Genomic DNA, 1,038,075 nt, shown 5'->3' with positions numbered 1-1,038,075 from the left:
ACAGAGCTGCCTTTGCTCATTGAGTACTGAGTGCAAATGACTTGGGATCTTTGCACAGCTTGCCAAAAGGCCCTGGACCTACCCGTGGTTTAGAACAACTAGTCAGGCCCTGGAGAATGTTCCTGCAGGCCCCAACTGTCAGATGCTCCAATTTTGAATCATCATATGTAACTTACCTGCACATTGCGCACATGTACCATAAAACCTAAAGTATAATAATAATAATAATAATAATAATAATAATAATAAAAAAGAAGATGAGATTTCTTCCCTGAAGCACTTTGTTACTGATTTCACTCAAACAGCTCTGATTCAAACCACTGCTTTCCCCTGTGCCACGGAAGGCTAAGGCTTTGTGATCCCCAAGTGTTGCACCTGTGGTCTAGCTTCTTCAGTATGAATATGCTTCCTGAATATTTTTTAACTGCATTGGCCTCAACAACCTCATCCACAGCAAGTTCCTTAATCAGAAAAAAAAAAAAAAAAAAGAGATGGGTGATGGGAGATGCTGTAAAAGCTGGCACTGTCACCAACACGTGTCTTGTCTTAGGCTTTCTCCTCTCTCTAAGGCCCAGGTCCATGCTGCCCTGTTACTCCTGGCTGCCCAGGACTGTGTACAGCAGTCCTCAGTTCCCATCTGCCAAAACCAGGCCCTCTGCTGCTCCCCTCCTCCCCAGTCAGAGCTTATTAATGCTAGCCTCATTCTATTCTGTTCTGCTCTCTGCTAAGGACAGGGTAAATTAACCCATGCTGAGGATGCATGGGGGCTCATTAAAAGAGCTCTGGGCTAGGATGGGGGGCCTGTGTCATGGGCTCCCCTCCTAGTAGCTGTGTGGCCTGGGTAAGCTGCTCCACCTTTCAGAATACCAGTTTATTTTACTATAAAACAGGGCATATAATGTCAATATTTAAGAAAATTGTGAGAATCAGAGAGACAACATGAATTTAAAAACATAATATTAACTGTTAGATGAATGTGAAGCTGACAATGAATTCGCGTTATTCCTCTCAAGTAGCATTGAAATTTTGGGGGAATGTTTTTAAATCAAGATTTTAAGAATTGCTACATAATAACTGTACATATTTCTGGTGTACATGTGACATTTCAATACGTGCATACAATGTGTAATGATCAAATTAGGGTAATTAAGGATATCCGTCATCTCAAATATGTATCATTTCTTTGTGTTGGAAACATTTAAAATTCTCTTTTCCAGCTATTTTGAAATATACAATGAATTGTTGTTAACCAAAGTCACCCTACCGTGCTATTCAACACCAGGACTTATTCCATCTAACTGTATTTTTGTAGCCATTAACCAACCTCTCTTTATTCACCCTTTCCCACCCTTCCAAGTCTCTGGTATCTATCGTTCTATTCTCTACCTCCATGAGATCACCTTCTTTAGTTCCCACAAATGAGTGAGAACATGCAGTATTTGTCTTCCTGTGCCTGGGTTATTTCACTTAATATAATAACCTCCAGTTTCATCCATGTCGATGCAAATGGCAGGATTTCATTCTTTTTAATGGCCAGATGGTATTCCATTGTGTACATGTACCACATTTTCTTTATCCATTCATCTGTTGATGGACACTTAAGTTGATTTCATATCTTGACTACTGTGGCTAGTGCTGAAATAAACATGGGTTTATACTACAAAGTATGTCAGTATACCTTCCCAATATACTGATTTTCTTTCTTTTGAATACATACCCAGCAGTGGGATTGACAGATTATATGTTAGATCTATTTTTAGTTGTTTGAGGAAGCTCCATACTGTTTTCTATAGTGGGCTGTACTATTTATAATCCCACCAACAGTGTGCTAGTAGTGCCCTTTCAAAGCATCCTTACCAGCATCAGTTATTTTTGTCTTTTTGATGACAGCCATTTTAATTGGGGTGAGATGATATTTCAGGGTGACTTTGATTTGCATTTCCCTCATGATTCGTGATGCTGAGCATTTTTAAATATACCTGTTGGCCATTTGAATGTCTTCTTTTGAGAAATACCTATTAAGATCCTTTGCCCATTTTCTAATCAGGTTTTTTGCTGTTGTTTGAGCTCCTTATATATTCTGGCTATTAATTCCTTGTCAGGTAGGTAGTTTACAAATATTTTCTCCCATTCTGCAGGCTGTCTCTTCACTCTGTTGATTGTTTCCTTTGCTATGCAAAAAGTTTTTAGCTTGATGTAGTCTCATTTGTCTATTTTTGCTTTTATTGCCTATGCTTTTGAGTTCTTACCCAAAGAGTCTTTGCCCAAACCAATGTCCGGAAGCATTTTCCCACCTTTTCCTTCTAGTAGTTTTATAGTTTTTCAGGTCTTGCATTTAAGTCTTTTATTTCAGGTCTTGCATTTAAGTCTGTTTTGAGTTGATTTTTGTATATGGTGAGACATTGGGGTCTAGTTCTACCTTTGGGCATATGGATATCCAGTTTTCCCAGCACGGTTTATTGATGACATTATCCTTTAGCCAATGAATGTTCTCTGAGCCTTTGTCAAAAATGAGTTGGTTGCAAATATGTAGATTTATTTCTGCGTTCTCTATTCTGTTCCATTGGTCTATTTGTCTGTTTTTATACCAGTAAGATGCTGCTTTGGTTACTATAGCTTTGTAGTATATTTTGAAGTCAGGTAGTGTGATGCCTCCAGCTTTGTTCCTTTTTTTTTTTTTTTTTTTTTGAGATGGAATTTGACTCTTGTTGCCCAGGCTGGAGTGCAATGGCATGATCTCAGCTCACTGCAACCTCCACCTCCTGGTTGAATGTCTCCTGCCTCAGCCTCCAAGTAGCTTGGATTAGAGGTGCACACCACCATGACCATCTAATTTTGTATTTTCAGTAGAGACGGGGTTTCACCATGTTGGCCATGCTGGTCTCAAACTCCTGACCTCAAGTGATCCACCTGCCCTGGCCTCCCAAAGTGCTGGGATTACAGGCATAAGCCACCATGCCCAGCTGCTTTGTTCCTTTTTCTTTGGTTATTCAGGCTCTTTTTAGGTTCCACACAAATTTTAGAGTTGTTTTTTCTATTTCTGTGAAGAATGCCATTGGTACTTTGATAGAGATTGCATTGAATCTGTAGATCACATTTGGTGATGAACATCTTAACAATATGAATTCTTTTAATCCATGAACACGAGATACCTTTTCATTTTTGTTGTGTCCTCTTCAATGTCTTTCACCAGTGTTTTATAGTTTTTATTGCAGAGATCTTTTTAAATCTTTAGTTAAATTTATTCCTAGGTATTTTATTTCTTTGTAGTTATTATACATGGGATTGTTTTGTTGATTTCTTTTCAATACTGTTCAGTTTCGGTGTATAGAAGTGCTACTGATTTTTATATATTGATTTTGTATCCTGCAACTTTTACTGAATTCATTTATTGGTTCTAATAGTTTTTTGATGGAGTCTTTGGATTTTTCTAAATATGAGATTATGTCATCTGTGAACAAAGCTAATTTGACTTTTTCCTTTCCAGTCTAGGTGCCCTTTATTTCTTTCTCCTGCCTAATTGCTCTATTTAATTTTTTCATTGACCCATTTGTTGTTCAGGACTTCCAGTACTATGTTTAATAAAAGTGGTAAAAGTGGCAACTTTGTCTCGTTCCAAATTTTAAAGGAAAGGCTTTCAGTCTTTGTCCATTCAGTGTGACATTAGCTGTGGGTCTGTCATATATGCCCTTTACTATTTTGAGGTATGTCCTCAAAGAAGCTTGTTGAGAATTTTTAATCATGAAGGGATGTTAAATTTTATCACATGCTTTTTTTTTAGCATCAGTTGAAATGGTCATATAATTTTTGTTCTTGATTTTGTTAATGTGATAGAGATCACGTTTGTTGTTTTGCATATGTTGAACCATCCTTGCATCCATGTGATGAATCCCACTTGATTATGGTGAATGATCTTTTTAATGTGTTGTTGAATTTGGTTTGCTTGTGTTTTGTTGAGGATTGTTGCATTTATTCTCATATGAGATATTAGCCTGTAGTTTTCTTTTTTTGGTTATGTCCTTGACTGGTTTTAGAATTAATATAATGCTGGTCTCACAGAAAGAGTTTGGAAGTGTGCCTTCGTCTTCAACTTTTTGTGATAGTTTGAGTGGGGTTGGTATTATTTCTTTTTTAAATGTTTGGTAAAATTCAGCATTAAAACCAGGTTCTGGGCTGCTCTTTGATGGGAGACTTTTCATTACTGCTTTAATATTGTTACCCATTATAGGTCTGTTCAGATTTTCTATTTTTTTCATGATTCAATTTGGGAGGTTGTATGTGCCCAAGAATATATCCATTTCTTCCAGGTTTTCAAATTGATTTGCATATAGTTGTTCCAAATAGTCTGTAATAATCCTTTGTATTTCTGTGATATCAGTTGTAGTGTCTCATTTTTCATCTTTAATTTTATTTATTTGGGTCTTTTTTTTCTTAGTCTAGCTAAAGGTTTGTCAATTCTGCTTATTTTTTTAAAAAACTAACTTTCTGTTTTATTGATCTTTTGTATTTTTTCATTTCAATTTTGTTTATTTCTGCTTTAATCTTTATTGTTATTTTTTCTACTAATTTGGGGTTTGGTTTGCTCTTGCTTTTCTAGTTCCTTGAGGTTTATTGTTAGGTTTTTAATTCGAAATCTTTATGCTTTTTTGATGTAGGCATTGCTGTAACTTCTGTATTAGAACTGATTTTGCTCTGTCCCATAGGTTTTGGTATGGTGTGTTTTTATTTTGTCTCAAGGAATTTTTTAATTTTTTATTTTATTTAATTTTTATTTTAATTTCTTCATTGACCCAATTGTTGTTTAGGAACATGTTGGTTGCTTTCCATGGATTTGTACACTTTCCAATGCTCTTTGGTTATTGATTTTTAGAAAACTAAAAATTCCATTGTGGTCAGAAAAGATACAGTGTTCTTTGTTGGCAGGTGATTTCTTTTAGCACTTTGAATATAGCATCCCATTTTCTCCTGGCCTGCATGGTTTCTGCTGAGAAATCTGCTGAAAGCCATATTGGAGCTCTGTTGAATGCGATATGTTTCTTTTATCTTGCTACTTTGAGTATTCTTTCTTTGTCTTTGATTTTTGTTAATTTGATTATAATGTGCCTTTGTGAATTCCTCTTTGGAATGAATTTAATTGGTGACCTCTGAGCTTCCTGTAATTGGATGCTGTCATTTCTCTCCAGATTTGGGAAAATTTCAGCCTTATTTCTTTAAATATGCATTCCATGCCTTTCTGTCTCTCATCTGCCTCAGGAATTACTTAAATCTACTTAAAGAAATTACTTCACATGATTACTTCACACGATGGTGACCTGTAATTATCATAGGCTTTTTCACTCTTCTTTCTTTTTTCCTTCTCTGATTGGGTTATTTCATAGGTTGTCTTCAAGCTTTCTGATTTCTTTCCTCTGTTTGATCAAGTCTACTGTTGAAGCTTTCTAATGAGTTTTTTTTGGTTCAGTTATTTTTTATTAGAATTTCTATTTAATTTTTTAAACTTGTTTCTATTTCTTTGTCAAATGTCTCACTTTGTTCCTGAATTGTTTTCCGAATTTTATTTAGTTTCTATCTATTTCTTTTTATGTTTGTCTGAACTTCTTTAAGAGCATTATTCTGAACTATCTGTCAGACTTTTTATAGGTCTTCAATGCTTCTCGGTTCATTGCTGGAGTTTTATTGGTTACTTTTGTTGGTGTCCTAGTTCCCTGAGTTTTCACAATCCTTGCATCTTTGCATTGACACCAGCACATTTGAGGATACAGTCATATCTTTCCATTTTTGCAGGTATTCTTTGGTGGGGTTGACCTTCACTTCTTAGTGTTGGTACTTAAACACTGGCCTGTTGTTGCTTCCTGTTCTGGGGAGGACTTACAATGAGCTCTGAAACTAAAACACTCACTAGAACTAACTAATTGCTTCGTCATTGTTTTTTGGTTTGGGGAAGACTTACAACAAATGCGAAAACTTAAACGCTGCTCCAGAAGTAAATTGTTGTCCTGTTGTTGTTTCCGAGTCTGGTGAAAACTTCTAGTGGGTACTGGATATTAAATGCTGCCCTGGAACTATATTACTGTCTTGCCGTTGTTTCCTAGTCTGGGGAAGACTTAAGTGAGCACCAGAACTTAATCCTGACCTTTTAGTTGTTCCTAGGCCAGAGAGGCTCCAGTAAGCACTGGAGCTTTGTGGAAAATCCTTCCAGGGATTCAGGCCTTCCTGTGAATCATGCCCCCTGTGGTGCCACGGTGTTGGCCAGTCTCTTCAACATGGTGTCACTGATCGGGGTGCTGATTAGCTGCCATGATTTCTGTGCCAGTCGCTGTGATCAGCCCCTTGCTCTTTGTCCTCAATTCACCTCAGGTGGCTCAGCTTACCAGGACTCCTAGTGTTTCCCATAGGAGAGGACCAGAATGGGCTTCCCGTGAAGACTCCCACACTGCTGGGGAGCTCATACATTCATCTTCAATTCCCTCCTCTCGTGTTGGAAACTGTGAGTCTAGGGAACTTCTCTGTGAGTGCATTGTGCCAGCTTGGGGAAGGGGTTTGCAGTTTGAAATGACAATTTATTTCACCAGTTTCAGATACTCATGATTCTGTGGGCCCAAAAGATTTCTCTGTTTCTCCCGCTGAATCCTTGTATATTCAGAATGATGTTCTTGTCTTCAAATCATTTCTGGTAATATTTTTGTAGGAGGAGTGATGCTGGGGGATCTTCTGTTATGTCATCTTCCTGATGTCACAACCTAAATCAGTATTGGAATTTTAATATGGTTTCCTTTGTATGTTATCTCAGAACACTTAAATGAATTTGTTTTAGCAACACACGCACAAAGGTACAAAGTAGGACTTCAGAAAAGCCCAGAGGATTAACCAACCATGGATACTCTCACTGGTGGGAGGAACATGTGATGTAATCACATAGTGGGAGAGAACCTATCTCCTAAGAGGTACATTGATAGCGTCCAGCAGAAGAGCTGCAGGAAATACATCAATGATCTTTGAGGCATTAATAATGTAGTGATGGTGTCCCAGTACTGCAAACTGGCCCAGCCAACAACAGGATCTGTTCTTCAGCACTCCTTTCCTACCCTCTCCCCATTCATTCCCCATCCACTCATTCATATGCTTTGAGATTCTTGAGATTTTTAGAGCTATATATACACACCCACTAAGAATGGGGGTTTTGTGACACTTTTATTCAATTTCCAGAAATGTTACATACATTGGAAAAAGTGTGCCATTTATAATCACAATTTTCTTCTAAAGATGATGAATTACTTTAAATAGAAGTTCTTTTGTCTGCTGGGTACCTGGTAGAAAGTTTGGGGTTTGGGGAAAGGAGCCATGGCAAGTGAATTGCTTTTTATATGTAAGGTGAAAGAATTTGGACACATGGAAGGGGATAAGAGTGGAGAACAGATAGAGAGAAGGGAGAAGCAGGGACAGATGAGACACCAGATTCTTCTTGGCTAAAGAGAATGAGAAATGTTGAGAGAAGTGTTGGGAGGTGGGGTGGCAACAAGACCAGAGCTAACAGGAAGGTCTTATATGAATTTGCAAGTTTGTTGTGCTATGCATGGGAGAAATGATACTTTGCCTAGATGAATGGCATTTTTGTGGAAACCAATGAGGAAACTGAGATGTTTGGATTGGAGGATGACAGGGCTAAGGAGACACAAGTAGAAACAAGTGCATAGGTGCAGGGGCCATGCAAATATGTACCTCAGGGATTAGCAAGTATAATATCTTAGGGAGGGCTTTAGATGTACATATGCTATAAACTGGGGGGAGGGTGGTATTAAACTACCTTTACCTAGACCTCTAAAGTGTAGAGTTAACTTTGAATGCACATAACAGAATAAAACAAAATAAATATTGCATAAACAAGCTTGAAGTTTATTTATTCATTCATTTTTAGATTTAAAAAGTGCAGAGGTGGACAGTTCAGAGCTGGTATGGCAGTCCCATGATGTCTTCAGGGACCTAAACTCCTAATTTCTTGTCCCACTCTTAGAGCTGACTTGCAACCTTAAGATGAGCTAAAGGCCTAAAATGACTGCTAGAGCTTGAGTCATCGTGTCTATGTTCCAGGAACTCACACCTTCACATATAGGATTTTCCCCCAAAAGTCTCCCCTGACACTTTGCTTACATTTCATTGGCCATGCCTAGTTGCAAGGGACGCTGAGAAATAGCACCATATGACCACTCTTAATTACAAGGGAAGATGTTGGCAAAGTGTTTAGCAAAAAATCAGGGTTATAAAAAAGGGAAACAGGGGATACTGGGAATAGATTGTCCACCACATATATCATGTATAAAGTATGTAAATGTTTTGTCTAAATTAAATATATTTGATCACTGTGTATTATAAGTTTTTGGAAGGTGAGAGGAAGCACACAGTTCTGCCTGTTTTCCCTAGTGGGGTTTTCTTTGAGTGCTGAACAGATAGATGTTCCCACTTTTGCCTCCAATCTGTCCTTGGGAGCTCATGAAAATAAGAGTTGACAAATATCCTCATGAAAATTGCTGAGACTCAGATGAGTCATGCTAACCTGTGGTTGGAGGGCTATTGTGAATAACAGGCTCCTGCCTTACTGGGGGTTTTCCACTACATTAAAAAAAAATTAGTTAAATCTCCTCTGGGGATATGGTCATAGATGAAGCCCAAGTAAAATCCAGTAAGCTTCAAATTAAACATGAACAAAGTGCCAAAAACAGCTTTATGTTTCAGATGTAGGATGCAGAACACTGCACTTGTATGGGATTCTTAAATGATATGGCCAAACTAGGGTGGTCGTGGTTGAATGATCTGAGAGATGAAGTGGCTAAACACATGGCAATGCTGAGAACTGACCTGTACTGCAGTGGACAGTGACTGTTTTACTGCATGGACAGGAGGGATCAACCCCTCAGCTGCCCCAAATGCACAATGTAAGCTCAGACCAGTTTGTTACTGGATTCTTTGAAGTTCCTGTATGAGGGCTAAAGGTCTCTCTTTCTGATATTCCATGTCATTGTACCGGGAGTTAGGGAACAAACAGAATAAGGGGACAGGGGAGAGGATCATAAAATTGCTTTACATGGTGCTCAGCCCAGAGCAAGAGCTCAAAATGTTGAATCCAAATCCACATCCAAACAGCTGCCAAACACTTTCCATGGAAGGGTTGGGTGATGGGAGGAAGTTGGAGTGGGGATGAATATCCTTTTACAGATTTGGGAAAATAGCCACTATAAATATATGCCTAAATGAACTTTTGTTAAGATAATATAGACTTTTAGAGAAAAAGAAAGGTCTAGGAGCACAATTAAAAAATAAAATTAAAGAAAAATACTAATCCAAATCTAAAACACGATAGGTCATATCATCCTATTGCTTATGACCTGTCAAAGCTCCCCCTTGCCCTCCAGATACAGAGCAAATTACTCAGAAGGATTCACAGAGCTGTTCAATATCTGGAGCCTGCTCTTCTCTCTGGGCATGTTTCTAATCATTCACATGTGTCCTATGTACGGTCACACTGAGTTACCTGGGATGCTCCCAGACAGGCCCAAATGTTCGTGCCTCAGTGCCTTTGCATGAGTTTTCACTGGCTGGGACTTCCTTCTCCTTATCTTCCAGGACAATGCCTCCTTTTCCTTAAGACTTCCTCTTCTTAGAAGCCTTCCCTGTCCCTTGCCAAGCACAAGTGTTTGCTCTGTCTGTACCACTCCCCAGGCACTTCATCATTAGGGTGGTCATCTGATTACTCTATTGGCTGTGGATTCCTGGAGAGCATGTTATAGAGTACCATCACCGTAGAATATGTAGCTGATTCATGGCAGATACTCACATGTTCATGGGGGGATAAGTGAGCAAAACGGATAAAAATGAGGCAATGTTAGATATTATGCCAAGTACAGTAAAATAGATGGGGATTTTTTTTAATGTTCTCAGGAGGATTATGTAAAGGAAGTGCATTAAAGACAGCAAATTTGGGTCTCAGAACTAAACCCTGATGCAAATGCCGAGGAATCAGGTCAGCAAAGGATGCACTGAGGGCAGAGCATCAAGTTAGGATTTGAGATGCAGTCCCGAAACTGGGCAGAGAGAAAACAGGAAATGAGAGTGTTATGTTGTCAGGCTGTAAAGTCTGAAGTCTTGCCATTTCCTCCTCTTCTGCTACAATTTTTGTAATAAGATGACAAAGTTCATTTCCCTAAAGACTGCAGGCCTGACCCAGGCCAGAGGTGTGGGGAAGCGCAGCACTGGTGTCACCTAACTGAGCTCAGACCCTCAAGCCAGAGCTGCTCTGAAGAGCAGCGGGGAAGGGGGCAGCCAGATGGATGTTCGCCTCCCAGAGAGAGAAGACACAGAGGGTCCTTGGTTTCTGCGCCTGCAGCAGCAGGTCCTCCTTCAACAGCTCAGAGATGCCCAAACTGCTCTTAGCTGGAACGAATTACTTCTTGCCAGGCTTGAAATTCGTTTCAGGTGGGAGGAGAACACTGCCGTAAGTGGAGATTGCAGAGTTGGCAAAGTGAAGTGAGGCTGTAGGACTGGGACCTGGCACCTGGTACCTTAAGGGACTGAAGCCTAGAGGGTCAGTCTGAATTGGCCTTCATTTTTATTTTCCACCCATGCCCCAAAGAGTGCTTTTAAAAGAGACTCTACCATGGCACACATTTACCTATGTAACAAACCTGCACGTCCCGCACATGTATCCCGGAACTTAAAATAAAATAAAATAAAATTTTAATAAAAAAATTAGGAAATATCATTATTTTAAAGAGATGTTACTGGTCCAAATAAATAGAAATGTAAATATGAAGTCAATTGCCAATTGTGCAGATGCAATCTTGTTTTCTTTTCCTTTTTTTTTGTTTTTTGAAATGGAGTTTTGCTTTTGTCGCCCAGGCTGGAGTGCAATGGCGCAATCTTGGCTCACTGCAACCTCTGCCTCTCGGGTTCAAGCAATTCTCCTGCCTCAGCCTCCCAAGTAGCTGGGATTACAGGCACCTGCCCCCATGCCTGGCTAATTTTTGTATTTTTAGTAGAGACAGGGTTTCACCATATTGGCCAAGGCTGGTCTCGAACTCCTGACCTCAGGTGATCCACCTGCTTCGGCCTCCCAAAGTGCTGGGATTACAGACGTGAGCCACCATGCCTGGCCCCAAACTTGTTTTCATTATTTGTCTGTAGTCTCTGGGAAAGGATTGAAGTAAGGCAGTTTTCCATGGAAGTTGCATAAGTTGGTCACCAGTCAATATTTCTAAAATGTATGGTTTTTAAAAGTAATTACATTTGTGAATTTCATGGGACCAAAAGTTCTGTCTTGTTTGTAACATTCAAGACAAGAAATGAACTCAATATCTTTAACGGAAGCAAAAATAAATAAATCTCTGTTCCCTTAAAAAAATAAAATAAAAGTGACTCTACCATTTTGCATTCCCTTTTATTATATAAAGTTTCGAGTATTTTTTTATGTCCAGGTCTCTCGGTTGAGACTACTTGAAACAGAAGAATCGCTCAGATGAGCCCGTCAACAAAAAAGAGAATAAAATGGTCATTGTTCTAAGCCTGTAAATGTTGGGGTCATTTGTATGTAACAGTAGATAATCAGAACAGGGTGTGAGATTGGAGGTTGGAGTATGGTCAGCCAGTCGGCCTCATGCAGATTGTTAAGGGCTTTGGCAGACCTGCGTTGCTTCTCGGTGCTTGTGTTTTGGGGAGCATTAGTGTTCTTCAATTTGGATCAAATCAGTCCAAAAGCAGTGGGCTTTTCTAGTGATCAGAGTAATTGCTGCATGTCCCAAAAGAACATGAACCCAGACTCAGAAAAGAAACACAGGAAATCTTCAACAACAAGGATCTTCACATTGGGGCAAAGGTTACATTTTTTGGCTTGCACTTTCCAAGTCTCCTAGTAATACTGATATCACTTGTTTTGGGGTGTGTGTTGTTACCGTGATGGGGCAGGGAAAGGAAAGTGAGGGCAGGGAGGTGAAGTTATCTATCTGGGGCTTGTTGAACATATCACAACTGGAGTGGGGACGGAGGTTGTAGAATCTTGTCAACATTTACTCTTTGGAGCAGGGTTTGGGATAAGCTATTATCTACCCTCAACCATGAGGTTGATAGAATCTCCCCAGAGCTGGCAAGTGAGACATCTATCTTGATTCCACCCGAACCGCCAGAAGTCAAGGAAGGGGCCAGGACTCCTGAATCAGGTTAGAAGCAGGTAACACAGGCAGAACAGTACAGAAAATGAGGACGAGGGGCTTGAAATGACTTGGCCAGGGTCAAAGCCCAGAATGAAAACCTGGTTACTAATTTCAAAGCCAGAATCCTTTCTGTTGTTTCTTTCCACATTCCTTCAAATGTGTATTTCCCATATCCTGCTTTCAAGGGACCATTATGATATTAGTCATTCACATTTTAATTGAATAAATGTTTTGCAGGAGGATGTAAATTTTTTTAAAAAGATTGTTGTTGAATAGGACACATAGGCCAAAATACAATCCAGATAAAATAACTTTGCTCTAATATATCTACATAATTATTTAATTCCATAATAAAAATCATTTATGTTATTTGTTTGGCTAAAACATGTCTCCTCTCTTCAACTTCCATATATGTAGGTAGCAATTCATAGGGCAAGGATGTTGCCATGGGGCAAAGATCCAGGTGAAGGTGGTTTCAGCTTCCACATTCCTTAGACAGGTCTGGATTTGGCTGAGACTTTGAGGCCAACTCAGACATTCCCAGGTGAGTTGCTCCAGGTTGATGGGAATGTGAGCTCCCTTTAAGTATATCAAATCTTGTATTCCAGGGCTTCTCCCAGAAAATGCGTTCCTCCCAGGTCCTCATCTATTTTATCCCAGAGAAAGAAAATATGTCAGCTATCCACAGCTAGAAAGGTCTGAAATTAGGGACTAGTCCATCTCAGGCCTTTGTGCTTGGGGTAAGCCCTGGTGCCATGAGCCCTCTGCACTGCCTGCTGGCTCAGTGTCTAGGCCTGACCCTTCAGCCCCCTGCCAATCTCTCCTGGTGCTCGCCTGATCTGATTCCCACCCAGTACTCTTACATACCAGGCCCCTATCTCCATTGACCTCTTGCCCCTTCCTAAGGAGCTAGAATGGCCTCAGTCCCCCATCCCACAGATGGCTGTGGAAATCTCACTGGAGAGGGGCACTAATCTCTCAAACCACATCCCGCTGTGCACCTGACTTTGCATGTTACCCTTTGCCTGCATCTCAGGTATGCCCTGCCTGCTGGACTGGGCCTTCAGGGTTATTGGTATCTGTCTAAAATAAATTCTCACTCTCTGTACCCTTTAGACTCTGAATGCTGGACCAAATATCCTCTCCATAAGGGCCAGTCTCAATAGCAGGGTTGAGGCCATCTCAACATCGTCCATCTTGGTTTTGCAATCATTTCCATCCTCACTGGTCTGCAAGGCTGGAGTCCAGTTGGCTTTGCAGCTGAGGCCATTTGAGTTAGAATGTCCCCAGCTTGAAGTCACTCTAGGATAGAACCAGAGTTTTGAATCATTCCAATGCCTCTTCCTACCTCCTGGAAAAAAATGCAAATGCTTGTGATGCCTGTATTAATGCCTAAAAAATTAGCTGATGTCTTGGGTATGACCTAGAGTCACTAGTACCTGTTCCACCTGCCCAGTTTGCTCTGACCCAGAGCGACTCTGCCTTCAGAACTCATCCCTGGGTCTTCTCCTGGAACCAGACTCTTGCAGGCCATTTGCTAGACCATCCACTCCCCTGGCATTCACTGCTTTGCTGGAATACACTCAGAAGTGGTTTAGCTCCTTCAGAACCACCACCTTCTCGCTGCCCTGTCTAGTGCCTCTGCTCTCCCAGAGTTCAAGTCAAAAGACAATGGGATCATCTAGCCAGGTGTTTCCTGTAACATGGCTCATAAGAAGTTGTCTCTCCATAAACCTAGCAGGTAAAGCAACCAGCCAGCACCTTGCTTCAAAAACCCTGATGAACGTTCCCTCCTGGAGGGGTCAGAAGACCTCATGGCTACAGGTCATGATATAAGAAATCTTAATTTCAGATTCAGAAGCTTTCCTTCCACTCTTTGAGAAATTGCTCAGACTCTAAAACAGATCTATTTAAAGCCTATTGTTTGGTAGGCTGCCTCAAGGTGCACATGTAGAACTGATTCATTCACACGGGCTTATACAGGCCACGCCAAGAACAAGACAGTAAGTGCATGGCACCCACAAATAATGTGCTTGAATTCCACCATGCAGGAAAATAGCTCATTCTCAGCCAACAAAAACAGAAACCTTTCATCCTGTCACTCTCAGCTCTGAAACTTAGGTCTTTTATGTCCATGGAGTCATAGGTCTTAAATTATATGATATGGATGGAAATAATCAGGTAGTGGCCTTTCCTCTCCATTTTCTCTCATATGTGAATTTTTAATATAAATATAAGGAAATAGTGCATTGATAAAAGTAAAAATGTTTCAGTGACCTATTACAACAATCATAAATGAAATTGTTAGAATTTTCTGTTCAATGCCAATATGTGGCTTTTACACTAAATCATACATATTTCTTTTTTTCTTTTTTCTTTTTTTTTTTTGAGATGGAGTCTTGCTCTGTCACCCAGGCTGGAGTGCAGTGGCATGATCTTGGCTCACTGCAACCTCTGCCTCTTGGTTCAAGCAATTCTCCTGCCTCAGCATCCCTAGTAGCTGGGATTACAGGCATGAGCCACCATGCCTGGCGAATTTTTGTATTTTTAGTAGACATGGGGTTTCGCCATGTTGGCCAGACTGGTCTCGAACTCCTGACCTCAGATGATCCTCCAGCCTTAGCCTCCCAAAGTGTTGGAATTACAGACATGGGCCACCGCCCTCAGCCATATTTCTCATTAATAGTAAAAGAAATTATAAAGTCAGCCTATTTTAAGTGGATCCACAGTCTTCATAGGGTTCTAGAAAACTCTTCATTAATTAATTCATTCAATGCATATCTATTAATCAGCTACTATTGATCACCTACAGTCAAGCACTGTTGTAGACATAGAGATTAAGAAAACTTGTAAAGATTCCTGCCCTCACTGTTGACTTGTGCCATATGGCAAATTAGTTTATTTCAATATTGTTAAATTGCTTTGCTTTTTGTTATTTTTCACCCACATGATCAGAGCTGGCACCCATATGCAAAGCCCTTTGTTGGGAAACTCACAAACCCCTTATTCCTGTAAAGTAGGAAGCTGCTTTTCTTTGTGTTACAGTGCCCTTTGAGGAGTAGCTGAGGCTGGGCTCTAGCACTTGTATATGTGTTGGTCCCTATTTTGACTTTAAGCATATTCCGTAGATAAAAGGAAACAACTTCTTGTATCAGGAAATTAATGACATGAGGCTTTTTTATCTGTTCCTAATTGATCACCTTATGTAAAGAATCTTAGGCTGGTTGTAGTGGTTCACACCCGTAATCCCAGCACTTTGGGAGGCAGAGGTGGGAGGATCGCTTGATCCCAGGAGTTTGAAACCAGTCTGGGCAGCATAGGGAGACTCTGTCTCTACAAAAAATTTAAAAATTAGCCAGGTGTGGTGGCATGTGCCTGTAAGTCCCAGTTACTTAGGAGGCTGAGGTGGAAGGATGGCTTGAGCCTGGGAGGTCAAGGCTGCAGGGAGCCGTAATCACACCATTGCACTCCAGCCTGGGTGACAGTGAGACCCTGTCTCAAAATAATCCAGAAAAGAATCTTGTATTTTATGGTGTCACAGACCCCTTTGAGAATCTGATGAAAGCTATGATCCCCTTTCTAGAAAAAAAAGCAGCTAATGCAAGCACACTAACGTTTACACATGAATTTAAAAAAATCATAGACCCCTGAAACTAACTTGTTTATTTTCATGGATCCCAGGCCCAAGGACCCCTGGTCTGGAAGCTCTTACTTTTCTCAAATTCTTACTCTGAATTCCACATATGTGAAATTTCTGTGAAATGAAGTTTTCCTCTTTAATTTTAGCCACTTAGATTGAGATATTGCGTGAAACCCTTGGGGACACCTGTTTTTGTATTATCATCATGATACAAGCTCTTCCCCTTGAGCAAGGTCATTGGAGTGAACATCAGTCCTTGTGCTGGGCTGCTGGCACGAGATGATGTGTGGGAAACCCCAGCCCAGGCCTGGTTTCCTCTCTTCAAGCCAGATACCATGTACCGGCTTTCATTTCTTCTTTCCAGTTGTGGGAATAAAACCAAAGTTCCCTTTTACATCCACTTTACATGTTTGAATATGCTCTTTTGTATAAGTTTGTGTTCCTCTTTTTAACTTTTGCAAAATCTGCTGACTACCATCTTGGCCATTCAGAGAAGAACAGGTGGATGGATGCTCACCAGTGTGGGCTGCCTCCATTTCCCCTGCCGAGGAGCAGTGATTCTAGACAGTAAAGTGGTGACATTAGTTACGAAATTCTTTGTTTATGAAATTCACTTGCTAATGTGGTAGCCTGTATAATCACCCCCAAGAGATGTTTATGTCCTAATCCTGGAATCTGTGAATATATTACTTTACATAACAAGAGATTGTGCAGCTGTTTAGAATAGTACAGATATTGAAATAAGGAGATTATCCTGGACTGTCTGGATAGGCCCTATATAATCATAAGGATCTATATAATCATAAGGCAGAAAATTCAAAGTAAGAGTAGGAGACCTGATCATGAAAACAGGGGTTGGAGCAATGAGAGGAAGTGAGTATGTGCTGGGAATGAAGGCAGCCTCTGAAAGCTGGAAAGGCAAGGAGACAGATTTTCTCCCAGAGCCTCCAAAAGGAGTACAGCTCTGTCCACGCTTTGATTTTAGCCAGCAAGTCCCATTTTGTGTTTCTAACCTCCAGAACTATAAGATAATAAGTTTGTGTTTCTTGAAGATACTAAGTTTGTTGTAATTTGTTACAGCAGCAATTGGAAACTGATACAGTTATTAACCATTCCATTCAAAAAGAACAGAGGGTTAAAGTAGAAGCAAGATCAAATTTCCCAAACTACTTTTGCTCTGTCCTCTGCAATATCTGCAAGGGAGGATAGGCTGGAGTTCATTTAGGTGTAAGTGGTTGTTTCTCTTCACTGACTGGCTCTAGATTGTTATGCTTTCATAGTTCTTGTGCGTGCTTTTTATATTCTGCCTGTCTCCTCCCTAACTGTCCTCTTGTAGATAACATGCATGCCTCCCTGCTCCCATTTGCTATCTTTAATCTGCTAAAGGCTGAAAACCAAAGAAATTATAATTGACTTTTAAAAAAAGAGAAAATAGGCTTTGAATGAAAGCTCAAGGGACTCTCCTATTAAGGAACCATATAACCTCTCGGGGTTTTACTGTGGCATCTATTTTGACCCTAAAGACCCTTTATTTATTTATTTCACCTACATTTCCTTTTTCATCTGTGTTCAGCATTGTTGGGCATTCTGGGTAAGCATTCCTACATAAATGGGATTGTCACTGTGTTATTAGATCTAAATCTTACAAGTTTTTTTTGTATCAATCAATAATTCAATAATGAGTAAAGTGCCATGTCATATGTAGGTGGAGAGAGAATTAATTAGAAGATTGCTTACCAGTCATACTGCTGTGTGCATCTTGATGCATTCTGAACCTCAGTTTCTCCCATTGTAAATGGGCTTTATAACATCTGCCCTCTCCTCTGCCTCACCTGATCCTTACAATGGCCAGATGAGATATTACACAAAAGTGCTTTGATTGTTAGCTGCAAAGCATAATAACACTTATTATAAAAAAAATCACAGTGAAATTTTTATTTATCTCTACCGTCCTTTGGATATACCAAGAAGTCTTTGGGTTTTTTGGTGGAAATTTCTTCACTCATTCTTTCCTCATCTGATTGTTCAGTTAACACCAGGAGAGCATGTCCCATATGGCAACTAGGGCTGGATGAGGGTACCAGATGCCCAGAAGATGGTGTGCTGTGATGAACAAAACTTGGGAATTATACATATCTAGGTCTGAATCCTGCCTCCACGCACTTGCAGTTTAAGCTGTCTGGTCTTAGTTTCCTTATCTACAAAATGATGCTAATGATACCTGCTAGGTGGGCCAGCTATAAAATATAACATATAAAATATATAATATGATATAAAATATAATATTCATTAACTATAAAATATATAGAGCTCCAGAGACATACTAGGCATTCAATATATGTTTAATAGGTATAATATTTGGGGGCTGTTAAATCAATATATTTTCACTTTTGGTGGTCCCTACTCTTTTTTTTTTGCTTTTTTTTTGTTTTTTTTTGAGATGGAGTTTCGTTCTTGTTGCCCAGGCTGGAGTGCAATGGCACAATCTCGGCTCACTGCAACCTCCGCCTCCCGGGTTCAAGCAATTCTCTTGCCTCAGCCTCCTGAGTAGCTGGGATTACACGCACGCGCCACCACGCCTGGCTAATTTTCATATTTTCAGTAGAGATGGGGTTTCATCATATTGGCCAGGCTGGTCTCTAACTCCTGACCTCAGGTGATCCACCCGCCTTGGTCTCCCAAAGTGCTGGGATTACAGACATGAGCCATGGCACCTTGCTGGTCCCTACTCTTAATTGTTCTGCAGCTTTCATGTTGATTGAAACTGGATTCAGCACATAACTCCTTCCATAGAGGCTTTGCCTTGGGCACCTAGGCCTGAAGATGCACTGGCCTAGGTAAGGGGAAGGGAATGACCTAAGAGGGTTTCAGGTCAAACAAAATGGGAGAGGGAAGCATGTCCCTTTTGAGGCAGCAAAGTGGAGGAAGAGAAGAGGATCAGAGACAGGTGAACACACAGTCAGAAATATATGACTCCACCTTTCAGCCCCAAACCAAGGCTCCCAGGTGTTAGAAGGATTGAGAGGGTAGCCAGGAGCAGAGGGATTTCCTGTTTGGGATCCTAAGAGTGATGCCTGCAGCAGAGTGAAAAGTGTGGTGTTTGGGACCCAGGGTGGGTTGCCCTAGGTGACAGAGCGAGACTCCATCTCAAAAAAAAAAAAAAATTGTGGAGTTTGGGACCCTGGGAGGGGTGTCTGCAGCAGAGTAGACAGTGTGGTACAGCAGATGTAGCAGGAAGCCTGGGTTAGCATTCCCAAGCCTTATACTTAGCCTGTAGAAGAAACAGAAGTTATTGAGGATGTGGCTGATGAGGTTTGCTATTCCAGGGGCAAAGAGATCCCATACCTATGGGGGGAGGGCAGAGTACCCAGGTCAGGGCAGCAGCAAGGACCTGGTTGGGCCAAAACTCGGGGGAGGGCTACGGGGCTGAGATGGAGCCCAGAGATCAACTGCAAATGCGCCAGCTACAGATTTCAGATCCAGAGGTCAGCATGGTATAGGGGCCATCCACGTGTAGTCCTTTCTAGGACACCAAAGGACTACAGGAATCAAATATGTAGAGTTAGAGTCCATTCCTCCTCACTTCCCTGAACTCCCCGATTTCCCCACACCCAGAGGTCATCTTGAAAAGGAAGGGGTAGGGAGATCTGGAAGATCAAGCATTGATGCACAAGCAGCCTGGCCACCCCCAAAAGAAGACTCCAACCCACAGAAACAGAGATATTACTAACCGGTGAGTTTGAAGTGTAGGAAGAACGGAAAATTCCTAATAAGGAAGCAACCTCTTATGAACCTGAGCAAGCAAGCTGGCAGCGTGTGCAGCCCAGTACACGTGGCAACAATGATAAGGATGGAGGGGCCCGGAGTGGGGGTGACCCAGCCCTTGCCTGCCAGTGGGATCTCTTAGTCAGGCTTGTGAGTGACCTCAGGCTGAAGGGCTAAGGGCCATGGCAGAAGCCTGACAGGAGAGGCAGGGAGCACAGAGCCAAGAGAGGCTAGCTTAGTTTAGGGAGTAGGGACGGCTTCCCAAGGGGGTTGGTGCAGTTAGTGGGACCAGGGAACATGCTCACCTTTTATAGGGAGTGAGGCTCTCCTGGGTCATGAAACTGAGCTACAGAAGCCTGGCACCTTTCTCAGGCTCTTCTGGTTGTAAGTTACAGAAAGCCATGGGAGCCAACTTGAGCAAATGCAATGGATGGGGCACTGCAGAGGCTCATGGAATCAGAGAACAGAGACTGCAGGACCTAGGGAAGGCACAGGACTGGACCGGGGGACACAGTAAAGAGCCCAGGAAGGGTGTCCTTTCTACTTTCATCTGAGACTCTACTTCATCTTCCCTTTGGCTTTGGACTGTCTTGCCTCGTTTTTTGTTGGGAAGGCCACCAACAGCTCCTGAGCTTACGTGTCTCAGAGCCAAGTTCCTCTCTGTCTCAGTTGAAATTTACCATGAAGGGACTGGTTTGCCTCCTGTACACCCATCAATTCCACCAGAAGCAAGGGAGGACAAGGGAACAAAACAGCTTTCAAAACAACATTGTGGATGGGAGAGAAGCGGGGAGGTACGAATAAGGGGTCTAGGCTTCACCCTAGGCTGCCAGGAAGGATCAGTCACTCTCCCCAGTAAATTAAGCAAAGTCCAGAAAGAAGAGAGAGTGATTTCAGGAAGCAGTAGGGGTGGACAGAAGAGGTACCCTCCTCCCCCTTGGACTTGGAAAAACAGAGCCAGCACTCTCCTGGCCATGAGTCAGAAAGTAGAGCTGTAGGGGGTGGCTGCAGAACCACAGGGTACATTTTCTTTTCACTCTTTCATTGTGTCACCTTAAAGAAATTAAGTAAAACTGCCAGTAAGGAAAAAAGAAAGCTAATGGTGGGGATATTGCTCAAAGGCAGAAAATTAGTTAAACATTACATTGGGGTTTTCACAACAGGTTGGTGTACTGATTTTCTCACAGCTCCTTAATGACTCTTGGAAAAAAAGATATAATTTTAATGTGGTCTTGATTGCTTTATTCTCAGGTCAGCCTGAGAATTTTCTCGTGATGTTAACTATTCATTTTTGTAAGAAGCCTGCATAAATAAAAGTACAAGTACCAGGTGTCCAGTGTGGCATTTCAGGAGCTTGGAGAAAGAGGATGGAGAAGGTGAGAGCTGGGGGAAAATTGAGAGGTGGCCAGAAAGAGAGGCTTTGGTCATTTCCAGAGTCATGGAGATGCAGAGAACTAGCTTTAGGCATTGCATGTAATTTAATGTTCTTCAATGTCCTGTAGCCTAAGACCACCTGGAACACACCTGTAGTCAACACAGTTAGGCTGATTAATGCCACAGCAAGGGAAACTGCACGCTGTGGGGAAGCTTGAGGCATCTCAAAAGGGTGGATTAAGGGAAGGGCACCCAATAAAGCTTTGGGGGCTGGAGTTAGTCACAGGATGATGTTGGCAGGATTTCATCAGATTCTGTAAACTGGGGAGTTTCTGGAAAAGTAAGTGGTCTTATCTTTGGGATTCACAAGTCTGTGTGGAGTTACTGACAGGTCAATTTCTCTGTGGTCTTATCTGGGAACAAATGGGCCTGAAAGAGCTGGTGTTTCAAGGTTTGAACTCAGATTGTCTGTGATGCCCACCACAGTGTAGTCGGGAGAAATTGGCCTGCTTTGAAAGTGAGGCTTATGTTTTGAAAATTGTGGTTTCTGTTTTAATTCTCAGTCCCTGTCATCTCTCTGCCAACATGAACCCCAGTCTGCCAGTCTACCTTTTTCATTTACTCATTATTTTTCTATCCCATCGCTATGGTTATTCTACTGACATGCTACATGTAACATAAAGAGCCCTACAGCTGCATAACCTCCTGAGAGAGGACTTCTATAGTTTGCAGTGGAGAACTGGAGATGGTGCTCATTCACAGATATCTAACACTCGGTAAGTCATCTTGTTTGACCACTCCCTCCTCACAGGTCTGTGCCTTAACTGTGCATGTGAAATATTATATATCTTAGATTTAAGAAACAATTTGGCTCAACAAATGACAGTATCAGGGAGCTATTATGAGTTCTAAGAACTATCATCCTCCTGCTATAGGTCCACACAAGACTTGAGCATGGCAGGCTGCCTCCTAGGGCTGGGTAGTCAAGAAGGGCTGATAGTGGGTGAGCTAGTCAAGAAGCGCAGCAAAATGATGGTGAAATACCACCTCATACTTACTAGGATGGCTACTATTAAAAAAGAACACACACACAGAAAATAACAGATGTGGGCAAGCATGTGGAGAGATTGGAACCCTTGGGCACTGTTGGTGGGAATGTAAAATGGTGCAGCTATTATGGAAGACAACATGCTGGAACTTCTAAAAAATAAAAATAGAATTACCATATGATGCAGTAATTCCACTCTGGGATATACCAGAATTGAAAGAATTGAAAGCAAGATCTTGAAGAGATATTTATATAACGATGTTCATAGCAGCATTATTTACCTTAGCCAAAAGGTACAAGCAAATCAAGTGTTCATTGATGCACGAATGAAAAAGCAAAATGTGGCATATCCATACAATGGAATATAATTCAGCTATAAGAAGGAATAAAATGCTGACATCTGTTATAACATGGCTGAACCTTGATGACATTATGCCAAGTGAAAGTAGCCAGACATAAAAGGCTACATCGTGTATGATTCCACTAACATGAAGTACTTAGAGCATTAAAATTCATAAGGACACAAAGTAGAATGGTGGTTTCCAGGGGCTTGGGGGCAAAGGGGAACAGAGAGTTATTGCTTAATGGTTATACAGAGTTTGGGGAAGATGAAAATGTTTTAGAGATATGTTGGTTATGGTTGCACAACAATGTGAGTGTACTTAATGCCACTAAACTCTACGTTTAAAATGGCTGAAATGTTACATTTTCTGTTACATATATTTCATCATAATTAGAACAATGTTTTTAAAGCTAAAAAAAAAAGTCTAGCAGTAGAAGAACCCACAGGTAGCACAAACCCAAGTCCTTGGAGGAGGCTAGACACTGTGACTAAGGAAGTCACATTCACATACCAGATCAAGGGGCAGGGAATGGGGGCCAACACTGAGGTCAGGAGCTGGTTGGTGTTAGAACAGATGATTCAAGGGATTAGCTAAAGGATTCTCTTTGTTGCCTGACTTCAGTGCACTGCAGGGGTGAGTCAGACTCAAGGATGCAAAATCAGAGCAGATAAGGGTTTTCCTTCTTCTTTTTCTCCCTCTCTTCAAGAATATTCAGTGGAGATTTCAAACAGCCTAGAATTCTCCAGTAAAGTGGTTCGGGGAATAGAATTATAGACTTCATCCTCTGAGCCCACTGAATTCTTCCCCATCATAAGCAGAGCCAGATACAAGTGAGCACATAACTTCTCATGCTAGTGAGAAGCTATCGATTATGGCTGGGACATATGGCAAAACCAGCATGTCTCTCTCTAATGCTAGTGTTGGGAGCTTTCAAATCTAGAAGGACCAGCTGTGGTATATAGACATCAGAAGGGGTGTGGCTAAGGTAGGGAGCCCCTATAGCAAGTAAAAGTTATAAATCTAGACAGGCAGTCAGAGTTAGGGGTGTTCCCAGGACAGTTATTAGATCTCCAGCAAGGAGCCACAGATCATGGGTCCAAGGAAGAGCCAGAGGGAGTGGAGTTTTAAAGAAGCTGGACTTTAGGTGCTGGTGTGTTTCATGCTCTGTATCTTTTCTCTCCTGTACCTCATCTTGGTTCTTTGAAGCCTTTCTGGGTTTAAGGGAATGTCTTCAGTTCAGGGAAATGCTAGGTCCACTTTCTGCACTCATTCTTGGGAGAGAAGAAAGAAAAACAACCCAATAAAGAGAGAATGACCTAAGAGATATCTCAAAAGACCAGGGACCAAAAGAGGAGATTCCCAAAAAAACATTCTGGGAAAGCAGAAATAGTCAACGCTTTGCCCTTCCATGGGAAGTTCCACTCTCTGAACATGTTGGTCACTGGTTTGCTTTCTTCTCAGGGGTGACACAAGGTATGCAGAAACCCTTGAGGTCCCCTGGAGGGCAGAGTGAACCATCAACAACAGGTAGTCAGAGCCCAGCCTTATGGTCTGGAATTAAGCATCTAGAAGGATAGGGATGACAGGGGGAGGGCAAGAACAGTTAGGACCTTGCTTCTGGAGTACCTAGAAAAACATGGAGAGATGGAAGCAAACCAAGGACTGGGACATGAGGGAAGACAAGTTAGAAGCCCACTTGCCAGGATGAATTTATCACATTAATATGGACTAACCAAGAAGCTGACAATGCTGTGTCCTTTTGGAGCAATTAAAGAAATTCCTGACTGACTCTAACTCAGGAGCATCTGAAAATGACCTGGTAAGGACATTATTAACAACTGAAAAATATCTACTGTAGATTGAATGCCATTCATGAGTTAGGCAGTTTTCATTTACTCTCCCATTTACTCTGGACGGTAAGGAAGGTGTGACTAGTCCATCTTACAGATGAGGAAAGTGAGGCTCAGAGAAATAAAATCGCTCATTAGCAAACAGTGGAAGCAGAGTGTAAGGGAAGTGCATCATCATTGTACATGCTTTCCCTTATGCTTGTGAATGTTTATGATCTGAACTTTATTGTCTCAAGTAAGGTTTCTTCTCTTCATCAACACCAGCTATCCATGGGAAAAGTTAAAATCCTACATTGCACCTCTGCCTTGGGAGCCAAATAAATGGGTCCATGTTCTTAATGACAGCTGCCCTTCCCTCCTCTTCTCTGTGAGTCTGTGGAGGTGTTTATGAATGATAGATCCCATGCTCTGCATTGTCAAGTTGACTCTGGTGTCTTTTAATTCTCCTCTCTGGAAGAAAAAAAAGGTTTTTTCCTAATAGAGCAACCACTTATCACTTGGAGTCTTTGAGAAGCAAAATGGTGGTCTTCAGATGGATCTACAAATTCCATTCACCCCCAAAAGGACCTATAAACGTAGCTGTCACAAGAGATTAGTCAAAAATGCATTTTTTTTTTCCTGACAAAATGAGTGAGAACAGTCTTTTGTTAGAATGACATCATAAAAAATTGAGTTTAAAAGTCTGATTCTTGTGTCTTAATACTGGGTGTGACAGGCGTATACATTCCTAAATTTGTTGAGACAATATTTGACAAAGGTTTACAATAATATTAAAGTAGTGACCTCCATGGGCAGGGAAAGGGGCCTAGAAGTCCCCTCTCTGGAAATAGTCATGAGTGGGCTGGATAATCATTGGATGGAGACTGGGAAAGGTGGGCTGGACCTGGAGTCAACACCTACCTGCACACAACAATCACCTGTGGTAATTTACAAACTGAGACACTCAGAGTGAAGCTCAAGAATCTCTATTTTTTAACAAGCACCTCAAGTTATATTCATGTTGCTATGCAAGCTCCAGTTCTCTGAGAATCATTGCCCTAGATCACTGTACTCCAAACTTCCCTGAAAGTAAGAATCATCTGGCAGCGCTTGTTAAATGTTCACTACACCAGGCCTCTCTCATGGACTTGGTGATGACTTGTGTAGAGTCCATGAATCAGTGGGGTTTGGGAACAACTGAACTAAAAGATTAACAGAATCCTTTATATCACTAAGATTTTGTAGCTCAGATGAAAGTTTCCATTTAATTTTAGTTCTGCTCACATATAGTGAGAGTAAAGACAGATAACTGAAACAACATGGGTGTCATAGTCTGTTTTCTGTTGCTATAGCAGAATACCTCAGACTGGGTAATGTATAAAGAAAAGAGATCTATTTGTCTCACTGTTCTGGAGGCTAGGAAGTCCAAAAGCACAGTGCTGGCAACCAGCGAGGATCTCTGTGTGTTATCCCATGGTGGAAGGGTGAAAGGGCAAGCAAGCACATGATACAGAGAAGAAAATGGGACTGAACTCTTGATAACTCACCCACTTCTACAATAATGACATTAGGCATTAATCCATTCACAAGGGAGGAGCCTCATGACCTAATCACCTCTTTTTTTTTTTTTTTGAGACAGTCTTGCTCTGTCTCCCAGGCTGCAGTGCAGTGGTGAGATGACAACTCACTGCAACCTCCGCCACCCAGGTTCAAGTGATTCTCCTGCCTCAGCCTCCTGAGTAGCTGGGATTACACGTGCACACCACCACACCTGGCTAATTTTTGTATTTTTAGTAAAGATGGGGTTTCATCATATTGGCCAGGCTGGTCTCTAACTCTTGACCTCAGGTGATCTGTCCACCTAGGTCTCCCAAAGTGCTGGGATTACAGGCGTGAGCCACCATGCCTGGCCCCTAATCACCTCTTAAAGATCCCACCTCTTACTACTGTCACAATGGCAATTAAATTTCAACATGAGTTTTGGAGGGAACATTCAAACCATAACAACGAGGGATTCTATGAAGCAGGGTAATAATGCTGTGCTTCTCCTTTGCATGTCCTCAACTCATTTATTTTTCTCTGTAGCACTTCACAAAATCAGAATTTCTACTTAGATTCTACCTTCTCAGCAGCTGCCTTCTTCTTTCTCTCTCATTATGTAGTCCCATGCCAGCAGAACTTAGGGGCAGAAAATGCATTGAAAGACATTTGAACACAGAATGTCTGGCTCACCTTGATGTGTTTTTCTTTTCTACAGGATCTTCACTTTGTCTTTTGAAACTCCGAGTTCTTGGGGAAACTTAGCTTCCTTGGTATCTTGCTGATGGCTTCAAATGGTTGTACTTATTCTTGTTGTGTTTTTATACCCATCTTTTATAGTTATTTTCAGTGGAAGGTCTGTCTGAAACCAACGACTCCATCATGGTCAGAAGTGGAAGTCTGCCTGTTTTGGTTTTTAATTGATTTAGTATAGTAGCCGTAGAGATTCATTAAAAATTTAAGATTAAAAGTAAGATTTGTTAATGTTTTTGTCTGCCTTCACATTTTTGAGATATGGTTACATACAGCAAAATGCACAGATCTTAAATGTGCAGTTAGATGAGTTTTGACAGATGTGTATACTCCTGTAAATGTGTCATTTTATTCTTAATTATATTTTATTTATATTACCTAACAACCAACACCAAAATAGCTTTGGCATAATAGTCAAAATTCATAGATCAAGCCACATTTTCATAAATTGAAGTTTCACAAGATTTACTTAGGCAACCGTGTGAATTACCATTTAAGTACAGCTCACCTCAGCACACAACCATGCCTGGCTCTTAAAAAATGAATGAATATCTTCTGGATTAAATTGTTGACTTTATTTTAAAAATTAAATTGCTCAAGTCTTTGCATTGAATAATAGCTCTAAGTTTGGCAATCTTGTTTGAGTCATTTTTTAAACCAATTTTCATCAAAAACATAAATCATTTTATTGTTCAAAGATAGAAAAATGTAGATAGGATTCCCCAAAATTTCCTCACCGGTAAGTTTATTCTAGATATAACCATTATCTACAGCTTGACATTTTATGCATAAAAAATTATTTAAATAAAATATTGTACATAAATTTGTATAAAGTGTTTTCTCTTAAAACTGACCAATAATCACTTGTCTTATGTCAACAATTATGCTTTCACACTTCCCTTTTAAATAGCTGCAGAGTTTATTGTATAGAATTTACTTAACAAACACTCTGTTGGAACTTTGGATTATTTCCATTAATTTACCATTAAAAACTACATTGTGCTATACATCTCCAAGTTGAAAAATTTTCCTAATTCACCACTTATTTTCTTAGGATAAGTTTATATCAGTGGAACTGCTTAGTCAATGATATGCAGATTTTCTAAAGACATTTTTTTCATACAGCAATGTTTCTCATGAGAAATTCTTCGCCAATTTGTACTTCATAGCTCATAGGAGAGATCTTAATTCCTCCCTTATTTCACTAACACAAGCAGAAAATGTCATGCCCTTGTTTTGATTTGTATTTCTTTTGTTACTATTGAGGTTGAGCCCTTTTTCTTATATTTATTTCCCTCCCATGTCTTATATTTTTCTTTTTTAAATGCCTATTTATAGCTTTCATCCTTTTTGGAATGCTTATGTTTTTCTTATTGATCTGTAGTAGCTTGTTATATGTTAACTGTTGGAATTTCATATGTGCTACAGATACTGTCCCCAGCTTGTCATTTGCCTCCTGGTTATGTTTGCTGATCCAGTGCAGAACCCCATCGGGTGCAGAGTAGGACGACATGAGAGAGCCAAGGCTGGAGAGTTAGGCACAGGCTAGGTCACCTAAGGACTAGCTGCTCATGCAAAGGAGCAAGGAGGTGCTACTGACGAGGGTAGGACTTTAAAATATCTAGGGAGTGAAGTCTTCAGGTTTTGCTGACTGGATAAGGGACGTGGGATCCAAGAAGGTGATGCAGGCAACACCAACTCTGGCTTTGGCCTTGAGGTGGACAGTGGTGTCTCGAATTATTAATAAATGGTCATCAGGTAGAAGCATGTTTTGGGAGGAAAATGATAAGCATTAGAGTTACAGTCTTTGCAGTTCCTGCAACAACCAGTATTTAGCTGTCAGAGCCTCACAGCTTAGTACAGTTCCTGGCACAATGGATTGCTTAGTAAAATTGAAATGAATTCATTATCGGCTTCCATCAAGAAAGATGATGATCTTCTCTTTGGTGACTGTTTGATCTCTGTGCCTAGTACTGGCAGCCTCACAATTAATTTAATGTAATTAATTTATTTTTTTGAGATGCAGTCTCACTCTGTCACCCAGGCCAGAGTGCAGTGGCGCGATCTCGGCTCACCGCAACCTCCGCCTCCTGGATTCAAGTGATTCTCCTGCCTCAGCCTCCCTGAGTAGCTGGGAAAACAGGCACCCACCACCATGCCCAGCTAATTTTTGTATTTTTAGTAGAGACGGGGTTTTGCCACATTGGCCAGGCTGGTCTTGAACCCCTGACCTCAGGTGATCCATCCGCCTTGGCCTCCCAAAGTGCCAGGATTACAGACATGAGCCACCACGCCCGGCCCACAATTAATTTTAATAATCTCACTTCTGCTTCCTAGGAACCCGAAGACAGTAAAGGTCATAAATGATGTACCTTTTACATCTGGCAGAGGGCCAGGACAGTTCTGGGGTTCATATTTCTCTCCTTCTCTACTCTGAGGTTTGTACAACCCCCCCCTAAGGTAAGTGTTTCTATAGTTCTCATGAAATTCCTGTTAGAATCCAACAAGTTGCATTTACCGCTTTTCAATCTTCAGCATCTTCTTTGTGGCTGGGGTAAAGAAGCTCACTGTGGACTCTCATTCAGTCTCGGGTGCATTGGGCAACCTCTGGGAAAAGCACTGCTCTGATGAACAGGGGAATGAACGACTGCTGCCACACAGGCAGGTTTGGGGAGCTGCAGGCCATCCTGTTGGGTGATGGTGTTCTAGCTCTGGGGGTAAACAAAGGCAAAGAGGTTCTCAGGTCGGGGTGGTGGGTGGATAGAGAGGGGAGTGTGAAAGAGAGAGACCTAAACAGAAAAGCTTGCCAGAAATTCAGAAAAAAAAACCACCTTTTAATTCTGTAGTTCCCAATATTCACAGCTGTTTATTATAAAGCTCACATTTGGGCTAATTCCACAAGTTATTAATCATCCACTGCTCGCTATATTGGACTTGTGGATCACATTAGAGCTCCACAAGCAATTAAAAGTCCTCCCTTGCTTGTGAAATGACCTAACTATAAATCTCAGGAGGGTCAGCCCTGTTCTCCACCTGAGATACCTGGAAGTCATGCTGACTTCCACTCATCCATCCCATGAACAGGTCGAAGGATTTGGCAACATGCTGAACAAACTTTGTCCTGGGTGCTCGGGAGGGGTTGGAGGTGGGGTGAGGCAGTACTATGGTCTCTTTCATAAGTAAACCTTTGTACTCTCTAATATTTTATACTATCTCTTCTCTTTCATTCACAGTTAAAATACTATGGGGAACCTACTTCGTGTCCTGCCATGCCAGGCATGGATGATTCCGAGATGAATAAAACACAGTCCTTGCCCTGGGGAAGCTAATGGTCAGGGGTAAGAAATAGGCACGTCAAAGCTTACAATTTAGTGTCATCGTTGCTGTACAGATGGCGGCACCAAGTCCTGCGTGGTCATGACAAAGGATGCAAGTAACTCTATGTGTTGGACCATAAGAAAAGACTTTGTAGAGAGAAGGTCTATGCAACTCAGCCTTTTACCAGTACAAGGGATTTCAGCAGGAGACAAATCTGGAGGGAGAAGCTGTGAAGCAGAGGGAACCACAGTGCATGCAGAGGCATGGACGATTCCCGAAGACAGTGGCTGCAGCAGAGGGTGTCTGGCAAGAGAGGATGGAGATGAGGCTGGAAAGCTACAGTGCAGGAAGAGGTTGTTGCCATGTGTGTATATTTTCTTCAGAAGAAAAGAAAAGCACTGCTTCTAGGGTGATATTATATTGTATGTAGAGAAAACTCTGGGGCACCATGCAGAAGTGGGATGTGGGATAGAAAACTTAGGCTGGAGAACTGGTGCTATTAACTGTAAATTCCATTTCATTATCAGCATCAAATATTTATGCAGTCTCTGGAGGGAAGGGAGTCCCACAGTCAGTGATGAGTGGAAGATACAGAGGCCAATAAAAAGGCATGGTCCTTGAGTCATTGTGTTTGCAATTTAAGATGCACACACTGGGATGAAACACAAGAGCATGAATAGTGAGACAGACGTAACACTTTTGCTAAACAACTCTTATCTACAAAGCTTTGCTATGCTTTTGTATTTTATTGGCATCTTAGCACATTGGCTTTCAAATGTTTTTGACCATAACCAAAAGTAAGAAATATATTTTCATGCCATGATCCAGAATCCATACAGAAATTTCACTGAGTACTATAGAGATACACTCCGATATTTTATAGGATATTACATTTTAATTTTTTTAAATGCTGGTTTCTGACCCTCTAAATTGATTCTGTGACCCACTGTTGGGTTATAACTGGTGGCTTGAAAATTCCGGCCTTCCCATGTCTTGGAGGGGGAAATGTTGGGGGAAATGGGACAGATGGGGAAGTGAAAGAGTGAGTGTGCCTGCAGTGAGGGAAGGGGCCGCATGAGCAAATGCCACATCAAATTCCCATGAACAAAGAGGGCACTAAATGAACAGGGCCCAGCCTGGGCCACATAGTGAGACTCCGCCTCTACAAAAAAAAAAAAAAAAAAAAATAGCTGGTATGGTGGCACACACCTGTAGTCCCAGCTACTCGGGAGGCTGAGTCAGGAGGATCCCTCAACTCCAGGCTTTTGAGGCTGCAGTAAGCCATGATGGTGCCAATGCACTCCAACTTGGGCAACGGACTGAGCCAAGGGTGCCTCACTAAGAAGGAGGATTTATTTTTCCCCACATTGGGAGACAATTTCCTGATATCTGATAAAACTCTAGAGTAGCATTTATAAAACTGTGTTGCAGCCAGGTGTGGTTGCTTACATCTGTAATCCCAGCACTTTGGGGGGTGCCGAAGTGGGTAGATCACGAGGTCAGGAGTTTGAGACCAGCCTGGCCAACATGGTGAAACGCTGTCTTACTAAAAAATAAAATAAAATACAAAATTAGCCGGGCTGGTGGTGCACACCTGTAATCCCAGCTACTCAGGAGGTTGAGGCAGGAGAATCACTTGAAATCGGGAGGTGGAAGTTGCAGTGAGCCGAGATTGCGCCATTCCACTCCAGCCTGGGCAAAAAGAGCAAAACTCCATCAAAAAAACAAAAACAAACAAAACAAAACAAAAAAACCGTGTTGCCTGGCAGATTTTGAGATAATAATAAATATTTCTTTAAAAATTTGTTGACTGGTAAAATAAATTTGGCAGATGCCAAAATATATATCCCCAGTGTGGATGGTCACAGTGCATAAAGAGCTGAAAATATTTGCAGTAATAAAATCATTTTATCCTTTAAAAAAAAAACAGGACTTAATTTATTTGACTACAGAGACTTTTCTGTTCTCTTTTCTAATCCCATGTCTTGGAGCACAGGTTGGGAAATGCAGGTGTAGATGGCACCATTGCAGAAGATAGGCTGAGGGTGAGGCTTACCGGCAGAGGGTTAGTGTCCCCGGGGACCTCCCCACTGTGCAAGGTTTAACCAGGCCAACTTTTTTCCACAAGGGGCCAGATAGTAAGTATTTTAGGCTTTTCTGTTGCAACTGCTCAACTCTGCCATTATAGTGTGTAAGCAGCCACAGACAATACATAAAGGAGTGAGCAGGCTGTGTTCCAATTCAAGTTTATGTAGGGACACTGGAATTTGAATTTCATATGATTTTCCTGTGTCAAAAAATCTTATTCTTTTTTTGATTTTTTTCAACCATATAAAAATGTAAAAACCATTCTTAGCTCCTAGGCTGTACAAAAACAGGCAGTGGGCTGGATTTGGCCCGTGGGCCATAGTTTGCCAACTGCTGGTCCAAATATTGAGATACTTGCCTCTTTGAAATGCAAAGGAGAGTGTAAGATAGGTAGAATGTCCCCTTTCCCTCCACAGCTACAAGACACTTTGGAAATAGCCCTGATCCTGGGGGAAAATTTTCACACAGGCCTTCTTTGGGCCCTAAGATTTCTGCTGTCCATTTTTGTTGTTGTTGTTGTTGAGACGGAGTCTTGCTCTGTCGCCCAGGCTGGAGTGGAGTGCAGTGGTGCCATCTTGGCTCACTGCAAGCTCCGCCTCCTGGGTTCACGCCATTCTCCTGCTTCAGCCTCCCGAGTAGCTGGGACCACAGGTGCCCACCACCAGGCCTGGCTAATTTGTCGTATTTTTAGTAGAGACGGGGTTTCACTGTGTTAGCCAGGATGGTCTCAGTCTCCTGACCTCGTGATCCACCCGCCTCGGCCTCCCAAAGTGCTGGGATTACAGGCGTGAGCCACCATGCCCGGTCTCTCCTGTCCATTTTAAACTTGCCACTCCTTCTCATACTGGTAAGGGACCACTTGGCTTAGCCTAGGAACCCTTTGGAAGCCTTCCTTGACCCCACAGCTGGCTGAGAGCTCATGTGTCCCCCTTCCATCCTATGTCTCTGGCTGCCCTTGCCCTGCACCCCATATCTGACAGCTGTTCTGGCCAGCAGCTGCTCAGGGGTCTTCCTGCTCAAAAATTTCCACCACAGCCAGACAGAAAATCATTTGAAGTCTCAAATTTTATCTTAAGAGAAATAAATTTTAATTCTGCATTCTACTCTATGATACTTACTCTAATATAAAAAATTAATATGTTTTCCTCAGAAAAGTATTCTAGTAAAATCAATGTTCCATGAAGAGCTGTTCTTACTTGGTTCAAATATCAACCACTGGCACAATGCCACTTAGCCTATTTCTGGAAGCACAGGCCTATGAGATAAATTTGAAAATCCTGGCGCTTAACGCCCAGCAAATCCAGTCCCAACCTATCTTTCCAGACTCTCTTCCAACAATGTTTCTTCTGCCTACAGATACCAGGGCAGGTGGCCCCCACTCCTGAAAGCCTCCATGATCTTTAAAGCTGATGTGATCTTTGTTGCCCATGGGATAATAACGTTTCTTTTCTTTCTTTCTTTCCTTTTCTTTCTTTCTTTCTTTCTTTCTTTTTCTCTCTCTCTCTCTCTCTCTTTCTTCCTTCCTTCCTTTTCTCTCTCTCTCTTTCTTTCCTTCTTTCTTTTTCTTTCTGTCTTTTTTTTTTTTTGACAGGTTCTCAGTCTGTAGCCCAGGCTGGAGTGCAGTGGCAGCAGCCTCAACCTCTTGGGCTTAGGTGATTCTCCCACCTCTGCCTCCTGAGTAGCTGGGACTACACAGGTGCATGCCACCACACCCAGCTAATTTTTGTATTTTTTTTTTTTTTGGTAGAGATGGGATTTTGCCATGTTGCCCAGTATTCTCCATGATATTTGACTCCTGCTGTATACTCCTTGGTGTAATCCCTTCGCCACAAGTGTGGACAGGACTTGGGACTTCCTTCTATCCTACAGAATATGGCAAAGGTGGCAGATGTCACTTCTAAGTTTAAGACTCCTTCACACTGTTAAACCTATCCTAGAGGTGCTCCTGGCTGGCTCAATGAAGTAAGCAGCCACACTGGGGAGTCTATGTGGCAAAGACTGTGGGTGGCCCCTAGTTGCTAAGGGCAGCCTGTGGCTGACAGCACAAAGCCCAGAACTCAGTCCCGCATCTCCTCGGTGATGAACTCTGTGGATAAACTGAGTGAACTTAGAAGGCGATCTCCCCCAGAGCCTCTAGGAAGAAATGTAGCCCAGCTGACACCTCCATCCCAGCCTTGTGAGACCTGAGGCAGGAAATCCTGCTAAGAGGTGCTTGGATTCCAGACTTGTGGAAACTGTGAGACAATAAATGTATGTTGTAAGCTGCTACATTTCTGGTGATTTGTTACGCTGTAGTAGAAAACTAAGGCTCTCCCTTCCCCCAGTGGACTGTGCCCTGACAACTGTGTTCTGTGTGAAGGGCATGCTCATTAAATACTCATCCCAGGAATTCTTAATGAATGAATGAAGCTTATAACACTCCACACCACATCACATACAATTCATGAAAACGTTGGAGGCAGAACTTCAGCATGAGCGAAGTATCTGTTTTTTAGTTTGTTTCTTTTCCCTCTTCTCCATCCTCATCCCCATGGAAATATAAACAACAAGGTTACAGAAATAAAAATAGAAAACCAAAACAGTAGAAAAAAAAATGGAACACCTATTTACTAACCCCCAGAGCTAGCCTAGTTGTTAATGATTAACCAAGTCACTTAAACCTGAGCTTCCTGGCAGCCTGGTGAGGAAGGAGAAATTTTATGCATTATGGTTCCCGACTGTGGGATTAGGAAGTCCAGAGTAGGTCTTTAGGGGGCACAATATTTTGCACTGGATCCGTTTTTTTCTTCTTTTTTTACTACTGCCCTTTGGAGCTTAGAACACGGTCTCTAAAAGTGAGCTTTCTGTAGGCAGGGCTGCCTTATGCTGTGGTATGAGAATCTCTGGAAGTTGATTGAAAAAGATTATGTATATGTTGAGAACTGCAGAACTCATAGTGACTCAGTACAAACCTCTGCACTAAGAGATGACCCAACTCTAGCCTGGCTTCTAGCGTCCCTGTCCATAGGATGACCTCAGCCCCTACTTAAATGCCTGCCTGAGGAAGCTAAAACCTGCCAGGAGAATTTACTATTTGTTCAAGCCAACACCTGATGTTAGGTTCCTGACTCTCTTTCCTTAGAGCATTTACAAGGAAGGGCTTAGACTTGCTCATTCTACACGTGCAACATGAAAAATATAGTTAATAATTGTGTATTGTATTCACAATTATTGCTGAATGAGTAGATTATAACTGCTCTGGGGTGGGGACTGATAAACAACTGTGTGAGATGATCAAACGTTATTTTGTTTCACTGTAGTAACCGTGTTACTATATAGTATCTCATAACATCATGTTGTGTACCTTAAATATACACAATAACATTTATTTAAAAATAAAAACAAAAAGGGCTTACATTTGTGAATATGCATCTCCTGTAACTCTGAACTATCCTTCTCAAGGACCCGAAAGCCATTACTGTGAAAAGTCATCATCAGGAAGGCTAGGGCCCCTGTCCCCCATCTCAGTAGGTGGGTAGAATCCTAACTTGGCAACTCACAAACACAGCTGGCCCAAAGGCATTAACACTGGCTAACCCTTCACAGTTTTTTGCCTCTCTGACTCTGTTGAGCCCCTGCTTACCCCCTCCCTACTCCCTCACTCCCTTTGCAATCCTAGTCACCTCTATGCAAATCGCAATGGAGTTCAGCTCTTTCTCCTCCCATCAGTAATTACTGAATAAAATCTGTTTTCACTCCTTTAACTAACATCTAGCTGGGTCTGTCTTTGACGATGTATATATGTCTATGCATTTGTATGTGAGATACGCATGTGATTTTAAAGGAGACCCAAGGAAGAGCTCCCAAACCCACCTGGGAGCCTGGAAAGGCTTTCTGAGGGTCCTAAGCCATGGACCTCATGTAGGTTTGTTACCAGAGAATCCAGGAGAAAAAAACACATAAATGCTGGTAGTCAAATTCCTTAAGGAAATAAACCCAGCTTTTTGTTTGAGTATTTGTTTTGTTTTTGTTTTGTTAAGCAGATCACCTTGATGGGACAATTTGGCCTATCCAGGCAGGATCAACAAGAGGAATTCAAGGAGAAAGCAAATTGTTTTGCAAATAGAGTAAGATATGTTTTGCATTTCCAAAGGCAATGCAAGAAGGAAGGACAAGCGGAGGTGGGAACAGGCTCAATCCAAGAAGAGGTGAGAAGAGCTAGGGAAGACAGAGAATCCAAAGAGGGCAAGAGGCAGTGTGTATCCTGGGACACCAGTGCCCCAGTCTCTAGCTATATTTTTGTCCCCACCAGGCCTGAAGCATGACTCAGCACTTAATTACATTCCCAGAGGAAAATCCACCTCACAAGCATGACTGGTGATTTCAGTGGAAGAGTCAGAAGAAGCTTTTACATCTCGCACAGTCCTCATCAATTCGTTCCTGATCTGTCCTTTTTTTTTTTTTCTTTTATTATTATTATTATTATTATTATTATACTTTAGGTTTTCTGGTACATGTGCGCAATGTCCTTTTATCCCAGTCCCCACTCAGAGCCTCTGCCTGCTGGAGAGAGGAGTGGGAGGAGAAGTGTTCTTCTTCAAGGCCAGCTTCACGGGCCCATAGCCTGTGAGGTTCCATAGGGCCCCAAGCTGAAAGAGCCCCACTTAAGATTTAACGCTGTGCTCATGCCCTCTTAAAATTATTGCTGAACTCTGCTCTGTAAGTGAAGTCCACGGGGCAGCAGCACATGCACAGGAGCATGGAGGAGGTGTAATATGCATGTCGGCTGCTCCTTGCTGCCCATTCCCATAGAACATTTGCAATGCCCCAGCAGCAGAGGATGGATGCTGGCGGTGAGAGGTGAAGCTGGCTGGGCTTCTGGGTGGGGTGGGGACTTGGAGAACTTTTCTGTCTAGCTAAAGGATTGTAAACGCACCAATCAGCACTCTGTGTCTAGCTAAAGGTTTGTAAACGGACCAATGAGCACTCTGTAAAACAGATCAATCAGCTCTCTGTAAAACGCACCAATCAGCAGGATGTGGGTGGGGCCAGATAAGGGAATAAAAGCAGTCCACCCAAGCCAGCAGCGGCAACCCGCTTGGGTCCCCTTCCACGCTGTGGAAGCTTTGTTCTTTCGCTCTTCGCCATAAATCATGCTGCTGCTCACTCTTTGGGTCCACAACACCTTTATGAGCTGTAACACTCACCACAAAGGTAAGCAGCTTCACTCCTGAAGCCATAGAGACCATGAACCCACCGGGGAGGACCAGACAACTCCAGACGCACTGCCTTTAAGAGCTGTAACACTCACGGCGAAGGTCTGCAGCTTCACTCCTGAAGTCAGTGAGACCAGGAACCCACCCAGAAGAACAAACAACTCCGGACGTGCCGCCTTTATGAACTGTAACACTCACTGCGAAGGTCTGCAGCTTCACTCCTGAAGACCGCAAGACCACGAACCCACCACAAGGAAAAAACTCTGGACATGTCCGAACATCAGAAGGAACAAACTCCAGACACACCATCTTTAAGAACTGTAACACTCACCATGAGGGTCCGTGGCTTCATTCTTGAAGTCAGCAAGACCAAGAACCCACCAATTCCGGACACAGTGGTTCAGTGGAGTGTGGAGGTTCAGCAAGACTCAAAGTGAGTATGTCACCAACAAACTGAGTTCTTTCCCAAGTTGATGTCGGTCTCAAAGAAAGAATATCCAACTGGAAAAGGCCGTCAGGTTTCATTCACTGGCCAGAGAATGAAGAACGTGAGCTCTTGCTCTAAATGCACCTTCTCCCTAAACAATAGAAGGTGTGGGGTTGTGAAGGACTGGGTACAGGGAGGGAGAGGCATTGTTAGCATGTGGAGGGTGGGACTCCAGACACACAAGCTCAAATTTATAAAAATTTCTTCATATATCACATGTACACAAAATGGAAGAGATTTTCTTTTAGGGGAGGGAATTTTAACATTATTATATGTTCATGACCCAAAGGCAACTAAGGGTCGTCTATTCCTGTTTGTGCCAGTTTGGGAGTGTTAGCTCCCTCTGGTATCTGGTCAGGGGTCAAGAAGCTCTGGCGCCATTTCAGGCCATTCGGTTTCTTTAAGCAGCTGTGCTTGTAAATTAAGGGACTAAGGAAAAACAGTAAGGAAAAAAAAAAACAAACTTTCCCAGTGATTTCATCAGAGCTGCCCTGGTAACAAGTACAAAGAGAATGCATTGGGTCTGTCAGTGAATAAGCAAGCCACTGACAGCCCCAAGAAACCACACTTTCCATTCAAACCAGTATTTGCTTCCAACACAGAAAAAAGGCAATGTTGCTCTAAGAAACAACCAAGAACCCTATCATATCCTTTCTAACTCGTGTGATATCAGAGCAAGATGAGACTAGGAGAAATGTCTTTCAGAAACCCCAGGGGATATTAGTGGGGATGGAGATGGGAGAGGGAGAGCTCTGAAAGGTCCCCTGAGTATAAGAGAATTTCAGCCTTTAAAATTAAATATCAAGGAACAGGGAGCCTCCAGCTGGCTAGAGGACTCTGAGTAGTAAACACCTGGGTTACAATTGTGTCGTGATCCCTAGAAAGAGGGGCAATATTATCAAAAATCAGTTCTTCTAGTTATAGGAACACTGGCTGCTGAAACAGATAACTCCTACACATAATAGAAGTTTATTTTTCACTGGGGTGGAGTCCCAAATAGGTGGTCCTGGTCATCAGCAGGTGTTGCTCTTCCAAGTGGTGATTAAAGAACCTGGACCGCTGCCTTCCTATGGCCCCACCACCCTTATTCCGTGGCTCTCCAAGTTGCTGTGGTCCTCTGCTGCAGTCTGTAGAAGGTGAAGAGCTTGGAAGATCTTGTGTAGGAGGTTCTTATAGGTCAGGCCTGGAAGTGGCCTGCGTCACTTCTGCTCACATCCTATGGGCTAGAACTCAGTCACATGACTACACCAATAGCAAAGGAGGCTGGGAAATGTAGTCTTTCTTGTGTAGCCCAGAAGAAGAGGAAATGGGATCAATGAATACCAGCCAGTGAAGAAGTAGGGAAGGCATCCCAACAGAGGGAACAGCATCAATAAAGTCATGAAGGGAAGAATGCTATGGTGTCAGCAGGGAATTAAAAGCTACTTTAGGGTTGTCAGAGTGTTCCGAAAACAGAGAAGTTACCAATGGAATGCCTTTAGTCTAGCAGTCGGGCCATCTCTCTTGTACAGGACTAGCCATGGTTGGAGCATTTTAATGTGAAGAGTGTGATGAATATTTGTATACTGGCCAGGGGAGTGGTGTGGGGCAACTGCCTTTCCTCTTCTCTTCCCTGCCTTCAAAGTATTAAGATAAGGCATAGAGTGGGTGCAGGGAAGAAGAGGCGTGGAGTAGGGTGATCAGGCTGTGTAGCCTGGTTAAGTTCTTAAGCTACAATGCTTAAGAACATCATCTTGTGCTTCTGGACAGCTTGCCATCGCTGTCAATCAGACAGAAACTTGGAGCTGACACTTCAGGTATCAAGAATTAGCATTTGGTTGGCAAGTTCTTTGTCTTCCTTTCCCCCAGGAGCTTCATGTGCACTATTGGTGACTGGACACAGAAAATGGAGGTAGGACTGGTTTTAACATGACTACCAGCAGGCATGTTACTAACCTAACTGTTCTCTCAGGTACACCCACCTCCTGCTAATGGCTTCTTCAGGCTCTTGCTGTGCTGTTTTATTTCTTCTTTCAAAATGCCTAGAGAAAGAGCCTTCCAGGGAAATAGTGACATCCTCTGGGAACATGATCCATGGCCAGTGTGAGGTGTATTATAAGGTAAAGGAAGCAGCCATCTGCATTAACTAAGTCTAGCCAAGGAAATTGTTTCTGTCTGCCTGTGCTTGACAAATCAATTGATCTATTACGCTGTTCCCTGGGTTTTCTGAGAGCAAGCTCTCAGCTTTTCTGCACAAATATATCCCAGTATTGAACTCAAGTAATAGACAGAAGGTTATCAGTGATTATAAGAGAAAAGAGCCTTTCTATAACATCACTTCTCAGCTCGAAATTGCTCTTATCTGAGCAGTTTTCCTGCCTCTTTACCCAAAGCATCCCTTGTTTAGGGATGCTGTCTCTCTTGTTCCTTGCAGGTTGCACAAAGTGAGCTGCTAAAGAACACTAGCTACAGCCACCACCTTCCTTCCAGACTGTTTTTTATTTCCCTGTGTCTCACTTCATGATGTTCATACAAGTCCTTCTCAATGTCCACTTCTGCCCCCGTCATACTGCAACCAAAATGTCCCAAAGCCACATGAACTGATGCTTCATGCACTTGTGGGAAGGGCTGGCTTCATAATTTGCAGAGCTCAGTGCCAGATGAAAATGTGAGAGCCCTTGTTCAAATAACAGGAAAAAATCCCATCCAGGGTACTAACTAAAATACAGATCTCATTTCTCTTTCTTCTGCGGTTTCTCTCTGGCCTTGTCGTGATGTTTGTTATCTATTTGTTTAATATTATTCTAAGGAAAGAAAAATTAAACCCTTAAATTATTAGCTTGAATTTTCTCATTCATATAGTATTGTGCAATATAATTTAAAATGCAATTATAAAGTTAAATGCAAATATGAGAGCACTTAACTCTTACATGGACTCACCAAAGCCACACAATTCCTATTTCCTATTTCATACCTTCATATATGTTTATTTGCTCCAAAAGAGTGAAAATGTTGCACAAAAACAAAACCCTCATTCTTTTTATTTCACTTCTTTATGTGCACACCTTCTACCAATACACTCTGCCTTTGGCTTACTGATGAGGAAGGAAGGACTGAAAGGAAAGATAGGAAATGGCCTATCTTTCCCTTTCCTTCTATGCCATCATTTTCAGTACATGGTTGGTGACTACGAGGAGCTAACAAAAATAAGAAAGGCTATGGAAGGATTCTTTGGTCATTCATGTTTTTCAGGATACCACTGCCTCCTTTCTGCATGTGAAGAAAGCGCTGGCTGGAACAGAAAGCACAGCCTTCAGGACTCCTCAGGCCCACCACTCACTCAACTGTAGACATAACACACTGACCTTGAACTCCCTTTGAGTCCTGCTGAACTCCAATGCATGTGGGCCAACCAGGATTCTATACTCATGGTGCATCTCAAAGGCAAAGGGGGTGGTGAGGACCAGGACCATGCACATGATAAAGGTCTGTTCTGCTCATCGCCCATGCTCTAGTGCCCCATTGGGCTTCATTTACAAAACACAAGCTCAAAGAAAAAAAATTAGAAATTTCAGGATGGCTACGGCATGGTACTAGACAAAGTATGGGGCCCTTCTGAGGCTGGCCCTGGGTGACTGCATAGGTCACTTGCCTGTGAAGCCAGCCCTGATGGTGGACCACTCCGAGACAGAAATAAACCACATTTGGATAGCCAATCCTGCAGGCCTGATTTTCTCCACCAGAATTTTGACAACAGTAGTCAGATAGGACACATATAGATCTACATTATCTGGGTGGATTTTGAATTATTGGCTCATAACCAGGAATGAAAATCATAACCAGTTATGATACTGCTAACTTAGATGCCATTGTATTCAACATTCCCTAAAGACCCATCCATGGAGTGTTGATACTAAGTCTGTCAAAGAACTGGTGAAAGCGTTAGTCTCTATTACCTGGAATATGGTCTGGTCTGTCCCAAACTATATTTTAGTCTCTAAAGCCTTACTCCTGTCTTGTTCCGCAGCAGTTACTGGCAGCTTAACCAGAAGGTTAATTCAGATCGATATGTTTCCCTTCTGTATTCCTTTTTGCATACTGGCTCATCTTCCAAGATCCATCACTCAAACCATGCTCTATCTATGGAAACTGAGTTTGAATGAAAGTATAAAATGGAATTAATTCCTGGAGAGAAGTTAGATTCTGGCAGGAGTGCTTTTCCATTTTTAGGCTGCTTGAGAATCACGTGTAAATTATTATTGGTATTCTAAATGACTCTGAATCACTTAAACAAAAGAAAAAAGGAAGAAAGAAAACATTACCACAAGAGTCAGGTCGCTCAGAATCGGAGGAAAAGCTACCAACCAGAATTTTTAAAGTGCAGGAGCAGAGCAGCTCCTGTGGATTTAAGAGGAAGAACTTGAGAACGGTCAGTTTTGACAGTGCCATTGCAATACCTGCTACACCATCTCTCCTTCTGGAATTAAAATTCCCTGGACAGAGAGAGAAAGAGAATTGATCTAGCTGGGTAGAGTGGTAGGCTTGGCTTGGAGATATCTCAGCTGGAGAGTGGCATATTTGATTTTCTCATGCTATGATTAATGGGGAAAGTTTAATCTCCCTGTTTTAGTCTGCTAGGACTGCTATCACAAAATGCACTGATGGCACATAGTCTAGGTGGCCTAAGCAATAGAAATTTGTTTCATTAATGGGTATTTATTTTCTCAATAGGCATGTGTTTTCTCAACAGATATTTACTTTCTCACAGTTCTAGAGGCTGAAAGTCCAAGATGAAAGTGTTGGGAGGTTGGTTTTCTCTTGAGGTCTCTCTTTTTGATTTGCAGACAGCCGCCTTCTTGCTGGCCTCACATAGTCTTTTCTTGCTGTGTACACATCCTTAGGGTCTCTTCCTTTTCGTACACGGACACTCATCATGTTGGATTAGGGGTCCAGCCTTATGACCTCATTTTACCCTAATTACTTCTTTAAAGGCTCTATCTCCAAATACACCCCATTGAGGATTAGGCCTTCAATATACCCATTGTGTGTACAATTCAGTGCAAAACACCTCCCAGGTAAAATGTAGTGTTGTCACCGAATGAAGGAGAAAGGCCTGCCAGGCAGGCAAGAGCAGCAGGTGCCCTCAACCTTGCTCCAAGGTGCTTGCCCCACCTGGGCTATTTTTTTTTAACGGATGTTATTTTTTAACTGATGTTATTTTTTTAAATGGCATAAATGTGTTAGGGGAGGGGGAGGAGATCTAGGAAACTAAAGGAGTGAAGGTTCTTTCCAGTTGACCTCAGATCCATTCATTTCCCCAAGCTTCCACTGCAATACTATGAGCTAAATGAAGGGAAAGGAGGTACTGAGCAAAGTGGGTAGGGAAAGGATGTGGGGGTGAGAGTATTCAGGATAACTTGGCTAGACTGTGAGCCACTTCAAGTGTTGGTCAGATTTCCTTAGAGAATCTTCAGGTTAGATAATACAGCGATACTTTTTTTGAGATTCACCAGACATAAAAACCAAATGAAGTCTTCCCTGTCTCTCTCTCCTTTGCTGACATAAATTAAATCTCTCCTGATGCCTCCCTCTTCTTCTCCTCTTTCTATACCTGGGCTTTTTCTAACTCTTAAGGCATCTAGAAAATTAGAGACTCATCACTAGCATATCAGCAATTAGGTTTGCATTATTCTCTATGTCTCTCCTATTATCCACAATTCATTATTTTCATCTATAAATGTATATTTATTGAACACCTCCTTTGTACCAGGCACTGTTCTAGGTAATTTGGATATGTCTGAGAATAAAACAGGTGAAGATGCCTGTGCCAGGAGGGTTTACTCTCTAGCAAAGAGATATAGAATATATCGCAACATAAATATAGGTAAATTACATATGGCCGGTGATGAGTGCCATGGTGGAAAAGTAGAACAGGATAAGGGGGATGGGGAGTGCTGGGGCCTGGCAATGTGTTGATTATATTAGAATGCTCAGGGTGGGTGGACCTCTTGGTGGGTATGATGTACTGGAGCACCTCCACTAACCCCTCCAGGTCCATTCTCCTGGGATGACGGTCTATACCGGCTGCACCATGAGCCCTCTTGTTCTGGGCCTCTGGTTTCCCATTGGGTTGAGCCAATGGATGACATTGGTAGAACTCTGAGTAGCACATTGAGGTCAGAGTATTAATTCTAGCAAAAGAGAGCTTCTGCCGTCAAGCTCCTTTCTTGTTAGGCCACAGGTTAGCAGTGGTTATAATCCTCACTGAAGGTTACAGCTCTTTCTGGGTTACAATAGCTGTTCCCTCCCCTTGGGTTCAAATTAATGCTCCCCACCGTTGCCAATTCCATGTGCTTCCCCACCTCTTCTTGGTTTCCATTAAGTCTTCCCATACCTTTGTAAAAAGTCCCTTTATTGCACTCTCCAATTACCTCATTTGGATGTACTATCGGTTTTCTGCTGGAAACTTGACTTACATAGTAATTAATATGGAGAGGAGTGGCCCCAGGGTACAGCCTCTCAAAATGAGATTCTGTGATTGGGTTGCCCATATTTAAGGAATGCACAGATAACCTTGGGAGGAGAGGGAAAGGGATAAGACACTGGTAATCCATTGCATGCAAAAGCGTATCTTTTTACCTAGTTCTTATTCTTTTTTTTTCCTTCCCCAAAATATAGTGAGAATCAATATGCTCAAGTGGCAGACTCACATTAGCTCCCTACCCTGCAGAATGAGGATTATATCCATAAGAGGAACCAAGTGGAAACCCCAAAATAATAAACTCAAAGCAAGATGGCATCTCTAGAGGAACTACACATATAAAGGCCACCATCAGAGTCTTGGGAGGCGCAGATTATTCCTATCACACTTCCATTTAACTAGTCTCTTTGGCCAGCACAAAAGCCAGATGAGTCTTAGAGAATAATTACGGATTGTCCCAGACTTAATCAGGTGGGCATGGCAATCACAGCTGAGGTTTGGGATGTGGTATCTTTATGGGAGCAAATTAATAACCATTCTTGGCACCTGGTTCTCAGCTATTGATTGGCAAAAGTTCTCAATAAACAGGTGGGAAAGGTGGCTGTCAGCCATCCTCCTTCCTTGGCCACATCGGTGCTTGTTCAATAAGCCAACATAGAGAGTGGCCACAGGGACAAATCAGTGGACTGATTTGGCTACAGCCACTACTGACTGCCCAGCGTTCCAACAGCAGAGGCCAACTTTGAGTCCCTAACAAAGCCCCATTCCATGAAATGGGCAGTGATTCATCCTCACAGGAATAGATGCATATCCTAGATACACATTTGCCTTTCTTTCTCAGAATTCTTCTGCCAGCATTCTCATCTGTGGACCTACAACTACTTTGTCCTTTGATATTGTATCTCACAAAATGTTACCACCATCTAAGATTCTTATTTGCTGGCAAAGATGTGGTGATGGGCTCTTGCCTTTGACATTTGCTACTCTCTCCAGTCACCCAGAAGCAGATGGCTTGGTAGATCAATGGAATGGCCTGATGACAATCCCTTACAAGAAAGTGTCTTAAATCAGCAGCCCATATCTGGTGCCATCTTCTCTGTAACCAGAATGCATGGGCCTAGGAGCCAAGGAAAATGAGAGTGGCTTTGGTAATGTTTGATTTTATCCCAAGAATCTCAAGATTTCTGCCGTAGGAAGGAATGTTCTACCAGTAGACAAAGTCAGTGTTCAATTAAACTGGGAGCTGAGCCTACTTCCCTGCCACTATGGGGCTCTTCTTGGCATCAAACTAACAAAGAAGGGAGTGGTAGTTACTCTACTGGCTGGGGTAACTGATGCAGTGAACTTGTCAAACCAACTTTATATAAAGTTCATAACCAACTAAATAAATGTTTAAACAAACTGAAGCCATCAATGTAACATAAAGGAGATGATTAAATGTAAATTTATCAACAAGAATTTCTTCAGAGAAGCAGAGGACAAAAGTCTCAATAGTTAGCAGGTCATTACCCTATTCCTACTCTTCCAAGAGAAGAGTCAGCCAAGATGTTCTCCCATCGTGGCACATTTCTTTTGGAATCAAGGCTTTTATAGCCATATCTGTAATTTGTTCTTTATTTCTATATAATTTTTATTCACAGCCACATCAGGGTTTGATGATTGGCCCATAAAATAAACACCATGCCAAGAACCTACAGGCTTTAGCCAAGACAAAACAGTTGCCAAAAATTCTTGTTTGGGAAGAAGGCAATTTTTTCCCTCTATTTGTAACAATATTTTACTGCTCTCTATTGCAGGATGTTTTAAGCACCATGATTCTGCAGTAACACTGCACTGACTTGACATTAGCAGAAACGATCACCAAATCCCCTGGCCTATTGGATGTGTCAGATACGGTGCCTGCCAGACATAGTGTGATTGAGCTTCAATAGTGTCAAGGTCATGGGGTCAGGAGCGGTGAAACAGTATCAGCAAAGCAACAGTATGATTTGGTAGCAGGGCTGTTGCTCATCATTGGAGGCAAACAGCTTAGCAAGGCAAAGACTTGGCTGTCCTTTGTCTGAGGGTACAGAAAGGTATCCAGAAATTCTCAAAGCTGCATTAGGAACGAACAGCAAGGGAAACTTGTGATCATACCAGCTAGGATAGACCTATGGCTGCAGTGGTTTCAATAGTCACCTGAGGGCTACTGTTAACTTTTAAGCTGCAGCTACCTGTTCAGCTCTGCCTTGCTTGGTTAGATCCTGTGAATTTAAATGGCCTTCACTGATTGTGTTCTTACTGCTTATGTCTTTTGGCAAAAGCAATATAGCCAGTTGGGTGGAGCTTGGGTTAAGCATATATATCCTAACTTTGGCATCTACTAGATATGGGACCTAAGGCAAGTTAGACAGTCATCCCACAATTCTCAGTTTTCTCATAAGAAAAATGGGAATCATACTGTCTACTTCATAAGGATGTTGTAAGGATTAAAGGAGACAATGTTCATTTCATAAAACACCTTAAATAGTATGTAGTGCCTATCAAGGCTCAATGAATGGTGATGATGATGATGGTGATAGGCAGTTTTGCCAGGGTACAGAGGAACATGAGATTCAAACAGCCTTGGGCCTTGTATCCATTTTGAGGCATTTTTAATTAACTGGGCTGGGAAAGAGCTACACTAAGAGACTCTAAGATGGTAAAAATGAAAAGTATACACTAGAAGGACTGCAAAGCATTTGTATGAGAGGAGAAAGAGATATAATACACAGCAAGAATACTCTTGGGGAAATAACCAAAATTAAAGAAACAGGCCAGGCGCGGCGGCTCATGCCTGTAATCCCAGCACTTTGGGAGGCCGAGGTGGGCAGATCATGAGGTCAGGAGATCGAGACCATCCTGGCCAACATGGTGAAACCCCTTCTCTACTAAAAATACAAAAATTAGCAGGGTGTGGTGGCACACACCTGCAGCCCCAGCTACTCAGGAGGCTGAGGCAGGAGAATCTCTTGAACACAAGAGACGGAGGCTGCAGTGAGCCAAGATCGTGCCACTGCACTCCAGCATGGATGACAGAATGAGACTCTGTCTCAAAAAAAAAAAAAAAGATTAAAGAAATAGAAGAGGAAGCATAAAAGGAGAGAGAGAAAGAGAGGGAGGGAGGAGTGGCTAGGAAGATAGTCTGAAGGGTACTTCCAGTTCCAAGGGAAAAGTGATTTAAAGAGAAGATGTTAATAGAGAGGTCATGCAGAATGAAGACTGAGAATATTGTTGGATTGGCAGGAAGGTCTCAGTCTCATCAAATGTACAGTTTCCATTAAGTCTCAGCATGGATTGGTCAGGATTCAATAAGAGAAGCAAATCCAATAGGGTATGTATTTTGATTATACATGTTCATTATAAGCATTAAATTGGCTTGCACATTGTGGGAATGGGTTTGGCAAGCTCAGAGTCCATAGGGCAGGTAGACAGGAAGGATGAACCACCAGCAGGCTGGAATCCCATAGGCACAGGGTGGAACTGCTATCCCCAGGCAGTCAGTCAAAAAGGCAGATCCAAGGGGAATGGAGGGCACCTGCAGGGCCAGCAGCTGGGTGCAGCCTCCAGCCCAGGAAAGACCTAAGCCCTCTTTTAAAGGGCTTCCAACTGACTGAGACAGGTCTGCTTTGAATAAGCTCCCTTCTGATAAACTTAAAGTCAACTGATTAGGTACTTTCTATTTGTAAAATCCCTTCACAGTAGCGTCTAGATTAGTGTTTGATTGCAGAGCTGGGACAACATGGAAAAACAACTGCTTCCTCCCTTCTGTCCTCCTACTCCATGAAAGAATATGCCTTGTAGCCTGCCCTGACTGCAACATACTAGAAAGGGAATTCTGGGGCTGTAGTCCAGCCCAGCCAAGTTAATACATCACAAAGGTATCACGCTGGTGCTGAGGGGGAGGCATGAAGAAAGCGTTTCTAAGAACTTTGGGAATACAGTGAGAGATATCTGCAAATATAAAGAGAAACAGCTATAAGAAATCTGTGCAAGGATGGTTCCAATAGAGAGTGAAGGAATTAAATTGAAGTTGAAGAGGACAAGAAGGCTTCAAGAGCTCAGTGTTGCCAAAGGAAGGACTCGGTGCTGGGAGAGGCAATCCACCATGGCCCCAAGCCTCCCTGTGCACTCCTACTGGGCATGCCAACAATGCAAGGGCCTGACCACTCATTACCTGGGCCATTTCTCAGAGCTGTGTTTACAGCAGGAAATCTTGAGAAATAGCATCTGCTATAGTTTGGATGTTTACCCCTTCAAACTTCATGTTGAAATTTGACCCCCAATACTGGAGGTGGGTCCTAGTGGGAGGTATTTGGGTCATGAGAGCAGATCTCTCATAAATGGCTTGGAGGCATTCTCATAGTAATGAGTGAGTTCTTGCTCTTGTTCCTGTGGAACTTCCCCCAAGAGCTGGTTGTTAAAAAGAGCACAGCACCCGCCTCCCCACTTGCTTCCTTTCTGGCCATGTGATCTCTGTACATGCTGGCTACCCTTCACATTCTACCATGAATGGAAGCTTCCTGAGGCCCTCCCCAGAAGCAGATGCTGGTGCCAGGCTTCTTGTACAGCCTGAAGAACTGTTAGCCAGATAAATCTATTTTTTAAAATAAATTACTTAGCCTCAGGCATTTCTTTATAGTAACACAAATGGACTAAGACAACATCTTACCCCAGACAAAGAACAGGCTTGCTTCCACTCACTATAAAAGCAATGCATCCTCTAATTTCAGTGTTCCCCTACTGTAATGCAACCCATGGCATATTCAGGCACCCCAAGGGCTCTCTCTGTCACTCTCACAGGACTTTGGGGAGTGGGTATGGGGAACCAACAGATACAAACCAACATGAAATTGTGGTTACTTCTTTTGCCATGAGTAATAAGTCCTTTGTCTCTGGCTCAGGAGTCTTATGTCTTCTACTAACATTGATAAAATAGTAACAGGCTAGCTTATTAGCTTCTAAGTAGGGTAAATTCCCAGACCCTTCACAATTCTTGACACTGAGGTAAAGATAAACACATTTTTAGGGGCTATTAAAAGCACTAGACTTTCAATCCACCAGAAAACCATTCACAACTAAATGTTTTTATTTAAGTAAACTCTAGCCTTCTTTAAAATATTGATTGATTGGTTCTTATAATCTGGAAGGCAAACTAAGCTTATCTCCGTCTAACCCCCAAGCTCTAGTTTCAAATGTATTATCTGGGCATTGGTGTAGTCTAGTGATTCGGTTATAGAATCATAAGACCTGAGCTTGAATGTAAGCTCTGAGACTTATTTTCCTCAAACATATGATAAGGACAGTAATACCTGATTCTTGTAGTGTTGCTTCATGGATGAAGTGAGATAGTATATATGATACCTAGGGTCTCAGATATAGCAGACACCTTGCAAATGTTGGTTTCCCTCTCTTTTCTCTCTTCCCATTCCTATCACATACACAGCCTTAGAATTGTTTTCTAGTTTTTCCACGTTTTATTTTGCATGTATTTTTACTCAAGCCACTGACATTCAGCAGAAAGTCTGCCCTTTAGATACTTTAAAGGAGATCTAATGATTAACTGATTTCCATATTCCTCTCTTAAGATTTCAGCTACTTAAATCCTACCTTTTCATTTCTAGTCTGTGTTTCCATCATAGTCTTTTAAAATGTGCTGCTTTCTGTGTAATAAGTGCCATCTGTAAGCACTTAACATTTTTAATACAAAGAGTGCTCAGATTTACTATCCCAGGTGAGCCTCCCACAGCTCCCCATATTCTGTATGGCGGCAGGAGCACAGTCTTCCCCTCTGAAGACCATCAAACTAAAATGCTGCAGCATCACTAATGGTCCTGTTGTCGGTAAGGGCAGAGCTGGAACATTAACCCTGGGGTCCTGACTCTGAGCCTCATTCTCCTCCCACTTTATCTTACTGCCTGCTCTGTCCACTCTTCCCTCTTCCTGTGCCTGTTTTCCTCACCTCTGGGCTTGTTTCTTCCAAGGTCTCCTTTTGACAATATTTTTGCAATGACTCTGTATTTGCCAGGGCTCTTTCCATTTTTCCATTTCAAGTGACAGAAATCCCACTCAAAAAAGATTTATCAGCTCATGTGCGGAGCAGTACGAGGCAGTGAGTGACGCCAGGTGAAGCTGGGGTTGAGGGCTCAAAGGTGTCATTAGGGTTTTTTTTTTCTCCTCTCCATTTCTCAGCCCTACTTCCTTCTGGTTTTTGGCTTCCTTCACTTCCTGCAGATGCATTTCCTTTTTGTGGTAGCAAGCGTGGCAGGCAACAGGTTCTATGTACATCTGCACTACTTGCTATTCAAGAGGAGAGAAAGTCATGTTCTTCATCTGTCTGTAGGAAATTCGCGCCATTTGGATTGTGTGCCATTCATGGGACCAATCACTGGCCGAGCTCAGCATCACATACCTGTTTCTTTAATGGGAAGGTGGGGTTCGGATTTGAACGGAAAAAGCATGCCTCAGAAAAAAGAGTTGAAGAAGGGGCCACCTGACCAGAGAAACGCAAAGCAAAGCAAAAACCCAGCATTGTGTCAATCAAACCTTGCATTCTAGACAGTAGCAAGTAATTCAAATTTAAATATTATAAAAAGTGATATATATTTTTTTCTGAATTTTTGCATGAATTTTGTCTTCGCAGTAAAGCTTATTCACTGAATTTCATGTGATTTAATTTAATGTCTGTGACAGCCTTTTCAGACAAACAAATTAAAATGCAGGAGAAAAAATGTTTGTCAGACCACACATCCTCATTTGGAGCTCAGAAAATGTAATCCTCGTAGGTAAGGACAGCAGAGTCTACGGGCAGGTGTGGTGTCTGTCGTGTCTCACCTGCCCACCTCCAGTGCTCCATTTCTTGGCGAGGAAGCCAGCCTGCTTGAGCACTCATTGAATATATATTTAATGGTGCGACATTTATGCGATGCCAAGGAGACTTTGAAATGACTAAATTTAAAATAGATCTTTCTACCTCAACCAAGAGAGAGAAAGCAAAAGGAAATGAAAGACACTCTGTGAGTTGAGAAGACACATTGCAAAAGAGCTAAAACCAAATATGCCTGCAGGTTTCCAAAGCAGGCTTTTGTTATTTTACTTTCTATCTCTTTTTCTCTCTCTTTCTTCCTTTCTACCCCAGATGTACCAGGCAAATTAGTAAACAATAATAGTAATGATGATTCTAATGATGATATTACTAAGGATAACAGCCCTTTATGGAACACTCATTACATGTCAAACACTTTGCCAACCTTTTTATATCAATGATCTAATTCAATCCTCACCACCAGGGAGTGAATTTTATTTGTATATTATGGGAGGAGGCTGAGGTTTAGGGACATTCACTAACTTATCCAAGTTTATTCAGTTGATAATACTTCTAGTGGCTTCCTATTGCTGCTGCACCACATTATCATGAATCTTATGGCTTAGAAAACACACATTTATTATCTTATGTTCAGAGGCCAGAAGTCCAAAATGGGTTTCACTGGACTAACATTAAGAGGTTAGCTATGTCCATTTCTGGAGGTGCTGGGAAGAATCCATTTCCTTACCTTTTCTAGCTTCAAGAAGATGCCCACATTCTTTGGCTTGTGGCCTCCTTCCACTCCTTCCATCATTAAAGCCAGCAATGTCAGGCTGAGTCCTTTTCACACTGCCTTCTCTCTGCTTCTCTGTCTTCTGTCTCCATCTTCTGCCCAAGCTTATTTCTCCACCTTCCACTTCTATCACAATGCAATCCTTGTGATTACATTGGGACTATTGGGATAACCCAGCATAATCTTTTCTTATTTTAAGGTCAGCTGATTAGCAACCTTAATTCCATCTGCACCATTAATGTTGTTTTCCCTATAGCCTAACTTAGCCAAAGGTTCCCAGGATTAGGACATGGGCATCTGTACTGGGCCATTATTCTGTCTACCACAAAACTGTCCTGGTTACCCTACTCCTGCCCTTTCTAGTTTCTGCCTAGTTCCTGATCCTTGGACTTGGCATTTGAACCCTTAACTCCAGCTTGGCCACTTAGTACTCTCTAAAGATGCTGGCTACACATGCAGCTCTGGCTCTTTAGGCTCCTGGTGCTTATGCTTCAGTTAAGATGGCTACACCCCAGACACTCATACACATATTCACAGATACACACAGACTTCCTCTAGGGAAACTTGGAACATCAAGAGCTTCTCTGAGTCTTCACTTGTTACACATTTGTTGAACCCCAACTGTATGTCAGAGATAAAAGATAGCTCTTGCCATTGAGATGCTCACAAAGGGAAGACACATAGGTAAACCAGTTATCACAGGACTTTGTGAGGATGCTGTGGGAGCAAAAAGGAGTGTATGTGTGCAGTGTTGGTGTAGGGGTATGTTAGAAAAGGATTCAAATGGAAGTTGGTGCCTCAGCAGAGTCCTAAGGCATGAATAGGAGTTATTCAGGCAGAGAAAAATGGGAACACACTCTAGGCAGAGGGAACAGCATGTGCATAAACATGAAGGGCAAGAGGGTACACAGCCATTTGGAGAATGCAACTTGTCTGGTATGGATGGGACATAGAATCCAACTGGAGAAGAGAACAACAAAGACATAATGAAAAAGCAGGTTTACTATTTAGGGCAAAGGCTGGAGCAGAGTATTAAAAGACCCCAAAATACAGTGGCCCAAATAAGATAGCTTTTTATTTCCCTCTCATGCAACCATCCAGCAGGCCAAGGTTGGCAGGTAGCTTTGCTGTATGATGATGTTTGGGAGCCATGTTGTTCCTCTACCTTTGCAGGTAGGGATGGGCCATGGCCATTTGTGTTCCAGCTTAAGGGCATATAAAGTGAAGAAGTCTGGGGCAAGCAATTTTCTTTTAAGCAAGTAAGGTGCAAACTTCATCACATAAGGCCACACTTTACCTTATGGGAAATGCAGTTGTTAGCTGGACAATGCCAAGAGAGAATCAAGAGTGGACTAGATATGGGGCCAACAAAGAGTCTGCCCCAGCATGAGAGGAAGGCAGGGCTGGATTAGGAGGACAATTAATGGCCATGTAACAGAATCTAACTTTTTCCTGAATCTGTCTCTTAATGGGACAGCATCATTAAGTGGTGACAGACTTAATTTCAAACATGCATATGCTAGCAAACAAGCAGGGACAGTATACGGGACAAAGGGCAAGACTAAGAAGCAGGAAATCCACCTAAGAAACATTTTGCAGTCATTCAGCCTCTGGAAAAAAAAATGATAGAAAGGAGTAATAAGATTGAGAACAATTTTGGGAATCTACAGGACTTGATGATTAGCTTACTGTGGGGATTAGGGTAGACAGAAGAAATATGGGTGATTCTAAAATGTCTGAGCAAAAGAGTGAATGGAGGTGGCATTCACCAAGATATCAAATATAAGTGGAGAAATAAGTTTGGGCAGAGGAGAAATATAACGAGGCAATTAGATTTACTCTTTGGAGCTCAAGAGAATCTTCTGCCCTGAGGATACAGATGTGACAGTGCCCGGTATGTGAGTTATCATTGGAAAGCTAAGAGCGAATGAGATTTCCTAAAGAGAGAGGACCAAGTGATCAAAGGCCCAGAGATGGAACTCTGTGGAACAGACATATGGAAGCCAGTGATATGGGGGAAAAGCACTCCATGCAAAAAATTAAGAATGTGCCTTAGAGCAATAGGAGGAAAACCAGGAGACAGCAGTTTGTGGAAGCAAATGTAAGAGAGAGTTTTAAAAATGAGCATGTGCTCAATTGTTAAATGTCAAATAAGTCAAGCAAAATAAGAACTGAAAACCCATCCATCATTTGGCAATAGGAGCTCATTGGTCAGCTTGGTGTGAGGAGTGCTGGGCAGAATGGGGAGAATTGAAAATTAGAATGGGAGAAGTGTGGAGGAAAGCATTGGAGAAAAATAAGAGCAGGGAGTAATTACTGAAGTAAAGTACTTTGGAAGAGGGAGAGAATGAAAGTTTAAGCCTAAGGGAGGAAATCAATTCAATGACAGGACACAGATCCAGAGCCATAAACAGAGCAGCACTTCTGCCTTCAGTTGAGAGACTTAGAGAAAATGCCAAGAAGGGGTCAAACACCAGCATAAGGGTGGAAGACAGTAAACCAAGGGCAGTGATGCCCATCAATGATCTAAGGGTTTACTTTGGTTGGAGAAGTCAGGACTGGATGCAGGACGTAAACCAAACCTAAAGGGTTAGCACATTTCCTGGGATTCACAAACATAAGTGCAAGTGAAGATTACAATATGAGTTGAGTCAGAGTATTAATTAATGTAATGAATTCCCTGCAGGTACAACCAGAATTATCTTAATAGCCATAAAAAGATACTTTGGAATGATGTCAGTTGGCTTCCTTTCATTCCTCCTTTTATCCCCCAAGTGTTTTCCCCAAAAGTGGATTCTGCACTAAATCATTTTAATGATGAGCCCTCTCTGACTTGCGTTTGTTCCGCTGCTGGTGGCCCTCTTATCTGATTTTTTAACTCACAGAGTTCCATGTAGTTGTTTACAGCATTTCCCTGGAGAGCTTGTAGGCATCTACATTCTAATTTCACCTTAGCAACTTCACTGTGTCTTTTTATTACATCAATAGTCTGTTCATTTCAGACTTTGTCTTTTGGTATCAAGTTGGTTAATATATGATTTTGAAAATGTAAATATGCATACCTGCAACAAAGTGCATCAGAGTTGAAAGAAGAAAGAAGCAGGTTGTGTTTGCCTAAAAGCTGTAAAACCAGGCAATATACCAAGCATTGAATCTCATTTGGTTCCTGCGCAAATCAGACTTGTTTCCTGCACACCCAAATGACGTACAGTATGAGAATTTCCTCCTAGTGCAGTGCTTGCTTCATCACAGATACTCAAATGCTGGTTTTCTCTCTTCCTTCACACGCCCTCACAGAGTTCACTATCAAGTAAGGGAGACAGGCATAATTAAATATGTATGCAAGAAAAGGAAGGGGACTTTAGAGATATGGAACTTCATTTGTGGAGGAAGAGAGACACGAAAAAGCAACATAGCCTTGAGGAAGAATGGATAGAAACAAGTTCACACTACAATATTTGCCAGGATCTTAGTAATAACTACATTTAGATTTTGGTAAATCACTTTTACAAAAGTTGCTTTGTCTTGAGAGAGAACTGAGGCTGACAGATTTCACAACATGGGCTATATTCTTTTCTGCACACTTGCTCTAACGTTTGTATTCTTCATTTTGCTGTTAATTCATCCAGTGAAGTTTTTATTTCAGACATCATATTTTTCGGTTCTAGAATTTTTATTTGATTCTTCTCACCATTTCTATTTCTCTGCCTAGACTTTCTATCTTGTCATTCATCGCTAACATATTTTTTTCACCACTGAGCATAATTATAAATAGCTGCTTCATAACATTTGTCTGCTAATTACAATATATAAATAATTTCAGGGTTGGTCTCAGTTGATATTTCTTCTCTCCTGAAAATGTGTTCCATCTTTTTGTTCACTTGTAACTTGGGTAATTTTGCATTGTATCCTGGACATTATGAATATAAAGTTATGAAGATTCTATGTTCCATTATTTAGCCTCAATTAGGAAAAAAATTAACTGCAAACTGTTTATTTTGGGTGGTTGCTTTTGGCTCGACTGAAATATTTTGTTATCATTTGAGCTTTTAGTCTACACTCTGCCTGTGTGGCTTAGGGGTCGGCCAGAGCTGAGAGCAGACAGAAGTTGGAAATCCTCCCTTGGACTCTTTCCTTTCCTGCATTCCCTTTCTCTTCCCAGCAGCCATGGTGGCCCTGGATTCAGCTTTCCCTTCCACAGGCCAGAGAGATTGTGATTTTTTTCCACCAATGTCCTGCCACCCTGCAGGCTGCTCTGACTACACTTGGGTGTAAGTGAAAAGCTGTCCCTATAACTTCCCTCCTCTGAGCATGGACCACCCCGCTCCTGGGTCTGCCTGCTCGTCTTACTCTCAAATGTCTTCAAGAAGCTGCTTGTATTATGTCCAAAGCTTACAACTGGTATGTCCAGGAGGCTCAGTCTGGTAGGATCTTACTCTGTCCTTACCAGCAGCAGAAGTAATCTGTGTTTGCTGATCAAAGATGGATTTGAGCTCCGGATCTGAACCAACAAACACACAGTGACCTATGAATTTTTTGGACAGGAACATTGAAGATGGCATGAGCTATCCAGTAGAGACACACATCCATATGCATATGCATTTTTATATATTTTTATGAAATGCATTACATGTCTTAAAAAGCCATTTATGTAGTATGTAGGTGTGAGTCTATGAAAGAATTAGAAATGAATGTATGCCTCCTTTCATTTTGTTGTTTAGTATTCCTTAGGAAGAAGCAATATTGAATAAAATTTTAACTAATTATCCAAGATTATCAGTGTGATATTGCAGTATGTGGGGAAAGGGTTTGGGTAGAAGGAGAACTTCGGCTCCAGCAGGGGCTCTGGATTGAATATGCAGGTCCTATCCCTTAAGACTCAGTAGATACTATGACCATTGTATTTTTCTATAATCACAGCCATACCCTCAGATGTAAGCAGAATGAGCAAAGCTCTTTGCCATTGCACTAAAAAAATCTATGTAATTACAATAACCCTGCCATTGAAAAAGCAAGCAATTATAAAGATATATTTTACTGCAACATTTACATTGCAGAATATTGGACAGAATCTAAATTTCCAACAACACAACAACAGGGAATTGGGTAAATGAATGATAACAAAGTCATACAATAAAATATTTTTCAGTTATAAAAATGATGCTGTAGAAGGGCAGGCAATAACCTGGAGAGGGAGTAAAGCATATTGTTAAGTGAAACAGCAAGTTATAAAACATGTACACTTGATTAAGTTCTTGCTGGGAAATATCCACTTATCATCTCTTCCCCTAGTCTGCCATTAATCATTTGCCTGTTCAAGGAGAGACACCAAACTGCTAGAACTGGTTATCTCAATATAGAAAGATGATGGGTCGTTTTAGGTTTTGTTTTTCTTTTGCTTATTTTTAACTCTGTAGTATTTTTCTATGTTGGACATCTCTTACTTTTAAAATAACAAAGATGTTATGTACTATCATGAGAGAAAGCGAGAGTAAAAACTAGCATGTGCTGGCATGCTAGGGAGAGTGTGTCTGTGAGATGGCAGAGAAAGCATTCATTCAGCACCAGGCTAGTGGCTCAGGCCTCTGTCACTCAAACACTGGTGAGAACTCTAGCTTTTTTTCTTTTTTTTTTTTTTTTTTAATGGAGTCTTGCACTGTCACCTGGGCTGGAGCGCAGTGGCACAATCATGGCTCACTGCAACCTCCGACTCCTGGGTTCAAGCGATCCTCCTGCCTCAGCCTCTTGAGTAGCTGGGATTACAGGTACCTGCCACCACGCCTGGGTAATTTTTTGTATTTTCAGTACGGACAGGGTTTCACTATGTTGGCTAGGCTGGTCTCAAACTCCTGACCTCGTGATCCACCCACCTTGGCCTCCCAAAGTGCTAGGATTACAAGCGTGAGCCACCGCGCCCAGCTCAAACTCTAGTTTTCAACACTTCTAAACTTCAGTAATTCAAGTCTTGGTTCTGGATTGAGGACCGGTTCTTTTGATTATGAGGTGTCTGCAAATGGCTTCTACCTGTAACTTGAAAGCAGAACATACCTATGTTGACCCCCCACCTTGGGGCCCACCTTCCTAAAACCGCATAGTTATGGTGTAAAAAGGTTTTTTCTTTTTGTGAGAAGTTGGACCCCAGATGATATACCAGGCAACATCTATCACTTTTATGACTGATGAAGACTGTTTTACAAAATATATACACATATGCTTGTAGCAAACTTCTACTCTAGAATGCATATACGAGCTAATTGCCAGACATCATTTATTAGTGTGCTTAGTAGTGGTTTTTTTCTTGACACTTAGTAGTGGCTTTTTTCTTGACACTTGGAAAAATTTTCCCAATTACATTACCTGCCCCTGGCCCCTGGCATATGTAATATAAAAATAAATGTATACTTTTGCATACTATAACTTATATTTAGGTAAAACTAATAATTGAGATTTTATTATTTTGAGAAATAATTTTTATGTTTATGGCTTTATTCCTTAATGTTAAAAACAATATATTCAAAATTACTTTAAAGTCAGTTTTCAAGTCTTTTCATTTATATATCTATTTCATTTATTCACTGTATCAGTCAGGATACTGGCAAAAATCAAAAGTTAACTAATCTAGTTCAATGAAAGAGTTTAATGAATGGATGATTTATTGAGATGCAGGTAGGGTTGAAGGAACCAAAAGGATGTGAAGACATCTAGGAACTAGCAATGTAGGAAGCTGTTAACAGGCTTAGACCCCGTAGGGGAGCCATATATGGCTTTCCTCTACCTTCCTAGGTTCTTTGGCTAGGCTATGAATTAAATTCATATAAGGCCAATTAACAGGAGAAGAAAACCATTTTAATTATGTACATATGCCTGGAGTTTCACAAAATATGAGACTGAAAGATGGGTCAGATGATTGAAGTTTCTGTAGCATCCTAAGCTACAGAAGGAATAGGGACATGGGGCTTCTGGGGCTTGGCAGCACACAGGGCAGGGGAGGGTGGGGAAGGAAATGTGTGGTGCGTAGAGGGTGTCTTGTTCTGCAGACGAAACCTCTCTCGGGTAATAACAGCCATCTCTGAGCAGCCCTCAGAGGAAGTGATGACAGTCTGTCTGGGCATGGTGTCAACCTCAAGTCTGTCCTGTGTTCCCCAGGGAGGGAGGTCATGACAACTGAAGTCCTTCTGAAGGAAGTTCAGAGAAAGCCCTTCCCTGTACTTGCTGTTCCTCAAGTGCCCCCAGTGGGAACTAATCAGCATACCAAGCAGCACATTTCAGGGTGATATTTCCTGAACTCCTTCAACCTAAAGGGAAAAAAGGAGGAAATAATATTCCCGGAACTCAGTGAGAGGTGGGGCCATGGAGGCGGGGCCACCACAGAAGCTGTAGCTGTGGAGGGCACAGCCATGTCAGAGCAACATGGAGGAGAGGAAATGGGAAGAGAAACCTCATGTGTCTCTCCTTCCACCTTCCAACCTCCAATGGCCTGTAGCCAGTGGAAAGCCACTCAGCAGGAGAGCTAAATAAGGAGCCCCAAGGGTCAGGACGGAAGTGGGCAGAGGAAGGTGGAGAGCAGAGAATGAATGGCGAGGGGAAAAATGAAAATAATCAGTTAATTCATTCAACAAATATTTTAAAAAGGATTGCTATGTTCCAGACACTGGGCTAAGTATACTTGACTCGACAGGCTTTGTTTGGGGTTTGTAAGTAGATCTATTGGGCACAGCCCTAGAGGCAAATTCTTTCTTCTTGAATATTATTTCTATTTACAGCATTTCAATAGCAATAGCTCTGTGCGGATTAGACTGCCAATGAAGTTCACTACCTTTTGCTTCTGCTTGCTGTTCTACATAATGGCACATTGTGAAAAGCCGTAAGTATAGAGCAGGCACGACTTCTTATAATTAAGTATACGGGTAAAAGCACAGTTGAATTTGGAATTTTGCATAAGGGAGTTTTCTAGGCTTTTTTTTTTTTTTTTTTTTTTTTTGGCTTTAAAGAAAAAGCACAAATAAAGAGGCAGAATACAGGAGAGGAGACAGGATTCCGGAACAAAAGCAAATAACCTAATGAGCTATTCAAAGGCAAATTCACAAACTGCACTTCTCGAAGCCTTAATAAGAAGGATGGAGGCCATCGAATCAGGTGAGGAGTTCATATTATTACCGAGAATGTGCTGTCTGGAGAAAGGCAATGGAGTATCATCAAAGAAGCAGCATTCTGGTTAAAAAAAAAAAAAAAAAAAAAAAAATTCTAGATCAGAAATCATAGAACACGTTTCTTTGTTCAGAGCTTCATAACCCAGTCTGTGGAGTGGACAATGAGTGTGTAGTTCCCTATTCTACCCTCTGGCAACTTTGAAGGCCGTTCCTTTTCTTTTTAAGTACTGCCCCATCCTCTCCCATCATAGAAGGCAAGCAGAAGAACTTCAAACAGTACAAGTGTATCTTACAGCACACGCTAGATTAGTTCCTTTACTACTTTATATAAACTGATATTTCTTAATGAATGGATAAGACTTGAGAATTGGAATATCCACCTCTGCTTGAGGTCCTGCTGCTCTGTAAACTGTGGACAAGTCACTTAACTCCTCATTTCCCTTGATTCATTCAGTCACTCAATTACCTCATCTGTGAAGTGAGGGTAGAGTGTAGGGATCAACTGGAACACAGAGGGGGCTTTAGGAAGCCAAGAATCACATCAACTTGTACAGAAAATAGTCTGTGTAGTCCGGACGCAGTAGCTCAAACCTGTAATCCTAGCACTCTGGGAGGCTGAGGTGGGTGGATCACCTGACGTCAGGAATTTGAGACCAGGCTGGCCAACATGGTAAAATTGCATCTCTACTAAAAATACAAAAATTAGCCGGGTGTGGTGGCAGGTGCCTATAATCTCAGCTACTTGGGAGGCTGAGGCAGGAGAATCACTTGAACCCAGGAGGTGGTGGTTGCAGTGAGCTGAGATTGTGCCACTTTACTCCAGCCTGGGCGATAGAGTGAAATTCCGTCTCCTCTCAACAACAACAACAACAATAAAAAAAAGAAAAGAAAAGAAAAGAAAATGGTCTCTGTGTGTATCTGCTTGTTGATGTGGATCAGCACATTTTACCAGATTCTCCAAGACTTTTGTGGCCCCTAAAAAGAATTATACAACTCAGAACCAAAATAGATTACTCAAATCCTATTTTAAACTAAAAAATTCTACAACTTTTGGTTTAGATTACAATTTTAGAACTGCCTCCCTCAAGTCCTTTTCTTGAACATCGAGTGATAGTGCCTTTGCCAACTCTGGGTTTAGGTTCCCATCCTCTTCCCAGTTTTAATGATCTATAAACAAATAAAGCAGTGTCTTAACGAAGAGATGTCATCAACTATATTCGAAGCATTCTAATTTAGAAGACCATTTTTTATGGTTTAATGAATATGCCCTATTTTATCTGTTTTAAAAATCATGGTTTAATATTTGTTTTTTTATAACATGCAAGGAACTACCTACAGCTTGAGAGAGTTAATACAGTTTCAGACCAGGAGAAGATCTTGCAGTAGTATTGGCCAAAAGACCTTTCTGAGATGATGGAAATGTTCCATGACTCTCTGCAGTCCAATATGGTGGCCATTAGCCACAGCTGGCCATTGGGCACTTAAAATGTGGCTAGTGCAACTGAGGAATTAAATTTCTAATTTTATTTAATATTAATTTTTAAAAATTAAATAGTCGCAGGTGGCAAATGACTATCACATTGGACAACATAGCCTTAGAGAATGTCCCACATGATCCATATTGGGCACAGGAAATCCCATAACACCTTCTAAAGCAGGCTTTCTCAACAATGGTGCTATTAACATTTTAGGCCAGATAATTCTTTGTTGAGCGGGGAGGATAGTCCTGTGTATTGTAAGCTATTTAGGGGAATTCAAACCTTTACCTACTAGATTTCAGTAGCGCCTTGGCCCCCTGTGCCCGCCCCCCCCCCCCCCCCAGTTGTGACAATGTTTGCAGACATTTCCAAACGTCTCCTGCAGGGCATAGGTGCCCCAAGTTGAAAGTAAGTTGTCCTTGAAATTACTCAGGGATTAGGCTCCCTGCCAGATACACTACTTTTATGTTGAGTTCTTGAAATTATTAGGAGGTTATTTCATCCATCTTGCTGCTCATAATTTCTTCTCCTTGCTAGTCTTTATACTTGGTAATTGTGGTAAGCTGCTGAGGAGGAAGGTGAAAATAAACAAGCTAGTTGAAATGTGTCAGTATCAACAGGAAACACATCCATAGTGGTTAAGAGTGTGAGCACTGAAACTACAGAGAATGGGTTCAGTTTCTGGCTCTGTCAAGAACTAGCTATGTGATCATTTGCAAGTTAATTCAGTTCTCTGTTTCTCAGTTTTCCTGTTTGTAAAATAGAAATGGTATAACCAGAGTTGTTTTAGGATTAAATGCAATAATGCCTATAAAATGCTTAGTTATTATTATTAGCAAAAATAATAACAGCAGCACCCTACTTTCTTGTCCTAATTGTTGTTAAATATAGTATCTCATGTGACCTTGCCAGTGATTTTTTTGTTTTTATTTTTTTGAGACAAGGTCTCAGTCTGTTCCTAGGGCTGGAGTGCAGTGGCTTGATCACAACTCACAGTACCCTTGACCTGCCAGGCTCCGGCGATCTTCCCACTTCAGCCTCCCGAGTAGTTGGGACTATAAGTGCATGTCTTCGTGCCCGGCTAATTTTTTGTATTCTTTTTTGTAGAGATGGGATTTCACCATGTTGCCCAGGCCGATCTCAAGCTCCTGGGCTTGAGCGATCTGCCTGCCTTGCTGTTCCAAAGTTCTGGGATTTACAGGAGTGAGCCACTGTGCCCAGCCCTCATAATTTTGTAGATATTGTTATTCGCATTTGATGAGTGAAAAATGTTGATGCTCATACCGCTTAAGTGATGTGGTCAAGGGCCAGCTTGGTGGGTAAGAATGTCAGTTCACCCAGTTCCAATTTGAATGTTCTTTCTGCCAGACAGAAAGACCTCTGCACTATCACGTGATTTTACCTTCTGTGTCTGTGACGTTCAGTCTGAGTCGTCCAGGTAGGGGGAGCCTATGTATTATAGGAAGATCCGAGGGTGCAAAGGGCTGAGAAGCCACCTACCAAGATCTCAGCCTGAAACACCAAAGCCAGGGGTTCTCAGAAGCCTGTGGAAAGCTGCTGTGAAGCTCCCTCTGCGCTGGGGGCTGGATAAAGCCACCAATGCAGGATAAAGTCCTCTGCTAGGTGCCTCACTGGGGTTGGCACGTGGGTCCTCCTGGGAATGGCATTCTGGGAAATGTAGTTCCTGCTTTGCTTCTGAGGTGCAGAGGAGACCTAGACTGGGCTGGTGGTGATGCTGAGTTGGCACCTGAAAACCCAGCACACGTCCAAGAGAGTCATTCCATCACCAGCAGATTAGAGGAGGCAGGGTGGTGTGTGGGAAAGGCCTTGGGTCCAAGTGCCTCCTGTGGCACCTACGTGCCCATTGGGCAAGTCACTTCACCCCTCAGGCACTTTGCCTATCAGGATCAAGTAATATAAGACACTGACTGATTCTCACATCGTCTGTAACACAGTGGGCACTCAGTTAAGGTTGTTCTTGCACCTCCAGCTACAAATAGACAAGTGTATTCTGAGGGCTGTTTTTCCGGAGAGCTCTTGAATATTTTGATACCAATGCTCTTAGAGCAGAGATTGCCAGTTGCCCCCATCCCACTCTTCTTTCCGCCATAGCAATAGAGGCCCCATGGCAGTTCTGAGGAAGTCACATTCTGGCCTCTTTTGAAGCTTGGTGCAGCCACATCCTCACCCGTGTCTGTAGCCAGAAGTGATGCATGCAATGTCCAGGCTTGCCTTTGAAAGGAAATGGATTTGTGCTGCCTCCCTGCTCCCTCTTTCTGCTTGCTGGGATGGGCCATACTGATGAGAGCAGGGCAGCCGAGCATCAAGTCAGAAGGAATTGGGCTCCTTGTCCCTCTGGGATTGCCGCACCAGCCAGGACAGCTTGAGCTCAGACTATCAGGTAAGTGAAAAACAAACTTATCTTGTCGCAGCCCCTGAGGTCTCTTTGTGATAACAGCTTGGCCTGTATTCTATCCATATATCATCAGATTCAAAAACTCCTACATAATTTCTCAATTATGATATTAAGGCAGCTTTCTGTAGGGGTGTGAAAGCTTGCTTGAGACAGATTTCAAGCCAGAATGGCCAATATCTCACTTAGCCAGCTAACTTTATTTTGAGAGACAGAGCCTGAAAATATTGGGTGAGCAAAACCAGTGCCGAAGTTAGGGAGAAGCATAAACGTCAGGCATGGACTCTGAAGGGAGCTGAGATCCCCCCCAGGGGAAGCAGGCAGCCCTCTAACGCTGCAAGGTACGCTGCTCACGGTGACAGGAAGGGTGATGAGAAATGCTTCAGATGTTTAAGTGACATCTGAATCCAGTGACATTTCCTGGCTTCCATGAGCACTGCTACTATTAAAAACAAACACATTTGATGGATGGAGCAATGCTTCCCGCAGCTGATGCCTGGGCGATCTGTGTTTATCAGAGCTGCACGCATGCTTCTACCAATAATCATAATTTAAAGATTCAAAGTGATAAAAGCATCACAATGAAATATCTGCCTGCATTCACTGCAGGGCTGGCTTCACAGACACAGAGAAATGGAAGGTATCGCCACAGTTGTGGGGATCTTGGCATACACATTTATGGTGCCATTTACTATGTCGTAACCTCCTCAATAGTATTGATGTCCTTTCCCTAGACCGTGAGTCCTCTGTGAATTACTCGCCTTTGCACCTTCTGCTCCTAGAATGATCAATAAATATCTAAATGAATGAGTCTAGTTCAACCTTCTCACTTGGCAGTGATTTGTTCAAAGTCAAAATTAATTAATTGCAGAAAAAAAATCTGACTGCTTTTTCTCTGGTAAGCTGAGAATGACGTTTTTCTCCAGGCCTAGATGACTTGGGCAAATCTCTTATTAGGATTCCTATAGCCCAGATCCACATAAGCACACAAACACAGAAAACCACATACCTATATACACAAACACGCACTTAGATACACACAAACACCCAAGCACATGAGTAAAAACAAAACCACACAGGCTTTTACACAAAACACACACGCGTAATCACATGGGTATACATGTGAATTTCAGATAACAAAATGAGCAGTTTTTTTAGTATAAATAAGCCCTAAATAGGCATGCATAAATACACATGGACATACTTATACTAAAAGAATGATTTGCTGAAATAATTTACCTGAAATTCAAATTAAATTGTGCACCCTGTATTTTTATTTGCCAAATCTGGCAACTGTAACACCAACACACATTTAGATTCACATGCACAGACCCATGCAGAAACACACAAGCACATACACCCAACTATACACACAAACACATACACACCCAAGACCTAGTTTCTATTAACAGATCCTGCCAAGACCAAACTGGCCATGAGAATCGTAGTTCTAGCTTTCCCCTGGAGAGCTGGGGAGATGCCAAGGTGAGAGGTAGTGATGAAGGGAATGGTGTGGCTTGGGAAGGAGGCGGGAGGATGAATCTCTGCTCACAGTGGTCCTGTGTGGTGGGGCAAAGGGGAGCCCCATTCTGCAGGCAGGGATGTGAGGAGTTGCTTTAGAGAAAGGACACCTCCCCCAAGACACACACAGACACATATACACACACACGCACAATCTTACTTCAGCATTTGGAATCACATCAGTCACCGTGAGCAATTTCTTCTGCATGATTTTGTAAATAGGTTCAAGCTCCAGAGAGAAGCTTTTCCCTCTAGAAATCTGAGATGCTGAGTTTACGAGTATCCTTGGCAATGAATGATGGGGTGGGCTTGGATGAAATTCTACCTCAGTTTAGGGGGCTACAAGAGCTGGTGGGGAATTCCTGACTCTACTTCCCTTGCTTCCCCTCACCCCATAACCCTTTTCCAAGACACAGCCACAAATATTGACTGAGTTCACCTCAGAACAGTCTCAATCTGCCTTTTGCTCTTCATTCCCATGGTTATGGTACTCCTTAGACCCCTGTGATCTTTCACCTGGGTGTTGACCTCAGCCTCTTCCCCCTCACTTCCAATCTGCCAACAAATTTATCTTCTGAGATGTTACCAGAATGAGGCATCCAGTGTACAGGTTTGATCACGGTCCTCTCTCTCTTAAAATCCTTTGATGGAGGTCAGTTTTCTCCACAATGAACATGAGCATGGCCTCTAAGACCCTTCAATATCAGAGCCCATTCCAACCTCAGTTCCCATCTTTTCACCCCAGACATTCTGTCTGGCCACAACAAAATGAATTCATTTTCCCACAAACATCCAGCCAATTACATGGCTTAGCCTCTCTCAGCGTTCTCTATGCATGGAGCATCCTTCACTGCCTCCCTTGCCTAGTGAATTAATTATCCTTCAGATCTACTTCAAATATCCTCTCCAATCCCATCCCACACTGCCTCCCAGTCCTGTGGAATTAATCACTCACTCCTCTGTGCACCCACAGCGTTTGCATACACTTCTTTCTCACTTACCATTATAGTTATTTATTGACATTTGCAAGCACCTCTCCCCCACAAGCTTGTGAGCTCGTCTGGGGCTGTGGTTAATTCTTATTCATATATGAACCACCAGTGTCCAAGATCGTGCCTGCCACAGAAGACGGTCTTAGGAAGGGATGTTGCTGGTAGAATTTTACTGGTAGCAATGTGCATTGGAGTTCATGGAAGAGGCTTTGGAATCAAAGAGACCAAGATTCAAATCCAGCAAACTCCATTTATGAGCTCCAAATTACATAATATCTTTATAGCAAGGCAGAATAATGCCCCGCCCCATCAAAGATGTCCATGTTCTAATTCTTGGAACCTATGAATATGTTGCATACATATCAGAGAGAAATTTTGATTGCAGATCAAATTAAGGTTGCTAATTGGCCGACCTTAAGGTAGGGGGAGTATCCCAGGTTATCTAGGTGGGCCCAAAGTCATCTCATATTTCCTTATAAGTGAGAGATGGAGACAGAATTGAGGATTAGAGTGATGTGATGTGAGACTCAACCCACCATTTCTGGTTTGAAGATGGAAGAGGTCACAAGCCAAGCAATGTGGGCCGCCTCTAGAAAGCTGGAAATGATACAGACACAGAATCTCTCCATAGAGCCTCCAGAAAGGGATGCAGCCCTGTCAACACCTTGATTTTAGTCTGGTGAGTTCCATTGCAGACTTTTGACCTCCAGAATTATAAATTAATGAATTTGTGTCTTAAGACATTATGTCAGAGGTAATTTGTTATAACAGTGATAGGAAATGTATACCAGCACTAAACCTGTCCCTTCTTTGGCAAGGAAGCCAATAATGGTCCCAGTTACCCAGGATGGTGGTGAGAACCATGTAAGCTAAGCATGTGGTGCCTTGGCACAGTGCTTTGCACAGGATAAAGGAAGTGGTCAAAGCAGCAGCTACAGTAGTAGTAGTTCTAGGAATAATAATATTATTGCCATTTAAGGTAGTCGGGGAGGTCAGTTGGGAGTTCAAAAAAATACCCTAGAAGAAGCAATCTGATTGAGTCTCGCAGGAGAGGGCAGTGGGTCCCAGGGAAGGCACGAAGGTGGCCATACTGACAAGGGGGATTCAGGAAAAGGAGGTGGGTGTCAACTGTTGAAGATACCCCCGCACTCTGTCACAGAGAAGCTGCACAAGCCTAGGTGAGTTAGGGAGCTTGGTCCCATCCCTTCCCTCCCCTTTGAAACATCCTGGCCAATCCTATACTGTTTTTTGTTTATTTGTTTTGTTTTATTTTTATTTTTAATTTTTATTTGAGATGGACTCTTGCTCTGTTGCCCTGGCTGGAGTACAATGGCATGATCTCGGCTCACTGCAACCTCTGCTTCCCGGATTCAAGTGATTCTCCTGCCTCAGCTTCCCAAGTGGCTGGTATTACAGGCGCCCACCACCATGCCCAGCTAATTTTTGTATTTTTAGTAGAGACAGGGTTTCACCATGTTGGCCAGGCTGGTCTCGGACTCCCGACCTCAGGTGATCCACCAGCCTGGTCTCCCAAAGTGCTGGGATTACAGATGTCAGCCACCAAGCCTGGCCTCCTGTACCCTGTACTGCTTTATAATGTTGGCTGGGACAAGTGGCCAGGGACAGAGTGGGGACAGGTCAGCATTCCGAGAGTCCTGAGGACAAGGCCTCTAGGCCCTTTTCCTTCCATTCTGAATGTCTCCTGGAGACTCCAGAGAAGCCCATCTTTACCAGTGTAGCTGAGACCTTTGGCTAAGCAAGAACTGCTTTTGAGGCTGGGAACCTGGGTTTAGACCAGGCGAATCTATTTACTAGCAGATGCCCCTGGACAAGGCAGCTTCTCAGAGCCTGGAAGACGATGGGACCAGATCTATGGTTTTCAATCTGTGTTTCTTAGGGGATTCCTCAGGGGCTGTCATTGTGGGGCCAGGTCCAAAGAGAGTCCTTGGGCTCCTGCTTGCCAATGTCACCCCAGCACCTCTGCGTTTGCCTTTTATGGAGAACAGAATTTCCCACGGGCTTTGGTTTGGGCATTGGGGGAGTTGTGGGAAAAAAAAAAACAACTTTGAAAACCACCAGAGAGATCATCATTTCCAGCTTAAAGTTCAATATTTGGCCCAAGCACACAATGAACATGGGTTATATGATGGGAGAGTCAGGAAGAATCTTTTGAGGGGTTGATTACCACTGCCTCATGTCAGAGAACAGAAGGTCTATTATTAGGAGAAAACAGACTTTCTTTTCAGCTGGCTTCTGTCTGGAGATCCCACCACCTGGTGGAGAATCCTCCCTAGAATGTGGACAGCTGTGTGTAGACCCACCTGCCGTGGGAGTAACAATGGCTCAGGTCAGTCCTCCTTCCCCACCATGTGGGAGAGCTGGCAGGTTACCAGTGCCTGGCCTCCCGCATCCAGCAGCTCCAGGCCTGGGTCCTGCCCAGGTGTGTTTCCCATTTAGAAAGTGAGATCTGGAGCCCTGATTCTCAGCCCTGACTGTACATCTTGATCACCCAGAGAGTTTAAAAAGTTCGATGCTCAGGTCTTCAAGTTTCAGACCTATAAAATCATTATCTCTGGGTGTGGGATAGGAGGGTGGGCCTATCCAGCAAGAGACTGCTGACTCCCCGAGTGGCCAAGCCTGCAGCCCAGGAGATGCCCTGGAAGCCTCTCTGCAATGGCAAAACATGAACTATATCACCACTCCCCTTCTCACTCCAAATTCTAGAATGACTATGGCTGTGATTTTGCAGGGTGTCGTCATCGGCTACACAACTCATCATAGCAGCCTGTAGCCCAACAGGTGAAAAGTCTCCCTTCATTTCTCAATGATTTTTCTCCTATGATCATTTTACTGGAGAAATTGTTCAGCTTGGTCTTTTGAGACAGCTCAGGATCTTACATATGATACTTTTCATGGCTGTCATAAAGATGAATGCCCTTGAAGCCTGCCTTTATTTGAGTGAGAGGTGCTGAGTACGTTGAATAACAATAAACCACATTACATATTGTTATTATTGCTCAGCAGGAAAAGAACTATCTGTACAGGGAAATAAGCCAAGTTTCATTAGTCAGCTCACCTATCATGCATTTGAAATAAACCTGGTGTGTATTCTTAATATGACATCTGAGATTAGAAGTCTGTGTCAAAGTCAAACACCAGGAGAAAACAAAGACAAACACAGCTCTCTGGAAGGCTCCATTCTCAGAGTTTGCCCAAACATTTGGATGACTTGGTTATTTTTTAGCTCATGGCTTTACAGATAAGCTAACTTTTAACCAGACAAAAGCACATCATATGTCAACCTTTGGACATGACTTTAGAGATGGGCAGGGGTGTTTATGTCCAGGTAGACTCTGCAGATACTCCTCAGCTGAGTTTTTAGTACACTGCTCAGCTCCTAGTGTCACAGTACCTTAGTCTTCTCAGCCATAGAAAGCTTTGTTAATTTGGTCTTGCTGTCTTTTCCCATCTTCTGTCTTGGCTCATTTGGAGGAGTTACTGAGCAATAGAGTGGATGAAAAGAGCAAGGAAAGGAGGCAATGAGGGAGGTGGAGGTGGAGGTTGAAGAGAAAGAACAATTGACAAGCCCCTGCTGTAGTTCACATTCATGCTTGGCAGATGTTAACCCCATTTGAAATCTCATAATAGCCCTGCAGGGTAGCCCCATTCTCACAAGCGGGCTCTTGCTGAACCCTAAGCTCCAGGAGCAAATCTGGTTTTGCTCATCAGTGTACGAGAGGTCCTCAAATAAAATTGTTTTGTTCAATGTTATTTTGTTATAACATTGATGAGAACAAAATGTGATTCTTGGCCAGGGCCACTGTCTGTGGAGTTGGCACATTCTCCCCGTGCCTGCGCGGATTTTCTCCAGGGCCTCAGGTTTCCTCCCGCATCCCAAAGATGTGCATGTCAGCTACTTTGACGTGTCTCTGTTGTCCCAGTCTGATGGAGTGTGGATGTGTGTGAATGCACCCTGTGATGGGATGGTGCCCTGTCCGGGGCGGGTTCCTGTCTGGTGCCCTGAGCTGCCAGGAGAGACTCCAGCCACCTGAGACCCGGAACTGGAATATGTGGGTAAATAATTATCTTACTTGTTTTTATGAACCTTTCTTAGATGTACATTTCGCTCACATTCATTTCAATGTTTAATATTAGAAGTGTTTTGAGTCCTTAATAAGAAGTTTGGGGATATTTTTGTGACCAGAAATATGCTGTAGGAACTTCACTTCTGTTTATCTAACTTAGGCTGTGCTAAAATTGATTTTGTTGTATGTTGTTTCTCTTAAAATCACAGTTTCCAAGAACCCATTGATGACATTAAGTGAGGACCTAGCCCATCAGGGGAGGTTGAATGACTTGCTGAGGGCAGTAGAGCCAGTGATGGAGCCAGGCTTTGACCCTCAGCCTGTCTGATGCTCAAAGCACTTTGCACATTGGTCCACAGTGACTGTGATCCAAACATCTGTGCTTCCCAGCCAGGACTTTGCACTGGACAGTCATGGGCACCTGTTTTGAGCTGTGGAGAATTAGGCCACAGGTGCTCCTTCTGAGCTGCAAGGCTTTACTCAGCTGAGTGTGTCTGTGTGCATTTTCAAGAGCCTGTCTTATTGTCGATGAGAATGGACAGGCTATGGCAGTGGAATGCCCTCCTTCTGCTTGCCTGCCCCCTTCACCAAGCACATATCTGTACTATAGTGGTATTTCCGCCACTGTAAGAGCATGTGACATCTCAGTACAAGTTGAATTGAATCTTGACTCCCAGTTTTTTGAGGCATTCCCAGCTGCTACCAAGTGGTGCAAGATGAAGGTGGGGCAGGCTCAGCAGTTGGGAAGATACTGCCAGAGAGGCTACCCTATCGCTTAGCATATGTTTGTATGTTTTATTACCTTTATTATCTCACAAGTAACCAGTGCAGATTGAGGGAAAGTTAGGAAATATAACTGAATTCAGAAATCATAAACAAATAGACAATTATGCAATATGTAGCCAAAGAAAGATTAAAAATATAGAAAGGAAGTCAATGCCAGCTCTTTACGTGGAGCTCTAGGCTACATTGAGTTAATTTTTAATGAAAAGAGAAAATCTAGAATAACTCAATAGTTCTCAGCTTTTTCCTCCATGATGTATGTATCTTTTTTTCATTAGTAAACTACGGTCCTGTCCTGAAACCCTAAAATAAAAATATAGTGACGAATTTTTTAATAAATAAATACATTGCCAACAATGCCACAATTTAGAGTAATCACACTAGAGATTTGGAGGAATATAATTTCAGGTGTGTGTGTGTATGTGTGCGGATGCATGCGCACGCATCTAATCTTACAAGTATGGCATAAAAGTACATACTGCATATTTTTAACTTAAATATTACTTTGTTGTAGAAATACAATTATGCAATCTTTACAAGTTTTTCTCTTTAAGAACATGACATGGGCAGCCTTCCCAATTATTTTTCTTCTTTTATGCCTCTCAGGAAAAAAAAATTAGTTTCTTTAGAAAAATCTAACACATTTCTGATTAAATTTAATCTTCAGAATTCTGTTTGTGTGGTTATTGTGTAGCTTTTCTCTTATATTGTCTAACAGGTCAATGATGGTGTAGTTGATTTGTAGGGAGGCTATATAACTTTTTTATTATTTATAACTATCTTACTGAACTCTCCTATGAGTTCTAATATTTTTTTCAGGCAATTCTCATATGTTTATATTTTCTGAAAATAGTGGTAAATTGCCTCTAATAGTTATAGGTCTTATTTAATTTTCTATTCAATGGCATATCTTAGCACTCTCAGAACAAGATTGCCTGATAGATGCAGGTGATGGTGGGCACGTGTATTTCGTGCTTGATTACTTGTCTCTACTGTTTTAGTGTTAAGCATAATGTCAAGTATTTGATCTAGGTATTTGTTTATCATATTAAGAAATAAATCTTCATGATCTTTGACAAGATTTTTTTATTTTAAAACTCAAGAATGAAAGCTGAATTTTATCAAATGCCTTTGGGCACCTAATAGGGTGATTTTATGTTTTTGCCCCCTCCATTATTCTGTTAATATGATAATTACAGTAATGATTTCTGATGAGAACATATTTTTCAGATAAATTCCAGAGTGGTATGGGGGATGATGAGTAGGTGAGAAGGAATCAGAGGGGAAGTGGGAGCTGGAATAAGGACTACATTTTTCCAGACAAAGGAAGGGTCATCTCTGGAGAGTACTGGCCTTAGAAGGTAATGAAGTTGGAGGAAGAATATCACCATGGTGTCAGAAACCCCTCAACAGGATTCCTCATGTGTGATATGTTTATATTTTTAGTAAAGTAACCATGTAAAATAAATTTCAGAACATTCAAAAAATAAATAAGGAAATTGATTTTTTTGTGGAAAAACGAGAAGAGGAAAAGGCTTACAGTTTGTTATGTGACTGGCCCTAGATGGCTGGTGAGAGGCAGTGAGGAGCGAGAAGCCCAAAGAAATAAGGCCTGGAATTTACAAGAACTGCTTCGTGTTGCTCCATACTCAGGACTGGAGTCCAGATTCCTGAGAAACAGGGAAGCCCTAATTGATGTGTGGGTTACAGAGAGATTTTCTAATGTTAAGCCGTCCTTGCATTTCACAGCTAATTTTGCTTGCTCATGGTATATTATTTCTATTATGACCCTGCTGGGTTCAGTTTGCTAATATTGTATTAACAATATTTATACCTATAATCCTAAGATTGATCTTAAGTTTTTATTTTTTGGCATTATTTTTTCTCAGGTTTTGGTATAGAGATTATATTTTCCTTATAAAAAGAATTTAGAGAGTTTAATTCTATTTTTTGAAATGATTTAAATAAAACTACACTATCTGTATTTTGAAGATTTGATAGAAATTTCCTATAAAATTGCAGGCATGGTGGCTCACGCCTATAATCCCAGCACTTTGGGAGGCCGAGGTGGACAGATCACCTGAGGTCAGGAGTTCAAGACCAGCCTGGCCAACATGATGAAACCCCGTTTCTACTAAAAATACAAAAAAATTAGCTGGGCGTGGTGGCTCATGCTTGTAATTCCAGCTACTTGAGAGGCTGAGGCAGGAGAATCGCTTGAACCCAGGAGGCGGAAGTTGCAGTGAGCAGAGATCATACCACTGCACTCCAGCGTGGGCAACAAGAGCAAGACTCTGTCTCAAAAAAAAAGAAAAAAAAATCCCTGTAAAATAAAATTATCTGGACTTTGGGATAGATGTAGTTCAATTATCTTTTTGTTTGTTTTTTCAGTTTCTCTACTGGTTACTGTTCTATGCAAGTTTGCTACCTCTTCTTGGAATCTATATTTTTCTAGAAAACAATTTAATTCATATTTTGAAATTCACTGGCATATCACTTTATCTAAATTCTTTTGCCGTGTTTTTAATCACATGCCGTGTCTGCAGTTAATGGTTTGTTTCTCATTCCTAATGTATTTGTTTATTTCTTTTTTTGAGGGAATGGAGATAGGAGGTAAAATTTCCAGATTTGTCCCCTTTAGAATCAGGGTATGGGAGTGGGAGGGATTAAGAGAAATGAGTAGTGGTTTTATCAATACAGTAGAAGCTCTCTTAATCCAATATCCACTGATTCACTGCATTTATCAAAGTTTTTCACTCACTGTAAAATGTACCACCTGACCTGATGTATCTAAAATGTTCATAATCATGACTTCAGTTTTTCATAGGTTCCTCTCCCTCTCTCCCCAGCCGAGTGGTGGGATTATACAACTGTTTATGCCAGTTGTGAATGTTATTGCAACTATATAATCTACTTACATATTATATTAACCAATGAATATGAATTTAGAAAAAGTTGTTTCCTAGAAAGCTAGGTTAAATATTTTGGAAAGTCTTCATTTTTTTTTTAAATTGCTTAAATATTGCTGTTGAGTTAGATGTGGAAGAGACAACTGTCAAAATCAGGAAAGCAGCCAGGTGCATACCTGTAATCCCAGCTACTCAGGATGCTAAGGATGGAAGATCACTTGAACTCAGGGGCTTGTGACCAGACTGGGCAATATAGTGAGACCCCATCTCAAAATAAATGAATGAATGAATGAATAAAATCTGGGGAAAAGCTTCAAGACACTAGGATTTAGTTTTCATATTACTTCTCAGGGGGTTGTTTATTTCTCTTCTCACTTTAAAGAAATTGAAAATAACAGTTATAGAAGATGCATTATGGGAATGGTTTATGTGAAAAAGATGATGGCACATTCCAATCAGTGGGCCCCATGCAAAGAAAAGACTCTGCCACAAAAGATTGAGGAATGACTGCACGTTTGTTTTCGGTTCAAATAAAGTATATGTTAACTTGTATGATTCCTGGCTTTCTTTGAATTTTCAGTTAACTTCTCCTAATTGTGGTAGGAAGAGTTTCTACTGGACATTAACTACTTTTGTTTGTTAATTCTTTGTGTTTACTGTCCTATGGTTTAATTTGTCATGTTTTTCTAGTGTCTGGAATTAAATGATTAATGTCATGGACATTTCTCATTTTTTTCTGTCCAGCGTCCTCTAAGTCTTTAGAAAACCGTTCTTTCCTCTGCCACCTGTGATTCCACTGGGCCCCCAGTAATGGGATCCTGGCTCACCTTGGATAGACCACCTAAGATAACTCATTCAGACATTCTCTCCTGGGAAGCTGAATCTGGTGTGGAGACATTCAGGGATGGATGGCAGTTGTAACTGCGTCATCCTAATTTCAGCATCTTGAAGGAAAGGTCCATGAGTTCCTAATGTTCAGTTCTGACTTCCCATTCTTTCCTCCTTTGATTCTGTGGCATATTCCAATGGAAGAATTGGAGACTCCCAGTGGACAGCTCATGGAGGGCTGGAGAATCCTTTTAATACATTCCAGGATCAGCTTTTTAGTTTTTTGGGTTTTTTTTTTTTTTTTGGCAGCTAAAGAAACTTAACAGAAGCACTACATTTATTTATTCTAAATCTTGCTTCTTTAATAATGTAAGTATTAAATGCTATGAATTTCCCCCAAGTACAATTTTCACTAGAATGTGGCATAATTATCATTAATATTGTCTAAGTAGCTTATAATTGCACTTTTGATTTATTCTTTGATTCCGGAGTTATTTAGGGAGAAATAGTTTTGGAATATTTAGGGAGAAATAGTTTGGAAAGAGTTCCTTCCAAACTCAAAAACATGAGGGTTTTTTTTCTGTTTACTATATATTTTTTTCATTTTCGTATATTCTGACTCTATCACCAGCACCTAGCATATTGCTTGGCAAATAAAAGGTTCTCATTAAATATTGAATGAATGAATGAATGAATGGAGGAATCAGAGAATGAGACCTATAGAATTTCTACCCTTGAATTTGTTTATGTCTTTTTAGTCAATTTTGACAAAGTTTTGTAAATATCTCGGGGTAATTTTTTAAAAGGTATTTTTTGTGGGGTAAACAGCTGTATATCTATTTGTTAAAACAAACATATGTTTCAGAGCCTCTAAATCTTTATGTATTTTTGTTTGAATTCCTGGTTCATAAGAAAACTGCATAAAACCTTCCATCAGGTTTTAAACATTGCCAAAAGTAGAGATGATTATTTCTCTGAGCTAGACTTTGAATCTTCTAAAAGCCATGAGATGGAGGCTTGATGGCCTGAAAGACATAGCCCAACCAACACAAAACAAGGATAAACAGGCTTTAGATGTTACCCAGATTGCTTTCATTCCTCTGCTAAAGAAGAACAATAACATTTTTTTTTCTGTTCCTGTCCAATCTCAAACTCCCATGTCAGTCTAATTTCCTCAAATAAAAGGGAAGCACATGAAGTTTGCCTTGTCACAAAGAGTCAAGGTTGATAGGCTTTACTAGGTGGCTGGTCCCCAGTGGGTGGTGTTACCTCCTCTCTTATTACTTCTGCTGGAGTGTAATTAGGGTGCCCAAGGATTACATCAAGTCACAATGCTATTAGATTTGAAATGCTAAGGGACCGTCTTTGTTTGTTTTTCTTTTTCCCTAATAGAAACATTAAACAGCAAGCAAGCATCATTTCCAGACAGAGAGAGTGCTCAGAGGAATCTTGCAAACATTACATGGTCTCCCTGGGAAGGAATATGGAGCTTGGAAAAACTGCCAGTTTATTATATTAATTCCATTTGTTTCCAATAAGAATGATGGTGTTTCACATGGCAATACTAAAGAGCCTCAGCCCATTAAAAGAGGTTTTCCAGGGGTTTTTCTACCACATATCACAACTGTGGTCTTTGCTTTTCTTGTCTTTCTGTTTTTGTTTATTTCTGGGCTAAGGCTGGAAGATCACTTGAGCCCAGGGCTATGTTATTTGACATGTAAAGGTGTATGACTGCTATATTTTCACTGTGAATTATATTCCTATCCACTAAAAATAAGAGCCTGTTTGTTCTTTTTAATGCTCTTGGCTTAAATTCTGCCTTGTCAGACAGTTTTGCCACCCTAAACTTTTTGTGTGTTTATGTTCACTTGGTAGACCTCTCCCTTCCTTTTTCACTTACAACTTTCTGATTGTTTGCTATTAGATGCATCTCTTGTTTAAAAAAATCTTCTTTTATTTGAGGATCTTTTACTTACAAGAATGTAGCTACTTATATTCATTTTTATCTCATTCATGTCCTCCCTAATAATGTAATATTTTTCTTTTTCTGCAGTAATATATGCTTTTCTACTCTTAATGTTGTATATTTGTGTTCTATCTCCTTTGTTTTATTAGTTAGCTTTGTCAAAATTGAATCTTCTTATTTTGGTTATTAACTGCTCTGTTTCTAATTTATGAATTTTAGTTTACTGTATACACATTCATTTTCTTGGGTCTGTCAATATTGGTAAAAGCATGGGTCATGTGTTTTTATTCTTTTTGAAATGTCTTTGATACAGTTTTGGGCATAGCCCATTAAAATGTGGATTCATTCTAGTCATTATAATCACTTTCTGAATCATCCTTAATTGCAGTTTTAATTTCTTCTTTGATTCCAGTGTTACTTAGCTGTGTGTTTTTCAGTTTCTAAGTAGATTAAAAAAAAAAAAAGAATTGGCAATTAGTTTGTAGTTTTATTGCATTTTAGTGAAAAATCTGGTTAATATAATATCTCTTTTGGAATTATTGAGATTCGCTTTTTAGTTTAAGATACTGATTTTTTGTAAATATACAGTGGATGGTTGTAATAAATGTAATCAACAATAGCTAGCTACCTAGCTAGAGATACAAGCTCATTAATTATACTAATTTTTACATTCTTAGTGAATTTCTCTGCTACTCTTTTGGGACAAGTATACTAAAGTTGACTATTGGATACATTTTTATCAATGTCTCCTCCTATTTTGAATATATTTTTCAATATTTTGATGCTTTGTGATTAGGTGAATAGACTCAATCATCATTCATGGCTGTTGTATCTTTACTGTAGATATTGTTCAAAATTTAAAGCAGCCCTCTGTCCCATTTAGTGACTGTCTTTATTTCAACTTTATTTGATATTACTATTGCCATCCCTACATTCTTTTTTTGCCCAGTGTGCCTGTATTCACCTCATTATTTTAAACCTTCTTACTTAATTTTAGTCAACTCTCTGGAAAACCACATTTAATTAATTTTTTTATTCAACTAAAGCTGAATGTTTCTTGTTTCTAATTCTTCTATTTAATACATTCATATCCACTTTAATAACTTTTTTCACATAAAAATATAAGATTTTTTATCATCTTATTTTGTACTTTTAAACTTTTTTCACCTTTTTCTTACATTTTAGTACATTGACCAGATTTTCCTATTTTTTTCTATTTCTTTAGAAATTAAATTTTTGTCTACCAATGATAATCCAGCTGACAATAAATTTCTTTTGAATACCTCCATAAACTATGGGAGAGTTAGCAGACTCGTGCTTTCTCCCTTCTTCTTCTCTTCCTGCCTACCATCTCCCCTTGGGTTTTACCAATAGACACTGGACTTTCCATCCAGATTAACAATAGTAATGGCTATTTGGTTAATTTAATGTCATGAACATTAACTTTAAAGGACTATTTTCAACATTTGCATTGTTTCACTCAAGCTAATATCAATTATTTAGAGTAATCCAAACCTTTGAATTTTTGTTTTATTGTTCATCACCATCAATTTCCTATCCAATCTCCAGACTCAACTTCTTGGTTTGGAGCAACTGTCCATCAATACTTCCACAAGTAATTTCTACTAAGGATAAGTGTCCCAACACGCTGCTTTTTGTCCTAGCATGTACGAGACACCCTTCTGATGTTCTTGTGCATCTTAAATATGACTTTATTGGATATGGAAGTCCCAGGCCATGCTATTTCCCCATCAAGTGCCATGGTTCTTCTCTGTTGACTTTTGATATTTGGTATTTTTCAAGAAGTCTGGGGCCTACTAAATTGTTTCTATATTTGAAAGACTTGTTTGTAATCCCTGAATGCCTGTAAAATTTTTCTCCATGTCTCTTGAGTTTATTCCACCACATAGGTTTGCATTTCTTTCTGGATATTTTGCCTGCTTCTGAAGATTGCTTGAAACAAAGCAATTTTTCATCTATGATTTGTTTAATCATTGCTTCTCCTTTGCTCTCTCTTGCTTCTGAAACTTCTCTTTCATGTGAAACACACACATACATAATTCTTTGGAACTACTTTTCATCTTTTTTTTTTTTTTTGAGACAGGTCTCGCTCTGTCACCCAGGCTGTAGTACAGTGGCATAATCTTGGCTCACTGCAACCACCGCTTCCCAGGCTCAAGTGATCCTCCCACCTCAGCCTCCCAAGTAGCTGGGACTACAGGCATGTGCCACCACACCTGGCTAATTTTTTTTTTTTTTTTTTTTTTTATGTGGAGATGGGCTTTTGCCATGTTGCCCAGTCTGGTCTCAAACTCCTGGACTCAAGCAATCCACCAGCTTCGGCCTCCCAAAGTGCTGGGATTACAGGCGTGAGCCTCTGCGCCCGGCCGTTACTTTTCATCTTTTTAAATGCATTCACATGTATTTCTTTCTTTAGCCTTTTTTGTCTGAGTTTTGGCAGACATAATATCATCTTCTTATCGACTCATGTAAGTGTCTGCTGAATGTTGCTTTCATTGCACGTCTAAAAAGAAAAAAATTGACTTACTTTGAAAAATATAAATAACAGATTAATTCATCTTTTTGGTAAAAGTTGAAGCAATTAAAATACAATGAAAACTGCCCTTAACATCTTCCCAACTCATTTCCCTTTCCCAAAGTAAAAAGATATATATCTCCATCTTTTTTTCTGTGTATTTATACCCCTATAGAAATGTATACTTTTGTTTTTTTTTCCATTATTTATGTGGAAATGTTCTATTCACACTGTTTTGCAACCTGCTTTTCTCATTCAACATTAGGTAGTGGAGGCCTTTCCACACTAGCTTAGGTTAGGGTTTCCTGGGAAACAGAAGCTGAGATAGATATTTGTGTGTAGGACGTTTATTGGTCACTGCTGTAAAGAGTAACGCCCCTGGGGGAGTAATGGGAGCAGGCTTGATCAGAAGGACAAGTTCAACAGCAAAGCAACCACAACAAAGACCTCAGCCATCTTATGGGGGGAGGCTTTGGGGCCCTTCAGGGCTGTTCCATATTGAGGCAAGGGGGCCTTTATTCCTATATAGCTTTGAAAATGGATATGAACTGCCCCTGGGGAGGGGCAGCTCCCCTTGGCCAAGGACGGTTCCTGGGAAGGGATTCAGCTTTGAGACATCAGTAGGCAACCCTCTGGGATGCTGAGGAAATAGTTTCTCCATCCTGAAGAGAGGATATAGACAGAGCATCCGGGCAGCCACCGCATGCTCCAACGCCTGTAGATCTGAAGGTGCAAAGTCCATGTGTGATGATTTTTAGACTGAGTGGAAGATTCAGAAAAAGAAAATTCTGTTCCAGTAGCTGCCTGTTGTGAGTAATGAATCAGATAAACATGATGTCCATTTGACTGTAACTTGTGTAATTTTTAAAAATGAACATTTTAACAAAACATCAAAAGATAGAAGAGCACAATAAACTCCCTGAAGTGAATTCCCATAATTTTATGTTGCCTCAGCATCCATGTTTGAAAATAAGTTGGACTTTATCATACCAGAAGCAGGGCTTAGTCACCCTCAACACAGTGTCCAGTTCTGCACCTCTTCCCAGTTTTTCAATCTGGTTGATCTAGATATCTGCCTTATACAACTGCCTCCTGGTGACCACTTACTTCCCCGTGGGACATATAGATGCCTGCTTGACTCACCCAACTGACTCCCACATCCCACAGGGACTGCATAGATGTGCCACAGTGACACCTTTGTTACAGTGTGCCTCCACAGAGCTGGGGCCAGCTAGTTATAACCCCATCAATCGGACTTCCCACAGGAAACGCACCTGGGTAATGCATGTTACCAGCTCCCCATTGGCCCTGTGAGGAGGGCTGCCCTTTTCTCTGGGATCTGTAAGTAATGCGCTGCTTCTGTTATTTCCTGTGGTTTATTGAGTGGCCTTCCCTCTGTTTCATGTCTCCCGTGACTGACACACCTGAACCTAACTTCTTTTTTTCTTTTTATTCTTTTATATATTTATTAGATACTGTTAATAGAAATTACACAATTTAGATAAGCAACAAAAAAAATGACACTATAATCCTACCCTTTAAAGATAACCACTGAGAATGGGGAAAAGGTGATAACAGTTTTAGTTAACATTTATTTGATTACTGTTGGATATTTTTCACATTTTATTTTCTATTTGTATTTCTACTTGTAAAATGCCTACTCATGTACTATGCCTATTTTTCCATTGGGCTTTTGATCATTTGTTTCTTTATTTGCAAGCACTTTATATTCATTAGGGGTATAAATCATTTGTTATATGAAGTTGCAAATAGGTTTCCCAATTACCTGGCTCTTCTCCAAATCTTCAGAGTGGCTAGTAAAATGAAAAATATGACAGCTGGGAGAGCACTCAGGACTGCTGCTTTAGGGACCAGAACATGCCACCTCTGAAACAATTCCTTCATTTATGATACTGAAGTTATTGTCAACCAGTCAATCTGCAAGTCGCTTTTACCAAATAAATTGTTTTGTGTAAATATTTGATATCATTAAAAAAATTTTTTTCTGCTCCCACTCCACCAGGAGATATCATTTAACAGATAATTTATACAACTGGAGCTTACTAGTGTGAGTTGCATCAGGGCTCTCTTAGAGAATGGCTATCTTGGAAGGAATAAGCCAGACAGAAGTCAGACAAGAGCCACAAAAACATCTGCCAGTATAAAGAAGTTTCCCATGAGTCATGGGTTGGACACTGAGGCATTAGGCCATCCACAGGTATCCTGCCAGAGGCACACTCTAAGCACTCCCAACTGTCAGGGCAGGGCTAGTGCTTACAGCTCGTCTTCAAAGGGAGACCTCAAGACCAAACAAAGAAAACTACAACACCTCCATATCACCAGCAGCCAGATTGAGTAATAATCAAGATTTTGCAATTTGCTTTATCTATTCCTTTTTTCTCTTGAGATATTTTAAAACAATACCAGCCATCATGTCATTTGTGATTTGGGGGTGTGTGTGTGTGTGTGTGTGTGTGTGTGTGGTGTGTTTTGAGATACAGTCTCACTCTGTCACCCAGGCTGGAGTGCGGTGGTGCGATCTCAGCTCACTGCAACCTCCGCCTCCTGGGCTCAAGTGATCCTCCCACCTTGGCGTCCCAAGTAGCTGGGACTATAGGTGCATGCCACCACACCTGACTAACTTTCTTATTTTTGTAGAGATGGGGTTTCACTATACGTCCCAGGCTGGTCTCGAGCTCCTGGAATCAAGTGATCCTCCCACCTTGGCCTCCCAAAATGCTGACATTACAGGCATGAGCCACCACACCCAGCCCACATTATGTCATTTTTATCCCTGGACTTTGAGGTATGCATGTCTAAGATTAGATGGACATTTTCTTGAATACACTATCACACCTAATAAAATTGACAAAAATTCCTTGGTATCACACAGTATTCAATTGTGTAATCAAGATTCTCTGAACATTTCTAAAAATGTCTTTTTGCCTTGGTTTGAATTAAGATTCAAACAAGTTCTTCACTTCCCATTTGGTAATTTTTTTCTCGTACGTCCCTTCTAATCTAGGGCAGCCCCCTTCTCTCCTTCCCTTTTGTTTTATACCAGTCGGTTGTCTTATAAAATGTCCTGTACTCAGTATTTGCATCCTGGTGGTGTCAATTAACTCGTCCTTCCTTCTCTCTTCACCCAGGTTTTCTACAAATGGTTACCTTTAAAGATTTGACTGGATTGTGTTTCACTTTTTTTGGCAAGGCTCAATCAGAAGCAGAACCGTGAGCTTCCTGCTGCATCCCATCTGGAGGCAGGTAATGTCTGGATGAACTGCCTTAAAGCCTCTTTCCTGATACTAAGACAATCACCACTAACAATAGTAATCACTTCAGTCTGAGCTCTCCCTTTACAAAACACTGGGATGCCTTTGACCGTCATTGTCTGAATCAGCTCATGCATTTAATAATCCACGAACCACGTTTTTCATATTCAAGTCATCTTTCTCTCATCATTTTGATTGCCTTTCAAAGGTATAATGTTCTCTCAAATTCTGTTATGCAGAAAACACATTTTTCAGAAATGTTGTTTGTATTTGGTTGTTAGTCTGTTGTGTAGGGAGATGTTTTCTTTGATTCCTTGTGTAAAGTTCTGTCTTTTGAAGTACTGAATCTTGTCAAATGTCTGGTGATTTTCCTTCATTTGCTTCCTCTTAGAGAAAGAAGCCTTTCTTTCTCAAGTATGAATAGCAATGGTGATTTCAGTCCAACATAGGGGACGCGCATTCCAAAGACAGCAGGTGTTACCGCACTGAACTGGGGTCTGCTTGCCTGGCACAGCAAAGCCAAATACTGACATCAGGATTGCAGCTTGAGAAAGTGAGGCGTTAATTGCAGGGCAGCTCATGCTCAAGACCCAACCTCTTCAATGGCTGACAAGGAAGGGTTTTTAAAGGTAGGGAGACAGAGGTTACAGGCAAAGCCATAAATCAATACACAAAGGCTATGCGTTGGTTTGAACTGAAAAAGCAGGACATCTTGAGGTGGGTAGGGGTACAGCTCATAGGTGGATTCAAAGAGTTTCTGATTTGGTTTAGGAGGTGAAGCTTTGTCTGAAAATTTGGGATCAGCAGAAAAGAATGTTAGCTTTAGCTTGTGGGCTTGACCTCCTGCAGGCCCCTCAGGAAGAAATTTTGAAGGGCGAACAGCAGTCAGAGTTCAGTTCCAGTTCCCCCTTATTGGAGGTCTGTGTGCCAGCAGATTCATTTGGTGGGGGTCTGGGTTTCTGAAAAACAACCCAGGGACATATGTTAAGATCCTATTCTTAGTTTTTATAGGGAGCAAAACATTTCCTGACTCTAACTTCCTTGGCTATTTTTGTTTGTTTGTTTGTTTGAGACAGAGTCCCACCCTGTTGCCCAGGCTGGTGTGCAGTGGTGCAGTCTCGGCTCACTGGAACACTGAACCAAGGTTCAGCTGATTCTCCCGCCTCAGTCTCCCAAGTAGCTGGGATTACAGGTGTGAGCCACATGCCTGGCTAATTTTTATATTTTTAGTAGAGGCAGGGTTTCACCATGTTGGCCAGGCTACTCTCGAACTCCTGACCTCAAGCGATCCACCCACCTCGGTCTCCCAAAATGCTGGGATTACAGGTGTGAGGCACAGTGCTATTATTTAAAATTAGTATTAAACAATAGCCCCCTGGCTATTGTTTAAAACTATTATTACCTTCTTGCTTATCAAGCTGCTCATTTACATCTCAGGGTTAGGTAGGTGCCTAGAATTTCCCTTGAAGGAACTCAAGATTTTCCTTTATTTCCATACTCGGCAGTGCCCACAGGCCCCTAAGAAGGGTTCCTGCTCCAGCTCACGGGGATGAGAGCTATAGTCAGGAGGTGAACGAACTGCATTCTTTATACTTCCAAGTGTTCATAGGCTGAGAGTTGCCTCTTTCTCTGTGCCCCAATGACTGTTCTCACTTTTGGCTCCTCTTGGCTAAGATAGTGGGTGCAGGGAGCTAGGGAATGGGGCGTAGCTGGGCTTGTCCTGTCCACCTTCTGGACTGTTTCTTAATTGTTTTATATCTTTGTCTTGGAAATTAGAGAGGGAAAGGAGTTAAATACTGAACAATATTGCCTAGGATAGGCCATAGGAGGTCTCAACTATATATCTGCCCCAATTCCCACACCACAGTAGTTCTTAAACTTTCTCATATGCAAATCATGTGTTGGAGCCTGCCTTTCTACTGTGAAACTGATTTTTAAATATTATAACTGTGTTTGTGAGCATTTAATGTGTCAAATTCTGTTTTAAGCACTTCACCTGCTTTACTAACTACATCGTGACAACCCTATGAGGTTGGTACTGTTATTATCCCTGTGGAAATCAACTAAGACAGTTCAAAGGAGAACAAACAGAGGCTTTTTGGGGCTTACTTACAGGAGGGAGTCAGCCCCCACCTCTTGTGTTTGGCAGTGACTCAAAGGCAGGCAAGGAAGTGGGAAAGCTTTAGAAAGGGAGGCTTCAGATATGCTCTGTTGGCATGGCAAAGCAGAGGTTGCTAACTAGAAGTGGGGCATCTTATGGGATTTGTTAAGGGAGCATATGTGGCTTTGGCTTTTTCTGGTTGGTTCTGGGTTGGAAGGAAGGGCAAAAAAGTAGGGAAGCTGGCAGTCATTGCCCACATCCTGACTGTTCTGGGCCTACTGCTGTAGAGATTGAGGATCAGAGCTCCATTGTCATATATGGTCTGGCCATTGTCCGTTTGTATAACATCCCTAAATTATAGCTAGGAAACGGAGGCACAAAGAGTTTAAGTAACTCGCCCAAGGTATTGTAGCCAGTAAGGGCGGAGTTGGCATTTAGACTCAGGCAAGTCATGCTTCAAACCTCCAGGCAAAACACCATAGCTTCTCCTGTTTGATCTGGTCCACACCCAGTGACACCCTGGCCAGGTGTGGGACCTAGAGCAACTGGCTTCACTCTCTGTGTCTCTGTTTCTTCATCAAGAAGGTAATTAGAAAAAAAAAAAAAAAAAAACCCAATTCCCTCACTGGGTTTTTATGAGAATTCAGTGAGATTACAGTTGTAAAGTGTCTGGCATAGGCTAGACCCGCTGAATATGTGATCTTGCTTTTGAGAGAACAGGATTGCACTTTGTAAATATAGGTTGCTTTTGAAAGTCCAGTTGATAATGGTTTACATCCCTAAATCTTTTTTTTGTTTGATTGCTTTTGATAAGGAGACTGGGAAATTTTATTGGGAACATATTTTAGGCAGCTTTTCTCTGAAAAGAATAAGGTGTTATGGCTATACCCGCCTCCTACTAATTATAATAAGATGTTTAAAAACTTACACATCATTTCTTCAAATCTTTTTCATTAAACTTGTTACAGATTGAAGCCATTTCTGCTATTTTTCTTATTTGGGCAGCCTCCATGGTGGCATCTGCTTTCTATTTACAGATACAAACCCACAGACTCTGCACTGGTCTGATTAATTAGAAATCACCATAGCAGGATTGACTCTCCTCCTACCCTCCCCAAACAGTGAATCGTTTTTTTATTTAGCTCAAGTTCCAAAATTAAAGCATTTGGCCCTTACAGTCAGCTTATTTCAGGCCCAATTAGAGGCTGATATTTTGCCTGACATATTCCTGGTTACTAAAGGGGCTGCCTGAGCTACTTTGGGGAGTGAGGGACCCAAACAAAATATAGCAGAACCACGGGCCAGTGGGAGAGTTGAAGTGCAGGCAACCTTGACTGACATTTACAAGGGACTAGCATTGAGCTCATAGGGATAGAAAGCATAGGAGAATGAAGGTTGGATGTTTGCATTTAATTGTTGCTCTCCTAGGGAGTTATTTGAGCAGAGACCTAGTTCTGGCTCTGCACACACCTGCTGTGTAACCTGTGGGTGGGTCACACCTCATAGAAACCAGTACACACCTTCCAGGTTGTTATGAGGTTTAAATGGAATATGAAGCACCTTGATAAACTCCACCCATCCCAAGAATGGCATGCTATTTTCCCAACAACCATCTTAGCCAATGGTACAAAGATTCTACAATTGTAATTCACCAGGCAAAGGCATAGATTTAGCTAAAGTTATTATCAAATGACGGATTTTATAAGAAAAAAAAGAAAAATGATATCAGGATTGATGTTCAGCTGCTTTCCACCAAGCCTCATCATCTCCATCAGTGAGCTGGACAGGCCAGATCCCAGCAGAGACAAGGAGTAGGAAAAGATGAAGAGACCTTGAATTTGTGCCTGCCTATATTCCTGACTTTAGACCACTTTCTGACACTGTCTCAGTGTCTCAGTTTTAAGTGAGCCCAATGAGTTTTAAAACCTTTACATTACAGAAGAACAAACAGAGGTTTGTAAAGGTTGAGTGAATTGCATTAAGTTTCAACTTCAACTCACAGCTAATTCCTCAAGCCCATGGGCTGTGACACACTGGCTTAGAGGGAAATGATCTGACAGACTAGCCCGAGCATCAGGATTGATAAAAGCAATCTTTTATGTTTTATTATCTGTGTTCCCAGGCTCTTCTATACCTTTTCTCTAATCCTCACCAAACCCTACAAGAAAAGTGGTTTCATTCTGGTTTTACAGGAGCAAGAACTGCAGCCAAGAGGGGTTAATTGACTTTCCAAATGTCACGCAACAATTAAATGCAAGACACAGAATTAGGAGACAAGTCTTGCTTCTGAAGTAACTGCATCTTCTTTCTACATCACATGAAACAGGAATGTCTGGAAAGTGATATTCACTCTGTTCTGTTCGAAGCCAAAGGAATTGAACTATTGGCTATAGCAGCTCTTTGTCCCAAGGAGAGGTGTGGGCAAAGGAGAGGGGCTGGCAGAAAGTTTTGTCTATATACCTTCATTTGGCCCTTGGATATATTACCATGTGTCATTTCTGCTTTGTCATTCTCTCTTGTTACTAACTTTTCACGTATTATTGCCCCTGGTGAACCTGTGAACACTTGAGCCCAGGAATGTTCTTTTACTTCCCTATAAACCCTAAATTCATGACAAAGTGTCTGCACATAAAAAGTTCTTGGGATAGCAATTCAGACGGCGCTGAAGAGGGCTACTCCTGGAGGCAGTCCAGAAGGCTGTCTCCCCACAGGGGGAATATCGGGGAGTAGGGGCTTTTTTCCAGCTCTAAGCATTAAGGACCCAGAAACTTGATCTAATCAACACAGACAGTGAGTGTGGCTTCATTTCTCAGAAGCTGAGTCACATTAACCATATTCACAAGGCTAATGCATTGATCCAAAAACACCAATTTATGGACTTAAATGAGAACTCAATGTTAAAGATATAAGAATACTTGATGCTTACTAAGACTTCTGTTCCCCAGATAGAACCGACATTAACTGGGGAAGTCCTTTGTATACTTCCTTGTCAACTCATTCTCATCCTAGTAGACTTAGTCTTACCTTGGATCTCTTGATACCTACTGACAAGTTATTTTCAAGCCTTGTTGACCAGAGAGTCATCTTTTTTTGTTGTTGTTTTTTCACCTTAGCTCTGTATATCTCCCATGGATCAATTAGGTGTTGATTTTATAGCTTAAATCTAAGAGTGATATCTTTTTCATTGACAAGTCATAGAAAGGAAGGGCATCAAACTGTAGGTTTAGGTACTTGTAACACTAAGTACTTGTCATGTGAATAAATGACTTGAGTTCTGTATAGGTGTTCACCCCCACCATTCCAATGCAACCCTTCTTGTCAAAACAGCCAGTGACCACCATACTGCTAAAACTATTGGTTAGCTATGAGTCATAATCTTACTTAACAGCATTTGACAGGTGATTTCTCTTTCTTGTCCTTAACATGGCTTCTTTATTTGGTTTCTATTTCAATTGTTAAGCCTCCTTGGCCTTTCTGCTGGTTCCTCCTCTTTTTTCCAATGACTTAACACTGATTACTCCATAGCTAAGTCTTTGGTTGTGTTCTCCTCTCCATCTAGTAGGATCTCATAGTCTTATGGCTTTAAATCTATATGCTGATGCTTCCACATTTGTATCTCCAACCTCAGTCTTTCTCTATACAATATGCTTATATTTCTGTCTAATAATTTGTTATTTCTACTTGGATGTCTGATGGACCACTCAAACCCAGCATATTCACAACTAAACTCATTATCTTGCCTTGCTCCAATCTATTCCTTTCACATTTTTAATAATATCAATTGATGACAACTCTCTTCTGCTTGTGTCGCCCACAAATTTTGGAGCCATCTTTGACTACTATCTTCTCTCATACTTCTCATTCAATGCATCAGAAATTTTCTTGACTATACCTGCAAAATATATCCAGATTCTACTGGTACCACTTTGATCTAAGCCATTATTATCTCTCACCTAGATTATTCCCAAAGCCTCCTAAGTCTTCTCTTACTTCTGATCTTGCCATCTACTTTTATTATTCTATTTGTAACATTGCACAAATATCACTTAAAAGCAATAGCCAAATGGTGTCATCCCTCTGGTCAAGACCCCAGTATATCTCCATCCCACTCAGAGTAAAAGCCAAAGTTCTAACAATGGTCCCGTATAACCTGCCCACAACCCTTATTCCCATTACCTTTTTGGAGTCATTTCCTACTACCCTCCTCTCGCCCTGCTCCAAACACGTTGATTTCCTTGCTTGACCCTGAACATGCCAGGGAATACTATCAAAGAGATTTTGCTGTGCTCATTTCCTCAACCTGGAATACTCTTCCTCCACAGATCTGCATGGCTAACTGTTTTACCTTCTTCAAGTTTTTGCTTAAAGGTCACCTTCTCAAAGAGGTCTCCCATGACCCCATTATTCTAAATTGCACCTCTTCCACTCTACACTCTTGATTGCTCATAGGTTGCTCTATTGTTTTCTACAGCTCAAATCAGCTTCTAATGTACAGAATAAGTACTTATTATGTTTATAGTTCATTATATCTCTGTTCCATTAACTAGAAACCCAAAATGAGTACCTTGCCTATAGGATTCCTTTCAAGTGATAACATCTCTATTCTAACATGACATATAGAGCAATAGATAGGAGACAATAGATAAGGAGAGATCATGTTCATGTACATATAGAGGGTGGGTAATTAAAAAATCTGAAAGGCAATGTATGAATTTAGTTCAGTTTTTAAAATGCATCTTCTTATCTCAAAAAGCTTAGAAAATGTATCCTTGGGAGCCAGTATGAAATGATGGAAAGAACAAGACTTTGAATCAAACCTGGATTTGAGGTCCAGCACTGCCATTTACTAGCTGCATGTTATGATGCCAGTTGCTAAACCTCAATTGTTCCATGTAAAACTGGCTGTCTCTATCTTGGCAGTTCCCAAACTATATTCAATGAAAACTGCACTTTGACAGGCATTCCTTGGAAAATAGAGTCCATAGATACCCAGATTTAGGAAAAGCTGGATTAAACAAAATTAAACAGGTTTCTTTTCTGCAGGATTTCTCAGAGCCTTTAATATGTTAATGTACATTATGAATATTAAATTTGGTAATAGTGTGCAGTATTTCCAGTACTTATATAACCATTAAATATTCCTATTCGTGGAATACTTTTAGCATTTCTTGGGGCACCAATTGAAAAACGCTTATCTCACAAGATAGTTATAAAAATTAAATGTGTTAATATATGCATAGTTAAGCATTGACTGAGTTGACCTAGGTTGTTTACATCCTGCACATTCCAGAGATTTTCAGGACTGGTGTTTGACCAGCTGTTGGGAGATAATTTCTCAGCCCTTGGAATATACTGCGTGATAAGCATGTCTTTGTATATCTAGGGCCTTGGGCCATGTTGTATCAATTTGAGGTCTGGAAGGGCTGGAGACTGAGAAGTAAGTTAGGGTCAGCTACATGGGTACTGCTTGCCTATGTGACTGACTTCTAACTAAAAGCATTTGACATCAAGGCTCAGGTGAATTTTGATGGCAGGCCATACTTTATATTCAGCAAAATTATCCTTTAGAAATAGGAAAAGGGGGAGGAGCCAAGATGGCCGAATAGAAACAGCTCCGGTCTACAGCTCCCAGCGTCAGCGACGCAGAAGACGGGTGATTTCTGCATTTCCATCTGAGGTACCGGGTTCATCTCACTAGGGAGTGCCAGACTGGGCTCAGGACAGTGGGTGCAAAGCACCGTGCGTGAGCTGAAGCAGGACGAGGCATTGCCTCACTCGGGAAGCGCCAGGGGTCAGGGAGTTCCCTTTCCTGGTCAAGGAAAAGGGTGACAGACGGCACCTGGAAAATCGGGTCACTCCCACCCAAATACTGCACTTTTCCAACGAGCTTGGGAAATGGTACACCAGGAGATTATATCCCGCACCTAGCTGGGAGGATCCTATGCCCACGGAGTCTTGCTGATTGCTAGCACAGTAGTCTGAGATCAAACAGCAAGGCGGCAGTGAGGCTGGGGGAGGGGTACCCGCCACTGCCCAGGCTCGCTTAGGTAAACAAAGCAGCTGGGAAGCTCGAACTGGGTGGAGCCCACCACAGCTCAAGGAGGCCTGTCTGCCTCTGTAGGCTCCACCTGTGGGGGCAGGGCACAGACAAACAAAAAGACAGCAGTAACCTCTGCAGACTTAAATGTCCCTGTCTGACAGCTTTGAAGAGAGCAGTGGTTCTCCTAGCATGCAGCTGGAGATCTGAGAACGGGCAGACTGCCTCCTCAAGTGGGTCCCTGACCCCTGACCCCCGAGCAGCCTAACTGGGAGGCACCCCCCAGTAGGGGCAGACTGACACCTCACACGGCCGGGTACTCCTCTGAGACAAAACTTCCAGAGGAACGATCAGACAGCAGCATTCGTGGTTCACGAAAATCCGCAGTTCTGCAGACACTGCTGCTGATACCCAGGCAAACAGGGTCTGGAGTGGACCTCTAGCAAATTCCAACAGACCTGCAGCTGAGGGTCCTGTCTGTTAGAAGGAAAACTAACAAACAGAAAGGACATCCACACCAAAAACCCATCTGTACATCACCATCATTAAAGACCAAAAGTAGATAAAACCACAAAGATGGGGAAAAAACAGAGCAGAAAAACTGGAAACTCTAAAAAGCAGAGCGCCTCTCCTCCTCCAAAGGAACGCAGTTCCTCACCAGCAACGGAACAAAGCTGGACGGAGAATGACTTTGACGAGTTGAGAGAAGAAGGCTTCAGACAATCAAACTACTCCGAGCTACAGGAGGAAATTCAAACCAAAGGCAAAGAAGAAGTTGAAAACTTTGAAAAAAATTTGGACGAATGTATAACTAGAATAACCAATACAGAGAAGTGCTTAAAGGAGCTGATGGAGCTGAAAGTCAAGGCTAGAGAACTACGTGAAGAATGCAGAAGTCTCAGGAGCTGATGCGATCAACTGGAAGAAAGGGTATCAGTGACGGAAGACGAAATGAATGAAATGAAGCGAGAAGGGAAGTTTAGAGAAAAAAGAATAAAAAGAAACGAACAAAGCCTCCAAGAAGTACGGGACTATGTGAAAAGACCAAATCTACGTCTGATTGGTGTACCTGAAAGTGACAGGGAGAATGGAACCAAGTTGGAAAACACTCTGCAGGATATTATCCAGGAGAACTTCCCCAATCTAGCAAGGCAGGCCAACATTCAGATTCAGGAAATACAGAGAATGCCACAAAGATACTCCTCGAGAAGAGCAACTCCAAGACACATAATTGTCAGATTCACCAAAGTTGAAATGAAGGAAAAAATGTTAAGAGCAGCCAGAGAGAAAGGTCGGGTTGCCCACAAAGGGAAGCCCATCAAACTAACAGCAGATCTCTCAGCAGAAACTCTACAAGCCAGAAGAGAGTAGAGGCCAATATTCAACATTCTTAAAGAAAAGAATTTTCAACCCAGAATTTCATATCCAGCCAAACTAAGCTTCATAAGTGAAGGAGAAATAAAATACTTTACAGACAAGCAAATGCTGAGAGATTTTGTCACCACCAGGCCTGCCCTAAAAGAGCTCCTGAAGGAAGCACTAAACATGGAAAGGAACAACCAGTACCAGCTGCTGCAAAATCATGCCAAAATGTAAAGACCATCAAGACTAGGAAGAAACTGCATCAACTAACGAGCAAAATAACCAGCTAACATCATAATGACAGGATCAAATTCACACATAACAGTATTAACTTAAAATGTAAATGGACTAAATGCTCCAATTAAAAGACACAGACTGGCAAATTGGATAAAGAGTCAAGACCCATCAGTGTGCTGTATTCAGGAAACCCATCTCACATTCAGAGACACACATAGGCTCAAAATAAAAGGATGGAGGAAGATCTACCAAGCAAATGGAAAACAAAAAAAGGCAGGGGTTGCAATCCTAGTCTCTCATAAAACAGACTTTAAACCAGCAAAGATCAAAAGAGACAAGGCCATTACATAATGGTAAAGGGATCCATTGAACAAGAAGAGCTAACTATCCTAAATATATATGCACCCAATACAGGAGCACCCAGATTCATAAAGCAAGTCCTCAGAGAGCTACAAAGAGACTTAGACTCCCACACAATAATAATGGGAGACTTTAACACCCCACTGTCAACATTAGACAAATCAATGAGACAGAAAGTTAACAAGGATATCCAGGAATTGAACTCAGCTCTGCACCAAGCGGACCTAATTGACATCTACAGAACTCTCTACCCCAAATCAACAGAATGTACATTTTTTTCAGCACCACACCACACCTATTCCAAAATTGACCACATAGTTGGAAGTAAAGCACTCCTCAGCAAATGTAAAAGAACAGAAATTATAACAAACTGTCTCTCAGACCACAGTGCAATCAAACTAGAACTCAGTATTAAGAAACTCACTCAAAACTGCTCAACTACACAGAAACTGAACAACCTGCTCCTGAATGACTACTGGGTACATAACGAAATGAAGGCAGAAATAAAGATGTTCTTTGAAACCAACGAGAACAAAGACACAACATACCAGAATCTCTGGGACACATTCAAAGCAGTGTGTAGAGGGAAATTTATAGCACTAAATGCCCACAAGAGAAAGCAGGAAAGATCCAAAATTGTCACTCTAACATCACAATTAAAAGAACTAGAAAAGCAAGAGCAAACACATTCAAAAGCTAGCAGAAGGCAAGAAATAACTAAAATTAGAGCAGAACTGAAGGAAATAGAGACAAAAAACCCTTCAAAAAAATGAATCCAGGAGGTGGTTTTTTGAAAGGATCAACAAAATTGATAGACCTCTAGCAAGACTAATAAAGAAAAAAAGAGAAGAATCAAATAGACGCAATAAAAAATGATAAAGGGGATATCACCACCAATCCCCCAGAAATACAAACTACCATCAGAGAATACTACAAACACCTCTCCGCAAATAAACTAGAAAATCTGGAGGAAATGGATAAATTCCTCGACACACACACTCTCCCAAGACTAAACCAGGAAGAAGTTGAATCTCTGAATAGACCAATAACAGGATCTGAAATTGTGGCAATAATCAATAGCTTACCAACCAAAAAGAGTCCAGGACCAGATGGATTCACAGCCGAATTCTACCAGAGGTACAAGGAGGAACTGGTACCATTCCTTCTGAAACTATTCCAATCAATAGAAAAAGAGGGAATCCTCCCTAACTCATTTTATGAGGCCAGCATCATCCTGATACCAAAGCTGGGCAGAGACACAACCAAAAAACAGAATTTTAGACCAATATCCTTGATGAACATTGATGCAAAAATCTTCAATAAAATACTGGCAAACAGAATCCAGCAGCACATCAAAAAGCTTATCCACCATGATCAAGTGGGCTTCATCCCTGGGATGCAAGGCTGGTTCAATATACGCAAATCAATAAATGTAATCCAGCATATAAACAGAACCAAAGACAAAAACCACATGATTATCTCAATAGATGCAGAAAAGGCCTTTGACAAAACTCAACAGCCCTTCATGCTAAAAACTCTCAATAAATTAGGTATTGATGGGACGTATCTCAAAACAATAAGAGCTATCTATGACAAACCCACAGCCAATATCATACTGAATGGGCAAAAACTGGAAGCATTCCCTTTGAAAACTGGCACAAGACAGGGATGCCCTCTCTCACCACTCCTATTCAGCATAGTGTTGGAAGTTCTGGCCAGGGCAATCAGGCAGGAGAAGGAAATAAAGGGTATTCAATTAGAAAAAGAGGAAGTCAAATTGTCCCTGTTTTCAGATGACATGATTGTATATCTAGAAAACCCCATTGTCTCAGCCCAAAATCTCCTTAAGCTGATAAGCAACTTCAGCAAAGTCTCAGGATATAAAATCAATGCACAAAAATCACAAACATTCTTGTACACCAATAACAGACAAACAGAGAGCCAAATCATGAGTGAACTCCCATTCACAATTGCTACAAAGAGAATAAAATACTTAGGAATCCAACTTACAAGGGACATGAAGGACCTCTTCAAGGAGAACTACAAACCACTGCTCAGTGAAATAAAAGAGGATACAAACAAATGGAAGAACATTCCATGCTCATAGATAGGAAGAATCAATATCATGAAAATGGCCATACTGCTCAAGGTAATTTATAGATTCAATGCCATCCCCATCAAGCTACCAATGACTTTCTTCACAGAATTGGAAAAAACTACTTTAAAGTTCAAATGGAACCAAAAAAGAGCCTGCATCGCCAAGTCAATCCTAAGCCAAAAGAACAAAGCTGGAGGCATCACGCTACCTGACTTCAAACTATACTACAAGGCTACAGTAACCAAAACAGCATGGTACTGGTACCAAAACAGAGATATAGACCAATGGAACAGAACAGAGCCCTCAGAAATAATGCTGCATATCTACAACTATCTGATCTTTGACAAACCTGAGAAAAACAAGCAATGGGGAAAGGATTCCCTATTTAATAACTGGTGCTGGGAAAACTGGCTAGCCATATGTAGAAAGCTGAAACTGGATCCCTTCCTTACACCTTATACAAAAATTAATTCAAGATGGATTAAAGACTTAAACATTAGACCTAAAACCATAAAAACCCTAGAAGAAAACCTAGGCATTACCATTCAGGACATAGGCATGGGCAAGGACTTCATGTCTAAAACACCAAAAGCAATGGCAACAAAAGCCAAAATTGACAAATGGGATCTAATTAAACTCAAGAGCTTCTGCACAGCAAAAGAAACTACCATCAGAGTGAACAGGCAACCTACAAAATGGGAGAAAATTTTCGCAACCTACTCATCTGACAAAGGGCTAATATCCAGAATCTACAATGAACTCAAACAAATTTACAAGAAAAAAACAAACAACCGCATCAAAAAGTGGGCAAAGGACATGAACAGACACTTCTCAAAAGAAGACATTTATGCAGCCAAAAGACACATGAAAAAATGCTCATCATCACTGGCCATCAGAGAAATGCAAATCAAAACCACAATGAGATACCATCTCACACCAGTTAGAATGGCAATCATTAAAAAGTCAGGAAACAACAGGTGCTGGAGAGGATGTGGAGAAATAGGAACACTTTTACACTGTTGGTGGGACTGTAAACTAGTTCAACCATTGTGGAAGTCAGCGTGGCGATTCCTCAGGGATCTAGAACTAGAAATACCATTTGACCCAGCCATCCCATTACTGGGTATATACCCAAAGGACTATAAATCATGCTGCTATAAAGACACATGCACACGTATGTTTATTGCGGCACTATTCACAATAGCAAAGACTTGGAACCAACCCAAATGTCCAACAATGATAGACTGGATTAAGAAAATGTGGCACATATACACCATGGAATACTATGCAGCCATAAAAAAATGATGAGTTCATGTCCTTTGTAGGGACATGGATGAAATTGGAAATCATCATTCTCAGTAAACTATCGCAAGGACAAAAAACCAAACACCGCATGTTCTCACTCATAGATGGGAATTGAACAATGAGAACACATGGACACAGGAAGAGGAACATCACACTCTGGGGACTGTTGTGGGGTGGGGGTAGCGGGGAGGGATAGCATTAGGAGATATACCTAATGCTAAATGACGAGTTAATGGGTGCAGCACACCAGCACGGCACATGTATACATATGTAACAAACCTGCACATTGTGCACATGTACCCTAAAACTTAAAGTATAATAATAATAAAAAAAAAGATAAAAAAAAAGAAATAGGAAAAACTCAGACATTTATAGATAAACAAAAATTGAGAGAGTTTGTTGCCAGTAGACCTTCCTTATAAGAAATGCTTAATGTAGTCCTTCAGGTTGAAATGAAAGAACTCTAGATAGTAACAGTACACAATAACTTGAATCACATGAAGAAATAATAAACACTGGTAAGATAGCTGCATAGGTAAATATATAAGTAAGTATTAATGAATTTTATATTTCTTAGCTCCTCTTTTTTCCTATCTCATTTAAAACACAATAATTATGGGTCTATATTTACTAGAGTAAATATAGTTTTTCTTCCCCCAAAATTTTTGTGTTAAAGTCCTAATCTCCAATATGATGGTGATTGAAAGTGGGGCCGTTAGGAGGTAATTGGGTTTTGATGATGTCAGGATTGTGGGCCCTCAGGATGGCATTAGTGTTCTCATAAGAAGGCCTCTTTCTTTCTAGCATGTGAGGATACAGTGAGAAGGCAGCTAGCTGTCTGTAAACCAGGAAGAGGCCCTCACCAGGAACCAAATCAGCTGGCAATCTAATCTGGGCCTCCCAAATTCTGGAATAGGATGAATTTTTGTTGTTTAAGGCACTTAGTCTATGCCATTCTATTATAGCAGCCTGAGTTGACTGAGACACTATTTATGCACACTCAACAGATGAGGATATAATTTGTGACAACAAAAACACAAAAGGAGAGGAGCTATATAGAAGTAAACTTACCAAAATTAACAAAATAGATTGTTATAGTTTATAACAAGATATAATTAACATTATATATTGTTATTATACATAATTAATATTATATATTGTTAATTATATAATTATAATCACTGGGGAAACCATTAAGAAAATAACTAAAACATATATAGTAAAATAAATAACAAGAGAATTAAAACAGTACACTAAAATATCTATTTGATACACCGTGGATGTAATGGAAGCAGTAATGGAGGAATTAAGGAATGGAAAGACAAGATATATAGAAAACAAACAGCAAAATGACAGATGTAAGTCCTTTCTTATCAGTAACTGCATTAAATGTAAATGAGTTCAACTTTTCAATCAAAACACAGAGATTAGGAGAATTGATTTTAAAAAAAAAACAACATGACCCAACTATATTAGGCCTATAAGAGACTCACTTTAGATTCAAAGATACAAATAGGTTGCAAGCAAAAAGATGAAAAAAGATATTTCATGCAAACAGTATCCCAAAATGAACTGAAGTGGCTCATCTACTACCAGACTCAACAGACATTAGGACAAATTGTTATGAAAGACAAATAAGGACATTATATGATAATGAAAGACCAACCCATCAAGAAAATATAACAATTGTAAATGTGTATACACCTAACAACAGAGCTTCAAAATACATGAAACAAAACTAACAGAATTGAAGGAAGAAATAATTCAGAAATAATAGTTGGAAAACTTTATACCCCACTTTCAATAGTGTATAGAACAACTAGATAGAAGATCAGCAAGAAAATAGAAAACCTAAACAACACTGTAAACCAGCTAGGCCTAGCAGACATCATAGAAAACTTTACATAACAACAGCAAAATACACGTTCTTCTCAACTGCGTATGGAATATTTTTCCAGGATAGACCATATGTTAGGCCACAAAGCAAGATTCAATAAATTTTAAAAGATTGAAGTATGTTCTCTGACCACAATAGAGTGAAATTAAAAATCAGTAACAAAAGAAAATTTGGAAAACTCACAAAGATGTAGAAAATGTAAAAGCACACACTTGAATAAATAGTAGGTCAAATAAGAACTCATAATAGAATTTAGAAAATACTCTGAGTTACAAAACAAAAATAAAACAAATCATAACTTATGAGATGCAGTAAAAGCAGTGCTCAGATGGAAATTCTATGAACAACTTTCTTAAGAAAGATCTCAAATCAATAACATAACTTTATCACTCCTTAAAGAAGAGAAAATGAAAAGCAAGCAGAAGGAATAATAAAGATTTGAGTGCAAATTAATGAAATCAGAAATAGAAAAACAATAGATAAAAATCAATGAAACAAAAAAATTGCTTCTTTGGAAAGAGCAACAAAATTGACAAACTTTTATCTAGATTTACCAAGAAAAAAAGAGAGAAGACTGAAATTACTAAAATCAGGAGAGAAATTAGATACTTTCTAGATAGTACTACCAACCTTACAGTACTAAAAAAGATTTCAAGAGAATACTATGAACAATTGCATGCCAACAAATTAGATAACGTAGATGAAATGGACAAATTCTTAGAGGCACATAAACTACCAAAGCTGACTCAAGAAGAAATATAAAATCTGAACAGACTTATAATAAGCAAAGCAATTGAATCAGCAATTAGAAAAAAAAAACTTTCAACAAAAAAAGTTCAAGATTAGATGACCTCATTGGTGAATTCTACCAAATATTTAAAGAATTAACACCAAAAATAGAAGAGAGAGGAACATTTCCTTGCTCATTCTATGGGGCCAGTATTACACTTATACCAAAAGACAAAGGCATTACAAGAAAAAGTAAAATTAGGACCAATATTCTTTATGAATATAAATGCAAAATCCCTAACAAAATACTAGGGACAAAATCTGGAATTGTATAAAAAGAATTATAAACCATGACCAAGTGGGAATTGTCCCAGAAATGCAAGGATGGTTGAGCACAGGAAAATCAATCAATGTAGTACACCATATTAATAGAATGAAGGGGGAAAAAAACACCATGATCATTCTAATACATGCAGAAAAAGCATTTGAGAAAATCCAAAATTCTTGCATAATAAAAACACCCAATAAATCAAAAAACAGAAAACTATTCAACCTGATAAAGGTCATCTGTGAAGAACTCACAGATAACATTATTCAGCATGATGCAAAAGTGAAAGCTTTCCTCTAAGATCAGAAACAAGACAAGGATGTCCACTTTTGCCACATTTATTCAATATTATGTTAGAAGTTCTAGCCAGGGCAATTAGCAAGTAAAAGAAATAAAAGGCATCTGGACTGGAAAGAAAGAAGTAAAATTATTTCTGTTGACAGATGACATGGTCTTATATATAAAAAACCCCAAAGAATCCATTTAAAAACCCCAAAACATTGTTGCTCATAAAGAGTTCATCAAGGCTACAGGATACGGCCAGGCGCAGTGGCTCACGCCTGTAACCTCAGCACTTTGGGAGGCTGAGGTGGGTGCATCACATGAGGACAGGAGTTCAAGACCAGCCTCGCCAACATAATGAAACCCCATCTCTACTAAAAATACAAAGATTAGTTGGGCATGGTGGTGGGCGCCTATAATCCCAGCTACTCAGGAGGCTAAAGCAGGAGAATCACTCTAACCTGGGAAGCGGAGGCTGGAATAAGCTGAGATCGTGCCATTGCACTCCAGCCTGGGTGACAAGAGTAAGGCTCCGTCTCAAAAAAAAAAAAAAATAAATAAATAAATAAAAGAAATAGTTTACAGGATACAAAATCAATATACAAAAATCAATTATGCTTCTATTATACAGTAGCAATGAACAATCTAAAGATGACATTAAGAAAACAATTCCATGTACAATAGCATCAGAAAGAATGCCTAGGAATAAATTTAACCAAAGAAGTACAAGACTTGTACGCTAAAACTGCAAAACATTGTTGAAAGAAATGAAAAAAAAGGCCTGAATATATTGGAAAAACATCCATATTCATGGATTGGAAGACTTAATATTGTTAAGAGGGCAACTATCCCAAGCAATTTACAAATTCATGCATCCTGACTTCAAAACTTACTAGAAAGCAACAGTTATCTAAAGAGTGTGTTACTGGCATTATAGACATGTAGAGTAATTGTGTATAATTGAGAGTCTAGAAATCAACTCACAGATCTGAGGTCTATTGATTTCCAACTAGGTGCCAAGATCACTCCATGGAGAAGGAATAGTATTTTCAACAAATAGTGTGGGGACAATTGTATATCCACGTGCAATAGAATGAATTTGGACCCCTGCCTCACAAGACGTTAAAAATCCACTTGAGCCCTGGTGTGATTCCGTCCTGCACGGCTGTTCTCTTGAGCAGTAGTTGTTTATCTCCGTCTGCCTTCTCTCCCACCTAAGTGCATTCCACTACTCAATGGAAGACTCAATGGACATGGACATGAGTCCCCTGAGGCCCCAGAACAATCTTTTCCGTTGTGAACTAAAGGCTGACAAAGATGATCACTTTCAAGTGGATAATGATGAAAATGAGCATCAGTTATCTATAAGAACGGCCAGTTTAGGTGCTGGTGCAAAGGATGAATTGCACATTGTTGAAGCAGAGGCAATGAATTACGAAGGCAGTCCAATTAAAGTCACACTGGCAACTTTGAAAATGTCTGTACAGCCAACGGTTTCCCTTGGGGGCTTTGAAATAACACCACCAGTGGTATTACGGTTGAAGTGTGGTTCAGGGCCAGTGCATATTAGTGGACAGCACTTAGTCACTGTGGAGGAAGAGTCAGAGGCAGAAGATGAAGAGCAGGAGGATGTGAAACTCTTAAGTATATCTGGAAAGTGATTTGCCCCTGGAGGTGGTAGCAAGGTTCCACAGAAAAAAGTAAAACTTGCTGCTGATGAAGATGATGATGATGATGATTTTGATGATGAGGAAACTGAAGAAAAAGCGCCCGTGAAGAAATCTATACAAGATACTCCAGCCAAAAATGCACAAAAGTCAAATCAAAATGGAAAAGACTCAAAACCATCAACACCAAGATCAAAAGGACAAGAATCCTTCAAAAAACAGGAAAAAATTCCTAAAACACCTAAGGACCTAGTTCTGTAGGAGACATTAAAGCAAAAATGCAAGCAAGTACACAAAAAGCATATTGAACAGTCCAGGGGACTACTAGTAAATTAAGCCCAAAGGTGGGGAGAGAGAAAAAGGAGAGACAAATATAGTTCACACTGAGTGTCATCAACAATCCAGACTAAAGTTTTCTATTTTAATCTCAATTCCCTATTCTGATTTGCCACTCATGCCTCTTCAGGCTGGAAACCATGTCACTCTTGGTTCCCTAAAGCACTTTCTTCTGACTGCTGTGATTCAATGAACCTTGCCCTTTGCTTTCTATTACTTGTGCATTTGCCTCACCTCTGACCATGTTTTAAATCACGTTTGTATCTCCTTAGCTGCTCAATAAATATTTGAATGAAAAAAAATTAACTTGAAATTGACTAAAGACTTAATATAAAAGCTAAAACTATAAAACTCTTAGAAGGAAATGTAGATGTAATTCTTTGTGATCTTGGATAGGGAACTTTTTAAAATATAACATCAAAAGCACAAAAAAATAGGTAAATTGGACTTCGTCAAAATTTTAAAAATTGCATCACCAAAGAATACTATCAATAAAGTTAAAAGACAATTCACAGATTAGAAAAAATATTTGCAAGTCATATATTTGACAGAGGGTCTAATAATAGACTATTTAAATCAATTTTGCAACTCAAAAACAAAAGACAGCAACCCAATTAAAAGTGGGCAAAGAACTTGAACAGATGTTTCTCCAAAGAAGATATACAAATGGCAAATGAGCACATGAAAAGATGCCCAGCATCATTAATCATTGGGGAAATGAAAATCAAAATTATAACGAGTTACCACTTCACTTCCACTGGGATGGCTATAATAAAGAAAAAAAAAAGGAAAATAAATTTTTGTGAGGATGTATACATTTGAACCTTTGTGTATTGCTGGTAGGAATGCAAAATGCTGCAGCTGCTGTGGAAGTCTGGAAGTTCCTCAAAAGGGTAAATGTAGAGTTACCATATGACCTAGCAATTCAATTCCACTCCTAGGTATCTACCAAGAGAACTAAAAAGAGATGTACACTAACACTACCTTTATAGTAGCATTACTCATCATAGCCAAAAGTAGAAACAACCCAATCCCCATCAACTGATGAATGGATAAAAAAAAAGTTAGTGCATTCATACAATGGCATATGAGTCAGTCATAAAAAGAATGAAGTAATTATAAATGCTACAACATGCATGAAGATTGAAAATATTATGTTAAAAAAGCCAGTCATAAAGGACACATATTGTATGATTCCATTTGTATGAAATGTCCTAAATAGGCAAATCCATAGTAACAGAAATTAGATAGTGATTGCCCAAGGCTAGGGAAAGAGTGGAATGTGGAGTGATTGCTTAATTGGTAAAGAGTTTCTTTTTGGGGGTGATGAAACATTCTGGAATTAGTGGTGGTGTTGGTTGCACAACATTGTGAATATACTAAAAACCACTTGTACAGTTTACAATTGTTAAAGTGGTGAGTTTTATGTTTTGTCATCTTTATCTCAATTTAAAAAATCCAAAATGAGGGTAAAAACCAAGAAAGCAGAAGCCATGGGATCCAAGAAACAGGAGATACATTGGAAAGAGTTAGGAGGAGAGTGAAGGAAGTTCCTAGAGGCCCACTGTACATGGAAGATAGAGCACAACCAGTTCAGTGGCTTCTGGGACAATATCTGTGAGAAGATGAAATTTTGCTCCTGATGTGTTCAAAAGTATTGAGAGGAGATTTTGAAGATTGTGGAAGAATCTGAGCAAATATAAAGGAAACTAAGTGTATTCATTTGGGTTTTCCAGAAAAACAGAACCAATAAGAGAGATGATGGATAGAAAGATACTCAAATAGACGATAGGTAGATATAGATAGATGATAGATAGATAGATGATAGATAGATAGATAGATAGATAAACGATAGATAGATGAGAGAGAAGAAGGAAAGAAGGAAGGAGGGAGGAAGAAAAGGAAAAAAGAAAGGAGAAAAGGAGAAAGATGAAAAGATAAAGAGATTTATTATAAGGAATTGACTCACACAGTTGCAAAGGCTAAGAAGTCCCAAGATCTGTATTCAGCAAGAGACCCAGGAGAGCTGATGGTAGAGTTCCAGACTGAGTCCAAAGGCCTGAGAATCAGGAGAGCTGATGGTGTAAGTTCCAGTCCAAGTTCAAGTCTGAGAGCAAAAGAAGACCAGTGTTCCAGCTCCAAGATAGAGCAAATTTTCCCTTTCTCAGCCTCTTTATTTTATTCACTTCCTCAATGGATTGGATGAGGCCCACCGCATCAGCAAGGGCACTCTGCTTTACTCAGTCCACAGGTTCAAATGTTAATCTCATTCAGAAAACCCCTCACAGAAATGGCTAGAATAATGTTTAACCACATAACCGGGTACCCATGGCCTTGTCAACATGACATATAAAATCAACTATCAAACTAAATCAGTTTAAAAAAAATCCAGTTATTAATTTCACAGAAAACAAATAGTTGTGCATATCCTATGTGGCTCAACTGAGAATAGCATTTATATTTGTATAGTTATAATATCAATATTAAATATTGAATTAATCAAAAACTTGACATAAGTATAACTGGAGTTTGAGGGGAAGAGAAATGGTTGTGTGTGTGTGTGTGTGTGTGTGTGTGTGTGTGAGAGAGAGAGAGAGAGAGGAGATGTGATAATGGTGGGGCAAAGAGTAAAAAAGAGCTAAATCCTTATCTTCCATAGTGGGAAGTCATTTTATGCTGCCTAATGCTGAAAATCACAAGTAGTGCTAAAAATCATATGTTATTTATTGATACGCAGGTGAAAAACAAGAGCAATAGTTTAAAAAGCTGCAAAGGTAGCCTTTTAGGAATGGAAACTTGAGGTTGTAGGTGGGGAGCAGGTTATTGTTTTGGTTCAGCTTGATTTTGGTAATAATTCTGGTAAAACAATCTGACTGTATAAGTATGCATGTATAACTTTGATTAAAATAAAAACTAAATTTTAAAAATGTATGGTATATGGAATTGGAGAAGATCAAATAACAATAGCCTACTTTTCCCTGCTAATTTATTGTACTGTATGGACTCCAAGTTTGATTAGGGGAGACAAATTCTTTCCGCATGTGATCACATAAGTATGTCATGTGTGTCTGAGTACATGTGTCTGCACGCATGTGTATGTGTGTTCCTGGGCATAATAAGATATGCTTATTCTTACACGTGCCAAAATGAAGAGAGATATATTCATACATATTGATGTAGACTGGCTTGTAAGCAGCAAGAGAGTAAATAATGTGATGCTTACAAGAAAAGATAAGCAACAACCGAAAGTAATGGAATTCATTAAGGAAACTATAAGCAGACATTAAGTTTTTAAAAATCTAACTAAACAGCTCTTCTTTAGAATGTGAAGGCATTGCTAGATGAAATAATTGAGGATATGGAAATGACTACTTTTTTTTTTGGCTTTGCACTCATTTTCTATAAATAGAGAAATATAATTATCATTGTCAAAAACAATTATTCATTATAAAACTTATAAACACAATTAACAACAAGTTCTTGTTAGTTTCTGAAACAAATCAATGAAAGAAACACTGAAGGAAATAAATATTTAAATGCCATCTGATATTTTTAAAAAGAAAATTTGCATTCAAAATATAAAAATTTGGTTGATTAAAAATTAGCAACTGTTTTAGAAGGATTTGTGTGGTAGCATAGCATTGGAGATGATTGCATCCTCCTAGGAAGAAATGAGTTTTGTTGAGATAGAATTCTGGAAGGGAAAGTATACAGCTGATTTTAACCCTGGACTCTTAACTCTCCCTGTCTACTAAGAACCACCTGGCACAATTCTCAGAGGAATAGTTTGGCTCAGACTGGATAGAGATAACCAAAGGACTCATTGAGAAAATCTAGACCAAAATGATTAATGAAAACATACGCGGTGGCTCACGCCTGTAATCGCAGCACTTTGGGAGGCCGAGGCGGGCTGATCACCTGAGGTCAGGAGTTCGAGACCAGCCTGACCAACACGGAGAAACCCCTTCTCTACTAAAAATCCAGAATTAGCCGGGCATGGTGGCACACACCTGTAATCCCAGCTACTCGGGAGGTTGAGGCAGGAGAATCACTTGAACCTGGAGGCGGAGTTTGCAGTGAGCCGAGATCGTGCCACTGCTCTCCAGCCTGGGCAACAATAGCAAAACCCTGTATCAAAAAAAAAAAAAAAAAAAAAAAAAGAAAAGAAAAGAAAACATATACGTATACAATAAATAAGAAAAAAATAGATATAAACTCTGGTGTTAATCCCTGGCTTATTCTGTCTGAGATTGTGTTGCAGCAGCAGTCCCTGACCTTTTTGGCACGAGGGACCCGTTTCGTGGAAGACAATTTTTTTCCACGTATGTGGGTAAGGGCATGAAACTGTCCCACCTCAGATCATCAGGCATTAGTTAAATTCTCATAAAGAGCACACAACCTAGATCCCTTGCATGCAGAGTTCACAATAGGGTTCATGCTCTTAAGAGAATTTATCTAATGCCTCTGCTGATCTGACAGGAGGCAGAGCTCAGGCTCTAATGCTCGCTCCCGCCACTCACCTCCTGCTGTGTGGCCAGGGTCCTAACAGGCTGTGGGCCAGTACCAGTCCGCAGCCCAGGGACTGGGGACTCCTGTATTATACCCATCCTTGGCCTGTTCTTTTCCCGGGTGTTACACATTTATTTCTCTTGACTTATAAAGGAGATGACCAATTGTTCACCCTTGTTAAAACTTGGTTAAGGCTGGGCACGGCAGCTCATGTCTGTAATCCCAGCACTTTGGGAGGCTGAGACGGGCAGATCACGAGGTCAGGAGATCGAGACCATCCTGGCTAATATGGTGAAACCCCGTCTCTACTAAAAATACAAAAAATTAGCCAGGCGTGGTGGCGGGCGCCTGTAGTCCCAGCTACTCAGGAGGCTGAGGCAGGAGAATGGCGTGAACTCGGGAGGCGGAGCTTGCAGTGAGCAGAGATCGCGCCACTGCACTCCAGCCTGGGTGACAGAGCAAGACTCCGTCTCAAAAAAACAAAAACAAACAAACAAAAAAAACCTTCGTTAAAAAGTCTTAGTACTTGGTTGTGTTTTCTACAAATACTGTGTTATTCTGAGTGTTTATCACTGATTTCTAGAATAGGCATTGTTTGCCTCCACTGTACTCGGCCAGCACTGGCTGTGGGTATAGGTTCTGTGAGTCTCTGTTCTGGCCATTCTGCCCTGTACTCTAAGCTCTGATGACTGCGTGCTTAGCATACTGTAGGCAAGTTTAAAATTCTTTTTGGAGGGAAAAATCATTTCTGACTTAAAGATAGAGCTGAAATCATTCCTCATTGTACTTAAACACAGGCACCAAGGTGTTTTCTCTGCAGCACCATTAGACGTCCCTCCAGGAGCAGAAATTGGGTGTGACACTGTTCAATATTTTCAAGTTTGGCATCATCTATCTCTCAGAAGAGGCTTGAAGAGGTAGTTTAACCTATTGTCTTTTTCCTCTTTCTAAGCTGGACTGCACTACTAAAAGCCACAAACTAAACAGAAGAATGAATATATCATGCTAGCAGTTGGCAATTTCTCCACGGTGGCATGCTCAGGTGTCCATCTGCATTTGTTTATCCTGTTCTCTCTTCCCATTTCTTCTGGTAACAAAACTCCCTTTGTAGTTGAAGAACCCATTCCGTGAGATTTGGAAGGGTCAGATTTTCTCATCTCCCTACCTACTGAGAAAGAGAAAACCTGTACATTAGGAGTTTGAGGGCTAAAAAAGTGGGGAAAGCCAGTATGGTTGGGGAATTCATTCTCAGGACTTTGCCCAAGCAAGTTACAGAAATAGCATCTCATTTGCTTTCAGGACATGTGTTAGCACATATGAAATGCTGATATGTCTTCATTTTAATGCCTCTTTACTACTTCCTATGTTTATGTTAGCCTACCCCAAGTGTTTTCAAACTTCTCTGATCATCAAAATCTCCGAAGGAGCTTGAAAGTGAAGATTGACAAAGTGAACCCAAATAGTTTGGAATCATATCTAGGAAATGGACTTTTTTCAGAAGCTGCCCAGGGAGTTCTTCATATGAACCAGCTTTGGAATTTACTCTTCTGCATACAATGTGGTGTCCATCCGTGAAATCATTAGCTAAATGATTATATCTCTGACTGCTGCAGAAAGGCAAATGCTTAACTGGCCACATATGATATTTCACAGCACCACGTGTTTCTGCTGAAAGGTCTGCCACTTTCAGCCCAGACCAAAGAGAGTAGAAGGAACTCCACTCCCTACTCCACAGAACAGGCTGAACCCAGGACCAACACTGATGTTACAGCATAAACAGGCTCCAATTAGAGCACAGAGGCAACATGCTGCCAAAAATAAATTAAAAAATTAATTAATAAATTAATAAATAAAACCCACTTGAGGATAAAAGTAATCAGTGGCCAATGTTTTGCAGGCTATATTTGAGGGAAGTAAAATCTCTGTATCCCTGAAAATGTGTATAATTAAAGTGAATAGTGAGTTAATTCATAAGCTGAGAATGAGGGACTCTGCTTCAAAACAGACATCTCAAGACAGATGAACCTGGAGCAAGAATAGAACAGGATGTACCCTAATGATCAGCAGATCTTAGACTAGCCAGAGAGATGAGGGAGCCAGACTAGACCAGAATGGAGAACCCTCTCATGGCCACATGGGGTGGCCAGCCTCTCAGATGGTACCCAATGATCTTGCCCCCTGTAATTTGCACCCTGGTATAGCCCCCTTCAATGTTATGCCTGGTTGCTTTGTGTGACCAATAGCAGATGGCCTAAGTAATAACACATCACTTCGGAGATTAGGTTGTAGAAGGGTGCAGCCTCTTTCTGGGGGCACTCTCTCATTTGCCTGTGTGCTGTCTCGGATCACCCGGCTCAGGGGAAGCCATTCTGTGAACGGTCCTATGGAGAGGCCAGCTTGGGGAGGAACTGATATCTTCTATCAGGAACCATGACAGTGAGCTTAGAAGTGGATCCTGCCCCCTCAGTGAATCCTGCGGCTCCAAGTGACAGCTTGACTGCAATGTCATCTGAGACCCTAAGCAAGAGCCACCTTGCTTGGCGATTCCTGGATCCCTGAACCCTCGGAAAGTGTAAGATAATAAATGATTATCATTTTCACCTGCTAAGTTTTACTGTCATTTACCACAAATAGATAACTAATACACCACACCAACTTCACCGTGAGAAAGTCTATACATTTATTATCAGAAATGACTGTCTCCAGAACTTGTAATATATTGATGCTTTAGTCAATTGAAGTATGTCATTTATATTCTGGGATGTTGGTCGGTAATTCTTAACCCATTTTTTGTCATCGTCAATTTTTTATTCTACAAACATTTGATCATCTGCAGTACCAGCTCCTGGTTTAGGCTTTATGAATATAGCAGTGAGCAACAGTGGCAAAGTCCCTATCTCATACAAGCTTCATACAAAGTAAATGAATACTTTAAAAGGCAATTGCATATTATGATAACACGCACAGAAAAAATAAACAGGTGACCTGAATGAGGGCAACTAGCTATAGGGCTGGAGTGAGAGGCGACTTCTCTTGATAGGGTGGTGGGGAAGGTCTCTCTGCAGAGTGGCATTGGCTGAGATTGAAGGGTGAAAAGAGCAGGCCATGGGAAGGGGCTAGGAAGGGAAGCCCAGGCAGAAAAAGTCAAGAACAAGGCCCTAAGCTGGCAAAGGGGACCAGAGAGGACCTCCTTCCTTAAAAAGCCAATGCGAACCCCGTGGCTCCCACCTAAGAGGTTCCCAAAATGTTGGTGCCCAGGTAAGTGCCCTTCCCTTCAGCAGGTGGCTAATTCTAGTTTCCTCTTCCCCTCAACACCCCTGGCCCTTTCTGAAGAGCAATAGGAAACATTCTCATAGATTATTTTATTGAAATATTGTTGTATGAGCTAGAAAAGAAATATGATTACTACTGGATAGTATTTGGGAATCCTTGACTTTAATGCTTGGCAGTTTTTAACAAGCAACTCTCATACTCTTAGCTTTCTCTTTACAGGTTTCTCTCAAACTTTGAGAGAACTGGATATTTTGGAGACAAGATCAAATGTATTTTGTCATATTTCCTCAATCCACACTCTTGCCCAGCCTCTGAGGAAGCAATCCCACGGTTTTCAGTCCTAGTCAATATCCCACATCTGCCGTGTGACTGAATTAAAGAGTTCACCAGGGTGGATACATGCCATTTTGGCTGTGTCTCTCATTCCCTCGCTGTCCTAATTCTCCCAGCAGCCCCATTTTGTGAGTCTTGTTATGCTTCTTAAGGAAGCTTGCTTAAACAGAGCTTCCCACCCCTACAAAATGCAGGTGCTGAGCTCTGAAGGGCACGAGACACCCTCTGATGCACTGGCTAGCTGTTCTGAGCACCCAGTGAATCGTTCCTTCTTACACAATCTGATTGTGTGACTCTGCTTATGTTTAGCATCAGTTAATTTGAAGGAAGATAATGTTTTGCATTTTGCAGTGTGACACTGTGTCAGAATCAGTCATCACTGTTAGCTTGATACCAATACTGTGCATATTGGGTGAGCTGGAGAAGGCATTGTGACCCCTGGAGAGAAGCTGGCCTGTGTACAGTCCTTCTGTTTCATGTGACAGTGCAATGTCACTGAAAATCTGGTTAATTTCTCTTCCCTGCCCCCTAGACTCTCTCCAACATAAATTATAATGATGCTCAAAGTGTCACCAGATTGGTAATTGAAAGAACACTTGGCATCTTCAAGAAGGGTTCAGATGGGGAGATAAATCTATCAGAACATTGCCGAGCAGCTCTTACCAGAAAGTTCCTTACTCCTGTCTGGACCAGTTACAAACTGACTTAATAGGTCATGATGTATGGTTTATACTCAGATGAAAAGACAGAGATTAATGAGTCAAACTAATTGCTGCCACAAATGAGGATGATATACAAGTTGGCAAGGAATTAGAGATACAGCAAGGAACACTAGTTGAGATAACCCTGGATTGGATTCCTTTAAAGGCTAATAGAGGACTGCAGTTTTCTGCTAGGTGTTGATAAATTGTATGCTATGATTTTTTCCTTTGTTCTTATTTCCATTCAGAACATCTCTAATACATTGAGTATCCCTCTTGATGAGGCCATAAGAGAAATACATTTACCATTTAGTATGAATTTGAGAAGTAATAAGCATTTCAATGTCAAAACACAATCTCAAGACCTGGGGAAGAAAAAGGTTTCTTAAATACAATATATTTTTTAAAATTAGCCAAGCATGGTGGCATGTGCCTGTAATCCCAGCACTTTGGGAGGCTGAGGCTGGAGGTTCAATGAGCCCAGGCCTTTAAATCCAGCCTGGGCAACATAGCAAGACCCTATCTCTTAAAAAATTCACTAGCCATAAAGGAAAACTGGACTACATTAAAATTAATAACTATTTCATAAGACATCATTAAGAGTGGAAAAGGTAGGTCACAGCATAGAACATATTTATAAGACCTATATCAAATAAAATATTCAAATTCAGAATATAAAGAATTTCTACAATTTAATTAGAAATGGGTAAATAATCCAATAGAAATATGGGGGAACCGTTGAATGGGCCCTCAAAAAACTGGTCTTCCAAATGGTCACTAGCTATATGAAAAGGTTCTGAAATTCAATAGTCAACAGAGAAATAATTTCAAACTGCAATGGTGATACCAGTATACATTCACCAGAATGGCGAAAATGACAAAGACAGACAAGACTCTGTTGTCAAGGACATGAAGCAATTGGAACACACATTGCTGGTGGGAGTGTAACCTGACATAATTATTTTGGAAAACTATTCTGCAGTACCTGTTAACACTGAATATTGACACACACTAGGAGCCAGCAATTGCACTCCTAGATATATAGTCAACAGAAATGTGTACCTATATTCACCAAGAATGTGTGCAAGAATTCAGAGCAGCAGAATTAGCAATAACCAAAAATAAAAACCCAAATATCCATGAACAGTAGGATGGATGATTAAATTGTGGTATGTGTTCACACAATGGAAACCCATCCAGCACTGAGAAAGAATCAACTACAACTATATGCAGCAACATGAATAAGTCTCAAAAATATAAAGTTGAGTGAAAGAAACCAAAGAAAGAAGAATACATACTGCGTGATTTCATTTGTAAAAGTTTGAAAAACGGACAAAACTAACCTAAGGAGTTAGTTAGAACAGGCAAGGCTAATTTATAGAGTTAAAAGGTTATGCTTGGAGGGTGATTAGGGGCTGGAAAAGGACCCCAGGGGCTCTTGGGGTGCTGGTAATGCTTTGTTTCTGGATCTGTGTACTGGTTACTCACTTGGTGAGAATTTGTCAAATATACAATTATGATTAGCATTCTTTTCTCGGTGAATTTTATACCTAAAAGTTTACATGGAAAGCTCTCCACTGATGAATGGCCAAAATGTGGCATACCTATACAATTAAATGTTACCCAGTGTTAAAAAGGAGTGAAATACTGATATCTACTACCACGTGGATGAACCTTAAAAGCACTGTGCTAAGTGAAAAAAGCCAGTCACAAAAGGCCACATATTGTGTGGTTCCATTTATATGAAATGCCCAGAATAGGCAAAATAATTCAGAAAGCAGACATGGTTGCCAGGGGCTAGAGGGAGGGAGAAATGGAAAGTGACCACTATGAATATAGGGTTTCTTTCTGGAGTGATGAAAATATTCTAGAATTAGACAGTGGTGTTGGTTGCATAACACCGTGAATACGCTAAAAACCACTGAAATGCACTTTCAAAGGGTCAGTCTTCCGGTGTGGGAATTAAAGTTCGATTAAAAAAAAAAACCTTCCTTAATGTTAGTATATTGTATGCAAAGGCCTACATTTCCACAACCATCAAGATGCATGGACTTTTTCATTTATTTATCAGCTGACAGGGGCTGGATCATCTGAACTATACATTCCACATTGGTTTGGGTACCCTGGATCAGGAATCCTCAAATTTTATATGCAGCACGACATTCTCCTTGAAAGCCTTGGGGACTACCAGTGAGCAAACAGTTTTAAACATTTCAACCAATACCAGTGGATAGGAGGAAGTAAAATTTCATGTAAATTAATGGGCTTAAAGCCCTGGTATTTCCAATAATTTGTTATTCATATGCCAATAAATACATGTCCGTTACAGAACACTTGCTTATAATTCGATTAGGAAAAACTAACACTTGCCTCATGAATGGGCATGAATCAAGGGTCTCAAAATTGTTCATACTCTTTGATTTAGTAATTCAACTTCTAGGATTCTATCCTAAAGAGATAATTAGCAATGCCATCCGGATTCATTTAAAAGGGTGTTAACCACAGGGTTGTCCTAGTGAAGCAAAAGGGCCCAAATGATAAACACAAAGAGGGATGGAGGCAGAGACTCCCAGCACACAACAGTGATTCTGGGCACGGAGGCCCTGCCCCCACACTTTCTGAAGAACTGAGAAGTGTCTGTAATGGATATTAGAATACCAAGCCAGATAGGCCCAAGGCCCTAATCCAAGTGCCCCACCAGATACATGAATTGCAAATTTCCTCTGTCTCATTCCTTTCCTCCTCTCCCCTCCATTCTTTCTATACTTACCCCAATTGCTCAGGGCCTGACCTTGGCTAAAATCCCTGGAGAGAAGACTGATTAGCTTTTAGTCTTGACCAATTAAAATCAGCTGGGGAGCTTTGAGCTGGAAACATCTCTAGAAGGGGCATGGGCTGAGTAATAAATGTTAAAAGTAGGACAATGAAAACAGCCAGAGTGTTCAAACAAGGACATCCTCACTCACTCGCACCAATGAACTCTTTGCCAAAATGTTTATCTCTGCCAAATTGTTTGATCTCTATCCTGTAGAAGTGTATAGAAGCTAAGTGAGAGGCAGGGAAAGGCAGAGAAACTGGGCCACCTTGGCTCTCCTTGATTAGCTTCCAATTTGTTAAAGAGGAACAGGGCAGAGCCAGAACAGGTGAGTTTCTTTTAGTGGTACTCCACGGAATTCTAACTTCTGTCTTAATGTAGGGGAAGATAGTCTCAGTATTTAGAAGCTATGTTCTTGTAACTTGTTCTACTTTCCAACTTAAAGTCAAAGAGACTGGGTCATCACAAGAAAATAATCCAAAGGGATTGTGTAATAACATTTTTAAAATCACTTAATTAAAACTCTTGTTATAAAAGTAGCACATACTTATTATTTTAAAAGTGACATTTACCCTGGCACCCTAACTCAGTCTCCAAAACAAATAGTCATAACTTCAGTGTTTTTGTATGTATGTAAAAGTATATATGTAGATATATCTAAGTACAATAAAGCAATTTTTCTCATACTTTAGTGCAGATCATGCAGTTATTCAACCGCCTTGCTAAAAATGCAGATGGGGCCAGGAATTCATGTTTTTAACAAAGATAATGATGAAGGGGGTCTGCACCAAGATGAGCCCCAATAATCACCATCTCCTAGGATTCATTCCCTGTGCTTCTCTTCCTGTATCAAACATGGTTGACTTTAGTAACCAACAGAATATTGCAGACACAATTAAGTACCACTTCTGTGGCTAGATCATCAATGTCATTAAAGCTTTCACCTTGGATTCTCTTGGGTTATCCCCTCTGGAGGAAGCCAGCTGCTGTGTCCTGAGGACACTCAAGGAGCCCTACAGAGAGGTCATCATGGCAAGGAACTGGGGTCTCCCACCAAGAACCAGTGTCAGCATGCCAGTCAGGTGATGAGTCACATGGGAAGCAGGTCCTCCATCCTCAGTCCAGCCTTCAGATGACTGCAGCCCCAGCTGACACCTTGAACGAGATCTCATGAGGGATCCTCAGACTGAACTACCTAGCTCAGCCTCTCCTGATTTCCTGGCTTATAGAAACTGTGTGAAATGATAAATGTTTATTATTTTAGGCCACTAATTTTGTGGTAATTTGTGGCAGAACAATAGGTAACTAATGAGGAACAATGCTGTAAAGTATATTATTGATCCCATTAACTACCTTTAAAAATAGTTACATATTTTACATAATATATTTTATGTCATAGGTGAGGTTTGGTGACAAGTTAATGCCTAACATAATCAAAGGCTAACATTTCTACAGATGTAACTTACTTCAATTCCAAATGTTAACAGTACTAAACAGTAACATCTTAAGAAGGGACTCGTTCCTGTTTTTATTTAACAATACTGTAGTCCTCTGGCTTAAATTAGATGTAAATCTCCTCATAACCCCTCAGAGGTTTTTCTTTTTTTTAATATCAGTGATAGGGCCAGTACATATACATAAATAATTCAGTATTTATTGCCAACCACCATGTTACAAAATTTACTTATCTACAATCTTTACTGTTCCTTCACTAGGTAAGAGTTATCACTCCCATCTTACAGATGAGAGGACTGAGGTTCGGGAAGAAGGATTAAACTTCTATACACCTTTCGGCTGGCAAGAGGAGGAGCCAGAGCTTATTATTTTCAAAATGTCAGACCAAGTTTTAGTTATTGGCATTGGATTTGCTAATGTGGCCACAGGCCCGAGTGGGAGTTGGGGTAGGTTATCCTGCTTTGGAATGTTCCTTATACAGACACCAATCAGACAGTGAACAGCTAATTGTGAGTGCTCCTTGTATGCCAGACACTATGCCATGTTCTAAGAAGATAGTGGTTAAAAAAAATGAACATGGGTTCTACCTCTACCCAGTGTATAAATTGGTAGGCTGCTTACTCAGCATTTATTCTTATTTTTTGGTGGAGGTCACTGAGGTTAAGAAGCCATTTAATAGCAGATGCCCAATATTTCCAAATAATGAATGTGATAAAGTGATATAAAGTGTTTTTTAATAGCACCAATGATACTCAGATCACATCTAGTCCAACTGTTTCATTTTATAGAAGAATCTGAGGTTCAGAAAGGGTAAATGACTAATGAAAAGGGAGTTGAACCTAAACCTGTGTGTAAGACCAAGTCCAGAGCTCCTCACACTCTAATCCAATAGCTTCCTGAATTTAAGGGGCTATGAGATAAAACCACCCCAACTACCTGACTCATTATGAACTGGAGCCTGGCTGACTTCTCAACTCCACCAGCTTCCATGCAGTGCTTCTCAATCCTGGCTACATATTTGAATCACCTAAGAAGCTTTAGAAAACTCCAAAGCCCGGCTGCACTGCCACCAATTAAATTAGAATCGCTAGAGGTGGGCTCAGGCAGCAGGATTGGTTAAAGCAGTCTAGGCGATTCCATAGTGCAGCCAAGCTTGAGAACTCCAGGTTGAGATTCTGGTGATAGAGTCTTTCAGGCTCTTCCAGGTTTTGCTATTTCACTTTTTACCATGCACTGGGTTGGCTAGTGCTCCCCAAAATTCATGTTCTTCCGAAACTCAGAATGTGACTTTATTTGGAAATAAGGTTGTTGTCAATGTAATTCATCAATTGAAGAGGAGATAATAATGGAGTAGGGTATGCCATTAATCTGACTGGTGTCCTTATAAGAAGAGGAGAAGAGACACAGAGAGACACAGCAGAGAGGTGAACGCCATGTGAGGTCACACACAGAGGGAGAGTGGCCACGTGATGATGGAGGCAGAGATGGAGTCATGCAGCTGCAAGCTGCAGAACACCAAGGAATGCCTGTAATGACCAAGGGCTGGGAAGCAGATCATGGCCCCGCTGACACCTTGATTTTGGACTTCTCAGCTCCACAACTGTCAGAGAATATTGAGTTGAGCCATACAGCTTGTGGTAGTTTGTTATGACAGTCCTAGGAAACTACACATCTCTCCACCAGCCGGGGGCTCCCCTATGCACTACTTCCCACTTGAATGGCATGAGTCCAGCAGACAAGCTTCAATACTCCTTCTAGTCCTACTGTGATCCCCTTCTCTCCCTTGTGTGCCTTATCTCTGGTCAATGGTGAATGTCCTGGTCTTCTTCCTCCCATTCATCTCCAGATTTCCCAGGCAGCAAACACAGCTAGTAGAGCTCCTCTTTACCTCAGAGTTCTTAAATTCCCTGGTTATGTATTTGGAGAACAATTTCCATGTTCTGCTGTTTGCTTTCCAATCTTTTCCTCCTTCATCTTGATCCAGGGAGGAAGGGGAGCGTAGTATCTAGAGCACAGACTTTAGAACCAGAGAGCATTAGCTCATCCCCTGGTTCTCACAGTTAGTGCCTATGTGGTCATGAACAAATTTTTAACCTCTCTAAGCCTCAGTTTTCTGATCTGTAAAATGGGGATAATACCTTCTACACAGAGTTGTCATTATAACGATGAAAGGAAGCCATGTCTGTATTTAGGATGGTGCCTTCAGCACACGGTAGAGATCAAGAACTCTCTAATTCTCAAACTGCTCTTTCCTATGAAGCCTAACTTCACATTCAGATTACCACTTTAAATGGTCTAATTTTCTATTCCATTGCTCCCATGACATCCATTTTTCCCTGGACAAGACTACAGCCCATTGGAATCTCTCTTGTCTATTGTTCTTTGACTTATTTGGAAGCAGAGATAAACCCATCCTTCCTTCTTTATAATGTCATGCAGTGATATGGGTCATTATTCCAGCCCTCCAAATATGCCATTTGCAGAAGCAGAATTATTGACTAGGGAGAAATTTTGTTTCATGAGGTAAGAGGAGTGAATGTGTGTATGTGTGTATACTTTGTTTTAGTGTGTATACTTTGTTTTAGAATTCATTTCTAAAAATCTATATGAAAAAAATCTATTGGGTCTATCCAGAGAGAAAATGTACAGCTAGAAGAAAAAAGAAATCTAATCTCTGGTTAGCGTGGGAATTGGGGGAGTTATATCCAGAACCTTCATGAAAAAGCCTAGCTTTTTATATAACATGAACAACAGCAACAACAAATAAATGGGAAAAAATAACAGACTTAAAATAAGAATGAACTTATTAAAGAGAAATTAAAAAGAAAAATTATTAAGACAATGATTGGGAGAGACACGATAAAATTTTAAGGATAGAAATTTTTAAAACTTAGAATAAAAAGTTCTTTTAACCCTAGAAGAAAACCTAGGCAATACTATTCAGGACATAGGCATGGGCAAAGACTTCATGACTAAAATACCAAAAGCAATTGCAACAAAATCGACAAATGGAATCTAATCAAACTAAAGAGCTTCTGCACAGCAAAATAAACTATCATCAGAGTGAACAGACAACCTAAAGAATGGGAGAAAATTTTTGCAATCTACCCATCTGACACAGGTCTAATATCCAGAATCTAAAAGGAACATAAACAAATTTACAAACAAACAAACAAACAACCCCATCAAAAAGTGGGTGAAGTATATTAACAGACACTTCTCAAAAGAAGACATTTATGTGGCCAACAAACATGAAAAAAAGCTCATCATCACTGGTCATTAGAGAAATGCAAATCAAAATCACCATGCCAAATACCATCTCACGCCAGTTAAAATGGCGATCATTAAAAAGTCAGGAAACAACAGATGCTGGAGAGCATGTGGAGAAATGGGAACACTTTTACACTATTGATGGGAGTGCAAATTAGTTCAACCATTGTGGAAGACAGTGTAGCAACTCCTCAAGGATCTAGAACCAGAAATACCATTTGACCCAGCAATCCCATTACTGGGTATATACCCAAAGGATTATAAATCATTCTACTATAAAGACAGATGCACAAGTATGTTTATTGCAGCAGTATTTACAATAGCAAAGACTTGGAACCAACCCAAATGCCCATCAATGATAGACTGGATAAAGAAAATGTGGCACATATACACCATGGAATACTATACAGCCATAAAAAAGAATGTGTTTGTGTCCTTTGCAGGGACATGGATGAAGCTGGAAGCCATCATTCTCAGCAAACACACACAGGAACAGAAAACCAAACACCGCATGTTCTCATTCATAAGTGAGAGATGAACAATGAGAACACATGGACACAGGGAGGGGAACATCATACACCAGGTCCTATCGGAGGATGGGGGGGCAAGAGGAGGGAGAGCATTAGGAATACCTAATGCATGTGGGGCTTAAAACCTAGATGAGGGTTGATGGGTGCAGCAAACCACCATGGCACACATATACCTATGTAACAAACCTGCACATTCTACATATGTATCCCAGAACTTATAGTAAAAAAAAAAAAAAAAAAGTTATTTTGAATCAATCAGTAAAATGATTAAAATAAAAATTCAAATAGATAAAAGGAAAGATTTAAATAAAAATTTAAACAATTAAAAATAAAACCTGAACCTCAAAAGCTAAAATGAAAACCAAAACAAACCTAAATTGATATACTGCGATGTAAGATAGAATGTTAAAGATGAAGGCATGAAAAAATAATTAAAAAGGAAGCTCTGGCTCTAAAACCCAGAAGGTTAATGATTGAATGGGCAAGCAGTTAAATAGTCTCTAAAGTTTCTAGACACTTTAGAAAGGCAAAAAAAGATTGCAAGAAACAAAAATCAAAAGGATAAGGAACACTAAAATGACCTAACAAAAAAGCATGTTAAAGTTGAGATGTTGTCTTAGTCTGTTTGTGATGCTATAACAAAATACCTTAGACTGAGTAATTTATAAAGACCAGAAATTTATTGCTTACAGTTTTGAAGACTAGTAAGTCCAAGGCAAGATCAAGGCACCAGCGTTAGGTGTCTTATAAGTGCCTCTTGCTGCATTCTCAATTGGCCAAATGTTCCCTGAAGCCTCTTTTATAAAGGCCTTAATCCCACTCATGAAGGAGGAGTCTTTATGGCGTCATCACCTCCTAAAGACCCCATCTCTTAATAGTATTACATTGGAGATTAAGTTTCAACATGAATTTTGGAGGGACACAAACACTCAAACCATAACAGTTATTAAAAACAATAATGTCAAGAAAGAAAAGCACAAGAAAATAAGTAAGTTGCTGTTTGTGGCGCAATGGACACTTCCATACTCAGGGGTCCTTCAGGGGCAAGAACTGAGTTCCTTGTAACTGAGCTTGGAGGTGAAAGCTGCAGCCTAGCTGCTTTTCCAGAATTTGAAGGGTTGGTCTCAAATGCAAAGAAACCAGGAGCTTCCTTCTTCTCTCTTCATTTCCCACCCCCCAAATATCTTCTTGTAAGACCCTGCCTTGCCATTTCCCTATAGGTCCCCCTTTCAATTAGAAGTCCGAGTAGATAAGGGAGCAGGGACCTGGTGGGTTCAAGTGAATGGGGAGAATGATATGTCAGTGTGGGGTTGTGGCAGAGAAAGCTCGCTTCCTCCCATGGCATATTTCCTGGAATGTCCCACAGGTGCTCACACTCCTATGTCCCACATAAATGCAACCATCTTCCTCCAAATCTGCTCCTTCCACCCCATCTCTGCCCACCCTGTGCTCATTTAGCCCTTTAATGTCTCCACCATCAACTTAATCAATCAAGCAGGCAACCTCAGAGTCACTTGGGACTGTTGAGTCAGAAAAAGGATGGTTAGTACTGGGTCCAGGTCGATGTCCAGAAGTAATTCTAGAATTAATTCCATACCACTGGTCCTGCCCCATGCTGCCTCACTTGGTATGACTCAGCAGACTTTTCTGGGCATGGTGTCATTTTAAGCAATGGAAATGGACTGGCTGGCTCCTCAATTGGTTGAAGTAAGTCTGGAGAGATCAGCTTTTATAGTTCCTGTCTTGCTTAGCATATGTTTTATTTATTTATTTATTTTGAGATGGAGTCTCTGTCACCCAGATTGGAATGCAGTGGCATGATCTCAGCTCACTGCAACCTCCACCTCCCAGGTTCAAGTGATTCAGCCTCCCGAGTAGCTGGGACTACAGGCATGCACCACCAAGCCTGGCTAATTTTTCGTATTTTTAGTAGAGACGGGGCTTCACCACATTGGCCAGGCTGGTCTCGAACTCCTGGCCTCAAATGATCTGTCCGTCTTGGCCTTCCAAACTGCTGGGATTACAGGCATGAGCTACCGTGCCCGGCGCATATGTTTTATTCAAAGGAAGACCAGAAGAGATCTGAGCGACCATATGGAAGGCTTTGGGGCCAAGAGGCTTTTTAATAATCTCTGTCAATCTCTCTCTGCCTTTATCCCTCCACAATGAAGCAGGGACTGCAAAAGCCACCTATGGCTTCTATTAATACAGGAGAATTCAACTCAAGGGACTGCAGGCCATGGCCCAAGCGCCTTTCCTCTCACTAATCTGATTAGACACTCAATCTTCTGTAGCTATGTGATTCAGGCCAACACTTAAACACATGGCATGTCTCGGCTCTTCAGAGATGCACTGGGGTTTTCTCTGTATGAAGGCACTTTGAGCTTAACATGCTGTGAACAGACAGTGTCTGGAGAGGATGACAGGAGTGGGAGAGGAAGATGCCGCTGCAGAGACTTCTAGCAACGAACTCCGACACGGACATCCCTGGGCAAATCACTGCCACTTGTTTGAAAAACAGCCTCAAGTGGATGTCATGCTGACGGTAATAAGATTTAAAATTAGTCTTAACGTGCCTTTATCAAAGGAGGCTTAATTGCAGGGTCTAATCAGTACACAAAATACTCTAACGACAGTTTTGCTGACAAAGTAATTCTAAACAAACCAGAGAATTTAGAAATGGGTAACATCTTTGTGGAATTACTCAGTTTTGGTGTCACTAAAGTCGGCTTCCCTTCAAGCCCATCTCCTCATGCTCTAGGTCTTCTGATTTAGAATTTATACATATAGAATTTCTAAGATTTCCTTGCCTGAGATCCAGGAACACTATCGTGTCTTAGTGTATCTTGTCTGGCCAGATACACTATTGCAGAAGAAGGAGCTCTGCTGTTTACCCGCTACGTGATCTTGGGCAAGTTATTTATCTTCTCTGAGACTCAGTTTTCTCACCTGTTAAATGAAGGAAATAATGCCTGCTTTGAAAAGTTGTTGAGAGGATTTAAATAAATGAGCTATGTGGATCCATTTTTATGTTGTTTCTCTCTCCAATCCCAGAAAGCTATGATGCTCTCAGACCTAGTGACCCTAGGGATGCTGTTACTAAGTGTTTTTTGTGATTTGCAAATAGGATTATTGCATATGTATCTCAGTGGTTCTCAACTTGAGGTGATTTTGCCCCCAAGGGACATTTGGCAATGTCTAGAGCCATTTTTGGTTGTCACAACTAGGGGGAGGGGGCAGGTTCTACTGGTATCTAGTGGGGAGAGGCCAGGGATGCTCCTAAACATCTCACAACACACAGGACAGCCCCACAACAAAGACTTATCTGGCCCTAACTGTCAATAATGCCCTGGCCCTAGAGGATGATATATATTAGCATTCATGGGTTCGCCTAAGGAGTATGCCTGGTAGATCTCCCTTTTGTTTAAAGAGGTTTTAAAGAGGGCTGAGGGAAAGTACTCCAATGGAATTGCAGTGAGTTCCAATTACTGAGCGTAAGGGAAGCAGATCTAAATCCAGCCTGACTTGGCCAGTATTTCTCTGTTCTTTGTTCTTCAAGTGGAGGTCTGTGAATGGTCTGCTAGCATCCTGCATCTTCTCATTTCCGTCTGACTCGAGGTATTTCCTGCAACTTTCCTCCATGTGATATATGGGATTTACTTAATTTTGCTGTCCTTCTCACCCATGAATGCTGAACGTTGAGAAATATACAGATATCTTGCGTGTGAAGTCAAGAGCAGCTAGACCTGCCAGGAGGCTTTTCCAGAGGTCACCGGGAATGGTCACAGGAAACAAGATACTGAGCTTCAGAAGAAGATGAATGGGATCACTGGAGGAGGCCCCAATGAAACCTGGCTACTTCGAGGGCAGGTGTATGATAGATTCACTCTCCCCAGCTGATTCCATCAACTGGTGATACAAGTACATATAAATATACAGTATATTCTCAGTTTGATTTGCCTGGAAGGAAAATATATTAAATATTAATGATAGTTATTTTCTTGATAGACATAACTTTTTCCCCTGGGTAGCTGTTTTTGAACTTTCTAAATTTTCTCTGAGTATTTTACATATTTAAAAAAATGGATTTTTTAAAAGAAGAATTAAAGAGTCGTTTCTGAAATGTCTGCCTGAACTTTATATTCTGAGGATTTCTTCTCCTCTGTAAATCGCAGGTTAGATGTTGGCAAGCTGCTGCTAAGAGATAAATTGCTCTCCCACCTCCCCAGCTGAGAGTCATGTCTGGGTAACAGCTGCTTCAATAATGACTTTATTTGGTGATGGATGTATTCTTGCTTTACAGATGCTGAGATGACTTGAGCCTAATGAAATTGCATGTATGATTGTTCATTTCTCCTCACTCCACTCACAGTAGGTGCCAGAGACAGAGGGCCTCAAGCCAGGGAAGGAGGATGTGACATTGCTTTCCTCTTCATAGAGGCGATGTCACCCTTGGGCACTTGCTCCTAGAGAGCTGCATGCAGCTGGCAACTGCACCAGCACAGCAATATCGCCCACAGCAGGCTCCGCTGAGGCCAAGCCCCACCCCGCCCAGGTTCCTACTCTCCCTTCTGCTTTGCATTTTGTGATGATGGCAAATCACTCTTTTCCAAATGAAAAAAGAAAAATGCAAGATCCATTCTTGAGAAGGAATGTTCTCACTTCTCAAAGAGCTACTGGTCTGTAATGCGAGAAACCTGGAAAGCCGTTTATTGGAAGAACTGTGGATGCTTCTTGTCGTGAAGGCATGACCCTATGGCGCTGAAAGGCATATATTTTGGAATAACAACTTCTAGGATATATTTTGGAATGTAACCCTCTCAAAGAACTACCTTGCAGCTCTCAAGGACCACCGTGATCTCAAGGAGAAGTTATCTAAGAGCAAATATAGAAGGGAGAGAAGGACCAGGAAGAGGCAAGTCGGCAGAACCCAGGATAAATCCACATTTGGGGGTTATACTGAGAACAGTGAGGAAGTTCTCTTACAACTTATGACCAGAACATCCACTAGAAAAATGTAGTGGCCTGTTTCCTCCATCCAAAAGAGAAATGGAAAGCCCCAAACTTGGGATCAAGAAAGTGAATAACATAATTATAAAAGGGTGAAAGTCTAACACAAACTGTCCTTTTGAGGACAGCAGAGCCCATGGAGTCAGAAAAAGCCTAACAGCCCCTGACTTAACCCCTTTCTTACTGTGTGACCTTGGAAAGTGACCTAAATGCTCTGAACTTTTGACCTTTTTATAGGTAAAGTAGGTAATAATACCAACCTCCTGGGGGTATTCAGAGAGAGAAATGATAAAATGCAAGAAAAGTATTTAGCACAATGCCTTGCACCAGGTTGTCAGGCAACAGTAGCTAACTCAGTATCGATGGCAGCCAAAACCACACAAGCACCACATACCCAATGTCCAGTAAAGGCACGTTGCAGGGATTTTGCCATTATTTCTGGTGCCATATAGAGTACCCCTTAGCTCCTGACCCTGGTACCATTTTTTGCTGGTTCTGCCTGACTCCTGCATGTTGACTCAGTTTCCATTTTTAGCTCTAGTCCTGCAGGTTGGACCACAGATGTTGGTTTTCTAGGTAATCCGGAATTGGGCCTATTTGCTTAACACCTAGCACTACGACACAGGAAGGTGAGGGTGAGATTTGGATAGTGGGATTTGAAAAATGAGACACTGTTAATTCATGAGAAAGAAGTATGAGGGTTTTAGTTAATTGTAAAATCCACATGGTCAGCAACAAATTTGGGAGGAGGGGTGAGTGTAATCTGATTCCAAAACTCAAGGGGGGGCCTCCAAGTGGGCATGTGCTTGATTTTGGGCAGTAGAAAGATCTAGCAATAAGTATTTAGTAGGCACTACTTATCAAGTATTCACTATATACTAGACAGTATTCGTTGAAATTTATAAACATGATTTAATATAATCCTTCAACCATTGTTAGAAAAGATTGTACAAAGTTTTACCAACCAGGAAATAACTTACCTGAAGTCAAACAGCAAGCAAGTATTGAATCTGGAATTTGACACAGGCCTTCAAAGCTAATATATATTTTTTTAACAACTGAAGAACTCTAACATTGGCCCCAAATTAGGCCTTTCCTCAACAATTAGTAATTATCACACACACATATTTTGTCTCTCCCTTCCTCTCAAACACTCAGAAGAGTTAGCTAGAAAAGCACTCATAGATTATTAATTTTTAGTGTCTCATTTTTTATGCCTCTCTTCTTAAAAACTATGTTTGGCATCAACAGATCTTGCTTAATCTCTTAGAGTTTTGGGGCAACATTGTTGCCTGATTCCAAAAACAAAATGAAATGGCATAATAAAATTAAAATGGTTGTGTTCTTCAGCTTTAAATGTGCAAAACTACTCTGCAAGTTAAGTAAAGCCTTTTGTTTGCTGGACTGTCAAGACGCATTTAGAAAACTAATGGGTTTCAAGTGATCTATTTTAACTGGAACATCATAGAACTAAAATTTATCTATTGAAGCTAAGCTGCAAACCATGTCACATAGGAAGGGTTGAAAAGAAATGGGAAAACAGAAAACTAAAAGGGACATAATAGTTGTTTTCAAATATTGAAAGGTTGTTGTGAAGAAGTCAAATTGAATGTATCCATGTGGTCTTAAGGAGTGCATAGGGGCTGTTAGATGGAAGTTACTAAATGTAATGAATGTTCTTATATTCTTGGGTATATTCAGATTATTCTGTGTTCAAAGGGGGCATTTTGGTGGCTAGTTGGGTTTTTGGCTCTATAGTTGTCCAGCAGAGGCTGGCTTGAGGATGGACTTCTTATACTTGGACAGTGGGTCAGATTAGTGACTACTAAGAGTCTATGATTTTACCCATTAAATTGTATCATCCAAATAGGCAGGTATACTCATTGCTGTTGGAGGCTTTTGCAAGAATCTGAGACAGACAGACTAGGAGTGAGGGTAGGGGTACCACTGCCCATGAGACTACAGGAAGGCCTGGTGAGAGAAGGAGTGAGATTAGAGAAGAAATGGGAGAGCTGAGGTCAGAGGTCAAGGGAAGTGAGTTGAGTGTCAACCATAGGTGATAGATAAATAGAAGCATGGTGCATTGGTAGAGGTTGGAATGAAGCAGGAAGTTAGAGTGCAGTGGGCAAGAAGGCAATGTAGGGGATCCAGCGGAAAAAGTTAGTCCAAGTCCTTAATCTGCTGACACTGGATTTAAAAATGCAAAATAAATTTTTCTTATTTCAAATGCAAGACATGCTCATTACAAAAATCTGAAATACAGACTTTCATTACACAAACAAGAAAATATAAATTCCCAGAGTTCTAGTCAATGAGAGAAAACTATTAAAAACACGTTAGTAGGGCCGAGCACAATGGCTTATGCCTGTAATCCCAGTACTTTGAGAGGCTGAGACAGGAGGATCACCTGAGGTCAGGAGTTGGAGACCAGCCTGGCCAAAATGGCAAAACCCTGTCCCTACTAAAAATACAAAAATTAGCTGGACATGGTGGTGGGCGCCTGTAATCCCAGCTTCTCAGGAGACTGAGGCAGGAGAATCACTTGAACCCCGGAGGCAGAGGTTGCAGTGAGCTGAGATCGCCCCACTGCACTCCAGCCTGCGTGACAGAGTGAGACTCTGTTTCAAAAACAAAACAAAACAAAACAAAAGCAAAAACTAAAAAACACGTTGGTATATATCCTTCTGAATGCTTTTCTAGGCATATATACAACACACACACTGACATTCTAAAAGAAAATCCATATACATTTTCATACAGTTTTATGAGCTATTTTTTTCAGTTAACATCTTATTAACATCTTTCCTTTCAGCGGGCCACTTCACATGATTATGAATGTTAGTCATGTGTGTCATGGTATAAATGGATGTCTCATAGTTTATTTTAGCCTGAGGTTTTACAATTTTATTTTAAACACTGGAATCCTTTCATGAAACAAAATCATACATAGGGGCATAGCAAATAAACAGATAAACAAAACAAACAGAGCAGCTCCATTTGATGAGTAAAATTGCAAAGTCAAGAGTCAGTCATATTTTGAAAACTTCGGCTATCTAATACCAAATTTTTTTCCAGAGAGATTGTGAGAACCTGTTTTATTACCCTTTCACCATCACTGAATATTTTTAAAATGTTCTCAAATTTTGTCTTATGATGTTAATGTGCCTTTTAATATTATTTGTGGCCTTAAACATTTTCTTTGTTTATTGATTTCTTTGCTTATTCATAGAGAATTTACTTACTGTTTTAAATCCACATTTATTTTGGATTATACTATGCTGAATTATTGTTTTTTTGATTTTTTAATACCACTTATACATTAAGAGAAATAATCTTTAATCATACAAAAATTTGCCAAGTTGAAAGGCCAAAAACATGTATCATTTTAATGTGTATTTCTTCAAGTTTTTTTGATGGTATTTTTTTTTCAATTATTCCCCTGGTCATTTATACTGATATTTTGTTAATTGCCTGTTTATTTCCTTTTCACATTTTTCATCGAAGCATTCATTTTTTCTTATTTATTTATTATTGAATTAATTTAATTTTCTTTATCTTTTTCCTCTTCTGTTGATAGAGAAGTCACACATTTTGTTTCTAATATTTTCAATAGTTATTCCCCAATTTTTAACATGTAGAGTTGATTTAAAGTCTAAAGATTTTCAGTATCTCTAAGCTTCTGAAAACTAAAAGGAGGTTAAAGTACTTTAGGTTACATTATATGCTTTCATTGTACATTACATTCTTCTGTATTTTAATTCCACATAGTTTTAAGACATCTTAAATTAGTTATTATTAGTTATAAGGTGTGTTAAAACTTAATACACTTTAAATTAGTTATTATTATTGTGTCTTTTACACAGCTATTTCTGGTTTAGATTTACTTTCAAAATTATCTTTCTTTCCCTTACTCTTAGAGATCGTCTGTGAGTGACAAATTCCCTTTAACCTTGTTGGAAATGTCTTTATTTTGTTTCCATTTTTGAGTGACAGTTTAACTGGGAATACAATTCTACTTAAAATTATCTTCTCTCAATGCTATGAAAGCATATCATCAGACCTCCATTCCAGAGCCTCTCCACGGGTGCTGCAGGGCATACCTCTCTCCTCATTGCAGTGCACTGCGGACTGGTCACTGGTATGCAGAAGAATTGATGGCCTTGTTGTCAGGGTGTCAGGGCAGGGCTTGGGCTGTGGGCCTTCGTGGTGAGCAGCTTTATCTGCTTACCTTCGTGTGTTGTACAGGCATCATAACTTTCAATGTACGCTGTGACATAAAAATACTCAGACAAACATAGAGCCAAATCATGAGTGAACTCCCATTCACAATTGCTACAAAGAGAATAAAATACTTAGGAATACAACTGACAAGGGATATGAAGGACCTCTTCAAGGAGAACTACAAACCACTGCTCCAGGAAATACAAGAGGACACAAACAAATGGAAAAATATTCCATGCTCATGGATAGGAAGAATCAATATCATGAAAATGGCCATACTGCCCAAAGTAATTTACAGATTCAAAGCTATCCGCATCAAGCTACCACTGACTTTCTTCACAGAATTAGAAAAAACTACTTTAAATTTCATATGAAACCAAAAAAGAGCCCAAATAGCCAAGACAATCCTAAGCAAAAAGAACAAAGCTGGAGGCATCATGCTACCTGACTTCAAACTATGCTACAAGGCTACAGTAACCAAAAGAGCATGGTACTGGTACCAAAACAGATATATAGACCAATGGAACAGAACAGAGGCCTCAGAAATAATGCCACACATCTACAACCGTCTGATCTTTGACAAACATGACAAAAACAAGCAATGGAGAAAGGATTCCCTATTTAATAAATAAAGTTGGGAAAACTGGCTAGCCATATAAAGAAAACCGAAACTGGGCCCCTTCCTTACACCTTATACAAAAATTAACTCAAGATGGATTAAATAAGTGTAAGATCTAAAACCATAAAAACCCTAGAAAAAACCTAGGCAATACCATTTAGGACATAGGCATGGGTAAAGACTTCGTGACTAAAACACCAAAAGCAATTGCAACAAAAGCCAAAATTGACAAATGGGATCTAATTAAACTAAAGAGCTTCTGCACAACAAAAGAAACTATCATCAGAGTGAAAAGGCAACCTACATAATGGGAGAAATTTTTTGCAGTCTATCCATCAGACAAAGGGCTAATATCCAGAATCTACAAAGAACTTAAACAAATTTACAAGAAAAGAACTACTCCATCAAAAAGTGGGAGAAGGATATGAACAGACACTTCTCAAAAGAAGACATTTATGTGGCCAACAAACATGAAAAAAAGCTCATCACCGCTGGTCATTAGAGAAATGCAAATCAAAACCACCATGCCACATACCATCTCATGCCAGTTAAAATGGCGATCATTAAAAAGTCAGGAAACAACAGATGCTGGAGAGCATGTGGAGAAACAGGAACACTTTTACACTGTTGGTGGGAGTGTAAATTAGTTCAACCATTGTGGAAGACAGTGTAGCAACTCCTCAAGGATCTAGAACCAGAAATATCATCTGACCCAGCAATCCCATTACTAGGTATATACCCAAAGGATTATAAATCATTCTACTTTAAAGACAGATGCACACATATGTTTATTGCAGCACTATTCACAATAGCAAAGACTTGGAATCAACCCAAATGCCCATCAGTGATAGACTGGATAAAGAAAATGTGGCACATATACACCATGGAAGACTATGCAGCCATAAGAAAGAATGCGTTTGTGTCCTTTGCAGGGATGTGGATGAAGCTGGAAAGCATCATTCTCAGCAAACTAACACAGGAACAGAAAATCAAACACCACATATTCTCAATAATAAGTGGGAGTTGAACTCAATAATAAGTGGGAAGAGAACACATGGACACAGGGAGTGGAACATTACACACCAGGGCCTGTCGGGGGAGGGATAGCATTAGGAGAAATACCTAATGTATATGATGGGTTGATGGGTACAGCAAACCACCATGGCACGTGTATACCTACGTCACAAACCTGCACATTCTGCACGTTTCCCAGAACTTAAAATATATTAAAAAAAATTACTCAGAGCTCTCTTCCATTGTTGCTACTGAAGTAGCAACATCTGTTAGTCTAACACTTCCTGTGAAGGTGATCGTCTTTCTCTCTAGGTATTTCACATTTTCTCTGTCTTCGGTGTTTTTCAGTGTCACTGTGATTTTTATCAATGCATATTTACTTATCTTGCTTGGGACTTTTTATATTTCCAAATCTAAGGATTTGTTTTACTGGAAAATCTTCAGCCATTATTCCTTGAAATACTGCATTTCCACCATTTGCTTTTCTTTCATTTCGGAACTTCTATTAGAGTTCTCACCTTCAGGCTGCCTAACGGTCAATTTTTTTTCTCAGTTCTTTGCATGGCCTTTTGGGTAATTTTTCTCAGATCTGTCTTTCAGCTCATTAATTCTCTCTTCAGTTGTGTCTAACTTACATTTAACGTGACACTGAGTTCATTTTTCCAATGACTATATTTTTCATGTTTTATTGCTTTTGTCATCTCTTTATTGTTCTGGGGATTTCAATTCTATTTAAAATATGTTTACCTTAGGCCAGATGTGGTGGCTCACACCTGTAATCCCAGCACTCTGGGAGGCCAAGGCAGGCAATTTATTTATTTTCATGTTTTTATTCTATTATGTCAAGTTTTGGGGTGTCTAATCTTACTCTTACTCATAGATTATGAGTCTTTTTTCTTCCACAGCCTAGTCAGAGAAGATTTCATGTTAGCTTCCTGTGCCAATGGTTAGGTTTTTTCCCCCCACATCTAACTTGCAAATGAGGGTGTAGCTGTCTTAAGATCCTGGCTTTTATGGGAAGACATCAGTTCTCTTCCTCATTAATATGCAAATGAGGCCTGGTCTCTAAATTCCCCACCTGGACACTAGAACTTACACCTCTCTCAAGACAACTAACACCCTGGGGAAGCCACAGCCTCAGCCACAAGTTTAGTGCTTTGGATTTCAGTTCTTTCCTCATCACTGACACCTGTGGATTTCCCTTTTTGTAATAGAAGATCAGGGAAATCATTTAAAATGATTTTTATTGTTTTAAATTTTTAGCCACATTTGAAATAATTGTTTTGGGGGAAGGATGTTTTGGGTATTGCTATGAAACCAGAAGTTCTTTATACTTACATTCTGTCTTATGGTGTAAAGATTTTCTTTGTGGCCATCTATATGAGGAACATTTTCCAAAGATATATTATGTATATTTTTTGTAGACTATGTATATCCAAACATCTTTATTTTCTCTCTCTCTCTTTTTTTTTTTTTTTTTTTTTGGATACAGGGTCTCACTTTGTTGCCCAGGCTGGAGTGCAGTCACTCGGTCATGTTTCTTTCACTGCAGGCTTAAACTCCTAGGCTCAAGCAATCCTCCTGCCTCAGCTAAGTAGCTAAGAGTAGCTAAGACTACAGGCATGCACCACCATGTCTGGCTTTTTAAATTTTTTGTAGAGAAGGGATCCAAAACATCTTTCAAATTCAGTTAATCATATATATGCCATTATTTGAAGTCTCTACCTAAGGAGTGGTGCTCATCACTTCTCTTCTATATATAATAGTTTTGGTTTATATATTTCAAGGTGATTTTATTTAGCATGTAGATATTGATGAATAAAATATTCTATTTTATTTAGCATATAGAGACATGAAAAAAAGTATCAACATGAAAGAGTACAGAGGGTCTGCAACTTACAATAGTTCACCTAGATTTTTCGACTTTGTGATGGTGTGAAACTGTTGCAATTTGAATGTACTTCAAATTTTGAATTTTGATCTTCTCCTGGGCTTGCAATATGCAGTATATGAGATATCCAACACCTTCTTATAAAATAGGCTTTGTGTTAGCTGATTTTGCCCAGTAGGCTAATGTGTTTTCAGCACATTTAAGGTAGGCTAGGCTGAGCTCAGATGTTCAGTAGGTAGGTATATTAAGTGCATTTTCGACTTAAGCTATTTTCAACTTAAAAAAGGTTTATTGGGATGCAACTCTGTTGCGAGTTGAGGACCATCTGTATTATAAAATAACTTTCTTTTTCCTATCTTTGTATTTTCAATTTTATTTTGCCTGATGTTTATTTGCTCCTTCCCCACCACCTCCTCTCTCCACTCATTGCACTGGGACTTTGCATTTGCTGGTATTTCTTGCTCAACTCTGTATTTGCAATTATTGTGTGTCATTTTGTCTTAGGCACATATCTTGTAACCAGCATTTGTCCAGATTTTGCTTTTTCAGCCAGTCTGAGAAAGATTTGGTCTTATTTCTATTTTTGTATTTATATATTGAACTTTGAAAATACAGTTGACCCTTGATCAACAAAGGTTTGAACTGTGCAAGTCCATTTTTACGTGGATTTCCTTCTGCCTCTATCACCCCTGAGACAGCAAGACCAACCCCTCCTCTTCAGCCTGCTCAACGTGAAGATGATGAGGATGAAGACCTTGTTAGTGATCCACTTCAACTTAATATTAATACATAGCAAATATATTTTCTCTTATGATTTTAATAGCATTTTCTTTTCTCTAGCTTTAAGAATACAGTATATGATACATATAATATACAAAATATGTATTAATTGATTGTTTATATTATCGGTAAAGCTTCTGATCAAAGGTAGGCTATTAGTAGTTACAGTTTTGGAAAGTCGAAAGTTATACTTGGGTTATTTGACTGTGCCGGCGGTTGATACCCCTAACTCCCATGTTGTTCAAGGGCTAACTGTATAGACTTCTATTTTGCTGTCTTTTGCAATGGTGATCAAGTTTCATCTCTTCTACAGCACCCTGTATATAATCTCTGTTGGATTCCATTTGCTTCCAGTAATTTGATTGATTGAATGATTGATATTCAGCCTTCTTTAAAAGTGAAGCATTTTTGACACATATTCAGCCTCCAGTCCCACCCTTCCCCGACTCCTCTTTTGTGCTGCTGCCTGTGTGACAGTCGTGATCTTAAAATGCAAATCTGGTCATGCCATTTACCCAGATAAAATATGTCAGTGGTTCTTGATCACATAAAGAATATATTTCCAACTTCTTGGCAAGACAGTCAAGATTCTTTACCTTTTTTCCCATCTTATCTTCTATTCTCTCTCCCATATTCCTTTCTGTTCTCCAGCCATGAAAGTTTCCTCTTTCTAATGCCTTAAGTGATTAGGGTATAATGATATTTTTATATGGGTTTATAGCACACACGCTACCTCCCCACTGGAATTTATTTTAAATTGTGGTTTTATTGCATTACCTCCAATCCTTAATTCAAGAAGTATATCAAAATTCTTAAATTTGCCACTCTTCCTTTCTCTTTCTCATTTTTCTTTACCATAAAACAGACTGAATTGGTTGAAAAACGGTCCTTCATATCTACAGGTTCTGCATCCTCAGATTTAACCAACTGAGATTGAAAATATTTGGGGAAATAAACAATAAAAAACACAATACAAACTCTAAATTTTGAAAATGATAGAGTCTAAGCTATTTGTATAGCATTAATATTGTATTAGGTATTATAAACAATCGAGATGATATAAAATATACGGGAGAATGTGCATAGGTTATATGCAAATATGATGCCATTTTATATAAGGGACTTGAGCATCCTGGGTTTTGGTATTCAAAGGCTCCTGGAACCAGTCCCCCATGGATCTTGAGGGATTGATTGCATATCATCTAGTTAAGCTATGCTAAAGATCCCACCCTCCAACCACCGTGGATAACAGAGGAAAGGAAGGAAAGGGAAGGGACGGGGAGGGCAGGGGATTTCCTTTTTGAGCACTGACAGTTTTCAGTCACCTCATGTATAATCCTCACAAGTAATAACATTTCCATTATATAAATGAGTAACAGGCACACAGTAAATGACTTGCCTCAAATTATCTTTCTGTTTGGAGAAGTCCACCAAATGCACACTATCTCATTATTTCATCTCATTATCATTTCCTAAACTCTTCTGTTCCTCCTCTCTTCCTGATTTTTGCTCACAGCCCTCTCTCTTACCTCTTCTAGGAGCTCAGGAGTCCTCTGCACTCCTCTCTCTCTCACCCCCATGCTAATGAGGTCTTCGCTTCCAGCTCTTTCTGCCTCTTTAATAACTTTACCCTCCTCCCCATTTCTATTACTACTACCAAAGTCTAGGCTCAAATAATGCCGGCTTGGGATTATTTCAAAAATCTCCTTGCTAATATTTCTGCTTCCAGTTTTCTCCCACTTCAAGCTTGCCTCCACAAGGCTGTTTTGTATCTGTGATATTTCTGAATGGCAAATCTGACATCACACCTCTTAATGCACTCTCTTTTGCCCACAAGTAAATGTCCTTGCCAACTCTGTCAGGATTTTCATGATTTGTGCTTTTCTTCCTCTGCAGTGTTATCACCCTTTGCTCTCTCATACGCATCTGGCACAGCAGCCACACTGAATGACCTACAGATTCCTGAGTCGTTCCAGATCAGCCGCCTCCATGCTTTGTTCACACTCTCTGCTCTACTTAGGTTTCTCTCTTACATGGTGAACATCCCTTTTTCTTTTTTTTTTTTAATACTCTTTTTTTTTCTTTTATTATTATTATTATTATTATTATTATACTTTAGGTTTTATGGTACATGTGCGCAATGTGCAGGTAAGTTACATATGTATACATGTGCCATGCTGGTGCGCTGCACCCACCAACTCGTCATCTAGCATTAGGTGTATCTCCCAATGCTATCCCTCCCCCCTCCCCCCACCCCACAACAGTCCCCAAAGTGTGATGTTCCCCTTCCTGTGTCCATCAATAGCAAAGACTTGGAACCAACCCAAATGTCCAACAATGATAGACTGGATTAAGAAAATGTGGCACATATACACCATGGAATACTATGCAGCCATAAAAAATGATGAGTTCATGTCCTTTGTAGGGACATGGATGAAATTGGAAATCATCATTCTCAGTAAACTATCGCAAGAACAAAAAACCAAACACCGCATATTCTCACTCATAGGTGGGAATTGAACAATGAGAACACATGAACATCCCTTTTTCAAGATCTTACTCAAGTTTCTACTCCTCTCTTGCTTTCCCTTATACCATTTTGGAAAGTGTTGGTCACAACCTCCTTTCTACTATTCTACCTTGTACATATTTATATAATGCTATTTACCACACTGTGCTGCAACTTTTCGGTTTTATATTTGACTAAGCTGCTTGTCATTTCCCTGATTTGATGAATTTTGTTCTCATTTTTACAAATCTCAATTTTACAAATTTTGTTCTTGTTGAGTTCCTAGGGCCTATCTCTAAGCACACTTTTGATTATTGAATGGATATTTCATTTTCCCTTAAAATGAAAGGATTGTGTTAATTGTATTTTCATAACTAAAACAAAATGGATGAATGGTATGCATGTCATTGGGGACACCCATTGCTTTGTTCATTGTAAAAGCAGGTGGACAGGACATGCTGTAGTCGATAACTGAAGGATGGCTTAGAATGGACTTGCAAATAGACTCAAGAAACATTCAGCCTTGCACTTTTTCTTTTGCAATTACTATTAGCTTTCCCTGCCCTTAAATGTTGTCACAGAGGTTTGAGAGGCCAATTAATTCTCCTTCCTCCTATGTGTTCTGAACAAGAGAGGAATTTAAACATCAGCAGATTCAAATTAAGTAATCAGTTTTTTTTTTTGAGTAAGACGAATGGGAGAATGCAATTTGGACTTCACGACAACATCAGTCTTCCTACTTTACTTCTGCCTTGGATTCGGCTGAGTTGCCCAGGCTTAGGAAACTGCAGGCAACAGGAGATGAGTTGGAGGCGGTAGGCTCATTGCATGGGAAAAAAAGCCTTGGGCAGCCTGGAGAGAGAAGGTGAGGTGGCCAAATATGGGCAACAATCCTTCCCCACATGGTCACAAAATGAAGGGAAACAGATGGCATACTCTTCAGATCTCACAGGTCCAAAGAAGGGTCTAGGGAGGAGCTGGAGAATGCTGCCGTTCATAGTCCTGAAAAGGTTTCTTTCTATTAAATGCACCAAAACTGGAGTGCCAGAAGAGAGAGGGGCTGGATCTCCCCAACCAAGGTCACAGGACAGATACATTTCTTAAACCCAGTGTCTCAGGACCTCAGAGATCCTGGTCCAGAAAGTTCCCTTTTTCATGGATTGGATCTTGTAACCCATAAGAAAAAAATAATATGACTTTTTTTGCTGTCTTTGACCTAACACTTACTATCATGATGATGGGTAGATTAATAACTGCTCCTGATAGCAAGTACATGTTAATAACATCGAAGCTTAATGATCAAGGAATTAACAGCTTGACACAGGTGTGAGTGCTCTGATGGGAAGAAGGAACCCCTGTGAATGGCTTTGGATTGCAAAGGACTTTTTTCCTGCAATGCATGCAGTGCTCTGGACCATATTATCTCAACCCAGGTCAATCTGTAATTGCACATCCTGATGATGGTAAAGAGCAATGACCTGGATGCTTCCACAGCTTGTGCTGTGAGGCCAGAGTGGCTTGTGCTGTGCCACGCTTAATACTGCATGCTTGGACCCTTCTGACATCCCTCCCAGTGCTGGGAGTTTACAGTCCTGATAATGCATCCAGTGCAAATGATTTAAGAAACATCCTTCGCTGGGCTCTGACCCATAATTTATTAACCCACAGATTTATTTAGTTCTGGCTTATTTCAGGTCTGTGGGTATGCATTCTTTTCATTGCTAAATGTGCTCCCTCAAAGTTGTGATGTCTTTAATTAGACCCATTCTATAAATTATATAATGGTAAGAAAGAAAAAAGAAAAGAGAAAGTCACGGTCAAGAGACAACAATGTAAAAGGAATAGATATTTTCATACAGTGGGTCTGATTTTCTCAGTGAGTCGAGATGGTCTTCTTAGAAGTAACACTCTCCACTGATGCTCAGAGCCTATGGTGACCTAGCAATGGTGGAGAGTTTCCCACAGCAGTGTTTTTCAAACCAATGTACATAAACATCACCCAGTTCAGCAGGTCTAGGGTGGAGCTGAAGAGCTGGCATCTCCAACAAGCTCCCAGGTGATGCTGATGACTGAGTAGCAAGAACCTAAGTTACTAAATCAAAACACCAGCTCCCCAAATCATCACAATCCATTTTATTCCACAGCATGTTTAAGGGAATGTTATTTTCAGGAAGATGTTTGGGATTAAAATAATTAAAAAAAAAACTGGAAATTCACACATTTATGTATCTCTTCTTTTCATTAAATATATATCTGTTTGGCAAAAAATGTTAGACTCTTTTGTACAAAAACAAAGCAAAAAAAAAAAAAAAACAAAACTGACCCAAAACTTTTGCAAACTGTAAATACCAGTAATAATTACAATGATGTAAACTTGGATGTCTGACAGCTTGACCATCCTGTGGAACTTGAGTTGCAGCAGGACCTCCCAGGAGAAGGTAACACCAAACGCTTGGATAGCAACAGCCCGTCCTAGAGGCATTTAGGCTTAGTCTATTAGAGATGGAGCGAGACTACTAATTTCACCATTTGTGCTTTCAGCTAAGAGGCTGGGAGCGTGGGTGGAAATGAAGAAGGCAGTTCTGGCCTGGGGCAGGGAGAGGAAACCCCAGACTAGCTGGTGAGGAGGGAAGATTTGTCACGATCACAGTGCAGACGCAAAGTGGGCGTGGGACCTGTGGACTGTTTGGGAAACTTATGCTAGGGAGGATCACGAGGAGGCTGCGGCGGCTGCTCTTGGGACCAAAGAGGAACAGAGCAAGGCAAAAGCAGGGAGAGAGGTGGGAGGAGATTTGAGCGCAGATCTTAATTCAAGTGTAACTGGTGGTGCGAGATGATTCTAGAGAGAGGGGAAAGGAGGATGTGGGGTTTGGTCTTCTCATCAAATAGCTAGGCCATTTCCTCCAGACAGGGGCCTTGGGGCACTCCCCTTGGTCTGGTGGCCAAGTTTTGGGGCAGTCTGGGGCTGCTGGCTTTCCTGCCCCAGGGAAGGAAGGGCATGCCTGTGGGGGGCTAGGATAGAAGGGCCCTTTGGCCTTCTTACTAGCAGTGGGCTTTGCTCTTGTCTCACCAGTGGACTGCAGCCATGGGAAGTGACCTGAAGCAGTGGAGCCGAGGAACAGAATCAGGGCAGTGAGCAAGATGCCAGCTAGGGGCTGAAAGTTGCCGGGGCTAGAGGTGATGCTGAAGGGAATGTGGACCCACAGCTTCCCTTTACCAAAGGAGGGTTCCAAGGCGTGGGCGTGTTTTCATTCCTCTCTCCTGTTAGCTAGGTGTTCCAGTTTTGGAAGGGGCATGTCTGGGCCCGGCCACTTCAGTTACAGTCATAGACGAAGTCATAGTTGCTGGGCTCCTTGGGAATCGGCGGAGGTGCGTCAGGGATCTGGATGTTTTCCAGGTCCAGGAGGCGGAGCTTGATTTCCATGCTGAGCAGGGTGTCCAGGTCATTCCGCGTCAGGTCGCTCATCATGTCCTTCCCGAGGAGCGCATTCAGTCCATCCGTCCAGATACAGTACTGGCAGGAAGGGAGGCAACAGCGATCATTACTGGTGGCAATTACGGAAGTATTAATAGTAAAAATAGCTAACAGTGAATACTCATCACTCAGTAGGCTGTGTGCTAAGTGCTGGGCCTACTTCGTCATTTCATATTCACGACATCTCAATATAAAGTTGATACTTCTGTTATCTCTGTTTTATAGGTGAAGGAACTGAGGTACGGAGAAGTTAAGTGACTCAGTATTTTGTAGACTGGGTGGGATTTGAACCCAGGCAATCTGACTCCAGTGCCTGTGCTCTTCTTTGCAAAGAATGCTTCTCTGTAACAGCTGAGGATTGGAGTTCTCCATGACTTGCAATGTAACACCTATGTGGGAGTCTACGACTTTTAGGTATTGGTGGAATCTACCGAACAGCCCTGGACTCAACATCAGGTGAAGCAGGTTTCTTTGCTGACTCCAGTCATGGCTCCTAGTCTAGTAGCTCATCTCGGCCTGTCCTGTCTGATCCTAGCATTCACAATGACAGCCCTGTCCCACCCTGGAGCCAATGGCCAATGGTAGTCCCACCTTGGTGTTTCTCAGCTAAAGGGCTAGGAAATAGCCTTCTGCTGCCCAGTGTCTGGCAGCCAAAATGGTTAAAATTATTGGGCAGTCTTAATGGGAGGAGGGTTGGCTGCCTGTCTGGGGACCTCTTTAGCCTTTGTCTCTAGTTCCTAAGGTTTCTTTTCACCAGGCCTCTGGGGCCTGATACCTGGAGACATTATCTGTTTTGGAAAGCCCTTCAGAGTACCCAACTAAGAGTCTGATTCTTCTCCTCTCATAGCCTTTTGTCTCTCCAGGAGACTATGATCTCTGTGAGGGAGAAGGAAGAACTGTGCCTTGTCTGAGGACCTGCTTTTCTCTTCTTAGCTTCCACTCCCAGAGGCTGGAGTTCTGTACTGACCTGGACGGAGAACCATGACACCTGGTGAAAGAGGCACCCCTGATGCCAGCATCTCGGAAAGCTGCTTGGTGTTCTGGATGCTGGGCTCCACTCATGCACTAGAGTTAGGTTTCTAATAGTCCTATATAGGATTCTATAACAGCAATTGTTCTCCTCTTTTGTTGAAGCGGTCTTCCTTCTACCACGCACTGCAGATTCCCAACTTTTCTGCCTCACTAGATCAAGCGGCAATTCCAGACCCTCTTTAACCTACTTTGGCACTGTGGTTATCTGGACTGTATTCCATGGTAGCAGATCTCAACATAAAAGTAACCAAAGTATACTCCAAGCACTATATAAATCTCCAGTCACCATGATGTGATGGAAATCTTCCATGATGCACATCAGCAGTCCTACTTTTTAAGCTGAGGAGATGCACAATGGGTGTATTATGAGATCTGTGTTTCAGGAGGGCAGCATTGATTTGGAGGGCTTTGGTTCTACCTTGGCTATGTGATCTCAGCCAAAGCATTTAACCCATGGAAACATCAATTTAGTGTTAAGGGATTTCTGGAAGAATTAGTGTCCTCATGATCTGATTCTGACCATGTCTAACCATCCATTTCTTCATAAATAACCTTGACAGAAGTAGACACCTAGCTCCTACCTTGGAGATCCTGATCATGTAGATCTAGGGTGAGGAGACTTTCCTTCCTAGAAGACTCTAATGAACATGCAGGTATGGGTGCCACTGAACTCTACATTCTCAAAGGCCAGCTTTCATGCTGTTTCGTGGTAAATCCCCAAGTCCTGGGGATTACTATTCTTTTCACACAGCCTTCCCAGGCCTTGCTGGCTTCCTAGTACAGATTATTTTAACCCACAGGAACATTTCTGCAGTGCGTTTCTTTTTAGAAACAACAGGAGCAGAAAATTTTATGTGAAAGTACATTGACCAATAAATAAAAACCCTGTAGTACTGATACTGAATTTGATTTGGAACTATCAGTATCAATTCATTATGTAGTTTATCTTAAAAGAAAACCTCCTAGCTCTGTCCCCAAAAAGGGCTAAAAAATAATGACCAACCAAGAACCACTGCACCGTGGTGTGCAATGACCATCAACACACCTCATGCTTAGATTCTGGTCACTAAATATCATTTCCCACTGCAAGTAATCAAGGCTCCACAGAGAAAAGGCAGAAAACATAAAGATAAACCTGGATCACTCCATCATACCAGAATGCCAGAAAGTTATCAAAGACATAAGGGGTCCTCCCAATAGGACTCAGATGCCAATCCAATGGTGTTCCTACTTGTTCCAGACAGGATAACTTAGAAACTAATAATGACAGTAACTGCAACATATTGAGACACAATTCTGTTTAAAAGCATGATTTCCTACTCAACCCCTGCCCCCAAATGCCTCATTGTTCTTCTTTGAAAGATGCTTACTATTTTGAAAACTAGTAAAGAGAATCAAGTATTTATCCTGCCTGCCATATGTAAGTTGTATAACTTTAGGATAACCAAATAGTTGATGAGGCCAGTTTCTCTTTATATATCCCTTTAATAAATAAAGAAGGAATAATAAAATTAGGATATCAACCTTTTGCAACCTCTAATGGTTCCAAGGATCCAGACAACGATCATCAGTGGCTGCTAATATCCAAGAAAGGGGAGCAAGAAGTCACCATGAAAGTACAAACACCACTGCTGCTGCTTAGAAAGGGAGCCTGAATTTGATTAATCCTTTAATTACAATTCATAGGACATACAGGGGACAGATGAATATATGAATTATATTGCAGGTTGCGGTGGGAAAAATAATACCCGCCTTCCAAAGACACCCACATCCTACTCCCTGGATCCTGTGAATATGTCAGGTTCCATGGAAAAGGGACTTAAGGTTGCTATCCGCTGACCTTAAAATAGAGATTATCTTGGATTATCCAAGCAGGCCCAATGTAATCCCAAAGGTCCTTAAAAGTGAGAGAAGGAAACAGAAGAAGGGTCAGAGTCAGAGAAGTAAGAGGTAGAGGGAGATCTGAGTACGAAAGAGGAGGCTGAAGTGAGGTGATGAAAAGGTTCAACCAGCCATTGCAACGGATGGAGGCCAAGGAGTGCAGGTGGACTCTTGAGTGAAAAAGACAAGGGAAAATTCTTCCCTAGAGCCTCCAGAAAGGAACACAGCCCTGCTGACACCTTGATTTTAGCCCACATTTGACTTCTGAAGTCCAGAATTGGGAGATAATAAATTTGTGTCCTTTAACACTAAGTTTGTGGCAGTTTGTTACAATAGCAACAGTAAGCTAATACATAAAGTTATAACCAGCACAGTCTAGACTATTAACATTACAGGTCTAATGACCTGTTTTTCCCAATAAATAAATTTCAAGGAAAAAAGGCACATGCTCATGATTGTGAGAGATAGAGAGGGAGAAAGAGAAACCTGTAGATTCAGAGAAACCTAGGAAACATGTCAACCAACTGCAATGCATGGATCTTTTTTGCATTCTGACTTGAACAAAGTATGAAAGAAAAAAACACACAAATGAGACAATTAGAGACATCTGAAAACTGACTGCACATGGTTTAATAAATAAATACCACATTATTAATTTATTTAAGTGTGATCAGGGTATTGCAGTTATGGTTTTTAAATTGAGTCATTATTGGGAAATGCATACAGGAATATTTATACATAAAATGATATCCAGATTTGCTTCAAAATAATCAGGAGTGGCAGCTGGGTGATGGTGGAAGAGTGGATGGGAGCACAGGTGAACCAGATTGGCCACGAGTTGGTGATTGTAGAAACTGAGTGATGGGCCTGCCAGGAATGTGTGAGCTCAGTGCCTGCTCTTTCTCTTCCTAGCTCCACAGTGCAGGGGTTAAGTGAGGGGCTTCTGGAGCAAGACTGCCAGTGTTTAAATCCCAGCTCCGTCTCTTACTACTTGTGTGACCCTGGACATGTTTCTTAAGTCTCTTGCCTCATTTCCCTCTTTTATTAAATGGGGATTCTTTTGGAGTTATATGAGGGTTAACCGGGGTGAAATATACATATAAAGCATTAATGGTGCCTGGCAGAGAGTAAGCCAGGGTCGTTATACTTACAGTTGACCCTTGAACGACATGGGTTTTAACTGTGTGGGTCACTTATACATAGATTTTTTTTTTCAATAAAACTTATACCAAGTGTGCCTGTCTCGCCTGCTTCCCCTTCCACCTCTTCCACCTCTCTAGCCTCTGCTACCCCTGAGACCTCAAGACCAACCCGTCCTCTTCCTTCTCCCTCATCCTACTCAATGTGAAGACAATGAGGATGAAGACCTTTATGATGATTCTCTTCCACTTAATGAATAGTAAACATATTTTCTCTTCCTTATGATTTTCTTAACATTTTCTTTTCCCTAGCTTACCTTATTGGAAGAATACAGTATAAAATCCACATAACATACAAAATGTGGTGAATCAACCGCTTATGCTATGGGGAAGGCTTCTTTCTGGTCAACAGTAGGCTACTGACAGTTAAGTTTTTGGGGAGTCAAAAGTTATGGGCAGATTTTCAACTGTGTGGGGGGGGTTGGTGCCCATAACCCCCATACTGTTCAAGGGCCAACTGTGTTAACCTTTCTATTGTTGAGGTATTCAGTTCTGGGAGGTCTCTCCATGCTCATTTGATAAATGAGAATGTCTGTAATAGAACTTTCTATTGTATGGAATAATTACGGAAATAAAATGAGGTAATAGAGAGGAAAGTGGTCTGAAGTAATTAAAAGTGTTCACAAGCATATGGCATTTTTCTCTTTATTGTATCTATAAGAAGTGGCAGATATGAATAAAAATCTGGCAGTCCCAGAGCATTTATCCTGATCTGGAATTAATGTACACCGGGGAAAACAGCCTTGCAGAGATTTAAATAACATCCAAAGTTCTACTATTTTAAGTAGTTTTGTATACAGCTCTCTACATCTTGAATATGGTGGCCTGTGTAGAACCACAATTTTATTTAAAAACAGAAACAGTAGAACACAGTATCTATTTTCAGAAAGATGAAGACAAAGTCTTACCCTTCAGCAAACTAAATGTCAAGTGACACAGAATTATATTTAAGCACCATTCTAAATGCAGGATTTGTGTCTAATCTTTCCTCTCTCTTTGGGATATACAATTTTATTCAAAAGCTTCAAACCAGTGAAAACCAGATACTGAATAACTTCTAAATGAGTTAACTGTCCTAGGGGAAATGGGGAACAAAAGTCAGATTCTATTAAAATGTTCTCTTCCTTTCTAAAGCTGTTTATGCAACCACACGCAAAACAAAAATTTGAATGGTATCATCTAAAAATAAAAGTTTCAAGCATGATGTTGAGTTCCAGTTTATAAAAGAAAGTTAAATCAGCCATAACTGCTACTTTATCTTACAAATGCATTTTCCTAGATTTATGCTAAATATTTTAAATATAGCTGACAGCGTGCTGCAAGAAGAGAAACAAATTATACATATAACAAGATGTCAGAAAGGAATAAAAGCATCTCGAAAATAAAATCCCAACAGCAGAGACAGCCCTAAACCTCTTAAAATAGCTTAAAGAAATTTGGTAGAAAACCTACTTCCTCAGATGTTTTAAAGAAGAGAGACCAGTTTATCTTGGGAAAATCCAGACCAAAAACGAAAAATTCAATGAAAACCAAAGCTGTAACCAGGGCCGCTTCTTTCTCTGGATTAACAAGTATACCTTTGCTGCATTTGAGGCCTTTTACATCCTTTTTCTTTACCATGAACTATCAATCAAGCTACTAAGAAGTTGAATGTGTTGCAATGGGCAGTTTGTCAAGAGGTTTCTATTCTACTCCAAGTCAGCAAGATGCCCCTTGGTTCATCATTTTTTCAGGCAGGTCTATTTTTCTTAAGTAAAACTTCTTTCTATATTTTTCTTGAGAAAAGATAACATTATCTCATAAATTATCACCCCCGAGACCCTTACCTCATGCTTGTCAGGAGCGATGAAGTTCAGTTGGCAGTTTGAGTCATACAAGATGGAGAAAGCGAGTTCAAGCACCTCCTACAAGAGATGAGAGAAAACAGCACCTTAAGGAAAATCGGCACATTTCATTTTGCAGTTGCAAATGGCTGCACATTGACCATGGAATCGGGCCAGCTTGCCTAGACAAGCGGGGCTGCAATGAGGCTGATGGAAGGAGGAACCATGCTCTTCAAGGTTCACGGCATGATTCCTTCTCTCCATTCAGGGCGGTCTGTGAACTATCTCATTTAATTCGCATGCAGCCCATGTAGCAAGTGTTTTCATCCCCTTTATGAGGCAGGGCTTAGAGAGGTTCAATGAGTGTCCAAGGTGACAGCACCGCCCGCCTCCTCGCCCACTACCCAAAACTGTGTTATTCTCCTTTCTTCAGCATCTCCCTTCCAGAGAGGCCACAAAAAAAACCCAGTAAACTCCCAATCAACAGCATTAAGGACTGCCCTTCCTTCTATCATCCTAAGACAGACAGACAGGCCCACAGAGGTATGAATTCCCTAAAATGTGGATGCTACGCCAGCTGTAAGGAGGCTGCTAGGTGAACCCATTATCTTTACATCTGTCCTTTGACCTTTGAGCTACTGTACAGCAAAGGCTACACAAAGCTTAGGTTTTACCCAGCAGAGACTGCAAGGTATAATAGAGAAGCATGGGCTCACTCATTGGTGATAACCTACAGAGTGCACGCAATGAGCCAGGCCCAGAAGTCTAGGAACCAAGTGACATTTTTCATTTCATTGCAGGTGAATGACCAATGGCCAAGGCACTCAGTGCCATGTCTAATATGTACATTAAACCACACTTCTCAAACTGTACATGCTGCACCAATACTGGGTAGGACGATCATTCTAGTGGTCTGAGCGGTCAGCAGAAGATGAGAGTCATCAGCTCATCTCAGCATCCTGAGGACTCCTAGTCTTGAAGAGAAGGGCCAAGTATATCCAAACCAATGCTCTGCACTGTTCTAGCATGGAGGTTCCAGTGTGCCTTCCTTCTCTGTGCTTCTATTAGGCACCAGTGACGACCATCCCTCTCCCCTCCTGTGATCTGTGAGCCACCCTGCTCAGTAATTGCCCATAAAACATTCTTTCTTAGGGAGCCAATCTCCTCACATCATTCTCTACCTTAATATCTGTTACAGGGCTTGTCTTTGGCCTGTGACTCACAGCAAAAATGCCCCAGAAAGATAAAAGGCAAAAAGATGAGGTCAGTGCCTACAGATTTCAGAATTTCAGATGGATTAAAGAATTATTCCAAAGTGGCTGCATCCCTGTCCCGACACAGTCCATCATCTAACTATTTCTGGCTCTCGTGGAGTTCTCAGTGTCTGGTTCACCTCCAACTGTCCCTCACTGAGAGGGGGCAGATCTTGTTCTGAGGATAGATCTACCAGCGTCTCACACTCAAAAGGTCTCCTCACCTTGACAGAAATAGAAACAAGCGAAGGAAAGAATGCTTAGTCGTGGAATGGGAGCTATTCTGCAAAAATGCTCTCCTTATTTTCTATTCTTCTTCTTTAGGCCCTGACTCAGGCCTACCCAGTAGAGATAATAATGTAAAAAGGAAGTGTGCCGAAACAAGCAAATAAACAAAAAACAATTTGCCATTAAGTATAGCATCTGTTTCCATAACCATCTCTCTTTGACCTTTTAATTTATAATTAAAATAGTCACAGACTTACTATTAGTACTATAAATTCATATCATCCTTTTAAAAAAAAATCAATATGAAAATATATATCAACAACCAGAGATGCTATGCCTGAGATAATTTCAAAAGAAAAATTCAAAAGAAAGCAAAAGCCAAATATTATTATCTGAAAGAACATTATGAGAAACTAACCTCTCCCTCTTTTGGGTAGTAAAGAAATCATAAATTAGCCACCAAGGGAAATGTATTTGGCCAACCATTCAGTAAGATAATTATAGGGAGCCAAAGTTAAGTGGGGAAAAGCACGAGACATGAACACCATGTACACACTGATCACAATTATGAACAATTCCTACTTGTGGACAGAGACTGGAAAGAAATATGGGAAATGAAAATAATTATGGTAAGGTGATAGGTCATAGGTCGTTATCTCTTCTTACAACTTTTTTTCAACAAAATGCTAAGCTATAATTTCAAAAATTCATAAAAATTGTTCTCAGATTCAGCATGTTCATTAAAACGATGATTTCTTTTCTAATCTTAGAGTCATTTATTAGGAAAACTCTCTGACTCATACTTGAGAGATTGGAGAAAGAAAAAGGAGGGAATGAGCTTTGCTTCTGAACAACCAGTCAGGATATTACAGTGGCGTGAGGGGGCCCTTGGAGGTAAACAGGAAAAGGTAAAGTTCATCCAGGCCCCTTTGGGTTGACCCTGGGTGACAAGCGCCTGACTGCTCAGGGAAATCACGTGGCTGATCACCCCTTGCTGACAAGAGCCGGTGTGAACAGCACTGCAGCCCAGATGTGCTCCGGACAGGGTGCTGAAGTCACTTGAGACCACAGTGTCAGCGTGGTTATTGCTGTGATACTTTCTCTTCTGCAGGGGGATGGAGAAGGAAGGAAAAGGAGGAAGCATGCAAACTTTGGGCTTTGCCCTTCTATGACATGTACCACTCACGACGTGAATGATCGGAACTGTCATGACCTAAATTCCTGATAAACATAGGCAGGAAATGGGAAATTCGTGAGAATGTCAATTCCCACTTTAATTTCACCAAAGCTGCCTGGGAGGGGGTGGGAGGAATTAATTCTCCGAGCTGCATGTCTGTGTTAAAGGGTGTTATCGCTTATAATGGGTTTTATTGATGTCTCTGGCTTGCTGTTGTTGAGTCATTGGTGAAGGTCAGTTCTTCAGCACTTGGAGCAGGGAGGCTGCAGAGCCAGGAGCAATGGCACCTCTCAGGCTAACACTCCAGAAACTGCCACCTGTCCACACTGTCCCTGAGGGAAAAGGCGCCAGGTGGTGGTGGAGTAGACTGTCACTGATCTGCGCCCCCCTCAGGGCCTACTTGCCTCCACACACCACAACACTCACTTAGACATCGAATGCTCAGGGGCTTTGTTGCTCATGACTGAAGCTCTTTTATTCCTCTGGATTTAATGCAGTGAAAAATTACATCTAGAAGCAGCTTCTCTCCATTCTCTGCTGCACTGATGCCTGCTTGCCACCTTGCCATGTGGAGGAAGCCTGAATTCTAGGGAGAGTGGAGGCAGAGGAAACTGAACATCCTTCCATCCCCTGAGGCCCCTGACCTTTGTATTCGACATTCTGGCCCTGGGACAGATGACAAGGCACGCTGTGTCAGCAGATGCTCAGGAAAATGGTTCCTGGGTTTGGGGACTGCCATCTTCCATGGGTCAAATGAGAAACTGACTGATAACAAGAGTAGAGTTTTATGCAACATATTTTCAGTGTGCAGTGTCGGCTGCCAATCCATACATTGTTTGATGGTAACTCACCACATATGGACATTTTGCTAGCATTTACTTAACTATGTTGGTTCTCTATCTATCCAGGTCATCATGAGGGTAAAACCTTTTGATAAAAGACACAGGATATAACTTGGCATGTGTGTGGGTGTTAAATTATGGTCACAGAAATAGCAGTAGATTTCAGAGCTATAGTGTATTGCTGCCCAGAGATCTATTGAATTTGAGTTTCTATTTTAGAAGGCAAAAAACACGCATTCATGTAGTACATAACAGAGATTACCTTCTTCAGGCAGTTACAACTCTCCAGCCCTAATGTATCTTAGCAGCGTAACCGGCCAAAAGTTCTCCAATCCATATTCTTCTCCCCATCCCCATCCATCCTATACTCTGAATTCAACGTTCCCAATTAGAGGATGCTTTTCACACGAGCAAAGGCCCTTGTGCCTTTTCAGACTTTTTCCTCCTCTTGGAAAGTCTTCTCCTCACTTCTCTGCCTGGCCAATTCCTTTGCAAAAGCTAGATCAGATGACATGTCCTGCATCACCTTTCTCAGTTCTCCCAGGCTCCCTCTGTGTTTAATTTTTTTTGGCATAGACATATTGAATTGTAATTGCATATTTAAATATAAATCTTATCTACGGATACCTAAGGCCAGGGGCCAGGTCATATTTATCTTTGGATTCCTGGCACCTAGGACAAAGGAGATGCTCAATACATTGCTGAATGAATGAATGAATGGATGATGAATGAAGTAAATGTGAATAAAGGACTTTTTGGCTAAGATCACGGTTTTCAAACTGATGTTAGAACATCAGCTTCAGTAGAATATGCTTCCTATTTCAGGTTTAAGCATCACACTGAAAAAACAAATGCTTAATTCTGGCAAATGGGAAGATGGAAGCTTCTCATACACCAAATATACTCCTACCTGAATCAATGGATCTTCACTCTGGTGATTTCATGTTGACTGTTGAACTAAAAGCCCCAAATCCAGTGAGACAAGCACCAAGAATGCCCACCTTAAAGCACACAGCCACAAATCAGCTTATTTTTATAAATTATAGTTTGAATTTAGAATCCTTAATCCTTGTAAATCAAAACCTTCCAACTGAATTTCCATCTACTCATGGCAATTCTTTTCAAGTCTCAATGAGAAATTTTCTGATCCCTGTGTGAAGAACCCATCATTTCTTGTCTCCATAAAAATGTGCCTGCTGCACTGAACTCTGTTAAAAATAGTAGACTCTAAGCTCCAGAAAGACAGGACCCCGGCTACCCCGTTTACATCCTATGCTATTTCAGGCACTCCCATGCTGACTGAGTGGATGACTGACTCCATGAACAAATGCCTCTGCAATAGACACCTCAAGGGAAAGGACCAATTTTCTTCTTTCTGTTCTCAGGGCCCTGCTGGGAACATCAGCAGAGACTGAATGGGTGAGAGGATGATCAGTTACCAACACTCTGCCATTAACAAAGTATCTCTTTTACAGATGCCAATGTCTCGGTTTGCCTTGCTCGGTGATTAAGTTAACCATGGGTCTCATGGCACAAAATGTCAAAAGCTGTTCCACGCTGGAAAAACTGTCCAAAGAGCCAGCAATTTGCCTTGGTTGTCATCCATCCACTGTGCACTGACAGACCTCTTATGAACACATTTTGGTCGATTCTCCTTTTAGGCTGCAGGTCCCCCTTTCCTACCCAGAAGTCCCAGAGGTAGACAGGAGGGCACCTCTGGAGTACGGGGAAAGGGGTATGGGTTGGGGGGTTCAGCAGGTAAAATTGTGGCTTTCCTTCTGCCTTTTGATGTTTTGCTTGATGACATGGTATATAGGAACACTATTAACATTGCAAGACAAGTAAATTCCATGTATATGCTAATTAAAGGGCCAGGCTGCTTGAAATTCTGCTAGTCTCATCCCTCATGGCAGACTGGAAGAGCCCAGGGTAGCTAGAAATATGGGCCAGTGAGTCCCAGGAAGTAGCCTCTATTTGCAGTCTTGTCTGTTTACAGTGGCGTACTCCATCCATTCTTCTCCAGCTGTCCATCCATCATCCATCCTATGTTTTATGAGTGTCATGACAATATGTGAAAAATAAAGGTTGCAAAACATCATTTACTCGATTTTACTTTTTTAGTCTCCTTTAAGGAGAGAGGAGTCTGAAACAAGAAGGCCAAATATACTACCTCACATGTTCAAAGGAAATCATCTCCACATCTCTTATACTGGTGACTCTCATTTTTTTCTTGGTTAGCCAGGCTAGAAATTTATCAATTTTATTCATCTTTTCAAAGTACCAGCTTTTGGTTTTGTTGATTTTCTCTACTGATTTCAGTTTCTACTCTACTGATTTCTAATCTACTGATTTCGATTTCTACTCTAAATTTTATATTTCTTTTCTTCTGCTTGCTTTAAGCTTAAATTGCTCTCCTTTCTTAGTGTCCTAAGGTGGAAGCTTTATTGATTTTAGTTCTTTCTTCTTTTCTAATGTAGTGATTCAATGCTATAAATTTCCCTCTAAGCACTGCCTTCACTGCATCCCACACATTTTGGTAAGCTGGATTTTCATTTTATTTAGTTTGAAACATTCTGTAATTTCTCTTGGGAATTCTTCCTGGAACTGTGGGTTATTTAGAAGTGTGTTGTTAAATTTCCAAACATTTGGGGGATTTTCCAGCTGTCTTTCTGCTGCTGATTTCTAGTTTAATTCCATTGTGATCTGAGAACATACTTTGTATAACTGCTATTCTTTAAATTTTTTAAGACACGTTTTATGGTCCAAAATGTGGTCTATCTTGGTGAATGTTTCCTTTGAGCTTGTGAAGGATGTGTATTCTGCCATTGCTGAGTGGATTATTCTATTAATGTCAATTAGATCAAGCTGATTTATGGTGCTGTTCAGGTCATCAATATTCTTGATCTTCTGCCTGCTTGGTCTATTGATTACTGACTGAGGGATGTTGAAGTCTCCAATATATTAATAATAATGAATTTGTCTATTTCTCCTTTCTGTCCTATCAGTTTCATGACGCATGTATTTTGATATCTTCATTTTCAGTTCAGACATGTTAAGGATTATTATGTCTTCTTGGACATCTGACTTTCCACATTCCATGGTGATGGTCTGCCTGCAACCTCAGTTCTAGGATAGGTCCAAGAAAACTTGTTGATTTCCACTTTGTTCTGCTGCTGCTTCTTCTTTTTTGAGACGGAGTTTCACTCTTGTTGCCCAGGCTGGAGTGCAGTGACATGATCTTGGCTCATCGCAACCTCCACCTCCCGGGTTCAAGTGATTCTCCTGCCTCAGCCTCCCAAGTAGCTGGGACTACAGGTGCCTGCCACCACGCCTGGCTAATTTTTTGTATTTTTAGTAGAGACGAGGTTTCACTATGTTGGCCACGCTGCTGGTCTCAAACTCCTGACCTTGTGATCCGCCCGCCTTGGCCTTCCAAAGTGCTGGGATTCCAGACGCGAGCCACCGCACCCTGCCCGCTTCTCCTTATTCTGAGGAAGGGAGCACAACTCTCAAGCTCTTTATATGTTGGGGCTGAAACAGGAAGTCCCTCCACACCTATTTTACATAATTCCCTCTGTCTTTATTTAGCACACTTGAATTCTGGCAGGTTGCTATTTTTCCAGGTACACCCCTCCTGGTCTTCTCTGGGTTGCAGACTCCCAGACCCCTATTATTGCCAATTTCTCCACACTGCTTCCAGCTCAGCCCCAAGTGTTACGTAACTGTGGGGACCTCCTTGGCTGAAGCTGAGCAGAGCCAGTGCTCTCCGAGATTGTGGAGAGAATACCTGACATGTGCAGCATATGGTAATTCCGGCTGGTGTTGAAGAAAGTCTGCTCCACAGGAGGCAAACCATGAAAACTGGAGATTTGCTGCTATAGCTAAGGATGCTTCTCTAATCTGCTGAGCTATAGAATCTCTGTCTCCCCATAGCGTGGAGAAGAGATAAATGGAAACCCCCGTTGGTGCTGTGTAACAGATAGGCCACAGATCCTGGCCTCTTGTGCATGCCCTGCCATCAGTATGCTTGCCAATCAAATGCATTACATGACAATGGTGTGATGGGCTCAACAAAGTAGGAGTTCCCATGGAGTTGAGGTGAGTTATAGAACTTAAGAAGGAAAGATCTTACAATCAGCCTCTTCAGCTGCATCCCCTGCCCTCTGCCTTCCTGAACAGTATTTTCATAGTACTTTTGTTTTTCTTTAACTATAGATAGGGCCATCCTGCAAAGAACTGGATTCCCTGTCTTATAACAATAGAAATTACACAGTGGAAACTATTTATTTTAACCCTGATTGGTAAATAGATTGTGTATCATTTTGGTGTCCCTCTTAGATACTGACACTGGAAATAAAGATGCAACCTATTGATCTATGTGACATTTTTGGTACCAGATTATCTGGGTGCTCCAGATAATCTGGATACTTTTGTTCATGAATGGTATAGCTCACAAGATTCTAAGAGGCATAAACAAAGCACTGGCTCCCTGACGGCCTCTCCAAGGGCAAATACTTCCAGCGGGCAAAAGAAATTCTTCTGTCTTTTCAAATAATATTCCCTCCTGTGCCCTCTGTAATGGAACGATAATGGAATGGTTGGAAAACTAGGAGGGGATGGTGAAAGGTATTGCAGGGCTTAAGTAATACACACCTCTGGGAAAATTTTCTCCTTTAGTCTGAGTTGGAGATATTTCACAGCCTACTTTCCACATTGCTGAAGGGTATCAGGCCTTTAAAGTTTTCTAAGATTATTTGAGTCAGCTGCTCTCTGCCTGTCCCAGGCTTCGCTGAGATCCCGGGGGAGGATATTAAGAGTATGATTACAGCAGGAGAAAATGAAAGATATTGGGGTGGAAGTTGGAGAAGGGAGAAATAAACACAAATGGGGGAGGTTAGGAGAGGCCCAGGGAATGGATGGATGAGCAGAGCGGGTTCGAGAGAGGACAAAGTGACAATAGTGAGGGCAATTCTTAGGGTTGGAAGTAGACAGGAAGTGAGAGAATGGAAGAGATGGTGAGCATCAGAAAAGGGGTGAGGAAGAGAAAGAATAAGCGTAAGCAATGTAAAAGGAATCGGGACAGGAAACAGAAGAGCTGAATAAGAGGTGTGTGTCTGAACACACGCACACACACAAACACTGCTATAAAGGAGGGCTAGGCTGGCTGCAGCTGCTGACTGCACTGGGCAAATAGAGCTATTTGCAATAATTTGGAAGTCATACCTTGTTTTGTTTAAGGGCACCTTTCTCTTTCATATGAGGGCAGTCCTTTCCCGTCACCACGGCTTTGATATCTGCCACCGGCACTGCAATTCATAAAAGAAAATGCAAGTAACTACACCATGTGAAAACTTTGATGTCAATAAAGAAACAGGACTAAGCACTGGGTCCGCTACTGTGGTTGCCATTCCCAGAAACTACTGCAAAAAGAGAAAAGAAGAGTGTTGAAAAGAGGAAGAGAAGCCAGGTAGTGTCCCAGGACTAGAAACTAAAATATATCCTAAATTCTGGTAAAAAGCATCCCTGGAGAGAAAGAGCTTGCTTGTAAGCAGAATTTGGTTCAGTGGAACAAAGACCTAAAAAAACACCCATCATAGTACTGTTTGAAGTGATGGCATTAGAAGCAGCAGTAGAAATAACAGTGATTGTAATAACAACAGTGATACTCACACTGACATTACAGAGGGCTCCTGTGTGACAAGAGTAATGCCAAGTGCTTTACATAAATCAGTATCTCTTGTTACAGCATTTGCATCTATTTAGTTTCTGAGTTTTTGGATGAGAGAAAGCAGCCCTATCTCAAAAAATTTATCCAACTCTAAACAGTTCTGAACTCTCACTCTCCAAAATCTCTTTCTCTGCCATCTCATTAATTCTGTAAAGCAGGTTTTATTATCCCTGTTTTACAGACAACAAAACTAAACTTAATTAAATAAAGGGAGAATTCCTTTCTGATACAGGATTCTGGAAATAATGAAGTTAGACAAAATGATGTTATCTCTTGTCTTACTCTGGAGTTGGAGGAAGATAAGAAAAGATATGGAAGGGTTTGTGCACTTAAAACTTTTGTTAAGATCAGGTAAAAGAGGCTGGGAACAGTGAGTGGCTCATGCCTGTAATTCTAGCACTTTGAGGGGCTGAGGCAGGAGGACTGCTTAAGGCCAGGCCTTTGAGACCAGCCTAGGCAACAGAGGGAGACCCTGTCTCTACAAAAAATGAAATGAAAATAAAAAATTAAAAACAAAAAGATCAACTGAAAGAAAGAAGGCAATAGGATGGTTTGGAACCTTAATTTAAAATAATGCAAAGTCATCTGCCCCTCTCCAATCCCTAACCCTCCAGCCCCATATGGGTTTATGAATCAAGGTATGCACACTGGCTAGTGTGGCTTTACAAAGAATTTGGGATGTGCGGGAATGCCAAGTAATCAATTCCTTAGACTCTCTTAATGATGAAGATGATGAGAGATTTCACAGTTAAAGCTCACATCCTTTCATTGGGAAACTGGGTTGTGAAGGTGACAGATAAGGATAAAATTACAGAATACCTAGAATATTAAAACAATAGACAGGAAGACCTCAAAAGCTAACATTTTCCAGGTACCCTAAAATTACTAAGAACTTGGTCCATATCTGCTGACACTCCTAGAATATTAAAACAATAGACAGGAAGGCCTCAAATGCTAACATTTTCCAGGTACCCTAAAATTACTAACAACTTTGTCCATATCCGTTGACACTCCTAGGCCTCTCTGTAACCCTAAGAGTGGGGTTGTGATGAGTCCTCCAGGAATCTCTGTAGGTTCCCCTGCCATATCTCACCACATCTTGCAACCTGATTCTGGACCCTTCTGGTAGACATTACTTGTAGTTATGAATAGCTGTCTCTCCTTTCCTTCTGGCCACAGAAAACTACACTTCCCAGTAACCTTTGCAGACAGGTCATGTGATTAATTTTAGCCAATGAAATGTGAAAGGAAATGCGTCTTTTCTAGGTGGAGGCCCTCCATTCTGTCTTCCCCTGCTGCAGAAACTGAAGGAGTGATCCGTTCCATCCAGATGTCACAGGAGAGGCCCAGGGAATGGATGGATGAGGGAGTGGAGGCTCCAGGGAATGGAGGCTCAGGGAGGACAAAGTGACGATAGTCAGAGGGCAATTCCTAGGGTTGGAAATAAACAGAAAGTGAGAGGATGGAAGACATGGTGCACACTGGTCTGTGTTCCTGAGTGACTATATGGAGCAGCCCTTTGCCAACCTGTGTATGTTGTATAACGTGAGTGAGAAATAACCTTTTGTTATGCAAGCCATGGAGATTTTGGGGTTGTTTATCCCTGCAGCACAAGGTAGCATTACAGCCCCTCCTGACTGATCTCAGACCCCTTTTCTGCCTCTTTGCCTGACCCCCTTGGGGTTGGCATCTTCCTGTGGGTGGTCCCTATGATTCCTGAACCTACCTTTGACCATGAACACTGACTTCAGTTCTCCTCAAATCCATTTTCATAACCAAGAACTGGCCTCCTTTCCCTCAGTAGCTGATCTGGCTGCCTAATCCCTATCCTAGGAAGGGACATTTGGATACTCTGGGAAGTTGGCTAACTTTCCAATGGAAAATCCACCATTGAAGTGAATGGGATATAGTCAACAAACTCATTCTAAAAAACGTTCTCAAGATTCAAACAGAGTTTGAGTCACGAGTGCCTTGTAGAAAGTTTTTTTGTTATAATATACACCATGGTCCATGAACTAGAGACAGTGTCCACAAGCTACATTTGGTAAGTTAGCCTTTAGCTTTGAAAACCCATTGTATGGAATGGGACAAGAGTAATACCACAGTCTGTCCTGGGGGTGGTCTTCAGAATCTCTAACAGAAAGGCTTCCAAGGAGAAGAGTCACTTTTTCACTAGGTTTTGTGGAAGTACATATATATTTTCTTATATGCATTGTCCCTTGTCCTAGAGACCAGCTGCTACATCATTCATAGGATTATGACTAAAAGGAAAACACAAAGTTCTAAAAATACAGTGTAGCTTTTAAAGGTTGCTTTTTGCATAGTTTGTCTTCTAGATGCACCAGAAGATTAGGCATTAGAAAGGCTCAAATGCTGGCCTCTCTATTCTCATGAGCAGAAACAGAGGGGTCAGACTCATATCTCCGGAATCTACACTCTAAGGAGGCTGCAGGGGGCTCTTGATGACTTCAAAGCCAGGCGAGCATTTTGATGAGGCCTTTTGTGTGGAAGCAAGATAAAGAAGTGGGGTCCAGATCTGTGAGAATCAGGATCACCAGTGAAGAACGAACTCTCCCACCACATTTACCCCCTGGGGCATGGCCTCATTTCTTTCAATGCTTTTTACAGTTTGAGCTGGGTTGAGACCATCTTAATTCAACACTCCTATTTTACAGATGGGAAGACTGATCCTAAAGGGAGGAAATCAATTATGCAATGACACACAGCTAGGTTAGTAGGTGAAAAGAGCTGGGTTTAGTGCTTCTTCTTCCACTCCATGTTCCCTTGCTAGGCCATGATTTCTCCCTTTGTAAGGGGCCAGCCCCCCAAATCATGCTGAGCACAGCCCCAAATGTGGTTATCACTTCGGACATTCAGGAAACTCTTTGAATGCTAATACCTTTGGAAGGAAGTTTAATTGTGATTTAAAACAAAAATACTACTGAAAAAGCAAATGTGGCCACCCATGATTAAAATAGTTTCAGCTTTCATCAGTGAGATCCAAGTTCAGGCAGAAACCATTCAAAGGAAGTAGCTAGTAAGCCTTGAGCTCTTGCTGTGTGCACAGCTCCATAGGAGAAGCTCCTGTGGGTAGAAATATGAGGAGGTACAGGCTGATCCCAGGATAGCTGCATGAAGAATCTGGTCTCTGCGGCCCAGCAGATCAGCCACATGGCATGGAATGGTGGGGAAGAGATGTGCCTTTGGAATTAGAGTGCCAGGGTTTGAATTCTACATCTACCAACCGCCTCTACTACTTTGGGCTTAAGTTTTGAGAGCCTCAACTTCCTTGTCTGCAATGTGTAACTCTAACATTATCTATCCCATATGGTTGCTCTGAGAGTTAAATCCTGATGCTGGAGCTGAGATCATTGTTGGCTTTTAATCTAGGCAGTACACAGTAGTGGGTGAAAATCTGGGCCATGGAGTTAGACAGTTACATTCAGATCTTTGCTCTACTATTTACTAATCTTATGACTTTGAATAAGTTACTTAATCTTTCTGTATCTCAGTTTCCTTTCTGTAAAATAAGGACAATATTATCTACCTCTTTAGGTTGTTGAGAATAATTTATGTAAAGCCCTTAGCACAGGGCCTAGCATATAGTAAGCACTCAATAAATGCCATTTGCAATTATTCCCATTATCAATAATCAGAGTTAATTCTGTAGATGGAGGGAACAGAATTATTCGCTGTGCTCTGGTGACCCAAATTGCCCATGGTGCCTCCCTGTGTCACCGCTCTCCGCATCCACTGGAGCAGGCTTCATCTCCACATGGGCAGGGTGAGCCAGCACTTTCCTCCCTGCCCCCTCTGATGTGGGAGTGAGGAATGCTGGCCTAGATTCTTTCAAAGGGAGGCAGTGAGGAACCCAGGGCATGGCTGGAAAGCAGCAGGGTCCTATGTTTATTGGGGGCTATGACAACCTGTAAGTCAGCTTGGGAGGGATATGGGGGGATGTAAGAAGATGTCGATTTTCAAAGGCCAAATTTCCTGACAAAGAAAAGGAATACAAAAAGAAAGATTTCCTAAAGCTTTGGAGAAGACAGCCAAGGAGGCACCCTCAATCCTCACGTGCACTATCTGTATTAAGAAAACTCCATTATACTATTTGATTTATCAATAGCTCTGTGTTCAGCACTGATTAACTCAAGGGGAACAAGACAATCTCTGCCTTGGTCTCGAGACAGGGCAATGGTATGTGGCAAGAGCAATGACACTGAACATTAATTAAAGGCACGTCTCATTTTTCCAGTGGAATGAGGTTTCTGACTTTTAAGGGTTCCAAAAGGTGGCTATTTTGCTCCAGGCAGAATGCAGAATTGGAATTAAATGCAAACCAAGGTGGCAGGCCTGCAGCAAGAAACTTCAGCTTATTAGGCCGGGCTTTTTTTTTTTGTCTCAGGCACAGTATAGCTTCATTTCAATTCATTACATGAGTATACCCATTTCTCTAGCACATATGCGCAGAAGGATACAATCTTACCAGTACACACATTCTCTTTCTCTCTCTCTCACACACACACTCTCCCACAAGGTGTGGATAAATACTTGTGCAGATAAACAGATCCACACAAGTATGCATTCTTAGTTCATCTTGCAATGGATATACTGTTTTTGGAGCAGCTCTTTGGAACTTCATTTCAGAGGAAAGCGGTTGCTAAGAGTTTTGGAGGCATGGTCAGGAGGGGCTGTCATAACCCCTTCAAGAACCAGCCTTGCTCAGTGGCCACTGCGAAAAGCTGTGTGGAGGTTTACAGCTCTGGCCTTGCTCTCCTGCACTCACCCTGGCAAGCTGGCTCTCCCTGGCATCAGCACCTGTAGTTCCAGGTTAGTTATTTTCACCCTGGAGTCTTGGGGGTGAGGGTCTTAGCAGAGCTGGGGGGCATCAGCTTGTGGGCAAGACCAGGAACTGCCCCTACACAAAGCTTTGTTGCTGGGGCTGCCAATTTCCTAGGTAGCTGGCCAATTAGCATGGGGGTGCTGTGCTAACACCTGGCAAACCTGTCGGTCAAGTGCCTGTCTTTGGTTTGAGAAGTGATTACATCCCTATAAACGTGGGGCTAAACACTATGTCCTGTTAGTGGGAGAGCAGATTCACTGGACCATATGGGGAGTCAAGCTGTGTTTGTTCTGTCCTGACCACTTTTCCCCTTGTGACAGGTTAAGAATGGGGCTGTGGGGGACCTCCTAGGGAGCTGCTGTTTGCTTCAACCAACAATAACCTCAACTCTTTCTGTTTAACCACTGCAGAGCAGTGATTCCACATCGCTGGGCTCTGGTCAGTTCCTAGTTCACAAGGGAGGTTACACCAGTGAGCTTTTCACCAGTTAATAGCAAATGCAGAAAAATGAGGATGCTGGTGTGAGTTTTTCAGAGGGCTAATTTAGTTTAGCAGAAGGGACTGTCTTTTATCTAAGATTAGGTCCTTCTTACTTTTTTTTTTCTTGTAATCGAGGGACCTTTCTTTTATGAAAGGGTTGTGACATTAAACTTTAGATTTTATTTTTTAATATCCTTTTTTTTGGCCCAAGTTAGAAGTTAGCAACATGCTATTAATTTACTTAAGCTTTTTTTTTTTTTTAAATTATTAGTGAAAGCCACATTTGGGGAATCACAGTTCTCAAACTTGTGCATGTCAGAACTGCCTGGAACATCTGTTAAAACAGAGATGGCTGGTCCCCACCCACTGAGTTTCTGATTTAGCAGGGCTGGGAATGGGGTCTGAGAATGTGCATTGCTAAGAAGTTCCTAGGTGAGACTGCTGCTGATGTTCCAGGGACCACGTTTAGAGAATCACTGGTCTAGCTTGGCCAAGGTGGGGTGGGGAAGGTTTGAACTGTGAAGGGAGGATCCTCATTTACAGGTAGAGGCCCAGGACACCCCTAACTCCTGCCTCAAAGCAGGGAGGCATAGACAGTGTCCCAGGCTCTCTGCAGCAGTGGATTTCAGATTTCTTTCTATAACCCCTGACTTAGGGAGCCAATAATGTGGGCTGGGAAGAAAGTTCTCCTATGAAAGAAAACGAGATCATTTTCTGAACTAAGTAACATTACAAAGACCAGACTGTCCCATTTTTAAGCTGGAGGAAGAGTGAATGTTCTAGGCTGTCTGCCTGAGATGTCAGGACAGAGTCTGAATGTGTCAAGAAATTTCCCACTCATGGGTTATTTTCACCTTCAATGGCCGTGAGCTGTAAGGAAGGTAATCCAGATTTGACTTCCATGGGCCCCAAGGTGACAGGATAGAAGGTGTGAGACTCTGGGTAAGGACGCTGTCTGGGACACACTTATCTGAACACTGCAAGGTCAAGGTGACTTTTAAAGGTTATTTAAAAGTGCTCTGAATGTTTTCTCCCTCTCGGATTTTTCTACTTGGGATATCCTCTGAGGCTACATTCATTTTATCTCATTTCTCCTCCAAATTAATTTATCCACCCTTGTGTATTTCAGTGTTTCTATAATACTTGTTTAATTTGTATTGTTAACACTGTCAACCTGGCACCTGGTTCCGTGTGGGGCTAAAAGAATCCTGCACATTACTGTCTCTTCAAAAGCATGTATGTTTAAACAGACAACATATAGAAAAAGCCAAAAAATATACAAGAGAAATATTCAGCAAACAGTAGAGGTAACTGATCATCATTTTCAAAGTATCTTTGAGGTAACCTAGCTATATTTGGCTCTGCCATTAACTCTGTGTCATAAGTATGTGATACACTAAATTGTGATGAATAAATGTTGTAGGGGTCAGGCATACAAGTTATGAAAATAAGAAATTATTTTGGGTTTTCAGAAAAAGACAACTGACAGAATCAGGTTTGTATTGTTTTTGCTCCTTGACACAGCACCTGGATAAATAATGTAAAAAGTGGACATTTGAACCCCAGGTTTACGTCTTTCAATTAAGATACTTTTGCATCCATTTTACATTCTCCCCTATTCAGTTCCATACCCCAAGTCCATCCAGGTCTTGTACTTGATGAGATGGCTCAGGCCAAGACTTACAACTAGATGAGATGTGTTCAAAGGGCTTACTTAGGCTGATAGTTTTGTTGCATGATATATTGTGACTAGGAAACAACCAACCGACCAACACTCAGGCCTCTGCCAAGGAGAGCTACTTACGTTTGTCCTGCAAGGAATCGTGGGGCACTTCTCCCTGAGGACTCTCTTCTAAGTCTCCGTAATGCAGGACTTTGTGATTTGGCGAAAGCCGACAATACCAAAACTTGTCTGAGAGAAAAAACACAAGTTTACAAGGTAAGTGATTCTGGTTTATAAAAATACTAGCCTGGTTATTTCTTAATACTTTTGCCTGGAGGAAACACGCAGTTCATTTGATTTTAAGTCTTGAGGAAGAATGAATTCTAGGACCCTGGGCAATAAGTTCCCTTTTGAGTTTGATATTTGGTTATCACCTGTCCTGCTTGATATACATTTGGTAACCATTAGTAAAGTCATCGAACCCTTCAAGCTCAATAGCAATAGATTTTACGAGGTGGTGGTTTCCAGAGGTTATGTTATCACTAATGATAACCACCATGGGAACGGCTCCTTATTCATTTACTGACAAAACAGGGAGGGAGATATAGAAAAAAACAGATTTCTCAGAATGTTTCTGCTTCCACTTTCCTCTCTGAGAATTTCAGACTGTTGAGACAGTTGTGTCCAAGGCCATATTTTAGCTGATACAACAAACCCCTACCCTAGGCTACCACACACACATTAATCATGAACGAATTGTTAGGACACTGGTAATACACATGGTGGGTGGGATTCATGAGGAAATCATCTAAATAATTCATGGATTTAGCCAAAGAATGGGGACATGCACAATCATTCTCCTCTCCAATTCCCAGAATTTACTTCTCTGGATAGGCATGACCAGGAGATTAGGGTCATTCTTATAAACAGCTTCTTCAACTTTACTGCCTCAGTCTCTCAAAAGTGAGAAGAAATTTTGAGTAAGCCTATGAGGCAGGAAGAAAGAGGCAAAGAGCACTTTTTATAGATTAGGGACTTGAACTGTGACAGCAATGCTTGCGCAGCTGTCTCCTCCAGGAAGCCGTGTTTATCCCTGCAGCCGAAGGGCCTCTCCCCATCCTCTGAGATGTTCTACAGTCTTCTTTGCACCACCAGTTTGGCTTGGACTGGCAATACTGGAGCCTAATGTTAACACCTTAGTATTTCCCATTATCTGCTACAGACCCTAGGTAAGTAACTTGCCCTTGAGGGTGTATTGTGAACAATTAATACTGATAGGAGAAGAGGACTCCAGCCCTGACAGTGTGGAAGAGTCACAGTCTCTCTGATGGCAGTCACTGTCTTCATAATTGCAACATCCCAATCTCTTGGCATAGTGTCTGACACATAAAAAGTTGCACAGCTGGCGTTGGCTAAGCTGATAAATGAAAGACCCAAAGGGACCTGATCAAAATGCCTAAGGCATCAAGTGTCAGTCACCTACAAGCCCCTTTGCGCCATTGTGTGGTTGGTACCCTTTGAGGCCTTGGCCAAGTTACCTCGTTATTGTGCCTGAAATATAATTTGTTTTGAAGCCACTCTAACTAAAAAGCTCTTCATTATATTTTAAGAAAAGTGGTTTTCTCTCTAAAATTGCTGTCACTGCAAACCCATGGTTTAATTATGATTCTGTTAATAGAAATAGAAGTTTTAAGAATGGAAGTAAAAGCCACACAATGAACAAAGAAAATGCCCAAATTTGATCCCCAAAAGGAGAGCATCTCTGTGATTCTTATCTTCCTCATCTTTAAATAGAGTTTGAGAATTCCGAAGCATAGTCAGAATATGGCAATCCATAGATTTAAAGGAATCTGAACTCTAGTGGAAAAAATTGAGTGGGAAAAGGGTCATTTAATAGCTAGGAAAACATTTGAAATTGCTAAATTTCAAAATTATGCTATGTATATACCAAACATGGGTCATTTTTCTGGGAGAGCATTTCAAAGGGAGAAAACAGTTATTCTCTGAGTAATTCACAGACATTTAAATTAGGCAAATGTGTACTTATGGGTTTTTCATGAGGAGAGCAAACTTGGGGATCTGACTTGTAACTCACAATAGGAATTGTGAATTCCAGAGCAGGAGGCAATGGCTTTCTGAACATCAGCAGTGCTCTTGGGGGCCTGTGGGGGCTGCCTCTCCCCACGGATCCTTTCCCCTGCCCTACGTGGCTGTGATGACCAGAAAGCCCACTGGAGAAATCTGCTATAAAGTTTTCCTTTCCTTGCTGCATCTAGGTGATATGTTTGGCTATGTGAGCGACTAAAGGGTGATAGAGGCTGGGAAGGAAGACAGTGAGAAGTGGTACTTGGACGTGCTGGGCTTATTGTGAGTTAGGCCTTGGCCTGTGCTTTACAGGAATCCCTTGCTTCTCAAGCTGGGGTAAGTAAACTCTAGGGGTCAGCAGTGGGACTTGAAGCCAAGCCAATGTGTCACAATCAAACAAGATCAATGACACTCAATTGATTTTGAGGGGAGGAATTAAGAAATTTAACTGATGCACAGTATAATACAAACATATATTATTGTAGAGTAAATTGCACAACTTAATATTCACGTGTAAGATATATTGATTTGTAAGACTTCAAAAATTTTGCTGCTCTACTTTCAGGATAAATTTGTTTATCCAATGAATACTTGCTGAGTGTCTGTCTACAATGTACACAGCACTCTACTACATGTAGTGAAACATCATTAGAATGGAAGGTAGACATGAAAGACAAGGCCAAGGAGCTCAAGGAAAACGAGCTCCCTCAGTTCTTCATGGCAGCTAAGAGAAAGATGTTTCCCATGTCTGGGAAGTAGGAACCAGGACAAATCAGCAACTGTGGCAATACTATGGAGAAAAACAGGAATGCAGAAATCTCTTGTGCAACATATTCTTACATACAGAAATGATTAGAGAACAGTGGCTATTTGTCAAGAGTTTCAAGAGGCAAAACAGCCATCTTCCTTGCAAAGCTGCTGTTGATGTTTGTTTAAAGAAAACCCAAAGGGTCTGTAGCAGACAGATTTTCCTCCTTTCCAAAGCTTAAATTCCCTTGACTTGTATGACACGACACCATCTTGCCTCGGTTTTCCTCCTACCTCTGCCGCTAATTCTCTTATCCTATACAAGTTTCTCTTCTTCTGTATACTACTAAAATGATAAAAAGCAAAAGGATTGGTACATCACAGATATAAGTGATGTGTTCCATTCCTCATCAATTAGAAAGTCTTGGATGGATGGCAAAATATTGGAAAAAGGGGCTGAAAACGCTGAGAAACTTGTCTTGACTCATAATCAAATGGGAGGCTACAGAGTCCTTAGCTTTGGAAGGCTTAGACGTTGTGTATTTGTCTTGAAGGGAGAGCCGCTACAAGGATAGCATCAGTACAGTGCGTCGACATGTTGGATGAGAGAGTTTCAGTGTCAGCCACCAGCAGCAGCCTGATTTGCAGTTTCTTTTACGGCAAGACAAATGTGTATTTTCCTTTCAAACCCCAGCATGATGTTATTTGTTCCTTTATCCCTCTGGGCAATGAAAGAGTGAATTGCGTCACTAAAAGCAATTAGCAGGAAGCAGTGAGAACATCATGAAAGATTGTTTACTAGCATTTAGGAGAAAACAAGAGTTAATATGGAGGTCTTCCAGTCAATTACTAATGAGAGTACGTTAATAGCCAGGCTTCATCTCCAAACCCAAAACAAAATATGGGGAGAATTTCGTGTTTCAATCTTTTTCTTGCGTGCATGTGCATGTGTGAAGGATAAGAGGGAAAAGCTGCTTTCAGAGTTCACAAGCCTGTTAAGAAGGGCTGATTAAAGCTTTTCCCAATGTCACATAGATTGTTATGGAGCTAATAACCACTGTCAACTGTAATTTTTGCAGTGCCCTCCAACAGAACTTCCTGCAATGATGGAAATTCTCTATATCTGTTTTATCCAATACTAAGAAAACAAATTATAAATTTTCTTTCATTTTAAATAACTTAAACAGCCATAGGTAGTTCTATCAGACAGTGTAGCCCACCATCTGTCTTCAATCATCCAGGCCCAAGACAAGCTTGGGGCTGGTCCCCGGGTCTCCAAGAGAGCCCAGCAAGCTGAACAATGGCAACCACTGGTAGGTGTGAAATGCCAGCCAGTTCAGTGAGACACAGGGCACAGCAAGAACCAAACCCCGAGACTGCCATGGAATCAGGACACATCTTTGTTTTGAGTGCAGAGCCCGCTGTCAGCAGCTGGGGGCTGACCCCGAGGGCCCTAAGAGTCCTGTGTTAGGGAGGAGAACAGGTTTTTCTAAAGGATGTCTTTAGAACACTTCCATTAGGATTCTGAATTTTCCCAAGGATAACCTAAAATGTGCCAAGCCTTCTGTGTGTTCAGAACAAGGTCAGCTTTCTGCCTAAGGTCCAAACTTTCCAAGTCACAAAACAAGAGGGACCCAGCAATGTGTTTAAAGGGAAATGTCATCTTTTGGGTGATGAGATCTAAGATTTTTTTGTTGGTACTAAAAAGGGAAAAAACTATCGATACAGAGACGAAGGGCATCAAATCTTCCTCACTTCACTGAGCTTTCTTTAAAAGGACAGATTTGTGTTTTGATTCTGAATTCTGCCTCCCTGGACACAGCTGCTCAGAGAAAATGACACCGGAGTCCCTAGGTACTTTCCAAGATGATTTGGTCTAACAGGTGCCTTGAAGTCACACATACCTGGGTGACACACCTGGCCCTGATGCTTATTAGCTTCGGGGCCTTGGCCTAATTATAAAAACCTCAGAAATCCCTGTTCTTCATATGTATAATGGTCATAATTATATGAGTAAAACACACATAAAGTATGGATCCTACATCTTCCAGAATTGTTTCTCAAAACACATTCGTGCTTTCCTGCTCTTCCAGTCAATGGTAGTCCCTCTCGTCCATACTACTGTCCCTCCATCTTTTGGGAACAATGATTATGTATTATTCTGACCTATTGGGAAGTGCCTTTTTTTCATGAAAATGAACTGGCTTTTCATAATTTGAAAATATGTATTTATTTATACCTGCCTTTTTGTAACAAAATATTAAAATAAAATTTCAACCAGGGATGGAGAAAGGAATGACCTGCTCCCCACAACAGGGCAATATGGTTACTGTGCCTGAACGCACCACTTGGCTCTAGGTCTTCTGACGGGGCCTCCAGAGCAATGTAAGATATACCAGCCTCGCTGGCAGGAGTGGTAGGAACGCATTTTGCCCAACATTGAGTTCCAAGATAAGCCTGTCATGTCAGCACTTAGGGAATGCTGGTCAATGAAACAGACACTATCCTTCACAGGAGGTTTCATGTTATCACTTCTTGAAATGATTTCCAATGTTAGCCCTGGACTCTTACCAAGGCCATTCAATGCAAGTGATTCTGAAAGACCTTCATCTCTAAAATACAAGAGAAGTAGGGGGCAGTTCTTGAGCCTACAGATTCTCATGAAGCAAACAGTGGCTGGTATCATTTGATCTGTGTCCTCTCCAAATCTCATGTGGAATTGTAGTCCCCAGTGTTGGAGGTGGGTCCTGGTGGGAGGTGACTGGATCATGGAGGCGGAGTGCTCATGAATGTTTTAGCACCATCCTCCCCTTGGTACTGTATAGTGATAAAGTCCTCTTGAGATCTGGTTGTTTAAGTGTGTGGCACCTCCTCCTCCCTCTCTTCCTCCTGCTGTGGCCATGTGAAGCTCCTCGCTGCCCCCGCCCCGCCTTCTACCATGATTGGATCATGATTGGGAGTTTTCCTGTGGCGTCCCCAGAAGCAGAAGCTGTGATGCTTCCTGTACAGCCTGCAGAACCGTGAACCAATTAAACCTCTTTCCTTTATAAATTAGTCAGTCTTAGGCATTTCTTTATAGTAATGCGAGAATGGACTAATACAGTGTCCCTAACACAGAGAGCTTCTGGGGTTTCATCTGAAATCTCTCCTGCAGGAGTCCAGGGAACACAGAAGCCAGGCAATTTCCATGCCAAGGATTCTGCGACCAGAGCTTATACTTCGTGGTCAATATGTATAAGCTTGGGGAGAGAGTGGAGTGATGCAGGTGTGTGGCCTCCAGTGCCACTCCACCTCCTGTGTTTAGAAATATATATTCTGGCCAGGCGCAGTGGTTCACGCCTGTAATCCCAGCACTTTGGGAGGTGAGGCAAGTGGATCACCTAAGGTCAGGAGTTCGAGACCAGCCTGGCCAACATGGTGAAACCCTGTCTCTACTAAAAATACAAAAAAATTACCCGGGCATGGTGGCGGGTGCCTGTAATCCCAGCGGAGGCTGATGCAGCAGAATTGCTTGAACCCAGGAGGCAGAGGTTGCAGTGAGCCGAGATCGTGCCATTGCACTCCAGCCTGGGTAACAGAGAGAGACTGTCTCAAAAAAAAAAAAAAAAAAAAAAAAAAAACCAACAACTATATTCTGAGGCTGTACGAGCTAAAATTAATAGCAAACATAATTAATGAATGTTTGATAATCTGCCAAGCATCAAAGTGCTATAGACGCATAATTTTACTTACCCCTTATGGCTATTTGATAGAGGAACTAACATCATCCCCATTTGAAAGAAGAAGAAAGAGAAGCACAAAGACATTGAGCAGATTGCCCGAGGTTACCCAGCTAGTGAGTAGGGAGCAGGGACTTCAGCCCAGCTTACTGTGTCTTTTGAGATATATTACCTCCCGGTTCTAATGTGGTTAGAATTCCCAGAAACCCAGATCTGTCAATATCTGCATCTGACTATTCCAGTGGCAGAGTTGCACATGAGATAGGCAGAAGGATCGGCAAGTATCAACTCAGGGACCTTCTAGCCAAACGTGGCACAGTTGAGCACTCTCTGTTTGTTCCTTCACTTTCTAGTTCTGTGGAACTGTAAGTTCTTTCAAATTTTCCCTTATAAAGTTAACTACTTAAATTCACTCATCTGTGTCCTACTCATTGTTAGACAAGTTTAGAGGGAGTATGGTGCTGGCTCCTGCACTGGGAGTGTCTGCTCTTTAACCTGTGATGGCACCTGGCAGGCTGTTGTCCATCCCAGTCTGAGATCTCATGTAGAAGCACATCTTTCTCGAAGGGATTAAAATGTCATGTTCTCATTAATCTGTGTAAATCTAAATGGAATGTTTTGATGGGGTGATAGGAAACCAATTTCAGCACAGTCTGCTTTGAATCCCTATTTTTAAGCACAGAGCCAGTCACCAGATTTCAAATCCATTTACCAAATACCAAAAAGCCTTCCTTTCTGCACTCAGAAGGATGATTTTGTATTAAACACAGATGGTCATGCTCCCTAGGGAGCTCAACTCATAAATTTATAATCTGGATGCTAATATTTTTTTGTTCAGGAGGTAGTTCATTTTTGGAAAATTGGAAAAATTTACAGATACGGGACTAACATTTTTTAAACAACAACAACAAAAAACCCCTGTAATTAATACATCTAGAAACAGGATTATTCTGATAGAACCTACCCATTTCAACCTAGTCAGGGAAGTCTCATGACACAGTAGACTAGAAGGTTAAATTGGTGCTAGGAGCTAGGTTGTGAGGGATTCTAGCTGGGCAGCAGTAGAGGCATTGGGTGTCTATTTGCCATTTCCCATTCCCAAAACTTCTGTGCCCTTTGCCCAATGTCAAGTAAGTAAAAATCTTATAAATCATCTTTATGGGGGCAATATATCCCAAACATTGATTTTTCCAAAGGCAATAAAGACATCAGGGCATACAACCGACTCTCTGACTAAATGAGCTCCTGGATCCCCTAATCCTGTCCTCCCACTTTACAGATGAGAACTTGGGGCCTTGAGAGGTCATGTGTCCTTCCTAAAGACACCTAGGTGGTTAATTAAAGAACTGAGAAGCCTAGCACCAAGTCCACTCACTCTGGCTCACTGCTTTTTTCCTACACAATCTTAAAGAACAGCAGTAGCTCCCTTTTTTTGTTGTTTCTTGTTGCTACATTCATAATCACCTCTCTTCCTCACGATAGCCCTGGGAGACAGGCATTGCTATCCCCATTTCAGATAGGGAAACTGCCCAAGGTCACACAGCTGGACAGGTATAGAGGCAAGACCGCACCCACATTGCCTGGTTCCAGGGCTATGTCCTTGCCACTGAGCCCTGTGGTCTTCTTGGAACACCATTTACTCTGACATGATGCCCGATGCAAGGAATGCAATGAGAGGAGGGCATGAACTCATCCTTCAGTGGCTGAATGGGAGGGAGGAGTTCCCTCTTCCACTGGTCTCAATAATAGGAGGCTTTCTCTGTAACTCAGCCCTTATTACTCTGCCCATTGTCCTCACCTGAGGCTCAGCTTGAAATTCACTCTAAGAGCTTCTCATTCTCTGTGAAGAAACTGCATTTTCATTCCTCCAGGAAGTTCTGCCTTTCGAAGTTCCTCAATGTGATGTTTAATGGTGACATGAGAAATACTTTCAATTTATCGAATATGCAGCACAGGACAGTTACAGTAAATGGCTGGGGGATGAGTTCAGCTGACAAACACAAAATGACTTTTGTCATTAGTGGGTGAGCTCTGTGGCTTAGCAGGGCATCCAGCAGGTTTCAAAATCTCTGCCAAAATTTCTCCTGGGCCATAACTGGTGTTCTTAGTATAGTTGCTAATGCCTGTGCTTGCTCCTGCCTCTTCTTCAATCTCTTTGCCTCTTCCCAAATCATACTTTTCAGTTTTATGCCCTGGCTGTTTGCTTCTAGGAGAGTGTGGTATGAAGACTCTAGCTGTGCAATCAGCAGCATGTCAAGAGATCAAGAAAACGGTCAAGGGTGCTTTACTTGTCCAGGAAAGAAACAGCTAGACATGTTTCCCACCTGTTGAGTCTAGTCTTTTGACATCCATTTGAATTTGACATTTTGAGGTTAGAATTTATAGAGACAATTCAGAAATCTGCCTTGAGAAATTATGTAAGTGATGCTACCCTATCTTAGTTCACTGTTACTTATATCCCCATATAAAATAATTCTGTCCTAAAAAAGAAACAGTGTGGGGGATTTGACAATAAGGGCCATCCATGCTGGAAGCTCCAAGATCAAACCCAACAGTGAGAGCCAGCTCTCCTGCAGCAAGGGGAGTCATTAAAAGGAAGGGTCCTGGAGCTATGGAGTTTGAATCCTTGCTCTTCTGTGACTTTGGGCCAGTTTCTTAGCCCTTTAGTGCCTCTATTTCCTAATCTGTACACTGGGCATAATCCTAGTAGTTACTTCTTAGGGTTATGGTGAGGATAAAATGCTTTATAAAGTAATGCATTGTAACAGGTATTGGCCAGAACATAGATCCTGAAGTCAGAAGACTAGAGTTTCAGAAGCACCTGGCACATGGTAGGCTCATATACATGTCAGCTATTGTTGACACCACCACTAGCAGTTTTGTGGCACTAAATAGCAAAGAATGGCTCTTCATTTCTGTGGCTCTTCTGGTAATTGTGGACTTTGATTCTCTCTGGGTGTGCATGGGAACCAGAAACGACCTGGACTGCTATTCCTGTCCTGAGTACAATGCTGCACGGCCTACCCTTAAACCAACACCATGCCCTTGTGATTCTCCAGGGAGCGGGCCACTGTTTACCCTATTCAAGTTTGGAGTGTCCCCAGAAACAATACCTTGCCTCCGCCGGGCATTGAGTTTCCTAAAGCAGGTCCCTTCCACAAGGCGGTTCAGGCGTTGCTGTTTGATCAGCTCTAAGATTTCTGGCTGAATCTTCTCCTTTAGTTCCCTGTTAGAGGAAAAACACATATTCCACAGCATGCCTTGAGAAACAGAGTGTGGCTTGGTGGGCATCATGGGCATATGGGCAGGGGAGAACAAGTGCATCTTTTCATGAGCATCTAATACCTCCAACTTGGTGCTTTAGAGAAGTGTTTATTAAGAGTCAGTGGCCAGGGGCATAAGTACAACACCACAATTGATTCTGTGACATTTACAGAATTCCACAAAAGTACCAGCCACTTCAGTGATGTTTTTCCAGAGCAAAGTGTCCTGAAAAATTTCTTCTTTTATTTTACAAAGCCGCAGATAAAAAGTTATGCAAAAATCCATTCAGCACTGCTAAGATTATCAATCCTTGGTCAACTTTTTTCCCCTGTACCAGGTAAACTCTGAGACTGTATTTGCAATCTGATTAAACAGGCATATTAGGCAACCACACGATTACTATTCTACAGCAAACACTGTATAGTGAGCAAACCACAGGACCACTTTTGCTTCCAATTCCATCATTCACAAATGGGGACAACAACACTGTCCCAGATTCTAGCCCATAGAGACTGAGATAATGATGGGAAAAATGAAAGATTATTTGCATCTTGTCTCAGGCTAATGCAATATAATTTAGTTTGAGATCCATTATGCTGCAAAGATATCATGATAGAGTGAAATGGTTTTCAAATTTTTTTTTAGAGCAGAAATTTTTATCATAGGAAATTTTATGTAGTGCCCTAGCATTTGAGTCTAGTAAAGCCAAAACTACTCTAGTTGAAGCTGGACACGGAGACCCAGAGCCCATTCCTCATAGCAGTGTAAGAAGTACTGGTCAGAACACAGATCTACAAGTCAGAAGACTAGAGTTTCAGTCTAGGCTCTGCCCATGACTAGCATTTCACGTAACTCATCTAAGTCTCAGTTTCTTCATCTATAAAATGGGAATAAGAATCTTTCCTGCTGTGACTCCCAAATGAGACAGAGTACAAGTCTTTATTAAGCACTGAGCAGGAATGTAAGGCACAACTGAATTTGCTTTGGTGACATTCTCTCCTTTCCTCAAGCCAAACAGTCCATAGGCCCACATTACCCTGTAGTCAAGGCTCACACATTCATCAGCTTCCACCTTAACTCTGGACTTGCCCTGACACTGAACTGCAGGCAACCTGTTCTCACAGGATGCTCCATTCCGAGGTAAGAAAGGTACTCATGCTTGTTGGGCACCTGCTATGAGCTGGGTAGTGCAATATGCAATTTTAGCTCACTTAATCTTCCTTCCCTCCTTCCTAAAAATAACAGCTTTTGGGGAAAGTATTAATGTCATCATTCCCATCATTCCCATCCTACAGAGGGGGAAACAACTCATGGAGGTTACGTGTAGAATATGGGCACAGACTCACGTTTTCCTTGTGCAAACTGCTTTGATTCACTCATTAGAAAAAAGAAAAAAGTTACATAAAAGGATAAGGCCATCTAACAGGGTATTCTAGTACTCCATTAATACATTTTTTTGAGGCTTAAGTGCCCTCAAACATTCTCTCATTTGATACTGTTCCAACTGAACATCTATAAAGCATAATATGGAAATTCAGTCCTAATAATAGTTTGGGACATTTGTAAAGCCTTCCCTGCACAGGTCTCTTAGGGTCTCATTTCAGGCTTTCAGATCACTAAACTATTTATTATCAGCGCTTAGCTCTACCTAAAATGGACTCAGTAAATTGCAGCTTTGAAGAACCTTGCGCCGAGTGGAAAAGAAAGTGGGTAACTGCCAGGGAGCTGCACACAGCAATAAATCACTGCTCCCAACTTCCAAGTCCAGGTAACCAGGTGCAGACAAAGGCATGGTACCAGAGGATGGAGAAAATCTGGGAGAAAGAGTTTTGGAATTTCATCAATTCTTAGGTTATAGATATATGTATTTAAATAATAGTTTCACTAAGCCTGGGTTGAGTTATTAAAATGGAGCGGAGAATGCAGTGATGAAGACCAAGAGAAGGAAACAACTGAAGGAATTCTGAGTAATCTTAATTGATGCTTTATGACTTTTTCGTGTTATGACCCAGATGTGCCTGTCACAACACATTTCATCATGGAACCATATTCTGAGGATGCACTATCAGAATAAGAGAATCTGCTGCTACAGGAGTTACTCCCTTTTTTTTTTTTTTTTTTTTTTTTGTTGTTGTTGTTGTTATAAGCCTTAAAGGACTCCAAAACATGACCAGGCAATGAAGGAAATGAGACAGCTCTTTCTTTCTTTCTATTGCACTACCCGGCTCATAGCAGGTGCCCACCAGCACTTTCTTTTTCAAAGCAATTTCTTCTTTCCTGGCAAATGGACTCAGTAGCCGTAAAATTCATACACATTAAGAAAACATAAGTAAGCCCTACAGTACATTTCTGTGGCTGATGTCTACCCTCTGGGGTAAGCCAGGTAATAACCCCATGGGCTATAACTGGGTTTTGAAATTCTGAGCTTGGGGTCAATCAGGCCAGGGTGATGGGTTTACTAGCTTTGCTTTGATAAATATCTTTTTCATTCTATCCAAAGGTCTTGCCAATAAATAAAAGGAGGAAGATTAAAGGAGAGAGGATTTAAAGAGTGTGTGAAGAGCAATTCAAAGTCTAGCACTGTTTCTGGAAAACAATTTGAAGTTCAGGCCCAGTGAGGCCACTGCCATACACAGAAGACAGACAGCACCATTAGACTGGTGAGATGATTCCTTCTTTGACTTGGGGTCTCCCCTACTGAGCAACTACCCACTGTCCATCTCTCTGCTGAACTCCAAGCTCATCTGTCTGACTGTCTAATTGGATGTCTCGTAGCTTCACATATCCAAAGCCGAACTCCTGATCCCCTGCTCCACTTGCTCTGTCCTTTAGTTGTTATGGCCCCAAACCATGAGTTCATCCTTGACTTCTCTCTTTCTTTTACACCCCTAGGTATTTCCTAATCAATCAGGAAATACCTTTGTCCTTTCTCTTCAAAATGGATCTCATTTTCAGTACACTATAATCATTTCTCATCACCTCTTGGTTGGGTTATTAAAATAGCTCTCCCATTTGACTTCCCTGCTTCCAAAAACTTGTTTTCTTAGTGTCTATTTCCAATACAGCATCAGAGGGATTATTTAAACACCTAAGTCACATCACATCATTCCTTTGCTCAAAACCCTCCAATGGCTCCCCAACAAGGCCTTGTGTAATGGGGCTCCCTGCACCTTTCTGGCCTCAACTTCCATTGCTCTCTTCCCCTCAGTTATTCTGCTCCAGCCACACTGGCCTCCTCTTTATTCACTAAACACCCAGACCTGCTCCAACCTCAGGGCCTTTGCCCTGGTGGTTCTCTCGGTCTGAAACACCCTTCTCCCAAATACCCACATGGCCTGCTGTCTTAGTCCCTTACAAGTCTGTACTCAACTGGCACCATCCTAATTAGAGAGAGCTACTCTAACCAACCTATTTAAAACTGCACTCTATTTCCCTTATCTTGCTTTGTGTCTCCACTGCATGTATCTCCTCTTAACACGCTGTCATCTTATTCACCATGTGTATTGCCTTTTTTCTCCCTACTAAAATATAATCACTGTGGGGGTAAGAAATATGTCTGTTCTCTTCACTGCTGAATTGCCAACACATAGAATAGTGTCTGGCACATGGCAGGCACTCATTAGATATTTGTCAGCTGTCTGAACACTGAACATTGTCTAACTGACCAGACTTTCCCCCTTGCATTGGTTATGAGAAAGCTTTCAGTGAAGCATGTGGCTGATCTTTAGTGAGGATGCAGATTTGCAGGGTAGGTATCAGCTTTATTCCTGGCTTTGTTTGTTTTTGCGTTTCTTTCCCACGGATTTCTACTGTCCTTTCTAAGACAAGGGAGAGGCATATATTAATACAAATACATGCACAGTGTCAGTTTTATCATTTACATATCAACAGTATCACAACTTGTTAAATTCTGGTTACGGGCTAATAAGACAGAACATTTCTTCAAGTGGATATTAGGTCCCAGGCATATGATAAGTGCTTTTCATGCATGACTTTGTCAAATCCTTATGACAATCCAATGATGTAGACATTTTTGATATCTTCATTTTTAGAGATGAGAAAAGCAGGCTTAGAATGGATTACATAACTTGCTTACAGAGCCACATTTGTAAATGACTCCAGATCAGTCTGATAGCAAATTGGGTCCCAGTTTTACACATTTTGCTTCCCTGCTTTCACTGATGTTTGTCTTTGCATCTCCCCTTCCTCTCCAACATAGTGTTAAATGATCGATTTTTGGACTATTCAAGCTTTTTATATCCATTAACTCCGATTAATTGGATGGACTTATCTTCCTTGGTAAATTGTACTAAATAGGACATAACAAATACCTCCTCTTTGAAACAATTAGTCAGGAGCTAAGAAATAAAACAGAACTTCTTCAACCCACTGAATGTATATTCCCCCAAAATATTTATTCACATGGAGTCTACATTTTTCTTCTCAGAAAACGACTATTTTATAACAACAGGGTGTATTGCTCAAGTGGTCTGCATGGAGCTGAGGTCTGAAAAGCTTGAACTGGATGGCCTTAAGGGTGATTTTCAGCTCGAAAATCCCAATATCCTAATCCTCAAGCTTGGGTTAGATCCATCTCCTCTGTGCTCCTCCTGTAACTAAGCACTGAGCCCAGTCTATGGTAAATCCTCCACCCCTAATCCTAGCCTGTGACAGAGGGAGACGAAGTGTCTCAGTGTCTCTGGGTCTCTGCCTGCCCCCAGCACCTTGAGCAGGGCTTGGCATGTAGGAGTTGTTCAATAGATGTTTGTGAAATGAACAAATGAATGAAAACAAGCATACATGGTCTACTCCTCTACTTCTTTCTCTTAGGTGACTTGGGTTTATTGTGTGAGCCATTCTGGCAGAAGTTAGACTTCATGTAACCCCATAATGAATTCCTGTCTAATAGATCACTCTAATAGGCAAAACATACCGCAGCTACCCTCTGCCGGTTTCAGAGACTGGGGTCATTATCAAACGGGTCCCTGGCCCACCTGCTTAAATGCTGTGGCTCCTAACCACTCTTTGTGAGTTTGCTGCAGCTACAGATATCAAGAACTCCAGTGGGCCATGGTACTTCTTGGTCCATGGCTGAGGGATGATGCAGAAGCTACATCCATGCAGGAGATTTCCTTCATATTTGGATAGTTTCAAAGATAAGAGCATCTTATAATAAAGGGGAAAGAAACTTCAGAATGTCACAAGCAAAGCCTTAGGAAGTGAAGGTATAAAGCCAAAGTAGGAGTAAAATGTTTGTACTTGCCATGAGGTTAACATTATTACTTGGAAAAAGTCAAGGTCAAACATAATTCATCAAACATAATTCAGAGTCACTTGGCTTTAACGGAAGTGATTCCGCAAGTCTCCCTTCAGGTTTTAAGACTTATTATCAAAAGCATAATAAAGTGTCCTACGTTTATATATCTGCTGAACCATGTTATGAAATCCAGTACACTGTAGGCCCTAGGATGTGGCAAGGAGCCATTGTCCCTCTTTGCAGGTGAGAAACTGCATCTCTGAGGAGCCACTCACTTATCCAAAGTGCATCCTGCTTGGTGTTTCTAGCTGTTACTGTCTTCTGGCTGAGGACCAGTGCAAAACCCCAGTGGTGCCTCTTGTCAAGGCTAGCTGGTGCTCATGCAGGTATGACTTAGGTTTTGCAATGATGAAGCCAAAGCACCTTGGAAGCATTTTCCCTGCCCCACTGACTAACTTCATGCCAACTAGTCTGCAGGGTTCTACTCCACAGTTTCTGACAGTGCTGCTTAAGATTGGAAAACAAATGTACGGTAGATGTTACTGCTTAGCTATTGTCCTTTTAGACCTGTGCACTTTTTAAACCTCATTTCAGTCTCTCACATTGCAAAGAAGCTCGGGCAGGGCAAACACAATATTAGCTGTGGGGTCAGTAGACTCGAGGCCCAGTCCCGGCTCTTCCACTTGTTAGCATGGTCTTCACCCCTCCAGACTAGCCTTTGCATAGGAATAAGACCTGCCTATCCTAGCTTTTGCATGGGAGTAAGGCCTGCCCATCTCACAGGGATGTAAAGAAATGAAATAGCATGAATGGTGCATTACAAATTGCCAAGCATTAAAAGTGTCAAATACTGGAGAGCAACAAACAAAAAGGGAAAGAATCAGAAACAGAAAGAGAGCAGGTGTGTGTGGTGGGGGAGCATTGCCTTCAGAATTAAAACTATGTTACAAGTTGGCTTCATGCAAAAGCTCAGAAGAAGCTGTGTCCAGTCTTCTGAGGACAAAATGAGAATAAATATCAAACATATATGCCTTTCCCTATTTTTTTCCTCTTTAAAATATAAGGGTAACAAAATTGACCCAGCTCTTAGAACAGAAGAAAGGAAGAGAAACAGAGCAGTTCTAAGAAAAGATGAAGCCAGCAAAATACCCCTCATATGTGTGAGTTTAGAACACTTTAAAGATTGGAATACATGAAATTTTGCAATGGTTGCAAGTGTCATTTCTTGCAAAGTCCTGTGAAGGGGGGCTTGCTGCCTCCCCACTGTAGGAATGTAGGTTCACAGTCATGAAGGCCATATAGCATGCTCCGATGCCAACCAGTGCCAACAGGGCAAAGAAGAGGTAGTTCACTCTCTTCCTCTCAAGCTCTCACTCCCACTCATTTAGATTCATGCTACTTTCATTTTCATAGTGCTTTAATGGATGGGCCTCACTCTGGCTGGCTCGCAAGGTCTTGCTATTCAAAGGGCACCCACATGAAATATAGTTTTACTGGTCAAAGAGAAAAAAAAATTGTTCCAAGTGTTGGAAAAGGTCCAAACTTTTAAGCTACAAATCCCTGGAGGACTTGTCACTAACGGGGCCAGCTCCTGGTTTAGATCCATTCTTCCAGCAACTGGCCTACTCCACTCAGCCCAGCCCTTCCTCAAGGAGCTGCTGAGACTCCCCTAACTAAATGGAGATACTTGGAATGTCTTCTGGGGGCCTTCCCTGAGGAGCTCACAACACAGCTCAGCTTCATGACAGGCAGTCATTCTAGAAATAGTGGGTTAGAGTCTTTTGGGAGATAGAGGTCAATATTGGGTAACTTACAAAATCGGGCGGGACTGGAAATCTTCCTGGTTCATCCTCTCGGACTGGCGGATTTTCAGGATCTCGGTGTAGCTCAGGTTCTGCAGTTTGCTCTTGAACTGGTCCAGGGAGCTAGGCTTGGTGGTAAGTGCTCTCATAACCTGCTCTTTCACCACCTGCATTACCTGAAGATGAAAGGAAGACCATCATTTTCCTGGGGTCTGACCTTTCCCATTCAGAAAAGTCCTTCCGAGTTAAGGGCTCCCTGCTTCCCTGGTGCCCTCTGCATGCATGCTCAGCATGAACCTTGAGCATGCTTTTCCAAAACAGTCAACTTCCATTATGCCCATCTTCCATTTTCTCTTGCATTGCAGGAACACAAGGAAGGAAATGGATTGATAACAGGGAACTGGTGGGGTGGGGAAGCTCGGGGTGGGAGGTGTACTCTACTTGCTTGACACATTATGTGACTGCTGCTGACTCAACACTGTAAACAATGCTAACTCAAGAGTCAGGAATGAACGAAGGCCAAGCAGCAGCTAGAGCCCTGCATAGTAATTATTTTTTTCCAGGAGAAAATCGCTGAGATACAATTAACTGTGGAAGTTTGGTTGGCGCTGGTTCAAATGAATGTGAACAGATACTCACACCCCCCTCTCCCAGACTGCTTTCCCCATGTAGTTAGGGCTTGAGTGTTCATACTAATTATGCATTTGGAAATGTACATGTGGTATTGCCTCTTTGAGCCTGGCGCTAAAAAAAGAGGTTTATTAAATTAGAACAGACATATCCCACTGGAAGCTTCAAGAAAAAAGAAGAATATTGTAATTTTCTGCCTCAGGACAGGGCTAGCCCACAAGGAGGCAATTAACCACTGCCTCTATTAATGTGGGTTCATCTTCATCAGGATGCATACAGCAGGAAAAGACCAGAAAAAACACAGAAGCATCTCAGAGTGGAATCTTGCTGCTTCTTTTTTCACTCTCCATTACAGGTGATAGCAACAAGTGATACCATTTATAGGTATCTATGTGACAGATACTATGGTAGGTGCTTTATCTATGTTTTCTTTCTTTATCCACTCAAACCTATGAGGTAGATATTACCATCAAGTCCACTTTACATATGAAGAAACTAAGGCTTTAAAACTTTAAGAAACTTCAAAATCATACCATTGGTCATTAAGTGGCTGAGCTGGGATTGGATATCAAGATTGTAAACACCCTACTATGCTGCCACCCATGCCACCATTCTTTGTGTCATTTGGGAACTTAAAAATAAGACAAACCACAGATGTACCCTGCTATATGCTGAATTCTGTGCTAGGCAGTTTGCTGTTTATCACCTTATTTAATCCCCCCTCCAATACAGTGGAGGAGGTGCTATTACCACTATGCGAAAGATAAGGAAACTGAGAAAGGATTGATGACTTGCCCCAAATCACATATATATAGTTGAATCCTAGGATCCCAAGCAACCCACAAGGATGGATTTGGCATAGATTTAATGTTGAACGAATATGCATATGATATATTTCTTGCCTTCCGTGAACTAATGGTCTCGTAAGAAAGGTGGACATGGCCAAGGATCATTACAATAGAAGTGCAGAAATGACAGAGATGACAGACTGATGGACTCTGTTGGCAGGTAGATAGGCTTTTCATTGAAGACATTTCATGGGAATGGAAATAGACGAATAATCTGGAACACCACTGTGTATTAGCTGCTTTGAACCTGGGTTGCATCTGAATTGGAACCAATTGCATAAGCATTGTTTCGTGCCCCCAGCATAATGTCATACAGGCAAATTTCCAGTTGATCTTTCACCAGATCTGCTGTTTTTTTTTTTTTTTTAACTTAGGCAAAATGCCAAATTTGGGATGCTTGACAAATTTGGAAATTGTGACCATCTTACATCATGCGGCATAAATGATTAAATTTGGTCAAGGTTGAACTATAATGCTTTATTTTACTGTATCATATGAGGGGTACCATAGGGGTGCTGCTTTGCCCACTTAGACTCAGAATTGAGCCAAGGAGATCATTACTGTTTCCCAATGATACCTGGCTTTCTTCTGGGAGGCTGGACATGACGAGAGACAAAGATATAGTGATAAGAATACCAAAAATGAAGACATGATTTTTAAATAGAATCAGATTAAAGCTAAGAGTTATGGAGTACCCTCCACTCCCTTCATTTTACAGATGAAGAAGATGATTCCCTCACGTCATGTGTTTCTTAAGGGGCTGTCACAGAGATGATGGTGTTTACACCACATCTGCCTAGACACAGCAGTGGGCCTCCTAAGTGGGCACGTGACCTGAACTGACCAATCAGCATCTTTCCCCAGACTTTTCTGCCGCGTCTTGAGGCAGACCTGAAGCATGCTCTCTTTCCCTCAAATTGAGAGCTGTAAGACTATGTCCCTTCATATATAGGAAAGGGGAAGACAATGAGACCAATGCCAGTAGAAGCACAAAGAAAATAGACGTGTGTGTGTGTGTGTGTGTGTGTGTGTGTGTGTGTGTGTGAGAGAGACAGAGAGAGTGTTAATGGTTAAGCCTTGTTCAGCTGTAAAGGTGATTCGAGCCCTGCATTTCGTTGTTTGGTTACAAGAACCTTTTTTTTTTTTTGTAAGGTGGCTTGGATGATGGTTTGTTCCTGTCACGTGCAACCAAAGAATCCCAACAAATACATATGGTGAAGTCCAAGAGGAGGACCAGCTGTGGGGCTGAGATTGTCCAGGGAAAGGGAGGAGTAGGAGAAGGAAGCTGGATGGAAATAGCAAAGTTAATTCAACAAGTGACTTTTAAAAATCGCCTGCATTTATAGGCTCATGGGTGCACCTCTGCAAGGAAATCATGATGATCCCTTATGGAATGTGGGGAACTCTTTCACTCCCACTTATAGATTAGGCTTAAAATCCACTCCTAGAGCCCCATTCCTCTAGCTTAAGACTTTGAACCTTGCTAGATGCAAGAATACATAAGTAGAGCAATCCTTTGAATTTTCCCCAAATCACTTATAATTCAGTTTGAAGAAAGTATAGAACTTTTCCTAAGACTAGGTTGATAGGGAGAAGGAAAAAGCAGGCACCTGGCCCCAGAGGAAGGGATATAAGCAGTGGGTATAAAGCACAGGACAGAGGTTGGTGGAGTCAAAGACTAGCTTCACCTACTTCACTTCACAGTTTTGTTGGCAACAGCCCTGAGAAGTTCTATGGTCACTCTGCATGTCAAGGAAAATAACCTCAGTGAAAGGTATAATTAATTTTTTTAAGAAGACAAAAGAGTTACATAAGTCAAACATTCCTCTGTGCCTTTGCAATTTAGCTACAAGGTTTACAACTGATAGCTTTATGTCTCTGTTAATGCTTCACATGTGCAAGACATTCACAAATCAAGACATTCACAACCAACATCCTTAACTCTATCTTCTTTAGAAAACATCACACCTTTTACCATTTGTTTGAAAAACCCACAGACGGTGTTGCAGAGACATCAGAAAATCAATGGAATTAAACTTTCAGTTACAGTACGTGCTTTGCCACAGACATCAAAGAAAGCATGCTCTTAGAATCTGCATTTGTTGTTGGTATTGCCCCATCATTTAATCGATGTCTGGACCATGTCAGTGGTGTGCTTCTGGAGTCTTCTTAGCCCATATTCTCTGTAATAATGTTACACATTACAAAAAAAGTGAGAGTACCACGAGACATTTGTACTTCAAATGGAGAAATCCTTTTGGCTCCTTGGAAGACCGGGTTAAAAGTACAAGCACAGGAGGTTCCTAAATGGAATCAAGCATTCTGGCAAAGTCCACCTATGTTCCCTGCTCTCATTGTTGGTCATGTAAATGTGCTCCTGCGTTTTATTGCAAGACCTACTGAGGCTCCACATGCTCCTCGTCTAATCATTTCTCCCATCCTGCCTTTAACCCACAACCTTCATCCAGCATCATTTATCCATTTCTTCAACAAATGTTTTGTGAGCACCTACTCAGTGCAAGGAATGATAAGACACTGGAGGCCTTGTGCCAGATGAGCTCTCGGCCTGGGACAGTGGAAAGACATATATTTGCCTCACCCAAGGGAAGACGCGATGTTACAGGGGAGCAAGGGGTCAGGTGTTCACTCCATGAACACTCATGGAGGCCCTCCCAAAGGGCTGAGGGCATAGCACCAGGACTTCAGCTGGGGCTGGTGGAAAGGCCACATGCAGACAGGCTGAGGTGCAGGGGCGGGGCCATTCTTGGTGACTGCAGCAGCCTGAGTGAAGGCTTGGAGGGGGAAGGAGAACATAGCCATGGGGAAGAGTGTTCAGCGGTCTTGTTTAGTTGGAGAAATGAGATGGAGCTGCAAGGTGTTGTTGAAAGGCAAGCTGAGTCAGATGGGGGATGGCTTTGATGGCTAAAATGAAAAATTTGGATGTTTTTGTTTCTGTAACCAAGGATATGTCACTAGAGGACTTTGGGGCCTGTGAAGGAATTTGATAATATAAAGTATGTTGGGACGCTTACAAAGTAGTCATTATTCCTGCTCTAGTTGAGGTAAGGAGGGGATGTTACAGAAGTCTGCATGGCTGAGACAACATTTTGCTTGGAGGATGAATGGGAGTTACTCAGGTGAAGAAGAGGGAGAAGGGAATTCTAAGCAGAAGGACCAGCATGAGCAAAGGCAAGCATGAAAGAAAACATGCTTTTGGAATCTACATTAGTAGCTTTTGGCAAACAGATAGGTACTAGCTGCAGTATGGCTTCTCAGCCTTTAGAACCCAACACGTGATTTTGAATCCAGCATGCATGTTTCCTGGGGCTTTGACCTTCCTCAAGATACTTAATCTCTCTCAGACTCATTTTTACTATCTTTACTCATTTTTTTTACCACTTCTAAACTAGGATTACTAATCATTTAGAATTCAAAAAGTTGTAAATTAGATAATGCCCCACATCCTTTATGGTACATACTGGATATCTAGCAAATGTAAGTTTCTCTTTCTAAGCCTTAGTTTGCTCATTGTAGAGTGCTAGTAATAATATGAAATTCACAGCGTTGTAAAATCTAAAGAAAATATTATAGCCAAAGTACCTAATATACTGAATAGAACATATTAGACACTCAACAAATGTCAGTTCCCTTACAGTCCCAGAAGGAAATTACATATGTAAGAAGCTTCTCCTATGAAAATATTTTGGAGAGGGTATTCCTGGGCCACACTTGCATCAGCTGGCAACTTGGTAGGAATGCAACTTTGTGGGCCCACCCTAGATCTACTGAATCAGAAATGCTAAAAGTGGCACCCAGCAATCTGTGTTAACAGCTCTCCAGGTGATTTTAATGCATGCTCAAGTATGAGAACCACCGATTTCAGCAAATATCCAGCACCCCTTCTGAGTCTTCCATATGGCATCTACATCTTCCAGCGAGTCTTGTCATATCACTAGCAAGCAGTGAAGCTAGTTATTGGTGTACATTTCATGCTGTCTAGATTGTAAGTCCCTGGAGGGCAGGAACTATTTCTTACTTGTATGATGGCCCATAGTACTTAATACAATGTATCCCAGAGTGTAATATGGTTGGTATGAGCAATGTCAAAGGCTTTTAGGCTCCCACCTTTGATCTGTAGATTGAAACAACAAGTAAGTCCTTAGCAGAATTCTGAGTCTGCCAACAAGGTTTATAAAGCACACTTTCACAAAGCCAAAGAACAAAGCCCGTGGCTGTGGGATGGCGTCTTAGGGCTCCAGAGGTCATTTTGGGCTTGCTTCCAGGGCAGAGTTGGAAGGGGATAGATCTACAGCCAAGTGGAGGGTTTCTGGAGAAGGTACAATGGTGTATGCTACTGGGCACTGCCACTAACGGGTGGTCAATACTTACAAAAAAAGTACAATCTACCCCCAACCAGTGGTGTCCATTAAATTGATTTATCTTCACAGTGATGAGAAAAGGCTGTCTTAGGAAAAACAGATGCCAATCCAGTCTAGCTAAAATTGACTCATGTGGGGGATACTTTATTGCTGGACCATTTTTCTTCCCAGGAATGTTCCTTACACACAACAAAAGGACTGAAGGCTCATAACAACCAAAGAATTGGAAAGATTCTGCCTGCAGAGGGGTCTGGGGGAAGAAGACCCCAAGTGCTCATGTGTGGGAAGGATAATTTCCCAGAGGCCAGGGATCACTTTGGGGCTACACTCTAAGGGTACAATATGGAGAAATGGCCTTGCCCAGAAAAAGTGTCAGAAGTGAGGGTACAAACTGATGGCTTACCTGGTAGGGACAATTATTGATCCTTCCCTGGCCTACCTCCATATGGAGGTCTTTAAAATTGGGTCAGCTTCTGGAAACTCAAAATAGTTTCACTTTATAGTTTTGCCAGATCAGGGAGTGGAGTACCTAGGCCAGGCCATGCATGCAGGACATTTTGCTGAGTGGTGTAGTGCATATTAAAACGAAGGAGAGAGAAAATAAAGGTGCTGTCTGGGCTGAAGGAGTAGCAGTTGAGGTTTCTGAATTTATTTTAGGACAGTGAGGCTTAGACAGGGGTTAGCAAACTTCTGTTAAGGGCAGATAGTAGTATTTTAGTCTTTGTGAACCATATAGCGTCTGCTGCAATTACTCAACCCTACCATGGCAACTTATATAATGACAGACAATATATAAGTGAATGGGCATGGCTGTGTTCTAATAAAACTTTATTTACAAAACACAGGTGGTGGGCTGGATCTGGCCTGCAGCAGTAGCTTGCCAATGCCTAGTGTAAAATAAAAACAACACCTGGCTTTATAGTTGGGCAGAAGTCATTTCAAAGTCTGCTTCTGTCACTTACAAGCTGGGCAAATCACTCAACTTCTCTGAACCTTGGTTTTCTTATCTATAAAGTAGGGGTAATAATCTTTAATTAGGATTAACAGATGTAGAACATTGCACCCAATATGTTATAAGGTTTCCTCTGAATCACAGTCCTAGACATCTTATCAAAAAAAAAAAAAAAATACCCTCGCAGCTTGCAAACAACTTATATATCTTCACAAGATGACTCTGGGTGTTTTATAATACATGCAGGGTGGTTCAAGATTATATTCAGGACAAATCGAACAGAATTGGTTCTGACAGATTAAAGAGAGGTGTTTTCATCGAACAGTATTCTCGACTCTGCCTGAATGGTTTCAGGGCTTGGAAGATGCTCTGGCCTGTCCTTGCTCTTTTCTGCCTCACCTCTCACTGTGGTTCCACCACTGCAGTCCCCTGGTGAAGGGCCTCCTTGTCTAGGGTCCTGTGGGGTCAGCCTTAATGTAAATGAAGAGAAACTGCTTTGAAATCACAGCTCAGCCAGTGTGCAACCTCTGGCTCCTCTCAATTTCATCATGTGTCCTCAATTATACCAGATGAATTCGAAACACTTTATTCATTAATAAATGCAAAAAAGCTTCTCTGCATTTCACAAAGGATGTGTGGTCTAATCTTGGCATCCAGTAATAAGAGAACTCGGCAAGTCATTGACTTCTCCTGCCTCTGTTTCTTCAGTGTGTCCCTAATGGCCCTCTGAGCTCTAAGCTCCTGTGAGCATCTGTCTGAAGGGGTGATGAGACCTAATTTAGAGCCAAAGCCAGTGCTGTGCTTAACATGGGCAGTGAGGTCCTTGGAAGTCTTCCTCCGTAGGATGGCATTTCACAACCCAACCAATGCAAAGCTTACGGGGCATCACATCAAAAACGAAGTTAAGTGCCATGAGAAAAATAATGGTCCACAGCCGACTGAAACTTTCTCCATTGGTTTTATTCTTCCTGAGTTATTCTTGAATGCAAACCACTGACAACCCAAGTCTTGTTCTCTGGGTGCCATATACCTGGATTTGTGACCATCCGTAACTCTGAGGGTGTCTTTGGTAAGTGATGGCAAGTGATGTAGCAATGATCGAAATAATGAAACTTCTTGAGCTTGGGAACCTGCATGTTGATGAAAGTCAGGAATTCTGCTCTGAGGATCAGAGTTTTCAGGAGTGGTAGCATGTTGACTTTCCCTCTTGAATATCTGTTCCTTCTACTTCATGTCATTCTCACTGACCTTTCCCTGGACCCTTGCCCCATTGCCTTTCCTGGTTTACCCAACAACCTTCTGGCTTCAACTCTGCCCCTTCCAGCTCCTCCTCATTCCAGCCAGCTTATTTCCAAAATGCAAAGCTGATCATATCATTCACCTGCTTAAACCCTGCAGGGGCCCAGCATTACCTCTTGGGTGAAGGCCAGCCTCTCCAATGCATTGCCGTCTACCTGCCCATCTCATAGAGACATCCTTACCTGGCTGAGCCCTTGCACCCCACGATCTTGTCTCACTAGGATCCTCTCAGTGCTTGAACTTCACTCCTGTGCCTTCGTGCCTTCATTCCTGCCCGTCCTCCTATCCATGGCTATTACCTTCCTTCTAGCCCCTGCTCATTTGTCAAGCCTAGGCCTAGATATTACCACCCTTGATCATTCTTCCTGACCTGCTGCACTTCAGCCAAAGTCAGGGTTCCTGTCCCCATTCTCCCATCACAGCCCCATCATAGCACTGACTGTACCATAATGTAATGACCTGTGCCCTCCTTTATTACTATCTCATCTCCAGAGCCTGCACAGTCCAGTCACAGAGTAATGATTGAGAAAATATCTGTTTAATTTATGAATAATGGGCTAACCAAATGACTACCAGAAAGAAATAGCCTCTAAAATCAGTAGTTCTCAACATTCACTGCATAATACAATTCACAAGATGTCTTTGCCTGGCCTCATCCCTTGAGATTCTGACCCTGGAATGGGTTCCGGACATGGGTCATGTTTTGCAAAGCTCTCCAGGGGAGGTGCATGCACAGCTAGGGTGGAGGAACACTGGTCCGAATTAGGCAGCACAAGAAGGTAGGAAGGAGGAATGACTGCAGTTCCAGAGAAAAGGGAGAAAGGGCCTGCACACTTCCCTCTGTGCTGCCCAATGTGACTTACAGATGCCAGCCAAAGAGCTGAGTCCTCTGCTTGTTACTGCCCACAGTTTTCCTAAAGCTTGATCTTCAACTGCTCCCGACAGCATGGATAGGATTGGTACTCTCACTGGGGACAGTCAGATTGGCGGACAGGGGACTGTGCCTGCTCTCAGCCTGCTTGGGCAGGTCCCTCAGACACCACCTGCTACTTGAGGCCAGACCACTCCCCCTGGGCTGCCTCAGTGAGAGGCATGTGGAGGGCATCAGGCTACCTGGATCAGGCACTGTGTAGGGACCTGCTTTAGCGAGGGCAGCCAACATCTTCCAAAGTAGCCCATACCTCCTTGGGCAGCAGTGATGGTCAGTGTTCCCAGAATCTCCATCAGAGCTGGGCAGCAATGAGTGCCCACCCTGAGCAGGCAGGCTTGTGGCTGGCAGTGTCCAGGCAGCGCCCGGGGAACCTGAGGACAGGCTGTGATGAAAGTATAAAAGGTGACTTTTCAAATGTGCCTCGAGAGCCAAACAGATTGCACTGAAGCAGTTGGGAAGGGAGCTGCTCCCAGTGCTGCCACTGCCTTGCTTGGGTTTGCAGCTTCTAATGAAACAGGAATGGATGGCAGGGGATAGCAGTGCTCAGGCAGCTTCAAGCATCCTGAGAATCTGATCATAATCCAAAATAGGAGTGTTGAGGGCCTTGGTGTTAGCCCCCTAAATAACTGGTTATGCAATGTCTTACCCAGCAGTTCAGCACAGGTGCTCACTGGGTGTTGTCCCACTCCAAAGACTCAGACACAGGCCATGAATAACTGCCCTGCATCTCATGAGAAAGCACTTTAATTTAAGGCTCAAGGCATCTTTATAACTGGTAAAAATAAATAAGCAAAAACATTAACCAGCAATTCATCTTAAACTCAATTAGTGCTCAGTTGAAGAACAATGTTTATGCAAGCAACATCCTTCTCACTTTCTTTAGCATCTGCAGGGAGCTGATCCAAAAGAGGAGACAGAAAAGGTGAGGTTTGGGGTCGCCGCTTTCTCTTTGCAGCCTGCTCTTGAGATGAGAGATCAAGAGGCAAACAGCCATGTGACAAAGCTGCTTTTCTCCATTTAAATAGAGAGTCAAATTGAAATACAGCAATTGGGCTAAATTTGCTGGTTAGCTAATCGAAGGACCTGGCTGCACAACAGGAAGCTATTTTCACCAGTGTCTAATGGAGCCCGCCTCAGGCAAAGCCCAAGCAAATCACATTAGTGGGTGGCATTTAATCCACAGCTTTAAATAAACATGTCAAGCAAGTCAGTTCCAAACATGTGACCTTGAGGAGACAGGGTGGGGGAAAAGCAGAAAGAAATAGAGTTGCTTTTCTGGAAAACTCTTTCACCAACAGGATTGGGAGAAAATGGCTATGAATTTTTAATAATCATGCTACTGTTGGTTTTTCTAATGCCTGTTCAAATTTATCCATACTTTGCCAAACATGGGGTGAAAACAAAGCCTTTTACAAATCCTTCTGTAGTTACAAGGAATGACCCTCCCATATGGAAGGTCTTCTAAACTACATGGAGTAACTCCTGGGGAGCTGCCTTCTTGCACCTAAGTTCTGCCTGTCCTTGGTGGGGAGGGGATGGTGAATTCACTTCCCTGGGAGCTCCCCAAAATCAGGGGAGGAATTCCATTGAAGAAGTACCTGAGACTGGATGGATTTCTCTTTTCCAAGTTACACAATCATGATGCCAAAACACAAGATGCTAGGAATGGTTAGCAAATCCTTATTGTCTTTGTTAATGAATAAATGATATCCACAGGCATCCCTTTCAACATTCAGGGCGTTTACCAACAAATCTGATACGCAATCACTGTCCCTTCTTCACTCAACTCATTGGTAAGGCCTGAAAAGAAGGAGTCAGTGGTCACTGTGGTGATCTCTCCTCAATGTCTATGAATATTGAGTTTTACCCAATTCATCTCTATGTTTCTGGTATTTAATACCTGTTTTATAAACATCTGTGGAGTGAACGAATGAATGAGCTAAACAGAAGATGGAGAAGAGGAATATCAGTGGATACAGATAAATTAGCCTTGAACTCCTCTAAGATTAGTCACTACAAAGAAATAAATGAAAAATCCATTGTCTCATATCAAGGGTAAAACCCGAAGCCCCACACACTTAGATCTGCCAGCATGTTTTGCATAAGCTGTTAAATAGTGACAAATGAAATGGGAAAACCTGCCCCTCTGGAAAGGAGATTTGATAAACTTTTCTTAAGCAGACTGCTCAGGCAAGACCACAGGGGAAATGAGGTAGGAAAAGCAAGTCTGGTTCCCATAAACCAGCTCTGCCATCAGGCAAGGCTGCTGAACTCAGAGGAAATCGAAGACCACTCCAGCAAATCACCCTGGGAGGAGAGTACAATCAACCAAAATGAAACTGTTCATGAACTTGCCTCAACAGACAGACCAGGCAGTGGAAGTGGCCACAAAGTTGAACTTCAGAGCCTACTCGTCAAGATTCTGTGATATATACAAGAAAATATTATGTTTTTACCCTTTTAGCACAGATCAAACTGTGTCATATTTTAAGTGGCCCATTCTTTGTTGAGAAATTGAAAACATCATTTTAGTTTTCAACTGAATTCAGCTGAATTATTAATGAGATATTGAAACAATACATATGTTTTGATTGTCTACATTTTTTCTAATAAGTTGTTGATGCCTGGTATTATGTTAGAAGCATTAGAAGTATACTCAGGCCTATATTCACTCAGCTAACATTTACCAAGATTAATATATGCTAATCGCTGGGTGAGGAGGTGCTGGGAGCAGAGAGAATAACCAGACCAAGTGTCCACCGCTGACAAACTCAAGCACTTAGGTGGGCCAGGTGCAGTGACTCATGTCTGTAATCCTTGCTACTCAGGAGGCTGGGGTGGGAGGATCGCTTGAGCCCAGGCTGCAAGTGAACTATGATGATACCACCACTGCACTCCAGCCTGGGTGACAGTGCAAGACCTCCAAAAAAAAAAAGGCACTTAGGAGAAAGTTGACGTGTAAACAAATTATAAGAGTAGATCTCAGTAAGTGCTATTATCAATACAATTTAGGGGCAGGAAAGCAAAGTGATTATTATGCACACCACTGTTTCTTTGCTTTTAGAAATATATGTCCATTCTTATCTTATTGCTTTAACAACCATATATCTCAGAGTGCAGTGAAATTACTTATTCACTACTCGTCTCCCCAGCAGGACCTTGAGCCCTTTAAAGGAAGAGACCGTGCTTCATTTGTCTTTTTATGACTACTGAATTTTAAAATCCCTCATACCTGGAAAATGTCCCCTTCGGTCCAGAAACTGAAGGTCAACTAGATTGTATTTCTAGAGTTATGTGCAAAAAAAAAAAAAAAAATTTCTGGCAAGTCTTCATGAAGGCCAGGGATGAATCCCTGTGATAGTTTTAAGCAGAGGGAAAGAGAGGGTTGAGAGAGGAGCAGTGATAGATTAAATCTTACTAACACACTGCTGTACCAATGTTCTGCTGTATTTCTCCCAAATGGTTGAAAATTGGGACACCCTCATAAATCCCTAGGCCTCTTCTCTTCTATGGCTGGTTATTATAGTGTCCCAGGGCAGAAGTGTGCTTTCCAAAGTAAAGTAATTGCAAGCCATTTATTATGTTTAAAGGGGAACCTGTCACCCACCACAGCTACAAAACTCAGACAATTAAAACAGCCCAGAGTGCCCTGACTCTGCAAAACCTGGACAGTTCCTCAGTCGTGTGAAGTCAATGAGCCCAAGCGAGAACTGAAAAGGTTCTTGTGTTTCTCCACTCCATCCCTCTTCCTTTCTGCTCCTCTGTTCTACATCTCACAGCTGTGAAGCCAGTTATTGCAATGGTTTCCAGAAATCTGCTGGGTCTGCCGTACTCTCACCCGAATGCAGTCCCTTTCCTTACTGATGAGTCCTTTGGAGGACACAGAATAGACAACAATTATGTGGCACATATCCCACCACTCCTCTCTCCCATGCCAATGGCAGACATCACTAATCTATCACGGCACTTCTTTTTTCTGCTGAACCTGGACTCTGTCTGAAAGTAGCCACCACCAATCCACTAAATTTGGCATTCACAATGGCACTATCCTCCATCTCCTATGTTGGTGGGCACTAGTTAATCTTACCTAACACATAGGACGGGTCAATAACTTTGGATCAGGTTTTCTTAGAAGTCCCAATAAGCACTAACTAGACTTCCCTGAGGACTAATCCAATTGTTTTTCTGGGCCTGAACTTGTGTTCAGTTTTATGTCCTTGTGAAAATTATTATTTGATCCAACAGCTAAACAGAATTTCTATATCACCTCTCATCTTGGCTACTGAAGTCAATACTAACACCTCTGACAATGATGTGCTGGTTGTTGTAAGGACATAGTTATGGGTCCTAGAACAGTGCCAAGCACTCAGCTCAGATGGAGCTTGTTGAATGTTGAATAAACTGAAATAGTGAACAAATTCTAGACCTACTGATGTTTAACACAACCACCTTTTTCCTTCTTTTCAAATTTCAATGATTTTGTAACTAGAAAAAAATTTCTGACTATAATCAATGTTTAAGGAACTTTCTTAGAATTATAATTTGGGTGAAATTACTGAGGATTTTTTAGAAGTAATGTTTATTTATAAATCAAAAATGTTCTTGCTACTTGTTTATTAAAAACAAACAAAATGATTTCCAAAAGGATATAATTTGTATTAGAGTTTTGTTAGCAAAGTCAGTACCATGTTAAGATTTGTTATTTTTTTTTTAAGGAAAGTGTGAAAGAAGGGAAAAAACGGCATACATTTTGTAAAGTGACAATCAAAGCCAGCTTCAAAAATAAATAAATTTTAAACTACATAGTGTAATGGCAGTTCTCAACTTCTTATTCAATAAGAGCGTACATCTTATGTTGGACCTCACCATGTATCTCATCTTGAATTAGAAAACGTATGTTTAAAAACCGTAAACAAATTCAATACCCACACTTTCTCCCACCTAATTAGGCACAGTATCAAGTGAGTTGGGTGCATATAAAGCACCTTCTATCTGCTAGAGGCAACAGAATGCTGACTATTAGCATTTCCTGGGTGTTTACTAAGCATGGGCACAGTGCTCTAAGCTTGGAATCTTTAAACTCATTATATCATCACAAGAATCCTACCAAATAGGGACTATCCTTTTTTTTCAGTTTCAGAAAACAAGTTTCAGGGCATTTACTCTGGTAAATGACAGAAGAGAGACTTGAATCCAAGTTCTGTAATTAGAAAGCATATGCTTTAAACTATTACAATGGAAACATAGAGCTGAAGTTGACTTCAGAATGTGAGAGTTGAATGAAAGATGTTTTTAACTTTAACCTACGATTAATGAATGCTATTGCACTAAGTTGGTGAAAAGATTAGTGAGTAATGCATAGCTCCTATTGAGTAGTAAGTAAGCACTCAAGTACTAAGTAAATAAGAAAGGTGTTTATTATAAATGAAATCCATCCACCATGAGAATTTTACTTCTGTTATTATTGTGATAAAGGAGTCTTGGAATTAGCATGGACATCTGACAGGTGAAAACTGGGAGCCAGGGAATTTGCTGGGGGTAGAAGGGACAAAGATGGTTTCTGCTTTGCAAAATGGTGTCTGCTGATGGGGTAGGCAGAACTGCCATCTCCTACAATGAATGCCCAAGGAACTGTAGAAGCTAAAAAGCGATCAAAGATTTTAGGAGCAAAAGGGGACATGTGCCATTGAACATGGCATGAACTTGATCATTTAAATTAATTGGTTGTTTTTGTGTGTGTGTGGGTTGGTAACTATGGGCTTGTATGTACAGGTACACAAAGATTGATTAAATGCTGAAAAAACTGTAATGCTGAAAATGTTACAAAGTATTTTTGCTTTATTTGCCTAAGTTTTGTTTTCTGATATCTCACATTGTAAGAGTGACTTTTCCTTATTTGCTTCCATTATATTAAAAAAATGGAAAGTCTTTTTCTTCAAGGATTTAATTCCAAACCTATGACCATATTGTCCCAAAGTACTGGTGAGGCCTCCAGAAGATCTCAGAAACAATCTTGGGAAGTAATAGAAAAATTCAATGCCAGCAATAAATAAATGAATGAATGACCAAATGAATAAACAGACAAATAAATGGGAGTGAGTTACAACTGAAGACCAAAAAGTGTCTCTCATCAATACTCCATTGCCCCTTCTTCTGCATAAGGCATTGCATAGACAGCAGGAAACTAGGGGTGAGGTGGGCATAGACAGCAGGAAAGTAGGGGTGAGGGAGGCACAGATTAGTATAGAACTCAACTCACACTCACAATATTATTAGCAATAATATAATAATAACTTTCGAATCCCGGAATTTTTGGCTAAGCTGGACTTTAGAGGTCAGGTTGATGCATCTGCCAAGATAGAATTAAGTAGCTTACTCAAAATCATACGCCGGATAGTGGCAGAGCAGGGATTTGAACCTAAAGCTCCCTATTCCCACCTGCTCCAGGCTGTCTGCTTTGCAGGCACTGGTGCCAAATGAACAGGCTCTAGTGCCACGTAATTCAAAGAAGGAAAGACCACTTCCATTTCAAGGTGGTTGGGAAACACTAAATGAACAAAGCAGGCTCTGATGGGTCCTGCAGGATGCGTATAATCTCAGTCTAAAAAGTGGAGTAAGGGGAGTGGTTAGAACTTTGCAGGTCAATGGAAAGGCAACTGCTCAAGATCAGTTTGGCTCTAGTGAAAGATGGAAGGAAAACAACAGGCACTGGAATCAGGCAGAACTGATTCCAAATCCTTGGCTTGCTCACTTGCCATCTGTGTGTCCTTGGGCAAATTCCTAAACCTCTCTAGGTCTCAGATTCCCAATAAATGGAGTGTACAGTGCAGACCTTACACTGTAGGGGAAGGGTTAAAAGAGAGAATGTTGGTCAACGAGCTTTGATAGGACCAGGTATAAACGATGGCTGGAAATGCAAGATCTTAGAGCAGACGAATGAAGCGATACAGTCAAAGATTAACAGTTAAGGAGGACACCTGGCGCCTCCCTGGCTTTGTGCCTTTCTTTTCCTACTGCTCCTGTGTAACCTTCAGCACATCCTTTCACCTCTCTGTATTTTTCCCCCAAAATGGGCTTGGACATCCTTATAACTTCTGACTTGAGTATTCTGAATAAGCTTGTGAGAAAATGCCTTCTAAACAAGGGGTTATTTATCTTTAGGAAATTGATGTTGCTACTGTCCCTGGTCAGGAGTTGCCAACGGAACTTACAGTATGAGAGAGAAAGGTGTTCTCTGCCAGGAACAACCACCCACATGGTGCTGTGGAGAAAGGGATCTATTCTGGAAAGGACAATAAAAAATATTTTGTGCTTGGTTTTGCCATGCTACTAAAAGGATGGCACCCCAAGCAGGGCTGAGACATTATCTCTACAACTTCAAGATCAATGCATCCTTTCCTCACTGCCCCACCTGAAGAATAAAAAATACAAAAGATACAATTTTAGAAAAGAAGTGGATGCCAAACCAACATGACACAGTAGGTGAATAAAACAAGAAAGAAAAACGAGACATAGGAAGGACGTAAGGCAAAATAAATACTATATGGGGCCATATTGAAACCTTTTCCAGTGTAAAGTACACTGGTAAATAAAAAGCAAGGCTGTAAATGCTTGCTCTTTTGGCATAAGGGCTTCCAAACGAACATCTCATGATACTTTACTGGTATAAAGTGCATTTTGTCTCAAGGTATGATTGGGAAGAAGATAAGCTCTTTAAGCAGGTTTATAAATGGTGAAACTCAAAGCACAGAGAAATGATGCTGTTATGTGAATACATCGGTAACATGCCTTAGACCTGATCCTGGGGTGTCTACCAAGAAGCCAGACCCAAAAGCATTGTCTATTGCAGAATCTGTCCCTTCCCCTAGTTAGGATCACCAACAGTCATGCTGACTTTCTCAAATGACCCTCCTTTCTCAAGAGCCCACCTCCCTTGCTCCCATCAGCCAACTCTCAGCTATTTGTCTTTAGCTAACTGGGTTTCTAAGGTGGCTCTGCAAACCGCCTACTCCCCACACATCATTAATCAGTGCCAAACTAAGCAGGCTCCAGGCTCAGCTGAGAATACAGCAGCTCGGCTCGTCACCCCAACACCTCATGAGCAAACATAAGTGATGACTGTTGGGTAAACACCATGCAGAGAACGTACGTCAGCTAAATGAGTATTGCTTTAGATGTTACACCGAGGAAGGCTGCATGACAAATATTGATATCCAAGTTGTTTCAGACATACAGTAATCTTCTAATGCGGTGAAGCTTGCTGGCATTTATTTAAAGTGTTAAATTGTGAGAAAGATGAAATCTGGGTCATTTAGTGAGTACATCCAGCAACTTCTGAGATACTGAATAGATGTACTGGAGCTGTAATAATTCCCACTCAAGAAAGGATACTATAGAGGGTTTGTCAGTGGTTATGTTAAAAAGAGTATGAGAGGCCCTGATTACAAGAAAAGGTGCTGCCATGCCCAAATCTCCTTAAGGAATGCCCATGCTTAGGATGGCACACCTACGGAAAGTCAGCCTAGAAAGGCAGCACAGTTAATTATCTCCAACATGAGTACTGACGGAGACTGTGTAAATCATAGGAGAAAGACAGGAGGGAGTTGCTGGGCCAAATCCAAATGGATTTATTTTTGAAATTACTAAAATATCCATAATAGTTAAAGCTGCTAAGGGCCAACCCCTTAGGATGTTTCAGGTATCTACTTACCTGTAGTAGAAAGGAGGAAAGAGATCAATGAAGTCAAGAGAAAACTGAAACTAAATGGGTCATATTCTTTCTCACTTTATTATTTTGATTTGTAAGGCATTTTAGCGATATAGAGTGGAAATAGCATGAGTATTGCAACAAAGATTTCTTCAGCAGGTTATTTATCACCTCTGAGCCTTAACTTCCTTCTCTGTAAACTGAAGATAACATCTGCCTCAAGCATAGTTATGAATATTAAATTAGATAACATAAGTGAAAGTGTTGAAAAGAATTTTTGGTGACAGTATATGCTCAATAAATATTAGTTTCCTCTGTTTTTCTGTATATGTATGGCATGTATCACTTCTACCTCCCACTATAAAGCTTATTTTGTGTATCTTTGTGAAGCTGTGAAAGTATCTCAAAGTCAAGATTTATCTGAGGATCCATCTCCAAAGCACTTATTAGCACACTGCTCGGGATGGGTATTGCTCTAAGTGACAACTCACTCCATCAGATAAGGAACGATGGAGCATGCACAACATGAAATTCTGGGTCTGCTGCTATGTTAATTAATTACACTGCATGTTATTTATAAATTCACACTGGCCACATTTATTAGACTGGGTTCCTCGAGGGAAACCTAGTACGTAGCAAGTACCCAGCAAATACTAAATAACAGAAAACTTTAATACATCTCTGTATCTGTTTGGGGACCCTGTTGATCTGAAAGGCTATTGTATTAGAGGAGAGGAATATCAACAAGGTTAGATGGGGGAATAGAATGTATTTAATAAGTTTGTTTCACAGGAAATTACATAGAGCTTGTAAAAAGACGAAAAATTTGGAGGTGAAAATTGCAGAATGTTTATATTTCTGTGATAGCAAAAGTGAGTTGAGTTCTGCACACAGAGTTTGACCAACTGAAGCTGAGGATACAGTGGAAGATCAAGTGTGTGTTCAACATTCTTACTGTCCTTACGGTAGAATCTTTGCCTTATGTAATGAATTGGGACAAGAAACGCCACATACGAGTCAACAAATAATAACAAAGCCTGAACATGTGTTCTATTAGCCCCACCTTGGAGGACAGTTTGGAGAGGAGTTTGTGAAACAGGCAAACCAGAAGGTCATGAGAAAAGGTTTTGAGTGATGTATACAAGAGTTAAAATGAGTCCCTATGCTATAGTTTCTGGGTACTGCAATAGTTTGCTGATCTACTGACTTGTGCTGATAACAAAGCATGTGGTCCTAGCTAGAATCCTCCAATCATACAGCAGTGGGGTAGGATCTTTGACAGTCTCTCAATATAGGACTTGGCAGTTCAGAGATTTGTTTGGAGTTTTAAAACTCCATGTCCCATTTAAAGCAAGGATTATTGCTTGAAAGTTCTACAAACAAACTGAAATTGTGCCATATTTTGTGAACATGCACATGCGTGTTTTTCCACCTCTGGAAAGTTTCTGGGGCTTTGACTGAAACTGGCCAGTGGCAGCTAGGTACAGGAAGCTATCTTGAAAGGAAAGGGTAAGGAAAGGGTAAGGAAAGGAAAACAGCTCACAAATAAAGAGCCCTGGCTTCACACGGATGATATGAAGCCCTGCTTACTTCCATGAATCCTGCCTCCTTGATATTGACCTGAGTGTCAGCTGAATGACAATTCATATGAATCAGCTCTCCCAAAGTATAATATTATTTCTTCATCAACTTAGTATTGTTTTGGCTAAAGAAATAAATTACTTGTATGTGTTAGGCCTAGATGACTGCAAACAAAATGTCCTTTGCTTTTTAAACTAGTACTATATTAGAAAGTTTAAGGCTTTTTGCATCTTAATTTGCTTATTTTGCTTATATGAAATAGAGATGATAAATTATGTAAAATAGATCATGCATATGAAAGCACTTTGTACAATGTAAGGTACTATATGAAATGAATGTACATTCTTTTTTTTTTTTTTTTTTTTTGAGACAGAGTCTCACTCTGTCACCAGGCTGGACTGCAGTGGCCTGATCTCGGCTCACTGCAACCTCCGCCTCCCGTGTTCAAGTGATTCTCCTGCCTCAGCCTCTTGAGCAGTTGGGACTACAGGTGTGGGCCACCACGCCCAGCTAATTTTTGTATTTTTAGTAGAGACGAGGTTTCACCATATTGGCCAGGATGGTCTCGATATTTTGACCTCATGATCTGCCTGCCTCGGCCTCCCAAAGTGCTGGGATTACAGGCGTGAGCCACCACGCCCGGCCGAAATGCATGTACATTCTTAACTCTCCATTGGTTTAGAATGATCAGGCACACGAGTAAACTGCCTTCTGGTATAAAATGCAAGATTTCAGAAATTCAGAAATTCGAATTGTGAAATCCATACAGCTTTCATTTAGCAAAGCAGTTTTTTGTTTGTTTGTTTGTTTTAAGAGATGGAGTCTCGCTCTGTTGCCCAGACTGGAGTGCAGTGGTACAATCATAGCTGACTGCAGCCTTGAACTCCTGGGTTGAAGCAATCCAGGTGTGCACCACCACATCCTGCTAATTAAAAAAAAATATATTAAGAGACAGGGGCTTGCTATGTTGCCCAGGCTGGTCTTGAACTCGTGGCTTCAAGTGAGCCAATCTTTCTGCCCAGCCCCCTGAGGAGCTGGGATTACAGGCTCAAGTCACTGTGCCTGGTGCTAACAAAGTGGTTTCTTAAACAATCAGCCCTATTAATAAAAGGCTAAGCTTACATGCATTTATTTTTGGTAATTTTTCTGTTTTGCTCAGAACACTACTCATAATATATGCATATTTGAAACAAAATTTCTCAGCCACATTTTTCAATACGTTTATTCTTTTATCTAAGATAGGAGGGGGAAAGAGTGATTTCATACTGTACAGGATTCTAGTCAGAAGAGAGAAAGCAAAGATCTCCAAAGCTGTGATCACATTCAGCCCCCATTCAGGCCTTAGAGATAGATCCACCACAAAGGGCTTTCCAGCCACACACATCTTTTCAGCTTGAAGTACAGAAAGAATTCATGAATGAATGGAGAAAGCCAAGAAGAATCAACAACTTGGTAAACCAGAAGGCTGGACTGCTGTCTTCCAATCTTCCTTTCTGAGGCAAAGTAAAAATAGCATGGGTTTGTGTTGGCAATCCAAGATATCAAAGCAGGAGAGATGCTAACAGCTGAGTCACAGCGAGTGACCTGATCAATAAGGAGGATGAATGCAGCCAGAAACCAGAGATGATGTGGCTTGACCCCCAGGCAGGAGGTGAGCATCGGAAAAGATGTAAGCATCAACGTGATGCCCAGTGTGAGACAGAAGTACTTATAAAGAACTTCCTTCCCCAAACAGCCACTGCCTAAATAAGGTTCTGGGCGGCTAACTGATGTGGTGGGGTCATCCTTGTGAGTGGAAAGAACAGACAGTGGTTTGGGAGCTGGTGAGCTCAGGGAGCAAATCTAAGCTTTTCCCTTTACTTTTATGAAGTTCAGTTTTGTCACCTTTAAAATGGATACAGCAATACCTCTCTCCCAGGGTTGCTGTAAGGATTCAGTGGAAGGCGGCACCTGGATGACTAGACCAGAACAGGTGTTCCATAAACATGGGAATTTCATCATCCCTACCTCCAATAGGCAGGAGGTTTAGTTTAAGTAATTCTTTTGGTGTTAACTTTCCTCTCTCGTCGTTTCCAGTCATAGCATCTTTGCACGAGCAGGGAGATTAGGGATCATCTAGGTCCAGCTTCTACCCAAGCTGGTGATAATCCCTGCCACACTCCTGAGATGCAGCCCTTCAGCCACCTGCTGGGACAGATTCTGTGATACGGAGCTTTAATTGTGAAAAACTGTGCCATAGTGGTTGAAATATGCCTACCTTATCAGGTTTATAAACTCAAATGATGTAACAGTGTTTTCCAAAATGTAAAACACTATATAAATGTAACATGAGCAGAGAGATGAAAATAAATCAGTTTATATTAAGTAGTCTAGTTTTTTAAGACAGTGCTTCCAAGCTCCCCCATTCCTTTCAGCAGTAGAATCCCTTTTCCAATAGATTTTACTTACATAGCGCCTAAAGTACAAAACCAAGAAGGCAACTCTTGTGTGGGCTAAATTGAGGAGGGGGCCTGTGCCCAGCCTTCCCTCTGGTTCCCCAGTTTCCACCCTCATTCCTCTTACACTGCCTATCAAACACTTGAGCTGCATCCCAGAGCTCCTTAGAGAAATAGCTGGAAACCTCCTGCTCTAAGGAGACAGAAAATTCTGACATCAGCCTCATATTTTCCTAGGCAAGGCAGAGACATCACAGAGGAAGGACTGGTTTACAGTGTTATTGGAGTGAAATGGCTCAATTTGGGTACAAGTGGTAATTAGCTTAATGAAGGCCAAAGCTGTAATTTCAACCAGCCTGGCTGTAATGCGATTTGAGATACTTTGCAAAAATTTAGGGGCAGAAAGGAAAATTCAGTGAAATCTGACTGATAGAAGCTGCAGGATGCAATTTGTTGAGACCTCTGATTAAAACTCAGAAAACGTTTTAGTGCAAATAATACTTGGTTGCTTTGAAAATGTGAATAACACGATTTAATTTATTAACAGGTAATTATTAATAGTTTCAAATCCTGCTGCTAGGTAGCAGTGTGACCTTGGGCAATAGTACTGAATAAGAAATAACTACCTTATTCACAAAAACAGGAATAATATCCTTTTGAGTGGAAAATTATTTCATAAAAAAGATACTTAAATCACTAACCACAGATGAAAGTTGTTGGATTTATCTACATTAAATTGTAAGGATTTTTATTCAAAAAAGAAATTATTGATAAATAATCAAATTATAAACGGAGTGAATTATTATAACCTCTGAAACTGACAAGGGCTTAACACCTAGAATATTAGAAAAATAGAGAATTGGATAAAGGATATAAAAATGCAATTTGCAGATGGAAAAATCCAAATGGGTAAAAAGTATGTGAAAAGATGCTCAAACTGACTAGTAATCCAAGGGATAAGAATTAAAACAATTAAATGTCACTCTCAGACATCAGAATAATGAAAATTCAAAAGGTGGTTCATACCATATGGGGATGTAAGGAGATGGGAACTCTCACTTGTTTTTATTAAGTAAAACAATCTGAAATTAAAGAGGCATACATCACATCTGGACCCCAGGATCCAACTCCTGGACACGTATCCCAGATATAACTCTCACAAAGTTCCCCAAGGGTCACAAATAAGGATGTTAGCTGCAGAATTCTTTGTGGTAGCAGGGAGTGTCTATCACTCCCTGCCTGGGTGATAGACACCCAGTTGAGTGTCTATCAACTGGGGAAGACATAAACAAAATGGAATAAATGCAGACAGTGAAATACTATGCAATACTATGCAAATGTGGGAAGTTTATACAACATAGATATATCTGAAAACATAATATTGAGTGAAAAAATAAGCATTCTTACTTTCCATATAGTCTGTATTATAGAGATTTATCATTTATGTAAATTAAAACAAACACACACAAGAATAATATATATTTTGTAAAGGCACTCATTTTAGTTCTAGCATATTAGGTGGTTCTCTGTGGAGGGAAGGAAATGGGTGTAGGGAATGGGGGGTGAAGAGGAACAATAACAAAATAAGAGGAGGGTCTTGCATGGCCTTAGGGTGACAATAAGCTATGAACTGAGCAGTATGCATAACTCAACTCCATATCTGAGGGCCAATTAATTCTTTAAACATTGTTGAGTTCTTGTACAGATTAAACCAGATCTGTGAGTCAAACTTCTGGCAATGTAGGAGGTGCTCAACACCTATTTGCTCCTCCTGTGGCTCTCAGAAAATGTAAAAGGGATGGGGTTTCCTTTTGCTTCTCTAATAATTTTATAAGTGAAAATATGAGTCTCAAGAGAATGAGGTAAGAAGAGTAGCACTCAGATATGAGTGTAGAAGGCTGGTTCTCCACCCTGGGTGCATATCACAGTCACCCAGGGGATTTACAAAATATTCAGATAATCAGGCCCAATCCACTCATTCCCTCCCCCAGTGACAACGTGTATTATCATCTGTAGGGGCAGGAGGAATAGGGGCCAGGGCCAGGGCCAGGGTCCACAGTACATTTTGAAAAGCATTAGCCTTGTGCCGGAGGGTCTGTCTGTCCGCTGTGCTCTCAGCCACTCATGTTCTTTGGATTGTTGCTTTTGAAACTTTCAAGGGCTTTTGCTAAATAAAGCGTCACCAAATTGCTCAAAAAGAAATACATTTCAAAATATATGATTAGTGTATACAGTATGGTATCCCATCTGCTCTTCCAAAATACTTGAGTTTTAGAAAATAATGTGTAGACAGGTCTATAAATTGCTACCTCCCACAAAACAAAGTAGACTCACTTTAAGGGGTAAGGAAAAATATTTTTTTTCTTTTGGTTTAACCATAGCAAGAGAGCTAATCTATAAGAGCAAGCAAGCATGCCTTCATTCATTCATTCATTCATTCAGTTAGTCAGCTGGCACCTGGGCTAAAATAAAGTATTTTATTCTAGGGATGGTTCAGCTAACTTATAGGAATTTAGCATCCATAATAAATAGAACTTGCACAAACGTAGCAACTTTTCTTCTCACAGCTCAATATTCAAGCAAGTAAACATGCACCTTGGGTTGCAAGATCCTAGAAGGCAGAGAATGTAACTCTGTTGAATGTCACTATGTGCTCCATGTTATCCAGCATTTGGTTAATAGTGACTAGGATAATCGTTCATGTCTATTACATTTCCCACAGCATATAGCATCGTGTGAGTCTCAGCCTTTTCTAACACTGCTCAGATGCTGGCTGAAGACTTTGGGACTTCAGGCTATCCCTGACAAATTCCTGAACCAATCTCTCTGGCAAGTGATTGAGGCTCAGAATGGCTCAGGAGAAGTAGCATAGTAAACTAGGAAGAATGTGGGCTTTGGGGTCACAGAACTCTGGATTTGAAACCTGGTTCTCTCACTTATGGGCTAAGTCTCTTCATCTGTAAAATGGGATAATGGCATCAACCTTGCTGGGTTGCTATGATAATTAGATAATGTACACTCAGTGCCTAGAACAGAGTAGGCCTGGCAACTGTAGAAGGGAGGCTGCTGCCAATCAAAGTGTGTTGCTGCACACCCAGTATCAAGTATCCTAAAAGAAGCTCTGATTCCCCATTGCTCATGAAACTCCAGTTTGTATTTCCAAGCTCTGTGATGGATGCTGGGCTCAGGGGGAAGAGTTTCTGCAATCCAAAGCTCCCATCAGAATGGGAGCCCTTCCTGAACCCCATTGCTAATGTGACTGCAACTGAAACAAACTGTCTAATCATTTCCATCTCCCTCCCTCTGATTCATTTAAGGAATTAATCAATGCCTTAATTATGTGGACCATTCAGAACTATAATGTGTCACAACTGGGAACGCCCTGTGAAATGCCAAAAGCCCCACCCCTTTTGACATCAACAGTGGCCTGGGTCAGGGATGCTTTGGTTCTTTCCTTTGGGCACTCTACTCTGGACTGACGTCCAATCACTTTCTTCTGCAAGGGCCAACCTCACACTTTATCCCTTCAGCCTGGCCACTAAGACCCAGCTCTTGCCTCTTCTACTCTGGCTAATATGCCCCTTGGCCAGGCCACCACACAGCCAAATATAGGGCTTACGAACTACCTGAAAAATATTTGCTGAAGAGAAGAGTCAATGAGTATGTGAAAATGAATGAATGAGTGAATGAAATGAGTTGCTTCTCATCTCTGAATGAGATTTGGATTAATTGTTTCATTGGACTGTTGCCCCATGCAAGCAACTATCATCTGGCAGTGCCTCTGGAGGAAGAGGCTGACCTCATATAGCTCTAAATATGAAGTCCAAACATATAGTTTATGTTTCCTAATTCAGCTGATTTGTGGATATTAAAAACAACTGCCACAATGTCCAAAACTAGATGGTTCTTTAAAGTTAATCACAACATGGTTTTTGGTTTATATTCTAAAACATAATCTCTCACCCAATACATTAATTTACATATCCACATAATGAAATTCATGCATATATATGTGCACATATTTTAATGAATCTAAATAGATCACTATAGTTTTATGCATGAAAGGCTTTTAAAAAAATCTGGCATAAAACATAGCCATATTAAATCCCTCTCCAACATGGTAATTTAAGAACAGAATTTTCCGTGTTGTTTTCTACTGCTGATTTCATTTTCTACTGTTAGACTGACCACCTTGTGTCTCCTGAAATGCCATCTTGCTTGAGAAGTCCTTCTTAAGTCTCCCACAAGTCACTCTCTTCTCTATGCACCCCAAATCCTTTTTATACATCTCTATGAGCAGTGTCAAGGTCTTCATCTATGGTCTGAATGTTTGTGTCTCCCCACCAAATTCATATGCTGAAATATAGTCCCCAGTGCAATAAAATATTAAGAGGTAGAGCCTTTGAAGGGAGAGGGTTAGGTCATGAGGATTCTGCTGTAATGAACAGGATTACTGAAGTTATAAAAGAGGTCCAAGGGAGCTTATTAGTCCCTTCCACCATGTGAGGATACAAGAAGGCATCATCTATGGAGCAGGAAGTGAGCCTTTGCCAGGCACCACATTTGCTGTGCCTTGATTTTGGACTTCCCAGCCTTCAGAACTGTAAGCAACAAATTTTTGTTGTTTACAAATTACCCCGTCTAAGGTACGCTGTGACAGTAGCCTGAATGGACCAACACAATGTCCTTGAGAAGCAGTGTGGCCTTGTGGTCAAGAGCAGGCAGGCCCACTGGACCAAATCTTCTGCCTTTGGAACCTGGCTCTACCACTTACTAGCTAGCTGATATAGGCAAGTTATTAAACCTCTCTTGGCCTTAGTTGCTTCAACTGTAAGATGAGGACAAAAACAGTATCTTAAGTCTTATGAAAATTATGACACCCATGAGCAGACATTTATGTCCTGGCACCAGAAACACAGCAGCAAACACAGTGACAACTCTTATTATGTTGATGTTATTATTATTGCTATTATTATGACTACTACTCCTTTCTCACCTAGTTTGTGATTTCCTTGACAGGTGGAAGAGGTTCTCTTTCTTGCACCTGGCTCAAGAGTCAAGTAAAATTGTGGTTATACTTGTAGGCATTCAATAACTATAATGCATTCTCTAGAACTCCTCATTTTCCACACAGAAAAGCTCCCAAAATGCTCTTCAGTGAAGAAAGTGCTAGGATAGGATTCCTTGCACAAACCTCTCAATTATGGCAGTCTTTTATTTTTCAAGGCTGTATATCTCCTGTGAAAGTTCTCTAAGGAAGGATCTCATCTGGGGCATTTGCTGGGCTTTAGAGATTGGACAGTGCCCAGGTAAAGTCAAATAATACCTAAGAGTGGTAAGACCCCTCTGCGTATGCCTGTGTGGCATTGTCAGATCTCTTTTCTTTTCTTGTGGAGCTTTCCCTATTCCCCATCAAACTCTTGAAATTCTAAATATTTGCTCCTTGCTAATTTTGTTTTTTTCTAGTCCCTTATGGAAATGAGGCAAATTTGGGGGAAACAAACTATGGTACCTGTTTGCAGTAAACCAGTTTAAAGCTCTAATAAAATCAATAGGTGGTCAGGTGTCTAGTTGTGCAACTGAAGTAATTTAACACAAAGGAGAGGAAGCAGATTGAATGATGCTATTTTTGAAAGCAAACCCACAGATTCATTAGCTCTTTTACTAAGACTATATTTTCTCTCAACCTCAAAATTCACAAAAGCTCATGAACTTCTATTTTATTTTATACTCTTAAACATTTTATCACTTTTTTCCCTTTTAAAGTCAGATATCACAGACTTGCAAAAAAAAAAAAAAAAACAACAACAACAACAGATAATTGAGTTCTTTTATCAGCCTCCTTCACCAGACACTTTAAAAGACATTTTATTTATTCTTGGCTTTTGGGAAAATTTCAGCCCACAGATTATTTGTCATTTTTTTATTTTGGCCAATTTGTCATTATAATTAGTTTTATTCTTGGATTGCGGGTTCTTTTCTTTCTGAAAATTAAGAAACCTTCCCAAAGATGACTTGACAGAGAAGGGAAAGGAAGAAAACAAGTTAAGACAAAGAAAAAAAATGACAAGCTCCATCTTATAAATGAATATGACTTAACAATTAACTTGCTGCTGCTGGGAGGGCATCAAAGGGGCATGGTGGCTGAGTTCCAGGCAATAGTAAGTGTTTCCTTGTGGATGCTACACTCAGTTGCCAGCATCGATCAAGGCCTAAGAACCTCCCTTGCATATTTGTCTTTCATGACAGCTTTTTAAATAATGGCTGAGTGTTAGCCTAAAACTTCGTTGTAATGGCATGCTTCCTATGGAAAGTGTTCAGAGTCTCTCAATGCACCTCCTGTCTTTTTTAAAGGTGACGATGAGTAGAAATGACCACCAGCAAAGTGGTCATGGAGGATGGGCACACCACTGGTCTCTAGGGATCTCATTGTCACAGCCCAGTCCCTTGTCTGGGAGGCTGTGTCTAGACTTTCCCACAAGCTGTCACTCCCTCTAGTAGGCTCTCTCAAGTTCCAGTACCTGTCTCCATGGAAGCCCTTTCTGTGGGCAGTGGAACTATTAGATGGGTTAGCTATCTCACTGGACTGTGAGGTCCTTGGTATTTTTTCTTTTCTAGCATCCCTCAGATGCCAATTAATTAATTAAAGAAAAGGAGGAAAAAGACCAAATTCACAGGACAGAACACAACCTTATAGAACTAATGGGTTTGTTAGCACAACAATGAGTGAAATTTCTTCTGAAATTGGACTCACGTCTTGCAGTCAAACAGTGTGTGTCAATGTTATATCTCAGGTAGGAGAGTAAAGGTCAAGAGGAAATTCAATTTCAGTTTAAGAAAACAGTTCCAAGGAAGCTATGATCATTGAAAACCTACAAGGAAGAAAATAATGATAAAAACCCTTGTATTGGTTGGCTCCACAGGATCAGAGGGCCTGGTATGTGGGCTTAAGATTATCTAGGCCTTCCCCAGAGGAAGAGGCTGGGTGAAGACTGTAGAATTTTCTAGGCACTTTCTGGAATTTAGAACTTAGTAACCGATTTTTAAAAATCTTCTCAAGAATGGCACATCCTAAATTAACTCTTTGGGATAAGGATCATGCCTTAATCCATTCAATCTCATTCAGGAAATTTCTACTTTGTACCATGTATTGGAAATTCAGAAAGGAACATAAATAATTCCAATATATTATGAGAACTATAATATACTATAGGTATTGGGCAGAAAAGTAGCACCAAAAAGATGTTTGAGATAGGTCACGAATGATAAGTAGGAATTTTCCAGGCAGAAGGGAAGAAGAGAGGTACATTCCAGGCAAAGCTGTAGAATAGCCTGGCACATCTAGAAAACTGAAAGTGGTTCTGTATGTGTGGAACACAAACAGTGAGGAAGCTTGGCTGGAGGAAAAGACTGGTGATGAGGCAATTATGGGCAATTATAGGAGCCTTGCACTCCAGGCCAAGGAGGCTGAACTCATTCTGCAGGAGCCACTAAAGGGTTGTGAACAAGGAGCGCTGAGGTCATGAGAACTGTGTATTAGAACAACTGCTCTTCTAAATACCACTTGTTTCAACCACACTCCACTTCCAAAGTCTAAATTTAGAACTTATAAAACATTTAGATTTTAGACTGTTGCCCAACTGCTTTGGCCTTGACTTTACGGTTTAGCTCGCCTTTCCTAGGAGAAATGCCTCTCGTTCCTCTTTGGGGGTGCACTGAAACTGGGTGTGGGAGGTTTGCAAATCCATGGGTGGGAGGCTGTGCCCACTCAGTATGCATCACCACCAGCTTACATGATATGTAGGTGCTTCCCAGCGAAGGCCCTCCTGCTGGCAGAGCATATCTCCTTGCTCTCATTCTGGAACCCCAAATACTGCAACAGTGTAAAAGAAAACCAATGCTGTACAAAAAAATAGAACCCCAGAGACCTCAGGATGAGTACGTCCTCTTGGCACTGCCTTTAAAAAACACACATAAACAAAGCCAAATGGAAACACTGAGTAAAAATGTGTTTTCTCCTGCTGAAGCAGCACATTTGGCAAACTTTTACTTAAAGGAAATATATTTGGTAAATATAATGCAAATATTTCATGACAAGAACAGTGTGCACTAAACTTATTATGTTATGGGGGAGGAGGAGTGTAGAATCATTTCATCTGATGGAGGCCATCAGAGAGCGGAGGGGAACAGCACCCCCACGGAGGGGGGTGGCACTGCCAACTGGAAGGCAGGTGGGCACAAGAGAGCTTGGTGGTCTGGGGGAATAACTGAAAACTGAAGAAAAACAATGCAACAGCTGTAGGAAAGGTTGTGTTTTCCGCCCTCACTTTGCATTCTATGGAGGAAAAAAAGCTGATGACTTTGAGGATAGAGAAGTGATTTCAATTCACAACAGTTTTACCCACTGTGGGAACATAGGGCAATGTCTGATCATCTCCAGTGGTGGTGGGAGTGCTACTGGCATCCAGCGCGCAGAGGCCAGGGATGCTGCTACACGTCGTACAATGCACAGGACAACCCCCCAGCCAGGAATTATCCAGCCCAGAATGCCCACAGTGCTGCGGCTGAGAAACCTTTGACTCCTTGTAAAGTTTCTGCCTGCATCCACCCTTGCATGCACCATTCCACTTCCCAAGGCTGCATCTGAAGACAACTGCCAGTAGATTTTTAAAAACACTATAATGTCTAAAAATAAAACCATTTTTATACTTCAAGGAACAAACAGAGCGATCATTTTTTCGTGACTCTCTGAGTGCTTGAACGCTTCCAGGGGAAGAGCAGCCCTGCAATCTATACATAGCTCCCAGCCCCTCAGATCCTCCCTGTGCCGTGTCTGGCCTTGGCCTCTCTGGGCTGGCTGCTGCACAATAGGTAAGATCTTAATTTATGAAAGGATGCTATTCCTGGCAGGAAATGACCAGGTACTTCCAGGAAAGCCTCCCTTCCTTATGAGCAGAGTCTCTCCTGTCCCATTATTCCTTGGGTCCCTATATCGCCCCCAACCCATTTCAATTTTCCTGGGGCCCCAGTGCAGGGCCTGAAAGCCCAGCAACTGTTTAGTCCTTTTCTTTTCACTTTGCCCCGACCCCTCCAATTCTAATTACAAAGACCGGCTGGAAAATGAATTTTTTAACTAGCAATTTTTAAAAAGGCAAAAGGTCCAAATGCCATTAAGGATCCAGAGCTCAGCCTGGCTATTACCTCCGACAAATCACCTACTCGTAATTTTCTTCCAACAAATGTCTGTGAGGGCTGCTAGGCTGCAGCAGAAATTTGTTTAATGACAGTCTCTGGAAGTTTAAACACTCTGAGCAATGATGATGGATGTTTCTATCCCCCAGCACCACCCCCTTGGCCTCTTTTTCAGTGCAGACCTAGCAGCGACACGCAGGACTGACTACAGATGACTGCCCAGGTCCAGAGGAATCAATCTCGATTTTACACGGGCTCTGTTCCTTCCCATTTCCCTCCAAGTCCCTTTCATCTTCATTCTTCCATCCCCAGAACCCAGCGCAGTCCCAGCTTGGCTACAACTGCAGGGTAATATTTTTACCTTCCTGCCCTCCTTTTCTTGAACGTGTTACATAAGGAAGATCCCAGCTGCCCAAGGCAAAGAGGTGGAGGAAGGGAAGATCTCCAAATTCCAGACTGAGAGTCCATCCTCATCTCTACTCTGCTTCATAAGTCTCAGGACAATTGCAGATAGTCCCTTTGTTTTACAGGTGAAGAACCAGGCTTGGGCCTGGAGTGACTCACTCAAGGTCACACATATAGTTAGTGACAAGGTTAGGACCCAGGCCTCACTAAACTCCCATCCCTCTGAAGAATTTGGCTTTGAATTTTTAAACCTAGGTGGGCATTTTTTTCTTTGTTCAGTATTGCAGCGTTAGGGCAAATTAGTTCTTTGTGCGACACCCCCTAGAGTCCCATGGGAGAAGTGACCCCCCCCAACTGAGGTTGGAGTCTCAGGTTTTACCTTTTCCAGCTTTGGGATCCACTCAGAATTGTACTTAAACCCATATGACTAAAGCTTCCCCTCTCCTCTTTTTCCCCTTAGTGTGAGGAGGAAGAAGATAGAAAGAAAATCCAGCTACTTAGTGTCTTACACTAACTCTAGGGGACAATTCATTCACATGTGCTCTTAATATATGGAGTTGCAAATAACATAAGATCTGATACTCTGATGTTTCCATTTAGTAACTCATTGCCGAAGCTCAGAGGCCTCTTTCAATTCCTATTTGATACTCATGATTTATATTTTTCTATATTTTTAATGCAACAGAATCCCATAATTTAGTATGTGTTCTGCTTTTTGCATTAATTTTTTCCTAATTCCATATGTGTTAGAGAAAAGTTAAAATCCCCATAACTTATTTTTAAAGCAAACAATAATTAGCCTGATAAGATTAGTTCCTATGGGAATTGTCTCTTGGTGATTAGCACCATTTAAAAAGATACCCAGCCTTTTGGTTTCAAAAAATATAACAAGACTAACACTTCTAGAGAACTTACCATGCATTAGGAACATTTTTAAATGCTTTATATGGTTTCATTCATTGAATTGTCTCAACAACCCTAGGAGTAGATAACTATTATTCCCATTTTACAGACGAGGAAACTGAGGCAACTTGCCTGGGGCCACACCAAGAACCTAGATCGTCTGGCTCCAGATTCCTTAATCACTCTGTTATCCCTGCCTCAAGAGACACTCCTTAGCAAATGAGTTTAATGAACAAGGAAGAATGCAAAAGATATATAGTATTGGAGATTTAGAAACAACTAGAGAAATCAAGATTGTTTCTTTAACCTAATGCTTCTCGAACTTGTTGGGCGACAGAACGTGTTATGCCTGTTAACAATACCTTGAACACTTATTCCATGGAATATAATTTACAATCTGCTGCTCAACAGCAAGCCCACATATAGAAATCCTAGTTTAAATTAGTGCTAGTACAATTCTAGAGTTTACCTAGGCTGATTCTCGCACTAACACCAAGAAGTAAGCTATAATCTTCCCTTGTGAAGAGTCAGAGTAGCAGAATTGAAAGCTTACAGTATACAAGGCAGCCCAGAACTGGGGACCACACAGTGGTTCCATACTCAGCCTTACTTTTGGGAGACAGTCCCAAACTATTTTGTTTTTGGTAAAACACATACCCCTCCCTATACATTTAGCAACACTCTAGAGATCCAAACTTGAAGGAACTAGTTCATACCAGAGTATGAATGAGTGACAGGGGCCCAAGGGCTATTTATATATTTAAATAAATTGGTTAATTCCAAGGACTGTCATTTTAACTACAGTAATGGGCTCAAGGGGAAGAGATTTGGGAGTTCAAATATCAGTAAATAGGTGATCGATCTCGCAACAGTTCTGGGAAGCCAGCCTTGGATTTAATCTTAATAACTCATGCCAGTCAATCTCTGATTGTTCAGAAATCCAAAATTTATCGCTTTGTGCTTTAGCATTGTCTTTGGGTGATAGTAAATCTCTGAAAATCCTGAAAGGCAAATGAGAGAAAAAGAAGATTCAAAACTTTTATTTATGTATGTATGTATTTATTTATTTATTTGCCACTTGTTAACCAAGAAGATAAACTCGTTTGATTCAAGTGAGGCTTCAGGATTAATGCCAGGATTCATAAGTGCATCTTCCCTCTGCATGAGAAAACAGAAAGCTGGCTGTCTCCTGCCACCTGTACTTCTATCCAAGAATAGGATTATTTTAAGATATTCTAAATCTCCTTCTGCCTCCTTTCCCACTGACTCAACAGGGCCTTGACGGCAATGCTTACCCTTCCCCATCCAATCAATAAGACTTTAAGCAAATCATTTAGTGTAACCAGTCAAAAAGAACCATCTGTAAATCAGGTGCAGAAGGCAATTACAACAGCCTCAGTGACACACAAATGGCATTCTGCATTTGAAAAGTGAAGTCTCTGATAAGAACAGTATATTACACCATCGTTTTTTTTCCTTCTATCCAAGAAGCACTGACAAGAAATGCATCAGGGGCAGCGACACCCTGCAACAGAGAGAGAACACCGATCCCTATTTTAGGCCCTGTTTGGTTCCCACTGCCTGGTTAATAATGCTCATCTTGAAGGAGCAGGCCAAGTAAACTCTCAGCCCCATTCCCAGGCTAGACTGTAACTATTACCTATAGTCTAAAGTGTAGTCAGTCATCCCACCCACCAGGGCTGTGGGAGAGGCCTCAGGGAATCAGACAGTCCTGTTGAGGAGCTAGGGGTCTTCTTCCACTAGATTAAATGTGAAAGGGAGCTTTTCTGAATGGTGAGAATGTACTAAAGTGTGGCATATGACACACAAAGAGCTGCACAGCACGTGCCCACAACCAGGGACCAGAAAGGAGGGACTGGTAGCAGCATGACCTCACTAGTCATGGGCAACCATCACCTATGGAAGTTTTATCTGGCCAGCCACTGAGCTACATGCTGCATCTGCCCTAATAGTGGAGATTACTAAGAAAGGGCAGTTGAGAGAGGTTAAGAATTTTACTCGGGGCACCTGGCTAGCAAGTAGCAGACTTTGCTAGAACCAAAGCTCATACTCTCTAGTACTGCCTCTAATGGGGTAACCTTGGTCTAAGCAGCTACAGATTGGGGTATGGACTCCTGCCAGGCTTACTTCCTGATGTCCAGGGGCTGGCTGCACCACCAGCACTGCACTGACTCTTTCATCCACATAGAAGTGGGGTCAAGCTCCACATGAAAGTGCAAGTGCTGCCACCTCCTCTTAGTTCCCTAGGGTCACTCCCCCGTTAAGTCTCCTGCCTCTCAAATCTGAGTTTTCTGATGGAGTGCACACCAAAGCATTGGTAAATACACATCAAGGCATTAGATGTGATGGAATGCACATCAAGGCACAAGTAAATACACAGCAAGGCATCAGATTGAAAATTTCTCTAAGTTGAGATTAAAATGATCATATAAATATCTCTTAATGGGGCAATATGCCACCCTCCAAACCTTTATTAAGCATGCTTTATGGTCTTCCAGCTCAGTGTTTAGTGTGGCCCAGCCCAGAATGGTCAGCACTCATATAATACTTGTTGAAAAAATAAGCAATGAATGGGTCAAGCAGCTGATGACTTTTATAGAGAGTATGTCTTAGAGTCACTGTAACAGAACAATGTGAAAATAGCTGGCGATGTAGACTGAAATATTATATGTTCAAGTCTATGATGGTCAAATCTATTGTACTGGCTTTCAAATGCACTTGAAAACCATTACTCCCAAGCGAGTCCCCTGGAAACAAGCCAGAGCTTGTCCGGTCAATGAGTTACTCCCAAAGTATAAGTAGAGGTTCATCAGCTTTGCATATCCCTTCGGGAGCAATTGAGAAAATGAATAGTCTGCTGCTCCATGAGATCCAAGTGGCCTAATGAAATAATGCATCTCCACAAGGCCCTAAATTATGTTGAGAGATTATGTTGGTCATTAGGTAGCATCCCTACTGTGAGGAGCACTGGTCAACCCAAATCAAAGAGAGTTGGGAAACACATCCAGTCACTGAGGAGTCATGAGCTCATTGCCTATATAAAATGCAACTGAACTGACTACCCCAGTGTACAGGTCTCCCCAGCCCATGGGCAAGCTACTATTTGCCAGGGAATACTTATGCCCTCTGGATGTGTCTAGAAATGGTTAGGTGCCTTTTTGGGCCCAATGTAGTTATGTTAACAAAATCAATAGCAAGCCAGTGTTCGGCTAATTCAAAAGCTGTATCTTGCTTCCAAATGGCAGATTCAGTGAATTTTAGTCCATGTTCATATACTGTAATATTTTTGGATGTGCCTTTTTAAGATAAAAAGAGTAGAAAGTCTAGCTCCATGCAATTCCCTCAAATGAAAACTACAGTTTCCTAACCTTTGAAGGTTCATTTCTCTTAGGCTGTCATTAAAATTACTTATGCTTTTAATTTGCTGAGTTGCATTTAGTGGGAAGCCTCCCAAGCCACATGCTGTGCTCTGTTACTCACTCCTGTATTCCAGGGGCATTGCTCCTCAAAAGAGTAGTCATAATTGAAATACCCTCTAAGATAGGATAAAATCATCTTCTACAGAACATGCTTAGGCACGTCATTTTTTAATGCTGTGTTTTTAGAAATAACCTCACTGATTTTTTAAAATAAGCTTGACTCTGCTTTCCTCCCTTAGTGAGAAAGTCTATCATTCCAAACATGTCATACTCACAATTTCAGCTGTTTTCCAATAAGGCAAGTGCAAAAATGGTCAAAGCATGTTTTCTAGGGTGAAAAAGACATGCTTCCTCTCTTTCTGCACAAAGAGGACATGCAGAAAAATTCAGTGAACATTTTCAGACTCAACTCTGAGGTGAGAACATGCGCACCTTGAGTCTCCTATCTCTTCCTCTATCAGTCCTCAAAAGGGGTCAGAATGGATAACAGTTTCTTCCTTTCCTATTGCACTTCATTCATTTCTGTCAATTTGATAGTTAAGAAATGTAGTCTAAAATAATACAGAATTTAATAAGATGAAAGCTTTGGTCACTATCATTCTTATTGGGCACCATGCTAGAACGAAAAGGATGGATACAAATGTGGAATAAAATGTGCTTCCTTTAGAACATTTAAGGCAGCTTTTCAGGATTTATCCCAGACAGTCAATCTCCCAGGACCAGTACTAGCTGCTTAAGATGTAATGGATGCTACCGGAATAGGGTCCTGTGGTGTAAGAACTTGTGGCCTTAAATAAAACTCTTCTTAAGACCTCAGTTTCAGGGCAGGCATGGTGGCTCACGCCTGTAATCCCAGCACTTTGGGAAGCCAAGGCAGGTGGATCACCTGAGGTCAAGAGTTCAAGACCAGCCTGGCCAACGTGGTGAAACCCTGTCTCTACTAAAAATACAAAAATTAGCTGGGCATGGTGGCGTGTGCCTGTAATCCCAGCTACTGGGGAGGTTGAGGCACAAGAATCTCTTGAACCCGGGAGGCGGAGGTTGCAGTGAGCCGAGATTGTGTCACTGCACTCCAGCTTGGCAACACAGCGAGACTCCATCTCAAAAAAACAGACCTCAGTTTCATCATCTCCCCAATCACCACACTAATATAGACTCTGCAGAGTTGCTGTAGGATTAAATTATAAGCACGTGGCCAGCTCCCAGTGGCACACCCAGCACATGGTGGAGTGCATGTCCTGAATACATGCAACCTGAACACAAATCCAATGCTTGAGCTGCGTAACCTTGGGCACACGTGGAGTTACCTCCACGAAAGGGAGACTGGTATTCCCTAGCTACACACTTCTCTTAATAATCATCTGTGTGTGTTAAACACTAATTGAGCAAATTTTACGTTCTAGGAACTTTTGTGTGTATCTTTCTCTTTTTAAGGATATGTAAGAAAATCAGAAAGCTCTGCATAATACATTGTTTCAGGTAACCAGATACTATACACAAGACTAAAGATTCAAGATACTAAAACACATGCTGAGGTGTAAGATGATCTGCTCTTTGGAGAGTTAACTTCATTCATTCACAGAACACTTAGTATAGCTGTGGAAAGAGGCAACCAAGGCACTACTAGAGACCGTTCAATAAGACATGGCTCCTGTCCACACATAGGGAAGGGTTCCCACATGGTACCTGGCTCAGTTTCCTTCATAAAAAGTATTAGTTTTCTGTTTTTTCTCTCTCTCAAGGAGTTCCCTGATTAACTGGGAGACAAATGAAAATCAATTCAGGATTGGGTGATAAAGTGACAAAAGAAAGCAATGTGCTAAATACCCTTCTGTCACTTCCAGTTTCATGAATGGAGAAAAAAAGTGTGTTAGATTTAGGAGTCTATCTACTTCTAATTAAGAATCTTGAAATGCATGGATGAAAAAAATCTCCTGAATTCAGACCCTGCTAAATGCAAGTCTTTGTACTTCAGAAAAGGATTGACTGTGGCTTACTCTTGAGGGGGCAAGGGCAGCAGTGAGAATGCAGTGCAAAGTAAGTGAAACAAACTAAGTGAACTAAGTGAAACAAAGCTGGAAGGTTCTATGGAGTCTTATGCTTCTGTAACTGAAGAAAAAGCAGGCTGAGAGGATCAGAGAGGAGACAGACACAGAGCAAAGATGAGATCTGATTTCATTCTTCTCTCTGTGCCTCTAATATCCATTAGACTCTTGAATGCTTCCAAGATGCGGGCTCCTTGTACCTCTTCAGCCTGCTGTGTCAGGCTGGCAATACCCTCTGTGTGCTCCATTCATCACTCAGTGTCCAAGCTCAGTGCCTGGGACAAGAGCTCCCTAGATGTTTGTTCAGGCAACAGATGAGTGGGAAATGCTTGCTCTCCATGTCTGAGATCCTCTGGGGTGCTGCAGAGACAGCGGGTGGATGCCTTCCCAGGGCTGGTGCTCCAGCCAGGGCTCAGAGATTATGTAGAGACTGACTCTGAAAAGTTGTGAAGCTATCACTTCTGTCCCATTCTCAATCACAATCCCACACTGCCATGATAGAGGGACAACGAGGTGTCCTTTTGGCCCAGTTAACTTCTGCTCAAAGCAGCTCAGAGCACGTGGGGCTAGACAATATCTTTATGCCACTCACACGTGCTTTGAGAAGACTATGAGACTCCAGGCTGCAGGCGAGGAATCACTGTATCCCAAGCTTGCTTAGATAGGACTCTTCACAATGTCACCAACTTTCTATAGCTAAAACAATACAGGAACAGAGTGTACAATGGCATTTTTAAGGATATTAATCCATATGGTCCAAGGTGCCCCAGATAGGAAGAACTAGTCGCTTTCTCTAAAAAGTCCAGGTCATTTTCTAGTTGAAGATCCGCAAGGCTTACATCTCCACTCTTATCTTGGAACTTGGTATGGGAAGATGAATAGTAGTTCCTGCTAAGCCTCTAAGGTGAGAAGTGAGCTGTGAAATCACAATTGCATAAGAAGCACTTTAAACGCTCTGTGTGAAATACTCTCTGCACTTGGATGCCCTAGAGTGACAGGTGTGGGGTGCTGGGAGGACAGAAGTCTAGGACCAGGGCAATAGGATGTGCGCAACGCTCTCCTGCTAAGAGGCTCCATCTCTGTGGGATGAAGGGCAACCTAGTGGGATTCTTCCAGACACATGACAACTCAGGGAGTTTTGGGGAATCTGGCAGAGCAGGCGGAAGTTGGAGAGGAGAATGCAGAGGCAGGTAGCACTGAGGCACCTGCCAGACAGGCAGCGGGCCTGAGCCTTCATGGCTGCAGGCTTGTGACTTCAGGTCTGTGATCTTCACTGTTCAAAAGAGGCAGGGCTCACCTCGGAGTATCAAGGGGCAGGACTTCAAGTTGCCCCTTCCATCTGAATGACAACAGCTCTGCTGTACAGCAATTATTTACTGAGTTTCTGCTAAGCCTTTTTTGTTTTGTTTTGAAGAAAGGGTTTGGTATGGAAAGGTCTGAAATGTGCTGATACAGCCTCTCCCAGCAGGATCCCAGCAGCTTTGGGTGGCTTCTGGGGTTGGAGAGACACCTCTGGGAATGAAGCCAAGAGGGCTGGGTTGAGGGTAAGTCACAGTTTTGGAGGGAATTTGCAAGGGAGAGTAAGTTCTTGCAGAGACTGGGCCATGATGGCAAGAAACGGACTGTGGAGAACTAGGGCAATGCTGATGACAAGTCACATTCCTGGCCAATTTAACTCAGCCCTTCCCCCAACCAAGACAATGAGAGAGGCTGCTGCAAAGCTTTCCTAAAAGGCTCAGGAAAGAGAGCGGCCTGCGTAGTGGCTCTGGGAAAGTGAGGCAAGGGCTGACAACATCTGCCTTTGCTTTGGCAGCTCTGCACGGAGGAAAGAGTGCTGGGCTTCGCAGCATCCACACTCTAGTCCCCTCTCCCTGCACATAGCTCAGAGACCAAACCTGCTGAGAGTACCTTCCCAGGGAAATGGGAACCCTCAGGCATGGCTAGGTAGGGCTCACAGCTGTGTACTTTTGGGCATTATAAAAGTTAATAACATTGGGACTGTTTCTGCTTTGGATGCAAATAATTGAAATGGAAATGAAAACATGCGCTTTTGATGATTAGAAGATGAAAAAAGAAACAATTAGCATGAAGGTTAATAATGGGCAAAATAGTTTTTTTCTCCTTGACAAGAAGTCAGATGATCACTAAACAAAATGTCCTTGAAAAACTCTTGGATTTTGTAATCCTCCTCTGGTGACACTAGAGAAAGCTTTAAATAGCTAAGGGACAGAGAAATTCTAAAGAAAAATGCACAGAAGGAGTTCAACTCCAGGTTACAGCCAATGACCCAGGTTGTCCCCAAGGTCTAAGCCGAGGAAGCTTGTTCTTCATTTCTCATCACTTGAGTGAGATGCCAAGGACACAGGAAAATTTTTCTTCTATCTGGGAGATTTGCTATTACTGTGAAGAATATTATCAGGATCACCGTGGTCTCCACCACTGCAAGTTTTTCCTGAGAGGCTGTTTGGGTATTGCCTTTGATATGGTTTGGCTGTGTCCTCACCCAAATCCCATCTCGAATTGTAGCTCCCATAATTCCCTCGTGCTGTGGGAGGGACCCAGTGGGAGATAATTGAATCATGGGGGCGGTTCCCCACATACTGCTCTCATGCCAGTGAATAAGTCTCACGAGATCAGATGGTTTTGTAAGGGGAAACCCCTTTTGCTTGGCTCTTACTCTTCTCATCTGCTGCCATGTGAGACGTGCCTTTCACCTTCTGCCATGATGGTGAGGCCTCCCCAGCCATGTGGAACTGTGAGTCCATTAAACCTCTTTCTTTTGTAAATTGCCCAGTCTTGCATATATCTTCATCAGTCACACGTAAAGGACTAATATAGCCTTGTCCCTTCTGAAAAAAAAGTACTAGTACTCTAGTGGCTTAATTGCAAAGTTGAGGAGAGCAGCTCTGTTTTTTGTTGACATCCTTATCTGATGATGCAACCTATCTGATATCTTGATCAAAGTGCATTAACGCACAAAAGGAGGCAAACAATTTAGTGAGCGGTTCTACTGAGGCTGTCTATTCAGGTGGGGCATTCTCCCAGCACAGGCACCCCCAGAATTCTCTCTCACCACTCAATGACACCACAACAGTGTTTTTCATTCAAAGGGGCACACACATTTTGAGGCTCTTAATGCTCTTACTATAAGGTGTACAGCTGAGGGTTTTGAAGGCCATTTCTAATAAGCTAAGACTACACTACTACTCCAAAAAGCCTAGGAAAATGGCTGGCCCCTCCAGTAAGAGAATAGGTGGTGGTATGCTAGACAAGAAAAAGTCAAAGCCATTTGGTCTTGAATGTTCATCTAACACTTACAAGCTGTGTGATTTTGGAAAGAAGTTAAGACTCCCTAAATCTAGTGATTTCATCTGTACCCTGGGCCTGCTGCAGTGCATACTGTTGGTTATTTACCTAAGATTGCCCCCTCCTCCTTCCTAAAAGGACCCTGTTTTACTCAGGTGTCCACTCACCCTCCAGGCAGCCCTAGCACCTGAGTGAATGCTGACCACCCCACCCCACCTCCAGAGGTAGCCCTGATTAGTCTGAGTGCAACTCCTTTTACTGTGACAGTATTTGGTTCAGAAATAGAAGTGGGCACAAATTCAAGCTAAGGACCAAGCAGAGGGTGGACTCAGTGTTTCTGTAATTATTTTCCATCCTTCAGGGATCACATTCTGAAGAGAGCCCTTTCTCTTCCATGGGATGATGTGGTATGCAAATGTCCCTCACTACTGCCACCCCCTTACTAGCCACTGAGCAATAAAGCCCCCACACAGAGGAGGGAAGAGCCCAGGGAATCATGGGGAAATGGGCTACCGCCCCTGGATTACGCTGGCCCTGAATTCTACCTTAGTCTGGCTTCTAGTTAAAGAGCCAATACATTTTCTTCTCTCGATTTTTTATTTTTATTTTTTAGAGATGGGGGTCTCGCTCTGTTGCCCAGACTGGAGTGCCATGGTGCAATCATGGCTCACTGCAGCCTCCACCTCCCAGTCTGAAGTGATCCTCCTGCCTCAGTCTTCCAAGTAGCTGGGACTACAGGTGTGCACCATCATGCCTGGCTAATTTTTGTATTTTTTGTAGAGATGGGGTCTATGTTACCTGGGATGGTCTCAAACTCCTGGCCTCAAGCCATTTTTCCTTCTTGGCTTCCGAAAGTGTTCAGATTACAGGTGTAAAAGCCACCGAATCTGGCCCATTTTCTTCTTAAAGACCATTAATGTTTGGTTTTCTGTTGCTTACAAATGAAAGCATATGAAAAGCTAAAGATATCTGTTAGGATTTTGGGGAAGATACATTAAAAAAAGAATGTGCTTAACACAGGATTAAGTATAGAGTAAGCACTGAAAATATGGTATTTCCTTTTATTGTAGTTTCTTTTTTGGGCCACACTGCCTCACCTCAATTAGGGAGTTCTCCCAGGGATTTACCTCAGTTTTATTCGGGCACAGGGACCTCACTGGCATTTTAAATGTTGGGAGGCTTTGTTTTATTTTTGGCAGTCTCTAGGGGCAGGGAAAAGAACTATATTCAACAAATCTTTAGCACCGGTTATGGTTTTAATTTTGCTCCCCCCAAAAGATATGCTGAAGTCCTCACACCAGTATCTCAGAATGTGACACTATTTGGAAACAGTGCCATTGCAGATGTAATTAGTTACGATGCAGTCATACTAGAGCAGAGTTGGCCCCTAGTCCAGTATAAGTGGTGTCCTTATAAGAAGATGGCAATATGAAGACAGTCACACAGGGAGAACGCCACGTGACAACAAAGGCAGAGACTGAAGTGATGCAGCTGCAAGCGAGGAAATGCCAAGGATGGCCAGCAATTCAACAGAAACCTGTGAAAGGCAAGGAGAGATTCCCCTGCAGATTTCAGACAGAGCAAGTCCCTGTGAGCCATACTCCAAAACTAGGAGACCATAACTTTCTCATAGCCTCCAAAACTATGAGACCATAATTTCCTGTTGTCTGAAGGCTCCTCATTGATAGTACTTTGTTACAGCAGCCCTAAGCAATGAACACAGTGCTTATTTAGAAATATGTAATGGAAGAAAATCAAGTGTAAACCAGACATTTAAAATCACTTGTCTCTTTAAAGGATTTCAGACTGTTATCAGATGTCCTCTACTGATAATAGTGTATGCTACTGCTAAAAGTCTAAGATTTCCTCTCTAAAAGCACCACAATACCCGTTGTTTAAAAATAATAATGGTTTGCTCAGTCTTTTTATTTGAATAAAATTAAATGCAGCAGTCAGAGGTATAAAACAAAAGTGGAGCTCCTACAGCTGAAGGAAGCTGGAGGGATTCAGACTTGCTGCCAACACTCTCTAGTGGCCCCTGAGGCCACCCATGGAACTGCCAGGTGCCACAGAACTCAGGCTGAGAAACACTGTTCTAGGAGCTGCAAATAATGTCTGCTTATGGTCACATCCAGGAGTACAGTAGGAGTTCTCTTAAAAGATGGCCACCATAACAGACTTGCCAGTTTATGAAACATCCTCCATCCTTTTTGTAAAATATACTGACTGTTGCCCAGGCTGACACTCCAAGCTCACAGTCAAGATGCTGGAATGCCCCTGGGTTTCTGCTCCCACCAGCTGAGATGTGAGATTTAGGGGTCTTTGTCTCCAAATGTATTTCTTCCAGTTATACTTGTCATTGTAATTATGTAATTTGATTGCATATTATATACACTGATGAAATATGAGTAGAACAAGCTCCAAGTTGAATGCTTTGAAAGACTGGAGAAAAACAAGTTGCTGAAACCAAGCCAAACCTGCTGTTGAACCACATGTGGGTGGGTCAACCACAAAAAACTGGAAGAGATTGTACTTAGATTACTTCAAAAGTGTCTTCAGAGCTTGTTCCACTTTAAGAAAACTGAAACTGGAAATCACAGATGATGTCTTTTTGGCATGGTTTATCTAAGAATGGTAATTAGAAACTCCAATCTGCAAATTTAAGAAAAAGCTTGTGTCTCACATTAAAAAGTTGGTGATTTAACATGCATTTGTATGTTTTAAGTTAAAATAAAATATTTAAGGTATGCATATATCATATTATGATTAACCATAACCATTGTCATCTACTTTTTAATTAACTAATCAGCTGTCAACTCCTGATGCATGAGCTAAGAGGGCCTTTACTACAGTTTCTTCATTTTGGATACTGTGTTCTTGGATGGGAAAATCCTATTTCTCTATTTTAGTTGTCATCAATGGCTACCTAGAATGTAAGGTCCATGAGAGAGATTTTTTGTCTGTTTTGTTCAGTGACGTCAATTTTCAAAAAATTCAATTGATTTAAACATCAAAGATTAGCTGGGCATGGTGGTGCATGCCTGTAGTCCTAAGTAATTGGGAGGCTGAGGTGGGAGGATTGGTTGAGCCAGGGAGTTCCAGGCTGCAGTGAGCTCTAATCGTACAACTGCACTCCAGCCTGGGTGACAGAGCAAGATCTTGTCTCTTAAAAACAAAGCTATAGACATTGCTAATTAAAAAAAAAATGAACATGTATTTACCTGCATAATTATTTAAGCTAATAAAAATAGAGACTAACCCCTAAAGTACTATGGACATAACTGTATTTCAACACATCTAAGAAATGAGCTTTTTTTAATCTCCTAGCCACAGCATACAAAGGCCAAAGACTTGGCCACTTACTGAAGACAGAGTCTAAGATCTGCTCCAAGACTTAACCTAGTCAGGCTGGGGGCTCAAGTACTCATAGAACAACTCTTCCTGCAGGCTCTGTGTGTTTCACTTCCTGCAAGAATAAGTCTACACAGAGTAGATCCTATTCCAACTTGGATATCTGTTTTGATTCAGCTCACTTAACCAAGAACTACATTTTTAAAATATTCTCAGAGATGAAGTGATGAACAGAATATATGAGAAGCACTGCTGTGGCTCTGGACCATGCCACACATAGACAAGGGTTCCCATGTTCAAAGTACAGATCAACCCTTTCCCTGGGATGGGTGGGGGGTGCCCCACTCTCAGAAAGCCAGGCCGAGAAGGAGAGAGCAGGAATTGCAAAATCCCACCCTCCTGCTTTTACTGCTCAGGGATCTGGGGGGCAGAGGGGCCAAGTGGCTGGCCTGAGGCATGCATGGAGTGGCATCTGACCCACAGTGAGAAAACAAATCTCCTGTTTTATTCTTCACCATACTGTATGCTCCTAGCAAAAGCAAACCAGTATGAATGAATTCATAACACACATCCTATCCTTACATGTGGCGTGTGCTCAATAAATACTGGTTGGTTTTATTGCCTGACTCCACAGGTGGCAACTGACAGGATTTGGGGTGTGGAAATGATCAAGACTTTGTAAATGGGAAGAATCTGGAGTGGCATATGTTGTTGCCATTCCCCTAACCCCATTAGCAGCTGGGTGAGTGAAGAGTAAATAGACAACCATCTCCTAGTTCTGAGGCTGCTTTCCCTGAAGCGACTTTCTAAATGAGAACCTTGCCTAAATTGGCAATTAACCCAAGCTTAACAAGGGCTTACAGTCACACTGGGGCAAACCTGGTGAAAGCAGCCTTAGAGAGAATAGGCAAGGAGAGCCTTCTACACTCACATTGTATGTGAGAAAGCAAGTGAGTAGTATTCAAGTCTTTCATTCCTAGGGGTGATTATCTCTACAGTGGGACTTAAGGAGAATGGGGAACTACCAAGGCTCCTCTGAGGCTGCCCTTTTGGGTTGCAGGTATTTGTATATTCTTTAGCCCTTAAAGGGTAATTTAGTGATTTAAAGCACAGGCTTGGGCAAGATACAATTGTAGTTTAGAATATTAGTTCTGATACTGGGCAAGATACTTACAAATTCTTAAAGCCTCAGTCTCTTTTTGGAGGGGGCATGTATCTACTTCAGAGTTTTGTTGTGAATATTGACTATAGTAATCAATGCAAATTGCCTAGCACATAGATGTTCACGAAATATTGACAACTAATTATCAGCAACAATAATAACGACAAATTGACAGTCTTAGGGAAATAAAAGAAACCCTCACCAAGTCAAACATTTGAGTGTCTAGCATGTGCAGGCTCTCTGCTAGGCACTGGGGGACTCTACAACAAGAGTTTCTTCATCAGCAGGGGAGACAAGCCATGTACACAATAAGCTCTTGCATTAACAGCGACAGTTATAAAGGAAGATTTATATAGTTAGGAAAGTTATAAATGCACAAGAGGCACAGATAGTGTGATAAGTGGTCTGGAGAAGGAAAAGACAACTTCTAGCTGGAAAATCTAGAGAAGGTTCATGAAGGAGATAGCATCGGCTCTCAGCTCTGCATTTTATGAAATATGCCTAAATAATGTAAACGAAATTCCAAATTTGTTTCCAATTATGTATTACATTCTTTGGATAAATACCATCACTTCTTATCCAGATTGGCTCTAAAAGAATAAATTGATTTCTGAAATTTCAGCTAAATAAAAAACATGTAGAATAAAAACCTAGCGCTCCAATCAATCACCTTCACTTACTATAAGTTATATTCAGAAGTCACAGATTTGCTTTTTATAAAGTGTTTGGTATTTGGCATCGTCTACGACAATGTGCCTTTCTGCTAGCACAGGTGTCAAGAACTGAGAACACTAACTTTGGAGTTCCTTAGATCAGCGTTTTTCAGAGTAAGCTCTGGGTTACACAGGTTCCATGATGTGTTGGGTGGGGCAGAAGAAAGAAAGGGAGTATGAGATAAAGGAAAGGATTCTATGATGTAACGTTTTGAGAAACTCGATCTCTTATCTACAAACATATTAACATCTACAAGTTAAATCTGTTCAACTTCTTAAACCTAGCATATCACAAACATCTGGTCATGTGAGGCCTTTTATCTCCTAGCATAACACCTATTAATTTCTCAGTTCCCTTTAGAAATTGTCACTTTGAGCAATTGGCATGGCACTGCTAAAGGGCCATTAGAATAGAATGCCAAACCTAATAATTTGGATCTCTAGGAAGAAGTTCCATGATTTCAGTCTTGTGACCAGTCCTGGGCAAATGGCCAAACATGTACTTTCAAAGGATTGAACTCATCTTCTCCATTTGGAAGATACTGTAGTCACTCTACAAAACATCCTGAGAGGGGGGCCTCATTCCTCTGGTTTCACAGATGAGCAAACTCATGTTCAGAGATGTAAATCAACTTGCCTCAGATCACACACCTGGGAAGTGGCAGGACTTGAATTCTGCTTCCTAAGCCTTTCTGCTTACTCCACCCCAGGTGCCTTGGATTTGAAATCGTGTTAGTAAGCTAGCATCACCTTAGCTTCGTGCTGAATGATTTCCAGGGAGCAAGAGTTTTAGAGGTAGAGGTTAACATTAATTTGTAATTTACATAAAACCAATGGACTATACAATCCTCATTTCACCAATGGCTATACACAGACAAATTTTTTTTTAAGGTACAATAGTTCAAAGCACTCCCCTGTCAGTCCAGACCTCCAGGTAGCTGGTTCACAACCTGGTGGACGTGGATCAAAGAATAGTAAAGGCCACTGGGAGGCACCCAACCCTGACTCACTAAGGAGGCATCTCCCTCTCTGCCACATCTAGAATGTCTTTCCTCTTCTATCAGGAAGCGCAGCTGCACATTACTTACTTCTAAGATCCCTCAGCTATATCTAGAAAAACAAAATGATTTACCAGAGCATGTCAACAATGCTTAAAATAGAAATACAAAGTAATTACAAGTGACAACCCTCAAATTGTACTGAGGCTTAAAAGCAACATTTTCTCTGTCTCAGGAGACAGGTGGGTGCTGCCACCCTCTGAGGAGGCTTATGACATGGATGGGGATTTCAGGAGGGAAATGAAGAGGACGTTTTCTTTGGCATAGACCACAGATTATCTTTAGTCATAAAAACCATAGATTTGCATGGAGAGGGAATAAATCTGGACAAATGGCATGGTTTACCTTTCTTTAAGAAAGCACTTGCTTTGATGGTGGGTTCACTGCGTTTTGGCTTGAAGGAATGATAACATGAGATCATACACAGCTTTGCATGCTAATTAGATTTAGTGCCCCAGCCAGGAAATTTTTTAGGCTCTGTAAAAAATCTACACTTATAATGAACACTTCCCAAGAAAATGAATACATAGTACAGAAAGGCCTTTCTCAGTAACTGATAAGATGCTCCCAGGAAAGAGAAGAAAATATGTCCAAGGATCTGGAAGGAAAAAGGCAGTCCTGACAGCACGCCACTGAGAGCTTCCAGAATTCTCATGCAGCAAAAATCACCGTGACCAGCCACCTTCAGATCACGGTCGCAGAAGGCTGGCATGTGGGACAGTGCAGCATGACACAGACTACCTGCGGAACCTGGGTCCTACCTCAGAGGTGCTCATGGTGAGGGCTACTGCCTCATTCCCTTTGAGCTCCAGTTCCCACATCTGTACACCGGGGACAACGCTGGCCACTGCAGCGGGTCGAGGCAGGTGAACATGCAAATGAGCAGGCGACACATTCATTAAAGTCCTTCCACTGTGTACGTTCAGTATCACTTATCTACTACGGTTACGCAGTTCTGTGACTGTCAACAATACCTTTTCTTTTATGTGTAAAAAATTCAGAGTAACATGGTGTTTATATAAATCCAGTCTTCCCTTTCCCCTACCTTTTGTAAGCTCTGCCTCAGCTAAGCTGCCACACTGATCCTAACACAAGGGCCACTGGCCTGTCCTTATCTCTGTGCTCTCTGTTGGCATTTTAGATCTTCAGTCATGAGCGGCTCTTTGTTCAACTGCTTGTATCACCAATTTCATTCATAGACAATTTGATTGGAGTTTTAGGGGATAAGGACTGTCCTGTTCCTATTTCTATCCCCAGAATCTGGCATAGAACCATGTACAACTGCTACGTAAGAAAGTTTGAATGAATGAATAACTGGAATATTTAATGCTTCGAATAAGTGAAGTGTATTATATGCCTCTAAATAGTTCATTCACTCCTTACTCAAGAAACATGTATATTACTTTCAGTTTTCAGAACACTTTGCACTTTTGTTTTCAATTGCAGAACATATTTTCACAACGAAAAAGAAATGAAACCTTAACCCCAGTTCTGAATAACAACACTCATCTTTTTCCTTGAGAGCTCCCTTCCTGGCTTTCCATGAAAGTCGTGCTAACGTCTGCTCTGAGGGTGGATATACACTAGACAGGGTCTGCACAATCCTTTAGGAAAATCACAACAATGGGGCCGGTTTCACATTTAAAAAATGATCAGGAAACATAAAAATGATCAAGAAAAGAACAGGGAGAGTAAGAGAGCAAGGTGGAGGTGGGGAGTACCACAGGTGGGGCATCTCTGCTCAGTGCCACCTGGTATTGCCACAAGCACACATGCAGCTCTTATGTGCTTCACAGTGATCTTAGAACGTTACATAGATTAACTATTCCTCATGGCAACTTTCCCTATTTTAAACATAAGGACATGAACATAGAAAGGCTAAGTAATTTGCTGCAGATGACTCAGCTAGTAAATGTCAGAGCAGGAATCTGAACTTGGCAATGTGGCTTCAGAATCCCTGCTTGCCACCTGACATTAGGCTGCTTCTTGGGCACGACAATCCTGAGAATCCAATTATCATCATCTGTATTTTTAAACTGGAGAAGTTGAGATTCAAAGAGACTCAAACTTGACCAAAGTCCACCAGCTCACACGAAGGAGTGCATGATTCAAACTAAAGTCTGCTTGATTTCAAAGCCCACATGATTTTCACTCTACTCCTGGGACCTCCCATATAATATTTTCTATCCTTCTCACAGACTTAGCAAAAGATGATTCATTATTTTCTCTGCTGAGCATCTTGCTAAGTTCTCCTGGTGAATATCAAGCTGTAATTTTACTCACGAAGCATGTCTCTGGTCTCTTCCCCAATGAGGAGATCAGATTCTCTGATGAACAGAGCTCCTTGAAGTCAATGGGACTTCACAAACATTGATTTGTTGCTTGCCGGAAGCCAGTTGTACAGAAAGTAATTGGGAAGCACAATGGAGTGGATGTAGCCCAGCCTGGGAAGCGTTCCCAGCCCTTACTGAAAACATAGGCCCTCATACATGGAGACAAGATTTGGGAGAAAAGGCCCAAGGCCCTAAAACACTAGTACACCTTCTTAATGTAGAATTAGAGCTAGAAGGGGCTGCCCCACCAGAAAAGCAAAGGAGCCTATGATAGCAGTGACTGGTTTCCTTGAAGTGGGAACAAAGGGTCCTGAATTCACTCTGGGAACCCAGAGCAATAGCAAGTGTATTTGTTGTCCTTTCCAACGCCTGCTGACTCACGGCAGCTTTGCTCTACTCTCTGGAGATAAGGCTAAAGAAAATGTCACGACAAGTCTGCGCTGGGTGTGGTACCATCATTACTTCATTATTCACAGGTGATTTCCTATTCCAGTTCTCAACATTGTTTTCTTCCTAATTTTCAATTACGACTGTTTAATTGCACAAGGTCCATTATTATCATACATTTTCTCCAAGCCTTTGTAGGATACAAAATAATTTTTTAAGTTACTATTGCTATCTTAGGTACCTTCTAGAATCCTCTGACTCACTTTTATATGGTTTCTTCCTTTACTACTTTCAAAAGGGTTTTGAAGGGGGCTTACAATACAAATGCACTAATAAGCCTAAAGAAAGAAGTTGGAGCAGAAAATGAACATTAGGGAGGGAAGGAGGGAGGTACAGGCATACCCCAAACCGGAGCCCAGCCTCAGTGACGGGCATTTAACTTAGCACGAAGCTTTCTGGGCATCCCTAGAACGATCATTTAGAATGTCATTACCTCAGTCAGCTTTATTAGAGTTATGGGCTGTTAGTTGCATAGTTGAAAAATAAGAATGCCTCTGTTTTTCCAATAGTGGCTCACTGTGTTTCCCTTAGCTCCCTGGATGGGGTTAAATCGGGCAAATTTCCCCAGTGAGATGACTCGCTGCGGCTCCATACCCCTCACATTCCCCTTAAGTCAGAGTCCATGCCTGCTAACATAATAGCCTGACATACTGCCCAGAGTCCTTGACGGTACTATTTTTAGCAACAGGGCCATGTGGCACACAGTCTAGAGTGACTGTATCTCACTCCATCCAATTTTCTTTTCAACTGGACCAACTTTAATTAAAAGGGGCGAACACATCCCCAGATCAGACAAATTCCCACTTTGGACTATAGAACCCAAGGAAGTGACATTTTTAAGAAATCCCTTTAGAATCCTGGAATGAAAGGCATTGGAGGTTATTGAAATGACTGATCTCCACCTGTCCCTGCCTCTCCTGCCAAAGGAGGATGGGACGTGGACAGTTGGCAGGCACAGCAGAGGTAGCCTGAGCTGGGAACAGGAACAGCAAAGCTGACAGCTGTGCTTTTCTGCACCAAGCACCCTGGGAAAAACCAACACTTGGGCAGCCCTGCTGCCATCTGTGGAGTTTCTACAGCAGACAGGTTATTTATAGAAACTTGTTTGTGCAAAGCCAATATTTACCTGTCGGGGCTGTCAAAATTTACATTTCATCTGTGCCATTAGCCTGCTGTTTCCCTGTCAATAATGGAAATTTCCATCACTAGAAAGGGAGACTGGGGGCAGCTGTGAGGACTACAGTCCCCTCCCAGTAAGTGAGAGAATGAGTGGTATTCATGGTTACAGGGTAAGTGCATCTGTCGCCCAAGTGGCCACTGGACCCTCATACTATGCTATGAAGACAAAGAGTTGTCAAGACCCAAAACTGGAATTCTCCCAACTGCTTCTTTGTAATTTAATCTTCAAAGCCACCCTTGGTTAAAATGAGAATGGCATTTTCCACAACCATCTCTGTGTTTGTGTTGCTCCATGCCTTCCAAAGGACTATTGTTATCTGTGGTAAGGATGAGGGGTTGGGGGCTCTCCCTAAAAACCCACTTTCTTCTAAAACCATCAAGATCCTCCATTTTTCACTGAAAATAGCCATCTCTTCTACTTCTCTGATTATCCTCTTCAGTCTTTTGGGAGTTCATCTTCTCCTGCCTGTCCCTTAAATGCAGATGCATAGTCCTGGTCCCTTCTTCTCTTCTCATTCCCCACCTTCTTCCTCGGTGAGATCATCTATTCAAATGACGTAACAATTTTATCTAATTCTTGTGACTCCAATTTCTCCAGCCCATCTCACTCACCTTTTCTCTCTAGGCTCTTCAGCAAAATTTAAAAACAATTACAATGCATTAATTTATTTTTTAATTGTAATTTATCTTTTTGTTTTTTTAAAAAAAATATTTTAGATTTGGGGGGTACACGTGCAGGTTTGCTACATGGATATACTGCATAATGCTGAGGTTTGGACTTCTACTGAACCCGTCACCCAAATAGTGAGCACAGTACCCAATAGGTAGTTTTTCCAACCTTGCCCCGTTCCCTCTCTGCTTTGGGAGTCCCCCATGTCTACTGTTTCCACTCTTATGTCCCTGTGTACCCAACGTTTAGCTCTCACTTATAAGGGTGAACATGCGGTATTTGATTTTGTTTCTGTATTAATTCACTTTCTAGCTTTGAGCAGGACAGTATCTCCGTTTGGATGTGCCCCAAGCACTTCACATCTAGTTCATCCACGGAGCTCATCTCTTCCATATTCCTGGTGTGCTCTTATTCTCACATTCTCTATCTCAATTGTAGGTACTATTACCCACCAATAAATCATCCCCAGTTTCTCATTCTCCAACTCACTTTCCATCACATCCTATCAACCACCCAAACCTGTTGATCCCACATCTTAAACACCTACTGACCACATTCCCAATCTGGGCCATGACGTTGATCAGGTGTTTATCTCCTGCTTGGATCAGGCGTTGGCCTCCTAATCTTTTCAATCCAAAGAGTTTTCTTTCCAAAGCACAGATATGATCATGTCTTTCCTTAGCCTAAAATATTTCTGTGGTCTTCAATAACCTTGGGTCAAAGTCTGAACTCCACAGCAATTTATACGAGGCCCTTCCTAAGCTGACCTGGCTCACCTCATCTGCCGCATTTCTTGCTCCTTTCCTCCTCAAACTCTGACCAGTGACCTAGAAGCATCCTTCTCTCTTCTGGCCTTCTACCCAAGAAGCCACTCCCTCTGCCTGGAATGTCCCATCACCTCCCCACAACCACCTAGGCCCTGGGGATTCTTTTCCTGGCTGACTCTCTGTCCTCCTTCAGGATGTAGCCCAGATTTATTTAATTGAATAATATGGCAAAATTAATGAAGGTCAAGTTCAAGTGACATAAGCTAGGCAAACACTTGTCTATCATAGACACAGTCAAGTGAGTTATTGTGCGTTCTTTGACTTATTATCCCCAATTCCTATGTCGGTTCCTAGCATGCAGTAGATGCTCAATAAGTGTAGTTTGAATAGATAAGTGGTGAAAAACATAACTAGGATCAAGAGGTACTTGATTTTATATAAAATATTTATTTTAGAGAAGTTTATAAATACTTGAGAGGACAAACACTTGGTTCTTAAAATCATTTAGAGGGGTAGACAATGGGCGGGGTGGGGAGGGCCACTGTGTCCTGCACTGGTGGGTTGGGTGAAGGACACTAAGGCAATGTGAGGGACCCAAGTTGACATCATCGTGCGCAGAAGACACCAGCCTCCTTCAACCAAAGTCCGGAGTAAGGAGAAGATTTCACATTGAGTTAGAATGTTATCTATGCACCAGGCACTTGGCATACATTGTCCTTTTATCCTTACAAAGGTTCTACAGAGCGTATCGTTTCGTCTCTCTTTTACAGATTAGGAAACTGAGGTTCAGAAAAATTAAATCAACCGTATAAAATCACACAGCTACTACCCCTCCACAGAGCAGTAACTTCCTCCATACCACAACAGTCTCTACCATTTATTGAACTCTTGACTGTGTGCCAGGTGCTATTTGAACCATTTTAGATTATCTCATTTTTTTCTTCACTATAATCCTACAATTATCTCCTTCCTATGAAGAAGGAAACTGAGGGCTAGGATATAAACCCAGTTCTCACTGTTCCTAAATCCATGCTCTTAACCACCATGCTATATATATCAAGATGCAAAAGGGCTTCGAACATGTTCTCACCATACGGCAGAGCCTCTAGGATATGCTCCCTATAGAAGGTACTGCTCACTCGCTCTTTTTGTTTGTTTTTGAAATGGAGTCTCGCTCTGTCACTCAGGCTGGAGTGCAATGGTATGATCTTGGCTCACTGCAACCTCTGTCTCCCAGGTTCAAGCGATTCTCCTGCCTCAGCTTCCTGAGTAGCTGGGATTATAGGCGCCTGCCACTATGCCCAGCTAATTTTTGTATTTTTAGTAGAGAAGGGGTTTCACCATGTTGGTCAGGCTGGTCTTGAACTCCTGACCTCAGGTGATCCATCCACCTCGGCCTCCTAAACTGCTGGCACTACAAGCATAAGCCACCATGCCTGGCCTGCTCACTCACTCTTCAAAGCTCTCATAACACTTTTTTACCCTATGGGAGAGGTACTTACTTCAATCTGCCTTGCGTGATGGGAGACCCTATCACTGAACTGGAAACTCCACCACTTCTTATTCCACTGTGTTTCCCCCACATTCCCTTCCCTTGTGCCTTGGCCACAAATGGAGGATATAAATATCTGTTGATTTTCAGGGAGACTCACACAAGAGCTGAAAAGACAGGTGGGACTTCATGGAATTTTCTCATCTGGTTCCTCTGATGACAGACCAGCTGAAGAGCCCCCTTCTCAATGTGCACGGCCACACCCTCTCTCAGTGGCAGACATCAGACCAGGTTCTCTTGCTCTGTCCTCTTCACTTGGTCTAGGCCAGGGTTCTTCAACCTTGGCACTACTGACATTGGGGCCAGATAATTCTATGTTGTGGGAGCCTGTCCTGTGCATTATAGGATGTTTAGCAGCATCTCTGGCCTCTATTCACTAGGTGTCAGTTGCCCCCCACCCCCAACCCAGATGTGACAAAACTATCTCCAGACATTGCCAAATCCCCTCATCCCCATGGCAAATCCCTCCTGTTCATTGTAGAATGTTTAGCAGCATCTCTGGCCTCTACTCACTAGATATCAGTGCCCTCCCCCATCACCCCACCCAGATGTGACAAACAAAACTATCTGCAGACATTGCCAAATCCCTCCTCCCGTTTGAGAACTACTGTGTGGCCTCATGCCAATCACACAGACAATGCAAACATCTTTCCGAAGCAAATCCCCAAAGTCCCATGGCTAAGCTGGTTCTGCAAAATTAGCTTCTCGGATTTAGGTTATGGCTCTTTCGGTTGGAGTTCCCTCGTTCTATATTCACCCCATGCTCCTATACATCTCATTTCCATTCTCCCCATCTCACTCACCACTTTTTTTCAGCATTTAAATCTAGAAGATACAGCTCTCTGTATATCCTAAACAGACACAGAAAACAAGAAACAATGTACTATGCAAGACCCACCATCAACAAGGTGCCAGGGACAGCTGGAGATGAACGACTCCTGACTGGGTGGATTGACTGGCATGCTCATTATTAACATCTGTGAGAGACAGAGGTGATGTTTCCTTCAGCCCCGTGAGCAAGACTCAGGAACTGAGCAGCCCACAGTAGCTTTTTATGTAACCAGCCCACCTTCTCTGCAGGAGATGAGCAGAGTTAAAAGATCTGTTTTCCTTCCTATTCCCTCCTGCAGTTCACTCTTCACAGTGGGTGACTGGGCAAAGGGTCACTCACCACCAAGCCACAGGTTCCTCCTATTTTCTCCTGGGCCCCTGGCCACTCCTATCTTCCGCTTCTGTCTTTGGTTCAACCCCTTGGGCTGTCTGTGTTTCATGGCGCCAGGCAATTTATCTCTCTTCTCCTTCCTAAGGTGAAGGTAACAATTATACATCTTTAATCAAGGCTGGGGACTGACTTAATATTTTTCTGATAGGAATACTGCTCTTCCTGCAGACCGAGTCATTTAGGTATTTCTCAAATGTTCACTGCACACAAAACATTGGGCTAACAGGGAAAGAGCCCTTACGAAGATCAAAGCAATGGCTCCTTCATCTCTATGAGGGCTCAGGGGTCTGGGCTGAACTGAGGACTGGCCCATGAAGACAAGCTGAGGATAGACTCCATGAAGCTGTTTACAGTGGGATTTCAGACCCAGCATGTTACGGAGTGTCTGAGAGGAAGGCCGAGAGGGCGTGTCTGCTTCTTGCCTCTCTGGAGCAGTAAATGACCCATCCATCTACCCAGTTACTGAAGCCAGACACCAGGAAGTCAATCATGATTCCCCCTCTCCACCACTACCCCTGCCCACACCTAATCAGTCCACAAGTCTTTCTGAGCTTATTTCTAAAACATCTCACAAGTACCTTCTTACCTTATTCCTACTGTTGCCACCTTTGTCCAGGCCACCTCCATTTACTGCTTGGACCTGTGTATCAGCCTCCTTCCTGGTCTCCCACTTCCATTCTTAAGCCACTCCAATCTATTCTGGACTCAGCAATAGAGATCATCTTAAAAGGGAGTCCAGATCAGTGCAAGGCATTGCTTAAGATGCTTCAAGGGCTTCTTAACTAGGTTAAAATCCTATCCCTTCACTTTGGTCTGCAAGAGTCTATCTGATTTAATCCCTGCCCACATCACCAACACTTGGCTCCAGTCAAAATGGTCTTGGTTTCAGTTCCTCAAAAAAGCCAAGCTCTCTCCTGTCTTTGCTCATCTGGACCCTCAGCCTGAAAGGTGCTTTCCTCCACACTTCACATACCTACCTCCTTCTCATCACGTAGGCACAGCCTAAATCAGTGGTTCTCAATCTAGGGTGGTCACTGGAACCACCTGGAGGGCTCATTAAACAGAGTCTGCTGGGGGAGTCTCTGATGAATCAGACTGAAGTGGGTCTGGGATAGGGTCTGATAATCTGCATTTCTAGCAGGTTCTCAGGCAATGCTGTTGGTGTTGGTCCAAGGACCACAGTCTTCTCTGGCCATGCCATTCAAAATATGGTGCCCACTCCTAGTAGATTCTGTCTCTGTCTCTTTTTGCTGACTTCACAGCACTTCTTACACTTGAGATCACGTTGCTTTGTTTACTCTTCTGGTTTGCTTTTACATGTCTTCTCTGCTAGAAACTTCCATGAGGTCAGAACCATGTTTCTCTGGCACAGAATTATGTCCCCAGTGACTGCTGCAGAGCCTGGCATACAGCAGGCACTCAATAGATGTTTACTGAAGAATGATTAAATGAAGGGGGGTTTAAAGGCCAAAGCAAGGGACTCTGAAGTCAAAGACCTCTATGTGGAAGTCAGGAAGTGGATTAGTGAAGGATCTGGCAAGGAAGCAGGAAGCAGGGAGGATGGTCTGGGCACCAGCAGGATGTCCCCAGACGGAAGGGGCATGACTGATGAACAGTTGCATCCCACGCAAACCCATGCCAGAGAGGTGTTCAGCATCTCTGAGGCCTGCATCCACTCCTTAGGGTAGCCACTGGGCTCAGTGTGGAACATGCATCCTGAGAAGCAGCTTCCAGAGGATCCAGGCAGATTTGAAAGGAATCAGTCAAAGAAGCCATCAGAGGCCCTTTAATTTAATGTTCTGGTTGGTAACCTCTTAGTGATCTTTATCTGTACCCAGGGGCCAAACAGCACGTGGCCACGGGAGGCGGGAGAGAGATGGAGCTGCTGATGGAAGCACTGGTGGCATTTTAATGAATGCCTCCAAGAGCAAGTGGGGCGGGGAGAGGAGCACAGTGAAAGAAGACACTAATGAATCTTATCCAGCTGTGCAGCTTTAAGTGATTAATGCCCAGCACAGAGCAAACATTTGATTAATAAGGCAGCACCTCCATGTCATCACTCTAACCTTCTAAGGCTTCCAGGTAGAAGTGGCTTTTATGAAAGGGACGGGATACATTCAAGTAAAGTTCAAAGAAAAAAGAAATCACTCTAGACTCAGTTATGAAAATGAATGGATGGGAAGCGGGAATTGTAATGATGCTTTTTCAAAAAAGGGGAAAAAAACTGAATACATTCTTTTCCATCAGAGTCTCAAGAGAGGTCCACTTACATAAGAGAAATTCTACTGGTTGTGGGAATAGCTGGGAAGGAAAAAAAATACGCAGAGAGCAGAGGAGGAAGAGAGCAGTATCATCTCCTGGAGGAGACAGACATCTTTGTTATTCCCAAAGCATTTCTTAGGTGACCCACTGGAGAGTGAAAGACTCTCAAGACATTTCAATATAATGAGGTCAGTGTGCCAAATAATGGAAGGCACTACTCTTTTTTTTTTTTTTTTTTTTTTTGAGATGGAGTCTCGCTCTGTCGCCCAGGCTAAAGTGCAGTGCTGTGATCTCGGCTCACGGCAAGCTCCCAGGTTCATGCCATTCTCCTGTCTCAGCCTCCCGAGTAGCTGGGACTGTAGGCGCCCGCCACCACGCCCGGCTAATTTTTTTGTATTTTTAGTAGAGATGGGGTTTCACCATGTTAGCCAGGATGATCTCGATCTCCTGACCTCGTGGATCCACCCGCCTCAGTCTCCCAAAATGCTGGGATTACAGGTGTGAGCCACCGCGCCTCTCTTGACATACTACTCTTGAAGGTACTACTCTCTTGACACAAAGATGGACATCACACAAGAGCCTCTAATTAGGTATGCAAATATTTTAGGTCTGCAGCTGAAGTCTAAAAGCCCCAATTTTTACAATCTGTCAGACATATGTGTTTATTATGCAAGTATGCTAAATTCAAAGTAATTAAACTAGAATAGAGAAGCAATATTTTAAAAGGTGATCTATTCCTATCATTTACAGAAAATGACTGTCAAAAATTTTGGTGCATATCCTTTTGAAAGTTTTTCTAAGCATGGTTGTAATATAATATTGTATATATTGTTTCTTAATCTTTTTAGTGTAACAATACTTTTTATATGTAAATAATGATGCTTATACACCATCATCTTTAAGGACAGCTCAGTTTTTTATTTATTTAACTGTTCCCCTACTGTTGAACATGTAACAATCTTAGCCATATAAAATGAACCCATTGAGAATCTGGCAACTTAAAGGTGTGTGTGTTTTGCACGTTGCCGAATGAATGAGTAGATTTCACTCTTCCCTGTTCCAGCTCTGGTACAGTATATGGGTATGTTTTGTGTGTGTGTGTGTGTGTGTGTGTGTGTATTAGTCATTTCAGTAGGAACTTTGGAAGAAGGGGAATTAAATCTTTCAATACAAAATTACTATCTTTATTCAGAAGCCAATTATCTTGTAGTAAAAATTAAAAAGCTGTTTTTTACTTTCAACTCCATGCCTACAACTTGGACCCTTGCTCTGATTCCTAGACAGGATTTCCAAATTCACTGTTGTTGCTCAGAAGAGCATCTACATACAAGTTCCTGAGGGGCAAGAGTTCTTCATGATCTGGACAGCAGACCCCACAGAGCAGGATCTCACAGAGCCTCAAGCACTCTCTTCATCTTCACAGCAAAGCTGCAGCCCAGGTGCACCTTCCTCATTCACAGGTGAGGAATTGGAGGTTTGGAAAGTAAGGGAATTAATGGAGGTCACAGAACCAGAAGTATCAGAATTAGGGTTCTGGCCAAATGTTTGGGTCACCTTCCAGTGCATCACAGATGTCCCTTGAGGCAGGGGTGTGGGGGAAGCAGGGACAGGAGGGGAGGTTTTGGAAGGCTGTTAGTCTGATTCCCACCCAGGGGCACTGCTGACAAATGAACGGTCAGTGTGATGGGAGACTGCAGTGGGTTTGGGTTTCTGCTAGCAGCAAGCAGGGTAATCTGTTCTTGGATACTCCCCCACAAGCACAGCATAGGAGTTCAAAAATGATAGCAACTCCTTTATTTGGTGCAGGAGAACAAGGCCAATCTCAGCTGGGGTGCCTGTCAAAGAGGACCTTCAGAAGCCTAGCAAAGGGTGCCTGCATTTTTTCTCAGAAGGTGAGTCCAAGGTTTTATTAATAGGCTGGGCAACTTCTGGCCTGATTTTACTGGATGCACATAACTTTTAAGATCTTTTAGGACAGTTTCTACAAGAAAATGGTCTCATTGGTCCACTGTCTTCGCAACTCATGAGACGTCTGCTCAAAATGCAGATTCTTAAACCCTGTCCTAATCACATTAAATTAGGAATTCTGGAGATGGTTCCCAATATTTGATGTTTTTACAAGCGTACCAGGTGAGACATGTTCCTGCAGCCCAAAAGCTTGAGAAGCATTCAGTGAGCCATTCATCCCACAACCTGTGACCCTGAAGTTGTAACAAAGCTAAATGCTCAAAGTATACCAAGATATCAGGAGGACTATCAGCTCCCAATTCTACAGCGTTTTATGGCACACAAAAGGGGCTCTCTCATGCCTCACACGTTGTATCTTATGAGCCTCAGAATAGCTCATCACCTCCCTCTACATGGCGGAAGGCATCAGACTCCAGGAGGTCAAGGGACTTTAGTCAAAGGTCAAGTAGCTCCTAACTGGTCACACTAGGAAATAAACCCTCCTCTCAGCTCAAATCTTCTTTTCCTATACTATCTGCTTCTATACTACATTTTCTCTACAGCTGCTTCTTTTTCTACCCTATCTCATCTCCCTTCAAACTCACCACTATACCCCTTGGCTCCCATTCGCCAAAAGATACAGAATCTATTTTCAAGCACAAATTCCGAAGTAAAGGTACTTGCATAAACCACACAGTGCACAGGTGTAAAACCTTCCTTTATGAAAACATCCACCAGACAAATTATTTAGACTTGTCATAGAAAAATGGTCCAATTCTGCATTATTTCAGTACAATAATCTGATTTCTGAATATCTTGGAGTATGTAAGTATCAAATAAATATGAGTGTTCTCTGTAACATCTTGGAAACACATATACATCTTTTTATTCATCCTAAATCTGTTAAAGGTAGGGTGCCAGGAAACTCACAGAGTCTTTTCCATATGTAAGGATCCAAATCACTTCCTGCTATCCCCTTCTACTTCCCCAGGGTCCCAAAGTCTACCCTATTCGTGCCCTTAATTCTTTACTCAGGCTGTTGCCTCATCTTTAAATTCCTTCCCTGACACCCTCTAGCCCATTCCTATCCAAAATGGGTGGTAAATTCTTGATATCTTTCAAAGTCCAGTTCAGATATCTCCATTCTTGTTCTTTGTAGGATCTCAGCTCCCTACTCACCCAAGAGGATAAACTGTTCTCACTTCTCTATTTCAGTATAATGCTAACTCAACAGGGCTACTGGATTCCATGTCTCTCTCCTCTGCTAGACCACTCTATGCTTTAGAAGATCCCTTTTTCATGTTTAGATCTCTGTCTCTTAGCACAGTGTCGTGATGCAAAGTAGGTGTCCATCTCAAATTTATTTATCTCAATACCTGTTCCCTTTCTGAAAGCCTTTTCTTGTCTAGGGTGTCCTGAAGGCTACATATATTTCTTGGAGGCTGAATAGGTGTACTTCTTGCTTCTGCTTTCTGCTTCCAGACCACTATCCTTTCCACTTGCTAACCTCCTGCCCAGTTCCTTTGAGGTGCCTGCCATGGGACTACAGCCTTCCTTATGTTATTTATTCTCCTTTTGGTCATGCCACAATCCATTGATAATTTTCTTATCCTTCTCTTGGTCAGGGCAGAATCTATAATTCCCTTCAAATTCTGCATTTGCCTTCTTGTCTTTTTTGAAATAAAATAATTAAGTCAGAAACTTTCAAAACAAGGCCTTGTTCTCTTCTACATCCAAGAAGTAATTTCAGACCCAAATGCCATCTGATCAATCATCATGTTATATGTTTGTAAAGGACAATTCCGAAATAGGCTAGACTGCATATAAAAAAAAGGTCACTTTATTCACCAAGTTTTATTTTATAGCTCAAAAATGCACCCGGGCGTACAAGAAAACTAATTAGACTTTAAGACTACCAAGTGATGCCATCTTGTGACAGCTTATAGTGACAAAGCTTTTTAGCAGTTGTGAAAAAGACTTTCATCAAAAATATGTTGTTCCTATATAAAAATCATCAATCGGGCAATTTTTTAAATGACTACTTTGAAATGGGAAGAGTGAGAAAGTGGAACTTAATGAGTAAATAATCAGTAGCCTACAGGTTTGATTACAACGCCAGAAAAAATGGCAAGAAATCATGAGCCAAGGAAAGCACATGTTGATTGCCCTTTCCCAATAACTACTCTTCTGGTAGCCTGTTTCCCTAGTCCAAAATGCTCAGTGGCGAGCAAAGAAAAATATCATTTCCAAGTTATGTTCCATGGTAATGTTGTCGATTTCCCACAAACTGTGATCTCCCCAAGAGATAGCCAAAGCTATTTAAGGGCTGTCAGCCTTGTTTCTGTGGAGAGGATGGCACCAGCTCTTTTCCAATGTAAATATGAAGTACTCTCCATGAAAACACTATTTGTGGAAGCATTCGACCAACTTAGTAATTCTGAAATACATTCAGGCAAAGACCCCAGTCGCTGAGTGGTGATTTCCTAATCTAGAAAGTAATGAACAAATGAAGGAGTATGGCTCCTGGAAACCTCGAGGTTGCCTTTGACAGGATTGAGGCAAAGCCCTTGCAGCTCTGCAGCCCCTACTGGACCACTGCTCCTCCTTTCTGCTTCCAGACCACCATCCTTTTTATTCCCTAACTCCCTGCCCAGTTCCTTTGAGGTGCCTGACATTATACTACCCACTATCCCTCTTTATGGTACTTATTCGCCACAATTCATTGACGATTTTCTTACTCTTCCTTCTCTTTATCATCATTCTTAGTAACTTCAATATCCTCACAGATGATCTATCCACAAAGTCCTCATGGTGCCCTGAGCTTCTGGTGCAATTTTCACTCTCCCTTCTCCAATCTTGCCCAGCTTATCATGAGAGCCACCATAAATACCAGTCCTACAAGTAGCTACATTTAGTGCTGAGTATCCCATTCTCCTGTCTGGAAGCAGTCCTGTCACACCTCTTATTCCTGGGCACCTCAGTCAGGAGCAGGAGCCCAAGACTCCATCAAGCTTATCCCATAACACCCAGGCTTTCACAGATCCACTGTGTCAAAGGCTCTGCTTACTCCCTAATTTAAGCTCCTATCTCCCCTCTTCTCTACTATCACCAAACCTTTGAAAGGTGCCTTGTGGACCTCAGGGTCTGTCATCAGTAAATTCTCATGTATCTTTTCCAGGCATTTGCTTCTCTTTCTTGCCCTGATAGAAACCTAGCTGACTCTCCATGCAACTGCTATTCTCTTGCAGCCTCCTAAGTTTTTTGTCCCACACCCTTGGTATTGCTGGTCTTGAAGGCCAGATAGGTGTACCTCTTGCTCCTCCTTTCTGCTTCCAGACCACCACCCTTTTTACTCCCTAACCCTCTGCCCAGTTCCTCTGAAGTGCCTGACATTATACTACCCACTATCCCTCTTTATGATACTTAACTCTCCACCTGGTCATGCCACAATTCATTGACGATTTTCTTACCCTTCCTTCTCTTTATCACCATTCTTAGTAACTTCAATATCCTCACAGATGATCTGCCCAATATCTAGCTTCTCAGTTTCACAGCCCTCCTCAACCCAAAGATCTTGTCCTTTATAATCTCCTAAAGCAGCTTTTGCTGTGACTGTAGCCTAAGCTTTGTCACTGACAATACAGAACCATTGCTGAAGTCGTAAGTTTACAAGCACCATCTCGTGTCTTTCCAATTCACTCTCTCTAGTATGCCCATTCTGTGGAGTCCTGATAAGATAAGTAAACAACAAGGAAGGTGCCCCAAGTGTGGAGAGAACAATTGTTCTGAGAGAAGGCTAACCACAAACAACCTGCTGACACAACATCCTGTTCCCAAATACCTCGCTTTGCATGTAGCCCCAGCAGCACAAGCTTATCTGTAGGTAGCCCCTCCAGCACCACCCTATAAAACTTCCCTCCAGATCCTGTCTCTTTGCAGACAGCTCCTTCTCTGCTGTGCTGCCCATTGCTTTCTTTAACTTACTACTGTCTTTGTAAATTATTTTACCACCCACAATGCTGGCTCCAATCAGTTGCAACCTGCAACACATTCCAAAAGTTCTCTGATCCTACTGTGACTTTTAACATTGCCACCTTTTCCTTGTCCATCACCCCATTCATGGCTTCACTTTCCTCATTACCTAACTTCTATTCCATTATAATTATAATCTCTCCTTTTGTATTCATGAATACATCCCCAGTACCTCTTCTCTCTATCATATTTGCTTAGCAAAACCAACCTTGCTTAAATCCTATTCTCTGCCTCCTCCACCCCCTTGAACAGCTGAACAGGCTGGAGAAAAGCATACAATGGTGCTGTCTGGTCTCATTTTAAATTTATGACCTTAACTAACAAGAGAGTTCTTAGTTCTGTTTGAAATCTGACTGTATTTTTCTAGCTGATTCACTCTTCCGACAACTATGTACAGCTTCTCCTCTATTCATAAACCTCCAGAGTCCTTCCCTCCCTCCTCATTTTTCATCAGATAACTTAGATCCTCATTTCACTAAGAAACTAAAAGCAATCATAAGAGAACTTCTGTAATCAGACGGTGAATCAGAGCTGAATCTGCTCTCACTGGGGGCACCAGTGACCTCCATGAGGTCAAATCTGATCACTTGCCATCGTCATTTTACAATAGAATTTGAAACAGCTGATAATGGCCTGTTCCTAAGGAGCCTTTCTTCTCTTGGCACTATAAAACACCACATTTGTTGTTGTTTGCATACTTCTTGCCTCCTAGCATCACCTCCTCAGTCTCCCTTGCCAGGTTTTTTTCATCTTCTTGACTAGATTGGAATGCCTTGAGTTTGGCCCTTGGACCCCTTCCCTGTCTTCACTCACTCCCTAGGTGATCTGATCTAGTATCAACTATGTGCGAACAACTACAAATTATATTTCTAGTCCCAACCTCTGCCTTGAACTCAGATGCATCTATTCCACTGCTTTCTCTATATCTGCACTTGGGTGTCTATCCGGGCATCTCACAGCCAACAGGTCCAAGCTCAACTCTTTCTTCCACTTGCTTGCCTGAATCTATGTTCCCCATCTCTATGAGGGATGCCATCAAAACCTAAAGTCATACTTCACTTCATCCAGTCTCTCTCACCACACTGCCCATCTGTCATATCCAGTTAGTGCAACCTGTCAGCTCTACCTTTCAAATAAATTCAGAGCATGCCCACTCCTTGTCATCTCCAACCCCTCCACCTTAGTCTACGCCACATCTGCCCTTGCCTGATCTGCAGCAGGGGCCTCCTCATCTGCTTCATGTCCCCTCATTCACCTGCAGTCTCAGTGGTCTTTTAAAATCTGGCAGATCATGTCACTCCGGTGCTCAAAACTCTCCAGTGGTTCCCTGTCTCACTCAAAATAAAAGCCAAAGTCCTGACCACAGCTTTCAAGGCCCTGAAAAATCTGGCCCCTGGCTAATGTTGAGGCTCATAAAATAATACCCCAAAGTATGGCTCTTTGACATCTGCGTACTTTGAACTAAAGAAGCAGCCCCAGAAACCAGGTCTCTTTGACCCTCTCCTGTCTCCATTTCTCACCCCTCTGCCTCTTCCTAAGTGAAGGGAGGGGCTTTCTCTGAAGTTCCCTTGTCTGACTGAGGGAATTTCCTCTAGAAGCAATGCAATTGTCTTGAGCTCCCTCTCTATAATCTCTTTTTAAAAAAATTCTCTAATTTTTTATTTTTTGAAACGGAGTCTCACTCACTCTGTCACCCAGGCTGGAGTGCAGTGGTGTGATCTCGGCTCACTGCAACCTCTGCCTCCCAGGTTCAAGCGATTCTCCTGTCTTAGCCTCCCGAGTAGCTGGGATTACAGGCACGTGTGACCATGTTTGCCTAATTTTTGTATTTTTAGTAGAGATAGGGTTTCACCATTTTGGCTAGGCTGGTCTTGAACTCCTGACCTCAAATGATCTGTCCACCTTGGCCTCCCAAAGCATATAATCTCATCAAACAAGGAGGATTAACTCCCAGGAAAGACCAGAGTTGACATTCACACTCGGCCTACAGGAACTTTGTCTCAGTCTATTGTCTGTTCCTCCTGTACACTCATCTCCCCTAAAAGCCATTTACTTTTCCTCTATCTGTGCCTACAGCCCCCAGTTCCCTCTTTCAAATGAAGAAGCGTACATGCATTTCTAAATCTCATTGAGTTATTGGGTACTCACTTCCCTGTGAGTACTGTGTGCCCCCACACAGGTAATAACAAAGGTAATAACTTTATTTGCCTTTTCTCCAGTTAATTGGTCTACTGTCAGTTGATGTCAGCAGACTCAATTATGGAAACTTCAGAGGGCAGAGAGGAAATTCCCTTTGCTCTAAGACTAGCTCTCTGAGTCCACTCATAGGCTTCTCCTTGTTCACTGCCCTCCAGGCACAATGACAGACTGGCTTCTTAAAATTTTATTTTATTTTATTTTTTGCCTTGCTTTTTAAATAAACACACCAAGCTTGCTGTCCACCTCAAGCCCTTTAAAGCCTGTTCTCTGTTTCTGAAATGCTCTTCCCCCAGCTGTAGTTCTGTAGCTCTCTCTTCACAGCTCAAGGGTTACCTCCTTGGAGAAACAACCTTCAGCAAGCATGACTGAAGAAGCAGCCCCCCTATCCCCCCCACTCACTCACTCCTTAAACCTTCTTTATTTTTTTTCTATGACACTGCTATGACCGGACAACATTATCCACCCATCTATCTATACTGTTAATACTTACATCTTATATTTTAAGAAATAACCATTCAACAAACTGAAAATAGTACTGTAAAAAGGCAGCTTGGAGATCCCTTGAATTAGACAAGACTTCGATGAAGATCAGTGTTACATAAATGACACACCTAGTCAAACCAAACCAATCCACTGGGCCCTATGCAAACCAGACACCGCCTCCTCCAGCATTCCAACATAAGCAACCACTTTTCTGCCGCACTTGGGGTTTCTCTTTGTTCAAATCCCCCTTCCCTCTGTCTCTGTACAGGGGAGCTATTTTCTTCTTCCTTCTTTCTTGCCTAACAAACTCTCGGCTCCTTAAAACCACCCCATGTGTGTCTGTGTAGTTTTATCTAAACTGGCGCAAGACCAAGCACCCTGGAGTTCCTCTAGTCATTGATGCCATATCAATAGCACAATACTCTGAAAACTCAGACAGGCTAGGAAAAAGTATTTTCCACTATTATAAGCTTCCTCTAGGTCAAGGATCAAATTTCTCCTTCCCATATACCTTCTCAGAGAGGCCTGTTACACAAAATTCCATTCTTCATCATGCAGGCATTAGCTCAGAAGATATGTACCCTGGGCCTGCCATCACCACGCACAGTATGAATAAGACAGAGACAGTCTTTGTGGAAATTACATACTAGAGGAAAAAAGAGAAAGAAAAGCAACCAAAGCTGTTTTAAAAGCTAATCTCTCTATTTTTCAGAAGTGATATTAACAATATTAGTAGCCATACTAGGAGCTCACGTTACATGGTATGAAAATTACAGAGTTTTAATCCATCAAACTACTTTAAGATGAGTGAAAGATAAAATAGAAAATAAAATGCTATTATTGCAATATCCTCTTCAGTTTCACAAAAGTACTTTTTCTGAAAACTTCACCATTAATTCAATGGAAACATATAACTGCTCAAAAATCTTTTTCTTTTTCTCAATAGTTTGATATTTATGAATACCTTGCCTATAAGAAACACAAATCATTAAATAGCTTTTAAGCATTTTTTTCATAAAGAACCCAAAATTTAAACATTCTACTTGAAAAAAATAGTTTAACATAGTGCTCTAATAAGATTGAAACAAAATACCCTCTTGCCCCTCTGTCCCACGGAACAGTACTTTCTACCCTGACCTTTATGTGGCCAGGCATGTAAATAGTATTATCCCAGAGCAAATCCTCAGTTTCAACTACCTGCTTTGCATTAGCAGAGAAGCAAAATATCCTGACTCAGCAAGAAAAGCCTTCATACCTCAAAAATTGTGTGACTTAATTAAATTAGGCTTCCTAAATGGAAATGATCTTTTAATCTATACTTGCAAAAATGCTGCTCTTTGGTGAAATGCTTTTTAAATTATTCCTAAAATAACCACACTGTACTAGAAAATTTTTGGCTGTAGCTTAGGGAAGCTTCCAGCTCTAACTGGCCTCGTGACCTAGTGTCGGTTCCAAGCAGACCAGTATTTCCACAGTGCCCATTTTGGGGGCCCCTGAAGAGCCAAGCTGCTTGAACTGAAATCACAGGGGAAGTTTAAAGAATACTGATTCTCAGGCCTCAGCCTCGGTGACTTGATCCAGAAATGAAGGCCGGTATGTCCAGCTGAGGAGTTTGAAGTGTATCTAGAAAACAATTTGGAGCCATTAAAAACTTTGAGGCAGGGGAGTGCATCAGGAGATTGACATGAAAATGAAGTATGGAAGATGGATTAGCGTGGGAGCCAAACCCAAGAAGCAGAGAGCACTGAGGAAGTTCCTGTAGTGACCCTGGGTCACTACAGAAAAATACCAGGGAAAGATGAGTGATGTGGGAAGAAGGTAAGCATGAGAGTCAGGGCATTTTTTTAGGAGGAAGAATGTAGAGTTTGGTGACTAATTGGATGTGGTAGGTGTTGAGTAAACAGAAGGAGTTGAAAGCGCCTTCCAAGCTCTGGCTTGAGTTATGCATCTAAGGGAATTAATGGTGGTGGAGTAGGGGTGGGAAGAAAAGCACAACAAAGGAGAATCTAAAATTCATGAGCTCCTTAGGTGCTTTGAAGTCTTCCTTCCTTCTGCAAAAAGGAAAGCTTAGCATTGTCTGCAGTTAGCATCAATAAACAAAGATCTTAAATAAAAGCTTTGGGTATGTGTGTGACTCAGTAAGACGTAGAATCACAAATCACTGTTCTCCCCACTATTAGAAAAGTATTACAGAAAATTGGAAAAGTATTACAGAAAATTGGAAAAGTATTACGGAAAATTGGAAAAGTGAGAAAATTGGAAAAGTGAGAAAAGATATATTTTAGAGAATGTTCACGCAGTATTGTTTCTAATAGTGTACAACTGAGAACAACCTATGTGTCAACTCTAGAAGACTGGTTAAATAAATCCTGATAGAGTTACACTTGAGTGTCATGTAGTAATTAGTAATGGCATCTTTGAGCTGGGTGTGGTGGCTCATGCCTGTAATCCCAGCACTTTGGGAGGCCGAGGTGGGCAGACCACGAGGTCATCGAGACCATCCTGGCCAACACAGTGAAACCCTGTCTCTACTAAAAATATAAAAATTAGCTGGGCATGGTGGCGTGCGCCTGCACTCCTAGCTATTCAGGAGGCTGAGGCAGGAGAATCGCTTGAACCCGGGAGGAAGAGGTTGCAGTGAGCCGAGATTGCGCCACTGGCACTCCAGCCTGGTGACAGTGTGAGACTCCATCTCAAATAAATAAATAAATAAATAAATAAAGGCATCTTTGAACTGCATGTCTTGATGTGAAAAGAGGTGAGGAAAAGGGACCACAGAAAAGTTGGGATAGTGTGATACTCCTCTCATACAAACACAAAAAATGTCTAAGAGATAAATACCAAAATACCTGCAGTTTTTCTTCGGGTGGATGGATTAGAGGCATTTTTCCTTTTAGGATGCCTACTTTTTCTAATTTTCACCTGTAAGATTGAATTAGTTCTATATAAAACATATGTCTTAATAGGAACAAAAAGCACCACTGAAATTTCATAACAGTGTTGATTTGTCACCTTATGTCTATACCCAATGTGTCTTCAATTAGTTATGCAGAACACCTGTGTCCCAGACTCCTGAGAGAGTCAACTTTGAAGGACATCTTAAATAACCTGCCCTTCTGCCCTGCCCCTGGGTACTGTGTGTTAAGTCCTTGATTACTGAAAAGCTATAAACCTGACTGGTTACTTTAACTCTTTCCCCTCACCTTGAACTGTCCCAGAGTCATGCTTTAATGTGATATCTGAAATTGACACAAAGCAATTAGATAACCTAACTTTAGATCCCATGAAAACTAATATTTGTATCTGTTGTCTTGTAGTACAGTTATTTGTGTAGGTTCTTTATATATCCTATTAAATTGAGAGATCCAGGAAGGCAGAATTTATGTCTGATTAAGGCTTGCATAGTTTTTGTATATTTGGCATTTAATATTCATAAAGAGAATTATTGATGAATTATTGTATAAGACTCAGTGAAATACAAATATTCCTTGACTTATAATGAGATTATGTCCCAATAAACCCATCATAAGTGGAAAATATTTTAAGTTGAAAATTCACGTAATGCTGAACATCATAGCTTAGCATAGCCTACCTTAAACATGCTCAGAACACCTACATTAGCCTACAGGTAAGCAAAATCATCTAACATAAAGTATATTTTATAATAAAGGGTTAAATATTTCATGTAATTTATTAAATACTATACTGAAAGTAAAAACCAGAATGGTTGTATGGGTACTCAAAGTATGGTTTCCACTGAATGTGTGTCGCTCTCACATCATCATGAAGTTGAAAATCTTAAGTGGAACCATTGTAATTTGGAAACTTAAGTCTGTACATTAGGTTTAGAATTTAGTAGTAGATGTTTCTTTCCTTAAGAATGAAGGGCCTTCCTTTTTTAACTAATTAGAATTATGTAAGCCATTCTTTTCTTTTTTTGTTTTTTTCTACTCTGGCTTTTAAATTCTCAATCCCACTATCTACAATACCCTACAGTTAACCTACTTCCTTCTTCCTTCACATGGTCTAGAGCTTTTATGAACCAAATGAACCTGCGCATACACAATGCATACGTGAGTTACCACAAAGCCATTTTGGAAGTCGAAGGAATACACATATAAACAGCTTAGTCATAAGATGTTTAATAATAAACAAACCAAGGTTAAAAGCAAACTTGAAATGAAAAATACTGAGTTTCCATCACAGCCTAGTACATGTTCTCCAACTGGCCTTGCTTCCCTCTGACCTCTTGGCCACTATCACCCCCAGCATCCCACATCCAGGATGGGCTCTGGCCATCTTCCCATTCCTTGAATACCTCTGTCTCTGGGATTCCAGGAGCTTTCCTGTCCTGAAACACTTTTTCCCAAGCTCTTGATGTGGCCACTCTTCCTCAGCATCCCGGTTTCTTCCACAGGCCTTGCCCAACCATCCTTTCCCCATGAGTTCCCTCCCTAAGATCCGGTTCTCCCCATTCTTAATGTATTCATGGCATCATGGCTGGGGTGGCCTGGCTGCCTCCCCTGCTGCCTCCCTGAGGACAGTCCCCTTGTCTTTCCTCCTCACTACTGCAGCCCAGTGTCTAGAAGAGGGAGGGCCTGGCTTATCATAGGCACCGAATAAATATTTGTTCCAGCAGAGAATGAATGAATAATTAAAGGCACTTTTCCCCTAGGTTATACAGAAGAAACCTTGTTCTTTCTCCCAGAAGATTGTTTTCGGACTCGGCTATGGGAGAAGAGAGGGAGGCACTGGAGAAAATGGCTCAATAAGGGGAATGGCCGAGATGCTCAACCTGGTTTCCCTCAGAGTTGCCCTTTCGTGGGTTTTATATGTAGGGTTCTACTCTGTTTATAATAAGGATTTGGCAGCTACAATAAAATGTGAAAAGCAATGATCAACATAACTGATATGCCTGCAAAAGAATCCTGTCTCTAGTCAGTACTGAAAATTTAAATCAAGTTTCTATAAAAAACCTAATCCCAATCATTACATGTTGCAGTCCATAAAGAAGACAGTGGAAAGGTACAAATGGGGAAAAAAACCCATTCCAAACACATCATTTCCCTGCATTACCTAGCAGATCATTAACACTGCTTGGAAGCATCACATCTGCCTGTATGATATGACCTTAATTGGAAGCAAGCATACCTCCCCACATAAGGATATATATGTCGGATATAATGCTTACATTTTGATGTCTTGATCCCCCATCCTGCCTGTGTTCATATTTCATTTTTTCCCCTTACCAAAAGCCTTCAAAGCAAAACTCTGAAGGAAAAATGAATACACTTCATTTATTTTTAAACTCTGCCAAATCATCTCAGACAGGCAATGGAAAGGAAAAGAGGAAAATGCTTGGTGTAATAGAGCCATATTTTTACTGCAGCTCCTCCATTTAATTCTCAGGACCTCTGGCTGCCTTCCTTTCAGAATGCAACCCCATTCAAGTCTTACATTATCTTGCCTACTTTCAGCCATTCATTATTGCAGAAGTCACGTGACAATGGCATTCTGCCAATATGAGTTTAATGTCACTTTTATATGACCTAACTGTATACCTTGGTCGTATTCCCATTTGCGAAATGGGAATCAGACCTGAATCTATGGGTCAGCGTGAAGGTTATTTATATTTGGAATCCTTTGTGTAACACTGAAAATTAAGAGCACGGGTTTTTAAGTGAGACTCCTAAAAACTTGGCCTGTATCTACTGCTCCCCAAATAATGCTGTTTCACATGACAAGATTACACTTCTTCTCGAAGCAGAAGCAGCAATGAAGAGAAAACACCAATCTATGGTTCCACAACAAAGGGCTCTTTCCTTTCTCAATCAATAATTCTGACAAATCTGTTCTCTACAACTTTACACGTAAGTGATAAATGATTTGAGAAATGTGTTGATATTAATATGAACTGTCTTCTTTTTCCTCCATGTATGATTAGCATCAATGAATTGAATTAATGTGCCACTTGACAGTTTTGAACAAAGAAGTGGTAAAAAGACACCACCAGAGCCTGCAGAGAAACAATGAAAAAGAAACTTTGACCATAAGACAAATTGTTCTTCAGAAAGGACCAGAATAGAAACAACAGTTCAAATTAGGGCCAGTTTGTTTAAGAGATGCATTAACCATCTGGAAAACATGATAAGCAGCATGTTGATTAAATCAGTAGGCTGCTCCAAAGAGGCTGGCTCACTGGCCACTGGAGAACAAATTTCAGGTATACGGGATGTTTAGAAATAGACATGGAGAATAAGAAAGCAACAGTGCCAAGGTATAACGTGCTTGGTTGTAATTTATACACTGACATAGCTGCAGTTAGAATAAAGCAGCAGCTAGTCTTTTCACAAGTGTTCACTGGAGGACATTAATAACAAACGCCTCTGGTCTCTATTCTTTTTAGAAATGTATATTTAGTTTACAAGAGCTTCTCTCTTAACATATTGCCTCTTTTCTCTAAAATATATAGAAATATATGCTCTAGGCCAATCGATTTGAAGCTTGAATGCTTTTTTCACATTCAGTACTAAAAATTGGAATCAAGTTTCTATAAAAAACTGAATCCCAATCACTATGTATTCCATAAAAATGACAAAGGAAGGGTACAAATGGGACAAAAACCCATGCTTGAGATGCTTGTTAAAAAAGAATACCTATTTCTGGGCCACACTCCTGAGGTAGGGCCCAGTGATATGTCTTTAATTAACAAGTGCCCCAGCTAACCCAGCGTGGCATCAGTGCTCGTCCTTGGCTTTTGGGTTGGTCAGTTCAGGAGTTTGTTAAATTGCCACTAGGGGGAGTGTTGGCCAAACTTTGCACTTCTGGCAAAGGGAGGGTGCTGCTGACCACTTCCAGAAAGAAGCTCAGATTCAGGGAGAGAAAGGACAGAGAAAGGAAAGAACAAGAGAAATCCGTGTCCCTGGATAGGTAATACCCAAAGGAGTTTGTGGTAGGGATTCAGGCACCTGGTGATGAACAGCTGACATCTTAGAGATTAATGATAAAAGACCCAATGATGGAAACACGAAATAAAAAAGAATTCAGGCTTTGGAAAGAGAACACATCCTAGCTAATATCTTCTCCCTCCACCTCTCATTCATGCCCCTTTCAGGGAAATGGAAAGTAAACAAACTAACCAGAGAACATCAGGATTTGGTGGCATCCTCAGTCTCAATATATTATGCAGGCATGATTTTTGTATCTGCTTTGCCTGTTATTATAACCCTTCCATTATTTTTATATTAAATTTTTGTTTTAGTAAGTTTATTATTTAATTATAGAAATATTACCTTCTAATTGAATAATATTAGGAAGAAATATAAAAATAAAAGGAAGAAGTTAAAAATCACTTGTAATCCTTACACTCCAATAATGAGTGTTAACATTGTGGTGCAGAGTCTTCCAGAATTATCTTTAAGTTTATAATTCCATGCTTTTTTTTCTAGATGAAATCATTCTATTGGTTTTATTTCTCTCTACAACCATTAATATCATCAGCTCACTCCAATGACATGAGTCTTCCTAAGGTCTCTCTTAAAATATCAAAGAATATTTATTCCGCACTTCTGATTTTCTTAGGATAAAGTCTTTGACTTGGAATAGAAGGATAAATATCACAGAAAATTTTAAGTTCTTAATACATATTGCCATTTTCAGAAAGACTGTACTAATCTATACTTCAACTGTCAAAGTATGATACTTTGCTTTATTAGCAATGTATATATTTTATCCCAAATATATTATTCACAGATAGCCTATAGTTATTTTGTTTGTGCAGGCATGCGTGTCTGGGTGTACTAATTGAGCTTTGTAAAGCACACTGGCATATTGCCACCCATTAAATTCATTAATAATATTTTAATCAGCTCTATGTCTCTATGTCATTTTCAATTAATTTTGTTAATTCTTACATTTTCTCTACATTTTATTTGATAGATTGTCAATGTCAATTGTCAATTATTTCTATTAAATAATTGCCTTAATAGAAATAGTTCTTAGATTCACTTATTGATTCTATTATTTATTTTCTAGTTTATTGCCTTTCATTATCTTTCCTTTTGTATTCTTTGGGTGCCTTTGTTGTTATTTTCTAAAATGAGTTATATCCTGAGTTGATTTGTTTTCATTCTTTCTATATAAATAATTTAAAAATAATAATTTTGGTGCTACAAATACACTAGTTGAGGGCAGCTTTGGCTATATCCCATAAGTTTTGGCATGTGATGTTCTGTCATCATTTTTGTAATCTTTAGTAGTAGTTTAGATTTCCTCTTTGGTTCAGTGGTTATTTAAAAGCCTTTGAGAATTTATTGAGGATCTTTAGCCATGTAAGTGATGCATTTTTGAAAAAGTTGCGTGGATACTGAAAAATAAGGCATAATCTCAGTGGAGGGTATCAATTCAGTATGTACCTACCTATTAGTTGACATGTTAATTATACTATTAAAGTACTCTATATATTATATTTTAACATAATACAGTTACAATGTAAAGACATTATAAAGTAAAGGTATCAATTCAATATCTACCTATTAGTTGACACATATAATATTGAAGTATTCTACATATTATATTTTAACATAATACAGTAATAGTGTAATGAATGTCAGTCCAGCTATATTTTTGTTCATTTCTTCTTGCATTTCTAGCTTTTTCTCATATTTGGGTGATAATGATATGTGGTGAATTCAATATTCATGATATTGTATATTGTTTTTCAGCCCAATTTAAGATCTGCATCATTTCACAGGAAGTTTAACTCAGTATGTTTACAGCCACAATTGCTTCCCCCGACTTGCATCACTTCTCTAGTTTTATGCCTTAAGTTGGTGCACATCAGAATTGATTGAGGAAGCTGCTGGTGGTATATGTGTGTAGTATGTGGTGGGGGTGTGGGGTGGGGCGTGTGTGTGCTGTTTAAAAACACACTTGCTTAAGCCTCACTTGAAATTCTGGCTTAGAAAGTCTGGGATGATCCTGGGGCTGGGTCTTAATTTTTAAAAGACTCAAAAGATGACTATATCCAGTAAAGGATGGAAATCACTGCTTTAAATATTTCCAAAACAAACTCTAAATAAATCATATTTCTTTAATAATTAAAGTCAAGAGTAAAACATTCCCTTTATGAACCCCTTTAGTCGCTTCCCTGTTGTTCATATTATTGTAAGGGGTTTTATTTTTAATATTTTAACAAGATTTATATTTCTCAAGAATTCACTTTGATGGTTAAATAAAATTATTATAAAAGTCAAAATATACCGATAGTAAAAATATGTACTAAAGAATACTATACTAAAAATAAAACTCTTCTTCTGGATTCTCCAGTCTCATTCTCCAGCATTATTCACTCTTCATAGCATTGTATTCATTTTTCAGGCTTTCCTTATATATGTAAACACACACAAAAACACACACACAAATACATTCATACACTTAATACACACACATACACACACACACACACACACCCCCCCCCCAGGGATCATACGCTGTATGCTGTCCTAATACCTTCTTTGTTCCATGAATTATTTCTTGGTAATCTTCCTCTGTCAAATACACACACATGCACTGCATTCTATACAATAAAATCATATTACACAATTTATCCAGATGCAGCTGGGCAGCAGACATGATAACCTGATTGGGAAAACCATGCCAGTGTGGAGTGTGCTTTTTCCAAATGTGGTAGCCACAAAACAGTGGACTGCAACTTAGTCCACTGGAGGCTTCCCACTCTGTGGTTAACTAGCTAATGTTGCTTACAATCTTATAAGCTTTTCACTGTTTTCTAAGATCCCTGAGAGCAAAAGCTGGATTGTATTCTTTTTGAATTCCTTCCATGTCCCTGGCACATTACTAGGCATGTAGTATTCACTTGATAAAGGTTTTGTTGAATCACTGAATACTGGTGACAAGTGACAAAATGACCACACTTTTACCACTCTTCTGAAATAAGAGCACAATAGCTTCCTGTCTTCTCTTTTCCTCAATGCAAGAACAAAAAACAAAACCTGAGTTACTTAGGTATGTGATTGTGCAATGTCAGAGCTGGCCACTCAATCTGAAACTCCTGCTTCTCCAGAGTGGGATTAGGAAGAAACACGGCATTCAGAAGAACATGGACGCACAGGATAAGGCTGCTCACATGAGGGAGACATGAGGGGAGAGGCCAGGAGCCTTGCCATTCCAGCTACCTGGTACCTGACAGAGCTGGACATCAGAATGGACACACCATCCTCACTGCCATTGCCAAGGAGATGGGCCCACCCTTGGGAGATGTTCTCCCTGCAGCTGTGGAAACCCAGGTATGGAGGCCTCACTGGTGAAGTTGTGTGTATGAATCATTACAACTTGAAGGGAGCCTGGAAAGGACTACCTGGAGAAGTCTTCTTTAGCAAAGAACAAAAGGTCTAGAAATACTGAGTTTCACCAAACATTAAGAGGATAATTATCTACAAGTACTTAACAGGCCTTACCACCAAAGTGAGGCATGAACTGTTCAAGGTGCTTTGTGGAGGTGAGAGAAAGTTATGGCAGGTGGTGATAATTAAATTAAATTGAGAAAAATTACATTTCAGTTGGGCATCCAGGGAAGCCTCCCTTTGAGAGAGGTCTATTAAACAACTGTCCCAAAGGATACACTTAAGTCATTTAAAGTCAAACTGAGCTTGTTATTTGAAGACATAAGAAAATAAATCATTTTAAATGGGGGAACAGGAGGAGTTAAGAGAGGAAGTAGCTGACTTAATTCGTTACATTTTTTCCTGTTGGTTTGAAGGGTTGTAAACATTACACTTCCATCTCTCCCTGAGAAGGAAAGATCATCCAGATTCCAGTGATTCAGAAAAGCAGTATTACCAAGAGATCTAAGCCTGGCGTTATTTACTCACTAAATTTACTCTTTGAACTGTGTTTGGTCAGCTGTGCTTGGCCTCTGTGACTAGCGGTATTTGTCCAGAGGCTAATTAGCTCAAAGGGTAAAAAGATCAGTGAGTTAATCCATAATCTCGAGTGACTGATGAAACCTAACTGCCAACTGGTGTCGGAGCGGATCCTTTTTTAAAAAAGGGATTAATAGGACATGCTAGCTATTCTCAAATATTAACTTTTCCAAGAATAAGACAGGATAAAACAAGAGAAAAGACAAGCAGAGATTTTTTTAAACCTCTCCAACATTTGTAAGGTAATTTCACAAATAAAACTTCTAGAATTCCAGGGGAGCATGCGGGCTTTCTTTCTTGCTGTGTGATTCATGGGTCTGGGGTGCTCTCAGGCAGTGGTTGCTTTCTGGCCCCCCAACAATGGCAATCAATGTTTCATTGTCCAGCACTTATTATGTGCCGAGCACCAAGAGTTTTACATGTTATTAATTCACTTGGTCCTCCAAGTAATCTAAGAAGCAGGTATTATTATTCTATTTTACAAGAGACACCATTTGGGCCAGAGGTCAAACAGCTAATGGGACTTAAACCCAAGAGCTCTGGCTCCAGTCTTTGACCTTAATTGTTCTTAGGGGAAGGAGATAACAATTAGTATCCTGATGACCTATGCCATGTGGCAATTTCAAAACACAGCTAGAAGAACCAGAAGTCCCTGGGCTTTGGAAAGTTCATGGAAAGAATCTGTGCTTTTGAGTGCACTCTATCAGTTTGCTAGGGCTGCCATGACGAAGTATGGCACACTGAGTGGTTTAAACAACAGAAATTCATTGTCTCACAGTTCTGGAGGCTGGAAGTCTGCATCAGCAGGGTCGGTTCCTCTTGAAGGCTGTAAGGGGCTCTGTTCCAGGCCTTTCTCCTTGGCCTGTAGATGACTGTCTCCTCCCTGTGTCTCTTTACATCATCTTCCTTCTATGCATGTCTGTCTCTGCATCCAATATTCCCTTTTTATAAGGACACTAGTCACACTGGATTAGGGTCCATCCGATGTCCTCATTTTAACTTGATTACTTCTGTAAAGACCCTATCTCCAAATAAGGGAACTTTCTGAGGTTAGGACTTCAATCTATATATCTATATGTATATGTATATGTATATCTATATCTATTGTTTTTTGAAACAGAGTTTCATTCTTGTTGCCTAGGCTGGATGGACTACAATGGCGCAACCTCGGCTCACTGCAACTTCTACCTCCCGGTTTCAAGCGATTCTCCTGCCTCAGCCTCCTGAGCAGCTGGGATTACAGGCGCCCACCACCACACCAAGCTAATTTTTGTATTTTTAGTGGAGACGGGGTTTTGCCATGTTGACCAGGCTGGTCTCGAACTCCTGACCTCAGGTGATCTACCTACCTCGGCCTCCCAAAGTGCTGGGATTACAGGCGTAAGCCACCCATGCCAGGCCAGGACTCTGGTATATATTTTTGAGGAGGACATATTTCAAACTATAACATGCATCAAGGTTTCTAAGCAGGCTTAAATGTCCACTTGAGTGGTACTGAGAGGTGACAGCGTGCTGGCAGTCCTCACAGCCCTCACTCGCTCTCGGTTCCTCCTCTGCCTGAGCTACCATTCTGGTGGCACTTGAGGAGCCCTTCAGCCCACCGCTGCAGTGGGAGCCCCTTTCTGGGCTGGCCAAGGCCGGAGCCCACTCCCTCAGCTTGCAGGGAGGTGTGGAGGGAGAGGCGCGAGCGGGAACCGGGGTTGTGTGCGGCGCTTGTGGGCCAGCTGGAGTTCCGGGTGGGCGTGAGCTTGATGGGCCCCGCACTTGGAGCAGCCGGCCGGCCCTGCCGGCCCCAGGCAATGAGGGACTTAGCACCCGGGCCAGCAGCTGCGGAGGGTGTACTGGGTCCCCCAGCAGTGCCAGCCCACTGGCGCTGCACTCGATTTCTCAGCAGGCCTCAGCTGCCTTCCCGCGGGGCAGGCCTCGGGACTGCAGCCCGCCATGCCTGAGCCTTCCCCTGCCTCCGTGGGTTCCTGCGCAGCCCGAGCCTCCCCAGCGAGCGCTGCCCCCTGCTCCACGGCGCCCAGTCCCATCGACCACCCAAGGGCTGAGGAGTGCCAGCTCAGGGCGCAGGACTGGCAGGCAGCTCCACCTGCAGCCCCGGTGCGGGATCCACTAGGTGAAGCCAGCTGGGCTCCTGAGTCTGGTGAGGACATGGAGAGTCTTTATATCTAGCATAGGGATTGTAAACACACCAATCGGCACTCTGTATCTAGCTCAAGGTTTGTAAACACACCAATCAGCACCCTGTGTTTAGCTCAGGGTTTGTGAATGCACCAATCACACTCTGTAGCTAGCTGCTCTGGTGGGGCCTTGGAGAACCTTTATGTCTAGCTCAGGGATTGTAAATACACCAATTGGCACTCTGTATCTAGCTCAAGGTTTGTAAACAAACCAATCAGCACCCTGTGTTTGTGAGTGCACCAATCAACACTCTGTAGCTAGCTGCTCCGGTGGGGCCTCGGAGAACCTTATGTCTAGCTCAGGGATTGTAAAGGCACCAAACAGCGCCCTGTCAAAACAGGCCACTCGGCTCTACCAATCAGCAGGATGTGGGTGGGGCCAGATAAGAGAATAAAAGCAGGCTGCCCGAGCCAGCAGTGGCAACCCGCTCGGGTCCCCTTCCACATTGTGGAAGCTTTGTTCTTTCGCTCTTCGCAATAAATCTTGCTACTGCTCACTGTTTGAGTCCACGCTGCTTTTATGAGCTGTAACACTCACCGCGAAGATCTGCAGCTTCACTCCTGAACCCAGCAAGACCACGAACCCACCGGGAGGAACAAACAACTCCAGACGCACTGCCTTAAGAGCTGTAACACTCACCGCGAAGGTCTGCAGCTTCACTCCTGAGCCAGCCAGACTACGAACCCACCAGAAGGAAGAAACTCCAAACACATCCGAACATCAGAAGGAACAAACTCCAGACGCGCCACCTTAAGAGCTATAACACTCACCGCGAGGGTCCGCGGCTTCATTCTTGAAGTCAGTGAGACCAAGCAAGAACCCACCAATTCCGGACACAGTACAACCCAATTGGTGAAGCCAGAGCATGGTGCAGGCTCCCATCCATCCTACAAGTACATCCTGATAAAGGCCAGCCTTCTGCTTCCTGGAGCGAGACTGCTGTTCTTTTTCTCCCCTAGCTGGCTAATCAGAAGTGCCAGTACAGGGAAAATTTTTCTGATCTATATAACTGAGGCCTGACATTTAGGAGACTGTGCTTTGACAATGTCCCATTAGGGCCCTATGTCTCTATCAGCTACCCTCTAAGTTGCAGAACAATAGCCTGAGTGAGGGCTGAGATGCCCACATAGGCCTCAATTTGCTCCATGAGAAGGAAACAAGTTCCAGTCCATCATTAGGATGGTCTTGAACTATGGAAGCCACATTCGTGATCCTGTCTTCTAAGGCAGTGATCTCCCCATTCCCTATTTTAAAAACTACATGTATCGCTCAGACATTTTTAAGTCAACAGATGAAATTTTTCATCATGCCAGGCATGGTGGCTAACACCTGTAATCCCAGCACTTTGGGAGGCCAAGGTAGGCAGATCACTTGACGTCAGGAGCTCGAGGCCAGCATGGGCAACATGGTGAAACCCCGTCTCTACTAAAAAAATACAAAAATTATCCAGGCATGGTGACACATGCCTGTAATCCCAGCTACTTGGGTGGTTCAGACAGGAGAATTGCTTGAACCCGGGAGGCAGAGGTTGCAGTGAGCTGAGATCGCACCACTGCACTCCAGCCTGGGTGACAGAGCGAGTCTCAAAAACAAAACAAAACAAAACAGAAAATTTTCATCAAAGTTGAAATAGTTTCAAAGAATATAATTTTCAGTGTACTACAATATTGACATTTAAAAGATAAAACTGTCTGGGAGCCATGGCTCATGTCTATAATCCCAGCACTCTGGGAGGCCGAGGCGGGCGGATCACCTGAGGTCAGGAGTTCAAGACCAGCCTGACCAACATGGTGAAACCGCGTCTCTATTAAAAATAGAAAAATTAGCCGGGCGTGGGTGGTGCATGCCTGTAATCCCAGCTACTTGGGAGGCTAAGGCAGGAGAATTGCTTGAACCCAGGAGGTGGAGGTTGCAGTGAGCCGAGATCGTACCACTGCACCCCAGCCTGGGCAATAGAGTGACACTTGCCTGAAAAAAAAAAAAAAAGATAAAATTGTATGTCATCTTTTCAATATATAGTTGAATATACATACAATAGTGATTTGAGATCCATATGACTCACGTAAAAACACACGAATAATCTCTTCTCGAATAGTTGGAAATTGTTATCATTATTTTCCTCCTTGAATAGGGGTCAATAGGATTTATGTAAAAGCCCAAATACTAAGTATTTTAGGCTTTCTAGGCAGTCTCTGTCATAGCTACTTAACTGTGCCACTGTAGTATGAAGGAAGCCACAGACATTACACAGAAAAATGGGCACAGATGTGTCCCAATAAAATGTATTTACAAGTCCAGGCAGTGGTCCATATTTGGCCCACAGGCCATCATCCACTAATGCCTGACCTAGAACCCAAACTCCCATTTTACTTCCCATTTTCCCCACTCTACCTCAATTCTACTTATACAGAATTTTATCATAATGGAATTTTATGCTTAAAAGTATTTTATTAATCATCCTATCATACTTCTCTGAAACAAAAACACATACACACTGAAATCTAACTTAAAAAATACTTCCTGTGAACAGAAGGCTCTAATAAAACTTTTCTTCTTGATTGAGCTTCACAGCATAATTATGATTAGTATAAACTAATTAAAACAAGACTTTATTACAAATTTTGATACATAATTTCCAAACCCAAGAGAAGTATCCCATTGGTAACGCATCTCTTAACGTGATAGGGACCCACTTATGGTTCCTTATTTAAAAGATAAGTCACAAGTCCTTTTGTTTGGCTCTCAGAGAAGGTTTATATACTTTGAGCAGCACATCATAGTAAGACCTGATGGAGGTGAGCAGGGGCCTTTCTTTTATCAAGAGGGAGAACAGTGGTTGGGAAACGTTGGTGTGAAAGCCACAGGTGCAGTTGCAAGATGATCAGTTTTAATGTACGTGTGGAAGCTGAGAATCTGAAAATGGATTATTGTAAGGCTAATTATCCATGCCTTCCTTTCCCTTGAAAAGTCTTCACACCGTTCAGGAGAATGAACACCCAGGTTGAAGATTACTTTTCCAGTGTATTAGCTATAGATCTACGTACAGCTGGTGTTGAAATGGAGGCACCTGACCTCAGTAAAAACGTGGGCTTGGGAATCAAGACACACTTGGATTTGAACTTCACTCTGCCACTTACTAACCGGATAATAAGCTAACCCTCTCTGTGTCTGTTTCCTTATCTATAAAAGGGGATAAAATGCCTTTTAACACTGCTTTTAACACGCTACTGAAACTGTTAGGAAAAGGACAGAGACTGAGAATTGGAGTCTCCCTGAGTCTGGCCCTCTATCCTTTGAGCATAGGAGGATGTACTCTTCCATAAAACTTGTTGCTTGACAGAGCATGCCATGTGGTAATTTTAAAATAATCACTACACTGAAAATTTTTTAAAAGGTTTAAGAAATCCCACTAAAGGAATATGCAAAATGCCTGGCACACAGAGAGTACAGCTCTTAAAACCATCAGTGCAAGTGTTTCTGACATTGGTCTGGCCTTGAAGCAAGTAATGGGGAGTCAGAGTGGTAGACAGAAACAGATCACCACACACAGTGGATAGGATTATTGTATATTTACCTACAGTGTTCAAATTTGGGGATAAGAGACTTTCATATCCATTGCCATTTATACTTCTACCCAAGTCACATGGAATTGCAACAGTTCTAGATCACCTTAGTTGCAAATTCTTTCTCCCTTAACAGTTCTAACAGTTCAGAAACTTTTGATAAAGTAGAAAAAATTTGGTCCGCCCAGGTTTCTCCTTGTAGGTTGCTTTGTGAAACTAGGATAGCGTACACCTCTTGAATTTGTTTTTACAGTTCAGTTTCTCTTAGATGTTTAGAGGGGAAGGAGGGCGGAAGGCAAAGACAGCTGTTGGACAATTTGTTTTCACCGATTACTTTCAAGTAGTTTTCAAACAACTCTTACAAGGGCCCAGTTTTTGAAAGTGGGTAAATTTTCGTTAGGTAAACAGGCATGGAAATGAATGCATAGGTGAATGCACAGATGACTTAGTGAATATATAAATAAATGTGGTTTGTTGAAATTTTTTCTTATTGTAGCTTCCATATTCTAGGGAATTCCAACTCTGAGGCTAATGATTGCCTGAAAAATAAATCTCCATGCAGGTTAATCCATATATACTCACAGCTGGGAATCCCAAGGCCTAGAACAGTACCTGATACAGGGTTGGCATTCAGCAAACATTGATTGTTGAATAAATTGAGCAACAAAATATGAACTTTGTCTCTTGTTAACAGTGGATATTAGCAAGTCAATGAATGTTTCTGAACCTCACTTTCTTTACCTGTAATAAGGTAACTGCATGCTACTACTCTCCCCTCACTCCCTGTTGGCTCATGGAGCCCAGAGGTAGAGCCCCAGGAAGCCACACCAGGGGACCTAAGTTGTCACCAGATGAAATCTATTTGACATCCTAGGATTCAGGTTACTTCAAGATCTAGGATGCTATAAGTTTACAGTAAATAGATGTCCAGATGTGAGAGAGAAAGAAATCACCCCTTCTCCTCTCTTGATAGAATACATCATGGGTATGAAATGCATGGACGGCGGGAGTGGAGGGGGTGTGGAGAAGAAAGTCATCAAGAAGTGGCTGGGAACCTGCATGTGAAAGAACCAAAAATGTACATGTTTCTCAAAGCTTTCATTATGCCTTCAAGAAGAAGAAAGAGTTGGGGTAGGATGGCTAAAGCTCAGCTATCCAGAAAGTTTTATGGGCCATCTGCCGAGACCAAGAACATCTTGACTTACAAATGTAAAAGCCACTGATTATTTATGGCAGGTCACAGCCTTCTTGAATGCCGCCAGGCATCTCCCTAGAAGCACAATATCATTTGAAGTTGACTGGCTTCCAAAACCAGGAAACTACACATCACTGTAGCTCCACATTCTGGAGCTTTTGCTACCCTAGAAATAGGTTTCCAATTATTCTTCCTCAATAAACAAGGATGAGTTGTTAGGAGATATTAGATTTGAAGCATAATAGTAAGCCCTTATTCTACAATCCACAGAGTACATGGGATATATTAATAAATGTGCTCTCTAAATATTTCTATGTACCAGGTAGCATCAATAAAATCTATATTTTTATCCAGGAGAAAAAATACTAAAGATTGAAGAGGCAACATGGCGAAACCTAAATCTTATTTGGTGGCTATGCTGAAACTTGACCCAGGCCCTGGCTTGTAAGTGTAGTGCCTTTCTCTCTGGGTGGCCTTTAATGCTAGAGGGTTGGGGTAGTGTCTGAGGATTATTTAGGAGAATAATCTGAAAGTAGAGAGAAACTTCCATGGCAAAAGAGCAGAACTAGACATTCTGTGAGACATGAAAAATAAATGGCTTCTATCCAAGGGATGGAATCAGACTATTTTCCCCTCACATACATATTATAATTTACTAATCACTCACACATACATCATTTATATTTTCATTTGTTAACAGCCTCATGGGAAATGTACCTTTTTCCCTTTCTACAGATGAGGAAGCTAAGGTTTAGAGAGATTAAGGAGTCCCTCTACCCAGTTCTCAGAAAATTTTAGAGGGGACAGACGCATGGCTCATAAGGTGGTCTTTGCAAAGCTTCTTATGCCTACTTTGCCCAGATATTTGACCCTGGCTCAGGGAATCTAGGACGCGGCTTTTATCCCTTGTCCCCCATCAATCTCTAAAGCTAAAAGGTGTGGCTCTACTACTGCCCTCATGGTACTAGAAAGAGTGCCCTGGAACCTTTAGCATTAAGTAGTCTAGGTCTAGGGACAGTACCAATGTTGGTGGTTTTCAAACCAGCTCCTGCTTTGATATCCCTCTTTGTATATGACAAAGTTTCTGAAATGCAGACTTCAAATTGCTGGCTCATCAGGCAAGGAGGGGGCTCCATCTCACCTGCTGGGACCTGTGGCCTAGATGACTCTAGTTAGAACTGAGTTGCCCAGAGCAGCCCTGACTTGGGCTACCAGTGTGAAGGCCTGAGTTCCATTAGCTGATGGGTGTTTCTTTCCAACCAGGCAAGTGGATGTCAGAACTGCCCCAGATGCTATCTTAAATATTCAGCTGCAAGAATTCCAACCAAGTTGGAAAGAAACTTTATTTCATTATACTTCCAGGTCTGGGAATGATGCCAGTGAACAACTCTCCTTGACAGGTCTCTCATCACTTACAGCTCAACGGAAAAGAGAAGTGAGCTCCCAAAGCGCAAGGCTGCAGCCCTCCTTGTCAGATGGCAACACCTCCACGTAACAGCTGAGCAAGAGGATGAGTAAAGAGCTGTCTGCCTTATCACCAAAACCCTGCATACTGATGATAATTCCCTGTATGCTTCTTTTCAAACTCTTGCACAAGGCACTGAGCTGAGGCAAGGACATAAGAGAAGGATGAAAAATCAGTTTCAGCTGAAGACAATTCTGATATCTCACTAGTGGTTGACTTAGTGCTGTGTTAAGAAGGATTCTGGAAGCTCGATCTGGATACACCTGGAAAGACTGTTATTTTCAATGGAACATGGGCGCCAGAAGACAGACAGATAGATAGTTCAGAAGTTTGACACATATATGACATAGGAAGTCACCAAGTCTAAACTTCAGTTTACCCATGTAAAGTTGCTGAGAAGCACGAAGGTTAAATAACTGGCAAAACTTAGACGCTAAGCTAGAAACCACACTTTAAAGCATTGGATTCTAGATTACTGCTTGTCATCATATGAATAATTTTCTAGTCCTGTATTTCTAGAATATCACAGATTGCTTGAAATGAGCTAGCAAATTAGTAGACTTCCAAATCCTGTGGTAATCCAAAGATACTTATTGTAATGATAATTTTATGTATGTAATGTTCAGCTATTTCCCAGCATCTCTGCACTCACTGAAATCCCAAATCACTAATTTCCATTCATGACTGAGAGTATTAGGCCTTGGCTTGGCTGAAAATCAGCAGATACGCAAAGCAATTCATCTTGCTCTGAGATTCAACCCTGCCTATGGTTTAATCTATTTGTTCCACCAGTGTTGCTTCACTACAAAATGTTAAGTAATATTATCAAAAGAAAGAAGTTGTAAAGGACCCACACAATTTACTCCAACCGACATTCACAAGGCATTCTTGGGAATTCTGTCCAAAATGCAGGAAATGGGGACCATTGGGTCAGAAGGCATTCCTGAAAGGAAAGATGGTATTCAATCACATGGATTTTTTTTCCTACTGTTTTGCAGAATTCTTAATAGAGCTAAAGGAAAGTTTAAGAGGACTGAGCTTACAGTGAGCTTTGGGAAATGGAGGCCAAAGCTCACTCTAAGCTCAGTCCTCTTAAACTTTTCCAAAGCTCACTCATTTCACCCATTTGATTTGGGGGAAATCATCAACTGGGGACATCATTAGGAGACTAAGACTAGATGCCTCTAGGAAGGCTTTGCAGGATGGTTTTGATCTAGTTATTGAAGAGATTGGTTACTTTTTCATGGTGAGTTTTACATTAAAATAAATCTTTTGGGGGGTGAAGATATAGGATAATATCTGGTATTGAAGGCACGGATTTGAAGACCAAATTAACTGAAAGAACTATGTAGTCAATATTTTCTCACTAAACAAAATGTGTAGAATTGAATAAGATGATAGCAATTAAATCACTCCTTAGCCTGAATTTATACTTGTCTTCATGAAGAATTATCTGCTTGTAACAGAGTTACCTTCTCAGTTATGGTTTGTTTATAATTAAAATTAAACCCACGTTCCATACTGAGTTGAGAGAGGGGCCACAGAGCACAGTAAATAGCAGGGCCAAGATAAGTACGGATGAAGAAAGAAATGCCACAGATGGATGAGTGCTGACTTTCTGCAAGAGGAAACAGCATACTATTTTAATTCCCCCTTGCCAAACAGTGTAATGGAGAAACTAAGATTTAGCTGTCCATCTTGAGTTCACTATGAGCAATGGTGAAAGCAAAAGTTAACATGTTTGTGAATACTAACATTCTGTTTCTCTGTTACCACAGCAGGTGGTCCAGGTACCTTGTGGAGGTAAAAGAGATAAAAGTGCCGTGGCATGATGATGAAGTGAGAGAAGTTACTGGCCTAGTGTGAGAGGAATGTTCTGAGATCCTAGCGCCACACCATCCAGTAGAGTAGCCACTAAACACGTGGCTAGGGAAGCCTTGGTGAGTGAGTGTGGTGAGTGTGACTGTGCAGCTGAATTGTAAATTTTATTTAATTTTAGCTCATTTAAATTTAAAAACCAATACTCAATTCAGTTATTGGAAAACTTTGATGTATGTTTGGAACAACTTGTGCACATGAATCTACTTTTTTAACTATGAATTTTATGAGATCTAAATACAGATTTCCTGTGAAAATCCAGTATCCAAATCGAGTTGTGTTGTAAATGTAAAACACATGTCATATTTCAAAGACTTAACATGAAAAATTCAATGTAAATATTTTGTTAATAGTTTTGTAGATACATGTTGAAATAATAATTTAGACATAGCAGGTAAAATAATACATATCATTAAAATTAACTGGCCTGTTTCTTGTTACTTTTTTCAGGTGAACTACTAGAAAAATTAAAATTATATACATAACTTGCATCATATTTCCATTGGACAGCATTGATGTAAAATGAGATCTGCTATATTGTCCCTGTAGTACATTTTTAGTAGACTTGTTAAAATGTCTTCTACACATTTACATACCTCGTATAATACTAGAAAGTGCATAATACTAGGCAAGCATAGCCAAAAACCCATGTTTAAAAACCTGTTACCGTGACCCCTACAGATTCCTTTCCACTTAGCATTGCAATCTTGCTTATTTTTTTATGTCAGATAAGACATCTAGATAAAATGAATAGCTTTTATTCTTCCTTCTAGCAGCCTAACCCCTTCCTTCTCCTTTTTTACTGTTACATCTTCATTGTGAATCCATTTATAAAACAGATAGAAGGGGAGATGCAGTGGCTGAACCAAGAGTGGAGGATTCACACACCCATCTAGCTCCACATTGCCCTAGCAGCCATCAGTTCTCCCTCAAACTCTGAGGAACACAGTTTCTATTTCTGAGCTGGGCCCGCCTCCCCTGCTCACAAGGTCTTGAGAAAGCATGGTAGCCCTGGTGATTCCTACAGCCATTGCAGTTCATGGGCACCCCCAAACTGGCTGCCTGGTTGTTCCTAGTTGTTCATCACCCTCACCATTGCTTTGGCCACTGCAAATCATTCCTGGCAAATGCAAGCAAAGGGCAGCCATGGGACACTGGTGACCTGTCACCTCTCCCAGATGGTCCAGAAGGAACTGGTCTCCTAGGTAAATTGACCCAAATCATACCAGGCAAATAAATGCTACAGGAATGAGATGGTGCATCACACAGTAACATAAAGAGGCAACCAATGGGGCATTTTGTGATGAGCTTTTTACTTAGCTCAAACTTCCCAAATGGCATTATTAATAATTCACCCAACCACCCCAAAATGTCTTTTCAATTTGACTTTAATTATTGTGATGATTGTTTAATTCAACTACCTGTGGTCTGACTCCACTTGACAGACTGACAGGCTGATGAAACCATCTTCCCCTATCTACTCACTCTCCTTCCACATATGAACGCAGCAACAAGTACATCGACATGCATGAAACACCAAGCACTTGTCAGTTCCTAGCTGGATAAACACCGGCAAGGTCCTTAATATTTTGGCGACTAAATTTCCTCATCTAAAACAGGCAAAAAAATTAGTCCCATTAGGGCTGCTGGAAGATTCAATGAATTATTATATCTACATATAAAATGTATCGAGCAGTGCCTGGCACACAGTAAATGCTCAGAACAGATTGAGATGGGGCTGCAGCATTTAGCGGACCCATCTGAAAAGAAGGAGACAATGAACTTCAGGGTATGATACATTCTTGGCTATTCCCCCAGGACAGGGATCTTGCTTTAACCTAAAATGCCTGATTATCAAAGTGTTATGTGTTTGTGCATGAATACATTTTTAGGCGGGGGAAGCAGAGAGGAGGTTCATAGCTTTCACATTCTTAAAGAGTTCCATGATCCAATAATAGCTTAAGAACTACTGTTTTAGATTTTTTTTTTTTGTAAACATTTTTTACTGCTTCCATAAAAAGCTGGTTTCTTCTCTCATTCTTACCAACAGGTGCCAGCACTTCGCTCATGTAAAGTGACACTACTGGGGGAAAGAAGGGGCCAAGGTGAAATGGACATTGACTCTAAAGAGCTGACTGTCACTTAATGCACATCCTCTAGAAACCAGACTTCCTCAAAATCGAGCATCGAGGTGTACTGAGGAGTGTGGTGCAGCAGGCAGAGTTAACATGCACACAAGCTCTTCCAGTCAGGCAGAATTCTCAATGTATCCAGCCATCTGGAGCCTCATGGGATCAGAGAGCAGCCTATATCTCTAGAAAGGCCTTCAGCTAACAAACAGGTCACTGACCTTGTCAAGTGACCAGGTGTCCCTGATGCATTGTCACCCGCAGTTAGGAAATTCTCCCTCTCCTGCAATGTCAGCCCTACTTCTTTAACAGAGTAGAAGGTCTCTCCCAGACACCCAGTCGCCCTCACCCTGCCTTGAGTCTTCTATAGGCGAAAGCTTCCTAGCTCTTCTGTTTCTTTAACCACTCATCACAGGTCCCATTTAGGATACAGTATATTCTATTCTAGAGCCACGTGAAGACCCACAACATTCTCCTGTGCAAAAGGACATTTTTTAAAAAGGGCAACCCAATAAGATTTCTTTTGATTATTTCATGTGCATTTCTTCATAAACCAGATAATAATGCTTCATTCTCTTTTCCTCTCTCCATTATTTGAAGTCAAGTGGACTGTAAATAGAAGACATCAAGTGTGCTATGACACTTTCAGGCACATAAGACAGGAAATCACATTTTTAAAAAAGTAACATGATGAATCCTCAAAATCAGGAGACAATCAGGGGAAAAGATCTTAGGCAGAGACAGAAGCCCCAACTTCAAACCCCACTCTCCGCATCCAAGCCAATGGCATTACCTTTCCTCTCCCCGTTCAGAATGATTATAACTCGTCTGGAATCCTGCTCTGTGCTTGGGTTGCATCTTGCCACATACATTTTTAAGTTTGCAGCTAGAAGGGTCCCTACAGGCAAAGAGTTTCTCGTTCCCCACGCTGCCCCTCCATTGCCTGCTTATAGTACTGCTTTCTTGTTCTTCCTGTTTCTACCCAATGAAATTGAAAATTTCATCACCAGTGTCAGAAAATTAAACCCCAGGGAGCAGAGCAATAGCTCAGAGCATCCCTTTCCTGGCAGAGAGCCAATCCTCGAATATAACTTTGCAAACCCTCCCTGGTTTTTCAGGGGTTTGAAAGGATGCAAAATAGAGTCATTTTGAAGCATGCTTTTTGACTGCTAAAATCTTTCCAACTGCACTTCACTTTATCTTTGCAATTAATTAAAAAACATATTTCAATTTGGAGACAGGTTTCACAAAAGGAAAGGACATGACCTAGCTCAGTTACACATTTTCCAAGCAGAGAACAGTGGCACACGGAGAAGAGATGCTTCGTTCCATGGCTAGGGGTCTGAAGAAGTGTTTGACAGACCATTGTAATAACATCTCTCTTCACAATGCAAACACCAGCAACACAATCAAGCGGCTCCGGGCTCCGTGCCTGCACCTTTTTCTCTCTTCCTAGCAATACACAGGGTTGACTCTTATTATTAATGTAGCTTTAAAAGCATTTTCTCTTGAAATGCATCAACACCCAGGGAAATAAAGCAGAACTCTGCTCCTTACACTAATCCTAACAAGACAACCAATGTCCAAGTATAATGTACAGTCAGCTACAGATCGGATCAGACCCAAGCAAAGCATGCAGTCTTTTGAATTCAGAGTCTCCTACATCATGGGAACCCTTGAATGCCCGCTCCTCCATGTGCTTGTTCCAATTCAGTTTTCTCGGCAGACAATAGGACAAAGCTACATTTAGCTCAGGCTGATAATACCGGTGGACAGATGTGTGAGATGGAGGTTTACTCACCAAGCTCCTGTAAGTCCATCTTTCCCAACCACAAATACTGATTCTAAGCTGCTGCCACCACAAAGCGACTTAGAGTCGTCCCCCTGAAGAACAATGTGCTGGAATACCACCAGATGGTTCCTGACTAAGCTTGTTCATGAAACAGGTTTCCAGTTGAGCCATGTGAACAGAGACCCGCTGCACACCTTTGAATGGTATACACTCCAAGTCCAGAGGAATAAGCATGTAGCTTTGCTTATGTTTATGGAGCTGGAGCCCAGGGATGCTCCGATTGGCAGGAGTCGAGGAAAGATCAGCCAATCAAAGGGCGCCTCCATTTCAGGGAAACTCCTGCTCATTTATTTAGCATCTTCAGAGATCATCGGCTTTTCCAGGAAGAGCTTTTCTCTTAGAGTATCACAAGAGAAAAATAATAACTTCGTTTCTGTTTTAGTGTCCTATGCTCTTTTGTCAATAAACACATAGCTCCCCTTCTTGGTACTTCTCAATATCCCCCACTTTTTCTTATAAAGAACTAAAAAACAAATAAGGACAAGAAGAAAAAGAAAAAGCTGGTGATGGGCTGGAGATAGTTCATATTCATCAGCCTCCACCTTGTTGGGAGGAAGCGGGGAGTGCCTGGGCTCAATAATTACTGATTCTGTTGCCATAGAAACAGACTGGCTGCAGCGAGTTGGATTCGTGTAGAACATCTGCTGCCAGACCCATAATCAACTGCAATCTCATCTCTTCCCCTCTCTCTACTTTTATTTGATTGTGAGTTTGCTTTCTCCTACTTTCTCTTCACATACAGTTTTTGTCCAGAAATGTCATAGAACCACCTCGGGATACCTTGTCATGTACACACAATGCATGCGCACCAGGGGTGCTCACATACCCAGGAATGCAAGTATTCGAGAGCATCCCAGCAGGGGTCCCACTGGGAGGATCTATACTCTAATTCCTACCCAGGATGTAAACAAACATAAACAGCCTCTACCCCTAATTAAAATTACTGCAACTTTAAACCTAGAGAATTAGAGGGGTATCTTTAAAAATATTTGTTGCCTAACAGCCCTGAAAGCTCCGCAAATAAAAGTTAAAGTTTGCAATGGTATTCCTCAGAGGGCACTGCGGTGGTTCCTAGTAAACCTTTGGAATGAAGCGATTACACTGGCGGCTTGTGGAAGATTTTGTAAGTACGGAGTGTTCAGGCCTGGCTCTTTTCTGCATTAGCACCTCATCAAGGCGCCCTGAACACTAGGGATCTCCCTGGATTTTCTCAGCCCATTTTCATCCCCTCAGACTCCTCCCCTGCTTGCTCCAAATTCCCCGGGTTGCATGACTAGAATTAATGTCACCAACTCTGAATGTGCTGCCATCTCTCTCCTTAGCAGCAGGGGTCGCCACTGAGCAGTGAATGGCTGCACATCCTGGTCAGACTCGAGGGGGCTCATAAGGTGGCAATCTCACTCAGGGGTCTGCAGAAGCCCTCAGTTCCACAGAGATTGATGGAAAATGGTAAGTGTCACAGAAGGCACCAATTTGGGCTTATGTTAGAGAGAAAGGAATTACTCTGTCCTATCGTCATCTGCCTTGGCATTATAACAACTTCAAGGAGAACCTTCTCTTCCTTAAAGGTCTGTGCAAGCCTGGGACCCTCAGCCCATAATGACCCAGATGAGGCTTCTGAGGAGGCTGGGACCTGCTCTTTGTGTGTTTCTGATTCTTGAAGCCAAGCTGAACTATCCATCTACCACACATCCACTGTCCAAACAGGAACAGTCACCCTCGGCCTCCTTTCTTCCTAAATGAAGCTCAGTATAAACCCCATATCCATCCAACTACAAATGCTCAGCTATAGCCCACTGGTGTTTTGTTTTGTTTTGTTTTGTTTTGACAGTCTTGCTGGAGTGCAATGGTGCGATCTTGGCTCACTGCAACCTCTTCCTCCCAGGTTCAAGCAATTCTCCTGCCTCAGCCTCCTGAGTAGCTGAGATTACAGGCATGTGCCATCATGCCTGGCTAATTTTTGTATATTTAGTAGAGATGGGGTTTCACCATGCTGGAGAAGAGGCTGGTCTCGAACTCTGACCTCAGGTGATCCATCCACCTTGGCCTCCCAAAGTGCTGGGATTACAGGCGGGAGCCACGACGCCTGGCCACCCATTGGTCTTGATGTTGGATTTGCACCTTCAAGAATATGAATCCTGGTTTTCCATTTTGTCTCTTTATGCCACTAAGTGTAGGAAGAAAGTCTCACCCAGGTACAGCACCCAATGCCAACACTGTCAATCTTTCTCAGCTCTGCCCAGACAACCTTCACCCTCAGGATGGTGGATGGCTCAGGTTTTCTCTACTACCTTTCTGGAACATCTCCTCTAAACTGTCCTGCCTAGTTTCCTCTGCCATGGGGACACCCACCCTTTGCCTTCCCATCCTCTTGAAGGCTGTCCAAATCCCCACTGTTTATGCCAAAACCATCATTCCATCCAAGTCTTCCTCAATCAAAATTTAGCAAGTATCTATATGCCAGGCACTTGTGCTAGTGATACAACAAACTGACAAGGTTTCTGCCTTACAACCTGCAGACTCTAGTAGAGGAGGCAAAAATATTAAGCATAACTGTGATATGGAGTATAAAAACAGGGCTATGAACTCTGTGTTCTCTTAGCGCAAATAATCACTTAGTGAGATCAGGAAAAGAATTTCAGAGAAAGTGACATCAAACCACGGTCTAAAGGAAGAGTAAAAGTTAATAAATCGAGAGTGAAGGGAAGAGTGACCCAAACAGAACACATGTGTGCTAGGAGGCAACACAGCATCTTTGAAAATCTGAAAGAAGCCAAATGTGAATGGATCACAGTGAGAATGACTGGGAGGACGGTGTAAGACCAGACCAGCAGATGCTTAGAGACCAAGTTAAGGAGTCTGGTTCTTATCCTATGAGCAATGACAACCCATTGCAGTGCTCCATTAAACGACTCCTTGCCCATCCTAACACACCAACATAACCCAAGATATATATTCCTCAGCTGATCTGAATGACAGATTAACAGAATACCAACCTGATTGAAACAATCTATTTCAAGACATCCGTGATTTGTTGGGTTGATCTAGCTAACATTTACTGAGCAATTAATAATCCAGGAATTAATCCAGCAATTAATAATTAATTCAGCTATTAATAATCCAGGAATTAACCCAGCAATTAATAATCCAGTGCATTCTAAGCACTTTATCTAGATTAACCAATTTAATTCTCCCAAAAGCCCTGCGAGATGTTATTACACTATTTGTACAAATGAAGAAATTGAGGCATAAGGAGGTTAAGCAACTTGACTGAAATAACAACAACAACAACAAAAAGTAGCAGAGCCAGGATTTGAATCAAGGGATTCAAGCTCTAGATTCTTTAAGTGTGATCCACAAGGATCACCTACATTAGAAATTCTCATTAAATGCAGATTCCTGGGGTCCAAGTGCATCTCTCCCCAACCAGAATTTCAGGGGGTAGAGTCACAAATATTTTCCCAAGCACTCCAGGAATTCTTACGCACACCACAGTTTAGGAATCACTGCTAACAGATGTTTTCGTAAAGGAGGAGAGGACTACCCCAAAATTAATCTTCCATGTATAAAATGGAAAAAGGCATTTTTTTGGAGAACGGGACAGAGGGTCTCACTATTTCAAGCCATTACAAAAGACCATCTACATGAGAGTAAGATCATCTTTCTTTTGAATGACTGCAAATTCTGGTTGTATCATATAATCCAAAGTTAAAGTGGAGGGTGGGTAGACAGCAAAGTCTGGTGCTTGGTAGTTATCCTAGTAAGGAGGTTTATGAAGAGAGAGCATGCAAGTTCGTAAAGACCACATTCACTAGGTAATACAGATGCTATTAGATCCGTCAGCAATAAGGTAGGAAGACTATGTATTACCATTGTTGACACTATGTGAAATGTCATTAAGTTTTTTAAGGTAATTTTTATCCTGAAAAACTCATTTTTAAGACAAAATTGCAAGGTAAACAGATACTTTTATTTTAGCCTTCAATCCTTCTCCCCCTCGTCTATTTGAAAGCTAGCAAATAAGCTCTTTCGTTCACCTAGCTAGTCATGGTTTTAGTTCTAGAAAATAAGCAGCTTCATCGATACTTTTAGAGGGGCCGCTTCACAAAAAAATAGCTACAGCATCTTCGAGGAAACTTCCAAAGAATGTTTCCATGGGATCTTGTCCAGTGGTTTTGTTATGGAGATCCCAGACTGGGTGCTCTATTTAGTTAACCTGGACTTTCTGGCGATTTTTTCGCCTTCTAGACTGTGATGAAGAAAGTACATACAGGCTTACAGAGCTGCTGGTGAGCCTCAAAAAGAGGGAAACCTAGATTTTGTTAGCATCATATTTGGATGACTGCTTGTCAAGTTCCCAAGAACTGGCATGAAGTTGTTCTGCATACACCTAATGGACTTGTACTCCACAGGCTCCACATGGATGACAGGTAGCCTATCATCCAGCTTCTGAACACATTCAGATTTACTATGTGCTGTCCACAGAAAGGAGATGGGAATCACAGTATCAAATACTTAGAAAATTCAGGGGGTGGAGTGGGAATCACTGCTGGGCATCTGAATAAAGGTCAGAAGAAATCCCTTTCTATTTCGCTCACACGTTACAACCTGTACTCTTTGTACTGCTTGGAGCAGGCACTGTCAGTACCATTTATCCCATATTGTCTTGGGGCAGATTCAATCTCATGAAATTTTATTCCTTTCCATAAGCATGATTTATTAAATGTACTATTACTAAATCTGATGTAATTCTTATACATTTGTAATACTTTTTAAATAAATCCACAAATCAAAAAAGAATGTTAGGCAGTATGCGTGTATTTTTGAATAAAAAATATAGTGACTATTATAGAATAATTTCTAAACTGGCTGTCCAGATTCTCCTTAGTTCACCTATAGGTCTTAACTGAAATGAGCACCATTTATATTGAGCCTTTAAAAGGCAGAGGAAGGGATTCCATTTACCGGGCACTAAGAGAGGTGGCACTTATACCCATTCCTTTCATTTTCCAGCTCCTGGTCCCAAACTGGATGCTTCCACTGAGTATCTATTTCATCAGGATTCATGTTCCTTGCTGGCAATGAAGGTGATGGTAATGGTCTCTACAGTTTACAACATGGCTGTGCTGCTACCCAGTTTTGTTTGATTAATTCATTCTTATGAGGGAGGTCATCAGGGTACTTAGCCTCATGAAAATTCCAAACAGTTAGGGTGTATATGCAGTAGGCTCTTCTCCACCTACATCTCAGTCCTCTTATGGAATGCCCTCATACACACACGTGCACATGCATGAGCCCACACACATAAAACACACTGATATCGCTTCCATAACAGCAACAGGCCCAGTGCAGACTGAATCAGACCGTATCTCCCAAGGATGTGAGATCAGAAGTGCGGACTCTTCCCCAATGGGTCAGAGGCGTAGCCACTACTGGCTCAGTGAAACTACTTTATTTCATTCAAGAGACTTTGGAGAGATATTTCTCTAGTGTTTGGGCTGACCAGTATATAGTTATCTCTGATCATTTTACATCGTGCATTTTTAAGACTAAAACATATGCAAAACCTGAACTGAACATAGTCAGAAGACCTTTTACAACTGTTTTTATCCTCAAAGGGAGATATCAATAATATTCCATAGAAACATTCCCATACATAGGCACCTGCATCTCTTTTCCTCACTTTCATCGAGAGATGATCTTGAGCAGAATGTGCAAACCCTGCCACACTGTCACTTTATCTTTTGGTCCCAGGATGCTGAGCTCTCTGTGATAAGCCTGGACATCTGTGGAAGCTTAGGAGAGTAACAGAAAATGCAGATGCAATGCTTACCATGGGCCTGTGCTATAAAAGGCCCCATTTCCAAATGGAGAAACGAAGGCCCAAGACATTCAGATAATATGTCTCCAGTTGCCATCTAGTAAAGTGGGACACTCAGGATTCAAACTCAGGTGTCCATCTGTGGAGCACCCTGAGCAGCATACCCCATTGTGGCCTCACAGCTCCCCAAGCAAGCAGCTGGAGCAGGTGGGATTGTTTCCAAGCATCCTAAGGTTGAGTTAAAAAATATGAGTCATTAATATGAATTTTATTTCCCTGGGTTTTGCTATTTTTTATTACCCACAAAATGCCTAACATATAAGTGATACCTACAAACAGTAAGAAATAACACCAGGATCCACAAAATGCATACCCATCTATAAACAGATCCCCAACGCATGCATTTCTTCCTGCCTCTTCCAGAGCACCAGGCTTGGAGAGGTGACCATGATTTGCATTCATAGGACTGGAGAGTCAAGGTCTGGAAGTTCCTGCGGCATCACAGACCTAATAAGTGAATGGGCTGACGCAGAAGAGCATGGGCCTGAAGAACAAGGGCCAACATGATGCATCTCTGATCATTCTGAAAGCCTTCAAAGGGATAGTTGGTGAAATTCTGTGTTTATCACTTGCCAATTTGAATTTTCCAAATATACCATGGAAATGAATTCCAGAATTGCAGGCTGATGAAAAATCAAGCCAGAAGGAAAAATGAAAATGCCAAAATTCTCAGCTCAGTCTTGCCAAGCACATCCACTGGCAATATGGTGACAAAAAGCGACTGAGCCAATGGTAGGATATCCTTTAGATGGTGCAAAATGAGAAACAGCTTCTTCGCCATAGGAAAAGGAAAGCTTCATCACATCCTCCTTGGTTTTCAGATCTAATGAATAAGTAAACCTCTTCCAATTCCAAAACACACCCATTTCACATGCAAATAATTCTACCTTTTGAGAAAAAAACTAGTTTCTGATATTCCCATTAGAGGACAAATTTCATTGCAGTGTGTAGAGATTAAACCCATGGCTCACCATGTTTTTTCAAATGGTTAACCATTTCATGCCCTTACTTTTTCTGCTCTTTCTTCTCACACATTCACAGATATTTTATCAAACGAAAAGGCTCACAGATAACCTATGTATTCCGGTCTCCTGTGACAACAGGGATTATACTACAACAGAAAAGAGTGCATCAGGGATGCAGGGAAGAATATAGGGTCTGATGAGCAAGACAGAAACCAACAAGGTCAAGAACACAAGCAGACTCAGCTTACCCTGGCAAGCAAGGAAGAAGAAGAAGAAACTAGAGATGAAGGCAGTCAGTTCCAGGGAGGTCGTGTTCTGAAGGGGATGGACAAAGCAGAGAAGCTTAAAGGGGGATCCAAGAGGTCTGTACAGGGCCAGATATGGAACCACAGGGGGAGGGTACCCATAGGCCCAATGAGTCACCATATGAAATTCTAGGGTGAGTCCTGTTTAAACCCAGTTGTTTTAACTTTGGATCTTGGTAGTAAGTAGGCTTTATCAGAAACCAGTCACACAATGAATATCAGCAACAACACATAACCTCTCTAAACAAACCAACTAAGTGTGTGCCTGGTCTTAGCGAACCAGCACTGCCATCACAAAAACAGGATTGCTGTTCTTAAACCCATCTTTCAATAGCAACAGCATGTGAGAGCCAGATCGCTTCAAACTGTTCTCTATCTATGAATACTTCCAATCAAAGGAAGCTTTGAAATGTGAACCATGACCCCTAAGCAAATGATATTTGACAGGTTATTCTCAATCTTCACCAAGAATAAGCTCTATAACCTAATTTGTGGAGAAATTAAATTTAGAAAAAAATATAATTTTATTTTATTGTCCAGTACTCGCCTGCAACTTGAAGCTACTAATTGCAGAAAAGAGTTAATTTGATATTAAAAATAAAAATTGGCCCTGAAGGGCAATAACCAATCCATGTATATACAATGTAAAAATGTATCCCTATCCCCACCAAGTCATCTCAAGCTAAATTTAGAACATCGTTTCCAAAATGCAATGCCTACAATTCTCTCCACACAATGAAAAGCATGAGAACGATGAAGCAAATCTTTCAAACAATCACATACACTGAACCTTGAATAAGTGCCCTTGCTTATGTTTTGTGAGAGTCTATTGTGTTGGACCTCTCAGCTATTCTGAACATACATTGAGAAAACATATTTCACACACAAAAAAATCCCAGTTGGGAAGTGAGGAGTTGGTGCATTTATTCAAGTAATATTTAGGAAGTGCCTGAGATAATGCAATTTAACATGTTGCCCTGTGTTTCCTTCAAGTCTTGGGAACCCAAGAATACAGCCTTAATATCTTGAAAATAATAAAGTTCCATTTATTACATTTTCTGTTCATGAATTTCATTATATTTAATATCTTTTCCAAGCAGACTCTATTCTGCTCACCTGGAGAGCTTCTATTCATATGGTGCTCTCTTAAATAAAGTTCTTCCTCTATGTAATTTTTCCTTTGCATTCTTTCCATACAATATATGTGCTATGGCTATTGCACACTTAGCTCTTTTCACAGCTCTCGCCAATACTGGGAACGCTTTAGGGCTGGATTTACTAATACAACACCAGGAATACCATCTCTAGATGTATCTGATAACTTAGCCAAGAAGACAAAATCCTACTGCAAACCTTAAACTTAAAGAGGTTATACAAAAGCCTTCTTCTGAGTACTTCTGTCATTCTATCCAGCATCGTAGGTACAGCCATGGGATAAGGATATCTGAAAACATCTCAATGACTCACCCCTGTTGTCTCCTATTCCTTCCTCCTGCCACTCCTGCAATCTCAGTCTGAGAGGGACTAGGGTGCTCTGAGAAGCACTGAACACTACCCCTTTCAGAAATCCATTTTACAAGCAATCTAGGTGCTGTCTGCAATGTGGCTTACTTTTTTAAGGGTATCACATCTGCTTAGAACTTCCTTCCAGTTAATGAGTCTTTCTTGAATCAAGCCTGAGAGGGCTTTTGATCTCAGTAGCAATCAACTTCAGGCTAAGATGCTGGGCACTAGCTGGGCTGGCAAAGCTGGCCCAAACCCAGGCTCTGTTTCAAGGAAGAACAAACAAACTTAGCCTGAATTTATAACATGGAATGTCAAGATAAAGAAATTCCTCCTAGACTGACACCACTGATCAGACCACACCTGGAGCTTGTGCCAGTTCCACATCCACAAAATTTAAAGTGTTTCTTTAAAAAAATGATTGTAAGATAATACATGTTAGGTAGCAAAGATGGGGAACATTAAAGACATAGTAAAAAAGAAAAATATAATTAATCACACTATGCAGAAGAAACCATTTTTCTTTCAAACCCACAACCCAACATCATAGAAGCCATTGTTAAAATCATTCAACCTGGCTGGGTGCCGTGGCTCACGCCTGCAATCCCAGCACTTTGGGAGATCGCAGTGGGCAGATCATGAGGTCAGGAGATCAAGACCATCCTGGCCAACATTGTGAAACCCCGTCTCCACTAGAAGTACAAAAATTAGCTGGGCATGGTGGTGCGCACCTGTAGACCCAGCTACTTGGGAGGCTGAGGCAAGAGAATCGCTCGGACCCAGGAGGTGGAGGTTGCAGTGAGCCAAGATCACGCCACTGCACTCTAGCCTGGTAACAGAGTGAGACTTTGTCTCAAAAAAAAAAAAAAAAAAAAAAAAATCATTCAATCCTTTTTAGTTTGTAGTTTTATTTAGTTGAGATATAATTTTCCATGCTGCTCTACTCACATTTAATATAGTACAAAACGTGTTTCTGATATTTAGATACTATTCATGAATATCATTCTGAATGAGTAAAATAATTTTAACAGATAAATAAATGTATCCATAAATTAATTTATCAATCCCCACTGTTGAATAGTTGAGCTATTTTCAATTTCTCACTCATAAGTAACAATGAAATGAACATCTATATGCACATCTTTGCTTTCCCCCCTTGAATGACTATGATTCCAAATAGCTGTATATACAAATGAGATAATCTACAAATGAGATGATCAATGTTGGTGAATTTCCAACATTGAGCCAAAGGATGATGAGCCAAAGGAACCTTGTCTACTCCCCATGCAGAGGGGTATAATTGACCTCACAAACAGCTGGAAGCCAGGGCTCTCCAGCCTCAGCCCAGCGTGGTTTGGGAAGGGAAGTCTTTGCCATCATCTCAGCCCTGTCTGTGTGGGAGCACATTCCAGCATGAAAAATCAATTGGCTTTTGTCAGACAATAAATATCACCAAAAGAAAATCCAAAGACGTTTTTAAGACAGAAAAAAATATTCCCTTTCCTTTTCTTTTGGAAATAGCTTAATTTTTTTTCGTCTTGGTCTTAAAAGAAATCACCACTCGAACAATCACTCTTTTTCCTGTCATAACCACACAATGCCCTTCAATGCCAAATTGAGTCCATAAGACTCAGTTTGTTCTGTAGATTGCATAGTTTGTTCTAGAGTGTGCTTTTTCCTTTTAAGACCTTATCAGCTGATTTAAAAATAAACATTATTAGCTATTTTTTTCAACAATAGGATAAAAATTCAATTTAAGTAACATTTGTTAAGCCCATATATATTTATTTCTTTCTTTTTGGTAGGCACTCTGGGATAGAAAGGTGAGTAAGAATCAGTCATGGTTCTTGGGGTAGAGTCAAGAAACAGAGAGAGTAGATATGATTTTCAAGCCTTTGGAATTCTGCAGCATTGCCTCAAGGTAGCCATGAGGTGGGACAGAGAATGAATGGGAACCCATTTAAATCAAAGATAATTGGCTAAAATAAGTTTCCAAACTTAGCGTATGGCTGAGTAAGTTAAGTGCTACAAGAGAGGGGAAGAAAAGTGAACATAAGAGGGAAAACTCCTCCTGTCCCCATGGAGGGGCTCTGCAGGGCCCATGAGTAGGGCCTTGAAGGACAGGCAGATTTCTCACCAGAAAGAGTGAAGGTTCCTCCTTGCTGAGGGAACACAGTCAGGGACAGATACTGGGAAATGCAAGGCATGCTGGGCACTCAGTATGACTAATGATGGGTTAGTAGGAGGTGTGCTGCTAGACATAATAGGCATGTTGTTTGGAAGAGTGGTTTAGGACAGAATGTGGAGTTTTGCTATCCTGCTGGAAGAAGAGAGAGCCAAAGGTTTTTTAAGACAGATGTCTTATGAGAAGAGCTGTGTCCTAGAAAGGTGTTTCTGGCAGCTAGGGGAAAGAGAACTTAGGCTTGGGTCAAGTCCAGATTTAGGAAGACCAATTAAAAGACAAACACATCGTCTACACAAGAGATGATGGTGGCAGGAAGGCAGGATACAGAACAAATTGAGTCCATAAGTGAAAGGCACAGGGTGGCTAAGCTATGACAGGAGAAAGTGATTCTTGAGAGGAATGATTTAAGACCAGAAAAAAAAATTAAGCTATTTCCAGGAGAGAAGGAAAATGATTTTGTTTTTTTCTGTCTTAACAACACCTTTAGATTTTCTTTTGGTGGTATTTACGGCCTGACAAAAGCCAATTGATTTTTCATGCTGGCATGTGTTCCTGCACAGAGACCGGGGCTGAGATAATGGTGCAGGAAAGTGGAGTCACAGCGTTAAAAGGCAGGTGGCCCTTCTCATAGAGTGGTGAATCAGTAGGACTTGGGGACCTACTAGAGAGAAAAGGTGGGGAAGCCAGAGATCTCTCCTGGATTTCAAGTCCGAGATATGGTGTGGGTTGCGATGTCACTCCTGGAGTTAGAGCCCACAGAAGCAGCAGCGGCAAGGGAGCCATGAGAATGGAGAGTTTAGTTTTGGACATCCCGAGTTTGAGGAGTCTGCAGACCATCCACAGGGGTGGAGCTCAGAAGATGGTGAGGGTGGAATTCTGTCTGCCTCAGGTGCTGGTTGAAGGTGGGGAGGAGGCGATGGTAGGAGAGGAAAAGAGGAGGGCCTCAGGGAACGCCTGTGCTAAAGGGGTCAGTGCCATGGGAATGAGGAATGGAGAGGATGCCAGGAAGCACAGGAGGAAACACAAGTCAGTGCCTCAGAGCCAGGGAATAGGATGAACAAGAACAATCAGAAGGTGACCTTGAGCTAAATGAAGCAATTGCAGCAGGTGGGTGTGAGTGAACATCAGACCACGTCGAGGTGAGGAGGTGGGAAAGTGGAGATGTCATTCTCTCTTGGAAAATCTGGCAGTGCAGAGACGGACAGAGATTGGATAAGAACTTGAAAGAGGAACAGGGTTGGAAAATATTGTTTAAGGACAGGAATGATTTTGGTATATTTTTAGGCTGAAGAAAAGAGATGGGGGTGGGGGAGGATGCGAATAGCATGAAGGTGTAAGGGATAAAAGATGTATTTTTATAAATTTTTTGATATCTCTCTTCTTCATCAGAGCAGGGATTCATAACAATGTGACTTCTTTCCAGTCTTAAATTTAGAACAACTCAACGACTCCTCTCAATTCCCACTTGCCTCTTAGAAATCATGTCTTTTGTGGCTACAGAGGTTTTCAAGTATTCAAAATATATATTAATGCACTTTGGAGTCATATTTCTTTTCTTGAGCTCAGTTATATTTTTAGTTACCCTTTAATTTTTTTTTCTAAAAATATTGCTAGTAACTGGAACAATAATAGTTATTTTATTTCTTCCACATAAATTCAATGTGCCATTTGTACACATATCTTAGGTGCACTGTATACATATATAAATATATATATGTCTGTATCTATATCTGTTTATCTATATCTATCTTGCATGTATGTTCATTTCCAAAGTCACAGTAAAAAAAATTTTTAAGGAGAGAGTGGCCCACAGGGTCAAGGGCTGCAAAGGTGGCAAACAAGATTGAGATTTAAAACTGTCCATCGGAGGTCATTCTTTGTCAAAATCAGTGACTTTTGTGGCTAAAGAGGTTTTCAAGGACTGACACTATATTTTAGTGTTTTTTAGAGTCCTATTTCTCTTCTTTTGCTCAGTTATATTCTCGGTGTGGGCAGAAGGCAGGCTGCAGTGGATTAATACATGAAAAGGTGAGCTGGGAAACTGAGGCAATGACTTCAGAAACCGAGCTGGAGGGGCACAGGTGAATAGGGGGTTAAGAAAATCATTTATTTATTATTAAAAATGTGGGAGATTTGTGTGTGTTTATATTCTGGTGAGAAGACAGCATGTGAGAGGAAGAGACTGATGATGCAAAGATTAGAAATGATAATAGAGCCCCAGAGCAGGTGAGAGGGGATGAAATTCAAAGCACAGAAGGAGGCCATCCCCGGGGCCACAGGGTTGTCTAGGAGGGAGGGTGGTGAGTGCAGGATAGGAGAAAAGCCCCGGTCATGCAGGAGGTCACAGGCAGAGCTGGACTAGAATCCATGCCTCTCCATGCCTCATCTGGAGCGCCATGTGTGCTGTGTGATCTTCGTGTCATTTCCCTCACGGGAATGGCCCCAAATGCTTTTCATTGATTAAGATGAGCAGAACAGAACTACAAATTTTGCAATTCAGAAATGGTCCAATATTGGCCATTTCATGTGGTTCCACCTAATCTTGGTTCATTTAACCCTCAAAACAACTCCATGACGATCAGTCTCTAGACAGGGCAGGGCAATTAACCTGCTCAAGCTCACCCAGCAAGGAAATGAAGGAGCTATGGTGTGAACCCCACTCCTTGGGTCCAGGGCCAATGCTCCTGACTTAGACTTTACTACAACTTATTGTGGTGAGTTAAATGATCACAGAATAAGAGAACCTGAAAGAGAAATAGGTACAGTGAATAACTCAGTAAATGCTTATGGGTAAATGCCACTGATTCCATGTAATGTACAACAATTTTTGGTTGAGCCATTTGAAATTGCTGTATTTGTCGGACAAAAACAGTCCAGTACTGGCAGTTGCATATGGCTCCATGTCATCTTTGTGTGTGTGTGTGTGTGTGAATCTGCAAATCTCTCTCTTGATTTCTCAGCCATGCAGGGGAGCAAAGGCTGAGGCTGCATCTGTGGCAGCTTCAGGTCTCCATTATCAGCCTAAAAGCTTTTATAACTTGAAAATTTAACAAATAAAAAATTCTGGTAAACTGCATCCAAAAAACATTGATTATCTTTTACTCACAGCCTTTTTTTTCTGGTACATGCACAAGCAAATTTTTATTCATCTGACTCCCTGACCGACCAGCATCTGCTCAGCTGAGGCTTGGAAGCAAATGTCCAGGCTTGCCCAGTGCCAAAACCACAATAAAACAAGCCAAGAACCTTTTTCAAACACACGTTGGGGCAAAAGTGTTTCCATTTTATATATACTTGTTGTGACAATACATGCATTTTAATAGGAAAAGCATCTCTGTGTGATGTGTGGGTCTTACCCTTTTCTACTTCTGCTTTAAGAACACATAGTGGCCAGGGAGCTTTCGGACAGAATCCTGTGCTCTGTGATTCACAAAATGGAAATCTGGCATTATATGCCAATGACATTTACTTCTGTGGCAGCTCAAGCGGCAAAAAGCCATATGCCATACACCTCGGATCCAGCCAAGCCACGCAAACAAATATGTGAAAGAGAAAGGAGAATAGAACCAGAAGAGTTCTGGGGAGCTGATTGTCTCCAGCACTTAAAACTCTCACTGTGGCAAGAACTGGGTCTTCCCACTCTTATGACGTTCTAAGGGGGATGCATTTTTTTCCCCCAATTTAAGATAACTTCGGGAGGTAAAGGTAAAATACCAAAGATAATTTTTGTGAACGGCATGATGTGTTCACACATGTGATTCAACATTCCTGCTGCACAAGCACGTATTTCTTGGGCATGCTTGGGTAAGTACCAGTCCCCTACATGGGATAGAAGGTTGACAGTCATATTTGTCCTTTGCACTGGAAGGTCTCTCGGCAGCCATCCTGGGAAAGAATAAGCGCCATTACTGATGTTATTTTTCCCACTGGCCTGGAAACAAGGCTAGTGGGAAAAACAGTGCTCCTGGAATGGCCAGGATATGTGGGTTAAGCAGGCCTAAGAGCAATATAATAAATGAGTGAAGGTGAAAACGAAACAGAGGGATATATATATATGTAAATAAACATATATACACACATACATGTATGCACACATACATACACACACACACGATTTTTAACGAGGAGCTCCAACCAATCTTCTTGGAAAAAGAACAATTTAGTTTCTTTTGCAAAAGTTCAATGTCTTTGAAGCTTTCTATTCACCTTATATAAAGCTACATAGGCAGAAAAATAATGACAACTGCCATTTTTATTAAGAAACAGATGGCAAAATCATTTCATAACTTCCTCAGAGTATTAGCATCTGAAGAGATTCTGGTGGAGGGGTCTAGAAGTGTTTCTGAATAAGGCCTGTTGGCATTTGAGGCAAGAAAATTCTTTATTGTGTGGAATTCCAAAATACTCATGGCCTTCAGAATTGAACAACAGTGGCCACCCCACATTAAGAAAGTGTATATGAATTCAGCTTACTGGTCAGGTGGATCATTTTTAATGATCATTGAATTAAACATTTCTGGCCATTAATTAATTCAACACTCAACACAAAGTATTTGAGCAGATACTACTTAAAAGCACCTGGAGGCTATTAAGACATAAAATTTAGCTCTTGCTTCCAATGATATATTGACTTTATTTGGGAAGACAGACTTAAAAATAAACAACTACTATACAGCTAGAAGATATTTTCCAAAAAATTTTGAATTCCATGCTGTGGGAGTAGATGTATAAAATTTCATTCTGAATAAATAAAAGGGAGATGGTAACTATCTTGCTAAGGTGGCACTTGTGCAAAATCCTAAAGGATAAGTGAAATTTCAACAGGCAGATGCGGGAAGATGTTTCTGGTAGAGGGAATGAGATATGAAAATGCAATTGCACGTACAAGAAATGGTGGGCAGTTCAGGTAGAGCCTAGGGTAGGTGCAGGGTGAAGATACGGAGATAAAGCAGAAAAAGTATTTTAGGTGAATTAAAGATAAATCTGAACATCTTGCTGAGGCCATAAAATTTAATGAGTCAGGCAATGAACAGCCACAGAAGTTTTAAAAGCAAGAATGATATGGTCAGATCTGTGTTGGAGGAGATTCGGAAAATGGAAAGGTATCCAAGCTGGGAGATAAGTTGGTGTAACAGTTGCTGTCTTAGTCAGCTATTGTCATGTTAATGCTGTGTAAGAAACAACTCCAACAGGTAAGAAGTTATTCTCACATTCACAGATCTACAGGTCAGCTGAGGTGGCTCTTTCAAGCTCTGTGGGCTGACTGGAAAAACTGCGCTCCATATATCTCATTTTGGGACCTACACTGAAGGAGCAGTGGCTACCAAGGTATGTAGTTCTCATGATGATGGTAGAAGTGCAAAAGCCCAGCTCAATCACTTGAGCAACAGTCAAGCTTCTGCTTGTTTCACATCCATGCACATCTCACTGGCCCAAGCAAGTTCACTTGGCCAAAACAAAAGTCAAAGGGTGAAGGAAATACACTTCACCCATCATGAGGTCATGGCAAGGATTTGGAAGTATGCTACTACCACGAAGCAGTGCAGAACAGTGACCAGCCATTCAATCTATCACATTGGGGTGAGAGAAGAGGAAGACAGAAACTGAGGCAATGATGAAAAGGTAAAGGACCATGTGGTGATTATACTGACTTTGGCCACTAATCAGTTTCACAAAGAGGAACTAGCCCATAAATTTCTAAGTAGAAACTTACTAGACTGCCAGCTCTACGACAGCAGGAACCATCCTGTCTTGCTCACCTCTGTACTCCCAGTGTCTACCACAAGCACTGTGTTGTAGACACAAATAAATATCTGTTGAAAGAATGAATAGCATTTGAAGAGTAAGTTGGATAATGACCCTATTAACCAAGATGTGGAATGCTGATGTGGCTGTGCTGTATGCATGATGGTGGTGAGACAGTAACTTTGAGTACCTTCTAGATCCCAGGCATGGTGCTAGATACTTAGAATACAGAAAGAGCAAGGCTCTGCTCTTAGGAAGCCAGACAGACAATTGCAGTTCACTGACATAAGTTCTAGGGTATAGGTATTCCTAGGGACAAAGCAAGAGGGACAACGCAGGGGCATCTGAGTGAGTTGTTGCCAAAAGTGATAGCTGCAGGCTTGAGCACTTTCCTGAGGAAGGTGGTGGTCCGATTGATACCTGAGCTGCTTACCTGCTTACCTGCCTAAATGACTTCCTCCTACACAGTTGGCCTGAGCATCTATTATTTTTAACTTTACCAGAATAGGAAGAAAACACATAGAAACCAGAAAATAAAGGGAAGAAGGAGGCAGGCAGAAGAAGAAATTCAGTTTGGAATTATCATCTCTCAAATTCAAGTTCTAATGTTCATTTTTCTCCCTGTAATAATTGCCAAAAAGGGGCTGGAATGCTGGGAGTGGTAGCTCACACCTTTAATCCCAGGTACTCGGGAGGCTGGGGTGGGAGGATTGTGTGAGGCCAGGAGTTTGGGATGAGCATGGGCAACATAATGAGACAACGTCTCAAATACAAGAAAGAAAAGAAAAGAAAAGAGAAAAGAAGGAGGGAACCACTGCCAAATGTAGCCTTACTTTGATACCCTCTTCTGGCCTCTCAACCTCTGTCCTCGCTTCGGACCTGTCTGACTTAATGACTTGGCTCTATGGTGACAGAGCAGGAGGGTCAGTGTGTGGGCTGAACAAGGAAGATCAGTGTTTAGCTCCTACTTGGAAAAATGAAGGCAGATAATCTTGACCCATAAGTCACTGTTGCTCAGATAAAAGAGCACAATTCTGAAAAATTTGCACAGACATATAAGCAATGTAAATTAGAGGTTGAATATGCATATGAAGTTGAATATGCATGTTTTATGATTTAGTCATTAAATATATATTTTAACTACCAAGCACCTAGATCTGGTATTCTGCAGAAAACATTCGGAAATCTCACTTAGGATCTCCTAACTTCTTCTAGCTCTTGTTTTGGAGTCTTTGCAAATAGCTTCCGATCCCACTCTCTCATTCTGACTGCTTGGTTTATCTTGTCTAGGGCCCCTTGTTGCCCTCAATCCTCCATTCATCACAACATCTGGCACCCTCAGTTGGCAACAGGGGACACCTATATGACAGCACCTATGTGCTCTTCTGTTCTGCCTTAGGAGACTCATTTCTTTTTAGAAATGTGTTCTCTACCTCCCATGTAACATCATTTACTTTGCAATTACAAGATAAATATTTTCTTTTAAATCAATGAGGACTTGTATTTCATGAGAGATTCCCACCTAATGGTACCCTTCTTAGCTATCCAACTCTGGTTCCTACCTGCCCTTTAATTTAAAATGCCTAAATCTCATCATGCCTTACATAAAATGTAGGTAATTTCCTTTTAACTGGACATATACTAATAAAATGGTTTCTGTGCCATTATCAAACCTTTCATATAATCCACAATGGAATCTGGAATTCAGGTCATAGAAACCAGTTAACAACTGGTTTCTACACAGCCCCAATGTATAGTTAACAAAATGAAAGAAGTTTCAGAAGTCACTGAACAGAGTTATGGAAAGCAGTTAACTTAAAGTCATCATTATTCTCATGCTCGGGGATGGTCAGAAATTGAACCAAGGGACTGATATATCTCACTACTGTCCAGCAGAAGAACCAATCAATTATTTTCTCCTCCTAATTGGCAAATCTCAAGTTAGCACGTGCTACACATGCAAAGAAACATACACTGGCTCTAGAAAGACTTCAGAAATGAGACGCACCTCATGCAAAATCTTGAACACAAAGGAATACCCAAGAAGTATATTTACTACTGTCAGGCTTATTCAAAATGGTAAGATTCACTCGTGGTCAAGACCATTTTTATAAATGCTCCTGTTATAGAAAATGTCCAGAAAGCAAAACATATTAAAAATGTGTTCAGCTAAAGATAGCAGTCAACCTTTAAACAGGTTTTAAATAGTTTAACCATTTTTATAAAAATTACATGGGCCAGGCGCGGTGGCTCATGCCTATAATCCCAGCACTTTGGGAGGCTGAGATGGGTGGATCATGAGGTCAGGAGAGTGAGACCATTCTGGCCAACAAGGTGAAACCCCGTCTCTACTAAAAATACAAAAATTAGCTGGGCATGGTGGTGCGTGCCTGTAATCCCAGCTACTCAGGAGACTGAGGCAGGAAAATCGCTTGAACCACGGAGTTAGACGTTGCGGTGAGCTGAGATCGCACCATCGCACTCCAGCCTGGTGACAGAGCAAGGCTCTGTCTCCAAAAAAAAAAAAAAAAAAAGAAAAGAAAAGAAAAAAAGAAAATTACATGAACAGTCAACAAAATCCAACTCTTTCTGGATGACTCAGATTCCTCGCATGCTCCTTCCTTATAAAGAGATGCTGCCAGGGCTGTAAATACAGGGGGTAGAGGGTTGGGAAATGCAGGGTACAGCGCACAAACCCAGGACAGTCCCTGAAAATTGGTCACCCTCTGAGGTCTTCTCTATGTTCTTCATAAAAGCGGCCATGGACCCCATGCAGCTGAGACCACCACGGCAGCACACTTAGAAGTAAAGCCACTACTGGCTGGGCACGGTGGCTCACACCTGTAATCCCAGCACTTCGGGAGGCCAAGGCCGGTGAATCACCTGAGGTCAGGAGTTCAAGACTAGCCTGGCCAACATGGTGAAACCCCATCTGTACCAAAATTACAAAAATTAACCAGGCCTCATGGCGGGCGCCTGTAATCTCAGCTACTTGGGAGGCTGAGGCAGGAGAATCACTTGAATTCGGGATGCAGAGGTCGCAGTGAGCCGAGACTGTGCCACGGCACTCCAGCCTGGGCGACAAGAGCGAGACTCTGTCTCAAAAAAAAAAAAAAAAAAAAGAGTCACTACTAAGTTAATCACTAAACTTGAGGGAGCAGCTTGTCCACCTTTCCTGAAGATGTTTGCTGTCAGTGTTGCCATGAGCATCCTTTTCCTTTTCAGAGGCATTTGGAATTCCATGTCACCCAGGCTTCTCCCAGCTCTCCATTACTGTGGACTGGTGTTGGCTCCAGGCCAGTGCTGAGCCTGCCAGTTTATCTGCCTGATGCCATCAGGGTGCACAGCCATCCTAGCTGTTGGTAATTACCTATTCCCATCTCACAGATGAGGAATCTGAAGCCAATAGAACCACGTCCCTTGCACAAGGTTACCCAGCTGGAAGGGAGGCCCTTGGCATTTTTATGTACTGTCTCCAGCCCCCTGCCTCACCTGCAGTACATTTGTTTGTGGGTGGGCTGGAGAGGAGTGACCACAGTGGTCAAAATCCCCTCTGTGGCCAAACTAAAGTTCAATGCACCCCCATACAGAGGTATAAAGCAATCTGTATTTATGGATATTTGAACAAACTATCTGGGGAAATCAAGGCAGCTCAATTACACTGCATGATCAAGTGCAAATTACTGACACTTTAGGTTTTGCCTGTTGAGATTAGCACCTCCTATTTGTATAGGACAATTTGCAAAGCAAACCTAATGAGAGCTTAATCCCCACAGTGACTCTGGGAAGTATTATTTATTACTATTGCCACTACCAGTTTACAGGTGAGAAGGGACTTGGTGGTTAAAGGACAAGCTCAAGGTCACACTGCTGTGAGGGGCCAAATGGGACTGCCACCAGATCCCTCCTGCTAATTCAGCCTTGGTTCTTGCCTTTGCACCATGCATTCTTGATGAGGGAGCGGGGACATCATCCTTAGGGAGGGCACAACAATGGTTCTTGGAGGAGTAAATCTTACTCTTTTTACATAAAAGGCACAGGTATACATACATACACAAAGAGATATACAATATATCTGTAATTACAATTTCAGGGGGAGGGTGATTGGGGAAAAATACCTATAAAAACTCTCTAGCGGGGTGATAATGCAAAAGAGAAGGAGAAATATTGCTGTATACCACAGTGCTTTCCTGACTGGGCCAGGGTCACGTTACCTGTTATTAATACATATCTGTTTATGTATGATATTGGGGTCTATTTGAACATATACTTATTGAAAAAGATAAGTTACCGAAGTCACTTTCCCAGTCTTTCTGCTGTCTCTGGATAGTATAATTGACACTGATGAGGACTGGGAGGACATATCTTGATTGCTGTCCAACAGAAAGTGGCAAACTCCATGGAAATAGGTAACACTATCTTACGCGAATAGCTTAAACGCAGACACACATATGAAACTCTTTGCTACCTATTCAACAGGGAATATCAAAGAAATAATAATTAAATCTATTCATATAATGCATTTGCTTCTAGAGGAGGTTCCACTGCCTGTGTGGCAAGCCTAAGACCTTTGTGAAACATCAGAAGCCTTTTGAAAAAAAATGCTTGTTAATGGCCTAGACAGTTGAAAAATGAAAAACCTCATTGAACGACATTAGGGCTCTTTAAACGACTTCTCCTCTACTCAAATATTCATGTTTCAATTAAAACATACACCTACTTTATTAGCCACACCAGGCCCAGTTCAGATCAATAACAGCAGCACTAGATGGAATTCTAATGAAGATAAACAACGCTGAGTCCTCCCAGCTTCCCCTGGGCATGGATGCACAAAGCTTCCTTTCACAGCTTGCTCCAAGATATTTTACAGTCACCTGCCTCATGCAAATGAGGAGACTCATGTTTATTCATGATGAGACTTACAGACCACCTTTCATTCCCTAGGCCAGCTCAGCTAACCAACAGAGCGCCGTCTGCACCACTATGAAGTCGAACTGCCCTAGTAAGGAGACTCCTGAATATATAATTGTCCCCTGAAAAGCATGCACAGAAAGTCAGTAAGCTGCAAACAGTTTGAGAAGCAAACACATTTCCCTTTTTTATTCATGTGTTAGCTGCCTTTAAGGTTTTAAACACAATCCCTTTTCTATCCCACACTATAATCCACTAGATGTGACTAGCTGGTGGTTATTTCCTACGAATAATCTTCATAGGGGATTTCTCAGGATGTTTCCTTCTGTCCTGCTCTCCCGTTCTTCCTAATTGAGATTTTCTCCCATTGACTCGGATGAAGCTCACAGCGTGGCCAGGGGCAGCTGCAGCTTTGTTTAATGGGCCTGGGTTCTCCCTATGCACAGTCTCTGCTATTTTAAGGGATGGTTTTTCATTTGCAAGCCTGAGATTCTAAGCTCTATTGTGTGCGCTTAGTTTATTATGCTGCTAGATAAAGTTTCAAATAGTGCTTTTACCCTAGAGTGACTTCATTTTTCAAATTAGTTTCTTCCATTTTGGTAATCTGAAAGTGAGGCACAATCATCTGATCTTGGCTTATAATGTCGATTTTGATAGCGTCTAAAGTAACGCCAATGCTAGGAACAAATATTTTGACGATTTCTAAAAGGGTCAATCATCAGCGAAGAGATCTGGGCAACTAGTAATTGTTGGGGAGGACTTAATTCTCACCAGCTATTAAAAACATGAAAATCATGGGACCTGCTGATTTTTAGGTTGCTACCGTGTGTTTCACATGGGAAACTAAGGTACCTAATAAAGTTGTTTGGAGGAAGACACTTCCAAAATCCATGAAAATTTCAGCTTAAAGCCTGTTTTTGTCAAAATTACATGGGTTACTAAGTCAGCTCAGAATTTACTGTGAAATTCATAGCTTCACTTTTTTTTTTTTTAACATAGGCAAAAAATGTCTGTTTGTGAAAAGGGCAATTTACTCATTTTTCATAGACAGGCTTTATCTTACTCAGTACAAAAGAACACTCCACAACTACATATGCCATTTTTACTTCCTCAGAGCATTTTTACACTAATTACTTCAATTTATTATCACCCCACCAAAAGACAGGGTGATGTATCCTTTCAAAAACTATTATTATTTTTAGATTCTCAGACATAGAGCTCTGGAATAGCAGATCCAGGATGAAAACCTGGGTCACACAGGTCAACAAGCATCCTACTCCATCAATGCACAAAATTTACAGTAGCTTGTGATAAGTATCACATGTGTTAATGATGGAGATTCTATTAACATAAATCACCTTTAATGATCAAATCTACCTTAATGAAAATACTCATTCATAGCTTTCCCCCTCTGATGATTTAATTAATCTGGTGCAGTTGGCCGGTGGGATAACAGGGTTTTCAAAAGCCCCCAGGTGATTCTAACGTACAGCTAAAGCTGAGGAACACTACTACACACAGACATATACTTTAAAGTGTATACTCTCATTAGATTTTTTTTTTTTTACAGTGGAGTAGTTAGCCACACATGCTTTAAATGAGATTCCCATACCTAAAATATCCAAGTTACTTGTGTCCCCTTTCTTATCCCGCTCAAAAATGAGGATTTCAATGAAATGATTATGGGGCTACTTGTGTGCTGAGGTATCCAGCTGCAGTTCAGCTCTTCTCTAATGCCCATAAAAATGAATAATGCATGCTCTAAAATATTGGTAATGATAGAACACAAACTCAATGGCCTGAATCAATGGATTATTCTGCAGAGTGCTATATTGAGAAACTGAAAGAAAGTACTTTTCAAAGCATAAATATTTTAATCACTCTCCAATTCTACTTCTCTTATATAAATAAAAAACATTCCATCTGCTGCTTCCCAAGCCCGGAAGAGCAGACGACAGCTGCTTTTCCAAACACCCTCTTCCAGCAGTGGCATTAACTACCAAGCACTAGATATCTATAAACTGGTGTCCCAAGGAAGGCGGGCTGCAGCAGCTATTCCTGCCTCTGACAGAATCCAGCATAGTTTGTTGGGCAAATCAAAATTTTAAATTGAGGGGCACTCCTTCTCCAGTGAGGAGCTAAAGAAGACAGACAGCTAAGCCCTGCTCACAGAGCCCTGGGTCTCAGGGTTGACAAATAAATCCACCTTCCATGCTCTGTTTACAGTGGCAAGAACCTGAGATAGTGTCCAAGAAAGTTGAAGAGAAATTATGTTTAATGTTGGGCTTTTTAAAGATACTTCTGAATTTGAATTTGGACAGTCAGAGAATAAGAAAAAAACATTAAATCTACCAGTAACTCACAACCCACATTTGTTCCTAAATTCAATCTCCTCTGCTACCAGGTTAATAACAAGAAGAAAAGTGAACTGATTTAACTTTCAGTTCTTCTCTCTTCTCCAATTTATTATCAGGTAAAGCAGAACAGTGGCTGATAGATGGGCAGCAGAAAAAAATCAGAAAGGCAGTCTTCAAAATGAACTAGAAGCTGTCACAAAGAGGCTTCCTTTTTAAAAAGGCTAGTGGAGGCAGAACAGGGCCATAAAGGAAAGGGACATAATTATATCTGTATCTGAGCTGCCACTAGCAGAACTCTGTGACAGGTATTATGTCTACTAGCAAAAAGAAAAGCAAACAAAAGGCTCGTCTGTCCGTGTTTCATTAATTTAAACTGATCTACACATCTAAAAGCCTAATATAGCTGCAAATCAAATACACACTGGAAACAGGCAGAATAACAGCTTCCCATTGGTGTCTGCGTTCCAATCCTCAGAACTTGAGAATACGTTACCTTCTGCAGCACAGGGGAATTGGGGTTGCAGATAGAACTAAGGTTATTATCAGCCAACTTTAAGATGGGAAGATGATGCCGGATTATCCAGGTCGCCCAGTGTAATCACAAGGTTCTTAAAGGTAGAAGACCAAGGCAGAAGAGGGATCAGGGTGATGGGATGGCATCTGAGAAGGACTCAAGCTGTCTTTGCTGGCTTTGAAGACGGACAACAAGGACATAAGCCAAGGAATGCAGGTGACCACCAGAAAGTGAAAAAGGCAAGGAAACAAATTCTCTCCTAGAGCCTCTGGAAAGAAACACAGCTCTGCTGCCGCCTTGATTTTGTCCCAGTGAAATCCATTGCTGGCTTCTGAACTATGAACTGTAAGATATATTTGCATTGTCTAAGCTACTAAATTTGTGGTAATTTGTTGTATCAGCAATAGAAAAGTGATATACGCATGACAAAAATGAAAATACCTGATATATTTTTCTGGTTACATAAGTAAGGCATGCATAGTACTGAAAAAAAGAAAAAAAAAGCAAACACGATGAAAGTATTTAATGTAGAAAATTAAAATTCCTTGTCCTTCCCATCCTGGATTTTCCTCTGATAACTGCTCTTGCCTGATGGCTATTTGGATGTGAGGCAGGACCCTCTGGCCCTCAGGCCTGGAGCTGCCTGTCCTGAGCCATAAACTGTCATCCCTACTTGGCAGTAGAGGTGTGACCCCCAGCATTAGTCTGTGATCTGTAAATAATGCAAAAAGATGGCATTAGAGCTACAGTAAGAAACTGCACCCAAAACCTGGCCCTTAGGTCTTGCTGAAGAGATTTCACAGCCATATAGGCTAATTATGATAAAAGTTTCACAGTGACACTCTGGGGGGCTTGCTGTCACCTGGCAGGGCCCTGAACAGGCAGGATGTCTGCCACCAATCTGAGCACATGGCCATGATAAGCCACAGGGACCCTAGAGCTATGGTCACCTCCCTCCACCAGCTGTGCCCACCTCCTCCAGCCTGGGGCCTCTGGCTTCCTTTGCTAACAAGGAACTCTTGGTGCTTCATGTTACAAACTGTAACTTCTATAGGATTTAAGTGTCTGAATGCTCATCCCCAGAGTCAGTCCTCTGCAGAACTTTCATAATATTTTCTACACAGCTTATCTGTGCCTAGATCAACAACAATAATATCTGAAACATTATTATTTGCAAATATTATTCTGCAAAAATGCAGAATTTATAATTCAGGAAAAGCAGGATAAATGAGATCTCTCAGAGAGCAGACATCTGATACCCAAATCCATAACAGCTGGTGAGGTCTCCTTCTCCTGGAGAAACAGGTGTCCCCAGCTCACAAAGCTGAGGACTGGATGGCTTTCACACAGCGGCACATGAAAGAACTGAAATGATCCAGGGCAAAGTGGCCTTAGTCCCTTAGCCAATTTCAAAGACTACTGATTTAACTCTCTTTTTTGGTTTGATTGAACAAAGGCCTCCCTGCTCCACCTTCCCTCTTTCCCAGGGATGATTTGCACCTGAAATGCAAAGTCTCTCATAATCAAGTGAAGTACACTTAGGAGGCTGCAGTTATAATCATAAGGAAATTAATGGGCTTCTTTTCTCCACTTTCCTTCTTGAATCATGCCTGTCCTCCGGCATAGCTGCTAAGACACACAACAGCTCTGGATTGCAGCTTCTAGACCGGTGCTCTCCACAGAAGGGCATTACTGGGGTCTATTTCAATGAATTCAATCAATGACCAAGATGCAAAGGACAGATCGCTGGGATGACAGAGATGATATGGCAGGTGAGATCTCTGTGCTGAGGAAGAAACTCAGGTTAGGACCTGACTGAAACATAGGTCCTTTTCCTGATTTTCTTTCTTTTCAATTGGTGTTGGTTCAAGATGCCACAAACAAGAAATATAGTGGGAAACAAGGATGAGATGTATATCCAGGGAGAAGGTGACAGGGAGGCAATGACCAACAAGTATATTAAGTGCAGGTGAAATTCAGATATTATGTTATGCACCAAGCACACCCATGAAAGCCCCACAGTATGACTGAGGGCCAGATCCTTCGACTCTTACAGTCACAGCCCTTAGTGCTGGGTAAGAGTAGTCATGGGTGATGGGCCTGACCACAGTCAGAGCCGTATATAGCAGCAAATTAAAAGTACTAAAGGCTGCAATAGTTATTATTGCTAATCAGGCCTTTATCTAAGGACAAAGATTTTGCTTCTCTATGAAAGCACGGATAGCGCTTCTGCTCTCTTTAAGTTGGCCAATGCCCTTCCCTCTGCTCATTATTCACACACAAATAGAAATATGAAAGTCACACTCTTGTGAGACATTATGATATAGAAAACCAAAGGACATCTCAGTTCAAAGGATCAAATGCTTACTGTAAACCAAGAAATGTTGCATATAACCTTAATGACTCAGTTCTTGGAAAGGGATCTTTCATTTTAATAAAAATTCTTTTTGACGTAGCACGAGGCAGATGATCACAACACATCCATAATCCACAAAGAAACCACTGGACTAGGCGGAGCAGTATTCCTGATCTCATTTGCTCTGTACCAGTCTCCTGGACAGGTGGCGGGAAGGCCCCTTCCCCGGCAGATCTTGCAATATTGACAAGGCGTCCCAAACTAATGCTATGAGAGGAAATGTTCACCTTGACAATGTGTCTCAAGAAAAACTCTCTGCTGGTGGCTCCGACTTAGACAAAGGAACAAAGCTGCTCCAAGCTTACCCTCAGAGGGATGAGGTCATCCCCAGCATACAGATTCACGTCTACACAGGGATGTTTGTCTTTCTCCGTTCTTGAAGCAACTATCATTGCAATCTTCCTCATTTCCCCACCTTGCCAATTGCCTTCTGCACACAGCCGAGGGACCATGTAGCAGGCCCCTTTAGCGTCACGGGAATCCCCTGCCTCTATCCGAGATCCACATTACCTTGTTGAAGTCTTCAGAAGTTGCCCTCATTTCCTTCCATGTCTTGTTCAGGAGCTGGATACAGATGCAGAAAAACTCCTCAAAGGATCTGTCGTGGGTGAAGAACATCGGGTGGAAGTCATTGCAGGTCTCACTAGCTGGAGGAAAGAGATGGAAAATAAGGGAAGAAGTTTTAAAACAGTGCAGCACGAGAACATAACCACAGGTATGTGCCCCAAAGGGAGACAAGCGGAGGTATCTTTGGTTCAGGCAATAATGGTGAAAAACTATTTTTGAAAAAGCAACCAAAGGATGGCCCCCATACAACTTGGAAGTTTAAGGCCAGATAGTCAGACCTAGCCTTAGGCACATATTTTGACTCATAAAAGTCAGTCCCTAACCCATGCCAGGACATGACCCTCTGGGCTTTGTTCCAAAACTGCTGTGTTGATTATAAGCCCTATATCTGCCTTCTTGACCTTACACAGATTATTCAAACTGCCCTCTCAGGCACAGCTCCTCTGTCACCCTCAATTTCCTCTTTATCAGAATAACTGGCAGAAGATAGGTTTTCCTGAATATACGATTAATTGCAACTTTGAAAATAGCATCCATGATTATTTCTCGAGGGGGCTCTTTTCTCTCTTACGACAGTAAGCAGGGGACATTTGAGATCATTAAGCATCTGATGCCATTAACCATTTGTTTTACACTTCAAGGCACAGATGGCTAGAAGTCAAAGCAACCTGAATGGCTTTGAAGGCGGCAACTGGTCCAGTCCTGGGCAAAACCATAAAATCAGCCAAAACTGCCTTCAAGGCCCCATTGTAGAGCTTCCTTGGGTCACTTTAGGTCTGGACCCTACTCTCCTCCTCCTCCTCCTCCTCAGACCAGCACCCCAGCCCCTCCCATCATTCCATCTGTCAAGCTTACATTTTTATAGCCCTTTTGTACATTATACCTCAGTTGATCTTTACAGTTCCTCTTACCACTCATATCTTATGGATGAGGATACTGTGGAGCCCAAGGAACTGAGGTTTGTGACTCCCAGAACCAATACCCTAAGGTTTTTTAAAAATAAATATATATGCAGTTACATACAGTGAAAGTTTTTCTACTTTATTTGGTATCTCTTTTTTTAAAAAAAATATTACTTTAAGTTCTGGGATACAAGTGCAGAATGTGCAGGTTTGTTACATAGGTATATATATGGTTTGCATGAGAACTGGACAACTTTCAGGCTTTTAAACAGCAGCACATCAACCCATCATCTATGTTTTAAGCCCCGCATGCATTAGCTATTTGTCCTAATGCTCTCTATCCCCCAGTCCCCCCACTCCCCAACTGGCCCCGGTGTGTGTTGTTCCCCTCCCTGTGTCCCTGTGTTCTCGTTGTTTAACTCCCACTTATGAGTGGGAACGTAAGGTGTTTCATTTGCTGTTGGAATCTCTTTTAAGGTCAATTCATCCTCAAGGCTCAGAATGGTAGGGTTTCAGGCCCTGGAAGTCCAGGACAGGATGGAGGGAAGGGTGGGAGCAGGCTTACAGCAGAGAGCTTCTGTTCTCGGGGAGAGCCCTGGTGCCTGCCATGAGGATGAGCAGCGAATCTACTTAGAATCCTATAGAGCAGGCCCCCAGTGAACAAACCCTGATCAAGCCTCATGGAAACACACTCAAGGGTACACGGCTACCAAGCTATTACATACCAACCTCTTCTCTCTTCAACCTTCATGAATACAGTGAATTTCAGACTTCTCAATAGTTTAAAACAACAGCAAAGTGGTGTTTATTTGCACAGCTCACCATTTCTAAAGGGCACAACCCGATTTGAAAATATGGTAATGCTGCTTTCTTCTGGATAAAGTAAGGGCATGGGCCAGGAGCAATGCACAGTACTGTAGGAAGAGTCCGGGGGTTGAGGGGTGGGGACAGAAGATTTGGGTTCAAATGCAGCCCAGGCCAATCAAGAGCAAGTCATTTTACCTTTCTGAGCTTCAATTTTCTTAACTAAAAAAATGGAGGGCTGGGCACAGTGGCTCACACCTGTAATCCCAGCACTTTGGGAGGCCAAGGCAGGTGGATCATCTGAGGTCAGAAGTTTGAGAGACCAGCCTAGCCAACATGCTGAAATCCTGTGTCTACTAAAAACACAAAAATTAGCTGGGCATGGTGGCATGCCCCTGTAGTCCCAGCTACTCTGGAGGCTTAGACAGCAGAATTGCTTGAATCCAGGAGGTGGAGGTTGCAGTGAACCAAGATCATACCACTGCACTCCAGCCTGGGCGACAAGAGCGAAACTCCATCTCCCAAAACACAGGAAAAAAAAAAAGAAAATAGGAAATGAAGTCACCTCTGCCTTCTCCCTAGGCTTCAAAGCAGATCAAATAAGCCAACTGAGGGCAAAGTGCTTTGGACAGGATACAAGTTAACACCGATATGGAGGGAAGTGGTGGTGATGACAATAAATATTGCACCTGCCTACTGTTTCCAGGAACGTGAGTTTTTCTGTTATTTTTCCCCACTAATTCTTAGTCCAGCCTGTTCACATTTCCGCAGTTAGAAGCAAGAACATGTAAGTGATCCCACTCCAGCCTGTGTTAGTAACAGAGAGATGGCAAATGTGAAGTTTTGACTTGTGATACAAAGCTATTTAAGAAACTCAGAAGATCAACACTGGCAGACTGCGGTTTGCTGCCCTGGGCAATGAGCGGTTGGTCTCCCTTTTATAAGCACCAAAGCCAATGAAATTTACAAATCTTCAGCTGTACCTTAAAACACTATTGCCATCTAAGAATTTGTTATTAATCACATTATCACAGTATCATTTTTGGATCTAGTGTGATTATTTCTGTACTTTATGCCCTAAAGTTTATGTGATGAGTGGAGCTAAGAAAGCCAGAAAAAACTGAGACTTGCAAGCCCTGCTCTTGCTTGGGTAAAGAGGGAGGGAAGTGACATCATTAGTAATTAACTAGATAATTCGTTGGGTACATATGATGACATGCCAACAGCTCTACAAGCACTATTCTTGTAACAACCCTGGAAGGTAGGCCTTATGGACATCCTCATTTTATCTATGAGAAAGGTAAAACTTGGATAAATAACACCTTCCATCATGAACTTTTTTTAGTTGGCCCCAAATGAGCATCTGAAACCCACAGTCAGCTGACCCAGCAGCAGGCTTCCTCCCTTAGTTGACATCAAGAGCTCATTGCATTTCTTTGTGGTTACTGCTTTGAACATTAATTCCTCCACCCACTCTCTTAGGTCTCCTGTACTCCTCCTTCAACATAAACCCAGATCATGACCTGCAGTCCAACGTGGATCACAGCAAGTGCATAGCCAGTGCCTGCTGACTGAGAACACTCGGCCATGAGATAGCAGTACCAAGGCCAGCACCGCCAGCAGCCATGCACTGGGCACTGGATGACGGACTTCATAGTCACTTATTATGTCAGGCACAAAAGGAAGATATTACTAACTTCTTTTTAAGATTATAAATTGGAGATTGAGAAAAGCTCGGTGACTTCTCCAAGGTCACATGGTTTGCAAGTGGTGGTGCTAGAATTCAAGGTCGAGTTGGCTCCAAAGCCCATCATTATTCTGCTTCACTCGCTTTCCTCATTCTGTTTCTCAATTAACTCTGCCTCCAATGCACCTCCGCCAACACAAATCTGAAACAATTGTTTTTCTATCCACAGAAAATATTTATGACGTAAAATCTTACAAGAGGCACAGCTTCACCTATTAATGCTGATGTATATTTACTGTGTAAGATTCCTGCGCTTTCCTCCTACTACTTGTGGCTTACGTGGAGTTAGGTTGGAATCACCAGGGTTACGCTCCCCTTCTGGACCTTACTCCTCCTTTCCTGGGTCTGGGCAAAGCTGCACTCTCGACAACCTTGTTGAGCAGCCAAGAAATCATCTACCTGGTTCCTAGCTTCTGCTGAACCAACCCTTTTTTCTTCCTCAAGATATTTTATCTTTCTCAGCTTCTCTAACATATCAAGGTTTCCCCAGGTACTCAGGCACTAGGGAAAGGTCACACTGGATGAATGTATTTGATTTATTTCAAAAAGCTCACCAGCTGGGTTTCATGTTAATAGAACCTGAGTTTTGTTCACGACAACAATGTGCCTCGCTAAAAAAGTACAATTTGCGCCTCCCTTGTGATTAAGAGTCGTCATATGACCCAATCCCAAATAATAGATAAGTGAAAACTGCTGGGCACTGTTCCCAGGAAAGACCTTTAAAAGGGGAAAGACTTGGTTGACTTGTGGCCTTTTGTCTCTGCCTCCCCACTTCAACTTCTTCATGTCTGGAACACAGGAGTGATGACTGGAGCTTCTGCAGCCATTTTGTCAGCATAAAAATGAGGGCTATACCCTAGACAGTTAGTAGGAGCTCCTGATGACACTGTGGAGTCACCACAGCAAATGGAATTGGAATTCTTTTGAACGTAATTCTTCGTACACAATTTGTTGGTATGGTAATTTGTTTAAGCCATGTGAAATTACTAATATATAAAAAAAACCCAAGCAAGCACATTGACAATAGCATAAGAAAACATGTGCTCAAGATCACTGGAGGTCAGAGAAAACACAGGAATGAGGAGACAGGATAGTGCAGTGGTGAGAGTGAGACAGACTTGCATTCGAATAATTAAATGTGATGCCCCCTAGCGTGCCATAAAACTTTAGACAAATAAACCCCCCTGAAGCTGTTTCCTCATCTGTGAATATATAACTACATAAAGTCCGTAAGCATCAAGTTAGATTATGTACATAAAGTGTGCAGTAAAGTGCCTAGCACATGGCATAGAATTAGTAAACGGTGGCTATTAGTTACTATTTTTTTTTTTTTTTTTTGAGACAGAGTTTTGCTCCTGTTGCCCAGGCTGGAGAGCAATGGCGTGATCTCAGCTCACTGCAACCTCCATCTCCTGGGTTCAAGCGATTCTCCTGCCTCAGCCTCCCAAGTAGCTGGGATTATAGGCCTGTGCCACCACACCTGGCTAATTGTGTATTTTTAGTAGAGACGGGGTTTCTCCACGCTGGTCAGGCTGGTCTTGAACTCCTGACCTCAGGTGATCCGCCCGCCTCACCCTCCCAAAGTGCTGGGATTACAGGTGTGAACCACTGTGCCTGGCCTGGTTACTATTTTTAATCAAGCACACGGCATAGGCTTAGTAAATGGTGGCTATTAGTTACTATTTTTTTTTTTTTTTTATGAAGTCTTGCTCTGTCACCCAGGCTGGGGTGCAAAGGCGCAATCGTGGCTCACTGCAACCTCTTCCTCCTGGGTTCCAGCGATTCTCCTGCCTCAGCCTCCTGAATAGCTGGGACTACAGGTGCATGACACCACACCTGGCTAATTTTTGTGTTTTTAGTAGAGATGGGGTTTTGCCATGTTGGCCAGGCTGGTCTCAAACTCCTGACCTCAGGTGATCTGCCCGCCTCGACCTCGCAAAGTGCTGTGATTACAGGCATGAGCCATCATGCACAGCTGGTTACTATTTGTAATCAAGTACATGGCATAGGCTTAGCAAATGGTGGCTATTAGTTACTGTTTTTAATCATCATTCTCAGCACATTATATAGTTTCTTAAAGACTCCAACAATTCTAGGAGATGAGGAAGGAAAGAGGAATCTGGTGAATGGCCTTTAGGGTCCCATAGATAAGGAGCGGGTAGAGTCAACCAATCATTCTTGATGATATGTCAAAAACCTACTGAAGTATTCAGACTTCAAAGCTGAAATTTCACATGAGGAGGTAACTATGTGTGGGGTAATCTTCTAAGAGCTTTTCCTGTCTGAACTCTTTGAATGTGTAATAACGACAAAGGTCCTATTATTATCATCCCTGTTTCACAGATGAGAAAATTGAGGAACTGTGAAGATGAGTAACTAGCACCAGCAGTGCCAGAAATCAAACCTAGCATTCTATCTCCAGCACTGGTGTTTCTGACCTCCACATGAAGGGGTTGGCCTGCCATCATTCTAAGATTCTTGAATACTCCTCCTTTGCAGGGAGATACAGGCAAATAACAAAGTAAGAATAACTTGGTCCTCGAAAGGTAACAAAAGAAACAGTGAAAAGGCTTTTGTGTATTTGGATACAAACTTCATCATTTCACTGTGAGGATCAAATGGGAACAGTGACTAAGACAGCAAGCTCAATGCAAGTGTGGGCCAACAGGGTGGCCATGTTCACCATTTATCAAGTGGAGCCTCTCCCAGGCTACACATTTATACACGAGAGCTTGTCACCTTGCAGAGATAGCCTAAGTCTAAGAATAGAGTTCTTAGGTTTAAATAAACAAAGAAAACCAGGAAGGGTGAGGTTTATTATTGTTTTTAAAGGAAAACAATACTTATTGAGAAAAAAGAATTAGCAGACAATATTTTATAAATGAAATTGAGAGACACTTTCAATGGGACAAAAATAGTAAGACGTTTAAAAACGAAATTGTTTTAATCACACTATTTTTAACACAATGAGATTTTACTTTATTTTAAAAACCCAACACAATGGTTTTTTAAGTCTGGAATATTAAGATATTTTCAGGACTGAGGGTACAATTTGCTGATATCTCATTCACTTATCAGCAAGCCAGCTTTGAAAGCAACTATAACCTGAACATACATATTTTTTTCTTCTTCTTCTTCTTCTTATTATTATTATTATACTTTAGGCTTTATGGTACATGTGCACAATGTGCAGGTCAGTTACATATGTATACATGTGCCATGCTGGTGCGCTGCACCCACCAACTCGTCATCTAGCATTAGGTATATCTCCCAATGCTATCCCTCCCCCCTCCCCCCACCCCACAACAGTCCCCGAAGTGTGATGTTCCCCTTCCTGTGTCCATGTGTTCTCATTGTTCAATTCCCACCTATGAGTGAGAATATGCGGTGTTTGGTTTTTTGTTCTTGCGATAGTTTACTGAGAATGATGATTTCCAATTTCATCCATGTCCCTACAAAGGATGTGAACTCATCATTTTTTATGGCTGCATAGTATTCCATGGTGTATATGTGCCACATTTTCTTAATCCAGTCTATCATTGTTGGACATTTGGGTTGGTTCCAAGTCTTTGCTATTGTGAATAATGCCGCAATAAACATACGTGTGCATGAACATACATATTTTTAAAAATAAAAATAAAATGCTGTACACTTATGTACCACTTTGCCTGTCAAAGTAGATATGTTCCTATTTTTCACTGGGTAATGTGTAGTGAGGCAGGTATTGTCACTGGCTCTCAGAGAACAGGGATTACTGCAATGTAGCAAACAAGCAATGAAAAACGAGTGTAGGGAATGGTTCTAGAGCTGACCATAACCTTGCAAAGGTCATTGCAGCTCCCTAGGCTCCAGATTTCCTACCTGTAAATGAGTTGGGCTAATTGATTTGTAAGACCCCTGCCAAGTCCAAAATTCCAGCTGTCTCCATACACATATATATCAGATAATACATCTTCAACTCCCCAAAGCCCATCCAAAATTGTAGAATTAAGAGAGTCTGCCTGCACTGAACTTTAGTTCCCAAACTACTATTTCCTTTATTGACAGGATGACTACACATTTAATTTAGAGTGTGAAGACATTAGAGTGGTATTTGATAGGTTTAGCAAATGTTTGATGAGCAAGGATTTATTCTTTCTTTCATAAGAAAATCGTCAATTGTTTTTACACTTTCTCAACTTGTTAATCCTACCTAATGCAGACCATTTCATAAGGAAATTACTTGACTAATGACAGAATGATAAGATGACAGGAAAATGCATACCATTTTTCCTCTCACAGGAATTTTCTAAAGACAAATACACATTTTGAGATGCTGAAAAGCTCTGTTCCATCCTTTCTATGACCTTGGTGATGCTAAGAGAGACTCTGAACCCATTCACAAATAACAGAGATCTGGGAAGCACTGGGCAAATATGAGTATTTTTTACCATGACTTTATGAGCTATTGCAACAGCCTTTGGAAATGGTGCACTTTGAAAAAAACACATGCACTTGCCTAACATAATGGATGTTTTGTTGTAAAATTATGAATTACAGGAAAAATGGAATATATCATACACACACAAAGGCATTTAACACAGAAAACCTGCTACAGCAGTCATTAAAATCTGCCTGGTGATCCACAGCACAGAAACTTACATTAGAACTATTTGTGGTTTTAGGTTCAGTCTGGATAATATATTTATGAATTCTCTGATGCAGATGTATATTTATTCCTTTGTATAAAAATAATCTTACCGTACTTAGAAAACTTTGAGTTTTCTATTTTTAAACCTGCTATTCCTTAACGGTTTGATTTTGGAAGGTGGTACTGCGTGGGGAGATGCTAAAAGTTCAGAACCTTTTGTAGGTGGGAGAGGTGAAAAGAGGAGAGTGGGGTCAAGAACTTGAAGTTCCTTCACTGCCTATGAGTTTAGCCTAGATAGAAGCTACCACCCCTGCTATTTCAGGACAGGGGATCAGAGGCTTTAAACCTTCGCAGCTCTTCTCAGCTCCTGAAGTCTGGTTTAATAGAACTCTGGATAGTCTTTTGTATCCTAAAAACAGTATAAAATTTATACTGAAAAATAGCATGAAATTTATTCAATGCTTCATTGTTCACCTTCCCTTGGGCCTTTTTTGAGGACATGGAGAGAGGAAAAAAAAATACCGACCAGTGTTAAGGCTGAAAATCAGCCTCATAGCACCAAAAGACAGCCAATTCAGCAAAAGTAATCATAGGCCACATCCCAGGCACACAGTTAATAAAAGAGCAGAGCTTCTGCAGTCAGGCTGGCCTGCATGCAAATGCTGACATCACTACTTAATAGCAATGTGACATTGATCACCTTAAAATTCCTCCAGGCCTCTATATCCCCATTAAAAAAAAAAGAAAAAAAGAAAAACCAATGGTTTCTATCTTATCAGATTGCTGTTAAGATTAAATGTAGAGTGATTCATGTATTAACCGAGATAAAGAACTCAATACATGTCAGTCGTTACTAGTTTTCATAACAAAGTAATTATTATCGTACCTAGCTAAAATGCCAAATTTGGAAAACTTTTGGGACCAAATATAAAGACTTGTAAAATGATAGCAATGAAGACAGTGTGGTATTGGTGTATGGATGGAAAAACCGAACAACAGAACAGAATAGGGAGTCCAGAGACCCATACATACAGTCACTGGATTTATGACAAAAATGACACTGCAGTGGAAAGGAATTTCAGTTGGTTGAACTGGGCCAGTTGTATATGCATCTGGAAGAAATGAATTATGACTCCCTACCTCATACCATCTGCAAAGATCAATTCTGCATGGATTATAGATCTCAATGCAAAAGGAAAAACAATAAAGTTGTTTTCATGTAACATAAGAATATATTCATGACTTTAAGGTGGGCAAAAGTTTCTTAAACAAAACAGAAATATCATTAATCATAAGAAAAATGTTTGATTCTATTATATTAAACTCAAGAACTTGTTTGTCAAAATATACAATGAAAATGGCAACTTTAGAATAGAGAAAAAACTTCAACATTATCTAATAAAGAACTGATATCTATGATATATAACTACTCCTATAAGTCACTAAGAAAAAGACAGACAACCCAGTAGAAGAATGGGCAAAATGTAAATAGGCACTTCACAAAATAGGACATCTAAGTGGCCAATGAACACATGAAAAGGGGCTAAGCTTTTTAAGTCACAGAAAAAAATATGCAGCTTTAAACAACAATGAGCTACTTTCAAACATCCATCAGAAAGGCTAAAATAAAAGACAGAAAACACGAAGTGTTGATAAGAATGTGGAACAAATGGAATCATCATCCACTGTTGATGGGAGTGTAAAATTGTTCAACCACTTTGTAAAACAGTTTAGCAGTATTTACTAAAGCTAAAATATTCTTACTTTATAATACAGCAATTCTAGCCAAAGATATAAACCCAACAGAAATGCATACATATGCATTCCAAGAGAAATGTATATGAATGTTCACAGCGGCACTATTTGTTACAGCCAAAAACTTGAAACAATCTAAATGTCCATCCAGCAGATTGGATAAATAAATTATGGTTTATTCATACAGCAGCATACTTACTACAAAGGAATTATTTTTAAAAATGCTACACACAATATGAGTGTATTCAAATAACTTTCACAATAACATGAATGAACTGAAACAAATATAATGTGGAACAAAAAGAGCCCACATAAAAGAGACCATAGGATATGATCCTATTTATTTAAAGCTCAAAACAGGCAAAATTCACTGACGATAATGCAAACAGGGTATTGGTTCTTTTGGAAGGGAGAAGAAACTGAGAGTGGGAAGATGGCCCAAGAGGGCCTCAGGGTTGTTTAATATCTTTTCTTAATCTAGATAGTAGTCACATGGGCAGTTGGTGGTTTGGAAATTCATTGAGTTGCGTGTGTTCTTTGGGTTTGAACACCTCTATGTAAGTTACACTTTTTATGAAAAGTTAACTTAAAAAGGTAGAATATGAGCTTTCCAGGAGCAGATATCCTGTCTATCCAGTAGACAGGATAAAACCATAACATTTCATACATATGATTTCAGTGGGCTTTTCAGAATGAGTGTGTATATCCTGCCCATCACCTCTAGAAATAGGGATTGCCATTTTATGTAACTAGGCTTACTGGCTGGGTGAAAAAGTACGTAACTGGTTTATGCAGGCATCCTGGACCAATCACCTAACTGCTATCAGCTTCTGAAGTTGGGCAGGGGGTACCTCTCCATACCTGGACTTTAGTTTAATTTCATCTGTTGGATGGATAAATGAGTATATGCATGCATTTTATGGGTTTTTTTTTTTTTGAGATGGAGTCTTGCTCTGTCACCCAGGCTGGAGTACAGTGGCACTATCTCGGCTCACTGCAACCTCCGCATCCTGGGTTCAAGTGCTGGGATTACAGGCACGTGCCACCAAGCCTGGCTAATTTTTGTATTTTTTTAGTAGAGACAGGGTTTCACCATGTTGGCCAGGCTGGTCTTGAACTCCTGACCTCAATGATCTGCCCGCCTCAGCCTCTCAAAGTTCTGGGATTACAGGCATGAGCCACCGGCCTATGCACGCATTTTCTTTCGTGAATGGAGATCCCAGTCTTATTGAAGGGTACTGCAGATGTCAATGCAAAAACTATAATAGACTTGACTAGTTGTGTATGAACTCTAAGAAGTGTTGCACATTTCTTTCAAATCATCTCCCTCTCTTTTTCCTTCCCTCCCTTCCTTCATCCATTTATGGGTGCTTCCTTTCTCCCTCCCTCCCTCCTTTTTCCCTTCCTTCTCTCCATCCATTCATGTGCACATTATTCCAGCTGTTGGTCGGTCCATCCATCCATCTAACTAGCAAGATGGTTATGAGCATGGCCCTGGAGCCAGTGTGTCTGATTTTGGATCCTGGCACTGCCACTTATTATCTGTGTGACCTTGAGCTCATGAGCAAGGACAGATGGGTAAAAGGCAAGGCTGAGGAAACCGGCAGGCATCAGTTCACACAACGCTTTGTAGACCGCATTAGGGAGGTGAACTTCAATGGGAAGCCATTAAAGGGGTTAAAATAGGAGTGTGATAAAGTGACAACTTTCCATCTCTTTTCTTACTCTTATTTTGGTCTCTGTTTAATGAAATTAAAATTCAGGTGATTTGAGGATTCTTGTTATTCTGGAATCCAGTGAACTGATATTTCAGCATATTATGGATGAGTGATGAACCAGGTAAATACCTTAGCACAAAGTGGACAGCAGTGTCATTCTGGAGTTAGGACTGCAGCTAGAATTCTCCCTCTGCCACTTAACTGTGTGATCCCAACCAAGTCTGTTCATGTCCCTGAGCCTCTTTTACTATGATGAGAATAACAAAAACTCATATCTTGTAGAATCGACTGAAGATATAGTGGAAAGATTCCCATAAAATGCTTAGTCCAGCACCTGACATTTGGTAAGCACTTCATAAATATTAGTCATAAAATGTTACACAGAATACAAATATGATTTTTTTTTTCAAAAAAGTCCTTGATTTAAGGTTTAACTTGTGATGAAATCTTATTTACTTAGCTTCACATTAGAAAGGTACCCTGATCTCCTAGAAAGTTATAGAGCAGCATTCCCAAGGTCATCTTGTGAGATGTTGAACTGAAAGGCAAAATATGCAGAAATTCCAGCAAATTAAGATTTCTGGTAAGTGCATGCTAAGTAACCCCTGGGAATTTGCTTATAATTGAAAAATCGTCTTGCTGATAGGCTCTCTGTGTTTGCTCTTTTCCTTTGTCCTCCAGTTGAAAACAATCAAGATGTGCACAGAAACAGAACCTGGATCATTTACCCTTCATCTGTTGGCAAAATAATCATTTACTGGAGCTGCTTTTAGGTCTAAGAAGTGCTCTTTCTTGGCCCAAAGAGAAAAAATAACAGTAAAAAACAACAACAACGAAAAAATTTTTTGGAGAGGAGTGTCAAGTTTGTGATGTGAATTAGCAACACAAAACTGAGTATGAAACACACTGATGGGGCATAGGGAGATGTGGCTAATTCTATGCATCAACTTGACTAGGCCAACGGGTGCCTAGATTAAACATTATTTCTGAGTGTGTTTGTGAGGGTATTTCCAGTTGAGATGAACATCTGAATAAGTGGACTCAATGAAGTAGATAGCTCTTCCCAAGGTGTGTGGGTAACGCCCAACCCTTGAGGGTCTGAATAGAACAAAAAGGTGGAGGAAAGAGGAACTTAGCCCTTTTTCTTGCCTCACTGCTTGAGCTGGGACATCTCGTCTCATTTTCCCCTGCCTGTGGACTGGGAGTTACACGATCAGTTCCCCTGGTTCTCAAGTCCTTGGACTTGGACTGAATTACACCACCAGCAATTCTGGGTCTCCAGCTTTCAGACGGCAGTTTGTAGAACTTCTCAGCCTTCATAATTACATGAGATTATTGCCCATGATAAATCTTATATATATACACTTACATACATATATATCATATATATTCTATATATACATGAGATTTATAAGGAATTCTGTCTCTCCAAATATATATATTATATATACTATCTATCTATCCATCTATCTATCTATCTATCTATCTATTTTTTCTATTGGTTCTGTTTCTCTGGATAACCCTAATACAAGAAGGAAGAGCAGAAGATGAAGAAAATTCTAGTTGTGTGGTAAACAGTTCAAGGCAAGGCAAAGGAAAATATATGCAAGAAGTGATTTCTGCATACCCTTGTTAAAACTTTCTTTACGAGGAAAATTATTCAGAGAAGTGGCACATTAAGAGACTGTCATATGGCAAATTTACTGTGGATGTAAGTAATTGCCTGTCCAACCATGTGAGATGGGCACCCGAGGATTATGTTGGGATACAGGCAGATTAATGAGCAGCTGGGATGTCCCTCACTGAAGACCCAGTAAGAACTGTGTCTGTCTTGCAGAGCCATGGCGTGACTTTAGATTACACCTTAACCTGGGGCTCAGAGCATTAGCCAGGTCTAGGGAGCTGGCAAAATGGGCTAAAAATAAGCAATTCTGTATTGGATAAATGTGAATTTAAGGATAAATGCCAAGGATTGCTCATTGCACAGGTTCTTTCTTGTCTTTGGTGCTCTGTAACTGACTCCCCTTCAAGTCATTACCTTGTAGTGATTACCTGTAGCTATTAGAAAAAAATGCAAATACCTTAGCAAGGCATTCAACACTCATCTAAACTTGAGCTCACTCCACTACTTCTTGTTTTTCTCTATGAATGCACCCTAAATTCAACCATAATTTATACCTCTGTGTCATACAAGCCACCCCTGATTGCGTTTCCACACGCTTAGCTCGTGGTTTTCCCTCTACTTGGAACTCACTGAGTCAACCTCCAAAGCCCAGACCTCTGCTAATGGCACTTCACTTCTAAAGCTCTGTCCCACTTCTTTATGCTTCCATAGGTCTTTCATTTCCTCCTTCTATTTGGATTCCCACGCCTGATTAGAAACCTAGGGATAGTGGGGATGCTGGCTTTGTCATGTCTGCATCCTTCAGGGCTCTCACATGGCTAGCCTTCCAGAAACACATGACTGCACTCCCTTCCTTGGTTTCCTGCCTCCTCATGCCTCCAGCTACACGCTTTTCTTCTATGTGGCTTTCATTATGTTCCACTTCAGGCATAGATCGTGGAGTATCCCCTAACATACATCACAGCCCTCCTGCAGCTGGGCCAGCACAGACACACAGCGCTCTGGAAGGCTCCCCACAAGCTTCACCCACTGCCTTAAAATAGTCCATCCTTCAAAATGACCCATTCTTCCTCCCTCTCTCCCCCAACTTTCTGAAACTGAGTGTAGGTGTTCTCTTAAAAGAGAACAATGAATAACATCACAAAGAAGCAAATTCATTGCACAAATTCAACAGAAAACAAAAGCAAATCTGATTACGTTTTTAAAATACAGAGACATAGCCCTCCTCTGTACAATTGCCAACACCTAGTCCCCAGCAAGGGGATTCCCTTCACCACGCACCACCTGCCCCATTTACAGGAACCTTCTTTGAGCAGGGGTACTGGGCTTAGTGCTCATCTCAGCCTCTGTCATGATGAACATATCGCCTCAAGGACTGCATAACATTGTCAACTATGTGTTAATCCTGGACAAAAGCATTTAAGGGAGACACAGGGGATATTAAGGGAACGATCCATTGATAATCATGCTTTTGCCAATGTGAGATTCGAAAGGATAGAGAGGCATACTAGTAAACAAAAATAGAGTTAAATATTTTAATATTTTTGCCTATTTACCGTTTGGTTCAGTCCCTTAAACAAGTGAGTGTGGCAAGGACCATAGCTCTTTGCTACCCAAGCTCGTGTGGGAAAGGTCATGAGTGGAACACAGAGAGGCGCTCTTAGCACATGAACGCAACCCGAGACCCCAAGAAGCATATCCTCAAGCACTGTGATAACAATTTAGGAAAAGGTCAGGCTTCACACAGGCACTTAACTGAGATTTACCAAAAAAAAGGAATGCTAAAGGATAAGGCATTAAATATCAAACCAGTAACAGCTGGCTGGAAAACTTGAAAAGGACATAATCTGAATAACATGACACTTGGGGGATCTGCTTCGGCAAATTAGGAGAGCAGCCTAGAAAGGTGAGTTGTTTATCTTAGAATATTGCAATGACTATACTCTGAGAACTGTCTTTTTTCTTTTTTAACAAGCATTTTCTCATTTAATCTTCATAACAGTTCCACAAAGTTAGTGCAGCTATTATCATCCCCATTGTACAGATGAGAAAACAGAGGCACAGAGGAGTAAAGGATCTTGCCCAGACTCACAGAACTAACAAGAGGGAGAGCCAGGGTTTAACACCAGTTTGGGTACAGAATTCCCTGTATTTTGCTGCTCACTGGAGAAGAATTTCCTTTCATGGAAAATTTTTAAGGCAGAAAGTTAATACTTTCTAGAAAGCTTATTTGCCGTGATTTTAGAAAACAGTTGATTCCACTTCTTTTTTTCTCTGACCTACCATTTTTATGGAGACTTGATCTTGCCAACTATCATAATTTTTGGGGCACGCAATCCTTACAGTTGATAAAACAGCACAGAATTTTCCAATTTATCCATGGCAGACATGTATTCCCATAGAAATTTTATTGTTTTAATATTACTGGGGAGAAAAGTAGACAATTCACAGACTTTTCATTTCAAGGACTACTTGTTCATAGGTTTTATAAATCCTGCTCTTTAAAAAAAAAATTATTTGAGAGAAAGTCTTGTGGTCTTTCTAGGATGGACAGCAGTGGCATGATCACAGCTCACTGCATCCTTGAACTCCTGGGCTCAAGTGACCCTCCTGCCTCAGCCTCCCAAGTACCTAGGACTATAAGCATGTGCCACTACACCTAGCCGATTCTTTATTTTTTGTAGAGAAAAGGTCTTGTTGTGTTGCAAGACCTTTTCTTGCAATCAGGCTGTAAATTCTGATTTTAGTAAACAAGATACCAAATCCATCTCCTTTAATACAAGGCTAATATCCTGAATTAAGAATTAAGAAATTCAAGCTAATCAGACCAATTTATTTCTTGCCATGCATTTATATAGTGCTTAATATATAACAGCACTGTTCTCAGTGTTTTACAATTATCAAATTATTTAGTTGTCCTATGACCCCCCCATAAGACAGGTTTGGGTCTTATTTCCATTTCATAGGTGAGAAAAATGAGTCACAGAGAGGCTAAGTGACTTGCCCGAGTCACACAGCCAGAGAGAGGCAGAGCCAGACGTACGTGCAGGAGGCAAACAGGTTTCAGAGGTTGTGATCTTAACCAGATCTGTGCATAACCAGTGTACTCAGAGGTCTCCTTGGCCCAGAAGCTAAATAAATACATAATTGCTGCCATTATGCAGTAGGAGATGTGAATTTGCCCACAGTTCACATAAAAAGACCACAGGCCTCTTTGATCCTGACTGATCACATACATATCAAAGATTACCCCAGGTGTCTCAGATTTTAGAATCTCTCATCAGTAAGTAGCCAAATTATATCAGTTTGAATCATTACAAACAATTCCATGCACACTGATTTCTTTAAAAAAAATCACGAAGATTATGAAGATTATGTAAGGACTGGATTTCTTCACTTCACAGAAAGAGCCTCAAAACCAAACCAAAACAACCAAACACAACAGATGTTTTGGTGGTATTTTGGGAAATAAATTTGAGTATAACACAGCATACTCACTAGGGTGTGCTCTCAGAATGTATTGCACTGTCTTGAACATACAGGCATCCTGTAAGGGAATCTGGTTTTGCAGTTAATAAAAATTATTTGCACCATAAAAATGCCCTAATAAAATTAGGTTTAAACTCTTGTTATTGGTATAAGGAGTCTACTTTTTCATTCTCCACAGCATCATAAGCTAATTGGTATTCCTACAAATAAAACATTCTTTTTTTATTCCTGGGCCACTGGGATGGAGGCATGTATAGATTCTGCCTTAGAAATTTATGTCTGTGAAGAATTAGAGTCTTAAATTAATGGGTGAAGATCTTTTTTAAAACCTTAGTTTCCTCCTAAGTTGTCTGTAATACTCAATGTCTGCTACTTTTTTTCTTCAGTCTTACTGACTTATAATGATAATCAACCCCCGAAGGTTCTATAAGATCCCTGCAAGTCTTTTCAGGTGGCTGTAATCCAATCACAGACATTGCCTCCAGGAGAATTTGCCCTAAACCCAATTCAGTGAGGGCTACTTTCATCTCCAGCTTCTTGGCCGCCATCTTTCTCTCTCTCTCTCTCTTTTTAAAAATCTTCACTAAGGAGAGACCATTTTAGATAAGAAAACAACTTAATGAAAACCTAAGGATGAGACTAAACATAAGATGCTTTTAAAGGAAGAAAAATACTGATGAAATTGTTCAGAACTTCCTCCTATGTGAAATACAAGTTGATTTTAAAGGAAGAAAAATACTGATGAAATTGTTCAGAACTTCCTCCTATGTGAAATACAAGTTGATACTCTCAGGCATTTTTGTTCCTATTCCTTGCAGATATTTTATTTCATTTCTTAGTCATTCAGTTTTGTTACTAATACTTGAAACTGTTTTTTTCCTCTCCCCTGACAAATGCATTCTGAAACTTTCATTTTATAAACACTTGCCAATTCTCTAAAACCAGAGAGCATTTTTACTATTCTATTCTCCAACACATTGCAGTGACCCAGGATATCTTACATGGTTAATATAACGTACAATAAGATATCCAATATGACAACACGGTTCTTAGTAAGAAAGACATTCTATCGAGTGTGTATATATTCTTGTGGATTCCTTATGAATGGCTTCAAAATTATTTGATAGTCATTACAATCTCACAGGGGAAAAAAGCATCAGCTCACTAATACTGGAGAAGAGATACCTGGATAATTGTTCTTCTTCCCAATCTCATTGCTCTTTCTCGTCTCCATCATAGATTTGTTTTTTGTTTTTTTTTGTTTTCCTTCTGCCCAAAGTTCTTTTCTCACCATTCTTTTCTTCTCACTCTTCACTCCTGCCCTAGGAGGACTAATCTGGTCCTGTAGCTTCTACATTCATAGATGAGATGCCAAATCTCTATTTTGAACCAAGATAGTTTCCTGAGCTCCAGACAACTCCTTATTGGACACGCCCATCTTAGCCACGTCTCTTAGCCACCTCAAAGTCAAAATTGACAAAACGTTAACTCCTAATCTTTATGGCTTATCCAAACTTACTAGGTTCTCCATCTCAGCTATTTTTGCTCAGTTGACTCTTCTCTCAATCACCATCTCACAAATATATTATATTTACTCCTTTCCTTTCCCACTGCCACTGACCTCGGTTCAGGTGCTCATCACTGCTCTTCCAGATTAAGACAAAAGGCTACAATGGTCTCCCAGTCTCGGGACAGATCCATTTCCCTCACTGTCTTCCATGAGGAGCTCATCAAAACCTAACTATAGCCACATTTATAGCCTCTGCTTAAAATCCTTCAGATAAAGTAACGCCTCTTCACAGCATGGACCCTGACTCGCCCTGAATGAGATGGTCTCTGGGTCAGCTTGAAAAAATGTTTCCAGAATGCATTTGCCAGGGGAAAAGAAGAAAACAACTGCAAAATTTTGAGAAAATAAGACAATAACGAAAAACATAAATAAACTGTCTGGAAGACTTCTAGACTTAATACATGCTTTTCCCTCTGCCTTAATCACCCTTCCTCATCTCATTTCACTCCTCAGTGGTAACTCCTGCAGGTCTTTCAGAATCCAGAGCAGTTGTTCCCACTTCCGAGGGATCCTTTTACGCCCATTCTCTATAGGCTGAACATTCTAAGTGTCTCCATCTGACCCTCTGCCAATTTTCCAATGCTCTGTTTGCTTTTTTGTCTCCTTGTGGAAATTCTAACACCCTTGAGGCTTAGGACTATGCCTTCTCTGTCTTTATATATTCAGTACTTAGGGCCTCAAAAAATGTTTGTGGAATGCATGCTTACACGCGAAGCAGGCCTTATCCAATGGAGCCAAGTTCTTGAAGTCACCACACTCAAAAATTCTTCTTCTCCTCACATTGAAATATTGCACTGAAATATTACATTCTTGATAGTGACAGTTAATCATTAAACATCCTTCCCCACTGGCAAAACAAAACATGACCATAGGAGAAGGCTCCGTGGAGACCATGCCCACACATTTCAGTGCCTGGGCTAAAATAAGCACGTAAGCGTGTAGGACTGATCATCATATTGCACCAGGAAGTGCGCCCTTCCAGATTTAAAAATATACTTGTTTGGCTTGATTCAGGCTGCTCCTCATTCCAGGCCTGCGTGAGTCATTGGAGAAACATCCTATTAGAGTGCACCCCTACTGATTGGCTTCCTTTGTATGTTCACGGTGACTCAGAAGAGATGACTCACAGTTCACGCTTATGACAAAAAGAACTTGCTCTCCCTTCCTTTTCATTACCCATGTTTTGCAGGCTTTATTGGCACCTTTGAAAAACATCTAAGGGAGCAAGGGAAAGGAAAACACAGGGGGCAGCCTGAGAATTGGCATTACTTATTTTTAACAAGCAACCCTACTTAAAGCACCTTTTATCAGAGCAGCACAGATATACTTTGGAGGCCTAATACGTCCAATGCTCACATTATTCCTGGAAGGTCAGTAACTGGATGCTATTGCTCCGCCCTGTCAGTTGATGGGAAGGAGGGATGCTCAAAGGACATAAAGATACTTCACAATGTCCCTCTGCAGGGCTGGCACCCAACGCTGGGCTCTCAGAGCCACTGTTGATAAAATGGCTGGTTAGATCATGCTCTCTTGGTTATAACACCCAAAGCCTTGGCGAAGGAGAGAGACATTCTCCAAAATAATCAGTGGTCAAGCAGTGAGCATGAAGCAAAGTGAGAGGACAATCCAACCACGACAATCTTCTGGATGCCTCAAGATGCTCATGACCTCCCACTGGAAGAAACTGTTGGGTTCTGTGCCAGTTACAAACAACAGAGGTTAGTTTTCCTTTCATTCCACTTCAGAAAACATTTCTGAGTACTTATCCACGGAGATGGATCAGGCATAGACTCTGACCAGGAGAGCAACAAGATAAAGTGCAGTGAGTTATACACCACAAAGTAAGGACAGGTCAAGTGTCTGGAGAGTCCAGGGGAAGAGTTGGCTTTATTTTTTAGAGAAACTGGCATTTGAATTGCACCTAAGGATGGGTGGAATCTAAATCATACTTCTACACTTCATCTTAGCCAAAACGCTGAGAAGCGATAAAATCATATTTCTGAATGTGTTTTTCCTTCAGAATAATTTACTAGTCAGGCTCATCTCAAATTCCATTTACATTCAGACTCCACATGCCATAATCGCTGTCTCCTGGAAGCCATTGAAATGCATGCATATACGTCTGCCTGCAAAGGAGACACTTCTGTGTGCAGTTCTATCAGGGGTGGGTTTATGGTGCCCAAATAAACGGAGCAGGAGCAGCGCAGACGGGCTAAGTCCAAATTGCTCCCCCTTCCAGGGGATCCTTGTGCAGTGAGCTCTGCCTATGCTTTAATAAAAGGGGATAAAAATACTTGCCACCTACTTACCTCCGAGACACACTGCAAGGCTGGATCGTGTTCACAGCAGTGTGAATTTTTCAGGAGATAAGTGCTCTATGAAAACAAAGCTTTATTATCATAAATGTTGAGCGAAAATGAAGCAAAACCAATGTCTAGGCCATGTGTTTAGTGTAAAAAAAAAAAAAAACAAAAAACACCACCAAACAGACACTGGATTATAACTTTCCAGCAAGCTGGCATTCCAATGTCAAGGCCTGAATGTCCCTTCTCAGGGAGTAGGGCTACAAGGGTCCTGGTACACTGAATATCTGACGAAATGAGGCAAATGCAGTGTTTTGATGACAGATGTTTCTGATAAGAATACAGAATTTGGAAAACAAATTGCAAGGCAAATCTGTCCCATGATGTGAGACCAGGGACATGAATACTGGAGACCAAGATCGTCAGAATTGATCCCTAAAGAACTGCGAAGAGGACATGTGGAAGACACTAAGAGAAAGACTATTCATTCCCCAAGGCAGAAAGGAGTGGGTGGTTCAGAATCTTCAGGGGTGCGGAATAAAGACAACAGAAGATAAAGGGAAGAAGCGAACAGTTAGCTAGTAACTCTCTGAATTAGGTTTAAGATAAGAGAGACAGTGCTGTACAAAAAAAAAATTAGAGCATTAGCGGACTTACACTGTATTCCCATGTACAAATTAGATATACATTTAGGAGATGAATTACTCCTAATTCCTCACAACTTCACACAGTTCAGAGATCAGAGGGAAAAAAATGTGTAATAACATGAGTTAAATTGTGACCTCCCACCCCCAAATTCCTATGTTGAAGTCCTAACCCCAGTACCTCAGAATGTGACTGTATCTGGAGAAATGGTCTCTAAAGAGTGAAGTTAAAATGACAACAGGGTGGGCTCTAATCCAATAGGACTGGTGCCCTTATAAGAAGAGGATATTACGGACAGGTAGAGCCAAGATGGCCGAATAGGAACAGCTCCGGTCTACAGCTCCCAACCTGAGCGACGCAGAAGACGGGTGATTTCTGCATTTCCATCTGAGGTACTGGGTTTATCTCACTAGGGAGTGCCAGACAGTGGGTGCAGGACAGTGGGGGCAGTGCACTGTGCACGAGCCGAAGCAGGACGAGGCATTGCCTCACTCAGGAAGCGCAAGGGGTCAGGGAGTTCCCTTTCCTAGTCAAAGAAAGGGGTGACAGATGGCACCTGGAAAATTGGGTCACTCCCACCCTAATACTGCGCTTTTCCAAAGGGCTTAAAAAACGGCACACCAGGAGACTATATCCTGCACCTGGCTCGGAGGGTCCTACGCCCACAGAGTCTCGCTGACTGCTAGCACAGCAGTCTGAGATCAAACTGCAAGGCGGCAGTGAGGCTGGGGGAGGGGCGCCTGCCATAGCCCAGGCTAGATTAGGTAAACAAAGCATCCGGGAAGCTCGAACGGAGACCTGCCTGCCTCTGTAGGCTCCACCTGTGGGGGCAGGGCACAGACAAACAAAAAGACAGCAGTAACCTCTGCAGACTTAAATGTCCTGGTCTGACAGCTTTGAAGAGAGTAGTGGTTCTCCCAGCACGCAGCCGGAGATCTGAGAACGGGCAGACTACCTCCTCAAGTGGGTCCTTGACCCCCGAGCAGCCTAACTGGGAAGCACCCCCCAGTAGGGGCAGACTGACACCTCACACGGCGGGGTACTCCTCTGAGACAAAACTTCCAGAGGAACAATCAGGCAGCAGCATTTGCAATTCACCAAGATCCGCTGTTCTACAGCCACCACTGCTGATACCCAGGCAAACAGGGTCTGAAGTGGACCTCTAGCAAACTCCAACAGACCTGCAGCTCAGGGTCCTGTCTGTCAGAAGGAAAACTAACAAACAGAAAGGACATCCACAGCAAAAACCCTTCTGTACGTTACCATCATCAAAGACCAAAAGTAGATAAAACCACAAAGATGGGGAAAAACAGAGCAGAAAAACTGGAAACTCTAAAAAGCAGAGCACCTCTCCACCTCCAAAGGAATGCAGCTCCTCACCAGCAATGGAACAAAGCTGGACGGAAAATGACTTTGACGAGCTGAGACACGAAGGCTTCAGATGATCAAACTACTCCGAGCTACAGGAGGAAATTCAAACCAATAGCAAAGAAGTTAAAAACCTTGAAAAAAAATTCGATGAATGGATAACTAGAATAACCAATGCAGAGGAGTCCTTAAAGAAGCTGATGGAGCTGAAAGCCAAGGCTCGAGAACTACGTGAAGAATGCAGAAGCCTCAGGAGCCAATGCAATCAACTGGAAGAAAGGGTATCAGTGATGGAAGACAAAATGAACGAAATGAAGTCAGAAGGGAAGTTTAGAGAAAAAACAATAAAAAGAAATGAACAAAGCCTCCAAGAAATATGGGATTATGTAAAAAGACCAAATCTACATCTGATTGGTGTACCTGAAAATGACGGGGAGAATGGAACCAAGTTGGAAAACACTCTGCAGGATATTATCCAGGAGAACTTCCCCAATCTAGCAAGGCAGGCCAACATTCAGATTCAGGAAATACAGAGAACGCCACAAAGATACTCCTCAAGAAGAGCAACTCCAAGACACATAATTGTCAGATTCACCAAAGTTGAAATGAAGGAAAAAATGTTAAGGGCAGCCAGAGAGAAAGGTCGGGTTGCCCACAAAGGGAAGCCCATCAGACTAACAGCAGATCTCTCAGCAGAAACTCTACAAGCCAGAAGAGAGTAGGGGCCAATATTCAACATTCTTAAAGAAAAGAATTTTCAACCCAGAATTTCATACCCAGCCAAACTAAGCTTCATAAGTGAAGGAGAAATAAAATCCTTTACAGACAAGTAAATGCTGAGAGATTTTGTCACCACCAGGCCTGCCCTAAAAGAGCTCCTGAAGGAAGCACTAAACATGGAAAGGAACAACTGGTACAAGCCACTGCAAAAACATGCCAAAGTGTAGACCATCGAGGCTAGGAAGAAACTGCATCAACTAACAAGCAAAATAACCAGCTAACATCATAATGACAGGACCAAATACACACATAACAATATTAACTTTAAATGTAAATAGGCTAAATGCTCCAATTAAAAGACACAGTCTGGCAAATTGGATAAAGAGTCAAGACCCATCAGTGTGCTGTATTCAGGAAACCCATCTCACGTGCAGAGACACACATTGGCTCAAAATAAAGGGATGGAGGAAGATCTACCAAGCAAATGGAAAACAAAAACAGGCAAGGGTTGCAATCCTAGTCTCTGATAAAACAGACTTTAAACCAGCAAAGATCAAAAGAGACAAAGAAGGCCATTACATAATGGTAAAGGGATCCATTCAACGAGAAGAGCTAACTATCCTAAATATATATGCACCCAATACAGGAGCACCCAGATTCATAAAGCAAGTCCTTACTGACTTACAAAGAGACTTAGACTCCCAGTAAATAATAATGGGAGACTTCAACACCCCACTGTCAACATCAGACAGATCAACAAGACAGAAAGTTAACAAGGATATCCAGGAATTGAACTCAGCTCTGCACCAAGTGGACCTAATAGACATCTACAGAACTCTCCACCCCAAATCAACAGAATATACATTATTTTCAGCACCTCACCACACCTATTCCGAAATTGACCACATAGTTGGAAGTAAAGCTCTCCTCAGCAAATGTAAAAGAACAGAAATTATAACAAACTGTCTCTCAGACCACAGTGCAATCAAACTAGAACTCAGGACTAAGAAACTCATTCAAAACTGCTCAACTACATGGAAACTGAACAACCTGCTCCTGAATGACTACTGGGTACCTAATGAAATGAAGGCAGAAATAAAGATGTTCTTTGAAACCAATGAGAACAAAGACACAACATACCAGAATCTGTGGGACACATTCAAAGCAGTGTGTAGAGGGAAATTTATAGCACTAAATGCCCACAAGAGAAAGCAGGAAAGATTCAAAATTGACACCCTAACGTCACAATTAAAAGAACTAGAAAAGCAAGAGCAAACACATTCAAAAGCTAGCAGAAGGCAAGAAATAACTAAAATCAGAGCAGAACTGAAGGAAATAGAGACACAAAAAACCCTTCAAAAAATTAATGAATCCAGGAGCTGGTTTTTTGAAAGGATCAACAAAATCGATAGACCGCTAGCAAGACTGATAAAGAAGAAAAGAGAGAAGAATCATATAGACACAATAAAAAATGATAAAGGGGATATCACAACCGATCCTACAGAAATACAAACTACCATCAGAGAATACTACAAACACCTCTACGTAAATAAACTAGAAAATCTAGAAGAAATGGATAAATTCCTCAACACATACACCCTCCCAAGACTAAACCAGGAAGAAGTTGAATCTCTGAATAGACCAATAACAGGCTCTGAAATTGTGGCAATAATCAATAGCTTACCAACCAAAAAAAGTCCAGGACCAGATGGATTCACAGCCGAATTCTACCAGAGGTACAAGGAGGAGCTGGTACCATTGCTTCTGAAACTATTCCAATCAATAGAAAAAGATGGAATCCTCCCTAACTCATTTTATGAGGCCAGCATCATCCTGATACCAAAGCCTGGCAGAGACACAACCAAAAAAGAGAATTTTAGACCAATATCCTTGATGAACATTGATGCAAAAATCCTCAATAAAATACTGGCAAACCGAATCCAGCAGCACATCAAAAAGCTTATCCACCATGATCAAGTGGGCTTCATCCCTGGGATGCAAGGCTGGTTCAACATACACAAATCAATAAATGTAATGCAGCATATAAACAGAACCAAAGACAAAAACCACATGATTATCTCAATAAATGCGGAAAAGGCCTTTGACAAAATTCAACAACCCTTCATGCTAAAAACTCTCAATAAATTAGGTATTGATGGGACATATCTCAAAATAATAAGAGCTATCTATGACAAACCCACAGCCAATATCATACTGAATGGGCAAAAACTGGAAGCATTCCCTTTGAAAACTGGCACAAGACAGGGATGCCCTCTCTCACCACTCCTATTCAACATAGTGTTGGAAGTTCTGGCCAGGGCAATCAGGCAGGAGAAGGAAATAAAGGGCATTCAATTAGGGAAAGAGGAAGTCAAATTGTCCCTGTTTGCAGATGACATGATTGTATATCTAGAAAACCCCATTGTCTCAGCCCAAAATCTCCTTAAGCTGATAAGCAACTTCAGTAAAGTCTCAGGATACAAAATCAATGTATAAAAATCACAAGCATTCTTATACACCAATAACAGACAAACAGAGAGCCAAATCATGAGTGAACTCCCATTCACAATTGCTTCAAAGAGAATAAAATACCTAGGAATCCAACTTACAAGGGACGTGAAGGACCTCTTCAAGGAGAACTAAACCACTGCTCAATGAAATAAAAGAGGACACAAACAAACGGAAGAACATTCCTTGCTCATGAGTACGAAGAATGAATATCGTGAAAATGGCCATACTGCCCAAAGTAATTTATAGATTCAATGCCATCCCCATCAAGCTACCAATGACTTTCTTCACAGAATTGGAAAAAACTACTTTAAAGTTCATATGGAACCAAAAAGAGCCCGCATTGCCAAGTCAATCCTAAGCCAAAAGAACAAAGCCGGAGGCATCACACTACCTGACTTCAAACTATACTACAAGGCTACAGTAACCAAAACAGCATGGTACTGGTACCAAAACAGAGATATAGATCAATGGAACAGAACAGAGCCCTCAGAAATAATGCCACATATCTACAACCATCTGATCTTTGACAAACCTGAGAAAAACAAGCAATGGGGAAAGGATTCCCTATTTAATAAATGGTGCTGGGAAAACTGGCTAGCCATATGTAGAAAGCTGAAACTGGATCCCTTCCTTACACCTTATACAAAAATTAATTCAAGATGGATTAAAGACTTACATGTTAGACCTAAAACCATAAAAACCCTAGAAGAAAACCTAGGCAATACCGTTCACGACATAGGCATGGGCAAGGACTTCATGTCTAAAACACCAAAGGCAATGGCAACAAAAGCCAAAATTGACAAATGGGATCTAATTAAACTAAAGAGCTTCTGCACAGCAAAAGAAACTACCATCAGAGTGAACAGGCAACCTACAAAATGGGAGAAAATTTTCACAACCTACTCATCTGACAAAGGGCTAATATCCAGAATCTACAATGAACTCAAACAAATTTACAAGAAAAAAACAACCCCATCAACAAGTGGGCGAAGGATACGAACAGACACTTCTCAAAAGAATTTATGCAGCCAAAAAACACATGAAAAAACGCTCATCATCACTGGCCATCAGAGAAATGCAAATCAAAATCACAATGAGATACCATCTCACACCAGTTAGAATGGCGATCATTAAAAAGTCAGGAAACAACAGGTGCTGGAGAGGATGTGGAGAAATAGGAACACTTTTACACTGTTGGTGGGACTGTAAACTAGTTCAACCATTGTGGAAGTCAGTGTGGCGATTCCTCAGGGATCTAGAACTAGAAATACTATTTGACCCAGCCATCCCATTACTGGGTATACACCCAAAGGATTATAAATCATGCTGCTATAAAGACACATGCACACATATGTTTATTGCGGCACTATTCACAATAGCAAAGACTTGGAACCAACCCAAATGTCCAACAACGATAGACTGGATTAAGAAAATGTGACATATACACCATGGAATACTATGCTGCTATAAAAAATTATGAGTTCATGTCCTTTGTAGGGACATGGATGAAACTGGAAACCATCATTCTCAGCAAACTATCGCAAGGACAAAAAACCAAACACCGCATGTTCTCACTCATAGGTGGGAACTGAACAATGAGAACACATGGACACAGGAAGGAGAACATGACATGCCGGGAACTGTTGTGGGGTGGGGGTAGTGGGGAGGGATAGCATTAGGAGATAAACCTAATGCTAAATGACGAGTTAATGGGTGCATCACACCAACGTGGCACATGTATACATATGTAACAAACCTGCACATTGTGCACATGTACCCTAAAACTTAAAAGTATAATAATAATGATAATAATAATAATAATAAAGTAGGCTCACATTTACATTAAAATCATGTCACCTGCACCATCGACAGAATCTTAAACATAGAAATAAAGGAATTCGTTTTCATCATTAAAAAAAAAGAGGATATTACGATACAGACATGAACAGAGGGAGGCCCATTTGAAGACACACGAGAACATGGTCACCTGCAAGCCAAGGAGACAGGCCCCAGGAACAAACGAACTCCTTGATCTCAGACTCTGGCCTCCATAATCATGATTTCTTAAAAAAAATTATATTGTTTAAACCACTCAGTCTGTGGTACAGTTGACCTTTCAACAACATGGAGGTTAGGGGAACCAACCCTTTGCACAGTCAAAAACCTGTGTGTAAGTTTTGACTCCCCGAAAACTCTACTAATATCCTACCGTTGGCTAGATGCCTATCAGATAGCAAAAACAGTTGATTAACACATATTTTGCATGTTATATGTATTATATATTGTATTCTTACAATAAAAATTAGCCAGATAAAAGCCTTACTGGTCCTTATGACCCCCTAATCTAGAAGCTGAATTAGGGATGTTGTTTGGGGGCAAGTAGACCATTTCCGTTTCTTTGATTTTGAACTTATGGTGTTCTGGGTGGCAGGGGCATTGTCCAATATGGAAAGAACTTTAAAAAGCAGTCCCTTACTGGCAAGGTACTTCCTGACTTCAGGGACAAATATCCATGGGACCAATCCAGAAAAAGGGTTCTTTTTGTCCAGAGCTCCTTCTTGTACAACCAGAAGACTGGAAGCTGGTGTTTATCTCCTTCCTTCAGGGGTTGGAAGTGAGCAGCTTTATAGATAAAGGCAGCCCTGATCGTAAACCCAAATGCATTTGCCCAGAACCAGCAGAGTTAACCTAGTCCTTCCAGCCTTAAATCCTAGTGCTTGCTTCTCTTTCTTACCAATAAATGTCCTTGGTGGCATTTTCCATTCCCCCAAGATAGGGAACTTTTGTCTTCATTAAAAACCTGTTCAGGCAGATATCCTTTCCTGTTAATGATTTTCTTAATGGTGGTTTGGAACTCATCTGCTTCCTCTTGTTGGCAGAAGCTATTTCTCCTATTAGCTAGACAATTTTAAAGATAAATCTCTTTCTAAAATTATCAAACCATCCTTTGCTGGCATTAAATTCTCCAGATTTTGATCTTTAATCTTCCTTTTGCTTTAAGTTGTCACAGAATGACTTCTTTTTTGGTTGGATCATATTCAAGTCTATAGCTATGCTTTTCTAATAGCAATTCCTTATCCACATAAAAGCTGCATTTTCAGTATGAGATTAAAACGTATTTCATAAAAAGTGAAAGATTTTTGTACCTGCTGGCATAACTGCAGAAACAGCTTCATGAATTTCCTATTCTTTTTTACAATGGTCCTTATGCTGGATTAATCTATCTTGAAATGTCAGGCAACTGCAGCTGCAGACCTCAATATTTGGTACATATCAAGCAATTCAACTTTTTCTTATAATATCATGACTTTGCTTCTTGGAAGCACTTCCAGCATGATTAGTGGCACTTCTTATGGGTCCATGATGTTATTCAAGGTATAAAGGATTACACTAAACTTGATGAGAAATAAAAGAGAACTATGAGAGATCATTTTTCACTGCAATACGCAATTTACCAGAGAGAAAACTTTATCTGGAGATGATTACCATCACATGGTGTTTTAAGCAGATACTTGCAACATTTGAGCTCACTGCAACACCAAAAGGAGATGGCTATGAAACCATTAGTCATACAGTATGTACTACAGTTAATTTTATGCAGTTATGATTTAACACTGCACCTTTGCATTTGTTGACATTTCTCTTGACTGTGAATGGTGCCACGTATGGTCTGTAAATGTTTGTGTAAGTTTTGATACATTTAAACTTTCTGTAATGGTTTTGTGTATATTTTATGATAGTAAATGATAAAATAGAATAGTTATCTACATATGTTCCATGCATCATGGCATACCTAATTTTTTGGATATTTCTAGGCTACGCAGTTTGTTGGAGTCTTTTCAAATTGTTGCAAATCTCTAAAAAATTTTCCAACCTATTTATTGAAAAAAAATCCATGCATAACTGGACCCATGTAATTCAAACCCATGTTGCTCAAGGGTCAACGGCACTTTGTCATGGCAGCCCTAGCAAACTCATGTGTATAAAAAGTACCTTTGAAGATGCTTAATATCATACAAATGTCAGGATTGTTACTAATTTATTTATTTATTTGTTTTAAGACAGGGTCTCACTCTGTCACCCAGGCTGGAGTGCAATAGTGCAATCTTGGCTTACCGCAGCCTTGAACTCCTGGCTCAAGCAATCCTCCCACCTCTGGCTACTGAGTAGTTGGGATTGCAGGTAAGTGCCACCGCATCTAGTCAATTTTTAAAATTTTTTATTTTGTAGAGGTGGGGTCTTACTATGTTGCCCAAGGTGGTCTCAAACTCCTAACCTCAAGTAATCCTCCCAACTCAGATTCCCAAAGTGCTGGGATTACAGGCATGAGCCACCATGCCCGGCCTGGGATTGTTATAGGAGATTACTTCCAGGAAATGATGGGAAATCAGGAGGAAGTCCACCAATGGGGGCCACACATGTAGGTGCTGGAATTTCATCTTCTTTTTAAAATGGATGCAAGATATTGCAGTTGGAGGAAAGCTATGTTAAGGATCTAGTGACCCAAAAGTGATAGCACCAGGATTTGGCTCCCAAGGCAGGAAAATATTCAAAAGAACTTCTCAGCAAATTTTATGTGGAAGAGAAGATAAAAGAAACAAAGGTCACTCTGAAGCTTGAGTTCATAGAAATCACAGGAGAATGAAGTGGCCAGTGTAAATGAGGAGCCAGACATAGGAAAGAAGTGGAGAAATAATGAGAAGGAAAGAGAAATACCATGGGGTTACTACAGAATAAAAGATATTCTTCTAATGAAATAATAAATGAGGAGTTTAAAGTTAATTTGTGGAATTTTCCACATCCACTAGTTAAACTCACAGCCAATCAAATGGTGACTTTCCTATATAAAAGACTAGAATATGCCCTTTAATGTTTTAATGAAAGAAAATCTGAGATGAAGAAGTTCCTCAAGTGAATATGTTCAATGCCAACAGTTCCTGTGCATTATGTGGAAGAGCCACACATGTTGTTCTGTTATTTTCAATAACCTTTCATTTATTACAGGCTGACACTGATGCTTGCATTTCCTTCCCCAAGTCAAGCCAAAAAGTGATGGGCCATTCTTTTAGTGAGTTCCAGCCAACTCTGTCCGCTAACCCCTATGACAGAGGAGATGGGAAAATAATTGAGCTGCCACCTAGGAAGGCACAAACATTTCCTGTGGTGAGGACTTAGCAAGCAGTGCCAGGAATGGGACCATCGGAAGGCCTGAGCACACTGGACACAGGTTTTCTGCCCCTAGCAAGGGACTGAACAACAAAGACAAGTGAAGCAAACTCTGTTCTAAAGAAAATTCAGACAGAGTAGAAGAGAGGAAGGGGCTAGTATCAGGTGAGCTGGGGGTCAACAGAAGTTTTGTATCAGAACTCACAGAATTGCTCACTAGCCCAACTCCCTCACCAATCCAAAACATAAGCTTTGTGTTTTGATTCATGACATCACTTCATTTTGTCTGAATGAATGATACTAAGACGCACACACAGATATGTGAATGTAAATGACTTCAAGATATTGTTAATCTGGGCAGCTGACACCCCTAAAATTTTAGTACTAAATAAAAGAACTATGGAAGTTATGGCAAAGGTAGCACATTGGAAAGACAGCCTGGAGACTGCAATCAAGAGTGAAGCAAATGTTTTCAGGGATCATGGTGCCAACTTAACACAGATACCATGTTTGAGTGGACGCACCTGCCTTGCCCATCATCCCCTATATCTTAAAAAGATATATTCCTTAGCTGTCTCTGTGGCTCTGTGCTTTTCAATCAGGAAACGACGTACAGATCCTGTCACTGAAAGCTAAACAAAACAAGCATTGGTCCTGATCCCCTTGGCAACAACTTCCCAGAGCCTCCAGCTCCACCTTCATCCTCGCCCTCCCCATCCCATTGGTTCCCATGTCTCCCTTGCTCAAGGTGTTCCTGAATTTTCTCCTGCCCACTTGGCTCCAACCTAAGGGGGAACAACCTGAACTCAGCCCCACCTTCATCCTGTCCCTGGATGCTTTAGGTTGCTGGCCTGCCCGTGCAAGCTCATGACCCCTGGAGCTTCACCCAGGGGGCACCCTAGTTTCCCAGAACTGTTTCTCTTATTTTAATAGAAGCCTTGTGGAAGCAAGAAATGAACTCCACACCAGTGACCCAAAGGATGCTCAAGGTATTTTGGGACAGATTTTTTGATCTTCCTTCTTACCATAAAAGTCATTGCTTTTTTTGAATTTTCTAATCATCACCTACATCTTGGATTTTCAGTAGCAGAGCCTGGAAATGAAAAGGTATGACAAGCTTCCTTTTTGCTTAGAGATTTTTCTTCTAATATTACTCTTCCAAACTTAGTGTATTAGTTTGTTCAGACTTCAATAAAACAATACCATAGACTAAGTGACTTAAAAAACAGGAATTTCTTTGTTTTTACAGTTCTGGAGGCTGGAAGTTCTTGATCAGGGTGCAAGCATGGTTGGGTTCTGGTGAGGGCCTTCTTCCTGGCTTGCAGATGGAAGCCTTCTTGCTGTTTCCTCACATGGTAGAAAGAGAGAGGTGGCAAGCTCCCTGGTGTCTCTTCTGATAAGGGCACTAATCCCATTATGAGGGCCCCACCCTTGTGAACTCCTCTAAACCTAATTACCTCCTAATGGCCCAATCTCCAAATACCTTCACATTGCCAGTTAGAACTTCAAAATATACATTTGGAGGGAGGACACACTTAAGTTAGTAGCACTTGGGAACTCTGAGATTCATGCTTTTTCTTGAAAGAATTAGAAAAAGTTTTATGAAGTTTAGAAAATGAGACACTGCTCCAATTTTTTTAAAAAAAATGATTTAGTTTGCAAGGACAACCACATGGATGCAAACAGGCTCACAAAATGAATGGCCTTTTACATTATATACTTACCAAGGGGCAGAATGTACAGATTATGACATGCCATGGTTTGAGGTCAACTGGTTTTCTTTGTTTCAAAATGCTGACATTCCTTCCATAATAATAAGAGCTGCTTTGACGCCTAGAAGCCTCTTGGGCACTCTGACTGCAGGCCATGAGGAGGGGGAGATACAAGGGCAGGTTCTCTTCTAGCAGGCTCCTGCTCGTGGGCAGGGCACACAGCAAACTGTGTCTTTGTTCCTTTCCCCACAAAACTGGAGAACAGATCTATCATTCCAGTTTGTCTTAATACTGACTCAACAATGAGGGGAACTGAAATGCTCAGAGGGCAGTTTGGACTTTTCCAATTACAGCATCAGAAGGAAGCACTATATGAGCACACAAACCCTTAAACATTGTCCTTATGGAAACAGGGAAGCAGAAGCTGTTGCAGTCTGCACCTTCTCCTTACGGGAAAATTTTCCTTTTTAGCCTGAGGCCAGCTGACTCTATTTCAGCCTGTGTCTAATTCCTCTTCCTAGCTATCAACAATCAATACTTACAATTCACACGATTTATTTAGATACATAAAATTGTTGGATTTATTTGTTGACATGAATTAATCTCTCTCTACATGAGCAACATCATGTTGATTGAAGATAAATTACAGGTGCTGATCCAGAATAATTAAAAAGTGCAAAGATGTAAACTTCTTAAATTTTACTCAGATTTTTAAAATGTTATCACAGAAAGTTCTACTGGACAGTATTGTAATGTAACATTACATCATATTACAGTATATCACAATGTTGTCCAGTAGGCTTTCCTGTGATGACGTAAATGTTTGTGTTTGTGTTTGTGTGTGTGTATGCATGTGTGTGTGCTGAGCACTTGAAATAGGGCCAGTGTGACTAAGGAATTAAATTGAATTTTAAAATTTTACTTATTTCTACTTAATTCAAATTTAAATAGCTACCTGTGGCTAGTGGCTAATATACTGGACAGTAGTTTTAGAGAGACAGGTGTTCAACTTAGACACCTACCACTAGACAAAAACCATCCTCAAAGCACAAAACTAAATAAAGCCAAACAAATAGTTTGGGATCATTTTCCTTATTACCCCCAGGGGTAATGGTTATATGCTGACTTTGTTAAGGACAAAAGTAGCTGTGATATTGTACAAACAGTTCTTGCATAATAGGTCTTCCAATGCAAGACCAACAGAAGAGAACTCCCATGTAAAGGACTTAGCATCATTATGACAAAAACATTAACTGATACAGGAATGGCAAAAATGTAAACATAGGAGCACCCAGCTGCTATCAGCATGTGCGTGATGTGACACGCAGAACTCTGTGGATGCCAAATCCCCACTCCTTCCCAGTGTATGGCTTTGTTTATAGTGGAACAAAAACAGCCAGTCACAAACCTAAAGTAGTATATGTTTCACACACAATGTTACTGCCTGTTAGTGTATTTCTCCATCAGTGAAGGAGGAACAGGGCATTATGTAGCTGCCTCATCAGCTATATCCTGGTGGGTATAAGCAGCAGATGTGCCTCCCTTATTCCTGTATCATTAGCGTTCTAGTACTCTAAAAGTCATACGGGGCTGGGCGTGGCAGCTCACTCCTGTAATCCCAGCACTTTGGGAGGCCGAGGTGCACAGATCACCTGAGGTCAGGAGTTTAGACCAGCCTATCCAACAAAGGTAAAACCCCGTCTCTACTAAAAATACAAAAAAAAATTAGCCGGGCGTGGTGGCACATGCCTGTAATTCCAGCTGCTCAGGAGGCAGAGGCAGAAGGATCGCTTGAACCCAGGAGGCAGAGGTTGCGGTGAGCCGAGATCATGCCACTGCATTCCAGCCTGGGCAACAGAGTGAGACTCTGTCTCAAAAAAATATAATAATAAAATAAATAAAAGCTGTATGGGAGTAGGAAGTTGAGATCAGAGAAAAGAGGGGCATATACAATAGGTAATGTCAATACTCTCTACAGGAAAGAGGGAAAAACGACTCTCAGGTTACATTGTTGCAATGACCTTGGCTGTCCCTGTAATGTCCTTAGGGGAAAGGAATAACACAAAGATTAATGTGATCATTTGTCATTTTATAGCCATAACCTGAAGAACATAAAGCCTTATTCATCAGAGACAGACTAGAGGACCCTGAAATATACAAGGTCTATTTCAAACTGGAAGGTCTTGGCCCACCTCGCTGATCTACTGTGGCCCTGAGTTGGGATTGCAGCAGTGGTCTATGTGTGCCAAAGGAAAGACATACACGTTTATCAGGAGTGAGTGTTTTTGTATTTTTTCTCACTAGTCCAACATCTCCCAGAAATTCTCAGCCAGAGTGAGGAAGTGGGGAGCAAGGAAGCAGGGAGACACTGTTTGAAAAGTATCACCAGAGACAAAAAGGATGAGTTTATCACATATGTGTAAAATAAATGCATAAATTTAAATTGAAGTCACAGCCCCTGAAATACTGGCAGAAGAAAGGAGAATGAAGATATGAGGATCAAGCTGTGCTCGGTGGTGACCTTGCCAACAAGAACACGAGTTAACGTGGCAGAAAAGCAACCCCCCTGCCCCAGGAACACTGGCTGTGAGCCCTGCAACAGCACCCTTTCTCATTCACTGAGTTGCACCAAAGTGGACACAGGTTTTCTTGATTTTATTTTCTATGTTGATGAAACATTTGTCGCTAATTACACTTCCAGAAGTAGAGAGATTCATCATTTACGTTTCATGATATATGTAATTGTTTTAGTGTATTCTTGACAGCCTTATTTTGTTAAAGAGAGTTACATGGCCGGGCATGGTGGCTCACACCCGTAATCCCAGCACTTTGGGAGGCTGAGGCAGGTGGATCATTTGAGCTCAGGAGTTTGATACCAACCTGGGCACATGGGAAAACCCTGTCTCTACAAAAAAAAAAAAAATACAAAAACCATCCCACGACTGCACTCCAACTCCAACCTTGGCTGTTTGAGTGAGACTGTGTTTTTCTGACTTTTGAAAAAAAAGAAGAGAGAAAGAAAGAGTGAGTGTTACATATGCACTGGAATTTGAGTTTCATAATTTTACATTTCACTGTAAAGGAATATTCAGAGCCATGCTTTTTTTTTAAAACCCAGTTTGTATGGGGCACATTGTAGTGATGAATTAAATATTTCCATATTAACCCTATTGCTGCTGGTAGGCACTGATTTCTCTTAGTTGAATTCTGATTTCTTTCTTTTCTGTGCTAATCTGCAGGAGCCCATCAGCCCAAAACAGAGCTGCTCAACTGCCCTGTGAGTGATGCTGAGAGGTGACAGCGTGCTGGCAGTCCTCACAGCCCTCGCTCGCTCTGGGTGCCTCCTCTGCCTGGGTTCCCACTTTGGCGGCACTTGAGGAGCCCTTCAGCCCACCGCAGCAATATGGGAGCCCCTTTCTGGGCTGGCCAAGGCCAGAGCCGGCTCCCTCAGCTTGCAGGGAGGTGTGGAGGGAGAGGCGCGAGCGGGAACCGGGGCTGCGTGCAGCGCTTGCGGTCCAGCTGGAGTTCCAGATGGGCATGGGCTTGGCGGGCCCCGCACTCAGAGCAGCCGGCTGGCCCTGCCGGCCCCGGGCAGTGAAGGGCTTAGCACCAGGGCCAGCGGCTGTGGAGGGTGTACCGGGTCCCCCAGCAGTGCCGGCCCACCGGCGCTGCGCTGGATTTTTCGCCGGGCCTTAGCTGCCTTCCCATGGGGCAGGGCTTGGGACCTGCAGCCCGCCATGCCTGAGCCTCCCACCCCCTCCGTGGGCTCCTTTGCCGCCCGAGCCTCCCCAACGAGCGCCTCCCCCTGCTCCATGGTGCCCAGTCCCATCGACCGCGCAAGGGCTGAGGAGTGTGAGCGCATGGCGCAGGACTGGCAGGCAGCTCCACCTGCAGTCCTCATGCGGGATCCACTGGGTGAAGCCAGCTGGGCTCCTGAGTCTGATGGGGAGGTGGAGAACCTTTGTATCTAGCTCAGGGATTGTAAACGCACCAATCAGCGCCCTGTCAAAACAGGCCACTCAGCTCTACCAATCAGCAGGATGTGGGTGGGGCCAGATAAGAGAATAAAAGCAGGCTGCCCGAGCCAGCAGTGGCAACCCGCTCGGGTCCCCTTCCACATTGTGGAAGCTTTGTTCTTTCGCTCTTCGCAATAAATCTTGCTACTGCTCACTGTTTGGGTCCACGCTGCTTTTATGAGCTGTAACACTCGCCGTGAAGGTCTGCAGCTTCACTCCTGAGCCAGCGAGACCATGAACCCACCTGAAGGAAGAAACTCCGAACACATCTGAACATCAGAAGGGACAAACTCCAGATGCGCCACCTTAAGAGCTGTAACACTCACCGCGAGGGTCCGCGGCTTCATTCTTGAAGTCAGTGAGACCAAGAACCCACCAATTCCAGACACAATGCCACAGATACAGCTGAATGTCTTTGGGCCTGGTCAGCTGTAATTCTAGGTAGGGACTGGGAATATGTATGGAAAAGATGCAGGCTCTATCAGAAGACAGTAGAAATGGATCATTAGTGACGAGACGTTCACTTCCAAAATCGGAGACATCCTGAACATCCTGAGAACATCGTTCTTTATGTTCTAATGCCCATGAGTCTCATTTCCAACTGTAAAGCCTTTGCACTGGCTGTTCCCTTGGCCTGGAATATTCATTAACTGCTCATGGCTGCTTTCTTTGTAACATTCAAGTCTCAGCTTCAATGTAACCTCTTCAGAGAAGCTCTCCTGGGCCACTCACAATCTAAAGTAGCCCCCACACTCTGGAATATCACTTGGATTCAGTTCTGCGCATCACATTTTCTGATACATGATATTTTCTTCTTTGTATGTATGTTTATTTGTTCATTGCCTATCTCCATGCACTTGAAGCAAGCCCCATTTGAGCTGTATACGTAGTTCATTATCATGTTCACATTGCTGGGAACAGTGCCAGTCACCTAAAAAATGGCTGCATACATATCTGGTGCCCTCACAGTGTTCGCTGTGGCAGGTTCAGGAGGCCTGCTCTCCACAGACAATGCTGGGAGCCTCCTATCACTCCAGTCCCTTCTCCCTTCCAATTACCACTAAACAAAGAAACAACGGCAGCAAGAGTGGGCAACAGAACTGTCTTCTCTCAGCTAAAAGCCATAAGAAAGCCTAAGTCTAAGATCATCTGATGGATGATCCTGTACTGTGTTAACTGAGTCCAGCAGTTCTCGTCCCTGTGCCCCAAGCATCTTATTAAAGGCTGCCAGGCAGCTGTACTCAGTTGCATATTAAAAATCACCTGTATTTAAGAATTAGTGGTGCCCCAGAAAGCAGAGGAGTGGCTGCCAGGGCCAGGTGTTGGGGGAAAGGATGGCAAAGTGGCCACACAGGAGGTTTTGGAGTGATGCAAATGGTCAGATCTTGACTGTGGAGTCGGCCGTATGAATGGATGCCTATGTGCATGTCAAAATGCAGAGAACTGTACTCAAAAGGGGAAATTCTATTATGTGTAAATTATATCTCAATAAACTTCATTACAATGATATACTGATGTCTGGGCCTATCCCAGACGAATTAAATCAGAAAATCAGAGCGTGAGCCAGAACATGAACATTATCTGAAAGGTTCCCAGTGAATCTAATGTGCAGGCAGGATGGAGACCAACGAGAGTTTCGACCTTGTGGCAGCAAGGCAGTCACACAGAGCAGGGAGCCCAGCACACAAGGAACTGGGGCCAAAGGCCGGCTTTTCTGCCTGCTTTAGATCAAGAACTCAGGGGTCCTTTGCTGCCTGCTTTACATCAAGAACTCGGGGGTCCTCAGGTTCATGAGCCAAGTTCCTCTGTCTCTTTATAATGGTGATGCCATCTCCATTCCCCAAGACTTGAAATAATGAAGTAGTTTTTTTTTATACATGTCAGACAGACTCAACGAGGAGGAGGGTGAAGCATGAGATGTTTATTTATAAGGGAAAAGCTCTAGAGCCCACTCATTTTAAAAATTACAACAAACAGGTTTGTTTTTATTTTTGTACAAAACAAAATACAGCAAAAAGGCTATGCTCAGGCCAGGTGTGAAAATGCTCAATGAGGGATGGATTGACAACTCTGTCACAGCCAGAGGGTAAGGGTCCTTACTAGTCAGCAGGGATGATGATTGTAATGGCCACTCCTCTCTTTCAGATCACATGGAAGACTCAGAGCAGCCAACCTACATGAAAGTCATCTGTAAACTGTATCCCATTAAAATAGCTAATGTGAGTGCACACTTCCTGCACTAAGCACTTCACATGTGTTATATACTAATCCTCACAACATTCTAGGTCTGCACTATTATTGTCTTCAGTTAAAAATGAGGCAGCTGTGGCTTTCCCACCATCTCCACATTACCAAATCCAGGGGTGCCTGGTAAGTCACCATCTCACTCGCTCATCACAGTGTTTGAGGTGGTGATCACCCCGCCCCATGTGGATGGCACTCTCTCTCAGCTCTCCCTATGATGGGTGCCTGCTTCACTATCTCCCCCTCCTATTCTTAATGTCCAAACCTGGAGGTCAGTCCGCTGGTCTTTGCTCCAACACCTGTTCTCACTCTCTGGGTGATGAACTCTTATCCAGTCTCCTGGCTCCTCCCTCTTTCTGCAGAGAGATGCGTGGTTCCAACTATCTGCATTCTCATGTCTCACAGAAATCTCAAATGTAACATCCAAGCCTGGATGTTTGTTTGGCTTCCATCCTCAAGTCCTCCCCTTCCCTAGTCTTCCCTTCTTTAATAAAGTATGAATTAGAGAAGTAATGTTAGCAGCTATGTGCTGTCACTTGCTGTGGCTGCTGTGGGCTATTTTTTTTTTTTTTTTAATTTCCACGCTAGGTTTTGCCTATGTTTTGCTTAAAGTGGCTATACAGCTAAGCTCTGGGATGGAGGTAATATTACTACGCCGGCATGAAGCTATGAACGCTTTACTAGCATGGTCAATAGAGGCCCTTAGAAAGAGTAACTAGTTTTACACACAGATGCATACTACCAGTAAAGACTGAATCCAGACCACCTGGAGTAGAAATCAATGACCAAATGCAATGTGGTATTGCGGGTGGAATCCTGGAATACAAAAAGGACATCAGATAAAAACTAAGGATATCTGAATAATGTATGGACTTTAGCTACTATTACTATTACTAGTGGTAATGAATATAATACACTGCTGTAAGATGTTAATAACAGGAGAAATGATGCAGGGGACATGGGAACTCAGTGTGCTCTCTTTGTGTTTTTCTTGAACTGGACTGAAAAACAAACTTTCACTAAAAAAACTTTTAGTGGTATAAGATTCTGAGGATTTGCATTATCTGCTTGTTGCCCAGAACTTATATGGCATGTTATTATTATTTTAAAAAACTTCCCTTTTTCTCCCAAATCACAATAGTTCGAAAACTTTCTAAAAATGCTTTTTTTCCTTTGCTCACTTCTTTTGCTCAGCAGCAACTTCTCTTTCCTCTTTTCTCTACTAAATTTTAGCAGAGAGGAAGTAAAAATACCACTTATTTGAACTTGGGAGGAAGAAGAGGTTTTTTAAAAAAATATATATTTATGCAGTGCCTCATTCCACAAAGGAATTAAGAGAAAAGGAAAATAGTTAAATACATCTTCCTTTTCCTAGATTCCCTAAAATAGTCTAGGATTATGAAACAGTCTGTATTTCTATGATGGAAAGTATCTTCATGCAATGCTTCAGAGTTAACAAAGCATTTCCCCACAGCTTACCACACATTATCTAGATAACAACCACTATGAGGTTTAGAATTATCCCTATCTCATAGGCTCTGAGAGGCGAGCGATAGCCTTCCTAGGTAGGCAGAGCTGTCTGCTTCCTGCAAATCCCGTGACCGCTCCTCCACCCAGCTGGCCCTTGAGCCCAGGCTGTCTCACGGGAGGCAGGCTTGAATGGATTAAGCCCACAGAAGCAACTTGCCAAAATCTAAATCAATCCTAAGTTTATAATCACCATGTCCACCTTTACCTACACACAATCTTCCTGCTTCCTGAATATAAATAAGCCAAGAAAGAGTCAGCTGATCTTTCACTGTTGCCTATAACAAATATTTTTCTTGACTCCTTTTAAAATTATAGAGAATATGTATAACTATCCAGTAATTATTATACACAATTTCAATAGACTAACTCAGGGCTGGCCTCTGAAAGAGAGGAACTGCTTTTCTACACATATAAGTAAGTCAGAACATCTCAGATGACACTGCCAGAAACATCAAGCATCATTTTTCTCATAAGGAATCCCAAGATATTAGTCCTCAGTAACGAGAAAAAAAGCCTAGGCCTCTTCCCAGTGGTCTTCCTGTAAAAGAATGACAGTGTGGAACTCACCCACTTGGAGCTACTTTTCAGGCTTTGAGTTGGCCAAAGAAAAGAACCCCAGTATGCTTTCTTTCTTTAGACCAGCAGTTTACATTTTATATTTTGATATTTTGAAATCATTGGTGAATCAAACAGGGGAATGAGAATGATGAAAACAAAACAAAACAAAAAGAAATCAAAGTATGAGACAAACCAAAGAATGAAGGAAATGTCTGCCGTTAATCTTAATTCTCTGAAACTCATGGAGGGATCAAGGGGAAGGCCACAATGTGTATCTTGCATCAGATTTTCTTAGGTCAAGAAGGGGCATCTTTGAAAGATCAAGGGAGTTTCTGGAGCAAAATAACAGCTAACACAAATTCACCTTCTGATTTTTTTTTAAGGGAACCTGGGAATGCTAAGTGATTCCAGTACAAAGAACAAAGGGGTTTTCAAATCCTTTTCAAGCTTGTGAAAGGCACTGGGAGACGCTGGAACAAATCACTATGTGCTTGCTAATGAAATAGAAATTTTCCTTCTATGTTTACAAGCCAGATTCACTGATAAGAAAATTATGATTTAGGATGATAATTCTCCAAATATTACACTTTTTAGAAAGATGTCATAGTTGGTCTTAGGTAGTTACTGTTGTTGCTTATTTAATTTGCAAAGGAGAAAGAGAAAGAGCTGAACAAAAATAAATGTCTACAGGCATAGAGCTATCTATGGCTGGCTCACCTTTCTGTCCCCACCCTATAGCGCTTTGTCTGTAATACATGTTTGTTGAATATAAATGACCTGGCATTTCATTTTATAGGGCAATTTAACAGAATAGCTTGTTAAATCAGAAATAGCTCATTAATCAGTGTTCCTTCCTGTCTCCGTCTTTCCTTCTCTCTCTATAGCTGGTGTTTGCTTTAAAACACCTAAGCAAGACAGCTGGGCTGACCACAACATTGGATTCAGGTTCAAAACTGGACAGACATGACACCTTGGCCCCAGTTAAGGCTGGGCTCATTTCGGCTTATAAGCACGAGAGATATGTAAGGGAGGACTCATGCTCAGCAGGGCAGGTGCAGCTACTCCAGCGTCACCTGTTCCCCATAGAACCAATACATTAACATTCCAGATCTTTTTGAGTAAGGAAATTCTGGCTGCAACAGTTACCACCTCTTTTCCTGACTGGGTCATTGGGCTTATTCTAGTTAAATGCCATAAAGCGTAACCATGGCTTGTCACTACAAACGTGTCTGAATTGTAGCTAAACAGACTGTGTATGCATTGGAAAGGCTTTTCCCTAAATAAAGTATATAATTTTTAGTACATAAATGAAGTTATCTCTTTGTCAGCAAGAGATCTTTGTGCATTCAGTTGAGCCTATCAGATAAGTATCTCCAGGAAAGAATTCATACAGTACAGACTAGTTTTCTCTTTCCCAATCTTCCTAGTAAAAAAAATTGTGATAGCTTTTTTTTTGAAAAAATGTATTTTAAAATTCAAAAAACCCTGCTTTCTTTGATTAGAATATGTCAGTACCTTAAATATTTACAATCATGGTTTATTTGAAAAATCATTCCACTCTTATCATAAATCATTGGTTTGACTTGAATATGTCAGTACCTTAAATATTTACAATCATGGTTTATCTGAAAAATCATTCCACTCTTATCATAAATCATTGGTTTGCCTTGTAGAACTAAATCTTCACATCTTGAAATTTATAACAAAACAGTATTGATTTAAGCTAGGGTTTCTCAACATCAGTACTATTAGTGTCTGGGGCTGGTTAGTTCTTTGTTGAGAGGGAGGCTTGTCCTGTGCATTGAAGGCTGTTTAGCAGCATCCCTGGCCTCTCCCCACTGAATGCCAGTAGCACCCCCACAAGTTGGGACAACCAAAAATGTCTCCAGACACTGCCAAATGTGCCCTGGGGCACAAAACCAACACTTACTGAGAGTCACTAATTTACACAGTAAAATCTAGCATAAAACTCTATTTTATCAATTACATACTTATAAAATAAATTCCCTTAAATTATAAAAAATAAAACAACCAGTTACATTATATAACTGATTCCAATTCTTTCATAAGACAGCAAATGAAAGAAGATTCCTGTACATTTGCATAATCATTATGACTATTCTGTGACTTTAAATGCTGAACAAGACTCTGACTCCGTGGTACTAGAGAGTAGAAGCCTCTGTTTTGAGATCTGTTCCCCATCTGGCCCACAGGCAAGTCTAAAGCGAAAACATGGATTGTTTATTTTATTCATGGCAAATAAACCAAACAAGTAAACAATGTATATTTGAGCGTTCTCATGGAAAGACTTAGCCTGAACACTTGTTTAAACACGTTTCATGAGACAATCTTCAGAGTGATTCCTTTAACATTTTCAAGATGTTTTCTTATGTATTACCTTAGCTCAAAATCACATAGCCAATGTCCTTTAAAAGACTTAAAAACAGGGCCTAGGTACCTGCAGTAACCTGTTTGGATAGTTAAAGTTCAGTTGACTCAGAATATCCTGTATTTGCTGAAAGGGGTTGAATTAGATTTCTTGATGTGAGCAGCTTTTTATCTCTTTCACAGACATGAAAACGGAATGGAAATGGCTATTCCCAATGAGTTTAGGGGAAGTGATGTGGTGAGGGAGACCCAATGGGAAAGCAAGCCCTTGCTTTCTTTTTGATTCATAACTTGGTAGAATTTATAATTATTTAATTTCTTTTTAACTTGTTTTCTCTGTCTTCCCACTGGAATGGGAAGATCATGTTTTAAGAGCGACCACCCTGTTACGTTTGTCTTGTTAAGGGATAAACATTAAGCGCCTAATGTACCACCTTGGACTCAGGACACAGCTGGCTCTGAGGCAGGTGTGGGGACAGGGTCACTGCCTGAAGCCCGAGCAGGGACAGTGCCGCTTTGGGACTCCCAGGCCCTTTCCCCAAAGGGCCCCCGGTTCAGCTCTTGGGCCGGGATTCTTCTCTGACCATATCAGCTCCCAAGGAAAAGCTATTCTGCTGCAGAAAGGATTCTGCTTGGTGACCCTTTGAAACCAATTAAAACGATGTGATGCGTCCAGCTCTCTTCTCCTTTTGCATTTCAGCTTTTCCCTTCCAAAGGAAACCATGGGCAAAAATGTGAAAGGGGCAGAGCTGCTCTGCCCCAAATGTGGCTTCTTCTTGGGAGTCTGCTGTATCCTTCTCTCTAGGACAACTAGATAAACCAGAGGCTCAGGTCAGAAGCCTTTTTTTTGTCATATTTGTTCATGGGATTCAAAGAAAGCTGCCGTCTGTAGGCTTTCTTCAGGAGGAGAGGGGTGCATTACAGATTTCCTATGAAGGTGGAAGACTTCCAGAGGCAAATGATATCCAGGTGTTTGAGAGCTGTAAAACTGATTGGCAGAAATAAAAATTTACTTCCCAGTTTTTTTGTTTGTTTGTATTTTTTTTTTTTTTTTTGAGATGGAGTTTTATTCTTGTTGCCCAGGCTGGAGTGCAATGGCATGATCTCGGCTCACCACAACCTCCGACTCCCAGGTTCAAGCGATTATCCTGCCTCAGCCTCCCAAGTAGCTGGGATTACAGGCATGCGTGATCATACCCGGCTAATTTTTTTGTATTGTTAGTAGAGACAGGGTTTCTCCATGTTGGTCAGGCTGGTCTCAAACTCCCGACCTCAGGTGATCTGCCCACCTCAGCCTCTGAAAGTGCTGGGATTACAGGTGTGAGCCACTGTGCCCAGCCTTTTTTGTTTTTTGAGCGAGTCTTGCCCTGTTGCCCAGGTTAGAGTGCAGTGGTGCAACCTTGGCTCACTGCAAACTCTGCCTCCCAGGCTCAAGCAACTCTGGTGCCCCAACCTCCCAAGTAGCTGGGACAACACACCACCACACACAGCTGATTTTTCATATTTCTAGTAGAGATGGGGTTTTGCCATGTTTTCCAGGCTGATCTTGAACTCCTGAGCTCAGGTAATCTGCCCACCTTGGCCTCCCCAAGTGCTGGGATTCCTTGGCCTCCCAAAGTGCTGGGATTACAGGTGTGAGCCACCATGCCTGGCCCCCAGTTCTATTTCTTAACAATGCAAATCATAGCCTTGAAAGAAAACCAAGAATTAACCGTTCCTCTGCTGTGGTGCACAAGCCTTACAACAACTCTGCAAAAGAGTGCATGCAAATCTGGGGACCTAAAAAACAGCATGGGGACTATTGTCAATAGTATTGTATTGTATTCTGGAAATTTGCTAAGACAGTAGATTTTAGGTGCTCTGAACACACACACACACACACACACACACACACACACAAAAGGTAACTATGTGAAATAAGCCAAACTGGCTTGACTGTAGAAATCATTTAGCTATGTATATGTATTTCAAAACATCATGTGGTACACCTTAAATACATACAATTACAAAAAAAAAAGCAAAACCCTATTTGATAGATGTAGAAGCCAAGTTCAAAGGTTGTTTGTTTTTTTAATCGCAACCTTTTCTGCACTTCAGTGAAAGACATGTCAAACATTTGTTGCTAATATTTAGTCTGCTCCAACCAAGGTTAATGACCATCCAAGGAGATAATTTAACCACAGAAGATAACAAATATGGAAGGCATCATGGTTTATTCTAAGGGCTTCAGACAGGATGCCCTGCTGTAAACTATGGTATTTCCCATAAAAATTCTTTCTTTGACATGTTCAGCTTCCTTCCTTTTTGGGTAAATGCATAGTAATTGATCTGAGCCATTCTGTGAAACAAATGACTGGATATTGTTTTCGTTCAGAATAGATATAAGTAGCATCAAAACTTTGGAAAGAACTGCAGTGCTAGAAGAAATGAGAAGTGATAAAAAATGAACCGTGTCTACTTGGCCTCTTATGCATGCTGGGTGAGATATGATAATAAGAGCTTTGCAAATGTACACTGGGTTACTTTAGCTCTGAAGAATATTTTACTCAAGAAAAAAAGGTTTTAAACTATTCAATAAATGGGCTGCTTCTTTAGTGACTCTTCCTAATTTGGATAATTTTTGTAAGACTAATAAATCTGAACCTGAGTTTGACCAGATATTAAAAGACTGGCTTAAATTATGAGACAGTATGAATTCTTTCACTTTCCAAGTTCTTTCTGTGAAATATTAATCACAGAATCTCACTTGATGAATTCTGAGGATTAAATGTTTCACTTGCTATATTTCCTGAAACCTTGTTTTTATTTACCCTTATACTTAAAGGTTTTTTTTTTCTCTCTTTCTACCAAACTCACATGAACTGTGGAAAGCATTTACTAACTACATAATTGGGTGTAACACTGTTCTATAAATTACAACTAGTTAGCTACTTTAAATGAATCCTTTCCTCAAGGAATTTTGCTATTAAAATCTGGCTTTATAATTTATGAACCTTAAATGGTTTGTCTTCTGTGCAGGTTTTTATAAAAGCTAATCCGCAAAAATGTGAAAGGTGCAGAGCTGCTCTGCCCCAAATGTGGCTTCTTCTTGGGAGCCTGCTGTATCCTTCTCTCTAGGACAACTGGTTAAACCAGAGGCTCAGGTCAGAAGACTTTTTTTGTCATATTCGTTCATGGGATTCAAAGAAAGCTGCCCTCTGTAGGGCAGAGGTCATTAAAGAGCAGAGGTTCTCAGACCTTTCATTCCCTTATGATCCATGTCTTTCTTTTCCTTTAGCATCTCTTTTTCTTCCTTTTAATTCTGAGATCTCCAAGATGCTTTCACTTCGCTCAATCCCAGTTGCCTGGGCTCTTGGGGAGCAATGCTCACACCAGTGAATTTCTGTCTGTTGAAACCCCACAGAAGGGCAGAAGCACCTTTCCCTGCTAGCCCAGCAGTGTTCTCCTCTCATCAGGAGAATATGACTGCCTACTCCAGACAGGCCAAGTTCATCCGATCTCTGCTTTTGTTGTCAAGTTATTCCTGTTGTCATTTGTTGACATTTACTCAAAGCTATTTCATTTCATGCAAAGCCATGTTAGTTTAAAGAACTGCTATCTCCAGCCATCAAGAACAGTGCTTTGTATGTATTAGAGAAATAAAAAACATTTAAAAATTCGAATTTTTATATCTATTCTATCAGAGCTCTCATCAAACCCTTAAGGCCCTCTTTCTCAGGCTGCAACCCACCATATCCAATATTTGCCTTCATATCTAAGTCTACTAAGATTCAATGAATGTATACCCTGGGATGACTCTGGAAGTTATAGAAGACGCAATTGTTTAATAAGTCAATATAGACCTATGAATGTGATGTTTCACCTGCTACACAGCTCCTTATCCAAATCTCAAACCTCTTGTATAACTCATCTTTCTTGAGAGAGAGGTCACTGAATGGGGAATCAAAGTAGTCACGGTACCAGCTGGAATTAGCAAAGGCAGCAGAATTATCAGATAAACGGGCAAGAGGTGCAACCTGAATTGCTGCAGGGTAGGGATAAGGTTAGGGCCAACCTTAGCCTGGGAGGAAGCCCAAAGGCCCAGTCTCCATTCAGCACCAAGGAGAGCACCAATCCCAGGTCGTGTTTGTCTGAGGCTCCCTAATGATGCAATCTGTCTCTTCCATAAAGAAAGCCTGATAGCAGTGTCTGTGATTTACAGAATGGTCAGCAGATGTCTTGGGGTTGGGTGGGTGTCAGGCAGAAAGAATCCAGTTCTCTGCTTTTATATCCCTGAAAGTACTTTTGTCAGAATATTCCTCTAAGAATCTGCATTCATTTCCAGACATGGACAAAACACATTTTAAAAAGTCTTTAGGTTATTTATTTTGTGAGAAGTTAGTACATATGCACATGGCCAAAAATCAAAAGACAAAAAGGAAACTCTAACTTGAATCACAGCAACGTCCATGAAAGACTGCCATGTAATTTTGGTTACACAAGAGAAGTTCCCCACAACTTTGCAGGGCATTTTCATTTGTTAAAACACACACACACACACACACAGAAAACAACAACAACAAAAGACTATTGTCTGGTTTCCTAACAATTCCAAACATTGGTCCTGATTTATCTTCTAGAGTTATATGCAGTAAGTCAAATATCTTTTCACTTGATGATTATTGAAATACTTGAAGAGAGTTCATGTGTTTCCTCTTAAGCTTCCCTACTCAAGGCTAATCATACCCCATTTCATCGACTTGCTTCCAGACATAATTGCCTTCTTCTGGATGTGCTCTTGTGCCCCAGAATGATTCCTAATATTCCAGATATGATCTGAGGCAAGTATATTTATCAAGGGACTATTAACTCCCTCCTTGGATCTGGAAACTGTATTTTTGTGAGTGTAGCTGGATACTGCACTGGTTTTACTTAGCAGTCATTTACCATGGCTTAAATTGACAGGGTTGTCAACAAAAATGCTTAAGTCCTTTCTCCTCAGGTTATTGATCAAAGTCTCCTCAGTTCCACATGTATGCAATGTGCAATTGATTCTTTAAGTCTATAGAATTTGATATGTCTTATTTGATATAAGTCTACAGAATTATATCAAATTAAACAAATCCTGATATTTGTCCCATGGTTTCAGTCTACTAGAATATTAAAAAATGTTTAATTATGAAATAAGCACTCCTCTTGGTTTGGGTATTCTGAAAAGTCTGAATGTATAGTCTGCATTCCTTTATTCAGATTATGGATTCAAATTTTTAAAAAATACGCAGTTAAGACAGACTCATGCTTCCTCCAGGGAAATGATTCTCAGAAATCTGTAAACATGTCCTTAAGCTAAATCCTAGATACACCATATTTAGGATACCTGTGTAATTTAATATTTATGACATAAACAAATTATTTTCGGTAGAAATTAAATTTAGTATACCTAAAATGGCTTCAAGTATTTGTTACTTTCTCTTTTAACCATCAAAACCTAGTCTTTTCCAAAATCCATTTAAAAATGTCAGTGGCAACAGTTTCAGAATCTACTTTTAAAGACTGTGATAAAGATGACATTCACCCTCAGCCCCTTAGCATACACTAACGGCCTACCAAGAAGATGCATAAGACATGGCCTGTATTTTCAAAGATCTTGGAAGAATGGGAGATTGGTTATGAGCATAAGAACGGCACTGTAAGGAAGAAGGTGGTGTGTGTTATCATAAAGAAATACACAGTTTCAAGGGGCCATTTTGCTTTGGGGTTAGTAATAATAGGTGAAATGTACTAATGTTTTATTAAATATTTTAAGGAATCGAGAAAAATGTGAAAATTTTTATCATTTTGTATAATCACAATTCAAGGTAAATTTAAGAACTTCTGTTTATTCATACTACACTCAATGTATATGAGAGATCTGTCTAACTCATGCAGTATTTTAGAGAATCTTTGGGTTTCAAAGTTGGCAGCCATTTTATCCAACCCCTTGTAGATAGCATGCATGCCTACAGTAATTCAGAGGAAGGCACTACTATGTAGCAATCTCTAGTTTCTGGCACCTCTCCCAACTTCACTGAAAACCTGCTACAAAAATTTCATTTTCCATTGGCTGTAAATGTGAAACAGACAAGCTTCTTTGATTCAAACATCTTTCCAACCATTCATGCACATATTAGCATATGTATTGCATTTCTTGTCCTAGCAGGAATGCTACCGCTCAAAGCTCAAAAACAATAGCACTGAGCATATTCCATCACCCAGGGAACAGATTTCTAAGAAGCTTATCATTTAGCTTTCCCACTACATCCACGTCTCCCTTCAGCCCTGTCAAAAAGCGGTTGTGACTCATACTGCAACATAAACACTGGACATTAAAATGAATGTGTGCACATGGCTTCTGTGACCAGTGGATGCAGATACAGAAATGACAACAAGAAACAAAGAGCTGAGACATCTATAGAAAAGACACCGTCCAAACTAGAAGCAGCAGAATATACTGTGAAGAACATAGGCTTTAAAGATTTGGGTGAATGCCATCTCTAACAACTTAGGAGTCCTGTGGATTTGGGCAGGCTGATTTCCTTTTGTGAACCTCAATTGCTTCATTTTTGGCAATTGAGACTACAGCAGGAGACAAACAAAGACTCCTGGGTCCATATTAGCAAACTTCAGACTTTCAAGTATGTGTAAATCTAGAATCAAAATTGTAGCAGTCAAGCTACCTAACTCCTTCCACGCTCACCTGCCCAAATATCCTCCCAAGAGCCAATGAAATGTGGTCACTTTTTGCAGGATCTGCCCCAATCAGCTTGAGTCAATGTTCAACAGGATGTTAGCTCCAGCCCTCCTGTGGGTGGAAATCTCTCATTGGTTTTATTTTGTCTCCCTGAATTCTGAGGGTAAAAGGCTTCTAGGCAACACACGTGCTCACCACATCTGTGTAAAGTCTTGGGTTCTGCAGTACCCACAACCGGACCACTGCATCCAAGTTGAGCGGTACCAATTCTAGTGGGCACCATCATCCTCACTGTCCCTGTCAGCCACGCACCCTGGAGTCACACCATCCAGGTACAGTGGGCAGCCACAATCTTTCTAAGGGAGACTGTCCTATCTGTAGTCTCAACTGTAAGGGCAGCCCTAAATTTTCATGTTTTATTCCATATAATTCATTAAGATTTAGCATTCAACTTAACCTTAATTAGGAACCAATTAATCACAAGACATTCAGAAACATTTGGTGCTTTAGGAAGAACAAGAGAAATGTAAAGGCAGAATCCTACCCAGAAAGAATTTACAATTTACAATGGTCTGGCTTTCCTCAATAATATTTCAAGAAGATTTTAGTTCTAGTAAAATTTGTTGAGTCATTCTTACACTTTGGGGGAAAGGTGACTTATAAACACAAGCTATTTTTATTGACTATAGATTCCTAGCCAGTTCTTTACAAGGTTGTGTACCCAAGAGGGAAGAAATGCAGTGATTAAAAGGCAACAACAGTTGCAGTTTCTTTTAAGTGACTTTCTTGGCAGGGGCACCAGGTAGGGTCAGCTTTTCACATGTCAGTTTACAATGAGATAAATAATTCTTGGAGCATCATCCTTTAGAATTCCTACTGCAACCTCTTGGCTTAGAAAAAGCAGAGCTCCTAGGAACAAGCTTAAAGCAGATCATGCTCCATTAGGATGCAGTGTTGGTGTTTGTCAGAAAACAGGACAGGATATCCCTACCACAAACTGAATTTATTTAATCCATCAGTTTTTGAAGAGGAAAAGGATGACATGGAAAATTAAAGAAGTATAGTCTTCCTCTGGTTGTTTCCAAGCAAACAGATTTGACTTGAAAAGCAGGCTGAAAGGCACCAAGGGCAGGATCCCTTTGAACGCTTAGAGGAAAGGTGCCCTGGCACCAACAGATGGAAACGTCTATCATCCAAACAGCCTATTTCATCCTTGTGTGAGTGTGCATGTGACGGTGGGGAGGGCAGGGGTGCCCATTGGGGGATTTGGGAGTCAGAGTCCTGAGTTCCAGCTCTGATTTGGTCCCCTTTCAGCTGGGGCATCTTGTGCCAGTTACTGCACCTCTGAATAGGTTCTCTCATCTGTCAAATGGAAATGAAGATAGTATCTATTTCATAGGATGGCTTCAGTATTAAATAATTAATGTAAAAATTCTTATCAAAAATGTCCAATACACGATAAGTACTCAAAAATATCTGTATTATATTTTTAGTAGGTTAGGTATAATATAGAAAATATGAGGAAGAGGGTGCTTAACACATGATTGTTAAATAAATGAAAACAAACATGTAACAAGACAGAAATAAATTCTAATCATTTTGTGGGAAATTATATTACCAATGGCAGGTTTTATATTATTTTTTCCTTTAATACCTTTGTGGTGGGCTTTACACCCTGACTCTGATATAAGATGTTAAAATCAATGATATTGTGGTACACAGTTGTCATGTGTTTTGAAAAAAAAATTAAGAACCATTTAGGAATATGTCTAACTTTATAGGATTAAAGAGAATGAAGTGTTAGAAGACTGACTCCTTTAGTGATTTCCAGAAGGCACAGCCTGCCCTTTGTGGGGTAGATGTGTCCTGCCACCTGTCACTCCAGGTAGAAAACGGGAAAATGATTTTGAAGTGACATCAAGTACTCCTTAAGACATCAGGTTCTCATGAAATAATCTACACAAGCTTCTTTCATGAGCTTTATTCTTTACAAGGCCTTCATTACTCCTTCATTCAGATGTCCCCAAGATACAGAAGCTTTATCCACTTCGGTAACACCACCTTAGCCCAGCAAATTCAGAGCATCATTGGTAGAGGAGAAGCTAGTTTGTCCTTTTCAACGCAGATGTGTGCATGTGCACACACACACACGCACATGCCCACCACGAATTGACCTCTGGGTTGATTAGTGAGAACACTTCTCTTCACATTTCCAAGCTTCATCTAAAAATTGGGTTTAGAGGGGAGTACTGGCAGTTCAGTTAGTTAATGGTCTCTACTTTCAGACCAGAAAACATTTTCTGTTACATTTGTGCATTGCCATAATATTACCAACTTCCTATTGTGTCAGCTAACACCATTTGAAAATTCTTATACCATTACCACCATTTAATAAAGAGCAAGATGTTATTAACCCTAAAGAACTTGGCGGGACTTGGTTACAGAAAAAGGTTATTCCTTCAGTGCTACGAAGAGCACTGAAAGTTACAAGGGCAACTTTACACAGGCACACACATGTGTGCACAGAGTAAGTGCATGCATGTACACTCACACACAGTGTACATTACATGACTGCTACTGAACAGTGAAACTCCACTCCAGGCTAGCAAGGTCTTCAGTCTAGAGTTCCTCGGACTCCATCAATGCTAAGGTCCCTTCTCCTTCTCACTGTTTTTGATTCTGTGGGCTGGTTTCATATAAATGTTAAGTCATCTTCTCTGGGATGTTTCACTCAAGTCACAGCAACAGAGGTGCAAAATTTAAAAAATCCCACCCTCATAGGAGAGATTTTTTAGCTAGCTTATGATATTTTCACTGTAGATTTTTAAATTCACTTAAAAAACCTAAAAGGCAAGAGGCCATGCACCAACCTCTCTCTCTCCTACTCTCTTCACCTAACCTGTCCCTTCACTTTCCTGCTGCACTGGGGTGGGGGACATGCCAACCAGAAGTGGGCAGAGAAGAGAGTGAGGAAAAGGAGGGAATCTGTCCAGGCTTTCATCAGACTGACTGGAGGTACTGACGTGAAATGATTCTGTGTCTGCATGAGAGTAAATGCACACCTTTTGAAGGTTCCATGAGGGCTCCATTCCTTCTGTGGGAGTGTCATATGACCTTTCCTCCAGAGAATCTCAATGCAGGAAGCCCTGGGGATACTCCAGGACCAAGAAAGCCTAGAAGACACTTCCAGGAAACCAACTGGCCCTGATTCCACATGGCCTATATCCTCATCTGAGAGTACTTGGTTAAAGGACTCCTCAAAGATTGTGAAATGTTCCGAAAATCTTTAGTTAGCAGTCTGATATCATCCATACCCAAAAAGGATTTCTCAAGAGATTTCTGGAACCCATAGTGGGTTTCTTCCTTTCATGGGGACACCCAAGAAATGACCAAGGGGGATGCTGGGGAAGGGTCTGTACCCATTAGGCACAGTATCGCCATACGAGGCATCCCATTGGCTCAGGATGTCCCACTCGGGCCACCTGAGGCAAGGAAAGGTCTCCCTGTGGTTAGAGTCTCAGATGAGAGTTTCATGCTGGAATATTTTCCAATGCTCAGTGAACTACCCTGAGATGGCTCCTTCATATTCACTCCAATATATTTCCCATATTGATGAGTATTTTAAATAAACCCAAGGGAGCCAGTTCTGATCCACCAGGGAAAATATCACTCCAGTGGGGGCTTTTACACACAGATGCTCTGTGGAACAGGGTTCCAGCAAGTCACAACCCTTTGCAGTGCTTGTCAAGAGTGGAAGATTAAAATTATTTTAAGGCAGGAATGCAAGCTTAGGGCCAATGTATAAGCTTTTTATGGGAACATCATAAAAATCAGATAAGTCATCCTTGCTGAAAACTAATATTATGTGCGTCAATCTTCTAAGTATAGCGTAGTAGAAACTATTTTATGGACTATTGTTATATTTTTCCTCTTTCATTGTGTGACAGAAGCCATTTCTGTGTTTCACTGCTTTTCAGTATGAACTGCCATCAATAATATCTCATAGAGCCAAAAATGATTCACTATTATGTTCAAATCATTTGAAATTATTTTTGGCTGGGAAGGAGATTCAGACTTTAATGGCCACTTAAGGAAATGTGGCTTTGAAGTCATGTGCAGGAGGCCCCAGACAGCACAGGTGAATTCTAAGGAGGTTTCTTTTTTCTTTATTATTGTCTTCCTCTCTCAAATGTTCCCACCAGAGACCTCATGGCACCAGAGCAATAATGGTAACAATGCCTTTCATTTTCTCATTAGATCCCAATGACTCCAAATTACCCCTCAGAGCTGGAAATGCGAAAAGGGAAAGGAATGATAAATAAATGACTTGCCCAGGGGCAGGCACAGAACTACACATGGGCCACCTGTTGGCGTTTAGTTCTGACAATATCACTTTTAGAGGTTTCTGTGATACCACCTCAGGAAGAGGATGGAAACAAGATACCTACAAGGAAATATGTGGATTGGGCACCTACTATGGATTAGGCCCTTTGTTAGGGACTTTCATATCTGTGATCACATTGACCTTCATAACAGTCCCATGAGGTAAGAATTATTACCCATGCTTTCACAAAGAGAACCTAAATTAAGTAACTTGTCAGGTGTCACAGAACCAGCAAGAGGCAAAGTGAAAGTTTAATCACGTAATTCCAGCCTTGGCGCTGAGAAAATGAAGACTTGTCTTTTAATGAGGCATAGTTCTTTTCTTTTCAGTTGGAAATGGGTATACGGAATTTTAAACAATTGACCAAACATATACACCATGGAATACTACACAGCCATATAAAAGAATGAAAGCATGTCCTTTGCAGCAACATGGATGCAGCTGGAGGCCGGTATCCTGAGTGAATTAACCCAGGAACAGAAAACTAAATACTGCATATTCTCACTTATAAGTGGGAGCTAAACGCGGGTACACAAGGACACAAAGAGGAGAATAACAGACACTGAGAACCACTAGGAGGGAAGACAGGGTGGCAAGGGTTGAGATCTAACTATCAGGCACTATGCCAACTACCTGGGTGACACTGGTACACCAAGTCCCAGTGAAATGCAATTTACCCATGTAACAAATCTGCACATGTACCCTCTGAACCTAAAAGTCAAAAAATAAATAAAATAAAAAACAACGAAAAACCCAAGTGACCAAAACATAAAAACTTTAGTCAATAATTCCTTTGAGTTTTACTGCCCATAAAATATTAGATCATTGGCTTTTTCAAAATTTGATTTACACTATAAACTAAGTAAATAAATTAATTTGTCAAAAATTTGGGGTAACGTCCCAAGTCACTGGATTCTGGCCCAATTTGGTGATGGGCTGGGGAGGAGGGAGGCACAGAGGGGAGAGGGGAGGACAGAGACACAGAAGGTTTCTGTCCACAGAGGCTCCTACACTAAGATTCTGGTTTCCAAGTACACATCTGAATGACTATTTCTGCCAATGACTACTCTCGATTTCCCAAATTTTGTTATCATCTATATTTTGGTTTTGCAAAGATGATACCTGTCACAACCTTAGGTTTGCTTTGGCATAAACTGTTTTACCTTCATTTGTCACTGACAGAACAGAGTGCTCAGAGAACCAGAAACAGATTAATGGGGATGGGGGGGGGGTCATTTTACATGGAAATCTAGCAGAATAGAAAAGGTAGTTTTCTTTAGTGTTGAAGGTACAAGGGATCTGAAAGGAACAGACATAACTGGTCCTAGAGACCAGTTGGTCTTCACCTACTGTATAAAACTAAGGGTTTCTACATAGAGTTAGCCTTCCTTCAAAGCACTGGATACAGCCACAAAGTAGAGATCTCCTTAATGCAAAAGGCATGTTCTAGAGAGAAGCTTTATTGAAACAAAGAATACAACAGGCCTAACGAATAGTGGAACAAAGTGACTAGGGTTGCCCCCAGAATTCAATCCCACGGTGGTAGCACTTACTGACCCAACCTCTTTCCTCCCTCACTCCCACCCATCCTTTTTTCCGTCCACAATGCTTTTGTGGCCACCATATACAAGACAGACATTGAGGTGGACTAGTGGAGAAGAGTGATAAATCAACCAGTGGTCTTCAAGGAGGGGACACGTAAGCAGCCAATAAAAGAATCAAGTCATTTAGCAATGGGGTACCTTAAGGAGACTATGCTGTCTGCTGCCTTTTATAACGAGCATGGATTATTTAAAAATAAAAAAGAGCAATAAACAAATTATATTAAAATAAATACACTGAATGGCATCAATACTCATGGGGTTTTCTCTAACTCAGATATTTAGATTAATTGCTAACCTAAAAGGTTTCCGCATTTTAATATTTTTCATTCAGGATTTTATCCTTTTCATTCCTAATATTCTGTGACCCCAAATGTGCTTCATTTAACAAAAATGGAGGGTCACACTGAAAGGCAACTCGTGACTTTGGACACAAATAAACGCTGGCTGGGTTATATTTCATTCTATGAGCAGTGTTCAGCATTCAACCTGCAGCATCCTAGTTGACACAGCAGCATCCTGTAATTACCCCTAAAGGCCATTTGATTTGATAATATATTCACCACCATGTATAATTTACATAATGTTTTACAATTATCCATTAATATGCAAATGTTAGGCTAAAGATTATGTGGCCTAGAAATGCAATGCAAGTATTTCTCTGACAATCACGCTCTGTGTGTATATAGATATCTAACCTGATAGGCCTTTCAATGTCAGTGAAGGAATGACTCATGGTGATTAAGAAGAAATGAGAATGAGCCCAGCATTCTAAATTTGCAATTCACTTACCACAGTACATAAAGCCATGTTAAGTTCAATAAATGCTATGAGGATGAACATTTTTCTCTCTAAATTTCTTACGTGGATCTCTGGGGTGTCAAAAAGCCTGTCAAAACCAGCACCAAAGGTGGGAAGTGGTTTAGACATGTGCATCCTTTAGACATGTAACTACCATGAAAATAACTCACCAAGTGTATATTATGACACACTAATCAGATAAACTGGGCTGTGAAATTAAATCCTCTTTCTCCTTTCCCCAACAATAATCCATCTACAAAGGGAAAAGGAAATGAAAGTGGGGAAAGGGATAAATACTTATGTCACTTTAGCATCACTGTTGATGTGTTAAATGTACAAAAGCCAGGAAATTCAGTTACCGTTCCCATAGCAACTGCAGCTTGCCTCCTGGACCTGGTAAATTAAGTTATGAAAATTAATCCCACTTAGAACATGAGGAAACACTGCCCCTAAGCAAGGGAAACCACAGTTAGGTCGAACTTTATATTAACTGAGTAGCAAGCTCTCCTCAAGATGAGGTCCAGAGGAAAAGACAGTTGCATGAGCAGCTCACTGCAGGCTACTTTCCAGGAAAAGAAAGGTTTCCTTCAACTGGTATGACCTGACCAGCTGACAGCCCAATAAGTGGGAGCCTAGACATTCCGGAGGCATCAGAGAGAGAATAACAGACACAGCTCCCCTACACATGCAGGCCCAGGATGAGAATTTATTTAATCCTCCCGGTAAGAAAATAAGCTACCACACATGTGGTGTACCTTACTACTACTTGTGAATGCCAATTCTCTTAGGATTCAATGAAAAGACCAGCAGAGAAATGGGGACAGAAATCTGAAACTTATGTGAAAGTCAAAGCTTCAAGTCTTATGCAATTGTCATTCAAATGGATGCTCACACCTGGACCAAGTCTGACTGTATTACCTGAGGAGGGCTGTAGGTTGTATTTTAAATCAATAAGCAGCTTTTGGTGACTAGCTAAATCCTGGTGAAAATTCACCGAATTAAGATTTCTTTACTATGCTGGTACTTATTTTCAGGTTCAGTAAGGGATCTAAATCTTCAAAATAAAAACTAATAAAAGGTCCTACAGTCAGTACTAAACAAAGTTAAAAAAATTATATGATAGGCATATGCTTTCCTTCCCTAATGAATACAACAAATTAGTTTTGGAACTAAACTGTAAACATTACCTATAGTATCAGCAATAGATATGGAAGTCAAATGACATATTATTTAATAGTAAGTGTTATCAAGCCATGATCACAGTCTTTCTCTTCATCACAGCTTCTACCATCATCCTGGGCTGCTTTTAAATCCACTTATATGACCCTCGGCCTCATCTCCAATGACCCTTCTCCTGATTCACCTCCGCTATCTCCCTCCGCAGTCACCCTTGAGCTGAGAGTATTGAGAAAACGCACGTTCACCAGAATCAGCGTATTCCAACACTCAAGTTTTTGAAGACTGCCTCCTCTCCCACCTCCTTAAGTAGTAAGTACCACTGCTGTAGTTCTTCAACCGGGTCAAAACCGCAAGTTCAACCAGCCCCCTCCTCCCACCACCACCACTTTCTCCCGTGCAGATTCCATGGTCCATCATTACCATCATGCTCTTTCTGCCAAATTGCCTAAATTCCTAAATTCTTTCATCCTTGGATCTTCTGCCATATCCACTTGTCATAGTCCTAACCATAGAGGAGCTCCACGGGCTTCTTTCTCTGGGCCTACATGGAGCAGTTGAAGTGTCTGTGAGAACACAATCCCACCAGATGGCCTCACTACAGTCAGGATCCGAACCATCATCTGGGCCCTTGACACTGCCTGGGCATTTTCTCGTGTTCCTCTAGACATACTGCTCTCACGTGCTGTACAGTATCATTTCATAAATTGTCTACTGTCTTTAAACCTTGCTCATTGACTCCCCTCATGTTAGGAGGGTGATGCTGCATCCTTCATAGAGAAAATTGAACCATTGGTATGGAGCTTGTGTCCCAGGGAGCTCCTGCCCTGGAATCTGCATATCCTCTGCGACGCAGTAGAAACCGCAGGGACTATGTATGAGGGCTGGAGCATCAGATCATCAGGTTCCAATCCTGGGTCCAAGGTTTGACAGCCAGTGGGCCTTGGGCTAACTACTTCACCCCTCTGTGCCTCGGATTCCTCATCTATGAAGACACAAGGATGCTACCTGCCTCAGTGGTGTAGCTGTTACAGGAAATAATACAGGCAAAGCCTGCAGAACAGTGTTTGGCACACAATACGCACTCAGAAATGTTAGCCTTGATAATTATCACTGTTATTATGAATCTTGGCTCTCTCCTCTCTCATCCTTCTTACTTTCCCTATTAAAATCCTTCCTGCTTTTAAAAGCCAGTCTCCCCATAAGTACTCAGATCCTATCTCCTTCCCCATCTGCAGAGACTAGGCTCTATCAGTGTCTCCTCTCTCTCCTGCACGTCTCTCCTGCCTACAGTGGATCCTGTCTATCTGTATTCAGATATACTCAGCAGTATGCAGTACCTGTTTAACAGCTAGCTTTTGGTGGGGATGATGGGGTCTTAGTTGTGTTTGCCAGTTTCTGTAGTGTAAATATTCCCACCATAGCCAATTCTGAGCTGCCCACTGTTTAACGACTGGCTACCAAACTTGCTGAAAATAATTGGCTCTAGTCCATCGGTGATTTATGTTTGAGTGTCTCTCATCTTTACACAAACTCCCAAACACCACCATGAACAAAAACAAAATGAAAACCCAGCCAGGATTCTAACACAAACCTCCACCTCCCACCCCAAACAGCCATTGCCCTATCTCTTCATTCCCCTTCATGGCTACCCCCCTTTTTCTTTTTTGAGGTGGGCTCTTTCTATGTTGCCCAGGTTGGTCTTGAACTTCTGGGCTCAAGGGATCCTCGCACCTCAGCCTCCCAAGTAGCTGGGATTATAGGCATGCATCCACCTGTGGCTACCATCTTGAAAAGAGGTGTCTCCATCACCCCAGGCCTGACATCTACTCTGCCTTCCATCTCCTTCCATCCCTCCATGAGAACTGTGCTAGCTAAGGACTCCAATGTCCTCCAGGAAACAATTCAGTCCTCTTCTAACTTGACTCTTAGCAACATTCACTGGTGCCTCCATGTCTTCTGGTTCTGCCCTTCCCCCTCAAGTCACTCCCTCATGTGGTCACCCTCCTCTTCCTCTAGAAGCCCTTAAATGAAGGTCTTCCATGGGTTTAAATGCTGGACCTCTGTTCTTCCCACTCTAAATTCTCTTGAGACAATCTTAACTCATCTCATAACTTTAATACCAACCCACATGGAAAAAAGTGCCAGTTTATTTTCTCTGCATAGGTTTTCTTTTTGGGTTCTCTGTCTGAATGTATCTATTTTGAAAATGAAAACACTCGTGCTAGTGGACTGGAGGAACAAAACAAGCATAGAGACACTGCCTGCCCTAACAGCATTCACGCAATCTGGGAAAAAGAAACAATCTGAAAAGTTATGTCTGTGACTCACTGATATGGTTTGGCTGTGTCCCCACCCAGAAATCACTCTGAACTGTAATAATCCCCACATGTCAAAGGCAGGGCCAGGTGGAGATAACTGAATCATGGGGCAGCTCCCCTCATACTGTTCTCATGGTAGTGAATACGTCTCACAAGATCTGATGGTTTTATAAATGGGAGTTCCCCTGCACAAGCTCTCTTGCCTGCTGCCACGTAAGACGTGACTTTGTTCCTCATTCACCTTCAGCCATGATTGTGAGGCCTCCCCAGCCACGTGGAACTGTGAGTCAATTAGACCTCTTTCCTTTACAAATTACCCAGTCTCAGGCATGTCTCTATTAGCAGCGTGAGAACAGATGAATAAACTTGCCAGCCAGGTAAGTCACAACCACATGAGGAAGAGATGGAATGAAAACTGTAGGGCACTGGGTATGGCATGTCCATTAATGCAAGCACTTATGCCTGGGTGTACAGCCTTACTTCTCTGAATCTAGTATTTAGCCATTTGAGGGCAATGGCAAGAATGAGGCAAAACTGAATCTCTCTCAGCACGAAGTGATTCTCCAAGCACAGATGCAGGCCCCTTCCTGGCTGTGGCCACTGGGTTGTCCCTTGGTACCCAGTACCCAGGCCTTCTGGGGTCATTCTCCAAAGAAGACACTGTGGCTACAGGCCAGTAGGCCCCTGTGCCTCAAAGAGCCTCAAAGAGTTCTAGTGTTCTATACCACTGTAGGATGACTATAGTTAATAATAATATATAGTTTCAAATAGTTGGAAGGAGGATATCGAATGTTCCCAACACAAAGAAATGATAAATGACAGAGATGATGGATATGCTAATTATCCTGATTTGACCACTATACCTAGTATATATCAAAACATCACTGTGTTCCCCATGAATATGTACAATTATTATTTGCCAATTAAAAAATAAAATAAAAGAGCTATTGATAAAGAGAACATTGGACTCAAGAGCTCGCATCAGTTTTAGGGTAGAGCAAAATTAATTTTAAAAATCCAGAAACTGAGGGCACTATGTTTTGATCTGCTCTGATACTTGGAAATCCACTTGCATTAACCAGCTAAGAAAAACTAGTGGGTCACAATAACCTACAAGAAGATTTTTGACTGATTAGACAGCAATACCCATCAAAAGTTCTTAGGAGTAAATTCTCTATCTGGGAAACTTTTGGGGCAGGAAATATTTTTTACAGACTGAATTTATGAGACAAACTTTGTCAGAATTTAAAGAAGATTTCATAAAAATCGGGATCCACGTATTCTCCAGAAACTCATCCATTCATTTTTAGGTAAAGGTTTAAATTTATAGATGCCACTGATTACTGAGGGTGGCAGGCAACCCAGGCATTCGTCTACAGACGTGATGCTTTGAGAGTAAACATTCTGATCACATGGTGCTAAGGTGCCCCATCAATTGAAAAGAAGGTAAGAAATCAACATGGAAAAAAGTATCCAGTCCACACATATGTGCTGAGCATCTCACTACTTTTCAGGTCTGTGGGTCAGCAGGGTACAGCGATGAACAAAATATCTAAACATATGTGCAACAAAGAGCAACAGAAATGCAAAGTATTTTCTTTTTATACTTCATATTCTAATTATTGTATTATGTACAGATATTTATTTTCTTCCCATACTTCCTTTTCTAATTATTCTATTATGTACAGTTATCTGTTTCATTATCAGGAAAAGAAGCAGAGCCTTGTTTAAGGAAAAGATGTCGAGAGAGATAATTTCAGAAATGATTTCAGACATTTAAAACATTAAAACAACCTTGTTTCTAAGTTATCTCTATTAACTTTAGAATTACAAAATTAACAAACTAGAAATAGAAATTATTAGTCTGCAACAGCTTGAAACTCACATAATCTTTTTTTTGAAAAGACAGAATTTTCCTGTTATTAACACCATAAAGGTTAAAAAAAAAAAAAAAGCTTCTTTGAAAGAAGTCATGTGGCTAATAAATGTGTTCTTGAAGGCTCTTCTCAGACTGGAGTCACTGACAAATCTCAGAAGGATGAGTTGAAATATAAACTCTAGGCGAGCTATTCTCACTCATAAATAAAACAGTTCAAACTCTGCTTGGGGTTATGAGAATCCAAAATTCAGTATTATGGAGGTACTCAGAACATTTGCATTTGAACATTAGAGACCAAATACTGGGCTAAGAGAATGGAGAAGACCAACAGGTAACAGCAGGCACAGATGGCCTGGGCACAGGTCTACTGCTCTCGAGTGGAACTGACTGTGGGTCACGTGTTCCACTTTGATGCATGGGAAAGTTCACATGCCTCATCCCTTCCCCAGGCAGGCCCTAAATGAAGGCTGTGGTAACATGAGATGGGTTATGCAGTAAAGCAGTTCCCAGCTGTCCGGGTGAAACTCTATCCCAGTCTCCCTGTCTCAGGAAAGTACAGTATGTTAGCAAGTGAGAGTGACGTTAAAGAGATATTCTTGAACCTGCTCTAGGAAACCACCTGTAACCTTTGGCACTTTACCTATTCTTAGTAATAGAATATTTGTGACCACTAAGATGTGATGATGTCACAGTTGAGAGTGGCCAATGTATATGACACTTACTATCAACATTAATTCCCAGGACATACCCCCATCTCTTCTTATTGCAGTTGCTAGTATACCTATGAGGCCCGCTCTGTTAAGGCAGATGAATTTTAGCATATGCCTCAGTAAAACACAAATAAGAAAATCAATTTCATAAAAGAACAAAACATTTAAGATACAGGTAACTCAGAAATTAACATGCAATGTCTCAGACTTATATAACTGAGAGAGTAGAGAGAACTACAGTTGGTTCATTACCCAATATAATGATATAATGAAACTAAGGAGTGTTCACGCTGGTTTACAAAAGGGGAGATAGTGGTGCTCACTAAAGCACAGACAGCTTGAGGGATTCCTACAGAAATACCCTTTAGGAGGTCTGGGCCCCACAAGCAAACATTACATAGTAATGAGCCCGACTCCTAGGTCATGAGATGGTCCCCCAAATTATTGAAGGCTATAAATCTTAAATATAAAGGTGGCTAATACAAAATAATTATAAAACAGCAGTTTGAATTTAAGTGACAATTCTACATGTGAAATATAAAAGTGTTAATGACCTCATTTTGAAATGATTGGTCACATGTCTCCAAATGCCTCATCTCTCCATGTAAGAGTCAGGGTTCTATCCTGACAGTAGGACATTCCTTCATTCCTCTAAGATTGCAGCTGCTACTCCCTGGGAGCCTCCCAGTGGTGGGAACAGTTCCACTCCCATTCTAAACCACTAAGAGCTCCAATAAATGGTTACCATTTACTCCCAGGGTTGGCCAGTAAGCCCCTCCCCATTCCCCCAGTAAGTCTAACTAGAGGCGAAAGGAATACATTAAAAAAAATGAGCTTTATCTACACCTTACAAGTCTGGTCCTAAGACCTCTCTAAATAGATCTAAGCAATCTACTTAGAAGGAAAAGAATATGTTTCTTGATGAAAACCACTCAAATTAGTAAATTAATTCTTGGTCTGATAAAGTCAAAACAAATCCACTCCATCACTTCCCAACCCCTTCATGTATGAGGGCAGGGGAAAAATCTAGAACCAGAGTTACTAAAATCAGAAAAGTTCTAGCAGCTGCAAACATGAAATTAAGAAATTCCCTAGAAGAGAAATTCTCAAATTGTGCCTCACTGTAGCAAAGAAAAGTGAATGACTAATAGGTGCTAAAATTTCTAAAGTCTCACATCTCATAACATGCCCCAAATTTATAATTTATTTCATAACCAGCACTTTCAGCTCAATCTTTGGAAGAAATGTTTCAAATGGAACTGATCTCCGATTTTATACTAAAAGTTGATGAGAAAATGGGTCTCAGAATTAATAATAAACTTTGCTAGAATGTTCCTACTGACTTAGAAATTAAGAATTGGAAGAATTTTATAACTAAAATATTGTTATATTCTATTTTGATCCATCTTACCAGCATAAGTTGAAATTTTTCTTATGTGAAGTTACTCCAATTTCACCCTTTTTAACTTTGAGAACATAAGCTAATTTCTGTGCTCTCTCTGCATATTTATATCTAAATCCTAAATTTGCTTGAAAATGTGAATTTTATCAGTTGTCAGAGGCAACTCAACATAGGAGGGTGACGAGGGGAGAAAACAAAATTTTATTCAAATGAAACTTAAGCTGGCTCCCATCTGGCTAAACTTTAAGCTTCAAATAAATGCAATTTTCTTTTCTTCACCTCATCCAATAAGACACAGAAGATATTCCTCTAGGGGGTAAGGAGATAGCAATCAAAGAAGGCAAAAGAGGGAAAACTGCCACTGCATCCTCTTACATCCTCATCACCCTACGTTCCTGGCACCATTGGATGGCAGAGAAGCCCATGCTGCTTAAGTCTCTTCATTCTGTGGCTCTTCACAAGCCTTCCACATCTTGGGGAGTGTGATTAAACAGACGAGAAGAGGATATGAGAATATGAGAGGCTGGGAAAAATTCATATGAAGATGCAATTCTCTGGTATTCTTTCTTTCTTTTTCATCTATAGTAGAGGGCTAAGACCATAAAAAGTACTTCTTTATCAATTTAGTTCACTAAAAATATTGTACCCTTTCTTGATTTCCATTGGAATTTGTGAACCATGTGTGTGTGTTATACTTAAAACACATATTTAAGTATCAGCCTGGGATAATAGCTGTAAACTGGAAACCACGATCAGCAAATACACGGGTTTCCAGCCTCCTGTTCTCATCTGTGGTCCCATGTGTCTTGAGCAAGGCTTTCTTGTTTGGTCTGGCCATTCCTGGCTTCTGGTGAAAGATGATGTGATGGATTTCAGAATGATGGGTACCAGCTTTACTCTGTTGTCAGGGAGGGCTCCTGGCTCACCCTGTGGAACTAACCACACCTGGATTACTAAACTAAGTAGGGTAATCCAGTTAAGGGGGAGCATCTGTGATGTACTTTCTCTTCTGGGACATTCCTTTATATACAATTCACAAAGGGGAGGCATACTCTCATCGAGGAATCAGTGCATCATCCTAACAGTTAACTCAATGAGATTAGTGGAGATTTTTGTCAATGAGCCTAGATTTACTTTCACCACATTCCCCCACCAATTATCCTCCACCAACTGAGAACTACTAGTCAAAGAGGCAAAACTCATTGTCCAGAGAAAACTTTTAGGAGAACTGAAAATAGCCTGTATCCTGATTTTGATGGTGGTTACATGATGGTATACAGTTACCAAAACTAAAGAACTGTACATCAAAAAAAGGGTAAATTTTACTGTATAAATTATCCCTCGATGACTCTGACTTAAAAGGAGAACAAAAAAAAAAAAAACAAAGAAAACTGAATCTCAACTGGCATTAAACCAGTATATTGAGTGGAAGAAGAGAGACACAAAAAGCTACACATTGTAGAATTCCATTTACATGAATAGTAGGTAGAAAAGAAAGAGAATAAATTATTCATCCCTTCCACCTCCACCCCTACACATACAAACCTCATACTCTTCACCATGCCCACAATCTTAGGAAAAAAAAATGTATTTTTCCCAAAGCTGGCCTCACACTCTCAAAAAGAAACTAGCAAGAGATTTTATAACTGTGTTTCAGAGTCTTGAGTGGGACTATTGTTCAAGAACAGAATCAATTTTGGATGTTTTGATTCAAATCTCCTAAGGAGAATTCAACTCCAGAGAGAGCTCAATGGTGGTGTACACGTAGTCTCTACCTTCCCCACTCCCCAGATTTAATTAAGCTAAAAAATTTAAGTACATTCAACAAGGAAGACAACACAATTTGATAACATCTTCCTTTATTTGGTGTAACTTGAGAAAAACAAAATGCATGCTACCATATTTTCTCTACTAACAATAGCTAAAAAGATCATCCCCCAGGCTCTTTAATTTTGCTAGTAGATTAAAATAAGAAAAATTCCCTTCAGGCAAAACTAACTTTGTTAATGCTCCCATTTCAAACATTATCTTAGGTCAGACATTTCTTTGGAATATTATCCAGCTTTTAAATACACACAGACACACAGGCACGCATGCACACACGCACACAATATATATAATATTAGTATACTCAATTAAAAAGATTCAGGAGAGCTCTTCAGCTGGGAGCTGAGGCTCAAGAGTAAACAAGTTCTTCTTGAGAATGAGGAGGAGCATTCTTTATTTTAAATCTAAAAGTATTAACTCAAAAAGAATCTAAAACTTACGAAAATTAGATACTAACCCAACTACTCTATAGGCTTTTGGCATTCAAAAAACAAAGAGTGTTAAAGTGCATGAAGCACCAAAAAAGGGTCTCCTCTGAAAATAGGGCTTGGGCCCTGATATGGTTTGGCTGTATTCCCACCAAAATCTCATCTTGATTTGTAACCCCCACAATTCCCACGTGTTGTAGGAGGAGCCTGGTGGGAAGTAATTGAATCATGGGGGTGGGTCTTTCCTGTGCTGCTCTCATTATAGTAAATAAGTCTCATGAGATCTGCTGGTTTTAAAAATGGGAGTTCCCTGCACAAGCTCTCTTTGCCTGCTGCCATCCACGTACGATGTGACTGCCATGTGGAACTGTAAGTTCATTAAACCTCTTTCTTTTGTAAATTGCCCAGTCTCAGGGATGTCTTTATCAGCAGCGTGAAAACACACTAATACAGGCCCCTCAATACTTAACTTCTTATGAACTCAGAATGCAAATCAATATAGCTCCTCTATTTTAATATCTTTAAAGCAGTAAACTACGTAAGTAAAACCACCACTCCATACACATCCCAAATGAGGAATCATCCATTCCCCTTATTACTTAAAGAGTCAACCTTCACAGTTCCTACGTCAATAACATGCGTCACCATTAACTAGGAGGAGCCTGCAGTGAGGGGGTGCCACTGGTTTCTCTTCTTCATAAAACATAAGGCGAGTACCACTCACATGCAATTACAACAGAACCAACCATTTAGACACACAAAATACACATGGACAATACATATGTCAAAAATGTTTAACCTTTCTCATAAAATAGCCAAGAATAAGACAATATCTTGAACTCTCAAGTTGACAAAGAGGTTTCTTGGTTTTCTTTTATTGTTGCTATAATTTTATCATATCCCTGCTAAGGGGCCAGAAACATCAAAGGAAACTTTTCAGAGGGCAGTTAGGCAATATCTATCTAAGTAAATATACACACATGCCCACTGACTAGCAATTTCACTTCTAGGAATTTCTTCTAAGTAAAGCATTAAAAATGAATCCTTTGCATTAATTCTAGTGGTAGATATAGCCAGAGGTGTTTTTTACAGTAAAAATTTGGAAACAATCTCAATATATAGAAATAGACATCTTTTGAACATAAATTATGAGATAGATATATATATATACAATGGAATGCTATCTAGTCATTAAAGAATATCCCCTTGAAGGATATTTTAAGATATGGAAAGAAGTTATTGATGATAATTTTGAGGGAAGGAAAAAAGAAACCAGGATTCTGAACTTCAGAGGCAGTATGATCCCACATTTTTTATATATACATGTATATGCAAACATATGTATTTATGCAGATAATGTGAGGATACAAATATAGATATAGTAGAGGCTAAAAGGGAACACATCACTATGCCTACACTGTTATCCCATGGTGGCAGAATAGTAAGGGGCTTTAATTTTCTCCTTTAAATATCATTCCCATTTTCTAAAACTTCTACATTTTCAACAGCGGACAAGCATCTGGTTTTTATTGTTGTTTTGTGTGTGTGTGTGTGTGTATGTGTGTGTGCGTGTGTGTGTGCATGTTTTTTTTTCCCCCTTAGAGACAGGGTCTTGCTCTGTCATCCAGGATAGAGTACAGTGGCACTGTATCCTTCACGAGCATATCATAGTTCACTGTGATGCTTGAACTCCTGGGTCTGTGCTAGGACTACAAGCACATACCATCATGTCCAGGGAATTTTATTTTATTTTTTGTAGAGACAGGGTTTTGCTATGTTGCCCAGACTTGTCTTCTGGCCTCAAGAGACCCTCCAGCTTTGGCCTCCCAAAGTATTGGGATTACAGGAAAGAACCACTCTGCACCTGATCACTAAAATTTTTAATGTATTGATTTTATAATATTAAAATATATTTCTATGTATCTTATACAGTCCATATTTTGTGTGACTTTTTAGAAGGAGTAGGGAAATGGCAGAAAAAAATTCAAGAACAATTATGTGACTATTTTAAAAAATGAAAATACTGATCTTCTCAAAAGTTATAATACAGTATAATTAAATATATATTGTATAAATATATAGTATGCAAAAATATATATTTAAGTATATAAATATATTTATTTATCAATATAATACTATATATTTATGTATATATGTAAATACATTTATTCACATACATTTATATATTTTATATATGCATAAATTCATATATAGGGTATAAATATATAGTATAATTTAAATATAATAGAAAATATTTGGAAATAAAATCTATGCTATGTCACTTGTCTAAACAGTGGTAGAAATCAAAGGATTACTGTGGGTAAAACAGCTTTATTAATATTCTGTTTTGTTTCTATAGAACTACTCTTTGCTCAGTAGCTTAAAATGATGTCATAATATAAACAAATAAGACATGATTCACGATTCACTTTTCAGTTATCTTCACCAGATCAATAAACTCTCAGTGCCTGGAATGAGATCTGCGACATAGCTGACGTCCAGTAGGTATTTGCCTAGTAACTCTGTGGCCTGGGTTCTTAGGAGGGTGAGGGGATGAAGACAAGAATCCTGTTGTCTTTACTGTCCTATCTGAGCATCATGCTTGCAACACAGTAGGTGCCCCCACAGAAGTGCACTGAATTATACCTAGCCTGGATCCAGGGCCCCCAGAGTTTTGTGTGGTGGTGGCAATAACCCGGCTGTGAATGTGGGGTTAATATTAGACCAGAAGCAGCTAGGGAGAGAACGTACCAAAGAGCAGAGTCAGAAGTGAGGAGGTTTAGCTTGTTTAGGGAGTTGCAAATGGGCAAAATGCAAGCTGATTTTGGTCATTAGTTTTCTTTTGAATTGCATTACAAATTTAAGGCAAAAAACAGGCAGAAGCCAGATTACAGAGACTTTCAAGGCCCAAAGCAGTAAAGGTTTTTCCACAGACCTTGGCTTGAATGGGGGTGAATGACTATTCAATCATTTTCTTATTGGTCGGGACCCTGAAATTGCTCTCTCATGCCACACTTATTCCCATTCCCTGGATTGTGTGTGAAGATGTCCAGGAGAAATAAAAGGTGTGTAACATTTAGCCAGCCATTTCTGCCTGGGTTTTAGATACAGGGCTTTTACATAGATCGTAGTTGATGGCTTTCATTTGGAAATTTTTTTTTTTTTTTTTTGAGATGGAGTCTCGCTCTGTTGCCCAGGCTGGAGCGCAGTGGCACGATCTCTGCTCACTGCAAGCTCTGCCTCCTGGGTTCACGCCATTCTCCTGCCTCAGCCTCCCAGGTAGCTGGGACCACAGGCGCCCGCCACCACATCCGGCTAATTTTTTTTTTTTTTTTGTATTTTTAGTAGAGACGGGGTTTCACCATGTTAGCCAGGATGGTCTCGATCTCCTGACCTCGTGATCCACCCGCCTCGGCCTCCCAAAGTGCTGGGATTACAGGCGTGAGCCACCACGCCCAGCCTCATTAGGAAATATTTTAAACGGAACATTATCTTTCCGATAAAACACTGGCAAAACTGAGACAAATGAGAAACACAGAAGCTGTTTTAAGGCCTAGCTCCAAGAGGATGAGACCAAGGTTCTATTTGGCAGCTAAAAGGATGGACACTGTCCTTTTATTTAAAAGACATGTCTTGTGGCTCCTTCTTATGTGCATGTAGAAAATGTCACACATTTTTATTTTCTAATCTATCAAGAAGCCCTTCTAGGAGGGGGAGAAGCCTAGGGATATGGGGACATCACAAAGAGCCAGAAGTGGCACCAACAGAAAGGCTGTGAGCAGGAATTGGATGGTGACAGATGATGATCACCCTTCCTTGTATCACTGTGTGCCAGGCAACTCATCCCTTAAGATAAACCCTGACAGAAAATAATGAATTTGAATAAAAAAATGTGTAATGCATTCATTAATGTGAAAACAGACAATGCTCTGTTGAGTAAGTAATTTCAAGGTGAATTGCCTTATAATGGGGTGGGGGTTGAGGGGAACTTTTTAAACTCTTTCAGCTGTGACCTACAGTATGCAACACATTTTGTACTACATCCCAGTACACAGGCAGATGAATGTAAAACTGATTTAATGAAACACTTCCCTTTGCTACTTGTGAGGCACTCTAAAAATTATTTTATTCCATTTTGAAACCACTATCCAAAATTCACTAAAGTCATTTCGTTACCCCCTGATGAGTCACTATTCTCAATTACTTCAAGAGAGTAATCCATTTGACTGCCTCCTTCCAGTTATTTTTTTCCTATTTCTTGAGATAAAAAGCCTCCACAACCACATCTCATGAACTACTCAAAGCTAGAAATCAAAGGACTCAAGGTCATGACTAAAGAGGAATACTCAAAAATGACAGAAATTATAGTATTATCTTAAGCATAAATACAGACAACCACGTGGCATGGGATCCGATGAAATAAGAATAAAGGTTCAGGAAATGGTCTCTTTTGCCCATCTCACCAGCCACGATGACCAGTTTTAAGAGAAAAACAACACAGTCAACAGCCAGAAGGTTAGATTGATCTTGTTTGGCTGTTTAAACTTGTTTCCTTATCACCTGAAAACCCAAACCTCTAGTCAGCCATAATAGTTCAGTAAGTGTTATTGGCTATGATTCTAACTTTTCCTCAAGGTCAGGGGCAGCAAAGAATCTGGGGCTCCATCCCACATAAAGAGAATAAAGATCTTGAGTTCCATTGGTGAGAATCTAGCAGCAGTAAACCCATCTGCTGGTTTCTCACCTCCTTCCGACTGCCAGTGATGGTATCATCCTGAGGGTGCACAACCCCCCACCACAGACAGCCCCCAGAGGGCAAACTCCTGGCCAGCCGGGTTCCCAATGCTGCCTCCATCGGGATGATAGCGACAGGCAGTATCTGCTGAGCACAGGCTGTGTGTCTGGCACTGCGGCTAACAGCCTTCCCATTGCCTTCTACTATCTCATGTGACTGCCTGTGCTGACTGGGAGGTTTTACGGATTATTTACTGTCCCAATTATGCCCCCAGCAACAAAGAATTTAACTTTCTAACAAAACTGTCTTCTGTCCAGTTCAGTATGGTAGCCACTACCTGCCCCGCTCCAACCCGTGCAGCCTCTCCAAACTTTACATACATGTTGGATTAAAGGACAATCTTATACCAGAATTGGGATGGAACTGATACAAATTATGGGGCAGATGGAGCTGGCGGGAGAAAAGCTGCAAAGAAAGATATGCAAATATGCAATTCAATACAGTGTGAGATGTGCCTCAACAGGGGGAGGGGCAGGATCAAGCCCAGGTCTCAAGGAGCTGTGCCCTCAGGGAGAGAGGCTGAGAAGTGGGTCTGAATTGTACAAGCACAGGGATGGAAAGGACATTGTGGAATGAGGACCCAGTGTGGGCCATGGCCCAGGGTGAAGAGGAAGCACGTCACACTGAGATTTCTGGGGCGTGGTGGTGTTGCAAAGAAGTTTGGGCTTCAGTCTAAGAGATATCGTGGCCCAATGAGGAGTTTTAGACAGGTCTGACAATGCTGTAGGAAAAAATACACAGTTGCAGGATGAAGCAGGGGCGGATTGGAGGAGGCAAGTACGCAGGCCATACAATGGTGATCTGAATTAGGGTTATGGGAGTGCATATGTAGAAAAATCAGGAGATTTAAGAAATATGGGTACTGAATTAACAGGACGTGGCCACTGGCTGGCTGTGGATGTGAGGCAGTGACTGAAGATGACAGCAAGTTTCAGGTGCCAACAATGGGGTAAATGGTGACCCCAGGGGTCACGAGGAGTCACAGGTGGAGAGAGGAGCTAGTGCATTTTCACTTTTTCTTGATTGCAGGAGCCAGGCCTTCCAGTCTAACCCACTGTTAGGGGGAAATGAGCCAGAGCATACGAGCAAAGGGGAATGTACCTCCCTGCCTTCGTAAGTAAAGGGAAAGAAACCTACATAGGGAGCATGAATATTTATACATTTAGTTTGATATTTTCCTCTTTTATTTTTTATGTCATAAGTAACGTCTATTCATTATCAAAAACATAAAAAGTACAGAGAAGCAGAATCAGGATGACCTAGTCAGGAGGCCAAGCAGCCACAGTGCCGCAGGCCCATGATGCTTTCAGAAGCCCCTGAAAATATTTTAAGTTCAATTTAAGTCAGAAGGAAAATGTAAATAGAATAATGAATATATAATAACGAATCCGGCCATGATTATATTCATCTTTATAATAATGCAGTCATAAAATGTTAAGTTTTAATACTGTTTTATGAAGGAAGGGACCCACAAAGGCAAAAGTACCTAGGGCACATGAAAGTAATAATATGGATATAGTGTAGATGAAGAAAGAGCATCCATAAATCCCTATCTATAAATCTCTACCTATAAATCTCTATCATAAATATGCATAAATCTACCATGCCTACATCTGTCTCTCTCATGTCTATATCTATTAATAATCCATCTATCTTAATATCTCCCTATATATGGTCACCTCAAATTCCACCATCTCAGTTAGGTTTCTTCCTCTACCTCCAATTTTTTAATTAGTTCAAAAACTGCCTTTTATCTGAATCTACATGACTGCTCAGTGAAGTGCAAATGCTTCAGCCTTTCTAGGGGTTAATTTGGTAAATAAATAAAAAGCTTTAAGATTTCAGACCATTTGACACAGAACTTCTTCTAAGAATTAATTTACAGGAAATAATCCCATGGAATTACAAGGATGTTTATCACAGTGCTATTTCTCATGAAAAAGGGACATGTCCTTAAATATCCTGCAATGAGTCTAGTCAAATTAATTATAGTAGATACACACAATGAAACACTAAGCAGACATTAAATAATGATACAATTATATTTTTGTTATCGTGGATAGTTACAATATATTAAATAACAGAATATTTAAAAATACATACTTTAATCCTGTTTTAATGCCCAAAAAGTGTAGAAAGGTATATATGAATCCCTCTTGGTGGCAGAATAATAGATAATTATTGGTTCTGCTTCTCTGCATGTTTAAATTTTTTAGCATTGAGCATATACTACCTGTGAATTTAAAAATACTAAAAGTATGCACTATCTAATTCAGAATCTGTTGGTAGACACTTGGCTAAGGAAATTATTAAGATATGTGTAAAGACAGAGATACAGGTCTCCTTCTTCATCAAATTTTCCCTCTCTACCAAATCTTCCCCAGGAGCATATAAACATGCTGTTATTTCTCCCACCAATAAAAAAATCTCAATTGACTATAACTTCCCTTCCAGCTTCCACCTTATTTTCTGTATCACTGTGAAGCAAAGCCCCTTTAAATGGTCATCTATATCAGTACCTCTCAAACTATCTGCAGTGAAAACCAGTTTGTTTTCAATGTCTAACTTGTTGATTAGAAACAGACACTCTTGAAAAAGTATAATGAAAATTAACCACTAGAAAAATGATCATGGGCTTGAAGGCTGTGGTGATGTCAAATGGTGTAAAAGTTTCCAAAAGCCTCCTCTTCACTATCTCCTCACAGCCATCAGCGGCCCACACTGAGCAGCATGCATCTCTACTAATTGTCCCATTGCCTCTGCCCCTACTTGATCTTAACCCATCTAGTTGGGCTCTCTCCTCCCCTATTCCAGAGAAATCACTCTTGTTCAGGTCACCCTGACCTCCACCTTACTAAAAATCAATGGTCAGTTCTCAGTCCTCATTTAACCCCATCACCTGCATATGACACTGCAATCTCTCCTTCACCTTGAATTGAACTTTCTCTTGAGTTTCTTCCTATGCCCCTGGAGCCCCACTCAATTCCTTCCCCAGCCTCCTCTTCTCCCCAGCCTCTAAATCTTGGGGTGCTCTAGGGATCAATTCTAGGGCCTCTTCAATGCTTTCATTCAGTCTCATAGCTTTAGCTATTATCTATACACTGTTGATGCTCAAAGTTAAATCTCCAATTCAAAACCATCCCCTAAACTCCAGACACATATATCCAACTATGAAATCAACATCTCCAATTAGATGTCTAAACAGCATCTCAAAATTAACACAAACAAAACAGAACTCCTAATCTTCTATGCCCCTCCATGAATTTCAGAGTCATCACTGAAATTGCTTCTAGTCATCCCTGCTTCTAGTCATCCATCCTTCACTCCTCTTATTCCCCACTCCACATCCAATCATCCAGGAAAATCCTGTTGGCTCTACCTTTAACATAAATCCTGAATCCAACCTTTTTACAGTCCCGCCACTGCTAACACTCTGGTTCAGGACACCATCATCTCTCAACTTGCTTATTGTAGTGGGGCATATTAACTTGCTCTCCCACAGTCTAATCTCAATAGATGAGCCACACAATTCTTTGAAATTATAAATCACATAATGTCACATGTATGCTCAATCTGCCCAACGGCTTCTCTTTCTATGTAGAGTAAAAGCCAAATTGGTTACAAGGGCCTACAAGCACCTGAAGAATCTCTCACCCACTATCCCACTTTTTTTTTTTTTTGAGACAGAGTCTTGCTGTGTCACCCAGGCTGGAATGCAGCAGCGTGATCTCGGTTCACTGCAATCACTGCCTCCCGAGTTCAAGTGATTCTCCCGCCTCAGCGTCCCAAGTAGCTGGGACAACAGGCGCCTGCCACCATGCCTGGCTTTTTTTTTTTTTTTGTATTTTTAGTAGAGACAGGGTTTTACTATGTTGGCCAGGCTGGTCTTGAACTTCTGACCTCGTGATCCACCTTCCTCACCTTCTCAAAGTGCTGGAATTGCAGGTGTGAGCCACTGTGCCCAGCCACCCTCTACCCCACTCTTATACTATCTTTCCCTGGTTCTCTCTGCTTCAGGCCCACTGGCCTGTGTTCTTACTTTCTCATGGCAAACACTCCTGCCTCAGGGTCTTCACATTTGCTGTTCCCTCTTTCTGGAAAATTCTTTTCCAGACACTATCTTGGCCCACTTCCTCACTTCATTCATAATTTTGATCAATGTCACCTTCTCAATGAGGCAATCTCATGAGTCCTCCCTTTTCTGCTGCATTTTTCTCCATTTTTCACCATATGACATACTTATTTATCTGTTTATTATCTTTCTCCAACTAAAATATATGCTCTTTAAGGGAATGGATAGTAGTCAGATTATTTCACTGCTATAGCCCCAGTGCTAACATGTTAAGTGTATTTACTGAGCAAATGTTCATCCCGGTGCTCTTTACAAGAAAAAAAATTGCAAACAATATAAATACCTGTCAATGGGAGACATACTTTCATAAAATGAAATACCATTTATATCCATATCCACAAAATGACTCTATCTATAAAATGGAATACTATGCAATTATTAAAAGTTTGAATGAACTACAAACGAACATATTTTCTGAAAGATGTCTCTAACACATTAAGTGAAAAGAATCAGGATATAAAGTAATATGCATATTAGTTCATTTCTATAATAAAATCACATAGGAGAATTTGGTACAGTATATGTGATATGGTTTGGCTGTGTCCCCACCCAAATCTCATCTTGAATTTTAGCTTCCATAATTCCCATGTGTTGTGGGAGGGACCCAGTGGGAGATAACTGAATCATGGGAGCAATTTCCTCCTTACTGTTCTCATGGTAGTGAATAAGTAAGTCTCACGAGACAAGGGGAAACCCCTTTCACTTGGCTCTCATTCCCTCTTGGCCTGCTGCCATGTAAGACATGCCTTTTGCCTTCAGCCATGATTATGAGGTCTCCCCAGACAGGTGGAACTATGAGTCCATTAAACCTCTTTCTCTTTATAAATTACCCAGTCTCAGGTATGTCTTTATCAGCAGCATGAAAATGGACTAATACGATGTGCATTAAGGTAAACTCTTGATCTAAAACAAAAACAAAAAAAATGATGAAAACAATGAACCCTGCAAGGCCTTATATTTGAAGTTTCTTCTGATGATGGTAATGACACAGAAAACCAGCAGGATGAGTTCTCACCCGGGCAAGTCGACGGGAAAATAAGTCAGTGCATTTTGGTAGGATTCTTATGGACTCTGGTAAAAAGCAATTTCTCAAACAATTAAATTGCCAATAAAAGACAAAGAAACATGAGAGCTATGCTTCTTGGGGATAGGTATGACTTGCAGAAATGTTAATAGCATTTGCATTTAGGTTCATTTCTTCCTCCATGTGTCAGGTTTATTTAAACACTGTTGTTTCCACGTAAAGATGGGCCAGGCACCTGCCACAGTTCCTGAAAGCTGCACTGGCATTATAATGGAGTGGCCACCAAACCTAGCCCAGAGGATGCTTACATGGGAAAATAGAGGAGGAGAAATCAGTTGGGCAGAAAATAATGAAAACATAGGGATTTTTTTTTTTTTTTTTTTTACCACTTCCTATATCTGTTCTGGCAAAATTAATGTTTAATTCCTCTCAAAAGATTCTGATGGTTGATATTTCAAAGAAGAAAAACATGCAGAATGAGAAAAGCATATTTCACAGCCAGGTACGGTGGCTTATGTCTGTAATCCCAGCACTTTGGGAGGCCAGAGCAGTCGGCTTGCTTGAGTCCAGGAGTTCGAGACCAGCCTGGGTAACATGGTGAAACCCTGTCTCTACCAAAAAAAAATACAAAAATTAGCTGGGTGTGGTGGCATGTGTCTGCGGTTCCAGCTACTTGGGAGGCTGATATGGGAGGATCACTTGAACCTGGGAAGCAGAGGTTGCAGTGAGCTGTGACTGCGTTACTGCACTCCAGCCTGGGTGACCCTGTCTCAAACAAACAAACAAACAGAAAAGCCCATTTTGCTTAATTCTCTGTCCAAAAGCTGAGTCGTCATACTTGCATGGGAGAGGTAAGTCCTTTGGTCCATGCTTTGAGGTTGCCTATTCCCCAGGAGCCCTTTATAACAAGGCCTGTGGGCATTTCCATAATTCTCTTGTACAAAATGGAATAGCCAATTCAGGTTATACATATGTCACTCAAGAATAGGTGACAACAAAGTTCAAGTATAACTAATGTAGTGATTACAGTCAGCATATTGGTTACCTAACAAGGAGTACCACAGTAGCTTTAGAGCTGGTGGCCACCTGGACAATCCCAGCATTTCCCCACCTAGGAACATGAGGACCATACAGGAGACGCTTGTCTAGAGCTGCTTGGTAGTGGAGCCAGATCTAGAATCCAGGTCTTCTAATGCTTAATCTCTCTTAGGCACTGTGAGTGGCTCTTGCCACCCCAGAGTAATATCCACTTAGCCATGATCTGAATTCCCAGGGAAGGGTAGGTCCAAACTTGGGAGGGGGCCATTGGGCTGCCTAGGAATCAACTGCAGAGTCTAATAAGCTTGCTGATTTCTGGATTCCCCTGCAGGAATTTGCATTTCACAGAAGCTCCCCAAAGTGAATCTGATACACAGCCAAGTCAGGAATCACTGGACTAAGTTATACAAGACAGAAGAGCAAAGAAACCAGATTTCCATTTAAAAAAATGCAAGTCATTCTCCTTACTCACTCTATAAAAAAAAAAAAAAACATGGAAATATGTAATTATAAAGCTCAAAATAGCTTCTTCAGGGAAAAAAAAAATGTGATTCACACTTCCAAAGATGCTCAGGCCACAGCTGCAATCTGTTCTTGTGGCCAAAACCCTTGGGAAGCCAAATTAAGGGAAGCCACATTGGGCTTGTTTGCTGGGATCCAGAACTGTGTCCTGCTCCCTGCAGACAGGCCAGAAAGCCCTCTTTGGGAGGAAGAGAGCGAACTCACTCCAGAGAGACAGGCAGCCAGAAGACCTGCCAGCTGGAGCTGCCCCTGATAGCCTGGCTTCCTACAGCCACCATCTGAGGGGACCTGGCTCCCATCAAGTCCTGGTGGATAGGTGCACCTGCTGAGGAGGAGGCATCTTTGGAGAAGTGCTGTTTACTGGCCTCTCGGAGTCCTCACTGGAGTCCTGCCTAGAACAGAGATTGAACTCTGTGCTGGTTAAAGTCGAACCCATTTCCCATAGAGCGGGAGTGGGTAGAAAAAAGCAGCAAGCTGAGAGCTGTCTGGAGGCAGTTGGGGATATAATAAATTAGGAAGTCACACAGCTGTGTGTTCTGAAACACACGATTGAAAATAGATTATTTTTTTTTTCCTCTTGGGGGAACATACTGTAGTGTTGATATTTTCTAATTCAAATTTGGACTCAGTGGGCCTTCTCAACCAAATTACCCTGAGGAGGAGGGGGAGGGAGAGGGATGAAGAAGAGACCTTTAGTATAACTCATTCTCACTTATTTTAGAAGAAAACAAGAATGTCGTTTGAGAGGTTTCAGTGTAAAATGCAAAGTTTATTAAAAATTTAGCAATGTCTGAAGAATATTTTTGGAACTGACCCTGAAGCAAACAGAAAGCTACTCTATTCATGCAACAAATGCTTATTAAATGCAGACTACATGTAAAACACTGGGCTAGAAGTTAAGATGGAAGATGAATTCACTATGAGTCTAGTCCTCAAAGGGCTTACAGTCTGTAAGGAAGACAGGATATTTACAAAGAAAGTGAAAGCAAAAAACAAACAACCCCATCAAAAAGTGGGCAAAGGACATGAACAGACACTTCTCAAAAGAAGACATTTATGCAGCCAAAAAACACATGAAAAAATGCTCACCATCACTGGCCATCAGAGAAATGCAAATCAAAACCACAATGAGATACCATCTCACACCAGTTAGAATGGCAATCATTAAAAAGTCAGGAAACAACAGGTGCTGGAGAGGATGTGGAGAAATAGGAACACTTTTACACTGTTGGTGGGACTGGAAACTAGTTCAACCCTTGTGGAAGTCAGTGTGGCGATTCCTCAGGGATCTAGAACTAGAAATTCCATTTGACCCAGCCATCCCATTACTGGGTATATACCCAAAGGACTATAAATCATGCTGCTATAAAGACACATGCACACGTATGTTTATTGCGGCATTATTCACAATAGCAAAGACTTGGAACCAACCCAAATGTCCAACAATGATAGACTGGATTAAGAAAATGTGGCACATATACACCATGGAATACTATGCAGCCATAAAAAATGATGAGTTCACGTCCTTTGTAGGGACATGGATGAAATTGGAAATCATCATTCTCAGTAAACTATCGCAAGAACAAAAAACCAAACACCGCATATTCTCACTCATAGGTGAGAATTGAACAATGAGGACACATGGACACAGGAAGGGGAACATCACACTTCGGGGACTGTTGTGGGGTGGGGGGAGGGGGGAGGGATAGCATTGGGAGATATACCTAATGCTAGATGACGAGTTGGTGGGTGCAGCGCACCAGCATGGCACATGTATACATATGTAACTTACCTGCACGTTGCGCACATGTACCATAGAGCCTAAAGTATAATAATTATAATAATAATAATAATAATAATAATAATAAAAAAAAGAAAAAAAAAAAAGACAGACCAAAAAAAAAAAAAGAAAATTGAGTCTTTTCAATATTAAAAGAACTAAGGTTTTTCATACAGCTATGTCAATTTCTGCATTTGCCTTGAAGTCTTTTAATTGTCACTCTGGTTAAATGAATGATATAGTAACTTTTGATACTATTTACTCAAGTGTTTTAAACTTTCGTTATATTGACAAACATTTTCTAAAATCAAATTCAAAATTAAATCTTTTTGACCTTGAACCAATTTTGGGACATCCCACAGGGACCAAGAACTCTCAAAAGATCTATAAAAAATAACTATTAAAATAGGCTTATTTAATACATTAAATTACATGGAAAGTACTGTCAAATAAGAAATGATGTTTAACTTTCTTTGAATTATGTGAGCATATTCATATGTGTTCCAGAAATTGTATGAAATTCCTAAAAATATGATATGTCTTGGCATAATGCTATTAGTCATAATTTTGGTTATTATATTAAAATGGTGTATACTATAGAAATATAAAAAAAAAAAAAAAAAAAAAAAAAAAAGAAAGTGAAAGCAGTGGGTGATAGCATTGCACCATAGTTAACGGCAAACAGCACAGGAGAATCTCACGATAATTCACTCCATTTAATACCTGCATCACTGCAGTCTACTTAACCTCTCCCTTCATCTCAGGTTTCTTATTTGTAAATGGAGATGTTGCAGGGGTTAACAGAGGTAACATGTGCTTATTATTGACTCTGGGAATTCTCTGTTACATAGAAAGCATCCAATAAATGGCAGTGGTCTCCCTCTTTTTAAAAAAGCAAATTCGTTTTTTGTTTGTTTTTTTTTTTTTTTTGAGATGGAATCTCACTCTGTTGCCCAGGCTGGGGTGCAGTGGCATGATGTTGGCTCACTCCAACCTCTGCCTCCCGAATTCAGGCGATTCTCCAGCCTCAGCCTCCCAAGTAGTTGGGATTACAGGCTCCCACCAGCAGACCTGGCTAATTTTTGTATTTGAGTAGAGACGAGGGTTTCACTATGTCGGCCAGGCTGGTTTCAAACTCCTGACCTCAAGTAATCTGCCTGCCTCAGCCTCCCAAAGTGGTTGGATTACAGGTGTGAGCCATTGTGCCCAGCCAAAATCAGCAAGTGGTTTTTGATTGAAGTTCAAGTGCCCAAGGCTGGGAGACCTGATTGGCATCAACCTTCTAATCTACTCCAACCACCAGGTAAATCTTTACAACCAAAGGCTCCAGGTTAAGGATGAGAAATAAAAGCATTCTAGAGCTTTCTGTCCTCAGCTGCTCCCCTAACTACTGCAGACTCTCTGAGGGAAAAACTGACACTGTAGGAAGCCACAGTGTCTGCAAAAAGTGTGTTAAAGACTTTAGCTGTGGGTATGCTTCTATTTTTTTATTTTTTTTCCACTTGTTTGTTTCACTCATGTATATTTTGGTTTTGAAAACTTTACAGTTAGCATTTCGTCATCTTTTCAGTGCAATTTGACATCCTGATTTCTGTTGTTTTACTTTATTTTAGTGAGATTAGTTTATTTTACTATTAGAATCTTCTAGCATTCTGCTTATACTTTCCCTCCAATTTCATGCTGCCTTCCATACTAATATTCTACTTTTACAACTTATGAGGACTTTGAAGGGTATGGCCTGGTACATCATGATCCTACAAGAAATGCTGATGACGGTGATTACTGCTTTGGAAAAAAAAAATAACCCGTGGGTCCAAGCTTGAGATTTAGAAGAGACTGGCATCTCTGGAACTAGGAAAAGATGTTTTTTGCACTTTACACCTTTGGAATGAGACTAGTCACTTTGATACTCATTTTACTGATGAGACGTGATGATGCCATCCTGCAAATGGCCTCCGTCATTGATTGGAATCCTGTTACATTTGTGATTTTGTTTTATGATGTTTCTCCTGCTATAAGATGCTTGTATCCTGAATTTAAACTTCCTCATGTATATAACCACTGGGATTTTAGGAAAACGACATCCACTAGCATTGGAAAAGACCAGAAGGGAAAGTGGATGTAAGTTTCATCCAAGGAAGGTCCCTGACAGCAACACCGTTGACCTGCTTTGGGAAGAACTAGGCGGCAGTGAGTCTCTCTCAGATCTCTAAGGGCAAGCAGAGGTGCTCAGCCAGGCTCCGGACACCACTTCCAGATGGAGCCTCGCTCTGTGACAGCAGAGTCCCTTCCTCCTCCACAGCCCTCCCGGGCAAGCCTCCTGCCAGGCAGGGCTCCAGCAACTTTTGCTCTTTCAGACACAAGAGGCCAGAGTTAGAACTCATTTAAAATACTTCTATTTTGAATTTTTCTTCAAGTTATATTTTTTAAAACAATTTTTTTGGCTAAAAGAAACATTTTTGTAACAATACATGACTCTGTGTGTGCGTGTGTGTGTGTGTGTGTGTGTGTGTGTGAAGAGAAAGAGAGAAAAAGAGGGTGAATGATAAAACATATATGGCAAAATGTTGACATAACTATAGATGAACCTGGGTGAATGAGTTATTTTGGGCGGGTGCAGTGGCTCACACCTGTAATTCCAGCACTTTGGGAGGCTGAGGTGGGCGGATCACTCGAGGTCAGGAGTTTGAGACCAGCCTGGCCAGCATGGCGAAAACCTATCTCTACTAAAAATACAAAAATTAGCCCAGTGTGGTGGAGCATTCCTGTAATCCCAGGTACTCAGGAGGCTGAGGCAAGAGAATCGCTTGAACCCAGGAGGCGGAGGTTGCAGTGAGCCGAGATCGCACCACTGCACTCCAGCCTGGGCAATAGAGTGAGATCCTGTCTCCATAAAAAAAAAAAGAAGGAAATCTTTGAACTTTCTTGCCAAAAAAAAAATGTTTTAAAAATATATTTTTATTTACATTATTTTTCTATGGCTATTCTTTATATCAATTCTCTCTTACCAATTCTCATACCCTTATTCTTTCAAATGAAGTCTAGAGTCATTCTGTGAAGTTTCCACCCTAATTCCCAGTGGTAATTTGGAATGTGATATGAGCCTGTCCACTAATGTAGAGGAACTTGCATCTTTTTCACATTGTTTTCTAACCACGAAGAAAACATTTTGCTTCTCTATTTATTTGAAATGTCTATTGTATATCTTGGTAAAGTCTTACAATTTTCTTCACCTAAGTTTCCAAGATGTTTTCCATTGGGATTATTCCAAAGTAGTTTACATTTTCATTGCTACTGTTAAATAATCTTTCTTTCCATTTTATAATTATTGCTGACATATGGAAAATCTACTAAGTTTTGTTTATTCACTATCTAGCTACTCTTCTAAACCACATTAGCTTATCCTTTGCTTCTTCAGGGATAGAAAGTCTTATTACCTACAGTTTAAAATATTTGTTTCTATCGATGAACTCTACGTCTAATGTGTTTGTAAGTTTTCCAGATCAAGGAGAAATAGTAACGGTGAATAATATCAGCATGATATAGCATCCCAGTTTAGTCTCAGTTTTTGATGGGAAAGCTGTTTTGGTATCTTCATTTTAAGAATGATGCCAGCTTGTCACTTTCTGGCAGATTTTTTTTTTTTAATGATAAGAATGTGTCCTAGTCCATAATCTTTAATGAATGTATTAAATATTATGAAATACTATTTTAACATTATTGGGTTTAAATTGAAATTAGCATCTGGGTTTTCACATTGAGCTTACTCATGTGAGATGGAGCACTGACCTGTTTCATATTTTCAAGCTCCTCTTGCTTCCCTGAGACAAATGAATATTTGTGCCAAATTCAGTGTCCACTGCTGGCAAATGCAAAGGCTTTTGTAACATGTACTTTGCTAACATTCATCATCCATGTTTTCATTTTACTTTTTATTTGCCCTGGTTTTTACCATTTATCATTACTTTTTATTATCTTCAAGGTTTCCCAGAAACCACCCCAATTTTTAGGGGAAGTGAGGCCAGGAATGAAAGAAAAAGAGAAGAGTATGTATTAATAAACAGTAGAAAGCATAACAAAGAGACAAGATAAAGTGCTACAGGAGTTCTGAGGGGGCTGTAATGCCCTCCCACAGTGAGGGTGAGGTGAGGAATCAGAACGGTCACCCAAAACCGACACTTGAGATGAACCAGAAGTGTTTCTATAAGGCGTAAGAAGACAATGGGAGCCTGTGCCTTTCAACAGGTCTGCATCTCTCATTACCAGCTTGGGCAAATCTACCAGGCTCACCTCTTAGCCATGACCTCTAAGAGACAACAGGAATGGATGCTGATTAGGGCCAGCTATATCTTTTCAGAAATAATGTAAAAAGGAGTAAGTCCTTAAAAAGTCTACAATAAATATTATTTTCATCCATTTATAATTGAGATGTGCTTGTTATAGTCTCCTTCTCCTTTAAAACTGCCAAGTTTAGTTGCTCTCTGTAGCCACTTCCTATGGGGATGAACATTTTACTGCAATTTCAGAAGTATCTCCAAATACTGCCTTCTGAAACACAGACAAAGCACCACAGAACTTCAGATTCTTAGGATACCCACAAAATGCACAGAAACAGTTGGCTTTGCTGAAAGATGCATCTTGGTATCTCTAAGCTTGTGCATATTCAAGTTAATTTATTTCTTCCACAAATATGGCATTTTACAGTTAACAAAGCACTTTAACTAACATTGCCTCACCTGATTCTCAGATGAGAATGATGAGGATGATGACTGATGATGATGATGATATCCCCATGTTACAGATGGGGATAGTAAGGGGCAAGATGAAGGTTAACCATCATGGCAAAAGTCCTCATATCAACTACGCCTATCACAAGGGCTTCTGATTCTGAATGCAAGAAGTTTACATGAAGTTCTCTCCTGCCTTGGAGAATGCTATTATAAATCCCACTATTAGTTTTATAATTATTTAAAACAATCACCTTCAAATGACTTTTATGCTCTCTCCTATGATGATTTTAATTTAGACCAAAAGTGTCTGCAACTTCCTAATGTCAAAGTTAGGCTTTAGAACATTTGTTTGTTTTACTTTAAACTTAAGGTTGAAATAGAATATAAGAGTAGAATGTGAAAATTCAGGGCAGAATCAAGATCTGAGAGCATTCCACTTTGCATAAGCAAGAGTACAAGCTCGTATTTGGAGAAAAAAAAAAAAAGGTCCTTAGGAGATTTAATAGTTAAAAGCTAATTTTCTTGAGTTTTCTTTAGCCAGAATGTTTTCCCCAAGAATGAAAGTGATGGATGGTACTTCTCAAGGTACGAAAACACCAATGTCCCAAAGTTAAGTGTCTATTCTAATTGCTGCTGCACTCCAAACAGTGCTTCAGGTTGCTCATCTGTGTTATTTTTACTTGCTAAAGCAGAGGTGTCTGGGTGATGAATTATACAAGGTGCTCCACTCAGCACCACTGGTGTTTTATAATAAATATTGCCATGGAAAGACAAAGTAAGGAAATGGTGAACATTTTCATAGTGTGTAATGTAGGTTTCTTTCTTGCTTTCTTTTTTTAAAAAAATAGAGAAGTAGTTATTAAATTGTAATCTAATTACAAATGGTCAAACAGGTGAATTTGGCAAAACTGTTTCAAGGCTTCAATCACAAATGTATGTCCATTCCGTTCTTCAAAATACACCTGAAAATAACCCCCACACAAAAGTATAACTAAAGAAGTGGAAATATCCATTTGCTAAAAGGACAGTAATGCAGTGGAGCCCTAGCATCTTAGCGATGAAGGAAGAAATGCATTATAATCAAACCTCAATTTCCATTTTTCTGCAATCTTTGATATTGCTGCATTTAAAAAGATACTAGTGCATTTCCCCAATTCTCAATGAAGACAAAGTGACAGATGACTGTAATCTGGCTTCAATTTGTTATGGTTTTCTGCATCAGTAAGGACACTGCAGAAAAGACTGTAAAGAGACAGAGTTAAGGGTTTCAAGTAATTATTTCTCCCATCTTAACAGAACTCCAGTTTTCTTTAGATATCTAACATCCTGTGGTCATATAACATACTCAGGAGAGGTATGTTATTCTAATGGGTAATGGGTAACGGCTAATCCAACCTCTGGACAATCCCATTCCCTGTCCATGGCTGGGCTAGGCACAATCACAGGCCAAAATGTCAGCCAAGAAAACATGAGAGAAAGTGTGCTGAAAGTCTTCCAAAAACACTTCTACACACCTAAAAGAGATCCACCGGAAGAGATGGCCTCTTGTTCCTCTGACTATGTGAAGGTAGCCATCATCTTGCTACCAGACACAGAACAGAAAGATGAAAATAACTTGGGTCCCTAATTACATCACCGGACAGGTATGCTAACCAGCTCTAGGATCTATGCAACTCTGGACTTACGCAATACATGTTCTTGGCAGGACATTTTGAGTTGAGATTTCTACTATTTGTAGCTGAATTGTCCTAACTGCTGCATTATTAGGCCAGGACTGGGGTGAGCCTGTACACCATCATGCTCACAAGTTCTGTCACACCCAGAAAATATAATCTAATTCTAGCGTGTTATGCCCAAAACTGGGACATTTCTTTTCATTATTAAAATCCTTCTATTGGTTTCTACTGCCTGTAAGGTAAAGTCAAAACTCTCTGCATGGCAAATACTTGTGATCTGACAACTGCTTCTGCCAGCACCTCTGCCCTTTGCTTCCTCCCTCAAACCCTCTGCATTAACTACATGGAACTAGAATCCCTTGAACCTCCTGGTCTTCTGTAGCCTACCATTTCTCACTGCCTGGAATTTTCAACAGCCGCCTCCCACCATCCACACAGCCATACCTGCCTGATATCTCTTTGTCTTTGTGAACCCCACATGCAGGCATCTCTTCTTCTCTATCACACCTTGCAAGACTCTCCTTTCCCCAGCCCTGCCAGTTCTTCACAAACAGAAGGAATGAAGTATTGCCTCCCAGAGATATGAATGTGATTCAAATGTAATGTTACAAATGGAAAAATGTTTTATAATCATTTATTTGTGTGAAGGACCCTCCAGTTAGTGTGAGCTGCCTGAGGATGGAGAATGGGTTCTAAATCCATGTCCGCAGTGACCCTGATCCTCACTCATAGAGGAGCCCTACAGTTATTAAGTGAATAAATGAATGAGTGAGGAAAATAAAATATCTTAGCTCTACCTGACATTGGAATATAATTGGGTAAGGTTCTACCTATTCAAAAGAGAGTAATTGATCCATTTGTACCAGAAATCAAGTATTCCTGGCACTCATCAACAATGTATTTATTTACTTATATTTTTAGTTTTTTGAGGCAGAGTTTCATTCTTGTCACCCAGGCTGGAGTACAATGGGGCAATATTGACTCACTGCAACCTCTGCCTCCTGGGTTCCAGTGATTCTCCTGCCTCAGCTTCCTGAGTAGCTGGGAATACAGGCATGCACCACCATGCCTGGCTAATTTTGTATTTTTAGTAGAGATGGGGTTTCACCATGTTGGCCAGGCTGGTCTTGAACTCCTGACCTCAGGTGATCCACCCGCCTCAGCCTCTGAAAGTGCTGGGATTACAGGCGTGAGCCACCATGCCCAGCCAACAATTTATTATTTCTTTCAGGACAAGTGCTTTAATAACAATAAAAAACAGCTACCATTTCTTTTTCCCCAGCTAGGAGCTGGGCATCTTCTTAATGACTTCACATTGACAATAAGTGCATGTGTATTCATCTGTGCTATGCCTCCTGTCTTCTGTAAGGGCACCACTCCCTGCCCCCTCCACTCTCACTGATCCTGCACACACAAATATACCTCTCCTTTTGAAGACTTGCTCCTTTCTTGAAATAGTCTGTTTTCACGCTGCTGCTAAAGACATACCCAAGACTGGGTAATTTATAAAGAAAAAGAGGTTTAATGGACTCACAGTGCCACGTGGCTGGGGAGGCCTCACAATCATGGTGGAAGGCAAAAGGCAAGTCTTACATGGCGGCAGGCAAGACAAAATGAGAATGGAGCAAAAGGGGTTTCCCCTTATAAAACCATCAGATCTCATGAGACTTATTCAGTACCATGAGAACAGCACAGGTGAAACCACCCCTACGATTCAGTTATCTCCCACTGGGTCCCTCCCATAACACGTGGGAATTATGGTAGCTGCAATTCAAGATGAGATTTGGGTGGGGACACAGTCAAACCATATCATCCCTCAATCTTCAATCTTGTTCTTCTGACTGGGGCTGCCAATTATCCAATCCAGGCTATGGGGATATGTGACCACATCCAGGTCCCTAAGTATTCTTCTTTGTAATTTTTGAAATTGAAACTAAGAGAAAATATGTCTTGCTCACAAAAGAGCCCCATAAATAGAGCAGGTTAAAAAGAAAACTTTTAGCCAATATATAGAAGATAAAGAAACAACAGACGTTGTTCCAGGCCCTAGATCCAGCTGTCATTTATGCCACAGCACCCTCCTCACCTAACTTTCAGTTTACTCATGGAGAGTGAGGTTCTATCACTTGCAAAAAAATTACCCATATTCTTTTTTTTTTTTTTTTGAGACAGAGCCTTGCTCTGTCGCCCAGGCTGGAGTGCAGTGGCACAATCTCAGCTCACTGCAAGCTCCGCCTCCTGGGTTCATGCCATTCTCCTGCCTCAGCCTCCCAAGTAACTGGGACTACAGGCACCCGCCACTGTGCCTGGCAAATTTTGTATTTTTTGTAGAGATAGGTTTCACTGTGTTAGCCAGGATGGTCTCGATCTCCTGACCTTGTGATCTGCCCGCCTCGGCCTCCCAAAATGCCAGGATTACAGGCGTGAGCCACCACATCCAGTGCCAAAATTACTCACCTTCTAACTAGGACAACACCCATTATCTCATTTAAGGCTCCAACCGACTGTGCGCAGCATCTATTATCTTTATCTCATAAATAAGGAACCAGCGGCTCAGAATACAGAAGAAACATTCTCAAGGCATACAGCCAGTGACTGAGCTGTGATTCTAAGATGGGTCATTCAGATGCCCAAATGCAATCACTCTACTTTCTGGCCTCTTTCTACACTGTCTTTTTTTTTTTTTTTTTTTGGCTTCCTAAATTCCAGTTTGAGCTCAGTAAACTCAGACATTATGCAGTAGGTGTAAGTAAGTCTTCCCTTCACTAATAAATATAGATGCCATTGCTCTTGATTAACTCCTGAGAGTGTTACAGCCTTCAACTGAATAACCTTGACTAAGTGCTCTGAGAATGTAAATAGACATTATTTTGGACCACGCTATTAGAGGTAACATTTGCTTCTTGCAATGTCAATAATTGGGAAGCAGGAAAATAGTGTTGTTGTTTTTTTTAAAGCAACCTTAGAAAACTGAACATAAATATTTGATATCAGTAATTAATTGAACATTAATATGTTTGCTTTAGACACCAAAATATAATTGGTATTGCAGAAGTGGGTTTCCTCAAGAGACCAAAAATTAAAATCAAAAGAGAAACGCTTTCTAGAAAATTGGATCTTTCTACTTTTGTAAACATCCTTTCTCTCCAGCAGTTAGATTTTTAATTGAGTACTTCTTTGGTCTTAGCACTTGCTTATAGAACTAAAGTGACCATGGTCTTCAAGGTTAATTATTAACACAAATCTGAGAAGTGCTCAGAACCATGAACTTAGGAATGGAGAAAAACAGACATATACAAACCAATTGAAGATAGATTTGTGTGTAAATCTAATTTTCCTCAGAAGAAAAATAGGCATTTCTTTCAACATAAGGGTGTATTCAGATTAGCTTTGCATATTAGTAACTTATTTAATATGGCAATGGGCAAAAAGCAATCCATTAAAAACCAATTTTGCTCTTACCACAGGGTGTTTTATCATTTGATGTCTAGCATTCAATCAGAATGTAACAATCCTTTAATATTTTATGAGCAGAAAACAACTCATTTGGGCATGTAGGCTTCAGAAACATGAACGTTTTTTGTAAGCCTTGACAAATTTCCAGAATGGGCTTTGCAGATGATGGCAAGCGACAAGTCAAACTAAAAACTTAAACTTATGACTATCACAACATTGGGGAAATTATTTTTCAGGACAGATGATGGGCATGTGTTAAAAAACATAATGACAAAACTCATAGGAAAAGTATCAGTCCCAGCTCATTCTCCCACTTTCTGAAGTGTATAGGAAGTTTTCTGAACTCCTTCAGGGACAAGGACCACATCTGGTTCCTTTGTACCTGCAGTGTCCCTCATAGTCTGTGGAATGTTGTAAGTACTGGATAGATTTTCATTGAACAAATTAATATATGTGTTTGTCATCTTAGGTGAAGAGAGACTGCTTTGACAATGCCAGGCCTCAGCTGTCCAAGCCCAGTCTCAACGTAGAAACCAGGCCTGAGTGAGTTGTGGCAGAATGTTGGGAGTCTTCTCTCCATCAGAAGGTGGGAGATGGAATAGTCTTCAGTGCACGAAGAGCATCTGTGGCACCTCCAGGGACCCGCGAGGTGTTTGCCTTCATCTCCACTCTGTTATTTCAGCCCACAAATGGAGTTCTGCCCTGATCCTGGATTGACCACCAGGTCCTCGAAAGGCCAGGAGTGCCACTCTACACCTGCCAGAGGTCAAGCCCTATCCCCTATTCTGTCCCCACCCCATCCCCAAGCACAAAATGAACATTCACCTGTGGAAGACTACCTGCCCAGACTCTTGCCAGCTGAGGTCCCCTCTGCCCACTGGATGGGGACCCACTGACCCAGAGGCCAGCCCACATCAGGGTCATGTTTACCCTGCCTGCACCTGCTCTGGAATTCAGCCATCTCTTCCAAGCTATTTCCCCCAAGTTGAATACAAGCTGTTTCCATAGAGCTCTTCTCACTGAGATCACTGCAATTTCAGCCAGAAAATGAACACAACTACGCAAATCATCACCCAAAATACTACCAATCCATTTCTAGACATTCTGCTCTGGAAAGAACCTGGAGGTGTAGGAGCACAGTGCGGTTTTTGAGTAATTCACTCAGGGACACAAGGCCCTAAGTAGCAGAGTTGAACTCAGTTCCCCTCTATTCCCAGCAATCTCTACCTCCTACACCAGATCACTCTTATGTGTTTACTTTTAGCAGGACAGACATATGTCCCTTGGGCAAAGGAGAAGAGCAGATAGCTGGGCACGGCATGTCATAGAACACGAGTGAAGGTACACATGGAGAGTGGGCCTTCTGCTGCCATCAAGATGAGCATAAACAGCCAAAGGTTGTCATCAGAAAGGAGGGGACAATGAAGGGCAGTGCAGAGCAGTACCTTGGACACAGAAACACCTGCCTGGTAGAACACCACTACTCACTCCAGTTCCTGAAAATTAACTCCCAGATGGTCCAGACATGCTTTCCAGCCAGCAACTTTCACCAATTTCCCCCACGAAATTGAGATAAACATGAAACAGTCACAGTTATCACACGGAGGAATTCAGCAGGATTTGTTTGATTTAGGACTTACATCCTTAAGCTGAGTAAACAGTAAGCAATACTGCAGACTGACATCTCAGCGAGTTAGTGTAATTAGGGAGTAAGAAGGATAACTCAAGTCAAGGATCCACGTAGACAGAAATCTTCACATTTGGTGAGCTGTAAACCAGAGTAGATGAATGCAGAGATCTCTCAGGTTACACTGCTACTGTTCCAATGCAAAAATGCTCATGTTCCATGTCATCATCAGCTGCTTCCTCCCATGAGCCCATACTGGAAAATGATAAAGTTTTCCACTTGGCCAACCAGGCTCAATTTCTTAGTATTTTTCCTTACTAAGTATCAAATTTTCTAGTTTATTTCAGCAGCACCTATAGTCAGTTCTACACTGTAAATAAAACATAACTCTCTTTCCACTGTAATCATCAGATTCCTCCCATTAATCATTTCAGGCCATTATTTTAAGCTCTCGAGCAGGCAACTGAATATTTATGTTTTCACAGTAATACCAAACACCCCAACATTCTTCTGGTATAAACAGTTTTTTCTGGTGCTCATGTTATTAAGCCTGTGAGGAAAGATTTATATGTGTGCTGGCTTCTAGATGTTGGATGGAATGGAAGTAAACCACTTTAAGAAGGTTCAACATCGACAATGATAATGGGGACAGGTTAAATCACATCCACCTTCGTAGATTAAAGCCAAATTACGCCAATGAACGAAAGGCAAGAAAATTATCATCCTTTTTCTGTATGTACTCTCATAAATTTTGTGATATAAGAAAAAGAGCAATAAAAATATTGCTGACCACATTTTTCATTTTCAGCTACCCATTTTCTTTAATAATTTCTTCTTTCTTAGAGAAAGTATTCCAAACAACAGAAACACTGGGAGCAAGGGAATTTCATTAAGGTATTCAATTTTTCCTTATAGAGAAAAACTGCTTTGAAAGAAAGAAAAGAAAATGATCCACTGGTAGGTTATAAACTGGAATTTTAAAAAAGAAATCCATAGATTTTTTTTTTTCCTGAACAGAAGCAAGCCTGTTTTAATATGTACTCATTTTCATGATATTTGAAACTCAGCCACAATTATCTGCAAATTTCTCCATTCCCATAGGTTTTAATCACATTTACTTCCAGACCAGACATGAAAAAGTATGTATGCTGTAATCCTGAGCCAAATAATCATCAACCTGTCCATAGTGATGACTATAAGAAGCTGTCGGCGTCTTGGGATTTCTTCGTACAGGTAGGGGCACAACCCCGGAAGCTGGGACTCTGACATCTTCACACCCATGTAGGAAATAAGTATACTTACGCAACTCGCCCACTTTCAAGATCTCACATAGCATCTTGGTCAGCTCTATACTACTGCGGCCAAAGGGACATTCATGCTTGTCTTCTCGGCTACTGTTCTCAAGCACAATCTGTAATGGGAAAGGGAACAGATTAGAAAGGAAATTCAATTGTGGAAAACATCAAGAATATCAACTTCATTCCAATAGATGAATACATAGATCCACTTCAGATCCCTAAACGAAGACTCTTGGGGCCAGGACAAAATAGTACTCCAAGTATACAGGACTGAAAAGTCTCATTTTCCCCCCCCAAATCTTTGACAACCCTCTTCAACCCTGTAAGAGGATATTTTGCTTGTTGGTTCCCATTTACACAGAGAAGCCTGTGGAGAGTGTTTTGGAATAGTACAATAAAGACTTTTTTACTTCAGTGACCAAACAACTCTCTTGTCCTACCATTTCTGTCCTCTTTTTTTGGGAATAGTAACTCCTTCTGTGACTTCAATCTCAAACTTCAATAGGATATTTTCCAAGGAAGTCCATATTCTATTCTTACAAGATCTTACCCTCTGGCATCAGTTGAATAAATCATGCCTGGAAAATGTAACATGATGGACCAATCAGAGTCCTTCCCTGAGACTTCATACTAAGAGAAAAACTGGGGCCAGGTATGGTGATTCACGTCTGTAATCCCAGCACTGTGGGAGGCCAAGGCGGGCGGATCATTGGAGGTCAGGAGTTGGAGACCAGCCTGGCCAACATGGCAAAACCCCATCTCTACTAAAAATAAAAACAAAACTATCTGGGTGCGGTGGCAGGTGCCTTTAATTGCAGCTAGGGCGCAGGCTGAGGCAGGAGAATCACTTGAACCCGGGAAGCGGAGGTTGCAGTGAGCTGAGATAGTGCCACTGCACTCCAGCCTGAGTGACGGAGTGAGACTCCACCTCAAGAAAGAGAGAAAGAGAGAGAGAAAGAGAGAGAGAAAGAGAGAAAGAAAGGAAGAAAGAAAGAAAGAAAGAAAAGAAGGAAGGAAGGAAGAAAAGAAAGAAAGAAAGAAAGAGAGAGAGAGAGAGAGAAAGAATGAATGAATGAATGAATACTGGCTCAACTATGCTGACAGTGCCCCTGGGGTGTGCACTTAGGAGTTACCAGGATGTTGGCCCTTAGAAAAAAGAAAATAAAACTAAAATGCAAAGTAAAACAGAGACGAGAGACAGCAAGAGACTTAGAAGTGTTTGAGACTGGTTCCACCTATTCCTACTGGTCCCCCTGTTCCTACAGCACAACTACTTCCCTGTCTTTCCCCTTTGGTTGCTCAGTCCCTCCTCTGAAAATCTTTTTGTCCGTCTAATAAATCATCCTCTTTTCTTAAGCTAATTTGAGATGTTCCTATCACTCTCAACTAAGGGAATTACTCTACACACAGATTAAATAAAAGCAAAACAAAATAACAAAACTCTCAAGTTATGGAACTTTATCCATGTCTAAAGCTTCCTCTCCAAAACTCATCTCCAGTAAGAGTTGTCTGGGACTTCCTTAATAGCTACACCACTTTGAATGATCATCTCTCAGTAGCATCTACAATGATGCTGTGCAGTGACTCACTGTTCTGTCACCTCTACAGAATATGAACTCTTCAGTGGCAGGGACAGGTGTTTTATTCACTTCAACAGTATTAATTGAGCACCTATTATCTACCAGGAAGATGGCTGAGTCCCATAAAATAGACAAGGGCCCTGACCTCATTAAGCATTCATTCTAATTGAAGGACACAAAAACAAAAGAGGTAGTTACAGTTTATCGCAAGTGCTATGAAAATAAAAAATAACTTGTTGAGTGACAGAGAGTAACAGGGAATGCTTGGGGAGGGGAGTTTAGATAACCAGGTGATCAAAGAAGGTTCTCGGACTATTGAGAATCAAACGATGAGAAAGACCTTGCTATGTCAAGGTATGTGAGAAAGAACATTCCGGATAGAGATGAAGGTCAGAGCCCACTGAGGTGAGCTGGGCAGTGGGCTGGCCTCCCCAAAACATATGCACTCAGTCTGCCCAAGCACAGACAGTTTCATTTCACTCAGCCTTTTCCTTTTCAGGGAAACCATTCTGGTTCTAACCAGAAATTCCCATTCTGGAAAGCGGGAGGGGAGAATAAGTTCCATTAATCAGTGAATTTTATTTCCCCTCTAAATATTTTGTATCTGAGACAGCCAGATCAGAGAGCAAATCTGAAGCTCCTGATGATGGGAGAAATGAACTGAAAAAAAGAAACAGAACCAGAAGACAGAACATAAAGAGAAGACAGAAGACAGGTAGTTTTCATCAGCTCCCAGCTCCCAGCGAGCACATTCTCTTGTATTTCACATTAACGTTCTATTAACAATTCATGAGCACATTAATATTTAATGAGGCTGTGATCTGCATACACTGTAGGTAGAATTACTGCAGCCAATAAATGCTTGGGAAACATTTCCAAGGCGCAGTTTATTAGCAGGCACTAAATTAAGTAGTAATTTAAGTAATCAATATGTAAATCAGCTTGGAGAAATCCTGCTCTTTATTTTTTAATGCACCATCCATCTTATCATATTTACCCACCTAAAGAAAAATAAACCCGCCGCCTTCTTGACTGATCTCTGTTGTCAAGGCAGACACAAATATTTAAAGCTACTGTGTAACTTTTAAGATCAACCTTCTTACAAAAATATTGTAGAAAAGATTATAATTATGAATGCTACTAGTTAGATATTACTATAGTGAGAGATAATTCTTAAGCTGGATGATAGCTTTTATTTAACACATTGAGACATCTACATTCAATTTCGACATTCTGACATTAACCATGTCCATCAGAGACATTTTGAAAAGCTCCATTTGGACATATCAAAGCATACTTTTCATCTTTATTTTCCCCCTTACTCTTCAGTTTTAAGAGCAAATATGCTAGAACAGAAATCACAATGAAGTACTAAAAGGTGCTATTACCACTCATCTTAGAATATATCACACACCAAAATAAGTTCTTTCTGCATATTTTATTTAAAAAAACTGGATATCCGTGCAATGTGAAGTTATATTTTATAAAATGCTTCATCGTTTACCGAGTATATTTATACATTCTCTATCAATTGATTTCCAACAAGTCCATCCATTAATAAAGTAGGTATTATCAGTCTCTTAAGAATGCTGAAACAAAAGGCAGAGGTGACTTTCTAGCATCCCAGAGCTAGCCTGTGTCAGTCCTGGAGTTCAATTTTTTTTTTTTTTTTTTTTTTTTTTGAGATGTAGTTTCACTCTTGTTGCCCAGGCTGGAGTGCAGTGGCATAATCTCGGCTCGCTGCAACCTCCGCCCCACCAGGCTCAAGCAATTCTCCTGCCTCAGCCTCCCGAGTAGCTGGAATTACAAGAGCCCACCAACACGCCCAACTAATTTTTGTATTTTTGGTAGAGACGGGGTTTCACCATGTTGGCAGAGCTGGGTCTTGAACTCCAGACCTCAGGTGATCCCTCTCCAATGACCAAATCTCTTCCTGTCTTCTTATAGTTTACAAATGGGCTTCACATACATATTACCATGAAAATCAGTAGGTTTCATGTCTAAAGAAGCTAACGGGACTTTGATCAATTTCTTCTATCTCCTTGAAGTGGTCTATAAGCCCTGTTCCTCCTAGACAAAGCTATAAGGTTCTATGTCATCTCATTTATCCCCTGAAGATGACAATTCCTCATGGTGAGTGACCAAAGCTGCTGCAGTGTCCCCACAGACTTTACTTCCATAAATTCCAGGCTCTCCTCTGAATGCTCTGTGTTTCTTGTCGCTCTTCTCCAATTACGTAGATCAGGAACCTTTATGGCTTGGGCCTGACCATGAAGTGTTGAGTCCAAGGCCAGCCTCACTCAAGTATGAATCCCTTATCTGGCTCTCTTGTCCTGCTTGCCTCAGCATCACATGGCTCATTTATATTCACTTGCTTGTCTCTGACATACTCTCTCTTCCACTTTCTGTTTAAGCTCTCTCTTTTGGGTGAGAGCCCAATTCATTCTGTGCCTCCTGAAGCCAGCCCTGGAGCGCCTGATGGCTTCTTCCATGCCCTGTCACCTGTGGAGGCTTCTCTTCCACTGTGAACCTTTTCCATGTCACTTTGACTCTAACCTAGGGTCAGGTGAGGCATAGTGGCCTCCCCACAGGCCACACCAAGGACAGTATGTGTGAGGTGGTACTGTCTTGTCTGCAAAGAGAGGGGACACAAAGGAGCTATGAGAAGCACTGATAATGTGCAGACCTTGGACAAAGGTGCCGCCAACTAGGATGAACTTCCATGAGGCACTGCATCTCTCTGTGAGATACGAAGACCTTACATAAAACCCACTTCATGGGACTGTTGTGCATATCAAGTCACACAAAAAAGGCAAAGTCCCTAAAACTGCCTTCAGAGAGTTCGTGTTTTTATCTCTTTATTGTGTTCTCTCTTCCTGTTTCTGCATGGCCCATGGCCAACATTTCATGCAACACTTTTACCAGCAGCTAAACCAAAATCATGACTGCAGTGAGACTGGCTCTCTGATGACAGGCTTCTAGGGACTCATGAAAGTAAGCCAAAGGCCTTCTGGTTGTTTTAGCATGAGAGGCAGAGAGAGAGATAAAAGTAGGTCCTCACCTGCTTACACCAAGAATGCAAGATAAAAAGTCCCATGTGCTGGTGTTTAAGCAGGGCTCTCCCGCAGGAATGCAGGGTGACAACAGGTGAAGAACGAACAAGGACCCTGTTGTAACTAAGCGAGTTATAGAGAAACGCCACACTTTGAGACAAATTATGGAGTCCTTTATTAGCTGGTGACCGAGAGACAACTAGTGCTCAAAATCCTCTCAGCCCCGAAGAAGGGGCTACATTCTCTTTTATACTATGGTCTAAATAGGGGAGGGGGAGTTTAACTGAAGCAGTTTTACAGAAGCAGAACAGGGAAAAAGTTAAAAAATTAATTGGTTATAGAAGCAGTTACAAAAAATAAACAGTTCCAGGTGCAAGGGCTTAAACTATCACTAAGAAATAAATGCAGGGGCTTTTAGGTGCCTTCCACCGAGCACATTCCCAAGAGCTGCTGGTACACCCTGCCTCTATATCTTATCAGCAGGTGCATTCCTGGATGTGCTTGGAGTCAGCTTGCACTGGTTATTCCCTTAAGGGGGATAAAGGGGACTGCAAGTGAAGACACTAAAATGGAGTCTGTCCAGCTCTCTCTCCTAGGAGAGAGTCACTCAGGTTAAAACAAGGTAGGTTATCACAACCCCAGAAAACAAGTCAATGCATGACACGGTGTTTCTGGCAATAAAGTCCTCAAACTAAAGCGTTCCAGCTGCCATAGGGCAATTGTCCTCAGAATCCTTGTCAATGTCACAAATCTGTTTCCTGACCCACTGGAGATCTTCTCCCATGCTAAATCAATAAATAAGCAAGAAGCCTCATCAGTATCAATGAGATCTCCCCACACTCCAACACAGCATCAGTGTCCCCTTAGGAATAGTATCAGGCAACTCCCCAGAATTAAGTGTTAGTCCTTAGATCATATCCTAAGACCCAGACCTACTCCAGGGTCAAAGAGTAAGCCCAGTTTTGATTCCTCTTACGGAGACTCAGGAGTCACAGGGGAGTCACTTCTCCTACATTCCCCCTTGGTGCCAATGCTAATGATGATTGGTCCCAAGAAAACTGAAGACCATCACGAGAAAGAACCCTGAGCTGCCTCAAGGAGGCTGCACAAGAGGTTAATTGTGATCATGAATTTCAATCAAGTCCAGAGAATTAAACAAACATGTCCAAGCTCTAATAGGATGGTTTTAAATGAGCAGAGAGAGAAGAACACTAAAATTATAGAAAGTGTGCGAAGCAGACAAACAAAATGGAACAGATCAGAACCACAGGCTGCTAGTTCACCAGATCTACCTAGAAAGGAAGTGAGGCCTGGAAGTAAATAAACCCAAAAGAAAAAAGCTTTAGGGATGCCATCAAGATGGCAGCAAAAGGCAACAAACAGCTAACAGCTAACATTTATAGAAAGCATTTCTCTCTCAGGCCTTCTTTGAAGGGCTTTGTACAGATTGTCTCATTCCACACACGTGTACCAGCACATGACAAAATACTAAGCCATCTCACTGTACGGATGAGGAAACAGAGACAAAGAGATGTGTCACCGGTCCAAGGTCACATAGCACAGAAATAAACAGACCCAGCATGGAAGCCTAGATGGCCTAACCCCAAAGCATATATTCTTGGTTACCAATTCCTATTGAAAACAGAAAGGGTGAAATATTACAGTAATAAAGCTTTCAGCAGGAAAGGCCTTCACATGGTCACAAAGGAGTGATCAGCACTGTGGCTCTGGACAGAAACAAACTTCCTGGATCTATTTCTAACAGACAAAGTCTACTTCTTGGTGACTTTGTACATATCACTTACCCTCAGTTTTCTCCATAAAAATGAGTGAAGGAATACTTATCCATAAAGGGTTGTAAAGATTAAATGGGAAAGCAAAATGGAAGTAAAGATTTCCTTAGTGCCTGAAACACCTCAAACACTTGATGGAGACAACTGATACTACTATCACCATAATAATTACATAAATGCTTGTTCCAAGGTATTACTATTTGCATTTCTGAAATATTCTTATAGCTCTTGGGAAAAGCTGTTGAAAAAACATGACAGAAAACAAAACACGGTTGCTGTAGCAGTTATTAATCTTGCTTTTTTTGGTAAAGTAAGGACTTGGATGAAATAAATAATATTTCTGACTTACATGGGTTTCCTCAAGTTCTTTTAGCATCTCTTTAGAAAAGTGGTTCTACATCATTCTCAGCAAACTATCGCAAGGACAAAAAACCAAACACCGCATGTTCTCACTCACAGGTGGGAATTGAACAATGAGAACATTTGGACATAGGAAGGGGAACATCACACACAGGGGCCTGTTGTGGGGTGGGGGGAGGCGGGAGGGACAGCATTATGATACCTAACATTAGGATACCTAATGTTAAATGACGAGTTAATGGGTGCAGCACAACAACATGGCACATGTATACATATGTGACTAACCTGCACATTGTGCACATGTACCCTAAAACTTAAAGTATGATAAAAAAATTAAATAAATTAAAAAAAAGAGCAGAGAAGGCTGGGAGCAGTGGTTCACCCCTGTAATCCCAGCACTTTGGGAGGCCGAAGCGGGCAGATCACGAGGTCAGGAGATTGAGACCATCCTGGCTAACACGGTGAAACCCCGTCTCTACTAAAAATAAAAAATATATATATTAGCCAGGCATGGTGACAGGCACCTGTAGTCCCAGCTACTTGGGAGGCTGAGGCAGGAGAATGGCGTGAACCCGGGAGGCGGAGCTTGCAGTGAACCGAGATCGCGCCACTGCACTCCAGCCTGGGTGAGAGAGCGAGACTTCATCTCAAAAAAGAAAAAAAAAAAAACAGAGAAAGGACCAAACTAATGTTCGATAATTTTCTTCCAGTCAAGAGGTTCCTAATAATGCTGGACAACTTCCAGTTTGGAAATGACCACCTCCCCGGGTGTTGTCTAATCACATTGTCCAAATGCTACGACAACAACTTCTCAAGAAACATCCACAAACTCAGGTGATCTTATGCCTGAGTGAAGAATATAATTGTTACTGTAAAATATATTTGGTGTGTTAAAATGATATGGTACTGCAAAATAAAGCATTCTCAGAATGAAAAAAAAAAAAAGAAAAGTGGTTCTAACTTTAATGTGTGTCAGAATCACTTGGAGAACGTATTGAACACAGGCTGCTGGGAGGCTCCCCTAGGGTTTGATTGAGAAGGTCTGAGGGGAAACCCACAAAAATAAGTCAGTAAACCAAGTCCTAAAGTTTTCTGAGACAATGAGGGGATTGAGGGAGACAGAGTTAGAAAAGGATTTAAGAGAATATTTAAGAGTTATTTTCAGCAGCACGCTCTTAAGTATAAACTCCATCCCTTCACCTTCCCTGAGCTTTAATTGGTCATCTAGAGAGAGGCGGCCATCCATGGTATGTCCAGGCTGCGGAGACCTCAGGTCTTTGGACAGGGCCAGCGCTGCCAGGCAGCGGAGATGAGCTTTCAGAAGATTGGAAATGACCAAGTTAAGAATGTGAGTATAACTGATGACCAGGGAAAAGGACAAAAAACTTAAAGCAATATTTCCAAGAGCCAAATAACAATGTATCCCAGGAAAAGGAGAAAAAGAGTATAATGGGTCAGACTGGTGGAAAAAAAAAAGAAAAGAAAACGCACACAGGGAACTAAGATAAATAACAATCTGGACAAATGAGAGGAATGGTATAAAACCCAGCTAATGAGGTGAAATGCTTCCAGAATAAAATTAGGCAATTGCACATACAGAGGCATAATAAAGGCCATAAATATAAAATGGCAAGGAATTGACTGGGTAATGGTATAGTAATTAAAGCCTGGAGCTTCATAATAGACCTCAAATTGAACATTAATCAACCAAAAAGAAATGCTCCCTGCACTTTGATACAGTGCAACAAAAGCAGGACGCGTGGAACACACAGAGCAATCACAGCCACATTTTGCCGAAAGGCCCTCCCTTTGAGCTTCACCTCAGGTAGCACAAAGAGGGCAAAGGATTAAATAACAGCAGGATGACTTCTGTTTGTGCCTACACAGTAATCACAACATTACTGAGGGAAGCCAAGCTGACTATTCAAAGGCCAGGAGGTATCGGGGCAATCCCCCAGCTGACTCCCCCACCAAAGAAGCTAGGCTAAGATCTCCCCTTTTATGTGTTCCTGGGCCCAAGGATGGGTACAGGTGTACTGGGCACCTGTAGGCTTCACTCCAGGTTTATTTAAAGCAATAGTTCTCCAACTTGAGCTTCTATTAGAATCCTCTAAAAGCTTATTAAAATGCAGATTGCTGGACTCCTCCCCCAGAATTATGATCAGACATTCTGGGGTGTACTCACGAATCTGCCTTTCTAACAAGTTCCCAGTTAACACAGATCTGCCAGTTTTGGACCACACTGTGGGAACCACTGACTTACAGGTCTGTCACATCTACATTCCCAATTTCCATCATTAGCAAACCTTTTGTTTTTAAAGACATGCAAAGCAATGAAAGTAGACAAAAAAGAAATAAATCTGATTGGTTTTGGTTTGTTTTGTTTTTCTTGTGACTAATAAAAAAATCATTAATAAGAGTCAAAATCCATAGAGAGAGAAGGCAGAATGGTGGTTGCCAGGGGCTGAGAAGTGAGAATGGGGGGCCACTGCTTAGCGGGTATGGGGTTATTTTTGGCATGATGATGATGTCTTTGGATCCACATAGAGGTAGTGATTGCACAACACTGTGAATGTACTAAATGCCATTGAATAGTTTACTTTAAAATGGTTAATTTTATGGCATATGCATTTCATCTCAATTAACAAAAAAGAGTTAATACATATTAGATGAATACCATGTGCAAACTCGCAAGTGTTTAGCTCATTTGGTCCTCACAAGCCATTGAAGTGGGACTGCATTTTACAGATGAGGAAGCCATGCCTTAGAGCTTAAATAAGTTGCATGCTGTTTAGGAGGAACACTGCTATGGTTTGAATGATGGTGCCCCTTCCAAAGTTCATGTTGAAACTGAATCCCCAATGCAACAGTATTAAGGATGTGGCCTTTGGGAGGTGATTAAGTCATGAGGGCTTCTCTCTCGTAACTGGGATTAGCAGTCTTATAAAAGGGCTTGTGATTGAAAGGAGGCTCTCACTTGCCCTCTGTCCCTTCTACCATGAAAGGACATCATGCTCCTCTCCTCCAGAGGATGCAGCACCAAGGTACCATCTTGGAAATAAAGAGCACAGCCCTTACCAGACACCAAGCCTGCTGATGCCTTAATCTTGGACTTCCCAGTCCCCCAAACCATAAGAAATACATTTCTATTTATAACTTACCCAGTCTATGGTATTTTGTTATAGCAGCAAAAACAGACGAGACACTATAGGGGTTGATTCATAAATGGCTCAGGATGACAGTCCTACAGGACAGCCAAGGACAGGGCATTGGGTGTGCCCTGTCATACAGAGGGGAGCAAAGTGTGGCATTCCTACAAAGTCCTGTGGTATCATTGAGGCAGAATTCCTCTACTGCATACTCTTTAATGCAAACCACACACACTTCATTGTAATTTTTAATTACAATGTAATTAAATTACATTGTAATTACAATTACATTGTAATTCACATTGTAAATTATTTTGCAGACATATACAATCCCAGTACTTCTCAAACTTTAAAGTACTCACAGATCACCTGGAGACCTTGTTAAAATGAGGATTCTGACTCAGTAGATGTGGGTTGGGACCTGAGGTCCCACATTTCTAAGCTCCCAGATGATGCTGACGCTGCAAGTCCAGGGTCCATATTTTGAAAATCAAGGCACTGCTTCCCCAAACTATCAGCTGAATTCTAGCCCTAGTCCTTCCCAACATCCCTACAATGTATTACCCTTTGGCCAATTCATTCATTCCATGAATATTTTTAAGCAATTATTGCTGAGCAACTTGCTAGATATTAAAAATACATGTATGAACAAAAGTCCATTTTGAGGGTCTTGCAATCTGCTTGGAAGATACAAGGACATGGGATTTGTAAGATGGGCCAACTTCACTTCCTTTTATGTACCTCTATATTGTTTGCATTTTTCACAATGAAGTATCACTTTGTGCATTGAAGGTGTACATGAGATGCAATGGGCAGACAGGGCTTCACGGAGAGGGTGAGCCTTGAGTTCAACCTTGAAGAAGAAACTGATGTCGAACTCTCTCCTAAGGCATCTTTTTAACATTCCACACCAGAAGTGAGCTGTGGAATGCAAGAAAGACTAATTACAATGGGAAAATGGATGCTGAATAAAGGCAGAGAAGCCCCTGTGCATCTTGGGCAGTATTAAGCAATAAATCTCACGATCACATGGCAGAGTTTTGACTCGCTCATCATTACATTACTGAATACAAATGCCTCACATCTGCTTCACCGGAGTGCAAAGATACCAAGAGGTTTGGCTTTTGTCTGACAGTGACTGTTGGATGAAAAATTAAGCTTGACATTTCTCAACCCTGACTTCTTACTGAGAAATTGTCACCACTGTCTGAACAGCTACTGCTGTCTTAAAGCAAAGTTAACCTCCACATATATTGTCTGAAACATATTTGAATATAATTCACTTTACAAAACAAACACATTCCAGGAAAGCTAGTGATAAAATGAATCTCTCTAAGTCAGCTCCCACTCACCTCACTTTCTCACTTAGCACATTGATTTAGAAATTCACTCTGGTTTGGGAGAATGGACTTGAGAAGATGGAAAGGTGAGGAGAGAGAACTATTTCTTACTATCCTCTTCTGGACAAATAATAAATTGGCCATTTCAGGAACATATTATCAAACAGAAAATGTTAATTTTCTGATTATGCACATGACAAGTTAGCTACAATGAAAAAATTGACTGAAATCTAATTAAGAAATTAGGCCATAAGTTGTTTTACTTGAGGTTAAAAAAGCATGTGAAAAGGAAATCTTTTCTTCCTATTACATCTAGCTTTTTAAATGGAGTTCATCTCATCACATCTCATTCTGTGTATGAATCATAAATCTTGACTACTCCTGCTAGAGGAAGGATCTCCCTCTGGTACAGCTCTCCTACTAGGCTAGGCCCAGACATGGCTCCCTCCTAGGGAAACTGCCTCCCCGACACGCCTCCCTGACACTGCCCCTCCCACACCTGTCTCAATTTTCCCTCTCCTTCAGACCCAATCCAGATGTCACTTTCTCCATAAAACCTTATGCAATAAAACCTTATGTATGGTTTTCCTAAACAAGCCTTTGAAGTGTGGGCTTTGGCCCAGGGAGATTTGCTTCTGAGTTTTTTCATTAGCATGGCCACACCGTCCCTGGGGGCACACCAGGTACAGGCTTCATTGCAGAGACTTTCCAAGTGAGTTTTCTCCCAAGTGAGATAAACTTTTATCTGTATCTTTCTTACAATAATTCCCATTTTATGCCCCCAAATTATGGTAAAGTATATGTGTCTTACCTTCCCTGATAGAGTCAACCCCTTGAGGTTGGGAACCACTTCCTCACTTGTGAATCTCTGACATTGCAGCAGAGTTGCACATACAGTAGGTGCTCAGTAATGAAGCAGTTATTGAACAAGTGCATGGACAGTACGAGACATGACTCTGGCCTCTGGTGAGGCTGGCAGTGCCCACAGAGGGTTCAGTCAGCTTCTCCATCCCTTACATGAATACCAACTTGTCTGGATTTAGCATGAATGTTTCCATAACTTATTACATCTATATGTTCAAATGCATCTTAAGTGAGTCATCCCTGTCCTCCATATTCCCTATTCTATGTCATTTGTGGATTTAATCAGAAGCAAGGGTTTATGTGATGCACTGCGAACCTCTAACTTCCTTCTTCATCAGGAGGCGGCTCAGAACCCAGAGGCTACTCAGCAGTCAGGGCACTTATTCCCACAGAGAATTCAAGCTGGGGAGAAAACTCACTTAGAGACTCTCTGCATTGAAGCACGTGCCTGGTGTGCCCCCATGGACGATGTGGCCACGTGGATGAAAACACTCAGAAGCAAATCTCCCTGGGCCAAAGCCCACACTTCAAAGGCTTGTTTAGGAAAACCATACACTCAACCTTCTTTGTGTATTATGAAAATAAACATTTACAGAACACTGGAATGTGTGAAAAATGTCCTTCGTTGTGTGTTTATGGAAAACACTTGGCAAGTATTTGCTATAAATGCTTCCTGTAAATGTTGTGAGTGAGAAGCAGCAGGAAAATGTATGAGATGAGAGGGAGCCAACTCCCACAGCAAAAGAATGTCCCCTTCCCTTCCACACACCCCACGCGCTGCCTCCACTCTGCACCCCTCTGCCGCCCCCTTCCCCAAACGAGGCCCCAGGGATCTGGGAGCGTGAGGGTGGGGAACAGAGCAGGGACAATCTGTGAAGGGGGCTCCAGGCTCGGCATTCCATGTTGGAGTGCAGAAAAGAAAACTGACTCGTGTTTCCTAGGTGATGATGCCCCCTAATAGGATTTCCTTCCCCTTCATGCATATTGGTTAACAGTTCTGATTCCAAGTCCCCCATTCCAGCTGGAAACATGGCCTCAACACCCACCCGGTCTTCCCCACCTGAAGACTGGCCTGCCTCTCAGTTAACTCTTGGACGCTTTCAGGTGAAAAGTAAAAAGTGGAAAGCAAGAGACTCAAATATATTTCTTTAGAACTAGATGCACGGGACATTTCTCTTAATTCCTCAACAATGGACAAAGACCTCTAATGATATGAACTGAAAAGGGAAGAGAGTGTTGCAGGCCACAGCAATGAACGCTTGTGGTTTTTACCAGGAAGCAACCTTGACCGCCTCCAGATTGCCCTCTGGGATGAACCAGGTCCTCGCCTGCCACATGAGGTATGTAGTGGGTACTGCAGAGAGGCTGGCTGCTCTTGGTTCCCAAGCAGCCTCCGTGATAAACAGCCTGTGTTGAAATATCAGGGAGATTAATTACCTCGCAGATGTTACATGCCAAAAAGGCTACTTTTTTTCTTCATTTCAGAATTCTTTCCTTTTTTAAGAAATAAAAGGACACAAATCCAATGTGCTTAAGCCTGCCAAGGCAAAGAGGCCCAGCTGCCTGGCTGTATTTGTATCTGCGCAGGTGCCCAGGGAACACCAGCCTCACTCTCAGCCTTGTCTCCAGGTCCCCTACCTCTGCTCAGAGGTCCTCACATCTGCACCTGACTGGTGCTAATGACAAACATCCTTACACAGCAACTTTTATGCTGATTTGCAAAATGATTTATTTTAAGTACATTTCTAAAAACATAAACGTTAAGTCAAAAGGTCTCAGCATTTTTGCCACTTAAAGTATACCTACGTAACAAACCTGCATGTTCTGTACATGCAGAACATCCCAGAACTTAAAGTATAATTTTTATATATATATAAGTATTGATAAACCATAATCTAAAAATGATGTCATTTCACACTTCCCAAAGCAATGGAGGAGTTCCCTTTAAAATCATTTCACCGGCTCACCTAGACTTATCATGGGAAAGCAAAATCCATAGTCTCCTCTGATGGAAGAAGCAAGGGGCTATGGGGCCCCCCAGACTCTCCCAGTCAGCCCCATGATGTGGCTCTCCCCAGCCATGGACCAGGACAGCCACTCCCTAATCCTGAAAGAATCCAGGATTTCCTCTCCTCCAAGCAGCTGCACCCTTGCATGGCTGGGTATGATGGTGAGCGTAGGGGATTTTTTGGTAAGCTCTCTGGGGAAGAATTACTACATCAAATACATATTTATGAATTCAGAGAATTAAGAAAATTCTGAATTCAGAAAAGACTGTCAGTTACTTCACTATCCTACCCCCTTTACCACCACATTCCACCAGCATCAGCTGCCCCAGGACCATGTGGGCCTCTCTCTTCCTGTCCAGATCGTCTTTTGTTTGTACTTCAGCCGTTCTGACAGTAGGTTCCTTGGGGCTCTTGGTCCAGCTCTGTGTTCTCTGCAGGCTCCTGCCCTGAGAGAGTCAGTAAGAGAGTGTTTCTCACCTCAGGCCATGACTTGGCATTATGGACTGGACACATGACTCACCCACTGAAAAGATCAGCACACGTAAGTTAACCTCACCCATTCCACAGTCCCTCATACTGCTAAGAAGAGCAAATGGGATAATGCATGAGAAGGCAAAAGCACCATCAAGATCCAGTGGCTGGTGCTAGAGCAGGCTAACCAGCTGCTGCATCACTTTCAAAAGGCTTGCAGGCCATAGACTGTTGGGAGCTTGAAATCAGCCACAGCAGGAGTATTGATACCACAGAAACCAGCAAATGCTGCAATACTAATCAGATTTTTTTTTAAGAAAAACTTTTGTACTAGCATACTACCAAATTCAATGTAAAGTATTAAAAAGTCACCACCAGAGCTGTCTGGGTCCAAAGTCCCCATTTGCAACTTACTATCTATTGTAGCAATGGGCAAGTTATTTGACTTCTCTGAGCCTCAGCGCTCTCATCTGCAAAATGGGTACAATGATAGTGAGAATTCAATAAGGTAATGCATATAAAGTGTTCATAACCATAGCCTGGAAACATTCACTACTCAATATAGTTTAGCTTTCTTTTTGTTCCTACCATATGAAGAGTAGAGCCCCAAGCTGCCAAGCTATCAGCAGAACTGACCCTTCTGTTGAAAACTAACTAAATGTTGGTCTTCTTTGTCATTTGCTTATAGAGAACTCATGTCTGCTCATGGAACATATGCACATCTTCATGGCTTTCATAACTGAGACTTGTTGTAAGGCTTTATCCTGTGTAGCTCAAACTCTGCCCAATTTGATGGTCCCACCAGGTCAAGGAAAAAGAGATTCCTTCCAAGTTATGCTTCAGTTTTGATCTTCTGACACATATCACTTAAGGCCATAAAGGACTTCAGAGAGGGAAAAAAGAGGAACACAACGCTATTCAGAGATTCAACACACCCTATCTTTCATCATTCATTTAATTTAGATGGTCCAGTGACAGAAAGTAAGGGAATAGGGCAAAAGAGATGTTTCCTGCTCAAAAATTTCATGTTTGAGAGAGATAATAATCAAATAATAAAACATACGATTACATAATTTCAAACTAACTGCTATAAAGGGAGTGACATGGAAGCAAAACTAATGAAAGAGGAGCCTAAAGGGAGAGGTTCTGCAGGATTAATCCGGGAATAAGTGGGCAAGCAGGGAAGGGATGGAGAAAGCAGGAGCTGAGTCAGCAGAAAAAGCACATGCAAGGGCCCTGTGGCATAGGAGCATCACCAGTCAAGTACTGAAATATTGGCTAGGCTGGCCTTCCTGATCTTCGCAAATGCAAGTTTGCAGACAGGTGTGAATGACATTAACCAGAGTCTTAGATTTGAAAAGTCTCCAGGTATCAGGACCAGTGTCACAGAGCAGCATTTGATAAACCAACCAAAGAGAGGTTAGTTGTTAGGGTTGTTATATCCGTTATTAAAATTGTTTCAGTTGCTTTATAAAATACAAGAAAAATATTGTCTATTATTTATGATGTATGCCAAATTTTGGAACCTTGGGTTTTACCAGTGCAGGGAAAAAGTTGATAAAATTAAGGTCAATGTAAAAATAAAATTACCTGACAATGTCAACCACTACTGGGTGCACCAGGTGTACAGCATAGTTCCTAAGGGGGAAGCTATTTTTAACTAATACAAAGGGACATTTGGGAACATTACCACCTAAATTTTATTATACCAATACAAAATGCCTTCTGATTTGGTAGGCAGGTTGCTAATACTGGCTGGGCTCTGGTCACATGAATCCTATTCAAAAAGGGAAGTCAGCAGTGACTCACCCAAGCCCAAGCATCAGCATATCTGGGGCAAGGCCATTTTGGGGCATACCGATATAGTTTCTAATTTGGTTTTCATTCCAGGACGGACAAAGGCCAGAAAGGCAGCTGCATTCAGAGAGGTTAGAGTGTGTTCCAGATAGAGATCTACTTCTGTGGTTTCCATCCATGGGGTGAATCCTGCCAAAAGGTGGAACACCAGAACTCTCTGGGCAGAGTCTTGCCACTCACTCGATCCAGGCATGCATTTAACAAATATGTGCTGACCATCTTCTGTGTGCCTGGCACTGCTCTGGGCACTGGGGTACCGCAGTGACACCATGGATACTCTGTGCTTTTATGAGGTTTGCTGGCTAGTAAGGGTGAACAGGAAATAAAGAAAACAGTGAATATCGAGCACGTAAGAAATGTTAAATTTTGAGAGAAATAAAGGAGGTAAGGTAGACAGGGAGCAAGAGGATGAAGTCAGTACTTTATATCTGGAGGTGACAGAAAGCTGCTCAGAGACTAAAGGAAGTGAGGCAATGAGCCATGTGGCTACCCAGGAACAGATTCCTAGGAAAGAAAGCAAAAAGTAAAAGGCCCAGAGACCAGAGGTACCTGGTATGTTCAAGGCCAACAAGGGTGCTATGGATGGAATTGTGCCCTTCCAAAATTCACATGTTGAAGCCCTAACCCACTACATAGCATGTGACTATATTTGAAGGTAGGGCCTTTAAAGAGGCAATTAAAATCAAATGAGGCCATTAGGGTAGGGTCTGAATCCAGTATGACTGGTCTTTTTATAAGAAGCAGTGACAACAGGGTGTGAGTGCACAGAAGGATGGCCATGTGGAGAGGCAGCAAGAGGGCAGCCGTTTACAAGCCAAAAAGGGAGGCCTCAGAGACACCAATCCTGCCAGTAGCTAGATTTTAGACTTCCAGCCTTCAGAGCTGTGAGAAAATAGAGTTCTGTAGTTTAAGCCACCCAGTATGTGATATTTTGTTACGGCAGCCCTAGCTGATCTCTGTGGGTGGAGTTGAGGGAGGAAGGAGTAGGATAGAAGGACGTAAGGCTGGAAAGTAAGGCTGGAAAGCCAGAACACTGCAGATTCTTGAGAGCTGTGGCAAAGGTGCTGAACGTTTTTACTCCGAGTCACTGGAGGTTGTAGGCAGATGAGTGATGTGATCTGACCAATACTGGAAGAATCACTATGGCATCTTTCCTAACGTTCTGGCTACTGTGTTGAAGACAGAAAAGATGAGCAAGTGTGGGAGCAGGCAATACCAATCAGAGGCTGTTACACTATTACAGGAGATACAGGAGACAGGTTTGATGTACTGGATTACTATAATGGTGGCTGAAGTGGGGAAAGGAGGTAGGTTTCCGGAAAGCAGAGTCAATAGGATTTTGAAAGTAGAGTCAATAGGATTGAAAGTAGAGTAAACAGAATTTGCTGGGGTTAGTTTGTTGGTAACTGGGTCTTAATGGAATAAAGAGTAACTCATTGAGCCAGAGACTTTAGTCACTGGGTTGGCCTATCAAGGCAACCCATATTCAGCGCCATGAAACATTTAAATAGCAAAGTTCTGAGTAGGTTTAGCCATGCTGAACCCCTATGGAAGGCAGAGCCATTGCTAGAATGATATTTGTAGCAAAATATCAATGAGGAATTCAAGCAATGGAGAAAAATATACAAAATCAAGCATCAAAGCTTCCATTTTAGAAAACTAAAAAAAGAACAAATTAAATCTAAAGTAAGCTGAAGAAAAGAAGTAAAAAAAAAATAATGGAGCGGAAATCAGTGAAATTGAAAACTGGAAAGCAATATAGAAAAAAGTAAAATCAAAAGCTAGTTTTTTGAAAAGATCAATAAAAACAACAAATCTCTAGCCAGACTCAACAAGACGAAAAGAAAAATGACAAATTATTAGCATCAAAAATGAAAGAAGAGTCAACTTTATGGATCTCATGTATACAATAAAGGAATATTATGAACAAGTCTATGCTCAAAAATCTGATAATGTAGATGAAATGGACCAATTCTTTGAAAGACACAATCTACAAGAACCCACACAAGAAGAAATAGACAATCTGAATACACCTATATCTATTAAAGGAATTGAATAAATAATTAATGACCTTCCAAAATGGAAAGTATCAGGCCTGGATGGTTTCATTGGTGAATTCTACAAAATATTTAAACAAGAAAATGATACCAATTCTCTACAATCTGTTCCAGAAGGTAGAAGCAGAAGGAGTAGTTCTTAACTAATTCTATAAAACCAGTATTACCCTAATACCAAAACCAAAGGCATAAGAAAGAAAAAAAATGCGGATCTATATAGCTCTCATGAACATAAATGCAAATATCCTTCACAAAATTATCAAATAGAATCCAACAATCTATAAACAGAATTATGCACCACAACCGAGTAGGATTTGTTCCAGGTATGCAAGGCTCATTCAACATTAAAAAATCAGTTAATGTAAACCATTGTATCAACAGGCTAATGAAGAAAAGTTGTATAGTGGTATCAATAGATACAGAAAAAGCATTTGATAAAATCTAACACTCATTCATGAAAAAAAACTCTCAGCAAACTAAGAATAGAGCAGTTCCTCAGCTACATAAAGAACATCTACATAAAACTTTTCGCTAACATCATACTTAATGGTGAGAAACTTGACTCTGCCCTAGGATCAGGATCAAGGCTAAGATGGTCCCTCCTATCACCCCTATGTAACATCTTACTGTCAGTCCTAGCTAGTGCAATAAGAAAAAAAAAAAGGGTGTACAGACTGGGAAGGAGGAAACAAAACTGTCTTTGTTCACAGGGGACATGATTGTCTATGTAGAAAATTCCGAAGAATTAATACATAAAATCTTGGAACTAATAAACAATTACAGCAAGACTGCAAGATATTGGCTTATCAATTGTAACAAATGAGCCATTCTAATGTGAGATGTTAATAACAGAGAAAGCTGTGTGTGGGAGAAATGAGAGATGCGATATATACGAACCCTCTGTACTTTTGCTCAACTTTTTTATAAACCTAAAACTGTTCTAAAACACAATGTCTATTAATTAAAAAATTAAAAAGGCAGAGAGGTCTGCATTCTCTTGAGAAAAACAAAAGAGAGAGGAGTCCCAGAAACCTTTCCCCTTCAAAGAAATAAGAAGTGAGCTGCAGTTCTTTGAACTCTTGCATTACAACAGTTAAAGCAGAAAAGGGAGAAGAAATAGCGAAACCCCAGCACAGCAGCTGCTGAGCTCTGCACAGCTAAGGTAGAAAATGCACATTTAAAGGTGGAAGCTTGGTCAATTACAGCAGAAAGAAAGAGGGCTTGTCACAGAGCAGGTACTGTACTCAATAAATATTTAACTAGCTAAACAAGACATAAAAATGGATAATTTGGGCTGAATTTGGAGAACTGGGTTGGGGAAATAATGGAAAGATACTAACTGGATCTAAGATAGAGAAACGACAACAGTTACTGTGAGCTAAGTCTTGGCTGGTACCTCAGTGAGGGAGTCAGGCACATGTGAGCCTTCTGAAGTTTTTAACCTTTCATTTCACATTAGACTTGGGTTTACAATATGTCAACTACATATAGTTCACTACACAGCTTAGTTTCATTTTTTTTCAACAAATCCATCACTGTTTTAAAGTCCCACTGTGTTTTAAAATTAAAAAAAAAAAAGAAAAAAGAAAAACCAACAACAATAACAACAAAAAACCTTCGGAGAATGCTAAGTAAAAAACTCTGAAACCTCTTTCACCAAGGACTCTCCAAGATGGGCCGCTTTTGCATCAAAACCATGGAAAGGCAGCCTGGGTCACCCTAGAAAAGTACTACATGTGCCTCGGCAGTGACTTCCACGGGAACGAGTATGTGGGCAAGGAGATCACCATTATCTCTGGCAAGAAGCTCCGCAACAAGAGGGCAGGCTACATCCTGCGTCTGATGGAGGATATTTGGAGAGGCCCAGTGAGAGGCATCTCCATCAAGTTGTGGGAGGAAGAGAGAGAAAAAAGGAGAGATAATTATGTTCCTGAGGTCTCAGCCCTGGACCCGGAGATCACTAAAGTAGGTCCTGACACTAAGGAAACACTGAGACTTTGGGGCTCTCACAGACTGTCCAACCTGCGGGTCACTCAGCCTACAGTTGGGATAAATTTCAAAACACCACGTGGAGCTGTTTGGATTTTTCTGCAATGCTGTGGTATTTTCAGTTAACCTGAGACAACGGCAAACAAACAAGCAAGCATTCTGAACCTAATGCTCAGCTTGGAGTGGTACCAAGAGAGACAAGGAGATAACTACCAGCTTTCAGGTCTGCTTCAGATTTCAGACACCTCATCCAGCACCAGAAGAACACAGGTGAACATCCGAGGTGGTGTGAGCATACCACGCAGGCACTGCTACAGTCAGCTAATAGAGGTTTGTGGAATCTGCCCTCCCTCCCTGGGACAAGGGGTCTTCTGAGATAAAACCAAGCCCACATTTAACAATGATCTCATCCTCATGCTTGAAGCATTCCAATCAAATCACTGGCTTTGGAAGTCAGAAATTCTTCCTTCCAGCTCAATTAGTAAATCTAATCACATATTCACACTCTCAAGGGGTCCCGATTGTTTGGCAGTAACAGCTTGGTTATTCACAATCAACGAAATTAATGCCACTATTTTTAAAACATGAAAAAATCCTGCATATACAAACAAGCCTCCAAGCTGTGGACCTTGGTCAAAGAAAGAACAAAAATTAAAGCCAGGAAAAAAGTAAATGATTATGAGACAAAGAATCATTTCAAACTCAAACGTCCCAGCAAGGCTGTGCCTTTGGGGTCCTTGTTATTCTAAACTGAATCCTTTCTCCACATCACCTAGAAGAAAAATGTCACTCAGATAAAAAAAGGTTCCTTTACATGGAATTGTGTGTTTAACTGGCAACATATAATTTTATTTAAAAAAAATGAAGAGCAATTGCTGTTGAAGCCATTTCAGGGACGAGAGAAGGTGAGGCTCTGTCAGCACAACGGGAACAAAAAAATGTTGTGCACTAAGCGTTATTCCAATCATTTGCTTCATAGTTAAGTTTAATTGCACATTACACACTGTCCTGTAATTACGTCGCTTGGAGAACTGCCAAATTCCCCTTGAAATGTTAGAAGTCCCTTAGTTCATTTTAAAGTCTCGGCATCGCCTCCATCAGCACCCTGCCTTAATGCACAGAGGCTACTTGGTTCCTGCTCCCTTCAATGCAGACCGGTGTCCTGCAAGGGATCCACTCTGTGGTCTGACTCCTGGTACAGAGGGCTGATGATGCTCAGAGCTCCCAGAGCACTGGTCCAGTGCAGTCTGTTTATAATATACTCGTGTGACTTTTTTTCTTTAAAATTCACAACAGGAGAAACTGGGAAACATGCCTCTTCCTTTTCTTCAGTCTCAGGAGGTTGAGATTAAAGCTCTTCATTCTCAGCCAGGGAATAAACACCCAACCAAAGATGAAATGCCTGCTTTCTGGGAGTTTACAAGGATGAAAAGATAAACACCGAGCAAATACATATGAAACTCTCAGAAGACTGTACATCAATCAAGTACTACTTTAAGGAGTGGGAATGGGAACAATCAACTCAAATGGTTGAAGCACCTTCTATGTGCTGGTGGTGTGCTCAAAACTTCACAAATGTTATTACAGGCTATCATCATCAACGGGCGCTAACTCAAGTGCCTTCAAGTACCAGGCAGACAACTAGAAAGCATGAAGCAGTCAGCCATAATACAAGAAGGTGTCTGGGGCTCTAAGTTAATTGGGGAGGGAGGGTAAGCCCTGAAAAAAGGCCATCAAATTCTCTTCTTTTTAAAAACACTGGGTCAGTGAAGCAAAACACATCTGTAGGACTCATTTGAACTGTGACTACCACCTCCATATGAATCTATAAGCCTCTCAAAAGCACACAGTATGGACAATGGACACATATTATCTGGATTTAAAACTCAGCTCTGGTACTACCTTAGCTGTGTGACTTTGGACAAACCACTTAACCTCTCCATGTGTCAGTTTCCTCGTCTGTAAAATGCAAACTGTAACAGTGGCAACCTCAGAGGGGTGCTGCAAAAAATAAATGAAAATACTCAGCTTAGTTGTTCTAGTCAGCTCCAAACATGTGATTGCTGTGATCACTGATGTTTAGCTCCCTGACCGGAAAAGCTGAGAAGAGATTCCCCAAAATTATTCTGAACTTGAGGTGGGCCTTAAAGAGAAGAACAGAGAGATCTATAGATTGGAAGGAAAGGGCATAAGGTTTCTTTATCTTCCCATGTCTGGGAACATTGAAGGGAAATTACAAATAATGTACGTTAAGTACTCAGAACATAGTAAAGGCTCAAAAGATAGTAGCTTTTCTCACACTAGGTAATTTCAGAGCATTTTCTTGAGGTTTCTGCCTCAAAAAATCCAGGCCTCCCTGTCCCAACCATTAGTTAGGATCTAAATCATTATTTCTCCCAACTATTTTTTGTAAGTATGATGTACTATGCATGCATCATGAGGAGGAAAAACCCACTTAAATGTTTTAAAATAGTGTAAACTAAACATACTTTAAATTCTTCCTCTGTTTAAAAAACTGGCTATAATGAAACAATCTTGAGAAAACAATTCTTCAGTAGAAATAGCCATCTTTACTCATAGACTTACTTACTTGACATATTATAAATATTTGTCTTCTGATTTGGCATAATATTAGAAACATATATATGCTCTGTCTCACAACTGGAAGAAACTATTGTGATTTATCTTATTTTTAAAGGCATTTCTATTTTCCCCCCTCAGGAAATTCATTATCTTCTATAACAGTCAGCCAGTATGCAAAGATTTTCCAACTAGATGAAATGTTAATCATAAATTATGAGGGACACTGAAGCAAGAATTGCAAGGTACTGTCTCCAGATTGTATACATTAATTATGTGATTTTTTGGGTAAGCAATTATATCTCGATAAAACCAGAAAACAAAAAAGAATTGCCAGATATGTAAGGAACAAATAGTTTCCAAGATTTACTTTTAAATTTTTTCCTGGAAACCTCAAGATTATACAAATTCTGTTGGGTAACAGCTTTGTTGGGTAGGATTTTATCAACTCCTTGGGTAGCAGTTTAATTAAGAAAATATTTGGGGTCCAGGTTCCAAGATGGCCAAATAGGAACAGCTCCAGTCTACAGCTCCCAGCATGAGCGACGCAGAAGATGGGTGATTTCTGCATTTCCAACTGAGATACTGGGTTCATCTCACTGGGGATTGTTGGACAGTGGGTGCAGCACACCAAGTGTGAGCCAAAGCAGGGAGAGGCATCACCTCACCCGGGAAGCGCAAGGGGTCAGGGAATTCCCTTTCCTAGCCAAGGGAAGGGGTAACAAACGGCACCTGGGAAATTGGGTCACTCCCACCCTAATACTGTGCTTTTCCGACGGTCTTAGCAAACGGCACACCAGGAGATCATATCCCATGTCTGGCTCAGAGGGTCCCATGCTCACGGAGCCTCGCTCATTGCTAGCACAGCAGTCTGAGATCGAACTTCAACCCAGCAGCGAGGCTGGGGGAGGGGCGCCCGCCATTGCTGAGGCTTGAGTAGGTAAACTAAGTGGCTGGGAAGCTCGAACTGGGTGGAGCCCACCTCAGCTCAAGGAGGCCTGCCTGCCTCTGTAGACTCCACCTCTGGGGACAGGGCATAGCCGAACAAAAGGCAGCAGAAATCTCCGCAGACTTAAATGTCCCTGTCTGACAGCTTGGAAGAGAGTAGTGGTTCTCCCAGCATGCAGCTTGAGATCTGAGAATGGACAGACTGCCTCCTCAAGTGGGTCCCTGACCCCAAACTAGCCTAACTGGGAGGCACCCCCAAGTAGGGGCAGACTGACACCTCACACAGCCGGGTACCCCTCTGAGACGAAACTTCCAGAGGAACAATCAGGCAGCAACATCTGCTGTTCAGCAATATTCGCTGTTCTGCAGCCTCCGCTGCTGATACCCAGGCAAACAGGGTCTGGAGTGGACCTCCAGCAAACTCCAACAGACCTGCAGCTGAGGGTCCTGACTGTTAGAAGGAAAACTAACAAACAGAAAGGACATCCACACCAAAAACCCATCTATACGTCACCATCATCAAAGACCAAAGGTAGATAAAACCACAAAGATGGGGAAAAAACAGAGCAGAAAAACTGAAAATTCTAAAAATCAGAGCGCCTCTCCTCCACCAAAGGAACGCAGCTCCTCACCAGCAACGGAACAAAGCTGGACGAAGAATGACTTTGACGAGTGCAGAGAAGAAGGCTTCAGATGATCAGACTTCTCCGAGCTAAAGGAGGAAGTTCAAACCCATTGCAAAGAAGTTAAAAACCTTGAAAAAAAATTAGATGAATGGCTAACTAGAATAATCAACGAACAGAAGTCCTTAAAGGACCTGATGGAGCTCAAAACCATGGCACGAGAACTATGTGACGAATGCACAAGCTTCAGTAGCCAATTTGATCAGCTGGAAGAAAGGGTATCAGGGACGGAAGATCAAATGAATGAAATGAAGTGAGAAGAGAAGTTTGGAGAAAAAAAGAATAAAAAGAAATAAACAAAGCCTCCAAGAAATATGGGACTATGTGAAAAGACCAAATCTACATCTAATTGGTGTACCTGAAAGTGACGGGGAGAATGGAACCAAGTTGGAAAACACTCTGCAGGGTATTATCCAGGAGAATTTCCCCAACCTAGCAAGGCAGGCCAACATTCAAATTCAGGAAATACAGAGAATGCCACAAAGATACTCCTTGAGAAGAGCAACTCCAAGACACATAATTGTCAGATTCACCAAAGTTGAAATGAAGGAAAAAATGTTAAGGGCAGCCAGAGAGAAAGGTCGGGTTGCCCACAAAGGGAAGCCCATCAGACTAACAGCTGATCTCTTGGCAGAAACTCTATAAGCCAGAAGAGAGTGGGAGGCAATATTCAACATTTTAAAGAAAAGAATTTTCAACCCAGAATTTCATATCCAGCCTAACTAAGCTTCATAAGTGAAGGAGAAATAAAATCCTTTACAGATAAACAAATGCTGACAGATTTTGTCACCACCAGGCCTGCCCTAAAAGAGCTCCTGAAGGAAGCACTAAACACGGAAAGGAAAAACCGGGACCAGCCACTGCAAAAACATGCCAAATTGTAAAGACCATCGAGGCTAGGAAGAAACTGCATCAACTAACAAGCAAAACAACCAGCTAACATCATAATGACAGGATCAAATTCACACATAACAATATTAACCTTAAATGTTAATGGGCTAAATACTCCAATTAAAAGACACAGACTAGCAAATTGGATAAAGAGTCAAGACCCATCAGTGTGCTGTATTCAGGAAACCCATCTCATGTGCAAAGACACACATAGGCTCAAAATAAAGGGATGGAGGAAGATCTACCAAGCAAATGGAAAACAAAAAAAGGCAGGGGTTGCAATCCTGGTCTCTGATAAAACAGACTTTAAACCAACAAAGATCAAAAGAGACAAAGAAGGCCATTACATAATGGTAAAGGGATCAATTCAACAAGAAGAGCTAACTATCCTAAATATATATGCACCCAATATAGGAGCACCAAGATTCATAAAGCAAGTCCTTAGAGACCTACAAAGAGACTTAGACTCCCACACAATAATAATGGGGGACTTTAACACCCCACTGTCAACATTAGACAAATCAACGAGACAGAAAGTTAACAAGGATATCCAGGAACTGAACTCAGCTCTCCACCAAGCAGACCTAATAGACATCTACAGAACTCTCCACCCCAAATCAACAGAATATACATTCTTCTCAGCACCACACCACACTTATTCCAAAATTGACCACATAGTTGGAAGTAAAGCACTCCTCAGCAAATGTAAAAGAACAGAAATTATAACAAACTGCCTCTCAGATCACAGTGCAATCAAACTGGAACTCAGGATTAAGAAACCCACTCAAAACCGCTCAACTACATGGAAACTGAACAACCTGATCCTGAATGACTACTTGGTACATAATGAAATGAAGGCAGAAATAAAGATGTTCTTTGAAACCAACGAGAACAAAGCACAACATACCAGAATCTCTGGGACACATTCAAAGCAGTGTGTAGAGGGAAATTTATAGCACTAAATGCCCACAAGAGAAAGCAGGAAAGATCTAAAATTGACACCCTAACTTCACAATTAAAAGAACTAGAGAAGCAAGAGCAAACACATTCAAAAGCTAGCAGAAGGCAAGAAGTAACTAAGATCAGAGCAGAACTGAAGGAGATAGAGACACAAAAAACCCTTCAAAAAATCAATGAATCCAGGAGCTGGTTTTCTGAAAAGATCAACAAAATTGATAGACCTCTAGCAAGACTAATAAAGAAGAAAAGAGAGAAGAATCAAATAGATGCAATAAAAAATGATAAAGGGGATATCACCACCCATCCCACAGAAATACAAACTACCATCAGAGAACACTATAAACACCTCTATGGAAATAAACTAGAAAGTCTAGAAGAAGTGGATAAATTCCTTGACACGTACACCCTCTCAAGACTAAACCAGGAAGAAGCTGAATCTCTGAATAGACCAATAACAGGCTCTGAAATTGAGGCAATAATTAATAGCTTACCAACCAAAAAAAGTCCAGGACCAGACGGATTCACAGCTGAATTCTACCAGAGGTACAAAGAGGAGCTGGTACTATTCCTTCTGAAACTATTCCTGTCAATAGAAAAAGAGGGAATCCTCCCTATCTCATTTCATGAGGCCAGCATCATCCCGATACCAAAGCCTGGCAGAGACACAACAAAAAAAGAGAATTTTAGACCAATATCCCTGAACATTGATGCAAAAATCCTCAATAAAATACTGGCAAACCAAATTCAGCAGCACATCAAAAAACTTATCCACCATGATCAAGTGGGCTTCATCCCTGGGATGTAAGGCTGGTTCAATATATGCAAATCAATAAACATAATCCAGCATATAAACAGAACTAATGACAAAAACCACATGATTATCTCAACAGATGCAGAAAAGTTTGACAAAATTCAATAGCCCTTCATGCTAAAAACTCTCAATAAATTAGGTATTGATTGATGGGACGTATCTCAAAATAATAAGAGCTATCTACGACAAACCCACAGCCAATATCATACTGAATGGGCAAAAACTGGAAGCATTCCCTTTGAAAACTGGCACAAGACAGGGATGCCCTCTCTCACCACTCCTATTCAACATAGTGTTGGAAGTTCTGGCCAGGGCAATCAGGCAGGAGAAAGAAATAAAGGGTATTCAATTAGGAAAAGAGGAAGTCAAATTGTCCCTGTTTGCAGATGACATGACTGTATATCTAGTAAACCCCATCATCTCAGCCCAAAATCTCCTTAAGCTGATAGGCAACTTCAGCAAAGTCTCAGGATACAAAATCAATGTGCAAAAATCACAAGCATTCTTATACACCAATAACAGACAAACAGAGAGCCAAATCATGAATGAACTCCCATTCACAATTGCTTCAAAAAGAATAAAATACCTAGGAATCCAACTTACAAGGGATGTGAACAACCTCTTCAAGGAGAACTACAAACCACTGCTCAATGAAATAAAAGAGGATACAAACAAATGGAAGAACATTCCATGCTCATGGGTGGGAAGAATCAATATCGTGAAAATGGCCATACTGCCCAAGGTAATTTATAGATTCAATGCCATCCCCATCAAGCTACCAATGACTTTCTTCACAGAATTGGAAAAAACTACTTTAAAGTTCATATGGAACCAAAAAGAGCCCGCATTGCCAAGTCAATCCTAAGCCAAAAGAACAAAGCCGGAGGCATCACGCTACCTGACTTCAAACTATACTACAAGGCTGCAGTAACCAAAACAGCATGGTACTGGTACCAAAACACAGATATAGACCAATGGAACAGAACAGAGCCCTCAGAAATAATACTACACATCTACAACCATCTGATCTTTGACACACCTGACAAAAACAAGAAATGGGGAAAGGATTCCCTATTTAACAAATGTTGCTGGGAAAACTGGCTAGCCATATGTAGAAAGCTGAAACTGGATCCCTTCCTTACACCTTATACAAAAATTAATTCAAGATGGATTAAAGACTTACATGTTAGACCTAAAACCATAAAAACCCTAGAAGAAAACCTAGGCAATACCGTTCACGACATAGGCAGGGGCAAGGACTTCATGTCTAAAACACCAAAAGCAATGGCAACAAAAGCCAAAATTGACAAATGGGATCTAATTAAACTAAAGGGCTTCTGCACAGCAAAAGAAACCACCATCAGAGTGAACAGGCAACCTACAGAATGGGAGAAAATTTTTGCAATCTACTCATCGGACAAAGGGCTAATATCCAGAATCTACAAAGAACCCAAACAAATTTACAAGAAAAAATCAAACAACCCCATCAACAAGTGGGCAAAGGATATGAACAGACACTTCTCAAAAGAACACATTTATACAGCCAACAGACACATGAAAAAACACTCATCATCACTGGCCATCAGAGAAATGCAAATCAAACCCACAAAGAGATACCATCTCACACCAGTTAGAATGGCGATCATTAAAAAGTCAGGAAACAACAGGTGCTGGAGAGGATGTGGAGAAACAGGAACACTTTTACACTGTTGGTGGGACTGTAAACTGGTTCAACCATTGTGGAAGACAGTGTGGCGATTCCTCAAGAATCTAGAACTAGAAATACCATTTGACCCAGCCATCCCACTACAGGGTATATACCCAAAGGATTATAAATCACGCTGCTATAAAGACACATGCACACATATGTTTATTGTGGCACTATTCACAATAGGAGAGACTTAGAACCAAGCCAAATGTCCAACAATGATAAGATTGGATTAAGAAAATGTGGCACATATACACCATGGAATACTATGCAGCCATAAAAAATGATGAGGTCATGTCCTTTGTAGGGATATGGATGAAGCAGGAAACCATCATTCTCAGCAAACTACTGCAAGGATAAAAAACCAAACATCACATGTTCTCACTTATAGGTGGGAACTGAACAATGAGAACACTTGGACACAGGAAGGGGGACATCACACACTGGGGCCTGATGTGGGGTGGGAGGAGGGGGGAAGGGATAGCATTAGGAGATATACCTAATGTAAATGACTAGTTAATGGGTGCAGCACACCAACATGGCACATGTATACATATGTAACAAACCTGCACATTGTGCACATGTACCCTAGAACTTAAAGTATAATAAAAAATATATATATACGTATATATAAAAGTAAAGAAAATATTTTATTTATGACAGCACCATGCCGAATCAAACAGAGAAAAGGAGTCAGGCTTGTTCTATTCCTTACTGACTGCCCAACAGAACACTTCTCTAAGAAGCAGTGCCATTGTTTAAAATTAGGTCACTGGGAAAGGAGGCAAGCCTAAGTGATTCTGATATAAACAGTATAATAACTTACAAAATAATGAAATATTTACCCACTCAATATATTGTGAAAAACTGCAAAGAAGTATCAAGCAACGTTTTTATAACTTGATCGTTGTGCCCAGCATAAATCACATCTAAAAATCCCAAAGGAAACAAGGAATCTCTCAAGTAGAAAACGAATAAACAATTACTGTCTTCACTTGCTTGCTTTTCCATTTCAGGTATTTCAGAATCAGATCCTGCCTTTCTTCACCACCACAGCCACTGCGCATGGCTCCACGCAGGCACGTGGTAGGTGTTTGATGATATTTCATGAAAAAGTCAATGAATGAATGAATGAATATGAAAGTTAAAAGGATTTTTCTTCTTTTAGTTGGATACTTTTTAGCATCTAAGAAGATGGACTGTTTCTGTTTTCTATGTGTATTTTTTCCCTCTGAAAAAGATGTAATCAATGATAGAAACATCTCATTTGCATGCATTTGGATTTTATTGTTGGGCGTTAAATGTTTATATAACTTTTTTAGAGCCTGGGATTAATGCACAGTTTGCTTCTGTCTGACTGTAATGACAAGAGGGGTCAGATGACTGACAATAGGTTCTGAACATCTGAATACTTCTGCATGTTACTTCTCCTATCACTACTCTGAAACTAAAGACTATCTCTGAAACATGAAAAGCTTTGCAATGATACCTTCCCTGGGCTCACTTATTCCTTAAAATAGCGTCTTTGGGGTGTCAATCAAGTATCTTTAGAAATGGCTTTCTGACCATGCTAGATTTCAGGAGATCTTTAACTGAACATGACGACTTGTTTGGTAGTCCTGTGGACTTTCCATGTTTTCTAATCATTCTCTCTTTGACTCTGCCCCCTTTCCCTCCATTCCAAGAATGACAACACTGTTGCCCTCATCGTACTCCAAGCCCAGAGACAGGAGGCTACAGAACTGGAAGAAGCCTGAGATTTGGAGTCCAAATATGTAAGTTCAAATTCCACTTGTCTACTGGCTATTTGACAGACCAAACTCTCTGTACCTCTCTAAGTCCCAGCTCCTGAATTTATAAAATGGTGATAACAATGCTTGTTCCTAGGGATTACTTGAAGACTGAGCTCAACTATGCAGCCTGTCTTGCATGTTACCAAACCCACACTAGGTATTCATTTGCTCTGGCCAAATGGGAAGGTGAATATTACCATGAAGAATTACATTATCCTGAGACCACCCTATCTGCTAGTCATAGCCTTTTTCTTAAGTATTTCTTATTATTCCAGTTGCACCTTTGAGAGAGCCCTAGGTTTCCTTGTCATTGCTTCCTCCTTTGCGGTTGAATCTTGGCTCCCACATTGGCCAGCACAGGTCTTCAGCCAAACTAAAACCAGGTAATTTGGGTTTTTCAGTAGTTCCCAGTGAATAAAATTAAATACATCAAGAACATAAATTTGGCTGGGCTCGGTGACTCACACTTGTAATCCCAGCAATTTGGGAGGCCAACGCGGGCAGATCACCTGAGGTCAGGAGTTCAAGACCAGCCTGGCCAACATGGCGAAACCCCATCTCTACTAAAAATACAAAAATTAGCTGGGCGTGGTGGTGTGTGCCTGTAGCCCCAGCTACTTGGGAGGCTGAAGCATGAGAATCACTTGAACCCAGGACATGGAGACTGTGGTGAGCTGAAATTGCACCACTGCACTGCAGCCTGGGCAAAAGAGTGAGACTGTATCTTAAAAAAAAAAACATAAACTCTAAGTCTAAAGATTTTGTTTCCAATGGAGTCACTAAGCTTCCTTCTTCCAAAACACTGAGAATTGTCATTCCAGGGAGTAAGAAAAAAGCAAAACAAAACATCCACAACACGCTCAACTCTGTACCATTATCTTGTCTCTGAAAATAATGACAGCAGGATCACGGGCATGAGCCAAGAACCCTCCCTCCACTTGTCTCCTTATTGAGACAGCCTTGTACCATTCCTTTGGTCTGGAAAGCTGGGGAGTGAAGCATTTCTAGAAAAAGTAAAAGCAATTATACCCAGAGTAAGGAAGACTCGGAAGTCTGAAATCATGCTATGCCTCCAGATTTTACTCCATGCACAGTAGGATACTCAGATTTGCAATTCCTCCTCATGTTCTGTGCCCATCCAAGTTTGGGGTAATTCAGTTACACCCACTGCTTTCATCAGTACACAGTTACAAAACTTTATTCAAATATAACATGAGAAACCAGGCTGTCCTTCACAAAATTCACATATCAAAAATATACCTTTATAACTGTTAGGAGGAACAAAAGCCATGATTCTCCAACGGCAAAAAAGCATTTATCATGGTCAAGAGACCATTTAAACCAGAACTAAAAAAAACTCTTTACTCATGTGAATTACAAGAAATGATTAAAAGCCACTATGTGCTAGGCTCTGTGCCAGAGGCTAGAATATAAATGAACCTTGGTGCCTGCTCACAAGACATTTACAATCAATTAGGGGAAATAGAAAGTAAATACATTTAAGGTTGTACAATGTTCTAGGATTTAAATTGTGTGTCCACAGTGCAAAGAGAGTGGATGGAGTCATCCGGGTAGAGGGTCAGGAGACAGAACATGGCCTTTGCCATGAGGGCTGTCCAACAGGCAGATGATGTGGGACAGGCACTCAAGCAGAAGCAAGAATGGGAGCAAAGACACAGTGGTAGAGATTTGCCTGGCTAGTTTGGCCTACCATCATTTATATAGACAAAGGCTACTATGGTGGTGGGGGGATGGAAAGAGGGAAAGGGAAGTTGGTAGCAAGAGATAAAGCCACAGAGATAGGCTGTGGGCCAGGCGTGGTCCCTGAAAGCACTCGGAACTCTGTTTAGGAAGATCATCCTAGCAACTGGCACGGAAGATGGGTTTGAAGGTTCCAGACATCAGCAAGGAGGCCACTAAGATAATATTGTGACAATATAGAAGAATGAATTGGAGGGAATAAGAATGTTTAAGGAGTTAGAATATAGATTGTGATGTCTCTGTGGGTCTGAGCTCAGCCACCCAGATCTCACCGCCTACTGCATATGTCCTCCTAGACAGACGCCCCACATGCATGTAAGAGTCTGGATGGTCCAAATGCCTGCCCCTTCACAGACCTGCACTGTTTCCTTAATGGTGCCACTGTCTACCTCCCACTCAAGGCAGAAACCTCCCTCTTCCTTGGAGAAGGTCAAGTTGATTTTAGTTCCAAAGTAACTCATTCAAACTGCTCCATTTCATTGCCACTCCCACTCACCTAGTTCAAGTTATCTCCATTTCTCTATAATTTCCCACATTTTATTTTTGCCTCTGGTCTTGATTTCTCACATTGGTTTTCTAGTGGGACAGTGATTTGTCTAAACTTAATTCTCATCTTGATTTAAAACACTTCAGAAATTCTTCACTGCCTTTAGGTCCAACAGACCTCTTCAGATGGCTTAAGACGTCCCCCCCTGAAGTAGCACATTCGCCTCACAAGCCATGCCCCGTTTGCCAGTCCCTGCCCTGGCCATCCTATGCTAGTGTGCCTCCCCGAACAAAGCATGCACCGTTATACCTTTGCTCTCATGGTTCCATCCACATGAGGTAGTACTCTCCATCTCTTCCCTTCACCTGGTTAACTAGTACTATTCAACAGCTCTGAGCCTAGATGCCACTTCCTCCAGGAAGCTTTCCTGACCTGACCCTTACATCTGTGTTGGTGACTTTCCTCTGTGTTCCCAGCATACTCAATCAAGACACATGCCAAGTGACTTGGAAACTGCCTGGTATTTGTCTCCTCACCCCCCACCCCACCACCACCACCTCTACTTTTAATCTCTAGACAGTGAACTCCTCAATGTCAGGACCCATGAGCAACTTGTTTCCTTGAGGAATCCCCATCCTTTGGCTCATGGCTGGGCATTTGATGGTTACTTAGGAAATGTGCAGCCCGAGGGACTGAGACAAGCAAAGGTCCAGAGACAGAGTCCTGGGGGCCTATGCATTTCATGGGCAGGCGAAGGAGAAACCCGCCAGAGAGACTAAGAGCAATGGTCAGCAACAGAGCCAAGAGAGATCACTGGCTGCTGGGCAAGAGAGGACTGGTCACTAGAGAGTATCAGGTGTCAAGGGCAAGGCCAATGAGACAAAGGATGAGGAAAGTACTCTGCATTTGGCAATACAGCTTCCAGAAAGCAATGGAGAGAAGTCTTGGAGCAGGATGCCGAAAAGTGAGCGGCAGGCAAGTTGAACACAGGGCAAAAAACAACTTGGGAACACATGGCTAGAAAGTGGGTGAGGGACCATGATACCTGGGAGTGACAAGGGCAACGAGGGAATATTTGTGCATATATACATGTGTGTTTGCGTGTGTGTGTTACAATTTTTTTTTTTAATCTCAACTATAAATCTGACTGGCAAAGAGAGTGAATAGTGAGGCTATATTCAGGTACAGAATAAGCATTTATCAAATGAGAGATATAAACAATAAATGAAAAACTGCATTCACAGAGAAGATATACATCCTCAAAAAAGCAGATTTTTATCAAAATGTAAACTGAAAAGATTGAGCCTGTCTTTATGTTTTAGAAAAGACCACTGAGCTCATGAATCAAAATTTAATTAGCTGTCCAGATCACTATTTTCACTACCTACAGTACTATTGCCATATCATGGAGATATCTATTTTCAAAGTCACCCTAAAATTTCCTTGCAGAGATCTTTAGACTTTGTATATGCTCTACTAACCCCATGCATTCACATAAATAGCCTTAGCTTTCTATCTAGTAAATGCCCCAAAGTCAAATGGGACACAGAAAAAATTAGGGAAAGGACACTTTTGAGAAATCAATAAAGTCATCTGAGATACAGGAAAGTCTAACCAATAAAGAAAAGTGCATGTGGACCAAAAGCCACACCTTTCTTTACAAATAGGTTTTTTCTTTTAAGTCCTTATCAACTACAAAGTTTTGTCAGGCTGCCATGGTATTCATTTCACTTACAATGTTTAAAGAACACATTGAGGAAAACAGGCTTAAAACATCAAATTACTTTTCATGAGACATATGCTTCTTATGCAATTAACAATACATTCAGCATCAATAAGCTCCAATTTTAGAAACACTCATCCATGAACATTAATCAGTTGATGGTAAATTCAATTTCTACTTCGCTTCTACTTTTCACGCTCAACTCTCCACGGCTATACTACGTGGTATCTCAAAAATATTAATTTACTTACTACAAAAGCAGATTACATTCTTAGAAACCATCTGTGCAAAAAATGTATTCACATATAAGTCAAATCAAAGTTTTATGGAAAAACAATTTTCTTATGTGGGACTGTATTTCTGACCAAACACCTGATCCCAAACCTTTCAGAGAAATGACAATAAAATTCTCTATATAATCAGATTACAAATAATATTTCAGAATAGGTCAAAGCTTCCCAAACTCCATATATATAGAACAATACACAGATTTAAAACATATTGCCTAAAGAGAACTCAGTGATCTGGCATGGCCTTATTCAAGAAGGTCACTGCTGGGTGGTACAGTTTTTCACTGTGCCAACGGTCCCACAGATTACAGATTTTGGCCAGTAGCACACCACTAGGCATGGTGACAACCGAAGAAACATGCCCACACATTGCCAAATGCTCTCTAGGGGAATAAATACTGTCCCAACTAAGAACCGTCAAGTCTCTCTGGTTTACAGAGGAAACATGAGCCCAGACCAAAGGAACTGCCCACACTGACATCACTAGATGATGACAGTGCCAGGCTCGAACCCAGGTCTCCAGGGAGCCAGTGCTACAGAGAATCCAACAGAGAATGTGAGATTAATGGACATGCTCTTACAATATTTTAAGTTCAGCCTTACTCTTCCTGATTTAGGCGACTTGTTCATCAGACACTTTCTAAGCTTACATCTAGTCATCATTTCAACCACTCACCAATTCCCCTGCCCCATTGATTCATATCCTTCCCTGATCTCAATCTTGGATCTACCTCATCCTGACTGAATCTGGGTTCTTCATTCACCCTGAGGACAGGGGAGAGGTGTCAGCACAAATCCAGGGCTCCAACTGAGCAGCCCTGATAGATGAGAGCCTTCTCCGCCACTGTCACCTTAGGCTTCCATTCATTCATTCTCCATGCCAGCAATACCTAGTCAGCAGGTGGCATCTTCCATTTCACAGAGAAAATAGAGTCCCCCACTTCCTTCTGCTCTACCCACAAATTAATCTGCCTTTGTGACTAGAACTTGATGAGTCTGACGTGAAATGTAAGAAGGCATTTCTCTGCCTTCCCCATCTCTCCCATTTTTCTCTTTGTTTCTGTTTATCTTATTGTTTCTCCAGTGTCAGACTCAACAGCCTCTGAATTTGGAGTCATGCAAGTTTTTGGTAGGTAGTTCATTTTTGTTCCTTGTTATTTAAGAGTTTTTGTCATAATTCAATATTGGACTGTATGAAATGTTTTCCTAGTATCTACTGTATTTTTTAATGTCGTCAAAAGAAAAAAAAATTAAAAGTTAAAATCCCCATTTCAGTCCCCTGATTGATCTCACTTAATTCTGATTTTTTTTTTTTTTTAGTTTACTAAGAAAGCCAGATCATCTAAAGGTAATCCCTCCGTATTTGTAAGTTTGAAATTAACATTGAGTAGGAAACACACAATATCTGAAAAGGGGCTTCTTGCTTACCCGGATGTAGGCATCTTGGTGGTGCTTGGCAAAGTACAGCATGTTGTCCAGAGCCAACATCCCAGGTGGAGTCTGCGTGAAGTCCATGGCAGGGTTGACATGGTTCTGTGAGTAAAACAAAATCATGATAAGGTGAATTCTTCAGCAGATTTTACCAACCACCAGAGATCCGATTTCCCTCCTCAAGAGTGAAGTGCTACAAGGCAAGCTCCAAATAATCAAACATGATGACATTTTCTATCTCCATGTAAACCTACTGAGGTGGATGCAGGGATTTCTTTCTACTGCTCCTCAGGACAGCAAAACCAGATTTTATACCTGGGATTAGGAAACTGAGCTAAAGATTCAAATATAGGATTATTCTTAGACATGTGACATTATGAGAAAAAGAAAATGACGCAAAAATTATTTCTGGTGGCTGCACTAAAATGAAACCAACAGCATTTGGGTAGAAAAAAACTGGGATAAAGCCACACCTCTGGTATTTAATTCGGAAGCTGACTCCAAGGAAATCACGACCTACCCACACCTTGACTCCGCATCCTTATGTGGGAGGTTAAATACAGCCACATACATTGACGGGCTTTGTGAACTGTCCAGGGCTACACAGTCCACAGGCCTCTGAGCACAGACCCTGGATAAAGTTCAGATATCCACAGGGTCCTGACATCTGCCTGCTCTCAGGAAGTCTGAGAACCTTCCTGTCTGGTCTTTAGGGTCACCACACACAACACACAGAACCCCAAAGATGAAATAATAGCTGCAGATATGCAGAACTCAAACACCTCAGCAACACAAAAAACAATCCAATTTAAAAGTGGGCAAAGGACATGAATAGACATTTTTCAAAAGAAGACATACAAATGGCCAACAAGCATATGGAAGAATGCTCAACATCAGTAATCATCAGAGAAATGCAAATGAAAACTACAATGAGATACCATCTCACACCAGTCAGAATGGTTACTAGTACCAAGACAAAGAATAACAGATGGCAAGAAAATGGAAAAAAGAAAATGCTTATATACTATTGATGGGAATGTAAATTAGTACAACCTCTATGGAAAACACTGTGGAGATTTCTCAAGAACTAAAAATAGGACTACCATTAAATCTAGCAATTTCATTACTGGGTATCTACACAAAGGAAAAGAAATAATTGGCTGGGCATGGTGGCTCATGCCTGTAGTCCATTTTGGGAGGCTGAGGCAGGTGGATCATGAGGTCAGGAGTTTGAGACCAGCCTGGCCAACATGGTAAAACCCCGTCTCTACTAAAGATACAAAAAATTAGCTGGGTGTGGTGGTGCGCGCCTGTAATCCCAGCTACTCGAGAGGTGGAGGCAGGAGAATAGCTTGAACCTGGGAGGTGGAGGTTGCAGTGAGTCGAGATCGTGCCATTGCACTCCAGCCTGGGCAACAGCGCAAGACTCCGTCTCAAAAAAAAAAAAAAAAAGAAGAAATCATTATACCAAAAAGTCATCTGCACTCTTATGTTTATTGCAGTACTATTCACAATAGCAAAGATATAGAATCCACCTATGTGTCCACCAATGGATGACTGGATAAAGAAAATGTAGTACATATACATAATGGGATACTGTTTGGTCATAAAAAAAGAATGAAATCGTATCTTTTGTAGCAACATGGATGGAACTGGAAGCCATTATTTTAAGTGAAATAACTCAGAAACAGAAAGTCAAATGTCACATATTCTCACATAGAAGTGGGAGCTAAATGATTTGCACACATGGGCATACAGTGTGGAATGATAGACAATGCAAACTCAGAAGGCTGGGAATTGGTGGGATGATGAGAAATTGCTTACTGAGTACAATGAACTATGTAGGTGATGGATACACTAAAAGCCCTGACCTCACCACTATTCAGTGTATCCACGTAACAAAATTACACTTGTACCCCATAAATTTACCCAAATAAAAAATAGTTATAAATATGCCTAAGAGGAAAAGGCCTGGCTGATCTGAACTCTCCATCTACTTGAGATCACCCAGCAAAAACATCACAAGACTCTTACTAAGATTAGCAATCTACTCTTCACCATTAATTACTGAAAACAATGACCAAGAACTATCCTGAAAATGCAGATCTGCCAGTTTTTCCAAGATGGTGGCTAGGAGGCAGGACCAGCTTCAGCTTCCATTCGGAAGGATAGAGTAGCATATGGAGACTTACATCATGAACTTTTGTTCCAAGAACTACTGCAGGAACATACCAGGAAAGCCGAGATAATTCACAGACCCTCTGAAGGAACTGGATCACCACTGCAGGCTCCCTGGGAGGCAACCAGCACACTAAACAAAAACACAACCAAGGACCCACACAGAGTCCACTTCACTCCCCTGCTAACTCCACTGAAGCAGGTGCAGGTATCAATGGCTGCAAGACCTGAAGACCGATCATATCACAGGACTCTGCAGACACTTGCCAGTACCAGCACGGAGCTGCCAGTACCAGCACGGAGCTGGGTAGCTCTGCTGGGTGGCTAGACCCAGAAGAGCAAAAACAATCACTACAGCTTGGCTCTTAGGAAGCCACATTCCTAGGAGAAGGGGGAGAACACCATATCAAGGGAGCACCCTGTAAGACAAAAGAATCTGAACAGTAGTCCTTGAGTCTCAGATCTTCCCTCTGACTTAGTCTACCCAAATGAGAGGGAACCAGAAAAACAATTCTGGTAATATGACAAAACAAGGTTCTTTAATATCTCAAAAGATCATACCAGCTAACCAGCAATGGATCCAAACCAAGATTAAATATCTGAATTGCCAGAGTAAGAATTCTGAAAGTGGATTATTAAATTACTCAAGGAGGCAGCAGAGAAAGATGAGGTCCAATTTAAAGAAATAAAAAACAGGATACAGGATATGAAAGAAAAATTCTTCAGTGAAACAGACAGCATAAATAAAAAACAAACAGAACTTCTGGAAACCAAGGACACACTTAGAGAAATGCAAAATTCACTGGAAAGTAACAGCAGTAGAACTAACGAGCAAAATAAAGAACCTCAAAGCTCAAAGACAAGGCTTTCGAATTAAACCAATCCATCAAAGACAAAGAAAAAAGAATTTAAAAAATGAACAAAGCCTCCAAGAAGTATGGGACTATGTTAAACATCCAAACCTAAGAATAATTGGTGTTCCTAAGGAAAAAGAGAAATCCAAAAGTTTGGAAAACATATTTGTGGGAGGAATTGAGGAAAACTTCCTCAATTACCTTGCTAGAAATCTAGACAACCAAATACAAGAAGCTCAAAGAACACCTGGTAAATTCATCACAAAAACATCATCACCTACGCACATAGTCAACAGGTTATCTAAAGTTAAGACAAAAGAAAATCTGAAGAGCTGTGAGGCAAAAGTATCAGGTAACCTATAACGGAAAACCTATCAAATTAACAGCAGATTTCTCAGCAGAAAACTTACAAGCTAGAAGGGACTGAGGTCCTATTTTTAGCCTCCTTCAACAAAACAATTATTAGCCAAGAATTTTGTATACAGTGAAATTAAGCTTCATAAGTGAAGGAAAGATACAGTCTTTTCCAAACAAACAAATGCTGAGAGAATTCACCACTACCAAACCAGCATTACAAGAACTGCTAAAAGGAGCTCTAAATCTTGAAACAAATCCTCAAAAAAAAGAAAAAAATAGAACCTCCTTAAAGCATATATCTCAGAGGACCTTAAAGCATAAATCTCACAATACATACATGTTGTGTATATAACAATAACACAATGAAGAAAACACAAAGTATTCAGGCAACAAATAGCACAATGAATAGAATAGTACCTCACATCTCAATACTAGCATTGAATGTAAATGGCCTCAACGCTTCACTTAAAAGGTACAGAACGGCAGAAAGGATAAGAATTCACCAACCACGTTTCTGCTGCCTTCAAGAGACTCACCTAACACATAAGGACTCACATAAATTTAAGGTAAAAGGTAAAGGTTAAAAGATATTCCATGCAAATGGACAACAAAAGCAAGCAGGAGTAGCTATTCTTATATCAGACAAAAGTAACTTTAAAGCAACAGCAGTTTAAAAAGACAAAGAAGGACATTATATAATGGTAAAAGGACTAGTCTAACAGGGAAATATCACAATATTAAATATATATGCATCTAACACTGGATCTCCCAAATTTATAAAACAATTACTACTAGACCTAAGAAATGATATAGACGGCACGATAATAATAGTGGGGGACTTTAATACTCCACTGACAGCACTAGAAAGGTCATCAAGACAGAAAGTCAACAAAGAAACAATGGACTTCAACTATACCCTACAACAAATGGACTTAATGGATATTTACAGAACATTCTACCCAACAACTGCAGAATACACATTCTATTCATCAGCACATGGAATGCTCTCCAAGACAGATCATATGATAGGCCACAAAACAAGTCTCAGCAATTTTTTTTTTTTTTTTTTGAGGCAGAGTCTCGCTCTGTCACCAGGCTGGAGTACAGTGGCACAATCTCGCTCACTGCAACCTCCACCTCCCAGGTTCAAGCAATTCTCCTGCCTCAGCCTCCCGAGTAGCTGGGAATACAGCCGCGTGCCACCATGCCTGGCTACTTTTTGTATTTTTAGTAAAGACAAGGTTTTGCCACATTGACCAGGCTGGTTTTGAACTCCTGACCTCAGGTGATCCATCCATCTTGGCCTTCCAAAGTGCTGGGATTACAGGCATGAGCCACTGTGCCTGGCCCAAGTCTCAGTAAATTTAAGAAAACTGAAATTATATCAAGCACTCTCTCAAACCACAGTGGAATAAAATTGGAAATCAACTCCAACAGGAATCCACAAAACCATGCAAACACATGGAAATTAAATAACCTGCTCCTGAATGATCACTGGGTCAACAGAGAAATCAAGATGGAAATTAAGAAAACATTTGAACTGAATGATAATAGTGACACAACCTATCAAAACCTCTGGGATACAGCAATGGTTGTGCTAAGAGGAAAGTTCATAGGATTAAATGCCTACGTCAGAAGTCTGAAAGAGCACAAACAGACCATCTAAGGTCATACCTCATAGACCTGGAGAAACAAGAACAATCCAAACCCAAACCCAGCAGAAGAAAAGGAAATAACGAAGATCAGAGCAGAAATAAATGAAATTGAAACAAACAACAACAACAACAACAAAAATACAAAAGATAAATGAAACGAAACGCTGGTTCTTTGAAAAGATAAAAAAAAGAAGATAGACCATTAGTGAGATTAACCAAAAAAAGAAGAGAGAAGATCCAAATAAGCTCAATTGGAAACAAAACAGGAGATATTACAACTGATACTAGAGAAATATAAAAGATTATTCAAGGCTTCTATGAACACCTTTATGCATATAAACTAGAAAACCTAGAAGAGATGGATAAATTCCTGGAAATATGCAACTTTTCTAGATTAAACCAGGAAGATATAGAATATCTGAGCAGACTAATAACAGGCAGTGAGATTGAAATGGTAATAAAGAAAATTTTCAACCAAAAAAAGTCCAGGACCAGATGGATTCACAGCTGAATTCTATCAGACATTCAAGTAAGAATTAGTACGAATCTATTGACACTATTCCAAAAGATAGCAAAAGAGGGAAGCCTCCCTTAATCATTCTATGAAGCCAGTATCACCTTAATACCAAAAACCAGGGAAGGACATCATAAAAAAAGAAAACTACAGATCAGTATCACTGATGAACACAGATGCAAAAATCCTCAATAAAATACTAGTGAACCAAATCCAACAGCATATCAAAAAGATAATCCACCATGATCAAGTGGGTTTCATACCAGGAATGCTGGGATGGTTTAACATATGTAAGTCAATAAATGTGATACACCACATAAACAGAATCAAAAATGAAAATCATACGATCATCTCAACAGATGCAGAAAATGCATTTGACAGAATCCAACATCACTTTATGATTAAAACTCTCAGCAAAATCTGCATAGAAGGAATATACCTTAAGGTAATAAAAGCCATTTACAACAAACTCACGATCAACATTCTACTGAATGAGGAAAAGGTGGACGCATTCCCCCTGAGAACTAGAACAAGACAAGGATGCCCACTTTCACCACTATTCAACATAGTACTGGAAGTCCTAGCCAGAGCAATCAGACAAGAGAAATAAAGGGTATCCAAATCAGTAAAGAGGAAGTCAAATTGTCACTGTTTGCTGATGATATGATTGTATACCTAGAAAACCCTAAAGACTTATCCAATAAGCTCCTAAAACTGGCAAATAAATTCAGTAAAGTTTCAGGATACAAAATTAATGTACACAAATCAGTAGCTCTGCTATATACCAACAGCGACCAAGCTGAAAATCAAATCACTCAACCTTTTTCACAATAGCTGCAAAAAAATAAAATACTTAAAAATATACCTAACCAGGGAGGTGAAAGATCTCTACAAGGAAAACTACAAAACACTGCTGAAAGAAATCATAGACAACATAAACAAATGGAAACACATCCCATGCTCATGGATGGGTAGAATCAATATTGTGAAAACAACCATACTGTCAAAAGCAGTCTACAAATTCAATGCGATTCCTATCCAAATACCACCACTGCTCTTCACAGAACTAGAAAAAACAATCCTAAAATTCATATGGAACCAAAAAAGAGCCCACATAGCCAATGCAAGACTAAACAAAAAGAACAAATCTGGAGGTATCACATTACCCAACATCCAACTATACTATAAGGAGATAGTCATCAAAACAGCATGGAACGGGTTTAAAAATAGGCACATAGACCAATGGAACAGAACAGAGAACCCAGAAATAAAGCCAAATACTTACAGTCAACTGATCTTTGACAAAGCAAATAAAAAAATAAAGTGGGAAAAGGACACCCTATTCAACAAATGGTGTTAGGATAATTGGCAAGCCACATGTAGAAGAATGAAACTGGATCCTCATCTCTCAACTCACACAAAAATCAACTCAAGATGGATCAAAGACTTAAATCTAAGGTCGGGCGCAGTGGTTCATGTCTGTAATCCCAGCATTTTGGGAGGCCGAGGTGGACAGATCACAAGGTGAGGAGAGCAAACCATCCTGGCTAACACGATGAAACCCCATCTCTACTAAAAAAAAAAAAAAAAAAAAAAAATACAAAAAATTAGCCGGGCGTGGTGGCAGGCGCCTATAGTCCCAACTACTCGGGAGGCTGAGGCAGAAGAATGGTGTGAACCCGGGAGGCAGAGCTTATAGTGAGCTGAGATGGTGCCAGTGCACTCCAGCCTGGGGGACAGAGTGAGACTCCGTCTCAAAAAAAAAAAAAAGACTTAAATCTAAGACCTGAAACCATAAAGATGATAGAAGATGACACTGGAAAACCCCTCTAGCCATTGGCTTAGGCAAAGACTTAATGACCAAGAACCCAAAAGCAAATGCAACAAAAACAAAGATAAATAGATGGGACTTAATTAAACTAAAAAGCTTCTGCACAGAAAGAGAAATAATCAGCAGAGTTAACAGACAACCCACAGAATGGGAGAAAATCTTCACAATCTATACATCTGACAAAGGACTAATATTGAGAATTTACAAAGAACTCAAATAAATCAGCAAGAAAAAAACAATCCCACCAAAAAGTGGGCTAAGAACATGAACAGACAATTCTCAACAGAAGATACACAAATGGACAACAAGCATATGGAAAAAATGCTCAACATCAGTAGTGATCAGGGAAATGCAAATCAAAACCACAATGCAATACCACCTGACTCCTATAAGAATGGCTATAATCAAGAAATCAAAAAACAATAGATGTTGGCATAGACGCAGTGAAAAGGGAACACTTTTACACTGTTGGTGGAAGGTAAACTAGTACAACCACTATAGAAAACGGTGTGGAGGTTCCTTAAAGAACTAAAAGTAGATCTACCGTTTGATCCAGCAATCCCACTACTAGGTATTTACCCAGAGGAAAAGAAGTCATTATATGAAAATGATACTTGCACACGCATGTATACAGCAGTACAATTTGCAATTGCAAAAATATGGAACCAGCCTAAATGCCCATCAACCAATGAGTGGATAAAGAAAATGTGGCATATTTATATACACCATGGAATATTACTCAGCCATAAAAGAAAATGAAATAGTGGCATTCACAGCAACCTGGATGGAATTGGAGACTGTTAATTTAAGTGAAGTAACTCAGGAATGGAAAACCAAACATCGTATGTTCTCACTCATATGGGAGCTAAGGCATAAGAATGACACACTGGACTTTGGGGACTTGGGGGAAAGAATGGGGGTTGGTGAGGGATAAAAGACTACACATCGGGTACAGTGTACACTGCTCGGGTGACAGATGCACCAAAATCTCAGAAATCATCACTAAAGAACTTATTCATGTAACCAAACATCACCTGTTCTCCAAAACCCTACTGAAATAAAACAAAAAAAAAACCTGAAAATAAGAAAATTTAAAAATTTAGATCTAAATGGTGAATAATTTAAGACAAGTTTTTATTCCCCCAGGTTAAACAGATGAAAAAGAAAAGTTAAAGAGGTATGAAAGAAAACTGCTTTTGCCTCATGATCCAGATAATTTGTATGAAATGACATACTTTCATTTTGTCCCTGGATAAACAGCATGAATCTCTGTTTTTCCAGGGCAACTTTGGTTAAAGGCAATTTTTTTTCTAACTTTGGTGCTGGAAGGCCTTTCTGTTCACTTGTTCGAGGATCAAACAACCCACACTTTTCTACATTATTCAAGAGTACATCTAAACTGTGTTACCCATGCCGATCTGAGATTTTGTTATAAGCTAATAAGCAATATCTGAAACTATGAGAGAGTAGTGCTGCCTACTGGCCACAGTCCACAGTTTAAAGAGCATCGCTGTCCACAACTAGAGGTTGAATAAGTGCAATGATGTGAGTATTTTATTTTAGCATTTTATCCTGATTCATTTATTCCAATGTTGGAAAGTTTTTAAAATACTAGAGAACTGCTAATAATGATAAGAAGGATACATCTCAAAATAAATATGATTGTAACAAAAATAAAAACCATTCTGCATGTCAAATACAGTAGGGTCCAGTCTTAATTGGAAATAAATGACCAGAGATTAAGTCTAAAAAGTAACTTGCCATTAAATATTTTGTAATGTTTTTAGTTATTTAGTAAAGAATAGTAAAACTTCCTCCCCATTACACATAAATTGATTATTTTCACTTTGGTACATTGGATTCTCATGAACACAAGTAACATTTAAGAAGTTAACATTTGCTAAGTACATTCTGGGTGTTAGCACTATTTTGCACTTTACATGTATTAAATCTCACACCTGGTAGGTGCTATTCTTATCCCGGTTCTACTGATGAGGAAACTGCTGCTCAGATGAGTTCGGAAGCTTGCCCCAGACCTCACACCTGGCTGTGGCATCACAGGCAATGATTTCATTGGACAATATGTCTCAACCATCTTTTGTTCCTACTTTTTTCCTTACCACCAGTTTAGAAGTTGAATGCGTTTATTTTGGTACTGCTAGCATTTAGACTTTACACAGACTGAGAAAACTGTATTGAAGAAAAATGTAGGCTAATCAATATTAGCCACTGTGCAGCACAGGTCAGCTGACACAGGAGGGGAGCCAAATGTAAAAGAGAAACACATGATATTTAGTTCAGATCTATTTTTAGTGTTGCTATATGAGTTTCAAAAATAAATACATAAGAAATGAAATCTAGTGGGAAAAAATTAGTATCTCTGAACCTAATTCTAACAATTCCCCAAAGCTATATGTTAGTGAAGCTGATGGAGGAGAAGATCCCACGGCTCAAGAGTTACCAATCTTCTTTGAATTTTGCACCCAATATGCCCTTCAAGGCTCCTTTTATCAATCACACCCCTCAGCAGGCATTCATTTGCTATTTTCAAAAAATCCTTACAGTTAAAAAACAATGTAATTGAGTTTTAGGGTTCCTTTAAAGAACTACATGACTAATTAGCAAATAGTCTCAATAAAAGAATGACTGCTATGCACCAGGCATTGCGCAAAGTGTCTTGCATATGGAGCTGTTAATCCTCACAAAACTCCCACCAGGTAGATACTTTCATTATCCCCCAGAGGAAACTAAAGCACTGACAATTGGGTAGCTTGCCCAAAGTTTCAGAGCCAGTTATGTGGCAAAGCCAGACTGTGAACTCAGAGCATGGGCTTTTAATCAGGTTGATCAACAACCCAACATTGCTGGGAATTTCACAAAGATGTCCAATGCAGGTTCTTCTCAATCAACGTTATTCCCTCTGGCAGAGTGGGCCTGAGATCCATCTTTTTATTTATTTTTTATTTTATTTTTTTTTGCGACCAAGTCTCGCTCTGCCGCCCAGGCTGGAGTGCAGTGGTGCAATCTCGGCTCACCGCAACCTCTGCCTCCCAGGTTCAAGCGATTCTCTTGCCTCAGCCTCCTGAGTAGCTGGGATTACAGATGCCTGCCACCATGCCTGGCTAATTTTTGTATTTTTCGTAGAGACGAGGTTTTACCATGCTGGCCAGGCTGATTTCGAACTCCTGACCTCAAGTGATTTGCCAGCCTTGGCCTCCCAATGTGCTAGGATTACAGGTGTGAGCCACTGCAGCCAGTCGATCTATTTTTTTTTTTTTTTTTTTTTAGATGGAGTCTCATTCTGTCACCCAGGCTGGAGTGCAGTGGCATGATCTTGGCTCACTGCAGCCTCTGCCCCCTGGGTTCTAGCAATTCTCCTGTCTCAGCCTCCCAAGTAGCTGGGATTACAGGCATGCGTCACCATGCCTGGCTAAGTTTTGTATTTTTAGTAGAGACAGGGTTTCCTCATGTTGGCCAGGCTGGTCTCAAACTCCTGACCTCAGGTAATCCACCCGCCTTGGCCTCCCAAAGTGCTGGGATTACAGGAGTGAGCCACCGCGACTGGTCTATCTTTTTAGTAAAAGTTATAATTTCTCCACCCCCTCAGACATTATAACAGACCCATGTCTCTCTCATGTTCAATAAACCACATCCTAATTTTCTGCAGCAAATAGGCTCTTACTGAACAAAAGCCAATTAGAAAATTGCCTTTGATTTTCAATGACGTGCCCTAAATTATGGAGCATCACTACATTTTAGATAAAAATAAAAAATATTTTGGGGTACAGAGTGAACTATGTTCTCATTCTCTCTCTCTCACTCCAGGTATCATTTTCTCAGCTTTCTTTTTTTGGTTTTAATAGCCAGTGAAATAATTTTACAACCACAAATTTTAATAACAAGAAAAGGAAAAGAATTTCACGCCAAAACATTTAAAAGCTTTCTGTACTGTGACAAAAATACTCTGAGAGCCCAGCAAGCCCAGCAACTCCCCCACTCCTTTCTTATTTATGAGATGCTTTGGATACAGATTTATTTTCTTTTCTTGTTCTGTGTTATTTTTTTCCACCTGTCTTGAAATGGAAGCTGCAGGGGCTTTGATAAATGGCTTGAAATTTTCCCTTGTTTTACTGCAAAGCCTGTGTACCTCTGTATATCCTTCTGAAACGCCATTTGTTAGTTTCTGTTGAAATGCTGCTCTGTGAATCACAGCAGACAGCTCTCAGCCCCTAGAGAAAGGGGAGATGGCTGTGTCCCTTTCCAAAACACCAGAGTTTTTTTACTTTGGGAAAGTAGTACCAACCAGCTGAAAATATTAGGAGTTATTTTGCAGTCAGCACCCAAGGTGCCATTTGGGTATCTAGTCTGAGTATCTAGTTCCTGGAAATCAATTTCTTTTCTGTTACCTGCCTGTCAGTTTTTCAGCCGAATGATTTCAATCACACATCCAAGGGAAAGTATAAGCTCTAAGAAAGAAAATCTCTAAACCTGTTCTGTGCCCATATACCATGGCCATTGGAGAGCTAGAGTAAATCTTAAATATAATCTAGGCTGGTCCTTTTATTTTATAGACAAAAAAACTGAGCCACTGGTGGAGAGCAGCAGTGCTCAAACTTGAGCAGGCATCTGAATTTCTTGGAGGGCTTGTCAAAGCACTGATTGCTGGCCCCACCCCAAGTCTGATCCAGTAGGCCTGGGGTGAGGCCCAAGAATCTGCATCTCTAATAAATCCCCAGGTGATACAGATGTTGCTAGTTGAGGACTCTTTGAGACCCACTGGTAGAGAGGATAGCTCATCCCAAATGACACAGGTAATATCAGGAGATCTAGAATCCAGATCTACCATTCCTCAAATCCCCATGCAGCTTCTATATTATATCACGCTTTAATCCACTGGTTCTCAGGTGCATATGCATTTTAAATATACTTGCTGTTCCTTGTCTCTGTGCTCAGGACTCTCGTCAATAAAACAAACCCCTTTATTCAGAAACAGGAATTATAATTTAGAAGCTTCTCACTCCAATGGCTCAAATTTCTCACTAAAATAATATGTATTACCACCTCCGCAGGGAAGTAGCAAACTGTAATCAGGCAATATTTCTACTCTTGAATGCTTCCTGGTTGGGAAAACAGTACTGGCACTAGCCTGAATGATTTTTAAATGATATGTGTTTTTCAATTACCAGTGCCATGCTAGTCCTTTATTAGCGGGGATAATAAAGAGATGATGATAACAATGCTTGCCAGATGGCATATCATGGGGAAAGCCTTTGAGGATTCAGGAGTTAATATTTGTGTTATATGAGCGCCTACATTTGCTGAACAAATACAGCATTAAAAGCAACCTTTAAAACAAATCACATTGAGTGAATATTCATTTACTCTATGAAAAGCCCTATTTAAGGCTATTTCTTGAGGCTGGTGGTTCAAGGTCATGTTCCGTAAGGGGAAAAGAGGTCATCTAGGAACTCTGTCAAATGATACATGCCTCCCTCTCCTCACCTCTTCACCCAGGAGAAATGAGTATGTGGGTGTTTCAATAAGCTCCTGAGAACAGCAGTTCTCTGTCTTAGATGCACCTGAAAATCCCCTGGGGAGCTTTAAAAAAAATCCTGGTGTCCAGGTTCTAGCCCAAATCAGTTCAATGAGAAGCTCTGTGGTTGGGAGCCAGGTGGTTGGATTTTTAAAGCTCCCCAGAAAATTGATTCCAGTGTCCTTCCAAGGTTGAGAACCACTTTCCAAATCATTCTCAAGAACATCAGAATCTCCTAGAGGGCCTGTTAAACCCCAGGTTGCTGGGCCCCACCTCGAGAGCTCCAGATTCAGTAGGTCTGGAGTGGAGCCAAGAATGTGCATTCATACAAGTTCTTAGGTGCTGCCAATGGCTTCTGGACCATACTATGAGAACCACTGCTCCAAAGCCACATTAACCAAATGCAAGCGCATGTTAGGGAGCTATTCATAGCAGCCCATGGAGCTGGTGCCCTTGACTCCCCCTGTACCAGGTGTTGGATTGGGCAGTGACTCTTAGTGAAATGACTGCTTTAGATAGGACATACATTCTCTGAGTTGACATGGGCCCCACCACTCTCTCCTCACCTGGTTGCTTACACATTTGTATAATGAGGCTGTTGAAGGCCTCTGCCTGTGTAACCCCCAACATGGACCAGTGTCCCAAAGATCCTTACAAGTAGCCTCTAGGAATCTTGAGATTCTGCTGTTGGTCCCTCTCCATATGTAATAGGAATCTATTAATAAGAATCAATAGATTGGATGAAAACAGAGAAGACAGTCTATCAAACCTGACCTAAGAGAGAGACATGGCGAATACCCTAAGAGCAGAAAAATAACTGTGACAAGGTGTTGGCACTGATACTGATGGGCTTCACACCAGGCACTCCAAATGCAAAATTCCAATTATCTTCCCAACCACCCATCAAAACAAGTGACAAGGTACCTGTTATGGTTCTCATCCTACGGATGAGGTCAAAACTTGCAATTTGGGCAAGACAATGGCTAGTAAGTGGCAGAGTCACCACTTCAATTCTGTAGCTTTTTTCTCCTTTAGGTTCAAAAGGTCTTTGGTGACTAGGAATATGGGGTCCGTTAGCAAGAAGAAATTTAATCAGAGAAATGTAAAACTCTTTTTTTTTTTCATAAAAAAGAGTTTTAGAAATTCAAGCACATGTCTAGAGATTAAGGGAAATCTGGCTCATGAATAATTCATGATATCCCAGCTCCTCATCATTAAAATTTGATTCTTTAAGGTGAGGCACAAAGGTGCCTCATGAAAGAAACACCCAGGAAGATGCTAGGGATCTAGGCCAATAGACTCTAAGCCCCCTGGATTCCCCAGTGTACCTCCCTCTCTGATGTACATCCTCTTCTCTTTGCCTGGCCTCCTTAACACTTCCGCTCATCTCTCTCATTCCATTCACCCATCTGCTACCTCCCGGCCCCAACCTTGGCTCTGTTTCTCTGGGCTGGGCAACTCCACAACTGTACCCCTGGTGTGATACCCCAGGTTCAATGAAGCTCTAAGACCACCTCCAAGTGTCACTAAGGGAATCTCCTCCCTGAAAATGTTCTGAAACCAAGCAGAGTACATGACCGTTCAATTTATCAACTAAGAGTTGGAGTTGGCAACAAGTCCAAGAGGAGTCAAGTTCATGTGGCAGCCAGAAGGCTCTGCCATGTTGGGTTTTATTAATATTAGCAGAACAAGAACAGAAGAGGTTCTACTTGACTGGGCCCTGCCCAGGTCACATGTGGACACGATGCACAGTCTGCGGGCCACAATGCAACCCAGTTCCTGATACACAAGAAATCACGCACACAAGAGTGGCCAGAAAGAAGCAGATACGTCAGAAGAGAGAGGCATGTCAGAAAAGTTGGAAAAAACAAAACAAAACAAAACAAAACAAAACTAGTTAGTTAGCCCAGGAAAAAAAAAGAAAGATGTTTGAGGTGTGGTGATTAACCGAGATGGAAGTTGTAGGTTGGACTAACAACGTCTTCAGGCATCTGAAAGGGTACTGACAGTATTCTGTGCCACTACAGAAACAGGAATAGCAGAGAAGATTTTGTCCTGAGCAATACTGTAGTCAGGGCTGGCTGTATACAGCAGGGACACTGTCTAGGGAAGGGAAAGGCAAATAACCACTAGATGGCTTGCAACCCCTAGTTCCTTCTCATCACACAATTTTGGACGTCCACTACTATGCAAGGCACTGTGCAAGATAGAAATGATACATTTCATCTAAAGATGAGTTTAAAACAAAAATAGTACCTGCCTTCAAGGAACTTCTATTTCAGAAATGAGTTATTAAAAGTCTTAACAATACAGCAAGACATACACACACTCATAAATTACACAGGAAAACACAACGAAAGATCATACACCAACGATTCTGGATTTAAGGCAAACTTTCCTAGTTAAAAAATAATACTTTTTTAAATTTACTCTTAGAAAAGGCCGTGTACTGCCAGGTATGTAATTCGTGAAAATCTGAATTGACTCTCACCAGTTCATTATTTTGAAGAAGCAGAATTAAGACTTCCTGAATAAAAGAAAACACTGGAGCATATTTTATTTGGTATGTTGATTCAACAGTCAATACAAAGAATTACCATAAAAACTCAATTAAAAAATGCTTTGGGAATAAATTTCCTTTAAAAATGAAGCTAGTTATGATTTTTAAAAAAGTCTTTATGAATAACAAAGTAGTATTGTCAAGGTTTATAAAGATATCTGCAATTTTTCTACTCAGCTGAGTGCATGGGAGATTTGGAACAATCCAGATATCATGGCTCATTCTAGCAACAATGTCCTATTCTTTCTTCCCTTACTTCCCAGCTCCTCCTTGTACCACTCCTTTTATGACCCCCTTTCTCCCACCTCTCGTCACTCTAAAACAAGGGACAAATACATGTCATGTACAGTAGGCATCTCTGTCTCCCTTTTTCATTCATCCCCAGGGAGAGCACAGGCTATGATGTCCAACAAAGAACACAGCACATGTGCAAACATCACTCCAAGGTGGGTCTTGATAATCCATCATGAAGCCCATTTTCCTGGAGCCCAGCACAGCTTTCCAGGCAGCCTCTGGTGAGGAACGACCACCAGTATGGGAGGGGAAACCTCTCTGCCACGGTGAAGTGAGGAGCTGATCAAGCTGCAGCTGCTACACATGGACTCCCAGGAAGTCAAAGGCATGCAGAGATTTCTCCAGAACCTAGCACCATCTGGCCCTAGCATAGGGCTGCAGCACAGTTAGTAACTGCAAAAGCAGGGGAGGGACAAAAACCTTTCTCCCTGAAGATGTTCTTCAGTGCTTTATTTATAATAGCAGAAGGATGTAGATGGTGACGATGGTGATAACAACAGCTGCAACTGTGGGGGGTAGGAGCCGACACATACATAGCAGTCACTAGTGCCAAGTACTGCTCTAAGCCAGGGGTTAGCCAACTACAGCCCAGGAGCCAAATGGTTTTTGTACAGTTGAGAGTCTAAAATATTTTTTCTTTTACATTTTTAAATAGTTTTTTTAATCAAAAGAAAAAATCTGTGATGTGAAAATGACATGAAATTCAAATTTCAGGGTCCATAACAAAAGTCATATTGGAACTCAGTCATACTTATTGATTTGCATATTGTCTGTGGCTGCTTTCACACCAGGGAGCAGAATCCAGAAGCTGTGACAGAGCCTTGCATATGGCTCACAAAACTTAAAAATATTTACTACCTGGCCCTTTATAGGAAACATTTGCAGACTCTTGTTCTAAGTGTTTGATCCTCCCAGCGACCCATGAATTAATCAGAGAGTCAGTCCTTGTACAAAGTTAAAAACTCCTCAATCGAAAGTTCAAAATCTTAATTAACAAAGAAATGCTAATATTTTGCTCCCTGAACAACACAGTGGCCCCTTTGTAAATGTTTAACGTTTTGTTCCCCTGGATACTATAATGATTTTATAGACTCCCAAATGTTTCACTCAACAAATTCTCTGTCCTGCGAATGTTATGTTGAAAGGAATGTTTTCAGTAGCCTTAGCTCATGGCTAGAAGGTCCCCATTCCCCTGCCAGCTAGTATCACAGTGACTCAATGCCCAAATTTTGTGTCTTAGGGCCTCTTCTCCTCTTTTGTTTAAAGGCGAACCTCAGATGGGGCCTTTGATATATTCAGACGTAAAAGACGACATCTAATTTTGACATGCTAGGGATCTGAGCCATGGCTGGTAAACATAGCTTACCTCCCTTCAATGTACTTCTTATAAATGGCAATGTCTGAAGACTTTGGTCTCTTTTCTACAACAGGCTACGTGTAATTCTTTTTTTTTTTTTCTTTAACAGGCTACATATAACTCTTACACCTATTTTAACGATTAACAGATGGAGACAAACAGAGATTAAACATCTTACCCACATTCACACAATCAGTGTGTTGGGATTTGAACCCAACCGTCCAGAGTCCACGTACTTAACTACTACACTAAAAAAAAAAAAATTTTGTTAACTACATGATGGAAAATCGACTGTAGGGAACATTATGCAACATTTATGTGCATAGAGTATTTACTTATGATGAATGAAAAGGGTAGAAATATAAAATGCATGCTAGTTGTATTTTGTATACAATCTCTATAGTAGTATGTAGTCCTTGTCAATGTATATTTTACATAGAATATTTTCTATATATTCTTATTATATAAAGTATACATGGATTAGCAGTATCAAGACAAAGACTTAGCATAATTATGTATTTTTTGAATGCATTAAAATCTGGAAGGAAATTTGCCAAAGTAGTAGTAATAATGATTTGTAGTGGTGGGAAGATGGGTAATTTTTTTTCTATCTGCCCATATTTTTCTAACTTTTTCTAATAAAGATGCATCGATTTTCACTTATATTTGACTAGGGGTGTGCCCACTGTTCTCTAACAAGGAAATGAATTCATTTTGCAGGAGAACATGAGAAACCGTTTGGCTTCTCATCCTGGACCCTGCTCAAGTACTCGCTGAAGCGCCTCCCTGCAGGTCAGCATCCAGCTGTGCCAGAGGGACTCACGCTGGGCAGAAAGGCTCATGCCCACCTGCCCAAGTCAGTCCTCTGCAGTCAGTGTGAGCGGCCTGCATTCTGCCCACAGCATTTCAAACAGTGTGGGAAGACTAGGGTGTGGATAGAAGAGGCCAGGAAGAGGATCTGTCTGATTTGAATCCTCAGAGTCAGGGGCAACCTCAGGTCCTGAGGTCTCTCGGGCTTGGGCCCCTCCAGGGTGTTTGCCCAACTTTCCTTTCCTGCCAGGGAATAGCCCTCTGGGCTTTAAAAACCCCCATCCTTTATTGTGATCCTTGAAGCCTACACCTCCTGGAGCCTGACCGTTCACACCACGCTTCACAGTTCGCCATGGGGGACTGTATGAGGAAGGCTTCAGCACAGGTGAATCAATTCATCACCAACTGGGCAATTAGGCCGGCTCCAGGTGGTCCCCTGTAAATATTGAGAACTGGGTAATAGAATCCTGATGGGGCCTTCTAGCTCCCAAGCCTTCCGACCTGTAAATATTCAGGGTAAACATATTGGGTTCAACCACTGAAGTGACAATATCTGGCCATTTTTGACGTACAAAAATGTAATGTTATCATGATTCAACCTAATAGCTAAACAGACGCATTCGGCCCCTGTGATCCTGAAAGTTTCTGAAAGGAGATGGTTTTCTGGAGAACATATTGGAAACAATTCCAGCGGGAATCAGCCAGAGCTGAGGATAAAAAGACAAGAGAGATGGACATAGTTCTGGTTTAAAAATCAGCGTTGAAACTAAAATTTCAAATTAACTTTTTTCAAATGCATCGTGTGACACCCCACAATAAAGCTAGCAAATACCAAGGAGAAATTTTCCACTCTCTTTCTCTGTCAAGGGTCAGGAGCAGCAAAAATACAGTGACTTCTGCTTTAGTTTTGTTTTAGCCCATGGAAATCTGCCCACCTGCCAACAGAGCAACTGTGCCTTTCCCAGCCCTGAGAACAAGCTTTTGAGAATGAGGATTTGAGTCCACTGCCAACCAGAAAAGTAATAACCTTGATGGAGGATGAGAGTATTGGAAATGTTAGGTAAATAGCATGTGAATGTCACATTGCCCCTAACCTTAGCAAACAGATTAGATGGAGTAAAAAACTACTATGTTAAAAAGTAAAAAATAAAGCTTTGGTGTCCTTGTGAACCTCATGCAGTCATGGTTCCAGGTACAGTCTAACGTGACCTTGGAAATCAGAGGAAGCTGTGCCTGAAATCTGGATGGCAGGAGGTGGCTGTCCTCCTGCAAACCCAAAGCAGAGGCTGGGAAGGCCTGGCCCAAGAACGCTGCCCTGAGCTGCCAGGGCTGTGTGGGAGTGGTCTTCATTTGAAGCTGGGTGCAGAGAAAGTGACTGTCTGAGAAGACCTGGGTAAGAGGTCTGGATCTCCCAGATATGTTCTGGCACCTTGACCAATGTTTGGGCTTTTTTGTTTGGGCTTTTTTTTTTTTTTGGTGTTTTCCAAACCTCAACAGTAACAGCCACTTGGTTTATAGAATGTAGCAAGTGTGATCCCGTTTTTGTACAGCAATGATCAAATATACCTATGTGTGCATGTGTGTGGATGAGTGTGTGCGTGCATGTGCACACATATACACCCTATCATAAAAGCATTTAGAAATGGTGGGAAGCATACACTCAGATGGCTAACACACAGCACTGGAAAGAAGGGAGGCTGCAAAAGAGAGGGGTAGCTTCATTTAGTGAAGTTAAGGAGAAAAGGCTATGGTTTAAAAAAGAAGAAAATGAAAGGAATGGAATTTGTGATATAAACTTCTATGTAAATATATTAGAAAGCACCAGATTGTTAATCTACTTAGATGTGAGCATGTTCATGATGAATTGAGAAATAAAAAAGCAAGTTTCTGTATAATGTCTATAAGCTGGTTGTGTTGGAGCAAAATCCAAACAAATGGTAGTTACCTCTGCATATGTCTCCAAGGGGTATCTGCCGGAGTGGACACCTATAAGGGACACACGTGGGGAAGGATCCATCAGGCTGCTCAGAGAAGGAGTGAGGGGCAGGAAAAGCTAGAACCAATTTCTGAAAGTCTATTTTTTGATAGTAATTATACTAACCTCAACCTCCTCCAACAAGTGGTCACTTCAGGAATTATACCTCACAGAAAAATGACTTTAAGAATAGACTTACGGGTTACTTCCAAGATGGCCAAATAGGAACAGCTCCGGTCTACAGCTCCCAGTGATACTGACGTAGAAGACGGGTGATTTCTACATTTCCAACTGAGGTACCTGGTTCATCTCACTGGGACTGGTTGAACAGTGGGTGCAGCCTATGGAGGGTGAGCCAAAGCAGGGTGGGGCATCACCTCACCCAGGAAGCGCAAGTGGTCCGGGGATTTCCCTTTCCCAGCCAAGGGAAGCTGTGAGTGACTCTACCTGGAGGAACAGTACACTCCTGCCAAAATACTGTGCTTTTCCCACAGTCTTCACTATCGGCAGACCAGGAGATTCCCTCCCGTGCCTGGCTCGGCAGGTCCCACGCCCACAGAGCATTAGGATGCTAGCACAGCAATCTGAGATCAACCTGGGATGCTGGAGCCTGGCAGGGGGAGGGGTGTCTGCCACTGCTGAGGCTTGAGTAGGCGGTTCTGTGCTCACAGTGTAAACAAAGCAGCAGGGAAGCTCAAACTGGGGAGAGCCCACCACAGCTCAGCAAGGCCTACTGCCTCTCTAGATGCCACCTGTGGGGGCAGGGCATATCTGAACAAAAGGCAGCAGACATCTTCTGCAGACTTAAACGTCTCTACCAGACAGCTCTGAAGAGAGCAGCGGTTCTCCCAGCACAGGGTTCAAGATCTGATAACAAACAGACTGTTTCCTCAAGTGGGTCCCTGACCCCTGAGTAGCCTGACTAGGAGACACCTCCCAGTAGGAGCAGACAGACACCTCATACAGGTGGGTGCCCCTCTGGGACAAAGCTTCTAGAGGAAGGATCAGGCAGCAATATTTGCTGTTCTGCAGCCTCCAGGGGTGTTACCCAGGCAAAAAGGGTCTGGAGTGGACCTCCAGCAAACCGCAACAGACCTGAAGCTGAGGGGCCTGTCTGTTAGAAGGAAAACTAACAAACAGAAACGAATAGGATCAACATCAACAAAAAGGACATCCACACCAAAACCTCATCTGTAGGTCACCAACATCAAAGGCCAAAGTTAGACAAAACCACAAAGATGGGGAGAAACCACAACAGAAAGGCTGAAAATTCCAAAAACCAGAGCACCTTCTCCTCCAATGGATCGCAGCTCCTCGCCAGCAAGGGAACAAAACTGGATGGAGAATGAGTTTGACGAGCTGACAGAAGTAGGCTTCAGAAGGTCGGTAATAACAAACTTCTCCGAGCTAAGGGAGCATGTTCTAACCCATCACAAGGAAGCTAAAACCCTGAAAAAAGGTTAGATGAACAGCACACAGTGTAGAGAAGAGCTTAAACGACCTGATGGAGCTGAAAACCACAGTACGAGAACTGCGTAAAGCATACACAAGCTTCAATAGCCAATTTGATCAAGCGCAAGAAAGGATATCAGTGATTGAAGATCAAATTAATGAAAAAAAGCGAGAAGACAAGATCAGAGAAAAGAGTGAAAAGAAACGAACAAAGCCTCTAAGAAATATGGGACTATGTGAAAGACCAAATCTACATTTGATTGGTGCACCTGCAAGTGACAGGGAGAATGGAACAAAGTTGGAAAACACTCTGCAGGATATTACCCAGGAGGGCTTCCCCAACCTAGCAAGGCAGGCCAACATTCAAATTCAGGAAATACAGAGAATACCACAAAGATACTCCTTGAGAAGAGCAACCCCAAGACACATAATTGTCAGATTTACCAAGGTTGAAATGAAGGAAAAAATGTTAAGGGCAGCCAGAGAAAAAGGTCAAATTACCCACAAAGGGAAGCCCATCAGACTAACAGCAGATCTTTCTGCAGAAACCCTACAAGCCAGAAGAGAGTAGGGGCCAATATTCAACATTCTTAAAGAATTTTCAACCCAGAATTTCATATAGAGCCAAACTAAGCTTCATAAGTGAAGGAGAAATAAAATCCTTTGCAGACAAGCAAATGCTGAGAGATTTTGTCACCGCCAGGACTGCCTTACAAGAGCTCCTAAAGGAAGCAATAAACATGGCTAGGAACAACTGGCATGAGCCACTGCAAAAACATGCCAAATTGTAAAGACCATTGATGCTAGGAAGAAACTGCATCAATTAATGGGCAAAATAACCAGCTAGTATCATAATGACAGGATCAAATTCACACATAACAATATTAACCTTAAATGTAAATGGGCTAAATGCCCGAATTAAAAGACACAGACTGGCAAACTGGATAAAGAGTCAAGACCTATTGGTGTGCTGTATTCAGGAGACCCATCTCATGTGCAAAGACACATATAGGCTTAAAATAAAGGGATGGAGGAAGAAGCAAATGGAAAGAAAAAAAAAAGCAGGGGTTGCAATCCTGGTCTCTGATAAAACAGACTTTAAGCCAACAAAGGTCAAAAGAGACAAAGAAGGCCATTACATAATGGTAAAGGGATCAATTCAACAAGAAGAGCTAACTATCCTAAATATATATGCACCCAATACAGGAGCATCCAGATTCATAAAGCAAGTTCTTAGAGACCTACAAAGAGACTCAGACTCCCACTGAATAATAATGGGAGACTTTAACACCACACTGTCAATATTACACAGATCAACGAGACAGAAAATTAACAAGGATATCCAGGAATTGAACTCAGCTCTGGACCAAGCAGGCCTAATAGACATCTACAGAACTCTCCGCCCCAAATTAACAGAATGTACATTCTTCTCAGCACGACATCGCACTTATTCCAAAATTGACCACATAATTGGAAGTAAAACACTCCTCAGCAAATGTAAAAGAACAGAAATCACAAGAGACTGTCTCTCACACCACAGTGCAATCAAATTAGAACTCAGGATTAAGAAACTCACTCAAAACTGCACAACTACATGGAAACTGAACAACCTGCTCCTAATGACTACTAGAGACATAACAAAATGAAAGTAGAAATAAAGATGTTCTTTGAAACCAATGAGAACAAAGACACAACGTACCAGAATCTCTGGGACACATTTAAAGCAGTATGTAGAAGAAAATTTATAGCACTAAATGCCCACAAGAGAAAGCAGGAAAGATCTAAAATCAACACCCTAACATCACAATTAAAAGAACTAGAGAAGAGCAAAAACAAAAGCTAGCAGAAGACAAGAAATAACTAAGGTCAGAGCAGAACTGAAGGAGATAGAGACACAAAAAACCCTTCAAAAAAATCAATGAATCCAGGAGCTGGTTTTCTGAAAAGATCAACAAAATAGATAGACCGCTAGCAAGACTAATAAAGAAGAAAAGAGAGAAAAATCAAGTAGACACAATAAAAAATGATAAAGGGATATCACCACCAATCTCACAGAAATACAAACTACCATCAGAGAATATTATAAACACCTCTACACAAATAAACTAGAAAGTCTAGAAGAAATGGATAAATTCCTCGACACATACGCCTTCCCAAGACTAAACCAGGAAGTAGTTGAATCTCTGAATAGACCAATAACAGGTTCTGAAATTTAGGCAGTAATAGCCTACCAACCAAAAAAAGTCCAGGACCAGAAAGATTCATAGCTGAATTCTACCAGAGGTACAAAGAGGAGCTGGTACCATTTCTTCTGAAACTATTCCAATCAATAGAAAAAGAGGGAATCCTCCCTAACTCATTTTATGAGGCCAGCATCATCCCGATACCAAAGCCTGGCAGAGACAAAACAAAAAAAGAGAATTTTAGGCCAATATCCCTGATGAACATCAATGTGAAAATCCTCAATAAAATACTGGCAAACCAAATCCAGCAGCATATCAAAAAGTTTATCCACCACGAGCAAGTCTGCTTCATCCCTGGGATGCAAGGCTGGTTCAACATAAGCAAATCAATAAACATAATCCATCACACAAACAGAACCAACGACAAAACCCATGATTATCTCAATAGATGGCAGAAAAGGCCTTTGACAAAAGTCAACAGCCTTTCACGCTAAAAACTCTCAATAAACTAGGTATTGATGGAATGTATCCCAAAATAATAAGAGCCATTTATGACAAATCCACAGCCAATATCATACTGAATGGGCAAAAATGGGAAGCATTCCCTTTGAAAACTGGCACAAGAAAAGGATGCCCTCTCTCACCACTCCTATTCAACATAGTGTTGGAAGTTCTGGCCAGGGCAATCAGGCAGGAGAAAGAAATAAAGGCTATTCAATTAGGAAAAGAGGCAGTCAAATTGTCTCTGTTTGCAGATGACATGATTGTATATCCAGAAAACCCCATCGTATCAGCCCAAAAATCTCCTTAAGCTGATAAGCAACTTCAGTAAAGTCTCAGGATACGAAAACAATGTGCAAAAATCACAAGCATTCCTATGTACCAAGAATAGAGAGCCAAATCATGAGTGAACTCCCATTCATAATTACTATAAGGAGAATAAAATACCTAGGAATCCAACTTACAAGGGATGTGAAGGACTTCTTCAAGGATAACTACAAACTACTGCTCAACAAAATAAAAGAGGACAGAAGTGGAAGAACATTCCATGCTCATGGACAGGAAGAATCAATATCGTGAAAATGGCCACACTGCCCAAGGTAATTTATAGATTCAGCGCCATCCCCATCAAGCTACCAATGACTTTCTTCACAAAATTGGAAAAAACTACTTTAAAGTTCATATGGAACCAAAAAAGAGCCTGCATTGCCAAGTCAATCCTAAGCCAAAAGAACAAAGCTGGAGGCATCACATTACCAGACTTCAAACTATACTATAAGGCTACAGTAACCAAAACAGCATGGTACTGGTACCAAAACAGAGATATGGAACAGAGACCAATGGAACAGAACAGAGCCCTCAGAAATAATACCACACATCTACAACCATCTGATCTTTGACAAACCTGACAAAAACAAAAAATGGGGAAAGGATTCCCTATTTAATAAATGGTGCTGGGAAAACTGGCTAGCCATATATAGAAAACTGAAACTGGATCCCTTCCTTACACCTTATACAAAAATTAACTCAAGATGGATTAAAGACTTAAATGTAAGACTTAACACCATACAAACCCTACAAGAAAACTTAGGCAATACCATTCAGGACATAGGCACTGGCAAAGACTTCATGACTAAAAACACCAAAAGCAATGGCAACAAAAGCCAAAATAGACAAATGGGATCTAATTAAACTAAAGAGCTTCTGCACAGCCAGAGTAACTATCATCAGAGTGAACAAGCAATCTACAGAATGGGAGAAAAATTTTGCAATCTATGCATCTGACAAAGGGCTAATATCCAGAATTGACAAAGAACTTAAACAAATTTATAAGAAGAAAACAACCCCATCAAAAAGTGGGCAAAGGATATAAATGGACACTTCTCAAAAGAAGCCATTTATGCAGCCAAGAGACATATGAAAATATGCTCATCATCACTGGTCATCACAGAACCACAAATCAAAATCACAATGAGATACCATCTCACACCAGTTAGAATGGCGACCATTAAAAAGTCAGGAAACAACAGGTACTGGAGAGGATGTGGAGAAACAGGAACACTTTTACACTGTTGGTGGGACGTAAACTAGTTCAACCATTGTGAAAGACAGTGTGGCGATTCCTCAAGAATCTAGAACTAGAAATACCATTTGACCCAGCCATCCCATTACTGGGTATATACCCAAAGGATTGTAAATCATGCTGCTATAAAGACACATGCACATGTATGTTTATTGCGGCACTATTCACAATAGCAAGACTTGGAACCAACCCAAATGTCCATCAATAATAGACTGGATAATGAAAATGTGGCATGTATACACCATGGAATACTATGCAGCCATAAAAAAGGATGAGTTCATGTCCTTTGCAGGAACATGGATGAAGCTGGAAACCATCATTCTCAGCAAAATTATCACAAGGACAGAAAACCAAACACCACATGTTCTCACTCATAAGTGGGAGTTGAACAATGAGAACACATGGACACAGGGAGGGGAACATCACACACTGGGGCTGTTGAGGGGTGGGGGGTGCTGGTGGAGGATAGCATTAGGAGAAATACCTAATGTAAATGACGAGTCGATGGGTGCAGCAAACCAACATGGTACATGTAGACCTATGTAGCAAACCTGCACATTGTGCACATGTACCCTACAACTTAAAGTATAATAATAAAAGAATAGGCTTATGGCTCTAAATTGATAATGTTACTTCAAAATACAGCTCTGAAGAAAATTTTACTTAGTATTTTCACAACCATGTTGTCAAAGCATAAAAACTTTCACGGGGCTGGGCACGGTGGCTCATGCCTGTAATCCCAGCACTTTGGGAGGCCGAGGTGAGTGGATCACCTGAGGTCAGGAGTTCAAGACCAGCCTGGCCAACGTGGCAAAATTCCGTCTCTACTAAAATACAAAAATTAGCCAGGCGTGGTGGTGTGCACCTATAGTCCCAGTTACCGGGCAGGCTGAGGCAAAAGATTCACTTGAACCGGGAGGCAGAGATTGCTGTGAGCCAAGATCATGGCACTGCACTCCAGCCAGGGTGACAGAGTGAGACTCTGTCTCAAAAAAAAAAATAATAATAATAATAATAATAATAATAATAATAATAATTCAGGGGACTAATATACATCAGCCTCAGGAAAGGAGAAAGGGAGGAAGAGAGGATGTGAAGGGGGCTGTACGACAACTACATCTGTAATGTGCTATTTTATTAATAGTCAACATAAAGGCATGTTTGAAGAAAATACAACAAAAGGTTAGTATCTGTAAAATCTGAGTGTTAGGTACATACATGAATACCATTTAATTCTGTTTTTCCCTTATGGTCAAAATATTTCATAATGAAAATTTTAATTTAGACAATCTACATTTTATTAATTAAAAGCACAATGAAACTAGTATCTGACTATCGCAAACTCAAGTAGGTTTGATAATTTCAGGATCTTGTGCTTTAAATATGATGGAATAATACAATGTAAAATCAAAAGTGGTTGTTTGCCAAAAATGCAAATGCGTGCTTGCATTTGATAATACTTTCACAGTGATTATGCTGTCTTCTCCCTGTGCTGGATGCTGGTATGTAAAAGAGAGCTGAAATATATTTTCAACAATGAAGAAGGAAGTAAAACATTAAAGGTGACCCCTGGAGATCAGTTTTTATATTACATTTTGTGAAATTCGGTAGATGCCTCTGTTTCTCTTAGATAAGAAATATTAATAGGAACATTTCAATCCTCCACAAATGAATCTTTCCTGAACAGACCTGGAGCATATATGCACAGTTTTTGTAAAACCATTCTGAACACACTGGTATGAAATCCTCCCCTGTCTAGAAAATAGCATGCTTTTCCTTCCTATTCCCGCTTTTCCCTCCTATTTCCCCACTGGCACCCTGATGTGAAGAAGCTTTTGCTGGCTTCTCATGCTGTCAGACAGAACAGCAGAGCAGGGCGGTTTAAAGCTGCCATAGGTACTGCTTCTCTGAGTGGCCCTGTATGTTTGAGGTTGAAAGGAATAAGTCAAAGGACAGCTCAACGGAATCATAAGTAGCCCCCAAATGTCCCCAGAAGAGCCCACCCTTGAGAGAACAGGTGCCTGGGAGTCCTGTGCCCACCAGTCATGTGGCTTCTGCATGACCAGATGTCCCACCCCAATTGGGCTTTCTGCAGGAGCAAAAGGGCCTGGACCTTCAGGCCTGATGGTCTTCATCACGTAAGAGGCTGGCTACTTGCAACAGGTGGGAGGCGCAGACATAGGAGGCAGCACAGTGTCGTGACTGGCAGCACAGAGGTGGAGAGAGACCAACCTGGGTTCCAATGCAAGCTTCAATATCAGTTGATACTCTTAGAAGGAAACTTCACCTCTCTAAAGCCACTTCTTCCCCTATAACGCTGCAAATTAATAGTATTACTTTCTCACTGGCCTGCTGTGAGGGTTAAATGACATGATGCCCAGAAAATGCTGTGAACAGAACCTAGAACCAGGTGGGCCCTTGCGAGGAGGCAGCCGTCAACTATGAGCTTTCAGTCTGGAGTGGCGTCAGCATTCTCCACTACATTCTTCTAAAGCTCCTTCTTGAAGAAATCCTGGTTCTTACACCATGCCTGGTTCCCCTCAAGACATCAACTGATCTTGAGCTCTTACTAGACTTCAGATGTCATTTATGTGAAGTTTGGCTTTCTCACTGGCTCCAGGGTTCTGATTCCTGACACCATTCTGAGCCCACACTTATCCTGAATCCCATAAACACTGTACTAAAGGGGCCTCCTTTCTGAGACTGTTGAACTGTACATATCTCCATCCCCAGGGTTTTATCAACATAACCAGACAATGAATTAAAGAACCAAAAGTCCCCCAAAATATTGTGGGGATATTCTACCTTCTCTATCTCAGTGAATTCAGGAACAGACATTTTCAGTCTCCCACTCGGATGGTCACTTGTTCTATTTATGAAGATTTCTCTGGCAAAGAATTTAATAGCCTTTCTTGTTTTCCACTCATTTATACTTTCAGCAACATCTTACCTGACTTTTGAGTGCTGACCTACCTGAGCTACATAAGAAAATACAGCACTGTACTTTGAGTATTCTGTCAATTCAAAATTCATGACCGTAAACCACTTCAAGTATGAAACACTTTAATTACTACCTTAAGAAAATGGCCAGGTACACTAGATAAGGTGATCAATGCAACATTCAAATACACAGGAAATTTCTACTCCCTCTATTTCATTGATTGGCATTTACCATACAGGCTTCCACTAAGGCATTATAGAAAGCCTTCAGGTAATCAAATAAATATATACATATATATCAGTTAAGCGTGATGTAATCCTCTGCATCATCTCAAGTGAGGGGAGTTTGTAAATAGGTCAACACAAAAAAAGGGGGGAAGGAAAGGAGGGAGAAAAATGGGATTAATGGAAGAGGGAGAGAGATAAAAAAAGTACATGGTGGGGGTAAACTGGAACTAAGTAAATTTAATGTCTGATACAATCAATTCCATCAGAGATCATTCTGAAGACCCAACCTTGTGTTTCTGGAGCCTCTGCAAACAGAAGAATCTCCTCAAATCCCCTGAAGGACAAGGATGGTAACTCCAGGAAACCACCACACACATGGTTGAGAGCTTAAAAAACCCCACACCAGGTGCTGGAGGAGCAAAGACCAACAGCTGCCTCCTGGGGCACCACTGCATCCCCAGGCTCTTCTGAAATGTTCTGGCTAGATTCCTTGCACAAGGCCAGCTCTGGCCCCTGAAACTCTTCCATCCACACAAGGAGAATAATTTGCTAATCACATCGGAGTCACTTGACGAAGTCTAAGTCATGCACAGGCTCCGCAATCTACTTTTAAACCTCATAAACATGCATTTTCATCTCTGCAGGTCACTATGAACTACTACCAGGAGCACTTGTCAACTTACAAATATATAGTATAATGACAAGTAGTAACCATTTCACTTGAGAGGTTTAAATCTTGACAAAGTGAAAAAATTTTTTAAAGTTGAAAACAGGACTTGTAAAAATATAGAATAAATATATGTCAAGATTTACTCAACTCAATAATGAAGAAACCGGCAAAATAATAAGGCTGATCCAAAGACGGCTGATGGAGAAGGTGTTTCTAGCCTTTGAAAATTTTAGTATAAAATTGCTAGGTTACCTGCAAAGCTGGTTAATGTCCTAAAACGTGTAACACACAGGGTTCTTTTTTCCACTAGACAGCTACTGCCAAAAATCTAAACATTAACGCACAACTTCCCAGCGTCTAGACTCCAATTAAGAGTAAAAAACAAAAGTTAAACATAAAGAAGTTCTTCTGAATAATTAAATAATCCTTGGTCAGGTTTATTTATTTTAAAAATGTTCCAATATGACATTGAAAGGATATGCTGCTCTACTTGGCTGCCTTATTTTCAAGTTTTAAATAATTTTTCTTAACCCATTGACTATAATTCTATACACTTCAAAGAAAGGAGAATACAGCTATGATTTGAGCCAGTTTCAGTTATAAATACAGATATCTTTCCATTGCTTTTCCTCTTTTCAATTAGAAGGTCATCCTTAAATCAGATTTCTGAATTTCTAACAGTAAAACAAATGTTTGAATTACTAGGGGAAAAATTTTTTTTAACCGGCCACTTAAAATGTTCAAATTGAGTCACTTTAGATGTCTTGAAAAAAAAATGTATTGTTAATATTTGCGAGCATTCTAACGAAGGGGATAATCACGCTAAGAAATTAAGACATTTCAAAATTTCAAGCTTTTGCTTTTTTTTTTTTTTTTACATTTTCACTTGTCTTCCCACGTCAGATGGGTCACGTGCCGACATCATCACAAGATTTGAGGGAGGCACATGTCACACATGAATGTGAAAACCCAATCATCGCACTTAGGAACCAACAGGAAGAGCTTTTGCTTTTGACTTAGCATTTTGGTTTATGAGCACAGTGAACGTCCACAATTCTCATCTGAAACATTAAAAATTCTAGAAATTATATTTAATCATTATATTTCATTAACTCTAAAATGCACATTTCTTTTTTTGTTTTTTTTTTTTTTTTTTTGAGACGGAGTCTCACTCTTGTCACCCAGGCTGCAGTGCAATGGCAGGATCTCGGCTCACTGCAACCTCCGCCTCCTGGGTTCAAGCGATTCTCCTGCTTCAGCTTCCCAAGTAGCTGGGATTACAAGCGCAAGCCACCACACCCAGCTAATTTTTTTTTGTATTTTTAGTAAAGACAGGGTTTCACCATGTTGGCCAGGCTGGTCTCAAACTCCTGACCACAGGTGATCCACTCACCTCGGCCTCCCAAAGTGCTGGGATTACAGGCGTGAGCCACCGCGCCTGGCCCAGATGCACATTTCTTTTCCTCTATTTCCAATTCTAAATTTGGGTAGAATTTCACAATGAATGGCATCTTCCAATTGCAGTCAGATGGACAGCAGTCGCAAAGCAATTTTCATGTGTGAATATTTAAAAATTCAGCATTGAATTGAATTAGCAGAATGGGTCTCAGCAACTGTAATGAAAACCCTGAGATATACCAGAGCAGTTACTAACCCTAGGCACCAAATGGTGGTTGGAACTGCTGGTATCTGTTCCTCTACATTTCCAGCCCAGCAACAGTCAGAATTGTGTTAACATGACAAAATTGCAGTGGTAAACAGCTTAAGAACTCAGCATCAGTGAACTAACTTACTCTTTCTTTTACTCTTTCTTTCCTTCTTTCTCTTTCTTCTTCCTTGTTTGTTTGTTTTTTTTTTTTTTTCTGTCACTCTGTCACCCAGGCAGGAGTACAGCGGCACTATCTCAGCTCACTGCAGTCTCTGCCTCCTGGGTTCAAGCGATTCTTGTGCCTCAGCCTCCCAAGTAGCTGGGATTACAGGCATGTGCCACCTTGCTGGGCTAATTTTTGTATTTTTAGTAGAGATAGGGTTTCAACATGTTGGACAGACTAGTCTCAAACTCATGGCCTCAAGTGATCTACCCACCTTGGCCTGCCAAAGTGCTGGGATTACAGGTGTGAGCACCATGCCTGGCTGAACTTTCATTTTATAAATTTATTTTTTCCAGAAACTTTGTAGAAGATGTTAATGCAAAATAAACAAAAAAATTCTTTTAAAACTATTTCACCAATATTCTTTATAGCACAAAGGGCAAATTGTGTGGCAAAATATAGACATTGAAGTCTTGAGTTGAAAGTGATTCAGAAGACTTAAACTTTCTTGTAGAGAAGTTTCAGGAGTAAAACTTACCTGATGTATTTTTCTTGGATTTTTTATATGTTTATAAGACTGTTAAATGATAAATACCTATATATCGTTAAGTCCAGAAGAGTTATTTTAATAAATCTATTTTTAAAATATATTAGATATTCCTTCCTAAGAGATCATTTAAATAATGGCAGGTGCTGGGAAATAGTTTAACTGGCTAGGTTTCTTTTTCTCAGTTGTACATAAAATGTGTATCTACCAATTAGTGGTGTCGTGAGCAATAAAATATGGACAAAAATATAGATACAGCAGCAATATTTAAATATCTAGTTTCTAGGTAAACTTGCTATTAGTTAAAAATAATCCATTAGTTTATTCTTGTAACCAGGCCTTTCTTTTTTTTTTTTTTTTTTTTTTGAGACGGAGTCTCGCTCTGTCACCCAGGGTGGAATGCAGTGGCACAATCTTGGCTCACTGCAAGCTCAGCCTCCCAGGTTCATGCCATTCTCCTGCCTCAGCACCCCGAGTAGCTGGGACTACAGGTGCCCACCACCATGCCTGGCTAATTTTTTGTATTTTTAGTGGAGACGGGGTTTCACTATGTTACCCAGGATGGTCTCGATCTCCTGACCTCGTGATCTGCCCACCTTGGCCTCCCAAAGTGCTGGGATTACAGGCGTGAGCCACTGCGCCTGGCCGCCTTTCTCTTCTAATACATTTTAGACTGATGGGAAGCAATAAAGAATCTAGCTTACAGAGCTACTTATACCCCATCAACTTCTAAACACAATCAGATCCAATCCAAAGACTAAAAATCAATGAAATTCAGCATGTTGGGCCTTTTGTTTTTGAATTTTGTACTACTATCTGTTCAACACATAAGTAAAGTTAGTAAAAATATTTTAAAAATAAAAATTTGTCATTTGGAAGACCATAGTTTTGACATTTAAAAGATACAAGCTGGACAATAATAGAAGCTAGGAGTTATCAGAGCCTCCAATGACTATCCTATAAGAAAATGTTCAAAGACAGAGCTGACTTAGAGTAAGTACACTCTCTGGAGGAAAAGAAAAAGCAATTCCATATGGAGAGTTTTAATTTTAGATGGCTTCTCTTGTCAACTTCATTTCTGTTCCTCCCCTTCGCTGAAATTCGCTGTTCTCAGAAATTCTGTAAAGGGTTGAGTGTGGAGAGAGAATTGTCTGTGCTTACATTTAAAAAAAAAAAAAAAAGTCATCTCAAACTGAAGTCCTCTTCTGAGGCACTTAAGATAGTTCAAGAAAAGAAATGTACTCTCAATATCTAGGAAATGTTCTGTCTGTATTTCTCTGAACATAAGAAAGTCTAAGTGAGACATTTCAAGGCATCCCTCATTTCATTTCCTCCCTGCATTCCTATCCAAAAGGCCAAAATACCAAAACTAGCTTATTATTCCTGCTATTCTTTCATAGACTTCATCAGCTGAATGCAGAAAAAGTAAGATTTGCTGTAAATGGAGGAGCTAAGCTACTATCAGAAGGTACTAATAACCTTAATTAGGATATTAGAGTCTATAGCTAGTGGTCAAAGGGCTTGTCTTAGGCGAGTACATTGCTGACAATACCAGAAATAGAACTCAAGCCAACTACTCGATTTCCAAGTACTGCATTTATATGTTACGCGAGAAGGAAAATTGCCATCTTCCTTACAACATTGAAGCTAAAAAAAAAATTGTTCCATGTACGCGTATAAGTACTGCACGCTTGATACAGCAAACAGAGGTTTCCATTTACTATTTTCATTGAGTCCAAATTTCCCTTCACTAGCAGACGGCTCTTACTCATCTCAGCAAGCTCCTAGCAGACTGACTTTCTACCATGCAAGGAGTAGAAGGCAGCAGGGAACTCGGATCCTGAAACAATGAGAAAACTGAGTTGAGATGGATATGTAAGAACCTTCTGTTATAGTAAACAATATTCACAAGACTTGACTTTCCTCTTCAACGAAATGTGAAATAGCATTTCCTGTATCTTAATTTAATCTGCCTAATAAAATGTTTATACATGGATTACATCATCTGCAACTGCACAGAATTTAAGGCAAACTCATTTAACTCTAGAGATGCACTCTTTAAAACTGTATTTAGAGACTATGTGATATCCCGTATTCTCTGTCCTGGCCAGTATGGATCAGCACCTAGGACTGCAGGCCACCTCTTCTTGTTCATGCTACACCATCTTCTGGCCCAAAGTTACCATGTGAGGTTCCAAGAAAAAGGACCATTGAGGCAGTACAAGCCACGTCACAGAGATACCCATTGAGTGGACGGCCAAAAACTCTTTGAATGTTATTTCAAATCTGCCTTGGACTATACATTGGACCTATTATAAGGGAATTTATTTCAATTTAAGTAGTGAAGCTACATTGCAAAAGCACAGATAGCTCCTAGTCCATGCTGCTGTTTTTGAGTGAATAACTAAATAAGTGAGCCTGAAAGGGTTTCAGCACAGTCCAAGTTTTCCCTCTCTCTGACCTTCTCCTCCAGCCCCACGGCAGCGTCTTGAGGAGATGTAACTCAAAACATAAACCCAAGGTGAAATTCTTCTTGATCAAAGCCCGTTAAGCTCAAAACTTATGTAGAGAAGAGAAAACAAATATTTTCTTTTTAAAAGGCCTCTCTTTCCCCTTCAGCCTCTACTGAGAACCACCACCCCAAACCTGAGAGCCCAAAACAGACAGTGCCTGCTCGGCCGGCTTTAGTGAGGTTAGACAAAGATAAACCACATGGTGGTGGCTGCCCCAAGCCCCAGCAATTCCGAGAATTACTAACTGAATCCATGGCCACATCAGCCCATCTTCTGGTGAAGCTAACGTCATCTGGCTTGTGTCCTGAATAATACCTTAGTGATTATCTGAAGATCACTGATACTCAGCCCTGCTCTCTCTTTGCCCTGAATCTGCCCAATTACCTCATCAAATTCCTTAGCGTATTAAATGAAACCATGACTGGTGGGTTTAACTCTTTAGTCTTGTGCCCTTCCTCATTCTACCCCAACTTACACATCTCAAGCAAATGAGAGCATCCATTCTATGCTTAATACCCTCCCACTTCCTTTTTCCTATAAAGGTGCCCAGCGGTCATCTCACGTTTTTGTTAATCACTACACAACACCAAAGCCAAGAAAAGGATGAGATTCATTGCAACACTCATTCAGGGAGGCAAACCTACGTCACTGTGAATCTCTGTTCATTGTGTTTGGGGTTTAGAGAACTCTATTTAGGAGTCTAGTTTAATCACCAAAAATTGAGCCCCCCTAAGATTAAAATGTTTTCTGATGATTTCTAAACAGCTGACGCAGGCGTTGTGCCTAAAGAAGAAAGGGTCAGTTTGCCCCTGGGCTCCTGGACACATCAGCGTGAAGCTTCAGAACTCATCAGTCATCTGTATCGAGCGGCTATCTGAGGATGCATGTCAGAGCTCTTGTAATCCAGCATCCAAAAATTGAGCTTAAGTGTCACTCCTGGCTAGATATCCAGGCATGCCCCATGCCCACTAGGTCCCATGGGTACAACAAACTCCAGGCACCAGTACCTGATGTTATTCATTGAACGGCACTCACTTTATGATCTGTGGCTGGCACACTGTTAATTACATGGCAAGGAGAGGTCAATATCAGGCTAAAATGGAACCCAGCTGTCCCACAACATAATCATGTCCACCTGAGACACTGAGCCATCGCCTTTAAATCACTTGTAAGCACTAGCTTTCATAGCCTCTCTTCTATCAATAAGCCACACCACAAATGCAGTCCCTGAATCCCGCAGTTTTTCAGCATAAAGCGACATTTTCTTAGCACACTCCAAATTTAAAGCCTATTTTCCCAATAAAAGAGGAAAGGGGTTAAGAATGGCAAAAAACCAACGGGGAAGTGGGACCTGAGATGAAGTGGAGGGAGCAGAGAGAAAGGTGATATAGAAAAAAGGAGTGGGAGGGAAAAAAGGAAGGCGGGAAAAGAAAAGAGAAACAGGATTTGAAACACTGCAAAGAGAAAATGATCAGCAGAATAATAAGGAGACAAAGAAAAGGAGTGAAAGAAAAATAGGTTGGGTAGTTTGGTGAGACGAGCATATCCATAGTGTTTGTTCCTTCCAAATTTTGAATACGGGCTTCATAGCAAGCTGTTCACTACTACCAACACCTTCTGCAATGCAAATTAGTCACTATCAAATCTCTTTACATTTGTCTGCAAATTTTCAATGTCCAGTTGGAACGGCATGACAATAGTAACACATCACAGAAGGTATTGTCAGGCTGCAGTCAGTCCTCCCCTTAGGACAGCTGAAACCAAACAGCAGTTGAGTCGGGCAGCCCACCATGGAGTTACACCCAGGGTCACCTTCCAACAGGTTTCTTAACCCTCTGGGGACACTTGGCTTTCACTCTTCCCCATGCCCAACTCAAAACCCAACAGGCTGGGCACTGTGGCTCATGCCTGTAATCCCAGCACTTTGGGAGGCCAAGGCAGGCAGATTGCCTGAGCTCAGGAGTTCAAGACTAGCCTGGGAAACATGGTGAAACCTCGTCTCTACTAAACATACAAAAAATTAGCTGGGCATGGTGGTGCGTGCCTGTAATCCCAGCTACTCGGGAGGCTGAGGCACCAGAATCACTTGAACCCAGGAGGCGGAGGTTGCAGTGAGCTGAGATTGTACCACTGCACTCCAGCCTGGGCGACAGAGTGAGATTCTCTCTCAAAGAAAAAAAACAAAACAAAACTAACAAACGACTCATGATCACTTTAGAATGGACAGTGTCTCTGTTCTCAGTGTAGAAGAACATAGTTACTTTAGTTCCAAGTTGAACTGCAATACTTGAAAATGATTTTCACAGCAGCATAGGATTCAGATTAGACACAAGAAAGAACTTTCAAGTGATGTCTGGAATGATATACAGGAGGTCGTGGCTGGTTCTACAATAGCCTTTGGATATAGCTGAGAATATACTGTCATTTACTAGAGATAATAATTTCAGTATAGCCTACAATGGGCTAGACAAATTAATTTCAGAATGACCTTTAACATCTCAACAATTTCCCAAGCTCCCCAAAGACTCATCGACTGTTATACTTTCACTGTCATTTCCTAGAAGAGCTTCCTCAGAATCCTAACAATACTTTCAAGGAAAAGGACTGTTTCCTTATTGTCACCTCCTCCCTATGCATTGACAAAGCACTTTCTTATAAATGACAATGTGCTAAAAATAGTCATAAATAAAACAGAACAAAAAGCAACATATAGCCTAACGACCATGAAAGTCTCCAAATATTTTGGTCTATCGCAGTGAGATAACTGAAAAGGAAACAGAAAGCTGTAAGAATAAAAATGCACAATATAATATTGCTTACACAAATACTAGAACATTGAATGTCCAGTATTTAAAAATATCAAAATATATACAATGCATCAATCCAATGGAATGAGCAGCCATAAAAGTAATTGTGGTATAACAATATGAAAAAGTGCTTGTGAGATAATGCTTCAAGTAAAACATAGAATAATCTCTTCCCTCCTATTACAATTATTTGACCATTTACAAAATGACCAAAAACTAGAATGAAACAGAAAACAAAAACAACTAATGGATGCACTGTCATGGAAACATGGAACTCATTCTCTTTTATTTCTCTATTACTTTTATGCTGATATTGGTTGCAGTAAACAAAAGTTAGAAGACGAAGTAAAGAAGGGAAAAGGAAAACACAGTTATAGCTTTTAAACGACTATACAATCAATGTCAGACAATACTGGCATAGACCAATATGGAAGACACAGCTCAATGCCTAAGTACGGATATGGTGTAGCCGTTAAAAAAGCTTAGGAAGGACTGTAGATGCATCTTCCAGTGGGAAGTGACCCAGCAGAAATGGACATTGTATGTTACAAACTAGATAAAAGGTGGGAAGAAGAGTTTCCAGTGGAACTGAAATTAAGAGCTTCAAGGAATTAAAGAAGACCACCTTTCCAATTAGATACTAACAGAATGAGAACTCTAAACATAGCATGTTCTAGCAGAAGACTGTCAGATAAAGCAAATCTGAGATTTCATTTTCTGTGCCCTGTCAAGAAAACTCTCTGCTATGAGTGGCTTGTAAAACTCATGACACTCCACTCTGTGTCAATGGTTGCCAAACACATTCAAACATAAAAGCAAAATATACTAGCAATTAAAAACATCATGAGCACAAGAAAGTACAAAGAAGTGGCATGGGAATAGTGCTTCTTTCAATAGTTCTCAAACTTCAGAGCTAATTAAATTTCTTTGTTTTCCTCAATTGGAAGCATAGTAATTAGTACTATTCAAGTTACAGCACAATAATTTAAAATGTGTTCTGAGAATAACTTGAATTAAATCTTAGGAAATAAAAGTGACCTTCCTTCTAAAGACTGACTTCATTTTTAAAACTACTTGTATTTGTTTTCCTCTGTTATGTGTCGCATTTCATTCCTGCCACTCTGTGTTCAAGAGGACACTACTTAAAGATTTCTAATTTAGTGTGTAGCTAATGAGAGAAAGCTAGAGAGTGATCGCTCCAGCTGCTGGGTGGTCATGGATTGATTAAGGTTTGTGGATTACTCTGGCCCTTCTTTTCCCTGACTCACTGCTTACTATGTGGTATCTACTGGGACCTAGAGAGGTCGTAAGTGAAAGGAAATTAGATAAAATCTGTATCTATGTTACTCTTTGTATTTGAAGGGGAGGTTTACTTTACAGATTGAAAGCAGCTTTCTAAAATATCCACAGATCCATCAAACCAAATAAATGCCCCTCCCCAAAACTCAAGACAGCCAATGCGTGATTCAGGAGGGAGTTAGGCACTGGGGAACTTCCTGTGATGGTTAATTGTACATGTCAACTTGCCTGGGCCAAGGAACACCCAGATAGCTGGTGAAGCATTATCTCGGTGTGTCTGTGACTGTGTTTCTGGGAAAGATTAGTAGTATATTAGTCCGTTTTCACACTGCTGATAAAGACATACCTGAAGCTTGGTAATTTATAAAGAAAAAGAGGTTTAATGGACTCACAGTGCCACGTGGCTGGGGAGGCCTCACAATCATGGCAGAAGGTGAAAGGCATATCTTACACGACAACAGGCAAGGAGAGAATAGGAACCAAGCAAAGGGGAAACGTCTTATAAAACCATCAGATCTCGTAAGACTTATTCACTACCATGAGAATAGCATGGGAGAAACTGCCCCCATGATTCAATTATCTCCCACTGGGTTGTTCCCACAACACATGGGAGTTATGGGAGCTACAATGCACGAGATTTGGGTAGGGACACAGCCAAACCATATCAATTAGCATTTGAATTGGTGAACTGAGTCATGCAGATGGTTCCCCAGTGTGGATAGTCATCATCCAGTCCACTGAGGGCTCAAATAAACAAACAGGTGGAGGAAGATGGAATTCACTCTCTACCTGACTGCCTGAGCCGGAACACCAATCTCCAGCCTTTGGTCCTTCTGGTTCTTAGGCCTTCAGACCAGCCTGGAATCCATACCAGCAGCTCTCTGATCTCCGGCTCTCCACTGGCTTTCGTGTGTGTGTGTGTGTGTTTGTGTTTGTGTATGTGTGTCTGTGTGTCTATATATCTTATTGGTTCTGATTCTCTGAAGAACCTTGACGAATACACTCACTCAATCACTTCTTTTTCTCTTGCATTATTTCTTCCAATGTATAACATTTTACAAAGTGCTACATCCATGCTTTTCAAGTGGAGTTGAAAGGCTGAAGAAAGTATTTAGGGTAGAGAAAGCAATGTTCTGAGTTGATATTCTTTCATGGGGATATCCCATATTACACAGATAACCTAAGCAGGTTTGAAGGATTTTGCATGAAAAAAAACAAGTAACCGATCCACATCATTCCACTATAAAAAGCAGTATGGACCAGGTGTGGTGCTCACACCTATAATCCCAGCATTTTGGGAGGCTAAGGTAGGATAATTGCTTGAGCCCAGGAGTTTGAGACCAGCCTGGGCAACATGGAAAACCCCCATCTCTGGCTGGGCACGGTGGCTCACGCCTGTAATCCCAGCACTCTGGGAAGCTGAGGAGGGCGGATCACCTGAGGTCAGGAGTTCAAGACCAGCCTGGCTATGGTGAAACCCCGTCTCTACTAAAAATACAAAAAATTAGCCGGGCGTGGTGGTGCACGCCTGTAATCCCAGCTACTCGGGAGGCTGAGACAGGAGAATAGCTTGAACCCGGGAGGTGGAGGTTGCAGTGAGCCGAGATCATGCCATTGCACTCCCGCCTGGGCAACAAGAGTGAAACTCTGTCTCAAAACAAAAACAAAAACAAACAAACAAACAAACAAACAAAAACCCAAAACCCCATCTCTTCAAAAAAAAAAAAAAAAAGAAAAAATTAGCCAGGCATGGTGGCGCCTGTAGTCCCAGCTACTCAGGAGGCTGAGGTGGGAGGATCGCCTGAGCCCAAGAGGCAGAGGTTGCAGTAAGCTGAGATCACACCACTGCACTCCAGCCTGGGCAACAAAGCCAGACCCTGTCTCAAAAAAATTTTTTTAATTAAAAAAAAACAGTATTAGCACCATAGAAAGATATTTAAAACCACACAATAGAAGAGAATAAAAATTGTGAAAGTCAGGAGAGATGTACCTCCTCATACGATGTGGCAAAGGGACCTTGCCTCTGTAAGGTTCTCTCCAAAAACCTATAACCCCAGTCTAACCATGAGAAATATGAGACAAACCCAAATTGAAGAACAGTCTACAAAACACATGACCAGACTTGCTAGGAAATATCAAGGCCATTAAAAATAAGGAAAGACTGAGAAGCTGTCGCAGGTTGAATGAGACTATGACAACCAAATGCTACCTGGGATCTGAGGAAAGAAAAGGACATCAGGGAAAAACCTGGTGAAATCCTAAAACACTGCTGTTTGGTTAACAGGATCACACACTGTTAATATTTGGTTTTGATAAATATACTTTGTGTAAGACATAATGTGTATGATATTAGCATTGCCGGAAGCTAGGTAAAGGGAACAGGGTAACACTCTGTACTACGGTTGCGACAGTTCAGTCAACCCCAAATTATTTCTAAATAGATAGCTTAAGAAAAAGAGGCAACAGATAATTTTTTTCTTAGAGGCAACAGACTGGCGAGGGGAATTTTGTTCATGTGGCTTAAAAGTAATCCCAATTTCATCTGAATGTTTGCATATAGCTCTTTTTTTTTTTGAGATGGAGTCTCACACTGTCACCCAGGCTGGAGTGCATTGGTGCGATCTTGGCTCACTGCAACCTCCGCCTCCAGGGTTCAGGTGATTCTCCCACCTCAGCCTCCCGAGTATCTGTGATTACAGGGGCCCGCCACCATGACCAGCTAATTTTTTGTATTTTTAGTAGAGACGGGATTTCACTATATTGGCCAGGCTGGTCTCAACCTCCTGACCTTGTGATCCGCCTGCCTCGGCCTCCCAAAGTGCTGGGATTACAGGCGTGAGCCACTGAGCCCGGCCTTGCATATAGCTCTTTCAACTTTAAAAACAAAAGGCAAAATATTCTAGGAGAAGCTGAATTATCAAATACATGTGAATGGGGAAAGAGGAACAAAGACTTGGGCAAGGCTGGCTACATGGAAACAGTAGAAAGGCAGAATCACTTCCTTGGGTCTGCTGCTAAGATAAGCTGTAAATTAATAATAATGTACACAAAAGAAATGAGCAACATATCAAAATTGAGATTGTCAATTTATTCTCAAGGTAGCAAGGTGCTTTTGCTTGGCAGAGGGAAGTTGCACAGCGAGGTAAAGAAAAGAATTCATCCTTCTAGGCAAAGTGTGCAGGAGCCCAGTAGGCGGCCTGGAGAATTTTTCACCATGCCATAGAAGACTGACTTAATTATCTTAAGAATTTACATGGTAAATTGTCATTTTCTCACTCAGCATCTGACAAGTGAATGAACATAAAGCAAATTCCATTTGGCCACACAATATGAAAGAATGATTTTAACCCAAAGGGCTGCACAATGTGCTTCTGCATCACCATCTTCCAGTCTTGAAGCCATAAACCTCCCATTCTATGACGCCCGAAACTAAAGGAATAGCGGCAGATTTTCCACGGTCTTCAGGAAACTGACCCTCATACCACTATAGCCCACAGAATTGGGACAGCTTTACAATATAAGGCTGAAAAACGCCATCTCCGTGCCATCACTGGTTTTTGTAGGGGAAATAGGATAATCAATGCTCCTAAGTTTAGCATGCGGAAATCAGGACCCATTTTCCCTTGGGAGGGAGATTATATATATATATATATATGAACTTGAATCTAATCATGAAAAGCATTAGCCAAATCCAAATTGAGAGAGATGATGCACAAAATCATGGTGTGTATTCTCCCACAAATGTCAAGGTCAAACAACACACAGAAAGGCAAAGGACTATTCCAGATCAAAGGAAAGCAAAAAGAAAGACAGCTAAATCCGCACAGGATGGAGGACTGCATCCTTGTCTAGGAAAGAAAAAGTGTAAAGAAAATTTGATGAATTTTGAGTAATGACTGTGGATTAGATAATAGAATTGTATGAATGTTACATTTTCAGGTTTTCATAATTGTATTATAGGGCCATATTAGGAAATACGTACCTACTAAGTATTTAGTGCTAAAGGGACACAATGTCTCCATCATGCTCTAAAGTGTTTTGGGGAAAAATACGTGTATACACACACACACATGCACATATGCACATACACATGCACACACATGCACACACAGAGAAAGAGAGAAAGCAAACACCAGGGAGAAAATGAGGCAAAACATCAACAGTGAATATATCTGGCGGAAGGTTATGCAGAGTTCCTTGTACAATTCTTGTAATTTTTTTCCTAGGTTAAAATCATATCAAAATAGAAACTCAAAAAAATAATGATTTTTGGAACTAGATAGTGGGTGATTGTGCAATATCATAAATGTACTAAATGAAATGTCTACTTTAACATGTTTAATTTTATGTTATGTGAATTTTACCTCAGTAAGAATAAAAATAATAACGAGAGTCCCAAGAGACTCTCCATAATTCCAGGGGTCACAGTTGCCTAGACTCAAAATGGGGACAAGTGACAGGCATAAAGTGTTAGATGGCAAACCATCACCATGCCCAGTGGCCACAAGGCAGCCTCCCTAAAACAGGGGTCAACTTTTTGCCCTGAGAACCGTCTTTGAACCTACTCCAAGCCTCTACTCATCCTAGATCCAGGCTAAGTCACCGAGAAGGAGGATGCCCGCCTCACCCCTGCAGGGTGGGGTTACACCACACCTGCCCTCTCTGTGGGCTATTCTTCACATTTTAATTAAATCATCGGGCATTTCCTGAGGCAGCTCTGTCTTGTATTTGCAGATTGGATGGCCTTTGAGCGTCCCTGTATAAGCCAAGACTTTTGACAGAAATGCAATCCTGGTTACAGAAACAAGAGGCCAATTTATATGAAACTGAACTGGGAGATACATATAAAGACCATTATATGCAAGACATAATACCACTGTCCACAAGTAAAGAAATTCTCAATAAATATTTGTCGAAAAAAGAAAGCAGGAATGTATTGCAGCCCTCACATCACAGATGAGTATGTGATGCTCAGAGAGGTTAAGTATTTTGCCCAGGGTCACACAGCTAGTAAGTGCCTAAACTGAGGTTTGATTGCAGGTGAGCTGACTAAAGTCAGTACTTTGAACGATGTTACTACCATGTTTCTTTGAGAAAATATGGTTTAACTTACGGTTGCAACAGGCATTGCTGAGTACTGCATCCCTAGCAAAAGGAAATAGTTATTTTCTCAGTACAGTAAAGAACACAGAATACACATGAAACACCTGCTTATAAAGTACCAAATATTTAAAATGTGTATGCCAACATATAAGCTGTACTTCCTCCCTCCAATTGCCCCCCTCTCCAATAAGAAAAAAAATTAAAAACACATTTACATCCGTTTTGCCCAAACTTGGATCAGGCTTGGAAGGTAAGAGGTGACCAGCTAAGGGACGGGGTTTGGTGTGAGCTTCCCACCGCCCCAAGGCTCCTAAGTTAAAAGGCATAGGAAGGTGCTGCCCCCTGGTGACGACATGAGGTAATCAGCTCAGCACAGTGAAAACTAGAGCTTCACACCCTCTCAGAGTTTGGTAGCATCGGTAGAGTTTTATACACTGGCAGATATGGTAGGGCAGATTCTAAGCAATCACTGTAACAATCACAATCCCACCCCATTCACTTGCATTTAAATGTGCTCTTGAGGCAGGGAGAGAAAATGGCAGCGGAACAGCTCTCAGCACATATAAGGTGGAAAAAGGCTAAAAATGACAGCAGGAAGATCATGAGTGCTTTTGTGCTTTTTTTTTTTTTTTTTTTTTTTTGAGACGGAGTCTCACTTGGTTGCCTAGGCTGGAATACAGTGGCAGGATCGGTCTCTCTCTCTCCTTCTTTCTCTCTTTCTCTCTCTCTCCCTCCCCCTCCTCTCTCTCTCTCTTTCTCTCTCTCTCCCTTGACAAGCACTTTTTCATTTGCATTCCTGAGTTCTCTTAACCTTTTACTTAGAGGTGCAGTATGGTTTCGAGTAAATAAATTTAAAAAGCCTAGGGGCTTGGGAATGATACAATTATCGCTGAATTCTGGTGTCCCTTCTTACCCCGTGTGAGACTCTGGGCAGGTTACTTAACCTCAGTATAGTATTTTTAGATATAAAACCAGGGACAAAACATCTATTTCACCAGTTAGCTGCAAGAAGAGTGTGTCAAACATGGTGGAAGGGCCCTCATAGGTGGTAAGTATACAAACAATGTTTAGTTCCTCTTTCCCTCTAGGCTGGCACTCCATAAGGATGGCTCATACCTTTGCTATGCTCTTTTTTTTTTCCCAGAGAAACCCTTAAAAAATGTCAAAAAGGACTAACACACGGAAGCTAGGTTTGAAATGCAGAGACCAGCTTGCATGGAGTCAAAGTGATTGGTGTGTTGATACACTAGAACAATTTTAAATGGAAATAGTTTAGGAGCAGACATCCTAAAAACTGCCCAGAAGGCCTAATGAAGGAAGGGAAGCTGCTGAAGAGGGGGACGATCTGGCACAGAAGGAGAAGGAGGAAGGAGGAGGAAGAACAGGTCTATCGAGAGTGAGCAACACGTTCATTTTCACAGCAACTAAATACATCAAACAAAAATAAAACCCGGCTGTAAAGAAAAATAGTAAACATTCTGCCAGTGTACGTGGTAAATAACATTGTTTCAGTAATTAGTGTCATTTTTTATAAACTGCCCCCAAAGCATTTACAATAAGGATGTGACAATGAGGAGGAAGAGGCCAGGGGACAAGAGGAGGGACCCAGAGCCCCACAGCTTTATTTGTTCATGCACTACACATGAATCCAACCATTATCAGGAAAAGAGATAAGAAAGGCCTAGAAAAGCTGACCTCCTGTTACCCAGGACCCAGCAGAGAGAGAAATAAGGAGGTAAATTGGAATTTTCTCTATAAAGCACAACAGCACAGATGTGCTCACAGCAGGACAGAAGTAGAAGGAAAGAGGGAAGGGTCATAGTCTATGTCCCCCAACTCCCTCAACTTTCTCACTTCACTAAGTACATTCCAGACTTATTATTTTTTTCTCAAGTCCGAAGAGAATAAGGTTTAGAAGATGAAAAGGTGGATAGAATTGTCCTATCTGCTTCTATTTCACTGGTAAAAGTATAATAAAATAAAGGCAAAATACCTTATTTTTACCCTTATATAATAATAATAGCTTACCTTTATAAAAGATTATATATTATTACATACAACTTCAGAAATTTTATTTTTTGTTTCTAGAATTTCCATTTGGTTGCTTCCTACTGTTTTCCATTTCTCTACCAACACCTCTAATTTCTCTGCTAAGATTCTCATTCATTGAAAACATGGTTTGTTTTTCTCATTGGGGATAGTTATCACAGTCATTTTGAACCTTTTGTCTGTTAGTTTCAACATCTGGTTCATCTGAGAGCTGGAGTTGATTGATTTTCTTCTGTCCTCATTCTCCATGATCTGGGAATTTTGGATTCTTTTCCAGATATTATGAATGTTAGGTGGTGAAGATTCTGGATTCTGTTTTTTCTCCAATGAGTGTTGCTTCCTTTGTTTTAGCAGATAGTTCTCTTGTCTGTGCACAAACTGCAAACTGTTTCTAGGGCTACAAGTCTGGTCTTAGTGAGATCTTCTGTCCATAGCTAGGTTGCTTTGAGTAGGCTCCATGCATGTGTGGTTCAGAGTCAGAGATGTGGGGAGACATGGTTTAGGGGTACCCTCTCTGGCTACCTTTGTGGTCTGGCTCCAGACACTAATGCAACAACTGAAGACACTTGTTGATATGGGCTCCTGTAATTGCTCTACATGGTCAAGGCCAGAAATGAATACGTTGACTGAAAAGCCATACTTTCCAGAGGATAAAATTATTGCAAGCCAGGGATTAAAACACCCATTTAAATCAAACTGCTTTGGCTGAAATCTTTTACTATGTTTATGAAGTCCATCACGGCATGGTGGCTCACACCTACAATCCTAGCATTTTGGAAGGCAGAGGTGGGCAGATCACTTGCGCCTGCGAGTTTGAGATTGGCCTGGGTAATACAGCAAAACCCTGTCTCTACCCCCCAAAAAAGACAAAAATTAGCCCTGGTGTGGTGGCACGTTACTCAGGAGGCTGAGGTGGGAGGATCACTTGACCCCAGGAAGGTGAGTCTGCAGTATGCCATGATCATGCCACTGGCACGCCAGCTGGGACAAAAAAGTGAGACCCTGTCTCAAAAGAAAAAAAAAAAAAGTCCATCACAAATTACTTCATTGCTATCCTTTTTTCTCTTGTTCTACATATTTGACTCCTCTTCATATCTATTAAATAGGAAGTCATAATTTATAATGAGTCTGTCTATTATAACTAGATGGACAAATAGAGTATAGGCTAATGTAAAATATTTTGCATTTCCTCTCTCATCATGTCATTAAAAATTGTCTTAAAGAGCGGAGTTATTTTGAATCAAATATGATAGCCTAAATGCAAAGGATCTACAGATTAAGTTGAATTTGTGGTCAATCTTTATTCTTAGCAGAGCAGCAGCTAGCTAGAGTTTTAAATTAGAAACTGCTTCTGTGCTTTTCAAAGATATTACAATAGAATTTGATACTGAGCCCAGAATATTTAATAGGGAGGTCTAAGTAGTATCATTTATAGAGATGAAAGCTTTAATATTACTCATTCTTTCCATTTACTACTTGTTAAAATAACACTGTACTTTAATTTTCATAAAGTAAATGAATAGTCCTGAAAAAATAATCAATAAGTATTTATGTGATAACTGAGTTCCAAGCAAAGGTCCACTTTCTGGGCAGGGGCTTGTAGTGGGCATGGTAAACCCACTCAGATCACTCTAGATTCAAGCTTTTGTTGGAGAAACAGCAGTGTATATATATACATACCATATATATAACGTGGAAGGATCACATAACCCTGGATGTGACTGATTGTGCCAATGTGGTTACGTGGCTCAAGCCAGACAAGATTTTTGATCCAGAAAATTTGAAGTACACTTCTTAGGGATCATTTCTATAGGTCTACTTATAATAGCATACAAAAGAATGAAATAGGAATAAATTTAAAAGATAAAGTACAAAAAATTTATATTCTGAAAACTGCTACACAACACTGTAGAAAGAAATTAAAGGTGACCTAAATAAATCAATGGGTATCCCATGTTCATGAATTAGAAGGCTTTATATGGTTAAGCTGGGATGGCAATGCTCCTCCTAAGTTGATCTACAGATTCAATACATCCCTATCAGTAACTCACTGACTTCTGTGTAGAAATTAACAAGACAATCCTGAAATTCATGTGGAAATTCAAGAGACCCTCCGTAGCCAAAATAATCTTGAAAACGAACAAATTTGGAGGACACACACTTTCTGATTTCAAAACTTACTACAAAGTTTCCATAATCAAGACAGCGTGGACTTGACATAAGAATAAACATATAGCAATGGAACAGGATTAAGAATCCAGAAATAAGCCTTCACATTTATAGTCAATTGATTTTTGACAAAAGTGTCAAGAAAATTCAATGAAGAGAGAACAGTCTTCAGCAAATGATGCTAGGAAAACTAGATATCCATATGCAAAAAATGAAGTTGGACTCCTTCCTTACGCCATATACAATTAACTCAAAATGGATCAAAGAACTAAATATAAGGGTGAAAATTATAAAACTATTAGAAGAAAATGTAGGTATATATCTTCATGACCTGGAATTGAACAATGATTTCTTAGTTATGACACCAAAGGCATAAGCAATAAAAACAAAAAACAAACTAGATATATATCAAAATAAAAATCAAATTTAAAAACTTTTATGCTTCAAAAGACACTCTCAAGAAAGTGAGAAGGCAATCCACAGAATGTGAGAAGTTGCAAGTCATGTCTGATAAAGGACTTGTATCTAGAACATACAGAACTATTACAACTCAATGATTAAAAGATGAACAGCCCAATTAACACACAAGCAAAGGATCTGAACAGACATTTCCCCAAAGAAGTTATAAAAATGACCAATAAGCACAAGAAAAGATGCTCAAATATTATTAGCCATCTGGTAAATACAACTCAATACCACAATGAGATACCACTTCCCTCCCGTTCCCTCCCATAAGCAAAAAGTCAGATAATAACAAGTGTTGATGAGGACCTGAAAACACTGAAATCTTCATAAGCTACTGGTGGGCATATACATCGGCGCAAGCATTTTGGAAAAGTCTAGCATTTCCTCAAATGGTTAAACATAGAGTCAGTATGTAATACAATCATTGTGCTTTTAGGTACAGAACAAAGAGAAATGCAAACATACACCCACACAAAAACTTGTACAGAAGTGTTCATAGCAGCTTTAGTCATCATAACTAAAACTAGAAACAACCCAAATGTTCATCAACTGATAAACAGATAAATAAAATGTGGGATGTGTGTCTATGAGAGAATAAAATCAGACAATAAGAAGAAACAAAGAACGGATACATGAGACTACATAGATGAACCTTGAAAACATCATGCTAAGTGAAAGAAGCCAGTAACAAAAGACTACATATTGTATGATTTCACTTATATGAAACATCCAGAATAGACAAATCTATAGACAACGTAGACTAATGGTTGCCTGGGGCTGGGGAGGATAAGCAGATTGGGGTGACAGCTAATGGGTCTTGTTGGGATAATGAAAATGCTCTAAAATTGACTTTGGTGATGGCTGTACAACCCTGTAAACATACTAAAAGCACCCAAACTGTACATTTTAGATGAGTGAATTATATGGTCTATAAATTATACATCAATAAAACTGTTAAAATATGAGTTATGTTCTCAGTTTTACAAATTTTGTAAAAGTGATTAAATAAAACTTCCCAATTCACCCCATTCTTCTAATAACATATTATGCTTTTAGTGTACAGCATTTAATAACTTCGTTTACTATAGATATTACTATAACCAGTTTTTTATTATCAGTCATCTACTTCAAATGAATTCTGATAGTAAAGAAAAATGACCATGCAGGTAAACTGTAGTAAACTGTATTACTGTATATACAAGGCTGCAGGTGCACTGAAATGTGATAATTTTGACTATTTCAATTAAAGAATTGCCTTAGCTAATTTTTGTGTAGACTAAAAACTGTTAAGCACTTGAATTCACAGTGACTGAGACAGCACAGTTTTTAAAAAAAATAACAACACAAGGCCATTCTTCAAGGGAACTCCCTGAATATCCCATTTCTAGAAATTTCTATCCCAGCCCAAACTGGGGCATCTGAAGGACTCCAGTTAGTCAATGCCAGTAGGTCTTCTTTGTCTAATCATTTCTATTACCTTGTGACAAGAATCTCCATTCACAGAGTTTAAAAAAAAGTGGGGGGTTGGGGGCGCATTAAAATCTTGTCTTCAATGGCAATCATAATCACTTTTACCGCGGTTCAGAAATTACAAACTTCACACACTACGTCTTCTTGATCTCTAATAACTTTTTAAAGAGAGGAGTTTAAAAACACCATCACTACTCTGCAAATAAATTAGCTGAGGTTCAAAAAATAATGATTTGACCAAAACCAATCAAGAAGAGCTGCAGAAAATAGAGCCCCAGAAGTTAGGTTCCAAATGACACTTACTGATGAGATGTTTTCGCAGAACTGGATTACTCCACTATCCTTCATTACATGAAGCTGTACCTTACAGTCATTTATTTAAAGTGCGGGATAGTGCTTACCATACAGACTGTACTTCTTGTTAAACACACACACATGCACACACACATGCAAACACACACACACACACTCACAGGCCACTGGAGGAAGGTAAAAAAAAAAAATAAAAAATAATAATAACTAAGAGCAAGAGAAGACTATAATAGGGAGATAGGAAATGTGGCTGTGGGGATTTAGAGAAAAGGCATCTTAAGAGTTTTTTTTTGAAACCATAAAATTAGTAAAGATAAAAGAAAATCTTTAGAGTCATGAAACAGCCTAGGTGTTAGAAACAGCCACTTTCTAAGACTAATGGTAAGGGTATAAGTTGTCATTGGTTCTGGAATATTTTGTAATATGCATGGAAATCTTTAAAAACACAACCCAAGGACCACTAAATCTTGCTGGGGATTAGGGTATGAAATGCCTGGACCTGTACCCCACAGTCAATCCCATGACCGAGCCTTCCATGAGGAGCTTCTATGAGAATATGTAGTAAAGACAAGTTTCATCATTGCTGCAGCACAGCTCATGTGTTCCTGAGATTTTCATTAACTTTTTGACAATAACTGTTTTAGTCCTCCTGCTGAATTATATTTATGTTATAAAATATGCCCAATCCTTAACCAAGGAACTGTGCTTCTAGCGATTAAGCTGTAGGTATATTTGCTGTGGCATTGTACATAATAATTTTAAAACTGGTAACAATATATACATGCAAAAATAAGAAATTGTTTAAAAGAATTTGGTAATTGTGCATGGAACACCATACTTTTAATCATGATGTTTGAATGTTTATGTACATGAAAGATTCAAACTGCATTGCCATGGGACAAAAGGAATTAAAAAACTATATATGATGGACAGACAGTGCAAGCTTAACATACAACCTTAGAAGAATCAGACTTTCAGCCTCCATCAAGAGATGGAGATTCTAATGTGAACATGAGCAGGGAAGAAATGAATCCTTTTGAGAAACACTGGTTTCTGTAAGGCATCCCGAAGGAGATCCCAGTGAATTATGCAAAGAAGACATTTGCTTGAACTCTGAAGCTAATGAAAAATGAGTGTGTATAACATATGCTATATAACTGAAGAAAGACACAGCGGAGTTTATGGGAACCCAAGGGCAGAGATAATGAACATCGAGACCTCTGGGAAGGAGAGAAGGCCACTCTCTTGCGGCTACATGGGTATGCAACTGTGGTTATTCAAAGACATGAGCTCTAACACTCTCCATGAAATCAGATTGTTACCTAGCTTAAGCAACGATCTCCCAAAAGAATGAGAGACACATTTCCAGGGAAGAATTCAGGGAATCTTGCATAATAAATTGTTGCCAAAACTTGAAAAACACAAAAATAAAATAAATGGCAGCAGATTTTTGTGGAACAAATCAAGTACCTATTCACCACGTCATGAGATAATTTATAAAGCCTATGTCAGTCCCAAGTCACAATGCTGAATAAAATATTATCATCCTACATTTTTATCTAAAAAATGACATTATCAGTTGGTTTTTATGGATGCACCAGAATGTAAACCTCTAGAAAACCCTGAAGACTCTGTGTGGTTAAACAATCCTGGACTATGAATCTCTCTCTACAAACCATGCCAAATCAGATTTCTGGAGACACTTTATTGTTTTGTCCCTACCAAAAAAAAAAAAAAAAAGAAGAAGAAATGATATTTAGCAGAAATTCTTATACTGAACGAAAGAACAGTAGCAAAGGCTCTTTATCAATAGATCAATATTTATAAACCACAATGCAAGTGATAAAAAGTTTAGGAAGACATAAAATGAACATTATGCTGATAGGCTACTGATTATTAAAAAATTACTTTGCTTCAGGGCAACATGTTTCATATGTTCTGCAGGTTGCATGTATGTTAATCTCCATGGATATTAATAGTAATAATTATTTAATAATCCCAGACTAATGTGGAGAGAAGTCTCAACATGCTTTCTATGGGGATATGTTTTTTAATCTAAGTTTTGTACCTAAAACATGAAGAAAGAAAATCTTTTATTACAGTCTATCAGATGAAGCTAAGCATATACTAAGATGACATCATAAACTATCCTATTCTAGGTTTTCACATAGAAATGTTATTTTATGTATTTATTTATTTAGAGACAGAGTCTCACTCTGTCACCCAGGCTGGGGTGCAGTAGCGTGATCTTGCCTCACTGAAATCTCTGCCTCCAGGGTTCAAGTGATTCTCCTACCTTAGCCTCTCGAGTAGCTGGGATTACAGGCGCCCTGCGAATCACGCCCGGCTAACTTTTGTATTTTTAGTAGAGATGAAGTTTCACCATGTTGGCCAGGCTGGTCTCAAGCTCCTGACCTCAGGTGATCTGCCCACGTCAGCCTCCCAAAGTGCTGGGTTTACAGGCATGAGCCACTGCACCCAGCCAGAAATTTTCTTTTAAAAATTCATTTTGAAAAAAATTTCAAAAACCTATATGATCACATTTTCATGAAAGCATACTTACTTATACATGCATAGAAAATATCTGGAAAGGCCGGGCACGGTGGCTCAAGCCTGTAATTCCAGCACTTTGGGAGGCAGAGGCAGGTGGATCACGAGGTCAAGAGATCGAGACCATCCTGGCTAACATGGTGAAACCCCGTCTCTACTAAAAATATAAAAAATTAGCCGGGTGTGGTGGTGGGCGCCTATGGTCCCAGCTACTCGGGAAGCTGAGGCAGGAGAATGGCGTGAACCTCGGAGGTGGAGCTTGCAGTGAGCCGAGACCGTGCCACTGCACTCCAGCCTGGGTAACAGAGTGAGACTCCGTCTAAAAAAAAAAAAAAAAAAAAAAAATATCTGGAAAGATATGCATCAAAACTATAACAATGTTTTATTTACATATGTAGAAATATGGCTGATTTTTATGTAAATGATTCTGATTACCTACATTTCTGAATTCTCTGTGGTAAGCCCATCCTGCTTTCAGAATTAGAATAGTTTTTTAAAAAAAACCAACTAAATCAAAGTAGTTAGAAAAAACAAACAAAAATCTACCTCATGGAAACAAGGAAGTACTTAAAAATAGAAGGTACAAATAAATATCAAAAATAATTGTGTCAAAAATGTTCTTATATTTTGACCCAAGAATCTAACAACCTGTTCTAAGGAAATAATCCTCAATGTGGACAAACAGTTATTCACATATGTCCATGGAACCCCTTCTTGTAAAAAAAATCATAAATATATAGGAGAATGTTTAGATAAATTTTGGTTCAACCACTTAATAAAATGTTATCTGGCCTCGGCCGGGCATGGTGGCTCACGCCTGTAATCCCAGCACTTTAGGAGGCCAGGGCAAGTGGATCACGAGGTCAGGAGATCAAGACCATCCTGGCCAACATGGTCAAACCTCGTCTCTGCTAAAAATACAAAAATTAGCTCGGCGTGGTGGCACGAACCTGTAATCCCAGCTACTCGGGAGGCTGAGCCAGGAGAATTGCATGAACCCAGGAGTTGGAAGTTGCAGTGAGCCAAGATGGCACCAGTGACTACAGCCTGGGCGAAAGAGGGAGACTTCATCACACACACACACAAAAAATGTTATCTGGCCTCTGCATGTGATGTTTATCAAGGTGTACTGAGGACACATGGAAATGTTAGGAAATCAGACATAGAGGTCAGTCTCCACTGTGTAAAGGACAGAGTTCACAGAAGAAGAAGAAAGATGCTAACAGTAGCAGTGTTTGCCTGTGGAAGGTGGGACTATGAGTGATTTCTTCTGTGTGTGTTTTTCACAATTTCGTCTCCCAAGTTTTCACCATAGGGATGTGTCAGATTGATTAGCAGAGAGAAATACTGGTAAAAAGTGGGCCGGAGCCGGGTCCAGGTGCGGTTGCTCATACCTGTAATCCCAGCACTTTGGCAGGCCGAGGCAGGTGGATCATGAAGTCAAGAGATCGAGACCATCTTGACCAACATGGTGAAATCCCGTCTCTGCTAAAAATACAAAAATTAGCTGGATGTGATGGTGCGCGCCTGTAGGCCCAGCTACTCGGGAGGCTGAGGCAGGAGAACTGCTTGAACCCAGGAGGAGGAGGTTGCAGTGAGCCGAGATCGTGCCACTGAAATCCAGCCTGGCAACAGAGCAAGACTCCATCTCAAAAAAAAATTGAGTTGGGCGTAGTGGTTCACACCTATAATCCAGCAATTTGAGAGGCCAAGGTGGGCAGCTCACTTAAGGTCAGGAGTTCGAGATCAGCCTGGGCAACATGGTGAAGCTCCATCTCTACAAAAACTACAAAAATTAGCCAGGCATGGTGGTGCATTCCTGTAATCCCAGCTACTCAGAAGGCTAAGGTGGGAGGATAGCTTGAGCCTGGGAGAGGCAGAGGTTGCAGTGAGCCAAGATTGCACCACCACACTCCAGCCTGGGTGACAGAACGAGACTCTGTCTCAAAAAAAAAAAAATACGTGTGTGTGTATATATATATATATATACACACACATCATATATATATAAATATACATATCATATATATTTATATATATGATATGTATATTTATATATAGATACATATGTTTATATATGATATATATTTATAGATACATATATTTTTTATATGATATATAATTTATATATAGATACATATATTATATATATAGGAGATATATATTTTTTTTTTAAAGAGTGGAAAGAAAAAGTTCATGAAATCAAAATACAAAACAAAACATTGCAGATGTGTGCTCAGACCCAAAAATGGAATTTTTGTGAGGGATCTGAAGAATTCAACCTGATAATTACCCCTTCGCTGGGTTTGTATTACCTTGTAAAGTAAAAAATGCTGAGGACCTTGTGAGTACTTTGACCACTTCCCCCCTGGATTCTTGGTGAGAGGGGAGGCTCAAAGAGGCCAAGCTGACTCAAAACCCCTGTACCAGGTGGGGCTATGATGCCCAACTCGCACAGTGATTGTATCCAACCAAGGCCCCCTGGCTCTCTATGATCTGCCTAATATTTTCCCAGAACTCTCCTTTAAGATGGAGGTAATTTTTTCTAACATGTAAAGTGAATAAGAACAAAAAGCCATTATATAAGCAGGGATGGAGAGAAGGCAGCACAGAGCGGTCACCCCTCGGGTTAAGGATGTGCTCTGCCAGGGGTTATCAGAGAGTGACACGGAGGCTGAAGTCACCACTCGGGGGGCTCCCTGCAGGAGCTTAGAGGCACAGCCTCCTTGGTAACCGGCAGCCTTCCACAGCACACTCATACTCAGCACTAAAAATAAGGCAGCACTATCTATACAGTGTGAGTCACTAGGAAACGGCGAAAATAGGACTGCACCGATGGCCTGCTACGGGAAGAGTATCAATTGTGTTTCCCAGCTCTTACAAACAAATCAGAGTCCCTGCGTGATGGGCCATCCTCTTTCCAGTTTTCTCTTATCACCATTTTCTCTCCTGCTGGCAGATGAGCACACACATGCACACACACTTGTGCACACACACGTACACAGATGTACATACACATAAACATGTGACTCTAGTACACACTTAGAGAAGAACCCACTGTAGGCTTCAGCAAATGATCTCACCCAGTGCTGCCTCAGCAACTTGTCCCTCTAAATACATCTCATCCAGAATGCTCTGGAAAGCCCTGGCTCTCCTGGAGAAATTCTCCAGAACAAGCACGGAACTTGACACATGAAGACGGGAGTCCCAGGTGTCACACACTCGATGTATGTCCTGGCCAGTTTATTCTCTGCTCTATAGTTTCCCAGCTCCCCTTCCATTAAAATAGGCTAACAAAACACTTGCCAGGTTACTGTAAATCTCAAGCAAATGTTAACTTGTGCTAGGTATTTGTATTTCCATTGGCCTTCTGGCTATCTCCAGCTGAAAAGTCCTGACAGTAATTCAAATGTCCTTTATCCTAAATGGAACAAGCCAGCCCCTTCCCAAAGCTGCGTCTCCTATCTGCAGAAAGAGCAACCCAGCTTCCCGGCCACACAAGCTGTGCAACACTCCCCATATCTGATCTGTTACCAAGCCCTGTGCTCCACACCTTTTCTTTCACATTTGTTTTCTCCCTTTCTATTCCCCTTCTATTTCTACTTTCGGCCAATATCACCTCCAGCCTCTTCCAACTTCCTGCTATCTTTTTACCACCACCAAAGTGAAATCCTCAGCTTTAACTGCATTATTTCCTAACTCACAAATTATCAAATATCAACCAAACACCACAGCACATAATATTTTATGGCCCAGCCTCAAAGGAGCAGAAATTGAAGGAATCTTCACATTCTTCCACTTTCCACTCCTTGTTGGTCACCCACGCTCCTCCTCCTCCACAGCTCACTCATGTCCAAATGCTCCCCATTCTTTAAGGTTCATCTTCAGCATCTTCTCCACTGTAAAATCTCATGGAGTCCTCAAACAAATTCTCCTTATCCGTTTTTGGAATTTCAGAAACACTTTATAGTCTATTTGTATAATTCTCATAGCATATATCAACTTCTACCTATAAGTAAAGGTGTCTCCTTTCTTGAATGGTAGAATCTTTAATTGATCTATTCATTCATTCATTCAACACACACTTACCATATGCCTATCCAGTGGCAGGAACTGTGCTGGGTGCAAGAGATGCAAAGGTGTGCTAAGTAGACAAGGTCCTATCCCTCTGGTGGGACATCAGGCTAGTAAGAAAGTACAAACTACGTGCTGAAACGGGGGTAGGACCTGGACTGACCTGGACTGGGAGAGCTCCCAGCAGGCTCCCCTTGTCTAGTCTAACAATACAACACACTCAGTTCTGAACCGAGAATTGTAGAGGAGAGGGGATGAGAGTGCCAGGAGAGAGAACAGCACACATGAGGTCCAGAGTGATAAGGAGTTCACTCAACAATCAATTCCATGAAGGCCTTGGCTTCTCCCTGATTCATCTTTGTGACTAGAGGCCTGTCCGCACACTGCCTTAAGTATCATAAATGCTCATAAATGTTGGTTGCATGAACAAATGCATCAACACATTAGTCTCTTATTTTTAGTCTAGATTAAACTCCAACATGACCCTATTCCATGGCATGATCCATTACTGTCAAGGTGCTCTACAGGTGACCGATGGGATGCCATTCTACAGTGAGCCACTCAGATAGATGGAAGAAATCCACAGGCCCGTGTCCCACACCTTGGATGCCTGTTTGGATGCCCAGCCATGACCAGCTGCCTGGAGGCGGGGCTCCCTACACTGAGCAGCAGTTGCAGGAATCTGTGATGCTTTCCCAAAGTGAGGAAGAACTGCACCTCCTCCCAGAGCTTTCCTCTCTGAAAAAGCTGGCGTGGCTCTTCTCCTAACAGACCTGGTCCCAGACGGACCATCTCCAGTAGATGCCCCTGAACTTTAAAAGCTGTACTGCAGAGGCCTCCCTCTTCCTGGTCTCCATTTTCCAGCCCTTTCCCTTTGCCCTAATGCTCATAAGTGACAGGGAAGGCTGCAGTGGGAATGAGGGAGAACCCTTCGAGAAACAAGGAAAAGCTTTAGTATATGACATCACAGATAAATATATAAAAGGGCTGGGGGGATGGAGAGAACCAAATTCAAATCTGCTAACTTCAGGCTCCATCTATGAACAACAGAAGGCAAAAAGTGAAGGCTGACTTCTGGGTTATCATGAAGCAGGAAGATGAGCACTCAGGACCTGTCATGAAAATACTTGCTTTCCTTCACTGCTTTGCCCTGGCTATGAAGCAAGGTCATCAACAAATGAACAACATCAAGAAAGCAGGCAGAGGCTCAATAAGCTGAGAATGGAGACAAGGCCTCCTGGATTTACCTGAATTGAATGTAAAGAGAGACTGAGACCTTGTAGAAAGCATGTTTCCTTTTCCTTAAATAGCAAGACAGCACAGCCTCGAGGCTGAGGTGGGGGAGGACTGGCATCAGGGTGAAAGGGGCCAAACACTGGCCCTGCCACTTGCTGGCTGTGAGCATTTGGGAAGGATTTACAGCATCCCTGGAAAACTGGAAGCACGATTTTGCTTTCTACCCTCAGATAGAAACGTGGCCTTGCTCCTGCTGGGTTTAGCTTGAGATCCAGGAAGGACAATGCTCTGTGCATGCTCCCTTAAGAAGAAGCAAGTGGATGGTTGGTGTGTGGTCTTCATCAGTGGGAATACCATCCTGAGTCTGGAAAGGCCACAGTGAGACAAGCATTTGGTGGCTTTCTCAAGGACTCCAAGGGAGTAGGGGGTGTCCTTGGCATGGGAGGCTAGAAATAAAGCTTCACTAAGATCTGCTACTTTCGTCTATTTCACTGCCTTGCTCCCGGGAGTGTCTGAACCTGGGACTAAACAACTTGAAAACAAAAATTAAGTCTGCATATGTCTCCTTGTCCTGCTGAAACACTGCAGCTATTGTGGGCAGGTTTCAAATCTTCTGAAACTGTAAGCCTCTTTTTATTCATCTGTAAAATAGACATAACAATCTTTGTGTCTTGTGTCTTGTGGAGACAGAATGAGATACTGCATATGGGAACTTTCTGGCTCAGGTCCCAAAGAGTCCCCTAGACGCTACTGCTGCTGGGTGTGGCCACTGCAGCTATTTTCTGCAGCTACTTACTGGGATAAGACCAGTGGAAACCCTAGCAGGCAACCTAAAAATGATAATTCTCAGCAGTCTAGCCAGTTTGGTAATGTAAACATTTAAAGAAGAGGGACAGGAATAACAAGAAAGCAAAGGGTTAATAAATACCCCTTACCCTTTTAACCATGTTGTCCCAAGCACCATCTCGGGAATGTGCACCACTTCTCATTGGAAAGTTTGTAGGTTTGCAGAGTTCATGGAAGATTCTTCCTGCTCCTCTTTCTCTCGTCTTCAGAATGAACAAGTGCAGGAAGTATGCAGAGATGCCCGCACAGGGCCAGTTCTTATGTAACCATGTGATTCTCAAATTGGTTCTTGTCCCTTCCCATTGGAAAGGTTTTGACAGTCTTCCTACACATACAAAATGCCATCCCCAGAATTAGAATCCCACGCCATGAAGCCGGCTCCCAGCATAAAAATTACTTCCTGGCAGACGTGAAACAGACATGTCCGAGTCTGGACGTCGTGCTCACACCTCCTCTCCCAAGGTCACATCACACTGAATTCAGAGGTAGGAAGGGCACTGTGACAAATAGTCACCACTTGAAAAAATGGAAAAACAAAATAAAAAGTATCACAACAGCACACTGTCTCAGGAGAAAGGATAAAGATAGAAGGCATGCTAGCTTTGCATGGAGCTGTTTGATGCTCATCAAAAGCAGGTCAATGGGAAGCAGGTAACTGGATCACAGGACTCTTAACTGGTCATTCCTTCCCTCTCTTGCCTGCACCCCAGAATAACCAGCATGATTCTCAGGGGTGCTTTGATATGATCCTACTAGAGGCAAAATCACGAGTACAGGCACCTATAGAAAATCATCGGAAGAAGAGGTGCTGGATGCCTATAACTACCCATCCCAGGTACCAGGACCCCATCACCACTCAGCCCTGCCAGACTCTGGTGGTCCTCTGTCCTAGCACTGCCCAGCCTAGGTCCAAGGCACTCTCCAAAGAGTACTGTGGATGGAGTCATCCAGTTGAAAAATGCTTCCTGTCGTGGACAGTAACATTGATTTAATATATGTTGTGGTTTTTAGTCTTACCTGCTTTTGAAAATCTGCACAAGAGCAGGTACCATAAGGACATCCTCGGCCATGTGCCTACATGCTAATTCCTGAGTAGCAAAAATGCAGAGCAAAATATCCACCGCTTCCTTCACTAAAGAGGCTCTTTGAGGGGTATAAAAGTCCTGCACTGCTAAGCAGTCTCATGAAAATTCTCTAGAATTCATGGACTTTGGGATATGCCACTCCTCAGGATTAACTGTTTTTGAAGCCACATATTTCTACTCTCAGACCCAGCTGGTTATAGTCAAATGAAGAATGTCCCCAGTCATCTGGGTTACTGTAAATGCATTCTGCAGACTCATTTCCACCATCAGATCCAAATGACAATCATCAATTGTAAAAATTTACTAAAACTGGCTACATGCCAAGGCTTCTCAGAACTTAACATCAATTAACTCATTAATGTCCATAACAAGCCTGGGTGGGAGATACTACTATATCCAACTTACTAATGAGGCAAGAAACACTTAGGTAAATTGTTCAAGGTCACACAGCTAATGAGCAATGAAGCTGGGATGCAAAACCAGGCAGTCTGGCACCAAAGGCTGCACTCATAAAAGCTATGTTTTATTAGCCTCAAACAGAATTGACTTGCTTATACATTACGAGACCCTGATGTTTCTTTGCCCTTGGTTCCCTGTGTGTCACCCTTGCACCTGCTGGATGGTGCCCTTTTGCTCCAAAGCCCCATGTGCAAAGAAAGGATGCCAAGGAAGTTTGCACAACACACTCAGAGACGAAGGACTGACACTGTTTAATATGTTGCCTCTCCTTCTGCCACAGCCAGGGGACAGAGTTATTGGAGATTTTGAGCTAAAAGGGGGAAGGAGGAAGATTCTGGCTGGAAAAGCATTTTTCTGAACCTGCTAAACTTACCCCACTTAGAAGAGTCCCCACTAAGTCCTCCACTTCATGAATACATCAGAGCTGCTCTTTATTGAAGTGCCATCAGCCTGCGGAGTTTCTCACACACATGCCTTTGATAGGCGCGCCCCCTAGTGACCAGAGAACAGATTCAACCCTAACCGCCCACAAATGTCCCTCCTAAGGCACAGCAATGCGTGCTAAATAGGAAAGGAGTTTGGAAAAACAGGAGTGGAAGAAACCTGTCTCTTCACCTGGTGTTCAATAACCATCCCTGAGAAATTGTGTCTGGAGTTAAAGTTAATTACCGTAAAAAGTAAGAACGAAGGTTAAGTATTATCATGGCAATGAATCATAGGTCATTTGTTTTTAAAAGCTTTCCCTTAAAATAGTTCCTCTAAAAATATGAAAATGGGCTGAACATGGTGGCCCACACCTGTAATCCCAGCATTTTGGGAGGCTGAGGCGGGAGGATCGCTTGAGCCCTGGAAGGTGGAGGTTGCAGTGAGCCATGATGATGCCACTGCACTCCAGCCTGGGCAAAAGAACAAGACCCTGTCTCAGAACAAAACAAAGTTTTAAAAGTACAATTATTCATGCATCCCCTTTTCAGAAGGAGTCCACAGGTCATGGGTGCTTCTAAAATTAGATTATTCCCAGCAATAAGTACTCCTCCTTGCTCCCTCCCCATGCCGGAGTAGGAAGAAGGGAGTGACATATCACATACGAAAGTCACCAAACAGATGGAAATGGTGGCAACAGCACATACCCTGCAGCAAGAGCAAAACACGGGCCAACTCTTCACCTGAGACAGTGACAGAGAGCTTGTGTTAGGACTGCCCTTAGGGGCCCCACTGCACCAGTTTGGATGTCCTTTCTCAATGCAGCTGACAGCAAAGGTGGGTCACAGAAGAAAGATCTGCAAGTGTTCTAAGCGGGTTGATCTCTCTGCACCCCTAGGAAGTATGATGATGCTACACTGAAGTGGAAATGGCCCCACGAGACCTTGAGTTATCTGAGAAGAGCACACTGTGCAGACGCCCTGCCCCATGACTTAATGTGCTTGGTTTGCTTGGTTCAATGACAGGAAATAAATCTGATCTTCTTCAGTTTTTCAAGAGAGCTTTCCAAAGCTAACTTTTTCCTTCCTACATGTGCAGCTACAACTTGTTTTTTATCCCCCCACAGAGAGACAGGGTCTCGCTCTGTTGCCCAGGCTGGAATTCAGTGATGTAATCATAGCTTGCTGCCGCCTTGACCTTCTGGGCTCAAGGGATCCTCCTGCCTCAGCCTCCCAAGCAGCTGGGACTACAGACGCATGCCACCAGGCCAAGCTAATTAAATTTTTTTTTTTTTTTTTTTTGTAGAGACAGTGTGACTTTATTGCCCAGGCTAGTCTTGAACTCCTGGCCTCAAGTGATCCTCTATCCTCTGCCTCCCAAACTGCTGGAATTACAGGAGAGAGCCACTGTGCCCAACTAGCAGCTACAACTTTAAGACAACTACGGTTTCTGCATGTAAAATTAAACATGAAGACAGTGCATGCCATTCTCTCTGTCATTTGACCAAAAGCATCCAAGAAAGACAGCACAGAGGCAACCCTGAACATGTACAGGCAGGGTGCTGGCAATCCTCTCTTCACCTGTGATGAATGAGCCACCTGAAAAGGATGCCCACCTGCCAATCAGTGAAGTGTGCAACAAAACTCCCTGACAGTTTTTGCTTGACCCATCAGCAGCCTCATAGGCCACCCGCTTTCACTTCTCTTCCCTTTTAAAATTCCCCTTTATGGCCAGGCGCCATGGCTCACATCTGTAATCCCAGCACCTTGGGAGGCCAAGGCAGGTGGGTCGCTTGAGCTCAAGAGTTTGAGACCAGCCTGGGCAACATGGTGAAATGCTGTCTCTACCAAAAATACTAAAAAATAGCTGGGCCTGGTGGTGAGTGCCTGTGGTCCTGAGGTGGGAGGATAGCTGGAGCCTGGGAGGCAGTTGAGCCAAGATCGCACCACTGCACTCCAGCCTGGGTGACAAAGTGAGACCCTGTCTCAATAAAAAAAATAAAAAATAAAAATAAATTCCCCTTAATCTTTTTAGGAGTGAGGAAAGAAAAGTTAGAGATAAAAAGAAAAGAATGCTCAAGAGGCTCGAACGCTCCCTACCATTAAAACAGAAATCTCAACAGTACTTTTGAACATACAGCTCCAGAAGTGGCTACTGTTTAAAAAATTGAAAAATGATTCTAAAAGACTCTATTTACCTGAGAACCACATCAAGACTCAGATCAAACTTCCCCAGACAGCTTTGTATAACTCCCCACAAATGCTGGTTCACTTTAACTCCCTTTACTACCCTACCCTCTTCACGTTATTACTGTCACATATTCTAATAATGTGACAGTACTTTCAACCCCCAAATACATTATTACTGTTTTTACAGCCAACATTCAGAGACTTTCCATTTCCAGTGCATTCCATGTTAAAGCAGAAAGCAAAAATTACTTGTATAGGTTGTTTGCCCACTTAAAATACTTTCATGACAGAGTAAGGAAAAATAACTGGGAATGAGAGTTGGGAGACTCAGGCTCTGGGAAAAAGCCCATCTGCCATGAACATCGGGAAAATCCCATCATAAGGGAGCCAGTTCCACATCCAAGAATGCTTCTAGTTCCTGCCGGGCCCTGATGAAAGCTTTAGAGCCCTCTAAGGAGACCCCAAGAACCCCTGTCTTGGCCTTTAAACTTTAAACAACTTCAAACCTTTCAGGCTTATAAGCAGGGTTGCAACCTAACAGAATGTCCCAGCAGCTGGTCAGCCAGAGTTCAGGGGGCTGGCTGAGAGCCAATGGCTGTGTGTTTGCGCCACCTGGTGGCTATTTCTGCTCTGGTTCACTAAGGAATTTCCCGACTTGCTGAGGCCAGGGATGCCTCAGAAGTTATTAGAACTAAGGTCTGCAGCATTTCAGATAGGAAAAGAGAGTGTCCGATCTGATCAAAGTGTCAAGGAGGCAGACAGTGTAAGATCTGGTCCCTGAGGAACAGGCACATCTCTGTGAGTTCATGCAGCCTGAACCATCCCGGGTAATCCCTTTACCCATGTCCCCAAGGATCCTTCAGGTGAAAGGGGCTGACTGGGTCTGGAGGACTGGCTAGGACTGGCAGAGCTTCCCTGCAGAGCACCCTGGGACCTCCTGAATTCTATATAGCTATAACTGTACAAGATTTCAGTAAATGTGTGTTTTTAAATATATTGTCATTTTACTTTTAGGCTTATGGGTTATCTCTAAAATGTATTTGAAAGCAAAGTGCTTGTTTCAGAATACTATCCCAGTTATTAATATGGGATATAGGGAAAAGTGATTCGATTGACAAAAACCTGCATTATCTTGTGCTTTCCAGAGATGCCCTGTTGCAAAAAGAGAATACCACAAAAATTAAGTGAATGTCAAAATTTAATTTCTCCAATTCCCACAAATGTATTCTAGATTCTTACTAATGCTGTCCTTGTACTTCAAGAGACTGTACCACATTCTTAGTGACGAAAGCCTATGATAAAGTCACACTGGGATAGGTGCTGAAATATAAGGCAAGTCCACCATAGACTGGCTTCTCTTCACCTAGAATGATTTTTCTGAGAATTCACCAGGTTTCGGGGATGCGGTATTTTGGTATGGCAGCCATTTCAAGGCAGTTTCTGGCTGTAAAATAAATGAATTGAATCATAGTAAGTTATAATACTTCCCCTGTGAATTCCAACATGGTACTGAGCATTACTGAATGATCTGCAGAAATTATTTAGCTTTTCCTTCTTACTGTAATTTATACTTCCCTCAGGTGGCCATTTTTCCCCATCAGAGACAGAATATTGGGGCCAGGCCATAGTGCAGGAAAAAAATGAGCCACCTCTTTTTCAGGGTTTGTGAGTCAACTTGGTCCCAATGGCTTAGGATGCATTTCAAGGGTGAGCCTGTTGATACCTCAGGGTTTTCTATCTGAAAGACAAAACCGCCCGCGGTTTTGGTTTGTTTCTCCCCCTGCCCAAGAACCCACAACTGTCCCTGGATCCTGCTGATCGGAATAGTTGCGCTCACCAACGCAGCAGCAGAAACAACCCCTGCCCAAGAACCCACAACAGTCCCTGGACCCTGCTGATCGGAATAGTTGCACTCACCGACGCAGCAGCATAAACACTAGTTTTCCTCCCAGACCACAAGGAGGACCAAGAAGGTCGGATTTAGTGGCCTTTACTGACACATTCTCAAAAACCTGGACTCTTGCCTGTCCTCCTAGACCACAAAGAGGACTGAGCAAAATCGCATTTAATGGCCCTTACCGACACATTCTCAAAAAACTGTTAGAGTCTTAAGCATTCTCCCGTTAGTATTGGGACCTTACCCGTGTCTTATAAATATGTTATGCCCAAAAAATGAAGTGGAGGGCCGTACCCTGAGGGAGGGAAGGAATCTCCAGAGTTGGAAGAGTGATGCCTTTTGTCCTCACTTATATGAATAGGAAGGATACAATTTCTGAGGCTCCCCATATCCTAGCTTCAGGAATAGCTTTTGTTAGGCCTGCTTGTCTGAGGAGGGATCCTAAAATTCCAGATAGTCCCCCTACAATGGGGCTTTGGGCAAAAATTCTATCTTTCTGATTGGTGAGCCTGGGCGCCTAAAGAAGGTAACAGAGTCCTGGAGTTTATACTAGAAATAATTCTTATAGGAGAAACTAGAAAAGCACCAGAGACAGGGAGTGGTTTTTCAGAAGTGGGATTAGCCTCGGAGAAGAGAGGTGAGAGGAAGTTTGTCTGGCAGGCGTTAGGACCTAGAGGGCAAGGATCAGAATAGATAGGATAGATGGGCGAGTCTTGCTTGGATGACATGCCTTTGACAGTTCTGCTCATGGCTGCCGGGTCAACCAACTTGTTGTTGGGACCCCAGAGCTGAATGGCTTTCCTCTCTGTCGACCCTCGGCTCAGCCCAGAAGTACAGGAAAAGTGGAAGCTGGTTCCAGGCAAACCAACGCTCCCAACTCCGAAGAGTCAGGGATTGTTAGAGAGCCCTTTCCCAGAAAGCCTGACACATGTGTCTTTAGTCTGGCAGCCACGCTAGTCGCTTTTAACTGGCCAACAGGTGCCTGGTATTTAGCCCCCAAATTCTGAGGAAAAATAGGACAGAATAGCAAGTAAAAGGGGTCCGATGGTACTCACCACTTGGCAATAGGCGTTAGTCTCACCTTGGCGATAGGCAATGGTCCCATCTGGGTTGCCAAAATGTGTCCAGAATTGGTGGGTTCTTGGTCTTGCTGACTTCAAGAATGAAGCCGCGGACCCTCACAGTGAGTGTTACAGTTCTTAAAGATGGTGTGTCCGGAGTTTGTTCCTTCTGATGTTCGGACATGTCCAGAGTTTCTTCCTTCTGGTGGGTTCGTGGTCTTGCTGACTTCAAGAGTGAAGCTGCAGACCTTCGCTGTGAGTGTTACAGTTCATAAAGGTGGCACATCCGGAGTTGTTCCTTCCTCCTGGTGGGTTCGTGGTCTCGCTGACTTCAGGAATGAAGCTGCAGACCTTCGCGGTGAGTGTTACAGCTCATAAAGGCAGCATGGACCCAAAGAGTGAGCAGCAGCAAGATTTATTGCAAAGAGCAAAAGAACAAAGCTTCCACAGCATGGAAGGGGACCCAAAGCGGTTGCCACTGCTGGCTCCGGTGGCCTGCTTTTTTTCCCTTATTTGGCACTACCCACATCCTGCTGATTGGTCCATTTTAAAGAGAGCTCATTGGTCCATTTTACAGAGTGCTGATTGGTCTGTTTTGACAGCATGCTGACTGGTGCGTTTACAAACCTTTAGCTAGACACAGAGCACTGATTGGTGCATTTACAATCCGTTAGCTAGACAGAAAAGTTCTCCAAGTCCCCTACTGGATTAGCTAGACACAGAGCGCTGATTGGTGTGTCTACAAACCTTTAGCTAGACACAGAGTGCTGATTGGTGCGTTTACAATCCTATAGCTAGACAGAAAAGTTCTCCAAGTCCCCTACCCGATTAGCTAGACACAGAGAGCTGATTGGTGCATTTACAAACCTTTAGCTAGACACAGAGCGCTGATTGGTGCGTTTACAATCCTTTAGCTAGACACACAGTTCTCCAAGTCCCCACCCGACCCAGAAGCCCAGCTGGCTTCACCTCTCATTACCATTTAAGAGCAGACTTTCTCTTCCCCAGAGAAACCCTCTGGGATTCTCCTCTCCATAGTTTACTTCTGCCCAAAAGCTCCCTGGGGACTTCCAAGTATAGTAGACTCTTCTTACTTGCAGTAGTTATGTCCTAGAAAGTTGCTGCAAATAAGGTAACAACTACTGAACCATTGCTCCTAGGAACAATATTAAATTGTTTCTGCGAGCCTCTGACCGTAACGCTTTTGCCAACCAGTGAATATATAACCTTCTTTTATGTGTGTTTCTGTTTAAAGACACCCTATTTAGTATATGTTGTTGATTCGTAAACAATGAATGCTCAGCCAACAGTGCTATAACTACTGCCTCAACAAAGTTCAATAAATCCGTATATTTTCGTATTTTTTCTGCGTGGCATGTCACAGCCTTCTTACACTTCAGAACACAAAAACAGCACTTCAGCACTACATTTAAGGGCCATTTGAAACTGAAATTACCATCAGAAAGCAGGAAGCACAAAAATGAGAAAAACGTGGCCTAGATAGACTGGGAAAGGGACACCTGTTTGAAGCATGAGAGCTGAAACAGGAACGCAGGGTGGTGGCTTGGTGTCTTGTCCGACTTCAGCTGGAACATCTGAGTTGGGCAACTCAAATTTTTTGCCACTGTGCATTTTCCAAGAATGATCTAAAAAAGCACGTTGAATATTGATTTGGGCATTAGAAATAAATTTTAGCAAATAGGCAAATTTGCAAATACGGAATCCATGAATAATGAGGACTGACTGTGTATTTAAAGCCCTTTGAATTTAAAATTCTTCTATAACCTTTCCCTCACTCCAAAAGGCAACTCTACTTCCCTCTCTGCAACATAAACATTAGCCATGATAAATGACCTGCAGTTTCCCAAGCACCTAGTGTTCTTTCACCTTTAACTGTTACTTTCACCATGGATTTTCACACTACCCTCCTGGGACAACCTACAACTCTAACATTCCGCTATCACAATCTGTCATGGTGTCATAGAGCACTGGATGCCATTCCAATAATATTAATATCAATCATAACATCATAATAATAGCGTCTAGATTCACAGACTATGTAGCAAGCACTGCTCTGAACAACTTACAAGTATCTACTAATTTAATCTACACAACACACATATTGATAGAGAAAATTATTATCCCTCATTTTAAAGAATAAAAAACAGAGACATGAAAATGTCAAGTACCTTGCCCAAGTCACTCAGCCTGTGAGTGGAAGAGTCAGAAATCGATGTCAGCAACCCAAATCTACAGCCCAAGCTTAAACACAATGTTACTCTCACAATGACTGTTGAAGCCTAGTAGCATTTAGACAAAGATGTTTCCTTCCGTAGTATTAGGATGGGAACAGAGATAGAGAAAGAAAAATATAAATATGCAGTTCATTTCATTCCTTGCCATCTCTATCTGCTGAAAAATTTTATTAAGATGACACCAACCCCTGCATATGTAATTTTGTGTAATTATACTTGTGTTAACTACAGATAATTATCTTCTATCACCCAAGAAGGTAGAAAATCCTCTTAAAAATTTGAACATGAATCTTAATTCTGAAATGTTTTTACCATTACCCATAACCTCTTCCACCTTCACATTTTAGTCATTTTTCCCTCCAAGATGATCCTGAAATATGATGAAATTTTTTTGTAAAATATTTCATGTTAAAACACATTATATTGTTTAGAAACAATTTCTTTTTTCTCTTTTTTTTTAAAAAAAAAAGCTTATTTTCTCTGCAGTCAAGATAAAGGAAAGGAAAACAAAGCAGCTAGAAAAAAAAAAAAAGCCTTGTCTGATTTTAATATCTGCTTTGATTCAGAAGGGGATCAGAAAGATGAACTACAGACATCTCCTTTTTCATGCTTGTCCGGTAGACTGAACAAGGAAAAACTCACAAATAGAGAGGCTACAAATTGGAAATAAACCAGAGACAAATTCTGAAAGGGCTCTAGCCAGGAACACAACACTTTGCAGAGTGTGAAAGCCATGGTGCACAGGTCTTGGCGGCTATAATCAAGAGGGACAACTTTGTATACAGCATTTCCCCTGTTCTCAAAATAAAGTCACCCTAGAGGTGAGAGTCTGCCTTCCATTACTCTCAGGAATCCATGTGCCCTTCCTTAGAAGTTCCACTAAGAATAGCATTATCCCGGCGGGGCACGGTGGCTCACGCCTGTAATCCCAGCACTTTGGGAGGCCAAAGTGGGTGGTTCACCTGAGATCAGAAGTTCGAGAGCAGCCTGGCCAACATGGTGAAACCCCGTCCCTACTAAAAATACAAAAAATTAGCTGGGCGTGGTGGCGCACTCTTGTAGTCCCAGCTATTCAGGATGCTGAGGCAGGAGAATCCTTGAACCTGGGAGATGGAGGTTACAGTGAGCAGAGATTGCGCCACTGCACTCCAGCCTGGGCGACAGAGCGAGACTCTGTCTCAAAAAAAAGATTAGCATTATCCCAGACAACTGTCTCTTCCCTCCAGGGGACCTACAAAGGCCTGTCCATTTTGAAACCAGAGAATCAATAACAGAGATCTTAGAAGATGGCTGGTATGCCTCATGCTTATAATCCCAGCACTTTGAGAGGCTGAGGTGGGTGAATCACCTGAGGTCAGGAGTTTGAGACTAGCCTGGCCAACATGGTGAAACCCATCTCTACTAAAAATACAAAAATTAGCCAGGCGTGGTGGTGGGCACCTGACAAGAGCAAAACTCTACCAAAAACAAACAAACAAACAAACAAGATCTCAGAAGATGAAGCAGCTTTTCTGTGTTATGACTAACCTTACAAACCACTCAGCCACCTAGATTATGACTTTAAAATTATTTTATCAGAAAAACTTGCTCCACTGGGATGTTGTGCTGAGAAAGAATGTGATGCCCATCTGCCTCCTCAAAGGTGTTGTGGTTTATTATCCTTTAATAAACTGTTCTTCTTGCCTTGTTGGAGCAATGGCCACTTTTACCTTGGAAAACTTAAAAGGCTGCAGATGATTTCTATGATGTGTTCTCTCCAAAAGGAAGAAAGGGAAGTAGCACTGGCTGAATGCACCTTGGTTCCAGCTGCTGTGCTAGTCGCTGGTAGACGGTCCTGTGGGGCCCTCCCATAACCTCAAAATGGAAAAGATGCTGCCCAATTTCACAGCTGAGAAAACCCATGCCCAAACGGGTTAAATGACTGAACCACTGGCCCATGGCTCAAAAGGAGGAAAGCTAAAATTAAATCTAGGCCCAGTGAACTCCAAAGCCTTGTCATGTAATGCTTGCTGGGCATTGCCTACTTGGGAGCAGAAACATGAGAAATAGCAGTCTTCATCTTATGAACTGAACTTTTCTTCAAAGTGATCCAAAAGATGATCCAAACCTCAAATTAATCCTTAAAGTTCAGTAAGGAGTTTTAACAGGCAAGATGATTCCTCTTTGGGAAGTACAGAGAGAATTCCGCACGAGACTGCTTACAGCATCTAGAGATTTTGCAGCCAGACCCTGATATCATCAGCCAGCTTTCAGCGTTTTTGCAAGACTGTCTCTAGGTGGTGCAATGACCATGCGGTTCTGTTTACTGAGGCCTGTCTATTTCTGGCTGGCTGGGTATTCAAAAGTGAAAATATCTGCTTGTCAAAAGTTACTGGATCATTCCCAGCATTCAAAATCATTACTAAATAGTCGTTACAACTTCTCAACTCTCTGATGCAAGACTGTGGCCTGGGAGAAGTTGCAGGGGAAGAACTAAAATCAAAAACTAAAAAAGAACCATGAAAAAATAAAGAAAACCAACACTCTCTTATGATTATTCTCTGTTCAGAGTCTTTGCTTTTTCTAGGATGACTTTTCAAGTCCTCATAAGTGCTAAAGGCCTTAAAACCACCTCCAATTAACTTTCAGTTAAAAAAAAAAAAAAACTATTATTCTGTACTGATGAAGCAGAACACTCCCCAGACAGGAAAAACTAAGACAGAGATACACCAAGACTAAACTGTACAAGGAATTAACAAGAATGTTAAGACAGATGGAGCTACATTGAGAAAATTTACTCCGATTTTGGCTCATGGAATACCCTGGTCATCTCATGTAAGAACAGGGTCTGAAAATAAAAAGGAGATGCTTCATAGCACACACCCCCATTCCAGATAGCTCTCACAGGGACCCAGATTCTATAGTAATCCTATTTCCTCCACGTGGTCAGCCCCCAACCTCTCCCTCTCCACAGTCCCTCCATACTGTGCATTCTGGGATCCAATTGCCCTCAAGGAAAACCACTACTGGGACAGAGACACATGCATCCCGGAGGCAGCACATGGAAAGAATTCAGGTTTTGGATTTTCTACATAGCTCAGAAGAAATTTAGGCACTGGCAGGAGGAGGACGATAAAATTGCAGTCACAGGAGCACCCTAGAACCAGGCTCTCCCTCAGGAGAGGAATCAATTAAGAGTATTTTCCAAATGTACATGCCCTGATTCTTCCTTGGTAATTTTGATATGACTTGAGAGTAAGAGAGATTGGGTGATTTCGCAAAGCTTCCCAAGTGACCTCGATATGTCTTGCTTACCACATAAAAGTAAAACTTGGAATTGAGGGTGAGGTAGAAAGTGAGTCCCATCCACCTTCCCTGGACCATCGCTCTGGCAGAGGGGCTCTGCCAGCAAGGTCACTGCCACCCTGGAGCTTTGGTCATCGACACAGAAGTACAGGAGACTCACCCGCTCCACCAGTCATGACATTTTTTGCTAAAATTTTAAAAAATTTATTCAACTTAAAGATAAAATGGAATGCCAAGGTCGAAATATAAAATATGATGATACAAAAATAATTTCAGAATACCTCTGTAAGGCAAGCTGCAAAGCTGAATATTCAGTAAGTATTCTTATTTAAAACATCATATTAAAACTAACACTATAAAAACAATAACTTGACAGATTGTTAGTTTTTTAGGTTTTTAGGTTTTTTTAGTTTAAGAAACACTACTGGAGAGAGTTAAAAAAAATGATCACTGCTGGTTAAAATGGACATGACTTTCTGTGTGTGGAAAGCAATTAGACAGTATCAAAAGCCTTGAAAACATATCTCATATAAAGTACAGTTCCACAAATTTATCCTAATAATGTGATCATGGGTGTGCATACATTCTGGGCTGTAAGATATTAATTATAGACTTATGGTAATTTCAAAGCATTGAATCATTTAGTAAAAGGGCTTGGTTAAATAAATTGTATTACATCTAAATAATGAAAAACAAATCAGTAATGAAACACAGTAATATGAAAACACTTTCAAAGAATATTCCCATGAAAGACAAGGCATCTCAAATAACACATAAAGCATGATACCATTTGTCAAAATATGTATAAATATATTAGTATATATACACAAATATACATTGTGTGTGTATATATATTTGGGTATGTCTGTATATATGTATATGCACGAATATGCATATGTATAAAATATATACACCATATATATATACACACACAGACACACACACATATATATATATATATAGAGCGTATATATTTTTTTCCTAGGAAAGAGTATTTGAAACTATAAAATAATGCCTGGTGATTTCTAATTACCGAAGCCAAAATCTCAGTAATGCCATTTATGATGGGGATTAAAATGGAAATCCAATTTTACACCTGCAGAATGTGATATTAGCTGAAGGTCACTCAGAGACTTCATGGGGAGAAAATCAAGAATATAGTGCAAACAGAAATAAAAACAATGGATTATATTCGGGACAAGCTGTGTTCTGATTTGCAAACTGAAAAAAAAAATCTAGGAGACAACCTATTAGCATTCATAGCAAGAGAGACCTTTTAAGAAAACATAAATTGTGTTTATGTCATCATGATTAAATTTCAGGAGACTTTCAATTTGACTTTGATATAAAATTGATGTATGTAAGTAATCAACTCACTAACCCAATAATAAGATCCATCCCACAGCTGCCATCACTCATTTAAGTCAAACACAAATCTTAAGCATCTTGTGAAGTAGATTTAATGAAGTCGAGATACATTCTCGGCTAACTACTCTCGGTTACACTTAATCAGAACTGAATAAACAAACGCAGTATTAGTCACACTTGTGCAAGTTATTCCATTTCACTGAAGCCAGAAGAGATTTTCATGTGATCCTCTTTAAACCAGCTAAACATCTGGAAATGTGGAAACTATTCTGTAAAGCGCAAGAGGACCACACGCTCGGAAGAGACATCAGTTATGTGGCTGAGGTCAAGCCCAGGGAGGCTGGAGGGAGAGCATATACTGGGGATAGCTTACTTACAATGAAGCCAAGCTTCTTATAATCTCGCGTGTACATGGACTTGCGTTTCTCCATGCTGCCACTGCTGTTATTAGGTTCAGACTCAGCATCAAAAGCAATTCTTCGAAGTTCAAATATGATGTCCCTCTGAGCCTGAAGGAATCAGGGAGTAAAAAGAAAAGAGAGGGGAAAAAGCTGCTTTCATTGTGTGACATTACATATACTCCCGCTTTCCCTGGGGTCTAAATGAATCACTGCATTCAGGCAAAAGAAAAACAGATAAAAGAGAACCAATGTTCTAAGTTAGGGCTTTGCAGACCGCTCTTCCCCCGTCAGTCTCCCTGCTGGTCAGGCCTGGCTGTATTCCACAGTGGTCCTCTTAGCCAAGTAGTCATCTGGAGCACAAATATTGATAGTCCGGTGCAGTCTTAACTGAGAGGCCCAGATATGATGGAAGGGTCGTGATTGGAGAAAGCTAAGCTAGAGAAACTGGGGATACTGTACAGTTGGGAACAAAGTAAGAAGCACCCAAAGTGCCTCACCCCACTAAGTTACTTCATGGAAACAAACACAGGACAAAAAAGAAAGAAAGGGTCAAAGGTGCAAACAACCCAAGTGTCCATCCAAGGGTAAATGGATGAACAAAATGTGGTGTGGACATACAATGGGATACTATTCAGCCTTTGAAAGATGGCAATCCCAGTAGATGCTACAATCTGGATGAGCTTTGAAGATATTACACTGAGTGAAATAAACCAGACATAGAAATACACATATTGTCCGATTTCAATTATATGAGGTCCCTGGAGTAGTCAAATTCATAGACAGAAACTAGAATGGTGGTTACCAGGGACTAAGAGGACAGGGGAATGGGGAGTTAGTGTTTAATGGGGACAGAGTTTCAGTTCTGCAAGATAAAAAGAGTTCTGGAGATAGATGGTGGTGATAGTTTCCTAACAATGTGAATGTACTTAATGCCACTAAACTGTACACTTAAGAATGGTTAAAATAGTAAACTTTCTGTTATACATATCCCACCACAATAAAATACATAAATACATTTTTAAAAGGGTTTCCAAGCAAAGAGCGTCATTCAATGTTAAGAGGCATTGCTCTCTGTCACTAGAAGTGGTAAGATGACAGTCTCCTCTCCCTGGGATGACCACACCTTGCCAAAAATGTGGGGCACATTCACTGCCGCTCAAAGCCTCTCCATCATTCTTAACCGTATGGTCTTGCTCCATGAATGAAGTGCCGCGGCAGCTACACACTTCACATATGCAGTTCACATCTGCAACAGATCAGGCCCTCACATGCCAATAATGAGTGTTTTCCTTTCCAAAGCTGCAGCGCTGTTTAAGTTGAAAATGTGCTACGGCAGGGCTCCCAGCTGTTTCCTCTCACTCTACCCTCACACAGCAAAGGTCCCCAAAGCCTTCTGAATGGAGCTATAACCTTTCACGCACAACAAGAGACCTAGCAGAGAGTTACAGCCAACAGCCAACCGACAGAAATGCTGGCCCAGAAATCAGGTTTAATCTGGGACCCTGCTCTTGGCACTGATCCCTGGAGAACGAAAATTGCTACCTCAACCCCGCAGAATCAATGCCACATAGAGTCACCAAGAGGCCCTAGTTGTCTGGGAACTTGACTCCAAAGCTACTACCATTAAATGTTACTTGGGGCCAGGAGCTAAGGTCTGTGGTCATGTGACATCAAACTTTCTTATTCAATAAAGGCAGAACATGCATGTTTGGAGCCTAATGGAAGAATGCATTTGGTATATTTTCTGATCCTAGATTCACCTAATTTTGAAGCCATGCCCCTAAGTTCTGAGATGATAACAAAACAACATCATATCAAACTCTGAAACTCCCTTGTTTCAGGGTATCTCAAGAAAAGACTTTTAATGACACTTTCTGTCCTTCCTGTGCTTTGACTGCTGTCCAACAAGCACTCACCTGGTCCTGGGGGTCCATTTTGGTCATCATCCTGTCTTCCAGGAGGTTAAAGGTGAGCACTTGCAGAACATACAGCTGGTGCGCCATCTCATTGTTGATGGCCCGCTGGGCTCGGATGACATGCTAGGGAGATGGTTCACAAATGAAATTTTTTAAAAGAGAAAGAAAAGGAAACAACTAGAATTAACCCTCAAGAAGGCTCTCACAGTCTTCACTGGGAGGTACAAGGAATGGAGAAGGAAGATGAGGGCACAGGGAATTTCAGAGCTTTCCTTTGAATTTCAGAGCCCAGTAAGGTTCCTGATCTTCAGGTCACAGTCCATGAAAAAACCTACTGTGGGCAGGAGGGAGTGGAAGGGGAAAAGCGCTGGAAAGCGACTGGTGATGGCAGCCATATAAGTCAAGAGAAGATGTGCTTGAAATGGGGATGTCTCCAAGACAACTGTGGATTTCTACAATGGAAGCATCTGTCACATGCGGCAGAAAAACCAATGGTGCATACCCATAGTAAGCAATTTTGCCATTATCTTACCCTGGGACTGTCTCTGACAGGTGAGCCCACTTCAAAATGGGGAAAAGTTTTAGAAGGAACACACAAAAGCAAAATACCCATCAAATCTTAATCCACTGTGAGAGCTACACAAGGATGTCTACCATCAAAAGCAGAGAGCAAATGCTCGTGAATTACTCACTGTTAACAATTAAATGAAAGATAAAATGACTCTTCCCCATAGAAACAGAACTGAAAAGAGAACATACAAGGAGTGGCAGGACAGGAAGACTGGATAGGTCCACCCCCAATCCCCTCACCCCTGCCCAGAAATGGGACAGCTGCCACCAACTCAATATTCAGCATTTGGGACTAATGTACAGACTTTTCAACAGAGATTCTGGCTTTACATTAAAAATGGCAAACAATGGATCAATGTGGTGGAACAGCCCATCAAATCAGTTATTTCAACTGTGTTAGCCCCAGTCACACCATGCTATCTGAAAGACCAATTCTCTTGGCAATCTGTAGTTGCTCCTGGGTAGACTGCTGCAAACCAACTTCTAAGTGGCCATTCTAAGTGACAAAGCTCCCCCATTGTAGAGAAAAATGATCTTCCTCCAGGACTGGAGGAAGTCTAGGTCCTTAGAGTGCTGCCTGGGTGCCTCTCAACCTGACATCCACCTGCAATCCACACCATAGCTGTCAGTGCCATGCTGAAACAGCTAATTTAAGGAGGAGGGGTGGAAAAAGATTGAGGAATAGAAGAAAGAGGACAGGGAGGAATGAGAGAATACAAAGTCACCGAACCAAAATTATGGGAAGCAGGGAAGCTAGACAACAGGATGGTTAGGAGCAAATCAAACCCCTTATCCTCCAATCTTCAGAAGAACATGTTAACTCATAGCATACACTTAGTATCCAAAGTGTATGGGTATCTCTTTTCTTAGCAACTCGAAAGTACTGCACTCCAAGTTCTTGCAGGAGAGTACCAACCTCGAACTTCAGCCATCAACATCTCATACAAGAAGTCCCACTGAAGCAAACTGGTTTTTGAGACAGGGTGACCACAGTCATTAATGCCACTCATATCTCAGGGCATTCTAACCCTGACTGCCACATCAAGGTAATATGAAGACACTGAGCTACACATTGATGCTGCTGCTTCTACATTTACTGAGAGCCAATACAAAGAAGGACAGTAATTATGAATACTTCCGTACTTCCAAAACCACGATTGGACCTAGAATGTATAAAGATGCTCTTCCAAGATTCATTTCAGATTTCAGTTCCAGAGGGAAAAGGTTTATCTTTCCCGAAGAACTGGGGGACCTCTTTTTATCAAACAATGAAAATTACACTCATACGTTTCTTGTCATCCTTGACAGCCAGGAAGTTTAAAATCAAACTAACTTGGTCACAAATTGCAGGCATCACCACTGGCTTTGGGATCTAGAACATTTATTTTCAACATTAATTTTTGATGGCTTACTTGCATTGGTGGGGGAGGGAGGGGGGATAGTGTGTGTGTATTAGACATTTGTTTCTGGTGTTGGGACATCTGGGACCTTGTTGACCCTGGAGAGACTGCTCCTCCCAGGTCTAGCCAATTCCTAGAGATAATAAATGACTCCTTTCATATGTAAACGAATCAGTCCAGAGCCTTGGCACCCAACCCCCACTCATCTACCAGCTCTGGCTCCTACTCTTAGGACCACTATTCTCCTGCCCTAACCACCCAGGGCCAGGTACCAGACAACTAGAGACAGCCCATAAACTCCAGAGCCCACTGAAATTATTCAAACTAGCCAATCCTAAACCTGCTCAGCCAGCTTACCTGGCCTCACCTATCCCTTCCCTCAAAAACCACAGTAAGGGCTCTCGCCCAGATCTCCTTGGGCTTCCCCTGCCTCCTGACTCAGGAGCTTCCCCTGCCCCCACAATCCCCCAGTGGCACGGCATGCCCCCTCCTTTGGGGAACTATCATTAACAAACTTTTCAGTGCCAGCCACCTCCTGATCTGTTGGCCTCACCATACTTGAATAATAATAAAACCTGCATTTGAGGACCAAGTGTCCTTTAACTGTAAGCTTGCTGAACTGCTCTTTGGAATCACGCAAACAGAAATCTTTCTTTTTCTTTCTTTTCTTTTCCTTTTTTTTTTTTTTTTCTTTTTTGTAAGCAGGGCAATCAATCAACCTGCTTCTTTCAAGTAGCTGGTAAGTCAAATAGCAGGTAAGGCCTCAGGAAATCTTGCTATTTGGTTTATTTCTAAACATTTGCAAGGTGACACTTAGGGCTTTTTTTTCCACCAAGGTTTAAGGTCATTTTGCATCGCAGCGAATGAGTGGCTCCCATCTATATCTTTCCTTTCTCTGTCTTGCAAGGGGACCCCCAAAACTGATGTTCAACATCTCAGGACTTCTCTTGGTACCTGATATGTTTACAGCTAGCTTCCTCATTAAAAGAGCAAAACCTCATCAGGGTGAATCTTTTAAGCCCTGACCTCCCTAACCTGCCCCATTAAGAGAGTTATCCAACCCTCCCGGCCAGAATGCGTTCCCCCTTTCTCTCTCTCCAGAGCAGTTCCAGAAACCCCTCCCTCCAATCCAATGAGGCAATTCCTGTGGGAAAGTCTTTATTTATTCCAATTCCAAAAACTCACTTTTTCCTTCGTTAGAGTTCCTACTGCTTCACCACAGAAGCAAGTCACAGAACAAACCACAGATTGAAGCCAAAAGAAGAGATTAACAAATGCACCAGGCCTCTCCTCCCCCACAAAGAGGTCACAGCACATAGGTACTCACTGTTAAAATGATGGAACGCAGTTGCTTCTGAGCCAAAATATTCGCCATCTCCTGTGGAAGAAAAACACACCCACACAAAGGCTTAGGTTAGAAAGATACATTTCGACATGGCCAAAAATGACTTTATCCTGGGGTGTGCTTCGTAACTGTATATCAGCAGTATTTCTTATGAAATAATGAACTCAAACAGGCAGTAGTATTCAAATGATTTTTTTGACTGTTTTATTTAGAATGTAAAAGCCATGTCCAAAAGCAAAGGAAAGATATCTGGCACCTGCAAACTTTTTTTCTTTAGGAATTTCTTCCTTCCAGAAAAAGGTGGGTGCTAAATAAAAATCAGGCACTCCAAACCAAGCAATGGTTCTCTATTAGAAAGCCTCATCATCTTTTATTAGACTACGTATGTGCAGAAAGCTTTTATTAGGCAACACATGCCTGCAGCAAGGAGATTCCAGTATCTTCTAAAAGTCATTTCACCTTAATCTGCGCAAAACCAAAGAGTGAGTAATACATATACCAGGCTACATAAGTGATCTGAGTGGAGTTTAAGTGAAGGGCAAATATCTGGGTGATGCAAAGCTCTAGAGTCTACACTCACTGAGCTCTGCAAGGCCTGATTTCTGCAGGTTGTTTCATGCCTTGGCATCTCCTGATTGGCATGGAGGATTCAAGGGTGATTTTATTAAAGGAAATGATGCACAGACTCCCTTTATAAATATTGACAAGTAGAGACTAAGGGAAAATAATATATCAAGCATAGTCTTGGAGCACTTGGAACCTTTTAAAGTAAAAATACTGCTCATATTCAGGAAGACACTTGACTGTTGTTTTGTGGTAGGGGGTGTTTTTGGTGTTGCTACTCTTACTGAGTAGAGAAGAAACTAAGCCACGGTTTAAAAATTGAACCATGATTTCTACCAAGGTTAAAACAAATTTGCAGAAAACAAAGAGAACCAAGAACATAGCGGGTGGGGGAGATTTCTGAGGGGGGCATACAAGCAGGGGTGGACAGGAGCAGCACGGGAGAGCAGGGCCCACTTTATGCTAACAAAGGGAACGTGGGTGACTTACAGTCAGAGGACAATCAAGGATGTCAACATTGCTCTCTACATCAACCTAACAGCGTCATCGCCACCACAGAAAGGAAAGCAAGCAGGAGAGAAGAAGGGATGGAAATTCAGAGGACTCTGTTAGAGGTTGACCACTGTATTTGAACGCCCCTGCTGACCCACTGCATTGAAAAGTGCTTAAATACTGTAAAGTGACTCAAAAAAGCTAGATGGCACTCAAGTCAAAACCCAGTACTAGGTCTTATGCTCTTGAAAACAAGAAAGCAGGAGCAATGACGCATTGAGAAACAAGTCAAATGGTAACCCAGAAGGAACCTTCCCTTCCACTAGGCACAGAAAGCAGGGCTTTCTTTCTGATCTTCATAGAAAGGCCCACTGGTGGTGGTTTTTTTGTTTCTCCTAGACCAGATGACAAATAAAAGCCTCAAAGGATCCTATAGCTGTTTTAATTTCTCTCCTTTAAAAAGATGAAATTATTGCTCATAAATAAAAACGGAAAAAATATTTCTGTTCCTATGTTTGTCTATCAGTTTATAAAATTTAAAGTTAGAAGGGACAATGTATGTACAACTTCTACTAAAGAAATCATTGTAATTATCTGTTTACAATATTTATTGTCTGCATAAGACTGTGGGTCCCTCATGAGCAGAAACTGTCTTTTTCTTTTTTGTATTCCAAGCCCAAAGTACAATGTCTGACACTGAGAAGACAATAAATGTTTGATAAAATAACAAATAAATATTTTATACTACCCTCCTAAGGAACAGCAGCTTGGTCAAAGAGAAAATAGAAATATCCATGCCTCCATTTTTTGGTCTAATAGTAAGGAATTATTGGAGTAAATGTGAGAATCCATGGGGAATATTTTATAGCATTAAAATTATGTAAAAGTACAGATAGCTACAAATATGAATCCAGATATACTGACATGGAAAGATGTCCACAAAATATTGTTTAGTTTTAAAAGAAGTTTGGAAAAACTACAATGCATGTAGTATGCTCACATTTGGTGAAAAAAAAAATGATGTATTAGGAGAATATTTGCACAGAACAAACAGGGAAGTAGCACCATGAAAGTCACAAGAGTTGTAAATAATTGCAGTGGTTCTGCCTCTGGGAATATAATTACAGGAATCTTTCAAACTTCTTCCTTTTGAGTCAATATTTTCTGATTTTTCTACCAAATCTTTTAACTAACAAGTTTTTTAAATAGTGCTTATCAAAAGTATAAGTATTTGTAGAGAAATTTGGAAGGGATCTCACCAACATATTTGCCATTGAAATAGTGAACTGAATAATGGTAAAAGTTGTAAGCAAAAGGATCCATTTGCCCGCCTAACAGCAACCTCCTCCCCGACAAAACTAGCCCAGCCCTTCCCTCCATTTGTGCCAGGAAACAGAGAATCTCCTACATCCCAGAGGCATGGGAAAGCAAGGCCTCCACCCCTGGGGGAACCCTGGAAGGGAAGGGAGTTCCCAGAGGAGGAAGCTTTACCCTAGGCCCCAGCACAGGCCTCTCTCAGTAAGGCCTGCCTCACAGATGAAAAGGAAAAAACAGCACAGGTCCTTCTGACCATGGTGGCGTTTTTTTCAGTAACAGCAGAAATAAGGTATAAGTGTTTAAAAGCATTCCAAATTCAAAGAAACCCCAGATAACGGAGTCCTGTGAATGTGTCTGGCCCTAAGTCAAAAAAACAAGATGAAATTTTAAAAAAGTATTTGACTGAAGTGGAATCAGGCTACTCCAAACAAAGCAATGGTTCTAAGGCTTTAAACAGGTAAAACAAAAAACAAACAAAAAATAGTGTTCCTGCAAATCCAGTAAATACATATTTAGATTATATTTCAATCTAATTGGAGTGAGAAAATGGGCTTGGTGTTATCCAGGCTTCGGGGAGTTGTTTACTTGGCAAATACAGGAGAATTCTGTGAGTGACATCTCTGACAGGCGTTGGATGGGATGCTTTGCAGGTAAAAGCAGGGATAAGGTTGAGACTCGAACTCTGATTCTTACCCGCTCAGTAACCTGGTCAAGTTCTTTACTCCCTTTGAGTCTCAATTTCCTTACTTATAAAACAGCAATAATGTGGCTTTCTCTGAATATGAGAATAAAATGAAATAATGTAATATAAAACACTGAACACTGCCTGGCACATGCCAGACTCTCTATAACATTATCATTGATGGCCGACTTTGGTCAATTTTCCTATTTGCCAAAAATTCAGAACTTTTAACTTTTCAGAACATATGCCAATAACAATGCCAACGTCAAATTCAGACCAGCTGAAACTTTATTTTACTTAGAACATAGAGCCCAGACTAAGGTATACACGCTCAGCTGTTAATATAAATCCACAGCAACCCACATGATATCACCAGTTAGCTCAGTCTTCCGCTTTACAGGCCTCTACTGACCTTCAGGAAATAATATCCAACAAACTTTTCTTCATTATGAATCTGAAATCCCTTTTTAGAGCTATCTCGCTACTCACTGAAATTTTTTTAAATTTAAAAATCATGATACTCCCTTTATTTTGATGAACAACATTCTTAATTTCAAGAGTTTATAGTTTATGAAGTCCACATCACTTTTCCACGGGCAAGTAAATTAAATACCTTGTAGGTATTTTTAGAGCTTGATTGAATGAGTCATATAATACTTCATAAAATTCTGCTGAATTATATACAGTCTTTCTTAGTTGGAATCTTAAATGGTTTAAGGTTATTAGACTACTCTTTGTCATGGTTTATTACTCTTTGTGGTGGTTTATTAGAATAATATATAGCCAAACTGTTTCCTGTCAGTCTTATGTTGCATAGTTTTCAAAGAAAGACTTGATTCACAAAATCCAAACCTAATCTTATATCAACATTCCATTATATTACCATTATTATCAATGTCCGGAAGTTAGTACAGATTGACGCCTGATTCCCTATTTGTCCATGGTCATGAGAGTCCAATTTAACAAACGAACAGTAGTGTTTGGTATAAAATAAGATGCAGTAAGCATTTTACTCATGTCTAGATTCAGAGATCCAAGTGAAATGGCCTTTTGAGTGGGCATGAAATTTCACCTCCTCTAATCCATCCTCTTCTTTCACAGATGGAGAAAGGAAACCTCCAAGAGTGGAGATCAGAATGCAACCTTCCTGACCCCACACGCTGCACTCAGCTACCATGTGGCTGGGCCAGAAGTCCCCGGTCTGGCCAGCAGAAAGACCCAGTTCCTCCAATGCCCAAGTCAAGCTTGTGTATGTACACAGCGAGAGCTTCCAGACAACTTCTGGGCTGCTTGGGAGTTATATGATGAGTTCGGTATTTAGACTAAAATATCACAGAAGCAGCCCTATTCATGATTTCACCTCAGATCTGCAAAGCCACTCCTAAAAATCCAGCCAGGGTAAGAGTGCCCCCAGCACAGGCTTGTGGAGGGCAGGCACCTCCACCTGGCTCCAGCGAACACCAAATCAAACGTCCAGGAAACTATAAAGTGACACCACTCCTTGTGCAAACACAGCCCCCCGGGGATGAATAAGAAATTCTAAATGAAAACAAACCAGAACCCCTCATGTTTAGTCACTGAGGTTTAAAATCCTTGGCAATGAAAAAGCAAAATAAAATCCAAAAATTCTTGTCATAGCATTCAGTAGCAGGTTCACTTTCTAATTTCTTCTAAACTAACTCACTGGCAACTGCCATCAAGCTCCCCAGCATAGTTTCTAAGTGGATGAAAGAGCTCATATTCCCACCCACTTTTTTAAGGAAGGAAATTGTGACCAGGGTAACATATTACATGACATGTTGATTGAAAAAAACATGAATGGATTTTGAGGTATGACCTAAATTCCAAGACAAGGCAAAATTCCACTTCTTCACATCCCCTCTGTAATGCTCCTTTCCTTCGTGAAGAAAGAAATAAAGGATCTACAGACAAAGGAGACCATCAGAGGAAAGGTTCCATGTATGTACATTAAGGCATTCCTTCCTCTTTTTTTTTTTTTTTTTTTTTTTTTTTAAGACAGTTTCGCTCTGTCGCCCAAGCTGGAGTGCAGCAGTGTGATGTCAGCTCACTGCAACCTCTGCCTCCTGGGTTGGTTCAAGTGATCCTCCTGCCTCAGCCTCCCAAGTAGCTGGGATTACAGGCGTGCACTATCACGCCTGGCTAATTTTTGTATATTTAGTAGAGATGGGGTTTTGCCATATTGACAAGGCTAGTCTCAGCTTCCTGACCTCAAGTGATCTGCCTACCTTGGCTTCCCAAAGGGCTGGGACCACAGGTGTGAGCCACCGTGCCCAGCTCTTTTTATACAGGAGAGGAAACAGATGGCTCCAATTTCCCAGCCACATACACACACAGAAATAAGTAATCTCACCAGGCAAGGAGCCCCTCTGACATATGAATGCAGTTATCTCCACAAGGAGCAGCCATCTGCATATTATCCCTCCTGTCCTCTCACCTTCCATCACCTCCCTCCTTGGGGAAAACATGGCACCCCTCAGGGTCTCCGTTTCCTGATACAGAAAATGAGAACAGCACTTCCCTCACCCTAGTGAGCATCCCATGAAATGACAGAAGGTCGCGGGGACTCCTAACTCTGCTTCCACCACAGCAGCGTTTTCATCTTTTTACATCTGGGCTTCCAGGTTGCATTTCATTTCATGAAAAGTCTCTACTGCTGGAACACTCCTAGCATCCCTCATCAGTCAAGGGCTTACCCATCTCTACCCACTTGCCCCTGGATTTGGGAAGGACCCCAGCGGGCCAGCCATGCAGCGGAACATAACTGCTCTGGAGAGTCCATCTGCGGCCAGGACAGCAGAGTGGCCCAGTGAGTCCCCGAATGGAAAGAAAGGGCATTCTCTACACACAAAGTTCCTAGCCCTGACATAGCCATAAGACTAAAGAAATGCAACTTACCTGCCTCCTCTCATCGGGAGCCTTCAGGAAAAGCGCATTAATCACTGCAATAGTATAGGTTTGGATTTCTTGATCTGACCTGTAAAGATAGAGAATAATTCAGAAAATCAGAACACAAAGTCAGAATAGGCTAGCCCTGGGTCAAACCATGAAAAGGCTCAAAATCAGCCCCCTCTCCCCCCCAAAAAAAAAAAAGGAGAGAGAAAGGCAGGGCCTAGAAAATGCATTTAGCACTGAGAATGCATTTCAAACATCACAAGGTGGTAAATATACAACTACTATTACTAGCTCAGTACACTGGTCAGTACAGAATGCCCAGAAATATAGGCAGCCTTCTCTCTTATTCAGATTAAAGGCATAAACCTAGGGAATGTTGTAATTGATGTACTACTAGTAATAGCTGTATGTATGTATGTATGTATGTATGTATGTACGTATGTATGTGTGTATGTATGTGTAATTTTCTGTCTTATACATGAAATATATCAGGGAGTAGTTTCAGATGTCTCCACATTCTTGGGCTAATTGGATGGCTCTATTATATATTCTAAAAATCTATTTCCAAATATAAACATTTTAATAACAAAAAGAACAGGTGTTTGTTTATAAATCTGATTTTCACTGGAAAGGAACCAGAAATAATAAATGAAACAAAGCTCTAATGTAAGGCATGTGGTAAACACTAAATAAGGACGACTCAAGGCATAAACAAAGAGTGACTTATGAGCTACATTTAGGAATAACTTCTCAGGCCGGTGAGAGAGAGGTGGAGCTTAGAACTAGGCCAGGATAGGGTGCAAAGCCCAGTTCATCACAGGCTGGCTGAGACCTTCGACAAGTTCATGGGTATCCCCCAAGGCACAGTTACCTCATCTATCTGCAACATGGGGTTAGACACACTTATTTCATGGGATTGATGTGAAGATAAAATGAGATTATGCATGTAAAATCCTTAGCACAGTACTTGAAGAATAATAAACTCTCCCCCTTGGTAATGTGCTTTCGGATGAAGATGTGTGCCTTTGAGATTCCCAGAAAAGACACAGTATATAAATTAATATAGTTCACATTCAAAGGAAATGTGAAACTGGTCTTATTTCTAGAGAAGCTACCTTACATTATCATCATTTTGAAGAATTATGATTCTGAGGCCACAATCACTGAGGCCACCACAATCCTCAGCTTCTGTGACTTAAAATTTTAAATGTTGGTCATCCTCCCACCTCCAAATGAAAATAATATCTAATACAATCTGCTTTGATAGTTTATATTATAAACACAACAGTTAACATTTCAGAGAACCATTCCCACCCTGCACCACCAACCCAAATGGGCCTATCGGGTTTCCTCTTGAGAATTTGTAATTGTGACCTAATGGACCAGGGGCAAGAGTTAGGGGGAGTTGGGTCACTGTAGTGCCAACCAAAATGCTAGAGAAAAGGTCATCTGCTGAGGACTCCAGGGAAGCTATGGTTTCTCTCCTTCTCAAGGCTTAGCTACTTATGTCATTTCTGGATTCTACAAGGTACCCCAGTATTGTTCCAATACCCTCCTTTCCTGTGTAAGCAAGCTCACAATGTTTATTATCACTGCAACCCAAAATACTTTAATTTCTAAAGTGGCACTGTATAATAGAGTCCTCCTCAGGTTGGTATCGTCAGAGACAACCTTCCTAGTTACCTAAGGGAGGAAAGAAGGGGAAAAATGCCTCAAAGAATGCAGGCTGCAGGGGCAGCTATCTGACTTCCATTTTATAGCTCAAGCCACTAGAAAAAATCCTATATTTTATTATAAAATACAAAAGAAGAAGCTCACTAGAATCACCTTGAGCAGAACTAAGAAAGAAGTCTGCCTTTAAAAATTCCTAGTAAAAATGCATAACATTACATTTCTAATTAACTATGAAAATACTCATTATATCACAGAAAACATTAACTTACATGGTTTAAGAAAGAGAACTTAAGAGAACAAATCCTGTTTTATCTTCTTAAAAGTAAAACTCTGCCAATATCTACCAATATCCATTAAAATTGAGAGCTTACCAAGGGCCAGGCGTGGGGACAGGCAATGCCAAGAACCAGCTTGGAGTTCAGTGAGGGACAGGGGCCAAGGGAAAGTAACCATGCCATTCCAGTGTGACACGTGGTTTGGTTATATGCCAAATTGAGATTCTTTTTCTGTACATTTAACCAAACTATAACAACTTAAAACATTTCCCAGTGCATTACCGTGGCCATCTTCCTGAAGCATTTCTCCTCCCCAGAGCATCTTGGCATGCTTACCCTTGCAGGTGTGGAATGAGCTGGCCGATGGTGATCTCCTGCGCCACTTTCTGGTAGAGGTCATGGCTATTGAGCACCATCGACTCCAAAATGGCCAAGGACCGCTGCAGGATCGAGATGTCTATGGCTGACTTGTTCACAAAACTTGCTATCTGAAAATCCAAGTGGGACACAATTGACTGCTCGTGGTAAGTAGAGCAGAGACGTGGAGAAGGGAACAAATGAATCAAATCGGGAACTCATTTAAGAAACACCAGGCACTGAGGATGACCTGGAATTACAGCAAAATAGCAAGAAACCCATCGAACCAGGGATTGTTCACGATATCATTACAAAGCATGATTTATCTCATCTCTATAATTCACTGATAAGCAAATGTTTTAAAAAAGACACACTTTCAAAGATTATTCTTTCTGTGTTTTCTAGGATTATTCTCCTGAGTTTCATCTTTTAGGGGCAGACAATTTCAACACATATATTGTAAGGATGCCTGTGTTTCTCTGGGATGGTAATTTCAACATATGTTAATTGCCATTCCTCTGCATTACCAGGCTACTCCTTCATCCACACAATCCATGGCTTTTATATGCTTATTATGTTCCTGTTGCATTCTTAGGGGACTCACACAAATCTCACTTGTCAACACAATTCAACTGGCAACTTCTCAGTCACTGGCCACTCCCTTAAACGAAAAACTCGTTACCCGTTTCTTCCCATTTCTGATGGTTAAAATAAGTTCTTTTCATCTCTCCCAAATTTAGCAAACAGGAAATCATTTAAGTGAGCAGTAATAAAAGTTAAAATACTAGTTTAAGCTCCAAAGTAGATTCTCTAAGGAATTAATCACTAAATCCCCAAACATAATAAATCACAATGTGAGCGGAAAATAAAATAGAGGTTAGAATAATGGATTGCAGTAATCCAAACACATGGGTACCATAAAGGTTTTATTTTAGAGGCCTCATTAAAAGTTATTCCTGTCTGTTGACAGCTCACAATAAAAAGCCATTATTATATCAGCATAATGACTGCTTTCTTAAAAACTAAATAGCTTGGTTCCATGACAAGTAAACACTTGCTGCTTCCCCCTGTCAACACTAATTTCTCCCTTTTTTGCTGCCCCAGAGACCACTTGCCTCATCTCCTCTCCATCTTTGCACATGATAAATGCACAGCGCACCATGGCAGTTCCCAGGTACCATTGGAATTGTCCCTAGTCCGCTGATTTCCAGGTGAAAGGAGGGGTGGGACACGCAGATACCAACACTCTGCCTACCCCAGCTACATCTGGATCTCAGGGGTGGGAAATAATGTGAAGAAGTGCGGTGACATTATGATTTTACATTCCAAAAAGCTATTATTTTAAAATACAAACTTCAGGAAGAGTATGGAAATTTTAAGGTTCTCAAAAGACTGCTTCAGCTCTTCTCATGGCTAATAAACTTCTCCAACATGTTTACTATCCTTGGCAAGCCCTTGACTTACTCCTCACAGTCTGCTCCAATCCACCAAATCTACCATGCTAAGGCCACCTTTCTTTCCCTAGGGCCATCTTTCTCTGACAAAAATGCAATTACTGTCACACTGTGTTCAGGGTTTAATACTTAACTTAGACACCTTCTAAACAGAGGATAAATTCTCTGACTCCTCCCCCACCCCACCAAACCATTTTTCATGCTCTCGGCATTAATTCTTGGCATTGGTATTAGGAAACTGAAGAACTCATAAAGAAATTCATTGACAATACTTCAGATTTTCTTGCAACTAATTTTCTCCTCATGCCCGGCTCCCCTGCTTGTCTCTATTTATTAAATTTGCATGTGCCTTAAGGATGCATGGAGGCTTCTGCCTGAGAAGCTGTTGCTGATATTGTCAAGCACCCTCCGCCTCCATCTTTATCCACTCTTTTCATTCAGCCAATATCCACTATTTTCATTCAGCCAATATTTTCATTCAGCCATTAATTAATCCATTTCAGTAACATGCATTGCTTGCATGCTATGTAACAGGCTTGCTCTGTCCCACAGAGCTGGAAATACAAAGATGAAAACAACAAACAAACTTCAAGGACCTTACAGTCTAGTATGGACAGATAAAAAGGCATTTACTATGAAGCACACTGCAGGCCTATTCTTGTGCATCCTTTTGGATGCCACCATTTGGATATTCCAAAAAAGCCAAAAATTAAAAAGGGGGATTATCAATCTCATTGTCTTCGTACTCCTCTCTTCCCAATTATCACTCTTTTCTAAGAATCCATAATCATTAGTGATTCATATTTCCAGCTACCTATTTTATATCCCTGTGATACATCTGACATGTCTCCGTTTTGATACAGAGTATATACAAATAACACTGGCCCAGTGGTCTAACTCATTGCTGGATTACTAAAACACAATCTTCCGCAGTTTCTTTTATGTTCGAGTTTTCCATCAAATGGAAATTTACCCCCTGAATTAGTCCCCTACTTCCATAAATATCCTTTTTACAATATTTCCTTTCTTGAAATATTCAATCAGAACTCTCAGTGTTTTCTTCTTCTTTTTTGTTTTTTATTTTTGGAGATGTAATCTTGCTCTGTTGCCCAGGCTGGAGTGCAGTGGTGTGATCTCAGTTCACTGCAACCTCCACCTCACCAGTTCAAGCAATTCTCCTGCCTCAGCCTCTTAAGTAGCTGGGATTACAGGTATGCACCACCATGCCAAGCTAATTTTTGTATTTTTAGTAGAGACAGCATTTCACCAGATTGGCCAGGCTGATATCGAACTACTGACCTCAAGTGATCCACCCGCCTCGGCCTCCCAAAGTGCTGGGATTACATGCATGAGCCACGGCACCCAGCCTACACTTGGTGTTTTCTGATATGAAGTATACGTCCTCATAATGGGTTTTAAAATTCTCTATAAATCATTAACTCTTCCGTGCTCCCAGTGGGCTTGCTCAATGGTGGTAAAAATAATTTGCTGTCTTTGCTTTATTTCAGGCATATTTATATCCCACATACATATTCCATTTCCATTCATTATTTTTCTCCTAAGAAATGAATCCCTTACTTTCATGAAAGTATTCTTTAAAATTCATGTTTCTAGTAATTCATCTCTTCCTTGACATAAAGAACCTGATCATTTCAGCAATCCTAAAGCATGTTACATAATGAGCATTTTGTGTAACACACCTGGGGCACTCAATGCATTAGAGTCCTATGTACAAGTCTGAAGTAGATGCTAATGGTTTTCTGAAACTTAACTTCTTTCTTTTATTTGTCACTGGTTTTAGCCAGATATTCAAATGACCTAACACTTTCACTTAATGAGTATTAATAACCAACGCATCAGGGCTGATCCAAGTGAATGTAATAACTGTCGTCCTCCAGGGAACTTGAGACCAACTCCTTATAACTGAATGTATAAATTAGTTAATGGACAAATGTCTCTGTGTCCAGTTTGAAAACTATAGATCTTCGTATAGCTAGAGAAGTTTATTAATGCCTATTTAAATTTTCATTTCCTTTATCCCACAAAAGAGTAATAATGATTCCCTCTGCCTTTCAATTTATCCCAGCTCCATTACTGTACTTTTGGGTGACACAAGTGAGCCAACCGAAGCTAGCCACAGTACAGCTTCTCGAAAGTAGGTCTGTAACATAAGGAAGAAGTAAGAGGAGTTAGCAGTAATTATACACACTAGCTCCTTGTACTGCTCATTCATTTAAAAATCTTAGCTAAATAAGAGAAATACTTATGTAACTTTTAAGAAGCTAAGGGGCATTACAGTGCATGAATCAACGATCCAATAAATACTTCTTGGAATCACTTAGAATGAGATCTTGAAATTCTCCTATGTTATCAAAACCTAAAAGAACCATGGAGTGCCGGGCACAGTGGCTCACACCTGTAATCCCAGAACTTTGGGAGGCCAAGGCGGGTGGATCACGAGGTCAGGAGATTGAGACCATCCTGGCTAACATGGTGAAACCCCCGTCTCTACTAAAAATACAAAAAATTAGCCAGGCGTGGTGGCAGGCTCCTGTAGTCCCAGCTACTTGGGAGGCTGAGGCAGGAGAATCGCGTGAACCCAGGAGGCAGAGGCTGCAGTGAGCCAAGATCACGCCACTGCACTCCAGCCTGGGTGACGGAGCGAGACTCTGTCTCAAAAACAAAACAAAAAACCAGCCATGGAGAACATGAAGCTCCACTCCTGTATTTAAAATTATCTAGGTAGAGGCCTGTAAATCTCTCAAATTTTTAAGAGGCAAAAATTACCAGGTCTCTAAAGCAAAATGGTGGGATGTTTGTCCAGGCACTGAAAACATTTGCAGGGTAAGCCAGGTTCTCCTGCACAGCTAGGGTTTCAAGAGCATTTATATGAAACTTTCCTTCCAAAAGAAGGCACTGATGTTATACTTGGCTAGGGAAAAACCAACTCATAACATCTAAAGTTTTTTTTTTTCTTTTCTTTCTACTCCATATTTTCTTACTCTCTCCCTAAGTAGCCGAGTCTTTAAAATGCAACAACATTATATATTGGTATCAAGGAATTCCAAGTTTCAGAGCTGTTTATGAAATGATGCTATTTATTGCAGCCAAAATTTGTAAACCAGAATCTAGATACACACATAACAAAACAGATAAAGTAATAGAGAAGGAGACAGAGGCTGGCAGGGAAAAAAAATATTTCTCCAAAGTGGTATGAATTTGGCATTAATAGGAAGCCAACTCTAGACCACAGAGATAGGCATCTTTTGTCAGCCCATTTCCTAGTCGATTTTTGTTGAGATAAAGCTCCATTTAAAAGACAGTTGCCTGCATACAATTCCTGGGTTGTCAAAGTGCTGAATTTGGTCCAGCTAATGAATAAAAAAGTTAACCTTACAGAAAAGTAAGTAATTTTCTGATGACTATTTTTTCAGATTCATGTAACAGATCTCTAAGTAGCAATGCAAAGAAAATATGACTGGGAATGAGGACATGAAATAGATTAAATGTGTTGCTTTTTAAAAAATACTTAATTTTTTATTTAAACCACCAAGACTGTCAGTCTTTACTTTCTTACATTTAATATGATTTTTGAATTAATTTCAATGAATGAAAAACATTTTCTTAAGTTGTTAGAAAATTAAATGACTATCATTCTTTTTGGCCATTGCTCACATCATTTAAAGAAACACAGCTTTCTAATTCCTTTCCACTCATCACCGAAATTTTACTTAAAATATATTTAAATACAGTACCACTTTTTTTCCTACTCTTCTTCAAATTCTGTGGGTATTTTTAATGCTTCCAAGCAAATTTTATTCATTCATTTCACAGAAATGTATTAAGACCTTACTCTGTGCCAGGCCCCAAGGATAAAGTCATGAAGAAAGCCATGTTTCTGCCTTCCTGAGGTAATACTCTATTGGGAAAGACAGTCAAATGAACAAAAAATTCACCGAAATGTGACAAGTGCTGGAACAGGGGCATTCAGGAGATCCCAGGGGAACAGAGAGCAGAAGAAATTGCTTAACTCTAGCAGTAAGGTCAGGGAGGAATATGTAAGAGACAGGCTGGTTAAGTGAGGCTCTGGGAACTATGCCTTCCACCACTTGGAAAGCACAGGTGCATGATGAGGAGGAGAAGCGCCCTGACCATGTGACCAAGGACGCCCACTCACTATGTGACCTCATTCAACCTCTGCAAGCCACTGCATCCCTGCCTCCTAACCAGAAATAACAAGACTATCTGTTCTGTTCTGGAAAGGATTGCTGTGGGGAATCAAAAGAGCTAATGTTGGTGAAAGTAGAACATAATTTCAAGGAATTCACATTCAGTACAACATTGTTGTTACATTCTGTAGCCAAAGAGGCTCTCATAACAGACAAGCCAGGCACTCTGGAGGTAGAAAAGAAAGCCTGCTGTAAATTCAAAAAGTTAAAATGTTTGTTAAGTATTAAAAAATCAATGATACTCACTATCTTCAGATTTGGAATTGCTTCTCTGGAACTGATCTTAGAGAGGCAAAATAGTGCCATTTATTTTCTCCTCTCATAATCTAATGCTTACATTCCCTGCCACCACCAAAGGTGGCAGGAAGGTACTTTATAACACATCGGGATGTCTTTGGCTTCTTTAGCTATTAGGTTGGTGCAAAGGTAATTGCGGTTTTTGCATTACTCTTAATGGCAATTCCAACAGTTTCTTTCCTTTATAGCAATTCATACCACTGATAAATACAGGCAAAAAGGGGCCTCTTCCTTTTCTGTGTGTTTTCTACAGGGTTCCTTTCGGCTTTATGGATTTACGTAAGGAAAGAGAGTTGATTCTGAGATGTGTTGAGAAGGCCCCGGGTTTCCAATCAGCTCTTGTCTTAAATGAACATAAAACATAGTGCGGGCATGACACCTGTGGGGCCTCTGATCCTACCCCCCTCATTCAACCAATTAGGGCCATCCCATGCCCTTCGATTCAAGGCAACATCTCCCCTAAGATAATGATTAATTTCCAAAAAAAAAGCAGCACGTTTACAGTGGGGAGATCCTACAGATGCCACCTAATCATGTAATCCAGGGTAACATCACCAGTCAGAGGACAGTGACGTCATGTGCCCATGAAAGGATGCACTGAGAAGGATGTGCCATAACTTCTGTAGCATTCTTGCCAAAAATGCATAACCTTCTTTAATTGAACCATGAGGGAAATATCAGACAAATCCAAATTGAGGAACATTATACAAAATAACTGACTGTTAACTTTCAAAAGTGTCAAAATCATAAATGACAAACAAAAAACCTGAGGGACTGTCACAGACTTGGGGACACTAAGAAGGCATGACAACCAAATTCAATGTGGGATCCTGGATCAGATCCTTAATCAGAGAAAGGCATTCATAGAAAAACAGGTGAAATCAAATGCCGGCATTGCACCACTGCTTATTTATCCATTTTGATAACCATACTGTCATTTTGCAAAATGTTAACTTTAGGGGAGGCTGGATGAAGGGCTTATAGGAACATTCTGTACTAATTTTTTTTTACTTTTTGAGACAGGGTCTCACTCCGTCACCCAGACTGGAGTGTAGTGGTGCAATGTCAGCTCACTGCAACCTCTGCCTCCCAGTCTCAAGTGATTCTCCTACCTCAGCCTCCCAAGTAGGCAGGATTACAGGCGCCCACCACTACACCTGTCTAATTTTTGTAGTTTTCATAGAGACGAGGTTTCACCATGTTGGTCAAGCTGGTCTTGAACTCCTGACCTCAAATGATCCACCTGCGTTGGCCTCCCAAAGTCCAATTTATTGCAACTTTTCTTTAAGTCTACCATTAGTTTAAAATAAAAGGCTTAAAAACTTCAAGTGACTCTTAATGGATTTTGCTCTGATTTTCCAGCTTGCACAGATTCACTGAAATTCTCTTTCCAGTAACCGATACTTATAAAATAAAGTTATGAATTCCAAACATCTCTTTATTCCTAATACAGTAGTAAGGAGGAGAAATGCCAATGAATTTATAAACCATTTCGCAAATACAAAGAAAGGAAAAAATAAATCAATAAATAATAATTGTCCATGATTTAATCTACATTTAACAGTAAGAAGATCAAGACTGTTTATTTTTAGTCAGAAGAATGGAAACAGAGTTGCAAATTTGTTATACTTCAATTGCAAGGAATGGTAGGCCTCTTCTGCCCCATCTTCCTGCACCAGGTCCATCTTCATTTGCTTCCTCCCAAATGAAGAACTGGTAGAACTGGGTGATGTCTGAGATATTCATCGCACCATGATTACAAGTAAGCAGGCTCACTCTGCTTAAGACACATGGACTCAGGCATCCCTCCTTTTCATATAACCCTGCTTCAAACCTAGGTGTGCAGGTCATCAGTATACTTTGCCTCTTTCCTTTTCCCTGGACACCAGGTTGGGGATTAAAGGCTCAAGAAGGACGACAGTAGGAACTCTTGAAACCAACAGAGTCACACATGGGGAATTAACACACTTGTGCAGTTATTAACAGTGTGACACACGTATCTGGTCTGAGCTATGGGTGCGCACATGCAATCCCTTATAATCTCTTACAATCATTTTTATATAGAATTTGGGTTTCCTGACCCCCACATACATAATATTATAAAAAATCATACCCATCTTTTAATATAAAAAACTAAAGGAAAGACAATTATGAAACATCCTCAAAGCAGAGAAAAATAGCTATGAAAGAAGACAGTAAGGGAAGCCTAAAGAGGCAGAGTCCACCTTACCTTCTTAATGAACGCCACCGAAAATGTATCCCAGGACACTATGCCATGGTCCATCAGCTCAACGAAGGCCGTCAGGGTGAAGGACAGCATGTCTCCAAAGCTGAAAAAGACAGGGAGGCACAAGAGTCAAGAGCCCCAAAGCTGAGTAAAGATACAGAAGCAAGAAAGTTCTGGGAAAGTGAATACAAGCAGAATTTTAAAAGATCAAGAGACAAATAGCAGGACCACAGGTGACTTCTTCACTAACATGAGTGACAAGAAGGGGCAGGACAGCCTTGCTGAGGTCAACCAGGGCTTCAGCATCCAACAGACCCGGGCTCACACCAACTCTCGTTCTGGTGAGCTGTGTTGTTCTGGGCAATTCACTGACCCTGCCTGAGCCTCTATTTTTTCAGCTGAAAAACTAGGTGGTGATATCTATTTAGCCACAGAGCTACTTACTTAATAAAGTATGTAGCATATAGACACTCAGTAAATGATGGCTTAAAGAAAAGCTTCTTGGCAATGAAATTTGGAGCTGCTTAGGGAGGGCAATGTACTTCCTTTATTACCCATACACATCAAAAGAGAAAATTAAAAATACTTCTATTAAGAGAATTAGCACTTTTTTTTAAGTGGTCTATACATCCCTCTGTGTGGACACACAGATACAAACATATATGCAAGTAAACATACTCATTTTGATTTTGGCCAGCATTTTGTCTTTAGTTAGTAACTCTTCTGGCATATCGATGGAGATAATCACTCCACATAATGGGTTTGCTGACCAAAAGACTTGCTGAGATTCAGCAGGCTATAAGGTGGGTCTAATATGCAGTTTGAAATCCAAACAGAGATTAGGCTTGGGCAAATGCAGTTCCACCTAGGAGCCTTATTAGACAATATCCTGGTGTCTACAGCTTTCAAAACAACACTTTAGCAGAGACTTAGACACACAGAATCTTTTATAGATATTCACCTTTATTGTAAATTATCATCATTACAAATATTAACACCTTTATGATAAATACTCTTTCTTTGAGTACATTGAATTATGCCAATCAGGATCTGTACACTGTATTACGTAACAGCACTGATTCCTAGGCTCAATTTTTAAAAAAATAAAGTTGGTTATATAGATTTTTCATTTGTAAGCTCATGCATACCATTATTGATATCCTACAAAGTCTCCTAACATATTTAGATTGAACCTTCCAACTAGTTTTATTTCCAACTAGTAGAATATAAAACAGGTAACATTTCTTTCAAAACAGCTTCTCAATTTCCCTTCTTCCTACTGTTCTACTCAGCCCAGACTCAAAAACGAACTTTGAAATTCTGCATCACCGCAGAAGATGTAATGCTAAATGGAACCTATAAAAGGGGAAGTGGTTCTCAGGGAAAGACAATGATCCAAAGCTGCCAGAGACCAGGGGCAACAGAGGGGATGCAACCAGCTAAACAAAAATGGCTAAGTAGGTAGTTTCTGGAGTTAGACAGCAGGGGTTCTCCCTCCAGCCCTAAGTGGGCAAGTTATGCACCATCCTATGCTTCTGTTTCCTCATTTATTAAAAATGGGGATGATGATGATGATGATGATGATGATGATGATGATGGCGGTGGTAGTCACACCTAGCTCAGAGATTTTTGAAGAAATGAAAACAAGCAAACATGTTTAAAGCCTTCCAAATGCTGTGCAGTGAATGGTAAGTAGGGTGTGAGTGTTACTACATTCTCACTATGCAAAAGTGAGATTTTTAAAAGGTGAATGAAGGACAAGATTTTCAGATGTTTCACTTTGTGTTAAGGATTCTCTGTTCTTAGAACTAGAAAATGAAAACAAAAACAGCAATGCAAGGAAAGCCAAACCATTCAGACCAGATAGAAAAGCAGCTAATATCCCTGGCTTTTCAGAGCTGCACAGGGCAACCTCGATCTTACAGGTGCCCCCTAGGTGGCATCAAAGGATCATGCTTCAAAAAGAAATTCCAAACCAGACAAGACAAACTTATTTGAAGAAAAGAACAGAACATTAGAAAGACAGGTGGAATAATGAGTTGAAGAGAGTATTGAGAAAGGTTAAATAAAAATTCCAGAATGACTTTTTCTACAGACAACGGATCACAAGAAAATCCCAATATCAGATTGCAAAGGAAACAAAAAAGAAGAAAAGAAAGTAAAATGATTGTCTCAGGAAAATAAGGGCCTGGAAATAAAAGCAATTAGTAAGATTTATTAATAGACTGGGTAGGCATTAGTATTACTGTGAAAACATTATTACATAATAACATACAGCATTAGCAGTAAGCAGTATTAGCTCATTTATTTTATTTACTTAAAAAGAGGAAAAACAAGAACCAAATGATAACTAATAGTGGACATTTGGTCATACCCAGCATACTAAAAGACCTCAAATGTTAAAAAAATTCCCATATACACACCATGGGAGGACAGCATTCACAGCATCTGTACAAGGCAAAAAACCTGCCTCAGTGACATCAACAGCAGCACAGGCAATGTAACAGGCAGTGGCAGAGAAACACACACACTACTGAATCAAACTATTGGCCTGGTGCCGTGGTTCATGCCTGCAATCCCAGCATTCTGGGAGGCTGAGGCAGGCGGATCACCTAAGGTCAGGAGTTCGAGAGCAGCCTGGCCAACATGGTGAAACCCCGTCTCTACTAAAAATACAAAAATTAGCCGGTCATGGTGGCGGGCGCCTGTAGTCCCAGCTACTCTACTCGGAAGGCTGAACCAAGGAGGTGGAGGCTGCAGTGAGCCAAGATCGTGCCATTGCACTCCAGCCTGGGCGACAGAGTGACTCTGTCTCGAAGAAAAATAAAACAAATAAACCAACAAACAACAACAAAAAACTCTTCTCTGCATTCCCATTAGCTAGACAGCACTCAGATGAGATCAGGAAACCAGATGACATTAGTCTTCAGTAGCTCCTTTAAAAGCAAAAGATAAAGTATATTTATGTTCTCTAATATATGAAAGCAATATGACTCTGCTCCCTAGCTACCTGCTCAATGGAACCCTAATCCAAATGATCTTAGTAACATCTGGTACAGTCAATCGTCCCAAAAATACACTCCAGAGCTCTGTCTACAGACTCCTCAGACAGAACAGGCTGCAAGGACTTTGGGGAAAAAAAGCTGGAGAGAAGGAGAAAGAGCATCATTTGGTTTCCAAATCCCCATGCTTGTTTGGGAGTCAAGATTTCAATCTCTATGGCTGTTAAGGAGGTGCAGCACCATTTCTGAGACTGCAAATAGAACTATCTGTGCTTCTCAAGTATCCATTAGTGGGAATGACTGGTAAGTGAGAGTAAAGCTTTTTCACAGCATACACCAGTCAAGGTACTCAGAGGAAGGATAGCTCTCTTGATCTATCTAATGACATGACAGATAGGGAGAGACAGATAGGAATATATAATAGGACCTATTTTATATATTACTAGCATATAATATTTATGTAAAATACACATAGGTATATAATATATATGTATTACATAATATTCTGTATTACATACATATTCTGTATAACATATTCATTAGGACTGGTTGCTGGGTGACATAGTAAGTTCCCATATGGAAGAACTTTTTCCAAATTCAACTTCAAACTCTCAGTCACAAAGAAAGGATGGCCATGTTAAAATTTTATTACATTCCAAATCAAGGGATTCAATCACCTCTTTCAAGTGAGGTGGCTATAAAAGCTCTTACTGAACCTTGACATAGGTGTTTATTTCCACTCCTAGAGGAGTAATTCAGGCTCCAAACAGGGAAAGCAGAAAGCAAGTTCTACCTCTGAAATCAATGCTGGGTATAGAGAGTCAAGGCTAAAAGAATTACAAATATAAAGCAACCACATGGCACATCCAGGAACATTTTTATTTGTTTGGATTATTTGTATTTTGTAAACTGTTAGGCTAAAGATTGTGCAGTACTGACAGCCACAAATTAAGCCAACTGCAAACTTTACATGCTGGTGGAAAGCCACTGTCACAGCCAATACACCATGTGTGCTGGAATGATTCAAATAAATGTTTCTCATCAACTTAGTAGACACCATCTTCATTCCAACAAAATTCAGCCAATCTCAAAACAAGCATGTAAATTTATGCTACTAATTTTATAAAAGAATAGTGCTTCCAAATGTTTCCATGGAGTGGCAAGCCCGTTAATACAGATTTATTTTTATTTTTATTTATTTATTTATTTTTGAGACAGAGTCTCACTCTTTTGCCCAGGCTGGAGTGCAGTAGCGCGATCTCAGCTCATTGCAACCTCCACCTCCCAGGTTGAAGCGATTCTCCTGCCTCAGCCTCCCAAGTAGCTGGGATTACAGGTGCACGCCACCACGCCCAGATAATTTTTGTATTTTCAGTAGGGACAGGGTTTCGCCATGTTAGCCAGGCTGGTCTCAAACTCCTGACCTCAGGTGATCTGCCCGCCTCAGCCTCCCAAAGTGCTGGGATTACAGGCGTGAACCACCATGCCCGGCCCCAATACAGAATTTGAAAAAAGATGAAAATAAAGGCCACTTTTAAAGCTATAATAAATTGTACTCAATAGATCCTTAATTGTCAAGGTTAATGGCCACAGTTCTGCCCTGCCCTTTGAGTTTTTCCATCTGTTTTCCTCCTTGAGGAAGTAAAATGTATATACATTGAAAGGTATGGATTTATAAGTCATCCTACAGACACACCCCTTACCTTCAAAAAGCATGACTTATGTCTGCAAACATTCTTCTAGCTCCTTTGTTAAAAATCTCAGTGCAGGTTGATTCTGGACTCTATTCTACTACATTGATCTGTTTATCTACCCCCTTATACCAATATCAGACCGTCTTGATAGCTAACCTTGAAGTATTGAAATCAGTCAACAAAACTCTTCAACTTTATTGTTGATCATTTTGGCTATTCTAGGTCCCACACATTACCAGTGGTTTTTAGGACTGATTTGTAATTCTCTTAAAAAATAACTGATATTGCACTGAACCTATAGTATGAAGATGATATGCTTTGGCTCTGTGTCCCTGCCAAAGGATGTCAGAAGAGAACTGCTATCTAATTAAAATTGTGTCCTCCAACACATGAAATGGTCTATTCCTCCACTTGTTTAGGTCTTTATTTCCTCTCATTTATTTATTTTTAGCAAATAAATAGATATTGCATGTCTTATCAATGAATTTATCCCTAAAAATAAAGATTTGTTTCCACAAATTATTATTTTGATACTTTATAAGTGGAAATTTTAAAATGTCATTTTCCAATGGTTGCTGTTAAAATATAAAAATACATTCATTTTTATTTTATTGACATTGTATCCTGAAACCTTGCTAAATTCAATTATATCTAGCAGTTTCTTTGTAGATTCCTAAGAATTTTCTAAATAGATAATCATGTTTTCTATGAATAGAGGTAGTTTTACATCTTCCTTTCTTATATTATGCTTTTAGTTTCTTTATTGACTTATTGCAATAGCTAAGAAATCCTATACAATGTTTAACAGAACTGCAGAAAGCAAACATATTTGCCTTATTCTCAGTATGTAGGGTAGAAAACATTCAGTCTTTCAACATTAAGTATGATGGGGTTTTTGTAGATTACTTTATCAAGATGAGGAAGTTCCCTCTATTCCTAGCTTGCTGAGAATTTTTATTATTAATATACATTAGATTTTATGAAATGCTTTCTCTCCATTAAGATGATTTTTCTCTTTAGGTTTTCTCCTTTATTTCATAAAATACTGAGCTGCTTGATTGATTTTCAAATGTTAAACTATTTCCGAGATAAGCTCTTATTGATCACAAGGTATTATCCCTTTAATATATTGCTTGATTGTATTTATTAATATGCCTCTGCAGATTTTTGCATCTGGTCTATAATTTTTATTTCTTGTATTGTCTTTGCCAGGTTTTGGTATCAGAGTGATACTGGTATCATAAAATAATGAGAACTGGTCCCTCTCCTCTATTTTCCAAAAGCATGTGCTTAGATTTGGTATTTCTTCTATAATATATAATATAGAATACACCAGTGTAACCATTTATTGTTGTATGAAAGTTTTCGAGAAATGATTTCAATTTTTTTTTTTCTGAGATGGAGTCTCGCTCTGTTGCCCAGGCTGGAATGCAGTGGCACGATGTCGGCTCACTGAAACCTCCACCTCCCGGGTTCAAGCAATTCTCTGCCTCAGCCTCTCGAGTAGCTGGGATTATGGGTGCCTGCCACCACGCATGGATAATTTTTTTGTATTTTTAGTAGAGACAGGGTTTCACCATCTTGGCCAGGCTGGTCTTGAACCCCTGACCTCGTGATCCACCTGCCTCAGCCTCCCAAAGTGGTGGAATTAGAGGCATGAGCCACTGTGCCTGGCCAGTTTCAATTTTTTTAATAACTATGGGCGTCCAAATTTTCTATTTCATCATGAGTCAGTTTTGATGTGTCAGTTTTAGTCCTCTGTGAAGCAGATGCTGAGATTGAGTTATGAGAACAGAGATTGAATGGGGGTTTGGGCAATGCCTGTGGAAGATAGGCAGAGAGCAGGACTGAGTATGGAAAGCCTTGGGACCATGAAACAGTTCTGATGCCTGGGAAGAGAAGTGGAAGAGGAAGCAAATGCAGATCTGAAAATGTCTCAGCCAACTCAGTGGAACCCTGCAGAATAAACACTGCCTCTTAGAGGAATCCCATAATGGGTAGAAATGACCAGGCTCTGGTATCCCCACCATGTTCAATAACTAAAGGCTGCCTTTGGAGAGTACTGAAAGCTGCTATGAATCTGGAACGTGTGATAACTGAAAACTATCAGCTAATTGCATTCTTCTTGGCTGACTAGCAAGTTCTTCCTGAAAGGAGATCAAAGCCATGCATTTCCATGACTAACACATTTGGTAAATCTGTTTTCCATGGCATTTGTCTATTTCATCCTAAATTTTCTTTCTTTTTTTTTTTCTTCTTCTTTTTTTTTTTGAGACAGAGTCTCACTCTGTTGCCCAGGCTGAAGTGCAGTGGCATGATCTTGGCTCACTGCAACCTCCACCTCCCTAGCTCAAGCAATCCCCTAACTCAGCCTACCAAGTAGCTGGGACTACAGCCACAAGGCATCACACCCAGCTAATTTTTGAATTTTGTTGTAGAGATAGGTTTTTGCCATGTTACCCGGGCTGGTCTTGAACTGCTGGGCTCAAGTGATCCACCTGCCTTGGCCTCCCCGAGTGCTAAAAACATTAAATTTATTAACGTAAAATTATTTGCAATATTCTTTTATTTTATTTCTAATGTCAGTATGATTTGTAGTGATATTCCCTCTTTTACCCCTGGTGTTGATATTTGGATTTCTCTTTTCTTTTTTTTCCTAATAAATATTTGGCTTTAATTTTCTGTATTATTTGCCTCTTTCCTATTTTATTGGTTAGTATTCTTATTATTCTTTTTTTCTACTTAATTCACATTTTTTAAAGCTTCTTCAGTAGAAACTTAGACCATTTATTTTTTTGAAAACCATCCTTCCTTTTCAACATAGATATTTAATGCTACAAATTTCCCTCTAAGCACCGCTTCAGCTGCATTCACAAATTTGGGTATGTTGTATTTTCATTACCATTCAGTTAAAATATTTCATAATTTAAACTGAGTTATTCCTTGACTCTTTGATAGTATGAAAGAGTGTTTGCTAATTTCCAAACATCCAAGGCTTTTCAGCTATTTTATTGTTACCGACTTCTAATTTAATTTCCTTGTGATCAAAGAACATAATCTGTGTAATTTTAATCATTTGAAAATTCTTGAGCCTTACTATGGACTATCTTGATGAACATTCCATGTGCATTTGAAAATAATGCATATTTTGCTGTTATTGAGTCTGATGCTTTATAAACGACAATTAAGGCAAGACCTTTGATAGTGTTGATCAAATCATCTATATCCTTAATATTTTGCCTAGTTTTCGTACCAGTTAGGAAAGACTAGTCTTAAAATCATCAACTATGCTGATGGGTTTGCCTCTTTTTCTCTTTAGTAGTGTTTGCTTCACGTATTTTAAAATCTTATTATACACATGTATAATAATTTTAAATGTGCATACACATTTAAAATTTTTAGGTGCATACACATTTAAAATACAAAGGAGGATTAAATCTTCTTAACGAGGTGATCATTTTTATTACTCATTATCCCTCTTTAACTCTGATAATATATTGCTTTCAAGTCTTATCTTTCCTGATAATAAAACCATTCGCTTTTATTATTATTAGCATTTGCATGGTATATGTTTTTCCATCCTTTTATTTTCAACTTACATGTGCCCTTGTCTTTATAGTACATCTCTTATAAACAGCATAGAGCTGGGCCATGCTTTTTAAAAAATTTCATCTGACAATCTAAACCTTTTCATTGGGCTGCTTAGTCTATTTACATTTAACGTATTGATATGATTAGATTGAAGTCAACCAACTTGTTTTCTATTTGTCTCAACTATATTTTACTCTACTTCTCTTTTCTTACCTTCTTTTGAATTAATCAAATTTTTTTAGTAGTCTAATTTAATTCCTCCTTTGTGTTTTGGCCTATGCTTCCTTGCACTGTTTTTAGTTGTGACTCTGTGTATTACAATGTGCACCATTAGTATATTAATGTCTACTTAAACGGAAGATTATACACTAGGAAGCTTGCTGTAATGTAGTTGCTCTTATACCTCCATCCTTTGTGCTCTCATTGTCATACATATTGCATCTACATATGTTATAAACCCTACCAAACAGTATTATAATTTTTGCTTTATATAGTTCCAGCCTGTTAAAGAAATTTAAAGCAAAGTAATCCTATATTTTGTCTTTTTATATTACCCACATATTTACAATCTCTGTTGTTCTTCATATTTTTCTACAGATCTGAATATCTATCTACTATCATTTCTCTCCAGTGTGAAGAACTTGCTTCATATATCTCTATCATTATTTTCTTCTGTAATTATTTCCTCAAATATTTGCCTCCCCCATTCTTTTTCCTCTCCTTTTGGGACTCCAATTAAATGTATTTCAGATAACTTATTATCTCACAGGTCAAGTACTCATTATTTATTTTATCAACTTTTCAGATTAGGTAACTTATACTGATACATTTTCAAGGTTACTATCTCTTCTTCTGACATCTTCAACCTCGTACAGTAAGATTTTCACTTTATTGTGCTTTTCAATTTTATAACTGATATCTGGTTATTTTTACAGTTTCAATTTCTCTATTAAGACTCCCCATCTGTGCATTCCTTACACTCATACTTTTCTTTAGTTTTTAACATATTAAAAAAGTTTTTTAAAAACCTTCATCTGCTAATTCCAACATCTGGGTCATCTCAGGGCCAGTTTCTACTACCTACATTTTTTCTTAACTATAGGTCATCTTTTCCTATTTCCTTACATACCTAGTAAACTTTTATTATATGCTGCACATTGTGAACAAGATACTGTCAATATTCAGATATCAGTTTTGTTCCTCTGAAGAGTGATCATTTTCGTTCTAGCAGGAAGTAAAAATCTAAACTCTGCAGTGAGTGACAACCGACATCTTTGCTCAGATCTTTAAGTTGCTGTTTTTACCATTAAAGTGTGCATTTGCACTTCAATGATGAGCAGTGGACTGGGACAGGGTTTATATGTGGATGTGGAGTCTCCTACTCTCTGAGCTTCTCTTCTTTCATAGATTCCCTCTAATTAGCTAGCTGCTCTGCAGTCCCAAACTACATCTTCTTAGTAACTTACTAAGACTGAGGCTTTCTGCTACCCCATGCTGCCTAGATGAGTAGGTGTTCTCAGGGAAAAAGCTTCAAACACACAAATCCCATCAAAGACCCATCTGGTCTCTCAAGGGTTAACTTCCCTCTACCTTCTCCCTGTTTTGGGTTGCTATCCAGTGCCTTCATATAGTTGGTTTTAGATGTTTTGTTTATAATATTTTGTCCGGATTTCATAATTGTTGTCTGTGTTAGTCTGATTGTGCTACTCTGCCATTACCAGAATCAGGGCCTTGACTATTCATTCCTGCCTATGATTAATCAATAAAAATCATGAACTACACTACAAACTGTCCAGCATATCTACATATGAAAAGATTAAAGCTACTGGCTAATAAATTTTAAATAAATTATTTTGGCTTCAGGGCCCCAAATTCCTCTATATTCGCAAATTCTATTAAGTAGATGGGGAGAAAGTAAGTTTGAATCCCAGCTCCTCCATCTGATTTTAACTTCTGCACCAAGGAAATACCGAGCTTGCATGCTGAATGTAAGTGTGGATTTGGAGTAATGAGTGTAAACATTGAGACAATGCCTAGGATAAAGTCTCATAAAAAGTGGCTTTTACTGCCATTACCATTAAGTGCTTCTACTGTATTAAATATATAAAATGAAATTGAAGAAGCTTTACCCTAGAAGCTCAATATTGCTTTCTACTTTATTAGAATTTAATAAACAGAAGAATTCCTGCAACTCATACTTTTCTGTGCGTGAATGATTTGAGACCAGCATAATACTATAGTACATTGAAGGTGATGAGGATTTTCTCTGAGAGCTTACAAAATAAGGTTCATACTTTGAGATGCTGGTCAGTGTTCCTTCTCAAACTGAAATTATCTGCTTAACGGCTTGGCACCATGAAAATCTGTTCAGCCTACTTCAAAGAGTTTGTTAGAACCATATTTGGACTCACCCTGTTTAATGGTTAAGAAAGAAACTTAGAAGGGAAAACTCTAAGAAAGAAGGTTTCTATCTTCAGACACAATCATACAATTCACTTCATAGACAGGTGATCGAGCACTTTCTCAGACTCAAAGTAAATAATTTTCATTGCATCCTTCAATCCTGGATACTTTTAAAAATGTGAATCCTTGTTCTTTCTAAGCCACTGAAGAAAATCAAAGACTTTTGACTTTGAACATCGCACAGGCCACATAAAAGTTAGTTTTGTTTAAAATAATACATAAAATTATGCTTAGCACTGCTCCAGAAGTAGTGTAGCAATCTTTCTGTGGTTACAGCATCACTTAGTGGTTACATACATAAAATACTCTTTCTACTCCAAAGCAGAAAAAGGTGGGAAAATACATTTTTGAAGAAGTTGTTTATAAAAGAATATCAAATAGAAAACAAAAATAACAAAAAATCACTTATTCAACATACTAGATGCATAGTTATACAATCAGTCAGATGACAGGGCTCAATTATGCAGGAAAGTAGGAAGGGTTAAATCATCAATATCAATCGATCATATATTCTTACCAAGGCTTCATGATCTTCTGCAATTTCTGGTATCGCCTGCAAAATTTAAAAACAACCATGTGAGGAGCATACTTAAAAGCAACAATTTTTACATAAAGAACATATCTTGAAGAAAACTCAGGATTAGATTTAGGACAGATTTAACCGCCATGAAGTAAAAGAATTTTATCCATTTCAAGACATCATTCAAAGTAATAAACTGGTGTTCTTTAATGATCAGAAACAAACAATCAAAAGATCAGCATTAAACTACTGTCATCAACCAGTTGCATTTGCTTATGAGTAAAGGCATCCAGAACCGTCCATTTAGATCAGAATGGGTCTGTGTTCAATGGAGAGGGACCCCATAGGGATAGGAATTGATAAATTTTCAATGAAAAAACATTGAGCCAAAAAACCACTAGACTATAAAGAAATATTTTATTATCTTTCTTTGGTAGAATGTCCACTAATTTTACTTTCTCTGTTTTCTCTCAGGTGGCTTCTTCTGTGGGAAGATGCTGCAATCAATCTCTCTGCAATAAGACATTGCACTAGTGTTAAATCCCAAAACTGGAACTCTAGGCTGGTGGCTTAGAATAGGCAAATCTGGCTACAAGAAAGGATACTTACGCTTTTTTAAAAAAAAAACTAGGCTCAAGAATAAGAAGAAACAAGTGTTTCAAAACTGGCCAAACCATCTCTCATTCCTCAAGTCTGCCAAATCTCTCTGGCTTTAAGTATGATCTTCCCTCTGTATGAAACATCCATCTCCTCTTTGCCCAACTCGCTAAGTCCTACCCCCAAACTCATCTCATTCTAGGCTCATTCTGGGCTCCTCTAGGAAGTCTCTCTGACTTCTGATTTCTCTTCCTCAGACAGCACAGGTGCTGCCTGCATCGCAGGCCACAGGCCCTGAGGACACATCAGCTATATGCCTCAGGACATCTCACTGTCCTTCTAGCTGCTTGAGGGCTGGGACTCTGCACTGTGACAATATTGTAATGTGAGGCACATCCAGAGTAGGGACTGAATACATGGTTGACAAACGATTTTGCTCTTCAGAAATTTTCACATTCTCAACCACATAAAACGTAACCACTTCAGAAACCCAAATCACCAGGCAAAGACTAAATTTAGTCTCTGGTAAAATTTGTGGGAGGGGGATTAAAAATGTATATAAAGAGATCTTTTTATTCCTCTTCTGCTCCCCCTCCTTTACCTGCCTTTCTTTTAAAAAAAATATTTACTATTTCCCATCCTTCCTTCATCGAAAAGGCATTGGGCAGGGTGAAAGGGTGAGACAGGGAGGCAGGCCTGAGCATAAACTGGCAGCACGCAAGGGCCAGAGGCTACTCTCCACTAAAAGGAACCGGGGCTCCTTGGGGAAGTGGCTCATGTTAGGGGTGGGGCAAGGAGATCTAGATAATTCTGGAACATCTTGTTGAGCCAGAAAGTAAACAGATGCTCAAAACATAATGCAATACAGGTCAAAAGGACACAGAAGTCAGCTTGAAAGAGCTCCCACAGGCCACATCAGGGACACGTTGAGCATCAAAATCAATAATAATAGTGATAGATTAAACCCACTGAATAAAACAGGAATGAATGAGTCCACATTGTTATAGAGTGATGTACTGATGTTGAAACACCAGATCTCTGGGGAAAAACACACAAATCTGCTTGAAATTATTTTCTGATTTCCACAGTGTAACGACTCTTACTATGGCCAACTTAAAGAACCAACATGAGATCAATGAACGCAGAGCAGAACAGAGTTGTACAAAAGTGGCTCTCAGGAGCTGGTATGAGCTCCCCACTGGAGATAAACATGTAGGTGAATAAATACATAGGGAGAAAACAGAGCTCTTACTACCAAAGAAAACCAACTAATACATGTAGAAGAAATCATAGTATTAGAAAATTCTCCTTTGGAAATCATCAGAGCAATAATTAATTCAGATAAGAAATGTCAGTGCCAAAACTGATGGGTGAAATTGGGGTAATGAGGCTTTACATAGTTTCACTGTGTCTCCCTACAAACTTTTCATGAATTAGCTGCTAAGGTAGGGAGAAAGTATTATAGTGGAGACATCTGGAAGATGCTATCTTAATGAAGTGGTCAAAGTTATCACCAGTAATAAAACAAAGAGATACCATGTGCCATTAACAGGACGAAATGGGGAAAAAAAAATCACAACCATCTGTTATATTCCAGCCAAAGACATACAATATGGGTCTTCATAAAGAGAAATTTTTGTTGTAATGTTTGTTGTGATGAGAGAACACTGGATAAATCTGTAAAAAACAAAATTTTGTGTTTCAGTAGAAAACTAAGCAGTGCCTACAACATATCCTTTTGGGCTATCAGATTCTAGTCCTGTTGGCTTTGAGTTATTTTACAACTCTTTGTAAGGTATAGGTAACTGATGGAGAGATAGATAGATAGATAGATAGTTAGATACATAGATAGATCTGTATATCTCTGTCTATCTATATCTATCTATATATATATCTATATATATATATATATCTATCTATATCTATATCTATATATATATATATATCTCCTGTCTGGCAGTGATTTAATTGACTTCCTTTCCACTGGTGGAAAACTAGTTGTGTCTTCATTTGCAATTCATCTCGACATTCCTTTGCTTCATACAAATTTGTGCTCTTTTGACTTTTTCTTTAAAGTTATAACATCTGCCTAATTTCATCATATCATGAGTAAAATAAATTATTTTAACACGTTTATTTGTATATCTGAAGTCAAAACTAATATAGAGGGAAACCTCTAAATTAAACATTTTATTGGGGAATCATAGGATTGCGATTTGAAGCATACACATAGACTGGTAGACTTTGGTATGTCTGAGGAACAAAGGAAAGGTTGGGAGTTTTATTAGAAATAGGAACGTTACCTATGGTTTTGAAAGAAAGCTTATAGGCACCAGAATTTTTTAGAGCTGCTAAGTTCTGATTGCTGAGTGACAGTGGTAGGTAAAACCAGTCCTAGAGTCACAGCAGGTCATTTCAGCAGCTACTAGATTAAACTGATCTTAGGGTTACATCAGGCCATCTTAGCAGCTGGACTTGCAGACAATTCAATTCTTGGAGCAGGTGCCATGTGCCCATGTGCTTTTTGCCTCAGCTCCTCAACTGTGACTTAGTTGCATGTGACAAGAATTACCCAATTTGTATAATCAATTTTCACATCTGTATAAGAGTTATGATTTTACTTTTCCATGAAAATTACCTTTAACAAATTACCCTTTAACAATCCAAATTAGAGGGTATTCTATAAAATGGCTGATCTATAATTTAAAAACGCCAAAGTCATGAAAGAAAAGGAACGAGTGAAGAACAATTCCAGATCAGAGGGGACTAGGAGGAGACAGGCCACCTGGGTGCAAGGTGCCACCTGGAGCTAGATTCCTTCCATTAAAGGACAGAGCTGGGACAATAGGTGAAACTTAAATGGGGTCTCTGGGAAAAGAGCAAGTGGGGATTTTCTGCTTTGTTCTTGCAAGTTTTAAGTTTAAAATGGTTTTGAAATAAAATGTGTGTGTGTGTGTGTGTTTGTGTGTGTGTGTGTATGTTTGTGTGTGTGTGTAATACATAAAGCAGTTGCTGTAAACTTTTAAAATAACTTTCTGGCCTGGGGCCTGAGCATGCTTATGGTTTTTATATGAGTTCCGCCTCCTCCAGCATCCCTGACCTTGGAGAGCTCTCCCTGACCAGAGCACAGATATAACTCAGTGCTGAGTCACAGTGCTTCTTACTCCTCAAATTTGCATCCTCACTTTGGCTTCAGATTACGCATAAGGAGAAGAGAAACTTTTGTTGCAATGTCTGTCTATCGCCCTAAGTGGGATTTTATATGTGTGCGTGTGTGTGTGTGTGTGTGTGTGTGTCTCAATATACCCATTTTTTTAGAGAAACATGACTAGAAGAGAAATTACTCTGGAAAGGTTGATGTTTCACAGTGGCCAGAAACCTCTCACCTCAGCCCAAGGAATGGCATTTTTTTTTTCCACCAACATAAGATAATCTCTTCTTCAAATGGGCTGTGTGACCCTTTCTCATTTCCATTACCACAGTGAAGGACAAAGACGCACAGAGAAAGCAAAAGGAGTGAGGAGGGGGCAGATCCTGTTTAGGGAATTTTCTGCCGCACAATCTCTGACAAAGCCTAAGAAGGTTGGCCTCTTTGGCCTTTGTGATGCAAATTTCTGGGAGAGCCCTCAAGAGCTGTTCCAGCTGGAGTTCCCTGAGCAATGCAGAGTGCACTGCAGGCTCCAAGAAAACAGCAGAAAGCTGTTGGGAAGATGTGGCAGCCATCACAGCTGGGGTTGACTGCAGAGACAACGGGAGCAGCTTCTTTCTGGCTGGGTCTGTGGCCTCTGAGGAGGTAAAGTGCAAAACATGCATGGTGTCAGCTGGCCTTGGCTGCAAGGCAGTGAGTAGATGAATCGCTTTGGACTGCACTGGACCTCCCAGAACAGCCAAGACTTCTAAGACACCAAGTTCTCAGAGGCAATGGCATAAGTTAGAGCTGATCATCTGTGTCCTTGGAGGTTAACAAAGTTTCAAAAAAGAAATTCATCTTTTGTGTGAAGGCAAAATTCCGGAAAAGGTCACACATAATGGAGAACTGTCATATACTTCTTTGTGTTATCCTCCATGCACCTCCTCTTATGCCTCACATGCCTAACCCAATGTGAGGAGTATGGTTCAGCACTCAGTAATATACATTTTGCTGAATCAATAAAACATACAAATCCATCTCAAGTGGGTGCCAGGGTGGGTGCTAGGGAACATCAAAGCAAAGTGTATAATTCAAGTTATACCTCAGTTGTCACAACACCCAGAAAATGAAAACACTTCTGGTTCAGGCAAGATGAAAAGAATTTGAATAACGAAAGGTTAATATGAGATGGAGGGAACCTGTTTCAAGACTGTTCTTGTATTAATGCAACAATGACAATTTTTATATACATGTAATATACACACATACAGCACTAGACTTTTCCATCTGTGTCATATGTATGACAGAGTGGGGAGGGAACTAATAATTTATACATTTAATGTTTCTTTTTAAGACAATTACCTAAGCACTTTACATATCACTGAAATAACTATGGGACTCCTTCCAATGTTCCTAATACGGCCAGATTTTGGAGAAATGACCTCAACGAAACAAATAAAACAGCACTTATAAATTCCCCAGATTAGTGAGAACTCCACAAATACCACTGCTATCTTTCTGAGGAAAACCAGAAAACCAGCCCAGTATTGACCAAGGTATTGGAAAGAGACATACTCCTACAAGAATGGTAAAGTATAAATTAGAACATTTCTGAAAGCTATTGGGCTATTCTTATTTTAAAACAGCTTTAAAATGTACACATTCGCTGAGTCAGGAATTTTATTCCAACAAAATAAATTAAATATCCACAAAAATTTTGCTAAAAGAAAAGCTGATTTAAAAATATTCAGAAAGCCAGGCCCAGTAGCTCACACCTATAATCCCAGCACTTTGGGAGGCCAAGGCAGGAGGATTACTTGAGACCAGGAGTTCAACACCAGCCTGGGAAACACAGAGAGACCTTTGTCTCTATAAAAAATATTTTAAAATTAGCCAGGTGTGGTGGCACCTGTAGTCCCTACCTACTCAGGAGGCTGAGGCAGGAGGACTGCTTAAGCCCTGGAGGTCAAGGCTGCAGTGAGCTATGATTGTGCCACTGCACTCCAGCCTGGGCAACAGAGCAAGACTCTGACTCAAAAAAAAGTAAGATAAAATAAAATAAAAGTTCAGAGAAAAACCCTGAAAACAATATAAATGTCCCACAATAGGGAAATAGTTCACCATACTGTGCACATTCTTCAAATTATTGTATTGTATATTAATTGTACATAATAAGCTATAAAGCTGCAAAAATGAAACAGTACACACGCAACAAAAATGACAGGGGAGAATAATATTTAATACCATGGAAATATTGTTAGGTACAAAAAGCAGGTTATAAAAACATGAGTATTATAATTCTACTTTTATAAAGCCTGTGCATATGTGTGTATCTAAAAGAATATATAAAAAACGATATTCATCAAGATGTCAAAAATCGTTATCTGTGGAAAGGCACACTACAAATGATTCTTATTTTTTCCTTCTGCTTATTTATATACTTTTCAAACGACAAATAATTTTTCATAAGAAAAGAACGTTAATTTAAAAAAACTTTCCATCCAGGCACTTTGGGAGGCCGAGGCGGGCAGATCATGAGGTCAGGAGATCAAGACCATCCTGGTTAACATGGTGAAATCCCGTCTCTACTAAAAATACAAAAAATTAGCTGGGTGTGGTGGCAGGCGCCTGTAGTCCCAGCTGCTCGGGAGGCTGAGGCAGGAGAATGGCATGAACCCGGGAGGCGGAGCTTGCAATGAGCCAAGATTGCGCCACTGCACTCCAGTCTGGGTGACAAAGCAAGACTTCGTCTCAAAAAAAAAAAAAAAAAAAAAACCCAGAAACTTTCCAAGTTCATCATAAATACAATACATGAATTTAACTTTTGTTCGCAGTTGACTTTCCTGCCCAGGGTGGTGTCACAGCTTACTCATATTCCAGCAGCATAATTTTCCCATCACATTGCCAAGTGGGAAGGAAACTATAAGTACCCTGCCCTTTCATTCTTGGAAATGTTTCCCGTTTTTCTGCCCCTAGTGATGACTGACTAACTGTGGAAGGACACAGAAGTAGGCTGTCTCATTGTCTGCGTGCTTAGAGGCAAGGGCAAAGACTGTGGTGTTTTATTAAAACCTAAAGAAGAGCAGTATTTTTTATGACATTGGACTTAAGAGTTGTGGACACAATTTTCTTCTTTCAAATAAAATAAAATATATCATTTCTGAGAAATGTTTTGATATCCATCTTTTTGATATTTGTTTCTGGAAACACTGTCCATTCCTCAGTATTCCTTTTGTTGCTCAGGCTGGGGCAACATGTTTCCCCACAGCTGTATTTGCTTCCACACCTATGTTTCAAGCAGAAATTAGGAATGAAATTTCAAAACTCCATTAAGGATATAACAATTAAACTCAGGTTTTAAACACTGTGCTCATGCTCTGTCAAAATGACACTTCCTCACTGTTCCTCTGTTACTGACTTTGCTCCATGGCCCCACCCAGTACCAGCTGGAGAGAGACCTTTTAAAAGCCCAGCCTTGTGGTGACAAAATCTCTCACCATTTGCTTGCCTGCGAAGGATTTATTTCTCCTTCACTTATGAAGATCTCAAAATAATAAGAGCTATTTATGACAAACCCACAGCCAATATCACACTGAATGAGCAAAAGCTGGAAGCATTCCCTTTGAAAGCCGGCACAAGACAAGGATGCCCTCTCTTCACTGCTATTCAACATGGTATTGGAAGTTCTGGCCAGGGCAATCAGGCAAGAGAAAGAAATAAAGGTATTCAAATAGGAAGACAGTAAGTCAATCTGTCTCTATTTGCAGATGACATGATTGTATAATTAGAAAACCCCATCATCTCAGCCCAAAATCTCCCTAAGCTGATAAGCAACTTCAGCAAAGTCTCAGGATACAAAATCAATGTGCAAAAATCACAGGCATTCCTATACACCAATAATAGGCAAACAGAGAGCCAAATCATGAGTGAACTCCCATTCACAATTGCTACAAAGAGAATAAAATACCTAGGAATAGAACTTAAAAGGGATGTGAAGGACCTCTTCAAGAACTACAAATTACTGCTCAAGGAAATAACAGAGGACACAAACAAATGAAAAAACATTCCATGCTCATGGATAGAAAGAATCAATATCATGAAAATGGCCATACTGCCCAAAGTAATTTACAGATTCTATTCTATCCCCATCAAGCTACCATTGACTTTCTTCACAGAATTAGAAAAAACTACTTCGAATTTCATATGGAACCAAAAAAGAGCCCATATAATCAAGACATTCCTAAGCAAAAAGAACAAAGCTGGAGGCATCACGCTACCTGACTTCAAACTATACTACAAGGCTACAGTAACCAGAACACCATAGTACTGGTACCAAAACAGATATATAGACCAATGGAACAGAACAAGGCCTCAGAAATAATGCCACACATCTACAACCATCTGATCTTTAACAAACCTGATAAAAACAAGCAATGGGGAAAGGATTCCCTATTTAATAAATGGTGCTGGGAAAACTGGCTAGTACGCAGAAAACTAAAACTGTGCCACTTCCTTACACCTTATACACAAATTAACTCAAGATGGATTAAAGACTTAAACATAAGACCTAAAACCATAAAAACCCTAGAAGAAAACCTAGGAATAACATTCAGGACGCAGGCGTGGGCAAAGGCTTCATGACTAAAACCCCAAAAGCAATTGCAACAAAAGCCAAAATAGACAAATGGGATCTAATTAAACTAAAGAACTTCTGCACAGCAAAGGAAACTATCATCAGAGTGAACAGGCAACCTACAGAATGGGAAAAAAATTTTGCAATATAGCCATCTGACAAAGGGCTAATATCCAAAATCTACAAGGAACTTAAACAAATTTACAAGAAAAAAACAACCTTACCAAAAAGTGAATGAAGGACATGAACAGACACTTCTCAAAAGAAGACATTTATGTGGCCAACAAACACATGAAAAAAAGCTCATCATCACTGGTCATCAGAGAAACGCAAATCAAAACCAGAATGAGATACCAACTCATGCCAGTTAGAATGGTGATCATTAAAAAGTCAAGAAACAACAGATGCTGAAGAGGATGTGGAGAAATGGGAACGCTTTTACACTGTTGGTGGGGTGTAATTCAACCACTGTGGAAGACAGTCTGGTGATTCCTCAAGAATCTAGAAGCAGAAATAACATTTGACCCAGCAATTCCATTACTGGGTATATATGCAAAGGATTATAAGTCATTCTACTATAAAGACACATGTACATGTATGTTTACTGCAGCACTGTTCACAATAGCAAAGACTTGGAACCAACCCAAATGTCCATCAATGATAGACTGGATAAAGAAAACGTGGCACATATACACCATGGAATACTATGCAGCCATAAAAAAGGATGAGTTCATGTCCTTTGCAGGGACATGGATGAAGCTGGAAACCATCATTCTCAGCAAACTAACACAAGAGCAGAAAACCAAACACCGCATGTTCTCACTTGTAAGTGGGAGTTGAACAATGAGAACACATAGACACAGGGTGGGGAACATCACACACCAGGGCCTGTCAGGGGGTGAGAGGCTAGGGTAGGGATAACATTAGGAGAAATACCTAATGCAGACGACGGGTTTTGGGTTCAGCAAACCACCATGGCGTATGTATACCTATGTAGCAAACCTGCACGTTCTGCACATGTATCCAAGAACTTAAAGTGAAAAAAAAAAAAAAAAAAAATCCCAGCCTTGGGTAATGAGGAGTTGGCAAGTCATCTCTGAATCTCACTATTCCTAAAAGGAGAAAAATTCCAGCAACATTTCTTCAATGTTTACGAAAATTTCCACAGGTCCTGCTTAGGAAACGACCACCTTCTCCAGCTGGAACCTTGCCCAGGAGTCATGACTAAATGCCTTCCAAATTGCAGGATCTATTTAATTTATGTGGTTTCTATCCCAAAGGTTTCCTGTTAATTAATTGAAGTCTTGCTCTAAGTTTAACAGAGAAGACAGATTTCTTATAAGAAAAATGGCTTTCTCTTTTCTTTTTAATCTTAGCAAAAGATCTGAAAAATTTGCTGTTTATTAAATAAGCCACCTCTGAGCAAGAGATGCAGGACCAGCAGAAGGAAGGCAGGAGGCCTTGCAACTCCAGTCCCTCCTTCCTCCATCCCCGAAAGTAGCGTAACTTTGAACTTACATAAAACAGGAAGGGGGACACCAAAGGTGACCCAGAGAGACATCATTCCTTCCCACAAACGTAGTGTGATGGGAAAGTGTAAGAGACAAATGCAAAAGAGAATTCACCCAATACCTGGCCTTAAGCTCTGTTTATCTGTCTGAAACCTGGCTGTATGTATCAAACTGGGACAGCTTACTGATTATTATAAATACAGTCATGTGTTGCTTAACAATGGGATACATGCTAAGAAATGCATCATTAGGTGATTTTGTCATGTGAACATCGTAGAGTGTACTTACACAAACATACATGGTATAGCCTATGACACACCTGGGCTATGTGGCACAGCTTACTGCTTCTAGGCTACAAACCTGTACAGCATGTTACTATGCTGAGCAGTGTAGGCAATGGTAACACAATAGCAAATATTTGTGTATCTAAACAAGAGAAAAGGTATAGTAAAACTATGATATAAAAGATTAAAAAATGGCACAGCTGTATAGGGCAGCTCCATTATAATCTCATGAGACCACCATTATATTTGTGGTCCATCACTGATCGAAATGTTCTTATGCAGTGCGTGACTGTAGTTAAGATATTAATGAGCGTGATACTCCTTTTTTTAAGAAAGCCATTCAGTTGCTTTAGTTCACATAAAGTACATTCAATATTGACATTCTCTCACATTGTATAATACGTGTGCAACATGGAGATAGAATTCAGACCTACTGTCCCCCATCCTGGGTCTGAGGAATGGTGAATCTTTTGGGCTGTTCTTCAGGTGGAGATGTGTCATAAAGCAAGGCCACAGCACTGAGAAAAAGTAAGAATGTTGACAAGGCACATACATAGCATCGGTTCTTACTCTTTTTCTTTTAAAGCAAAAATGGTTATGTCCCTTTTATAAGCATTACAGACTGAAGTGTGGCCCCTCATAATTCACATGTTTAAGCCCTAAACCCCAGTACCTCAGAATGGGACAGTATTTGGAAATAAGCCCTCTCAAGAGGTGATTAATTTAAAATGAAGCCATTAGGTGGCCCTATTCCAATCTGACTCATCCTTATAAGAAAAGGAGATTTGAACACAAAAAGAAGAAAACAGGGATGTGCACGTGAGGACAGAGAGAGAAGGCAGCCATCCACAATCCAGAGCAGCCTCAGCAGAAACCAACCCTGCCAACACCTGGATCATGGACTTGCAGCTTCCAGAACTCTGAGGAAACATTAAGTTTCTGTTGTTTACGCCACTCAGTCTGTGGTATTTTGTTATGGCAGCCCTAGCAAAGCAAAGCAATGAGAAACGGAAAACAAAAGCTCCTAGCAGGCAGTTTCATTGTCAAAGTCTGTAACTGCCGGCTTCTGAGGTGAGGGGCTCCGCCACAGGTCCCTGTTCAGAATGCAGATCACATGGGCCCCTGCTTTGCTGTCTTTACCATGGTAAAGTAACTGTAATTACAATTGCAATTCTAATAATTTCAGAAGTATTTGCACAATATCATTCTGAATGTGCCAGAGCTCAAGCCCTGGATACCTAGGTACTTGTGGCAGAACCAACTCATATCAGCAGGTGACATTACAACTGGCTCTGATGCATTGTCCTTGACAAATCAATGGCTGGGACTTAGCTTAATAAACAGGGGTAAACATTTTTACATTTTTATTTAACACGTTAGTGTTGCCGAGGCAGCCTCCCCCAGGCCCCACTCTCCCACCAGAAGCTGTGGGGGGGTATGTAGTATAGGCTACCATGTCTGGCAGGTACATGAAGTAATCCAGTGATGAGTGAAGGTGTTTATAACAACTCGTCCTCCTCCTCTGCTCCCCAGAAACAGGCAATAGGATCCTGACACATTCTAGACCAGCTTCCAGCCTGGAGCTCCCCTCACAGACAGGACCCTCTGTATCCATTCCTTTGTCAAGCTCCTTGGATCCCTAAACTTATTCAACTTCCCTCTCGCTGATTCAAGCTCCAGCTTACAGTAACCACACTGGATTCTGACAACATCCAGGGTTTACATTTCCCTGTACCACTCCATGTTGAGGTATGCCCAAACTTTCATAAGCGGAGGTTTCGTCATCCTTGAAAAAAATAAATGATACCTGTCTACAGTTGACCCTTTCTCGATCACCCAGACCTGTTTGTCAGTCTTCTCTGACTTGATGTTCTTCAGATTATTCAGTTCTAGGGATTTTCTCTACTTGACTGCGAGTTAAGATCCCCAATTCCAAACTCTAAAGAATATCTTGTCTTTGAAAGAGAAAAAAAATGTTTTCACTAGTACCAACTGCAGAGGCCAGATGATGCCAAGTGTAGGAGGGAGGGAGGATGGAGGGAGGAGAAGGAGGAAGGAAGGAAGGAAGGAAGGAAGGAAGGAAGGAATGAAGGAAGGAAGGAAGGAAGGAAGCGGGGGGGAGGGAGGAAGGGGGGGAGGGAGGGAGGGAGGGAAAAGGGGAGGGGAGGGCAGAGGGGAAGGGAGGGGAGGTGAGGGGAGAGGAGGACAAAGGGAAGGGAGGGAGAGGAGGAGGGAAGGAAGGAGGGAAGGAAGAAAGGAAGGAAGAAAGGGAGGGAGAGGGGCAGGGGGAAGGGAAGTGAAGGGAGAAGGGAGGAGGAAGGGAAGGAAGAAGGGAGGGAGGGAGGGAGGGAAAGGAGAGGAAGGGGACAGAAGGGGAGGGGCCCAGAAAGATCTCTAACATGCAGAGTTATCAATTCATTCTTTGTATTACTAGGTACCCTTTAAACAACCCAGTTTTAAACCTCCATTCTCAATGATACTTACTCTTTCATAATAAATGCCTATCCTGACACTGTATATTATTAACTTAGCATATTCATATGCAATTAATTGATTCAGCAGTTTCACATGCTTTAAATTGTATGCTCTACTAGTCTCTGCCAATAGCACCTGACCACATGTCAGGGGCAGCCTCCTGCTCATCCTACCAGGCATTCAGCATTCAGTGGTTAAAGGAGTTGTCTCTCCACCAACATAAGAGCTGGCCCGCCTGGCTCCTGACGCTCCCCACAGTCACACCAGAGAGCAAGCTCCCCAGCAGGAAGGGACACTCCTTCCTCCCTCATGATGGAACTCCAACTCCCTCAAGGACAGTTCACACTCATCTCCTCTGTGAGGCTCTTTGAGATTTAATGTGTTCCAGCCAGGTGTGGTGGCTCACGCCTGTAATCCCAACATCTTGGGAGGCCGAGGTGGGCGGATTATGAGGTCAAGAGATTGAGACCATCTGGCTGACATGGTTAAACCCCATCTCTAATAAAAACACAAAAATTAGCTGGGTGTGGTGTCACACGCCTGTAGTCCCAGCACTTTGGGAGGCAGAGGCAGGCAGATCATTTGAGGTTAGGAGTTCGAGACCAGCCTGGCCAATGTGGTAAAACCCATCTCTACTAAAAATACAAAAATTAGGCTGGGCGTGGTGACTCACACCTGTAAACCCAACACCTTGGGAGGCCAAGGCAGGTGGATCACGAGGTCAAGAGATCAAGACCATCCTGGCTGACATGGTGAAACCCCATCTCTACTAAAAACACAAAAATTAGCTAGGTGTGGTGGCACACGCTTGTAGTCCCAGCTACTGGGGAGTCTGAGGAAGGAGAATCGCTTGAACCCAGGAGGCAGAGCTTGCAGTGAACCGAGATCGTCCCACTACACTCCAGCCTGGCGACAGAGTGAGACTCCATCTCCCCCCCAAAAAAAAACAAAAAAAAAAACCAGCTCAGTGTGGTGGCACATGCCTGAAATCCCAGCTACTCAGGAGGCTGAGGTGGGAGGATCACTTGAACCCAGGAGGTGGAGGTTGCAGTGAACACAGATTGCACCACTGCACTCCAGCCTAGGCGACAAAGACTCCATCTCAAATAAAAAAAATGAGAGAGAGAGAGATAATGGGTCCACCCTCTAGACTCCTGGCTCTCAGGAGGAATTATACACAATAGAATTCTGCCCATATAATAGTCTCCATCAATTTCTGGAAGGCAAGCTCATATGAAAAAATTTTCCCGTGTTCAACTCTTTTGCATATACACAGTAGGTAGTTAATACATGTTGACTGCATTTAATTTCAAGTAATTAATGACAAGTATTTAATCATTCAAGTGTTAAGTTTTGAAATTACTTCAGGGATTATATCTTGACCTGGTTTTATACTTTGAAACATAACTTGAACTAGCTTGAGCTGTCAATGAAAAAAGAAACATAATTAGGTAATCTAATTTTTTAATGGATTAAGGGAGGGAAAATTTTTCTTAGGGATAGACAACGAATATGAGGGATTAATGTTTTGTCAAGTTATAATTTCATTGTTGCCAAGGCCCTCTGAGATAATGGCATGATATTTTTCCACATAAACCTGAAATTTCTAGCACTTGATGGATTTCTATTTTGTCTCAGATACTAGATGTTGGTGGGCAAAGGATGGAGAACTCCTGAAATTACAAACCCACTGCCTCGCCACTATCTTAAAAACTATTTTTTTCCTGAGTCTAACCAAGGCTCTGGTCTTTAAAACAGAGTTTGCAAGTGTAAGGAATGTAACAATATTCAAAACATGGAGACACACAGGACAGTTGCGGAAGTTAGGAAAAAAGACGCTTACTCAGTGCCGCTCTCCACCATCTGCGTGAGGAGAGAGATGCCGTCCAGGTTTATAAACTCCTGGGCAAATGTGACATCCCGGGAGAGGCTGGCCAAGTCCTTCAGGGCTTCCAGCTTGGCATCCATACTCGAGGACTGGATTCGTTCATGGAGCTGCTGGGCATTCTGAGCCTTATGGGGCAAAAGCAAAGGGAAGAGTGTTGACAAACAAAACCACAACAGCAAACCAGATTTATGTTTCAATGAGAAACAGAGATACAAAGGCCAAAAGCGCAAGACTATCTGCATATTACAGAGTGGGCATCTCAAGGACAGGCTTCAAGGCTTCCAACCCAAACACTCCACCTTCAGAGCGACGTCCGCTCATGTCACGACAGGAAGCAGTTGCATTCTTCTCAAAGGAGTTGGATTTCCATTTCGAGGAAAAGCAAGAGCAAGAGTACAAGAATATTAAAGCCCTAGAAACTGAACAGGATGCGGCAGAAAGGAGGGAGGAAAGGGGACGTATTTACCCTTTAAGTAAAATTATTATGTAAAAGCAACTGAAAGCTATTTGCTTAGTTAAGCAATTACACAAATTTATACAGCACGCTCACCCGTTCAGTCAATACTCTGAGTAATAACTGCCTACACATGTTCGGGAGCTTCATTAGCCACCCAAATGATCTTTCTAGGTTACTGCAACTCTTCCAGCACGCCACAACGATGCTTGTAAATTTCAGTTTTCAACAACATGTTGTTTCACATGCATTGGCTACTTGTGTGAATGTAAAACTAAATAATTAGGAAACCAAATTAACAGCTATGCCTAGAATTACTTTTAAGGCATTTGCACTTGGCTTCTACATGCAGAACAGAGAGGAATCGAAATATATTAGAGAAGCTGAACTTCTGGGTAATAATTTGTAGTCCAGATGTTTTATTCATCAAGTCAAGGTTTTCATATCTACCTTTCACTTGAGGCAGGCAGTAAGAAAAACAAAGGAATAAAATGTTCTGCCTGTGTTTTTGCTTAATACAGATAACTAAGTTAACTCAAAATCACTGTGGTTGAAGCACTCTGCTATCATCATATTCTCCTTCTCGGGTACTTGCTTTCTCTTTTGAAACCGTGTTATATTTTAGAGAGGGAGAAGACAGGGTGTTGACCCCATTAATGAGGTATCTCTCCTCAACAGACAACTGGCTACAACTCTCTCAGGAACCCCCTGTGAACTATCACAGGGTTAAGGTTGCAGAGTGGAGGCAGGAGAAACACATAGGTATTGAAGGCAAAACCAGTGCTGGCCACAGACTCTGCCTGGAATGGGGGAGGGAATCCATGCAGGTCCTAAGAGCGGAAGGACTCCACCCCAGCAGGTCCACAGCCACAGAGCCCTCCCTCCCTGCCCAGTTCCCCCTCCACTGTCACCTGGAAGCAGCCCTCAAGAAGAGAAAAGGATTCAACAGGGGAACTGATGCAATTCTTTAGGACCCAAGACAGGGATAGAACCCATGCCCCCATCACTTGGTCACAGATGTGCTCAGGTCTCCCATTTAATTAAAACCAGAAACAGACGTGTTGCATCAGAAATTAGAAAAGAAGGAAAAGAGCAGGGAGGAAAACGAGAGCCCTGCCTACTTATCTATTCACTGATCTACAGATAACACACATATCACTCAAATACTAAAAGGGAGAGTGGAGAGCTGGGTGATAATTATTTATCTCTTAAAGTTGTTCAAGGATACAGTACTCTCCAAAGTTTTCAAATGGATATACAGCATTCACATGAACATATAATAGTTAACCCAAGCAAATCATTTCAAATTCCTTGAAAAGTGTATTTTTTCTCCAAGAAGGATGTTTGCATTTACTATATAGGTTATGACAATAATGAGTATCCAAAAATTACTTCATTGTCATTATTAATGCTAATAGTGTTTGATGCAGTTGATACCAATATAAAAAGCCAACAGTTTCCTAGCACTTTTTATGAGCCACTATTTTAAATACCTTCATAAAGTAATTTATTTAATCTGCACAATAGTCCCACCAGGTAGGTCCTATCATAGTCTTTATTTGACAAAGGAAATGGAAGTTCAGGGAAGTTAGGTAACTTGCCCAAGGTCACACAGCTTATCAGTGCTGAGGCTAAAATAGAACCTGGGCAGCTGGACTCCAGAAAACACATTGTAAACAGTGGATCTCAAATTGTTGCCTGTGTAAGAATCACCTGGATGACTTCTTAATACACAGACCGAGGGCCACCCCTACAGTTTCTGGTTCTAAAGGCCTGGGATGGGGTCCCAAAAATTTTGTGTTTAACAAGCCCCTAGGTGTTGCTGCTGCTGGCCTGGGAATCACACGCTGAGGACCACCGCTCTAAATCACTCAGGATGCTGCATCTCTCCGTGATGATAGAATGAGCAGCTCTGATTGTGTTTTCCCTCCTTCCTTCCATCCTTCCCTCCCTCCCTCCCTCCTTCCTTCCTTCTTTCTTTCTCTTTCTTTCTTTTTTTTTCCCAGATGGAATCTTGCTCTGTCACCCAGGCTGGAGTGCAGTGGCAGAATCTCAACTCACTGCAACCTCCACCTCCCAGGTTCAAGAGATTCTGTCTCAGCCTCCCGAGTAGCTGGGATTACAAGTTCCTGCACCACGCCTGGCTAATTTTTCTATTTTTATTAGACACAGGGCTTCACCATGTTGGCCAGGCTTGTCTTGAACTCCTGACCTCAGGTAATCCGCCTGCCTCGGCCTCCCAAAGTGCTGGGATTACAGGTGTGAGCCACCACGCCCGGCTGATTGTGTTTTTCAACTACCACCTGATCTTCCCCAGCTGTAACACAAGGAGGCCCTCCAGGTTTACAGTACCTAAAGAAAATGTGCTTGCCCTTTTAAAAGCTGTGCACTTCTAAGGAAGAACCTTTGCTAAGAAAACAAAGAAAAAGTCAATAATGTGGAAGCTAAGTAGACGGAATTTATTACACCTACTCTTATTAATATATACTTTATTATACCTACTCTTCCTACTTCATTTACATGCCTTCATACTTACCTACTTAAAAGTAAATAAATAAATAAATTTTAAAATAAAAGTGAGGAGAGAAATAACAGAAACCTGAAAAGGACAAATGTCCCAAGCAGAGGAATCAAGACTGTGGAGTCCTCCCAAATCCCACAACTGCTCATGGATTGCTGCTATAGAAATTGAAAATATTTTACCAAGATGGTCACATGTAAGAATAGCAAAGCAATATCCTAACTTGCTGGGATCTTAGCCAAGGAGTCACTCCCAGTAATAGCAGTAAAGCCTTCTCCAAATTGTCAAACTACAAAAAAGCTCATAGACTCAATGGCCTGGAAAGTTCCTATAGAACTATTCACCCCTCTCCTTCACTCACCCCAGCACCTGAGAATGATGTGTTCTGTTGGCATGAGGCTATTCTTAACTCTCCCTGCAGGCCTTGGTACCCATATCTAAGGAGACAACTTTTCTTTAAAAAGTGCAGTTCCCACAGTGTTTGCTTTGGGGTAAATTTCCCTCTTCATCCTAGGACATAGGTGAACAACTGGAGGAGACACATCACTAAAGAGGAGGGGAGGACTGTGGCAAGCCAGGTGGCGAGGGGACCATGATGGAAACCTCCATGAGCCAGGAGTCAGAGGCAGGGCTACTTACATCTCTGCCACTGGCTACCTCCAGGGCCGCAGTGAACTTCTCTCTTCACCCCTCTTGGCCTCATTTTCCCCATTGGTAGGTACACCAAGGAACTGTGATGAGATCATGTTTAAGGTTCCCTTTCACCCACAGTGTGACAGAGTGCATCTCAGCTGGGCAGTAACCCTCATCATGGAGTCCACCAGGAAAAGGTGCTCCACAGAGGTGAGTCCCAGAAGTGACCTCCAATCAAAATATTATGTCAAACTGGTGGGACCCTTTTAATGCAATATTTTTCCAATTGGATCCAGAACAGGCAGGGCTATACCTTCTTTTTATCTTCTCTAATTTCTAAATAATCTGGTAATACAACATTTATTATATAAAAAAAAGTGGGAATCAAAGTTTTTATTCTGAAAAGATTGGAGTTTTGTAAGGAAATTTTGTTCTCGGATATCAGATATTGCAGATCACTCTTTCACTCTTTATATAATTTTATATATTATATATATAAATATATGTATTCTCAGACAAGTCTTTCCAGTTATCCAGTGGAAAGGAATGTTCCTTCAAAATCCTCAGGATCCTCATTCACTGATTCAACAAATACTTCTGAAAAGCTTGACACTGTTCCACACATTTGGGATACTGAAACAAATAAGACGGCCACGGTTCTCACCCTCCTGGGGCTCACCCACCTTGGTGTGGCAGGTGGACAACTTTTAAAATTAGCAATAAAAAATCAAATATTGATGTTTCATAACAAAACCTGAAGTGGAGGGTTTGTGTTAGAGAGTGACTGATGGCTTCTTTAGATGGAGTGATTTTCAGGGACAAGCAACCTAAGGAAGTGACATTCAAGGAGAGATCTGACTGACAAGAAGGACCCCACCACATTGGGGAGCAGAATATTCTGGGCAGCATCAATGGTTAGTGCCAAAGCCCTGATTCAGGTGGAACAAGCCTGGCCTGTCTGGAGGGAGAGAGAGAGGACTGATGTGTCTGGGGTCTGCAGGCCAGGGGGCGTGTAGGGAAGTGAGGATGTGGAAGCAGTAGACAAGGTAGCCTAGGGTGTTCATGAGCATGCAGAGCTGAAGGAATCCCTGGTGGTGATGTGCTTCCCTGAATGGACGCCTGTAAATATCTGAGATGGATGTGCGGTACATTTGGAGCCCTTAAAACAGCATTCATAGCCAAACATTGAGCAACCATCATGTTTACCAATAGGACAATGGTGAAATAGTCACGACATAGTCATAGGATGAAATACTATATGGAACTACATATGGAACTTTTAGAGAATGTAAAATAGTGTGAGAACATCCTCACAAGGCAATATTCAGAGAAACAGCCAAGATGCAAACATATTTTATTGTTTATGGGAGGTGGGAATATGTGCAGTGGAGTGTGTGTATCTGCTAGAATGCAATGTCACCCAGCACATAGGCATGTGTCTGGCATTTACCATGAATTCAAAACACATTTCACTAAATGAATGTACAAATGAATACACATATATATACGAATGTATAAATGAATATATATATGAACCTATAAATGAACACATATACATTCACGTATGCACACATATGTATTCACACATTTGCATACAAATGGTCAAAGAAGGCAAACAGATGTGACCTGTGGTTATTTATGAATTGTAATATTCTAAACAATTTTCTTTGCAGGAAGCCTTATTTTTTGCATTTTCCATAATGAATTTGCACCATTTTTATATTTGGGAGGAAAGAGTCAACATTATTAAAAAAATAAGATAGCCTTGGTTCTGATTTTTCAAGCAACCAGCACACGAGAAGAATCTAATAGTCATGTAGGTCTCTGTATCAGACAGCTAGTTATATTTTCTGGTATTGTTCTAAGGACAGAAAAAAGTTTTACTTTGGGCCATTGAAACAGCTGGATGTGGCTACCTCATGTCCCAGATAGGAAAGGGTTCTGGACCCAGACTCCAGACTCCAAGCGAGGAAACAGCTCATAAAGGATTAGCCGTGGGCACGGGAAAGGGTACTGGTAGTGTGTGCGTATCAAGCATTTAACATCTCTCTCTCCTGAAGATACAAGTTAAAATCATCCCCAAGAAACTTCTAGCATAACTCTGGATCCATGATGCCAATTAAAAAGTAGTCTAAAGACATCCTTAGGTTCAACAGTTTAATAGATATCTTCAAATGTACGCTCAATGTTGCCCAGCGATCCAATATTTTCCTGGAATGTTCACTGTGTCCCTTCAGAATGACTCCTCCACACCTTTTCTTCTCTCCTTAAACCCCCTCTATGCCTTTCTGCTGCCTCCCCTCCACTGGTGGTCATTTAATTGAGGAAATCAAAGCAATCAGCCAGGAGTTCCTTCATCTTCCTACTTCTAACAGCACCAGCTGCTGGCATCTCTACCCTCAAGCTCTGCTTCCTCCTAATAGATGCTGTGTGGCGGGGACCCTCTTTCCTATCAGAAGTCAGCTCTTCCCCTCAGCTCCGGATCTCCTCTCTCCTGGCCTTCTCAAGTATTTTACTTCAAATTTATCTCCCTTTCTTCTGTGTCATCAGTTCCCTCTCTGTAGTGGATCATTTCCAGCTGCAAAAGTCTCTAATATCTCCCATCTTTAAAAAAAATAAACAGAAAGGTAAAAACATCCATTGACCCAGTTTCCCTACGGCTACTTCCTCATTTCTCTGCTTGCATTTTCAGCAAAAGTTTTGGAAGAGGGAGTAACTTGAAAGTGTTGCCTCCATTCTACTTCCTATTCTCCTCACTCTCATGAGGCGCCCCTGTCCAGCCCTGCATGGAGAGTGTCTCCACCATGCTATTAATACCTCTAGGTGGCAGCCCAGGGACCACCCTCATCGCATCATCTTTATTACCTGGACAGCCTCCAACACACCTAAGTACTCCCTCCTCCTTGAAACACTTTGCTCACCTGGCTTCTTGCTTGGCTCCTCCTCTAAACCTTAAGAGCGTCCCCAGGGGTCTGTGCTGAGCCCTCTCCTCTGCTTTCCCCATGGTGACCTCTTCCAGCCCACAGCTTTAAATGCCATTTCCATGGGGGTGGCTGGCACACCTGCATCTGTCCAGGCTTCCTAGTTAACAGCACACAGTTAATTTTGCCAGAGCACCGGGAGGAACAGGACATGCTTCCTCAAAGAGCACCACATCCTGAAGTTCTGGGGCTTGCCCTCCACAACACTCCTTCCAACTCTCTAATTTCCTGCAAGGCAGGTAGCCCAAGCCCCCTGCATCTCCTGAACCTGCAAGAAACTCCGACCCTGTGCTCTGGCCGCCCCTGCAATCTGTCCTTGGGCAGCAGCCTGGGGATCCTGTGTCTCCTCTGCCTGCCAGCCTCCACTGGCTTCTTCTCCCATAAGCTAGGCCACTAAGAGTGATGCCAAAAATAGAATTTAAGGCATTTTACAACCCTTTATTAGTTTCTCAAACCAGGAGAGAAAAATTGAAAACCTGAATTGAAAAATGGAATTAAAAAAAAAAAGTTAATGGGCTTATTGTTAAGAATCTCCGATAATCTGAATCCACACAGTGAGTGACTGAGATAATACCATTTTTCTTATTGCCAGAGGGAATAAGACCCAAAAATCATTAATGACAGGCCCTCTGACCTAGATAATGCTGATACCGGCTCCCTAAACCAGAAAGAGTAGAAAGCAAGGATTATGCTTACAGCTGACAAAGCAACAGTAGGGACTTGATGAGCAGTTCTGCTTTCTATAATATGTCCACACAGGCCAAAAGAAGGCATAATGGGCAATAATTCAGTTTGCTTATAATAGGGTTCACAAAAAATCTCATAGTTTGCAATCTTGACATGTTTTTAGCATGGGACATTATGATTCACCTCTTTTGTACTATAATGGCTTTGTAATATGTATTTGTGTATTTCTTTCATTAAAAATAATACCAGCACATGAGATAGGTAGAAATATATGAGTACAGCCGGGCATGGTGGCTCACACCTGTAATCCCAGCACTTTGGGAGGCTGAGGCGAGTGGATAACTTGAGGTCAAGAATTCGAGACCAGCCTTGCCAACATGGGGAAACTCCATCTCTACTAAAAATACAAAAATTAGCCGGGCATGATGGCGCACACCTGTAGTCCCAGCTACTCGGGAGGCTGAGGCAGGAGAATCACTTGAACCCAGGAGGCAGAGATTTTAGTGAGCTGAAATTGTGCCACTATACTCCAGCCTGGGTGACAGAGAAAGACTCCATCTCAAAAAAATATATATATATACATATATACACACACACACAACACACATACATATGAGTACTACTGGAAGTTACCAAATAAAAAAATAAAGTTAGCCCAAAGTTAACAGTTTCTTGTGGGTAACCCCTGAGAAACATTTTATCCTTTTATCTGAATATACATACACCTCCTTTCCACATACATAACAGGCATCCTTCTATACAGGATGTTCTGCAACCTGCTTTTGTGTTAATGGCATACTTTAGGGATACCTCCTCGGCAGCACATATCACATTCTTACTAACAACTGCACAGTATTCTACAACATAAAAATTACCTACTGCACTTACCTAGTCCAACTGATAGATACATAACAGGTTCGCAGTTTTTGATCACTAAAAACAATGATGCATATAGCCATGCTTGGGTGAGCGTGTGTGTGTGTGTGTGTGTGTGTGTGTGTGTTCATCCTGCAGTGCTTTTATGAGTCTATTTATTATATAAATTCCCAGCAGCAGTACTGTTAAGACAAAGGTATATGTATTTTAAACTTGGGTGAATAGCACTAAATTGCCCCCAAAGAGGGCACACAAATAGATTCTACTTCAAATTTTCAAAATCCTGACCCCACGGCATCTTTTCCTCACACTTAGATTATCTAGGACTGTAGATTTTCATCTTTAAGAGAGATTGAAGTTCTTCTCAGATAGATAGATAGATAGATAGATAGATAGATAGATAGATAGATAGATACATACATACATACATACATACATATATACATACACATCATTTTGTTTATTTTCCCTTGTTCATAGCTTTTGGCAGCCTGTCTTTTGGGACGGTTTCTTTATCCACTCATAAAAAATCTTGCAAATGAATGAACTGGACCTCCATTATGCAGCTGTCAATTATTTTTTCCAATGTTGTTTTTGACTTTGTTTCTAGAATTCTTTCCAAACACAAAGTTTTTGTGGGGTTATTTTAATTTTTTGGTAGTCAAATTTATTGATCTTTTTCTTTATGGCTTCTGCATTTTGTGTTCTACTTAGAAGTTTCTCTCTACTTCAAGACTACAAATATAGTCACCATAAGCACTTCTTAAAACAAAAATTTCAGAAAAGTAACAACGGTCTGGCAAGCCAAACTGCTTCTGATACGAACAATAGCCGAAGCTGATTTTAAAATATGCTGCATGCAATAGAGGACCTCAGACTCCACGCCCACAGCTATTATGATCATGGCAGGTAGGAGACACTACTCAGCTCTGCATATAGAAGCTCCCCAAACCCTGACTGCTCCAAAGGTCACACACATTTGCACACATTCTCTGGGTGTGTTCCTGGCTATATTTTTTTTTGAGACAGGCTCTCGCTCTGTCGCCCAGGCTGGAATGCAGTGGCATGATCTCAGCTCACTGTAACCTCCGCCTCCTGGGTTCAAGCAAGCCTCAGCCTGCCGAGAAGCTGGGATTACAGGTGCCCACCACCATTCTCAGCTAATTTTTGTATTTTTAGTAGTGATGGGGTTTTTTCCATCTTGGCCAGGCTGGTCTTCCTGACCTCGTGGATCCACCCGCCTTGGCCTCCCAAAGTGCTGGGATTACAGGAGTGAGCCACCACACCCAGCCTATATTTTTTATGGTAACGGGAGATGGATAAAGATACCACACTAGAAAGATATGCTTGTTTAACACGGCCACTAGAGAGACTGTCTAAAGATGTACCATGCAGTGGAGAAGCAGCAGCCATGTACAAGGCCTGTTACAAATCAATTAAACAGTACAGGTTGTTTGTTTAGATCTTCTAGTATTAGTGACCATTTCTCTAGGAACAATCCAGAAGGGACTGTTCTGTGATAAAGGGAGACAGAAAACAAATTTATCAACCAACAAAAAGACCACCTTTGACAGAGTGGAGGTAAAACACAGCATAGCTACACGTTACATAAAAACAAGAGTGTGTGTGTGTGCGCGCGTGTGTGGGCGTGTGTGTACCCATGTGGATGTTGAGATGTCCTTATTTGGCTTCAGGGAGAGTTCAGCTGAGGCAGACGAAGGAACTTCAAAAGCTAGTATAACACCATCTGCTGGCTTCTTTATGGTGCTCTAATAGGTGTTGGTTTTTTTTTTAACAAATTTTTATTGTGTATGTAAAAATGAACAAGCATATGCAACCTATATCTTTCAGCTACATGCAAAATTATAAAAAATAACCTATTTAAAGTTCACAGATCCCAAATTTCTGGCTTATAGAGTAACTTCTCAATTCTAGACCCTGTGGCTACAGCCAAACCACAAAGTAATTGCTTAAAATGCAGATTCCTGGGGCCTATTCCCAAATATTGTAATCCAGCCTCTCTATTAAGGCCCCAGACATCAGCATTTTCAAACTTCCACAGCTGATCCAGGTTTGGGGATCACTGCTTTTTGGAAAATGTAAGGCAGTCTTTTGTAGGTGGGCTCCTATCTTTTTTTTTTTGAGGCAGAGACAGAGTCTCGCTCTGCCGCCCAGGCTGGAGTGCAGTGGCGTGATCTCTGTTCACTGCAAGCTCCGCCTCCTGGGTTCATGCCATTCTCCTGCGTCAGCCTCCCGAGTAGCTGGGACTACAGGCGCCCGCCACCACGCCTGGCTAATTTTTTTTGTATTTTTAGTAGAGATGGGGTTTACACCATGTTAGCCAGGATGGTCTTGATCTCCTGACCTCGTGATCCACCGGCCTCGGCCTCCCAAAGTGCTGGGATTACAGGCGTGAGCCACCACACCCGGCTGCTCCCATCTTTTAATAGTGCCTCTTACACTGGCTTTCACATCTTTCCATTCACTGAGCTGGGAATGTGAGGATCATTATCTCAAGAACACAAATTCCATTCTTCCTGATGACAAGTCATGCTAAGTTTCTTTTGGGATGCTGAAAAACTTCACTCTGCCTAACATCTAGCCTTCTTTCAAGGAGTGACTTAGATTGTGGAATTTTTGTTCATAAATCCACAGCAATAAAAAAATGAAACTAACTCCTTCTTTGGCTTAGAGAAGGCTTTGATTAAAAAGCTGTCTTTTAGACTCTAAAATGAAATAAAAGGCAAGGTCTACTTTTTCTGTCCAGCAAGCAGATGATGACTTTTAGCAGGATAATAAGAAACTACAAAAACCAAATAAAACAATGGTCTAAAGGTCAAATTAACATTCATTCATGCTGACTTGAGTAAGAAGACCAGTGCAAAGTCAGACAAAAATGCCTCAGCTCATCATGTAGCCACTGAAAAATGAGTAAAGATTATAATTTCCATTAAACAGCAAAGCAGGCATCAAAGACAGTTCAGTCAACTGTAGCAACTCACTCCATTGAGTTCATCACCGTTTTTAGGTTCAGGATGTTATTGGGTAAAATGTTTAGGAGTTTCTAAGCCACACTAATGTAATTTTCAACAATAAGAATTTATGGTAGTTACAGTACCCACAGCTTAATTTTAGCCAGATGCTTTTCCCAATTTTTAAATTTATTTTTAGTCTACCACATGGTTTCAGTGGAAACTGAAAATGATAGTTAGAAACAGTTTTCATCACATATGCAGAGTGAAAATAGTAACACTTGGTGTATTTGGGGCAGATAATTTTTTAGGAAAGCAATGAAATGCACTGTAAAATAATATAGTTAAATATGCTAATGTTACTACCTAAAGTATCTCCAAGCAAGTAGGAAAGATCAAGAAAAGAGACATCATCAGCTATAATAGTCTAAAGATACTGTAGCATCTTGCTTAGCAGCTTTAATTCAGAAGACTCTAAAGTTCTTATGTAGAATCAGCTGTCAATGGATCAGTGAAGTGGTCAATATTTCTAAATTATTTTTATGAATTGTCATAATAACCCATTAAAGCTACAAAATACTTAAACTCTCTCTCTCACACACATACACACACATACACACACACACACACACACACACACTGACTTTTTTTTTTTTTTTTTTTGAGACAGAGTCTCACTCTCTCACCCAGGCTGGAGTACAGTGGCACTATCTCTGCTCACTGCAAGCCCTGCCTCTTGGGCTCACGCCATTCTCCTGCGTCAGCCTCCCGAGTAGCTGGGATTACAGGCGTCCACCACCACGCCCAGCTAATTTTTTGTATTTTTAGTAGAGACAGGGTTTCACTGTGTTAGCCAAGATGGTCTCGATCTCCTGACCTCCTGATCCACCTGCCTCGGCCTCCCAAAGTGCTGGGATTACAGGCGTGAGCCACCGTGCCCAGCCACACTGACTTTAAAGGGAAGTAACCGACTTTGGTTTTGTTTGCTTTGTTTGTTGTCTGAATTTGCTCAGATGGCATTAGGTGGATGTGGGAGTAGGTGGGTAAAACCAACTGGTACAGGTGAGTGATCTCAGCTGTAACACAGAAGTTGTTAAGATGACCTCCAAACTCAAACCTTAAAGCAGAGGTGTCCAATCTTTTGGCTTCCCTAGGCCACAGGAAGAAGAAGAATGTCTTGGGCCACACATAAAATATGCTAACGATAGCTGATGAACTAAATAAATACAGAACAACTCATAATGTTTTAAGAAAGTTTACGAATTTGTGAATTCAAAGCTATCCTGGGCCACAGGTTAGACAAGCTTGCCCTTCGTTTGGAATAAGGTCTTCGTCCTCTGCAGTGGGAAATCTATGGAGGGGCATTCCTGCTAATCCAGAATCTCCATGTCAGGACATTCTGGAAGCCTTTTGCTTTGCACTAAAGTCAACCTCAAAAATTAATATCCCACAATCACATATAGCAGAAATGCAGAGCAAAGAGTTTGCTGGGAAGTTAGAAGCTAAGATCAACTTACTGGAGATGTGGTTAATCGAAGGATAGTGCCATTTTTTATCTCATTGCGGTTCTGGAAAAGAAAGAAAAAATCTTTGTAAATTTTCAAGTAGAAGCTTGGTAAAGAAGAGAACTAAGGCAAATATAATCTAGCAGATACAACAGGCATTCAGTTTATTCTCACTTGAATAATTTTTTATTATTTCTATAAAGGCTGTTAACTTTCTATCGACAATATTCAGTACAAAGGAAGTGAATACAAACCCAAAGAAAAGGAATATGGGTCCCAAGTATAGCAAACAAAAAAATTAATTTTAAAAGGTTATTAAGGGCATATGACCTGACTCCTACATTTCTACAATTCCTGACTCCTACAATTGCACTCCTACATATTTACTCAAGATAACTGAAAGCATATATCCACACAAAAATTTGTGCACTAATGTTCACAGAAACATTATCTATCATAGCCAAAAAGTAGAAACAATACATATGTCCATTACTTGATAAATGGATAAGCAAAATGTGGTCTATCCGTTCCACAGAAAATTAGTAAGTCATAAAAAAGAAATGAAGGGCCAGGCATGGTGGCTCACACCTGTAATCCCAGCACTTTGGAAGGCCAAGGCAGATGGATCACCTGAGGTCAGGAGTTTGAGACCAGCTTGGCCAGTATGGCGAAACCCCGTCTCTACTAAAAATACAAAAAGAAAAAATTAGCCAGGCATAGTGGTGGGCGCCTGTAATCCCAGCTACTCAGGAGGCTGAGACAGGAGAATTGCTTGAATCCACGAGGCAGAGGTTGCAGTGAGCTGAGATAGCACCACTACATTCCAGCCTAGGCAACAAGAGTGAAACTCCATCTTAAAGGAAAAAAAAAAAAAGGTATGAAGTACCAATACATGCTACAACATGGATGAACCTTGAAAACATTACATTAAGTGAAAGATGCCAGACACAAAGGCTTCATGTTACATGACTGCATTTGCATGAAATGTCCAGGATAGGCAAATCAATAGAATCAGCCATTAGGATAAATGGTTGCCTAAGGCTGTGGGAGGGAGGGAATGGGAATGACTGCTCCATGGGTCCAGTGTTTTCTTTTGGGGTGATGCAAATGTTTTGGAACTAGATTGGTGATGGCTGCACAACATTGTGAATGCACTAAATACCCCCAAATTGGACACCTTTAAAAGGTGAATCATTGTGACGTCTGTCTCAGTAAAGCTGTTTCTTTAAAAGGTTATTAAGGAGCTTGGTTTCTTAACATTTGCTGGTTCCTTTTGCATGTTGCCTTGAAGTTAAGAACAAACAGCATAAATAAGCAGCTCTCCAATCAGCCTGGCTCCATTTGGCAAGTATATTTGAAGTAAGTGTTATGAAGCTATCACTTAGCATCTGGTGTGGTTTGGCTTTGTGTCCCCACCAAACTCTCATCTTCAATTGTAATCCCCATGTGTTAACAGAGTGACCTGGGGGAAGGCAATTGGATAATAGGGGCAGTTTCTCCCATGTCATTCTCGTGAGAGTGAGTGAGTTCTCATGAGATCTGATGGTTTTACAGGGAGCTCTTTCCCCTTTGCTTCTTTCACACCTCTCACCTGCTGCCATGTAAGATGTGCCTGCTTACCTTTCTGCCATGATTGTAAGTTTTTTGTGGCCTCTCCAGCCATGTGGAACTGTGAGTCAATTAAACCCTCTTTTCTTTATAAATTACCTAGTCTCGGGTAGTTGTTTATAGCAGTGTAAAAACAGACTAATACAGCATCTTTGACATTGAAGATAGAATTTCATTGGTGGTTTTATTTTCTTCCAGCAGAGTACACACCACACCCAATTTCCAGGAGGAGGCCTTCCAGGACTCACCGTGGTTGCATGCCCTACCTGGTAAGCTGAAGTTGGGGGTTAATAAATCTGCCTTCAGGATCACTACGCTACATAATTTAAGACAAGCCACAAGCTGGAGTTTGCTCAGGACTCAGCAGACACACTGAGGTGGTGGGAAATTTCTTGATGAGATGCCAAAGACACATAAGATTGCTTGCTTCCTCAGCCAATTCTGACTTTTTGGACAATGAATTTTCTAAAAGAACCACCCAAAAAGGGGCAGCCTTCAGGCCAGTATTCCCTCCCAAAGAAAAGCAGATCTGAACATTTCACACCAAGTGCAGGCAGGCCCGAAAACCCAACACCACCAGATCCAGGCCCTGTGTGTGCAATTCAGCCCACTGTAGAGCATCCCCTGATGCACTGGGTCACCTCTGGAGAGAGCTAGCTCATCATTACCGGCAGCATGCAAACATGGTACTGAATGCCTCTTGGCAGGCAGGCTGAGATAGGAGCTGGGGAAATGAATTCAAGTCATTTTTAAAATCTCTTTTCAACTCTAAAATTCTATGACTCTGTGAGAAATGAAAGGAAGATGGCAAACACTAACAACAGAGTTCTAAGGAAGCCGAATACATAACATACCCTTTCTTTGCTCAAGCTCTAAACAACTTGAGAAAATAAGATGGAGAACTAAGAATCCTTTATATTAGTGATTATGGAGAACAACGCTCAGAGTGAGCCAGCAGACGTGCTGACTGAACCCTTGGGCGAGGCACACCTGTTCATGTAAGACTTAAGGCAGGTCCCTTCCCAAGAGGAAAGAGGTCTAGTTTATTCTTCCCAAATTTTCCAAACAGGAAGGGAAGAAGGCCCTAAGGGTATGAAGAGGCCAGGAGGGTTTAGAAACAATTTTTTTTTTCCCCAGAAGGAGTCTCGCTCTGTCACCCAGGCTGGAGTGCAGTGGCACGATCTCGGCTCACTGTAACCTCCACCTCCCGGGTTCAAGCGATTCTCCTGCCTCAGCCTCCCGAGTAGCTGGGACTACAAGTGCCCACCACCATGCCCGGCTAATTTTTGTATTTTTAGTAGAGGCGAGGTTTCACCATATTGGCCAGGCTGGTCTCAAACTCCCGACCTTGTGATCTGCCCGCCTCGGCCTCCCAAAGTGTTGGGATTATAGGCATAAGCCACCACACCTGGCCCAGAAATAATCTTTCTAATAATCATGGAAATTTGGAGTTGCAATGAGGCATTTCTAACAATAGCAATAAACTAACATTTATTGAAAGGAACTGGGCTGGGAGTTTTTGTTTCTCATGCTTACGTAACCAACATTATAACTCTATGCCCACGTTAAAGATAAGAAAGCAAAGCTGCTGAGAGGATAAGTTATTTGCCCAACATCATGGAGGAGGATGAGAGGACTCAAACCCAGGTAGTCTGACAACAAAGGCTGTGCTCTGTCTGCCTGACAAAGGTAAGATTCAGACCTTGCATTTACCCTCAGAGGGGCGAGTTCATCAGTCTCTCAACATACATGACAGCAAATAATCAAGACTGGATTCCTAACTGCTAAGGAATGCTCCCCAGAGTCCCAGGGCTTCCCCGCCACACCCAAGGTGACGTACTGGGTGCTGAGTGGGAGGAGGGCTGGGAGAAGTTCCGCATTGGCCTCTAGGCTCCCTCGGCACTCCTTCTTTTTTAGAACCCAAGCAAGATTGCTTTCAAGAAAGGGTCTTGATGATTGTTTGTTTGTTTCAAAGCAAAGCATGATTAAATCCTCTGATAAAGCTGGGCTCAATTCCTGCTCTGCTCCCCACCAGCTGAGTGGACTCAGTACAAGCTACTTAATTCCTCAGACCTAAGTTCTCTTCCCAAAAGTGGGAAGAACAATGCACTGTTAGAGGTGAATAAGAACAAGAGGAAACAGACACAGGCACTGCATCTAGACTCCAACTGGCTCAAGAATGGGAGCAATTCCTGCTGTCCCAGAGACAGCAGCACCTTCTGCCTGTGCTTTCTCAGTCAACAATTACATTTATCTTCTCTCCCTTCCTCCCCTCATGCTTTTAAATCAGTGTCTTGTACTTTAAATGAAAAGGGGATATGTAGAAGAACTACTAAAATATGCATTAAAAATTTTAAGGTCCTGACAGAAAGGCAGAGCAAACTCAGAAACAAAGGCAATGGTAGACCACTGTTTCTGAGACTATATTCTATCCAGAAAGTCAACTGGATTACAGCTTTTCCACCATATGCTGATGACACCCTTGGCTCTGTAAGAAAGGCCTAACTTGGGATGTAAACTTCATTAAGAAAGAAAGAGGCTTGTCATTGTTCTGATTTCATAAATCCCACACAGGAGGCATAGTGCATAGCTTAAAAGTGATGGGGCCACCCAGACTGGACACATATTTCACTTCCGAGTGGGAAAACCTGGTGCAAGTGGCATGGCTGTCCTCATGTTCCCAGCTTTCTCATGTCCCCGGCGTCCTCACATGGAAAATGAGGATACTGCCTATTTCCTAGGTTGTTCTGAGGACCAAGTGAGATAATCCATTTAAAGTCCTTAAAACAGCCTGGCACATTGCAAATGCTAAAAAGAAATGAGATAGAGAGAAACAGAGAGACAGTTCACTGTTTATTATTAAGCACAAAAATAACACGTAGGCCGGGCGTGGTGGCTCACGCCTGTAATCCCAGCACTTTGGGAGGCCCAGGCAGGCAGATCACGAGGTCAGGAGATCGAGACCATCCTGGCTAACACGGTGAAACCCCGTCTCTACTAAAAATACAAAAAAAATTAGCCGGGCATGGTGGGAGGCGCCTGTAGTCCCAGCTACTCGGGAGGCTGAGGCAGGAGAATGGCGTGAACCCGGGAGGCGGAGCTTGCAGTGAGCCGAGATTACGCCACTGCACTTTAGCCTGGGCGACAGAGCGAGACTCCGTCTCAAAAAATAAAATAAAATAAAACACGTAAAAAGCACACTGCTATACCCTTATTTGTTTTTAGCTAGACCCTATATGTAAATAATAAATAAAAATAATAGTACAATCTATGTTACACCAAGGACAGAAACATCTACCCAGCAGGATAACAAATATTAGCAAATGCATACCTCTTCTGTAAGTTGACCAGCATGTCTAAGGAGGAATTCTGTCTCACAAGCATGCTTTGTATTGGAGGCAGGGAATCTCTCCCCCACTTTTTTTTATCCTATTCAGTCCTCAGTCTGTTTCAGAGGTAGCAGCCCTCTGAGCATCAATAAGTGCTGTCTGTGTGCTTCCACTTATTCATCTTTTCTGTTCATTGGCTGTCTTCCTCACCCGTAGGATGTCACCTCCATGAGAGCAGATAGTTTATTATGTCTATATCACTCCCATCCAGAAGAGTGGACACCTATGACCTGGCACATGCCAGCACTCAAAAACTATCTGTTGAATAAACAGCTAAACTACTCTATGCCAGCCACAGATGAGGCACCAAGGCACGTACAAAGTTAAACAGGACTAATTCCTGTCCGCTGGGAATTGGTCAGTGAGAGAAACTGACATATAATAACTGTATCTGTACCATGGCAGAGACCTGTGGGTGACCAGCACTGCATCAGCACATAGGTGTGATGTGGGGAGAGGGGAAGAACAGGGTGTGCAGCAAAGGCTTTTAGAGGAGATGACATTCAAGATGGCCCTCTGGGCATAGGCAGGATTTCCCAGGGGAGAGGAGGAAACAGCACATCTCAAAGCTCTGAGGCATGAAAGGACAAGACATCCTCATGGAACAAGGAAAAGTCCTATGTGGTCGCTTAGAGCCGGAGATGCAGGAAGAAAAGGAAGACGGGACTCTTGAAAGGTAGACTGATCTTCCACCATTTAAGAAGAGGGAAGAGCAGGAGTAAGGGGTGGCACTCCAGCTCTGATTTGCTTTTAGCAAACGTGTCATCTCTCTCTTGAGGAGCCAGCTGGGCAATATGGCTGGCATATCTGTTCACAGATATTCTCCTAAGAAGGAGAATTGCAAGGCTCAGGCTTTGGGAACAAGGGTCATGTGGCCCGCTTCATGAGAAAGGAATCCAGAGCCTCTGGGCTGAGAATAGAAACCATCTACCTCACCCCCACACTCAGCTGGTCACTGAGAACGCACACCTTCCAATGTCTGCAATAACAGCACTTTGTATACTTCCTCTGTCTTCAATGGCATAACTTTATTCTTACAGAAGTCTCCTGCCTAGGCAGATGGCATGACTGCTCATTACAGGAACTTTCTGAAAGACCCAGAAACTCAAATGAAAAACATCAACTGTTTGTACCCTAAGGTTATTTGAATCCCTTGCCTCAAAGCCTGCAGTTTCCACCAATCCAAACTGTTGTTATCATGACCCATACATGCTTTGAAAGACCCAACTAAACCAAACTTCCAATTCTCAATAAATAAATTCTGACTTTACTTCTGTGATAGCTTTTCCTTTTTTTTTTTTTTTTTTTGGCGGGGCTGGGGGTGGTGTGGTACTGGGTGGCCTTTTTGATGTGTCAACTTCACTAGACTACAGTTTCCAGTTATGTGAATACTAATCTAGATGTTGCTGTAAGGTATTTTGTAGATGTGATGAAAGTCTATAATCACTTGACTTTAAGTAAGAGAGATTATCCTAGATAATCTCAATGGGCCTGTTTTAATAAATTGAAAGGCCTTAAAAACAGAGTTGTTTAGCTGGGCATAGTGGCTTATGACTGTGGTCCCAGCTACTTGGGAGAGGCTGAAGTGGGATGATTGCTTGAGCCCAGAAAATCAAGGCTGCAGTGATCTATGATCCCACTACTGCACTCCAGCCTAGGCAACAGGGCAAGACCCTGTCTCTTCAAAACAAAACAAAACAAAACACTAACAATAAAACAGAGCCGAGGGTTCCTTGAAGGAACAAATTCTACCTGTGGACAGTAGATAGCAGATTCAGTCTGTGTCTCAGAGTTCCAGCCTGCCCTGTGGATTTCGGGTTTTCCTAACCAGTTCCAATAATCCCATGAGGTAACTCCTTGCAATCAGTTCCTATACATCTCCTACTGGTGCTGCATCTCTAGTGGAGTCCTGATGAATTCACCTCTGCCTGAGACACTGACAAAGTGTTTCATGCTGATGTTCTCCCTCAACAAGGTGAGCAACAAGGTCATCTCTGTCTTATCAGGGTCAATCCAACCAGCATTTAACTAAGGCAAGGTCACTTTTCTCAGGCCAGAGAAGAAACTGCATCAAATGACGTATGAAAGTGTGTGAGGGGCCAGGCGCGGTGGCTCACGCCTGTAATCCCAGCACTTTGGGAGGCCGAGGCGGGTGGGTCACGAGGTCAGGAGTTAGAGAGCAGCCTGGGCAACATGGTGAAACCCGGTCTCTAATAAAAATACATAAAAATTAGCCAGACGTGGTGGCGGGCGCCTGTAATCCCAGCTACTCAGGAGGCTGAGGCAGGAGAATCGCTTGAAACTGGAAGGTGGAGGTTGCAGTGAGCCGAGATCGCGCCACTGCACTCCAGCCTGGGCAACAAGAGCGAAACTCCGTTTCAAAAACAAACAAACAAACAAAAAATGTGTGAGGGCTACTACCTCACTGGGGCATTGCAACTTAATGGGGAGACGTGGCTCTAAGGCTTTAAAATGGCAAATGGGAAAGGGATCATCATGGCGGACGGGAGGCAGGACTAGATTGCAGCTCCGGACAGAGCAGCGTGCAGAAGCTTGCTTTGTGGATTTTAGCTCCAGATAGACTGCAAGGACAAACCAGTAATCCCGAGAGGACCCAGAGACCCTCTGAAGGAAGCAGACTGGTTCCCACAATAGCCAGGAGACACCCCAAATACTGTGAGTGCCCAAACTGTGGAAGTAGGAAAGGGAGACCCTGTTCTCCGAAAACACACCCCCACTAGAGAAGCTGAAGGTCTCTTTGCGGGAGAAGTTTCCGACCTTACCTGGAGCTGAGCCAATTTAGAGACGGGAGAGAAATACAGGGTAGAGGAAGCAGCAGAAAGGTCCTGGGAGCTCGCTGCATCCCCTGGCAGGCCATTACCACCTGGCACCACAGGGATCCAACGGGAGGGTGGCCAGTGGAGCAGGGGGTGTAACTCCACAGGGAGAAGGAAATCTGTAGCCGAACTTTGTATGGTGGGAATGAGACATGCCCTTCAGTTTGCATGGGAGCTGGGTGAAGCCTGTCACTGCTGGCCTTCCCCCACTTCCCTGACAACCTGCATGACTCAACAGAGGCAGCCATAATCCTGGAGGCATCACACTACCTGATTTCAAACTATACTCTAAGGCCATAGTCACCAAAACAGCATGGTAGTGGTATAAAAATAGGCACATAAACCAATGGAACAGAATAGAGAACACAGAAATAAACCCAAATACTTATAACCAACTGATCTTTGACAAAACAAACAAAAACATAAAGTGGGGAGAGAACACCCTTTTCAACAAATGATGCTAGGATTATTGGCAAGCCATATGTAGGAAAATGAAACTGGATCCTCATTTCTCACCTTTTACAAAAATCAACTCAAGATGGATTAAAGACTTAAACATAAGACCTGAAACTATAAAAATTCTAGCAGATAACATCGGAAGAACCCTTCTAGACATTGTCTTAGACAAGGATTTCATGACCAAGAAGCCAAAAGCAAATGCCATGAAAACAAAGGTAAATAGCTGGGACCTAATTAAACTAAAGAGCTTTTGCACAGCAAAGGGAACAGTCAGCAGAGTAAACAGACAACCCACAGAGTGGGAGAAAATCTTCACAATCTATACATATGAAAAAGGACTGATATCTGGAATCTACAATGAACTCAAACAAATCAGTAAGAAAAAAAAATCCCATCAAAAAGTGGGCTAAGGACATGAATAGATAATTCTCAAAAAAGGATATACACATGGCCAAGAAACATATGAAAAATGCTCAACATCGCTAATGCAATGTTGAAATCAAATCAAATGCACATCAAAACCACAATGTGATACCACCTTACTCCTGCAAGAATGGCCATAATCAAAAAAATAAAAAAACAGTAGATATTGGCATGGATGTGGTAAACAGAGAACACTTCTACACTTCTGGTGGGAACGTAAATTACTATAGCCACTGTGGAAACAGTGTGGAGATTCCTAAAAGAACGAGAAGTAGAACTACCATTTGATCCAGCAGTCCCACTACTGGGTATCTAGCCAGAGGAAAAGAAGTCATTATTCAAAAAAAGATACTTGCACACGCACATTTATAGCAGCACAATTCACAATAGCAAAATCATGGAACCAACCCAAATGCCCATCGATCAACGAGTGGATAAAGAAACTGTGGTATATATGAAAAAATATATATATATATAAATATATATATGTATACACACACACACACACACACACACACGTATATGATGGAATACTACGCAGCCATAAAAAGGAGTGAGTTAACAGCATTTTCAGCAACCTAGATGAGATTGGAGACTATTATTCTAAGTAAATTAGGAATGCAAAACCAAACATCTTATGTCCTCACTGCTATGTGGGAGCTAAGCTATGAGGACACAAAGGCATAAGAATGATACAATGGACTGTGGGGACTTGGGGGGAAGAGCGGGAGGGGGGCAAGGGATAGAAGACTACAAATATGGTGCAGTGTATACTGCTCGGGTGATGTGTGCACCAAAATCTCACAAATCACCACTAAAGAACTTATCCACGTAACCAAATACCACCTGTTACCCGAACAACTTATGGGAAATAAATAAAGTGTGTGAGGAAGAAAAAAACAATGAGGCAATACCCCCCACAAACAGGGAAAGGGATTCCATGAAAGCAAAGAATGTATCTATCAACTCACAGTACCAAGAAATTGCCACATGCCCTCTCTGGAAAATGAGTCTTTAATCTTTCATTTATCCTATGATCTTCAGCCCATCTGCTTTAGAATCACCATGGGTGAATGTTAGAATGCAGATTTCTGGGGATTCCCCTCCATAGCTCGTGAATCAGGGGCCTGGTCTGCTGCATTTTTACTATGATCCCAAGTAATTCTGATGCAAAATGAAGTTTAGAATCGTCACAGTCTAAACTTTCGTAAGACTACACATGACATTTGGAATAAATATTCTGAATTTCAAGGTAATAAATAAAGTTTGAAGCAAACAAAACTCATGCCAGCTTCTCAAAAATGATGAGAAAAGCAGCAAAAAGAACATTTCTGCAGGGAAATGTCCTGACTGCACACAATGTACGAGGAGAATGACAAGTGGCCCAGTGAAAGCCAGCCAAAGCCCTGCTGTCATATTTACTCATAGCCAGCAGTTCCAGACTGTACCAGCCCCTGCCATTCACAGGCATCTCGATAGGATGTCTTTGTGTCTTTACTAGCTCATCGATTCAGCCTCCATGTGGATTGGGTAATAAGATGGCACAGAAAAATGTCATTGTTGTCATATGTTTCCCTCTGAAATCTGTTTTTCTCATTATGCCAACTTTCTACTTAGTCAGATAAATGAAGAATTATGCCTACTCAAAAATCCCAATTCTATTCTCCTTCCTGTTTTTTAGCAAGGACAACAGGAGGTCCACAGGGAGGAAGGCTTCTGATCCCCTGCATTCAGACCCTGTGGAGGGCAGGCAGCTCCAGCATCTTCCCTGGCTCTGTCTCTTCTCACTCCCTCTCCATCCTTGTCTGTGTCTGTCTCTTTCTCCAGATATGAGGACGCCCTTACTTTGGATGTGTTACTGTAAAATAATGCTGTTCTTCAGGTCCATTTCTTAATCATCACAGAGACTGTTTTTGCATGCAAGTCTGATCGCTTTTGTCCAACTGTGTGTCCCTTTTTTTGATGTTCACATCTTCAGGCTAATGAAACAACTGAGGGCAATATATGATACGCTGGTTGCTAAGTTACAGAGCAATGTCTCCAGACAGGACTACGGATCGACCATTAAGGAAGCATATTAGAAATACCCTAAAATAAAATCCAGACACCACCCCCCAAAAAAAGAAACAGGGGAAAAAAGGCAGGTGGGAATGAGGAAGAAGGATAAGGAAGAAAAAGTGGTCAGCTGCTGTAAATGCCCATTCCCCATAACTGAGGCTCTAGCCTTCCAGGGGCTGCTCACCATCAGAAACAGCAACCCCGCCACCCCATTAGAGTGGTAGCACTTCGTTCCCACCCATTAATTTGAAGAATTTGTGGTTTGACTTCTTTTCTGCTTTTTTCATGCTCCTAAGTGAGGATTCCATTTTCAGCTGTTGTCTTTTTCTCGCATCATTTCACTTTCCACAGGACCCAGATATCCTGTACCCAATTCCCAAAGCCAAAAAAAAGAAAGGACAAGTATTAACAGATATCTATTAACTACCTATTTGTGGTCTGTAAACACAGAACATGAAGGTGAAGGGCCTGTTCTGCAATAAATGGTTTGCTCTCTCTATATCTGTAATAAGATCTGGGTCAAAAGGAGCAGACAGAGATGGGTAGACAGCTCCCAGGAGCCCAGGGAATCTGCCAGGACATGGCAAGCCTGAGGGAAAGGACAGAAGGAGACTGTCTGTCTCCTTCAGTGTTTTAATCAAGGACTTGTGGAAGATAGAGAGAAAGAACAACATGCTTTTCTGGAGACGACAAACTCGCCTTAAAGGGACATGCACAACCAGATGTCCATGATTGCTAAAAAAAAAATAAATAAATAAAATAAAATGAAAGCAGCCCCCTGTTCAAAGACACCAAGTTGCTTGCTTCCTTAGCCAATTTCACATGATAGGAACCAACACATACCTACTTTTTGCCTGGTGTCCAGGCTGGGGACTAAAAGCTCAGGGTAGAACCCAGTTCATGTCCACATCTCTAATACCACAGGATAAGAATTACTGACTCTAATCTGTTAAACAGTAGGAATGTAATTATGTAGATGTGAATCTTGGACTTGGCCTTGAAGTTAGTTGTACGCAGTCCCCTTGAGCACAGCAGCTGAGAGGGGCCATCTTGGCATTTCAGACAGTGGAGCAGCCCCAGCAAGGGCATTCCCTTTGGCATCCACCATTACTATTCCATGGGGAAGGCCTCAAGCCTCCTGCACCCAGGCTCTGCTCTCCCTACCAGGGACTGCTTCAAAGCAGCTCTGCCTATCCAAGCTTCCGGCAACAGAGACACGTCTATAGTGCTGCAGAGCCAGCGGCCAGCTGCTTTTCTCTGACAAGTTTATGCACCATCCGTAGGTGGTGATGTCCCTGTGGTGGCCATGCCCTCTTTGAAGAACCCTGGGGGACAAGCAATGCCTGTTTTTAGTCTTTAGTTCCTCAACTGCCCACTCTTCCTCAAACTGGAGGCCACAGCTTCTTTTCTGCAACTGCTTCTTCTGGACCCATAAGAGTTCAGAGATAGTGTGAGCACTAGGGGAGTATGATACGCATTAATAAAACCTCTCGTGGGATAGGTGCTGTGCTGGAAGGACGATGAGGAGTTAGGGAGATGGAGCAACAGTGGTCTGGTATCTGGGAGAAGCAGAGGACTGGGAGGAAGGAAGCCCTGGTTGGCCCTGACCAGCTCACTTCCCACGTGACCCTGGGCATGTCAATTTGCTTCAGACCCTCAACAACTGAATGGAGGCAAGGGACCCAGGGCCATAGGTCAGTTCTCTCCCCTCCTCTTTCATTTGCACTGCCATAAACAAAGAGGAAACATTTACAGCTTTTGAGCAAGATTACTGATATGATGAAGGGGATGTTTTAGGGAAATGAATTTGTTGAAGCAGTGAATAAGATGGGAAGGGAATGAGTTCAGAAGACTGAGCGAGGTGAGGGAGGACTTCAGCAACACACTACTCCCTCCCTCCACGGCAGAGCTTGGCCCTTATTACATCAGACTGCAGGCTCCAACCTTGACATCGCTGGCTCTGGGCATCTCCCAGCCTCAGAGTTAACAACCCAGCAGACAAAGCCAAGATTCAAAAGGTTAAGGAGTAACAAGTTCTATAACAAGGCTATATGCCTTTGCTCCCATATACAGCAACTAGGAGAGTCAATAGGATAATTTTGTAACATATGACTAAGACCTTTGAAATGTTCAAATTCTATGAATTTATCCTACCAACACATCAGAGATGCAATCAACATTTTATGAAAGATGTTTACTGCAAAACTGTTTAAAGAAAAAAAAAAGCTAAAAGCAAGCCCAAATATTCCAATTATTCATTTATTGTCTCTCAACTCAAAACCATTCTTGGCCCTGCTTTCTGACAGGTTGCCAGCTGCAGCAATGTGACACTTCACCAATAGAGGGCACTGGAGTGATTCTGCCTGGGGAAAGGACATTCCCTTTGGGATTCACCATTACTATTCCATGGGGAAGGCCTCAAGCCTCCTGCACCCGGGCTCTGCTCTCCCTACCAGGGACTGCTTCAAAGCAGTTCTGCCTACCCAAGCTTCTGGCAACAGAGACACATCTATAGTGCTGCACAGCCAGCTGGCTAGCTGCTTTCCTCTGACAAGTTTCTGCATTACCCATGGGTGGTGATGTCCCTGTGGTGGCCATGCCCTCTCTGAAGAACTCTGGGGGATGAGCAATGCCCGCTCTTGGTCTTTAGTTCCTCAACTGCCCATTCTTCCTCAAACCGGAGGCCATAGCTTCTTTTCTGCAACAGCTTCTTCTGGACCCATAAGAGTTCTCTTTTACTCACAACTAACCAGATTCTACTAGTTGTCAATGATTTACATTGGAATATACCCTGTTTAAATAACAGTATGGTTTCTGTATCCTGATTAGATGCTGGCTGATATACAAAGTTTTGCAAATGTCCCCTAATACAAAGGAAAACTGAAGTAAATTATGGTAAGGCAGGCCAAAGATACACCATGTAGCCATCGAAGTGCTGCTATGAAAGAATGTTCAGTAATATGGGACCCTGGGACACTGTATTGTGGTGACAAAAGCAGGATGCAAAATAGCAAAATTGCACCAAACATATAGAATATAATGTGTGTTCATGCACTAAGTACTGGTGACCAGTTTGAGAATCCCATGTACATTGCCATCACTTGCAACCTGGAAAAGAAGGGGAAAAAAGCAGGGAAAATGCCTAATATTGTGGGTATTTGCCCAACCCAGCCAATGAGGAGTGCCTGTGTTTCCAGGGGAGAAGCAATCTCCCTGGTTTTGCACAGAAGGGACCTGTATGAGTTGAGCGAACCACGTTGAACAGCCTTATTTTTCCATCCACTTGAGATAAGAGACCTGATTGCCAGCCCTTCCCACTGCCAGCAGTTTTAACTTACCCCTCAGTCAAATGACATGTGCAAATGCCTAAACACGGGGCGCAATGGGCAAGTTAGAGCCTGTGGTCTCAGAAAGCCACAAAGTGCTACAGAGACAAGAAAAAAAGAGCTGCACTTATAGGAAAGAAACTCATGCTTGCAAAAAGAAAAAAAAAAAAAAACAGTTTTAAAGGGCCATTCCAGTGGCATGAGCAGGGATCACTGATGATGCTACTACAGCTGGGAAAATACCGACTCCATGGCCCGTTCTAGGCAAAACAATGCAAATAGTGGTCTGTGGAGAGAGGATGAGATAAAAACATTTACAGCTCACAGCCAAGGAACAATGCGGCTGGAAACACCAGGGATGGAGGAGTGGCCAAGCTTGAGGCAGCAGGGTCTCACATGACATCCTGAACATAACCTGCTGTGGCATTAGCCAGCCAGACACTAGTGTCAGATGGGCCTGATCCAAAACTTGGCTTCACCAGTAACAGCTTTGTCACCTGGGAATTTGGCACAGCCCCTGGCACACAATAGGTGTTCAGTAAATACACGGTAAACGAATGATGTGCAAGACAACATCTTGGGGCCTCCCTTTCTGCAGTGCTACATGAAGACGGTCAGACCCACACCACACAGTGTTATTATGGGCATTACATTGGACACAGCCAAGCCTCTGCTTGGCTCATTCAGTAAAGGTGTAGGATCCAATATATTATTCATAAAAAGGAGGCAGCTTCAGTACCACACTCCAAAAGAAATGGAAAATCTGCCAAAGAAGGAGGGAAAGAAGGGAGAGAATCTCAGGCAGAGGAAATAAATACAAGTCCGCCCATTTGGATCCCCAGCCTTAGATAATGAAATATAGGGATTCTTTTTCTTTCTTTTTTTCCTAGTCATGGATGTCTTAGAGAACTCTGGTGAAGCCTATGGATCTTCTTTTCAGAATGTTTTTAAATGCATAAAATAAAATAAATAAGCTTGCAAAGAAACCTAACAGTTATCCAAATATTTTAAAAATTGTATCATAGGCTGGGCGTGGTGGCTCATGCCTGTAATCCCAGCACTTTGGGAGGTGGAGGCGGGTGGATCACAAGGTCAGGAGTTTGACAGCAGCCTGGCCAATATGGTGAAACCCCATCTCTACTAAAAATACAAAAATTAGCCAGGCGTGGTGGCGTGTGCCTATAGTCCCAGCTATTTGAGAGGCTGAGACAGAAGGATCGCTTGAACACGGGAGGTGGAAGTTGCAGTGAGCCAAGATCACGCCACTGCACTCCAGTCTGGGCGACACAGCAAGAGACTCCTTCTCAAAAAAAAAAAAAAAAAATTGTATCATAGTAATATATATGCTGCTTTATCAATGCACGTGTCAGCAACCTTTTTCCAGCCAGACAGTAAGCATTTTAAGCACTGCAGGCTAGAACATCCCTGTTGCAACTGTGATACGTAAATAAATGGGTATGGCTGTGTTCCAGTAAGTTTTATGTACAAAAACAGGTGGCAGCTTGGACATGGTCCACAGGCTATAGTTGCTGACCCCTGTATTAAAGCATTAAATAACAAGATCTGTTGTAAGGTCTAATAACTACCATAATTTCTAATTAGGCATAAGATGATAAATGATATTTAGAGATAACTGTGATAACAGCAATAAATGGATGTACTTTAATTTCTATTCATAATAAAGGCGCAGATACTGCTTATCCTATCATGGCTTGTTGCTGACATTTGTGATTCAAGCAATGAAAAATTTACGTTTTTACATGGCTGTAATGTTCCTCCTACACAAGTTCATGAACCCCAGGATAAAACAGTAGCTTTTCATTGTACTTGGAAGGAGATTCAAATTCCCACTATAGTCTAGAAGACACTGTGATGCAGCCTTAGTCAACATCGACAATTTATCTGGTACCTCCTCTCACTCCCAGCTCACTATCCTGTTCCCTTTTGTTCTCTAGCACACCAAGCTCTTTCATGCCGCAGGACTTTTGTGCTGGCTGCTCCTTTTCCTGCAATGCTAGGGTCTGGCTCCCTGTTATCCTCCAGTCTTGGCTCAAATGTCACCTTTTTTTTGTTTGTTTGTTTGTTTGAGACAAAGTCTCGCTCTGTTGCCCAGGCTGGAGTGCAGTGGTGCAATCTCAGCTCACTGAAACCTCTGCCTCCCAGGGTCAAGCAATTCTTCTGCCTCAGCCTCCCGAGTAGCTTGGATTACAGGTGTGTACCACCACACCTGGCTAATTTTTGTATTTTTAGTAGAGACGGGGTTTCACCATGTTGGCCAGGTGGGTCTCAAACTCCTGACCTCAGGTGATCTGCCAGCCTTGGCCTCCCAAAGTGTGTCACTTTTTTTTTTTTTTTTTTTTTTTTTTTTTTGAGATGGAGTTTCACCCTTGTTCCCCAGGCTGGAGTGCAATGGCACGATCTCGGCTCACCACAACCTCCACCTCCTGGGTTCAAGTGATTCTCCTGCCTCGGTCTCCCAGGTAGCTGGAATCACAGGCATGCGCCACCATGCCCGGCTCATTTTTGTATTATTAGTAGAGACGGGGTTTCTCCATGTTGGTCAGACTGGTCTCAAACTCTCCACCTTAGGTGATCCGCCCGCCTCATCCTCCCAAAGTGCTGGGATTACAGGCATAAGGATTACATGCCCCGCCTTGTGTCACCTCTTTAAAGAGAACTTTGCTGATGCCTTAAAGCAATCTTGGCCAAGGCCTACAGATGGACAACCAGGGCCTTGCAGAGTGAGGCTGATTGCCCCAAGCTGGCACAACCACAGTGCGAAGACAGAGAACCCAGACATTAACCTTGGTTAGCACAAATCTTGATGGCAGAATGACTGCCTTAGTGTATAAGTTTGTTTCTCGATGATCATATGGTTGGAGGCTGAAAGGCCTTAAGCCCTCAATTCTGGAAACCATGTTCACCCACATGTAGTCCTATTTTTTTGAAATCTGGTTGTTTATAAACATGAACCTAGGCAAGTCATATTTCTGGGTCATTTTTGAACCTATATTCTATGGCCAAGCGCTTAGCAGGGTAAACCAAAGCAGCAACACCCACCACACTCTGCCCCCATGTCTTTTTCGGGGGCTCTCCTACTCCATTTTCCTCATAGCTCTTACCTCAATTTAAAATTAATTGCCTTGTTCGTTTTCTAAACCTTTCCTGTCAGTTTCCACACCCAAAAGAAAAGATGCCCAAGAAGAATGGGCATCTCCATGTTTTGTTCATCACCAGTGCCTAGAATGGTGCCTGGTATATCAAATGTGATCATCAAATGCTTTTTGAATGAATAGAATGAATATGATAATTATGACAGAGTCTGGAACAATAGTGAAAATATCTATAAACTAAAGCTCACTGGTAACAACCCCTTCCCCCCTCTCACAATGCAAATAAATTTCAAACCATCTTTCCTTTCCTTCCCTATTCTATAACCTTCAGTCAACCAGTGGATATTTATTTCATACCTACTATGAGCAGACTTATTATTAAGCATTTTTTAAAAGAGAAGAGTTGGGATATATTTGCTCAGGTTCCACTACCAATCCACATGTCTGCAACATATCCTGCACAGAAATGAACCATCTGCCGTCAGCTGTTCACTGACGCCACAGCACCAGGCAGCCTCAACACTGAAGCAAAGTTACAAACAGCCCCAGGCATCTATAACTACTGTGCTCTGAGGCTCAAAAAGCTGTGCAGAACCATTCCCAGAAATGCACCTGCTCCAGCCCTAAGAGGAAGGGCCTAGTATGAGATGAAGAGAGGATGCCAGAAAGAAACCCCAGACAAATGGGATCTGGACTGAGAGCTGGAAGCAAACAACACAGCAGCACACACCAGAGAAAGAATGGGTTTTCACTTGCATTGCATTCGAGATTTTTTCCCTCTATCTTCTCTTTTTTTGCCAGGAGTGAAATTAAAATCTGAGGCTTTTCTGGAGGAGTTAGTAGGGATACTAGGTGTCAGAGGAAAGAATTAAACAGTTCCAACATTAAAAGCATTAAAAACTTGTCTTCATCTTACCTTATCACATTAGCTTTTCTCCTTTGGTCCCGGACCACCCACACTACGCTCTAGGCCTTGCCTCCAGATCTGTCGGGAGGGACTAATGCGACATAGGCCTAAGCATAAGTAAGGCAGTGAGCAATTAGGAAAGCCATGCTAATTCAATTAGGATGGGTGTTTTCCTTAAGAGCTGATCCAAAGATAATGACCAGAAAAAGCATTTATTTTATAGACTTACTCTCTGCCATGAATGTGACTATCCAGATGAATTAATTAATTGATATTAAGAGACATATACTGGGTGAATCAAGTGCCTCTTTCACATACAGGCTCTGTAATGAGATTTTAGTTTTTTCGTATTAAAAAAATCCTGCTAAACAAGATAACATACGTCAGAGAAACATTAGCTGATGTAAAAGAAAAGGCTCTTAGAAAAAGGTAAAGATTTAGATAAAACTAAGTTCAAATCCAGGCTGTACACTAGTCATATATAATCATATTAAAATTATGTAATCTCTGATACTTAATTTTGTTAATCTTTAAAAGATGATAAATACATCTCAGTGTATTTGCAGAAATTAATTAAGCTCAACAGAATTTGCTATACACAGAAACTATTCAATAAGAGGTATATAAACAGCTGTAAACAATAGAAGTGCTTAAAACATGTACAATTTATGATGGATACAAAATTCTGAGGTACCGAGGCATATATCTTACTAAATATACGTATAAAAACTTTAAGGGCAAAAATGGTTAAGCTTTATTGAAAATGTTAAAGAATATTCTAATAAATAGAACGATATATTGTTTTCATAGATGGGATAGTCAATATCTTAGAGAATGCAAATTTTCCCCAAAATTAGTCCATAAATTCAATTTTAATCAAAATTCGAATGGGATTTGACAAGCATATGCTAAAATTCATATGGAAGAGTAAAAGGCAGAAGCAGGGTGATTTTGATGATGATGATGATGATGATGATGACAGAGAAGAGGAAGAACAGAGGAAGAGAAAAAGAAGAACAAGAAGATGATGACACTGAAGAAGAGAAGAGAAAGAGGAAGAAAAAGGCACAGAGATTCACTCTACTAGAAATCTAGTCTTGTTAGCTGGGCTGTATGATAATGGTACAAAATAGAGAGTCACAGAGGCCCCTATATTCACAAAACCTTGACATATGACAGACGTGACAATGCAAGTCATGGAAGTGACAGATAGGTGATGAATAATGCAATAAACAGTGGTAAGACAACTGGCTGTCTCCATAAAAAGATAAAATTAGATCACCATATAATACCCCCCTACACACACTTTCAAAATAGATTGATGACCTATATGAAAATCAAAACTTTCTAACTTTTGAAATAAAACACAAGAGAATCTCTTTAAAATATATAGCTAGAGAAAGTGCTTTTAAATAAAATGCAAAAAAGCCCAGGTAATAAAAGGGAAAAAAGGACAAATCTGATCGATTAAAATGGTCTTATAAACCTCTGTTTGACAAAAGACACAATAGAAAAAACAACTATGGACTGGGTAGAAATTTAGGAAAAACAATTTGTGTCCACAACATATAAACAACTCCTGTAAATCCATAACAATGAAACACTCCAAACCCACTATTGGACAAAGAATGTATAGGCAGTTTATAGAAGGGAAAACTGACTAGATAATAAACACAGAAAAATATGCTCAGCCTCAGCAGTTGGAGAAATGCAAATTAAAGACACGTAGGCCAGGCGTGGTGGCTCACGCCTATAATCCCAGCACTTTGGAAGGCCGAGGTGGGTGGATCACCTGAGGTCAGGAGTTTGAGACCAGCCTGGCCAACATGGTGAAACTCCGTCTCTACTAAAAATATAAAAATTAGCCGGGTGTGGGGGTGGGTGCCTGTAGTCCCAACTACTCAGGAGGCTGAGGCAGAAGAATAGCTTGAACCCAGGAAGTGGAGGTTGCAGTGAGCCAAGATCACACCACTGCACTGCAGCCTGGGCTACAAGAGTGAAACTCGGTATCCAAAAAAAAAAAAAAAAAAGGAACTATTAAATTTAAAAACTTTTTTTGTATCATAATCAATTTCATTCCTGGGTTTCACAATATAATTTTAAGTTTTCCACTAAGATTTTAATTAAATGACTTCTGTAGTCTATATCTTCTTTCACATATATAAAATTGAGATTTGCTTTTGGTGTCATTGAGGAAATTTTATACAGTTATTTGAACTAAGAGTTATCAGTTGTTACTGCCTTTTTGACACCATAAAACTTATACTCCTGAATTTGTTATTTGATGTTTTCTCTCATTCAGATGGCATATACTTTTTAAAATACAGGTAAAAGATTAATATATTTTCAGAATCAATACAAATCTGGAACTATGTTTATGTTGACTTCATACTGCAAGAAGATCTTGATCTGCCTGATGTTTAATTCTTTGCACATAACCCACTTTTCTACTCATAGGCTTGAGTTTTCTCTTCTTTGCACCTATAATCCCAGTTACTCGGGAGACTGAGACAGGAGAATCCCTTGAACCCGGGAGGCGGAGGTTGAAGTGAGCCAAGATCCTGCCACTGCACTCCAGCCTGGGTGACTGAGCGAGACGCCGTTTAAAAAAAAAAAAAAAAAAAAACGGATAGGAGAAGTCCCATGGTGTCCTCGCCATGGCTAACATTAGCCAAGCTATGCAAACAAGCACTGGTCGGGGTGAGGCGAATAGAAAAGCTGATAATTGCTGGTGGGACTGCAAGCTAGTAGAACCACTTTGAAAAGCAGTAAAGTTGAGAATGACCTTCCCTCTAATCCAAAAGCTTTCTACATTCTATTCTAGAGAAACTTTTAAACAGCCCCACACAAATACGTGCATAGTACAGTATTCCTTGTGATACCAAAATTGAGGAAACAACTGATTATTGGTTAAAAATTGGATAAATCAACTGTTTTTTTTAATGTCATGGGATATCATAAATTCATCTCAGGCCAGGCGCGGGGGCTCACGCCTGTAATCCCAACACTTTGGGAGGCCGAGGCGGGTGGAGCCTGAGGTCAGTTCGAGACCAGCCTGGCCAACACAGTGAAACCCCTTCTCTACTAAAAATACAAAAATTAGCTGGGTGTGGTGGCAGGCGCCTGTAATCCCAGCTACTCGGGAGGCTGAGGCAGGAGAATCGCTTGAACCCGAGAGGCGGAGGTTGCAATGAGCCACAATCCGCCATTGCACTCCAGCCTGGGCAACAACAACAAAACGTCTCAAAAAAAAAAAAAAATTCATCTCAAAAATATTACTCTGAGTGAAAAAATTAAATGCAAAAGTTACCTACAGTAGGATATCAATGCTTTAAATGTTAAAACAGAAAACAATTCTTGATATTATTCATAAGCATATACCTATGTAGAAAACCTATAAAACATTCATGAGAATGATATACTTCAATTTCAGGCTAGTACTTACCTCTGGGAAGAGAGGAATAGAAGGAGAGACAGAAAAATTGACAGAGTAAGGTTTTAGCTATGCTTGGAAGTTTTTTTAAAGGTGATGCAAAACAGTAGGCAAAATGTTAACATCTATCAACATCCAGATGGTGGGCTGTACAAGTGTCAGTTATATCATTTTTTGTAGTTTTTTGATATGTTTGAAATATTGTATGATTTAAAAGTTTTTAAATTACTACCTAAATGAATTCTGATTTTAAAAAACAGTATCATAGCACAAAACTCATCTGTCTGAAACGATGGCTGGATTTCTTACATCTATGCATTACTTTGTAATGAGAGAACAATTAAAGATAAACATACACTTTGAAACAATGTACTGACTATAAATTAGCCTTGCACAATCTTGCTTTTCCTTTCCCTGCCAACAGTTACATTCTTACAACAACCAAAATGCAGTCTTTTTAAAAAGCACCTATTAGTCAAGACAGTGGTTTTCAAATAATGGAACCCTTTTGTTCTAGAAGGAGGAAAAAAAGCTCAGATAATGCCTCAGAGCCCAAATAGAGAAAGAGGTATCGTATCAACATTAATATGTTTTTTGAGCTTAGGTTTGTCAATGTATATTTTATTAAGGTAATAAGCAGGAATAATGAGGCTTTTTTATTAACATAAAAACTCAATCTCTGATATTATAGGTGATCATTATAATAATATAGCAAGCTTCCACATTCAATGTGCTTTTGTGTGTTGTTGCCTTACTTAATGTGGAGGAAACGTGAATACATTCCCACCGTGTATTTACCAGTTTTCCATTGCTGTATAACAAATTACCAGAAACCTAAGAGTTTAAAACAGCACAGATATATTTATCTCCACAGTTTCTATGGATCAGGAGTCTAGCACCTTTTAGCTATCTCCACAGTTTCTATAGATCAGGAGTCTAGCACCTTTTAGCTGGGTGTCTGTGAGGGGTGAAATCAAGGTGTTAGTCAGCTGGGTCCTCATTTGAAATTCAGAGCCCTCTTCCACATTCACTCAGGTTGTTGTAGAATTCATTTCTTGTGATTACACAACCAAGATCCCTCTTCCCTCTATTTCCCACTGGCTATTGGCCAGGGACCCCTCTCAGCTCTGAGAGGTTGATCTTAGGGCCTCTCTGTACCCCTCTCCACAACATGGCAGTTCGCTATTTCTCGGGGCGAAAAGGAAGACATCTCGTTAATGCTTCACCTTCTTTTAAAAGCCTATCTGATTAGGCCAGTCCCACCAAGATATTCTCCCTTTTGATTACTCCCAAATCGACTGATTAAAGACCTTAATGACACCTACAAAATCCTTGTTGCCATACGCTGTGACACAATCACAGAAGTGATAGCCCCTCTTATTCACAGGCCCAGATCACACTCAAGAGGCAGGGATTAGATGGGTGTGTAACACTAGGGGCGTGGGAATCTTGGGGCCATCTCAGAATTCCACTTACCATACACAAGGCACTATCTGTCAACACAGAGCATTAGCTGGAAATTGCTTTTAAAAGCTTACCTTGAAATCTCAGGAATCTTTCCAGATACTTGGATATTTATTTTATCATGTAAATTTGTATAAATAATACCTAATCTCAACTCGTTTCTTATAATAAATACTGGAAATCGGGGAAAAGTACTCAAAACTTACAGAAAAGAGGAAAATTAGGTTTTCACTTTTATTAGACACCTGACATACTCCCAAGTCCATATGCCTGAACTATCCGTGACCTTCCATGAGCCAAGGACACAGGTGCAGCAGCAGCAAACTTGCTGAGATGATTTTTCTTTTTTTTTTTGTATTATTTTATTTTATTATTATTATACTTTAAGTTTTAGGGTACATGTGCACAATGTGCAGGTTAGTTACATATGTATACATGTGCCATGCTGGTGTGCTGCACCCATTAACTCGTCATTTAGCATTCGGTATATCTCCTAAAGCTATCCCTCTCCCCTCCCCCCAACCCACAACAGTCCCCAGAGTGTGATGTTCCTCTTCCTGTGTCCATGTGTTCTCATTGTTCAATTCCCACCTATGAGTGAGAATATGCAGTGTTTGGTTTTTTGTTCTTGTGATAGTTTACTGAGAATGATGATTTCCAGTTTCATCCATGTCCCTACAAAGGACATGAACTCATCATTTTTTATGGCTGCATAGTATTCCATGGTGTATATGTGCCACATTTTCTTAATCCAGTCTATCATTATTGGACACAGAGATGATTTTTCTTGAGTGGGTGGATTCATGCCTGATTTAAGATAAAAGCAATCTTCTCAGTCAATGACACATTTTATAAGAAGTGTAAATGTATGCACAGGGGGAAGAGGAAATGAAATGCTTTATATTGAAGCCCTCTCAAAATCAACTTAGCCTGGCATCTTAATAATAATAATAAAGCTTGCCTTCACTGTGCTCCTATCCATTATCAGAGTTTATGCTGATTGCTTTCTTCATGTTTAAATCATTCAAAACAATATTTTTAAAGGTTGTATAAGTCAACTCCTTCTCCAATTCCTGAAGCACCTGTGAAAAGTTGCTGAAATGGAACTTTCTTCACAATAATATAAAAGATCTTATTTCAGTTCCAATTCTGGCATTCAGAAGCTATGTGACCTAAAACTCCCAAATGTCTAAGACTACTGTGAATCCTAAAAGCTTAAATGAAATAACTCATGAAGGTGCCTGGCACCTAGGGGGTCCTCCATAAATGATGGCCACATATACCTAGATGACACAATTTCTTTGACTCATCATTCAACTTTTATCAATAGTTTATAATGAAATAGTTAAGGAATTACATAAAGACTTACTTTAAAGAATGGCCCCTTTAGCACTGCTTGAAAAAAAAAAAAGAGACAGAGAAAGAGAGGAAGATAAACAATTCAAAAGTCCAAATACAAAGAAGTGACTTCAAGAACTGAGTTGAATTCTTTTCAGCCATTAGGAAAGTTTGACGAATAAATAGGAAATATGACTCACTGAGGAATGACTATGGGCCAAGTGCCTTGCAAACTGTGTTGTTGGCATTACCTTGTTTAATCCTCATTATATAATAAAGTAGGCTGAGTATATTAACTACTGTGTTATGACGGCTGCTATATATTAAGTCTAGAGCTGTGAAACAATGTGTATAGTATTTTACACGCTTGTAAAATACAATATACTTCTAGACTTAAATATGTTTGAAGTAGATATAGCAGAATGCCATTGGTTTTCTCTAAGTAATAGGATTCTGATCTTTTTTTAATTTACTTTTTTCTAATATGTCTCAATATGCCTAATCTGTGTAAATGTTTTTTGAAGATACTTGAGATTTTGTATCTGCTTGCTTCAGAGCAGCAGACACTGAAAAAAGAATGCTTTATACTAGTTGTATTAAATCAGTAAAGTGGCACCTCATTTTTTAACATCTAAAAATCTAAACCTAACTACAGTGCTGACAAGTCTAGAGCTACAAGAGGGGGGATTTCAACACCAAAAAGGTAGAATAAAAGTAGGTGGACACAGACTAAGAAGTTTTTAAAAAGATGGCTAATAACCCAATAAAGGAGATGGTAGTGAGGAAGAGATGGGCAAAATAAGAATGAAGTCATGGAGAGAAGGAAAGGAAGGAAAAACAATCAGAAGGAAAAGGGCCAGAGGAGAAAGAAAAATAAGCATAGGGAGCAGATAAAAAATGAGAAATGAGAATATATCAGAAAAAAAAAAAAACTATTGGAAGAGGAAGTTATCCTCTCCTCTTTATCTCCTAATGAAATGAAAAATCTCAGATAAGATGACAATGAATCACTTTTAAAGTTTGTGTTTTGTAGTATTTCTCCCCTATAGGAGTTCAAAGCAAATGAAGCTTTTGCTTGATGACCAAGGTTGCCTTGACTTATGCCATTCCCAGAGACAGTAAAGAGCTGCAGTTCATCCACCCACCCACCCCTCTCCAGCTCTTTCTCTCAGTCAAAGCACCAAGTACAAGACTGCCTTGGAAAAATAAAGAATCGTTACTGCTTTACAAGTGCAGTTGATGGCAACAAAGCAGTCACTTTTATTTTTCGACTTTAATCTTCAGACATGGTAAACGCGGTGAATCCCAATTTCTCCCAAAATTGTGGTCAAAAGAAGGTGTAAATATCAAAGTGCCAAATAAATTCCCTCTAAATTTCTTGCTTTACACGATTATTGTTCCCCCTCCCCACGTTTAAAAGAAGCAATAGATATGTATCATTTATCAATGGAGAAAACTGCCTCATTGTTGCTGCTCTATGTTTGTATGATGCACACTTTCTTCCATTTTTCTTACTTTCTCTTTGTCTTTCCTCTTGGTTTAAAAAGTTAAATAATTGCAAAAGTAAAAGACACAGTTTAATCTTTGGATAACTTCTGGAAAATAGTGTACCTATCTGACAACTTTTCCCTGAAAGAGAAATGTAAAGAAATGATGGGTGGTTTAATTAAAAAGCCCCCAGATTCTTTGCCACTCCTTCCATGGGAAGGAGGGGTCTATGTCCCACCTCTACTCCCCTTTTTTTAAAGACTGAGTCTAGCTATATTGCCCAGGCTGAAGTGCAGTGGCTATTCACAGGTACAATCACAGTTCAACACAGCCTGCAGACACCTCACTCCCCATAGCTGGGACAACAGGTGTGTGCCATGCACCAGGCTATGTCTCATCCCCTCTAATCAGGGCAGGCTTGTGACTACTTGGAGCGATAGAGTACAGCAGAAGTGATCCTGTAAACCTCTAAGGCTAGGTCATAATGAGCCATGCAGCTTCTGCTTGATTCTCTTAAAACACTTCCTCTCTGGAAGCGCCCTCTTGTTGGAACTCCTTCTGAGAACATTGCCACCATGCTGTGGGGAAGCCCAAGCCACACAGAAAGGACATATGTAGGGCACTCCAGTTTACCATCCCAACTGAGTCCAGTCTTTGAGGCATCCAAGCCCAGAAACTAGACATGAGTGAAGAAGAGGCTTCCAAATGATTCTAGCCTCCAGCTATTCATGTCTTCCCAGTTGTGACTCCAGACATCAAGAAGAGACAAGCCATCATGGATGGGAAGATGTCATGTCCAAATCCTGGCCTGGAGAAACAGTGAGTATAAGTAATCATCTCTACTGATAATGAATTTTTGCTTTAGGTTACTAAATTTGGGGTGTTTTTTAATGCTCCAATAGATAACCAGAACAATGGGGATCAGAAAGAAACAATCAGGCAATAAATTTTTGTAACTTGATTCTGATCACAGTGGAAAGAATGGGCAACCTAGGGCCCTAATGTTACTGAGTGTCACCTCCAGAAAAGAGCTGCAGGCACACTACCTTTCCTGGGTAGAGATAAGTTCATCTTCCTCTTATCTCTCCGCAGACTTTCCGCCTAATTTTCTACCTTTCTTCTATTTCTCCTTTTCTTTTTGGTCTTTTTCATGCCTGCCCCCTATGCCTGCCCTTGGGTCACCAGTTTATTTTCATAGAAGGTGTTCATTATTCCATTAAACAAATATTTATAAGAGCACTGTGCTAGACACTGGGATAACCGAAGTGAAGAAATCTAGCTTTGTTTCTGACCTTGTAGAGCAAAGAGTGTAATGAAATGTTTTTCCGTCTGTGGAGCACAACCATCAGTAGTCATAAAATCATCCTGATGGGTTCTAACAAATATTTTAAAAATAGAAAACAGACTAAAAACAACAAAAAGTCATTCCAAGTAGTAAAGTCACTATTTTTTCATCGATATTTTATTTACCCATGACACACAAACACACAAAAATATACACAGTGTATATTTCAAAACTTTGCCAAACATAATCTGATTGCTGTTCAACAATAAATCTCATTTTAGAAGTATAAAAACATGAACAGGAGTGTGCTTAGAAGATCTGCAATTAAGTTTCTGGCCTTGAAACAAATTATAAGAATCACAGAGCCATTCTTAGAAGTAATCTCTACTAATAATGGTTTTTGCTTTTCACTGTAGTTCGTTTTGTTTGGAAAAAGTGTTCTGGTGTTTTCAGGGTCATTTTTGGTAAAGAAATGCCTGTTTGGAGGAAACCCATGTGTCACTCATTCTGCATCTGAGCATTACATAGTTAAATCTTTCAGTACTTCAGTCAATCTATTCATTAGTTTAATAGCTGAACTGGAGAACATGGAATTATCATGACCTCTGGCATTTGTCTTTGCCTGCAATTCTAGAGGCAGTTGCATCTTACCATGCATAAGCTAGGGAGCCTAAGCTACAAAGTTAGCTGCCTGTGTAATCATCTTGTTATAGCCTCTATCCAACAGTCAGTGTAAACATTAAATAACATGTCATAAAACCCACCGACATCTGAGTAATGCTGGTGGGGGTCGCTGCCCTGCTCTTCCGAGCTCCCTCTCATTTAGGTGACTCAACTTAGGCTGTTTTTTCTTCATCCTGAAATAAGTATATATGCTTCCAAGTCCTCTCTAGAGGAAACATACCAAATGATTTAAAATGATAGCTCCCATCCAGTTCCCAAACTCTAATTAGAAAAGTCTAAAACCACCCAAAAATGTTTTTAGAGACAACTTCAGAAAGTCTACTGCCAATTTAGTTTGAGTCACTATGAGCAAAGACACCAAGGCAAAAGAGGGGTGACGTTGATGGAAAGAGGAATGGCTGGCTGAAGCCCAATGCCAGGGCTGGATAGCTCCTACGGGAAGTCAGGACAATCTGAGGAGGGTGTGTGAGGGTGTGTGAGGGTGTGTGTGTGTGTGTGTGTGTGTGTGTGTGTACACATGCACTTCAATTTTCACAAGTTGTGCTTGATGGATTGAGAAAGGGCAGAGGAGGCTTGGCACGGCGGCTCATGCCTGTAATCCCAGCACTTTGGGAGGCTGAGGAGGGTGGATCACCTGAGGTCAGGAGTTCAAGACCAGCCTCACCAACATGGTGAAACTCTGTCTCTACTAAAAATACAAAAATTAGCTGGGTGTGGTGGTGTGCGCCTGTAATCCCAGCTACTCAGGAAGCTGAGGCAGCAGAATCACTTGAACCCGGGAGGCAGAGGTTGCAGTGAGCCGAGATTGCGCCACTGCACTTCAGCCTGCGCGACAGAGCGAGACTCCGTCTCCCAAAAAAAAAAAAAAAAAAAAAAAAAAGAAAGAAAGAAAAGAAAGTAAAACACTCTTCATTCACGGTTTCCATGTTGCAAGCAAACTCGATGGCATATTTCAGTGTTTTTCCTGTTTGCCAAAATTGCTGCTCCAACTTTTGTTTTAAGTGGCTTGTTTTCACATATGTACAGAGAATTCTGACTGCAAACAGTTGCATTCAGTTGTTCCTTGGTTATTGGAAAATGTGTCACCACAGTAGAGTGTGACTGTGCAAAGTTTTTCCTTTAATGAAAAAGCGTGTGGCGGGTAGGGGAGAAAATATTGGCAAGGTTTCTAAGTCAGTGCCCATGTTTTCCTTCACAGAAGCTCTAAAGTTTTGTATGTATGTAAGCCAACAATTCTCTGTACTCTTCTGTGACACTGCTCCCACAGAGCTAACTAACTGCCTGAAATAAAGAACTGAAGATGGTGAGCCACGTCATTATTAATGGATCTTAGCCTAGGGTGAAATAAAGTAAAACTCAACTTTCTCAAAATTTAACAGTAACATAATTTTGAGTACATTATCTCTCACAAACACCATTTGGTTCTTAGAGGACGTTATTTGCTATAATAAGAACAAAAGTGATAATACTTTGAAATTGTATTACTGTTTGATGATCTGCATCGTGATGGTTATTTGTATATTATAAGGGATCAGAGGGTCTCTGTTCCTTATTTCCCTCCCTCTCACTATTGCTGTAAACTGGAGATAATTTCCTAGAGCTGACCAAGTTCTCTGAAATAGATCATTCATTCTAAATTAGGGATTCTAAATAAACAGCTCATTTATTCTAACTCCATGGGTTTTTTAAATTTTTTTGGGGGGGGTGGGGAATACAAGTCAATTTATCTATGGGCTCTCTACCATTTGTCATTCCTGGTAGAGAGGGAACAAGAGATTTTTGTAAATTTATGTCCTGCTGAATATCATTTTGTGAAATCTCATGAATCTTTTAAGAATTTTTAGTCAATATCCAGCACAGTACAGATATTTTGTGTGTGTGTGTGTGTGTGTGTGTGTATGTGCGTATTTCTTTTAAAAAGGTAATTAATCAGTTGTTGCAGACTGAAAGCCAAACTAAACTTTTTAACACCATTTTAAGACTCTAAGAGGAACATTAAGATTCATTTATTCACTCTACAATTTCTCCACTGTGAATAATCTTAACGTGTTATGTGCATCTTCTGGTGATTGAATTAACCAACATCATACATAATTTATTAAGCAACTAATTGTACTCTTATCTTACAAAGAAAACTATGTAACATAAAACCCACAATCTTCCAACACCTACATATTATATTCACAGAACCATGTGAGACACAGAGCTGGAATATACAGTTTTTGATTGTAAAGTACTTGGAATCTTGTTGAGAGGAAAACATAAATCAGCACAGAAATAGTTAAACAACAGTTCAAGGCAATGATAAAGCAATGTAGGTCCTGATCAGCTAACAGATACCTGAGAGAAAAAGAACTAGTAGACAATAATACCTATAACGGCAGAGAGGAGGGGTAGAGATTTATAAGAGGACTGAATTAAGAGACGAATCTCCAAAAGTGGGGCTACAGTTATGTTAGGCAAGAAGCCAGGGTTTCTTCCAGCTCAAACAATTTAGGATTGGTAGGAAGAGGATGAACTGTTGTCCTGAAATGGCAGTCATTTAAATGACATTGCTCCTAGGTGTGTGTTTGTTTCTAAGATTCAGCTTTCGAAGCAAGGAGTATGTCATTTCATCTCTTTATCCTCAGCACCTAATCTAGTACCTGAAATAATAGGAGGGAGATAAAGAGAACTGAATTCCAGGTTAGTAAAGCTACACAAAGGAGACAAATCAAGATATATTTAGACAACACTATAGCAGTTTGGTTAAATTGAGGGAATAAGAGAAAGAATAAAATTGAAAATGTTGACTTGTGATGCACCTTGAACTCTGGCTTAAGAAAGGAGGTTGGACTTCATTCTCTGTTGGCAACAGTGGAAACCAATCAGAATGACACCCTCAGCTCAGGGAGGGCATGGGGAGTCCGTGCCTATAAGCCAATATGAATTCAAAATATGGTTTTTCATCTCATGCAGGAATAGCGGAAAGATCCAGAGGCTGCTCACTCTTCCACTGGAAAGTGTTTGAGCTTGGTACTAGGACCAGCTGTACTTGTTAAAGATGCCTGAACCTTAGCCTTGAACTACGGAATCCAAATCTCTAAATTTGGAGCCAAAATCTACATTTAAGGCTAAGAGCTTTGGAAGATGAAAATACTGAGGTGGAAATATCACAGCTTTGCTATCGAAAAAATAAAGCACTGCAGAACTCTATGAATATAATAAAAACCATTGCATTGTACACTTTATATGGGCAAATTCTAGGGTGTATAAATCTTACCTCAATTATGATATTAAAAAAAAAAGAGTTCATATACTAGTCAAAAGGTTTTTTAAGGTACACAGAATCATATGGTTAAATTATAAACCTAAGTGACTCAAAAATCATATTCCTAATAATCTCTTCAAACAGGACCCCTTTTAATTACCCCAATGACTGGAATTGTTATCAACTCAATCTTCCTCTAGATTGAAAACTCCATGGAGACAAGGACTGTACCTTAATTATCTTTCTCATCGCAGCACATTAACTGTCAAATCTGGGCAAATCCATTTCTCCTTCTTATAGTCCTATGCTAGGAGTGTCTGAATCCTAAAATTAGGTATGTCCAAAGGGGAAGTTAAAATTTGATATAAATTAGTCAGGTGACATGTTTTGGCTGCGTCTCCACCCAAATCTCATCTTGAACTGTAGTTCCCATAATCCCCACGTGCTGATGGGAGGTAACTGAATCATGGGGGTGGTTACCTCCATTCTGTTCTCACAGACCTGATGGCTTTATAAGGGGCTCTCCCCACTTCACTCTGCACTTCTCCTTGCTGCCTCCATGTGAGGAAGGACGTGTTTGCTTCCCCTTCCACCATGATTGTCAGTTTCCTGAGGCCTACCCAGCCCTGCGGAACTGTGAGTCAATTAAACCTCTTTCCTTTATAAATTACCCAGTCTCAGGTATGTCCTTATAGCAGCATGAGAAAGGACAGGAACGAATACATCAGGTAACTGAATATTAACATTTTATCAGGCCGTGTAAACAGGCAAATTTATCAAGAAGATATCACTTTGGAAATAAATAAAATGAGCTGTTTTATTCAACTGCAGTGTATCATTACTACCCTCAGCCAAGCTGTCAAAGAGATAATAGATAGTAAGCTCTTCGAAGGCAGACATTTAAGACTATCATCTCGCTCTATGTTTTCCTTGGACTCAAAGTGCTACCCAGCATTTGTTGTCAATCTCTATGCGAATTTTAAAACAACCATGCAGCTGGGCATGGTGGCTCATGCCTGTAATCCCAGCACTGTGGGAGGCTGAAGCGGGCGGATTACCTGAGGTCAGGAATTCAAGACCAGCCTGGCCAACATGGTGAAACCCCATCTCTACTAAAAATACAAAAATTAGCCAGGCGTGGTGGCACATGCCTATAATCCCAGCTACTTGGCAGGATGAGGCAGGAGAATTGCTTGAGCCCAGGAGATGGAGGTTGCAGTGAGCCAAGATTGCGCCACTGCACTCCAGCCTGCCCGACAGAGCAAGACTGTCTCAAATAAATAAATAAATAAATACAAATAAAACACCCATGCAATCTTTTCCTCTCCAGTCTACAGTTTTCTCACTGTTTCTGCCATAGGTTGACAATCCTTCCAACAGAGTGTATTCAGAGTAATCACAAGGAAGTCTGCAATCCAATCATTTGTCATCAAGTCCAGTTTAAAACCATCTCAAGGCTTCCCTACGATCTTAGGATGAAGTTCAAGATCTTTAAGATGACCTTAAAAAGCCTTGACATTCAGGGCATATGCAAAACTTTCCAGCCACATCTGGATAGTCCTACGCTGGCTTTATCCCTATTTCTCTGCACACCATGAATCTAGCCCACTTTAAGAGGTTCCCATCTATCCTCCCTCCTTTCTTCCTAGATCTCTGCCTAAATGTCACTTCCTCAAGGCTTAATTAGGCCCAGACACTCACACTCACATTTCTCCTTTGTGGCACTCATTGTCACTGTAACTGGTTAATTTCAGGTAAAGATTTATTTTGCCTGTGATTATCAGGAAGGTTAGAGATATCCCCAGGGTTTAGCACAGTACCTGGCACACACTGGGGAGTCACTTCTAGTCTCCTCTATTGGATGTGTTCACATGTGGCTTTTTTCCTCCCAGCATGTTCATTTCTCTCTGGCTGCCCAGATGATGAGTGGCAGAGTCCAGATAAGCAGCCTGTCTAGGAGAGTCCAGTGCTTGCCAAAGGCTGGGGACAGGAATACAAGCAGCCTTTGGCATCCACACAACATCCATAGCAGAAATCAGATTTGGTCATCAGGCAAAAAGGAAACAATTGGGTAGCAAGACACAGGTTTAACAGAGGAGACAGTAGGCAGCAGGGTCTCAGACAGGAAGAAGAGGCAGCACAGGAGAAATGCTTGGAGTCAGGAAACCCTGAAGAGATAAAGGGACAGGCCAAAGGGAAAAGCAGTGTATTAGTCCATTCTCATGCTGCTAATAAAGACATACCTGAGACTGGGTAGTTTATAAAGAAAAAGAGGTTTAAGGGACTCACAGTTCCATGTGGCTGGGGAGGCCTCACAATCATGGTGGAAGGCGAAAGGCACATCTTACATGGCAGCATACAAGAGAGAATGAAAATCAAGAGAAAGGGGTTTCCCTTTATAGAACCATCAGCTCTCAAGAGACTTATTCACTACCACAAGAACAGTACGGAGGAAAACTCCCCCTTGATTCAATTATCTCCCACCAGGTCCCACCCACAACAAGTGGGAATTATGAGAGCTACAATTCAAGATGAGATTTGGGTGGGGACACAGCCAAACCATTTCAGGCAGGAACATTTTTCTCCACCCATTATTGCCTGTGGACTGGCCCAAGAGGAGCTAGCCCAGGGCTGCTGGTGTGTCTTGCTGAGGCAGCCACAGTGACTTCTGTTGATCAAATCCAGAGTCCTTCACCAAAGGCAGCAGGAAAGGGAAAGTTGCATAGGGTATTCGGCTGGTTTAGGAAATTTACAGCTTTCCTGGGCATGAGTTTGCTCAAATTAAAATGCCTGCCCTAGAGAAAGCTCTTTGATTGAGGATAACAAAGACAAGCATAAAGTGATTTAAGCAAAGGGGCGGAGACTGTAAAGTCACAGCAGGTCTCTCACAAGGATGCAAAGACAGGAAGCACAGAAACCAGAGCTGGAAAATAGGACTGCAGGCTTCTCCCTGTCCATCTCCTTTGATTCCCTCCCAGGCCTTCATCCTTGCTTACCTCTAAGCCTCAATCCTTTCTGGAGACTGGGATTACTCTGCTTACTTACAGCTGGATCTACCAAAGCATGATAGTTGAACTGAATTCTGCAAAATAGTGGAATCGTCTCCCGACCAGAATGAAATGTACAAATCCAAGGGAGTGCACAATTCTGGCTGCCAGGAATTCTAGGAGGCTCAGGGGCTGTCTGAGAACCCAAGGCACTTAGGAAGTGGGAAAGACAAAAAAGGGGGTACCCCCCAAACAACCCTACTTCCTTACCAAAGGTGCCTGTGGGGCCAGCTTTGCAGAGAGGGCCTGAATGAGGCTTAGCTTATTTCTGTGATTACAAGATATGGAATTTATCTAAATAAGACATTAGCGATACATCACTATACTTCATACACGCTAGAGTAGGTCTCAGTATGGAGGAAGTGAATATCATCCTGCAATCATAATAAAATCTCAATTATCCACAGGCACAAAACCTAACCTCCTCATGGCTTCCTCTACTGTGCCCTGTGTTTTCTGGGGACTCACCTCCATACATGCTTAGGATTAGGGATGACAAGGCAATTTTCCTGTTTGTCTAAAAAGAATGGTATTCGTGCAATCACACTGCCTTAGGCAGTTATACGATCCATACCCAAGGCAAATATAAATGCACTTTGTGAAGCTCTAGTAAGTGGAAGGTTACCTGTTACAACTTCCTCCAAGTTACCCTCAGAAGGAATAAGGAAGCCACAGACTGAAGCTGGTAACCAGTGCTCATAGTCTGTAACTTCCTGTATTTATTATTTTTGAGGCAGTTACCATTAGGATCACTGGCTTGATGACAGTGATGCCCAAAGAAAGGGCATCATAAACAAATTGGGGCTGAGGCAATAGTACAGAGAGTTTCTCAGAGATGGCATAGAGAGCTCTGGGTTCAGACCCACCTGGGTCCAAGTCTCAGCTTGGCCATTTCTGATCTGTACGACCCACACAAGTTGTTGAGTAACCTCTCTCAGTCTCACTTTTCTCATAAAATGAATATACCAATACCTGCATCATTGGACTGTGATGAGGGTCATAAACTAACAATGCTTAGTGCTGTCTCAGTAGAATTCTTATTCAAAAGACAAATTCCACCTAAACATACCCTTCACTTATCATTTTTTATTCTCTCCCTCTCTCTCTCTCCTGGACGTCACCCTGAAATAGCTAAGTTTCTAGAGCAGAATTTGAACTTGTGAATCACTGAATCTTAACTTTCTCTGAGGCATTTCCAAGCGATGCTTCTGCTGAATGCTACTTAACATGACATTTTCCCCCACTGCACCAAAAAAAAAAAACCTCAGTTAATGGCCTAATAAGCAAAGGAAGACTATTTCAAAAAATGGGCTTGGAGAACGTTAGAAAAGCAGGGAAAGTGCCTTCCGGAGGATCTTAGAAGAGAATCACAAGCATCCATCAACCACTATTTCTATTGGATTGTTTGGCCAGCTAGAGAATTTTTTTTTCTGAAACTACAGGTGATTTTCATCTTCAGCGAAAAGACAGAGACGGTCTCATATATAAGGGAAAATCAGTAACTAAGAGCATGCACAAGTTTCAAAAATGAGTCACCGGTTACCATGGTGATGAAAATATTACCTAACAAATCACTGGGCTGTAAGTAACCAAGATGATGCTAAGTACATTATTTTTAAAATGGGAAAAAATGTCTGTATTTTTAGGAATACTTGCAAGGAACTAGATGGACTAAGCAGCAAACTGAAGGCAGCCCAGGATCGACCCTGTGGAGCCAGGAGTCACCGTCATCTCCTCCTCTGTGCGTGCTGAGCTCCGTGACACATGCACACCCACAGCTGTGCCCAGTGACAGCTGCATGAGGAAGAGCAATGACACCGTATTTACAAACAAAGAACTATGATAGGGAAGATGAGTCTTCTCACTCCTTAAACTCTTCATAAAAGAATAATCTCTGCTACAGCCCACTGAAGATGAAAAACTCCATGACAGACTTCGTGGCCAGTCCTTTATAAACTCAACTTCAAGAATGTCCTCAGGCAAAACAAGATTCCCAGAAAATAACTAAGATGCACCATAAAATAATAATTTCCCCCGTTCTCAATAGTTTGAATGTTCTGAGTATATATGAATTTTAATTAGGAAAAAAGCATAACCATTATATGATGTTAATAATTTTCAAATTATGCCAAGAAGTGGCAGCACACAAACACATTCCTACATACTTTGTTTTTTGTTGTTTTTGTTTTTGAGATGGAATCTTGCTCTGTCACCTAGGCTGGAGTGCAGTGGTACAATCTTGGCTCACCGCAACCTCTACATCCCAGGTTCAAGTGATACTACTGCCTCAGCCTCCTGAGTGGGACTACAGGGATGTGCCACCACACCCAGCTAATTTTTGTATTTTTAGTAGAGACGTGGTTTTGCCATGTTGGCCAGGCTGGTCTCGAACTCCTGACCTCAGGTGACCCACCCGCCTTGGCCTCCCAAAGCGCTGGGATTACAGATGTGAACCACGTGCCCAGCCCACGTTCCTAAATTGAACTTTGTACACAACTTCTGGACAGAAGGCATAATGTCCTGTACACATGGGTTCCAGCTCTTTAGAAAATAGGCCCCAGGGCTGTTTCTCCCAGTGGTTCCAGGTATCCAGCATGAGACTGCCCAGAGGGTGCCTTAAAAACGAAAACTCCCAGGCCATATCCAAGTCCCACTCACTCTGAGTCTCTGGGGTTGGGATCTAAAGCCCTACATATTTTTTTAAGGTTCACTGTGCCATGCTTATGTTCTCTATGAAGTCTGAAAACCCCATCTTTAGTAATCTTCACTACACTGAGGTCTCCAGACAATGGTGACAGAAGACAGGACACCACTGGGGGCCATCTACCAGCACGGATTATTCAGAGCCAGAACTATTCATGACTCAACAGCTTTTTTACCACAACCCAGGGTAAATCACCAGTGTAATCTACATGTATTATACATGTGGGTAGGTGGAACAAATATTTCACAAGCAACACAGGAGATATACTCTGACCTAATCTACTCTACTATGTTCCAGTGTTTAATGCTCTGGCAACTAACTGAATTGATTTCACTACCCACTAACTGGTATGAATAAAACCATGGCAATACCTTTAACTGCTATCATTTAACTTGGATTTCTATATAACCTCTTTAATCTCACAAAGAATAGCATGCAAATTATATAGATGCAGTATAAAATAAATGAAAAACATTAAGAAACTGAAGCAAAGGGAAAATAGAGACAGGAAACTAAACGTTTAAGTCAAAGGAATCAAAGGTAAACTTAATATACAAGGCACGCCAGGAAATCGAGTTCACTTGTTAACTCTCAGTTTTGTTTTTTCTTTTCCTCACGAGATGGAGTCTCGCTCTGTCACTCAGGCTGGAGTGCAGTGGCACGATCTCTGCTCACTGCAACCTCCGCCTCCCAAGTCCAAGTGATCCTCCCACCTCAGCTTCCCAAACAGCTTGGATTACAGGTGCCCACCACCATACCCAGCTAATTTTTGTATTTTTAGTAGAGACGGGGTTTCACCATGTTGGCCAGGCTGATCTCGAACTCCTGACCTCAAGTGATCTGCCCCAGTTGGCCTCCCAAAGTGCTAGAATTACAGACGTGAGCCACCGCACCTGGCCCAGTTCCCAGCTTTGTAACAATCAATGTGAAGAAGAAAACAGCATCAGTTACAAAATTCCCAGTGTTCATCTGGGAAGAACAAAGCCATTTCTGAGAAGCATTCAGGCCTTTGAGGCCTTTCTCCTGCTGAACTGAATGCCTTCCCTCCTTCTTTGGGGTAGAGCAAGGGAGTCATAAGTGGAAGTAGGACCCTTGTTACTGCCTCCACCTTCTACCACCACCTGATTCATGGATAAAATTACAGTCACTCTAGGGACTACTGACTGGGACAAAGCCTGCAAGACACTGAAGCCTGAGGCCACCCGATTCTCCCTCCTTCAAGAGTACTTTGTATGCACTTCTGTTTCAGCACTGGCCACCTTGTTATAATGACAGCTGTTACCAGGGCTGTTCCTTCCCTCCCTGCTGACCCCCAAGATTATCACTTTAGAAGACAAAACTGGCTCATATGCATTTCAGTGAGCTCAACCTAAAGTTGTGTTGGATGCAAAACTATTGTGGAAATTCCAAAAGACAAAAATCAAAGAAGCACAAAAATCTAAACTTGCTTCTTGTAGAATCAAGTATGAAGCATTAGTCTAACCATTTGTCCTCAATGATTCAGTTTCGTACCTGTTAACCAAAGCCAGTATTTTTATAGCCCAGTTTAGTCTTAAGGAAGAAATCCGTAAACAGATGTAATGTGCATGGCTCAGTTCCTGGCACGCAGTATGCACTCAATAAATTCCAGCGTGCCCTTCCTCTATCAGGGATCTTGTACATACTAATTTTACTTGCTCCCAGGGCCATTGCTGTCTTCACAAATTCCTCCTTCTCCTTTAATCTTGCTAAAAAAGAGTTAAAATCACCCAAGAAGAGAGCTGGGTTCCCAAGATTCATAGAACACTCTTAGTGCCTACATACATAATGCCACATTTGAAAAGGTTTCTTGTCATTATTTCACGTACTTTAAGCAAGGGTTAGAGGCTACTTTGAAAAAACAAAATCTGAGAAAGGAAAACCCAACTAAGTCATTAAGTATGAAATAAATTCTTTAACCAAGCAGTAAGAGAGACATATTCACTGTTAGAAGGCAACTGCAGTTGCTAAACAAGACACGAAACATATTTGGTCTTTACTCTTAAGCTAGCAAATATCATCTTGTGGATTCTAAAGTAGCAGTTGTTTGCTTTACAGACTCTATTTTCATGGATAGTAGAGACCTAAAATTTAGACCTGCATGTCTAGGCCCGAACAGAGAAAACATCGTCATGATTTACTTTCCTTCAATATGTGTCCCATATTAAATAATGTAGTTGACCTACCTTTTCTGTGATATAGAAGTTTGAACTATCGGCATGCTGCAGTGCAAAATGTTCGTGGTTGGTAAGAGACCACCTTAAAAATACAAGCGTATACTGATTAGAAAAATGAAAGTGGCCATTTTCATTTTTATAATTTTTTAGTGTTGGATGAACTAAGCACCCTGTGATTGGAATTGGACCAATCCCAACACATACCACAATGCAGTTCCTAAAGCAAAATGACTTTAGCCTACCTTCCATTACCCTGAGACCAACCATTTCATGTGTAGACTGTCTAGACCTGATGCTAGGCCTACTGCTCACCTTTAAGCATTTCATCCTCAAGGCTTGATGTGGGAGATTTAAATACAAACCTTTACAATTCTACTTATTTTAAGGGATTGAAGCAAAGAAAGAAAAACAAAGAAAATAAGTGCAATTTAAGTTTTTGAAAGTTGGCACATTTTAATTGTCTCTGTATTCTACAATCCCCTATCAGTATAGTTGATGCAGATTGAAACACTCCAATTAAGTACTCTAGGCCTTATATAAATTTCAGTTAACACAACTATTTTCACAGTTCTGGTTTCAAAAAAAAAAAAGTCATGCAGCTACCATATATACATTTCCTTTGTATTGTTTAGAGCAGTCACAAAGAAGTAGGAAAGTCATATCAGTGTGAGATCCCACGGAGCAGCACAATTACCCACTGCCTTGTCTGTTCAATTCTTTCATCCTCTATGGGGACCTGAGTGGTCCTTTCAGTTTATACCAGATCAAGTGTATACTGTGTCCTCAAAAACCTTTAGAGTACTCCCTGCTGGGTAGGACAAAAGGAACACAACTTCGTAAAATAAATAAAGCCAACCCCACTGTGCACATAACAGCCATTTCACACTTTCTGCTCTTTGAGGACTAATGGTAAATTCTGTTGGAAAAGAGTGTGATATTCCTACACAGTAATTCTTAGTGACTTTGAGCAAGTCAGTGAGTGACTTATGAATAATATTTTACTATCCTACTGGAAATATATTATTTGCTTGTCAATTTATCAACTAGAATGCCTTAGATAAATCCTGAGTAACACTTACCCATCACAGACTTCCTTTATTATTGCAGACAGTGGTTTTTTCTGCAAAATAACAAAAAAGGAAATACTTTGTTAGTTTCATTTCATCATTTTAAATTTAAAAAAAGAAGAAGCTTCATAAAAAGATTATCTAAGCAAAGAGAATTTACATTTGCTATTCTTAGTTGTTGTCAATGAGTCTCTTATTTTTCTCAAGGTAACAATCTACCAGCTGTTACCACCAAATTTATTAATGATTTATTACCCCATGGTCCTTTTTTCTATACTTCGCATTATTAGTTGAACAAAATATGCATCATATTTAATTTAGCCACACTGAAATTAGGGTGAAAATATAACTTTGTTCAAAGATCTCACAGAAAACGGAAGCCCATGAGGCCAAGTCAAAACCAGAATCCCTCAGGAGTAGTACATGAATCAGGCAAGCTGCAGTTTGGCTTCATGCAAAAAGCTTGGATTCACGATATTTTTATGAGAACATGTGGCAAATGGAATATGAGGTGTTACGAAATGGTTCTTACAAAGTACATAGAATTCTTCCCCCGACGATAGCCCCAATAAATGCCAATCATGCAGCAGCTTGAGCCAGACACACTCCAGTAATGCGACCATGACACCATGTGCCCTGGTGTCAACTGGCAGGTGACTACAGCTGTGCTATTGCGCCTAACAGCCACACTTGTGCTCCGCCTGCCCCCAAGATAGAAGGAATGCAGCAGAGAGACACACCAGCTCTCCCAGAGATGTGGAAACTCTTCCTGTTTTGGATGCAAACAAGATCCTGTCTGTCTCTAGGATGGGGAGTATCATGTCAACCCAAAGAACAAATCACAGACAAGAAATGAATGAGGAAGAGAAGATGAGAAACCAGAGATGGACAATACATGGTCCTGGATTTTCAGATACAAAACCATAAAAAAGCTGTCTACATATAAGCAGGTTTTACTCCTGTCTATATGAAGGGCAATGTGGTATCTGCGAAGAGATTCTGAATCCAATAGATCAGTTCAAATCCAAGCTCTATCAACTTGTTTGCAGTGTAGGTAACCTGCAATTTTCTTCATTTGCTGAACCCCAGTTAGTTTATCTGTAAAATGGAAATAGGTTCTACCTACCCCTCAGGCTGTTATAAAAATTAAATTATATTAATTATATTAAATTAATACAAAGGGCAAAAGACTTCAAAAAAGGATTAGGACTCCTGAAACGGCTCCATTTCCTCCTTGCATCCTCACCCTTGGACGTGATGCTAGGCCTGCTCCATTGGTGAATTCTGAACACCATTTGTATAGCCCTCTCCAAGGGCCTCCCTAACCCCTGCTAAAGGCCCAATTCAGTGTACGGTGTCCCTCCAGTGAACTCTCTCCCACTGGAGCTCAATCCTCTATGAGCACATTCACTACCATGTGTGCAGAAGAATGTCTGTCTTTGCCTACAACTATAAACACAGTTGGAGGTGTTCGTTGCAGCACTATTCACAATATCCAAGATTTGAAAGCAGTCTAAGAGTCCATCAACAGATGAATGGATAAAGAAAATGTGAAACATATACACAGTGAAGTATTCAGCCATAAAAAGAATGAGATCCTGTCATTTGCAATAACATGGATGGAACTGGAAGCCATTATGTTAAGTGAAATAAGCCAGGCACAGAAAGACAAACATCACATGTTCTCATTTATTTGTGGGATCTAAAAATCAAAACAATTGAACTCATGGAGATAGAGAGTAGAAGAATGGTTACCAGAAGCTGTGAAGGGTAGTGGCAGGGTTTTGTGGGAGAGGTGGGGATGGTTAATGAGTTCCAAGAAAAAAAAAAAGAATGATGAGACCTAGTATTTGGTAGCACAACAGGGTGACTATAGTCAATAATTTAATTGCACATTTTAAAATAACTAAAACAGTGTAACTGGATTGTTTGTAACACAAAGGATAAATGCTTGACGGGATAGATACCTCATTTTCCACAATAAAATTATTATATATTGCATGCCTGTGTCAAAACATTTCATGTACCCCACAAATACATATACCTACTACGTACTCACAAAAGTTAAAAAATAAATGAATGCAGTTGGAGAGAAAGGGAAACCTAGAATTACTGAGAAGCAGAAAGACGGTGGGGGTATTCCTTATATCCTGAATCTGTCCTCTAGAATAAGATGACAATGGCAATTGGGTTCTACTGTAGTTACATGTTACACAAGTACTAGGCCTTTGCAAGAAGCTGTCCACTGTTTATGGCTCTTGCTGTGAGCTGAGGAACAAATGTGTTCTCTCAACCAAATGACAAAGGAACTTCAGAAACAAAACTTTTTTCCGTAAGACAAGAATTTTGCCCTTCTAGCTGCCAGAGATCCCTCTAGGCTATCGATTTGTGATTACTTATCAGAGAATCTCCCCAAATTTCACTTCATGCACCCTCAAAAACGAAACATAAATAACGGAGCCAGGTTTTAGTCTTAAATTACATTGAAACAAAAAGTCTGGCCAAGAAGGTATTGTTGAGGTAGGAGAAGACATCAAAAGCAACTGCTCCCAGATTTAGACTTAGAGACTGAAGTCTCAGAGGAATTACTTGGATTTTAATTCAGGTCTGATTCATAGATAGAGAATCAAGTTTTAAAAGACAAAGGTCTCTAGGGTACTATTATACCTAGAACACAATGAAGTTGGATATATGAAAGGAATAAAGACCACAGATGCACAAAGCTTAGAGACTTAATAGAGAAAGATGAAAGAAAAACTAAACCACAGAGGAAAAGGAATTATAGTTGAGTGAACACCCATAGGGTAGCCTAGCCAATTAAAATGAGTGTTACATAACAGTGGGCCCCTCCATTCTTCCATCTACCCCAATCAAACATTAGCCCTCACTACCCAAAAACTAATTCCAATAACCTTTTCACCGGTCTTACTTTCCTTTTCCTGTCTGCCTTATTTGACATTGTTACTACTTCCTTCTTTTTGAAATCCCCTTTCCAGAGCTTCTATGATATAGCGCAATATTTTCTTCATTCTCCTACACATATAACTAATCCTTCAATGAAGTCCAACAAATCCTTCATAGTTGCTCTTTTACGTGTAGCTCTCTAACTCCAGATTTCTTTTCTCGTCTTTTCTGCTTTTATTTAATCAGTCAATTCCTCATGGATCTCATTCTCTTCAACTGTCCTAAGTCTACAGTTGTAGCCCCAAACACTCTCTTGCAAATCTCTAACAGTCTGTTAGACAGAAGATTTTAACTCTCCTGCAGGTATCTTATTAAAAGTGGAAACAAAAATCATCACTTTCACATTTCCTACCCCTCAATCTACCCAACGGTAGCACACATCCCTCAGATCCCACACCCAATTCTGCCACGACTTCTCTGCCCTCATTATGGCACCACTACTGCCCAGGAGTCTCGTTAACCTTTATGTCTTCACTCTTCAGATATAAGGTGCTAACAGGTTATGTAGATGTTTCCTCTGTGATGTCCACAGCATTGCTTCTCACCGCCTAACTCTTCTTCTGAACTCCTGATTCTCCTCATTCCAACTCCTGCCATCAAATAGATCTTTGAGCGTACACCCCAATCTCATCACCCTTAATTCTGCTTCCTCTGACCCAGCACCCTTTCCTGAGTACCAGCCCATCATTAATAACTATTTGCCATGAATTTCCAAACAACTGCTTCCCTAGCAAATCAACCCAAAATCGTACCTTCCATCAGTTCCTACACTCAACTTGCCTATTTTCAGCAGATCTTTGAGGCACATTTCTAGCGAACTTGTCCTTGTCTTCTCTTTCTTCCTTAATACGTTCTGTGACATACACATTTGCAAGACACTAAGTCTCATCATTACTTCTTCCACAACCTCTCTCCCTTTTTATCTTTCCAGACCTTTCCTACCACCTTTGTTCTAAAGATCCCATCACCAGGTCCCTGCAGATAAGTCTCCACATCTCCAGTTTTTTTTTCTCCAATCCCCATGTCAACTATAAATACACAAAATTAGACTTTCCCCACAAACTTTGCTCATATCACTCGTTTGCTCCAATAAAAGTGTCAGTCCCAGCTGGGCGTGGTGGCTCACGCCTGTAATCCCAGCACTTTGGGAGGCGGAGGTGGGCGGATCATGAGGTCAGGAGATTGAGACCATTCTGGCCAGAAATGGTGAAACCCTGTCTCTACTAAAATACAAAAAAAAAAAAAAATTAGCTGGGCGTGGTGGCGCATGCCTGTAGTCCCAGCTACTCGGGAGCCTGAGGCAGGAGAATTACTTGAATCCAGGAGGTGGAGATTGCAGTGAGCCGAGATCAAGCGCCACTGCAGTCCAGCCTGGCGACAGAGCAAGACTCCATCTCAAAAAAAAAAAAAAAAAAAAAAAGTGTCAGACCCTTAGCTTGTCAGCCAAAGCCATCCACAATCTGGTCTCAGTAATTCTACTATTCTGTACACGTTCCCCATGCTTCTGGATCTTTATGGTGAGTCACTAAAAAAAAAAAACAAAAAAAATCCCATCTCCACAATTTCACTCATGCCATTTGCTTTGTTGAAATGGCCCTCTCCTTCTTTCTGTTCCAACTCTAACAAGGAACTCTTACTTACCATTTAATATCCATGTCAAAGCCACCTCCTCTAACCAGATGCCCCCTTGTCTCCCTAAATAGATGTAATTACTCCCTCTGTGTACTTAGCACATTAAATTAATCATTTCTGAGGACTCTGCATATCTATCTTACCTCTCTGTCCCTTGAGAACAAGGCATCTTAATTCATTTCTGTAGCCTTTCCCACCGCTCAGTACTAGTTACCACAGTATGTAGGTGTTAATAGGATCTAACAGGAGACTCAATACACCTCTGCTAAATGAAAAAAATCTATACATTCATGAACTTTCTTTTAAAAAACAACAACAACAAAAAAAGCCAACTATTTTTAATGATAGCCTGGATTAACCAGCACGTTTCCCATTTCCTACCACTGCTGGGTGACTATGAGCAGCCGCTGGCCATAAGCTGTTAGACACTGAAAGCTGTCACTACTCCCTATGCAGAATCATTCATGTAGGAATTAGGCAATTCATGGCTTGGAAGAGCACTGAACACCAGCTGGTAAAGAATGTAATTCAACAGATGATAAATCAGATACCAATCAAACAAGTGTCACCATCGGTAAGCATGACCAAAGAGGTGAGCCTTATACTCTCATAAGCAGACAAAACTGACCAAGATACCCCAAGTATCTTGAAAACACTAGCCTGGTATCCTTGTTTATTCTCATTTCCTATAGAAAGCCCTCTGTCTGACATGAGCTCATTGCCTGACCAGTAAATTCCAAGCCAAACGCCAGCTCTGCCTTATGGACTTTTTAGTTAACATTTGCCCAAAAGGTTACGTAAGGTACGTCTGTCTACCTGTCCAATTCTCCAAGACCTGAGAGTAGAGTGATATGAATGATATATTAATAGCTTTCTGTAGATCCGCTGAATAATTTGCTTTTCATTTCATTGAAAGAAAAGCCCCAGGAGGCCGGGCACGGTGGCTCACGCCTGTAATCTCAGCACTTTGGGAGGCCGAGGCAGGCAGATCATGAGGTCAGGAGATCGAGACCATCCTGGCTAACCCGGTGAAACCCCGTCTCTACTAAAAATACAAAAAATTAGCTGGGCGTGGTGGCGGGCGCCTGTAGTCCCAGCTACTCGGGAGGCTGAGGCAGGAGAATGGTGTGAACCCGGGAGGCGGAGCTTGCAGTGAGCCGAGATCGCACCACTGCACTCTAGCCTGGGCGGCAGAGCGAGACTCCATCTCAAAAAAAGAAAAAAGAAAAGCCCCAGAAGAAAAATTAATTTAGTTCAAAATGATGAAACTGCTTGATTCTTCTCCCTGTAACTCCACAAACCCCAAAGGAACTAAAAAGTAACTCCCTTTTTTTTTTTTTTTTTGGTAGACAGAGTCTCGCATGGTCACCTGGGTTGGCGTGCAGTGGCATGATCTCGGCTCGCTGCAACCTCCCCGCCTCCCGAGTTCAAGCGATTCTCCTGCCTCAGCCTCCCCAGTAGCTGGGACTACAGGCACACACCACCACAGCCAGCTAATTTTTGTATTTTTAGTAGAGACGAGGTTTCACTATGTTGGCCAGGCTAGTCTCGAACTCCTGACCTCGTGATCCGCCCGCCTTGGCCTTCCAAAGTGCTGGGATTACAGGCATGAGCCACCGCACCTGGCCCTAAAAATTAACTTCTGTACTCAATTGGAAAGTATCTGGGCCGGGCGTGGTGGCTCACGCCTGTTATCCACAGCACTTTGGGAGGCCAAGACAGGTGGATAGTTTGAGTTCGGAAGTTTGAGACCAGCCTAGGCAACATGGCAAAACCTCATCTCTACAAAAAATATAAAAATTAAAGGCTGGATGCGGTGGCTCACGCCTGTATTCCCAGCACTTTGGGAGGCCGAGGCAGGTGGATCACCTGAGGTCAGGAGTTTGAGACAAGCCTGGCCAACATGGTGAAACCCCATCTCTACTAAAAATACAAAAAATTAGCCAGGCATGGTGGCAGGGATCTATAATCCTAGCAACTCGGAAAGCTGAGGCAGGCAGGAGAATTGCTTGAATCTGGGAGGCAGAGGTTGCAGTGAGCTCAGACCGCGCCACTGCACTCCAGCCTGGGTGACAACAGTAAAACTCTCTCTCCAAAAAAAAAAAAAAAAAAAATACAAAAATTAGCCAGGCACGGTGGCATGCACCTATAGTAACAGCTACTTGGGAGGCTGAGGTGGGAGGACTGCTTGAGCCCAGGAGGCAGAGGTTGCTATGAGCCGAGACAGTACCACTGCACTCCAGCCTGGGTGACAGAGCCAGACTCTGTCTTGAAAAAAAATTGGTATTGAGGCCAAATTATTTTAACTGCTTCAGTATGTTTCCATAATTTATATAAATCATCACTAAATTTCTTAAGCGTTTTGTTTGGATGATCAAAACTGCCTTCTTGGACTCAACAGTGAGCTGAAAAACAAGAGCAGGAATTTTTTCAGAATAACCTAGAGGATTAGGCAGTTACTACATTTCTACGTGCAGGGATCAAGGCCCATAAGTACAGAGGCCCTGATCTCACATTCTTTTCCCCATTCCCCTTCCCAACAGTGAAGTCATCTTGCAGCATATCAAAGTCTTTCTTCATAGTATATTCTGGGGAAATTTTAATGTTTGCAAAAATATCGTTATTTGTTAAATGAAGTATACATTTCCATATGAATCTGACTGGCAAAGTAGCATGTGTCAATAGCTACATTCAAGCAGTAGCTTTTCTTATTAAGGATGTATTCCTCTTTTTATCTTAATTCTTTTTCTCTAAAAGAGTTCCTTTGTTAACTTAATTTACTAAAGACATAAGTCCACAAAGTAAATTTCCTACACAAGAAGATGTATTGCCAATTTTTGTAACATAAGTTAGATTTAAGGCTGGACACAATGGCTCATGCCTGTAATCCTAGCACTTTGGGAGGCCAAGCTGGGTGGATCATTTGAGGTCAAGAGTTTTGAGACCAGGCTGAGCAACACAGTGAAACTCTGTCTCTACTAAATTACAAAAATTAGCTGGGTGTGGCAGGCACCTGTAATCCCAGCTACTAGGGAGTCTGAGGCAGGAGAATTGCTTGGACCCAGGAGGCGGAGGAAAAAAAAAAAAGCTAGATTATTGAAAATGGACAAATTCTCTACCAGCTGATTTTCAATCTGTCTCTCTCTCTGTTCCTTAAAGTGAGTATTGGTCTTTTGCTTTCCTTTCTATATTCTTTTTCCTTTGCCTATGATACAATGCTGGTACCACTAATTCCTAAATCCATGTCTCCCCTCTGAGCCACCTTCTAGGTTTAGTCCTGCATAACCTGTTATGCGGATCCATGGATCACAAGGACGCCCTGCCACCCTTTTAAATTTAACATTTCTTTCTTTCTTACTATTCTCCTTTTGCCTCTTCTTGATCTCTTAAAAAAAATATGATCACTCTCTCACTCAGAGTACATGTTCCTTTAAGGCACTGGAGACCCAGCCACCTGCGGAGTCCTTGACTGTTTATTTAGGAGATGGCCAGTCCAGCCTTCCTGGAGGCACCTTCCCAGGAGACGCCCCCAGTTGTCAGCCCTCATCAGAGCCCCTCCCTGCCTCGCCTCTGATGAGCACTGGCAGGCCCTGGCTGCGAAGCCACCTGTTCCTGTCTGTTGGCCAAGGCACCTGGCTTGGGGACTTTACTAAGCCCAAATGCTCACCTTGGAGAGCTCAAGTCTGTTGCTGCCCACATTTCTGCCTTGACACTGGCCTGCTGAGGCTGGCAGCACCCCCAGCCAATGTGCCCACACACCTGTTTTAGCCACTATGGAGCATGGGCTGCCATTCTCAGCTCTGACATCCACTTGTCCGGCCTCTGCCTGCCTCAAAATGGGTATCACCCAGAAAAAAAAGGCTGCTTCCATCAAGTTTATTCATTTGAAATGTTTCTAATGACATGGGGAAAATGTTCATGATGTGGTATCAAGTGAACAGACACCAGAAAAGCATTTAGAATGATGAATTTTTATTGACTATGTGCTTTTCTCTATCTTCCCCCCAACTATGGCTCTTGGATGACTTTATTATTTATTTATTTGAGACAGGGTCTCACTCCGTCACCAAGGCTGGAGTGCAGTGGTATGATCTTGGCTCACTGCAGCCTCAACATCCTGGGCTTAAGGGATTCTCCTGTCTTAGTCTCCTGAGTAGCTGGGACTAGAGGTGTGCACCACCACACCTGGCTGGTTTACTTTTTGTAGAGACAGGGTCTTGCTATGTTACCCAGGCTGTTCTTGAACTCCTAGTCTCAAGCAATTCTCCCACATTGGCCTTCCAAAGTGCTGGGATTACAGGCGTGAGCACCGCACCTGGCCATCAATGACTTTAGAGGACTTCCTGGGATTGAATCCTGGCTTCTGCAGTCCCTGGCTTTGGAACCTGGGCTTGTTACTTCTCTCAATGCTTCTGTTTTCTCTTCCTGTTATGAAGATTAATTGAGATAATGGTGTAAAATCCTTGAAACAGCACCTGGTACATAGTAGGGCATTACATAACGTTATCTACAGATAGCTTCTTTTATTTACTGATATCCCTTGTTTGGACACTTCACACATACTTTAAAAAAAAAATGCTGGTTAAAGAAATTGAGTGAATAAATGAATGAAAATCCAATTCCTCCTTCTTCCTTAAAGTGACTCCAGCCTGATGCTGCCTTTGGCACTTGCCGCATCCTGCTGTTTATTCTTAAATTCATCTTCTTGTGTTTTGCCACCTGCATGGCACTTACTTTGGCGGCAGAGACTGCTTGTGGGACACTGTCCCCTCCCAGGCGCATGGCTGCTGGGCCTGGAAAGGCATCCAGTTAATGAACATTGATTAAAAACCCATCTTCTGTTTCCAGACTTTTAGATTCTCTTTTTTTTCTGGTCTCTTCCTGACTGCCATGGAGGCTCAGGGGAGCAGCTAAAGATGGATCACAGCAAGCAGAGGACAGAAGCGGTCCCCGGTCCCCACCGCTCCTCCACTCTTCTGTTCAGCAATAGCCTCATGGCCCTCTAACTGCGAAATGCTTTTCCACAAAGACTTAAAGTTTTTGGTCCTAGACTATTAAAAAGCATTTCTCCAGTGCTTAAAAAAAACTACCTGACAGATGCTTTATTCTAACACTTTGAGGTGGTACAGCACAGCACTTGGGATTTTACTTTGCTTTTATAGATAGAAATTCATTGAACATATTCTGATCCGCAGTTATTAGTAATGTTGGCCCAGAAGAAAAGAAATCCAGCTTCCAAATGTCAGGACACCACTGAGAGAGGATAGCATGTTGACTACAACGCATATAATGTGACTTGAAGGAACTTTAACGTACAATAAGCCATCTAGCTCCCAGAGGCGCCTCGTGACATTGTGTCAATGACACCAATCACTTTATAACAGTTTTACTCTTCTTCCAATGATCCTACCACCACTCTCCATGCTTCTGAGCCATCTACTTTTGTATGGAGGAATCATATGCGTGCTGAAAAGGCTGTGTCCATACCCTATCTTCCTAATAACAGCCTGATGAATCTGAAAGATAACGACAAAGCCACACTTTCCTGAGGCAAATTCGGCTGGTTCTTGGAAAGCAAGTATTCTGACAACAGTTGCTGTGTGAATAACAGACCCAAGATTCAAGCAATTATCAAAAATGACAAAGGGGGCTTACAGCAACCTCTCCAAAGTAGTAAAACCACGGATCACATTAATTTTAAAAACTGAAAGATGGGCCGGGCACGGTGGCTCACACCTGTAATCCCAGCACTTTGGAAGGCCGAGGCAGGCGGATCACCTGAGGTCAGGAGTTCGAGACCAGCCTGGCCCACATGGTGAAACTCCGTCTTTACTAAAAATACAAAAATTAGCCGGGCGTGGTGGTGTGCGCCTATAATCCCAGCTACCCAGAGGGCTGAGGCAGGAGAATCACTGGAACCTGGGAGGAAGAGGCTGCAGTGAGCCGAGATCACGCCACTGCATTCCAGCCTGGGCAACAGAGCAAGACTCCATCTCAAAAAAAAAAAAAAAAAAAAAATTGAAAGATGATACTCTGCCACCTTTTTCTTGACAAATGATGATTCATTTCAAAAAAACGGTTAAATGGTTTACCAATAGTGACTTGTTTCAAGCTTCATGAAACAAATTAGGTATTAGATTTTACCAGGATAAAGTAGTCTTTCTATCATAAAAATCACTAAACTATGAAGATAAGCAAAGATAGAAATAATTATCTTGAATGTATTAATGGGTTAAAGACAAGCAGACCTACCTTACCTTCTCCTTTAGATATTCCAACATGCTTCTGCTCAGCAGACACTGTATTTCCCTTCAATTGGAAAGGAAACTGCAACTTTAGATAATGACAGAACTATAGAGATGAACAATGCAAAAATAAAGGACTACTTAGATCAATTATAACCTTTTGTGATTCTCCTCCTAGTTCCTGATTATTTTAGTGAATATTGTTACATATCAATGTTGCTATGGATATCAAGAACAACATTTTTCCCCAATTTCCTTATATCTGACAACAACAACAACCACTTTCCTAATTCCCACATTGTCTTCAAACTTCCTTAATATCAGTCTTTTCCAAGTACTTCCAGATGACTCTAGATGCACAGAAGGCCACTGCACTCCACCACGCCTTTGCAATCAAGTGTTCCCTTTCATGTGGAAATGAATGATTCACAGGGAGAATCAATTCAGGACTTATGGTCTGCTTACCTTCACCCATGTGAAATACTTTATTTATGTGTGTCAAGTTCACCTTTGTAAAGTTAACTGTACTTATGTGCATAGCTTAAAATTAAAAATTCAGACAGATTCAGTAGGATAAACAGAAATGACTGTCAGCTCCAATGGATAGGATGTTATCAGGCTAGGAGAGTAGATATGAGAAAGCCATTAAGCCCTGAAGGCAAAGTAGGGTTCAGGCTCAATTTCCACACAGGATTCTGAAGGTTTATCAATGGCAAGGAACCTGAGATTGAAAGTAAGACAGCAGTCAAAAGAACACTGAAAGGAACAAGTGACCAAAAAAGTATGAAATTAGTTCATGTTTCTCATTTAGTTTTTTTATTTTTTTCTTGTACTTCTTGTCTCTCTTTGCTACTAGTTGGTCTGTGTGCTTTTGAGTGGATGCACTAATGGCAATTCATCCTCCTTTCTTGAGTGGCAATGGACATGATGAGACATCTGCCAGCACATAGTGGAGGGACGTGGCTTCTGAGTCTCAAAAAATGTCCCATTAAGTTAATGGTGGCAACCTCAGGCAGAACCTACAGCCTTGAAGAATAGTAACACAGGATTTTCAGGAAGGGTCTAAACTATGCAAACAATAATGACAATCTCACACTTTCTTCACCCCTGCCTTCAATATATCATCAACCCAGACTTTACTATCTTCTTTTACTATCATCACTTGGCCAGCCTTTCTAATTATGATACAGTGTAGCAACAGCTACTGTTTTTTGAGTGACTACCATATACTCCCTACCAGATGATATTACTAAGTGTATTTCACTAATGAGCAAACCATATGAGGGATTCTTAAAACGTTGTGTAATTTGGCCAGGCACAGTGGCTCATGCCTGTAATCCCAACACTTTGGGAGGTCTAGGTGTGCAGATAACTTGAGCTCAAGAGTTCAAGACCAGCCTGGCCACATGGCAAAACCCCATCTCTACAAAAAATACAAAAATTTAGCCGAGCATAGTGGTGCATGCCTGTGGTCCCAGCTACTTGGGAGGCTGAAGTGAGAGGATCACTTGAACCCAGAAGGTCAAGGCTGCAGTGAGCCAGGATCATGCCACTGCATTCCAGCTCTGGGCAACATAGGGAGACCCTGCCACAAAAAAAAAAAAAAAAAAGCTATGTAACTTGCTCAAAGCCTCATAGCACATGGAACAGAATCAGAATTTGAACACAGACCTGTACAATTCCAGAATCCTTACCCTTTAACTCCATCCCAAATCTACCAAGTCCTCAAAACCATGAACAACAAGCCCAAGTGCTCAGAGCTAACACCTGTGGAGTGGGTTCTGGAGCTGGATGCCTTGGTTCCTGGCACATAGGAAGTTCAGGAGAAATGTTATTTGAAGTGCAATGTTTTAGCATCACCATATGAATAGTAGATGATCCTTCCTCATGCATAAATTATAAAATCCTAAATTAACACTGGAACGTTTGATACCAACCAGAAGAGCCTCTCTGCTCAAGCTCACTCTGGATGCCCAAATCACCATCTCCAACCCCAGCTTCTCTGTAGTCCTTTCTGTCTCAGACAATTTCAACCTGAATGTATATCCTTTCACAACCTCAAACTCAAATCTTACCCCAAAACTCTCTTTCCCAATTTTCAACTTTTATTCATCATCTTCTAGTTTGTCAGAATATAAACTTGGAATCAACACTACGTCTTCCCTCTCTCCTTCATATTGTTGTTTGTTTCCTGTCCTGCCAATGCAATCCGGGGTGACTCTCAAAGCTGTCCTCTTTATTCTGCCTGTGGGTACAGGGGAGCAAGTACAAGTCAGTGCTATTTGGATTGCCGAAGGCATTTTAGGTTGAAGATACAGCAAATGCAAAGGCAGAGCAAAATGGATGACGCTCTTTGCATACGGAGGTGCTGATAATGTCACACAAATGAAAGATGAGACAGTGGCTCAAAAGGCAAGATAGAGGAAAAAAATGCCTAATTCCTATATACAACTCTTTCAGTTTTATTTTAGTTATAATTGACAAATAATAACTGCATACTTATGGGGTAAAAAGTGATATTTTGATACATGAGTACATTGTGGAATGATCAAATCAGAGTAATTAGCATACCCATCATCTCAAATATTTATCATTTCTTTGTGGTGAGAATATTTACAATTCTCTCTTTTAGTGAGTCTGAAATATGACAACTCTTAAAGGTTTGGACCCATGTGGGTTTTTAGACAGTGAAGTAGCATAATCAGGTGTGCGCAATCTCAAATGACAGGGGATTGCACTGGGGTTGAGAGAAATTAAATGGGAAAACTGGCCAGTGTATCAAAACCCAAAGGAAATATGAAAGGAGATATGCTGACACCTGAACAATTTCCTGTACCCCTTTGTAAGGTGTCCATGAGGAATGCGAGTCCACCTAAACAGTCCTCTACAGATGTTTTCTATCTTGGCAGATGTCACCAAGATCCTTCCAGTTGTTCATACCAGAAATCTCAGAACTGCCCTTAGCACTTTACTCTGCCTTACCGCACACACATAATCAATCATCAATTTTCTGTCAAATTAGTCTTCCCATATGTCACAATGGGACACATACCTAACTTCTTTGTGTCTCCCTATCACTGTCCCAGTTCGTGGCATAGTTGTTTCTTGATTGGACTACTGCAAGAGCAATCTAGCCTCTCATTTTCCATTTTGCCCTCAAAAAACAATGCTCCAATTGGCATCTTCTAAAAGTACAACCACGTCACTCCCCTGCTTAGAAATCTTCCATTTTCTACTCCCTTGGACACGGTATTAAAGTCCACATGGCTTCTGATGGGACAGCCTCACAGACCCAAGTGGCCAAATCCAGAGCCCCTGTTCTTTCTCACTGTCAGATTTCCCTTTAATTCCAGAGAAGCATGATATTAGCCAGAAGCTCTTTACATATTTTGTCTCCAACATTCATTTCATTATTAGTGGAACTGCCAATTAGACATAGATTATAGCTTCTTAATTTATCCTTTTCAACACAGCTTGCATTTGTATTAATATTTTTCATTCCCTTCTCTTTTGAGCCATGTTCTGAATGAATTCCTCGTTTTCAACCTTCAATTAACCAATTCTCTCTTTAGCCAAATCCACTCTAGAGTTACTCTGTGTTTTATTGTTTTATCTTTCTGCTATTGGTTTTTGTTTTTTTTTGTTTTTTTTTGTTTGTTTGTTTGTTTGTTTTACATTTTATTAACATATACAGTAGTCCCTCCTTTATTTGAGGGGCATATGTTCCAGGACCTCCAGTGGATGCCTGAAACCTCAGATAGTACCGAACCCGATTGCCATCAATCAGAATATGTTTCTCTTCATATCTTCCACCCCCAAATTTTATGCCTCTTTGGTCTTAACTAAGCATTTCTCATACACTGTGGCCATAACTTTTGCAGTTTGAGGTTTGAGAGCAAAATGAGCATGAATTATTTTTCTTCCTCACAATTTCACAGAAAGAAGATTCATTCTTACCATAGATCTTAGCAACTGTTTTTTTTTTTTTTTCCTTCCCTAGTAAATCTAGACCTTTCACCTTTTCACTTAAAGGAAGCTTCTCTTGGCTATATCTGAAACACCAGCATCACTACTCTTACATTTTTAAGCCATTATTAAGTAAAATAAGGGCCATCTGGACACAAGTGCTGCCATACCATGACAGTTGATTTGATAACTGAAATGGCTACTAAGTGACTAACAAATGGGAAGTGTCTATAGCGTGCATATGCTGGACAAAGGAGTGCTGCAAGTCCTGGAAGGACAAAGCAGGATAGTGCAAGATTTTATCACAGTAAGCTGAACAGTGCACAATTTAAAACTTACGAGTTGTTTACTTCTGGAATTTTCCGTTTAACATTTTCATACTGCAGTTGGTTGGGGAAAGCAAACCCACAGATAAGGGAAAAACTACTGCATTTTTCTTTTCTTTTTTTTTTTTTTTTGAGACAGAATCTCGCTCTGTCACCCAGGCTGGAGTGCAGTGGTGCAATCTCGGCTCACTGCAAGCTCCGCCTCCCAGGTTCACGCCATTCTCCTGCCTCAGCCTCCCGAGTAGCTGGGACTACAGGTGCCAGCCACCACACCTGGCTTTCTTTTTTTTTTTTTTTTTTTTTTTTGTATTTTTAGTAGAGACGGGGTTTCACCATGTTAGCCAGGATGGTCTCAATCTCCTGACCTCATGATCCTCCCGCCTCGGCCTCCCAAAGGGCTGGAATTACAGGCGTGAGCCACCACGCCCAGTGACTACTGCATTTTTCACTTCTAAGATGTCTAATTGGCTCTTTCTCACATACACCTGTTCACAGTTTACACCCATTTGCTTTGTCCTCATAATCTCCTGTTTGTGTAGATATTATGCTCTCTCTTTTGAAGTGCTGTCTTTGAGGATACTCAACACACACTGATGTTTAAGCTCTCTCCTGCTCTCTGTACTCCTCCACACTGACCAGAAGGAAGAGGTCCAGAGAGGGTGGCAGCAGCAGATGTGACCGAGACCAGATGCAGACAGTTTTCTGTGATGACTGATTGGATAAAAAGATGAGGGAGGAAAAAAGAGTCTAAAAGACACATGGTGTCAGCTTGAGCAAACTGGGTGTAGTTCACATCTGTCACCAAGAAAAGGAAAACATGAAGAAAAGCAAAACTGTATGGGTTTGAGGCGGGAGGAACAAGAACCGTTTTGAATATGCTGAGTTTGAGGTACAAGAGCCATGTAGATGAGCAAGGCAGACAGGCAGACAGATGGTTGTTTATATAGGTCAGGGTGGTCAACGAAGAAATGACAGCCGGAAATTATGAGCATCTCATGATGATAAGGCTGATCAGTCCAAACAGATCGCCACGAGTTTGTCCCAGAGTAAGGATTCATCCATCATCATTTTGAGATGGTTTGTCTCAAAGTCACTGATTGTCTTTTAACTACAGATGGCTTTGATGGAAAGACACACAAAGATTTTCCTAAAGTCAATTTATAAAATGTAATAATGTATTTAGAATACGTAGTGCAAACAAGGCAAGGAATGCCTTCACCACAGTCATTCCTGTTCATGTATTATTGTCTGTATCAATAGACAGAAAAAGTATAAATATCACTTATTTCCTTTACTCAACACTCCTTATGAGTTTACCACGTGCAGGCCCTATGCTGGCGCTGGGGACATACTTGGCCCATGCAGAGCATCACGTAGTGATTACAATGCTGACAAGTGGAGCCCTGTGGGATGTTACAAGTTCTACACAGCAAGCACCCTCATCTGGTCTGAAGAGTCAGAAAAGGCCTTAGAGAAAGGTCTAAGGAACTTACACTTCATCTGGGATAGAAGAATAAACAGGTGTTAGACATGCAGAGAACTGAGGAGGATAATTTCTAGTTAAGAGAAAATCACATTTTAAAAGACTTGGAAGTGGGAAGAAATTTGTGTTTGTGAAAGGAGACAATGTTTGCATATGATGAGAACTCAGATGGTGGTGTTGGGAAACTCCAGAGTGGCACTAAGCAAGCCAGTGCACTGGCAAGAGCTGGGGTCAGGGGGCCCTGCCAACCACAGCAAGGACGTCTGGATTCTATTCTAGTGCAATGGAAGCCAGTGCAGAATGTTAGGCCTAGGGGAATGGATTGGAGGGGAAGGAAGAAGCGTGGCCTGGCAGCCAGCTGTGATGTTACTGAAGCCACCTAGGGGAAATAAGCTAGAGCAGTGGCAGCTAGGACGGAAAAAGGGTGGGTGGACCACTTAAGAGGCTGATTTTACAGGACTTGCTATTTGAGGGGCTTGTGGAGATTGTGGGGATAGGGGTTAAGCATGATGGTGATGCCATTGACCCATGAATGCATTTGATGGAAAGCTAGGAACAAGAAACTAGAAAAGCACATATTTTATTTGCCAGAGGCTGCTCTCATTTCCTTGGAGTTCTGGACACACTGCACATTGGTCTACATACTCCTAAAGTACAAGCTGTTTGTTCCTGGGTACCCAGAGTTCCTTCTCAACACTGAAATCCACATATTTAGATACCCTGCCACAATTAACCTGTTGACCTAACAGGAAAATAAGCACAAAGTGTAACATTCACAAAAGGTTCTAGAAATATCAGAGGTCTTAGTCATCAAGTCTTAAGAAAACATAGTTAATACAAGAGTGTCCTGAGTTGCCCAAACTTCTCAGAGTGGCAGTGTTGTGGAAGGAAGTAGAACAGAAGAGAATCCCACCAGCACCCACCTACAGGGCAAACTAAAAATCTGCATTTCATTTGCGGAAGGAAAAGGAGAATGCCAGAGTTCATTCTTGCTCAATTAAACTCAGCTCAGTTAAAGAGAGAGATATGTTTGCTGTGTTTTTCTTCAAAAACTTAGCAAATTTTTAAGATTTTATGAGGTTATATAGACTCTCTCACACAAGAAAAGAGAGCTAAAACCAGAAAAGTAAGTACCCCAGTCACTTTATTTTAAAGGAAGTTTAAGAAATAACTGTTACATTACCAAATCCAAAAGTTGCAAAAATCAGATGAAGGATGTCTATTCCTCTACCAATGTCATTTCACCTATATGACAGTATGAAAGCAATGGTGCAGTATCACAGTCTTTATTACAGCTTTCTTAATTGGAGCAAAATGAGCTCTCAAAGCTATGTTTGTACTCTCTGTAAAGGAGAGGCTAAGAATTTTTAGGACCATTTCCCTCATGGATAAATTGAGGCACTACCTTTAAAGGACTCACTAAAAGTTACCGTGGGAGCCAAAGGTAGCTCCTGCAGGGAGAGTAATAAATTTCAAGGGCTTCACAACAATGTTTTCAAATGTAGGTCCAACAGCATGAGCATCACCAGGAGAGCTTCATAAAAACAAGGATCCCTGAACCTTGAATCACTACACAATGATCCTCTGTGTATTTTCAACATGTTTCATGAGTGATTCTGATACAGAAGCAAGCTCAGGAGTCCCTGATCTAGTCCATTCTCAACAGGAGGAGACTCTGTCCACCGCCCAAGAGACATTTGGCAATGTCTAAGCCTGGCCAACATGACGAAACCCTGTCTCTACTAAAAATACAAAAATCAGCCAGGCATGGTGGCGGGCACCTGTAATCCCAGCTACTTGGGAGGCTGAGGCAGGAGAATCGCTTGAACCCGGGAGACGGAGGTTGCAGTGAGCCAGGATTGCACCATTGCACTCCAGCCGGGGCAACAGGAGCAAAACTCCATCTCAACAACAAGAACAAAACCAAAAAACTGCCTGGGTTTTAGTGTCATACAGTGCTGGATTCAAATCATTACCTTCCTAGCTGAGTAATCTTGGGTAGGTTAATGAACCTTTGAATAACTATGAAGTAGGGAGCCTAAGCCGATCTTGAAGGCTGTAGTAAGGTGATGAAATCCCACATGCAAGGCCTTCTGCTGCCTGCCACATAGTGTGTGGCGCTTGCTGTTATTATTACTACTACTACTGAGCAAAATTCCATGTCAAGTACAAAAACTCAAATGGGTTTTACTCAATCAGCTTTTCAAAGGTCTTGTGTAAATCAAATTTATGCATATGGAATTATATCTTAAATATGCTATAGAAATATAGTAGTTGAAAAACTGCAGGCAATCACACTTACCTAAAACACATGCATCTGTGTTTCTTTTAGGGAACTAACCCCCTCCCAATATACTGAGGTAGGGGTGCTATTATAATTTTTCTGTTTGGAGAATGAAGACCACCAGTGTTTTATTCTTATCTTCACTGTTCAGAATTGAAACCTATTGTAGACACACAGTAATGGAGATCAATGTGATGAACCAAAGGATACAAATGTGTGTAAGCCACAGGCTGACCTCCAAGAGCTTATAATCTATTTCAAGAGAAGTGGGCACGAGAAAAGAAAAATGTAAATTACGTTACGTGTGAAATATATTAACTGCAAATAAAAGCTACAAGCAAAGAAAATGATATAAGAAATTAGAAAGCTGGAGAAAAGGCTGCATTATAATGCGATCAGAAAAGGTTTGAGTACAAAGGAAGCTCTCTGCAGTGCTTAGCAAAGCCAGGATTTAAAGCAGTGGAGAGCTGGGAGAAGGCAGGGGGCATTCAAGGTGGCAAACTTTCAGAAGGAAACAGCAAGAGATGAAAAAAGACCATGAATGTGCGGGAACAAGTGTCTAAAGGAGCAGCTTCTATAAAATGGAAGGGTACCTGGGAATCACATACAGTGCCTGCAGACACTACCTTGGCCCAGGGATAATGCTTATGAAAAATATGGAAGGATGCAAAGCCACCCTAAAGAATCTGACTAAAGTCTCAGGAATACCAGAAAGCTCAAGAATCATCCATGTCTATTTTTTTAAACTGATAAACTTTTTTCAAACAAAATCTTTCCCCAAATCATACGTAAATGAAAATGGGACAATACAAAGGTGCTGCAGCGGGAGTGAGCGAGGAGTACCCGGAAGCCCTCGGCAGCCACCCCTCTGCCCCAAGCCATTTGAGAAGCAGAACTAAGGCTGAAAACTATGTATCTCTTCCCATCGCCCTTTTTGGGCCTGAATATGCTCAGAACATCTTCTCCAAGCATTTGTCTGATGCCCACTTGGTAGAGATGATGGATCCCCTCGCCTAATGAGATGGCCCATGCTGGCTTTTCTTGAGTGAAGGTGAAATGTCTCTCCTAGCACAAATAGGATGGAGTTCCTACACTTGGGCCATAAAGAACACATCTAGGCAGGGCACTGTGGTGGTTCATGGACTGTAATCCCGGCACTTTGGGAGGCTGAGGTGGGAGGATCACTTAAGTCCAGGAGTTTGAGACCAGCCTGGGCAACACGGCAAAACCCCATCACTACTAAAAATACAAAGACTAGCCAGTCATGGTGGTGCACACCTGTAATCTCAGCTACTCAAGAGGCTGAGGCAGGAGGATCTCTTGAGCCCAGAATTAGAGGTTGCAGTGAGCTTTGATTGAGCCATTGCACTCCAGCCTGGGTGACACAGTGAGACCCTGCGTCAAGGAAAAAAAGAAAAGAACATATCTAGTGGTCCCTCCTCTACATGATATAACCTCAGAAAGTTGGTAATACCTGTGAGGCCCCTTTCTTCAGGTTAACATATGGGCAGTTTCACTAACCATTTGTCTCTTCTGTAGACAACTGAAGTTAGACAGGGGAATCATATATCCACCCAACAGAGAAATGAAACTAGTGGTTAGTTGGCAGGCTACACCAGTGATGGGAACTGCTGTTATGTATGTAGGCAGAGGTGAAACTTTAACATCATGAGTGAACATGGACTCTAAGACAAAGAGTGTCGACAGTGAACACACAGACCAGAGGGCTTAGCACTGAGGTTGGAACTGATCTAGAAAGAAGAGGAACCAGGAAGGAAACAATCCCAGGTGAATCAAACAAGGAGGAAGAATCTCAGGCACTGAAGCTAGAGGAAGGAAGGGAGAGTTTCAAGATGAGAATGAGCAGCTTTGATGAGCGTAACGGAGAGGGTGAGGACAACCAAGGCAGAGGTGCCACCAAAAAGGGGAGCCTTGTAGAGAGGTAAATTGTTGTTCATGCAAAGATTAAAATAAGCATAGAACAACATAGATGGCATATACTGGTAACATTTAAATAAGCTTGGAATGGAAAAACAGAATAAAATACTACCAAAAGAGTTACTAGGTCAAGGGGAGGATTTTCCAAGGTGAAAACAGAAGAGTTCACTGTTGAAGACAGAGAAGAAGAAAAGAATAAGAGAACAGAACATGGATGGGACAAAGCCCCAGGTAGGGTAGAAAGGATGGGCTAATACTATTTGACCCAGCAATCTCATTACTGGGTATATACCCAAAGGATTATAAATCATGCTGCTTTAAAGACACATGCACACGTATGTTTATTGCGGCACTATTCACAATAGCAAAGACTTGGAACCAAGCCAAATGTCCAACAATGATAGACTGGATTAAGAAGATGTGGCACATATACACCATGGACTACTATGCAGCCATAAAAAATGATAAGTTCACGTCCTTTGGATCCATTCTCAGCAAACGATCGCAAGGACAGAAAACCAAACACCGCATGTTCTCACTCATAGGTAGGAATTGAACAATGAGAACACATGGACACATGAAGGGGAACATCACGCACTGGGGCATGTTTTGGGGTGGGGGAAGGGGGAGGGATAGCATTAGGAGATATATCTAATGTTAAATGACGAGTTAATGGGTGCAGCACACCAACATGTCACATGTATACATATGTAACTAACCCACACGTTGTGCACATGTACCCTAAAACTTAAAGTATAATAATAAAAAAAAAACAACACCTATGTGGAGCATTGGGGGTTGGGATAAGCTGAAAGCACTGGAAACAAATTGGGACCAGCTCTTCCCTCCTCTGCTGGCAGTAGAAAAAGCAAAACAAAACAGGAAGGCAGGAGATAAAGGCATCAGGTAGTCTGTGACGCCATGCAAATATGTAGGCAGAGAAGTTCTAAGGCAAAGACAGAAGTGGTAGCTTTCTGATCTGTGTCCTCCTTGAAAAGCAAGGCCTGAGGGGGCAGGGCAGAGACAGGACATACTGGAGGCTTGAAGAGTTTATGCAGGGAACAGAAAAGCTGCTGCTCAGAAATGGTGAGTGGCCAAGATGGAAAAAAAAAAAATCACAGAGTACTAGGGAGCCAGTGAATATTCCATAGCACAAATTGGCTATGTGTCCAGTTAGGACACCTCTTTATTACCAGAGGATGCCTCCCACTTATCTTTTAATTTTGTCTCCTTCCTAAACATTTAACAAGTTAGGCAGAGAAAGAATGAGAACACAGGGCAACTGTTCACAATGGAAGTGCAGGTGAAAAGGAAAACCAGAGTACCTAATTTTCTAATCTAATGAGAATGTGCTTAAACTAACAGCAATAATGGCTGCTTTTATTGAGGAATCACTCTAAGCTTTGCAACATGCTACATTCTTTTCACATGTTTTCTTTAATCTTCACAAGGACCATCAAAGTAGCAAATTATTATCCCAAAGAAACTGAGGCTCAACAAGGCTAACTGAGCCTTTCACAGAAAGCAGGGCTCCAGGACTGCTATGGTCTGAATGTTTGTGTCTCCCCAAAATTCATCTGTTTGAAGCCTGGCCCCAACGGTGGCGGTATAAAAACATGCTTGACAGAGCCTGTTTGTCCCTTTTGCCTGTGGGGAAACATACAAGGCACCATCTATGAGGAACAAGCCCTCATCACACACCACATCCACTGGTGCCTTGATCTTGGACTTCCCAGCCTCCAGAACTGTGAACAATAAATTTCTGTTGTTCGTAAATTGCCCAGTTTAAGGTACTTTGTTATAGCAGCTGAAGAACTAAAACAAGTGCTCACATCCAGGTTTAAATGTCCTTGGAGCCCACTGCCTCTTACTAGATGCTGCTTATTGAAGTGTTTGGGATTCCAGACTCTTGACCAAGAAACAAATACATTATTCAGGACATAATAGGTTAACAAGAACAGTGGATGCAGGAGCCTTGATATATCCAGACAACAAGCATCCTCAGCCTCAAGCGGCTCCCCAAGCTTGAAACTCAACAATACATTGTGAAGGCGAGAGCAGGAGTCAGGAACCAGTAAGCTGATAATTCTTTTGAGACCTTCCCATGATACAGCAAAGTTTGTGTGTAAGAAGCTCCTGGGGATTTTTCCTGCTGAGTGGAAACACAGAATTTTCTCCTAAATATTTAGAAAGAAGATAAACAAGTCCGTCATGGGCAGACGTCCCTCTGAAAACTCCAGGCACTGATGGAGGGTGGCTGAGCAGAATTGAGCACCTGATAAGATAATCACTACTCAGGAAGCACCGCCTCCCAGTTATTCATTCATGAAATATCTTTTCATTTTAAGGACTGTTCACCAGGCACGGAGAAACAACACTCAAAGACAGGCAGTTCCCAGTCTAATGACTGCTTCTCAAACTGTGGAAGCCCTTGGATTAGATTCATCTGGTGCTTATCACAGATGCAGATGAAAGGCCCTGCCCCTGGCCAACAGAATCACAATATCTGCAGCTGGGGCTGCACTTTGCACAAGCTGGTATATGCATTTTGTACAAGCTCCCTGGATGCTTCTTGTACACACTCAAGGTTGAGGACCACTGGATTCAGTTGATAGACAAGGACAATACAATGTGATAAGTGGAGGGGCACCCAAAATTTTGGGAGACAATAGAGCAGCAGTGCTTAACCCAACTTTTGGAAATGGCTTTTAGTGAAACAGCAGCTATCCAGGCTAAAAAGAAGCAAAGACCTTTCTAAATGAAGCTAACATGCTATAGGAGAGAGGCAGGTTATGTGATCCTTACTGAACAAGGTAGAAGATTAGGAGAAAACCCAAGTAATAATCATTTCGTCTACTCTTCATTGCATGTGAAAACATACTTCTAATTCTTGTGCCAACTTCTGATTCAATCAAGAAACAACATCTGACAGCAACACTTCCATAAGTCTCATTGTAATTCCAGCAACTGCAGGGCAATTAGGAACTGGGTTCCTAATTGCCTGTCTAGGTTTCCATGTGTGATTAATAGGAGGCCTGCAATTTAACCAACTGTTTACACTTGTCATCTGTAAAACCAGAATAATTATCAAGAATTAGGCAACGCAACACCATGTACCTCTTGATATGATGAGCCAAAAAGGACACATCATTTCTCTACATTTCTGCCAAAAATACAAAACTCGAATCTGATCAGTAGGATATGTGAGAGAACCCCAAACTGAAGACTTTTCCTAAAATAGCTGTCCTGTACTCTACAAAAATGTCAAGGTCACAAAAGATAAAGACTGAGAAATTTCTAAAGATCAATAGAGATCAAAGAGACCTGACAATAAACATAGTACATGATCCTGGACAGGATATTACACCATAGAGAAAATAGCTATAGAGGATCTTACTGGGACAACTGATGGAATTTGAATATGGATTACGAACTGTGAATTTGACGATAGCATTATGCCAGTATTCAATTTATTTCTGGTTTTATAAATGTACTGTGATTATTATGTAAGAGAATGGCTACAATCTTGGGGACATACACACTGAGTGTTCAGGGGTGAAGGGGGATGGTGCTTCCAGGGCGCCATCAAATGGTTCAGAAAAAGTAGGTACGGAGTTCTTTGTACTATCCTGGCAATTTTTGTGGGTTTAAAATTGTATCAACATAAAATTACTTGTCAAAGGTATCGGGCCATGAAAAACAACGAAAGACTGAGAAATTGTCCAAAACGGAAGGAGACTGAGGAAACGTGACAATTGGTATCCCTGGATTGGATCCTCGAACAGAATAAGGACATTAGTGGAAAATCTGGTGAAATCCAAATAAAGTTGGTAGTTATGTTAATGTAATGTACCAATGTCAATTTCTTAGTTTTGACTAATGTACTAAGATTAAGATATTAACATGAGAGGAAACTGGAAAAAGGGTATAAATGTAAGCATATACAATCTTTGTAATTTTCTGTAAATCCAAAATTATTCCAAAATAAACAGATAATTTAAAAATATATATATTAAAACACACACATAGCAAAGGCCATCTCCAAAGGCAGAGAACACTACACTAACCTCACAGGTAAGGAGGAGGACTGTCTATCAAGAGCTGCTGTCTTAAAGCAGAGGTTCCCAAACTGCACTGACCATGGCAGAATCAAAATTAAATAGTTTACCAGAACCACTAAATTAGAGTCTCTTGAGATGGGACCACTGAAAACAGTTATTTCGAATAAGTGCCTGGGTAATTCTGATTAGTACCCGGGCTTGGGCACCAGGTATCCAGCTCAGCACGTCTCAGATTGAACTACACACAGGGATACCCTGGAGATCTTGTTAAAATGCAGACGCGGGTCAGGAGGTCTGGAATAAGACCAGGTATTCTGCATTTCTAATGTGCTTTCAGGTGATGCCCAAGCATGTGGTCCAAAGCCCCACAGATTGAGAAGGGCAATGCAACAAGACAGAGGGCCCGAGTGCATGCCACTGCTGGGCATTCAGGACCTCTCTACACGTGTTGGAGACCAACTTCTATCTCATTGAAGCCACTGGTCTCTTAGGCTGTGGCCAAACCTAATCCAAACTACATTTAGTCTGCACCAAGTATCTCCAAACATTTTCTTAAGGTAAATTTTAACTAGCATCTCAAACCACACATGAAAGCAGATAAGCATCTGTTGCCTGACTCAAATGTATCTGAAACTATTAGGCGTCTCTACTTTTCTCTATTTGTATAGGTTCCTTCCTGAGTCAGTAGAAAACTACCTCAGAGAGCAGTTAAAATGACAGTGATGTGTGGTCTGATGAGAGCTTTTTTGACAAAAATCCCCAAAATGTACCCTTTCTTACATTTGAGTTTAAGTTCAATTAATTCTGAGCTGACCCGTATAATTCATTTTAATGACTCCTTTGGATTTGCACAATTCCATATAACTCTTGCATTGATCTGCCACCAGATAATAAAATCTGACCAGAAAAAAAATTATAAATCATAATCGTAAAATAGTATAGAGAACGTAAAGATTGGAGTTGCCATGGTTATTGTAATTTTGAAAATGTAGAAAGCCATCTAGAACCCTATATTATATACATTATAAAACCTGTAAGTATATAATAGGTCTCAACCTTTTATTCCTTAAATCATTTGCTCTAGAGTGACTACAGTAAAGTGAGGACACAAGTAACCATTCTAAGATAACCTATAATCAAATAGTGCATGAGAATCACACCATACAATTCTCAAGATTCAAGTTAAAGGATGCCTTTATGGGTCAAGTCACTTTTATAAGTCTTCTTGATATTTTTTAATTCAATAAACATTTGTTGAGTATTTACTACATGGCAGACAATATGCTAGACACAGTGAATTTTACACTAAAAATAAAAATTACAATTGGCTGAAATCCAAGACTGAACCCCTCTATACTAATTTCATTATAAAGCTATTAATGTAACAAAGTACCAATGCATTTCGCTGCTTCTGCAAAAAATGAAAACAAAAGGGATTTTAAAAATTAAGTTTTGTCTTGCCTGTGTTCCAACAATATGCACATATTCATGTGTCATGGCAAGGCAGGGATGGGGCAGCCTCCACTGTGTCAACTGCCCAGGGCCCGATCCACTTGTCCCTCCCACCTCCTTCCTAGCTTCAGACACAAATCCTATATTGACACAATCCAAGTGGATGCTGGAAGAGTATAAAAACCCCATCCATCACTGTATGTGCTACAGAAATCAAGCACATTGCAACTATTATTGCACAGATTTTTCAACACAGCTAGAGGGAGAAAGGGAGAAGAGTGAGCTATCCAAAGTCTATGAAAATTCCAGTATAGAAAGGAAACTGAAAATAGACACCCAATGCTGTCACGTTACTAACCTGATCAATTTCCATGAGTTTGGGGTAGGCGCCCGGCCATTCTATGGCCACCTTGACGATGTCCGCGGGTGGCGGCATTGTAAGTCCCCAAAATATTCAAAGCCAGTGGGAATGGGGATCCTACAGCGTAAACGGCCACACGTGTCTATACCTAATGAGGAATGACAGAAAAAGAAAGAGAAGTCACTCAGTGCAGATGCAGGGTGAATTTTGCTTCATCACTTCCTGTTTTCACTGGTGGTTTGGTACGAAAAACGGCTCCCCTTGGTGCCTGGGTGCTGAAGGTGCAGGGGCACAGCCAACGGTACAATGGGCTCCTGAGGAAAGAAGAAAGATGGGGGTGCCCGTGCCAACGCCCTTGAGTCAAAGCCGCCAGGAGACGCTGCCCTGTGGGGCATGGCTTGCGCAAATCTTCAGTTGAAAGAAAGCTGTTCCTTACCACTGAGTTCTGCTCTGAATGGTGCCCAGGGTCTGAATGAGCCAGGCTCACTCTCTGTCCAGACATGCATGTAAACGTCTGGCACTCAACAGTCTGCGGAAGGACAGACTGCCCAGGAAGTCATGGTCAGGAAGCAGTGTTTCTTTAAAATGTTTTCTGTGTGTCACAAATAGATCTCCGCACTATAGCAACCAGGATATCAGGAAGAAGGAGAAACACCCTGAGAGCTCACACACATGCACACCATACTCCCTCCCCAAGGTCGGTTCGCACAATGCACCTTTGGTGGGGGGTGGGGGTGGGGCAGAAAATGTACAGATGTGGACTGAATGGCATTCAGAACAGACTTTGAATTCTCACTTGAATGAATTGTGCTTATTACACAACGGAGGTAACCATTATCCTCTGCTGCCTCTTCCCAGGCTAGCCCATTTCTTTTTTTTGAGACAGAGCCTGGTTCTGTTGCCCAGTGGCGCAATTTTGGCTCACTGCAACCTCCACCTCTTGGGTCCAAGCAATTCTCCTGCCTCAGCCTCCCAAGTAGCTAGGATAACAGGGGCCCCCACCACGCCTAGCTTATTTTTATATGTTTAGTAGAGACAAGGTTTCGCCATGTTTGCCAGGCTGGTCTCGAACTCTGGGTGATCTGCCCACCTCGGCCTCCCAAAGTGCTGCGATTACAGGCGTGAGCCACCTGGCCCAGCCCCATTCCTTTTTAAAATTAATTTTTGGTAAATAATCATGTCATACAAACTTGTGTGTGTGTGTTTGTGTGTACAAAGACGGACAGCGTAGAGTCTCTTCTCCCAGTGTCACCCGCCGGCCCAATATGTGCTTTCACTTCTTATCCTTCCAGTTATCCAAAGTCATTAGGTATCCCTTCAAAATTTCTTCAAGTATAGAAGGCAAATACAAACATACATTATTACATTTTCCACTGTCTTTATATAAAAGGCAGCCTTTTTTTTTTTTTTTTTTTTTTTTTTTGAGACAGAGTCTCCCTCTGTTGCCCAGGCTGGAGTGCAGGGGCATGATCTCAGCTCAAGGCAACTTCCACCTCCCGGGTTCAAGCAATTCTCCCGTCTCAGCTTCCCAAGTAGCTGGGATTACAGCCGCACACCATCACACCTGGCTAATTTTTGTATTTTTAGTAGAGACAGGGTTTCATCATGTTGGCCAGGCTGGTCTCGAACTCCTGACCTCAGGTGATCTACCCTCCCCGGCCTCCTAAAGTGCTGGGATTGCAGGCATGAGCCACAGTGACTGGCCAAAAGGGAGCATTCTTTTTGTTTCTTTTAGTATATTTTCTAAATCCTTCTATGTTAGTACAAAGAGAGCATCCTGATTCTTTTCACAGCTACATAGTAGTTCATTGTGTGGACGTGTCCTATTTGATGAACCAGTCCCCTGCTGTGGGCCATTTGGGTGATTTCTTAAGTTTAGCTATCATAAACCAAACTATGATCCATAAACTTATATATAACTAATTTTGCACATATGCAAGTACATCCTTACAACAGATTCACAGAAGTAAAACTGCTGGGTCGAAACATAGATGCAGTTAATATTGATAGCCATTTCCAAATTTCTCTCCATTGGACTTGTATGAGGTTGCCGATTTACACCCAGCCTCACCAACAGAATGAATTTTTGCAAACTTGACAGGTTGAAAAATAAAATCTTAATGTATTTTAAAATTATATTTCTCTTACTGTGAGTGAGGTTGAACATAAAGAGGAAAAGACACATGCTCCCTTTTTGTGAACAGTCCAAACATTTGCCCCTTTTCTATTGGGTTCTCTGTCTTTTTTGAGAAATTGGTATCTGTAACGAAGATCTTAAACATGTGCATTTGGTCCTTTACCAGACCAGAGTAGGCCTTGTGAGTTACTATCCCAGATCTCAGCAGTAGCTAGACATTACTGAGACAATAGAGATAGCAGAGTTAATAGTGGAAGCCTCAACAACACCAGCAGTTATATAAATAACTAACTTCAGCGCAGCTGACAAGTAAAGGAAATGAACCAAAACAAAACCGCTAACTCCTTTGGCAAAAGATGATTAGGGAAGCCTGCTGAGAAGCTAATCAGTGATAACCAGCAAGAGCAAATCTACAAAGCAGTGGTTTAGTCACTCATTCAACAAATAATTATTGAGCCTCTGCTCAGTGCCAGGTCTACTCCCCGTGCTGGGGATATACAGCAGCAAATCTGGGAGTTAGCAACAAAGGATATGAAGAAAAATCAAGCAGCGAAGGAAACTGAAGCCTGTGCCTCTACCAGTGTGGGAGGGGCAGGAACACAATTTTAAACAGGAAAATCAGAGAAAGGTTCACCAAGAAGGCAGCACCTGAATAAAGACATCTGAGGCCAGGTGCAGTGGCTCACGCCTGTAATCCCAACACTTTGAGACTGAGGCGGGTGGATCACTTGAGGCCAGGAGTTCAAGACCAGCCTGGCCAACATGGTGAAACCTCATCTCTACTAAAAAATACAAAAATTAGCCTGGCGTGGTGGTGCTTGTAATCGCAGCTACTCGGGAGGCTGTGGCAAGAGAATCATTTGAACCCAGGAGGTGGAGGTTGCAGGGGGCCGAGATCGCACCACTGCGCACCAGCGTGGGTAACAGAGCGAGACTCTGTCTCAAGCTGGGTGCGGTGGCTCACACCTGTTAATCCCAGCACTTTGGGAGGCCGAGGCGGGCAGATCACAAGGTCAGGAGATCAAGACCATCCTGGCTAACACCGTGAAACCCCGTCTCTACTAAAAATACAAAAAATTAGCCCGGCGTGGTGGTGGGCGCCTGTAGTCCCAGCTACTCGGGAGGCTGAGACAGGAAAATGGCGTGAACCCAGGAGGCAGAGCTTGCAGTGAGCCGAGATCGCGCCACTGCACTCCAGCCTGGGCGACAGAGCAAGACTCCGTCTCAAAAAAAAAAAAAAAAAAAGACATCTGAGAGGTGAGGATGGGGGCCCTGTGGACGTCTGGAGAAACCAGGTTCTAGGCCAAAAAATCAGCAAGTGCGAAGGCCCCAAGGCAGGAGCACGCCTGTTATGTTCCTGAAACAGGTGACTTGCTGAAGTCAAGTAAGGGCAAGAATAGTAAGTGAATGTGTTCAGAGAACTCCTGACCCCCTGGACACTTCCACCACACTTCTTGGTTTGTGACTTCTAAAGAAGGAAGCTGTGTGTCCCTGCACACCTATTCAGAGTGCAAATCAGCACAGCTTTCCAGAGGGCCTTTGGCAAACTATATGAAAAGCCTTAAAATTTCGCATCCTCTTTGAGTAATTTTAATTTTCTAGGATGTTATCCTCAAGAAATAATTATTAACCATAACAATGCCAATTTGTTTATAATTCTCAAAACTTGAAAACAATTGAATATCCAACAATAGGAACTTGTTAAGTAATTATAATGTCTTCTATGTGCAAATGCAAGCAAACAATCTGTACTTCGGACTTCCTCTCCATAGTCTGTATGCTCTTTGAATACTTGAGAGCTCTAAGAACAATGCATTTTATCTGTGCTACATTACTTCAGTCCGATATCCAAGTTCAATTACATACCCTAGAATAAGAATTAAGAAAGCAGGCTCTAATGTGCAAAGAGACTGTGTGAATTTTAGGTAACACTATTCAAAAGAAAGCATACAGAATCTTGGGGGTTAAGACAGTAAATAATAAAAATAAAAATGCATTATAAGCATCTTGCCCCCACCTCTACAAAAAATCGTCTAGAATTACAGCAAAAGAGGTCATCCAACCTTCTAGGAATCAAAGGCCAAGCTTGTTTTTCTACCCCTTTAACTGGTATTTATTTCTCAGACCGTTCAGGGAAAACCTGTTGAACAGGTGAGAATACAATAACATGGCTCCAGTGGAGAGTCAGAGGGGAGCTGTACACAAAGCAGCCATTGAGAGAGCAAAGGAGCAAGGAGGCTTCCCCTTGGGAATTCACTTAACCAAGCCCAATCAGACCTCATCAGTTTTCCCCAACATTAACAAACCACAAGAGAAAGGGAAGGGGGTATAGCAAGGCTCCTCTGGGGTACAGCCAGGTGCGCAATTGCAGAATGGATAATCTACTTCATATTTTATCCTCAGAAGTCCAGACTTTATCCTCTTAAATTTATACTTTCACGAGAAAACAGCACCTAAGCCTTCTATATATAATCACTGTTACTTCTGATGAAATTTAGGGAAGAAAGGTTCTATCCTGGGCTTTCTCATTCCTGGCACAATTAGCAGCTGGGGCCATACTTCTTTGCTATAGGAGCTGCCCTGAGCATTGCAGGATGACTAGCAGCATCCCTGGCCTCCGCCCTCTAGAGGTCAACAGTCCCTTCCCCTCAGTCTCAACAAATTTTCACATGTTGTAGAAGGGACCCAGTGGGAGATAACTGAATTACAGGGGAAGTTTCCCCCATACTATTCTTATGGTACTATTCTTATGGTATTCTTATTCTTATTCTTATAATGAATAAGCCTCAAGAGAGCTGATGGCTTTGTAAGGGGAACACCCTCTCACTTGGTTCTCATTCTCTCTTGTCTGCCGCCATGTAAGAGCCTTCTGCCATGATTGTGAGGCCTCCCATCCACATGAAACTGAGTCCATGTAAACCCCTTTTTTCCTTTATAATTACCCAGTCTCCAGTATGTCTTTATTAGCAGCATGTAAACAGACTAATACAGGTGGTTAGCTAGCAAATCCTCTAGACAGATTACCAATGATCAGGGCAACCTATCCCATCCTTGAACTGGACACAATGCACATGGTCTCATCAGGCTCTCCAGGAAAGATCAGCACATAAGCCCAACTCCTCTTGGTGAGGCATAACTGAGAAGGAAATACATTCTAAAATCTTCAGCCAACAAAGTCAGCATCCTGGTGTCCTATGCTTCCCCCAGCATAACTCTGGGGTTACTGGACTCCCTTTGTCAACCTCTCCCCACTACATCTGGAGTACTCTAAGGGGAAGGTCCACATCGCATTCACAGTTACAGACTCAGGGCCGCGGCAGGCAGGCATTTTAATACATAGCTGTTGTATGAATGCATCCCCTCCTCAATGAACATCTCATTAGAGCTATCAGCAGTACTGAGCCTAGTGTTGTCAAAATTACGAAAGTGGATAACCTAGTATTACTTAAATTGCCCAGTAAAATACAAGCTACAAGAAGTTGTGTAGACAGCCGGGTATAATAATTCTTATACAAACTAAAATTTAAGAACCATTAAAGGGAGAAACAAAAGGGAAGTCTAGGCAGGTGGCTAGACATTCTAATCATCATGCCTTCCAAAGTCACTATCAAATCGCAGGTGGTGCGTAAAGAATGGGCGGAGAATGCTATACCATTCCTGCTTGCCTGCTGGCTTGACTTTATTCCATTCCAAAAATATGGGAATTGTTCCATGATTAATATTAAGATTATATCACCTCGATAAGCATGTTAAATGATGTGTTTATAGTTGAGTGGATTAAATAAAGAGAAATCACTTCTTCTAGAGTTAGGTACTGAAGTCTGTATAGCAGTAACATCTGACTCTATAACCCGTGAACAAGCCCACTCTTCTACTAAATGTCTCCGTAGCTTGGGTGGCATTTTGAAGACGACAGACAGAAATCGCTTTGACTCCCACCTAGAAACTCATCTCTCTACACATTGTTCTATGCCCCAAGTTCAACATGCCTCTTGCTGTAGTCTCTTAAAGATCTGTTACATCTCTACAGGTTTTTCCATACAGCTTAATTAATTCTTTCGGTTCCACAAAGGTCCCAAATACCTGATCACTTTTTGTTGTTTTTTCTGAATTTCCCATATAGTTTTAGTTTTGGGTGACTGCAATGGCTTTGAGCCTTTTAATGCTCTTTCTAGTCCTTCTGTTGCACAGTAAACCCCACTGAGAAAAAAATTAAGCCTGTATGGCCATTCCTGTAGAAACTGCGTGTTGGGGAAACGAACACACTTGCCCTGGTGAACCGTGTGTCCCCTCCCCCACTGCACTCACAAGCCCAACAGATGGGCCAGTGGAGGCCAGGGCAGATCAATGGAAGAGAAACACCAAACAGCTGGAGAAACGATCTGCTTCCACTCCTCAGCCCCTTCCTTCCTCCCCAGGAAAGCTGTCCTCTGCCCCGCTAACAGTCATTATCTACTGATGATGGATAATGGGTTTATAATGACGATGGGGATAGTGGAAAGGGAGCTGTTCATCTCATATTTTTAATGTTGAGTTGTCTCTGATAGAAAAAGACATAGACCACATTTTCCCCTTGCATTAGGTTAGGCAGAAAGGGAAAGGGCTTCAGGAGGATCACCCACTGAAAGTAGCCTTCCCTCTTGGCCCTGCTGTCTTCCTGGAGCCCTCTAGTCTTCCCTTTTTTTTTTCTTTTTCTTTTTTTGAGATGAAGTCTCACTCTGTCGCCCAGGCTGGAGTGCAGTGGCACGATCTCGGCTCACTGTAACCTCCGCCACCCGGGTTCAAGTGATTCTCCTGCCTCAGCCTCCCGAGAAGTTGGGATTACAAGCAGGCATCACCTTGCACAGCTAATTTTTGTATTTCTAGTAGAGATGGGGTTTCACCATGTTGGCCAGGCTGGTCTCGAACTCCTGACCTCAGGTGATCCACCCACCTCGGCCTCTCAAAGTACTGGGATTACAGGTGTGAGCCACCGCACCTGGCCTAGTCTTCACTTTTGAGAACACCGCCCTGCATGGTACACTGAACCTCAGGAGGGGCCACCGAAACAGGCTTTGGGTAAAAGTTTTGCTCTTCTCTTTGTGCTACCATCCTTCTTATGCCAAATAGACTGAAATTGTCTCAATACCTTTAGTGTCTAGGTCAAAGAATACATGAAGTCGGTGATGCTGCCAGCTGACATTATTCAGGATGTATGAGTGTCCAGGTTTGCTGAAGCCAGTCTTTGTTTCCCATGGGAGCAGCAGTGGTGGGCACATGTCCCCCCCACCTGCCCTACACTGGAGGGTCTGGATGGATGGGTATATGGTGGGGGTGTCATTTCAGGTTCCCGTATCGGGGACCTGATGGCCATTCTGAAGACAGCCCGGGGCCTAAGAGGAAGTTTGCGGCTTCAGAAATAAGGGAACACGGTGTGTTCAGAACGGAACATGCAAGCACTCAGCAGAAAGAGAATAAACAGAGAATGGAATCCAGTGTGGAGGCTCAGTATTTCATTTTCTGTATACGCTAGCCATGTATGCTAATCTTAGCAACAATTCAGCCCATTTACTTGACAGGTGGGGAAATGTGCTATTAGCTACGGTTGGCTTGCAATATAATGGAAACTTGCAGAGAAAAGTCTTTGCTTTCCCAGTGTCTGGCATTGACATCATGAAAGCTAGGGGACAGCTGCCAGAAGGAATGGCGGGCAGGAGCCCAGAGCAGGCATGGGGCTGGGCACCGTGGACACACGCTTTACTCACTCTTCTTCACAGCCCTGAGTGACAGGTTTCATTATTTGCAGTAAATTAATGAAGATACTAAATCTTAACTAGTTTAAATGACTTCCTTCAAATCCTTAAATCCTCTCAGGGTGATAGAGGCCTCTTTAGTATGAGAACTGTTATAGGTGAATTGTGTCCCCCCTCAAAATCTGTGTGTTCAAATCCTAACCCCCAGTAGCTCAGAATGTAGCTGTATTTGGAGACAGGACCTCGAAAGAAGTAAGTTAAAATTAGGTCTTCAGCCCGGGCCCTAATACAGCGTGTTTATCTGTTATCCTTTTAAGAGGAGGAAATCTGAACACAGAAGGTACAGAGGGAAGACCATCTAAGGACACAGGGAGAAGACAGCCAGCTGTAAGCCAAGGAGAAAGCCCTCAGAAGGAACCAACACTGATATCACCTTGATCTCTGACTTCCAGCCTCCGTAACAGTGAGAAAACCCATTTCTGTTAGTTAAGCACCCCAGTCTGTGGTACTTTTTTATGGCAGCCCTAGCAAACTAATAAAACACAAAAGGCAGAAAGCGCCAAAGAAGAGCCTGATGATTTGATACAAGCAAGCCTAAAAACTTCTGAATTCCAAAAACCTTTATAAAAATTTAGAGACAGTGCTCACTTCAGCAGCACATATACTAAAACTGGAACAATACAGAGAAGATTAGCATGACCCATGTGTAATTTTTATACATTAATTTAAAGTATTTTAAAAATTTAAACACGAATAACAATCTGAAAAAAAAATGTGCAATAAATGTGATCCAACCTAGTATAAATATCCTTAATAAGGATCTCATAAATTTGTTAGCTGGGCACAGTGGCTTGCGCCTGTAATCCTAGCACTTTGCAGGGACGAGGCAGGTAGATCACCAGGAGTTCTTGCCTTCTGCTGGGGATGAAGCTGAAGCTGAAGCTGTCTGCAGCCATGCTCCCTCCATGGGGAAAGGTCATCCACAATAGGAAAGAATGAGGCAAGGAGAAGCAAAGACAAGTCAAGAGGAAAACATTCAAAAGGGAACAAGGACAGGAGGCCTAGCTATGTTCAGTTTCTGTTGAGTTTCCTAACACTTTTCCTTCAGTTCTCTGTACTACCCTAACATCCTTCCTAGATAGACAAACTAATAAATTCCTCATTATGCTAAATGAGCTTGAGTTCAGTTTCTGTCACTTACAATTGAAAAACTCCTAATATATCAACCTAACCATATCTGTTTACTGCCCTGAGTTCCAAACTTGTCATTAAATGACTGGAAGGCAAAACAGACTGAAGTTACACACTCTAACCTCGCAGTCAAGAGGAAATGGTCTTTTGCTCCCCAATTCTAGAGTCCACATCTGTGACGTAGCGCTCAGCACCTAGGGGCTGCCTTTCCTCTGCGGGACTGCTATCAGAAGTCACACATGGATTGCAGGAGTTAGTCTCACTCCAGCATTTCCCACACAGCACCGCTTCTCTGAGTTATTTATAAATAAAATGCAAAAATAAAGAGTCAGCATTCTTGGAAAACACTGAATAGAATAATATCCACTAATAACTCACTAGTTCACTTACTATATACTTTTAGAGGCAATTTTATGAATAAGGTACCACTACTAGCCTATTTTATACACAAGGAAACCAAGATGTAAAGACATTAAATATCTTGCCCAAAGTCTCACATCCACATATGGAACCCAGCCAGAATGTAATCTACATGTCTGATTTGATAGCTCATGTTCGTAACCACTATGCCATTTTTTTGTTTAATAGAGATGAGGTCTCACTATGTTACCTGGTCTCGAACTCCTGAGCTCAAAGGATACTTCTTGCTGCAGCCTCCCAAAGCACTGGGATTGCAGGCATGAGCAACTGTGCTGGGCTCTATGCCATTCTTTTGAAAGTTTCCTTTACTGCAGGACTTCTCAAGGACTTTAATGTAACACGTGTTCTGTGAAATGTCCATATGCAATCTACAATATTTCCGAAATGTATCTGTCCAGAAAACTTTTTTTTTTAAATAAAACATCTTGCGGCACACGTTTCTCATAGGACATACTTTGAGACTATTTGCCTCCTCGGTTTCTCAGAAAGAATCGCTAAATAGTCTTGGCCAGAAATGTAATGGAAAGTGGCAGAGAAAACTTTCCGTTAGTCCCATATTGAATTATCACCACCTGTATCTATGGGCTTGTCTCCAGGAAAGTAGCCCAATTCTTTTGAGTAACTCTTTCCAATTCAGAGAACAGTAAAAATTCTATTAACTGCAACTTCTAATGTGCAAAGCAACAGAAGATAAACAGTAAAAGAAACAGAATACTTGCATTTGTGATCATTTGAACATCTCACTTCCTGCTTTAAATCTGTGGTGACCTGGGACCTCTAGGATATAAACCTTTCACAGCCTGCAGGATATAAACCAGGTACCAACGGTGCATCCTCCCCCACCCAACGAGTCCCTGCTCCCCAAACCCCAGGCACATCCAATGGCTCTGTAAGTCAGACATGGAAAACTGGTTCTACCTTAAGACTGTCAATGGTCCACTTGCGGCAGCTGCTGGTGGCAATGCGTAAAGGAACCCACCAGACTAAATCAGGATCATCTCCCAGCTAGCTATGGTCTGGGTAAAGAACTAGAGAACCTGAGACCAGCGTTTGCTATCTCTTCCCTCTTCGTAAATGGCTTGCCATTTTCTGAGCCTGCCAAGGTCCTTTTGTGTCCAGAATTGGTGGGTTCTTGGTCTCACTCACTTAAAGAATGAAGCCGCGAACTCTCACCATGAGTGTTACAGTTCTTAAAGACGGTGTGTCCAGAGTTTGTTCCTTCAGATGTTCAGATGCGTCCGGAGTTTCTTCTGGGGGGTTCGTGGTCTCCCTGACTTCAGGAGTGATACCGCAGACCTTCACCGTTAGTGTTACAGCTCTTAAAGGTGGCACGTCCGGAGTTGTTTCTTCCTCCCGGTGGGTCCTCGTCTCGCTGGCTTCAAGAGTGTATAGCGAAGCTGCAAACCTTCGCGGTGAGTGCTACAGCTCATAAAGGTAACACGGACCCAAATAATAAGCAGCAGCAAGATTTATTGCGAGCAGTGAAAAAAAAAGCAAAGATTCCACAGCGTGGAAGGGGACCCAAGTTGCTGCTACTGGCTCAGGTGACCTGCGTTTATTCCCTTATCTGGCCCCACCCACATCCTGCTGATTGGTCCATTTTACAGAGAGCTGATTGGTCCGTTTTACAGAGCGCTCATTTGTCCGTTTTGACAAGAGTGCTGACTGGCCTGTTTACAAACCTTTAGCTAGACACAGAGTGCTGATTGGTGTATTTATAATCCTTTAGCTAGACACAAAAGTTCTCCAAGTCCCCACCCAACCCAGAAGCCCAGTTGGCTTCACCTCTCGCTTTCACCCTGTCTTTGTTCATAATGTTCTCTCTACCTCCAATGTCCTTTCCTTCCCTTGGGTCTGCTTCAAAAATTCCCATCTAGATTTCAGTGCCAATCTCATGCACCAGCTCCTCTTAAAGATTTCCCTGAACTCACGGCCTCCCGTGCTAGAAGTAACTGCCCTGAATCTGTCTTCTTAGGTGCTTACAGTGACCTACCAGAGCACTTTTCCACACCTTATCCTATTTGTTTATATGAGTTCCCTGAGGGTAGGACTCATATCTTACTCATCTCTGCTGTTCCAGACCTGATCAGACAGCATGGTAAAGAGCAACTCAATATTTTCCAGACAAGTGAATGAATAAATGAACCACTCGTTCCTTAAAACCAAATTCAAAGATTAAAATTACAAATGTGAAGGATTACTCAAGCCAGTGATGCATTTTTAAAATCCAGAATTCCTTGCACAGAAAACCTTCCGGCATTTCTTCAAGCAGCAGCTATTCATTTGTTCCCACTGGACAGAAACAGAAAGGGAGCTGCTGAGAGGTGAGAGCAGGGCCTATTCCAGATTCCTTTTCCTCCTGGAAAAATTCTTTCAAAAACAGGATGAGACCTGAGCTGAGCCACTCACTCTCTTCCCTTCACTCCAAGCTCTCTTGCACTTTGGGAATCAGCATTTCAACTGGAAAGTTCATCATTTTGCAAACTAATGCACACACTTCCTCCCTTGTTCTGGTTTTCTGGATATTTGCTTTTCAAATTCCTTTTCAGCTGTTGTAATGCCAGTGGCTGCTCCCTTCCTCCCAGCAAGCCCTGTCACTCGGTGATGTGTGCAGACAGTCCCCAGTGGAGGAGGCAAGGCTCGAGCCCAGTTCCCTATCGCAGAACCCAGACTCGAGGCCACAGGAAGTGCTGGAGCATTTCCACCATCCTGTGAGCCAAACATTCAAAGTTTCCAAACCTGCTGATCAAAAAACAATATGTGAAACTTCTTTCTTGGGCCTCTCTCCAGCAACAGCAGAGCTCTAACTACCACCCCTAGAACATTTGATTGCATCAGATTACCAGCGAAGGCCCCTGCAGAACTCTGGGCTGTGCCTCCACTGGGTTTCACCTGACAACCCTCGTACACAGAATTAGTCATTCTGATGCATAATGCAATGCCGCATAGCCGCCTCTCACGGAATACCATTAGGCTCTGCCTTTTTCTCCCGGCCTGACGTCCTTATTCCCAGAGAAGCACAGACTTTTATGAGGGCTCTGGGGTCAGTTGTTGGCCTGGGTGTTAATAATCCTGGTTCACCCACATTGAAAACGCTGTGACTCTGGACAAACTACACAACATGCTGACCCTCAGTATCCTCATCTGTGAAACTGGAATGACAGAGGTACCTTTCTCATGGGATTATTATGAAGATAAAATATCTATAAAGCAATTAGAGTAGTGCCTGACCTGGTATTATCATTTGCCAGACATGGGGTAGCTGGATAAATGAAACTGAGGAAACACGTCTGTAGTCCAGTCTCATGAAACACACAGAAGCCACACTGCATGAGAATTCCTTTTGCTGTAAGCATCATAACCAAATTGGACAAAGATCTATGGCACTAGAAAGGAAATAATAACTTTGCTTTAAGTTCAGGGAGTTTTTAGATTTGAAGTTTTGAGGGCGTAGAAAAGATTCTAGGTGAATGATTGTGTTGACAGAAATAGGAGGGGGGAAAGTTAGGGTAAGATTCTGGAAGGATTGACCTACATTTGCAAAGGCAGGAAGTCACAGAGAATTGCCTGAGCAGATGCCCTGATGGAAAATAAGAGAACTATTTTCTCTCCTGACCACAGGTCTAGTCCTCCAGGAAAGTTCTCTGAGAACACAAAGGTGACCGGGACTCAACTTGTCCTAAATCCTTTCTCCCCAAGGAGAAACGGATGTCATCTTGAGTTATGAGGTGGCTGAGTGCTTTAAGAGGGCCCACAGGGGAGCTTCTGCACAGAGGGGGATCTGCCCCACTATTACTGCACAACTTCCCCAACTGTATGTTCTTCCAGCCTTGCAGAGTGACATCTGTCCTTTTCTGTCTGATCCTCCCAGCAAATAGACAGAGGGTAGTGTTGGGGCTTAGAAAACAATCAATACCCCAAAGTATGGAGCTTTGGCATGCTGAGTACTCTGAACTAAAGAAGACTGGAAGGTCTCAGAACCAAGGTCTCTCTGACCTCTACTGCTCTCCTTTCTCCCATCTCTCTTTCACCCCTGAAGCAACTCATAAAAAGCAAAATTCCATGGTGTCTATGTGCCACATTTTCTTTATCTAGTCTATCATTGATGGGCATTTGGGTTGGTTCCAAGTCTTTGTTATTGTGAATAGTGCTACAATAAACACACATGTGCATGTGTCTTTATAGTAGATTGATTTATAATCCTTTGGGTATATACCCAGTAATGGGATTGCTGGGTCAAATGGTATTTCTGGCTCCAGATCCTTGACGAATCACCATACTGTCTTCCACAGTGGTTGAACTAATTTACACTCCCACCAACAGTGTAAAAGTGTTCCTATTTCTCCAAAGGATGAGTTCATGTCCTTTGCAGGGACATGGATGAAGCTGGAAACCATTATTCTCAGCAAACTAACACAGGAACAGAAAACCAAACACCCCATGTTCTCACTCATAGTGGTAGTTGAACAATGAGAACACATGGACACAGGGAGGGGAACATCACACACCGGGGCCTGTGTGATAGGGGAGGGATGAAATTAGGAGAAATACCTAATATAGATGACAGGTTGACGGGAGCAGCAAACCACCATGGCACGTGTATAACTGTGTAACAAACATGCACATTCTGCACATGTATCCCAGAACTTAAAGTATAATTAAAAAAAAAAGAAAAGGAAAATGATCAATGGATAGGAAGACAAATTCACAAAATCCTTTAAGCATTAACTTATCTTAATAAGAGAATAATAAATACAAAAAAAAAATCCTCTTCTGCAAAGTGGGTCATAGAAACTAGAACCTCTCTCCACCAAAGTAAACCATGAAACCTAGGAAGATCACTCTCTTCCTTCTACCTTCTCCCCAAAGACCCTCTTTCCAGAGGAGTCCTGCCCTATATCCAGGAGGAAGAAATGCTACACAGAGAGACCAATAAGAATCTGAACCAACTGCCCTTGCTGAGGTTCCTCCTCAGTCATACTGCCATTAGGTCACACCCTTTGTCCAATCATAGTTCTACATGGCTGTCCATTCTTTATCAAGCCTAAGCATAAGAATGGGGCTTTGGGTCTTTGTTTCTGGGGCTTTGGGTCTCCATTTCTGGGGCTTTTGGTCTTCATTTCTGAAGGCTCCCATGTCATATAAAACTTTTATTAAATAAATGTGTTATGCTTTTCGCTTGCTAACCTGTCTTTGGTTTCAGGAGTGTCAACAGTGGCCCATATGATGGTTGAACACAGGTATCACACCCTTTGCTGCTATAGCAGGCATGATCCACCTGGGGCCTAATGAGCTTTGCTGGTGAGACCTCAGCCCAGCTGCCCCCCAGAAGCTGTGGTTTTAGTGGAGACTAAGACATAATGATTACTCAGCTTCATTCCTAGGGTTGTCTTATCATGGCTCTAAACAGCAGAACCTCAGAATGTTTCTCAGGAAAGATGCAGTTAAAAAACAAATTTCCCCCATTTTCAGTGTTGTAGATATTTTATCTCTCTAGTTATTGGCCACAACCCTACCCTCACTAGTAAGACAAACAAACCTATAGATTTTTTTCCTTCTCATCTCTTTCACCTTAGGAGGCTCTGCCAAAACTCCCTGGATTTTATGATACAAATATCTTCCTTCTAGTTTTTATCTGAGCTGCCTCACAAGTTTGCTGCAGTTTGGTTTAAGATAAAACACAGTTAGGGTACATGCTATCAGCATGGCCATACGGCCATACTGTGAGAGCTTTTCACACAAACATCAAGATGACAGTGGAGCCAGTGGGCCATGCTTAAGAACAAAAATACTTGTTCCTGCTCAAATGCATAGATAAATAAGATCTGAGGTGCTAAATGGCAGTCTGTGGTGCATATTTGGGGGGAAAGTGGTCTGTGGTTCTATTCTGAAAGCCAGTATTATTGATTACATCCTAGGGTTTCTGATCTGCTCACTGGTATCCCAAGGATAACATTCTGAATGAATTGTTTTTTTAATGCTCATTTTCCTCTCAAGTTAGCATGGGCAGAGAGCTTCCCCACAGCCTGTCTGCACTCCCTGGGAAATGATCAGATTAAAAGCTGATAAGAGGAAAATAGAGAAACTTCCAACCCTGTGTTGGCAGTTTGCTAATTTCATACTTCTGAAAATTTACTTTGATTTCTCCTCTAGCCTCCATTAACAGTATGCCGATAATTTCAAATGCTTTGTATCTGCATTCAGTTCTAGCAAACTTGGAACTCAACCTGCTAATATCCGCTTTGACAAGGACTCTATTGTGCCAAAACCAAACTAATGACAATAAAAACAAGTACACAAACACAGACACGCAAACCCCTAGCTAGACTGATGAAGGCAATTGTGAAAAAAATTAGAGAAGGCCATCTTGCATCTTATTGCCCAGAAAAATACCCGATATTATAAACCCATGTGGAACACTTGAGTTCTGCTGACAGGCCTGGTAATGGGTACAGATTCTGCGGCCTAGTTATCTGAGGTGTGAATTTGATGAGAAAGGTCAAAAAAAACCAGATTCCACTGGACACCTAAGAATCTTCTTTTTTCGGCCTTTCAAATCTCACTTTTCTCAGCCTTGATTTGAAACTCCTACAAACTTTATAGAGGAAAGATGGGGAAAAAAAACAGAACAGGCTTTGGAGGCAGACAGACCTGGACTGGAATGTAAAAGCAGGTAATGTGTTAAGCCCGGGCACAAGCTGACCAGATTTGCATTTCACCTTTGCCTACATGAAGAACAGACTGGCATGGGGCAAGGATGATGGGGTAGGTTGGTAAGAAAGTGACTGATGGCAGTGACTTGGGCTGGAGTGGTCGTGGAGACAGAAAAGGTGATGGATTTATAAGCTATTTAAAAAATCAAAACAATTGATAATAGACAAAGAGGAGAAGCTGCAGTCATTGACGACCCAGGATTATGGCTTCTATAACAGAATAGGTGGTGATGTCATTTACTGAGATAGGACTACTCCAAATAGAAGACAGACTCTCATCCAATTTGTTGACCAGTATCAAGGCAATGGGTGTAGAGACTCATCTGGAGGAACCAGTGGTAAAGTCCAAGCCATCAGTGCCAAATACAGCCTTCCTACTCCTTCCTTGCAGGACTATCTGCTTTACTGCAGATTACATCTAAAAATGCACAGCCATTTTCTCCTAATAAGCAGGAAGGCAGCAGAGTACAGAAGTTAACAACCACTGATTGGACTCTGACTGTCTGTATTCTAATCCTAGTTTCACTACCTCCTAGCCTTGTGGCTTTGGGAAAATTCCTCTCTGTGCCTCAGTTTACTCATCTGTAAAATGGAGCAAACCACAGTACCTATGTCAACAATTTCTTAGTATGAGTACTAAAATGACAGTAATAGCCAACACACCTATATAACTTACCCTGTGCCATGTACCCTATTAAAGAGTTTATACTGATTAACACATTCAGTCCTCACAACGGCCCCATGACAAAGGCGCTATCATAATCCCCACCCTAAACATGGGTAGATGGAGTCACTGAGGAAACCGGTCACTTATTTGGCTAGTCAGCAATCTAGCCCATCCGAAGGCAGTGTTCTGAACCATTACCCTAAACTTCCTTGGACCTTAATATGCAAAAGGCTTAGAACAGTGCCCGGCACCGAGTAAGAGCCTGGCACATTATCCCTGACTCTGAAAGCCAAATCCAGGCTGGTTCACAAGGAAGAAAAAGGCTTTATGCAATTTTCCATTATTGATCACGGTCACACCTTTTCACTTTGTACTTGTGTAATACTGACTGCGACACGGTGAACTTGCTTCTGACTTTGACTCTGTGGACAGGAATCAGTTATGGCCTGAGATTTTCAGGCTCCACAAAGACTCCATTCTTGATGCTGTGATAGAAGCTGCAACTTGATACTACCTCTGAGAGTCAGCTCTGCAGGAAAAATACCCCTGGCTCAGATCACAATTTCCGAACTGGTAAAACGGGGATCTCTTCGTGACCTCTAAGCTTTTACCTTTTCACTTCATGAATGGATAAACTTTGTATGAGTTGAATATACTCTCCCTCCCCTTAGAGAAAGAACAGAGAGATTCTTTTATAAGCAGATAAGGTGATTTTATTTCCACTAACAAGGAATAATCTTAATTGACATCTTGCTCTGTCAGAGTACAACCTCAGAACAAGTACTCAAAACTGAAAGAATCACTTTTTGGTAACAGGCCCCAGCATTTAATGAGCTTATTATGGCAAAGAACCTAAATAGCAAATCAATTCACTCAGGTACAAGAGAGTTCACTGGGAAGTTACACGGCTTAAAGTGAAAGTTTATGAAACCTAACTGAAATTAAAAAAAAAACAAAACCAAGGTTGACATTTCAAACATCTACATAAAGTTCTTCCAGGTAAAAATTAGTTCAGCCACACACTTAAAAGACAAAACTCTAGGGGTCCAACAGATATATAACTTTTTGGAGAAAAATCCAGAATCTGCCTGTGGGTAGTCCTTGGTACACCCAGGAGGAGCTAAAGTGGCTGCCTATTCAGAGGTGAGATTAAATTAGGCTTCGCACATTTCAAAGATTTCAAACCAATACTCAACCCAACTGAGTAGAAAGGCCTGTGTGGTTTTCAGTAACTGCAAAGTGTAAAGACAAATTGCGCTCTGCCCCCTTATCAGTAAGTCTAACACTCAATTAACTGCCATCTACAAAGGTAGTGTCTACATTGTTCTCAGAAAAATTTTATAAAAACCTTAAGATTAAAGAATAGAAAATAGTTTAATAATATATGGCAAAACTATGAGATAGAATAAGAGTCATTTTAAAAAATCACATTAAAATATGAGTGACACTGGACAATACTCAACATATTTTCAATGATTCATTTATATCCGTTGACATTTGAATATTAATAAGTATCTACTTCAGTACACACTCATTATGATGATAAAAACTTAGAACAACTAGAATTCTCACACATTGCTGATAAATAGTAAGACTTTGAAAAACAGTTTGGTACATTTTTAATAACATTAAATACACATTTATCATATGACACAGCAATTCTACTCTTAGGGATTTACCTAACAGAAATGAAAACAAAGATAGGTATATGAATGTTCATAACAACTTTATTCATAAAAGCCAAAAGCTCAAAACAACTCAAATGTCCATCAATCGATGAATAAACAAAACATCATCCATACAATGGAAGACTACTCAGCAATAAAAAAGAATAAACTACTGATACACGTAACAATAGAAGTAAATCCGGAGTGAATTACGCTGCATCAGATATTGGCACACTCTAGCTTATGGGCCAAATCCGGCCCTCTCCCTATTTTTGTAATCAAAGTTTTATTGGAACAAAGCTACACCCATTCAGTACACATTTCATACTACCAACAGCAGAGCTGAGTAGGTAGATCCTACAAAGACCATCCCGCCTGTAAGCCTAAAATATTTACTATCTGAGTCTTTACAGAAAATGTTTACCAATCTCTATGCTAAATAAAAGAAGTCAGTTATAAAAGACCACATACTATATGATTCCATTTCTAGAAAATTCTAGAAAAGGCAAAATTATATTGATAGTATATCACCCGGCACAGTGGCTCACACCTGTAATCCCAGCACTTTGAGAGGCCAAGGCCGGCAGATGGCTTGAGCTCAGGAGTTCGAGACCAGCCTGGGCAACATGGGGAAACCCTGTCTCTATAAAAAATACAAAAAAATTAGCCAGGCATGGTAGCACACACCTGTAAGTCCCACCTACTTGAGAGGCTGAGGTGGGAGGATCTCTTGAGTCCAGGAGGTGGAGGCTGCAGTAAGCAGAGATTGCACCACCACACTCCAGCCTGGGAGACAGAGACCCAGCCACACACACAAAAAGAAAGCCTATCAGTGGTTGCCAGGGGTGAGGTGGGAACAGAGTCTGCAAGGGGGCACAAGGAAACTTTTTAGGGTGATGAAATTGGTCTATTTCTCTTATACAAGGTAGCATGAAGAAAATAAAAAATAAAATAAAGCTTTAAAATGGTCTGTTTCTTGACTGTGTTGTGATGGTTACATGACTACATACATTGGTCGATATCACTAAATGAAAATTGATTTTATTGTACCTCAATAGAAATAGAAATGTGCGTGTGTATATATATATAAAACATATATATAACATATATATAACATATATATAACATATATATTATATATATATATATAATATATATATATTCATTCTCTATTACATCCTTGTGCCAGGTATTGCCAGGTACTACCTCCCACCAGGTATGCTTCTAGGTATTGGGCACAAGACACTGAACACAAAACACAAAGTTTCTGCTCAGATGGTACACTTATAATACAACAGTGCCTCCCACTGTGCCCCAGTGGACATCTGGCATGGGTAAGCCTGTGATAAGCCACTAGCACTTTTAAGATTGCTTGGACCCACAACAGAGTTTAGCCTAGACTAACTAATACAGGGCTCATTTCTGAGTCCTTGTCTTTCTCCAGGCATCGTCTCTAGGTAGTCTCATCCAATCCCATAGACACATTTTAAATGTATATCCTGAACCCAAACCAACCAACCTTCCTTCCTTCCTTCCTTCCTTCCTCCCTCAAATAGCCAACTGCCTACTTGACATAGCTACTTAGGTATCTCACAAGCATCTCAAATTTAACGTATCAAAAACTGAACTCTTTCCTCCAGAAGCTATTTTTCCTTCAGATTCCTCACATTAGAAAATGGCTTTGTGGTATACCTTTACACCAGATTTCCTGCTTCCCCTCTTCTGAGCACTCTAGGGGACTGCACTTCTAGCCCCCTTGCAGGATAAGGCCACAGCCATATATATGACTCTTGTGGCTAAAGACATGTGAGTGGAAGTGACAGAGGCACTGGAGAGCCAGGTTCTCTCTTCCCTTGCCACAGTGAATTTGGTAGAACCTGTACTGATATGGAAGGCAGACTAGACCACTGAGTTTGAGGACAGCTGCCCTGGAGGGTCACTTGGACTTACAGCAGATTTTGCAAGACTGCAAACTCTGTTGCAGTAGCCTGAAATGTTGAAGATGCTGTTGCCACAGCATGAACTAGCCTCCTCTGATGACTTCGGGGCCCTCTGACAACTTCAGGGCCCTCTGATGACTTCAGGTCCTTGTGCCAGACCAAGGAGTCCTTCACACTCCTTCTCCCTCCCCTCCATGTCCAGGCTACCACCAATCCAACTCAACCCTCACAAACATTCCCTAGGCCAGACCAACATTTCCCACCTGGGCTCTTGCAAGAGCCCTTAGATCTATTCTCCACATAGCCTCCAAAGTCGAAATCACAAAGACTTTCAAACACCTCCTCTGTTTAAATCCCTTCAATGGCTCCCCACTGCTCTCAAGCTCAAATCCAAAGTCTTTAACACGGCCCGCAAAGGCCTGTGTGATCTAACCAGGGCCCACCGGTCCAGACCTCATCCCGTGCATCCATCCATCTCTCTCTCCCTCACCTCATTCCTCTCTCCTATCCCCATCCCACGTCAGTGGCTCCAGCCCTCTCTCAGTTGCCCAAACATGCCAAGCTCCTACCATGAAATGTAGTCTCTCTTCCTCTCCATTTTCCCTTTCTACCCCCAGCTACTTGAAATCACTCTGAAGCACACCTACCTCCTTTCACTTCTCCCCTTTCATTTTTTGCTAGAAGGGGAAAAATAAATCTTGAATGTGCTTGCCTTTGAGTCAGAAGACAAGAGGATAAGCTATGAAGTTAAATTCTCAGAAATCACATGACCATATGATCTAAACATTGGTAGAAGTTGAAAGAAAAGGAAGACACCTCCAGGGCTTAGGAATCAGGGGAGAAAAATTAAACCAAGTGACTAGAAAACCGAAGAAGGCAGGGAAGGGTTCAGTAGAAAATCACAACCTAGGCCTAGAAGGACTCTAACCCCCCACAGCCACCACCACCCACTCTCACCCATGCTTCTTCATTTGACTAATGCAAATCCCTCAGCAATCCCTCTCTCAATTCAATTCTGACTAACACTCTGCCAGGGCCTTAGGCCTCTCTGACATAAAGGAGTCCTCTCCCCACAGAAGTCAGACAATACCCCCACACCATACCCCATACCTGGGCCAATATACGGGCAAAGGCTGACCATGCTCTCAGCAGGCCAAACTTCAATCCTCAATCAGTGTTTCCCTCAGAAGCAAAGACTCTAAGCAGTTTTCATCTATGCCTTTATTAATATAAAATGAGACTCCAGAGAGACACAGGGGACCCTCCCATGGTTGAGTGTGTTCTGCCAAATATGTATTCTGCCAAATATGATGTTAAATCTAGGACTAAAATTGTTCCCAGTTTCAGACAACAAGCAAGAATGCTGAAACATATTTATTCTTAAACTAGAGATCTCCTGAAGAGTTTTATTCACACTTGATCATTTTTGCTTTCACCTAAATACCTAAATGTTCATCCAATGGGAGAAAGAGACTTCTTCACTTGTTTTCAAAACCTTTAACACATAGGAAAATAACCTGTAGGTTCTAGAAGGCATGCTTTAATGCTTTAATGCTTTAATGCTGGCTTAATTTTTTTTTTTTTTTTCAGAATACTTACCTTCTGTAATTAAGATAGGGAAAATTCAACTCAAAACCAAATTTCTTCTTCTTCTCATTTCACCATCTTAAAATTTGGCAAGTTTTGCTTGAGGAAGGAGAGCAAACTCGAGTGCTTTTGTGGATACATCCTGTTTTTCAGGTACCAGACAACTAAGGATATTGGCTTTTCTATTACCATTGATAGAAAGATAACACAAAAAGTGAATCCTATTGAAGGTGGGTGAGAAGTGTCTTCTTAACAAAGCTCAGAATGTTTTTATAAACTCTTTGTGTCAAGGCACTTGGAACCTATTAACGATTCCTGGATGATGTCCAAAATGCCATTATATTTGACAGTCGTGAATGACTGCCATAACTTGAAAGGTTAGAAATGCGAGTGGGCTTTTTAGCTTTTATCAAACAGAAAGCTCCTCACCCCCACACGTTTCCATCTGAGCCTGCCGAGAATGGAAATGCAACAGCAGTTTTCCTGTCCATTCTCATCGAATGGAAAACACAGCCATTCTCTCTTACGGAAATAACTTCTAACACCAGGCCACATTTCCACTTTGTGTTTTAAATTCTATGATGTGGTCCTAAATTCTTGCAGTAATCAAAGGCTGTGAAACTTCACAGAGTGAAGGGTCTTTCAAAAGGACACCAGAAAATAAAAGAGGTTGTTTTGCTGAGCACTCATCAGTTCCCAAGCTGCCTGCAGGGGATCCTACTGAAGTATGGGCAAGATAAGAGTGAACCCAGGAGCTTCCGAGCTCCACAGAGTCAACCCTGTACCCAAGCTCACTCTGGTTGGTGTGGACCAACACCAAAGTCACTGCAGGACAGAATGGGTAGCAGGACACCTGCTCAACAGTGGACCTGAAGAAGCTCTCCTGCTGGAAAAAGCAGAAGAGAAGCCTTCTTCTACCCAGCATGGGTGAAGCACCAGCTCTCAAACACCAACTACTCATCTCAGCTATTCTTTCTTATGACCAAAACTTTGATTTCAGCCGTAATAGAAGTTCAAACCCAGGGTGAAGACAACACAGGAAAAAATGTGGCTTCTGAGGTAAAGTGGGGAGTTGAAGAACTAACCAATGCATTAATCAATGCGGACAATCTGAAAAGTCTTCTTTCCTGAATAGTAGGTTCCTTTCTTTCAGTCACTTACACAATTATTCCAACTCACTACTTACTTTTTCAAGGCAGAGACATAGTAAAGTATTATCATAAGCGCCATTCTCCCTCCTGTACTGACGTAGTATCAAATGTGTGCAGTGTTTTTAAGCTTCACAAGTATGAAAATGTAAAATGGCTAATATGTATTGCAGAACCTACTAAAGAGTACAGCCAGTACATTAATAAGAAAATATCTGATAGATGAATGCCCAAGATAAGATTTCACTTCCATTCACCACTTACAGGGATCTCTCCACCAAGGAGGTTCCCAAGCTTATTAAAATGACCTAGAAGTTGTTTCTAAATTCTAAGTTGTTTCTAAAATCACATCATATTCAAAGCAGCTAAAAGATGAGAAAGAAAATTCAGAAAGAATGCCCTGATTTTTGCTCCTCGATCTCTATAGCATGTATTCTTTTACAAGACAAAGGAAGAAACTATCACCATATCCTTTCGGTGGTCTCAAAAGAATATCCAGAATTTTTTTCTTCAGAGTTAAATTATACTACATACAATAAAAATAAAAATTATTATTAATAATCGTTTTATATCAGACTTTAGCATTAACTATTCCTCATATATTAAGAAAACAAACCACCCTTTCAACATCTAAATCACTTCATCACACATAGGGTCTCTGTGAGGAAGGTCAGCAAATATTGCTCTATAATCTCGTTTTATCAACAGGTGATTGAAGCAAAGAAGTTAAGATCCAGTTCAAAATGAGATCCATTCCAATCTCCCAACACCTAGAGTTTAGAACAGGAGCACAAGCAAGACAAAGTTATGGAGTCACACATGAATCATTTACACTTGGTTAAGTTAGATGTTTCTACCAGGAGAAGGAAGTCAGGCTGAGAATCTCCCGTCCTCACACAATGAGCCTCTACCACAGAGGAAACTCAATGCTGGCTTATTCCTCTGTAATCTCCCCCCTGTAGCATCACCTCCCAACATGGTGCAGTGAGCCAGGCCAACATCAGCAATAGCATTCTCCAAACTCCTCTAAGGGAGAAAGAGACAGTCTTTATTCATTTCAAAAATATTAACAAGAAGCTTCTTACCATCAATCACTGAGTTTGGAGATTCTGAGACAAGAGTGAAGCCCAGGATGCATTCTTATTCCCAGAAATCAGATAACAGACCGATGAATTCTTTGAGAAAGTAAACAAAAATATTATGTGCTACTAAAATATACTTACATAGTTTCATCACATCAGTAAAAGCAAAATCTCTCTAATGAGGATCTTGCAAGCCCAGCATTTCCTGGCCTCTGTCTGTTTCTCTGTCCCCTACCAGTTTCTCCTAGCTCGCTCTCTGGTGACCACACCTGACTTTTTCAAGTTCCCCAGACACACCACACTGTCATTCATCTGCTGTTCCTGAACTTCCCACAGCTGACTTTCTCACTGTATTTGGGACTCAGACCAAAGGTCATCTCCTCAGGGAAGCCTTTCCTAGGTAACCTAATGCCAGTAAAATTGGCACACACACATTCCCAGTAATCCCTCCCTCTCTTTCTCTCTCCCACTCCTTCACTCACCGCATCACTACCTAGCAATGTTACACACCGGCCTATGTGTTTATTGTCCTAATTCCACTCTGGAGTGTAAACTCTATGAGGGCAGGGATGTTTTCTTCAGCATTTTACCTGTGGTCACATAGTATGCTATCAACGAACATCTGGTGAGTGAATAAGTGAATGAAAGAAGAAAATGATCAGCTTGGAAGGGCACCACTGATTTTTTAGACACTTTAAGAAAATTCTTCAGGAGTATAGTGAATAATAACACGCTACAGGTGCAATTCACTAAGTGTGTGACATGGAAGACTAGAGAAGACTAAGGAAGAAAGAATAGGTTAATTAAGCACAGTGCAAATTGAATATCACCCGTGTGTAGTAGGAAAAACTGGTGGGCATAAGACCAGCCACAGTTATGGAATCAGAATGCTCTAAGTCCCTACCAGAAACAAACAAACAAACAAACAAACAAAAGACACTGGAAACAATAACCCAAATGAGGTAATTTGCAAGAAATTATTTTATAGCATATAAAGCAATCAGAAAACAAGTATATAACAAGCATATATAACCTCCTCCTATCTTTCCCTCCCCGCTAATATCCATGGCAGACATCAAAAACAATCATGGATAATAAATGTAACTCCTTTCTGCTATCGCCAAACAGGACCAATACACAAGTCAATCATAATTTTTTAAAGCATCTTAGGAAAGTAGGCAAATTAGGAATGGCAGAAAGCTTCCTTCCTAAAGGATGTCTACAGAAAATCTTTAGCAATCATCATGCTCAACTGTGAGCCATCAAACTTTTGCTTTAAAATCAAAAACAAGACGAGGAAGTCAAATATCACTGCCTCTATTCAATATTGTACTGGAAATCTCATTCTAAACATTTTAAGAATGGGGGTGGCAAATTTTTCATTATTCAGATGATATTATTGTCTATCAGAAACTGTTAGGATTATTAAGGCTTTATCGAGGTTTCTGAGTGTAAATCAATATATTAAAGTGATTAGCATTTCTATACACCAGGAACAAAGCATCAGAAAGAACTATGTCTTAAATATACATTTCATGATAATAATAAAACAAGAAGATAGTGTTGGAGTGCAGAAAATGATTCTTCACAATATGGAGCTTTGGCATACTAAGTGCTTTGAAAAGTGAAAAGCCTCAGAAATAAGCCTCAGAACCAAGGTTTCTCTCTGACCTGCTTCCACCTCCCTGTCTCCGATCTTCTTTCCCAAAGCACTGGGAGGAACTCTCTTTGGAATTTCTCAAGACCCCACTCCCTAGGAATCTCATCAAATAACCCAAAAAGATCAACCACCCAGGAAAAGAAGATCACCACATCTGGACAGGCTTTTCATCTATTCTCCTAAGGGCAACTCTCATAGATTACCTGGGAGGCTTTATCTGCATAAGATGACCTTTGCTCACAGTGAAGTTCCATCCCTCACCTTCCTGACACCTCCCTCAGAGCTCAGGGGAACTTTCTTACTTATTTGCACATTCTCTATCTCCTCTCTCCCATATATAGAAGGGTAGATAAGCATCTGGACTACACTGGGCTATTGGTAAATCATTCTCATGTGATTCCCTGCATTGTGCACATTAAATACATTGTATGCCTTTCTCTCCTTTTCATTGGTCTTTTGTCAGTATATTTTTAGCAAACCTTCAGGAGACGAAGGGAGAAGCTTTCCCTCTTGGCCCCTGCAACACTTAGGAATATATGAAACAAAATTTTACAAGATATTTCTGTATAAAGCAATGAAAGTTATTGAAAAATATTAAAGAACACCAAAATAAATGGATAAACATATAAAGTTTAAGATTAAGAGAGCCCAATATTATAAAGATGTCAACAAGGTTATGTAACATTTATAGTCTGGAGGACTTTCACCCATATGGAAGCTTGATATGTGCCAAAAGTGACAGTGCAGACCAGTGGCTGGGGGAGATGGGAGGGATGAAAATCCCTTATCTGAAATACTTGGGACCAGCAGTGTTTCAGATTTCAGATTCTTTCAGGTTTTGTAGTATTTGCATTATACCTACTGGCTGAGCATCCCTAATCCAAAAATCTGAAATCTGAAATGCTTCCATGAGCATTTCCTTTGAGTGTCATGTCAGCACTCAAAAAGCTTTGCATCTTGAAGCATTTCAAATTTTGGATTTTCAGATTAGGGATACTCAACCTGTATTTAATAAGTGGCATTGGGACAATGTAGGGGGCAAAATGAAATCAGCCTCTACTTTACAATCTACATTAAACAAAACAATTCCAGAGATTAACTATTTGAATGAAAAAGAAAAACAGATATCTCAGAAAATCTTAGCATACAAAAATATCCTAATAACCAACGGGTAAGAAGGATTTCTTAAGCAAGCTACATATAGCCCAAAATGTAAAAAAAAAGAGACTAGCCAATTCATCTACAATATAATTAAGAATTTCTGCTTATTAAAAGGTTTGATAAGAAAAAATATAACAAAAAAAATTTTATTAAGAAAAAAATAGAAACCACATATTGAGAGAAGATATCTTCAATGCTGGGGCTCAAAAAACACCCTGAAATATGGTGCTTTGACATGCTGAACTAATGAAGCAGCCTCAAGTTCTCCCTCTGACCTCCCCCTACTCCCTCTGATCCTCCTTACTATTCGAAGCACCAGGACTGGCTCTCTGTAAGTTCCCTTATCTGATTGAGAAAACTTCTAAAAGAAATGCAATTGCCTCAAAACTCCTCCCTAGGAATCTCATTAAATAACCAGGAAACATTAACCACCAGAGAAGAGACTAGAAGTCTCTATGCTCAGGACACCATGCCCAGTCAGCCTCGCCTCGGCTCTCCTGAGGGCAATTCCAAGGGAAGACCTGGAAGACTGTTATCTGCATAATAAGACCTTTGTTCACAATTCGGCTCTGCCCTTACCTTCCTGTAACTTGTCTGCAGCTACTATTTATCCTTAGGTCCCATTCAGAGTCCAAAGAGAATCATTTAAAAACCACTGGTGTGTTTTTTGGGGCCCATTCATTTACGGCTCTCCACCTCCTTCTCCCCAGTGAAAAGGATATTTAAGCATCAACCATCTGGTTCTTTCTTGAGTTTTCATATGTTTTGTATGGCTCTGGTATTTAAGTACATTAATGAATTTGTTATGTTTTTCTCTTGTTGATCTATATTTTGTTATAAAGGTGTGGGCTGTGACTCTTATGATGGGGAGAAAAGGGATCACCCCCCTTCTGCCTCTACAGTGACATCTATAATGAACAAAGATTTGGTACACAAAATGTATAAAGAACTCCAATGAATCAATATGAAAAGGACAAGCAAGCCAAAAGGCATATCCAGGCATTTCATGAAAAAACAAGAAGGTCAATAAACCTATAAAAAGAAGGTCAACCTCATTAGTAATCAGAGGAATGCAGAGACCCCCAAGCTGACACCATTTTATACCCAAAAGGCTAGAAAATGTATATAATCTGACAGACCCCAAATTTTGGCAAGTATGTGGAGCAACAGGAACTTTCATGTACTCCTGGTGAGAATTAAAGTTGGCACAACTACTTTGGAAACAAGTTGGCATTGCCCAGTAAAATTTTAGGTGTGTGTAGCCTTCAACACAGCATCTCCTCTCCTGGGTATACATCCTGGAAAAACTCTTGCTCATCTACACTAAGAGAGATGGACAAAAATATTTACAACGTCCTCCTAATAGCAAGAAAATGGAAACAACTCAAACAAATGTCTATCTCCCCTGAGAAAAAATTAACTGTCCCATATTCATAAAATGGAATATACTCTGAAGAATAAAAATGAACTACATCTACATGGGTGAACTACATTCTCATAGTTGAATCTCAGAAACATAATGTTAATATTGAACAACTCACTGAAAAACTCAGAGAGAATCATTCCATTTTTGTAAAGTTGTAAAAAAAATATTATTTATATTTGTGTAACCCTAAAATAAAACAAAGAAATTACTAATAAAATATTCAGAACAATCTTTACTTGAGTTAGGGAAGAGAATGGGATCCAGGCTTGAGAAGTACTGCTAGCGTTCTATTTCTTAGGCTGCATGATGGGTACATGGATATTCATCTTATAATTCTTAACTAAACAATGCATAGATGTTCTAATGCATCATTTGCTTGTATCATATACTTAATAAAGGTTTAACATTTCATTATAATCTATTTTTAACTATTTAGTTTTAGCTTTCATTTATTCGGAAAACTTATGTGAAACACCAAACTTAAGCACGGTAACAAAATGGGGGGGGTTCCTTCAGTAATAAATATGAAAGTACATATATATATTTCAATTGGCAGTGTCTTAGGAAACTCCAAGCAATCTAGAGGAATCTATGATCTGCTAATGAACATTTCTTTTCTTTCCTAAAGAAGTCAGGCGCACATTTTCTACTAAGGTAGAGTTTAGTAACTTCCAGATTGAATAGCACAGGATAACAGCAGTCTCTCCTGGTTCTCCTAATTAGTGGCCTGTTTCTTATTCGTTGCCTGAATTCCCTCTTCTCGCTCATCCTCTGCATTTAGTCATCACTCCCTTGATGAGTTGCGAAGAGCAGCCGATTTCCGTTGCTTGAGGTGTGATTATTTAGCAGCTCCAGGGAGAGATGGGTTGGGGGAGGTTGATTCAGAGAGAAATCAGGAAGCAACTGAGATGTAGACCAAGAAATACCTTCTCTCAGTGTCCCTGTTACTAAAACTAATAACTAATAACTGTCAAAGGTAAAATCCTGAAATGACTTAAATTGCTACAAATACTGCTGGTAATTACCATTTAGTCATTCTCTTGACCTTTTGCAGTGAGTATGTGATGAACATTGCCTCTGCTCAGTTTCAGTTAAAAAAAAAAGATAGCACAGTTTCAAAACACTAATTTATTATAAAGAATCTAGTCTTGTCCCTACATTTTAAAAATAAGGAAACTAACCCAAAAAAGTTAAGTGACTGAGGCATTTAAAATATGAAGAATGAAGACCATAACCTCTGAGGTCAGAAGGCCTGGGCTAGAACCCTGGATCTAGCACTAACTAGCCAGGTGATTCTGGGTAAATCGGTTAACCCTGACAGGCCTCAGTTTCCCCATTTGTAAAATGGGAATGATACTGCTATAACTCATAGGGTTGCTGTGATGATTAAATGATTACAATGAGTCCCTGGTACATAATACATGCTCAAGAAATGATCATTATTATTTTCTAAGTTCACTAAGTCAAGCAGGTCAAAATAAAATTTTCCAGGCATTTATCTTTTTATCCCTCCTAACTTACACATCTCATTTTTAAAGTTATAGCAATCTAATAGTGAGTGCTTTTTATAACTTTGAATTACACTAATAAAATTTTCTCTCTTCCCCAGAGCTAACAGAAACATATGCAAGTGTATTTCAAACTAATAAAAACGCAATAATTTCATACACAACTGTCACCCTACTTTCTGCCAGTCCCTTCAGTCTAGTTTACATATTTAAAGGAAATTTTCCACTATATTTCTAGATTAATACCTCACTCATTAGGGGATCTGGTAATTGGTGCTTCTCAGCACACTTTTTCACCATTATCTATTTTTCCAACCTGGCAAAGAGCAGAAGGGAACAATTATCATGAGATAACATCTCTTCCAGTCAGACAGGCTCTTAATGATGGTAAATGAAGCCAGAACCAGCCCTGTATCCTGAGGCTACTAAAGGGAAGAGCCAGAATTCCACAGCTGGTACAGAAGTGACACCCGTGCTGTGTCACCTACAAGGAAACATCACACAGGCAGGTAAATGGTTCTGTCTGAAATCCTGTCCCATTGTCTGCCTTGAGAGTCAGCATTTCATGGTGCAGCAGGAGATGGAATCAGGTGTAACAGTGAAGACGGCGCTAGCAGAGGTCGGTTCTGGGAAAGGCACACTTAAAGTGAAAAGCAAATCATTTCACCAATCCGATATGCAAAAGTGGTAGTTTAATCAATTTACACTTCTGTAGTAAATCCATCTCTGTTGAGTATTTTGCTTTATTTTTCCATTAAAAGAATTACAAGGTGGCCAGGCGTGGTGGTTCACGCCGGTAATCCCAGCATTTTGGGAGCTTGAGGAGGGCGGATCACCTGAGGTCGGGAGTTTGAGACCAGCCTGGCCAAAATGTTGAAACCCCATCTCTACTAAAAATTAAAAAAAATTAGCTGGGTGTGGTGGCACATGCCCGTAATCTCAGCTACTCAGGAGGCTGAGGCAGGAGAATAGGTTGAACTCAGGAGCTGGGGGTTGCAGTGAGCCGAGATCATCCCACTGCACTCCAGCCTGGAAGATAGAGCGAGACTCCATCTCAAAAAAAAAAAAAAAAAAAAAAAATCCAAGCCTTATTTGTTTATGGTGCTATTTTAATTTTTTAATTTTAGCAATGCTTTTATTTTAAACAATTCAATACATTATCATAAATGCTTAATGGCTGTGCAAACAATGTGCACTCACTTTAAACCAACACAACTACCAATGGAAGCTCAAAATATAAACAGAACAAATCCTTAATTCTCAGTTCTCTCCTTTGCCTGCTGCCTCAGGAAGGCCTACGCTGAGCTCAACAAAGGCTCATGTTTAAGGCACCAGAAAGGAGCACCCAATCAATGAGAAAATAAAACATAATTTGTTACTTAATATTTCTAAAGATATACTGAAGTCATCATTATGGGGAAAATGTACAGTGTTGGATTTCCTTACTTATTTTATTGCTGTTTCTCATTTTAACTAGAGGTAGGGTATGGGCACCATGCATGAAGTTCCCAAAGAGCTAACGTGGCCGTGGCCCAGCTTTGGTCTGCTTTTCCAGAGAACTCTAGTTTATTACACCCTGAGAGCATATTTAAAATATTTAACAACAATACAGGGTGCACAATGATCCATCGGAATGAATGCTGGCCCTAACACCAGTATGCCAGTGAGTCCTAGCTGAACATCAGCTCAGGGTCACCCAAGTACCCACAGGGAGAGAAGGAGAGGGGAGGCTGAGGTTTCGCTGTTGTTATGCAACCATCATGTCTAAGTATATTAGCATCCAGCTCTCATTTCTCCCATGTTGTCCGAGAATTAATAATTTTTTTGAAATCTTGCTAAAACCTATATATGCTATATCAAATGCATCATTACAGGTTGCCAGATAAAAAGAACATTAGTTAGTTGTTTAAAAAAATCCCTTGGCACCGGAAGCGGAGGCTCATGCCTGTAATCCCAGCACTTTGGGAGGCCGAGGTGGGTGGATCACAAGGTCAGGAGATCAAGACCATCCTGGCTAATGTGGCAAAATTCCATCTGTACTAAAAATATAAAAAATTAGCCAGGTGTGGTGGCATGCACCTGTAGTCCCAGCTACTCGGGAGGCTGAGGCAGGAGAATCACTTGAACCCAGGAGGCGGAGGTTGCAGTGAGCCAAGATTGCATCACTGCACTCCAGCCTGGGCAACAGAGCGAGACTCCATCTCAACATAAATAAATAAATAAATATCTTGGCTGGGCGCAGTGGCTCACGCCTGTAATCTCAGTACTTTGGGAGGCTGAAGTGGGTGGATCACGAGGTCAGGAATTCAAGACATTGTTGCCAAGATGGTGAAACTCCGTCTCTATTAAAAATACAAAAATTAGCCGGGCATGGTGGTGCATGCCTGTAATCCCAGCTACCTGGGAGGCTGAGGCAGAGAATTGCTTGAACCCAGGAGGTGGAGGTTGCGGTGAGGTGGAGGTTGCGGTGAGCTGAGATCACACCACTGCACTCCAGCCTGGGTGACAGAGCAAGACTCTGTCAAAAAAAAGAAGAAAAGAAAGAAAAAATCTCTTAACTCCACGAAGTAATTTTTTGCTCTTTGTTCCCATCTTCCTGATTCCTCTAGTACTCCCTCTCCCTAGAAGCAACATAGTGTTCAAGAGAAGGCATAATCATATTGTAGCAGATTACATTTCCCTTGCTAAACACTTGGTAACTGAAAAAAGAAAAAGAAAATATTTCTGTTTTTGTAATCTAGTAAACAAATGTTAAATGGTTCCTAACCAAAAACCTGATTCTGGCAATATGACTCCTGAGCAGTAAGCAAGCTAGGGAACAACAGCTGGTTATCACTTACCTATGCAGGTCTTAGCAGAATTCAGGCCCCTCCCATAGTCAGCCTTGTCTATGCCCAGGAATAGCAAGGGCAGTTAGCTGGTGAGGTTCGAAGCAAGATGGAGTCAGGTATGATTCAAGCCCCGGCCCCGGACCCGGACCCCAGAGCCACCAAGATGTTGATGCCTAAGAAGAACCAGATTGCCATTTATGAACTCCTTTTTAAGGAGGGAGTCATGGTGGCCAAGAAGGATGTCCACATGCCTAAGCACTGGGAGCTGGCAGACAAGAATGTGCCCAACCTTCAGGTCATGAAGGCCATGCAGTCTCTCAAGTCCCGACGCTGTGTGAAGGAACAGTTTGCCTGGAGACATTTCTACTGGTACCTTACCAATGAGGGTATCCAGTATCTCCGTGATTACCTTCATCTGCCCCTGGAGACTGTGCCTGCCACTCTATGCCGCAGCCGTCCAGAGACTGGCAGGCCTCGGCCTAAAGGTCTGGAGACTGAGCAACCTGCAAGACTCACAAGAGGGGAAGCCAACAGAGATACGTGCAGACATAGTGCTGTGCCTCCAGGTGCCAACAAGAAAGTGGAGGCTGGGGCTTGGTAAGCAACTGAATTCCAGTTTAGAGGAGGATTTGGTTGTGAACATGGTCAGCCACCTCAGTAAAACTGGAGAGGATTATTTTGCATTGAATAAGCTTACAGCCAAAAAAACTTAAAAAAAATGAACAAACAAAAAAAACACTGATTCTTACAGCTCTTGAAGGAAGCGATGAACAAATTCAGTTAGCAAGGCATAGAATTATACCTTTGATCACAGACCTGACCTAGTGCCCACTGTTTTTAAATGTTTTTCTAAATCGCCTTTGCAAAAAACTATGACAGTGAAAGAAATCTGACATACCTGACTCCATCTTGCTTTGAACAGCCCTTCCTCATTCCTGGGCATAGACAAGGCTAACTATGGGAGGGGCCTGAATACCTGCATAGGTAAGTGATAACCAGCTATTGTTCCCTAGCTCGCTTACTGCTCAGGAGTCATGTTGCCAGAAGTTAAAAGATTTATAACTTCTCTAATTGTTTTTATAGATAACATCATGATTGTAAAACCTAAGATTGGTCTTTGAGATATGTTTCAGATTTTTTGCATTCTAGTGAACCGACTGCCACCTCAGGGACCTGACTCATCTCAAGGAACTTACTCAATTAGTACTGTAACCCCCACCCAGAAACTGACTCAGCACATGAAGACAGTTTTTGACACTCCTATGAGTTCATCTACAACCAATCAGCAGCATTCATTCCCTAGCCTCTTGACCACCAAATTGTCCTTTAAAAACGCTAGCCTCCAAGCTCTCAGAGAGGCAGATTTGAGAAATGTCTCCTGTCGTCCTGCTCGGCTGCCTTGTGGTAACTAAACTCATTCCCTATTTCAACACCACCGTCTCAGTATTTTGGCTTTATCTGTGTAGCAGGCAAGAAGAACCCACTGGAGTGTAACATTTTCATTTATCAGAGATTAAAAAGTTGCAAGAAATCTGCAAACTGGTAACTCACAGCATCCCTTAATTATCCATTACCAATGCTCCCTGACTTTCAGTGGAGTTATAGCATCTGTTAAGTTGAAAAGATCATAAGTGAAAAATGCATTTAATGTACCTAACCTACAGGACATTCATTATAGCTTAGCCTAGTCTACTTTAAAGGAGCTCAGAACACTTACATTAGCCCACAGGTGGGCAAAATCGTGTGATCTCATGGCTGACTGCAAGTTTTGGAGAGTATTACACCACACATTGCTAGCTTAGAAAAATATCAAAATTCAAAATTTGAAGTAGAGTTTCTATTGAATGCTTATTGCTTTTGCACCACTGAACCCCCAAAAATCTTAAGTTGAAGTCAGGGACCATCTGTAGTTAAAAATCTCTATATCCATAGGATGTGGTATGTCTCACAAGTTTCAGGAAAGTGAAGCTGCCAGGCCATGTGTCTCGGGGTAGCCAAAGTGAAAAGTCACTCGAGGCAGATCTTCTGGGTTCAGGGATGAGTCAACACAGTGGCCTCACACAGTTATGTAAATGGAATGTGCCAGTACCACCACCAAGGGTAGAATGGGGAATACCACCTTTTTGTGACCAGAGGACGGTCACCCCTCTCAATGCTCTTTGGTAGACAGAGCAGGTCACTGGGGAGAAGGTAGATAAACTTGCGTGTGGATAGGAGACACTTCCAGGAGCCCTTTTCTCCTGGCATTCAATTTAGATTCTCTGATGGGCCAGGATTCTTCTGAGAGGAAAGGAAATTTAGGGTTTGAAGGGATTGACAGCCCACCAAAGTAGTATTCTGAATTTAAGCAGAACCTCTAGGAAATCCAGCCACCACTGAACCCCCTCCAAGGCTGTTTGCTATGTGGGAGAAGCCGGCGCCTTGGCGCCAGGAAGTACAAAATCAGTTGCCATAAGCATCAAAAAGCACAACAGGGCCTGCTATACTTCCCCACTGAAGCTCTGCACTACTCTTATTTGTTAAATCGGTATAAAATTTATCTGTCTGTGTAGCACTCATCAAAGAGTACTTCAGCATATGGAAATCAACCTTGTCTTTTCTCCTTTTAGTCTGCCTATTTACAGTTAATGCACAGCCCCCATCCCTCAGACCATGCAACCCTAAGAGGAAAACTTTTCTTCCCAAGGCAATTCCCAAAGATGGGAGGAGGAGTCAGAAGTACAACCCAAGTTCAGAAACAAAATCCGGAGGTCCCTAGGGATGGGTTGGTCCAGCTGATGGCATGGCTGCCACTGAAGCTTCTACAGTCCCAGCCATGCGGGGATGGGGACTCTGCCCTGAGACAGCAGCTGAGATTGGGAGTGAACTGAAGAGCTGTAGCCTCAGAAGGCCAGTGCTGGGGTACTGTGTGGACTATACAAGAATCTAGACCAGATAAAGCTCCCCGTTCTCTCTCTTCCTGGCATCCTGAAGCAGATCTGAAACCTGCACCAGGAAAACCACAGAAGTTTGTGGAGAGAGGCAGAACTGATGAGATGAGTATTAACTGACTGTCCACCTAACGCATGCAAAAGAATATCCAGAAAACTGATACGAAAATAGAAAGAGGGGTTACCAAATTTGGACTTGGATAAACATGAATCTACAAATCTCCCTCCAGAAAAAGAGGGAGATAAAAGGAACAAATGTCATTTTAAAAATTCCTACTGCCATGGTATAAATGAAAAAAAAAAACTAATATTTACAGATGGTCTTCTATGTAAATGAATTTTAATTTGCTATATTCTTGACTCTGTGCCCGGTGATCTACTTCTCCTTCAATATTTCCCCTTTCAGAAAATGGTACCTCTGTTCAAACAATTTGAAAATCATTCCTGATCTTTTTTTTTTTCATCTTAAACATTCATATTCAAAACTAACAGATCTGACCTTGTGAGTATCTCTTCCAAACCTATCTTCTCCTTTCACCTCTACTGCCACCGTCACTTTTGCTTGGACCCCTACAGTAGCCTCCTAATTGGTCCTTTGCATTCACTTGCTCTTCCTTCCACTTCCAACTCCACACACTCCAGAGAACTGTAAAACATCTTATTACTTCCCTGCTCAGAATCCTTCAGTGGATCCCCATTGCTCCTAGAATTCTTAACAGGACTTTATCTTGCATTACATTCTTCTTTTTTTTTTTTTTGAGACAGAGTCTAGCTCTGTCACCCAGGCTGGAGTGCAGTGGCGTGACCTTGGCTCACTGCAAGCTCCGCCTCCCGGGTTCACGCCATTCTCTTGCCTCCGCCTCCCAAGTAGCTGGGACTACAGGCGCCTACCACCACTCCCGGCTAATTTTTTTGTATTTTCAGTAGAGACGGGGTTTCACCATGTTAGCCAGGATGGTCTCAATCTCCTGACCTCGTGATCCACCCACCTTGGCCTCTCAAAGTGCTGGGATTAACAGGTGTCAGCCACCGCACCCAGCCTCATCCCATTCTTCTTGTTCCCTCATTCTCCACCTGGGAAGCTCTTCTCTTGGTAAAATGAAGCTCATCTACCAATCTTGCTTTAAATTTCATCTTCTCAAAGAGGCCTTCCATGCCTCACCATTCCAGCTTCCCAATTCTATACTTATTCTTGTCAATAACAGCTTATTGTTTTTCTTCATAGAACTGGTCATAATCTATAACTTGTGATCTGAAAGATGAAAACAGATACCCGTTTATCAATTAAGATGGACTCTAAGGTTAAGAAAAGAAAGATTTTTATGTATTGAGGTGTCAGGACTGAGCTGGCATGGCAAACTTCCAAATTCCTATGGCTCTAAACTTCTAACCAATAGGAGATATCAGACTCCTCCTAAATCTGATTTACAACCCAAGCCACTGCAACTCTGATTGGACAGAGGACGGGCCTCACAAACATTCTTTTCGGATAAGGTACTGCAGACCTTAAGCCAGTTTCAGCAGCTTACAGAGGATGCACACAAACTGTCTTTGTGTCCTATAGTTCACCTTTGGATGTAAAGAGCCTTTTCCACCTCGTTTTAATAAAACTATGCCCCAAAGTGAATGCGGGATGTATGTATGTTGCATATATGTTTACCCATTGTGCATGCACTTGGATCCTCTCATAAATATGCACAGCTTTTCCCCCAAACCTGCTAAATATGCATGACTCTTGTGTAGTATGAATCCTGTGAGGCATAAAATCCAAGCCGTCCTTCCCCTCTTCCAAGATAGAGTACCTTCAGTCCATGTACAGACTTCCTCTTCCTGGCTTGCAAACCCATATTACTAATAAAGCTCTCCTTTCTACTATTTAGCCATCCTGGTGGCTTTTTGAATGACAGACAATATGACAATTGAATGACAGACAATATGATAATTTGTATGCTTATTCATTTTGTGTCTTCCTATTCCAATACACTATAAACACCATGCAGAAAGAGTACATGTTGGTTTTGTTTATCACTGACACCCATTTCCCAGTATAGTACCTGGCTACATAGGGGATGGACAATTATTTGCTGAATGCTACTGAAAGGAGGTATTTTAATATCCATTTTACCCAGGATAGGAAGACCATATGACCCAGTTTGCTTGACATAGCCTTTGTTTACATGTGTTGCCCTGGCATAATGACTGATAATGTCTCAATGTTACTTTCCGAAGCTGATAGTCAGAAAGACTGAATACAATCCATTCTCACTATTAGAAGTAGTTGTGTTCTATAAAGTCACCACAAACACTGAATTTGCCAACACTAAATGATCGCTCCTGAAGGAAAATACGGAGTTAGGTCCCTCTGAGAGTAATGTCACAACATCGTTGCCAACAAATCAATGTGCAACTTTATTTTATGTGTGTTTCTATTTAAAGACACTTTCTTTGATACATATTATTGAGTTATTAACTTTGAACCCATGGACAACAGCACTGTAACTCATGCCTGAACGAAGCTCATCTAACACTCGTATTTCCTCCATAAGGCACATACAGCCTTCTTGTGCTTAGATAGCACGCCAGTACCACCCTTAGGGCCATTTTAAAAAGCTAAATCACCAACAGAAAGCACAAAAATGTGAAAAACGTGGCATTAAATAGACCACAAAAAGAGTACTTGTTTACAATATGAGAAATGAAACAAGAAGACAGGGCTAGAAACATGCCCATCAGGCGACTCAAATTTTTCATTGCTCTGCTCATCCACAAATGACCACAAAATTGCCTTAAGCACTGATTTGGGGGTTACAAATAGATACTAGCAAGTAACTGGATTCTCAAATACAGAATCTGCCAATAGCACAGATAGCTTGTCTAAGATTACCCAGCTGCTGTAGAGTGAGAACTGATCCCAGATAATGTCCAACTTCACAGTCGGTGTCATTCATAAGACAACCATTATTAAGAAAAGAACCAACCTTTCTCAGAGTACCATTTCTCTAATCTGGGTGACCATAATTATTTAAACCCCCTAGATTACTGGTTTACTAAATTTCCAGTACCAAAGTTAGAGTTTGAGAAGCAGAACTTCATGAAGTGGACTTAATTCTGTACAAAAGTAGTCAGTAATCTACAACCCTGCACTAATGAAGAGTAAAACCACTGGGAACTGGCTACTACCTCTTAAGTGACAATTCACAAGGCAATCCCAGAGTACTTACAATAACAATGGGTGGTTTCACGATGGAACGTAGACCACAAGATTAACATAAATGTAAACTTATGGAAAAATAAAAATTTTCAGAGTTAAAGCTTGAACCATCCACAAACCAATGTCGAGGGAAATTTATCTCTAGAACATGAGAAATCCAGTGTCCACACCTCTTCTCAGTCCATAGCGATGGAGAGAGTCTTCAACAGGGTTCCAGGATTGACCACTCCCATCATTCCAAAAATCCTTTCTATGGTGAATTTCTCACTTCTTAGTAAAATTTCATTTCCTCTTCTAAAACACATTCAATAACAAGGGTTAGGATCCCTCTGCAAGTTTACGAACAATGGGAATAAAATATTTTAAATTATACATTTTAAAGTTGACTCCTAAGGAGCCAAAAAGAAAAAGAAAAAAAATTATATAGTAGCTTTCTTTAAGAATTCAGCAATCTATACATTAGAAAAATACTTCCTACTGGTCCATTTCATTCTAACTCGCTCTTCTGGTATGTCAAGACTCTCTGGATAAAAGATAATTTTGAAATATTTTAGCTATTTTATATACATTTAAGGCAATCTCAGAAACACTTGCCTTACCTTTAAAAAAGAAAAGTTTCCTTCCTACTACTTAGAAACCGCTAGGATAGAGAGTGTTCTGCAGTTTTGGAGAAAATAAAATGTTTTCTCCTAAGCCCAATTTAGAGTTGATCATTCAAAATAATTTCAGACACACATAAACGTTCCAAGATGAATGTAAAGTATGCCCTTCACCCGTATTTCCCAAATAGTAACATTTTATCACAGTAACTTTATCTCGCTTTTTCTTGTATTATTTTTTTCTGAACTGTGAAGGGGTTCAGAGTATGCCATTCAAAAATACGCCACTTTGGCGTAAGAATTATTTTGAGCTGAAGGTAATTTTTTTAAAAGCAGAAACAGGACATGCTCTTGGCCCTCTCACTATCTGCCTGAAAGCATAAGACAAATTCTTGTAAAGATGTCCCCACCATCCCATACCAGGAAGGGGATAACAACTTTATCACCTGAGATGAGACTGCATCAGGATGGACCTGCACAAACAAACCTTACTAAATTAACCCTTATCTGCCATTAGTATTCCCCATGTATTTACCTTCCCACAGTCTGCCACCCTGGGAAGCCTAAAACCCTTCTCCTTTGTCTTATCACTTCTCTGCAAATTTATTTTTCTTTGTTAAGATACTAGATAAGCCCAGTTCTAACCACTCCATGGAGATACTCATCACTGAGTTTCTCCCAGGTGTACGCATGCTGCATGTACGAATAAACTTCTGTTTGCTATCTCTTGTTAATCTGTCTTTTGTCAGTCTAATTTGCAGGGCCCCAGGCCCAGAAAGTAGGAGGGTAGAGACAACAGAATAGTTCTCCTCCCCCTTCAACTGTATTAGGAGTAAGTTGCAGATGTGATGCCACTTTTCCCCTCCACACTTCAATGTATATTTCTAAAGAACAAGAACATTCTTTTAGATAATCACAGCACAATGATCAAAATCAGGAAATTAACATTGATACATACTATTATATAATCTACAGGCCCTCTTTAAATTTCACTAATTATCCCAATAATGTCCTTTATTATAAAAGAAAAATGAATTTGCTTCCCTGGACTAAAAGCCAATCCAAGGTTGCTTAGGGCATTGAGTTTTTCTGTGTCTTTAATCTCCTTTAGTCTGGGATAGTTCTTCATTCTTTCTTTGCCTTTCATGACGCTGACATTTTTTAAGAGTGCAGAAAAAATCACAAAAGTTTATCTAACATCTCTCCTCACAATGAGAGTCAGGCTATGCATTTTTGGCAGACCTATCACAGGAGTGATGTTATATCAGAGGGCATATATAGTTGGTTTGTCCCATTAATAAAGACGTTAACTTTGACCACTTGGTTAAAATTATCTTCCTGGTGAGTTAATGAAATTTTACTTGTCATTTATGTTACATGGCATTTGAGACAAAAATTTCAAAACATTTCATAAATGAGCACACTTATATAAGTGTCTACTGCTTATGTATTTTGTTACATTTTTGGAAATTTTATTTGGGGATTCATCTTTAATTTCTGCCCATTTAATTATTCCTTTTATTATTGGGTATAATATTTCCAGCACATTTCCTTTTAATGTAACTATGTTATGGGAAAGGAGTCTAAGCATAGATTATTTTAGGCAACATTTAAAAGGATACATGTTTTAGGTAAATTTTGAAACATACAGGATTTTTGTTGTTGTTGTTGTTGTCTGACACGGAGTCTCGCTCTGTTGCCCAGGCTGGAGTGCAGTGGCACTATCTCGGCTCACTGCAAGCTCCGTCTCCCGGGTTCACGCCATTCTCCTGCCTCAGCCTCCCGAGTAGCTGGGACTACAAGCGTCCGCCACCACGCCTGGCTAATTTTGTGTATTTTTAGTAGAGACGGGGTTTCACCGTGTTAGCCAGGATGGTCTGTATCTCCTGACCTCGTGATCCACCAGCCTCGGCCTCCCAGAATGCTGGGATTACAGGCGTGAGCCACTGTGCCCGGCCGAAACATACAGGTTTTGATGGCTTCTATATTTTACTTATGGATTTGGAAGCCTATCGGATGTTGCAATCGTTTTGAGCAGGTAGCTGGGGAGGGAGGGCTGAAGGGAGGAATCAAGGGCTAGGTTTGGAAAATGGGCAGAAGGTGACAGGGGTAGATGGTTCCTGCCTAGGGAGACCACGGAGAAAAGGGGGCGGGGGCTGGAGACGGGGAGCCCAGGTCTCCAGTTTGTCTCCCCATAGTCCTTACAGCCCTGGAATACAATATGTTGCTTAGACAGTCTATTGAATTCTATTTTAGTCATATCTACTTTGATAATACAGATTATTACCTCTTTTAGTAACACAGACTGAAAACAAATGATATGATTAAGATGATAATATGCACATGTAATTACCTGGACTCAAACAAGATTAATGAGGTGTTATAGATACCAATAAAAAGTACAAGCCATTAGAAAAGGCACAACATCTATAAACAGGAGTGAGCAAAATAATTAGATTGAAGAAAAATTAGAAGTTTCCAGTTTGTTTATTTGTCAGGCAGGGGCGCGGTGGCTCACGCCTGTGATCCCAGCGCTTTGGAAGGCCAAGGCGGGCGGATCACGAGGTCAGGAGATCAAGACCATCCTGGCTAACAAGGTGAAACCCCGTCTCTACTAAAAATACAAAAAATTAGCCGGGCGCGGTGGCGGGCGCCTGTAGTCCCAGCCACTCGGGAGGCTGAGGCAGGAGAGTGGCGTGAACCCGGGAGGCGGAGCTTGCAGTGAGCCGAGATAGCGCCACTGCAGTCCGGCCTGGGTGAAAGAGCCAGACTCCGTCTCAAAAAAAAAAAGAGGTTTCCAGTTTGTTTATTTGTCAAGAAAACAGTAAGTTCTAGATCTACTTGAGAGGCTGCCTCAGAAATCTGACCTCAACAAACTACTTCTTTCACTCTAATCTGCAATATAACTAGTAACAGTTGTACACACAAAAAAAGACATGAGTAAAAATGCACACAAATTCGTTTCAGCTTGTGATCATGTTCAGGTAACACTGTAAATATCACATTTGAAAAGATGCAGAATTATCTGACAATATGCAAAAAGTATATATTCCATACTTTGAAGTTCTAAGAATAGTAAACACTGCCTAGGAATTACTTTAAAGCCTCGCTGTAATATTTTACCTGCCACATATGCATAAACCTCTCCTAGCTGCTCCCTGGACAGTGCTGAAAACTCCACCTCTAGCTGATCTCTCTGACTCTACTCATGCCCACAGTAGTTGATGCTCTAGAATGATCCATTGGAGACCTAAGTCAGGTCATGTGGCTGCCCTACTCAAAACCTTCGGAGGCACCCCATCACGTTTAGAAAAACATTCAAAGCCCCAGCTATGGTCCATCTGCCTCTATGGTCTGGCCTCTGGCCCCTTTTCTGTTCCTCATTCCATCTCCCCCTCCCCTCCAGCCACACTGGCCCTGCTGTTCCCCAGCAGGCCAAGCACAGGGCTGTTCAGCTGCCCACAACATTTCCCAAACTGCCCTGTGGCTCACTCCCTTTCTTCACTCCGGTTTCCATTCAAATGTCACCTCCTTAGAGAAGCGTGATTTGGCTCCTATCTAAAATGGTGCTCTCTGTCCTTCCCACTCCACTCTCCTGTTTTATTTTCTTGATGGCACTTCTCAGGGTCTGAAATCATCTCAGACATTTGTTTACTTGTTTATTTTCTGGATCCCTGAATAGAAAAGAAGCTTCATGCGAGCATGAGTGTTTGGTTTCCCACTGTATCCCGTGTCTAGAAGAGGGTCTGGTAGATATTGACAACTAATAAGCATTTGTTGAGTGAACAGCTGAGCGAGCGCCTAGCTTCCCACATGGCAAAATGCACGCACACACACAAAATACGAAGGGGTGGCCACTCTGCCTTCACAGAGGCAGACCCGCCCCTAGAGCTTTTGAGGAACTGCCTGGAGAACTTTGGAAACTACCAGTGCCAGGCCCAGCTTCCGGAGATGCCAATTCCCCAGGAAGTCCTAGTGTTACATGCTCCACAGCTGACTGTGATCCAGGCAGGAGCCAGAAACTTCACCAAGATCTAGGCCCCTTCTCAACTGGAGAGCTCCAGGGCAGTCTTTCAGATGCTGTGTTAGTTGCCTGCCTTTTACCCAGAATGACTTCACCTTTAAGGAAGTGCCTGCAACCCAGTGGTGCAAGACACAGTGATTTCATGCCCGGCCCTGGAGCTGGTTCCTTGAGGAATCAGCATACTTCCTCAACAAATGTGTTTTCTTTGTGAAGAAACGGTGTGCAGGCAGAAAGTCGCCTTGGATTTGGAAGCCTATCGGATGTTGCAATCGTTTTGAGCAGGTAGCTGGGGAGGGAGGGCTGAAGGGAGGAATCAAGGACTAGGTTTGGAAAATGGGCAGAAGGTGACAGAGGTAGATGGTTCCTGCCTAGGGAGACCACGGAGAAAAGGGGGCGGGGGCTGGAGACGGGGAGCCCAGGTCTCCAGTTTGTCTCCCCATAGTCATTACAGCCCTGGACTCACTGCCCTTGTACAGAGCCTCCCACAGCCCCTCATGACAGCCTTCTTAGGGAGTCATTATTGTCCCTAAGTGTTAAATCAGTACGCCACAGGAGAGAGCAGCTAAACTACCTGCACCTGGTCCCAGTAGGTAAGTAGCGATCCAGGGTCCACACTCAGGTCACGTTAATAGAGATCCAGGGTGCACACTCAGGTCAGGTAAGTAAAGATTCAGGGTCCACACTCAGGTCGGGTAAGTAGAGAGCCAGGGTCCAAACTCAGGTCAGTCAGGCGTGCAGCCCGAGTGTTCTTGGTTTCAACAAAGAGCCTCCCATCCCCTGCTGAATTTTGGTTGGAGCCTCCTCCCCCAGCCCTTCCCTGCACACGGCCTGGTGTCTGCTTCCTTCAGTGGTTATTAGCCTTGCATGCACATTGTAATTGACTGAGAGTTTTTAATAAAATATTTGATCTTCACTCCCAGAGAGTCTCAATTAATTGGCCTGGAGCGAGGCCCAGGCAGTAGTTTTTTTTTGTTTTGTTTTGTTTTGTTCCTGCTCCCCAGATGACTCTAATATATAGCAAGAGTAAGAAACCTCTGTTCCAGGTCAATGGGAAGTAAGGGCAGGCCCCAGTGAAAACATCATAAATAGCAAAAAGAATCAACCCACAGAAAAGAAAGAACCAGAGAGGCACTTGAGTATGCAGCTTCTAGCACAAAGGATATGGCCCTGGCCTATCCTGAAAAGAAGTCTGAGGTACTAAACTCAACCCAAGAGTGCCAATGGATTAGTTCTGAGTGCTGCCTTAACAAAGCATCACTAACTGTCTCACAGTCGTGGAGGCTAGAAGTTACAAGGCCAAGATGTCAACAGAGCCCTGTTCCCTCTGAAAGCACTAGGGAAGCGTCTGTTTCAGGCCTCTCTCCTAGCTCCTGGTAGTTCCTTGGCTTATAGCAGCAACACTCCAGTCTTCATGCCGTGTTCTTCTTGTGTGTGCTTCTATCTCTAAATGTCCCCTTTTTATAAGGACCAGTGGTATTGGATTAGGGGCTGACCCTACTCCAGTATGATCTCATCTTAGCTAATTGCATCTAAAACCACCCTATTTCCAAACAAGGAAACATTCTAAGGGCCTGGGGGGTTAGGAATCGAATATACTATTTTTGTAGGGGACACAATTCACTCCAGACAGGCATATAGAGCCAAACTTTGAGGCAGTGTTTCCCTAGCAGGCACTTAGGAACTTACTCCTGTGGGAAACCAGATGTCTGTTCCACTCGCTGTCCTGAAAAGTCATGATGTACTTTTGTATAGAAAAGGCTCAGAAAAATCCTTCAGGAAATCAGTCTGTTTGCTTTATTTATCCTAGTGTCTCTCAAATTTATTCAACCATGGGACGCTTTATTTTACTTTGAGACAGGCGCTTACTCTGTTACCCAGGCTGAAGTGCAGTGGCACAATCGCAGCTTACTGCAGCCTTGACCCCCTGGGCTCAATAGTTCCTCCCGCCTCAGCCTCCCAAGTAGCTGGGACTACAGGTACATGCCACCACGCCTGGCCAATTTTTACATTTTTTTGTAGAGATGGGATCTCCCTATGTTGCCTGCCCAAGCTGGTCTCTAACTCCTGGCCCCAAGCAATCCTCCAGCCTCGGCCTCCCAAAGTGTAAGGAACCCTTTAAACACCACCATCTAGTAACAATCTGTGGAATACACCTTGAGAAACACTGCCTTAAAAGTCAGAGTGTGACATGAGCCATTATTATCCAGACAGATGAATGAAATCCTCCTGTGAGTGTGAAAGTGCCCACCACCAGAGGAGCAGACAACTCGATACAGAGACAACAGGTCTCCCCCTGAGTTAACATACACAAGTACTAAGAACAAAACAAGACATACTAAGACCAAAATACTGCATTTTTTTGTACAGTGTTATAATAAGTAATACTGACTTTTATTACACAATTTATGTAACTGATTTTTTTTTGGTAATATTATAATCATGTGCCACCACATTTCAAAGAATGACATTTCAGCTTTCTGGGAAGTTGTAATTAGGGAAAAGGAGTATTATAATTTGGAGCAGGGCACACTGGCTGGGAAAACCAAATGTCTTTCTGGATCCCCATACCATCTTGGAGAAAGATGCTGCAGTCACTCCATGATGCCAGGGCACATCATGTGCAAAAAAAAAAAAACACACAAAAGACTGCCACCAGCTGGGCATGGCTCATGCCTATACTCCTAGTGCTTTGGGAGGCTGAGGCAGGATGATCTCTTGAGCCCAGGAGATAGAGGTTACAGTGAACTATGATTGTGCCATTTCCCTCCAGCCTGGGCAATAGAGAGAGACCCCGTCTCTAAAAAAGTTTTTAAAATAAAAATACCGCCGTCACCTGACCCACACAAAAGACGTTCTGCATGTCAACAAGAGCTTTGGAAGGGATATCTTTAAGTACCACACAAAATAATCCAATACACATTTTAGAAGTGTGGCTTCTAAAAATAAAACCACATAATTTACATGTTTTTGAAGCAGAACTTCCTCAAACAATTCCCTGAACATGGGAACCATGGGCTATTTCAATACTGAAGTGCTTACATTTTTCCAGTTTTCTCCTTTGAGCAAACTAGGCTTTCTTTTTTAAACTTTAATTCAAGGAAAGAAATAACAATGCAACACCAAGCACTACTTTCCACAGCAGCAAATTAGAGAGGGCTAATTTGTGGGCATGGCTGTGCCCTGTTATCTGTACCTTGTCACTTTAATTCAGCACGACCCAAACCCGGCAATTCCTTTCATTTTGACTTTTCCACAGAGCAGAATTTTAGCCTTCACGTTGGGTTTCAAAGAGTCCAAAATAAAACCAGCCCACATTAAGCAAAACAGCCACATAAAACCTTTCCTTTATGTATGGAAGAAAGGACTTTCCAAGTTCAAAAGGATTTTTTGTTAAGGCACTAAGCAGTCTTGGTAATGTTTTTAAAAGTCTATTTTAAAAAGTTGAGCATTTTTCCCTCCATTGTGTTGATGCGCATGTAGACCACTATGTCTATTTCCTCTAGCGGAAGCAATGAAGTTGTCACCTGAAATGTGTACACTGCAGTCCACTGCTAAAACATCTCAGGCATGCGAGAATCTCGAATCGTCCAGGTAGAAAACAAACCTTCCATCCTGCCACATTGTGGAGCATGAAGAGGCAGGAATAATAGCTTGGTCACAGGTAGTAGGGAGACATAGGAGTCTCCAGACCCTGATATTCAGCTTTTGCTGGGAAATCCAGTTCTCCTTTAACCACAGGAAATAGGCTGTCAAGAGTGTAAGGGAACCAAATATTTCCACCTCTACCTAGGGGTATGCGTAAAGAATGAAGCACGCGCGTCCCCCGAGATTCTTACTAATTCTCCAGCTTGTGCAACCCTCATTAGGGAGAGCTGCTCTTTGAAACAAAAATTAATCACTGTAAGCAGAAAGGCATGCTTCCCATAGTCTCTCCCATGTTGCCCAACCTCCAAAATCTCATAGCCTTCCCTATCCCACCTCTTGAAATTCAGATTCCCTAGCATTTTCATCCCCCAGGAAGTCACCCATGCTCTGGTTCCAGAAATCATTTGGTTAAAAATCAAAAGAACAAGAAATGGCTGTGTATAGGCTCTCACAGCAGCAAGTTGTAAAACTGCACCATAGATGTAAAAATGCAGACTTTTTAAAAACACAAATGGTAACTGGAATTTAGAGCTGGTGCCTCCACCCTAAATCTGTATTTTGCAGCTGTCGCTATGAGCATAAAGTCAGCCCCTTAACTGAGCAGGAACCCAAGAAGCATTTCTTCACAGCTGTCAGGTTTGCGCCACTTGCATGGAGTATGAACGGTTTCACATGAAGCCCGCACTCACTGTGCAAGGGAAGGTCTCGCAAAGTGGAAGATGGCAGAACTCCTCCCATCAAGTAGGAAATCTGACTGACAAAGACACAGGTCAGTAGGGTGCCCCAAGGAGCACATTTCTTATTACACTCTGCCTTTTTTTTTTCTGACTCCCAGACGCACAGAGGCCCAGGGACAGAAAAAAAGCAAAAGCTACAGGTTCCTAAGCAGACCTCAGGCCCTACCTGTTTTGAATAGCATGTGTTTCCAGTGATTCTATTTCTAATCCTTTTCATGGTCCCCATAGGTTAGGACTCATCACAATTCCTGACCCAGTAAAAAAATCAAACAGATGTCAAAGACTAATGTCAGAGTTCATATAGGGCTTATGGGTTTGTTTTGGTTTGTTTGCAAATGGAAACCAAGTCTCTGCTCTTTGAGACTTATAGGTGCTTACCACCCCCTGGCCCCCACGCTATTGCTTCTATCCACCAGGTGTTGAGGGCCATGAGCTTATCAGGAGTTTGCACTTTTAGATGAGAGGACAATCTGGTTATAGACAACTGCCAGGGCACACAGGTGGCCGGGGCAGGACACCAAATTGACCTGGTGACCCTGTAGACACTGTTTCCCATCCCCAACTGAATATGTGATAGAGGGAAGTGGTTAAATGTTCACATCAAGCCCAAATCAGGCATATTCTGGGAAAGTAGTCCCTTCCTTCCTTCCTTCCTTCCTTCCTTCCTTCCTCCCTCCCTCCCTCTCTCCCTCCCTCTTTCCCCCCACCGCTCTTTCTTTACTTCTTTCTTTCTTTTGTATTTTTGAGACGAAGTCTTGCTCTATTGTCCAGGCTGGAGCGTGGTGGCTCGATCTCAGCTCACTGCAACCTCCACCTCTCGGGCTCAAGTGATTCTCCTGACTCAGCCTCCTAAGTAGCTGGAATTACAGGTGCCCACCAACATGCCTGGCTAATTTTTGTATTTTTAGTAGAGACGGGGTTTCACCATGTTGCCCAGGCTGGTCTCGAACTCCTGACCTCAAGTGATCTGCCACCCCGGCCCCCCAAAGTGTTGGGATTACAGGCATGGGCCACCGCACCCAGCCCAGAAGTAGTTATTTATAAAGGCATTTGTGTGCAAGGCCTTATAATATTATGACAAAAGATAAAACAAAATATAAAATTACACTAAGTTGAGGACTCACGTTGGACCAGTGTGAGCCAGTCTATACATGTACTTCCTCTCTAAAAACTCTTTGAGGAAAACAGAGTTTATACCAGGAGGTACACACGGCCCTCGTTACTCATGGAAGGACCCACACCTTCATGGTGGGTCTCTGGCCACTGAGCCATCCAGAGGCCCCAGCTGGGGGCCGACTTGCATGCCACATTCCTGATTTCAGGAACCTCTTCAGAAACAGCCTCTGCTACTCAAGAGCTTCAAGATTTGGGCAAGCCCCCATGTAACACTCACCAGGGAAGAGATGGCTTTTATACAAGGAACCATTTGGGACCACAGGTTCCAGGGCTAAGTACCCAGAAGGCCTACAGGAGGAGAAGTGGCCACCTGTGCAAGAAAGAGCAGCAAAGCCTGTAGGGAAGTGTGTGTCCCACCCTAAGACAGCATTCAGTTGTAGAAAGAGAACTGTAATCTCCACACACATGCAATGGCCCTGCATGGACTTTGTACCCAGAAATTGAAGAACTTGAGTTTCCAGCAGGGAGCCACACTGTTCTCAAATGAGAAATATAGATATTCTGGCTAAATTTCGAAAGGAAGTCTGCAACCCGGGGAAGTTAAAGAACTCTAGAGATAATAAAATATTCCAGGATGGTAAACATTTTTTTTAACAGTCTTTCCTTCCTTTGATGTGGCTCCAGACTTCAAAACAAAACAAAACAGAAAGAGGGAAGTTGCTACTCTAGAGGTCAGCATCTCTCTAACTCAAGTTCCTACATGGCCAGCGGTCTCTGAGGAAGAACAGGGTGGCAAGGAGAAGCTCTAAGGAACCTGAATAAAGCGGCATATGCCTCTGACAGTTAACGTATAAAACCAACCCAGAAAGAATTAACACAAGATCCCAGATCTGCAAAGCTATTCGAGAGTCCATGGGGCTTTGCAGTTGGCAGAACTTGGTAACAACCTAGCTGAGGCCATTCTCGTATCTAAAGCAAGAGCACGTCAGTCAGAAGCAGAGGTGGCCAACCACGAAATCTGAGCAAATTGGCACTGCCAGGCTACCCCAGCTCTATACAAGGGGGGGCAGCCTCACTCTAGCGTCTCTCTTCCACATCTGCTGCCAGGTGTGAGGCCTCCCTACAGAATGGAGGGATGGGGCTGTCCGGACTCTGGAGGCCTCTGAACTTTCTGATCACACTGGCTAGCTCTTCTCACTGTGATTCTATGTTTACCAAATGCTCTCCTGATTACGACTCCTTCCCTTGACGTCTGCCTACAGGGAGGAAATCTGCTACTCTGAGTACCAGTGGTCTTGATGATATTTCCTACAGTAAGTCATCAAATTGGCCTCTTGCTCCCCAGTCACTAAAAACCTACTAATTGTACCTGCCCTGGGAGGTAACTGTGCTCCCCTGGAGCCTGCTGTCTTCTGAGCCTGTTTGCACTTAAGGCCACCTCCTGAGGGTTGCTGAGAAAGGATGCAGGTTTTCTCTTGGTTGTGCCCCTTGGCTTCACCATCTCCCCATCCGCAACTCATTCCAAGGTCTACCAAGGCCACTTCTGCGCACATTTCCATCAGGACATAATACGAAACATCTTTCCTGGGCAACTTGTCCATGGGGAAAAGTCTAAGCTTGTTCATTAATTTTTATTCTTTTTTAAAAATTTTTATTTTGAAGCAATCTCCAATTCACAAAAAATTGCAGATATAATATAAACAAATTTCTTTCTTCCTGAACCACTTGAGAGTAACTTGCCAACTCCAATGGCTCACCACCCACTAATACCTTAGTGAAGATTGCCGACAAACAATGGCATTCTCCTATATAACCACCACACAACCATTCAAATCAGAAAATTAACATTTAATATACGTTCTATTTGCTCCTGTGACCTCGTTCAAATTTCACCAAATGTCCCAATAATGTACTTTATAGTATATTATTTCACCAAATGTCCCAATAATAGTACTTTATGGTACATTATTTTAAAAAAAATTCAGTTCAGAATCACACATTGCTTTAAGCTGTTGTGTCTCTTCAGTCTCTTCATTCTAAAGTGCTTCCCTCAGTTTTCCCTTGATTTTTCTGACCTTGACCCTTTTGAAGACTATGGACTGGTTATTTTGTTCCTCAGTTTGGGTTTGTCTGGTGCTGCTACTGATTAGATTCAGGTTATGCATTTTTGGTGGGAATATCACAGAAAAGTGAAGCTGCAGCCTTTCCCTTGCCTGCTATCAAGCAGTGCCTGGTTTTGGTTTATCCAGAAACCAAAATCACTGTTCATTTGTTCCTCAGCTTGCTTTTTTATGCTCAGATCCCCACAAGCCCATAAAGACTGGCCTACCTACTTCAAGGAGAGGCTGAACTAGAAGGGCCTTGGGCATATCTTGATCTGTATCTTCTCTGCCTTGTACGGTGTAAGTGCTCCCTGCTCTGCCCCCTAAATGGGATAAAGTGGTAGAAAGGAGAGATGACATGCTTTGTGGACAAATAGTAGAATACTTTAAGTCCTTCTCACACAATTTTTCCATAGCTAAGTAGAGGTAAGCTGCCTTAACTTTTTGATGCAAGAAATAACCCCCTTTTTATTCATTCATTCATTCATGCCACTTATATTTATGGGGAGCCTCTCCCTGTTAGGCCCAGGGACACTAATATATGTTGGACAATACGCTGCCCCAAAGGAGAGAATGGTCTCTCACAGAATACTATTACTAGAAAGCTACAGGACAGCAGTGAGAAGGAGATGCCTGACCAGGTGGAGGGGGAAGCAGTCCAGCACCAAGGAGCAGCTCAACATAGTCTGGCATGTTCAGAAACCTGAAAGAAGCTGTAAATAGGGCCTCAGTCAGACTGTGAGCTAAGTTGAGTGACAGGTGGGAGGAGACTAGAGAACAAGGAGACAGGAGCTGGATCAGACAGGCCTCAGACGGTCAGCAAGAGCCTACACCTGGGCTAATAAGAAACAGGAATCTCTGAAGGGTTGGAAGCCAAGGGCCAAGATCATGGAGACATTCTTACAACAACCTAAGGAACCCATCTGCAGAAGGAGAATAATTGGGTAACAGAAGGGAAGCGAGGTGCATAAGAATATATGTGAGGAGACAATGGAAGTGTCTTCCAGAGCAGAGAGGCTTATGAGGGTTCATCTCGGGCAGGAACAGTGTGGAGGAAACAGAGACCAGATTCCAGAGAAACACCAGATCTGCAGAATTTTGCACCAATGTGAGAAATGAAGGGCTGAGAGTTATCAGGAGGGCCTGGGGGGCTTCTGGGTTAAGTGCGTGGCAGTGGGGGTGCCTTTGATCAGGATGCAAATGAGAAGAGTAGGTGTTGGTAACTCAGCACCTCCAGACACGAGAACAATTTCCCAATATCTTAAACTTGAGACCCCAGCAAATTTTCATTTATCCTGATTACTGGAATGTTTCAAGGCCAAAGTTTGCAGTCATGGATGAATATCAAGGAAGGCTGAGAATTTTAATTACATTTTAGTTTCCAGTGTTACCTCCTGCAGTAATTATCATGAGCATAGCTGGGAGTAGCTTTACAGTACTAGAAAGAGAGAGAGAGAGCTGTGTTTTAAGAGTTGCTCATCCCAGGCCGGGCACGGTGGCTCATGCCTGTAATCCCAGCACTTTGGGAGGCCGAGGCGGGCAGATCACCTGAGGTCGGGAGTTTTGAGACCAGCCTGACCAACATGGAGAAACCCCGTCTCTACTAAAATAATACAAAATTAGCTGGGCATAGTGGCGCATGCCTGTAATCCTGGCTACTCAGGAGGCTGAGGCAGGAGAATTGCTTGAACCCGGGAGGCGGAGGTTGCAGTGAGCTGAGATCAAACCATTGCACTCCAGCCTGGGCAACAAGAGTGAAACTCGATCTCAAAAAAAAAAAAAAAAAAAAAGAGTTGTTCATCCCGCCTCTCTCACTGCCACCTACCATGTATGTATGCTTCTCTAATCATTTCCAGTAATTCTAGAATTGGGGCAGCCCATCGTTGACTTAATTTCATAGGACACACTTCATATATTTACTTTTAAGGAAAGTAAGTTATAACCAATTTTGTTTTCAGAACTTGATGAGATCCTTGAGAAAAAGTGAAAACACCCTGCAGTGATAAAAAGCTGAACTTAGAAACTGTACATTCACATGTTGGAAGATGAAAACCCAGGGTTTGGCTAGAGTCTAGAAGCAATTATGGCTCTTCTTCTCTCTCAACATCTTGTTTGTTTTGCTTTGTTAATGTAAAGCAAGCACCTCTGTTACTTCTTATTTTAAACCACTTCTCTATATATTCACTGTAAGCAAATATTCAAGGCTGAGGTAGGAGACAGGGACTTTCCAAGTAAAACTGTAGCGCTACAATGAATAAAAACAAGTGCACAGACATTTTGCACACTTTATTTTTGATTAGTGGTGGTAAAAATGCAACAGTGTCATAGTTTTTTGTAGGCAGTCTCAGCTTTTTCGCCTTTACTTATTTCTTCCTTTTATTAATCTACATTCTTTTGTGCACCTTATTGAGTCATCCTCAGCTGCACTTCATCATTGCAGTCCTTGGTGAGAATAATGTGGGTTTTCATGGTAACATCACAAAGTGTAGTCAACAGTGGACCTTGATTCAGATAAACCTTTGCTCCCTTGGTGGCTCCAAATTACTAGCCATCCATCTTGTATCAGGCCACTTGAACACCTTTGAGTCTCCTTTCTTCCTAAGCACAGTAGACATAATGATAAGCTCACCTAAGAGGATTTACATGAAGATTAAATTGCATAAAGCAGCCTGGCACAGTGGCTGACGCCTGTAATCCCACTACTCTGGGAGGCCAAGATGGGAGGATTGCTTGAGTCCAGGAGTTCAAGACCCCTGGGCAACATAGCAAGACTCCGTCTCTACAAAACAAAACAAAAAAGGCAAAAAGAAAAATGTATAATGCATGTCAGAGCTGTTAACATAGTCCCTGAAAGAAAAGAATGATAAGATGGCTGAAGTAGATAAAAAACCTAGGTAATGCTTTATAGGGCATTAAAATGGCAATTTGGGGGCTATCTTTTCTAATGGACAAGAATCATTCACACTGCTATCACACAGGAATCCTTTGCATCACTGTCCATTTTCTATAGGTATTCATTTACCCTTATGGATTGTAAAATATCCCAACCAACAGCAAATAGTAAATTAAAGAATAGCAGAGAAAGGCACCTACCCCTAGAGAATTGGATAATCTTGAGTGGGGACAATAATTCAGTATGACATTGAAGGGACATGCAGTTATACTTTTGCCTATTCGCCTATTTCCAAGTGTTAGATGCATATATTTTTCCTTTACACTACAATATCACAGGAGTGCAATAAGTGTTAGCCAGAAATTAGTGATTCTGAAATTACTATACATGAAATTCCATAGGACATTGGCAAAGGAGTAATAAGAGGACAACTGGTAGCATCAAGTGCTTCCACTAAGAAAATGAAGAACACTAAATATGACTATATTATGTTATAAAAGACTACCTATCTACTTGATAGCTGAACCCAAAGAGAGACTGAGGTAGACTGAAGATAGGAATTTTTCTCAGAAAGAAATAAACTGGTTGGAATATAGACAGCCACAGTCATAAACTGTAATGAACAGGTTAGAATGTCTACAAAATATATAGTCAACTGAACCTTATTTAATTTACTTATATATCAAGGCAAGGAACAACATAAGACCCACAAAAAACTTAAAAATACTTTTTTCATGACCTCTCAAATTAGACTTTATTAATTTTATTTGTCATTTCCCTTTCTTCTCTTTTGAATAACAACACTTAAAATATCTCATACTCAAAAGAGAAATATTTGGTTCTCAAAGGTTTGACAGAAAATTGATAGAAGGCTCAAGCCCATCTTTGGACCAACTCTATGAGGAATATATAGTGTAAAGGTATGGGTCATAAAAGGCATCTGTAAGACAGCCCCATTGGGCAGCATCCATGCACAAAAGGCGTTATGGACAGCATGCCTGTGAAGATGCAGCTGGACCCCTCAGATCTATTTGCCCGTGATTTCCCTTTGGGCAGGATCACCTCTGTGCACCTCAGTTTCCTCATCAAGATTCACAACACGATTCCTCAAAGATCTAGAACCAGAAATACCATTTGACCCAGCAACCCCATTACTGGGTATATACCCAAAAGAATATAAATCATTCTATTACAAAAATACATGCATGCATATGTTCACTGCAGCACTATTCACAATAGCAAAGACATGGAACCAACCCAAATGCCCATCAATGATAGACTGGATAAAGAAAATGTAGTACATATACACCATGGAATACTATGCAGCCATAAGAAGGAATGAGATTATGTCCTTTGCAGGAACATGGATGGAGCTGGAAGCCATTATCCTCAGCAAACTAACACAGGAACAGAAAACCAAATACTGCATATTCTCACTTATAAGTGGGAGCTGAACAATGAGAACACATGGACACAGGGAGGAGAAAAACACACACAACAACATACTGTCAGCAGGTGGGTTATTGGGAGGGAGAGCATTAGGAAAAATAGCTAATGCATGCTTGGCTCAATACCTAGGTGATGGGTTGATAGGTGCAGCAAACCACCATGGTACACGTTTACCTAAATAACAAACCTGCACAGCCTGCACATGTATCCCAGAACTTAAAATTTAAATTTAAATTTAAAAAAAGACGGCCAATAATACACATTTCATTAGGACTGCTGTGAGAATTAAAAGAGCTCAGAGCTCTAGCACAGAGCCTCCCTGACACATAATAGATGCTAGTAAAGATGTACTACCTTTTATTTTCCCTTCCTATCTTCAAAAACATCAAAGTTTCCTTCAAATAAAAACCCAACCCATATATTCATGGAAATGTAAACATTCAATTAATCATTGCATTGTCTTTCTTTTGAAGCCCTCTTCACTGCTCCATTCAAGAAAAAAGACAAGGCAACTCAGGGAGGAACCAGAAAGGGATGGATTCACTAACCTTGTTTATCTTTCTGCTTTGTTTCCAGGATTGTGTTTACTTCCTGATGTTAGATTCCTGGACACTTGAAACAAAAGTCAACCTTTCTATGCAAGGAAACTAACGGGCTGAAGTTTCCTTCCCTAGGGAAATGACAAGGAAGAATGCGGGATGGGAGGACACCCCCTGCTTGTGCATACTGCTGCTATCGTCTCATCCTAAGTTTTCTGCTGCACCAACACCCATTAATTCCTCTCAGAAAATGGAGAGAAGATAACTTCAGCTGCGGCAGCACTTTGACCCTTCTGCTAGACTCAGCCCCCTGCTAGACTCATGAGCCAGGTCTGCATCTACATTGTGAGGCCCTCCTTCACCCCTAAGAAGCACAGGAAGGCTTCTTTCAAGGCACCCTGTTCCTGCAGGCCAAACCCAGCTCCATGAACATTATTACAGCTTAGTGGGGCATGGAGCTGTATCCCATATGTACTTTTATGTACCTGTACCAGCCCAACGAGCCAATGCCTTGGTACCTGTCACTGAGCCCTCTGGTCAGATTCCACATCCTCCCTCTTGGGCGAATGGCGATCCTCACTCTCCTGCTGAGTCTCTGCCTTCCCACCCAGGAGCTACCTGGATCCAGAGGTACAGGGGTTCCAGGTTCTGGCTCCTCCTTGATCTGCCCCCTGCTGTGATGTCATAGCCTGCCCAGGCTCTGCCAGGAAATGCCCATGAGGGCTGGGACCACATCCAAACTCGTGCAGAAGGGAGACATAGATGGGAGCAAATCTCTCCCGGGACTGGAGTGGAGGCAGTGGGTTCCTGGGCAATTTTGTTGCAGATCAATCTAAGTTTTAGGTTTTGTGTAAGGATTTTCTGCCAGTGAGCTCTCGCTGAAGGGACCACCAATTTTGCATTCTACCAGGGCCAGGGCATAAACCCACTCTCAGGAAGCCCTGGGCATAGCCACCTTGCACCAGGCACATGTTATTCCTTTACCTCAGCCCAACACGAGCCCAGCACACGTAGGGTGGGGAAGCCAAGTACTTGCCCACTAGCTGCTGTCAAGTACATGGAGAAGGAGGAAAATCAGAACCTTTCATCTTATTCTTCAGGTAGATAAACATTCATCATGCTTTTGGATAATGCATGACATTGGCCTCCAGTATTCAGAATACGCTGAGTGACTCTGTTTTGGTAAAGAGGCCAGAAGTTCCACCACCTAAAGGCATCTGCAGCATCATTATTGCTACATCTTTAGGGGAAATTACATGATCTTCAAGGGCTCATTTCCTGTATAATTTCAATCCTCAATTTCCTATGATTTGAAGTGGGAGTAATACTATAGTTACCGCTCCACACACAGCATAAATCCCCTTCCCCCAGGATTGTTGTGAGGATTAAACAACTTGAAATGTGCAAATTATCTGGCACAAAAATGCATTCCAAAATCTACTAGTTCCCTTCCCCCTGCATTTTTGTGAAGAATGCCAGTTAATTTTAGTGAGGCAGAGCTACTGATTTAGTGACAAATGTACAAGCTTCTGGGAGACTTTAGCTCCAGCTCTGACACTTCCTAGCTATTTAATATGGTACAAGTTTGATGTGTCACTGTCTTCCACAGCAAAATGGGATAACACTTATTTTGGAGGGAGTTATACATTGTAAATGAGATGACACATGTAAATATAGAACATCAGATAGCATATGCTCAGTTAGTACAGAGGCCCTTTGTCTCGCACACAGCAGGGCTCATTTATTTAAACACTGCACCAACAAGCCTGGAAAGCCAGTGTGCCTTCCAGGATCAGGCAGGTAGAATCCGCATCGGTACCCTGTCCATAGATCACAATGTGCTGTGTGGATCATGAAGCCACTGGAGTTATTTCAAAAAAAAAAAGTCAGCTTCACCCAACAGCAAATTCAGCATAGACCTAGTTTCTGTTTTTGTTTTCATGTATTTTTCTATTCCATAAAATTATTTCAGGGCATATATGCAAATTACAAAGCATTTTAACTAAGATATACTTTAAAAGCCCAGAACATTTTCCAACCCAAATTAATACTATATCATATATTAAATGCCCATCTGAAAAGTCCACAATTTCACATAAACATGTGAGAGATTTAGGAAACGGTGGAAGAGAATACAGATCACCCCTTTCAGTTACTCCAGAATCTTTGATAAATTCCATTTAGAGATACCAGGAGAGATAAAAATTTCTACTTTTTAGGAATAACACTTAGACTGATGGCCATCTTCTTATCTCCCCGCTCCAGACCATCAACTTGACAAGGAAGAGCTAAGATTTAAACCACTTTTTAAATGGCAAAGAAATTCCTTTTTCTTTAGGACAGAAGACAAAACAATTTTCTTCCAACCTGTGCACAATATGGGCACTTGGTAAAGTTTTCAAGGCAAAAAATCCTAGGGATTTTGCAAAGGACTTAGGACAAGACTAACAGCCTTGTCTCATCTTGGTCCAAAAGTTTGACTCTTAGAATTGAAAGAGACATCCGCCTAACTGAATGCTTTCACCTTTAATTTTATCTGCAGAAGTTTAATGCAAAGGAAAACCCCTAGGAACCCTACCCTGGCAGGAAGCTTAAGTAAGTGAAGGTAAGCTTGTCCAGGAAGAAGTGGGAAGCTGGAGCTCTGCCCTCTCAAATCCCATTCACTTTCCCTGCAGGGACCCCTACACTCATGTCAGAAATATGGGGCTCCATAAAACACAGTTTGAAAGTGATGGAATAATTCAGCCCTCATGCATAGACAAAATAAGGACATTGAAGTGATGGGTTCAGGACCTGCTACCCCAAAACACGGCACCTTGGCATTTGAGAAAACAGCAGAAGCAGAAAGGTCACTCTTACCTTCCCCTCACCCCTTTTCTCCTAAAGCAGGTCATAAAATTGAGGAAGGATTTTCTGACTTTTCTTTGAAGCACTTCGTAAGAGCCTCATGAAAGAGTATATTAGTCTGTTCTCACACTGCTATAACAACATACCCAAGACTGAGTAATTTATAAAGGAAACAAGTTTAATTGACTTACAGTTCAGCATGACTAAAGAGGCCTCAGGAAACTTATAATCATGGCAGAAGGGGAAGCAAACATGTCCTTCTTCACAAGGCAGCATGAAGGAGAATAATTCAAGCAAAAGCAGGGGATAATCCCTTATAAAACCATCAGATCTTGTGAGAATACACTCACTATCACGAGAACAGCATGAGGGTAACCACCCCCATGATTCAATTACCTCCCAGCAGGTCCCTCGCATGACATGTGGGGATTATAGGAACTACAATTCAAGATGAGATTTGGGTGGGGACACTGCCAAGCCACATGAGAGACACTCCTTCCCTAGACCCAAAGGAAAGGAGCTGAAGACATAGAAGTGACAAGAAGAACCTGATCAAACAGGCCTTGCTAAATTTCCCACAGTTCATTACAATTAGATCATAGATAGCCCCTTTGTCCAATCATACATCTCTAAGACTGTCTACTCTTCAATGAACCTAAGCATAAAAATACACAGGTTTACCTGCTTCTCCGGGTCTTTCTTTCCCTACGAAGACTCCTGTGGCACATAAAACTTACATCAAATACATGTGTATCCTTTTCTATTGTCATTCTGTCATTTGTTACAGGGGCCTCAGTCATGAACCTGATGATGAGTGGGAAGAAGCTATTTCCCCTCCCCTACAGCGACAGAAAGTTATGAGTGGCTCCAGCAATATTCTGCTTGATAAATGGATGAGGCCAGGTTGTGAGTGAGAATATCATTACAGGAAGAAACCATGAGCAGAAATTAGAGAGACTCCAAATTACTGTTTCCTGGCTTCTATGCAGCTAGAGTGACTACAGAACTCATTTGGGGTCAGTAAAACATCAGAGAAAATTCGCTGGGTTTTTCGTGGGGTGGGGGGATGTTCACTTTTCTGATAAAAGGGACAAAATGGAAGGACAGCTCTCGGTGTTTCCCCTTCCTCTTTCTTCCTAAGTGTTTGGGGACTTGATGCCTGGTGCTACAGCCGCCATCTTAAGACCATGAAGTATGAGCAGAAGACAGAAAGCCAACATACTTACAGAAGACTAGAGGGAGAGAGAGTCTGGATCCTTGAGGACAGTCTTGAGCTATTTAATGAATCTGAAGCCATCTGATCCCTGACTTCTGGTTAAGTAAACAATTAATATCCTTATACTAAAGGACACTGTTAGTCTGTATCTCACCCAGTACAACATACTTTTCTGGATATTTCAGAATCAGGGTATTACACCTTAAAAATAGTACCTGCATTTTTCCACATATTATCTTTAATTTCTGTTCCCAAACTACAGTTACATGGAAAATTAAAAAGCAAGGAGGAATGGTGTAACCACCTTTGAAGATAGTTTGGTACCTTCTTACAGAGTTAAACGTAATCTTGTCATACAATCTGGCAATAATGCTTCTAGGTATTTACCCAAACAAGTTGAAAATGTATGTCCATACAAAAACCTGCACTCAAATGTTTAGAGCACTCTTCTTCCTATTTACTGAAACTTGCAAGCAACTGTGATGTCCTTCCATAGATGAATGAATAAACTGTAGTATAGATACACAATAGACTATTACTCAGCAATTTTTAAAATGAGCTATTAAGCCACAAAAAAACATGGATAAGTTTTAAATGCACATTTCTAAGTGAAGGAAGCCAGTCTGAAAAGGCTACATACCTGTATGATTACAATTATATAACATTCTAGAAAAGTCAAAACTATAGAGACAGTCAAAAGTTCAGTGGTTTGCCTGGCACAGTGGCTCACACCTGTAATCCCAACACTTTGGGAGGGTGAGGTAGGAAGATCACTTGAAGCCAAGGTCTGAGACCAGCCTGGGCAACACAGTGAAACCCCCCCAACTCTGAAAAAAAATCATTGGTTGCCAAGGGTTTGGAGGCCAGGAGGATGGTAGGGGGGTGCATAGATGAAGCATCGTGGATTTTTAAGGCAGTGAAATTATTCTGTATGATACTGTAACAGTAGCTACATGACATTGTGCAAATGTCTTTCTCATTTATTTATTTATTTTTAAGACAGGGTCTCACTCTGTCACCCAGGCTGGAGTGCAGTGACACGATCACAGCTCACTGCAGCCTTGACCTCCTGGCCTCAAGCAATCCTCACACCTCAACCTCCAGAGTAGCTCAGACTACAGGCACACATCACCACACTCAGCTATTTTGTTTATTTTTTTTTTTGTAGAGATGGGGGTCTCACTATGTTTCCCAGGCTGGTCTCGAACTCTGGGCCTCAAGTGATCCTCTCACCTCAGCCTCCCAAAGTGCTGGGATTACAGGCATGAGCCACCATGCCCAGCCCATTATGCAATTGTCAAAACCCATAGAACATACAACACAAAGAGTGAATCTTAATGAACTGTTGTTGTTCATTCATAATAATGGATACTAGTTTAATTATAACAAATGTACCACACTAATGCAAGATGTTGATAATAGGGAAAACTGTGTGGATAGCAGGTATATATTGGAACTCACTGTGCTATCTAGTCAATTTTTCAGTAAATCTAATACTTCTAAAAAATAAAATATGTTAATGGGGAAAAAAACGCAAGAGAAAATGAGAGGTGGGAAACAGAATCCCTAAAATTGTAATCATTTTTTTCTCTCCAATCAGCCCAGAAAGAAATTCATTTTAAGGTATGCATGGGAAGGTTTGGGCCAGCACTTTCCATCCTCACTGGTCCACTCCCTCTCCCATCCCACCAAGACCCATCTCTGAATGTCTAGGTGGCTCCCCCTTCCACCTTCACTCCATGTGGCAGCCCTCTCCCATGCACACTGCATGCTGTCCCATACAGGTGACTGTGTGCCATGATTTCTACGGGTATCTTATGCCCTTTCTCATTTGGTGCTATCATGGCCACTCCCCGCCATTGTCACAGCTTCCTGGTGCATCCCTAGGTCCCACGCTATTTTTAACCTTTGATATTGACATATCTGACAAACAATGTATCTTTTAGATGCTTCTCCACGTTAATGGAAGTAACAACCTGGCATATAATAAATTCCCTGGGCCCTTCAGGTTGTTCCAATAAAGGTTCTCCTATAACCAAGACACTCTTCAAACAAAACACACCCCATCTGCGAGGCCCAGATGCCAATCAGTGTTGAAATGTTCCTCCTCTTTGTGGCAATGTAGCAAGGTTTGCAAACTTAGCATAAAAAGGAGATACTACACCCCAGTACCAAAAGTTTCCTGGATCTTTTTTTCCATAGTTTTCTTTGTGGCTTGGAAGGCTGGCTTAAATTTTTAGTTCTAAATAGATTGTGGTCGCAACTGGGTAATCATTACTTGATGAAAAACAAAATATCTAGTTTTTAAAAAACATTCAGCTATTGTTTGGCTCACATCCTTTCCCCTCTTTTTTTCTCCCATTTTTAATTTTTTTCTGAATAAAATGCAAACAGCTCATGATCAGGAGTCCTCATTGAAACTATGGGCTCTGAAATTTGCCAGAATAAGGCATTTGCTGAGCAATCATTTCCAGGAGAGAAGTCACTGTGGCCAGACCAATGAAGCAGTGGTAATGTGGGCCACCAGCACTGGGGGACTGTAATGGTTGTGTGAGAAAGCATAACTTTGAGTGACAATGGGATTTTATCTGAATGAATCTTTCCCAAGAATAAGGCATGGGTGCTTTTTATACTTCAAGACTGAAACAACAACGATGGGGAAAAAAAAACTAAGAATTCCTCCAAAAAGGTCAGGCTTTATTGCAGGTCCCAGCCCTTGCATATATTGTCCCCTCCTCCTGGAATGCCCAATGTTTCCGACCCCCTCCCCACACCTCAGCCTCTACCTTGTCTCACCTCTGCCCCCATGTCTGTCTGTCACACCCAGAGCTTGCTTATCTGCAGTTATTCTTCCAAATCACGGAGAAACACAAAATCCAGATAGGTCTTTGAAGTACAGCAAACACACTTCCGTGTTGCTTTAACTGACACAAATATGTGTGATGAAATGAAATGCACAGAATCGCAAATGTTATCCTTATAGGCAATGTGTTCCTTCATTTCACATTTTAGGCAATCACAAAGCAATTAAACTTTTGTGTGCACGGGGCACTAAAGTCGTGTGTGGCATGCTTCCTGGGACTCAAGGTGTCGGGCTTGTTAATGGGAAGGAGGGAGTCAGGAAGATAGGCTTATTCATTCCCTGGCAGTTAAAATTCAGACTGGCTGAATCAGCCCAGCCAGTCCTCCTCCGATACTCCAAAGGCTTTCCAGGGGAAACCAGAGTGTCTTGAACTTGCTAGCCTCAGAGGACAGTGCATATGCTGCCCTGCCCCAGAGGTCAACTCCGCTGGTCCCAACAGCCAGCCTCTGGGAAGTTGGCCTCAAGAGAGTTGACCACCAGAGCATGGGTCAGAATTCACTGGAGAACCCATCCTAATATGGAAAATGTCAACGCTTGCTTCCCTTATCAGTAATTCCCAGTCCACCGCAGCTACAGGCAGAATCGGAAGTCAAGCTCAAGCTGCAGAGCTGAGATATCACTGGGATCTAGGGGTATTTTCAAGCCGTTAAGCGGACCTCATCTCCCACTCCTTGCATCTTAGGGCTCATTCCATCATTCACGGGAACGCTTGAGTACTCACGCTGGTTCAGGCCCTGCGTATAATTAGTTTGGGAAACAGAAGTTTCTTGTTAGTGAAAATAAAGATGGTGCAAGGGAGAAATCTGCAGTTGGTGCAAGGGAGAAATCTGCGATATTACTCTTTCATTTTTTTTTCTCTCTTTGTATATATTCCACCCTCATGGCAAATGTGAAAGATTTCCATTGGATGAGATACTGAACTCAGTAGCCACAACAATGAGGGGCATAAGGCAATGAAACTAAAAACATATTCTTAGGAAAGAAAAATGAAAGTGAGGAAATAAGAATTTTTTTTTTTTTAATTATGAGACAGAGTCTTGTTCTGTCACCCAGGCTAGAGTGCAGTGGCGCGATCTCGGCTCACTGCAAGCTCCGCCTCCCGGGTTCACACCATTCTCCTGCCTCAGCCTCCCGAGCAGCTGGGACTACAGGCGCCCACCATCACGCCCAGCTAATTTTTTTGTTTTTTTTTTTCAGTAGAGACGGGGGTTTCACCGTGTTAGGCAGGATGGTCTCGAACTCCTGACCTTGTGATCTGCCCGCCTCGGCTTCCCAAAGTGCTGGGATTACAGGCGGGAGCCATCGCACCAGGCCAAGAAAATATTCTTAGTCTTGTTCTTTGCATCTTTAAAATATAGCATTAACTAGAAGATCTCAAAGGTCCTTCCAAGATTAAAATGGTATGACTCACTAATAATCAGGAAATATAAATTAAAATAACAGTAAGATAGATACCCACATTCATTCCTCAGATGGGCAAAGATGAAAGAATTCATCAGTATTAACTGTCAGTAAGAATTTGTGGTAAACAGAATCACATACACTGCTGAATTGGAGGGTAAATTAATATAGCCTATGTGGAGAACACTTTGGTAATTTATAATAGCTTGAAAAAACTTACAACTATACAAAATCTGCACACGCATGTTTACAGTAGCCTAATTTATACTTGACAAAACTCAGAAGCAACTAAGATGTCCTTCAATAGGTGAGTGAATAAACAATGGTACATCCACACAATGACACAGTATTGGGAGATAAAAAGAAATGATCTATCATGCCATGAAAGAACATGGATGAGGGTCTGGCGCAGTGGCTCACGCCTGTAACCCCAGCACTTTGGGAGGCCAAGGTGGGCAGATCACGAGGTCAGGAGTTCAAGACCAGCCCGTCCAACATGCTGAAACCCCGTCTCTACTAAAAATACAAAAATTAGCCGGGCATGATAGTGGGTGCCTGTAATCCCAGCTACACAGGAGGCTGAGACAGGAGAATCACTTGAAACCAGAAGGCAGAGGTTGCAGTGAGCTGAGACTGCACCACTGCATTCCAGCCTGGGCGAAAGAGTGAAACTCCATCTCAAAAAAAAAAAAGAACATGGATGAATCTTAAATGCTATTTCTAAGTGAAGGAAGCCAGCCTAAAAAGGCCACAGACTGATTCCAACTATACGTCATTCTGGAAAAGGCAAAACTATAGAGACAATAAAAACATCAGCAGTTGCCAGCAATATGCAGTGAGAGAGGGATGCATTCGTGGACTGCAGGGGATTTTTAGGATAGTAAAATTCTTTTGTATGACAGGATAATGGTGGATAAATGGCATTATGCATTCGTTCAATCTCAAAGAACTGTAAAAAACAAAAAGTAAACCCTAAGGCAAACTATGAACTTCAATGAATAATAATGTATCAATATTGGCTCATTGCTTGTAACAAATGTTAGTAAGAGGGAAGCCCTGCTGGGGAAAGAGAGGATATGGAAACTCTGTACTTTTTTCCCAATTTTTCTGTAAACCTAAAATTTCTCTTAGAAAAAAATTGATTAATCTTTAAAATATTTATTAATTTTAAAAATAGTAATTTCAAAAAATTGTGTCAAGTCTGTAAGTGAATTTTACATTGGTAAAGAACACTGAATACCACAATAAATATATACAGTAGCATTGGAGTTTATATCCACACTATATTTGTAACCTTGTGTTCCCCATACTAAAGAAATAGCTATCATGCAGCAAGGGTTCAATAAAATAATGCCTGTGAAACTGCTCTGAAAGCAATAGAAAGCCCGGCAGAGGTTTAATTCTAATCACAACCGGTTACACAATAGATATACATAATGAAGTTGAAACCCCCAGGAAGAATCTGGGCAGTCTGGCTACCTGATTATGCATCACTCTCTAAGATACATTGGAAAAAAGATGACAAAGAACTCAGATAAGCCCCTACTCTCTGTCTTTCCAATGCACTTCAACGAGATTCTGCTATTGGTAGGAAGTGGAAAAAATAACAGCAGAGCGACATTTGCACTACTGTGTACACTGCAGCATTAGTCACAATAGCCAGGAGGGAGAAGCAGTCTAAATGTTCATTAATAGATGAAGGGATAAAAAAATGGTAGGAATATACATACAATGGAATATTATTCAGCCTAAAGCAGAGGGAGATCTTGTCATGTGCTACAACTCAGATGAACTTTGAGGACATGATGCTAAGTGACATAAGCCAGCCACAAAAAAACCCATACTGCATGATTATACTTATAGGGATTATTTAAAGTAGTCAACCTCCTAGAAACATAAAGTACAGTGGTAGTTGCCAGGGGCTGGGGATAAGGGAAAGGGGAAGTTGTTTTTCAGTGGGTATAGAGTTCCAGTTACTCAAATGAAAAAGCTCTAGAGATCTGCTGCGTAAGAATGTGCATATAGTTAATGTGATTGTACTGTATACTTACAATGGTAAAGTTGTAAATTTTGTGTTGCTTTTAACCACATGCAAAAAAACTGTTTTAATAAAATAACAGCCCTGAGCATGACTTTCACAGAATAATCTGGAAGTTTAAACATTGTTTACACATCGGGCCATGGCACAGAAAGCCTAAGTGAAACTCTGAAACAACAGAAAGCACAGAGTTCAGAACAAACTCAGCACAATATCAGCAGAAAGGTGATCTGGAAGCTGACACACAGCAGGGTTTTGCAAGGGAAAAAAAAAGTGAACAAAATTCCTGAAACCTACTGGATGCCAAAAGTTCATGGGTAGCTTTTTAGGTTCTGACCTTACTTTGAACTAATGCTGACATCTATTAAATAACTTCCCTTAACTAGTGATAACAATGAAGAGAGCTATCATTAACGGGTCACTAGTTTTATGCTGATTTATAGCTATCATTTCGTTGACTCCTCTTAGCAACTTTATACGGCAAGTGTCCTGGTTGTGTACCGCTACGTAACAAACCATCTCCAGACTTACTGGCTTCACACAACAACAATCACTTTATTTTTCTCATGAAACTACAATTTGGGCAGGGTTGGGTAGGTATGGTTTGTCTATGCTCCATGCACAGTCAGCCAGGGCAACTCAACTGGGGCTTGCTGGGGGATCCACTTGTAAGATGGTCACTCATGGCTGGAAAGTTGAGGCTAACTGTTGGATGGGAACTCAGCCAGGCCCGTGGGCCAGAGGCCTCAATTCCTCCCACTTGGGACTCTCCATGGGCTGCTTGGGCTTCCTCATTGCATGGTGGCTGGGTTCCAAGAGCTACACTACAGAGCAAGATGGAGGTGAATAACATTTTTATGATGTAGCCTTGCAAGCCATATAGTATCACTTCTGCTATGCTCTGTTGGTCAAAGCTGTCACAACATTCCACTCAAGATCAAATGGAAGGAACATAAACCCTATTGCTAGATGGCAGGAGTTTCACAGGGATATTGTAAGATCATGTATGATAAAAGATACTGGTATGACCATTTTGGAAAATACAATCTACCACAGTAAATATTATCATTATAATCCCCATTTTTGCAAGCAGGAAAACTGAATCTTGAAAAGGTAATTATCTCCCTCCTTCCCCCAAAGTCACATAGCTATTAAGCAACGAAGCCAGGATCCAAAACCAGATATACCTGACTCCCAAGTCAGAACCCTTAACTACTATGACTATTTTGCTTCCAACCTCCTCTACAATTCCTGCTGTAATTACTCTAGCTCAGAGAGTCTCTATCTTCTTTGCATAGGAAGGATTATTTTATGTAATTGACATGAAAAAAAATGAACTCCCCAGTACTATTGCAGTTTGGTGACTGACACATAGAAAGCTCCCTAAAGTTTTGCTAAATTAGATGTGTCTTCTCTCCTCTACTAAAGTATAATCTCCTTGAAAGAAAAAAACAAGTTTAGTAAAACCTGGTATCCACATAAAATTTGATTCAGTTCCTTGATCACAGCAAGGGTTCAGTAAATGCTTATTTGAAATGTATCTACTTGTCTTCGTGTCTTTCTCTCCAACCCTCCCCACAACCCCATACTGTGAGGCACTAAAAAGCAGGGACAGAGGGCCAGACGCCTCAGTTCCAGTAACCTTCTGCTCTAGTCCCTCCCAACCCTTAACACACACACACAGCCCTATACCGTGGGTCTTCTACAAATGTTATAATGAAAAAATGAATGAATAAATGACATACATGGATGAAAATGAAATGAACAGTAATCCAGGTTTATAATCACTTTCTTCATTCAAACAAGGGAAAACTAATACAATGAGAAAAACTAGATCCCATCATACAGCCTGCTGGCCTAGCCCTAAAGGAAGGCAACCTGACACATTTTGGTAGAGAAACAAAAAACAGTGGGTTTCCTGTTGGAGGAAAAAAAAAAAAAAAAAAAACAAAACTGCAAAGGGAAGAAGACATGAGTGGAAAGAGTTTTTAGCTAACTAATGAAAAGGATGCAATTCATGAGCTATATGCTGTGACACTTTTTGTCACCCTCCCTCTGTGGATCCTGGGGTCAGCGCAGAAGGCATCAGGATAGAGAAGGAGGAAGAGAATTAATGTTTACTGCACACCAGGCACTCTGCTAAGTAAGAGTTTGGCTTTTACTCCCACTTACACATTTTCATAATAAAACCCGGAACAGATAGAACAGGAAGTAGGAACAAGAAGTCGTATAACATTTTCCTGGTTCTCAGAAAACCATTTTAAGAAATAATTATGGAGACGCAGCAACTAATTCTACCTTACCAATATTCTAAATGGGAAGTCCCACAGATATTAATACTGGATTGTTAGTGGATAAATTCAAAGAGCAATATTATTCCCTGTCCACATCTTAGCAAAGTTCCCTCTCTTCCATTTACTGCTAGCCGTTGGTTTCTTCTAGTTTTTCAACATCCTACAACACTTTACTTTAAAAAGAAATCACTGTAACAAGCTATTATGCTCTTTCTTTTCCAGGAACAAGTGGGTACAATAAATTGTAGCAGTGATGAAAGTGGAAAATTACAGTGGAGAAAAATTAATATCCTTGTGCTTTTCATCCTCAAAATTCTTTAAATAAAATTTAATTTTCTGGCTATTGCCCTTTAAGTGTGCTAAGGTAGAGAGAGAAAATATATTCAGCTTTTCCAACTTCTCTATTGTATTAGAGGGTCTCTTTTCATACAGTCTACAGAAATGGCCATACAGTCCACAGAAATGGCATTTTTGTGTGTGTGCGGGGCCAAAGAAGAAGGGGGAACCTCAGAAGTGTATTGTTATGTTGAGAAAACTAATATTCATATGACTAATGAGCATATTTTTTCCTGATCTGGTTCATAAACTTTTTCCGTTATTCTGGTAATTATCAAAGACACTTAATTCAAAAGCACTCACATTCTCCACTTCTCAGAACTCTGCCTCTCACTCCAGCAGGAACGTCACGATGGTGTGAGATCACATGGTCACGGAGGGCTTCAGCTTTGATATTGCTGAGAATGGTGGCTCATGTCTTTCACTGCTTTAAACACAGTGTTATGGTTCAGTACAAGTACATATTTAATTAATATGCTCCACAGAGGAGAAAATTCTGTTCAAATTAAAGTCCCTTCCTCATGCTCAATTACTTCCTACCTCTGCCCACACACACACACACACACACACACACACACACACAAAATGTTTTGGAAGAAATTATACTAACCATCATTCGGTGCTACACATCATCATTCAAACTATGTGTTTATAATACAGAAAATAATTCTTACGATTATATTTTGCAAAACAACATGAAATCCTTTTGTTCTTTCTTCAAAGGAACAACTGAACTCCAAAAGAAAAAAATCACAGGAAGGAATGGATGGGTCCATGAAATGGCTTCCAGAGAGTTCTATTCTCAGGAGCCAGGGTGTTTGTGGGGTCCTCCTGGACACTGAGGAAAGGCTGTGCCAGCCCCCTTCACCACCACCTCAGCCTGAGCCCCTGACTTCTACTTCATTTGTCTTCTATAGGAGGCTTCTGCGGTAAGATGTCTCTTGGATAAATTACCAATTTCTACTTTAAACGACTAGTTTAACAGATGAAGACATTATATATACCATAGTTTACCAATCAAAAAACTACAGTGTGCCAACTACTATAGTTAAACACTGTGCAGACACAACAACTAAAGAAAAACTAATGCAACCATCATTTTAGCTTGTCATTTTTTTTCAAGAACAGTATTGGTTTTAAAACATGGGTGCATATCCTTGGATGCTCCTCCCTTTAAAAGGTGAATCCTCTCCCCCTAGACCCACCTTAGTGATTCTTCTCTAACACACAGAGTGTGTGGGAAGCTATGCTATGTGATTTCAAAGGCTAGGTCAGAGAAAAAAGATGCCACATGATTGTCTCTGCCTGAAACTTTCACTCTGGGGGAGGCCAGACGCCATGTCATAAGGACACTCAAGCAGCCCTAAGAGACATCCACAACCAGCAGCAGCTTGTCAGCCACAGGAGCACACCATCTTGGAACAAGTCCTCCAGCCCCAGTCCAGCCTTCAGATGACTGCAGCTCGAGCTGACATCTGACCACCACTTCACAAGGGACCCTTAGCCAGAACCACCTGGCTAAGCTGCTCCTGGGTTCCTCAGCCACTAAAATTATGAAAGAGAATAAATTATTCTTGTTGGGTCAAGCCACTAAGTTTTGTGGTGATTTGTTAAACAATAATAAGTCACTAATAGGAGACATAACCTGACCAAAATTTTTTTTAACTGCTTCACAACATGTAGGCTCGAGATTCTTAATACTTGCTCTGTCTGAAATCCCCCCTCTTCTCCCTTCCCCTTGCACACAAGACTTTCCTCATCTCTCCAGGAATCTTTCCTTGCCTCCTCCAAGCCCAACAGCCCTTTTTCCAAGCCTAGCTTTCCTCTTCGTCCTTTGTATTGTGGTTATTTGTGTGTCTGTCTCATCTCCCTGACCAGATTGAAAGACCAGGAAGTCTTGTTCAACTTTGAATCCACAGAAAACACCTTACACATAGTGGGCCTTTGGTTGATTTACTGAACAAAAGAAGAAATACCAGTTGGTGCAACCTGGCAAGCAGGACAATCACCAAATGAACCAAACTGTCTGAAGATATTTTTCACTTCTCAGAAGAAATCCCCTTGGCCAAAAATGAGCATCCAGGTAACATGTAAAGTATGCCCTTAGCTCTCTTTTTCTTGCCATCTAAAGTTCCAGCCTGTCACTCAGGTAAACACCCTTCAGCACTTTCCTTTTTTGGGGGCAGTTGTGGGGGAGACAGAGTCTCACTCTGTCACCCAGGCTAGAGTGCAGTGGTGTGATCTCAGCTCACTGCAACCTCTGCCTCCTGGGTTCAAGCAATTCTTGTGCCTCCGCCTCCCAAGTAGTGGGGATTACAGGCACACACCACGTCTGGCTAATTTTTGTATTTTAGTAGAGATGGGGTTTTGTCATGTTGCCTATTCTTGTCTGGAACTCCTGGTCTCAAGTGATCTGCCTGCCTCGGCCTCCCAGAGTGCTGGGATTAGGGATGTGAGCCACCACACCAGGCCACTTCAGCATGGCAAGAACAGAGGGAAACTGTGAAGTAGCAAAGTGAAAAGGTATAGGACAGAAGTCAATTTACCTCCACTTTAATATCAAAATAATGATATTTTAATATAATTAATATCATTTAATATCAAAATAATATTGAGTGAATGATTCCATAACGAATCATGGAATTCATTTAAATGATTCATTCCATTCATTTTCCACTAAGAAAATTAGAAAACATTATTTGATATTAGCAGCCAACATCCATATCTTATCAGGTCTGTGGGACTGGTAATGGGAAATTGAAATATGCTAAACAGTACCTCTTAGTATCCTGCTGGAAAATCTTTCTATGCTTAGGGACAACTACAGAAATATTCACCAAAAATATCTGAGGGGGAAAACCCCTGTACATTACATGTAGAATATTAACACCTACAAGGTGGAGAAGACAGAGGATGGATAAATTCATTAATCTAAATTAAGCATATCCAGGTCACTGGCTATGGTGGATACTTGTTGGGGCACACAAACACCAAGTCACTCTTCTTAAAAATTATCTAATGTTTGTTCTGGCATTCTCTGATCACCACTGCTGGTGTGTTGGGGGAATCTGCCCTGTGGCCAACTCCAAAGTCCAATCCTGTTTGGCAGAGACAGAAAAAAAGAAACCCTAAATGACCCAGAAAGTGGCTGAATCAATCTAATTCTGTAACTCACCATACCTCTAATCTTTTCAATGATATAAGCTTTTATTGTTTAAGCCAGTCGGCATTCAATTTTCTGTTCCTTACCATCAAAGTCATCCTACCTGCTGCACTGGAAAAATCTACCATACATCCCTGGGTGTGTTACAATGAACCTTTCCCTGTGAATAAAACAAGAGCAAATAAAGAAGTAAACGCTGGGCAGGAACATTGCAAAAACACTAATAATCCTTTTTTTTTTTTTCCTGCAGACTGCAACGCACGTAGCGTGCATTAAAAATCTTGAGAAATATCTAAAGCCAAAAAAGCTATTTAATGGTTTAAACCAGTTATCTAAGTTGATTTGACCTTGGTATCACTAATTACACAAAACCAAGTAATTTCCTACCTTCTGACATACATACTTTGGGGCCATAGTATTCATCTTCATGGCAAATAAGTTGACTCTTGGTTATATGCATACAAAGCCTCTTAATTTTTAAATCCACACTAATTTCTCTTGCAATCTGGAGCCTTGTTGGAATATCTCTCACTGCTTTCAGCTACTGCCTGAGCAAATTAGCATGCATGTACTCCTGAACAAAATAAATTAAGCAAAGCGCATCTGTGTCCCCCAAAGTTATGTTACGTGAAAATACAGAGGTCTTTGGAATCACTGAAAAGTTCTGGGCTATATGTGCATTTCTGTCCTCAAATGCAAAGATGTCCCTACATCTTCAATATCAAGAGTGTAGGGTTTAAGAGCATAGTTCCAGAGTCAGAGACTATGTGAGTTCAACTCTTGGCTCTACCACTTTTAAATGTGTTGACTTGGCAAGTTTATTTCCCCAGTCTCAGGTCCTTATTATAAAATGTGAGTTATGATAGACAGTATGTAAAGTCTAGTGTGGATATAAAAATTAAATGATCATAATAATAATTCATCTAAAGCAGGCAGCACAGTGCCTGGCACATAACAAATGTACAACAGATGTTTCTTGCTGTGATTGTAATACCTACAATTGATACTGAAAAGGAAAATAATTAATGCATGAAAAAATGTATCTTCCCAAAGATATATCAGGGCTTCAGGGAAAGGAAACGTAAATTAAAGTAATAATAACTCTCAATATAAAGTGAGTGGATCCAACTTAAAGTTAAACATTAATTCCTGATTATTTGCTTTGGGAAGAGGAAAGAACAGAGTACATTAAAAATAAATAATACCCCAACAACTCATAAACCCAATAACAACAGCGCAGCTTCAACATGTCTTAGAACAAAATTCCCAAAACGACAAGAGACCCATATACAAATTAAGTTAAAAACATATTCCATAATGAAATCTACAGTCCTAAAAACCAGCATTTCAGATTATCAGTATCATTAAAGGAGCATACAAATTCAAAACTGTGTTTTCAGATTTGCGGCTGACCTGTAACAGAAATAAATGAACTAACTAGAGATAATTCCTTTTTTGGGCTTCCATCTAAAGCTAAGCTTTACTTAGGCTTTCAAATTGTTGCACTTACTTCCTAAATCAGATATGCCACCAAAACTGCCCACTTTTGTCAACTGTCAGGAAAACTGACAATACGAAGTTCACAAAGACGAAGCAGGGAAGAAAATAGCAATTTGACTTGCAGTCCACTCTCAGGTTTTAACTGTATGGAAAATTTTATATACACATATATTTTCCAAAGTTAAGGAATATGGTTTAGAATCTCAGGAATCCCATTCTCACTGAATAATTAAACTGGGAGAATGAGAAGTTTCATACCATGACAATGCCACTGTCAGAACTTACTGAACCCCAGAAAGGACCTATGGCCACCTCACCCAGAGGAGCAGGCTTGTCCATGCGCACGCACAGACCCCAGTATGAATGATGCCCCTGGAACTGGGCAATGCATAATCTCCATTTCTTAGATTCCCACCCTAAAAGGAGTGCCAATTTGCTTAGAACAGCTCAAGGCCTAGATTCTCTGGAATTTTCCCAAGAGAGTTATTTTGCATTTGCTTACAATTTGAAAGCCTAAGTAAAGCTCAGCTCTAGATGGAAGCCCAACGAAGAAAGTATCTCTAGTTAGTTCATTTATTTCTGTTATAGGTCAGCTGCAAAGAGTAGCCTAAGAGATTTTAATCAAGCAAATATTTGGAGCAAAATTAGTGCTGACAACAACCTTGTAAGCAAAATTTGTGTGCAGGTGAGTCAGAATGTGTTTTGTGGCATTGAAAGAGTTAACCACCTGTCCTATCAACAGTGTGTACTTTTGTGTTTTGCTCATTCACTTCCTCAATTTCTCCACAAACCTAGCTTACGAAATCAAATGACTGCAAGTGACTAGTTGTAAAAGCTAAACCCCTACTGAGCACTTTCTATGGGCGGGATACTCTGCCAAGCATGATTTCATTTAATTCTCTCAATGATCCTAGAAGAGGGCACCATTTTACAGCCAAAGAAACTGAGGCACAGAAGTTTTGCTGGTGGACACACCACTGAAGCGGGGATAGAAAGACTGGACCAGAGGCAGCTGTTATGCATGGAAAGGTGTCCCCTGAGAAAGACACGTTGAAGTCCTTTCCTGCTATCTGTGAATGTGACCTTATTTGGAAATAGGTCTCTGCAGACATAATCAAGTTAAAACGAGGTCATTTGGGCAGGTGCTAAACCACTAGGATTGGTATCTTTATAAAAAGAGAAAGATGTCTACTAAAAAAATGCAAAAATTGGCCAGGCGCGGTGGCTCACACCTGTAATCTCAGCACTTTGGGAGGCCGAGGAGGGCGGATCACGAGGTCAGCAGATCAAGACCATCCTGGCTAACACGGTGAAACCCCGTCTCTACTAAAAATACAAAAACAAAATTAGCCGGGCATGGTGGCGGGGGCTTGTAGTCCCAGCTACTCGGGAGGCTGAGGCAGGAGAATGGCATGAACCCAGGAGGCGGAGCTTGCAATGAGCCAAGATCATGCCACTGCACTCCAGCCTGGGAGACAGAGCAAGACTGTCACACAAAAAAAAAAAAAAAAAAGCAAAAATTAGCTGGGTGTGGTGGCACACATCTGTAGTCCCAGCTACTCGGGAGGCTGAGGCAGGAGAATTGCTTGAACCTGTGAGGCAGAGGTTGCAGTGAGTCGAGACGGCACCATTGCACGCCAGCCTGGATGACAGAGCAAGACTCTGTCTCAAAAACAAAAGAGGAAAATGTCATGCAAAAACAGACACACAAGAAGGCAGCCATATGAAGATGGAGGCACAGCTTGGAGTGATACTGCACAAGCCAAGGACCACCTGGGGCCACCAGAAGCTGGAAGGGGCAAGGAAAGACCCTCCCCTGGAATCTTCAGGCCAGCTCCTTGATTTTGGACTGCTAGTTTCTAGAGCTGTGAGAGAACAAATCTGCATGGTTTTAAGCCACCCAGTTCATCAAAAGATGTTAAGGGAGCCCCAGGAAACAAACTCGACATTGCAGGCTCTCCCCAGCTACTCTTTCCTGCCTCCATTTTCTTTGCACTTGACCTGACCTATCTGCTAAGAGACAGAAACCAAAACTTTCATTCCACCTTCTTTTTCTGGACTTGAGATTGCTACAGATAGAAAGTGCAGCACATTTTGAACTGTCTTTAACAGTGTGTTTTTTAAAATGAATTTTCACATTAGAGCATTCTACCCCTAAGTATTTTCTAGATCAGCTCAGGCATCTCTGCTCCCCATACCTCTACCCCTGACAGCAGCCTGCAGCACCACAGTACTCCAAGCAGTTAGCAACTTCAAAACAGATTTTCAAAGTGCAATATCTGGTGGCCTGGCCCAGTACATTGCAATAAGGTAAGGCCCGTAGGGAGATTCCAGAATCTGGAACTGGATCTGCCCAGGCCCCTGGGGTGAGCAAGACCTCTGGCAAGGAGAGAGAGCTTCAGGAGTGGGAAGAGACGGTGCTGTGCCAGTGCAACTCTGTATCTGGTGAATAGCAACACCATGGATGCGTCAGAGTCAGCTCAGATAACCTCAGTCAGATGCTGACCTGCAGAAGTCTCAGGCAGGGCCAAGCGTGGAGATGGAAAATCCAGAAACACACAGATGCGGGCAGGCAGAGTCAGAGAAGTCATCTTGCAGGTATTATAAGGAGGTGTCAGTCATCAGGTTAAGCGTGGGAGGCAAACTGCAGCTTCTGCAGTGAAGGGGCAGTGAGGCGAGATGGGGATGGTAAGAGTCAAGTGCCCAGCTCTCAGGGTGCTGCAGAGGCTAGGATTCGGGCACTTGCAACAAGACTAAGCAGCTACAGAACATGAGTCGAGGGAAGAAGAGCACCCAGCATGATTGGGATCTCTCCAGTGTTGGGTCCCAGGGTCCTAGAGACTCCCCCATAACCCCACTCCTACCTCCCAGGGCTGAGCCCGCAGAGGAGGATGCTGGCAGGGAGAACAGAAACAGCCGCTCAGGATGCAGGCAGGCTCTGACCCAATGTGGAATTCTAAATGCCTTAGCTGAAATGCAGAAAGCATTTTCTGGTAGAACAAGGCTAGGTTTTCAAGCTCAGAGAAAACCCAAGATAATACTCTTAAAATATTTGTAATTAAAAATCTAAATAGAAGGCTATGCTAATTGAGAAGAGAGTAGTATTTTTTTACCTTTGTTAGAGTACTTGGTGAACAGCAGAATTAATTAGGGGAACAGGAGGAAGAAGATGGAGATGCTATCTGGAAATGTCAATATATTCATGGGCTGTTTGTGATTGGATGGGTTTGTTTTGTTTAACCTGTTTTCTACTAAAAATGTATGATTTTTTTCTTTGTTGTCCTCTCAGGGTTGTTGTAAAATTAGATACGATAATATGTGATAACACTTTGGAAACAGTAAAATGTTAGGGCAAATTAGGGCTGCAATATTGCCATTTACATAGAGGTGTCAGAACTATCACTATTTAAATAACTGTATACAATTTGCTAGATGCAGAAAACTATAAAGATGAGGCCTCCTGGTGCTTACCAAGGCTGTCTTCTTACACTGACTGAAGCAGAGAAAGAGGAAGCAGAGTAAACCTATACCATGTGCACCTCAGCCCAGGCTCTGTGTGTGTGCCTGGTCTGTATTGTAAATGCAGGGAAATGGAGTTGAAGAAAAAAGTACTATAAAGATGAATAAAGTTTGGTCATATGTGTATCATCCAGAGATGACCAGTGGCAACATTTTCATATCATTTATTTCAGTAATTTTTAGTTTACTTATTTTTACATAATTGAGTTCACACTATTTCACATCATGCTGTTTTCACTTATATGCATTTTCCCTTGCACAAAACATCCTATCATCATTTGTAATTGCTGCAATATTCCATTGCATGGTGCTATAATTCAACCATTTACCGGTCTTTGGAGAATGAGGATGTTTTCATGATTTACACATACCTAATACAAATCATTGGGAGCTTTCAGAGGCTGAGAGGTAAGGCCCCTGAGTCAAAGCACAGGACGAGTCTTGTGCTCTCAGTACCGATAGCCAAACTGCCTCCCAGCAAGGCTGCATGCAGCACTGTTCACTCCAAGGGTGATGTGAGAATAGCTGCCCCGGCACACTTCAACAACGCAAAGTGCTCCATGGGGGCACCTAGCAAAGATGGTTTTATTAGGTAGTAAGAAGGGGAAAAACACATTTTATATTTGGACGTTAGGAGCAGAGATATATTACTGTGAAGCTAAGAAACCGTAATCTTTAGAGCCTTCCACTTGACTAAGCCCTGCCCATTCTCATTCTAAATAATCTATTCACTTTTGTACCTAATTTTGTGTTATTTTCATAAAGGGGGCTCCACAAAATGTGGATGGATCCATCACTGTCTAGGAAGAACATTCAAGGCTGTGTTGGATAAACCAGTGACACTTTCCACAAACACAGAGCTAAACTACATTGCCCGGCCTTTCCTGCGTGTGCCACAGCTGGGATTAGGTTCTGGCTAAAGGAAGGTGACATGCTGGCTAGACATTGATGCCCTGTGTAACTCCACTGACCACTTTGTTAGAGGACTTGGTGAACAGCAGAATTAATTAGGGGAATAGGAGAATGCACTTTAAAGTGATCAAATACTTCACTCTTATTGTATTGTCACTGATATTTTGGGGTCATTTATAACAGCTTTTAGCATCAACTACAGTGACTAAAGCAAAGCCTTCCAAAACTTAGCCACACATGACCTGTCCATCTTGCTGGCTCTCTTTGGATGCCTGTATCACAACTGCCTTACTAATTTGGCATCTTTCATTCTTACTTCCAACCCAAGCAAGCAAACTGATTTACACCAAGTGTGCACACTTGTATCTGATGGCCTCAGATTTCACTGCTGCAAACCTGCTTCTGCCACGCAGTATGTAAAAGTGAAGCCCAGAACCCTAAGCCACATCTTCCTCTTAAAAGCACACTCTGAGCAGTACAGACTAAGCTCTTCCTAATGAGGAGATGGAGCAAGTGGCAGAGTTAAACAATTTCCATCAAACACTTTAGAATCCTGAGTTTTCTACAAAGGAGCACAGATGTTCATATCTCTGACAACAGCCAGAAGCCTCTGCCAGCACATCAGCCCATTTCAAGAGAAAAACAGACACAAATACTAAGTATATGCCAAGTTTCCTCTCAAATAGCTTTCCCCCGTTTTCTTATTTCATCCAGTTTGACGTTCTTTCTACCTTGCCCACCACATATTTTCTGATCTCCCAGTGCTCACCCATTTTGCAATGATCAGCCAGAAGGGCTCAAAATTGCTTGCATCCTTCCGAAATACATTCTGCTCTATATCCAACAACTTCCTCAAGCACCTTATCAAAATATTACACGTTCCTTTGGGCCACAATTAAAGTTCTCACCCCAGATGCTATAAATCTTTCCCTGTGAGGATAGTCCTCATGATATCAAAGCTAAGAACAGTCAAGCCTGGAGATTCTCGAATATAATCAAAACTTCTAAACGCCGGGCTGTTTTGAAGCCAGCACATCAATTCATTCCTGGATTCTTAGGGGCTGAATATGCAGCAAATGGATGAAGTTGCAAAAGGAAGGGGTGGAAAATTAAAGGCTTTATCAAAACAAGATTGCAATGGATTTCTGAATATTCTTCCAACAGACAGGGATAAAAACAGCCATGCATTATAGACTTCAGCAGAAGAGGGCTGGCCAAAAGGGTTAACCATTTTCATTGGTCAAAACTGGCCCCTCTGCTTGGAGTTTACAATGCAGTGGGACTGAACCACAAGAAGCTGAGGCCAAAAGTGATGGGCAGTGGTGTTTCTGACCTGAGTGGGACCAGGAAGCCAACCTATCCTCCCAAAATGTAGACAAGGGGTGCCTCTGTCCCCATACAAAGGATGACCTTTAAAGAATGCAGTTCCCAAGCCAATTGCATTGTGCAACTCAGATATTTGTGGTCTCATCTGACTGGTTAGCTCTCATGCTTAGAACATCTGGCTAACAAGATTAAAGCCTATCCCAGGATAAGAAAATTAGCTTTCCTCTATTTCAACACCACAGACTCATCCTCATCCCAATTTGAAACAGCTACACGAAGCGGGCAAACAATATTTATTGATTACCCATTATATGCACAGCATCGAGGAATAAATTCAATGGGGAAATGAGCCTGCATTATTCATCAAAGTCTTTTCCAGCCCTGGAAGAGTCTTATTTCTGTGAGTTTAGAAAAAGAATTTACATTTCTCTGGCCAAGAGGCTGGAGTTATTGGCTTAATTCATCAGCTTTTTTTCCCCCAAAAAATCTGTGCTTCGCTTTGGCCTAAGGGACCTGGTACAAGTCACAACACATCAGCAATATTAATAGAGAAGCTCGTGTGGTTTTCCTGCTTCTCTTAGAGGATTCAGCTATACGCAGGAACACACAAGACTTTTAGGGAATTTTGTTTAGTCATGAAGCAAATGGCTTTCATAATTTTAAATGTTTTGATGGATTTTTAAAACACTTAAACAGGTCTACAAGTAGATAGATGAAGCAGGCAACACTTGCCTTCCTATTTAGAAAAAAAGGGTTTTAAAATTCATTTACTGATTGTGTAAACTCCAAAATGTTTTCTAGTAATGATGCACTACAAGACTTCTTTGGAAATCTAAAAATCGGACAAGCATGATGCCACACTAAATGAAGTCATGACGCCTGAAGATACCTCCAAAGGCCATTTCAGACTCTCTGGGCTTGGGGAAAACCATTTAGATAATTTTCTACCTAGAGTTCATAACAAAAGCTACCATTTATTGGCCACAGCCCATGAGCGAAGCCTGTTAAGTCTGCACAGCAAACTCTAGAGGTCTGTATTGTTACCACCATTTTACAGATGGGGAATTGAGATTCAAAAGCATTACATAACTTGCTTAAATTTTCATATCTGGTAAACCAAGAAAATGGGATTCAGGTCCCACTCCTTCAGGCTCCTGGTGCCATGCTCTTAGTGAGGCACCCATGTCTTCTGTGTTACAGGTTATCACCCTAAAATATATAGGGAAAAACATGGCACCATCTCCCTTCAGTAACATATGTCATAATTTCATCAGACATTCATCTTATAACCTGCAGTAAACTACAGATATGATTAAGCCTGTGTCTCTTTACCTAATGTCTAAAGATACTTCTGAGGCTAAATAAAACTCACAGTTGGCCGGGTGCGGTGGCTCACACCTGTAACCCCAGCACTTTGGGAGGCCAAGCTGGGAGGATTACCTGAGGTTAGGAGTTTGAGACCAGCCTGGCCAACATGGTGAAAGCCCGTCTCTACTAAAAATACAAAAATTAGCCAGGCGCAGTGGTGGGCGCCTGTAATCCCAGCTACTCAGGAGGCTGAGGCAGAAGAATCGCTTGAACCTGGGAGGCAGAGGTTGCAGTGACCTGAGATCGTGCCACTGCACTCCAGCCCAGGTGACAGAGCCAGACCGTGTCTCAAAGAAAACAAACAAACAAACAAACAAACACCTCACAGTATTCTACTGTGTTTCATTTTTGAAACATTGATTCCTATTTTTTTTATATATGTGTTTGTCTCTTTTCTGCCGATAGTTTATTTCACTCTACAAGGCTTTATGGATCATACCAAAATCAATTTCTTCTCAGGGAAATACCGCCTTGGGAAAACTCAGGTGTCCACAAGAAACCTAGCAAAGAATTTGACAGATACTGTCCGATTCATTACCCTTTCTCTTTTTTAAAAAATAAATGCCCTCTACCAGAGAAGCCGCATTTCTAATCACTAAAACACCCATCTCTGAAAGTGATGATGCCCTTCCCTTAAACAAAATGATCTTCTCTGGATGAAGTGTGTGTAAGTACTTGTAGGGGCTACGCTGGGTGGTCATCATTGGACCTCATGGGTAGGGGTCCCTCTAAAGCAGGGAATCCCCTGTGGAATGCAGATCAAGGTCCAGTGGGGCACTTGCCCACTTCCCAGGACAACCAAGCAAACTAAGAGGCCAGGAGCATGCCACCAACAGATCATCATTTCCTCCAGAGCAAACTGGTCTTCGTCAGCCACAAATTCTTTCAAGAAAAAGATAGGCAAGTAGAAAAGCCATATATGCTTTGATCTTCTTTACCTTTTCCTGCCAGCACTGACCACCTGGGCAGCTCCAAATCTCCAGTCCAGTGGACTAAAAACTTCTCATACTGTACAAACATTAGCCAGTTTTCCTATGCTAGAAACAAGTAATGCAAAGAAAGCTATCATCCTTCCATGAGTCCTTCTCAGTACTCATGGGCAGCGATTCAGTATCCCACAGTAGGCTACCTAGTTTAGAAAATTGATAGATGGATGGATTGTCCCATACCCACAGGTATGAGCTGATAAGATTCTGAGTCCTATCCATTTTATGTCTGAACAAACCACATATACTCCTCAAGAATTTGTCAATATTAGCAGTTGGGCTAGGCCTTAGAGATTCTGGCACATTAGCAAAATGGCCAAAAGCCTGGGAATCAAAATATGGTTGTGATCTGAAAATTCCAACCAATGACACAATTTAGCAATGCCGAAAAACCTACAGAGATGATTTTCAAACATTACTCACTTCACAAATAATCTGTCCTGTAATGAGTGTTCAAGCTCAATGCTGTTCAGAACTGGGTTTCTTAGCAAGGGTGACCAAGAGACCTATTTCAATCTGGGGACCTCTTGGAACATTTTGTTTTAAACTTCTCAAAGAGTAACACACACCAAAACTAATAATTATTACACATTTTTAATAATAATAATAATAAACCATTTTGTTATAGAATGGGAAAGATTCCAATCCATCAACAGCTTATTCAACAAATATTTACTGAGGCTGTGTTATCACTGCCTCATACTAGAAACTGGGAAAACAAAGATGAAAGATGAAAAAGGCAAGCCCTCTGCCTTGAGAAGACCCACGAAATGCTAGGGTTTCCAGTCTTTATAGATTTATGGTTTTCTTAGTCAATTCAGGATGCTCTAACAAAGTACCATAGACTAGGTGGCTTATTAACAACAGAAATTTACTTCTCATAGTTCTAGAGGCTGAAAATGTGAGATCAGGGTGCCAGCAGGGTTGGGTTCTGGTGAGGGCGCTCTTCTCAGCTATGGACTGCCAACTTCCCGTTATGTCTCACATGACAGAAAGAGCAGTAGAGAGCTCTCTTGGGTCCTTTTTATAAGGGCACTAATGCCAGAGGGCTCCACCCTCAGGACCTAAGGCCCTCCCAAAGACCCCACTTTCTAATACCATCATATTAGGTATGAGGATTTCAACACAAGAATTTGGAGGGGTGGGGGTGTAGGCACGAACATTCAGTGCATCATGATTGTTATCCAGAATTATTTACATGTGTCTCCTTATATCTGTGTCTTGTCCACTGGTTCAATGCTGTACCACCAATTCCCAGCATGCTTGGCACACCGGAGGCACTGGATATCTATCTGTTGAATGAATAAATTAATGAATGACATAAGCTCTGCCAACAGCTAGTTTTGGCTTTGGCCAAGTAATCACAAACCTCAGATTTCCCATGTGTAAAATGAGTTTAAAACATTAGGTTCCCCAAATAGGTGCTCCACAGAGTATTGGTTCTGCAAAACGTAATGGGTTTTATTGCAGAAAAAGGGAACCTGTGGCTAAGTGAGTTTGAAAACAATCAATATTACAAAAGAAAGCTGATTTCTACTTGAGTCTTCTCCATCTGTAATACGCTGATATACTGAGAACTTCTCAGGGGATGTCCTAGGCAGAGTCCCCCACTCCAATGAGGCTATAAAAATCATCATTTGCAACTCTCCAGAACAAGGCTCTGGACCCTCATGCCTAGCAGTTTAACACCAACAAAAGGATCCATTCTTCAACATCTTCTTTGATGTGAACTATTCTCAGGGAGCTAAGATGGACAGAGGTGTGCTCCCTCCTTCACCTCAGCTCTTTCTGGCTCTATGGCCCTGGGCAAGTTACCCAACCTCTCTAAACTTAAGAGTTCTCTCTCTCTCTCTCCCTCTTTTTTACTGAGATGGAGTCTCATTCTGTCACCCAGGCTGGAGTGCAGTGGCACAATCTTGGGTGACTGCAACCTCCGCTTCCCGGGCTCAAGCGATTCTCCTGCCTCAGCCTCCGAAGTAGCTGGGATTACAGGTGCCCGCCACCAAGCCCAGCTAATTTTTGTATTTTTAGTAGAGACAGGGTTTCACCACATTGGCCAGGCTGGTCTCGAACTCCCGACCTCAGGCGATCCGCCCTACTTGGCCTCTCAAAGTGCTGGGTTACAGGTGTGAGCCACCATACCCATCCTGAATTTGCTATAAAATAAAATACTAGTAGTAATTAATTCAAAAATGGCCTGTAGTGAGAACTAAATGAGATAACATATATAAATCACTTGGTACCACTCAGAGGAGACGCTCTGTAAAGGTCAGCTCTCCTTGTTATTATTCACAAACATACCAGCATCTTATTTGGATTCCAGTCTTAAGGTCACCAACAGGTAAACTTTGGCAAGTCAGTCCTTGTCTCGCCTCAGAAGTGGCACAGACAAAATCCAGGTTTTTGGCTTACCTCAGTGTTTCCCAAACTCTAGTTCTTCAAAGACCATTTCCTAGCCTATTTTACTCAGTATTTCTCTTACAATTATTGCATGTTAGTCTCATCCTAAACAAGGAAATCTAGGAAATCACAGGTTTGATGTCTTTGTTATTCTTTTTCCAAGACACATGAAAATGAATAAAAAACTATTTAAATACTTCTTAAAAGCCAGCATTATACCTAACTCATTTTCAATGCCATACACCGAGAAACATTTACTCAGGATTTTTATCCAAGATCCTTCTGCTAAAAAGATTCTATATCTTTTTTCCTGAAAAAAAGAAAAAAATCACAAACTAAACTATGCAAACACTAACCTAAGTCCCCTAAGACAATACAGTAGTTCAGACCACAAGGGGGTCTTCTTTAGAAACTAGATTCAAATCTAGTTTCTAAGCTAAACATCTGAACATCAGAGATCACAGAAGGTGCGGAGATGACTCTATGGCTTTCCAAAGAAAGAATGACATCAACTTCCAGAATACAGTGACATCTCTGTGATGTGCTACGTTAGCTGAGATATGAGGACGCATTTTTAAAGATATGTTTCAGGCTAAGACTTTTTCAAATTAAACTAAAATTCACAAAAAGCCATTGCTGTCCCTCCAGGAAAAACACCTGCTTTAGAACTCTTGCAGCTCTGCATGGAAGAATCCTGTCACCTCAGTCTGGGTCAGCAGTGACCAACATGCAACGTGTCACAGATCACTCTGATAGGAATATCACCCTCCTTCAGATGCCACCAAAACTGACACCACTATAGGATGGCTGAAAACCTATAAAAATATTTTAGATTAGTCATAAATAAAATGACTCAGGATGATATTCTGCAAACATTTTATGGACTCCAAACATTAAGCCTTTTCAAAAGTAAAAGTGAGCCTAAGTGGCAGTGGATAATATCGTTATTTTTGCTTTTAACTGCAATTATTCCTAAGCCCTTTTAATAGCTGTCACTTATTCATTTCCAGGCTGTAGCAAATTATAGTAAGAGGAGAAGGGAGCTGACAGCTCATTTCTTCTGTGAATGGCATGCTCCTCCATTTCTGCAAGGCCTGTGGGCCCTACTTTATGGCACATTTACCATCCCCAGGAAAATCCTGCTAAAAGAAGCAATAAAGACAATAGTGCTCAAGTCTGCCAGCTTGGAGGCTTTGGGTACTCCAGCAGAGTTTCCCAGGCCTCCATGCATTCTGATCAACAGGGGAGAAAAATAAGTTATCCCCATAGATATCCCAAAGGCATTTCATCTTTTTTTCTACATGAAGGATGTATGCTTGGGGGGGGGGGGGTGTGGCTTGGGGGGGGGGTGTGTGTGTCTGTGTGTGCACACACACATGTTGGAGGGGAACAGAGACAGCTGGTTTCATTTGAAAGGAATTAATAATGCAGGTATTATTAATATCATAAACCTCATCCTCTTAGGACACATATCCCAGTGAAAAGAGAACTAGGTCAAAGGCACAAAACAGTTCATAAAAAATAAAATATTTTTGAATCTAAAATAGCACCTAATAAAAAAAAAACTGAGTGATCACTTTTGGCACCTAGAAAATGGTGCAGCCTGTCCCTAAATATTAAAGTAGTATGAATACAAAAACAACTTTTAAGAGGAGCTTTCAGAACTCAAGCTAATGAATCCAGTCATGTTGCTGCTTGGCAGTCTTGACTAAATGGAACATTCGACTCCAGACAGGGATTGGGCAGAACCAGCTAACCAATGTGTATATGCCTGGAGCCAATCTCATCTGTGTCACCAAAGCGATAATCAGAACCCAGAACCTTGGAATGACATTTCTTTTTGTAATATTGGTTCTTTTTTAAGTCAACATGTAGCCTAAAGATCAAAACAATCAAATGAAAATGTGTATTGGAAAGACCCCTAGGAAATATTTTCCACCACGTCTTCAGAAATGCAAAGACCCAACAGATGAAAGAAGAGCAATCCTGAAATTAATTGCTACTCAGAAGATCAGCTTTTTACTTTTTAATTAACATTCTGTCCTTAATCCAAGAGCCAGAAGAAAAACATACAATGTATAGTGCTTACGCACCTCTTACGGGGAAGTGTTAACCTTTCTTCCTCAGCCTTTCTCTATTTTCATCAAAATGTGTTTAAATTTAAGATGCAGTCTTGGCAGAGTGTGTAGCTCAGTGATGCAAATAGTGTGGGATGGTGTCACCCAGAACTCCATGTGTGGGAGAATAACTAGGAAATCAACTTTCCTTTTCTCTGTGCAACTCAATTTCATCCAGAGGAGGATGTGGGCGCACGTACTGCAGGTTGTTGTTGTTGTTGTTGTTGTTATTTTTTTCCAACTGGGCAAGGGAGGAGGTATAGAGAGGAAAAGCCAAGTGATATTTTGGAAGGATTTGCAAAACACCTGGGTTTAAACTGTCAGGATCCAACTTGTCTTCTTCCCCACTCACCTCCTTCAGTGATTCCACATCCATTCTGGGTGCTGCAGACTAAGGGATGGAATAGTTACCCCTGTAACAGTCACAGATGTGGTAGGAAGAGGCTGGCACAGATCAGGCATCACAATGAGCAATCCCAAATACGTTGGAGTGATTTGTTTGAAACATCTCTTAAATCTTTCCTAGAGGTGCTAACAGGCAGGGAAAAGGGCTGATCTTCAGTTTCACCACTCTCCCATCTGGTCAGCTCTGAAAATCCCCTGCTGGGTATATTCTACACGCCAGGCAGTGGGCAGAGCACAGAGGATGCACAGATGACTGGCTACAGTACCATCACTATGTTCAGGTGCTCTCAGGCCAGCAGGGGAGATGGGAGAGTGAATGAACTGATGCGTTTTGTTTTTGTTTTTCTTTCTTGCACAGAGGCATGAACTAATAATCCTCTATGGAGGGCTGCTCAGTTAGAGGCCAAGAAGGTTTTCTGAAAGAGACATTTAAGATGGCATTAGGATGTGAAGGATGAGGAATGGAACTAGAGGGAAGAGGGACATAGAAGACATTCAGGGCATCCCTAAGGGGGCTTCAGACTACAATTACCTGGTGCAGAGTCTTTGTATAAATAGAGATTTTAGGAAATTACTCCAGAATCAGAATTTCTAGTGATGAGATCCCAGATTCTAGTTTTTGCAAGCTGCTGAGATGATTCTGAATGCAGCTGACTGACCTACAGATTTGTGTTTGGGATCCATCAATCACAACTAGCACCCTCCCTCCACATTTATAAATAGCTGAGAAAAATTTGGCATTGAGGGAGAGCACAGACGATAGTCAGGTTCAGCCCCAAGAATAGGGCTCTGGCCTCTTGATTCCAAATTCAATGTCTGGACCACCAGTCCCCATAGAGCTCCACCAGGAACATCATTTTCCATGAAGCACATCTTTGGCCAACAGGACACAGGCCTCTTCTGCCATCCCCACCTGGGTTTCTGCCTGCATGACAGTATCAGCCACGCATTGCAGCTGTGCCCATGGCGACCTCATCTTCCCCTGCAGAGGGCAAAGGCACTCCACATGTATCGTCATTTCCTGACCTCAAGTGCTCGAAGAATGAGTTAATGAATGAAGTCCACAAATAGGGCTCACAAAAGGCACTCCTCAGAGGCTATGGGAAGTATAAAAAAGGTCGCCTCTCCCAGACAGACCTTATTTTCTCTAAACCGACAAAAAACCAAAATCCAGAAATCAAACTGCGATACTGAAAAACACAGCAAACTTGAAATTTAAGCCTTAATGCAAATGACAGAAAATGCTGTGAAATTTCTTTGCATCTGTGAGCTCACCGGTGTCTCCTAATTCCATCCCTTTCAACCAGCGATGGCCTCTGGCCACAGAATTTTGGAGAAGAGGTTCAAAACTCATATATCCTCTCACATCTACTGTGTGCCAGCCAAGGCCAAAGAACTGCTGTTCGTTGATTATATTTTTTCATTTTATCTTGACAACCACACACTGGCATCATTTCCATCTATACAAGAGGAAACAGAAGCCATGAGAACTTAATAAATTTCCCCTAAGTCAGAGAGCAAGTGGGTGGTGATTAATTTCAACCTGGATCTGTGTAGGTCTGGATCCCACAAGGCAGCTCGGGGAAGTGTCTAAGGGAACAAATGGGACCAAGTCTCACAACAGGTACAAAGCCTGATTGAGCACTTTCTAGTGTGGCATAGTTACCTTAATGGACAGCAAGGTCAACACAGCAATCAGAGTAGTCTACCTTGGCCAGGTGCAGTGGCTCCTTCCAATAATTCCAGTGCTTTGGGAGGCCAAAGCAGGAGGCTCACTTGAGGCCAGGAGTTTGAGACCAGCATGGGCAACATAGGAAGACCCCATCTCTACAGAAAATAAAAAGATTAGCCGGGCATGGCGGTGCATGTCTGTAGTCCTAGTTACTCAGGAGGCTGAGGTGAGAGGATGGTCTGAGCCCAGGAGTTCAAGGCTGCAGTGAGTTATGACTATGCCACTGTACTCCAGCCTGGGTGACAGAGCAAAACCCTGTCTCTAAAAAATAATAATAATAATAAAATAATTAATTAAAAAAAGAATAGTCTAACTTGCACAGGGCTATATTGTTGGCTGGATGATCACAGTGTTTCTAAAAGTGGGAATAGATGAGAAGCCTACTAAATTTCTACTTGATGTGTATAAGTGGAAAAGTTCTAGGTCAAGTGAACAAAAGTATAATTTGAATCATAAAAACAGTCATGGTCCCTCAACCAATCCTCAGACTTGAGAGTCAGTTTACAGTGAGTTTATACTGGCTCATCTAGAATGAAAGGAAGGCTGGGTCCCTTTGAAATAGGACCCTGGTACACTGCCAGAAATGTATTCCGTTAATCTTTCTCCCAGCCTTCCCCAAGAAGACCTATGTACAACCTTTTACCAGGGTAACTGTGCACTGGGGAAAAAGGAATAATGAGATGTTTTGGGAACAAATGGAAATGGCTCTGAACTAACACTAATTCCAGAATACTCAAAACGTCACTGTGGCCTCAGTTAGTAGGGACTTATGGAGGCCAGGTGATCTATGAAGTTTCTTTGTTTTTGTTTGTTTGTTGTTTTTTGACACGGAGTTTCGCTCTTGTTGCTCAGGCTGGAGTGCAATGGTGCGATCTCGGCTCACCACAGCCTCCGTCTCTCAGCCTCAAGCGATTTTCCTGCCTCAGCCTCTCGAGTATCTGGGATTACAGGCATATGCCACCACACCTGGTTAATTTTGTATTTTTAGTAGAGATGAGATTTCTCCATGTTGGTCAGGCTGGTCTCGAACTCTTGACCTCAGGTGATTCGCCCACCTCGGCCTCCCAAAGTGTTGGGATTAAAGGTGTGAGCCACCGCACCTGGCCTGATCTATGAAGTTTTAGTTCAGGTCCACATCACAGTGGGCCCAGTGGGTCCCACACCTCATCCTATGGACATTTCTTAAGTTCTGGAATGAATAATTGGAATAGGTATGCTCAGCAACTGCCAGGTTCTCCACACTGGGGAAGTAAGGAGTTGTTTGGTTATTGTACTGAGGGAGAAAGGGTATGTGAAAGGTCTGAGAATGTGGTTCCAAAGGCCTGAATATGCTCCATTTCCAGAGCGAACTGAGAACACAAGTTGGGGGTTTACCATGTGTGTGCTACTTGGCTTATAAGAAATGGGCTCAGCTCTGCACTTGAACATCAGGATAAATTGTTCCAGAGATGAAGAGCCAAGACACTATCAAGTTTCAATTGCTAGCTGAAACCCCTGATAACTGCTAGAAAAATAATATGCAATTATAGTCTAGAAACATATATTATCAAGGCCACGGTGCTCTCAGAATGTAATAAATGAAATGTGGGTAACCACACATGTGGTAAAAATCCCAACCCCCAATGTGTATCACAGATGCTTCGTCACCCACAGGCACTGGGGAGGGAGGGAGGAAAAAACAGATGCTTCAAATTCAACACTGGCTGAACCGTGGATGAAGGGACAAAAAGCCAAGAAACGTTGTCTATGTTCTTTCCAGTTTGGGTCTTCAAATGTCTATGCCCTGTAGGCTCTTGGGTGACTAGGAGAGAATTACAAGTAGACAAGCAAGTAAGAATACTTCTGCAGAGAGTAATGCAATGACAAAATGTTGGTTTCTTCTTCTGTAATGTTCATTATATCTAGAGTGGATTTTGGCACAGTGGAATGACACTAAGGCAGTAACAGTTGCCTCCTAGGATTAGGGCATTGCATGGCCGTGTGCCTCCCCAACACCCAGAGGCTCCTCAACAAGTGACCTTGGGTCTTCAGCAAAATTGAGGACAGCGAGAGTTACATGCCAGGCATCCCTAAATAGAATATCCCCAGGGCCCTTACTCAAAGACGAAGGAACCATTTTAAAGGACAGTTAAAAGGACGCAGTGCTCACATACATGGAAAATAGTGCTTCTGTCTGCAGACATTTACTGAGTACTTCTTATGGGCTCAGCCTGGGAACACCTGCCGTGAGCCCTCCAGGCTACTGAGGGAGAAGGACGTGAAACAGAGTGTGAAACAGCACGATCAGTGCCAGCACAGGGAAGCACTTCATGTGTCCAAGGAGCAAATGCCAGAAGTCACGGAAGGTTCTCAGAGGAGGTGACCATCCACACATATCATGTGGTCCAGACACTTCACTCACAAAGGAAGCCAGGGGCCTCTCTCTCCCGGCCCACCAAACTGCCAGACACCTCTGGCATGACTTCTTTTTTGCTTGGTGTTTCCCCTTAATATTCACTTCAACCTGATTTCACCTGATTAGGAATTCTGGGGTCTTATGCTCACTTGCAAGGGAAGAAACATGAGCCCACCTTATCCCTCACTGCTGGCTTCTGAGCAATACTTGAAGACGGGCCCCAGGGAGCAGGGTGCCTCAAGGAAAGCCCCCCAAAAACGAATTCTCCTGGTGTCTCTGAGTCTTTATGTCTCTGAAAACAATTCCCTATTTTGGCAGTCATGAACTAGTCTCTCCCCTGTACATGCCGCATCTCCTGCTGCAGGGGGCAAAATAAGTAAAATCTACAGAGGGGCTTCTCATCTCCCCTCGTCATCAGGCCAGGCTAACCCACCCACTCAGAACCCCTGCCTGCCCCCGAACCTCATCTGGGACTTATGGAACAAGATTTTTATTAGACGGTGACAAAGATGAAAAGTAAAATATCAGAGACACACAGAGAGTGAGCCACAGATCTGAGAAAACAGCTGCATATGAAAGGATTAGAAAATAAATGAAAAAAGTAACTCAAAGGATTTAGAATCCATTTCGGGTGCACTGGAAGAAAATCCCCCCAGTACTGGGAGAACAGATCCAGGTTCAAACCTGGGCGATAAGGAGGTTCCATCCTCTTCTGGCTGCCTGATTAGGTGGTACCTTGAGGTTTATAATTTTTTTTACTCACTACTTTCTAGGATGATGCTTCTTGAAAGAAGAGAAAAGTGAAGTCTGGGACCACGTGCACTGGGATCACCTGAGAGGGTGCTAAAAATGCCGTTTCCTGGGTCCCCAGTGATTCTTAAGCATTCTGAAGTCTGAGAACCACAGAACTAGGTACTTCGTCATTCCTAAGTGGTTGCATTACCCATGCTAAATCACTCCTTTAAATTGCTGTTTAAAATTTAAAGAAGACACTAGTGGCTAAATTGATTCTTTTAGAAATGGTTAGATTCTAACAGGAGTGATTGTACAGTCACATTGTGACCAATTTTAAATGATGTAAAATTTACATGTTGAAGCCAGAAGGATCTTTTTAAAGCATAAATCGGATCACATCACTCCCTTGGGTAAAACTCTTCAGTCACTTCTCTTTGCCCTTTTGATAAAAGCTCAGCCCCATGATCCCAATCAGGCCTCCTCTCCAGTCTAATCCAAGACTGGAGTGCTCCCTGCCTCAGGCACTCTGCTCCCCAGTTCCTGCAACATCCAAGGTCAGCCTTTTACACAGCCTTCACGTGCTAGTTGTCTGTACCCAGTAAAATTCTTTCACCCTCCTCCCTGACCTCCCTGACTACATTAATCTCCCTGTTGTAGGCGCCCCCAGCATCAGTAACTTCCCCCTTCAACAGCCCTTAGCAGAGTTTAAACATCACACTTATTTGTGTGATCCTTTGATCAATGCATACTTCCTCCTCTAGTGTATAAGCAGCCCAGCCCATGAAATCAACAACAGGCCTATTTTTCTCTCAGAAGGAGGCTCACCATTGTTTACGGATCACCTAGTACGCCACATGGTACACAGCAGATGCTCAATAAATATTTGTGAATTAACAAATGAATATTTCCGTTTGGTCCAAGTTCCAAGGTGTTTACAACTAATTGATCATAACCATTTACAGATTTCTTTGTTCCTTCTCCACTCCCACTGCTTCACTTGACTAGCCTTGAAAAAGAAAAAGAAGAAAAATAAAGAGTATTTCCAAATCAAATGCTGGAACAAATTCAGGCACACAGTAGCAATTAAGAATTTAAAATACTCTGATCCCTTTCCTGAGAGTTAAAGGCAGCAGTCTCTCCCCAGCCAAGGACTAAAGTCCTAGGGTGGTTTCCGCCCCCTGCATGTGATCCAATACTCTTCAAAGCACTTATCACTTCCAATGGATGGACCAAACTATTCCAAATACAACTTCTGGATTTCGAAAGGGTGAAACTCAACATTAAAACTACTGTTATGCCATTTCTCTGTGCCTTGCTTTGATCTAGTCATAAAAAATTGTCTTAAAGATATATGTTGAGATAAAAACAAATCTGAGAATTTTCACAACTTCTTGTATTTTCAGACACCCTCATCTGCCTGTCTTATCATTCCCAGGTCCAGACGCCGAGTCTCAGACTGTTTCATTACACACTTGCACATGCTAGAATTGTTAGCAACACATTTGAAAAGATTCAACATGGCCCTAAACCAGTTGACAATAATTATATGACAACGCTTATGACTGTGGAAGGATGTCTCACTGGGTATATAAAGGAATCTCTATTACGCGCTCTTCTCTCTACCATCCTCAGCCACAGCTGGGGTAATGGCTTGCTGCCCCTACGGCTCTCTTTCACACACTCCTGAGGCAGCAAATCATTCGCCATCCTTCACTATGCAGCTCAACTCAACACAATGATCCAGTGTAGCAGGTTCAACTGAGGCAAAAGTGATGAAAACTTGGCAGCAGGTTATGTACCACATGGTATGCTGCAGAAAAGAGGGTATGGTTTTGAGTCTATGTGAAGTTGGGCAGCCAGCTTCCCTGACACCTGAATTCCCTCATCTGTAAAATGGGTACATGTTTGAAATCACTTTTAAGCTGCTAGATATTTTAGTATGAACATAACTCTCCAGTGAGTTACTGTAGATCTGTATTTCATTACCTAAGTCTTCTTATGGGTCTTTAAACATATATCTACCATTGGATTCTATTTCAAGTTACACACCAACCCTGATATATAGAAAAGAGGCGTTGCTACACAGCTGACACTGTAGCTGCTGAATAACCCATGTTTACCACTCTCCTAGGTAAAATAAAGTAACCAGAAATTTTTCACACTGAAGACTGTATATTTGTCAGGTCCAATGAAGATCTGCACACAGACATTAGACAAGTGATTTTCATGACTATAGGAATGGAAGTCAAGGGGGAGACCAAAAGTTATCACTTTCAAAGCACTAATTTGGAGAAGCAGTTTCTGTTTGGCACATGGCTCTCTGACACCCATACTTCTATCCAGGGCATTTTACTGTCTAGATTAAGGTTTCTCTCTTTTCAACCCACTCCTTAAAAGCTGTTACTAAGTGACTGTTTAATGGGTACATGAGCTACTGCTTAATGAGCTGGTGCGCCTGTAAGCTAGTTGCTGCCTTCCTAAAGAAGCAATAAGTAGAAAAAGCACCCAAACAAACAGGCCATATCCAGAGAGAGCGATTGGAAATGGAAGCAGGTGGCTTCCACTTAGGTGGCCATAAAATGCATTGTCCAACCCATGGCACTTTGAAAGTGAAAGCTGGTGTAATTGAATGTGCTGGGACAATGGGGCCACACTGGGTCTGTACACTTGGGACTACAGACATTCTTCTTTTATTTTTCTATTTTTATTCCCAGGATAATTTCTAATCTGGTTGACAGCTTGATCATCTGGCTCAGATTAAAGAAGAAAATTTAACAATTTACAACCACCCACCTGCCAATGAACGTTTCAACAGTCCCCTACTTGGTGGAAGGTTCCAAATGATTCAAAAAGGGACATTTCCAAAGCATGAATGGACCCACTGAACCTCCTTTATATGCAACATAATCATATGAAACCCAGTTCAACTGAATGAAATTCCTGACAATTGCTCCTTCACTGTTACTCCAATGACATGGGGTTTCTCCCAGGGCCCCTGTGCACACTTGGACAAATGCAAACAGCCCCAAAAGCTGGAATCAAGAAAAGGGAAAGAGCTCCAATGGAGCCATCTCCAATCTCTCCCCACAAAGTAAAAAAAAATTAATAATACAATAAAACAGTAAAATCTCACGTTAGTTCAAATGGAACTGGGGACATATATTAGAAGAGCTTTCATTTGAGGACCCTAAATTGCTAACTTGAGTCATTACATCAGTTATTTTAATTCACAGTCAATCATAACTCATCCCAGTCTGTATTTTAACAGCTGGTACTTCTCCTGTACTGGTTTAAGTTTCATTTTCAATTAACGAATAGTAATCATTCATATTTATGAGGTACGATTGGATGTATTGATACATGTATACCTAAGGAATGATCAAATCAGGCTAATGAACGTATCTATCACTTCAAATATTTAGCATTCCTTTGTGGCGGGAACATTTAAAATCCCCTCTTTTAGCTGTTTTGAAATATACAATATATAATTATTAACTATTGCCACCATGCTGTGTAATAAAATCACCAGAACTTATTCCTCCTGTCTGACTGAAACTTTCTATCTGGGTTTGACCAACATCTCCTCTTTCCCTGCCAACCCCACCTTTCCTCTTGTTTTCTTGAAGAAAAGACATATGAAGCAAACTAATTCTAGTCAAGACTTTAGGAGCAGTTACCTAGGTCACTTAAAGAAAATTAAAACAAAATGCATGTCTTTTTATGATTTTAGCAAGATAGTTTAATAAAGAACCTGAATAGAAACTACTGAATCGGGCCAGGCGTGGTGGCTCATACCTGTAATCCCAGCACTTTGGGAGGCCGAGGCAGGAGGATCACGAGGTCAGGAGATCGAGACCATCCTGGCTAACACGGTGAAACCCCGTCTCTACTAAAAATACAAAAAAAAAAAAAAAAAAAATTAGCCGGGCGTGGGGGCGGGCGCCTGTAGTCCCAGCTACTTTGGAGGCTGGGGCAGGAGAATGGCGTGAACCCGGGAGGCAGAGCTTGCAGTGAGCCAAGATCATGCCACTGCACTCCAGCCTGGGCGACAGAACGAGACTCTGTCTCAAAAAAAAAGAAACTACTGAATCAGTGATAATAACCTCAATAATAATAGCAAATCCAACCCAATGCTTTTAGGGTACTCTACTTTACAATCATGATTGCATTTAATCATCTCAGCTACTCAAAGAGGTAGGGACTTATATTACCTACACTTGAAAGATGTGAAAACTGAGGCTAAGGAAGGTCACTAACTTACCTGAAGTCACCCATCTGCTGTACTCAACAGGAGATCTGAACCCTCCATTAACAAGTATGTGCTTATGTCGCTTTAAACCTCAAAGACTCCTTCTCCTTTTTCCCAAATCCAATCACTTAGCAAATCATTTAATTTTGTCATCAATATCTACAGGCAAACACGGTGAGTGCTGGCCTCCCCTCCTTTACCTCTGCTCAGACTCTGGCTGGCACCCGCTGGGGGGCTCAGGCTGGAAGGTGGGGGCTGGGCAACCTGTCTCCAAGTTGCATTGGCACAGTAAGCACACTGCTTTGTTTATTTATTCATCTGATCAAGACCATGTATTTATTTGAGCAGGCCTAGCAGGAGCTCCCGTCTTTCCTCTGCCCCTCCCTCCAGCTGTCCATCTAATCTATCCTCCAGGTTGCTCTCACTGGAATCCTACTGCATCTTTTCCTTGCCTAAAAGCCTTTGGCTTTCCTTTCTGCTCAATCCAAATGCCCAGCTCCTGGGATTGCTGACAGAAAGCCCCTTCCAGACTGTCCTCCACAACCCTGATTGCTATATTCCCTGGACGTATGGTATTCTTCCTTTTAATACTCAGCTTTCCAGATCTTTCTCAAAAGTCACTTCATTTGTGAACACCTACCTCTGTGATTTGCAATCACGGTAAACATACCTTTAGCATACTGTTATGACTGTCTCTAAACAGATCTGCCTCTGTTACAGCCCTCCCCACCCCTTCTCCACATATGGAGTGCCCAGGCTACAGCATACAAATTGCAAGCAAAACGGCTGTTGACTGACTTGAATGACTGAATGAAGCATTATGATCAGGGCTATAAGCCCGGCAATAGTTTAGCCTGAAAATATTTATATACATTTTAAGGATAAGCCCAACATCTGTTTTTAAAATATACTACAATTAATAAATAAAGCTTTACTGTGCTTCTCTCATATAAACCCAAGCAAACGTTTCTCAAAAACCTTCAGTTGGAGAATGGACAGTAATTGAGAAAGTAGTTGTAATGAGTCAAAGTCGCTTCCTGGCAGTGGAGTAAGCCTAGAGATGATGGAAACATATTCATTCCTTGACAAAATGTTTAATTTCATGTGATTTGTGCTGACTTACTATAAAAGTGACAGCACTGGAGAAAACAGGATTTAGCAGCTGATATAATTGTTTCTTTGCTTCTAAAGGCCTTTCACTATTAGAGCTGCATGGGTGTGTGTGTGTGTGTCTTTCTCTCTCACACACACATGTGTACAAAGCACTTATTATTTAATATATCAAAGAATCGGTCCCATTGCCCCAAACCAAAATTTCTGAGTAGTGGTCACTTCCCAGAGTGGCCCACAATTGGAATAACTGAGGCACAAGTCCACTATAAAACAATCTAGGGGCCAGGCACAGTGGCTCATGTCTGTAATCACAACACTTTGGGAGGCCAAGGCAGGCGGATCACAAGGTCAGGAGTTCGAGACCAGCCTGGCCAATATGGTGAAACCTCGTCTTCACTACAAATACAAAAATTAGCCGGGTGTGGTGGCGGGCACCTGTAGTCCCAGTTACTGGGGAGGCTGATACAGAAGAATCACTTGAACCCAGGAGGTGAAGGTTACAGTGAGCCACGATCGTGCCACTGCACTCCAGCCTGGGCAACAGAGTAAGACTCTAGCTCAAAAAAAAAAAAGAAAAGAAAAAGAAAGAAAAAAAAAAAGAGGCTGGGTGTGGTGGCTCACACCTGTAATCCCAGCACTTTGGGAGGCTGAGGCGGGTGGATCACGAGGTCAGGAGTTTGAGACCAGCCTGACCAACATGGTGAAACCCCGTCTCTAATAAAAATACAAAAATTAGCCAGGCATGGTGGTGGGCACCTGTAATCTCAGTTACTCAGGAGGCTGAGGTAGAAGAATCGCTTGAACTCGGCTGGCAGAGGTTGCAGTGAGCCAAGATTGCGCCACTGCACTCCAGCCTGGGTGAGAGAGTGAGACTCCATCTCAAAAAAAAAAAAAAAAAAAAAAAAAAATCTAGGAAACTGTGGGGTGGGGAGAGTTGGAGGGGTGGACGGGAGTCAAGCAAAAACCAGCCTTACTGAGTGTTATTGGAATTCACTCCTCACTTGACCAAAAATGAGCAATCTGACCAAACTCCTCCACTAGCTCTACCTCCCAAGCCACATGCTTTCTGAGGGCCAAGGGTAAAGCCAGCTGTGGTTATGCATTTGGGCTAAAGAGGCCAAAAACAGAAAAAAAAAATTTATTTTGAAATGGATTACTCTTCAAAATTAAGGGTAATTGTGTGTAGCAGCCTGGAAAATACAGCTCATCCAGCTCTGCCACTGAACCCCACAGCACAAAACTCTGGCGTTCTAGATGCAATTCTGAACTGAAAAAAAAAAGGCACAAAGGGCGGAAGGAAGGGTGGAGGGTTGCTATAGGGCTGGTGAATTGTTAAGAATGCGGCTGCCTAGGGGAGTCATAGCTAGTCTATAACCCAGCAATATTTCTACGGCACTTAAGCCACTCGATGGTGTTCTGGACTACGACAGCAGCCAAGCAGAGAAGGTAAATAAAAGGCTGACAGATAATTACATAAGAAAATTAACATGGCAAGATTAGGACAGAAATCTAATAGACAAAGTGGGAAAGGACTTCCCATAAAGCAGTACCTTGAAGGCTTCTCCCTGACCTGCTACAATGTCCTGGTCACACTAATGGAATATCAATAACCATTACTATCCAACTAGTCAAGGTGGATTTGACAAGCAAAGGAGGAGGCACTGAACTCACTTAACTCATTCCCACACAGACGTTTCCTTTGTCTTGTGACAAAGGCCTCTGAACAAGCCAAGCTGAGCTTCGCTACCCACCTTCCTCATTTCATTTATCTTATTGCCATTATGTAAAGGTTACAGTTAAGGCAGTAACCAGTGGTCAGAATTCAAAACGTTGTTAAGAAACTGAGACAAAAACTCACTAGTTACAGTGTTTTTCAGCCACAGGTAGTAGGAAGAAACATACATGGAAAGGAAACTTGAAAAACATTTGGATTAGAGAAACAACTGCAGTATAGGAGAGAAGAGAGCTAGAAAGGAAACCTGGAGAGCTGGAGTAAAGAAATGAACATAAAGGGTGAGCCTCTCATTTATTAATACACCACCTTAGACTCTAAGGAATAACCAGTAAGTAGAAAACTAGGGCACTTATAACTGCTGTTGAAAGTCTAGACTATCTGATAACACACAACTGGTCTCACTAACACAGGAAGACAAAGCAGCAGTTCTCAGCTTGGGGACAGCAAAGTTGATAGGACAATCTGGAGACATCTGGGGTTGTCACAAACGAGTAATGTACTGGCATTAGTGAACAGAGGCCAGGGAAGGCAGTAAACATTCGACAGTACACAGGACAGCCCTTACAACAAAGGATTATCCAGCCCGAAATGTCAATAGCACTGAGGCTGACACTGCCTGAAATAATGGGTCAGTAAAATGGCCAACAGCCTACAAGTAGAAAAAGAACCATACAAGTAGCCTCAGCATCACCCAAAGGAGAAACCATCCTGGTCAAAGGACTCCAGTCTCTGGTTTTCTTAGTTGGTATGAATCCATCAACAAGAGAATTAGCAAAAGTTATGATGAGCTGGAAAACACTGTCAAGTATATTCCCCTTCCAACTGGTTCCTTCCCAGGTGGTTCCATGCTTTTGCCTTCACCATGACTCATCCACAGAGGAAAAATGTTGGCTAAAGAATAGACGCCCATTCTTCTTGGCAAATACTGTTTTCATTTTTTATTAATAAATTGCATTCTGGCTCATATGCTTCAATATCATGAGGTTGGTTGATGGACATACTGTCCCTGAGAGAAGAATCCATTGACCCTCAAAACTAAGGTCAACTTTAGAATGAGATACCCAAAGAGAGGGATTGACTCTGAAGAACTAGGACTCAGTAGCAGCAGAGATATCCCTGGATACCATGGCAACCCAGGGCACATCCGTCTGCAGGACATACAGGAGTGAAGAGCCTCTCTGGACACCACTGCAGCATAGCTCCACATGGGATCCTGGCCTCAGAGGCTGCCAAGTCCAGGGAAGCAACAAAAGAAGGAACTAACCAGTGCAGACATCATGGTGCAGGAGAAAGAAACAACACAGTAAAACGAGTCAGAAAAGTTAGGTTTAAGGCTCAGATGCACTCTCTAACTATGCTTGTGACATTTCATTCCTCCAAGCCACATCTGTAAAATGGGATAACAATACTATTCTGATTGCTCTCCATCATTTCCAAAACAGCATCCCCAGAGGAAGGGTGTGTCAGGCCACAGAGAAAAATGTCGCATTGGTCCTATGACTCCAACTCCACTGAGAGAATGCTTTATAGGGCTTACCTGATTTTCATTCCCTCAAATCACCGTTCCCTATCCAGAGTACAACCCACTGAACACATCGCAGTCCTTAGTCCAGCAAATTGTGCCTTTCCAGTGTTTTCTACTGAGGAAAGTTTTGTTTCCTACCTTAACTGTTAGAACTAAAACAGTCAAAACTGTAGCCTCAATTCCTAAAATTGAAGTTCCAATAATAATTCTGTTCAGATTCTGGAAATCAGTGTTTGTGGGGGCCCGGAACACTGAGAATCGTCTCCTTCTATTTATACATGTGACTAATTTCTCGACTCAGCACTATGCCAGTTTGTTACCGTAGTTAATTCTGTTTGATGAGCTAGCATTCCTTCTCCCACACGTATTCCTATCTGATACTTAACTGTTCACTCCACCTTAGGCCAGTGACCAAATTCTGCTCGTACTGTACCTGCACTTATATTGTAACAGGTTAGAAAATATAGCACTAAGACACAAGTAGTTAATGTAATCAGGAATCATGATATGGCTTTGCAGGCTTTAGTTCTGGCTAATATAGATAAGTTCCAATTGTTAACACTCAGACAACCCAAATTATCCAGGGAAATAAGCATTGCAACCAGTGTGTGCATTGTGCAAGCAGGCTGGCTTTGCTGAACCTAAAAATGCTGTGCTGGCATACTGGAAGGCTTTCATGGCCACACACATGGTCCTGGGAGCCACACCCTGTGGAATGACTGGCCTTCATGATCCTTTTATTATGGACAGTGCAGAAGTCCTCAGACTCTTTTTTTAAAGAGATGGGGTCTTTTTCTGTCACCCAACCTGGAGCACCATGGTGGGATCACAGCTCACTGCAGCCTCAGACTCCTGGACTCAAGCCATTCTCTTGCCTCAGCCTACCAAGTAGCTGGGACTACAGGTGCATGCCATCATACTCAGCTAATTTTTTAACTTTTTGAGAGATGTGGTCTCGCTATGTTGCCCAGGCTGAGTTGTCAGCCTTTGACTTTCTTCTTTGGATAGCCAATCCAAGCCCAGGTCAGCTAAAATGCTTCATCTAGTCATGCATCCCAGCAGTGTGGCTGCCCCCAGAAGAGATTACAACTGTCTTTGTAATTAGAATCATTCATGTGGGGAACACTAGATGTAAAATATGAAAGGAGAAGTTGAACAGAGTAAATTTCCAAAGACCTCAAAAGTTCTAAACTAAAACTTGGTGAGAAAAGGGGATAGTCTGTCTATTTTATTCTAAGTAAGGTTAAAGAGTTATTGCAAAGGAGCTACTGCCTCTCTGCATCACTAAAGTGAAAAGCATGTCACTTGAGTTTCTAGTTCCTCCAAGATGGCAGCATCAGGGCCTAGCACACTGACAAGTTCTACAAATAGTAGCATTTTTTTTTTTTTTTTTTGAGATGGAGTCTTGCTCTGTCGCCCAGGCTGGAGTGCAATGGCGCGATCTCGGCTCACTGCAAGTTCCGCCTCCCGGGTTCACGCAATTCTCCTACCTCAGCCTCCGGAGCAGCTGGGACTACAGGCGCCCGCTACCACGCCCGGCTAATTTTTTTGTATTTTTAATAGAGACGGGGTTTCACCGCGTTAGCCAGGATAGTCTGGATCTCCTGACCTCGCAATCCGCCCGCCTCGGACTCCCAAAGTGCTGGGATTAGAGGCGTGAGCCACCACGACCGGCCAATAGTAGCATTTTGAAAAGTTAAGTCAATAGCCGACAGAACTGCATCTGGTTCAACATTTGAAAATAGCATCTCCTGCAGGGGGTTAAACCAACAGTATTTTGTTAAAAGGAGATAGCTAAGTATTTCTTATAGCCCTCTAGAACATCGTCATCAAAATCCCTGGCAAATTTGTTATAAATGTAGTTTTCCCCAGAATTATTGAAACAGGCTTTTTAAAATCCTTACCTACATTGAGCAATACTTTGACATTAAGACTGGGTGTCTGTTTTATGAAATGCTGTTTTCCACACCACTCTTCTCTTTCACGTTTTAAACTGCTGGTCTTGGCCTACTAAAGTGATATCATGATCCGCTCATGGGTTACAATCCTAAGCTTAAAAAGCACTTCTCTGGTTGACTAGAAGGAACCAGAACTAGAGTTGCACAATTAGTAGCAAACACTCCAGGCTTTGTGATGCAGAGAGGGTTTATTAATCCACCACGTTTTCCAAATTCAACAGAATGTCTTATAAACCAAACTATCTACTTGGATGGTTTCAGGCACCAAAAAGTGGTTACAAGCTTGAGTTACAAACCTTAATGGTATCCACTGTCTTAGATCTGGAAGGGAAATGTTACCTCCATAGGAATGATCACCTTTAACCCTTGAGCATTAGGCAACATGATGAAGTAAGCAAAGTGTGTGATCAGGTGAGCTCCTTGCCTCACCCCCAGCCACATCCTCCGGCAAAGGCTTCAAAGCCCTTTCCCCACGCTCCCCACCCACTCACACCAAACACCCAAAGGGGTTAAATTACTCTGAAACACTCAAGTGTTACCTTCTTTTCAATACAGTAATTTAGTAAATGTTCAAGACTTAGCTGCACCTGCAGAACACCTTCATGTTTTCTCACTTTTATTTTTCTTCTCCTAGGCATTTCTCATCTCCCCCACATCTGCCACACAGCCTCCTTTACAGCCTCCTGTCTTCACTTCCATATTGTAGGAGAGCAGAATGGGACACAGTAGATGCCTCTGACTTCAATCCCCTTACAATAATGCCCTTCCTCCTAGGCTAAAGCAACACAGACTTCTTTAAAAGACCTTCTCCAAGGAGAGTGATGAAACACCAGATCTGGAATGGTTATGTGTTATTAAGTGTACTGGTTATCTAATCCCCCAAGGAATCACCTCTCTGTTCCTTTCTTCAGGCAGAAAAAGGGAGGAGTCTACTCAAGGCAGAACAGGGTCTAAAAGAAGAGTGGCCTCGCATGGGGGAAAGGACGGCAGAAAAAACAAAAGCCCATTACCTGGGCTTCTCACTTGCACTAATGCTACAACATTTTCCTGGTATATTTCCCTGGTGGATCTCTCCCTGTATAGCCAACTCTTATTTAGTCAGTCAACAAACACTTATTGAGCACCAACGTCATGCTAAGAATCCATCTAGGTTCTGGAGCTGTAAACAAGACAAGGTAGTCACTACCCTCATGGAACTTCTGCTCTAACAAGGAGAGAGACAATACTCAAAATACACCAATGACTGTATAATGCCAGGGAGTAAAAGGTACTAAGACAAAAAACTGAGTAATGTAAGAGGCCCAGGGAGTGTCTGGCTGCTATTTTATATGGGGTAGCCAGGGAAGGTCCCCTATAAGCTGACAACTGGGCAGAGACCTGAAGGAAACAGGGGAAGTGAGTCATCTGGACATGTGGGAGAAAAGCTCCTCCTGTAATATCATGGGCAAAGGCCCTAGGGAGAAGAATGTAAGACGGTGAGGGTGCCTGCAGTTACCAAGGATGGTAAGCATGACCATCTCTAGAACTGCCATCTTCTTGCCCAATGACTGCTCCAGGCCCTGAGTTTCCCCAGACTCCCATCCGGGTCTGCCTCCCAGCCTGCCCCTCCCTGATACCTACCATACTTCTTGTTCTCCAGTTCAGCACCCTCCTGACACAAGCCCTCCCCAAGAGTCCCAGCAGTCCAGGTCATTTTCTCACAATTTACCAACCTAATAAAAACAAACAAAACAGTAGAAATAAGGCAGCAGGCACATTTAACCACAGCCTTCCAGAGATAGGAAATGTACAATAGTAAAGAGTAAAGCTTCAAAAGGTCAGCTATAAGAAAAATTAAAAATATGTCATGTGCCTGCAGGGGATCTGGCCTCCTAACTTACCATTATGTCCCCCCAGATCTGTAAATTATGGGACATTAATGCTTGAAACAACCTTGGAAAGTAGGCATGGAGGTGAGATAATATGAGAACCCTGGCCAGAGGAGACCCCAATAACAGCTGCTGCCACTCTTTGCAATTTCAAAGTGATTCTGAGAAGGATTATATCCCTCTACGTCCCAAAGTTGCTCGCAGGGTTTTGGTATGTAAATACACGTCATTAATTACTTTTATAGAAGCAAAAGAGAAACACTCAGATATTCTTCCATAGCTTCATCCCCAAGTCACTGGCAGCGCCCAACAGGGAGCCTCCGCTTCTGGAGGCCTCAACCCCTGTCTTAGGTTATCTGAAATCTTAACCATAACGAATTAGGCCCGAACCATTCAAGGCCAGCGGTGTTGGGAAGCCCATGATCCAGCGCGAGGGGCATCCCAAATATATTCACTGAGTCTCGGGAGCCGTCCAGGGACTCTCAGAGCTGGGTCACTACCTGGGACCAAGCCTGAGGCTAGTCCTTTAGGTCAAGGCAGGTCTCGACCCGCCTCCAACTTCAAATGGCCCCCTAGGCGGGACAGGGTCACTGGGCGGGGAGTTCCTGGCTGTGCGGCCACACTCTCACACACACACCGACTCACACACACACCCACAACACCCCCCCACACACACACACCGACACACTACACACACATACATACGCGCGCGCGCGCGCACACATACACACACACACGCCGCCTCGCGCGCGCTCGCCGCACAGCACCGACTTCCCAACCCCAAACACACGCGCGCACCCCCGGGACAGCTGAGTTCTGTATTTCCTCTTCCTCAAAGCGACTCCGGCGATCGCAGTCGCCACTCTCCGCTCCGACTCCCGGGCCCCCCGGCATGCCGCCGCCCCCTTCTCTGAAGGCGCGCCCGGTGCGCCCCCTCTCCGAAGCCGAGATTTCCACGAAGCTCCACAAAGCCCCCCGCCGCCTCTCTCGGTCTCGGCGGAGACCCCAGTGTGTCCCCGGGAGGAGAGTATTTACTGACCAGAGCCTCAGGGGCTCCTGGCTGCCCAGACCGCCCTCTCAGGCCCTCCTGGCTCCCATTCCTCTGGCCCATCACCACCCCCTCCCACGAGCGCGCTCGCCGGGGGATTCCCTCCCATCCCCGAGTGCAGGAGAAGACGCCGAGTCTGAGCCGCAGCCGCTTCTCTGGCTCTATAGGAATCTTGACTCCAAGATCCCAGCCCCACACCCCCGTACCCAACAACCCCGCGCCAGCGTCGCAACCCTCCCGCGCCCCCCCCTCCCGCAGACCCTGGTCGCAACGTCTCGGCGGGCTCCCCGGCCCCGGGCCCTGCGCTTCATCCGCGGGCGCCGCACCTCCAGCGCCCCCTCCCTCCGCTCCCACTCCCACTCCCGCCATCCCCCGAGCTCAGACTTCCCCAATTGCAGAGCGCCCCGACGCGCCCGCAGCCCTCACCCTGCCGAGCGCGGCGGCCACCCCCTCCCGAGCCGCGGCGCCCCCAGGGAGGAAACAAAAGTGTCTCCGCGGCGCCCGGAGTCCCCCGGAGCAGGACGCCTCCTCCCGGCCCCAGTCCCGGCCCCCTCCCCTGCCGCGCCGAGGTCAGCGAGTCGGGGCGCCGCGCCAGCCCAGGAAACTTTACGAACCTGCTTGGGGTCGCAGGACAGCAGCGGCGAGGGTTCCCGGCGATCAGAGCTCCGGCGACCCGCCACCATTGAAGGGGAACTGGAGGCTCTGTCGCCCAGCGTGGGGCCGCGGCGGCGTGGGTGGCTCTGCCTCTATCCTGTGCCCATCCTCGCCCGCTCCCGCTCGCCCCAGCACACGCACTTACACTCTGGGTCGGCCGGCTGCTGCACCGCCGGCTGCCGCTGCTCTCACTTCCTCTTCCTTCCTCCTGCTGGCCAGAGACACATTTTGCATCTGCAAGGCATCCGGAGATCAGCCGCGAACTCTCCTCCCGAGCGGACGCTGCGGAGTTGCAGCCGCCGCCCCGGCACCTGCGCCAGGACACTCGTGGTCTGCGCGTTCGTCTTGCGCCCGCACACCGGTCCCTGCCCACTGCACTTTGCCTAGGGGGTGCCCACGACTTTTTGAAGTCCCCCTACTTAGAAAGACAGAAATGTCAAACACCGTGCATGCCTCAGATCTGCTATAAATAATATGTGTGCAGAGCATGACTTCGATGAGCTCACACCCGGCGTTTGGAGGCACTAATTAACTCCGTCACCCTCATAGCGCCACCTCCGGGAGGCCAAAAGCGAGTAGCATCTTTTCACATCCTTTTTTCATTTTTGGCAACCGGTTCCGGATATTAAGGGGAAACTTCGGTGGGCTGTTTGAACGCTACTTTAAGACGTGTTTGTTTTGACGCTGTGCCTCTACCCTTGGACAGAGTGGCAAAAAAAAAAAAAAAACGTTTCCTCCCTCTCCGTCGACATCTATGTATTTACTAACCCTGCGATTGAAACTACAAGATGTATTTCTAACCAGTTAAGCCAGGGACTTCCTAATTTTGCATAACTTTGCATAAGGCAAGACGTTCCACACATAATTTGGTATTTAGAATAAATTACTTAATTCATGCAACCTACTTAAATCATTTTCAAAGCAGAAATCAAAAACGTTAACTCCCAGCCTAGCTGGCAGGAGGGAAGAGGGTTGCAGGCGAAACACCTGTCCTCCCCCAATTCAGAAATACCTACATTGGCTCTACCGGAAAAGTCAAAGGCAGTTAGGCATTTTCTTCTAATTGGCAAAGGAAATAAGTTGCGGGCAGGGAGGCATCAGAATCAAGGTGGAAAACTAAGCTCCCTTTTAAGATCTTCCCCCTCAAGAGCCACAGGCAGCTGTTAAGCGCTTGAAATGTGGCTGTCCCTGAGATGTTCTGTAAGTGTAAAACAGACATACAATTCAGTATTTTAAAAATGAATGTAAACTAACTTGTTAAGTATTTTTATGTTGATTACATTATTGCAATACATGAGAATAGTTTGATGCAGTAAGTCAGTTGGATTCGTCATGTGTTAGGTTAAGATATAAGCATACATAAGATTAATTTCGCCAGTTTCTTTTACATTTTCTGATGTGGCTACTAGAAAATGTAAGGCTACACATAGGCTCTCATTAGTGGCTCACCTTATATTTTTAATGAACAGCTCTGATCTAACTCCTTATTATATGCATGACTCTGGGAGGCAGTATTAGTATCAAGAGTGCCTGGGTCCAGATGGTTATAAGCCGGTAACTAAAGCAGGGTGACTGCAGGAAAGCAACTTAACTGCTGTATTTCCTCATCTATAAAACAGTAATGACATAATAACAAAAGTCAATAGCGCCAACTATTAAATGAAGTAATTTAATAAGTAGTCAGTAAATGGAGCCTTTACTAACGATGCTCTGAGACACTTGTAGTGATAAGTATGAATTTGATCTACAACCTTGTAGCTAAGGCATATAAAGACCTTAACTTTAGTGCATGCGTGGTGAGCACTCAGTAAACATTAGCTGTCATAATTGTTCCCTCCTTGCACAGCAATTATGCAAATCCACTCCCCTGTAACCTTTGGTCCCGGGTCTTCACATCTTTCCTCCATGAAGTAGTCTTTCAGATCTTTGAAGTTAGCCCTCAAATTTTACCTAAACACTCTCTTTTGAGGATTAACCATCCTCAATTATTCTGACTCTTCTTCATGTGACGTGGCTTCAAGTCTCTCTCATCTGAGCCATCTTCTCCCAGAAGAATATCTGTCTCTGCCCTTAAAAAAAAAAAAGAAAAAAGAAAAAAAGAAAAAAAAAGTAGTTGTCTTATAGATTAATTACGTAATTAACCATTAGCAAACACAATACAGCCTGAGATCTTCTCTCCCTTTTTTTTTTTTTCTCAAATACATCTCAATGTTGATAGGAGTGCAAGGGGAATACTGGAAATTCTTTACAGTGTTACGGTTAGGCCATGTACACGAACATGGAGTTGATCTTTGGAACCAAAGTTCCTGATCCACTTTCTCTAAGTCCCTTAGGATTTAATTCAGGCATCTAGTGTCTCCCCATGTCCATGGATTACATAAAAATATTAAGATGCCACATGACATCCCACTAAGGAGCTCCCTCTGCTAAGCTGGGAGAATAGCATTCTTTCATTCACTGGTTATTAATAAACTGCTTAACAGTGAAATTGCCAAACTTCAATTTTCTCTTCTATTCATAAAGACATCTTAGAAGTATTGTCAAGTGTCTTAGAGGAACCCGCCTTCTCCCTTGGCTCTGCTGGTAGTCAGCAGTGGATGCAATAGAGTGGAATATGTGGTGTTGTCATGTATGTGGGCTCCATCTTTGGACCTGGTTGTTGTGTATAAGTCCCACCATTACCATTTACTGGCTGTATTACTCTTAACTCATGAGATTGAAACCATGCCTGCCAGATACGGTTAAGTGAAGATTAAACGAGTTAATTCATGAAAAATTCTTAACAGGGCCTGACACATAGAAACACTCATTGAATGTTAGCTATTATTATCTACAACAGTTCTTCAATGGACAAGTCATATTAACAGACAAAAAATAAAAGAGCAACATCCACTCCCTCTTTTCACATGTCAGTCTCCACCCATAATGGTGAGAAAGAGCTGTTGCCACTGTCCCTTCTCAGCTCCTGGTCACAGCTTGGGCCATTCAATCATTAGGTCATGCTTTAGCAGTGAGGAGGGCCATTTTATAGCAAGGAACAGAATCCAAGTGCATCCCTTCACTTGCACTTCTAGTAAGCCCACCTGGGCAGAGCCTATACCTTTGTGCAGACAGGCCAGCCTCATCCACATCTCAAGTGATTAGGGAGACTGATTCAGGATCTCCTCTGTAGAACCATCAATCTTAGTTTCAGGATAAGTAGAGGAAAAGAGAGCAGGGTAGGGACAGATGGCTGGAAAATCAAAATCACTTAAGCCTCAAGTCTAAGCTTCATTCCCCCACCGTGTTTCTATAAGAAAGCTTTGAATTGTTAACGGACAGAGAGGTATTTGGGGCAGTTTCTCATATTTAAATACTTTGATCTTATGTTTCCCATGTCTTTATCTTTCCTTGTGTGTACAAAATTCCAAACTAGGAGGATTGAGACCCTATCGAAATGTCACCATGCAAAGTGTCACCATGAAACCCCAAACTGCAATAATGGCCTGTGGTATTTTTAATCAATGATGACTCACGTTGATCAATTCCTTCCTAAGTGCTCATAAATATTAATTTCTAATTTAATTTTTAAACTTATTGGATTCTAAATGGATCCTGTGCATTTAATAATACATTCAGTAATTTGCTTCAAATTTCTGCTGCAAATCAGCACTAAATTCCTTGATCTACAGTTTGACAAATCTATTCCCTTTTCTTGTGTTAGAATCAGGCTCGTGCTGATTTGCCTCCAGTCTTCAAACAGCTCTGGGGGCATAGAGAGTTGCCTCAGCTCCAGGAAGCCGCTACACCAGGGATAATGAGATCTGGGCAGCAGGCAGATACCTGCAATTTAGAGCCACTAGGGTCAGCCCTGGAACAAGCAGAATGACACGGAAGCCTGCTGTGAGAGGGCATTCCTTCACTTGATCGTTCATTAATTCAACGTGCACTGAATGCCTTAAATGTGAGTTTAAAAGGGAGGAAGGGAGAGTACAATCATGAAGAAGAGAAACATGGCTTGCCCCCTTTTGGCACTCCCATTCTAGCTCAGAAGACAGATTTTAAATGGCCATAAAAACAAGTGAGGAGTATAATATTAGGAGAAGGACAGAAGGTTGCAGGACTATACAGAGACAGGGATGCTAACATCATCTGTAAGTCAGGAAAAGCCTCCTGGGGAAGTTCTGTTGATTTGAGACCTGAAGGGTGAGTGAGGAGGTGTTATCTAGGACAAAAAGACAAAAGGAAGTAGGTTGGTAATGAGGAAGGATTCTAAGCAAAAACAGTTAACTTTGTATGAAGGTTCACAGCAAGCTTGTCCAACGCACGGCCCACAGGCCGCGTGTGGCCCAGGATGACTTTGAATGCAGTCCAACACAAAATTGTGAACTTTCTTAAAACATTATGAGTTTTTTTGTGATTTTTTTTTTAGCTCATCATTAGTGCTAGTGTATTTTATGTGTGGCCCAAGACAATTCTTCTTCTTCCAATGTGGCCCAGGGAAGCCAAACAATTGGACACCCCAGGAGAAATCATAGTGTGGGAGGAACCTTAAAAAGTCTATTTGGCCGAAGTCTGAGAGTATCAAAATTAAATCTAAAAGCAATGGGCAAAAGCCAAAATTTGGAAGCCCTTGAGAGTCATATCACAGAATTTGGATATATTAAGGATGATGGAAAGGCCTAATAAGTTTTGGATTTGGTTTGTTTTCCACTGAAATGTTTTAAGCAACTGATTGTTGTGGTCAGTTGTTTTAAAGGTCATCCTACTAAATAGTGAATGAATTAGTGGGGAGACAAAAATGCATGTGGGAAGAATAGTGTCTTAGTCTGCTCATTCTGCCATAACAGAATTCCATAGACTGGGTGGCTTAAAGAACAGAAATTTATTTTCTCACACTTCTGAAAGCTGGAAGTCTGAGGTCAGAGTGCTGACATGGTTGGCTTCTGGTGAGGGCTCACTTCCTGGCCCACAGACTGCTGCCTTCTTACTATGTCCTTACATGGCAGAAAGAGCAAGAGAAAGCTCTCGGGTATCTCTTCTTACAAGGGCACTAATCCTAGCAGGAGGTCACCACCCTCAAGGCCTCATCTCAACCTAATTACTTCTCAAAGCCCCATCTCCGTATACCATCACATTTGTGGTGAGGTCTTCAACATACGAATTTTTGGGGAGAACAAGCATTCAATTCATAACCAACAGATAGGGAATTATTGCATTGAGGTCAGAGTTGATGGGAGCCTAAGTCATGCATTAATGGAGAAGCTGAGGAGAACTAGAGAAATTCAAGTGTTAGTTACGTTTGCAGTAGAGGGCACGTAGAACTGATGTTCACCCTGATTGGGGAAGCTCTCAAACTAGCAATTTGCTTTTGTCTTCCTGCACTGGCTCAACCAAACACTAAACTTGCTTTGCTTTCCTGTAACCTAGTGTCCAACACAATATCACCTACAACATTTATTCCCAGGTCGAGGACAGACTCAAGATGTAAAAGGGATGACTCCCCTCTTGTTTGACTTTCTGTGACACCATTACTTTGCATTCATCTCCAATGTGTCCCCATTTCTTAATCATTATATTACTGTCCATTGGTGAAGAACATCCATCCAAAAATGCAAAATTTACTGTCTGCACCAGTACCCCTCTGCTCCAGCCATTCCACCCTGCTTTTAAACAAAAAATATCTCCATGGACTTCTAAGTCACCTATTAATCAGATGTGTTCTCCTGTTTCCAGTTTTGCTGGGTAGATTTATCAAGACTTCTTAGATCTATATCCATTGTCTACCACCCGATGTCCGATGAACAGCAGCCAAAGAAATAGTATTAATCAGTAACTCAAGGAGTTCCTCCAATATTACAATAAATACTGACAAGAGGATTGACTCAACAGTCTCATGAGAGCAAAATTTACAGAATATTTAAATGTCCATGCTTTGAAGTCTACAGATGTGAAAATCCTAGCTCTACTTCTTAATAGCCACGTAACTTATTTTTCTCTAAGTCTATAAAACATGGATGTTGGGATAATGATACTTATTTCAGACAGTGCCTAGCACATACTGAATGCTCAATAAATGGAGCCAACGTGAATGCTAACCACTATACATTTGTAATGATTATTAATTGATTGCATGACAGTCAGGTGAAAGTACCAATATTCTTTACTTTGTCTTCAAAATATTTTAAATAAATATATGTCCATTTACTATTATTAATAAATATTATTACTAAGTAAATATTTACTAATTTATAGATATATAATGAATATATACATTCACAGTCCTAGTCCCTAGAGGTCAACACACTGAGTTTTTTCTTTTTTGAATTTTTTGGTAATTCATGCCATGCTTCTAACTGTTTGTACTATTTTGTTTGACCAACTTCAGACAGTATTTATTAACTCCCTCCTCTGAAAAGTTTTCATAACTTTTGTTTACTTACCTCTCTTTCCTAATCTTCTATTATTTCTTTGATTGTATAATAGGTTTTTTTATTGATAAATTTTCTATCTCATGGGCCTTCTGATATTCTCATTCATGTCATTTAACTTTTCTCTCATTGTTTCTATTCCTATGAGTCTTAGTAGTGCCCTCTGGGACAATCCTCTGGCTCTATCTTCCAATTCGTTAAGTCAGTCTTTAGCCTTGTCTGTTCTTTCAATTTATATAGTTAAGTGGTTTTTAAATGTTTAATGATCATAATTTAAATTTCTTAATTTTCTCATTGGCACTTTTTTATAATTACCTCTAGTGGGCGCTGTGGGCACACCCCCTCATTCCCTGGCTCAGGACCAAGGTGCTCCATCATCCAATCACACAACTGATGGTTGATGCCCGAATACAGCTCCAGAGCTCCCCATGAAGTTGGCTGGGTCCTCTGTTTGACTACATTGCATCTCAACTTCTTCCTCTGCTCAGTCCTGCTTACCTCAGTTTTTCTCAAGTGTGGATCTCAAGGGCACTCCAAAGTCACCCTCCAGTATGCAAACCTCAGTCTCAGAGCATGTGTCCTGGACAACCTTACCTAAGACATCAGCTGCTCTTGTTTTATGGATATAATAGCCTCTCTTATTGCTGTGAGGCTATTAGTATTTCTTCCAAATTCTTTTTTTTTTTAATTTACTCTATTACCTCTGCTTTCCTAGGTTATAGTTACTCAGTTTAAGTTGGATGTCTCCTTGTTTGCATGCTGAACTTTACTAATGTGATTCTCTGTTCACCTGCCAGCTGTTTCTATTTTCTGCAGCTTGCAACTGGTGATCTCGGAGAAGAAGAAATGGATTGCCAGGTGGACATGCTGGTAGTTATCTCCAGTGTATGGTAGCACTCCCTCTCCAGGAGATGAGAGGATACCTGGAGCCCCTCCGTTTCAACCCAGTTGCTCATATTCACTGCCCTATGGGGAAGGAAGGGTAAGGCTGTGAGCTCCTCCGCAAAAAGTGATAGTTGGGGCAAAGAAGAGAGAGAGCAGGCCCACAATTAATCAGTGTCTTTGGACACTCTCCTGTCTTTGTGTGTGTTTATGCCAGACTCAGAGCACCCTTGAACCAAATGGCTTCTACCTTTGTGGTAGTAATTTTCAACTTAGATTTGGGGCTGTGGTGCCAGGCATGGTGGCTCACACCTGTAATCCCAGCACTTTGGGAGGCCGAGGCAGGTGGATCACCTAAGGTGAGGAGTTCAAGACCAGCCTGGCCAACATGGTGAAACCCCGTCTCTACTAAAAATACAAAAATTAGCCAGGTGTGGTGGCACGCGCCTCTAATCCCAGCTACTCAGGAGACTGAGGCAGGAGAATTGCTTGAACCTGGGAGATGGAGGTTGCAGTGAGGCAAGATGGTGCCACTGCACTCCAGCCTGGGCAACAGAGCAAGACTCCATCTCAAAAAAAAAAAAAAAAGAAAGAAAAAGATTTGGGGCTGTGGCTTCCTTCCATTTTAATCTCCTCAGTCTCTGATCTAGTGCTACATCATTAAACCTGTCACCTTTGAGGAAGAATGTATCAAGGGTCAAGATCAAACAGATTCTCTCTTTTGACATTCTCTCAGTTGCCCCAAATTTTGATATAATTCAATATACTTTATGGAGATACCATGCCTTTCTTTGTGTTTTGCTCTCGTTGGAGTTTTAAATTGCTGAAACACATGGAAGCCTTCTATGTTGTAAAAAATGAAATCCACTTTCCCCTGGGCGTGGTGGCTCGTGCCTGTAATCCCAGCACTTTGGGAGGCCGAAGAAAGTGGATCACCTGAGGTCAGGAGTTCGAGACCAGCCTGGCCAACATGATGAAACCCTGTCTCTACTAAAAATACAAAAAATTAGCTGGGCATGGTGGCACGCACCTCTAATCCCAGCTACTGAGAGGGCGGATGCAGGAGAATCGCTTGAATCGGGGAGGCAGAGGTTGCAGTGAGCCAAAATCATGCACTCCAGCCTGGGCAACAAGAGTGAAACTCCATCTCAAAAAAAAAAAAAAAAAAAAAAATGGAATCCACTTTCCTCTTGAAATCATCCTCCATGTCTAAGGATTATACCCCTCCTCTTCAGGTCCATCCATGCTCTTAGGCTCTGCTATGAATAATATTGCATAATTACAATGCTGTAAATTCTGTTTTTCAATTTTTAGAATAAACCTATAGATAAAATTTAATTATATTGTCAAGATAGAAGGTAGCAGAATGTAAATGTAGTAAACATCCAAAATGTAAAAGTAATATTAAGTGTGGAAATCTAGCGTCCTCATGATGCATATCTACCCTTCTTCTAGCACCAAGCTCCCCAAAAGAAAAGATATAAAAAGAAGACTCCATAGCCACTCTAGGAAAAGGAAGAAAGAAAAAAAGGAAGGGGAAAAAGGAAGAAAGGGAGGAAGGAGAAACGACACCAGAAGTTTTGGAAAACAGATTTTCTGTCCCAGTTTGGCTCACTTTCCTGCTGTTTGCCAAGGGTTTCTTCTCATTATTCTCTGGTCATTTCCACAGTTTCTTGAATACCTTGTCTGCTGCTTTCACAGACTTCTTTCTCCTCTGAAGTACATAGCACCTTATAATTTTTTTCCAGAAAGTATAAACAGAAGGTAAACTTTTCTGAGAAGCTGCATGTCAGAAAACATCTTTGTTTTGCAGTTACATTTGATTGTTTATTTAGTTATTGGATCATAAATATCAAAATGTTTTTCATCAGAATTATTAAAAACATTGTTCCTATCTTCAAGCTGATAAGAAATCTGAAGCCCAGGTGATCTTCTTTTGTGGTATGCCTCATGTCTGTGTGTGTGTGTGCCTATGTTATATGTTCTCATTTCTAGAAGCATTTAGAATCTTCTCTAATTTATTCTTGCCATTCTGAACTGTTACCAGAATGGAGATGGGTGTGAATATTTTATCATTTTTCCCAATTGGCACTACTTAGGCAGTTTCAATCTAAAGACTTGTCTCTCTTCAGCCTGAGGAATTTTGTCCCCATTTTTTAAACATTTTCACTCTATTTTCTGTAATCTCCTTCCTAGAAGTTCTATGTAAGTCAGCGCTGGACCTTCTGTATTCTGTATCAACTCTTTTTATCTCCTACCTTTCTTTCTTTTTTTTTTTTTTTTTTTGAGATGGAGTCTTGCTCTGTCGCCCAGGCTGGAGTGCAGTGGCTTGATCTCAGCTCACTGCAACTTCTGCCTCCCACGTTTAAGTGATTCTCCTGCCTCAGCCTCCTGAGTAGCTGGGACTACAGGTGCATGCCACCACGCCCAGCTAATTTTTTGTATTTTTAGTAGCGATGGGCGGGGGGGGTTCACCCGTGTTAGCAAGGATGGTCTCAGATCTCCTGACCTCGTGATCCACCCCCCTCAGCCTCCCAAAGTCCTGGGATCACAGGCATGAGCCACCGCGCCCAGCCATCTCCTTCCTTTCTTCCTTTGTTTGCTCAGTGCTGTTCTGGAAGTTGTCTTTGACTTTATCCTCTGACCCTTATATTGATTTCTTTTAGTATCAGCCATCTTGTGTTTTAGTATTTCTAATTATTCCTTTTTTTATGGCAGCCCATTTCTCTTTTAAGGACATAATATTTTCTCAAATCTCTGATGACATTTTGATTAAAAGTTATTGGGTCTTCTTTTTAAAATTATCTTGTTTCCTGAGTTGTCTGTTAAGCTGGGGTCCATTTTTTCTGTTTCTTAGCCTTGATTCTTAACTCAGGCACTGATGCGTTTTTCTGATAGTTTAGTAATCATTAGTTTATATTCGCTAATATTTATATCTGTGATGTGTGGCTGTTTTCAGCTGTTATGAAATTTCGTTTCCCCAGCAGGTTTCTCCCAGACTATGAGGACCACCTGTGAGCTCTGTGGATAGGGGATACCAGCAGTTCTGTCTTTAGGGTGTCCGTACACAGAACTGGCAGGCATGTTCTCATCCCCTCAGCTCACTGCTCCCAGTCTTGGGGATGTCAATTACAAACTTGCAGCCTCTGCAAGTGCAAATCTTCCACCTCTGCAGACAGCAGCTCTCATTTGTTAATCAGTGGTAAACAGAACAGCTTCTGGTCACTTTCTAAACATAGATGGAATCCACTGGCCCAGCTTTTCCATACCCTGTTCCTGTCACCACAGTCCTTGATGATTGCTCCACAGTCCATTCCTGTTCCCAATGCACGCAGGCTCTGAGCTTGAAGCCAGCATGGGGTCTCCTGGACAGATTTGCTCCTAAACCTTTAGAGCAGCCTTCTGTGTCTCTTCCAAGTAACAGCTCCCTCCACTCGGGTTGACACTCACTAAGCTCCCATCTGCTCTCTAAACTACACAAATTCCTCAGAGCTCTGAACTGTGGTCCTCCCTTTCTGTTCTCCCTGTGATTTCCTATTGATCCCCTCTGTCTGTCTGTTTTGTTACTTCAGTGGGATTTCTGGAAGCAAATGAGAAAACACAGATGCTCAGGCCGCTATCTTCAATGCAAACCTCCCTTAATTTTCTAAATCACTTGAACCTAACTTGGCATCCACTGGCTGAGTTGACTGGAGATCCAATCTCCGTCAATTTTAGGAGTTTATCACCCTCTCTATGATTATAGGAGTGAACTGGGCTGTTTATAGGTGACAGCAGAAGAAATCTCTTTGTTCTGGGTCTTATCATGATAGACCCTCCATGTTGGGGGTAGACACTACTCATTCTCAGCCACAGGTGGCTATGGGGGCCTCACTTGCTGTGGTTACCAAAGCCCTGGTCCCTCCATGCAGCCAAGCCTTCTCCTTATGGGCAGGGCAGCTTACCTGGATTTTTCAATATGTCAATTTCATGAAGATTTCTAAAAGAAAAGACAGTAAGCCGAAATGAAAAGACAAATCCAGAGTAAAGAGTTGAAAGACATCAATTCACACATAAAGAATGCATTGAGTAAGTCTTGATTAGAACCTGACTCTGGGGGGAAACCTATAAATATATTAGTTGTGTCAGTTGGAGAAACTTAAATATTCATTGGCGATTATATGATATTATAGAATTAGTCTTACTTTCTTAGATATAAAAATTATAGTATGCTTATGGAAGGGAATTTTCCAATATAATTATATAAATCAAATTTGGCAAAATGTTAACAATTCTTGAACCTAAGAGGAGGGTACACAGGCATTCTCTGAAGTATTATTTTATTCTGTATCTGCATAAAACATTCTGTATATTTTAAAATTTTGTTAATAAAACATTGAAGTCAAAATTGTGCTCATTAGAGGGAGCAGTCCTGAGTTATTTCATCAAAAGACACTTGGGACTTGAGGTTTGCCTACAGTGGCTAACTGATGCAGAATACATGAGCCGATTACATTGAATTCACAGATTTTTCTGTAAGGTGCCCTCTCTGAGACCTCAGAATCTTGTTTACTGGAATGAGTTGGGATCTACCACGTGTTTTGAGGGGAGGGGTATGCTACAAGAATATTTGAAGGATTGTCTTTTATGTGAGATTTTATAAGGACCACAAAAAGATGAGTTGAAAATGAATGAATTCTTCTGTTGAATAAAAACTTATGTCTTTAATTGTTTAGTTAACTTACACTTAATTCTATTTCATAAACGCTACATACTGTGGCTCTGTTTTTTGTTTTTGTTTTTTGGGTTTTTTTTTTTTTTTTTTTTTTTTTTGAGACAGGGTCTCGCTCTGTCACCCAGGCTGGAGTGCAGTGGCGCGATCACAGCTCGTTGCAGCCTTAACATCCCAGGCTCTAGCAATCCTCCCATCTCAGCCTCCTGAGTTGCTAGGACTAGAGGTGCATGCCACCATGTCCAGCCAATTTCTGTTTTTGTTTTTTTTTTTTTTATAGAGACAGGGTTGGTCTCTAAATCCAGGCTAGTCTCAAACTCCTGGGTTCAAGCAATCTTCCCACCTTGGCCTCCCAAAGTGCTGGAATTACAGGTATAAGCCCCACTGCGTGGCTGAGGTGCTGGTCTTAATGTCTGATTTTTTTCTTATTAGGCAATTGGGTAAGAGTCTGTCTGGAGTTTCTTCTTTAGTCATCCAGGTTCTAACTTGTTCATTAACTCTTTCTATGCCTTACAGTATTAAAAGGTAAAATACTTCCTTCTTTTTATCTATCAGTGGATTACAATCACTATTACTATTTGTGAGGTCCAAGCGTATCCTGTTACAGAGTATCTTACACTTTAGATTTGTCAGCTTTTCCTACGGTGTCATTGTATTTATTCTGCTGTCCTTTGCGTTTCCATAAAAACTAGGTCTCATGAGATTTAGGCTGAACATTTTTGGCAAGAACACTTCATGGGTGATATGGAGACTTCACATTGCATCACATCAATATCAGATGCATCACATCCTTGTCAATCTGTCCTACTATGATGGTGCTAACTTTAAACACTTGGTAACGTTGTCACCACTAACGAGGCTTTCCAGTGAAAAGGTACATTTTTCACTTACAAATAATAAGCAATCTATGGAGGGATACTTTACATTGTGCCAATATCCTATTCTAGAGCCACATTTTACCCAGTAATTTTAGCATCTACTGATAATTCTCCCCAATTGCAATTTTCTTCCAGCTTTCTTCCCAGTTACTTTAGTATATTTCCCCACTTCTGACTTCCAGTAACCATATCTCACTTCACACCTACCTTCAGGTCCCCTGGAATTGGTGTTCAGTCCTACTCTCAGCTGGCTTTGAACTTACCTTCTTTTGTTCTGTGTCAGACTCAACTAATGTTTCTAGTCCTATAGTCTTTCATTGTTTTTGCTCCAGTGTCTCTCTATATATAACTCAGGTTAGTACTGTCTCCTTAGGCATGGCAGGGATGTGGGCATACATACTGTGCTAAAAGAGCTTCTTTCTACCAGAGCATGCCATTTACTATATCAACACTAATACTTTCTGGAGGTATAGAGAGAGCTCCAAGCAGTGGAAAACACAGTGGAAAATGTCACATTGTATTCTGTCATAGAAGTGTCCAAAGAAAAACAAAGTAATTATTCCTTTTTTGTTTTCTGCTAGTAGAAGTAATTTTGTGTCTTGCCAATTTGTGGAATCAGACAGTTAGAGAATTTTCCTGTCAAAGACCTCTCCTGCCATCTCAGTGCTCTTTCACTCTCTGTTTACTGGGCTGAGTTCTCCTGCAAGCTCAAAGAGGAACAGTGCACATGGCTGTGTAAAGATCACAAACCAGGAAGGAGGGATTCACATATTACATACTTGACATCAGATAGTCACGGCCCTGGTGTTATATTATTCCAATCAGCTTTCTGCTGTTTGAAGCTTTCATTGGTTTCTTCTAAGTTTCCTCTATTTTCACTTTTGTGCTTCATTAGTCTTCCATCCCTTGGTTCCTTAAACCTCTATAGAGGTTTTCTGTCCTCCATAAACAAATTTTTTTTCCACCAGTTCCTTGTTTTCTGAGAAAGTAAGGCCGTTTTATTCTAAGCAACAGAATCTCCCCACATTTAGAGTTAAAAAATGTTTTCCTTCCTTCCTTCCTTCCTTCCTTCCTTCTTTCCATCCTTCCTTCCTTCTTTTTTTTTTTAATACAAGCTCTCGCTCTGTCGCCCAGGCTGGAGTGCAATGGCATGATCTCAGCTCACTGCAACCTCTGCCTCCCAGGTTCAAGCGATTCTCTTGCCTCAGCCTCCCAAGTAGCTGGGATTACAGGGCCTATCACCACGTCTGGCTAATTTTTGTAATGTTAGTACAGACGGGGTTTCACCATGTTGTCCAGGCTGGTCTCGAACTCCTGACTTTGGCCTCCCAAAAAGTGTTGGGATTACAGGTGTAAGCCACCGCACCCAGCCCAAAAACGTTTTCTTAAACTACAAAAAAATCTTGTGCCCCTTTGCAGCCAATACCCCCGCCCCTCATCTCACCCAGCCCTAGGCAATCACTGACGTGCTTTCTGACACAATAGGTCTGATCTTTTCCAGAAATCCACATGAGTGGAAGCACAGAGCATACTGCTTTTTTATGTCTTGCTTTTTTTCACTGTGATGTTGTTGAGATTCATCCATGTTGTGTGTATCAGAAGGTCATTGCTTTTTCCTGCTGGTAGTATTGTATCATGTAGCTATATCATAATTGATTTGTTTATATATTTATTTACCTGTGGTTGGACATTTGGATTGTTTCTAATTTTTAGGTATTATGAATTAAACTGCTACAAGCACCTGCATCATTTGTATGTGGACATATATTTTCATTTATCTCGGGTGAATGTCCTTTTCCTTGATTGTGGTGATGATTCCATGGGTGTATTAATTTGTCAAAACTCATCAAAAATGTAACCTTAAAATTAATACATTTTGTCTTTCAGTGGATGATTGCTTAAGCAAACTGTGGTGCATTCCTACCATGAAAAACTACTCATCAATAAAAAAGAATGAACTGTTGCTACAACTGCTTAGATTAATTTTCAGGGAATTATCCTAGATGAAAATCTCTACCCTAAAATATCACATGCTGTATGATTCCATTTAAATAGCATTCCTGAAATGAAAAAAAATTTGGAAATGGAGAACAGATTGGTGGTTGGCAGGCATCAGAGAGAGTGAGAGCGAGGAAGTGGGGAGAGGAAGGGGGTGTGTGTCTATATAGAGGCTACATGAGGGCCCCTTGTGGTGATAGAGCTGCTCTTTGTCTTGACTGTGTCAATGTCAATAACATGGTTGTGATATTGCAATATTTTCCCATTTTACCATTGGGAGAAATTGAGTAAATGGTACATAGAATCTTTCTGTTTTATTTCTTACAACTGCATGTGAATATACAATTATCTCAAAAAAAGTTTAATTTTTCAAAAGGTGCATTGGATTGTATGTAAATTATGCCACCTTAAACTTGTTTTTTTAAAAAATGTCTTTTTTCAGTCTGCGGAACACTCACTCATTTGCACCCTCCAGAGACAACTCAGAATTTTTTTGAAACACCGTTACCTCTTCTTCCAGGCATGTGGCACAATCATCAGGCACTGTGAGCCACTTTGCTCTTCCAGCTTTTCCCTTATTCATTACCTCTCCAAGAATCACAGCCACATTTTTCGACCGCCCATCCTGGGTCACCATACACCTCAAGGAGTCAGCACAACTGAGTTCATCCACCAGTTTGACCCCTCCGAAGACATATACACCTAGAAAAATTTAGCTCATCTATAATTCTATGTGCACTATTTTTTAGATGTAGGTCTCAGATTGATGAAAGGTTATTTTCAACTCTCCAAGATCCACCATGACACCACTTTTATCTTAAGATCCATGTCCCAATTTTTGCAGGTTATTGTCAACACCTTATGTTGTTTGCCCCCAAACATGACCTTATCTGTTTTTTATCTTCAAAGGAAAATAAGTAAGAGAGAGAGAGAATTAAATGTGAAAGGAAAAGATGGAGTGTGTAGCAATTTTACTATTGCCAGTTTTGAGTCTTTAGGCTTGTAATGGTCCTTAAATCTTATAGAAAAAAAAGAAAGAGTTTTGCTACATATTTGGATAACACTTGGAGGAATAACATTAAATCTCATGTTAATAAAATAGCATTTATGACCAAGCACAGTGGTTACTTGCTTCCAAGCATGTGAATTTGTTTCCCTAATGAGTCTAATATTTAGGGCATGAAGGAGGACAGTAAAAGGCAAATAGGATTCCCTATTTCTTTGCCTGAAGGCAAAAATGCTAAATAGGATTTTGTTTCCATGAGCAAAATGTTTTAGATGAACCTAAAAAAGTTAGGCCTTCTTTTTTGGAAAATACACCATGGATTTGAATATAAGATCAAGGTAGGTCACATGAATAACACAATTATGTTATCTTAAGTACTCATAATTGAGGTGAGATCCTCTTTAATTTGTATATGCACTTATGAAAATTGGAAAGCTTTATAATATTGGGAAAAAATGATTCTATGGTTTATTCCAAAGAGACTAATTATAAAGAAAAAACATTTTAGCATCTTAGACAGTAGATTCTGGGTATGTTCCTATTTCATTAAGGTAAAAAATCTATTTTAAGTACTGATATTCCTTATCTGAAATTCCTAATCTGGTGAGGCAAAAATTAAGTAAAGAAAGGTCTTTTATTTTTGTTCAATTCCACAATAACCAAAGAAGAAATATCATATTATTCCTATTTTACAGATGAAACAAAGTTAAAGAGGTTAAGTGGTGTATTAGTTTATTGTCATGCTGCTGATAAAGGCATACCCAAGACTGGGCAATTTATAAAAGAAAGAGGTTTACTGGACTTACAGTTCCACATGGCTAGGGAGGCCTCACAATCATGGCAGAGGGTGAAAGGCATGTCTCACATGGTGGCAGACAAGAGAAGAGAGAGAGCTTGTGCAGGGAGACTCCCGTTTTTACAACCATTAGATCTCATGAGACTTGTTCACTATCACTATCAATCACTATGACTATCACTGTGACTATCACCATGACTATGACTATGACTATCACTATCACTATCACTAGAACAGCATGGGAAAGACCTGCCCCCATGATTCAAATGCCTCCCACCAGGTCCCTCCCATGACACACGGAAATTCAGGATGAGATTTGTGTGGGGACACAGCCAAACCATATCAAGTGGCTTGCCAAATTCAGACACCTATCAAGTGGCAGATTAGGACTGAAAGCAGATTTTTCACTCCAGAGCTCACAATTGTTCTGTTATGACAAAAATCCATACCACAACTCTACATTTGATTTTATGGGGACTATTGAGAACTTAAATTCAAAGACTGGCCAGGTGCAGTGGCTCACACCTGTAATCCCAGCACTTTGGGAGGCCAAGGTGGGTGGATCACAAGGTCAGGAGATTGAAACCATCCTGGCTAACACGGTGAAACCCCGTCTCTATTGAAAATACAAAAAATTAGCCAGGTGTGGTGGTGGGTGCCTGTAGTCCCAGCCACTCGGGAGGCTGAGGCAGGAGAATGGCGTGAACCCAGGAGGTGGAGCTTGCAGTGAGCCGAGATCGCCCACTGCACTCCAGCCTGGGAAAAAGCAAGACTCTGTCTCAAAAAAAAAAAAAAAATCAAAGACTATCAGATGACTAATTGGATTTGGGGAAATGCCTTTGCAGTCATAGAAGTGAATGAATTATTGTTGGATATTTGATATAAAAGTGTTTTCTCTATTTTAAATATTGTTATTTAAAATGAACACCCTTGCATATACATCTTTTAACCCAATTCCTAAGAGTGAAGAAGTTGGGTCAAAAGATGAATCTGTTGTACATGTTGGTATATGTCACTGAATTGTCCTCTGGAAATGTGCCAAATCAATAAACTCATAAATATCTTCTGCTTCTGTTCTCTTTCTCTTTTTAATCCTTACTGCACATTACCAGGCTAATATTCCCAATAAGCTATTTATTCGTGACCAAAACTAAAGGTTATTACCCATTGTCTGCAAATGACTCCAAACTGTGTGTAACATTCAATGCCTTCCACTCTTAGGGCAGCCTATCTCTCACAATTTTCTCTCTCTTACTTTTTTATATGACCTCTATGACTCAGAGGCTGGACATATCAGGAACCTAGGGTCTCTCTTCATCTCAGATATTTGTCTGCCACTTCTTCTTAAGGTTGTAGCCAAAAGGGAGGGTGAAGATAGAAGAAAGTTATTCCTGGAAAAAAAAAAAAAGAAAGAAAAGAAAAAGTCATTGTAATGAGCTGATTTTTATTTTTAAAAGTTACTATTTAGAAAAAATGGTCTATATATAAGAAGAATTTTAATAACGTCAGAAATTACATAATGTGGTACAAAACACAACATACCATTGAATGAAAAAAGAGAAATTTGTCTGTATATTATATCTCAACTGTATATATGTATACCCAGGAATATCAGTTCTCTCTGAGTGAATTATTTATTTCCTTTGTAATTTAAACAGTGGGCACATACCTGCCTTAAAATTTCAAAGATTAAAAACTATTTATGCTATGCTGTTGATATGAAGTCTTGCATATTATGTCACTTCTCTCTTTTGAGTTCTCTCACCATTCTGTTTTAGTGTCTATCATTCCTATGGGAGTTGGCAAATCAGCAAAGGAAACCATTTCCTTGTGAAGTCTGTAAACTCAAGAGCTAGGACTGCTTCTTTTGCAATGCTGTGCACTTTGCAAAAACTTGAAATCACTTTCAAGATGACTAAATGCATAGATGAGTGAATGGCCGGCTGCCTGAAACACTCCAGAGAGTTGAGTTGTGTCTCTTTGTTCTCAGAATGGGCAGAGCAGCTATTGGTACAGAAAGCCAAGAGTGTTCTGTCTTGTGGTCCCTCCGTCCTGTGAGGACTCATGTTCCATGTTTCTTCGTCTTTTCCTGATGTGTACACATTTAGTGATGTCTTAGGCAAAGGACAAGACTCAGTTTTTCTTAGAACCTTGCCTTCAACGCTGATGAAATGCAGGGCTCTGGTTAGTCTAGTGTTTAGAGAATCTACTTTAAAAAAAATATGCCTAGAAACTATTGACATAAGCACATAGTCATAAATTCAGTAAACCTTAATTGACTGCTTCCACTGAGACACTTCTCTTATGAATGTCTTGGGCATATTTAGACACTCATATTTAGAACATTTCATCTTAAATATTCCAGATTTAGTGGGAGGTGGATGGCATTTCCTAAGTTCCTTTCCCACTCGCATGAAGAAAAAAAAAAGATCACACCTACTGCCTCCATTCATTTCTTCTCAACTACCAGCAGAATTATTTAAATTACTGCTGAAGATTATTCAACAAGGAGTTTCATCTTGTTACTAAAATTATTAATGAATTGGGAAAGACCACTTTTCTTTGATGGGGATGGCAAAAATTCTAGTGTTTATCTTATGTCATTCATACTTTCTTTCTTGTCTCCAACTCTTATTTCTCGGAGGTTAGGAATGGCAGACTCTGAAGTCAGAACTTGGGTCTCAGTGCTGCCTGTAACAAGTGGTAATTATTCCATTATCTGGTACAGTCTCTTAACTCTCTAAGACTTGGATCCTTGTATATAAAGTGGGATAGTTGGAGCACCTGCATCACAGGTAGTTTTGAGTATGGTATTAAAATAGTATATTTTGATTGGCAAATTTTAATTACAGAATGTCACCTATTATTAATTTAGCTATGTAGGAGAGCACAAAAACTAACAAAAAAGCAGTATAATTAACAGAAGGTTTCTCCCACACTCAAACCATTTATTATAAGTATTGCTATTTGGTCAGTTGATTCCTTATAAATTTTAAGTGGACTGGAAAAAGAAATACTACAGTGTGTTCAAAACCTCTGTTTTGGCCGGGTGCGATAGCTCACGCCTGTAACCCCAGCACTTTGGGAGGCCGAGGTAGGTGAATCACCTGAGGTCCGGAGTTCAAGACCCATCTGGCCTACATGGTGAAACCCCATCTCCACTAAAAAACAAAAATTAGCCAGGCGTGGTAGTGCATGCCTGTAGTCCCAGCTACTTGGGAGGCTGAAGCATGAGAATCACTTGAATCTGGGGGGTGGAGGTTGCAGTGAGCCGAGATCGCACTACTGAACTCCAACCCGGGCAACAGAGAAAAACTCCATCTAAAAAACAAAACAAAACAAAACAAAAACAAAACCTGTTTTGTATGCCTTATGGATATGGAGAGGAAATTATTTCTCCAACTTCCTAGGCAGCAAAATTTTTCTCCAGGGCCAACTCTCTCTTCTTTCCTTCCTCACCTCCAGCCCCCTCTGCAATCCATTCACTCTGACTTTTGTTTCCACCATGCCGTTGAAACTGCTTTGACAAAGCCACCAACAACCTCCCATTGACCAGCTCAGAAGAACCTCTTCCACCCTGATTTGCTCACCTTCCCAGCAGAATTCCACTCAGTGAGTTGTTTAGTCCTTCTGAAATATTCTACTTTTGTTTTCTTCCAAGTCACAGTTCCCCATCTTACTGGGCCCTCCTTCTTGGGCTCATTTGCCAGTTTTCCCTCCTCTATCAGACCTACAAATGTTTGAGTGCCCCAGGAAGTGGCCTGGGTCCTATTCCATTCTTTTCTAAATGATCTGTTCTTCTCCCATAATCTTAAATACATATATATGCAAATATCACCCAAATTAAATCTCTGAGCTAGACATTTGCCATGAAACTTAAGCTCGCTTACCCACCTGCCTACTTGAGACTTCCATGATCAAACATATTGTGTCCAAAACTCAGCTATCTCCAAAGCCCATTGATATGGTTTGGCTGCATCCCCACCCAAATCTCATCTTGAATCATAGCTCCCATAATCTCCATGTGTCATGGGAGGGACCTGGTAAGAGGTAATTGAATCATAGGAGCGGGTTTTTCTCATGCTGTTCTCCTGATAGTAAGTCTCATGAGATCTGAAGGTTTTATAAAGGACAGTTCCCCCACACATGTTTTCTTGCCTGCTGCCATGTAAGACGTGCCTTTACTTCTCCTTCACCTTCTGCCATGATTGTGAGGCCTCCCCAGCCATGTGGAACTGTGAGTCCATTAAACCTCTTATTCTTTGTAAATTACCCAGTCTTGGGTATGTCTTTATTAGCATCGTGAAAACAGACGAATACACGCATGCTCCTTCTTCTTCCCCATTTTAGTAAATGGCACCACTGTCCAAGGAAAATCCATCTCATGTCAATCCACTTCCACAGTGATCTTTTAAAAACGGAAATGAAGTCATGTCACTTTCGTGTTTAAAAACCTTAAATTGGAACCTATGGCTAATGGCTTTCCTGCCTACTACAAAACTCCCCCTGACTGCCAGGCTGCATTATCTGGGTCCCCTGCATAACTGACTAGCTCATGCTACTCTTCTCTCTTGTTGAGGACTCTCACCCTCTGGTCCAGCCACACTGGCCCTGTTTATTGTCCTTGAACAGAGAAAGCCCATGCCATCCTCAGGGCCTTCGCACACACTCTTCTGTCTGTCTGGGATGCAAACTTGCCTGGCTTTCCACATGGCTGATTCCTTCTTGTCTTCAGACCTTTGCCTAATTTCTCCTGAAGTAGCCCTACCTTGACCACTCTATCTGAAGTAGACCCTCCAACACCTCATGGATACCACCCCGTTTATTTTGGCCACTGCTCTGTCGAAACTGTTACCTTAATGCTGGGTGCGGAGGTCATGTCTGTAATCCTAGCATTCTTGGAAGCCAAGGCAGGAGGATTGCTTGAAATAAGGAGTTTGTGACCAGTCTGGGCAACAAGGCAAAATCCTGTCTCTACAAAAAAATTTAAGAAGTTCACCTGGCATGGTGGTGCATGCCTGCAGTAGCCCCAGCTACTCTGAAAGCTGCGGTGGGAGGATTGTTTGAGCCCGGGAGTTCAAGGCTGCAGGGATCTGTGATTGCACCAACTGCACTCCAGCCTAGATGACAGAACAAGACCCTATCTCAAAAAAAATTTTTTTTTGAATACTGTGTGAGATAACAAATGTTTACATTTAAAAACCCAAACTGTTACCTTATTTATTAGCTAAGCTTGGGAGCTCCATGAAGATAGTACCATGTTTACCTGTTCATTGCTATATCCTGGAGGTCTGGCAGAGGGCCACAGTCAGCTCTTGGTAAATACTGGTTTACCGAATGCATGTGGGTCGTAGTGTTCTAAGCAAGGGGACTGGGGATGAAGGAGACATGGGTCCTGCCCTACCTGATAAGCATTGTCATAATGACTGTGCAATGTGCAGTGGAAAGCCATAGGTGAAAGAGAAGCTACACTGAGGAGGCAGCAGCTGCATTCAGATGACTACACACATATTGGGGAATGGATGGTTGGGCCAAGTGAACAGCAAAAGAAAAGGCCTGAAAGTGTGGGAAAAGCAAGCCATGTTTAAACTGTTTGCTTAAGCAAGTTTTCCAAAGAAATTAAAATTAATGCACATCCATAGAACTTGAGGGGAAAAGTCAGAAACGAAATAAACGCAGGTGATGGAGAAAGAGTTTTGAATTTGAGCAGAAAATGAAGCTTCACGACTATGGCTCATTTAAGCTATGGATAATTAAATGCGTATATAGTAACAGACACCACCTGGGTTTTACAGGTGTGAATAAAGTCAAAAAAACATAGAGGGAAGAATTGTTTAAAATGGCTAAAGGGGCAACTAAAGAAACACGAGGCTGTGATGTTGATACTTTTTGACCAATAATGGAAATGAACATGCTAATGGCAACAACCGTCTGGCAAAATAGCTTTACAGCAATTCATTTCACTTAAATTCAACAAACATATACCTAGGCTCTGGACTAGGTAGTGGAAATTAAAAAATAATAATCTCTAGCCTCTAAGAGCCCATACCTAATAAAAACATGGGCACAGGAGCAATTGCCATTCTAGAACTCAAAAAAAGAAGAACCCTCTATATAACCTCAGTAAATGTGTAAATAGTTGTTTAAGGCCACACAGATTACATTTTTCAGAGACTCCAACTGGAAGTTTACACAAAGCCATTTTCTCATGAGTTGTTTGAGCCTGCACAGAAAGACAGTTCTGATGGTGAGTTTCAGATAGCAAACAAATGTCAGTCACTGGCAATTGATTGGAAAACATCAACGCAATTTTTTTCCATTTATGCATGAGCGACAACTCTTAAAAATTTTTGTACTTAAAATTAATATACGCTTATTTTAGAAAACATTGAAAATCTTAAAAAATACATTTCACATGTTACACATAGAATTTTAATAGGCATCTTAAAAACTAAAAGTAAGATCATATCATGATGTGTTTGAATTTATCTTCACTGATTTGAAGGTCATATATAGTGTATTTTATTTTGTTATTATCTTTAAATTTTTTTAAAATAAAAATTGTTATTGTCTTACATCAAAATCAAGAATGAGAGCAATTGTTTGAGTCTACCTTCTTATAAGAACTGTGGAGCTGGGCGTGGTGGCTCACACCTGTAACCCCAGCACTTTGGGAGGCCGAGGTGGGTTAATGACCTGAGATCAGGAGTTCCAGACCAGCCAGGCCAACATGGTGAAACCCCGTCTCTACTAAAAATACAAAAATTAGCTCAGTGTGGTGGCGTGGGCCCATAGTCCCAGCTACTTGGGAGTCTGAGGCAAGGGAATTGCTTGAACCCGGGAGGTGGAGGTTGCAGTGAGCAGAGATTGTGCCATTGCATTCCAGCCTGGGCTACAAGAGTGAAACTCTGTCTCAGAAAAAAAAAAAAAAAGCAACTGTGAAATGTGAAAACCTTTTTTCTATCACAATGAACTTTATTCCTGAGTTTCATAATATAATTTTAAGTTTTCCACCAAGATTTTAATTAAATCACATTTGTAGTCTATATCTTCTTTTTTATATATAAAATTGAGATTTGTTTTGGTGTCATTAAGTAAATTTTAAACAGTTATTTAAACTAAGAGCTATCAGTTGTTACTGCCTGACTTTTTGACACCATAAAACTTACACTCTTGAGTTTTTTTGTTTAACTTTCTCTCTCATTTAGATGAAATATATACCATTTAAAATAGATGTAAAGGATTAATATATTTTGAGAATCAATACAAATCTGGAACTATGTTTATGTTGACTTCACACTGCAAGAGCTTCTTACATGTGATAAAATTCTTATGTTACAATTTTCCCCCAAAACTCTGCCAATATTTTGTTTTTACTATTTAGTGTCACAGAGAAGCGACTGAGATCTGCCTGATTTTTTGTTCTTTGCATGTAACCCACTTTTCTACTCAGAGCTTGGGTTTTCTCTTTCTTTGCAGTTCTTGTAAATTAAGCATTTGTCAGAATGTAATCTGATTTTTCTAGGAATGCGATGTAACTTATTGAGTTGGATTCCTCAGTATTTTTTTTTTGGTCTAGAAAGTATTCTAATTCATGAATGATTCTTATTATTGATCCGTTCTTCCATTTTCTTCCTTAGGAACACCAAATAATTACTCAGTGAACTCTCTAATCTCTGTCCTAAACACTCATCATCTTATTTCTTGTCATTTCTCATTTCTTCATTCTCTTTCTCTGTGTGTTCCTAAGAGCTTTTTAAATATTGTCCTTCTGATCACAGATTTGATTTTCTGAATTTTTCATTTTTTCTCCTAATTGTTGTTATTTTGAGTTCTGCTGTTAGATTTTCAGTTTTCTTAAATGCCTTTCTCATCTCATTCATCTCCCCCTCATCTTAGAATCTTTTATTCTCTATTTTTCCTGCTTCTTCTAACCTGTTGAGGTTGACAGTTTGTAACAATTTTCTTTGCTTTCTGAAGGAAATCCATTTTGGAGGCTTGTTTTTCCTCTGCTTTCAGCATCATGTTTGGCATTCTTTACCCTCTGGTAGTAGTTTTTTTCACAGGCACATTTTGTTTCTGTTTTTGTTTTGTTTGCCTATTCATCCCAAAGGAAGATAAAGCTATATAATCCCAAATTTGGGGTTTCGGCAATCAGGCATAAACAGATCAAGAAGAAGGAAAGCTCTTCTCATTTCGTGGCAAACCAGCACCCCCAGATAAGACACATATTGCATTTTCCAATCCAAACCCATCAACTTTAGAGTTAGAGAACATTCTTTCCAAACTCCAGCAATAGGGTGGTAGAAAATCTTAGTTTTTGATGTGGTTGAATATTCCCCCTTCTCACATTTTCATTTGTATTTTATTTTTGGAAGTCAGGAAAAGCCACTTTTGGGGACAATAACCTGCTGTCATTTTTTTCTCCTCCATGAAAATGATGTTCAGAAAATTCATTTTTCCAATTCATTTTCCAACTTGTATTGAGGTATAAGAGCTTCTGTCAAGACATGGTAGGATTGTGGATTTGGTAGGGTTGGATTTTCACCATAGGATAGATAACTTCCCTACTGCCATCAGTAGTCCAAGGCACCCTTTTCTATCACATTGTGATGGGTTAACGCTCAGCAATAAAGCTGAATGCTTCCTTTTCCACCAGTAATTTTCTTAGCACTCAGAGAGGGCAAACCCCCAAGACCAGGATGCAGATGGTTCCCAGGCCATAGCGGCTGTTTCCTCACATTCACACGAGACCCTTTTTCTGGGTTTGGAATTTGTGGGTAGCCTGGTCTTCTGGTAACTGGAGGTCTATGCTGGGACAGAAGTCACTGCATGAAAGGATTGGTTTACTAATTGGCAAGCTGGACCTAGGCAAGTGCCTTTAAGTAGAGGAATTAAACATGTTTTAGGCTACTTCTTTGTGGTTGTCTTTGAGAGCTGAGAGAGTGAAGGAATAAAACAATTTAGACATAAGAATAATGGGAGTTGGGTGCAGGGAGAAAAGAGAAAGGTTAGTCCCCAGAGCTACCTCTAACTCCATGTGCACTTATTTTTTACTTTTTTCTAGAGACAGTGTCTTGCTCTGTCACCCAGGCTAGAGTGCAGTGGCACAATCATAGCTCACAGAGGTCTCAACCTCCTGGGCTCAAGTGATCCTCCTATCTCAGCCTCCTGAGTAGCTGGGACTACAGGTGTGTGCCATCATGCTTGGCTAATTTTTAAATTTTTTGTAGAGTCAGTGTCTTGCTTTGTTGCCCAGGCTGGTCTCTAACTCCTGGCCTCAAGCTACCCTCCCTCCTTGGCCTCCTAAAGCACTGGGATTACAAGCATGAAGCATGATGCCAGGCCTCCATGTATATTTAAGCCTCCACCACCTTCCTAAAACAAGTAAGTTACTTCCTTTAGAATCAGCACCAGAAGGTTAGTGAGTGTTCTCCACCTTTTCTGGATAGAGGAAAACGTGGTAATAGGTGTGTGAAATGCAATAGCCCCTTTCCCGGGTAGAGAACCCAGTGTATGCTGGCCACACAGCACTGCACAGTTGGGCTTTTTTCCAGATTTTAACTCACCATCTTTCCATACACTGTTCTGTTTGCCAAATCTTCATCTCTATACTTTCTATCCTGATATTAAACACTATTTTGGGGGGTGTGTTAGTCAGGGTTCTCTAGAGGGACAGAACTAATAGGACATATATAAAGGGGAGTTTATTAAGTATTAACTCACAGGATCACAAGGTCCCACAATAGGGTGTCTGCAAGCTGAGGGGCAAGGAGAGCCAATCTGAGTCCCAAAACTGAAGAACTTGGAGTCTGATGTTCGAGGGCAGCAAGCATCCAGCACAGGAGAAAGATGTAGGCTGGGAAGCTAGGTCAGTCTAGTCTTTTCACGTTTTTCTGCCTGCTTTATATTCTAGCCACACCGGCAGATGATTAGATGGTGCCCAGTCAGATAGAGGGTGGGTCTGCCTTTCCCAGCCCACTGACTCAAATGTTAATTTCCTTTGGCAATACTCTCACAGACACACCCAGGATCAATACTTTGCATCCTTCAATCCAATCAAGTCGACATGCAGTGTTAACCATCACAGGGGGGTTCCCATTTCATTCTTTATTTTTTACAAATTGAATTTTCCCAAAAGCTTAAATTAATGCATAGCTCTAAAAAGTAATTATTTCTTCTTCCTTGAAGTGTCAGCAGCATTGACAGCATGCAGCTCTGCCCTGGCAAATGAGCCAGCTTGTTAGCACTTGTTTGGGTGAGGGGGGAGAGGACTGGGGGATGAATCCTGAAGGTTACCAACCAACAAAAACTATTTTTGTTTCTTTCTTATTAAATGCATTATTCCATCTCCTAACAAACTCTTGCTTTTATTATTCTAAGTTTTTGATGAATTTCATAACAAAATTTTTAATGAAATTATTTATATGGCAATTATTAAAGAATTCTGTGCCTAAATTTCCTTCAAAAATTAAGGTGCAAATGTGACCAGAAGCCAAATGTAACCCTACTGATTTTTAAAAACTAATTATATACAACATCCAAACAATGAATATTAATTGTCTACTATGTGCCAGACACTATTCTAGGTACTGGGCATGCATCAGTGAACAAAATGGAATTCCTTCTATTAAAATTTAAACTTAGGATAATTTTCACCATAATATTGGCCAAAAACATATAGAAGCCATATGGCCAAACATACAAATATAGGGATAAAAATCTAAATATTCAATCTTTTCTACCTAGGTCCCTTCTGAAAAGGCTGGTTTACTCTAACATTTTGGTGCCCAGAATGGGCAAGGCAGAGGAATACCTGTTCAAGTTATGGCTGGAAGAGGCTTAGGTCCATGAGGCAGGGTAGGAGGGTTGCAGCTTTTTCAATCACAAAATGTTGCCTTGGTACCACCAAATCTGGTTTCAGATCCACAAATATTGAACTTCTCTCATGAGTTAATGCAACTGCTGTACATGCTCTGGCATTAGATGGGCGGTCTGTCTGAGGGTTCATTGTTCTCTGAGTCTCCATGGGTGTTTCAGGGGAAAGTTGGGAGAGACCAGTTTTCACTAGCATCTAAATTGCTAGTTAGATGCCATATGAAACCAGCAATAGCTCATTTTGAAAGCTGGATTTTTAAAGCCTGTTTCTTCTGCAAACAGGTGAAATGCCATTAATTTGAAATCCATAATCTAATGCTGCATGATGGAAAAAATCTAACTTTATCGCTGACCTAAGGCAATACAGATTATTTTTTCCCCAGGAGGCAGAAAATCTGTTATGTGTTAACATTGGAAAAATTAGGGAGAATCATGTTTCCTCTAGCAAAGGGGTAAAGGCATTTTTTAAACAATCACTGGTCACAAGTGACTGGAAAGATGCCTTCTCCCTCATGCTTGGAGGTGGAGATCTTGCTGACAAAACAGTGAAGGTCAAGGGTGAGGACGGAGCCGGACATCCTTACCGAAAGCCCAGCTGACACTTGTGTTGTGCCACTCAAAGTCTATGCTTGTTGAATGAATAAATGGTGATTTATCCTTGAGCTTATGCAAAACACTTCCACGAGACTTCCAGAAATATTGGGGTGGGGAGTTCTTTATAGGAAATAGGTCTTCTGTGAACTTGTGATGTTTCCTCTGTGGATAAAATTTGGCCTTTATTGCAACTCATTTTTTAATTTTTTTTTTTGCAGAAATTCTTGTGAGACTGGAACAACTCAGGATGCTCTGCGAATTAAAATGGTCTAGTTGTACAGGTTTCAACATTTTTTTGTTTTAGCTACAGAATTCCTTCTGTAAGCAGAAACTTTGCATTTAAACCAAGTAGAAGTGGAGCTTCTCTGGTTGCAACAGAGGGGAGCAACTGGAACACGCTGAAATCTATAATCTAATGCTACATGATGAAAAAAATCTAACTTTATCTCTGACCTAAGGCAATAGATTTTTTTTCCCCAAGAGCCAGAAAATCTGTTATGTGTTTACATTGGAGCTCCCCACAGGAGCCTGCAGGACAGTCTGAAAACAACTGGTTTAGGATTCATTCTGGGCTAATTTTCTAAATACTGTGAATATGTTAAAATAGATCCAGTCTTTGTCCTTGCTATGCATGATTCCAATGTTAAAATGTGGTCATTTGATCTCATTCTCAAGATCTGCTGATTTCCCAATTAAATTTTGGAAGATCATTCTACCTGTGTTCTTGGCTTCGTGCAGAAGAGAAAATACTGTCAATTTAGGCTCTGAAGAGATTGATTACTGTGACAAATGCTATTCCTTAGTTTGCCATTTGCCATCAACTTTACTGTGGAGCTTCTGGTTTTCAAAGCAAATGTATGGAGGATCAAATTTCTATCTGAGATGAGTAAGTCTCAGAGAGCTACTGTACAACATATTGCTTATAGTTAACAATATTGTGGTATTTAAAATTGGCTAAGAAGGTAGATCTTATGTTGTGTTCTTATCGCAATCAACCAGTCAAAAAATAAATAAATGAGCAGGAGGAAACTTTTGGAGGTGAGGGATATGATTATGGCATTAATTGTGGCAATGGTTTCTTAGGTTTATACCTATCTTCAAACTTATCAAGGTGTACATATTAAATATATACAGCTTTTTGTGTATCGATAAAAGAAATGTCTGAAAAAGAAAATTTCACTTATGTAAAACTCACCATTAATATGTCACATTATGGTGAATGAGACTTATGAAATGGAAGCAGGAATGTTCAATCTTTTGGCTTCCCTGAGCCACATTGGAAGAATTGTCTTGGGCCACACATAAGAGATACTAACACTAACGATAGCAGATAAGCTAAAAAAAAATTGCAAAAAGATCTAATGTTTTAAGAAAGTTTACAAATGTGTGTGTCCCACAGGCTGTGGGTTGAACAAGCTTGGATTTGAGGTTGAGATAGGGGTTTCATTTGATCATTTTCAGTTTATTCTTTCATAGCATTCATTTCATTGATGATTTCATTGATAGAATTTCAATTGATAGTTTGTGTTTTCTAACAGAGTCCAAGAGCCTGGAGTTTGCTTTCTTCCTTTTTTTCCTCTCTCCTAATTTCTTTTTCCATTTGCAACAGACTCATTGAGATATAATACACATAACACGATTTGCCCATTTAAAGTATAAAATTCAATGACTTTCGGTGTGTTCACAGAGTTATGCAACCACTACAGTCAATTTTAGAACATTTTTCATCACCTCAAAGGAAAATCTCATATGCTTTAGCTATGGCAGTCTTGTAACCTCAATAGCCGTAAGCAACCACTAATCTACTTTCTATCTCTACAGATTTGCCTTTTCTGGACACTTCACATGAAAGGAATCATATGATGTGCGATCTTTGGTGACTGGCTTCTTTCACTTGGCATAATGTTTTTAAGATTTATCCATGTTTTAGCATGTGTCAGTATTTCATTCTTTTTTATGTATTATAATATTCCATTGTATAGATAGAATGTGTTTTGTTTATCCATTCATCAGCTGGTGAATATTTGGTTTCCACCTTTGAGCTATTATAAATAATGCTGCTATGAATACTTGGGTATAAGTTTTTGTGTGGTTGTATGTTTTCACTTCTCTTGGGTATATACCTAGGAGTGGAATGACTGAGTAAAATGTTAATTCTATTTTAACTATCTGAGGAACTGTTGGACTGTTTTCCAAAGTGGCTGTACCATTTTACATTCCCACCAGTAGTGCACAAAGATTTCAATCTCTCTATATCCTCACCAACACTTGTTCTTATCTGACTTTTTGATTATGGTTATTTTTGTGGGTATTAAGTGGTATCTCATTGTAGTTTTGATTTGCATTTTTGTGATGACTAATAATATCGAACATCTTTTCATGTGCTCACTGACCATTTGTATATCTTTCTTTGGAAATGTCTATATAGGTTCTTTGTGAATTTTTAAATTGGGTTACTTATCTCTTTATTACTGAGTTTTAAGGGTTCTTTATATATTCTAGATGCAAGGTCCTTATCAGATAAATTATTTGCAAATATTTTCTCTCATTCTCTGGATTTTCATTTTCTTGGTAGTGTCCTTTGAAGCACAAAAGTTTTTAATTTTGATGAAGTACAACTTATCTATAGTTTTCTAATGTTGCTTATGCTTTTGGTGTCATTGATTATGAATCCATTGCGAAATCCAAGGTCACAAAAATTTACCTTTATGTTTTCTTGTAAAAGATTCATAGTTTTGTCTTTTACATTCAGGTCTTTGATTCATTTGAAGTTAATTTTTGTATATGGCTTTTATTTTTGTCATTTCTTCTTTCATTTGTAGGTCTTGAGAGACTGAAAGAGTCAAATTTGTCAAGACAAATTGGCCAAATAACATGTGAAAATATTAATAAAGTGGCTATTAGTGTGTTGAAGAAGGGAAAATGTAGGCAGTAAAGCTAGTTAATTCTGTGTTTGTGTGATAAATTATGTGGTCTACGTATCTAATGCCTCCCGTATAATACTGTGGTTAAACAATATTCAGAATCCTATCTCCGTTTCCTCCTTGCAAATGAACACTTCTTCCCTGTTAGTTATGAATATTCATACCTTGTTTCCATTCTTGCTACATATGCTGCTTCAAACAGTGTTGCTTACATAACCCAGCTTTTGTTCCCCATTAAAAAAAAAATCTGCTTTCTCCATGGGCACACAGCATTCCCACACACATACACACACAGTGCTGCCTCTCCCCACATGCTCTTGTGTTGGCTGGCATGGACGTCTCTGCAATTCCCCTCTTCTCATCATTCACCTTTCAAGTTATTTTTACAGGCCCATTTCAGTAGGAGTTAATCTGGATAAGAAAACAAAAATCATAATGGAGAGGAAGGGCAAGATAACACCCTGGAGTATTTAGTCATTTCTTTGTATTTTAGGATAAAAATGTAAGATTTAGCTACAGAGTAAGCATAATGCATAATTACCACATTGGGATGCTAAACACAGGCACTGCATTCACTCTGTGCATAGAGTGAGATCTGGTTCATGGAAAAATGCAGGTTTTGCATTTTTCCAGCAAAATAAGTGAGTGGGGGTGGAAGGAGACTGGCATTCTGATGATTTTTTCAGAATACTAATGCCTGCCATAGGCGGTGGCAGTGTTGGGTTGGCCGGTCTCTTCTGTATTATGCCCACAGAAAAGGGAGGCTCCTCTCCTCTTTAGGCGTCTTTTATGGCAGCAGCCCAACAGGAAATCTGACTAACCAACAAGTAATTCTTTTGCACCTCTATGGAAGAAAACATTCTCTGAGTGTTCAGGGAGAATCCAGACAGGAAAAGCAAAGCCATCCTCATGTGGTCATGGGAGAACAATTAAGTATCAGGTTGTGTGATCCTGAATGTGAGGGCTGAAGGGGGACAGAGAAGGGAGGTTAGTGAGCCTTGCTGGTGGGAGTGGAGGGTGTTGGGAAGCCTTCATGGGGAATGTGGGCTGTGGAGAATGAAAACAATTTTTAAAAGTAAAAGGGGAAAAAAAGGAGAGCACACCAAGTGAGAGGAAGGAAGGATGGAGGGTGAGCCTAACATAGCAGTTACGACGGACCCGGCCTTGGGCAGAGGCCTTGTTATGATCCCCTTTGAGTATTTAAACAACTCTGAAAGGTGGGTTAATTATCCTTTGGTGGAATGTAGTGACTTGCTCATGGTCACTCAGCTTCTAAGCAGTGACATAGTATTTGGTTCAAAAGTTCTTTGCCCTGGCAATATGCCTTGTTGATGCCATCCTGCAGGCACAGAGACTGGAGTTATTATCAATTCTCTACATGTTAGCTCTAATTCCATTCTATTGCTCCCTCTCTGAATCTACCAGGCAACACAGAGATTGAGGTTCACTGTTTCAGATCAGTGGATTCCAAACTTGTTGATCCTTAGGCTCATCTCAGGAGTTAAAAAAAATGACCTGTTTCTACTTCCGACTCCAGACCAAATGAAACTGCATGTCCAGAAATGAGATTTCTGATTGTCCTCCAGAACCTCACTTACTATTTTGAATATAGTAGATATCAATAAATATATTTCATATGAACAATTAATGTACTATCTAAATCATTTTTTTAGTCTACTGATTTGATGATTGCGAGTTCCTCGTTGCCTTGGTTTTTTCCTTCTGTATTATACCACGACCATCCTTCTGTGGAAATATCTGTTTCCGAGTGATGAAAATAAGGACTGATGGGCTTTTCTCAGCTAGGAGTTCACTGTGAACCCAAACAGCATTTGACTAGGACTTGCAGGAGGCAAATGCATGTCTTCTGGCACTGAGAAGAATGCACATAGCAAGTTTTCTGTCCTTGCAAACCTGGCTCTCATTTCGTCCTAATCCAAACCATTGTGTTAAGAGAAGCCTTAGCAGTTTCCCTTTTTCCAGAGCTAAACACCAGTGCTTCTCACCCTCTCTACAATTGTTGTCCTCTGGAATAGAAGGGTGATTGACAGGCTCTTGCTGATTATGATCGGAAACTGGTCTAAATTAACTTTGGTTGCTGAGTGGAGGGGGTTGGAAGATGAAGGTAGGCAAGTAAACTGATTTGGTCTTTATTAATTCCATTGGTAATCTGATTTAATATCAAGTTGTAGGTTGTTTGGGGTTGGGTTGTGTTCATCAGAATGATTTAACACATTGCTTGATTTGGTTCCAAATTGAAGTGCTTGATAAAGTGGTCCTGTGATTTTTCCACTATTTTCTTTCTGCATTTATCCACTTTAGCATGCTACCAAGGCATCGTCTGGATCTCATATAGATAAGTGATTGGAGATAGGTGACGACGTGATTAGAAATACTGGAGTTCTCTGAGTTTGAGAGTGCTTCAGTCATAGACATAATTATTAGTGTAATAAAAACAGGAAAAGTCTAGCTGAAATTCCCTCCCTTTAGTATCCACGGGATTTGAGATGATATTTCAGCCTTGGTTCATTTTTCCCTTCTGCATCTATTATTCCATTATTATAAAATGTCACTTTGCCTATAACATATTTCGCCTTGCTGTCAAATTTTATTTGGTTCAGCTTTTAAGTCAGAAGCATTTGTGGCTGAACACTCCTGTCTGTCTGTGCCAAAGGAATTTTCCAAGCTACAGTGCTTTTGTTAGCTTCATAAATAGTCACATTGTTTTTAAGGTGGAGAACAAACATTTACTAAAAACAAAAACAAAAACCATAATATGCAGAAGACACATTCAGAATTTAATTCAAGTCTTATGAGAACATCCTTTACTATAGAAACTAACATTTTAAAATTGCCATTAGAATTGATTGGGATGGAAAAAAAAAAAGGCAAATGATCTATGCTTTCATGGGACAGTTCGTCACCAGAGAGAATAGCAAACTGATGTAAAAAGAAGTTTCTTAAAAGCTTTGATACAGATGAGATGATTCAGTTTTGCTACATTACCCTGGCCTGCTCCACACTTCCACCCACCATTTCAATTTTGCTGGCCTTTCCTTTACCATCCATCTTTCAAAACTGTCATTCAGATTTCCAGATGCTTCTCTGGTACATAAAACACCAGCCGGCCTGGTGGAAGCTCCAGTTGTTGTCCTCTCCTCTTACAGCTTCTTTCTAAATAGAAACTCTGCATTAAATTAATTCTCCCCATACAGTTTGATGAGAAGCAGTCAGTTACTGGGAGCATATCTTTCCTCTTAGTCTTTAAAAGGGGAACACAATAAAATACTGACTCTGTTAAGATAAGAAGTAGTTTTGTAGGAAAAATCCAGTAGGATGCATTCAGAGTTCATGCTTACCAAAGATTTGTACTACTAGACAACATTGGTCTTCTTTCTGTAATCTACCAGATTGCATTTGCCGTAAAATAAGCCTTCTTCATTGCTAATATTTGCAGTGCATTTCTTCTATGCATAAACATAGGCCATGAGGTATTTTTGAAGAAAGGCAAAGATTCTTACAGAAATGCAGTTTTCAAGTGTTTTGTCAATAGACAAGATAATTTACCATTGCCTCCAAGGACAAAAATACTTCTCATAAAAGTGTAATATGTTAACAGATTTTACTTATTTTCAAGGAAGGGGCTTTACTTTAATGAGGTTGTGTCTTTGCAAAACCCATTGTGGATGGAATTCTTACCTTTATTGCAATTCTGGACATGCTGCTTAGACCACCCTTTAGAATGGCTCACAATGCCCATTGTCAGCTTTCATAAAGACAACAGATGAGGGCCAATGATTTATGGCAAGTGACAAACTAATGTGTTTGTAGTTAATGGATTGCCTCCCTTTCAGAGGTCCTGGTTGTCAACCAGCTTGCTCCATGTGGCATTAGACATTGTTCTTTATGTTTGTTCTGTATTTTAAGTTGCAACATCAATATATGAATGAAATGTAATGCAAAGAAAGGAACCACTGGAGAAAAAGAAAATACAAATCAGACACTTCTACAGTTTTGGTTAATTTACAATAAAATTGGAGGGCTTTGGATACAACATCAGTCAACTTCTCACAGAAAAGCACTAAGATGTGAGGATTTGAGCTCACAAAGCATTTCACTTGGCCATTGCCAATGCCCAGAGCCCAACCTTTGTTTTCTAGAGAGGAGACTGACAGATATCAGAAGAAAAAGTCAAGAAATGTGGTGACAGCTGGAGGAAGGCAGAGAAACTGAAAGGACTTTCATGTCACACACAAAAAAAAACAGGTCATGAGCAAAATAATAGACCATGGGCCACTGCTCAATGAACCTGCTCCTGTACTCACATCATTCCCTAAGCTTGAGAACTTTAGGGCAAGAAGGGAAGGTGAGGAGAGGAGATTACACCTTTTTCAGGTATTAAAAGCCAGAAGAAAATACGGTGACTGTACCATTGAGTTCAAATGACAGCAGGCAGCGGATGTCCGTAGTTCAGTCACATAGCCCCTTCAATGGCAATTTGCAAAGGTGGTTTTTGTACTGGGTCCAATTGTCTTGATAAATAGTGGAACTGGTGAAAACCTCCTGGCAAGAAACTTGCAGTAATTGAATAGATCCCCAGGCTGGCTGCCATCTGGGAATATAGTTCCAGATGCCTGCTTGGCAGGGCCACTGGCTGCTCACCCCTGCTCTCAGAACTAGAGGCTGCACCCTCACTTTGAAGGAGTCTGATTTCTCCATTTTAGAAGAACAATTGCATTCAGACTTCAATGGGGCTGGGAATCCACTGAGCTGGCTCACTGCAATTCTCCCATGCATAGAATAGACTGTGATTTAATGTGGATTTTCATTTCTGTCTCAACAGAATAGGTTTCCTGCATGAATCACCTTGACTGTGGTGATTTTATCCTGGGCCACTTAGCCACATTATAAACGATCTTTAGAGGCATGAGATAAATCCTTTGCCTTTTTGACTCACCATTTTACAAATGAAAAAAATGTAGGCTTATTTAGCTATCTATTTCCAGAGTGGCCAACAGGGCTTTGGGTTGGTTGATGTCAGACAACGAATGGGCACTTATGGGGCAGTCTATGAAATGGCTTGTGTGAGAGTTCCTTGTGTTCCCTGCCCTGTCCTTTTTCTTCCTAAATTCTGTTAGTAGATATTCTTCCACCTCAGAATTCACGCTATGCTCATGGCTCTATCTTTTCAAAGTTTCAACCTTTCTCTTAATATGAACTTTAACAGGTTCCTCTGAGTACTAACTGTGAACAAACATTTCTGGTCTGTATGGACTGGAGTGAGTTCCAAGAACTTCCACAATCAGCCTCATTAACTAGGCAAAGCTATGGAATCCTTTGAGTTCCCCTCCAAGGGGATTGGACGGGAAACAAAAAGTAAAGATTGCATTTTATATAGGTGCCTTCTGAACAAATCATTAATGTTTTTCCTTTTTACCTTCCCCAGTGTTTTCAATCAGTGTCTTATTTCGGGGACTTTTTCCAGTTGCTCAAGGTGGAGATTTCCCGGAGCATTGTGCCTGAATACAAGGCACCTGTGTGCTCTAGGGGCCGTGCTCTGGGTGGGCCTTGCTCATCTGCACAAGGTTGCTTTGCTTTTCTCTCTACTGCTGCTCCCTTCCTGGAACCCAGCATTGCTATCATCGGTCCCTGTCAGGATTTGGCACTGATACATATGGTATCAGTAACTACGCAGAACCAGTGGCATGATGGGGAGCACAGCTAAGTCCTTCCCGCTTGCTGAAAGTCTCATCCTGTCACCTGGCAAGTTCCTCTTGCTCAGGGGGAGTCGCGCCTCCAGACGCACGTGGGATTCTTCTTCAACAGGCTCACTTTGATTTCTAATGAGGATTTCAGAGGCACTCTGGACTTTAGATAGACACCTGGAAGAAGGCAAGTGGTTGGCCCTCTGATGCAAGTCACAAACGTATGGATGTTGTTCTGTGTTTCCTGTACAATAACAAATAGTGCCCATCTAGCGCATGAATGCTTTTTTTTAACTTTTATTTTAAATTCAGGGGTACATGTGCAGGTTTGTTACACAGGATAGTGCCTATCTCATACATGAGTGCTTTTTTTTTAACTTTTAAGTTCAGGGCTGCATGTGTAAGTTAGTTACACAGGTAAACTTGTGTCACGTGGGTTTGTTGTACGGATTATTTCGTCACCCAGGTATTAAGCCTAGTACCCATTAGCTGTTTTTCCTGATCCTCTCCTTCCTCCCACGCCCCATCCTCCAACAGGCTCCATTGTGTGTGGTTCCCCTCTATGTGTCCATGTGGCCTTGTCATTTGGCTCCCACTTGTGAGAACATGAAGTATTTGGTTTTCTTTTCCTGCATTAGTTCATTAGTTTGCTGAGGATAATGGCTTCCAGCTCCATCCCCACAAAGCACATGCTCTCATTCCTTTTTATGGCTGCATAGTATTTCATGGTATGTATGTACCACATTTTCTTTATCCAATCTTCCACCAATGGGCATTTATGTTGATTCCATGCCTTTGCTATTGTGAATAGTGTTGCAATGAACATACACATGCATGCGTCTTTATAACAGAATGATTTCTATTCCTTTGGATATATGGCCAGTAATGGGTTTACTAGGTTGAATGGTATTTCTGCCTTTAGGTCTTTGAGGAATCACCATTCTTTTTTATTTTGATTTATTTATTTTTTTTTGAGACAAGGTATCACTTTGTTGGCCAGGTTGGAGTGCAGTGGTGCCAACATGGCTCACTGCAGGCTCACTGCAGCCTCAACCTCTCAGACTTAAGCAATCCTCCCATCTCATCCTTCTGAGTAGCTGGAACAAGAGCTGTGTGCCACTATGCCCAGCTAACTTAAAATTTTTATTTTTTATTTTTTTGTAGAGATGGGGTTTCACCATGTTGCCGAGTCTGGTCTCAAACTCCTGGCTCAAGTGATCCTCTTGACTCAGCTTCCCAAAGCATTGGGATTACAGGCATGTGCCACCCACCATGTCCAGCCCAGGTGTGCTTTTTCAAATTGATGGCAAATTCCCCAAGAAGAACCTTGATTAGTTGTAAATTACTAACTGCAAAAATCAGAAGTTCATTTCCTGGGCAAAATGAAATTTGATGGTAGTTTAAAACTTTTATTTTGAAATGATTGTAGTCTCATGAGAAATTTCAAAAATAGTACAGAGAGATTCCATGTTTCCATCACTCAGTGTTCCTCAATGACAACATCTTATATAATATAGCACATCAACACCATCAGGACATTGGCAACATTTTTATGGCCAGAGAGAAGAGGTACCAGAAAGCCAGACGCACACCTAATATTCAGAGTTCTGGTCCACTATTTGCTTAAAGAATGGTTTTAAATGAGTCACACATGGACTCTTTGGGCATCACGCACACACACACACACACACACACTCCCAGTTAAAGCCATTCCAGACCCTGCTGGAATCCATTCCTACCATGCAAAAGGTGGTGAGTTATTCAGAAAGGGGAGCTTGCAAAAATAAGGGACCCACAAAGAATCTTAGTAACCTAAAATAGGTGTTCTGGCCAGGCACTGTGGCAGGCCTGTAATCCCAGCACTTTGGGAGGCTGAGGTGGGCAGATCATGACGTTAAGAGATCGAGACCATCCTGGCCAACATAGTGAAACCCTGTCTCTACTAAAAATACAAAAAAAATTAGCTGGGCATGGTGGCGCGTGCCTGTAGTCCCAGCTACTCGGGAGGCTGAGGCAGGAGAATTGCTTGAACCCGGGAGGCAGATGTTGCAGTGAGCCAAGATCGCACCACTGCACTCCAGCCTGGTGACAGAGTGAGACTCTGTCTCAAAAAAAAAAAAAAAAAAAAAAAGAAGGTGTTCTTGGTTAATCTGGTCACTCCTGCTATCTTCTTGTAAGACACAGTTCTCCAGATATTTTGAATACCATGTTGTATGAATGAACCTTAGGGTGAAGGGAGAGCCAGCTTTATTAAAAGTTGTGTTCCTAGGTTTGTTAAAAAAAAAAAAAGTGTGGTCAACGTTTATTATCATATAAGAGTTAAGAGCTTGGATCCTGAATTCAGACAGGTTAGGTTTAATCTCCAGCCTTGTCCCTGACCAGAATGTTGACCACAAGTTACTTTACTGCTCTAAGGCTCAATTTTCTTATCCATAATATAAGGACAATTATAGCAACTAAGAAATTGTTAGAAACAGATAATCGGTGCCACAAAGAAACGTCAGCATGGAGACAAAGGATCTCTCAGCAAGGCAATCTTTACTTTCTGCTGAAAGGGTGCCCCCCGCAGATGGAATAATGGCAAGAGCATATCTGAACAAAGGAAAAGCAGACATATTTATCCCTTATGCATTTTGATCATCCTTACTGTTGTGTCCTGCATCTATTGGCTGGAGCTGGACTTCAGAGTCTTAAACTGATACCTGATTTGCTAATAATCTAAAACTTTCCTAAATAGGTAAGTGCAAAGGAGAACAAAGAAGAAAAGGAAGTTGCTTACCAAAGGTTTAAGGAAGCAATAACATTTCCAAATAAGGAAGAGGCATAAGCTATGAGCTAAGACTTGCCTGGGCCTGTCCAGGCATGCCTGCGTAAGCCAAAGCAACTAACTGGGCTAAAATGTAAGAAATAATAATTGACAGGAGGCTTTAAAGTAAGGAGCTATTATTCCTAGTGTCTATTATTTTATTTTTAAACCAAGCAGAGCTTTGAAGAGGAACTTTTCTACTTTCTACAGAAATAAATGTTAATTGATTAGGAACTTTAATGCATATAAGCACCTGTAAATTTTCACTGTTGTTATGCATAATCATTTCTGATCAGAGTATTCTGTCAAGTAATTGTTATTCCATTTGGTTTCTTGGGTGTATTTTCAATGCTGGTGCATATGATTTCAAAAACATCTTCTATCCTTGTGGTATGAAAAGTAGCTAGTGACTACTCATTATATTTGGAGAACCATTTTTATTGTTATCACAGTTATTATTTTTAAATAACAATTGCTCAATATCCCATATTATAAATTGTATAACTTGCAGATTGTTAACTGTTTGCTGATAAGTTACTTGTATCATAAAAGAGTCTAAAATTGGATCAAAAACAAGTGCAAGATTTTAAGGTCTAAAATGAATATAATCTAGGCTCATATAACTAGTCTAAAGTTAATGCACCTAGGTCCACAGTTACCTAGACATTAATTTCCTCAAAAATAAAACAGAGGCCACTGGAATTGCTTGTAACAATCATTCAAACATATACTACGTGTGAAGGAACATTAATTGTTTTTGAAAAATTTTTATTTGTTATAAAAGGTGGATCTGTTACCAGGGTTGCTTATGTCTGTTTATGATTGTAGGTTTTCTTTTTCTAGCAGTTGAAGAGTAGTTTAGTAACGAGTAGCAAAAAAAAAAAAAAATTTCCAACATCAGCCCTATTTTAGTTAATAATTAATAAATCACTGAAAATTGCATGTAAATAATTTTAGGCTTAGATTTCAGAGTGGATGGAGAAGGTTTTCCTAAAACATATTTATGCTTCTTTTTAAGCAGAATATTACATCCCCATTTATGACGGTGCAAATTCAAATTTTTAAAAAGTGGTTTATCGCAAAGCTTTTATGTGGAGAATTATCAGCAAATAGCCTTGATAAAATGAAAAGAGCCCTAATTGTGGCAGTTGGAAGTTTTGTTGCCAGATAATAAGATAATGTGGAACTTTGAAAACACAGACTACTCTGCTGTAATCTAGCACAGAAGGCAGATATCTCTGGCAACATTTCCTTTTAGGGTTGAAATTTCAAAGGTAACACTTCATGAGTAACTCCTTTGGATTCTTATTCTGAGAACCAACCCAGTGAATGACAGTGCTGGAAAGAAAGGACTTGTGTTCGTGACACCAAATCAGATGCCCAGGACCAAAACCCAGTCCTCTGGCTCCAATTGTCATTAGCAATGCATAACTATGCTTCCTTTGTTTTCCCTTTTTGTTACTAGCGATGGGGAGGACAAAGTTGCTGCTTTGAAATTTCTACGACTTGTGTTTTTACAGTACCAGAAATATTAGAAAATATTTGTTTCCACTTTGATAACACTGCCATCTAAGACAAATTGAAGAAATCCATGGCTGTCAGCAAGACTTTCTGGGTAAAGTAGATTGATCAACACAGGGAAAGACAGTGTTTAGCAGAAAATTTAATATTGATCTGATCTCTAGATATGGGATGACTTTCAGAGCAGGAAAACAGTCAAAGAGAAATGTCAATATATTTGCATAGAAATGAAGAGATTTCATGTGTTTGAAACATAAATACAATTAAATGCCAAACAAGAACAATATTTAACTACCAATAGGCACAAAGGATGAAAATTTTTAATGTTTGACAAGTTTATATAATAAAAGTTACTAAATGGCAAATGATGGAAACAGATGATTCACATTAGAAGAAACACAACTGGCTAATAACTATATCAGGAAAGCACATAAAGGGGATAATATTAATGAACTTATAAAACAAAAATGAGAGTCTTTTTTTCTATCAAATTAGCAAAAATTTAAAATACTGGATATATACTGAAACTTTCAATGCTGACAGATTCTTTCAGCACAGTGAGGACTAGGGCTCTGGAGTTAAATCATGTGTCTACAACTTGATTGTATGACCTTGGGAGAAAATTACATAACTTGTCCCTGCCTCAGTTTCTTATCTGTAAAATGAATATAAAGAATGCCTATTTCATATTGGTATGAATAAAGTTAAATGACATAACACAAATAAAACATTTAACATAGTAGCATAGTGCCTGGCCATAAGACATAAAAAAAAAAGAAAAGAAAAGAAAAGAAAAAAAGATAGCTGCTGTCGGCTACTCTTATAGTTATCAAACAATGCTGGTAGACCTTAATCCACAAACTGTAGCAACACTAGAAGGTGATGTGACAATACTTAATCAAAAGGCTTAAAAATATTCGTCTATTTCTAGGAAACTGTTCCAAAAAAATCACTAACATTATATGCTTAAATAGTATATATAAAGATGGCCATAAAGATAAATTTCAAATGATGTAAATGTTCAACAATAGATAAATTGATTATTGGTCATATCTATAGCGGAACACAACATGGCTATTAAAATTATGTTTGTTTTTGAGATGGAGTTTCACTCTTGTCACCCAGGCTGGAGTGCAATGGCACTATCTTGGCATACTGCAACCTCTGCTTCCCAGGTTCATGCAGTTCTCCTGCCTCAGCCTCAGCCTCCTAAGTAGCTGGGATTACAGGTGCGTGCCACCACACCCAGCACAGTAGTAGAGATGGGGTTTCCCCATGTTGGCCAAGCTGGTCTTGAACTCCTGACCTAAGGTGGTCTGCCCGCCTCGACCTCCCAAAGTGCTGGGATTACAGGTGTGATCCACCATGCCCGGCCTAAAATTATGTTTTTTTAAAGAAGTTTTAATTGACATGGTGTACATTTAAGAAATATCATTAAATTTAAAAAGCAAAATATTGAATTATATGTATATCATTTCAATATGTGAACATAGATATAATTTAAAACCAAAAATATAGAAAAAAACGGAAAACCACAACATTTTAATAGCTGTTATTTCTGGGAAGTGAGATTATGAGGATTTTTAAAAATATACTTCCTTTGTCTATTTTTTTCTACAATGAACCTGTCTTACTTTTTCTACAATTAAGATGAAATATGAATTCAGAAAAGATTTGAGAAGGCATAGTGTAACTTGTCATTTGTTCCTCATACAATGTGACGTGTTTTCCAAGATGTAGGAGAGAAAACAAGTGTAAAGAAATCCGTAGGGGACACAAATAAAAACATCTTTATATCATGATTTTGAGAGGTGACAACGTGCTAGCAGCCCTCGCTCACTATCGGCGCCTCCTCGGCCTCAGCCTCAGCTCTTGCCACACTCAGCCCTGCAGCCCACCACTGTGCTGTGGGGGGTCCCCTCTCTGGGGCTGGCCGAGGCTCCCTCCGCTGGCAGGGAAGTGTGGAGGGAGAGGCGCGGGCTGGAGCCGGAGCCAGAGCCAGAGCAGGGGCTGCACAACACGCTCGCCGGCCGGCGTGGGTTCCGGGTGGGCGCCTGCTGGGCTTTATCGGAGACTGAATCCCGTGCGTGGACCACCGTTCCCTCTTTGCAAGAATGTTGGCCAGGAGAACAGGTCTCTTTCTCTTCTCACTTCTCTTTTCCTCTTGATTGTCTGGGACGAGCTCCCTCTGGGCTACTGGAGTGCCAGGGCTAGGTGCTGTAAAGTCCCATAAGTAGTGCCAGTGAGAGGTGAAGCCAGCTGGGCTTCTGGGAGGGGTGGGGACTTGGAGAACTTTTGTGTCTAGCTAAAGGATTGTAAACGCACCAATCAGCACTCTGTGTCTAGCTACAGGTTTGTAAATGCACCAATCAGCACTCTGTCAAAATGGACCAGTCATCTCCCAGTAAGCCAATCAGCTCTCTGTAAAATGGGCCAATCAGCTTTCTGTAAAATGGACCAATCAGCAGGATGTGGGTGGGGCCAAATAAGGGAATAAAATCAGGCCACCCGTGCCAGAAGCGGCAACCTGCTCGGGTCTCCCTTGCAGGCTGTGGAAGCTTTGTTGTTTCACTCTTTGTAAAAAATCTTGCTGCTGTTCACCCTTTGGGTTTGTGCAGCTTTTATGAGCTGTAACACTCCCCGAGAAGGTCTGCAGTTCCACTCCTGAAGCCAGCGAGACTGGGAACCCACTGGGAGGGAGGAACAACTCTGGAGGGGAGACACGAACAACTCTGGACGTGCCATCTTTATGAACTGTGAAAGTCACTGAGAGGGTCAGCAGCTTCATTCTTGAAGTCAGTGAGACCAAGAACCCACTAATTCCGGACACAATCTGACTTATCCTTGTATGTGCTAAACTCAGTCTCTACCCACAAGTGAGTTTGTAACTGGTTAATCTGTCCATTGGGAATGTTTACTGTGGGCCTGCTGTGTATCAGGGACTACGCCATGCTATGAAGACCTGCATAGAGTTTACAGCTGGTGAGTATTTTGTAATTACAGATCAAAGTCTTGAGAAATGAGCTCACGCCTTCCTGGGTGTAACATTTGTAATCTACTGTAGCCAGTCTTCAATTAAAAATATTAAATGCTGTTTTTGTTCATTAGAAGGAATGTTTAAAACCAAAAGGAAAAAGCAATACTTTTCAATGTGTGTGAGATGTTGGCATGGTTAGACGTGGCTGGAGGAAATATTTAGCATAGGTCCTAAATGTTTGAGGACCCAGCGTTGCCAGCTGTGCTGCAGGTCACAGAGAATGCCATTGTTTGTTCTTGGAAACTGTTGCTTTTGTTCTCCAACTCCCCCAACTTTGCCCAAGAGAACAGACGAGCAGTTACAGCTCTCCTATACTGTTCCTTAGTAAAGTACCACTAGTCCTTTTTTGTTAGCATTTTTTCCATTTAATGACCTTGATAAAGATAATTAAGTGATAAAAATAACTCAAGGAAAACAGATTCAAGTAAAGCCTTTTCCCAAAGGAAAATAATGAGCGCCCCTTCGTCACCTTGCCTCATAATAAGCGCACACTCACATGTATATATGTTTATATGCGTATGTGTTTATATGTATCCATATATGCACATGTGATAATGCAGGTATGCTTTTTGATAGATGAAAGTCCTGAAGCACATTTAGACATTTTTCTTAAAGAAAATATGCTAGTAGCACATGAAAAATAAAATACATAAGAGTTACATAAGTTGAGGGGCCACACAAAGCTTTTCTATGAATGTTGTGATTCTAGCCACAAGTAAAAATAGATTAGAAAGATTTGTTTGAAACAACAGCTCAACTACCCACAATTTGACCACCTGCAGTTTCACCTTTTGGGAGAACAACCAGGAGCAAGAAAATAAAACACAGAACCAGACTAGCCAGACTAGACACAGAGCAAGGTATGCACCGCTGTCGTCATGGAGCAGGCCCTTGGGTAACGGGCCCCGCTCTCCCACTTGCGCTATGCACGTTCCTAACAAAACACGACTCTCATCCTTCCAAGGCCTCTGCAGATTAGAAATAGAAGGAGCCCTCCCTGCTGCCTTGGTGTGTTGGTAGCAACACAAAGTAACAATGGAAAGTAAGGGGGAAAAATAAGAAAACCGTAACATGTAGAGGCAATAATTCCCAGAGCAGTGTTGCCTGGGTTCGTGTACTCTAGGTACAAACAGGCGTTTAGGACCTCAGCGGACCCTGAAGACACTGCCACTTTCAAACACTGCCCACGAATCCATTTTCACACTGATTGTGCTAAGTTGTAATGAAACGGTTATATTTTATTCTTTACTCAGTTGAAATTGGAGTAGTGGGAAATATATTTTAGAATATTGTCCATTTGAAATATTTTAAAACAAGTGAGTTTAAAGCAGCAAACTTGTGACTCTACAAAAAAAATCTGGTTTAAAACAACGAACATTCATTTCAGGGGGTCCTAGAGAGAGAGAGCGTATGCATGCGGGCGCACAAACACACGCATACCTACAGTATACACATATGCGCACTCATACACACGTTCCTATACAATAATTAGCTGAACTTAAGGAAGTTGGGTTTCTTTTGTGTCTCAAACTAGGAAAAACAAAATAAACTGCTTTGCTTAAAAAAAAATAAAGTTTGAAAATATCCACAAGGAGTAAGCAATACATTTCTTTAAACTCCAGAGATCAATGTAATTACTTTAAAAGACAGATCAATGTGATTCAACTTTTGGATATCTAATATAAATATCACCCATTCTTTCCAGAAGAGATTCATTTTCATTACATTCTATAAAATACATTTTCCCCCTTCTGCAAAGCTGAAAGTACTTTCCAAATATCCTATTACATAGAGTTGAATCTGCCACTCTGAATTTTCTTGGAGAGATAGTAAGCTAGCAAAATTTCATCTGGAGATTTTACAGTGAAACCTATAATCCCTGGCCTTCAAGATACAAGCTATATAGGAAGCAGAAAAAAAAAAGTTTCAGAACATCACAAACTTATGAACCAATTGTGGTTTCTGACTACTAGAAAGATTGAGAGCAATCTAAATTTAGTTCTCAGAATTTTGCATAAGTCAAGCCAAGCGCATGCTGGAAAAGCAAATTGAGGTCCCTACTTCATCCCCACCACTCTGATGCAGTAACGCTGGAGGCTGGTGGCCTTGCCTAATTTTAATTGTCATTCCTGGTGGTAGGTGACTCAGTCTTTGAGGGGCCCTGGCTATTTGAGCAGGCCTTTCCTTCTCTCTCTTAATGTCTCTGTTTTTTTTCATCAAACACTTTGGAATTCAGATGTAAGATAGTCGCCTCTTCAAGCTTAAAATTTGTCCTCTCCATTGGAGATTATTATTCTAAGTGAAATAACTCAGGAATGGAAAACCAAACATCGTATATTCTCACTTATGAGTGGGAGCTAAGTTACGAGGACCCAAAGGCATAAGAATGATACAATAGACTTTGGGAGCTCGGGGAAAGGGTGGGCGAGGAGGTGAGGGGTGAGGGAAAAAAGACTACACATTAGGTCCAGTGAACACTGCTTAGGCGATGGGTGAACCAAAATCTCAGAAATCACCACTGAGGAACTTATGTAACCGAACACCACCTGTTCCCCTAACACCTATTGAAATGAAAAAATAAATTTTAAAAAATTACATTTAAAAAATTATCCTTTTTTTTTTTTTTGACCTTGTTGAAAAAGAGCATATTTATCCCTTTGATAGCTTTCTTGGCCTTGAGTATACCACCTAGCGGAAAGAGGGGTAATTGCAAGTTCTTTTGAAAACAAAAATGCTTTGAATGTTTCCATGACTCTAGGGAGATTTGGCAATCAGACTTTTTTGTCCAGCATTTCCAGGAGATGTGAATGAGCTGTAATTTCCACAACGTATCATTAAATCTTAAGCACTTAGCAAAAATATATTTAATAACATACTTAAAATTATTAATTATTGCTGGAATAAGTATTTTGTTTAGGGTAAACTTTCAAAAAGATTTAGGCTGGCATTTCATCATTTTTGATGTGATACATGTATGTTTTATAGTACATTGGGCACCCTTGTATAGTTACTATGTTTAACTCATCTACAGTTTGTTTCTTCTATTATTATTATTATTATTATTTGAGAGGGAGTCTTGCTCTGTTACCCAGGCTGGAGTGCAGTGGCACAGTCTTGGCTAACTGCAACCTCCACCACCGGGGTTCAAGCGATTCTACTGCCTCAGCCTTTCGAGTAGCTGAGGTTACAGGCACCTGCCACCATTCCCAGCTATTTTTTTTTTTTTTTTGTATTTTAGTGGAGATGGGGTTTCACCGTGTAGTTCAGGCCAGTCTTGAACTCCTGACCTCAAATGATCCGCCTGCCTCAGCCTCCCAAAGTACTGGGATTACAGGCCTGAGCCACCACGCCCAGCCTGTTTGTTTTGAGACAGGGTGTTGCTCTGTTGCTCAGGCTGGAGTGCAGTGGTGCGATCATAGATCACTGCAGCCTTGATCTCATGGCCTCAAATGATCCTCCTGCTTCAGCCTCCCAAGTAGCTGGGACTACAGGCATGCACCACCACTCACAGCTAATTTTTTTTGTATTTTTTATGAGATGGGGTTTCACCAGCCCAGGCTGGTCTCAAACTCCTGGACTCAAGTGATCTGTCTGCCTCAGCCTCTCAAAGTGGTGGGATTACAAGTGTGAGCTACCTTGCCCAGCCACATCTACAGTTTGTGTATAATTTAGATATGCCTATTTTGTGGGATTTAGGGCAGAGCGTTAATCTTCTAAATTATTACCAGAGTTTACAGTTGAGTCTCTGATTTTGTAATAAGATGTTTGTTAGAAAGATGGTTTGTTCTGAAATTGGTCAGCTTTCTAACTCTCAACTTTCACATTGTTCCTTATCCTTAGATATAACTTGCTGGGTGATGTCCCACACTTGTTGGGTGATGTTGGTGGTTTTAAACATCACCCACCACCTGGGTGTGGTGGCTGGGTGTGGTGGCTCACGCCTGTAATCCTAGCACTTTATCCTAGCACTTTAGGAGACCAAGGCGGGCGGATCTCCTAAGGTCAGGAGTTCGAGACCAGCCTGGCCAACGTGGTGAAACCCTATCTTTGCTACAAATACAAAAATTAGCTGGGCATGGTGGTGCATGGCTGTAATCCCAGCTACCAGGGAGGTTGAGGCAGGAGAATCCCTGGAACCCGGGAGGCAGAGAGGCTGCAGTGAGCCAAGATCGCACCACTGCACTCCAGCCTGGGTGACAGAGCGAAACTCTATCTCAAAAAAATTAATAAAATAAAATGAAGATGGGCTGCCTACATAAGGAACTCCGGGAAATCACTGCTTTAAAAGCTTTCTTGACAAATGATGCCAGAGAAAATTTAATTTTATGCTGAATGCAAAGCCACAAACATAAATGGATAGTGTAGGGTTTCCTGTTCTAAGATTTCAGGAATAAAATAGGAGAAGCCAAGTTCTGTCCTTGTCCCATGCAACATTATAAATTAGGAGTGCATTTTGATACTCCCAAAACTATACCTTAATTTAAGAAAATGGAATACAAGCAATAAATATAATACTATAAGTACATACAATAATTATGATATTATAAATATGACTCTATAAAAAAGACAGTCCCCTTTTCTTCCCTTCTTATTTGTAAGACATCGTCATCTTCCAAGCTGTCTTAATTAACTGCCACCCATAAGCATGACTGTTGTCACAGATGGGTGCTATTCAAAACGGTTAGCAATTCATTTACACACGCCCCCAAAGGAGAAAACACGATTCATTCAGTTGAAAGAACTGCCTGTGAAAGCAGAGTGGAATTCTTAGTGGTGGAAAATATAAAATAGATTGTCCTGAAATAGACTGCCACTTGGAAAGTGTCTTTTGCTTCTGGTGGTGGTAAGAGCATAGTAAGAGCGTGGCCTACTCCAATGGAAATTGTTCCACACCATGCCACAACAACTAAACGTGACCACTCTGTCACTTCAGAAAAAGAACTGGTTAAGTACGTTTTGCAGCATTTCTAAAAATGTGGGTCCACAGAACTCTACTTTCTCTGAATGCTCACAGATGTATTTGAAATAGTGTTGTGGTCAAATAACACGACCAGAAATGCTCTTAGTGTAGGCTATCGTAGAGTGTTTAATTTCATTATCAATGAAATCCTTTCTTCTCACTGAGGAGCTCCTGACACTAGTGTTTCTGGAAACTGGCTTTAGGAAACATTGGCTTCAGAGGTTATTTTAACTCAGAAGTATTCCCATGCACATGCACAAATATCTGCATGCATATATTAAATATGAATTTGGAAAAACTGGGCCAGTGTTCTCTGTGCCCTGTAATTTACCACATAGTTTACTGTGAATTATACATATATAATTATAATTATATATGTATAAATACACATATATATACACTTAGGTATTTATTATAAAATTGAACTATTCATTTCATGGTGAAATCTTTAGTTAAGAATCACTACACAGCACATTGTCTCTGCCCTCAAGACCTCAGCTGGGTGGGAGCAAAAACAGACATGGGAAAAAACAGTTTCAATGTATGTGGAGAAGATGTTTTTGAGCTACTGCTAAAGAATGTTCTGGGAGACCAAAAGAGAGGAAGTTTACTTCATTTTCGAACAGACTAAGTATTTCATTTGTTGGACATACTTCATTTGATAACAGTGGATCTCGGAGGAGACAATGCTTGAACTGAGTACTGAAGAATAAACAGGGGTTAGTAATTCAAAGAACGAAGTTAACGGGGCTTGCGTTCCAGGCAAAGACACATCCTGAGGTATAGGAGAGCATGTCAAATAATAGGTGGGAAGCTTTTATTTTTGTGAGACGGAGTTTCACTCTTGTTGCCTAGGCTGGAGTGCAATGGCACAATCTCAGCTCACTGCAACCTCCACCTCCCGGGTTCAAGTGATTCTTGAACCCAGCCTCAGCCTCCCGAGTAGCTGGGATTACAGGCCTGTGCCACCACGCCTGGCTAATTTTTGTATTTTTAGTAGAAACAGGGTTTCTCCATGTTGGTCAGGCTGGTCTCGAACTCCTGACCTCAGGTGATCTGCCTCCTTCCAGCTCCCATAGTGCTGGGATTACAGGTGTGAGCCACTGTGCCTGCCTGGGAAGCTTCATTAGGAAGGAAGAGGAGAAGATGAAACTGCAAGACACTGAGAGACCAGGTCATGGAAATAGTGTAGACTCTCTGGTTCTCAAACATCTTGGCACATTAGAATCAACCAGAACTTGTGATTCAATAAGGCCAAATGAGGAGTAGGAGGATCTGTATTTTGGTTAAGTTCTTTAAGTGATTTTATGTGTCCAGCCAGCATGAAGGCCTTTGGGAACCACTGCTATAGGATCACTGAAGGGTTTTGAGTCATTGAATGGGTCACTTTGCATCTTAAAAAGAAAACCTCATTAATTCAAAATATTGTGAAGACTAATACATGCTCATTACAGAGAGAAATGCACAAACAAAATAAAAAGAGGACAGGGCTCTGTCTGTTTTTTTTTTTTAGATGGAGTTTCACTCTTGTTGCCCAGGCTGGATTGCAATGGCGTGATCTCAGCTCACTGCAACCTCTGCCTCCTGGGTTCGAGCGATTCTCCTGCCTTAGCCTCCTGAGTAGCTGGGATAACAGGTGCCTGCCACCACGCCCGGCTAATTGTTTTGTATTTTTAGTAGAGACGGGGTTTCACCATGTTGGCCAGGCTGGTCTTGAACTCCTGTCCTGAAGTGATCCGCCCTCCTTAGCCTCCCAAAGTACTGGGATTACAGGTGTGAGCCACCACGCCTGGCTGACAGGGCCCTGTCTTTTATCCTTCAAATCTGCTTCCCAAAGGCAACCAGTCTTAATAGTTTGATTTAAACAATTACGTATATAGTCTATACATAGGCATGCAAACAGAACTAAACCAAAATAAGTAACATCATGTGCATTGTTCTAATTATACCACATATATTAATTCCCTTAATTTTTGTAACAACCTGGTGGGATAGGGATTAGTATTACTGCCAATTGACAGATGGGAAAATGAGGACATAAGTTTTCTAAGGTGACACAGCTAGTAAGTGATGAATCCCGGATTCGAACCCTTGCTTTGTGGCTCCATTACTCTCTATTGCCTCTCATATTATTATGCGATTATTTTCTTTACTTAAAAATATACTTTGCGTCCTTAATAGATTAAACATAGAATTTCCATGTGACCCAGCAATTCCATGGCTATGTATATACCCCGAAGAATTGAAAACAGTTACTCAAACAAATACACACACATTCATGGTTGTAGAAGCTCTATTCACAACAGCCAGAAGGTAGAAATAACACAAACGTCCATGGACAGATGAAGAGATTAACAAAATGTGTATGTCCGTATGATGAAATATTATTTCAGCTATAAGAAAGAATAAAATACGGACACATGCTACAACATGGATGAATCTGAAGAAAATGATAGTAAATTTAAAAAGTCAGACTTGAAAGGCCACATATTGTATAATTCAACTTACATGAAATGTCCAAAATAGGGAAACAGGGACAAAAAGCAGACTAGCAGTTACCAAAAGCTGAGGAAAACAGTAATGAGAAATGATGCTTAAAACAGGGCTACATTTTGGGGCACCGAAAATGTTCTGGAACTAGACAGTGGTGAAGATTGCACAACAGTGTGAATGTGTTAAATGTCACTGAGTTCTGTATTTTAAAATGATTTAAGTGGTGAATTTTATGTAATGTGTGTGTATTTTACCAATATCGCTATTTTTAAGCAAAGAATCCGGTGGCATTTAGTATATTCATAATACTGTACAATGAAAGCCTAGAACATAGTAGGTGCTTAATAAAGATAAATATATATTTTTATAAGTTTATGTTTTTAATAGAATTATGTGCTCTTTAAAAAGATTCAGATAATACAAAAAGTTTTAATTCTAATAACTATGTAAGTACAATAGCTAACACATTCATCGTTTATTTATTTATTTTTATTTTTATTTTTACTTTGAAACAGGTCTCACTCTGTTGCCCGGGCTGGAGAGCAGTGGCACAATCTTGGCCGAGTGCAGCCTCTAACTCCTGGGCTTAAGCGATCGTTCCACTTCGGCTTCTCAAGTAGCTGGGACTACAACCATAGGCCATGACACTCAGCTACTTTTGTTTATATTTTGTAGAGATGGAGTCTTACTATGTTGCCCAGGCTGGTTTCAAACTCTTGGGCTCAAGCAATCCACCTGCTTTGGTCTCCCAAAATGTTGAGATTATAGGTGTGAGCCACCGTGTCCAGCCTCACTCATTGTTTACAAGTTCTAGATACTGCTAAGATTCTATGAATATTAATATGTTTTATCTCATAACAGCTCTATGAAATGTGTTATTCTCATCCCTGATTTATAGGTGATACAACAGAGGCCCAAGGCTGGGTAACTTGACTGTCATCACATAGCTCGTAAGTGGCAGAGCCAGAAATACAAACCATACAGCTTGTCTTAGCATTACTAATATCATCAAGAGTCACCTTCTCTCATGACATGAGACGTCCTTTCCTGTTCATATTTGGGGAGGGGTGGAGATTGTCTTCCATGCACCCCTGAGTCCTCCACTTGAGCCCTGCTCCTCTGTGGCATCTATTCCGTACCACAGTGGGTGACCTTTCATTGCATTGCCATTCTGGCCTGGAATGCACTGGTGCTGTGACCCTCACTTCACAGCTGCCTGATGGCAGACTGATGGGTCATGTTGGGAATTGGAGGTGGTGACCTGACACAAAGTTGGTTAAAGGGTCAGAGGAATTAAAGGGAATTGCAACATATGTGGGAAAGAATGGAAAACTTTGCCTTTAGTGTGAATTTCCCCTGAGTCCATGACATGAACACTCTTGTAGGTCTCTTATAGGAACCCTGAGTTCCTGACTTCCACATCCATAGGACTCTGCTCTTGCCTGAGAATACCTTCTTCTCTGAGCCTTTGTTCTGTGACTTTGCACTGTCCCTTAAGGAGATTTTATCTTGGTGACAAGGTTTAGTCTCCCCGAGCCACATCCATTCCTCTCCTACAGTAATACTTTTCTCCCATTCTGACCCTGGAGCTCTCCCTGGTCAAGCTGTTGTGTCCCCCTGTGGAGTATTTTGAGGGGAGTTATTCTTCCACTTACAGCTCATTATTGTACTACTAAATATTCCACTAACATATATTCTATGTACTATGAATATATTTGGTGTGTATCATTTCATGTGTTGTCTTTGTATTCTTAAACATGAAACCACACTAAAGAAAACAAATGCAGTACAGTGTGTTTAATTGCTTTTAAGGTTAACTGTATCTCATGGGCATTTATTAATGTCAAACACAGAGTTTCATAATTATTTTTTGCTATTTTAAACTAAATATTTTATTTTTATTATTTATTTTTTACATTGAGTTCCTGCCCCGGGACCTTTATAACTCTTAATGGTTGTGTAAAACTCCGTTGTGTGGCTGAACCATCATACGTGTTGAATTCCAGCTTGATGGATGAAGAGGTTATTACCCCTTGCTGTCTGTGGCACACACTTCCCCGAATACAAATCCCATTGTTTAAGTATATTACATTAAGTAATGTACTTAATTACATTACTCTGTGTTTGTGAGGGTGTTGGGTTGTTGAAAAGCAGACTCACTCTCTGTTTCTGATGGCAATAGAAATTCAAATTACTATTTCAATTTCTGTTACTAAACTGGAGAGCAGTTTAGTAATCCACTCGCTATCTGTTAACTCAGGTATATTCTTTAGCATAAGAATGTATATAAAGCTGGGTGTCTAGTTATCCACCCATGCCACTGCAAACACTGCCACCATCACCACCCCACCACTCCTGTTACTATCATTACTACGCTTTTCCCTTTTTTTTTTTTAGACGGAATTTCACTCTTGTTGCCCAGGGTGGAGTGCAATGGTGCGATCTTGGCTCACTGCAACCTCTGCCTCCCGGGTTCAAGTGATTCTCCTGCCTCAGCCTCCTGAGTAGCTGGGATTACAGGAGTGCACCACCAGGGCCGGCTAACTTTGTATTTTTAGTAGAGGTGGGGGTTTCTTCTTGTTGGTCAGGCTGGTCTCAAACTCCTGACCTCAGATGATCCACCCGCCTTGGCCTCCCAAAGTGCTGGGATTACAGGCATGAGCCACCGCGCCTGGCTGATACCATATAATTCTTAATATGACCTTGTAAGAGAATATATTTTTATCTGCATTTTTCACTTGTAGAAGAAGGAAAATCTGTATGATTAAGTAATTTGCCTAAGGTCGTACAGCAAGCAAGATTTGAATCCGAGTATTCTAGCGTTCTAGTGATGGTGGCAGAGTAGTCAAAATGATTTTTATTAGTTTCTGCAGTAAATCATTTCAGAAATGTTTTAGTTCTTCAAGTAGTCAAGATATTTCCTTTCCCTTATGTGGATTATTTTTTTCATAAGCTACCCCAAGCCTTTCTTTCTATTTAATCTTCAAATAAAAATTGGGCTGGGTGTGGTGGCTTATACCTATAATCTCAGCACTTTGGGAGGCCAAGGTGGGAGGATTGCTTGAGCCCAGGAGTTGGAGACCAGCTTGGGGGAAACATAGTGAGACCTCGTCTGTACAAAAAATAAAAATATTAGCTGCTTGCAGTGGCAAGTGCCAGTCATCCCAGCTACTTAGGAGGCTGAGATGGGAGGATCGCTTGAGCCCAGGAAGGCAGTGAGCTGAGATCGCGCCACTGAACTCCAACCTCCAGGGTGACAGAGTAAGACCCTGTCTCAAAAAAAAAAAAAAAAAAGAAAAAAGTGGCCTGGTGGGGTGGCTGTTAACACAGTAGTGTATGTGGAATGCCTGTGGCTCTATTTTATATCTATATGGGTTCTTCCTCACATTTCATGCAGTTTTATGGCAGACTTCTTTGGCTTCAGTGGGCTTTCATCTAGGGCATTTCTGCTGGCTTGAGATTCCTGATACTCTGTGCAAATGGAGAAAATTAAAAACCTGCAATCCCTAGGCTGTCCTGTTACCTATGTGGGTCCTCTGTTCTTGTCTTTAGCCCTTTGGTGGATGGTGGCTCCCAGAATGCAATAAACTCCCGTTGTTCTGGATGTTGCAGTTTCTGACTAGATGGAGAAAGGAGAGGCACCCTGGGAAAAGACTAACAGTACACGGCTTGTCTTAAAAACCTCTACCCAAGCATTAGAAAAATGGTTGAATGGAAGAGTCTGAATCAAGAGGTTGAAGCTGGGAAAGGAGGAAGCACATCTGTTCGTATTTTAGAATAGAAGCCTCTATTATTTTCAGAGGAAAGCACCAATTAGTCATCTATTGTTTTTGTCAATGGGTTGACTTTGGACTTAGCGTTAGAGAAAAATTTCTCCCCGATTCTGGCAAGCATCCTTTTTTTTTTTTAAACAAATTGTATTATGATTGTCACTAAAAAAAACAACTTTATGTGTATTTTAATGGGAAATAGGAGGATGTGTCAGGGGCTGCTAGCCAGATGGGATTTTTAACCAATTCACTTGAAATTTGTAACATAATGAAATCTTGTCGCTATTTATCTCTTCAGAAATGAGCACAGCTAGTTATTTGACAATTTCTACATGAAAAGCTTAATTTTTAGAAGCACATTATAAAAGAATCTGTGTGCATAGAATACTTTATTCTGCTGTTTATATTCTCTTGGACCTTATTACAACAGTTTTGAAGTTAGTAGCTGCTTTGATGGATTGCTTACCTTTTTCCCCTGGTAAGGCTGTAAGGTTGGGGAAAAACTCTTTATAAAAGGTAGTTTTTTATGTGTGTGCATGTGCAACAAGGGGGGAAGGGAACTTTCTTAGGAAATGTTGGCTAAGTTAGCAGATAAATGTCATGTCTAACTGAAGATTACCTGACCAAAAATGTCAGCTAGTTTCTGTCCACAGATATGCCAAAAACTCTAGGATAAATTGGCATTTCTGGTTTCAGCTGTGAAAATAAGAAGGCCAAAGTATTGAGAGCATAATGTTCTGTAATAATAATTGCATTTTGCAAGGTCATCATGCTCAAGGACATCCTTAAGTAGCTATTGTTTTATTTCAGTAAGGTCTCTGGCTCCTACTTGACTCCAGTTTTTAAAAGCAGGTTTGTCTCTAAAACAACGGCATTGACGTAAGCTGTAGCCACTAGAGTGAACAAGGGTGAATGTCAGCTTGGCCCTGAAGACGAGTACATATATATATATTTTTCAAGTTTTCAAGTTTAATCACCAATGCTTTCCATTGATTTACGTGAATACAAAGTCACCATATTAGTAAGATTACACTGTTTTAAAATGACTTAATCTAAACATAAATGAGCCTCTATAAACCAAATGAATTTTCAACCTACGTGGATCTTATCCAGTTCTTTGTAAGAAATCTGCGAGCTAGGCATTATTACCATCCTCATTTTACAGGTGAGAAAACTGAAGACCACCAGGTCCCAGTCCCTTGGGTGGCAGAACACAGCAGCCAAACGCTGTTCCCATGACATAACGAGAGGTCTTGGGGCTACGAGTCCAGGGCTGTTTCCACCATTATAACAGTCTCTGAATCTAGACAGTGCTAGAACTTTTTTCTCTTGGATTGAAAAACTCTTTCCTTTGTCTCAGTTTACACAGTAACAGCTTAGAAAATATCACTGTATTTAAAAATTTTATAAAATATGCCTAACAATATTACAGCAAGATTGTTTACTATATAGGGAAAAGAAGTTTTAGTGCTATTACCCCAGTCAGATTCTTATTCTTTTTTTATTGTGGGAAGAGATACATAACATAAATTAGATTCTTTTCATTTTTGTATGTCTGAATCTAGACTCTTTTGTTGACATATTCCCTGGTGAGTGTAGTATGTCTGTATCTTTTTCTTGGATACTTATTGTATTTACTATAATTTATTGATCACTATCTGGTTTCAGTAACTGGGGTAAGCTGTTTCATATTTTCTCACTCAATTTTCTACAGTCATATTTTTTTCACTCAATTTTCTCAACTCTTTAAAGTAGATGTCGGTATTTTGCATTTTGCACATGAAAAACTTGAAATTCAGAATGGTTAGCTAGCTTGCCAAATTTAATACAGTGAATTAGCAAAGAGAGGATGTGAGCTTTGCTTTTTATCAAAATTACCAGCATAATGACAATATAGGATTCAATCAAGGGACCTTTCTAAAGTATAGCTAACACATTTGTTAGACCATTAATTTAAGTCCAGGTTTTTGCGATAATAAATATCAGAACTGGGAAGGGTTTTGAAGGCAGCGTTTCCCACTATTTAGGTTACTTCCTTAGGATAGATTCTTAGAATGTAGTTCTTAAAGTCGATTGTTATGGATAGTTTTACTATCCTTGATATATATTTCCAAATTGCTTTGCAAAAGTGGCTCTTCAATTTGTACTGCAGCCACTGTTGAATCTAAGTTATGCTTTGCTTACATTCTGCCTTTCTGCTAAAGCCTTTTCAGAGAGTTATGGCTATAAAACAAAGTGTAAATATTCATGGGGAAGTTTAAGAAACCACTTTACAGGTAACTCCCTAATGGCATAGGAGCAGTGGAGCGTGGAATGCATTGTTGGTACTCAGGGAGGCAGCCATACACCTGTGCATATTTGAAGACAGATAGGATGCCCAAATGCATGCAGCAAGACGTGCAGTTCTCCCATTTTATCCCTGTGCAGTCACGATTGTGCTGAGCTTTCCATGTCTGGGCAAAAATTTGAAAATGGTTCAGAAGAGAGCTGCCATTAAATAATCAGAAAGTAAAGCTCGTAAGTCAAGATAAAATGAGGTGAAATGATTTGGCTGGGAAAAGTCTTTGAAGTCTTCAGTGACATGAGGAAGAGGACCAGCTCTTCTGGATGTAAGATGCAGTGAAAAGGTCCCAGGTTTTGAATAAGAGAAAGCTGGCTGTGAACTTCGACTCTTTTACCTACTCTCTATGTGATCTTGAGCAAATACTGATCTCCCTGCATCTCAATTTCCTAATCTATAATATGGGCATAATATCCATTTCAAAGAGTTGTCAGAAGGACTAAATGAGATGACATGGTAAAGTATCCACAACAGATGATACACACCAAATTCAGGATGGTAGTTTCTCTGCAGGAGGAAGGAAGGAGAATGGGACAGAGACAGGTAGCAAAGGGAGCTTTAATTTTAACTGAGATAGTTTGTGTCTTTTATTCAAATTCAAAGAGATCTGAAGCAAGCATAAAAATATGTTGACATGTGTGGATCTGGAGACAGTGCTTGTTACATAATTTTCCGTACTTTGTTTTTGTTTTTAATTAACAAAGATAGTGCAAGGCACATAGGGAACACTCCACACAGATACAGATTCTTTTCCACACCCCTCATCATAAGCTGAAGAGCATAGTCTCCATTATGATGAATTTAGGCAGTACCCACAGAAACAAATCCTGCAGAGAGCCTGAGCCAAGTGGAATTTGCCTCTGGGGAGCTGCGCCTGCCTTTCACAATGGAGTTCCACACAGGCAAGTTCTTTCTCCCTCTCCTCCATGTGGACCGGATAAACACAACATCCCTGCTCTGCCTTATTCAGCTCTATTGCTCAGTCCAGAGACATGTTGTTGTTATGAGATCTATAATCAACAGCCGGATTCGATTTTCTGTATGGGATTTTCTATCAGGAAGGTTGTTTATGTCTTAATCAACTGTAGCATGCAACTCCTGCCAACGTATGTGTCACTGTGATTTCCATATTGAAGACTTCCCTTCCTCAAAATGATGTTTATTTAGTCTGTACACTTTGTTTAGATTCTCTTCATGGAAATTCTGGTTTTAGGGTTATGAAAGTAACTCTTACAGAGCTCCTAAATATGGTGAGCTCCACATGAAAGCTGGCTTTCTTGAAGCTTATTATCAATGGATCACCATGCACAGAGGGTAATGGAGCTTAGAGAGGGCATCCACCTATCTTGCAACAGATAGTCACATAATGCACAACACAGGGTTCAACAACTCAGAGGATTTTCAGACACTGAAACAACATAGGGCTGTTCTGTTGTTTAGTTGTTCTTTTTTGACCTCCTATCTTTCTATCTCTATTTACCCCCACTCTCCTCACCTGGATTCTTAGGAAGGAAAAGGCTGTGTTTTTGGAGACAGAAATTAAATGAATGAAGCCTATCCTAGCATGCATTCCTGTGAGTTCCACCATCATTCCTATAGGAAAGACTCATTGTTCACACATGCTGGGCTTAGAGAGCAGTATTCTTCCACTGCCCAGGAAAGAGAAATATAGTGTCCCCTTTCCCCTTATTTTTTGTAGTATTGATGCAGGGGGCACGTGCTATCAACTCACTCGGAGCTATGCACACAGGAATTTCAGAACATTGTAGATGTTATAAAATAGCAAGTTAATAGCAGAAAGGGGTATTTGAGGAAATTAGTCTTTCAAATAATTTATCAGAGTGCTTACAATTCCCATTTCAAGGCAGGTGAAGTAATAATGGATGGTTGGGGCTTGAATCATATTCAATGCATGAAGTAGAAAGGCCATCTGCATCCAAATTGTTCGAGTAAATGGAAGAACCAGAATTGTCTGGGCAGATATTGCTGCTGCTGCTGCTGTCACCGTTTTAACTCGATGCCGAGTGGCAGCCCTGGGAGAAGGCAAAGAGAGCTAATGCTCATTGCCTTAAACAAAACCTTCCACGCGAATCCACATGCTACCCTTGTACCTCCCAGGCTATTTGAACCAGAAGTCAAAAAACAATCAGTGAAGAGTTTGGTTTCCTTTGAGAGAGAAGCCCAGCATTAAAATGCTGGTCTCTTACTTGAATATGACTTCCTTGGTGTTCTAAAATAATAAAACGGCAATATCCTTTTAAACCAAAAAGCAATCTCCTCAAAATAATTATAGTGCATCAAGGGTAACTTGCAAATATGCTCTAGGAAATCAAGGCAAAGAGCAAATCAAGGGAAAAATAGATATTTCATCAGTTAAGGCTGATGCAAATGGCAGCACTTTTATAGCATTTGGTCCTGGCAACATGGCTCAGCTGGGAGGAAGAACACCTAAAACCTGAATCCCATTAATTTTACAATAGTATTTCCATAGGGTTTCCACTGAGACTTAGCAGGGTTTTTAGTATCCTTTTGTGGGAACATCAATAACAATTATTTGTGGAGTACTTTGCAAAATGATCTGGGTCATTAATATACAGCCAGAATAAAGCGAAAAAGCCTAGTTTGGAGCTCTATTACCACCAACAAACCCAGCTCCACTGAGCAATTGTTTTTATGTGGTGATTTAAATTATGCAATAATTTAACCAACATGCTCTGTGAGAGAATCATTTATCCTCTGTTCTCTAACATGGCTGTCTTGGAAAGACTTACACCTTTAGAGAGAACATTAAACTAAGACAGCAAATAAGAGAGGAAGAAAAAATGATCACAAATACAAAATTTAGGGGAAAATGCCACCTTGACTCCCTTCTGCCCTCTGCTGGGTATTGTATACATCCTCTCAGTCCAGCTCAGTTCTTTCTACAGGACAGTGTTGAGGTGATCTGGGTGTGACAAATATTTCTATTCTGGTGAATCTTGTAGGTAAATATAATGAAAGTGAGTCAAGTGTTTGCTTTGTAAGTTTTCTGTTTTTTAAAATTGGGACAAAATAGACCTAAAAGTCCTCATTTTAGCCATTTTGAACTATACAGTTCAGTGACATTAAGTATACTCACCTTATTGGGAAACCATCACTACCAACCATCTTCAGAATGTTTTTTCATCTTGCAAAAGTGAAACTCTATCCATTGAACACAAACTGCCCCTTCCCACCCTTCCCCTAGCCAGTTTGCTTCTGTCTCTATGAATTTGAATGCTCCAAGTACCTCACGTAAGAGGAATCATACAGTATTTGTCATTTTGTGATCAAATGCTTATTTTTAAAACTCATAATGAAATACTATAAGAATAAATAGATAACAATGAGAGGAGATGAACGAAGGAGTATGTGAGAGTTTTGGGACAAGCATATGAAGGAGGAGAGAGGGAGTTAGCAAGAACAAAGTGACAAAATGAGAGAGCAGCAGTGTAGCAAATCCTGGCAATGTGCTTCCCTGTTAAAATGCTGTGACTTGGCCGGGTTCGGTGGCTCACGCCTGTAATCCCAGCACTTTGGGAGGCCAAGGTGGGTGGAACACTTGAGGCCAGGAGTTCAAGGACAGCCTAGCCAACATGGTGAAACCCCATCTCTACTAAAAATACAAAAAATTAGCCAAGCATGGTGGCGCATGCCTGTAATCCCAGCTACTTGGGACGCTGAAGCAGGAGAATTGCTTGAACCCAGGAGGCAAAGATTGCAGTAAGCCCCAAGATCGAGCCACTGCACTCCAGCCTGGGAGGCAGAGCGTGACTCTGTAAAACAAAAACAAAAAGAAAAACAAAAAAACCTGCTGTGACTCAAGCACCAAAGAAGTAAATTGCACAAGGACCTACAAGTAGCATGTGCTGGAGCCTGGTTTGACTCTATCCTTTTGGGCTCTGGAGGTTCACTGGATCCACGTCCTTATCTCACGAACCAGTTTCTTCCAGTGCAACTTCTCATTTTTTAAAACGTTAAGAAATTTTCCAGGGGTTAAGAGTACGGCCCTTGCTCACTGTTCATCTCATGCATGAGTGGTCACCTATCAGTTAACTTTAGTATGCCTGACCCCCGAGACCTTCAGCCCCAAGTATCTGCCATTATCCCACCTTTTGCCTGAAACCTTATAACGTAAAGGTAGCTGTTTACCACTTGCGACCCTGGGATTAGGACAATAATTGTCCCTCAGGTCTACTCCATTTAGGTAAGCTTTTTGAAAGGTGCTTGGGGGGCTTCTAAACTGTGTGATTTGTAGAATCAGCAAAAGGATTAGTCAAGACAAACTGAAACCACACTGTATTCCTTCTACTAAGCACAGGTATAGCCAACAACCAAGCAACAAAAAGAAAGCCAATTAATGTTGGTGTATTGCCAGGACGGTTGAGCAGCTACCTCCTCGCCAGCCTAGTGGAGTAGTGGGAAATGCTCATGGAACCTGCCGCTGCCACCTGGCTCATCTCTAGGTCCCACTTACCACAGGACCCTCCAGGGGGGTCTCCTGGCATCTGGACTGATGTACTTTGGTTGGCCTCCCTGAGGGAACTATGAGTTGACACTTAAAGTCACAGAGTCCTTATTATCTGCTGCATTTCTAACGCTCTAGCTGCCGATGTTCCTGTTTGCTCTTGGCAAGTCTGTGCAATTGCTGGAGAGATGTTCTCATTCTGTAAATCTACTAGCTATTTAAATACAACAGCAAACAGAGTGACCTTCTCACTGTCAGTTCTGGCAGTGCTGGGAGAGTTTGATAGTTTTAACAGACTTTGGTGGGAAGAGAAAAAGTTCTTGTCTGGAAGAGTCACTTCCCTGCCTTGGTCTCTGAAGGACCTGACTGGGGTTGCTTACCACACTAGACTGTCAAGCCATCCCTCCCACACAGCAACTAGGCTTAAGAGAGTCCATCTGCTGCTTCTACAAGATTTTATTTTGCTGTTTATTTAACAGTTTTATACCCACTTAATATTATGCTTTCTTATGACATTTATGATTGAGTTGTAGTGACTTAATAAATGCTTAGTGGCTGAATAAACCATTAGAGCAAAAAACTTGTGTTAAAATATTCAAGGCATTATTTCTCGGAATACGGTAAACTCTTATCCATTTATATGACAATAAACTGGCTCACAGGAATCAAAGTCAAGTTATAGAGAATATTTTTATTTAAAATTAGACTTATAGGCATAAGTCTTATATTTCCACTCTGGTTTACTAAGACTAGGTAATTTATATAATTGTAGTGTCAACTACCTCGTTATATAAGCCAAGAGGTGTCTTTAGTTGGTTTTGGTCAGATGTCCACCTGGAGTGGTCTTCCTCAGGATGGAGGTCTGTTTGCATGGGTCCTCATAAAGCTGGCAAAGTGATGCCCACCTATTTATGCTCTGCTAGTGAGTGGCCCACCTCCAGGCTGGAGCCTGTGTCCTTTGTTCGCTTGGCCTGATTCTGAGCTCCCAACCTTAGCTCCATCAGCATGGCCCCTAAACAGCTGCAAACGACTTTCTATCCTAAACTTCTGAAACACACAGCAAGTGGCTCAGAACTCAAGATCTGGCCTCCTGCAGAAAAATTCTTAGAAGCCAGTTTGCCCTCTCACTGGCCTCTAGCAAGCTCCTCCTTCTCAGGGGTGTTGGAAGCCTCCATGGAGGAGATGGTCTGTAGACCTAGCTCAGTTCCCTGCAGTAGATGCTCACATCACACACAGTGGCTCTCGTTACATTATACTGTCAAAGTGGGTCTGGACTTACATGTTGGGGCTCTGGCTTTCGGTTCCATCCCTAATTCTCATTTTTACTTTAATTTTTAAGGCAGTGCTTGTTATGGGTGAGGACCTGTCACTATTTCCCTTCCCAATCCAATTCTAGGCTGAACAATGACTTGACTTTCTGGAGACATATTCATTGATGGCCACATTTTCACCTGTGAACTTCTTAGATGCTTAGGCTTTTCCAGAATACAATGATCTTTTAAAAATCACTGAAATAGTCTCTAAAGCAGCAGTATTCCACTGCTTGGGTTCCCACCCCAGCTCTGTCTTTCAGCAGTGGCTTATCAAAGTCTCTTATAAGCGTTTTAGTTTTCTCATCTGGAAGGTGGATATAATAACAGTGCTTCATGGGTACGTGTGGGGATTTGACAACCAAATCCATGAAAATCACCTGGCTCAGTAATTGAATGCTACTGTTATTGTTGATGTGTTTTCTTAATACAAAGTTCCAATATTGGATTGACTTGTGGCGAGAGACACGGGGGATGGAGAAAGGAGTGAGGGCAGAGAACAGGGAAAGAGTAGAAGTCCCGGGGAGGGACCAAGCAGAGTCTGATGCACCAGGGGTGACTTGAGATGCTTTTGCCTTGGAGCCCCCAGCCTGGGCCTGATACCCTCAGAAATCACAGCCTGGTTCTCTTTCCCTCCAGAACCTGAATTGGCTGTCAGTGACCTTTCAAAGTAACCTGTTTAGGAACTTTACATGCCCTTGATAATGAGGGGAATTTAGGGATTGTATGACTGTTCAATGACTCAAGGGTTTGGGAACTTAGTCAAAGGGCCCCTATTAAACATTTGATGGCTTCCCAAAGGACACCTCTCCTTACTCTTCTAACTCATTGAAGGGCATAGTTAAACCAGAGTTACTTGACACAGCATTCCAAATACTCAACTCTAGCAAGCAATATACCTGACCTTCATCTAAAGCCGCTTATTTAAAGACAAAATCCCTAACATCCTCTCCTGTAAAATGGAGATGATAATACCTGCTCCATGGGGTTGTTTAAGTGAGGTAGCATTAGATTTGAGAGTGCTAGGCATAGAGATTGGCACAACATAAAGAGTTCAGCAAACATTTCATGCTGCTTCTGCTGCTGCTGGGAGTGATAATAGTTATAACTGAGGCCCACACCCAGCGAGGATGCTGAAACAGCAACACAGATGTCCTTGACTGGGGCTTCACACAACAATTGTTCATGGTGCTTTTCTAGTGATTTAGAGTTTACAAAGCACTTTCACACACTTTATCTTATTGGAGCTTCACAAAGGCAAAATGAGGAAGATTTGAGACAGAGTAATTTTCAATTAGCCCTCTGTGTGAGCTTCAGAGGATGGGATGAGGAGGGTGTAAGGAAATGCGAGGGGTGAAAATTGTCTTTCCCGCTCCTGGATTCTTCTGCCAGCTTAAAAAAGTCACAAGGAGTCATGATTAAAAGCTCATTAGACGTGAAGCTTTGGAGGGGTGCGACCCAGTCTCTTAGTTCTTGGACACCCCCCTTCTGCTGCACTGCACGCTCCTTCTAGGGACTGAGGCTCACACGACAGGTACTCAGCACACACTGGTGACCTGCTCACCCTGGGACTGAGGCTCACATGGCAGGCACTCAGCACACACTGGTGACGTAAACACCTTGGTTTTGCCAAGGAACAAGTTCAATGGAAGGACTGTCCTATGGTTGTTTTTGCAAAAGCTGCCAAGTGATCTATTTCTTTCCGGGAATCAAGAAAGGACAAAGACTTCCTCATTGACAGGCCATGGGAATTCAATTCAGAAGGATTCAGGCGTGTACCTGTTTTAGTTACATGGCCTTAAGCAACTTCTCTGAGCCTCGGTTTCCTCATCTGTAAAATGATGATAGTATTAACTATTTTGTTCTTATAAAGATTAGGGAAAATGTCTTGGCATATATCAGGGGTGCATCAGATGGTAGTTACTATAATTACGACTGCACCTCCAAAGTCAAAGGGTGACAGGATAGAGAAAAAAGGAAAACAAACTTCGTTGCAAAAATATCATAGGCTAGGGAATGTTTACGATTATCTAGGGCCTATCTACTTTCCAAAAACCATTGCCTATCTTACAACTAAATCTAGGTTACAAAAGAAAAATAAAACAAGATAAAAAATGAAACATCCCACCAAACACACACCCTCCCCAGGCCCAGCATTAAAGTAATGTGTGTACTTATTGGTCAGGCAGGCTGAGCCTGTTCTGTTAAATGCCTGTCTGTGTTCCAAGGACACTACTACACCTCTGCAACATAGATCATTCCCTAGGAAACCCGGCCGAAATCTACAGGCTTCACAGTGCTTGGGTCCTCTCCATTTATAGCTGACCTAATTTTTTCTTTCCTTTTCTTTCTTTCTTTCTTTTTTTTTTTTTTGAGATGGAGTCTCACTCTGTTGCCCAGGCTGGAGTGCAGTGGCATCATCTCGGCTCACTACAATCTCTGCCTCCCCAGTTCAAGCAATTCTCCCCACCTCAGCCTCCTGAGTAGCTGGGATTACAGGCCCCCACCAGGATGCCTGGCTAATTTTTGTATTTTTAGTGGAGATGGGTTTTCGCCATGTTGGTCAGGCTGGTCTCGAACTTCTGACCTCAGGTGATCTGCCCGCCTTGGCCTCCCAAAGTGCTGGGATTACAGGTATGAGCTACTGTGCTTGGCCACCCAATTTTTTCTTTAGAAGACATGTGCACAGTTGTGCAGGTCTGTGTGCAAGCCGATCCTGAAGGTTGGGAGTTGATGTTCTTCCTGTCCAAGTCCTGTGGCCTCAGCGCTGTTACCCACGTACCTGCCCAGGCAGGAGTCATGAGATAGAGAACATTTTATTCTGTTAGCAGTTGTTCTAGAATCCTTCTTAGGGAGATCTACCTTTGAAGACTTCTACTTAAGGTAAAAATAGTTTCCAGGGTCAGAGAAAGGAAGGGCATGGGAATATGTAATGGAAGGAGAATTGTCACGGTGGGGGTGCGGGGAAGAGGATGAGGAAGAGAGGAAGAGAAGGAGAGGAGGAGAAAGGGTGAGGGAGAAGGCAGAGTGCTGTGGGCTGGATACCGTTCCTCTTTCCACACATACCTGCCAATCTTAATAAATACAATAACATGATAACTGTACACTGCTAGTTGTGGTTAGTTCCTTGTAGTAAGCTATGGTAGGTGGATTCTTGGCTGTCACTGGGTGACACCAATGCAGCAAAGGAGGACAAAGAGGCTGAAAGCCACAGGACACGGGGAATGCTAGATCCACAAGAATTTGGAAAACTTGGGGAGAGCTTTAAATTTTTCCAGGCTTGGATGCTATTGGGTTAAAAAAAAAGTCTTCATTCAAGGGATAGGGATGGAACATCATCTGCCACAGCTTTCCCCCAACTTACCCTGTGCCCAGATGCCAGCCTGCTTGCTGCTCCCGAGAGCCTTGCACAAGAGACCTTTGTCCTGGCTGTTCCCTCCATTGAAATGCTTTGCCTCTCACTCCTGTCGCTCTTGGAACGTGACCTTCCTGAGAAGCCTTCCCCACTGCTGAACCTAAGATGGTCCTCACGCTGCTCTCTACCAATGCAGCCCTGTTGTAATATTTTTATAGCTCTCGTTACTCTCAGACATCTATACTACATAAGTGCATTTATTGCCAGTTTTCCCAGACTTGTACATGTGCTCTCTGGGGGCAGGGCCTTTGCCTTTTGTGTTTACTTCCTTGTCTCCAGCTCAAGAGCACTCAATAAATACTGAGCAGTGACAGGCAGATGGCACAGTGCTGAACCCACACCTCTCCTCAGGACAGCTCAGGTCTAGCCTGTGTACAGCGGCACCAAGCACATTCCTCAAGGGCTGCTGCTGACCTTGATGATGTTGTGGTTATTTTATCTCTTCTCTCATTCTCTATCCTCCTTAACCTATTTTCTGCTGTTAGAGCCTTTGGGAATCTGCTAACCCTTCCCTCGCATCGCCTCTCATTCCTGTCCTTGCAGTGCACAAAGCCCACTTTGTTGCTCATCCTCACATCACACTGTTCTTCCACCCAATGTTCATTATCAGCTTGATGTTTTGTCTTCAATTTTAGCAGAATGCATGTTGTTCCAGTGGGGCTGTTTTCAAACTGATGTCTTGCTCTTCTTAGTGCCTCAAACTAGATCCTGTTTAGACATCTTATAACAAGTTACTATGAGTTTATTTTGGTGCAAAAAATTTTGAAATCCATGCATAGTTTCTTCATAATATGTCTTTCCAACGAACTTTTGAAGACCCCCTGTACATCATGGTGTCTGCTACAGACATCAACAGCATCCACATCACACAATTTTGAAGAGAGGGATAGAGGTGGAGAAAGTTGCAAGGACACAAAGCCAGGTCTTTGACCATAGCTGAATGTTATTAATCTGGGCCATAGCCCAGCACTTGTTCTTACTTAGGATGAGAGAATGACCAAAGCCTCACTCTCCTTCTGACTTTAAAATATGACATACTCACCCTTCTAGGGCTTTCAAAACTATTTGAGTCCACCATTTAGTGTGATAACAGATCTGGTTTTTCCTAATCCATTGTCTATGGTGACAATAGTGACAATGGCAATAAAGATTTATAAACTCCCGACAGCCATTGGCAGAAGCCAGGCTCCCTAAATCTATTACAAGCTGCCTAGTTTTGGGGAAGCTTCTAATAAACACATCTCTGGTGACTGTTAGGGAAGGCATTGAGTGAAGACATAGAGTAGACAGTGGGCATAACTGGCTAGGAGGTTCTCCTGATGAGACTGAAGACTTAATTAAGCTGGAGAGCATAGGTCTTTCTGGCCCTGTGGAAAAGGATCTTAAAGTGACTAGCATGTTCATCAGTTGTGTAGAGGTTATAAAAACCCACATGTTCCTGAAATTCTTCCCCAGCTCCCCCTAAATCCAGACTGAATTAATAGAAGTTAGAGCTCATCTTTGGACATTTTTTTGTTGGCAAATGAAAAACTAATTTTGTCAATACAAACAGTTGCAATGACAATACAAGTATTTCTGGGGCCTTGACCTCTAAGGACGCCCAGGTGCCTATAAATCACTTTATTAATTTTAGATATCTGTCTTACCCTCTGTCTGTCCAAGCACATTTGAAGTTTTTTTTGTCACATTAATGGGTTTCTTGGCTACTTTTTCTTGAGTTCTGTGCTGCACAGGTTGCCATGATTCCTGAGCCTGAAAAAGCAGTTGACAAATCCACTAAGGTAAAGTACCACCTACACTGAAAACTATTTGTGAAGTGGAAACTCTCTCACAGCTTCTGATTCATTCAATGACGCTTTGACCAAAATGCCATGTCATAGGTGAGCAGAATATATGATGGGAAATATGGGCAGGAAACATGCTCTGTTTGACAATCGTGTTAGGGGAGGTAGGAGTAGGGGCATCCTACGTGAAAATATAACTGTGTGTTGGTCTCAGCAGCTCAGGGTGGGCTTTGTAAAACGATGAGAATTCAGTGGCTTTGAGTAAGGCTTTGGGGTGCCATGATTAAAATTCTTAGTTGTAAAGTGAGGGCAAAGATCAGGCCAACATCCTAGGAGAGAGGAGGAAAGAGGAGTGAATGGTTTTATTACACTGGTGCTTTTAGTCTGGGGCCAAGCATGGTAGGGTATCCAATCACAGTTTGGGTCTTGGCTATTGTGTCCTCAGAGATATGAAAGTCACTTTTATAGTTTATCTTTATTTCAGTGGGCGCTTGGGTTCATTCTGGAAGTATAGGTTTGAAGTAGGCAAGGACAAAATGTTTGGCATATAATAGATATAAAAAAAGAGTTGACGTAAATATTCCCCTGGCTCACCTTTCAGGCACTTTCTCCACAGTGTTTGGCAGAGAGGCTTCAAGGGAATGAAACACCATGGAATCCCCATGAGAAGCCTTCTCTACTGTCATCAGAGCAGCATAGGTGATTTTGGAAGTGAAGGGGTAGGAATGGAAGGTGATAGCGAGGTGAAGCATTTTCTCTCTATCTTCATGATTTCTTACACTCTTCATTGTTCTCTCAGAACACTGTCACCTACTATGATGGTTAATTTTATCGTGTCGACTTGACTGGATCAAGGGGTCCACTTGAACGGACCACTGGGGTGACCAGATGTTTGGCTAAATGTGATTTCTGGGTGTGTCTGTGAGTGTGTTTCTGGCTGAGATTAGCATTTGAATTGCTGGACTAAGTAAAGCAGATGGCCCATGTGGTGGGCATCATCCAATCTGTTGAGGGCCTGAATGGAACTAAAGGCCAAGGAAGAGAGATTTTGCCCCTGCTGTCTGACCACTTGAGCTGGGACATCAGTCTTCTACTGCTCTGAAACTTAGACTTACACCATCAACTCTCTTGGTTCTCAGCCTTTGCACTCATACTCAACTACATTACTGGCTTTCTTGGGTCTCCAGCTTGCAGATGGCAGATGGTGGGAATTTTCAGTCTCCACAATTGTGTGAGCCAATTCTTCATTATATCTATCTATCTATCTATCTATCTATCATCTATCATCTATCTATCTATCTATCATCTATCTATTATCTATCTATTATCTATCTATCTATCTAGCTAGCTATCTATCATCTTCATCCTCATCATCTCCTATTCGTTCCTTGACTAACACAGATTTAATGCTGTTGACTGAATATCTGTGTCCTCTTCCCACAATTCATATGTTGAAACCCTAATCCCAAAAGTGACAGAATTTGGAAATAGGATGCTTTGGGAGGTAATTGGGTTATAAAGGTGGAGCTCTTGTGATGGGATTAGTGCCCTCATAAGAAAAGGCATGAGAAAACTTTCTTCCTTTCTCTCCTCTCTCTCTCTGTATCTCTCTCTCTCTCTTTGCCATATGAAGATACAGTAAGAAGGTAGTCATCTGCAAACCAGGAAGAAGATCCTCACCAGACACTGGACTTGCTGGCACCTTGAGCTTAGATTTCCCAGTCTTCAGAACTGTGAGAAATAAATGTTTGTAATTGAAGTCACCCAGTCTACGACACTCTATTTTAGCTACCTGAAATGACTAAGACACCTCCATTCAAGTATTTCAACACTACTGGCAGGGCAGGGGTGGTGGTGTTCCCTACTATAGACATGGAAACAGACATGGAAAATGATTCCAACTACTTGCTTTGGGCAAAAAAGTTACAAATGTCAGAGCAGGGCATAGAACCATGTCTCAAAGCCTAATGTGTTGTGTTTTCTGCCAAGCAGTAATGACTTTTTGTCTTATGTGTTTCAGCTCTTCTTTTTGTTTCTGCACACCCAAATCTCCTTCTCTCTCTTTCTCTCCCCCTCCCTAACCTGCCTGTCTGTCTGTCTGTCTGTCTGTCTGTCTGTCTATCTATCTATCTATCTATCTATTCATGTAGGAATGACCCACCAGGCAAGTTAGTGTTTTAATCAAGGAATAAATGGCTACTGGACAATAGCCAAATAGCTATTACTGGTGAAATATTTCTTTAATTTCAGCTACATGAATTCAGGATTTGTTGATAATTCACCCAGAGCATATTATGAGCTATCTGTTGAGATGAAAATAATTAGTAAGAATTCAATAAAAAGAGAGGGTTTTAATTTATTAAGAAAACAAATCATGTAAGAACTTTAGACTTTGATGAACTCACACAATTAATGTTTGTCTCTATGTATAAACAATTCATGTACCAAATATTCTGTCCGTTAAAGCCAGCTTAGCAGGGTCTCAATTTGGAAACACTTTGTTGGTTGTTTGAGTAACTCTATATCATACTTGAGTAGAGTATGACATTAAGTGAAAATGAACTTGAGAATATAGGCTATTATTAGAAATGAGAATTAAAGCAGGCTAGAGCCTTTATTATCAGAAAGTAGAGAAAGATAGCCATAGGAGACCAGGAAATAACACGATTTAGCCTCCAGGGAAGAAGCACAGGAAAAATAATGCCTCTTTGCATTAACCTACCGCATCCAGGTCAGAGGAAGCCTAATGTGAATGGATCTGAGTACACAGATATTTAATGAGTCCAGGCACTTGCAGGTGGAGAATTTTGAGAAACAAGGAAAGGAGGCTCAGAGTCTAGGTCAGAATGGAAAGTTTTTCTTTTTGCTTTTTTCTCTCTGCAAATTTTCTTTCCTTTCTCCTAGAACTTCTTTCTTAAAAGGGGTGAGAAGCTGCCTCCCCTGCAAGCCTTCTTTTTGCCCTCCTCCTACCTCCAGGGGCTTGTTGGTCAGAGTCAGATTCCCCTTCTCTTCCTTGCTTTTCCTTGGTCTGTTTTTCTTTAGTCTGGTCTAGCCTGGCCATTTGAAAGCCAGTAATTAGAAGACTAGGGTATGAGTCTGTGTGTAAAGGAAATGTGTAAGTAAGTGCCTCTGCTGACTTTGCCTCTAACTCCCATGGCTACTGAGTTTAAACAAGACAGTTATAGAGACTCCATTGTGGTCTCCACATTGGGATCTGGGCCCAAAGCCCCAGTTAGCAATAAGGTGATATTTACCTAGTCTTATGCTGTATGTGTTCTGTTGCATTAATTATCTGTTGCTGCATAACAAATTACCCCAAAACCTAATGGCTTAAAACAATACATATTTATTATTTTACACAGTTTTTGTGTGTCAGAATCCAAGAGCAGCTTGGCTGGATGTTTCTGGCTTGGATCACTCATGAGGTTGCAGTCATGATGTTGACTGGGACTATGGTCATCTAAAGGTGCTGTGGTCATCTGAAGGTTCAATGGGGGCTGGAAGATACATTTTCAAGCTAGCCCTCTTACATGGCTGTTGGCAGGCAGTCTGTCTCAGTTTATTACCAACTATTGACAGAGGTTTTGTTTTTTTTTTTTTTGAGATGGAGTCTCACTCTGTCGCCCAGGCTGGGGTGCAGTGGTGCTATCTCTGCTTGCTGCAACCTCTGCCTCCTGAGTTCAAGCAATTCCCTTGCCTCAGCCTCCCAAGTAGGTGGGATTATAGGCGTGTGCCACCATGCACGGCTAATTTTTGTATTTTTTTTTTAGTAGAGATGGGGTTTCACCATGTGGTCAGGATGGTCTCGAACTCCTGACTTCGTGATCCACCCACCTCAGCCTCTCAAAGTGCTGAGATTACAGGTGTGAGCCACCATGCCTGGCCTGTAGAGATCTTAAATTCCACATCACACTCAACTTCCCTATAGGGCTATTTGAATATCTTTATGGCACAGCAGCTGGCATTCCTTTAGTGTTTCAAGAAAAAAGAGAGAGTGAGCAAAGAGGAAGCTGCAATACCTTTCCTAACCAATTCTCAGAAGTCACACAGTGTCACTTTCACCATACTCTCTTCATTAGTACTGAGTCATGTTAGAATTTGAGCCCACTCTCAGGGGGAGGGGAATTAGATTCCACCAGATATTTTGTGGACATATTTTAAAACTACCACACGTCTCAAAGATTGCTAATGCTTACTAATACCTGTATGTTTCCTGTTATTTTGGGCTCAAAGCTAAGTTTTATATCCTAACCCCTTTTCAATTATGTAGGACCCTGTGACTGATATAGAGTCAATGGAATATGAGCAAAAGTGAGGCAGTCTCTTGGAGGCCTGGCTTACGGAAGCACACGTTGACCTCTGTTTTTCATCCCTTTTCTATGGTAGCTTGGAAGACATGTTGAAGATATTGCCTCCGAATGCCTAGTATCACAAGCTGGAAGGGGCCCTGGAGTGACAGGCAGACTCTCATTGGTAATAACAATGGTCTGTGGTCTGAGAAAGTAATACACCTTTATCATTTTAGGATGCTGTCTTAGAGAATCTAGATTTATTTATTCTCATAGAATACATACAACAGGGATTTAAAGTGATGTGTAGGGTGTGTGTATGAGTGTATGGCAAATATGTAGTTTTTTATGTATTAGCATGGAAAGTTATTTCAAATATATAGATTATAATGTCAGCAGTGATAATTTGGGGATACTTTTCTACATCATTTTCATATTTGTTATAGAATATTTTCCAAATTTTGTAATGTTTGTCATAGCATATGTATTTTTTTAATCTTTAAACAAGAAAAATGAATATTTTATGAGGAAAATAAATCCTCGCTTTTATTTTTATTTTTACTGTTTTTTGTTATTTTCTAGTTTTCTTTTCTCTTACTTTGACGGCTTACTTTCTTCAGCTTTTTGGCATCCAGTCACCAACATCCAACAGGCTACCTGCCTAAGAAAGATGATTACATGCCCTTCTTGTTGCCCACTCCCTCAGCTGAGATTCTTCTAGACTGTAGGGATTGGAAATTGTAGATGTCATACTAGGGAGAACTAAGTCAGGAGACCTGGTGGGACTCCTGTAGCAGAGATGGGGTAGGAAGAAGAAGCCAGGACCTGATGTGCTGGGTGGAAAGTGTGGCTGAATGAAGAGAAATCACTTTTTACTGCCCTAATTCAGTCTTGGTTTTGTGTTTGCCTTTTGTAATTCTTTACCTTTTTTTCAGTTCCAGAAGGTCCTATTACATCTCTTCTTTCATCTTGACCTCTTCTGTCTTTATGGTTCTTTGGTCCTGTTTTTTAAGATCATACCCTCCCTGTCATTTTGAAGACACCAAGCCAATATATGCTAAATTTTTTCTTCCTTTTTGTCTTCCTTTCTTCCTCCTTCCCCGGCTTTTCATTCTCTCTCCTTCCCTCCTTCCTTATCTTCCCTCTTTCCTCCTTCCCTCTCCTTCCTTCCTTCCTTCCTTCCTTCCTCTTTTGTTGTTGAAAGCCATTTTTAGAAATATGATCTTCTAAGTTTTCAGAAAGCATTACTTTTTCCATAAGCATCAGGATATTTTATGAATCACCTCATGTTTTTAATTTGTTTGTTTGTTTCTCCATATTTTAATAGAGAAAGATCTTTCTAGACCAACAGATGATATGTTGGCTTAGAGGGTATCAAAGAGATTCAAAGAGAAATAAGAAAAGTACCTGCCTCCTGAGCCTACCATCTCAACGTGACCCCAACATTCTAACAGCTCATCACAATACCAAATAACAACCTCGTGATAGAGGGATGCACAGAGTATTCTGGGGTGTAGACAAGGGAGAAAGGAATGCTGCCTAGAGATATGAGGGAAGCACTGAGAAGAATAAATGTGTCTGGGATCTTGAAGAATGACTCATAATTGACTCAGTAGAGGAGAAGAAAAACCAGCATGTGTAAGGTTGGGGGATGAAGAAAGCCTGAGAGTGAGTAATGGAATAGGGAGAATGTGGGTGATGCCTGAGGACAGAGGGGCAGGCAGCAGGCAGTCATGGAGGGACTGGTAGGCCATGCTGATGATTTTAGATTGTACTTCGAGGGCAAGAAAGGAGCCACTGTTATGTTTAAGTAAGGGGAGGACGTGAAGAGTCCTGTATTTTGAACAGCTCCTTTTGGCAAGGTGGCAGCTTAGAGGCCATAACCAAAGAGTGGCACTGGGCCTGGGGTGATTTCACCTGCTCCCTGAAGGACCCCTGGAGACTGGTGGGTCCATAGGCAAGATGCTACCACTTACTGTGAAAATATGCTTTCCCGGTCCTTCATTCAAAAGACTCCAGTGAACCATTTTCCTTCCTCCTATTTAAAAACAAATATTTCCATTATATGAAGCATTTAAAATATCCCTGGATTGTTCTTTCCAGTTAAAAATGTATTTTATATAATTGTAATTTGTTTATAAGGCTGCCTTTGCTTTTAAATAATCTGAAAATCTACTCAGTGGCTGAAATAGTGACAAATGTTTTGCTTTACTTTGAAACTCTTCCATATTAATTTCTCCTTCTGTGTCTCCTATGCTCTGTTCTCTGAACTTTGGAGACATTAACATGCAGCTCAGTTTGTGTCTGTCACCTTCTTTCTGCCTGCTGGGATGTGGGGAGGTGTGTCAGCTTGCCAGTCCCCTTTCCAGGGCCTTGTACTCTGGGCCTGTCGTGGCATCTGCCAGGCTGTGTTTGTTCACAGGGCCTTTTGGCAGCTCCAGTTTCTTGTGAAAATAAGATAATATGTGTAAGACAAACGATTGCTGCCAAGTGTTAGGATTTCGGCTGTGGGTGCTGTGGGTGGCGGCAGGTGCTGTGCATTGAGCAGTAGCCATTGGGGAGTCATTTACAATGATGTTACGGCAATTTTGTTAGGTGGGGTAAATCCTCTCTCCAACAGTCTCTCTTTGCATAGGAGCAGAGACATCAAGAAAATACAGTTCTCTGCCTGTGTTCCTTAGCCCCTTGGGGAGCCTTTCTGTGGTTGATGTTAGGCAGTGTCTCTCCTGTTGATAGTCATCATTCTATGGGATGCTCAAAGGCAGCTGGAAGAGAAGCTTCTCCTGGAAATGTAGAAGCCAACAGAGTGAGGAACAACTGATAGGGCGAAAGGTGTCCCAGAAATATATTTCCATAAGGAAGCTTATGGGGAATTTTACTGCATTAAGTTGTCTTTTAATTATCTAGTGTACCTGCTTGGATCTTTATGGCTTTAGTCAATTCAGGCTGTCCTAACAGGCAGCCATGAAGGCTAAGAGTTGGAATTTGAGCTTGAACATCAGGACTAATTGAACTCCTGTGTGGTCTGCTGCAGCAAACCCAAGGGCAGATTCTCTGCCACTCCTTCACAAGGTTTTGCCTAGGAGAGGACATGCTTTAGTTGTTGACAGAACCAAAAGGAAGCATGGCTGAGGACAGAGGTGTGTCTTGGAAGACCATGGGTAAAAAGGCCAGACTAGAGAAATTAGGGATTTTGAAAACTGAGGCCACCCTGGATGAAACCCATCACCCTTACAGTTCAATGCAGCTCTCTTCACATCCCTTGCTTTCTGTTCTTGGTCTCTAACCTTTTTCATGAACTCCAAGTGGCCTTCTGGGAACCCATTGGCTCACTTATACTCATCTCTTTCTTTCCTTTCCTTATGGGGTGAAGAAGAGATTTTGCATTTTGTTACACAATAAAATTTTCAGGAAAATTGTTGAAACACCTCAAATATCTGATAGAATTATTCTCAACTCTTGTTTAAATATTCCATTTCTGCTTCTTTTTTTTTTTTACAAAAACAATCATTTTAATAAGTAATATTTTAAACAAAGATTACAATTCATAGTGTTAACATTTCAAAAGTACAAATGCAGTAAATCTATAACATTGATAAGTTTGGAAATAATTTAGGCACAGGAGCAAAATTGTTTTTCCCACAAATAATACCTGTACATTGGGTTGAGGCCAATGTTTTTCAAATGTATTTTGTGAAATTTCATCCTACAAAATGCTCTTGGAAAAATAATGTTGTGGAAAATAGTTAAGGAAATAGAGAATGCTATTTCTTTTCCATAGAAATTCAAATTGCTTAAAGACAAAAACTCAAGGAATATTGCAGAAACAAAACACAAAAAAACAAAACCTGTTTAATTTTGCTTAACTGAGAATTTCCTCAAGTTATGTGATCAAATAAGCTACCTACTCCTCATTTAAGAACGGAACCTTCTTGGGAAAATGTTTCTCCAGATTCCTTTTGGTCACACTGAGAATTGTAGATGACACACAAAAACCCCAAATCATGAGATTGTCGGGGAGCACCTGTAGTCATATCATTTATTTCCATCTATGGAAGTCCTTAAGCAATTCCAGAGAGATTAAAATCTATCCTCATTTTAAACATGGCCTGAAACTTCCCTCAGTAATCTCATTCTATTATGTCATCATAGCCTTCTTCCACATATCGACTCTAAGGCCTCAGGAATACAGTGTTTGAAAACATTTCTTCACTTTTGTCCTAAACTTAGAAAAGGAACACCTGGTCTCAATCAAGCTCCTGGGTAACAGACTTTTGTGTAATTGAAATTGAGAACCATGATTTGAGTGGCTACTTAAGTTTCTCTACCTGTACTAAGCAAAGACAGAATCTGGCCTTTCTTTAGGTATCATGTTTTTTTTTCCCTGTATTTCCTAATGCCTGTCCATGTTTCTTCATCTACAAATTGGAGGCAGTTAATGATAGCCTTGCCTATCTCCATAGCTGGTGACAAATATTAATAAGATAAAGTACAAGGAGGCACTGTTTATTTGGAAGAGAACTATAAAAGTGCAAGGTGGTGTTATTACCCTAAGCAATTTACAGGGCACACCAAAATCCAGGAGGCTTCAAAGTCAAATTCAAACCTTGAGTCTGGTTCCTGAAGCACTGGGAGGACAGTGTAAGCTGGAGAAGGTGGGGCCTTGGAGGATGGGGTTCAAGGTCCATACTGGGCACTGGTCAGCTGCCCAGTTGTTCGGTCTCTAGGTAGAAACAAAAGGAACTGGTTTTGCTGCACCTTAAGGACCCAGGGGCAATCTAAAATGACTTTGGAGTTTAGCGTCCTAAGGGAACTGTAAAAGAAGACAAGCATTCTCTTGCTTTATAGTTGGACCATCAGATGGTAAATGGGGAAAACATAGCACTGCCACACCAGTGACAGCTGAGGTGGCCTTAGCAAGCCTTATCCAAGGTGCCCACCACACAGGCAAAGAGAAGTTCAATGCCACATGTTTGTTGCCAGCACAGTCTTATATCCATGATATCCCAAGGGATTCCATAAAATTAACAGACTCGGGGAGGCTTGACAGGGAGTTCTAAGTCCTGCAATAGTAAGTGGGAAAAAGAGCCAATGCAAGAATAATTATTTCTGTTCATTTGACCCTGCTTTGAACTTTACCCTTTACTCTGTGCCTGGTGTAACATAGATTATAAATTTGAAACTGACACTCTCTATATCTCTATATGTATATCTGTAGATAGATATATTGTCTATATCTATCCATATCTACATATCTATATACCTATCTGTGTATATATATATTTGTATATATCATGCTCCTATGAGAATAACCTCAAAAAGAGATTGGAGTAATCATGGAATAACCGTGAGTTACGATTTGTGGCAATTACTCATCACTTTTCTTAATGCTTTGTGCTAATCTAGCATATCAGTACTTATTTTCAGAGTAATATTGAGATAACTGCAAAAGTAAGTTAACATCCCTTTTATTTGCACAATGTTCAAGAGCATTTGCTCTGGAGTTAGTCTAGGTTCAAATCCTGGTTCTTCTACTTGCTAGCTGTGTGAGTTTGGGCAAATTACTTAATCTCTCTAATCCTCAGTTTCCTTAGCTATCAAATGGATAAATAATATTGCAAAGACAAAAATAGTGCAGTGTTCTGAGGAAATACAGAGAAGGGGTAATTGTCTATGAGGGGGCATCTGGAAAGTGTTCATGGACTGCTCTGTTCTCAGGAGGTAGTGAGGGGACAGGAGAAACAAGACGGGGAGAAAGGCTGGTGCAAGATCAGAGAGGTCTTAGGATGCCATCCTAAAGGGTTTGCATAAACTTCAAACAACCCTAATATATATACACTCCTCAGATATGGAATTGAGGCTGCCTAAATTCTAAGAACTTGTTTGTGTTTTCTGACTGTATATGTACCTAGGAGGAAAGGGTTTGTTATTCACAGTGTAATGGAGTAATGCCCTGTTTACCCAGTAAGATGCAATTCAACTTACTGTGTTTTAGAAAATAGCTGCCCCGGGTCTCTAAATCTTTCCATGGCAAAATGGGCCAGGGAGCTACCCTAGGTGTTCATTCATCCACCCTTGCTCCCCGACACCTACCAATTCATCCACGCACCCATGCAACAAGTATTTACTATTGGCTCTTTGTCAGGCCCTGCCTGGGGTACTAAAGACATAGATATAAATAAAATCTGATACCTGCGCCCAAGGAGTGCACAGCATAGTTGGGAGATGCACATGCAAGACACATTATGACCCAGTAAGGCAAGTACTTCAGGAGAAGTCAGGGTAGAGTTATGGGGCCCCCAGGGAGAATGGGGAGACATCACTGCAGGGGGCATTTCAGCTGGGCCCTGCACGGTGAATAGAAAATACACGTGACTGGCATCTTGAATGTGAATTACATGTAAAATAATACATCTTATTTAGTTGTATTGACTATTTGCTTTCATGGCAAAGGAGAGAAGGCAGCTAACATTTGCTTAGGGCCCATATGTGCCAGGTCTACATACTTTTACAAAAACTTTTCTCATTTTACTCTTAGCCAACTGTGAGGTAAGTACTATTTTTATCCTCTTTTTACTGATGAGGAAACTGAGGCTCAGAGATGGTGAATACATTTACTGAAGGTCTCACAGCTAAAAGCAAATGAATTAAGAAACAAATATGAGTGGTTCAGGGCCTCCTGTCTGGGTTTAATCAGTATAATAACAAAAATATAATTATTTCTAATAAAATATAAGAATAGTGATATAGTGATGATCTATTGAGCATTTGCCAGTGCTACCAGCCTTGGTTGTAGGTACTCTCTCTCTCTCTCTCTCTCTCTCTCTCTCTCTCTCTCTCTATATATATATATATATACACACACACACATATACACATAAATTTATATGATTCTTAAGCTCACCTTGAGACACAGGTGCAATTATGATCATTGTCATATATTACAAATGAGGAAATCGAGGAACAGAGAGTTGAAATAACTTGTGCAGTGTCATTCAGTGACACAGGCAGAGCCAGGACTCAAACCCAGGCAGTCCAGCTTCATAACACGTGATACAATCTGTACAGGGGTCAGGGGAGCCCAAAGCAGATTTCATTGTTTGCCCCTCCCACTCTAGTCAATGCTCATTTTACTAACACAGGGAAAGTTGTAATTCAAGTGAAATTAATTCAGAATAAATACCAGGGGATGTTTAGAGGATAAAAATAAGTAACAAAAGTATAATCTGGGGGTTGTGCAGGACAAAGTTTGTGTGCATTCTTGTAATTGTGATTGTAATGATTTCCTGTAGCAACAGGGCTGATGAGATTTACAGACATAAAAGTGTCTCAGGGCCAGGCATGGTGGTTCACGCTTGTAATCCCAGCAATCTGGGAGGCTGGGGCAGGCAAATTACTTGAGGCCAGAAGTTCAGGACTAGGCTTGGCAACATAGTGAGACCCCGAACTCTACAAAAAATTAAAAAAATTAGCTGAGTGTGATGGTGTACACCTCTAGTTGTAGCTACTTGAAAGGCTGAGGTGGGAGGATCAGTTGAACCCAGGAGTTCGAGCCCATAGTCAGGTATGATCTCACCATTGTACAGTAACCTGGGTAGCACAGTGAGACCCCATCTATAAAAAAAGAAAAACACCTGTGTCTCAGACTGTTTTTTGTCCTACCACTTTCTTTTTTCCTCACTGAGTTCCTGCCTCAATATCAGTTCAGAGTTAGGCAAGGGACAAGTATCCTAGCTCACCTTATACTAGGAATTATTCTGTGCCAAAGAATGTTAATCCACATGCAGTGGGTCTGGGGATGGTCAAAGAGTCTACATTTCTAAAAGGTCCTAAGCGATGCTGATGCTGCTGGCCCAAGGATCACACCTGGAGAAGCATGGACACCTTGTTGTAAACAGAAGATCTACTGCTGACCACAAGCTAGCAGCCATGAGCTATAGCTGATGTAAGGAAGGACACAGAAGAACAGACCAGCCAGGGTGAGTGAAAGCCAAGGTGTCCTGCCCATTTTCCTAACCCGTGATAGTTTCCAGAGCTACTGGGTAGTATAAGATAATAATTGATATTCTTTTTTTTTTTCTTTTTTTTTGAGATGGAATCTCGCTCTGTTAACAGGCTAGGGTGCAGTGGTGTGATCTCAACTCACGCAACCTCCACCTTCCGGGTTCAAGCAATTCTCCTGCCTCAGCCTCCTGAGTAGCTGGGACTACAGGCCTGCACCACCACATCCAGCTAATCAGCTAATTTTTTGTATTTTTAGTAGACACAGGTTTTCACCATGTTGGCCAGTATGGTGTCGAACTCTTGACCTTGTGATCCACCCACCTCAGCCTCCCAAAGTGCTGGCATTACAGGTGTGAGCCACCCTGCCTGGCCAATAATTAATATTTTTAATGAGGTGACCTTATTTTGCAAATACAGTCATTGTCTTCTGGATGATATATTGAATAAATTAGGAAAGTATATAATATGTGGTAAAAATATTTCCATCAAGCATTGTTAAATTAAACAGCGTGGGAGTTGCAGGTAGTGAACATCTGTTATGGAGAAAAAAATACCTCTGCAGATTTCCCAAAGGATTAGGTAAATGAAGCATTATCTAAATTTGTAAAGCCATTCTCTAAGCTCCTGTGGTGTCATGAATTCTGCTGTGGTGAGATAAAATTTCAAGGAAACAGCAGATGTTTCCTAACATATTGTTGCCTTGGCCTTCCTCTTATTGAGTTGCCCACTGCTGTGGGAGATGGTGGGCTCAGAATTAGTCAGTCCAGTGTCTGAATAGACGCCACTGTTATGAACACTTCTGGTAATAGAGCCGGAGCCAAGATTTTTGACAGAAAAAGAGTTTTCTTGAGTTTTTAAAGAGTGAGGAAAAATTCAAGATGATGGGAGAGCTTGATTTGCCTCCAGTACAGGAAATCAAATCTGATTTGTTGGTAGGATACTCAAGGACGCAAAACCTTAGACCCCAGTGGATACCTGAGAAGTGAAGGGGTCTTCTTTATCCCTCAGCCGAGCCCTAGATCTGGGGAAGGGAACTCCGGATGAGTTGGGGACAAGGCAGAGCATCTTTTTTCTGAGTGTAGCCTGAAGAGGCAGCGGATCCATGGGCCAATGTGGGTGAGGTACAGTGGAGATTGGATTGTGTGAGGGGCATTGCTAGAGTGGCTATATTTAGGGACTTTATTTTCTCCTAAAAATATCACCAATCCCCTCTTTTAAAAATGTGTCATTTGTTTTGCCTATTTTTTGAACTTTGTGTAGTTTTCTTTAGTGACTTGCTTTTTTCCTTTGCCTAATATGAGCTTTTGAGATTCCTCCATGTTAACCTGTCCCTGTAGTTCACTGTTTCCCCTGCTGCATTCTACTCCATTGAATAAGCACACCACCATTTATCCATTCCATTGTGATGAATTTGGGGGTGGTTTCTGGTGTGTTTTGCTGTTACAGACAAGGCTTCTATAAATGTTTTTGCAAGTGTTTCATGAAAAGTTTCTTTTTATGACCATACTTCCTGACCCATCATGACAGACATAGAAAATGACAGCATTTGTTCAACACACAGGGGTAAACTGGAGGGTGTTTGGAGGCATCTCCATGGGTCTTGGTGAAAAAAGAATTTTTTTATATTACATAATTGTATTAAAAAATGAATTTGTATAAAATTTCTGCATGGAATCTTTCAACATTTTTAAAAAGAGAAATTTAAGCTTTCCTCCTTGAACATAATTCTTTTTTAAGTCAGGCTTTATGCATGAAATGGTTACATGCAATTTCTGGGCAAGATTTAAAATGATGATATCTTTAAATTCTTGATAGTCACCACTGATGAAAACCATTGCTGTCAAGGTAGGTAATAAAAATTCTAAAATCATTTAATAACAATTCAAAAATGATAATGAGTCAAAAAGCTCTTTTTTTCCACTGACAAGCGTTACATTGAAAATACCTTGCTAACGCAACTCAATTTTAAATTCAATCAATTTTTATATCAACTATTACAAAATAATGAGGAAGCTCTGATTTGCTGAGTAGGCTTGCATGGCTTTAAAAACTGCTGCTAAATGGATGTCGTAAAAGAGATCTTCTGCTACAAACTGCTGGAACCATTCAATTTAGACCTCTGACTAATGCTACATCTTCCAGTATCCTGTCTGACCTCCCAGCCCCCAGCCCTAGAACCCCAAAATGAGACTTCTCAGTTTGTACACTTTGAGAGGAGCTACCCCACTGGTATTTAGGGAGGAAAACCTGGCTGTGTCTCGGACCAAAGGGCTGCTGGAGGACTTCCTTGTTTGTGTGGCACAAGAGGTAAATATCCAAGTTGGAGAGGATCTCTTTCTTACATGTAGGGTGTTGTGGATGGGAAGCATGAATGGGATTTTGTTCAATGGGCTCCCAGCTTACTGGGTGTCCTGCTAATTCTGGGTCTCCTCCGCTTCAGCCAGTACTGAAGAGCAGTCAAAAGCCACAGCCCAGAGGGTGCTGCTGGCTAGAAAGCTTGGCTCACCTTGGAATCATCTGGATGTTTTAAACAATACTGATGTATGGGTCTTATGCCAGAGATTCTTTTTTAATTGTATGGGTACAGCCTAGGGATCAGGATTTGTAAAAAGCATACCAGGTAACTGTGATATACAGCAAAGTTTGAGATCCACTCTTAGAAATGGACTTTTTGGATTGTAAGTTAGAGCATTTTGAATTCTACTCCGCAATACCTAATTGTTTTACAAAGTGGTTGCACCTGTGTACCTGTAGTGCATGAGTTCCTGATCATTACTTTCTATCCTTCTGCTGTGCTTGGTATTTCATCAAGTTGGTGGTTGTGGGATGGTATTTCGTTGTGATTTTAACTTGCATTGCCTTGTCTATGACATTCAGCATATTTTCATATCTTTGATGGCCTTTCTTGTCTCCTCTCCTGTGAAATACTTATTCAGGTGTTTTGCTCATTTTTTTATTAGGTTGTTTGCTTTTTTCTTACCAATTCATAGACATTCTTTTACTCTGGATATTAATCTTTTGTCAGTTAAATGTTTTACAAATGTATTCTCCCAGGTTCTGCCTATCTTTTCAACTTTGTATGATGTCTTGGTGAGCAGGTCTTAATTTTAATGTTTTTAAATATATTATAGCTTTTAAAAATAGTTCCCCCCACCACAACGGTTTTTTTTTTGGAGGCAGGGTCTCACTCTGTCACCCAGGCTGAAGTACGGTGGTACAATTATGGCTCACTACAGTCTTGACCTCGTGGGCTTGGGGGATCCTCCTGCCTTAGCCTCCTGGGTAACAAGGACTACAGGTGCATGTCACCACACCTGGATAATTTTTTGTAGAGACAGGATTTCACCATGTTGCCCAGGCTGGTCTGAAACTCCTGGGATTAAGCAATCTGCTAGCTGTGGCCTCCCAAAGTGTTGGGATTACAGGTGTGAGCCACCATGCCCAGCCTTATTTTGTCTTTTTAAAGACATTCTTTCCTCTCCTGAAGCCATAATGGTATTGTTTTGTTTTCTTCCAAAAGATTTAAAGTTTTGCTCTTTGCATTTAAGTCTTTATTTATGTCTACAATAGATTTTTGTGTATATCTCTAGATAGGAATCTATTTTTTTTTCCTTTTCTCGTGAAGACCACCAACTATTCAGCAACATTATTAATTGATTCATCCTTCCCTTCCTAACCTGCAACAGACAGTTTCTCAAACCAGGTGATAGGCTATTTCATGCCGTTCTCACAGAACACATGATTCAAACTTATGCCTCAGAAAAATTATAAATACTATGAGCTATTAGCTATATAGCACTGTTATAGTCCTTATAGCTCATGTGAGGAAATAAAAAGGTGTTTTTTAAAGGGCATTATTTGTAAATCATTTAAAGGACATCATTTATGAATGATGATCGTGCCCATGTTACAGATGAGGAAACAGGCTCAGAGAGGTGAAATCACTTGTCCAAGGTCACACAGCCAGTGTTCAATTGCATTCTGGCTCCAGAGTCTGTGCATTAACCACTGTGCTGTGCTGCCTCTCTAAATGAGTACACATTCTAAACTTTATGGTTCCTTATTACTATTAATCATTAATGCCTGTACTACATTGATCAACTACATAGAAGTTTTAAATATGCAAATTAAGAAGCATAAGATAGCCAAATGGTTTATAAATGATACCCTTAAAAAAAAAACACTCTATTTTTAAGTATTCAAAAAAAACAAGAAATCCACATAAAGACCTTCTGTTCTTCAGAGTCTCCTAATGACTGTAAACAGTCACTCTAGCAAGCAGGTCATAGAGTCTACAAGTGCACTTTAGTCGGCCAAGTTCACCTTGAGAGTTAGTGCTGCAGCTCTTGGTTATTTTCAAACACTGTCATTTATTTGTTTTAAATAAAGAAAACAACTTAGAAGAGACTTGGTTCCCCGTAAGCACTGATTGGGTTCAAGAGGCTGTGAGTGCGGGAGGCCAGATCCCAGGGAGGTGGCAGCGCTTTGCTTCGTAGGTGCCCATTTGGCTTAAGATCCTAAGGTCTCTGTTGCCAGAAAGGTCGGGCGGAGGCCCGTTAAAATCAGAGCAGGAGGATCGTCTGCTTTTTTCTTTTTTCTAAAAGCAGTCGGATTAAACCGATCTGAGACAAGAGGCTTTTGTTTGTGATAATTGGTTTCTCCTGCAAACAAGTTGGTATGCAACATTAGTTGTTTGCAATTCTAATGACCTTTTGGTTGAGTACAGACAAAATTGCCAAATGGCTCTAAAATAACTATGTATTCTGACCTCTTCATCAATTCTCTCCTGGGCAATATTTCCATAAGAAAACGGGAAGAATGGTGCTCACGCCTAGGAGACCTTTTTATTTCTGCAAGTTATTTGCTCTCACTGTACCTTGCAAAGGCAAGGCCCTGTTTTACTGACTTCAACTTCCTGTCTTCAACTTTCACATCAGATCTAAGGGATACCTGGTTCACACATGTTAAAATCCCAGCTCATTTTTCACATCAGTTTATTGACATCAGTTTCTGTCAGTATTGTTGGGAGCAGGCAAGAGTTAACTATTTAATACCTTTCTCTCTCTACTCTTACACTCACAAGCTAAAACAAAAACAAAAACAAAAACCCAAACAGCAATCAAACATAAACAAACCCATTCAGATGTTGAGCATGGAACCAAAAGGTAAAACTCCACACCCTTTTGTGGAGCACCCTTGCTGAAGATAGGCTGAAAATAACAAGCCTTTGCTCCAAGAGTGGAACATGTTTTTATATTGACATTCCAAAGGCTAGGACAAGATGTGTTCTCTCCTTTGTTTATTTTTTCACGAGGCTGAAGAGGAATGTCTTCCTTTATAGAGAGAGGGAAGGATTTTGGAAAAAAGAAATGGGGCTCATTTGTGGAAATAGAAGTAGAGATGGTTTGGGTTAGGGAGGAGAGCATTCCTGTTGCTCACTAATCGGGGGAAATGTGTAACCATATGCCCCATTATGGATTTTCTTAGGTAGATGAATCTAATGCAATTTTGTTCCTTTTTGATTAGGGCAATTAATTAGAGGCTTTGCTAAATGTGATTTGATTTTTATATTTTTTAGATTATTTTACTTTCAAAACTCACCAGTCTCTTGTGAAGCAAATCACGTGTTTTAGTTTAGAAGATACTGTGTCTATTTAGGGCCCTTCTATCCAGAAGCCCAAGGATGGCCCTGTCCAAGACCTGCTGCACTGTCAAGGTGTCAGGGTCAGTGCAACACATGGAAGGTAGCCTTTGCTTCCCTGCTGGGGTTGGGGTGAACATACACTGTAAAGCTGGGGTAGCTGAGCTGTGTGAGGCCTTTGAGGATGAGACAGCTGGCAAAACTGGTGGGAACAGCCCTACTTGCTCTTCTGGGCATGTGAGGCCTCAGCACTACTTGGGAAACTCAGGAAAACCATGGGTTTAGTGGGCAGGAGATGAGAAGACTTGTGACAGAGATCCTCATCACATCACCCATGCTTCTCTCTGTGAGAGAATTGCTGAGCAATTCTCAATGGTGTGTTGCCTTTGGCATTCCATCAATTTAGCAAAAATGTACAAGCCATTTACTATGGAGGAGTAGGAACCCAGAGAAGTTAAACAAATTATTCCAGGAAGTATAACCGGTTGGTGGCAGAGCCAAGACTGAAAGCCAAGTCTCAGGACTTTTGGTTCACGGTCAACCACAACACCACATTGCTGGGTATTTACTGCCTGCCTCGTGTTGCCTTTAGGTCATTTTGCTTTAGGAACTGAGCTTTTATACCAAGAGATGACAGGCCTATTTTGGTAGCTGGGGGGAAGGGGAGGACAAAAGAACATGCAATAAAAGTAGTATTTCTTGTGTCAGCCTTCAGAGCTATGTAGAGAGGGCCAGACAATAAACAACATAAAGACCAAGGATCAGAGAAATATCTAAAACCCATTTCTATCCTCATCTATACACGACTGGCCTCTGTAACCACACATGTAGCCGCCATCTGTGCTGCCTCGCTTCCTCTGGGTAGTTCTGCCTTGTGATTCTTCCTCCTGCGGGAAAAGTGCTAGTTACACAGCGCAGTGGCACTGAATGCAATTTTGAACGATATGAATTTGAAATAGTGGGACCTAAAAATATTAACAAAGTCTCAATTGGCTATGCACATTTGAAAAAAACTCAATAATTCTCCAAATTAGAAAAAGTGTAAATAATTTACACAATTTCAAAGCAGGGGACCCATCAGAATTGTCTGCTGTGTTTACACTGTAAATTTGAAAAAACCCCAGTAATTCTCCAGATTAAAAAAAGTGTAAATAATTTACGCAATTTCAAAGCAGGGCCCCCATTGGAATTGTCTGCTGTGTTCATGCCGTTGCCAGATGACAGTGCTGCTTCAGCTGGTTAATGGAAACATGCGGCTTCCATTGTTGGTGGCTGTGGATCACTCTCATGTTTACATGCACCAGAATTTCTGCAAGGGATTTTGGTTATTTTTGTACTGTTATTTTAATATTCATTCATTGGTACTTAAAAATTAAAACTTTTTGAATCACATAGTATCATCTAAGTTGTCATTAAGCCGTATTGCCTGGGCTTGTGCTGAAAAATCAGTCACTTTGTGGTAGAGATTATGTAAATTTGAGTCCCCAAAGGGAAACTTTAGAGAAAATATTGAGAAAATAAAAAAAGGAATATTAAAAAGCAAACATGCTACATATTTGTGGATTACATACATTTTGAGGCCGGGCATGGTGGCTTATGCCTGTAATCTCAGCACTTTGGGAGGCTGAGGTGGGCCGATCACTTGAGGTCAGGAGTTCCAGACCAGCCTGGGCAACGTGATGAAACCCTGTCTTTACTAAAAATACGAAAATTAGCTGGATGTGGTGGCAGGCACCTGCAATCCCAGCTACTCGAGAGACTGAGGCAGGAGAATCGCTTGAACCAGGGAGGTGGAGGTTGCAGTGAGCCAAGATCACGCCATTGCACTCCAGCCTAGGCGACAGAGCGAGACTCCGTCTCAAAAATAAATAAATAAGTAAATAAACTAATTAATTGAATACATTTTGAGATTGTAGTCCCTCCACAATTGTTTTACCTTTAGAAAAATTAATTTTATATTATGAAAATTTTAAATTCTATGGGGGTCTTGAGGAATGCATCCGTGACCCAAATAAGAATATGCTATACCCAAGTATTAAGGGTGAATTGTGTCTCCCCAAATGATATTGGAGTCCTCACCCCTGGGACCTGTGAATGGGACCTTTTTGGAAATAAGGCCTTTGCTGATGATTAAATTAGAATGAGGCCATTACAGTGGCCCTCATCCAATAGGACTGATGTCCTTACCTAAAAGGAAAATTTGGACACGGAGACAGACATGCACAGAGGGAGACAATATGAAGACAGTCTTCACATTGTAGACATCTACAAGTCAAGGAATGCCTGAGGCTACCAGAATCTCCGGAAGGGGGCATGGAACAGATTGTCCCTCAGAACCCTCAGAAAGAATCCACTCCACTGAGACCTTGATTGCAGACTTCTAGCTTCCAGGGCCTGGGAGAAAACACATTCCTGTTGTCTGAGCCACCCAGTTTGTGATACTTCGTTATGGCAGCCCTAGCCAACAAATATACCAAGTGGCTGACCTAAGTTAAAATAATTCATTTTTAGGAGGGTACAAAGGTTGTGGTCCCAATGTTTTGGCCAACAGCAGACCCCAAGGAATGGCCCTTAGAAAGAGGGAATGCCTACCCCAGTTGCTACCAGTCCCCAGGGGAAAACTTGCTTTCTCAGCCATTTATGTGCATGTGTGATTAGTTCATGAGACGCATTTCTAAGAGATTGGCTGACGTCAAGGTGATGAGTGACGACTTTGACTGGAGTGATGAAATTGCAGCAAAAGTGGAAGCATTGCCCAGCTGACCAGGCATACTACCCAGGATCTGGTTACCACTACCATAGCATGAAGGGAAATTGATGGACCAATCAGGAGGGTTGAAGTTTGTCTAAGGACGTCATACACAAGGTTAGCAACCTGCCTTTTTTTTGTGTGTGTGCTGTGGGCTAGGTTCATGCAGGTAACAGAAGGGTATGGCTGCATAGAGAGGTCAGGAGAGGAGTCGGGGAGCTGAAGGGAGGATCCAGGTGCTGAGATAAGAGGACAGAGCTTAGGGTTGAAGGGGGAACAGTGGGAGGCACCATGGTTTCCTTAATGCACTGCGCAGAGCCGGGACCCTAGGTAGGACAAGGCTTGGCTTTCGGTGGACAAACATCAAGGCTGGAGGGAACAGAAACGGAAACCCTTCCTCTGTGCTTGGCCAAAGAAAACTGGCAGCACCTTCCCAGTTACAGGGAAGGGATCAGGGCAGCATGGGCTGTCTGGACGGGGTCATTCTGTAGTCATGTGTCCAATTATTCACAAAGCAAGATGGTTTCTTGGGGTGATGCATATTTTATACGTAGGCTGGTGGTTTTGGAGACAAAATTAAGTGCCATTTAGGCTGCTGTGCTTTCTGAAGCAGAAGAGTCTCCTAATGACTCTGTGTGCAGAATACGGAACAGAGTTAAGCAAAGTGGTTGATAGACAAATGTACCTTTTAGTCCTTGAATGGCTAAGGCCCTTTCTCTGATCCAGCAGGAGCCAAGTTTCTGCTTTCATTTCTTCTATCATCTTGATCCCTCCCTTTGTCATTAGATGAACAAACGTGGAGGCAAGTGGGAATAGTGGAGGGCGGGTAGGAGATGGAGGGAAACAAACCATTACATATCTTTGGGGAGGGTGGTTTTAACAGCAATCCCAATAACAGCAACAGGAACGCCAGTGGCTGATATTCACTGAGGACTTGCTATGTGCGAGCCCTAGACTTGGTATGTTTATTCCCACTCTAATTATGCAAGGAAGCTCTAATTATTCCTTTCTTATAACAAAAAACTGGTGTCTCCCAGATTTTAAGTATTGGTCTACATCACTACTCTTGACACACATGGCCAAGAGTAGAATCTAGTAATATACAGTATTGTATCATAATACCTAGCAAGCAGAATTTTTGGCCTAGTTTTTTTTCCCTCACATTTCTCATCATAACACAGGAGCCAGATGACATCTTAGTCCCTTGCCGTGTTCTATGACAGTAGGGGAAGACCCAGCTTACAAGACAGCTTGTTCTATTTTTCCAGGTGAGGTCTCAATGTAAAGAAATGGCTGTGGATGAAATGAGAAGTGGAGGTGGAATGTACCAGTTTCAAGGTGGGGGGTATGGTTGGCTATATGATGTATTTTAGATTTCCTTGGTGTGTGCAAGCAATATACATCATTAGAACAAGATAGGATGGAGCAACAGCGTCCGAAGATGTGAGTGGTTTGGACCACTTGTTGTTACTGTGAATGCTCTTCCTGTGGATTGAAATTCTGAGGCTATAAAGATGACATTTCAGAAATGACCCCTTTCGTGCATTATCTCTTGCAAGTTGGGAGAGCAAAGTTTCCTTTTTTGTATGTTTAGTTGACACCTAATAATTATACATACTTATGGGGTACAAAGTATTTCCATACATGCATATGATGTGCAGTGGTCAAATCGATAATTAGCATATCTGTCAGCTCAAACATCAATCCTTTCTTTGTGTTGGGAACATTCAAAATCCTCTCTTCTAGCGTTGGACCACATACAATAAATGATTGTTAACCAGATTCCAAATTTACCCTGCGATGTGAAGAGGAAAGGTTCTTTGTCAGACATTATTCCCGGGCACTTACTTGCTGGCGTGCTCCCTGCCTCTCCTGCTCCGTTCCTCAGCTGCCAAGTGCTGGCAGGGTTGTGTGTGCAGTTGCAAGTTGTCACTTGGGTAATAAAGGAGAAGGAGCATAGCTTGGCAGACTCTCCAACATGGCCATGTGCTGCATCCTGTGCAAATAGAATTATGATTAATGACTAGCCTGGCAGCTGAGTTGGACTAGAGAACTTGGCCGAGGTCAAGGTAGGCCCAAGGTGCAGCCTGGGTGAGGCTGTCTGAGGGCGGAGATGGCGCAGATAGGGGGGCAAGGCCCAAAGGAAGGCAGGCAAGGGGTGCTGATTACTTGGGGGATCCTGTGTAAGGAGGTGATCTGCAGAGCAGGGGAGTTGGGAAGGGTGGTGGGGATCTAAGCCCATGTCCTATGCACAAGGCCTGACTCCTCCTGTGGCCAAGCTTGAGCTGCTCTACTGCCTTTGTAGGCTACTGTGTTAGTTTCCTCCAGCAGCCATAAAAGTTATCTCCATCTTGGTGGCTTAAAACAGTTATGAAGGCCAGAATTGAAAGATGAGATTATTGGCAGGGTTGCACTCCCTCCTAATGCTCTAGGGTAGAACCCTCCCTTGCCTCTGACTGCTTCTGGTGAATGTCAGCGTGCCTCGGCTTCCCTGGCTGCATGGCTCCAGTGTGCCTCAGTGGCCACAGTCCCTCCTCCTCCTCATGTGTCTTCTCCTCTTCTGTCTCTTATAAAGGTACTCGTCATTAAATTCAGTGCCCACCTGGGTAACCCAGAATGATCTGATCTCTTCATTACTTCTGCAAAGACCCTTTTTTTGAAAGAAGGTCACAGTCACAGGTTCCAGGGGTTAGGAAATGGACATAATGTTGGGGACCACCATTCAATCCATTACAGTTGCTGAGAGAATTGTGAGGGCCTAAATCTGTATTGGTTTTTAAAAAACATTTTTTTTTTGGTTTCAGTTGAGATCACACATATTCACTGGGCTTGAATTTGCATGTGGTGTTCAGTGGCAGGCAAGCCAGCTTTCAGGATGTCTGTTATCCAAAGCTACACTCTTAGGGCACCTCCAGATGACTCTCGGGCTTCCCGATCCAATCTTCTGCTTCTCCCCCTCCACATGTGCCCTTCATCTTGTGGTAGGCAAATCAGACTCAATACCTACGGAGAAAGCAAAGGACATCAGTGACCGTCTAATTCACATGTGTTACAAATGATTGGCACAACTCTAACCGACTCTGCCCTAGACTCATAACAGATATTAATTATCTACTGTGACAACAGTTCAGACAGAGCCTATCTATGATGGTTAATTTTCTGTCAACTTGATGGGGCCACAGGATGCCCAGATGTCTGATGAGCATTGGAATTGGTATGCTGGGGAAAGCAGATTTCCCAGTGTGGGTGGGCCTCATCCAGTTCATTGAGGGCATGGATAGAACAAGAGGGTGAAGGAAGGTTGGATTCACCCTCTCTGTGTCTGACTGCTTGAGCAGTACATCAGTCTACCGCCTGCTCCTAGTTCTCAGGCCTTCGAACTCAGACTGAAATCTACACTGTTGGCTCTCCAGCTCTCAGGCCTTCAAAACACAGCGCTGGACTTCCTGGGTCTCCAGTGTGCAAATGGCAGATCCTGGGACTTCTCAGACTCTGTAATCAATACCTTATAAGAAATCACACACACACACACACACACACATTCTATTGGTTCTGTTTCACTGGAGAACCCTGACTGATACAGAGCTTCAGACCTCTCAGGCCGGGCCTCAGTAGCTGCTGTCATGGGTTAGGGATAGCACACAAAATGAAATCTCTGCCACTTCTGATCCAAAACGAGCCTCATTTCATAGATAAGGAAACTGGGGCCCACGGAGGATGAGATAATTGAAAGGTGGTTGCCTATTCAAGTGGTATTTTAACATTTCATTTCCCATGTCAAAAAAAAAAAAAAAAAGATGAACAGCCCGTAGATTTCCAAATTAGGATTTTTTTGACTTTAAAAACACCTAATATTGAACTGATTTTCTTCATATTTTTTAATAGCTTCCCAAGCCACATAGACACCTGGAGCCTGTCACCCTACCGGTGTGACTTATTACATACTGTACAACCATTCTGTTCCGTAGCTTTCAGGATCCATCTGTTAGCTCAAATAAAACAAAATTTATATTAAATGGGATTTTAGAAATATTATCATGGCCCAAATTGAACATCATGTGATGGAAAACAAAACGTATGTTGGCAATTTTGCTTTTGATTATTGGATTGGGGTTCCAAAGGGGAAAGAAAGAGCTCCTCTCCAGACCTCATTGTGTTCCTGCCAGAGTATTGTTCCTAACACCTCCATTTATTTTTAACAATTATTGTAATTATTACTTGTATACATTATAAAAGTAATATATATAAATAAATTAAGAAATTCTTTTAATCATTTACATTTATTTTTAATTATTATGGGCATATAATAGTTGTGTATATTTATGGGGTACATGTGATGTTTTGATACAGGCATACAATGTGTAATGATCAAATCAGGGTAATTGAAATGTCCATCACTTCAAGTGTTTACCATTTCTTTGTGTTAGGAAGATTCCAATTTCACTCTATTAGTCTGTTCTCATGCTGCTAATAAAGACATACCTGATACTGGGTAATTTATAAAAGAAAGAGGTTTAATTGATTCACAGTTCCATATGGCTGGCAAGGCCTCACAGTTGTGGCGGAAGGCGAAGGAAGAGCAAAGTCATGTATTACATGGTGGCAGGCGAGAGAATGTGTGCAGGGGAACTGTCCTTTTATAAAACCATCAGAACTTGTGAGAATTATTCACTGTCACAGGAAGAGCACAGGAAAAACCTGCCCTTGTGATTCAGTTACATCCCACCAGCTCCCTCCCATGAAGCATAGGGATTATGGGAGCTATAATTCGAGATGAGATTTGGGTGGGGACACAGCCAAACCGTATTATCCACTTTTTTAGTTATTTTACAATATATAATAAGTTATTGTTAACTATAGTTGCCCTGTTGTGCTACTGAATACCAGACCTTATTCATTCTGTCTTAACTGTATTTTTATACCCATTAACATTCCCCACCTTGTCTTCCCCTCTCTGCTATCTTCCTCAGCCTCTGGTAACCATCATTCTACTCTTTATGAATTCAACTTATGTTTTTCTCTTAGCTCCTGCCCATAAGTGAGAACATGTGACATTTGTCTTTCTGTGCTTAGCTTATTTCACTTAATATCATGTTCTCCAGTTCCATCTAAGTTGTTGTAAATGACAGGATCTCATTCTTTTTTATATGCCTCCATTTCTTGAGAGCCGTTCCCATCCAACTCCGAGTGGCTAAAATGCTGACTTCCTTAGAAATTTGAAATTGTCCCATTTAGACCTGTTAAAAAAGAACAGCTCAAAAACATTATATTTGATACAGCTTTTCCAATAACAGTTCTTTGGGCTGCTACAATTTGGAGAAAAGTTGAGAAAATAGGAGTGAGCATTTCAAGTTTGAAAAAGAAAAAGAAGAAATAAGGCTAGAATTCATTGTTAGCTTGGTCTGTTTACTCCCAAGGATAATGCCTATTTGATGCAATTGAGCAAAGGGACATTGATGGAGGGATTCTGAGGCAGAAGACTCCAATTTACAATATTCAGGGGGCCATATACAATATTCTGTTGAAGCCTCTACAGTGACCTTATGAGATAGCTGCTGTTGTTTCCATTTTACAGAGGAAAAAAAAAAGTATGAGAAAATTATCTGTCCAAGGTCAGTTAGTAAAGAGTAAGTGAAGTAATGGATTTACAGTGGTGTCTTCTAATGAAGCAAGGTATCCCAGTAGGAATTCATGGTAACTCCTGATGCTTTTCTTATTCTTGAATAGGACATTTCCCCAGGGGAAAACGCTACAAGTAAATTAAAATCAAATGTTGAGTAAAGGAGCAGAGGAAAACTATCATGGGACACAAGATACAAAAAGGCAAATAACAGAGAAGGGGTTGGAGGACTGTGTGATAAACTGTATTCCCTTCACTCCCATACTCCAGCTAATCTGATTTTGTAAGTTGTACAGGCATTGTTAATTACATTTTGACTATATTTTGAGTAATGATTAGAACTACCATACTAGGTATTTGGCAGTATCTAAGATTAAACGTCTCTTTTTAATTCTCACCATAACTTGAGGTACAATGGGGTGTGTATTGTCATCTCCATTTTACAGGTTAGGAAACAGATGCAAAATGCAACCTAATTTGCCTCCAATCCTGGGGCCGAACTGGGATTTATTGCCAAGGCTATAGCTCTGCACGTGTTCCAGGTGACGTCCTGTGGTTTGAAACCCCTCTGAGTGGCTTCATGTTTTGTTTCTCTTTCACTGGGGAGGATAAAGTCACCACTAGGTCCTTTCTGTGTTCTTTGCTGCCTTTTTCTCTTCTGCATCCACAGTCCTGACTTACTCCATTTTGGTCTGGATTTCAACTGGCTGAAACTTAATCCCTGATACTGTTAGCTGAGAGAGAGCATCAAATATTAATCCTCCAGGGAGTATGTTTTTTAAAGGAGACACTGGAAGGGCAAAAGGTCTTTAAGACTCAGATGATTCCGTGATAATGAAAATTGAAGCAGGATGAGGGGGAGAGAGTTTTAAGAGGAGCGATCGTCTCAGAGCTTCAGAACCAGTAGACACTGTATGGCCCTGGAACCAGCAACATTGGCATTACCTGGGAGTTTCTTAGAAATGCGGAATCCGGGGCCATCCTCAGGCCTACCAGTGTGCATTTTAACAAGATCCCTAGGTAATTTGGGAGTACATTATAGTTTGAGAAGCACTGGTGTAATCCATACTCTGACATTTTTGTCTGATCTCTGGCAGTGGGCTGAGCTCAGCACTGGAACTGAAAGGCAAATTTAAACGTCCGTTTTCAAGTGAGTAGGTAAGAGGTAACTTAAGGAAAGAGCAGCAGAAAATCAGTTCTGGGCCTACAAGAGGTGGCAGTATGTTGGGAAACACAGTTGACTGATTCAAAACAGAATAAATGGGCCAGTTTCAATGTGTAGTTGCTGAGTTAGCAAAAATCTACCAGGTCAAATCAAATTCAAAGTGTTTTAGCTTTAGATAAGCAATATCTAGTCTCTCCCTCATGAGAGCAAATGTAAAATAGTCTAAAATTTTTATTAGCAGTGGGAGAGTTGGCAAGATCCTGTTTCCTCTGGGAGCCAATGCAATCATTTCTCTCATAGCTCAGTTCATGAACCGACTATTTTGCCAGGAACTGAAATTGTTAGTTTCCTTGAGCAAAAAGCAATTTTGTTTCCCTCTGGTTTTTCTCTAAGTGCAGGTTAGCCTGAAGCTCGGCACTGCCCTGCTCTGCAGAGATGCTCCAAGCTGACCTATTCTTCTTAACAGTGTCATCTTGCAGATAAATCGGACCCTAAGAATCAGGGAAAAAAGCAGTCCCAGAACTTGGCGTTTTCTCAGCTTATCACACTGAGTTTTTGGCAAATGTTTTAAACTTTAAGTGTTTCAAATTTTCCCTAATATAATTTACCTGGCAATCTCCTCCAGGAATGCTGAGTGAAGGTTAATGAGATGATGCAGCTGCTTTGATCTCCTGGGGAGAAAAAGAAGGTTATAAATATATCAAACCCAATGACTAGATACAAACAAGATTTTAAAAAGTAAAATGATACATCATTAACACAATCACCTATCTGCATTAACCATGCTGTTTCCTTGCTGTTTTCTACTCACAGGCTTGAGCCTAAGAGTCATTCTTAGTCATTCTCCAAGAGTGTGAGAGAAAGACGGTGAGTGCTCTGTCTACCCACATCTGGTCATTTTCATTCTCCTGCTGTAGACCTTCTAATGCCTCCTCAGTGTCTTCAGAATTGCATCTCAAAACTTCAATTTTTGTGTTTTGATCTTTACTCACCTCTCCAAGCTTAATTTATCACTCCCTGCCTCTCCTTTACCCTAGGGACATTTTCTGTTTGCCAATGCACCAGGCTCTCTCTCCCTTCAGGGCACTTTCTTCTGGCGTTTACTGGCTGTTCTATTTGTCCAGAACACTCTTCTTCTCCCATCTTCCCAACATCCTCACCTGGCCATTCGGCATGACCTGGCAGGTCTCATCTGAGTTGTTCCTTCTCTGGGCTCCTGAGCCTCTCAGAGGATCCTAAGCCTGGGCTGTGAGGGCCCCACATGATTTCATTGCATCAGGCGCTTAGACCCTTTCTGGTAACTCTCTGCTTTTTCATCTTCCTCTTCGAGACCAGTGGCCTCAACCTGGGCCACACATTAGAGTTGCCTGGGGACATTTAAAAACTCCTGCTATTGAGATCACATCTCAGACTAAATAAATTAGTCTCTGGGTGTGGGATCCAGGGATCAGTATTTCTAAAAGCTGTCTAGGTGATTCCAGGGCACAGGTCAATTCAAGAACCACTGTACTCAGTGGTAAAATCCTGATGAGAGTGGGTACAGTCATGAGCATTACCATAGTGCTTGATATAAATTGGCATGCAATAGAGCTCGTGGATTGAATGAGTTGAATGAATGAGGCTTTGGCTTTGCAGACCCTGAACTTTGGTTGCCAGCTCACGCTGGGAGCTATTAACCAAAAAGTGACTGAGGCAGATCTCAATAGATAGAGGTTTATTTCGCCAAGGTTAAGGATGTGCCTGGGAAAAAATATAAGTCACAGGAGCATCTGTGACCTGTGCTTTTTCCAAAGGAGGTTTTGGGAACATCAGTAAAGGGGAAAGAATAAGCAGGAAAGAAAAAAAAGGAAGAGGAGGCAGGTGGTTACATTCTTGGGAGGCTCTGATTAGGCTCAGTAAATCTACGGTTTACATGTGAAAAGAGGGGCTAGAGAAAAAGTCAATTATACATCGTCTTCCACTCAGTAAATGGCACACTTTACACAACATAAAGTGAATGTCCAGTGCAGTGGCTCATACCTGTGATCCCAGCACTTTAGGAGGCTCAGGTGGGAGAATCACTTAAGCCAAGGAGTTTGAGAGCAGTCTGGGCAACAAAGCAAGACCCTGAGTGTTAATAAAAAAAAATTAGTCAGGCACAGTGGTACATGGCTGTAATCTCAGCTACTTGGGAGGCTGAGGCAGGAGGATCCCTTGAGCTCAGGAGATCAAGGCTGCGGTGAACTATGATTTTACCACTGCACTCCAGCCTGGGTGACAGAGCAAGACCCTGTCTCAAAAACAAACAAACAAAAAGCTAAAGCAAACATGTGAAAAGAGGGAATAGAGGGAAAAGCCAGTTATACATTCATCTCAGGGTAGACAGAAGGGTGATTTCTGGTCTTGTCCTTGTCCTGTGAAATTAAACCAGCAATTGACATTGTCAGAAAGTAATTCAACAGAATTTGGTTTTAGGGTTAGTTTATGGGGTGATATATATACTAAAGCAGGGATAGGTCCCCAACCACCAGTTCGTGGACGGGTACCATTTGGTGGCCTATTAGGAACCGGGCCACACAGCAGGAGGTGCGCGGTGGGCCAGGGAGCATTACCCGCCTGAGCTTCACCTCCTGGCGGATCGGCAGTGGCATTTGATTCTCATAGGAGCACGGACCCTATCGTGAACTGTGCATGTGAGGGATCTAGGTTATGCACTCCTTATGAGAATCTAGCTAATGACTGATGATCGGAGGCGCACGAGTTTCATCCCAAAACCATGCCTCCCCCTTGCCCCAATCCGTGGAAAAATTGTCTTCCAGGAAACCGGTCCCTGGTGCCAAAAAGGTTGGGGACCGCTGTCCTAAAAGATTTAGGGGCTCACAGGGAATTTCCTTGTGAGTAATTTCTGCAGGAGGCCATCGGGGAGGAGGTATGTGGCCTTCTATTGTCCAAGCTTAACTTTCCCTTTGGCGTAGTGAGTCTGGGATCATGAGATGGTATTTTCTTTCACGGAGGATCAGGCATTTGGGTACCTGAGGCCCTGACATTTCTCTTCAGCAGAAACCAATTCATTTGATTTTCAGAAAATGTGACCAAGTTACCCAGGTACTTTTATCACCCTTCCTGCTCCCCAGCTCCCCACCATCAGCCCATTCTTTTCATAGGCAGGAAGCCTATTTAGAAAGCCAAATTAAGATTAGATAACAAAAGGAAGGAAGTTGAACGTTGTTTTTATTTGGCTCTGATGCCCAGAAAACGTCAATTTTCTGCTATAAAGATCCCTGAAACTGCATATTCTTGACATTTGAGATGATTTATCTGAAAGGGCTTTGAAAACCATAAAGCAGCATTACTGTTATTACTGCATTTCACTTATTCCTATAACAAGGCTTCATAGGGTCTTTATGATTGCCATAGGTAATGGGAATTTAAGGGGCAAAAAGGGCAGCCACTGCCCCCGGGGGACAGAGTGGGGTGGAGTGTCCCGTGCACAACTCATTGGCGTGCAAGGTGGGAAGCCCAGGAACTGGGAACTCAGGGAAAGGAGTGCTACTCCATGCCTCTTTCCTCTGGATTCTGAGTGCCTTAAGGGCAGAGGCCATCCTATTTATCCACATGGCACATAGTAATTATTTGAATGATGAAGATAAATTATGGGCCATTTGTTAGTTAGGATTCTTTGGGTTCCAGGTAATAGAAAACCAGCTTGAGTCCGTCTAAACATGAAAAGATTTATTGGAAAGATCGGGGTGGTTTAGAAAGTCAACACCACCATCAGAATAGAAAAACAGAACCTAAAAGCAGAACCTGGGGAATGCTGTGCCCAGGGCTCTTCTGAGAACTTCTCATGCCGAAACCTCGGGCACCCACAGGGTCAGTCAACCTCCGCTGCTCTTGTTTGTGTTATGTTCATTCTCTCCTCCTGCAGGTAAACTGGGGATATGCAGTGGGCACAGGTGAGAGATAGGAGTTTGGCGGCACTGGTTTCCCAAGACACAGGACACAAGACCCCTCCAATAAAACAGGATGCAGTAGAGAAGCTGAGCAAAACCTACCAAAACCAAGAAGGCAACAGAAGTGGCCTCTGGTTACCCTTGCTGCTCATTATATGCTAATTATAGCACACTAGCAGGCAAAAAGACACTCCCACCAATGCCATGAGGGTTTACAAATGCCATGGCAACCTGGCGCCCCACTCCCCACCCCCAATAAATTACCTGGAAAACTCATGAATAATCCACACTTTGTTTAGCATATGATCAAGAAATAAATCCTAAAAGTAGCCAACCAGCAGCCCTCAAGGCTGCCTTGCCTATGGAGTAGCCACATTTTTATTGCATTACTTTCTTAATAAACGTGTATTCACTTTACTCTGTTGGCTTGCTCTTGAATTCTTTCCTGCATATAGCTAAGGACCCACTTGGCTTCCTGGGCTGACCCCAATTTTGGGGTTTGCCCTGGGACACAGGGGAAGCTGGTGGTTCTGAACTCAAAGTTTTCAAATCTTATCTCGGGAGAGGGAAGAACTGTCTCTTCTGAGCTTTATTTATACCACCCTGGGGGAAGGACTCTGGCCCAGGAGGAAGAGGTCACCAGTCACTGAGATAGACTACAGGGGTGTGCATGTGAGAGCACGGTATGGGGGAAGAAGCTCCTCAAAGAAGGCAGATTTTCCTAGAACAGCACCTGCTGGCATGTAGTGGTTATAAGAGACCCCCTGACTCCAAGAAAGCAGATAGGATTAACAGGCTGTGACTCTTAGTTGCAGAATTTTTGGAAAGGTACAATAAGGTCTAAATGTCCCTCTGTAGATAGACTAAATTATAAAAGTGAAGGAGAACTTTTACAAATCCTAGGCTGAAAGCCCTTTGTTTATAAATCATGCTTACTTGCTTTTATGTTTCTACCAAAATTAGGATGACATTTGTTCCAGAGTGTCCCAAATCTGATAAGACAAGATTATGACGGTAACTTTTGGCCTGAATGAAATAATAAGAGTGCAGAGACGGGTGCCCTGCCCTGGTATGAGTTGTTCTGATGACTCACAGAGTTTTGGTGGCTCTAATTGGTGCTCTAGCATCTCTGGAGTTGGATGGCTCTGCAGCTGAAGAAGCCTCAATCCAGGGGTGCAGGTGCTATTTAAATATTTCCTGGTACTTCCTTTAATAGGGCATGGGAGATTGAGAACCTTGAATAAGTCTCTATTTCTTATTATAGTTCGGAAGTTTCCTTCTTATTGCAAACAAAAGACTCCAAGGTTGTCTTGCTCAGAATCAGGAGGGCTCTGGTTGGTCTTAGACCAGTGATGTTTCCACGGTTCTTTCTGATGACCCAAAGTTCTAGAAATCGTTATGCACATGTCTAATTGAAGGGACAACCCGAACAGGCTAAATGTTAGCAACAAGGCTGTTTATTCACTTGGGTGGAAGTGAATAAACAGCCTTGGCTGAGTCTGAGAAAGGAGTCAGCGAAGGGTGGTGGGAGTGGAACTGGTTTTATAGGTTTGGGGTAAGTAGTGGAAAGTTATAGTTAGGGGCAGTTTTTTTGGGCAGGGGAAGAATGTCACAAGGTGCATAGTCACAAGGTGGGGGAAGGTCACAATGCACGATATCACAGGGTCAATTGATTAGTTAGGGTAGGGCAGGAACATATTACAATGGTGGAATGTTGCGAGATCGGTTCATCAGTTAAGGCAGGAACTAGCTGTTTCTTCTTCTTTAGTGGTTCTCTTGTTGCTCCAGGCTTTGTGACTGCAGGAGGCCTGTATGTGTGGGTCACAGGGGTTACAATGGCTCAACCATGGTGTAGCCCGTTCAGAGGACATTACAGAAACAAGGCAGAGAGAGCACTGGCTTCCCCCAAAGTGAAGAATTGGAACTTGCCTCTCTGACAAGAAACTTCTGTGAGAGTTGGGACTGTGGAGGAAGTGACAGGGCAAGGATTCTGTTCCTGAAGGTTTTCACACTGGCTGTGCACATTTGGGGTGGCAAAGTGATATAAGGGACAGAGGTCACTGAGTCCTGTTCACAGGAGGCCAAACATTGCAGACAATGCATGGAAAGCAGAGATTCCAGGAACAGAGTAGATCCAGAACAGGTCCTCGACCCTGAAGTAGGAATGAACAAAGAAAGGCCCCAAAGGGGATTTGAGATCTGGGTCCAAGAGACTGAATAGAAGCCAAGGTGGCTGAATAGAGCTGTCAGCGGGAGGGCTGAGTCAAGAATACAAATGATAGTTGGGTAGATAACCAGGTTGGGAAAATGAGCTGGGGGTAGACTTCTTTACATTTTCTCAATTGTGGTCTCCTAGGCTAGTGACCCAGGAAAACACAAAGACAGTAGCATTCATATAGCTCTTTTTAAATAGGGCTGCTTTCCTGAGGCAGGCTTTGCAGCCAAAGTTCCCATGCAAATTTCCACTGAGTGTTGCCACATTTTAAATAGGGTTCTTTGGTGAAGCCACAGTTCAGAGTAGCAAGAATTTTTAAAATTGCTGTTTAAAACAAACACTTCATCAATGCTTCTGCCCTCTGCTAGCATAATTGCTCTTAGGGCCAAACTGTTTTCTGCTTAACCAAATGAATTAATAGATATGTGGCTCCGTAGGGGGCAGCTCCCCTCCTACTGTACGAGCAGGCACACCATTTGGAAGCAGAGGGCACAATATAGAGAGAATCGAATGGCTCTGCATAAGAAATCAAGCTGAATTCAGAGTTTTTGTGGACAGAGGAGTGAGGGGGTGAAGGAGGAAAGGGAACCAGATGAGCAACATGACAGAGCTGGGTCTTGAGAAGAGATGACTATAAAAATACCTGAATCTGGCCCTCCTTGTGTTAGGGCTGGCCAGGGGACCTCTAAAAACAGCAAGGCTGCCCTTCAGTTTTCTCACTGTATTAGAAATAATATTACAAGTATAAGGTAGTAAAGTATATCATTCATTTTAAACTGTAAAGGCAAAATTAGTTAAATTTTGATTTCAAAATATTCCATTTTGTCTGTTGATGTTCTGTAATAGAAGCCCTGCCCCCAATCTTTGCCTCCAAATCTGTAATAAAGGTGATTGGTCACAACCTCTGTGGGGGTGGGGTTTGTGATAATCCAGGAAGAAGGGGCAATATTCCATCTTTGGGTCAATGTGGAGTAAAGAGAAAGGGGAACACCAGCAAATGTGAGAGGAGAATAATGTGGTAGACTCAGTAGGAGGGTGAAAGTGATGCAGTGGATTCTACATAAGCAATGCCTGGAAGAAATAGGAGTGGGCCCTGTATTTTCCATCATGTCTGGTAAAGAAGCTTGTATTAGTCTGTTTTCTGCTGATAAACATACTGGAGACTGGGCAATTTACAAAAGAAAGACCACCCGCATGATTCAGTCATCTCTCACCAAGTCCTTCCCACAACACGTGGGAATTATGGAAGCTGCAAGATGAGATTTAGGTGGGGACACAGAGCCAAACCATATGAAAGCTGCACCCACTGTTTTGTCTTATTTTATTTTTAAAACAATTCCAACCTATAATAAATGAGAAGTTTAAACATCCTGAAATGTTAAAAGCCCTCTGACATCTGTGTTTCCACAACATAGAGTCAAGAATTAACATTTGCCATATTTACTTTATTTTTCTTTCTCTATATGTTTTAACTTTTTATTTGTATATTTATTTATTTATTGAGCTATTTGCATATGAATTGCAGAATATCATGATACTCGAGTACTATAGACTTAAGTGTATATAAGCCACCATCATTTAAATATTAATAAGGGTCAGCTCTAAAGGCTGGAGGACTCAAAGATCTCCAGATAGCTGGCACCAGAGTTACAAAGGTGTGCAGAGAAAGGCTCCCACTCCTCCTCCTGGGATGTCTGGACCCCAGTGCAGGTGAAGCCCTGTACCCATCCCCACTCCCTCAAGTTGGCTTTGGAGGAGATAGCCCCGGTATTAATCTGTTCTCACACTGCTGTAAAGAACTATCAGAGACTGGGTAATTTATGAAGAAAAGAGGTTTAATTGACTCACAGTTCCACAGGCTTAAGAGGAAGCATGACCAGGAGGCCTCAGGAAACTTACAATTATGATGGAAGGTGAAGGGCAAGGACCTTCTTCACATGGTGGCAGAAGAAAGAGAGAGAGTGAGGGGGGAAGTGCTAAACACTTTTAAACCATCAGATTTCGTGAGAACTCACTCAGTCATCATCACAAGAATAGCAAGGGGGAAATCCACCCCCGTTATCCAGTCACCTCCCACCAGGTCCCTCCCCCAACATTGAGAATTACAATTTGACATGAGATTTGGGTGAGGACGCAGAGCCAAACCATATCATTTGGCACCTGGTTCTTCCAAAATCTCATGTCCTTCTCACATTTTAAAACATAATCATGCTTTCCTAACATTCCCCCAAAGTCTTAATTCATTCCAGCATTAACCCAAAAGTCCAAGTCCAAAGTTTCATTTGAGACAAGGCAAGTCCTTTCCACCTGTGAGCCTGTAAAATCAAAAACAAGTTAGTTACCTCCAAGAGACAATGGAGGTACAGGCATTGGGTAAATGCTCCGATTCCAAATGGGAGAAATTGGCCAAAACAAAGGTGCTACAGGCCCCATGCAAGTCCAAAGCCCAGTAGGGCAGTCATTAAATCTTAAAGCTTCAAAATAATTTCCTTTGACTCAATGTCTCACATTACGTTTTCTTAATTGTGGTCTCCTAGGCTAGTGACCCAGGAAAACACAAAGACAGTAGCATTCATATAGCTCTTTTTAAATAGGGCTGCTTTCCTGAGGCAGGCTTTGCAGCCAAAGTTCCCATGCAAATTTCCACTGAGTGTTGCCACACTTTAAATAGGGTTCTTTGGTGAAGCCACAGTTCAGAATAGCAAGAATTTTAAAAATTGCTATTTAAAACAAACACTTCATCAATGCTTCTGCCCTCTGCCAGCATAATTTATGAAGATGCAAGGGGTAGGCTACCATGGCTTTGGGCAGCTCTGCCACTGTGGTTCTGCAGGGTACAGCCCCTACAGCTGATAACCCGACAGTTGGGGTTAAGTGCCTGTGGCTTTTCCAGGTACACAGTGCAAGATGTCAGTGGATCTACCATTCTGGCATCTGAAGGATGGTGGCCCTCTTCTCACTGCTTTACTAGGTAGTATCCAGGTGGGGATGCCGTATGGAAGCTCCAACCCCACATTTCTACTCCACACTGCCCTAATAGAGGTTCTCCATGAGGGCTCTGCTCCTGCAGCAGATTTCTGCCTGGACATCCAGGAGTTTCCATACATCCTGTGAATTCTGGGCAGGCGCTCCCAAGCTTCAACTCTTGCCTTCTGCACACCCACAGGCCCGACACCACAAGGAAGCTGCCAAGGCTAGGGGCTTGCACCCTTTGAAGCCGTGGCCCCAGCTGCACCTTGGCCCCTTTTAGCCATAGCTGGAGCTGGAGTGGCTGGAAGGCAGGGTGTCATGTCCTGAGGCTGACAGAGCAGCAGGGCCCTGGGCCTGGCCCATGAAACCACTTTTCTCTCCTAGGCCTCCAGGCCTATGATGGATGGGGCTGCCATGATGTTCTCTGAAAGCCCTAGAGACATTTTCATTATTGTCCTGGCTATTAACATTCAGCTTCTCTTTACTTATGCACATTTCTGCAGCAGGCATGAATTTGTCCTCATAAAATGGGTTTTTCTTTTCTACCACATGGCTGTGCTACAAATTTTCCAAACTTTTATGCTCTGCTTCCATTTTAAATATAAGTTTCAGTTTCAGATAATCTCTTTGTTCATGCATATGAGTGTACACTTCTAGAAACAGCCAGGTCACTTCTCGAATGCTTTGCTGCTTAGAAATTTCTCCTGCCAGATACCCTAAATCATCTCTCTCAATTTCAAAGTTCCACAGATCTCTAGGGCAGAGGTAAAATGCCACCAATCACCTTGCTAAAGCATAGCAAGAGATGGCTGGGCGTGGTGGCTCACGTCTGTAATCCCAGCTCTTTGGGAGGCTGAGGCAGGCAGATCACCTGAGGTCAGGAGTTCGAGACCAGTCTGACCAACATGGGGAAACCCTGTCTTTACTAAAAATACAAAATTAGCTGGGTGTGGTGGTGCATGCCTGTAATCCCAGCTACTCGGGAGGCTGAGGCAGGAGAATTGCTTGAACCCAGGAGGTGGAGGTTGTGGTGAGCTGAGATCACACCATTGCACTCCAGCCTGGGCAACAAAAACAAAACTCTGTCTCAAAAAAAAAAAAAAAAAAAAAAAAAAAAAAAAAAAAAAAGCATAGTAAGAGAGACACCTTTACTCCTTTCTCAATAAGTTTCTCATCTCCATCTGAGACTACCTCAGCCTGGACGTCATTGTCCATATCACTATCAGCATTTTGGTCAAAACCATTCAATAAGTCTCTAGGAAGTTCCAAACTTTCCCACATCCTCCTATCTTTTCTGAACCCTTCAAACTGTTCCAACTTTTGCCCATTACCCAGTTCCAAAGTTGCTTCCACATTTTCAGTTGTCTTTATAGCAGTGCCCCACTCTGGGTACCAATTCTGGTACCAATTTTCTATATTGGTCCATTCTCACATTGCTATAAAGAATTATCTGAGACTGGATAATTCATGAAGAAGAAGGTTTAATTGACTCACAGTTCCATAGGCTTAACAGGTAGCATGACTGGAAGGCCTCAGGAAACTTACAATCATGGTAGAAGGCAAAGGGAAAGCAAAGACCTTCTTCACATGACAGCAGGAGAGAGCAAGCAAGGGAGGGGGACATGTCACACACTTTTAAACCATCAGATCTTGTGAGAACTCACTCACTATCATGAGAACAGCATGGGGGAAATCCACCCCCAAGATCCAATCACCAAGTCCCTTCCCCAATATTAAGAATTACAATTCAACATGAGATTTGGGTGGGGACACAGAGCCATATCGTATCAGCCCACCTTGTCACAGCATCATCTCGTTTCCTCCTTCTCACTCTCTTTTCTTCTCCCCAGGACATTTTCCCCTCGTCTCTTTCCTTGAGTCTATTTCCTACTCAGTCTGTCTGTGAAGTATCTCCTTGTTGCTGTCATCTTAGGCTGGGTCTTTCTGAGTACCTGGAGTCATAGAGGACTGATGTGTTTTAGGAGAGGACAGAGTGGAGGAAGTGTGTCAGGGGAGCAGAGGGAGTGGTATTTTGGGGAAAGTGGTCTTGGATGCCCTTTAGCCCAGAGTAGCCCTGGAAGTGGCTTGGGTGAATGGTGTCTTGGACCACCCTTGGTGGTCTGTCTGTCTGTCCATCAGCCTGCTCTGCCAGGCTCTGTGTGTCTGTCTGTACATTATTCTGTCTTTGTTTATGCCTCAGACTTTATTTCCTTCCCTTCCTGCCTCTATCTTTCTCTTTCTTTCTTTCTTTCTGGCTCACTCTGTCTCCCTTTACTTCTCCCTGTCTGTCTAATACAGCTCCTTTCTTTACCATTTTTCCTCCCTCACATTCAAATGGTGCCAACTTGAAGAAGCCAGCTGAAGCAGGGGCAGGCTATGCTGCTCAGCAGTGTCTGCTCTTCTGTTAGTGATGTTTGTGTCCAGACACCATCTGAGAGGGGTCTTTTAAAAAGGGCAGTATGTGGCTCTGAAGGATAATGTTGGCAAAGGCAAATCAGAAAAAGGACATAAACCATTTTGTAATGTTATGTTTATTTCCATTTGGGTGTAAGTTCTCATGGAATAAACGGGCAGCATTTCAATTTCAGGACACTTTGTTCACCACACTGCTTTTCTGTCTCCATGTGGTCTTCTCGAGAGGATGGAATCTCTGTGCCAATTAGGGCATTAAAAAAGAGGCACGCACTGCATTCCTGGAGTTCAGAAGATCAGATCTCCTGCCTTGACACAAGGGCCTTGCAGACAGTCCCCTGGTGTCCGCTGGAGTTGTGGTTCCTGCTGGTGCAATGAGGACCCGGGCCAAGAAATTAGAAACCCCAATGGCATCTTGGCATGCACATCTCCCAGAGCATCCAATAAGCCCCCTGTAATGTGCCCACCCAAGCCCATGACTCACCTCAAAAACTTGGTGCTCTGGTTATTGTGACACTAGATCTGGCTGGCATATAGGCACAGATAGGAGTGTAGGTGAATGAAATGAGATCAATGGGACTTTTTGTCTGTTGTGCACCATTTCATCCTCCTAATTGGATCTAACAGAAACACATATCTGGTTGGGCAGGCAACTTCTAAATCAGGCACCAGCTGTCACAGGAGCAACCTGTAAGACAGCCATGCTAGGTTTGCTGCATCCGAATTCTGAATTAGATCACTGCAATGTGATTTTCCTTATCTTCCTGGGGAAACCTCTAGAGGGAACACTTTGTTAAGCCAGATTATTTAGCTTCACTGCAAATATTGTTGAAGACACAACATCTTTAACTTCAAGGCAGTCTATATTTATTGGGAACCAATTAGGTCCCCTCACTGTGCTGAGTCTGTAAATGGATGCATAGGTGGCTTAAGATGATCTAGACAACAGACATACAGAGTAAGGAGACTGGGAAGGGAATTGCACCTATCTCCTGATAGGTGGGGAGGGCTGGCATAATGCAAGCAGGAACTTGAAGAATGCAAAAGACTTAGGTAGGTGAAGAAGGGAGACAACAGGGACGTCCAGAGGGAGACAGCCTACAGCATGAAATGCTGCAGACTAGAGCTGCTCCTGGAAGTGGAACATAAGGTTAGACCAGTAGCCTGGAGCTGTTTGGTGGAAGGCTTGGAAAGCCCTTCTGACAGTTTGGGTGTTTTCACTGTGTCATGGGAACCATTCAAGCTTCCTCTGCTTTCTGAATTTAGCATGGACTGAGTTCGTACAGTGGGCTGACTTTTTAGAAATGGGGATTTTGTTGTATGCTTACACTTTAGTAAGCTTTCTGAATTCAGCATGGACTGAGTTCGTACAGTGGGCTGACTTTTTAGAAATGGGGATTTTGTCGTATGCTTACACTTCAGTAGAAAATGCAGGGCTTTGACACTTGGTTTCAATTCTGGAGCTCTGCACATCCAAAGAGAATTCTGCACATTCAAAAACAACCTTGTGCTGCTTGCTTCCTTCCTCCCCTCCTCCTTCTCTTTCTTTTTTTTTTCCTTCATCCTCTCTTTTTGTTTCTTCTTCTTCTCTTCCCCACTACTTCTGTCAGAATCTTCACTCTAAGCACAGTGAATGGTATGCCCAATTGGGAGGCCTTGCCTGTCTCAGCTCTCCCATCTCCCCAGGCTCCTGCAGCCGTCTTTGCCTAGCACCAACCCTGATGCCCAGCTCAGCTCTTGGTCGATTCTCTGCTAAGAATCCATTAATGGAAAACACTGGGGAACAATGCAGACTTTACTGAAGAGTCCTTTGTGGGCAGAGGAGGGTGTTTTCATCAGACATTCCACAGACAATAACTTTAAAATCTTCAATTGGGCATTTCTGTTCTTTAAAGTCACTTTCTGGCGGTATGGTCCCTAGACCATACTTTGTTTTTTTTTCTCCACAGAATCCACTGGCTCCTTTCTCCTCCTTTCACTTTGCATTAAAATCAATTCCTCTTCTATTAGGCAGAACACTCCAACCTTGCCCCAGCAACTAGCTGCAGTCTGTGTACCCGGTTTCTGTACCTGTCTTGGTGGTCATCTGTTGGCATCTTTGTTACTTCAGCACCCAGTGAGAGGTACAAAACAACACCTGCATGGGTGCTTTAGTTTAGGACTTTATGAAGGTGATAGGTTTGTATTAGGTTGGTGCAAAAGTAATTGCAGTTTTTGCTACTACTTTAATGGCAAAAACTGCAATTACTTTTGCACTAACCCATATAGTCAGCCCTTACTCTTCTGTTGTCAGTAGAACAACAACCATGTACACCTTGATGAAATAACTCTGGTCATATTTGATGAGCTCTAAAGAATATGCAAGAGGCTTTTACTATTAATGTCCCAACTACGCTCACTCTGTGACTAGTGTCAAAGATCTAGTCCTGGTGGGGTCTGACTCAACATCTTTCTGCAGCTCTCTGTTCTTGTCCTTTACACTATGAAGCAGTATCTCCATCCTGCCTTTTCATCCTTCTCACAGTCCTTAGCTGCTGCTGGGTAGCCTCAGGCATGGCTTGTAATGCCACAGCCCCCAGCGCCACCTCCCACTGTCTGCTGTTTGTGGTTGTTCAGGTGGCTGTGTTTGCCTGCAGGATCAGCGTTCCGCACCCTCTGGTGATAGCAGTGAGAAGATTAACTTCAAATCTAGAATTTATTCCCTAATTGTGTCATTTTGTGACAGTGCTGAGGAACGTCATTAAATACCACCTTTCCCCCATTGTAGCAGACTTAGATATTACAGTGCAGTAACTTCACGGCAAATACCCTGTGGGTCACATGAGCTTAGGACCTTGATTTTAAGTCTCTGTTTATCTCTATGTAAAATGGTGTGAATAATATAGACTTGCAGTGTTGTGGTAAGAATGAATGCTTTTTTTTTTTTTTATTATTCAAGTATCTTGGAAACTAGTGACTATTTACGTGTTTCTTTCCCACACATTCCCATGAATTTCCCTTCACAAATACAGAGTTGATGTTACACTTTTATTGATCACAATAAACATCTAGGAAACAGAAGAATCAAGATAATAAACTAATATTTGTTAAACATGTAGCTCATATTATTACAGAAATTAGGGTAAAAATTAGACAAGGGATGGGAGAACAAAGGAGCAGATTGAGAAAAATAACATGAAAGTGTCACCCTTCCATCTGGATTCTAGAAGATTATCAACTGGAGAACTGAATAAATTAAAATATTATATAGGCTTTTTTTTTTTTTTTTTTTTTTTTTACCCTGGAAATAATTGGTTCTCTCCAAAGAAGGATAATTTGTTCTGATTGATCTTGGTGTCTCTGCCATGAGCAGATCATAGAACCTTTCCTTCTCCACCCAGGGTCTTCTACATGAACTTTCTAGCCATCACAAGATGAACTCTGGATTTTTTATTATGTTTTTAATTTTAACATTTTCTCCCCAAATAAGGATATGAAATGAACTCGGAATGAGTGAGTTTGAATTTAGTCTTTACCACTTAGAAGCCAGGTGACCTTGAACAAGTTCTGAGTTGTGTTTTTCTGTAATTCCATAAGGTGATGCTTACCCCATGTGAACCATGTGAAGTCATCAAGCACCAAATAGAAACTCACCGAACCTTGGGTCTGGTCAGCCATTCCCAAGTGTAAGGTCTGCCTTCACCATGTGCATTTGCCAAAAGGCCATTTCTTCCTTTTACTCACTCAGTTCCTTTTCTGGCTTTAAGGTTTTCTAGATGGACTTGAGCACTTTGCTTTGTCACTTGTTTCCTAATGTTTCTAACCAAGGGTACACATCTTATGTGAAGTCTCAATCTCTCTCTCTCTCTCTGTGTGTGTGTGTGTGTGTGTGTGTGTGTCTGTGTATGTGTTGGGGGTGCAAAGGGAATTTATTTGTGAACAACGATGAAACAGGACAGAGTTGTCCAGGGAGCGCCTGTTCCTTGCTACTGAAGCCCCTGGCTCCACAGGAGCCCCACACTCCACATTGTCCAGCCATTGTCCCACAGTCTCCCCTGGCTGTGGACAGCCGAAAACTTTGGACTACATGTTTTAAATGAAGCTTAGTAGGTGGGCAGCTATGGCCAACAGTAGAAGCAGAAGACTTTCTAACTGGACAGGCCACTGAATTTCAAAATTCAGGCCAGGTCAGGTCTAGCAAGTTTTTCAGCTCAAGCATTTAGTAGGGAAAATGTCTCCGTGTGATAGGGCAGGAATCCAACAGAATTTTCAGATACTGCGTTTAAAGGTTTAAAGGAGCATGTGCCTAATTGCAGGGAGTGAACCTCAGGGTGGAGGTGCAGAGGGCACGCCCTTTTTACCTCTGTTTCATCCTGAGGTCTCAGCTGGCTGGCCCAGCCTGGAGAAGCTTCTGGGCCTGTGCTCCATTTCTTTAGGGCACTCATGTCAGTGCCCTAAAGAAATTATATATTCGTTAGTGTGATTTCATTGTCTGTCTCCTAGACCACAAGCCACAAGCTCCATGTAAATTAAGACTGCATCTAGCACGGTGCCTGGCATGCAGAAGGCTTTCCATTGTAGAAAGAAAGAAAATGGACATGCATTTATGAGTATGCGTTTACAAGTTATGCCAACTGAATACTAAATAGAAAATAAATCATTACCAAATGTAGCTGGGGAAGAACATTAATTATGTGTAATTTGGATTCATAAATTTTGTATCAAATCCTAATTAACATTCCCCATCTAATTGGTATTCTAAATAAAATCTCTTTATTTGGATTTTGAGTTTGTTTGTCCTGGTACTCCAATAACAACCTTGCATGCAATTGGAATTTGCATGTATCATGAGAGAACAGGACTGTGGATTTTAATATTTTTCAAGACATTAGGAACAGGCAGCCGTTTAAAAAAACTAAATATCTAATTATTTGCAAACATATCTATTTTTTTAACGTAGCACAATTAAAGAGTTTTCTTATAGAAGAAGATAAAATAAATGGAATATGAAGGTAAGCATGAATTAACCAGAAATCACTTGGAAATCAAAGAAAACACAAAGGCATAATTGAGGAAAGAAAAATATCTTGAATCCATTGAGTCCATGATGAATGAGAAATCAAATAATGATATGAATAAAACCTCATTGACAAAACATGAGAGCTATTGCAATAGATGGAAAAGGCAAGGCATGAAATCAAATACAATTCACTTGTGCTGAAAAACAACCTTTAGTGGCAATGTTTCATGGCACAGTTAATATAAAATAAGTCATTATTTGAAAAGGAAAAAGAAAGCTTGCCTTATTACATCACATCAATAATGCATTTTCGAGGAGCTCATCACGGCTCATTCTATAAAGGCCAAGTAACACAGAGGAATCATCTTTTAAGTCTGCTTTTGTCTTCCTGCCTAGAAGGGTTCACTTCATTATCTTGCTTTGGCTCAAACTATAAAAATTTTCAAGTTTTAATGCAGATGAATTCAGTCACTCTATGTAGCTATCCAAAAGGATTTTGGACAAAAAAAGAAAAAGTAAAATAAACATCCTGTTCCTATTTCCACTCCCCATCTCATTTTCCTAGCCAGGTGCTTTTTGTTTTAATCATATAGATAATTAGATTGGTTCTTCATTTAATTTTGCCCTTAGAGAAATGGCCACAGACTACACATGGTCTTTAGTTGTACAATTATTAGCACTGACTATGCATTAGGGGCTGTTGAGGGTGATCCAGATTCTTAACTCTTTGGATTTTGGTCTCCTTATCTGGGAAAGAGGGGTTATTAATAATACCTACTTCATGAGATCTTGGTTGGGATTCAATGAGCTAAAGTAAATGAGATCCAAGGCACAGGGGAGACTGGTCCCATTCTTGCTCTTTCTCATTTATTACCTCCATTGACAGGAAAGCCTGTTGACCACCCACTAGGTGCTGTCCTGCAGGAGCTTAGAGTTGAGGGAATGAGAAAGGCAAGCAAACAGAAAATAGAATAGGCTGGGATTCACACAATGATGTAGGTATTCCTGGGGTACCTGGCCCACCTAGCTCTGTAGTGCAGGACGAGGGGCTTTTCCAGCAGAAGGGGTTGTGAGAAATCAATGAAGGGCATGTCGTCAGGAGCTGGTACCCAGCGGGAGAGTAGGCTTTGCTGTTTTTGAACTGAAAAAAAAAAGAAATGAAAACCCCATAGTCCTTTTACCCAGAGGTAAATATTGTTATTTTGGTGTAATTTTATTCATGATTAGGATCATACATTTTGTTCCCTTTTGTTGTTATTACAAACATTGTATATTCATCATATAAAGGTAAAGAAAATACATATAATTTAAGACACAAAATGAAACACACCAAAATTTTCTTAACATGGCTACATTTTTTTTTGTTTGTTTTACTTTAAGTTCCGGGCTACAAGTGCCTAACATGCAGGTTTGTTACATAGATATATGTCTGCCATGGTGGTTTGCTGCACCTATCAACCTGTCATCTAGGTTTTAAGCCCCGCATGCATTAGCTATTTGTCCTAATGCTCTCCTTCCCCTTGTCCCCCACCCCCCAACAGGCCCAAGTGTGTGCTGTTCCCCTCCCTGTGTCCATAACATAGCCACATCTATAAATGCTTATATATCCTTCTGAATATATATCCTTCTCAATCTTCTCTATATGTCTCTCTGTGTCTTATTCTCAATCTCTGTTTGTCAATCACTTTTTAATGTTTTTTTAACCTGTATGTTCCATTAAATATACCAGGAGAATATTTCTATAACAATAAAATTTCAGCATAGTCTAATTAATAATGACCAAATAAAGTTATATTGTGTAACAAAATTTATTTACCCAACCTCCTATGGTGAACATTTATGCTTCTCCAAATTTTCATTCCAAATACAGTATAGTCATAAAAGTTTCATAGCTAAACTTTTCACAGATCTCTAAAGATTTTCATAGAATAAAACATTAGCAGTGGCACTTAAGGTATTTAAAGATTTTGATACATCTACTGTTATATTGCCCACTGACAAGCAGTTCCACCATTTCTCCTGGTCTGTATCCTGACCACCTTAACCACTGAGTATCATCAGAGTTTTATAGGTACCACATGGTAGTTCATTGTTGCCAATTTGCATTCCTTCACTAAATAATGAAATTAAACACATTTTCATGTATCTGTTGGTTAATTTTCTTTTATCTTGCAAACTGTGTTGATGATCTTTGCCATTTATTATATGAATTCTTTTCTTACCAAATCTTACATTAAGGATATTTTCCTTTTCATATATAATGAATGTATTTTTGTTAGTAAATAGTTTTTTTTTGGATTGTGTTCGTTCATGGCATTTTTTGGTAAATAAAAATAAAATAATAAAATATAAAAGCTATTGCTAAAAAGTTTTCAACATTTTCATAATGGGATCTATTGATCCTTCCCTTCATGAATTCTGCTCATAGCATTTGGCATAGAAAGGCATCACCTGCTGTATAATAATGTGGATACTAACCTGTGATTTATCCTGGTAATTGTACCGTTTCTGTTTTTAGTTGTAACCTGTTTTGATCCACATGAAATTTAGATTCATGTAATACATGAAGTAGAGTTCTAATAGTCTCCTCTCCCCAGATGGCTAGCCAAGTGTCCCAACCCTTCGTGTTAAAGAATGCAGCCTTTCATCTTTTATTTGAAATGCGTTCATGGCTGGTTCTATAATATTATCCAATAACCATTTCCCGTTCTTTTTTACTCATGGAACCCAATTGTTGGGAGCAATGAGCCCATATTTCCTTGCAGCTGGCTGCATGACCCAGAAAGCAAAACTATCAAAGCTAATATTTCCTGAACTGGTGGATGCACTGCTAAGTATTACTTTCTCTTTTTCCTTCTTTGTTCCTGGAATATGAAGTGCATCTTGCAGGTTAGGTAACAATCTTTCCACCATAAGGGCAACCCACCTGCTAAAAATGGCGGGGCAGGAGGCTAGAGAGGTCCGACCCTAGATGGCTTTCTGGAGTAGCCACTGCAGGTCCCGACACTTATTTGTGAGAAACATAAACTCCTATTTGGTACGTTTCTCATCATTGGATTTCTGCTTCATGCTGCCAAATTTATCTTAAGAGATAAATCACTCTTTTCTCTCTTTAAAATATTTTTTATTTTAATTTCTGTGGGTATACAGTAGGTGTATATATTTATGGGGTACATGAGATGTTGTGACACAGGCATGCAATGCATAAAATCCATCATGTAAAATGGCATATCTATCCCCTCAAGCACTTATCTTTTGTGTTACAATCCAATTATACTCTTTTAGTTATTTTAAAATGTACAATTAAATTATTATTGACTATAGTCACCCTGTTGTGCTATCAAATACTAGTTCATTCTTTTGAACTATTTTTTTTTGTATACCTATTAATGATCCCCACCTCCTCATACCCTTTCACTGCCCTTCCCACCCTCTGGTAACCATTGTTCTCCTCACTATCTCTATGAGTTCAATTGTTTTGATTTTTAGATCCCACAAATAAGTGGGAACATGTGATGTTTGTCTTTCTGTGTCTGGCTTACTTCACTTCATATCATGAGCTCCAGTTCCATTCATGTTGTTGCAAATGACAGGATCTCATTCATTTTGTATGGCTAAATAGTATTCCATTGTGTATATGTACCATATTTTCTTTATCCATTCATCTGTTGATGGACACTTAGGTTGATTCCAAATTTTGGCTGTTGTAAACAGGGCTGCAATAAACATGGGAGTATAGATAGTTCTTTGACATACTGATTTCCTTTCTTTTGGGTATAGCCAGCTGTGGGATTGCTGGATCATGTGGTAGCTCTATTTTTAGTGTTTTGAGGAACCTCCAAACTATTCTACATAGTGATTGTACTAATTTACATTCTCACCAATAGTGTTCAAGTGTTTCCTTTTCTCCATATGCTTACCAGCATTTATTATTGCCTGGCTTTTTTTTTTTTTTTTTAATCTAAGCCATTTTAACTGGAGTGAAATGATATCTCATTGTAGTTTTAATTTGCATCAGATAAATCACTTTTATAATGAATGAATTTTCTTGGATGCCAGAGGATGTTAAAAAGCCTTCCAATATGTGTCGTTAATCTCTGTGTCCTGCATGATTCAGATACCACACTCTAGCTTTTAATCTCACGTAGCTTACATCCGGGATTCCACGTCTCCCCCATGCCATGTCCCCTGATTGTTTTTTTTTTTTTTTTTTTTTCAAAAAGTTACTTGCTTTTCTTGTATTGCATGGCTTTAGATAACTTGGTATTCATTTTGTCAGATTCATATTGTTGCTCAGTTGTCCAAATCTTCACTTATGTCCTTCAATGGAGTTGTATCACTTTGTTCACATAGGTCCAGGAAACTTCTTTTATCTTTTTCCTATGCAATGCCTATATTTTGTGCTTATTAAAAATAGTGATAACTTCTTCCAAATATTTCCTAGCAGTTATTTATTTATTAGAGACTAGATCTCGCTACGTTGCCCAGGCTGGAATGCAGTGGCATGATCATAGCTCACTGTATCCTCAAACTGCTGGCCTCAAGTGATCCTCCTGCCTTAGCCTCCCAAGTACCTGGGACTGCAGTTATGTGCCACCATGCCCGTCTTTCTATTAGTTGATTTTTTGTTACTATACTTTTGATTCTTTCTTTGCTGATTAGCTTATTGAACTTTCTTATTATTTTAACATTTACTGATTGACTTTTTTTAAGCTATTTTCTTGATAACTTGTCATTATAAACTTATTGTCTTTTTTCCTTCCCATGTTAGTGTGCGATTTCTTTTCTCACGTCAGTACCCCAGTGAGAATTTATGACCATTCTTAAATAAGCATGCTGACTTATTTTTCTCTTTTTTTGACTTTACCAAGAATGCCTAGTCCATCATTGTGAAATTTTATATTGGCTCTTAGTTAGCTCATGTCTGGTCTTTCAAAGTGTTTTAGCGAAAGGAACATTGAACAAATTATAGGTACTGAGGAGGCTTACAGTCAAGACATTTCCTTGACTTTGTTCAACTCAGCTCTTTCCCTTTTACTTATTCTGTAACTGTAGATTCCATTGGATATTTGAGAAATGCTCAACTAATAATATTACTGGAAATTCTAACAATAATTGAATTTCTGAAATTCATGATTTTGAGTTAGATTTTTTATTTTATTTAGGATTTGTGTATTACTGTTTATAAATTGACATGCAATTTTTTTGTCCTCTGTGTGTTATTCTGTTAGAATTGGTATGAGGATTATGCTAGCTTTCTACTATAAATAAGGAAGCTTTATATTTGTTTATAAGCTCAAAAAGAATCTTAATAGCTAAGCAATAATTGTAACCATCCAATGGGTTTTTCTTGCCCACTGAACAGGTAGAGCTGATTTATCAAGCCAGGGGAATTGCAATAAAGTTGTCCACACCAAGAGCCCGCTGAATGAGAGACCAGAGTTTTATTATTGTTCAAATCAGCCTCCCTGAAAATTTGGAAGCTAGGATTTTCAAGGATAGTTTGGGGAGAGAGAGGAGCTGGACAGACAATGGGTGCTTGCTGCTGATTGGTTGGGTGTATAATCACAGGAGTGTGGGAAATGGTCCTCCTGTGTGCTGAGTCACTTCTGGGTGGTGCCGCAGGAGCCATGGGTGGGTCCAGGTGGAGCCACTGGTCATCAGACATACAAAAAACCTGAAAAGATACCTCAAAAGGCCAATCTTAGGTTCTGTAATAGTGATGTTATCTGCAGGAGTAATTGGGAAAGTTGCGTATCTTGTGACCTTCGGAATAACGGCTTGTAATTGTTTATGTCTACACCTTAGCAGAATTTGGGCTTCTCTCATCCTTCTAGCCTGGTGGCCTTTCCTTAGCTTTAAAAAGGCAGTTGAGCTTTGAGGAAGGGCTACTATGATTTAAACTATAAACTAAATGTCTCCCAAAGTTAGCTTGGCCCAAGCCTGGGAATACATTAGGTAAGTTTGAAAGCTAAAGGCAAATGGAGGTGGCCTTAGATCAGATTTCTTTTACTACCATAATTTTCTCACTCTTATAATTTTTGCAAAGGTGATTTCATTGTCTTTTCTTTAATATCTGAACAAACAGACTTGGGGAATGGCTCACTTGGGGCCAGCAGCTCTTGTGCTTGACAGCTTTATCTTTTTCTTCCATGATCATTGCTCAATTCAGATTTTTTTTCCTCTTCTTGTTTTAATTTGGTTACTCGTTTTTCCTAAAAGGTCATTACTATCAATGAAATTTTCAGAACTTTGGCTTATAATTATACGTAACGTTCCCCAGAGCTTAAAACAAACAAACAAAAAACCCTCTGGTATTTGTAGTTATATTCTTTCTCGTTCCAGATGTTTCCTATTCATGTTTTCTTTATTTTGATGTTGATCTGAATTTCAGAGATTTGCTTTGATGACTGACATTTTGAAAGAACCAGTATGTATTCATTGCTTGCAATTTTTTTCTTTTCTAATTAATTAAAATGTCCTACTTTTATCTTTATTAGTTCTCACCTGTTCTTCTTGTTTGTTTTTCTTGATTTTAAAACTTCTTCCTTATAATTTTAGGCTATATATTTTCATCCTTACTTTATAACTGCACACCAAAAGTGACCAAGGCAGGTCTCAATTGATAAGAGGTTTATTTTGCCAACGTTGAGGACACACCCAGGAAAAAGAAACACAAATCACGGTAGAATCTGTGTCCTGTGCTTCTTCCAAAGAGGGTTTTGAGAACTTTAATATTTAATAGCAAAGGGTGAGCAGAAAAAGAAAGAAGAAAGAAAAAAAAATGGGGCCGAGTAGGCAAGGAGGCAAGTGGTCATATTCTTTTGAGGCTCGGATTAGCACTCAGTGAATCTACATTTTATATGTGAAAAGAAAGGTATGGGGAAATAGCCAATTTTGCATTCATCTCCTGCTCAGTAGATCTACGTTTTATGAGATAAAGAAAGCATGTGAAGGTACTGCTGTCTGTTTGGGAACAAAAGGAAGGCAGTTTTTGCGTGACTCAGCTCCCAAGCTTAACTTTCCCTTTAGCATAGTGAGTTTGGGGTCCTGTGATTTTATTTCCCTCTCACATAATTGTTAGCGCTTAGGGAACGTGTCTGAGCAGGCGGCACCAAAGTATGTGAGTGGTGGCGAATCTGTATGGGTCTGCACCAACCTCGCTCAATTCTTGCCTCCTCAGAAGAAAGAATTCCACTGAGGGGCATAAGGTAGAGTGAGAGACCAAGGCAAGTTTTAGAGCAGGAGTGAAAGTTTGTTAAAAAGTTCTAGAGTAGGAAGGAAAGTAAAGTACACTTAGAAGAGGGCCAGGTGGGCGACATGAAAGATCAAGGGCACGGTTTGAGCTTTGACTTAGGGTTTTACATGTTGGCATACTTCTGGGGTCTAGTGTTGCTTCTCCCCTGGTTCTTCCCTTGGGGTGGGCTGTCCGCATGCGCAGTGGCCTGCCAGCACTTGGGAGGGGCCGCATGTACAGTGTGTTTGCTGGAGTTGTACGCATGCTCCCTTGAGGCGTTTTTTAAAAATGCCAGCATTTTGCCTCTTAGTGCGCATGCTTGAGCCCACTCACCCAGTTCCTGAGATCGTATCAGGAAGTTGCTGATCTTCAGTTTCAGGTTTTTTCCATCTATTGGGAGAGCGCTTTTCCCTGGTGCTGGCTGCAACCAATTATTCTTTTAGAGAGACAGCTTAATAATTGTCTGACCATCACCTGATGGTCGCCTGCCATTCCTGGTGGGGGGCGGGGAGGAGGGCCGTCTTCTGCCCTGCTCATGTCAGCCTGATTACCAACAGTAACATAATGAATACATCTAAGGCTATGCATCTTTCTCTTGATACAGGCTTACCTGCACATTGCTGGATGGCAAAACGAAAGCCTCTCCAAAAGTCTGACTTTGCTTGGAGGCCCTTTAAGCTCAGGTGGGGAAACAATAGCATTAGTAGTTGGAAGAAGGCTCACTACACTTTGGAAATAGCAGTCATTCTCTCCAACCTGGATTCTGCTTGTGCACAGTTTGGTAGCTCCGTGTTCAGTTTCTGGATTTAGACTGCCCAGACTGGTGTCTTGGCTTTGGCACCTACTAACAGAATAAACTACTGGAGGCACAGGGGTACTGGAAGCAGTTCTGGATAAACTACTGGAGGGACAGGGGTACTGGAAACAGTTGTCCCTCCCTCCTGCAAACTGGCAGGGCTGCCACCTTACTCGGATGAAGCCACCACCGTTCAGGGCAGGGCATCCTGTGAGGTGGACTTCTCCCAGAGCCCCCGGCAGGAAGTGAGGCTTCCCTCTGTACTAACCTGCTCTAGGACTTTAGACCAGAGAGAGGAGGTCAGGATCTGCATGTTTCACTGCTTTCCTTTCTTTCCTTCACTTTCTTCTTCCTTCTATTCCAGAGACCAGTGTGCATATATTTTTTTCATTTTACTGAGACTTGCTTACATCAGGCCTTCTCCCTTCTCAAACCAGGGCTTTTGTATTGGCCAAGATATGGGGAATCAAAATGATTTGTGGCTAGGAAAAACAAATCAGGAAATATTTAAAAACTACTGTACTCATGAGCACAGAAACATAGAGTACCATTTCTCTGAAAAATACTTACCATTTTTTGAATTCAGAGACATCATCAATTGTGAAATGCATCACCAGCTTTATTTCAGCTTCTTGGGGAAAAAATTCTATTACATTAACTGAATAACTGATGAACTAATTAACAATGACATAAATGTACAGTTATAAGCCGCTTTTGTTTCTCAATCAAGGTTTAAGTCTATGATTTTTAAATTTTCATTAATAGCCCAAAGTTTCTTTGGAAAAATTTTGGCCATAGCAATTAATTATGTAGCATACTATAAAGATAATGTGTTTTTTACAATCCAGGTTCTTGAACTCAAAAAATTTAGCACATTTAGGCTTACCAGTAAAATGTAAGTTGTATCAAATAATATTAGGGTTACTATCTGTATTTTTTCTTTGATTACCTAATGCTAGATGACGAGTTAGTGGGTGCAGCGCACCAGCATGGCACATGTATACATATGTAACTAACCTGCACATAGTGCACATGTACCCTAAAACCTAAAGTATAATAATAATAAATTAATTAATTAATTAATTTAAAAAAAAGAAAGAAAAAAAGGTTTCTTTTGCTTTCTTTGCTAAAGTGAAAGATCTCTAATGGTTAAATAGTTTCTATTGAAAATCAAGCAGTAACTTTTGACAGATTGAAGTTCATTTCCTAAGTGATTCATCTCCATGCATGACTAGGTCGCTCTAACACTTGGGGGCACTGAAATGTGTCTGCTAAATTTGGAAATACCTAGCGATGACCAAAGTAAAGATAAAAGCAGGAGCTGACCAGCTACTAGAAAGGCTGACGTGGGAGGATCGCATGAGCCTGAGGGGTTGAGGCTGCAGTGAGCTGAGATAGCACCTCTGCACTCCAGCCTGGACAACAGAGTGAGACCCTTTCTCAAAAAAAAAAAAAAAAGTCATAATTCCAAAAGGTAGTTTTTGAAAATTACTAATTATAAATTTTTGGCAAGACTGATAAAGACAATAAAGAGAGAAGGCACAGTTTACTGACATTGGGAAGGAAAGAGGAACATTAACACAGGATCCACAGGGATCAAAAAGGTGATAAGAAAACAATGAAATCCCAGCACTTTGGAAGGCCGAGGTGGACGGATCACGTGAGGCCAGGAGTTCAAGACCAGCCCGGCCAACGTGGTGAAACCCCATCTTTACTAAAAATACAAAAATTAGCTGGGTGTGGTGGCATATGCCTGTAATCCCAGCTACTTGGGAGGCTGAGGCAGGAGAATCACTTGAACCTGGGAGGCGGAGGTTACACTAAGCCAAAATCATGCCACTGCACTCCAGCTTGGGTGACAGAGTGAGACTCTGTCTCAAAAAAAAAAAAAAAAAAAAGAAAAGAAAAGACAGGAAAATTACGGACTAGTAACTGTCATGAACATAGATGGAAAAATTCCTAACAAAAATATTACAAAATCAAATGCAGAAATATAGAAAAAGGATAATTCATTACAGCCAAGTGATTTTTATCTCAGGAATGTGAAGTTGGTTTGACATTTGAAAATCAATCAGTATAATTCATCATCTTAACAGAATAAAGGAGAAAAACCATATGCCCATCTCAATACATACAGAAAAAGCATTAAGCATCTATTTATGACAATACCTCTCAACTAATCAGACCTAGAAGGAAGCTTTTTCAGTCCGATTATTGGAAACAAAAAACTGCAGCTAACATAATTAATGGTTCAAGATTGAATGTTTTTTTCCCTAAATTCAGAAACAAGGCAAAGTTATCCACTCTCACTACTTCTATTTAATATGGTACTGGAAGTCCTAGCTAGTATAGTAAGGCATACAAGTAAAACAAAAGTCATACAGAAGAAAGAAATAGTTAATCTAGTTTTATTCTTCGATGACATGATTGTCTATGTTGGCAATTCTAAATCAATCTATACGAATTCTGGAAGCTCACAGGATAAAAAATCAATCTGCGGAATTAATTTATTTCTGTATACTAGCAACCAACAGTTGGAAAATCAAATGTAAAAACCAATAACATTTATAATACAGTAAACAATTTAATATACTTACAAATAACATGTAAAACCTCCACACCGAAAACAACAAAATATTGCAGAAAGAAACTAAAGAACACCTGACCCATGCATCTTTCTGTCCTTATGCCATAGCACAGTCCATTAATAATTTTATAATTTTACAATAAAATTTAAAATCAGATAGCTGGAGTCCTCTAACTTTCTTCTTCTTTTGCAAGATTATTTTGGCTATTCCAGGTTTTTATATTTCCTTTAAATATTAAAATCAATTTGTTAATTTCTACCAAAATGCTGGAATTTTGAACAGGATAACATTGGTTCCATTAATCACTTTGGGAAGGATTAATATTTTAAAAATATTGAGTTTTTCAATATATTAACATTGTCTATTTTTGAAATAATTTAAGTCTTCTTTAATTTCTGTCTGCAACATTTTGTTGTTTTCAGTGTAGAGGGTCCATTTTTTTGTTCTTTTGTTCTATATTGTAATTCCTTCTCCAAAAAATCCTTCATATATTTACCCATTTGATCAATTCCTCTGAATATAACCAATCGCCCAGCACTGTTGCCATGCCTGCTCCCCTACACAGATAGCTTCATTATGCTATCTGGGCTCTGACAGGCATGCTAGGGTTTTCCCACAGATGGATATCCTCTTTTCCTTGCTTGGGCTTTGACTTTACTCCAGGCCTACCTTCTGCATAGATGTCTCTCACTCTGCTTTGGCCCTTACATTTCATGCCTGGGTTTGCAAACATGTGAATGTCTACCTCCCTGTGTTGGGTTCTGACTCCTAACACTGGGTAGTCTTCAGTCAACACAGACACACACACACACACATGGATGCTAGATCCTCCCTGGATTCTGAAGATACTCCACTGAATGTGTTAAAGAGGGAATTGTTTTGGAAATGGAAAGGAAGGTAAGCGGAAGAGGATGAAAAGGATGAGTAAGATGGACTTTTAATTTTTTTAGGGCTGGACATGGTGGCTCACACCTGTAATCCCAGCAATTTAGGAGGCTGATGCAAGCAGATCACTTTAACTCAGGAGTTTGAGACTAGCCTGGGTGACATGACAAAACCCCATCTCTACCAAAAATACAAAAAACTAGCCAGGCATAGTGGCATGCACCTGTCTTCTCAGCTCAAAACCCCGTCTCTACCAAAAATACAAAAAACTAGCCAGGCATGGTGGCATGCACCTGTGTTTCCAGCTACTCGGGAGGCCGAGGTGGGAGGATCCCTGGAGCTGGGCAGGTGGAGGTTGCAGTGAGCTGAGACCGCACCACTGTACTCCAGTCTGGGCAAGGAAGTGAGACTCCCATCTCAAAAAAAAATGTATATATATTTTTAGTATTACTGAAATTTTATTATTCTGTTATTTTTTCTTACTTTTTTTTTTTAGCAAATACTTTATTTTTTAATCTTTGTGGGAGATGGACTTCTAAAAAAATGGTGTTAGGATAACTAAATAGCTATTTGGAAAGAGAAAAAAAATTGATCTCTCTGCCTACTGTGTACTAGCATTAAGTTCCAAATGAATTAGTAATTTAAATTGGAAAAATAAAGTCATATAAATAGTAGAAGAAAATGTGAATGAATTTCTCTATACACCAGGAACGTGGAATAATTTCCTACTTATTACTCAAAATCCAAAAGCAACTTTTACATGGCAAGTAAACTAAAAAGACAAATGACCAATGGGAGAAAATACTGCCAGTTATATCACTTCATAAAGAGCTTCTAGAAATAGAAATAAAAAGTTTCAACAAACTTTTAGAAGAAAAAGGAAAAACAGTGCAAATAGCCCATAAGTGTGAGAAAAGATAATTAACTTCACTTAGAGTAAGAGACATACAATTTAAAATTTCACCAAGATATTATTTCTCACATATCAGATTGGCAAAAATGCAAAAGTTTGAAAATAATATTGTTGGCCCGGCTGAGAGAAAGTAACATTCTCATTTCCTATTGGTGGTAGCTAGCAAAATTACACATGCATTTACTTTTAACTCAGCTGTCCCACTTTTAGTATTTTAAAAAACTAGTGAAAATATGAAAATACATATGCCTTAGATTATTTATTGCAACACTATTTGTAATAGCAAAAGATTAAACCAGCCAAATGTCTAATAGTAGAAGAATAAGCTGTAGAAGATCTGCACGACGGAGGACTATGCAGCATGAAGAAGATACTAAAGATCACCATAGGCACTAGAAAATGTGGCTAGGATAGTTTACTAGATGGAAAAGGCATACTAGAGAGAAGTGTGTAAACTATGCTGCCTTCTGAGACAGGGGAAGGTGCAAAATACTTACATCTGCATTTGTTTATATTCAAACACGAATGGAAAAAGCCAGTTGTGATGGCTCACACCTTTAATTCCAGCACTCTGGGAGGCTGCAGTGGGTGGATCACTTGAGCTTAGGAGTTAGAGACCAGCCTGGGCAACATGGAGAAACCCTGTCTCTACAAAAAATACAAAAATTAGCCAGGTATGGCGGCGAATGCCTGTATTCCCAGCTACCAGGGAGGCTGAGGTGGGAGGATCACCTGATCCTGAGGGGTTAAGGCTGCAGTGAGCTGTGATAGCGCCACTCCACTCCAGTCAGGGTGACAGAGTGAGACCCTGTCTCAAAATAAGAACAACAACAACAACAACAATAGAATGATAAACCTAACATGAATGATTAGGGAGAAGGAGAACACAGAATGGAAGTGATAAATGTGAAAGGTAGACTTCTTAGCATGTATCTTATGTAGTAGATTTGACACTGGAAAAATGTACATTCTTTACATAATTATAAACAAAATTAAATCTAAATAATGAAAGTCAAAATGACAGGAAAGAACCTACCTCTGTATTGAGTTGCTTGTTTTACCAAAGAGAGAATAATTATTTCAAGTGATTTTAAAAAAACAATTATTTGATAGTATACTCCTAGAATATATCCTAAGGAAAAAAATAACAAAGTAATCTTACACAGTTTTTAGTAATCATAGTGTTTATAATATTATTAAAATTGTTATTCTAAACCAACTTGGATAAGTGGGTGTGTGTATGCCTGCGCACACACATATTAGAACATAGAAAACCAGTAATGATGTTAATTATATGAATGCTGTTAGGGTTCAATATTTTCAGTGTAAGGGAAGAGATACAAATATAAAATCAAAGACATTACATCAGAACCTGTTGTCTTAAATTTGAATGGTAAAATAGTGTAAATTTTATAAATATCAAATGCATTTTCTCTTTAAAAACTTAAATATTTTCGGCCAGGTGCGGTGGCTCACGCCCGTAATCCCAGCCTTTGGGAGGCCAAGGCAGGCGGATCAGCTGAGGTTGGGAGTTCAAGACCAGCCTGACCAACATGGAGAAACCCCATCTCTACTAAAAATACAAAATTAGCCAGGCATGGTGGCGCATGCCTGTAATTCCAGCTACTTGGGAGACTGAGGCAGGAGAATCGCTTGAACCTGAGGGGGAAGGTTGCAGTGAGCCGAGATCAGGCCGTTGCACTCCAGCCTGGGCAACAAGAGTGGAACTCTGTCTCACGAAACAAAAACCAAAACAAAACAAAATAAAAACTTACATATTTTCTAAGTTTTTCCACTGAAAAGTTCTAGAAAAACTACTGACTCAGAACAGATGACCATCCCAAGTGTCTGGACTATAGTCTCTAAATCCCAACTTTAATGAAAGGAACCAGGGATCTTTGGAGAAATGGCTGATTCCAGGTCTGTGGCAGCAAATGTACAGAAGAAGCCTGAAACCTCAATCTTGAAAGTAAGGAAATCATTGAAAATCATTGAAGTCATATCAAAAGGACTCAAGAACCAACTTAAATTGGCTCCCATTTGTCTCAAAAAATGGAATAACTGAACCATCAATAACAACTATAATGAATTGAAACATATCAAACATATTTAAATCAAGTTGAGATAAAGAAGGAGGGCAGAATAAAAAAAAATCTCTAGGAAACCAGTATTTATACTGAGTGTTTGAATGAGTGAATGCCTGAATGGATGAATCACTGTGCTAAGTGCTTTATATGTGTATATGTATTACATCTATATATACACAGTATACATGCATATAGTACATATATTTATATATAACACAGACACAAGATTTAAAAAAAAAATCTTCCTAACAGTCCTGTGAGGTCATCATTATCATTGGTATTACTTTTTTAAATCATCATCATATTGATCGAAAAAGGTAAGGAGTTCAGATTACCTAGTGAAGTTTGTGCTATTTTTACTAAAGCACATAGGAACAGGGATTATGTAACCGTCCTCAGCTGTTTTGTCCTCCTCATTCATATTGGCCATTACAGAGTTCAGTACAGGAGACTGGCCTTGCTTTGTCTCCCGTGACAGCCCATGTTACCCACTGTCATGGTAATAAGAATGAATCATGGTTCTCCTCTGCCAAGACCAGTCAGGGAGCAGGTCTTTGTGTTCTCACAGCATATGCAGGTTCAGAAGGAAGCTGAATTTTCTCTAGATTCTGCTTTGCAAAGTACTTCTGTTTTCTCCTTGGGGTCTCACATGGATGTGTAGCACAAATTCTGCTTATGTAAGTCTTTTATCATGGATTTTTATTAGATTTCCACATCTTCGGAGAGTCTTTGACGTTAGAAGCTGAAAAACAAGCTTATTTTTAAACTGAAGTTAAACAGCACATTATCTCCACCAAAGTGTCTTTTATGAAAACAACACACACACACACACACACCCCCCCAGAGAAAAAACAAACTGCCAACAGACCCATCATGGTCTTATGATATATTACAACACAGGCAGTATTTCCACCAAGCAATGGCTTCCTGGTCTCCCTAAAGACCACCAGAGGAGAAAAGCCATGGTTAGGTCACAAAAGCTTGATGGGCAGTGGAATAACAAAGGCTATAGCTTCTTCAGGTAAGGAGCATTCCAGAGAAACAGCATGACTCAGACCCAGGAGCTATAATTTTGGCTTTACCTCTCACTGTCTACAGACCTTGCAGGCCACTGAATTGTTTGTAATTCAGTTGCCTCATCTAAAAGTTTTAAAACAGAAAAAGATACTTCTTGTTTTTCCTGTGCATTGATTATTATAATTCTACGAGTAAACACATTATTTTTCAAATGATTGCATTTGGAAGATCAATAAAAGACCCCAAGGATTTGGTGGTCATAAAACTATTTAGTATTTGACCTTTCTAAATCTTACATATAAAATAATACCTAGCTCAAATGAGATCATGTATTCGAAACACATAACATGTAATCAAAGAGTAAACACATTGGCACTCAGTAAACATTTCCTTTATAACTGTTAATATTATGAGACAGAGCATGATGTAATAATTTTTTAACAGCACATGATTTAGAGACAGACAAGCCTGGGTTGAAATGCTGCCCACATTTGACCTTGGAACAATAATAAACCTCACTATTTAAACATTTTAAAAATGAGGAAAATAGTTCTATTGTAATGAGTAGATTACGCATAGCACCAGATACAATGGCTGACACATAGTAAGTACTCAAGAAATAGTGGCTTCTATCTACCTAAATAAATATCCATTCACCTATGCGACCTGTGTTTATATCTTACATTGTAGCTTACATGTTTTGTGACGCTTGCTGCTCTGGGACCAAATAACTGAAAATATTGACCCACTGAGTTCACGGAACTTCATCCAATGTTTCTTTTCCAAAGAAACTTTGCTATTACCATTTTCCAAAGTAACTTTGGTAGAGTGCTTGCTATTAGTAATATTTGTGGGTAATTATTAACATTTTCATCTTTGCCTCTTTGCACCACTATATAACAAAGAGTTATATAGCTCTTTGCTATATAACTGTATGTTTTATTTTTTACTTGTGGTGATAATTTGGCTTGGCATCTTTGGAGTTAATTGTGTTGCTATTACTATTACTGATCCTACCATTGAGAAAAAACACTTTGGAGTTTTTGGTGTCCTAACTGTCTGAAATCAATTTATAAATCTAGGACCAAGCCCTATCATAAGCACAAAGTAACTGTTACTGTTCTCTTTCCCCTCTAACTTAATTTGGTTGTTAAGGAAAGATATGTAGTGTGATTTAAGCCTAAGGGTTATTATCAGAATATAGGAGGAATCTTACTCCAGTCAGTGTAACAGTCTGTCACAGTTGCTTGGTTATATCTGAAGTCTACTTAAATGGATACATATTGCTGTACTGCATAATGTGCTTGATTTAAGAACATTTCCACAGAAGGCTTTCTGTATGGACCTATTCTTTTCTTTCCTTAACTTCACTAATCAACTCTTTCCCTGATTTTCCTTAGCTAGAATTTAATTTACTGTGTTATATTTTTGTAAGCTATATTAAATTCTAGTTGGAACAAAAAAACTATGTTTCCTTAAAGATATCTGATTTTTGCATCCTGAAATTCCTATAAACACTTTGCAGAGCTTATCAGGTGAAAAAATTCTCACATCCTAATGCTGTAGCATAAATGATAAATATAATAATACATTAATTTTGATATTAAGATGGAATTAAGCTTCTATTTAGCACAGCTGTGAATACAAAACAAAACAAAGCACTGCCCAACAATAACAAGACAATTAGAACATGGGCTTTGACTCCAGTGAATATGAAACCCAGGGACAACCACAGTCAACAAAGTTTTTTAATAATTCATATCAACTGCATCTGAAAGTGTAGCATTCTTTTTAAATAATGTTTTTGTTGTTGGCTCAGCACAGCATTTTCCCTCTGGGCTATCTAATTCTGAACACACACACTAAATCAGATGTTAAAATGGTATTTGATAAAATGAGTTTCAAATTAGATAATCTCAGGAACAGAAATGAAGTTAATACATTGTGTAAAGAAATCAATAATTAAAAGGAAGGTAACAAATTTAAAAAGCTGAATTTTGCTGATAGAACTAAAGCTCACACCTGAAGTATAAGATGTGAGGCTAAAAGTCAAATATATTATTATTTATTTAAATGATTGGATGAGCATCAGCAGATTTAATCCCTTTGATTTGGCATCTTGAGAAAGAACTCATATTTACAAGACAATGAAGACTTACCCAATTTGTTTCTTTCTTGCTAACTATTGTAGACCCTGAAGATGCGAGGTAAAAAAAAAATGCTTAAAAATTTAGACCTCCATTTATTGAATCCTTTAAGTTAACAACACAATAGGCTTAAATATCTATTCTGAAATAAATGGCTTTCTAATTTTTTATTAAGAATCCTGAGTGCCTGTGCTGTTCTTCCCCGCTAAATCCTGCCAAAAACTTTAATTTAGGGAAGGAGGTGTTAGTAGATAGAGCAAGACTTCCAGCTTTACAATAAAACAATTAAATGAGAATTTCTGGGAAGTTGCCAAGTGCAATCAAGAAAGATGTTGCCTTTTATGCAGAACACTCACTGAAGAATAAGTTTGCATCTTCATCAAGGCGCAGATTCTCATTATTTATTTAGATTTATTTGGCAGTTATTCTCTGAAGAGCTCATTAGAGTAAATTATTCCAATACCATGTTAATTTCTGACTCATATTATTTATCCTCATGTTTCTTTTCACACTTTTGCAGATTTCTCCCACCATCTATCTCTTGAATCTAGTCACATCTGTCCACCTTCACTGCAAGCCCAGTCCAGCTACTTAAGCATCTTTCACTCACATGAGTGGGATTGCCTGGAAACTGGGCTCAGCACCTCTATTCTGGCCGCCTGCATCTGTTCTCTGCAACACAGTCCCCATAGTGCTTTCGGTTTTAACAGCTTTACTGAGATATAATTCATATACCATAAAATTCAATAGTTTTTAGTATATTTACAGAGAAATGCAGCCATCACCACAAGCTAATTTTAAAACATTTTTATTATACCCCCAAAAAAATTTTTGATGAACTCAAATGTATCTATTTTCTTTGTCTCTTGTGCCTTTGATGTTATATCTAAAAAGGCTTTCCATAACCCAAGCTTCTGAAGAATTAAAAAAATTTTTTTCACATAATGTGATATTCATGATTTTAGATTTTTACAAGTGGATTTTAGCATATTCACAATATCGTGCAGCTATTATCCTTATCTAATTCCAGAATATTTCCATCACTCCAAAAAGAAGCCCCGTATCGATTCACAGTCAGTCCTAATTACCTCTCCTTTCAACCACCAGCAATCATTAATCCACCAGGGTTTTGCTTATACTGGACATTTCATATAAATGGAATCATATCATATATGTGACCTTTTGTGTTTAGCTCTTTTCATTTACCATAATGTTTAGAAGTCTCATCCATGTTGTAGAGTGTATCAGTACTTCACTCCTTTTTATGGCTATTGTATGGATAGATTACATTTTGTTTAATCCATTTATCAGTTGATGGATATGTGGGTTATTTCCAGTTTTTTGCTATTATGAATAATGCTGCTATATACATTCATATACACATATTTGTGTGAAAATATGGTTTTTAGTTCTCTTGGATATATACCTAGGAGAGGCATTTCTGGATTGTATGGACACTTGATGTTTAAATTTTGAGGAGCTGCTAAAATAAAGAGTTTTCCGTAGCGGCTGCAACATTTTACCTTCCCATCAGCAATGTATGAAGGTTCCAATTTCTCCACATCCCCGCTAGTACTTATTTCCTTCCTTCTTTTTATCTTCTTTTATTTTTTGATTATGGCCAATCTAGTGGGTGTCAGATATCTCATTGTGGTTTTGATGTGTATTTCTTTAATTAATGATATTGAACATCTTTTCATGTGTTATTGGCCATTTTCTTTGGAGAAATTATATTCAAACTCTTTGCCTATTTTTAATTGGGTTGTCTATTTATTATTGAGTCATAATAACTCTTTATATATTTTGGATAGCAAGCCCTTATCAGACCCAATTCTGTGGGTTGTCTCTTCACTTTCTTGATAGTGTCTTTTGACACACACAAGTTTTTGACTTTGATAAAGTCCAGTTTATGTCTTTTTGTGTGTGTGTTTTGGTGTCATATTTAAGAAACTGTTGCCTAATCTAAGGGCACAAAGATGTGTACTTATGCTTCCTTCTACAAGTTTAATAGTTTTAGCTCCTACATTTTGGTCTTTGTTTCATTCTGAGTTGATTTTTTTGCATATGGTATGAGTAGGGGTCCAAATTCCTTCTGTTGCATGTGTATATCTAATTGTCTCGATAATGTATTTTGCAAAGACTGTTCTATTCCCACTGAATGGTCTTCACACACTTTCAAAAATCAATTGACAATAAGTGTAACAGTTTAATTCTGGATTTTCAATTCTGAATTCATTGGTCTATATATCTATCCTTATGCCAGTACCATATTGTCTAGCTTTATAGTGAGTTTTGAAATTAGAAAAGTTGGGTCCTACAACTTTTTCCTTTTCAAGGTAGTTTTGACTATTCTAGGTCACTTGCATTTCCATGTAAATTTTAGAACGAGCTTTTCAATTTCCATAATAAGGCCGGCTGGAATTTTGATAAAGGTTTTATTGAATTGGTGGGTCAGTTTGGGAGTATTGGCATCTTAAAAATATTAAGTTTCTGATCCACAAGCATTAAATGTTTTGCCATTTATTTAGGTTTTTCTACTTTATTTCAATAATGTTTTATAGTTTTCTAATTTTGTAATTTGCAGTGATGTTTTATACTGCAAAAACTTGCAGTGCAAGGTTTGCATTTCTTTTGTTGAAGTTATTGTTAAGTATTTTATTCTTTTTGATGTTATTATAATTGGAATTTTTTTCTTTTTTTCATATTTTTAATTACCATTATTGCACCAATACAGCATATGCTTTATATAGATATATCTTAAACATTTCCCATTTTTCAGGAATTCAAATACATAATATATTATCATCTTAAGAATACAAAGAACACAACATGGAGGAAGATTGAGAAAATAGGTTGCCAGTATTTAGTCACTAATGCTTCTACAGACTTTCCTTTTAGTGTTTTCTATTGGAATTTTAATATGTCTTGCCATGGCTCTTCAAGAATAGAGCTTCCTGGAAAATGAGGCAATGAAAAGAAAATGGACCCAAAGTCAGAAAAAGTTAAGAAGGAAATCCAGGAAAGTAATATATTTTGAAACTAAACATAAGGACTCCCTCCTGCCAGTACATTCCAAATAGGTACAAAAGGGAAGCAAGTATATCTTCCCATTTAATCCTCAAAATTGCTCATTTAGAAACAAAATAGAAAGTACCCATTCATCCAAGAAGCAGAACTTTTTCACAGCATTGTAAAAGGAATGGCAGGGCAGAGGGAAAAGAAAGTGATGGGAGAACAACTTGCTTTTAAGATACCCTGGGTGACAGGTGTCAAAGCCTTGGGCAAAACCTGTCACAGTAAAGCTGTGACTCTCCCAACTTCCTTCACAGATAACTATACAAACAATAGCAGCTTTCTATTAAAGAACTACATGAACTGAAAAGAAATGTCTATGGAAAGGGGCCAGATACCCAGACAGCAAGGCATTGTGGGTACTAAACAAGAGTTAAGTGCTTTCAGCCTCTCTGCTGTACAGATCAGGTTAAAAACTCTATACTTTTCAACTTTAGGTCAAATAACAGGGCAAATACAAATTAAGGCCATGCTTCAAATGCAGCAACTAGATGGAGCTGCAAGAAATTAAACACTCCTATAGAATATCACTTGGAAAGCACAGCCTCTTGAACCTCCTTCATCACAGAGATACCCATTGGTCAAAGATGTTTCACAATTCAAATTGAACAAACAGAAAACCATAGTGGAGGTGCCACCAACATAACCCTCTTATCATAGAAAGAGACATGTAAACACACAAGAGGGTGATGGAGCTGCACCCAGCACTGGGTATTCACTGAGTATGATAACCCTGAAGAAGGCTATACAGCAGAGACCCAGGAAATAGGTCTTTCTCCATTATTGTGGGATCTGGCCAGCAGCTCGCAATGCAACAGGGTTCTTTCTTTGTTCCCAGGCGATTCGGCAGGTTGAGAAATAATGGACACACACAAGATAATGAAAGCTGTGTCCAGGGGGGTCATCGCCTTCTGGTCCTGTGATGCCGCCAAGGCACTGGATATACCAGCATTTATTATTAAGTTTAGTGAGGGCGCGGGTAGGTTAGTGAGGGATTTAGGGTCATTTGATTGTGAGGTGAGATGGTCACATGGGGATGAAGTAATTCTTTAACATAACATCTGTACGCAGAAGTACAGTATACAGAGATAAGAATTTACAATATAGTGTGTGCATCAGAATTTCTAACAGAGCCTTAAAACAGAAACACAGCCTTTCCATAACCTGTGATTAGGAAGATATTAATCAGCAGTAACAGTTGCAGCAAAAGCTGGTTACAAACAATCCATAGAAACAGGACGTGAAGCTAGACAACCTGTTAGACCAGAAATTCTCAGAAGGGAGTATGCCTTAACCCTAAAGAGGCCTAGAAGAGCCGTGGCAAGATGAGGGCCTTTATAGCCCTATCTTATCCATATGGACACGTGCCCCTCATGCGTCCATTTATAGGCTATCCACAAGGGTTGCATTCCATTCCCAGAGCTATGAACATCTGCTTTTCTGGGATAGGAATCTTAGTGATGTGAAACCTCCCTGACTGCATGTCTGTTCATAGGCTCTCTGCAGGGGGAAGCACATCACATGCTGTTGGCTCATTCTGGCAGTCCATCCTGGCATTGTCTTTACACAATCCTGCATGCAACTTTGTATTTACAATAATCAGGAGCATTTCATCTTTTATTCCATAGCAATAGTTTCAGGGGGTCTCCCTACACTCCATATCTACCCCTATCAAAATTCTGAATTTGTAAACACTGAGGTCAGCCTGTCCATTTTTAGTCCTGGATTAGTGGAGAAGGAAGTTGCAAGGTTTTTGACTTCCCTGGAATTGCTAAATAGGGCTTCACAAAGAGGCACACAAGGGTCATGAGATGATTTTGAAATGAGTTGAAGAATTTAAAAGATAAGACAAATTTTACAGATGTTAGATCATTCCTCCTCAAAGAGACACTGGCCTTTTGAGCCCTGCATAGTCAGCCAAAATTATTATAAGATCCACTAGTCCTCTACCTTGGTACTAAGCAGAAGATAATAGGTACTCTTTTGGCTGTACAAGTAACAACACAGGGGAGTGACATAAACCAGCTTGAATGTAATGGAGAAGCTATGAAAAAGATTGTCCAGTCATTTTGGTTCTGGAGAGGAAATGGGTTTCTGACTTCCCTCACAGATTGGTGCCCTCGAGGTCATTTTTATTCCTTAAATCTGTCCTTAATGCCCTGCCAATGCCATTCAGAACTGGACCCAGTTGGATGGCTGTGGCGCCTGGTTTGGAACAGAGCTGGATGCAGTGCTGAAGTCTCCCCACAAGTCATTGCTTGCAGAAACTGGAGTTGGTGCTGGTGTTGTGACAGGAGCAGGAGAATCCAAATCTAAAAGGATATCTGCATCACTGCCTCCATGGTTAGATTTTGGAATGGGTGGTGGGGTGACATGATTGCTGATGGAACTGAGGAGGACAGTGGGGAAATAGTGACTTTGCCTCCTGGCGGGGATGGGTGTAAGCTCAGGCCCCCACCCATTGCAGTCCTGGGCTTAGAAGCACCTCCTTTCTTGGTTGTAATGTTCCCCGTACTCAACTTGATGGTTTGTCCTTCTTTGAAGCCCAGATCCAAGTTAGGATGAGCATCCATTTCTTGAGATTCCTTGGAAATCTCAGATTCCTGCTTTACCCATTTGAAGTGATCCTGCAAGGAGACATTAAAGTCAAAGGCATCTTCCCTATCTGTGAAGCCAGCAGTGTCAATGACAGCACTGTGCCCAGCACCATCCTGAATCCAGATTAAAAAGTAGCAGCTGGAATCTGTCACTGTCTCCACAGCAATACCAGGATATTGTTCTACTGGTGCCTGAGTGAAGAGCTCCCTTGAAACTTTATCCTCGAGTTTGATATAGGCAGTCTTCCCTTTTGAAATGATTCGGAGGCGACCAGTCCAATCAGGCTGGTCTAATTTCCAGTCAGATGCCCTGTAACCATGGTTGGAGGCCCAGGGAGGAATCCAGCAGACGCTGACATCCGGCTTCACACACAGCACAGACTCATACTCCAACTCGGCCACCATCTTGGCTTCCATTTTCTTAATTTTATTTTCAGATTGCTCATACTGCTGTGTAGAATACAGTAGGTTTCTGTAGGTTAGTCTTCTACCTTGCAACAATAACTCATTTATGAGTGGATTCCTCAGGTTGGCTATATAAAAGATCATGGTATTTGAAACCAAAGATACCTTTACTTCTTTCTTTATAACCTGGATATCTTTTATGTATTTTTCTTATCTAATTACATGGCTAGAACCTGCGCTACAATGTTGAATGGAAGTGGTGAGATTGGTCATTGCTGTTTTGTTCCTGACTTTAGGGGGAAAGCTTCCAGCTTTTCATCATTAAGTATATTAGCTGTGGGATTTTTGTAGATGCCTTTTATCAGATAGAGGAAATTCTCTCCTATTTCTAGCTTGTTGAGTATTTATTTCTCATAAAAGTGTGTTGAATATTGTGAAACATATTTTAACTGTGTGTATGGAGATGATCATGTTGTTTTTGTTTTTATTTTCTTCTCTGTTCTTCAGATTACATTTCTATTGATTTATCTTTATGTTTGTTGTTTCTTCCTTTCTTTTCTTTTTTTGTTTTTATATTTCTTTCTTTTTTTTTTTTTTTTTAGACAGGGTCTTGCTTTGTCACCTAGGCTGAAGTGCAGTGGCATGATCATGGCTCACTGCAGCCTCAACTTCCTAGGCTCAAGTGATTCTCTCACCTCCTCCTCTTGAGTAGATGGGACTTACATGTGCATGCCACCACACCCAGATAATTTTTGTATTTTTTGTAGAAACAGGGTTTTGCCATGTTACCTAAACTGGTCCCAAGCTCCTGGGCTCAAGAGATCTGCCTGCCCCAACCTCGCAAAGTGCTGGGAATTGCAGGCATTGAGCCACCACACCCAGCCTGATGGTTTCTTCTCATAGCTCAACTCTACTGTTGATCCTCTTTAGTGAATTTTAGTTTCAGTCATTCTACTTTTCAACTCCAAAATTTTGATTTGGTTCTTTTAAATAAGTTTTATTTATTGATATTCTCTATTTGGTGAGATGTTATCATATATTCCTTTACTTCTTTTGGTATGCTTTCTTTTAGCTCTTTGATATTTATAATAGCTGCTTTGAAGTCTTTTTCTGTTAAGTCCAACATCTGGGTCCCTCAAAGGCAATTTTTATTGTCTGCTCTTTTTTTCCCCCTATTTATGGATAATACTTCCCAGTTTATTTTCATGTCTCATCATGTTTCGTTAAAAACTGGACATTTTCAATAATATAGTATAGCAACTATAAATATTGATCTTCCTAACCTTCCAACTCTTTGAAGATTCTTGTTGTTTGCTTTCTTGTTTGTTTACTTATTTAGTGACATGGTTTGACTACTTCAGTGCATGCTATTTCCCATGCAGTGTGCATGCTCTGATGTCACTCCTCAGAGGGCACAGCCTTAGGCATGTACACAGTTTCTCTGACCTCCCTTCCCAGAGATGACTATACATGGTCCAGTTCTCTTGGACTATCTCTTTCCCTGAATACCCAGTTAAGCTTCAGGCTGATATCACATCTAACTGGTAGCCTCCTCTAATTGCTAGCTGATTACTACATTGTTTTTGACAACTCTTTGGGCCATACATTGCTCCAGTCTGATCCAATTAAAGTTGGGTTCCTTTGCAAGAGTAGTCTTTACATCTGGCTTTACCCAGGGAGAACTCTTCTTGGCTATCTTGTTCCCTGGTTCTCTCTATTTTTGTCAGGTTTGTCAAAGATCAGGTAGTTTTAGGTGTGCAGTTTTATTTCTAGGTACTCTTTTCTGGCAAGCTGAGAGATAAATCATGAATGAACTCCCATTCACAATTGCCATAAAAGGAATAAAATGCCTAGGAATATAGCTAACAAGGGAAGTAAAGGACCTCTTCAAGGAGAACTACAAACCAGTGCACAAAGAAGTCAGAGATGATATAACCAAATGGAAAAACATTCCTTGCTAACAGATAGGAAGAATCAATATCGTGAAAATGGCCACACTGCCCAAAGCAGGTTATAGATTCAATGCTACTCCCATTAAACTATCATTGAAGTTCTTCACAGAATTTTTAAAAAACCTATTTAAAATTCATATGGAACCAAAATAGAGCCCAAATAGCTGAGACAATCCTAAACAAAAAGAACAAAGCTGGAGGCATCACACTACCCAACTTCAAACTAACTACAAGGCTGCAGTAACCTAAACAGCATGGTACTGGCACAGTACCATGGACATACAGACCAATATATGAACAGACACATAGACCAATGGAACAGAACAGAGAACCCAGAAATAAGACCACACACCCACAACCATCTGATCTTCAACAAACCTGACATCAACAAGCAATGGGGAAAGGATTCCCAGTTTAATAAATGGTGCTGGGAGAATTAGCTAGCCATATGCAGAAAGTTGAAACTAGACCCCTTCCTTATACCTTATACAAAAATCAACTCAAGAGCGTTTAAAGATTTAAATGTAAATCCCAAAACTATAAAAACCCTAGAAGAAAATCTAGATGGTATCATTTAGGACATAGACATAGGCAAAGACTTCATGCAAAAAAAATCCAAAAGCAATAGCAACAAAAGCAAAAATTGACAAGTGGGATCTAATTAAACAAAAGAGCTTCTGCACAGCAAAAGCAACTATCATCAGAGTGAACAGGGAACCTACCGAATGGGAGAAAATTTTAGCAATCTATTCATCTGACAAAGATCTAGTATCCAGCAGCTATAAGGAACTTAAACAAATTTACAAGAAAAAACACCATTAAAAAGTGGGGAAAAGACATGAACAAACACTTCTTAAAATAAGACATACATATGGCCAACAAACTGTGAAAAAAGCTCAACATCACTAATCATTAGAGAAATGTAAATCAAAACCACAATGAGATACCATCTCACACCAGTCAGAATGGCAATTATTAAAAAGTCAGAAAACAACAGATGCTAGCCAGGTTTTGGTAAAAAAGGAATGCTTTTACACTGTGTGTGGGAGTGTAAATTAGTTCAACCATTGTGGAAGACAGTGAGGCAATTCCTTAAAGACCTATAGGCAGAAATGCAATTTGACCCACCAATCTCATTACTGGGTATACACCCAAAGGAATATATCATTCTGTTATAAAGATACATGCACATATATGTTTATCATAGCACTGTTCACAATAGCAAAGACATGGAATCAACCTAAATGCCCATCAGTGATAGACTGGGTAAAGAAAGTGTGGTACATATTATACATCATGGAATACTATGCAGCCATGAGAAGGAATAAGATGATGTCCTTTTCCGGGACATGGATAGAGCCAGAAGCCAGTATCAGCAAACTAATATAGGAACAGAAAATCAAATACTACATGTTCTTACTTATAAGTGGGAGCTGAATGATGAGAACACATGGACACATGATGGGGAACAACACACACTGGGGCCTGTAGGAGGGTGGGGGTTGGGAGGAAGGAGAGCATCAGGAAGCATATAGCTAATGGATGTTGGGCTTAATGCCTAGGTGATGGGATGATCAGTGCAGCAAGCCACCATGGCACTTGTTTACCTATGTCACAAACTTGCACATCCTGCACATGTACCCCTGAACTTAAAAGTTAGAAATAAATAAATAAATTCTCAAGTTTTAGGGGGCTGATTGCCTTATCTCATAGAACATGCAGTCCCATATGAAGTTCACTTTCTGCAGCCCCCTACAATGATCCTGAGGGAGCTCCACGAGGTATCCCATTTGTTTTCACAATCATTATCGGTCTGGGCCAGGTACTACTGCTCTCCTGTGCAAGTATCCACTGGGCTCCCACCCTCTCTTGCTGGACATCAAGGTCTCCATGGGTGTCCTGTAGCTGTTCTGTGTCCCTATCATCAAGGCACTAATCCACAGGGCTACAGCCATGATGATTAATTGGTTCTGAGCAGAAATGAAGACCATGCTCATGGCACACACTCTGTGTTAAACTTTACCTACCATCTGGAAGCCAGTGGTAGGCACCTGTTGGGCACCAGTGACAGAAATGAATGAACTATTATCCTGACCAATAGAATTCAAAGTCTAGTTGGGGCAAATCACTTAAAAATAGATATAAATATATTTTAAAGTCTATTTCTGTGACATTAGGTAAGGTGTAGTATAAAGTTTCCTACTTATTTCAAAGTAGATCAAGTTAACTAAGTTCTTAACCTTCAATTAAAGTGCTTCATCTATAAAAATTGATGATCATAATACTGTAAAATATTTTAAGGACTGAATAAATATAAAAATTATATATATATGTTATAAATGTGTAGAGAGAGAGGTAAAGAGAGATTGAGGAAGAGACACAGGAGAGAGAGAAAGAGTGATAAAGCAAACCCATATGTCTTTACCAAGAGTTGCCTTTTGATAATGTCAATAAAGAAAAATGATGAGACAAGTCTCAAATCATTTTAGGAGGTTTATTTGCCAAAATTAAGGACATGCCCAGGAGACAGGTATATGCCTTTCTCCAAAGATGAATTTGAGGGCTCCAAATTCAAGGAGATAAGGGAGGGATATTAAGAAGTACACAATTTTCATGTAAGACGGGGGTAGGAAAAACGGTTATTCATGCCTTTGTCTGGCTTAGTGAATCTGCATTTTTTTGACATAAAATGACATAGACAAATGTGGCAGAGGAAAGATGTAGGAAATCTGCATTTTACATAGGATAACATAGACAAAATTGGGCAGAGGAACAATCAGATATGCATTTGTGTGTGGTGGGCTAGGGTGACTATGCCTATAAAGATAAGCTATCAATTTGCATCGCCATGGTGAAATTTTCACAGAAATATCTTAAAAGATCTTGCAGCTCACTAAGAATTTCCTTGTGGGCAAAATATGGGGGAGACGTGTAGCTTTTCATCTTGTAGCCATCTTGTTTAGGAACAAAAAGGGGGAGGCAGGTTTGCTTGACCCAGTTCCCAGCTTGACTTTTCCCTTTGGCTTAATGAGTTTAGGGTTCCAAGATTTAATTTCCTTTTACAATAACAAGATTAAATAACCTCTTGAAACTTCTGCTTTAAGTTGGAGGAAGTGGCACTTTTGCCCCTAGCTTAAAGCGAGGGCATAAATTCCTCCAGAGAAAGTTCTGATAGAGACTCCTAGAAAAACATTTGGTGGACAGGAAGATTGGAGAAAGAACCCTTCCCTCTTCATGTGGCCGCCTGCACTCCACCCAGCCTCATCTCTGCCTGGCGCCTCCTCTCAGCAAACACCACAGTCCATAGTCAGGACTTCTAGTCACACACAGGTGAATAGGAATTCTCTTTGGATAATGAAAGTACATTTGTGGTCAACTAAACCATCAACTTAAAATAGCAGCATACAGTCCAAAATCTCAAAAAATTTTTAGAAAACTACTAATGTAAACAGAGTCACCAATATTATGAAAACACAAGAACTATGCGAGGAAGCAGAGTTAATGGGGTATGCAACAGAAAATATTTACAAAAGAGGGCTCATAACTTGTCAAGAATGAGACAGAGTTCTGGTCAATTAAAAGCAAACAATAGGTAGATTAGATAGGGAAGTTGGCTTGGGTAAAGATGAGTTAGTGGTCTAAGAGACAGAAAGAAAAAGTCTCCCAGAATTCACTGCAGAAGGAAAAGTAGGCCGATATGGTTTCAAGAGGTTGGCCCCTGACTGTGCAACAAATTATTATCTGGGGCTTTGATGTATCAGTAAAGCTGGTGTGCAGGAAACTCCGGTTGAGGTGGGTTTTATAAATATTAATAGGGTTGGCTTAACTTTTTTGTAGGAATTCATTTTATTTCATGTCATTTCCTTTTCTATGCTAAGGTTTTGTGGCTGACCAAGAAAGTAAGAACCTAGGTATGGTTGACAGTGTGAATGGACCATCAGCCTCCACCATCCCCTGCTCACCATGGTTGAGCAGTTCATTTCTAAATACCTTCTGGTGGATGGCCATATAATCTGGGGCTCAGAACTGCTTTACCTGGCACCTAGTGAGGAGGAGAACGCAAACTCAAAATACCTGCTCTACTGGGGCTGATGCAGATGTTGTGTTTTACTAGGGAAGCTGTTAATTTTATGATAGCAAATCTGGACTGTTTATAGACAAACTTGTACAGGAGTTTGCAACAATTTTACAGCTCAGTTTGATGTTTTGGCAGATGTTATGGGAGCATTCTGCAAGATCATTAAAGCAGAGCTGTGGCAGAGTAGACAGCCCCAGGGAGCCACCTGCCCAAAGTGACTGCATCGGAGCTTGTCTGGACATGTCCCCAAGATGGGTCTTGTCTGAAAAAACCTTCCTTCATGTGATAAATAGGTGCTTTGCCCCTAGAGTTAACTTCTGTGAATAAGGATGCTTATTTTTATGACAAAGTTTTCCAACACAACTGTGGCACATGTTAAAAGGAAGTTACTATTAAAAGAAATTTATTATTTTGGGGGAGCCACTGGCAGCCAAAATGGAGGTCTCTTTTATTTTGGAACATTTTGAGGAAAGGGACGAGAAATTGAACAGAGAGTAGGTTTCAACATTTCAAAAAGTGTGAGTTTTAAAAAGCCTTTATATAATGAGTCCATTTTGTTCACAATGATTCAGTTAAGGTAGAGACTGTTGAATGATTTACCAAGACCCTGACACTTAAAATGGGTGAGTTTAAGTGGTGTATTAGTCCATTTTCGTACTGGTGATGAAGACATACCCGAGCCTGGGAAATTTATAAAGAAAAAGAGGTTTAATGGACTCACAGTTCCAAGTGGCTGGGGAAGCCTCACAATCACGGCGGAAAGCAAAGCAAAAGGCATGTCTTACATGGTGGTGGGCGAGAGGGAATCAGAGCCAATCAAAAGGCGAAACCTCTTGTAAAACCAACAGATCTTGTGAGACTTGTTCACTACCATGAGAACAGTATGGGGAAAACCACCCCCACGATTCAATTATCTTCCACTGGGTTCCTCCTACAACGTGGGAATTTGGGGAGCTACAATTTAAGATGAGATTTGGGTGGGGACATGGTCAAACCATATCAAGTGGCCTTCAAGATTTTATGATTGACTACAAACACTCAGCCTCCTAGTCAACCCTCCTAGGTCCCTAGATGTTATTGAGGCAAATTCCAAAGAGGCTTGGAACATTTTTATGCATGGCACCAGACACGAGAACAATTGGCAAGGCCCACTATGTACCAGTTGAAGAAATGAGAACCTTTAAGTTAAAGGCAAAATTTGAAAAGTGTTAGAGCAACATTCAGATGAGATGTTTATTCTGGCTAAATACATATATTTTTAAGAGACAGGGTCTCACTTCATTGCCCAGGCTGGAATGTGCGGTGGTGTGATCATGACTCACTTCAACCTCAAATTCCAGGGCTCAAGGAATCCTCCTACCTCAGCCTCCCAAGTAGCTAGGACTATAGGCTCACACCACCACTCCCGGGGATACAGTTTGAATGCTTGTCCCCTTCAAATCTTATGTTGAAATGTGATCCCCAGTGTTGGAGTTGGGCCTAGTGGGCAGTGTTTGGGTCATGGGAGCAGATCCCTTACCAGTGACATTGTGCTGTCCTCATGATAATGAGTGAATTCTCACTCTGTGAGTTCACATGAGAGCCGGTTGTTTAAAAGAGCCCAAAACCTCCTCCTCTCTCTCTGCTCCCTCTGTCACCATGTGACACACCAGCTTCTCTTGCCTTTCTCCATGAGTAAAAGCACCCCGAGTCCTCACCAGAAGCTGAACCGATGCCAGCATCATGCTTCTTGTCCAGCCAGCAGAACTGTGAGTCAAATAAACCTTTTTCTTTAAAAATTAACTAGCTTCAGTTATTCCCTTATAGAAACACAAAACGGGCTAACACACCTGGCTAACTAAGAAAATTTTTTTGTAGAGATGGAGTCTTGAACTCCTGGCCTCAAGTGATCCCCCCATCATGGTCTTCCAAAGCACTGGGATTACAGGCATGAGCCACTGCACCAGCCTGGCAAAAGATTTTAACGTGGGCTCTTCCCAGTTTATATACTCAAAGAGTGCAGAGAGTTTTTTGTTTTTTAACCCAGATGAGCTTCAGAAGCTCTGCACTCATGCTCCCAAAAGCCCCTGGTCAAGAAGTGTGGCAATGTGTTAGTGAAATTTCTGGAGTGGCCCCCAAAGTTGAACAATTAGATCAAGATCTAATTGTGGCTTTCCAAATACTGATTTGAAACCTTTAGCAGTCTAAAGATGAATAAAACTGGATTCTCTATTACAATCCCCAAAAATACTAATGTGGCTTTCTAAATAATGATTTGAAACCTTTAGCAGTCTAAAGATGGATAAAACTGGATTCTCTATTACAGTCCCCCAAAGTACTTTAACATTTGTTTGCTTCAGAAGCCTGCATCTGACTATGTTTCACTAGATTACAAGTTGGCAAGCTACAGCCCACAGGCAAAATTTGGCCTGCTGCCTGTTTTTATAAATAAAGTTTTATTGGAACACAGTCATACCTATTCATTGTGTATTGCCTATGGCTGCTTTGGCTTTACAATGGCAGAGTTCAATAGTCGTAACAGAGCTCATATGGCCCAGAAAGCCTAAAATACTCACTATCTTGCTATTTATAGAAAAAATGTGCTGACTCCTGCCTAGAGCATCCCAGAACATGATACATGCTCCCTGAACATGTTAGTTCAAACTAGGGCACAAGAGTGGGGAACAAAAATTTGGTACAAAATGTGAATGAGTACATTAGTATAGATAAAACTAATCTAAGCAAGTAAACTGTAAACTAAACTCATACTAAACTTTGTTCTGACCCCACCCTGTGGTGCCTCTAAAGCCTGCTGGGGTCACTGTTATGTAATCATCAGGGACACTCTGGTCCTGTTACAGAGTGTAACTACAGATGTGGAGTCTACCAGCATCCTAGCTGTATAAGATTTAATCCTCTGCATATCCACATATTTATGATGTAGCATCGATTGGCTGGAAATCATCCTGTGCCACCGATGAGGTATGTCCTGGCTGAGGCACATCTCATCACCAACAACACATGAGCCAGGAGCTACGACATGGTGAGAGCCTCACTTTTCACACTTCTCACCATAGCTGGTAAGCAACTGTCCTTTCAGCAGCAGCAGCATCACAATAAAGGCTGAGCAGGACCAACACATATTATTGAGAGTTGTATTTTGAAAAAGATGAACTATTTAATAGAAAGAAAAAAATGTGGCTTTCTAAATAGAGGAGAATTGCGGATTCACACATATTCGTGGAACACTAAATATATGTGGGGCTCATTTGGAGGCTTGTTTTGAAGGGTATGCAGGGTGACCAGCCATCCCTGCTTGCTGGCTACCTAGGAGTGTCCTGGCATGTAGGGCTTTCTGTGCTAAAACTAGAACAGTTCTAGGCAAACCAAGACAAACTGGTCACCTTAAGGTCATTTCTTTTTATTTTTTATTTATTTGATTTATTTTTTTTAATTATAATTTTTTGTGGATACATGGTAGGTGTGTATATTTTGTATATATTTATGGGGTACATGAGATACTTTGACACAGACATGCAACGCATAATAATTACATCAGGGTAAATGGAGTATCCATCACCTCAAGCATTTACCTTTTCTTTGTGTTACAAACAATCCAATTATACCATTTTAGTTTTTGAAATGTACAATAAATTATTGTTGCCTGTAGAAGGTAATGCCTTTTTAAAGAAAAGGTTTTGAGGTCACTAAAAAGCATTCAAAATAATCCTGGGGAGATGTGTTGGTGCATACTTAAAAAGCCTCACACATTAAAAATATAGAAAAGAAAGAAATAGAAAATTAAGGGGTGGGTTTCAAGACTCCTGATGAAACTTAGGATATTTATGCCTCAGAAGAGCAAAAATCCCCAAGTGAACAAGTTAGCTTTTTCAGACTTCATAGCGGACACCAAAAGAGGAAGAGAGGAGACCTCAAGATGAGCAAATTATTCCTCCATAGATGTCTTACTCAGCTCAGGCTGCCATAACAAAATATCATAGATGGAGTCTCTCTGGTGTCTCTTCTTATAAGGCCACTAATCCCATCATAACAGCCCCACCCTCATGACCTCACCTAAACCTAATTAGATCCCAAAGGCTCCAGTTACCATCCATTTTCTCCAAATACCATCACATTGCAGATTAGGGATTCAACTTATGAATTTTAGGATGGCACAATTCAGTCCATAGCAACAGGTTTTATTTAATTTTTTTTTAAAAAGTAAATTTTAAAAAGATCTTATGCAAATGACACTTGTACATTGAAGTTCAAAAATACCAAGTTAGATTTGGACCTTTAAAAGGTACAACTCATTAGTTATGATTGGAAAATATTTGAATTTTATGTTCTCTGAAATGATGATGACCTTGGGCTAAAAACTGCTCATTTTCCATTCATAGGAAAGTGTGACGAGCTGACATGTACAGGAAAGTTGTGTAGTCCTGACCTACACTCATGTCACTACCATCAATAAGACCAGTCAAATCACGAGGGTCTTCCTTAAACCTGCACTCAAATCAACTGCAGTGAGCATTCACCCTCACACATCTTCCAGAGCAAGTAAATTGTTGCAGAAGTGGTACCCAATTTTGTAATGCCTCCTGCATCCTCACCCTCATGACTCTGACCTTTGCCATGGGACTTGTTTTGGCCAATAGGACATTAACATTGGAAATCAAGAAAGCTTTGAAAAAAATGCTTGCACATTAGATTTGCCATCTCTGGCCACTGTGTGAACAGCCATGCCTGGGCCCCTAGAGGATGAAAGGCCATGTGGAGAAAGACTCCAATGGTCCCAGCCATTGTTCCAGTGAGGCCCCCTGGAGCAACCAGCCTGACAGTCATCAGTGTATGAGCGTATGAGGACTTGACCATCCAGTCCTCACCGAGCCACTGGCTGACTGCAATAATGAGCCAAGCTAACCCAAGCCAGTTGAACCATTCAAAGGACTAACCCAATCATGACAAATAATCAATGTTGTTTAAAGCCACTAAGTTTTAGAAAGCTTGTTATGCAGTAAAGGCTAACTGATACACAAGAAGGTAAATTTTACAAAGGTGCTGCCAGTAACCAGAAATACATAGCAAAGCAAAGAGGAAATGAGGACATTAAGAAACATTCATATTTCACTGCTAGACGTAGATATTTCCACTTTTTGAAACTTCACCCTGACTACATACATATTTTCAAGAAAAAATACTGCTAAATAGTATAGATGTTACCCATAAACTCTATAAACTGTACATCCTTTCAGCTTCCCTGTTTGCTGAGAGACCCTGGTGGTGCTTGCTGTACATTGGGGTCTTGCTGGAGTTTTGTCCCCAGCCAATGCTATGTACCTGGTGGACTGGGAAAGTAGGAAGGTGTTTAGCATACCTCAGGGAAGCCAAGAATGTAAACAGGAAAATCCATTCCAGAGGCAGTTGCTAACAGAACTCATGTTGGTTTCTGTCATCCATGGATAATGGCGCCATTGGTGGAGATTATTATAAAAATCCTCTTGAATTTAAAGATTATGGTATTGACTTAGGGCCTCTGGATGTGGGTGGGGAACCCAGGAACTTAATCAGGAGGTGACTCTCTTGCATGCTAGGGAACAACACAGAAAGGAACAAGTGCTGTCTGAGAACGATGAAGAGTAAAGCCACGATCACACATTTTGCCATTAGACCAGTCACTGAATGGTCCAGTCTCCTCTTCCCAGAACACTGCTCTCTGCCTAATATGAGCAACTGAGGGCAGATACTGGTTCGCCAGAGCTTTTGCTGATGGTGTTAACATGGTCACCTATAGTGTTTTGGATGCTGTCACAGATGTCACTCAGAGATGGAATACATTATTTCACTACATATAAACATGGAGAGTTACATTTTAATGCCATGTAACTGAAACATCCAGATATGGGGCAACATTTTAAGTATTTTCTCCATTCACTGCTTACCAAGAGATGGACCAATGAAGTGTTTGGTCATCTGTGAATATGCACATTAAAAAATTGCTATAATTGATAATATAGAATCTGTTTCTGATTTTTTTTTACTCCATGAATGATTTGTATCATCCCTTCTCTACATGAATGTAGATGGGCCATATCTGGTTTTTGTAAATAAAGTTTTATTGGGACACTGCCACAGCCATGTGTTTATGTGTGATTGATGACTGCTTTCATCCTGCAATGTCAGAATTGAGTACTGCAACAGAGATTATCTGGCCCTGTGAAACCTGAGCTACTTACTATCTTGTTCTTAACAGAAAAAGTTTATGACCTCTGCTGTATGTCCATCATGAGCCCAGCCCCACAGCGCTTGCCATCATCAGCCCAATATCACCCATTTTACCACCTTGCCCAGAGGCTTGGACTCTCCTTTTTCTCTCCCCTGCCCTTTGTCACCTCTTATTTTTCCCTTTTAAGGAGGGCAAGCACAATGCTTATAAAACCCTTATTTTTAGGAAAACAAAACTCTATTTTTTGACAAAGCAAGTCATTTTTTTTTCTTCAAAATATTTAGTTCTGATATACCTATATCAGGATAATCTTTCACTTCCTCAGAGCCAATGTACTGGGCAATTTTGCTGAGAAGAACGTTGCCTGGTGATTTAAGTTTCATCTGCTCCAGCTGATACCTCTGAGCATGTTTCCTCAAGATATTAAATAGAAAGTTTAGTTCTGATAAGAGTCTCATAAATATCTCCCACCCTTAAGGGTGTTGCTTAGCTGTGCTCAACTGTTTGGCAAACAGACCAAGTCCCCGTTGTCAGGGGTAGCAGCTTTGTGCGTCCTATTGCATTCTAATGGCCCTTCTGGCCATACATTAACCTCTATACCTGCTTCATCTTGTTCAGAAGCAGCTCTGTATTTTTTTTATATGGTTGATTTATGCTGGGTTAGGTAAAAGTTGATTGATGGATATCTCAGTTCAAAAAAAGGTGTAGTCTCTTTTTCTTGTTTACTCTGGTGTGAAACATAGAGCTTTGTTGAAGTACGGACTCATTATGTCTTTTCTTAAAAGTTTTTTTTCAGACACTCAGAGTATTTAAGGCTTTTTAATGCTCATATCCATATGATATGGGTAATGGTGGTGACCACGTTTTCCTCAGCAGGTGTATTCTTTAGTTTTTCACTAAATACAGCTTCTCTGGACCCTTCATCACTGACTGCTCAGGGGTTGGAAGCAAAGGTGGGCTAAGCTTTGGGATACAAAAAAACCTTCCTCTTGCCCCATGGACATTTTGTTGTTTTAAGGGGGCTGTAGTACTACCCAAATCTTTGGTCATTCCTGCATTATTTTCAAAATCTGAAAACAGTGTGCTATCGGGGGGATGTTTCCCTTTAGAGTATTGAGAGCAATCTCAAGGACAGCAAAAACTAGATCATCAAATACACCTGAGAACATACTTTTTCTCTGTCAGGATATTTGCAGAAGTAATTCCAAAAGTTTTGGGCTTCCCATCACATAGCAAGACATGACTCTGCCACATGGATTCAGGAAGATATGGTAGCAGTTCCCTGTGGGAATGTACTTATAACACCGTCTCAAAGAAAAGACAGTCATGACCCTCCAGGGAGGCATAAGCAAGTGTGCAGCTTGTGTTCATGCAGCTGTGTTTAGGTCTACTGCAGTGGGTTGAATTGTGGCCACCAAAAGATATGCTCACCCAGAACCTCAGTATGTGATCTTATTTGAAATTAGTCTTTTGCAGATATAATTAAGGTAAAGATCTTGAGCTGAGATCATCCTAGTTTGGGTTGGCTCTTCAATTCAGTGACGGTGTCCTTATAAGAGACAGAAGGAGAAGATACATAGAGAAGGTCATTAAAAAAATGAAGATTAGAATTATGGAGTATTCTATTATTATGAAAATTAGGATTAGATTATGCTGCCACAAACCAAGGAATGCCTGGAGCAACCAAAAGCCAGAAAAGTCAAGGAAGGGTTCTCCCTTAGAGGCTACGGAAGTCCTCTTGGCACCTTGATTTCAGACTAGGGACCTCCAGAAATGTAAGATAATCAATTTCTGCTCTTTTGAGCCATCTACTTCGTGGTAATTTACTATGGCAGCCCCAGGAAATGAACACAATCAGCACAGGTACCCTTGGAGACTATGGCAGCATCACGCAAGGTTACAGAAAAAAAGAGTGCTTGGTTCATGGACATCTGTGGGGCCAGTGTTACCTGTAATTAGTCCCAAGCATTTTGAAAAAGAACCATGACTTTTTCTTATGGTGGCACAGCTTCCCTTAGCCTGCAAAATACATTTTGAACCATGTTAAAGAGGCTGAGATTCAGAGATGTCATACTTGGTGGGATTTTTAAAAAAATTTATTGTTGTCATGGGCTCTGTTGCTCTTGAACATTCACAATTACACTGCACACACTCACACAAGCGGCTCCATCCTTCCCAGCTTAGAGGGCTTGTTCAGTTTTTTGAAAAGAGGTGTTGTCACAGGCTACTGAAATCTCAGCAGTAAGAAAGTGTCTTAAAGCCATCAAACTATGTTTGTTGTAGACAGCTCACTGATGTTTTTTCACATGGTCTGTCTCAATTGGTCAAACAATGGACTGCTCTTTTAAAAATGGCTTCATATTTACCTGCCTTTTTGAGGAAGTAAACAAGCATGAGTTCCTTAAGACATCAACATTGATTTTGGTACTGTTCTAGCTTTCTGTGTAATGCTTCTGAGATGGGGAAGAACATTAGCCCTGATGGATCGAGGTCCCCAGAAGTAGTCTCTGCAATATACACCTGAGGAGCAAATCCCCTACTCAATTCAGCGAGCTTATCAGCTCCAGGATGGTTCCAGTCTCTGTTCTGTGCTGCTAAAATAAAGGAATTCCTTGTTACTGATTAAACATTAATTTAAGCAATGAAGTAGATTATACTTCCTTGTGAATGAATGCTGAATTAAAGTAGGCAATGACAGTTTTAGCCCTCTTCTCTATTAGGTAGGTGATTCTAAAAAAAATCACCCTTCCAACAAATCATAGAGGTATAGTCATTTATGAATTGGCACAAGGACATAGCATAAGAAAGAGACAACAGGAAATGGTCAGGCTCTACAGGTATCTTCACTAAGGCGGTGTTGGAAAGATTTAACTGTTGGGCAACTTTATAACCCCCTGAAATAAAAAATGGCTTGGCAATCTGTCTCCTGTGGGCTTCTTTTACAGCTGCTGGGGATTCAAGCAAATCCCCTACAGGATGATAATCCTAGAGACATTTGCGTTTTCTGGCATAGACTCTCATACATCTGGGAAAGCTGGAAGCCTCTTGTTTATTTCTTAGGTGTGGTCACGAAGATCACTAAAGAGGTCCATGGAAGTTTCTTTTAGATGCCAAACTTCATAAATCTCAGTACCACATTCACTTCCACTCTGCGTCAGGTTCTCGCTGAGCAGTGCTCTTTATTCATGTGGTTGCCCTTGATATGCTGGGAAATTTCAGAATAGATTCGGTAAAGTAGAAGGCTCTCTACTGGCCCTGGAGTGCAGTATGGGAAAATTATAGCCTGGGTGAAATTTCACCTTCAGCAGCACCAAGTGGGATTTCTGAAGATTTTTGAAATTATCAGGATTTGTTTGTGTGTGTCTTGCAAGTATTTCTTGGACTTATCTACAAAAAGATACAGGCTTGTGACATCATAATAATGTCTCTAGTGCCCACATTTTAAAACATGGTGTAGATAGATATTGTTTGTATGACCCCCAGAGAGACTCCAAAAGTGAACTCGAGAAGCAAAAGTGAGTCTTTCCATATAGAACCAACTGGAAGCTCTGAGAATAGTGTTTTTGAAGTGGGTAGGATGACAGCCTTTAACATTATATCCATGAATCTTTATCAAAATATCGTTATCAAAATATGGCCTGATGGACTGTGCCCACCTGGAAGCATGGCACGTGGATATCCCAATGCTTCATACAGATGCTGTGGGTCAATATTGCTTTTGGTGCTGATGGTAACTTTCAGAAATGAAAAGCACCAAGGCATCTGGCGATCTGCCTGTACATAGCTGTGCAGAATGGATGCTGGCCTCACATACTGAGAGTGTCCATGTGTCCTTTGTTACTGATTAAGCATATTAATTTAAGCAGCAACGCCCTGATGTGCATGTTTGATACTTTGCATAAGGCCATTAGGTCATCTCTTCAAGGCCTTCTTCTAATCTCATCATCCGCTATAGAGTAAATGCTACTAGTCTTTCCACTGCTTATTTTTGGTACCACTTTAGAAGCCCTTCTCTCTTCATGGCATAATATGCTGAGAGTTATATTAGAATCAGCATAGGAGTCACATAATTTTGACTCTGAACCATGTTTACAAAATGGGGAAAGTGTCCTTCCTTCCTAGAAATTTCACATCTTGTGAAAGTTTACTTAGCTTCAAAAGTAGAAATACAAATAATTGTATGAAATATAAAGAGTGATATTTAATTTCTTGATGTCTCTGAACATAACTTCTCATCTGTGTCATAAGATTTAGGAGCATTTAATCAAATTATCCAGCACCTGTCACTAAATAATAGGTGATAAATATATGCCCCAGAAAATCAGCAGTCATAAATTTCTTTATAAACAACCAAGCATAACATATAATCTAAAATTCCCACTCTCACTTTCTCTTAAACAGGTGTGTAGTATACATAGAATTTGGGTATTTATCTCAGTTTCTTACTTACAGTCGAAATCACATACACTCTAATCCTTGGAGAGTTTAGAGTTTCCAAACCCATAGCTCCAGAAAATAGATGTTTATCAATTTGAAAGCAGACTTTTTAGGGACATCATAATAAAAGGCTTCACTTTCATTTTCCTGGGGAGAGAAATCCCTGAAGCACTCTCCAAACAATATATTTTATGTCTCATTTCCCCACCAGCAGCCTTCACTTTCTGCCATTTTAAGCAAAGTTTGGAGCAGCAGATGGCCTCAGACCGGGAGTATCCATATGGGTTCTCCACGCTTCTCCCCACAGCACTGATTTATCACAATCCTTGGGTTTGTGTCGAAGAGCACTGTGAGACTGGTCCCAGATGGAGTCATCACCTGAAGATCCTACATGCCCAGGCATAAAATCATCCTTGTGTCTAGCATAAAAACTGTTTGCATCACTACAAGCTGGGGACTGCAGGTAACAACATGGTTGCTCTCGCCTATGCCTGTTATAGAATATGATAATAGTAAAGGCTAGGTAGCCCTTACACACAGACTGCACTCAGGTGGATAATTTTCTAAATGAAAAATCTCAATGTCTTTTGAAGCCTTTCTGTTTGGGACATCAGTTTGACTGCACTCTACCCTTAAAAAGGGCTGCTGTGAAACCACTGAATTCCAGATAATCAATACTGGATATTAGTGATCCCGATAAACTGAATTACTGAATTCCAGGTAATGCCAGTTGTCAACATGGCACTGGTTCTACAGATGAAACTTCCTGCACTCACTCCTTGCAAAGTTCTTACTGTTGTTACTGTTAACATAAACAACTCAGCACAAATAAACTCTGTATTGTTCTGTACCACATTAGCAAAATTAGTTAGAAATTCCAAAGCATTTAGCTCGCCAGTCCTTGGTCTGTACAAGAGGAGGATTGTTTAAAACCTTAATTATATAACTTACCAAAATATTTCCTATGAAACTCATAAATGAATCTCTGCAAGTTCCAGTTAATCACTTCCATGGTTTCTAGAAATGATGGTATCTTGGATAAGTTTATTTAAAAACTCAATATTTATTGTAATGTTCAAAATTTTGGAAATGTCTACCATAATTTGATGTTCTTTCAAGGCCCATCTTCCTCGTGTCTGTTGTCATTTTAATCACCCTTCTCTCAGTGACTTCAGAACCTCCTTTTTTATTTTCTGAGGATTCTGAGGGACTGTGTGTTGGGATTGTGTGGAGTGAGTCTAAGGGATGCCAGGGTGCATGGTAGCTCCGGAATTTACTTGCAACCACAGGCTCTCCCAACCCTGTTATGGGGCTTCAGAGTTTGGAGCTGGTGAAGAGGTGGCCAAAAGCTCTTCAACCCCACAGGTGCTGCACATCCAATGTGTATGAGGCTGACCACATCTTGGAGAAGGCTTGATATGCTGACCTCTCAATCTATGCTAACACTTTGTCATTAATATGGCTTACTATATCCTGACTAATATCATATTCTCATTTCCAGTTATGAGTCTATAAGTCTGCAAGTATTTTCTTTACAGTCTAGAGAAATCTGCAGTGTTATATCATTTTTTTCTTTTCCGGTTTTCTATATCACACCACTTAGATTGCAATGCAATATTTTTATATCTAGATATTAAATTTAGCAAAATGTAAATAACAATAACACACATTTTTATGACATTAGCACTTTTTTTAAACCTTCTTGTAGTGGTGGCCAGTTCTGGTGCTGCTTTTTCATTGTAGCTTTTCCCATATTCACATAATCGACAACTGAGACCATGACATTGTGAATGAGGCTATGTGAATGTAAAGGAATAATATTGTTGCTGCTGTTTATTTCAACAATAAATTGAATCACAGAGCACTCACATTAAACCATATACACATATTTTCCATGTAGTTCAAACTCACCCTTGAAAAAAAAAGTAATGATAATGAAAATAATATAATGTGGTATAAAACAGCCATCACACTTGCTTGGCAGTGTGCATGTATCCCTTTGCCTCTAGGATAATTTCCACACATGGATTTAGTAGAGCACAAAGAACCCTCAGAGAAGTCAGGTTATAATGTTTAAGCTGGTTGGTGGGTACAGGCTATTACTGTTTTTTCTTTAAACTCTACTTATATAGTATATACGATTGGTCCTTTAACAAAATGGGTTTGAACTGCACAGGTCCACTTATACGCAGATTTTTTCGATCAATATATTGGAAAACTTTTTGGAGATTTGCAACAATTTGAAAAAGACTTTCAAATAAACATTGTAGTCTAGAAATATCAAAAAATTAAGAAAATGGTAGGTATGTCATGAATGTATAAAATATATGTAGACACTATTCTATTTTATCATTTACTACCATAAAATATACACAAATCTGTTATAAGAAGTTTAAATTTATCAAAACAAACACACACAAACACTTACAGACCATGCATGGTGCATAGAAGTTGAGAGAAATGTAAAGATGTAGTATTAAATTATAACTGCATAGAATTAACTGTACAGCATATTGTACTTCAATAGTAATTTTTTAGCTGCCTCCTGTTTCTGTTGTGGTGAGCTCCAGGGTTGTGAGTATCCACTCACTGTGTCATGATAATCATCTCCGAGTGAGTAGTTACTCTCTCAAGTAAATTGTGTATCACAGCAAAATGTGATCTCTTGAGATTCTTGCATATTTTGTTTTCTTCGTGTTTAGTGCAATCCTGTAAACCTTGAATGACACCATGGCATCCATACTAAGTACCACTAGTGATGCTGGAAGTGCTCCCAAGAAGCAGAGAAAAGTCATGACTTGAACCGCTTCATGTGTACCAGAGACTGAGGTCTGCAGCTGCAGGTATTGCTATTTCAGACAGATGATTCATGTTGTAAGCAGAAGATGGAAACTTACAGGATCGATACACATAGTGCAGTGCTGTAAATGTATTTTCTCTTCCTAATGATTTTCTTTTCCTTAGGTTACTTTATTTTAAGAATATATTATATAATGCATATAACTTACAAAATATGTGTTAATTGGCTGTTCATGTTACTGATAAGGCTTCTGGTCAATAGTAAGCTATTAGTAAAGTGCTGAGGGAGTCAGAGTTGCCTGTGGATTTTCCACTGTGCAGGGAGTCAGTGCCTAGAACGCCTACATTGTCTGGGTCAACTGTATATTGATTTACTTTTGCTGATACAATACTGAAAAGAAATAAAGAAATTAAGGCAAAAAAGTACATGAGAAAACCTGAAAAGTCTCCTTTCAGCTCCCAAATCTCCATTTCTTCTCCTCCAACCTCCAATATTGTACTCTATATGACTGCAAACAATTTTCTGCAGATCAACATACAATTTGTACACAAACATATATATACACAGAGGTTTTAACATTTTACATAAATATGATCCAAGTCCTATGTAAATATTATTCTGTGATTTTGCTCTTCAATAATTTCTCTTTTGATTTTCAATAATATGTCTTTAGTATCTTTACCTATCAACATATCTTTAAAAAGAATATATTTTGTTTTTTTTTTTGAGACAGGGTTTCACTCCTATACCTCAGGCTGGAGTGCAATAGCATAATCTTGGCTCACTGCAGCCTCAAACTCCTGGGCTCAAGCAATTCTCCTGCCTCAGCCTCCCAAGTAGCTGAGACTATAGCCGTGTACAGCCACACCTGGCTAATTTTTGTATTTTGTATTTTATTTTATTTTTTCTGTAGAGACAGGGTTTTGCCATGTTGTCCAGGCTGATCTTGAACTCCTGGGCTCAAGTGATCCACCCGCCTCTGCCTCCCAAAGTGCTAAGATTATAGGCATGAGCCTTCATACCTGGCCTAAAAGTAAAGTTTTATAATTTGGATGTTATTTATTTATTTATTTTCAGATAAAGTCTTGTTCTTGTTGCCCAGGCTGGAGTGCAATGGCATGATCTTGGCTCACTGCAATGTCCGCCTCCTAGGTTCAAGCGATTTTCCTGCCTCAGCCTCCCGAGTAGCTGGGATTACAGGTATCTGCCACCACACCCGGCTAATTTTTATACTTTTAGTAGAGACGGGGTTTCACCATGTTGGCCAGGCTGGTTTTGAACTCCTGACCTCAGGTGATCCACCTGCTTCGGCCTCCCAAAGTGCTGGGATTACAGGCATGAGCCACCGTGCCCGGCCAAGATGTTCATAATTTATTTAACCCTTCTCCAGCTGGTGGCCTTAACGTGTTTCCAATAGTTGTTAAGGATGCAGCCTCTGTATATGCTTGGGATGAATTCAAACCCAAGCTGCATGTTTAAGCAAATGAGCTTGGGCAAAGTATTTTGCCTTTCTGTGCTTCAGTTTCTTCACTGTAAAATGAAGATAATAATAGTGCCTAACTCATTGAATTAATATAATTAAAATGTTCAGAATAGCACTTATACGTTGTCAGTGATAACTTTCGTATGGGTTTTTTGGTGCACATTTGTAGAATAAATTATTGAATTAGAACTGCTGTCTCAAACGGTATGCACATTTAAATTTTAATGGATATTGCCAAAATGTCCTTATGAAATTGCACCAATTGTATTTACACTACCACTGTAAGAAAGAGCCAACGCACCTAGAGTCTAATACTGAATATTACCAGTCACTTAAAAATTTTCCACTGAGGGGAATAATCTTGATACTTAAAATTTCAATTTCCCCGATTGAGAAGCTTTTTGTGTTTGCTGGTCATTTGAATTTGTTCTGTTAATTTCCTGTGAATATTTTAAATTATTAATTAAGCAAAGTATTGGATGATTTTTTAAAAATGTACTTTTAGCATCTTTATTAATCTGTTATTTATGAATTTGGCAGTCTATAACTTTCTAGTCTATATTTAACCATAATTTTTGTTTCTTTTTATAGATAGTTTTAAACAATTGTGAGCTCTAACAATTTATCAATCTTTTAAAAATAAATTCAGGGCTTGAAATCTTCTTTAGGAAGAGTTTCTCTATCCCAAGATTATAAAAATATTCTTGTATATTTTCTTTAAAATATTATTTCATCTGGAACTGATTTGGGATGTGATATGAGTTAGGAGTCTACCTATATTATTTACTCATAGATACCCAATTTTTTCAATACCATTTCCTTACTGATTTGAGATAAACGTAATTTCCTATTCAAGAAGTTGTATTGAGAACCTGTTGAACAGCATGCCCTGTTCCTAGGTGCTGGGCATCCAGTGACGAGCAGGACAGGCATGGCCTCCTCCACTGTCATGGTGCTTGACTTCTAGTTGGTGAAAGAAGAAAATGAACAAGCAATCAAGTAAGTAAGAAAATTCCAGGTACCAAGAAGTGCATAACAAAAACTGACAAGGTCATGTGATAAAGAAAGATTAAGTGATGGGAATTAATTTGAATGATGTAGTATGGGAAGGGCTCTCCAAGGTGGTAGTTACTGAGATAAAGGACAAGAAGCAGCCAGGAAGCTCAGATCTGCAGAAAGAAGATTCCACAGAACGCTAGAAAGTGCAAGTCGCCTGAGGCAGGACTGAACTTGGCAAGTTCACATAGGAGATTGAAGGCCAAAGTGTTGAAGCCCAGTGAATCAGGAAATAGCGCCAGAACAGCAGGGCAGAGCCAGCCCAGGTAGCATTTTAGAAGAATCCGGTTATTATTCTAAATTCAACTTGGATCCTTGGGAGTGTCTGGGGTATGGGTGAGTGTGATGCAACTATTCATAGGCTGCCACCATGACATTGACCCATCTGCCTACATCGGAGCCCACATAGTCCCCCTTCTTTCCTATTATTAGAGATAAACTGTACCCGGTCCTATTTAAACCAATTTCCCCATATATCCCAGATGCCATTCCTTTATGGTCACTAATGTCATTTTTCCAGCCATATTCCCTCTGTGCTTCTACGTAATTAAATTTCTCATCCCAATGGAGTCATTCCAACTGTCATACAGACAAGTTGTTTTATTCTAAAACTTAAACTAAAACAAAACCAAAACAATTTGTGTCTAGGCACATCTCGTTTTATTGCACTTCACTTTATTACACTTTATAGATTTTTGCATCTTTTACAAATGGAAGGTTTGTGGCAACCCTGCATCGAGCAGGTCTGTCAGCACCATTTTCCCAACAGCATTGCTCACTTTGTGTCTCTGTGCCATATTTTGATAATTCTCACAATATTTTAACCTTTTCCATTATTACTATATCTGTTATGATTATCTGTGATCAGTGATCTTTGATATAACTATCGTTACTGTTTTGGGATGCCACAAACCACGCTCATATACAACAGCAAACTAAGTTGATAAATGGTGTATATGTTCTGACTGCTCCACCAACCAGCAGTTCCCTCATGTCTCTCCCTCTCCTCAAGCCTTCCTATTTTCTGAGATACAATAAAAATAAAATGAGGACAGTTAGGAAACCCTACAAAGGCCTCTAAGGGTTTAAGTGAAAGGAAGAGTCACATGTCTCTCACTTTAAATCAAATGCTAGAAAGGATTAAGCATAGCGAAGAAGGCATGTTGAAAGCCAAGGTAAGCCAAAAGCTAGGCCTCTTACACCAAACAGCAAAGGTATGAATGTAAAGAAGAAGTTTGGGGAGAAAATTAAAAGTGCTTCTCTAGTGAACACATAAATGATAAGAAAGAGAAACAGCCTTATTGCTGATACAGAGAAGGCTTAAGTGGTCAGCGTAGATCAAATTAGCCACAACATTCCTGTAATTCAAAGCCTGATCTGGAGCAAGGACCTAACTCTCTTCAATTTTATGAAGGCTGAGAGAGGTGAGGAAGCTGCAGAAGAAAAGGAAGCCAGTAGAGTTTGGTTCATGAAATCTAAGCAAAGACACCAACTCCATGACGTAGAAGTGGAAGGTGAGGCCGGGCACGGCGGCTCATGCCTGTAATCCCAGCACTTTGGGAGACTGAGGCAGGTGGATCACGAGGTCAGGAGATCGAGACCATCCTGGCTAACATGGTGAAACCCCGTTTCTACTAAAAATACAAAAAATTAGCCAGGCGTGGTGGCGGGTGCCTGTAGTCCCAGCTACTTGGGAGGCTGAGGCAGGAGAATGGCATGAACCCGGGAGGCGGAGCTCGCAGTGAGCCGAGATCGCGCCACTGTACTCCAGCCTGGGCAAAAGAGCAAGATTCTGTTGCAAAAAAAAAAAAAAAAAAAAAAGTGGAAGGTGAAGCAGCAGGTGCTGATGTAGGAGCTGCAGCAAGTTATACAGAAGATCTAGCTAAGATCATTGATGAAAGGGCTTACACTAAACAACAGATTTTAAATGTGGATGAAACAGCTTTCTGTTGGAAGAAGATGCCATCTAGAGACATCAATGCCTGGATTCAAAGTTTCAAAGGACAAGCTGACTCTCTTTTAAGGGCTGATGTGATTGGTGACTTTAAGTTGAAGCCAATGCTTGTTTACCATTTTTAAAACCCTAGGGCCCATAAAAATGATGCCAAATTTCCTCTGTCTGTGCTTCAGAAATGTAAAAGCAAAGCTTAGATGACAGTTTACAGCATGGTTTACTGAATATTTTAAGCCCACTGTTGAGACCTACTGTTCAGGAAAAAGATTCCTTTCAGAGGAGATTGAGTGCATTCAGGGTGGTATGGCTGTAGACAATTACTTTCAAATATTACTGCTCATCAACAATGTACCTGGTCACACAAGAGCTCTGGTAGAGATTTGCAAGGAGATTAATGTTGTTTTTATGCCTGGTAACACAATATTCACTCTGCGGCCTATGGGTCAAGGAGTAATGTTGACTTTCAAGTTTTATTATTTAAGAAATACACTTTGTTAGGCTACAGCTAGCATAGATAGTAATTCCTCTGATGGATGTGGCAAAGTCAGTTGAAAACCTCTGGAAAGCATTTACCTTTTGTGTTAGTCCATTTTCACACTGCTATGAAGAACTTCCCTGAGACTGGGTGATTTATAAAGGGAAGAGGTTTGATTGACTTACAGTTCCACATGGCTGGGGAGGCCTCAGGAAACTTACAATCATGGTGGAAGGAAAAACAGGCACATCTTACATGGCAGCAGGTGAGAGACAGAGAGAGAGAGAGAGAGAGAGAGAGAGAGAGAAGGTGGAAGAGCCCCTTATAAAACCAACAGATCTCATGAGAACTTACTTAATATCACCAGAACAGCATGGGGAAATGCTCCCATGATCCAATTACCTCCCACTAGGTCCCTCCCTCAATACTTTACAATTCAAGATGAGATTTGGCTGGGACCACAAAGCCTAACCATATCATTATTCTAGATGCCATAAAGAACATTCCTGATTCGTGAGACGAGGTCAAAATATAAACATTAATGGGAATTTGGAAAAAGTTGATTCTAACCCTTGTTGATGACTGTGGCTCAGGACTTCAGTGGAGGAAATAAACTAAAGAAGTGATGGAAATATCCAGATAACTAGAATTAGAAGTGGAGCCTGAAGATGGGACTGAATTTCTGCAGTCTCATAATAAAACTTTAGTGAATGAGGAGTTGCTTCTTGTGGATGAACAAAGAATAGGTTTCTTGAGATGGAAACTACTCCTGGTGAAGATGCTGTGAAGATTGTTAAAATGACAACAAAGGATTTAGAATATTCTACAAACTCAATAAGGCAGCAGAAGGGCTTGAGAGGATTGACTCCAATGTTGAAAGAAATTCTGCAGTAGGTAAAATGTGATCAAACAGCATCTCATCCTACAGATAAATCTTTTGTGAAAGGAAGAGGAATCAATGTGGCAAATTTCATTGTTGTCTCTAAGAAATTGCCACAGCCATGCCAATCTTCAACAACTAACACCCAGATCAGTCAGCAGCCATCAGCATCAAGGTAAGCCCCTCCACCAGCAAACAGATTATGAAGACTCAGATGATTGTTAACAATTTTAGCGATAAAGTGTTTTTTAAATTAAAGCAGGTACATGGTTTTATTAGACATAATGCTATTGTACACTTAATACACTACAGTATAGTGAAAACATAACTTTTATATGCACTGAGAAACCAAAAAATTGTGTGACTTGCTTTATTGTGATATTCCCTTTATTGCAGTGGTCTGGAATGGAACCACCCACAATATCTCTGAGATATGCCCGTATTTCTGAGTGTGTCTGTGTGGGTTTTTCCAGAAGAGATTAGCATTTGAATCACTAGACTGAGTAAAAATGATCACTGCTCATGTAAGCAGGCATCCTCCAATTTGTTGAGAACCTGAACAGAGCAAAAAGTCAGAGTAAGGACAAATTCTCTCTTTCTTCTTCAGTGAGGACATTTATCTTTTTCCTGGGAAATCAAAGCTCTTGGTTCTCAGACCTTTGGACTTGAACTGAATTATGCCACTGATTTTCCTGGTTCTCCAGCTTGCAGATGGCATATTGTGGGATTTCACCTCCATAATCAGGTAAGCCAATTTCCATAAGTCTCCTCTTATATTTATAAATCTATATATTGGTTCGGTTTGTCTGGAGAACTCTACTAATACGGTATCAAAATTATTATTTTTTTGTGTGTATGAAATCCAGTTGTTCTAGTACCATTTGTTGGATGCCTCTGTCTTCTCTACTGCATTGCCTTTGTAACTTTGTTGAAATTCAGTAGTTCATATATGTGTGGATATAGTTCTGGACTCTATTCTGTTCCACTCATCTATTTGTTTATCTATGTGCCAATAGTATACTCTCTGTTACTGTAGTTTGATATGTCTTGAAATCATACAGAGTTAGCTTTTCTACTTTGTTCTTCTTACAAGTTGTTTTGGCTATTATAGGTCCTTTGCATTTACGCATGAGTTTTAGACTTACCTTGTCTGCTCTTCCAAAAAAGCCTGCAGTGATTTTGATTGAAATTGCATTGAAATAATACAGTAGTCCCCCATAATCCATGGTTTTCCTTTCCTCAGTTTCAGTTACCCACAATCATCTGAAGTCTGAAAATAAATGAGTGCAGTACAATAAAATATTTAGAGAGAGAGAGAGAGAACATTCACATAACCTTTATTACAGTATATTGTTATAATTGCTCTATTTTATTATTTGTTGCTGTTGCTAATCTCTTACTGTGCCTAATTTATAAATTAAACATTATTGTAAGTATGCATGTGTAGGAAAAAACAGTGTATATTGGGTTCAGTACTATCTGAGGTTTCAGACATCCTCTGGGGGTCTTGGAACATATTCCTCATAAATAAGGGGTCACTAGTACAATTAAATTTGGGTGTAATCAATGTCTTAACCACCTTGAACCTTCAGACACATGAATTAAGCATATATTTTCTGTTTTAAAATCTTGTTGAATCTTTCTCAGTAATATTTTATACTCTTCAGGGTACAGTTCTTGTACATCTTTTGTTAGATTTATCCCTACTTTAAATGATATTTTTAAAATTCAATTTCTGATTGTTCATTGCTAGTACAGGAAAATAATATAGATTTTAAGTATGTATCTTGGTGCTGCAATCTTGCTAAACTCACTTAGATATAATTGCCTTTTTGGTAGATTTTTCCAATCTGTATGCCTTTCATTTCTTTTTCTTGTCTGACTGCAGTGGTTAGAATCTTTGGGATGATGTCGAATAAACGTTGCAAGAGTGAACATTGTTGTCTTATTCCTGCTCTTATAGTAATTTTTTTAAAGGAAAGTACATGCCCTTAACCAGCTTGAAAACATTTTCATATATTCCTAATTGGCCAAGACATTTTCATACATACATATCATTAACGGATGTTGGATTTGTGACATGACTTTTCTGTGTCTATTGAGATAATCATATGGTTTTTCTTGTTCAGTTTTTTGACATGGTGAGTGAATTTTTGCATGTTAAACCAATCTTACATTTTTGGGATAAGACCCACTTGGTCATAATGTTATCTTTGTTATACATTGTTATAACAATATATAACAATATATTATGACAAAATTATCATATAGTCGTACTATGTAATATATTTCACATGTTACTATTGTAATATGATCTGTGATATATTATTTTTGTTATATTTTCTGATTTTAAGAGTTTTTGCATCTATGGTCATAAGATGTATATCTATCTATATCTATATCTATGTAGTTTTTTTCTTTTAATACCTTTGTCTTCTTCAATTTTTTAATATTTTAAATTGGTGCAACACCTGCTTAAATGTCTTAATCCTCAGAGAATGAGAAGGAAGTATTGCCTCCTCCTTGGTTTTCTGGAATAGTTTGTGTAGAATTGTTATTATTTCCTCCTTAATATTTGGTAGAACTACAGTCAATTAGTTAAGAAACTGTAGTTTATGGGAAGAAATTCAACTTTTACATTATAAAATAAATTTAACTTATTAGAACTACAAGTTAAAATTTTAAAACTAGAAATTAAATTTCTTCAATAAATATATGGCTACTCAACCTATCTATTTCATCCTGAATGAGCTTGGCAGTTTGTGTCTTTCCATCCATGTCATCTAAGTTTTCAAATTTATTACTACAAAGTTTTTATCATCCTTTAAATATATGTAAAATTTGTAGTGATGTCACCTCTTGTTTCTGATGTTGGTAAATTTGTACTTCTCTCTTTTTTTCCTGGTCAGTCTGGCTATAAGTTTTTCAATTTTATCTTTTCAAAGAATTAGCTTTTGGTTTCTTTAATGTTCTCTTTTTTTTTTGTTTTCTATTTCACTTATTTCCACTTTGATATTTACTATTTTCATTCTCTTTCATCTGCTTACTTTAGATTTAATTTGCTCTTCTTTCGCTGGTTTCTTAAGATAGACACTAAGGTCATTGATTTGAGACCTTTCTTCTTTTCTAATGTAAGCATTTAATGCTATTTCATGAATTTATTTATTTTTCCACCACTACTGAGGCAAGATCCTTCTGAGTACTCTATGTATTGTCCATTTTCCAGTCTGTGGATTTCTAGTCTTTGGCTGGTAGGTATAGTCACTATTATGGTCCTGTGTTATTACTGGATTTCCTCTAATCTTTTCTGGTAATTTTTCCCCCAGCCTCCGATAGTTTCCTCACATTCATGGACTGATTGCTACTCAGATGAAAACTCAACAGGGGTCCTCTGCAGCCCTCTTCTCTGCAGTACTCAATTCTGTGTGCTGTAGCCACCTTGTTCTCATTGGATTCTTATCTCCATCTCAAATCAGGGGATCTACTGAGCTCCTCCTGGGCTTCCCCTTCCTTGGCTATAGCTTAGAAACTCTCCCAAGGCAGAACTTTGGGGCAATCATAGAGTTGACCTCATTTATTTCCTGTCTCTCAGAGATTAGTATCCTTCATTGTCTAACGCTAAGTGTCTTGAATGTCATTGTTTCATATATTTTGTCTGTTTTGCTCTGGGTTTGTTTTTTTTTTTTTATCTCTCTCTCTCTGTATGTGTGTGTGTGCTGGGGGTGGAGGGTGAGATTTAGTTGCTTCATTTTGATCCTCATTTTCTCCTGATCCCACTCAAGGAAGGATTTTATCTTTATTATTTTACCCAAAACTGCTCTCGTCAAAGTCAATGATGACATTCCATTGTTAATTCTAATATTCATTTACTAATCCTTATAATACCGGAGCTATTAGTAGAAGTTGGCCCATTTGATCAAGCTGTTTTGAAACATTTCCTTCACCTGGCTTTCAGGACACTACATTTTATTTTGTTTTTCTCTGTCTTTCTGGCTGTACCTTCTCAACCTATTTTCTGAATCATCCATAACATTTCCTGACCTTTACATATTGTAGTTCCTTGGAGCTCAGTTCTTAGATATCTTATTTTTCTTCATTAACTTCCTCTCATCTAGTGTCATGACTTTAAATATCATCTCTGTACTTCTGGCTCCCAAATTTCTATCTCTAGCCTGAACTCAAAACTTACATATCCATTTGTCTAACCAACATCTCCACCTGGATATTTAATTGGCATCTTATACTTAACATGTTTGAAATAAAATTCCTAAGATTCCTCCTCAAACCTGATCCTCCTGCAGTCTTTCTCATCTCAGTTAAAACCATTTCTGGGCTGGGGGCGGTGGCTCACGCCTGTAATCCCAGCAGTTTGGGAGGCTGAGGCAGGCGAGTCACAAGGTCAAGAAATTGAGACCATCCTGACCAACGTGGCAAAACCCCGTCTCTACTAAAAATACCTAAAAAATAGCCCATGTGGTGGTGTGTGCCTGTAGTCTCAGCTACTCAGGAGGGTGAGGCAGGAGAATCGCTTGAACCCAGGAGGCGGAGATTGCAATGAGCCAAGATCGAGCCACAAAACTCCAGCGTGGTGACAGAGTGAGATTCCACCTAAAAAAAAATTAATAAAAAAATTAAAAAAAAATCAGTCCTTCTAATCGTTTAAGCCAAAAACCATGGCTCTGTCCTTATTGTCTCCCTTTCTCTCACATTCTACATCTGATCTGATAGTACATCATTCGGCTTCATATTTAAATCTCTCTCCTGAACCTATTACTTCTTATTTATCTCCACTGCCACCACCTGGGCTTAGCAATCATCATTTCCTGCCAGGATTGTTTCCATTATCTCCTTACTATTTCCCACTCTGCCTGTTCAGTCAGCAAAGCAGCCACAGTGATCCTGTCATCACAGTTTCCACGGTCAGATCATGTCATTTTTCTGCTCAAAACCCTCCATGCTTCCCATCTTACTCAAAGTTAAAGAAAAGTTCTTATTATGACATACTCCCTACCTGATCTGCTCTCTGCTGGTCTTAGTCTTCCCAGGTTACTATAGCGGAATACCATAGACCGGGTAGCTTAAACAACAGCATTTATTTCTCATAGCTCTGGAGTTGGGAAGTCCAAGAACAAGAACAAATTGCCAACAGGTTTGATTCCTGGTGAGGGCTCCCTTCCTAGCTTCTTGCTGAGTCCTCACATGGAGGAGAGAGAGTTCTGGTCTCATTTTCTCTCCTTATAAGGACGCTAGTTCCATCATGGGATCCCACCTTCAAATATCATTACATTGGTGTTTAGAGCTTCAACAGATAAATTTTGGGGGACACAATCATTTAGTCCATAGCACTGCCCAACACCACACCTTCCCTCTTATCTCTCTGACATAATCTATACATGTTTTATCTTCCTCATTCTGTTTAAGCTTCTCTGGTATCCTCACTGTCCTTGAATAATAGGCATGGTCCTATATCAGGGCCTTTGGACTTCCTATTTTTGTTGATTGGACTGCCTCCTCCTTGTCCCCAAGGAATCAATATGGCTCACGCATTCTCTTCTTCATCCTCCTTCTCCCTTTTTTGTTCTCCTCAAAAGTCTTCTTAGAAAGGACTTCTCTGGTTACTTTATTTAAATTTTCACCCAACCAAAGACCTTATCTCTATTCCCTGCTTTATTTATTTTCTTTTTAGCATTTATCACTCTCTAACTTATTATGTATTTCACTTTTTAATTTTTTTTTGTCTGCACCAACCACTAGAATGTGGTTGGTGGGGCCAGGCACTCTTTTAGGCAGAAAGACTATAGCAAAGAATAAAATAGAAAAATCTTTGCCTAGAAGAGTGCCTGACCCATAGTAGAAGCACAATGGATATTGATATCAAATGAATGGATTCTGTTTTTTCCTCGGAGAAGACCACTTTGATATAGGAGAATAGATTGTAGAGGGCTATAGTGGAAGCAAGAGAAAAATTATTAACAGGAGTCCAGGTCAGAGGAACAGTGGCTCAGGTTAGGCTGATAGCAATGGAAATAGTTGGATTCAGGGTTTATTTGGGAGGCAGAGTCAACCAGCCTTGCTTAAAGAGGTTGAGAGGAAAGTGATAATCATAGATGATGCCTATATGTTCGTCTTAAGCAGTTGGGTAGAAAGTATTGCCATTTCTTAAGGTGAGGAAGATGGAGTCAGGAACTAATTTTCTGGGGCTGATAATTAAAAGTTCTATTTGATATTTTAAATTTGAGTTGCTATTGAACATCATATAATGCAACTGAAGAAAACAGTGTTCAAGATACAAATATGGGAATCATTGATGTCTAGGTGAAAACCAAGGAGAGATTGTAGGTAGATATGACTAGAGGGTTACCTACAGTACACACTAAATTAGCGTATATATTTGGGTACATGATTTGAGTCTATTTGAAGTCAATGATCTCTTTGTTTACGCACCAATACCACCTACAGTGGGTTCATGTGACTCTAGAATGTTTGATACCTGGTAGGGCAAGCTCCTGTGTGTTTAAAAAAAGTTGTCTTGACTATTTTTGCACTTTTCTTTCAGATGGGATTCCTTATCTACTTGTCAAGTTCCAAGGGAAAAATATTGAGGGCTTAATTAGAATTGCTTTGAATTTATTAAATTATTTGATGAGAATTGATGTTGTTACATGCAAGATCCTTGTATGTCAGGTTTTCTCTTATCTGAAAATCACTTTTCAGCATATTTGTACAATTCTTTTCAAGTCTTAATATTTCTGGGTATTTTTTTGGAAGTCTTAGTTTTATCTCCATTTTGAATGGGCACAGTTTTGATTCTACTTTAAAATTGGACAGTTGCATATACATTAAAAAGTTACGATTTGGGGGTAGCTCCCTTATTAGAATTATTGATTCTAATAGTTTTCCAGGTAATTTTCTTGAAACACATTTATATCAGGTGAAAATAATAACTTTTAAGAGTTTCATTTTAATTTTTATATATCATATTTCTTTTTCTAAAATCTATTTTCCCATTTCATTGGCTAGCAACAATAATAATAATAATAGGTTTCCTTGTATTTCCCGTCTTTGATGTGAATGCCTCCGACATTTCATCTTTGTGACTCTCTATGTTAAGGAAGTTTCCTTGTATGCCTACTTTACTGAGAGTTTTAAATTAGGAATATGTCAATTTTTTTTAAGGCTCTATCAGGACAACAATATTTTTCTTAATCTAGTAATTTAGGAATGTAGTGACTACAAAAATAGAATTCTAAATGTTGAACCATCCGTATATTCCTTTATAAAACTTACTGATCATAATGCATTCTTCTCTTAATAAACTACGATATTTAACCTAAAAATATGACATTAAAACTCTTTAATAAGCTTGCTCTCTAGGTGTGTTTGTGCTGGATAGGGATGGTGTGATAACTGTGCTCTCCTTGGCTGATTTTGGCATCAGAATTAGATACAATAGCTTTTCTCTCCTCCTGTAAGTGAGGTGTTAACTTTCTGTGTTTTCCTTCTGGTTTTGGAACGGGTTAGGTAACAACAAATATGTCTTTCTTTAGGTTTAATAAAACATGCTGTAAACATATCTGGGTGTGTTGTCATTTTAAGAGTGTATCTTGCCTAACTTCTACATTTCTTTTATGATTACTTAGTATATTCATGTTATTTATGTTTTCTTCTTAATCTTGAACTGATTTTGTTAAAATAACCCATCAGTTTCAAATATATACCGTATTTTTGTTGGTATAAGTTATCACATAATTAAATACATTGTAAATGTATTTAAAATTTTTTATTCTTTCTGATATTTTATAATGCAACTTTATGTATTATTTGAATTTCATCATTCTATATTGAAAAAGAAAATGTTAAAAAAACTTCAAAATGAATTATATGCAAATGCTTGGCACATTTACTATGTAAGTTAGCTTACTATTACTTATTATTAAAATGTTATTGGACTAACTGAAGTAAAATATATATAGAAATGCCATGCATTTAATTTAAATGGCATATTTAGTATCTCCAGTTGCACAGTAGATTAGCACATGGTACTTATAAATGATATATTCATTTTATGCTATAAATTTAGAACTTCATTAGGGAGAGATCATGTCTCATTTGTTTTTACCAATCTAGCATGTAGCCAAGTAAAATGCTCTTAGGTAATGTAGCTTAATGAAGGAGTAAATGAAAAGTTTATTTCATGATTACTTATTAAAAGAAAAGCAAAGAAATACTTTTGTGTTTATTTTAAAGTTTTAGGGTTTAAGTCTAACTACATTTCTTACATAAACCACAAAAATTTACATCATTAAAATAATTAACACTATCAAAATTATTAATACTTTGGTAAAGTATAAACATTCATGGAGTGTACTTTTTAAGTATGTGAGAGCAGCTAGGGTATTTGGGGACAGTGCTAATACAATTTCAACTGAAAAAATAACGTGTGTTACAATGAATACAATTGTGACTTCTGAAGATTTGACGTTTAAAATATTTGAAAAATTGCAGAAAAATACCTGGTGGTTGTTATTTTATCTCTGACATAATAATTTAAAATAGATTTGAAAAATTTTGTGGGTTGCAATTTTTTTAGCAGTTATTTTTCTCAGTAAGTTATTTTCCAAAGTAACAAGTAGATGGCATTATATCACTATTCTTAACAGTATTATAATACAATTCTTAGCATAATGATAATGCTCTAGAAACAAATTTCATCAAGTTGTTTTTTATCTTGAATTAGTCAGCAAAATGAACGGGTTTATTCTAATTAAATAGAGCTTAAGATGACGATATTTTAAGAATATAATACGGCTTGTTGTTTCCTCAAAATAATTGTGTCACAAAATAATGGCGAAACATTAAATATTTATTAAGAAAAATAAGATAACATGGGAATAAAATTTCCCGAATCACTTTGCACTTAACAATATGGTAAAATCTTAACTTGTTCCTGAGTCTTGAGAAGAGATAATAGATAGTTAATTATATTTCTTCAATAAATACAATGTCAAAATAGTGCATATGAATCTACATGTCAAAATAGTGATGACTGTAAGTATAATCATAATTGTTCCTTAAATTTTTATGTCATTTATAAAATTTTCAGCCCATTAGCAACATATTATCTCATTACAAAAATGTGCTTAATCATATTAAATGCACCGAAATCGTTAGAAAAATGATTCTGTGATTCTGTGGGGCCTTGGAAAGAAAGGCTCTCAATAAAAGACTTTTCTGTGTAGCTGGTTTTCCACAATTTAGCTGTGCATAAGTGCATTTTGAAAAAATGTATATACTTTGTATGAAAATGACTCTATGTAAGTTCGCTAGAATGAAAAAGAAACATGCCCTCATTACAGGGAAAGTGAATACACCTGAGATTTGTTTGATAGTGATATCCACTTCCTTCCTACCCTCACTCCCTCCTTAACCACTGACAACAATGAATCTGTTTTCCATTTCTACACTTTTGTCATTTCAAGGATATTATATAAATTAATTCATACACTATATAATCTTTTGGCGTTGGCATTTTTCACTCAGCACAATTCTCTGGAGATTTATTCATATCATTGTGTGGATTAATAGTTTGTTCCTTTTTATTGTTGAGTAATATTCCATTGCACGAAGTAACACAATTTGCTTAACCGCACATTTGTTGAAGGATATTGAGTTGTTTCTCATTTTGGGTTATTATGCATAAAGATGCTGTAAACATTTGTCTACAAATTTCACCTGTATGTTAATTTAGGAAGAACTGACAGCTTTACTATATTGCATCTTCTGATCTATGAACATGTAAGGTCTCTCCATTATTTCAGTATTCTTTGATTTCCTTCATTAATATTTGTAGTTTTCAGCATGTAAGATCTGTACATATTTTGTTAGATATACAAGTAGATATTTTATTTTGAACAATTAGAAATTGTATTTAATTAGAAATTTTTAAAATTTTTCATTGGTACATAGTAGATGTATATATTTATGGGGTACATGAGATATTTTGATATAGGCATACAGTGTGTGATAATCACATCAGGATAAATGGGATAGCCATCACCTCAAGAACTTAATCATTTCTTTCTGTTACAGACATTCCAATTATGCTCTTTTGGTTATTTAATAATGTACAATAAATTATTGTTGACTGTAGTCACTATGTTGTGTTATCAAATACTAGACCTTATTCATTCTAACTATACTTTTATAGCCACTAAACATCCTCACTTCTCTCCCTCTCCATCTGCTGATGGACACTTAGGTTGATTCCAAATCTTAGCTATTGTGAATTGTGCTGCAATAAACATGGGGGTGCAGATATCCCTTTGATATATTGATTTCCTTTCTTTGGGGTATATGTCTAGCAGTGAGATTGCTGGATCATGTAGTAATTCTATTTTTAGTTTTTTAGGAACTACCAAACTGTTCTCCATAGTGACTGTACTAATATACATTGCCACCAACAGTGTAATAGGATTCTCTTTTCTCCATATCCTCGCCAGCATTTGTTATTGCTTGTATTTTGGATAAAAGCCATTTTAACTGGGGTGAGATGAGATCTCATTGTAGTTTTGATTTGCATTTCTATAGTGATCAATGATGTGGAGCACCTTTTCATATACCTGTTTGCCATTTTTTTTAATTTTTAATATTTGTGTATACACAGTAGGTGTATATATTTATGGAGTAGTACATGAGTTGTTTTGATACGGACATGCAATAATCACATCATATAACATGGAATATTCATGCCCTCAAGCATTTATCCTTTATGTTACAAGTAATCCAAGTATACACTTTAAGTTATTTTAAAATGTACAATTAAATCATTATTGACTATAGTGACCCTGTTGTGCTATCAATTACTAGGTCTTACTCATTCTATATTTTTTGTACCCATTAACTATCCTCACCTCTCCCCTACCTTCCCACCCCTTCCCAGTTTCTGGTAACCATCCTACTCTCTGTCTTTAAGAGTTCAATTATTTTGACTTTAGATCCCACAAATAAGTGAGAACATGCAATGTCTGTATTTCTGTGCCTGTCTTATTTCACTTTACACCATGACCTCCAGTTCCATCCATGTTGTTACAAACAACAGGCTCTCATTCTTCTTTTATGACTGAATAGTACTCCATTGTGTGTGTGTATCACATTTTCTTTATCCATTCATCTGTTCATGGACATTTAGGCTGCTTCCAAATTTTTGTTATTGTGAATTGTGCTGCAGCAAACACAGGAGTGCAGATACCTCTTTGATACACCAATTTTCTTTCTTTTGGGTATATATCCAGCAGTAAGATTGCGACTTTTTATGACAGCTCTATTTTTAGGTTTTTGGGGAACCTCCAAGCTAATCTCCATAGTGGTTATACTAAATTACATTCCCACCAACAGTGTACGAGGGTTCCCTTTCCTCCACATCCTCGCCAGCATTTGTTATTGCCTGTCTTTTGGATATAAGCCATTTTAACTGGTGTGAGGTGATATCTCATTGTAGTTTTGATTTGCATTTCTCTAGTGATCAGTGATACTGAGCACCTTTTCGTATGTCTGTTAGTCATTTTTGTATGTCTTCTTTGGAGAAATGTCTATTCAGACCTTTTTGTCCATTTTTAAGACAGATGATTAGATTTTTTTTCCCTATAGAGTAGTTTGAGCTCCTTGTATATTCTGGTTACTAATCCCTTCTCAGATGAGTAGTTTGCAAATATTTTCTCCCATTCTTTGGGTTGTCTCTTCACTCTGTTGATTGTTTCCTTTGCTGTGCAGAAGCTTTTTATCTTGATGTGATCTCATTTGTCCATTTTTGCTTTAGTTGCTTGTGGTTGTGGAGTAATACTCAAGAATTTTTTGCCCAGCCTAATGTCCTGGAGAGTTTCCCTGATGTTTTCTTGTAGTGGTTTCATAGTTTGAGGTGTTAGACTTAAGTCTTTAATACATTTTGATTTGATTTTTGTAATATGGTGGGAGACAGGGGTCTCATTTTATTCTTCTGCATATGGATATCCAGTCTTCCCAGCACTATTTATTGAAGAGACCTTTTTTCCCAGTGCATGTTCCTGGTAACTTTGTTGAAAATGAGTTCACTGTAGATGTATGGGTTTCCTTCTGTGTTTTCTATTGTGTTCTATTGGTCTATGTGTCTGTTTTCATGCCAGTACCATGCTGTTTTGGTTACTATAACTCTGTAGTATAATTTGAAGTCAAGTAATATAATATCTCCAGTTTTGTTCTTTTTGCTTAGTATAGCTGTGGCTATTCTGGGTCTTTTGTGGTTCCGTATAAATTTTAGAATTTTTTTCTACTTTTGTGAAGAATGTCATTGGTATTTTGACAGAGATTGCATTGACTCTGTAGATTTCTTTGGGTAGCATGAGCATTTTAACAATATTGAGTCTTTCAATCCATAAATGTGGAATATTTTTCCGTTTTATTGTGTCTTCTCTAATTTCTTGCATCAATATTTTATAATTTTTATTGTAGACATCTATCACTTCTTTGGTTAAATTTACTCCTAGGCATTTTATTTTATTTCTAGCAGTTGTAAATGGGATTACATTCTTAATTTCTTTTTCAGATAGTTCACTGTTGGTGTATAGAAATGCTACTGGTTTTTATATGTTGATTTTGTATCCTGCCACTTTACTGAACTTGTTTATCAGTTCTCCAGTTTTTTGGTCGATCTTAGAGGAAAGGCTTTCAGTTTCTCCCTATTCAGTGTAATACTAGCTATGGGTGTGTTGTATATTTGGTTTTTACTGTGTTAAGGTATGTTCCTTTTATACTCAGACTTTTTAGAATTTTTATCATGAAGGAATGTTGAATTTTATCAAATGCTTTCTTGGCATCAATTGAAATTATATGGTTTTTATCCTTCAATCTGTTGATATGATATATCACATTGATTGGTTTGCATATGTTGAGCCACCCTTGCATCCCAGGGATGAATTCTAATTGGTCATGATGAATGATCTTTTTAATGTGTTGTTGAATTCAGGTTCCTAGTATTTTGTTGAGGATATTTGCATCTATGTTCATCAGAGACATTGGCCTTTAGTTTTCTTTCTTTTTTTTTTTTTATGTGTGTCTAGTTTTGGTATCAGGGTAATACTGATCTCATAGAATGAGCTTGGAAGTATTTCCTCCCGCTCTACTTTTTGGAATAGTTTGAGTGAAATTCATATTAGTTCTTTAAGTGTTTGGTACAATGCAGCAGTGAAGCCATCAAGTTCTGGGCTGCTTTGCTGGGAGAATTTTTATTACAGCTTTGATCTTATTACTTCTTGGTATATTCATGTTTTGGATTTCTTCATGGTTCAAACTTGGTAGGTTTTATGTGTCTAGGATTTATCCATTTTTTTAGGTTTTCCAATTTATTGACATATAGTTGCTCATAGTAGTCTCTAAAGATCCTTTGAATTTCTGTATCATTGGTTTTAATGTTTCCTTTTTCATCTCTGATTTTATTTATTTGGGTCTTCATTATTTTTTTCTTAGTCCAGTTAAAAGGTTGTCAATTTTGTTTATCTTTTCAAAAGACCAACTTTTCATCTTGTTGATCATTTGTATTTTTTGTTTCTATTTCATTTATTTCTCCTGTGATTTTAATTATTTCTTTTCTTGTGCTAGTTTTGAGTATGGTTGCTCTTGCTTTTCTAGTTCTTTAAGATGCATCCTTAGGTTGTTTATTTGAAGCTTTTCTACCTTCTTGATATAGGCACTTATTGCTGTAAATTTTCCTCTTAGTATGGCTTTTGCTATATCCCATAGATTTTGGTATGTTGTGGTTCTGTTTTCATTTGCTTCAGGAAATTTTTCAGTTTTTTTCTTAATTTCTTCATTGACCCACTGGTCATTCAGGACCATATTGTATAATTTCCATGTGTTTGGGTAGTTTCCAAAGTCTGTCTTGTTATTGAGTTCTAGTTTTATTCTATTGTGGTCAGAGATGATACTGGATGTGATTTCAATTTTTTAAAATGTTTTAAGACTTGTTTTGCATCCTAATATATGGTCTGTCTTTGAGTATGATCCATATGCTAAGAAGAAGAATGTGTATTCTGTAGCTGTTGCATGAAATGTTCTGTAAATATCTATTTGGTGTAGAGCGCTGATTTTTTTGCCTGGAAGATCTGTCCAGTGCTGAGAGTGGCATCCTAAGTCTCCAGCTATTATTTTATTGGGATCTATCTCTCTCCAGCTCTAATAATATTTGCTTTATATATTTGGATGCTCCAATGTTGGCTGCTTATACATTTACAATTGTTGCATCCTTTTGCTGCATTGACCACTTTATCATTATATAATGACTTTCTTTGTCTCTTTTTATAGTTCTTTTGAAACTCCTGCTGTTTTTTTGGTTTCCATTTGCATGGAATATCTTTTTTCATCCCTTTATTTTCATTCTATGTGTATCATATTTATAGGTGAAGTTGTTTTTTTTTTTTTTTTTTTTGAGACGGAGTCTCGCTCTGTCACCCAGGCTGGAGTGCAGTGGTGTGATCTCTGCTCACTGCAAGCTCTGCCTCCCGGGTTCATGCCATTCTCCTGCCTCAGCCTCCCAAGTAGCTGGGACTACAGGTGCCTGCCACCACACCCAGCTAATTTTTTGTACTTTTAGTAGAGACGGGGTTTCACCGTGTTAGCCAGGATGGTTTCAATCTCCTGACCTCATGATCCGCCTGCCTCGGCCTCCCAAAGTGCTGGGATTACAGGTGTGAGCCACTGTGCCTGGCCAGCAAAGTTTGTTTCTTATAGGCAACAGATTGTTGAATCTTGTTATTATTTTATTCTTTCAGCCACTCTATGTCTTTTGATTGGAGAGTTTAGTACATTTACATTCAATGTTATTAATAAGTAAGGACTTACCCCTACCATTTTGTTATTTGTTTTCTTTTTTTTATTGTCATTTGTTTTCTGGTTGTTTTGTGATCTTTTCTTCCTTCCATCTTTCCTTCCTTCATTTTTGTGAAGGTTATTTTCTTTGGTGGTATGTTTCTTGCTTTTTATTTTTTGTGTATATGTTGTAGGTTTTTAAGTTTGAAGTTACCATGAGGCTTGCAAATAATATCTTATAACCCAATATTTCAAACTGATGACAAATTAATACTGATTGCAAAAGCAAAGTAACAAACAAGCAAAGAGAAAACTAATAAAAAAAACTGCATTAGCTGTGTCTAACATTTTAATATGTTACATTTTTATTTTCTTTTTAATTTATTATAAAAAATTTCCCTTGAGACTTTCTCTTTGACCCATGAATTATTTGGGCATGAATTGTTATTTTTGAAGTGTCTGTATATTTTCCTGTTATCTTATCATTATTGGTTTCTAGTTTCATTTTATTGTGGTTGGATATTATATTTTGTGTGATTTCAAGTCTTTTAAATTTGTTGGGGTTTGTTTTATGACCTAGGATGTGGTCTTTCTTGGTATATGTTTTATTGGCACTTAAAAAGAGTGTTTATTCTGCTGTCTTTGGGTGGAGTATTCCAACAGTGTTAATTAGATTTTGCTGATTGATGGCATTACTGAGTTATTTGTATCCTTGCTGATATTCTGCCTAGTTGTTCAGTCAATTATTGATAGAGGAGTTTTGAGGGATCCAACTATTATTGTGGATTTGGCTATTTCTTTTTTCAGTTCAATTGATTGAACTGAAAAATTGCTTCACATATTTTGCATCTCTGTTGTTGGGTATGTATACATTTAGGATTGCTGTGTCTTTTGGATGGATTATCAAATCATCACTATATGATGTTACTCTCTGTCTCTGGAGATTTTCTTTTTTTTATGCTCTGAAGTCTACTTTATCTGATATTAATGTAGCCACTCTTGCTTTTGTTTGATTAATGTTTGCATGTCATATCTTTTACTTTCAGCCTGCCTATATTGTGATATTTGAAGTGAGTTTCTAATAGAGTTCATGTTGTTGGGTCATGTTTTTTATCCACTCTGCCAACCTCTGTCTTTAATTGGAAGAGGTTTGTAATTTTTTATTTTCTGCTTGTTCTTTCTGTTTTTCATTTCTTTTTTGCTTTTTCTTACCTTCTTATGGGTTACTTATACCTTTTTAGAGTTCTCTTTTAATTTGTCCATAGTGTTTTTGAGTGTATCACTTTGTATAGCTTTTGTTCAGTGGTTGTTCTATGTATTACACTACACATATGTAACTCTTTATAGTCTACTGTCATCATTTTTCCAGTTTGAATGAAATATGATTACTTCTCTTTATGCTACTTTACTTTTCCCAATTTATAACATTATTTTAAAAATATTTTTTCTACATGTATTTAGAACAACATCAGATGATGTTAAGATTTTTCTTTCTTCTGTCAAACATAATTTAGAAAACTCAAAAGGAGAAAAATGGTATTTACCCATCTTATTGTTTATCATATTATTTCTCTCCTCCTGATGTCCCAAGGCTGCTTCTTTTATTATTATTATTTTTTTCTGTTTAGGAACTTCTGTTAGCTACTCTTTTATTCTTTTTATTTAAAAAAACAATGTTTTTTTTTTTTTGTTTTCCCTTCATCTTATTAAAAAAAGTCTTTATTGCCCCTTAATTCCTGAAAGATATTATCACTGGGTATAGGATTCTGGATTGGCAGTTCTTTTCTTTTAGTACTTTGAAAACAATATGGCTATTCTTTCTGGCCTCCATAGTTTCTGATGAGTAGTATGCTGCTATTCAAATTGTTTTTACTTTATAAGAAGTAGTTGTTTCTCTTTTGATTCTTTAAAAACATTTTCTTCATTTTAAGTTTTGAAAAATTTAACTGTGGGGGGTCTTGGTGTGTATTTCTTTCACTTATCTTGATTGGGAATCATTCAGCTTCATGAATCTGTAGATTTATGTCTTTTGTGAAATTTGAGAAGTTTTCTTCCATTTTTTTGAGTACTTGTCTAGCCCTGTTCTCTTTCTCCTCTCCTTTTGGAACCCCAATAATCTGAACTTCAGATTTTTGTTATCGTTTAATAGTTCCTGAGGTTCTGTTTTTTGTATGTGTGTATTTATTTATTTATTTATTTATTTATTTTAGTCTATTCCCTTTCCATTGTTCAGATTGGGTAATTTCTATTACTTTATGTTCAAGTTCATGGATTTTTAAAAATTCTGTTCTCACCATTTTGCTCTTGAGTCCATCCATTGAGTTGTTTATTTTGCTTATTGTATTTTTCAGCTCTAGAATTTCCCCTTGCTTATTTTTTATGTCATTTATTTTCTTGCTGAGACGTTTGTTCATTTGTTTCAAGTGTGTTCACAGTTGCTTATTAAAGCATTTGTATGATGGTGGCTTTAAAATTGTCATCGAATAATTGTAATATTTCTGTCATTTCTGTGTTGGCATATGTCATACATTTTCATTCAGTTTGAGATCTTCCTGGTCGTGGTATGAGGAATGATTTTTGACCAAAGCCTGGGCATTTGGGGTAGTATGTTATGAGACTGCATTTCAGTTAGCTTTCCATTTTAGCAGGCTCTTTGTGACACCATTCTGGAAGGACAAGGAAGGGGCATGTCCTCATTACAGCCAGATAGGGGAAAATCCAGGTTCCTCACTCAGCCTCCATTGACATCCAAAGCTGGTGCTTTGCATTACTACTGGGTGGAAGTGGAAGCTCAGTACCTGAGTAGGCCTCCACTGGGAGTGGCTGGGAGTGGTAGGCATGCCTCATTCCTGATGCTCATGTGGCACTCCTGACACCATAAAGTGGGTGGCATCATTACCACTGGGTGGTGTGGAAGGTCCTGATGCTTCCCCAGCCCTCCTTTGACACACTTCAGTTGCAGGAGGGAGCCTCATTTATGCCAGGCTGGAGTGGAAGTCCAAGCTGCCCATGTGCTCTCTGCTGATGCCATTGCAGCTCTCTACTCTCCTCTGACAACATATCAGCAGTGGGTGGTGTCTCTTTATGGCCTGGCAATGGTGGGAGCCTAGGCTCCTGCTCAGCTTTCACTGGTGTGGCTGGGGATGGAGCCAGTTTTTTTTGTCCTGTGGTTTTATGGCTTCCATAAAGCAGTACTTTTCTAAAAATTTTCTGTCTTGCTAAAGAGCCCCCTCTTTATCTGTTTGCTTGACAGAGTAAGTTACTTGGAACTTTGTCTGGGCACACTGAGTTTCCAGCTTCTCCAGAACTCTATCTGGGATATATGAGGCAAAAAGAAAGCCCAGGGAACTCACTGCTTTGTCATTGCTTGGGTCCAGAGAACCCCAGTCACTCTGCCTTAGTCTTTCCACCTTTCAATATCTACTTATGTCTGCTTAATATAAAATGAGAAGGGTTTTTAGTTTTATTTAGTGGAAAGAACAGAGAAAAATATGTCTGTACCATCATCCCAGAAGCAAAAATTCCCTCCCTCCCCCGTACTTATTTTTACTTTAGCCATCAATTAGTTATTTTCAGATTTTCACGTTTTCAGATATGGTAATTCAATTCAGAAAGAAACATGACCTTGAAGATATGAAAGCAGACCCATAAAAAAAGACAGATTTGGTTTTCTTTTATTTTCTTCAACTTTTATTTTAAGTTCTGGGGTACATGTGCAGGATGTGCAGGTTTTTTACATAGGTAAACGTGTGCCATGGTGGTTTGCTGCACACATCAACCCATCACCCAAGTATTAAGCCCAGCATCCATTAGCTACTCTTCTTGATGCTCTCTGTCCCCACTGTCCACCCAACAGGCCCCAGTGTGTGTTGTTCACCCCCATGTGTCCATGTGTTCTCACCAGTCAGCTTCCACTTATAAGTGAGAACTTGCAGTGTTTGGTTTTCTGTTCCTGCTTTAGTTTTCTGAGGATAATAGGATTCCTTTGTATGGCTGCATAGTATTTCGTGGTGTATAGTACCAATTTTCTTTATCCAGTCTATCATGGATGGGCATTTAGGTTGATTCCTTGACTTTGCTATTGTGAATAGTGCTGTAATGAACATACACATGCACATATCTTTAGAATAAAATGATTTATATTCCTTTGGGTATATACCCAGTAATGGGATTGCTGGATCAAATGGCATTTCTGCCTCTAGATCTTTGAGGAATTGCCCACTGTCTTCCATAATTACTGAACTAATTTACCTCCCATCAACAGTGTAAAAGTGTTCCCTTTTCTCTGCAACCCTACCAGCATCTTTTTTAATAATCACCATTCTGACTGGTGTGACATGATATCTCATTGTGGTTTTGATTTGCATTTCTGTAATGATCAGGATGTTGAGCTATTTTTCATGTTTGTTGGCTGCATGTATGACTTCTTTTGAGAAGTGTCTGTTCATGTATTTCGCCCACTTTTAGGTTGTCTGTTCATTCTGATGGTAGTCTTTTTTTTTTTTTTTTTTTTTTTTTTGCTGTGCAGAAACTCTTTAGTTAGGTTCTATTTTTCAATCTTTGCTTTTGTTGCTGTTGCTTTTGGTATTTTTGTCATGAAATCTTTTCACATGCTTATGTCCTAAATGATACTGACTAGATTTTCTTCTAGAGTTTTTATAGTTTTGGGTTTTACATTTAAGTCTTTAATCTATCTTGAGTTAATTTTTGTATGAGGTGTAAGGAAGGGGTCTAGTTTCAATTTTCTGCATATGGCTAGCCAATTCTCCCAGCATCATTCATTAAATAGGGACTCCTTTCCCCATTGCTTGTTTTTGTCAGGTTTGTTAAAGATCAGATGGTTGTAGGTGTGTGGTATACTTCTGGGTTCTCTATTCTGTTCTGTTGGTATGTGTGTCTGTTCTTGTACTAATACCATGCTGTTTTGGTTACTGTAGTCTTGTAGTATAGTTTGAAGTCAGGTAGCATGATGCCTCCACCTTTGTTTTTTTTGCTTAAGACTGTTTTGGCTGTTTGGGCTTTTTTTGGTTCCATATAAATTTTAAAATAGGTTTTTCTAATAATGTGAAGAATGTCAATGGTAGTTTAATGGGAATTGCATTGAATCTGTAGATTCCTTTGGCCCATATGGCTATTTTCACAATATTGATTCTTCCTGTGCATGAGCATGGAATGTTTTTCCATTTGTTTGTGTCTTCTCTGATTTCTTTGAGCAGTAGTTTGAAGTTCTTCTTGAAGAGGTCCTTCCCTTCTTTTGTTAGCTGCATTGTTCCCAGGTATCTTATTCTCTTTGTAGCAATTGTGAATGGGAGTTCATTCATAATTTGACTCTCTGCTTGCCTGTTGTTGGTGTATAGGAAGGCTAGTGATTTTTGCACATTGATTTTGTATCTTGAGACTTTGCTGAAGTTGCTTACAAGCTTAAGAAGCTTTTGGGCTGAGACCATGGGGTTTTCTAGATATAGGATCATGTCATCTGCAAACAAAGACAATTTGACTTCCTTTCTTCCAATTTGAATACCCTTTATTTTTCTCTCTTGGCTGATTGCCCTGGCCAGAACTTCCAACACTATGTTGAATAGGAGAGAGGCATCCTTGTCTTGTGCTGGTTTTCCAGGGGAATGCTTCCAGGTTTTGCTCATTCAGTATGATATTGGCTGTGGGTTTGTCATACATGGCTCTTATTATTTTGAGGTTGTTCCTTCAATATCTAGGTTACTGAGAGTTTTTAACAAAAAGAGATGTTGAATTTTATCAAAGGCCTTTTCTGTGTCTATTGAGATAGTCATGTGGGTTTTGTCTTTAGTTCTGTTTATGTGATAGATTATATTTACTGATTGGTGTATGTTGAACCAACTTTGTATCCTGGGGATAACGCCAACTTGATCATGGTGGATAAGCTTTTTGATATGCTGCTGGATTCAGTTTGCCAGTATCTTATTGAGGATTTTTGCATTAATGTTCATTAGGGATACTGGCCTGAAGTTTTCTTTTTTTTGTTGTATCTTGGCCAGGTTTTGGTATCAGGATGATGCTAGCCTCATAAAATGAGTTAGGGAGGAGTCTCTCCTTTTCAATTGTTTGGAATAGTTTCAGTAAACATGGTTCCAGCTTTTCTTTGTACATCTTATATAATTCAGATATAAATCTGTCTGGCCCTAGAGGGTTTTTTTTGGCTATTTATTACTGCCTCAATTTCAGAACTTGTTGTTAGTCTATTCTGGCATTGGATTTCTTCCTGGTTCAGTCTTGGGAGGGTGTATGTGTCCAGGAATCTATCCATTTCTTCTAGATTTTCTAGTTTATGTGCATAGAGATGTTTATAGTACTTGCTGATGGTTGTTTGTATTTATGTGGGTCAGTGGTGATATCCCCCTTGTCACTTCTGATTGTGTCTATTTGGTTCTTCTCTCTTTTCTTCTTTATTAGTCTAGCTAGTAGTTTATTTTATTAATGTTTTCAGAAAATTAGCTCTTGGATTCATTGATTTTTTGAAGGGTTTTTTTGTGTTTCCATTTCCTTCAGTTCTGCTCTGATCTTGGTTATTTCTTGTCTTCTGCTAGCTTTGGGGTTTGCTCATGGTCCTCTAGTTCTTTTAGTTGTAATATTAGGTTGTTAACTTGAGATCTTTCTAGCTTTTTTATGTGGGCATTTAGTGCTGTAGATTTCCCTCTTAACACTGCTTCAGCCGTGTCCCAGTGATTCTGATACGTTGTCTCTTTGTTCTCATTAATTTCAAAGAACTTCTTGATTTTTGCCTTAATGGCGTTATTTACCCAGCAGTCATTCAGGAGCAGGTTGTTCAATTTCCACATAGTTGTGTGGTTTTTGAGTGAGTTTCTTAATCTTGAGTTCAAATTTGATTGTGCTGTGTTCTGAGACTGTTATGATTTCAGTTCTTTGCATTTGCTGAAGAGTGTTTTACTTCGAATTATGTAATCAATTTTAGAGTAAGTATCATGTGGCGATGAGAAGAATGTGTATTTTGTTGTTTTGGGGTGGAGAATTCTGTTGATATCTATTAGGTCCACTTGATTGAGAGCTGAATTCAGGTCCTGAATATCTGTTAATTTTCTGTCTCAATGATTTGTATAATATTGTCAGTGGGGTGTTAAAGTCTCCCACTATTATTCTGTGGGACTCTGAGTCTCTCTGATGGTATCTAAGAACTTGATTTATGAATCTCAGTGCTCCTGTATTGGGTGCATATATGTTTAGGATAGTTAGCTTTTTTTGTTGAATTGAACCCTTTACCATTATGTAATGCCCTTCTTTGTCTTTTTTGATCTTTGTTGGTTTAAAATCTGTTTTGTCAGAGACTAGGATGGTGACCCCTGCTTTTTTCTGTTTTCCATTTACTTGGTAAATCTTTCTCTATCCCTTTATTTTGAGTCTATGTGTTTCTTTGCACGTAAGATGGATTCCTTGAAGACAGCATACTGCTGGGTCTTGACTGTTTACCCAGTTTGTCATTCTGTGTCTTTTAATTGTGGCATTTATCCCATTTACATTTAAGGTTAATATTATTATGTGTCAATTTGATCCTGTCATGATGCTAGCTGGTTATTTTGCAGATTTGCTTATGTGGTTGCTCTATAATGTCACTGGTCTGTGTGTTTCAGTGTGCTTTTGTAGTAGCTGGTAACAGTTTTTCCTTTCCATACTTCATGCTTCCTTCAGGACCTCTTGCAAGGCAGGCCTGGTGGTGACGTATTCCCTCAGCATTTGCTTGTCTGAAACGGATCTTATTTCTCCTTTGCTTATGAAGCTTAGTTTGGCCAGATATTAAATTGTGGGTTAAAAATTCTTTTCTTTAAGAATGTTGAATGTTGGCCCCCAATCTCTTCTGGCTTGTAGGGTTTCCACTGGGAGGCCCACTGTTAGTCTGTTGGGCTGACCTTTGTGGGTTACTTAGCCTTTCACTCTGGCTGCTCTTAACATTTTTTTCTTTCATTTTGTTCTTGGAGAAACTGATGATTATGTGTCTTGGGATTGATCTTGTGGAGCATCTTACTGGGGTTCTCTGGATTTCCTGAATTTCAATGTTGGCCTGTTTGCTAGTTTGAGGAAGTTCCCCAGGATGATATCCTGAAGTAAGTTTTCCAACTTGGTTCCATTCTCCCTGTCTCTTTCAGATACCCCAATCAGTTTTAGGTTCAGTCTTTTTACATAATCCCATTTTTCAGAGGTTTTGTTCATTCCTTTTCATTCTTTTTTCTCTATTCTTGTCTGCCTGTCTTATTTCAGAAATATAGTCTTCAAGCTCTGAGATTCTTTCCTCTGCTTGGTCTATTCTGCTATTGATACTTGTGATTGCATTGTGAGTTTCTCATGTGTTTTTCAGCTTCCTCAGGTCATTTATGTTCCTCTCTAAATTGGCTATTCTGGTTATCAGCTCCTGTTTTGTTTTATCATGATTGTTAGTTTCTTTATTTTATTTTAATTTTTTAAAATTATTATTATACTTTAGGTTTTATGGTACATGTGCGCAATGTGCAGGTTAGTTACATATGTATACATGTGCCATGCTGGTGCACTGCACCCACTAACTCATCATCTAGCATTAGGTATATCTCCCAATGCTATCCCTTCCCCCTCCCCCCACCCCACAACAGTCCCCTTCCTGTGTCCATGTGTTCTCATTGTTCAATTCCCACCTATGAGTGAGAATATGCGGTGTTTGGTTTTTTGTTCTTGCGATAGTTTACTGAGAATGATGATTTCCAATTTCATCCATGTCCCTACAAAGGACATGAACTCATCATCTTTTATGGCTGCATAGTATTCCATGGTGTATATGTGCCACATTTTCTTAATCCAGTCTATCATTGTTGGACATTTGGGTTGGTTCCAAGTCTTTGCTATTGTGAATAATGCCGCAATAAACATACGTGTGCATGTGTCTTTATAGCAGCATGATTTATAGTCCTTTGGGTATATACCCAGTAATGGGATGGCTGGGTCAAATGGAATTTCTAGTTCTAGATCCCTGAGGAATTGCCACACTGACTTCCGCAAGGGTTGAACTAGTTTACAGTCCCACCAACAGTGTAAAAGTGTTCCTATTTCTCCACATCCTCTCCAGCACCTGTCGTTTCCTGACTTTTTAATGATTGCCATTCTAACTGGTGTGAGATGGTATCTCATTGTGGTTTTGATTTGCATTTCTCTGACGGCCAGTGATGGTGAGCATTTTTTCATGTGTTTTTTGGCTGCATAAATGTCTTCTTTTGAGAAGTGTCTGTTCATGTCCTTTGCCCACTTTTTGATGGGGTTGTTTGTTTTTTTCTTGTAAATTTGTTTGAGTTCATCGTAGATTCTGGATATTAGCCCTTTGTCAGATGAGTAGGTTGCAAAAATTTTCTCCCATTTTGTAGGTTGCCTGTTCACTCTGATGGTAGTTTCTTTTGCTGTGCAGAAGCTCTTTAGTTTAATTAGATCCCATTTGTCAATTTTGGCTTTTGTTGCCATTGCTTTTGGTGTTTTAGACATGAAGTCCTTGCCCATGCCTATGTCCTGAATGGTAATGCCTAGGTTTTCTTCTAGAGTTTTTATGGTTTTAGGTCTAACGTTTAAGTCTTTAATCCATCTTGAATTGATTTTTGTATAAGGTGTAAGGAAGGGATCCAGTTTCAGCTTTCTACATATGGCTAGCCAGTTTTCCCAGCACCATTTATTAAATAGGGAATCCTTTCCCCATTGCTTGTTTTTCTCAGGTTTGTCAAAGATCAGATAGTTGTAGATATGTGGTGTTATTTCTGACAGCTCTGTTCTGTTCCATTGATCTATATCTCTGTTTTGGTACCAGTACCACGCTGTTTTGGTTACTGTAGCCTTGTAGTATAGTTTGAAGTCAGGTAGTGTGATGCCTCCAGCTTTGTTCCTTTGGCTTAGGATTGACTTGGTGATGCGGGCCCTTTTTTGGTTCCATATGAACTTTAAAGTATTTTTTTCCAATTCTGTGAAGAAAGTCATTGGTAGCTTGATGGGGATGGCATTGAATCTGTAAGTTACCTTGGGCAGTATGGGCATTTTCACGATATTGATTCTTCCTACCCATGAGCATGGAATGTTCTTCCATTTGTTTGTATCCTCTTTTATTTCCTTGAGCAGTGGTTTGTAGTTCTCCTTGAAGAGGTCCTTCACATCCCTTGTAAGTTGGATTCCTAGGTATTTTATTCTCTTTGAAGCAATTGTGAATGGGAGTTCACTCATGATTTGGCTCTCTGTTTGTCTGTTGTTGGTGTATAAGAATGCTTGTGATTTTTGTACATTGATTTTGTATCCTGAGACTTTGCTGAAGGTACTTATCAGCTTAAGGAGATTTTGGGCTGAGACAATGGGGTTTTCTAGATATACAATCATGTCATCTGCAAACAGCGACAATTTGACTTCCTCTTTTCCTAATTGAATACCCTTTATTTCCTTCTCCTGCCTAATTGCCCTGGCCAGAACTTCCAACACTATGTTGAATAGGAGTGGTGAGAGAGGGCATCCCTGTCTTGTGCCAGTTTTCAAAGGGAATGCTTCCAGTTTTTGCCCATTCATTATGATGTTGGCTGTGGGTTTGTCATAGATAGCTCTTATTATTTTGAGATACGTCCCATCAATACCTAATTTATTGAGAGTTTTTAGCATGAAGGGTTGTTGAATTTTGTCAAAGGCCTTTTCTGCATCTATTGAGATAATCATGTGGTTTTTGTTTTTGGTTCTGTTTATATGCTGGATTACATTTATTGATTTGCGTATATTGAACCAGTCTTGCATCCCAGGGATGAAACCCACTCGATCATGGTGGATAAGCTTTTTGATGTGCTGCTGTATTCGGTTTGCCAGTATTTTATTGAGTATTTTTGCATCAATGTTCATCAAGGATATTGGTCTACAATTCTCTTTTTTTGTTGTGTCTCTGCCCGGCTTTGGTATCAGGATGATGCTGGCCTCATAAAATGAGTTAGGGAGGATTCCCTCTTTTTCTATTGATTGGAATAGTTTCAGAAGGAATGGTACCAGTTCCTCCTTGTACCTCTGGTAGAATTCGGCTGTGAAACCATCTGGTCCTGGACTTTTTTTTGGTTGGTAAGCTATTGATTATTGCCACAATTTCAGCTCCTGTTATTGGTCTATTCAGAGATTCAACTTCTTCCTGGTTTAGTCTTGGGAGGGTGTATGTGTTGAGGAATTTATCCATTTCTTCTAGATTTTCTAGTTTATTTGTGTAGAGGTGTTTGTAGTATTCTCTGATGGTAGTTTGTATTTCTGTGGGATCGGTGGTGATATCCCCTTTATCATTTTTTATTGCATCTATTTGATTCTTCTCTCTTTTTTTCTTTATTAATCTTGCTAGCGGTCTATCAATTTTGTTGATCCTTTCAAAAAACCAGCTCCTGGATTCATTAATTTTTTGAAGGGTTTTTTGTGTCTCTATTTCCTTCAGTTCTGCTCTGATTTTAGTTATTTCTTGCCTTCTGCTAGCTTTTGAATGTGTTTGCTCTTGCTTTTCTAGTTCTTTTAATTGTGATGTTAGGGTGTCAATTTTGGATCTTTCCTGCTTTCTCTTATGGGCATTTAGTGCTATAAATTTCCCTCTACACACTGCTTTGAATGCATCCCAGAGATTCTGGTATGTTGTGTCTTGGTTCTCGTTGGTTTCAAAGAACATCTTTATTTCTGCCTTCATTTCGTTATGTACCCAGTAGTCATTCAGGAGCAGGTTGTTCAGTTTCCATGTAGTTGAGCGGTTTTGAGTGAGATTCTTAATCCTGAGTTCTAGCTTGATTGCACTGTGATCTGAGAGATAGTTTGTTATAATTTCTGTTCTTTTACATTTACTGAGGAGAGCTTTACTTCGAAGTATATGGTCAATTTTGGAATAGGTGTGGTGTGGTGCTGAAAAAAATGTATATTCTGTTGATTTGGGGTGGAGAGGTCTGTAGATGTCTATCAGGTCCGCTTGGTGCAGAGCTGAGTTCAATTTCTGGGTATCCTTGTTGACTTTCTGTCTCATTGATCTGTCTAATGTTGACAGTGGGGTGTTAAAAGTCTCCCATTATTAATGTGTGGGAGTCTAAGTCTCTTTGTAGGTCACTCAGGACTTGCTTTATGAATCTGGGTGCTCCTGTATTGGGTGCATATATATTTAGGATAGTTAGCTCTTCTTGTTGAATTAATCCCTTTACCATTATGTAATGGCCTTCTTTGTCTCTTTTGATCTTTGTTGGTTTAAAGTCTGTTTTATGAGACTAGGATTGCAACCCCTGCCTTTTTTTGTTTTCCATTGGCTTGGTAGATCTTCCTCCATCCTTTTATTTTGAGCCTATGTGTGTCTCTGCATGTGAGATGGGTTTCCTGAATACAGCACACTGATGGGTCTTGAGTCTTTATCCAATTTGCCAGTCTGTGTCTTTTAATTGGAGCATTTAGTCCATTTACATTTAAAGTTAATATTGTTATGTGTTAATTTGATCCTGTCATTATGATGTTAGCTGCTTATTTTGCTCGTTAGATGATGCAGTCTCTTCCTAGTCTCGATGATCTTTACATTTTGGCATGATTTTGCAGTGGCTGGTACCGGTTGTGCCTTTCCATGTTTAGCGCTTCCTTCAGGAGCTCTTTTAGGGCAGGCCTGGTGGTGACAAAATCTCTCAGCATTTGCTTGTCTGTAAAGTATTTTATTTCTCCTTCACTTATGAAGCTTAGTTTGGCTGGATATGAAATTCTGGGTTGAGAATTCTTTTCTTTAAGAATGTTGAATATTGGCCCCCACTCTCTTCTGGCTTGTATGGTTTCTGCCGAGAGATCCGCTGTTAGTCTGATGGGCTTCCCTTTGAGGGTAACCCGACCTTTCTCTCTGGCTGCCCTCAACATTTTTTCCTTCATTTCAACTTTGGTGAATCTGACAATTATGTGTCTTGGAGTTGCTCTTCTCGAGTAGTATCTTTGTGGCATTCTCTGTATTTCCTGAATCTGAATGTTGGCCTGCCTTGCTAGATTGGGGAAGTTCTCCTGGATAATATCCTGCAGAGTGTTTTCCAACTTGGTTCCATTCTCCCTGTCACTTTCAGGTACATCAATCAGACGTAGATTTGGTCTTTTCACATAGTCCCACATTTCTTGGAGGCTTTGCTCGTTTCTTTTTATTCTTTTTTCTCTAAACTTCCCTTCTCACTTCATTTCATTCATTTCATCTTCCATGGCTGATACCTTTTCTTTCATTTGATCGCATCGGCTCCTGAGGCTTCTGCATTCTTCACGTAGTTCTCGAGCCTTGGTTTTCAGCTCCATCAGCTCCTTTAAGCACTTCTCTGTATTGGTTATTCTAGTTATACATTCTTCTAAATTTTTTTCAAAGTTTTCAACTTCTTTGCCTTTGGTTTGAATATCCTCCCGTAGCTCGGAGTAATTTGATCGTCTGAAGCCTTCTTCTCTCAGCTCGTCAAAGTCATTCTCTGTCCAGCTTTGTTCCGTTGCTGGTGAGGAACTGCGTTCCATTGGAGGAGGAGAGGCACTTTGCTTTTTAGAGTTTCCAGCTTTTCTGCTCTGTTTTTTCCCCATCTTTGTGGTTTTATCTACTTCTGGTCTTTGATGATGGTGATGTACAGATGGGTTTTTGGTGTGGATGTCCTTTCTGTTTGTTAGTTTTCCTTCTGACAGGACCCTCAGCTGCAGATCTGTTGGAGTACCCGACCGGCCGTGTGAGGTGTCAGTCTGCCCCTGCTGGGGGGTGCCTCCCAGTTAGGCTGCTCGGGGGTCAGGGGTCAGGGACCCACTTGAGGAGGCAGTCTGCCCATTCTCAGATCTCCAGCTGCGTGCTGGGAGAACCACTGCTCTCCTCAAAGCTGTCAGACAGGGACATTTAAGTCTGCAGAGGTTACTGCTGTCTTTTTGTTTGTCTGTGCCCTGCCCCCAGAGGTGGAGCCTACAGAGGCAGGCAGGCCTCCTTGAGCTGTGGTGGGCTCCACCCAGTTCAAGCTTCCAGGCTGCTTTGTTTACCTAAGCGAGCTTGGGCAATGGCGGGCGTCCCTCCCCCAGCCACGCTGCTGCTGCGCTGTTTGATCTCAGACTGCTGTGCTAGCAATCAGCGAGACTCCGTGGGCATAGGACCCTCTGAGCCAGGTGTGGGCTATAATCTCCTGGTGCACCCTTTCCTAAGCCCGTCGTAAAAGCACAGTATTCGGGTGGGAGTGGCCCGATTTTCCAGGTGCCGTCTGTCACCCCTGGAAAGGGAACTAACTCCCTGACCCCTTGCGTTTCCCGAGTGAGGCAATGCCTCGCCCCTGCTTCGGCTGGCGCACGGTGCGCTCACCCACTGACCTACCTGCGCCCACTGTCTGGCACTCCCTAGTGAGATGAACACGGTACCTCAGATGGAAATGCAGAAATCACCCGTCTTCTGCGTCGCTCACGCTGGGAGCTGTAGACAGGAGCTGTTCCTATTCAGCCATCTTGGCTCCTCCCCCTGATTGTTAGTTTCTTTGCATTGGGTTAAAACATTCTTATTTAGCTCAGCAAAGTTCCTTATTACCCACTTTCTGAAGCCTAATTCTGCCAATTCAGCCATCTCAGCCTCAGCCCAGTTCTGTGCCATTGCTGGAGAAGTGCTGTGGTCATTTGGAAGACAAGAGCCCTGTGGCTTTTTGAGTTTTCAGCATTTTTGCATTGATTCTTTCTCATCTTTTTGGGCTTATCTACCTTTAATCTTTGAGGTTGCTGACCTTTGATTGGGGTTTTTGTGGGGTCTTTTTGTTGATGTTATTGTTGTTTTTTGTTTGTTTAACAGTCAGACCACTCTTCTGTAGGGCTGCTGCGGTTTGCTGGGGGTCTACTCCAGACCCTAGTCATTGTGGTCCCTCCTGAAACATGGAGGTATCACCAGTGAAGGCTGTGAAACAGCAAAGATGTCAGCCTTCTCCTTCCTCTGAGAGCTCCATCCCAGCGGTGCACTGACCTGATGCTGGCCAGAACACTTTTGTAGGAGGTGTTTGGTGACCCCTGTTGGGAAGTCTCACCCAGTCAGGAGGAACAGGATCAGGGATCTGCTTAAGAGGCAGTATGGCTGCCCCTTGGCAGAGCAGGTGCACTGCACTGACTACCTGGCCTCTCCAGAACCGGCATCCTGGCAGACTCTATCCCAGGGAGAAATCAGAGTTCTGTCTGTATAAACCTGGCTGGAGTTGCTGAAATTCCCACAGGGAGGCCCCACCAGTGAGGAGGGATGAATTGGGATCCCACTTAAAGAAGCAGACTGGCCATGATGAGGCACAGCAGTTGTGCTGAGTTGTGGGGAATTCCTCCCAGTCTCCAGTGCTGGCCTGTTAGAATGGCCTACTCCAACTGCAGGTATAGCGGCTACCCCTCCCACTGGGAACTCAGTCTGTCTCAGGTGGTTGTCTCAGTCTTTCCAGCCTGCTGCCACTAGCTGGCTGGAATTCTAAGCCAGTGGGTCTTAATTTGTGAGGTGCTGTGGGAGTGGGGCCCACAGAACAACACTGCTTGGCTTCCTGGATTCAGCCTCCTTCCTAGGGGAATGCACGGGATCTCTCGCCTTGCCTGAATTCTTGGGGCCAGAGTATGCAAAACTCCCGGGTTTCCCTGCATGCCCGAGCAAGCAAGCGAGTGAGCAGCTGCTCAGCTGAGACTCTGCACAGCTCTGTGCTTTGGATCCAAGGCCCTTGCGATGTGGGCTCAAGAGGGGATCTCCTGATCCATGAGTTGCAAAGATCCATAGGGAAAGAGTGGTTTCCTGGGCGGGGTTGCATGATCACTCACTGCCTCCCTTGGCTGGGGTCATGGTCTTCCCTCGTTCCATGGAACTCCTGGGTGTGCTGTCGCCGCACCTGCTTTTCCTCACTCTCTGTGGGTCAAGCCATCTGCCTAGTCAGTCCCAATGTGAGAACCTGGATACCTCAGGTTGAAGGTGCAGAATTCACTGGCCGTTTTGTGAGAGCTGGGACTACAACTGCTTCTAATGGGCCATCTTTGCCCCTCCTCCAAATTTGGTTTTCTAAGAATTAAGTTTATTTTGTCAAGAAGTATCACAAAATTGAAAAGCAAAGAACACATATGAAAAGCAAAGAACACATATAAAATATGACAATATAAAAATGTATTTGTCATACTTATGACAGCATTTTATATATGTAAATATGTGTGCATCTATCTAGCTAGGTAGTACTAATACATATCAACCTAAAATTAATATGAAAAATAGGAAGCTTTGGTGAAAAATTTGTCAAAGAAAATGAATAAGGAACTCACAAAATTGCTACTTCTGATCAGTGAACATTAAAGCATGCTAAACCTTATTAGTAAAAGAAATTCAGATTGAAAGTAAAATTATCTTTTGCTTATCAGTTGTTAAGAATTAAAATTATTAAAACACCCAGTTTTGGCAACAGTGTGTTAAAAGACATTTTTTTCATGTAGCCCTGGAAGATGCATGTGGTGGCACACAGTTTCTGGAAGGCTGTTTGGCAATATGTCAACATTAATATGTCCTTTGACCCAGCATTTCTACCTTAAGGGTTTACTCGGAAAATAGCTAAACACACAAAGATGTGCACATCATAAGTATAAGAATATACATTGAAGTTTTTTTATAATTGTAGCAAATGTGATAATAAATTACATTTTTCAATTTAGAAAATTGTAAGATATGGGGTAAAAAATTATGCCACATCACTGCAATATTGCAATGCTGTGTACATTGTAATTATGCAGCCATTTTAAAAGATGAGCTAGATCCATACATCTTATCTTGGAAAGATGCTGTACTATATTATTAAATGTAAAAATAGGTTGTAGAATAATACATTTAAAAATTACTCAATTTTTGTAAATACGTCTGTCTATATATATTTGTATATGGAAGCACAGAAAATATTCAGGAGTAAAGACACCAGCCTGCTACCAGTGGATATCTCTGGGTAATGTGATTACAGTGAGACTTTCACTATTTACTTTATTCATTTATGTATCTATTTGAATTGTTTTTTCAATGTATATATATAACTTTAATTTTTGAAAGACTATAAAATACAGAAAAGTATAGAGAACAAATGACTTTATTTATAACTAGAATTTGAGGAGTCTGTCTCTAGGTTAAAATCTTACATATATTTTAGGCCTAACCATGGGCAGATTTAAGGCTTAGCCTGGAGCTTTATGGGAGGAAACGGCTTTTCCTATGGACTTGGTGCACAGCCAGTGCATTGCAGTTCTCTGCAGGGAGTTGCAGTCAAGAATTCATCCCCTCTCCCCACCACCACCAGCCATGCTCACCTGCATATCTAATTCCACACCCTGCTGCTGCCATCCAGAGGCCTCCTGCTCAGCAGCCTTGACTGAAGCACTTTTCCTCATTTTGACTTAGTACTTTCTTCCTTAAAGGCCTTCTCCTCTTCTCCCAGGTCCATGGGTCCATGAAGAGACAAAGTCCTTTCGTTTGGGGCTTTTCAGCAGTAAGATGACTCCCCCTCATTCCTGAACCTCACCCAGTTCCATTCTGTGGAGGAAAAATGAAACACTGGGGGAGCTGGAGCCCCTTTGCACCTCTTGCTTGCATTGTTGTGTAAGTGAATAGGAAGCTTGATTGTTGCTTTCAGTTTGTCTTGTTGACTGAATTTTCCACCTTGACACCTGATTGTTCTACAGAGTTTAACGGTTAACATTTTCTTAGATTTTTTTAAATAAAGGAAGAAAACATAAAATACCTTAGATAGAGTTGTAGTCTTATTTATTTTTTCCAGTTCTGTTCTTTTCTCTCCAGAATTAACCACAATTAATTTGATACGTGCCATTTCTGAACACATGCACACACACACACAGAATGCATGATTTTAAAACAATATACATATACACACATTTGTTTATTAGAACAGCTTTGTTTTATCATTCTGAGTACCTACTCAGGAAAGGGTAAGAGGCTAATTCTGTTTCTTCTCAGTATACATATACACATACATAATTTTAACAGTATTTTAATTCAGAAAATGAAGACATTTATATTAATAAACTATTAGGTGAAGCAACTTTGTTCTTCCAATGAGGGTATCATAATTTATAATTCATATGCTGGACTGCTCAAGGGGGTGCTAAAAATGTCCAATTTGTAAGTTTAATCCATTAGATAGTATATCAACACAGCTAAATTCACAATAGACCAAACAACTGATGCAGTGTTTTGATCAGAAGAGTTAGGTCCTTAAATGGCTTTTGTGATCTCATGCTTTCCAGCCATCAATGCTGAATTTCTTTAAGGTCTCAAACATTCCACCATCTTTGGCAGTTCTCTTGCTATATGCATTCTGTTGCCTTGCCTACAATACTTTCTTCCATACACCTTTTATCTGGAAAACTTCTACTTTTGTGCTAAAATTTTAGTCCCAGTATTTTACTATAATTATCTAAATAACATCTTAAAGAAAGACTTTGAGAAGGGAAATATTTAATTTAATTTTCATATACATGAAGTTTACCTGATAACCAGAAAACATGAGTGCAACTTTACATTTGCAGCATGGTTCTGAAATTAAACCTTAGCAAGAAAGACTGAGAAGCAATAGAATTAGCCTCTTACCCTTTCCTGAGTAGATACTAAGGATGATAGAGAAAGATGTGCTAGGAAATCTACACTGACTGCTTAATACATTTTGCAGTAACTCCATGGGGCAGCTAATACCTCATTAAACAGATTGAGAAAGTGAAACTTTAAACTATAAGGACAGATACCGGTGTGACGATGCAGTATGAAGTCAGCATTTCAACCACCTTTTCTAGAAAACCAACAAAAAGCAACATGGAGATATGAAAAAAAAAAAAAACCAGAAATGTAAACTCTTAAAAAAATAAAAGGAGACGTGAAATGCCAAACCACAAAATAGGTGGAAAAAGGACCCAGCAAAGTGGAAATTAGGAGGGAAAGGGGAAAGCAGAATCCTCTCAGGAGCCACACAGGGACAGATGGATTCTAGAGCCTGTAAAGCCAAAGGTGTGCATGGACTCTCAGGCTGATGGTGGAAGCCTGGGTTTCAGAAGCCAAAGAGGCAGAAATGAAGCCGACGTAGAGAAGCTGTGGTTACTAGAAACAGTCATCCATGTGGAGGAGTTATGCAGAAACTGTGCCTTGGGGGACAACTGCACAGCTGCCTAGCTTCATTTTCTGGGAAGAAGCAAAGGCCAAATATTGAATACAGAAGTCCTCAAGTCATGAGAAATGTTTTCTAAAACAAGGCCTGGTACTTCCCATAGTCCCTGTTTCCTGAAAATAGCTGATTCTGAAAAGATGCCAAGTCAAATCAACCAAATAGATGTCTGAAACAAAATAGGAATCAGAATAATACCTGTAAAATAATGCTACAAGAAAAGAAGTACAGAGAAAGAGAAAGGAAAAGCAAATCGCAAATAAAGAACGGTTACCTGAAAAATTTTGCCATGGAGAAGGTCTAACGTTATGACCTGTTGTATAGCTACAAATTTAAATATATTTAGAAAGAAATTCCATATATATATACACACATATATATACATATGTATATATATACACACATATATATACATATGTATATATATACACACATATATACATATGTGTATATACACACACATATATACACACACGTGTATATATACACACATATATATACACATGTGTATGTATACACAAATATGTGTATATATGTGTGTGTATACATATGTGTATATATACATACATGTGTGTGTGTATACATATGTGTATATATACATACATGTGTGTATATATACACATATATGTGTATATATGCTGAAGTCAGTGATCAGAGATGTTGAGAGAAAAGGAGATGAAGTGATGTTTTCTGGTGGAACTCAGAAAAATGTAGAAGACTAAAATTAAAATATCATAAATAAAAGCATTTGGAAACAACTCTGGGGAGAAAATATACTGTTGAATGAAAAAACACAGAACATAAAAGACAGGAACAAGAAAGCCCAGCGAAATGAAATAGGAATAAAGAGTTAAAAAGAATTAGAGAGAAAGGATTGATATAGAACAGGGGTTGACAGTAGTGATATTTTCAGATTTGAAGGCCATATGTTCTCTGTCATAATAACTCAATCCTATTATTGCAGTATGAAAATAGTCGTAAACAATAGCTTGTATTCCAGTAAAATTTATTTACAAAGACAGGTGGTATGCTGAATTTGGCCGATGAGCCATACTTTGCTGACACCTGAAACAGAGGATAGGCAAAAGAGATTTAATATTTTTTAAAATTGGAGTCTTAGAGGAAGAAATGGAGGTGTACAGATATTCTAAAATATGATTCAAGGTAATATTCCAAAATGTAGAAGGTAACTTGAATCTATGCTTGATAAGGCATATCATGATCTAGGAAAAATAGACAGAGATGTGTCAAAAAGGAGAATGATTTCAGTAGATCTATTAGGTTTCCAAGGAAAAAAATCTTTAGGTGAGTCAGACTAAAAGGATCTACTAACTTATAATTAAGCAAACAAACAAGCAAGTTGGGTTGTCTCAGATACAACACAACCTTCTAAATCCGTCAAAATGTCCTTAGGGAAAAAGTCCTTATGGAAAGAAAGTGAGAAAAGATTTTTTTAAAGCCAAGTCAAACTGCCACGCCATTGTGAAGTGGAGAAAGATGTGCTTAAACACATGCAAATGTCCAGGGAATGTTCTTCCTATAAATATTATCCCTATGTCTTCTTGAAGACACTACTTGAGATTGTCAACAAATTAAGAGATAAATGGAAACAGTATGGTTAAAGACATGTAAATGTTATAAACTCTGACAATATTATGATGTTACTAATAAGAATTAGCAGGTGTTCTAGGCTGTGTGTGGTGGCTCACGCCTGTAATCCCAGCACTTTGGGAGGCCGAGGCAGGCGGATCACGAGGTCAGGAGATCGAGACCATCCTGGCTAACATGGTGAAACCCCGTCTCTACTAAAAATACAAAAAATTAGCCAGGCGTGGTGGCGGGCACCTGTAGTCCCAGCTATTTGGGAGGCTGAGGCAGGAAAATGGTGTGAACCCGGGAGGCGGAGCTTGCAGTGAGCCGAGATCGTGCCACTGCACTCCAGCCTGGACAAAAGAGCGAGACTCCATCTCAAAAAAAAAAAAAAAAAAAAAAAAAAAAAAAAAAGAATTGGTAGGTGCTCTAAATTTCTTGATGGTCTTATCTATCTTTTCATTCCCGGGAGCCAAAAGACATCATTTTAAATAAATAAACCAAGTAGTAGAGGAATATGTATATTTAACAACACAAAACACACAATGAGAAGGCAAAAACCAAGCTGTTGTGACAGAGGAGATAGGTAAGGAGAAAGGGGGTACTTTCTCAATTAGTCATTGCTCAGAGTGGGGAATTATCAAAATCAGACCAACAAAAGTTTCCTGATATTATATTATTATTATGAAATAGAAGATTCAGACAATTATTGATATTATAAAAAGCCACAAAGTAACCATTAGAAGAAAAATACAGGCTTTCCAATTATCAGAAGAAGCACATACTCTCAAACAAAACAAAGAGCCCAATAGTCTCAGATTTAAAAACAGAATTATAAAAGCAGAAAGTATGTCACAAAGGAGAGCTAAATCCTAACATAACTATCATACTGATAAATGCAAATTATATTTACATATACATGCTTTAAAAGAAAGAAATTGTTGTATAGGATCACCAAGCAAAAATCAACTCTGTATGGTATATTTCAGACATTTTAACACAAAGTGATTTATAAAGTTGAAAATCAAATATGAAAAATGATATACTAGTGAATACAAACTAATTAAGTATAAAATCAGAAATTCCTTACTGCTTGGAAATAAAAAAATTTTCTTAACTAACTCATGGTATAGAAGAAATTAAAATGAGATGGCAGAACAATCTAGACATGAAGGCAGCACACAGAGAAACATGCATAGCATTAGGCATTCTTTCTTTATTTTTTTTTTTGAGAGGGAATCTCGCTCTGTCACCCAGGCTGGAGTGCAGTGGCATGATCTCAGCTCACTGCAAGCTCTGCCTCCCAGGTTCACACCATTCTCCTGCCTCAGCCTCTCGAGTAACTGGGACTACAGGCGTCCACCACCACGCCCGGCTAATTTTATTTTTGTATTTTTAATAGAGACAGAGTTTCACCGTGTTAGCCAGGATGGTCTCGATCTCCTGACCTTGTGATTTGCCCGCCTCAGCCTCCCAAAGTGATGGGATTACAGGTGTGAGCCACTGCGCCTGGCCAGCATTAGGCATTCTACTGGTAAATAATAAAAGTCAACAAATTAGTCATATAACTCAAGAAGTTAGATTGGGAATAATAGAGATAAAAATTTAAAATATAATAAATTATAAAAGAGAAAAGTGACAGAATTAATTCAAAAGTTCTCAGTACTGCTTGTTGAAAAGAAAATGAATCATTAGCTACCCTAAGAAGATAAAAGGCACAAATAGGCAAAAATAAGCAATGATGAGAAAATAACTATAGAATCAGAGAAAATTAAAAGGATCATGAAGAACTAATTTACTCCAGCCTATGTTAATAAGTTTGGAAAAGCTAGATGAAATGAATAATTTTCCAGGAAAATATAATTTATCAAAAGTAACTCTAAACAGTAGGGACATAGATGAAATTGGAAATCATTATTCTCAGTAAACTATCGCAAGAACAAAAAACCAAACACTGCGTATTCTCACTCATAGGTGGGAACTGAACAATGAGAACACATGGACACAGGAAGGGGAACATCACACTCTGGGGACTGTTGTGGGGTGGGGGGAGGGGAAGGGATAGCATTAGGAGATATACGTAATGCTAAATGACAAGTTAATGGGTGCAGCACACCAGCACGGCACATGTATACATATGTAACTAACCTGCACATTGTGCACATGTACCCTAAAACTTAAAGTATAATAATAAAATTAAATTAAAAAAAAGAAATCTAAATAGATCAGTTATCTTAGAAGAAATAGAGAAATTTATCTAAATCTACTGACTCCCTGCAAAAACAAACAAGCAACGATAAAAGCAAACAAAGCAAGTTGAGACATTTCTACCAAACCTTGAAAAATTAAGTAATTTCAATGCTTCAAACATTGAAAAGGAAGATAAGTTTACAAATTCTTTTGAAGATGAGAGCATAATTGATATCTACACCTAATAATTTCTTAAAAAAGATGAATCTTACTTGAGAATATTGATGCCAAAGTACTACACAAAATATTAAGCAAGTAGGATCCAGTGGCATATTATAAAGAAAAGTAGACGATGACCAAATAGACTTTTTTCCAAGAATGCAGGAAATAGTTCAACATTAGGAAATCTATCACGTAAATTTATTAGATCAATAATACTAACTGGTAAAAACGATATAACCCTCTGTACTATTTGTATAAGTTTCTGAGGATCTACAATTACTTCAAAGCAAAAAATAATTATTTCTTAATTTAATTTAATATTTTTAGACAGGGTCTCACTCTGTCACCCAGGGTGGAGTGCAGTGGTGCAATCACGGCTCACTGCAGCCTTGACCTCCTGGGCTCAGGGGATCCTTCCACCTCACCTCAGCCTCTATAGTAGCTGCGATTACCTGTGTGCATCACCATGCTGTGCTAATTTTTTTTGTTTGTTTGTTTTTGTAGAGATGGAGTTTATCCATGTTACCTAGGCTCCTCTTGAACTCCTGGACTCAGGGGATCTGCCCACCTTGGCCTCTCAAAATGCTAGGATTACAGGTGTGAGCCATCACACCCAGCTCAAAGGAAAAAATTCTAAAAAGTGACCACTTGTATCAGTGCTATTAAAATAACTGATACAATTTTTACATTGCTTTCTGAAAAATAACCTTTAATAAACAAGGAAGAGTAGAATACGCCCTTCCTTCCTTCCTTTCCTTTTCTTTTGTCATCAGCAATGTTTTTATCTGTTTGTGTTTTGACTTACGAAAAGCTATACATACTTAATGTAGACAACTTGACAAGGTTGGACGTAAGCATACACCGTGAAAGAATCAATACAATCTATGCCATGAATATATCCATTACCTCCAAATGTTTCCTCCTCCCCCTCTCTGTTATTATTATTATTGTATGTGTATAATAAGAACACAACAAAATACCCTCTTAGCAATTTTGAGTATATAATAAAATATTATTAATATTGTTAACTATATGGGCGCTATGCTGTACTGTAGATCTCTAGGATTTATTCATCTTGCCTAACTGAAACTTTGTACCCTTTGACTAATACCTCCTCATTTCCCCCTTTCCCCAGCCCCTGACAACCACCCTTCTTTTTTTTTTTGACATATAAAACGGTACATTGTTTATTGAACTCAAATTTCTAAACAGTACAAAAAAGCCCACCAAGTATGTGTTACCATGCAACCCATTTAAAGTCGTATTACCTTAGATTTCACTTTAAAGCCATAGCACATTTTATAATTAAAATTTTATGTATGTATCTGGAGTGAAGAAAAAGGGGTTCCTAATCCAACATTTTCTACAGCAGAATTAACAAAAAGCCTCAAATCTAGACACAAGTGAAAATTAAAAGCTATTTTTAAAAGTATTTGTGAAATTACGACTTTCTTATGTCAAATTTGAAATGCATCCTATTGTGGTAAAGAATTATTCCACCATTTAAACTGCATTAATGTCTAAAAAGTAAGCTTAGTAAACTCTACAAACTAAAACTATAAAAATATTTTATAATGCTGTAAATATTCTGTTCATACACTGTAAGTGATTACACAACTATCTATTTTTTAAATTTTATTATTCTTTTATTATACTTTAAGGTCTAGGGTACATGTGCACAATGTGCCGGTTTGTTACATATGTATACATGTGCCATGTTGGTGTGCTGCACCCATTAACTCGCCATTTACATTAGGTATATCTCCTAATGCTATCCCTCCCCCCTCCCCCCACCCCACAACAGGCCCTGGTGTGTGATGTTCCCCTTCCTGTGTCCATGTGTTCTCATTGTTCAATTCCCATGTATGAGTGAGAACATGTGGTGTTTGGTTTTTTGTCCTTGTGATAGTTTGTTGAGAATGATGGTTTCCAGCTTCATCCATGTCCCTACGAAGGACGTGAACTCATCCTTTTTTATGGCTGCATAGTATTCCATGGTGTATATATACCACAGTTTTGTTAATCTAGTCTATCATTGATGAACATTTGGGTTGGTTCCAAGTCTTTGCTATTGTGAATAGTGCTGCAATAAATATATGTGTGCATGTGTCTTTATAGTAGCATGATTTATAATCCTTTGGGTATATACCCAGTAATGGAATGGCTGGGTCAAATGGTATTTCTAGTTCTAGATCCTTGAGGAATTGACACACTGTCTTCCACAATGGTTGAACTAGTTTATGGTCCCACCAACAGTGTAAAAGTGTACCTATTTCTCTGCATCCTGTCCAGCACTTGTTGTTTCCTGACTTTTTAATAATCACCATTCTAACTGGTGATCATCTCATTATACACAATGAGATGGTATCTCATTGTGGTTTTAATTTGCATTTCTCTGATGGCCAGTGATGATGAGCATTTTTTCATGTGTCTGTTGGCTGCATAAATGTCTTCTTTTGAGAAGTGTCTGTTCATATCCTTTGCCCACTTTTTGATGGGGTTGTTTTTTCTTGTAAATTTGTTTGAGTTCCTTGTATATTCTGGATATTAGCCCTTTGTCAGATTAGTAGATTGCAAAGATTTTCGCCCATTCTGTAGGTTGCCTGTTTAGTCTGATGGTAGTTTCTTTTGCTGTGCAGAAGCTCTTTTGTTTAATTAGATCCCATTTGTCAATTTTGGCTTTTGTTGCCATTGCTTTTGGTGTTTTAGACATGAAGTCCTTGCCCACGCCTATGTCCTGAATGGTATTGCCTAGGTTTTCTTCTAGGGTTTTTATGGTTTTAGGTCTAATATTGAAGTCTTTAATCCATCTTGAATTAATTTTTGTACAAGGTGTAAGGAAGGGATCCAGTTTCAGCTCTCTACATATGGCTAGGCAGTTTTCCCAGCACCATTTATTAAATAGGGAATCCTTTCCCCGTTTCTTGTTTTTATCAGGTTTGTCAAAGATCAGATTACTGTAGATGTGTGGTATTATTTCTGAGAGCTCTGTTCTGTTTCATTGGTCTACATCTCTGTTTTGGTACCTGTATCATGCTGTTTTGGTTACTGTAGCCTTGTAGTATAGTTTGAAGTCAGGTAGCATGATGCCTCCACCTTTCTTCTTTTGGCTTAGGATTGACTTGGCAATGCGGGCTCTTTTTTGGTTCCATATGAAAGTTAAAGTGGTTTTTTCCAATTCTGTGAAAGAAAGTCATTGGTAGCTTGATGTGGATGGCATTGAATCTATAAATTACCTTGGGCAGTATGGCCATTTTCACAATATTGATTCTTCCTGTCCATAAGCATGGAATGTTCTTCCATTTGTTTGTATCCTCTTTTATTTCTTAGAGCAGTGGTTTGTAGTTCTCCTTGAAGAGGTCCTTCACATCCCTTGTAAGTTGAATTCCTAGGTATTTTATTCTCTTTGAAGCAATTGTGAATGGGAGTTCACTCATGATTTGGCTCTCTGTTTGTTATTGGTGTATAAGAATGCTTGTGCTTTTTGCACATTGATTTTGTATCCTGAGACTTTGCTGAAGTTGCTTATCAGCCTAAGGAGATTTTGGGCTGAGACGATGGAGTTTTCTAAATATACAATCATGTCATCTGCAGACAGGGACAATTTGACTTCCTCTTTGCCTAACTGAGTCCCTTTCTTTCTTTCTCCTGCCTGATAGCCCTGGCCAGAACTTCCAACACTATGTTGAATAGGAGTGGTGAGAGAGGGCATCCCTGTCTTGTGCCAGTTTTCAAAGGAAATGCATCAAGTTTTTGCCAATTCAGTATGAAATTGGCTGTGGGTTTGTCTTAGCTCTTATTATTTTGAGATACGTCCCATCAATACCTAATTTATTGAGAGTTTTTAGCATGAAGGGCTGTTGAATTTTGTCAAAGGCCTTTTCTGCATCTATTGAGATAATCATGTGGTTTTTGTTTTTGTTTCTGTTTACATGCTGGATTACGTTTATTGATTTGCATATATTGAGCCAGCCTTGAGTCCCAGGGATGAAGACCACTTGATCATGGACAACCACCCCTCTATACTCCGCTTCTATTTTCAACTCATCATGTGTTGCTTAACAATGGAAATACATTCTGGGAAATGCTGTCATTAGGCGATTTTATCATTGTGTAAATGTCATAGAGTGTACAGTTCTTATTTAAATCTAGATAGTAGAGCCTAATATGCACATAGGCTACATGGTATGGCCTATTGCTCCTAGGCTACAAACCTATACCGCATGTTACTGTACTAAATCTTGTAGGCAGTTGCAACACAATGGCAAGTATTTGTGCATCTAAACATAGAAAGAGTATAGTAAACGTGGTGTTATAATCTTATGGGACCACCATCATACATGTGATCCATTGTTGACCAAATTATCATTATGCAGTGTATGACTGTAAGGGATATCATGAAGTATTTGTTTTTTTTTTGCATCTGGCTTAGTTTATTTAGCATGGTGTCTTTCAGATTCATCCATGTTCTTACAAATGGCAGGATTTCCTTCTTTATAAGGTTGACTAACATTCCACTGTGTGTATATACCACATAATCTTTATTTCTTTCTCTGTTTGTGGACATTTAGGTTGCTTTCATGTCTTGGCTATTGTGAATAATGCTGCAATGAACATGGGAGTGAAGACATATCTTTAAAATTCCAATTTTAATACCTTTTGATATATACCCAGAAGTGGAATTGCTGGATCTGGTGGATTCTTTCTTAACATGATAAAATCTACTTCTATCTGAACTCAAAATCCTGAATCCTACTTAATGGAGAAACAATGGAATCCTTCCTTTAAAATCAGCTTCCTGATTATTGACAGTAAATACTATTGACAGTAAATACCATTGACAGTATTTACTGTCAATAATCACTTCTATTATTTTGTCAAATAAGTATATAGTCAAAAAATGAAACAAGAGGTAGATTGTTATAGGCTGAAATGTGTCCTCCAGAAATTCCTGTTGAATTCCTAACTCCCTGTACGTCAGAATGTTACTGCCTTTGAAGATAGGTTTAGTAAATGGGCTAATTCAGTTTTAAAATGAGGTCATCAGGATGAGCCCTAATCTAATATAACTTTTGTCCTCATAAAAAGAGATTAGGACACAGAGAATCACAGAGGTAAGACCAGATGGAGACAGCTCTCTACAGGCCAAGGAAAGAGGCGTCAGAAGAAACCAACCCTGCTGACACCTTGACCTTAAACTTCTAGCCTCCAGAGTGAAACAATAAATTTCCATTGCTTAAGCCACGCAGTCTTTGGTACTTTGTTATGGCAGTCTTAGTGAACTAATAGATAGATGTATAAATATTGGAAAAGAATAGGTAAACTTTATTATGTACAGATGACATAATTGTATACCCAAGCATCCACCGCAAAAAGGGAACAAATAGCAGCACTTTAGAAGACATAGTAAAAGAAAAGAAGCTGTTTTCTGAAGCAAAAATAAAAGAAAATAAAAATTTCTTGTGTTTTTTTTTTGTCTGTCTTAACTGCAGACAACATAACCCAATTGTGCTAGTTTAAAGAGAAAATACATGATGTATTAGTGTGTTGAGCTGCTTTAACTATATACCATAGACTGAGTGGCTTGTAAACAGCAGACATTTATTCCTCACAGTTCTGGAGGCATGCAAGTCCAAAATCAAGGTGCTGGCTGATTCAGTGTGTGCTGAGGGCCCACTTCTTGGTTCATAGACTGCTGTCTTCTTGCAGTGTACTCACATGGTAAAAGGGGCAATCAAGCTCTCTGGGGCTTTACACAGGCACTAATCCCATTCTTGAGGGCTCTACTTTCTTGACCTAATCCCCTCCCAAAGCTACCATCTCCAAGTACCATCACATTGGGATTAGGTTTCAACATCAAGATTTGGAGGGGACACATTCAGTCAATTGCACATGGCATTAAGTAGCTTACAAAATGTCCACAAGGGAAAGGGAACTGGTATTAGAAGCAACACATCGTGAAGTAATACAGCAAGGCAAAATGCACAAATACACCAAGAGACCTGGTGCCAGTGGAAACCCCACTGTGGCCACTGAGCACATTACACATCCACATACAAAATCTAAGAGCACATCCACATACGAAAACCAGGAAGAATATGAGTAGCAAATTGAGTCTTCTTTCTGCAAATGGTCATAAGGGAAAAGTTTGTATAACTTCTTGCCTGCCCTTTCCACATTCCCTTTATATTGTACAAATCTTTATAGAGTCAGGTAAACCAAACCTCCATTCCTGTTCATTTGAGCCCTTGGAGTCCTGCAATGTATGGAATTACTGGAGTCTTCTGTTAGTTTTAACCACTACACATGATGGTATTAGGAGGCACCCTAGAGAATCTCCATGTTCTAGAATATTCATCTCAGTTCCCATTATGTAGCTGGAAACCCACTTTTTCATATTTGGGATCAATCATGTCAGCTAAATGCCACAGTAAGCATGTATTTTACCGGATTTTCCAATGTCGTAGGAGAACTAAATGGCCAGTTGCATTCTTAACTTCCGTTTGATGGAACCATTGTTGTGTTGCCTGGTGGAAGCATTAGTCTCTTGGGTACTAAGACTGCTGAACCAACACAGCTCAAAGTTTTGATAATAGGAAGCAAAATTTTTCATAGTGTCATATCATTCTGTGCCATATTAAAAAGAGACACTTCAGCTTCTATCCCTAGGTTTTCAGACTCCTCCTATAGTTCAGTGATAAAAGAAGCAGCATCACATATCGGCTGCTGGTTCAGGGTATATTCTGTACCTATTGGCTAGTATCCCAAACTCACAGGCTTTTTTAAAACTTAGTTGAGGCTACATCTTAGATTCCCATAGGTCGTTCTACCCTTCTATAATGTCGATCTCTGGATAATGGATTACACAGTGAGATTAGTGAATCCCATGAGCATCAGTCTATTGCATTTACTTCTTTTGCCTAAAATGTGATCCTTGGTTAGAAGCCATGTATCATTATGATGAATAAGGATTTTGTTAAGTCCATGGATGGTATTGCTAGAGGAATTGCAGGCAACAGAGTATAACAAAAATAGGTTTCTATTTGAATGTGATATATCACTGCCCATTACATAATGAAAGGGATCCAATTCTGTTGATCTGCCACCAGGTGCAATCTGGTTCCCCTGGGCTATGGGGCTATATTTGGGAATTAGTGTTGGTCTCCCCTGCTGGTTGACTTGAAGTTAGGTTAGACTTGGTGAGGGGAAGTACATGTTGTGAAACTCACATGGAATCTCCTTCCCTGCCTCCTCTTGTCACCTCTTCATTAGCCCATTGTGATGAATTGTGTATCTGGAGAAAGAGGCTGACTGACATTCATAGAGCATGTCTTCTTGCTCACTTTCTTATCTAGAATCTCTTTTATGGACACCTCCTGAGGAGTGTTCTCTAGGATGCAAATATACTCATACTCTTCTAGCATTCTGAGAGGCACCTGCACAAACCTCTTCTCCAAACCTTGTTATTCATCTTCAAATCTTGTTCCTTCTGAACCTTTGATTGTTTGCCAAATCACCAGCGTCAACACAGGAGCATAAATATCTGGCGACCTGTCCTTTCAGGGAAAGGGCTTAAAGAGATATACTGCTTGGAGGTGTGAGTACTGTGAGGATTCCTGAGTCATTAGGGATAGCCCTGAGATGAGAGTAATTCTTCAGTAGTCCACTGGGGCCAGCACATAGTGCAGTGCTTAACTGTTTTTGGCCTTGGTAAGGGGGTTGCAGGATGATCCCTATGGAGCTGTAGATATGGGAGAAGAGTGAAGAGGCCATGTGGCAGGAGTAGGCACATTGGGAGTGCTCACCAGCTGCTCAGGCAATGTACTTGTGCTTTCAGGATCTCCTCAAACTCAGTCTCATATAGAACACTTCCTCTTGAGGGTAGAATGCTGCTGGGCACACCCAGCCTAATGGTGTGTGAATCTAAATAAATTAGACAGTCACTTGCTGTCCACGGTAAGAAGTTCAGTCTACCAGGGCTACCAACTATGTCTTAACCCCAAAATACAAAAATGGAGTCCCATTATTTAACCTTCCAGTGTAGTTAGACACAGCCAGCCCACTCCATGATCCTTGTATACCTAGTGCCACATCAAAGTAGTCTATCACAGATGCCACTTACTCTCCCAGAGATGATCCTTGACATAACTATTTTATCACTTTGAGTTATGGAATATGATGTCCCACCCATTAATGCTAACTCTTTAACCCAAACTGAGTCAGAGAGCTGATTCTAAATTCCAATTGCCTTGATGGTCTGTTGCCTGCAAACTTTTTTGGAGGGGGTTCTAGTTATTGCAGGAAACAGGATATCAGGTAGATTAATCATAAAGAATTTTTTTAACAGAATTTCGGCAAGAATCAGGGAAACTATTTTGGTTACTTCACAGGCAGGATTGATGCAGATGGATCCACTGTTTGTTTAGTGGAAACCTTGAAGCTGCCACCTCCTCCTCAGTACTTGTGATAATGGCACCTCTGCTGCAGATGCCCATGGAAATTCCATCTCCCTGAGTCTAGATGTCATCTCACACTGCTCACTTCTGCCTTCTAAGTCTTGCATGAACATTTCTGTTTGGTGGAAGGACCTCCAGCTTTACCTCCTCTGTGGTGGAGGAGGATGTGTGAGAAGTGGTGGAAGTAGGTGTCAAACTGCAGTAACTGCCCACCAAGAAATAAATATGTGCCTTTATTATAAATACCTATACGAAGAAAATGCAAATGCTCATCAGTGAACTAAAAGAAGATGCAAACAGAAAAAGATATACTGTGAACTCAGATAGGAATAGTCACTATCATAGAGATGTAAATTATCTTTAAAGTATACATGTAATGTGATCACAGTAAATACTTTAAAAACTACTATAGCTAGGGAAGATGATCCTGAATTTCAAATGGAAAAAAATAAATAAGCAAGAAGAGAAATAAAATTTTTGAGTAAAAAGCAGGCACTGAAGTTGATTTATCCTCACCAAACACTAAAACATATACTAACACTATAACAAGTAACTGATTAATTAAAATAGCCTGGTAATGTCAACATGAATAGAACCAAATAAATGTCTAGAAATAGGACCAAGCATATGTAAATATATATATATATTTATATATAAATATAAGTTACATTTAAGTTCTAGAGGAAACTACGTGAGAAGTAGAAATGGTCCTTTCAATTAGGACATAAAACTCAGAAAGCGTGATATAAAAGATTCATAAATATCGTGCCTAAAAATCAACATTTCTCTATAGCAAAAATATCATAAGCAAAGTCAAAAGTCATACAGCAAACTGGGAAAATTATTTGCAACTTATTGAAAAAAACAAAGGGCAAATTTTCTTAAAATAGAAAATATATACTAAATCAATAAGAATAAAAGCCGCCAGTAATTCAATAGAAGAGAGGGTGAAGAACTGACAGTTTACAGGTGGGCAAACATGAAAGGCTTTAAAAAAGGTAGTCAGCATCATTCATGGTAATAAAATATAAACTAACACTCCATTGAAGTTGTCTTTTTCTCCTATCATATTGGCAAAACCAAAAGAGTTTGGCAGCACACATTATTGACAGGTGTGGGGAAATATCCCTTTGATGCGGGTGTAAGGGAGACAAATAGGAATGAATTCTCTACAGTATAAGATGGCAATAATTTTTCAAAATAACCATCCTTGGGTTGGAGGAGTGAGAGAAGCAGAAAAGATAACTATTGGGTACTGGGCTTAATACCTTGGTGATGAAATAATGTGTACAGCAAACCCCTGTGACACATGTTTACATATGTAACCTTCACATATATCCCCGAACCTAAAATAAACGTTAAAAAAACCCCAAAATAACCACTCCTCCATTTGTAGGAATTTATCTCATATATATATATATCCACACATAGGCAAAACGATCAGAGAACAAGGTTATCTACTGAAGAATTTTAATAAGAATTTGCAGTAACCTAAGGTTGGAGACATAGCTTTCTGTTAATAGTCTACTTCAATAATTTGTAGCCCATGCTTACAATGGAAAACAATGCAACTGTAGGAAAAGATGGCAGAACTACTTTGTGTCCTAATATTGAACAATTTCCAAGATTATTAAGTAAAAAGTAACATGCATGACATTGTATGTAGTATGTTTCTATGCTTCCATGTATGGAAAGGAAGTGGGGGGAGTAGGGAAATAGAAAAGAATACTTCTTGAATGAGAAACAAGAAACTGATGATACTATTGGCCTCTGAGGAGGAAGAGAGAGGGGTGAGAGATTGTCACTCTACTATATGCTTTGAATTTTGAATCATGTAACTATATTATCTATTAAATTCACTTTAAAACTATAAAAATACAGTTTTCTATATTTGTAAAAAGTATACAATTTTGTATATTTGTGTGTGTGTGTATGTGTGTGTTTATTTTGTCTCAAATTACCCACCTATGAAAGTGACAACTGGAAATTTAGAAATACACGGATTCTTAAAATAAGATAGTCATATGATATTTAACCTTTAAAAATGTCTTCTTTAATACTTCAAGAAGGAAAAATGTTAGATGTGTCAAAAATATTGCAAATCAAAACAAAAGAATCTGTCTAAACCCAGACAGTATTTTTCACACCATTTTTGAGATCACTTCAATTTGACAGGCTGGTGCACAGCAAGATGAACTGAAATGCAAAACCTCAACTATGCCAAGGATATTAGTCCAAGGATATTAGTCCATTTCATTTCAGAGTACACCACCTCTGTACTTATAAATGACTTCTTTTGACATGCTTCTTTTGAATGACATCAGTATTAAAACTTCTGACGTATTCTTTCACCTTTTACATTCTATTTCAAATACATTCAGTGTTTTTTTGTTTTGTTTTGTTTTCAATGTTCAGAAACTCATATGTAGTTCGATACAACTAAGGGTATGAATCTGTTACTGGAAAGCGCTCCCAATCCAGATCCCAAGAGAGGGTTCTTGGATCTTGCTCAAGAAAGAACTCGAGGGGAGTCCATAGAGTAAAGTGAAAGCAAGTTTAAGAAAGCAAAGGAATGAAAGAATGGCTAGTTCATAGGCAAAGCATCCCTGAGGGCTACTGATGGCCCATTTTTATGGGCAACAAGAGGTGGATTACTCATGAGTTTTCCAGGAAAGGAGTGGGCAATTCCCTGGAACTGAGGGTCCCCCCTCCGGCTTATAGGCCATACAAGGTAACTTCCTGATATTGCCATGACATTTATAAATCTTCCTGGTGCTGGTGTGAGTGTCTCTTAGCATGCTAATGTATTACGTGGCCATCTTGGTTTTGGTGGGTTTGGGCCGGCTTCTTTACGCAACCTGTTTTATCAGCGAGGTCTTTATTATCTGTATCTTGTGTCGACCTCCTATCTCATCCTATGACATAGAATGTCTAACCTCCTGGGAATGCAGCCCAGTAGGTTTCAGCCTTATTTTACCCAGCCCCTATTCAAGATGGAATTGCCCTGGTTCAAACACCTCTGACAGATGGATTCATTCCTTTTCTGCTGTAGAAATACAATCTTTTCAAATAATCAAGTAGAATCTATCCTACCATGTGGTGAATATAAAATTTGAATTTCTGAGGAAAAAAAATGGACTCATACGTATAGAAATATACTGTATATAGAAATCATATATATTTTAAGCAACCAGTATGTAGTTATCATTTTAGCTTCCTCAATAACTATCTTATAACAGAGGCATTGCTCTGTGAATACATTCGTTCACTCATTCACTCTACAAATACTTAGTGAACCCTTACTTTGTGCTAAGGCCACCTGCTGAGCCCAGTTTCTTTTTTTTTCTTTCTTTTTTTTTTTTTTTGCTTTCAGAATCCATTTTTATTATGATGAAGGAACAAAGAAGCAACAGCCCAGGAGAGAATTCTAAGAATAGAACTAAAAGAAGAAGTGTGTGTTTTCGCAGATTCCTATCAGGAGGATGTATGACTCTTTAATGCTGGTAAGAATTCTTGCCTTTACTCTTCCCCAGGTAACTACCCACTTAAGAACCTTACCAACTTCTGGGGGCTGGGCATGGTGGCTCACGCCTGTGATCCCAGCACTTTGGGAGACTGAGGCGGGCGGATCACCTGAGGTTAGGAGTTCTAGACCAGCCTGACCAACATGGAGAAGCCTCATCTCTACTAAAAATACAAGATTAGCCTGGTGTGGTGGCGCATGCCTGTAGTCCCAGCTATTCGGGGGGCTGAGGCCCAGTTTCGAGTTTCAGTAAAACCTTCATGCCTTCTTTATTCATTTTATAATTTCTGAAAGAAGCTCATAACTCTATGCTAAGTGTGTTTTAATGAAGAAAAAATACTGAATTATTTCAATAAATTCCAAAAAAGCAGCTAAATAGCATCACAAAGGAATGATTTCTCATACAAGTCAGATGGAGAATAAATCAGTTAGACTAAATTTGTTTTAAAGTCAGCCATCCAATTTCATAAGGATACAATCTAAAATATATAATATTTTCAAAAGTTTCAATTCCACTAAACTGTTTTTTATTGAGGATGTTCTAAAAAAGTAGAGCCTTTGTTCTTTCATTATTGTATTGCGAGAGCCTAGAATAGTGTCTGGAATACGGTAAGTCATGTTAAAAGAAAATCTTCAGCTGAATTAAATTTAAAGGGGTTTAATTGAGCAATGAATGATTCTCAAATTGAGCAGCCCCCAGAATCACAGCAGATTCAGAGAGACTCCAGCGCAGCCACGTGGTGGAAGAAGATTTATGGACAGCCAAAGGAAAGTGATGTACAGAAAACGGAAGTGAGGTACAGAAACAACTGGATTGTTTACAGCTCTGTGTTTGCCTTATTTGAACATGGTTTCAACAGTTGGCTACATTTGATTGGCCAAAACTCAGTGATTGGCACAGGTGTGGGCCATGGTTGGTTTACACCTTCACTTGTTATAGTTCACAATGTACAGAAAAACCTTCAGGCCGAACTTAAATATGTAAGGAGGCAGCTTTAGGCTAAACTTGATTTAACAGTAGTGAATTGTTTTTTCAGTAAATGAGTGAAGGAATAGATGCCTGTTCCGTTTGTACTAGGTCTGGGGATTCAAATATAAATAGTACACAGTTCCTTCTCTCAAAGATATCAGTGTTACATACTAATGTGGTGCACTAATGTGGTGCAGTGTGGTAATTGCTATAGGAATAAGCTCGAAGAAACAAATAATTTTACTCAAAAGGAAGGTGAGGTTACAAAGAATGAGATATTTGAACTGAGTCATGAGAAACGAATAAAAGTCTTCTCTTTGGACAGGCAGGGGAGCATACATTTTGGAAACCTGAGTAAAGTCTGTAGTTAAATTGGAAAATAGTAAATAATCAGGTCTGGCAAGTAGGAAAGTTGTGGTCAGAAGTGTGGAGTGATTGGAGACAAACAGTTAGATTTAGTACATACAAAGAGAGCCAGGGTTTTAGTTTTCACCTAGAGGCACTGGAATTTATTCTGTAGGCAAAAGAGTTAGGAGAATGTACACACAAAATTATGTATAACAGATTCTGTCAGATCTTATACTTAATATGAGGGAAACCTTTTTGTGTTGTTATTGCTGTATCTATTCAGCTCTTTTAACTATAGTTACCCTAAACTGATTGTGCTAACCTGGTGATTGGAATTGGTAATCAATAGGAATGAAAGCCTCATTTGTCTCAATTGAAAAAGCCTAAAGAGAGTGGCAGCTAACATTTGGGCAAAGAGACAACACCTGGTTCTGACAAGATGGAGCGATCTTAAATTGTTTCACAGTGTGATTGCCTCCTGTACCAATTCTATTTGTTCTTATTAGTGAAACATGATCAGGACATTTATTGTCAAAGACTTCACCAGTGTGTAAATAGGTCCACCTCACATACACTGGTGAGCCTCCCCAAATTGCTCCTGGGGATAATATCACTATTGTAAAACCTAAAATCAGTGTTTGAGATAGTTTGTAGACCCTGCACTTGATGTGCCAGCTGACACTACCAAGCCAGTAATCTGGCTCATCCAATTCTACAATCCCACCCAGGAAAAGAAAACAGCAAGAAAAACTTACTTTGACCCTCTATGATTCCATCTCCTACCAGACCAATCAGCACCCCCCACTTCCCGAGCCCCTACCTGCCAAAAACTCTTATCTCTGGCCGGGTGCGGTGGCTCACGCCTGTAATCCCAGCACTTTGGGAGGTTGAGGCGGGTGGATGCAGAGGTCAGGAGATGGAGACCATCCTGGCTAACACGGTGAAACCCCGTCTCTACGAAAAATACAAAAAAAAATTAGCTGGGCATGGTGGCAGGCACCTGTAGTCCCAGGTACTCAGGAGGCTGAGGCAGGAGAATGACGTGAACCCTGGAGGCAGTGCTTGCAGTGAGCCGAGATGGCGCCACTGCACTCTAGCCTGGGCTACAGAGTGAGACTCCGTCTCAAAAAAAAAACCAAAAAACGAAAAACAAAAAAAACAACTCCTATTCCTGAATGCTTGGGAAGACTGATTTGAGTAATAATAAAACTCCCATCTTCCACACAGCCAGCTCTGTGTGAATTACTTTTTCTCCATCATAATTCCCCTTTCTTGACAAATTGACTCTGCCTAGGCATTGGGCAAGGTGAACCCTTTGGGCGGTTACGGGAGTAATACGGTTTGGCTCTGTGTCCTCACCCAAATCTCATCTTGAATTGTTATCCAAATCATAATCCTCAGATGTTGAGGGAGGGACCTGGTAGGAGGAGACTGGATCATGAGGGCCATTTCCCCTCATGCTGTTCTCAGAATAGTCAGTAAGTTCTCCCAAGATCTGATGGTTTTATACATGGCAATTTCTCTCTTCTCTCTCTCTCTCTCTCTGTCTCTCTCTCTCTCTCTGTCTCTCTCTCTCTCTCTCCCTCCCTCTCTCTCTCTCTCTCACCACCATGTCAGACGTGCTTGCTTCCCCTTTGCCTTCCATCATGATTGTAAGTTTCCTGAGTCCTCCTAGCCGTGCTTCCTGTTAAGCCTTACAAGGAGCAAGACGAAACAGAAATTGTGATAATATCTGTCATAAGTAAAGTTACCTACTAAATACAAAGACTCTCAAACTAAAACAAATGTTAAAACAGGGAAATCAGAACCAACTTAAAAGTAAAATTTAGATATTAGGAAGCCACGAACAGACTCAAGGAAGACAATAGAAATATTAAAAGCATATTTAAGGCAAAAATTTAAAAATTAAACACAACAATTTAATATTACTCTATATTAGCAAAAGGAACATTTCATAGTGAAAATAAACTCATAAAATATTGGGCTCCAAATTTTTGAGTATTGAAATGTATAATGCCTAACTAAATAGAAATTGGCTACAATATTTCTTACAGCTGAGAAAAATCAAAGCTTTAATTTCCAACTCAGCTAACCTACCACATAAAATTCTTGAAAACTACCCATATGTGTGCATATCAATACCTCATCTGTGTTTATTTCAGAGTGGTGGCATTGTATATTACTATTTTCTTCACTATAGTATTATGAATTTTCCAAAATATCCAAAGGAAATATGTACTTGTAGCCACAAAACAGGTTAGTTGCTCTCTGCATGAAGAGTCCAGCTAACAAAAGTGAGGTCTTGGGAAGTCAGTGTGAATTGGCCGTAGATTTCCTGCCCCCAGACCTTGGTGTTTTCTCTTTTAGGAAGTTAGCACAAATTGGCCTTACATTCCCTGTCTCCAGACCCTGTTCTCCTGCCTTATTGGTACAAGAAAAGGAATTTATTTCTGAAGCTAGCTTGGGGGAAGTTCACCCTGCTTTGAATGTGCCCCTTTGCTTTTGGAACAAAAAGTGGGCACTTGTATTAGTTAAGGAATGAAGTAAGCAAGGGCAGGGGGTCTTCTGATACCCAGAAGTTATCAACTAGGCAGTTGAGTTGGCATCTTTCTGGGCAGGAGTCAGTTGTTGAAGTAGCCAAGTGGGCATGCCTAAAGCATGCATCTGGAGGTGGGAGCTCCGTGGGGACATGCTTTGATCTGCAAATAGACTGTCAGCTCTAGAGGAGAGATCCAGAGCACAGAGATGAGCTTGCCCTCTAGGGAATGTCTGGTGAGGGAGAGGTGAGAGGTTATTTTGCATTTCAGAAAGGGCTAAGTGAGAAATAGGGGTAAGGGGAAAGGAGAAAAGAAGAGAAAAATAACAAACGATCTCTTAGAAAAATGGGGGTACTCTTACATACCGTTTTTTGAAAAACACAATTATTATTTTAAAATTCTACATTTAATTGAATCCTTTGTTATGGCAAATACGCGGTTAACACAAAGCTGTGAGACCGGGCGGGGAAAGATAAGAGGAGCGTTTTTGTGGTTAGGATGGTGGATGGCTGGTTAGTGTTTCATATATTTTTTTCTACTATCTATTCCCCTTTTTCTTCCCCATGTTGAAACAAGCACAGAAATTTGTCCCAAGATTAAAAAAAAATAGATGTGGTTTTTTGTTTGTACATTCTCAGGTCCTCAGGGATTATCTGTGGCTAGAGAAGTGGCTTGACGGGGATTAGAGAAGGACTCAGTCTGCCCAGGTTGGAGGCGGTGCAGGAGCTGGGTTTATTGGTTGTAAGAAAAGAGGGATCCTGTGCTGTCCTGGTGGTGTACCACCACAGGGGCAGCCGAATACAAGAGAAAGGTTGCCTGGCATTTCTGGAAAGATGGGGCTGTGGTACCTTGCAGATGTTCCCTGTGTTTTTCATCAGCTGCAGTGACAGAGAGCTTAATGTCTTCTTAAAGCCACCTGATAGGGCAATGAGAGACAAGCAATGAAGGACCGGATGCCTTTTTCCTCCTGCCCTGCTGGGCCTTGGCAGCACTGGAGACTCTGGACATGAGGCACTGCTCAGGGCAGATAAGGAATCTCCAGAAAGAACTGTGTTAAGTTTTTCTCCATAGCCTGTGGGAATGGAGGCTTGAAGTCAGAAAATCATGTGAATAGAATATAAACAGGACATTTCTTATTGCCTAGTTTGTGGACTGAGAGTCATACCCATTAGTTCGACTTTATTATTTTCTGCGTTGAGGAAAGCAAAGATCACCTGGTGGCCATCAGGCAGACCATCCAGAGGCAAACTCCTCATCCGGGGAATTCAGAAGTAATTAGACTTCCCTATTCTCTAAAGCCAGCGCCTGGTTTCAGGCTTCTTTCCCCACAATTTATAACTAGAATTTCTATACATCTCCGGAATGCTTGCATGTCGAAGCTCATTGCGTAACCCTTCTTGACATCAAAGCACCAAAATTCCTACAAATGTAATCATTTATCATAATCTACATGGCTAATGTGGTCCAATTTACTCTTAAGCTCCCGCTTTAAGGCCCTTAAATACTTCCAAGGAAAAATCCACTGCTGTGTGCTCAGTTCTCTCTTGCTGAGGCACCCCACCGCACTCTTCTGCAGCGTTCTTTTATCTGATAAAACTTTCCTCTTTGAACCTATTCTGTTGTTGGTAAATTCTTCTTACTACTTGTGAGACAATCACTTTCTGTTGCTGAGGCTCTGACACCTTGCCCAGCATGAATCTTCTTTCTTAACAATTGTTTCTGAAAGAACCTCACATACTGTTCAATGATTTGTCAACCCTATGAGGCATTACCTGTTTGTATAGCATGACTGGTCCTGTCTTGAGCAATCACTGTTGCCCAACATTTATTATAATTTTGAAACTAAACTACAGAGCCAGACAGGACAAAGGCATCCTTAGCGTATTCAAGCAAAAAGATCAGGAAACTCCTAACTTACTGTGCGGACCTCCTTTCTGAGGCAGTGAGGATTCTCTCCCCTCTTCCTCTCCTTACCTCCTCCCTCTCCTTCCTCTTCTCTCCTCACCCTCCTTCTCTCCTTCAGCCTCATCACTACATCTCTACTCTCATTCACTTAGAGAAAGAGGCAACAGCACAAACTCAAGGCTCATGAAGCCATGTGGAGGAGAAATATAAGAATCCTAACAATTAACTTCTTCTGATGATTATTCACAAGAAAAGACAATGCCTTTGAGAGCATTTACTCTGTTCTCAAGGACAAACAAGAAAACGTGGATGCTGAAATGAGATGAAAGGTGACAAAACAGGATAAGGGTATGAGATACAATCTGAGAGTAGACAGAAACTGGCCAACGTGCAGGCTGTGGGAGGAGGAGGGGAGGCTAAGAGTGCCCATTTCTTTGCATGAGGTCCACGTGACTGGTGATATAAGAAGAAGGATCCAGAGAGACCAAATAAAGATTATCATGCATATAAAGTGATATTGAATGCCGTGGTTTTGCTGTGAGAGCTAAATGGGCTTGCCAACTTCATGACCACAGAGAATGGCCTTCAGGGAGGAAACTTTGAGGGGCTGACTTCTGTAGGTCCCAGGTAGAAGAGGAGAAAGAAGAAAAAGACCATCTCTTCCACGTCTAGGGCTTTTGATAAATTGGCTCCACCCAATATGGAAGTATGGAGACAAACTGCTATTGTTCATCAACACGATAATTGTTCTCACCTCTGTGGGGAGAATTAAGAGGTAGGCAAGAGAACATAAGGAAAAACCTCCTCTTCTGGAAACCATCTAACATTTTCTCAGTTGCTGCTTCTCTTAATTCAGTGGGGTTAACCATTAAGCTCATGCTAATCAAGGAGTTTTTGTTTACCCCTTTGGGAAGGAAGATTATGATTCTATTAGCACAGATCTCCTCCTCTAATATCAATCACTCTTCATTTTAGGGTCCTCCTAGGACTTTCACTATTTTTTTTACTGAAGACTCTGAAAAGGATCAGGACAAAATGTTAAATAAACTTAACCCTGTAGCCACTCTGTTCCAAAAGCTAAAATTTTTATTGACTATATTATTTTTCATCCCATATTATATCCAGCTACATAATTCAATATAGGCTTCTGCATTGAGATCAGATAATAACATGAAGATGCTGAGTTAGAAGAGAAACTCCAAGGCCAGGCGTGATGACTCATGCTTGTGATCTCAGACTTTGGGAGGCCCAGGTGGGCAGATCACCTGAAGTCAGGAGTTCAACACCAGCCTGGCCAACATGGCAAAACCCCATCTCTACTAAAAGCACAAAAATTAGCTGGGCATGGTGGTGTGTGCCTGTAATCCCAGCTACTTGGGAGGCTGAGGCAGGAGAATCACTTGAACCTGGGAGGTGAGCCGAGATCGCACCACTGCACTCTAGCCTGGGTGACAGAGCAAGGCTCCGCCTCAAAAAAAAAAAAAAAAGAGAGAGACACCCCAATTTGGAATGTAAGTGACTTCCATCATGATATCCCAAGGGAGAGAATTTAGTTCACGGAATAAACTTTCTTGCAAGTTAAAATCCAAACACATTAAAGACCAAAAGAAGTAAGGCCTGACACCCAATTTACTTGGCTCTGAAAGTTAAAATTGAAAGAAACCAAGCTTCCAGATTCAGCTTAGTCAATTCTTAATCTATTCTGTCAACCTGATGGGTTTTTGATACAAGGTGGAGTTGATGTTTTTTTCTGCGGTCTTGGAGTTGGAAGAATATAGTTCCTCTGAAGTTATGATTTCAGTGCTGAGTCATTGAGTGCCTTATATTTTTAAAGTTTATCACAGTAGTCCTAGCTTCTAAAATTTATCCCAGGCAAAATATGTCAGCAGAAACACAATGGGAGTGCAAGTTAAGGAGACAGACCTTGAAAATATTCTTGATTTTAGGCTCACCAGGATGTCTGTCAGTCAAGACTCACAGTCATGAGTCCAAGACTGGTAAACATACACTCAACAGGGAGAATCCCCCTGCCAAGAAGTTCACATTGGCATTATGCATTTTATCATATCCGGGGAAGAAGGAATCCGCATATGTATCTGGTCTTCTCACCTCTTAAGAGTGGTATTTGGGTCACTGGTGTTTTCTTTGTGACAAGTACTTTGTTTTTCCTGCAATCTGTGAATCCCTTCAATGGCTACAAGGTAGGAGATATTAATTGCTCCTTTTTCAGATGAGAAAGCTAGATAGGAAAAGACTTCTTGTCTAAAATTAGACCAAAACTGGAGGAGAATGGGAAAATTTGATATGCAAGGTTTCAGGGCATGTGCAGCCACAGTTTGGGTGTATGTGGTGCTCACCTATATTGGGTAATGGACAAGCTTACTGGTGTCACTTCAGAGAAATACTACTGGGATGAGTTTGTGATGTTGCTCCAGTGTTCCCCAGATGAGTTCTTGCAATATTTATTTTCTAGAAAAAATGCTGAAAGGAAGATAAAAAACAGGAAGTCAGGTGCCATGGCCTATAATCCCAGCACTTTGGGAGGCTAAGGCAGGAGGATCACTTGAGCCCAAGAGTTCAAGACCTGCCTGGGCAACATAGGGAGACCTTATCTCTACAAAAAATTAGCCGGGTGTGATGGCGTACACCTGTAGTCCCAGCTACTCAGGAGGCTGAGGAGGGAGGATTGCTTGAGCCTGGAAAGTCAAGGCTGCAGTGAGCCATGATCACGACACTGCACTCCAGCCTGGGTGACAGAGCAAGACCCTGTCTCAAACAAACAAACAAACAAACAAAAAACAGGGAAATTTCACTAATACCTACTTTTACTTGCCCGCTGGTTTATTTTACAGCTTTTCAGTAGAATTAGCTGGATGGTGGAGGCTCTGAAAATTGTGTATGTGTCTGTGTGTTTTGTTTTTTGTTTGTTTGCTTGTTTTTGCAGTGGTAGGACACTGTCTATGAATTAGGACAGGAAAGGTTGAAATAGCAAGTGGCATCAATGAAAAAGGCACAGTGGGCATTCATGAAAAAAGCTCTTCAGAGGGGTTTCTGGAAATATGGAGAGAGAGGATTTTCCTGCCTTTCCTGTAGCCTTGGTCATACAAAAAATATCAGTTAAATGCAAAAAGAACAATCAATTACTCAGCAATACTTCATCACCCACTGAGATAATTCTAAAGAAATCACAGAAACTTGTATTTATCAGTTACCTGACACTAGTTATATATCAGGTATGTGTCATGTACATTTTCTTTTCACAGTAATCAGGTGAGGTAAGTATTATATTCCTGTGTTTTTTGTTTTTCATGAAGAAATTGTGGTTTGTCAACTTCGCCAAGTTGACAGAGGGACGTGACACATGTTAGTTCTGGCTACTGGCAGCACGGTTAAATTGTCTCTTAAGGATGCAAATGGTCTCTTTTTCTCTTCAGTTGCAACTAGTAACACATATTGATTAAGTTAGGGATTTTTTTTTTGCACTTAAAGAAATGGAAAGCTTAACTAAATATGACAAAAGTTACAGACATTAAATTTTCTCATATTAGAAGAATTTTTAGAACGCATGGAGGAACAGGGGTTTTGTGCAGTGCCTGGACTGATGTCAAAGACCCAGCTCTTTAATAATCCAGTATGCCAACCTCAGCATGTTGGGTACTTGTTCTTAGATGTACCCCCTGCATGGGTACAACTATGGAAGCTTGTTCTCATTCAACTCAGTTTCAAAAAGAAAGGACAGGTGTCTTTGTTATCTCCCTGCTAACCCCCTAAAAAATAGGAGAGCAAAGTCTTTCTCAGGAACCTCCAGTGGCTGTGCCTGCGTCATATTTCCATCTTTAGACCAATCACCAGCAAGGAGGATGTGCATCACCAAGCCTGGCTAAAAATTTATTGGCTGAGAATAGAACCACCACAGCTGGGCACTTTGCCAACCAAACAAAATTGACATCTCATTTGAAAGGAAGTGGGAAAATCCCTAGGTGAGCAATAGCTGTGTTTTCCAAAAATGTCAATCTACAGGAAATATCATCCTTGTGTCAACTTTTGGTTCATGGTGTTTGGTACTTACTTTAGTTTCTGTAGATGAATAGAAGGAAACAGAAGACTAGGAAAGATTCAATACCTGAAAACAATTGATAGATATATTGACTTGATGGTAGAGTACATTTAAATGAAGAATGAGGAAATTAGACAAACCTGATTCATAGTTGAGTTTTCCTATCATAAAACACACCACAGTTTTATTACCTATTTAACTGATATGATGTGTAAGAAAAAACAAATACATATATTTAATAATATCAAAGCATGTCAAAACCTGTGGTTCCATCCTGGTCCCTATCAATAATGGAAGATGAAGTTTCAAATTGATTTAGTGATGACAGTTTAGTGATCCTGATGACTTTCTGGTAATGGAGAACCAGAGGAGCAACTGTAGATGTAAACTGATTTTATTTTCTTTAGGTAATGCTGTTTCTAGGAAAGCAGAAGTTTTTTTTGTATGCTCCATTTCCTGGGTTGGCCATGGAGAGAAAAGTGTGAATAAGTGAAAAGATCGCATTTAACAGCTCTGATTTAGATTGTCCTGCACGTAGAGAATACACACAATGAATCTAATAATTGTACTATCTTACAGGGTTGCCTGAGGACTCTGTAAGATAATAGGAAGAAAATATTTGTTGAAGGCATAAGTATCTAATAAACACTAGCAATAGGATTATAAATCTCATAAATGCAATCTGACTAACATAATACCAAGTAATAATAGTATTTGTTAATAATGGCCTTGAGCAAATTACTTCAATATTTCTAGTTTGCTTCCCTATCTATAAAACGAAACTGATGATTCCTACCCTCATAAAATTGTTGTGGGGATAATATTAAAAAATTATGAAATTCTTACTGTCTGCCTGGCACAAAGTAAGCATCTGTCCATCTGCCCACTAAGCAAACATTTGAGCACATACAGTGTGTTTGGTGCTACTGTGCTAAGTGCGGTGAAGCAGTAATAGATAAATCATCGTTCCTAATTTCATAGGAAATTCCCTATGAAATTAGGATAATACAGATATTCCCTATGAAATTAGGATAATATAGGGTAATAGATAAATCATAGTTCCTAATTTCATAGACCCACCTTTCTGTTGAACTGTATACAAAATATGGATATCGAATCTAAACAATTGAGTTTATTATGGTAGATAATTTAAGGTTTCGATGTGCAAGTTGAAATGGTAGTGAAAGTGAGAGTGTGTGAGAGGGAGACTGGTGCATAAAGGTGAAGGAATTCAAAGGCAAAGAGACTGTGTCTAGTGGAGTGCTGGCAAATGCAAGGAGGCTGTTGAGTGACATTTCACGAGCAGATGACACGTTCCCTAGCAAAGGCAGAATCAAACTAACAGGCAGCTTCTGGACCTACGCTGTTAAGTACAATGCCTGGTGTAATAAGCATTTTTGAATGAATTGATAAAGTCATCCTTGGAGGAAATACACTCTGAAGATTCAGGGACCAAAATAAAGGATTAAGAGAAGGATGTTAAGTAAACAGTAAGCCACAGATTTTTTTTTTTTTTTTTTTTTTTTTAAAGAGAGTAAAACTCTTTTAAAGCCACTAAGGTAAAGACACAGTGTAACTGTTTCTTATCTTTCTCAAGCAAGAGCTGGCCATTCTCTTTGAACCTCTCAGGGAATGAGTGAGTGTTAAAACTATCATTGATGATGAGTTCCAAGCCGGGACTCCATCAGGTAGAGAGAGTGCCTGGAACTGAAGAAGCTAAATCTACCTTCAAGTCCAGGGTGCAGCCCAGGGCCACTAAAAGCAATTAAGGCTAAACTGTCAAGAGCTGAGTAAATGTAGACTTGGCAATGTGATGATTAATATTGAGTGTCAACTTGATTGGACTGAAGGATGCAAAATATTGTTCCTTGGTGGGTCTGTGAGGGTGTTGTCAAAGGAGATTAACATTTGAGTCAGTGGACTGGGAGAGGCAGACCCACCCTCAATCTGGGTGGGCACCATCTAATCAGCTGCCAGCATGGCCAGAATAAAAGCAAGAAGAAGAACATGGAAAGACTAGACTGGTTGAGTCTTCTGGCCTCCATCTTTCTCCCATGCTAGATGCTTCCTGTCCTTGAACATCGGACTCCAAAGTCTTCAGCTTTGGGACTCTTGGACCTTTGACCATAGACTGAAGGCTGCATTGTGGGCTTCTCTACTTTTGAGGTTTTAGGACTCGGACTGGCTTCCATGCTCCTCAGCTTGCAGACGGCCTATTGTGGGACCTTACGTTGTGACCGTGTGAGTCAGTACTCCTTAATAAACTCCCCTTCATATATACATCTATCCTATTAGTTCTGTCCCTCTAGAGAACTCTGACTAATGTAGGCAATGAGGCAAGAAGTTAAGGTTTACGGTCAAAAGAAAAGGTCGGAGACTATTCCACTAAACATGGTGATGCCTGAAGCTCATAACTGGGGGCTGACCGGGCTTAGCTTGGAATAAAAGCTCTTGTTTGGTGATTCAGTTACTAGGTCTATTTGATATGTGTACATGTGTGTGTTTGAAACTTATTGATGAATAAATACATTAAAAATTGAAATTCTACCCTGATATTCTAAGCCTTCCTGCCTAAGACAAAATACCATTAGATTTCTTCTCTATTTATAGGGGTATTGTCTCCCACAGAGCAGGGCCTGCTGCTCTGTTTCTGGAAAAACACATTCTGCTTTAAAAATGATACTCTGTAACTCTGTTTCCTGAGAATTACACAGGACTTGAATCTAGTCCTTTGCTGAGATGAAGTACAAATTTGAGGTGCATTCATATTTCCCATAAAATATGTTTGTCACCCTAGCAACTGCCCTAAAATAACCTTGTAATACCCTGACATGAGTATAAATACAATTTCTCATACTCTGAGAAGCCAAGCAAGTGATGTAAGTTATTTCAACAGAAGTCTTCCAGGTGTAGACTTCAGGGTGGAAGCCAGGATATCATCATCATCATCATCATCATCATCATCATCATCATCATCATCTTCATCATTTTCATCGTATCATTTTTTTTCACAATATTTCTTTACAGGTGACAAAGGTTTTTATAACTAAATATAGTATCTGAATGCATTAAATGGTAAGAACCTTTGCCTCTGCACTAGTGGGGATGTTTGGTGGCCCTTGTTTCAGATCATTCTGAAGTGTGAAGTTTGAAATTTGTTGAACACTTTAAAGAGAAAATACTGCTTTAAACAAATGTCACACAAATTGTAAAACAAACAAATTTTCAAAAAATCTATAATAGAGATATAGGCAATTACCCCACTGTTGTAATTAGCAAAATGACGCTCAAAAGTCTATATGGTCTTTCTACAGACACCCAGTTTACTAGATGAAGGGGAGAAATTGAGTGCAGCTCAACTTCCAAATCTCTTTGTACTACTGTGAATGCAGCATCTACATCCTAATTCACATGGCTGGAAAGCTCAGTTGCAACAGGGATATTTTGGACAGGTTATCAGAATGAAGATGGACAATATTCATTAGTCACAGGTATGTGGTTTTCAGCGAGGCATTTGGCAAGGCCGCTGCTGGCTATGTTGACCTTACGGAAACACAGGGTGTATGATATTTGGAGAATACCTCCAGGCAAAGGATACTCGTTAATGAACTGGTGCCCAACTGGAGGCTATCAGGTAGCTGGTGGAGGACTTGTACCTCAGGTCTGTTGTTTTGGACAATTTTTCACATCTTGAATGAGGTGAGTGGTCAGACTTAGGATCTAAAAAGTCCTGAAGAAGGCAGGAGCAAACTAAAGTTTAATAATGATTAATAAAATGTCCTTCTCCTGGGTCCCAAATCACAGGATGGTGGAAGTTGTGCTTGAAGGCAGTTCTTAAAGCATCACATAAGAGGAGAGAAATTTTATTTCACAGGTCGGAGCACACTGAAGGCATTTGGTGGAGTTTTGGATGAACACTTTAAGAAAGAGGAACTTACGGAAACTGAAGGATGTTGTAAATAGAATGGCTGGGAGAATGGAGGAACTCAAAACCACATCATGCGAGTACTGCTTTAAAAGATCACAGCTCCAGACATGGAGAAGGGAAGACTCAGACAGGACAAGAAAATCATCATTCAGTACTTGCAGGGCTGTCATGGAGAAAAGGGATTACACTTTTTTTCTCCTTGGCTATAAGATGGGAATTTAAAATGTGAGTCGTTAGTGTAAGGAAACATTTCAGTTTGTAAGTAATAAATAACTTTAAATGCCAGAGCTGTCAGAAGATGAACAACTAGAGACTGGATGGTACTTGGAGGGGTGTCTCCGGTATCAGTGAGTAGTTCTGAACACTGAGATTCTGTGCTTCACAGATCCCTCCTTTGCTCTTTAAATATTTGGCATGTTATCACCACCCTCTTTTTTGTGTGGAGTCCCAATAATGGAAATCATCCTTTTTAGGTGATTCAGATAATTTTGAAGATCTGCAGCAGAGTTCAACCAGAGTTTACTTTGCACGTTGATTTAATAGGTGAGAGCTGGAAGCTCACAAATGCCATATGCAAATTTGTTCTAAATGAGCTCTAAATATGGATTTGGAACTAATTGTTCTGGCATTTATTTCAATGAGATAAAGCACTGGACAAATATATTTCAAAGTGAGGAAGAGGATGTTTTAGCATTGTTCCCAGGAAAATGAGCTGTAGCATGCAGGTAATTCAGAGAGGAGGACATTTAATGTGAAGTTTCATGTGAGAAAACAGGATGCTGGCTGAATCATTATTTAGAAATAATAGAACCGTGGGCTGAGGCAGGTGGATCACGAGGTCAGGAGTTCGAGACCAGCCTGGCTAAGATGGTGAAACCCCGTCTTTACTAAAAATACAAAAATTAGCCAGGTGTAGTGGCACGCGCCTGTAATCCTAGCTACTAGGGAGGCTGAGGCAGGAGATTCACTTGAATCCAGGAGGTGGAGGTTGCAGTGAGCCCAGATCGTGCCATCGCACTCCAGCCCGGGCAACAAGAGTGAAAACTCCATCATAAAATAATAATGATAATAATAATAGAACTATGAAAATAATTAGTGTCAAATCACCTGTACCACTAAATTTTTAGTGGGGAACATTTAAAAATGAACTTTTATTATTTAAGTATATTGTTTACACAGCAAAATGCACAAATCACAGAAGTGCAACCAGATGAATTATCACAATGTCAGCACATTTGAGCGCTCGCCACCCAGAGCAAGAGATAGCACGGAAGTACCCCTTCTTCCCCTAATTGCTCACACTCCTCCCAAGCCTTCAGTGGTAACCACTGGCAGGACTTGCAACATCATAGATCAGTTTTCCCTGTATTTAAACTTCATGTAAACATAACCACACAGCGAATTCTTTGTTTTTGGCTTCTTTTCTCAATACTATGTTTGTGAAATGCATCTGTGTTTTTGCATGTAACATTATTTCATTCATTTTCATTGTTAAAGAGCAACTACACATCCATATTTTTTTTTAAAAGAATACATTTTATTGTTGAGCCACATCAAGGATTATTTCCAGATTTTGACTACTTTGCTTTTTTCTGTTATGAACATTCTTGTAGTATTTTTGGCACATATACATATGCATTTTCTGTTGGGTACATATCTAATAATGAAATTGCTGGATCATGAGACAAAGGAATGTTGAGCTTGAGAAGTAAAGCTTTAGCTGTACCACTAGCAGCATATGCAAATTCTATTTGCTCCACATCCTCCTCAATACTTGGTATTGTGGTCTTTTTAATTTAAGCCATTTGGTATATATTTAGTGGTATTCCATGGCTGTTTTTAATTATCATTTACCAGGTGACTAATTTAGATGACTAATATCGCCTGTACTTATGAGAAAACCTTCTTTTGCAAATTGCTTATCCAGGTATTTTGTATGTACTAATTTTATTATATTATCTATCTTTTTTCTCATTTATAAATATTTGATATGAGTCTTTGGTCAGTTATATGAACTACAAATATCTGCTTTCATTTCATGGTTTCTCTTTTTACTGTCTTGATGATATCTTTGATGAGTATAAAGTCTTATTTTAAAGTAGTTTGACTCAGTGTCCTTTTTAGTGATTAGTGGGTTTTGTATTCTTAAAAAAATTTTCCTATACTCCAAGGTCAAGAAGATAATCTTTGTTATCTTCTAGAAGCCTTATTGTCTCACTTTTCACATTTAGGTTAACAATCTATCTGGAACTGATTTTTTGCAAATAATGTGAGGTAGAAACTGAAGATTCATTTTTCCCCCTGATTTGAATGTTTAATCGACCCAACATCATTTATTAAAAAGACTTCCATCCTTCCTTCCTTCCTTCCTTCCTTCCTTCCTTCCTTCTTTCCTTCCTTCCTTCCTTCCTTCCTTCTTTCCTTCCTTCCTTCCTTCCTTCTTTCCTTCCTTCCTTCCTTCTCTCCCTCCCTCTCTCCCTTTCTCTCTTTCCCTCTTTCTTCTTTTCTTCTTCCCCACTGCTTTACATTGCCACCATTTTTGTAAATAAGTGTTCATATATGCGTGTGGATCATTTGCTGGACTCTATACTATACTTCTTTATGATTGTGCTAATACCATGCTGTTTTAATAATTTTAGCTTTAAAATAAATCTTGGTATCTGGTAATTTAGTCTTTCAAATATTTTTATTTTCTTCCATTGTCTTGGACATTTAAGGTGCTTTACATTGCCATATAAATTTTTGGATTTACTTGTTAATTTTCACAAAATCATTTATTTGGATTTTTATTAGGAATATATTGAATATAGGTAGTTTTGGGGAAGCACTGCCATCTTCACAATATTGAATCTTTTTATGTGAAAGTAATGCATAGTCTTCCACCCACTGAGATCTTTGTTAATTTCTCTCAATATTTTATATTATTCTACACTGAAGACTTGCTTATCTACTGTTAAATTTATTCCTAGGTATTTAATTTTTTTCATTTTGATGCTAATTTAAATGGTATTATTTTTAAAAATTGTATTATTTGCTTCTTTGTTGCAAGTGTGAAATGCAATTGATTTTTGAAAATTAATACGTAACTTTTGGCTTTGCAATAGTTAACAAATTTATTCTATAAGTCTATCTGTGGAGTCTTTGTATTTTATATGTATAAAATAATGGCCCTTGCAAATAAAGATTGTGTTATTTCTTTCTTTACAATATTATACCTTTTATTAATTCTTTTGCCTCACTGCATTCTGTTAGGATCCAATAAAACATCTTTAGTAAGAGCGGCAACAGATGGCATCCTTGACTTATACTTGCTATCAGGAGGAAAGCATTCAATATTTTCCCATTAAAGCAGGTCATTTGCTGTAGGATTTTACATGTATCCATCTATTCTTCATTTGTAGGTGCCTTTTAAAAAATCATGGATGGATGTTGAATTTTATTGCGATTTTTCTGCCTCTCTTTGAGATGATCCTATGATTTTTCTCCTCTATTTTGCCTAGGTGGTGAATTGCACTCAACTGATTTTTACATGTGTTGTCTGCTTGGAATAATTCTCGCCTGACCATAATGCCATGCCTTAGTGTGTGTGTGTGTGTGTGTGTGTGTGTTTTCCTTCTGAGGCAGGTCTCATTCTGTTGCTCAGGCTGTAGTGCAGTGACTTGATCATAGCTCACTTTAATGTTGAACTCCTGGGCTCTTGCTTTGGCCTCTCAAAATGCTGGCATCTTGAGCCACCATGCCCAGCTATAATTTATGTGTATCACTAGATTTTATTTGCTAATATTTTGTGTAGGAGTTTTGTGTCTATATAAATCAGAGTAGACGTTGCTTAGGCCTTTTATTATAATTTCCTCACTGGATTTTGCTATCAAAGTTATGATAACCTCAAAAAACGAGTTAGAAAATCTTTCTTTTTTTCTGTGCTCTGGAATAATATATGTAAAATTGATGTTATTTCTAAATGTTTAGAATAATTCACATAAAATCATTAGGACTGGAAGTTTGTTTTCAAAGAGTTGTAGTTACAGATTTCATTTCTTTTACTAGATATTAACTATTTGTATTATATATTTCTTCATGTGGCAGTTTAGTATATAAATTATGGCTTTTTAAATTATTTCACCATTTTATTGAAATAATTGCTCTGAAACTGTTATATCTTTTTGTTAGCATTTTATTACCTGAGGGATGTGTAGTTAAGCCCCTTCTTTAAAAAAATCTTGATACTTGGATTTTGTGCCCTCTTTCTTTTTTTCTCTATTTTTCTGGAGATTCATTGAATTTATTAGTCTTTAAAAGAATGAACTTGTAGATTTATTTTCTCTTTTATATATTTCTTTTATCTTTCATTGACTTCTGCTTGATTTTTCTTCTTTCTTGCTGCTTACCTTGAGTTTCATTCATTTCACCTTTCCACCTCTACTGTATGCATTTAAATATGACCTTAATTGTAATATTAAAGTTTTTATAAGTTGAATTTTCATTATCATTCAGTTAACAGTATTTCCTAATTTTCCTTTGTACTCACATTTTAGCTTGTGATTTATTTAGAAGTATATTGTGTACTCTTCAAACATATAAAGGTTTTAACATTATCTTTTTGTTACTGATTTCTAGCCTAATTGTGCCTATTATCAGAAAATATACTCTGTATAGTTTCAGTCTTATTATATTTGTTATATTTGCTTTATATCTACCATTGGGTTAATTGAGATTGTTCATATGATGTGAATTCTGCATTTGCTGAGTAGAAGGTACATGAATTAGGTCAAGTTTATTGATTGCATTGTTCAAATGTACTATATTCACATTGAATTTTTGTCTGCTTGTTGTATCACAGAGAGGTTTGTTAAAATCTTCTACTATGATAATAAATTTGTCCATTTTCCCTTTTGTCATGTCATTGTTTTGCTTCACATATTTGAGACTAAAATTGCAACAAATTCAGAATTGTAATGTTTTAGAAAGATTGACACTTTTATTATGAAATTACCTCTCTTTGTTGCCAATAATGTTTCTTGCCTTAAAGTCTAATCTGCTAAGTGCTCAGTGCATTTACATATTATTATCATCAAATTTTGGGTTTTAAATTTGCCCTCTTACTCTTTGTTTTCTACTTATCTGTCCATTCTATATGTCTTTTCTGTACTTTTTGGCATTTTTTGGATAATATTTCTTCATTCCATTTTTTCCTGCTTTATCTTGCTAATTTTGTTGTTATTTTTTAGTGACTATTCCAAAGATGATGGTGAGCATTCTTGACTGAGTAAAGTCCAATATTAATTAGTATTTTTACCACCTTCAAGAAGATGCAAAGATTTTAGAACACTTGAATTCAATTTATATCTCTTCCATGCTTTATCCTATTATTGTAATGAATTTTGACTCTACCTATATTTTAAATCCTGTTAGGTGATTACTATTGTTATTGTAAATCTTCGATATGTATGTAGGTTTACCCACACATTTGCTTTTTCTATTGCTCTTGGTTTCTTTGTGCAGTTCTGGCTCTCACCTGGGATTGCCTTTGCACTTTTGGAATCACTCCTTTTAGCATTTCCCTTAGTTCATGTTGGTGGGTTACAAATCATCATAGTTTCAGTTTGTCTGAAAATATTATTTTATCATCAAGATGATGGATATTTTTATTGCATAAAGAACTCTAAATTAGCAGTTATTTTCTTTTATAATTTTGAAGATGTTGTTCCATTTCCTTTGGGTTCCATTGCTATTGTTGAAAAGTCTATCTTCAATCTTACTGTTGCTCACTTAAAAGTTTTTTTGCCTCCAAACAGATTTTAAGTTTTGTTTTTGTTTTTCCTTTAGAGATGGACATCTCACTATGTTGCTTAGGCCGGTCTCAAACTCCTGGCTGAAAGCAATCCTCTCATCTCAGCTTCTCGTGTAACATAATTTTAAAATTTCTTTCTTAAGTTTTTTATTTCATATATTGGACCTTGGTGGAGTTTTTGTTGTTGTTTCTATCCTCTTTGGGATTCATAGTGCTTCTTGAGTCTACGTCTTTTTTTTATTATGATTTTTTAAAAAATGTATTGCCCTTTAAAATATTGTTTCTTCCAAATTCTTCCTCTTGTTTCTTTCCAGAGCAACATTATAGGCATGTTAAAAGTTTGCCCTATGTCTTTCATGACTTTTGTGTGATTTTATATAATTTTTATCTTTTTTTGTTGCCATTATTCAATCTGGTATTTCTTTTTTTTCTTTTTCTTTTTTTTTTGAGACTGAGTTTCGCGTTTGTCGCCCAGGCTGGAGTGCAATGGCGTGATCTCAGCTCATTGCAACCTCTACCTCCTGGGATCAAGCGATTCTGCTGCCTTGGCCTCCCTAGTAGCTGGGATTACAGGCACCCACCACCATGTCCAACTAATTTTTGTATTTTTAGTAAAGACGGGGTTTCACCAATGTTGGCCAGGCTGGTCTCGAACTCCTGACCTCAGGTGATCCACCTGCCTTGACCTCCCAAAGTGCTGGGATTACAGGTGTGAGCCACCATGCCCAGCCCAATCTGGTATTTTCTACTGACCTATATATTTCAATTCCGTCATCCTCTGTGTCTAATCTTCTATTAGTCTTCATCAGTTAAGTAACTTTAGTTATTTTATTTTTCAGTTTCAGAATTTCTGTTTGATTAAAAAAATTCTCTAGTGTAAATTTTCTATATTTTGTGTACTCTCTTCAAACAATTAATTCCAGCTATTTTAAAGCCAATCAATTCTGAATGCCCTTGTGCATTTGTTTCTATTTTCTGTTTATTTTCATGGTCTGTTTTTCTAGACTTATCTTCAGACATGCCTCTTAATAGTTACTGAAATTTGGACATTGTGTTTAAAAAGTTTGAGAGTCAATTTATTGATCTGGTTAGTGTTATCGTCCTCCAGAGAGTATTTACTTTTGCTTGATGTGTGTGAGGAGGTCGTTATGATGATGGCAAATCTCCTAATCTATTCAGTGATTGTCTACCTAATTAAGCAATTTAGGTGATTTGAAATTGGGCTCCCACTTTGTGATGGTACAATATTTCTAGCACATGCTGTCTCCTAGGGTGTAGCCCTTCAGGAGTCCTAACTGAAAATTTGAGGTAATTATAAAGGCACCACCTCCTTGGTGGTCTCTGTTTGCTTCTTAAACTAGATTTCCTTTACTTCTGAGCATCTTAGTCACTCTATTTCACCTGTTTCTTCACCTCTCAGTGTCCAGTTTCAAATCAGCAGTGCCTTGAGTAAAAAGTACTCAGGAGTTGAAAATCAGGTTCACTGTTTTGTACTTCCCATCTTCCGGGGATTTTATTTCTTCAAGCTCTCATTGCCTGGGCAGCTTTCTGAAGCCTTCAAACTTACAGGTTTTGCATTCTGTTCATTTTTGTAAGCTGCTCTCAGCAGGAGGGTTTGTCAGCAACAATCTTCTCTACAACTAATAAAGCTTGAAATATCTCTAGCATGAGTTATTTTGAAGCAGATAACATTTTAACTCATATGGCAGAAAGAACGCACATCTGCTGAAATTGATGAGTTTCCTGATGCAGAGGCCTTCTCCTTCTCTTCAAACTAAGAAACAAAGTTGGAAGCACTTAGAACATTATGTTTGGAGTAAGAAATGTGAATACTGATGAAAACAGAACTGCAAAAATTTCGCCTAAAATAATGAGTGTTTTAGCATTGTAAAGAATACCAGGAATCACCCCAAATTACCAAAGTTATCATTCTACTTAGGGAACTTAAAATAGAAAGAACCCAGGGCCAGTATCATTTTGATGCCTTTTAAAATTTCTTTTTGAAATAGTGAAATGTCACAATGGATTTTAAAAATAGGGGAATGTTGAAAATGTTGATATTTAATAAATTAGTACTTTTTAACTGACAAATTTCTATATAATATTATCATGCTGTCTACATCAGGAGTTCTCAACCCCTGGGCCACAGACCAGCAGTGGTTCGTGGCCTGTTAGGAACTGGGCTGCACAGAAGGAGCGGAGCAGTGCACGAGTGAGCCAGCAAAGTTTCGTCTATATTTACAGCTGCTCCCCATCACTTGCATTACTGCCTGAGCTCCACCTCCTGTTAGATCAGCAGCGGCATTAGATTCTCATGGGAGCGTGAACCTTATTGTTGAATTGTCCATGCTAGGGATCTAGGTTGCAGTGTTCCTTATGAGAATCTAATGTCTGATGATCTGTCACTGTCTTCCATCACCCCCAAATGGGACCATCTAGTTGCAGAAAAACAACCTCAGGGCTTCCACTGATTCTACATTATGATGAGTTGTATAATTATTTCATTGTATATTATCACATAATAACAATTGAAATAAAGTGTGCAATAAATGTAACGTGCTTGAATCATCCAGAAAACATCCCCACCCCTGTCTGTGGAAAAAATGTCTTCCATGAAACCTTTCCCTGGTGCCAAAAAAGGTTGGGGACCACCGATTTACATAATTAGAAAGTTTATAAAATCCTAATTTATAGAGTGCTCATCAAATGGTAGGAAAGTTAAAGCAGTTTGAGGAACTGATGATTTTTTTTTCAATACTTGGCAGTGCATCTCTATGACCGTGTGGGCAGCTTCTTCTGGAGATAATGTTGACAGTCTAAAAAGTTAAGCTGTGACAATTTACTCCCCTCCCCTGCCCCTATAGCACACTCTGATTTTAAATATTTTCTCTCTTAATTCTAATTAAATGACATAATTATAGCGCCATATCCCAGTCAATGTCATTTATCAGTGACAGCTAATTAACACAATTATAAAAGTGAGAGAGCCCTAAGTTACCAGTAAGGTATAGAGCAACTCTGGAAATTTTCTCCTTACTGAAAGGATATATTACACATATTCCTTCACCAGAAGAACAATACACAGTTTACCTTCCCTTTTTGTTTTTGATATCACTTTGTTCCCCATTCTCTACAAATTTAGTTTGAATAACATTTTAAAAACTTGATTCATCGTAGTCATCAGTCCTTCATAAATATTTCTTGACAATTGGCCTCTCTGTAGTTTGCAACTTGGACTATTCATGTTTAACAGCTTGGTTTTTCAAGACTATTGTGTTTCAAATGGTTTTGAGGTTTTATGGTCTGTTGATATTCTGAGGAACTTAGAACACATTCACTTCCTTTTGCTTGGTGAGCTGTCCGGAGCCTTTGCAAATGCATGCAGAGCATGGAAATACCCCAGCTACCCTGCTTTTGAAACAGAATCCTATTTGGAAGGCAGACATGTGGCCCATCTCTGTAGCCATCACTGAGAAATCTGGATTTTCAAGGTAAGTGCAGAAGACTTAGGTTTGGGGAGACGTGAATGAAAGTGCTATAGAATAAAGCACACTTGATTTGTTGGCATAGTCCTAATTCGGAATCTTCAAACGGTTCTGCTCTAAAAAGCAAGCTTATTCTCTCTGACCACAACTCCTCCTTTATAGAAAGAATTGCTCTATTCTTACTGCTTAGGAGATGCTGCTCTGAAAGTAAAACCTAATTTTTATTGGTAAATATGAACAAAAATGATTTCAGAATCTCTCTCTCAAAAAACCAGCTAAACATATCATAGAATTTTTTAGGGCAGCTGGCACTACTGAATTTGTGTATAATTATTAAAATGCTTATCTTTTAAGTGATGTCTTAATTTCCTTTTGTTATGAAAATCCTTTAACTCTATTACTGCATTATTTTCAGATAGAGTTTGAAACTATTCAGGCAGCCCTAGTCAATAGAAGGAAACAATCTGTAAGCAATCAGGTTCTTAGAAATTTCTAAAAGAAGTATATTCAAAATAATGTGAAATAATGGTACTTATAATTCTTTCCATCCCAATTTTAAAGTACTACGTAACAGGAAGGATCTGAAAATAACTTCTTAAGTAAGATAAATAAAAAGAACAACATCTGTTCAAATAATTTTAACTTTAAGTAAAATACTTTCTATACCAGTATTTTCTACTTCCAAGAAGTAATATTTTTCAAATATGTGGAACGAAATATAATGCAAAGTTTTTAAACAATAAGTCAGTAATGCCTAACCTGAATATAGGCATTTAATTTTGTTTCTTTCACAAATTTGTTATATGACTTTTGATAGGTCACTTAATTCTCTGGACTTCAGCGTTCTACATAACTGCCCAATTACTTATCTGAGAAATTACTTATTAAGTACTCCGAAATTACATATCTTTGTTTTCTGTTTTATTGGGTTTATATCAATTAATTAGGATTTTAATCAGTCAATAGGAGTAATGGGAAGACCAATGGATGAGGAATCAGGTGGCGTGAACTCTAGTCCTCTGTTTTCTAGTAATTGGCTGCATAATTTGGGGGAATATTGTCTAAGGATTCCAGACCAGGGGTTGGCAAACTTTTCCTACAAAAGCCTAGATAGTAAATATTTTAGGCTTTGCAAGCCAAGAGGTAGAACTGAGGCTAATATATTGGTACTTACATAACCATTTAAAACTATAAAAACCATTCGTAGCTCACAGGCTGTACAAAAACAAGAAGTGAGCCAGCTTTGGCTTAGGGGACACAATTTTCCAACTATTCTTCTAGCAATGATTTTCAACAATTATAAAATGGAAGTTGTAGACTGGATAAGAGATGCTCAGCTAAGGGAGTTCCTGGATGGTCTTTAGATTGATACACCAATCCTCTGAAATTGCATGCAAAGATGTAAGTGTGTTTTTCTTTTCTTCCTTTTGTGCGTGTGTGTGTTTCTCTCCCACCTTCCTGCCTCCCTGCCTGTCTTCCTCCCTCCCTCCCTCCATCTCTCTCTCTCTTTCTCTCTTTCTTTCTTCAGGGCCTTTCTCTCTGTTGCCCAGGCTGGAGTTTAGCGACCCAATCATGGCTCACTGACTGCAGCCTCAACCTCCAGGGCTCAAGTGATCCTTTAATCTCAGCCTCCTCAGTAGCTGAGACTACAGGTAATTGCCACCTCACCTGGCTAATTAATTAATTTTTTTTTAAAATAGAGACAGGGTCTTGCTCATGTTGCCCAGGTTGGTCTCAAACTCCTGGGCTCAAGTGATCCTCCCGCCTTGGCTTTTCAAAGTACTGGGATAACAAACATGAGCCACTGTGCCTGGCAGCACGTTTTTTTTTTTTTTGTTTTTTGTTTTTTGAATAAGAAAAACACGGATTGATTTTCAAAGTGGTCCAAAATCCAATTAAAGTTAAGGACCATAGGTCTAGCTAATTTCTAAAAGTGCTTTCCAAATTTAAAATCAATGAGCCTGTGAAATGTCTACTATGTATAAGCCATTGTGCTAGCACTATAAGAGACGTAGCATGCTGTGACTAAAATAATGTGTTAAATATATTGTTAAATATTATGTTAAAAAATATATTTTTGGGACAGGGCCTTGCTCTGTCTCCAAGGTAGGAGTGCAGTGGCACAATCACAGCTCACTGAAGCCTTCACCTCCTGGAATCGAGTGGTCCTCTCACTTCAGCCTTCCAAATAGCTGGGACTGCAGGCATGAGCCACCCTCCCTGCCTTTTTTCTTTTTCTTTAGAGAGGGGTCTCACTATGTTGCCAAGGCTGGTCTCAAATCCCTGGACTCAAGCAGTCTTCCTGACTCAGACTCAGACTAAAAATATTTTAAAGAAGTTAGAATATGTGCAAGTCAGTGCTATCTTTCACAGTAATAACACTGAAAACAATTTTCAGTTGGTCAAAGATTTCTGAGACATTGCTTTGCAAAGTGTTTTCAAAGCTAGTTCATGCGTTATGCCAAAGTATTTTCCAAATTTTGTTATTGTCCCATCTTATTTTGAATGACAATGTTATTATTCATGACAGTCATAATCAAACTTAATCTAAGCATAGTCTGTTTCCTAAAAACATAATTTCCTTAAGGGCAGGAACTATGCCTTTGCTACCTTTATATTTTAGAACAGGGTTTGACCCATAATAAGTACCCAGCATCTTTGGAATGGTTATATGAGTGAATAAGTGAATGAAATGATGAAGGTATTATCATGGAGATTACGTACCGTAGATACTGAAGGCTTGGAACTCCAGATGGTCTAAAAGCGGTAGTTGCTAAGTCCAAAGATGGCTTCTCTTTTCAAATTTGGATGTAACTGTGATTTCAAAATAATTGGCCAACTCAATATTGCAGTTCCTGATGATTAAGTCACTTTTTAAAAAGAGTGAAATTTGTGGAATTTTATTAACATAGGAGAGAGAAATACTTTTTACAAGGTTGCTAGTAACCTGCTCTCTGGGATGGCGTGAGTGGAGAGTGAAATTTTGTTAATGAAAAGCATTGCCATCAGCATCTGAGCCCCTCGTGTCCTGAGACTGGGTAGAAGATAGTATCAGCTGGAGTATCATGCATAAATGGTAGCTTTTCTGGGAAATCCAAAAGTCAAGTCTGGTAGAATTTAGGGCACCACTCTGCTCCCTGATAAAGAAGTTCAGACTGAGCTCCACTGCCTGCCCAATTGATGACGTCAGTCAGAGCACTGTTTCCTGGGAATTTCCCACAGCTATCCAGGGCAGGGGAATAACTTGTGATCAATCGAATTGTAGCTCTGTTCTTACTCTGGGAACAATTCCACTAAAGGAAATCCAATCTATAATAGCTAGTATATGATTCATTTACTTCTTAGGGAAATTTAAGATTTAAAATGTTAAGAAATGGTAATGAAAAACCTGAGTAGCTTTTGTATATAGTTGGTGTCATGCCTGAGACATCCTTATTCAAAAAAGTGCCTCTCACCTCTACTCTTGTCATCCGCTCATCTCAGAAACTGTTAGGAAATAGCAATGTACTATTTGCTTTGGGATACAATTATACAGTGAACCTGTGCAGTATCACTCTATATTAAATAGCACCATTTTCTTCACACATTTGGCAGTTTTACCGAGGACATATTCCCGGATCTCCTTAAGGATTGAGATTAGTCCCAAATATAATCCAAAGACCACATGCTTCATTAATGGGAGCTCGAATATGTCTTATGATCCAAGGTCTCACTTGGGTGTGGCAGGAAGCTTAGTCCCCTCTCTGAGGATTTCTGAGACTCCCTGGGCAGTGCTTGCATGTTCTACAAATTCAAGAGTGGTAACACGCACTCCTCTCGCTTTGACTGCTGTCCCGAGCTCCATTTTCACATGACCCCTGCACTTCCCTGGAAGGCTTTGCTCCAAAACGTGGTCAAGACCCCTTCCATTCCCTCTCAAACACAAGTAAACTTAAATCTGTGACAAAGCTATTTTTGGGGCAAACTTTTTCTTAAAGGACCAGATCATAAATATTTTAGATTTTGTGAGCCAAACAATCTCTGTTGCAACGATACAACTTACAATTGCAATGTGAATGCAGCCACAGACAATGCATAAATAAATAAGCTTGGCTGTGATCAGATAAAAACTGTATTTACAAAAACAAGTGGCCAGCCCATGGGATGTACTTTGCTGGCCCATGAACTATATTGAATGCTTCGTGTCAACTTTTAAAAATTACAATGTAGTAGGCCGGGCACGGTGGCTCACGCCTGTGATCCCAGCACTTTGGGAGATGGGTGGATCACCTGAGGTCAGGAGTTCGAGACCATCCTGGCCAACATGGTGAACCCCCGTCTCTACTAAAAATACAAAAATTGGCTGGGGCGTGGTGGTACACGCCTGTAATCCCAGCTACTCAGGAGGCTGAGGCAGGAGAATCACTTGAACCCAGGAGGCAGAGGTTGCAGTGAGCCAAGATTGTGCCATTGCACTCCAACCCAGGCAACAAGAGCAAAACTCCGTCTCAGAAAATAAATAAATAAATAAACAAATAAAATTACAATGTAGTAAAAAGAGATATAAAACTCACAGTTAGAGAATGCCTTCCAGAGGTATCAGCACTTCCCTTCCTGGAGGTGTCCATCATTCATTTTAGCCCTGGCCTGAGGCCGTGCTACTGAGACCCACTCATCCTTCCTGGCCAGAAGTCCTCTCTCCTCCTTGCCTTCACTTCCACAAGTTCAGGTTCTTCTCCCCACATGTTAAGCCCCAGCTAGGGATGTGAAAAACAAGTTAATGTCATCATCATCTGACAAGAGGAAGGCCCATTGAACAGAAATGTGGTCCATGGAGGTCGGAAGCATCTCTGAAACTACCAGTAGCACTTACCTTCCATTCACACCACTAAACTGCTTATCAAAATTTTCCTTTCTTGACTAAAAAGAGAGTCTGCTGTAAAGACAATTCTTTTCCCCTTTCTTTTAAGAATTATTATTATGGTAAAGTATATAAAATTTACCATTTTAAATATTTTACCAGATAGCTTAGTGGCTTAAATACATTCAGTTTGTTGTGCGACCAGGACTACAACTCATTTCCAGAAGTTTTTCATCATCCCAAACTAAAACTCTTTACTCATTAAACAGTTACTCCCCATTCTTTCCTTCTCTCAGGCCCCTGGTAATCTTATGAAGCTATGATGAAATTTATCAAATGCTTTTTCTGAATCTATTGAGATGATTACATGGCTTTTGTCTTTCATTCTATTGATGTGATATATCAGATTTGTCAATTTGCATATGTCAAACTATCCTTGTATCCTTAGGATAAATCCCTTTTGGTCATGGTGAATAATCTTTTTAATGTGCTGCCGGATTCCATTTACTAGTATTTTGTTGAGGATTTTTGCATCTGTGCTCATCAGGGATATAGGCCTATAATTTTCTTTTTTGGTTGTATCCTTGTCTGGTTTTGGAATCAGGTTAATGCTGGCCTTGTAGAATGAGTTTAAAAGAATTTCCTTCTCTTCAATTTTCTGGAAGAGTTTGAAAAGAAATAGTATTAGTTATTTTCTAAATGTTTAGTAGGGTTCAGCAGCAAAGTCTTGAAGTCTTGGGCTTTTCTTTGATGGGAGACTTTTTTTAAATTATGGATTCAGTTTTATTATTAATAATTGGTCTATTCAGAGTTTCTGTTTCTTCTTGAGTCAGTCTTGGTAGGGTATATGTGTCCATGAATTTATCCATTTTTGCTAGGTTTTCCAACTTGTTGTTCATGGTAGTCTTCAGTGATCCTTTTTTTTTTTTTAATTTCTGTGCTATTAATTGTACAGTCTCTTTTCATTTCTGATTTTATTTATTTGGGTATTTATTTGGGTATTTTCTCTTTTATTCTTGTTTAGATAATCATTTGTCAATTTTGTTTATATTTTCAAACAGTTAAGTTTTTGTTTCATTTCTCTTTTTTTTTTTCAGTTTCAATTTCATTTATTTCTGCTCTGATCGTTATTATTTGTTTCCTTCTTCTAATTTGGGATTTGTTTTGTTTTTGTTTTTCTAGTCCCTAGAGATACATTGTTACATTGTTTATTTGAAATCTTTCTACTTTTTTGATGTAGGCATTTATTGTTACAAACTTCTTTCTTAAAGCTGCTTTTGCTGTGCTCCATAAATTTTGGAATTTTAGGTTTCTATTTTCATTTATTTCAAGAAATTTTAAGATATCCTTCTTAATTTCTTCATGACCAATTGGTCATTCAGGAGCATGTTTTTTTTGTTTGTTTGTTTTTGTTTTTGTTTGTTTTTAATTTCCATGCATTTTTACAGTTTTGAATGTTTCTCTTGTAATATACTTTGGATGTCCCCTCCGAATCTCATGCTGAGATGTAATTCCCAGCTTTAGAGGTGAGACCTGGTGGGAGGTGTTTGGGTCGTGGGAGCAGATCCCTCACGGCTTGGTGCTGTCCTCCTGATAGCGAGATGGTTTTCACAAGATCCACTCATTTAAGTGTGTAGCACTTCCCCCGTCCTTTCCCCTTTCACAGTGTGACGTGCCTGCTCCTGCTTCGCCTTCCACAATGAGTAAAATCTTCCTGAGTTCTCCCCAGAAGCAGATACTGGCACTATGCTTACTGTAGAGCCTGCAGAGCCATGAGCCAAATAAACCTCTTTTCTTATAAATTACCCAGTCTCAGGTGTTTTTTATAGGAATACGAGAGCAGCCTAATACACTCTTGTTATTTATTTCTAGATTATTTCATCATGGTAAGAAAAGATATTTGATATTATTTCAATTCTTTTAAATGTGTTGAGGATTGTTTTGTGGCCTAACATGTAACCTATCCTGAAGAATGTTTCATGTGTTGATGAAAAAAAAAAGTGTATTCTGCAGCTGCTAGATGAAATGTTTTGTAAATATCAGTTAGGTATATTTCATCCAAAGTGCAGCTTAAATCCAATATTTCTTTATTTATTTTCTCTCTATATCATCTGGCCATGCTGAGAACAAAGTGTTGAAGTCTTCTATGTTACTGTATTGTAGTCTATCTCTCCCTTTAGATTCAATAACATTTGTTTTATGTATCTATGTGCTCTGGTGTTGGGGCATATATATTTGCAATTGGTATGTTCTCTTTCTGAATTGATCCTTTTTATCATTATATGATGACCTTCTTTGTATCTTTTTAGAATTTTGATTAAAATCTCTTTTATCTGTATAAGTATAGTTACTCCTGCTCACGTTTGGTTTCTGTTTACATGGAATATCTTTTTTCATCTCTTCACTTCTAGTCTATCTGTATTATTACAGGTGAAGTAAGTTTATTGTGAACAGCATATAGTTGGGTCCTTTTTTTTTTTTTAAACCTAGTTACCCAGTCTATATCTTTTTTTTTTTTTTTTTTTTGAGGCGGAGTCTCGCTCTGTCGCCCAGGTTGGAGTGCAGTGGTGCCATCTTGGCTCACTGCAACCTCTGCCTCCCGGGTTCAAGGTTCAAGTCAGTCTATATCTTTTAAGTGGAGAATTTAATCCATTTACATTCAAGGTTATTATTTATAGGTGAAGACTTACTCCTGTTATTTTGTTAATTGTTTTATTGTAGTTTTGTACCTTCTTTGTTCTTTTTTTCCTCTCTTATTGTTTAGTATTGTGGTTTGATGATTTTCTGTAGTATAAGGTTTGATTATTTTCTGTTTCTCCTTTGTGTATCTGCTGTACAAGTTAGTTTTATACTTTTGCATGTTTTCGTGATGATTGTCATTTTGCTTTAGATGTAGGACTCCCTTGAGCATTTTTTGGTAAGGCTGGTGAGTGGTAGTAAATTCCCTTAGTTTTTGTTTGTCTGGGAAAGATGTTTTTATCTCCATTTCTGAAAGATAGCTTTTCTGGGTGTAGTCTTGAGTGGAGGTCTTTCCCCCCCTATAACACTTTGAATATGTCATCCCATTCTCTCCTGGCCTGTTAGATTTCTCTTAAGAAATGTGTTGTTAATCTAATGGGGATACCTTTAGAGTGATTTTACACTTTTTATTGCTGTTTTAAGAATTCTCACTGTCTTTGACTTCTTTTTTTTTTGTGGGCTGAATTGCATGCTGTTTTTCTTTCTTTTTTCGTTACACTTTAAGTTCTGTGATACATGTGCAGAACGTGCAAGTTTGTTACATAGATATACATGTGCCATGGTGGTTTGCTGCACTCATCGACCTGTTATCTATATTAGGTGTTTCTCCTAATGCTATCCCTCCCCTAGCTCCCCATCCCCCGACAGCCCCCAGTGTGTGATGTTCTCCTCCCTGTGTCCATGTGTTCTCATTGTTCAACTCCCACTTATGAGTAAGAACATGCAGTGTTTGGTTTTCTGTTCCTCTGTTAGTTTGCTGAGAATGATGGTTTCCAGCTTCATCCATATCCCTGCAAAAAACATGAACTCATCCTTTTTTATGGCTGCATAGTATTCCATGGTGTATATGTGCCACATTTTCTTTATCCAGTCTCTCATTTATGAGCATTTGGGTTGGATCCAAGTCTTTGCTATTGTGAATAGTGCAGCAATAAACATACATGTACATGTGTCTTTATAGTAGAATAATCCTTTGGGTATATACCCAGTAATGAGATTGCTGGGTCAAATGGCATTTCTGGTTCTAGATCCTTGAGGAATCACCACACTGTCTTCCACAATGGTTGAAATAATTTACACTCCTACCAACAGTGTAAAAGCATACCTATTTCTCCATATCCTCTCCAGCATCTGTTGTTTCCTGGCTTTTTAATGATCACTATTCTAACTGGCGTGGGATGGTATCTTATTGTGGTTTTGATCTGCATTTCTCTAATGACCAGTGATGATGAGCTTTTTTTCGTATGTTTGATGGCCACATACATGTCTTCTTTTGAGAAGTGTCTGTTCATATCCTTTGCCCACTTTTTGATGGGGTTGTTTGTTTTTTCTTGTAAATTTGTTTGAGTTCCTTGTATATTCTGGATATAAGCCCTTTGTCAGATGGATAGATTGCAAAAATTTTCTCCCATTCTGAAGGTTGTCTTTTCACTGTGATTATAGTTGTTTTTTTTTTTTTTTTTGCTGTGCAGAAGCTCTTTAGTTTAATTAGATCCTATTTGTCAATTCTGGTTTTTGTTGCCATTGCTTTTGGTGTTTTAGTCATGAAGGCTTTGCCCACGCCTATGTCCTGAATAGTATTGCCTAGGTTTTCTTCTAGGGTTTTTATGGTTTTAGGCTTTATATTTAAGTCTTTCATCCATCTTGAGTTAATTTTTGTATAAGGTGTAAGGAAGGGGTCCAGTTTCAGTTTTCTGCATATGGCTAGCCAGATTTCCCAACAGCACTTATTAAATAGGGAATCCTTTCCTCATTGCTTGTTTTTGTTAGGTTTGTCAAAGATCAGATGGTTGTAGATGTGTGGCACTATTTCTGAGGCCTCTGTTCTGTTCCATTGGTCTATATGTCTGTTTTGGTACAAGTATCATGCTGTTTTGGTTACTGTAGCCTTGTAGTATAGTTTGAAGCCAGGTAGCATGATGCCTCCACCTTTGTTCTTTTTGCTTAGGATTGCCTTGGTTATATGGGCTTGAGGAGTCACGTACGGCTCTATTTCTGTAAACTGAGCCAATAGGCCTCAGTGGCAACTTGGGACAAAGGGGATGAAGCACCTTGTAGTGGTGAGTCTAGACCCTGGGATGGTGGGGCTTAGCAGCATCCCAGACTCTGTGAGAGCAGGTACAGTGGCAGCAAGTACCCCAGAATGGTGGGGCACAGCTGTTGGGGCCCTGGGGGAGCATGAAGCAGCACAACAATGACTCTACTCCCTCGGAAGAGGGGTATCTCAGTAGTTCAGACTCTAGGGGGCTAGTCCAACTCCAGGGAAGCAGAATACTAGAGTTGTTTTGCCTGTAAGGTGGGGTGTCTCAGCTCAGCCACTGCTGTTTCCCTTGGATGTAGGGTATCATGTCAGTTCAGCCTTAGATGTGCAGCTTCTTAGCTTGAAGTCTGTAAAGACAGAGTTCTCAAGGGGCAATGTGCCACTTCAGCCAGTCCTGGAAGGTATGACTAGTCTGGATGACCCGGGCACCATTTCCTTGGGACACAGGGCACTGTTTTGGCTTAGGTACTGCAGTGTATGACCACTTCAGACAGTCAAGGCACCATTTCCTGGGAGGCAGGTTGTTGCTTCAACTTAGACTTTGGTGAGGTATGACTGCTCTGGGCAGCCAAGGCACTGTTTCCCTGGGATGTCAGGCATAGCTTCAGCTCTGAAACCTGTGTCAGGGCACAGTAGTAACTGGAAGGGATGCGAGGCAGTGTGCAACTTCAGTACTGGTCCTGTGGGACAGGTGCAGCAGCGAGTGGGAGGGGCTTTTGGAGCAGCTCTGCCAGGGCACTGTTTACTTGGGAGGCAATGCACAGCCTTGGCTTAGGCCCCTCAGGGCAGGGTGCAGCAGCAACCGGGAGAAGTAGATGAAGCAACTCCACCAAGGCACCATTTCCCCAGGAAAGATTGTGCAACTTGAGCTCAGGCCCCAAGGGGCAGGGCGCAGCAACAACTGGAGAGGTGGATGGAGTTGTTCTGCTGAAGAACTGTTTTCCTAGAGGGAGCGTGCAGCTGCAGCTCAGGTCCTGTCTTTGTGTTGCAGTGAAGGAATATTGAGGCTGGGTAGTTTATAAAGAAGATTGGTTTATTTAGCTCATGGTTCTGCAGCCCGTTCAAGAAACATGGCAGGTGTGCAGATCACATGGCAAGAGAGGAAGCAAGAGAGATGGGGAAGGTGCCAGGCTCTTTTTAACAACCAGCTCTCAGGGAAATTCTCACGGGAATTAATAGAGCAAGAATTCACTTATTACCATGAGGAGAGCACCAAGCCATTCATGAGGGATCCACCCCCATGACCTTAGCACCTCCTGTTTGGCCTGGATTCCAACATTGTGGATCCAATTTCAACATTAGGCTTGGAGGGTCAAATATCCAAACTACAGCTCTATCCTAAGGGTAGAGCTCAGTGACTGGGAAGGGTAGATAAAGGAATTCCACTAAGGCACCATTTTCCCAGCAGGCAGCGTGCAGCCTCAGTTTAGAGCCCAGAAGGCAGGGCACAGCCACGACTGGGAGATGTATACGGAGCTGTTCTGCCAAAGCAAGGTTTCCCTAGGAGGGATTGCACAGCTTCAGCTTTAGCTCCAGGCAAGGGGGCAGATGGAGGAGCAGGTAGAGTGGTTCCACTGCTGCTTGGCCTCCAGGGAAGGGTGTAGCAGCTGCTCACAGCTCAACTTGGGGATTTCAGGCCACAGAATGGGGGTGGTTCTGTGGCAGCTTAACTTCAGGTATGAAGAGGCACCCATAGCTCCATGCCCCTGGAGCAAGACACACTCCAACATAGTTCCAGTTCCAAAATGGCATAACACAGTAGCCATGCAGGCCACTGGGGGTGGGGCACTGTGTCCACTCCTTCTCTGCTAGGAGCACAGCTGTGTGGACTCCAGGCAGCTCCCTCAGCTCGACTTAATGCCTGTGAGGACTGTAGAGACTCACTGGCAAGGTCTGTAGATGTCCAAAGTGTGGATGATGTTGGCTAGGGTTCTCTTGCTCACCTTTCTGACAATGGGAGAAATTCCTCCTGGCTCCCAGCTGATCCTGGCTGGGGGATGGGATGTAGGAGTCCTTGTGTTTCCTTCTGTTCTCTATGTGGGTATCCTAAGTTTCCGTGTTCACTCAGGTTTCTATTACTTCTTTAAGGAACTCCACCACTCTGCTTTAGCTATTTTTATTAAAATGTAGTTATTTATTCATTGTTTTGTCTGTCTTTGTGGTGAGGACATGTGCTAGGGGCTTCCAGTCAGCCATCTTTCTGTCACTTAGCTATACTTTCTCTTTAAACACTTAAGTAGTGTTTGAATTTAAAAATGTATATTGACAAGCCAACATGTCATGTTGTCACTGTGTGGCGGTGGAGGTTATCCCCTGATTATCTTTATTCTACTTTCAGTCTCTATAAATTTGACAATTTTAGGTCCCTTGTATAAATGAAATTACATAATATTTGTTCTTTTGCTTAAAGATAAACTCTTGCATCTGTTCTTGGAATCACATGAAAAAGTAAGTTACCCATATACCTTGGCCTCCAGCCACCTCTGGTTTGGAAGTACAGACAATCCCCCATATAAACAATGGTTGACTTATAAGTTTGCAACTTTATAATAGTGTGAAAGCAATATTCACTCAGTAGAAAACAAACTCTGAATCTTGACTTTTGCTTAAAAATCATTTATAATAACGTTGTTATAAAATAGCTTTGTGTTAGATGATTTTGCCCAACTGTAGGCTAATGGATGTGTTCTAAGCATATTTAAAGTAGTTGAGGCTAAGCTATGATGTCTGGTAGGTGAGGTATGTTAAATATACTTTCAACTTAATGGTATTTTCAACTTACAATGAGTTTTTAGAGACAAAACCCCTTTGAAAATTTAGGAGCATCCATATTGGAATCTTGTCTAAGAATACCCTGCTATGTGTTTTTCATGCATTACTGCCCACTGTCCTCCACCTGTTGCTCCTGAAAACATATATTGTCAGTTCCCTTCTTTGGAATGTTATGATCTATGCCTGGCATTCAACCACCTCATTTTCCTCAGCGCGACTTGCTATTCAACCCAGCACATGGACCACTGATGCGCACATATGGAATTGTTCTCATTTCTCTGTGTCATCTAGTATAATGGCACTCATGTAACACATCTATGCTGTCTTACAAAGATAATTTTAGTTTAGGTTTAATCTTATTATTTGGTTGTAATCTCCTTGTAGAATAGGATCCAGTCTTTATGCTATGTGATGGCCTTGCTTAAAATTTTGGCATGAGATGCAATAACGTTTTAAAACGTTAAACAATTGTCACATTAATTTGACGCCTACTCTCTCTCTCCTCTCCCCAGTCACCCTTCATACTCATTTCAGATGCAGTAAATTTGAAACAAACATATATAGGTTTCTTAGTTGAGTTTTCTGGAAAAAATTTTAATAGTAAAATAGAAATGATTTTGCCTAATTTACTCTTTATAATACCATAGATAGATAGAGAGTGAGAGAGAGAGAGATTCAAAGATATTTTTATAACCCATGCATTCCAGGAGACTATAATTAGTTAGAAGGACACAATTTATATATGTAAAACTAATGCCAAGATCAGAAGACTTTCTGAAAATCTATACTTGTAAAATGCTTTATGATTTATAAAGAGGAGGTAGAAGTAATAATTCTTATTTTACTGTTTTTTTCCCCAGATACTTAATTACAAGAAATTACAAGTTAAGTGTCAAATTTTCTTCACAGGAACAGATCTAAAACAGGCCAATTTGGAGACATTTGCAGAAAAACAGAGTGATTAGATAATCTTTGTTAGCATAAATGGAAAAAGAACATTGAGTAAATATCATTAACCAAATGACTGAGTGGGTAGCTAGTTTTGTAGCTAGTTTTCTAGAATATGTCCTAATACAATTAAAGTTTATTTTAAAAACTTTAAAGCCTTATAATGCAAATGGAAAAATCAAGGCTCAAGGTCACCTAGCCAGTCAGGAGAGTGAATTTTGACTTCAAGCTCTAAGTGTGTCTCAGCAGCCTCCATGCTCAGGCATGAGTTACGGATGTGGACCCTGAATGCTGTGGTGGTTTAGGAAGGAGGGAGATCAGTGAAGGTGGAGAGATCAGAAGGTTGACTCTTCACTGAGTCTCAATATAAAAATGGCCTTTGGATAAACAACAAGGAAATTGACACTCAGGCACATTAAGGCAGTGATTCTCAAATTGGGTTTGTTTCAGAATCACCTGAACCACTTACCAGCACCAGTCTCTCCACAAATTCTAATCCAGTGGTCTGAGAAGAGGCTCTGGGCACCAGGGATTTGATTAATCTCTTTAGGTGATTATGAAGGCTAGTGGTTAGGAGCCTGGTTATCTCTCATCTTGTATCCTAATCTTGTATAGTAAGTGCCAATACCAAGGACATAACTAACAGCTGCTCTGAGGGCTTAAGTTTAAGAGAAGGAGGAATAGAGAAGTTTCTAAGATATTCAGAGAGACCCTGTGCATCCTGGCCCCTGTGCCTGGCAGCATGGGATACATACAGGAGGCTTATGCCACGGGGGGAAATACAGGCTAGTAATTTTATTCCGTATTGCCTAGACTTTCTTTATAAAAACTGTGATGATTCTCTCTGCTATTGAGTACTTTAAAGAAACAAGCACACCTGCCATATTCCAGATGCATGGCCTTGGTCAGCTTCATGAAGCCTCAGCTATTTGTGTAAGTAAAAGGAAGAGAGTGATATCTAACTCAAATGAAAAAATTGTGAGGATCAAAAGTAATAATGTGTGAAAAATGCCTAGGACAGAGCATTATTCAAAATTATTACCCTCTTCCCTCCTACCACCATTGTACAGTTTTTAGTTTTTATAACATCTATAAATAAAAACAAACTATCCTGTCTCACTATTCCATCACTCAATGACTTTCAGCCAAAGGCCACTAAAACGTGTTTGTAGGGCTTATGACTCATTGCAGGGAGCGAAAACACACGCCATGGGGAATCTTGAGGCAACTTAGTAAGAGAGTATTAGAAACAGTCTGTGGAAGGATTTGGGTTTTGGATGGGTGACTAGGGAATGTGGGGATTTGCTATGTATTGGATGCTGTCAGAAAGCAGGGACAACTTTATGATTAGGTAAAGAAATGTCAGTCACTAATTTTAACCAGAAAGGGGAGTACTTGGTATTTTACGGGTGGCCCAATGATCTTGTTTTTGTCTGTGCTTAGACAAAATTGTGCAATAGACTTGTTTTGTACCACTTTGTCATGGCCTTAGAGTGATCTTACTTGAGCTGCTCTCTTTTAATTTCTCACATCTGAAATAAAAGAAAATGTAGGAGCAAAGCTGATATATATTTGAATTGTGAAAGGTGAAGAAGTGTTGAGACATTGAATATTTGTTGAGCAGTTTCTGTATCCTACGTCAAGATAAACTTCGAGCCTTCTGAGAATCTCACAAGTGTCTTATCTACATAAGGTGGGATTTGAAGCCAGATCTAGCTGACTTTTAACCACTGAAACTCCCAGTCTGATGTGCTGTCACCTTATTGAGCTGTGCTTTGGGCACCATTAGAGCATGCGAAAGAATTCCTGCCTGTCTGTTGAAATGGCCTGGCTTTGACTTTACTTACAATAGACTTGACTTACTTACTTACAATTTGACTTTTCTTACAACATACTTTGATTTAGAATCAGGGATTGGCAATTTTTTTTTCTGATCTGTTTACTATCTGAAGTATCAGATAGTAAACCTTTGTGGTTCTGTGGGCCATAAAGTTTCTAGTAGGCCTACCCAACTGGCAATGCAGTGAAAGAGTGGCCATAGATCACATGTAAACAAATAGGTGGGCCGGATGCAGTGGCTCATGCCTGTAATCCCAGCACTTTGGGAGGCCGAGACGGGTGGATCACGAGGTCAGGAGATCAAGACCATCCTGGCTAACATGGTGAAAACCCGTCTCTACTAAAAATACAAAAAATTAGCCGGGCGTGGTGGCGGGCGCCTGTAGTCCCAGCTACTCGGGAGGCTGAGGCAGGAGAATGGCGTGAACCTGGGAGGCGGAGCTTGCAGTGAGCCGAGATTGCGCCACTGCGCTCCAGCCTGGGTGACAGACCAAGACTCCATCTCAAAAAAAAAAAAAAGACAAATAGATGTAGTTATGCTCCAATAAAACTTTATTTATAAAATCAGGTGGCAGGTGGAATTGGGCCCTTTGGCTATAGTTTGCAAACTTTTTATCTAGATGATAAATAAACAAGATCCCAAGTGAACTTGGATTTTAAAAAATGTATTGAACACATTTAAAGTTGCTTTGAATAAGTAAATATGTGTAATAAATATAAATATAAGCAAATATTAATGTTGTGAGGTTTTGTTTTTTCAGGGGTTTATTTATTTATTTATTTTTAAGATCGCTTATTTCCAAACACGACAGAATCAGTGTGGTGCCTCATGCCATTTGCTTTTTCCATCTGTATAGTGACAACTGGATCTTGTGAGGCCAAAGTGGTTATTGAATAGTTTTTCTGTCCTTCAGTCTATCAGGCACCATGCTTGGCCCTTGCTTTTATTATTCCTTAAATGATAACTCTTGTTTGCTAAACCGAAGCTTGGAGAGGGTGAACAATTTGTCCTCAGTCATCCAGATATTGTGGTAGAGCTGGTGCTGAAACTCACACTTTTTCCACTATACCCTATCCCTCAATTTTTACAAATTATTCAATTGATGTTCTGGGCCAAAAGAAGATCTTTGGATCATCTTCTGAATCATCAAACTAAAATGATGTGATCAGATTGAATTTAGTGCAGAGTGTATTTTGTTACATTTTACTTTTTTGAAAAATTAGGATTAGAGGCTAACTGTGGAAATTAGAATTCAGTACCATAGTGTTGGAGGGCATTGCATATTGAGCCTCAGCATGCTAATTTCCTTTTTATGGATTCCTCTTTCGGCAACGCATAGCATAATAACCCCACCTGAAAACCAAGATCATCTACCACCACCATGTCAGATTGTCTCCACTGTAGCTTGATGGTAGAAAGATGAGGTAAGGCATATCATGAGAGAGATTCACTGTGAACCTCCTCTACCACATGCTGTGCCACTGATCTCAGGCAAAAGGAATTTTCAACTAGAATCTCTTATTCTGTAAATGTGGAAAACAAATACAAACATGTATAGGTAACTGGTATGGTACATTGTTATGATTTTATGTTTATAGTCAAATAACACACAATGATATTTTTCATGCAAATTAATTAAAACAACCTCCTAGTCATATAATGTATACATTCATTTATACCATATACCCAGCTCCTACATATTTCTATGGATAAATATGGAAGATATCCCAACATTATCACAAGTATATTATATATGTAAGATTAAATTTGAAGCCAGATCTTCAAATCTTCAAAACTTTAATATCGCCACTAAACAATTTTCTCTTTTAGAAGAGTCCAACCTATATTTTTCTCCTACCACCAGCCTAGTAAACTCACCTGCCCCAGGAAATTGTGTCTGATTAACCTGAGCGTGGATGCTTTATTCTTCCAGTCTAGACAGGATTTGCATCCTTAGCTTATGCTGAAAAGTGAGCATATACCCCATTGTGCATGGAACTATGTCATTGTGGTAGGACATTATTATAGTGAACATACTCCTAGTAGCTCCATTTGCAAACTTGGGGACTACACATCTTATGATTCATGGTCATTTAGCAAAGAAAAGTCTTCCAAGTGCTTCAAATGGAATATAGAAGAAAATGTATGATTATTTTTCCTAAGTCTCTTTCTCCAGTACCTCATTGTGTATTCATTTATGAAAATAGTAATAACTATTAATAATAGGAAATATAAATCATAATAGAAACATGGTCATCCATATATTTCTCACTTTAATGTTCGAGTGGGTTGTTGGGAGAGGAATGGAGGGAGACTTGCTTCATGACCCAAGGAAAGGCCTTTGAGAAGCACCACTAGATCTCAGCTCAATTCTGTCTTTTGTTCTATTTCACTTCCTATGCAGACTTGCCAGATTTAGAAAATGAAAACACAGGACTCCCAGTAAAATTTGAATTTCAGATAAATGGTAAATTTTTTTTAGTACAACTATGTTCCAAATATTGCATGGGGTATTTATACAAAATAATCATTTGTTGTTTGCCTAAATTTCAAATTTAACTGGGTATCCTGCATTTTATCTGTCAACCCTACACACAAATCCTTAAGGCTCTGAGTTTTCCTGTGGAGAGTTTTCTCGTTCAACAGAATTGGATTTAATTTTCTGCAGAACCACACATAAGCCTTTAGAAAACTTGCTTAACCTGGAGCTAATAATTCATATTGTAGAGTTGTCATGAGGATTAAATGGAGAGAATGCAAATAAATCTCCTAGATTCAGGTTAGGATTCAGCAGCTGCTCGAAAAACATTAGGTAAATGTTTATTTTCTTTTTTCCTTTCAAACGTATTTCAATGCTTTCCTAACCTTTCCGGGAAGAATAAGGAGCTCCTCCCTTTTCCCTTTCAACAGGCTGTACTTATTTCTGTTGCAGCAACCTACATGGTTTAAGGCTTGTTTCGTAATAATGACATAGACATATCAATTTCTTTCTTGTTTGGTTTGTGTTTTGTCAGACATAACTTTTTGAGATTTTTTTCTTTCAAAACTTTCCAAGTCATCTTATTTAAAACACGTCTAAATAATGGCCTTCTAAGCAATTTTTAGACATAAAGTCTGATTTTAAAAATCTCATTTTTAACTGTAGAGTTTGGTACACAAATTATCTATTGATAAAATGTACATCTATTTCTTCCTTTTAGTTTTTTGTTTACTATTTGTCTATATTTTTGTAGGTTTTATTTTTCTCTCCTTTCTTCCTCCCTTTTCCCTCCTTTTCTCCCTCCCTCCCTTCTCTCTTTTTTTCCTTCCTTCCTTTCCTCCTTCCTTCATTTCTTTTTTAATTAAGTAAACTTTTTTCTTCTTCACTTCATTTTTTACCTTTACTAGTTTGGAAGATATACACTCTATTTTTACTCTTTTATTGCTGTCAAATACAAATTTTCACATTAGTTTAAGAAAACTGAAGTTAAATAATCTTACTTTCTTCTCAAACAATACACATATCTCAGAACACATAGACAGAAAGGCCCCCCAAAGTCATATAATATTGTTGCCTAGTATTTTAGTATTTTCTAGTATTTTAAACCGATAAATTAGATATTGTTGATTCATACAAAATATGTTTACCCACATATTTACAGTGTTTTGAAGTAACATTTCTTCCTTTATTATTTGATTTTCCTTCTTGTGTAACTTTCATTGTTTTTCAAATGTATCTTCCATATGTACCTTTAGTAAGGGTAAACCAGTAGTATTATCTTTCAATTTTCATTTGAGTAAAAGGTCTTTATTTTGCTCACATTCTTCAAAGAATTTTACTGGGTACACATTGTAGGTTGATTATTCTTTTCACTCATTTTTTAAAGATAGTAGTTGACTGTCTTCCTGCTTCCACTGCTACTTTTAAGAAGCCGTTTGTCCTGAATGGTAATGCCTAGGTTTTCTTCTAGGGTTTTTATGGTTTTAGGTCTAACGTTTAAGTCTTTAATCCATCTTGAATTGATTTTTGTATAAGGTGTAAGGAAGGGATCCAGTTTCAGCTTTCTACATATGGCTAGCCAGTTTTCCCGGCACCATTTATTAAATAGGGAATCCTTTCCCCATTGCTTGTTTTTCTCAGGTTTGTCAAAGATCAGATAGTTCTAGATATGTGGCATTATTTCTGAGGGCTCTGTTCTGTTCCATAGATCTATATCTCTGTTTTGGTACCAGTACCATGCTGTTTTTGTTACTGTAGCCTTGTAGTATAGTTTGAAGTCAGGTAGTGTGATGCCTCCAGCTTTGTTCCTTTGGCTTAGGATTGACTTGGCGATGCGGGCTCTTTTTTGGTTCCACATGAACTTTAAAGTAGTTTTTTCCAATTCTGTGAAGAAAGTCATTGGTAGCTTGATGGGGATGGCATTGAATCTGTAAATTACCTTGGGCAGTATGGCCATTTTCACGATATTGATTCTTCCTACCCATGAGCATGGAATGTTCTTCCATTTGTTTGTATCCTCTTTTATTTCCTTGAGCAGTGGTTTGTAGTTCTCCTTGAAGAGGTCCTTCACATCCCTTGTAAGTTGGATTCCTAGGTATTTTATTCTCTTTGAAGCAATTGTGAATGGGAGTTCACTCATGATTTGGCTCTCTGTTTGTCTGTTGTTGGTGTATAAGAAGGCTTGTGATTTTTTTTTTTCCTCTTTTTTTTTAAAAAAAATTTTTTTTCTTTTTATTATTATTGTTGTTATTATTATTATTATTATTATTATTATACTTTAGGCTCTATGGTACATGTGCACAACGTGCAGGTAAGTTACATATGTATACATGTGCCATGCTGGTGCGCTGCACCCACCAACTCGTCATCTAGCATTAGGTATATCTCCCAATGCTATCCCTCCCCCCTCCCCCCACCCCACAACAGTCCCCGAAGTGTGATGTTCCCCTTCCTGTGTCCATGTGTTCTCATTGTTCAATTCCCACCTATGAGTGAGAATATGCAGTGTTTGGTTTTTTGTTCTTGCGATAGTTTACTGAGAATGATGATTTCCAATTTCATCCATGTCCCTACAAAGGACGTGAACTCATCATTTTTTATGGCTGCATAGTATTCCATGGTGTATATGTGCCACATTTTCTTAATCCAGTCTATCATTGTTGGACATTTGGCTTGGTTCCAAGTCTTTGCTATTGTGAATAATGCCGCAATAAACATACGTGTGCATGTGTCTTTATAGCAGCATGATTTATAGTCCTTTGGGTATATACCCAGTAATGGGATGGCTGGGTCAAATGGAATTTCTAGTTCTAGATCCCTGAGGAATCGCCACACTGACTTCCACAGTGGTTGAACTAGTTTACAGTCCCACCAACAGTGTAAAAGTGTTCCTATTTCTCCACATCCTCTCCAGCACCTGTTGTTTCCTGACTTTTTAATGATTGCCATTCTAACTGGTGTGAGATGGTATCTCATTGTGGTTTTGATTTGCATTTCTCTGATGGCCAGTGATGATGAGCATTTTTTCATGTGTTTTTTGGCTGCATAAATGTCTTCTTTTGAGAAGTGTCTGTTCATGTCCTTTGCCCACTTTTTGATGGGGTTGTTTGTTTTTTTCTTGTAAATTTGTTGGAGTTCATTGTAGATTCTGGATATTAGCCCTTTGTCAGATGAGTAGGTTGTGAAAATTTTCTCCCATTTTGTAGGTTGCCTGTTCACTCTGATGGTAGTTTCCTTTGCTGTGCAGAAGCTCTTTAGTTTAATTAGATCCCATTTGTCAATTTTGGCTTTTGTTGCCATTGCTTTTGGTGTTTTAGACATGAAGTCCTTGCCCATGCCTATGTCCTGAATGGTATTGCCTAGGTTTTCTTCTAGGGTTTTTATGGTTTTAGGTCTAACATTTAAGTCTTTAATCCATCTTGAATTGATTTTTGTATAAGGTGTAAGGAAGGGATCCAGTTTCAGCTTTCTACATATGGCTAGCCAGTTTTCCCAGCACCATTTATTAAATAGGGAATCCTTTCCCCATTTCTTGTTTTTGTCAGGTTTGTCAAAGATCAGATAGTTGTAGATATGTGGCATTATTTCTGACGGCTCTGTTCTGTTCCATTGATCTATATCTCTGTTTTGGTACCAGTACCATGCTGTTTTGGTTACTGTAGCCTTGTAGTATAGTTTGAAGTCAGGTACCGTGATGCCTCCAGCTTTGTTCTTTTGGCTTAGGATTGACTTGGCGATGCGGGCTCTTTTTTGGTTCCATATGAACTTTAAAGTAGTTTTTTCCAATTCTGTGAAGAAAGTCATTGGTAACTTGATGGGGATGGCATTGAATCTGTAAATTACCTTGGGAGGGATGGCCATTTTCATGATATTGATTCTTCCTACCCATGAGCATGGAATGTTCTTCCATTTGTTTGTATCCTCTTTTATTTCCTTGAGCAGTGGTTTGTAGTTCTCCTTGAAGAGGTCCTTCACATCCCTTGTAAGTTGGATTCCTAGGTATTTTATTCTCTTTGAAGCAATTGTGAATGGGAGTTCACTCATGATTTGGCTCTCTGTTTGTCTGTTATTGATGTATAAGAATGCTTGTTATTTTTGTACATTGATTTTGTATCCTGAGACTTTGCTGAAGTTGCTTATCAGCTTAAGGAGATTTTGGGCTGAGACAATGGGGTTTTCTAGATATACAATCATGTCATCTGCAAACAGGGACAATTTGACTTCCTCTTTTCCTAATTGAATACCCTTGATTTCCTTCTCTTGCCTAATTGCCCTGGCCAGAACTTCCAACACTATGTTGAATAGAAGTGGTGAGAGAGGGCATCCCTGTCTTGTGCCAGTTTTCAAAGGGAATGCTTCCAGTTTTTGCCCATTCAGTATGATATTGGCTGTGGGTTTGTCATAAATAGCTCTTATTATTTTGAGATACGACCCATCAATACCTAATTTATTGAGAGTTTTTAGCATGAAGGGTTGTTGAATTTTGTCAAAGGCCTTTTCTGCATCTATTGAGATAATCATGTGGTTTTTGACTTTGGTTCTGTTTATATGCTGGATTACATTTATTGATTTGCTTATATTGAACCAGCCTTGCATCCCAGGGATGAAGCCCACTTGATCATGGTGGATAAGCTTTTTGATGTGCTGCTGGATTCTGTTTGCCAGTATTTTATTGAGGATTTTTGCATCAATGTTCATCAAGGATATTGGTCTAAAATTCTCTTTTTTGGTTGTGTCTCTGCCAGGCTTTGGTATCAGGATGATGCTGGCCTCATAAAATGAGTTAGGGAGGATTCCCTCTTTTTCTATTGATTGGAATAGTTTCAGAAGGAATGGTACCAGCTCCTCCTTGTACCTCTGGTAGAATTCGGCTGTGAACCCATCTGGTCCTGGACTTTTTTTGGTTGGTAAGCTGTTGATTATTGCCACAATTTCAGCTCCTGTTATTGGTCTATTCAGAGATTCAACTTCTTCCTGGTTTAGTCTTGGGAGGGTGTATGTGTTGAGGAATTTATCCATTTCTTCTAGATTTTCTAGTTTATTTGCGTAGAGGTGTTTGTAATATTCTCTGATGGTAGTTTGTATTTCTGTGGGATCGGTGGTGATATCCCCTTTATCATTTTTTATTGCATCTATTTGATTCTTCTCTCTTTTTTTCTTTATTAATCTTGCTAGCGGTCTATCAATTTTGTTGATCCTTTCAAAAAACCAGCTCCTGGATTCATTAATTTTTTGAAGGGTTTTTTGTGTCTCTATTTCCTTCAGTTCTGCTCTGATTTTAGTTATTTCTTGCCTTCTGCTAGCTTTTGAATGTGTTTGCTCTTGCTTTTCTAGTTCTTTTAATTGTGATGTTAGGGTGTCAATTTTGGATCTTTCCTGCTTTCTCTTGTGGGCATTTAGTGCTATAAATTTCCCTCTACACACTGCTTTGAATGCATCCCAGAGATTCTGGTATGTTGTGTCTTGGTTCTCGTTGGTTTCAAAGAACATCTTTATTTCTGCCTTCATTTCGTTATGTACCCAGTAGTCATTCAGGAGCAGGTTGTTCAGTTTCCACGTAGTTGAGTGGTTTTGAGTGAGATTCTTAATCCTGAGTTCTAGCTTGATTGCACTGTGATCTGAGAGATAGGTTGTTATAATTTCTGTTCTTTTACATTTATTGAGGAGAGCTTTACTTCCAAGTATATGGTCAATTTTGGAATAGGTGTGGTGTGGTGCTGAAAAAAATGTATATTCTGTTGATTTGGGGTGGAGAGTTCTGTAGATGTCTATTAGGTCTGCTTGGTGCAGAGCTGAGTTCAATTCCTGGGTATCCTTGTTGATTTTCTGTTTCGTTGATCTGTCTAATGTTGACAGTGGGGTGTTAAAGTCTCCCATTATTAATGTGTGGGAGTCTAAGTCTCTTTGTAGGTCACTCAGGACTTGCTTTATGAATCTGGGTGCTCCTGTATTGGGTGCATATATATTTAGGATAGTTAGCTCTTCTTGTTGAATTAATCCCTTTACCATTATGTAATGGCCTTCTTTGTCTCTTTTGATCTTTGTTGGTTTAAAGTCTGTTTTATGAGAGACTAGGATTGCAACCCCTGCCTTTTTTTGTTTTCCATTTGCTTGGTAGATCTTCCTCCATCCTTTTATTTTGAGCCTATGTGTGTCTCTGCACGTGAGATGGGTTTCCTGAATACAGCACACTGATGGGTCTTGAGTCTTTATCCAATTTGCCAGTCTGTGTCTTTTAATTGGAGCATTTAGTCCATTTACATTTAAAGTTAATATTGTTATGTGTGAATCTGATCCTGTCATTATGATGTTAGCTGGTTATTTTGCTCGTTAGTTGATGCAGTCTCTTCCTAGTCTCGATGGTCTTTACATTTCGGTATGATTTTGCAGTGGCTGGTACCGGTTGTGCCTTTCCATGTTTAGCGCTTCCTTCAGGAGCTCTTTTAGGGCAGGCCTGGTGGTGACAAAATCTCTCAGCATTTGCTTGTCTGTAAAGTATTTTATTTCTCCTTCACTTATGAAGCTTAGTTTGGCAGGATATGAAATTCTGGGTTGAAAATTCTTTTCTTTAAGAATGTTGAATATTGGCCCCCACTCTCTTCTGGCTTGTAGGGTTTCTGCCGAGAGATCCGCTGTTAGTCTGATGGGCTTCCCTTTGATGGTAACCCGACCTTTCTCTCTGGCTGCCCTTAACATTTTTTCCTTCATTTCAACTTTGGTGAATCTGACAATTATGTGTCTTGGAGTTGCTCTTCTCGAGGAGTATCTTTGTGGCGTTCTCTGTATTTCCTGAACCTGAATGTTGGCCTGCCTTGCTAGATTGGGGAAGTTCTCCTGGATAATATCCTGCAGAGTGTTTTCCAACTTGTTTCCATTCTCCCCGTCACTTTCAGGTACACCAATCAGACGTAGATTTGGTCTTTTCACATAGTCCCACATTTCTTGGAGGCTTTGCTCGTTTCTTTTTATTCTTTTTTCTCTAAACTTCCCTTCTCACTTCATTTCATTCATTTCATCTTCCAGGGCTGATACCCTTTCTTCCATTTGATCGCATCGGCTCCTGAGGCTTCTGCATTCTTCACGTAGTTCTCGAGCCTTGGTTTTCAGCTCCATCAGCTCCTTTAAGCACTTCTCTGTATTGGTTATTCTAGTTATACATTCTTCTAAATTTTTTTCAAAGTTTTCAACTTCTTTGCCTTTGGTTTGAATATCCTCCCGTAGCTCGGAGTAATTTGATCGTCTGAAGCCTTCTTCTCTCAGCTCGTCAAAGTCATTCTCCATCCAGCTTTGTTCCTTTGCTGGTGAGGAACTGCGTTCCTTTGGAGGAGGAGAGGTACTCTGCTTTTTAGAGTTTCCAGTTTTTCTGCTCTGTTTTTTCCCCATCTTTGTGGTTTTATCTACTTTTGGTCTTTGATGATGGTGATGTACAGATGGGTTTTTGGTGTGGATGTCCTTTCTGTTAGTTTTCCTTCTAACAGACAGGACCCTCAGCTGCAGGTCTGTTGGAGTACCTGGCCGGCCGTGTGAGGTGTCAGTCTGCCCCTGCTGGGGGGTGCCTCCCAGTTAGGCTGCTCGGGGGTCAGGGGTCAGGGACCCACTTGAGGAGGCAGTCTGCCCGTTCTCAGATCTCCAGCTGCGTGCTGGGAGAACCACTGCTCTCCTCAAAGCTGTCAGACAGGGACATTTAAGTCTGCAGAGGTTACTGCTGTCTTTTTGTTTGTCTGTGCCCTGCCCCCAGAGGTGGAGCCTACAGAGGCAGGCAGGCCTCCTTGAGCTGTGGTGGGCTCCACCCAGTTCAAGCTTCCAGGCTGCTTTGTTTACCTAAGGGAGCCTGGGCAATGGCGGGCGCCCCTCCCCCAGCCTCGCTGCCGACTTGTTGTTTGATCTCAGACTGCTGTGCTAGCAATCAGCGAGACTCCGTGGGCATAGGACCCTCTGAGCCAGGTGCAGGCTATACTCTCCTGGGGCACCGTTTCCTAAGCCCATCGGAAAAGCACGGTATTCGGGTGGGAGTGGCCTGATTTTCCAGGTGCAGTCTGTCACCCCTGGAAAGGGAACTCCCTGACCCCTTGCGCTTCCTGAGTGAGGCAATGCCTCGCCCCTGCTTCGGCTGGCGCATGGTGCACTCACCCACTGACCTGCGCCCACTGTCTGGCACTCCCTAGTGAGATGAACCTGGTACCTCAGATGGAAATGCAGAAATCACCCGTCTTCTGCGTCACTCGGGCTGGGAGCTGTAGACCGGAGCTGTTCCTATTCGGCCATCTTGGCTCCTCCCCCCTGCTTGTGATTTTTGTACATTGATTTTGTATCCTGAGACTTTGCTGAAGTTGCTTATCAGCTTAAGGAGATTTGGGGCTGAGACAATGGGGTTTTCTAGATATACAATCTTGTCATCTGCAAACAGGGACAATTTGACTTCCTCTTTTCCTAATTGAATACCCATTATTTCCTTCTCCTGCCTAATTGCTCTAGGCATTACCATTCAGGACATAGGCATGGGCAAGGACTTCATGTCTAAAACACCAAAAGCAATGGCAACAAAAGCCAAAATTGACAAATGGGATCTAATTAAACTAAAGAGCTTCTGCACAGCAAAAGAAACTACCATCAGAGTGAACAGGCAACCTACAAAATGGGAGAAAATTTTCGCAACCTACTCATCTGACAAAGGGTTAATATCCAGAATCTATGATGAACTCCAACAAATTTACAAGAAAAAAACAAACAACCCCATCAAAAAGTGGGCAAAGGACATGAACAGACACTTCTCAAAAGAAGACATTTATGCAGCCAAAAAACACATGAAAAAATGCTCACCATCACTGACCATCAGAGAAATGCAAATCAAAACCACAATGAGATACCATCTCACACCAGTTAGAATGGCAATCATTAAAAAGTCAGGAAACAACAGGTGCTGGAGAGGATGTGGAGAAATAGGAACACTTTTACATTGTTGGTGGGATTGTAAACTACTTCAACCATTGTGGAAGGCAGTGTGGCGATTCCTCAGGGATCTAGAACTAGAAATACCACTTGACCCAGCCATCCCATTACTGGGTATATACCCAAAGGACTATAAATCATGCTGCTATAAAGACACATGCACACGTATGTTTATTGCGGCATTATTCACAATAGCAAAGACTTGGAACCAAGCCAAATGTCCAACAATGATAAACTGGATTAAGAAAATGTGGCACATATACACCATGGAATACTATGCAGCCATAAAAAATGATGAGTTCATGTCCTTTGTAGGGACATGGATGAAATTGGAAATCATCATTCTCAGTAAATTATCGCAAGAACAAAAAACCAAACACCGCATATTCTCACTCATAGGTGGGAATTGAACAATGAGAACACATGGACACAGGAAGGGGAACATCACACTCTGGGGACTGTTGTGGGGTGGGGGGAGGGGGGAGGGATAGCACTGGGAGATATACCTAATGCTAGATGACGAGTTAGTGGGTGCAGCGCACCAGCATGGCACATGTATACATATGTGACTAACCTGCACATTGCGCACATGTACCCTAAAACCTAAAGTATAATAATAATAAATAAATAAATAAATAAGCCGTTTGTCTGTGTAGAGGATTTTTTTTAGTGGTCTATCTTCTCTAATTGGCTGCCTTTAATATCAGCTTCTTTTTCCTTAGTGTTCTGTGATTTCACTATGCTGTGTCTAGGTATGATTTCTTTTTATTCACCCTGCTTAAGAACTTTTGGCCTTACTGAATCTGATGATTGATGTTTTTCATCAATTCTGGAAATTTCTCAGCTACTATCTCTCAAAAAAACTGCCTTTACTTTGCTCTCTTTATCTTCTACTCTGGAACAAATTTAACCTCCATGTGACTTCCTTTTTGTAATTTTCATTTTTCTTACAGGAACATAGCATAGTTGCTAAGAAACAGAATTGAATCCAAACTCTGGGTTGAAATGATGCCTTTAACTCTTAGTTGGTATATAAATTCGAGCAAGTTTCTTAAGCTTTCTGTGCCTCAGTTCCCTCAGTTCTAAAATGGAGGGAGCAATAGTATCTACTTCATAGGATTGTTGTAAAGATTGCAAGATGAAATATGTGTAAAGTGCTAAGAAGCTTGCACGGTGTCTTTGCTCTTATTTTCTTTTTGTGTTGCATTCTGAGCAATTTTTTTCATCTCTATTATATGGTTCACCAATTTTTATTTTCTCATTCTGGTTCTATTAGTGTATTTTTCACTTTCAAAAATACAGTTTTCCAAAAGTAATTTTTTGGTTATTTTTCAAAATGCCTATTCATTTTTAAAAATCACTTACTTTTAATATATTACATTATCTTATATATGTATGTTTGCATTGGCATTTGCTATTGCCAGTTACCTTCTGCCAGATACCCAGAAACCCTGGGCCATTTCAAACTAAATTTTCAACATGGGATTTTTTGAGACCCACTGATAGTATAGATTCCTTTGTCCAAACTCTGACAAGGCTGTCTTATGGTTATGAATTTTTGTGGGGAGAATATATTTTTTCTTTTCCACCCAAAGCTAAAACTAGGACAAGTAAGTCTTTCTCTGGAGTGGATTTTTTTTTCCAAGTGTTTTCCTTTTCTTAGGTTGTAGCTTTGTGTGTGTATTAGTCTGTTCTCATGCTGCTATGAAGAAATACCTGAGACTGGTTAATTTATAAACGAAAGAAGTTTAATTAACTCACAGTTCCGCATGGCTGGGGAGGCCTCAGGAGACTTACAATCGTGGCAGAAGGCACCTCTTCACACGGTGGCAGGAGAGAGAATGAGACCCAGTAGGGGAAATGCCAGATGCTTATAAAACCATCAGATCTTGTGAGAACTCACTCACTATCATGGGAACAGCATGGGAGAAACCACCCCCATGATTCAATTACCTCCCACTGAGTCCCTACCATGACACATGGGGATTGTAGGGATTACAGTTCAAGATGAGATTTGAATGGGGACACAGCTAAATCATATCAGTGTGGTTGAGTCCAATCTGACTTTACACCTTATACGGGGCCCAGGCTTTGTCCCTGTAGTCCTGTGTATATGGGTCTGTTAACAGGAAAGATCTAAGTCTCCAGCACTGATTAATAACTTCAGAGCTGCCTCTGCTTTTAGTACTTATTTACTCGCTTACCTTTCTTGATTTATGTATTACGAAATTATTCTTTTCTACTAAGACTTTCTACTTATTTTTACCTCATCCATGAATTTTTAAAAGATGTTTAAAAAATGATTTTTCGCATTTTAGGGTAATTTCCACTGTGAACCGAGGTCAACACTAGCTGACTCTGCCTCAAATTCCACATCAGAGTTATTGCTATATTCTCAGTGACAAGCCCAATACTTAGTATGCAATAGCCACTCTAATAATACTTATTAAATGAATAAATATATGTATAGTTGAATGTAACCCTGGTATTATTTAGATATTTCTCTAAAAACCCAAGGAAAGCTTACTTTGACATTGAAGACAATTAAAATATGTTAAATTTAAAACATTCTATTAAAGCTCTGAACAGAATACAGGCCTCAATCTGCAACTTTAGGAATTTTTACTGACTTCAGATGGGCAGTCCACAATTCAGGTGTTTGCTCTTTTGAAGAATATTCTTCCATAGAAAATAATACTCTAAATGTTGGTTTGATCACCAGACTAAATGGTAAAACCTATATCACTGATAAATTATTTACATCACAGCATAAATACATCTAGAGAATGTATTCTCCATTTATAATATCATTTCTATAACCTCAGTAGAGAAAGGAAATTCTGGGGACTGCGATATATCAGTTGGATGCTGGCTTAGGCTAATTGTCTGAAGGAAAGTACATCTGCAAATCTAGGGTTTTTACATTGGAAATTGCTTGCTGGCCTCTTCTCAATATGTTGAGAAAACATATTGAGGGCAAGAAATAAAGTGAGTTCTCTGACTTGGTAAACCTGATTTAAAGTGACAATGAGATGGGGGTCTGAGGGAAAAGATACCAAAGCCTGAGGCTGAAAATTCAAATTTGCAATTAAGAAAATGGTTTTCATTCTGGGATGCCTATTGAAAATATTTGGAGAGCAATAAAAAATATAGACAGCTATACGGTATTCCCAGAAGTGAGAACCACGTGTCACTATTTTGCAAAAGCTTCCCAGGCAATTCTATAGGGCAGCCACAGTTGATGCATCAATCCGGATGCCATGAGAAAACTGAAACCACTCCAGGTATTTGAAACAAGAAGGGGTCAAATGTAGGGAATCAGAGGCTGCAACAGCATTGAAAGGGCTGAGAGAGGAAACACCAGAAAAAGCTGCTGCTCCTGTTCCAGAAATCAGGAAATGCGAGAATCTTTGGAAACTACCACTAAAGAGGGCAGCTGCTTTGCTCCAATGAGGGTGGTTTAGAAGAAGCCTGAGACCCACTGGCGAACTACAGGTCTTCTTTCTCCAGAAGCTCTCGGGCCTGCATGGTGTTTACACACACACAAAAATAATGGCTTCTCTTCAGTTCTACCTGCAGGTGTCACAGTAACAGCTGTTATTATTCATGGCATCTAACGCTAACGTTCTTGGCCAGGGACTCTACGGATGCATAGAAGGGACAAGATGGTTCAAGTCTGTCAATAGATTGAGAAATACTTGGAGAGCATGTCCTTTGTAGGGACATGGATGAAATTGGAAATCATCATTCTCAGTAAACTATCGCAAGGACAAAAAACCAAACACCGCGTGTTCTCACTCATAGATGGGAACTGAACAATGAGAACACATGGACACAGGAAGGGGAACATCACACTCTGGGTACTGTTGTGGGGTGGGGGGAGGGGGGAGGGATAGCATTAGGAGATATACCTAATGCTAAATGACGAGTTAATGGGTGCAGCACACCAGCATGGCACATGTATACATATGTAACTAACCTGCACATTGTGCACATGTACCCTAAAACTTAAAGTATAATAATAATAGTAAAAAAAAAATTAAACAAACAAAAAAACCAGATTGAGAATCACTGATTTGGGATAGATGAATTTCCAAAATTCAGAGCACTGTTGTACTCTGTTGTTTTAGTGAGCTTTAAACAGCAAAATATTTGTAAAAGCATTTATCCAGATTCAAGAAGAAGGCTTGAGGTTTAACACTCCCAGTGAAGAGAACTTTTTTCCACCCTCCAGATTTCTGTGAGTACCAGGAGGAAGTGGGAATATCTTCCCTGACCCCCCACCATAGTTCCTTCCACTATTCTGGCAGCATTAAAGAATTCACAAATCAGTGGCAAAAATAACTTTTAAGAGGATTCTAGCCAAAAAAATTAAAGGCCACACTTGGCAGAGGCTCAGCTGAAGTTGGTACTCAAATGGAGAGGTTTCATGATGGGTGTCATGAAAATGTGACTATACAAAAGAAAAATGTGTTGATACCAAAGTTCACATCCTTTGTTCTCCATACCATTGCCTCTCTATATGCAAGTGACAGCGTGAATTTTGTAGGACGCTTTTTCACATACATTTTCTTTTCATATAAATCGTAATGATTGACCAGAGACCCTTGCAAATAGCCTGGGCATGGACAAAGGAAAATAAGAGCTGCCCCTTCTTGAGTCGGTGGCTATCCCTCTTCTCCCTCCTGAGAGCAACCACCCACCCACCTGGTATGTTTTCTTCTCTTCCACTCCCACTGCCTCTTCCTCTTTCCCTTTCCCTCCAGTGCTTCCCTGACCCTTTTCTCCTCCCCTTTACCTCCTTCCTGTTAAAAAGTGTCTGGCGGTGGAGCCAGACAGAGCTGTAGTCAGAACCTTGTGGGATTTCTCAGGGGCAGGGTAACCTCAGGTACTGTGCCCATGAGAGAAAAGTTACCCTAGAGGCAGCCAGCTGCATCCTGAACCTCCCAGAACGTCTACATAATAATAGAATGTTTACTTCTTGCCAAGACAATTCTAAGTATTTTTAAATTTAGTGCTGAGAACGGTGATTTGCACATAGTTTGTACCTTACAAGCAGATACCGTTATTACCATTATCCCCATTTTATCAATGTAGGCTTAGAGAGGTCAAACAACTTGCTCAATTTCGGATAGCTAATATTCAAATCAAGTGGTATATATCCCACTGTACTCTGAGCTTCCCTGATTGTAACATTTTTATGACTCTAGTTGTGGCATTATAATTTATGAAGGTCATTGATGAACTACAGTGTCCAAATATCCTGGCCCTCTGAGGAAGGTACTGAAAACCATACTATCTTTATCACTCTCATCAACAATAAGCATTTATCAAGTGTACTGTCTATGCCAAGTCTTATGATGTGTTTTATATAGATTATTCACATGCTTGTAAAATAGTACAAAAACTTTATGAAACAGGTAACATTGTAATCACCCCAATTTACAGATAAGGAAAATAAATTATAGAGACATTAAGTAAATTGCCCAAGATGGCCCAGCTAGTAAATAATAAAGGCAAGATTTTAGAGCCAACGCTTATAGTCATATACTACACTAGAAACTTTAGTTACTTGCCTGAATAAGAAAGGATGACAGGACACAGAGGAAGATAGAGGTTGGGAGCAAAGAGAGAAAATAGGAATATTCAGTTGACAAGGAAATATCAGCTAGAGAGGAAAAACAATTACATTGCAATGCTATGACAGGGTTTTTCTCAGGAGGCAGATTTCTGCACAATGTGATAAAGGACTTTCCAGCAACTATTTTTAACAACACCACAGACTGCCTCTCAAAACAGAGTGTGAATATTTTGACCTTGGAAATTTTCAGATGCTAAAGAAATTTCCTAAATTGAAGAGAACATTGGAGTGTATATGACCTCTAAGCTAATATGTGACCTCTTAGATGCTTTGGATGTAGAAGTTAGCTCATTGAAACCGTCACAGCAGCCTGACAGATGTAATGATACAATTTTATAAGTGGCCATACTGAAGCACGATGAGGACAAGTGGTTGAATCCAGGTAAATGACTAATCTAGTCATTGAGCTCAGCTCAGAATCTAGTCTGTGCCAGCATTTCTAGTCTTTGTCAGCATTTCTAGTCTTTGCCAGCGTTTCTTTCATACTGCCTCTTGACAAATTGCTGGCAAAAAAAAAAAAAAAAAAAAAAAAAAACCCACAAAAGCTGGCCAAAAGCAGCCTGCATTTGAATTAAGCAGAGAGTTGTTCTTGAATTTATTTTTTGTACTAGGAAGACACATTTCTTCCTCTGTGCTTTAGAAGAAGTACTGGAATGGTGGTGTCCCAATAAGGTGCCATGTTCAGAGAGTGGTGAAAGCTAAAGCTGACCTTATAAGACCTGGGCAAAATGAGTACGCATCCTGTCTGAGAGCAATAATATCATGCTGTGCATACAGCAAAGTCAGGGGTTTCCTCTGGGAAGAGGCAGATAACTCCAAGAAACTCAAGAGGGAAATCAGGGTGGCATTTATAGGATACTGACCTCATACAGACAGGGTTCTTTCATGCATAACTATTAGCTTCATTATGTAAGAGCCACCTAGAGTGTAGAAGAGCAATAAGGTATCAAAGCTCAAATGCTTTCCTTAAAGTAACCATTTAAATAAGTCATCATAGGGGCTACCATTTTTACAACATTTCATAGATTACAATGCGTGTTCAGGTTTGACATCTCACTCAAGCCTTCTCAACATTTTACATTCAAAGCAAACTATGTATGTAAAGGCTTATGAAGGTTTTTTCATATGTAATATCTCATTTATGTTCTAAATGACTCTGAAATGGAGGTATTATTAAACTATATTTTTAATTAAGCCAAGTAAAATTATATATATATCCACAAGCTATAGCACCTATTTTGAGTGCATCTAAGACTCTTTTGTTTTTGTCATTAGGCAACTAAGAAATATAGGATAATTTTGCATGGTGAAGGTATATTAGACGAACATATGAAAATAGTCTTATTATTATTGCAGAAAAATGAGAAATCATTGTACACAGAAAGAAATAAAAATTATTCAAGATCCACCTGCCCAAAGCAACAATGCTTAAATATTTGGTACAGTTACTTTCAATAAATAAATATATTTGGATTATTTGGTAAAGATTATAGTGTGCATACAGGGTTGTCTTCTTTATCACAGAAATTTTCTATTTTATTTAATATTCTTAGTAAACATCATTTTAATGGCATAGTAGATTATATGAGTGGAGCATAATTTACTTAACTTATTGTTAACAAATCTCTTGCATATAGCATATGTATTTTGTACCTATTGCTGGTATTCCTCTTCATAATTCCTAGAAGAGGGATTACCACCCCAAAGAGCATGATTGCTATTAGTGATCTTGCCACATATGGCCAAAGTGACTTTTAGAAATGTGGTACCAATTTCAGCTCTAATGAGCAACATCATCTTGCCTTTGCCAGCATTGAAGATTGTCACAATATTTTAATTCACCAATTTTATAGGTTAAAAGATATTGTTGTTTTAATTTTCACTTTGCATGGTCACTTTACGTTGCCCACACAACTTATTAAAGACATGGATAAGAGAAATCCCTGTAAAAGGCAGCTTAACTGGATGTTTCCTTCCAATGGCAAAGTAACTCCCAATGGGCCAAGGTAAGTATTCAAGGGTGAGGGAGGCTTGGATATTGCATACAAGAGCTGGGAGCACAGCAGAAGGGACTAAATGATTCTGTTGTTTGTCAACTTGCCTCTCTTTCTTCCACTTTGAGTATTTTTCATTGCATGAACAGTTGCCAAATGCCTGCCGGGTTCCCTGCACACCCGCAGTAAGCATTCTCTGACAGCATGGATTCTCTGTTCATGAAGCTCTCTCTGCAAAGAGTAAAACAAGAATGGGTTGCAAGTAGAGAAACTGAGAGTACGTGATGACCTGGAGGATGCCCCACAGGCAACATTTCCTTTTGAGACATTGAGTTTAGTCATCTTACTCTTCATAATAGAAAATGGAAGTAGAACTATCTTTTGTTATTATTTGGATTTTTTTCTTTTGGGTATTTTTTTTCTGCCCTTACTCTTTTGTTCTTAGATTACTAATTTAAAAATGTTATTATGGAAAATTTGAAATCCGTAGCACAGTAGAGAGCAATAAACCCCATGTACCCATTACTCAGCTACATGCAACTACATAGACTCCATGCAAGGCTGCCCTGGGTGATTTACTCTGTCTCCCCTCCAACCCCGCAGCTACATAATTTTGAAGAAAATCCCAGAAATCCCAGATGTAATATCATTTATCCATCAATATTTTGGTGTGTATCTCTACAAGATGGTTTTTGAAAAACCTATCATCTTGCCCAAAATAATTCTTTAAAATTGCCAAATAGCCAATTACTGTTCAGATTTTCCTGATTGCCTCGTATTTTTACAGTTGATTTCTTGAATTGGGTTCCAAACAAGATCTGTATCTTGCATTTGTTGATTTGTTGTTGTACTCACTTTAATAAGTATAAATAAATGGTACTTTTAGTGGGAAATGGTATTTAAATAAATGCCCACAGTCTTGAGTGCCAGGGATGCTTATTGCGACTCTGATGGTTATTATTTCTGGACAGAGCTAGAAAGTAATAGGAGGGTATTTTTATTTTACACACAATATTTTAATTGCTATTTTCTTATTTATATAACAGTACAACATTTTTTCTCTCCTGAGTATCAGAGTTCTGTATCTTCTTAGTTAAATACTCAGTGTGATTATTGTAACTGATAGTGTTTTAGGTTCTTCTGGGTGAGAATAGGGATGACTTACCTTGTGACCTGACTTTCAAAATCTTCCTTTATACTCTGAAACATCAATGAATCAAAAAGAAAATAAAGCAACCCGAGAGACTGATGTTACTTAAATTAAAATCACGAATAACAGAGCTACAGGGGTCTACTGAAATCATTCTAGTTGATCTCTTCATTTTGTAGAGAGATACACTAAGGCTGGAAAGGTGACTTGCTCAAGGTGATCTAAATCAGTGGTTCTCAAAATTTAATATGACCAGGAATCATCTGGAGGCCTTCTTAAAACCCAATTGCTGAGCCTTACCCCAGAGACTCTGTTTCAATAGGTCTGGGTGGGGCCCTGGTGATGCTGATGCTGGCAGTGCACTGACTGATTTAGTGGCACTAATCCATCTACATGTTGCCTAATTAACAGCTAACAGGAGCATCTTCTTGGCTACAGTCCTGCTAAAGTACAGATGAACTCACTTTGAGCTACATGGGAGTAAGTGCTGGAAAAATCAAGTCATGGGGCAGGAGCAGGTGAATTGTGGGTTGACCAGACTGTTTCCTACCTGATGTGACAGATAGAGAATACTCAGCTGCCTCACCGAATCTACTGGGGGTTGTCAATTTTTCATCATAGGTTCATTCCTTTGAGATAACTCCTCCTTTTAAAAATCAAGTCCTTAAGAAAGATTCTCCCTCTCCAGACGAATTTAAGCCACTGATCTCAATGTAAGCCTGTTGCAAACACTGCTAGATATCTTTATGTGAATCTCCTAACTGGAGGCAACCTTTCTCTGAAATCCCACAGCCTCTGCCTGTATCCCTCTCTTGTCCCTGAGTACTTCCTACTGCATCTGTTTAGACATTCTTGAACAGGCAGTGATCTAGATACCTAGGTTATGCCAGAGGTGCAAGTTTTAAACTCCGGACAAAAGAGTACACTGACTTGCTCGAGTAACAGCTTGCAGGTTTAATTTGTCACAGCCAAAGGGCTGGAGGTTTAGAAAACTCAGTCCTGTCTGTATGGTAAAAATACATGACAGATACCCTCAAAGTCAGGGGAGATAACTTCATTTCATAACAATTCAGGAATCTAAGTCCAGGGAGCACCTTTAGGATTTTAAAGTTGCTAGAAGCTTTGTAACTCTCCTTGGGTATTTGAGTTTCTCATCTCCTCTTACTTGATTAACAGGGAAATATGAAAATCCAAAAGGCAGATCCCAGGGAGACAGAATCTGCTCTAGAGAGAAGTCCTAAGGGGGAGAGTGGGTGGGGGCATCCCTGGGATACTGAGAAACTGGCTGGCCTTTGGTACACAGCAAGAGAGCAGCAATCAAATTCCCACCTGTGATCCCCTTGATAACAGTGACTATTCACCTCCATATCTCCTGGGCAGGCCTGAATCGGTGGTATATGGTATAGGGAGGAGGACCCAAGAATTAAGGGACTCAGGGTGTGTATGTCTGAGGGCTGGGTGGGTCAAGTAATAAAGAGGATGAAAGAAACAAAGACAAGTAGGGTAATAAAGTGATCAATGTTGCCTACTGAATATGGCTTTTGTTTGGACCATTGATGCTAGACTGATATTTACTCCTCACACCACCTTCCCCTCTGTTTCTCCAGGTAATACTTCAGGTCAAGAACACCAGGTCATGAATCAAAGGCCTTTTGTTTTTAAGCACACCTGATACCTGAAAGATGGGAAACAGTGGCTGCCCTTCTGGTGGCAATGCATGAGCAGATGGGGACAATAATTTTTAAAATAAGATAAATAAGATGCCTCTGAAGAACATTGTGTTTAGTTAGCTACTGCCAGCAAAATGCCACCTAATAAGTTTATCCCAAGACTCAATAGCACAAAAGAGCAATCATTTATCCTTATGGACCTGTGTATTGGCCGAGGGTCAGCCAGTTGATCAAGGCTGAGTTTGGTGGCTCTGCAGAGCTCGGCTGGGCCTGCTTCCATGTCTGGTGTCTGCTGACTCTAGCTGGGCTGTCCTGGATGATTTCACTTGCTTCATGTGTCTTCATCGTCCTCTTAAAACCAGGGGCTAGTCCAGCATGTTTTTCTCATGGTAATGATAGAGGCACAGAGGAATGTACAGAAACACCAACTCTTAATGCCATAGCCAGAAGCTAGCACATTGTGACTTCCACTTTGGTCTATGGGCCAAAGTAAGTCACCTGGCCAAACACAGGGTCAAGAGGGCCAGAAGTACAATATGCTCCTACAGTGGGAGAAACTGCAAAGTTATATGTCAGGAAATGTGCATATAGGCAGTGCATGAAGAATTGGGCAAATAGTGTCCCTAACACAAATATACACCATGTGTTATCAGTTAAGTTAAATACATATAAGAAAATTTAGATAAAATACCATTAGGTTCTGATGCTAATTTTTTATTGTTATTTTTTATTTTCTTAGAGATCTCATTATGTTACCCAGGCTGGTCTCAAATTCCTGGGCTCGAGCAATCCTTCTACCTTGGCCTCTCAAAGTGCTGCAATTACAGATATGAGCCACTGTGCCTGGCCTGGTGTTAATTTATAATGCTTTCCTATGAATAAACTGTTAAAACACTTTAGTCAATGTATCCAAATCTGATTGGTGTTATTCAGAATTATTTTGCTTCTCTGTGTATAGATTCTTCTAATTCTTTTCTGTGTTCCTCATGCTTCCAAAGCTATACTTGTCTGCCTTGAATGTTATTACTCAATTAAAATTCTCGGACTCTATATCTGCAATTGTTCTGCCACTTTAAAGATACCATGTCTTTAAAGTTGCTGTGAAAAAGCCTCCAGTTCATTCTGCAGAATACCCATCAGTTATATATTTACGTGACTGAGACGTTATTTCTCTCCTGTGTAATTTTAGTTGCCACATATTGAGAACCTTCTAATGGAAGAATCTACACTAAATCCTTTATATCTCTTTGTCATCTCTTTAAACCTTACAACAATACTGCAGTATTGATTGAGCAAGCCCCATTATGTAAACAAAACTGAACTCAGGAAGATTAAATACATTGCTTAAGGATGAAATGGTAATAAGATCAGAATTCACATAGTTTGGTTTGGCTATGAAGCCAATGGTTTTTCTACTATTTTTCACTTATCTTTTTTTTTTCATCATGTCCCCTCCTCTTACCCATATACTTGAGTTTTTAGATTTTTCTCTGAGATGTAGTAAAGAATGTTTGGGTGGCAAGTGTTAGTGCCATCTCTTTTTATTCTCTTGAGAGCCTGTGAGTGTGGAAACACCTGTTATTATTATCCTCTACAAAGCTGCAGGGACTAGTACTTTGAAGTGAAGAGATTTACAGGGACTGGGATGCAGACTCTGTATATTTTTCTCCTCTCTTATTTAAATTACTATGTTTAATCATGGTAATCAAAGGTGTGAGAGTCTACAGTTTTGCTACTGGAACTAGCCAGTGAACTTGGACCTAAAGGACTATATTTCTTTATACAGTTCTGGAAGAGTTTGGGAATAATAATAGCATGGGTGTTCTTCACATTGCAATAACATAGAAATAAGATGGCAGAGGATAGTTACTATGCAGCCATACAGCCCACTAGGTTCTAGAGTGTTAGGTTTATAAAAGGATTTTTGAATAACTTGGGACTCTTGTTACTAGTGGTTGTTTACCTAACTTCTTGGACAATTTAAGTTAAAGAATAACCCAAAAAGAAGTCAAACTAATTTCAATTTATCTAAATAACCTTGAAGAAAGCCAATTGAAATTTCTTCCCTTCCATTGTCCTCACTTTCCAATGAACATGTTTTACTGTAAAGATATGGTCCAAAAACATGTTTATTTTTCTTCATGTTGTTTTCATATGCCATTTGTGTAGCAAGCACTGTTACGCCATGGCAGTTACTTTGATGTGTGGAAACAGGATGTAAGCTATTATATTCTTTGCAATGGCTTCCCATTCATCTGTGTCTCAAGCATTAGGAGTTTCAAAAAATCCTATGAGTCCTGATTTGGGTTAGTTTTATCTTCATGAAAGTTAGAAAATGGCATTTCTTTTCTGGGTATTATTTGTCTTTATCCTGAATTCTGCAAAACATGTTATAACAAGAATTGTTGGCTATTAATATGTTACTGGTTTTAAAGTTTTTTATTTATTATTAACAAGAATTGTTGGCTATTGATATATGTTAGTGGTTTTTAAAGTTTTTTATTTATTATTTATCTTATTTGATTGTTTTTTAGAGACAGAGTCTCACTCTATTGCCCAGGCTGGAGTGCAGTGGCATGATCATAGCACACTGCAGCCTTGAACTCCTTAGGCTCGAGCACTTCACCTGCCTCAGCCTCCTGAGTATCTGGGACTATAGGTGTGAGCCACCAAACGTGTCTAATTCTTGTTTAAAATTTATTTCTGTAGAGACAGGATCTTACTATGTTGCCCAGGCCAGTCTGCAACTCCTGGCCTTGGGCAATCCTCCCACCTCGGCCTCCCAAAGTGCTGGGAACCACTGTGCCCAGTCTATTTTCTCCTTTAAATAGTGTTTTTTTTTTTCCTCCTTAAAAAAAAAAAAAACTTTAGATGAGGAGGAAAAGGAAAGGAAACAAATGATATTTATGGAGTGATTGTTCAGCATCCAGTCTTATGCTGGGTGCTTTACATAGTTTATCGCAATATTAATTCCATATTACAGATGAAGAAACAATGGCATTTTGATAATGCAAACTGCATAGATCTCTAATTTAGCTTTTTTTGGTTGTCAGGCTTTGATGGGTTCAAAACTTGATAGGAAATTTTGTTTGTTTCCTTTCATATTAAAACACAGTTCTTCTACCAGATTCCTAAAAGTCTGTGGCCAGCAGGTATTAGCATCAGGAGGTATTAGTTTAAATATTGACCTCTGTTATGTTAATAACATGGTGGCAGCATTTGTAGGCCGCCAATGCACACATTCTACTACCTAAAACAAGAGAATTTGCCTTTGCCCACCCTTCCTGAAATGAGTCCTGAAATTCATTCTGATTAAACCACCATAAGCCTTATGTGCAGCCCAAACTAGTAATTGTGATGAGGGGTGAGGCGGGGGTGAAATGCACTGCTCCATTTAACATAGCCCAAGTCAAGAATCCCATCCTTGGAGTTGAGACAGAGTCAACTTTTCAGAATGACGTGGATCTTGAAATGGAAGTGGCAGGCTTTGAGGAAGGCAGACAGACATGGGAGTCTGGGAGCCAGGCAAACCCAGCTGTTCACAACATCATTTATTCTTTCAAAAATGCATCTAGAGAGCACGCTTGCTAAGAACGGTGGGAGAAACTGACAAGAATTAGACATAGTTCCTGTCCAGGCTGCCTATAATTTATTATGGAGAGGGAGGAGCTAAATTAATAACTATAATCAAAACCTGAAATGCTGTGACATAAAAGTGGCAACTACCTATTAGAGTGAGAAGGAGAATTACTTTTTGGTACAAATAATGGAAAATTTTCAAAGGGGGTGAAAGATTTCTTAGAGCTAGAAGGGGTGCTTAGGAATTTTTTTAGCTCTGTGTGGTATGATGCTGAGAGAAACTGGGACATAGGGAGAGTAAGACTTGTTAGGGAATAAGATAGACAGAAAGATGAGGAGAGGTAATGCCCAGGGTTTTAGTAGAAAATATAGGGCTCCAAAGAACAAAAATTACCCAATTTCACTGTTTTACTTGGGATCAGTTTTTCCAATAAGTGTGGTCAAAAAATCAGAAGTGTGTGGACAAAAGTATAATTTCCTGTTGGCTGAAAAATGGTAACTTCTATATTCTTTGTTGAGTTAGCTGTTTGCTCAGGAAACCAGTGTATTGCAAAGTATATTTTCTGTCAGCTTATCTGATTCCTTCTTAAGAATTTCTATCTCTGAATAAAGTTTCAACTATATTTGTTTACTTATATCTCTTTTGCTTTAAAAGAAGACACAAAATACCTGAGCTTTCAGCTAAGTTTTCAACTCAAATTCTTTGTTTCTAAGTATTAAGGGGAGGGTTTTCCTTTACAGACTGGAGATGGATAAAGTGCCTGCCAAGGGGCTGAGGGTGTTGTGAGCATTTAAAAGGTCTCAGCTCTATGTAAGGCTCCCAGGAAGATAGGTGAGAGGTCCTTTATCTAAGAGCCTCAAATTTACATGATGGATATGATCGAAAGAGAATCAAGCCATGTCCAAACCATGGGTGCATCTGAGGACAGATAGGCCTTGCTAATTATGTGTGTCTTCTACTAAGGTGAAAATTTGCTTCATTTCCTAAATACATAATAGACACTATGAGGGAATGTGGTTCAGAAAATATGCATGAGGGCTTGCGAGAAGAAGAACGAAAAGCTGTTTTCAAATCTACAAAAGGAAAGCTCAGTTTCTTTCTTCTACATTTAAAGTAGGTGGCCTAAAACTGAACCAATAAAAGATAATTGCAAATATATTTCTTATTGAAATCTCCCTTCCCCCCAAAGGTTAAGAGGATTGAGGACATCTCTGAAAAAGGAGGAGTAGATAGTCAAAGTCTAGGTGGAGGTTGTGTATTTGCTGATTGATGCATTTCAGACCATAATGGAGAAGACCACTTTGTTCATTAACAAACGTTTCAATATCAGTGCCTGCCTTTTGTGGCTCATGCTGTCCATCCCTGACATTTTCTGCCCCCTCTTTCTTTCTCTCACCCCCCTCGTTGTGTACTAAATCCTTTCTGTCTTCAAGTGTCACTCCAAAACCAGCTTCCTGCATGAAGCCTTCCCAGATTCCCCCTTCTCCCAATTTGGCTTGTTCTCCCACAACAATGCTCTGATGCACTATCTTATTTTACCTTCATGAATTTCTACAACATGCATCTGTCTCCTTCACTAAATTATAAGTTCCTTGAGGGCAGGACTGCTCTTCTTTTACTGTGTGTCCCTCCTTCATTACTGAACAATCTTTATACATCTCTTGGGCAAACATATATATCTTAAATCTGATTGTTTACATTGCTCATAAGTATAATTGTTAAATATAATTGTGTGATAAATGTACCAGGAAGTGGATCCCCTGGTCCAATTGCCTTGCAAAGTATTCCTTCTTCTCTCTGGGCTGAAATAAGTCAATTATATTGAAAGTTAGAATTGTTAAAAAGTTTATAACTAGTAAGGGTGATTAGAAGCCCTAAATTCAGCAAATGTTCAGCAAAGTATTTGGTGTTTACTAGGTATCTAGTATCATGCTAGTGATGAACTAAATAGTCACTCTCAGCACCCTCATGGGGACTATAGTCTAGTGAAGAAAATGGTCAATTCATATGAGAATTAACAAATAGATTCACAGATAGACATTGTATAAGTGCTATAAAGAAATTAAACAGTTCCAGTGCTTTGAGAGGCTGATGTGAGAGGATCACTTGAGGCCAGGCATTCAAGGCCACCCGGGCAACATAACCAGACTCCATCTGTACAATAACTACAAAAATTAGCAGGCATGGTGGCGTGTGCCTGTAGTCCTAGCTACTCTAGCTACTTGAGAGGCTGTGACAGGAGTATTGCTTGATCCCAGGAGTTCGAGGCTACAGTGAGCTATGAAGCACTGCACTCCAGCCTGGGAAACAAAGTGAGACTCTGTCGGGAAGGAAGGAAGGAAGGAAGGAAGAAAGGAAGGAAGGGATTCAAGAAAAAAAGGTTTAGAGAAAATGTGGGTTAGAAAGTCATTTCTGCTGATGAGCTTGATTTAAGACAAATTGAGCTATCCTCATTTATGGAGATGCATGAAAAAGCCACTGGTTGGCAAAGGAAACAACATTTGCCCTGAGCATAAATGAGAGAGAAACTGATACCAGAGCCCTGTCTACATCCACTTAACAATTGCTCTTCTGAGATCACAAGGGTGATAGAGCCTATGTAGATCTCCCTGGCTCATTGAACCTTAACCAAGGGCTTCTGTTAGGCTTTGAATGCACACCAGTGACATAGAACTGAAGATGCAGTATCTTAAGCAGAGTTCACATTTGTAATACACTTTTATTTTAGGCTTCCCTGATAAGTTGTGTGTGTGTGTGTGTGTGTGTGTGTGTGTGTGTGTGTGTGTTGCAGGGTGAGGGATAGGGTTGGAGGGCATTATGGAGGCAAGAAGAATAAGCTTTCTTGCCTGTGCGTGAAGAGTTTCACCAGACGATTTCAGCTTTCTCCTGTGACCTGGGAAAGCTGTGATGTGGAGCATGGCCAGTTTATACTTAAAAATGTCCACACAGTTCTGGTTGGTTCTGCCATGCCAGAATCAAAGGTCGGGCCCGGAAAGAAATGCCTTTGGCTGCTTGGTAACCAGCACTATCACAAGCCAGTTGTGTTGATTGAGTCTAAGGTGGAAGTCTGTGTGAGTTATGAGAGGTGGTAAGATATGACTGCAAAAGCCAGGGCTTTGTCAGATCATACACTCTTGGGATTAGTCATCTTGTCTGACCATCAGATTCAGTGATAAGTTTTTGTATCTTGCAAGTTTTCAATTTGGCAAGAAGTTTCCCGATAAAGCTTGGATATCTGCATCTCTTCTTCCTTCATCCAGCACTGATGGTTAGTAGCTTCTTCTAACCATTCTAACGTGGATCTCATCTTGTATTTAATAATTGACAGATGGGTCCTCTCCCATCTTATATGGAGGATCAAAATGATTCTAGCAACTTAGTTCCTTTCCTCAAAAATATTGACACTCACCTTTGCCACATGCGTCTGTGAATTATGAGTTATTGTTGTAAGGGACTAAACTGTCTAATCTTAGAGTTTGCCTTGGCCATATTTAGAATGTACAGTTCATAGGCAGCTGAGCAGAAAACCAGAAAAAGGGGGCTGAGAATTAGGTGAGAAACTGAGGAAATGAGTGAAATTAGTGATTCTCCACCCAGTCAGGAATTTTTTTTTGAAAAACATTCCTTCAACTCCTGTGAGATACAGCAGGGAATGAGCTTATTGGAAGAGATGAGGGAATGAGAGTGTGAGGCGGAGCTTGAATCCTTCCAGAGATCCCATTAGAAATAAGGCAAGGATGGGGGAGCCAGGGCAGCCCTTGGAAATGGGGAGAAGCAGGAATAATGGGGAAAGCAGCCCCCAGAGAGTGTCAGGGCCAGCCTGGAACCAGCCTCTGAAGGGGTGACTAGTCTTGGAGGGTTACTGGTCAAAGAGGAACATCTAAACTACTGCCAGGGCAATGACATGAAAGAAAAGGGTTCCAGGGTGTGGGGAGATTGATGGGGTTCAGGAAGGCTTGGGACTCAGCAGGGTCTGGGAGGTGAACCAGGAGTTGGGCAGAAGGCAGGCAGAGAAAAGGTGTGCCATGACTCAAGCCTGGCACTTCCAAAAGAGGGCCTGCCCCAGGCACTCATCCTGGGTTCGCAGGGCACAGGGCAGCAGGCACTTAGAGATACCAGACCCTGGTGCCCATCAGTGACTTTACATGGCCCACCTTGGGCTAGGTCTTCCTGGAGCTGAGCATGTGAGTTGAGCGCACCATAATAATCTCTGAGTGTAGTTTCCAATTTCAACAAAAGCAGAGAGTTAAGTACTTAAGAGTTCAAAAAGGAAAAGAAATTAGGCTGGCACCACGGCTCACGCCTGTAATCCCAGCACTTTGGGAGGCCAAAGCAGGTGGATCACAAGGTCAGGAGATCGAGACCATCCTGGCTAACACGGTGAAACCCCTTCTTTACTAAAATACAAAAAAATTAGCCAGGCATGGTGGCAAGCACCTGTACGCCCAGCTACTCAGGAGGCTGAGGCAGGAGAATGGCGTGAACCCGGGAGGCGGAACTTGCAGTGAGCCGAGATTGCGCCACTGCACTCCAGGCTGGGCAAAAGCGAGACTCCGTCTCAAAAAAAAAAAAAAAAAAAAAAAAGAGGAATTAAGAAAAGGGTTCAGAACCTTCTCTGGGATAAATTAAATTTGGGGAATTAAATTTTTAGTACAATTTTATTTTTCTCTTACATTGCAATCTGATGAACTGCTTTTCTTTTTTTTTTCAGTGAATCTTTTTCTTTCTTTTTTTTTTTTTTTTTTTTTACATTTATTGGCTTTAGAGAACTTGAGTAGGCCTGTTTTAATTACTTCTCCAAGTCCTCTTCTAGTATTCTAATTAACTGCTTTTCAATACCCTGATAATTGGTCATAGAGATACAAACAATACAGTTGAAAAACAAGGACCGATTGTCTAGGGGAATCCACAGCTCCGAAGGAGAGCAGAGATGGAGCAGTGAAGAAATGTCACTTTTTCTCTTTTTTCATAGGAAAGGGACTTCTGTGTTGCTGTGACCCTGTGATGTGCTGCAGAACATTTAGGCTTCAGAGTCCAACAGCCTGGGTCTCCAATTTCAGGGCTGTCATTTGTTAGTTGAGTGAACCCAGAAAGTTGCTTAACTTTTCCGAGCTTCAGTTCTTCAACTAATATTTGGAATAAAAGTACCCTTGTCCTGGATTTCTTGGGAGGATTACAAGTAGCATATAAGAAATTTCCATCTTAGTGCCAGGAACTGAAGAGGCACTCAGGACCTGGTGGTGAAAGTTATCAATACATTATGCTACGATAGATGTGCCCATTATTGGTGAAAAGGCATAAACCTAGAGGTACCTGGGGCTAAAGACAGAATAAGGGTGATCTTGGACAGATTGGCCTGGTTAATGTCTCAGTAGCTTTGATTTAAGAAAGGTCTTCTCTGAACGGCTTTCACTTTGGTGGTGTGGTGTTTTCCATCCATAGATGTTGGTTACTTCTACAGATGAAATGCCCGTTAGAAACATGCCCAACATGTCCTAAAATTATTTTCCATTCTTGGTCCTCCCTAGATTTTTTGTTGGCGTGGCAGCTGAGCTTGTTGGCAGATTATTTTGGGCTCCAAGACAAAGGTTGACAATTTCTCCATGTCTCTGTTTGGGTGTGAAGTGGAGATACAATTTTTAGAACTTCTGGGAGAGTCTTCTCTCACTGTCAGCCTAGACTGCTGAGGCCTGAAAGTATGGTGTCTGTCTCAGGGGGCAATGGGTTACTTGAAGGTTGTATTTTAACCACAGCCTTTTTTGTCTTGTTTATTTCAGAATTTTGCCTACAAGTATATTTAACCTACAGTGAATAAAGATTGATGGTTGATTGAAGTCATCTGGATAACATATTGGAAAACTTCTTGACAGGAATAGTTTAAATTAGAAAGCAGAAATAAACTTTTGACTTTAAGGAAATATTTCATGTCTGTCAACATAAAGCAACTTGGCACTATCAATCTATATCCACAAATACTTTCATGTCATATGACCAACTTTTTTATTGGACACCACCTTCTGGAAAAATCTAAAATATGTAAAACACTAAACTCACAAAAGTGATTGTCCTAGAGTTATTTATAACAATAAGTTAGAAACATAACATCATTGAAAATTTGATTAAATCACTTTGGAGACATCCACTTGATGAGATGTTATACGGTCGTATAAAAGTGCACGGAAACAGGTCAGGCATGCTGGCTTGCATCTGCAGTCCCAGCTACTTGGGAGGTTGAGGCAGGAGGATGACTTGAGGCCAGGAGCTTGAGACCAGCCTAAGTACTATAGTGAGGTTCTCTCTCTTAAAAACAAAACAAAACAAACAAACAAACAAAAAAAACAGGCACAGTAGCTCATGCCTCTAATCCCAGCACTTTGGGAGGCCAAGGTGGGCGGATCACTTGAGGTCAGGAGTTTGAGACTAGCCTGGCCAACATGGTGAAACCCCGTCTCTACTAAAAATACAAAAATTAGCTGAGCATGATTGCAGGTGCCTGTAATCCCAGCTGCTTGGGAGGTTGATGCAGGAGAATTGTTTGAACCCAGGAGGCGGAGGTTGCAGTGAGCCAACATTATGCCACTGCACTCCAGCCTGGGCGACAGAGCCAGACTCCATCTCAAAAAAAAAAAAAAAGTTCAGAAACTCCAAGGCTAAGTACTTTGGTATTATACATTACTAGCAAAAAATATGGTTTGAAAATTGAGGTGCAATATTATCACTATCTAACAATCTAACACAGATGCATAGAAAGATATTAGCAGAAAATACACTAATATTTTAAAAAGTAGAAAAATTCTGTTCTTCTAATTTTTCTTTTTCCTTTCTTTCTTTCCTTCCTCCTTTTCTTTCTTTCTTTTTTTTTTTTTTTTTGACAGAGTCTCAGTCTGTTGCCTGGGCTGGAGTACAGTAGCATGATCTTGGCTCATTACAACCTCTGTCTCCCGGGTTCAAGTGATTCTCTTGCCTCAGCATCCTGAGTAGCTGGGACTACAGGAGTGTGCTACCACACCTGGCTAATTTTTGTATTTTTAGTAGAGATGGGGTTTCACCGTGTTGGCCATGCTCATCTTGAGCTCCTAACCTCAGGTGATCCACCCACCTCGGTGTATTGGCATGAACCACCGTGCCTGGCCTGAGTCCAGAAATGCCTAATTTTTCTTTAGTGCCTTTTAGTTGCCTCTTTTTTTATTAATATAAAAAAATCCCAGAAACACCGAGAAAATAAAAAGAAATAAAACCCTAGAAGTTACTAGGAAGAAAAAAAAAAGTGAATGGCATGGAAGATGAGCAAGCAGATAGTGAAATGCCTGAAGTGGACATGGTGAGGGAGGGAAGAAACTATGATACAGGGTGAAGCACAGAGTGAATCCTGTGAAATGATGATGTGAAAAGCAGCCTCCTTTAGTGATGTCCTGTTCTTGCTCTGTCACGTTTTAGTGCTTCATGGGCCATAAGGAGGCTTGGAGGCAAGGAAGTTACCAGCATTGTTGGATACCACGTTTTGCATGTCTGAAGGCCTCGTCCCTTACATGTCCGTATAGACATGTTTCTCTGTCTTTTGAGGTTGGGTGGATTAAGTAGGCCAGATGGTGTGTCAAAGGTGGCAACAAGGCTGTGGTAGCACTGGACACTCAGGAATTCCAGGAACACAGTCCCCCAGATTTAACAGTTTCTGAGAATAAAGCACAGTTCCTGGACAATGAAAGATTTCTTTGAAGCAAAATTTCTGGTAAGGAGATGGACATTCACGAAGATCAGAATTCATAGCACATTTCAATATCTGCAGACCTACAGATCTATGCAAGGCTCTCCCTGGGAATGGAAAGAACTCACTGACAGTTCCTTATTTTGGAGAACATGGGTGGCAGCAGGGACGCCCTAGGTGCCTTGCAGAGCAGTGTGGCTCACTCTACACAGACACAAAGCCTCTGAGTTTCAGCTCCCACTTCCCTTGTAGGTAACCAGAACTTGCATCCTCGCCTGTTAGAGATTCAGCAGCAATGGTGAACTCCTCAAGTGAGGAGAGAAAAGATAGCTCAAATCCAGAAGTCTGCTCTTTGGTGAAAAATGATGTCTTTGATGAGTGAGGCTGCAGATCTAACTTTACTTGAAACTGCCTAAAAAATGTATATACACATATTTTTTTGCTATTAAAAAAACCATAGAAAACCCAAGAGAGTCCTTTCAAACTTCAGAAATAGGATGTACAGAGGAGGAGGACTGTGAGAGAGAGTTCTAATATGAACAAAGCAGGGGGCAATTTTTATATGTTACTTAGGCATATAACCTTCTCCAGTGAATTTCTTTAGAGTTGATATTCTTTTTTATTGTTTCCCACACTGCTTCAGATATTTTCAGACAGATTTTTTTGGTTTTGGTTTTTTAGCTACACTGAGCTTGTCCTTAATGTGGGAGCTGCCATCCCAGAATCTTTTCTCAATATATTTTGGATGAACTGCTGCTTGAGTTTCCCTGAGTGAGTGATTAAAGTGACTGTTCCTGTTTGTTTTCTGCAAACACAACAAAATATAATTCGTTCTAAGGAGAGCTCAAAGGAAGGAAGCCATTTGTCTGCTGACAACCTTTTCTCAGAACAACCTGTGATGCCTCTTCTAGCTGGGGCTGGACATCCATCCTGGCTCCCAACTGGTGTCCTTGAGGTGGGGCCTGTGGGGCTGGACTTAAAGCATAGTTCTGTTGATTAGAAGCTGCCGCCTGTCCCGCTGGGCCTCTGGAGTCTGCCTTTAGTAGTGCTGTGTCACAGGAATAGTCCCAGACTGAGACACAGAACCTGGAATTTAGCCAGTGACAAGCTGTGCTAGCTTTCAAAAGTCGCTATATGGGCATCGGTGTCTTCCTTAGTTTAATGGGTGCACTGGATGCTATAATCTCTAGGTTTCACTCTGACACTAAGAATTCGTGATTTTTTCTTCTGATTCCTGGTCCAAGGGTTCCTTCTCTCTTGGAGATAGAGACACCATGGCCACTCTCATGGATCTTTTCTTCTTGGAAGCAGGGGTGAACATAGAGAATGACAAAGAAAAGTGAGATGACAGTGATTAGTGCTATGAAGAACATGGCTTGGGTAGGGCTGATTCCTTGTATTGAGTGGTCAAGAATCAAGAAGCTGAATCTGCAGTCCCATCTGTTCAAGGTACAGCAGAAAGAAGTGAAGCCAGGGATGGAGCGGGGAGCAAGGAGGAATGAGCGGCCACATCAGAGGGACCAGGCCTGCGATCTTGAGCAGGGTGAGGCACCCAGGGTTCCTGGTTCCTGGCATGGCATCCTCCTAGCCCTCTAACCAGGGAGTTTCCTGCTCTGCCCTCGATATGAATGAATGAAGGCAGTCACCAGCAGCATTGATTCTCTGTCAATAATTCTCCCCCTCCTCCCTCATCCCCAAGGCTCAGCTCAGATGCAGTTTCTTTCTCTCTTTTTTTTTCACAGTGGCTTTACTGAAATATAATTCACCAACTATAAAAGTCATTTTTTTTTTCAAAGGACAACTTTATGGTTGGTGAACCACAATTCAATGGTTTTTAGTATAGTCACAGAGTGATAGACAAAATTTCTCCTTTTTGTAGGTGGAAGAAGGAACAAATTATAAATTGTGTGATTTCAGATGTCCGGACTTTTCATTCTTTTATTTTAAAATATGTCTATTTACCATGTTTGCTTTGTTTTTTTTTTCCTTCCTGCCTCTGTTACTCTATTACTGTGTTCCATTTTTCCTTCTCATAATTTGCAAGCCATACATGCAACTTTGGTTCACTAATTGATTGCTCTTAAGTTTTCATCAAGAAGTTATATTCATTTTTTTTTGTTTCTCTACCCTTAAACAGTACCTTTAACCTCCTCCCCACCAAAAAATATTGAGATATTCACATACAATTTCTCTGTTTTATTTCCCTCACTGCCACCATGTGGAAACCAATGGATGTTTTAATTTGGTATGATCATGAGCATTTTAGGTTTAAAATGTGTTTCACTGCATTTTGACTGTAGGAAGTGAGGTCAAAGGACAGAGAGTGGGGAGGAGGGATCACATCCTGTAAGGCCTTCCAGACCATTTCCAAATCTTGATTTGACTCTGAGAAAGGTGAGAAGCCATTGGAGGATTGAGAGAAGAAGAATGACATCTTCTAATTTACATTCTGAAAGATTATTCTGGTTGCTGAGTTGGGAATAGGGGAGTTAGGAGTAAAAAACGGGAGAATTCATGGGCTTGCTGTAATAATCCCATTAAGAGTTAATATGGCTGAATCCCAGTTGTTGCAATGTAGGCAATGAAGAGTCGACCAACTCTATGTTTATTTTATGTAATTTTTCATAATTTTTAAATTTAGAAATAATTTTATACAAAACATTTACAATGTTATAAGAATGATATAAAGAGCTCCAATATAACCTTCACCCAGATTCCCCAATTGTAATCTTTTCCACATTGGTTTTTCTCTTTTTGTACATACATATTGTAATTTTTTGGATTGATTTGATAATAAATAGAAAGCATGCTGCCTTTATCCATATACTATGCGGTGTGTATTTTATAAGAACAGGATATTCTCTTACACAACCACATACAATGGTCAAGATCAGGAAAATAACATTGATACAATTCTATTATTTAATCTGAAGACTGTGTTAATATTTGGCCAATTATACCAGTAATATCCTTTATAGAAAAAATCTGGCCCATGGACTCTATGTGGACTAATGTGAGAGACAGGGAATAGGAGTTGCTGAAGGAGTGGAGGTGAATTATGGGAGAAAAAGAGGAATTAGGGATAACTGTAAGATTTTTCACTTATGCAAGTAGAAAATAGAGTTAGTATTACCAGTGAAACTGCGAGGACTTTGCAAGGAAGAAGTTTATGTGTATGTCTGGGGCACAGGAGTTCAGCCTTGGATATACTAAGTTTGAGATGTTTATTACACATCGAAGTGGATATGCGAATTTGCTCTTTGTGATTTGAAATAACATCTTTATGTGTCTAAATATGAGTCTTTTCTAGTAGTTTAGCTCAGCGCTGGGTGGGACCTTTCAACATAAAGATTTTATCTTTTCTATGTGTAGAAAATGTCCTTTAATTATTTGTCTGAGCATTTCATTCTCTTTTGCTGTCTCCAGATGATGTTGGAACTTCTATTAATAGTTTTGTTCTAGGGGTTTTTTAGCTTTTCTTTTAAATCTTCCATCTCTTGACCTTTTTTGGTTCTATCTGTGGGAGTCTTCTCAACCTTCTTACAAGCTCATTGATTGTGTGGTCTGGTATATTTTAATTAAAATAACAACTCTGAGTCTTATTTCACACCATTCTCTCCTCTCCAAGGACATTTTAAAGTTACTTTTTTCCACTTTGCCCTCTTAGCAAACCAATCCATCTGTTAGTTCTTTTGTCTGGGAAATTTGGTATCCATTTAATGTGTCATTAGCTCTCCTAAAATGTCCAGTGATTGTTCTTTGTCTTTTTACTGTTGAATGTGGATGAAGTTACCTGAAGCATGTACTTTTCTTTTCCAAGCCCAGACTCTTCAATTTTTGTTTAATTTGGGGGCAAGCTCTCCTAGGTGGGTGTCATCTTGCTCCAATCTTTATAATATTTAAACTTGAATAACCCTTCTCCAACTATCCATTCTGTTGCCAAAACAAGCTTTCAAAACTGAAATATTAAGATGTCATTTGGTATTCTAAAATTCCCTGCATCCCTCATAATTTTCAGAATAAAATGGAAAATCCTTAGAGTGGCAACATGCCGTAAATATGGAAACCCTCATCTACAGATTCTCACCCACATTCTCCTAATGTGTCAAATGTTCCAGGTACATCAAACTATTGGTAATTCCCCTAATGTGCATCCAAGCCTTTGCCCAGAATCTTCTCTTTCCCTGGAGTGCTTTATTTCCTCCTCTCTACATCTAGAACTTCAATGCATCCTTCAAGATCCAGTAACTGCTACATATCTGTACCCAAGCATCTTTTACTTTATTTTGATGCCTTCATCCTCAAGTACCTCTTAAATAACTACTGCTCTTTCTGAATTCTTGCAGCATTTTTCACGTACCCGTAGGTGTTTCTGTAAATAATTGATGTGCCTCTTTCTTTCCTACCAAACAGAAGGAGATTTAAATGCGGTGATGTGTTTTATTCATTTCAGAATCTTTGCTACCTACTGTACAGTAGACACTTAGAGTGATATCACTTGTTTAATAAATGAAGTGAGAAATCCCAAAGTAGGTTATACTTGTTTGTCTGCTTTAAAATGGTGCAGGGAGGGGTTCTGGTGACTAAGGTCTACACGCTAATGAGCATTTGGATTATTTAATGTTATTTTGCAGGGTTCTGCAAATTGTGTAGGACTCTCATTTTGTAGGCTGGTCTCTGATGTTGGCTCTACCATAGGTTTCTTATAAAACAGCCACAGAAACCACTTCCATATCTCACTTTTGACATTGACGTAGTCCTCAGGCCATGGACAATGACCACTGAGATCCAAGCAAGGCTGTGGGCCAGGCTTTGGGAAGGGGGTTGGTAAGATACAAGGGAATAGCCACCAGCCAGGCCTCAGGCAGACCTGAGGAGCTCTCTTCTGTGTGGGATGAGATCAGATCAGAATCATAAGAGAATCATGCAGGCAGGATGGGAGAATCCTGGTGCACCAGGATAGGGGAGAGGCTTGTTTACAGCTACAAATACCAGCAAGACCTGGCCTGGTATGTCAGGTCAGCTAATATGTCAGTTTCCACAGCTCCCATAGACAATGTGATTCCAGGGAAAGTTTTTAAAAAGAGAAGTGAAATCATTGATGATGCAATTTGGACTTCATTCTAGTTGTTTAGCTGTACATTTGGGGCCTAGAGAAACAAGAAACAAGCTGGAGGTATGAAAGAGAACATTCCAAGAATGACAGGTAAGTCTGAGTCACAGCTCAAGGCTGAAAGAAGGGGGTTAGAGAGGAGGTGTCCCTTGAAATAGAAGCTGAGGCCAGCTTGCAAAGGGCTTACATGTCATGGTAGGAACTCAGAGTTTTTTCTTTTCTCTAACAGTAACCAAAGAAGGATTTTAAGCAGAGACATGATACAGGGCAGGGGAAAATCAGAGTTTGAGGCCAGGCTTCATGATGACCTTCAAGGTCAATCACAGAGGTAAAGAGGGGATCCTCATGTGGGACAAGGAGGTCCACAGCCAGCCAGAGAGGCAGCCCTGCCCCCTGAGAGAGCTGGCTCTGGGTTTGCAGTTTATTTCTGGGATCCTGATGTCAGTTGTTGGTCTAGATCCAAATGTGGCCATATCCAAAAAATGTTTAATCCAGTCAAGGCACTTTTTCACCATTATTTCACCCATTCAGTTAACAACTCATGACCACTATTTAAAAAATATATGCCAGTTTTGAAAGAAATTCAAAGTTAAAAACAAGTCCACAAATGACCAAAATAATTAAAACAGATAAATTAATAAGACAACAAAGGAAGGACTGAAAGTCACCTGTAAAGCTTTTTGAGAAAGCAGCTGAGAATGTCCCGGGGGCCTGAAGGGCTTGAAAGAAAACGCAGTCTGTGTTTACACCTCAAAGATGTGCAAGACTGTGTGAGTGGGGGTAATATTTTGGAAAGAGAAAACGCAATGAAAATATATAGGTGAAATATCTAAGTAGCATCAACAAATAACTGTTGTTAATGTTGTTTAAAAAAAAATTCCCTGGCTTCTTGTATTTGGAATGGATTGTCTCCGTGGAAGCAGAAACTACCTCTGTCTTACCTTCTTTCAGGTTTTCCTGGGATCAGCTGCACTCCTTAGCAAAAGTATATTGGACAATCAACTGAGAAGTAACTGAGACATTTGAATCATTTCTAGGTGTAAAGAAAGACCAGAGCCAAGGAAAATATTACGGTCAGTTCAATGCCTAAGTATAACACCAGCATCACTAGCTGGGACCCTCAGAACCTACTCTCCTATTTTCCCTTCATCTTCTTCTCTTCTTTCTTTTTCTTATTCCTTTTCTTTGTTTCCCCCCTTCTTTCTCTTCTCTCTTTTCCTCCCTCACTTTCTTGATCTCTCATTCTGTTTCATGAATTCTTTGAATCATTACAGAAGTACTTGACACATACTATGTCCCAAATTCTGAGCTAGGGTACGTGCTATATTTTTCTACAAAATTAAGTGTGAGGTGGATCTTTAAATAATAATAACAAGTGTGTCTCAACAGTCTATCCTGGGCACCTTGTAAGCTTCAGTTGTTTTCTCTTCAAAGTGCCTGTGTCCCAAAGCTCAGGACAAATTTCAGAACCTGAACCTGAATATTAAGAAATCTAAACATATATCATCTAAAGCTGGCATCCAGGAAAACAGAGCTTTTCATTTGATCAGAGACTGCATATTTCTTACCTGCAAGTGTTTGTTTTAACCACACTTGGCAGGTTCTGTATATAACACACGTCAAAGCCATCAGTCGCACTTGTTTTTGTGACTGCGGGTGCTGGCTTGCTTGTTCCAGGGTCCCAGGGCCCGGCCATGGCCATGATGTTTGTCTCTCAGGCTTGTCTGTCTCATACCTGGCAGGCCCACTGCTTCACAGCTCACTGTGTCTCTCAGACATTCTCTTGGCTTTCCCACAGTCTCAGGGACTGTTCTAAATAGCAAGCTAATATTCTGAAGTGAGGCATTGGAAGCATTTCTGAGCAGCATTTATTATTTTTGTATGTGCTCAATTTTTTAGCAATGAAGACATTTCCTTTCAAGGTTGTTAAGCTTTGAACTTTCATTTTGTGAAAAGGCTCGAAATTTCCTTCATTCTTTGTGGGCATCCAACTCTAACAGACACATAAATTAATAGACTAGGAAATATTTAACGGTCTAAGTTCAAACAAATATGTTTATTTTGGCTGAATTGATGTTGCTATTAATTGCTGTTGAAATAAACCACTGTACAAAGAAATATGCCCTGGAGGATAAATGTGACACTGCTAAAATTAAAACTCAAATGAGAATTATCTGCAGATTTTAGTGTTTCAAATTCAATTTGGAGAATTCAGTTCTTTAATGTAATACTGATAAAATCATGTTATTGATCCTGCATACTCATCTCTTCTCAGGGATTAGAGAACAGGCTGTTACGAGTATGTAGCAATCCCCCTTGTACCTGCGTATGTGGGGAGGTGATTGTCCAGCTCTGCTGGTCGCGCACTGGATGTAGTCATGGCTGCAAGCAAGTCATGCACATGGAGAACGAGGTGTCTCTGTGAAAGAAATGTAGAGAGAAAATTTTAGGTCAACTAATTAAAAATTCCCATCAGTCTCTAGAACAGCATCCCATATGCAAAGGAATACTCTGTCGCCCAGGCTGCAGTGCAATGGCAGGATCTCGGCTCACTGCAAGCTCCGCCTCCCGGGTTCACGCCATTCTCCTGCCTCAGTCTCCCGAGTAGCTGGGACTAGAGGCGCCCGCCACAACGCCCGGCTAATTTTTTTTTTTTTCTTTTTTTTTTTTGTATTTTTGGTAGAGACGGGGTTTCACCGAGTTAGCCAGGATGGTCTCAATCTCCTGACCTCGTGATCCGCCCGCCTCGGCCTCCCAAACTGCGGGGATTACAGGCGCAAAGGAATACTTCTTATACAGATATATAATTTTTTTGTCCCACTAGGAAAAAATTGTGCCCCAATCCGTTTCTGTCCCTTCTTACTAAATGTGAATCTTGAAAGCGTTTATTGCTTCATGGTCTTCCTCCATTTGGCCCCATCCTAGTTCTTGCTTTGCTTTTAGATGCTGGGGAGCCATCTTGGGAGAAGCGTGCCCATTACATGAGATGAAGTGGTCTTCAAGGGGACAATAAGGGAGTAAGTGCCTTGTAGAAAGAAGCAAAGTAAAGAGGAAGAGAGGTTTCTTTGTTTGTTTTTTATTTTTTATTTTTATTTATTTATTTATTTATTTTTTATTTTTATTATACTTTAAGTTCTAGGGTACATGTGCACAACGTGCAGGAAGAACTTTCAAACTTCTCCTTTTCTTTCTTTCTTTTTTTTTTTTTTTTTGAGATGGAGTCTCACTCTGTCACCCAGTCTGGAGTGCAGTGGCGTGATCTCGGCTCACTGCAACCTGTTTCTCTTTTTGTTATTAGGTTGTTGCAAAAGTAATTGCGGTTTTTGCCATTGCTTTGAATGGCAAAAACCGCAATTACTTTTGCAACAACCTATTACCTAGGCTAGAGTCAGAGCCCCTCACCTTGAGAGTGATGAGTTGCGAGAGTCTGCCCCCAGCAGGCAGATTGAGAGAGTGCATGGTTTAGCGGAAGGATAATTTTAGCTACAGTCCATGGACAGAATGGAGATGTTGCAATTTGATGCAGATCATCTGAAAGTCTTGTGCAATATCCTGATTAAGTGTGGACAGAGCACCATAAAAAAGGAATTTGGAAGTTGGAAACATGCTGGGTTCAGGCAGACATAAAAGGCAGCATCTGGAAAACCTATCAGGACTCAATTTCAGGACAAGTGATCATAGGTAGGTGGGATCATGGAACTTGAGCTCAAGGTTACACTATAGGAACAATAAATAGGTTATGAAGATAATGAGCACGTAAACAGCACCACCAAGGAGTCTCAGTAATAGATTTGTAACAAAGGAGCAGAGCAGAACTCTTTATAAGAGCTAGATGGTCATAAGGAGAGGGTTGGCACAGCAGTGGTTCATGCAGAATCTCCTGAGATGCAGATAAACCTTTTCTGATTGGGAGAAGGTTATTCCAAAACTTGAGGTGGAGATGTAGTCACAGGAAAGTAGCAAGAATATATGGGGGAGCTGAGACATGAAGAGGCATTTCCTAGAAGGGAAAATTAGGCTTTAAAGTCAGGCAGATGGGTTTGCCTGGGAAACAATCAAGAGCGCTGAGTCTGAGCCAGGGAGCTGGTGGGGAGTGAGCCAAAGTGTGTCAGGTAAGGCAGAGAACCAAAACCAGATATCAGGTGACAAGTCAAGAATGAGTAACATAGAGTACATGGATAGGTCTGGGCAGGGCTGGGAAGATATGGACTTGGCTCTATGTGCTTGGCTAGCTAAATGTTTTGCAGCTGTATCTACAGGTGCTTTTATTATCATGCAGCCTGGCAAGGAATGTTACTATAAACAGCTTGGGTCCTAGGTTTTGGGATGGGAAGAAGCCCCAGCTCCTGGGAATAACTGTGATGTCACCATAACACATGGTGACTTGTCCCAGCAAATGGAGCAGGGACATGGATGAGGAAAGCCACAGAAAAGTATTACAGCTAGGCACAGTGGCTCACGCTGGTAATCCCAGCACTTTGGGAGGCTGAGGCGGGTGGATCACCTGATGTCAGGAGTTCAAGAAGAGCCTGGCCAAAATGGTGAAACCCCGTCTCTACTAAAAATACAAAAAGTTAGCCAGGTGTGGTGGCAGGCACCTGTAATCCCAGCTACTCGGGAGGCTGAGGCAGGAGAATCACTTGAAGCCGGGAGGCGGAGGTTGTGGTGAGCCAAGATCCCAGCACTGCACTCCAGCCTGGGTGACAGAGTGAGACTCCGTCTCAAAAAAGAAAAGAAAAGAAAAGAAAAGTATTACTAGGATTAGCATCCCTGTTAGTTACCATTCCAGTTATTGCCAACTTGCTAGACCCCCTCAGAAAAACAGAAGTTTGCAGGAATTTTGCAGCCAAAAGGTGATGTTTAAAATATTCCTAGAAAATTTTTTCCACTTCATACATTGGATATTTATCTCACAAATTAACCAATATTGGCCGAGTATGGTGCCTCATGCCTGTAATCCCAACATTTTGGGAGGTCAAGACAGGTGGATTTCTTGAGCCTAGGAGTTTGAGACCAGCCTGGGCAACATGGTGAAACCCTGTCTCCACAAAAAATACAAAAGTTAGGCCAGGCGTGGTGGTGCACACCTGTAGTCCTAGCTACTGGGAAGGCTGAGGTGGGAGGATCACTTGAGTACAGGAGATCAAGGCTGCAGTGAACCATGATGATGCCACTGCACTCCAGCCTGGGCAACAGAATGAGACTGACTCAACTAATTAATTACTCAATTAATCAATATTAATTATTATGTTGTATATTGTTTTAATTTTGCATAAATTATCTAGTTTGTCTCATAATGACTATATGAGGTAGGTAGGGCTTATCCACATTTTAGGTGAGAGAAATAAGCCTCAGAGAGGTTAAGTAGTTTGTTCACAGTAACACGGCAAACAGTAGCAGAAGCAAGAATTGAAGTAATGCATTGTTCTCTTAGCTACATGTTATGAATATTTAATTACTCTTCCACTTCATATTTAGAGACTGTCTTCTATGTGTTGGCTATTGCTGTGGATAAAAGAGTGGAAAATAATAAAAACGTGCACAGTCCTTGTCCTTGTGGAGCTTAGGAGCTTACAATCTGGGGGGAAGAGGGAAGATACCAGCAACCAGCACCCAATTACCCAAGTGATTATTTAATCACCCTTGTAGAGGTGATTCTTTTATCTTCAGAAGAGGAGAAAAGAGAAGGTCAGATAGATCTCATGTAGTGTAGAAGTTCTCTGACTTATCTTCTGAAAGAGACGGCCAAGTAGATCTTATCTAGTATGGGAGTCAGAGAGAACTTCCCTAAAGAACTGATAGTAGACTTAAGACCTGAAGGATTAGTAGATGGGTGGGGAGGGGAGAGAAGAGGTGTTGGTGCTAAGGCAAGAAAGAGCTTGAGGCATTGAGTGAAGATAAGGTGTTATGAAGTGTGGCTGCTGTAAGCAGGGATTAGATGATGCACTTTAAAATGTACAAATAACAGTACTATAACATTTACATCATAACAGAAATTTATAAAAGGGAACTAATCTTTGTATGTTGGGGAGGAAGTTACCTTTCTCTTGTTAATTCAGTTAATTTCAAGACTGTAAGAATTTATTGCATACTGAAACATTAAAAATTGCATTAGCTTCTGCATCTTCATGGGGTGGAAGGTTGATCAACTGATTAGAGCTCCCACCAGAAATAATCCAAGAAATCAAATAAAGTAAAATACAGAAGTTATTTGCTTGAAGACAGTGGAGCACAGCTGAGGCAATTAGTGAAGAGGTCGTGACTCCCAAAGAGAGAAAAGCGCAAAGCAACTTCTTTCACCACAGTAGCTTTTCCAGTTCAGAGCAGAGAATCCAAATTCTTCACCAATGCATGAAGACATTTTGATGAATTCTGGGACTTGGGGGGATGGGAGACCAATATCCTAAGCCTTAAAACATCTGAAAAATATATCAAAGATGTCAGCAGTTTTATAAGACCAGGATTTGAAGTCAGGCCAGAGTCATCAGAAAAAGAGGTCAGAGATAAGACTAGTGACTGTAGTTGAAATTACAAAGGGGGCTAAGGAGACCCAGAAGTACACTAAGCCTTACTAGAACTGCAAACAAGGCTTGACTCAAAATAATGTTAGTATAGTGGCAGAAAGGATGACCCCTCTCAAGGAAAAGAACATTACTTGGAACCACTACCTTTTTAAAGAAAAATATACAGAACTTATTAGTAAATTACTAGACATATCAAAGGATAAGATTACATAATGGAAAACCAAGAGAAAAAAACAGATAATAGAAATATATCTATAAATGTTCTTGACGAGCCTTTTGAAATAACTATGATTAAAGTATTTAAGAAATTAAAGGAAAAGGTGAAGAAAATGAAATAGATGAGAAAATTTCACAAAGTAGAATGTATAAGACCGACACAGCCTAGAACTGAAAGTATTTCATATCTGGTATTAAGAATTCTAGTTGGTTTAGCAGCAGAATAGAAACAGCCAAAGATAAAAGCACTGAACAAGAATATATCCAGGCCGGGCATGATAGCTCACGCCTGTAATCCCAGCACTTTGGGAGGCTGAGGCGGGTGGATCACTTGAGGTCAGGAGTTCGAGACCAACCTGACCAACATGGTGAAACCCATCTCTACTAAAAATACAAACATTAGCCGGGCATGGTGGTGGAGACCTGTAATCCCAGTTACTCTGGAGGCTGAGGCAGGATAATTGCTTGAACTTGGGAGGCGGAGGTTGCAGTGAGCCAAGATCATGCCATTGCACTCCAGCCTGGGTGACAGAGCAAGATTCTTTAAAAAAAAAAAGAATATATGCAAATGGAAAAAGGGAAGAAGAGATGGACGAAATTTATATAAAATTCAGAAAAAAAGTAGAGACGGAAGGAAAGCAGTTAAAATGTCTAACATAACTATAATTGAACTTTAAGAGGAGATAACAGATTGGGACAAAGCAATATTTGGTGGGGTAAAACTGATTATTTCCCAAAAGTGACAAAAGACATGAACCTATAAATTTAAGAACCCCAAACTGTATAAACAGAGGAAAAAAAAAAACAAAAAACAACACGCAGGCAAAAGTGCAAAAAAATCTTTCTTAAAAAGAAAGAAAGAAAGAAAAAAAAAAGACATGCAGCCATAATAGAAGCAATGGCAATATTGACAACTGAAGTCTCAATGATGAAAGGCAGGAGACAATGTAATAACATCTTTAAAGTACTGAAAGGAAATGCCAACCTCGGCTTTTATGCCTTGCAAATATATCCTAAAAATAAAGATGAAATGAAAACATTTTCAGCACACACATATGAAAGCTGAGAGAATTTATCCCTAAGAAATCTGTACTGAAAGAAATTTAAAATGGAGTTCTTCAGCAGAAGGAAAATTATACCCAATGGAAACACAGAAATTCAAGAAGACATAAAAATCAATGGATAAGAAAACTAAATGGACAAAAATAAATGGCTAGGGATTGAATGTTAATGATACAATACAATAATATTGTGTGGGGTTTAATTAGATATGTAGAAATAAAAAGCATGAAAACTCTAAGAGAGAATAAGGGAGTGGGTAAATGGAATTAAAATGCTCTGAATTTATAACATTTTAAGGAAGAGTCAAAACTTCTATTTACAACACACACATTTTAAATGTAATAATCATAAAGATTGCAAGAAAAAGGGAAAAGATATAAAGTACACACACTAAAGAAAAGAAGCTTGAGTGTGTCAAAAGTTGATCTTGAGGAAGAATCATTATTTGAAATAAAGAGGAAATTTCATAATGAATATATCAGTTTTATTATAATTCCTGTGTTTATAACGTCTTTCTTAAAACCCATGTAGCTGGATCCTGTTTCTTTAATTCAGTATAAAAACCTTTATTTTTTAACTGGACTGTTTACTCTATTTACATTTAATGTAAAATGTGATTGAAATTATGTGTAATATATCATGTTAGTATTTGAAATCCAGGATTCTATTACAGCAATCCCAGAGGAACCAGATAAACCTACTACTGTCTCATCAAATGGTCTAATCCAAGGTTATACAACTTGCGGCCCATGGGCCACATACAGTCCAGGATGGCTTTGAATGTAGTCCAACACAAATGTGTAAACTGTCTTAAAACATTGTGAGATTTATTTTTAACTTTTTTTTTTTTTTTTTTTTAGCTCATTAGTTATTGTTAGTGTATTTTCTATATGGCCCAAGAAAATTATTCTTCTTCCCCAGTGTGGCCCAGGGAAGCCAAAAGATTAGACACCTCTGGTCTAATCTGTCTGCACATTGACATCCCTCATTTGGTTCACTTTTGCCTCCAAGTTTTGCAATAGTGCAACAGACTAGCAGAAACTAAGGCACATACAAGCACTCTAGATGCAAAAAGTCTGTACAGAAAAGTAGTCCAGAAAGGGTTCGGGTGGATATTGCGTGAACTAACCTATGGGATTGACTATAAGCCAAGTAAAGGGAATGGGAAAGTAAGACATCCAAAAAGAGAGAAAAGCACCTTTCAAGACATGTTGGCATACAGCCATGTGAGTAGAACCAAATTTCTTCATGGCTTCCTTTCCTTCTTGTATTACAATTTAGAAACTTGGACTTAGGAGATTCACAATGCTTCTCCATAATATATAATAAAGAGTTTTCAGGAGTGTGTGTGTGCTTTGGACACCTTGGTCAAATGACTTATCCTGCTATGGCTCATTTTTGTCATCTAAAATTCAATATAATAATACATTACACAATTAACTGTTGTAAGGGTTAAATTAAATAAGGCAAAGTACAGGCAAGGATGTAGTGTAGTCCTGAAACATGGAAGATGTGTTTCTGATGTCTGGCAACGATCATGGCAGTTTATAATAAGAAAGAGGACTTGGGACAAGTGATGTGCCATTTACTTTACTTTCATCAATTAGGAGTCAATCCTACTAGGCCAATAGCCAAAGGAAATGGTGAGCAGAACTTATGGTGGCACATTCATTCTTGACTCACATGTGAACACAATATAATTTCATGTCTCCTTGATAAAACTACTTTTCTACAAGGAAAAATAAAAGGCAAGTAGAGAGATTTCAGCCCACGGATGAAATACACAGTGTAACATGAGACAGCTGTTGCAGAGCCAACAAAAAAATCGTGTTCAGTTAAGTGAGTCACAATTCCTTAAAATTTTATTCCATGCCCACAAATGCAGAAGGCTCCCTGAGGTTGAGTTATTATTATCTTTTTTTTTTTAAGTTTCATTGAGGTATAAGTTATATGCAATAAAAATAACCAATTTTAAGTATACAATTCAATGAGCTTTGATGAATAACTACAATGGTAACCAACATGATATAAAACGGAAACTAATCCTTTCCCCCACAACCCAGACCTTGGGCTAACTGATTTGCTTTTTGTCACATTAGTTTTGCTTTTTCTAGAAAAAGATATCATACAATATATAATCTTGGTGGCTGGTACCTTTTATTTAGTAATGTTTCTCAACTTTTTGTGTTTGTTATGGTCCCTCTAATGAGTATTTTTCCCTAATTGTCTCTCCCCACTTAATGAAATTTTGATACCACAGATATATCTATATGTCTATTCACTGTGTATACACCTGTGCTTTATACAGAGTAAGATTTTTTTTCACACCTCAAAATGTTTTGCCCCTCACAAGGTGCTATCACCCCATTGAGAATACATGATTTAGTGTAATGTGTTTGAGATTCATCAGTATTGTGTGTGTCAGAAGTTGGTTCATTTTATTGCTGGGTAATATTCCATTATACAAAGAGACATTCGATAAATGAATAAGAATAATTGCATATGTGTTGCAAAGGTCAGGGAGTGAGTGCATAATTCAATTACTGTTCTTTCTCAAATCTTAGTCTCCCTGGTGTCAGTAGACATATCTCTAATAACACAATTGTTCAAGTCAGAAATCTGAGAGTATCAAGACACTTCTTTTTTCCTCATTTCCCCATATCAAATCCATTAAAGGCTGCCAATTTCATCTCTTGATTATTGCTTGAATCTTGTCTCAAGGGATCAGATTTTGCCACTGTAACCCAGAACATTCCAGACATGTAAGGCTATCAATCTTTATCATAGGAGAGATGGGAAGCCATTGAAGGGATTTAGATAGGAAACTGACATGACTTTCTTAGTGAAATTAAAAGATTACTAAATCTTTTATAGCAAGCAATGAATAAGAATATGGAGAATTAATTGGAAAGGACTGAGAGTATTTGTGGATCGGATCTTTCAGGAGTCCAGGGGATGAATGACAATGGCTCTGTCATGAATTTGCAAGGCCTTTGAGAGTAGGAGATGAGAGAGTTGGGAGACGTGCTGTATTTCCAGTGGGGCCCATGGGAAGGCTTAGCAAGGCCTCACTCACTGCTAGAAGATAACATAACTGTAATGAGAAATTCAGGTAAACCTTCCTACTGCTTGCTGCTGTCTTGACTTAGATGGTATTTTTGGTCAAATTAATCAGTTTTCTAAATGAATTGAGTATGAATATTCTTGGGTCATTTGCTAATAAGTAAGAAAGAATTAGAGAATTATAATCATGCTCATAAGAAAAAAAAATGTATACTTCATGAATCCATCGATCTTTCTATCCATCTTACAACTTTTTAAAGGGTTACTGTAGTACTAGTATCCAAGTACCAGCTCCAGATGGTCTGCAATCCTCCTGAAGTTTTATGTAAATTGTCTTATCTACATACATCTCTCTGGGGGGCAACTTGAAGATTAAGATTTGATTTTTATTCCTATTAAAGAGTAAGAATCAATGGCTTACTGTGTTTTAGGTCTAGGGTATGCAAACATTCATAGGACATAATCTTCATTCTTAAAGCATGTAAAGTTTATATCATGTAAGCAGATAAATGACAAAATCACATTGTCAGTGCTATAAAAGAGATAGGAACAAAGCTCTGAAAGCTTGTCAGTTACTCTGGTGCTTTGTCTCCTCCAGGTGACTTCCCAAATATGCCTGGCCACAATACCTCCAGGAATTCCTCTTGCGATCCTATAGTGACACACCACTTAATCAGCCTCTACTTCATAGTCCTCATTGGAGGGCTGGTGGGTGTCATTTCCATTCTTTTCCTCCTGGTGAAAATGAACACCCGGTCAGTGACCACCATGGCGGTCATTAACTTGGTGGTGGTCCACAGCGTTTTTCTGCTGACAGTGCCATTTCGCTTGACCTACCTCATCAAGAAGACTTGGATATTTGGGCTGCCCTTCTGCAGATTTGTGAGTGCCATGCTGCACATCCACATGTATCTCACGTTCCTGTTCTATGTGGTGATCCTGGTCACCAGATACCTCATCTTCTTCAAGTGCAAAGACAAAGTGGAATTCTACAGAAAATTGCATGCTGTGGCTGCCAGTGCTGGCATGTGGACGCTGGTGATTGTCATTGTGGTACCCCTGGTTGTCTCCCGGTATGGAATTCATGAGGAATACAATGAGGAGCACTGTTTTAAATTTCACAAAGAGCTTGCTTACACGTATGTGAAAGTCATCAACTATATGATAGTCATTTTTGTCATAGCCATTGCTGTGATTCTGTTGGTCTTCCAGGTCTTCATCATTATATTGATGGTGCAGAAGCTACGCCACTCTTTACTATCCCACCAGGAGTTCTGGGCTCAGCTGAAAAACCTATTTTTTATAGGGGTCATCCTTGTTTGTTTCCTTCCCTACCAGTTCTTTAGGATCTATTACTTGAATGTTGTGACGCACTCCAATGCCTGTAACAGCGAGGTTGCATTTTATAACGAAATCTTCTTGAGTGTAACAGCAATTAGCTGCTATGATTTGCTTCTCTTTGTCTTTGGGGGAAGCCATTGGTTTAAGCAAAAGATAATTGACTTATGGAATTGTGTTTTGTGCCGTTAGCTACAAACTACAGTATTCATATATGCTTCCTTTATATTGGGAATAAAAATGGGTATAGGGGAGGTAAGAATGGTATTTCATTACTTGATCAAAACCATGTCTTGATCCACCCAAAACAAAAGGACTATAAAATGTCAGAGCCCTCATTGTAGTCCTTATGGGATCCCTCCCATCTCTGAGTGATGGCCGTACAAAGACCAGTGATGTTGAATCCACCTGGAGTTGCAATATTACATTATTTTCCAGTACAGAATATCTGTGTGGCCCATGAAAGCAACATAGGTTTTAAGAGTTTTAGAGTTTCATTAGCTCATTCTAAGTTCCTCTGTTTGAAGCATGGTCTCTTAGGTTTTGGACTGAACTCAGCCCTTTAGTTCTTTTCATCCCACTTCACCTTAGGTAAGTAAATCCTGGCCACTACCCAGCTCCAAAGACACAAACTCTCCTTCGCTAACCAGGTTAGATGTCCCATTCATCTCACACCCTGATAAAAACTGATAAGGGGAGAGAATAGTTAAAAATTTTTCTAGGGTATCATAACTCTGGTAGGAAGTCACCTGTCTAGAAATCAAGAGAAAAAGAACGTGTGGCCTCCTGTTATAACAAGATTTGTCCTGTGAAAGGACGTTTAAGGACTTGGGGATCAACTTCCTCAATTATCACCAATTGCACTGTTGCTCCAAAAATCATTTAAAAGCTTACTGGACATATCTACATAATGATGAAACTGTAATTTAGAGAATATCCCTGACCAATGTGCTGGTAGGCATTAAAATGAGTTCCCAAGGGAAGGGATTAAAATTTTTTTCTCTTCTGTTTTTTGAGAGAATTTCTAGATGTCCTGGGCCACAGTTAATTAAGATTTTTAGGGGAGACAGAAAGTTATACTGAAATCTTTAGAGCTCCCTTCCACCGTTAAAATTATATATGTATTTAAATTACACCTTAAGTTCTTGGGTACATGTGCAGAATGTGCAGGTTTGTTACATAGGTATACACGTGCCATGGTGGTTTGCGGCACCTGTCAACCCATCTACATTAGGTATTTCTCCTAATGCTCTCCCTCCCCTAGCCCCCCACCCCTGGACAGGCCCTGTTGTGTGATGTTCCCCTCCCTGTGTCCATGTGTCTCATTGTTCAACTCCTACTTATGAGTGAGAACATGTGGTGTTTGGTTTTCTGTTCCTGTGTTAGTTTGCTGAGAATGATGGTTTCCAGGTTAAAATTATATATTTTTAAATAAATGAAAACTATGTTTTTAAAAAAGGACTTTTAAGAAGTATATAGAGAAACCATTAATTTAGACTCTGTGAGATTAGGCTGCATGAAGAAGGTTTTCTGAATATTTGAAGAGTGGATAAATAAATGTACTCAAAAACAATAAAATTATAATCCTTTAAAATATAGGAAAAATAACTAAGGGGAACTAGGCTTAATACTTGGGATGAAATAGTCTGTATAACAAACTCCCATGACACATGTTTACCTATGTAACAAACCTGCACATGTACCCCTGAACTTAAAATAAAAGTTTAAAGTAATAATAATAAAATAATATGGATTTTCTTTCCAAATTCGGAATTACTTTTTGTAAAATTTTATTAATAACTTGTGACATGTGGCATGTTAAACTGATTTTATTTCAAGAACTTCTATTACTGGCTAGGTTGATACATAGGCTGGTGGGTTTTTGCTTTTTGGATTTTTTTTGCTCCTGCCCATACTTCCAGTGTCTTCAATGTTTTATCTTAAAATTTTCCCAGGATCTGATCCAGTTTCATATTTAATGCTTCAGAAAACCTGAAGTAATTAGTAACATGAATAGAATAACGGAATGAATTAAGGGAACTTTTTTTTCATCAAGGTATATCTTCAGGATTTAAAAGTTTTTCTTAATTTATTATCACTCTGTGGATCCACAAATTCCTCAGATGAATAAGAAATAACTCTGTGAATTTCTGTGACCACTAAAATTACTGAGCCACAGAAATTAATTCTGAGGAAGCAGAGGTAGCAACATAGTTCAAACACGACTTGTTTCCATATATTTTTTGTTTTATATATTCTTTTAAATGTCCTTTTAAACAGGTAATATTTCTTTTCTTTCTTGCCTTTTTTCCCATTTATTTTTTACATTTTCTCTTTCTCATTTTGAACCATAAAATTTATAAGACAGTTACTAAGACCCCTGATAGTTTTAAGAAAATTTATAATACCTATAAATATGTAAAAAAAAAATTTAGAAAAATATTTAAATTAAAAGTATTCATGAGAATTTCATTACCTTGTAGATTATGTCATACTCTCTTCCAGATTTTAGATATGTTGAGGTCAGGCAATTCAAAAGAATTAATCGCAAAAGAAATCTGGGAGAGGAGCCAAGATGGCCGAATAGGAACAGCTCCGGTCTACAGCTCCCAGCGCGAGCGACGCAGAAGACGGGTGATTTCTGCATTTCCATCTGAGGTACCGTGTTCATCTCACTAGGGAGTGCCAGACAGTGGGCGCAGGTCAGTCGGTGAGCGCACCGTGCGCCAGCCGAAGCAGGGGCGAGGCATTGCCTCACTCGGAAAGCGCAAGGGGTCAGGGAGTTCCCCTTCCAGGGGTGACAGACAGCACCTGGAAAATCGGGCCACTCCCACCCGAATACTGTGCTTTTCCGACGGGCTTAGGAAACGGTGCCCCAGTAGAGTATAGCCCACACCTGGCTCAGAGGGTCCTACGCCCACGGAGTCTCGCTGATTGCTAGCACAGCAGTCTGAGATCAAACAGCAAGTCGGCAGCGAGGCTGGGGGAGGGGCGCCCGCCATTGCCCGGGCTCGCTTAGGTAAACAAAGCAGCCTGGAAGCTTGAACTGGGTGGAGCCCACCACAGCTCAAGGAGGCCTGCCTGCCTCTGTAGGCTCCACCTCTGGGGGCAGGACACAGACAAACAAAAAGACAGCAGTAACCTCTGCAGACTTAAATGTCCCTGTCTGACAGCTTTGAGGAGAGCAGTGGTTCTCCCAGCACGCAGCTGGAGATCTGAGAACGGGCTGACTGCCTCCTCAAGTGGGTCCCTGACCCCTGACCCCTGAGCAGCCTAACTGGGAGGCACCCCCAGCAGGGGCAGACTGACACCTCACACGGCCGGCCAGGTACTCCAATAGACCTGCAGCTGAGGGTTCTGTCTGTTAGAAGGAAAACTAACAGAAAGGACATCCACACCAAAAACCCATCTGTACATCACCATCATCAAAGACCAAACGTAGGTAAAACCACAAAGATGGGGAAAAAACAGAGCAGAAAAACTGGAAACTCTAAAAACCAGAGTACCTCTCCTCCTCCAAAGGAACGCAGTTCCTCACCAGCAACGGAACAAAGCTGGACAGAGAATGACTTTGACGAGCTGAGAGAAGAAGGCTTCAGACGATCAAATTACTCCGAGCTACGGGAGGATATTCAAACCAAAGGCAAAGAAGTTGAAAACTTTGAAAAAAATTTAGAAGAATGTATAACTAGAATAACCAATACAGAGAAGTGCTTAAAGGAGCTGATGGAGCTGAAAACCAAGGCTCGAGAACTACGTGAAGAATGCAGAAGCCTCAGGAGCCGATGCGATCAAATGGAAGAAAGGGTATCAGCCCTGGAAGATGAAATGAATGAAATGAAGCGAGAAGGGAAGTTTAGAGAAAAAAGAATAAAAAGAAACGAGCAAAGCCTCCAAGAAATGTGGGACTATGTGAAAAGACCAAATCTACGTCTGATTGGTGTACCTGAAAGTGACGGGGAGAATGGAAACAAGTTGGAAAACACTCTGCAGGATATTATCCAGGAGAACTTCCCCAATCTAGCAAGGCAGGCCAACATTCAGATTCAGGAAATACAGAGAACGCCACAAAGATACTCCTCGAGAAGAGCAACTCCAAGACACATAATTGTCAGATTCACCAAAGTTGAAATGAAGGAAAAAATGTTAAGGGCAGCCAGAGAGAAAGGTCGGGTTACCATCAAAGGGAAGCCCATCAGACTAACAGCGGATCTCTCGGCAGAAACCCTACAAGCCAGAAGAGAGTGGGGGCCAATATTCAACATTCTTAAAGAAAAGAATTTTCAACCCAGAATTTCATATCCTGCCAAACTAAGCTTCATAAGTGAAGGAGAAATAAAATACTTTACAGACAAGCAAATGCTGAGAGATTTTGTCACCACCAGGCCTGCCCTAAAAGAGCTCCTGAAGGAAGCGCTAAACATGGAAAGGCACAACCGGTACCAGCCACTGCAAAATCATACCGAAATGTAAAGACCATCGAGACTAGGAAGAGACTGCATCAACTAACGAGCAAAATATCCAGCTAACATCATAATGACAGGATCAAATTCACACATAACAATATTAACTTTAAATGTAAATGGACTAAATGCTCCAATTAAAAGACACAGACTGGCAAATTGGATAAAGACTCAAGACCCATCAGTGTGCTGTATTCAGGAAACCCATCTCACGTGCAGAGACACACATAGGCTCAAAATAAAAGGATGGAGGAAGATCTACCAAGCAAATGGAAAACAAAAAAAGGCAGGGGTTGCAATCCTAGTCTCTGATAAAACAGACTTTAAACCAACAAAGATCAAAAGAGACAAAGAAGGCCATTACATAATGGTAAAGGGATTAATTCAACAAGAAGAGCTAACTATCCTAAATATATATGCACCCAATACAGGAGCACCCAGATTCATAAAGCAAGTCCTGAGTGACCTACAAAGAGACTTAGACTCCCACACATTAATAATGGGAGACTTTAACACCCCACTATCAACATTAGACAGATCAATGAGACAGAAAGTCAACAAGGATACCCAGGAATTGAACTCAGCTCTGCACCAAGCGGACCTAATAGACATCTACAGAACTCTCCACCCCAAATCAACAGAATATACATTTTTTTCAGCACCACACCACACCTATTCCAAAATTGACCATATACTTGGAAGTAAAGCTCTCCTCAATAAATGTAAAAGAACAGAAATTGTAACAAACTGTCTCTCAGATCACAGTGCAATCAAGCTAGAACTCAGGATTAAGAATCTCACTCAAAACCGCTCAACTACGTGGAAACTGAACAGCCTGCTCCTGAATGACTACTGGGTACATAACGAAATGAAGGCAGAAATAAAGATGTTCTTTGAAACCAACGAGAAGCAAGACACAACATACCAGAATCTCTGGGATGCATTCAAAGCAGTGTGTAGAGGGAAATTTATAGCACTAAATGCCCACAAGAGAAAGCAGGAAAGATCCAAAATTGACACCCTAACTTCACAATTAAAAGAACTAGAAAAGCAAGAGCAAACACATTCAAAAGCTAGCAGAAGGCAAGAAATAACTAAAATCAGAGCAGAACTGAAGGAAATAGAGACACAAAAAACCCTTCAAAAAATAAATGAATCCAGGAGCTGGTTTTTTGAAAGGATCAACAAAATTGATAGACCGCTAGCAAGATTAATAAAGAAAAAAAGAGAGAAGAATCAAATAGATGCAATAAAAAATGATAAAGGGGATATCACCACCGATCCCACAGAAATACAAACTACCATCAGAGAATATTACAAACACCTCTATGCAAATAAACTAGAAAATCTAGAAGAAATGGATAAATTCCTCAACACATACACCCTCCCAAGACTAAACCAGGAAGAAGTTGAATCTCTGAATAGACCAATAACAGGAGCTGAAATTGTGGCAATAATCAATAGCTTACCAACCAAAAAAAGTCCAGGTCCAGATGGATTCACAGCCGAATTCTACCAGAGGTACAAGGAGGAGCTGGTACCATTCCTTCTGAAACTATTCCAATCAATAGAAAAAGAGGGAATCCTCCCTAACTCATTTTATGAGGCCAGCATCATCCTGATACCAAAGCCTGGCAGAGACACAACAAAAAAAGAGAATTTTAGACCAATATCCTTGATGAACATTGATGCAAAAATCCTCAATAAAATACTGGCAAACAGAATCCAGCAGCACATCAAAAAGCTTATCCACCATGATCAAGTGGGCTTCATCCCTGGGATGCAAGGCTGGTTCAATATACGCAAATCAATAAATGTAATCCAGCATATAAACAGAACGAAAGACAAAAACCACATGATTATCTCAATAGATGCAGAAAAGGCCTTTGACAAAATTCAACAACCCTTCATGCTAAAAACTCTCAATAAATTAGGAATTGATGGGACGTATCTCAAAATAATAAGAGCTATTTATGACAAACCCACAGCCAATATCATACTGAATGGGCAAAAACTGGAAGCATTCCCTTTGAAAACTGGCACAAGACAGGGATGCCCTCTCTCACCACTTCTATTCAACATAGTGTTGGAAGTTCTGGCCAGGGCAATTAGGCAGGAGAAGGAAATCAAGGGTATTCAATTAGGAAAAGAGGAAGTCAAATTGTCCCTGTTTGCAGATGACATGATAGTATATCTAGAAAACCCCATTGTCTCAGCCCAAAATCTCCTTAAGCTGATAAGCAACTTCAGCAAAGTCTCAGGATACAAAATCAATGT

The 1,038,075-nt window shown here is 40.7% G+C and overlaps 3 protein-coding genes, 1 long non-coding RNA gene, 2 other non-coding genes and 3 pseudogenes across 21 annotated transcripts; 6 read left to right on the top strand and 3 right to left on the bottom strand.

Annotated features, from left to right (window-relative positions):
• The first annotated feature begins 20,940 nt into the window (after positions 1 to 20,940).
• Positions 20,941 to 29,149, top strand: LOC129041382 (uncharacterized). Its single transcript, XR_010126888.1, has 4 exons — positions 20,941 to 20,978; positions 21,660 to 21,752; positions 27,918 to 28,927; positions 29,025 to 29,149. It is a non-coding gene; the product is annotated as an uncharacterized LOC129041382 (long non-coding RNA).
• Positions 29,150 to 100,557: 71,408 nt separating this feature from the next.
• On the top strand, positions 100,558 to 101,297 carry LOC129041380 (nucleophosmin-like; annotated as a pseudogene).
• Positions 101,298 to 136,373: 35,076 nt separating this feature from the next.
• On the bottom strand, positions 136,374 to 731,620 carry ELMO1 (engulfment and cell motility 1). 11 transcript variants are annotated; one of them, XM_063667385.1, is made up of 24 exons: positions 730,888 to 731,391; positions 720,573 to 720,666; positions 649,397 to 649,486; positions 625,107 to 625,257; positions 598,410 to 598,450; positions 597,340 to 597,412; positions 558,335 to 558,385; positions 545,649 to 545,818; positions 531,173 to 531,208; positions 519,909 to 520,008; positions 511,678 to 511,829; positions 509,396 to 509,474; positions 503,407 to 503,457; positions 500,110 to 500,232; positions 498,170 to 498,301; positions 425,043 to 425,147; positions 388,462 to 388,570; positions 295,685 to 295,821; positions 176,766 to 176,929; positions 169,544 to 169,656; positions 160,021 to 160,128; positions 152,389 to 152,471; positions 143,669 to 143,746; positions 136,374 to 137,769 (listed from the first exon to the last, which is right to left on the bottom strand). In XM_063667385.1, the coding sequence occupies exons 4-24, from the start codon at positions 625,182 to 625,184 to the stop codon at positions 137,569 to 137,571; spliced, it is 2,184 nt and encodes a 727-aa protein (XP_063523455.1). In that variant the 5' UTR covers positions 625,185 to 625,257; positions 649,397 to 649,486; positions 720,573 to 720,666; positions 730,888 to 731,391; the 3' UTR covers positions 136,374 to 137,568. The 11 variants fall into 11 exon arrangements, with proteins under 11 accessions (XP_063523455.1, XP_063523457.1, XP_063523454.1 ...); XM_063667387.1 differs by having other exon boundaries at positions 731,073 to 731,391; XM_063667384.1 differs by lacking the exon at positions 649,397 to 649,486 and having other exon boundaries at positions 731,073 to 731,439.
• LOC129041859 (small nucleolar RNA U13) lies at positions 455,417 to 455,518 on the bottom strand. The gene has a single exon (XR_008503987.1). It is a non-coding gene; the product is annotated as a small nucleolar RNA U13 (small nucleolar RNA).
• On the top strand, positions 633,619 to 633,725 carry LOC129041771 (U6 spliceosomal RNA). Its single transcript, XR_008503924.1, has one exon. It is a non-coding gene; the product is annotated as a U6 spliceosomal RNA (small nuclear RNA).
• Positions 658,139 to 658,580, top strand: LOC129041381 (small ribosomal subunit protein eS10-like). Its single transcript, XM_054496899.2, has one exon. The coding sequence runs from the start codon at positions 658,143 to 658,145 to the stop codon at positions 658,578 to 658,580; it is 438 nt and encodes a 145-aa protein (XP_054352874.1). The 5' UTR covers positions 658,139 to 658,142.
• LOC129041835 (small nucleolar RNA SNORA51) lies at positions 702,337 to 702,476 on the top strand (annotated as a pseudogene).
• A 73,827-nt stretch (positions 731,621 to 805,447) lies between the features above and the next one.
• GPR141 (G protein-coupled receptor 141) lies at positions 805,448 to 1,033,710 on the top strand. 6 transcript variants are annotated; one of them, XM_054495680.1, is made up of 10 exons: positions 805,448 to 805,589; positions 884,352 to 884,507; positions 886,747 to 886,887; positions 889,227 to 889,326; positions 893,300 to 893,437; positions 942,501 to 942,630; positions 955,782 to 955,958; positions 1,020,084 to 1,020,205; positions 1,022,076 to 1,022,149; positions 1,030,596 to 1,033,710. In XM_054495680.1, the coding sequence occupies exon 10, from the start codon at positions 1,030,610 to 1,030,612 to the stop codon at positions 1,031,525 to 1,031,527; it is 918 nt and encodes a 305-aa protein (XP_054351655.1). In that variant the 5' UTR covers positions 805,448 to 805,589; positions 884,352 to 884,507; positions 886,747 to 886,887; positions 889,227 to 889,326; positions 893,300 to 893,437; positions 942,501 to 942,630; positions 955,782 to 955,958; positions 1,020,084 to 1,020,205; positions 1,022,076 to 1,022,149; positions 1,030,596 to 1,030,609; the 3' UTR covers positions 1,031,528 to 1,033,710. The 6 variants fall into 6 exon arrangements, with proteins under 6 accessions (XP_054351655.1, XP_054351654.1, XP_054351657.1 ...); XM_063667383.1 differs by lacking the exons at positions 805,448 to 805,589; positions 884,352 to 884,507; positions 886,747 to 886,887; ... (2 more) ...; positions 942,501 to 942,630; positions 955,782 to 955,958 and adding an exon at positions 1,018,960 to 1,019,225; XM_054495679.1 differs by lacking the exons at positions 805,448 to 805,589; positions 884,352 to 884,507; positions 886,747 to 886,887; ... (3 more) ...; positions 955,782 to 955,958; positions 1,022,076 to 1,022,149 and adding an exon at positions 965,589 to 965,677.
• LOC129040845 (adaptin ear-binding coat-associated protein 1-like) lies at positions 866,362 to 867,372 on the bottom strand (annotated as a pseudogene).
• Positions 1,033,711 to 1,038,075: the final 4,365 nt, after the last annotated feature.

This window comes from Pongo pygmaeus, chromosome 6, assembly GCF_028885625.2.
Source record: "Pongo pygmaeus isolate AG05252 chromosome 6, NHGRI_mPonPyg2-v2.0_pri, whole genome shotgun sequence".
NCBI lineage: Eukaryota > Metazoa > Chordata > Mammalia > Primates > Hominidae > Pongo > Pongo pygmaeus.
The sequence above is the reverse complement of the archived record's forward strand: the minus strand, read 5'-3'. Positions and strand labels throughout refer to the sequence as shown.

What these genes read in the sequence shown, in the direction of transcription:
- ELMO1 (XM_054496891.2), bottom strand. Translation starts at nt 625,184, where the DNA reads ATGCCGCCACCCGCGGACATCGTCAAGGTGGCCATAGAATGGCCGGGC. An exon ending in CAGAAGATCATGAAGCCTTG is followed by an intron (nt 520,009 to 531,172) that starts GTAAGAATATAT and finishes TGTCTTTTTCAG; the next exon opens with CTTTGGAGACATGCTGTCCT. An exon ending in CTTCTGAAGACTTCAACAAG is followed by an intron (nt 176,930 to 295,684) that starts GTAATGTGGATC and finishes TTTCATCTTCAG; the next exon opens with GTAATGCAGGTGGTGAAAGA.
- LOC129041381 (XM_054496899.2), top strand. Translation starts at nt 658,143, where the DNA reads ATGTTGATGCCTAAGAAGAACCAGATTGCCATTTATGAACTCCTTTTT.
- GPR141 (XM_054495680.1), top strand. Translation starts at nt 1,030,610, where the DNA reads ATGCCTGGCCACAATACCTCCAGGAATTCCTCTTGCGATCCTATAGTG.